General features: G+C 43.7%; 4 protein-coding genes, 9 long non-coding RNA genes and 5 other non-coding genes across 37 annotated transcripts; 6 read left to right on the top strand and 12 right to left on the bottom strand.

Annotated features, from left to right (window-relative positions):
* Nucleotides 1-146,874: 146,874 nt before the first annotated feature.
* Nucleotides 146,875-157,401, top strand: LOC123332547. Its single transcript, XR_006549373.2, has 4 exons — nucleotides 146,875-147,185; nucleotides 150,475-150,679; nucleotides 155,750-155,907; nucleotides 156,957-157,401. It is a non-coding gene; the product is annotated as an uncharacterized LOC123332547 (long non-coding RNA).
* A 33,275-nt stretch (nucleotides 157,402-190,676) lies between these two features.
* LOC123328264 lies at nucleotides 190,677-214,223 on the bottom strand. Its single transcript, XR_006543118.2, has 3 exons — nucleotides 214,134-214,223; nucleotides 191,094-191,123; nucleotides 190,677-190,832 (listed from the first exon to the last, which is right to left on the bottom strand). It is a non-coding gene; the product is annotated as an uncharacterized LOC123328264 (long non-coding RNA).
* Nucleotides 214,224-243,057: 28,834 nt separating this feature from the next.
* On the top strand, nucleotides 243,058-244,404 carry LOC123328257. The gene is made up of 3 exons (XR_006543094.2): nucleotides 243,058-243,180; nucleotides 243,587-243,788; nucleotides 244,174-244,404. It is a non-coding gene; the product is annotated as an uncharacterized LOC123328257 (long non-coding RNA).
* A 64,525-nt stretch (nucleotides 244,405-308,929) lies between these two features.
* Nucleotides 308,930-319,403, bottom strand: LOC102402353. 4 transcript variants are annotated; one of them, XR_006543039.2, is made up of 4 exons: nucleotides 319,028-319,403; nucleotides 317,439-317,588; nucleotides 315,918-315,987; nucleotides 308,930-309,536 (listed from the first exon to the last, which is right to left on the bottom strand). It is a non-coding gene; the product is annotated as an uncharacterized LOC102402353 (long non-coding RNA). The 4 variants fall into 4 exon arrangements; XR_006543057.2 differs by lacking the exon at nucleotides 319,028-319,403 and adding an exon at nucleotides 317,678-319,019; XR_006543047.2 differs by lacking the exons at nucleotides 317,439-317,588; nucleotides 319,028-319,403 and adding an exon at nucleotides 317,661-319,019.
* A 5,393-nt stretch (nucleotides 319,404-324,796) lies between these two features.
* Nucleotides 324,797-328,232, bottom strand: OXSM (3-oxoacyl-ACP synthase, mitochondrial). 3 transcript variants are annotated; one of them, XM_025273789.3, is made up of 3 exons: nucleotides 328,099-328,232; nucleotides 326,426-327,545; nucleotides 324,797-325,235 (listed from the first exon to the last, which is right to left on the bottom strand). In XM_025273789.3, exons 2-3 carry the CDS (start codon nucleotides 327,403-327,405, stop codon nucleotides 324,833-324,835), a joined length of 1,383 nt encoding a protein of 460 aa, XP_025129574.3. In that variant the 5' UTR covers nucleotides 327,406-327,545; nucleotides 328,099-328,232; the 3' UTR covers nucleotides 324,797-324,832. The 3 variants fall into 3 exon arrangements, with proteins under 3 accessions (XP_025129574.3, XP_006055937.3, XP_006055938.3); XM_006055875.4 differs by having other exon boundaries at nucleotides 326,426-327,434; nucleotides 328,099-328,224; XM_006055876.4 differs by lacking the exon at nucleotides 328,099-328,232 and adding an exon at nucleotides 327,724-328,070 and having other exon boundaries at nucleotides 326,426-327,434.
* A 3,844-nt stretch (nucleotides 328,233-332,076) lies between these two features.
* On the bottom strand, nucleotides 332,077-339,295 carry LOC123328167. Its single transcript, XR_006542954.2, has 3 exons — nucleotides 339,182-339,295; nucleotides 338,622-338,941; nucleotides 332,077-332,293 (listed from the first exon to the last, which is right to left on the bottom strand). It is a non-coding gene; the product is annotated as an uncharacterized LOC123328167 (long non-coding RNA).
* On the top strand, nucleotides 338,264-396,410 carry NGLY1 (N-glycanase 1). Of its 3 annotated transcripts, none has more exons than XM_025273579.3 (12): nucleotides 338,266-338,443; nucleotides 345,988-346,102; nucleotides 351,712-351,957; nucleotides 366,985-367,150; nucleotides 375,099-375,321; nucleotides 378,412-378,533; nucleotides 379,696-379,841; nucleotides 381,495-381,605; nucleotides 383,762-383,926; nucleotides 389,455-389,640; nucleotides 394,938-395,115; nucleotides 395,492-396,410. In XM_025273579.3, exons 1-12 carry the CDS (start codon nucleotides 338,304-338,306, stop codon nucleotides 395,665-395,667), a joined length of 1,974 nt encoding a protein of 657 aa, XP_025129364.3. In that variant the 5' UTR covers nucleotides 338,266-338,303; the 3' UTR covers nucleotides 395,668-396,410. The 3 variants fall into 3 exon arrangements, with proteins under 3 accessions (XP_025129478.3, XP_025129364.3, XP_025129425.3); XM_025273640.3 differs by lacking the exon at nucleotides 338,266-338,443 and adding an exon at nucleotides 338,831-338,970; XM_025273693.3 differs by lacking the exon at nucleotides 394,938-395,115 and having other exon boundaries at nucleotides 338,264-338,443; nucleotides 395,492-395,557.
* A 14,101-nt stretch (nucleotides 396,411-410,511) lies between these two features.
* LOC123328124 lies at nucleotides 410,512-415,866 on the bottom strand. Its single transcript, XR_006542933.2, has 3 exons — nucleotides 415,511-415,866; nucleotides 414,806-414,969; nucleotides 410,512-411,568 (listed from the first exon to the last, which is right to left on the bottom strand). It is a non-coding gene; the product is annotated as an uncharacterized LOC123328124 (long non-coding RNA).
* A 4,043-nt stretch (nucleotides 415,867-419,909) lies between these two features.
* On the top strand, nucleotides 419,910-517,588 carry TOP2B (DNA topoisomerase II beta). Of its 6 annotated transcripts, none has more exons than XM_044924793.2 (36): nucleotides 419,910-420,043; nucleotides 469,466-469,636; nucleotides 470,612-470,702; nucleotides 472,021-472,084; nucleotides 477,148-477,293; nucleotides 478,124-478,221; nucleotides 478,894-479,106; nucleotides 482,295-482,468; nucleotides 484,269-484,370; nucleotides 484,455-484,592; nucleotides 486,219-486,357; nucleotides 486,673-486,830; nucleotides 486,977-487,102; nucleotides 488,244-488,354; nucleotides 488,436-488,541; nucleotides 490,739-490,848; nucleotides 491,440-491,532; nucleotides 491,629-491,743; nucleotides 493,291-493,412; nucleotides 493,611-493,759; nucleotides 494,548-494,779; nucleotides 496,291-496,425; nucleotides 497,023-497,223; nucleotides 498,202-498,397; nucleotides 498,545-498,636; nucleotides 501,416-501,571; nucleotides 501,726-501,809; nucleotides 503,130-503,324; nucleotides 505,601-505,742; nucleotides 505,954-506,115; nucleotides 508,505-508,706; nucleotides 509,605-509,684; nucleotides 513,005-513,115; nucleotides 514,549-514,668; nucleotides 516,122-516,216; nucleotides 517,100-517,588. In XM_044924793.2, the coding sequence occupies exons 3-36, from the start codon at nucleotides 470,615-470,617 to the stop codon at nucleotides 517,262-517,264; spliced, it is 4,620 nt and encodes a 1,539-aa protein (XP_044780728.1). In that variant the 5' UTR covers nucleotides 419,910-420,043; nucleotides 469,466-469,636; nucleotides 470,612-470,614; the 3' UTR covers nucleotides 517,265-517,588. The 6 variants fall into 6 exon arrangements, with proteins under 6 accessions (XP_044780728.1, XP_044780752.1, XP_025142495.2 ...); XM_044924817.2 differs by having other exon boundaries at nucleotides 419,916-420,043; nucleotides 469,481-469,636; XM_025286710.3 differs by lacking the exon at nucleotides 419,910-420,043 and adding an exon at nucleotides 452,526-452,650 and having other exon boundaries at nucleotides 469,481-469,636.
* On the bottom strand, nucleotides 466,045-466,151 carry LOC112587528. The gene has a single exon (XR_003112054.1). It is a non-coding gene; the product is annotated as a U6 spliceosomal RNA (small nuclear RNA).
* On the bottom strand, nucleotides 472,940-473,073 carry LOC112587443. The gene has a single exon (XR_003111944.1). It is a non-coding gene; the product is annotated as a small nucleolar RNA SNORA43 (small nucleolar RNA).
* LOC112587464 lies at nucleotides 476,362-476,488 on the bottom strand. The gene has a single exon (XR_003111968.1). It is a non-coding gene; the product is annotated as a small nucleolar RNA SNORA40 (small nucleolar RNA).
* Nucleotides 517,589-517,640: 52 nt separating the features above from the next.
* Nucleotides 517,641-969,384, bottom strand: RARB (retinoic acid receptor beta). 3 transcript variants are annotated; one of them, XM_044924897.2, is made up of 8 exons: nucleotides 969,192-969,384; nucleotides 671,730-671,878; nucleotides 624,199-624,340; nucleotides 544,595-544,755; nucleotides 538,668-538,844; nucleotides 521,581-521,785; nucleotides 520,423-520,581; nucleotides 517,641-519,031 (listed from the first exon to the last, which is right to left on the bottom strand). In XM_044924897.2, the coding sequence occupies exons 1-8, from the start codon at nucleotides 969,367-969,369 to the stop codon at nucleotides 518,835-518,837; spliced, it is 1,368 nt and encodes a 455-aa protein (XP_044780832.2). In that variant the 5' UTR covers nucleotides 969,370-969,384; the 3' UTR covers nucleotides 517,641-518,834. The 3 variants fall into 3 exon arrangements, with proteins under 3 accessions (XP_044780832.2, XP_006069013.3, XP_044780798.2); XM_006068951.4 differs by lacking the exon at nucleotides 969,192-969,384 and adding an exon at nucleotides 704,841-705,501; XM_044924863.2 differs by lacking the exons at nucleotides 671,730-671,878; nucleotides 969,192-969,384 and adding an exon at nucleotides 626,551-626,686.
* TRNAG-GCC lies at nucleotides 565,205-565,276 on the top strand. The gene has a single exon. It is a non-coding gene; the product is annotated as a tRNA-Gly (tRNA).
* LOC123328106 lies at nucleotides 574,739-580,532 on the bottom strand. Its single transcript, XR_006542879.2, has 2 exons — nucleotides 576,259-580,532; nucleotides 574,739-575,308 (listed from the first exon to the last, which is right to left on the bottom strand). It is a non-coding gene; the product is annotated as an uncharacterized LOC123328106 (long non-coding RNA).
* TRNAG-CCC lies at nucleotides 713,606-713,678 on the top strand. Its single transcript has one exon. It is a non-coding gene; the product is annotated as a tRNA-Gly (tRNA).
* Nucleotides 969,385-1,061,225: 91,841 nt separating the features above from the next.
* Nucleotides 1,061,226-1,152,996, bottom strand: LOC123328110. 4 transcript variants are annotated; one of them, XR_006639729.1, is made up of 4 exons: nucleotides 1,152,802-1,152,996; nucleotides 1,152,454-1,152,534; nucleotides 1,111,234-1,111,285; nucleotides 1,061,226-1,061,680 (listed from the first exon to the last, which is right to left on the bottom strand). It is a non-coding gene; the product is annotated as an uncharacterized LOC123328110 (long non-coding RNA). The 4 variants fall into 4 exon arrangements; XR_006639727.1 differs by lacking the exon at nucleotides 1,061,226-1,061,680 and adding an exon at nucleotides 1,101,508-1,102,123; XR_006542929.2 differs by lacking the exons at nucleotides 1,061,226-1,061,680; nucleotides 1,111,234-1,111,285 and adding an exon at nucleotides 1,144,948-1,146,357 and having other exon boundaries at nucleotides 1,152,789-1,152,996.
* LOC123328059 lies at nucleotides 1,072,677-1,077,524 on the bottom strand. 3 transcript variants are annotated; one of them, XR_006639686.1, is made up of 4 exons: nucleotides 1,077,302-1,077,524; nucleotides 1,075,986-1,076,064; nucleotides 1,075,402-1,075,672; nucleotides 1,072,677-1,074,436 (listed from the first exon to the last, which is right to left on the bottom strand). It is a non-coding gene; the product is annotated as an uncharacterized LOC123328059 (long non-coding RNA). The 3 variants fall into 3 exon arrangements; XR_006639684.1 differs by lacking the exon at nucleotides 1,077,302-1,077,524 and adding an exon at nucleotides 1,076,444-1,077,017; XR_006639683.1 differs by lacking the exon at nucleotides 1,077,302-1,077,524 and having other exon boundaries at nucleotides 1,075,986-1,076,429.
* Nucleotides 1,152,997-1,153,433: the final 437 nt, after the last annotated feature.

Here is a 1,153,433-nt window from a genome sequence, read left to right as displayed (position 1 = left end):
AAAATCTCCCTAATCACTCTCAACTTTTCCTGCCCATATTCTTGGAGCTTTTGTTACTTCAGGAAATTACTGACCCAGAGAGAGCTCAGTACTTACATCTTCATTAAGATGTTCTCTTAAATATGATATTCTCTTAAAGTTTAGATTTAAGATCAGGACAAAATTACATATTTCAGTATGCAGGATAGAATCTAATAGCACCCATCAAAGGCTGGGAATTTCCAGTTTTCTTAATCAAAGGACTTTTCAGAGCTGAGACACCATCCAAACTGAATCTGTTTCAGTATTTGGGGGACTAAAAATATACTATCACATTTGCAATTCCTTTTGCTGTTCAGCGTATGCAATCCTTCACAGCTGTACTCTAGCTCCATTTACTTTTACATGATTTTGCATAAAATATGTTTACTTTCATTTAGTAAATCTTATTTACTGCTAGATAATTAGACTCTAAGATGTTGTGTGTATTTTTCTTTAAAATACAATAACCCTTGCCATGGACAGCCACAGAATTGACTTTGAGAAATCGGGCTCCAGCATCCCTGTGCTTTTTGAAATGCACTGTAATTCTCTATTATACTGGATAGGCCAGATAAAGCAGAATTAAATTTCATAATTATTGGACTGACCTGTGCTTATTCATTGAATTTCCATGTTCTCACTTGTTTGTGAAATACGTTTATCAGAAAACAGGAAGTTTACTCCTTTTGAGAAAGGGGTAAAGTGACGGCAGCCCATAACCGAGCCTCTGGGGAAAACACAGGTATCTAGAGTATGTTTAAATGGGGCAGTCTGGAAAACAAAACACGGTAAACTCTTAGACTGTCCCTGTGATGAAGACAGAGATCAGAGCTGATTCACCGATCTCTGTAGCCCCAGCACCCAATCCAGTGACTAGCACAGAGTGGATGCTCAATAAATGTCAGATACACTTGAGAGTTATAAATTGGCATGCATGATATTCTGCTCAGGGCTGTGAAAGGTGAAGATTATTTCAATCCCACCTCATAGAAGCTTAGTATATTTGAACCCCAAAATAACACTGCTGCTGCTGCTGCTGCTGCTAAGTCGCTTCAGTCGTGTCCGACTCTGTGACCCCACAGACAGCAGCCCACCAGGCGCCCCCGTCCCTGGGATTCTCCAGGCAGGAACACTGGAGTGGGTTGCCATTTCCTTCTCCAATGCATGCAAGTCAGAAGTGAAAGTGAAGTCGCTCAGTCGTGTCCAACCCTCAGCAACCCCATGGACTGCAGCCTTCCAGGCTCCTCCGTCCATGGCATTTTCTAGGCAAGAGTACTGGAGTGGGGTGCCATTGCCCACTAAGTGGTGGTTAAATAGGTGGGAAATCAGTAGCAAAGTTGGGACTAATCAGGGTTGAGGAGAAGATACCTCTGGGATAGAGTATTTTTAGAGAAGAATCCTTGCAATGCCTTCCTGGCTCCTTGAAAGGGTGGTGGGTGTGATGGAAAAATACAGAATCAGGAATGTGTGTGGAGTGCCAGAAGAACAGGACATCAGCCTAGAAAGATGTAGGAGAGTCATGCTGCAGGGCAGAGGAAGTCTTATTGGAAAACGGACTGTGTGTGTGTGTGTGTGAGAGAGAGAGAGAGAGAGAGAGAGAGAGAGAGATGTGTCAGTTTTACAAAGTATGGGCTCATAAAAGGGAGGCACCTCTAACTCTGAAAAGAAGAAGGAGGAGAAAAGATGGAAGAGCTGCAAGACTTTGATGTAAAGAAAAGAGTGGGTAAAAATGTTCTTTTTCATAATCTTGGCTTGAGGGTAAACTAGGATGAGATATCATCTGTCAGGAGACCCAACACAAGGAGGATTTGGGCTTTAAAAAAGGTAGGAGAAATCACGGTAAAAATGATGTCAGAGGAATAAAAGTTTTCATAGTCACAGACCACAATGGACACATGTTATCAGCTGGCACTGGGAGCTCAGATAACACTGGGGAGCATGAAATGAATTAAAAGCCACCACTTCCAGCAGCTATTACTTTGTTCTGCAGCTCCAGGGCAGTGAGAGAGAAGGAGACTTTGGAGATGACTCTAGTTTACATAAGCAGCTCTTTGCAGGAAACTGCCCTCAGCAGGAAGCCCCTTTCCTTGTCACTTAAGCAAAGCTACAGTATAACTGACTTCTACCCAGGCACCCCCATCTCTGCCCTAAGGACACCTCTCAGATCTTTCAATCACACAACCCCTGGCCTAACTTGTCAGTTCTTTCCATAGATCAAAGGAGAAATGAAGAATCAGTAATTAACAGAAGACCAGCTCTCTTCCTTAACCTCCCCTTTGTAATCTCAGGAACAAACTGTGTGAACAACACAGTGTCTAGAGGGAGATCACAAGGAGTGGACAGCCTGCACACGCTGGGGGTGGCGACAGCCGGAACCCCCTTTCAGAGATTAACTGAGATCACTCCCCTGCTCTCCTTTAAAGCTTTCATGGCTGAGCAGAATCTTTGGGGTGTTTATTGGGAGATGCTGAATCCACCATCTTCCCAGATTGCTGGCATTCTGAGAAAAGACATGCTTCCCCTCTACTGATGTCTATGAGTTTGATTTTGTAAATTGACAAGCAAGACTCCAGGGCAGAGCAGCAGAAATTGATGAGCAAGTACAGCAGATGCAGCTGGGAGCCAGGCGATCTGAGTTATCAGGGAGAAGAACTCTGATGGAGCCCTCCTGGCTAGTTCCCTGATTAGCCAAGAGCTAGGAAGAGCTGGAAGAAAGCAGGCTGGCCAGACGAACAGGAAGAGTTGAGTCAGGCAGAAACTGTCATCAAAACCAGTTTTCCTTATCAAATGGCTACACAGCTAGACTCCATTTTCCAACCTGACTCAGTTAGGTTTGGTCAGGGACTGAGTTCTGAAAAATAGGGTGAAAATGGGTTTTGGTTTTATACAGCATTTTTGAGCTGAGAAAGTTGGGATATGAGTATACTCTGCCATGATCTCTTTGCTCATTCATCATTTTAAAAGCAAGCACTCCAAGAACCTAGAGAAGATTAGGACTGACTGCAAAGTGGAAGGAGTCTGGGTCCTTTGGATCCCTGGCAGGTGCCCAACCAGAAATATACATGTGAGTGGACAGTGATATGCATGAAAAACAAACTTCTATTTTTCAAACTTCTATTTGAAAAAGACAGTGAGATTTGAAGCTGTATTTGTTACAGCAGCTAGCGTTAGCTTAACCAGTGTACTGAGCTATCTGTGACCCATGTTCAATGACTAGGAGAATCAGCAGATTTAGAAAGAGAGGCGGAAGGAAGGCAAGCCGATTTGGGCTTCTGGAGGTGGAGGGATGCCAGGAAGATGTGTAGTCCTGCTGCTGAGAGACACCCTGCAGCGGTCCCAATGGAACACGCCTGTTATCCCCCCGAACTGCAGCATCAGATGAAATAAGTGCAGACACGGTGGGCCAGAGGGTCTAACAATCACTTCTGTGTCATGCAAATGGGGAAACTGAGACTTGGTATAAAAAAAAAAAAAGAAAATCTTGTCCAGTGAGGGATCCTGGATCAGATGAGTGGGGTTTCCAGCTATCATGATGCATAATTTTCTGCTTGACTTGCTAGAAAGCTCACAGAATATTTCAGAACCATGGTTCTCAACCAAAGGGCAATTTTGCACCCAGGGGATATTTGACTCTCTCTGGAGATACTGGTCATCAAAACTGGCAGCTGGCATGCTGTTGGCATCTAGTGGGTTTAAGCTAGGGATGCTGCTAAATATCCTATGATCCTCAAGACAAGTATCCATGTGAAAAAATAATCCAACTCAGAAGGTTTACTGTAACAAGACTGAGAAACTGTTTTAGAGCATTGTGAAAGTGTTAGTCACTCAGTTGGGTCTGACTCTTTGCGACCCTGTGGACTGTAGCCCACCAGGCTTCCCTGTCTATGGAATTCTCCAGGCAAGAATACTGGAGTGGGTAGCCATTCCCTTCGCAAGGGGATTGTCCCAACCCAGGGATCGAATCCAGCTCTCCCAAATTGCAGGCAGATTCTTTTACCATCTGAGTCACCAGGGAAGCCCTTAGAGTATTATGTGACCACCCATAATAAAAATTTGGTTTCTAATTTTAAGAAAAACTAATTGTGTGGCTAATCTGAAGTTAGTTTGACCTTGACATCAGCTCATCATTTTCATATATTTATTTTTTCAAAATCTCATTTTTGTCTAGAGTGAAGTCCTTATAGAGAAAGACAAGCTTTCGCAATAAAGTATGTAGTAATTGAAGAAAGGCCCCAGGAATTTGGCTTACACATATACAGCTGCACACAGCACATTGAAAATTGAGATTTACCAAGGACAAAAGTCACTGCACAAAATCAATAATCCCCAGAGATAAGAAATGCTCAGCTCTGCATGGATATTCTGTTTTCACCTTAAGATGCATAATTGTTTGCCATATTTGGTAACCCCTGTAGAGAAGGAATAGGGAAAATTCTACTTTGTCAAAAGGAGTCATAGAGTTTTCTGGCTGGCTGGAACAACACAGAGGCAAAGGTGGTTGTAGGAGTCTATTTTGCAGGTGGAGATGAAGGACGAAGATTACAAATGCTCCGTCATCAGCAGTGAATTCTAGGCTGGCCACACTTCATGCTGCTTTTTTGGAAATGTCTTCCATTCTTCTCAATGCCCCATTATTAATCTCAGCTTTCCAGGGAGAATTTAATTCTTCCTCTATTTTGTCTTTATTTTTAGTTGCAAGAAAAGACACTGCTTATCATATTAACTCTAACAGGAATATACATTTATGCACCACACTGCAGTTCGTGTGTGTGTGTGCTCAGTCACTCAGTCATGTCCAATTCTTGGGAAGTTCATATATATTTATATTCACACTGCATGTCCATGTATGTATGCATAGGGTAAGCACTCTGATACTATGTTGGTAGAAACATATCATTCTTTTCTGTTAATAATTTCAGAAGAGATTCTAACATCAATTAAATATTCTGATTTGGCTCTTTCAACACTTATTAGAAAATGTCAAGTTCACTCAATTTGTTAAATACTTGCTTAAGATATGTGCTTCACTTTCCTAGGTTCCTGTAAATTTCTCAAGCCTCATCTCTTTATTAAATTAGACACTCAGCCATGTCTAAAGTATTTTTACTGAGCTAACATTCAATTATAACCTATGTTCTTAGAAGGTCACTAGAACAACCAGTTGTTTGAACAGTATTTGAACATCTTTTACAAATTAATGTCAAGGTATTACTGATTGTGTTACCCAGTATTCTTTATACTGGTATCCATAGTAAATCCATCATTACGCTTAGCTTCAATGTTTATTTACAGATGAAAATTTTGCAGCACTTGGCCAGGTTGGTTTTTCATATTCAGTTTCAATAAACCAATATGTGATTGTAAAACACATGTACAAATAGGTCTACAAAAGAAAGAAAGAAAAGGAAAGGGAAGGGAAAGGGAGAAAAGAGGCTTTTAAGGACAAATTAAGAGAGTGTGCTTGTTACTAAAATATCCTTAATTGCTTGAAACTTAAGACAACGCTGAAAGCTAGTTTATTTTCTAAATAAGGAGCAAAGGTGCGGGGTGCAGGGGGACATTAAAACAAGAATTTAGAGAGAGTTGTAGAGTCATAAAAAAATGTGAATTTGCAAGAAATACAATCTGCACACTATAAATTGATGAGGACCCAAAGAATGTTTAGCCCCCTCTCTAAAGAGATACTTAATTGGATTCAGGAAAAAATGAAACTCAGTAGAAACCTCTCTAATCCTGAAAAAAAAATGGGGACAGGAGAGCTGCAAGGTGCCTGAGTTGAATATGGAATAATTTTTGGAGAAAAATTTTAGTGTAAATGAAGTTAGAAACAATTTTAGTTCTTTTTATGTTTTTCACTCTTTAATATTTTAAAATCAATGTATTATTTATTAACTATTATATAAAGATACATTTTAAAATTATAAATATGATTAGATTTCATGCATAACTAGGTAATACCTAAATCACTGAATTATCTCCAAAAATCGATATCACCTAAATTCTTATTTACATTATAGTCACAGCTCAGAATTCTGTCACCATGGTCACTTGGTGGCATTCTTGGTTGAATTTAACAAATTAGGCCACATTAAGTTTCCAAAAATATGAATTATTAGCACTTGTGTGAATTTTAACTCAAAGCTCTAAATCAGGGATGATAAATGGATGATGATATGACCATGTAATCCAAGATAACGTCTATTTATTTCTCTAGTCATTTGAACTTACAGTCACACTGAGGTGACCACTGACAGGGTTAGAAGGAGCCTCCCGAATGTGCCATACTTGCATGTGGGTTATTTTGAGCTAAAGGCAATCAAGACCTTGTGCGGTTAAGAGGAAAATATCAGTTCAGTCGCTCAGTCGTGTCCGACTCCTTGTGACCCCATGGACTGCAGCACGCCAGGCCTCCCTGTCCATCACCAACTCCTGGAGCTTACTCAAACTCAGGTCCATGGAGTCGGTGATGCCATCCAGCCATCTCCTCCTCTGTCATCCCCTTCTCCTCCTGCCCTCAGTCTTTCCCAGCATCGGGTTCTTTTCCAGGGAGTCAGGTCTTCACATCAGGTGGCCAAAGGATTGGAGTTTCAGCTTCAGCGTCCTCCTCCCTTAACTGTACAGAAGAATTTAAACTAGGGGCCTTTCTGAGCCAATCCCCAGAAGAATTGTGAGCAGAGGTAAGTTTTACCTGTATGGCAGGGCAAATATCTGATTACCCAGCCTCTGCTCTTCTCCTTGTCCCCTGATTTATGACCCCCGCCCCACCTCACATCCCTTAGCTCAGGATGGCATATATATCTTATTTTACCTTTCTGGTTTTGAACCTCACGTGTATGGGCTTGTGTACATGCAAAATTAAGCTTGTCTTTCTCCTGTTTTTCTGTCTTCTGTCAATATGATTATTAGATCAGTTGAAAAAGCTTTGAAGGTACAAGAAACATCTTTTTCTTCAACACTATCTTACCATAGGTGACTGTTAACCTCTGTTCTTGAGTTTTCTTAGGTTTACTCTTAATTATTATAAAGTGTAGGAACTGCCCCATGCAGAAAACAAATAAAAGAAATGCTTTGTCTGATGTTTTCAAGGAAGTAACTGTATTCAGATTAGCATTCATAAGTGATGAATAATTCAGAAATAATCACCATTTCCATTCATATTAATGCAAATTAGCCCTAAAGATTAATAAGCCCCATGGGTTCAGGATCCAAAAGAAATTGGTTACATATAAAATAAACTGCACTCTGAGAGTAGAGGAATATCAGTGATAATTAAAATTATGACCCAAAAGCAATAATATTGTTATTCTCTGGGTTCTTAATATTCACTTCCACAGGATATATCATAACTAGGATAAGCTAGGAAAATGTGGGAAGTCTAGTGAAGAAATCACACACTGGTTAAATTATGTTGTAGGACAATGGATTTTAAATTTTATTTGCAAATTTGTGTTTGCTTTCATGAACTAGAATCTCGTAAACTCAACTTTATGAATGTGAAAGGCCTACTCCGATTAGCAAAAACACGTATACTTTAAAGATTTTAAAATGAGGACCCAAGTATACGTAGTAACTACAACCAGAATAACAACGAGCTGTCTTTTAGAAGGCCAGAGGGAAACCTATTTTTAATGACTAGGAGAGAAGGATTTTCAATTAGCATATTCATTACTTGTATGTAAATTGATGATTCCAACAGCTGCTTAAGGGTGTTAAAAAACAATTTGTTCTATTAAGCAGTTTAAACATTCTTCTTAAAAATAGTGTTTACCTGTTTGATTTGCTGAACAATGTCTTTCTTCCTTCGGAGCACTGGGCAAGGAAGGAAGACTCAGATTGCTCATCAGTCTCCCATTTTCCCACTGGTGAGATCCTTGAAGAAACAGGGAGACAGAGGCCACAGCTCAACATTAATATTTGGGTTACTTCAGGTGTTCTTTTGTTAAGGATTGCGACATTCTTTGGTTTGGGCAAGGAGATATTTTGCAGCAACAAAGGTGTTCTAGACAGCATCAGAACTTTTCTAGTCCTGAATCCTCTAGTGAGCTCAGAGGAAAACGGTGGAGACTTCAAGAGAAAGGACGATTTTTCTTCAAGGACTATTTGTTAACAGTCAGCTGTGGCCTCCACCCAGGCCCTGATGATCTGCATTCCCAGGTGGCTCAGTGGGTAAAGAATCTGCCTGCAGTGCAGGAGACCCAGGTTCAATCCCCAGGCTGGGAAGATCCCCTGGGGGAGGGCATGGCAACCCACTCCAGTATTCTTGCCTGGAGAATTCCATGGACAGAAGCGATTGAGCACACGCACATACAGATGGATGTGTGGATAGTAAGGGGTGGAGAGCTGTCCCTGCTGGAGGATTCCAATCATGAGAGCCTTTCATTTCATTCCTAAGAAGACATGAGACTCTTGAAGAGAAAGCCACCCTGTGGGCCACTAGGATTTGCTCTGGGATCGCTCATCATCTCTCCGTTCCTCTCCCTGCAGGAAACCATGGCAAACCATCCCTTGCCAATTTCTGTTGGCCTGGAAGATGAATCAGTATTAGGTCAGGACAGGATTTAAATCCTTTAACCACCACCCACACCTCTGCCCTTCCCTCTGCTTGTCCAGTGATCTAGGCCAGGGCTTTGCAAACTTCACTGTGTACAGGAAGCCACCGGAGCACCATGTTAAAGCAGATTCTGGGACTTCTCTGGTGGTCCAGTGGCTAAGACTCCAAGCTCCCTGTAGAGGTTCCCAGGTTTGATCCCTGGTCAGGGAACATGGGCTTCCCTGGTGGCTCAGACAATAAAGCATCTGCCTGCAATGCGGGAGACCCGGGTTCGATTCCTGGGTCAGGAAGATCCCCTGGAGAAGGAAATGGCAATACACTCCAGCACTCTTGCCTGGAAAATCCCATGGACGGTGGAGCCTGATAGGCTACAGTCCATGGGGACGCAAAGAGTTGGACACGACTGAGCGACTTCACTTTCACTTTCACTTTTGGGGAACTAGATCCCACATGCAGTAACTAAGAGTTTGCATCCCCCAACAATGACAGGGCAGAGCTAAAAAAATAAATAGCAGATTCTTAATCAAGAGGGCAGGGTGGGGCCTGGGATTCTGCATTTCCAACAAGTTCCCAAGTAAGGCTGCTGGTGGATGTGATCTCCGTGGGGTAGCAATGAGCAGTGGCATGAAGTGAGATCTTAATTCCCTGCCCAGGAATTGAACCTGGGTAGCCTGGATGGAAACCAGGAATCCTAGACACCAGACCAGCAAGGGCTAGAGGCTAGGAAGTTATTTTCCCCTGGATATTTGTCCCCAGTGAAAAAAGTGCCTTTATCACAGAGACAGAAACTGTAAATGCAGGTACAAAGTTTGTTATCAGAGACACAGCACAAGAACAAGAGGGAGAGCACCCAGAGACAGAAGCAAGGCAGACGCACAGCCAGAGAGGAAGGGTGTGAACACCCCCCCCGTGAGGAGGAGCACGGTAAGGAGGCGGTTAAGTCGTTTATGTAGGGCAGTTCTTCTGGGTCTTTGTCTTCCTTCAGGCCAATTATCCAATTTCTTTTTTCACACCTGACCTGCAATGGGACATTCCCCTGGGTGCACATGTACCCCCTAAGCCAAGATGGATCTCGAAATGAAGGCATTTGGGAAGAGCAAGACTCATTATGGCCTGGCGTTATCCCTTGATTTTGACCCACAAGGAGCCTTTCTGTGCATGGTAGTGTCCCCCTTGTCCCAAAAGAGGTGGGAGCAGAGATCCCTTAATCATTTACTCAAACAGAGTTTTGCCTATCTTTGTCCTAGCCGTGACTCTTACCTTGACAATAGCCACGACTATTACCTTCAGTGTTTACAAGAGAAACACTGGCTATTTACCCTGTTTCTGTTGTTACTAACATTTTGGAGGGCAAACAGGAGACTGATTGTAAATGCCTTAACTGGAGCCCACCTATCTCTTGTCTCAAGTAATGCTAACAGCTGGAAGTATCCAACCTGAAGCCTACTTCTTCATGCCCCATGAGATACAATCAGGAGGCCAGTTGTAAATGTTTAAACTGGAGCTCTATCTCTTACATCAAGTGAGTCACATTTGAGTAGCAAAGGCCTAGAACTGAGTCACAAGCATCTGGTTTTACCCTTGGGTAAAATATAATAATAATAATGTGCTGTGCTGAGTCATTCAGTTGTGTCCGACTCTGCGTGACTCTATGGGCTGTAGCCCGCCAGGCTCTTCTGTCCATGGGATTCTCCAGGCAAGAATACTGGAGTGGGTTGCCATGCCCTCCTCCAGGGGATCTGCCCAATGCAGGGATGGAACTCAGGTCTCCCGCATTGCAGGTGGATTCTTTACCGTCTGAGCCACTGGGTAAGCTCATGAATACTAGAGTGGGTATCCTATCCCTTCTCAGGGGATCTTTCCGACCCAAGAATTGAACTGGGGTCTCCTGCATTGCAAGCAGATTCTTTACCATCTGAGCCACCAGGGAATCCCAAGAATATTGGAGTGGGTGGCTTATAATAGTTGTTGTAAACATAGCAGCTAACATGTGTACTACATGCATATCTATTACTTGCTTTATTTTCTCCATGAATGTGCAAATTGATGTAAAGAGAGATGAATATCATATTCAACACCACACAGCTAAGGACAGACTAGGGTATGAACTCAAACAGCCCTGCCCCAGACCTGCTATACCTTAAGGTCCACGCCCCGTGTCTAATCCCACCGCCCTGGAGATTACATCCTGCATCTGTTTCATCCCAACTGTGAGAACTTCTCATTTCTCTTTCAGCCCATGGGCTTCAACTTTCCTACAGAATTTCTTATTCCTTTGTACTTAGGGCCCCAGCATCTCCTAGATCTTTGGTAAAATGTATTTCTTTGGGCTTCCAGACCCACTGCACCAAATACTCCAAAGAGATGAGAAAATAAGCAGGGAGGAAAGAGTTCAAGCTTCAGCTTACACTGAGACATTTGATAAGCTTTTACCATCTTTGAACCTGCATTCTCATCAGCACCAATCGGAGGCTCGCATTACAGAACAGCAACCAACAACCGTGCTGTTTCTACCCAAAGCCTTATTCGCTCACTCAGCCCACAAAGTCTGAGATTTAGATTCCAACATTATCCTATTGCTGGTAGCCTTTTAGTGGCTTTGACGGTGGTGATGGCTCAAGAGGAGACGTTAGCAGGATGACAGTGACACCTATTCTGTGCTAATAAAGAAAGAGCCACTCAGGTCAGCACTCTGACAGGACAGATACAACATGGTACAAGTGCATAGCTCTGGCTGACAGTCACCGAGGCTTGGAAAATGCATTTACCCCATATTCATAGCTATGGTCAGACTGAGGAGGCCAACACCCATGGTCTAGATGCTGATTCTAGTATGTAGACTGAGATGATAACAGAAGCAGAGTCACCTTGAGAGACTGTATACTTAAAATTCAGAAAACAGAGTTAAGGAGTCATAGCCTTCCTTTATAAGATACTCTACAATCATGAGTCCTCCCTTGATGGTAAGGGAAAATACCTGGGGAAAGATGCCCCAAGTACTGGCATGTTTACAATAGAGGTCACAAGAATCCTTTCTTTGGAAGACAGAAGGCATCTCTCATTTTAGTATTAAAATATTCAGCAAAAATATTCTCTGTGTAATCTTCCTACAGGGCCCTTTTCCCGTTGTCATGATCCTCATGGACTGTGTTTGCTGTTCTCCACCTGTTTTTGGCATCTTCAATCTATCAGCACATTATTCTCCATGCTGGGGGAAATAAATTTGCAAACCTGAACTAGACCATACTTTTCCACTGCTGTTCAGAAAATGATGTTATATCACACACCCAAAGACTCAGAGCTCAGTTAGAATTTTCTATTACCCCTGAAATATTCCAAAGACTCAAAGCGTTTCGTTTTTTTTTTTTTAAGAATCCCAGGTCTAATATTGTGTTTTTGATAATATCCTGAGTGTGGGAACAACAGAAAATGAACTGAAGGGCTTTAAACATCTCACACTATCTTCAACTGTCTCAGAAAGAAGAAAGAGTAAGAGACAGGGTTGGGGGTGGGGATGGGGGAGAGTGTGAATCAGATCACCAGAGCTTTTTCTTAGACAATACTGCTGATATGGGACAATCCTTCCAACATATGTGCAATTTGTTCCTTAATTCAGTATTTCCTGAGGGCATTCTACCTGCAAGACACTGAACGAGATGCAAAGGACACTGGAATGAACAAGACAGACGTGATCCTTGCCCTCAGGAAACACTCAGAATAATGACCATGTGATCTATCTTCAATGCACTATGAAATCAACTACTTTTTTTATCTCTTTATTTTTGACCAAAGTATAATCACTTTACAGAATTTTGCAGTTTTATGTGAAACCTCAACACAAATCAGCCATAGGTGTACATGTATCCACTCCCTTTTGAACCTCCCTCCCGTCTCCCTCCCCATCCCACCCCTCTAGGTTGATACAGAGCCCCTGTTTGTGTTTCCTCAGCCATACAGCAAATTCCCATTGGCTATCTATTTTACATACGGTAATGTGAGTTTCCATGTTACACTTTCCGTACATCTCACCCTCTCCTCCCCTCTCCCCATGTCTTTAAGCCTGTTCTTTATTCTGTTTCTCCATTGTTGCCCTGTAAATAAACTCGTCAGTACCATTTTTCTAGATTCCATATATATGTGTTAGAATATGGTATTTATCTTTCTCTTTCTGACTCACTTCACTCTGTATAATAGGTTCTAGGTTCATCCACCTCATTAGAACTGACTCCGATGTGTTCCTCTTTATGGCTAATATTCCACGTGTATATGTACCACAACTTCTTTATCCATTCATCTGTCGATGGACATCTAAGTTGCTTCCATGTTCCGGCTGTTGTAAATAGTGCTGCAATGAACAATGGGTTACATGCATCTCTTTCAATTTTGGTTTTCTCAGGGTATATGCCTAGGAGTGGGATTGCTGGGTCATATGGTGGTTTTATTCCTAGTTTTCTAAGGAATCTCCATACTGTCTTCCATAGTGGCTGTATCAATTTATATTCCCACCAACAGTGCAAGAGCATTCCCTTTTCTCTACACCCTCTCCAGCATTCAGTTTGTAGACTTTTTGATGAGGGCCATTCTGATTGGTGTGAGGTGATATCTCATCGTAGTTTTGATTTGCATTTCTCTAATAATGAGCGATGCTGAGCATCTTTTCATGTGTTTGTTAGCCATCTGTATGTCTTCTTTGGAGAAATGTCTGTTTAGGTCTTTTCCCCACTTTTGGATTGGGTTGTTTGTTTTTCTGGCATCAAGTTGTATGAGCTGCTTATATATTTTGGAAATTAATCCTTTGTCAGTTGTTTCACTTGCTATTATTTTCTCCCATTCTGAGGGCTGTCTTTTCACCTTGCTTATAGTTTCCTTTGCTGTGCAAAAACTTTTCAGTTTAATCAGGTTCCACTTGTTTACTTTTGTTTTTATTTCCATTAATCTAGGAGGTGGGTCATAGACGATCTTGCTTTGATTTCTGTCATTGTGTGTTCTGCCTATGATTTCCTCTAAGAGTTTTATACTTTCTGGTCTTACATTTAGGTCTTTAATCCACTTTGAGTTTATCTTTGTGTATGGCATTAGGAGGTGTTCTAATTTCATTCTTTTTATGTAGCCATCCAGTTTTCCCAGCACCATTTATTGAAGAGGCTATCTTTGCCCCATTGTATATTCTTGCCTCCTTTGTCAAAAATAAGGGACCCATAGGTGCATGGGTTTATTTCTGGGCTTTCTATCTTGTTCCATTGATCTGTATTTCTGTTTTTGTGCCAGTATCATACTGTCTTGATGACTGTACCCTTGTAGTATAATCTTTATTTTGCTCTTCTGAAGTTATTTCCACCATTTTATTTTCCAGCTCACTGATTCATTCTTCTGCTTCAGATATTCTGCTATTGATTCCTTCTAGAGTATTTTTAATTTCAGTAATTGTTTTGTTTATGTTTATTCTTTAATTCTTCTAGGTCTTTTTTAATTGATTCTTGCATTTTCTCCATTTTGTTTTCAAAGGTTTTTGATCATCTTTACTATCATTATTATGAATTCTTTTTTGGGTAGTTTGCCTATTTCATTTACTTGGACTTCTGTGTTTCTAGTTTTTTCCTTCATTTGTGCAGCATTTTTCTGCCTTTTCATTATTTTTTAAAAATTATTGTGTTTGAGGTCTCCTTTTCCCAGGCTTCAAGGAAAGTTGAATTCTTTCCTTGAAAAAGGTTGAATTCTTTCTTCCTTTTGGTTTCTGCCCTCATAATGTTGGTCCAGTGGTTTGTGTGAGCTTCCTATAGGGTGAGATTTGTGCTGAGTTTTTGTTTGTTTGTTTGTTTTTCCTCTGATGGGCAAGGCTGAGTGAGGTGGTAATCTTGTCTGCTAATGATTTGGTTTGTATTTTTATTTTGTTTGTTGTTTAGATGAGGTGTGCTGCACAGAGTGCTACTGGTGATTGGGTGATGCCGGGTATTGTATTCCAGTGGTTTCCTTTGTGTGAGTTCTCACTATTTGATACTCCCTATGGTGGCTCAGAGGGTAAAGCGTCTGCCTGCAATGCGGGAGATCCTGGTTCAATTCCTGGGTTGGGAAGATCCCCTGGAGAAGGAAATGGCAATCCACTCCAGCACTCTTGCCTGGAAAATCCCATAGATGGAGGAGCCTGATAGGCTACAGTCCATGGGGTCGCAAAGAGTTGGACACAACTGAGCGACTTCACTTTCACTTTCTATGGTTAGTTCACTGGTAGTCTCAGGTCTTGGAGTCAGTGCTCCCATTCCAAAGGCTCAGGGCTTGATCTCTTTCTTCCTACATGCAAGGACTCAGGAACCTGCTGGAGTCACCCTTATGGCTGTTCTGCTGGCTGCTCTGTTAGCTTCAAGTCCTGTTTCAGCTCAGAAATGCTTTAGTTAATATGTCCAATGGATGTTCTCATAAGAAAGCAGCTTCTCTGGACTTTCCTTCAACATATGTCTGGCCCAGTATTAGATGCCCCAGATACAGAACTGAACAAGAGAGAATGAGAAAGGAGTGAATGAGTACTTTGCCCTCCCGAAGTTTGTCTCCAGTTGCATGTATATTAAGCAATGTATATAATTTCCTTGCCTCAATTCTCTCATCTGTGGAGGGAAAAGATACAGGCACCGTGGCCTGTTCACCATGCTCCCAGGAAAGCGCTCTGCCTCCTCCGCCTCGTGAGGGCCTGACGTGGACACGTGTGCCTGAAATCAACTATTTTTTAATGCTACTTTAATCTTCCTAGGCTTTTTACTTTCTATCATTCTTTTCTTTTATGAAGGACCTCTTCTACAACTCCTTACAAGAGTAGAAAATACTAAATATTACATTTGCAGTAGGGTATAACTATTAAAAACTATCCCATCTTGGGCAATTAGTGGGGAAAGAGTCTGGAAGCACTTGAGGTTGGTGAGGCAGAGTTAGAATAGCAAGTTGAACATAGAAGATGGGCCAATATGAGGTGCTTAAAAGCACTTAACAACAACAACAATAATAAAGGCTATTTTAGCACTTTACACACAGTATCTATCTTTAACTTCCATGACAACTCCTTGTGAAAGTATAATTATTAAAATCACTTCCAAGTGCTACAAAATGATGCTCTCAGAGGGTAAATAATTTGCCCAAGATAGTAAAACAAAAGCCACTGCTGAGACCAAACCCAAGTGTTCTAGTCCAAAGACAAATGATCAAATACCATGATATGCTGACCTCTCAAATTTTGGCATATGTGAGAGAAAAGGAGAATATGGGACAAAGTCACCTATAATCAATAAAAAGAAGATGCCAAGTTGAAGTGTAGTTGAGAATAAAACATCAGATACTTAAAGTTAATCCAAAATTGTAAAGATGAAGGATGGAGAAAGAGGTGAGGTGAACAGCAAACCAAGGGTCCAGGCACATGATCTTGAGTGAACATCCTCTGATGGGGTCCCCGCAGAAGATGGATGGTGTCAACCTGAGCATGAATCTCAAATCATTGCCAGGGCTGAACATTCCTGCCCCATGTCTGAAAGATCCTTTCTCACCACTGCTGTTTCACCTTGAGATACTGCCACTGAGCAAAGTCTATCAGCACTGAAGTAGCCACCACTTCCTCTAGAGAAGTGCCACTTACCAAATGCAGTGGGCACCAGTGAACTTTTCTATTATGGTGAAAGTTGAGGAGGCGCCCTGACAAATTTGACCACTGTCCTTTCCATCTCTACCAATAATCAGTTCAGTTCAGTCACTCAGTCGTGTCCGACTCTTTGCAACCCCATGAATCGCAGCACGCCAGGCCTCCCTGTCCATCACCAACTCCCAGAGTTCACTCAGACTCAAGTCCATTGAGTCAGTGATGCCATCCAGCCATCTCATCCTCTGTCGTCCCCTTCTCCTCCTGCCCCCAATCCCTCCCAGCATCAAAGTCGTTTCCAATGAGTCAATTCTTCGCATGAGGTGGCCAAAGTACTGGAGTTTCAGCTTTAGCATCATTCCTTCCAAAGAAATACCAGGGCTGATCTCCTTCAGAATAGACTGGTTGGATCTCCTTGCAGTCCAAGGGACTCTCAAGAGTCTTCTCCAACACCACAGTTCAAAAGCATCAATTCTTCGGCACTCAGCTTTCTTCACAGTCCAACTCTCACATCCATACATGACCACAGGAAAAACAATAGCCTTGACTAGACAAACCTTTGTTGGCAAAGTAATGTCTCTGCTTTTGAATATGCTATCTAGGTTGGTCATAACTTTCCTTCCAAGGAGTAAGCGTCTTTTAATTTCATGGCTGCAGTCACCATCTGCAGTGATTTTGGAGCCCAAAATAATAAAGTCTGACACTGTTTTCACTGTTTCCCCATCTATTTCCCATGAAGTGATGGGACCAGATGCCATGATCTTCATTTTCTGAATGTTGAGCTTTAAGCCAACTTTTTCACTCTCCTCTTTCACTTTCATCAAGAGGCTTTTGAGTTCCTCTTCACTTTCTGCCATAAGGATGGTGTCATCTGCATCTCTGAGGTTATTGATATTTCTCCCAGCAATCTTGATTCCAGCCTGTGTTTCTTCCAGTCCAGTGTTTCTCATGATGTACTCTGCATATAAGTTAAATAAACAGGGTGACAATATACAGCCTTGACGTCCTCCTTTTCCTATTTGGAACCAGTCTGTTGTTCCATGTCCAGTTCTAACTGTTGCTTCCTGACCTGCATACAAATTTCTCAAGAGGCAGATCAGGTGGTCTGGTATTCCCATCTCTTTCAGAATTTTCCACAGTTTCTTGTGGTCCACACAGTCAAAGGCTTTGGCATAGTCAATAAAGCAGAAATAGATGTTTTTCTGGAACTCTCTTGCTTTTTCCATGATCCAGCAGATGTTGGCAATTTGATCTCTGGTTCCTCTGCCTTTTCTAAAACCAGCTTGAACATCAGGAAGTTCACGGTTCACATATTGCTGAAGCCTGGCTTGGAGAATTTTGAGCATTACTTTACTAGCGTGTGAGATGAGTGCAATTGTGTGGTAGTTTGAGCATTCTTTGGCATTGCCTTTCTTTGGGATTGGAATGAAAACTGACCTTTTCCAGTCCTGTGGCCACTGATGAGTTTTCCAAATTTGCTGGCATATTGAGTGCAGCACTTTCACAGCATCATCCTTCAGGATTTGAAATAGCTCCACTGGAATTCCATCACCTCCACTAGCTTTGTTCGTAGTGATGCTCTCTAAGGCCCACTTGACTTCACATTCTACCAATAATAAGTCTGTAATAATAACTTGGGGGACAAAATTCCTCACCCTTAAATATCATAGCATTTGCAGGCCTGAGGACTTTCCCCAGTGCTTTGGATAGTGCACTTCTCCAAGGAACACAGAAGAGAAACATAACCCCGAATCAGGCAGGAAACTTTCTCTAGCAATTTTTAATTTTTTTACTATTATTTTTTAATGGAAGTGCAGTTGATTTACAATATTGTGTTAATTACTGCTGTACAGAAAAGTGATTCAGTTATACATATTATATATATATATATATACACACACATATATATACACACATATATATATACACATACACATATATATATATATACATAATTCTTTTAAATATTCTTTTCCATTATGGTTTATCATAGGATATTGGATATCATTCTGTGCTATACAGTAGGACCTTGTTTATCTATCCTATATATAGAAGCTTACATCTGCTAACCCCAACCTCATATTCCATCCTTCCCCCCAAAACCCTCTCACTTAATTTTTTGTTGAGCAAATTCTGTAAATAACTGTTTGAGATCTCAGCTAGACCTTAAATAAAGTGTGGAGAGGGTGACAAATAGTGAAATTTACTGAGAAATTCAAGAACATTTATAAGGCGTCAACATGTTTTCTTTCTATAAGGATGCCTTGCATAGAAAAATCGCATTATTCCAGAAAACATTATCTTAGGCATATTAAATGCCACATATCCAGAAATAGACCACACAAAAATATTAACAGATAACAAGGTTTTCTGCTTATAAATTTAGCCATCCCAGACCTCTCTGATTCCAAACCCCTAACTTTTAGCTTTTTTATTAGACTGAAGAGTCTAAGCTGGCAAAGTGAGAACTTTAGACTGTATTCTATTGAGATGGGTGAGTGAGCAGAGTATTTTAAAGGAATGAGGGAAATGACTGAGCTGATTTTATGTAATAGAGTAGTTTGGAACTGGGGGAGATTATTAGAGAGGAGAAGTGACTGGAGACAGGATTTGGAGTTAATGTAAAGAGGCAACGCTGACTTTTAGTCTAAATTTTCCCACCAGCTTGAACTCAGCTCAAGTCCTTTCCTATGCAGCCTCCTGAAAGCTCTTTTTATCAGTTTCAACCTGCTTCTGACTGGCCTCAGGAAGCTATCAAAGTTTCCCCAAGCACTAAGGTACCGATCTTTCCTTCTGTTTCTCTGTGTGTCTTGTCTTAGGGCAAAGGGTGTTCCAGTCACTACTGCTCTGTACCAAACCACCCTACATTTATTACTCCTCAGGATTCTGTGGTCAAGAATGTGAGTGGGGCTTGGCTATGCTCTTCTGCTCCTGGGAGTGTTGATTGGGTTCACTCAGTGGTACTCAGAGGGTAGCTACGCTGGTCTGGAGAATCTAAGATGGTTTCAAATATACACCTGTGTGCCTTGGCAGGCACAGCCAGTGGCCTGGGCTTGGCTAGAACTGTTGACAGGAGCGTCCTACACAGCCTCTCAACACAGCGTCTCCGGGTAGTCAGGACTTGAACCTTAGCAGCTGACTTTGTCTCAAGATGATGCTGAAAACTCAGCCTCTGCACACCAGTGCCAAATCAAATCTTAGAGACAGAGTTTTGGGAAAAGTAGAAAAGAATAGCTTTATTGCTTTGCCAACCAAAGGGGAACATGGTGGGCTTGTGCGTCAAAAACTGTGTCTCAACCAAGTGAGGATTTGGTGAGGAGTCTATGGCAATGGTTCAAGGGTGGGGTTGCTAATAAGATTAGGGTGTGTGTAGAGCCTGCTGTCCTTTACTATGGTCTCAGCTGGTCATCTCATTGTGGGTGTTAGTCCTGCAGAAAAGCTCAGAGGTATTGTTATGTGTGTCCCTTGAGGGAGCAACCAGGACCATCTCCCAAGGCTGCATTATTGTTTCTTGGCTGCTCTTCTGTTGTCTCTGCATCCCCTCCCTTCTATGATCTGAAATTGTTTGAAAGTCTTCTGTGCCCTGAAGTCCCACATGGTCTTGCATGGTTTCAAAGAGAACCAGGCTGAAGCAGCACGGTTTGGGGGCCTTTTCTGACCCAGCCTTGGAAGTCCCTCAGAGCCACGTCTGTCCTAGTCTAGTGGTGACATGAGAGTCCTAGGCCAGATTCTAGAGGGCAGGAACTGGGCTCCCCCTCTAAGTAAGAAAGTTGCAAGGTCACACTGCAGATGAGCTCCTGAGGTGAACTTTGGACATCTTTGGACAATACCCTCTGCCATAGGAGCACAGAGTTGAAGTCAGGTAGGACTGAGTTCAAATTTTCCTTCCTAACTGTGCAACTCCTGGAAAGTTACATAATCTCACAGAGTTTATTTCCTGTAAATGAAATAAGATTAACAACAACAACAAAAAACCTTGCTACCTTTTATGGTCTGTTGATAAAATTAAATAAGAAGATATACACCAAGCAGTCCAACTGTAGTCAGCGCTCAGATGAGCATATTTTTCTCTCACCCCTCTCTAGAACCCGGGAGAGTGAAACTGAGCAGGATCCTGTGGGGTTCCTGGGGAAGGAAGCCTTCCTGTCCCCCATTTCTAGTTTGAAGGACAGCAGCCAGGAAACACCAGTGCAGCCTCGGGCAGGTCCGGGCTCCCCCGCGAGGGATGCACAGACCTTTGAGCTCTTCTGCAGAACTGAAAACACCAACAAACGGAAGGTGTCGGCATTCTTTGTTCCAGAGAAGGTCACAGAATGATAACCAGAGGAGCTCATCGGGAGACCACCTGAGGCCAAATTAAAGGAGTACAGGTCATGCACACACCCTGATCCTTAACAGCAACTCCACCCTTGAACCATTGCTGCAAAACCACTCACCAAATCCTCCCGGGTTGGGACACAGAGTTTTTGGGGTACAGGCCGACTATGTCCCCTTTTGCCTGGCAAAGCAATAAAGCTATTCTTCTCTACTTCACCCAAAACTCTGTAACCAAGATTCAATTCAGCACTGGTTCACAGAGGCTGAGTTTTTAGCATCAGTACCACAAGCCACAATGATCCTTACAAGACAGAGTCTCCACTGCTTTCTCACATCTACTGCTGCCTGATAGCTGACTCATTTCTACCCCCTTCTCTTTTTGATCTCACCATTTTCTCCACATCTTTTCAGTACCTCATCACCCAAGATGCTGACAGATGGATTATTCACTACAAATAAGCCAAAGCAAACACATCCGTTTTCTGAGACTACTGCCAGTGATCTTGTGCAGACAGAAAAAGTAATATTCAAGAGCTTATGCAGAACGAAGGATCTGTTTATCCCGCAACAGAGCAAAATTTCAGACCAGTTCCTAACCCTTCACAAATTCTAAATAGATAAGTGTATATTCATGCACATAACGATATTTGCTTTCCAGTATGTGGCAAAAGGATAAATTCCACTTTTCATACTGAATTAATTATAGTATAAGTGTTTATGTAAAATTTCAAATCCAGCCTTAAAAAGCATTGACAGCAAATAAGAGCAGGTTTATAAATCTTCTGTAACAGCAGCATGCTCATACATTTCCATTGCATATTGACTAAGTGCTGCTTTTATCCTTTTTTCATACTTCCTTCCTTCCTTCCTTTCATTCTTCTTGCCTGTGACAATATGTCTCACTGTCAGTGATATGTTTATATTCAGTCATTGTTTGGAACACATAAAATTGTCATGATATACAAAATATAGGCCAGCCCAACATGGGACAATCCCAGCTTAGCTGAATACATAAAGCAGGGAACAGTGCTCAGAGCAGGTCTCCTGTGGCCTAGTCCCCTAACTGTCCAGCCAGATGGTAGAACCTGAGTGAAGTGGTGGAGATCAGCAGAGCTGCTTTCTTGCTGTTACTCATGTTGTTGTTGCTCAATCGTTAAGTCATGCCTGACTTTTTGCAGCCCGTGGATTGTAGCACACCAGGCTCCTCTGCCATCCAGTATCTCTCAAAGTTTGCTGAAATTCATGTCCACTGAGATAGTAATGCTATCTAACTATCTCATCTTCTGCTGTCCCCTTCTCCTTTTACCTTCAATCTTTCCCAGCATCAAGACCTTTTCCAATGAGTTGGCTCTTCACATTAGGTGACCATAGTATTGGGGCTTCAGCATCAGTCCTTCCGATGAATATTCAGGGCTGAGTTCCTTTAGGATTTACTGATTTGATTTCCTTGCAGTCCAAGAGAATCTCAGGAGTCATCTCCAGAGTACCACAGTTCAAAAGCATCAATTCTTCAGCACTCAGCCTTCTTTGTGGTCCAACTCTCACATCCATACATGACTACTGGAGAAACCACAGCTTTTACTATATGAATCTTTGTTTGCAAAGTGATGTCTCCACTTTTTTATTATATTGCCCAGGTGTGTCATAGCTTTCCTTCCCAGGAGCAAGTGTCTTTGAATTTCAAGGCTGCAGTCAGTGTCTGCAGTGATTCTAAAGCCCAAGGAAAGAAAATCTGTCCCTGCTGCCGCTTTTTCACATTCCATTTGCCATGAAGTGATGGGACTGGATGCCGTGATCTTAGTTTTTTGAATGTGGAGTTTTAAGCCAGCTTTTTCACTCTCCTCTTTCACCCTCATCAAGAAGCTCTTAGATTCTCTTCGCTTTCTGCCATTAGAGTGGTATCATCTGCATATCTGAGGTTGCTGATATTTCTCACAGCAATCTTGATTTCAGTTTATGATTCATTCAGCCTGGCATTTTGCATGAGGTACTCTGCATATAAGTTAAATAAGCAGGGTGACAATACATAGCCTTGAGGCACTCTTTCCCCAATTTTGAACCAGTAAATTGTTCCATGTCCAGTTCTAACTGTTGCTTCTTGATCCACAAACAGCTTTCTTAGGAGACAGGTAAGGTAGTCTGGTACTCCCTTCTCTTTTAGAATTTTCCATAGTTTGTTGTGATTCACATACTCAAAGGCTTTAGTGTAGTCAATGAAGCAGAAGTAGATATTTTTCTGGAACCGATGAATGTTGCCAATTGATCTCTGGTGACATTGCCTTTTTAAATGCAACTTGTACATCTGGAAGTTCTTGGTTCACGTACTGCTGAAGCCTGGCTTGAAGGGTTCTGAGCATAAACGTGCTAGCATGTGAACTGAGCACAATCATACCGTACCTTGAACATTCTTTAACACTGCCCTTCTTTGGGACTAAAATTAAAACTGACCTTTTCCAATCTTGTGACCCACTGCTGAGTTTTCCAAATTTGCTGACATATTGAGTGCAACACTTTTTTATAGCATCATCTTTTAGGATTTGCAATAGTTCAGCTGGAATTCCATCACTTCACTAGTTTTGTTCATAGTAATGGTTTCTAATGCCCATTTAACTTCATACTCCAGGATGTCCAGCTCTAGGTGAGTGACCACATCATCGTGGTTATTGGGGTCATTAAGATCTTTCTTGTACAGTTTTTCTGTGTATTCTTGCCACCTCTTCTTAATCTCTTCTGTTTCTCTTAGGTCCTTGCCATATCTGTCCTTTATTGCACCCGTCCTTGCATGAAAGTTTCCCTTAATATCTTCAATTTTCTTGAAGAGCTCTCTAGTCTTTCCCATCCTATTGTTTCCCTCTACTTCTCTGCACTGTTCATTTAAGAAGGCCTTCTTATCTCTCCTTCCTATTCTATGGAACTCTGCATTCTATTGAGTATATCTTTCCCTTTCTCCCTTGCTTTTTGCTTCTACTTTCCTCAGTTATATGTAAAGCCTCCTCAGACAACCACTTTGCCTTCTTTCATTCCTTTTTTCTTGGGGATGATTTTGGTCACTGCCTTTTGTACAATGTTACAAATTTTCATCCATAGTTCTTTCTGCACTCTGTCTATCAGATCTAATCCCTTGAATCTTATTTATCACCCCCACCGTGTAGTCATAAAGAATTTGATTTGGGTTATACCTGAAAGGCTTTGTGGTTTTCCTTACTTCCATTTAAACCTGAATTTTGCAATAAGGAGCTAATGATCTGAGCCAGTCATTCCAGGTCTTGTTTTTGCTGTACAAAGCCTCTCCATTTTTGGCTGCAAAGAACATAATCAATTTGACTTTGGTATTGACCATCTGGTGATGTCCATGTATAGAGTCATCTCTTGGGTTGTTGGGAAAGGATGCTTGCTATGACCAGCATGTTCTCTGACAAAACTCTGTTAGCCTTTGCCCTGCTTCATTTTGTACTCCAAGGCCAAACTTGCCTGTTATTCTGGGTGTCTCTCCCTACATTTGCATTCCAATCGCCTATGAAGAAAAGGATATCTTTTTTTGGTGTTAATTCTAGAAGGTCTTGTAGATCTTCATAGAACTGGTCAACTTCAGTTTCTTCGGCCTCAGTGGTAGGGGCATAGACTTGGATTACTGTGGTGTTGAATGGTTTGCCTTGGACATGAACTGAGACCATTCTGTTGTTTTTGAGATTGTACCCAAGTACTACATTTCAGACTCTTTGTTGACTATGAGGGATACTCCTTTTTCTCAAAGGGATTCTTGCTCACAGTAGTAGATATAATAGTCATCTGAATTAAATTAGCCCATTCTGTCCATTTCAGTTCACTGATTCATAAGATGTCGATGTTCAATCTTGCCATCTCCTGCTTGCTCGCATCCAATTTACCTTGATTCATGGGCCTAACATTCCACGTTCTGATGCGATATTGCTCTTTACAGAACCGACTTTTCTTTCACCACTAGACACATCAACAACTGAGTGTCATTTCTGCTTTAGCCTAGTCACTCTATTCTTTCTGGAGCTATTAGTAATTGCTCTGCTCTTCTGTTGTAGCATATCGGATACCTTCCAACCTGGGGAGCTCATCTTCCGGTGTCATATCATTTTGCATTTTCATACTGTTCATAGGACTTTCAAGGCAAGGATATTGGAGCAGGTTGCCATTTCCTTCTCCCGTGGACCATGTTTTCTCAGAACTCTTCACTATGACTTGCCCATCTTGGTGGGAGGTGGGGGGACTGCATGGCATGGCTCATGACTTTATCGAGTTTTGCAAGCCTCTTTGCCACGACAAGGCTGTGAGCCATGAAGGGGAGTTACTCATGAAATAAGCTTCAATTCATTGATGGTTCTTTTTGCTGAAGTCCTAAAATTGCTGTTACTTTGAGGAAATTACAGAAACTGACTTAGGAGAGTTGCCCTACATATCTTGAGCCTTACTTTTCACAAAGCAGTGTAAGCTCTAAATGTGTAATCAGATCAAAAGATGGCTTCACCACAGGAGGGATCAAGCCCAGAAATGCTCAATGCTACCAAAAATATCACTTACCAGATCCTTTAGGGCATATGCCAAGAACAGTCATGGGAGGATATACATTGTTGACCATCTTTGTGTTCTGTTCCTAAGAAAGGCAGTGAGAGCCAATTCCATTCAATGGCTTGTTTGTGTGTTGTTCCATCAAAGGGTGCTGACAGCCCTGTGTGAGCAGACTCGCTGTGGCCTCAGACAGACCAAGAATAATTGGAAGCTAATTTACCGTGGAAAGCTTAATGATATTTGAAATCACAGACGAGCAATCGGGAGATAGCAGGAGGAATATTCAGGCAGGCAAATAGGCATAGCGTCAGGGACAAACACAGCTCGCTTCCCTCATGAGCTGCAGCAAACACCCAGCCACTCTATCAGACAAAGTTGCTGTGCCTGAATTCTTTATAAATGATTGATGCTATTTTTTTAAAACTATATAAATGATTGATGCCATTTTTTTAAAAAACTAAGTTCATCTTAATTGAACATGCATATGGAAAAGGGATAATGCACTATGGCGCGACAGGAATACTTTGTTCTCTCTGCCTTTTGTGCATCAGGCTTGGTCTTTGGCCTTTACAAACGTGTTCAAAGGCTGTCCTGTCTGCTTTTAAAATTCATAGACTCATAGGCTTAGAGAGGCCTCAAAAGCTGGTCTGGTACAGATACAAGGTTCTTGCTGCTTACTTATTTTGTTATCCAAATTCAAAGTGGTGGGGGGCAGGTCTTGAACTGCTTAAGGCTGTACTGGTGGCCAGCAGAATGGAGACCAGATCCTAGACATTCGATCCTTCCTCCCTCTTTGTGGATTCTTCTTCACAACAATCCCATCTGGATCCATTCACTCTGATCCAGAACCTTCTTCTTCTTCTCTGTTTGCTTGGGTACCATATCTCAGCACGGCAGAAAAGTGAAGCCAACGTTTGGTGTTTCATCTCACAGCTCCTCTCATCAGCTTCTCTGCAGCACCACTCTGCCCTACACTTCTCTTACCTCGTGGAAAGTAAGCTGGAGACAAGGCTCCTTCATCCTGCCAGCCCTGCCTTCTCCTTGGGTCTATTGCAGGAAGTCCAGATCTGAGTTCCTGAGAGATTTTATGCTGAGAGAGATCTGTTTTTCCACTAAGCAGAATCTAAGATGCTCAGTAAGTATTGATGTTGCTGTAGTAGAGAGTCTGCTCGGTGTGGCCACATTGCAAGCAGTTGAGAGCTGCGGGCTCTGAGTTTGGCCTGTCTGGGTTCAGCTCTGGGTTCTCCTCCTTCCTTGTAATGGACAAGCTGTTTCATCTCTCTTGTCTAAGTTTCCTTATCTGTAAAAGGGGGATAATAATATTGCCTTGTGGAGTTATTGAGAGCATCAAATGAACATGCTTGTGAAATCTTGTCCAAATACATGGCACCTATGTGCTCAATAATCTTTTTTATTATGAAGTAGGTACATAGTGCATTGTGTGGGCTGCAACAAATCCCAGCATCCACACATAAGACGTGAAACCAGAAAATGAGCTTCCTTGGCTACTAAATGTTGGGATTGGAAGGGAAGGTGGCTGAGGGTGGTGGTGAATGCAAGAGTGAGATTCCACCTCAAAGAGCTCAGCCACACCCACAATGGGCCTGGTGCCAGACATCACCATTCAGCCAGTGCCCCCAAGGTCTCCTGGTGGAGATTTGTGACCCACAAAGGGGACACTTGAAAACACTGGCCCCAAAATAGGCAAAAGCCTCTAAAGGGTCAGGACCAATCCAGTGGGACACAGTCCATCACAGGGGAAAGTCAGGGACTTTTATGCAGCACTTGGTTTATCTTCTATCCAGGTTAAACTGAGAGTCTTGCAACCAGGAATGGCTTCCTGAAAATGGCACATTTCACTTCCCCCCATCCTTATGCATGAAATCATTCTTCCATGTGTGATGTTGGGGAATGGGTGGAAGAGAGGAGTCTCTTCTGAACTTCCCTAACAGGAGAGACGAAGGATAAGGTTTGCTTAACATTAAAGATGAAACAAATTTATCAAGGACATCAGGGCAAACTGCCATGTAATGATGCAATATTATGAGTCACATTTAAGTTTCTTTACTACTTCCATTGAATTATTATAAGAAATGAAAGAAAACAAAAATCATCTTTAACTACCTTGTCTGGGCAAATGATGGGTTCAGGACTCCCACAGAAGTTGCCTTAGTTTCACCCCATCAATCAACAAAAATTCATTTTGTATGTTGCTGTTGTCTAGTCACTAAACCCTGTCTGACTCTTGTGACCCCATGGACTGTAGCCCGCCAAGCTCCTCTGTCCATGGGACTTCCCAGGCAAGAATACTGGAGTGGGCTGCGATTTCTTTCTCCAGGTGATCTTCCTGACCCAGGGATAGAATTTGTGTCTCCTGCATTGGCGAGTATATTCTTTACCACCGAGCCACCAGGGAAGCCTGAATTTTTCTTTTGTTATGCAGAGCAAGAGGACATCACTAAGCTCTGCCTCCTGGAATATATGTGTTCAGACTTTTCTAACATTAATGCTAGCTAATAGCCACAGCAGGAAAGAACAAAAGACAAATAGTTTATTTTCCCTCTTTATACTTCTAATTCTCAGGCTAATATTTAAAACTACCAATCTATTTTTATCACAAGGCTTTCAAATCTGAAAAACTGTATTTTGTGGTGGTACATCAGAGCCCTACAACCAAGGTGATAGATTATTTTCAAGTGGTAATAATACCGCTGATAATAATAGGCTTTAATTTGACAAATAATTGGCTTTGCATCCAGAAATGGATAATAAAACACCACACCAAAAGGCAAAATTGTTCTTTCTTCCCCTGAAGTGGATATTAGGGACATTTCTCGAATCATGTACAACAATGTACAAATCACTGAGATTAGTATTCCCTCAAGAGACAGTCTCAATTATTGAAAATCATGCTGAATTTGTCTACCAAACTAGTGATTCAAAAATCAAAACTATTTTCTTCAATTGTAGAGACTGGGAGTTCTATTCAAGACCAATCTCTTTTATACCTTTAATATCCTTTATCCACTTAATTTCTGGCCTCATTTCTCACATTTTTGCCCCTTTGTATTTCCCACTTTGCAATCTTGGGCATTTTTGGGGGTGGGGGGTGGGGTGGGGTCCTGGGCCATGTGATTTCACTTCCACTGTGAGGTCCCTGCAGCCACTCTCTCCTCCTGACCATGTGCTTCCTCCACAGACCCCTCCTAGGCAGTGAAGTCTCCCCTTAGCCTCTAGACCAGACCAGCAGTATTGATTTTATGCCTCTGTGTGTGTGTGTGTGTGTGTTAGTTGCTCAGTCATGTCTGACTCTTTGAGACCCCATGGACTATAGCCTGCCAGGCTCCTCTATCCATGGGATTCTCCAGGCAAGAATACTAGAGTGCATAGCCATTCTCTTCTCCAGTGGATCTTCCTTACCCAGGAATTAAAACTGGTCTTCTCAATAAAAATTGTTAAATGAGGCTCGTAGTTGCCAAGGGTAAGAGGAGGAAAGAAATGGGAGGTTGAGATTAGCAGATGCAGGCTATTATACACAGGATGAATAAGCATCATGGTCCTGCTGTATAGCACAGAGGACTATATACAGTATCCTATGATAACTTTTAGAATTTGAAATAGCTCAACTGGAATCCCATCACCTCCACTAGCTTTGTTTGTAGTCATGCTTCCTAATGCCCACTTGACTTTGCATTCCAGGATATCTGGCTCTAGGTGAGTGATCACACCATCGTGGTTCTCTGGGTCGTAAAGATCTTTTTTGTATAGTTCTTTTGTGTATTCTTGCCACTTCATCTATCTTCTGCTTTTGTTAGGTCCATACCATTCCTGTCATTTATTGTGCCCGTCTTTGTATGAAATGTTCCCTTGGTATCTCTAATTCTCCTGAAGAGATCTCTAGTCTTTCCCATTCTATTATTTTCCTCTATTTCTTTTCATTGATCACTGAGGAAGGCTTTTTTATCTCTCCTTGCTATTCTTTGGAACTCTGCATTCAAAGAGTATATCTTTTCTTTTCTCCTTTGCCTTTCACTTCTCTTCTTTTCTCAGCTATTTGTAAGGCCTCCTCAGACAACCATTTCACCTTTTTGCATTTCTTTTTCTTGGGAATGGTCTTGATCCCTGCTTCCTGTACAATGTCACAAACCTCCGCCCATAGTTCTTTAGGCATTCTGTCTATCAGATTTAATCCCATGAATCTGTTTGTCATTTCCACTGTATAATCATAAGGGATTTGATTTAGGTCATACCTGAATGGTCTTGTGATTTTTCCCTACTTTCTTCAATGTAAGTCTGAATTTGGCAATAAGAAGTTCATGATCTGGGCCACAGTCCACTCCCAGTCTTGTTTTTGCTGACTGTATAGAGCTTCTCCATCTTTGGCTGCAAAGGATATAATCAATCTGATTTCGGTGTTGACCATCTAGTGATCTCCATGCATAGAGTCTTCTCTTGTGTTGTTGGAAGAGTGTGTTTGCTATGACCAGTGTGTTCTCTTTTTAAAACTCTGTTACCCTTTACCTTGCATCATTTGGTACACCAAGGCCAAATTTGTCTGTTATTCCAGGTGTTTATTGACTACCCACTTTTGCATTCCAGTCCCCTATGATGTAAAGGACATCTTTTTTGGGTGTTAGTTCTAGAAGGTCTTGTAGGTCTTCATAGAACCATTCGAATTCTGCTTTTTCAGCATTGCTGTTTGGGGCATGCTGCTGCTAAGTCACTTCAATAGTGTTCAACTCTGTGCAACCCCAGAGATGGCAGCCCACCAGGCTTCCCCGTCCCTGGGATTCTCCAGGCAAGAACGCTGGAGTGGGTTGCCATTTTCTTCTCCAGTGCATGAAAGTGAAAAGCGAAAGTGAAGTCACTCAGTTGTGTCTGATTCTAGCGACCCCATGGACTGCAGCCTACCAGGCTCCTCCATCCATGGGATTTTCCAAGCAAAAGTACTGGAGCGGGGTGCCATTGCCTTCTCCGGTTTGGGGCATAGACTTGGATTAATGTGATATTGAATGGTATGCCTTGAAAATGAACAGAGATCATTCTGTCGTTTTTGAGATTGTATCCAAGTACTGCATTTCAGACTCTTTTGTGGACTATGATGGCTACTCCATTTCTTCTAAGGGATTCTTGCCCGCAGTAGTAGATATAATGGTCATCTGAGTTAATTTCAGCCATTCCAGTCCATTTTAGTTCACTGATTCCTAAACTGTCGATGTTCACTATTGGCATCTCCTGTTTAACCACTTCCAATTCATGGACCTAACATTCCAGGTTCCTATGCAATATTGTTCTTTACAGCATCGCACTTTACTTTCATCACCAGTCACATCCACAACTGGGTGTTGTTTTTGCTTTGGCTCTGTCTCTTCATTCTGTCTGGAATTATTTCTCCTCTCTTCTCTGGTAGCATATTGGGCACCTACTGACCTGGGGAGTTCATCTTTCAGTGTCTTATCTTTTTACCTTTTCTTACTATTCATGGGGTTCTCAAGGCAAGAATGCTGAAGTGGTTTGCTATTCCCTTCTCCAGTGGACCACGTTTTGTCAGGACTCTCCACCATGACCTGTCCGTCTTGCGTGGCCCTATACAGCATGGCTTATAGTTTCATTGAGTTAGAGAAGGCTGTGGTCCATGTGATCAGTTTGATTAGCTTTCTGTGATCATGGTTTTCATTCTGTCTGCCTTCTGATGGATAAGGAAAAGAGGCTTATGGAAGCTTCCTGATGGGAGAGACTGACCATGGGGGAAACTGGGTCTTGTTCTGATGGACGGGGCCGTGCTCAGTAAATCTTTAATCCAATTTTCTGTTGATGTACAGGGCTGTGTTCCCTTCCTGTTGTTTGACCTGAAGCCAAACAATGGTGGAGGTAATGAGGATAGTGGCGACCTCTTTCAAAAGGTCCCATGCACGCACTGCTACACTCAGTGCCCCCAACCCTGCAGCAGGCCACCACCAACCCACACCTCTGCCAGACACTCCTAGACACTCATGGGCAAGTCTGGGTCAGTCTCTTGTGGGGTCACTGCTCCTTTCTCCTGAGTCCTGGTGTGCACAAGGTTTTGTTTGTGCCCTCCAAGAGTCTGTTTCCCAGTCCTGTGTAAGTTCTGGTGGCTCTATGGTGGGGTTAATGGTGACCTCAGGAGAATGTTGGATGCCACCAAAAAGATACGCCATGTCCAAGGGCAAAGGAGAAGCCCAAGAAAGATGGTAGAAGGGGGAAAATTGCATTTAGAATCAAACCCCATACCTTCCAGAGATGCTCAGAGTGCTCAAACAAAACCTTGCACACACCAGGAGACCCAACAGAGACTGAGCCAGACCTGCCTTTGAGTGTTTGAGTGTCTCCTATGGAGGTATGAGTCAGCAATGGCCTGGGTGCAGCAGACCTGCTCCTCTCGACGGTTGTTCAGCAGTGAGTTGTAATTTTGGAGTTCTCACAGAAGAAGATGAGCGTGTGTCCTTCTACTCTGTCATCTTGTAGGGGAATACTGGAAAAGGTCAGTTTTCATTCCTATCTCAAAGAAAAGCAATGCCAAAGAATGTTGAGACTATCATACAATTGCACTCATCTCACACAGTAGCAAAGTAATGCTCAAAATTCTCCAAGCCAGGCTTCAACAGTACGTGAACTTCCAGATGTTCAAGCTGGATCTAGAAAAGGCAGTGAAACTAGAGATCAAATTGCCAATATCCATTGGATCATCAAAAAAGTAAGAGAGTCCCAGAAAAATATCTACTTCTGCTTTATTGACTATGCTAAAGCCTTTGACTGTGTGGATCACAACCAACTGTAGAAAATTCTTCAAGAGATGGGAATACCAGACCACCTGATCTGCCTCCTGAGAAATCTGTATGCAGGTCAAGAAACAACAGTTAGAACTGGACATGGAACAATAGACTGGTTCCAAATCAGGAAAGGAGTACATCAAAGCTATATATTGTCACCCTGCTTATTTAACTTATATGCAGAGTACATCGCAAAAAATGCCAGGATGGATAAAGCACAAGCTGGAATCAAGATTGCTGGGAGAAATATCAATCACCTCAGATATGCAGGTGACACCACCCTTATGGCAGAAAGCGAAGAAGAACTAAAGAGCCTCTTGATGAAAGTGAGAGAGGAGAGTGAGAAAGTTGGCTTAAAATTCAACAGTCAGAAAACTAAGATCATGGCATCTGGTCCCATCACTTCATGGCAAATAGATGGGGAAACAATGGAAACAGTGAGAGACTTTATTTTTTGGACTCCAAAATCACTGCAGATGGTGACTGCAGCCATGAAATTAAAAGACGTTTACTCCTTGGAAGAAAAGCTATGACCAACCTACACAGCATATTAAAAAGCAGAGACATTACTTGGCCAACAAAGGTCCGTCTAGTCAAAGATATTTTTCCAGTAGTCATATACGGATGTGAGAGTTGGACTATAAAGAAAGCTGAACAGTGAAGAATTGATGCTTCTGAACTGTGGTGTTGGAAGAGACTCTTGAGAGTCCCTTGGACTGTAGGGAGATCCAACCACTCCATCCTAAAGGAAATCAGACCTGAATATTCATTGGAAGGACTGATGCTGAAGCTGAAACTCCAATACTTTGGCCACCTGATGTGAAGAACTGATTCATTTGAAAAGACCCTGATGCTGGGAAGATTGAAGGCAGGAGGAAAAGGGGAAAACAAAGATTGAGGATGTTGGATGGCATCACTGACTCAATGGACATGAGTTTGAGTACGCTCCGGGAGTTGGTGATGGTCAGGGAAGCCTGGTATGCTGAAATCCATGGGGTCGCAAAGAGTTAAACACGAATCACCAACTGAACTGAACTGATGATAAACTTTGATTGAAAAGAATGTGAAAAATAATGTATATGTATGTGTAAAAATAAGTCACTTTGCTGTACAGAAGAAAGGAGTACAACACTGTAAATTGAAAAAATATTTTTTCAAGCTTTGGAAAAGTCATCAATAGTCTAGCATTTTCTCAGAGAGAAAGACCAATGCCATTTTAGCTATACCAGCCTTATCAAAAAATGAACAGTCTACAAAAGACTGTCTATTAAGCCCTTTGAGGTAATACATCACATACACCCTACCTCAATCCCTTGCTCAATATATCTTTGTTTGATGACGTATATTTGGTGGAGCCATGGGGTCAGGACCCTGCGGCTTTTAGCACAGGGCATTAGAGCTTCAAACAGAGCGCTAATGAATCAGCTGTTGTATAGGTTGCTCCCTTCTGTAGTAGTGTTCTACCACACGACAGCATATCCCTCTCAGATATGGGGAGAGGAATCAGTGTAGCTGATCTGGGCACCAAGACTCTGGGGAACTCTTAGTGCAAAATCCGACAGAGTCCCTAGGAAAACAGAATGAATCCTGCCCTCAACAAATATCCATCCAACCCCAGGGCTCCTGAAGCCACTTTCACAAGTAGTAAAAGTTGTCAGCCTGTGATCCATCATTTTTGGTAGGCCTGCCTCCTCATGAAGCTGAATGCATGAAAATCCTCCATTAAGCTCACCCCACACACACACACACAATTCTCCCATCTCTTAAAATAGCTGTAAAAGTCCTCTGTATGCTTTTCTCCTACCACAAAATGAGACTAACACCCACGAATCTTAAAGGAATATTTCTAAAGTACCATGAGTCAGACGAGTGAGAAATTATGTATACATGTTATTACAGAAATGTCTAAAATGATTAAGAAGGGATTCATTTCAGCATCAAAAATCTTTACAGCTTTCCAACATCATGGAAAAGTTAGCAGATATAAAATACATTATGACATTTCTCAGAAAATAAAAGAGAGGAATATAAATTTCAAACAAATAAGAAAGTGTCACCAAGAAAAATGTAGAGCAAAAGATTTAAAATAGAACTCCTGAAACTGAAAAACAAACCCTTTGTGGGCCTTGGTAACAGTAATGATGATATTCAAGATGATTAATAATAGACTCAGCACTCAGAGAGCGTGCTTACCAGCAAGGCATTCAGGGATTATGCCACCCATTAGCGGAGGCAGAATTTGAATACTTCTTTTAAAGAGGAAAACCATATAGGAAAATCAACCCTGTGTCTTGTCAAGACAATTGTCCTCTCTTTTCATTCGTAGCTTTGTTTATTGTAAACAATGCAGAAGTGAAGCTGCGCACTGTTAAACTGTGTTTTTGTTTTTCTTTGTTATACTGTCTCTTTTTGGTTAATACATGATTTAGTTCAAACCTTCACATAGACAAATTTGATAAAGTATGCTTTTTGAAAAACACAGTTTTGGTTCCTTACATGTTTGGATCAAATACTTTGATAACATTCTTATAAAATTTAGTCATGTGTTTGAGATTCCAACCTACAGTACAAATGAGCCAGTGAACCATGGGCTGTCTGCTCCTATTTATCTAATAGGTAAAACCATCATCAATCACAGGGAATCATTTATTTTCTTGAAACAAGTTATACAAGCAAGAACATTCCATTGCAGCATGACTAGAGTCACACTGAATTTAGCACCCCCAGGCCTAGGATACAGGTTTTTGGTCATGATCTCTGGTGACCTCAGCCTGCAGTGGCTTGAAGCAGGGCTTCGGTTCCCAGCCAGAGATGAAGCCAGGTCTTGGCAGTGAGAGAACCAAATCCTAGCCATTAGACCAGTGGCCAGCGACAAGGGCCCTGGCCCTTTTCTTGGCAGAAAATGAATTTCCACAAAGATGGAAAGTAGTGAGCCAAAAGAGTACAATATGGGTAGATAAACACACAGGCAGACTCTAGACCTAGTCTCACCCTCGTGGCAGTTTAAATCACTTCTGTGGGGCGTTTCTTCCAGGTTTCCTTTGGCCAATCATTTTGATTTGCCTGGTTCACAGTCCATATTTGGTTTATCTCAGGGTCCTCCCTTGTGAGTCAAGATGGATTCCACCCAAGAGGCTTATGGGTAGTGAGCATCAGTTATATCATTCCACTTTGACCACCATGGAGCCTTTTTGTGCATGTGTGGTCAAGGAAGTCTTCTGATTTTGAAAGTGGTCTCTCATCTTCTATCTGGGCAAGGGCCAGCCTCCTCTCTCAATTGTCCTGCTGTGAATATTTTGGAGTTTCAGTCCACAGGGGACGACTCTCCGATCACTTTAACCTGCCATTGGAGGGGGGCATCCACCTCTTGCCTCAGTCAGGTTCCTACTTTGTATTCGAGTTAAAGATCCTCCCATCTGGTCATAATCAAGCTCCCTTTAAACAGGGAACAACCTTAATTTCCAGGCTAAGAGCTGGCCTGTCTTCCTGGCCAAGCCTCTCTATTTATCCCTGGTGAAAGGTTCTTGAAGAACTTATTCATCTGTTTGGAGTTCTTGGGCAGAAAGGAAAAGAGCCTTTAAAAGGCTAAAAGGAAATCCTTCAGCCTAAAGTGTATTGACACAAGATAATAACTCAAACATACGAGAGGAAATGAAGAGCCAGAATGGTAAATATGTAGGTAAACAGTAAACACTTTAAAAGCATATTCTTGCAGCATGTGGGATCTTAGTTTACAGCTCAGGGATCAAACTCATCCCCTGCCTTGGAAGCTCAAAGTTTTAACCACTGGATTGGCAAGGAAGTCCCCTTCCCTTAACTTCTTACACACAGATTGTATGAAGTAATAATTATTAACACTGTGTTGTCAGATTTCTAATAAGAAATGTAACATATAATGATATAACAATTATAGTATAAGAATAATTGGATAAGGAAATGGCACCCCACTCCAGTACTCTTGCCTGGAAAATCCCATGGACGGAGGAGCCTGGTGGGCTACAGTCCATGGGGTCACAAAGAGTCGGACACAACTAAGCGACTTCACTTTCACTTTTCACTTTCATGCATTGGAGAATGAAATGGCAACCCACTCCAGTATTCTTGCCTGGAGAATCCCAGGGACAGAGGAGCCTGGTGGGCTGCTGTCTATGGGGTCGCATAGAGTTGGACACAACTGAAGCAACTTAGCAGCAGCAGCAGCAGCAGTATAAGAATAATAAGATAAAGAAGAGGAAAGGAACAGAGCTACATTGGAGCAAAGTTTCTGTGTTTTATGAAAATTTAGTTAGTCTTAATCTATAGGAGATTGTGATAAATTAAGATACATTTTATAACTCCTAGAAAAACCACTGAGGGAATCACTTTTTTATAAGTTTAGAAAATCAACAAAGGAATTAAAACAGTACTTCGAAAATATTTTTCTTAACAAAAAAGAAGGCGGTAAAAGAAGAGAGGAATAAATAGGCAATTCAACAGAAACTCTTGGAGATTTCAATAACCAAGATCCAATAACTGATAGAGCTGCTTTATAAAAAATCAGCAAGGATACAGAAGACTTAAACAGCATTACCAACCAACTCAAACTATATTTCAATAAAGTTGTGAGGTTTTAAATGGCTAATAAATAATATGAAAAATAAAAATAAGTGACTCTGTTTGGCTGAAAATGCTTGACCTCATTATAAAGAGAAAATGCAAATTAAAAGTGTATTTGAGATACAGTTTTACAGTGCAGTTTTGCAAAGATTAAAGTCTGTAATACACCTGACTGATAAGTACACGGGCAGTAGGCAGCCTTCTTTATGCTGGGAGCAATGTTGATCTGGTGTCTCTTCCATGGGAAGTGGTTTGGCTTTATCTATCAAAATTTTAAATTACATGTTCGTTGACTCACTAATTACATCCTACTCCCACTAATGCCAAATAATGAATTTACATTCCATTTGCTACAAGCAAAAGATTGCAAACAATCCAAAAGTCCATCATCCACAGTAGACTAAGATAAATTATGGCATAACCAATGAGTAGAATCTAACATATTTGTAAAACTGTGCAGCTTTATGTGAGGTATTTGGAAAAGATTTGCAATCTCTAGTGCCCAAAAGTAAAAGCAGGACAGTGTGTATAGAGTAAGCTGCCATTTGTGAAGTAGGAGTAAGTAGAAGATTATGCAGTAAAAGCAGTAATGATATGTTCTGTGCTTGTGTTCAGGGAAAGAAGATGAGCTCCTTAAAAACAGGGAAATAATAAACCTTCATTTTCACAGTCTACTTTTTTGTACTTTTGAAATTTCGTATCATGTGCAAAATATCAAAAGCAATAACAGCATGATAATTATCTTTACAAAGGGGCTTTGAATAAGCTTAAAAGGGATTTCAAGAGAGTACTGGGCCCATGCTAAATGGGATAGAATATTTCCATTCTGACTATTAATCTAAAACATTGAGACACTCATTAATATCCTGGTTTACAAGTCCTTGCTTGTCACTATAGCAAAAACTATACATTTGGACTTTAAAATACTTCTATTTGGGAGAAATTTCTATTTAAGTACTAGAAAAGTTATTTAATTCAAGTTTGACTTTTTGTATGGTGGAATTAGTTTTTGAAAAATAAAATATTCCATTTTAAGGTAACTTTTTTAAATTGAGGGTTTATTTTCCTATAATCCATGGTTGTAAAAAAAATAATTTCAGAATATTATTTCAGACTACTGCAAGTTCAGAGGATAATTATGCTAAAAAAGAAAAAAAAAAAAAAACAGCTTCTTTGACACACACTTTGAGAGCAGAAATCATTTACTCCTGCTCTCCTAGAGTTAACGGTAATTCAGCATCCTTGAAGCAAGGTTTTCCCCCTGGATGGTCTCGTATAGACACATGTTCCTTATCAAACCTCATCACACCAAGTATTTTAGGCCTCTTAAGCCTTTTTTTGGTAGCCCTTTCTTTCCTGCCTGGGATTTTTTTTTTTTTTTTTTTACTTTAGTGTCAATGTTATGTTCTCTGTTAATTTTATTATGTCTCCTCAAAACCTGAAAATTTCCGGTTAACAAAACTTCCGAAGCCACAGCACCAAGGAGCTGAAGACTGTCAGAGAAAATAAAATGTCAAAACCTACACAGTAGACAGGATGGAAAGCTCATCTTATCATCTCTCCCAGGCTTTTTCTACTAAAGACACTCCCACTGACTCCTAAAGACCTAAGACTAACACTTGACTTCAGACCCCTAATGGTTTTCTCGTTTAAATACAAACAAATTGACTTAGAATTTTTTTCCCCATGCCATTTAGCGAACATTAGTTGAGGGACTATATGTCAGAGACTGCTTCGCATTAAAGAGGGGAAAACAAGTCAGCCCCAGTCCCAACCTGCCAGGAGCTCAGAGTCCAAGTGGGGAGATAGCCAGGGACACACGTAAGTGTGATAAAATATGTAAAGTAGAGGATACTGAAGAAGGAGGTGATTCTGAGACAGGCTGGGACCTGGGACCCGAGATTCTCTGCTATAACTTCTTTTGGAAAAACCCAAACAAACTTCTTGGTCAACCCAATTTAAAAAAGTGAGTTGAAATTTGTTAGGTGCTCAGTGCAGAGAAGAACTTCTGGCAGCAGGCAGAGGACTGAGCCACTCTGCTGTGTTAAGGGAAATACCTAATAGTGAGATTTTAAAGAAAGATAACCCTGAGCGGTGGTGCTTGGAATGGCAGGGATGGTGGAGAAGTCAACCCCCCACATCCCCGCCAGTCTACCTTCTTAGTTTCTCCTCATTTACCCAGGAATCTGTGTTATAAACCCAGGAGAATTTCACGGGACTTGGGGAAATTCAAATATTGTATTTACAGGTAGTTTGCAGACTGTAAATTAACCTATAAACATGCCTTACAGAGCTGTTTGCAGTGGGTAAAGTGTGGAAGCAACCTAGAGGCTCACTGCTTTGAGTCTGATTACGCTCATTATGATAGCTCCATGATATGTAACAGCATGAAATTATTTTAAAAACTAAGGTAGTAACAAGTGCTGCAACGAACATTGGGGTACAAGTGTCTCTTTCAGTTACGGTTTTCTCAGGGTATATGCTAAATAGTGGGATCATTGGGTCATATGGTACTTCTATTTGTAGATTTTTAAGGAATCTCCATACTGTGCTCCATAGTGGCTGTGTGTGCCAAGTCACTTCAGTCGTGTCCGACTCTTTGCAATCCTATAGACTGCAGCCCACCAGGCTCCTCTGTCCATGGGATTCTCCAGGCAAGAATGCTGGGGTGGGTTGCTATGAACTCCTCCAGGGGATCTTCCTGACCCAGGGATCGAACTTGCGTGTCCTGCAACTCCTGCACTGCAGGCAGATGCTTTACTGCTGAGCCACCAGGGAAGCCCAATGTGGGTGTATCATTACCCTGTGTAAATAGATAGCAAGTGGGGATTTGCTGTGTGACAAAGGGAACTCAACACAGTGCTCTGTGACAACCTAGAGGGCTGGGGCGGGAAAGGAGATGGGAGGAGGTTCGGGAGGGAGAGGACATGTGCATACCTGTGGCTGATTCGTGTTGATGGATGGCAGAAAACAACACAATATTGTAAAGCAATTAGCCTCAGATTTTTTTTTTAATCAGGAAAAAAAAAAAAAAAACTAAGGTGATGTTACATGTACTAAAACAGATTCGCTCCAGGATACATTTAGTGAAATAACGAAAAACTAGGGCTGACCATGTATACTGCTCTTTGTAGCGGATTTTTAAATGTGATGCGTACATTACTAGGTATGTTGTTGCTGTTCAGACCTATTAAACACAATGCTTATCCATTTTTAACAACCAGACAGCTCAGGAAGTCATTCTCTTCCCTCATTCCCTCTTTCATCTGTGAAAATAAACAAGTTGATACTAACCAGGATGGTTAAAGGAAGAGAGATGGAGCAGGGACAAGAATTCATATGCAATCGCAGAGTTTCCCTGCAAAATTAAACACGGTCAACGAAAACTCCATGTATAATACTTTAGCTGGGCTTCCCTGGTGGCTCAGCGGTAAATAGGAGATGGGTTCGATCTCTGGGTCAGAAAGATACCTTGGGGATGGACACAGCAACTCACTCCAGTAATCTTGCCTGGAAAATCCCACTGACAAAGGAGCCTGGCAGGCTACACAGTCCACAGTCCACAGGGTCATAAAGAGTCGGTACATGTTAAAAAAAAAAAAGTCAGACACGACTTAGCGACTAAACAACAACACTTCAGTGAGAGGTTTTTACCAGCATACTGTTCTTTTGATCAACAAATAAAATCTTATTTTTCTTTCTTTGGGCATATATACAATTGTTGTGATTTCAGAGGCAGAGGCTGGGGACCTGTCAAGCGGGTCAACGGCGTGTCTTCTGGAACACAATGACTCTGTCTGCCGAGCATTAGTGTCTGACATCAGGGTAGCAAGCTGTACTGTTCAACGACAGCCTGGTGCTATAAGGAGCAAAATGAAAAGTGTGGATGTTTTATAGATGTCCCTGCGCTGTGGATATGGTTGGGTTACAGTTGGTTCTACCTGGATGGTGTCGTTTTGAAATTTGTGCTAGCCATGAATCTACCATTTGCTGTCTCCCATGTACCTAAGGGCTTCCCAAGTGGCTCAGTGGTAAAGAACCTGCCTGCCAATGCAGGATGTCCTGCAGGAGACGCGGTTCAATCCCTGGGTCGGGAAGATCCCCTGGAGAAGGAAATGGCAACCCACTCCAGTATTCTTGCCTGGAAAATCCCATGGACAGAGGAGCCTGGAGGGCTACAGTTCATGGGGTTGCAAAAGAGTTTCACGTTCACTTCCATGTACCTAAAAGTTGCAGTCCATGTATTTTTTTTTCCAACCTCACAGCTTGAGGATCTTATCTCCCCACTAGCAATGGAACCTGTGCCCACTGCAGCGGAAGCACGGAGTCCTAACCACTGGATCACAGGGAAGGCTCTGAGACATATTTCAGTCATTGTGTGTGCCTTCCACGACTTGCACACGTTCCTCATGTTCCTGGTTTAAGAAGAGAAAACTGGACTCCATTTTAATCGACTTCTGTACACTAGCATAAAATAAAAGGAAAGAAAAGGGAAGATATTTAAAATCTGGAAGCATTCGGAGTTCGTAAATGACCAAAGCAATAGGACGCATCCCAGTTTTACTGATAACAAAGAATCCCTCAAAGAAGGGCCTGGGAGACCGTTTTCCTCCCTCCCACAGCTCTGCGGAAATCAGGGGAGGCTGAACTGTTTCTCTGGTTTCACTGGCAGTGGGGATATTTAATGATGACAAATTAAGAAGCCCAGTGCCTCAGCGCCTGCTGTCCGCTTGGATCACAACGTGCTGCCCAGAAGCGGTGATGCTGACCTGCCCGCTTAGCCTGCAGCCCCCACGGCCTCCAGACCTCAGTCTGCACTGCCGGCTCCTTCTTAGACTCCAGTCTGACCCCAAGACATGCTAAGTCACCTCAGTCACGTCTGACTCTTTGCAACCCTATGGACTGTAGCCCACCAGGCTCCTCTGTCCATGGGATTCTCCAGGCAAGAATACTGTAATGGGTTCCCACTTCCTCCTCCAGGGGATCTTCCTGACCCAGGGATCAAACCCAAATCTCTTATGTCTTCTGCATCGGCAAGCAGGTTCTTCACACTAGCACCACCTGCTAAGCCCCTCAAAACACGTTTAAGGCTAAAAAACTAAGTTTACAAAGCTGGGATCCTTGGCCACGTGAACTCTAGATTATGACAACTAGAATTTGAAGGTCTTTCCTGCCCGCCTGTATGGCCTGCGGTGACCTGATGAGAAATCAGAGTTGGGGCTTCCCTTCTCCCAGCACCTGCAATGTGTCCTACAGGGGAATCGTGTCAGAACGAGGTTTCCCAAGCCAAAAATACATGACCAGCCTTCCAAAATAGCAGCCACAAAGCATTCCATCTGACTCACCTGTGACCCACACACTCCCCCGTAATCCTTCCCTGCCCTTTGTTCACACACAGAGAAATCCATTCTTTCGATTAAATTTCTAGGCTTGGAAATACGCTGCCTGCCTGATAATGTTAAAGGGACATCTTGAGAGGTTATCTACCAGACATGGGCAAGCGGTTCCAAAATCACGTAGCAAGGATTCTCTAGCCAGAGCATCGATCTGCGTTCACTCCCCTCCATTTGTGATCAGCCTCCTGTCAGCCAGTGTCCACACCCACCACATCATGGAGCCAAAAAGACATGACCATGGTCTGTTTCTCCAGGGGAAGATCTCTGTAAGCGACAGAGACATGCACACACAGACCTGAAAGGCAGGAGAAGCTCAAGTTCTTTCAGACCATACAGAATCTGATACAAATTCTCCACTGCCCTTATAAATAATGGTGCATTGCTGTGCTAGAAATGGCTGTTTGGGATGATGAATGTTACTTGTCATGAACCAACTCGAGAGGCTCCGGTTCATTCTGGACCATATCCAACACCCCCATATACCCTTTGATGTAGATCAAAAATCCAGGTTGTCTTCTGTGCTTCTAACCAACTGACTACACAGCTCAAACTTCCTCAAATCCCCTCCGGATGATCTACTACTTTGCTAGAGTGGCTCACAGAACTCAGGCACAGTTACTAGATCACAGATTGATTACAAAAGGACATAACCAGGAACAGCCGATGGAAGAGATAAAAAGGGCAAGATTTGTGGGTGCAGGGCCAGGTTTCCATGCTCTGGGCACCAACACTCTGGCAGCATGCCCACATGTTTACCAAAAGAAACGCTCCAGGGAGGCGGGAGGCAGGTTCAAGAGGGAGGGGACATACATATACCTATGACTTCTTGTTGATGGATGGCAGAAACCAACACAATACTGCAAAGCAATTATCCTTCTATTAAAAATAAATGTGTAAATAAACAAGAAAAAAAAAGAAAGAAACTCTCCATATCTGTCCTTTCAGGTGTTATGAAGGCTACATTTGCAGGCATGATTGATTAATCCTTGGCCATTGGTGACTGAGCTCAATCTCCCACCACTTCCCCCCTCCCCAGGAGGTAGGGGTGGGGCTGAAGGTTTCAGCTCTCTAAACCTGGGGGGGTCTCCCTAACAACCAGTGCCTCCAGCCTTTGATTACCTCAGGGCTTTCCAAAAGTCACCTCATTAACATAACGAAAGACAACTTCCCCATTCCCAGCTTTTAAGAAGCCCCGCGTGTTACTCAGCATCTGAAAGAAGGAAGCAGTGCCACCTGCAGCAGAGAGACGGTGTCTGGTGTGCCTGCTCAGTCGTGTCTGACCCTCGGCGACCCCATGGCCTGCAGCCCACCAGGCTGCTCTGTCCATGGGATTCTCCAGGCAAGAATACTGGAGTGGGTAGCCATTTTCTCCTCCAGGGGATCTTCCCAACCCAGGGTTAGAACCCTGTCGATACAGGAGAAATGGGTTCAATCCCTGGTCCAGGAAGACCCCACAGGCTGTGGAGCAACTAAGCCCATGCATCACAACTGTTGAGCCTGTGCTCTAGAACCCGGGAACCACAACTACTGAAGCTCACTCACCCCAGAGCCCGTGCTCCACAACAAGAGAAACAGCTGCAAAGAGAAGCCTGCACAGCACAACTAGAGAGTCCCCCACTAGCCCCCCACCACTAGCCCAAAGCAGAGACCAAAAGCCCCCCTCTTGGGGCAACTAGAGAAACCCCGCGTGCAACAACAAAGACGCAGTACAATCAAAAACAATAAATAAATAAATAAATTTTAAGAAAGAAGATAGATATATATATATAAACTGAGTCACCCTGCTGTGCAGAAGAAATAAACACAACATTGTAAATCAACTCTACTTCAATAAAATTTTTTTTAAAAAAAGAAATTCCAAGAGATCTGCACTGGGATGGGAACAAAAACCAAATATATATTTCCCACTATAAACCACAGGCCCTGCTGACATTGTGGCTGGATAATTCTCCGTTGCAGTGGCTATCTTGTGCATTGTAATATGTTTAGTAGCATTCCTAGCCTCTATCCACCTAACCCCCTTTATGACAACCAAAAATGTCCTCAGATATTGCCAGAGGTCCCCTCAAGGGCACAGTCACCCTCAGTTGAGACCACTTACCTAAAGGACCAGGGTAGGAGATTTAGGGAGGCCCCCAGAACCACAGAGGTCTGACAGTAGAGACCTCAGGCAGGCTGGTTGAAGTTCAGGGACAACTCTAGTCTCTAGAAAAGATGTGGGGTGTATATCCATCAGGATTCCGATTGCTGAAAATGGCCTCACCCGAAGTGGCTTGAGCAATCAAAGATTATCTACTAGAATAGGACCTAAAAAGTCCAGAGATAAGCTAACTTCATCAATGTCAGGGACCCACTGACCAAAATCGCCTGCCTTGATAGGCATGATGACGACCACTTGCATGAGTTGTCTCACAATAGGAGGCCTCCACAAGGAATGTGGTGCTGCTCCAGAAAACTAACTGAGAGAATCTGGGAGGGACCAAAATCAGGGAGAAGATGCCAGCCCATAAAATGTCTTGTCAATCTCCCAGAATCCTTTGCACTGGAGTCCATCTCGGCTGAGAGATATACTTGCCACCAGGAAGGACCCTGAGTCAGAACAAACATGGACCAAGCAAGATGACTGGCAAGAGACAACCAGGCACTAACCCCATTACCATGAACCCAAGACTGCAAGCCACGTGGCAGAGCAGTCCTCCTGGGTTCCCTCACCCACTGCTCTCTGCCCAGGCACCCTTTCCCAATAAATTCTCTTGCTTTGTCATCCCCTGTGTCTCCTCGGACAATTCATTTCTGAGTGTTAGACAAGAGCCTGCTCTCAGACTCTGGAAGGGGTCTCCCTTCCTGCAACATCAGGACTCAGTTTCTCTCCACTGCTGCTGTCTGCTTTCCTATATTATATGGCCCCTTCTCATGGTGGCAAAGCCCCACCAGCTCAGAAATCAGCCCCGACACGAAGAGAGCTTCTCTTTTCCAATATTCTAGGTATAAAAAAATATTGTATGCTAATGGCTGATTCACCTTGATGTTTGGCAGAAACCAGCACAATTCTGTAAAGCAATTATCTTTCAATTAAAAAATAAATACATATTTTTTTAAAAATATCACAATTGGGTCTCTTTGGACCATTGTGTCTCATCTCAGGCCGATCAAAGTTAGGAAACTGATGAGTTGTGGAATATGCCAAGTGATCAGCTCTGAGTCACATGTCTCTCCTGGATTTGGAGTTTCACCCAAGGTACCTAGATTATCACTGGCAGTTGGAACAGTTCCCAAAAGAAACTCTCAAGAAGCTAGTACCAGAAAGGGGCACTGGACAGGCACAACAGAGTAAGTTAGCAGTGTGCGCCTAGAAAAGCCAAGACACTACACCAAAAATCAAAGTAAGGGCTCTTGTTCTGATATAAACACAGAGACCCAGTGCTGGCCTCTGGGCATACGCTGCTCAGATGGAACACTATTTATAACTGTTTTCTCTCAAACTTTCCTTCCCAGATCTGTGAGCATTTATTAAACATGAAGAGTTTTATGCATTCAAATAACAGCGTTTAATCTTTCCCCCTGCCTGGTTCTATTTGCATACCTTTGCCATCATTCTGCCCTTTCCGAAGATCCCCTGGGGTAAATTCAGACTTGGACCGGTGCCTTCTCGCTTGATTACAGACAATTTCTGTTTTCTGCTGCTCACACACTGATGGATGGTGACCCAGTGGGGTCTGCTAACTGCCAGGTTGAGGAAAGGGAGGAAGATTTATAATTTCTTGGCCAGGCAGTGGGGAGGAGCATATTTCTTCCTGACTTAGCTAGTAAGCAATTGATGTCCAGAAAAGAAAAAGAAGTGTTACTCAGTTATGCCCCACTCTCCCTAAGGACCATAGCCTATCAGGATCCACTGTCCATGGCATTCTCCAGGTAAGAACACTGGAGTGGGTTGCCATTCCCTTCTTCAGAGGAGCTTCCCAACCCAGGGATTGAACCTGGGTCTCCTGCATTGCCAGCAAATTCTTTACAGTCTGAGCCACTAATTTACATCCAGAAACTATGCTTTTCATGACTTCTGCCTTCATCTTCACGTTGCATTCTCCCTGTGTGCTGGTCTGTGCCCAGTGTCCACAGATTCTCTTTCAATAAGGACATCGGTCACACTGGATTCGGGGCCATCCTGACTCCAGTGTACATCTGCAATGACCCTCTATCTAATTAAGGATGAAGTTTTCAAAGTACGATCTCCCTAATGAGACCGTAGGTGTGATTTTCACTTGTTGAAATGCTGACTCCTTTTACAAAGTCCTTCTGAGGGTTTCTCTGCAGACTCTGTCTTGTCACATCCATCTCAGGTGACACGCTGTTCAGATATGAGAAGAGCAGCTGCGTGTCCCTTGTAAACCTGCACCCTTCTGATCTCACCATGTGACAAACTGCAGGGGCTCGTGTGAAAACGCAGAGGTTGGTCTGTTCTTGTAGGTTTACAGCTGTTTTGCCTAAAGTGAAAGCTCCTTGAGGACGGCAACTTTTGCTCATCGAAGACAGCAGAGCATCTGTAGAGGAGCGAGCCTGTGCTGAAGACATCTCCATCAGTGTCTGCTGGCCCAGGATTCACCTGCTCTGCAACCAGCAGTCTAGGAGTCCCAGCGTCTGGGATGGACCTGAAAGGGACACTTTCCTAAGTGATATGTGCATTCCTAAGTGATAACAAGAGAGTTGTTCATTTACAAGCATAAGAATATTCAGTGGATTGGAATACCAGTCCAGGTTGCTTTTCATTCAGAACCTGATAACAAGCCTCCACTTCTACTGTGATAATTTTCTGGTTTGGAGTCCTCTTCCGCTCTGCAAGCTTGCCAACGCATCACATAAAGCTCTGTCCTGCTCTTTTCTGTACTAAGGCACTGCATGGCAGTGTCCTGCAAAGACTTCAGATCTGCAGAGTCTCGTTTTGAATCTTTGTTTTGACTCTCACGAGTCTGAGATCCAAAACATATTTCACATTTATTTTCTTGTCTCTGAAATGTGGGCACGGCTCTTTAACAGCATTGTGCTGAAGTATACCTGTGAGTTGTGCAGCGTTGGGCAAAATGGGAGCTCTACCCACAGTGGCAGTTGAATTGTTTCAGGATTTCTGTTCACCACTTGAAATAATTCTTGGTTTCTGTGTTAGTGACCACATAATATTTTCTTTCACTCTCATCTTTACAGAGGCTTTCCCCTTCTAACCCTCAAGGCAAAATGCTAGCCACCTGTTTTATTTATTAACCCAGAAAAAAATAAACCTCTCTGCTTGGTCTGCAGCCAGTACACAAGAGCACTCTTCCAGGCCCAGGATGGCTCTGACTTGGACCACTTAGTGATGCTCCACGGGTAACACCATTAGCATCCCACCAGAAGAGCACGCCAGAGGCATGACAGCCATCCCAAGCCTGATGCCGTGTTGGCTATGGAATTGTTTGCTGTGAGGATAACAGTCAATTAAACACACATACGTCTCAGGGGGTAAAACAGACGCTTTTGTGAAAATAACCTTCACTAGGAATTGAGCTCTATTTGATATAAAGCATCGCTTACTACTGGGCAAAACACATTTGCTGAGACCTGTTCACCCTAGGTTCCTTTTCTCACTTCGTCATTACTCCCAGATTGCTTGTTCAGAGGATGCTATCATCTGCCCAGCTGAAGGAAACAGAACCAGTTCATAAGCACATCTCTGGTAACAGAGACCTAGGTAAAGCAACGGCTTTTGAGGGACTCTGCATATTTCCTTACTGCATACTCAGAGTCCTTAGCATCTGATTATGGGGCTTGTTTTCCTGGCTGGTCAGTCTCATCTTTAACGTGTATGTTCTGCTTTAAGCTCATCCCTTGGGGTTTTAGCCTCTGTCATGTAGCTCCTCTTAGGAAATTTCTAAGCAACTCATTCCTTTAGTAAACCTAAGAGGGAGAGTTCCCGCTAGGAGTTGAGGATACATGTATAAATGAGCCACACAGGAACACGACATCGGATACAACAGCTGATGGAAGTGCACGGCTGTAAGCCCTGGGGCAGCATGAAAACAGCACATCTCATCAGAAACTGAACCTTCTGAGCAGGTCCCTCCCCCATGCTCCAACAGTAAGGCTGCACACCAGGGAAAATGGGGGAGAGCCATGATCTCAGATGTCCTGCCCAGCCAGACGTGACCCTCAGGCGCAGGGCTCCATCTGTGAGAGGAGAGTTGGCTAAGAAAACAGGGGGTCAGTGTCTCAAGGATTCTGCTGCTAAACGAAGCAGAAAGAACCGTCACACGGGGTCAAAGGGTTGACTACATATTTCTTCACTCCTCTAGATCTTGGTTTCAAGGTTGTCAGAAATGATTCCTCATATGCAAAAGGGGTTTTTGGCCATTCATTCATGAGGACTCCCAGGTAATTCTCTGACAGGCCCAGGAGACAGAGACTGAGCTGTGGAAATCACCTCCTGCACCCCCAATCCGCCACCCCCTTTCCCCACCTGGATCCACACCATGGCCAGTCTCTGATGGAGTGATCGTTATTCCTGTTATTTTTATTCTTGTTCTTATTTTTAAGGAATAAGAATTTGCTTTCTGCTTTCTTGCTGTGAAATAACAGCTCCTTGCATTGTATTTCATAAACGCCAAATTAAATGGATGGAGGGCTTGCAGCAAAGAATTTTCTTTTTTTTTTTTTTTGTAAATTACATGTTTAGGAATCTGTAGGTAGGCTAAGAGGATAACAAATTCTGAGGCTAATTCACAGGAAGGCATGATCCTTAAATTGACCACAGCTGAACCTCTACAGGACTCATTTTATAAACAGAATAAATCTCGGATAATACAATGAAGGGCTCAAAACCATCTGTCAGGGTGCTTGATGGAGATATGCAACCTTCTGGTTCTAATTACAACTGGAGAAGCAGGTACCAACAGGATTTACAGAGAGCAAGACTCCCTCCCATGTACCAACAGGACCTGTTTCTTTTCTCTCCAGTCCAGAATGGAAATAAATCCAACATCACTCTGCTTCTTTTTAATGCCAGTAAATTCTCAGGTGCTGCCCATAAGGCCCTAAACATCATCACAGGGTCAATTAAAGTCCAAAAGGAGAGTGTTTGAGTGGGTCAATCCACCATAAAATTTCTTCATTACTTTTATTTGGGGCTCCACAGAAACAAATTATTTGGGGGCAGGTCCTCAGAGACAAGGACTCCAGTATAGAAAGTTTATTTAGGACATAAAGAAAACACCAGAATGGGAGTAGGAAGTGATGGGGGGTGGCGGGGAGAGAAGGTGGCCAACAAGAGTTATGGAGCAAGGCACCCGAGGGGCGACTGGAGCTCACCCCTGCGGAGACTCTGGGAAGCAGTATAACACTCACACCAAAGCACGTTCCCATGTTAGCGTTATGGGCTGAATTACATCCCCAAAGAAATGCTGAAGTCCAAACCCTCAAGACCTGAGACTGTGGTCTTATCTGGGAATAGCGTCACTGCAGATGGAATTAATTACATGGAGATGTGGTCCTATTAGAACAGAGCGGGCCATTCATCCAGTACAGAGGTGTCATTACAAGAAGACGACGGGAAGACACTGGGAAGTAGGCCTTGTGAAGACGGAGCAGAGATGGAGCAACACAGCTGAACACCAAGGACTGCCAGCAACCAAGGTTTCTAGTTAGAGTCTCAGCGAGAGCATGCTCCTCATGACAACACCTTGATCTTGAACTTCTAGCCTCCAGAATCATGAAAGAATACATTTCTGCTGTTTTAAGGCCATCAGCATACTGCATTTTGTTGTGGAAGTTCCTAGGGACACTCGGTAAGGATCTGGGCTATTTATCCACCACCGTCTGTCAGGGGTTGAGGGCTGTTCGACCAATGGCTAAGGAAAGCCACGCCCACAGTTCTTCTGGACTTTCAGACACAGACAGAGCAGCCTTTCTAGGCTCCAGAAGAGCCTCCGTGTAGAGACCCCCACATGGGAGGTGTGCTGGGAACACGCGGACATAGTCTGAGAGGTCAGAGCTGAGCTTCACCTCCGTGTTGCCTGCAAGATAGAGTCCACCGCTCTAGACAGAACAAGAGTGATGTGAGGTCTGAGCAGGGCTCAGTGAGCTCTTGCTGGTTTAAAGACCGACTGAGCCGGGGCAGCTGCCTCTAGAAGCCAAGCTGTGTGGGGCCCCCTACTGACAGCCAGCAGGGAAAAGGAAAACAAGATTCTGCCAACAACCCGCGTGAGCTTGGATGTAGATTTTTTTCCCCCAAGCCTCCAGAGATGTGCCAGCTAGCCAACACCTTGACGCTGGCTTCTTGAGGACTTTTCAGGCCGCCGAGCATTGGTGAGGCTTGCCATGCAGCACAGCTCACTGAAACAAGGCCTTATGCCCTTTTTCACACAGGAGCACTTGCCCAGATTAAGTATGCCGCATGCACTCTCTAGCTTCACCCCAACCTTGAAGTCAGTCTTGTAGAATCATCCCATTTCACAGATAAGGAAACTGAGTTTCACAGAGGTTGAGCAACTCATACGTATTTACCACGAATGTCCCTGTTATCTCTACTCTTGCCTTTTAATGATAAAGCAACACTTGAACCTCTGAGTTTTTAAGGTCACTTCCCAAAGCGTGCCACAGAAAGAGATTCCGGCCCAGACACTGACAAGAGCTGGGCTCCCTGCCCTCTTAGGAAGGCACGCGTCACTGCCGCAAGGCTTCCATATGCATGTGCCCAGAGGCCTGCTGACTGCTCCAGGAAAGCAGCGGGGAGCAGAGGCCCTCTAGGGCAGCAAGGGTCCACCTACACTCGCCATATGTCAAGTGGGGACAGGTCAGCATTTGTCTAAGAGGTGAGCATTCTCAAAGTTGTCACCTGGGAGCATATGGCCCTTGGGATAGAATAAAATGCCCCACTAACATGCCAGGTGTTCAATACCATTTGCCAAAAAATATATGTTATTTACGACAGCTTTTTAATTTCTGGAGGAAAGTAGAGAAAGAGTTTTTCCTGAGGCAACTTTCTAGAAGCACTCAATTCTACTCAATAAGCTGCAGCTACCATATACAGGGAAAATGTATAGCCAAACAGTGGTGAGATTGTGCCATGCTCTTAAAAATATGGCCCCAGATTATAATCTAGTCTATTAAATATCATCCATACGACCAAACTGAGAAATAGGCAAGAGATCAGAACAATCACTTCACAAAAGCAGGAATCCAAGTGTCCAATAGACATATGAAAAGACATTCAACTTCATTAGGGCGTCAGAGAAATGTAAACTAAAACTCCAAAGAGATGCCATTGACAATCCACCAAAATGGCTAAAATGAGAAAGGCATTTTACACTGACATTGTAACTCAATTGCTGACGTGTGGGGCCTGGCTGGAAATGTCAAATATTGCTGATGAAAGGAGTATAAGTTGGCCTTTTAGGATAGTCTTGAGCAGCATGTACCCAATTTGAATGTACTTTTACTATAGTGAAGTGAAGTCACTCAGTCATGTCTGACTCTGCAACCCCATGGACTATAGCCCCCCAGGCTCCTCTGTCCATGGGATTCTCCAGGCCAGAATACTGGAGTAGGTTGCCATTTCCCTCTCCAGGGGATCTTCCTGACCCAGGGATCGAACCTGGGTCTCCCTCATTGTAGGCAGACGCTTTTACCGTCTGAGCCATCAGGGAAGTCCAACTCTTACTATGTGACCTAACAATTTCACTGTCTGGTATGCCCAGCAGAAATGTGTGCTCACAAACTTGACATGCAAAAGAGTGTTCATATATACCTGGGTCATAATGTGGTGCTTGAAAACTGACTTATCACATAGGAGAGCCAGTCAGTGGTCCCTCTCCCTCAGACAGACACCTTCTCTGGGGTGTCATCTACTCAGAGCCCCCTTAGAAGAGTGGCCCCATTTATGAGCTGTGTGGCTTTGGACACATCATTTAAGCATCAGTTTTCCTGTCTTTGAAAGGAGGTCATCACGATGCTAATTTCATAAGAGCTCATAACGTTAACATAGACACAGCAGCTAGAACAGTGCCCAGCACCTAGTAAACGCTCCATCAGGGTGACCCCTATCAAGGCTCTCTCCATAGTTACACACCAGTATGCAGGCTTCCCCGGTGGCTCTAGAAGTAAAGAACCCACCTGCCAACGCAGGAGCCACCTGAGACACAGGTTCAGTCCCAGGGTCAGGAAGATTCCCTGAAGGAGGAAATGGCAACTCACTCCAGTATTCTTGCCTGGAGAATCCCATGGACAGAGGAGCCTAGAGGGCTGTAGTCCATTGGGTCTCAAGGAGTCAGTCGTGAATGAAGCGACTTAGCGCGTACATGTACATGCACTGGCATATTTCAGGTATTCTCAGGACAATTCAGCTTGGGGTGAACTTCCTATAAGCACTCCACTCAATGGACAGGTAAGCATCAGTGATACTGCTAAAATCACTACTATTCAATTTTAAAATTATGTACCTATATTACTCTGATCAAAAAAAAAAACTAAATTAAAAAGGGGTTAATCTTTGGACTCACTGGGTCTTTAGTCTAAAAAGAACAACACAGCTGGTAGTATTTATAATAAAATACAGCAATGCATAAATTAAATGTGTTAATAGCTTAAAAATAACCACCCAGGTCCACTGGATGCTTTATGGGATACTCAGAAAATCATGGTCATCAGATGGTCCCTAGTTGGCCAAAGCCTGCCAAAATGAAGACATAAGAAGGGAGCAACATGTTTTTATTCAAAGACAAATGACATATTCAAACATTTAAGACTATATTGGCTCTCAGTAATACAATCTGACAGGATTGTTGGGTGACTGCTTTCCCAGAGTAGCCCCTGAGTTCTTGACCATTCTTAATCTGGGCTTTACTTGGCTCTCTCCTATGAGATGGTAACCCCAGGCCTGCCCCGTGCGGGCTCGGCCTCCCACCACCTGAGGGAGGTGGGCCTGGTCCCCAGGCCCTGGAAGCCCGCTGGCTCGGGCCAAGGTGCCCCTGGTCCCTGAGGGTGGAGAGCAGCTGCAGACCCCAGCCCATCACACCACCTTCTGCTTCCCCACTGCTTCTGGGCAGCGTGAGAAGGAGCATCAGGAGAAAGCAGAGAAAACCTGATTTTGCTCTTCTCATTCCTTGTGTTTTACTTGGCAGGAGAAAAGGAACCTACCTTCCACTGAAAGCTGCTGATTCAGCTGGTAATGAGGCTGAAGAAGCAGCGTACAAAATCCGCAGGCCACTGTCCGCTTGGGATGAGGGAGTCTTTGCCAGAACGCTCTTTATGCTGCAAGACCAAGTGGCAAGACATTTAATGAATGAAACTTGGAGAGAAGTTAAAGATCTTAGTTATGTGAAAAAAAAATCAGGAAAAAAAACCCGGCAGAGTAGGGGGAAAAAAAAAACCACCAAGAGGAAAAGTAAAGTCATCATGAGGCTGCATTGTTGGGAACCCCAAATGTCTACTACACTCCCCCCGCCCCAGGTCCAGAGCACAGTCTCATGGGGCAAACTAATCACAGAATTCCCAAATCCTTTGTTAAAGGCCATTTTCCAGATAAATCAATAATATTTTTCTTTTTTAATTTCAGTTTTATTGAGGCATAATTGACAAGCGAAATTTTAAGACATTGATATTTAAAATGTAAAATTGGTGCAGCCACAATGGAGAATGGTATGGAGGTGCCTTAAAAAATTAAATATAGAGTTACAACATGATTCAGCAATTTCACTCCTGGGCATATACTGGACAAAACTCTAATTCAAAAAGACACACGCAGCCCTGTGTTTATAGCGGCACTATTGGCAACAACCAGGACATGGAGACAACCCAGATGTCCCTCGACAGACGCGTGGATAAGGAAGACGTGGCGCCCGTATGCAGTGGGATGTTACTCAGCCACAAAAAGGATGAAATAACGCCATTTGCAGCAACATGCATGGACCTGGAGATTATCATACTAAGTCAAGTGAGTTAGACAGAAAAAAATACATGCTGTATTACATCACTTATATGTGAAATCTAAAATATGACACAAACGAACTTACCCAGAAAACAGAATCAGGAACATAGAGAATAAACTGGTGCTTGCCAAGAGGGAGAGAGTTGGGACAGGGGGAGAGTGGGAGTTTGGGGTTAGCAGATGTAAGCTATTGTATATAAGATGAATGAACAACAAGGTTCCACTGTCCAGTACAGGAAACTACACTCAGTATCCTGTGGTAAACCACAATAGAAAAGAATATTTTAAAAAGACTATATATAAATATATATATATATATATATATATATATGGCTGAAATGCTTTGCTATACCACAGCAATTAACACAAAACTGTCAGTTATATATTTCAATTTAAAAAACAATAAATGATATGTACACTGTGGTGATTTGTTGTAAGTATACATTGTGGAAGGATTTTTCCCACCTCGTTACACAACCATCAAATCACTTACCTTTTTGTTTTGGTAAGAATATTTAAGTTCTACTGTCTCATTAAATTTCATTATTATAATAGAGTGTTATCAACTGTCGTCACCATGTTTTACATTAGAGCCTCAGATTTGCTCATCTTACAGCTGAAAGTTTGTACTCTCCCAAGATCTCCCTCTTTCATTCACCTCCTGCCAGCCCATGCCAACCACTTTTCTTCTCTGTTTCTATGAGTTTGCCTCTTTTTCCCCAGATTCCACATCTAAGTGAGACCATGCAGTATTTGTCTCTCTCCATTTGGCTTATTTCATTGAGCATGCTACCTGCTAGCTCCATACACATGGTGGCAAATGGCAGAATCATCCTTTCTCATGGCTGAAGCATTTTCCATTGTGTGTTTATGTATGTGTGTGTGTGTGTGTGTGTGTGTGTGTGTGTATTTGTGCGTTTGTGTGTACCACATCTTTCTTATCCATTCTTCCACTGATGGACACTTAAGTTGTTAACCTATCTTGGCTGTTGCAAGTAGATATTTATTTATCTTAGACAAAGGATTTGCTTTAGGGTCATCCCCTCTGTGTAGTATTCAGCAACTTTGCTCAGTAATTATGGGAAAGGAAGAGAAGCAAAAAGCAAAGGAGAAAAGGAAAGATATAAGCATCTGAATGCAGAGTTCCAAAGAATAGCAAGAAGAGATAAGAAAGCCTTCCTCAGCGATCAATGCAAAGAAATAGAGGAAAACAACAAAATGGGAAAGACTAGAGATCTCTTCAAGAAAATTAGAGATACCAAAGAAACATTTCATGCAAAGACGGGCTCGATAAAGGACAGAAATGGTATGGACCTAACAGAAGCAGAAGATATTAAGAAGAGATGGCAAGAATACACAGAAGAACTGTACAAAAAAGATCTTCATGACCCAGATAATCACGATGGTGTGATCACTGACCTAGAGCCAGACATCCTGGAATGTGAAGTCCAGTGGGCCTTAGAAAGCATCACTATGAACAAAGCTAGTGGAGGTGATGGAATTCCAGTGGAGCTCTTTCAAATCCTGAAAGATAATGCTGTGAAAGTGCTGCACTCAATATGCCAGCAAATTTGGAAAACTCAGCAGTGGACACAGGACTGGAAAAGGTCAGTTTTCCTTCCAATCCCAAAGAAAGGCAATGCCAAAGAATGCTCCAACTACCGCACAATTGCACTCATCTCACACGCTAGTAAAGTAATGCTCAAAATTCTCTAAGCCAGGCTTCAGCAATATGTGAACCGTGAACTTCCAGATGTTCAAGCTGGTTTTAGAAAAGGCAGAGGAACCAGAGATCAAATTGCCAACATCCGCTGGATCATGGAAAAAGCAAGAGAGTTCCAGAAAAACATCTATTTCTGCTTTATTGACTATGCCAAAGCCTTTGACTGTGTAGATCACAATAAACTGGAAAATTCTGAAAGAGATGGGAATACCAGACCACCTGACCTGCCTCTTGAGAAATTTGTATGCAGGTCAGGAAGCAACAGTTAGAACTGGACATGGAACAACAGACTGGTTCCAAATAGGAAAAGGAGTACGTCAAGGCTGTATATTGTCACCCTGCTTATTTAACTTATATGCACAGTACATCATGAGAAACGCTGGGCTGAAAGAAGCACAAGCTGGAATCAAGATTGCCAGGAGAAATATCAATAACCTCAGATATGCAGATGAAACCACTCTTATGGCAGAGAGTGAAGAGGAACTCAAAAGCCTCTTGATGAAAGTGAAAGAGGACAGTGAAAAAGTTGGCTTAAAGCTCAACATTCAGAAAACGAAGATCATGGCATCTGGTCCCATCACTTCATGGGAAATAGATGGGGAAACAGTGGAAACAGTGTCAGACTTTATTATTTTGGGGCTCCAAAATCACTGCAGATGGTGACTGCAGCCATGAAATTAAAAGACACTTACTCCTTGGAAGGAAAGTTATGACCAACCTAGATAGCATATTCAAAAGCAGAGACATTACTTTGCCAACAAAGGTTTGTCTAGTCAAGGCTATTGTTTTTCCTGTGGTCATGTATGGATGTGAGAGTTGGACTGTGAAGAAAGCTGAGGGCCGAAGAATTGATGCTTTTGAACTGTGGTGTTGGAGAAGACTCTTGAGAGTCCCATGGACTGCAAGGAGATCCAACCAGTCCATTCTGAAGGAGATCAGCCCTGGGATTTCTTTGGAAGGAATGATGCTAAAGCTGAAACTCCAGTACTTTGGCCACCTCATGAGAAGAGTTGACTCATTGGAAAAGACTCTGATGCTGGGAGGGATTGGGGGCAGGAGGAGAAGGGGACACCAGAGGATGAGATTGCTGGATGGCATCACCAACTCAATGGACGTGAGTCTGGGTGAACTCCAGGAGTTGGTGATGGACAGGGAGGCCTGGTGTGCTGTGATTCATGGGGTCGCAAAGAGTCAGACACGACTGAGTGACTGAACTGAACTGAATTATGGGAAAATTGTACTCTGCTGGCTACCATCTTGTGAGGGATCAGAAAGCTAAGCTAGGAAAGCAAAGCAAAAAGAAAGGAGAACCCTCAATAAACCATGCTTGAGACCTGCCTCACCTCTGTGCTTTTCGGTAATGTGAGCCAATAAATCCCTTCTATTGTTAAAGCCCTCTGACTCCCATGTTCTTATTTGCAACCAAAAGCTCCTAACTGACACACAACCTGAATGGGTTAATGCCTGAAGAAGCCAAAGGGCGATGGAGTTTTGGGAACTGGGACAGAGCCTTGAATGCGTCTGAAAATAATCTCATTGAAACAGAGTCCAGAAGACAATTAAAGAAAAAATTCAGTGTGGGAAATGAGAAGTCATTTGCTTAATTAGAGTTTGGGGACAGCATTTGTACGGGGAACATTTCACCCCAATGAGATTGCAAAGAAGAAAATGACTCACTGTTCTCCAACTGGCAAAAGCTGAAATCCCTTGTCTAAGGGTTATTGTTCTCTGTGATAGCTCCATAATATTCTGCTAACTTGCGTACATATTTTTCAAAGGTGTATTTTTCTCTAGGAGCCTTAGAGGCAATGAATAAGGACATCCAGGAGATACAAAGGTGGCAGCTTAATGAAAGAAACGAAGCACATATTTTCATACACATTCTGGATTTGGCAGAATCTGATATTTGCAATAGTCATTTTAAACATTAATGTTTGAACTACTAGATTAAAGAATACAACCCAAATAGCTGCTAGATTCCATCCAGCAAAACTCCCCACTCTAACCATCTTCCTGCATACAGAAGTCAGATCAGTGCAGGGACTGGGTCTTCGCACTTTGCCCTCCTCAGCCACAGCTATCCCTCACTTGGCACCCTTAGGATCCCATTGGTTTGCACAGATTAGATTATTCTATGGTAAAAGGATTACCAACTTGTGTATTAAAGTTACACCCACACAGGTTGCTTCTAATTTGCCATTCAATGCTAAATTATTCAAGTGCGCCTTAGGAAGTACTGCTGTCAATAAAGCTAGTGGATGCTATGGAATTCCAGGAGAACTATTCAAAACCCTAAAGAATGATGCCATCAAGGTGTTGCATTCAATACATCAGCAAATCTGGAAGACCCAGCAGTGACCCCAGGACTGCAAAAGTTCATCCAAATTCCCAAGAAGGGTAGTACTGAAGAATGTGCTAACCATTGGACAATTGCACTCACCTCTCATACTAGTAAGGTCATGTTTAAGATGTTGCATGCTAGGCTTCAGTATTATGTGAACCAAGAACTTCCAGATGTCCAAGCTGGGTTTAGAAAAGGAATAGAAATCAGAGATCAAATTGCCAACATTCGCTGGATCATAGAGTAAGCAAGGGAATTCCAGAAGAACATCTACTTCTATTTTGTTGACTATGCTAAAGCCTTTGACAGTGTGAATCATAACAAACTGTGAAAAGCTCTTAAACAGATGAGAGCACCAGACCATCTCACCTGTCTCCTGAGAAAACTGTATGCAGGTCAAGAAGCAGCAGTTAGAACCCTGTATGGAACAAATGACTGGTTCAAGATTGAGAAAGGAGTACGACAGGGCTGTCTCCTGTCATCCTGCTTGTTTAACCTATATGCTGAGCACATCATGAGAAATGTTGGGCTGGATGAGTTACAAGCTGGAATCAAGATAGGCAGGAGAAACATTAACAACCTCAGATGTGCAGATGATATCACTCTAATGACAGAAAGCGAAGAGGAACTAAAGAGCCTCTTGATGAGGGTGAAGGAGGAGAGTGAAAGAGCTGGCTTAAGACTAAATAAAAAATCTAAGAGCATGGCATCTGGCGCCATTACTTCACGGCAAATAGAAGGGAAAAGGTGAACATAATGACGGAGCTCCTCTTCGTGGGCTCAGAATCACTGCAGAAATCAGGAGAGGTTGCTTCTTCGCAGGAAAGCTACGGCAAACCTAGAGAGTGCGTTGAAAAGCAGAGATATTACTGTGCCAACAAAGGTCCAGATAGTCAAGGCTACAGTCGTCCCAGTGGTCACGTACGGTTGTGAGAGGTGGATGGTAAAGAAGGCAGAATGCCAAAGAATAGCAGAATTGATGCCTTCGAACTGTGTTGCTGGAGAAGACTCCTAGGAGTCCCTTGGACTGCAAGAAGATCAAACCAGTCAATCTTAAGTGAAATCAGCCCTGAATACTCATTTTAAGGGCTGATGCGAAAGCTGAAACTCCAGCATCTTGGTCATCTGATGCGAACAGCTGACTCACTGGAAAAGTCCCTGATGCTGGGAAAGATTAAAGGCAGAAGGAGAAGAGGGCATCAGAGGATGAGATGGCTGGATGGCATCACCGACGCAATGAACATGAACTTGGGGAAACTCCAGGAGATGGTGAGGGACAGGGAGGCCTGGCGTGCTGCAGTTCATGGGGTCACAAAGTTCGTGGGGTCACAAGGTTGGACATGACTAGTCAACTGAACAACAACTGAATTATCTATTTCTTCTTTTTCACATTTCCTGAATCAATGACCACATAAAAATGACAGCTCTTAGGTTCACCTCAATTCATGTGTTCAGAACTCACCTAAGAGTCTTTATGGAAAACAAAGAGCAAATTGTTGAGAACAGACCAGACAGGGAATTGTAACACTTGACAGGTCAAACACTGAAGGAATGACGGCATTTCTTACGATGAAAATGCACATTTATTTCTCATTTCAGATTTCAGTAATCCAGTGCATCTTATAACTGGCCAGGCTATGGTGATGACAGAGATCTGATTGCCTGCCTGACCGAATCGTGGACACGTCATCAAGTTATGTGAATTGATGGTCCTTCGTGTTTTCAGTTTAAATGCCATTTAAGATGTCTTCCTGGTTGTGCCAGTCTGCTAGGGCTGCCATAACAAACCACCACAGAGTGGGTGGCTTGAAGAACAGATACTTATTTCCCACAGTTCTGGAGGCTGGAAGTCCAAGATCAAGGTGCCAGAAGGGCTGGTTCTCCTGCGCCTTGGCCCCTGACTGCAGACAGCTCTGTCTGCATCCTCACGTGGCTTTTTCCTGTGCACCCGCTCCCCTGCTATCTTTCTTCTCATCCAAATAGCTTTGTTTTGCCTTAATCATCTGTTTAAAGGTCTTATCTCCAAACTGACTACATTCTGAACGACTCCAACACCCACGTTTTGGGGGCGTTCAGTTCAGCCCATCAGACTGTTTGTTGTCTGAAACCTTTCAGTGGACATCTTTTGGTAAGATTACAAGAGCACCAGCATCAAAGCTTGCCGAATGTGTATCTTACGGGAAAGAAAAATCCAAGAGACAAAAGCAAAGTGCTCTTTAAGAAATACTGCTTTACTTTGATGGCTCAGAGGGTAATAATCTGGGGAAAATGCAAAGATGTTAAACCTTTGTGCTGTGGTTTGTCAGATTTTCTTGCTAAGGGGTAGATAGTGAGCTGTCTTACAATCAATGGTATCTGTTCAGTTAACTGATCTATTCTTCTCAGCATCAAACCCACCCTTCAGCACTTTGGGATGCTTGAACTAGCTGTGGGAACCCCAGACCCCACACGCCCATGGTCCAGGGTATCCTGGTCAGCTCTGCCAGTGGGAGGCTGACAGGGAGACAGGTGGGGAAACAGAGAGAGGAATTACTTTCCAGTTCTTGACAGCATTGCTTAGATAACAGCAGACAGTAGTAGCCTCTGCCTCCAGATTCCTTTTTTGTTTTTAATTTTTATTGGAGTATAGTTGATTTTGTGTTAGTTTCAGGCGAATCAGCTATCCATATACATATAGCCACTCTTTTTTATTTTCCCATGTAGGTCATCACAGAGTATTGAGTTCCCTGTGCTATATGGATGCCCTTGTTGGTTAATCTATTTTATATACAGCAGTGTGTATACGACCATCCCAATCTCGCAATTTATCCTTACCTTCTCCACCTTTCTCCCCTGATAACCATAAGTTTTCTTTTTACATCTGTGACTCTAATTCTGTTTTGTAAATAAGTTAATTTGTACCATTTTTTTAGATACCCCATATAAGTGATATCATATTTGTTTTTCTCTTTCTGATTTCACTTAATATAATCTCTAGGCTCATCCATGTTGCTGCAAATGGTAATATTTCATTCTACTTTATGGCTTATATTCCATTGTATCTAGTTCCCCTGGTGTCTCAGTGGTAAAGACACTACTGAATGCATCGCAATCTGCTTGCAATGCAGGAGATGCAGGTTCGATCTCTGGGTTGGGAAGATCCCCAGGAGAAGGAAACAGCAGCCCATTCCAGTAGTCTTGCCTGGAAATCCCATGGACAGAGAAGCCTGATGGTCTACAGTCGATGGGGTCACAAAAGAGTCAGACACGACTTGGCAACTAACCAACCAACCATGCACTGTATATGTATACCACCTCTTTGTTATCTGTGCATCTGTTGATGGACATTTAGGTTGCTTCCATGTCTTGGTCATTGTAAACTGCGCTGCTATGAACACTGGGGTGCATATATCCTTTTAAACCACAGTATTCTCTGAATATATACCCAGGAGTGGGACTGCTGGGTCATATGGAAGCTCTATTTTTAGTTTTATAGGGAATCTCCATCCTGTTCTCTATAGTGGCTGCACAAACTCACATTCCCATCAACAGTGTAGAAGGGTTCCCCTTCCTCCACACCCTCTCCTGCACCCTCTATATCTGAAGATTTTGATAATGGCCTTTCTGACCAATGTGAGGTGACATCTCATTGCAGTTTTGATTTGCATTTCTCTAATAAATTAGTGATACTAAGCATATTTTCATGGGCTTAGCCTTCAGATTATTTTGGCAATTCCAGAACCAGCCATAGACCGGGCCCCTAGAGAGATGCCACACTATGAGCCACGCTACGCTCACCTCGGCCACATTGTAACCCCTAAGCTCAAGCACCAGCCACACAGGACTGAGCTCCTAGGTTTGGTGAACCTACCTCTTTTTATCCCCTACGGTGGTAACCACTAACTCTACTATATATATCTAGGTAACTTCAGCATCTAGGTTTTGCACATTTAGCCTTCTAACACCTTCTTCATCAATTCCTGTATTACATCACCTCATCTGGAAATACCTGGTATGCTTCACCCTTCATTATATGAACCTTGCCTAACATAATGTCTCAGATTAGATGAAATAAAGCACCTTGAAAGTATTCAAGTAATCTAAATATTCTGTTTATCATTACTTACACAGTTTCTATAATATAAACCACTTTATGTAGATAATTTTCCTCAATTATCCATTTCTTCAATCTAGAGCTTCAGAGCTTATTTTCTGTACAATCTTTCTAGCCTTTACAGTTTCACTATAACAGGTTATCTGACTTCATATTATCTTTGTAGCTTCTACCAACCTCATTCACTCAAAATTTTATCTATAATAGGTAACCATATACAAAGGAATATACACAGGTTTACCATGTGCAAACTGCACCTTTGCTTTGAAATGACTCATCTATTGAAGATGAGTCTTGATAATAGTGGAAGATATAATTTTGAATATGCTTATGATAAAATATTTTCATGCATGTAAATTGCCCTGAATAAATTCATATGTTACTGCAGATAAGAGAACTTCCTGGATTTAATGTTTCTCCCTAAGAAAGTTCTCTTTTGTGAAAAGTTTTTTTTTAATTGAACTACAGTTGACATTCAATATTGTGTTAGTTTCAGGGGTACTACATAATTATTTGATATTTGCATACATTATGAAGTGATCACCGCAATAGCTCTAATAGCCATCTGTTCCTACACAAAGTTATTAAAATATTATTCACCATACTTCTATGCTGTCTATTACATTCAGCAACTACTTAATTATATAACTGGAGGTTTGTGCTCTTCATTTGTGCTCTTCAATCCCTTCACCTATTTCTCCTACTCCCTCACACCTCTTCCTTCTGGTAAATACCCATTTGCTCTCTGTATCTATGAACCTATTTTCACTTTGTCTTGTTTGTTTATTTTTTTTGATTCCATGTATATGTGAGATCACACAGTAGTTGTCTTTCTCTGTCTGACTTATTTCACTTAGCATAATACCCACTAGACTCATCCATGTTATTGCAAATGACAAGATTTCATATTTTATGGCTGAGTGTTCACATCTTCCTGTTTGTGTGTGTATGTGTGTGTGAGAGAGAGAGAGAGTGTCTAACTCCCAGTCGACCCCAGAGGCATGAGCAGTAAATGCCTACTGTGTGCTACCCGAGGTTATAGTTGCTACGCAGTAAGTAATGCCAGCTCACACCAGACAGGTTCTGGACCATCATTTGGCTGCCTGATTGGACCTGGAAATTTTGTCTAGGGTTTGGAGGGACACTCAGAAATTTCAACCTGCTTAGGTATCAGGATCAGTGTTCTCCCTGATTTCAAGGGTTAGATGGAATAATTTGAAGAGAAATGGTCTGGGATCCAGAAACTGGATTCAGGTTCTGATTTTGTGACAGACTGGCTATGTGCTACACTTGGACAACTCTTGAGCTTCTCTCACTTCAGGCTCCCCGTTTCTAAAATGGGGATGGCAGCACTTGCTTCAGGCATTCTACGGTGATTAACGAGCACCGCACAGGTAAGATGTACGTCTAAAGCCAAACGTATGTGTTGTGAGTCAGACTGTATTACCCAGAGAGATGTGCTGAAATGCTAACCCCAGATAGCTTTGAATATGACCTCATTTGGAAAAATGATTTTCCAATGCAATTGAGTTACAATTAGGTAGGTTCTAATTCAATGACTGGTGTCCCTATAGTAGAGGTAGATTTGGAGACATACAAAGGGAAGAAGGTCATGTGACTATGAAGACAGACACTGCAGTTATGCATAGACAATAAGGCTGCTTATTTAACTTATATGTCACCCTGCTTATTTAACTTATATGCAGAGTACATAATGGGAAATGTTGGGCTGGATGAAACACAAGCAGTAATCAAGATTCCCAGGAGAAATATCAACAGCCTCAGATATGTAGATGATACCACTCTAATGGCAGAAAGTGAAGAAGAACTAAAGAGCCTCTTGATGAAGATGAAAGAGGAGAGTAAAAAAAAGCTAGCTTGAAACTCCACATTCAAAAAACTAAGATCATGGCATCCGGTCCCATCACTTCATGGCAAACAGAAGGTGAAAAAGTGGAAACAGTGAACGATCTTCTTTTCTTGGGCTTGAAAATCACTGTAGACAGTAACAGCAGCCATGAAATTCAAAGACGCTTGCTCCTTGGCAAACCTAGGCAGCATTATTAAAAAGTGGAGACATCACTTTGCCAACAAAGGTCGACATAGTCAAAGCTATGGTTTTTTCCAGTAGTCATGTATGTATGTGAGAGTTGGGCCATAAAGAAGGCCAAGGGCCAAAGAATTGATGCCTTCAAATTGTGGTGCTGGAGAAGACTATTGAGAGTCCCTTGGACTGCAAGGAGATCCAACCAGTCAATCCTAAAAGAAATCAACCCTGAATATTCACTGGAAGGACTGATGTTGAAGCTGAATCACCAATACTTTGGCCACCTGATGCCAAGAACTGACTCATTTGAAAAGACCCTGATGCTGGAAAAGACTGAGAGCAGGAGAAGATGGCAGCAGAGGATGGGATGGTTGGATGGCATCACCAACTCAAAGGACATGAAAGTGAAGTGAGTCACTCAGTCATGTCCAACTGTTTGCAACCCCATGGACTATACAGTCCATGGAATTCTCTAGGCCAGACTATTGCAGTGGATAGCCATCCCCTCTCCAAGTGATCTTCCCAACCCAGGAATCAAACCCAGGTCTCCCACATTGCAGGCGGATTCTTTACCAGTTGAGCCACCAGGGAAGCCTCAGTGGACATGAATTTGAGCAAACTCTGGGAGATAGTGAAGGACAAGGAAGCCAGGTGTTCTGCAGTCCATGGGATCACAAAGAATTGAATAGGACTTAGCAACTGAGCAACAACAAACTATAGACCATTGATGCTAAGACCACCTGCCACTAAGAATGGCTAGTAGGTACCAAAAGCCTGGAAAAGGCAAGGAAAGTTCCTTCCCTAGAGCCTTCAGAGGGCGTGTGACCCTATAGACAACTTGATCTTAGGCTCTCAGCTTCCAGAGCTGAGAACAGACAAGCTTCTGTGGTTTTAAGCCACTCGGTTTATTGTACTTTGTCAAGGTAGCTTCAGGGATGGAGGTAATAGGTATTGTGCTGAATTATGAATTTTGCAAGAAAGAGTCAACTTAATCATGAGTATAAATGAGCCCCCTTCGGGGACTTCAGAAAATCTGGGGAATACGAACAGTTTTTCCACAGGTGGAATAACTAAGCTTGTATAGTTTGAGTATTAGTATTAACTTGATTTCACTTCATTAACTTGAACCCAACTGTAATCTCCTGAATAAAGTTCAGGAGATTTTTCTTTACTCAGTGGAGCCATAATATATAAAATATCTAATAATCACTGCTATTTATTGAATTCTAAGTACCGTCCATGGTGTTTTTAGTGTTCTTTAGAAGTTTAAATTAGTTAAAATTCCAAGAACACTGTGAAGTACTGGATCACTCCGGGCTTAACCAGGTCTGACCAGGAAAACACTATCTTGAATATTTAAAACAGAACAGATAGGAGGCCAACAAGGGATGCTGAAACACTCTGGAGTCACAGCATCAGGATGGAAGTCAGTGGGAATGTAAATTAGTACAGCCACTATGGAGAACACTATAGAGGTTCCTTAAGAAACTAACAATAGAACCACCATGTGACCCAGCAATCCCACTCCTGGGTATATATCTGGAGAAAACCATAACTTAAAAAGATACACAGATACGTGTACCCCAGTGTTCACTGCGGCACTGTTTACAATAGCCAGGACACGGAAGCAGCCTAAACATCCATGGATAGATGCATGGAGAAAGAAGATGCGGTCCATGTAAACAGTGGAATACTACTCAGCCATTAAAAGGAACAAACTGTGCCATTTGCGGAGACATGGATGGACCTAGAGACCATCATACAGAGTGACGTAAGTCAGAAAGGCAAAAAATTATATCATATATTAACACATATATGTGAAATTTAGAAAAGTGGTATAGATGAGTCTATCTGCAAAGGAGAAACAGAGACACAGACGTAGAGAACAAGCGTATGGACACCAAGGGGGGACGGGGGCATGGGATGAACTGGGAGACTGGAGCTGACCTAGACACGACTATGTAGAGAACAGATAACTAAGGAGAGCCTATTGTATAGACAAGGCTCTGTGGTGACCTAAATGGGAAGGAAATCCAAAAAGAGTGGCTATGTGTACACGTATAGCTGATTCACTTTCTGTACAGCAGAAACTAACACAGCTGTAAAGAAACTATACTCCAATAAAGTTATTTAAAAAAAGAAAGGAAGCTGCTGTCACCCCTGGGCCGGAAGGACAAAGGGAGGAGGCAGTGCTGCAAGCGGCCGGGGGCAGGGGTCGGGGGTCAGGGTCAGGACGGAGCCAGCCGGGGGCAGGGGTCGGGGGTCAGGGTCAGGACGGAGCCAGCCGGGGGCAGGGGTCGGGGGTCAGGGTCAGGACGGAGCCGCGGCAGGCTGCAGCAAGCGAGCTGGAGCTGTGGGGAACGGAAGGGAGCCTGCCCAGATGGGCGCGGCGGGAAGAGACCTGCCCGGCGGTCTCCTTCCCCGACCCCACCCCGTCCCGCCACCTGCTGGCTGGACTGAGTCGGAGGCGGAAGGGCACGCCCTGTGCCGCCCAGAGCAGAGCAGAGCAGAGTCAGCGGCTCCGGCGGCAGGCAGACTGGTACCACTTCCACCTCACTTCCAAGGTAAAAGGCTGAGGACCCGAGGGATAAAGCCACGTGCCTAAGGCCAGTCGGCCGGGCCTGAGATTCGAACCTGCAGTGCAGTTTGCCCCCGGGCTCCTGCCCACTCACAATATGCTGCACTGGGTTCGGGAGGAAAGTGGAGGTGGGGAGTCCATCGTGAAGATTTCCATAACCGTCCACAGGCCAGGAGGTAAAGACCTGTATTAGACCGGTATCTGTAAAACTGAATAAAATAGGTTTCCTTGAGAAATATGACCAAGGCAAGAATTATTTGTTTAAGAAAAAGGAAGGATCTTTTGGTCATTAAAAAATATTTGAAAACAGAGAGACAATTTCTTGAACTGCCCCAGTATTCAAGTCAGAAAATGAGTGAGGCAACATGATGAGATTTTTTTAATTCCCATTATCATTATAACAAATTGCACCTCCATGAAATAGCTTGAGACGTTTCTGAAAGTTTGCACTTCCTTTTGTGAAACTTTGCAAGTTGCTTCTCTTTTATGGCTTCCTTTTTTCATCTGCCTCAAGGCACATGCTGGCTATGCTCTTCTCAACAAGCAGTAGTATTCCAAGTTTTTGTTTGTTTGCTTGCTTTTTGGCTTTTTCCTTTGCAACTCTGAGCCCTAAGCCTGAGATGTCAGTGGTGAAACCAGAAGTGTTGATTCGTGTACAATTTACTTTCTCTTCTGGGGGTAGAAAATAAAATAACAAAGAATTCATTAGACTAGGAAAAACTGTTGCATTTTTCTTTCTTTTTTAAATGATGTGTTAGCTAAGTTTAATTAAGAAAATCAACAAGTCTACTAAAAATGATAATTACTTGAATTATGGGTGATACAAATGTTTTCTAAAAATATAAGTTGCAGAAAGGAAAAAACAGCTGAAGGAAACATAAATGTTCTTTCCAATGGATGTGGCATATGGGAGAGAGACTGCATATACAGATTAACTAGAGCAGATATTGCAATTTCATCAAACCAAAGGCCAATCTGTATTGATTTAGGTAACTCTGAATTTTCTTTCACTTCAACAGCTGCATTTTCCCATTGCTCCGAATTATCCAGATGATTGTTTTAGCCATCTGCTTTACTGTGCTTGTGGAAATAAACATAAGGTGCAACGGTTTCCATTTCATGCCTGTGAGCTAAAGCAAAACCATCCAGTAAGGGCCACTGGGGCAGTCCTTCAACATTAGACACTATCTAATGACCACCTTCTCTGCGTCGGTAGTGGGATATGAGGAGGATATGTTGTGGGTCTTTGGCACTGGAAACGGATACAGGTGTCTGAATGGCTTGAATTATGGATAAAAAATTCCTGTCACAGACAAATACGTATGATATCACTTTATGTGGAATCTAAAACAAATGATACAAATGGACTTGTTTAAAAAGAGAAACAGATTCACAGACATAGAAGACAAACGTATGGTTACCAGAGGGGAGGAAGATGGGAAGGGATAGTAGGGAGGTTGGGACTGATATGTACACACTAATGTATTTTAAATGGATAACCAACAAAGTCCTACTGTATAGGACATGGAACTCTGCTCAATATCCTATAATAACCTAAACTGGAAAAGAATTTGAAAAAGAATACATGTATATGTATAACCAAATCACTCTGCTCTACTCCTGAAACTAACACAACATTGTAAATCAACTAGACTTAAAAAAATAAAATGAAAAAAATTTTTAAGAAAAAAGAATCCACTAGACTATTACTGACACTTCAGGAAATATCAGAAAAAGAAATTTTTTTTTTAAATGAGGACAGTTTTTTCTAACATAGTATCAGAGGAGAAAATGCATAGGAAATAAGACTAGGAGACAAAATGGTTGTTAAGGTTTTGGAATCTTGATTTCTTTTTCCCTTGTTTTCCAATGTTCTTATAATATGCTTATGATGTTAGTTTTGTAGTTTAAAAATGTTTATAGCTCCTTCACTGAAGCTTTTAAAAAAAGCTTTAAGCTTTTTTCTTGTTCCCTTTCTCACTACTTCTTGCATGTATACTCCGTGCTCCTTTTCTTTCAGTTTGTAATTAAACATTTATTTGTACAATTTACTGATCAATGCTTGTCCTCTGCTAAGCTCCTCAAATGAGAACTCTTGTCAATGCCTTTTATCTCCAGTACCTGGCATATGACACACACTTCATTTAAAAAAAAAAAATCTTGACTAATGAATAAATGAGAGAACAGAAAAAAAATGAGGACATTTTAAGAGACCTCTGGAACAATATCAACTGTACTAATAGTTGCATTATAGGGGTCGCAGAGAAGAGAGAAAGAAGGGGCAGGGACATACATGAAGACATAACAGCCAGAAAATTTCCTAACCTGTGAAAGGATACAGACATCCAGGTCCAGAAAGCACAGAGTCCTGAGTAAGATGAACTGAAAGAAGTCAGCCCAAAACACATGATAATTAAAACCGTAAAAATTTAAAAGAAACAGAAAATGTTAAAAGTAGCAGAGACAAAGTGACCAGTTACATGCAAATAAATTCCCATAAGATTGTCAACTGACTTTTCAGCAAAACTCTCCAAACCAGAAGGGAGTCGCATGATGTCATCAAAGTGGTGAGAGGGAAAAACCTACAACCAAGAGCTTTCTACCTGGCAATGCTATCATTTAGATCTGAAGGAAAGAAGAGTTTTACAGATAAGCAAAAGCTAAGCATTCAGTACCACTGAATAGTCTTCACAAAAATGTTAAAAGGAGCTTCTAGGAGACCTCATGTGAAGAGTTAACTCACTGGAAAAGACTCTGATGCTGGGAGGGATTGGGGGCAGGAGGATAAGGGGACAACAGAGGATGAGATGGCTGGAGGGCATCACCGACTCGATGGACGTGAGTTTGAGTGAACTCCGAGAGTTGGTGATGGACAGGGAGGCCTGGCGTGCTGCGATTCATGGGATCGCAAAAAGTCGGACATGACTGAGCAACTGAACTGAACTGAACTGATGAGGCTTCCCTGGTGGTTCAGGCGGTAAAGCGTCTGCCTGCAATGCTGGAGACCCGGGTTCAATCCCTGGGTTGGGAAGATCCCCTGGAGAAGAAAATGGAAAACCACACCAGTACTCTTGCCTGGAAAATTCCATGGATGGAGGAGCCTGGTAGGCTACAGTCCATGGGATCGCAAAGAGTCAGACATGACTAGTGACTTCACTTTCTTTCTTTATGAGCAGAAAAGTCCTCAACTAGAAATATGAATATTACAAAATAAAAACCTCATTGGCAAAGGCAAACATATGCTAGATCAACCACTTATAAAGCTAATAGGAAGGTTAAAAGACAAAAGTAGTAAAATCATTTATATCTACAATAAGTAGTGAAGGGAGACAAAAAATAAAGTAAAATACGGTGTCAAAACGTTTAATGTGTGTGAGGGTATTAAAATGTAGGGTTGTTAGAATGCTTTTGAACTTAAGACATCATCACACACACACACACACATTTGTTGCTGTCTAGCTGTGTCCAACTCTTTGTGACCCCATGGTTTATAGCATGCTAGTCTCCTCTGTCCTCCTCTATCTCCCAGAATTTGCTCAAATTCAAATCCTTTGAGTCAGAGATGCTATCTAATCATCTCATCCTCTGCTGCCCCCTTCTTTTGCCTTCAGTCTCTCCCAGCAACAGGGTCTTTTCCAATGAGTTGGCTCTTTACATCAGGTGGCCAAAGTATTGGAGCTTCAGAGTCAGCAACAGTCCTTCCAATGAATATTCAGAGTTGACTGCCTTTAGGATTGACTGGCTTGATCTCCTTGCTGTCCAAGAGACTCTCAAGAATCTTCTCCAGCACCACAGTTCAAAAGCATCAATTCTTCATTGCTCAACCTTCTTTATGGTCCAACTCTCACATCCACACATGACTACTGGAAAAACCATAGCTTTGATTCTATGGACCTTTGTCAGCAAAGTGATTTCTCTACTTTTAAATACACTTTCTAGGGTTGTTATCGCTTTCCTTCCACAGAAGAAGCATCTTTGAATTTCATGACTACAGTCACAGTCTGAAGTGATTTTGAAGCCCAAGAAAATAAAATCTGCCACTGATTCCACTTTGCCCTTTCAGTTCAAGCCAGCTTTTTCACTCTCTTTTTTTCACCTTCAAGAGGCTCTTTAGTTCTTCTTCACTTTCTGCCATTAGAGTGGTATCATCTGCATATCTGAGGTTGTTGATATTTCTCCTGACAATCTTGATACATAGATACATCACTCTTCTGGGCATGCTTGTCTATTAACTCATCTCGGCTAAACCCACCTGATGGTCCACTGCTCCACCTGGTCTTCCTCTTTCCCCTGACACCAGCAAGCTCTCCTGGACTTGTTTCCATGGTGACGGCAGAGGTCCAGTAGAGAGGGTAAGTCTCTATACACATGCGTGAGTCAACCTCTTCTGCTTGCACAGGGGGCTAACATTCTGTTGGACAAAGCACACTCCGTGACTGACCAGCCCTAGTGTCACGGGGCCGAGCAGGTCACGCTGCCCATGTTGGGGTGAGGGAAGGCGCAGAGAGAGGGGAGGGTGAAGCCTTGCAGCCCTATGAACCTGCTGCCCTCAGGTGACTGTGGTGAGCCGGGAACCAGGACCACAGAGCCTCTGCCAACCTAAGTTTACTGCCTTTCCTGTGTACCTGGGAAGGGAACTTCCTGCGGTTCCTCCATAAATTTTGAAACTTCTTGTGATTCTGGGGCTGGCCTTCACGTAAGGTTTGAGCCTATTCAAAATGAAAGAGTCATTATTTCAGAACTATAGGAGTACTCGCAGAGCAGACAAACGTAAATTTTTTTACAGCAGCAGGAAGAATCATTTACATTGAAGCGTATTTCTCTCTCCCTCCTCAGTTCTAATATTCCTCTTCATATTTCAGCCAAAGGTTTAATTTTTCATTTCGACACTGTGGTTCAACCTCCTCTTCAATAGCTTATATGTATAGAAAGCATATTTTATAAATCTCAGTAATGGATCTTTTTGTTCTTTGAAAAGAAAATCAGACATTAACAGTATTTCAACAAGTGCATTCATATGCTGAGGTTTTCTCAACAGACACTTTTTTCTAGATTTCTCTCCTTTGCATGTAGATTTGTGACTGTGTTCATAAGTTCTGAAATAATAGTTGGTCCTCAATAAATGTCTGTTGAATAAATAAATGAATGTGCTAACATATGTTTGAGCATCCATCAATTCTCAATCGGCAATGCCCACAGAGGAAAGCTGATACTGGTCATAAAATATGTAAACGAAATTATTTCCACCCCAACTGCAGCAACCAGAAGGAATGGATGGTCCAAGATCTTTACATCTTTCATACCAAAATTTCACATCATCACGAGAAGATGAATCCCAGGAACGAACAAACTTAGCTAAGAGCAAGTGTGGTTCATCAGAGCTTTTATAACAGTGAAAACCTTCATCGGTAAGGGAATCTGTCATAGAATGCAAACTTTTAAAATTTTTAACAGGAGGATAGTTCTTTACAATGTTGTGTTAGTTTCTGCTGCACAATGTGAATCAGCTATATGTACACACATATCCTCTTCCTCTTGAGCCTCCCTCCCAGCACCCCACCCCACCCCTCTAGGTCATCACAGAGTGACAGGCTGAGGATGCAAAGTTTAAAATGGCCAGTGTGAGGTATTGTAGGAATTTTTTTTTTAAAGAAAGATACAAAATTATATGATCAATATATTTACATTTAGGCAAAGATTTACATAAAAGCTATAAATGAATGCACACAAAAAATGACAGTGGTTGTGTTTTCATAGTGCTTGCAGATGGAGGGTTTTTTCTCTTTGATTTCTAAACTTTCTCTGACTCTTTCTTACTTTTTAAAATTTGCACAGAAGAGAAAAGAAAGTACAAACTAAGCCTCCAATTTACCACCTTGGTAAACTATCTGAAAACTCCAGTCTTACAAAAATGTATTGAATGAATCTAGACATAACATGCTACCAACATTCTGCCCACTTGGTAGACTTGGGAGATGGCACCCAGGGAGAATAATGTTCATGGAAGAGTCAGGTCCACAGTCCTTTACCTGCAATTCTGAAATCCCAAACACTCTGAAGACTAAAAGCTTTCGGCAAAGCATTTGATGGGAAAATCTGACCAGAACTGATCGGGGGCTACCTTTGCAACTTGGTGTGAATATTCCTCTGAATCACTGCAGAAAGATAAGTGTTGACTGCAGGATGCTATCCAGTCTCTGATGTGTGAGGTGATATGTGGCACATTACCTGCATTACCTTCCAAAATCTAAAAGCTCAGGTTGCAGGGTTTTTCTAGAAAGGATTATGGGCTTTATTATTTCTTATTCAGGGTCAGTAACACGGTAACAACAGCAATTCTCATCATAATGTGACTATAGTCTCCAGAGCTACTATTTTCACGTCCACTACATGTCAGACAACATTTTCCTTTCAGGCAGACTCCTCTGTATACTCTTATTTCATTTAATCTTCACAACAGTGCTGTGAAGAAGCTTTTACCATCTCAGCTTTAGGGTGGAAGCAGGGATGTTTTGAGAGCCGTAACTGCACAGTCACACTGTGGCCCGCGGTGCTGTTGGCAGTGGGGAGGCCTCCCTGGAGCACTTCAGCAGTGGAGACGACCTTACTTCTCAATTGTGATTCTATCTAGGGGCTTCCCAGGTGGTGCTGCGCCAATGCAGGAGATGCAAGAGACTCAGCTTTGATCCCTGGGTTGGGAAGATCCCCTGGAGAAGGAAATGGCAACCCCCTCCAGTACTCTTGCCTGGAAAATTCCATGGACAGAGGAAACTGGTGGCTACAGCCCATGGGGTCACAAAAAGTTGGACGTGACTGAGCACACAGCACATACATCATTCATTCTATAATACTTCCCTTCCTTGCTTAGGGAACCTCCACTCCTGTACCTCTTCGCGGTCCCTTAGCCGTGATTTAGGGCAGGCAGCCATTCATCTCATCAGCTGGCCGATCTCTAAAGCGCTCAGTGTTGAATATTCTGGTCTTCCCAGCTTTGCTAGGAAAGAGATGTATCATTCACAAAGCAGTTTCTGTGTCTCAGGGACACGGCTGTCCATGCAGCATCTTTCGTCTTCCCATCAGGAATCAAGGTAGACATTATTATTTTCATTTTTGGGTGAAGATCTCAGAATTGTTCTGAAAAATACTACAGTCTATTGAATGACAACATAATACACAGTGCTTATCAAAGTACAGTTGGCTGATGAAATTCCTCTCAGAATCATGGAGACCCCTGTTCCCCTTGCCAGGCCAACCAAATCAAAATATCTGGAGACGGAGCCCTGGCGCCTGCACATAAGATGTCCTCATAGAGAACGCAGACACTGGAAGGTTTGAACCTGGCCTGGCAGGAAACCAAACTGCCCTGCGTTCCGATCCAGACCCTTCCGCATCCTGGCTGAGTGACCTTCACTGAGTCTCTTACACTCCCCGGGCCTCCAATGTCTTATGTATAAGGTGGGGCCACTCACCTTCATGCCTCGTCAGTTGCGGAGGATGAACAAAGTACCCTATGATGTGATGTTCTTGCTTACCGTAAGACAGACATTCAAGAAATGATGTTGAAAAGTGGACAGAGTGAATAGATAAAAGGATGAATAAATAAACTAAAACCTATCTGGCTTTTCTGGCTGTGCTGGCTATGCTGATTTGCCTGGGTGTCTCTTTTTTTAATTTCCCGCAAAGCCTGCCTTTTGACTTAACTTGGAGGAGGCATGCTTAAAGACTAAATATCTCTCTTGTACACTTAATGCCGCTTTATTTGTGCTTGGATCTGAGTTCATACAAAACCACGATCAAGTGAGATCAAAGAAGATGTTTGCAGGCATTGATGGTCCACACTGGCATTTCTGAGCTTGCTCACAGTGATGGAAACACTCTTGAGAAAATCCTGAGGTTACAGCAACCCAGGCCTCACCTGTAAATAATGTTATTGGGTGTCTAGAAAAAACCTTTGAGCATAGTTGGCCTTTTCATGATGCAAGCCCCTGGCAGGCAGGTGGTTTCTGTGTTTTATCATGCTCTCGGTCATAAAATGACAAATTCTGCCCCAAGAAATCTATGACTGGCTTTGGTCATTTCTGAAGTTTCCTTTGGCTATTTTTAGAAGTTGATAATCTATCCTGAAATACCAAACGTTTAGTTCATGAAGCAGAGGGATACTGCATCTCATTAATCATCTTTCTCATATAAAATGAGCTAGTTTTATGACTCCATTTTTCAGATGGAAGAATTTAGGCAGTGTCTTGAGGCCAAGTACCATTTGAGTCAGCAAGCTTCCTGTTCTTCAGTCCCACGCCATTTGTGCAGACATGTAAAGGTTCCGTTTCTAATCTCAAAAGCTTTCGTGTGTTGTTTCTTTGTTTTCTTTTTAAAGAAAATGGATGAATGTGTACTAAGATATTTTCGAGGGCAGATCTTATCCGTGTACCATTTTGTTCCTCTTACCACTGAACTGGCAAGTGCCTTCACTCGCATAGTCAGTGACAGGGGCTCGAAGTCCCCGTATTGTGGGGCTGTGCTTCTTGGCTGTGTCCAACTCTAAGTGACTGCGTGGACTGTAGCCTGCCAGGCTGCTCTGTGCGTGAAACTTTCCAGGCAAGAATACTAGAGTGGGTTGCCATTTCCTCTTCCAAAAGTCCCCATGGATAGACTTTATTCTGTACACAATCTGTGAAGAATCATTCTCAGAAATTCAAGTTGAAGCCATTAGGAGAATTTAGTATTTCAGATTCTCTGCCTACACCTGTGTTGCATAATTCTGAGACCCCACTTCTCAGAGTCTTCTTTTTATCACAGTTGACCCACAGACCATGTGGGGGCTAGGGAGTGCCAGCTGCCATGCAGTTGAAAATCCATGTATAACTAACTATACAGTCGGCCCTTCTGTTCAGGGTTCTGCATCTTTGGAGTCAACTAACTTCGGACCATGTAGTACCATAGTACATATTTACTGAAAAAATATCTGTGTATAAGAGGACCCACACAGGTCAAACCCATGTCGTTCAAGGGTCTACTGCGTATCGATGTATTATCCATAACAAGCATCAGAATATAGTGTGGAGAACACAGAGAAGCTGAAGGTAGAAAACATATGCATCAGTTTTACCCAGATTGTAATAATCTTAAAAACAACAACAACAACAGGAAAAAAGCACAGACTGGGCTTCCCAGGTGGTTCAGAGGTGAAGAATCCCCCTGCCAATGCAGGAGACAGTTTGAACTCTGGTCCGGGCACATTTCACATGCTGCAGAGCAGCAAAGCCCTTGTGCCCCAGCGACTGAGCCCACATCCTAGAACCAGTGCTCTGCAACATGAGAAGCCACCATGATGAGAAGGTTGCCCACTGCAGCTAAGAAAGTAGCCCCCACTCGCCACAACCAGAGGAAGCCCGTGCAGCAACAAAGACCCAACACAGACAAAAATAAATAGTTTTAATTCTAAAAAAAAACTGAAGGGCAACAGAGTTGGGGATGCCTGGGTTTGTGCTCCAGACTTTGCTTCATACACTGACTGCATAGCCTTGAGCAGCTTCTGCTGATCCTTGTTAGAAACAAAAGGACAATTCCCAAATGGGGTCACTTATGCTAAGCCCCACCTCATCAAACTGAGACTTAGCTTCCCTTACAGTCTCAGCTCTCCAGGAAATGGAATCTTGAACCAGTCAATCAGGAATCACCTGATCAACACCAACCATTTGATCTGCCTGATGGACGCCTGGGAGCCCCTGAAGGAAAGTACTCTTGCAGTCAGGAACCCACTTTCTGTCTGGTATAATGTCCTTGTTCTGGCTCCCTAATAAAGTCTTCCATCTTGAACAACTTCTTGGAGCTCCTTTCTATCTGACAGACTGGATGCGGTCTAATTTGAATGAATGTTTGCTCAGATAAACTTCTAGAATTTTTAACATGCCTCAGTTTATTTTTTGACACCCTCTGTGGAATAAAGGCTTCTGGGAGTGATAACAAGACAATGTAGAGTTGGTGTATATCGGTGCATGGTGTGCATGACATGTGAAGTTCCCAGCTACAAACTACTGTATTATGTGCTGGCTGAGAGCCTGGGCTAAGGTCTTAGATGACCCACGGTTACATCTATGGCTGCTGCTCACTGTGTGATTTGGGGTGAGTTAAGCACCTTTCTGGGCTTCAGTTCCCTGACCTGTAAATGGAGATAATAACAGCAGCTACTTCACAGGGCTGCTGGGAGAAGCCAATGTATTAATACGAGCGGTGCACGAGGCACAACGCAGAGCAAGTGCATCGGGAAGGGTCTGCCGTCCTCGTCCTCGTCACGACTCTAGACTGACACTTGACACTTACGGAAGTTGTCTACCATGATCGCCACTTGGGTATTCACTGTGCTATTCAATAAAGGATCGAGTCAGTCCCTTTCTTCAAAAAGTTTCCCCCTAAAAGGCTCTAAGTTATAGCTGCAGATCACCCACTAAAAGCATCTACTTGATTATTTCTAAATTCCAAAGCAATTTAGAACATTTTTTTTTAACATATCTGCCCCTTCCATCTAAATTTCCACCCCCCGGAGTACAGATAGTATTTAAAACCACACAGAACCCAACAAAGGTTATTTCAATAATTGACACAACTGCTTAGCAGTATTGTGGAGAAAATATGAAACCTTTTTGTTAGGTCAGGGCCTTTGGGATGAATGGTGATCTGCAGCTTTCTGAGTGTTCCTACCTTAATTTCAAGGCTGATAAAATCCTTTTCTCCACAGGGATTCTGTCTTGGGTGAGGATTTAAAAGGAGCCTGGCTTTCTAGGGCTCCTCTCTTTCCAGGTTCAATCTGAGCCTTGCCCTTTACGAACATCAAATTCATTTTGGATAAGCAGGAAAAGAGAGGCAAAGATTATGCTTCTTCAAAAGGCTTAAGCAGCATCCAGCCTGAAGCAGTTTCCCCATAGGACACAACTTGGTTCTTCCCACTGCTTGGTCTTTAAGGCACCATGCATGAATGGAGAGGCAGCGACCCCAACAGACTTGTGGAGAGATCCAGAGCCCAGCCCTGCCCTGTGCTCTCTCTCTCTTTTTTTTTTTTTTTTTTTTTTTTTACTATTGGAGTGTAGTTAAAATATTGTATTAGTTTCAGGTGTACAGCAAAGTGACTCAGTTATGCATATACACATAGCCATTCGTTTTCAGATTCTTTTCCCATATAGGTCATTACAGAATATTGAGTTCCCTGTGCTCCACAGTAGGTCCTTGTTGATTATCTATTTTATGTATAGTAGTGTGTATATCGGAGAAGGCAATGGCATCCCACTCCAGTACTCTTGCCTGGAAAATCCCATGAATGGCGGAGCCTGGAAGACTGCAGTCCATGGGGTCGCTGAGGGTTGGACACAACTGAGCGACTTCACTTTCACCTTTCACTTTCATGCATTGGAGAAGGGAACAGCAACCCACTCCAGTGTTCTTGCCTGGAGAATCCCAGGGACGGGGGAGCCTGGCGGGCTGCCGTCTATGGGGTCGCACAGAGTCAGACACGACTGAAGTGACTTAGCAGCAGCAGCAACAGCAGCAGTGTGTATACGTCAATCCCAAATTCCTAACTTATCATTTTTCCCCATGTTTTCTCTTTGATAACCATACGTTTGTTTGATTTTGAGTTCTTTAAGTCCATTTCTTTTTGTAAATAAGTTCATTTGTATCACTTTTTAAATTACATTCCATACGAGCTCTGTCTTAAATTCTGTGAATGCCCCTCGCATCTTTCCAATACATTCTTCCTTTTTTCTCAAATTGAGCAATGTTTATTTCTGATGCTTGCAACAAACGTCATCTTAGCAAATATATTTATGGAGCACTTACTTCAAGTCTAACCCGGGGCCATGTGCTTTTTTATCTCCGAATCTTCATGATACAGTACTCCTATTATCAGCCTGTATTTTACAGATGGGGAAGCTGAGGCAGAAAGAGGTCACATGACTTTCCGCAAGTTACACAGCATAGAAAAACTGTAGTTTGAACCCACACAGACTAGCTTGAACATGCCTGCAGTGATCCCCATGTCCCCTGGAGTGATTCCTTTGGGAAAAAGCACACTGATACTTGTTATCCCTGTAGAGACAGGTGACATTAAAGTGATTGAGGTGTGAGTGATGTGCTTCTTGGTAGGAAAGACTGAAAAGATGTTATTTTCAATGGTTCAAAAACAAAAAGATCAAAAATAATGAGGGGACAAGTGCTTCTTTGAGAAGTGAAAGCATCCATGTCCATGGACAGGACTTGGGCAGAACACAGCTGACTCTGTGCCAGCAGAATCAAGAATGAGCCGGAAGTGGCAGAAGTCTCGGGATTCCAAGTACAAGAGTGAGGCGAGGAAGGGGGCACCAGTTTCAGCTGCCTCCTTCCCCACCCCGACTCTGTCCCCTCCCAACTCCAGATGCTTCTTCCTGCCTCCTCACACCTCTCCTCTCTTTTGGTCTCTTCATTGCTTTCGAGGTTCTGACTTATCTTCACTCTTTATGTATCTGAGCCTCTCTCTCCTCGGTGGATCCAGGTGGCCAGGTCACCCCTGAAGGAGGAACGTCCCCTCAGAGGGATTTGGACTGGGACCACTCCAAGACAGGGCTCCTAAGTCGAGAATGTGACAAATGTTTTCTGGGGACTTTTTTAAATTAACGTATAGTTGATATACAATGTTGTGCTAGCTACCTCCATATACCAAAGTGATTCAGTTAAACACATATATACATTCTGTTATTTTATATTCTCCTCCATTATATTTACCACAGGATCCTGAATAGAGTTCCCTGTGTGATACAGAAGGACCTTGTTGTTTATCCATTCTATATATAATAGTGTACATCGGCTAACCCCAACCTCCCACTCCACTCCTCCCCCACCCACCATCCCACCCGCCCCCTCCCACTTAGTAACTATGTCTCTGAGTCTGTTTCCATTTTGTGGATATGTTCATTTGTGTCATATTTTAGATTCCACATCTAAGTGATATCTCATAGTATTTGTCTCTGTCTGATTGACTTCATTTAGTACAGTAATCTCAAGGCCCATCCATGTTGCTCCAAGTGGCATTATTGCATTCTTTTTTATGGTTGAGCAATATTCTATTCCCTGGTGGCTCAGTGGTAAAGAATCTGCCTGCCATGGCAGGAGACACAGGATTGATCCCTGGGTTGGGAAGATCCCCTGGAGAAGGAAATGGCAACCCACTTCAGTATTCTTGCCTGGAGAATCCCACGGGCAGAGGAGCCTGGCGGGCTACAGTCCATAGAGTCGCAAAGAGTCGGACATGACTAAGTGACCAATCCTCTGCAGTTCCAGTGCGATATTCCGTTGTATATATGCACCACTTCCTCTTCATGCGTTCCTGTCCATGGGCGTTTAGGTTGCCCCCATGTCCGGGCTGTTGTAAACAGTGCTTCAGTGAACACTGGGCTGCATGTGTCTTTTCAAACCATGGCTTTCTCCAGACATACGCCCAGGAGTAGGATTGCCGGATCATATGGTAATTCTATTTTCTCTTTTTCTGAGGATCCTCCATACTGTCTGCCACAGAGGCTGAACCACTTCAGGTTGCCACCAACATGACAGATGTTCATCATGACCCCAACCGCCATCCATTTCAAGCCCCCCATGTGCCCAGCCTAGGGCTGAGCTCTTTTCCATGCCCTCTCATTCCATCCACACCCACTCTGACAGGTAGGTATTATTTCTCTAGTTCATAAACACAGGAACTAAGACTGAGAGATTCCAAGTCGTGTGGGTCAGGACTCCTTTGACTCCAGGCCACAGGAACCAACTCTGGCTAACAAGCAGAAGGGGGTGTCTGCGGACAGGAAGGTAGCAGCCGCCTACATTGACAGAGAACCAGGAAACAAGACCGGAACAGGCGACTCCCAGCTCAGGAATCACTCACAGAGTTGTCCAGTGCTTCTATTGTGATAAGTGGGCACCACGGTTTTTATCAAACCTTTCTCAGGACTCAGGTCCTAAGGGAGCAGTGGCCTAGCCAGGAAAGCGCAGCTTGCCTACCTTTAGTGCCACCAAGAAAGACCAGAGAAGAGGGAAGATGTTTCCTCGAGGGAGAGAAGGGGAAGGAGAGTGGGGAAAAAATGCAGTCCGCGGCCTGGATGTCCCAACGTGGCGGAAACAAGATTCAGACCCAGGTCGTCCTCACACGCAGCTGGAGCACCTTTCCTGAGGGCTGAAAGGGAGATGGGAGGCAGGTTAGGGTTGCTGCTGGGCCTCACTGTCTTTAGCAAAACTGACAAGGAACAGAGCCCAGGGCCAGAGATAGAGCAGGAGCTGAATAAGTTCTTGTTGGTGCAAACAAACCAAAAAGATACAGAAGCAAGCCAGGACACATTCTGACTCCCCTTCCCCTTCCAGGGGAACAGGCACCTGTCTGTCATTCTCCAAATTCATCCGCCTGGACCATACATGGCTTGAGGGTCTGAGCGGAATTAAAAGCCTGGGCTCTTATTTTCCTTATGAAACCCAGATGTGGTCAGCACGGCCCCATCACACGGGAGGCAGCAGCCCAGCTCGTGTGTGTGAGGGTAGGCGATGCACACAAGAGGTCTCCCTTTCCGGAAAGGAAAACAAACCACAGTTCCCACACGCTGCTCCCTGCTCAAAGGCGACCTGGACAAGTCTCAGAAGGAAAGCTTATGAGCTAGGGATCCGATGCTCTTCCTAATTCGGAGTCTTAAAGACTATGGAAAGGAGCAGATACAAAGGCATGTGCTATTTTTTTTATTTAAATTTATTTATTTTAGTTGGAGACTAATTACTTTACAATATTGTATTGGTTTTGCCATACATCAACATGAATCCACCATGAGTGTACACGTGTTCCCCATCCTGAACCCCCCTCCTACCTTCCTCCCCGTACCATCCCTCTGGGTCAGCCCAGTGCACCAGCCTCAAGCATCCTGATGTGCTGTTTTAACAAAAGAAAAAAGAAGAATCGTGTAACGGTGAGTGTTAGGGGTGGCAGGTGGGTTGTCAGTAAGAGAATGCCATTCTCAAGAGATCAGGTTTCTCTCTTGGGGCTTCCTTGGTTCTGAAATCTAGGAGGGGACTTGTCATCTTTAAAGCACTACTTGGATTTAACATAAAAAATAAACTCTGGAGAAATCATACCTTTAGAGTTGACCCCATCGATCCTGTGCCCAGTGGCATTCACAGGACCAGACATCGCTGGAACAGTGACGGTCACTTGGGTTCAAATATGAGATCTCAGCCATGAGATTAAGAGCTGAAGAAACCACTAAGTTCATTCCTGTCATTCCCAAGGTCAGGCTTTCACAGTAATAGCTGAAAATAGTTCGTTGCTGAAAGAATAAGGAGGCTGCTGACATGAACAAAGATGAAGGCGACCCTAGAAATCATCAGCCCTGGACAAAAAGCTGAATGCTTCTGTAGGTGAGGATGGAGTTTTTAAAAGGAGGAACCACAGTTTTGTGTGGGGAGGGGAAACCTCAAAGCAAAATTCATATGAATATTTTATTTTATGACTATCATCAGAGCTCAGTACATGTTTTGTGTCCCTAGGACAGGCCTTTGGAGAAATAACCTAGACTTTTTCCTTTCTTGTGAATTAAAAATCAATAAACCTGGACTCAAGTTTCCTCCAAGCTCAGAGACATCACAATTCTTTTTTTAATAATGAGAATTGTAGGTAGGGCTTCCCTGGTGGCTCAGACAGTAAAGAATCTGCCTGCAATGCAAGAGACATGGGTTATCATCCCTGGGTCAGGAAGATCCCCTGGAGGAGCCCATGGCAACCCTCTCCAGTATTCTTGCCTGGAGAATTCCATGGACTGAGGAGTCTGGCAGGCTACAGCCCATGGGACTGCCAGGAGTCAGACATGACTGAGCAACTAAAACACAACACACATTGTAGGTAGGGAGGAACTGTAAATTGGATCACTACTATTTTTTCAGGAACACTTGAAACTAAGATCACAACTCAAGTGGTGTGCTTGATATACCAACTATTACAGACATTGTGATTAAGCTCCATTCAGTTCAGTTCAGTCACTCAGTCACGTCCAACTCTTTGCAACCCCATGAATTACAGCACGCCAGCCCTCCCTGTCCATCACCAATTCCCGGAGTTCACTCAAACTCATGCCCATCGAGTCGGTGATGCCATCCAGCCATCTCATCCTTTGTCATCCCCTTCTCCTCCTGCCCCCAATCTCTCCCAGCATCAGGGTCTTTTACAATGAATCAACTCTTCGCATCAGGTGGCCAAAGGATTGGAGTTTCAGCCTCAGCATCAGTCCTTCCAAAGAACACCCAGGACTGATCTCCTTTAGGATGGACTGGTTGGATCTCCTTGGAGTCCAAGGGACTCTCAAGAGTCTTCTCCAACACCACAGTTCAAAAGCATCAATTCTTCGGCACTCAGCTTTCTTCATAGTCCAACTCTCACATCCATACATGACCACTGGAAAAACCATAGCCTGACTAGACAGACCTTTGTTGGCAAAGTAATGTCTCTGCTTTTGAATATGCTATCTAGGTTAGTCATAACTTTCCTTCCAAGAAGTAAGCGTCTTTTAATTTCATGGCTGCAATCACTATCTGCAGTGATTCTGGAGCCCAAATAAATAAAGTCTGACACTGTTTCCACTGTTTCCCCATCTATTTCCCATGAAGTGATGGGACCAGATGCCATGATCTTCGTTTTCTGAATGTTGAGCTTTAAGCCAACTTTTTCACTCTCCTCTTTCACTTTCATCAAGAGGCTTTTTAGTTCCTCTTCACTTTCTGCCATAAGGGTGGTGTCATCTGCATATCTGAGGTGATTGAGATTTCTCCCAGCAATCTTGATTCCAGCTTGTGCTTCTTCCAGCCCAGCGTTTCTCATGATGTACTCTGCATAGAAGTTAAATAAGCAGGGTGATGAGATATAGCCTTGACATCCCCCTTTTCCTATTTGGCACCAGTCTGTTGTTCCATGTCCAGTTCTAACTGTTGCTTCCTGACCTGCATACAGGTTTCTCAAGAGGCAAATCAGGTGGTCTGGTATTGCCATCTCTTGAAGAATTTTCCACAGTTTATTGTGATCCACACAGTCAAAGGCTTTGGCATAGTCAATAAAGCAGAAATAGATGTTTTTCTGGAACTTTCTTGCTTTTTTGATGAACCAGTGGATGTTGGCAATTTGATCTCTGGTTCCTCTGCCTTTTCTAAAACCAGCTTGAACATTGCTGAAGCCTGGCTTGGAGAATTTTGAGCATTACTTTACTAGCGTGTGAAATTGAGTGCAATTGTGTGGTAGTTTGAGCATTCTTTGGCATTGCCTTTCTTTGCGATTGGAATGAAAACTGACCTTTTCCAGTCCTGTGGCCACTGCTGAGTTTTCCAAAGTTGCTGGCATATTAAGTGCAGCACTTTCACAGCATCATCTTTCAGGATTTGAAAGAGCTCCACTGGAATTCCATCACCTCCACTAGCTTTGTTCATAGTGATGCTTTCTAAGGCCCACTTGACTTCACATTCCAAGATGTCTGGGTTGGTCATAACTTTCCTTCCAAGAAGTAAGTGTCTTTTAATTAGGAAGGTCCAATTAGGGAACAGTGGGAGAATTCCTCAGTGTTTCTCTAATAGTTCATGAGACACTCAAGTTCTTACCCCTTCCTACTGTGTGGTAGAAATAGACAATGTTAAAATTCAAAGAAATTCAAAGAACAAATTTTGAGAAGACAGACAATGGGCATATTACCAATCAATGAATGCTACCTTTCTTGTCTTGAAAAGAGCACTAAGGACAACAAAACAGTATCATGCGACAAGGCATCTATTTTTGTGCTGTGCTCAGTCACTCAGGCATTCTTTGGGGGATCTTCCCAACCCAGGGACCCAGGCTCTCTTGCATCTCCTGCATTGGTAGATGGATTCTCCACCACTAACACCACCTGGGGAGCCCATGTATTTTTCATCTATATTTAATCAGTAAATACACTTTTATGGAACAAATGCTGGTTTTTGTCATGTTTCTTTCTACTGCCATTTCCCTTTCTTGCCATTTTAGCCATGCATTTAACTTTTCTGAGTTAAATAAACATATTTCTTCTGACTGAGATGGATTGTCTATGGATCTAAATTAATCTCAAAGTACTTTAGTACTTTTCATGCCAGAATTCATATTTTAGTAAACTATTAATAAGACAGGGGTTTTAGAGTAAATAATTCAATAGTGTAAAAGCTTGGTTGCAAAGCTTTTTCAAATAATATAACATAACAAAAAAATCCATTTTTATTAGGATACCCAGGAAGATATAAATGTATGTTTTTAATAGTTCTAATATATTTTGGATATAGTGCTTAAGCACTTCATACAAAGTCACAAAGACATGAAAAAGAAAAAGCAAAATGGTGAAAGAGAAATGAATTATAATCATAACTAAAGCAGTGGATTTCACTCTGACACATCAAATAGGAAGAATGTCTCTGAATCCTGACAGACTGTTCTTTCTCATTAGTGGCAATATCAGCTTCTGACTGACCGTTCTTATAAAAATTACTCTTGTACTGACACAAAGTCTTTAAATTCCTCAGTGCACTTTAGTTTTTAAAGTAACTCTTGATTCTTCTCACTAAAGGAGACAAGGAGATTCTGAGAAAGGAAATTCAGTCATAATCCATAAACCTAAATTTAGCCTGAAATTCAGTCACTACCAACTCTTTAGCCAGAGTTGTTAAAAAAAAAAAAAAAAAGGTAAGAAAATGCGTATTCAGTTTCCTTTCCTTTGATTTTCACTGTCAGGAAAATACTTGAGTTCAGTGAAATGGCCTGGACCAGACAGAAAAACACAGGAGAAGCAAAATCTATACATAACCCACCAACCGGCTCAACAACCAACCCCCAGATTAGAGCTGATGATATTGGCACAGCTTCCAGGATTTTAGAAAAAAACACTAGAACTCTCAGCAAAGTGAACGAGATTGCCGTGCCAGTAGAAGTAAAATGCAACTCAATCTTACTAAAATCCCCGTCTCTAAAGGCAACTATCGAATCTCTTTCCCATAGCATCAGATTGTTGAGGGGGGAAGATAGAGGATGAAAGCTAAGATTAGAAAGACCTGGAGAAACATGACTCAGAATGGAACAGAAAAAAGGGGGGCTACTTTCTGGAAGCAAATGGCTCCCAGTGACATGAGCAGCCTCAGCTTCTTGACTGAAAGCGATATTCTCCACGATGATGTAACTAGGCATGAAGACATGGTCTCCTTCCACCAGGCAGAGTTTGGACTGTGTCTTAGGTGACACTGGGGAATCACATTGATGACGCAAGGGCCGTGACGATTCTGAGAGCATCTGGGCCTGTGTTCAGGCATGGTGTTCTGAAGCAGGAGGAGCAAAGCATCATGACGTCCGAGCTCGGTGGAAATAAAGTACATATACACAAGCCACATATACTACATAAAAGTGTGACAACACGGCCACAATGACTGCATGTGGGGAGGGACAATTACAGAGTTTGGGAGTGACGTGTATGCACCACCATATTTAAAACAGATAGGGAACAAGGCCCTACTGTACAGCACAGAGAACTCCACTCAATACTCTGTAATAACCTTCATGGGAAAGGAATCTGAAGAAGAGTGGATATATGTATGTGAATGACTGATTCACTGTGCTGTACACCTGAAACCAACACAACAGTGTTCATCAACTACACTTCAATACAAACTAAAAAGTTAAAAAAAAAAAGAAGAAAAGAAAATTGACAGCATGGTCTCCAACAGAGAAGTACAAACACACCACTGATGATAAAACAAGGGAGAGGAAACAAGGGCCAACACATAACGCCACGTTCCTTCTTGTTTCAACGTTATCAGGGTTCACGAGGCGTGTGAGTACCCGTGAGCTTGGGAAAACAGAGGCTTCACAAAGCAAGGCCACACAGACCCTGAAGAGCAAAAAGACGTTCAGACCCAGAGAAGATGGGCTCCCCACAAGAGCCATTTCCATCAGGAGATGCAGGAAGATGCTCCTACTACCGAGATGGGAAGGGCAAGCGTGAGCAGAATGTTCATGTATTACATATTAGTATTATATATTATATATATACTATATTATTATATTATATATAATATGTAAATACACATATTTAGATATATTATATATCTTATATTATTATATTTATTATATATTTATAATTATATAGTATATTATTATATATATGTTAATATAAATATATAAATTATAAATATTCATATAAATATATATTTATATTTCATATATAAATTTTATAAATTTATAAATTATATATAATTTATATATATTTAAATATATGAAATATAAATATATATAATACAATACATATATACTATATATTATTATATTAATATATTATAATAATATATCATATAATTTATATAAAATATTTATTTAATTATATTTATATAAATTATAATTAATATATATCATATATTATTATATAATATATAATAACAATATAACAATAAGCCATAAATATAATATATAATAACTATAATATATATTATATATTTATAATAGAATATATTAACTTCTATAATTACAATTATTATATAATTATATAATATTCTATATTATATAATTATATATTATAAATTATAATATATATAATATAATTATAATATATATTATATAATATAATCATAATATATAATATAATATAATTATAATATATTATAATGTATTATATAATCATATGTATTATATAATTAACTATATATTATATTCTATAATTATATATGATTATATATTATATTTATATAATTATATAGTATTTATATTATATGATATATATAATATATATAAAAGCACATATGACATGGGAGACTTAGCGTGACCCTGGCTGGGGAGGCATGGGAGGACGGAGCGGACCTCCCTCTCTGCCAGTCTGCTCGTCACCAGACAGTGCTGGCCACAAGGAAGGAGAGAAATGTGATGTTTCACGCCTGCTTGAATTTGTGACAGAGAGTTATGGTACACTTGTAATCTTTTTTATGACAAATATTCCCAAAGCCTCAAAAAGGTTGATGACAAAAGGGGTACCGGAAAGCTTTAATATTTTTTTTTTTTTTTGCCCAATATGTTTGGTGAAAAAGGAGGGTGGAGAGGGAATAGGAGAGGGAAAATATGGAAAAGCAAGCACCTCAGGGCACAGCATACGACCTGTAGACTGTGATTTGAAGACAACACTAAAAACTCTTCTTTGCTTGTGTCCTAAAACTGCGTTTTTAACAAATACATCAGGTTCTTCCGCAGGGCCCCCTCTTTGTATGCTTCCATTAATGTGTTAACTTTACTGAGCACAGTCAGGAATAGCATTCGTTTTTCTCTATGACAAGAGAGTTGAGTTTCAGTGAAATAAGAGAGTCTTGGCATTTAGGGTTCCTGAGCTGGATGAACACAGAACACGATAAGGAACAGAGTGGGACAGTTTTTAAAACAAAGAAAACCTGACTCTATCGTGATTTTGTTGGAAGACATTACCAAAGCTGAAGTGCCTTCCCCTCCTCCAACCCCTGACAACCTCCAATTCAGACACAGCAACCGAAAGGGAGGAGGCAGGCAGCTGGCCTTGCTGCAGACACAGAAATATAGTAAAATCATTACCTAGTTTGAAGCTCCAATACTGTGGCCATCTGATGTGAAGAGCGCCTCGCTGGAAAAGACACTGACGCTGGAAAAGATTGAAGGCAGGAGAAGGGGGCAGCAGAGGATGAGATTGTTGCATAGTATTACCAACTCAATGGACATGAGTTTTAACAAACTTGACGAGACAGTGAAGGACAGGGAAGCCTGGTGCACTGCAGTCCATAGGGTCGCAAAGAGTTGGACACGACTGAAGCGACTTAGCATGCATGCATGCACAATGACTGAACAACTTTGAAATCATTTTTTATCCTAAAAAAAACACCTTAATTGGGATATAATTTATACACCACACAATTTACCTATTTATAGTGTACAATTCAATGTTTCAAGTTGTGTGACCAACACTACAATCAATTTTAGAACGCTTCCATTTACCCAACAGCCCCCAAAAAACTCATGCTTATCAGTAATCACTTTGCTTTCCTCTACCCACCCCTGGCCCTACACAACTGCTAACTTACTTTCTGTCTCTGTAGACTTGTCCATTATGGACATTTCACACAAATGGAAATCACGTAACATGCGGCCTTTTTCAAACATTAAAAAAATGTCTGACCTCTTTCAAACATTTCACAGTGTGTTCAAGGTTCATTCATGTTGAATCACATCTCATGACTTCATTTCTTTTCGTTGCCAAATGATGTTCCATCACGTGGAGAGACCACATTTGTTTATCCATTCATCAGTTGATGGACATTCCCCGTGTTTCCACTTTTTAGCTATTATTAATGTAAATGATGCTGCTGAGAACATCAGTAGACATGCTTCATTTCTCTTGGGTACATTACTAGGTAGTAGAACTTCTCAGACACTGTATGTTCACCCTTTTGAGGAACTGCCACTGTTTTCGAAAGTGGTGTGCCATTTCACACTCCCACCAGCAATGTACAAGAGTTCTAGTTTCTCCACATCCCCACCAAGACATGTTCTGGCTGTGGTTTTGACTATAGCCATCCTAGTGAGTGTAAATTGGTAGCTCATTGTGGTTCTGACTTATGTTCCCCGAATGACTAATAATGAGTGATAATGTGTCTATACGCCCTTCATAAATCCGATTCAAAGCGTCTACTCATCTGTTACATGCATTCATACCTGTAAGCCCGCAGAGTTTCTTGGGGAACACAGCCACTGTTACAAGCAACTTCTTATCTGAGCTCAACAGTGTCCCAGCTCATGTTGAGATTCTTCAGTCTTAGTTAAGTGGTTCTGGGTAAGTTTGATTTTGGAGAAGTTAGAGAAGTGGGTAGGATCCAAAAAAAGGGTGAGAGCAGAATCATTTATTTGAAGGGGAAGTGACATCTTTACTGCTATGCGCAAGTCAGGGAAATACTTCTATGCCTTGTAAAGGCATCTCCACACAGTTCCTTCACCTGGGAAACTCTACTTACAGGCTCGAGTAAGGACACACCTAGGAAGCCCACATGAAAACACAGAGCAGGTAAAATGACTGGTGAGGGCAATCCAAGCAAAGCATCAGCCTCCGTGTGCTCAGGACTCACCCTCCTTCCCACAGGGGTGGGCCCTGGGCACGCCCAGCCCAGCCTGGCCTCTGTGCGCCCACTCCTGTGCTTAATATGTCCATAGCTCCGAAGTCCCTGAGGCAAGCACAAGACCATGCGACCTGTGGCTCACAACCCTGACACCCATGGCCTCCTCTGGCTGGTTTTTGGCCCTGTACCACATTTTCACCCTGGTTCTCTCGGAGGGCTTCCCTAGTAGTTCAGTTGGTAAAAGATCTGCCTGCAATGCAGGAGACCTGGGTTTGATCTCTGGGTTGGGAAGATCCCCTGGAGAAGGAAATGACAACCCACTCCAGCGTTCTTGCCTGGAGAATCCCATGGACAGAGGAGGCTGGTGGGCTACAATCAATGGGGTCGCAAGAGTTGGATGTGACTTAGTGGCTAAACCACCACCATCTCTCAGAGGAAGTCTGGGTCCGCAGCTCACTGGGTACCCATATTGAACTCTGACAGATGCCACCCTTGGTTTAGATCTGGCCACCGACTGATCCGTGCCTGGACCCCAGGGAGGCCCAGCATGGCTGCTCCTGTCTCGTGCCCTTCCCAACCGCAGACCTGCTTTAGATGGCAGGGTCCTGGGTCTCGGACCCAATGCCATAATCAGATGAAACGTTAGGGGTTTTGAGAGAAGACTGAGTATGTGGAAGGGATGTACACATTTGCAACCAGACAGCAGGCAGACTATAGTAGCAAATTGCACTGTCTAAAAACACTGCGTCTGGGGCTTCCCTAGTGGCCCAGTGGCTGAGGCTTCACCCTCCAATGCAGGGGATACAGGTTCTATCCCTAGTCAGGGAGCTAAGCCCCACATGCGGCACAGCATGGCCAAAAAATAATAAATAAATAAATATGATAAAAATGCTACATCAAGGAGCTTTTTCACAATAGGAAATAAATATTTTAATGAAAACCTTAAAGAACTTAAAAATATAAAAGCTACATCAGTATTTGGATTCCAAATGTTCTTTCATTACCTTGCCATCAAGAAGTAAAATTTATTCCTCCCCCCCTGAAACTCAGAAAGCCTTTGCAATTGTCTTAATGGATAGAACCCTGTAGAAACACCACTGTGTTGTCAACTTTGAAAGGTGGATTTACAAAGGCAGGACTGCTTCCACCTGGTATCTTGGGCTGTTCAGCCTCGAACCCAGCCACTGTGTGCAGGGACTGTCCAGACCATGAGGAAAAGGAGTGTGTAGATGTCCCTGCCAACAGTCCCAGCAGGTAAGGTCTCAGCAGCCACCAAGCCTGTGAGGGATGCAAACTTCAGATGATTCTCGTCCCCAGCTGTCAACCTCCTCCAGTTCTTGAGTCTTCTCTCTGAACCCCAGATTTCATGGAGCACAGGCAACCCCCACCCCCCCAAGCTGTTTCCTGTCTGAATTTCTGACCCACAGAATCTATAAGCAGAATATATGGCTGCTCTGGGCCACTAAGCTTGGGGTAATTTGTTGCGTGTTTATAAGTAAACAGAACATCCACAAAGGATGATGGTGCCCAGGGTGTAACCCTCCTTATCATTTCAACATCTTTTTGCAAATGAGACTTAAAATGAACACCAAGAGCAACCTTGGAGGTGAGAGCTGTATCGAATGGCCACCTGAGGGCATGAGTGCATTTCCAAGAGCCAGCTGCACATTCGATTCTCTGTCTCCTGCAAGAACAAATGCGATGGGCAGAACAAGCTCTTTCTTCCCATTTCCAAAGGTGGGAAGTGCAACTCCAGGACCACTGCCCACTGTCCAGCCTCAGGAGTGGTTCTCCACAGACACGTGTAGGGGCTGGACACTCTGTTCTCCGAAATCACCCAAAACTTCTGCTCATACCCACGTGATCAAGAGAGATCTACCCAGACAAGTTAGAAGTGGCCCCTCCATCCCACTGAAGACCTTCACTTACCTGCCTTGCATCTGCTCCCTCTCTCAATAGCATTACTCCATATTCTCTTTAGGAAATGACCTCCAGATAGATTGAATGATTAGCCACAACTCTCTGCGCCTCCCTACATCCATGCCCTTTGTGGTGTTCCTCCTGCTGCCTGCGAGAAATGTTTCCCAGTCTCGTGAGTCGAGGGCTTGGCTGTGTGGTTTTCTGTGGCCGATATGTGTGAGTGAAGGCAGCAGAGCGCTGGCCCAAGCCTGCGTTCTAAGCAGCAGCACTTTCCAGCCACCCATCACCCATGTCATCACTACGGGCTTCCCTCAAGTGGTGAAGCTCATAAGAGAAAACCGCCATGGTCCACCTACCCTGTCCGTGGTACCCAAAAAAGAACGTTTGCTTTCACTTCCTACATTTCCAGGAAACCTCTGCTTTCTGTCTGATAGTTGGATAGGCTGCTGCTGCTGCTAAGTCACTTCAGTTGTGTCCGACTCTTAGCGACCCCATGGACTGCAGCCCAACAGGCTCCTCCACCCATGGGATTTTCCAGGCAAGAGTACTGGAGTGGGGTGCCATTGTCTTCTCCATGGTTAGGCTGACTTCCCTGTAATTCAACCCAGCACTTTCTAGCCTTTCCAAAAATCCCTTTTTTGTATCAGTATCTATTGTTTCCAACTAAAGTACAGTTGCTTGTATAGTGAAAGAAACATGACTGGGATATTTGGAATACATCTGTCTATTGAAAGAAATCGACATCTAATCCCCCTGAAGCAAAAACAGCCTGATTCAGAAGGAGGAAGCTCTGGAGAAAAAAAGAAAAAGGTGCTGGATGTTAAAAATTCAACCTTTATCAAGTGCCCCGGGGGAAGGGGATGGAGTGTAGAATGTAAAAGGAACAGACTTTGACCTTCACCAGAAGATCCGTCATGCTTAAGGCTTATGCATAAGCCTCTGTATTCACAGAATGGGATTTGTACCACGGCTGGTCAATTAAGAGAAAGAAAAACTCCACAAATCAGTCACAGACCTCAGCTCTCTGCTTGCCAACCAAAGTAACCAAATCCTTAATAAGTATGCATAGCGTACATGCACACACACACACGCACACACACATGCACACACGCACGCGCACACACACATGCATGCACACACACGCACATGCACACGCACGCGCACACACACACACACACACGCACACACTCACACAGCAAGACTTCCCAGCAAATGCAGCCAGAGACCAAATTAATCAGAAATCCCTGAGTTATTTTACACAGTGTGACCTGGGCTCAACACTGTGATTATTTCTGGGGCTGTTATATGGTATTTTTATACTAGTTTCCACACACCTTGCTACATTTCCCAGGTGTGATCCATCACATGTCATTCTCTTCGGGTTTCTCTCAGCTATTACCCTTGGCTGTGGGCTAACTGTGTGTAATTTCGCGACCCAGGCCAACACAGCGGCCTGCATGTTGTCTCCATTTCTCAAGCGTGGCAGGCGATGGATGTGGGGCTCCGTGAGAGCGCCCGGCCATTCATTCTGCAGGCGCAGCGGCCGCCACCTGCTGCCTATCCTTCCTTTGCCACAGAGATCGCTCCTCGTATTTATAAGGCATGAGGTTTTACTGACTGTTAATGTTAATACAAAGCACTCAGGTTTGACCTTACGTTCTCATTTTTCATTGCATGAAAAATAGAGCAGAAGAAACAGAAAATGGATTCTTAGTAGGCTTTCCTCAAAACACCTCCAGAAACTCAGATCTGAGTTTCAGGATCCTGAAATGCATTAAATACACAAAGCTAACAGGGGGACCCAGTCCATCCTAAAGAAAATCAATCCTGAATATTCATTGGAAGGATGGATGCTGAAGCTGGAGCTCCAATACTTTGGCCACCTGATGCGAAGAGTTGACTCATTTGAAAAGACCCTGATGCTGGGAGGGATTGAAGATGGGAGGAGGAGGGGATGACAGAGGATGAGATGGTTGGATGGCATCACTGACTCAATGGACATGAGTCTGAGTAAGCTCCGGGAGTTGGTGATGGACAGGGAGGCCTGGCGTGCTGCAGTCCATGGGGTCACAAAGAGTCAGACACGACAGAGTGACTGAACTGAACTGAACAGGGGGAAAAAGTACCAAACATAAGCCCATAATAAGAAACATATTTTAAGACTGTCTTAAAAAATATTGTCCTTAAAGTCTCTCCCTCCCCACCAGAAAATATACCATGAAGCAGAGAGCAAGCCCTCCCTAAAATGTAAGGCTGAAAAATGGAAATTTCCAAACCTACTTTTCTTTTATAGGGATCTGGAATTTAAGTAAACTAGAAAAAAATGCAGACTTGGGGAAAAACAATGAGTGTGAGTAGTAGAACTTCAGCCTAAGTGAGGGGGCATTCCTGGGCCAAGGGAACCCCAAAAGCAAGTACACCATGTTGGTGGAGGGCAAAGGTTTGGGACATGTAGGCGCATGTTCATCCCCTAATATGTCTCATTACCCTGTTAGGAAGGCTCAATTATGAGGAGTCTACAATGCAAGGTTACAACTGTCTAATACATTTTTTAATGTACCTTTTAAACATACCTACCTTATACAAAGCAATTTCTGGCCAACTCTGAGACTTACAGAGCTGAGCAAAGTCAGCCTCGGTTTTCAGGGAGGCTGAACAATAAGGTGAACCAGCATAGTCCTCACCCATGTACAGTGGCAAGACAGGTAAAGGGCTCCATGCTGTTGACGGAAGAAAAGAGGCCCGGTGAGGAGGTGGAACAGGGCTGGCTGGATTCTGAGCTCCTGATGGAATCTTGGTGGCTGAGTGGGGGCCCTGGGGTTTGTTCAGCTCACATGATATTTTTAAAAATATTTTCTGTGAATTTGTTGTCAACATTGAAAACCTTTGGAATATTGCTTAGCTGGAATTCTGGCTTCTTTTTCAAACTCTGAGCTCCCTTTCCACCCGAGCAGTAATTACTGAGAGCAGGATAGGGTTTACAGCAGACACAGGCTCCCCAGCTTGCCGCAGTCCCTGCCATGCCCTGTTGCACCCAACACCGGGCCTGCTTCATTCCTTTCTTTTGTCTGTCCTGCACTATATGTGTGTGAACCTACCTTAAAGGACAGACAGGATGTCAACCAGAGCTGAAGAGGGAAGACCCGAGCAAAGGCCCAGAGGCAGAAAAGTTCAGCTTATGCTCAGGAAGCTGTGAGCAATCTTCCTGGGCTTAAAAATCAGATAAACTTAAAAAGTTTCCCAGGTGGCCCTAATGGTAAAGAACCCGCCTCTCCATGCAAGAGATGCAGGAGATGCAGGTTCGATCCTGGGTTGGGAAGATCCCCTGGAGGAGAGCATGGCAACCCACTCCAGTATTCTTGTCTGGAGAATCCCACAGACAGAGGAGCCTGGTGGGCCATAGTCCAAAGTGCTGTAGAGTTGGACACGGCTGAAGCAACTTAGCACTCACACATGGTCAAAATGTGAAGTCAACTAGAATAGTCTGTCAGAGAACTGCCACCATGAGGAAGCTTCCAAAACAACAAATCAGAGGTGAGCAGAGGATTCCATTGTAGACATTCAGGTAGTTAAGTGTGGAAGGAGTGGCAAGATGGACACAGATTTAGTGGGCACTGGGCAGATGGTATGAATCAGGATTACTGAGATAGTGAGACAGGGAATGAGTGAAATGGATGGGGAGAAAAAAAAAGCCATCGAATGCCTCTGTGGCTGGAGTCCCAAGCTCAAAGTCCTTCAGGGACAAGCGTGTAACAGAAATGTAAGAGTCAGGTAGAAAAAAAAAATCCCAGGTCAGTCGGTGCAGACTTTGATGAACTGGGGAAATGTGTATTCAAAATCAATTTATAGAATCAAACAAAAAAGCAGTGTACCCATTAAACAAATCATGTCAATGCAACAGAATTGGCAGCTGCCTGCCACGAATCTCGAAACTGGTTAAGAGAAATGAAAAGCCAAGCATAACCACAGTGAGACGGCACCTCACTCCTATCAAGATGGCCATTATCAAACAGAACACAAATAACAAATGCCGGCGAGGCTGTGGAGAATCGGGAACTCACGTGCACTGCTGATGGGAATGTCAACTGGTGAGGCCACTATGGAAAACAGTGTGAAGTTTCCTCAAAAAACTAAAAATAGAGCTACCATCAGTTCAGTTCAGTTCAGTCGCTCAGTTGTGTCCGACTCTTTGTGACCCCATGAATCACAGCACGCCAGGCCTCCCTGTCCATCACCAACTCCCGGAGTTCACTCAAACTCATGTCCATCGAGTTGGTGATGCCATCCAGCCATCTTATCCTCTGTCGTCCCCTTCTCCTCCTGCCCCCAATCCCTCCCAGCATCAGAGTCTTTTCCAATGAGTCAACTCTTCACATGAGGTGGCCAAGGTATTGGAGTTTCAGCTTTAGCATCAGTCCTTCCAAAGAACACCCAGGACTGATCTCCTTTAGAATGGACTGGTTGGATCTCCTTGCAGTCCCAGGGACTCTCGAGAGTCTTCTCCAACATCATATGATCCAGCAATTCCACTCCTGGGCATGTATCCAGAGAAAACAAACACATTAATTTGAAAAGACATACACATCACAGTGCTCACTGCAGCACCATTTATAACAACCAAGCTACGGAAGCAAACTAAGTGCTCGTCTACAGACGAACGGATAAAGAAGATGTGGTGCACGCAATGGAATATTACTAAGCCATAAAAAAGAAGGAAATTTTACCATTTACAACAATGTGGATGGACTAGGAGGTACGCTAAGTGAAATGTGTCAGACAGAGAAAGACCAGTACCCTAAATATTATCACTTATATGTGGAATCTGAAAAATACAACAAACTAGTGAATATAACAAAACAGAAATGGACACACAGATACAGAGAAGAAGCTAGTGGTTCCAGGAGGGGGAGGGGGAGGTGGGAGGGGCTTGATAGATGCACGGGATTGAGAGGCACAGACTGCTATACATGAAATAGATAAGCAACAGAGATATGTTGTACAGCACAGGGAATATAGCCAATAGTTTATAACAACTTCAAATGGGGTATAACTTCTAAAAATGAATCACTATGTTGTACACCTGAACTTTTATAATATTGTAAATTAAATGTATCTCAACTTTAAAAAGGAGAAAAGAATTCTGCTGGGGAAAAAAGGAAATGCATGCTTATGGGCTCAGCTTCCCAGGTGGCGCTAGTGGTAAAGAACCCACCTGCCAATGCATGAGATGTAAGAGACGTGGGTCAGGAAGATCCCCTGGAGAAGGACATGGCAACCCACCCCAGTATTCTTGCCTGGAGAATCCCATGGACAGAGGGGCCTGATGGGCTACAGTCCATAGGGTCGCAGAGAGTCAGGCACAACCGAAGCAACTTTGCGTGTACGTACATGCTTATCGTTCATCTCAGTAGAGTCCACCCAACCAAGGTGAACACAAGGGGAACTCAGGAGAGGAAGGCATGAGTCTTGATTTGGGAAATAAGAGATAAATGATAGAATCTTGGGATTGAAGGATCATAAATTCACCCATGTGTTGATAATCGCCAAGGCTGTGGAAGAAGATGAGAAAAGCAAGGGGAGAGGGTGGAAAGAGAATAGAGGCATCCCTCTCGGGGGCCTTGAGGATGAGTAAGAAAGAGGAGGTGAGAAGTGGATGGAGAAACAGGAAGAGAACTGAGATAGCACAGTGCCGAAAAAATTATAGACGTGTTCAGGAAAGAGGAAATGATCTTCAACATGACACGACCTGTCTGTAATACTGTCCCCTTCCCAAAGGCTCAGACCTTTCTCCCAAAAGTGATCGTTTCTGCAACAGCTTTCCACAGCTTCAAGTAAAAAGAATTCCAATTAAGTCTGTTCTTAGATCTTTGCTTTCTTCCTCTCTGTCTCCAGGCAAAGGTCCCCACATACGACAGAGTCATTATATGAAATGAGGATTTTTCTTCAGGAGTTTTGTGTGTGTGTGTGTGTTTGCTTTTTACAGTTGGATCATTGCGATCTTTATAATGTCTCTCCTGTCCTCGCTCACAAATCTTTTCTTTGTGCTCAATTACTGCTGACAAGCCCCGAGCTTAAGACATGGGTACTTCTTACACAAAATGACATCACTGCAGAAGAGTTAACAAAAAGACTGGATCATTTCTGACATCACTGCAAGCCTGAAACGACGTTTTCAACCCCCAACTTGCCCCTGACTAAGCAGATACAGGTGACCGTGACACAGCATATTCTATGTGATCTCAAAATCCTATCCCACCCACCGTCTTTTTCAGCGGCATTCAGAGGCATTGGTGCCCAGAGAAGCCATGTCTCAGGGGCACCACTCACCTCTCCCTGAAAGCTGAGAAGTGAGGAGCAAGAGTGCAAAGATGCCCGAGTAAGCAGAAAAACTTCCCTGGGTGCCCGATGAAGGGAAGTCAGGATATATGACAGAGTTTCCTGCGCCTCCCTCTCAAAGCCGTAAATCTGAAATCGAATCCTCTTTATGGTTCCAACATCATCACTGAAGCCAAGATTACTCCTAAATCACCCAACTTGTATCCCAGATGACAACGTGCAGAGTTAGTGATTTTGCTTTAAAAATACATAAGTAATTGTCCTCCTTACTTCCTTGAAAAGATGAAATAGGAAATAGGCACGGTGATACTATTTTCTAATTTGGGGAACATCTGTCACCCAGAACCTCATCAGAGAAACTGCAACGTCTGGCTCAGAAATGCTTTAACTCTTGGGGGCAGAAGAGGCGCGTGACAGCGAGCTTGCTCTAGCCGGCTCGAGAGCCCTGCAGGAGGCCCTGGACCTCAGTACGGCAGCAGCTCCTGAGACTCCCTGGGTTCCAGGGCTCCCCACGGCTTTTGAGGTGTTGCATCACCCCTCCCACCCTAGATGACCTCGCTGGCTGAGCACGTTCCTGACATCTTCCTTCTAGAGACAGGGATAAAGGACGTTGTTATTTTCCATTTTCCATCAGTGGCAGTAAAGTTCCAAAGTAAATATGGCTGATGGAGCCAATATCACATACCTGAGACGGTCGGCACCTGGAAAGGGGAGGGACATGTGATTTAGAGTGAGTGCTCTCGCTCAAGGGCAAAAAACATCTCAGACTAGAAATACTCCAACTTAATACCCAAAGTTGAAAATCAGATGGCAAGGCCCACTGTGCAAAGTGGCCCTTCTACAAGTTGATGGAGAAGCTGTCACTTCCACTCTGATGTAGCAGCCATGGACACAGCAGCCCACCCTCCTGGTCCTCAAACACATCAGCAATTGAATCGTGCCAGCCGCACTCCGTGCCTCTGGGCCGGCACGGTCCTCTCTTTCCTTCCTGACTTGGTGCAAATCCTGTCTTCCTTACGAAGCTCTCTTAACTTCCTGGCCCACAAGCATCACTTTCCTATAAACCTCTACCATCTTTTTAAACTGCAGGGTTCATCTTTGATCTGAATCCTACATGCACTCATAGAGGCCGCAGGTGAACGTCCATTCCCCACACCCACATCGGAAACCCCTAAGGACAGTGGCTCTCTGCACAGGACTTCGTTCCTCTACAAAGTTATGGTCAGGCCATGCGGCCAGTCCTCCTAATCGTAATCACCACCACCCTACATAGGAGGTCAGGCAAAGACACATGGCAAGACACAAGCAATTAAAACACAAAATGCTCAAGAGGCGTCTTTTATTATGTAAAAGAAACATGTATTCTCCTCCAGAGCACTATACCAATGAAATTCATGCTGCTCATTCCCCTGAAGCAAGAAACTCCACTCGAGGAAATGGAAGTTTCTGAGTTTTTCACAAGATCCCAGAAAGAATCTCTTAACATAGAAGCACTTCTTTTTCCTTCATCATCCAAATGACCATCATTTCTACTGGCTGATGTTTATCAGGTCGAGTCACGGGTCATTCTAAGGAGGCTGGAAATTTGCCTGCTTTCTTTTCTTCTTTCCTTCCTTCCTTCCTTCTGTCCCTCCTTCCTCCCTCTCTTCTTTTCCTTTTCATAACAGTGCCAGGCGCTGGTCTAGATTCTGAGAATACCATGGTGAATAGGACAAAAACCTTGCCCTCATGGAGCTGACGTTCCAATAAGACAGACAGACAGCACCTGTATGAGTAAGTAGTGAGCATCGTTTGATCTATGCTGTGGAAAGAAAACAGTCAGGGAAAGGAACTAGAGAATCCTGGGAGGATAAGGAGACAGAATGATCAGGGAGGCCTAAGAGGTGCCATTTGAATGGAAACTGGGGAATAACTGCAAGGTAGGTCCAAAGCCTCGGAGAAGGCAATGGCCCCCCACTCCAGTACTCTTGTCTGGAAAATCCCATGGACGGAGGAGCCTGGTAGGCTGCAGTCCATGGGGTTGCAAAGAGTCAGACACGACTGAGCGACTTCCCTTTCACGTTTCACTTTCAGGCATTGGAGAAGGAAATGGTAACCCACTCCAGTGTTCTTGCCTGGAGAATCCCAGGGACGGGGGAGCCTGGTGGGCTTCCGTCTATGGGGTTGCACAGAGTCGGACACGACTGAAGCAACGCAGCAGCAGCAGCAGCAGGTCCAAAGCCTAGCTGGGCCCTCTGTAATTCAAAGCTGATGTAAAATTCTATTTATCATGTGACCATTATGAGCCCCACTTAGCTTACAATGATAATTTCGGTTTCTAGAAATGAATGTCAGTTCAAAACCAGTGCTTATCTGCTTTGAAAAAGTGAACGAGAAGGCAGTGCTCAGGCAAAGAGCACCCAGACAAGGGGGACAGTAAGTGCAAAGGCCCTAAAGCATAGCACCCAGACCAGGGAGGGGGGGAAGCAAGTGCAAAGGCCCTGGGGCATATCCCATTTGATGTATTTAAGGAATAATCAGGACAGCTTTGAAATCTGGAGCTGAATGAGCAAGGAGAAGGGTAGATCCTTCACCAAGAACCAAATCAGTGGTGTCTGATCTTGGACTCTGACCCTCAGAATTGTGAGAATAGAATAAATAATCTGTTGCTTAAGCCACACAGCCTGTGACATTTGTTATAATGGCCTAACACAGATGTTAAGGAAATACCAAAGGTGAAAGTGAAAGTGAAGTCGCTCAGTCGTGTCTGACTCTTTGCGACCCCATGGACTGTAGTCTACCAGGCTCCTCCCTCCATGGGATTCTCCAGGCAAGAGTACTGGAGTGGGGTGCCATTGCCTTCTCCAGGGGATCTTCCCTACCCAGGGATCAAAATGGGTCTCCCGCATTCCAGGCAGACGTCAATTCCAGGTGACGTAGAGAAGTGGAGAAAAACCTCCCAAAGAAGATGACCTTTAGCCAGTGCTCTTCATCACTTTTGTCTCTTAAGTAAAGTTCTATCCTTTCATGGAAGTTCTGGCTGCGGTTGCTTAATGCAAGTTTGTTGTTCTTCAAAATGGTGACATTCTTACCTATATATTTTTAATTTTTATTTTATACATTCTTTTCATGAACGCACAGAATCCACCCCACATCTGGCTCCATTTATATATTTTCACATCTCTTTTTATTCAATAAACATTGCAGCATCTCTTTAAAGTTCAGTTAATTCAGTGATCACCAAATCCACCTCTTTTATAAAGTAACAGTTATGAGTGTGTTCTTTGGGAGGAAAACTCTCCAAGGATAGACATTCTTATGAAACATATTTTGAGCTGTGTTCATTTTGTTCATTCTTCTGCCTAAAGCCCATTAGCCATGTTAAGTCCTAAGAAGGAAAAAGGGGTCAAGTTCTTTCTGTGAAGAACCTTTACGTTCACCTCCTCAGGTTATGGTCTCCATGGTAGAAGCCACTTCTCCACAACAGCACCCAGATAAAGTCAATCTTACATCACAGGCCATTAAAATACTTTCCCTCCCAGAAACCCAACAGCCTTTTTAGCAAGTTAGAGAAATTGAATAAAGTGAAATAAATTTGTCTCCTGATAAAGAAACAGGAGCTGTTTCTCAAGTGGCTAAATTAAGGCTGCCGCAGCTGCCGTTTACACCACAGTTTTACAGCTTTCGTTGATGGAAATGTGTTTGTTGTTTAGCTTCGTTCTGCTATCTTGTTCCACGGTAAGAAAAGCCACACTGCTTGCAAAACTGAGAAGCTTATTAGAGTCCTGCAGTGTTGGCCTGCTTCGATTTTCACACGGCGGAGCCAACATGAGGCGAAGGATGGAGCTGTGAACAGGAAATGTGAGGCCTCTGCAGTCACAGCTGGAGGTGGCAGCTGCAGGCAGCTCCTTCCCACCTCAGCATCCTCCTCCTCAAACAGGTAATTTCAGGGTCGATCTTGCCTAGAAAATTGTAGCTAGAGTTGAGGTCGGGGTGATGGATTGGAACTGCACAGGACAGTTAAGAAACTGTTGTGGAAATTGCCAAGAGATTTTTAAATTTAGTTTAATGATTTCAGTTCACTTCAAAGGGTCTTTGCATCATCAGGTGGTTTTAAAATGCCAAGCAGGCCTGCTAGTCAATTGCGTTGAATTGAGAAAAAAGCCACACTCAGTTAATGTGTCTGTTTTTATTCAATTCTTCATGAGGCAACTTTGCCAATATCTTTAACGGGCACACTAAGAAAACCGAGTGCAAAAATCACAGAGGTGCAAAAATCAATTAGAGACATAAGCTTTGGGAAATACAAATTGGAGCAGATGAAAAAATTAGATTAAAATTCCCAGATGTACTAGAGAAAACTACAGATCCTAGGCAAGGAGAGAAGCCAGTGGATAACCAATAAATTAAACTGATAATTAAAAGGAAACATTCCTAAACTAAATTTCAGCTTTTATTGATAAAAAAAAAAAAGCTCTTTAGAATGTGAATCTGTCCACAGGGGTTAAAACTATGACTCTGGCTGGAGAAAATGTCACAACTGAACATTACATGTTTCCTAATGACACTCATGCTTCCCTGGTGGCCCAGGCGGTAAAGAATATGCCTGCAATGCAGGAGAGCCCAGAGGTTGATCCCTGGCTTGGGAAGATCCCCTGGAGAGGGAATGGCTATCCACTCCAGTATTGTTGCCTGGAGGATCCCATGGACAGAGGAGCCTGGTGGGCTACAGCAAAGAGTCAAACACAACTGAGTGACTAACACTTTCACTTTCACAATGACACTCATCCATTCCACTGGGTTACAGAAACTCCAAGAGAGCCATATGTTTATGAATGACAGATCTATATTGTTCAACAGAGGAAAACTGCCTTTTCTTTCATTACCTTTGATCAGCTATTTTAACCTAAGAATGTGAGATTGGTGTAGTTTTCCAAGTGGCAACCTGATTCAGAAGGGAAACTCTGATTCAACCAATACCTGTCTTAACTAATTCTTGCTCATACAGACCCATGGTTTTTCCAGTAGTCATGTGTAGATATGACAGCTGGATCATAAAGAAGGCTGAGCACCGAAGAACTGATGCTTTCAAAATGTGGTGTTGGAGAAGACTCTTGAGAGTCCCTTGGACTGCAAGGAGATCCAATCAGTACATCCTAAAGGAAATCAGTCCTGAATATTCACTGAAAGGACTGATGCTAAAGCTGAAGCTCTAATACTTTGGCCACCTGATGCGAAGAGCAGACTCACTGGAAAAGACCTTGATTAAAGGCAGAAGAAGAGGATGACAGAAGATAAGATGGTTGGGTGGCATCACCGACTCAATGGACATGAGTTTGAGCATACTCCAGGAGATAGTGAAGGACAGGGAAGCCTGGTGTGCTGCAGTCCACGGAGTGTCAATGAGTTGGACACGACTTGGCAACTGAACGACAACAAAGGTCTCCCTGGTAAACATGCTCATTAACAAAACTCTGACAAAGCTTGTGAAATCCTGCATTATTTTTAAAAAGTAACAGGAACAGTTGCAAATTTTCTTTGCTAGAAAATTAGATCATTATCAGATCAGATCAGATCAGTCACTCAGTCGTGTCTGACTCTTTGCGACCCCATGAATCGCAGCACTCCAGGCCTCCCTGTCCCTCACCAACTCCCGGAGTTCACTCAGACTCACGTCCATCAAGTCAGTGATGCCATCCAGCCATCTCATCCTCTGTCGTCCTCTTCTCCTCCTGCCCCCAATCCCTCCCAGCATCAGAGTCTTTTCCAATGAGTCAGCTCTTCACATGAGGTGGCCAAAGTACTGGAGTTTCAGCTTTAGCATCATTCCTTCCAAAGAAATCCCAGGGCCGATCGCCTTCAGAATGGACTGGATCATTATATAAACCCCTAAAGTTCTCTTTGACTCAAACCAGGCTCCTGCCAATTCCTGCTTGCTTGCCTGGGTTCTCCAATCCCTTGTCTCCAGAGCGTGTATATTACACACATGTATTTTGTGGTATTTGTGTTTCATAAGTAGAATCTCATTATACAGACCTTTCTGAATATTTCTCATTAGTCATGGCACATGGAACTTTCCATGCTCATAGAAACAGACCTGCTTCAGTCTTTTTCACCAACACATAGTATTTCTTATGGATTTTACAATGTATTTTGCTGTTCTCCATTGGTAGACCCTTAGGTTTTTTATAGTTATCTGCTTTTATAAAAACTCTTCAATGAGTATCTTTTCATATGTCTCATTGGGCACTCCTCAAATGTTTCTTCCTGAGTACAAACAGACAAGAAAAATGTCTTAAGCTTTTTAATCACTGTGCTAAAATGGCAAGGAATAAAGAATGGCATGTATGCACCTGTTAGAATACAAGAAATGAAACTACAACTTTCCCAAAGAGAATCAGAAAGTGACAGCAGATTGATTTGGAGCAGAGGTGGTGCTGGTGATGAACAGCCTGCCCGCCAATGCAGGAGACATGTGACACAGATGTGACCCCTAGGTCAGGAGGACTCCCTGGAAAAGAGGCATGGCAACCCACTCCAGTATTCCTGCCTGGAGAATCCCATGGACAGAGGAGCCTGGAAAGCTAGGTTGCAAAGAGTCGGGCATGGCTGATGTACACAGAGTTATGATTCTTGATTTCAGATCACAGTCCCAGATCCAAATTGGAAACAGTCCATGTCCATCCATGGGAATGGCAAAATATATAATAAAACACCTAAAGAATGCTATGTAACTGATTTTTTTTAATGAGGCATCTCTAGATATACTAACACAGAGGACTATAACTTTGTGCAACTTTTAAAATGTACTTAACTTTTCCAAGCCTTAGTTTCAACACCACAATGTGGAAATAATTTTTAAATGTATCTACAGCATATAGATACAGATTGTATCTTGTTGTACAGATTAAATGATAGAATAGTGACAAAAGTATATACTTAGCATACCACCTGACACAACATAAATGCTCAATAAATATTAGCTTCCATTATAATTCCTAATGTATCCCAAGATGGCAGAGATATTTTAACAACTCAAGGCCATTTACTAACATCAAAAATCTACAAAACATCTGTTATGTGGAGAAGGTTTCATGCTACCTGATTTGAGGAAAACACACATGAATGAAGCAATCTCTGTCTTCAGGGTCTTGGGAATATTTCTGGTAATATAAATCATGTTCAGACTAACTTGAATAAAAAAGGATTACACAAGTATCATAAGAGAATGTCATATGGACTGCTACTAATTTCACCAGCGAGCACTACCCTTCTTTAAGAAATAGCACCTCCTTTCTTTGGAAGAACTGTTCCTTTTCTAATCCCTGCGTAAATGTGAAGACAGCCAACTATGGATATCAACTGGCCACAGCTGATAGGTCAGGAAATGCATGTGGCTTAGTCACGTGACCCCAGCCTGGCCAATCAGAGACCATCTCACACTAAGAATGAAGGGAAAGGGGAGACCTTCTCTAAGGGTGAAGGCATGAGATGAGAGGCTTGGGTGCTGTTTTCAGGAGTACGGTGATGAGAGTGGAGCCAGAACAAAGAAAGGCAGGATGAGATTAGACTCCCGATTCCAGAGGCCCAGCCTCAACCCTGCCTTTCGGTGATGGCATGGGATATCATTAACTCTATGACAGTAGGGATTCTATGTGTTTTGGGGGGTAGAGGGGAGCATGCTGCATGGCTTGAAGGATCTTAGTTCCCCTCATTGGGAATTGAACCTGGCCCCTCAGCAGTGAAAGCATTGAGTCCTAACCACTGGACCACCAGGGAATTGCCAACATAGGTGTTTTTACAGCGCCTGATACAAAGTAGACATACGCTGTATATCTCCCAGATTAATGAATAAGAGGTTGTAATATACCCCTTTTTTTTCTAAGCAAGTTAAAATGTTATTCTTGTGACCAAATCTAGAATTAGTCTTGGGAAAGTGGAATTTTTTACAATCCTACCTCAGAAGGAAAGAGCAAGGGAGGCAAGGAGTAAGGATAGAGACCTCAGATTGTTATCCTGTGCCCCTAGGATGATGGCTCTTCCAGACCAGATCCTGTCAGAGTGCTGTCCAGCACAAACTCAGAGAGATTTTGAGTTTGGGTTATTAAACCCTCTCGTGTAGGATTTAGTCTGGTTTAATAAAACACAAGTCTGGTTATTTTGTCTCCAAGACTGAAGATTTTAGAAACTGGAAATCAAAAGACAATTTGTTGTTTGCCTGCTTCCATCCCTCCTCTACATATTTGTCTTCTTATTTTTCCTTTAATGAACCAACATATAAATAACTGGCCGGCCAGTTAGAAACTGGTGGAAATCTAAGAGGCTGGCATTGAACACATTGTCAATAGGAAACTCACATTAATGAGCTCAGATTGGCAGTGCTTTGATGTAATGTCCAAGGATTGAACAGCCTGCAAACACCCCAGCGGATATGAAACACACAGCTTACTGAGAATCACATTATTATTGAAAAATTGCACAATATAACTCCATGTGCATGACAGCTTGTGACATCAGTATATTAAAACAAAATAAAAGATTGCCTCTCTGACTGTCAGAACTGTGACAGTTTATCCAACTGGCCTAAAAAGATTATTTGAAAGGTATTATATATGTTTTATTCTTTAACATTTATTGACTACCTAACACAGGCTAGGAGCTAATGATAGGAATTGCTGAGCAAAGAAGAAAAATTGGGTACATACCTCAGTCTGCAAACTAGGGCTGTAGCAGATGGCAAAGACATATTCACCAATTGCCATGTGCTTTTGACCAAATGTAAAATTTCAGAGGCAAGCCAAATGTCTCTGAAAATGAGAGACAAAGGAAAACATTTGGACACTGAAATCTACTAAGGAATGACACACATGGGAAACCCCTGAATGTGTGCTGTAAATGCAGACTTGGCGTTGATGATTTTTTTTCTTCAAGTGTGTATGCTTTGACTCAGTTTTTATTATTTGCCAAATAATTCAACATGATGGCCATCTTATCCAGATGGCTATAGCACAGCATCTGTGGTAACTATTACTGGATGTATTCTTCCAAAAGACAACAGTAGAATCATTTCAACATCATCATTTTTGTTCTATGAGAACAGAAAGCATAGTTATGCCACATCGGCTGACTTAGGTCACTGAACACTGAAGTGGATGAGGTCTTAGAAGTCATCTTCTAGACCAGGGCCCCACAGAGTGAGGTCCTGGCACCAGCCGTGGCAGTGCATCCCCTGGGAGTTTGTTATAAATGTACATTCTTGGCCCTATCTCAGACCCACTGAATTTAAAACTTTGGGGTGTGGTTCATCAATCAACAGCCCTCCAGGTGATTTTGGTGAGCATTCAAGTTTGAGAACCACTGATCTAGATGTTTTCTTATTTTACAGATGAACAAACTGATCTCCAGAAGTAAAGCAAGTTGATCAAAAAGAATGACAAGGACTAGAACAGGGTGGAAATCTCACATGGAACAAAGTAAGGTTGCTACTGGAATACTAGAGAACCACACCCTCAGACCTCAGTGTTATTATTATTAATCAGGTTTTATTATTAATCACAGGAATTACTTGACCCACTCAAACTGGAAAATTTGTATGTGTATTTATACATACAGATGGGGCGTCCCTTGTAGCTCATTTGGTAAAGAATCTGCCTGCAATGCAGGAGCCCCAGGCTGGGGCTTCCTGGGTTGGGAAGATCCCCTGGAGAAGGAAATGGCAACCCACTTCAGTATTCTTGCCTGGGAAATCCTAAGGACAGAGGATCCTGGTAGGCTACAGTCCATGGGGTCAAAAGAGTAAGACACGACTTAGTGACTAAACCACCACCACCATACGTACAGATATGTGTTGAAGCATAAGGAGACATCAAGAGGTTGTGTAATAACTTATAGCTGGTAACACTGGAAGAACAGGTACCACTCATCAGTCTAAAGGAGAAAAGGGGCAAAGAGAAAAAGCCAAATAGAAAAGGAAGCCTTAAAAAGTGTAGCGACAACACTGTAAGTCAACTGCTCTTCAACAACAGCAAAAAAAAAGCTGAAATAACAAAAGCACTGTACTAGAGATTTCAGCCAATGCAATCAGGAAGGAAAAAGAAATAAAAGATGTCCAGATTGGAAAAGGAAAAAAAGCAAAGTGCAGTGGACTTTACTCATGGGACACAGCCAGCCTGAGGCCACTTCGCAGGGAGGAATCCAAGGGTCAAAAATCTCTGACCTCACTCTCCACCTTCCTCTGATTGTATCAGGGCTTCCTCTGGGGTGAACCAAATTGAAAGCTAGAAGGCAAAGGAGCTTGTGAGTACAATCTATACAGAACACCTCATCTGGTAGAGAGCAAGGTGAGGGAAAGGATGGAGGTGAACTTGCAAGGACATTAGGAGATGCTTGAAACCACAGACAGACAAAAGTGGCCAGCAAGGGACTTCCTTGGTGGTCCAATGGTTAAGACTCCACACTCCCACTGCAGGGGACTCAGGTTCGATCCCTGACTGGGGAGCTAAGATCCCACATAATGAAGAACACCCGTAAGAAAGAAAAAAAAAATGTAGAATGCCAGTGATTTCTAGAAATCACAACAAACACTAGGATTCATCCACCTCTCCTGTGCTCCATCTGCTTTCTTCCAAAGAAGTTATCAAAATAGCCAAACCACTCAGTAGTCAAAAAATCGGTATATTTCATCTCAGTTGGTTAAAAAATCTGCCTGCAATGCGGGAGATGAGGGTTTGATCCCTGAGTTGGAAAGATCCCCTGGAAGAGGGCCTGGTAACCACTCCAGTATTCTTGCCTGTAGAATCCCCATGGACAGAGGTGCCTGGAGGACTACAGTCCATAGGGTCAGACATGACTCAGCACTTTCTTTATGAATAACAGAATTCCTAGATTTAGCTGGGAATGTGATCATCACACCTGAAAGATAAGTTTCCCAGAGCTATGTGCAGTTGGCTAGACAATGTATCTAGCTTCTAGCCAATGGTACACAAGAATGAGCTATGTCCTTAACTGCAAGGATTGTTCTTAAGGCAACTCTTTCCAGCTGACTCTGAATTCAGGCAAAGTGAATGCATTTTGAGCTGTCTTGGATCATAGTTGGTTTTGAGAAGAAGTGACACACCACGAGGCAACAGGCTAGAAACGGGCTGCACTTCTGACACCAGGGAACACAAGACCAGCCCTACGTTGACTCTCTCTCTAATTTGTAAGTGGGTGAGAGAAAAAATTCTTATATTTTTAAACCAGTTATTTGGTAGTTCTTATCACTTGAATATAATTATAACTAACATAATCTTTATGTTATAACATGGAAAGATCAGCAGCGGTTTGCACTATGAGTTCAACTGTACCATCACCACTCACCTAAATTCATATAAAAAAACCTTAACCCCCAGTAAACTAAAAATAGAATTACCATATGATCCAGCAATCCCACTCCTGGGCATATATCCATAGAAAATTGGAATTCAAAAAGATACATGTACCCCTTTATTAACTGTAGCACTATTTACAATCCAGGACATGGAAGAAACCTCAGTGTCCATAAACAGATGAATGGACAAAGAAGATGTGGTACATCTATACAATGTAATATTACTCAGCCAGAAAAAGGACAGAATTTGTCATTTGCAGCAAAGTAGATGCAACTAGAGATTAGCATACTAAGTGAAGTAAATCAGAAAGAGAAATATGATATCACATATGTGGAATCTAAAAAATGATACAAATGAACTTCTTTACAAAATAGAAACAGATTCATGGACTTCCAAACAAACATATGGTTACCAAAGAGGAAAGGTGGGGGGAGGGATAAATTAGCAGTCTGGGATTAATAAATGCATACTGCTGCTGCTGCTGCTGCTAAGTCACTTCAGTCGTGTCCAACTCTGTGTGACCCCAGAGATGGCAGCCCACCAGGCTCCCCTGTCCCTGGGATTCTCCAGGCAAGAACACTGGAGTGGGTTGCCATTTCCTTCTTCAATGCATGAAAGTAAGAAGTGAAAGTGAAGTTGCTCAGTTGTGTCCGACTCTTAGCATACTATTTATCAAAGAAATAACCTGAAAGAATCCACTGTTTAGCACAGAGAACTCTACCCAACATCCTGTAATAAGCTGTATGGAAAAGAATCTGAAAAAGAATGGAAACGTGTATACGTATAATGTAATCACTATGCTGTACACCTGATACTAACACAACATTGTAAATCAACTGTAAATATAAAATAAAAATTAAATTGAAAACCAAAATAACTTTTTTAAAAACCAAGACCTTACCCCTAATACCTCAGAAGATGAGTGTTTGGAATAGAGCCTTTAAAGGTGTGATTAAGTTGAAAGGAGGCTGTCAGGATGGACCCAAATCCATGCTGACTGGTGTCTTTACAAGCAAGGGAGATGAGGGCACAGACACCAGGGATGCACGCACACAGAGAGGGGCCATGTGAGGACCAGGAAGAAGAAGGGCCAAGGAGAGAGGCCTCAGGAGAAAACAGTCCTTGATCTCAGACGTCAATCCTCCAAAACTTTGAGGAAATAAATCTGTTGTTTAAGGCACCCAGTCTGCAGTATTTTGTTACAGCAGCCCTAGCAAACTAAGCGTGTTATTAGGTTAAAGGAAAAACACCTAAATGCACGGTGGTGTATTTATTTACAGGTCATATGCTGAAGTATGAAAATGCATAGACAGAGATCTGGAAATATACAACAAAAGAAAAAGAAGATGACCACAGTTAAAGTTGGGGAGTTACTGCGGCACTGGGAATGGAGGTTGAAGGGGAATTTCACCTCATCTATACAGGAAATGCATTCAAGATGCCATGTAACATTAATATTTTTTAAAATCTCTTTACTTCTTCTCTGGTATTGGCGGGACTTTGCTTCTGCCTCTGCCCATGGTGGTGACATGCAGTGTAAAAAGGCTCTCAGAGCTAATGAGTAGTGTGTTTGGTTCTGGTCATGTTTTCTAGAAGAGAACCATGGTAGCCCAGGCTCCTATGTACTTTGGGTGCATGATCTGCAAAGCTGTGGGAGCCCCATGAGGACTCTTGTCCACAGGGCTGTAGGGTCCTGTTCATATATGTTATGTATTGAGTTGTCTGGGATCAAAAGGAAATATAGGGTAGTGGCATCATAATGGAAAAGAATATAAAAAAGAATGTATGTTTGTGTGTGGCTCAGTCACTGCTGTACAGCAGAAATTAACACAATATTGTAAGTCAACTATAATTCAATGAAAAAGAAAAGAAATATAGTGAAGTGGCAAAGGGTCCAATCATCAGGAATGTGTTGTAATGTGGCTTACAATAGAGAGAGAAAAGGGGGTCTTTCCTGGTGGTCAGGTGGTTACAACTCTGTGCATCCATGGTAGGAGATGTGGGTGCAATCCCTGGTTGGTAGGAGAACTAAGATCCCACAAGTCGCACAGCATGGCCAAAATAAAGAGAGAGAAAGAAAGTCCTTCGGCTGGAAATTAGAGTAAGAATTTTGAATGACAGGTCTTGGACCACCCTAGAAAGGACACATTGTAAAACTGCACATGCAATTCTTTCAGCCAAGGCAGGGGTATAGAGAACAAGCCCTCCTGGGATGGGTGCTTCCCCATGTCCACGTTCCCAGGTTGGAGAGAAGAGAAGAGAAGTGGTCCCTGAAAGAAGAGATATGCGGGATGTGGCATATGGAAATCTACCCTGAGACTTGGTGGCTATTACAGGAATCGCATGGATTTATAATTAGAGCAGCCAATGAATCACAAAGGACACGGTAACATGGCAACCCTTGGAACAATGGGAAGAGGAAATAGGTCACAGCTCTGTCTGGCAGTGGGACAAGGTTATTTCTGAATCCAGCACCTGGGCCCGGCTAAGAGAAGATTACCTTGGAAAGAAAGGATTAGAGGGTATAAGTTTACATGGTTTAGTGTGGGAAGTTTTAATAATAGAGGACATAGCTGTTCCTGTGATAGTTGTGTATTAAAGTGGCAAAGTAATACAAAGGAAAAATGAAACAAGAAAAACAGATGGGGAAAAAAAATCACAAATTGGATCCTTTTTATAAAGCAAAAATTTAAGAGAAGAGTGAGATGTAGATCAGAAAGAGAATGTGAAAAAGGGTATAAGTCTAGCTAAAATAAATGGTGACCTAAATAGGAGGGAAATCTAAGATGGGATATATGCATACAGATAACTGATTCATTTTGCAGTACAGCAGAAACAGCACTGTAAAGCAACCATACTCCAATAAAAATTTTTTTTAATAAAAATAAATAAAAGAAGTGAATTTAAATGACTAAATTTGAAAGAAAATATTATTAAAGTGAGCTAGACCTGGTGGCAGAAAAGAGGCAAAACAAGGAAAGAAAAAGGACATCACCTGAACCACAAGGCAATCACCCAGTGAAGTTAAAGTGCTCCAGGTAGATCCATTTTCCAGCTGTCACTGTGATAGGATCCTCACCTTGTGGAAATGGCGTTGTAATGTAATACATATCGATAAGAGTCTTTAGGGGCTGGTTCACACGGTTAGCTTTCCTTTGGAGGAAATATGGAAGGGGTTCACGCTACTAGGGAAGGAATGTTGCCAAAATAGGGTGAGAGCCTAACCTGAGTACAAAAATGTCCCCTTACAGCAGGGCTGAGATCTCCCAGGTTCTGCAACTCTCTTGCTTCTGCGGACTCTGGCAGGCACCCGAGTCGAGCAATGCATCCTCTACTGATGTACTCACACTGAGTCTGAATTCTGTTCCAGGCTCAGTGCTAAGAAGGAAAAGTCTCAAAATCAGTAATAGGGCTGAGCCACCAGGGAAGCCCAATTATTTGTATAGCTAATATTTAGCTGAGTGCCCAAGAATTGATGCTTCAGAACTGTGGTGTTGAAGAAGACTCTTGAGAGTCCCTTGGACTGCAAGGAGACTGAATCAGTCAATCCTAAAGGAAATCAGTCCTGAATATTCATTGGAAGGACTGATGCTGAAGCTGAAACTCCAATACTTTGGCCACCTGATGAGAAGAGCTGACTCATTTGAAAAGACCCTGAGGCTGGGAAAGATTGAAGGCGGGAGAAGAAGGGGACAACAGAGGATGAGATGGTTGGATGGCATCACCGACTCAATGGCATGAGTATGAGTAAACTCCGGGAGTTGGTGATGGACAGGGAGGCCTGGCATGCTGCAGTCCATGGGGTCGCAAGGAGTCAGACACAACTGAGCGACTGAACTGAACTGAACCAACATGTTTATCAACTTGCTATTCACCATTGCTATTTGCATCATATACCTTCTTCGGGGTTTAATTTCCTTCTTAGGAAAATACCTCCATTATTAGTTTTTGTCATTTTGCTTGTCTTATTTTGCTTTGCTTCAGGAATCAAATTTATAGGTATGTAAATTTCAATCTTGCCAATCTTTATAGTTTGAATGACAGTTTAGCTTATCATAGAATTCTAGACACATGTTATTCTCCTTCATAACTCAGAAGTTATTTTACAGTCTTACAGCTACATTTCTGATGATGAGTGCTTTGTTCTCAATATGTTTACTAAGATTTCATAGGTTATCTGGCTTAGTGAGAGTTTCTTTTTCAATCTTTGTCTTTGAAGTTTTCCTTTTTCATTATGATATACCTGTGGGTGTGAATTTTTGCTTGTCTGTTTTGCCTATGCAAGAATTCTCATGCTACTTTCTTTTTAAGTTTTTACTTCTACTAGGTATAGTAGATTTACAATGTCTTAATTTCTGCTGTACAGCAAAGTGATTCAGTTATACATACATATGTATCCATTCTTTTTCAGATTCTTTTCCCATATAGGTTATTACAGAGTTTTAAGTAAAGTTCCCTGTGCTATACAGTAAGTCTTATCATTTTTATTTAGGTTCTTTAATCTCAATAGTAACTGAATCTTCCTCAAGTCTGGGAAGTTCTGTCCCAAGGCCTTCAAGTCTGGCCTCTCTAGCATCCTTTCTGTTCTGTCCTGTGTGATTCTCCTGCTGGAATGTCTCATGTTACTTTCACATCTCTAGGCCCTCCTTTGGCTTTTATTTCCCTTCTCGCTGTGTGTCTTCTGAGTGTTTTCCAAGATACATCTTCTGAATCTAGTTTCAGTTCTGTATACTCTTCTATGTAAACTGTACATGAAAGCTATTTCAGGGATGTATATTTAGCATCTCTAAAATAGTCTATTCATTCTTTCCCAAATTTTTTTTTATGTTTTTTATAATAGTTATTCTTTCTTTGGAATGTCTCCTTCATTGTTCTATAGTTCACAATTATTGAGTTGTGAGTTTCGCAGTCTGATTTTCTGATTCTTATGACTTCTAACTTTCAAACATGGAAGTAGAAGTTGATTTCCAAGGGTTCTCCAGAGCCTGGGCTGAGGAGTTTCCCTGTATGTAAGTTTCATGCTTATCTCTACCATTGTCTAAGGGTGTTCTAAATGTCTGATTAGTTTATGAATAAATCACCCAGCTAGGAGTTTTCATGCCACAGAAAAGGCAAATTGGGGTCCCTCATCCACCGTGATGAAGGCTTCGTGTCCCATGTCCCTCAAGCTGGGAGCTGCAGACTCCACTGGTCCCCAGCTCACAGACGGCAATCTTCCAACCTAAATGCCTTCAGCTCGAGTCCTTCACTTTCCTTTGAGCATTATCAAACTTCAGTGAGCTCTGGGCATTTTCTTTTCTTTTCTCATTAAAAAAAAAAAAAAACAATTAACTGGAGGACAAGTGCTTTGCAATGCTGTGTTGACTTCTGCCATACATCAACATGAATCAGCCATAGGTATACGTTTGTCCCCTCCCTCTTGAACCTCCCTCCCACCTCCAACCCTATCCCTCCCCTCTCGGTTGTCACAAAGTACCAGGCTGAGTTCCCTGCATCATACAGCAACTCCCCACTGGCTCTCCGTTCCACATATGGCAGTGTGCACGCTTCCACGCTGCTCTGTCAGTCCCTCCCGCCCTCTCCTTCCCCTGCTGCATCTGCAAGTCTAGTTTCTACGTCTGCATCTCTACTGCTTCCCTGAAAACAGGCTCATCAGTATCATTTTTCTAGATCTCATGTGTATGTGTTACTATACGATATTTGTCTTTCTGTTTCTGACTCACTTCACTCTGTATAACAGTCTCCAGGTTCATCTGTCTCACTAGATCTGACTCAGATTCATTCTTTATTATGGTGCATAACATTCCATTGTGTATATATATATATATATATATATATATATATACACACACACACACACAACAGCTTCTTTATTTATTCATCAGGCGATGGACATGTAGGAGCTTTTGATATTTTCAAAGCATCCTTTCATCATTATTTACATCAAAACAAAACAAAATGCCATTTTTAATGACTGAGAATATTGTAAAAGGGAAAATTAAATTAAGGGTTTTTAAAAAAAATACAACAAATATTGATTGGAAAGCACACTTTTGACTTCATATTTTTCTAGGGTAAACTGTATCTTTAGAGTGTTTGCACAAAACAGACAGGGTGGGTACACTGTGGAGCCATGAGACCAACCTTTGGTTTGAGACTCTTTGGATAATGTGGTTTTACAAACTTGCTGGCTTCTCAGGGTTCCCGCTTTCTACCAGCCACATCAGACAGGTAGGGGAAAAGCAACACCAAAAGCAAAGCAGTGGAACAAACACAGATATCCAGCTTCAGAGACCACCGTGAAGAAAATTCCCACAGGAAACTGTATAACACTAACACCACAGTCTTTTTAAGTAACACTTCTTAGTACAAAAAGAGGAGACTTTTGAAAAAGAGACCATCGCTACAGCCATTAGGAAATGGGATTGCTTTAGGCCCAGGCAGCCTGACCCTGGACTTCGGTTCCTAAAGTGCCACTTACTCAGCTGAAACCAGTCTGAGAGGAAAGTATCATTTCCTAGGCTTTGGGAGCTGGAGAATTCTGTAAATTAAGACTTTTCCAAGAGATAGTCTAATAGCTCCATTTTCAAACTGTGCTCTTGCTTGCCCTTGGTCATACAGTAAAATATAGTCTGAACCAGTTCTTGTTAATCAGCCTCAAAAAATCAACTTCCCTTATAACTTCCTCTTTACCCAATATCACTCCCTTATGGGACAGGAGTACCTTTGGGACTTCAGAAGATATTTATTATTTGCAAGGAACAGCAGATAAAATGTAAGCCCATTTTATCTGAGCAAAAACCAGTAATCAGCTTATAGACACCAGAGAAATGTCCACAACCCAGAAATGTGTGTGTTTTGTTGGGCAGCAACTGAGACTTATGTATACCTACGCATGCTCAGTCACATCCGACTCTTTATCAACCCTATGTAGCCCCCCAGGGCTCCTCTGTCCATGGGATTCTCTAGGCAAGAATACTGAGGTGGGTTGCCATGCCCTCCTCCAGAGAGTCTTCCTGGCCCAAGGATAGAACTCACATCTCCTGCATTGCAGGCAGATTCTTTACCCACTGAGACACGGGGGAAGCCCTTTATACCTGTGAGCTGATCTATGTTAAGAATTGAATCTGGAACCACCTTCCTTCCAGTAATTCAACAACTAAATACACTAGTCAGCAAGGTACAGCCTTGCAAGGGGAAACGCTTCACGTTCCTCACCACTCTCCCTCATTTCCTCTTTAACAGGACATTTGAAGATGATTTTAAAGATAATAAGATACATCTCCTTGGAGAAAAAGATTAGGGTTTTCAGCAGGTTCATTGCTAAAGATGCTCACTGAAGCCTATATCTTAAGAGTATTTTCCTCCCTAAGGTAGAGGCTGATCTTAAAAGGACTTTTCAGGAAACCTTCCTATTTTGGACCTGGAACAGGATCTAGCAGTGAGACTGGCTCTCATGCTGGTGGGAAAAAAGGGCTCCACTCTCCATATGCACTTGGGGAAAGTCAATCAGTTATCTGCCAGGCCGAATTATAAATTTGTCAGGGGTTGAGATAAACAATATAACATGAACAATTTGGGCAGTTGCTAAATATTTTGACAATTACCCCTGTTGCCAGCTGAATTTTCACCTCCAGATGTTGTTACTAGACAGTATCATCTGCCCTGAGTTTTATTTTTTATTTTCTGTGGCCAGGATAGTTTTCCAGATGTTTCCTCTACTTTAAAAGTTAGTTGAGGGGAAAAAAAAAAAAAAATACAGCCAGGCCCTGAGAAGACTGTTGGCCCAGCAGGAATCTGACCTCCCAGAACACTGATGCTCTACTTTCCTCCTTTCCTAGTAAAGGCAGACAGACAGGCAGCCTCTCTGTCAAAAATGCCATTCTGAGTTCCCAGGAGACAGAGAGAGGGTGGCTCTTGCGGAATTCACATTTTAGTGGGAGAAATATAGATGATCAACAGGTCAACAAATCGATGTCTGACTGCAAAAAGTGTTACGAAGAGAAAAACATAGAGCAATGAGGCACAGTAATCAAGGGATGGAGTTGGATGGCTATTTCAGATATTTTAGATCAAGAAAATCCTCTTCATTCTATTTTGTCATTGAAGTACAGTTGATTTGCAATGTTGTGTTAATTACTGCTATACAGCAAAGTGACACAGGTATACACTCACACACACACACATATATACACATATACATTCTTTATATAAATATATATATATATATATATATATATCATTCCCCATTATGGTTTATCATAAGATATTGAATATAGTTCTCTGTGCTATACAGGGGGCTTCCCAGGTGCTCCTTGGTAAAGAACCCACCTGCCAATGCAGGAGACATAAGAGATGTGGGTTTGATCTCTAGATTGGGAAAATTCCCGGAGAAGGAAATGGCAACCCACTCCAGTATTCTTGCCTGGAGAATTGGACAGAGGAGCCTGGCAGGCTACAGTCCTGCCAGGAGAACACAACTGAAGCGAATTCCCACACACACACATGCTATACAGCAGGACCTTGTGGTTTACCCATCCTATTTTTAAAAGATTGCATCTGCTAATTCTAACCTCCTAGTACATCCTGCAGAGAAAGCAATGGCACCCCACTCCAGTACTCTTGCCTGGAAAATCCCATGGGCAGAGGAGCCTGGTAGGCTATAGTCCATGGGGTCGCTAAGAGTCAGACACAACTGAGCAACTTCACTTTCACTTTTCACTTTCATTCATTGGAGAAGGAAATGGCAGCCCACTCCAGTGTTCTTGCCTGGAGAATCCCAGGGACGGGGGAGCCTGGTGGGCTGCCGTCTATGGGGTCGCACAAAGTCGGACACGACTGACGCGACTCAGCAGCAGCAGCAGCACATCCTTCTCCAACAACCTCTCACTTGGTAGGCACTACTCTGTTCCCTGTGAGTCTGTTTCTGTGTTGTGTGTGTGTGTGTGTGTGTCAGTCGCTCAGTTGTGTCTGACTCTGCAACCCCATGGACTGTAGCCCGCCAGGCTCCTCTGTCTAATAGAGTCTCCAGGCAAGAGTACTGGAGTGGGTTGCCATTGCCTTCTCCATTCTGTGTCATAGACAGGCTCATTTGTGTCATATTTTAGATTCCACATATAAGTGATATCACATGGCATTTGTTTTTCTCTATCTGACCTACTTCACTTAGTATGATAATCTCGAGCTGTATCCATGTTGCTGCTAGATCAAGAAAATCCCCTTATGGAAGGTGACATTTGAGATGAAAATGAAAGATTAGTAGCCAAACTACTCTGAAGACCTTAGAATGTTTTTTATACTTTTTTAATTTTACAACATGATATTTACTCAATCTGTTATAAAGGTATTTCTGTTTTTAAATACTTGCCCATAGCATAATTTCAACATTTTATTTGAAGAGAAAGAAGCACACTAAGAAGTTAAATCTCACCCATATCACAGCACTTACACACAATCCTGCAACAAAGCTCAAGTTCTCCATTTTTCTGTTCGTACCATCTTTCCCATCTCTGTGTTCCTGTGGCTAATTCCCACTACTGCATCAGAGAGGATCACTGGTAACAACCTGACTGATGATTTCATTACTGACTCTTTAGCAATATTCTTATAGTCTCAATTCAAGTATGGTGGATAATTTGCAAAGTGTGAGGAAGTCTCTCTTTTACCCAGACATCATTTTATCTTACTGGTGGAAAAACCAGTACAAGTCCCATTGGCTGAAAAACCCCTCAGTTTCCCCATAACTGTGTGACTGAACTGCAAACATCAAATAACGACTCCCAGAACAACAAAAGGTGACAAATGACTGACCATGAGCTACATGCCCAGCAGTCAACTAAAAATTTTACATGCATTATTTTGTCTTAAAAACTGAAATATAGTTGATTTAGAATGTTCTGTTAATTTCTACTATACAGCAAAGTGATTCCATTATACAAATATATATATATATATTCTTTTTCATATTCTTTTGTATTATGGTTTACTATAGAATATTGAATATAGTTACCTGTGCTATATAATGGAACCTTCTTGTTAATTCATCCTGTATGTAATAGTTTGATCTCCTAATCCCAACCTTATTTAATCTTCACAACACCCCTACTCTACAATGTCAGTGTAAATGTCCCCATTTTGAAAGTGAGGCTTGGAGATTAAATGTATTCCCCAAAGTCACACAGTGAGTGGCAAGCAAAGGTTTATGAGCAGGTCTGGCTGACTCCATCCCCATCCTCCTGAGCCAGGGTTGGCAAACTCCAGCCCAATCCAGCTCTCAACTTGTTTTTATATAGGTCAGAAGTTGAGAATGGGGCTTATATTTTTAAGTAGTAGAAGGAGAAAAAAAGAATAGTCTTTTGTCACACATAAAAGATCACATAGGCCACTGAGCCCGGCCAGCACCGTCCCAGCACCAAGTGGAGGAGATCAAGCCCTAGGCCTTTGGAGTGGGAGCACTGACTCCAAGACCCTAGACCACCAGAGAACTAACCATAGGGAGTATCAGATAGTGAGAACTCACACGAGGAAGCCACTTGAATATGAGACCCAGCACCACTGAACCATGAGTAGCACCCTGTGCAGGACGCCTCAGCTCAACAACAAACAAAACAAAAATACAAGCCCAACCATCAGCTGACAGGATTACCCTTCACTCAGCCTTGCCCATCAGAGGAAAAACAAACAAAAACTCAGCACAAATCTCACTCTATAGCTTACACAAACCACTGGACCAACCTTAGGAGGGCAGAAACCAAAAGGAAGAAAGAATTCAGCCTTGAAGCCTGGGAAAAGGAGATCTCAAACACAATACATTAAAAAAATAAATAAATAATGAAAAGGCAGAGAAATGCTACACAAATGAAGGAACAAACTAGAAACACAGAAATCCAAACAAATGAAGAGGAAATAGGCAAACTACCTGAAAAAGAACTCAGAATAAAAATAGTAAAGATGATCAAAACCTTGAAAACAAAATGGAGAAAATGCAAGAATCAATTAACAAAGACCTAGAAGAATTAAACAATAAGCATGCAGAGACAAATAACACAGCTACTGAAATCAAAAATACTCTAGAAGGAATCAATAGCAGAATAGCTGAAGCAGAAGAATGCATCAGTGAGCTGGAAGATAAAATGGTGGAAATAACTTCTGAAGAGCAGAATAAAGTAAAAAGAATGAAAAGAGCTGAGGATGGTTTCAGAGACCTCTGGGGCAATATCAAATGCACTAACATTCCAATTATAAGGGTCCCAGAAGAAGAAGAGAAAGAGAAAGGGTACAAGAAAATTTTTGAAGAGATTATAGTTGAAAATTTCCCCAACATAGAAAAGGAAATAGTCAGTCAATTGCAAGAGGCACAAAGAGTCCCATACAGGATAAAACCCAAGGAGAAACATGCCAAGACACACACTAATCAAACTAACAAAGACTAAACAAAAACAAACAAAAAAAAGAATATTAAAAGCAGCAAGGGAGAAGCAACAAGTAACATACTAGGGAAACCCCATATGCTTAACAACTGATCTTTCAGCAGAAACTCTGCAGGCCAGAAGGGGATGACAGGATATAGTTAAAGTACTAAAAGGAAAAAATCTACAACCAAGATTACTGTACCTGGCAAGGATCTCATTCAAAATTGATGGAAAAATAAAAAGCTTTTCAGACAAGCAAAAGTTTAGAGAATTCAGTACCATCAAACCAGCTTTACAATAAATGTTAAAGGGACTTACATACTCAAGAAATACAGAGAAGAAAAAGATCTACAAAAGCAACCCCAAACAATTAAGAAAATGGCAATAGGAACATATATATCAATAATTACTTTAAATGTAAATGGATTAAATGCTCCAACCAAAAGACACAGACTGACTGAATAGATACAAAAACAAGACCCATATATATGCCGTCTACAAGAAACCCACTTCAGACCTAAAGACACATATAGACTGAAAGTGAGAGGATGCAAAAATATATTCCATGCAAATGGGAAGCAAAAGAAAGCTGGAGTAGCAATCCTCATATCAGAAAAAACAGACATTAAAATAAAGAAGATTACGAGAGATAAGGAAGGACACTACATAATGATCAAGGGATCAATCCAAGAGGAAGACATAACAATTGTAAATATGCACCCAACAGAGAAACACTTTAATACATCAGACAAACACTAACAGACAAAAAAGGAGAAACTGACAGTAACACAATAATAGTAGGAGACTTTAACACCCCACTCACACCAATAGACAGATCATTAAAACAGAAAATTAATAAGGAAACACAAGTCTTAAAGGATATATTAGATGAGATGGATCTTATTGATATCTTCAGGGCATTCCATCCAAATGCAGAAGAATACATCTTCTCAAGTGCATATGGAACATTCTCCAGGATAGACCACATCTTGGGTCACAAATCAAACCTCAGTAAACTTTAGAAAATTGAAATCGTGTCAAGCATCTTCTCTGACCACAAGGCTATGAGATTAGATATCAGTTACAAGAACAAAACTGAAAGAAACACAAACACATGAAGATTAAGCAACACGTTTCTAAATAACCAACAGGTTACTGAAGAGATCAAAAGGGAAATCAAAAAATGTCTAGAAACAAATGACAATGAAAACACAACAACTCAAAACCTATGGGATGCAGAAAAGCAGTTCTAAGTCTATAGCAATACAATCCTACCTCAAGAAACAAGAAAAGCACTGAATAGATAACCTAACTTTATGCCTACAACAACTGGACAAAGAAGAACAAAAAAAAATTAGTAGACAGAAATAAATCATAAAAATCTGAGCAGAAATAAATGAAAAAGAAATGAAAGAAATAATAGTAAAGATTAATAAAACTAAAAGCTGGTTCTTTGAGAAAATAAACAAAATTGACAAACCTTTAGCCAGACTCATCAAGAAAAAAAGAGAGAAGAATCAAATCAACAAAATTAGTAATGAAAAAGGAGAGGTTACAACAGACAATGCAGAAATACAAAGGATTATAAGAGACTATTATGAACAACTATATAGCAATAAAATGGATAAGCTGGAAGAAATGGACAGATTCTTAGAAAAGTTCAATCTTCCAAGACTGAACCAGGAAGAAATAGAAATTATGAACAACTCAATTACAAGCACTGAAATTGAAGCTGTGGTCAAAAATCTCCCAAAAAACAGAAGCCCAGGACCAGACGGCTTCACAGGAGAATTCTATAAAACATTTAGAGAAGAGCTAATGCCTATCCTTCTAAAACTCTTTCAAAAAATTGCAGAACACATGTATACCTGTGGTGGATTCATTTTGATATTTGGCAAAACTAATACAATTATGTAAAGTTTAAAAATAAAATTAAATTAAAAAAATAAAAATAAAAAAATAAAAAAAATTGCAGAGGAAGGAACATTTCCAAACTCATTTTATGAGGCCACCATCACCCTGATACCAAAACCAGACAAAGACAACACAAAATAAGAAAACTACAGGTGATGAACATAGATGCAAAAATCCTCAACAAAATTTTAGCAAACAGAATTCAGCAACACATCAAAAGGCTCATACACCATGATCAAATTGGGTTTATTCCAGGAATGCAAGGATTCTTCAATATATGCAAATCAATCAATGTGATACACCATATTAACAAATTAAAAGATAAAAACCATATGATAATCTCAATAGATGCAAAAAAGCGTTTGACAAAATTCAGCACCCATTTATCATTATAACTCTTCAAAAAATGGGCACAGAAGGAACCTACCTCAACATAGTAAGGAACTCCGCTTGCCTCTCGAGCTGTTCACGGGGTGACAGGCCACTTGTTGAGCTATATTTGGAACCTACAGCAAACATTATTCTCAATGGTGAAAAACTGAAAGCATTCCTCCTAAGATCAGGAACAAAACAAGGGTGTCTACTTTTACCAATATTATTCAACATATTTCTCGATTCCTAGCTACAGCAATCAGAGAAGAAAAAGAAATAAAAGGAATCCAGATCGGAAAAGAAGTAAAGCTCTCACTGTTTGCAGAGGACATGATACTGTACACAGAAAATCCTAAAGACAGTATCAGAAAATTAGTACTAGAGCTATTCAGTGAATTTAGGAAAGTTGCAGGATACAAAACCAACACTGAGAAATTGCTTGCAGTTCTATATACTAACAATGAAAAATCAGAAAGAGAAATTAAGGAATCAATCCCATTCACCATTACAACAAAAAGAATTAAATATCTAGGAATAAACCTACGTAAGGAGACAAAAGAACTGTACATAGAAAATTATAAGACACTGATGAAAGAAACCAAAGATGACATAAACAGATGGAGAGACATCCTATGTTCCTGGGTAGGAAGAATCAATATTGTGAAAATGACTATACTACCAAATGCAGCCTGCAGATTCCATGCAATCCATATCAAATTACCAATGGCATTTTTCACAAAGCTAGAACAAAAAATTTCACAATTCATGTGGAAACACAGTTCAGTTCAGTCCCTCAGTCGTGTCCGACTCTTTGCGACCCCATGAATCGCAGCACTCCAGGCCTCCCTGTCCATCACCAACTCCCGGAGTTCACTCAGACTCACGTGACTCAGAGGTTAAAGCATCTGCCTGCAATGCGGTAGATGTGGGTTCGATCCCTGAACTGGGAAGATCCCCTGGAGAAGGAATTGGCAACCCATTCCAGTATTCTTGCCTGGAGAATCCCATGGAGGGAAGAGCCTGGTAGGCTACAATCCATGGGGTCGCAAAGAGTCGGACACAACTGAGCTACTTCACTTTCCTTTCACGTCCATCAAGTCAGTGATGCCATCCAGCCATCTCATCCTCTGTCGTCCCCTTCTCCTCTTGCCCCCAATCCCTCCCAGCATCAGAGTCTTTTCCAATGAGTCAGCTCTTCACATGAGGTGGCCAAAGTACTGGAGTTTCAGCTTTAGCATCATTGCTTCCAAGGAAATCCCAGGGCTGATCTCCTTCAGAATGGACAGGTTGGATCTCCTTGCAGGCCAAGGGACTCTCAAGAGTCTTCTCCAACACCACAGTTCAAAAGCATCAATTCCTCAGCACTCAGCTTTCTTCACAGTCCAACTCTCACATCCATACATGACCACAGGAAAAACCATAGCCTTGACTAGATGAACCTTTGTTGGCAAAGTAATCTCTCTGCTTTTCAATATGATGTCTAGGTTAGTCATAACTTTTCTTTCAAGGACTAAACGTCTTTTAATTTCATGGCTGCAGTCACCATCTGCAGTGATTTTGGAGCCCAGAAAAATAAAGTCTGACACTGTTTCCCCATCTATTTCCCATGAAGTGATGGGACAAGATGCCATGATCTTCGTTTTCTGAATGTTGAGCTTTAAGCCAACTTTTTCACTCTCAACTTTCACTTTCATCAAGAGGCTTTTCCGTTCCTCTTCACTTTGTGCCATAAGGGTGATGTCATCTGCATATCTGGGGTTATTGAGATTTCTCCCAGCAATCTTGATTCCAGCTTGTGCTTCTTCCAGTCCAGCATTTCTCATGATGTACTCTGCATAAAAGTTAAATAAGCAGGGTGACAGTATACAGCCTTGACGTACTCCTTTTCCTATTCGGAACCAGTCTGTTGTTCCATGTCCAGTTCTAACTGTTGCTTCCGGACCTGCATACAGATTTCTCAAGAGGCAAATCAGGTGGTCTGGTATTCCCATCTCTTTCAGAATTTTGCACAGTTCATTGTGATCCACACAGTCAAAGGCTTTGGCATAGTCAATAAAGCAGAAATAGATGCTTTTCTGGAACTCTCTTGCTTTTTCCATGATTCAGTGGATGTTGGAAATTTGATCTCTGCTTCCTCTGCCTTTTCTAAAACCAGCATGAACATCTGGAAGCTCATGGTTCATGTATTGCTGAAGCCTGGCTTGGAGAATTTTGAGCATTACTTTACTAGCGTGTGAGATGAGTGCAACTGTGCGGTAGTTTGAGCATTCTTTGGCATTGCCTTTCTTTGGGATTGGAATGAAAACATACCTTTTCCAGTCCTGTGGCCACTGCTGAGTTTTCCAAATTTGCTGGCATATTGAGTGCAGCACTTTCACAGCATCATCTTTCAGGATTTGAAATAGCTCTACTGGAATTCCATCACCTCCACTTGCTTTGTTCGTAGTGATGCTTTCTAAGGCCCACTTGACTTCACATTCCAGAATGTCTGGCTCTAGGTGAGTGATCACACCATCATCATTATCTTGGCCGTGAAGATCTTTTTTGTACAGTTCTTCTGTGTATTCCTGCCACCTCTTCTTAATATCTTCTGCTTCTGTTAGGTCCATACCATTTCTGTCCTTTATCGAGCCCATCTTTGCATAAAAGACCCCAAATAGCCAAAGCAGTTTTGTGAAAGAAGAATGGAGTTGGAGGAATCGACCTTCCTGACTTCATATTATACTACAAAGCTACAGTCATCAAGACAGTATGATAGTGGCACAAAAACAGAAATATAAACCAATGGAACAAGATAGGAAGCCCAGAAATAAACCCATGCATCTATGCGTCCCTTATTTTTGACAAAGGAGACAAGAATATACAATGGGGCAAAGACAGCCTCTTCAATAAATGGTGCTGGGAAAACTGGACAGCTACATGTAAAAGAATAAAATTAGAACACTTCCTAACACCATACACAAAGATCAACTCAAAATGGATTAAAGACCTAAATGTAAGACCAGAAACTATAAAACTCTTAGAGGAAAACATAGGCAGAACACTTGATGACATAAATCAAAGCAAGATCCTCTATGACCCACCTTCTAGAGTAATGGAAGTAAAAACAAAAGTAAACAAGTGGGACCTGATTAAACTTAAAAGATTTTGTACAGCAAAGGAAACTACAAGCAAGGTGAAAAGACAATTCTCAGAATGGGAGAAAATAATAGCAAGTGAAACAACTGACATAAGATTAATTTCCAAAATATACAAGCAGCTCATACATCTCAATGCCAGAAAACCAAACAGCCCAATCCAAAAGTGGGGAAAAGACCTAAACAGACATTTCTCCAAAGAAGACATACAGATGGCTAACAAACACATGAAAAGATGCTCAACATCACTCTTTATTAGAGAAATGCAAATCAAAACCACAGTGAGATATCACACTGGTCAGAACGACCATCATCAAAAAGTCTACAAACAAGAAATGCTGGAGAGGGTGTGGAGAAAAGGGAACGCTTTTGCACTGTTGGTGGGAATGTAAATTGATACAACCACTATGGTAGACAATATGGAGATTCCTTAAAATCTAGGAATAAAGCCACCACCCTGAGGAAACCAAAATTGAAAAAGACACATGTATCCCATTGTTCATTATAGCACTATTTACAATAGCCAGAACATGGAAGCAACCTAGAGAGATGTCCATCAACAGATGAATGGATAAAGAAGTTGTAGTACATATACATGATGGAATATTGCTCAGCCATAAAAAGGAATGCATTTGAGTCAGTTCTGATGAGGTGGATGAACCTAGAACCTACTATACAGAGTAAAGGGAGTCAGAAAGAGAAAGATAAATGTCGTATTCTAATGCACATATACGGAATCTTGAAACATGGTACTGAAGAATTTATTTACAAGGCAGCAATGGAGAAACAGAAATAGAGAATAGACTTATGAACATGGGGAGAGGGGAGGAGAGGCTGAGATGTATGGAAAGAGTAACATGGAAACTTACATTACCATATGTAAAATAGATAGCCAACGGGAATTTGCCGTATGGCTCAGGAAACTCAAACAGGGGCTCTGTATCAACCTAGAAGGGTGGGATGGGGCGGGAGATGGGAAGGAGGTTCAGAAGGGAGGGGACACATGTACACCTATGGCTGATTCATGTTAAGGTTTGCCAGAAAACAACAAAATTCTGTGAAGCAATTATTCTTCAATTTAAAAAATAATTTTAAAAAAATCACAGAGCATTCAAATTTCAACACCAGTGAAGTTGTATTGGACCGCAGCCATGCCGGTTCCAGCATGCATGTCCTATGACTGCATTCATTCTCTTAACAGAGGATTGAGTAGTTGCAATGGAGTCCAAATGGCCCACAAAAGCAAAAACTACTTACTATTGTCATTTAGGTAAGGTTTTCCAACCTCTCCTCTAGGTAATCAAGCAACACCAAGGCAGTAAGAGGACACCAGCTGTTATTATTCTGAGTCTGATCAACAAAATGAAGCACTGCAATGCTGTGATGATAGAACATTTGACACATGGATCGAGGCTTTCAAGAATGAGGAAGGAGCCAAGAGACATAAGATCTGGAAGGTATAGCCGGAAGATGAAGGGAACATCCACTACTGACTTCAGCTTGAGGCACCGGAGTGGGTGGAGAGAGCAGAGTGCATGTGGGTCTCTGAGGAACCACTACCTGGATCAGGGCCTCGGAGCGGGAGCAGGTAGAAAGGTCTACAGAGCTGCCACATCCTCCAAGCCAGTCAGAGAATCTCCTGAGAACCAAAAGTGAGAGCCTCTCCCTTCACTTTTCTTTCCAAATCTCAGCAAGTTCTTCCTGGCAGTAAACTCTAACCCATCATCATTAAGTCACTTCCACCTAAAACGTTCCCACTTCCTGCTTTGGCGCTGTGCTGCATACTTTGTAAACTTGTCTCCCTTAATCCACTCAATAATCCTTTCAGGATGGGAGATTTAACTTCTTTTTATAGATGAGGAAACTAAAGTGTGAAGCAGTGAAGGAACTTGTTCAACTTCACAGCGTGAATGGCTGAGCCAAGGCACAGATGTCTGTTCCGTGTGACTCCCAGCCCCAGCTCACAGATCACGGTGCCATCTGCCAAGCCAGGCTCCTCTCAGACCCTGCTTCTAGAACCCTTCCCTTCCCTCTGGCAGAACCCTTTGTTTGCAGGTAATCTAATTTACTCACAACCATACTTCCATTCTCCCTCCTGCAAATGAGACCTTTGGAGAGTTCTAAATTTAACTAGATTTCACTAAACTTTCCTGATCATAATATTAACTGCTGATTTCACCCCAGATGGGGGTAGGATACATTGTCCTGGTTCTTTCCTGCACAGCATCAGTTCAGTTCAGTTCAGTCACTCAGTCATGTCCGACTCTTTGCAACCCCATGAATCGCAGCATGCCAGGCCTCCCTGTGCATCACAGACTCCCAGAGTTCACTCAGACTCACGTCCATCGAGTCAGTGATGCCATCCAGCCATCTCATCCTCTGTCGTCCCCTTCTCCTCCTGCCCCCAATCACTCCCAGCATCAGAGTCTTTTCCAATGAGTCAGCTCTTCACATGAGGTGGCCAAAGTACTGGAGTTTCAGCTTCAGCATCATTCCCTCCAAAGAAATCCTAGGGCTGATCTCCTTCAGAATGGACTGGTTGGATCTCCTTGCAGTTCAAGGGACTCTCAAGAGTCTTCTCCAACACCACAGTTCAAAAGCATCAATTCTTCAGTGCTCAGCCTTCTTCACAGTCCAACTCTCACATCCATACATGACCACAGGAAAAACCATAGCCTTGACTAGACGGACCTTTGTTGGTAAAGTAATGTCTCTGCTTTTGAATATGATGTCTAGGTTGGTCATAACTTTCCTTCCAAGGAGTAAGCATCTTTTAATTTCATTGCTGCAGTCACCATCTGCAGTGATTTTGGAGCCCAGAAAAATAAAGCCTGACACTGTTTCCACTGTTTCCCCATCTATTTCCCATGAAGTGATGGGACCAGATGCCATGATCTTCGTTTTCTGAATGTTGAGCTTTAAGCCCACTTTTTCACTATTCATTTTCACTCTCATCAAGGGGCTTTTTCGTTCCTCTTCACTTTCTGCCATAAGGGTGATGTCATCTGCATATCTGAGCTTATTGATATTTCTCCCGGCAATCTTGATTCCAGCTTGTGTTTCTTCCAGTCCAGAGTTTCTCATGATGTACTCTGCATAGAAGTTTAATAAACAGGGTGACAATATACAGCCTTGACGTACTCCTTTTCCTATTTGGAACCAGTCTGTTATTCCATGTTCTAACTGTTGATTCCTGACCTGCATACAGATTTCTCAAGAGGCAGATCAGGTGGTCTGGTATTCCCATTTCTTTCAGATATTTCCACAGTTTATTGTGACCCACACAGTCAAAGGCTTTGGCATAGTCAATAAAGCAGAAATAGATGTTTTTCTGGAACTCTCTTGCTTTTTCCATGATCCATCGGATGTTGGAAATTTGATCTCTGCTTCCTCTGCCTTTTCTAAAACCAGCTTGAACATCTGGAAGTTCACGGTTCACGTATTGCTGAAGCCTGGCTTGGAGAATTTTGAGCATTACTTTACTAGCATGTGAGATGAGTGCAACTGTGCGGTAGTTTGAGCATTCTTTGGCATTGCCTTTCTTTGGGATTGGAATGAAAACATACCTTTTCCAGTCCTGTGGCCACTGCTGAGTTTTCCAAATTTGCTGGCATATTGAATGCAGCACTTTCACAGCATCATCTTTCAGGATTTGAAATAGTTCAACTGGAATTTCATCACCTCCACTAGCTTTGTTCGTAGTGATGCTTTCTAAGGCCCACTGGACTTCACATTCCAGGATGTCTGGCTCTAGGTCAGTGATCACACCATCGTGATTATCTGGGTCGTGAAGATCTTTTTTGTACAGTTCTTTTGTATATTCTTTCCACCTCTTCTTAATATCTTCTGCTTCTGTTAGGTCCATACCATTTCTGTCCTTTATCGAGCCCATCTTTGCATGAAATGTTCCAGTCAATTCATCTACCCCACTAGAAGGTCTCAAGATACAGCTTAGCCCAAAGTGTTCCTGACTATGAAGCAAAAAGCATTCTCAACAAGCAGCCAACTCAAGCGACATGAGTTTTAGTAAACTCTGGGAGTTGGTGATGGACAGGGAAGCCTGGTGTGCTGCAGTCCATGGGGTCGCAAAGAGTTGGACACAACTGAGCGAGTGAACTGAACTGAACAAGTAGCCTCCTCTCCTAACACAGCATAGGCTAAGAGCCAAGTGTGGGTTCTGGCATGAGATTACCTGTTTTAATCTAGGGTCTACCTCTTACCGCCTATGCAGGATCTAACCTCTGAACATTAGTTTTCTCATCTATAAACTAGAGATAGTAACTATATATATTTCATAAAGTGGTTGTGAGGATTAAATAAATTAAGACATAACAAATAACTTAACTGCAATGCAGTACTTACTATAAGCCCACATAGTTGTCTATGATTATTATTATTTTCATAAATCTAAGACATCAGAAAATACTTGCCTTTCAAAAGCAAGTGCAATTTCTATCCAAGCAGATCAATCTGAACAATTGTTTCTGGTATGATGAAACAGTTTCTCAGTATTATGAGGATAAAAGTAATGAATAGTAGTTAGCCAGTATGGCGCCTTGTGATTTTGAAACAGCTTCCTCATTAATCATAAGCATGCAGAATCATTTTTTGTTCATGGACTAAATCTTCAGTTAATGGATTCTGAACCAGGGCTATGGTAGAGCAGCCAGAAGGGATGTGAATTTGTGAAGAAGCAGAAGTGGAGAAGGGCTTGAAAAGCTGCTGTTCAAGAGCTAATGCCTGCAGGACTCATGCAGCTGATCTGCATGCTAATCACCTCACCAGAAACTACATTCTGCAGGGCAGACACCGCAGCACTGACAGTCTCCCTCTTCCCCCTCGGGTCTCTTCCTCCTGCTTCCGTATCTCCATCACCCAATCTCTCTGTCACTACAAAAGAAAAAATTCCACCTTGTACCCAAAATGAAGCAAGAAATTTGGGACTAGTGGGTCTTTTATAGTGTCTCCATGGCTGGAAAGCAATTGTCAAAATGGCCCTTGGGACCCAGACGCACTAAGTGGCTTTAAGCGAGAGAGTGACATGGTCAGATTTGAATTATAGAAACATCCACCTGGAAGCATGGGGAAAGGGATTGAAGAAGGATTAGCCTGAAAGCAGAGCTTCTGTTATAATAATCCAGGGCAATGAATAAGGTGCTATAAAATGAAGAGAAAGGGATAGATTTGAGAGACAGGAATTAAAATTTAAGACTGATTGGATAAGGAACTAAGGGAAAAAGAGGAGTCAAGGATCACCCCCAAGTTCCTGTCATGGTCAATTGGATCCTCTGGAGCTAGAGATAATTAGTAATTCAAATGATCATTTGATTAAATGGCCTCACACACCCAATTCATTAACACAATAGGTCAATATATTAACATTAAAACTATTCATCATCAGACACTGAAATAAATGAATGGGTGACATGGGAATTCAGGAAGCAATAACCTACTATCTATATGTGCTATGCCAGATACCAGCAAGGATACAGAGATCAATAAGACACATAACACAATGTTTGCAAAGCAAAATTGGTAAGTATTACAATAACGTAAAAAGAATGATTATCAGAAGGTAGGGGAACAGGAGATTAATTCCAACCTACCAGAATAAACAGTGACTTTAGAAAAAACTATGACCTTGAAGGATCCTTGAAGAATGAACAGAATTTTGACAGACACATAGGTAAAAGAGACATTCCTCATTGACGAAGTGGTTTAGCGAAACCTCACAGGTTTGTGGATGTACTCACCGTACACCAGGAAGGCCAAGTGTTAAATTTCTTCTCATCTTTAATGTTAGATACACTAGCAATAGAATAGGAGCTCAAAGTAACACATTCAATGTACAGATCAATTGTGAAATGCAACTCACTCTTGTGTTGTTTAGTCACTAGACTTAGACTTGGTTTAGACTTAGTTTAGTTGCTAAGTCAAGTCCGACTGTTTTACAACCCCATGGACTGTAGCTCGCCAGGCTCCTCTGTCTATGGGGTTCTCCAGGCAGGAATACTGGAGCGGGTGGCCACTTCCTCCTCCAGGGGATCTTCCCAACCCGGGGATCAAACCTGCGTCTCCTGCATTGGCAGGTGATTCTTTGCTACTGAGCCACCTAGGAAGCCTACTCACTTTGAGTAGATAAAAGTAAAAAGAGAAAGGGGTAACGTGGTATCAAAGAAAGCCAAGTATGACAGAAGAATCGTATTTTCAGGTGGAGCTAAAGCAAGAGACACATCTAGGAGCAAGAGTTTATACTCCATCTTGGGGACAATTGTGGAGCATTCCAAAGCTTTTGAGGAAAAAGTGATGCTCTCAGCCTGTGTTTTAAGATGATATCTTCAGACTAAATCACTGATGCCTCCAATGGTAAAGCATCTGCCTGCAATGCAGGAGACCCAGATTCGATCCCTGAGTCAGAAAGATGCCCTGGAGAAGGAAATGGCAAACCACTCCAGTATTCTTGCCTGGAAAATTCCATGGACAGAGGAGCCTGGTGGGCTACGGTCCATGGGGCCACAAAGAGTCAGACACGACTGAGCAACAGAGTATGTAGGCCTTTCTAGAACTGGAAGTGCTAATTGGTGTCAAATTAACCAAATATGGAATGTGTAAAAAAAAAAATACACATAGCTCCCTGGGTTAAAGATTCAACCTGCCAAACAGTTTGAGAATGTAATGTCACCTTTCTTCGGAGTCCTTTAATTATATCTACTGCTCAAACTAATAAAGAAATTAGTTGCCTCTCATGACTCTTAGAGAAATTCTTCATTTAAATCCCTTTTTTATGACTCCTTTTTCTAAGGTCTTGATCCCTTTTCACCATCCTTGCAAAAATTAAAAAAGAAAAAAAAAGACAACTCTGAAAGTGAAATTTACTTAGGGTGGAACAAGACATATTACTCAGTGATCTTTAATCAAACCAGTTGTTCTGGCCTTCCCCCATGGTCCAGTGATTAAGAACTGTCTGCCAAAGCAGGGGACACAGGTTTGATCCCTGATCTGGAAAGATCCCACATGCTGCAGGGCACCTAGGCCCGCCAGCCACAACTACTGAGCCCTCACGCCTAAAGCCTGCTCCACAAGAGAAACCGCCACAGTGAGGAGGCCGTACACCACGGCTAGAGAAAGCCCGCATGCAGCAAAGAAGACCCAGTGTAGCCGTGACTGAGTAACTTTTTTAAAGATAGACAAATAGGTTCATAAAACAGAATGGAGAGCCTGGACAAAACTTCACAAGTATACAGTCAGTTAATTTTTGGCAAAAGCACCTAATCAATCTAATGAAGGTAGGAAATTTTCCCACATCTACATATATCCATATGGAAGAAATAAACCTTTGTTATTTTAATCCCTACCTCATCCTATACAAAAGCTTAACTCAAAAGGGATCATAAGCCTAGATGAAAAAGCTAAAACTATGAAAATTCTAGATTACATGGGAGAATACTTGGCTGAGGTAGATTAAGTTTTCTTAAGTAGGACACAGAAAAGCAATAATGAGCAATGCTACTTGGCATTTACCCAAAGAAATCAGACATTAAAATCCATACAAAAATCAGCACACAGTTGTTTACAGTAGATTTATTCAGAGTTGCCAAAACTTGGAAGCAACCAAAATGCCCTTCTTTAGGTGAGTCTTCGTCCCATTCAGTGAATGGATAAATAAGCAGTGATACATCCGAACAACACTCTTCAGAGCTAAAACAGAAATATATTGCCACAAAAAGACACCCAGGACAGTTAAATGCGCATTACTAAGTGAAAGAAATCAATCTGTAAAAGCTACATTCTGTGTGATTTCAACTACATGACACTGGAAAAAGCAAAACTATGGAGACTGAAAAGATGAGTGCTCGTCAGATCTGAAAGGAGGGAGGATAAAAAGGCGGAGCACAAGGACTTTGAGGGCTGTGAGACTATTCCGTGTGATACTCTGATGGTGAATATGTGCTTTAATTATACATTTATCAAAACCATCAAATGTACACTGAAAGCAAATTCTAATGCAAATGGTGGGCTTTGAGTAATAATGACATGTCAGGGCAGGTTCAGCGATTGTAAGAGACGTGCTACTTTGGTGTCAACTGCTCATGGTCGGAGAGGCTCGATCTGTGTGGCGGAAGGGGCAGACAGAAACGCTCTATTTTCCCTTCAGTTTTGCGATGAATCTAAACCTTCTCAAAAAAAAAAAAAAAAAAGTATGTAGCACAGTCCCTGAAAAATAAAAGATTTATTTCACAGGATCATTGAGCAAAAAGTCATAGGTCAGCTCCATGCAGGATTCCCTTTTATAAACTTTCCTTCAGAGACAACAAATACATTCTAAACTCTAAGGGGATGTGGGTTCCCATGTGAAGCATCACTAGGTTGATTTAAAGGCTGATAGCTATGCCAGTCAATATAATTTAGGAACCTTGGACAAATTAAGGGTGAGCAGGGTTTGGAGAGGGTCTTGAGAATATATTTCACAGGGGGGAAAAAATTCAGTAAATTGATCAACCAGAAGATTAGATTTCAAATAACTTCCTCTTTGGAGGAAGAAAGGAAAGTGAGCTGGAAGACATCATAGCCGGTTCACTGGCACTTGACCTTCTGTGAAACTGTACTGCACATCTTGCTCAGAAATGATGGGTGTGTCTGACTGTACCGGGGAATCAGTACGTTTACAGCCTCCCCAAGGAATTCTGATGCTCACCAAGGTTACACAGTCACCACTCAGAGTGCATTACCCCTCTGCTAATAACCTCCCAGGAAACCTGGGTGATATATTTTGCAGATATGTTTTGCACAATGTCTTAATAGCTGATACAAAAACTATTTTCAAGAAGGAAAGTGTTTTTATTTGCAATATGCCACTTGGAGAAATAGGTGACACCTCAAGTTATGAATATCTGCCAGGGACAGCGTGGCTGACCTGCTGTGGAGGAGATGGGAAGAAACTGGTTTTGCTCCTGCCTGGAGAGGACAGGGACAAGACGGAAGTAGGGAGGGCAGAGGAGGAGGAGGAAAGCCCCCCAATGGGTAATGTTCAACTTGGAGTTGTGTTTTTGAGACATCTATCCCAATTCAGAATCCCCACCATCATTCTCATGCTCGAAGCCTCACTAAGTCTACGGGCACAGAAATTGCCTCGTGGACAGAAGCTTTTGTGGAAACCAAGAAAAGCACAGAAGTCCATGCCTGGGTCCGTGTGTAGAGAAAATAAGGAGGATCTTATCGGATGGCACGCTGCCCAAGGAGAGAGGGTCGGAGACGTTCAAAATCAGGATTTTTTTAAATTTATTTATTTTTAATTGAAAGATAATTGCTTTACAACATTGTATTGGTTTCTGCCATCCATCAACATGAATCAGCCACAGGTACACATATGTCCCCTCCCTCTTGAACGTCCCTCCCACCTCCCACCCCTTCCCACCCCTCTGGGTTATTACAGAGCCCCTGTTTGAGTTTCCTGAGTCATGAAGCAAATTCCCACGAGCTCTCTATCTTACATACAGCAGTATATGTTTCCATGCTACTCTCTCCACTCGTCCCACCCTCTCCCTCCCCACCTCCTACCATGTCCATAAGTCTGTTCTCTATGTCTTCGTATCCATTGCTGCCCTGCAAATAGGTTCCCCAGCACCATCTTTCTCAATTCCATATATATGCCTTAATATACAATATTTGTTTTTCTCTTTCTCAAAGTTGGGATTTTTACAGAGTGAAAGACCCTCTGGAGCTTTGCAGGAGTCCTGTAAACTTCCCCAGGAAAACTATTTAAGAGCTGGACCAATATCTCCTGGATCTGAAGGAGGAGGAAGACTCCAGTTGCTATCTGACAGTCACACACGCAGCATCCTGGTCAACAGAAGCTGAGGAGCCCTTCGAGAGATGCCTCAGGTAGAAGGATATGTACTGAAGCTGGGTTCTGCCTGTGTACATTATTAATTTTGGGTCATCTGAAGGACAAGCTACAAAAACATCCACAATAAACATTCTGGCCACTCCTCTGAGCAGAAATCTACTGCTTGTCTTTTTTACAAATGACATGCAGGAGATAAAGGCAGCAGCAAGGCATCAATTTATAGAATGAGATTCTAAAAATAAATAGTGTACAGTGGTGATGACTGGCAGAATGACAAAGGGAGGGGGAGGGGAAAGAGAAAGAGCTCTTACTGGTCCTTACTAGCTAAGCACTCAGTCCCCCGTTTGGACAGCCCTGAGGGAGAGCTCGTCTAAACTGGCATATCCCATGACGGGCTGGGATCACCAATCCTGGTGGAAGGGCAAAGCCCCTCTCCACTTTCACACCATGGGACGTGACCTCAGGGAACTCAGGCACTGCAGCTTTCCACAAAGGAAAACATGCCACAGTTTTAGCAAAGGTTACAGGCATTAAACTCAGTTCAAAAATGGTTAGAAAAGCAAGCATGCTGATCACTCCTGTTTAATCAATCTGTTTCAAGTTCCCCCATTGTTTAATTATGTAAAAAACTTTGCTGTAGATCCATATTCCTTCTGATACTATTCTAGAGCTGGAAAAGAGCCAGGGTAAGTCAGTATTGAAAATAGACTTAAAAAAATTAATTATAAGTACTTGAAAAGATTTGTGCAAAAACTTTGCCACCCACTTACAGGCCTATGTGAAATCTCTGTGTCCTTAAAATGTCCCATAGTCCATAAATTCTCCCCGCAGAGAACCTCTAGAAACAACAAAAGAACAAAAGACCTTATCACTGGCCTTTAGAAAAGATAAAACTGCAGCACTGTTTTTCACCCACACCATCAGAGGTCTTTGTTCACGGCCGAGCGTTTCCCTCCTGCACGAGATGGATCTGCTGTAATTCTGATTGTACCACAAACGCAGGGCCCCAGGGCTCTGGGTTTGTCCGCCAGGAAAAGGCGCTGAGGTGCTTGTGTTATGGGACAGTCTTCTCATTTCAAAATCATTTGCAGTTTCTCAAATGGAAGGACCTCTGTAGGAAAAGAAAAGAATATTCTCCGAAGCTATTACTGTCCTCTGATCCATCATACCTTTGCCAGCGGAAGTGGTCTGCGTGCGTGCTTACATCTGCACTCAGATGGTATGTCTGGCCCTGACATTATGAGAAGTAAAAGGAACATTCTAGGGACAGCATGACAGCCAGCGACCATGGAAGTCAGACCAGAAATGATGCCCTCACCAACTTCCATAGCAAAACCCTGTGCCACCCCTTCCTTTGTTTGAATAAACCAACACAACCCAGAACCTGAGCTATATGTAAAGGGTATTGAGCCATTTAACATCCTGTGTTTTGTGCCATTTGGTAGGCTGAAGTTTTCTGAGCAGAGGGTTTATTCATATTCCACTGGCTCAAATGACATGAATTTGAGCAAATTCCAGGAGGTAGTAAAGGACAGGGAAGCCTGGTGTGCTGCAATCCACGGGGCTGCAGAGGGTCAGACACGACTGAGCGACTGAACAACGATAACACCACCTCTCAGCCTCCCAATTCTACTGCCTGCAATCACTTCGACCCTATTCATCAACTTGGACTACAATTAGGACATCTTTTGTTCCTATAAATAATCAGTCAAAACCTCACCTGCTATCAGGAGGTGATAAGGGTCCCCCATCACCATCGAGAGCTGTCTTAGTAGCCAAAGGGGACTGGCCCTCCTTACAATGCCAGGAACAGAAAAAGAAAATAAATTCTTATCAGTCCACTAATCCTGGCACCTATGGCTCCACATCCTCACCAACACTTGCTATTGTTCCATCTTTTAAAATGACAGCCTATATCCCTGTTAAAATCATAGTTTTTCTTCTTCAGAAATGGTCAAGCAGAACATAAAATTCATATGGACATGCGTGGGACTAGGGGATGTGAAGCAGCATCTCGTTTTCGCTTTCATTTGCCTTTCTTTAATAATAAATGATGTTGAGCTCCACTTTTACATCTTCTTTAGAAATGTTGATTTAAATCATTTGCCTAGATTTTAGCTGGATTTTGTTTGTCTTTTTGAGTTGTAAGAGTTATTCAAATATTTAAAATGCTAGTCCCTCATAGATACATAATTTGCAGGTATATTCTCCCATTCTGTGGATTATCTTTCTACTTTCTTGATAGTATCCTTTGAAGTATAAACATTTTTAATTATGGTAAAGTCAGATTTACAGATTTTTTTCTTTCGCTGCATATGCTTTGGATAACATATCTAAGAAAAGTGAAAGTCGCTCAGTCATGTCCAACTCTGTGCAACCCCACGGACTGTGACCTGTAACTTGCCAGGCTCCTCTGTCCGTGGAATTCTCCAGGCCAGAATACTGGAGTGAGTAGCTTTTCCCTTCTCCAGGGGATCTTCCGAACCCAGGGATCAAACCCAGGTTTCCCACATTGCAGGTGCATTCTTTACCATCTGAGCCACCTTAAGAAACCATTGCCTAATCTAAGGATGCAAAGATTTGTACCTATGTTATTTTCTTAGTGGTTGCTCTGGTAATTACAATTAATATTTTAAATTATAAAAACCTAGTTCGTATCTGTTCTCTCTTCCAGTTCATTTAAAAAATATTCTAGGACTTCCCTGGCAGTACAGTGGATAAGAACCCACCTACCAATGCAGGGGACCTGGGTTCGATCCCTGGTTCAAGAAGATTCCACATGCCATGGAGAAGCTAGGCCCATATGCCACAACTACTGAAGCCCAAGCACCTAGAGACTGTGCTCTGCGATAAGAGAAGCCAATGCAATGAGAAACCCATGCACCACAACAAAGAATAACCCCCACCCATCACAATTAGAGAAAGCCCATGAGCAACAAGCAACACCATGGGCTTCCCTGGTGGCTCAGACGGTAAAGCGTCTGCCTGCAAAGCGGGATACCCAGGTTCAATCCCTGGGTCGGGAAGATCCCCTGGAGAAGGAAATGGCAATCCACTCCAGCACTCTTGCTGGAAAATCGCATGGACAGAGGGAGCCTGGTAGGCTACAGTCCATGGGGTCGCAAAGAGTCGGACACGACTGAGTGACTTCACTCGTTCACTTGTTCGATCATGAGCAACAACAAAGCCCCAACACAACCAAAATTAAATTAATTAATGAATTTAAAAGAGATTAAGTTCTGGAATACAAACTTTAAAAACATATATTCTAATCTCATCAAATTAAAGCATGTATGCATGTGTGCCAGGTCGCTTCAGTCGTGTCCATCTCTTTGTGACCCTATGGACAGGCTCCTCTGTCCAAGAATACTAGAGTAGGTTGCCATGCCCTCCTTCAGGGGACCTTCCTGCCTTAGAGATCAGACCCACGTTCTTAAGTCTCATGCATTGTCAGGCAGGTTCTTTACACTAGCACCACCTGGGAAGCCAAACTAAAGCATGCATAAAGTTAAGCACATCCCAAATGTTAATGTCCAAAAAAGGAATAGTCCATTGTCCCAACCCTCAGAGTCAGCTACTTCAACAGTGTATGCTTTGGGTTCTTCTAAAGATTGTCTCCACATTTTAAATAATATATTAATACCACTAAATCTTCATTTATCAAATCTGAAAATCTCATTATTTCCTTACTGCAAAGATAGATGAAGATTTATTTTACTATTTGATCCCAAAACTCAGGAATGTTGATGTTTATGTCATTATTTTTAGTGTTTTTTTTTTTTCCTTCTGGGTTACCTTTATGAGTTTAGCTCAGTAATACAAGATAGTTCTTTTTCCACCAACTTGAGATAGAATCTCTTTACTTCCTACATTTGGGAGTGGATCTTACCAACCCATCTTCCTTCAACATCTTCTCCCTTTGTCTTTTTCTCAACTTCAATTAGGAATACTTTGACATTTGCATTGCCAAAGTTGATAATATTCACATACTGTCTTAAAACACTTATAATTTTGCACTTAGTCTATAGGTTAACTAAATGTTGAAAACCAACAGACAGTATTTCCATTACCATTATCCAACCATTCATGGTACAGCTAAGTATTAAATTATAGGAAAACAAATTTTCCCTGAGATTGCAACATAATTATCTCTGTGACACTCCAAGAGCAAATTTCTCAGTTACAAGGTCAACCAAACCAAGTTTTCTGTCCTTACTTCTCCCTCCCTTCTTCCCTAATTGTTCAGATCCTGATACATTTTAATTTGCTACTTGTGTGACCATAAGTTCCTTGTGTTTTTGAAAAACCAATTTTGCTTGTCATCAAGATTCTGATGAACTTACTTGAACCATAAATTTCATAAGTTCCTAGTAAATATATATTTAGATCAAATTATTTGAATAACCAGACTATCCCCACTAATAAATAAAATGTTTTTAAAAATTGCTATTCACCAAGGATTCTGTATTATTTCCTTTCTATTGCATGACTACCAGAAAAGAAGAGAAAAAGTATTCACTTTGTCCCTTTAGGATAAATTCCAACCCAATTTTAGCCATACCAAGTTTTCTCAAAAGTTTTGTTAACAATATTGATATCCTATCACCCAGCATGGCTTCTAGGAATCACAATGACTTCTTATACTCAATATAAACTAACCCAAAGGGAAATAAATATTTTATTTTTCCATCATTGAACTAAAATTGTTTTATTTGTCAAGTTCTAAATAAAAAGCATCTGGCTTCATTTAAAGAATTAACCACTCTGGTTCCTGAAGAGTGTGCATATAATGAAGAATTACAATAATTAAATTCAGGGAAAGAAAGAAGGACTCACAAGCAAAATGTTGACAGTGATAAAAAGTTATACAATTGAGAGAAATAAGCAGCCTTAATCATCAACAGAGTGAATGATTCTCTAGCCTGCTAAGTCAAGCTTTATAAAGTTACTCATAGCCTTTCCCATTCATGTAGGTACTGCTGTTAGCCTCAGGGAGCACAGAATCTAATTTGGGTCCTCAGACCTCTATGAAGACCTTCAACAAGTTGATAATACCCTTGTAACTGTTTAAAGAGCTTTATGTTTATAAAATTCCTATGTTGAGGGTTTACAGATTGCATTAGATTTGTATAGGGTTCCAAGACCCCAGAAAAATTAAATAGTCTACTTGGAGATTGTGTGTTGGCAAGCCAAGCCATAAGTTTGTACACCCAACACTGCTTCTTAGAAAAGCTACTAATTCTGTCAGAACAACACATAACATACCTCTCTTCTTCCCAACTTATTAATTAGTCACACTACACACTAAATACCTTCTCTTTCATTTTTATTTCATGCCTATTAGAAATCACACATGGCCTAAAGAAAATTAAAAATGGAAGCCTACACCTCCTAAACAGTTGTCTTTATAACCCTCAGAGCCATTGGATAATACCAAAACATCTGCCAAAAAGTTCACCGAAAATTCTTTTAAAACCATAATAAGCCTCTGGTTCACTCTACAGGGGCCCAGAGAAGTGAAAGTAGAAAGCGTCCTAGATTCCTTAGCTGAACACACGCATTCCAGACTGAGGACCGCATGTTTCACGGAGACAGGGGCTGGCCCTGCAGTGAAGGCTCAGGGAGCTAGTGTCTGGAGTAGCATGAGATGTCCCCTCCTGGTGGCAGGAACTCGCTGTCCCTTGAGCCCCCTAGTGCTAAGAAAAAGCCACCGAGATCGGTGGTCCTCTTGGGATTTTCGAGGCACACCTGGCACATTTAGGTGCGCTTCTCGGACCCTGCTGAGCACAGCGGCTGTCCACTGAGTGAGGCCAAGGAGGCGCTCCAGCTGGTCCAAGCTGCAGGATGTAAGCGTGACTCAAGACAGCTCTGAGTCAAAAAGTGGGCTGTGAAGAAACTCATGACGCTCCTTGTAAGGGAACATGAAAGGCTGCAGAGAGAGTTCTCCCCTCGATGGAAGATGGAACAAGATAGTCTTCTTTCACTCAGTCGGTGTGGTAACAAGAAAGCTTGAAACGTGAGCGCTTACAATCAAGACTGCCTCTCGCTCACTGGAACGCTGGCCCTGGGTGAACGGAGCTCGGGGCCCTGCTCTGCACGTTCTCTTAGTCTCGTGCACAAAGTGGAAGCACAGCCCCCCTACGGCCTTGCATTCTTGTGTCAGACAAGAGAGACCGTGTCAAAGCTCAGGACGACATCCTGACGGCCTATCTGGACACGCCAGGTGTGCCTGGCCACATGCCACTGGTCAAGACATGTCACATGGCGAAGCCAAATCAATGGCCTCTCGAGGGGAAACTTTATCACTAACAATGAGTAGCTTATATAATCTTTTAACAGGACGGGAAAGGACTAGTTAGGGAAAATAGTATTGGGTTGGCCAAAAAGTTCCTAACGTTTTATTACAGACTATTAACGTATGGCCAACCCAATACAATCTACCACAAGCAGTGCGTATCATGGTCCACTGGTACTGGATATGGTTCCAGAACACCTGGTTGAGGAATCTAACAGAGAATGATACAAATGAACTTATTTACAAAACCGGCTCACCAATCTTGAAACCAAACAATGGCAACCAAAGAGAAATTGTGGCGGGAATGATAAATTAGGAGACTGGGATTAACATACACACACCACTGTATATAAAATAGATCTAACAAGGACCTACTGTATAACACGGCAACTCTGCTCAACACTCTATAATGACCACATGGGACAAGAATCTGAAAAAGAATGGATACGTGGAGACTTCCCTGGTGGTCCAGTGGTAAGACTCTGCACGGCTACTGCAGGGGGCCTGGGTTTGACCCCTGGTCAGGGAACTAGATCCCACATGCCGCAACTAAGAATTTAGAAGCTGCAACTAAAGATCCCGTGTGCCACAACTAAGGCCCAGTGCAGCCAAATAAATAAATGATTTTTTTTTAAATGGATAGATATGTGTATAACTGAATCACTCTGCTATACAGCAGAAACTAACACAACATTGTAAATCAACTACACTCCAATAAAAATATTTTTTTAATTAAAAAAAAGGCCAGCTGATGGGGAGTAGCTGACAGTTTAGCTGAGTCACGAGTAGAGATCTGGTACTAGGAGACTTGAGGAGGACTGTACGTGTACACCTCTCCGAGGGGAGCCAGGGTAGGAAGGTACTTATGACTCATGTGGCTCCTCACCAGAGAGTCCACCGTGGAGGAGACTCTTAACAATCAGAAAATCCTTCTAGATGTTAGTCAGCTTTGGTCTGCCACCAGTAAACTCATGAACTAAGCGACTATGACAACAGGGACAAAGAAATATCCGCATGAAGACATGCTGGTCACTTCTTATAATGAGTGTTCCCACTGCCAGCAGCAGCAGGAACCAGCCCTCAGCTCAGGGAAATAAAACCGCTTCCTTAGGCAAGGGCAAAGCAGCCAACTAGCCATCCTGTAGCGGGTTGATCACATTAGACTCTCCTTATCCTGGTGAGGACATTGATTTTCCTCACTGTTTTTGGATTTGCAGCCAGGCACAGTGACAAAGCATCCTTACAGATTGTCTCTGCGGTCTCCCAGTCACCCTGGAGCCTGGTCCTCTACCCAGCCTTCCCACTGGTTCCGTGGGCTACATCATTTCCTCCCAATAAATCCTTCCAGCTCACAGTCAGTTTCTGCTACTTGAAACAAAGAATCTAGACTAAGAAACAAAGTCTTTGGGATTTGTACTCAGTCACTTTCCTTATGAAACAAAGCCCTAAACTCCCAGCTTCTCAAAATCCTGCCGTTTGTGACAATATGGATGAGACTTGAGGGCATTATGCTAAGTACAATAAGACGGAGAGAGACAGACGCTGTGTGATCTCACTTACATGTGAGATCTAAAAAAGTCAGATTCAGAGAAACATAACACGTTGGTGGTTCTCAGGGGCTAACAGTGGGGAGTGGGGACAATGGGTGAAGCTGGTCAAAGGGTACGAATTTCATTACAAGATGAGTGAGTTTGGGGGTGTAACATACAGCATGCCAGCTATAGTTAGCAATACGGCACTGTATATCTGAATTTGCTGAAAGTGGATTCTTAAAGTTCTCACCACAAAAAGCAGTTTGTAACTACATGAAGTGTAGATATTTTAACTAACCTTATTGTGGTAATCATTTTACTATATATACAGATGTCAAATCATTGCATTGTACATCTTAAATTTGTACAATGTTGTACGTGAATCATACTTCAATCAAGCTGGGGGAAAAAATGTTCAGCTTCTCCGTAAATGAAGAAGGAAGTTTCCTCCTTTTTAGAATTATAGGTCTGGCACCCAAGCTATCATCAAATCAATCCAAGAGGAATTTCGTGGAGATTCAAGTTTAGGCTACCTAGGCAAAACCAGGGCTATGGTGAGCAACACACCACTGAATTTGCTCCGTGCAGGAAGCAAGCTGTCATTCACTACAGCAGATGCTTCTCTTTCATAAAACCAATGCATATTCCTTGGCTATTTTGCCATCTTTTCCGAATACTTAATTTTTTCTGCATGCTGCTGCTGCTAAGTCGCTTCAGTCGTGTCCGACTCTGTGCGACCCCATAGACGGCAGCCCACCAGGCTCCCCCGTCCCTGGGATTCTCCAGGCAAGAACACTGGTGTGGGTTGCCATTTCCTTCTCCAAAGCATGAAAGTGAAAAGTGAAAGTGAAGTCGCTCAGTCGTGTCCAACCCTCAGCGACCCCATGGACTGCAGCCTTCCAGGCTCCTCCATCCATGGGATTTTCCAGGCAAGAGTACTGGAGTGGGGTGCCATTGTCTTCTCCATTTTTGTGCATAAAATAACTCAAATTAGGCAGTTCTCTATTTAAAATCGAGTAATCGTTAGCATGTCTGTAAGTTTTTCTCAGGCATTTTTACTAAAGAGATACATCTGGCAGCTTTTTAGTGACCAAAATTGGAAAGAGTTCAGGCAACTCCAAAGCAACGTCTTAGCACTCGCCTGGGTCTCCTGGATTTTAAGTCTCATGTACATCCTCCTGCCTGCATCAGACTCCTGCTAGCCTTGGTGTAACAGCTTAGTCAAGACAGACGAAACTCTATCTCATTCATCTAATGTATATGTAAGGCAGTTCTTCCATGATCTCAACTTAAAACCTCCATAGCCCTTTGGCCTCAACAAGTCACGTGTCCTCAGCCTCACTACTGGTGAGGCTGGGGGTGCAGGAGAAAAACACGAACCATAGGTGGAAAAGAACCAGGTGTTATTCATCTGTTCTAGAGAAGGCAATGGCACCCCACTCCAGTACTCTTCCCTGGAAAATCCCATGGACAGAGGAGCCTAGGGGCTGCCGTCTATGGGGTCACACAGAGTCGGACAAGGCTGAAGCGACTTCACTTTCACTTTTCACTTTCACGCATTGGAGAAGGAAATGGCAACCCACTCCAATGTTCTTGCCTGGAGAATCCCAGGGATGGGGGAGCCTGTTGGGCTGCTGTCTATGGGGTCGCACAGAGTCGGACACGACTGAAGCAACTTAGCAGCAGCAGCAGCAGCATTCAAAAGCACTGCTTTCTTTACTAGCTGTTGCAGATCTGACACTTTGTATGCACCGGGGCTATGAACTTGAGCTATCCATAGCCTTTCCTGGAAGGAAATTACAATTTAGGAAAATGCAGAGAGGTGAGAAACAACCAAACAATTAACAACTTCACATAAGCACAGGACAGAGGTTACTGTTTAAGCTCAGGAAAGGGGAAAGCAGGGTAAGATTCTTGGAAGAGGTGATTTTTTGAGCTAAGTTTTTAAGGATCTACTCCAAACCAAACAGATGATGGGAGAGAAAAGAACATTCTAGAGCTCACACCTGGTGCTCTGTGACAATGTAGAGGGGTGGGATGGGGTGGGAGGTGGGAGGGAGGTTCATGAAGGAGGGGACATGTGTGTCCCCGTGTCTGATTCACGCTGATGGATGTCAGAAACCAACAGTGTTGTAAAGCAATGATCCTCCAATTGAAAATAAATAATTTTTTTAAAGTATAATATCTTAGGGAGAGAAGGAAATGGCAACCCACTCCAGTACTCTTGCCTGGAGGGAGAATCCTGGGGACAGAGGAGCCTGGTGGGCTACAGTCCATGGGGTCGCAAAGAGTCAGACACGACCCAAGTGACTTAGCAGCAGCAGCATACTGGGCAAACTATAATAATATTTTAGCATACCAACAGTTCTAAGAAACTCAATGGTAACCAAAGCAGCTTGACCTTTTATGACTAGATTAATCAAACAACGTGAAATCCTAAGAACAGCTCACAGAACAGGCAGGCTAGGGAATAGAGATGGAAAATGCCTGGGGCTAAATTTATCTATAAATAAATAATTTATAGATAAATGCTAAAGAATGTGAATTTTATCCTGAATGTTATCAGGGCAGTGAAGGATTCTAAATAGGATAAAAACTGTAAAATGCTACTACAGGGTGATAATCCAGGAATGAAGCTCTTAGGGCCTGAATGGCTGTTTTTAGAATTATGTCACTGAATCTACCAGGACTGTCTGTTCAAAGCCTGGGCGCATGATTTTCTCCATCTCTGTATACATACACACATTCCAAGCCCAAGATTCTATCAGAGGCTCCATAAAATGAAGAATGATTCAGAGCATTAAGTGGCTTTTGAAATGGTTCCCAGTGATCTCTGCCCTCTCGGACTTCACACCCTTTGTATAACTGTTGCTATTGTTTAGTCGCTCAGTCATGTCGGACTCTTTGCGACCCCGTGGACTGTAGCCTGCCAGGTTCCTCTGTCCATGGGATTCTCCATGCACGAATACTGGAGTGGGTTGCCATTTCCTTCTCCAGGGGATCTTCCTGACCCAGAAACTGAACCTACATCTCCTGCATTCGCAGGCAGATTCCTAACCACTGAGACACCTGGGAAGCCTCCTTTGCATAATCCCCTCCCCTTAAGCATGGGATGGACCTAATGACTTACTTCTAACAAATGGAATGTCATTCTACAGTTAGGCTACAGAAGACTGTGACTTCCACATTACTTTTCATTGTCTCTTGCTGGAATTTACTCTTGCCTTCTTGCTTGCTTGCTACCATTTTGTAAGATGTTTTATGGATAGACCTACGTGGCAAGGAACTTCAAGAGACCTGCAGCCAACAACTCATGAGGAGCAAAAGCCTCAGTTTAACAGACCACAGGAATTTAATCTTACCAACAACCATGTAGGTGAGTTTGAAAGTGGATTCTTCCAGTCAAACTTTATGTTAACTATAGTCTTGCAAGAGACTCAGACCCAGGGGACCCAGCCAAATGTGATTCCTGACCTATCGAAACTGTGAGATCATAAATGTGTGGGGTTTTTAGCAGCTAAGTTTTGGGATAATTTGTTATGTAGCAAGAGTTGGACACGACTGAGAGACTGAACTGAACTGAACTGAATAACTAGCACAGTAAGTGAATAGATGAAACCATCAATAAGTATATTTTTCTGTATTTTACGTCCTTGGTATTTATCAAGTCTCGTTCCCTCCTCTTTGGTACTTGAATGCCTCTGCAGCCGTGTGTCTGGTGGTACAATGAGCCCCATCCTTTTCACCTTTTCCGGTACTCTTGCCTTTTCCCGTGTGACTTGGTTTCCTATCTCCTGACACTGGGTTTAGCTACATAAGGCTTTGGCTAATAGAAGCTTAGGTTTAAGAGGCCTTCAGTGTTTTCACTCAAATTGTCTCTCAATGGTGCCACTGCTATGAGAAGAATGGTTCAAACTAGTCTGCTCATCCTGCAAGGAGGCTGAGAGACGCGGGACTGAGCGCACAGTCAAGCCCAGTCTCGATCAGCTGACTCCCAGACTGTCCACTGAATCATGAGCTAAATAGATGCTCAGTCACGTGTCCTGCTGAGACTTCACAATTTTTGTTGTCAACATTACTACGCAGATAGTTGATTGATTCTAGCTGTGTTCAGGAAAGGGGAGTGTGTTCTTTCTGCTGAAGAACAGTTAAGTACTTGAGTCTAAACATTAGCTCAAATAAAGAAAAAAGTATGTAGCTAATTTTTTTTTCAGGTAATATGAAAGTATTTGATCGATTTTCCTAAACTCTGAAATTTTTAGATCCTATTATTAGTGACTAGCTACCACCCTCAACAAGTAACGCAGGAAAAGTGGATCCCAGTTTACCACTTACCTTAATAGATTATAGACATACACGAAGCTATGCAAGAGAAAATCCTCTTTTTCTCTCATACACAATTACTTTTCTAGGGTTTCTATTGGTCTGGTTAGTATAAAATCAATAGGGAGGGGAAAAAAACTTTACTTAATTCTCCCTTTCCCATTACCATGGCTCATAGGTTTAATGCTTTTAGGAATTCATGGACTCCCTGAGATCATAACTAGCTGGAGGTCATCAAAGTACAGGCGACTCTCATTCTGTTAGCTAAGTTTTCTCCATTAAATTCGTCATCACAGGGAGAGATGCTGAAGGGAAATGTAGTCCATGAATGTTTCACATGTAACCTAAGAAATTCACTCTGTGGTGAACTGAATTATGTTGGAACCAAAGACTCCTACTTGACTTCCTTTAAGTTATTTGAAAGAAATGATGGTGACTTACCTGTTACTAATGTTCTTTCCAGTCTATATCCCATTATGTATGTTTGTTTTTTTAATGGGCCCGATAAAAGTATTTCTTATTCCTTGACTCAAATTACCAAATCCCTTTCCTAAGACACTCGAATTGTTTTATAATATTTATATAGTAAACCAGAGCTTTTCTGGGTATTCATATCCTAGCCAAATGCTTTATCATAAGCTATGCATTTTGCATATTTTCTGCACTGATAGAATGTTTTAAAATTCACAATATTGGGGAAAGTGTTTACCACTCAAATCATACAGCAAATTGAACCCGTTTTAATGAGGATGTGGAAATACTACTCCCTTGAAACACCAGTCTAGGCTTCAATTGCTATAATTATCCCTCAGCAGGAAGATGGTACAGACTTTCCCAGCTGCACCAGCTGCATGGCTGTTGAGATGAAGAGGAGGAACAAACCAGGGCTCATGGGGGTTCTGGAATAAACACAAGTGCAGATCCAAGAAGGAGATGATCCAAAAACAGTCCAAATTTGAACAGACACAGGACAAAATCAAACCAGGTTTATCACTGAGGATAAGCAGGAATAGAATACACTGTTTTGGGGTGCAGAGTAGAGCTCTTGTCGATGCTGGTTGCCAGGGTGGGACTTTCTAAGACCTCCATTAAAGCAGGACATGGAAAAGCAGGAGCATAAGCCAGACTCCAAGTATGGCAGAAACTAACACAACATTGCAAAGCAACTATATGCCAATAAAAATGAATTTTAAAAAACTAGGCAAGATAACCACACATCCAATACTCTGTCTTTAAATATTTAAAAACCAGTACAAGACCAAAATGAATGTCATGAATTTGTTATCAGGCAAAATGGGTCTTTGCCCCCAACTATTTGAGTGGAAGACTATAACAAGAAAGGAGAAAGTTTAGATGTCGGTCAATCTTTCTCCAAACCCTAGAAGTGATAGAAGGGAAAGGTGATGAGGTCTTCTAGAGGTCTGAGCAATACCAGACAAGAGACCTGTGCCTCACAAGTCCTTTCTACAACATGGTGAGTGGGTTGCCTCGCTGATGTCTCTCATAAACCACTGTATAGGGTCAACACAGCCAGGATGACTGGGAGGAGTGTCTGTGGCTGGGGGAGCGGGGAGGTGCCAGGTGACAACCCTGGCTTTTTCAATGGGTGACTACGCAGGAGAACACCTCGGATTTCCTTGTATCATTAGAAACAGGAAACTAGAGCTAAACAAGGCCTCTAATCACTTCCTTGTCCATTCCCTCAAAACAAACAAACAAACAACAACAAAAAAACAATATCCAAGGGTTTGGAATAAGGAAGAAGCCAGGTGAGCTGTGCTGACCTATGGCTAGAGGCTACGGAAGAAAGTGAAAGTGAAAGTCGCTCAGTCGTGTCCGACTCTTTGCGACCCCATGAACTCTATAGTCCATGGAATTCTCCAGGCCAGAATACTGGAGTGGGTAGCCTTTCCCTTCTCCAGGGGATCTTCCCAACCCAGGGATTGAACCCACGTCTCCCACATTACAGGTGGATTCTTTACCAGCTGAGCCACCAGGAATGGAAGACTGGTGTTTAAATCTTCTATAGGATGGCTGCTATTTCTTGATGAGCCTTTATAGAAGCAGGTCAAGCCTGAAGACCAGACTGGTTTGGCTCTTAGTGGGGCAGGAGACCAGGAGAAGAATGAGAGTGATGTAGACGGAGGGAAAACAATCTATTTCCATCACTGACCTAGAGGCCTTCAATCAAGCCTCTTAAAGCTATAGGCAAAGCCAGACCACTAAGGTCTGGTTAATGAGTTTTTAAAAAACCTTTGAAGATGTAACTTTTTTCCTTCTACAAATGATATAAATCCAGCTAATACTGACATAAATAGAAGTTTCTTATTCTCAATTTACAGAAGTCTGAAAAGAGATGATTCTGGATTGTGGTAACTCAAAGATGTCATCAAGCATCCAAGGTCTTTCTACCTTTCTGCTACACTGTCCTCGGTATCCGGCTTTTATTTCAATGAATACAAGATGGCTGTCGCACCTCCAGGCATCAAGACTGCATTCCAAGAAGAGAGGAGTGGAAAGCCAAAAAGACAGAAGAGTTTTCGTCTGGTAAGATGTCTCATTTTGTTTTATTTTTACATACTGTCATTAATGGTGTATATCCCTATATTCTTCTACTACAAAAACTGGAGAAATGTTTTAACTACTCTATTTTTCTTATTATTCTTTTTGACAGCTGTACTGAGGTGTAAGTTATATACCATTAAATTCACTCTTTTCATATACAATTCAATGAGTTTTAAAATTTTATAGAATTGCATACCTGTCACTGTAATCCAATTTCAGAGCATCTCTATCACGCCAGAAAAGATTCTCCATGCCTATCTGCAATCACTCTCAATTCCTACCTACACCCCAGGCAGTCACTATCTGTCTTTAAAAAGTTTTCTTTTCTGGACATTTCATATAAGTAAAATTATATAAGATGTGACATTTTGTGCCTGGATTCTTTCTCTTCACAAAACACTTTGGGGTTCATTTATGTTGTAGTATGTACCAGTGGCCCATTCTTTTTTGATTGGTGAATAGCACTTCATTCTTTTGAAACATCACATTTTATTTATCCACTCACCATTTAGTAGACTTTCAGGTTATTCAGTATTGGATTATTGTAAATAATGATGCTTAAATATTCATGAAAAAGTCTGTGTATAGACAGATTTTTACTTCTTTTAGATGGATTCCTAGGAGTGGAAGAGTGAGCATGAGAAATTTATGACAAAATGATTAATTTTAAGAAACTGCTTTAATAAAGGTTAAAGAACAAAAGCATTTTTTTAAAAAACTGTCACGGCAATAACCTGTTAGTGAATACAGAACATATAAAGAGCTAAATTGTGATATAAAAAACTAAAACAGGGATAAGAATAAAGTTACTGTATGCAATCAAAGTTAAGTTTCTTATCAGGATGAAACATACAGTTATATCTCTAAGATGTTTTATGTAAGTTTCATGATCACTACAAAGCAAAACCTAGAGTAAATACACAAAAGATAAGAAGGGAAGGAAGCAAAGATACTAGTGTGGAAAACCATCAATACAAAGGAAGACAGAGAAAAAGAAGGGAACAAGGAAACTACAAGAGAGCCAGAAAACACAAGATGGCATTAGTGAGTCCCCTTGAATTCTTTAATCAAAAGACAAAGAGTGGCTGAATAGGTTTTTTAACTTCTTATTTTTTATTTTCTGTCTGGCACAGTATCTCAGTTGCCCTGTGCCCTCTGCAATGGGGGCATGCAGACTCAACCACTGGACAGCCAGGGAAGTCCCTGGATTTAAAAAAAAAGAAAAAAAGAAAGAAAGAAACACCTGATTATATCTTGCCTACAAGAGACTCACTACAGCTCCATGAATGCACATAGGCTCAAAATGAAGAGATGGGAAAAGATATTCATACAACTGGAAACCAAGAGAGCAGAAGTAGCTATACTTATTATCAGACAAAAGAGATTTTAACTCAAAAACTGTAGCAAGAGATAAAGAAGATCATTATATGATGATAAAGGAGTCAGATCGTCAAGAGAATATAACAACCATAAATTTATATGCATCCAACGTATGAGCATCCAAATATTTTAAACCATCATTAACAGACCTGAAGGGAAAAACAGACAATTCAATAATGAACAATTATATACCAACAAATGGGTAAGCTAAAAGAAATGGATAAATCCCTAGAAACATCTAACCTACCAAGACTGAATCATGAATAAATTTTTAAAAACATGAGTAAGGAGATTGACTCAGTAACCAAAAATCTTCCAACAAAGAAGCCCAGGACCAAACAGCTTCACCTGCAAATTCTACCAAACATTGAAAGAAGAATGAATGTCAGTGCTTCTTAAACTCTTGCCCAAAGATACTGAAAAGGAAGGAACATGTCCAAGCTTACATCACAAGGTCAGCATTAATTACCCAAGTGACAAAATGGTCAGTTCAGTTCAGTTCAGTCACTCAGTCATGTCCGACTCTTTGCAACCCCATGAATCACAGCACGCCAGGCCTCCTTGTCTATCACCAACTCTTGGAGTTCACCCAAACTCAAGTCCATCGAGTTGGTGATGCCATCCAGCCATCTCATCCTCTGTCATCCCCTTCTCCTCCTGCCCCCAATCCCTCCCAGCATCAGAGTCTTTTCCAATGAGTCAATTCTTTGCATGAGGTGGCCAAAGTACTGGAGTTTCAGCTTCAGCATCAGTCCTTTCAATGAATACCCAGGACTGATCTCCTTTAGAATGGACTGGTTGGATCTCCTTGCAGTCTTCTCCAACACCACAGTTCAAAAGCATCCATTTATCGACTCTCAGCTTTCTTCACAGTCCAACTCTCACATCCATACATGACCACTGGAAAAACCATAGCTTGACTAGATAGACCTTTGTTGGCAAAGTAATGTCTCTGCTTTTGAATATGCTATCTAGGTTGGTCTTAACTTTCCTTCCAGGGAGTAAGTGTCTTTTAATTTCATGGCTACAATCACCATCTGCAGTGATTTTGGAGCCCAGAAAAATAAAGTCAGCCACTGTTTCTACTGTTTACCCATCTATTTCCCATGAAGTGATGGGACTGGATGCCATGATCTTAGTTTTCTGAATGTTGAGCTTTAGGCCTACTTTTTCACTCTCCACTTTCACTTTCATCAACAGGCTTTTTAGTTCCTCTTCACTTTCTGCCATAAGGGTGGTGTCATCTGCATATCTGAGGTTATTGAGATTTCTCCTGGCAATCTTGACTCCAGCTTGTGCTTCTTCCAGCCCAGCATTTCTCATGATGTACTCTGCATAGAAGTTTAATAAGCAGGGTGACAATATACAGCCTTGATGTCCTCCTTTTCCTATTTGGAACCAGTCTGTTGTTCCATGTCCAGTTCTAACTGTTGCTTCCTGACCCGCATATAGGTTTCTCAAGAGGCAGGTCAGGTGGTCTGGTATTCCCATCTCTTTCAGAATTTTCCACAATTTATTGTGATCCACACAGTCAAAGGCTTTGGCATAGTCAATAAAGCAGAAATAGATGTTTTTCTGGAACTCTCTTGCTTTTTCAATGATACAGCAGATGTTGGCAAAATGAGAAAATGGTAGCCTCAACCAAAGTGGAGCCTGCGAGGAAGGGAAGATGACTTGGGCTTAATCAAATCATAGGGAGTGGAGAAGTGGGGTGGCTGGTCAAATATTTAGTGTAATATCCCCTATTCTGCTTTTCACTAGGGCCCTAAATCATAGAGAGACATTTTTGTTGTCAAAGAGAATGGCTAGAGGGAGAAAATGACATCATAAAAGGAACAGTGTACCATACTTTTAAATTTTACTCATTGCTCAATCTGACCCATTTTCACATTAGCTTCAGTTTGATTTTACACTGCTCTCTTGAGAGCACTGCAGGATGGAATAACTTGTGACACGAGTCTGTCACTGATAACTAGTTTAATGAAGCATTTTATTCTAAACAATATAATACGGGCGAGGTGAGGAGAGAAATGTTTTTCTGGAGCCACAAGAACATGACTTTTGGTTGACTATCCCTGAAAATTGTCCAAAATAAATTAGTACCTGATTAAAGACAGAAAGCCAGATGTCAGATATAATGGGGAGTCACCAAGGGGCATGACAGCAGCAACATGAAAGAGCTGAGGGCCCTCTGAATTAAAATGTCCCATTTGCTAATACAAGTTCTGTGTCTTGTCAGGGCTGCAGACACCTGCTTTATTGACAGTCAGAATTTCCAAAGCTTATCATCATGAAATATGGTCCTCCATGAAATTCCTTGGAGCTCCAGCTTGAAAACCAAAGCCGGAAGCAGATAATTGGCTGCATTTTGATAGCTGCTTTCTCTGACGGAAGTTTCAAGCTTGCGGGCCAGCTTCCCAAGCCCCTACCAAAGCTCTCGTTCATTTCCAGAACAGAACAGTAACGGAACAGCATGAGCTGGTGACTCTGTGTGGGGAAGAGCAATCAGCACATCGGGGGTGGGCAAGTCAAGGCGCCTGGAAGGAAACGGGGAGGATGGTGAGAGTCCCTCTCCACAGAGACCACACACCCTTTGCCATCTGTCTCCAGGGAATAAAGAAGCAGAAACGGGATTGCTGGATCATACAGTAGCTCTATTTCAGTTTCCTAAGGAACCTCCATACTGTTCTCCACAGTGGCTGCACCAGTTTACATTCCCACCAACGGTGTAGGAGGGTTCCCTTTCCTCCACATCCTCTCCAGCATTTATTGTTTGTAGATTTTCTGCTGATGGGCGTTCTGACTGGTATGAAGTGGTACCCTAAAACGTCCATCAACAGAGGAATGGATAAAAAAGTATGTGGTACATATATATGTGCATTGTATATACACATATACAACGGAATATTACTCAGCCAAAAAAAAGAAATGAAATTGTGTTACTTGCAGAGACATGGATGGACCTAGAGACTGTCACACAGACTGAAGTAAGTTAGAAAGAGAAAGACAAATATTAACGCATGTATGTGGAGTCTAGAAAAAGAGTACAGATGAACCTATTTGCAAAGCAGAAATAGAGACACAGACAGAGAACAAATGTATGAGCACCAAGAGGGGGATGGGGTGAGATAAACTGGGAGACTGATTAACATATAGACACTGCTATGTATAAAACAGATAACTACTGAGAACTTACTGGAGAGCATGCACACACACACACACACACACACACACATAAATAATGAGAATCTATTGCATAGCACAAAACAAGCAAAATGGGAATGTGGCATGTCTACCCATCCCCATGACCAGGTCTGCGGCAGACACTGCTGCTTGCTCACTTCTTCACTCTGTTATACAGTGAGTTATCAGACACTCAGTCAGTCAGTTCAGTCACTCAGTTATGTCCAACTCTTTGTGACCCCACGGACTGCAACACACCAGGCTTCCCTGTCCATCACCAACTCCCAGAGTTTACCCAAACTCACATCCATTGAGTCGGTGATGCCATCCAACCATCTCATCCTCTGCCATCCCCTTCTCCTCCTGCCTTCAACCTTTCCCAGCATCAGGGTCTTTTCTAATGAGTCAGCTGTTCACATCATGTGCCAAAGTACTGGAGCTTTTCAGCATCAGTCCTTCCAATGAATATTCAGGATTGATTTCTTTTAGGATTGACTGGCTCGATCTCCTTCCTGTCCAAGATACTCTCAAGAGTCTTCTCCAGAACCACAGTCCAAAAGCATCAACCAGTATCATTGACTTCATGAGTGGTGAATTCTGAGGACACCAAAACAAATAATAAATAAGGACTCCTTTCCTGGATCAAGGTGAGAATGCCTGCAGTCTGCACTGAGAGCTGTCTCTGTAGACATTTGGAGTATGGTTCCTATTTACTCCTCTCAATAACTCAACATGTAGGTATTGCTCTCATTATTTAAATGGCAGTGAAAATGAGGTTCAGAAAGGTCAAGTGATTGTATCCAAGCTCATGCATCTGAAAAAGCTGTTCAACCAGAATTTGATTTTCTTCTACTTTGACCCCAAATTTCTTGTTCTTAACTGTGCTTAGGCTTGTGCCTAGAGGGAGAGATAAAACATGGACACAAGCAAGTGTAACCAGGGCACGCATGATGACCCTTGTAATGCTGTGTACATACCCAGCATTGTTCTAAACTTGGTTTAATGTATTTAATCCCCACATCCATGCCATAACACAGGTCCTAGTATTATCTTCAGGCTTCCTGGGTAGCTCAGCTGGTAAAGATTCCGCCTGCAATGCAGGAGATCCCAATTTGATTCCTGGGTCGGGAAGATCCCCTGGAGGAGGGCGTGGCAACCCACTCCAGTATTCTTACCTGGGGAATCCCATAGACAGAAGGCCTGGCGGGCTACAGCCTATAGGGTCGCAAAGAGTCAGACACGACTGAGCGACTAAGCACAGCACAGCACAGTTTTATCTTCATTTTAAGGATGGAGAAACTGAACCACAGACATTTACCCAAAGCCACACAAGCAGTAAAGGACAATGCTGGGATCTGAACCCAGGGAGACTGACTCCAAGGACCCGTGCTGTCAACTCACGCTCTCCTGGCATCCTGGAAGGGAGAGCACAGATTCCGAACTAGAGGGGGCAGTGGCTTCCTGAGGCTCTAAAGCAGAAGATGTGGAAGAGCTAAGGCTTTGGGGGAAGGTGACTCTTTTGAACTGGGTTTCAGAAAAGAGGCAGATACGTAGGAGAGAGAGGTCTGTCGGCTGGAAGAAATTCTACCTAAATAGATCTCTCCACGATTCCGCCTTTATTCCCTATCTTCAGCACTGTTTCTTCATAGCACTTTGTCGGTTGTCAACACTCACATATTTCCTTTCTTCCTTACAGAAGGACAAGGGTAGGAACCAGACACTCTGCACCACTGCATGCCCAGGGCTGGGCACTCCCAGCCATCTGTGAAGTAGAGCAAGAGAGAAGCAGACAGCTGCATCCACGCTGTGTACTCACAGGGTCTCTCCTCCGAGCACACAGTTCCTAGGTCTCTGTGTCCCTAATCTCTTTTTATAAAGACACCAGGCAGGCTGGATTAGGACCCACCCTAACTGCCACATTTTACCTTAAGAACTTCTTTAAAGGCCCCGTGTCCAAACACAGTCACATTTTGAGGTTTTAGGGACCGGGGCTTCAACATATTAATTTAGGGGATGTGCAATTCAGTCCTTAATATCAATAACAATAATAGTGATCGCTAATACGTACTCAATTCAGTTCAGTTCAATTGCTTAGTTGTGTCCAACTCTTTGCAACCCCATGGACTGCTGCATACTAGGCCTCCCTGTCCATCACCAATTCCCAGGGTTTACCCAAATTCATGTCCATTGAGTCGGTGATGCCATCCAACCATCTCATCCTCTGTCATCCCCTTCTCCTCCTGCCTTCAATCTTTTCCAGCATCAGGGTATTTTCAAATGAGTCAGCTCTTCACGTCAAGAGGCCAAAGTACTGGAGTTTCAGCTTCAACATGTCCTTCCAATGAACACCCAGGACTGATCTCCTTTAGGATGGACTGGTTGGATCTCCTGGCAGTCCAAGGGACTCTCAAGAGTCTTCTCCAACACCACAGTTCAAAAGCATCAATTCTTTGGCAATTAGCTTTCTTTATAGTCTAACTCTCACATCCATACATGACTACTGGAAAAACCATAGCCTTGATTAGACGGACCTTTGTTGGTAAAGTAATGTCTCTGCTTTTTAATATGCTGTCTAGGTTGATCATAACTTTCCTTCCAAGGAGTAAGCATCTTTTAATTTCATGGCTGCAGTCACCACCTGCAATGATTTTGGAGCCCAAAAAAAATAAAGTTGTCCACCATTTCCCCACCTATTTGTCATGAAGTGGTGGGACCAGATGCCATGATCTTAGTTTTCTAAATGTTGAGCTTTAAGCCAACTTCTTCACTCTCATCTTTTCAGTTTCATCAAGAGGCTCTTTAGTTCTTCACTTTCTGCCTAATTCACTGTCTCCCTTTCCATGAGGCTGGACCTTCTCCATTACTTTCTCCACCTCTGCCCTTCACCCCCATCATCTCTCTGCTAGCTCCCCCAGCCCTGCCTACAGGGGGCCCGGGCACTAAATCAGAGTTTTCCTGAGATGAGCTTAAATGACAAGTCCTGTCTATGCCTGATTCAATCGTCATGCCCTTCCATGGTTACCCTCTTCCATGCTGGCACTGGATGTGGGCCACCATGGAACAGCAGGACTTTGGAAAACTGCTTCTGCATGGAGGCAGCTACTTAATGGGCTGGAAGTAGAAGAGTGCCCACAGACACACACCCAGACACGGGGCAACAAGTCTTTCCTTAATGGGGTCTCTGGGTCGCACCTCGAGATGACCCCTGCCGTGCTCCAGCAAGCAGCCTCAGCTGATGACAGAGAAGGGTTGGGGAATAAGTAATCTAGCTTCCTCACCTGGTGGGACTGGAGCTAGGGAGGCAGTAATCCCGAAGCACCTTCCACCCTGTCTCCTAGCGTCCCCCAGCTGCCCAAACACCTGCCCGATGCCACACTGTGCGTTGGATTGCTTCCCTTCCCCATCCAACTTCCCCCGGGTCCCTGCCCATGCTTCTGAAACAAGCCATGTACATTCACATCTTCAGCTCAGCTCTGCTCCCAGGAGAACCAACCACAATATCCCCCAATGCTCCTTTACTCATTCTATGTGATGAAAATCGGCTTTTTTTTTTTTTTTTTAAGGAATGACCTGTATCTCCTGCCTCCCTTTAACTGCAGTTCCCACTATTTGTTCCCACCAAGCCAGTTCCTTGAAGGAGTCATGCCTGACCCTTACACATGCCAATGCCCCGAGGTGCAGACTATTCCCAGAGCGTGCTGTGACTGCTGCACCATGGGGCTCGCTATTTATCAGAAGGACCCACCCAGTTAACAGGAAGACATTCTGAGCACTTCTCTTTGACTTCATGAAGAGCAGGATGGAGAGGCACATGCCTCAGTCATAAACCCCGCAGACAATAAAATCGATCTTCCCTGAATGGCTCTGTCTGACACCTGCTGGTGCGATATGAGGGCTGCTGGAGTACCCACAGCTGTCCGCAGCAGAGGCCCAGGGAGACGGGCTCCACACACCTCGTGGACAACCTGCTGCTGGTCCACTTACATGCAGGTGTAGCCGGGGAAAAGCTCCTCCTGGTGAGGGATGGCAGATGGCTGGAGACCTCTAGAGGGCTTGCTGCTGTGCCAGGAGTGGTTGTTCCAGATGGGAGAGGATGACAAAAAAACTTATAACCAAGAGAAACTAATTTTTCTCTATGTGGGGAAAATTGTCTGAGCTGACAGACATGTGCAGTGTGGGGAATGTTTGGTTTAGGTCTTCCTTACTTCCTTTAACCTGTAGATCTTGACAATTTAGGTCCATTGGAGTTATTGAGGGAAAAAAAAAACAGATGAAACTTATGATCCCCTAAAGGAAGCAGCACATAGACCTCCACCAGAGGCTGACAGCTGGAAATCAGCCGAAGTCTGTATGGAATATGTACACAGAGCCAAGGCCAAAACCCCAAGTGAGGCAAAGGGGTGCGTGCGATTGAGGCATAAGAACATCTTATACATTAGGTTTTTCAGAATTTATTTAGACTGTTATTTTTAATGGATAAAGAAACTGTAGTTATCTACACACCATGGAATATTACTCAGCCATAAAAAGGAATGAATCTGAATCAGTTGTAGTGAGGTGGATGACCCTAGAGCCTGTTCTACAGAGTGAAACAAGTCAGAGAAAAATAAATATTGTATGAAAGTGAAAGCTGCTCAGTCATGTCTGACTCTTTGAAACCCCATGGACTATACAGTTGGAGAAGAAAATGGCACCCCACTCCAGTGCTCTTGCCTGGAAAATCCCATGCTTGGAGGAGCCTGGTTGGCTGCAGTCCATGGGGTCGCTAAGAATCAGACATGACTGAGCGACTTCACTTTCACTTTTCACTTTCCTGCATTGGAGAAGGAAATGGCAACTCACTCCAGTGTTCTTGCCTGGAGAATCCCAAGGACGGAGAAGCCTGGTAGGCTGCAGTCCATGGGGTTGCATGGAGTCAGACACGAGTGAAGCGACTTAGCAGCAGCAGGACTATATAGTCCATGGAATTCTCCAGGCCAGAATATTGGAGTAGGTTACATGAACGGAGGCAAGTGATGTCACATCTCAGCACGTCCATTTCCTGGTAAACAAAGATAATCCTAGAACTTACATCATCGAGTTACTGAAAGAGTTAATTGATATAATGCAAGATAAGCACTTTGCACCATACCTCGCCCACAGTTTGTGCACAACAAATATTAGTTGTCATTAAATTATTATTAACAAGAAATACATAATGGAGCCACAGTTCTGACAATGACTCACGCCACCCAGAAGGGCTGGGATTCTGTACAGCTACAGAATCCAGGTTATGCCTGCAGGGCAAATATTGGTTTCTTGGGTTTTAAATGGCAAGATTAAAAAAAGCACAAATTCATTTCAACACTTTTCCCCAAGGTCAAAATTAATTTTCTTTGAGCTTTGAAAATTCCTCCTTTAATTGTCTAAACATCTGTAATTGAGAGAGGAATGAACTATATATGTAAGTTTATTTCCTCTAAAGACAAAAAAAAAAAAAAATTGAGGGCACCAGAATCATTTGCTTGCACATAATATAAAGATCTAAACGGGGAAAATAAAAATTCAGACATTGCATGCGTTCACTTCACCAGCTGTGATGGCTGTAGGACATGTATTCATTTCCTAAACTGACAGAAAGAAAAATTAGATCTCATCTATTCTGCCTTTGATTTTTTTTCTTACGTTTGAATGTGCTACAAGAATCAATGAGCAGTATACAGACAGGTATTTCACATTTGATATTTTTTATTCCATCAGTAAATAACTAATTTTATGCTAACGTTTCCCATCACGCTAGTGAGAACAGTTTTGAGGTGGGGAGGCAGTAGCACGTAGCACAGGGGAAAGCAAGCCACTGCGACTCCTTCCCAGCAAGAGGCGGCGCCTAGTGCTTCCCTGGTGGTCAGAGGTCAAGAATCCACCTGCCAGTACCAGAGATGCCAGTTCCATCCCTGGTCCAAGAAGATCCCACACTCCCCCAGGGAAACTAAGCCCCTGACCACAACTACCGAAGCCCGCACGCCTAGAGCTCCACAACGAGAGAAGCCACCAGAACGCGAAGCCTGTATAGCGCAACGAAGAGTAGCCCCTGCTTGCAGCAACTAGAAAAAGCCTGGGCAGCAACAAAGACCCAGCACAGGCAAAAATAAATCAATAAATGTATCTTTCTTTAAAAAGAGGTGGAGCCTATGTCCTCTCCCTCTGAACATGGATGAGCTCTAGGACACTTTTTTCAGGGAATACAGGAGAAGCGCTGCTCCCTTGTCTGAGCCCAGGTTGTAAGAGCCTGGCAGCTTCCACCTCCCTTCTCTTGGAACTTTTTGGGAAAACCTGTTGGCTTACAAATTCAGGGGCTCCACAGGTGAAGTCTGAAACTGGCCCCAGACATGGAAGGCAAGGTGGGACTAAAGAGAGAGGCAGACCCCCCGGACGGGTGGATGGTGGGCTTAATAAGCAAGGGAACTTCCACAGGAGGCTTGTCTTGGGCAGCTGCAAGGTGAGTAGGTCTCCTCCACTATCTTCCAAATCTTAAACGTTTACACAGAGCCCTGAGCTGGTTCATTCACATACTCAGTCCACCTGGGCCCAACACCAACTGACTCTCTCAAGGTGTGTCCTTGAGACGTCTCTCTCCCTGGGGCAACAGTGGGCAGAGCGTATATTCCAAGGACAAAAGAGGGGCTGAGGAGCCTTTGATTTCCCGGGGCCAGCTGGAGGGTCAATCTGTGCTCGTGTTCTCTTGATAACATCCTCCCAACAGAAGCCAGGCTCCCCTGAGATCACCATGCAGTTAGGAAGTCCAAGACATCCACATGGATGTTCCAGCAGGACAGAGAGACATATAAACAGCCCACCAGCCTGAAACTACTCTGGACACCCCAGTCCAGCACCAGATGTATACGTAAAAAAGCCTTCAAATGACTGCAGCCTTGATCAGCATCCAACTGCAGCCATATGGTGACCCTAAGTGAGAACCACCATATGAGCTCTCTGACCTCCAAATCCTTGATCAACAGTATGGGCTGTCATTCACTGACAGAAGTGGTTAACTGCAAACCAGGCAATAGGCTTTCTACTGCTACTTTATGCGTTATTATAGAGATGGACCTAAAAGAGAAGTTCAATTACACAAGCTTTATTTCAAATTCTCAATCCAATGTTTTCTGGTCAGAAATTGATTGTATTACTTTCTTTAAAAATAATCATCATGATGATCTATTTTTTCACTGTCCCCTAATTTTCTTTTTGAAGAAATAGCTAAATCTTCCTCGCAGTTATATCTACCTATTAGTTCTTTATAGTATTGTTGAAATGCACCTTAATGCTGTTATTAATGAGCACTGGGACACAGAAAGCACTTTCTGTACTTTCATCTCCACGCTTTCATAGGCAAAATTCTGAAGGATGAAAATGAACACTGTCTAGTAGGCTGAGCTGATAATATACTGGAATGAGACTGGACATCAGTAAAATGCTGATTCTTATTTAAAAAAAAAAAAAAAAAACATGTTTTCCAGCTTCCTAGCTCAGTTCCAGCATGACTCATGGAGGAAGACACTCCTCTTTCAGAGCTTTAATTTAACTTGTTCAAAACTGAAGTATGGAAGGACAATAACTTCTACAATCTACTTTTATTTTTTAAGTGGAGAGCTTCAAATTCATTGTCCATTTCTTTCATTCACTACATAAATTAGGAACTTAGTCTTTCCCCAAACAGTAGCTCATTCAGCCATTCACTCCACACACTGGGTGCTACTTTGTCAGGCACCATGTAAGTCCCAGTGACACTGAGATTGGTCACTACCTGGAGTTCATACTCTAGCAACAAAGCAGGCATTACACCAATAGTAACTATATGAAGAGCTCTAAAGGCGGACCATGAGGAACTTTGAAAGCACGCAGGAGAGACATCTAACGGAGTCAGTTCAGTTCAGTTCCTCAGTCGTGTCTGACTCTTTGCGACCCCATGGACTGCAGCATGCCAGGCTTCCTTGTCCATCACCAACTCCTGGAGCTTGCTCAAACTCATGTCCATCCAGTTGGTGATGCCATCCAACTATCTCATCCTCTGTCGTCCCTTCTCCTCCTGCCTTCAAACTTTCACAGCGTCAGGGTCTTTTCAAATGAATCAGTTCTTCACATCAGGTGGCCAAAGTATTGGAGTTTCAGCATCAGTCCTTCCAATGAATATTCAGGACTGATTTCCTTTAGGATGGACTGGTTGGATATCCTTGCAGTCCAAGGGACTCTCAAGAGTCTCCTCCAACACCACCTTCAAAAGCATCAATTCTTTGGCATTCAGCTTTCTTTATGGTCCAACTCTCACATCCATACATGACAGACCTTTGTTGGCAAAGTAATGTCTCTGCTTTTTAATATGATGTCTAGGCTGGTCATAGCTTTTTTTCTAAGCAGCAAGAATCTTTTAATTTCATGTCTGCACTCACCATCTGCAGTGATTTTAAAGCCCAAGAAAATAAAGTCTGTCAGGATTTCCATCATTTCCCCATCTATTTGCCATGAAGTGATGGGACTGGATGCCATGATCTTAGTTTTCTGAATGTTGAGTTTTAAGCCAGCTTCTTCACTCTCCTCTTTCAATTTCATCAAGAGACTATAGGTCTGAAAAGGCTTCCAAGGCATCCTACACTTTGATCCCAGTAAGCAGCACCATAATGCCCTGGTTTTCATGCAATTTAAGGTATAAAGCAATGACGTGGCAAAGGAGACAAAATATCACCTTTTTATTGCTAGAACCTTAATTAGAGGTTATAAGTTAGCATGAAAGCCAAAGGGACCTAAATTAAATATACATTCAAACTAGGTGGTTCCAGACCAGATTAAGCAAGATGGACAGAGCTGAACGCAGCATACCCAGGTATTGTTTCCAATTTTACCAATCAAGCAAATCCATCATAAGAAAACAAACAGCAACAAAAACAGCAGAGGGGTCAGAAATGTCACACCAGATCACTTGGAAGAAACCATCATCATTCATCTGCTGCTGCGTCACTTCAGTCGTGTCCGACTCTGTGCGACCCCATAGACGGCAGCCCACCAGGCTCCCCCATCCCTGGGATTCTCCAGGAAAGAACACTGGAGTGGGTTGCCATTTCCTTCTCAAATGCATGAAAAGTGAAAAGTGAAAGTGAAGTCGCTCAGTCGTGTCTGACTCTTAGCGACCCCATGGACTGCAGCCTACCAGGCTCCTCCATCCATGGGATTTTCCAGGCAAGAGTACTGGAGTGGGGTGCCATTGTCTTCTCTGAGAAACCATCATAAGTGTATATAAAAATAGGAGCCTTATAGTCACAGGAGAAAGCCATTATCTCTTCTCTAGCTGGTTTCTTCTCACCCTTCTATTCTCTTTAAGAGCAAAAGAAAAGTCACTACAACTCTTGATGGTTTCCGCTAGTAGCAAAAATCAGCTCTTGCACAAATAGCTCAGCATTTAATAAATACCTTTGATGTATAAAATGATCTTTTTGCTAATTTACCATATTGGACTCTTGAAATGTTTTCTATTATCACCATATGTTTCCTAAGTGAAAGCTGAGTGTCTAAGCCATTCCACTTAAAATATGACAGATTTATGTAATAAATTGAAAAGCTGCCAGCAAGAATTTATGCTAATTTTTCTCTGTTCTACCTTCTGAAGAACATAAGAATATTTCCCTTTTTAAAAACTAAAGAAAAGAAAGTTAAATGAAAATTAAGTATGATTATTCCCAGCTATTTCACATTTTACTTTCTGCCCTTACTCCAAACTCAATATTTCATTCTGTCCATCCTCTAGATATGCAAACTTTTAGTACCAAAAATATGCCAGAAACTGGGCTGGTAGTGGGTAGAGTGTATAAGTGAAATCATGTCTGTGAAAATATGTTAGCAACTACAAAGCATAAGGAGATGTGAGGAGATTCATAAAGGTTGCCATCTTGTAAAGGTGACTGAATCCCTTTAATAAATTCATGAGCACATTCGTGTTTTAAAGAAATTCACAAAATGGAAAATGAGGGTGATTTTAACATTATTGTTCATGTCCAGAAACTTACTGGATGTCAGCAATAATTATTTTTTTAAATAAATGGATAATTGTAGTGGGTTAAGTGCAGAGGGGGTCCCAAATTTCCTTGCGTGCCAAGTGACAGCCTCCAAGGCCTCTTCCCAGCCTCTGCCCTCCACCAGCTTGAGTGAAGATGGGGGTGTTGACCTTGTGTCTTTGGCAACACCTCTATCCTACCCTTGGCCCCATCACCCCAAGACTCACAGCCTCACCACCACTGTCTGCCTGGGAGGCCATGAGCACTAATTCTGTGTGCCCGCACACCACAGGCCCATTTATCCCTCATCCCCACATAGCTCTGCCCAATCCTTCATCTAACCCGTCTACCCCTCCCACAGCCCATCCATGGCGCTGATGCACCCTCAGCAGACCCCCCTTCTCCACATGTGTGCTCCAGGCGGCAAGGGCAGTGCGGGGCTGAGCACACACAGGTCTCAGTCCCACGTCCTCCACTTACAACCCCTGACCTCGAGCAAGACACTCAATCTGTCTGTGCTCTGACTTCTCCATCTGTAAAATATGGCTACAGTGAGATCTTGTTTTGAGGATTAACATAAGTAATATACAAAACATCGTGGAAGCATCCCTGGCACATAGTAAGGGCTTTGTAAGGTTGGGTTTTTTCCTCCCTTCTCTCCTGCTCCCAGTGAGCCCTGCCTCTCCCCCAGATCCAGCTTTCCTTAATACTCTGGCAAGGGGATCTTCCTCCCCCACCCTTCTCGTGCTGACTGAAGGCTGAATGGAGGCGCTTCTTGCTCTTCATTAGCCCTTCCAAGCCATCATCTTTCCTGCCTTGCAACCACCCTCTCCAACTCTGAGGCTCCTATACCAAACCACACTGCCATCACCAGACCACCTCACTCTTACTCCTCTGGGGACCTCAAGTCCCACATCACTGTTACCCTCACCCTTTTGTTATCATATGCTTCAGTGATTTCAAAGTCTTTGGGGATTATCCTTTCAGTTTCCTGGATTTTTAGTTTCCTCCGCACTTCAACCTCCAGTGATTTTTTCCTTAGCTTTAACTCAACAACTTATTGCCTTGGTTATACGCTACACAGACCTTGCCACAGCCAATATACCCACCCCCTTCCCAGGGTCTCATTCTCTGACCATTGCCTGCTATCTCTCAGCTCACTCCCTTTATCAGATAGTGAGTCAGACATGAGTGGGTCCCATCCCATCCTGGAACAGGTCACCTTTCCCTCCCCCACCTGGACACTTTCAGAGATCCTCCCTTTTGTGGTTAACAACTGTTAAGTTTCCAGATTTTATCAGGACCAAGCAAGATAAAAACAGTCAGCGTCAATTGGCATAGGCACACCAAGACCTAAGAGGTGACTCCAAGTAACCTAGGGGCCATGATGCCCTATTTATGATAAATGACCATTGCGGCCTTTGCTCGCCCCACCATGGGCTCCACTTGGTTGCCTGCATACTAGGAGAGAAGGTATATAACCTGAAGCTGTCAATCAACCTGTCAGTCACAGGTTGGGACCACCTGTGACACAGGACACAGGGAGGGACCACCACTCTAAAACACCCAGCCCTACTCCTACTGCCGGGCGCTTCTGAGCCTCCTCCATTCTTAAAAGTGTAGTTTCCCTTTGCTTAGTAAAACTCCTGCTGCTGGAAACTGCCAGCCCCCCAGTAACTGTGATGAATAATCCAGCTCTTTTCTAAAGCAAATCCCTACATTTGTGCCCAAATTCTCTCACCTATGAAAGAATATCCTTCTAACAATTAATCACTTTCACTCTGCTTTATCATTTTTCTCTCTGTACTAGGTCATATCTATCAGCGTGCAAACTGGCTAGAAGAGCTCCGATGAAAAATCTTCCATTTCTTCACATCACCCTCCAGCAGCCGCCCTATTTCTCTGCTACTCTTTAAAGCAAAACCCATTCAAACTGTGGTCCACTCTGACTCCTGTTTTTCTAACATATCCTAAAATCCTCTGCAGGTATCATCCCAATTGAAGTGCCTTCTCTAACACCTGGGCTTCCCTCGTAGCTCAGTTGGTAAAGAATCTGCCTGCAATGCAGGAGACCTGGGTTCAATTTCTGGGTGGGGAACATCCCCTGGAGAAGGAAATGGCAACCCACTCAAGTTTTCTTGCCTGAGTGGGCAAGGCTATAGTCCATGGGGTCACAAGAGTCAGACACGACTTAGCGACTAAACCCCCACCACCACCACCTCTAACACCTAAACCGATGACCAGTGCTCTCCTCATCAGTAGTGCCGCTGTCCCTCTCAGTCATCACCAACATGGCCTCAGTAGCATCGCACGTGCGATGACACCATCCTCCCTGGACCACTTTCTTCCCTTGTCTCCAGGACAATAGTTTCTCTTGGTTACTTGCTACCTCACTGGCTACTCTTCTCCAAGAGACTTTTCTGGCTGACCCCTGTCTAATATTGAAATGCCTTAAGACAGTTCCCAGGGGACTTCCTTGGAGGTCCAGTGGTTAAGACTCTGTGCTTCCACTGCAGAGGGGAAAGGGTTCAACCCTTGGTTAGGGAACTAAGATCCCACATTCTATGCGGCACCAGTGGAAGAAAAAAAACTTAGTTCTCAGACTTCCACATTTGTCTACTTAAGTGACTTCATCCCAGCTTGTGTCTTTCAATTTTATTTTTCTCTAGCCCAACCTCTCCTGCAAACTACAGGGTGCCTAATATACCTGTCTAGTCAACAAATTTGGAGGTGTACTAGGCTCCTCAAATTTAGCATATTCAAAATGAAATCACTAAATGCTTTCCATCCACAGCTCAACCTCTTCCTGCTAACTTACCCATCTCAGTAAATGCAACTCCATCCTCCCAGCTGTTCAGGCTTCAGAGTGCCATTCTGACTCCTGTCCTTTGTCACATCCTATGCACTATTCATGAGATACACCTTTAGAATATATTCAGACTTTCACCATTTCTCACCATCTCCATGTCTCCCTTCATCTAAGCCAAAAGCCTCTCCTGTCTGAATACTGTCTTACAGTCTCCCAACCACTCCCCTACTCAGTTGAGACTTCCCCTGGCATCTAATATAACAGAGCAATTTCCCTACTTCCCTTCCCTACTTCCCTACTCAGCTATATTTTCTCACAGGGCAGTTATCAATATCTAACATAATCTACATTTACACATAAACTCAAGAAGAGTAAAGATCTCTGTTTTGTTTATTGCTGTATTTCCATTGCCCGAAAGAATATGTAGTACTCAATATATATTTGTCTAATGAATAGTTGAATAAGTATTGAAATAAGCCCCCAATGATTTCATGATCTAAATTCATCATGTGACCAGAATGGGAGACCCATGTGACTAGGATATCATGGTATGTGGGACCGTTGTCCATAACTCATTACTCCATGGTCAGCCTTAAACCTTCTTAAAGCATCAATCAAGACTCTGAGGACATGAGTCTCATCTCATGTCCTCAGAGCTTACTATTTAATATATTATTCCACAGCAAACTTGGAAAACTAGTTCTTAAATAAGCTATACGATGTTCTTAAGGAAAGAAAAAGAAAATCTGTTCCCAAGAGGGTAAAGAGTGAACGCAGAGGCTAAGGCAGAAGGAACAGCCTATGACAGGCCTGTTTAGAAAATAGGGCCATGTTGGAAGCAACAAAAGATGTGGGTACAGGGAGGCTGTCTGTGAAATGATACCCTTCAGACATTTATTAAACGCCTGCTCTGCCAGACACTGTGCTCGGTGTCAGGACAGGCGTCAGGCACATCTAAGCATGAACAGGGCAGACTCCTGTTTCCAGATATAAGTTATATGACCAGTTAGAAATGGCAGCAGGCCCTTGGATAAACCATTGTCCTCGGGGTCCCAAACCTGGCTGTTCTTGGGACAGGACTGCTTAAAGAACTTACCAAAAACGCCAGTTCCTGAGGCCTACCCTAACTAAATTAGCATCACTCGAAGTGCTGCATATATGTGTATTTTATATCTACATATGTGGATACATATGTGTGCACATACATGGACGTCTTCGGCTCTGATACAGTCCATAGACCATTATTTAGAATCACTGCTATTGACAGCTGAAAATATGGGAGTGAAAGGAAGATGAAGAATCATTGGAACAGTTATAAGTCTTTTCACCAGTGATGATCCAATTCATATGCTGAAGGTTGTCACCTCTGAGAATGAAAGAAAATCTGGATTCACCCCTTCACAATAGTAGAATTAGATGTTCGGGGACAAGAAGAAATAATTAAGAATTCTGAAAAGAGACTAAAAATACTTCTTAGGAGAAATAATGAACTGCACCAATTCAAGAAGCAACAAAGTATTTCTCATGCATAATAAACTATGGAGTCACTTCCCAGGTACATCCATGCCCACATGTCTGTTTTCAACTTTTTTGTATTTTGAAACTTAGCGATGTAGTGCAGAAGAGTAATTATTCATTTCCCTCTCCAAATATTTTTGAAAATGAGAATTGCTATATTAAAATAATGAATACGAAACTGAAAGGTGCAGAACAGATGCCGGGCCCAAGAAGATGGGTCTCGCTAATTAACTCAGTACTCATTAAAGACGAATGGCTCATGAAGCTAACATAATTGTGTTGTGCTTTAAAATGTATAATTAATATGGAAAAGAATGTATTATTAAAACAAAATAATTTGTTCATGCAATGGTTAGTCTGCAGCCTACTTGGGAAAGTACAGTTTTAACTTTTACCGTGATCAACCTCATTTTTTTATTCAAGTGTTTAACCAACACTTACACGGTGCTTATTATACACCAGGCATTCTCCTGAGCACATTACAAACTTTATTTAATGTTGTAGGAAAACACTGAGGTATATACTATACTGTCTACATCAGAAAGGAATCTGAGGTATTGTGCGCCTAAGAGGCTTGCCCAAGGACTAAACCAGAAAAGATCCAAACCCAGACCATCAATCTCCAGGAATCATGTTAAGGCAAGGCAGCTGCCATAACCATATGCATTTTATTAATTTTGAAGAAATTTAACTCTTATCTGAAAATAGATAATGGAAGCTAGTTTGTGATATTTCACCACTTTAGCTAATAAACATATTAAAATAAACATACAGCAAGCCCTGTACATATGAACAAGTCCCATTCTGAGAGCATGTTTGTAAGTCCAAATTGTTCATAAGGCTAACAAAGTGGTCCTAGGTATCCAGCTAACACAATCAGCTATGTAGTCCTTTACTGTAATAGGTTTTTAATACTTATCACACAAATAATACATAAAAAACACAAAAAATAAAGGAAACAGTTTTAATCTAACAAGTTCAAGTTTTAATCTTGCAAAGTACAGTAGCGCAGTGCAACAGCGGGCACCCAGGGGCAGGCACCCAGGGGCGGGCACCCAGGGGCGGGCACCCGGGGGCAGGCACCGAGGAGCAGGCAAGAAGGGTTACTCTAAGTGGAGGAGGGAGCGGGGGAGGGAGATGGTAGCGCTGAAGGACCGTCAGCGATAGGAGACGGAGGGCCTGCTGCGACGTCACTCATGCCTGATGCCGATGGCACCGGTTCTGGTTCCCTGCTGGGCTCGATCCTGCCTACCCTCTTGATACAACCACCCAGTAACACCGGGTGGTAGCTCTTTATTTTCCTCATCATAGATGACACAGTAGCACTGGACTGCATTACAAACAGCTGCGGCAACCTCTGTGGACCAGTCTACATTCGGGTCCTGTTCCTCAAAACTAACAGTGCCTCTTCAAATAAACAAAAGCTCCTTGCCATCTGGGGCTTCCCAGGTGGCACAAGTGGTAAAGAACCTGCCTGCCAATGCAGGAGTCTTGAGAGATGCAGGTTTGATCCCTTGGTCAGGAAGATCCCCCAGAACAGGGCATGGCAACCCACTCTAGTATTCTTGCCTGGAAAATCCCACGGACAGAGGAGCCTGGTGGCTACAGTCCATAGGGTCGCACAGAGTCAGACATGACTGAAGTGACTTAGCACGCACACGCCTTGCCATTTCCTGCATCGTGAACCTTTCCAGCTCCTCAGTTACTTCTTCTTCCTCCTGTCTCTCTTCGTCCTTTCTCTGGGCCTCCAATTCCATCAGGTCTTCATTAGTAAACTCCTCGCATTGCACAGCAAGGAATTCAACAAAGTCATCCTCTTGCAGATCTAGCTCAGAATAAGGATGCTGTACTACTGCACTCTATACAGTATTGTAAAGTACACAAATGCACAACCGCTTGTAGAGGACACATGCATGTGACAATGTACACCAGACGTCTGAACTAACGTACATGACCAGACAGGCAAACGCCCGTTCACATCTTTGAATGCTCACAATTCGAAGGTTCGTACATAGCAGACTTACTGTATCTGAAAGATGAGCCAACTGAAATATCCAGAATTATCCACATGTCTGATTTCCCCATCTCTTGTCTTGGGCTGGGTTTCCCCAGAAGCAGATACTGGGACCAGGCTGTGAGAGGGAATAGTTTGTTTGGGAAGTGATCTCAGGAAGTGCTGAAAGGTGAGCGGGCCCATGAGACAGGGCCTCTTTATTCCATGTGTCCATGAAGGAGCTGTCCACCATGATGGCTGGACACCCTCCAACAGGGACAAGCAGACGACCCAAGCAAGGCCAACCAGCTTTTCCTGAAGTTAAAATAATAATGACTCTGAAAAAGAAAATTCCTATCCAGTGCTTTTTTTTTGCTGAAATGACAAGAGGAAAATATGGATGCCAGCAGTCTTCTTAGTAGATACATGGAGACATCCTGCCTGCAAAGAAATCAAGCCAACACAGGCAATGTTTCCCAGAAGAGAAGAAGAGCCCTGCCCTGTTGTTTGAGCCCGAGCCTGGCCGTGACTGCAGTTAACGCCGGCTCAGAGAGTCCCCACTGAATGCCCTTCTACTGAAGCTGCTTTGAGCTCTATCTCGTAACAAAGGAGTCCCACTGCGGCTTGTTACAGGTCACATTAAGTCTACAGCACACTGCTTGGTCCACAGTGGGTGCCTGACAAATCTAGTTCTTTCCCATGCCTGGCACTTCCAGAAGATCCTCAGTTCCTGCCTCTGACTTATCATTTTGGCCCTCATCTTCCCTCCCAACAATAATTTCTCACTCACCTGGAAATCAGAGAGTTCCCAATAATATCCCCCAACTAGGTGATTTAAATCCTATGCTTAATATTAATGTGTTAATGTTTTTCTTAATATTAATATATTTCCTGTTATAGTCCGAGATCTGAATTCTGAAGAACGAATGTGCCTATTTTTAACCACTCTTATAAAAGCTTAATTTAAAATAAAAATGTAAAATAAATAAAGAAAATAAAATAAAAATTCGTGTGTGTAGGGCTGTGGGAGAAGGAAAAAGAGTTAAATTCTCTTTTTGATCCATATAAAGAAGGCTATGGATATTACCTAAATTAATAAAATAAAATAGAAATCATAAAATCATTTATTGCTATGGAGGTAAATAATACACTACACACACATAAATATACATGTATAATTTTACACATCTCAGTTAAAAGAGATGAAAGTGACTCCTCCTTGGAAAATGGAAGTAGGAATAAGAAAAACTGTCCTAAGAAGACAAGCATCATAGGATATCACTTAAATGTGGACTCTAAAAAGTGATACAAATGAACTTAATTACAAAACAGAGCCACATACACAGAAAGCAAACTAACAAACTACCATACTTTGAAAAGACACATGCACCCCAACGTTCATTGCAGCACTGTTTAAAATAGCCAAGACATAGGAGCAACCCAAGAGATGAATGAATAAAAAAGATGTGGTACATATACACAATGGAATGTTACCCAGCCATAAAAAGAATGAAATAATGCCATTTGCAGCTACATGGATGGGCCCAGAGATTATCATACCAAGTAAGGTAAATCAGACAGAGCAAGACAAATATCATATAATATTACTTACATGTGGAATTTAAAAAATAATACAACTGGACTTATTTACAAAACAGAAAGAGACTCACAGGCTTTGAAAACAAAATAATAGTTACCAAAAGGAAAGGTGGGTGGAGGCATAAATTAGGAGTTTGGGATTAACATACACACATTCAGTTCAGTTCAGTCACTCAGTCGTGTCCAACTCTTTGCGACCTCATGAATTACAGCACGCCAGCCCTCCCTGTCCATCACCAACTCCCGGAGTTCACCCAGACTCATGTCCATCAAGTCAGTGATGCCATCCAGCCATCTCATCCTCTGTCATCCCCTTCTCCTCCTGCCCCCAATTCCTCTCAGTATCAGGGTCTTTTCCAATGAGTCAACTCTTCGCATGAGGTGGCCAAAGTACTGGAGTTTCAGCTTCAGCATCAGTCCTTTCAATGAACACCCAGGACTGATCTCCTTTAGAATGGACTGGTTGGATCTCCTTGCAGTTCAAGGGACTCTCAAGAGTCTTCTCCAATACCACAGTTCAAAAGCATCAATTCTTCGGCGCTCAGCCTTCTTCACAGTCCAACTCTCACATCCATACATGACCACAGGAAAAACCATAGCCTTGACTAGACGGACCTTAGTTGGCAAAGTAATGTCTCTGCTTTTTAACATGCTATCTAGGTTGGTTATAACCTTCCTTCCAAGGAGTAAGCGTCTTTTAATTTCATGGCTTCAATCACCATCTACAGCAATTTTGGAGTCCCCAAAAATAAATTCTGACACTGTTTCCACTGTTTCCCCATCTATTTCCCATAAAGTGATGGGACCAGATGCCATGATCTTCGTTTTCTGAATGTTGAGCTTTAAGCCAACTTTTCACTCTCCTCTTTCACCTTCATCAAGAGGCTCTTTAGTTCCTCTTCACTTTCTGCCATAAGGGTGGTGTCATCTGCATATCTGAGCTTATTGACATTTCTCCCAGCAATCTTGATTCCAGCTTGTGCTTCTTCCAGTCCAGCGTTTCTCATGATGTACTGTGCATAGAAGTTAAATAAGCAGCGTGACAATATACAGCCTTGACGTCCTCCTTTTCCTATTTGGAACCAGTCTGTTGTTCCATGTCCAGTTCTAACTGTTGCTTCCTGACCTGCATATAGGTTTCTCAAGAGGCAGGTCAGGTGGTCTGGTATTCCCATCTCTTTCAGAATTTTCCACAGTTTCTTGTGATCCACACAGTCAAAGGCTTTGGCATAGTCAATAAAGCAGAAATAGATGTTTTTCTGGAAGTCTCTTGCTTTTGCGATGATCCAGTGAATATTGGCAATTTGATCTCTGGTTCCTCTGCCTTTTCTAAAACCAGCTTGAACATCTGGAAGTTCACAGTTCACGTACTACTGAAGCCTGGCTTGGAGAATTTTGAGCATTACTTTTTTTTATATATATAAATAAAGTTTTATTTAAAGTTCATTTACGTATGTGCTAAAACTTCTTTCTCATTACACCTATAGGGTTTATTTTTTTTTTATTTTATTTTATTTAACTTTACAATATTGTATTGGTTTTGCCATATATCAAAATGAATCTGCCACAGGTATACATGTGTTCCCCAACCTGAACCCTCCTTCCTCCTCCCTCCCCATACCATCCCTCTGGGTTGTCCCAGTGCATCAGCCCCAAGCATCCAGTATCATGCATCAAACCTGGACTGGCGACTCATTTCATATATGATATTATACATATTTCAATGCCATTCTCCCAAATCATCCCACCCTCTCCCTCTCCCACAGAGTCCAAAAGACTGTTCTATACATCAGTGTCTCTTTTGCTGTCTCGTATACCCCACTGTTCATCGCAGCACTGTTTATAATAGCCAGGACATGGAAGCAACCTGGATGTCCATCAGCAGATGAACTGATAAGAAAGCTGTGGTAAATATACACAATGGAGTATTACTTGGCCATTAAAAAGAATACATTTGAATCAGTTCTAATGAGGTGGATGAGCATTACTTTATTAGCATGTGAGATGAGTGCATTTGTGCAGTAGTTTGAGCATTCTTTGGCATTGCCTTTCTTTGGGATTGGAATGAAAACTGACCTTTTCCAGTCCTGTGGCCACTACTTAGTTTTCCAAATTTGCTGGCATATTGATTGCAGCACTTTCACAGCATCATCTTTCAGGATTTGAAAGAGCTCAACTGGAATTCCATCACCTCCACTAGCTTCGTTTGTAGTGATGCTTTCTAAGGCCCACTGGACTTCACATTCCAGGATGTCTGGCTCTAGGTGAGTGATCACACCATCGTCATTATCTTGGTTGTGAAGATTTTTTTTATACAGTTCTTCTGTGTATTCTTATGACCTCTTCTGAATATCTTTTGCTTCTGTTAGGTACATACCATTTCTGTCCTTTATCGTGCCCATCTTTGCATGAAATGTTCCCTTGGTATCTCTGATTTTCTTGAAGAGATCTCTAGTCTTTCTCATTCTGTTGTTTTCCTCTATTTCTTTGCATTGATCACTGAGGAAGGCTTTCTTATCTCTTCTTTCTATTCTTTGGAACTCTGCATTCAGATGCTTATATCTTTCCTTTTCTCCTTTGCTTTTCGCTTCTCTTCTTTTCACAGCTATTTGTAAGGCCTCCCCAGACAGCCATTTTGCTTTTTTGCATTTCTTTTCCATGGAGATGGTCTTGATCCCTGTCTCCTGTGCAATGTCATGAACCTCCATCCATAGTTCATCAGGCACTCTATCAGATCTAGACCCTTAAGTCTATTTCTCACTTCCACTGTATAATCATAAGGGATTTGATTTAGGTCATACCTGAATGGTCTAGTGTTTTTTCCTATGTTCTTCAATTTAAGCCTGAATTTGGCAATAAGGAGTTCATGATCTGAGCCACAGTCAGCTCCCGGTCTTGTTTTTGCCGACTGTATAGAGCTTCTCCATCTTTGGCTGCAAAGAATATAATCAATCTGATTTCGGTGTTGACCATCTGGTCATGTCCATGTGTAGAGTCTTCTCTTGTGTTGTTGGAAGAGGGTGTTTGCTATGACCAGTGCATTCTTTGGCAAAACTCTGTTAGCCTTTGCCCTGCTTCATTCTGTATTCCAAGGCCAAATTTGCCTTTACCCCAGGTGTTTCTTGACTTCCTACTTTTGCATTCCAGTCCCCTATAATGAAAAGGACATCTTTTCTGGGTGTTAGTATATACACATTACTATATATAAAATAGATCATCAACAAGGACCTACTGTATAACACAGGGAACTCTACTCGATATTCTGTAATAACCCATAAGGGAAAATAATCTGAAAAAGAACATACATATGTATAATTGAATCACTTTGCTGTACAGCTGAAAGTAACACAACATTGTAAATCAACTATGGTCCGATATAAAATAGAAATTAAATTTTAAAAAGAAAAACTGTCTTAACAAACATTGTATAACTTACTGACTCTTTAATTTATATACATGTATTAATATAACTTTGATAAAAAAATACATAATAAGATATCACAATAAAACACAATTAACAGGCTGCCAGTAGACTCACTTTCAGGCTTCTTCAATCCTTTGTCATCACCTTCATTCACACCGCCTAGAAAGCACAGCTCACTTATTACTCTCTTTCCTACTCATGCATTTTCACCAATGGTGTCCTTTCTACATGTCTGTACTCCCAGCTCATTGAAGTGGTCCTAGAAGCACAAGCTACTAAGTGCTGCATAAAATTTAGCTGGACTTTCAGAGCTCACCAGCCACTGTCCTGAACAAACACCATCAGCTGTCTGTGGGAAAATAAAAACTCAGAGAAGATACCAAAATCCCCCCAAACCAATGAAACTTTAACCATGTTATTTTCTCTTATGTAGTTTTTCAGTTAATGTGTGTTATGAGCAAGCACTCTTACACATTGTTCTAGATATTCAGTGCTTGAATGTCGAGTTTGCTAAGTTTTGTCATAAAAAATGTTACAACCCTCATTTGACATACAAATGTCAGGATCATAAGTAGCTCTGTGACTGGACAAGCCACTTGAGTGTTCTGGGCCTTTATCAGCTGGTACATGTAAAAGGAGATCCAAGGATGAATTAAATAAGATCTTGGTTTCCCTTCCAGGAAGAACATTGTAAAACTATTTAAAATCGGTTTCTCCATTTCAAATAAAGAAACTGTTTTCTGGTAATAAGAATATAAATGTTAGTGTTCTAATGATAAAACTAATATTAACCAGGTGTCACAACTCTGCAAAGTGGAATCTGGCTTCCAGACAGAAACCAAAACTTTCCACTACCACTCCACCAGTTCATCTTACCCATATATTCATCTCAAGGGTTGGAATCAAGGTAGCAAACAACAGCCCCCCAAAGAGGAGGATCAGCCTTTCGGAAGCATTCAGCGTTATGTTTTCTAAGTGGTTAAAATGGGGATGCAGGTGCTAAGGGGACCATGAGCTTCTCTTTCTTCTTCCTCTTCCTAGTCTCGCATCCAGACAGCTGGAGCAGCCGGCAAACAGGCTCCCTTGGAATTGGCCATACCAGGGTCTGGAACAGAGAATGTGTAAAACCTGTAGCCTAAGAAACTAAGCATGGAGGCACTGGAAGCAGATGCTCTCTCTGTTGCCAATGCCCTTCTTATTTTCTTTCCTCTGCTACTGCTCATCATGGCTTTTGTCCTATAGATTCAGTGTGAGGTCCACGGCAATACTGGGATCTCAGGAAACAAAGCTAGTAAAGGGCATACGCTGGATCCAACTCACAACTTCTTAAAGTAAGTGTCCTATGATCCCCATTATACCCCAAGAATAGCAAAAAATCATACAGAGAAAGGAGTATGCAGTCTTGAGGGTCTTCCTACAGTTAAATGAATTTAGGACAGTCCCACGGGCCATGCTGCCTTGTATAGCTAACATAGTATTCCCAAGGAATTTAACAATAAAAGGAATGTCTCCATCAGAGACAGCAGCAATAACCTTTCAATAATTTATTGAGAAAAAAGTAGGTGGGAATAAAATAAATTTGGTGTTAACACATTTAATAATAGCTCAAAATGATAAAATTATGAAAGAAGGATGAAAAATGGATATGCTGTTGTTGAAATGACTAACCTTTTTGAGAGTGAAAATCTTTATATGAGAATAAGTAGATTTGTTTGTTTTAGGATGGGACTTTTTATTTTTGCCAAATAACTTCTAATGTTACACAGAAGTAAAATATGAGAAAGACACTTACTTACACATACCACATATAATATTTTGTATAGCACCAGTATTACAAAAATAGGTATAGATATGAATGATTCATAAGAAGGAAATTACATATGACTTCAGCAACACTTATCTTCAATTATTTTCAGTCCCATTAAGGTGCTAAAACTCTTCAGAATGAACACAGAAGACAGTGTAACAGTGGCTATATGACCAGTAATAAAGGGATCAAAGAGAAAATAAGAAATCTAAGTCTTGTTCTAAGAAACACAAACTATTCTGGGGAGACATGTGGCTTTGCTAACATTATTCACAACTGCCTCAGCTACCTGTGCATGCTCAGTCCCTCAGTCTTGTCTGACTCCTTGCAACCCAACAGACTGTGGCCCACCAGGCTCCTCTACCCATGGAATTTTCTAGGCAAGAAAGCTGGGGAGCAGATTGCCATTTTATTCCAGGGGATCTTACTGACCCAGGAATTGAACCAGCATCTCCTGCATTGGCAGTAGATTCTTTACCACTTGGGCCACCTGAGAAGCCCCAGCTACATGTGAGTAACTGTCATTTAAACAGGTGGTGATCACCGTGACCACAGTCCAGTCCACCTACTAAATAGCAAACGGTGAATATTCAGCCACAGAAAAATCTGTCTGTCAAGTCAAAAACAAAGGCAGAGAAAATCAAGAGAATTCAGCTGTCCTTAGCATCATTCTTGCTTCATGAAGAAGACTGGGCAATTATTAAGTGAGATGTATCAGTGTTCATATTTTATCCCATCAGACTCAGGATATGCAGTCACCAAGACCAGAACTTTAATCTCTCTTTAAAAACAACAATAAGAAAGGTATTTATTGTTGTTGAAGCTCATTTAACGCCTGCTGTCACTGTTATAACAAGCAGCCAACAGCCCATCCCACCAAAGATAAAGTGGGAAGAGCCGGGCCCAAGCAGTGGCATAGTCTCTGCCTCCTAAAACGTCATGCCCTTAGGTGACATTGTGATGATGGTGTGCTAGATTTTACGCCTAAGGTCGCATGGCATGAGTTAAGTTGAGGGCAAATAGCCAACCAGAGCTTCCTTTTCACCTGTCATAGGTGGGTCTTTAGTATCATACATTGGCAATGCCCCCCAGATTAAATGCCTGACTTGGTAGCATCATTTATTCCATAATTAATTCATTTCTGAGAGCACAGTTATAAATTCTTGCCACTCCGATATAATTCTCCCTTAATTTACAAGTTAGAAGATGGGAATGCTTTCCTATGATCATGATATTACTCAGAGATCGCCAAGGTCTCACCATACTGTTGGTACACGTGTAGTCACAGTAATATTAATAATGACAAAATTCATTTCACTGGGTCTTTCTCCCACCTGCATAACTCAACACCACACGTCCCTGCAGAACGTCCTCTCAGGAGTGTCTTATGGCTTCCAGAAAGCGTCTCACCAAAGCTCACCACTCATCTTTGTTTAGCAATAAGCCCAGTGCTGAAAAGTCACGTAGCCCTGAGCCAACAGGGGAAGAGATCAGTCCCTGAGGTGGTTGGTTCCAATTCCTTGATGAAACTGGGGTGCTGCTGCATGACAGAAGCAAAGAGGACTATGTTTAGAGCCCAGATGCTGTCCTCCGTGCATGCGAAGTCACTTCAGTCATGTCCGACTCTGCGACCCTATGGACTGTAGCCCACCAGGCTCCTCCATCCATGGGATACTCCAGGCAAGAATTCTAGAGCGGGTAGTCATTCCCTTGTCCAGGGGATCTACCTGACCCAGGGATCGAACACACATCTCTTAGGTCTCCTGCGTTAGCAGGCGTGTTCTTTACCACTAGTGCCACTGGGGAAGTCCCAGGTGACTCCCTGGGCTGGCGTTACTATTCCCTTGACTAATGATACTCCTCCCTAGGAAACCTCAGCAACCAAGTACAAACAGTACCACCAAGGGCTCAGATGGCCCTCGAGGGAAGAACAGACTAACCAAGGACTGGCAGACTAACCAAGGACTGGCAGAAGATCAGGAAAACAGGAACGGGACACAGAAGATGGAAGCAATGTTATCAAGTTAGATCTCATGACTAGATTCAGAAGATGTGGTGACTATGTGTGTATTAAGCATTTTACCTGCTACTTTATCTGAGGGTCATGACTAACATTTTAGATTCTGGATGGAAGTGCAGCTGAATTAACATTATCCCATGAAAATACGTGCCTGATGGAAATTTTTTTGCCCCAACATAAGAAATGCTTTTTTTTTTTTTTTACTCAAAGAATAGAGGTATATGTTAGGGGCAACAGCTAGAGAGCTTCTATTTTCCTCTTGAATTTGCTCTTTATTGTTCTCCACCTGATCTCGTGCTGAATGAGAGACAGCCGTCATGACAGGATTTAAGGGATCCCTTGACCTCTGGCTTCCCATTAGGTTTGACCAAGAAGAGTCAGTGACAGAAACCTAGGAGGGAAGGGGAAGAGGAAGGTCGGGTGTTTACTCTTCAGCACTTACTCTGTGGGGTTGCTGGGACTTAGCTGACTTTTTCCATCAGAAGTCAAAGCTCCTGAAGGCAGCCCTTTCCCACAGCATAGCTTTCTCTCCAGGTCCAGAAACTGCTTCCGCTCCTTAGCCCTTCAAGTGGAAGACTCTGAACATCTCAACTGTTGCTAGTTCTAGCTGTACCAGGTTTCCTTGGCTTCTATTAATCTACCTTGTCCACATCTTTGTAAATACCTCTTTTATTGGTTGATTACCCATTTGAGAAATTTACTTTTTTATTGTCAAGTGTGAAACTGGTACAAAAACCAATAACAAAAAGAGCAAACCCCTTGAACAAACACACATGAAATGTTCTCCAGGTGATACCACATGCTATGCCATGAAACCCGTCTCACATCTCCAAGGACTGAAATTATATTAGGGTGCTCTCTCACCATAATAAACTTAAAGGTCCACAATGGAAAGAAATGGAAAGAAATCTTGGAAAACCCAAAACATTGGAAAATTAAACAAAACACTTACAAACAATCTGTTAGTCAAAGAAAAATTTTAAAAATACCTTAAGCTGAATGAAAACAAAACACAATGTATCAAAATTTATGGGAATTACTGTAGTGCACTTAGGGAAATCTATGTCTTAAAGTACTTATCAAGGGAAAATATCTCAGTTTAATAACTTAATAGTCTGCCTTAAACTAGAAATAGAAAAGCGAACTAAACTAATGCAAGTTAAAGGAAATGGTAATTATTTTAGTGTAAATCAATGAAGCAGAAGACAAAACAAGAAAGAAAATCAATTAAATTGAAAACTTTTTCTTTGAAAAGATCGTAAAGATTGACAAACCTTCTCTAAACCATAGACAATCTTAATAAACTTATGTTAAAAATTGAGTTAATAATTAAAACTATTCCCATAAAGAAAACCTCAGGGACAGAAATCTTTACTGGTGAATTCTATCAATTGTGTAATAAAGAAATAATATCAATATTTGATGGTATTTCAGAAATTAAAGGACAAGGAAATAATTACCAGTTCATCCTATGAGACTAACACCAGAAAAGATCTGGTGAGGGAATGTAAATTGGTACAACCTCTACAGAGAAAACATGGAGGATCCTCAAGAAAACTAAAAATAGAACTACCATCAGTTCGGTTCAGTCGCTCAGTCGTGTCCAACTCTTTGCAACCCCAAGGATTAAAGCATGCCAGGCTTCCCTGTTCATCACCAGCTCCCGGAGCTTGCTCAAATTCATGTTCATTGAGTCAGTGATGCCATCCAACCATCTTATCCTCTGTCATCCCCCTTCTCTTCCTGTCTTCAACCTTTCCCAGCATCAGAGTCTTTTCTAAGCAGTCAGCTCTTCACATCTGGTGGCCAAAGTATTACAGCTTCAGCTTCAGCTTCAGCATTAATCCTTCCAATGAATATTCAGGACTGATTTCCTTTAGGATTGACTGGTTGGATCTCCTTGCAGTCCAAGGCACTCAAGAGTATTCTACAACACCACAGTTCAAAAGCATCAATTATATAGCACTTAGCTTTCTTTATGGTCCAACTCTCACATCCATACATGACTACTGGAAATTCAGTAATCTGACTCCTGGGCATATATTCAGAGAAAATCATACTTCAAAAAGATACCCTAATGTTCACCACAACACTATTTACAATAGACAAGTCCTGGAGGCAACCTAAATGTTCATTGTCACAGGAATGGATAAAGATGCGGTGTATGTACAATAGAATCTTACCCAGCCATAAAAAGAGAATGAAATAATGCCATTTGCAGCAACTTGACTGGACCTAGAGATGATCATACTAAGTGAAGTAAGTCAGAAAGAGAAAGACAGATACCACGTGATATCACTTATATGTGGAATCTAATTTTTAAATGATATAAATAAACTTACTAGCAAAACAAAAACAGACTCACAGATTTCAAGAACAAATTTATGGTTACCAAAGGAGAAACATGACAGGGAGGGATAACATAGAAACTTGGGACTGACGTACACAGATAATCAATAGGGGCCTACTGTATAGTACCCTACTCAATATTCTGTTAAAGCCTATTGGGAAAATCCTCTGAAAGAATAATGACTACACATGTATGTTTAACGACATCACTATGCTGTACACCTGAAACACAACGCTGCAAATCAACTATATACTCCAATATTTTTGTAAACATGTTAAGTAAAAGAAGCCAGCAAAAATTACACATTGTATGTAATTCCATTTTTATCAAATGTTCAGAAAATCACAAACTTATACGGACAGGAAGCAGTTTAGTGGGTGCCTGGAGCTGGGAGTGGTCCAGTGATCTGCAAATGAGCTCAGCAGAGAATTTTGCAGGGATGGCAATGTCCCAAAGTTGTACTATAAGGATGACATATTTACCAAAAATCACTGAACTATACATGTATAAGGGGTAATTTTTATTGTCTGTAAATAGGTTTCGTGAAAAATGGGGGGAAAGTCATGTGAGAAGATTTCAATCTCTTTCTTACAGGTAGGTTGTGGAGATTTAGCGATTACTTACAAAATTAACTACAAAATTAATTTAACTGGTCAGAAGCATTCTGCAACATGATGGAAAAACAATTGGCAACTGCAGTTAGGCAGCATACTGATACAGGTTTCTTCAATATGCTGATATTGTCCTGTAAGTTAGGTGGCCTACACTTACCGTAACATCCTTGGATGGAGCAGGTATAGCTAACAGCCTCTTCTAAACACTGCCTTCTTTTCTTCTTACCAGTAGAACAAGGCAACTTAGAATAGCTTCTGTCCTTTCTGAAGTTGCCCTACTGAAGAGGTCACATTAGTTGGTATCTCCCTAATAGATCTCACACAGTAACTTGCTGAAAATTACCCAGTTTTCTAAATAATTTTCAGGCTCGATCAGAAGACTAAGACAAATGCACATTTCCTTTCCTTTGAAACCCCAGGCAATTTGTCATGCACTCCTGCTTCAGAATTATAAGAACATCTTCTTTTTGATGTACTCAGAGGAGCAGGCGCTTTCTTCATCAAATACTGCAGGTTACCTTGAAACACATACTGAAGGATTCCTTCCTCCTCCATCCCTCCTCCCTGCTCCTGTGAAGCAAGGTAAGACCTTCCAGGACTATTCTTTCTCCTTGAAATCTTCAATCTGCTTTTTAAAAGCAGTTCCTAAGGAATCATGTTTCCTGTTATAGTTCTCTTTTCAGGATCCATGTATCAAGAGCCAATAATGATGCGTGTCCATTCTGCAAGTCCGCCTCTGTCACACATCCCGCACAGTTAGAAGCAAGTCTGTGGGTTCAGCAATGTGCGAGGCTGCTCAGAATGACTCGCAGGAGTCAGTTATAAGACCCGTCTCCAGCTCTGACAGTCCTCATGATCTGATGGGGAAAACAATATCCTCATCTATAAAACCAGAGAGAATCAAGTTTTTCAGTTGAGTGCCAGTGTTGGGAAGATGGTCACCATCTTAAGTAATTTCTTGAGAAGTTATAACCAAAGGCAAAGATTGGAGTGGAAGTAATTTATTTGGGCAGCAAACCAGGAGGAATACTAGATTAAAAGGCAAGAGTGAGGAAATGGAAACAACAGTACCATTGTGGGCACCTGACTTGCTCCTTCCTGTTGGGAACTCCCAGAGACAGTCCAAGTACCACCCCACAGCAGTCAGAATGACCATCATCACAAAGCCTACAAATAACAAATGCTGGAGAGGGTGTGGAGAAAAGGGAACCCTCCTACCTGCTGGTGGGAATGTAAACTGGTACAGCCCCTGTGGAGAACAGTATGGAGGTTCCTTCAAAAGCTAAAAATAGAACTACCCTACAGTCCAGCAATCCCACTCTTGGGCATGTATTCAGAGAAAATCATAATTTGAAAAGATACATGCACCCCAATGTTTATAGCAACACTGTTTCCAATAGCCAGGACACAGAAGCAACCTAAATGTCCATTGACAGATGAATGGATAAAGAAGATGTGGTACCTACATATAATGGAATATTACTTAGCCATAAAAAAAATGAAATAATGCCATTTGCAGCAACGTGGATGGATTGAGAGATGATCATACTAAGTGAAATAAGTCACAAATACATCTATCACTCATATGTGTAATCTAAAAGAAAGGATACAGACTTCGCTGGTGGTCCAGTGGTTAAGAATCCGCCTACCAATGCAGGGCACATGGGTTCAATCCCTGGCCCAGAAAGATCCCACATGCTGCAGGGCAACTAAGCCCATGTGATGCAACTCCTAAGCCCATATGCCCTAGAGACCATGCTCTGCAAGAAGCCCGTGCACTGCAACTAGAGAGTAGCCCCCACTTGCCACAACTGTATAAAGCCCACATGCAGCAAGGAAGATCCAGCGAAGCCAAAAATAAACAAAGTTTTAAAAATAATAATAAAAAGTTTTAAATGATGTAGATGAACTTATTTCCAAAACTGAAACAGACCCACAGACATAGAAAGCAAATTCATGGTTACCAAAGAGGAAGGGGGGAGGAATAAACTAGGAGTTAGGGATCAACATGTACACAGTACTAAATACAAAATAGATAATCAACAAGGACCTACTGTACAGCACAGGGAACTATACTCAATACTCTGTGATAACCTACATGAGAAAAGAATCTGCAAAAGAATAAATACAGTATACAGCATATGTATAATAAACACAGTATAACTGAACCACCTTGCTGTACACATGAAACTAATACAACATTGTAAATCAACAATGCTCCACGATAAAATAAAATTTAAATTAAAAAAAAAAAAACAAGAAAAACAAACTGCACAAGCAAAGTTGTTTCACTCAACGCCCTTCTATCTTTGACTGAGAAAGGTGTAGAACTTACAGCCTACCTTGTACAGGAGCAAGAGGAAGGCTTAGTAGAGAGTGGAAGGGGCCTGTGGTAGGAGGTCACCTGCAGAAACTGATAAGGTGAATGCCAGGGGGTCATAAGCAGAGCCAACTCTGCAGCAGTCAGCAGAGACTTCGTGGGGAATGGCATCGCAAAGGTTCTTAAAGACGGTACGGTGACTTGGTAGGGAAGGATAAAGTTTCTAAGGACACGCAAAGAAGAGTGTGTGAATGTGAACATGTCGAAGAGAAGGAAACGGGAGCTGAGGAAATGGCCTGTTCCATGCAGTCTGTTATTTAAGGGAGAAGGCATCACTTTTATCCTCAAATCTTTGCATCTGCAAGTATTAATCATCTCATTGTACACAGATCTGATTAAACGCTCATTGGAAAATGAACAGCTCTTGGCTCAGAAAGCAGCAGACAATGTGAGAAGACAGAAATTTCAAGTGAAACTCATGGCCTAGAAAGTAAAAACTTGAGCAAGGCTAACATTTAAAATTTTTTCATTATACAGCAGAGGAATGAGCAACACTGGCCCTGAAGTCACGTCAAATGCCTGCAAAGTACAAGGCACATAAAGCTTAATCCAAGGATATATTTGCAGGGTGTCTCAGACAGTGACCTTCAAAGAATCACCTGTGACGTTTCTTTAAAAACACACATGTCCAAGCCAAATACCCAAATGTTTGGCTTTAGAATCTCCTGGTGTGGGTCCTAAGTTCTTGTATTTTAAGATTCATAGGTAATCCTAATATGCACCTTGGACTGTGAGCCACTGGGGGAGAAGAGTCCTGTATAAAAGGAGTTGGATTGTGGAGCCGGGGAAAGAGGGAGAAGATTGGGGTGCGAGTATAAATGATCACTGGCAGTAAATAAAACATCACAGATGGAGAAAGGGAAGAGGGTGGCAACCCTAAGAGGAAAGCAGGCCCCGCCCCTCTGATACCACAAGGGAGCCTGCACGTGGCCTGCTGATTCTCCCCAGAGGCTTGACTCCCACACGCCGAAGTCAACAGTCAAGTTAGAAGCACCCCACAGACCTCTCCCCCTTAGGAAGGGGGCCCACCACAGAGCTAAGGAAGACTTAGTGGGAACACACCCCATTTTTCCTTCAGTAAAACAAACATGATCAGAAAGCAGCAACTTGGTGGCACAGAGAGGCACATAGAGGAGGATTCATCAGCTTTGTGTACTAGTCACTGATGGAATGTTGAGGTCTGAGAGCCTTGTTGATTAACAACTATCATTTATTTCATCCACTAATGTGCAATTTGGGCACAGCCGGGCAGGACAGGATGTCTCTGCTCAACACAGAATTATCTGAGACAAGGAATCTACTTCCCAATTGTCTCACTCATGAGTGGCAAGTTGGTCTTAACCATCAGCTGGGAGTTCAGCCAGAGTTATTGGGTACTTATTTCCTGGGTACTCAGTTCCTCCCACAAAGGCATCTCAGGAAGCTGCCTGAGCTTCATTACAGCCTGGCAGCTGGGTTTTGAGGTTTTCTAAGACATTAGGAGCTGTACTCAACAATCCCTAAAGGACTGGGGTTGGAGGCTGCTCACTTCCACCATGTTCTGCTGGTCAAGCAGTCAGACTCCAGACAGTCAAATTAACTACTCTTCCAAATTTAGGGGTAGTTCTCTAAAAGGGGTTGATAGAATGTGACCTACCAAGGAAGAGGTCAGGAGTGGCCCTCTTCTATTTTCCCAGGAGTGGGAAGAATAGTAAGCACAGGGTAGTAACAAGAGAATACTGAAGGTGATTTAGGCAGAGGACAATCACGTATTAAGTGATGGACAGCTGGGTGTAGGATGACAGAAAAAAAGGACACACCATCCAGCATAATTTATTATGTGCAATTTAATCCCCCACTAGGTGTGTGTCCAAGACACGTGACTCCCAGGTACTGTACCAACGGGACTAGAAATTTGGGGGAAGACATAGATGATTCAGATCAGATCAGATCAGTCATTCAGTAGTGTCCAACTCTTTGCGACCCCATGAATCGCGGCACGCCAGGCCTCCCTGTCCATCACCAACTTCCAGAGTTCACTCAGACTCACGTCCATCGAGTCAGTGATGCCATCCAGCCATCTCATCCTCTGTCGTCCCCTTCTCCTCCTGCCCCCAATTCCTCCCAGCATCAGAGTCTTTTCCAATGAGTCAACTCTTCACATGAGGTGGCCAAAGGACTGGAGTTTCAGCTTTAGCATCAGTCCTTCCAAAGAAATCCCAGGGCTGATCTCCTTCAGAATGGACTGGTTAGATCTTCTTGCAGTCCAAGGGACTCTCAAGAGTCTTTTCCAACACCACAGTTCAAAAGCATCAATTCTTCGGCGCTCAGCCTTCTTCACAGTCCAACTCTCACATCCATACATGACCACAGGAAAAACCATAGCCTTGACTAGACAAACCTTTGATGGCAAAGTAATGTCTCTGCTTTTGAATATGCTATGTAGGTTGGTCATAACTTTCCTTCCAAGGAGTAAGCGTCTTTTAATTTCATGGCTGAAGTCACCATCTGCAGTGACTTTGGAGCCCAGAAGAATAAAGTCTGACACTGTTTCCACTGTTTCCCCATCTATTTCCCATGAAGTGATGGGAACAGATGCCATGATCTTCGTTTTCTGAATGTTGAGCTTTAAGCCAACTTTGTCACTCTCCACTTTCACTTTCATCAAGAGGCTTTTGAGTTCCTCTTCACTTTCTGCCATAAGGGTGGTGTCATCTGCATATCTGAGGTTATTGATATTTCTCCAGGCAATCTTGATTCCAGCTTGTGTTTCTTCCAATTCAGCGTTTCTCATGATGTACTCTGCATATAAGTTAAATAAACAGGGTGACAATATACAGCCTTGATGTACTCCTTTTTGCCCATAAATTACATTATTTCCAAAAAAGAGGGCCCAGAGAGAAAAACTATAGGAAGAATAGGAAGAAAGAAAAAAGGATGAAGGAAGGAAGGGGGGATAAAAAGGAAGGAAGGAAGAAAACAGAGGAAGGAAAGAAGGAAGAGGGAGGGAAAGAGGGAAAGAGAGAGGAGAGAGACACAGAGATAAATTTTAAATAAATTCAAAGCTCTAGGGAGTTTCCTGGTGGTCCACTGGTTATGACTCTGCACTTTCACTGCCAGACATGGGTTCACTCCCTGGTCTGGGAACTAAGATCCTGCAAGACACTCAGTGCCCATCAAAAAATAAAAAAAAGTTCTAAATTAAAATAAGATTCAGATAAATTCAGTCATGAAGTTTAATAATAATCAGAAACATTTAAAAAATTTAAAACTTCCATGACTCCCAAGTCAAACTCCAAAAGACTCTAGGGCATACTGTTCTGTAATTCACAGAAAAGCATTGACAGTGGCCAATGTATTATTAATTTCTTGACTAATTACTCTGTGTTCAAGGCTCCCATTGTGGCACAAAAGGGCCACTTAACTCATTTCACATGAAATATAACTGACCTCTGTGAATTCCCTTCTTTCAGGCCTTATTATTTTGTGATAACCAAACTGCTCTCTATGTCACAGGCTTATTTGTGTCCCTGCCTTTTTCACTTTTTCTGATCCTCTAAATACCATAACTCAGCACCATCAAGCTGAAAGAACTATTTTATCCTCACACACCTCCGTCATACTCTCAGAAGCCAAACAACCTAAAATCGTTCCTATTATAGATGTCATACAAGGAAGAACAGCTAAGAACAGCAGTGAAGTCACCGGCATGGAGACACAGCCCTTGAAGTCCAGTCAGCCACCTACTAGAGGGACCTTGAGAAGCTATCTTTTCTCCTTGGAGTTTTATTTTCTTTACTGGACATTGGGTATAAATAATTCCTGTCTTACCTAGTCCACAAACTTGCTGTTAAAAGTCACATAAGTTCGGGGTCTTCCTTGGTGGCTCAGTGGTGGTTTTTGAAGAATCTGCCTGCCCATGCAGGAGGAGACACAGGCTCGATTCCAGGTCAGGGAGGATCCCACGTGCTGCAGAGCAGCAAAGCCCCAGTGGACCCCAATTCTGAGCCCCCCGCTCCACAACAAGAAAAGCCCCTGCAATGAGAAGCCCACACACAAGAGTTGCCCCCGCGCACTGTACCAAGAGTAAAAGCCCACACAGGAACGAAGACCCAGCAGAGCCAAAGGTAAACAAATCACATAACTCTTAAAAGGCATGTCAATAAAGTGGTAAAGTGCTGGAGGAAGCTGTTACCTGAGCCGCAGTGTCCATATCCTCCAGGTGCCGAGGCCTCCAGAGACCGGGACCCACGGAGACGGCCTCCTCCATGAGGAGGCTGGGATGGCGGAGGGGTTCTCTGCCACTTCAAGTCCTGGGCCTGCTCAGCCTGGGGGTCTCGGGTGCCGCAGGACCCAGGACCCAGGCTGTCCCCAGGCCCTAGTTCACCCGCCGGCCCTGAGACCACAGGGCCCGGAGGCCTCTGGGAAGAAAGCCACGAACGCCCCCCGCCCTCTGTGCCGCAGGGACTCCTGGGAGCTGACTGTGGGCGGGGCGCAACCTCTGACCCCACTCGGGTTCTCACGCTCACAGGGCGGCCCCTCCCTCAGGGTCAGGGCCCACGGGCCCTATAACAATATGCGGAATCTAAAAAACAAACTTGGACCCTAAAGGCAGCTAAGCACCAAAGAACGGATGCTTTCAAATTATGGTGCTGGAGAAGATTCTTGAGAGTCCCTTGGACAGCAAGATCAAACCAGTCAATCCTAAAGGAAATCAACCCTGAATATTCATTGAAAGGCCTGACGCTGAAGCTGAAGCTCCAATACTCTGAGCATCTAATGCGAAGAACCAACTCCTTGGGAAGGACCCTGGTACTGGGAAAGATTGAAGGCAGGAGGAGAAGGGGGTGACAGAGGAAGAGATGTTTTTGGATGGCATCACCTCACCAACTCAATGGGCATGACTTGGAGCAAACTCCAGGACATAGTGAAGGACAGGAAAGCCTGGTGTGCTGCAGTCCATGGGGTTGCAAAGAGTCGGACACGACTTAGCGACTGAGCAACAACAAAGTTGAACTTGTAGAAACAGGAAACAGAATGGTGATTTCCAGCGGCTGGGGATGGGGAGAAAGAGGGAGAGATTAGTTAAATGGAGCAAACTCTCAGTTATAATAAGGTCTGAGGATGTAACATAGAACATGGTGACCACAGCTGACAACCCTAAATTCTATTATAACTTTGATGAGAACTGAAGGTGTGTTCTCCTTAAAGAAAATATATATGATGTGATAGATGTGTTAATGAACTCAACGATGGGACTCTTCACAATGTAGACATGTACTGAATCACCATGTTGCATACTTTAAATATCTTACCATCTTTCTGTCAATTATAGCTCCATAAACCTGGAAAAAAGAAGATGAAAAGAGGCCCATTACCAAATCGGATGTAACGGTGGTCAGCTTAACCAGTCATCAGGATAAGTCATCTCACCACACTGGTGAGATGATAATGGCTACATTAACCATGTAGCCATTATCATGGCTTTAACCATGATAATGGCTACAATTAAAAAGCTGCTGCTGCTGCTGCTAAGTCGCTTCAGTCATATCCGACTCTGTGTGACCCCATAGACGGCAGCCCACCAGGCTCCCCTGTCCCTGGGATTCTCCAGGCAAGAACACCGGAGTGGGTTGCCATTTCCTTCTCCAATGCATGAAAGTGAAAAGTGAAAGTGAAGTCGCTCAGTCATATCCGACTCCTAGTGACCCCATGGACTGCAGCCTACCAGGCCCCTCCATCCATGGGATTTTCCAGGCAAGAGTACTAGAGTGGGTTGCCATTGCCTTCTCAAAACATACCAAATGTTGGAGAGAACTTGGGACAATCAGAATTCTCATCCTCAGCTGGAGGGAGCTAAATGAGTAGAACCACTTTGAGAAACCAGAAGTATTCACCTGTGAGCTCTCTATCACCTGGGAATGTTACTCCCAAAAGACATGTGTATATGCAGTCAACAAAAGATAGGTACAAAAATGTTTATAGAAGCACAATTCAAAGTGTGCAAAATCTGCAAAGTGCACAAGTACCCATGAACAGTAAAATGGATATAGAAAATGAGGCATATTCCCCAAACTGGTCATTATGGAGCAATGAGCAGGAACTAACTGCTACTACCTGCAATGGCATGGATGAATTCCACAACTTAATGCTGAGGGAACATCCAGGAGCCAAAGAAAATACACAGTATGATTCCATTCCTATAAAGTTCAAAACCAGGCTCAAGTGATGTACAGTGTTATAAATCAGTGAACTTGAAAGGGGATGCCAAAGCGAGGAGTCATGATATGGGCTTGGGAGTGCTCCAGGGTTCCGTTTCTTGACAGAGTGAGTGTGTTCATGTTCTGAAAATTCATCAGGCTGTACACATGACTTGTGCACTTTTCTGAATGTATATTCCACTTCAGTTACAAAGTCTGCTTGAAGTAACAAATGAGGCCATTTAAAAGTTGGCTTTTTCAGGAAAGTGGATGAAACGAAGCTCTAGCACCAACAAATTTAAGCTCGAATACCAACAAGTTTAACAACAGACAACAGAACCCAGCCTCCTCCAAAAACTTTACCAGCAGAAATCTAAAAAACAGGGGGGTGGGGGGGGGCGGTAAATTGGCAGTTTGGGCTCAGCAGATGTGAACTATTTATATAGAGGATGGGTAAACAATAAGGCCCTACTGTATAGCACAGGGAACTATATTCAACATCCTGTGATAAACCACAATGGAAAAAATATGTTAAAAGAATGTAGAATATATGGATATGTATGTAAAACTGAGTCACTTTGCTGTACAGCAGAAATTGACATAACATTGTAAAGCAACGATACTTCAATTTAAAACTTCAGGGTTTGTTGGGGAAGTACCCAGAGATGCTGCTAAACTTTGTAAACACACAGGACAGTCCCCCGATCACATTTCAATAACAATTGCCTGGCTCCAAACGTCAATAGTGCCACTGGTGATCAATCTTGCGCTACAGTTTGACCTACAAGCCCAAGAAATGGCCCAAAAGAAATATGGAGATAGAGAGTTGTGGGGAAAAAGGAAAAAATCCAGTTCTCATCATTAAAGGAGGTGTGTGTGCTATTGGCAGAGAGCTCCCAAACATACCAGGGCGGGGCTGTACCCACCCCCATTTCTTCAGCCCCCACACTCTACCCACGCTCTTCCCCTCGGGTCTCCGTGGGTCTCCAGATCCCAGAGCAAGTGGGGCATGGAAACAGATGGCTTTGCCTCTCGCCCTCTGCTTGTCCACTCCGCTCTGCGCTCCCTGATGGAACTCAGATCAGTCGAATTACTGTTGCTGTCTTCAGCAGCTTGAGGACAGCTCTTCCTTGATAGAGCAGATATTCCTTACTACAAAAAAAAAAAAAAAGCAGGAAGAAAGAAAGAAAACACTTGAAAAGTCTCCGATCTTCCAGTCCTTGGCAGTGAGTGCTTCTGTTTCATGTCAGAGAATCTGGACTTGGCCTGGAAGCGAAAGGCAGCCAGCCGAGCGTGCCATCAGAATAACTAGGTCAATTTTCAGCTTCTTCTTGGAAGGCGTTCTCCTCCTTCTCTTCCCTCCCTGCTGGGCCCTCAGCCTGTCTGGGCCAGCCACCTTTGTTTCAGATAACTGGCTCTCTCAGCCTATATCTCACAGTCCAAAGGCCCCTGGGATTGAACAAACCGCCCACCTGCTTTGAAACAAAGAACATAGTTCTGCTCCTCCAATTCCGGCATCTGGAATCGGTGACACCCACAGTGTACAGGAACTGGACCGCCTGGAGGAGAGTGAAATCCCACGCATTGCCTGGGGACATTCTGGGCTTCGTCCACTGGCTCCATCACAACACGTCATTGGACCCTGGGAAGTGCCGAGTTCCACACTGTACCCAGGGATGTAGTTTCAGAATTATGTCAGTGGAAAAGACATGATTTATCAGGCTTGCCAAAAAAAAAAAAATAAAACAATAAAGCCAAAAGTCACCCCAAAGAATGAGGTTCAAGGAACCCAAAAAAACCCTAGGAAAAAAACAGATGTGAGGGGAGATTCTTTTCCATCACAACTTCTCAGCACGTGGCATTGAGCTTTTAGATAAGAACATGGTATGAACAGACATCTACCATAGACGCTTTCACAGTTCTTCAACTCTGTGTTTACCCCTGTCTTTCTACCTTAAACCCTGTCCAAGAGACGGAGCTTTTTTCATCTTATATATTCAGAATTCAACAAAAGACCCTCACATCTATTAAGTACCTAATAAAATGGCTCCTCAACCTTGCTTGCACAATTTGTTCCAAGATGACCCCCCAAACATTCGCCCAAAGATGCATCAGCATTCTTTGATCCCATGACTTTAGTTTCAATGCTGACACCCAGAGTGTGTTATCTGTTAGGTCTTCCCTACTTGGGCATTATTTGTTCTTTATCAGCTGGCTGCCACTCATACATCAGCTCAGTTCAGTTCAATTCAGTTGCTCAGTCATGTTTGACCCTTTGCGACCCCATGGATGGCAGCACACCAGGCCTCCCTGTCCATCACCAACTCCCAGAGCCCACCCAAACCCATGTCCATTGAGTCGGTGATGCCATCCAACCATCTCATCCTCTGTTACCCACTTCTCCTCCTGCCTTCAAGCTTTCCCAGCGTCAGGGTCTTTTCCGGTGAGTCAGTTCTTCGCATCAAGTGGCCATAGTAGTTGGCCAGTATTACAAACTCTGTGGGATTTGTGTCTTAATAAATGAGTGGGGGGGTGGGGGGGAGCCCTATTACTTGTTGAAGCCAGAAGATAAATATGCACTTATTAATGACTTCTATGATAACCCTTACTTACATCACAGAAGTCATTAATAAGTGCATATTGATGTTCTATTTACACATCAAAGTAGCACATCATAGCTTGATATGTAAGATCAAGAAATTCTTCCCAAAGAGAAAAATACAGAAAAGCAGGAATAAATCATGATCCTGAGAAAACTCTGGGAGATAGTGAAGGACAGGGAAGCCTGGTGTGCTGCAGTCCATGGGGTCACAAAGAGTCAGACACAATTTAGTGACTGAACAACAACAACATATTTTTTTTAAAAATCATAACTGCACCATCCACAACAACCTCCAAAAGCAAGGATGTTTCTGGACTATAGTAAAATAAATATTTACTCCTAATTGAAGGGCTCAGATGTAAATTACTGACATTAAGAAAAAACTGAAAAATCCTAACAACATGCAGTCTGTCAGGGATGAGTTCATGACTAAATGAGGTGTCAGAGTTTCTCTGTTAGAAGTGAAGGATTGGTGAAGACTTTGAGAGGTTATTTCAAAGGCCTAGAAGGTGAAGGGATGACATGGAATCAAGACAGCAAGTCACCCCAGGGGTTGAACCATTAAGGAGAGTGATAGAGCCTGGTCAGAGCCGAGCAGGGAGAGAGAACAGAGGCAGAGACAGAGACAAAGAAGCCAGGGCACCATGAGTGACAGCCACCAAGTGGGCTCTCCATAAACACAGGGACATTGTCACCAGCTTCTGCCCTCTGCTCTTCTATTAATTAGGATGTTCATCTTGCTTTGTTGGATCCAGAAATATTTGGCACAAAATTAAGCTTTAATAAAGTAATGCTGCTAAGTTGCCTCAGTCGTGTCCGACTCTGTGCGACCCCATAGACGGCAGCCCACCAGGCTCTGCCGTCCCTGGGAGTCTCCAGGCAAGAACACTGGAGTGAGTTGCCATTTCCTTCTCCAATGCATGAAAGTGAAAAGTGAAAGTGAAGTCGCTCAGTCGTGTCTGACTCTTCGCGACCCCATGGACTGCAGTCTGTCAGGCTCCTTCATCCATGGGATTTTCCAGGCAAGAGTACAGGAGTGAGTTGCCATTGCCTTCTCCAAATAAAGTAATACATACTCCAAAATCACTGCAGACAGTAACCGCAGCCATGAAATTAAAAGACAGTTGCTCCTTGGAAGAAAAGCTATGACAAACCCAAACAGCATATTAAAAAGCAGAGACATCACTTTGCCAACAAAGGTCCATCTAGTCAAAGCTATGGTTTTTCTAGTAGTCATGTATGGATGTGAGAGTTGGACTATAAAGAAGGCTGAGAACTGATGCTTTCAAATTGTGGTGCTGGAGAAGACTCTTGAGAGTCCCTTGGACTTCAAGGAGATCAAACCTGTCAATCCTAAAGGCAATCAACCCTGAATATTCATTGGAAGGCCTGATGCTGAAACTGAAGCTCCAATACTTTGGCCACCTGATGTGAAGAGCTGACTCATTGGAAAGACCCTGATGCTGGGAAAGATTGAAGGTGGGAGGAGAAGGGGATGACAGAGGATGAGATGGTTGGATGGCCTCATCAACTCACCCAACATGAGTTCGAACAAGCTCCAGGAGATGGTGAAGGACAGAGAAGCCTGGCATGCTGCAGTCCATGGGGTCACAAAGTCAGACACGACTGAGTGACTGAACAACAACAAGTACACTCAGGATCATAATATTGATCATGACTTCAACAATCATCTTTTTGGAGTAAACCTAAAGTTCTCAGAGTATAAGCAATCAGAAAATTGCTACTAGCAACACACAGTGAAAGCTTTAAGACCTAATTTCTAAAAGATATGATTATAATGAGAAAATTATAGAAATGATTTAAAAATAAATTTCTTCACTCTAATAGACATTTTTAATGACTATATGATGCTAAGTATTAACAAAGGAATATGGAGCCAATGATCAACCAATCTATTGATTTGCCAGTTATCTTCACACAACCAATAGCCAAATGATGACTGTCTTGTACTTTGCCCTCACTTTGTAGCAGGTATATCTGGAGGAAATTATGTGCCAGCAGTTTCTCTGGATGTTTTATGAGAATATTTAATCTTCCTGAGAGAAATATCACCTTCTCTACAGTTGAATAAAGGCAGACTCAGAGGAACTAAGAACTTTCTCAAAATATGTGGCTGCACCAGGTTTTGAGCTCTAATTCTTCTAAATCACGTCTAAAACTGTCAGTATTTCAAAGTCCCAGATTTTGAAATTCCACAGAACAGTAAATTTTTTAAAGCATTTTGAAGGTCAACAAAAGATTGGCAAATTTGTATTTTTCTAAGTAAGAACATTGACACACACAGATACACACACACACCCCTTCACCATCATTTCATAAGAGAATATTTTTAACACCAAAAGAGTGAATAAATGCAGCTTTATTAATAACATATTATATATCCTTATTTTTATTGGCTGTTGTTGTTTAGTCACTAAGTCACATCCAACTCATTGCAACCCCATGGACTCTAGCCTGCCAGGCTCTTCTGGATTTCTCAGGCAAGAATACTGGAGTTCTGGTTGCCATTTAGAATGTCAGGATACTGGTTGCCATTTCCTCCTCCAGGGGATCTCCCTGAGGGATCTCCCTGACCCAGGGATCGAACCCAAGTCTCTTGTAGTAGCAGGTGGATTCTTTACCACTGACCTGCCAAGGAAGCCCTTCAGTTCAGTTCAGTTGCTCAGTCGTGTCCGACTCTTTGCGACCCCATGAATTGCAGCACACCAGGCCTCCCTCAAACTCATGTTCATCGAGTCGGTGATGCCATCCAGCCATCTCATCCTCTGTCGTCCCCTTCTCCTCCTGCCCCCAATCCTTCCAAGCATCAGTGTCTTTTCCAATGAGTCAACTCTTCGCATAAGGTGGCCAAAGTATTGGAGTTTCAGCTTCAGCATCAGTCGTTCCAATGAACACCCAGGACTGATCTCCTTTAGAATGGACTGGTTGGGTCTCCTTGCAGTCCAAGGGACTCTTAAGGGTCTTCTCCAACACCACAGTTCAAAAGCATCGATTCTTCGGTGCTCAGCTTTCTTCACAGTCCAACACTCACACCTGTACATGACTACTGGAAAAACCATAACCTTGACTAGACAGACCTTTGTTGGCAAAGTAATGTCTCTGCTTTTCAATATGCTATCTAGGTTGGTCATAACTTTCCTTCCAAGGAGTAAGAGTCTTTTAATTCCCTTACATTGCTTCAAATGGGTACATTTTGACTAGAATTACAAAAGCTTCAGCTCAGCTGTGAAATTCCAGTGACTTGCACTTGGGAACTGTTGCACAAAACCAGGAAGCCTCTTCAGGTAACAAAGTCTCTCTGCCTGGAACTGGATTGGATCCTAAAAGTTACGGGACCCACTTTGTTGACTTCTGGCTATTTGCATGGATCAGGTATCCAGGAGAACATGGAAAATTATAAATTTATATGGAGCAGAACATATAGATAGCTTCAAGCCAATATGTATATAGGGTACTCACAGCCATTTTAAGAGTAGACAATGCTATTTGTTTGCTACTGTTCTCTACAAATTGTCATTCTTCTAAAAGACATTTCTGTGTCGTAAAATTAAACATCCTTAAAGCTAGGGATAAATTAAGAAACTCCTATGTCTTGCTCAGATTTAGGTATTTACATTAATCTATATAAATTTTGCACAAACTTGAACTACCTGAAAAGGCACATAATTTGTTAGGAAAACCATATGGATGGGTCTGATTTCTCTTCCTTGTTGTTTCACTCACCATCATGACTTCCAGCAAACCATTAAACATTTCTTGGCCTCACTTTCTTACCAGGAAAAGGAGGTACTAAGATCATTGTTCCCCAAGCTTCCTTCCAGCTCCACTAAACTCACTTGCCAATAGCTGAGCTCAGGGCTTGGTTATGAAGGACTGTTTTATTCTTGGAACTTCTCTGGTGGCTCAGCAGTAAAGAATCCATCTGCCAATGCAGGAGATGCAGGTTCAATCCCTGGGTCGGGAAGATCCCCTGGAGAAGGACATGGCAACCCACTCCAGTATTCTTGCCTGGAGAATCCCATGGGCCGAGGAGCCTGGTGGGCTACAGTCCATGGGGTCGCAAAAGATTCAGACACAATGTACCAACTAAACAACAACAGTCAAAAGTGACATCGCTCAGTCGTGTCCAACTCTTTCTGACCCCATGGACTGTAGCCCACTAGGTTCCTCTGCCCATGGGGTTCTCCAGGCAAGAATACTGGAGTGGGTTGCCATGTCCTTCTCCAGGGGATCTTCCCGACCCAGGGATTGAACCCGCGTCTCCAACATTGTAGACAGACGCTTAAAACTGTATTTTACTCTTATTGCTTTTACTTTTCACTTTGCAAGTATATTAGCATTTTCTGAGTACCTTACAAAATTTAGAAAAATTAGCACAAAGTATGAAAAAGAAAAAAATAAATAATAATTCTACCACCCAGAGAAGGCAATGGCACCCCACTCCAGTACTCTTGCCTGGAAAATCCCATGGACGAAAGAGCCTGGTAGGCTGCAGTCCACTGGGTTGCGAAGAGTTGGACTCGACTGAGTGACTCCACTTTCACTTTTATGCACTGGAGAAGGAAATGGCAACCCACTCCAGTGTTCTTGACTGGAGAATCCTAGGGACGGGGGAGCCTGGTGGGCTGCCGTCTATGGGGTCACACAGAGTCAGACACGACTGAAGCCACTTAGCCGCAGCAGCTACCACCCAGAAACAACAATGTTAGCAATATGGTTAATATTTTCCAAGTACATTTTTACATAATTTATAATTTGATATTATATAAAGAATTTTTCCCAATTTAAGCAAACAGTGTGTCTGGTTCCAGGAAAGCTTTGTGTAGGGAAGGTGAGGGTAGATACATTCCTTGATGAAAAATAAGAGTAAACTAAGAAAAGCAAACTAAAACAACGAGATACTGCACGTTTTCCTATATTAGATTAACAAAATAGAGGCTTTCCCCCCATGAGAATATTTATTGCTACAACACACCTTAGAGGAAAGAATTTGACAATTTGTATCTGTAGCCATAAAAGGGGTCAGTAATTATTCTTTTCATAATATCCTAAGGGAAATGATCTGAAGATGCAGAAATGACTTCATTTATAAAGGTGTTCAATGTCACTTTACCTACTCATACTGAAAATTTGATAATAACCTGAGAGTTCCATGTTAGAAGAATGATGAAGTGATCATGGAACATCCCTCGGATGGAATATTATGCTGTTTTAAAAAATGATGTTTACAAGCTTCATTTTAAAAGGTTAAAAAAGGTGTCTGGCTAGTGGCCCTTAAACTATCTTTTTCTCACTGAAATATCTATAATGATGATTCCCAAAAGCCAAAATCCACAGATACATGAATTATAGAAGTTTTAATCTCTTCCAACCAGAGAAAAACTATTCAAGTCTGGCTTAATGATGTAGAAGCCAAGTGGGAAAAAAAGGGCCCTCGCCACTCACTGCTGTCTGCTTTGACTCATGGTGTCTTACTAATCAGAGAAAAGGGCAGATATCCTTCTTCTGCCGTGGACCTCAAAGTAGGTCGCGCCTGACTCTTTTGTGACCCCAAGGACTCTAGCCCGTCAAGTTCCTTGGTCCATGGAATTCTCCAGGCAAGAGTGCTAGAGTGAGTTGCCATTTCCTCCTCCAGGGGATCTCACTGGTGTCTCCTGCATTGGCAGGTGATTCTTTACCACTGAGCCACCAGGGAAGCCTTTTTGGGTCAGTAGCATCAGCATTACTTGAAAACTTGTTAGAAATGCAGATTCTCAAGTCTTACCTCAGATCTATTCAATAACCCTGTGTACGAGACAGCAAAAGAGACACTGATGTATAGAACAGTCTTATGGACTCTGTGGGAGAGGGAGAGGGAGGGAAGATTTGGGAGAATGGCATTGAGACATGTAAAATATCATGTATGAAACGAGTTGCCAGTCCAGGTTCAATGCACGATACTGGATGCTTGGGGCTGGTGCACTGGGACGACCCAGAGGGATGGAATGGGGAGGGAGTAGGGAGGAGGGTTCAGGATGGGGAACACATGTATACCTGTGGCGGATTCATTTTGATACTTGGCAAAACTAATACAATTATGTAAAGTTTAAAAATAAAATAAAATTTAAAAAAAAAATTAAACACTGAGAGTGGTTGCCTGGAATCGCCTGCAGCTGATTCTGATTCCTGAGGCTAAAACTTCAGAGCCCTTGCTCTCCTGCCAGATTCAGATATCACAGGCAGCAAGATTACTCTTTCCCCTCCCCTTTCCCTCATCAACTTTATCTGAAAGATCAGAGATAGCCACTCCTAGAAACTAATGCCAAAGAAGTTCAGAGTATCCGGGAGTGGCCAAGGGCGTCCCCAGGAGCCATGGTCTCCAGGAAGAAAGCGCTCAAGAAAAGCAGAAAGGTAAAAGGTCTTGGCAGTGTAGTCTGTAAATGGTCCTTGCAGCTGGGCTGGAATTTGCTACTTCAGCGGTCGAAGAGCGGGACTATGGGTGAGCAATATTTCCTCACTAACGATGAACAGAAGGCAAGAGTCAAGCCCACAACCAGACAAGCAACAAGGCTACATTTTAGAGCCCAGGGAATTAGAGCCATTGTCTTGTAATAACATTTAATGGAGTATCAGTTCAGTTCAGTTCAGTCGCTCAGTCGTGTCCGACTCTGTGACCCCATGAATCACAGCACACCAGGCCTCCCTGTCCATCACAAACTCCCAGAGTTCACTCAGACTCACGTCCATCGAGTCAGTGATGTCATCCAGCCATCTCATCCTCTGGCTTCCCCTTCTCCTCCTGCCCCCAATCCCTCCCAGCATCAGTCTTTTCCAATGAGTCAACTCTTCGCATGAGGTGGCCAAAGTACTGGAGTTTCAGCTTCAGCATCATTCCCTCCAAAGAAATCCCAGGGCTGATCTCCTTCAGAATGGACTGGTTGGATCTCCTTGCAGTCCAAGGGACTCTCAAGAGTCTTCTCCAACACCACAGTTCAAAAGCATCAATTCTTTGGCGCTCAGCTTTCTTCACAGTCCAACTCTCACATCCATACATGACCACTGGAAAAACCATAGCCTTGACTAGACGAACCTTTGTTGGCAAAGTAATGTCTCTGCTTTTGAATATGCTATGTAGGTTGGTCATAACTTTCCTTCCAAGGAGTAAGCGTCTTTTCATTTCATGGCTGCAGTCACCATCTGCAGTGATTTTGGAGCCCAGAAAAATAAAGTCTGACACTGTTTCCATTGTTTCCCCATCTATTTCCCATGAAGTGATGGGACTGGATGCCATGATCTTCGTTTTCTGAATGTTGAGCTTTAAGCCAACTTTTTCACTCTCCTCTTTCACTTTCATCAAGAGGCTTTTTAGTTCCTCTTCACTCTCTGCAATAAGGGTAGTGTCATCTGCATATCTGAGCTTATTGAGATTTCTCCTGGCAGTCTTGATTCCAGCTTGTGTTTCTTCCAGTCCAGCGTTTCTCATGATGTACTCTGCATATAAGTTAAATAAACAGGGAGACAATATACAGCCTTGACGTCCTCCTTTTCCTATTTGGAACCAGTCTGTTGTTCCATGTCCAGTTCTAACTGTTGCTTCCTGACCTGCATACAGATTTCTCAAGAGGCAGATCAGGTGGTCTGGTATTCCCATCTCTTTCAGAATTTCGCACAGTTCATTGTCATCTACACAGTCAAAGGCTTTGGCATAGTCAATAAAGCAGAAATAGATGTTTTTCTGGAACTCTCTCATTTTTTCCATGATCCAGCAGATGTTGGCAATTTGATCTCTGGTTCCATCTGCATTTTCTAAAATCAGCTTGAACATCAGGAAGTTCACAGTTCATACTGCTGAAGCCTTGCTTGGAGAATTTTGAGCATTACTTTACTAGCATGTGAGATGAGTGCAATTGTGTGGTAGTTTGAGCATTTTTTGGCATTGCCTTTCTTTGGGATTGGAATGAAAACTGACTTTTCCAGTCCTGCGGCCACTGCTGAGTTTTCCAAATTTGCTGGCATATTGAGTGCAGCACTTTCACAGCATCATCTTTCAGGATTTGAAAGAGCTCAACTGGAATTCCATCACCTCCACTAGCTTTGTTCATAGTGATGCTTTCTAAGGCCCATTTGACTTCACATTCCAGGATGTCTGGCTCTAGGTGAGTGATCACACCATCGTGATTATCTTGGTTGTGAAGATCTTTTTTGTACAGTTCTTCTGTGTATTCTTGCCACCTCTTCTTGATATCTTCTGCTTCTGTTAGGTCCATACCATTTCTGTCCTTTATCGAGCCCATCTTTGCATGAAATGTTCCCTTGGTATCTCTAATTTTCTTGAAGAGATCTCTAGTCTTTCCCATTCTGTTGTTTTCCTCTATTTCTTTGCATTGATTGCTGAGGAAGGCTTTCTTATCTCTTCTTTCTATTCTTTGGAACTCTGCATTCAGATGCTTATATCTTTCCTTTTCTCCTTTGCTTTTCGCTTCTCTTCTTTTCACAGCTATTTGTAAGGCTTCCCCAGACAGCCATTTTGCTTTTTTTCATTTCTTTTCCATGGGGATGGTCTTGATCCCTGTCTCCTGTACAATGTCACGAACCTCATTCCGTAGTTCATCAGGCACTCTATGTATCAGATCTAGGCCCTTAAGTCTATTTCTTACTTCCACTGTATAATCATAAGGGATTTGATTTAGGTCATACCTGAATGGTCTAGTGGTTTTCCCTACTTTCTTCATTTAAGTCTGAATTTGGTAATAAGGAGCTCATGATCTGAGCCACAGGCAGCTCCTGGTCTTGTTTTTGTTGACTGTATAGAGCTTCTCGATCTTTGGCTGCAAAGAATATAATCAATCTGATTTCGGTGTTGACCATCTGGTGATATCCATGTGTAGAGTCTTCTCTTGTAAGACTCTTACTCTCGTAAGAGTCTTCTCTTAATGGAGTATAGCCTGTGCATTCCGACTCTTTTGCGACCCCATGATCTGTAGACTGCTAGGCCCCTCTGTCTGTCCAGGTTGCAATTTCCTACTCCAGGGGAATCTTCGTGACCCAGGGACCAAACCCAAGTCTCTTGGGTCTCCTGCATTGCAGGCAGATTCTTTACCACTGCCCCACCTGGGAGGCCCACAATATAATACATCAACTACATATAAACTAACATAGTACATCAACTATACGTCAATTTAAAAAAATATATATCCAATGTAATCAAACATTTGTTAAAACATACCTTTTATAATACAATATCTTTTATTGATTTTAAAACAATATATTTATTATAAGATACTTTCCAAGTATTTATTATAAAATACTTGGAAACTACAGGGGGATTTTGGAGGTACAGCAATGTTAAATTTCTTGACATAGGGTGGTTGCATTAAGGGACTAACTTTTTAAATAATTTTTAAACTAATTATTTTTAAACAATTTTTTAAACTAATTTTTAAATAAGCTGTTTACTAGGGACTACTGTGCTTTATTATACACATATTATTCTGTAACGAAGTTTTTTTTTAGTAAACTGAAATTTAGGACAACTGTATTCTATAATTGTGAATTATAAAAGACTAATTTATTTATAGTTCAGAGAGAAGGAAGAGAAAGTGATAACTCTTGGTAAATTAAACACCATCTCAAAGCTCCTGAAATTGAAGTTCTTATTATTTTATTAAACAAAGATTTATCAATATTAAATATCTCCCTATTTAACCACCTGTAAAGCAGGGGCTAGTATTGTCCCAACTTGGTTGAGAAACCAAGGACTGGATGAGGACGATAACTCACCCAATACAGGGAATGGCAGAACTGAGTTCTAATCCAGGCAATCTGGTTGGGATGCTGAGTGGAAACTTTTTCTTTAGATTATTTTCCATTACAGGGTGTTACAAGGTATTGTACTCTACAGTCAATACTTGTTACTTATCTATTTTATGTACAGTAGTTTTTTTAACATTTATATCTGTTAATCCTATACTCCCAATTTATCCTTCCTCTCCCTCCTTTTCCCTTCGGTAACTTAAGTTTGTTTTCTATGTCTGTGATTCTGTTTCGTATATGAATTTATTTGTATTACTTTTTAGATTCCACGTGTAAGTGATATCCTATGATATTTGTCTTTGTCTGACTTCATTTAGTCTGATCATCTCTAGATCCCTCCATGTGGCTGCAAATGGTATTTATCTCATTCTTTTTTATGATTGAGTAGCATTCCATTGTATGTATGTACCGTATCTTCTTAAACCATCCACCTGTTGGAGGACATTTGGCTTGTTTTCATGTCTGGGTTCTTATAAGCAGTGTTTTTGTGAACACTGGGGTTTGTGTATTTTTTCAAATTAGAATTATTGTTTTTTCCAGATATATATCCATGAGTGGGATTGCTGGGTTATATTTTTAGTTTTTTTGAGGAAGCTCCACACTGTTTTCCATAATGGCTCAGCAATTTACATTCCAAGTCGGGGCTATCTTACTCACTTCGCCAATGGTTCTCAAATGCTTTGGTTAAAGCCTCTTTCTACTTTTAAAAATTATTGAAGGCTTTAAAGAGTTTTGTTCATATGAGCTACATCTATCAATATTTACAGTATTAAATTTAAAGCAAAAATGTTTCACCTAAGAGCACACCATCACACGTTTCACTAGTCCTCAAAACAATGTCATCATACATCACACAGCCTCCAGAAAACTCCACTGTGTACAAGTGAGAGAATCCTAGTTAAAAAGTCAAATAATGTCCTAATAGTATCAAGAAAATAGTTTTCCAAACAGCATTAACATGAAACCAGAGCTGCAATTTGGTCACAGATTGATGATGATGTCGATTTGCAACTGTCCTGGGATTATAAGCAGAAGCCCAAACTGCAGTCTTTGACGTCTCACCCAGAGGCTGCCTGGGACCCTTTCCCATTTGGGACACGGGACTTCCCAGCACTGATTAAGTCTGGATGTTGGTCAAAACCCAATTTGGTGATGTACTCTCTGCTCTATGTCTCTTTTTTCTTAATGCTAGTATGTTGAAAGTAAGCTAGATAATTCTCTAATAAATATCTGTATTATTTATTTGTAAAAAAAAAAAAAAAAGAAAGAAAATAGTTTTCAACTCACATCTCCTAGGGGATGGTCTATACTTTGAGGACCACTGTCCTACATGTCACGCTTGTGTAGTAAGAGAGAGATTCCCCCTGCTGTTTATCATACCCACAATTCAGATATCACAATGTAAAACTAAGCCCAGATTTTTATTAATTCAAGACAGCATCAGGAAATCTGAATTTGCATTCTAATACCATCTCTTGATAGCGAGGTAGCCTTGAGAAAATTATTTCATCTCTCTGAGCCTCTGTTCCTCCAAGGGTACACATTAAATTCTATCGACAGCTACAGGAGCCAGAATTGAATGGCATACAAATAAAGAGAAAATGCCCACCATGTTTCCAACAACAATAGGAGTTTCAGAAATATATGTGGAATTTCTAAATGTCATTTTTCTCCCATGAGGAATGAACAAAGGAAAATAAAACTGAAAGAAAAGGAGCCTTAATCTACTTTCCTTAGCAGTTCCACAACATTAAATGATTCAAATCTATCTGACTGCAATTCTTTCAACTTTTATGCCTGGCCCTGTGTCCCTAGAAGATAAGAGCTCTGAATAACTATTCTTTTGGTCCTTTCACCTTTGCCGAAACTCATCCATCACTCCTACCAGAAAACTTATGCTGCAAAGTCGAGAACCCCAAATGTCTCCAATTATCTCTGGGACTATAATGGAGTTTTCTAAATAAGTCTGCTTCACTTTGTTTTTTCTTAATTTATTTTTAATTGAGGGATAATTACAGTATTGTGTTGGCTTCTGCCATACATCAACATGAATCAGCCATAGGTATACATATGTCCCCTCCCTTCTGAGCCTCCCTGTCACCTCCCAGCCCATCCCACCCCCACTTTATTTTTTAATACATAATGATATGCTCTAGCATCATTAGAAAGACGTATGGATAAGGCAAGGAGATAATGGATGATACCATGGAATCAAATAAGCCATGAAAAATCTTGGGAATCATTTCTTTAAATGAGAGTTTGGCAGACTTTCTCTGTAAAGGACCAGATGGTGAGTTTTTTTGTTTGTTTGTTTGTTTGGGTTTTTTTTTAGATGGTAAGTTTTTAAGCTTTGCAGGCAATATCATTTTACTTACTTACGACTGTGCTGGCTCTCCACTGTTGCACGAAAGCTTTCTCTAATTGCAGCAAGGAAGGGTGCTCTCTAGTTGCAGCGAGCGGGGACTACTGTTCTCTGCGGCGCTCAGGCTCTGGAGCAGAGGCTCAGTAGCTGCGGTGCATGGGCTTAGTTGCCCCATGGCATGTGGAATTTTCCCAGGCCAGGGATAGAACCTGTCCCCTGCGTTAGCAGGTGGATTCTTAACCACTGGGCCACCAGGGAAGTTCAGCCATCCCATTTTTGTTGTAGCTACTCAACTCTGCCATAGTATAAAAATAGCCGTGGAGAAAAGAATCTTTAAAAAAAGAGTAGATATATGTATACATATAACTGGTTCACTTTTCTGTACACCTGAAATTAACACAGCACTATAAATCAACTATACTCCAGAAAAAATTAAATTTAAAAAATAAAATAAAATGGCCTGGATGAACCTAAGCAGATCCTGTCGAGTTTCATTCTGAAATCAGTCTCCTGGAAAATGTCAAGACATTAAACTTACATTCTTTTTAAAATCTCTCATATGCAGGTTTATTTTCTATGCCTGAAGATAGTATATTGTGATTATCTTTGAGCATCTGAATTTCTTTTCTGGGTGTTTACCATTATTCTAATTTCCTTGTTCTAAATCCCATATTAATAACACTTGCAGAATATAAATGAACTATAATGTATATCATACATAAAGATCCTCAGAATATGAAATATGTTGTTATATTAATGTATTTATGTTTTTCCCTTGAGATAAGTCATTTGTAAAGTAGCTTTTGCATTTTTATTGTAGCATAAACACAAATAAATATTTTTAAATTAAAAACATACAAAAAACATTTTTTAATGTCCTGGAAAAATATCCAGGCAGTTGAAATCAAACCAACTTGGGACTCAGATGTTGCAGGGCCTTTCTTCTGGCCCTGAACTAATCAAGGACTTGTTTCTCTTTGACCTAAACACACTACAACTCCACAAGGACAAGGCACTGTGTTTCCATTCATCTTCTAGTTTTATCACAGCTGTGCCATGCCTGTCAGCAAAACTCCAAGCTGTCAGCATTTTCATTATAATGCTAGCATCTCAGGAGGTTATAAATCTGCCTAAGAAAGCCTGAGCTAAAGCTTGGCATGAGAGCTTCAAGACCACGAATTTTCTCAAGGATGAGCAAGCTGGCTCAACAAAAAGTAAGCTCATACTGAAAGCCAAACCAAAAAAGTCTTTCTTTAGGGTTCAGGACAAGTTTTGGTTGTGAAGATTCTCAGATAATTGAATTTAACCAGCATTTCTTGGGTTTCTACCAGAGGTAGCCTCTATTAATATTTTGTCTGCCCCACTTTATTTCCCTCTGAGAACCCCTTCCCCTTACTGATGTCAGTCTCTCATGGAGCTGTCAATCAGGGGGCTTGCCTTGCCCACCCCCGGGGGCAGTTCACATGCCCCACGTGAGCCAATTAGATTATGTCATCTCTGTAGGCACAGAAGGGCTCCAAGGACACTTTGGGACTGTCCTCATTTCAAGCTTGCTACAGTTTCTGGGATCAGGGGAACCTCCCTCCTTCTTTGCTCTGTACAAAGTAGCCATGTGGACCTTGAGCTTCTGGGTGGGATGAATTTGAGGGACCACGGAGCATCCCGTTGGTGATATTCAACAGGCAGCTGGATCGGATGCCGCCATGGACTTGGGAGTCATTAGTGAGCTTCAAACAACAGTTTGGAGAAACTCGTGGGATCCTTCAGTTCTTTGGAACAATGTTTAAGAGGACTAAGAACGCAACGAGAAAGGAAAAGGTAAAAACAACTAGTGCTCTTACTACGTGCTGCGTCCTGGGAAGTGCTCTTGATAGAAACACACATGAGAATGGTGTACAGTATGGACACATACCTGCGTGTACATGTGCTCAGGCATGTCCAGTTCTTTTGCAACCCCATGGACTGTAACCTGCCGAGCTCCTCTGTCCATGGGATTCTCCAGGCAAGAATACTGGAGTGGGTTGCCTTTCCCTTCTTCTGGGGATCTTCCCTACCCAGGAATCAAACCAGCATCTCCTATGTCCCCTGCAGTGGCAGGCGGATTCTTTACCACTGAGCCATATGGGAAGCCCCACAGTACCCATAAGCAGATGCAAATTCAATGTACATATTAGCTGGGGACTCCTGATCCCTTGAGATTTAGGTAACATGACATTCAATCCCTTCACCATGACTCATAGAAATCCAAAGTCCTCCTGAAAGCTTCCATGGAGTCCCAGGGGCTAACCTTCTCTAGTCACCACTCTTTCCAGGTCCTGCTTCCACATAATGTTTCCTTCTCTTTTTTTTCAGCCACTAGTAACTTTACTGGTTAGAATAATTTAAGATAACTTTTTTGCTCATTATGATTAAAAATAATATTACTGTTATTGTTAAAAATATAACTAACATTTGTCTAATTCCTATTATATACAAGCATTGTTTTTAAGTTTCTGCATGTAAAAGCTCATTTACTTGTCACAGTGATATTTTGGTATGTCTATTATCCCCTTTTTAAAGATTTCAAAACTAAAACTCAGGAAGTAGTAACTCACTCACAGTCACACAGCTCAGAACCTGGAAGATGAACTGAGACCTTTGTTACCAAAGCCCAAGTCTTTCTGACCCAGGGATCAAACCAGCATCCCTTGTATCTCCTGCATTGGCAGGCGGATCCCTTACCACTAGTGCCACATAGGAAGCCCATGGATGTATATGAAGTGAAAGTGTTAGTCCTTCAGTCGTGTCTGACTCTTAGCCACCCCATGAAGTGTAGCCCGCCATGGAATTATTCAGCCAAGAATACTGCAGGCAGATTCTTTACTGTCTGAGCCACCAGTATATATAATGGATTATTCAGTTCAGTTCAATTCAGTTCAGCCGCTCAGTCGTGTCCAACTCTTTATGACCCCGTGAATTGCAGCACGCCAGGCCTCCCTGTCCATCACCAACTCCCGGAGTTCACTCAAACTCATGTCCATCAAATCAGTGATGCCATCAGCTTTCACATCATTCCTTCCAAAGAAATCCCAAGGCTGATCTCCTTCAGAATGGACTGGTTGGATCTCCTTGCAGTCCATGGGACTCTCAAGAGACTTCTCCAACACCACAGTTCAAAAGCATCAATTCTTTGGCGCTTAGCTTTCTTCACAGTCCAACTCTCACATCCATACATGACCACAGGAAAAACCGTAGCCTTGACTAGATGAACCTTTGTTGGCAAAGTAATGTCTCTGCTTTTCAATATGCTATGTAGGTTGGTCATAACTTTCCTTCCAAGGAGTAAGCGTCTTTTAATTTCATGGCTGCAGTCACCATCTGCAGTGATTTTGGAGCCCCCCAAAAATAAAGTCTGACACTGTTTCCATTGTTTCCCCATCTATTTCATGAAGTGATGGGAACAGAAGCCATGATCTTCATTTTCTGAATGTTGAGCTTTAAGCCAACTTTTCACTCTCCTCTTTCACCTTCATCAAGAGGCTTTTTAGTTCCTCTTCACTTTCTGCCATGAGGGTGGTGTCATCTGCATATCTGAGGTGATTGAGATTTCTCCCGGCAATCTTGATTCCAGCTTGTTCTTCTTCCAGCCCAGCGTTTCTCATGATGTACTCTGCATATAAGTTAAATAAGCAGGGTGACAATATACAGCCTTGACGTCCTCCTTTTCCTATTTGGAACCAGTCTGCTGTTCCATGTCCAGTTCTAACTGTTGCTTCCTGACCTGCATACAAATTTCTCAAGAGGCAGGTCAGGTAGTCTGGTATTCCCATCTCTGTCAGAATTTCCCACAGTTTATTGTGATCCACACAGTCAAAGGCTTTGGCACAGTCAATAAAGCAGAAATAGATGTTTTTCTGGAACTCTCTTGCTGTTTCCATGATCCAGCAGATGTTGGCAATTTGGTCTCTGGTTCCTCTGCCTTTTCTAAAACCAGCTTGAACATCTGGAAGTTCACGGTTCACGTATTGCTGAAGCCTGGCTTGGAGAATTTTGAGCATTACTTTACTAGCGTGTGAGATGAGTGCAATTGTGCGGTAGTTGGAGCATTCTTTGGCATTGCCTTTCTTTGGGATTGGAATGAAAACTGGCCTTTTCCAGTCCTGTGGCCACTGCTGAGTAATGGATTATTACTCAGTGATAAAAAATGAAATAATGCCATTTGGAGCAAAATGGGTGGACCTAGAGATTATCATACTAAGTGAAGTAAGTCATACAGAGAAAGACAAATAGCATATGATATCACTTATGTGCGGAATCTAAAATATAACAAAAGGAATTCCTCAGTGGTCCAGGGGGTAGGGCTCTATGCTCTCACTGCTGAGGGCCCAGGTTCAATTCCTGGTGAGGGAACTAAAATCCCACAAGCCTTGTGGTATAGCAAACGCACACACAAATGAACATATCTATGAAACAAAAACAAACTCACAGACATAGGCAACAGACTTGTGGTTGCCAAGGAGGAGAAGGTGGGGGAGGGAAGGAGAGTTTGGGATCAGCAGATGTAAGCTATTATGTACAGAATGGATAAACAATATCTTACTGTGTAGCACAGGGAACTATATCCAATAGCCTGTGATAAACCATAATGGAAAAGAAAAAGAATGTGTATATATATATATATATATATATATATATACACACACACACACACACACACACACACACACACATATATGTATGGCTGAGTCACTTTGGTATACAGCAGAAATAAACATAACATTATAAACCAACTACACTTCAATAAAAATTTTTAAAAGGTCATTTTCTAAGTTTTCATAAAACAAGTTCCAAAATAAAGTGTGTCCAAAAAAAAAATCACTCCACTGTGATCACAGCTTTATTCTAAGAATTTTGCAAGCCATATCACAAATGTCCAATTTATTCATTATTTCTACGAGCAAAATACAGCATGCAAAATATTCCCAAACTTGCAAGGCCACACTTAGAAACTCTTACAAGACAAGATTTCCAAATATATTATTTATCCTGACAGTTCATCCCTTTTCAATACAGCAAACTCTCCCGATCAGAATTTCCAGTCTCATATAGACATCCTCAGACTCAAGCACCACAGATATCACTTTATTAAGTGAACTGTCTTCCATGATCCTTTTTCCAACCTGAAAAAATTAAAAAATGCTGTGCACACACTTGTCAACCACTATTTAAGAACCAAATCAATGCAGATGGTGATTGAAGCCATGAAATTAAAAGACACTTACTTCTTGGAAGGAAAGTTATGACCAACCTAGATAGCATATTAAAAAGCAGAGATATTACTTTGCCAACAAAGGTCCATCTAGTCAAGGCTATGGTTTTTCTAGTGGTCATGTATGGATACGAGAGTTGGACTGTGAAGAAAGCTGAGCACCGAAGAATTGATGCTTTTGAACTGTGGTGTTGGAGAAGATTCTTGAGAGTCCCTTGGACTACAAGGAGGTCCAACCAGTCCATTCTGAAGGAGATCAGCCCTGGGTGTTCATTGGAAGGAATGATGCTAAAGCTGAAACTCCAATACTTTGGCCACCTCATGTGAAGAGTTGACTCATTGCAAAAGACCCTGATGCTGGGAGGGATTGGGGGCAGGAGGAGAAGAGGACGACAGAGGATGAGATGGCTGGATGGCATCACCGACTCGATGGACATGAGTTTGAGTGAACTCCAGGAGTTGGTGATAGACAGGGAGGACCAGCGTGCTGCGATTCATGGGGTTGCAAAGAGTCAGACACGACTGAGTGACTGAACTGAACTGATTTAAGAGCCTAGTATGTGCTTAGCAATGTAAAAGATACTGGAGATTTGAGGATGAAGAGAATATGCTTGCATATCACCAGGGATTTACTGTTTAGTATGGAAAATGGGTTATAAACAGGAGTCTATATAGCCTGCTGCTTAAGCAGTGCTCCAAACAAGTCTTTATAAAAGAAGAACTCTGAAGATGTCAGGGGAGTCTTGCAAGTTTGGGAATATTTTGCATGCTGTGTTTTGCTCGTAGAAATAATGAGTAAATGGACTCAGCAGACTCCAGGTCCTCAGTCTGTACTCGGCGCTCTGATGGGCAGCATGAAGGCTACAAGAGAAATAAAATGTTCTATATTCGTCCTTGGTGAGTACATCAACCCCATTCATAGAGCTCTAATGTGCTCTGCAAGGCCGTGTGTGTGAGTGTCGCAAGTCAGTTAAAAGAGATATTAATGATGCCAAAGACGAGGTAAGCTTCCTGGGGGAGGTCAGGTCTGTAGCGGGACCTTGAAGACTTGTTTTGACTTGGATAGGATTTGTGCGTGAAACAACCGGCTTTTCAGACAGAGGAAAGAAATAGAGTGAAAGAAATCAGATGAAAGACAGTCAGGATGTGCCTGAAAACAGTCAGTAGATTAATCTTTCTGGAGTGAAAGGAATTAGTAGATTTTAATGGAGGAGAGTATGAGAGCAGCTGGAGTCAAACCCTAGGAGCGGAGCAGATGAGGTAAGATTTAATGAGAATACTTTCTTTAATGAACTGTTCCATGCCTCGTGGGAGACTTCTGTAATTCCAAATTAGGATAACCTTTAATGTAAAACATTTATATTAAGGGAACATATCACCTCTGCAGACGGCAGAGCGTCAAAATTTCCTGTTTTTCAGTATTTGGGAGACACAAATATGAATAGTTCAACACTGTTCTTCCTTTCCTAGTGAAAGTGCTAGTCGCTCAGTCGTGTCTAATTCTTTGCGACCCCGTGGACGGTAGCCCACCAGGCTCCTCTGTCCGTGGGATTCTTCAGGCAAGAATATTGGAGTGGGTTGCCATCCCTTCTCCAGGGGATCTTCCTGACTCAGGGATCAAACCCAGGTCTCCTGCATTGCAAGCAGATTCTTCACAGTCTGGGCCACCAGGGAAGCCCTCGTAAAGATTATTTGTATATGTTGGGCATTTTAAACAATATTGGGAAATATTTTTACCTTTCCTCTAGAAATATTAAAGAAAATCAGAATCCTAGAATCCTAAAAGGGATCTTATTAATAACATTTATTAGTGATGCTCTTATACACTTAAAATTAGCAGCCCAAAGCCTAAAATCTTCAAATGGCCTTCTTTCAATTAATTGGCACTCCAAGATTTATAATTTTATATTTCACTGGATGCTAATTTAGTTTCCATGTTATTTTGAAATCCGAGCAATTATGTTTAAAGACACCTTTTTAAATCAAATAAATTGCATCAAACCTGATGTAACAGTATGAAAAAAGATTGTATGCATATAAATTAAGGGACTGTTGGAGCCTTATGAGGAAAGAGATGATTTGATACAAGCAGAGACCCCTCTGATTCCTAAACACCTGTGGATTTCTAACCTGTGCATATTCTTTACTTTGAAGAGTTAGACAGCATGGTGGCTGGCCTGGGTTCTGTCTTGAATGGTCTCACTTTGATCCTCTGGGTTCCTGAAGTCAATATGAAATTGAAAATCAGTTAGACACATCCTAAGAAGGGTACAAGTAAAATCTCCCCAAATTTATGATGCTGTTTTCTAAATGAGGTCTCCACGTGGAAATCTATCATAGTTCTCCTGAAACTGCTTATATAATATTTCCCCCTTTCTGTTCTCATAAGAACAACTTGCCTTTTTTTTTTTTTTAAGAAATTTGACGGGGTTTTAGTTTGTTTTTAAAACTTATTTTTACTACAGATCTGATCGCCTTCTAAGGAGATGCCAGTTGACTGTCCTGTCCTCCTCAGCTTGTCCTGCTGGACATGACAGTTGGTGTCTCCAGTGAAACGTACCCCTTTTACATGATCCACAACCCTCTGGACTCTAAATGACCTAGTTAAAAATTAGACTTTTTTTTTTTCTTTACAAGCAAAACTGTACATATGAACTGGGGCCCCCCAAACAAATCCCTTCAGAATGCTGTTTTTTCTTAGTTCTACCAGTTCAATCAAAATGCCAACAGAAGTAAACCATGTAACGTGCATGAATGAAAGATTGCTCGTACTGTTAAAAAAAAAAAAAAAAAAAAAAAAAAAAAAAAAACAGGGAAAATTCAACAAGGAATGGCAAAGGTGAGAGTCCAGGCATGAGAGGAAAGGAGGAACCAGGAGGCCTGTGCAGAAGTCTTTTTCACGCCCCTCCTAACAGAGCAGCTGCTGCTGAGCTCTGGCTTAGCGCCTCCTTGCAAGCATGTTCAGCATTTCTAGATACTCTCATTTTTCAAGAGATGATATCGGTCAGATTTTTATATAAAAATCTCTCAATTTTTAAATTCTGGCAATCACATCATTGTTGCTGCCCAATAGCCATTCCTGATCCACCTAACCATTTCCCTCTTGCCTTTGTAAAGGCTGAAAAACAAAGGAACTCACTTTCCAGACTCCCTGCTTTTAAAAATGGCCACATGATCCAGGTCTGGATCTGGCGAACTGGGCTTTGAGTTGTAAAGAAATATTTTCTGGAAAGATTTTTTTTTTTTCCCTCCCTGATAAAGGAGGAGAGGGACATGAGAAGAAATCACACTCAGCATCCTGGCAATTGCTCAGTGTGTTTCCCTTCATTAAAATCACTTCTGTGGGGTTTCCATGGTGGCTCAGTGGTAAAGAATCCTCCTGCCAATGCAGGAGACACAGGTTCAAGCCCTGGGCCAGGAAGATCTCACATGCTGCAGAGCAACTAAGCCCGAGCACCGCAACTACTGAGCCCTAGAGCCCAGGCTCCACAACAGTAGGAGCCGCCTCAATGAGAAGCCCTTCGACTACAACCAGAGAGTAGTCCCCACGCTCTGCAGGGAGAGAAAGGCCCTCGCAGCAACGAAGACCCAGCACAGCTTAAATAAAATAAATAAATGCTTTAAAAAAAGAAAAAACCACCTGTGGGGTATGCTGTGCGGGCTGGTGGTCATTTTGCAACCGTAGTAGGAAAGACAAAAGAATGATGGAAACTGAGAATATGGTCACCTCTGATCAGTTTGGTCGATTATGGTCAACTTAGAATTCTGCATTAGTGATAACAAAATGTCATAGGTGGCTCAACAAGAAATTTATTTCTTATAGTTCTGGCAGTTTGAAAGTCCAAGATCAAGGGGCCAGCTAGGCAGGCTTCATTCTGAGGGCTCTTCTCTGGGCTCGAGGATGGCCGTCATCCTACCGTGTATTCACATAACTTCTTTTTTGTTCTCACTCCAGCAGAGAGAGACAATGAACTCTCTGATGTCTCTTCTCATTAGGGCACTAATCCCATCACGAGGCCCCATCCTCACAAACTCCTCTAAACCTAATTACCTCTCAAACATTCCATCTCCAGGTACCATCAGACTTGGGGTGAGGGCTTCACAAGATGGATTTTGAAGAGACACACTCAGTCCGGAACAAGGTCTGATGTGGTTGAACCCCTGACAGGACTCTAGAAACATCTACCTCTACCTTTTGTTATATGAGATAACAAAATGCACTTATTATTTAAGCCACTATTAAGTAGCTGGTTGGTAAAGTCAACCAAAAAATATCCCTAACCAATATAAAATAATTTTTAGCTCAACACTGTACAGAATTTGTTTATAATCTCTCATCCTCACAACACAAGAATTCCTAGCTATGAATCAGGATTGCTAAAGATTCAAAGTCTGATATCCTCCAAAAAGCTCCATCACTTAGGGTGAGTACCATCTGCTTAGAACACTTTTGGTCACTGTGTTATGGGTGGTAATTATAAGCTGTTGGACAGTGAGTTCCTTTGTGTCACTTCCTCTGGGAAGGAGCCGTGAGTCACAGGGAGTGGAGACTCTTTCATCGCGATGTCCAGTTTACATGCTGGTGCTATAGCTCGGGGTGAAAAGAGCGAAACCCTGTGAGAATCTAATGAAAGATCTGTAACTTCACCTCAGGAAAAAATGCACTTACAAATATCACAGTAAGGTCAACGTATACTTCCACGAGTTTCACGGACTTACTCCTCTCCCCAAATCATTTCTTGGGTATCAAGTGAAAAACACTGACTCAAGCCCTAGGCAGAAGGAAATTTATTAAAGTCACACCTGGAAAACAGTGGCCAGGGACTACAAGAAAATCAGACGTAAACTGCTGGAGAATGGAGGATGATCATCTCTGTAAAGAAATGGAGCTACGGCCATTTGAGATGAATTCCATGTGAGTTGGTACCACAACCATGGAGAACAGTATGGAGGCTCCTTGTAATAGAGTTACCGTATGATCCACCAAACCCACTCTTGCCATATATCCTGACAAAACCATAATTCAAAGAGATACATGCACGTAATGTTCATAGCAGCCAAGCCATGAAAGCAACCTAACCGTCCATCGACAGGTGAATGAATAAAGATGTGGTACACACATACAGTGGTATACTACTCACCCACTAAAAAGAATGAAATAGTGCCATTTGCAGCATCGTAGATGAACCTAGAGATTATCACACTAAGTAAGTCAGGCAGAGAAAGACAACATGCTGTCACATATGTAGAATCTAAAAAATGACACAGATGAACTTGTTTACAAAACAGAAACAGAGTCACGGATTTAGAGAATAAATTTATGGTCATCAGGGGGGAAGGGTTGGGAGAGGGATAGAGTAGAAGTTTAGGTTTCACATATACTCACCACTATATATAAAATAGATAACCAGCAAGGACCTCCTGTATAGCACAGGGAACTATGCACAATATTTTGTGATAGCCTAAATGGGAAAAGCATTTGAAAAAGAATAGATGCATAAAAAAAGAATAGATGCATGTATATGCATAACTGAATCACTTTGCTGTACACCTGCAATGAACACATAATAAATCAAGTATACTCCAATATAAAATAAAAACTGGATTTAAAAAAAAAAAAGAAAGAATGGCACTTTGGCCATTTGAGATGAACACCATGCCTGGGCTGCTCGGGGTCTGGAAGCCACAGACCTTCCGTGAGAAGCTTTGGACACGAGAACAGCCTCCAAAAGGCAAACCTTACGTTACTTCACCCTCCACCTGGATCGTAAGTATAATATCCAGCACACCTCAGCAGAAATAAGCCAACATGAGATGGCCTCCAGCAAGGAGGTGAAGGGAGGCGGCTCCTGGCTTTCCTCAATCCAGGCCCCAGACTTTTGACACAGTAATCCCTGGGCCATGCATCCATAGGCCTCTATCTGGAAGGAGTCTTCAACACAAGCTTCTTTTTTTCCTTAATGATTTTATTTATTTATTTTTATTTTGGGCTGCGCTGGGTTTTCCTTGCTGCATGGGCTTTTCTCTCGTTGCAACGGGTGGGGCTTCTCTTCACGGTGGTGTGCAGGCTTCTCACTGCGGCGGCTTCTCTTGTTGCAGAGCACGGGCTCTGAGCGCTGGCTCAGTACTTGTTGCACAGGGGTTTAGTTGCTCCATGGCATGTGTGATCTTCCCAGACCCTGGGATCGAATCCGTGTCTCCTGCATTGGCGGGCAGATTCTTATGCACTGTGCCACCAGGGAAGCCCAACATGGACTTTGAAGTAAAGTTTTAATGTTAGCAGTTTGTAAGGACTGGTTTTCTCTTTGATTCTCTGGGCCTAACTTGGGCACTTCTGTCTTGATTGGTATCATAAATGAATAGCAAGAATTTTACTGCAGCATGGGTACAAGACAGGCTCTGCTCTGCAAAACCAACGAATCTCGTGGGCAAAGCTCCCAAAATTCTCTTGGCACAGCCAATCCAGCCAAGCTGCATGCAACTCTGCAGTAATCTGAACATATTCGTTTTTAAAAGTTTACAATTCACAACAGTGTTTTTCTTTATCTACCTTTTCCTCTCTTGAATTTCAGATATTTTTTTTAAGTAAGGAATATCTAGCAGTCCTCTTAAAAAATGGGAAAGCTAATCATTTTAGATCAAAAATATCAACTTTCTTTAGTCCTAAACTCTTCTGAAGGAAAAACATATAAATGCAGAAATGTCTTCAGATACCTAGAGACTATTTCTGCTTGAGTTTATCAAATTTTATGCTCAGTATTTTGAGTTTAGCTAGTGATGAGAAGGGCTTCCCAGGTGGCTCAGCAGTAAAGACTCTTGCTCCTTAGAAGAAAAGCTATGACAAACCTAGACAGTGTATTAATAAGCAGAGACATCACTTTGCCAACAAAGGTCCATCTAGTCAAAGCTATGTTTTTTCCAGTAGTCATGTACAGATATGAGAGTTGGACCCTAAAGAAGGCTGAGTGCTGAAGAACTGATGTTTTCAGATTGTGGTGCTGGAGAAGACTCTTGAGAGTTCCTTGGACTGCAAGGAGATCAAACCAGTCCCTCCTAAAGGAAATCAGTCCTGAATATTCATTGGAAGGACTGATGTTGAAGTGAAGCTCCAATATTTGGCCACCTGATGCAAACAGCCGACTCATTGGAAAAGACCCTGATGCTGGGAAAGACTAAAGGCAAAAGGAGAAGGGGATGACAGAGGATGAGATGATTAGACAGCATCATCAGCTCAATGCACATGAATCTGAGCAAACTCTGAAAGACAGTGGAGGACAGAGTAGCCTGGAGTGCTGCAGTCCATGGGGTCACAAAGAGTTGAATACAACTTAGTGACTAAACAAGTGATGAGAAATTACCTCTCTCAGATAAAGCCAATAAAATTTGAGCCTTGGTTATAGCTTTCAGTCTACAGAGACAAAATAATTTTCTAAATAAAAGAAGAAATTTCAGGAAATAAATTACTACATCAAATGTATTTAGGGGGTTTCCTTGATGGTCCAGTGATTAAGATTCCATAGCTTCATTGCTGTAGCTTGGGTTCAACCTTGGTTGGAGAACTAAGATCCCACATGCCACATGCCGTGGCCCAAAAAAAGAAAAAGTTTTTAAATTTGTTTAAACAAAAAGACTCTGATGCTGGGAGGGATTGGGGGCAGGAGGAGAAGGGAACGACAGAGGATGAGATGGCTGGATGGCATCACTGACTCGATGGACGTGAGTCTGAGTGAACTCCGGGAGTTGGTAATGGACAGGGAGGCCTGACGTGCTGCGATTCATGGGTCGCAAAGAGTTGGACACGACTGAGCGACTGAACTGAACTGAACTGAACTGAAACAATTTTTAGAATCAGTGTTAAAGACCTTCCGGTGTGATGTATGGGCCAGTGAGTACAAGATTAAATGCTGAGTGAACAAGAGCTCAACTATGCATTTCCATCTCTTACATATGCCTTTCAGTTGTGTGGAAGCAAAAGATGACTTTGCGAAAAATAATTCACTAAAGCCGTCCCATTTAACATGGCACATAAGATATAGACTGTTTCCAATAAACTTATCATAGACTGAGGCCATCCAACATCAGTGCTCCAGGACTAGCTCGGTCTCATCTGATTCGTCGTGTGTACCCATCTTTCACAATATCCCAGAAAGCACAAAAGTTCTGGCAAAAGAGAGTGGAAGCCTAGATTTTGACCTCTTCAGCTGGATTAGTAGTGAATGGCATTCCAAGAGCTTTGACTATGAAATCCACTAAAGAATGTGAATCCTCCCATTTATATGCGGTACCCAGGGCCCACCTGCTCAGTTACTTCAGTCATGTCCAACTCTTTGAGACCCGTGGACTGTGGCCCATAAGGCTCCTCTGTCCATGGGATTCTCCCAGCAAGGACACCAGAGTGGGTTGCCATTTCCTCCTCCAATATGAGGTACCTACTATAGTCAAACTCATAGAGTCAGAAAGTATGCTGGTAGATGCCAAAGGCTGGGGGTGGGGGGTATAGGGGTGGGGTGTCAGCGTTTAAGGGGACAGAGTTTCAGTTTGGGAAGGTGACAGATCGGGAGCTGGACGATGGTGAGAGTCACACAGCAAGGGGAATGTGCCTGGTGCTGCCGAGCCGCACACTTAAACCTGGTAAAAATAGTATGTTTTATGTAATCTTTATCACAATAAAAAAAATGTTTTTTAATCATGTCAAGTTTAATAAAAATGTCCATAAAAAGAAAAATTTGAATCCTCAAAGATGTGCCTGCCTATCAATGGGATCGGGTTAAGGACAACATGGAAAAAACACCCTTGCGTGCTAGGTCTCACCTCTGCTAATCACTATAACCCAAGCTTGTCATTGTCGCCTAGACTCTGAACAACCAATTTAACATCATGTGTTTGGATGGGTTTATAAAATCCAAAATAAGTTAGATTTGGCTGCACAACAAAGTATCCCAAAATTTAGTGGCTTAAAACAATCCTAGGTAGTTCCCTGGTAGCCTAGTGATTAGGATTCCAGGCTTTGACTGTCATGGCCTGGGTTCAGTCCCCGGTCAGGGAACTGAGATCTTGAGAGCCACAAGGTGCAGCCAAAATATACATACACTAAAAAAAATTTTTTTAACGCCTTTATTACAGCTCACCAGCCTTACTAGAACTAGAGCTTACAAGAATACAGGCAATTCTACGGATCTGGGCCAGGCCTGACAGGTCTTGGCTGAGCTCTTTCACACGTCCGAGACCTTGCCTGGGAAACCGGCATGACTCTGCACCGGTCCACATGGCACCTCCTCCCCCATCTGGCAGTCCAGGCCTACTCCCACGATGGCTGGCAGTGTCCCAAGAGAAAGAAGGAGGCACACAGGGTCTCCTGAGGCCAGGCTCCCAGCTCACACAAGGTACTTTGCTGCATTCTATTTGCCAAGGAACGTTGCCACCCAGCCCAGGTTCAAGGTTTGGAAATGGGCTTTGCCTCTTTATGGGAGAAGCTGCAAAGTTTCCTGTTGCAAGGGGAGAGGTAGAGAGTGGTAGCTATATTTGCAGTCTGCCACAGAGACCAGCAACCCTTCTAAGGCAAATGTTTCTTTGTGTGGAGTTTAACTTGAAGTGCGAGGAACTCTTTCCAACGCTGTACTGATGTTTAGTTGTTCAGTCGTGTCTGACTCTTTGCAACCCCACGGACTATAGCCCACCAGGCTCCTCTGTCCATGGGATTTCTCAAGCAAGAATACTGGAGTGGGTTGCCATTTGCTTCTCCAGGTCATCTACCTGACCCAGGGATCAAATCCACGTCTCCTGCATTGGCATGTGGATTCTTTACCACTGAACCACCCAGAAAACCCTTCCAATGTTAAAAGGTTTTTACAAACCTCAGCATATTTACCAGGTTAAAGCGGGCGCACAGTTGACCCAAATTACCAGTTTTCTCCTCTGGGTTCTGCCGCTAGACACTCCCTCTCCCATCAAGCCATGTTTCAGCCCACTCCCAGGAAGGAGAGTGTGGAGGACAGTGTTGAAAAGCAATTTAGGCAGCCTCTGGCCTGGAAAGCGCCCACTGAACTGGAAGATTCAGGAACTACAAAAATAAAATGCTTGACAGCCAAATGAATGCCTGGCCTCTTCTCACAGAGGGAACTCAGGAGCAGAGGAACCGGCAGGAAAGGTCAGAAGAAGAACAAACTCACCAGAAGCTTCGCCAAGTTTCCAGCAAGTCCCATTGAGGCCAGAGGAGGGGGAGGGGGAAGACCCCTCACGGAGGGAACAGCGGAGCCATGAGAACAAAAGCGGAGAAGATGGGAGAACACAGAGGCAACAGAGGGGCCAGAAATGAAAAGCCCTGAGTGGTAACAAAGTTCAAAAATACTCGTCTTTCTGGAAAATGAATCACTAGCAGACGTGCCAGTTTCCCTGTGGCATGTCTGTGGTGTGTGGAAAGACAGCAGCGAACACAAACAGCTCCTTGGTCTTGATGGGCTTTACTCCCAAGCTGCGGGTTATCTGGTCCCCTCGCTTTGCCTTTTGCCCTCGCCTTCCGCCCATGATCCTTTGGCAGGCAAACAGAGACGTAAAATTCACTAACGAAAGAAAAGAGTGGGGAATTTTAAAAATTACTGACTACTATATAAGGGAGGACTTCTGCGATGGCTCAGCCTGCAATGCAGGAGACACAGGAGACCCGGGTTCGATCCCTGGGTCTGGAAGATCCCCTGGAGGAGAGCATGGCAACCCACTCCAGTATTCTTGCCTGGAGAATCCCATGGACAGAGGAGCCTGGCGGGCTACAGTCCATGGGGTCGCAAAGAGTCAGATACGACTGAACACGTGGCACATGTAAGAGAAACTTCGTGAGTGTTAGCATCCTAACAGCCCAGAGAGGAAGGTGTCATTATAACCCTCTGATAAGCTGAGAACTGTAGGCTTAGACAGCAAACTCGCTTCCGCAGTGACCCCTGTCTTCAGTGTGCCCAGTGCACGTCCATCTCTGCCCAACTCCAAAGCCCAGGCCCTTAGCAAGGGTCCTTACAACTCTGAGACCAGGCAAAAGTCTTAGTTTGAGTGATGGGCACCCAAGACCAGCGTGCTCAGCTGAGCTGCAAAGATGAACCCACGTCCTGGGTTAATGACAGATTTCAGCTTGAGCTGGTTCTGCCACCTTCTGTTCCAGGGCTCCCCCTTACATCACTGTCCAAAGGGGACAAGATCAATCAGTGAGTTTATTCATTTATTCCAAGCCTGGGTATGCAGCAGCTGCTATGTTTCAGATCCCATGGCGGGACACCGTCCCAACAGCACTCAGAGGTGCCGGCCCCGGCCGACCTCCCAGCAGCTTCAAGAGAAAGGCTCGGCTGGGAGGAAGCCTGAAGCCGAGGGCAAAGGGAAGCCTGGGGCCTTGATGGTGCAGACCATTCCTCCTTTTTCCTCCTCTCTCGTTCAGTTCTTCTTTCCCTCGTCGTCCGTTCACAGAGCTGTAGAGCAGCAGTACTTCACCTGCGTACTTCAACGACTCGAAAAGGACCCATGGAGCTCCCATTCCCCATGGGCGGGACTTTTTTCTACGATTAAAGGATTGGAAGAAACACCAAACACGACGGCTCTGACACTAGATGTTCTGAGCATATTGACTCTCATCATCAGTCCAGTTCAGTTCAGTCGCTAGTCGTGTCCGACTCTTTGCGACCCCATGAATCGCAGCACGCCAGGCCTTCCTGTCCATCACCAACTCCCAGAGTTCACTCAGACTCACATCCATCAAGTTAGTGATGCCATCCAGCCATCTCATCCTCTGGCGTCCCCTTCTCCTCTTGCCTCCAATCCCTCCCAGCATCAGAGTCTTTTCCAATGAGTCAACTCTTCGCATGAGGTGGCCAGAGTACTGGAGTTTCAGCTTTCGAATCATTCCTTCCAAAGAAATCCCAGGGCTGATCTCCTTCAGAATGGACTGGTTGGATCTCCTTGCAGTCCAAGGGACTCTCAAGAGTCTTCTCCAACACCACAGTTCAACTTCGGCGCTCAGCTTTCTTCACAGTCCAACTCTCACATCCATACATGGAGCCTCTTAATCCCTCCAGTATGGTAAAACTGCCAGGAATTTTCTGCCTAGGGTGTTACTGAACTGTCTCCTTTCTCTTTGTTTTTTTGTTCTTTTTTTTTTTTCTTTTAAGGAACAATATTTAATTAAGGTTAAAACAGAAATGAACCAGTTAGAAAATGAAAAGCCAAGAGAAGCAGAAAAAAAAAAAAAGAAAGAAAAACCATTAACAAAACTAAAATAAAACTAAAATAAAAAGAAGAAAAACTGAGGACACAAAATTAGCAGTCACGTGGGAGATATAATCATCAAGAGAGAGTTAATTGAAACAAATCTTAAGAGACTGCTTTGCACACCTCAGTGTGAAAGTCTAGGCAAATTAACATCCATCAACATGAATGAACAAAGAAATATATACATAATACGCATATATAGGTTGCTTTCTTCATATATGGAGATTATCATACTTTACATTATGTTAATAGACTGAAATATCTCCTTCTGTAGTAGTTTGATGTCCTTTTTTTCTTTAGCATGACACTAAAATGCCTTGGAGAAAATTGCTGTTGTTTTTGTTCTTCAGTTGCTAAGTAGGGTCCAATTCTTTTGCAACCCTATGGACTGCAGCCCGCCAGGCTCCTCTGTCCATGGGCTTCACCAGGTAAGAGTACTGGGGTGGGTTGCCATTTCCCTCTCCAGTAGAGGAAGTCAGGCTAGGTCATATCTCCAGAAAGCAAAGCTTGAGGTAAGGGCTGGAGTGTGGATGCTTCTATGGGAAAAGCAAGCAGAAGTGAGGGAGGGTGAAACGCCAGACACAAGTCAGCAAAGACAGCAACCAGTGGTGTGCTGGTTCCCTCTGGGGGCAACCAGAGCTCGCATCTGCCAAGGGACCTGTGCCCAAGCGTGTGCCACACCTCAGCCCTGTCCCACCTGAGGACGAGCAGCCCAGGATGCTGGTACGCTGACTCCCATCAGCCGGGGGGCGCCCCCAGAGGGCACTGACCCCCGCCCACTCCCAGGTCATGTCTCTGTGGCTGACCAGCCTCCTGTGGCTTCACCTCCTCCGCTTGGAGAAGGAGGCGGCTACTTCTGGAAATGCCTCCTGCAGCCGCGTTAGAATCAGATGAGCTCACAGTATACCGCACAGTGCCTCGTAAGTATCTACTAGACGTAATGCTACTGGTTTCAAAATAGAAATACTTAGAGATACTATCCGGTGCCTTGTAATTTACAAAACGTTCTTCACACACACAATTTCATTTAGTCCTCATAGTAGCCATCCTGTGAGACTGGGGTTATTATTATCACATTTTCCTCATGAAGTTCAGAGGATCAGGGACGTTGACAGGGGCAAGAATATCCCCTCTTAGTGAGAGCTCTAGTCAGCTGCCCCAGTTAGAGTGAGCCTAATCAGAGCATCTTCATTTGAATAATCAATACACCCTACAGCTTCTCACTTTCTGGAAATGAGAAACAGGATTTTTAACTTTCAAATCATTTCAGAACCGCAAACACCTGGCCTAATAGTACTCCAGAGCATAGCTGTCAACTTACACTTTTCTAATCCTCCAATACATAAATCAGAACTGCAGAGTCCAAGAAATAATTAACAGATTCCACTGCATCTTAAAATAGCCCCCAACATAACTCAGATGGCAATTCCAGCAATATGAACGTTTATCCTTGTTGCCAAAATCCTCTGTAGAAATCTGTTGCTGAAAACATTATGTGGCCCCGTTCCCATCTGCAGAGATGCTTGATTTTCTCTGTTCCATGCCAGGGTACTTAATCCAGTCATCATAATAAATTGCTGTTTTCTCTGCCCTCTTTATACAATCATTAGTGCATGTAGCTGAAAGAATCTTGAGATCGTAACAACAGAGGAAACTCAACCAGAAACGTTAATAGAATCACTCTCACATTTCACTCCTCTGACCTTTGCTTTTTCAAAAAGTAGGCAGATAATTGTACTTTTTTATGAAATGTCACTGTGCATTTAAAAAAAAAAAGATTTCAAATGATATTTATTTTTTCTGTAGTCAAGTCTTACTCGGCAATTGTAGATTTTGGTGATACAAACAACCATAATTCCATCTGCTTTGCCTACTGGCAGGTAGACCCATGTACTCAGTGTTGCAAAATGACACTCTGAGACATGTACTCATTGCAATACAGCAGAGGAATTAATGTAAAGAATGTGAGTTTATTTAAAAAAGAAGTAAAATTACAATAAAATTGCTGGAAAAATACATAGTCTATAGATCTACCTGTGTTGTGCTGTGCTTAGTCGCTCAGTCGCGTCCAACTCTTTGCGGCCCCGTGGACTATAGTCTGCCAGGCTCCTCTGTCCATGGGGATTCTCCAGGCAAGAATACTGGAGTGGGTTGCCATACCCTCCTCCAGGGGATCTTCCCAACCCAGGGATTGAACCTAGGTCTCCCACATTGCAGGAGGATTTTTTACTGTCTGAGCCAACAGGGAAGCCCAAGAATACTGGAGTGAGTAGCCTACCCCTTCTCCACGGGATGTTCCCAACCCAGGAAATGAACCAGGGTCTCCTGCATTGCAGGCAGATTCTTTACCAGCTGAGCTACCAGGGAAGCCCCCATAGATCTGCCTACTTGACATAAAACTAAAAGATAAAATTATTCCTGGTTCTTCTTAATAATAAAATTAATTTATTACTAGTCTCAACTATTCTTGTTAAGTGGTATGATTGTGTAATGTTCCCACCAAAAGAAAACTGTGTACGTGCTACAATTTTCAATTTTTAGCTTATAGTTACTACTCCTTATTGTTCTCCTTTCATGTATTTTTTTCAACCACATCAAGGCCAGAGAACCTCCTACCAATTTCCTCCCAGTGTTTACAGAGGGTTTACTGTTTCTCTTCATCCTTTGAGATGAGAAAGGTTCTGTCTATAAAACTGGGAGGATTAAAAGGCTGCTTATTAAGAAACTGTTAATAGCGAAGTTCTGAGTGAAACTTCACAGCAAGTTTGACAGATTTGTACATGCCTCTAAAATATTTGCTCAACTGCAAAGAAATGTTTAACCCAAGAGAGTAACTCATTAAAATTTTCAAAAGACTAAATGGTTTGTATTTTAGACTAACCTAATGAGAAGCAGTTGTTTTCCCACAACATGCATGAAAAGCTCAAGTGTTGCTTGCAGAAGTTAGATTTGGATCTTCTGGTCTACCTCAAATCCTTCTGGGATATGGAGACTTCCAATAGTATTGCAGACTAGCCTCTCGTCATCATCTCAGCTCTATTTCCCTGTGCAAGCCCAAAGGCTAGGCAAGCTTCGCCTTCATGGTGCAAGATGACTGGCCATAGATATAGGCTTACATCTTAGCTTGTCAATAATCTCAATAAAAGTGTTTATGCCCTCCTGATGCCTTTGAACTGTGGTGTTGGAGAAGACTCTTGAGAGTCCCTTGGACTGCAAGGAGATCCAACCAGTCCATTCTGAAGGAGATCAGCCCTGGGATTTCTTTGGAAGGAATGATGCTAAAGCTGAAACTCCAGTACTTTGGCCACCTCATGGGAAGAGTTGACTCATTGGAAAAGAGTCTGATGCTGGGAGGGATTGAGGGCAGGAGGAGAAGGGGACGACAGAGGATGAGATGGCTGGATGGCATCACTGACTCGATGGACATGCGTCTGAGTGAACTCCGGGAGTTGGTGATGGACAGGGAGGCCTGGCGTGCTGCGATTCATGGGGTCACAAAGAGTCGGACACAACTGAGCGACTGAACTGAACTGAACTGAACTGATAGGTCTGCAAAAGCCTTGAAGTTGGGATTCATTGTGTCCAGTGGAATCATTCAATCCTGCGGTACTATGGTCAAGAGGATATGACACTCTGATTGGCCATGCCTAGATCACAAGTCTACTCCTGGAGCCAAATGTAAAGGGAGCTTCACTCAAACCAAATGGACGAAGTGGAGAAGGTAGGGACCCTTGACACAAGTAAAGACTCACCACAGAAGAAGCAGAACAGAAACAAGGGTGTGGATCTAGAGCACACCCAAAACACATGACTGCTCCAGCGCGGTTTGGGAGCTGCGGGGGTTCGACATGGCTAAGGTGAAGCAGGTAGAGCCAGGAAGGCAGGAGGTCTGCTGGCAAGGACGGCGGCAACAGATTGTGAAGAAGGCTTTACAGTGTCTGTCGTGAGTCAGGAGATCCAAGATCAGAATGTCTCCAGTTGATCATTAGTGCCCTGACAACACAAAAGAATCAAATACTTCCCTAGGATTTAATCTGGATATTAAAGCAACTTCCTCCTTGGGCCAAAATTTTTTGAATTATGTTTTAACTCTAAAATCCATTGCTATATAGCACTATTCACAATAGCCAAGAAATGGAAGCAACCTAAATGCCCATCAACAGATGAATGGATAAAGAAGATGTGGTACACATACACAATGGAATTACTCAGCCATAACAAGAACAAAATAATGTTTTTTGCAGCAACATGGATGCAATTTAGAGATTATCACACTAAGTGAAAGAAGTCAGACAGAAAGACAGTTAACATATGATGCTACATTTATGGAATCTAAAATAAGACACAAATGAACCTAACTATGAAACAGAAAGAGACCCAGAGACATAGAGAACAGACCGGTGGTGACAAGGGAGAAGGGAGGTGGGGGAGGCTGGAGTGGGAGGTTGGGTTAGCATATATAATCTCTTATATAAAGAATGGGTAGACAAGGTCCTATATATAGCACAGAATATTCTGTGATAAACTATAAAGAATATTTTTTTAAAAAATGTATAAATATATATACATATGTATAACTGAGTCATTCTGTTGTACAACAGAAATTAACACCACATTGTAAACCAACTATTCCTTATTTCTAAAAAACATGCTAAAATCTATAAGATATGTTATTTTAACATGTTTTTATGTTTCATTTCCATTAAGTAATTATCGATCCAGGAATTGTCAGCTTTCAGGAAAGGGGCTGGTCTTCTTCTATTCATCCTTAAGCTTTGCACATCCACAGAACAGGTATTTATTGAGCATCTATTAGGTGCCCGGCCCTCTTTGGACAGGCACACCCCCACAGACCCTAGTGAGAAATTCTGTGGAAGCAATGAAACACCCAGGATTAAAGATCGTGTTACAGATTGGGTTCTCTGGAAGCAGGTGCTGAGACAGAGTTTGTGGAGAGTGTCCCTGCAGGACCAGTACTTGCGAAGGGAGGGGAGAGGAAGGAGGGTGAGTGGACGGAGAGAGGAGTTAGGCTAAGATGCAGGCTCATCGGAGCCTTGGCCAACCCAGTGTGCAGGTCAGGGCAGGCCCCTCAGAGCTGTTCTGCTCCAGCGCTGGGCAATGGCCTCAGGGGAAGGGGGTGACGGGGTGAGTTGGGGAGGGCGGTGGGGAGGGCCGAGCCCCCAGGAGCCGAGGACCGAGTCTGCCGCCCCTCCGGCTGCGGGCAGCAAGCCCCTTCTGCCGGCCGATGTGGGTGGTACCTCTAGTCTACAGTGCGGGCTCGGGACGTGAGCGGACCCGCTGCACAAGGATCGCTCGGAACCGCTAGAGGCAAAGCTGTCATAGCAGCCTAGGAGGGCGCGGTGAGTTTGCTTGCCTTCCTTCTCCTCCGTCCTCCTTTTTTGCCGTGGAAATGGGGGGCGGCGGGCAGCGACAGGGGCAGGCTGGTGGAGCAGAGCCGTGATGTGCCCCTGGGTTTTGCTCCCACGCACCCAGGGGCCTCGCATTAAAGGGCATTTGCGTCACTGTCTCCAGTTCCTCTAGCACCATCATGCGCAACACCTCTTTTGTGTGAGCCTCACGACAAACTTAGGTAACTAGATCATGCAAGAAGAAGTCAGATGACACTGGCTGGCGGCCTCCACCCGGTGCGGAAGCACGGCCAGGTCCTCGCACGCGGGGTCCCTAAGGGTGGTCTCCGGTGTCCTCTGCACCAGCCCCTCTTCTTCCCGCCTTCGCCAGACACCACCCCTCCGAATTCACCATCACGCCTCTCTAGCCTTTCTCACTCTCTTTGTTTTTAATTAAAGTGTAGTTTATTTACAGTGTTGTTTATCACCACTGTACAGTTTTATATATATATATATATATTCATTCTTTTTTAAAAAATTCTTTCCCACCATGGTTTCCCATAGGATGCTGAATATAGTGCCCTGTGCTATCCAGCAGGCCCGTCTAGTCTATACATGAAAGCCACCCTGTGCCGACCCCCACCTCCCACTCTGTTCCTCCCCCACCCCTCCCCCTTAGCAGTCTGTTCTCTGTCCCTGAGTCTGTTTCTGTTTCATCGATAGGTTGGTTCATTTGGGTCACAGTCTAGATTCCACACATAAAATGTGGGTTTCATCCTTCTCTTTCTGACTTGCCTTAGTATGGTAGTCTCTAGCTGCTTCCATGCTGCTGTCAGGTCTTGCCCTTGTCTCTGTCTCCCGCTTAAAATTTTCAGTTCCTAAAGCAGCACACAGGTTTGAAGCAGGGAAGTACTCCAGCCCAATTTTCCTGACTCAAGTCCTGATCCTTTTGTGTCTTCTCTCTAGTCTATTTCTAATACTAGCCAGGAAGAGTCAATGACTCTATAGGAGTTGCTTGGACTGGCTTCATGTGTGTGTGTGTGTGTGTGTGTGCGCAGTTGTGTCCGACTCTTTGCGACCCCCATGGATGTAACCTGCAACCTGCCAGTTTCCTCTGTCCATGAAATTTTCCAGGCAAGAATACTGGAGTGGGTTACCATTTCTTCCTCCAGGGGATCTGCCAAATCCAGGAATCGAACTCTAGTCTCCTACATCTCCTGCATTGGCAGGCAAATTTTTTTACTGCTGAGTCACCTGGGAAGTCTGCCTGGACTGGCTTAATCTCTTCTAATATGGAACCATGGTGAACCTCTTACCACCAGGCAACCACCTGCCCAGAGGGACAGCCTTGGCTTGTGAGGTTGCTTTCCACAAGTTCAGCATGCACCTGGTGGGCTTGAAAGGGGTAATCCAGGAGACGCCACTGGGGGCTCCATTTACATCAACACTCCCTGACCAGGCACTGAACAGATTTTAAACCCTCAGGGAAATGGTATTAGGCAGGAAATGGGTCTGCTCTCTGTAGTATTAGGACCTGCTTTTCCCAAAAGGATCTTTGCCTAAATCCCACAAACGGGTGGAGGTGAATAATTACACCACAGTAGGTATTACGCAGGGCTTCCCTGGTGGCGCTAGCGGTAAAGAACCCGCCTGCCAATGCCGGAGACGTAAAAGACGTGGGTTCGATCCCTGGGTCAGGAAGATCCCCTGGGGGAGGGCATGATGACCCACTCCAGTATTCTTGCCTGGAGAAGCCCATGGACAGAGCAGCCTGGTGGGCCACAGTCCATGGGGTTGCACAGAGTCAAACGCAACTAAGTGACTTAGCATGCATGCAGGTATTATGCAGCTGTTTAGCACACAGAGCAGAGATCTGCACCAATCACAGGATAGTGTGTTTGAGAATTGTACTAGCCAGGGTTCTCCAGAGAAACAGAACCCATAAGATACTAGAGAGAAAGATTTAAGAAATTGGTTCATGTGATTGTTGAAGCTGGCAAGTTCAAACTCTGCAGGATAAGCTGCCAGGCTGGAGACCCAGGGAAGAATGGCAATTGGAGTCCAAAGACCATCTGCTGGCAGAATTTCCTCTTTACCAGGGAGGGTTATTCTGTTCCTTAAGGTTTTCAACTGACGGAATGGCCTTCAACTTACATTGTGGGAAGTAATCTGCTTTAGTCAAAGTCTACTGACTTAAATATTAATTTTATCCTTTAAAATCTTATAGAACCATGTAGAATAATATTTGACCAAGTATTTGAGTACAGTGAATTGACACACAAAATAAACTGTCACTGCTATTAAGATATAAAAGATATTATATTTGGAGAAAAACGTGGTTCAAAAAAATACATGCACCCCAATGTTCATCTCAGCGCTGTTTGCAAGAGCCAAGACATGGAAGCAATCTAATGTCCACTGGTAGATGAATGGATAAAGAAGATGTGGTACAAAAATATAATGTAATATTAGTCAGTCATTAAAATGAATGAAATAATGTCATTTGCAGCCACAGAGATGGACCTGAAGATGATCATACTAAGTGAAGTAAGTAATCCAGAGAAAGACAAATATCATATATCACTTATATGTGGAATATAAAAAAATGATACAAATGAACTTATTTACAAAACAGAAATAGACTCACAGACTTAGAGAACAAGCTTATGATTATGGGGGGAAGGGTAGGGGGCAGGATAGATTGGGAGGCTGGGATTGACATAGATGGATTACGATACATAAAATAGATGGACCTACTGTATAGCACAGGGAACTCTGCTAGGTATTCTGTAATAACCTAAACGGGAAAAGAATTTTAAGAGGAATAGATACCTATGTATGTATAATTGAATCACCTTGCTATATACACCTGAAATTAACACAATATTGTTAATCAACTATGCTCCAGAGCATATAAATATAAAATAAAAAAAATTTTAAGTAACTATTGCTACTATTAAGATATAAAAGATACTACATCAAAATAGTCCCATACTTGTATATTAATTTTTATATGATAAAAACTTAATATAAACATTATGTTTTTCCATACCAGGATTCGTTTGGGTTTGGTTTTAGCCTTTCAATATGAGCTAGGGTTCTTGACCACAAGCAACGGAAATTGATTCTGGTTGTCCGAATCAAAAGATAATTTACTGGAAGGCCGTGAGGATGTGACAGAATCAACAAAAACTTGGAAGACCAGGACTGCAAAATGGAAAGGAAGCAAGATAGCTTCCAGCAACCAGGACTCCACCTCCCTGTAAGACAATGCAGCTGCCCGCCCCTAGATGGCGCTATGCCCATGTGAATATTGAATCAGTGACTTTAATTGAATTATCAATGCCATTATCTTGGTGTCATTCAACAAACAGTCATGAGGAAACATTAGATTGTCCAAGCCTGGGTCACATGCCCTCTCTTCACCTTCACCCCAGGTAGAAAGAATAGTGAACACTTTCTGGCTTCCCTCGTGAGAGATAATCCTCTGCCTTCAATAAGATTGCAGTCTGTGGATTCCCACTAGACGAGACTGTTCAGTGCTGCAGCCAAAGAATGAAAAATAGCTATGAAGCCAGAAGCACTGGGGCTACTTTGTTGTTGCTGTTCAGTTGCTCAGTCGTGTCCGACTCTTTGTGACCCCATGGACTGCCGCACGCCAGGCTTCCCTGTCCTTCACCATCCCCCAGAGCTTGCTCCAACTCATGTCCATTGAGTCAGTGATGCCATCCAACCATCTCATCCTCTGTCATCCCCTTCTCCTCCTGCCGTCAATCTTTTTCAGCATCAGGGTCTCTTCTAATGAAGCATCTCGTCACATCAGGTGCCAAAGTATTGGAGTTTCAGCTTCAGCATCAGTCCTTCCAATGAATATTCAGGACTGATTTCCTTTAGGATGGACTGGTTTAATCTCCTTGCAGTCCAAGGGACTCTTAGGAGTCTTCTCCAACTACTGATACGGTCTATTCTATTTATGTGCACCCTTTTCTCTACTCTGAACAAATTCCGAGGAAAACATGGAGATTCCAAAGGGATTCCAACTGCGTGGCTGTGAACCAGAGTGCCTAGCTCTCTCATCTGCCCTTCGTCGCTGTCCCATAGTGAGGCCAGAGAATCCACTTGAGGGGATGGGCAGGGGATGGCCAAGAATACAAACACACAGAGCAGGTAATTTCCCTGGCTTTGTAAGTGGGTATGTCTGTCTTTCTCATTGGATAAATGCTGCCACCAGAGTAACTTATAAAACGTATCCAACTCTGTGTGACCCCAGACTGTAGCCCACCAGGCTCCTCTGTCCATGGGATCTCCAGTCAAAAATATGGGAGTGGGTTGGTGTGCCTCCTCCAGGACACCTTCGGGAACTAGGGATTGAACCAGCATCTCTTGTGTCTCCTGCATAGGCAGCTGGATTCTTTACCACTAGCACCACCTGGGAAACCCAACTGATAAAATAGAAATCCTCTTTCCCTACTAAGATTGTCACACAAAATGAAATTCCACCCTCCGCCCCAATGGGCATTGCACAGCCCTAAAACAGAAGAATGAAACTAGAGAATTGAAATGAGAAATCCACGCTATTAGCTCAAGGCAGACTCCTTAATCCTTTTAAGCATTTAAGAAACCCTAGAAGAACTTGTCCAAAGTTGAATCCACAATGGAATTGGACCCCTGGAGCTCATAAGGCACACTGGGTTATTAATACTTGTTCCAAATGCACTTTTTGCAGACCCACAACAGAGCAAACATAAAAGTGAAAATGTGAAAACATAAAAAATAAAAAGCTTGCTTCTGTTACGGCAGGAGTGGGACCCTGGGGCCCTATTCACTAGGTTTTCCACTTATCCATGTGCTGGAGAGGAAAAAGTCTTCCTATGGGTCCCTGGTTGGGTCTGAAAATTAAATGGACAATGATTAATAGAAGATAAGCATACATATTTATTTAAGTTTTTCTTGACATGGGGCTTCCCTAGTGGCTCAGATGGTAAAGAATCTGCCTGCCATGCAGGAGACCCAGGTTCTATTCTTGGGTGTGGAAGATCCCCTGGAGGAGGGCATGGCAACCCACTCCAGTACTCTCGCCTGGAAAATTCCACGGACAGAGGAGCCTGGAGGGCAACAGTCCAGAGGGTCACAAAGAGTCGGACACAACTGAGAGACTTAACACTTTCACTTTCACTTACTTGACACTGGGAATCTTCATAAGGAAATGAAGGCCTACAGAAATGGCTAACCCAGAGTATCTGTCTATTAAGTTTGATGAGAGTGGGCTGCCTTGGAGGAATTTGATAGGCTGGGAGTATGAGGAATGTGAGGAAAGAGCACCTGGATATGAACTTGAGCAAACTGGAGACGGGGGACAGAAGCCGGCCTGGCTGCGCCCACGAGGTCGCGTGCAGTTGGACACGACGCAGCGACTCAACAAGAACAAGCGGAAAGTTCAGTGAACCAGCGGAGCTTCTCGGGGCCTGTTTGTCAGCTGCTTCTCAGCCTCCTTTGTCTCCAGAGATGAGGACGCTCCTTCCCTCCAGGTATAGGGAGGACCCTTCGCACAGGAGGCTTTTATGACCTGTTTCAAGGTCACAGAAAAGATACGGGGGAGGGAGAAGGGCAGCGTGGCCTTTCTCCTTCTGCCCTTGTCTCAGACTTCTTTAGCTTAAAATAGTTGATATGCCACGGTGCAATATTCTCGGGGAGGATTTCCTGAACATTATCACAAGTTTAGTGGCCACTGAGGATGTCCATTCAAGCACCCAGAGTTTGAAAATAAGGTCAAATTCAGTCTTCATTTTGAATAATGACCAGCCTGACCCAAGTCCAGTTTATGGCACAACTAAGGCCAAACCTCGTAGCTCAGTCAGTAAAGAGTTTGCCTGAAGTGCAGGAGACCCAGGTTCGATTCCTGGGCTGGGAAGATCTCCTGGAGAAGGAAATGACAACCCACTCCAGTATTCTTGCCTGGAAAATGCCATGGACAGAGGAGTCTGATGGGCTAGTTTGTGGGGTCACAAGAGTCGGACACAAGTGAGCGACTAGGCACACACACAAGACCTAAACTAAAATAGCTTTTAAAAATACCTATGTATTTTATGTAGGTGTCTATTATAATAAAGACTAATTTATTTGCTTATTTTTGTTTTAATGGTGTATTTAAGAGACCAGGAAATGTAGAAAAGATAGAACGGTGCAAACCCTCACTGTTCTTGACCGGTTCATTGTAGCTGTCCTCCTTGTAGAAATCTGCAAAAACCTCAGAAAAGCAGAAGGTACTTTCAAAAAAATGTAAACTGTAATTGTTAGAGATTAGTTCTGAAGAAAGTTTAGGAGCAATTAAAAGAGATTAGTAAAACCACACAACCATCTTTCTGAAAATTATTCTGTCCCTCACATCTTTTTCACATGATTGTATCCTCTATTAAGGTAACCTAGTTCACTGGTCCAAGTTTAACCGCTGAAGAAAAGGCCTCAAGTCAGTAAGCAGTAGAGAGTCTTCAACTTTAGAATCCATGAGAATCATGCTGAAATGCAGATTCCTGGGTCAGGCTGCCCTGAGAGCCCCATAATCTGCATTCTTCATAAGCAGCTTTGATAAACAAGACAGTTACATGCACCCTTCGAGTGCCCTAAATCATGATTATGTGAAACCAGATTTTCTCTAGAGGCGGCTGTAGATATGCCAATAAATGACCTTTTCTTTCTTTGTCTAGGCAGCCACTCTATATTATTAATATATAAAAAGAAACAAGAGGGCGCTATCTTACTAGATGTATTTATTTTAATTTTTTTTAACTAACAGCATTGGCCATTCCCCAACACGCCAGGCACAGTGTTAGAGAGTTTCACACTTAGGATCGCATGAAAGTCCATGTCAATGAGTCTAACTCCTTAAGACCTTGGTAGGGTCAAGAGTATTTTCACTGGTTTGAGGCATGATGCCATTATAAAATGTAGCATGTCAGCTTCCTAACAACATATACAAAGCTCTTTGAATAATTGCCATCTTGGAAATACAGAATGAAACAAGGGATGGATGTGCTTTATTATAAAAATAACAGGAGCATGGCACCCCTAAGAAAACCCGGGGAAATAATGAATGGAAGCTGCAAACAAACTTGGCTGACTGTACAGAGTCTGTAGTCTTGGTCAGGCTTGACTGGCTGGCTTGCTCACTGATAAGCTAACAGGGTCCCTGCTGCTGCTGCTGCTGCTGCTACTGCTGCTAAGTCGCTTTAGTCGTGTCCGACTCTGTGCAACCCCAGAGATGCCAGCCCACCAGGCTCCCCCGTCCTTGGGATTCTCCAGGCAAGAACACTGGAGTGGGTTGCCATTTCCTTCTCCAATGCATGAAAGTGAAAAGTGAAAGTGAAGTCGCTCAATCGTGTCCGACTCCTAGCGACCCCATGGACTGCAGCCCACCAAGCTCCTCCGTTCATGGGATTTGCCAGGCAAGAGTACTGGAGTGGGGTGCCATTGCCTTCTCCGAACAGGGTCCCTAGTTTGACCTAACTCCTTACAACCTGTCATCTTTCTCTCCCTACACACCCAGGGCTCTCCATTCTGGTATACAGGATTTCTAATTACTTCAGGCCAGAGAAGAAAGAAAATTGAATGGAGTCATCTTAATCACAAAAATACATGATCTTAGCCAAAAGGCCAAGAAGTGATTACCCACTCCAGGGCATGTATTCAGACAAAACTCTAATCCAAAAAGATACACGCACCCTTATGTTCACAGCAGCACTATTTACTGTAGGCAAAGCACGGAAGAAACCTGAATGTCCAGTGAGCGAACAAATGGATAAAGATGTGGTCCGTATATACAATAGGATACCACTCAGCCATGAAAAAGAGTGAAATCATCCATTTGGAGCAACATGGATGGACCTAGAGATGATCATACTTAGTGAAGTAAGTCAGACAGAGAAAGGCAGATACCATGGGATATCACTTATAAATGGAATCTATGACATGAATGAACCTGTCTATGAAGCAGAAACAGACTCACAGATACAGAGGTGAGCTTGGTGGTTACCGGGGAGGGAGGTGGGGAGGACTGGAGTGGGAGGCTGGAATTAGCAGCTGTAAGCTTTTATATACAGAGTGGATTAAGAACAAGGCCCTACTGTACAGCACTGGGAATATACAGAGTGGATAAAGAACAAGGCCCTGCTGTACAGCGCTGGGAACTGTATTTAGTGTGCTGTGATCGACCACATGGAAAACTAAAGGCATCATATATAAAACTAAATATATAATATATAACTAAACCACTTTACTGTACAGCAGAAATTAACACACCATTGTGAATCAACTATACTCAACTATAGTTAAAAAATAATTATATAAAAAATAAATACAAATAAGCATTGAAAAAATCTTAATAAAGACAGCAAGTATTATACTTTTATGTTATGGTCACAAAGTTGCTCCTTTCATTTGTGAAAATACAGCAGAAAATATTGTATCATCCATATTTTGGATGGCAACTCAATTTTTCAACAGGCAAATTTATGCTTTTGAGAGTCTAGAAGAAAAAAATTTAATGGATTGTTGTTAACATATATGTGGTAGAAATTAAATCATTTCCATTTCTCAAGCATCTTTCTTTTAAAATTCAAACCAAGGTGTACAAGAGGTCTCTAGTCCTCTTTGCCAATAGATTGCTATAATCCACAAGACTTTATGCCCAGTCATGATACAGGTAAGGCTGGCTGTTTGGAAATCTGAATAGGATTATTTTACATTCAGAAAACTCAATATGGAATTGAAACACTTCTGAGAAAAGATCTACCTAGATGTGTTATAGTTTAACTTCATTTTAACCAGTTGGTTTAGAGAGCAAAAACCTAAGGTGGTTTACCTAGGTTACAGATTAGCTAAATCATTGAGTAACTTGAGGTTTAAAAGAATCTTACGCCTATTAAATTAGGAAGGGAGTTGGACAGAGTGTGATAATTACTAAGTAACAATTCTATTTCCTCTCTCACTTAACTGGTTATAGGAAAAACTCCATAATTGCTTTTTGTGTATTGTATTGCCAAAAAAAGTTTCATTCCCAAATCATACGCTTAGCTCTAGGCTAGAGTTTAATTGGCACCAAATGCAGCAAACAATAGTCTGCTGGAAATTAACTCTCCATTAGATGTTTCTCTGAATACTCCATGACTTTGGGACCAAAGGGAGGAACTTCCAAATAGACCTTCAGAATCATTAAGAGTCAAGGGGATCATTTCAAAGATGCCACCTGCTTGTATAGCTGAGACGAAGAATTGTACTGTCTTGGTGCTATGGAGTCCCATAGAAGAGTCACTAGATGTTGAAATATTTATGAAGTGTAAACAGTACGAGAGAAAGAAAGAAACGGAGAGGGAGGGAAGGAGGGAGGGAGGAAGGAAAATAGAAAAAAGAAAGTCTAGAATATTCGGAGGCATCTGCTGGATTGTGTTCCACCAACCCATCATCTCAGACAAGCGTTTAAGCCACAGAAGATGTGAGGGGCAATACCCTGAACCCTCTTCCTCACTTGGCAGTCAAGAATTCTTCTAGTGTTCCACTCGATTCAAACTGTCCTAAGCCAATTTTCCCCTCAACTACTGTCCAGCACTTTGCTGGCAGACAAAGTACGAGGAAGAAACAAGCCTTTGTTTTCTCAAGCTACTGAGGCTCCAGCTGTTGTTTGTTCCTGCGGCGCGGCCTGGCCGTCCTGACCGATGCGCTGATCACTGCAAGCGTGGTGAGATTCCCCCTTTCCTGGTCCTTTTTTCATTCCAATAAGCATTTTGAATGAAAGCTTCACTCTGAAGTAAATGCAGTCATATTTACAGTAGAATCAGCTAATCTTCTAAAGTTACAGGAGACTGAATTCTCCATATTTGATGCGAGGGAAGGTAGAAAGTGGGGTGTAGCTAAATGTTTTATCTTGGAAACTATTCTGAAGTTAAGTGCTGAGACTCACTGGATTTTCACTCATTCATACAATGACAAGGTACCTATACAACCATTTTTGCCAACCTCATAGTTTAAAAAATCTTTATTTTATTAATCAAAAAGCATTTCTAACATCCATTAACAGGGCTAAATGAGCCCAATGGTGCAGACTCAAATAGCTATTGCTTATTCTGAAGTTTGGATTTCAAAATATTCAAATACTAATGACTCCCATTGGGCTTCCCAGGTGGCTCCAGTGGTAAGCAGCTCACCTGCCAGTACAGAAGATGCAAGAGACGCAGGTTCAATCCCTGGGTCTGGAAGATCTCCTGGAGGAAGGTATAGCAACCCACTCCAGTACGCTTGCCTGGAGAACCCCATGGACAGAGGAGTCTGGCAGGCTACATTCCATGGGATCACGAAGAGATGGACATGAGTGAAGCGACAGAACATGCATGAAGATCAAAAGTACAATGAGGTATCACCTCACACCAGTCAGAATGGCCATCATCAAAAAAATCTACAAACAATAAACGCTGGAGAAGATGTGGAGGAAAGGGAGCCCTCCTGCAGTGTCGGTGGGAATGTAAATTGGTACAACCACTGTGGAGAACAGTATGGAGGTTCCTTAAGAAACTAAAAATGGGGTTACAATATGATATAGCAATCCCACTCCTGGGCATGTAGCCAGAGAAAAACATGGTTTGAAAGAATGCATGCACCCCAATGTTCATTGCAATATGTTTACGAATAGGATATGGAAACCTAAATTTCCACTAACAGATGAATGAAGAAAGAAGATGTGGTACATATATACAATGGAATATCACTCAGCCATTAAAAGAATGAAATAATGCCCTTGGCAGCAACACGGTTGGACCTGGAGATGTTCATACTAATTGAAATAAATCAGACAGAGAAAGACAAGTATATGAGATTATCTATATGCAGAATCTTTAAAAAAAAATGATAGAAATGAACTTATTTACAAAACAGAAACAGGTTCACAGACTTAGAGGTTGCAAGCAAGCAAGTGAAGTCGCTCAGTCATGTCCCACTCTTTGCAACCCCGTGGATTGTAGCCTACCAGGCTTCTCCATCCATGGGATTCTCCAGGCAAGAATACTGGAGTGGGTTACCAGTTCCTTCTCCAGGGGATCTTCCCGACCCTGGGATCGAACCTGGGTCTCCCGCATTGGAGGCAGACGCTTTAACCTCTGAGCCACCAGGGAAGAACAAGAGGTTGCAACTGGGGCTGTAATTTATGGTTACAACTGGGGAAGAATGGGGAGGGGAGGAATAGATTGGGAGATTGGGATTGACATACACACACTACTGTATATAAAATAGATAATCAACAAGGTCCTACTGTATAGCACAGGGAACTCTACTCGATACTCCGTAATAACCTAAACAGGAAAAGTATCTGAGAAAGGATCCATGTATATGTATAACTGAATCACTCTGCTATACACCTGAAACTAAAACAACACTGTTAATCAACTATGCTCCAGGATAAAACAAAAATTAAAACAAATATCAATTAGCCTCAAATATTGATTTCACCTTTGTTTTTGTTGCTCAGTTGCTAAATCATGTCTGACTGTTTGCAACCCCAAGAACTTCAGCACGCCAGGCTTCCCTATCCTTCACTATCTCCTGGAGTTTGCTCAAACTCATGTCCATTGAGTCAGTGATGCTATCTAATCATCTCATCCTCTGCCGCCCACCTCTCCTCCTGCCCTCAACCTTTCCCAGCATCAGGGTCTTTTCCAATTAGTTGGTCTTCACATCGGGTGGCCAGAAAATTGGAGCTTCAACTTCAGCATCAAGCCTCAAGGTATAAGTTAATCTTCACATACACATATTACAACCTATAGAAGTGTTGTGGTTAACTGCAGATAATATAACATCATCAAAATAGCTCAAGTCCTCACTCATCTTGCCTATTAAACCAAAAAAAAAAGGGGCGGTGAGGAGGGGGGGAGGCGTGGTCTCTCTTTTCCAGAGACGTGTTTCCCATCAAGACCCCTCTGGAGAATGGTCCCAGAACTCTGGAGAATGCTTACTCACAACTGAAGGGTTAATCCAGGTGCCCCACCACCTTTGGGAGGTGCTGGGACTCTAGCTGCGCCCTCTTGGTACTGGGTGAATGCACCTCAGGAAGCAAGCTGCTTTAGAAACAGCTAGGAATCTGTCACATCAGGTCTCCTGTGTGACCTTTCGTTTACTCAGCCTATTTTCCAAAGTCCCCACAAATGTTTTAAAATAAATGATTATGTTTAAAAGAGACTACTTTGAAAGGATGGTCACGAAGCAGGGACATTCTAAGGAGAAGCCCAATACTCCAGAGCTAGCGGCAAGGGAGCACCCACTCTCGGTCTGCAGGGCGAGGGTGGGGAGAGGACCTGGGGACCGGACCTGGGGACTGGAGGAGGAGTCTTGGGGAGCTTGGCAACAGATCCTACCCACAGGGAGAGAGCTGGGGCGGGGCGTTTCAGATTCACCTTTCAGCATCCTGCTGGCGGTCCCACTGGAAACCAGAGTGTAGGGGACCGTGATGTGACCCCAGAGGAGAGAAGGGTACCCAGTGCCTCTGGAGACAAGCGGAGAATCCCCAGCGCTCCTGGGGCTCCTTCACAAGCCCAGAGGGCCTGCCCAGAACCAAGCACTGCACCATCCAGAACCACCATTCCCACTGGTCCCAGTATCTTTCTACCTTCATAATTTATTTATTTTAGGGACTCCCCTGACTTTCTCTATGTCAGTCACTCAGTTGGGGACTTCTTCTCCACAAAAGTTTCCAAAATTCTGATTCTGAAGAAGGAATCGGGAGTATAGAATAAAACGTGCGTTTCAATGGAAAACTACATGGTTACATAGCGCACACCCTTTTTGGGTAGTCCAATGCTAACTCGTTCTTGCTTTGTCTATTTGTAGCTCTTGGTACCTTAGTAGACACTCCATGCAAACTCTGTCTCCAAGTAGAGTTCCTATTGACTTCCCTCCCTCTTGTAGAAAAACAGATTTACATTCATTTGCATTCAGTTCCTTGACTCCGTATCAATTTGTGCTTTTAACTTTTTCTTTGGATCGGACTATAAGATATCCCTGGTTCTCTTATATACAAATAAAATAAAATCTTTAACATAAGTTCATTTTTATATCTGTGGAAGAGTCAGGATTTTACCTTTCTCTCATAATTATCTTTTAACACGAGTCTCATCCTTTTGTATCAGAAAGTACTTGGGATCCTTAAGTAAACTGACCCGAGCCAACTCTAACTTAGCATATCAATGATTTAACACTAAAGAGACTTTAAAAATGAATATGTTGTTATACAAGGTTTGTAGAAAGTAAGCAAGTTGATGGCATGTTAAGGAAATGAAGACTCTGCCTAGCTTGTGAAATGCTGAAATGTTTAATCCCCTAATAGGATCTTATTATCCAATCCTTTCGATGCGTTTTCTTGGTGTGACCATGGCTCAGAACTACAACGAGTGGCCAAATCTGATAGTATCGGTGTTTGTTTTCACAGTGTGATGAATGTTTTATTTTCACCTCTTCTCAAGCCTCTGTTGGAGACAACAGGAAGTTGGCTTTACTGGGTGTGAAAGCCATTGGATGGGCATCAGACGAAAACTTCTTCTGAAAGAACTGTAAGTCCACTGGTGGGGGCAGGGGTGGGGGAGTGGGCAGGCACCTAACTTCAGAGAGCAACCAGGAAAAACAAACAAAGCTGAGATTTCAGAAATAATTGTTTTTAAATTGCTTCCTAGTTATAGATTTCAAGAAATAGTTCCAACTTCATTAGTCAGTCCGTTGCCCTTTCGAAACTGTGTCTTTCGTTATTCAAATGCCAGCACCTGCTAAATGTAGCTCCCACCCACTTTTCCTGCCCAAACTTCCACTACCTCCCAACAAAAACTTTCCAGTGTCGGAGTTGAATGCTCCTTGGGGCTGAAAGTTCCTGAGCTTCCCCAGAGACTTCCCACTGCTCCCATCAGGCCCCTCTGGAACTGCCAGTTCACTCACTTCTGAATCTTCTTTACACTTTTCTTCCAGTGTAATTGAATCGTTTCTCCAAGATTAACTCAACTATTACCTCTTCCATGAAGTTCTCCTAATAGTTCTAGCTGGAAGTGACTTAACATCTGTACCTCTTTGGACACTTGTCGTTTGTCCCGGTCATCGGTTTGGTGGTGCAAGATGGGCCAACTCCAAGGGGATAAGTGTTACAGGCCGGCTAGAACTTCTGAGGAAATGGGTAAAAGCACCAACTGCCTCTTTTCCCTCTGAAAATGCTAAAACAATTAAGAAATAGATACAGGAGTTGGTTAGATGTCAAAGTGTCAGCTTTATGCTGGCAAAGTGGAATCAGAAGGCATGGTTGGAAGCTGAGGATGAAACCAGCTTTCCTATTACCTACCTGAGTTGGATGAGTTTGGCCAGAAGCCCCACCAGGGGGGATGTAAACTACGTTAGAGAACACTTAGAAACTTTCTAACACCTTCTAACGTCCTTAGAAAGTGAAAAAGAGAACTGCCTTATGATCCAGCAATCCCACCCCTCTACATGTATCTGGGGTGGGGGGCGGTGGGGCAGGAAAACATAATTCAAAAAAAACACATGTACTCCAATGTTCATTGCAGCACTGTTTACAACTGCCAAGCATGGACGCAACTCAAGTGTCCATCAAGAGAGGAATGGATAAAGAAGATTGTACACGGACGTAAAGAACAGGCTTTTGGACTCAGCGGGAGAAGGAGAGGGTGGGATGATTTGAGAGATTAGCATGGACACCTATACATTAAGTAAAACAGACAACCAGCGGGAGTTTGATGCATGAAACAGGGCACCCAAAGCTGGTGCTCTGTGAGAACCCGGAGGGATGGGGTGGGGAGGGAGCTGGGAGGGGTTTCAGGACGGTGGCAGGGGGGAGGGGACACATGTATACCTATGGCTGATTCTTGTTGACGTATGGCAAAACCATCCTAATATTGTAAAGTAATTATCCTGCAATTAAAATAAACAATTTTTTTAAAAAAAAGATGTGGTACATATATACAATGGAATATACTTAGGCATTAAAGAAAAGAAATTTTGCCATTTGCAACAACATGGATAGAACTGGAAGGTATTATACTTAGTGAAATAAGTCATATAGAAAAAGACAAATACTGTATGTTATCACTTACATGTGGAATCTAAAAAAATAAAACAAATCAATGAAAATAACAAAACAGAAACAGACTCACAGATGAAGAGAACAAACTAGTGGTTATCAGTGGGGTGGGGAGAAGGGAAACATAGGTTATGAGATTAAGAGGTATGAACTATAAAATAAATAGCCACAAGGGAATATTGTACAGCACAGGAAATACAGCCAATATTGTGTAATAACTTTATATGGAGTATAATCTGTACAAACATTAAATCGCTATGTTGTACACCTGAAACTAACACAATATTGTAAATCTGTTATACTTTAATAAAACTGATTAAATAAACATAAATGTAAAATATCCATACCTGGTTAGTGGTCACCCTACTAGACAACACAGATCCAAAGAGTGCGGAAATGAAAGTATGCCCTGATTTGACTTCTCAAGAGGAATCCCCAAAACACGCATGCTTCTTTGTGAAATACCTTGAGTTTTGCATTTTGGATCAAATCTTCTTTTTTTTTAAACAACTTACTGAGGTATAATTGGTACCAACACTGCACATATAGTGTTGTTTAGTCGCTGAGTGGTGTCCAACTCTTTGCAACCCCACGGACTGCAGCGTGCCAGGCTTCCCTGTCCTTCGGGATCTACAGGAGTTTGCTCAAACTTCTGACCACTGAATTAGTAATGCTATCCAACCATCTCCTCCTCTGCCACCACCTTCTCCTCCTGCCCTCAGTCTCTGCCAGCCTCATGTATATGTTATACGACTTGATGAGTTTGGACATATGCCCACACACCTGTGAAACCACCAGCACAATCAAGAGAACAGTTTCATCACCTCCAAATATTTCCTTGTGTCCCTTTTTTTTACTTTTGTGGTAATAACATTTAACAGGAGATCTAGCCTCTCAACAAATTTTTAAATGCACGGTACAGTATTGTCTAGAAGTGGCTCATATTATCTTTTAAAGCTCCATATAGGTCAAAGATACCGAGAGGCTATATTCTGCCAGCAAACCAAACAGTGCTGTCTGCTTTACATTTAAGCAATCTTGCTTAGGCTCAGATCACACTCCATATTCACCAACTGTCTCTGTGAGTCATATCTCCTAGATACCAAAGAGACCCCAGGGAGCCAGATGTCCTACAGGCTCAAGACACAGGCTTCTAATCTCCTTGTCACTATTAGCTCCTGATGTCCTTTCCGTCTCTGATCATAGGATGTGAAGCCAAATCCAGCCTCTGTACCCTGACACCGAATTAAATCTCAGAGACAGAGTTTTGGGTGAAGTAGAAAAGAACAGCTTCATTGCTTTGACAGCCAAAGGGACCACTGCAGGCTTGTTGCTGTTGTTGAGTCACTCAGTTGTGTCCGACTCTTTGTGACCCCATGGACTGCAGCACACCAGGCTTCCCTGTCCTTCACTGTCCCCCAGAGTTTGCTCAAACTCATGTCCATCGCGTTGGTGATGCCATCCAACCATCTCATCCTCTGTTGCCCCCTTCTCCTCCTGCTTTCAGACTTTCACAGCATCTGAGTCTTTTCCAATGAGTCAACTCTTCACATCAGGTCGCCAAATTATTGGAGCTTCAGCTTCAGCATCAGTCCTTCCAATGAATATTGAGGGTTGATTTCCTTTAGGACTGACTGGCTGGGTCTCCTTGCTGTCCAAGGGACTCTCAAGAGTCTTCTCTGGCACAATTTGAAAGCATCAGTTCTTCAGCGCTCAGCCTTCTTTATGGTCCAACTCTCACAGTCGTACATAACTACTGGAAAAATCATAGCTTTGACTACATGGACCTTTGCTGGCAAAGCGATATCTCTGCTTTTTAATACACTGTCTAGGTTTGTCATAGCTTTTCTTCCAAGGAGCAAGCATCTTTCAGTTTCATAGCTGCAGTTACCATCTCAGTGATTTTGGAGCCCCAGAAAATAAAATCTGTGCTGTTTCCACCTTTTCTGTTTCTATTTGCCATGAAGTGATGGAGCTGGATGCCATGATCCTAGTTTTTTTATGTTGAGTTTTAAGCCAGCTTTTTCACTCTCCCTTTTCCCCCTAATCAAGAGGCTCTTTCAGTTCAGTTCAGTTCAGTCGCTCAGTTGTGTCCGACTCTGCGACCCCCTGAATCACAGCATGCCAGGCCTCCCTGTCCATCAGCAACTCCTGGACTTCACTGAGACTCACATCCATCGAGTCAGTGATGCCATCCAGCCATCTCATCCTCTGTCATCTCCTTCTCCTCCTGCCCCCGATCCCTCCCAGCATCAGAGTCTTTTCCAGTGAGTCAACTCTTTGCATGAGGTGGCCAAAGTATAGAGTTTCAGCTTTATCATCATTCCTTCCAAAGAACACCCAGGACTAATCTCCTTTAGAATGGACTGGTTGGATCTCCTTGCAGTCCAAGGGACTCTCAAGAGTCCTCTCTAACACCACAGTTCAAAAGAGTTAATTCTTCGGTGCTCAGCTTTCTTCACAGTCCAAGTCTCACATCCATACATGACTACTGGAAAAACCATAGCCTTGACTAGATGGACCTTTGTTGGCAAAGTAATGTCTCTGCTTTTCAATATGTTATCTAGGTTGGTCATAATTTTCCTTCCAAGGAGTAAGCGTCTTTTAATTTCATGGCTGAAATCCCCAGTTCCTCTTAACTTTCTACGATTAAAGTGCTATCACCTGCATATCTGAAGTTGCTGATATTTCTCCCAGCAATCTGGATTCCAGTTTGTGACTCATTCAGCTCGGCTTTCGCATAAATGTACTCTGCATACAAGTTAAATAAGCAGGGCCCTCAAAACGGTGTGTCCCATCCCAACCCAGGGGGAGTTGTGAGGAGTTTTATAGTCAAGGGTAGGGTTGCTGATACGGAATGGGTGTGTGCAGGGCCCTCACGCCTTCAATCCAGAGATCGCCTGGAGTCAGGTGATGATGGGGCACTGTGACCTTCTCTGAAATGAAGAGTGTCTCATCAAGTAGTTAACATCTTCCATTTGGTGGGGCTTAGTTCTGCAGAAGAGCTCAAAGATATTGCTCTGTGTGTCTCTTGAGAGAGCACCAGAACTCTGCCCCAAGGCTGCACTAATGTTTCTTGTCTCTGCGTCCCCTCCCTTCCCTGATTAACAGCTGTTTGAATCTGCCCCTTGGAACTCAAGGAAGTTCATGGAGGCTGAATGAAGCCTGTTTCCTGTAATCAAGAAAGGTTTTTGTGCCCAGGAGCCCCATCGAGTCCTGCTCCATTTCAGGACCATATCAAGATTTTGAACGCCATGAGTCAGAGGCCAAATCTTACAGTTTTCTGAAGCTCTCATCAGTGCCTGCAACAGCGATCCCATTTTCAAAGACTCTTGGTATTTGTTGTTGTTACTATTGTATCAGAAAAGGCAATCTTGTTTTATCAGAGGCATATTCCATTTAGAGCAAAATTAACATGTAAAACTGCACATTTATAACAGATAAATTAGTAGGTGATTTTATGTCTACCTATAGAATTATTTAAATGGCAACTTTCTCTACCATGTTAAAGATACACTGCCAGAAACAAAAAGTAATATTGTATGCTATTATTTGGGGATATATCAATTGCACCAAGAAGTGATGCTAAGCTGATATTCTCAAAACAATTATCAATAAAACAGAAACATATCTGACAATCAGGACTTCTTTCAGAACTAAAAAAGAAATAACTACTATTTCTCCAAAGAGGATATACCATGAGCCAAAAAGCACATGAAAATGTGCTCAACATTGTTAGTCATCAGGGAAATAAAATCACAATGAGATATCACTTCACATCGACTAGGAAAGTAACATATTAGCAGGGATGTGGGGAAATAGAACTCCCCACATAGCTGGTGGAGATGTAAACCAGTGCAGCCATTATGGAATACAGTTTGGCAATTTCTGAAAAAGTTGAACATGGAATTACCATATAAGCCACCAATGCCACTCCCAGTTATAGCCTCAAAAGAATTAAAAGCAGAAATTCAGATACGTATGACAGTGTTCAGCATGTTCATAAAAGCCAAATTGTGGGAACAATTCAAGCATCTACCAACAGGTGAATGAACCAAGAAAATGTGGTACAGACACACAACAGAATGTTATTAATCCTTGAAAATGAATGAGTGAAATTGTTATACAGGTGACAAATGGATGAACTTTGAAAATATTATGCTAAGTGAAATAAACCAGATATGAAAGAATGAATATTGTGTAATTCTAGTTATATGTGTATCTTAGCCAGTTTGGGCTGCTTTAACAAAATGCCATAGACTACATGATTTGAACAACAGAAACATATTTCTCATGGTTCTGGAGGTTGAGAAGGCCAAGATGAGAGTGCCTGTGTGGTCAGGTTCTGATGAGAACACGCTTCCTGGTTTGCAGACAGCTGTGTGTTCACATGGTGGAAAGAGACCATCTCTCACTTCTCTTGAGAAGGCAATGGCACCCCACTGCAGTACTCTTGCCTGGAAAATCCCATGGATGGAGGAGCCTGGTGGGCTGCAGTCCATGGGGTCGCTAAGAGTCGGACATGACTGAGCGACTTCACTTTCACTTTTCACTTTCATGCATTGGAGAAGGAAATGGCAACCCACTCCAGTGTTCTTGCCTGGAGAATCCCAGGGACAGGGGAGCCTGGTGGGCTGCCGTCTATGGGGTCGCACAGAATCGGATACGACTGAAGTGACTTAGCAGCAGCTCTCTTCTCTTTTAATAAGGGCACTAATTCCTCTCTTGAAGCCTCCACCCTTATGACAATCACCTCCCAAAGGCCCCCTTCCAGGTGGCATCACACTGGGGTTTAGGGCTTTGACATATGGGAAGCCAGGGGTTGGGAGAGAGGGGAATGGGAGTTACTTTTTAATGGATACAGAGTTCTATTGGGGACATTAAAGAAACTTCTAGAAATGGATAGTGCTATTGGTTGTACATCATTAGAATATTTAATGCCTCTGAATTGAACAAGTATAAGGGGGCCACCTGATGCGAAGATCTGACTCATTGGAAAAGACCCTGATGCTGGGAAAGATTGAAGGAAGGAGGAGAAGGGGATGACAGAGGATAAGATGGTTGGATGGCATCACTGACTCAATGGACATGAGTTTGAGTAAGTTCCGGAACTTGGTGATGGACAGGGAGGCTTGGCGTGCTGTAGTCCATGGAGTTACAAAGAGTCAGCCATGACTGAGAGGCTGAACTTCTGACTGAACTGAAATGGCTAAAATGGTAAATTTTGTGTTATGTATATTTTACCATAATTTTTAAAAACCTAATTTGCTCTTTGAATTCTCTAGACTATTGCTTCCCATCCACTCCCAATTTTTGCTAATAACTGAGTAGTATTGGACACATACAATTTAACAGAATTTGAGTTCTGAACTAGCCTTCAAAGTTGCCATCTTGTCACAGGCATTAGAGTGTATAAGAACGTAAAGTTTAAATAACAAGGCAAGTCACTGAAAACTGTATTAATACTTTCATTGGTAAAAGACATCCAAAATGTCATAAGCCTAAGGACTAAAAAAGAGCATTATTAAAACGTTTAAAGAAAGTCTACAAATTTGGTCCCAGGATAACACATAGAAATTTGAAGGTTGTGTTAAAACTTAGCACAAAGCTTTAAAATGTGACTGAGATCATGCAACAATTCAAAAATACCGGAGTATCTTAGATAAACCGTGTCCATCTTGAAGTCCGGCAGAAAAAAAGGTAAATCTTAATCAGGCCTCATAATTTTGCTGCAATGAGAGCAGATTAGCTTGGTCTATCAGAGATCCCTTCCAAAAGCTTTTACTGAAGAAATGCTTAAACTTGTGCCCACCCCACTCCAGGCTCTGTTTTCACTTTCTTGTTTGCGCAGGTTCCCTGAGTTCCCAAGGGCAGATTCGAGCAGTTATCAATTAGGACGGGGATGTGCTGAAACACACATGAGATGAAAGAGAAACACAGGAAAGACAGTCAGGAAACAGTAGTGCAGCCATGGGGCAGGGTCCCGGCTCCTCTTCAAGGAATGCACATATTCATATCTGTGAGTTGTTATACAGAAACTCCCACCCAGGTGGAAGACGTGAGATCCCTGTTTCCTGTTCAGGCTGAGCGTGAGATTCCTGTTTCCTCACCACCAACCAATCAGAAGAGAGTCACACACCCTGCAACCCTCACTCCAAATTTTACCTTTAAAAAAACTTGCCCCTAAAGCATCAGGGAGTTCGGGCCTTTTGAGCATGAACCACCTGTTCTTCTTGCTTGGTCCTGCCATAACCCTTTCTCTGCTGCAGACTCTGACGTTTCAGTCTGCCTGGCCTCACTGTGTATCAGGAATATTGAACTTGAGCTGAACAACAGTGCCAGAGCAGTTCATTATATGACAGGTTCAATGGTCAAGGTGGTGCCCGTCTATCGACTCCAAGAGCAACAGTGTTCAGTAAGGTTCTACAAAGCTTTACCCGAGTTACGCTCAGTCTGAAAACCCACAGCGCTAAGATCAAGGTCGCAATTTCTTTGGATTTAATTCAGCATCTTAAATTTTGATGAGAATGACCACTGTTGGATTGGCCTGTTCAAAGTAAAAGTAATTCTAGCTGATCGATGCTCACCCTCCAAGCTCCCTCATAGTTCCACCATATTTTGATTTTATAGTGATTGTTGAATACACATTCCTGTGACCCACACACAGTGAGGCTAAATAAAGCAAACCGTCAGAGTTTGGAGCAGAGAGAAGTTCACTGCAAGGGCTAAGGAAAGAGTACAGGCAGCTGGCTCAGGCTCAAAAGACCCAAACTCCCCGATGGGGTTCAGGAAAAGGGTTTTAAAAGGTCAGGGGAGGGAGGGGAGTCACAGTGTATGTGACCAGCTTGTGCACAATTCTCTGATTGGCTGATGATAAGGTAACCGGGCAGTGTCACAGAGTCACCATCATGAACCTCAGGCTCAGTAGGCCTGAGGGCTATGTCATGATAATCAAGAGGTTAACTTCTTCCATTTAGTGGGGGTTTAGTATCTGCAACACAACTCAGGAATGTGCATCAGACACTGTAATCCATGTCCTTCAGGGAGGAACTAACAATTCTGTTAACTGCTATATGGCTGATCTATAGTTTAAATTGTCACCAGTTCCCTTGGTCCAAGTGCTATTTTTTGTTACTACATGTTCACATCCTTTCAATTATTAATTGTTGAGCTATGTTTCTGTGACTCAGTGGAGGCCTGGGAGACAAGCAGCTTTTCTACAAACAAGAGGCAGGCAGAGAATATGGGGCAGGGGTTTCGGGGAGGCTCTGTCCCCAAAAGGCCTCATAGGGTCCTGCTCAGTTACATTATTGCAAAAATTGCTGAAATATCCAGCTCTTCCCATCTAAAGACTATTAATTTGGGGACGACATGTACCCACAGTCTTGAGCTTATGATGACTACTTAACTCAATGCTTAATAAGATATTAGCAACTGTCAATTAAGCTTTAATGATAGTATTAAAATGCAAGCTAGAATAATTCATATACTTTTCTGTGACTTGGAAACAGAACTTTTGTTCCACAGAGCAAAATCTATTGAAACAGCTTTTATGCATAAATCCAAACAGAATAATTTGCATGAAACTGATAATAATTAACTCACATTTGCATAGGGCTTTAAGACTTACAAAGTGTTTTAACATTCATTTCCTCATTTAATCCTCATTACTAAGTTGTTTTGTGGGCTATAAACTGAATATTTAAATTTTCTGTTACACAATCTGAAACAAAACACTGCAAATAGTAGTGACTCTAAGAGTGAGCTGAGGACCAACTCAAATTTACAGGAGAAACCTCACAATTCTTTTTCTTGATAAAACCAGCAACAATTTCCTTGAAACTAGAATTATAATATGTAATGATTCTTGAGCTTAAATTACAGGTTCAAACTGTTCAACCACGTTACATTATGTAGGCAAGTGAGGTTCAAATGCAAAGATAAAAATGAATAAGTAGATACAGGACTAGTCAAGCCTTTCATCACCACAAAAAGACAAACAAGAAAGGTTGACGATCTGCTGCTCAAAATAAGTGTGAAATAACCCTAAACTATTTTAGAAGAATTTTAGTTTCTAAAATTAGTTTGCTCCCCTTATGTTTTGAGGACTTTTTGTTTCCAAACATATGAAAACAATAAATAAAATATTTTAAAAGAGCATTTAAAATTATGACATTTGAAACTGAGATAACCAACTCCAAGGAGCAAATGGAAACATTCAATACTGCACAGCACATCTGAGGGCCTATGGGTCTCTGCATACATGAGTAGGCAGAGAATTGTGGGAATCTGGCCCCTGATGAAGAACAGGTTGGCATGGGGTCATGCACTTTTGAAAGCAGTAGAAATAGATGCTGTCAACTGTTACCTGTGGCTGCTACTTATATGAGCCTCATGCCAAGAGAAGCAGGTGAACACTCACGTCACCTGGCAACAAGATGCTGAGCCAAGCCACCCCCATCATCACTGAGGGACAAGAGCCAAGAACCTCCAGAAGGAGACATGATTCTGCATCAGAGCCCCAGGGTGGTCAATTGGGAGGCAGGTGGATGGAACTTCAAAATGACTAAGCAGGGAGAAATAAGTACAGAGAGAGAGACAATGACCTTCAACACGTGATGAGCCTGCAAAATAAAAAAATAAACATAAAACTATAGCTAAGAGAAAGCATCCATAACTCAGAATATAAATTAATGCCAATCAAATTGCTTGGTATGCTCAAAGGGATAAGTAAACAATGATACCCATAAAAATAAATCAGAAATTCAAAGCAGTTAACAATAAAATGAGAACAGATGATGGTAAAAATTAGTAAAATTAAATCTATGAGTGTTGAAACTAAAGCACAATAAATAGACAAGATAAAGCCCTGGTTGGATCTAAAGAGAAAAAGGAATTAGTAACTGGGAAGAAAACAGTCTCTAAAGAATGCACTCAGAATGCAGCATTGAGAGACAAAGAGATTCTAAAAACATCTGCATCTATATGGACACACAGAGAAACGTACACTCGTTGGCATCACCAACTCAAGGGACGTGAGTTTGAGCAAGCTCAGGGAGCTGGTGATGGACAGGGAAGCCTGGGGTAATGCAGTCCAGGGGTCGCCAAGAGTCAGATACAACTGAGCAACTGCACTGGAATGAACAGAGACAGGCTCAAGGAACACCTAAGAGCAGTACCGTAAGAATAGAAGGAAGGAGATGGATGGTGGAGAAGAAATCTTTTCAAAGATAATTGCTCAGATTTTCTGGACTTGACAAGAACAAACCAATGAATTTTAAAGTTAGATAAAATGAAAGTTTTACTAGAACAGCATAAAAACATTGAATTTGACTCAAGAAAAAAGGTAATTCCTGAATAAACAGCCATTAAAGAAAGTGAATTAATCTTTCAAAATCTTTATGAAAAGAGGACCCCAATTCCCCACAATATACAAGTACATTTACATTCATCTTCAAGGAATAATTTCTGTTACATAAAATGATAAGTTAATGCAAAGACTATTATTAAGCTCTAGCAATTAAAATGGTGTGGGGCTTATTCAGGAAAGGAAAAATGTATCAAACAGTCACATCAATATATTAATATTGAAACAGAGATGTCCCTATAAATCAATAGAGAAACGGCAGGTTAATTAATAAACATCCTGGGATAATAACCATGGAAACACAGTTAAACATACAGGAAAAAATGAGACCCCCTACCTTATGTCATACATGAAATACATTTCAGATACATTAAACATCAAAAAGGGGGAATTGTTTTAACATTAAAACTTTCAGAAGCAAAAGCAGGATATTTTTATAATGTTTATGGATAGAGTACAAACCCCTGGGGATAAAATTATTTTAAAAATTCCAAGTTAAACCTTAAAGTGTCTATGTCTCAAAAAGCATCCTTTTAAAAAGTTAAATTTGAGTCATAAACTGGGAGAAGAGAGCATGGAACCACTAAAAGATTAATATCTAGAAATCAAAGGAAGTCCCCAATTCAAAAAGAGGCAAACCACCCAGCAGCAAAGAATACAGACAGACAGTTTACAAAGAACCACATGTTTGAAAAGATGCTTCAGTTCAGTTCAGTCGCTCAGTCGTGTCCGACTCTTTTTGACCCCAAGGACTGCAGCACACCAGGCTTCCCTGTCCATCACCAACTCCCGGAGCTTACTCAAACTCATGTCTATCGAATCGGTGATGCCATCCAACCATCTCATCCTCTGTAGTCCGCTTCTCCTCCTGCCTTCAATCTTTCCCAGCATCAGGGTCTTTTCAAATGAGTCAGTTCTTCGCATCAGGTGGCCAAAGTATTGGAGTTTCAGCTTCAGCATCAGTCCTTCCAATGAATATTCAGGACTGATTTCCTTTAGGATGGACTGGTTAGATCTCCTTGCAGTCCAAGGGACTCTCAAGAGACTTCTCCAACACCACAGTTCAAAAGCATCAATTCTTTGGCACTCAGCTTTCTTTATAGTCCAACTCTCACATCCATACATAACTACTGGAAAAACAATAGCTTCGACTAGATGGACCTTTGTTGGCAAAGTAATGTCTCTGCTTTTTAATATGCTGTCTAGGTTGATATCTTTATCAGGCATCCCTAGATATGGGCCCTGAAAATCATACATATGCATGAGAACAGATAGAAAGATAGAGGTTTGTGTGTGTGTGTGCATACACACATGTGTACATGTACCCAGTTCATATCTGGTCCCTGAAGATCGTCTGCTGCATACCTACCTACCTACTTGCCTGCCTACATACATACACAGCCTTTCATTGCATTATGACTTGTAATGAAAAAAAAGAAGTTTAAGACAGAAACCATCTAAGTATCCACAATTGAAAAATAGAAAAGCACTGTTTAATAATAATACAGAGTGCTATAGAACAGTCTAAATGGGTAAATAAGAACTAAGAGCATTGTAATATATAAATCTGGAAAATAAAGTTGAGAGAAAGAAGTCTAGTTGCCAAATCACATATACAGTTCAATTTCATATATTTAAAACCAGACAAAATGGGGACTTCCCTGGTAGTTCAGTGACTAAGACCCTGTACTCACAACAGAGAGGGCCCAAGTGTGACCCTTGGTCAGGGAGCTAGATTTCACATACAGCAGCTCAGAGTTCACATGCCTCAACCAGAGACCCCATGTGCCGTAAATAAGACTTGGTGAAGCCATTAAATAAATAGGTTTTTTTTTTTTTTTAATGGAAAAAGATTTTTAAAAAAACAGGCAAAATGCTAGTATTTGTGAGGAAACATGTAATTTGTTTTGGAATTTTTGCTTGCTGGTTTGTCTTTGGCCACACCACAAGGCTGGCAGGATCTTAGTTCCCGGACCAGCGACCAAACTTATGCCCCCTGCAGGGGAAGCACAGAGCTCTAACCACTAGACCACCAGGGAATTCCCAGGAGGCATATACTTGTCATGAGAGTTGCACAAAAGCTCAGGATGAACATAAGAGCAGACTGTATCTCTGGAGAGGAAACGAGAGTGATGGGATTTAGGAGGGGTGCAACTCAGATTGAAACACTGAACTAAAGTAAATGTGGAAGAGATTTACTAGAACCGAGATGTTGATACAAGCCTGTGTGTTAGGTAATTGTAAATGTGTTTGAATATTTTCTAATAAAAATATGTTTTCAATAATTTGCATCAGAATATTCCAAACGAACGCTAATTGACAAAAAGTCGGTTGGCTAAACAAAGCAAAACTCTAAATTCACAAATAATATAAAAAGAAAAAAAGGCTAACACTTTCAGGCCAAGTATCATTTATTAAATAAAAATAAATAACAATTTGCAATAAATTAGTAGAGCATGTTTTCAGTAAAAAAAAAAAGTCTATGAATGACCCTCTGAGCATCAACTAGGAAATGCTGAGATGTGGCGCAAAATGAGATACTATTTTATTAGAAATGGAATCCATAAACTCATGCAGCTGGTTATAAAAGCCAACACGTGTCATGATGTAATTTCAAGGTTTCATTTTATATCCCTTCTATAGAAATCAGTCTTTGAGAGCTCATTTGGAGGTTCTAGCAGGGCAGGGCAGCTATTCCTACACCTCTGACCAAACAACAATCCTCCTCTGTCCGGAAAGGTGGTCCTCTCCTACTGAAAGCCCACCTTTGGGTGGGTGCACGTGGAGCAGTGAAGCAGGAAGGGGACACCCGCCCGCCGGCCAGACCAGCCAAACCAGCCCTGGCCATCAGTGGGGTGATGGCTGCCGCAGCCAGGCTGCTCTCACACCCAGAGATCACTCTCTGTGCTCCAACATGTGTTCCAAAATCTGTGGAACCACAGAAACAGCACCAACGTGGCAGCTCCAAGCCCGAGCCCCAGATTGGCTGGGTCTTTGCCTTACCAGGTCCCATCCAGGTACAGGGGCTCCTCGAGCCCAGTCCAGCCCTGAGTCAGCTCTAATCAAGGATTCAAGTCTAAGAACCGTCACTCCGTGGGCTCCAAGCTTCATCTTACTGCACTAAATGATCTGACCTTCCAACCCAGTGCCTCGCGAAATTACATCATTTAATCCTCCCAATAATTCTACGACTTGAGCAGTTTTGGTTTTTTTTCAAGAACAGAAAGAGAAACAAAATTCAGAACAGTGGAGGAATACAAGGTTACACAGCTGGAAGATGGCTCAATTAAGATTTGAACCTAGGTCAGTTCAGTTCAGTTCAGTTCAGTCATTCAGCCGTGTCCGACTCTTTTCGACCCCATGAAGCGCAGCACGCCAGACCTCCCTGTCCATCACCAGCTCCCGGAGTTCACCCAGACTCACGTCCATCGAGTCAGTGATGCCATCCAGCCATCTCATCCTCTGTCGTCCCCTTCTCCTCCTGCCCCCAATCCCTCCCAGCATCACCTGCCTGCAAAATCCCATGACTTAAACACCTTAACATGCTCCTGGAAACTTATCCTTTTTTTTTTTTTTTTTTTTTTGAGTTTTAAGACTGTTTTGCTTAATGAAGGAAAATGGAAGTTTATTACTTCTCAGAATTACAACTATCAATCTGAATATTGTTACCCATGACAACCAAGTAGCACAGGAGTTTAGCATTTAAAACACACAAAAACTGCATGGAGCCCAGAGACCTCTCAGAGGGGCTTTTTATCAACCTTACAAGGGGACTTTCAACAGGATTTTGAACCCTATCCTTCTAATTAGAACATCTGAATGAACCAATCCTTGCTAGAATCCTCCACCCCTAGATGAAGACGGATCCAACACCTCCAAACTCTGGCTGGGGTCCTGTTTCAAATTGGATAAAATCTTCCAGAAACAAGGCAGTTCCTCCCAGTTGACCCAGTTTTCTTACTGCCTGAAGTTTTCCAGAACTAAGGCTCTTGAGGACCAAGATGGGCAAACTAAGACATGCACTGGCCACTTCCCTTTGACGGCCGAGATGCTCTCAAGAATGACGTTATTTCCACACTAGTTCACCTAGTCCTGGGCTGTCTCCTCCTCCCATTTAATACCCTCTCTTACCAACGCAGCATCCTTCAAGCGCCAACCATACATATTAAAACAACAAGCCAATTCTGTATGATTCTTGGGTCTAACTGGAACTCCTGAACACCCTACCATAACGTACTTACTGAGAACAACCTTCCCAATTCGAGTTAGACAACAGGCTTACCGAGGCACAACATGTCCGTAGCCACTATGGCCTACAGATGAACACACACATCCCCAGCGCGTAAGCCATTCCCCAAAGGCCCAGACCCACCTCTCTAGTCCCACAGCCCGTTATTTCCCTAAATAGACCTTTTATCTTGTCAAAACTCATCTAGCTGCCATTTCTCTAAAAGAACCTTTGTGGACCTCTGTTCAAGGTGTTCTTCCCCCTTAGAACACCTTGCTTCCTCCCCCGTCACTCCTGGCAAATTATAGCCTATTTCTCAAGGCACATTACGAATGGTGCCTAACAAATATTATACTTCTCAACAACGAACATTCCACGGTGCTTGTATCCTGGCTATTTGGATGAGCATGTTATCTCTTCTACCAGATGAAAATCACTGAGGGCAGGGATGATTTATCTTAAGGCTGTCTCTCACCCACATCTTCATAGATACCTACAGTGGCCTAAGAACACAATAGAAAGTCAATTTTAAAAATCTTTCAAATTCAATTGAGGAGTCGAAGAAAGGTCAAGAAAACTGTTACCTAATAAATTAGAATATTTTCTGTTTTCCCAAATTGGAAAAGACAAATCATATATTCTATACATTAATTTCTAACTATATAAAATAGGGGCTCCCCTGGTGGCTCAGACATTAAAGAATCTGCCTGCAATGTGGGAGACCCCAGTTTGATCCCTGGATTGGGAAGATCCTCTGGAGAAGGGATAGGCTACTCACTCCAGTATTCTGGCCTGAAGAATTGGCTCCCCTGTTGGCTCAGCTGGTAAAGAATCTGCCTGCAATGCAGGAGACCCCGGTTCGATCCCTGGGTTGGGAAGATCCCCTGAAGAAGGGATAGGCTACCCAGTCCAGTATTCTTGGGCTTCCTTTGTGGCTCAGCTGGTAAAGAATTCACCTGCAAGGCGGGAGACCTGGGTTCCATCCCTGGATTGGGAAGAGTCCCTGGAGAAGGGTACGGCTACCCACTCCAGTATTCTGGCCTGGAAAATTCCATGGACTGTGTAGTCCATGGGGTCTCAAAGAGTCGGACACAACTGAGTGACCTTCACTTCACTTCATATAAAATAGAGACTTTATATTATACAAGCATAAATAAATTTAAGAAGAAACCACCAAAGGGGAAATTCCCCAGGGTGGGAGGTGTCTAGTTTCCAGTTACTAATGGATTTTAACAATCATCCCATCCCAAAGTTGGTGACCCTGAGGAATCTGTACATACACATCCTAGCTTCTGACCATTAATATAATTATGCTCCATTTCCCTAGTTGTTTTCAGCCCAATACTTGTTCAAATGCTTGGGGTTCTCCACCTCCCTTCCTAAAAGTATTTCCTTCAATATGCTAATGTGTAAAAGAAACTTTTGCTGAATCCTTGCCAGAACACACTCAACAATGGAGGCTAGCGCAAATATACTTCCTGAGTCATGCAAGTACAGGAATATCCACCATCTAGAGAGACTAACTCTTGCCTGGAAAATCCCATGGATGGAGGAGCCTGGTGGGCTGCAATCCATGGGGTCACTCAGAGTTGGGCACAATTGAGCGACTTCATTTTCATTTTTCACTTTTGTGCATTGGAGAAGGAAATGGCAACCCACTCCAGTGTTCTTGCCTGGAGAATCCCAGGGACAGAGGAGCCTGGTGGGCTGCCATCTATGGGGTCGCACAGACTCAGACACGACTGAAGCGACTTAGCAGCGGCAGCAGCTCCACCATCTAGAGAGAAAAACAGCCTAGTAATATAGGAGGCCTCAAAGACTGAAGGCGCTGGGAAGTCTTAAGGCACTGCAACCGAACATTCTGCAGCGAGGAATCTTTGTTTTCTCCTGAAGGGAAAAATTCTAGCTCCACCCTGATGGAGGTAGACACCAATGGGACCAGGCTGATAAAATTAAAAACCTGAAGAAGCAGGGGTAAGAAGTCAGGCTGAGAAAGGAAAGCTGAACATTAAGGTTTAGACTGCATCAGAGGCAAGTCTCGGTAAGCCAGGAGGTATTGGCAGAAGCTACAGAACCTCAGCTAGCAGTTATCAGGAGTAATCCACAGGTCTGGGAGCCAAACCTGGGGGACAGAGGTGATGGGTCTTGGGGATTAGGACCAAGTCAAGCAATGGAAACACAAAAAAATCAAAGCAGAGGAAAGGAGGACAATGGGATTTCAGTGACCAAGAGAGATACAAACATAGAATTCTGAATGTCACAGTGACCAAGACATGGGTACTAAGAGTAAGAACGCAAGAGTCTGGTTTGTGAAATAATTGATTTCTGAAACTGACACTCTCTGACTTCCTTTATGCATTTTACTAATTGTGAATCATTCTGAGTTTACAGATAGATGAAGAAAGTAATTAAACTAGCTGGAGTCCAGGGCCCTTCTGGATACAGGTGAATTCTCCTGGCAGCTGGAACAGTAGATGAGCTGGGTTTGGCAGATTGTGTTTTCCAGATGTGCTCATCATAACATCTCCAAACAAACTTGCTCTTCTGTAGTTCGATCTTACCACATCCCTACCAAGAATCCAAGTCTCAATACCCTATGGGAGCGGCTTGCTTGACCTACAAAACAAATGTGGCAGGAGAGATATGCTGAGGCTTTTGAGAGAGGATCATGGGAAACCTTGCAGCTTCCGCCAGGACCTCTTAGAAAGCCTCTCTTGGCCTGCTCCCTCTGAGGATTTGCTGCTGCTCCTGCTAAGTCGCTTTAGTCGTGTCCGACTCTGTGTGACCCCATGGACGGCAGCCCACCAGGCTCCCCTGTCCCTGGGATTCTCCAGGCAAGAACACTGGAGTGGGTTGCCATTTCCTTCTCCAATGCATGAAAGTGAAAAGTGAAAGTGAAGTTGCTCAGTCGTGTCCAACTCCCAGCGACCCCATGGACTGCAGCCGACCAGGCTCCTCCGTCCATGGGATTTTCCAGGCAAGAGTACTGGAATGGGGTGCCATTGCCTTCTCCGTTGAGGATCTGCTAGGAGACCTCTAAGCCATGTGGAAAGGCCATAGGGGCAGGGGCGAGGCGGGCAGCCCTGGCGGAACTCTCAGCCGTCAGCATCAGCTGCCATCCAGGGGATATCCCACCCCAGAGGAAGCTTCAGATCAACATGGCCTCAGCCTCCATCTGATTTCAGTTGCTTGAGAAACCTCAGGCTCAGCCCAGACAAGCAACTGAGAGAGAGAATAAATTGCTTTAAGACATGTGTTGCTTCTGCTGCTGCTAAGTCACTTCAGCCGTGTCTGACTCTGTGTGACCCCATAGACGGCAGCCCACCAGGTTCCCCGTCCCTGGGATTCTCCAGGCAAGAACACTGGAGTGGGTTGCCATTTCCTTCTCCAATGCTTGAAAGTGAAAAGTGAAAGGGAATTCACTCAGTCGTGTCTGACTCTTCGCGACCCCATGGGCTGCAGCCTACCAGGCTCCTCCATCCATGGGATTTTCCAGGTGAGAGTACTGGAATGGGGTGCCATCGCCTTCTCCGAAGCCATGTGTTACAATGTAGCAATAAGAGTCAGTAGCTGGCGATTAGCTGGCCTTTCAAGGATGATTTTGACATCACTCCCTCTCTAACTGGTGATGTTGAGGCCATGTCATTTACAATGATCACCTCCAGCACACTCAGAAGTTCACTCAGTGACCCCATCCCACCTCTCTTGATGTTCTAATGAAAAGTTTGGTGGAGGGAGAATTTGAAAGTTAAAATGAGACTTGGGGTTATCTGGGAAGTTTGATTTGCAGCGTCTCTGTTATGCCTGTGGCTGCACATACCTGAGATTTAACTAGAGCCAGAAATTGCTGAAAATGTGACGCAGTCTGTATTAAAAGGCTAGGATGGAGAGTGAGCACTGGAGGTAACCGAGTGATTGCCAAGCAACATAAGAGAATCCACGTTAGTGATACTTAGCATATGCAGGGGGGGTTTTCCAGATGTTTCTCAAACAGTTAATGCCAGTGACCATGCTGCTGGTTACTTTGTTGCATTTCCTCCCAAAATAGTACAGGTGACACAGAATGTCATTTACCTCCAAACCTTCAATTACTCAGGCAACCTGAGAGCAGGACCCTCCTGTGGTGTTCCTGAGCACAGAAGCCTCTCTGTGTCCCCTAATTTCTTGTTTCTAGAGAACAGACTGCAGCCTCCAAGACCTTCCCTGAGATCCCAAGGGCAGGTCCAAATGGTTTCTAATCAGGGAAGGGAGGGGCAGCCAAGAAACAACAGCACAGCCTTGGGGGCAGCCGTGAGATTCAAAGACGCCTGCTCCTGGGAAGGAGAGCTAAACCAGCCTAGACAGCATATTAAAAGCAGAGACATTACCAACAAAGGTCCATCCAGTCAAAGCTGGGGTTCTTCCAGTAGTCATGTATGGATGTGAGAGCTGGACCATAGAGAAAGCTGGGCACCAAAGAATTGATGTTTTTGAACTGTGGTGTTGGAGAAGACTCTTGAGTTCCTTGGACTTCAAGGAGATCCAGCCAGTGCATCCTAAAGGAAATCTGTCCCGACTGTTCATTGGAAGAACGTTGCTGAAGCTGAAACTCCAATACTTGGGCCACCTAATGCGAAGAACTGACTCATTGGAAAAGACCCTGATGCTGGGAAAGATTGAAGGTGGGAATAGAAGGGGATGACAGAGGATGAGATGGCTGGATGGTATCACTGACTTGATGGACATGAGTTTGAGCAAGCTCCGGAAGTTTGTGATGGACAGGGAGGCCTGGCGTGCTGCAGTCCATGGGGTCGCAGAGTTGGACACGACTGAGCAACTGAACTGAAATTGAACATCACAACTAATTTCTTTGAAATCTAAACATTCAAAGTGAAGTCGCTCAGTTGTGTCCAACTCTTTGCGACTCCATGGACTGCAGCCCACCAGGCTCCTCCCTCCATGGGATTCTCCAGGCAAGAATACTGGAGTGGGTTGCCATTTCCTTCTCCAAAATATTCAAAGACCTCCTGTAAAGATTAGGGCTGCGTGAAAGGAGCACAAAAGGAAACTTTTATAAATTGCCTTCTGTGTATATGTTGCTTTAGATACGTTATCTAATTTAATCCCTACAGCAACTCTGTGAGGTTATCCTCACTTACAGAAAAAGAAATGGAGGCTCAGAGAGATCAACTCGGTTTGCTTCCTCCCCTTGCTTTGGTGCTTAACATTAGAAATAGGAGTATAAACTCTAGAGTCAAACAGGTTTGAATTAATGCTCTATTTTCTTCAGAATGTTTCCATTAGAACTGGTTTTTTAATGTAGAGCTCATCTCCAGTTTTATATATGGCAGTTTCTCTATGACTTAGCTTTCAGAAAAGTTATGTTTTTCTTTAATGACCTAGTGTCTACTTTTTTTAACTCCTGACTTAACCTATCTGGTAAACACCCAGTGTTGGAGGTAAACAGATGACCATTTAATTCAAATAGTAGCAGCATCGTGCACTGAAATAAAACAGGGAAAGAACACAAGTCATTTTCAAAGGTACAGAGGTGTAATTCTATGGTTGCAACGTTACTGTGCCATTTGGTTGCTGCATCTGCTTATTTAACTTCTATGCAGAGTACATCATGAGAAACGCTGGGCTGGAAGAAGCACAAGCTGGAATCAGGATTGCCAGGAGAAATATCAATAACCTCAGTTAAGCAGATGACACCACCCTTATGGCAGAAAGTGAAGAAGAACTAAAGAGCCTCTTGATAAAAGTGAAAGAGGAGAATGAAAAAGTTGGCTTAAATCTCAATATTGAGAAAACTAAGATCATGGCATCCAGTCCCATCACTTCATGGGAAATAGATGGGGAAACAGTGGAAACAGTGGCTGTCCATATATTTTTGGGCTCCAAAATCACTCCAGATGGTAACTGCAGCCATGAAATTAAAAGACGCTTACTCCTTGGAAGGAAAGTTATGACCAACCTAGACAGCATATTAAAAAGCAGAGACATTACTTTGCTGACAAAAGGTCCCTCTAGTCGAAGCTATGGTTTTTCCAGTGGTCATATACAGATGTGGGAGTTGGACTGTGAAGAAGGCTGAGCGCCAAAGAATTGATGCTTTTGAACTGTGGTGTTGGAGAAGATTCTTGAGAGTTCCTTGGACTGCAAGGTGATCCAACCACTCCATCCTAAAGGAAAACAGTCCTGGGTGTTCCTTGGAAGGACTGATGTTGAAGCTGAAACTCCAGTACTTTGGCCACCTGATGCCAAGAGCTGATTCATTTGAAAAGACCCTGATGCTAGGAGGGATTGGGGGCAGGAGGAGAAGGGGAGGACAGTGGATGAGATGGTTGGATGGCATCACTGACTCAATGGACATGAGTTTGGGTAAATTCTGGAAGTTGGTGATGGACAGGGAGGCCTGGCGTGCTGCAGTCCACAGGGTCGTAAAGAGTCAGACATGACTGAGCAACTGAACTGAATTGAACCAATCAGAAGAATGTGTGTGAGCTGATCAAGCCCTGCACGCACAGACACACGTAGTGGACGGTGTTCCCGCTGGGGCTCTGGTGTGCTGACCATGGGACTTCCCAGCTGCTAGAGCCAGAGGGCGGTGCTCCCCACAGGCTGGTGAGAGTCAGTCACTAGTGCTACTGCCAACTCGCTTCTTTCCTTTCACTTTGATCCTTGATTCTTACAGTCTCAATAGTTAATAAACTGTTGTCTGCTACCATCTTGTGGACTGCATCTCAAATTCTTTAAAAGAACTACTGAAACAAAGCAAAACAAGAGGCCTCATGTTCAGAATGGGAGAAAATAATAGTAAATGAAGCAACTGACAAAGAACTAATCTCAAAAATATATAAGCAACTCCTACAGCTCAATTCCAGAAAAATAAATGACCCTATCAAAAAATGGGCCAAAGAACTAAAGACATTTCTCCAAAGAAGACATACAGATGGCTAACAAACACATGAAAAGATGCTCAACATCACTCATTATCAGAGAAATGCAAATCAAAACCACTATGAGGTACCATTCCATGCCAGTCAGAATGGCTGCGATCCAAAAGTCTACAAGCAATAAATGCTGGAGAGGGTGTGGAGAAAAGGGAACCCTCTTACACTGTTGGTGGGAATGCAAACTAGTACAGCCACTATGGAGAACAGTGTGGAGATTCCTTAAAAAACTGGAAATAGAACTGCCTTATGATCCAGCAATCCCACTGCTGGGCATACACACTGAGGAAACCAGAAAGGAAAGAGACACGTGTACCCCAATGTTCATCACAGCACTGTTTATAATAGCCAGGACATGGAAGCAACCTAGATGTCCATCAGCAGATGAATGGATAAGAAAGCTGTGGTACATATACACAATGGAGTATTACTCAGCCATTAAAAAGAATACATTTGAATCAGTTCTAATGAGGTGGATGAAACTGGAGCCAATTATACAGAGTGAAGTAAGCCAGAAAGAAAAACACCAATACAATATACTAACGCATATATATGGAATTTAGAAAGATGGTAACAATAACCCTGTATACGAGACAGCAAAAGAGACACTGATGTATAGAACAGTCTTTTGGACTCTGTGGGAGAGGGAGAGGGTGGGATGATTTGGGAGAATGGCATTGAAATACGTATAATATCATATATGAAATGAGTCGCCAGTCCAGGTTCGATGCACAATACTGGATGCTTGGGGCTGGTGCACTGGGACGACCCAGAGGGATGGTATAGGGAGGGAGGACGGAGGAGGGTTCAGGATGGGGAACACCTGTATACCTGTGGCGGATTCATTTCAATATATGGCAAAACCAATACAATATTGTAAAATTTAAAAATAAAATAAAATTTAAAAAAAAAAAAAACAAGAGTCCTCATGACCTGGAATTCTCTGACAATGTTTTCTCCTTGTTCTCAAAACTACAAGTCTACAGGCCAGTGTATCCTACGTTATATTTGGAAAACGCACCCTCTGTACAGAGAGGAAAAGTAGCCCCAGAATAGCAGTGCTAACTATTCGGGGTCGGGGGCAGGGGTGGCCTTTTGCCAACAAGCCTTTAATGTGGATCTGTAGCTTCCTGCCAATTTTGCTTCAGTTTTTTTTTACATGCAACACAGGACGGAAATATAAATGGTCTGTGATGCAACTTGCAATTGCTACCCGTTAAAAAACTGTGGTGGTGACTTTTCCACTAACTAAGGGACCTTAACTCTAGGCCGGTGGTTCTAATTCTCTCTCAGTAATGTGCTTCTTCCCTGGTTCCAAACTGACAGCTGGAATTAAGCAAAGACTTGAGTTTCATTCTACGGAATGACAATCTTATGGGAATGCTAAGAGGTAAGTAAAAAATTAGTCTACAATGTCTCATAGACTAAAATCATAAAAGCATCTGCAGGCATCATGAAGATGCAACAACAGAATGCAGAGGGTTGTAAATCAGACTGAACGCAGACGAGGCTGAAGAGTAAGTAATGATAGAGCACAGATTAGCTTCAGCAGTAATCCTGCAGGAACACATCTTATTGGGGCAACATCGGTCTTAGCATAAGCAGGCAGGAAGGGAAGAAGCAAACGGAAGGATTCAGAGTCCCGAACAAACAGGCATAATCTCTAAAATAAGGTAAAGTAACACAACATTAGATCTAACTTTTTTCAGTCTAAATGAAAGTGGGAAGAAATTAAAATTGTCTGTCACTGATAACTAATCAGCCAGAATTGTTTATCAACCCAGCTGCTGCTGCTGCTGCTGCTAAGTCGCTCCAGTCATGTCCGACTCTGTGCGACCCCATAGATGGCAGCCCACCACAGACAAGTTTAAAAAAAAAAGCGAAGACAGCACATTATTTGATACTGATAATCAAATAAATATGAAAGAAAAGGTAAGATGTTTGAAAAATTGAGAAAAGCCATTTAAAACATAAGACCCCCCCCACTGAAGTAAACTTACCAGGGACGTCTAGCTAACTGGTTGATTGATATGAACCACTTTCCCATTACAGGCTGAAACTGAGCAGGACCCTGTGGGGCCTGCCTCAGCACAAAAGCCTTTCCACGTCCCCCATTTCCTGCTGGTAAGAAAAAGGTTTCGGCCTCCTAGACCTTACCTGCATTTCAAAGAGCAGATTCAAACAGTCGCTAATTAAAGGAGAAAGGGCATACAGAAAGAGAGGGAAAGCAGATAGGCAGAAACAGCACAGTGATAAGGCAGCATCCTAGCTCCTCCTCCAGGGACACACACACAGTCTGACACAGATCTCTGAGTCCTTCTGCTGGAGCGAAGGCCCCCGTCCAGGTGGAGGAGGGTGACTTCAGGCTGAGCACAAGCACGTGACCCCCGAAGCCTGGAACCAGAAGGCTGACGATTGAGATTCCCAGAACGTCACCCTGTTACCTCCTCACCAACCAATCAGAGGAACAGGGCTTCACAGACCCTGAAGCCCTCCCCTCACGTTTTCCTTTAAAAACTGTTCCAAAAAACCACTGGGGAACTTGGGGGTTTTAAGCCGTAGTCACCCGGACTCTTTGTCGGGTGCCCTGCAGTGAGTGTTGCGCTTTCCTTCACTTCAACCCAGCGTCAGTAGATTAGCTTTTCTGCTCAAGTGTGCATACCCACATTTGGTTTGGAAACAAAACTGTAAAAGCTCAAGACATGGGTGAGAAATAGCTCAACCAGACACTCCAGCAGCCCAGAGTCGTATTGAAACAAGAGAGAAGACAGCCGGGCACAACCTTGAAAAGAATGACATCAGGGTGAGGAAAAAGAGCAAAAACCGCTGAGAACAACTAGGTCCAAGACGGCAGAAGACGTGGTTTCCCACGAGCCGTGAGCCTCATACGCGTTCAGTGTAGCACGGTGGCTTCCCATGGACCATGAGCCTCATACGTGTTCAGTGTAGCACGGTGGCTTCCCCCGAGCCGTGAGCCTCATACGTGTTCAGTGTAGCACGGTGGCTTCCCCCGAGCCGTGAGCCTCATACGTGTTCAGTGTAGCACGGTGGCTTCCCATGGACCGTGAGCCTCATATGTGTTCAGTGTAGCACGGTGGCTAAATGATACACCCACAGGCGCCATGGCAGTCCTGAGGCTGACCATGAAAGGACACAAAGCGGGCAGTGGCCCCGTTCCTGGAAATCTCTGCCCTTCCTCCAAAACAATTGGCATACTACTCCCACACTTTAGTCTATGAAATTACCCAGTCCACGAAAACTAACCACCCCATATGTGGGGGCCTCTGGCCATCTGAGATGGCCCACACACCATCCGTGGAGAGTGTTTCTCCCAGAGATACTCTCGCCTTTTGAGACACACCACATTCTGTCTGTGGAATGCGTGTCTCTCTAAATAAATCCACTTCTTACCTATCACTTTGTCTCTCACTAAATTCTGTCTGTGATGAGACATAAAGAACCTGAGCTTCACTAAGTCCTGAGACCAGGTGTGTGATCTCAAGGGACAGTCGGTCTCAGTCTCAATCTGATCTGTGCAGCTTCAGTGTTGGACCCAAATATAAGCTCTAGGAGATTTTACTGGCCTGAATGGAGCTCAGGAGGGGAAGACTGATGCTAGAAATGGTACGTGTCCAGGGAACTCCCTAGCAGTCCAATGGTTAGGACTTGACACTTCTATGCGTTCACTGCTCTGGCCTGGATTCTATCCCTGGTTGGGAAACTAAGATCCCGAAAGCCACAAAGTGTGGCCGAAATAAACTAAATAAGTAAAAAAGAAGTAGGGTGCATCCAGGAAACCAGAAACCAGGAATCCAGTCCACAAAATAGAAACTAGAGGGATTCTGTCCCCTTAGAAGGCAAAGCGTCGAGGAAACTTGCCTTCTGGATGGGAAAAAAAAGAAAGATTCCTGGGGGGGGAAAAAAAAAAGTGAAAACCCAGGCTTGCTCCAGTCATATGTGAAAGATAATAATAATAAATTGTTGTCTTCGTTATAGTTCTGGGGATAGCTCATTGTACAGGGAAAGGTAATCAGTATCCAGAATTACAGGAATGATTTTATACTTCTTTCGCTGGGCTGGAATTTCAGGCAAAGAAATTAACACTGGTCTGAAACTGACGAAACCCCTGAAGTAAACAAACCCACAAACAGAAGCAACAAAACCATTTTGAAGAGATGTGTCCAACTCACTGCAGCTCACGCACTGCCAGCTCAAAATAAAGATAAGCTCACAGTGAAAAGCGAAACAACAGTGGTGGGGTGACATAGGTGATGGGGATTGAGGTGTCAGTCTCCAGTTATGTAATAAGAGTAAATATATGTAATAAGTAAATAATGTATAATATACAGCCAAGGAATGTGGTCAATAATACTGTAATATCTCATACGGGGACAGACGGTCACCAGACTCCTCATAGCGATCATTTCATAGTGTGTGTAAATATCAGCTCATTGTGCAGATTGTCTGAAACTAACATAATAGTGTACATCAACTATATTTCAATTTTGAAAATTGCAAATCACTTAAGGAAATAAACAACCATAAGAGATAGCAAACAAGAAAGAAATACAGAAAACTTTACGCAAGGGGAACTCTACTCAGTACTCTGTAATGACCTACATGGGACAAGAATCTTAAAAAGAATGGATACATGCATATGTATAACTGATTCACTTTGCTATACAGCAGAAACAAATACAACATTGTAAATCAACTCTACTCCAATAAGATTTTTTTTTAAAGAGAAAGAAACCTTTACAACCTAAAGACAGGAGTTTATAAATTGTGTATTTCAAATTATTAAACTTTTAAATAATGCACACCTTAGCTACTTCTTAATTTCTGAACCGTATCTTTATTCCTTTCATAACACTGGTAGTAACCTCTGTTTCCTTTATCTGAAAATGGGGGTAGGAAGAGGGAATTAACTAAAAAGGGCTCAAGGGAACGTTGGGGTGATGAAAATATTCTATGACTTGACTGCTGTGGGATTACAAAACTGTGTTTTTATCAAAATTTGTTAAAGTGTGCATTTTACTGTAAAAGGGTGAATCTTACTCCATGTAAAGTAAACCTCAGCGCATGACACTTGAAAAATCACTCAGTCTGCTGCCTTTCAGGGGAGCCAGACAGAAGACAGAATGAAACAGACACTCACTCAGTGAAAAAGAATTTTTGCAAAGATTCCCCATGAAATAATCTCACCCAAACAAGCAAAGTCATGGGGAAAGGTTGGATTCAAGTCCTACGGAGGGCTTACGTATTTAAGTCAGTGAAGACTGACCTGAACACCAGGCCCCCAAAGCTGGTGAGGGTCAGATAGTGTCACAGGGGACCTGCTTCCCTGGGGAGATTCAGGATCAACTTCCGGCCACATCCATTTTTTAAAAATGTGTAACGGAGACATTTACATTCCTTTACAGCCCTGAAAAAATAATAATTAAGTCTTTAGGAACCAGATTTTTCACTGAAAAGTGACTCAGAACACATGAAATCATTCAAACCCAGACTTTGCCAGTAATAAATAATATAACCTTGCACCAAATACCTCATTTCTCCTTATGTTTGTGGTCATAAAAGGAATGAACCAGCATCTCCCTCTGGTCCTGTCCTGCCTTTATAACCCAAAAGTTTATAACACGGTGGACTTAGGCAAGGAGCCACCAAAACTTCAAAGTCACAATACTCAGTTGGAGAAAAATTAGAGACCTGTAAATTCTAACTGCCATGGCAGATTAAAGCTGTACCATTTCAGAGAGTACTAAAATCAGGCTTTCCTCAAAATCTCCATTCGGGTGGAGGGGTTTGCTGTGGAAACTAATTTCTCACAGATGCAAACAGAAGGAAAATGTTAATATTTATATGAAGTTTAAGAAGAATTAGAAAGTGAGTCTCATACATCATGTTCCGTTCCTTCTAAGTTCTATTTTAACTTTTTGTAAGAGATTATTTATGTAGCAGCCCATTTCAGCCAGTATAAACAAAACATGGATTCTATTAGAAAATTACCAGCCTTTTTGCATGATTTATTTGGACTTCCCTTGTTCAGCTGGCAAAGAATCTGCCTGCAATGCGGGAGACTTGGGTTCAATCTCCTGGAGAAGGGAACAGCTACCCACTTCAGTATTCTGGCCTGGAGACTTCCATGGACTGTATAGTCCATGGAGTTGCAAGAGTCAGACATGACTGAGCAACTTTCACTTTCATGCTAATTTCTGGGGTAAGCTTTCTTTCATCCCCTCAAATCTACATTATTCCACAGTCAGACTGTGATTTCAAAGAATCATCTATTTGGTCAGATCTAACCATTGAGATCGGAGAAGGCAATGGCACCCCACTCCAGCACTCTTGCCTGGAAAATCCCATGGATGGAGGAGCCTGGTGGGCTGCAGTCCATGGGGTCGCTAAGAGTCAGACACGACTGAGCGACTTCACTTTCATTTTTCACTTTCATGCATTGGAGAAGGAAATGGCAACCCACTCCAGTGTTCTTGCCTGGAGAATCCCAGGGATGGGGGAGCCTGGTGGGCTGCCGTCTATGGGGTCAGACAGAGTCGGACACGACTGAAGCGACTTAGCAGCAGCAGGGGCAGCAACCGTTCAGATCAGTGATGCTTGTTGTGTCTTCAGCTCGCTGAGCATATATTTACTGCCTGGGAAAACAAACCCTCCTTCTCAATGTCCTAAGTGCTCTGAGCTTCTCTGTAGCACTGGATTCCATTTCTGCATTAGAAACTCCGCTGTCAGGATTGTGACCGCTGTATAGCACAGTCTGTGCTAAGCTGGTGGAAAAGCTTCATTTCTCCCTTCACTCTATGAACCAATTTCTGGTAGTTTCATCTTTTTTCTACATGTCAACAAATAAACATTTTTCAAGACTGAAAAAGAAAGAAAGAAAGAAAAGTACCAACCAATCGCATGGAAACCCAGGGCAGGTAAACTAGCCAACCTTCAGAAGGTGCTGAAAGAGGAAACATCCAAGCTGAGGTTCCTCTTGATTACTCTGGAGCTTATTCAGGCACCAACTGGTAAACCGCAATTAAAGCCTGGCACCCAAGGAACCAAGCAGGACCCTGTGGGGCTCCTGGGCACGGAAGCCTTGCTGTGTCTTCCATCTCTTGTCTGTCAGGAATAGGCTTCAGCCTCCACCACCTTACCTGAGTTCCAAAGGTCAGGTTCAGACACTTGCTGATCGGAGAAGGGAGGGGATTCGGAGACAAGGGAGGAGCAACCAAGAAACAACAGCGACCCTGGGGCAGGTCCCGGTTCCCCCTCCAGGGACACAGTTTTGAGGACATTATCCCACTGTCTGGCATTATCCCCTTTGTCTGGCAAAGCAAAAAAGCTATTCTTGCTACTTTACCCAAAACTCTGTCGTTAAGATTCAATTTGGCACCAGTAAACAGAGAATGTTTTCAGCATCACTAATTTTCTGGAATTAGTACAGACCTCAAAGGTAAAGAGAAGGAAATGGCAAACCACTCCAGTGTTCTTGCCTAGAGAATCCCAGGGATGGGGGAGCCTGGTGGGCTGCCATCTATGGGGTCCCACAGAGTCAGACACAACTGAAGCAACTTAGCAGCAGTAGCAGCCAAAGGAAAAGCCTCAGGCCTCCACAAGACTACCCTCATGTCAATCCCCACGGAACATCTGGGCCCCACCGTTACCTGCACGTCTGAATGGCTGGCTATCAATTCAGTGCTGTGCTGCTCAGTCATGTCCAGTTCTTTGCGACCCTATGAAATATAGCCCACCAGGTTCCTCTGTCCATGGATTCTCCAGGCAGGAATACTAGAGTGGGTTGTCATGTCCTCCTCCAGGGGATCTTCCCGACCCAGGGGTTTAACCCAGTTCTCTCTCCTGCATTGCAGGCACATTCTTTACTGTATGAACCCCCAGGGGGGCCCAGGGCCTCCCACAAACCGCTCAGCCTTGATAATTTGCTAGGCTGACTCACAGAATTTAGGAAGCACTATACTTGTGATTATAGTCTTATTGTGAAGGATACAGATCAGGACAAGTCAAAGGAAGAGACATAAAAGCTAAGGTTTGGGAGAGCTCTGAACACATAGTTTCCACGCCCTCTTCCCATGGAGTCAGGACATGCCACTCCTCTGGCATATAAATGTGTTCATCTACCCGGATGCTCCACTGAGAGCCCGAGTCCAAGTGCTGGCTGGGTTTCACTATGGAGCAGTATCGATTAGATGATCAGTCCTGTGACTGAGCTCCATCTCCAGCCCTTCTCCTCTGCCTACAGGTCAGACTGGCCCACAGTCTCAACACTCCAATCATGCTCTTGTCGTTCAGTCGCTAAGCTGTGTCTGACTCTTTGCGACCCCATGGACTGCAGCACGCCGGGCTTCCCTGTCCTTCACTATCTCCCAGAGCTTGCTCAAACTCATGTCCTTTGAGTTGATGATACCATCCAACCACCTTATCCTCTGTCACCCTCTTCTCCTGCCTTCAATCTTTCCCAGAATCCAGGTCTTTTCTAAGGAGTCGGCTTTTCACATCAGGTGGGCAAAGTATTAGAGCTTCAGCTTCAGCATCAGTCTTTCCAGTGAGTATTTAGGGTTGACTTCCCTGGTGGCTCAGACAGTAAAGCATCTGTATATGATGTGGGAGATCTGGGTTCAATCCCTGGGTCAGGAAGATCCTCTGGAGAAGGAAATGGCAACCCATTCCAGTATTCTTGCCTGGAAAATCCTGTGGATGGAGGAGCCTAGTAGGCTACAGTCCATGGGGTCGCAAAGAGTCGGATATGACTGAGCGACTAAACTTTCAAAAACTTTCTAATCACGTAGGTGGTCTTTCTGCTGGCCAGCCCCCACCCTGAAGCTATATTTAAAGACTGACTTTGAGTCATTTCATTAGTATAAATTCAAGTGCGAGCCAAGGGGCTTATGAATAACAAAGAGATTTCCACCACTTAGGAAATCTCAGGAGTTTTAGAAGCTCGTAAGGAACCTAGAATAAAGATCAGATTAATTCTTTATTACACAACACAGCTCATCTCCAATTCTCTCTGTGCAGTCTTTTTTAATAGTCTTTCTCTGCACAAAGCTATTCCCGGCTTCCAGATGCTGGTGGATCATGACCATCCCAGTAGCAGAGCTCCAACTACCTAACATTCCTAGGATACCATGTTAAATCCCTGGAGGAGAAAATCCAAGTGCCTCAGCTTGAGTTAAGAGTCCATTGGTCTAACAAGCTGTGAACAGAAGGGCTAAGTCATAGGATGCTTCAAGTTGGGCTGACAATTCTCAGAGACTGATGCCAAAAACTCGGCCTCTGTACACCAGTGCTGAATTGACTCTCAGAGACAGAGTTTGGGATGAAGCAAAAAGAATAGCTTTATTGCTTTGCCAGGCAAAAGGGGACACAGCAGGCTCATGCCCTCAAAACTGTATCCCAACCCAGGGGAATTTGGTAAAAAATTTTTCTCAAACACCTGACTACCTTTGATGTAACACTTGACTTCTAGGAATGCATTCTAAGACATCTCAAAGATTAAACAGCAATGTGTTCATACAAAAGTATTTATAAAAACAGAACAACCAAATGTCCATTGATAGCTACTGCTTAAACAAAGTTTATCCATCCACAGGTTAACATTCTCTGCAACCACAGGAAAGTATGCTAGAACAGAATAGTAGTGTTCTAAATAATCAAGTGAAAAGAGCAAATAATGAGATTGTCTATGCTTATCTATACAATTTTAGATAGAGAACATTATATCTATAATACATATTATCTATAATAATTACATCTATAGCACATATTATTATCTATAAATTATAGATACACATTTAGATAATTTTAAAATACTCATCAGATATACACCAAAATATTAACAGTGGCTCTTTCTAGGTAGCAGGGGTGTAGGAGATTTTTACTTTGTATAATACATTGTTCTCTGTTTTTCACAGTTTCCATAATAAATTAAGCTGCATTATTTTTATAGTCAGAAAACAATCATTTTTCAAAGTGCAGAGTCTTCAAAGAGGGAGGCACCAGTTCTGCCCATCTTGTTTGCATGAGAGATGAATTCAAACAGTTTTCAATCCTCTCTGAGGCGGTCACAAAGGTGGGAGCGTGCCTTGGGTGGCTGCAAGTAAACTCTGTCTTCTCCACAAACTTGTGGAAAGTTTAAATATTCCTTCTCAAAGCAAAACACATACATTTCTAAGAAGAGTAATCTGCTTTTGATGATGATTTCCTACCAGAATAATCAAGCCATTATTCAGAATCTTCCAAAGCAATAATACAAACAATAACAACATATAAAACATACAATAAAAAGCCTAAAACACAAAACCAAAACAAGATCATCTCATTAAATAATCCAAGAGATTCCTGTTTAAAATGTCTAGGCTCTTGCGACTTCCCCGGCGGTCCAGCAGTTAGGACTCTGGGCTTCCACTGCAGGAAGCAAGAGTTCAATCCCTGGTCAGGGAACTAAGATCCCTGCAAGCCATGTGGCACGACCAAGGAGGGAAATGCTCCTAGACTCTCACTAGAAAGAAATTTCTTCAATAACAGTTTTGATTTAGGAATGACAACCCCAAAATGACTTTGTCTTCCTCTCTTCGTGGTGCTTTCATGGACATGTTTGGGTGCCTCTGCGGGCACTCAAGTGCTGTCTGCTATGGGAAGTGTGATTGGTGGGAGAGGAAATGTATTTGCACTGTTCAAAAGCAAAACAGACCATGTGCTTATTTTTCGTGTATTTTTATCTCCTATAAGTATAGCATAAACTGAGTTTAAGCAAGTCCACCTCTCTCTCTCTCCTCTCTTTCCCAAATATTTCTCCCACTTCATGCCAAGGTGGCCAAAACACACCACTATTAAATTACTCCCTGGATCCTGAAAGCATTTACTTTATGAGGAATCTCTCATTTACAAACAAATACTCCCCAAGCCAAATTCAGCTCATCCTTGATTAGATGCAGTCATCTGAGAGTAAGACAGTGACCAGAAAGGTTGCACCAGGTGCGGGGACTGTATGCCAAGGACGCTCACGCAGGAAGGCACCTGGAAGCAAAAGGCAAAGGGAAAGGATCCTAAATGCAAGCACTGCGAATTATCCACACGCAGACGACAGATACAAGAATTAAATTCCAGGAAAAAAAAAAAAGGATGTGCTTTTAAAATCTGATAGCTCAGTTGGTAAAAAATCTGCCTGCAATGCAGGCAACCCCAGTTTGATTCCTGGGTCAGAAGATCCACTGGAGAAGGGATAGGCTACCCACTTCAGTATTCTTGGGCTTCCCTGGTGGCTCAGCTGGTAAAGAATCTGCCTGCAATCAGGAGACCTGGGTTCGATCCCTGGGTAGGGAAGATGCCCTGAAGATGGAAAAGGCTACCCACTCCAGTATTCTGGCCTAGAGAATTCCATGGACTAAGAGTCGGACTGAGCAACATTCACTTTCACTTTTAAAACCCAGGCAGCATCCACTTTCTCTTGTGCTCACTCAGTTGTGTCCGACTCCTTGTGACCCTACCGACTGTAGCCCACCAGGCTCCTCTGTCCATGGGATTTTTCAGCAAGAATACTGAAGTGGGTTGTCATCTCCTTCTCCAGGGGATCTTCCTAACCCAGGAATCGAACCCACATCTCCTGTGTCTCCTGCCTTGCAGGTGGATTCTTTACCGCTGAGCCATCTAGAAAGCCCCTTCACAGGTACTAATTCCTAACAAATATCTTGCACCAAAAACTGCATCTCTTTGTCTCCTTCCAGAGAACACAACCAGCAACAAAGCAAAGATAAATAGCTCAGATCATCTGACAATGGCTGTATATTAAATCATTTGGAATACTTAGCTTTTGCTTTGCACACATCTGTACTTCAGATGTCTTCACTGAATTACCATTACAATAAATGAATGCTTTGCATGAGCTGGGCATTGTGCTTAGTGGAGGATGCATGAAAAATGTCTGAAAGGCAGACCCAGTTTGGGAAGTGAAGCAGCCCTCTTGCAACTGTGCAACTGAAAGTGACGGTCAAGGGGATGGGGAGCAGAAGAGAGACCCAGAAATAGCTTCCATGGAGCAGTAATGACTGCTGTGCTGCTGCTGCTGCTGCTGCTAAGTCACTTCAGTCGAGTCCGACTCTGTGCGACCCCATTGACGGCAGCCCACCAGGCTCCCCCGTCCCTGCGATTCTCCAGGCAAGAACACTGGAGTGGGTTGCCATTTCCTTCTCCAATGCATGAAAGTGAAAAGTGAAAGGGAAGTCGCTCAGTCATGTCCAAATCTTAGCAACCCCATAGACTGCAGCCCACCAGGCTCTTCTGTCCATGGGATTTTCCAGGCAAGAGTACTGGAATGGGGTGCCATTGCCTTCTCCAATGACTGCTCAGGATTGCCTATCACTGCCCTTCCATTCTTTCTTCTTGGGGTTTCTGCCACCTGTAGTGGAACACAAGCGCTAACTGAAGGAAACCCCCCAACTAGTTGGCACTTACTAATGCCTGAGCAATATCACGTCTCAGCCATGTATTAATTGACTAAGTGAATAGATGCGTGGTGCACGTTCAGTCGTGTCCAACTAGTTGTGACCCCATAGACTGTAGCCCGCCAGGCCCCTCTGTCCAGGGGATTTCCCAGGCTAGAATGCTGGAGTGGGTTGCCATTTCCTTCTCCAGGGGATCTCCCCAACTCAGGGATCAAACCCAGGTCTCCTGCATTGCAGGCAGGTTCTTTACCACTGAGCCACCAGGGAAGCCCAAACACATGGTAGTCCTCTTACTATTATTCTACCCCATGTTCCTTGGTCAAACCCAGACAGCCAGCCAGCAGTAAGAAGTAAAGAGGAGCCTAGTCCCTGCTTGCCCACCCCCTGGCTCAAATCTTCTCACCTCTTCTTTCCCTTTTCATCTTAAAAACATACTGGTATTATTCCTGTTTTGGTATTACCACATGAAAATGAGCTTCCCTGGTGGCTTAGAGGGTAACAAGTCTGCAATGAACAACAAAGCATTTCTCCAGTTATGAGATCAATTTGACACGTTTTCATTCTATATCTCACATTGGAAGGAGAGGAAAATTCGATACCTAGGACATGGGGTTGCATAAACGTATAGCATATTAGTTAATTACTTCTGTTTCAGAGGATCTCAGAGATAGATGGCATGTCCATAATTATCCCTCCACCATCAGAAGCTTCAAATTACTAGGTGCTCTCAAAGGTAGAGAAAATTTTTAAATATTTTTTATGAAATTTTAGAAGTTGAATATTCAGCAATTTGGTATCTCATGAAGTTGTAGACAAGGAGATGTCTTAGAGGTTCTGTTTACCTGAAGGGAGATTTTTCAATCAACCTATCTGACTGGGATATGAGAAGACCACCAAGAAAAGCCTGACCACCAAGTAAATGCAAAGTCTTTGAGGTCCACAAAAGCATTCCACCAAATGTGTTTAGTTGAAATGTCTGGGTTTTGTAGGCATTTAAGTTCTGATTCTTGGCCTTAAAACCAATGGGTTACTTTCCCCAAAGTCAGGAAGATCATAAAAGGAGGAGACACATTCATAAAGCCATGAAGAACCACCAACTTTTAAAAAACGAGGCATCACTGAGGAAATATAGACCTGGAAGGAGCCTCAGAAATCATGCAACTGGCTTCATTATTGCAGGTGAGGGGCAGAGGCCCAGCTGGTCACACTTTAAACAGATCAGAGTTACATCTCCCAATGCCCAATACGGGTCTTATGCCATCCACAGAGTGGTCCAAGAACATGTGTTTCCAACAAACATTGCCACTGGTCAGTGTCATGGCCATTCAATGGCTCTCCCATCCCTAATGTTTTGAAAACCTTTTTTTTAAATCTAAATATTAAGAAAATCCAGACTTTATGGGCTTCCCTGGTAGCTCAGACAATAAAGTATCTGCCTGCAATGCAGGAGACCTGAGTTTGATCCCTGGATCGGGAAGATCCCCTGGAGAAGGGAATGGTTATACACTCTAGTATTATTGCCTGGAGAATTCCATGGGTAGAGCAGCCTAGTGGGCTACATTCCTTGGGGTCACAAAGAGTCAGACAGGACTGAGCGATTAACACTTACTTATGTGCTTTATAGCCTTTCTAACCATTTGAAAGCAATTGAAAAAATTAATAAAATAAAACTCTTATGAGGCCAGGACAAGATTTGGAGAACTGAGTTGGTCTAAATCAATGGTGAGGAAAAGACCAGATAGTAAGTATTTTATTTTAATTAATTTTTATTTTATTTTTTTAATTTAAATTTATTTATTTTAATTGGAGGCTAATTACTTTACAATATTGTATTGGTTTTGCCATACATGAACATGAATCCGCCACGGGTGTACACATGTTCCCCATCCTGAACCCCCTTCCCACCTCCCTCCCCGTGCCATCCCTCTGGGTCATCCCAGTGCTATTTATAATAGATAGTAAGTATTTTAAGCTTCGTGAGCCACAGGTTCTTTACAGCAGCAGCTCCCCTCTGCTATTGTATCAGGATCGCAGGTCAGAGGGGATATGTAAATAAATGGGCATTACTGTGTGTCCAATAATACAGGCATTACTATGGACACTGGAAGTCAAATTTCATACAATTTTCATGTGTCATGAAATAATATCTTTCTTTAATTTTGTTTTGGGAACCACTTAAAATTGCAAAAAGCTTTCTTAGCTCACAGGCCATACAAAATGACAGTCAAGATTTGGCCTGTGGGCCAGAATTTGCAGATCTCTGGTCCTGATGGTGAGAGGAGATGCAAAGAGCAGCTAAACTTCCTTGTCCCGGAATCCCAGGGTGGCTTTCAGATTGAATACAAGAGCTCTGCTCGTAACTAGGCCGGCCTGACTTTTTAATATGAGTATTCCAATTGTCATTTGTTTGTTTTTCTTTCAGACATTCGTTTTCCCTAGTTTGTTTTTACATAATTTTATTTGTCTGTGTATGTCTTTTTGGCTGTGCTGGGTTTTCACTGCTGCATAGGCTTTTCTCTGGTTACAGCGAGTGGGGGCTATTCTCTAGCTGGGATCTGCGGGCTTCCCTCTGCGGTGGCGGCTCTCGTTGCAGAGCACAGGCTCTAGTTCACAGCAGCTTTCAGTGGTTGTGGCGCCTGGGCTCGTAGTTGCCGTTCCCAGGCTCTGGAGCACAGGCTCAATAGTTGTGACTCGTGGGCTTAGCTGCTCCAAGGCCTGTGGGATCTCCCTGGATCAGGGCTCGAATGTGAGTCTCTTGTATTGGCAGGCAAATTCTTCACCACTGAGCCACCAGAGAAGCCCTGAACTGTCTTAATAGCTTATCCAGTTTATTCATATTGTCTTATTTGATCTTTGCCATGTTTGATGAGCTACACAGAGCAGGTGTGTGTGTGTGTATGTATTACATTTCAAATTTGTTCATTTTTCATACAAGTTATAATCACCCTGGTGGCTCAGATGGTAAGGAATCCATCCTTAATGTGGGAGACCTGTGTTTGATCCCTGGATTGGGAAGATCCCCTGGAGAAGGGCAGGGCAACCCACTCCAGTATTCTTGCTCAGAGAATCCCCATTGACAGAGGAGCCTGGCAGGCTACAGTCCATGGGGTCGCAAAGAGTTGGACAAGATTGAGTGACTAAGCACAGCACACACACACACACACATAATCACCATAACTGAAGAAAATTCACCCAAGAAATCACGAAGCCAGGAAAAAATATTTGGTATTTTTCTTTATATCGCTCTTACTCTTTTTTCATATGCAAAATTTTACTGAATTGGCATCATAATGTTAATAACATAGTAAATTCCAGTTTTTCACATAATGAGTCCAAGTATTATGCCAAATCACTAAATAGGCTTCATGGTGGCTATTTAAGATTCTTTTGTACTCTGTCATTATTTACTTAATCTTTTCTCACTTGTTGGACATTTGGGGATTTTCCAGTGATTTACCATGATAAATAATGCTGCAATGAATGTCATTCTCCTCTTTACTTTTATAGGAGTATTTTCTTATGATATCCCCAGAAGGAGGATTACCAGATAAAAGGATACGAACACTCTTTAATTATTAATATGCTTTGGAAATTTCCTTCAAAAAAGTTATACTGAAGCAGAATTTTTATTAGCATAGGATTAAAACACTGGGCCATGCAGCAGTCTGGTGCCGTCATTGAATCCTGTGTGACCTTGGGAAAACCCCTTCTACTTTAAGCTTCAGTTTCCCCATCTGTCAAAAGAGGAAAATAATCTATGCTTTCAGTGAGGATTAAAACAGATAACGTATGTAAGAGTGACCCATAATAAGCAACTTCCTAATACTAGTGAAGATGCTGTGATGATGATGAAGGCGACGATGAGGAGATGGTGATAATGATGATGGAATGATGGTGATGATGAAGGTGATGTGGTGATGATGAGCTTCAGTTTATTCATAAAGAACTAAAGTTCAGACTTCAGACTCAGATCACAGCATCCGGTCCCATCACTTCATGGCAAACAGATGGGGAAACAGTGTCAGACTTTATTTTTCGGGGCTCCAAAATCACTGCAGATGGTGACTGTAGCCACGAAATTAAAAGACGCTTACTCTTTGGAAGGAAAGTTATGACCAACCTAGACAGCATATTAAAAAGCAGAGAGATGACTTTGCCAACAAAGTTCCATCCAGTCAAGGCTATGGTTTTTCCAGTGGTCATGTATGGACATGAGAGTTGGACTGTAAAGAAAGCTGAGCACTGAAGAATTAATGCTTTTGAACTGTGGTGTTGGAGAAGACTATTGAGAATCCCTTGGACTGCAAGGAGATCCAACCAGTCCATCCTGAAGGAGATCAGTCCTGAATATTCATTGGAAGGACTGATGCTGAAGCTGAAACTCCAATACTTTGGCCACCTGATGTGAAGAACTGACTCATTTGAAAAGACCCTGATGCTGGGAAAGATTGAAGGCAGGAGGAGAAGGGGATGATGGAGCATGAGATTGTTGGATGGCATCACTGACTCAATGGACATGAGTTTGAGTGAACTCCAGGAGTTGGTGATGGACAGGGAGGCCTGGTGTGCTGCAGTCCATGGGGTCACAAAGAGTCAGGGGGAGACTGAACTAAACTGAAAGGTCAGACTTAAGTGTCTCACCGAATGTCATAAAATTAGGGAATAACACCTCAAACTCGAACTCATGCCTTTGGCTGTTTCTTTTTGATGGCACCCAAGGATCTCCTGTGATTTTGAATATATAAATGGTTTTGATTTCTTGTTTGTTCTTTTCATTTGCAGACTGACTTCTAAGTACCAGGCATCAGCTAATCTCTTCCTTCTGCATCTGAGGACCCTGTTGGTCCATCTCTAACCTGTTACACAAATCCAGAAATGAGGCTTTTTTCCTTTTTATTTTTTAAGTTAAACAAGTAACAAATGAGCATTATGTGACATAACATTTGTGCCTTCAAGCCCCCACATCAGCCTACTCACCAAACTTGCCACACAGCCCTCCCCTCCTGACAGCACTTAGAGGCTATTTAAAGCAGATGTCAACAAGTCCTAACTTGGAGTTCATTTATATTCATGACCCTTTATCTACACACTGATATTTCAAGGTTAATGACATCAGTACTTATGAAACTGATAATATCCAAGAAGAGTTCATATATGAAAAACTTATTACTTCATCCTCTTTTCTTCTCCTTTTACATAAATAATATCCCTAAGAAAGGACAAAATTGTAGAGTCAATAAAAACATGAGAATTGTGACAAAACCTATAATCTTTGTCTATATAATGTTCTGAATAGGACACAAACATGGAGTCTAGAAGCTTTCTTGACGGCATTTGCTGTGCTTAATCAACCCCTGTGAGATGTTTTCTGTACGTTTACTCATTGATGCAGTCGTGTTTCTCGGTGTTGCTTGCACTTGGTAGCAATTTTGATTTAAAATATTTGACACAGATCTGGTTCTAGGAATTAATGACACTTTTGGTTACAGATTTGGGAAAATTAGGAGTTCAGTGAATAAGTGGCCCCTTCTTGGGTCTCCAGGGTGCTAACAATTCTCTCTATTATCATACTAAGTGAATAAGTCAGGGAAAGACTGATATCACTTACATCTTTTAAAAATTCTTTAAAAATGATAAAAATGAACTTATTTACCAAACAGAATAGATTCACAGACATAGAAGACAAATTTATGGTTACCAAAGGAAAATGGGAAGAGTTTGGGGTTAACATAAACATACTACTATATATAAACTATATAAACAGCAAGGACCTACAGAATAGCACAGGGAACTCTACTCAATATTCTATAACAACCTGTATAAGAAAAGAATCTGAAAAAGAGCAGATATATATATGTGTATAACTGAATCACTTTGCCGAACCACCTGAAGCTAACACAACATTGTAAATCAAATATACTCTAATAAATTTTTAAATAATCATTACAGCAAATAAAATCAAAATTATATCTCTGATATTTACAAATTTCTAGACTCCATGCTTTTTATTCAATAAAAACTGGCTATTTAACTTGTGAAAAGTGAAGACTTTGGCCAACAGTTGGTTCCAGCTATCATTAATTCTTATTTGCAATCATTGGGACAGCATATATTAATTTAGTATCTGCTGTGTATAGGGTGGGCTTCCTTGGTGGCTCAGCAGTAAAGAATCCACCTATAATGCAGTAGACGTGGGTATGAACCCTGGTTTGGGAAGATCTAGAGAAGTGAATGGCAGCCCACTCCAGTATTCTTGCCTGGGAAATCCTATGGACAGAAGAGCCCCAGTGCTTGGAGTCGTAAGAGTCAGACACGACTAGGGAATGAAACCGCCACCACCATGGATAGGGTGCAGAACTTCCTCTCAATAATCATCTCAAAAGTTGCCTTGAAGTATCTGGATTCAGCCTTATAAACATCTTCCAGTCCCATGGAGAAATTTTTGCATTCTCTAAGAAATGGGAATGTTATTATATACAGATTCTACTGGTCTCATTCTTAAATTTAAAAAATATAGAATTGTATCCCTCTTTTGCACAACTCAGACAATGTATTCCTTGTGGCTTAGAAAACTCCAAGTTTACCAGTATAAAATCACAAGAACTAAGTCGGGTCTACCTGTTGACTTAAGAAACTGACTAGAATATAACACATTACTTTGAAAATACAAAAAGAATTACTTATGCTTCATAAATTTGTTTTTCAAAGTAAAATAACAAAGCCACAGTGGCAACATTTCTATAGGAGAAGGAATTTGGAAGCTGGTCTGAAAAGCCACAGGAACTACCAAGGTTTTGGCTCCATCATGTGGCCATATAGATTTATCCACTAAAAGCTAAAGTAAGTACTGCCCTTACCTGCATGGCAACTCCACGCACATTGTAACCAATATCTGGAAATAGACAAGAGACTCTTCAAAACAATGTTTCAGTCCACCCTGTTCTCTGTCTGACAGGGGACAAAAGATTATCATAATTAAATTACTGTCTGATGTATGAAGGTAGCTTGCCGATTTCCAATCCAGTTACTGTCGAGTCCCGCGGACTTTACTGACCGGATGTCACTTGGCTCTTCTCTCTTCCGTCCCCGCTGCCACCCCTCCGAGGGTAGATCCCTCTCTCTGGATCTGTCTCCTGGGCTTCTAAAGCAATGCCCCTCTTGAGTCCCTCCTGTCCTTCTCCACTCTGCTGCCACGGGGACATGTGTTAAAACAAAACCGATCCTGCCACTCCTAAGGCCCACCTAAAACCCTCTGATAACGCCCCACTTCTCCCAGGAAACACGTCCAGTTCTAACTCAGCCTGCAGGCCACCAGCGCTGTCCAACACGGGAGCCTCCAGACACATGGGGTCCCTGAGCACTTGAAAGGAGGCTGGTGCAGATGAACTGTGCTGTGACTACAAAAAGCACCCCAGACTTTGAAGATTTCAAACAGAAAAAAAGAATGTCAGCTATCTTATTAATAATTTTAGAGTACAATGAGAATATTTTGGACATCATGGGTTAAATACAGTATTTAAATTTTTTTTTTATTTTATGTAATTTTTAAAGGTTACTTTCCATGTACATTTATCACAAAATATTGGCAAAATTCCCCCTGTTGTACAATATATCCTCAAACCTGTCTTAAACCAACTAGTCTGTAGCTCCCGTTCCCTCACCGTTGTATGGCCCCTGCTGCCCCCTGTAACCATTAGCTTGTTCTCTATGTCTGTGAGTCTGCTTCTTTTATATTTTACTTATTTTAATTTTTAATAATATTTTACTTATTTCCACCTGTCTATTTTTACTCTTACAATTTGGACACACAAAGTGGGGATACAGGGAAGCAAGGAAGCAAAGTGCCTTTCCCTGTGGATTTTCCCAATCTCCTGGGACAAATGGAAGACAGACAACAGCACAGGACAGGAGACAGCACAAGCAAGATAATGATCCTGCTGAGGAGAAGGGGCTTCCCAGGTGGCTCAGACAGTAAAGAATCCGCCTGCCGATGTAGGAGACTCAGGTTCGATCCCTGGGTCGGGAAGATCCTCTGGAGAAGGGAATGGATACCCACCCCAGTATTCTTGCCTGGAGAATCCCACAGACAGAGGAGCCTGGTGGGCTAAAATGTAGTCCTTGGGGCCATGAAGAGTCACTCAGGACTGAGCACAGAGCACAAGAAGGGAGTAGGAGCCAGGACGGGTGGGTGACTTGCAGGTAAGCGACCTGACGCAAGGCACCATCAGACAGGTGATCTCTGAGTCTTAATGAAAGTGAGGGAAGCCATGCAGAAAAACTGCTAGAGGCCAAGGAGACAGAAAGGGGGAAGGTTGTAAGGCAGGAGCAGCCTTGGCTTACTTAAGACGCAGTCACAGGTCAGGGAGGCCGAAGCTTCCCTGAGCAAGAGGAGAAAGAAGAAGTGGGGGTCGGGGAAATGACAGGACACCTCCCTGAGGGGGACGGGACACCTCCCTGAGGCTCCTAGAGGAGGGAAGAAGGACTTTAGCTGAGGAAGACAGGAAGCTCCCAGAGACCTCACACACAACACACAGGCTCTCTGAAAAAGCTATGTTTCCAGCTCCAACTCTTTCCCTGACTCCAACCCGTACACCAAAGCACGCCACTCCACTTTTCGTCTAAAAGCTCTTTCTCACATGACCGATTCCTGATGTGCCACCCCAAGGACGGCTCCTCACCCAGGAATCCTTGTCCTAACCATATCTACGTGCTCCTACATAGCACTTGAATAAAAGGCATTTGCAGTGAAAAGTTTCCTGTTGTCAGCTCCAACATCTAAAAAGATTAGAAGGCATCACGCTTTTCTTACAAAAAGAAAAAGGCGAACAAACTGAAAAATCAACAACTTCTCTTAGACCTGTCAGAGAACTGAGGGGGCAAAGAGCACCCTGAGGTCTGGAGAGACAGGTGAACCCAGAGGGTCACAGTCAAGGCCAGCGGAAGCCACTGGAGGCAGAAATCGGCAGCCACAGTCGCCACATGGCGGCTGCAATTAGATTGAGAATTTGACTCCCAGGGGCCTGGCAGGTGTCAATGGCTCTTCTGAGTAAGAAATGAAAACCAAAAGTGAAACAGCTACACGAAACTTAAAAATAGGTTTTGATTATGTATGTAAAAATGAAGAACCTCTGTACAACAAAAAGGAAGAAAAGTTTAAAAATGACTAGGACACTGGAGGGTTTATTGGCAGTGTGGGTAACAAAAGATCAATGCCCATAATACATAAACAGCACCTAAGTATGAGCACGTTCTTGAAGCTTCCCAGGTGGCCCACTGGGAAAGAATCCACCTGCCAATGCAGGAGATGCAGGAGACGTGGGTTCGATCCCTGGGCTGGGAAGATCCCCTGGAGGAGGAAATGTCAACTCACTCCAATATTCCTGCCTGGAAGATCCCATGGACAGAGCAGCCTGGAGGGCTACAGTCCATGGGGTGGCAAGGAGTCAGACATGACTGAGCGACTGAGTACGTATGCACACACACACACACACACACACACACACACACAAGTTCTTGAAACATTGTTTCCAATACAGAAAACCTGGACTATATTCACCCTAGGCAGGGTATAGCCATTCAACAAGGTTCTATGCAACTGATAAAAAATAGACTGTTGTTACCTTCTGTCTTAGCAAAATTTCCATGATTTGTATTCAGTGCTGCGATTCATGGGGTCGCAAAGAGTCGGACACGACTGAGCGACTGAACTGAACTGAACTGAACTGAACATAAGCATGATAAATATTGAAAGTCTTATCTGAAAACAAAGTATGTAATTTATTCAAGACTTTCTTTTATGGTTCCACAATGGAGTTTTCTTCCAAAAGGTCCTTTGCGCTTTTCATTAGGTTTATTTTCTGGATATTTTCTGTTTCATGATGCCAAAATGAATGGAATATATTCTCCCATAAGATTTCCTATATACATTTCTATACAGCTCATATAAAACTTGCTCATGTTTTTATAAGAGAAATCTGCTAAATTTCAGATATTAATTTATAATTAGACTCCTTAATGAATTTTCTTATTGTTCCTAGTAGTTTAAGAACTGTGCCTGCCCATTCTGCTCCTGCACTTCCCCCTCTATACCCCAACCGTGTGTGTGTGTGTTAGTCACTCAGTTCTGTCCAACTCTTTGAGATCCCATGGACTGGAGCCCACCAGGCTCCTTTGTCCATGGGATTCTCCAGGCAAGAACTGGAGTGGGTTGCCATTTCTTTCTTTCTCCAAAAAGGCTGATGAAAGTGTGTAAAATCAAGAATGATAACCGCAATAAAGCATCACTGAAATCTGAGGAAGTGTTATCTTCTTAGGAGTTCCTACTTTGGACTGAGTTAGCTTGAGACACTGAATCACCCCAGTGTCCTAAGAGGAACTGTTAAATATGACTGCACTTCAGGGGAATTTTACTGCTGGACACCTGGGAACCATAAAGTTGCTCGTATTTGAAAACAGAACAGTTTTGCAAAATCGAGTAAGTATGTGGCCCATAAACTAAGGTTCCTAAAGTCTTTCTCAGTCCGGGCAGTGATGATCACAGTCTTCAGGCAAGCAGCTCAGTCTCCAAATGAAACCTCGAGCAGGAAGGAGCCCCAAACCCAAAACTGAACTTGTGTGATTTACATTGGGCTGCAGCATCCTAGGCGAAAGAGGAAGTTCATCTGAACCCTTGAGAGACCTCCCAGAATAATGCCCCGAGCACTGAAAACCCTACGCTCTCACTTCCCCTTCATCCCTGAGCACTGTGCTCCACATTCTTTTCTTCCCTAGTCCCCTTCTCTCGAATTTATATTCTTCTTCTGCCATAAAACTTACTCTTTTTCAATGCGTGGGGGCCCCAAGATAACTTCTGGACACAAATATAGGGCATTTTCTTACAGAGCCATTAAAATGTTCCATGATCGCCCAGAACATTCTGGAATTTGACTTGACTTCAAGGAGCCAGAAGACAAAATACTGTGCATGATGACTCTTTGCTTTGAAATGCATGTAACTGTTTCTTGAGAATTCCTGCCTGTTGATGTTAAAAACATGCCAAGTAAGTGATTAAAATTCCATTGTTTAAAAAAAAACTCCATTGTTTCTGCTGATTTTATGTTTTTATGATGGTTATTAATTTAACAAAGGTCTGCATGCCCACAGCTGCTTTAAGAGAGAAAACTTCTCCACAAATCAAGAGAATCAAACAAATCAAAACAAAACTGAAAAGGAAGCCAAAAAAAAAAAACTTTAAAAATATTCTAGACCCCAGATAGGGCTTTGAACAGCAGGGCTTTCACCCAAAACTGTGCCTGGTACAAATCGTTCTTCACGTTCCATTTACCTGACTGGCAGACTGAGAGGTCTGCAGTCCAACAAGCTCTCATGAGCACCCACTGGGGAGTCTGGTTCCTCCAGTCCCGGCTCCACAGCGCTGACCGCTGTGCTTGGAAGCTCCTCCCCCTTCCTGGCATGCATCTGTGTGCATTGGCATAAAATTCCATCTGTGCTGCAGGGTGATTTTAATTACAAGACTGGATCAGCAAGTAGATGAGAGAATGCAACGAAAGTTCTCCACATGATGAAACTGCATCTTCTGGCAGTTTACGTTTTGATTAGCTGTTGAGGTCAAACTACATTGTTTCTGAGCAAAAGCCTTTCTGCTGAAATCATGTCTTATGGGAGAAGGAGCTGTCAAGAGCTGAGCCATGGCACTGACCAGAAGGCTCTCCCTGAAGTAAACTGCTAGAGGCTCTATAGGAAGGGATTAAATGAAGAGCTCTGATATCTACTCGGCCACATGTGATACAAAGAGAACAAATACGCAGCTGAGGGAAATCACAGGTAGCCAGACTCAGAGTATTTAATTAGCTTGGCCACAACTGAACCACCTATTTCCACTCCTCTGTCTTACAAGTTTCCTGTGTTCATCTCCAGGCTTAGGCTGAATGCTTAGTTTGCCGTCTCAGTTAAAGTCTGGACATGTAAGCTGCAGGAGACCACATTCCTCTCACGATGTGTTTGTGAGTTCTACCGGTGCCCATTTCTTTCTGTCCGCAGAGCTCTCTCTCTGATTCTCAGTCTACTGCACATTGGTTTTATGCATCAAGTATCACTAATAAAAAGCCCGATATCATTCTGATTTTCTTTCCTCTGTAGGTAATTTGGTTTCTATCCTTCAGGATTTTCTTTTTATCTCAAGTGTTTTGAAGTTTCATGCCAAGGTACTAATTTTTGTGAAAGGTGTAAGGTCTGTGTCTAGGTTCACTTGTTTTAAAAGAAAAAGATTTAGTTGAATAAACATGACATGTAACATTGTATAAATTTAAGGTGTTCACTGTGTTACTTTGATACATTTCAGTATTATAACATGCCTGTCATTGTAGTGATGCTTATCAGCATTATTTAATTATAGTACAATATTATTGACTGTGTTCATTGTACTGTATATTAGATCTCTGGGGCTTATTTACTACTGGTGACAAGTTTGTGCCCCTGAGCACCATCAGTCTTATCCCCTCAGCCCTCACCCCCTGATAACCACCATTCTGTTTTTCACAAGCTTGACTTTTCTCGATTCCACATATAAGTGATGGAGTACAACAGGTTCATTTTGTGCTTCTGGCCTTCCAGTTATTCCAGCGCCATTTGTTGAAAGGGTTATTCTTTCACTATTGAATTGCCTTGGCTCATTTGTCAAAGACCTGTTAGGGTTTATTTCTTAGCTCCTTAATCTGTGTCATTGATCTGTATCAATCTACATGTCTGTCATCAATACCCCACTATCAGCCTGCCCTGCAAGAAAGGTTACCAATATGCCCTCCCAATAACAATGTTTTACATTTTCTCCATATACCCATCAATAATGAATGTTATCTGTCTTTTTAAATATTTTTCCAATCCACTGAACTTCCGCCCCAAATCTTTACTTTTTCAAAATGCCTAATAAATGGTTTTTGTTTAATGATTTGTCGATACTGTTTACATATTATAGATATTGAACTTGCAAATAGTTCCCTCCAATTTCCTAATTTTATTTCAACTTTGTTTCCCTTTTATCACACAGAAGTTCTGCATTTCTGTGTAGTCAAACCAGTCTTTTAAGTTTCATGGCTTGGGTAAATGTTTTACTTCTGGGTTTCATTTCTTACTTAGAAAAGCTTTTGACACCTGTCAGATCCCTAGGAGTCAAATTCTCAATCTAATTGTAGCAATCATGTGGTACCTGTCATTTACATATTTTCATTCAAAATTTTTGCTTTCTCATATCATCATTCTAATTTTCTTAAAGTTACCTAGTATTCAATGGAGCTAACACATCTAATATTACCTCAAAAGATGTTTGTATCTTACATGAAATATAAATAAAGTGGATAACAATAAATATACATATTACTCTTAGGTATAAACCTGGAATAATTGAAACCATGTGTTCAAAGAGAAACTTGTGCACAGCTGTTCATACAGCAGTATTTACAAGAACCAAGAGGAGGAAACAAGCCAAATGTCCACCAAATGATGAACAGATACTAGATACTATCATATTAAGTGAAGTAACCCAGACAGAGAAACTCAAATATTAAATGATATCACTCATACGTGGAATCTAAAATATGACACAAATGAACTTACTTACAAAACAGAAACAGACTCACAGACTGAGAAAACAAGCTTATGGCTACCAAAGGGGAAAGTGGGGGCCAGAAGGGATAAATTAGGAGACTGGTATTAACATACACATGCTGCAGCTGCTGCTGCTGCTGCTGAGTCACTTCAGTCGTGTCCACTCTGTGCAACCCCATAGCAGGATGCCCCGTCCCTGGGATTCTCCAGGCAAGAACACTGGAGTGGGTTGTCATTTCATTCTCCAATGCATAAAAGTGAAAGTGAAGTCACTCAGTCATGTCCAACCCTCAGTGACCCCATGGACTGCAGCCTACCAGGCTCCTCCATCCATGGGATTGTCCAGGCAAGAGTACTGGAGTGGGGTGCCATTGCCTTCTCCAACATATACACACTACTTATACATAAAATAGATAATCAACAAGGACCTACTGTACAGCACAGAAAACTCAACTCAATATTCTATAATAACCTACATGGGAAAAGAATCTAAAAAAGAATCAGATCAGATCAGTCGCTCAGTCGTGTCGACTCTTTGCGACCCCATGAATCGCAGCATGCCAGGCCTCCTTGTCCATCACCAACTCCTGGAGTTCACTCAGACTCATGTCCATCGAGTCAGTGATGCCATCCAGCCATCTCATCCTCTGTCATCCCCTTCTCCTCTTGCCCCCAATCCCTCCCAGCATCAGACTCTTTTCCAATGAGTCAACTCTTCACATGAGATGGCCAAAGTACTGGAGTTTCAGCTTTAGCATCATTCCTTCCAAAGAACACCCAGGGCTGATCTCCTTCAGAATGGACTGGTTGGATCTCCTTGCAGGCCAAGGGACTCTCAAGAGTCTTCTCCAAAACCACAGTTCAAAAGCATCAATTCTTCGGCGCTCAGCCTTCTTCACAGTCCAACTCTCACATCCATACATGACCACAGGAAAAACCATAGCCTTGACTAGACGGACCTTTGTTGGCAAAGTCATGTCTCTGCTTTTGAATATGCTATCTAGGTTGGTCATAACTTTCCTTCCAAAGAGTAAGCGTCTTTTAATTTCATGGCTGCAGTCACCATCTGCAGTGAGTTTGGAGCCCAGAATGGATATATGTATAACTAAATCACTTTACTGTACCCTTGAAACTGACACAACATTGCAAATCAACAATTAGCATGTGTGCACGCTAAGTTGCTTCCGTAGTGTCCAACTCTTTGTTAACCTATGGACTGTAGCCTGCCAGGCTCTTCTCTCCATGGGATTCTCCAGGCAAGACTACTGGAGTAGATTGCCATGCCCTCCTCCAGGGGATCTTCCCGACCCAGGGATCTAACACTTGGCTCTTCTGTCTCTTCTGTCTCCTATACTTCAATATAAAATTGAATTTTAAAAAATGATGACAAAACGTGGTATACCATACATGGGAATAGCGCTAGGAGTGAAATACTGGTACATAATGAGCCTGGAAAACATTATGCTATGGAAAAATGAGTCAGACACAAAAGTTCTCAGATTATATGACTCAATGTATATGAAATATCAAAAATAAGTAAATCCAAAGAGACAGAAAACATATTAGAGGTTTCCAGGGCCTGGGGAGAGGCAGTAGGGTTAATAGAAATGGACTGTGTAATGAGGGTGGGGTTTCCTTACAAGAAAACGAAAATGTTTTGAAACTAGGGAGAGGCAATGGTTGTACAGCATTTGTGAATATACTAAATTCCATTGAGTTGTACACTCTAAATAGTTATGTTAATATCATGGAGAAGGAAATGGCAACCCACTTCAGTGTTCTGGCCTGGAAAATCCTATGGACAGAGGAGCCTGGTGGGTAGCTACAGTCCATGGGATCACAAAGAGTCTGACATGGCTTAGTGACTAGACAAGGCAACAATATCATGTACTTTTTATCTCAGTGTTTTTTGTAAGGTACAAATATGTCAATAAATGTTTCTTTCTAATGTGAGAATCTTAATCTCTACCAGCTGCAAATGACTGTTATAATTCTGAGATGAAGGAACTTTTTAGTCACCCCAATATTAGCATAGAACTACATCATGACCAAATATTGGGGTGACGAAAAAGCTCCCTCTATTTTTAAGTAAAAATAAAAGACACATTTTCCTTTTCACCAAGAACTTTATTGAACAACATATTCACCATCTTGTTCTACTACCTTCTACCATTTTTCAGGCAACTACATAATTCCATCTTCCCAAAACTTTCTATCTTTTTGAGCAAAAAATTGTTCCAGATGCCTTTTACGGTCTTCCAAGGAATTAGAATTTTTCATTAAGAGAATTTTGTAGAGACCAAAATAAATTGACATCTGAAGTTGTAGTGTCTGGTGGATACAGCAGATGAATCAGAGCTTCCCAGCCAAGCTGTAACATTTTTGCCTGGTCATCAAAGAAACATGTGGGCTTGCATTATCCTGATGGAAGATTATGCATTTTCCAATGACTAATTCTGGACACTTTTCATCAAGTACTGCTTTCAGTTGGTCTAATTGGGAGCAGGACTTGTTGGAATTAATCGTTTGGTTTTCTGGAAGAAGCTCGTAATAGAGGACTCCCTTCCAATCCCATAGCGTTACCTTTTGCAGATGAAGACCTGCCTTTTGTGTAGTGGCGGAGGTTCACTGCACTTGCCCTAGATTGAGGGGTTGTGCCCATCCACCTGGCTGCATTTTCCCTGCCTGGTTTTCCTGTCCTTTGCCATGTAATCTTTTGGCTGTCTCCCATGGTGGGCAGAGTGTGATGTCACCTCTGGTCTCCGATGGCTGGCTTTGGCCAGGGGAATGTTAAAAATGGGATGCAGAGAGGGTCTAGGAAAATGATTGTGCAATTGAGTGTGGGCCATTCCTAGCTAGCCTGCTGGTTCCAGAAGGGCAATGAAAACAGAACTGCCCCAGTTAAATTGCTTCAATAAAGCTCTGAATAAATCAGCCAGCCATCTGAACCCCAGCATGGCACAAGCCACCATATCCACTCTTAAGAATTTACCGAAGGAAATGTTTTAACAAGATAAAAATGATGCACAAGAATGTTCAGCAACATATTGATTACAATATGGGAAAACTAGAAACCTAAATATCCATGAATGGGGGTCTTTTTAAACACATAATGATAGAAGAGAATGAAAACTTATGCAGCTATAAAAATTGAAATAGACATTTTGCTTCTTTAAATGGGAAGATACCCACTATATATTATAGAAAAGAAAGGGTAAAAACAACTTAGAGAACAGAATGACTGACATGAAGTCATTCATGTAAAATGTGTACATATTTCCACATATGTTACAGACATGAGAAATATCTGAAACAATGTTATCTGAGGTTTTCTCCCAATTGTCAGGGTTTAGGTTTTTGTTTTTCTCTGCATCATTTGACTTTAAAAGTGTACATGCATTATTTTTACAGAAGCAGTGAAGTGTTCAAAAGCAAGTAAATTATTCATCTTTAAAACTAAATACATGGGAACCAAGGAATGGATAAAGACCATGTGGGACATAGATACAATGGAATACTAACCAACCATAAAAAAAGAATGAAATGTTGCCATTTGCAACACCCTGGATAGACTTGGGGGGTATTATGTTAAGTGAAATAAGTCAGACAGAGAAAGACAAAATCCATATGTCATCACTTATATGTGGCTGTAAAACCTACAACAAACTAGTGAATGTAACGAAAAAGCAGACTCACAGATGCAGGGAACAAAGTAGTGGCTACCAGCGGGGAGAGGGGAGGTGGGGAGGGGCAGAATAGGGGGAGGTATTAACAGGCACAAACTACTGTGTTTAAAAGAAGCTACAAGGGTAGATTGTACAACACAGGAATGCAGCCAATGATTTATAGTAACTAAATGTAGCATAACCTTTAAAAAGTGCGAATCATCATGCTGTATACCTAACATTGATATAATGTTGTACACAAGCTACACTTTTAAATTTTATTTATTTTTTTTTAATTTAATTTAATTTTATTTTTGAACTTTACACTATTGTATTGGTTTTGCCAAATATCGAAATGAATCCGCCACAGGTATACATGTGTTCCCCATCCTGAACCCCCAGTTTTTTTGCACACACACAAAAAAGAGCAACTACTCATTTTAAAACAAGTTTAATTTTTTTTTATTAAAATTGGGTGGGAAGTACAAAGGTGTTTGTTATGTTATACTTTGCACTTTTTTGTATGTCTTATTTCATAAATATTTTTGGAAACACGTAAAACCTGTTTCACTGCTCAATGTATTTTATCACAAAAGCAATTTTTTTAGTTCTGAGCCTCTTAATATTCTGATTTAAGACTATTTTTAATAATTTGCTCAAAGCCTCTGAGAAATAAGCATCATTTAATAAAGCTATTATTTACTGAACTCCTACTATATACAGTGCACTATATCAAGGCCATGGGAGGTTTTTTTTTTAAGTACATGACAAAAAGTCAAGTTATAAGAGGCAAAAATTTTATGTTTTGAAGAATATTCTCCTAGTAGGATATGATACAAAGAATTTCTGCCTCTAAAATTATCTGAATGTCAAAGCTAGACTTCATGGAGAAGATGAATCTCATGCATGAGACTCTCAGAATAGAGATCATAGATAGGTGTCCTAGGCCCATGCTTCCATTGGCTTAAAACCTGGCTCTAAAAACTGGACAGTCAATAGCCAACTTTAATTACACCCCAATTATAAGCATCCCGGCCATAGGGCACCAAAAGGAATACATTTTAAAGAAAAAGAACAAAAACAGTGATATTAAATAGCAAGCTTAGATCAGCAACCCCAAACTGGCCAATGTCCCAAGGTGACTGTTGTCCGAGACTACTTAAGTTGCTGAAGAATGGTTTGTTGTCAAAAAAGACTCTAATGTATATACCTCACTTTTGGCTTTGTATGTACACACAAATTCAGCTGTGACATTTTCAACTCATTTCCTCTACTTTCTACCAAAAATGAGGACTCAGCTATTTGTAAGAGCTTTGCATCATTGCCAAGGGACATACTGCAGCCAGACTTCTCAGCAGAGGACTGAATTGGTGATATACTCATTTTAGTTCTTCAACACCAAATACCTGCTAGAGGCAATATCTGTTTCTTTAAACCCCTGCTGTTGATTCTCCAGTGTAATAGCACTTAATGCTGATTTGCATTTAACATATTTTCCCTTGGGTCCTGCCTTCCTTCACTGTCTGTATATCCCTTAAAGTCAAGAACAGCACCTACTTATCACTGAAATCCCAGGACACCTACCATCTGTCTGATAGAGTGGTCCCCCAATCAGTCAGTCAGTTCAGTCGCTCAGTCGAGTCCGACTCTTTGTGACCCCATGGACTGCAGCACACCAGGCCTCCCTGTCCATCACCAACTCCTACAGCTTACTCAAACTCATGTGCATCGAGTCGGTGATGCCATCCAACCATCTCATCCTCCGTCATCCCCTTCTCCTTCTGCCTTCAATCTTTCCCAGCATCAGGGTCTTTTCAAATAAGTCAGTTTTTCACACCAGGTGGCCAAAGTACTGGAGCTTCAGCTTCAGCATCAGTCCTTCCAATGAACATTCAGGACTGATTTCCTTCAGGATTGACTGATTCGATCTTGCAGTCCAAGGGACTCTCAAGTGTCTTCTCCAGCACCACAGTTCAAAAGCATCAATTCTTCAGTGCTCAACTTTCTTTCTAGTCCAACTCTCACATCTATACATGACTACTGGAAAAACCATAGCTTTGACTAGACGGACCTTTGTTGGCAATGTCTCTGCTTTTTAATATGCTGTCTAGGTTGGTCATTCTTCCAAGGAACAAGTGTCTTTTGATTTCATGGCTGCAGTCACCATCTGCGGTGATTTTGGAACCCAAAAAAATAAAGTCTGTCACTGTTTCTACTGTTTCCCCGTCTATTTGCCATGAAGTGATGGGACCAGATACCATGATCTTAGTTTACTGAATGTTGAGCTTTAAGCCAACTTTTTCACTCTCCTCTTTCACTTTCATCAAGAAGCTCTTTAGTTCTTCACTTTCTGCCGTAAGGGTGGTGTCATCTGCATATCTGAGGTTATTGATATTTCTTCCAGCAATCAGTCCTTCAATAAGCAGTTCTTTTTAAATACTTTTTTTGATAATATTTATTGATTTATTTTTGGCTGTGCTGGGTCTTCGTTGCTGTGTGTGAGCTCTTTTAGTTGTAGTAAGCTGGGGCTGCTCTCCAGTTTCGCTACAGGCTTCTCTTGGTGGTGGCTTCTCGCTGCAGAGCGCAGGCTACAGGGCACACAGCTTCAGTAGCTGTGGCTTGCGGGCTCGACAGTTGAAGGTCCTAGGCTCTAGAGCCCAGGCTCTATAGCTGTGGTGTCCGGTCTAATTCTTCCGTGGCATATGGGTGATCTTCTTGGACCAGGGATCAAATCCATGTCTCCTGCATTGGCAGGTGGATTCTTTACCACTGAGCCACCAGGAAAGGCCAAAGATTTTGTTGCTATTGTTGTTGTGGACCCTTTTTAAAAGTCTGTTGTGAATTTATTACAATATTGTTTCTGTTTTATGTTTTTGGGTTTTTGGCCATGAGGTGGGGGTAGGGAGGGGTCTTAGTTCCCCACCCAGGGATCAAACCTGCACCCCCCAACTGGAAAGCAAAATGTCTGAACCACTGGACAGCAAGAGAAGTCCCAGACAATGGTTTCTTAATCAATTAATACATTCTAAGACTGTTTCTAATTCTGACTAATAAAACTCAATCTGATGAGATACCTTAAAAAGGACCCTGGATCTTAAGTACAGAGATATAGTAGATACTATTGGTTATCATCTCCACGTTCACTTTACAATACTGTCATCCCTTCTGGCAAAATCCGCTTCCATGACAGAGACTAAAAAATGCCAGATATTCATTTTCGCTGCCCTTTTTGTAGTTAGCGATAATAAATGTAACCAAACTCTAGCCATACTGATACATCAGGAAATCTTAGAACTATTTCTTGGAAAGATGTGAAAGTGGAAGTCGTTCAGTCGTGTCCGACTCTTTGCGACCCCATGGACTATGCAGTCCATGGAATTCTCCAGGCCAGAATACTGGAGTGAGCAGCCTTTCCGTTCTCCAGGGGGTCTTCCCAACCCAGGGATGGAACCCAGGTCTTCTTTACCATCTGAGTTATCAGGGAAGATGCATCTCCTAATTAAAACAGGGGGAGAAGGAAAGAACGTGAAAGAGAGAAAGAAGACTTAAGAGACGGAAAAGGAGAAAGGGAGGGAGAAGTGGATGAAGTCAGGCAAGAAGGAGGGAGTGGCAGAAATGGGCAGGAAAGGAAGGAGAAAGGAAGAGGGAGGAGGAAAGAGAGAGAGAGAGGCTTCCTGTCTCTCTTCTGCTTTGGACTGACTCTACAGTGTGAACATGTGACAGCTGGAGCTGTTGCAACCATCTTGTGCCTTAAGGGGCAGGTCAAGAGAATCAAAGAGACACAAGCCTGGCTCCCTGAACTAACCTAGAACAACTTGCTTCCAGTCTTCTGTTTATGTGAGATTGCTAATGGTCTTTTGTGATTAAGCCACTATGACCCAGGTACCTGGTCCCATGTAGCCAAAAGCATCCTTATCTAATAGAGAAAACATAGGTTTAAGACCCAGCTCTGTCGCTTACTACCTGTATGACCTTAGAAAAACTTCTTAATAACCCTGATTCTCCATTTCTCTATCTATCATGGCCTTCCTCACAAGAATGGTATCATGAATGGTTATGAAAACTATTTTAATTACAGGTTGAAGCTAATGATATCCTCACGCTTTGTCAATGATTGTTGACAGACCATGTCCTCAAATCTCAAAATCAACAAGAAAAACGTAGCATAGAAACAAGATCACAGTCTGCTGACGAGCAGAAGCAATTAAATTTCTCACATCTCCAGATTATCTTCTTTTCAAAGAGAATTCCCAGAGGCTCATTTGACCCACCCCAAGAATTAGTTGGGTTTTTTTTAATGCAACACTATACCATGATTTTAAATAATGCAGATTTTAGTCTTTTTAAAATATGCTGAAAGTGGACAGAGAAACAATTTTCTGGAATGTAGTTATTACAAGCATGGACTAATTACAGAACCAACCCAAGGGCTGTTTTTCTGTAGTTTGTATATACTCCCTCGCTGTGGGTAATGGCTCAGTCACTTGGAGCAGCATATAATTAATTGCTCAACACTTACAGTTGTCTCTTCTATACTTTTACTAAGTGAAACCGTACAAATACTATAAGACTTGGAGGCAAACAAACGGTTCAGGGAAAGCGTTAAGTGTTTTCCGCGCAGGTCACTTAGTCTCCGATTCAGGATGGTTTGTGCTCTTAGATGCGCACGTTCCTGTGGGTGAACTCCAGCCTGCTGACGCTCAATCAAGCGGAAGTACAACCTGCCCTTGAAATAGAAGGCTTGGGTTTGAAGACTTCTTGCTGATGATAGTAGACGGTAGAACTACTCTTCTGTCTGCCCCACACATACACACTTCTCTCTCTCCCTCCTACTGGTAACAAACTCTCCCCACCAGTCACAGGCTTTGGCATGTGACCCAATCAAAGTGGGTCACCATCACACTGGGACAACATCCTCCTGTGTGACCCCAGGGATTGGTTCAGGGATGTGCAGTAGAGCCAATCAGAATCCTTCCCTGGGTTCCCTCTATGGATGTTAGGAAAACCCCATCTCCAATAAGAGAGGCCCTGCTGGGACCCAGAAAGGACTAGTTCCCTCATTTGAGTCAGGCTTTTAGCTTCTGCACGCTGGCAGGCTGCCAATCCACAGGACTTCTGGCAAAAATTCTCTGATTAATTCAAAGACGTGACTCAACTGCTCCTAGAAATAGTAGCAATTAAAAAGTCGGTGGCAAAGTCAGCCATCATCTGAGCTCAGAAAAGACTTGACTGAGCTGTACCGTGGGACACAGTGATTACCATGGCAAGCAGAAACAGAGGGTAACTAACAGTAAAGATTAACTGATCCAGAGAAGAACCGAGAGCAGCACCATGCAATAGAATCATCATGTGAGCCACCCATATAATTTTAAATCCTCTAGCAGCTATGTTCCAGAAAGTAAAATGAAAGGTGAAAATAATTTAAACAATTGGTTTAGTCTAATCTAACATAGCCAAATCTTATTACTATTTCAACATGCAGTGGATATTTTAAAATTATTAGTAAGACATTTTGCTTTCTTTTAGTTGTAAGTCTTGAAATCCTGTGTGTATTTTTTTTAATTGACTTATTTGTTTCTTGGCTGTGCTGGGTCTTCATTGCTGCGTGTGGGCTTTCTGTGAGTTGCGGCGAGTGGGGGCTACGCTCTAGTTGCAGTGCTCGGGCTTCTCCCTGCAGCGGCTTCTCTTGTTGCTGAGCACGGGCTGAGTGCATGGGCTTCCTTGGTTGGGCTCACAGGCTTCGCTGCCCAGTGGCATGTGGGATCTTCCCAGACCAGAGATCAAACCTGCACTGTCCCCTGCATCAGCAGGTGGCTTCTCAACCACTGGGCCACTCGGGAAATCCTGTGTGTGTTTTATACTTATAGCGGACCTCAGTTCAGACTAGCAGTATTCTATGTGCTCGATAACCTCATGTGGCTGGTGGTTACCTGATTAGATGGTGAACCTAGAAAGAATAAGATAACCTGGTTTTTAACTTTTGCTGACAGTTCCCTAATATCTGTTTGAGCTGGGAATCAGTGATTCTCCTAGATCCAAAGCCTCATTTACCAGCAAAATACATAGAAACTCCATGCTGGGTATTGTAAATGGCAAATTCAAGATTTCATGTGGGTATAGGCACACCCAAGTGTGCGTGTCAAGAATCTGAAATGCCTTGTGTGGTCTATGACACCTACTCAGCGAAAATACAACCATGGATCATCCCTCCTGCACTCGCACCCAGGCTGTTGAGCAGCTCTCTTGGAGAAAAATCACATAACTTGGAGCACTGGTACCATTACAAATTCAAGGCTTTAAACCTCAACTGGAAACTCAGTTCTACCCAGAAATTCTGTCCCTGGTCCATCCCCTTCCCTACTGTCCTCAACAGCTCTTTCACACTTCCACGATTTTCCTTAAGCCTGTTACCTCGGCATAACACCCTCCCCTGTCAGTTTCCCATGGATAACTGTAACCTTCCTTCATAGAGAAATGGAAGCTTCATGTAAGAATCCCATTTCCCTAAACCTGCTTCTCCTTCAGATTTCAGACTTCAGCTTTTATCCATCCTCTTCTGCCTCTTGTCTGACTCCTGTCACCTCCCACCTTCTTCAGAGCTTGCTCCAATCTACTGCCCTACTTCTGGCATTTCTTCTCCACTTCCTCTTTCTTTTTTTAATGTATTTTGTATTTTTAATGTATTTTGTATTTTTATTTTATTTTGAAGTATAGTTGATTAGGGGCTTCCCAGGTGGCTCAGAGGTAAAGAATACGCCTGCCAATACAGGAGACGTGGGTTTGATTAATCCCTGGGTCTGGAAGATCCCCTGAGAAGGAAATGACAACCCAGTCCAGTATTCTTGCCTGGGAAATCCCATGGACAGAGGAGCCTGGTGGGCTAACTTAGCAGCTAAACAACAACAACAAATAGCTGATTAACAATATTCTCTTAGCTTCAGGTGTGTAGCAAAGTAATTCAGTAATACATGTACATGTATCCTTTTTCAAATTCTTTTCCCATTTAGGTTGTTAGGCATAATATATCTGCTGCTTCTTTCTCTTTGGTATATAAACATGTTCAAATTTCTATTATATTGAAAGTTATATGCATCCAACAACTGCTATTGCTTCCTTTCTCTTCTTCCTTTCAAAGAAATTACTCCATGAAAATGGCCCTAAGATCATCGGAGATACCTCTTCCTGCAGAATCCAAAAGAGCCTGCTCTTGGTTATTGTCTCTCAGCAGTCTTTGAGTTGAACATGCTCTCTGTCTTGAAAATCTCCCCACCGCTCACTCCATGACACAATAGCTCTCCTGATTTCTTCCATTTCTAGCAACTCTTCACAATCTCTTTGCAGCTTTCTCTCCCTTTACCTATTATTAAAATATCATTGCTCCTTAAGTTTCAATCATCTATGCCCTTGTTTTTCCAAGTGTGGTCTATGAAACAGTAGCATCGCCATCCTCTGGACCAGGATGGAAATTCAGAATCGTGGGCCTTGTCCCAGGCTTTCTGAATCAGTCAACATTTGAACAAGATTCCCAGGGGATTTATGTGCACATTCCAGGCTGAGAAGTGCTGCTTTCCCTGCCTCTTCTCATCCTACGCATTTCTCCCAAGCGATCTCATCTGCCCTTACAACTTTCATCAGTACCCATTCACCAATGATGCAAACGCGCATCTCCAGCTCAGCTCTCTCTTCTGAGCTCCTTGCATGTTTATGGGTTCTGTTTGTTTTTCGTTTGGGCAAAGCCATGAGGCATACAGAATCTTAATGCCCTGACCGGGTATCAAACCCATGCCACCTGCAGTAGAAGTGTGGCATCTTGACCATTGGACCACCCGGGAAGTCCCCCTTGCACTTTTATAAAACTGCTGTCAGGCTATCTGCCTGGTTTACGTAACAGGAATATTAAATTTGTACGATTCCAAGGGCAGATTTGATCCCACATGTTCAGATAAGGGGGAGATCATGAGAGAGGAGTAATCAAGGACCTCACCTTGGAGCTGGCACTAAACTTAACCTGAACCCAGGAAAATGGGGCGGGCAGGAATTCAGATAAAGGGCGAGTGAAAGGAAACCTAAAGCACGTCTGTCTTTATAACTGGTGTGTAACACTTTTTCCCAAGGCAGTCCCCTCTTGCCAGGAAGTCTAAGGAAGAGGCAGTGGTTCAAGACTTCAGCTGGGATGAGAATTCGCCCAGAACTCTTGGTCTCTCTCCTGTTCCAATTTCTTTCTACTCATTGAACAGATGTCTACTGAGTTCCTATTATGTGTCAGGACTGTTCTAGGTGCTAGAGATAAAGCAGTGAGCAAAATGCAAACATTGTTGCCCTCACATTCTTCATAGAAATATTTCTTTTCTCCCCTTAATGAGTCACTTAAAAAAGAGACGATCATACGAGTTGCGTTCTTCAGTGACCAAGCTCCAGGACTCCAGAAGAAATCCAAAACATCACCTGAAATCTTTAAGGGAAAGGCTTTCTGTTTGTGAAACCTACCAGTAAGAGTGAATACACAAAAACGGCCTGGATTCTTCATGTTCCCATTGGCCCTACAGAGAGGCTTGATGGAAGCTGAGCCCCTGGTAAGCCAAAATGACTGATGCATTTATTCAGTGCTTATCTATGCTAGACTCTGAGGTCACAAAGAAAAATAACAGCTCTGCCCTCCAGGAGGGATGGGAGGTGAACTGTGAATGGAACAGTACAAGTCCACCACATCTGAGAAAACTTTTCCAAGTAGATTAATAGATTTATCAGTGTAAATCGAAACAGTGTGAGACATCCTGCTGTATCTCTTGTTTAGCACAGATTTCACTTGTGACACAGTCCCCATTCTTTGTACAGGCTAAAACCAGCACTCTAGTCCAATAACAATAGTACACCAAAAAATTAACTAATGAAACACATCCACAAAAGTGAAGGGGAGTCTAGTAGCGTTCAGCTATGAGCAGAAAAACATTGATAACAAAACACTAAACCACAGAAAATCTACAGTGGAATTGTAGATTAACTGCAAAGATGGGAAGTTCCCCTGATACCTTCATAGACTGATAATTTCCTCAAATCCCAAAGATCATGGCCTTAATTATGTTTGATAACTGCAAAAGTCTGCCACACTTACATCTTCACATTTTTCTCTTTATATTGTATTTCAGGGCTTGTCAACTACAAGTTGGCACTTGCCATGGGCACTTGCCATCTCCCTCTGATTTGCAAGGATTTACAAGGATTAAATCATAAGCCGCTGCAGTCATGCAGTCAAAGCCACTGACCTTCAACACCCTCTGAAAGGAGCTCAAGGTGGAGAACAGAAATGAGGCAATCGGTGCTCTGGGGAAAATGGGCAGAACAGGCCTTCAGATAGTTATTTTCAGGAGAAGATTTTAGGAGCCCAGTTCTTGCATCTCCTCTCATTTAGAAAAGCACTAAACTCCTTCATGGTGACGTCTGCTCCTCAGGACTGGCAGAAACCTTCCACAAAAAAAGTATGTGTTTCAATGCATGTACCGCCCTCCCTTCACCAAAATCTCATGCATACTGCTCTTCCCTCCTGCCTCTGTGGAGCAGTTTCTCAGAGCTATCTGAGGTGCTCTATCCCAGGCCACAGTCTTCTTTTTGCCCCCAGTGAAACTCAACTCACAACTCTTACATTGTGCATTTTCTTTAAGTTGGCATGCTGATATAAAATAGGGAAGAGAAAAGCAAAGCTTTGATATCAGGCCTCTTACCTTTTTGATCTCAATCCCAATATCACATATTTCTAGAAATACACAATAGTGAATAATAGGCTTCTCTATCTTGGATTGGTGTTGCTGTACATTAGCTATCATTGCAAAATTATTGTGTCTCCTACATGGAGACTAAAATTCCAGACAACGGTTACTGACAAATTTCTCTACAGTTCACTGATTCCTCAAAGAGAATGGATTTTCTACCCAGCTACAATTAATTATCATTGTTACAGAAATCAGAATGCATTGGACAGCTTGAACAGAAAACCCTGCAAGCTTCCCTTTCCATTGTGTTATATCAGTAATTACATTCTCCAAAACCAATTTGTATCCTAGAATCTTTCTAAAGAAATAGCTACCCACTATATAAGCTAACTGTGGAAAAGTCAGGCACGAAAAAAATCTCCTGAACTGTGGGGAATGCAGTTTTGGGCAACAAGAGACGGCATCAGCAAACAGCAAATGTTTTATCATCTCCTGTTCGTCCCAAGAATGTGGAGGATCTGGGAAAGCGATGCTGTGGTACCAGGTAGCCCAAGATGGGACGATCCAGGGTGTTTAAGTTAGTACTTCTGCCTAACACACCACCCAAAACTTGATGCCTTAAAACAGCAGCCATAACAACAAAATCCTACTGTAGAGCACAGAGAACTATATTCAGTATCCTATGATAAACCATCATGGAAAAGAATACCAAAAAAAAAAAGAATATATATAGTTATATATATATATATATAACTATGTATATTTATATACATAAAGAATATATATATATCTGAATCACTTTGCTGTGCAGCAGAAACTAACACATTGTAAACAACTATACTTCAATTAAAAACCAACATCCGTGTATTATTCCCACCCGTGTTTGCGGCTGTCGCGCAGCCTGTGATCTGAGCACACTCCTGTCTGCCGCCAGCTGGCGGGCCGGCTGCGCCCTGGCTGACTAGTAATGGCTTCAGCAGAGACTCTGCTCCACGTGGTCTTCTCATCTTTCAGCCTGCTAGCCTGGGCTTGTTCTCATGCTGGTGGCAAGGTGAGAACAGAAGCATGCAAAGCCCATGATGACTGGGATTGGCCGAAGCAAGCCACCAGCCAACCCAGATTCCAGGGACAGGGAAACGGACCCCACCTTCAGAAGAGAAGATCCTCAGAGTCACTGGCAAAGGGCACAATACAGGGATAGAAAATTATGGAAGTGTCTTGGCCGGAAGTCTAACATCCCTGGGAAACCCCGGGTAGCCTCCTTAGATATTACATTTCGACCTGGCACATCCTTGGGCGGCCATCCTTCCCGAGACTTTATCTTATGGTGACCCCATCTTGCAGTTGCTCAGTTGCTGTTACCCTCTAAAGGGCAAGTCAGAAGAGTCAGGGCAAGAGGGGAAGAGGAAGACACTGCCTGTGTATGCAGGGCTTTACCACCTCTCCACTCGCACCAGTAACACATCCAAACCCGTGCTCTGGCCCCCTGATGGGCGGAGCAAGCTTCCCTGTCCCTCAGCTTTGGGACGGCAGTGTGCCTTGCTTTGGCTGATGAGACGAGCCGCCAGCAAAGACTGAACATGTGCTTATGCATTATGCTTATACTATGGTGCTTGAGTCTTTGCCATGAGAAAATCATACCCTGGGTAGACACTGCCCCTTCAGCGTGGAGCAGACCAGCCCAGATCACCCAGAGTGTAGGAGCCAAAAACAAACGTTTGTAGTTGCATGAAACTGAAATTGACTGAGTTATTGACAAACTGAACTGAGTAGAGAAGTTGATTTACAGTGTTGTGCCAGTCTCTGCTGTGTAACAAAGTGGCTCAGTTATACACATATAAACATTGGTTTTTTAATATTCTTTTCCATTTTGGTTTATCCCAAGAGATTGGATATGGGTCCCTGTGCTGTACGGTAGGGCCTTGTCCATCCATTCTCAATGGAAGCGTTTTCATTCACCACCTTCATGAAAAGACCCACCATTATTAAATCTGCCACTTTCCACGGGGTTGCAAAGAGTCGGACACAACTGAGCGACATCACTTTCACTTTTTTATTTAAAAAAATAATAGAAGAAATGAAGACGACAAGGAGGAAAACAGGAATTCTGAAGGCAAGAAACCAGCAAAGAGGTGATGAAATCACCATCTTTAATCTGGGTTTATTCAACACATGAATTTTCTGGAAAGAAGTCATACAGAGTTGTTTTTGCTCACTGAACATTGCAAGCATTAAACCAACAGCATCTTTTCTATCTCTGTGTGTGTATGTGTGTATGTGTGCGTATACTTCTTATTTTAATGGTTAAGTGCTGCTTGTGACTAATCATTAAGAGAGAACTTTCTATCATTTTCATAAGCATAACGGGTTACACTGGTGTTTGTTAAAGATCTGTCCCATTTTCCCCCATCTGTGAAATAGAGACTAATATGCTAAGATGCCTCAAGGGTTTTATTTTCTGGGGATTTTTTTTCCCCTAAAGAATAATGGAAAAGATAATTGAAAAAATTTAAGGAAATACAAAGTGTTATAAACACTAAATAATAATTACTTGAAAGAATTGAAATGAGAATTGCTTTGCCAAGAACCTTGAGTAAGATTATAGCTCCATTATTTGCAAGGAACAGCTAATGAGAATCCTCATTAAAATTTCTAATTTTCTACTGACCGACTCTTTAGCAGGTCGAAATTATTAGCAAATCTCTATCAAGCATCATGAAACAAAGATATTCAGGGCAAGCAGCTTAATTTCCTTTTGGGATACGGTTGACCAGGGTTGTCAGAAGTCACATAGCCATTGCAGAAAGACACAGTACTTCCAGTTAGAGAGGAAAAGGATCATTCCCAGCAGTTAAGGCTCCACAAAGATACTAGGGTGGGACTTCTAGTTAGTTAGTTGGAATGCTAACTGATGTGATATCTACCACTCCAGAAGACTCACTGCTGATTCACTCATGTATACCAGTAATTACAATGACGATAATAATTGCTACTATTTATTCAGCAGCAAGTATATGCCAGGAACTTTAAACTATCATGTCCTTGATACTTACCATGTATACTTCTTTATGTATAAAAGATGCCAATAAATGCTCCAAAAATGAATGAATATTTATAAGTACTGTTGGCGCCTTAGCTCCTTCTTATGGACAGGAAACAAATAATTTGGGTGGTAAATGACAGAGCCACTTTTTTGAATCCAAAGCCTGTTCTCTCTCCATTACATCTCACTTCCTCTCCCGTGTGGACAGGAAGAGCAGAATGGCAATGAACAGACTCCTTGCTCTTTAGACATTGCCCATCTCAACCAGGTGGAGACATTACCTGCCACATCCCGAGTCAGGCTGAGTCCATCCGGCAGGTGAGGTGGAAGGCCACGGCCCAGCTCAAGTGACTTTCTCCAGCCCCAGCTCCGGTGCCTCTGAGGCTGTGCCCTCCAGAAATCAGTTTGAGAAAAGGTATCCAGGTGCTTCCAAAGAGTCCAGCCCATAGGGCTCCCGACATCACCCCCTGCCCTACTTCTTCTCATGTCCCCCACCCCGCCAAAGGACTGACCTGCCCCTGGTAATCAAACACGGCCCTGTTACCCCACAGCAGGAAAACACCTGGGCAAGTCTGGGCCTCCAGGATCCCTTCCTTTTCCTGTTCAATTCTCCTCTTATCTACCAGGAAGAACACCCCCACTCCCCATCATCCCCACCCCATCCCACTCAGCGCACCAGGTACTGCTCTAGTGTTAACTAAGAATCATGAGCATAAAGTTTGAAGCCAGAAATCTTGGCTCTGCCATTTACTAACTGACTTTCAGAATGTCACAAAGTCATCTAAGGCTTCATTTTCTCATCTATAAAGTGGGGGCCAATCTAAACATTTTTAGAAAGTACTTAAAGGCAGGCCTTTCAAATCTCACCAAAGGTGGCATTAATCCAGGTACTTCAGATGGGCTGTCAAAACAAGTTTGGGTGAAGAAGAATTATTTTTTTTAATTTTATTGAAGTGTGGTTGATTTACAACATAGTGTTAATTTCGTCTGTACAGCAAGTGTTAGTTGCTCAGTTGTCTCTGACTCTTGGTGACCCCATGGACTATAGCCCTCCAGGCTTCTCTGTCCGTGGGATTTCCCAGGCAAGAGCGCTAGAGTAGGTTGCCTTTCTCTTCTCCAGGGGATCTTCCTGACCCAGGGATCAAACCCTGGTGTCCTGCATTGCAGGCAGATTCTTTACCATCTGAGCCACCAGGGAAGCCCCTGTACAGCAAAGTGACTCCGTTATCATAAATCATATACATTCTTTTTCATATTCTTTTCCATTATGGCTTATCACAGGATATTGGATATAGTTCCCCGTGCTATATAGTAGGACCTTGTTTATCCATTCTATGTATAATGGTTTGTATTTGCTCACCCATTCCATCCTTTCCCCACTTCCCGCCCCCTTGCCCACCATAAGCCTGTTCTCTATGCCTGTGAGTCTGTTTCTGTTCTATAGATACGTTTACTTGTGCAATATGTCAGATTCCACATATAAAGGAGAGCATATATTTGTCTCTCCCTGCCTGTCTTATTTCATTTAGTATGATCATCTCTAGGTCCATTCATGTTGCTGCATGTAACGGTATTTCATTCCTTTTGATGGCTGGGAAGTATTCCATGGTCTGTATACACCGCATAAGAAGAGTGATTTTATGTGAAGGGTGTTCTCTATGGCCTAAGACCCACAGACCCTAGGACGCTGCCTGACTCTCCACATTAGCCCTGAATTGGAGCTTTGAAAGAGGTCGATGAAAGGAAAGTTCAGAGGGCAGGGTTCTTGTTTGGTCCACTGATGTGTCCTAAGGACCTGACGCAGTCAGTGCTCAGTAAATACCTGTGGATGAACAAAGGGAGAAACTGCCATAAGTGACTAAACTTGGAGCAGCTCCACCCCCAGGGAAGGAATGACCTGGTGTTTAAAGCAGTGATGTAGGTGTCTCTTGGATTCTATTTCCAGTTCTCATCCTGCAGGTTATGGCCAGGAGCTGAGTTTTCCTAGGCCTGATTTTCATCATCTGAAGATGCATGCTATTAGCACCTATTTTCTTAAGGGTTGTTTGAAGGATTAAATGAGACAAGACTGGAAAACATTTAATACAGTGCCAGGCACACAGACGAATTGCCAAGAGGAAGAAAAGCAAAAAAAAAAAAACAAACATGGGGAGCGGATGGTCACGTGAGCCAGAGGTCCTTTGGCTCATGGAATGCACTTATGTTCTCTTTATAGGGATAACTGACAGAAATTCAGCCATCCATCCAGCAAGTGTCTTTTAGGCAGTTTCTCTGTACCAGACATTGACCGAGACACACATGATGCTTCAGGGAACAAAACAAAAGACCATCAGGAAACTTACCTTCTGGAGGAACAAATACGTAAGCAATGGACAAGTAAATTATAAGGTACATGAGCAGGCAACTAAATACTTTAGAAAATTAAAAAGAGGAGCAGGGTGAGAATGATCAGTAGTGTGGGGGCAGGAGGTCGAGTGCAATATTTAAGAGTGGTTAGGCTGCGGGTTCTCGAGAAGGTGACGTTTGAGCAAAGGCTTGAAGAAGGTAAGAAAATTGGTCATGTGGGAATCTGGGAGAAGAGCACTACAGGCAAAAAGAACAGCCAGAGCAAAGGCCCTGTGAAGGGATATGACAGGTGCATTTAAAAACCTGCAAAGGAAGCAACCTAAGTGTCTGAAAACATGTGAATAGGTAAGGAAGTGTGGTACATATATATACAGTGGAATACTGGGGAAAAAAGAGCAAAAGTGTTAGTTGTTCAGTTGTGTCTGACTCTTTGCAACCCTATGGACTGTAGCCTGCCCAAGGAAGGCTACTGGAGAGGGTAGCCATTCCCCTCCCCAAGGGGTCTTCCCATCCCAGGGATTGAACCCTGCTCTCCTGCATTACTCTTGCCTGGAAAATCCCATGGATGGAGGAGCCTGGTGGGCTGCAGTCCATGGGGTCGCGAAGAGTCAGACACGACTGAGCGACTTCACTTTCACTATTCACTTTCATGCATTGGAGAAGGAAATGGCAACCCACTCCAGTGTTCTTGCCTGGAGAATCCCAGGGACGGGGGAGCCTGGTGGGCTGCCATCTATGGGGTCACACAGAGTCGGACACGACTAAAGCGACTTAGCAGCAGCAGCAGCAGCTCCTGCATTGCAGGTAGATTCTTTACCATCTGAGCCACCATCAACAGGATAAAGGATCAAGAAGATATGGTACATATATACAATGGAACAGTACTCAACTGCAAAAAAGAAATAATGCCATTTGCAGCAAGATGGATGGACCTGGAGGTTATCATACCAAGTGAAGTAAGTCAGAGAGAGAAAAACAAATATCATATGATATGGCTTACATGTGGAATCTAAAAATATGGTACAAATGAACTTATTTACAAAACAGAAATAGTCACAGATATATAGAAAACAAACTTGTGATACCAAGGGGGAAGAGGAAAAGGCATAAATTAGAATTTGGGATTGACATATACACACTACTATATATAAAACAGAATAACAACAAGGACCTACTGTATAGCACAGGGAACTCACTCAATAATCAGTAATACCCTACATAGGAAAAGAATCTATAAACGAGCAGATATATGGATATGGATAAGTGCTTCACTTTGTTGTACACCTGAAACTAACACAACAGTGTAAATCAATTATATTCCAATAAAAATTAATTTAAAATAATAATAAAGATCTGCCAAGCACTAAAATAAGGCTGGAGTAGAGTGAGGTGAAGTGGTGTAGATTATTTAGAAGCTTTTAAACCATTGCAAGGACTTCAATACTTATTCTGAAAGGGTTTGAGCAAAGGAGTTGTGTAAATGGCTTAGGTTTTATAAGGGTTATTCTGGCTGTTGGGTTTGAGAACAGGCGGCAGGGACTCAAGGAGAGAATCAGGGAGACTTACTACAAGGGCCGCTACAGTGACATGGACAGGAGAGGGCAGTGGCGTGGGCCAGGGTGGTGGAACCTGGGAGAGGACAGAATGTGGACAGATCCAGATATATCTCAAGGCTATCAGAATGGGCAGGAGCCTGCAAGGTGCAACCAGGAAGAAAGAAAGAAAGAAGCAAAGCAAAAAGGAACATGATTCAAAAAGGTGTCTTATCTTTATAGTCTGGGACTGATGAACCTTAATAGGGGAAGAAGAAGGAAAGAAAGGGCACTTATGGGAAAACAAGTGACTTTTGGGAAAGATAAATGGCCCTCCAGGAGAACAGGTGATAGGTACAGTTTTGTGACAATGTCTGTGTAGATATGGCTCCAACTTCTCGTATGAGTAATGAGTCCATCTTCCCTGGTTATACATTCCTGGAAATTTTACTACCGTTGAGTTCTTCTGAGAGTCTCTGCTCTTAGGCAGATAAAAAGAGTTCAAGGGAAAAAGAAGTTTATTCTCAAATGACTTCATTTCAAAATAATATTTATGTCTCAATGGCATATTCTGAACGCTGCCACTGTGTTCTGCTACCTTTATTTTAGAGATACATACTGGAATATCTCAAAGTAAAATATATGAATGTAATCTGTTTCAAATAATCAAGAAAAAGTAAGAGAAGTGAATGGGCATTGGGTAAGACAAGATTGCTCGTAAATAGGTAACTGCTGATGAATGCATGGGGGTTATTATATTTCTCTCCGAATATTTTTAAAAGTTTTAAATTTTTCCATCATAAAAAGTACAGAAGGACTACCCTGATGGTCCAGTGGTTAAGCCTCCACGCTTCCATTGCAGTGGGGCTCAGATTTGATCCCTGGGATAAGATCCCACAAGCCTCATGGTGCAGCAAAAAAGAAAAAAAAAGAAAAAAGCAAAGAAGCAAAACAAAAAGGAAACAAAATAAAGCACAGTAGTACATATGATTTTTAATTAATTGCTATTAGTGAGCACATATTCCAAGCACCATGCTAGCCACTTTACATTTATTACCTCTTTAATCTTCCCAACAACCCTGAGAAGTAGGTTCTATTATTATTCCCATTTTATAGATGAGAAGCACAAGATACATTGCCAAGAACACAGAGGCCATTAGAGGTCAGAACTACTAGTGTCTGAACCCTCCTACACTGGCTCCAAAGCCTATTCTCCCAAAATTCTAGACAAGTTATTTATTGGATCCATGCGGCTTACCAATCTGGGAACTCCATTCTCAGCTACAAAGCCTCTTTCCTAGTTAATATGCTGCTCTGGTGATATCTTACTGGGGGGTCACCTCCTGGGTCTTTGTATTCTACATTATTATTCATTCCTTTTTCTCACCCACAATATAAAAATTAAGCTTAGTTAAATCCTTCTGTATCTGAATGCATTTTTTATCAATCTTCTCCTTTCTGCTTTAGTCCAAAATATAACAATAACAAGAAATCTTTTAGAGGAGAAGAAAAAGACCCAATGGCTTGTATAAAACATGAGCATTTGAGTCCTGTTAATCTCCAGCATACAATTTTAACTTGGCAGGGATAGCTTCAGGTCAGGAGCCAGTATTTTTAAGCATCACTGTGTACAAAGGATTTTACATCAGCAGTATTAGCATAATCTTTAAACAGACATCAGAAAACAAAACCAAAAGCTACAAGGAACCTTGAGAGGTCATCTCATCCCCCGCTGCTCTAGGAAGGGGTGGGCCTGAGCCAGCCAACAGCGGCAGCTTTCTAATCTTTCATCTCTTCAGAAGGAATGTTTTAAGGTTCTTTGTTAATGCTTTATGGTTTACACTGCTTATTTTAGGGGAATTAATATCTGGATATGGCATTTTTTACTTTGATAAAGCTTTTCTCCTATTTACTAACAGGTCACATGGATGACACTATAATAGTAACTATAATTATAATAGTATTAATAAACCTATATAGATATAGAAATATGAAATAATAAAATCCAAATCAATTGAATTTTCTGGACTTAGCAACCAAGCTCCTAGAGAATTCATTAATGTGAAAAAGCCCACATTCATCTCTCAACAAAACAGCCACTCTCTGTATAGAGCAGGCAGTTAATATATTGATAACTTTATTTGAGGCTCAAAACCATTGTTGCATAGATAATATTACTGACTCTGAAACCAAGCAGCATCCTGTGGGGCCCTCCTGGGTACAAAAGCTCCTCTGTGTGCCCATTTGTTGTTTATAGAAAAAGGCTTTAGACTCTTAGACGGTCCCTAAGCTCCAAAGAAAAGGCAGGTGCAGTTACTAATTAGGGAAGTATGAGATTCCAGAAACAAAAGAAAGCAGTTAAAGAAGAAAAAGAATGACAACACTATAGTGATGAAACAGTCCTGCGTTCCCTCAAGAAAAATACACAACGATCTGATGCATACTGATGCTTCTGAACTGTGGTGCCGGAGAAGACTCTTGAGAGCCCCTTGGACTGCAAGGAGATCCAACCAGTCCCATCCTAAAGGAGATCAGTCCTGGGTGTTCGTTGGAAAGACTGATGCTGAAGCTGAAACTCCAATACTTTTGCCACCTGTTGCAAAGAACTGACTCATTGGAAAACATCCTGATGCTGGGAAAGATTGAGGGCAGGAGGAGAAGGGGATGACAGGGGATGAGATGGTTGGATGGCATCACCGATTCAATGGACATGAATTTGAGTAAGCTCTGGGAGTTGGTGATGGACAGGGAGGCCTGGCATGCCGCAGTCCATGGGGTTGCAAAGACTGAGCGACTGAACTGATGTGTATCTCTGAGTAGTTCTGCAGGAACTAAGACATCCCCCCAACCCAGGTGGAGGATGGTCACTATAGGCTGAGCACTAGCACAAGAGCCCAGATTGGCTGGAACCAGAATGCTGATGATTAAGATTCCTGAAACATCACCCTGTCACCTCCCACAAACCAATCAGAAGAAAGTCAGGCACCCTTCAGCCCTCCCCTCAAAGGCTACCTTTAAAAGCCTTCTCCTGAAGACTGTCTGGGAGTCTGGGCCCTTTGAGCATGAGCTGCCCATACTCCCTGCTATGTGCCCTGCAATAAACACTGTCTTTTTTCTTTCGCCACAACCCAGTGTCAGTAAATTGGCTTTGCTGCGAGGCAGAAAATGGACCCAAGTTTGTTCCAGTAACAACTCCAATTTATGGATAAGAAAAAGGAGGGTTTTTTCCTCCTTTTTCTTAAATAACAATTTAAACCAATCAGAGGGTGGTTGATGAGCCATCAGAGGCTCATCAATCATGAGCTGATTGATCACAAAAACTGCAGCTCCCCTCCCACACCTGACCTTTAAAAATGCTTTCCTGAAACCCAACAGGAAGTTTGGGCTTCCAGAGAACTAGCTGTCCCTGGATGCCTTGTCTGATGCCCTGCAATAGAGACTGTACTTTCCTTCACCAGAGCCTGGTGTCAGCAGATTGGCTTTAACTGGGCACTCAGGCAGGTGGACCCAAGTTCAGTAACATCGTGAGGATGAAACTAGAAGATGTTAAGAAAAGTACTTGAAATACTGCCCCAGGTACTACGTAAGCGTTGTCTGTTGTTGTTCAGGCACCAAGTCATGTCCAGCCCCGTGACCCCATGGACTGCAGCACTCCAGGCTTCCCTGTCCCCCACCATCTCCCGGAGTTTGCCCACGTTCATGTTCATTGAATTGGCGATGCCATGCAACCATCTCATCCTCTGTCACATCAGCTATTGCTATTACAATTACTGTTACTCTTCTAGTCCCCAAATTCAGCTTTCTAAATTTATGCTGCAGTTTCTGGATCCCCTACTGGCACAGAAAGACTAGCTGGCTAAACGTCACTGAAAATGTACTTCCTTGAAGACTTAGAGCAGGAATTATGCAACTACAGCCCACTGACCAAATCTGCCTCTGCATTTCCAACTCCCGCGCCAGGTCACGCCCTGCCACGGCCGCTTGCTTAAGTATTGTTTATAGCTGCCTTTGCACTAGAAGGGCAGAACAGAGAAGCAGCAACTGAGACCATATGGCCCATAAAGCCAAAAATATTAACTCTCCAGCTCTTTACAGAAAAAAACTGGCTGAATCCCAAGCTAAAGTCATTTTTGTTCAAAACAACATAATTAGGCTTTTAAAATTCAAGGTACATGGCTTTCATGCAATTCTAAAGAAACTACCAAGATACCCATGACCCTTCCTCCTTGGTCCCAGAGATCAAAGCTGAGCCTCAAATAACTAGACAGAGAAAAGCATTACAGCCTCTGCTAACCACAGCCAAGAGTTCCACCCCCTGTACTTACTGGTGACGGTAAAAACAACTCTCTTGGTTTTTCCAAGGTCATGAACAAACTGCTCTTCATTGCCGTCTTCCTGAAACAGAGATATTTTAAGTCACTATCAGCGCTAAGTCACTGTTTGTATTGGTGTGTGTGTGTGTGCGCTGACATGCGTGTGCCGCATGCTTGGCTGGATTCTGGGAATATGATTTTTGTTCCCAAGAACAATAAGATTTCTTTTCTCACAAAGTTTACATCCTAACAGAGGGATTTAAAAGCTCAGAAAAAAATATTTTTAAAAGGAGATCATTTCTTATAGTGATAAGAGATATGAAGGGAAAAAAACTGCTCTGGGATGGAGAGAGATAGGGGGTCTCCTTACAATTGGGCGCTAGGGAAGACTCCTTCAGAAAGAGGCATTTTGCTGAAACCTGAGTGACAGGAGGAAGCCAATTTGCACACAAATGAAAAAGGACAGAGCAGAGCAAAGACACCTGCGGAAAGGAGCTTGATAGTCTGAGGAAGAAAAAGAACACAGTTTGGCTTGCACGTAAGCAGTACGAGGTGGGACGGGGCGGGGCCGGCGTTAGCCTTTCATCCACTCTCAGGTGGGCAGCCACAGGCAAGCCTTCCAGCTGAGAAAAGACATGACCTGATTTACATCAGAAAAAGATCAATTCCGTCAGCAGTGACTGCAATTATGGCAGGCCCTTTTGGGCCCAGAACGAGCTCCTATCTAACACTCAGAAATTAATTTTCTGAGGAGGCACACATGCTGACAAAGCAAGACAGTATATTGGGAAAGGGCACCCGGGTAGAGACGGTAGGGGAGCCCAGGAGAACCCAGGAGAGGGTAGGGGAGCCCAGGAGAACTGCCCTGCCACGTGGCTCGAAGTTGCAGGTTTAATAGAGATGGTTTAGTTTCTGGGTTGTCTCTGGCCAGTCATCTTGCTTGGCCCATATTTGTTCTGACTCAGGGTCCTTCCTGGTGGCGAGTGCTTCTCTCAGCCAAGGTGGACTCCAGCGCAAAGGATTCTGGGAGGTTAGCAGGACATATTATGGGTTGGCATCTTCTCCCGGCTTTTGTTCCCTCTGAATCCTCCCAGGAGCAGCACCATGCGTCTTGTCGGGGCCTTCTGTTGGGAGACAACTCATGCAAGGGGCCATCATCATGCCTGAGCAAGGCACTTAGTTTCAATCAACAATTCCCCAACAAAATGAATGGTGCTTGGGAAGCAATTTAAAGTAGAGGCAGGAAGACCAGAGATTTGCCTCTTGCAGGAACTCGGGGAGACTGTCAGCTGTAGTGGAGGTGAAGGGCAGCGCTGTGCAGGGGATATTTGGAGAACACAGTAAGTTAAGTTTTGGAAGGAGGAGCTGTGGGAAAGCAAACAGGAAGATGAGTGCCTCCAACCAGTCTTATGGATTTTCTGAGATCCACTCGTTTGTTCATTCAACAAATGTTTATCGGGAACACACATTGTGCCAGGTACTGTTCTAGACACCAGGGATCATAGCAACAAAATTAGCAGGAAAAATCCTTACCCTGGGGACTTTCTTGGTAGTCCAGTGGTTAGGAATCTGCACATCAACTGCCATTGGCCTGGGTTCGATCCCTGGTCAGGTAACTAAGATCACATATGCCAAGCAGCACAGCCAAAAAAAAAAAAATCCTACTCTGATGGAATTTATACTCTAGGAGGGAATAGAAAATTCAGAGTATTAGAGGGGAAGACTTTGGGAAGGAAGACAAAGGGAATCATTTACCAAATCCTTCAATTCACCGATTCTGTCTCCTAAACATTCCTTGCAGTGGTTCAAGCTGAAAACAGTTGGCAGCTGCATTACAGCCGTCTTCAGGGTGGTAATCAAATAGGAGGCTGTTAGGCTGATACGGTCCAAGGTCCTGGCAGCCTGAGTCAGCAAACCAAAATCTAAGGCTGAAATGCCTCAAGGTTATTAAAGCTAAACTAAGGACAGCCAATCACATTCACCCAGCTGGGCTGTAAGCTGTATCCAACCAGCAGGTCCCTGTCTTGCTTCCTACAAGCCAGTCTCTGAGCTCCAGCTGGTGAAGCTGCCTAAACACAGTTTGGTGCTGGCTGATTTGAATTAAAAAAATGTCCAAATAAACTCTTAAAATATTTGAAATGCCTAAGTTTATCTTTCAACACGGAGCATACTCGAAAGACACTGAGAGGGGACACTCCCCACTGGGCAGATCTGCAAACAACGCCTCTGGTCCTTCACTTTGGACAGAAGTGAGACTGTATCAGTATTCCTGGGCAGTAGCCAAAGGTCTGGGCTTTAGTCAGGGGTCTGGAAAGAAAAAATCTGGAAGATCAGAGATGAGACAATCTGGAGTGGAGGCACGCAGAGGCACACACAGACCCTCCATAGAGAGGATGGACTTGCGTGTCACACGTTCACACCCACGAGAAACACCCACATGATACGCGGGTTGTGCATCCACTGAACAACCCAGGAGACAAAACGACTCGGTCAGCTGATGCTGTCAGCCATTGTCACTGGCCACCCAGAACTTAAAAGGTGCGTGATGGAATAAGTCATTGTGCCAGAGATGGGGGCCATAGACAGCCCAGCACTGTGGACTCCCACTTACCAAGGTGGATCAGCTGCCGCTGCCTCTGTGTGTCTCAGCAAGCTGCAAAGGGAGAGCCTGTAGCCCATCCTCACAGGTGTCAGGACTTCCCTCATGGTCCAGTGGTTAAAACTTATCACTGTCTACAGAGGGCACATGGGTTTGATCCTTGATCAGGGAACTAAGATCCCACATGTCGTGCAGCATGGCCGAAAGAAAAGGCAGCCTCACAGGTGAGGATTCCAATTCCAGGCGTGGGTTTGCCTTTCCTGCCAGCTCAGCGGTCTGTGGGTCCACAGGCATGGGACCCCTGACAACGCAACTTCTGAGTGCTGGCTTAAAAACTCAGGAGTTCCCCGGAGGATATCTGAAGCTGGCCCCCCAAACACTGAAGGCAAGGAAGAACCAAAGCCAGGCAGGTAGGTGGCAGATTTAATAAGCAAGGAAACTTACACAGGAGGACTGGCTTGGGCCAGTCCAGGAGGCATCTCCACCCTCTCAGCAGATCTTAACGTTCATACAGAGCCCTTACCCAGTTCAGTCGTGTGTTCCGTCCAGAAGTCTCAACACCTCATTGCTCTCTCTCCAGGCTGCATCCTTGAAAATGGGACTGTGGGAAAGGGGGGCGGAAGGTACAGTTCAAGGTTGGGGAGGGACTGAGGAGCCTCCGATTGCCTGGGGCCAGCTCAAGGGTCAGTCCAAGGTCGCATCTTCTTTAAAACCTCCCTCCACACTCCAGGCCTCCCCACTGACTCCTCCAATCCCACTTGCACCCTTGCTCCCTACAACGGGCTCTGAGAGGTCAGCAAGCCTTTCACCAGCATCAAGATGGCTTGTGGCTTGTTTGGCAGCAATAAGCACATGAAAAGAAAGCAGAGATCAGAACGATTCCCAAATTAAGTAACATCTTTTCCCCATCAAGAGCCGCATGACCCAAACCACGGATTTACCAAAGTTCCCTTGGCTGGGGGTGGATCACTCAGGGTATTTGCTTGTGTCTCCATGTGACTTTAACAAAGAAGACATACTCACAGATCCATCAGGTGTGAACATGCAACATCATGTTTAGACAACAAACACACAGGTGCCTCCTTGGGAAGCAAGCAGTGAGAACCCTCCCAGGCCATTTTAACTTGGAGGACGGCTTTTCTCCCTAGAGGCATTTCAGTGTACAGGGACGGCTGGCTTTGCCAGCTATTCAAGGCTTGCTGGGTGAACTGGGGGAGGGCTTCTACGTGGGCTAAAATAGCATCCAGGCCAATGGAGGGATGAAGGTGGTGGCCAGGTGATGGTACCAGCGGAAAAGAGAACAGACCCTCCTGTCCTCAAGGAGCGGGAGTTGGGCAGCTTTAGGACCTGACCTGGTTGAGCACACCACACATGCTGGCCGGGGGAGGCAGCCCTGTCAGGTGTGAGATGGACTGGGGTGGGGTCCACCAGACCAGGACCCCTCTCTCAGTGGGTGCACAGTCCACTCCAGGCATACTGCATCTCCACAGGCAGCTGGCAGCACCACAAGGGGTCCGGCGGAGACTGAGCAGTTCCCCCAGACACGGGAGTAGGAAGCAACCCTCCTACCTGGGTGGGACGTCCCACTGCAGCTTCCCATGGACGCCACCTGTCCCGGGCGTGGGGGCTTGGTGCTCCCACAGCACAGCACATTGCCCCGCGGTGAGAAGCAGGGCACTGCTGTCTGCTGACACTTCAGTACTTCATGGGGTTGTGATTTTTGGCAGGGCCCCCAGGCTGGCCTAGGGGGCAACAGTCCCTGCCGGTTGATCACTCAAGTGCATAAAGTCTGGGACAGCATCTTAGTCCACCCAGGCAGGCTGGTTGGACCTGTTAGTGATTTAATCTGCGGCCTGCAGGTTTGAGGGCAGAGGGAACCTCCTTTGAACACCATGCTCCTTTGCTAGTCTCACACATCCCAGCCTTTGACATGTGACCCCCATCACTGTTTGACGAGGGAGTCAGTTCATGGCGCTCTGCTTCTCTGATCAACTGAGGGTGGCGGCCTGGTTCATGTGGCGACAGGAAAGCTTGAGTTAGGCCAGAAGCAGTGTCCACGCAAATCAAAGCATATTTAGAACCCTCACTTAGTTGATATAATCCGGTTGCTGACCCGTTGCTGGTGGGGAACTCCTGGGGGTGGCCCTGGACTCCTCTGGCAGCTGCCGTGGGCACTGTTTAGAACAGGAGGTGCTGCTGCTGCATTAACCAACTCACTGTATTTCAAGGGCAATGCAGGGTCCTGGCAACACTCCACCCCATCCAGGTGCTGCGGCGGATGCCCTTCCTGTGCATCCCACCTACTGATGATTCTACTGAAGGGCGAGTAACCAGGGCTGGTACCTAAACTGGGGCATCAGCCTCCTGATTGCCAGGGGTGTCAGCGCCTCATGAGTGGGGACATGGAAGACAAGTGAGGTGCCCAGTCTCTTGCAGGGGGGACGCAGACGTCTCTCCATACATCTGACCACACCAGGGGTTATTCATGAAAATCCACTTTCGGGTCCCTGTTGTCTAAGCCACCAGGTTACTCCCTTGAGAACAGCCCGGCTGTCAGGACAAAGGGCAAATGGCCAGGGCTCAGGAGGGACCACCAGCTCAATGCTGGCTTCAGCCCTCAGCTGCTACAGTTCAGCCCCTTGACAAGAACAGATTCTTATTGAATTTATGCAAATAACTGTATTGCCATGAAAATAAGACTACTCATTCTGAAATTTTCTCAGTTCTGGAGAGAAAAAGTAGGGAGAAAAAGATAAATGTTTCATCTTTGTTCCCAAGGGTATAAGTCAGCAAATTGCTGATAGTTTAAAAGGCAAATGGTTTTCTTAAATCTGGAGAAAACAAAACACTAAAGAATCAACAATGTTTCCAATAAAGAGTCATAAAAATTATAGTCACCCTCAGCAGTTTTCCGTCAGAACTCTGTGAATCCGTATTCTGTTCAGTGGTGTGATCTTAGTTCTCGGAAAGCTATGACGTGAAGTGAAAGTGAAAGTCGCTCAGTGGTGTCCTACTCTTTAGGACCCCATGGACTATACAGTCCATGGAATTCTCCAGGCCAGAATACTGGAGTGGGTAGCCTTTCCCTTCTCCAGGGGATCTTCCCAACCCAGGGATCAAACCCAGGTATCCGGATTCTTTACCAGCTGAGCCACAAGGGAAGTCCAAGAATATTGGAATGGGTAGCCTATCCCTACTCCAGGGGATCTTCCAGACCCAGGAATTGAACTGGTGTCTCCTGCAATGCAGGCGGATTCTTTACCATCTGAGCTATCAGGGAAGCCCTTTGGAAAGCTATACTTTTCCACAAACCTTGAAGAAACGCTTCAAGATTCTTCTTAAAGGAACACTTTTGCAAAAGCATCAGAGCATGACGAATGTCCGTAAATGACAGAAGGACTTTAAAATGGCCACAGATGAAGATCTGATGAGAGTTCATTATGGCACAATTGGCAAGGAAATCTGGTCACCTCTGTGATTCGCATCCTCCTGACAACCTCCTCCGACACTGAGCAGGGGCCCTGCTTTGCAGCAAAGACAGGCCGTGGGCAGAGGCCAAGGGCATGGGACCCCTGGGTTGTGCGACACACCCTGCCCTGCGGAAGCAGCCGGCCTCCCAGAAGGCCGGACTGCTTTCCTCCAAAGGAACCGTGGATCACCAGCTTAGAGGCAGCTCCCGAAGGGATGTGGTGCCCAGCCTCAGGATGCAGCGTATGCTTAAATCAAAGACTTCTCTTTCTCTCTCTTTATTGCTAACTCATGTCCGACTCCTGGGACCCCATGGACTGTAGCCCACCAGGCTCCTCTGTCCATGGGATTCTCTAGGCAACAATACTGGAGTGGGTTGCCGTTTCCTTCTACAGGGGACTTTCCCAGCCCAGGAATCAAACCTGGGTCTCCTGCATTGCAGGTAGATTCTTTATCAACTGAGCTATGAGGAATTCTGTGTGGGGCTAAGTCCCCAGTAAGAAAAACACCTGGGTACAGAAAGGGGCATGGGGAAGAGGAGTGACCCACTCACTATCAGTCCCACTGATCTAATCAGGATGAGGAAGTGCATGCTTTCCATCCTTGCCACCCTGAGCTCTGCAGGGTTAAAGCTCTGATCTCCAAAGGAGACACACTCTGGCCAGGGCACACAGCCAGTGTCTTATTAGAGCCAGGACACTCTGGCCTCCCGGTGCCCCAGGGACCAGAAAGGCAGCATACTGGCCATGGGATTTGACCCCGACCAGCTATGCGAGGCGATGCTTCTTCCCAGTGGGACAGAGAGACAAGGATGCAATCCCAGTGGTCCACTTGGGTACCTCCTGGTGCCCCCAGGCTTACTGATGCCAGGGCTCTCTGACCCCGCAGTAACTGTTGTCTGAGAAGGGTGTGTGGTGGGACTGCCAAGGGCTGGCTTCCAGGAGTAAAGGTTTGAGCCACCAGGCAAGCCGCCAAGTCCTGCCAAGGGAATGGCTGAGGGCGAGGGGAATTTAGAAAGATCAGTGGCTTAGGGAGAGGGTGGCTCCTGACCAGGGTGCTCACGAAAACAGATGCAGGGCCAGGGGCTGCTGCTGATCCCACTGACTGTCCTCTTCCGAGTTTTCCTGCAGAAAGGGAGGCCGGCAGGAACCGGAAAGGGCTGCCCCCTAAACCAGCTGGGAGTAGACGCCTGTGGTACGTGGTACAAGGGGTGCAGCATAGCAGCCACGAGACATGCGCAGCTCAGGAACCAAGGAGCATTCATTCTATAGGAGTATATTTATATAAAATTCTAGAAAAGGCAAATCTTATCTACAGTGATAGTAAGCTGTTCTGGAGGTAGGGCGACTGACTGTGAAGGGGCACGGGGAGATTTTTGGAGTGATGGAAATGCTCTATGCTCTTTTATCTTAAATCCTCAGGATTCTCTTTATTGTTTTGGGCTGTGCTGCATGGCTTGCAGAATCTGGTTTCCCCAACCAGGGATGGAACCCGCGCCCTGTGCAGCTGAAGTGTGGAGTCCTAAGAACTGGACCACCAGGGAATTCCTGGAAACGCCCTATATTCTGATTGAGGTGGCAGTTCCACAAGTGGAACTAGTTTTATCAAACTTATTTGACTGTACACTTGAAATGGGTGTAATTTACTGCATGTAAATTATGCCTCAATTTACAGGCTCGGCCGCTGCCTCAGCGCAAGGTTGTCAGCCAGCAAAGCCACAACCCATGTGAGCTACAAAATCATTGCTGTTTCCCCTGCACCTTGCGAATCCCCTACAAGAATCTCTCGGGGCCAGCCCTGACCAAACATAGGGGAAAGTGAATTCTGGGAAATGTATTCATATTTCAGCCTGGCCAGCTTGACAGCTTACAGAACCATCATAACACTCCAAACATTCAATGGCTTCCAACTACTCTCAGTGCTTTAGCAAAACTTAAAAGGTTCTGGGACTTCCCTGGTGGTCCAGCGGCTAAGACACTATGCTCCCAATACAGGGGGCCGAGGTTCAACCCCTGCTCAGGGAACTAGATCCCACATGCTGCGGCTAAGATCTCACATGCTGTAACGAAGACCCATTGCAGCCAAATAAATAAATAAAGTGTGTGTGTGTGTGTGTGTGTATATATATATATATATATATAAAATGTATATGAAAGAACAAATATATAATATATATAATTCATAATACATATGAAAGAAGAAAAATATTATTTTTAAAAGTGAATTTTGTGACCTGATTTCCACCAGACCTGGCTTTCCCTCCTGCCCGCTTCTCAGGTTACGTGTATTGACATTCAGTGCTGGTGTCTTTCTACAGTTCCTAGTCTTTCCACACTATGCTTGGTGGCCAGTACACAAAACCGCATCCACAGCTGGCTCCTAATAAACTTCAACTGAACGAACTGTGTGCCGGTGAGAATTACGACTGGGGGTCAGTGCAAGAATATGGCTGGAGACTCGGGCACATAGGAGATAAAGTGCTACAGCAAAGGTCAGCGGGAAGGTAACACATGCAGCCCGTTAACATCTCACTTCTGTGCCCCCAGCCTCCCAGGAAACTCGTGGCAGTGCCGAGAGATATTTTTGGTTGTCACCGCTGGGGAAGGAGGGGTCACTGGAATCTAGGGAACAGGGACGCGGAGGCTATAAAGCATCGTATGATGTACAGGACAGCTGCCCTTTCCCCAAAAAAGAAGTACCCTGCACAAAATATCCACGGTGCCAAGGCTGAGAAACCCAGACAAGAATAAAGGGTGCCTGGGTATCATTATACAAAAATATGCATTTATATAAATGTATTATTTCTCAATGATGTTTACAACAGTTAAAAACATAAATATTTAATTACAAGTGATTTGTCCTACATGCCAGCAATACAAAGTGTTGCATTAGTACCGCCAAAACCAAAGGAATTGGTGAGTGCAATTCGTCTGTTCTCAGCTTTCCATTCCTGTGCCTTGAGTGGCACGTAATTGAGATCAAAGTGCGGCTCTGTGCAGTCCAGGTTTAGAGTAGGCGGCAGTTTCCGATGGTAACAAGCCAGGGCAGTAAAGGCGGCCTCAGCCGCCCCGGCAGCCCCCAGGAGGTGCCCCGTGGCTCCCTTGGTGGAGGAGACTGCAAGGGCGTGTGCGTGGTCTTTGAAAAGCTGTTTGATGGCTTTGTTTTCAGCAGCATCTCCCAAAGGCGTGGAAGTAGCATGTGCATTGATGTAGGATACCTCTTCAGGTTGGATGCCTGCATCTTTCACAGCAGCGGCCATGCATCTAATAAATAAGAAAAAAGCAGTTGAACTCATCAGAACAACGCTTCATTTTAACAAGCCCATCATCTGTGGGCTTCTCCAGTGGTTCAGTGGTAAAGAACCCACCAGCCAACGCAGGAGACATGGGTTCAATCCCTGGGTTGGGAAGATCCCCTAGAGAAGGAAATGGCAACCCACTTCAGTATTCTTGCCTAGAGAATCCCCATGGACAGAGGAGCCTGGCGGGCTACAGTCCCTGGGGTCACAAAGAGTAAGACATGACTGAGCGACTGAACACACACTCATTGTCCGTAGGACTACAGATAATGGCTACAGAAATATCCAAGTACACTGGATGAAAAGAACCCTTTTCGTTCCCATAACAGAACAGCATCTTGGATTACCACATGCACTAGAATGCCACCTGCATGGGAATACCAAGGCACCCCCAGTACCCTGCACTGATTCATCACTGTGACATAAACATGTAAGCCTATGGATTTTATAATCTCTAATAAAACATATTTCCATTTTATTTGAACTGTCCTTTTTTCCTGGAGGAAAAAGCCATGTAGACTCAGCCTCAGAATAATTTTTCTTTGGGGAATTTCTTATCAGTGGGGTATGCATACAGAGTTAAAATAAGGAGAAAAGATTTATAACTATGTTTTAATTTTTTCTTTCACATTTAAATGTAAAACTTTGCATATTTCCCAATAATCTAAAAAAAAAAAAAGTCCACACAAAAATGTGCCATTACCTTAATGCTTCAAATATCTTTCAAAACCTTCTTATTCAGGCCATAAGAATTCTAAATGAATGAAGAAGTACAAAGCCAAACCTCCAAACAAATTTTAAAATAAAATATTTCAAAAAAATAAATAAAACATTTCTCTGGGAAAACCTTTGAAAATCTCATGGATGTTAACACCTCCTTTTTCAGTTCTGGGTGCCTCGATTTCCTTAAGAGAAGGAAATATAAGGGTATAATCTGAAGTGTGATGAAGGGCTTCGACCATCTCCTCATCCAGCTGGCTGCTACGCTTGACATTTCCAGTACCAGCAACTACTCAATAAAACTCAAAAGGATATTCAAACGTTTTCAAATATTTCAAACACGGTCAAACACCAAGGCCGGATACTACCATTTCCCCTAAGTTGAGACTCCAACAGTCTTAGCTGAAGAAATGGGAACAAACGAGCAGTCTTTACCTGAAGGCACCCTCTCCTCCAGGGTCGGGGGCGGTTATGTGGCCGGCATCCCCGGAGAGTCCGTAGCCCACAATCTCTGCGTAGACCCGGGCCCCTCTGCGGAGCGCATGCCCGTGTTCTTCCAGGACCAGCACTGCCGCGCCTTCTCCCATTACAAACCCGTCCCTCTGGGGGTGAAACGGTCGACAGGCGGACTTCGGATCCGTGTTTGTGCTCAGAGCCCGGGCTCTGGCGAACCCAGCAAGGGACAGGGGGCTGATGCAAGAGTCCGTCCCCCCGGCCACCATCACGTCCGCATCTCCGTGGGCTACGAACCTGAACGAGTCTCCCACCGCGTGAGCCCCGGTGGTGCAGGCCGTGGAGACCGCGTGGTTGGGGCCCTTAAGCTTATGGCGGATGCTGACTTGGCCTGATGCCATGTTGACCAGAATCTTAGGGACGAAGAACGGGCTGACTTTACTGTAACCTTTGGTCTGAAACGTCAAAGCGGTTTCGGAAATCACTTCGAGAGGAACCATTCCCATGCCGATTGCGACGCCTGTAGCTGCCTGGTCAGCTTCTGATTGAGGGTGCCAGCCCGCATCTTTTAAGGCTAACTCAGCGGCAGCGATGGCCATCACCGTGGGAGGAGACATGGACTTGGTATCTGACTTGGGCACAAAGTTTTGCTCGTTGAACTGCCCTTCATCACAACCTCTTGGCACGTAAGCAGCAACGCTGCACGGGATGGTCTGGTACTCGTCGCCAACCAGGGAGACGATGCCACTCTCTCCCCGGACAAGGCGGTCCCACACCAGCTGAGTTCCAACGCCAAGAGGGGTCACTAAACCGATGCCAGTGATGACGACCCGCCGACGCCATCCCGGTGCTGGTGCGGTTGCCAAAAACCGCCTTTCATTTACTAATCGCTGGCATGATCTTGCATGTATCAGATGACATTTGGTAATCCTTAGGAAAATTTGCAAGCCGTCGGACAGCATGGTTGAAATTCAGAGGCTCAGCGCCTTTCCTGTAACAGAACACAACACGCCCAACAGGTATATTCACTGTGGTTTAGAACACCTTAAAAGGTCTAAGAAAACAACATCCAGGGTGTGGTTTTCAGGCGCTCGGTTGTGAGCTGTTAAGGGAACATAGGGAAAATAACGTTACTTCATTTTAATTTATACTTATTATAGAACCACTGTTTGGACGCAGCCCTTTTCAGACTCCAATTACCCTAAGACATTCGAAGACAAAGGGGTGAAACGACGATTCATTCGAATCACAGAAACAGAACTTGACTATGAAACACGTACGGGCACTCCTGGCCTGACACAGGCTGCGGAAAGCATCCTTTTTCAGGATGGCCGAGACCGTATTACATTTAATGCTTCTGGTATTAACGGAGTAAAACACATTTCGGGGCGTAGTCTTCGAAGTAGGGGTGAGAGGACTTTTTGGATCCTCAACACGGAGAGAACCAGGATTTCTGCGACCGCGAAGGTCAAGGGCGAGGGGAGGCCGGGAACAAGGGACGGTGGCCAACTCCCAGCACCGCCCCAGACACCCGGGGAGGGCGTGGAGAGAGGAACAGACAGCAGCCCCGGGTCCTCCACGCCGCTCTCCGCACCCGCCCCCGACCCGACAGGGCGCCGGAGCGCGAAAGCCAAAGAGGGGCGAGCGGCCACTACCTGCACCTGGTGCGGCCCGCGCAGCCGCGGTCCCCAGAGCCTTGCGGGCGATGCGCACGCGCACAGGCACGTCCGGGCTCGCTGGCGCACGCGCACAGGCACGTCCGCGAGAGCGCGCACGCATGAACGGGAGGGCGCGCGCGCCCGCTGGCCCGAGCGCCCTTCCCCCGCGTCCCCTTGGCGGAGGTCAGACTTTCCTGAAGGCGGATCCCGGCTCCGGGCTTGCGGCCACTTCGGCCGCTCCAAGATAAGCTGGAACGCTCATGAAACGCAAGGAGAGAGCATTTTGCCCGTCAAGAGGGGATTTTTTAAATTTTTTTCTAAAAATGCCCAAATAGTCTTCTGTTGTGGGGAAAAGGGGCACCGTCAGATTCTGCTAGACTCCTAGGGAAGAGTTAAAGACGTTCCTGTGTCTTTCCAGTGATTTCTGGATCGCCCACAGCTGTTTGTAGTAGCAAAGTAGGCCGAAATAAAATGCCCAGCAGCAGAAAGTCGGCTGTGAGTTTTGTTGTTCAGTCGCTACATCCTGTCCGACTCTTTGCGACCCCATGGAACACAAAGCTGTGGTACATCTAAATGCTCTGCGGCCACTTAAAATAATTATGTGTGTGACTATTAATGTAGGGCTTCCCGGGTGGCTCGGTGGTAATCAAAGGCTTGCAGGTGCAGGAGACAACGGGGTTCCATCCCTGGAGAAGGAAATGGGGCAACCCACTCCGGTGTTCTTGCCTGGGAAATCCCAGGGACAGAGGAGTCTGGACAGCTACAGTCCATGGAGTTGCTAAAAATGGACTCACTTATTAATGTGGAAAGCCATTGATACTTTGTTAGAAGATCCAAGTCGTAGCTTGTGTTTTTACTTTTTAAAGGGGATTTTGGGGGGGGGCGGGGGGGTTGTCTGCGAAGTATGTACAGTAATAGTGATGTCCCTCCCACACACACCTTTTTTTTCCTGCGGTGCAGAGACTTGAGGGATCTTAGTTCCCCCTCCAGGGGTGGAACCCAGGACCACCCGCAGTGGAAGCGCTGAGCCCCACTGGACCTCCAGGGAATTTCCTCCCACCCTTATTTTTGCTTAGTTTTGTTTCCTGTCTTGTCTACAGTATTCAAATAAGCCTTTCTAATAATAAACTTATGTTTACTTTTACAATTTATTTTCAGATCTTGGAGACAGGAATAGAACAAAGAAAAAGTAGACATTTATTGCTAAGTCTTCGAAAAATTCAGCAACTTATTTGCTCAGAGCTGACTGAATTTATCAAGGGAAAAATAACATGAGTGTATTTTTTAAAATGCAAGAAGTCAGCAAGGTAGTATTTAATGGAAGAGCAAACTCATTGGAAAGGACTCTGATGCTGGGAAAGATTGAAGGCAAAAGGAGAAGGGGGGAGACAGAGGATGAGATGGTTGGATGGAATCATCGACCCAGTGGACATGCATTTGCGCAAACTCTGGGAGATAGTGAAGGACAGAGGAGCCTGGTGTGTTGCAGTCCACAGGGTCGCAAAGAGTCAGACCTGACTTAGGGACTGAACAACTACAGCTCATGTGCTGTCCCAGGTGAGTTTTGTGTCCTTTTTCCTTTTTTAGTTTTTGGTCCTGCTGGGCAGCTTGCAGGATCTTAGTTCTCCAACTAGGGATTGAATCTGCAGCCTCATCCCTTAGCAATGAAAGCATGGGGACCTGACCACTGGACTGCCACTGAATTCCCTGTCCTTTTCTCTCCTTTAGATAAAGGGTTGACTATATACCTGTTAGCGTATTTGTTTCTTTCTGGGCAATGTCTCTTGAAGCATTTTTTTCCCAAGTAGAGTGCTTTGCCGTCTTTCCCAGCTCTAGAGGATTTGGGAGAAACTTAGCTTTTCCTGGTTAGTAATGGATTTAAATGTATCTGGAAGTACACTTTTTCTAAAATTGTTCCCTAATATGACCTTGAGTCATCCTTGATCCAAGGCCTAGTCCATCACTTCTTAGTACGACCTTCTTTCAATGATAGTAGAGTTACTTTAAGAGAAATTAAAACAAACATGTGGTTATAAAATACAACTAAAACTTAATGAGTAAGAAGTACCCAAATTTGCTCTCTCCTCTCTTCATTGATATACAGTGTTTTCAAGTCACAGTGTGAAAAGACCTAAAATATATTTTATGACGCCAAACTCATATGTAACATACAGTTTTAACACGCTGTTCTTTTTTCTTTCGTACATCACAAAATTATCTTGGATAACAAGTGACAAGTTGATGAAAATATTGTAGAAAAGTAAAGCCACTGATAAGTCGTTTCATTTTCATTTCTCCTTCTGATCTTCCCTTTGGTCTGGAAAGGGGTAAGAAATTTTGTGATATTCTAATAGCTGTCTATGATTTAGTCCCATGTGCTTAGTCACTCAATCGTGTCTGACTCTTTGCGACCCTATGGACTGTAGCCCACCAGGCTCCTCTGTCCATGGGGATTCTCCAGGCAGGCATACTGGAGTGGGTTGCCATTCCCTACTCCTCGGGATCTTCCCAACCCAGGGATCAAACCCAGGTCTCCCTGCATTGCAGGTGGATTTTTTACTATTTGAGTCATCAGGGAAGCCCTTTAGTACCATATTCCTTGCCAAAATACATTGGTATTTTATCCAAAATAAAAACATTCAAAATGGCCCCACTTACCATAGTCTCTTGTTCAGCCATAGGTTTACTTAAATTTTTGTGATTTGGTTCAAAACTGTATTTTGAGGTATAGTTCCCATTCTCTGTTAAAACATTTCCACCCAAGATGACTGTTCTCTTGCTCTGCTCAACTAGAGTCTGCTTCACCTACATCTGTTCACATGACTGACCTTCCTACATACTTGCCCCAGCCCCAGTGAGTGATTGTTCTAATTTTTAGATTGAAACCCCCCTAACGTGACAGTTCATCAAAGGGACCGTGAGGGGTATGCCCTCTGCTTGCTTCTCCTGGTAACCTATGAGCTAGCCAGATGTCAACGTGGGCCCCCTCCCACCAGAAGCAAAGACCCCTGCCATGGTCCTGCCCACCGTCTGCAGCACACATGTAAGATCCCTCTGTCCATTAAACCATCGATGTCTCTGGGCTCTTTTTTCAGTCTTGAAGTAAGTACAGGATTTACAGGCCTACAGGGTGCAGACCAACACCCAGCAAAACTGAGATAACTTCTAGATGGACTTCAGCTTCTCTTTTTGCTTGAACTTTCTTTTCTTCAACATTTCTGCCTAACCTGAGCCAGAAACTGGCATATGAAAATGAGTAGGGTATGGTTCCTGCTTTCAAGAAGTTCATTGTCTAGTAGAAGGAAATAGCCGTGAAGACAAATATGTGCAAAGTACTGAAACAGGTGCTATAATAGAAGAATATAACAGAATTATAATAATATGAAAGAGACAATATAATACTATGGGTCAGTACCACCTTCCAAAGTCAGGAAAGCCTTCCAAACAGTTGACCTTTGAACTGCATATTGAAGATGAGTAAATGTCTAGTAATCTTGGTAGGAAAGGGCATCCTGCCAGGCAGAACAGAACAAACTTCTGAGACCTGGTATCTTCTACAGCCTGCTGGTAGTAGTTCAGTGTGGCCAACACTGGATTTGAGGTGTGGGACAAAGCAACAGGGAAAGTCTGAGAGTGAAGAATGGGCTGATGGGGGAACAAGTCTTGGGTTTTGTGCAGAAGACTTGGGATTACTCCTGTAGGTCAGAGATGGTATGTGGGCAGCCCCAGTCTGCAACCTATGGACTGCAACCTTCTTTTATTGAATCTAAATTCCTCTAGGAAGGAAATGGTACACTCTCTCATTCCCTACCCCAGGCCCTCTGCTTCTTTTTGTCTTGAACAAAGCCACTTACGTTCAAATTTCTTGCCTAATTCCTGACACCACTTGACTGTAGAGAGTGTGCTGAATTGCCAAAATTTGGTCTTTGTTCACTAGTGCTGGATTAAACCTCGGAGACAAGATTCTGAGTAAAACAAAAATAGCTTTATTGCTTGGCCGGGCAAAGGGGGTCATAGCGGGCAAATGCCCTCAAGACTGTGTGTCCTGCCCTAGAAGGGGTAGTGAGGAATCACGGTATTCAAGGATCAGGGCATGGTCAGCTTGTGGACATCCTTCTGAATGGCTGGTGGAGAGGTAATCCAGAGTCAGCATCATCAGCCTTCTGGTTCCAACTGGTCTGGGGTCTACCTGCTGTGGGCAGCATGCAATTAACTTCTCTACCTGGTGGGAGTTTCAGAATCTGCAAAACAGCTCACAGGCCAAGGCTCAGAATATTATCTATAGTCCTTGAGAAAGAACTAAAGGTCCTTGACTTTGTTTAATGGCCAAAGTATTGTTTTGTCCTGCTTGACTGTTTCCCTTTGACTAAAGTCTTTCTACAGACAGAAGGCAGGCGGAGGACATGGGTGGGGGGATCCTTTTCGGGAAGTCTGTATAAGGGTCTTGCTTAGTTACATGTGGGCAAGGGGTAGCCATGGAAGACTTCTCAGCAAAGAATAACATGATCAGAGGGGTGATTTAGAAAGAGCATCATTGCAGTGTGTGCAGGGGGGTTGGAGGGTGTGGGAATGGCCGTGGGGAAGAGCGTGCAGACTGGTGGGGCCTGAATGAGGGCAATGGCAAGGAGGAGAGATTGCTAGGATGCTGTCCTTAAGTGTGTGTGTATTTGGCGGGGGGCGGGGGGCAGGGTGATCCCACAGCTGGGATGTTCGCCCCTTCTTCACCCCATTAACCTCCAAATTTAAGGGTTCTGTTCAAATTCTTCCTCTTCCATGAAACTTCAACAACAGTGGAATTTTCCTTCCTCTAAATGAATATTTCTCAAACTTTACTGGGCACCTGAAAGGCTTACTGCACAGATTGCTGGGTCTCACCTGTAAAGATGGGGCTTGAGAGCTTCCCAGGTGGCTCAGTGGTAAAGAATCCGACTGCCAATTCAGGAGACAGGGGTTCAATCCCTGGTCCGGGAAGATCGCACATGCCCCGAGCAACTCAGCCTGTGTGCCACAACTACTGAGCTTGTGCTCTAGACCCCATGAGCCGCAACTGCTGAGACCCGAGCACCCTCAAGCTGTGCTCTGCAACAAGAAGAGCCCCTGCAAGGAGAAGGCTGCACGACACAGTGAGGGAGGAGCCCCCACTTGCCACAACTAGAGAGAAGCCTGCACAGCAGTGAAGACTCAGCACAGCCAAAAATAAATAAAATTATGGAAAAAAAAAAAAAAAGATGGGGCTTGAGAACATCCTGATGAATTCCCTGGTGATGCTGCTGCCGGTCCAACCAGTGAGCGGACTCACAGGGACTCCCGTGAAGCCAGCGGGCCCGTGCTCATCTCCACCGCTTCGGTGTGCAGCACAGCAAGCACCTTTAGTAGCCACTGCGTAACTATTTGGTGAGTGAATGAATTACAGAATGAATGAATAAACACATAAGTGTATGCAGACGCCACTTTGTACATTTCTTACCGTGGTTTTTTTCACAGTGGCTCTTTTTGTTTCATCAACTAAATGGCTATCTGTGTATAAGGTATTATTATTAATTTTGTCCTTCCTACTAGATTAAAGGTTTCTTATGTCATTCATCTCAGGCTGCTTTGCAGCATGCGTGCTCAATAAATAGTAATTGGTTATATACATGATACGATCATACAATAGTGAATCATCACATACTCCTGAAAGGCTTCAACCCCTCTCCTTGCTAGTGGCCTTCATTTAGGTCAACATTTTCATTTTTTATGACAAAACCTGTCCCAGGGAAATGTTAGTGAGTCGTATCTTTATTTCATCTAAGAATAGTGCCACCATATGTCATTTGTCTTCTAAAGATGGTGTTCTTAATAAAGCTGGAATCCTAAAAGGAAATTCATTACTCTGAAGCAAAAAAAAAAAAAAAAAACAAGTGAAAGAATGTAAAGTTCAAACCTGATTTAATACTAGAATATCCTTTTATGTGTTTGAAGCAGTGGTGGGTATAAAGAGATTAAGAGTAGCTTAATATCTTCGATTTTTCTACAGGAAATTGAAAAATCAAAATATTTTCAACTTACGGAAGTAGAAGAAGCAGACAAGGAAAAGAATGAGTCAAGTCCCTTATTATAAAAATTCCTTAATAGCTCCATAAATGGTATCCTAGAGAGATTTTAGTTACTCAAAGTAAAGAGTAATTGGGAAGGAGTAAAATTTCAGATGAATAAACAATAACTCAGTGAATTACCCTTGAAATGAGGATTTTTAAGACGTTATGGACTGTATGATATTATAATAGCATTAATTTTGTAGCACTGGTTTTCACACTATGATTGCATGTTTCCCACAGAAGCACCCCCAAGACCAACACCTGTCAAGGGAAAAGCTGAGTTGCTAATACTCTATTCCTCCCCACACCACATATGCATTCCTGCTTCAATCCTAGAGTGCCTCCACTTCGGTGTTTTATATATACTAGGTTTTCTCTTAAGATTTTATTTGGGGGAAAAAAAAAAAAGGTGTTCTAGATCTTTAAAAAAAATCCTTACTATTAGATAGTATATGGTAACCTTATATGATTATTATAGAATAAATACGTTGATGGAAAAAGAAACTCCAGGGGAATACAGTTTGTGATGGAGATAGCTAATCACAACCCCAACCCCCACCCCCATCCTCCCTGCTTGAGGGTTGTGGGTGCTCCCTGTCCAGCTAAGGACTACATTTCCCAGCCTCCCAACCTCCCCAACTCCAGCAGACTTTTACCTAGATGGGGCTTCCTTTTTACCAGTGATACAGTAAAGAAAATGCTGTTTGTCATTTCTGGGCTCCTGAAGCAGATATGCCTTCTTTGTGCCCAGCCACTAAGTAAATGCAGAAGTCTCTGAGGCCATATAGCAGTAGTTAACAAACCACAAGCTAAATCCAGAAGGCTGCTTGTTTTTGTAAATGGTTTCATTGGAACATAGCTACACCCATTCATTCTAAAGTACAGTTGACCCTTGAACAACATGGGTTTGAACTGCCTGGGTTCACTTAATATGTGGATTTTTAAAAATATTAAATGCTACAGTGCTACATGGTCTGCTGTTGGTTAAATCCTCAAATTCAAAACCACTCAATACAATCTACAAGCTACAGTGGAACCTCACATATATACAGAGGAAGTTATTCACAGAATTTGACTGCCAGGGAGTGTTGGTGACCATAACACCCCATGCTGTTTACCCTAACACCCCATGTTAGGGGTGTTAAGAGCAAACTACTGTTTGCTGCAGAGGCAGAGTAGTTAAACAGTTGAAACAGAGATGGTATGGACAGAAAGCCTTAAACATTTACTAAATGGCAGCCCATTCCAGTGTTCTTGCCTGGAAAACTCCATGGACAGAGGAGCCTGGCAGGGCACAGTCTGTGAGCATGGGATTGCAAAGAGTCGGACACAACTGAGCAACGGAGCATGCATGCACATGGCCCTTTATAAAAAATGTTTGTTGATCTCTATGCTATGGGATGAAAGGAGCCTGGGGCCCTGAATCATTACACGGAGGAAATGACAAATGAGAACTGCACTGTTAAACTGTTGTGTGAACAAGAAAGATATTTATGTTAAATCATGGAAATCTTTAGTTACAGCAGCTAACAACAAATTATCAGTTAAACACACTATTCTTGGAACCTGATCCAAGAATATTATATTTATTAATATATAAATAGATATTATATTTATTAAAATCTTCTCACACACATCTGGCACTTGAACAATAATTGAAGTAGATAGTATAGCTCAGGGCCTTGCTCAGAGATACTGGAAGAAAATTTCAAACTTAAAAAGCAAACTGAAGATAAAGCATCAAGAAAATTTAAAGAAACTAACTTAGACAAAAACTAACCTATAAGAAATAATATTTGTTGAGGTTTGGAAAGGAGTTTCTGCAAAGAAAGGAGGCATTGGTAAAGCACATTTTCAAAGGCATGGAGAGGCAAAGCATGGATTAAAGAGGTTAGGATCCATCTTCTAAAAGGAATAGAGGACACTCATCACAGCCTCTACCTGCACACCAAAGTCACAAATCGATCCATGCCCTTACTATATGGGATGCATAACTTACTGTCTCCCCTTTCCCCTCTATCCTAGTGTCATTATTGGGTCTGTGTTTTATTTTGGTCAATAGAGTCCCCCGCCTGCAACCTGCACTTTTGAAAAACACTTCTTTACAGAAGCACAATACTATCTGGGCTGGGAATGATGCAAGAGATTTTCAATCATTTATCTAGTTCTAAAAGGAATCCATAGAGGGGAATCCCAGCAGAGTTCATAGCCATGCCTTTGGTTTTGAAAACTGTTTGCTCCTTCCTCCTGGGGTCTTTCGTCCCCATTTATTTAGGAAGGCCTGACAACCTGCAGATGACACCACCCTTATGGCAGAAAGTGAAGAGGAACTAAAAAGCCTCTTGATGAAAGTGAAAGTGGAGAGCGAAAAAGTTGGCTTAAAGCTCAACATTCAGAAAACGAAGATCATGGCATCCGGTCCCATCACTTCATGGGAAATAGATGGGGAAACAGCGTCAGACTTTATTTTTCTGGGCTCCAAAATCACTACAGATGGTGACTGCAGCCATGAAATTAAAAGACACTTACTCCTTGGAAGGAAAGGTATGACCAATCTAGATAGCATATTCAAAAGCAGAGACATTACTTTGCCAACAAAGGTTCGTCTAGTCAAGTCTATGGATTTTCCTGTGGTCATGTATGGATGTGAAAGTTGGACTGTGAAGAAGGCTGAGCGCCGAAGAATTGATGCTTTTGAACTGTGGTGTTGGAGAAAACTCTTGAGAGTCCCTTGGACTGCAAGGAGATCCAGCCAGTCCATTCTGAAGGAGATCAGCCCTGGGATTTCTTTGGAAGGAATGATGCTAAAGCTGAAACTCCAGTACTTTGACCACCTCATGCGAAGAGTTGACTTATTGGAAAAGACTGATGCTGGGAGGGTTTGGGGGCAGGAGGGGAAGGGGAGGACAGAGGATGAGATGGCTGGATGGCATCACTGACTCAATGGACGTGAGTCTGAGTGAACTCCGGGAGTAGGTGATGGACAGGGAGGCCTGGCGTGCTGCGATTCATGGGGTCGCAAAGAGTCGGACAGGACTGAGTGACTGGTCTCTGATTTCTGACAACCTGCAACGAGGAAGCTGTAAGATATTTTCATTTGGGAAAAAGCTGGCGGTTGGAGTACAAGGAGTTTCCCCACCGTCTTGCCTGGATCTATTGAGGCCAGCCTTGGGACACAGAGGCCAGGTTTCTGCGATGTACCAGCCAGCACCCTCTAGCCCTGCCCAAAGCCCTCAGCCCCCTGTACCAGCCCTTCCACCCCAGCCCTGGCTCAGACTACTGAGTCAATTTCCCAGGCAGGTTGATAAGAAGTTTTCTCTCCTTTCATACTTTAATGAGACTCTGTTACACAAAAGTTCGAGTGATCAAGCCAGGTCCCTGGTCCCAAAGCTAAATCTTCTTCGGAGATGACGAATCCGACATGTTCACTGGAAACTATCACTACCAGACTGCTACTGCTGCTGCTAAGTCACTCAGTCCTGTCCGACTCTTTGCGACCCCATAGACTGGCAGGACCCCATAGACTGTATCCTGCCAGGCTCCTCTGCTCATGGGATTCTCCAGGCAAGAGTACGGGAGTGGGTTGCCGTTTCCTCCTCCAGGGAATCTTCCCAACCCAGGGATCGAACTCGCGTATCCTGCATAGCAGGCGGATTGTTTACAGCTGAGCCACTAGGGACGCCCAATACCCCTGGGCAAAGCCCCTTGTTCTGGAGGATCAAGACCCCGTCCCCATCTGGTGGAAGCTCCTTGGGTCCTGACCACCAGGTTTCTCTCTCCGTCCAAAACCTCAAAGCTCCTAAACAGCCCCTAGCAGGCGGGGACAAGGCCCCCGCCCCGCCTAGACGACCCAGTCCCTGGAAACCAGTCCCCGCCCTGGAGACCAGCCCCCCACCCTGGAGACCAGCCCCCCTCCCTGGAGACCAGACCCCCTCCCCCACCCCGCCCCGCCCCTCCCCCGCCCTCCCCCAGCCCTCTCTCCGCCCCGCCCCCTGCCCTCCTCCCCCCTCTCGCCCCGCCCTCCTCCCCCCGCCCCCCGCCCTCCGGGCCGGCCGCGGGCGCGGCGCGCCGGGGCGCCTGCTCAGAGCGCGCGCGGCGCGGGGCGGGGCTCGGCCGCGTTCGAGCATGGCGGCGGCAGCGGCGGCGGCCCTGGGCGGCTCTGCTGGGTCCGCGTCCCCGGCCGTAGCCGAGCTCTGCCAGAACACCCCAGAGACGTTCCTGGAGGCCTCCAGGTTGCTGCTCACCTACGCGGACAACATCCTTAGGTGCGGGCCATGGGGGGACGCGGACGGCAGGGGGGCGCGGCGCCCGCTCGGCCCGGGCTCGGGGGGCGCCCGGCCGGTGGTGCCGGGAGCGGGGGGAGGGTCGCCGGTCCCGGGCCCCCCAGGACGGAGACCCGGCCCGCCCAGCCCCGCCCGAGGGGAGGCGGCGTCCCGACCTGACCTGGCGTCGCGTGGGGCGGGGACGGGAGATGCGCCCGGGGCTCCGGCCGTTGAACCGTCTTCCGAGTCCGGACAGAAGCGGCCACAGGCGTCTCACGCCCCCCGGGCGCCTTCAGCTGCCACGGGCGGCTGAGAAGTTCTCCGGCCGGCGTCTTGCGGGCGCCCTCACGCCGCCGTCGGGTCCGCCAGGGCAGTCCTGGCCAGGGGCGCTTTGTTCACCCCCAGACCCCCGAGGGACCTCGCGGCTTGGGGGCGTCGGGAAGTGGAGTTTGGGCGACTTCCCTCGGCTCCTAGCTCCCACGACGTGGTTCCCAGAGGGACCTGAGGTGGGGGCGGGAGACGGACCTGAGGTGAGGGGGGCAGAGGGCACCTGAGGAGGAGGGCAGAGGGGGACCTGAGGTGAGGGGCAGAGGGCACCTGAGGAGGGGCAGAGGGCACCTGAGGAGGGGGGCAGAGGGGGACCTGTGAAGGCTCCGCCTTCCCTCTCCCCCTTCTTTCCCTGGGATCTTCCCGACCTAGGGGTCGAATCGGGGTCTCCCGCATTGCGGGCCGAGTTTTTACCAGCTGAGCCACCAGGGAAGCTCTTCGTACAGGTAACCCTAATAACTTTACAAGTGAATCGAAGGAACAACACATGGAGCCCTTGTCCTGAGCCAAGTGCTCCGAGGGGTGCAGTGTGCAGAGCGCACGATTGTGACCCGTGTGGGGGCTGTCTCCGTCCTCTGTGACACCTTCTCGGCTCGCCTTCCCTACCCCAGGAGGTCGAACAGTTCTTCAGAGCTCAAGGCTGGTGCCGGAGGACTCTGCCCTGAGTGAGCCCGAGGCAGTGTTCTCCAGAGCCCATGCCCCGCAGAGACCTCCCGCCTGGGGAGCCACCCAGCTGTTCAAACCCCGTTATTGGGAACAGGGAGTTGGCCTTACAATAAGGATTCACTTCTGCTTTCAACCCCGTGAAACCACAGATGCTGAGATCAGGGTGTTGTGAGGAACGAAATCCTTCTGCATCACAGTCATCTCTATGAATGTTGACCAGAGTCCTAGAAGAAATTTGGCATGCTGTTCGTGCATGTTAGAGTCTTTACCGTGGCTTATGTTTTCTATCTTAAAAAATGTTTGTCTAAAAAAAGAAGTTAGAAGTTGAACTCATATAAGTGGAGAGGGTGTGAAAAACTACCTGTTCTAGTTTGTCTTAAGTAGTAATACTAGTTCCCTCATATTCTTATAGTTCAAGCTCCTTTGGTCTTGGTGGGGCTGACCCACGTTTTCTTCCCCTTCCAAGACCATTTACTAGCTTACTTGTTAACAGAAAAGCCCCAGACTTCTTCTTGAGCCTTTAGCCTTTCTACACTGCGGATACGCTAGAGAACAGAGGAGACCACAGTTTTCTGTTTTGATGCTTTAGGAAATCCTTTAACCTTAGAGATAAGGGGGGGGGGGGGCGGGTCTTGATATCCCTTGCAACTACCTCACGGTAGTTATAGTATTTTATAGGGTGAATGCTGAAATGAGAATTTCATTTGCAGTTTGTTTTTAAATAGCAATATTTGTCACTGCACACAGGTGAAAATAATACTTTGGGTTAAATTTTAAATTTCTGCTTCAGATGATGCTTATCCTGTTCCCCAACTAAGAGTCATGAAGTTCGTGAAATTATAGAATGAAGTATATGCTAATTTGCATGCACAATATACCATGGGTTAGAACCATTTTTTTTTCCAGTTCATTAACTTCTTGATAAAAATCCGCTGTCCTCAGTATCTACCTTTCAAAAATCTGTAATAGTTTTACTGACATTTCACATGGGCTCCCTGGAAAATTTGCTTCATTTATTCTTTAAAAAAACATTTTATTTCCCATTAATTTCCTTTGCGAACTGCACACAGTTACTGGTTATGAACTGCACTGGGTATGATTGGGAAGGGCTAAGAATGGAAAGTGGTTTCTTTCTTGGAAGAAAACATGTCTAGGAGAAAGACACAGATACAGAAAATAGCCATAGCATAATACCTGGAGGACAATTCGAGGATGGTGTTTAAATGCTTACATATTTACATGAGAGGAGATAGCAGGGACCTGATGTGGAACGGTTTTGAGAAGAAAGGTTTGATAAAATGACATATATTTGACGTGATAGGCAACAGAAAGCACTTGTAGTTTCTAGACTCAGAGCATAATGAGAGATTCATGTAGAATGATGATGTAAGAAGACATGGGCATGGGTTTCACATCTGAAGTTGTTGCAGTCAGCATGTGCGTAACGGGATGAATGGAGAGAGAACTGTAGGCAGGGGCTGGCAATCCTTGATGACTGAGTGCCAGGGGTACAGCTGGTAACGGGAGGAGACAGAACGCCTGAAATAACTTCAGATTTCTCATCTGGGTTACCACTGACACCTGGAGAAACTGAGCCAGGCAGTTAACAGAGAATGGATGAGTTTGTTGGCAACTGTATGGTGGAGAGTGTTTGTAATCAAACCAGTGAGTGGGTTTAAGTCCCAGTCAGCCATTTCCTAGAAATGTGATTATAGGCAATTTATGTAAACTCTGGGTATCAATTTCCTCATGTTTAACAACTTATTGACCAGAGATGTAATAATACATCTTTTGTTACCCAGATGTTATTGACCAGAGTGTTTCAGTACTCAACTACATTGGCCACCGGTCTTAGTTTCTACAAAAATCCCCTGGTCAATAATGTGTTAACAGAAAAAACAACACTTAAATTATAAAACTGTCACAGAAGTTAGAAATAAATAAAGGACATGGCACACATGTTTGTTTCTCTCATTCAGGTTTTCATGTAAGCTGGGTTATGTGCACATGTTTCCCATGTTGTCAGCTACAGAGAATGGTAAAGTTAGAGCCAGAGATGGTTCCCAGATGATTCTGAAGGCAGAGAGATGTTTTTGAAATTCTACATGTACGTCAGAATAACAGTTTTTCAGAAGGACTAAGAAATAGTGTTTCAAATGACCTACAAAATCACTTCTGTGATCAGTAATAAAAATACAAGATTATAGAATTCACTCAAGTACTAAGTTTTCATTTGTGAGAAGTCTTTCTGGGATTGTGCATTCCAAAGAAGAAGACAAATAAATTGCTCAGATATACTTAATTCCTAGCATTTCAGAAATTCTGAAGTAGAAACATTTATGTTTTCCTTTTCTGAGAAAAGGAAAGTTGTGACTCAGTGGGAGGCTTTTTGCTAATATGTCTTAAAATCTTAGAAATACGGTTGATTATGACTTTTAGGATGAAAAGCAGGGCTTTTTCTAACTATACAGTTGTAAGTTGTTGTTCAGTTGCTGAGTCAGCAGGCTCCTCTGTCCTCCATTATCTCCCAGAGTTTGCTCAAATTCATGACCACTGAGCTGGTGATGCTATCTAACCATCTCATCCTCTGCCGCCCCCTTCTTCTCCTGCCTTCAGTCTTTCCCACCATCAGGGTCTTTTCCAATGAGTAGGCTCTTTGCATCAGGTGGCCAAAGTATTGGAGCTTCAGCATCAGTCTTTCCAATGAATATTCCTGGTCAGTTTCTTTTAGGATTGACTGGTTTGATCTTGGACTCCAAGGGACTCTCAAGGGTCTTCTCCAGCATTGATTCTTTGGCACTCAGCCTTCTTTATGGTCCAGCATCCATATGTGACTACTGGAAAAACCATAGCTTTGACTGTATGGACCTTTATTGTCAAAAAGATGTCACTGCTTTTTAATACACTGGCTAGGTTTGTCATAGCTTTCCTTCCGAGGAGCAAACATCTTTGAATTTCATGGCTGCAGTCACTGTCCACAGTGATTTTGGAGCCCAAGAAAATAAAATCTGTCTGTTTCCACTTTTTCTTCTGTCTTCCATGAAGTGATGGGACCAGATGCCATGATCTTAGTTTTTTTTTTTAATGTTGAATTTCAGGACAGCTTTTTCACTCTCCTCTTTCATCTTCATCAAGAGGCTCTTTAGTTTCTCTTTGTTTTCTGCCGTTAGTGGTGTCATCTGCAGGTCTGAGGTTATTGATACTTCTCCCAGCAATCTTGATTCCAGCTTGTGAGTTATCCAGCCCGAAATCTCACATGAAGTTATCTGCATATAAGTTAAATAAGCAGGGTGACAATATACGGCCTTGACAATATACGTACTCCTTTCCTAATTTTGAACTAGTCCATTGTTCCATGTCCAGTACTGTTGCTTCTTGAACTGTGTACAGCGGACCACATTTTGTGAGAACTTTTCACTATGACCTGTCTGTCTTGGGTGGCCCTGCACGGCATGACTCAACTTCATTGAGTTATGCAAGATCCTTTGCCATGACAAGGCTGTGTGATACATGAAGGGGTCAGTTGTAAATACAAAGACTAATTTTTCTATAGATGAAACAATTTGTGATACCTGTGGGTAAGACAACTCACAAGACACCAGAATGTGTTCAGAGTGACAGTTGAATGAGATTCAGGAAATTTTGCTGCCCTTTGAAGCCCCATCTCTTCAACAGCATCATCTAGCAACCAGAAGAAACCTCAAGCTAAGGTGCAAAGTAATTGCTAAACAAGCAAGATATATACTGGAAGTCATAGAAAAAATTAATGCTCAGCAGAGATAGGAAGAAAAGCATCAAAGAGTTATAGCACAAAAAACTTGAGAAAAATCTGCAGAGAATTAATGGAAGATCAGACAAAGCTGAAGGTGATCCTTAGGGCTGCTTTAGACACCACAGGGTAAGGAGAGTAGTAATGAGCTCAAGGAGAGTGGCTGCACAAGGCTTAAACTGTGAAGCTAGAGTCTAGGCATGTGTGTGTCTGTGTGTGTGTGGCGCTTTCCCAAAGGCAGGAAATGGGAGCTGATGGATTTGAGGTCTGAAGGTCCTGGAGCCAAGTTCCCTAAGCCTTTGAGGGCTTAAGAGGTTGACTTTCACATCAGTCTATACTCAAGACTATGGCTGGTCTGCTCAACACGTTTTAAAAGAGGAAGATAGGATTTGGGTAACTGGACGTTATTGCCATTTTTTTTTGTTGTTTTCAATATGCATTGAATGAGAAAAACAGATGAATAGTATGTGAGGTTCAAAGATAGTGTACAAAGATAGGAAATTGCCTATTAGATGCTAGAGAGGAAAATCTAAAATATACAAAGCCCATGTCGATGCTGCATCGACAGTTACTTTGAAACACATCAAAATAATAAGCTATAGCAGAACAGCTCATGTAAGTTTTATAAGAATTTTTAAACACTAGTGGAAAGGGGAAGAAAAATTAGAAAATTAAGCACAGTAAAAGACTTTGATTATGTAGAAATCTGGGAACTGTTGGGAAAAAGTAGATTAAGAGCTCTGGCACTCTTGCACCAGTAGACTGTACCATCCTGGTGGTACTGCTTTGTTTATCACCCTGTGGGATGTGTTGAGAATCATGAAAAAATGCCTCATTTATCTGTAACCAGCTTTGATAAAGGTAGGGTTATGCTGTCATTTAATGTTTACAATGTAAGAAAGAGTGGCACACTTGTGACATAGTGTAGCAGAGAAGCCAGGGATGCTCAGCGTTTTGCTGTGCCCAGGCAGCCCCCACAACAAAGGCCAGAGGTCAGTATTGCCAAGATTTAGAAACTCTGATCTAATACACAGAATGAAATAGTGAGGCACCTGTCTCTCCTTGTGTTTCTGTCGTTTTATGGCAATGACCATTTTATGACTTTCAGTGAAGAACAGTGCTTTTGTTTTTAATTTCCAATCCTTTGTGGACCTATAACTTTTGTAAAATACAATGAAAATTTCATGGAAATGTCAAGTTACTGTAATAATTAATAATAATTGAATGCTCTCAATTTCTGTATTCCTCATGGATGAATAGCAAAGAATAGATTAGCACCAATCTGGACACTCTAAAGAACACTATTTTAGAGCTTTTGTCTCTGAATATTCTATAATAAACTTGTGCAGTTTTTGAAATTAAGGAAAAGAGATTTAAAAAAAGTTTCATGTGTTTATGACAGTTTTTTAGCAACAGGAGCTGCTCGATGGAAAAAAATGTGAAATAGGATGAAACTTCCACAATTAAAAATCCCTATCTTGGCTTTGTTTTTATATCACAGTATCCAGAGAACATGTATAAGTTTAGGACTAAGGTGGCTGGTTATCTGCTAGCATTTGTCCACCCTGCCATTCCAGACCCCAGACTGATGGCCTCAGGACTTCCTCTGTGGACACCTGACACTGCCACAGAAACCGTAGTGTCGTGCTGATGGAAGCCACTGCCATTGGACTTCCCTGGTGGCTCAAGATGGTTAAGAGTCTGCGAGCAATGCAGGGGACCTGGATTTGATCCCTGGGTCAGGAAGATCCCCTGGAGAAGGGAATGGCAACCAATCCCAGTATTCTCGTCTGAAGAATTCCATGAACAGAAGATACAACCCATGCGATCACATAGAGTCGGCAACCCATGTGATCACATAGAGTCGGACATGACTGAGTGACTAACACTTTTAAGTTTCACCATTTTTAAGGTGTCACTGTCAGATGTGAAACCTATACTTATCCTAAATTATGTTCAGAAGGCCTTTTTGAGTATAATACCATGGTTGTCTTTAACTTTTTTTTTCTAACTTTTTTTTTTAATAATCTTTCTGGTTTATCAAGATTATTAAAAATCTCAAAAATGTTCCATGTGTAATATTAAAAATCTTAATTATTGTAAAAGAAATTCATATCTTCATTTTATATCATTACCATACTTATTGTGACAAAAATATATCTTGAGCTGAAACAAGACTTGTAGTAAAAACAACCATTGGCCTAAGGAAGGAAGAAAAGTCAAATGACTGTTATAACTAGGTTCGTGTTTGTCAGAAGTAAAGTCTTTGAGGAACTTTGGTTCATTTTTATGTAACTTCTTAGTTTCTTGTATTCATTCATTTCATAAGCAATTATTAATTTTTAATAAACTATAAATTATTAACACCATCTACATGTCAGGTTAAGTTATCCTTGATGATTGAGATCTATCAGAACAAAACAGGCAAAACTTTCTGCCCGTGTCTGGAGCTTGCTTGAGTTTTTTTTCTTAGCAGTCCCAAAGCTCATAAAGGTCTCTAATTTTAACAGCACAGAAATAGAAAGTTGTATGTATTTCCCTCCTGGCAGCATTAATATGATCAGCTGTGAAGGTAAACAGTGATATTGTGCTAAATGTGCCCTGAGGGAAGAATCACCAGATCAGGGTGTCCTTCCACACCGGATGTCTGTAAAGTCTCTGTAAAGTCGGGCTCTCTCCTGCCTTGAGGGAATATAGCCAGTATAAAACGTAGAAAGAATGTAAAAACATGGTGAAAATTATAAATTGTTATATATAATCAGACTTTTTTTTTTTTTTAAATCAGAAACCCTAATGATGAAAAATATAGATCTATCCGGATTGGAAACACAACTTTTTCTACTCGACTTTTGCCTGTCAGAGGAGCTGTTGAATGTTTATTCGAAATGGGATTTGAAGAGGTAAGTGTGTTCATGACTTTCTCTGCAGTTTATGTACAGAGCATTCATTGTAATGTTGACCAGTGATTTCTAAACAAGATAATATTTTTTAATTGATTCGTTCAGGAAAGCTGTGGAACTACTTATTTCTTCACTTATTGGACATTGAAAAATCACAGTAAATATACTTTAAAATCACAGTAAAATATAACTGCTCTCCCATGGGGAGAATTCTTACCATCTCCGTCCTTTAGGGAGGTCAGACGTGCAACCCAAGGACTAAATTCTGGCTCATCTTAGACTTTTAGCCAAAATCTGCTATGTGAGCACAGAAGAATGGCCTCCAACCCCCTGTCTCCAGGAAGAAATGAAAAGGGTAAAAACAGAAAGGTCAAGTTTAGCTGCCACACGTAAGGGTTCTCTTCTGTGACAGAAGAGAAGACTCTTAGTGTTTTGTGTTTGTTTTTATTTTTAGGTCAGACAAAAAGTTCGGTGTTTCCATCTTGTGGAGTCTGTGGCATAGTTTAATTTTATGACACAGAAAAGGAGCTGTCCAGATGATGAGCTTTCTGTGTGTATGCCTGTGCTTAGCCATTTCTAGTTTATGGAGTACTGAAAGACATCAGACCTGGTTCTAGAGACTGAGTGGTCAGTAGCAGTCAGGGCTGGCAAGGCTGTGGCCGCTGTTCAGGAGGTACACTCGCTGAGTGGCCCTGGGTGCACTTGCCTCCCCACCTCTCTGCTTCCCTTCCCCCGTCGGCTTCAGGCCTTAGGAATCCACTGGTGAAGAGGTAACAGATCCCATCTCACGTGGAGCTTGAATTCCAATAAGGCAGACAGACAGATGTGAAAACATAGATGAAGTAAGTCTTGAAAAGACATCATAAGCCACTGTAGCTGGGGGCAGCCACGTAAGGAAGAGTGGTCGGCAAGGCCCCAGAGATCATGTTTGAGCTGCTGAGCGAGGAGAAGCAGTTTAGGTCCCTGACGCTCTCGGGTGAGGGCTTTCTGGTCACAGAGATTGGCCTGTGCAGAGGACTTCTGGCAGGTGTAGCTTTGCCACAGAGGCAGGCAGAGGTGTGGGCGTGGAGTTTGGGGAACTGTGGTAAAGACGACTTGGTGACAAGTGGGATGGGAAGCCAGTGAAAGGTTTTAAGCAGGGAAGAATATTTTTAAAGATTGCTCTAGCCATTGTATAGAGAATATTCTGAATGTTCTGCATGAGGGTGAGGGCTAAGCTCCGGGGCCAGGTAGAAAGCTTATTGTTTTTGTCTCCCTGAGAAATGGCAGTGCTTTGTGTAAGTTCCATGAGGGCGGGCTTTCTGTCTGTGTTGTTCCCTGTGCTCTGGCTCCTGGGGAAGGACCAGTACACATAGGCACTCAGTAAATAGTTGTTGGATTAAAGACCGACAGCAATGGGAATGAGGGAGTGGAAGGATCCAGGATTTGTTTTTTGAAGCAGAGTCTGTGGGACTTGCTGATAAATTAGATGTGGAGTATGAGGGAAAGGAAGAAGTCAGGGTGATATCTAGGTTTTGGTTTGAGCAACTGAGTGGATGGGAGTTCCATTCACTGAGACAGAAAAGTCTGGAGAGTAGCAGGTATCAGAGGAAGAAAAACTACTAGCTGTCTTTTAGATAATCGTAACTGGTACACTGTTAAATATTCAAATAGAGGTGTCAGGGAGAGAATGAAGAAGGCTATGATGGTTGCAAAGGAGAGGGCCAGGGTGGTGTCAATTATTGTGTCATCTGCTTATAGCTGCTCACAGGCATCTGAACATAAAGAAGTTAAAACTATAGACAGGGAAAATTGAGAAAATTGCTGATTTTGTTCAAGGAAATGCAAATTTTTGAGTCAAATGACAGGAAAGTTAAGTAAATGATTCTTGGGTGGGGAATATCCCCTGGAGAAGGGATAGGCTACCCACTCCAGTATGCTTGGGCTTTCCTGGTGGCTCAGTTGATAAAGAATCTGTCTGTGGACAAAGGATTAATTTCCAAAACATACAAGCAACTCATACAACTCAATACCAGAAAAACAACTCAATCAAAAAATGGGAAGACTCAGACACACATTTCTCCAAAGAAGACATAAAGATGGCTAACAAACACATGAAAAGATGCTCAACATCACTCATTATTAGAGAAATGCAAATCAAAACTACAATGAGATATCACCTCACACCAGTCAGAATGGCCATTATCAAAAAGTCTACAAACAATAAATGCTGGAGAGGGTGTGGAGAAAGGGAATCCTCTTGCACTGTTGGTGGGAATGTGAATTGATACAGCCTCTATGGAAGACTGTATGGAGATTCCTTAAAAAGCAGGAATAAAACCACCATATGACCCAGCAATCCCACTCCTAGGCATATACCCTGAGGAAACCAAAATTGAAAGAGACACATGTATTCCATTGTTCATTGCAGCACTATTTACAATAGCTAGAACACGGAAGCAACCTAGATGTCCATTGACAGATGAATGGATAAAGAAGTTGTGGTACATATACACAATGGAATATTACTCAGCCATAAAAAGGAACACATTTGAGTCAGTTCTAATGAGGTGAATGAATCTAGAACCTATTATACAAAGTGAAGTAAGTCAGAGAAAGATAAATGTCATATAATCATAAATTATATGATATATATAAATCATAAATATTATGATGCATATATATGGAATCTAGAAAAATGGTAAGAATTTATTTACAGGGTAGCAGTGGAGAAATAGACATAGAGAATAGACTTATGGACATGGGGAGAGGGGAGGAGAGGGTGGGATGATGGAAAGAGTAACATGGAAACTTACATTACCATATGTAAAAGAGATAGCCAATGGGAATGTGCTGTATGGCTCAGGACACCCGAACAGGGGCTCTGTATTAACCTAGAGGGGTGGAATGAGGAGGGAGATGGGAGGGAGGTTCAAAAGGAAGGAGATACATGTATACCTATGGCTGATTCCTGTTGAGGTTTGACAGAAAACAGCAAAATTCTGTAAAGCATTTATCCTTCAATAAAAGTAAATTAATTAAAAAAAAAAAAGAATCTGCCTGGGATGTGGGAGACCTGGGTTCGATCCTTGGGTTGGGAAGATCCCCTGGAGAAGGGAAAGCCTACCCACTCCAGTATTCCTGCCTGGAGAATTCCATGGACTGTATAGTCCATGGGGTCACAAAGAGTCAGATATGACTGAGCGACTTTCACTTTCAAGTAAATGACAACTGGAGACTACTAATTTTTTATTGTTAAAGTTTATTGTTAAAGATTCAGTGGAATCAGATTTATCTTTCAGCAGATATTTGAGTTCCAGGCGAGGTGGCCAGCTGTTGCAGTTGCCTGGGAATGTACTGGTTTCAGCAGTGAAATCCCACACTGCAGACAACCCCTCCACCCCAGGCGGACTTGTTGTAGTTTGGTTATACCAGTGCCAGGTGACAGCCAGGTTGAGACTTGGAGTAGTATTTGACACAAATGAAATCAATCTCAGAAAAGGTTATCATGTTTTCAGAATAATTTATATTTTTTAGAGTTACTGGCTGGCTTTGGACTTCACACTTCAGGAAAACATTCAGAAGTAAATGTTTTATCAGTGTTAGCCAGTAGAACTGAAACTGAACTTTGCCTCCAGAAAGAGACTTGGTGGGCTTTGAGGTGCAGTGGGAATCCAAGACCTATCCTCAAATTTTCAGACTATTCTGTTTTATGAAAATTCTGAGGAGGAGGTGGAGAACTCAGGCCAGCTTAGCGGAGTGGTTCTCACCAGGAGCCGTACCCACCCCCAGGGAGGAGTGGGCATCGTAGTTTTGGTTGTCTGGGTGACTGGAAGATGTCACCAGCATTTATTGGGCAGGGACTGGGTTGACTTTGAGAAACATAGATTTTGTCAAATATTGGAATCCTGGTTGGTTTCTTAAAATGTTTGATCTCATGCATTAAGCCTGTAGTTTTGTCCTTTTGTGAAAATGCAGTGCTGTTGATTAAACTTTTTGGTACAGACACTTCGTTCATAATCACACATTCTTTCAGGACTGGTCCTGAGAAGATGGAAGGGACGGCCTCCCTCCCACTGTATTAGGGGGGCCTCTCTGAGCTGTTGACCAGGCAGACTGCTGCCTGTGGGGCTCCCCGTTACCTGTCCATGGTGTCGTTTGCTTTCCTCTTTGTTGCCTGCTCACCGTGTGAGATCAGAGGCCTCCTTGTTTGGTTTTAAACCAGGCGTCTGGTTTCTCTTTCTAGACCTTGTCATAGGTAGTAGGTGGTTCCTTTCTCATGTTGGAAAATCCAGCATGTTCCATTTTGTGCCAGTCATCATGTGTGTGATCATGGCAACTGTCGTAATACTTTGCTCTACCGTTCCAACTCTTTGTACAGGCTTGTGGGATTTGATCTCTGTTCAGTCTCGGATGGACGTAGTTACAGCGTAGCAATTACGGTTATGTGAATCCTTTCATTGATGGTTATTCAGAACATCAAGCAGGTTATTTAACTTCTGAGCCTTCATATTTTCATATGAAAAGCAGGGCTAAACCTAGTACCTACCTTTCAAGGTGGCTATAAAAATTCTTTAGGTAATGTGTGCACAGTACCTAGAAAGACATAAATGCAATAAATGATAGTGATCTTTTTTAACGGCTCTTTTGGGTAATATATGGAGATTGCTGACCTCTCCCGGCTTTTTAAAAAGGATTCACTTGGGACTGATCTTCATGTCGTTATTGACTAAGGTCTTGGTCAGTTGATTCCTGTAGATCTGCCATCAGCAGGGAAATACAGTCATTCTCAATTGTGGAGTTTAAATGCTCACGATCTGCAGGTTGGTCTGCTGCACTTTATAACTGTTTTCTCCCATTTGCAGTTGGCGGAATTACTGTTTTAATACTGTTGGTTCTCAATACCTTAAACCTCGATTGAATAAGTTTTCATTTTACTTTTTGTTTTGTAATTTGCCGACTGTTTTACATTGTGAGCTTTGTTGTAATGTTTATTGTACTTTAGAGCACTCTGTATTATGTGAATTCATTAACTGAATCACTTCTTAAAGAATTGGATTTTTTTGGTTGGTTGGTTGGTTTGTATCACCTTTGTATTACTAAATAGCAATCTGTAGTTTTGAAATGACCATCAGGGTGTAATTTTTGTTACCTTGGAAGAATTAGTGGACCCCATAGACTTCTAATCATGCAGCTATTCCTAAAGACTTGAGAAGAGTCAAAGGTTGGTATAGAACTTGGTATTGGTTTTATGTGACCAGTGATCTTTTTGAATGGCCGTATCTATAGTATCATTATCTTGTAGGAAATTTCATGGAGAATAGTTTTATCAAATCCTATTACAGAGAAGATAGGAATGTGCTTTTGTTTTGCAGTCTTTAGGAGGCTTTCTGACTTATTACAGTATTCCTAAAAGATGGAATGTTTTTAAAGAACCTTTGAACCAATAAGATAGGCTAAACATTTGATGCTAAAAAGGAGACAGATTTTCTTAATTTTCTAGTATACCTTTTCCTGTAATTTTTTTTAAAAGTGCCATAATGGTACAAAGAGAATGATTGTTAAAGTATGATGTATTCTATAGTATTGGCTCCATTTCATATATATTTTCCTAATTTTTTAAACTACAGGGAGAAACACATCTTATCTTTCCTAAAAAAGCTTCAGTGGAGCAGCTGCAAAAAATCCGTGACCTGATTGCCATAGAGAGAAGTAGCAGATTGGATGGATCAGAGAAGAGCCATAAAACAGAATTATCTCAGCACCTTGCAGCCAGCTCCCAGCTTCCTACAGCACCATCTTCACACCCTGATGCGGTGACCCAGCCTCCAGGGAACAGTGAAGGGCAGGCATCCAGACCCCTGGTGGCTCCAATGGTAATGTTAGAGTTAACCCTTCCTTGACTTGTTCTCTTCAAAGTGTTGAAACAGCAGAAGCTTTACTTAGATGACTTCATTTAATAGGAAATTATCCTACTTATAAAAATCCTTTTTAATAAAGGTCCTTAAGCATTTTACTCGTAAATTTTCACTGTCAGAAAAATTGTCATGGTTTTTCTGTAGTACTTTTGTCAGTAGCCAGCTTAAACTCATGTTCTGCTTTAATTTTGTAAAACATCTTGTCACTTTCCTCAGTACAATAGAACCTTATATATAGAGTCAGTTGTTAAATCTCTTTTTCTCCGGCTGAATAATTCCAGAGCCTTATAACCTCATTTTCCTGGTACTCAGGTGATGGCAGTCACCCCTTAGTGTGGGCTAGGAGTATCCTAAGCTTGTCTCTGAAAAATAAAGAATAAAGGTGGTAGGGGCTGACAGAGAAAGAGACAGGGTAGAGACTTTTTATATAATTCCTGATGAGTGGTTTCCCAACTTTTTTTTTTCAAGATAACTCTTCTAAAGCATACTCTTTTATGCCTCAGTTGACTTAGGTTAACCTTTAAGTCTTTATAATATTTCCCCCTCTCATTAGCATCACAGCTAATATTTATTTATAATAATAAACATAACTTTGTTGATGAATGCTTCCAAGAAGCAGTTCCTGTGTAGTATTGAATTAACTAGTAATGATACTAAGTGGTTGTGGGAGTCAGGTGATATGGCATGTGCGAAGGCTTAGTAAACTGTGAAGGGCTTAAAAATTTGCCCTTGGTAACAATGCTGCTGCTGCTAAGTCGCTTCAGTTGTGTCCGACTCTGTGCAACCCCATAGATGGCAACCCACCAGGTTCCCCCATCCTTGGGATTCTCCAGGCAAGAACACTGGAGTGGGTTGCCATTTCCTTCTCCAATGCATGAAGGTGAAAAGCGAAAGGGAAGTCGCTCAGTTGTATCCAACTCTCAGCGACCCCATGGACTGCAGCCTGCCAGGCTCTGCAGTCCCTGGGATTCTCCAGGCAAGAACACTGGAGTGGGGTGCCATTTCCTTCTCGAATGCATGAGCGTGAAAAGTGAAAGTGAAGTCACTCAGTCGTGTCCGACTCTTAGTGACCCCGTGGACTGCAGCCCACCAGGGGCCGCTCTCCAGTCGTGGCGCAGGGGCTGCTCACCGCGGTGGTTTCTCACGGGGAGCAGTAGCTCTCGGGTGCCCGGGCTTCAGTAGTTGTGGCACACGGATCTTCCCAGACCAGGGATCAAACCCGTGTCTCTGGCATCAGCAGGCAGATTCTTTACCACTGAGCTGCCAGAAAAGCCCTAGAATGAGTCTTGTTTTTTTATAGCCAACTCCTAGTTCTGTGGATCGCTGAAACACACTATTTTTAAAAGTATTTTGTTACTTAAGCTCTATCACTGTTAATGGCTCTACTGCAGAGTTTGATAGTTATGTTCTCCTGCCTTTCTCACTTTGAGTGCGGATATTAAGTGAATTAAAACAGACCAAGTCAAATAGCAGGAGAGAGATTAACAAAGGATTTAACTGCATATAAACTAGATATGTGCTGGGCACTGGTGAGCTTCTTAACTAATAGAATATTTCTCTGGTTGAAACTGTTACCAAGTAAAAATTTTGAAATATAAGGCGACGTGATAGTCACTGATGTTGAAGATGTAAAATACTGGAATATATTGGTGCTCAATGTCAGTAGTTTACTTAGAAACTTATTTTGCTGCTTTTTCTGGATATTTTATGTAAATGGAAGTATGCACTGTGTATTCTTCTGCCTCAGGCTTCTTTTAGTTTGTTTTTGAAGTTGATCCATATTGCAGGCTGTATCAGTATTTTCTTCCTGTTTATTGCTGAATAGTATTCTCTGGAGAGCATTTGGGTTTGCCCTGTTTCCCTTGTTAGTGGGCAGTACTGCTGCAGATGGCCACAGACCAGGCTTCATGTGGACATACGTTTTCACTTCTCTTGTGTAGATTCCTAGAAGTGAAGCTATTGAGTTATATCCCAACTTTTATGTTTAATGTTTTAAGAAAGTGCAAGCTGTTTTCCAGATCTATTACAGCGTTTTACATTCTTACCAGCAGAGAGTGAAGGTTCTAATTTGTCAGTGTTCTCATTGATACTTGTTAATGTCTTTTTTAGTCTCCCCTGGTGGCTCAGTGGTAAAGAATCCACCTGCCAGTGGAGGAAACGTGGGTTTGATCCCTGGGTCAGGAAGATCCCTTGGAGTAGGAAATGGGAACCGGCTCCATTTTTCTTGCCTGGGAAATCTCGTGGACAGACGCGTGGCATGTTCTTTATCCATTCCTCCGTTGGTGGGCATTTAGGTTCTACATCTTGGCTGTTGTAAGTAGTGCTGCAGTGAACACGGGGGTGTTTGTGTCTTTTTGAATTATGGTTTTCTTCAGACGTATACCCAAGAGCAAGATTGCTGCGTCTTATAGTAGTTCTATTTTTAATATTTTAAAGACTCTCTATGCCGTTCTCCTGGAGGAGGAAATGGCAACCCACTCCAGTATCTTGGCTGGAGAATTCCATGGACAGAGGAGTCTGGCGGGCTACAGTCCATGGGGTCGCAAAGAGTCAGGCACGACTGAGAGACCATCAGTAACTTGCTCATGCTGTTCTCCACAGTGTGTGCACCAATTTACATGCCCACAGACAGGGCAGGAGGGTTCCCTTTTCTCCACATTTGTTCTTTGCCGACTTTGACAATGGCCATTCTGACCAGCGTGAGGTGATACCTCATTTTTAGTTTTGATTTGCAGTTCTCTAATAATTAGCATTCTTGAGCATGTTTTCATGTGCTTTCTGGATATCTGTATGTTTTCTTTGGAGAAATGTCTATTTAGGTCTTGTGCCTATTTTTTAATTGGGTTGTGTGTGGTGTTTTTTTTTTTTATCTACACGAGCTGTTTATATGTTTTAGAGATTAATCTTTAATTGGGCTTTTCCTTTACAAATATATTCTTCCATTCAGTAAATGTTGTCTTTTCATCTTGTTTATGGTTTTCTTTTCTATGCAAGAGCTTTTAAGTTTAATTAGGTCTCATTTGTTTATTTTTTAAAATTTTCATTAGTATGTGGATCCAAAAAGACATTTGCTACAGTTTATGTCAAAGGATATTCTATGTTTTCCTCTAAGAGTTTTATAGTGTCACTCTAAATTGAGGTCTTCAATCCATTTTGAGTTTATTTTTCTGAATGGTGTTACAAAACGTTCTTGTTTCATTCTTTTATGTGCAGCTCTCCATTTTTCTAGCACTGCTTATTGAGGAGTGTGTCTTTTCTTCTTTGTATTTTATACTGTGGCTTTGTTTCTGAGCGTTCTCTCCTGTTCCATTGGTCTGTATTTCTGTTTTTGTGCCAGGACCATACTGTCTTGATTAGTGTCACTTTGTAGTATAGTCAGAAATCAGGGACCTGATTCCTCTAGCTCCATTTTTCTTCCTCAAGATTGCTTTGGCTATTTGGGGTCATTGTGTTTCCATATAAATTAAAAATTTTTTTGTTCTAGTACTATGAAAACTTCCATTGGTAATTTGATAGGGATTAGGTTGAATCTGTAGATTGCTTTGAGTAGTTATTTTAATAGTATTGATTCTTCCAATCCAAGAACATAGTATGTCTTTCTATGTCATATTCAATTTTTTTTTAAGCATCTTAGTTTTCTGAGTATAGGACTTTTGCCTCCTTAGGTAGGTTTATTCCTTGGTATTTTATTCTTTTAGATACAATGGTAAATGGGATTGTTTCCTTAATTTCTCCTTCTGATCTTTTGTTGTTAGTGTATAGAAATGTGTAGATTTCTATGTATCAATTTTGTATCCTGCAGCTTTACCAAATTCATTGATGAAATCTGGTCGTTTTCTGGTAGCATCTTTAGGATTTTCTATATGTAGTAGTATTTCGTCTGCCAACAGTGACTTTTCCTGTCGAAGTTTTCCTCCTACTTTTCCAACTTTGGTTTCTTTTATTTCTTTTTCTTCTCTGATTGCTGTGGCTAGGACTTCCAAAACTTTGTTGAGTAACAGTGGCATGAGTGGACACCCTTGTCTTATTCCTGATATTAGAGGAAATGCTTTCAGACTTTCACCATTGAGTATAACGTTAGCTGTAGGTTTGTCATATATGGCCTTTTTTATGTTGAGACATGTTCCCTGTACACTTACTTTCTGGAGATTTTATCTTAAATGTTGAATCTTTGCAAAAGCTTTTTCTGCATCTCTTGAGATGATCATATGGTTTTTATTCAGTTTGTTGTTGTGATGTATCCTACTGATTAATTTCCAGATATTGAAAAATCTTTGCATCCCTGGAATAAATCCCACTTGATCATGTTGTATAATCCTTTTAATGTGTTGTTGGGTTCAGATTGCTAGTATTTTGATGATTTTTGCATCTGTGTTTGTTCATAGTGATGTCGGCCTTTAATATGTGTGTGTGTGTGTGTGTGTGTGTGTGTGATCTTTGGTTTTGGTAATCAGGGTGATGGTGGCCTTATAGAATGCGTTTGGAAGTATTCCTTCCTCTGCAATTTTTTGGAATAGTTTTAGAAGAATAGGTATGAACTCTTTTCTAAATGTTTGATAGAATTCTCCTGTGACGCCATCTGGTCCTGAATTTTTGTTGGGAGTTTTTTAATCACAGTTTCAGTTTCAGTACTTGTGATTGGTCTGTTAATATTTTCTGTCTCTTCCTAGTTCAGTCTTGGGAAGTTGTACCTTTTAAAGGATCTGTTCATTTATTCCAGGTTGTCCATTTTATTTGCATATAGTAGTCTCTTATGATCCTTTCTATTTCAGTGGTATCTCTTATAACTTCTTTTTCATTTCTGATTTTTTGATTTGAGTCCTCTCCCTTTTTTTCTTGATGAGTCTGGATAAAGGTTTATAAATTTTGTTTATCTTTTCAAAGAACCATTGGTCTTTTCTGTTGTTTGTTTCTATTTCGTTTATTTCTGCTCTGATCTTTATGCTTTGTTTCCTTCTAGTAACTTTGGGTTTTGTTTGTTCTTCTAGTTGCTTTAGGTGTAAGCTTAAGAGATGTGAGATTTTTCTTGTTCCCTGAGTAAGATTATATTGCTGTAAAGTTCCCTCTTAGAACTGCTTTTGTTGCATCCCAAAGGTTTTGGATCATTATGCTTTTGTTTTCATTTGTCTTTAAATATTTTTTAATTTCCTCTTTGATTTCTTCAGTGACCCATTGGCTATAACCCATTGGGTTATTTAGTAGCATATTACTTACTCTCCACAAATGGCACCCCATTCCAGTACTCTTGCCTGGAAAATCCCATGGACAGAGGAGCCTGGTGGGCTGCAGTCCATGGGGTCGCTAAGAGTTGGACATGACTGAACGACTTCACTTTCACTTTTCACTTTCATGCATTGGAGAAGGAAATGGCGACCCACTCCAGTGTTCTTGCCTGGAGAATCCCAGGGACGGGGGAGCCTGGTGGGCTGCTGTCTATGGGGTCGCACAGAGTCGGACACGACTGAAGCGACTTAGCAGCACATGTTTGTATTACTTACAGTGTTTTTCTTGTAGTTTATTTCTAATCTCATAGCATTGTGATCAGAAAAGATGCTTGATATGATTTCAATTTTCTTAAATTTACTGAGATTCTCTTTGTGGCCCAGCCTGTGATTTGTCCTGGAGAATGTTTTCTGTGCACTTGAATGTGTATTCTGCTTTTTCGTGGAATGCTCTATAAACATCCATTAAGTCTGGTTGAATGTATCATTTAAGACCTGTGTTTCCTTGTTGATTTTCTGTCTGGATGATCTGTTGATTGATGAAACTGGGGCGTTAAAAGTCTCCCACTGTTAGTTACTGTGTTGCTGTCAGTTTCTTCTTTCATGGCTGTAAGCATTTGCCTTATATAATGAGGTGCTCCTGTGTTGGGTGCATATATATTTACAATTGTTCTGTCTTCTTCTTTGATCTGTTGATTTTTGTATGCTGTCCTTCTGTATCTCTTCTAACAATCTTTATTTTAAAGTCTATTTTGTCCAATATGAATATTGCTGCTTCAGTTTTCTTTTGGTTTCCATTTGCATGGAATATCTTTTTCCATCCTCTCACTTTCAGTCTATATGTGTCCCTACATCTGAGGTGGGTTTCTTGTAAACAGTGTATATGCCAGATCTTGTTTTTGTGTCCATTCAACCAGTCTGTGTCTTTTCATTAGAGCATATAGTCCATTTGCATTTAAGGTAATTTAGTATATTCTTACTGCCATTTTGTTAATTGTTCTGCATTTGTTTTTGTAGGCTTTTTTCCTTCTTTTCCTTTTATGTTCTCTCGTGGTTTGATGACTAACCTTTAGTGTTGTGTTGGGTTATTTATTCTTTGTTGTGTGTGTCTATCGTGTATTTTCGGTTTTCAGTTACCGTGGGGTTTTGATATAGCATTCTATATATATGAACAAGATTGTTGTAAGTTGTTCATCTTTGAATTTCAGATGTGTTTGTGTTCTCCTCCTCTCACAATTGTTAGTTTCAGTATTGTGTATTTGGGTGTTGTGTGTGTGTGGTGGGGGCAAGGGGGGTGATTTCCGATCTTGACTGTATGTTTGCCTTTACTGGTGAGGTTTTTCACTGATCATTTTCTTGTTTCTAGTTGTGGCCTTCTCTTTTCTGCTTAGAGAAGTTCCTTTAGCATTTTAGCAAAGGTAGTCTGGTGATGCTGAATTCTCTTAGCTTTTGCTTGTTTGTAAAACTTTTGATTTCTCCAACAAATCTGAACAGGAGCCTTGCTGAGTAGAGTCTTCTTGGCTGTAGATTCTTCCCTTTTATCACTTTAAATATAGGGTGCCACTCCCTTCTGGCCTGTGGAGTTTCTCCTGAGAAATCAGCTGATAACCTTATGGGAGTTCTTTTGTATGCTATTTTTTGCTTTTCCCTGGTTGCTTTTTAATTTTTGTAAGTTGCCTGACTGCGTCTCAGCATGCTCCTCCTCAGCTTTCTCCTGCTCCGGACTCTCTGAGCTCCTTGACTAGGTGACTGTTTCCTTTCCCACATGAGGGATGTTTTCAACTATTCTCTCTTCACACATTTTCTCAGGTCCTTTCTCTCTTCTCCTCCTTGGGTCCCTATAATGAGAATGTTGGTGCATTTAATGTCCCAGGGGTCTCTTAGACTGTCCTTACTTTCTTTCATTCCTTTTTCTTTATTTTCCTCTGTGGCAGTGATTTCCCCCACTCTGTCTTCCAGCTCATTCTTATTCTCTTCTTATTCATTCTTCTGCCTCAGGTATTCTGCTATTGATTCCTTCCAGTGTATTTTTCATTTCAGTCAGCATGTTGTTCATCACTGTCGTTTGTTCTTTAGTTCTTCTAGGTCATTGTTAAACATGTCTTATATCTTCTTGATCTGTGCCTTTATTCTTTTTCTGAGATCTTGGATCATCTTAAGTATCATTACCATGAATTATTTTTGAGGCAGATTGTCTGTCTCTGCCTCACTTAGTTGTTGTTCTGGGGTTTTATCTTGTTTCTTCTTCTGGAATATATTTCTGTGCCATCTCATTTTGTCTAACTTTGTTTATTTGTGGTCTCTGTTCCTCAAGCTGCAGGATTGTAATTCTTCTTGTTTCTGGTGGGTGAGTTTGGTCCAGAGACTTGTGCAGCCTTCTTGGTGGGATGGACTGGAGACTGCCCAGTGGTGAGTGGAGCTAGGTCTTTGCCTTCTGGTGGACAGAGCTTGTGTCTAGGGCTGTGTATATTTAGCGGCAGCTGTGGGCTCAGGCAGTCTGTCTGCTGAGGGATGGGGCTGCTTGTTTGGCTTGTGGTGCCCCAGCACTGGAGCCCGCAGTCTGCTCAGTGAGGCCAGGTCTTGGTGTTGTAATGGCTGCCTTCCGGAGAGCTCACGTCAGATGAATATTCGCCAGTACCTCCGCTGCCGGTGTCTTTGCCTCCACAGTAAGCCAGAGTTGACCCCCACCTCCCTAGGAGACCTTCCTAAACCAGCAGGTAGGTCTGGCCAAAGCTCCTGTAGAGTCACTGTTTTGCCCCAGGTCCCAGGGCACATGAGACCGTGTGTGCCCTCCAGGAATGGAGTCTGTGCCCCCCAGTCCTGTGAAGCTTCTGCTCTCAAGCCCTGCTGACGTTCAAAGCCAGATGCTCTGGGGGCTCCTCCTGCCAAGGCCAAACTCCTAGGCTGAGGAGAGTGACATGGGGCTCAGGACTCTCATTTCTGTGGGGGAACCTCTGCAATGTAATTATTTTCCAGTGTGTGGGTGCCCCCCACCCCGGGGAGTATGGGATTTGATTATATTGTGAAAACGTCCCTCCTGCCATCACGTTTTGGCATTTTCTTTGTTTTTGGAAGTAGAATATCTTTTTTCGTAGGTTCCAGTTTGCTTTATCGATGGTTGTTCAGCAGTTGTGATTTGGTGTTTTCGTGAGAGGGGCTAAGCCCATCTTTCTCTGCCACCTTTTGTCCTCTCTCTTCTGTTTGTATTTTTAAATTGACACCAATTCTGTTTATTATGTTCAAAATCCTTCCCTAATATCCACATCAGAGTTGGATTTGTTGCACCTTGAGGATGTTAAAGAGTTAAGTCAGACTTGGAAAAGCTTGAAGTGCACGCCTAAGACAGTGGGAGCCCACAGAGAAGCGCAGCCTCCTGGCTGACCTGCTGGCTTCTTCCCCTGGCTGTGCACCTATGAGTTAATTGATTTATTTTTTTTAAGACTAATGTTTATACCTTTTTAAAATTTTATTTATTTTTGGCTGCACTGGGTCTTGGTTGCCGCGCGCAGTCTTTCTCTGCTGATGGGAAACGGGCCGCTCTTCATTGTGGTGTGCGAGCTTTGCATTGTGGTGGCTTCTCTTGTTGCGGTGCTCAAGCTTAGTAGCCCCGCAGCACGTGGAATCTTCCTGAACCAAGGCCTGAACTGGCTTCCCCCACATTGCCAGGTGAACTCGTAACCTCCAGACCACCAAGGGAGTCCCAGTTAGTTGATTTTTAAACTAATTGAATCCTGTAAGACAACTTCTTAGTTGTCTTATATGCAGTCTTTTTAAGAGAAGACTTAAAAAGCAGTAGCAGAAGACTGCTCCTGCTTCCTATTTGGGCAGAGGATTTAAATGTTCAGTTTATTATTAATCATTCTTAAGAGTAAACTACATCTACATACCTTTCAATAGGCAGTTGTTGAAATTATGACACATCTTTAAATTGGCATTCCTCATGTCCATTAAAAATGATGATGTGGTATATTTTGACATGAAGATTATTACTATGTAGGAAAAAAGATAAAGAACTCCAAAATTAAACAATATATGTGAATATTTCTGTTTTTCTTGTTAAAAATGCTCATACATAAATATTTTTGAAAGTTCTGAAAAGCTGTACACAGTCTGATATTTTGAGTAGTGAAATGTTAATGATTTCTTGTTATTTATACCATTCAGTATTTCCTGAAATTTTTTTTGCAACATTTATTAATGTTAAATATAGAATAAAGTGGTTTTTGTAAGAAATTTCTCTTTAAGTCACAAATTGATTTTAGATATCATTAAAAATGTATTAAACAGAACTTGTATATTTAAAAAACAGGTTCTAAATGTAAAAGCCGTGGAAGCAGAGGGTTGTAAAAAGGCAGAAAGAGGACTAATGGGTTTGGGAAGCCTGTCCTTTACTGAAAAAGTAAACTTGTTGATCCAGCTTCCTCTGCCTTTATCATGTGGTTTGACAGAAATACACATCGTACTTGTTTTCTTATAGAGTCTTAAAGGTCTCTCATCAGAAACCAAATAATTGAAATCCAAGTGTGATTAGTGAAGGAAAAAATCTTTTTAATCTAAAACAGACAGATTTCACATTTTAAACTCTCATTTGTACTCTAAATAACTTTAACCGTTAAGCAATTAACTATTGCCTTATGTACATGGTTATCCAGCTGCTATAATTGCCATTCAATCAGCAAACTTCTATTTTTATGACTTAGTTTTTTTTGGCATTGTGCCAAAGAAATAAGGCAAGAAAATAACCTTTATTGTTCAAGATCGTTTGCATGCCATTAAATACCACAGTGAAGGGGGTAATTTCCGGAGCGAAAAATACTAAATTGAAAATAAAAATTCTTTGGCTGAGTTCTTACCTTCCCAGCAAATGAAACTCTATGCTTGTGGGCGAAAAAAAAAAAAAATACAACTATGAAGGTCTCATCTTTATAGGAATTCTTTCAAATGGAAATGGAAAGCAATTATTCTCCAATGAAAAATAAATAAAATAAGAATGGACACGTTCCGTTTGCGTCTGGATCAGTTCTGGTAAGCGCACTCTTGCCTGCTGTGAGTGCCCTGGGTTTCCCGCCCCCAGGTCTGCCCCAGCTCAGCCTCGTCTGTTGATGGAGTAAGTGTGCCTGCAGCTGCTGGAGGCCAGCCCTCCTCGGTGCCTGTGTTCCTCTCCTCTGCTCTCTGTGGGGTCACAGGTGGGCTGTGCAGTTGTGACCTGCCCCTTTTCTTAGAGATTCTTCTCAGTGACTTTGAAACCTTGCTTTAGGCCAGTTTTCATCCAAGTTTGGACCATTGTTGTTAGAATAGCCTGGGTATGCAGTATTCCTAGGCAAACCCCAGACTGGCTGAACCAGAAGAGAGGGAACTTGGAAACCTGCATTCTTCACAAACAGGTCAGTTGTTACAAGCATTTCCTGTAAGCTCTTAGACACAAGTCAACACACAAATATCGCTAGATCCTGCCTTCCTGTATTTCTCATTTCCTCTTCACTGCAAGTTTCAGGGAGAGTCCCCAGTATCCTCATGTTTGTCTAGCAGGTTTCCACACTTTATGTGCCCCTTCAGCAAAATATTTCTGAGCATGTCCTCTCAATATATATTTATTTGTTTCTAAATTGTATACTTACATTAGTGTGCCATTGTACTGGATACATTGTAAAGCAGTGTACAGAGGCAGCAGAGGATGAGATGGTTAGATAGCACCACAGACTCAATGGACACAAACCTGAGCAAACTCTGGGAGATAGCAGAGGACAGAGGAGCCTGGCGGGCTACAGTCCATGGCACCTCAGAGCTGGATACGACTTAGCGATTGAGCGACACAAAAGAGGAGATAGGAAATAAGTAGTATTTTTAATTAAAAAAAAATGATTTAACACTATCATTCAACTAATGTAGACCTAAGTCTATGTTTTAAATGCTCTTTAGATAATTTTGAATTTGGGAGGCTCACTTTATCAGATCTGAGTAGATTGTGATCTTTTTTCACATTAAAGAGTGGCTCTTGAAGGGGCTCATACTGAAAAAAAGACACATTAGCCCTACCCTACCATTTCTTCTTGTACACACTCCACACGTTCTTACATAAGTTCTAGCCTTATTGCTTTGAAATCCTTTTTAAGTCTTTAAGTCTTTGAAATCCTTTTTAAGTCAGGTTGAGGGTTAATTTAGTAAAAACTACGTAATATAATCTGCAAAGCCACTGAACCGGGCACATTTGAACTGCAGAAGCTTGTAGTGCGATGAGAGCAAAAGTGGGAGTGGACGTGCCCCTGGTACCCTCCACCCTGTGGGGCTTTCTTCCCTCGGGACAGCTTCTGTGGCTGGGGAGGGGCCACCACTCATCCACATGCTCAGTGTTATAATAACTTGGTTTAATTTGGGGGCACAAATGGTATAAATAGCAGTTGTAATATTTTCTGTCTGTATTCCAGCAGACCACTTTGTACAGCTCCTGGCCCATGTTGGGACACCACTTAAACCACTGAGTCTCCTACACTTTATTTTCCTTATTAACACTGTTGCAGAACTTATTACTGAGATCATCTCTGATCTCCATGCCCCTAAATTTAGTGGACTTTTTGGGTTCATTTTTACTTGACCATTCATAGTTTTAAGCTCAATTGACCATTTCCTGGTTTTTTTCTCCTCTTGTAAGTGGTTTGATCATTGACCCAGTTGCTCTTACTGAAAATCTGTGGGTCATTCCCCTTGACTGCAAGGTTCAGTCAGTGAGACCTGTTGATTCTACTTCCTCCATGATTCTGAATCCATTCACTTTTCTACCACCTCGGTCCCCTCCTGGTTCAAGCCTCTGCTGCCTCAGAGCTCAGCAGTGGTTCCACAGTAGGTCTCCTGAGACCTGCTTTCTCCCCACCTCAGCTGGAAGCTTGGAGAACATGAAGCTGGCCGTTTTACTCCCTTGCTCCTTAGGTCTCAGATAATTCTCTGTACAGTGGGAAGAGATAGGGAAGACCTGGCTGCCACCCAGCCCAGCTGCCTGCTTAGTGCACTGTGCTCCAGACACCCTGACTTTCTGTCTGATCCCCCACTTTGCATGCTCCCTAGCTATCTACCTGCACATTATCCCCTCTTCACAGGAATGGTCTTCTCCCTTCCCTGGTCACCAGCTGCTTCTCATCCTTCATATTTTATTACAGTATCGCTTCTCCAGGGAAGTCTCATTAGAGCCCCTGTCAGGCAGTTACACTGTCCCCTATGTTTGCTTTATAGCTCTTCCCATACATATGAATAAACTAGCCGTTACATCCCCCATATCTAACAGATCATAAAGACTCTTTAAATATTTGAGTAAATTGGCATTGTTGTAGCAATATTTGTTTCTGTGTCCATAGATTCATTAGCCTGTGAGGATAATGCCCTTGTCTGGCTTGGCCTCCATTATTTTTCTATCATCTAATACATTTACACACAAACACACAAAATTTGTTGACTTAATGTGAAGATTCTGTCATTATTTGTTCAGTGCCTTTCCCCCTTAGACCATAGAGTGATTGTCTGTTTTGTGCACACATGCCCAGTGCTTCCGGAGAAGGCAGTGGCAACCCACTTCAGTACTCTTGCCTGGAAAATCCCATGGACGGAGGAGCCTGGTGGGCTGCAGTCCATGGGGTCGTGAAGAGTCAGACACGACTGAGCGACTTCGCTTTCACTTTTCACTTTCATGCATTGGAGAAGGACATGGCAACCCACTCCAGTGTTCTTGGCCTGGAGAATCCCAGGGACAGAGGAGCCTGGTAGGAGGCCGTCTATGGGGTCACACAGAGTTGGACACGACTGAAGCAACTTAGCAGCAGCAGCCCAGTGCTTCGTATACTGACATTATAGTCAGTATTTGGTATTTTTTAAATTAGTCTATTTCTGCCGTTTTCTATACACATTTAATCCATTCCTATTTATGGTAATTCTAATATGTTTGAACTTAATTCTGACATTTTGTGTTTTGTATGTCCTTGTTTTTTCTTTTTTCTTCTATTTTTGTTTAAATGGATCAAGTTTTAGTCCATTACGTTCCCTCCAAAAGTTAGAAAGTTAAATATCCTCTTTTAGTCTTCTAATTATTGTCTTAAAATTTTTAATGCAAATACTATTTTATATTTTTATAACAAACAGAACTTAAGTTTTACTAGTTTGTTTAGTTTTTATTTAACTCACTTCTGCTGCTTTTATCCTGGGTTCTACTCTGTGGTGTTCTATTTATTTACTTTGGTTCTATTATGTTTTGGGGACACAGTAACTTTTGTAATAATTTTTTAAAATAGGATTTGGGAGTGATGTATTTTCTGCATTGTTACAGATCAGAAAATGTGTTGTTTTGCTCTTATTTGTAATTAGTTTACCTGGGTATGCATTGTATGTTCTCATTTTCCCTCAATATTTGAGAGATTTTGCTTCACTGTTTCCAGTGAGATGTCTGATATCATTGAAGGCTTTTAGTATTTGGTTTTTATCTTTACTATTGTTATAAAATGTCACTCACTATTAGTTTAGTCTTTGTTCACCCCCCTCCCCATTCATACTGGCTCTTTCTTTAACCCTCAGAAATTTCCCATTATTTCTTTGAGAAGTGTTTCTCTTCCATTTTTTTCTACTCTAGTTTCTAGATATTTCCTGTTAGCTGGATTTGGGAAGTTCTGAGTTTATCCTTAGTGTCTTTGTCCTTTTGTACTATATTGTCAGAAAACCCTCTTCTCAGTCTTCTAATTGATTGATCACATAACTGTGTTTGTTTTGCTGTTTGACACACCATCTGTGCTTTCTTATTCATTTCAGTGTTTAAATTTTTAGTTTCCAAGATCTGTAGGTGTCTTTCTGTGACTCGAGTGTACTCCTGAACTTCTGAAGGTAGACATCTTTTCGGCTCTTCTGCATTTGCTGCGCTTGCTGCAGCGTTCCTTCTTCCCAGTGCACCGTCTCAGCAGTGCTGGTTGTTGTGGGCTCACGGGATCTAAGAGCTCCTGCGAGCCTGTTGGTGAGCACTGTGTCTGGTCCTGACGACTAAAGGGGAGGGCAAGACATGCCACCAGGTGGGCTGTGCCAGACCAGCATGGGTTCTGAGCTGGGACGCCTCTTTCCTTTTATAAATCTGGGCGTCCACCCTCACTGCTCAGAGATTCGCCTTTTCTGTGGAGAAGGAATGACCACAGTGTTGAGCTGTCCCTGCTGCAGAGCCTGGCAGCCTGCCTAACACTTACTCCAAGACCCCTTCCTGCTCTGTGAAGCCTCCTGTCCATCCCTCCTCGGGATTATTTTGAGAACTTTGTTTAGTTTTATAACCACTTTCTCTAGATGGCGTATTGCCATTGTTTGTTCCTTTTGTCCATTTGTACCTGTCTTCTTTCAGGAATTTCTCAAAATTCCTGATCCCTTGAGATTAGTCCTTCTTAGCTAATGCTGTATAAAGGGGAAAAAAAAAAAAAAGATATTTATCAGGACTTGAAGTAGAAAGAGCGGTCAGAAGCACTGCTCAGAGTGCTGTCTTGATCCAAGCTGTGGTCAAGAGTTCAACATATCCCTGTTTAAATACATCCTCAGTAACATCTATTCAGATGAAAATATAGACATATCTTAGACTGTGATACAGATGTGGCTGTCTTCTAGTACTAATTTTATAAAGGTTTTCAGTATAATTATTATATTTCAGTGAATCCATACATTCCTTTATCTATGAACTCATAGAAGCAGTATTTTTTATTATATTATTTTTATAGCATATGAAGAAAAGCTAATTTCATTGTTTTCTTTCTGTTAGGTTGCTGACAATTCAGTCATTCTAAAAGTTCTTCGGTCCAACATTCAGCATGTACTGGTCTATGAGAACCTTGCTCTCCAGGAGAAAGCACTGGCTTGTATTCCAGTCCAAGAACTGAAAAGGAGATCGCAAGAAAAGTTGTCTAGAGCCAGAAAATTGGATAAAGGTAATGGCTTTACATAACCATTCATTGCTAAATATGTATCATTACTAAATCAACAAAAATGCTGAAATGGGGCCCTTTACTGTATATATTGTAAATAGGTAACCCAGTTCTATTTGGATTTTTAAGAAGTACAACAGTGATATAATTTTTTATTGCATATACCTCATGCACACTGCAGATGGTGATTGCAGCCATGAAATTAAAAGACGCTTACTCCTTGGAAGGAAAGTTATGACCAACCTAGATAGCATATTCAAAAGCAGAGACATTACTTTGCCAACAAAGGTCCATCTAGTCAAGGCTATCATTTTTCCTGTGGTCATGTATGGATGTGAGAGTTGGACTGTGAAGAGGGCTGAGCGCCGAAGAATTGATGCTTTTGAACTGTGGTGTTGGAGAAGACTCTTGCAAGTCCCTTGGACTGCAAGGAGATCCAACCAGTCCATTCTAAAGGAGATCAGTCCTGGGTGTTCATTGGAAGGACTGATGCTAAAGCTGAAACTCCAGTACTTTGGCCCCCTCATGTGAAGAGTTGACTCATTGGAAAAGACTCTGATGCTGGGAGGGATTGGGGGCAGGAGAAGAAGGGGACGGCAGAGGATGAGATGGCTGGATGGCATCACTGACTTGATGGGCATGAGTCTGAGTGAACTCCGGGAGTAGGTGATGGACAGGGAGGCCTGGCGTGCTGCGATTCATGGGGTCGCAAAGAGTCGGACACGACTGAGCGACTGAACTGAACTGAACATGCACACATCTGTTAACATTTTTTAATTCAAATAATGTATTTTTAGTTTAATCATTGGCATGTGATTTTTGTAAAGATATAATGTCACTGGAACTTTAGTCCATGCAATATGTGATGGCATTATTAGTGAATTTTAACGTGAATCTGAGAAAAAGCTTATTCAGAATGAATTCATGTGATTCGACCACTGACTCCCCTTTAACTGGCAGTTACTGCTATAGCGTATGCATGTAGAAGCCGACTGCCTGGGTATAGATTGAGCTCCACCTCTCACCTTGCATCACTGAGCAAGGAATTTCATCTCCCTGCTGGTTTCTTCATTCGATAATAGGAATGATAATTCTCAGAAATAGCTAGACTAGTGCATGTGCGTGGCTCAGAGCAGTGCCCGCCACATTCATCAGCCAGTAGTTGTTCTCATGAATAGTCTTAGGATTTTAAATTTTGTTGTTAAGTTTTTCCAATTTCAGCATTTTTACTTTGAATTTCTATATAATTGGTTTTTTCTGTGAACTCATTTCCTAATACTATATTTTCTAGGGGTGTTCTGTAATATTCTTTTGGTGGTTGATCTGCTATGCAATAAACATTTTTTTTTTCTCAGTTTAAAAAACTGTTATTTTACATTGAAGTAGAGTTGATTTGTAATGTTGTATTACTTTAAGGTATCCAGCAAGGTGGCTCAGTTATATATGCATATGTCCACTCTTTTAGATTATTTTCCTATTTATATTATTGCACAGTATTGAGTAGAGTTCCATGTGCTGTACAGTAGGTCTTTATTTATCTATTTTATATACAGTGGTGTGTACATGTTAATTCTGAGTTTATAATTCATCTCTCCTTTACCTCCACAAGCATTATACAGCTTTCTGTGTAGTGCAGGTAAGTTTAACAGGTGTCTCAATTCTTCCTTCCCATCCTTGAGACCCTACTGTCCTTCATTTCACTGAACTAGATACTGTAGTCACCCAGCAGACTAAGAGTGAGGAAAATGACAGATTTTATGTTGCCTTCCTTCATTCATTCTTTGGACACTCTCCCAGTATGCAGGCCTGAGTTTTCTTCTTTCTGAAGACCAACGTCTTCTACTGTTTCTTTCAGGGCAGGTGTTCTGGAGGTGAAGCCCCTCAGTTTTTCTCTGTCTGGGAAAGTCTTTATTTCTCCTTCACTATTGAAGGATAATATCACTGGGATGTAGAATTCTAGGTTGGTGGGGTTTTTTCCTTTCTGTCAATGACACTTGATTCTATCTGCTGTTGCCTGCTTGTATATGATGAGAAGTTGGCTGTAATTTCTGTCTCTATACCCGGAACCCTCACCAATCCCATCCCCAGCTTCATGCAGGATTCTCTCTCCATTGTTCACTTTCTTCAGTTTGAGTATGGCATACCTGGATGTTATTTTTTGGTATTTATCCTACTTGGTGTTTCCTGAGTGTCCCAGATCTGTGTTTTGGTGTCTCATTAATCTTGGAAGATTCTCGGCCATTATTACTTGAAATGTCTCTTCTGCTCCTTTCTGTCTCTCTTTTCCTTCTGATACTCCAAAATAGGGTATCCTGTTATACTCTTACTTATCAACTATTTCCACTTTTGCTTGATGTGCTAGGCCATTATGAAAATTCTCCCACCGTAATTGCATGTTCTGGGTGTTTTGTTCCTTTGTTTTCATTCTCTTTCTCTTTGACTCTCAGATTCTGGCGACTTGTCTTCAGGGTCAGTAATCTATCCTTGGCTGTGTCCAGTCTGCTGATGAGCCCATGAATGGCATTATCTCTCAACAGTTTTTGCTTTCTTCCCATCCTTCTGCTTACACTGTGTATCTGTTCTTACATGTGGTCTCCTTTCTCATTAGAGCCCCAAGCATGTTAATCATAATTATTTTCAATTCTGTCATTCCAAAATCTGCTGTATGTAAGTGGTCCTGATGCCCATTTTGTCTCTTCAGACTTTTTTCTTGCGTTTTAGCCTGCTTTGTAATTTTTTGTTAAAAGTTGAGTATAATGTGTTGGGTAATGGGAACTGAAGTGAAGAGACCTTTTGTGGAAGGCTTATGTGTCCACTCAACTCGTTTAACTACACTGTTTAATACTTGGTGTGAGTGTCGGGGCCTTCAGGTTCCTCTGGTGTGCTTGGGGCCCTCTGTGGTCTCCAGGCTCCCTGAGGACTCCTCCTGAGCTCATCTCCCTCCTGCAGATGGCTTCTTGTAATCGTGCCCTGTAGCTGTACTGGGGTCCTGTTGGGGGCGAGGCATGGGGGAGGAGCATCCTACAGCCTTAGGGCTAAGTCTCGGTGTTGTAGGGACCTGTGTTCAGGAGCCTGGGTCACCCCCACAGTGAGACAGGAAGGCCAGAGGGGCCTAGAGTCAGGGAAGTCTGGGGCTTTGACATGAGTAGGGCAGAAGGAACACAGCAGGTAGTGTGCATTGGTATTGTGAAAATCAGAAGAGACTGGGCTTTTGTCTTTTAAAGTTTATGAAAGATACATTGGATTCACAACCTGAGATCCCAAAGGACACGTGAAGGTAGGGAAGAGGGGCTTTGCTGGAGGTGCAGGGAGCAGTGTGCGCGGGGCAGCGGCAGGAGGCATCATGGGGAAGGGTGCACGGCGTGGCCTGCTTGTGTCGGGTTTGGGGAGACACATGAGGTGGGCCAAGACCATGTTTTGTTTGACATTAAATTTCAGACAGAGCAGAGCATACTGAGTGTACATTTTTAATCTTTCAAAAAAGAATTAGAGGTAAAATGAAACAAAGGACTTGTAATGAGGTTTTGAAGTAGAGAATAAGGACCAAGGAAATTTGAAGGATGAATGCATCTTAGACGGCTAACGCTATGGTTTTAGTGTGATTGAACTTAGAGCAGAAGTACTAAATAACCTGTTCACTAGGCAGGAAGAAGTAAGATGACTTCTCAGGGAAGTCAGATGTTCTTGATGACTTAAGTCAGAGGGTTAGGCACTGAAGCATTAAGCAAGGGAAAGACAGAGGGTGCCCTTCAGGAAAGTCAGCCTAGCAATCACTTGTAAGATAGAGAATCAAGAGGGTACAGGAGAGAAGAATTCAAGCACACTAGAAACAGAATTTCCCTAAGAAGAGTAAGAAGGCACGCAGGGGGTGCGACTGCAAGGGAAGCAGTGGGTATGTGAGTTGCTGGGGTGCTTGCGGGTGATTGGACGTGGATCCGGGGCCTGGAAGGAAAATGTGCAAGAGGACCGACTCTCTCTGAATTGCAGTCAGTGTGGGCAGGCTTTGAAAGGAGGTGAGGGGTCTGCGTTCAGGCCCCTGCTGGACATCAGCTGGGCCCCCACGTGAAAATGGAGGCCTGGAGCTGTTTTGGAAGTCACACCTTGACCTACACTTCACAGTGACAGGTGAAGCCATGCAAGTGAGTGAGATCGCCCAGGTTGAAAAGACAAGGCAGCAGGGAGAAGGGGGTGATTGCAGAGGTTCTAGAAAGAAAGGTAGCATTGGAGGGTATTTACATTTAAATTAATTTATATGAAATGACAATTAAAAATTGAATTCTTCAGTTGCATTCAATACATTTCAAGTACTCAGAAGCGTCATTAGTAGCAACCCTATTGGATAGTGTAGGTATGAATTATCTCCATTATTACCAGAAGTTTTGTCAGATGGTTGCTGTTCTGACCTGTCTGAGCTCTTAACCTGCACAGACAGGACTCCACTTGGAATTCTCTGAGTCATAGTTAAGGATCTTGCAAAACCAGGGAGCACTGACCCTCTCTTTGTGACGTGTGTGCTCCTAGCTGGGAAGCCGCACTGTATCCCAGGAGGACAGACTCAGAAGCAAAAGCGTGCTGTGTTCCGTACCTCCTCCCATCCTGTGTGCTGAACAGTGATGACTCTCAGTGATGCTATGAGACTTGTTAGTTAGCTCAGTTTCTGTGGTTTATTCCAGTATTTACTGAGCACCTACTGTGTAGCAAGCTCAGCTGCTGAACAGATGGTAAACAAAGTTCCTGCCGTCGTGGGTGAGAAAGCCAGAGACAGCTCCTCAGATCTGGCAGGTGGTGAGTCGTGCTGGGGAGACAGACCAGGAAGACGGAAGAGAGCGCACGCAGGGTGCTCTTGGGGGAGGGTCGTCAGGAAAGCTTCCCTTGAAGCAACAATTCCTTTTCTGGTGGAGGCCCTGCCAGCTGCATGGGCTCCCTGAGCGGGGGTGAGCACACCATGCTCAGGGGCTGCAGAAGGGAGACGTGGCTGCAGCAGAAGGAGCACGACCAAACAGTCAGGGAGACAGAGAGGACCTGTTAGCTTCCTCCTGTGGCTGCTGGCGCAAGTTATCACAAATGTGGTTCCTTAAAGCAGCAGAAGTGTACTGTCTCACAGTTGTGAAAGCCAGAAACCCATCAACCGCATCCCTCGGCCAAAATCAGGATGTTGGCGGGGCCACGCTCCCTGGAGGCCCTGGGGAGATTCTTCCCTGCCTCTGCCAGCCTCTGGTGGCCGCCTGCAGTCTTAGGTTTGTGGCTGCATCACTCCCGTCTCAAAGACCAACATCTTCAAATCCTCCTCCTCTTAAAGTCTCCCACTGCTTCCCGCTTGAAAGGATACATGTGATGCATTGAGGGTCCATATTTAGTAACCTGGGGAATCTCCTTGCCTCAGAGTCGTTAACTTCATCATATCTACAGAGGCTTTCTTTTTTTTTTTCCTTCATGGTGACATTCACAGGCTCAGGGGTTAGAATGTATATGTCTTTGGGGGGCCATTTTCAGCCTCCACGTGGGCCAGCTGCAAAAATAAAAGAGACTTTGGGTTGTATTCTGAATGAGATGGAAAATCATTGGAGGGTTTCAAATGACATGAGCTGCCTTGTGTTTTTAAAAAGATCACTTTGCTGTAGGGACTCAGTGGAGAAGCAGAATGGCAGTACTGTTTTTCCAAAAGTTCATTTTTGGAAATGAACATTCACCAATATCTCTTCGTTGAGAAGTTTTCATATTGTACAGGAAAAGCTAAGCTCTTCTTGCCAGTCAGTCTACCCTCTTACTCCACACTTAACAGCTGTTATCATGTGATGTGTTTCTTTTCGTATCTTTTTCTGTTTATTTACATCCATAAGTAGTTATATATAAAAGTAAACAGTTTATGTTGCACAGTTTACGTAACGTAACGTGTATCATCCCTTCTGTTCAGCTCCATGGGTTTCCTCACACATCTTGGGGGCTGCCTGCCCTTCCCCTGGTGCTCGGCAGCGTGCGCGCGTTGCTGCTCACACTGTGTCCCAGTGTTCCACGGACGGACATTGAGAGGGGCACCAGTTTCCTCTATTCTCAAGGCTTCCAGGGAAGATCCTTGGAAAGCATGCCTGCCTACCTGAAGGAATGTTTCCCCGGAATGGATGTAAAAGTATCCAGGGCATGTGCTGCTTCTGTACTACAGTGGGTCCCTGGCAAACAGGCTGTCTTCCAACCTGTAACAGAAGTGTCTGGGAGTGTTCGTTTCCACTTAATGAAATAATTGAACTTTTGTATGGACTTTGCTCATTTTTCTAATGATTTTGTGAATATTCTTCCTGATTTGTAGACATTCTTTATACATTCTGGATACCTTTCTTTGTTAGATGCCATTACGTTTTGTTCTCAGTATTGTTTAATTTCATTACTGTACCTTTTGAAATTGAAAAGTTATCAATTTTAATGTGAGAAAATTATTTTTACAGTTGTGTTTTCTCCCCCAAAGTTGTAAACATAAACTTCTACTTTTATAATATTCTTTCTGTGTATGGTGTTTATATATATGTGTTAGAAGGAATGGAGGAAGAATCTGATATCTGGACAGCTGCTTGTCCCAATACAATTTGTCAAACAGTCCCTACTTTTATAATTGCTTTAAAGGCTAGCTTTATTAAATACTGTGCATCACTTAGAAATCTGTCTTTCAGGACTCTCTTTTATTTCATTCGTCTGTCTGTTCTTTACCAATATTTTATTTAGAATTTAGAATTCACACTATTTTATTTAGAATTTTTTAATGTGTCTTGAAGTACTATAGACAAATTTATCTTAAGAGTTGTGTTGACTATTTTGTGTATTTCCTCTTTCTTATGAGTTTCTTGCAGTTAGCCTGTCAAATTTTATGAAAAATTATTTTTTCATAAAAATAATTTTATGAAATTTGTGGATTTCATGATTTTATGAATTTTGTGTGTTGGGATTTCATTAAAGTACAGGATGATTTGTAGAGAATTAACAACTTGAGGATATTGTTTTCCCACTCAAGAACATAATATGTTTGGGCTTTTTAATTAATTAATCTCTGTAGTTTTTTTCTTTAAAATTTTTTTATAATTTTGAAATATATAAAATATAAATACAAGAATAGAGTATAATAGATTCAGTACCTGTGCCCAGCATCAGATTTTATTAGATCTTAATATTATGCCATATATTTCCTTCATATATGTGTTTTTTGACTATTTAATAATAAAACATTAAAGACAGGAATGAGAGACCCATCTGTGTCTCCCAGATTCTTTTCCTCTCTCCTTTCCTTCTTCCCAGAGATAACACTGCCTTGAATGTGGCTAGAGACCCTTTTATTTGATACAGTGGATATAATATGGTATATCATGTTTACTTGAAGGGTTGTTATAAATATTGTAAACATGGTTGTGCTTCTTTGTGTTTTGTGGTAAGTATTCTCAGATGAATTAAATTGTACAATTGAAGCACTAATAGTAGAAAAGCTAATAGGATGGTTTTTAATATGTCCAGAATTCTGCGATTTCTGCCTGTAATTTTGTGATTGTTTCATATTTACTTGTGTTTATGTCTGATAACAGGTTTAATGCAGTCATTTAAAAATGTTTTTCAAAATCAGACTTCTGTTTTAGGAGGGTGGTAAAGTAGGGAAGGATAGCTTTATTACTTCGCTAGGCAACAGGGGGACACAGTGGGCTTCTGGGAAAAATTGTGTCCCCAAAGTCAGACTTACTTTCTTGCTTCCCGCGGCTGTGCTGAGTGTGGTGTCGGTCAGAGGATGCGGTCTCAAGCCCAGCGGCGTGCGTGTGCCTCACGCTGCACTGACGACTGTCTGCATCCTCCCGTGAAGACCTTTTAGGTTGTCTTCTGTTTTCACTGATTCAGCTTCATATTTGAGAATAAAATGTATGTGGGTGCTTTTATTTTTTTTCTGCTTTAGGTCTTACTCAGTTCTGTTCTAACTTTTCAGGTACTAATGTAAGTGAAGAGGATTTTCTTTTGCTGGAGCTTTTACACTGGTTTAAGGAAGAATTTTTTCACTGGGTAGACGACATTGTGTGCAGTAAGTGTGGTGGCCAGACTAAGTCCAGAGGCGAGTCATTGCTCCCCAGTGAAGAGGAGCTGAAGGGGGGCGCGAGCAGAGTAGAGGACCACTACTGTGACGCCTGCCAGCTCAGCAACCGATTCCCACGGTGAGTGTCCGCTAACAGTGAGGTCAGAGCAGTCCCTCATGGAATGGTTAGAAGAGAATTTTATTAAACCAACTTCTCATCTTCACTTTTGTTATTAGAAGTATATTCCTCCAGAACAGGGGTTGGCTAGCTGTGGCTGACAAGCTCAGTCCAGCCCACGTCCTGCTTTTGTAAATGAGGTTTTATTGGAGCACATCCGCGCTGCTTTGCTAACTCACGGTCTGTAACTGTTCTCATGTTACAGTGGTAGGGGTGAATACCGGCCACAGAGGCCATATGGCCTCCACAGTCTAGAATATTTGCTGTCTTGCTTTTTATAGGAAAAGCTTGTTGACTCTTGAATTCAGTATTGTCCTAGCAATTTAATGCTGTAAATTGCGAGTTTTTCTTCTTTTAATACATAAATTTTAACTTTCTGATACTAATAATAATACTGATAGCACATAAAAAATAATGCTAAAAGATTAGACTAATCCTAATCCTTGTGATGGTAAATACAGTGCTGCACTTAAATCATCAGATGGTAATATGGAAGGTGAAAGTATAAAGACTGTCGTGTTTTATATTATTTCTTAAAATAGTTTCATTGAAACTAATTTTATTTTTCCTTTTTAATGTTTACTGTCATGATGTTGTTAATTGAAGCATGCTTGGCATATGTTACTTTATTTTCAGGTATACAGCATAATGATTTGACATCTATAGACATTGTGCAATGATCAAAGTAAATCTAGTTACTTTTGGTTGTTATACAGTTAAAATGTTTTCTTTGTCATGAGATCTTTTAAGATTTATTTTTTAGCAATTGATGGGTGAATGGATAAAGAAGATGCGGTGTTATATATACACCATGCAGTTCTAGTCAGTCTTAAGAAAACAATCAACAGTGTTATGGACCTTGAGGGTGTTATACCAAGGAAATAAGTCACACAGAGAAAAACATGTACTACATGATTTCACCTGTGTGTGGAATCTAAGACCAGAGCAAATAAACACACAAAGCAAAACTAATAGATACAGAGAAAAAAGATTGGTGGTTGCCAGAGGGGAGGAGGGTTGATGGGTAGGAAGGGCATGAAGGGAATCAAGCATAACATCCAGAAATAAAAGAGAGCGGTCCTGGGGGCATGATGCACAGCGTGGTGACTGTAGACAGTGCTATTGTATTGCATCGTATTTTATTTTTAATAAAGAAGTTTGGTGCCTCCCCTGCCAACCTAACCTACCCCCATATCTCTGGATTTTAAACTAAAGGAAATGGAACTTTTCTGTTAACTTTTTCCATCTTTTAATATACAAGTCTCTTATTAGATATTCTTAATTGATAATATTTATAAAATTTGGTTGTGTCATTAGGTAAGGAAAGATAGCAAGTTTTTCTTTTTTTTTAAGCAAGTTTTTTAAATACCTGATTTTAGGGGCCTCAGTACTCAGTTCTGTCGTAAGGGAGAATCAGTCCTGTGATATACAGAGTCCAAGATAAAGAGAATCCCGTATCCAATAATTATCTGTAATTAACACCAGTTGTTTCTTCATTCAGCATATATGTGCACAGGTACTTGCAAAGATCTGAAGATAAAAATATATATCATCATACGTAGATTGTCCTCATAAACTCTAGGCTGTGGGTGTGGACTGATAGTGCATGGGGTGGGGCAGAGGCTAGGGAGTACAAAGGTGCTGTATTTACACCTTGTCCTTTTCCCTGCGAATCGTGCCCTCGGCTGGCTGTTCTCTGTGTAGGGTTGGGAGGATGGACACTGCTCATTAGAGACTGTGACCTTTCACCTTGACACAGTGGTGTTGAGGCATGGAGGCACAGGACGCCCTAATTGTCCTGCTGTTACTTCCTCATGTAAATAGACCACTTGTTTCAGTAGCTACATTACCTAAATTATAAATTCATTTAACTTAGCACAAGCCAGAGCATCTGCTTGACTGAAGACAGGCTCGTCACTGCCGAGCCAGTGCATTTGTGAAGCTGCGTCCTTTCTGCCTGAGCTCATGGCCAACATTTCTGCTCAGCTGGGCACTTGCCCTGTGTAGCTTTATTAGCCCCAAATATAATATGCAAAATTTGATGTTCTTCAGCTTTATGGTACTTTTAGAACTGGAGTAACTGTTTTTGTCTTTGTCCGCACTGTGCGGTTTGTAGGGTCATAGTTCCCTGACCAAAGATTAAACTTGGGCCCCAGCAGTGAAAGCATCCAGCCCTGACCGCTGGACCATCAGGGAAGTCCCTGGAGTAACTTTTTAAAGAATGTGGAAAATACATTTCAAAAAACCACTTCCAAATTAGCAAGCACCTTCAAGTGAATTGGAAAAATAAAACTGTAATCCAAATGATCATTAGAAAGAAAAATAGTGTTTTAAGTGTTAATAAAATTGAGTTCAGCTAAGCTTTCAAATCTTTATTGAGCGGTTTATGTTGTTTAAGTACAATGAGCTAATTATACCACTTGTTAGGCTAACACTCATGCTTAAAGCAGATTTCATAGAGAATCTCTGCCTGTCCAAAGCCTGCCTGTCCTGCAAGGCCCAGTTCAGATGCAGTCTCTCCTCCCTGAACCCTGTCCCATAACACCGATTCTGACCTGTTGTGTGGCTTGTATCATGTCCTGTCATGTACTAAAATTATCTGTGTTCTGTCCTTTGCTCTCTTAGGACCGTAAGCTCCTGAAGGCTGTGTGCCAGTGTTTTGTCACTTTTCACCCAGGATTCTAGCACAGTGCCTCACACATTCTAGACTCTGTAATCGTTCTTTAAGAATATGAAGTTAAGAAATATTACTGTTTAGCACAAAGGTGACGTCCCTCGTGATTCAGACAGTAAAGAATCTGCCAGCAATTCAGGAGACTCCAGTTCAGTCCCTGGGTGGGGAAGATCCCCTGGAGGAGGAAATGGCTACCCACTCCAGTGTTCTTGCCTGGAGAATTCCATGGACAGGGGAGCCTGGCGGGCTACAGTCCATGGGCTCACAGAGAGTCAAGACATGACTGAGGGACTAACACTTTCTTTCAATGTAAATTCTTTAGAATTCTTGGTTTTGATAATGAATGAGCACTTTTTGTTGTTGTTACTTTAAACCAGGTATAACAATCCTGAGAAGCTTCTGGAGACGAGAAGTGGACGGTGTGGGGAGTGGGCCAACTGCTTCACGCTGTGCTGCCGAGCCCTGGGCTTCGAAGCCCGCTACGTCTGGGATTACACAGGTGTGTGGTGTGGTGGGGGGCCCCGAGGCTGGGGTGCATGCTCCTGCCTTGTAGTCTGAGGCTCCGCTTGCTTTCTGTGAGATAGCAGGTTTTTTTATGGGGAGCACGGGATTTTTTTTTTTTTTAATGGCTAGTACTTTGCATCATAAATATTCTTTAACAATTTGTAGATACCATGCCATTTTTAGTCATGCTGTTTCTCTTTGGATAAGAACATGTGCAATAATGTTCTGTAGAAATTCTTTATTTTTATAGAGATTATAAGATTTAGTAATTTTAACTCAGTATACAATAAAAATATAATAAAAGCCATGTGAGATTTATATTGTCTTTATTTACTTATAATTTGTGTCACTTACATGTTCTTAGTTTTTTCACTTGTATTTTTCTATTGTTGTCTTAGGGTAAAATGAAAGCTTCACTTAATAGTTACTTGGTTTTTGTGTTTTTTTTTTTTTTTACAATCAGATAGAGATCATGAATAACCAGACATCCACTGTTAGATATCTGCTGGTCTACAGTTCCAAAGTGGAATTAACTCCTTCACATTAGCAAACTGTGTGTATTAGCCCCATGGTTTTTGTTTTTTGCTTTTTTAAATTTTAATACTCATGGGCATAATTTCCAAGTACCATGGGCTGCTCAATTGCTATGTGTACTTTTTTTTTAAAGGATGATGCATTGTTGCTTAGTGGAAATTTTATTGATCATTTGTTAATATTTGTTTATTGGCTGTACCGCCAGAATGCAGGATCCTAGTCCCCTGACCAGGGATTGAACCCGTGCCCCCTGCAGTGGGAGCATGGAGTCCTAACCCCTGAACCACCAGGGAAGTCTCAGCTCCGTGGTTTTGATGCTGTTGTTCAGCCTGTTTGCCCCTTTTAGAGTTTTAGCTCACATGATTTCTAACCAAACCTAACACTGACTTCACTGAAGTAGAGTTTCCAAGACATTTTCCAAAATTTCAGAGAGAAATTAGAACAACCATTCTAGAGTCTTGTATACCACAGAATGGTCAGGCTTACTCATTAAAGTTCAGTGTTGCTTGTTGCTGTGTGGTTCTCCTCTTGGGCGCGTACAGTTACCAAAGGTCCTTCTGGTTTTACACGCTGCACTTTTGTTTCCTCCCCCGCTGCCTCTCGCCCGCCCGTCACGCGTGTAGACCATGTGTGGACGGAGGTGTACTCGGCATCACAGCGGCGCTGGCTGCACTGCGACCCGTGCGAGGGCGTCTGTGACAAGCCCCTGCTCTACGAGGTTGGCTGGGGCAAGAAGCTCTCCTACATCATAGCGTTCTCTAAGGACGAGGTAGGACATGGGGGGAAGAAATGCGTCCTAAGAATAAAATTAGTTTGCTCTTTTGACAGCTTTTGAAGGTATAATGGACATAGACTAAGCAGCATGTATTTGAAGTGTACAATTTAGTAAGCGTTGCCCTACGTCCACGCCCCGGAGATAACCTTTGCAGTGGAGTCGTGAGGACACCCGTCATCCCTGCAGTATCCCTGTTGCTTCGTCTTCCCTCATCCTTGCCCCTCTCCCTGCAGTCCCCCACAGCTACTTTCTGAGACCATAGATTAATCTGCATTTCTGGAGTTGTGTATAAGTGGAATCATATTTACTCTCTTTGATGGGGGGGTGCTTTTATCTTACTCATCGTAACTATCTTGAGATTCCTCTATGTGTTTTCATGTATCAATAGTTTATCCTTTTGCTGAGCAGTATTCCATTGTATGAATGTACCATGCTTTGTTTATCCATTTGCCTGTTGATGGACATTTGGGTTTTTTCCAGTTTTTTACTATTTCCAGTGCAGCCGCCATTGTCTTTATATGACAATATAAAGACACAAGTCTTTGAATGAGCATAGCTTTCTTTTCTCTTTGGTAAATGCCTACAAGTGGAATGACTGAATCACATGGTAGGTGACTTTAACTTTTTAAGAAGTTAGCTCAACTATTTTCCAAAGCCCTTTTATATTCTCACCAGCACTATGTGAGGATTCCCAGTGTCTCCATACTCTTGCTAGCAGTATGGTCTGACTTTCTTGTTGGCTCTTTTAATAGATGTGCAGTGATTTCATTTGCACTTCCTCAAGGACGAATACTGAGCAGCTTTTTATGGACTTGTTTGTCATCCATTTCTCCTCTTTGCCCATTTTTTTTTTTTTTTAATTAAGTGGTTCATTTTCTTATTCTTGGGTTTTGAGAGTTCTTCATATATTCTGAATACAAGTCCTTTTTCAAATATGTGCTTTGCAAAGATTTTCTCCCTGTCTGGCTTGTCTTTTTACTTCTATTAATGATTTTTAAAGAGAAAAAATCGATAAAGTTCAGTTCATCGATTTGTTCTTCTGTGGATCTTGCTTTTTGATGTTACATGTAAGAGATGTTTGCCTATCCCAAGCCACAAGGATTTTCTCCTAATTTTTCTCCTAAGTTCTAGAAGTTTTATGCTTTTAGTTTTACATTTGTGTCTGTGATCCATTTTGGGTTAACTTTTATGTATAGTCCAAGGTGTGAATTGAAATTCATTATTTTGCAAATGGATAATGAATTGTTGTAGCACCATTTGTTGAAAAAAATTATTTTGTCTACTGAATTATCTTTGCACCTTTGCCAAGAAACAGTTCTATAATGTATATATATATTTACCATTTAGATATTCAGTACAATAAAATGGAGTTTTTATTTTTTGAATTTTATGAGATCAGCTTTGTAGATAAATTCTGATAGCTAATTGTTGGGAAAATTTTATCTCCTAATCACAGTCTTCCTTGGATGTGTACCAGTTAGAATATGAATAAAAAGCATATTTGATTTTTTTCTACAGATTTAAAAATTTTAATGAAAAGATTAGCATTTAAAAATTTCTATTTAAGAATTACATGCATTCTAGGTGTTTAGCAGATTAATGTTGATGGTTGTAATCTTGTTAAATACTTGTGTCTTGTAATTCGAGGTGGTTGATGTCACTTGGCGATATTCTTGTAAACATGAAGAGGTAATCTCTAGAAGAACTGAAATTAAAGAGGAATTACTTCGAGAAACTATTAATGGACTTAATAAGCAGGTATGTGATGGGTGTTTGTCATTTTTGAGAAGACATTTGAAATTTTTTATATAATCAAGAATAGCCAATTTTTAACCCATTGCAGTTCTTTAAGTAGTATGCAAACAAAAATATTTAAATATGTTAAACGTCTTTTTTTCATTAAAAATTTTGAGGACTCATTTTAAATATTGTGGGTGTGTGTTTTGGGGGGGTTTTGGGGGTTTTTTTTTGCCTTAAATTGCCACATTTCAAAGTGAAAAAAAAATTCAATATATGTAATACTTGACATAAATATTTTGCCTTGGACGTCCCTGGAGGTCCAGTGGTTGAAGACTCTGTCAATGCAGAGGGCAGCGCCTCGATGCCCATGTTCCCTGGTCAGGGACCTGAGATCCCACGTGCTGCCAGGGGTGACCAAATAAGTAAAAGTCTTTACCAATCCTCCTGTTTTAAAAAAAAAAAAAAAATATATATATATATATATATATATAGCCTTATTTTTCTAAGTGTCACTTGAATATTATTACATGCAATTACCCTTACATGTATCTACATGGAGAAATTTCTAAAAGAAGGCACAGGAAATTGTTACCTATGCTTATTTCTGAGGAGAACTAGGGGTCCAAAAGGGAAGTTTCAGCTTTGATTTTATACTCCTTTTGTGTACTGAAATTTTTTTTACTATTCCCTGGTGGCTCAGAGGTTACAGAGACCTGGGTTTGATCCCTGGGTGGGGAAGATCCCCTGGAGAAGGAAATGGTAACCCACTCCAGTATTCTTGCCTGGAGAATCCCATGGACGGAGGAGCCTGGTGGGCTACAGTCCACAGGGTCACAAAGAGTTGGACACAGCTGAGCGAATTCAGCTATTAAGTCAGCCAGCCATATAAATGTGTATTATTAATTTTTTTCATGATTTAAAAAACATCTAAATTTGCATCTGGCAGGCAGTTTGAACAGGGCAGATCACCTTACAGTGCTTGAGATCCAAGGTGAGTCTCCTCCTACTTGGAGTTCTGCCATAGCCCTAGTGTGCAGCCTTTCCGAGTGCCTCAGCTGAAACCCCGGGGTGTTTGCTGGAGCCTGAGAAGGGCCTGGACCCAGAGACCGCCCTCCAGCACTGGCGGGCCTGCTGCGTCTGTGCCCGGCGTCCCGGTGCACCTGCCTGCTGGGGGCATGGCTCCCCGTGCTGCTTGGTTGGTAGGTGGCAGGTGCCTGGCAGGGAGTTCAGTTCGCCTCAGTTTGCTTCTTCCCTTGGGCCACCGTGGTAGCTTTCTGTTGCATTCAAACAGGTGCCGTGTGTGTGTGTGTGTGTGGTCCCCTGCTTTCCTCATCTTCTCAGCAGGACAGCTGGTCTTACTCAGAAACAGAACCTTCTGCCTCTGTTTAAAATCTGGGCCAATAGTGGACATGGAAGGGCTTCCCAGGTGGCGCAGTGGTAAAGAGTCCATTTGCCCGTGCAGGAGATGGCAAGAAACCATGGGTTCAATCCCTGGATCAGAAAGATCCCCTGGAGCAGGAAATGGCAACCCGCTCTAGTGTTCTTGCCTAGGAAATCCCTTGGATGGAGGATCCTGGTGGGCTATGGTCTGCTGCTGCTGCTGCTAAGTTGCCTCAGTCGTGTCTGACTCTGTGCGACCCCATAGACGGCAGCCTACCAGGCTCTGCCGTCCCTGGGATTCTCCAGGCAAGAACACTGGAGTGGGTTGCCATTTCCTTCTCCGATGCATGAAAGTGAAAAGGGAAAGTGAAGTTGTTCGGTCATGTCCGACTCTTTGCAACCCCATGGACTGCAGCCCACCAGGCTCCTCCGTCCATGGGATTTTCCAGGCAAGAGTACTGGAGTGGGGTGCCATCGCCTTCTCCAGGGCTACGGTCTATGAGGTCACAAAGAGTAGGACACGACTGAGCACCCACACATGCACACATACGCAAAGGGTGTGGAAAATTGGATATGGGTGCTAAATGATTTCTCAACATGAAAGTTAGAAAATCATCTTAACTTTCCACAGTGTCGTTTTTATTTTCCAAATAATTTATATATGAAAATAAAGTTGGTTAGTCGGACATTGTTAAAATTCAAATGTGTTAATTATAGTCCTGCTTACAGATGGACCCCTGCATTCTCTTAATCTTTAATGACTTTTTTTTTTTTTCTTTAAACCTGAATTACAGAGGCAAGTATCTTTGTCAGAAAACAGAAGGAAAGAACTTCTCCAGAGGATCGTTGTGGAACTTGTTGAATTCATCTCTCCCAGAAGCCCTCAGCCTGGAGAGCTTGGAGGAAGGACGTCTGGGTCCTTGGCCTGGAGACTCGCCCGAGGTGAAGCGGGCCCAGAGGTATCTGCTTCACTGCAGCCCGACGACCGCCTCACTGTCCCACTTCCTGTCCCGCGCCCTTTTCATGCACAAAACCCGCTGACCACTGCTTTTCAATGAACTTTGCAGAGTAATCATTACAAAGTGTAAACATTTGAAGAGAGCTAATAATGGATTGACGTAGTATAATTACACACAGGAGTTAGCAAAACAGTTAAATTGGGACTTTTCTATTGTTACTTTATGTAAATTTCTAGTGCAGTTATAACTTTTACTGAAGTATATGAAAATGCATGAATTATAAGTGCACAGCTTAACAGATTTTCACAAACTTTAAACACATAACCACTAACCACAATGAGAAATAAACGACCAATCACCACCTTTCACCCCTAGGAGTGATCTTTATCCCGGTGTCTAACATCAGGGACTAGTTTTGCCTGCTATTCTGCCTTATGTAAATGGAATCATACAGGATGTACTCTTCTGTGGACAGTTTCTTTCTCTTGTGTTATTTAGTGAGATCCATAGTTGCTGCTGCACGTTTATAGTACATTTACTCTCACTGTTGTACAGTATCCCACTGTGTGGATATTCTGTAACTTATCCACGTCACTATAGGGTATTTAGTTTGTTTCTCAATTTTGGTTTAAAATTGTGGTACTGTGCTGTTTATAATAATACCCAAGATATGGAAGTGGCCTAAGTGTCCATCAACAGATGAATGGATAAAGTTGTGTTGTATTTATACAATGGAATAGTATTTAGCCATTAAAAAATAATGAAATAGTGCCATTTGCAGCAACAATTAATGGGTGTACAGATTATCATACTAAGTCAGAGACAGATATTATATAATACCACTTATATGTGGTATCTGAAAAGTAATACAGATGATTCTGTTTACAAAATAGAAGCGTACTTTGCACACACAGAAAACAACCTTCTGATTGCTCAAAGGGGAAAGGGGTGGGGGTATAAGTTAGGAGTGTGAGACTGAGAGAGGCACACTGCCGTATATAAAATAAATAAATGACAGAGCTCTCCTGTATAGCACAGAGAACTCTACTCAGTGTTTTGTAATAATCTATAATGGAAAATAATCTGAAAATAGACATCTATGACCCTAGGGACTATAGTCCACCAGGCTCTTCTGTCCATGGGATTCTCCAGGCAAGAATACTGGAGTGGGTGGCCAAGCCCTCCTCCAGGGGATCTTCCTGACCCAGGGATCAACCCACATCTTCTGCGTTTCCTGCATTGGAGACAGATTGTTTACTCACTGAGCCACCTGGGAAGCCCTATATATGTATAATTGAACCACTTTGCCATACAGCTGAAATTAACACAGTGTTGTCAATCAACTACCCTTCGGTTTTTTAAGTGTTGCTGCTGTGAACACGTGCAGACATGTCTTTGGTGAGTGTTGTGTATGCTCAGGTGGGTACACAACCGGGGGCAGAAGAGCCGGGTCAGAGTGTGAGGACTGGCGGCTTCCAAACCGCTTCACACTCTGCCCAGCAATAAGTGAGATTTTTTTACGTCTTTATCTGTGGTTCCCTGTCTTTTTCATGTTAGCATTTCTAGTGGTATATAGTATTATACTGTGATTTTTTTTCCATAAGAAACTAATTTTCTCTGGAAATTGCGGTGGTTTTCTGTTCTTTAATTTTACCTGTTTTTGACTGTGCTCTTCATTGCTGTGCCCGGGCTTGCTCTGGTTGTGCCGAGCGGGAGCTGCTCTGTAGTTGTGGCGTGCGGGCTTCTCACTGCGGCGTCTTCTCTTGTGGAGCACAGGCTCTGGGGCTCACAGGCTTCGGTGGTGGTGGTGTACGGGCTAATTGTCCTGCAGCATATGGGATCTTCCCGGATCAAGGATGGAGCCACTGTCCCTGCATTGCAAGGTGGATTCTTAACCACTGGACCACAAGGGAAACCCTATAGTCTGATTTTTATAATTTATTTTTTATCAAAGTTTAGTTGATTTACAATGTTGTGTTAGTTTCAGGTTTACAACAGTGATTCAGTTTTACATATATATCTTTTTTTCCCCCCGTTTTAAACTTTGCATTTTGATGCTGAATAATGACATTGAATGTCTGTCTTTAAACTTTCAGATATCATCTTTTGTCAAGTCCTGTTCAGTGCTGTGAAAACTTTTTAAGTACAAGTGAGGAACATAATAGAAATCTGGGTCATTCCACTAGTGAAAGTGTTCATGTCTTATTACATTCTTGACCACATCTGCTTTTGGCTAGAAATTGTTGTTGGTGTGAGTACTATTACATAGTCAGACTTTTTGTAAATATTATCAGTTAATCTCTCAAAATTAAGTGATGAACAATGGGAATATAACTCCTAGAGTTAGAGGCTAGCTGAAAGCATTATGCTCTGTAATGGACATTAAGAAAGTTCTTTGCCCTTAGGGAGCTTAAAGTTGACTCACTAGAAAGCATTTATTATAAACGCCTAAGAAGATAAGTAATGAAAAATGCTTGAAAGGAAAATTACCAAAGTTTTATATCTGCTTTTTCCAAATTTGCCATTATTACACCTCATTTCTCTAATAAAGGAAGAGTGGTGAATTATCCCTAGTCAACATTGTTTACTTGTAAATTTATCTCATCATATTTAGCAGGCAGTTAGAAGTGGTGGTTCAGCCATAGAATAACGATCTGAATTCAACAGATAACTCCAGTCACTGCTGATGCAGTGCACATTACAAGTAGAAATCTAAATGAAGCCAATTTGAAAAGAGCCAATGTCATTCACAGCTGTGTTCAGTTTAAAATATGGGTATTTAGGTCTTCATTTCTTTTTCTTTTCATGGATGAGTGTGCTTCCTCTTGCATGGCATATAAGTTAATTAAACTTTAAAAATAGGAATTGGGCTAGATGCCCAGATTGTTTTCCCTTTTGAAAAATTTAAAAATTTCTCAATTATGGAGTTCATTTTAGAGCTGAGAATTTTAAAAGTCATTTTTCTCTTTAGAAATAGATGTTTATTTTAAAAGTCAGTCCTAAAAAATTAGGGAACTATATATCTTGAAATCAGCTGGACAAAGAAGGAAACATTAGTGATGTTTTTAGAAGGAGTTTTGTCTTAACCTTAAATTTTAAAGCATTTATGAAATATTAATGTTATAAATGATATATTCAGTAACATACATATTTTTCTTTTCCCTTTGTAATTAATTATTCTTTAGTAAAGTAGTAGATAATGCTACTTAAAAATTTTAATTCCATCTGGTTTATGGCAGTACTCTGAAATATCTTTGATAATGAAATATCTTTGATAAAGAAGAGAGGAATGGGGAAGTATTGTTACCTGCTAGTATACTAATTCATATTTAGAAAATCACCTTCTAAAAATCATAAACTGATCTTATTTTTTACCTTATCCTTGTGGCAATAATAATCACAGGTTCTAGGGAATTATCTTCTTATTTATACATTTATAAATACTTTCTAAGATATTTTATATTCTACTTAGTAATCCTTGTACATTTGTTTGTTTTTTTTCTTTTTAGTTTTTCAGTTATTTTACTTACCATATCTACTTTCTTTTTTTTTTTACTTTTATTTTTATTTATTTTTTACTTTACAATATTGTATTGGTTTTGCCATACATCAACATGAATCCACCACAGGTGTACACATGTTCCCCATCCTGAACCCCGCTCACACCTCCCTCCCCATACCATCCCTCTGGGTCATCCCAGTGCACCAGCCCTGCGCATCCTGTCTCATGCATCAAACCTGGACTGGCGATTCATTTCACATATGATATTATACATGTTTCAGTGCCATTCTCCCAAATCATCCCACCCTCTCCCTCTCCCACAGAGTCCATAAGACTGTTCTATACATCTGTCTCTTTTGCTGTCTCGCATACAGGGTTATCATTACCATCTTTCTAAATTCCATATATATGCGTTAGTATACTGTACTGGTGTTTTTCTTTCTGACTTACTTCACTCTGTATAATAGGCTCCAGTTTCATCCACCTTATTAGAACTGATTCAAATGTATTCTTTTTAATCACTGAGCAATACTCCATTGTGTATATGTACCACAGCTTTCTTATCCATTCATCTGCTGATGGACAGCTAGGTTGCTTCCATGTCCTGGCTATTATAAACAGTGCTGCGATGAACATTGGGGTACATGTGTCTCTTTCAGTTCTGGTTTCCTTGGTGTGTATGCCCAGCAGTGCGATTGCTGGGTCATAAGGCAATTCTATTTCCAGTTTTTTAAGAAATCTCCACACTGTGCTCTATAGTGGCTGTACTAGTTTGCCTTGTACATTTGAAGTTTTCACATTGGTTAATACCTGATAACCAGTGTTGAACCAAAAAAAAAAAAAAAAAGCGTTACCTACTATCTTGATTGATTAGTCAATGATTAGTTAAAAAGCAAGACATTGATACAGACTAGAGCAGTGGTTCTCAGCAGTGGGTGATGTTACCATCCAGGAGACTTTTGGCGGTGTCTGGGACATTTCTGGAGTTAGAACTGGGAGGGTGGTCCCACTGGCCTCTCATGGGTGAGACCAGGGAGGCCGCTACACGGGCACCTCCCCACCCCCCCAAGGAGGGCTGACCTGGCCCGCAGGCACCTGCGCTCGTGTGTGAGGGAGGGGCGCTTGGTGTCTGTGCCATGCAGACTCAGGGTGAACACAGCATCTTTCTCAAACTAGATTCGCTCAGTGACTTCAGGAATTTAGGGGACTATTTTGCATTAAAAGAAACGATATATTTTGTAAGAGAATGCAAAATTGCTTGCAATTTTAAGGTAAAAGTTTTTGTAGCAATTCACCCGCGCAGAAGATCATTTCCAGCTATCCTGTCCTCGCTTCTAGCATCAGGAAAGGACACTGGTGAAATTACTTTTGGCTGCGGCCTGGAGGGGGAAAAAGAGTCACGTAGCTGGAGAGTAGCAAGCACAGCCTTCCAGATGCACGTGTCAGGGCCCTGAGGCAGGAAGGAGCTGGCTTTGTAAGGAGCTAAAGGAGGAGGGACACAGTGGGGGCATGGAGGCAGCAGGGAAGAGGAGCGTGGGGTCTGATGGGGGAGGTCGTGGAGGATGAGCCATGTGCGGCCCTGGCCACCTTCGTAGGGGCTTAGAGTCTCTGTGCAGCAGGAGGTCAGTGCAGCGAGTTAGACAAGTAAGTGATGTGTCCCCATTTACGTCCTTAGCAGTCGTTTTGATCTGTGTGGAGAGGTTGAGTTGAAAGCTAGGACTCAGCTGTAGGAGACGATTGCTGTGTCCAGTTAAGTGGTGGTGGTGGGAGTGAATTCATGTTGATGCACAGTCCCTGAAATGTAAGTCACAGCTGCAGTTAATGTTTCTGGTTTTCTGCTTAGTAATGTCTGTTGCTATGTCAGCGCCACACTGATGATGTTTAACCTGTAGGAGAATTTCTGAGTTTCCCAGCGGTGCCGCTGCACTTCCCCGCTGCGGGATCGTGTGACCCTCTCCATAGCAGTACCTCTTTGTGCACCTGCTTTCCATTATGTTGAAAAACTAATTCTTCTTTTCTTTCCAAGAGTAAAGAAACCCTGTTCATCCCCTCTGAAAATGAGAAGATTTCTAAACAGCTCCACCTTTGCTATAATATTGTAAAAAATTATTATGTCCGAATTTCAAGTAATAACCAAACCATTTCTGGATGGGAGAATGGTGTGTGGAGAATGGAATCCATATTCAGAAAAGTTGAAACAGACTGGAACATGGTAACGTAATGCATGAAACTGTTTAAAATCTTAGTCGTTCTTTAAACAAATAGAGATTGGCTTCATTTGTCATTTGGTCTTAATGGAAAAACTGATACGAGAATTACGTTTAGTTATCCTTAAACTTGTAAAAGAAGATCCTGCTCCCAATGTTTAATGAAAAGTCCATTAGAAATTTGTGTGTGTGTATCAAGAAAGTACCTGTTTTCATCAGAAGCCAAATTTAATTCTTTCGTGGGGGGGGAAAATGTATACTAGCAACTCATGTAACTACTTTTTGCGTGAATATACGGAGTATATTATTATCCATTTCCTTTGTGGATATGTATTGATTGCCTGCTACAAAGCAAGCTACAAGGTACCATAACATTTCGTTCAGAGTCCCAAGAGCTAACCATTCGACATGCTTCCATTTCAAGGGATTGTGCTGGTTGAGCAGCAAGATTGGTTTATTTCTTCTGTTTCCTCTAAAATAATGGAAGAAATGGATGCTGGAACTGTGGTGATTCATTGTACCAATGTGTACATTGTTGTCACATGTTATCTGTAATAAGAAAGAGGCTTTGCTTTTAAACTTAGAAAAACTCACCCCTCCCTTAGAAAAACTCAACAAAAATAAGTGCAGAGCTACTCACATGCCCTTCCTACATCTGACCCTATTACTGATAGGTTTCATGGGAGTGAATGAGCTTATGGGCCTGTTTAACTTGCCAGGTGAGAGGTGTGGAGTTGTTCACTTGTGAGACACTCAAGTGGATGTAGCAGGAGAGTCACGGACGAGCAGCTGCTGGTGTTTTTGAGCATCAGCACCGTGCTTATCCTTGTGCTAGGCGATCCCCAGCGTGCAGGCTCTTGGTCCTGACCCGCGATCGTCCACCTGCATGTGAGGGCCAAGCGCCTGCTGTGCCCACTCGCTGTGCCCTCAAGGACGCGAGCGCACTGGCAGGGAAACGCCCGGAGGGAGACACACCCTGGTTGCAGGAGCCGGGCAGAGAGAGCTCCGTGGAGTGGGCGGCACTGGAGCCCAACGCTGGAAGGAGAGAGGTGTGGTTAGACAGGAGTGGCAGGCGCTTCTAGACCTCTGAGTAGATCTCACGACCAGGGCGGGTGTATTGTGTGGAAAGCTTCTGAGTAAATGAGATGTGAGGGCCATTACGTGTAGACACGCCTACCTAAGTGTATGCCTTCATATACTTTTACAAGGGGCCCTGTTTTGTTTGTTTTTTTTTTAAAGCTGAATGAATACATTTCCAGTTCTAAATGAAAAATGCTGGAATTGTAACTGTACGTGTAGAAACCGGTAATTCAGAAGTAATACGTTGCCTTTAAAAACGTGGGTTTTCCACCTGAACCCATATTTTCGCTCTGTCCTATTTCCCCGCTAGGGACTCTGACTGCACCAGAAGCAGGACCCGTCTCCCCCACACTCTTCCTCGCAGTCTCCTCGCGGGGGCCACGGCGGGGCACGTGCAGCTGGTCAGTGGGTGTTGAGAAAAGACCTTTCCCTCTCCCAGGAGCACAGAGACTCGCTGAATTTTACTGCTTACAAATATACCATTCAGCGATGTCTGGATTTGAAAGGAACATAAAAAGCTAAAGAGTTTACTGAAGAGTTCACTTTTTAAGGGGCACTTTTTAGATGTTCTTAGATGCTCTGTATTTTTAAACAGTTTTATTCTCTTTGCCACTAGAGTCATGTTAATAGTTTTTGATGCATGACATGATGTCAGGAATTGATGCAGTCATTCAGAATCAGACACTGTGCTCAGCATTTAGGATCTAGTGGTAAATTTCGAGGCAGACCTGAAGCGAGGGTCCACTTGTGCCAGAGGAAGACACGCAGACCTGCTGCGGAGACGAGCAAGGGAAGCGCCGTGTGAGACCCGCCGGGTCCCGGGGGGCCTGGCAGGGGAAGGGATGTCTGTGCCGACCTTGGAGGCGGCAGCAGAGGAGCCTCTCTGAGTGCGACGTGAGCAACACTGTATGCAGATGCACCGACCTGAGAAACAGCTGCAGGCTCAGAGAAGGGGGTTGTGGGGAATGTGGGGAAGGAAGGTCGGAGGGGTAAACGGTCAGGCCCCAGGGGCGTGGGTGCCCTTGCAGTTACGCAGTAGGAAACCACGCAGGCGTTCAGGCGAGCGAAGCCCATCGTCACACTGGCCATCCAGAGGCTGCGAATAGAAGCACAGGAAGCGTGGACTAGACAGTGGGAACTGACGGTGTTCATGATGGACCTCAGCGAGAAAATGGATAACCAGAAATAAGATTCCTGAGCAAGGGCAATGAACTCGCATTGGAGGAAGACTTGAAATACAGCTGCTCTGCTGGAGACACAGGCATGACTGACTGCACGGTGAACTTAATTAGAGCTCGTTCAGCAGCCTCAGCAGAATGCTGATTTTTAAGAGCATGCTAGAGAACCACTTCAGACAAGAGCGGTACACACCAGACCTCCAGGAAACCGGAGCAGCGGGCTGACCAGCCTGGCATGTAGTCATCAGAAAATCGTTCCGTGAAGGTCTTCACAAGAATGGGAGATAGGGGAGGAAGGTCTTCACAAGAATGGGAGATGGGGAGGAAGGTCTAAACAAGAATGGGGGATGGGGGGGAAGGTCTTCACAAGAATGGGGGATGGGGGGGAAGCTGACTTGCACGTTGTTCTCAGTCTTGAGAGCAGTGGTCACAGCCACACCCCGCAGGACAGGTTCCATCAGGGTACCTCGTGAGCAGCACGGCTTGTCCCTAGCCTGGCGATCTCGCCCCTCTTCGCATGTGGTCTTGTGCCTTCTGTCCTCACAGATGCTGGAGCGGGGCCAGGGCACCTCACCTATGAGTTTAAAAGGCAACACAGACCAGGCAGCAGTTATAAAAGTGCTTTTTTTCACCTTTAGAGCAAATAGTTGACTAAGAGGTTATAAAGTATTTTTTTCTTCTAAATAAATTATAATTACTAGTTCTGTTGGTTTTACACATAGACAGGACCACAATTGGAGGTTTATGTAAATCCTGTTGTTTTGATTAAGTTACCAAACTGAGTATACTGTATATGGTAACATCCTACTGCCTCTAAAAATGCTGAGTTAAATAAGTTGGCTAAAATGCTACAGATAGAATACATTGTGCAAAAAAGATGACATGAATTTTCAATAGAAATAGGACCTGTTTTATCTCCATGTGCTCTTCCTTTAACCTAAGGGAACTTTTATTTGCTCACAGTGTGTTTAAAGGTTTATTTAAGCATTTAAGAATTCAATGATGAATTCTGTCTTTTAACTTTTTAGAGTCATTAAAAACTGATGCCTTTAGAACTGAAAAATGTGAGTCTTAGAAAAAGCAATTCTTAGACAGGTTCAATAGCTATGGGAAACCTTTTGTGACAGTTAAAACAGTTCTGGTCCAGACCCACCTGATACAATGAAGACAGGTCTTAGGGGCAGCTCGGAATTTGAGATTAACCTGACTTGAGCCTATCCTGTTTCATATGCCTGCACTTTTATGGGGGACATTTGAAGCTACTGAGCTCTGAAAACACACAGGACGTAGAAGACACACAGAAGAAAGATCACTTTCCCCCAGTCTTTTCATTTCTTTCCACCACCTTTCTTCTAGTAACCCCTCTGTTTGGCTCATTGTTTTCAGATGACCCCCTTTACTAACCTCTGCTTTGGAGGAGTAGTTAAGTCATGGATAACCCAGACAGGCCCTGTCGTTCAGCAGAGGTGAACCCTCTAGCCCCCAAGAGCACAGGTGCAGCCCGGAGCCCAGGTCCCCTGCAGGGAGGCTGCGGTGGCCACCCGCGGGCCAAGGTCCTGGAGTTGGGCAGGCGGCAGCGCCCACGCCCAGGTCTGCTCTGCAGAACAGCAGTAGGTGGGTGTGTGTTTCTGGTCTCAGGAGGTTAAGTCGTTTTCCTTGGAGACTGATTGTTTAATGATTTTATTATCGCCACCTCGATGATTCTGAGAACGCAAATTAGCTGACACATTTAACCTGAAAGAAAACTAACTAGAGGTCACCAAGTAGAATGAAGTATCAATAGTGTGCTGGCAGTGATTGACCTCTTACTTGACTGAAAACTAGAGTAGCATGGAATTGGATGGCAGGTGTATTTCTTGTGGTACTTCCAGCTGTTTGCCCCTGAGAAGTAGATTAGATGTTTCTGAAAGAGTGTATGTGTGTGTGCAGGTTTCTGGTACAAATAAATAGTGTTTATTAAACCCTGTAAATCCAGAACCTATGCCCTAGAAAGTAGTTTATGATTTGGTTAAGTTACATAATATAAGTACATCTGAAATGAAATAGTTATACTTGGGTTACAGAGTATTGGCAGTTCAAGGTGGGATGAACTTCTGGAGGACCATGAAAGCCAAGAGTTTGGATGTAATGTAAGAGGCAGGCAGTTGGTGTGAGTTCTAGACCAGGCAACTGATATGAAGGAAGTGGGATTTAAAAAGTGTTAATTAGGCAGTTGCAGAAAAATGAGAGTAAAGTCATGACCATATTGACAAGTGCCATATAATTGAGGAAAGAGGTTTTCGGTTTTGTTTTTCTTTCCCCCATGACTTATAATGCCCAGATTGTTGTGTGGGGAGTTTGGACACTGGGCATAAATGATTAAAGAGTCAGATTCTCAGGGGGTTGAGCCGGGGTGAGTGGACATCCGTTTTCGTATCAGCATTTGCAGAGTGTAGTTGAACCTGTGAGAGAGATGGACTGGAGGCTTTGGTGAACCTGGACGCCGCCTCTAGCATGTTGGTCAGGGCGCTGATGGCGGAGGCCTGGGGAGCGTCCTGTTCAGAGAGGCACGAGAGGAGCATGGACATGACCTTTTTAACCAGCACCATTACTTTAGCAGTGACTGAGGTATTTCTTGGTTTATAGGGTGTGGCCCATCTCATTCTAGGAAAGCTTATCTGAAAACCCAGGCTTAGAAAACAAGATAAATTAAGGAATAATTGCATTTAAGAGGACTCTTCATTTTCATCCAGATTCTTCATAAAGTTTATTTTAAATAGCTGGACTTAATCACTTAAAAGAGAATATAATTCACCAAAATTTGGTTAGCGCGCAGCCTTAGGGCTATACTAATTCATGCACCTATCATTCAAATATTATCTTCCATCCCTAGCAAGAGATGCTAGTAACATGAAAAATTGTTAGCAGTAAAAACCTTTGCAGTGGGGAAAAATGAGGTTTTTAATAACCAGTTGTTCATAGTACATGTGACAGACTCTGACGATCTGTGCTCTTACACTGTTTGATTATTTCTGACAGTCCCTTTTTCCCTTCCCTCTTTACAGGTGTATTTAGCCCGCAAGGAAGGATCATCTTACGCTTACATTTCCTGGAAGTTTGAATGTGGGTCAGTTGGCCTAAAAGTAGATAGTATTTCCATTCGGACAAGTAGTCAGACCTTTGAGACCGGGACAGTACAGTGGAAACTGAGATCTGATGCCGCACAAGCGGAACTGACAGGCGGTAAGCATGACTGGAGAACTGATCGTAAAGGGTGTGTTTAATGCTCTGAAGAGCAATTGTACTTATTTGAAATGTAGTTCAGGGTTTTTCTTACCCTGGAGTTATTCATACTACTACAGTTAAAAAAAATGTTTCATTTAAAACCTGTAGTTTAACCTCATTATAATAAAAGGCCTTATGTTTCTTATTGTAAAGCACAAATGGAAAGAGAAAAATCATTTCTTTTTCAGAGGACACATTTCCTCCATAAAGAATAATTTGTATTTATTTTTTAAGGGTTGATTTTTACCTATAAGGTAGTTATATAAAATGCATTCAAAGCTATCTCTGTGTTCTTATCAAAAGCAAAGTGTTAATTTTTTTTTTCCTCCAATAGATAAAACGCTTCGCTCCTATCATGACTTTTCTGGGGCCACTGAAGTTATTCTGGAAGCAAAATTAAGCAGAGGAGATGGTGTTGTTGCTTGGCAACACACCCAGCTGTTTAGGCAAAGCTTAAACGACCATGAAGAAAATTGTTTGGAGATAATTATAAAATTCAGTGACCTTTGAGAACCTGAACATTACAGAGAAGCTGGCAGTAATCGAGGACAGAGCTTGTTCTAAAGTAGTCTGTGGGTGCCGTGCATGCTTAGTTGGCAGTCTGCTTCCCTCTGGTAGCACATTTCCCTGTTGGCTATCCATCATGTAACCCTCATGAAAATATATCTTTATACCATGGACCGTAATGAAACCTCGAATTAAAAGCTCCCTTCCATATGTGACTCTGATTTGGAGTGAAATCTTACTGCCCCACTATGAGAATTTAATTTAAAAATTGTAACTGTTGGCTTTAAAAGTAAAGTGAAGGTATTCATGAGTAAATGCTATTCAGGATTATGATGCAGTCTTCAGCTAATAATAGTAATTTGACAGTTTCTGATCAGCCTTTAATTTTTCCACAAGTAGCTGAAATAGATTTCCTAAGGTTTTAAATTTTTAATAAATGTGAACATGAATCTCATGTTATAATGCATGAAAATTTTTATGATTGTAAATATGTAGGCATTTAAGAAATAAATTATTTTGCGTTACATCTTTTTAGTGGTTACTTTGGCTAAATAAAAATCTTAAGTATGCTAAACATTGAAAACCACTTGAATAGCCAAGAATTATGAAAACAACATTGCATAAATTCAAAGATACATGATAAATCCATGGTATGTGGGCACTTCTGAAAATGCTTTACTGTTGAGTTTATTTTTGAGTATTTTTATCTACCTCATTGAATAAAATGTTTTTTCTTGATTTTGAAACTATGTAACTGTATTATTCAGTATCCATACAATATATCAAGAGTTTTCATGCTGTGTTGGGTGTAACTTCTCCAGTTAAACTGATTGAACATGTGTGAAGTGTTTGTGTGCAAGAGTGCTGGGGGGTGAGAAAGATGACCCCTGCAGCCCCAACCCGCAGAGGCCTGTGTTGGCAGTCTGAAGAGGGGGTGCCCAGCTCTCCAGGCCAGAAAAATACCTTCTCAGACTTTCTCACCCTGTGTCGCCCAGTAACGTGTTTACAAGCATAAAATACCTACTGAAATTCTGAAACAATGGTATTATATTTTGTTTTTAATTGTAGTCAAACTCTGTTGAGGATCACTTTCTTATATTTAAAAGAAAAGTAGCTTGTACCTCTAAATTTATTAATATGTCTTGAATATTAGAAATTTTTCTGGAACTCTGAAACTCTGAAGTTAATCACAGATCATGGAGTGGCCAAATAGGTAAACCTGGGGAGACCTGACTCTGACCTATCTTGTGAAGTGTCTGGTTTCAGCACAGTAAGCATTTGCGTGGTAAACGGACCAAGACTCCTTGTGAGAAAAACTGGAGCGGGACAAGCAGTCTCATAAAGACGCTTGCTCCTTGAAAAAAAAGCTATGACAAACCTAGACAATACATTAAAAAGCTGAGACATCACTTTGCCAACAAAGGTCTGTCTAGTCAAAGCTATGGTTTTTCCAGTAGGCATGTGTGGATGTGAGAGTTGGACCATAAAGAAAGCTGAGTGCTGAAGAACTGATGCTTTTGAACTATGGTGTTGGAGAGGACTCTTGAAAGTCTCTTGGACAGTAAGGAGATCCAACCAGTCCATCCTAAAGGAAATCAGTCCTGAATATTCACTGGAAGGACTGGTGCTGAAGCTGAAACTCCAATCCTTTGGCCACCTGATTCGAAGAACTGACTCCTTGGAAAAGACCCTGATGCTGGGAGGGATTGGGGGCAGGAGGAGAACGGGAAACTGGTCATCGGTGGTCTGAGCAGCGTCTTCTTGATTGTTTTAGGTACAGTTAGTTTTCACTGCCTGCGTTGATTTGTTCCTATTTCATTGAAACCAGTTCTCAAAACTGTGACAGCTTATGTCATGGACTGAAGCCTGGTGTGCTGCAGTCTGTGATCACAGAGAGACGCGACTGAGCGGCTGAACAACAACGTCATGGCCACAGTTGGTCGTCATGGAGGTAACTGCTTCCACCCGATGGGACTTTCAGCATAAGACAGCTCACAGGAAATGGCCCAGAAAATTACCTGTTGCCCTTGGCGCTGGTGTGTTAGTCACTCAGTCGTGTCTGACTCTTTGGGAACCTATGGACTGTAGCCTGCCAGGCTCTTGTGTCCATGGGATTCTCCAGGCAAGTATACTGGAGTGGGTTGCCATCTCCTCCTCCAGGGGATCTCCCCTACCCAGGGATTGAACCTCGATCTCCCGAATTACATGCAGATTCTTTACCGTCTGAGCCACCAGGGAAGCCCCTTGGACTGCTTGTTCTGGAAGGTCATTGCTGTGCTAGGAGGCCTCTTGAGCAGGTGTGGAGAGGAACCAAGGACTCCCTCCAGCCCCGTCCAGACTTCAGGGACGCCTCAGGAGGAGTCACACAGTTGGACCTGCCCAGCTGAACCACTACTGAATTCCTAATGCACAGAAACCAGATCTAGTGAGTGGTTTTTTTAAAATGTGTGTTTATAGAGCGTGAGGTTGCTGTCATGGCCTGAATGTTTGTGTACCCTCCCCCAGATTCATGAATTGAAATCCTAACCCCCCAAGTGTGATGGTGTTAGGAGGTGGGGCCTTTGGGAGAGAATTAGGACGTGAAGGTGGGACCTACTTGAATGTGTTTCTTGCCCTTAGGAGAAGAGAGGGGAGAACCTCAAGAGAGGCCATCGGAAACCAGGAAGAGGGGAGGGCGTCCCACAGGGACTTGGCCGGATCTCAGAGCTTCCAGCGCTGTGAGAGATATGTGTATGCTGCTGAAGCCCCCAGTCTATGTGGTTTCTTACTGCAGCCCAAAGTAGACCAGTTAATTAAAACAGCGTTACTCTTTTTGCCAATCTGATGGGTGAAAAATACCTAGTTTTAACTTCCATTTCCTTGATTACTGTGAGATTTCGATTTATCTTGTTCATTAGCCAGGTGGGTTCCCTCTTTAAATGTTACCTACGTATACAGTCATCCCTCAGTATCCACAGGGGTTTGGTCTAGGACTGTCTACAGGTACCAAACCCAAGGATACACCTCAGTTCCCTTATATAATATGCCATGGTATTTGTACACAACCTATACACATCCACTTGTATACTTTAAATCATCTCTAGATTGCCTATAACGCCTAATACAATATAAACATGCTATGCAAATAGTTTTTGGTATGAAGCAGATTCAAGCTTTTTTTGGCACTTCCTGGAATTTTTTCAGAATTTTAAGAGTGTTTTTTTGTTTTTTTTTACTGAATGAAAGATTCTTTACATTTATAGTACTTTGAAATTTTCCAAAGTTTCACACAATGATTTCACATGATCCCGTAATAACCCTTCTTTTGTTCCCTGCCTCTGTATTGCCCCTACCTGCTTCTCTCTCCACTGGTGGCCACTAGTTTGTCCTCTGTGAGTCTGTTTTTTGTTTGTTTGTTTTATTCACTAGTTTGTTGTATTTTTTATATTCTACTTAGAGGTGATATATGATATATCTGTCTTCCTCTTTCTGATTTGCTTCACTTGGTATGATCATCTCTGGTCACGTCTATGTTGCTGCAAATGACATTGTTTCATTCTTTTTTGTGACCAACACGCCACTGTGTATACGTACTGCGTCTTCTTCGTCCATCCCTCTGCTGATGGACGTTTAGGTTGCTTCCCTACCCTGGCTGTTGTGCACAGTGTTGCTGTGGACACTGGGGTGCCTGTATCTTTTCGAATTATCCTTTTGTCTGAATATATGCCCACGGATGAGACTGCCAGATGATCTGGTAGTTGTATTTTTAGTTTTTTAAGAGACCTCCATATTGTTCTCCATGATGACTGCACCAACTTCCATTCCCACCAACTAAACTTTGTGATTTCTGCCGTTACGGTCTGTGTGAGACAGTATTCTGCCGCTTCACTTTGTGTTTTTCTGCTGACAGTGGCTGGAGCACCTTTTCACATTTATTGATCGTTGGAGCTCCCTGCTCTGCAGTTGCCTGTTTGGATAGTTTGCCCCCTTTTCAATTGGATTCTTTGTCCTTTTCTTACTGATGCTTAGTTCTTTATATATTGGGACAGGAGTCTTCTGCCTGCTTTATATCTGTTTCCATCCATGATCCATCTTTTAAATAAATACGTTGATGATCCTTGTCCAGACAGAAACAACAGAGGGCCCTCTTCTCTACAGGATCTATTTAGGAAGATAACAACCTTTGACTGTACACCCTTTTATAAGCCCTCAAGCCAGTCTTACTAGAAAAAGGGCTTTGTGGGAAAAACAGGAACAAAGCTATATCTGGTGGCAATAAAGAATAGTGTGTTGAATTCCTGATGTTCTTGAAATATAACACTGAATGAAATTCCATGTGTGATGGTGGTATGCTTACAATCCGAGAACATTTAGAGAGCTTAGAGAAGAACAAATGCTTGAAGGCATTCTCATGCCAAATTCTTCAGTGGAAAGAAAGCCTGTCATCTGAAATGTAACGGTATCCCTTACAGATGTGTAAAAACTAAAAAAAAAAAAAAGCAAAGACAACCTTTGATCTTCACTTAATAAATACGGAGCCATCAAAGCTCTTGTACTCCTCGTAAACTTAAATTTGAAACAGATTAAATGCCAAGGGAGAAGGATGGCAGGGAAACTTGGTAAAATGAATCACAAAGTAGTTGAATTAAAAAAGAGGCCAATACAGCTGAGGAAATGTATACTGTAATTGCAACTGGATTCAAATCATTTCTCAGGATAAGGAGTGTCTGTACCAAATGGTCACACAATCAATTCACATATCTTTGCCACTAAAGGGAAATTAAGGTATTTTTTCATTAATAAAATACTATTATCCTGAAAATGCCGGGTGACAGAGAAGTTGCCCAAAGCAGGTGGTGCAGACCTGAGTACCATTCTTCCTTGTCCACGCCCGGTGGGAAGGGGCGGCTCCACTGAGGTGTCACGAGGCGGCTGTGCTCCCCAGCCCGCCAGCCAGCAGCGGCAGGTGCTGCCCCTCCCGCCCTCCTCCCCCTGGTCCAAGGGCACTCCCACCCAGCCCTACACCCCCAGGAGCCGTGGGAATGGCTTGCTAACCAGCAGGCAATCAACTTGCTAACCAACTTGCTTGCTAACCAACAGGAAACCATCACTACTTTTAATACACATGCTCAGTAAGAGAATGGAAGTAGCCTACATTAGATTTCTCAGATTCTCCACATCATAATTCATAAATCAATATTTGAGGGAAACTTTTCATTTTGCTTTGTGAATACAAGTTAATTATTTTTCTTAGAATGCAGTGTTGCCTTTCAGCCTCGTCTTCTGAAAATATAATTTTGATTTCACTGAAGAAGGAATTACATACGGATTATACTGTTTATGAAATAATTCCTATTTGAAACTGTTTGTGATGTATTACAATGGAAACATACAAATGGAAACAGGAAGAGAAGAAATGGCAAGTTGCATATTTGATATTCTGCTATCTCCCTTTTGTCTGGTGACACCTCACAGCACACAGGATCCTTCAGGCAGTGCTTCCCAGAGTGAGGGGTATCTTCCACCATCTGAGGTTACATGCAGATTCCTGGGCCTTGTGCAGGAGATATTAAGTCAAAACCCTGGGGTTAAGCCCAGAGAATTTGGTTTATTAACAAGTCCCTGATTCTTTTTTTTTTTAATTAAACTTATTTGGGCTGGAGGATAATTACAATATTGTGGTGGTTTTTTCCACACATCAACATGAATCAGCCACCAGTATACATGTGTCCCCCGCACCCTGAACCCCCCTCCCACCTTCCTCCCCACCCCATCCCTCTGGGTTGTCCCAGAGCACCGGCTCTGGGTGCCCTGCTTCCTGCCTTGAACTTGCACTGGTCGTGTATTTCACAGATGGTAATGCACATGTTTCAGTGCTGTTCTCTAAGTCATCCCACCCTCGTCTTCTCCCACTGAGTCCGAAAGTCTGCTCTTTACATCTGTGTCTCCTTCATGTAGGATCGTCAGTACCATCTTTCTAAATTCCATATATATGCATTAATACACAGTATTTGTCTTTCTCTTTCTGACTTACTTCACTCTGTATAATAGGCTCCAGTTTCATCTACCTCGTTTGAACTGACTCAAATGTGTTCCTTTTAATAGTTGAGTAATATTCCATTGTGTATATGTACCACAGCTTCCTTATCCATTTGTCTGCCAATGGACAGCCAGGTTGCTTCTGTGTCCTAGCTATTGTAAACAGAGCTGCAATGAACATTGGGGTACACATGTCTCTTTCAATTCTGGTTTCCTTGGGGTGTATGCCCAGCAGTGGGATTGCTGGGTCATTTGGGAGTTCTATTCCCAGTTTTTTAAGGAATCTCCACACTGTTCTCCAAAAGGGCTGTGATGGTTTGCATTCCCACCAACAGTGTAAGAGTGTTCCCTTTGCTCCACACCCTCTCCAGCATTTATTGTTTGTAGACTTTTTGATGATGGCCATTCTGACTGGTGTGAGATGATAGATACCTCAAACTGGTTTTGATTTGCTTTTCTCTAATAATGAGTGATGTTGAGCATCTTTTCATGTGTTTATTAGCCATCTGTATGTCTTGGAGGAAATGTCTGTTTAGGTCCTTTGTCCACTTTTTGATTGGGTTGTTCATTGTTCTGGTATTGAGTTACATGCGCTGCTTGTCCATACCATTTCTGTCCTTTATCAAGCCCATCTTTGCATGAAATGTTTCCTTGGTATCTCTAATTTTCTTCAAGAGATCTCTAGTCTTTCCCATTCTGTTGTTTTCCTTTATTTCTTTCAATTGATCGCTGAGGAAGGCTTTCTTATCTCTTCTTGCTATTCTTTGGAACTCTGCATTCAGATGCCACCTCATGCGAAGAGTTGACTCACTGGAAAAGACCCTGATGCTGGGAGGGATTGGGGGCAGGAGGAGAAGGGGGACGACAGAGGATGAGATGGCTGGATGGCATCACTGACTCGATGGATGTGAGTCTGAGTGAACTCCAGGAGTTGGTGATGGACAGGGAGGCCTGGCATGCTGCGATTCATGGGGTCGCAAAGAGTCGGACACGACTGAGTGACTGAACTGAACTGAGCTGCTTGTATATTTTTGGAAAATAATTCTTTGTCAGTTGCTTCATTTGCTATTATTTTCTCCCATTCTGAAGGCTGTCTTTTCACCTTGCTTATAGTTTCCTTCATTGTGCAAAAGATTTTAAGTTTAATTATGTCCCATTTGTTTATTTTTGCTTTTATTTCCATTAAAAATAAGTCAAGAGTGCCCACTCTCAACTAATATTCAATATAGCTTTGGAAGTCCTAGCCACAGCAATCAGAGAAGAAAAAGAAATAAAAGGAATCCAGATTGAAAAGGAAGAAGTAAAATTCTCACTGTTTGCGATTACATGATCCTCTACATAGAAAACCCTAAAAATGTCACCAGAAAATTACTAGAGCCAATCAATGAATATAGTAAAGTTGCAGGATATAAAATCAATACACAGAAATCCCTTGCATTCCTAGACACTAACAATGAAAAATCAGAAAGAGAAATTAAGGAAAAAATCCCATACACCATTGCAATGAAAAGAATAAAATAACTTAGGAATAAATTTACATAAAGAAACAAAAGACCTATATATAGGAAACTATAAAACACTGATGAAAGAAATAAAAGATGACACAAAGAAATGGAGAAATATACCATGTTCTTGGATTGGAAGGATCAATATAGTGAAAATGAGTGTACTACCCAAAGCAATCTATAGATTCAACTCAATCCCTAGCAAACTACCAATGGTATTTTTCACAGAACTAGAACAAATAATTTCACAATTTGTATGGAAACACAAAAGACCTTGAATAGCCAAAGCAATCTTGAGAAAGATTGGAGGAATCAACCTTCCTGACTTCAGACTATACTACTAAGCTACAGTCATCAAAATAGTATGGTACTGGCACAAAGACAGAAATATAGGTCAATGGAACAAAACAGAAAATCCAGAGATAAATCCATGCACCTATGGACACCTTATCTTTGACAAAGGAGGCAAAAAAAGTCCATGATTCTTAAATGGACAAACATTTGGTATCTTCTGTGCTAGCCTAATTCTCTCATTTTTGTGCGGAAATTGAAGATCAGGGAGATTGAAACGTTAGTCCAGGACCACACAGCGAGTTAGCAATTCCTCACCCAGTGCCTGGTGTTCGGAAGCCTCAGCTATTGCTAACCAGTCTCATTCTCATTTTTACCAGGATTTTACTGTTGTGAGATTCTTTTGTGCTTTCCCTCACATTATTATGTACTAGCATCATTATCATTTGCATCATTATGTTCATTTTTTTTTAATTTAATAGAAAAGGAATTTTTTTTCTGGTTCTCTCAATTCTTAGAGCAGACCAAGGTTACCTCCAATGGGAGAGAGGAAAAAAGAGAGAGAAAGAAAAAAACTGGTGTTCCAGATTAACTGAGGCTACTTCTTTGCATTCTGTTTCATTTTGGACTCCCTGAAATTTGTCCTCTATCTCTCTGCTGTTCGGCAAGCCCCTTAATTCCAGGAACTACGTGCTATTCTTTTTTGTTACCCCAGCACCCAGAAGGGGTGGAGTCAGGCTGCAAAGGATAAGCAGATAAAGTCCAGAGTGAAAGGAACCCCAAGTGGGTTGTTGCAGTCTCTCCAGGGAACTGCTACTCGGAGGATATATTTAGCAGTTCTGCCCCAGGACAGGTACACACTCTGCACCCACTGTGCTGTGCATTCACTGAAGGTCTGCTTCTCCACTCGTCTGTATCTTTACTAGTCTCCACACGGGTATCTTCCCATCCTCCCTTGGTCACCAGAGACTTGCTCTCAACCCTCATTCTAGTTCTTTTTCTGTTTGGATTTATCAGCATACTCCACATTGGTTTTCTGTTACCCTAATCATTTCAACCAGTGCTGGTATTATTATTATTTAAATTAAAATCTGTGGTTGAAATAATCACTGGGGTGGTTTGGCAGCTAGCAGCACATACCACATCCTAAAACTTTTTGTGTGTGTGTGGTAGTCAATCCTTATCCATCTTTCAGTCCTCTTTTACCAAAAAGATCCTTTACCCAAGTTCCATTTTGAGTCCTCTTTCTAATTTCACTATTCCCCTTTTATTTATGTATTTTTGGCTGTGCTGGGTCTTTGCTGCTATGTGGGCTTTTCTCTAGTTGCGGCTACTAGTGTGAAGGCTACTCTATTTGTGGTGTGTGGGCTTCTCATTGCGGTGGCCTCTCTTGTTGTAGAGCCACGGGCTCTAGTGCTTGAGGACTTCAATAGCTGCAGCACATGGGCTCAGTAGTTGCAGTTCCCAGGCTCTAGAGCACAGGCTCAGTAGTCGTGGGGACCAGGCTTAGTTGCCCCGCAGCCTGTGGGATCTTCCCGGATCAGGGATCAAACTGATGTCCCCTGCATTGCAAGGTGGACTCTCTGCTGCTGGACCGCCAGGGAAGCCCTGCTATAGAACGGTGCATATCTCGTGGTCTCACTGATCAGTCTGGACATATCTGACTCCCACAGTTAGACTTCATGCTGACACCTCAGGAATGTCTGAGCTCCCCACCTCCAGCCACAGAGGTTCCTTTCCGTGCAGCCAGACCATTTGCCCTCCTCAGACCCAGCCTAATCTGTACCAGGAATTATTTCAGGTACAGGAAATACAGCAACAAGAGAGCACTCTCAGACCTCGTGGCATTTGTATTTTGGAGAAGGAGATCGCTTTTAAGCAAGATACCCACACACCTTTACATATGGATATGCAGACAAACAGATTTTTAAGTAGTGATAAATTCCAGAGAAAAAAATATTATGTTACCAATACATAAAGTGAGTCTGATACACCAAGAGTGACTTGCCTGTAATGAACCAAGCTGCATCCCCAGCCGCCGAACAAAATGACTGACAGTTGGGTCTGTCTGTCCTGCCTCCCCTCACCTGCATCTGACAGGTGATGGTTACAGAGAGAACACACTCCCGTCCGTAACCATCTCTCACTGTAAGCAGTGAGTAACTGATTTTGCACAATTCCTTGACCTGGCCACAAATATCCCCTGCATCTGTGTGTCCTTGGGATAAGCCTGACACACTTTTTCTTCATACAAAAAACTTCACTCCCCTGTGTATCATGTGAGTGATGTTAACCTTGGCCCCCACATGTGGATGGACTGGCATTTGGCTGAGTGGTACGGGAGTAAATGTTGATGAGGAAACTGCAGCAAAACAGCGCTTGTCAGCATCTTTACTTGGACCAAATCTGCACCTTTGCTTTGGTCTCACTATTTTCCAGTAGTCATGTATGGATGTAAGAGCTGGACCATAAAGAAAGCTGAGCACTGAAAAATCGATACTTTGAAACTGTGGTGTTGGAGAGACTCTTGAGAGTCCCTTGGACTGCAAGGAGATCCAACCAATCCATCCTAAGGAGATCAGTCCTGAATATTCACTGGAAGGACTGATGCTGAAGCTGAAGCTCCAATACTTTGGCCACCTGATGCAAAGAACTGACTCACTGGAAAAGACCCTGATGCTGGGAAAGATTGAAGGCAGGAGGAGAAGGGGACGACAGAGGGTGAGATGCTTGTATGGCATCACCAATGCGATGGACATGAGTTTGAGTAAACTCTGGGAGTTGGTGATGGACAGGAAGGCTTGGTGTGCTGCAGTCCATGGGGTTGCAAAGAGTCGGACACGACTGAGCGACTGAACTGAACTGAGCAGAACACTTAATACCTTGTCAGCCCCAGTGCAGCCACTCGATCACATAGTCATATAGGTTTAAGTAAGTTCCTCCTGAGTCTGTTTTATTGTATGGCACATAGAGACAATTCTAGCAGCTCAAGAATGTGGTGAGAACTGGAGATATTTCCTGTAAAGTACTGGCATAGCACTTGGGTATACTAGGACCCAGGGCATGCCAGTGGTCAGGGTCATTGGTCTGCCCTCTCCCTAGAGAGCCAGGCCTGGCCAAGCTGTGTCTTCTTCCTGCATTTTGGCCTTGGCCACTCCCACTTACATACCTTTCTCCTCTCCTTCATAATCTGGCTTCATGTTTGTCATCTTTTGTAAATTTTCAGTTCCTGTTTTCAAAAATATAGTGAGAAAATGAGCAATATTGAAGATATGTAGTAGAATGCAGTATTATTTAATTGAAAGCAATTAAAATTGGGGTTTTTTTCTTAAAGGTTTTTCTTATATGTTCACTATAGAAAAAACACTAAAATACAGATAAGCAAAAATCACCTGTAACCCCATTGCTCAGAGATGATCACTTTTTAGAAATTGATATTTGTCTTTTCATACATAGGGATACACATTTTAAAGTTCATGTTATCTTTTTTTTTTTTTTTCAAAAATAGAATTTCACTATACATCCTGTTTGTAATGTAAATGTTTGTGAATCATAATGTGCTTTTCAATTTGTAATCATTTTATCACAGGCTTTTCTCTGGTTGTGGCAAGAGGGGGCTACTCTCTAGTTGCAGTGCACGGGCTTCTCGTTGTGGTGGCTTCTCTTGTTGCAGATGTTCCCAAGCACAGACTCAGTAGCTGTGGCACAGGGGCTCAGCTGCTCCACAGCATGTGGGATCTTCCCCGACCAAAGATTGAACCCGTGTCTCCTGCATCAGCAGGCAGAGTCTTTACCGCTGAGCGACCAAAGAAGCCCTTTTCACTATTTTTTATGATTGCATAGTAATCAACTATACAAAGTCATTGTCATTTGAAGCACACCGATCTCTTGTTAGATTTTTAATGGTTTGATTAGTTTGTTGTTCGGTTTTGATTCTTCTCGCGGTTTTTTTAAGAGAAAGAGGTACATAAAAAAGAAAAGACAGCTCTTAGCAAATATTTCCTCCCAAAGATCAAGATACCTGGAACGTGTTCTGAAATGATGCAGATTCAGTCTAGTTTCCCATACTTTTAGTAGCATCTTAGTGATGGAACCAATTCATCATGACCAACACAAAGCACTGAATTCCCTCCTCGCTCCTATACATGGAACATGATAGTGGGAACTAAGGTGGCAGGGCAGTGTTCAAAACTTGCTCTGCTCCTCAGCACAGAACTAGTACTTTTGGAGGATAAAATACTTAAGCCTGGGTTTTATAAAGACCCTTTTGATTTACTCTAATATAAATTAAATCAGCCAGATTTTGTGGTTTGTGTCATTGCTACAGAGATGCTCTTTAAATTCAAATCTCAAATTTATTAACTATCTAAACACATGGGACATCAAGCATACCATTTCCCGATCTTCTGGTTTCCTACTTCCTTATCCTGTGCTTAAAAAACAAAATGCAATTTCCTTGCTTACTCTCATGTAATGTAAAGATGAATTGAGCATGCTCACAACTGGAAAGGACTTCCATGATCTGTGGCTGATACAGTTGGCATTACAGGACACCAGTCATTCTGAAGAGGATGTGAGGTGAAAACAGGATGAGGGATTCCCTGGCGGTCCAGTGGTTAGGAATCAACTCTTCCACTGCCAAGGGCATTAGTTCAGTCCCTCGTCAGGAAACTAAGATCCCACGAGACATGTGGCACAGCCAAAAAATTTAATAATAATTCATTTAAAATGGAAAACATTTCTTAAAGGACCATAAAAACTTAAAAAAAAAAACACCATAGAATAAAATGGAGGCTGATGGTGGAGTACAGGCCAGGTGGTCCTGGAGCTGTGGACAACGAAGCACAGACATGGATGTTCCCATTCTTAGAATTCCAAGGTCCACAGGGAGCTAAATACACTGGCTTCTGGGATCTACTTTAAAGAGAACAGCAGACTAACTCAGCAGTAGGCAAGAAAGGCGTAGCCCCAGTCTCCTGACAAGCTGCCCACAGGGGCAAAGTTTGACCCCATTGACTGTCAATTGGCAAGATGTAGACAGTATTTGCCAATAAAGGTCCATCTAGTCAAAGCTATGGTTTTTCCAGTAGTCATGTATGGATGTGAGAGTTGAACTATAAAGAAAGCTGAGGGCCGAAGAATTGATGCTTTTGAACTGTGGTGTTGGAGAGACTCTTGAGAGTCCCTTGGACAGCTAGGAGATCCAACTAGCCCACCCTAAAGGCAATCAGTCCTCAATATTCATTGGAAGGACTGATGCTGAAGCTGAAACTTCAATACTTGGCCACCTGATGTGAAGAACTGAGTCATTGGAAAAGACCCTGATGCTGGGAAAGATTGAAGGCTAGAGGAGAAGGGGACAACAGAGGATGAGATGGTTGGATGGCATCACCAAGTCGATGGACATGAGTTTGAACAAGCTCCGGGAGTTGGTGATGGACAGGGAAGCCTGGTGTGTTGCAGTCCATGGGGTCGCAAAGAGTCAGACATGACTGAGCAACTGAACTGAGCCAGTATTCATTGCAGAAGAAAGTAAGGTTTCCAAAGATACCTCTCAGCTTTCTGTAATAGGTGTTCTCTCTGACCTGCATTCATTCAGTTCAGTTCAGTCGCTCAGTCATGTCCAACTCTTTGCGAACCCAGGCCTCCCTGTCCATCACCAGCTCCCAGAGTCCACCCAAACCCATGTCCATAGAGTCAGTGATGCCATCCAACCAACTCATCCTCTGTCGTCCCCTTCTCTTCCCACCTTCAATCTTTTCCAGAATCAGGGTCTTCTCAAATGAGTCAGCTCTTCGCATCAGGTGGCCAAAGTATTGGAGTTTCAGCTTCAACATCAGTCCTTCCTGCGTTCATTAATGGAAGGTAAATGTGGAAAAGTGTGCCTCATAGATTGCTTCTTTCAAAACTAACAAATGCATAAATTATGGAAGGCGTAAATTGGGAAGCAAGTCCACATACTCCAGATTCTCAGTTAATCAAATCAGTCCAGCAATCATTTAGAGCAGCAGTCCCCAGCTTTTTAGGCACCATGGATCAGTTTCCTGGAAGAAAAGTTTTCTGCAGACTTGGGTAGGGGGATGGTTTCAGGATGATTCAAACATGTTACTTTTATTGTGCACTTTATTATTATTTCATGGTGGTATATAATAACATAATTATATAACTCGTCATAATGTGCAGTTCACAGTGGGTTCCTACTCCTATGAGAATCTAATGCCGCCCCTGTTCCGACAGGGGGCAGGGCTCTCGATGAGGAGCAGCTGTAAGTGCAGATGAGGCTTTGCTGGTCTGCCCAGTGCAAACCTCCTCCTGTGCGGCCCACAGACCAGCAGCAGCCCGTGACCCAGGGGCTGGGGACCCCTGAATTAGAGTCACTGGCATCTTGAACTGCAGGTATTCTGTCCAAACCCAAAATCCAACTCCTCGTCTCTGGGTGGTTCCCTTTCCATATTTTTCCATTTTCTACCAATAATGCCACTTTATCATTAACTTTATCAGGTCCTCCTTGTCAATTATTCCTTTAAAATGTCTCTCTCCCACTCATTTCTTTGTCTTCCCACAACAGGACCCAGGCACTCATCCCTTCCTCACTGGTTTTGTGCCTCTGGTCTCCCTTTTCTAAGATATTCTGTATATCACTGCTAACACGTTATGTGATGTTTCTAAATTATTCATTTCATCGGGTCAGCCCTTGATTTCCCACAGATCTAATTCCTGGCACACAGTAAGTTGTTAAGAACTGTTGAAGAAACTCGATGATTGGTGAATGTGAGGTTTCAGTTCTGTTTTAGCTTAAACATTCAGTAAACGTGAACTCGTAACTGTAGAACTGAACTTCTTTTAGGTTTATTTTGCTTACAACTATTAAGTGAGGCATTGTAAAACAACCGCTGACGGTGAAATAAACTACGGAGATGAAAGCGTTAAGGACACATCTATCTTGTGGAGTAATCTGAAGTCACAATCTAACTTTCACATCAGGAAAACTTGTATCATTCACAAGGTGTGGCTTAAGTTGAAGACGCTGATCTTTTAGCCCTCACTTGCCAATCAGCCTCATTATTTTCTCCATGTCTGTGTGTGCACAACCCTTCTTCCCCTTCTTTTATTTTTAGGTCCAGCAACCTGCCCATCTTCTGTGAGTTGCTCATGAACAAGCCCATCCCTAAACAGAATTATAGCATCAGGGGTTTCGGCTTCTGCACAACTGTGTGTAAATTACCTAAATTCATTGAACAAGTGGAGTTGAATGATTTTACATCAAAAAGAAGTTTTACATGAAGTGTTTACATTTGGGTTGCAAGTGCTTTCTTGTCTTCTGCATTTCCCCATCTTGGATTTGCAAAAGTTGTGACAATGTTAACTTTCAACAAGGTTTCTAAGAACTTCAGATAAATCCCAGAGCCCAAAATGATACCTGTAATCCAAATTCACAGATTGAATAAAACCAATGAGTTGGTTAAAACAGTTCCTGGGGTGATTCTGGTATATCATCTCTTCTCATTTATCCCAGTTCTTTAGCAGAGTTATGTCTTAGAGCCCAAAGTATCAGCTGATAGAGTTTGCTTTTCTCTCTCAGCTTAATTTTTATAAGTACTCCTGAAACTCTGAGGCAAATGAGGTAGATTCGCTAGGTCTCCTCTGGCGGCTTTGGATGAATGTGGATAATTAGCTCCCGAATGACTGGCTGCAATCTGCATATTTCTTTGGGTCACAGCTGGAAGGTCTTTAGCTCCCCTGACTGCACCCTACACTTTCTAATTGTGCGCTGGGGGTCAAGTTGCCCGTGTTCCAAGCAGACTGAGAAGAAATGTGGGGAGTTCTCTTATGTCTCAGAGTTATTTAAAACCTGTACGGCTCTTCAGCTGTGGTAGGCTATTCTTGCCAGTAAGCTAAATTTAACATTCCTCTCAATGTGCTGCAATGAGGTTGCTACTATAAACTGCTGTTGTGTAGACTGCAACTTCAGAGAGCGGTTCTATGTGCAGAGGGCTCCAAGCCAGCTTCTTGACAATCTTGCCTGCAGCCAGTGTGATAATACTAGGAGTTACTTACTCCTCAGCACAAGACAACACCTGTAGCAGAGTCTGAAAAGAGCCAACCACGACCCACGAGTCAGTCCCAGCTGAGGTGGAAATCAGCAGGAATATATGACATAAAGGTGAAAAATGCAGGCACTTCTTTGTATGCCTGATGGTGGGCATTATTTTAAAAATTGAAGGATTATTTTTATGTGGGAGCACTGTTTCCTTCTGAGGGCTTTTTGAACATTCAATTTAGTATTATGAAGGTTTTGTTATTTGAATTAGGAAATGTCAAATGAGTATATATTGTAGATTTGATTCAGTCTGTACCATATAATGACGAGTCTTAAGTGTGGAAAATTGAAGCATATTTTATAGAGATTTTGGGGGAAAATGCAAGGTTTTTTTTTCCTTTTTTAAAATGAATGAATGCTTCTGATATTCATAAGCACAAACTTTAGTTTACTGTTGGCCTGTGTTCCATAAGTCTGATTTGAGCAATCAGTTATAGTGGAAATGCCAAGGACTTGTAAAAAAAAAAGCCAAACCTGGTTAAAATTTGGCCTATTATTTCTTAGCTGGATAAAGTCCTTTAACCTTTCAGAGACTCGTTTTATGTGTATGGGGGATGAACAATATCTCCCTGAGTTGTTATAAAGCTTAAAGGGAATATATGTAAAATGCAAAGCATAGCACTTGAGACACAGTAAGTATTCAATTAAGTTCAGTAATAGATTAGCAGTAGCAGTTTTCAGAACTCAGAATTAATAGCAGGAAGGTAGGTTACTTCTGCTATGCATTAAGATGAGATTTTGTGGATCAGCCTAGAAATCCCATCTAATTTTAAAACCAAAGTGAACAAGATTTTCTTCTTAAATTAAGGTTCAATTCCAAGATACAAAGCTGTTTCAGACCAATTTTTAAAAAACTCTCATGAGGGAATTAGCCTTTGGGGGAAGAAGCTTGTAGTTTTACAAGCTAAAGCTTGTTGATTAAAAGAAGGGCACTGAAAACACTGGCAGTGTTCTTGACCTGAAAGCCAGACACCTGCCAGTATTTGAGAAGAAGCAAAACAGAGATAACTTGCACTCCTCTTTTCATGTCTCCAGAGCTTCTGAGTTCATCAGTGTGTCTTGGGGGCTCCATCAGGGGTCAGCCCCACTTCACAGATGCAGAAACTGAAGGTCAAGCAGAATCACTTGCCTGAAGTCACACAATGAGTTAACAGCAAAGTGGAAACTAGAATTAGTCCATTCTAGTTACAGAAACACGTGCGGAGTGTGTGCCAATAGTGGGCATATGGCCACAAGGGCTCCTCCCCGGCCCCTCCTCCCACACCACACACCCTCTAAGCCTCCTTCTCCAAGATTACAACTGTCCCTTCTGTTTGGACCAAGTAGGGCTCCATCCCCGTCTTTGTCCATTTGCCTCTATAACAAAACATCAGTTCCATAAAGCGGGTGGCTTGTAAACAAGTTATTGCTCACAGCCCTGGAGGCTGGAAGTCGGTGCAGCTGGGCCCAGGGAGGGCCCCCTCTCTGGGCTGCAGGCGTCTGGTGGCGTCCTCATGGGGAGGAGCTCTCTGGAGCCTCTTTCAGGAGTCCCTAATCCCTGCTATGAGTGCTCAACCCTGGAGACTGAAGCATCTCCCAACGGCCCCGCCCACTGAAACCGTCACATCAGACGTTAAGATTTCAACAAAATAACCTGGGGGTGGGGCACAAACATTCGGAGCATTGCACTCCCTTTAACCAGCGCTCATGTATCCTGAAGGTCTCAGAAAACAGGAGTGATTTCTTGTTACAAGGCAGAGAGGTGCTGGGAATTCCAGAGTCCGCATCATGCAGATTGGCATATTTGTGTTGTTGACCACACACTAGCTGACAACTAACAAACTTTCGGTTGGGAACCTCTTGAAGCATCAGAAGTCAAAGTGTCTGATTTTCTACAATTCAGTAACATTCTATTGTTCTCTTTAAAAAGGCTTTTTAACTGTTTGGTTTTGTGGGTTTTAACATCTTTTTAAATTGAAGTTTAGTTGATGTTTACAAGTGTTTCAAACTTAAAAACACACACGCAAGAAAAACTCTCATCCCAGTTTTGGAGAGCTGTAGGGCAAGGCCAAAACAGACACAGACATATATCCGAACGGATGTTCAGGTTTCAAGAGCAGGGGCTTCACTTTTTTTCTCCCTCCTGCAGTGTTCACAACATTTTAAGAAGAGAATCTCTGATGAAATAAATTGAGGTATTGAGGTTTTCAAGATTCAGATCATGAGTGGGTTTTATTACTTTCCTCCTAAGCATAATATATTGCTGGGTTTCTCTTTCCAGTATCTAAACAGCTATTAGCTTTGTGGAACTGTGTTCTCTTCCCTAAAGAGGAAATTCTAATTAACTCAAAGCACTTTGATTCAACCTCTAAGCCATTTACAGACTGGGGGTTGTGCTACGGTTAGTTTTTTTCTTTTCTCAAGTCCTTTGTTAGCTTCATACAACTTCTATGGATATGAATCTTAATAGATTTCAGCCTTGTTCTATTTTCACATTCCTGCTTGTCCTAGGGGAGTAGTATAGTGTGTTTAGTGCTGGTCTGGCATGCAGCTGGAAAAAGAATGTCAAGTTTATGGGAGAGGGGGGTGGGGTCCCTGCTTGTTTCTGCTGCCAGGAATGTGTGTCTTGCAACTCCTAGCGTTTGTGCAAGACATGATATGAAAGGAACTGAAACAGCAGAGGCTAAAGCCTCAGCACATGAAATGGGCAAGTTTGGGGAAGGATGTTAAGGGACAGGATCGAGGCTCCGCAACCGGTAAGCCCTTTGACGACGACGTCTTCCTTTCGTCCAGGCCCCTCCGCCTGCTCCAGGCGTTGCTTCCCTTCCTGCCCGGCCAAGCCTCTGGGCTGCGGCATTTCGGCTCCTGCCTCACTCACTCCACCACCCTCATCACTCAGTGGTCCAGTGCCCCCTGCACCCCTGTGTGTGGTGAGTCAGGCGGGTGCCCTACTATGCAGCCTCGTCCTGCCTGGCATGCTCTGCCTGGGCCCCTGCTGCGAGGCTGCACCCAGCGAACCTGTGCTGGCGTGCTGCAGAGCTGGGCCTGCAAGCCAGATCTCTGTCCTGACTTCCAGCCCCATCTCCTCCCATTTAGTGCAAATACTCACTTAAATGTCCCAGGCGGAGTTCACCTATGTCTCTCTTAAATCTCCAACTCTTTTGATGACTGCCAAGACCCTAAGGTCCTTGAGGGGGGCAGGAAGCAAAGAAATCGAAAGCCAAGAACCTAGAGTCTTTCGCCTCACCTTCTCATCCAAAGCTAATCAGAGCTAGTGCATCCGAAGGCTGGCACTGTCTGCTTTGCTCTTCAGTAACCTGGTGATCTCAGTCACTCTGCGCAGAAGGTCAAGGCTTCAGGACGGGACACGTTCATTTGTTCATGGTGTCAGCAATGATGCCAGATATGGGCCTGGACTATGAAGAGCTCCTTAGATAAATAAGGACAGGTTGTGCTGCTGTCTTTACATGCACCGCAAGATGTAAACGTTTCTTGAATAACCAGTTTCCCCGGGGAATCCGCGTTCCTTCTAAACGTCTGCTCACTGCCCACCCCTCCTTCCGTGGGAGGAATTTGCATTTAGAGCATTATCTCAATGTATAACTTTTTAAAGGGGCAATAAAGAAGGCCATAGATTTCCTTTGGGATCGATATAAAGCCAACGTCACATTGCATAGGAAAAAAGCTTATGCCTCAGCTTCCCTGGTGGCTCAGATGGTAAAGAATCTGCGTGCAATACAAATGTGGGTTTGATCCCTGGGTTGGGAAGATCCCCTGGAGGAGGAAATGGCAAACCACTCCAGTATTCTTACCTGGAGAATTTCATGGACACAGGACCCTGGTGGGCTACAGTCCATGGCGTAGCAGAGAGTCGGATACGACTGAGCGACTAACATTTTCAACACTTTTTGGCCAGGAAAGAACTACGGGATTAGGAGTGATTAAATCTTACCCGCAGGGCTGAGTGTTGGGAAGACTGAGTTGTGGAGCAGGTTCCAGGGGCCGTTGACGGCCTGGCTCTCGGCTCTCTCAAAAAGGACATGATGATTTGGGTTTTACTTCTTCAACCAACAAAAATGGTCAAAAAATTAAGGTGCCCATGTTGAGGTTTGGCGTCTCTGCAGGGATTTGTTCAAGTAGAAAGAGCAAGGAGCCAGGAGAGAGCTTGAGTTCCTCTGAGCCGTGTGATCTGAACCAGGTGACTCTGTTTTCCCGGCTTCAGTTTCCTCTGCTGTTAAATAATGATTCCTGTATTCCATGTAAAGTCATCTTGGATCTCTAGTGAAACACTCAGGAAAGTCATGCTTGGGATAAATATTTCTACAGCACAGACAGACCATATCTTTAAGACCTTGTGATTCTGATTCTAAGAATTACTGTATTTGGGTTTTTTTTAATTTAATTTTTAATTGAAGGTTAATTGTTTACAGAATTTTGTTGTTTTCTGTCAGAGGGGGTATATGCACACCTATGACTGATTCATGCTATATTTTTGTTTTTAAGAGCGATGCTTGGATTTGAAGTACTTTTATTGCTGGATGTGAAAAATTGATTTTAAATTAATAACTTCAGGATTATTGGCTGCGAGCTCCTAGTCTCCAGGCCCCCTTACACAGAATAATGGTATATGTGAAACGAGTGTTGTACCCTGGGAGCCTATGTACCCTAAGGAAAGGAGGGGTATGTCAGAGTCAGGACGAGGGAAGGGCCTTCCACGGAGACGGGAACGGGCGGCGGGGCAGCTGGGGAGGGTGGCCGGGCTGGAGGCCCGTCAAGTCAGAGCAAGCCACTGGCGCTTGAGACTCAGGCGGCTCCACCGCCCGGGGTGGACCTGCGGCGCCCCCGCAGCGTGCAGGACTCGCGGTCCCGCCGCGCCGCTTCTCCAGACCCGCCGCCGCCCTCCCGCCGCCGCCCAGGCCTGCTTCGGGGCCGGGAACCTCCGCCTCCCCGCAGTCTACAGTTGTCCTCCCAGCGCTCACCGCCTCGCTTTCTTCAGGCTTCTACTCAAATGTCGGCTTATCGGTGGGACCTTTCCTAACCACCGCAACGTCAAGAGCACTCCTGCTCCCACTTCCTCGGCTCCTGGTCCCTTCCTTTCCCTTACCTGCCTTTCTGGTTCTCAAGCCCCTGCATGTATGCGAGCGAACTCGCTTCAGTCGTGTCCAACTCTGTGAGACCCTACGGACTGCAGCCCACCAGGCTTCTCTGTCCGTGGGATTCTCGAGGCAAGAAGACTGCAGTGGGTTGCCCTGCTCTTCTCCAGGGGATCTTCCCGGCCCAGGGATTGAACCTGTGTCTCTTACGTCTCCTGCGTTGGCAGCAGGGTCTTTACCACTAGCATCTCCTGGGAAGCCCTCTCATGCCCCTGCCACCACCTAAGATCTGACTGTTTATCAATCTGTCTGTCCTCCTCAGGTGAACATCAGATGCAGGGGAGAGGGGATACTTAACTATTATGGTATCATCAGCATTTAGAATTGGCCCATGGTAGATGCTCAATAACAGAGAAGGCAATGGCACCCCACTCCAGTAGTCCTGCCTGGAAAATCCCATGGACGGAGGAGCCTGGTAGGCTGCAGTCCATGGGGTCGCTAAGAGTCGGAAACGACTGAGCAACTTCACTTTCACTTTTCACTTTCATGCATTGGAAAAGGAAATGGCAACCCGCTCCAGTGTTCTTGCCTGGAGAATCCCAGGGATGGGGGAGCCTGGTGGGCTGCCGTCTATGGGGTCACACAGAGTCGGACATGACTGAAGTGACTTAGCAGCAGCAGTAACAGATGCTCAATAAACCATTTTTTCCTTTTATTTTCTTAATTTTTATTGGAGTATAGTTGATTGATAATATTATGTTGGTTTCAGGTGTATAGAAAAGTGAATCAGTTATACATATACATATCTGCTTGATTCTTTTTCCACATAGGTCATTCCTGCCCCTAAAAACAGCTCTAAAAAAGCTGTGACCAAGGCCCAGAAGAAGGATGGCAAGAAGCACAAGCACAGCTGCAAGGAGATCTACTCCGTGTACGTGTACAAGGTGCTGAAGCAAGTCCATCTGGATACCGGCATCTCGTCCAAGGCCATGGGAATCATGAACTCCTTCATCAACGACATTTTCGAGCGCATCGCTGGCGACGCATCGTGCCTGGCGCATTACAACAAGCACTTGACTATCACATCCAGGGAGATTCAGACTGCCAAGTGCTTGCTACTACCTGGGGAGTTGGCCAAGCACGCCGTGTCCGAGGGCACTAAGGCTGTCACCAAGTATACCAGCTCCAGGTAAATATGATATGCCTAGCCGCTGTTAACGGAGAAGGCAATGGCACCCCACTCCAGTACTCTTGCCTGGAAAATCCCATGGATGGAGGGCCTGGTGGGCTGTAGTCCATGGGGTCGCTAAGAGTCAGACATAACTGAGCGACTTTACTTTCACTTTCATTACTGTGTAGGCTCCCCTGGTGGCTTGTCGTAAGAATCCACCTGACATTGCAGGAGACGTGGGTTTGATCCCTGGGTTGGGAAGATCCCCTGGAGAAGGAAATGGCAACCCACTCCAGTCTTCTTGCCTGGAGAATCCCATGGACAGAGGAACCTGGCGGGCTACAGTCCATGGGGTCGCAGAAGAGTCAAACATAACTTAGTGACTAAGCAACAGCAATACAGAGTATTGAGTAGAGTTCCCTGTGCTATGAAGTAAGTCCTTATCAGTTATCTCTTTTATATACAGTAGTGTGTATATGCAGAGAAGGCAATGGCACCCCACTCCAGTACTCTTGCCTGGAAAATCCCATGGATGGAGGAGCCTGGTAGGCTGCAGTCCATGGAGTCGCTAAGAGTCGGACAGGACTGAGGACTTCACTTTCACTTTTCACTTTCATACATTGGAGAAGGAAATAGCAACCCACTCCAGTGTTCTTGCCTGGAGAATCCCAGAGACGGGGGAGCCTGGTGGGCTGCCGTCTATGGGGTCGCACAGAGTTGGACACGACTGAAGCGACTTAGCAGCAGCAGCAGTGTATATATGTCAATCCCAACCCCCCAATTTTTCCCTCCCCCGCCTCTGGCCCAATAAGCCATTATTGAATGAAGAAAAGCAATGAGTCTGGGACTCGCAGAAACAGAGGTGTCTCGGTTCCATCAAAGAGGAGCCAAACACAAAGAGCTGAACACTGCAGGTTCCACGGGGAGGCCTGGGGGACAGACGGAGGTCTTTGGCATTTGGGGGGACCGGGGGGGGGGCGGGATTGGGGTGCCGTCAGGGAGTGAGGAGTGAAAGGAGGCCAGAGCCAGGCCTGCATCTCAGGGACACCAGTCCTGAGGCGCCTGTGATGGGGACAGACCTGTGAAGGGGACTTAGGAGGGGTAGTGACTGAGGCCAAAACAATCCAGCTGGGCAAGGGGAGCCTGGTGGCAGCCGGCAGGGGAGCCCTGGGAGCAGGACAGGCCAGCGCTGGGGGGTGAGACTGGGTCCCTGGAGTGGGCTCCCTCGTGCCCTGAAGGGAGAAGCCTGGTGGCGGTGGGCTGAGGGGAGCCCAAGACCAGAGAAGAAGCTGGTGGTAGAGGACTGAACTGAGGCAGGAACAGAAGCCTTCTTCAGTGAGATGGGAGATGAAAGGTGTCTGCTGATGGAGGGAGACCCGGAGGTGGGTGCAGACCCAGGAGCACAGACCGTGTGGGCAAGCCGCGCGATATGCGGTTGGCACAGGTGGCGAGCAGGGGCAGAGGTGAGTCAGGCCCGATGGGACCTAGGCTGGGGCGGCTGCGGAGGTCTGGCGCCTTCGGTCCCCCAACCCGGCATCACCAGCAAATCAAGGCAGAAGGGATGCTCTCGGGCTGGCGAGAGGGGAGAAGTCAGGGATGGATTTCCAAACAGAAGGTCAACTTTCGGGAAGGGGATGACATGGGTGCCTAGCGGTGGCCAAGACCACCTGGGACTGGAGACCACGTTTCTTTCTTTCTTTTTTAACTTATTTGTTTTATACAGAACACTTCGGCAATCTGTGTCATCCTTGCCCAGGGCGGCGGGGGACCGGCTAGTCTTCTCTGGATCGGTCCACATTGAGTGCATTCGCTGCTGCCGAAACGAGCCGAGACCGAGAGTCTCGAGCAACCCGGGTGTTTCGTGTTTGGCCGGCCAATTTTCCCGGGCAGGGGGATCACCTGGGGATCTTGCTAAAAACTGTGAATTCGGACTCAGCGGGCCTGAGGTCTGCGGGCACAGGAGCTCCGCGTGAGGCCAAGGCGGCGGGCTTCTCGTGCAAGGCGTTGGAGGATGTTCGCCCGCATCCAGCGGCCCAGGGCGCAGGGCGCGGGGGCCTGGGGGTCGCCAGGTGGGCTCCGACAGAAGGGAGGGGAAGGGAGGCTGAGGCGGCTGGAAGCCTAGGCCGAGGCGAGGCGCTTCGGCCTGGAGACGCTGGAGATGAATGCGAACACCACGGAAGGAGGCGCCTGAAGGGTGAGCGCGGCGGACCCAGAATCGGAGGTGAGTGCGCACCGGCCCAGCGCTGGCTGGACCGGACCGGGTCCTGGGCGCCGGGGTGTAAGTGCATCCCCCCGGGGCCGGTACACGCGAAACGGGGAAGGAAAAACGCCAGCAGTTTACAGTGCCTTCTAAGCACACACGAGTTAAGCCAAGGGCATTAAAGTTTTTACCCTCTTTCTTCGTAATTAAACGTCTCTTCTTTTTCCTGTTTTTCTTGTTCCGGATTTTAAATGTCGACTGGACCGAGATTTTACTTTCGGGTTAACACGTATACCCTGATGCTGGGAAAGATTGAGGGCAGGGGAAGGGGACGACAGAGGATGAGATGGTTAGATGGCATTACCGACTCAATGGACATGGGTTTGGGTGGACTCCGGAAGCTGGCAATGGACAGGGAGGCCTGGCGTGCTGCGATTCATGGGGTCGGTCGCAAAGAGTCGGACACTACTGAGCGACTGAACTGAACTAACAGGTATACAGCCCTACATGGCACAGGGAGCTGGCTGGTCAACATGCTGAGGGAATTCCCTGGCCGTCTGGTGGATGGGACTCGGGGCTATCTCTGTGGTGGCTGATTTCAATCTCTGGTTTGGGAGCTAAGATGCCACAAGCCCTGGGGAGGCCAACAATAAAAACCAACCAACAAACAAAAAACCCAAGTAGTGAAATACTTTTCTTCTGGGCAAGCACATGGACTTAAATGATCCATGACTCTAATCATTCTTTACCAGGAAAATCTGTTACCATCATCTTCACATTATTTCACAGTTATTTTTCTTTAGGGCATCACTCACATGCCTAGAAACACAACTCTGGTAAAACACTGAAATATGTGGCAAGCCCGTAAGTCTTAAGAACTACATTGTCCAATTATACTGTGTTTTAAATTATTTTTTGTTGACATATAGTTGATTTACAATGTTTTAAATCTCTGCTGTACAGCAAAGTGACTTAGTTATACACATATATATGTTCTTTTCTATATTTTCCGTTATGATTTATCCCAGGAGATTGAACATCATTCCCAGTGTTACACAATAGGACCTTGCTGTTGGTCCATCCTCTAGAATAGTTTGCGTCTGCTAATCCTAACCTCCCAGCCCTCCCCTCCCCTCCCCTCCCGCAGCCACAAGTCTGTGATAGGCTCATTTGTGTCATATTTTAGGTTCCAGGTAAAAGTGAGGTCATAAGGTGTTTGTCTTTCTCTGACTGAGTATGAGCATCTCTAGGTCCATCCATGCTGCTGCACGTGGCATTATTTTGTTCTCTTTCATGGTTGAGTAATATTTCATTATATATACATGCACCGTGTCTTTATGCATTCCTCTGTCCATGGACACTTAGGCTGTCTCCGTGTCTTGACTGCTGTGAATATAGGGGTGCGTGTCTTTTCTAATGATACTTTTCCCCCCCATTATATGCCCAGAAGTGGGATTGCTGCAACACAGGGCAACTCTGCTTTCAGTTAGTTTTCTGAGGGACCTCCACACTGCTTTCCACAGTGGCTGCACAGATTTACATTCCCAGTTATACTGTTTTATATCAAGATCTCTTATATTTGAAGGATTCATTATTAACAATCTTTAGGACATGGTAGTGCATGATGGGACTAGGAGGCCTAAAGGAGGGCCCCTCCCCTCAGCTCTAATCAAAGACTAAGATACACATGTGTGTTGGGTGTCTTAAAAGCAACATTAGGCAGTATGGTTAATTAAGTACCAGGTTGAAAAAAATTTAAGAACTTGTAATAAAGGCACCTTGAAAGGAAGGTGCTTGCTCAGTCGCTCAGTCATGTCTGACTCTTGCGGCCCCATGGACTGTAGCCCACTCTGTCCATGGGGATTCTCCAGGCAGAATACTGGAGTGGATTGCCATGCCCTCCTCCAGGGCATCTTCCCAGCTCAGGGATTGAGCCCAGGTCTCCCACGTTGCAGGCGTATTCTTTACCTTCTGAGCCAAGTCCAAGTAATTCAAAACAAAAAGCAGTTACCAGATTTTTCTGCTTTAGAATCAATTTGAAGGTATGATTTCCAATTAGCATTAATCCTAAATCCACCTTGATTGCTAGGTATTTTTCAAAACCTGAAACCAATATTAGCAGTTGTTACCAACCAAACTAAAACGGAACGATTTTAATTACTCCTTTAAAAGCGTGTATCATAAACTCTTTCAAGCATACACAAAAGCATAAAGAACAGTATACAAAATAACTATTCTCTCATACTCGCCAATCTTTATCCCAATAGGTACTCAGTAAATGTTTGTTGAATGAATAAAGGATTCTCATTTATTATTAAACACCTTGTCTCCATATTTATTGTATCCTTGGAACCAAGGGTGATGTTTTACACTTGTTTTCTTTTCCATAGTGCCGTTCAATGATGCTTATGTGGTTGGTGTTCAGTCAGTACTTGTAGATCGGCTGATTATTTAAGGTCTAGCTCCCTATGTTTGTAGCTGCTTTTACACTTGAGCCCTAACTGGTAGCATTTTTTTTTTTCACTCGAAGCCAGTTTTAACTTAATTGAAATGGTTTTAATTGTAACACTTTATTGATGAAGTACACCTCTAAAACTTGAAAGTGAGAGAAGTGAAAATCGTTTAAGCTATAGCTTTTACTGAATTTTATTATGACATCCTAACATCTTTTATTGCTACCTTCTATTTTTAATGTTTGAATTAGCAATTTGTTTAAAGCCCTGATTTTTAATTAGAGTAAGAATAACTCAAAAGCTGATATTGCAAAATGTTTAAACACAGGTTTCTCTTGTAAGGGGAAAAGAAAGACTTGGCTTTTTCAGGGTCCTTTTGTGACTACTCCAGATGCCACAAAATCCCAGAAATTATTCCTATGCTGCCACATGCATTTATTTTCAGCTTCTTTCTCTGGTTCACTGTTTCAACATGGCTGGAAATCTCTGGGGTCCTTGTGGTATAGATTCCTGACTCTCATCTCAGTCATCCTGTGTCCCAAACAGGACGAGGGGTAGCAGGTTGACGCCAGCATCTTTTAAGGTCTCCCTGTGCTTCTTCATGGAGAAGGCGATGGCACCCCACTCCAGTACTCTTTGCCTGGAAAATCCCAGGGACGGAGGAGCCTGGTGGGCTGCAGTCCATGGCGTCACACAGAGTCGGACACGACTCAAGCGACTTAGCAGCAGCAGTGCTTCTTCAAGGGGCTAAACTTGGATGAAGTGTTAACTGCTGCTATCTTAGCTCCAGGTTTCTTGTTTGGGTTTCCCTCTCACAGTAGCTTTCCATTTCTGTTCCCTTTTCCCCCTTTCTGCTGATCCTTCATACCCCATCCCTGCTCCCACTCTGGCCCCTCCCTCAAGGGTCTCCATGGCCCCCATGATCCACCTCCCAGTTCAGAAACTTTGGGGTAACCTGGCTCACAGAATCACTACCCCTCCTCACTTAAGTCTCAGGGGATGTAGTCACCAAAGACACTGGAAATCATTATTTTGTTTCAAGTGTGAGGGGCTGTAGATCAGGGCTACTCAAAGGAACCTGTTCAGGAGATAAGCTCACGCTTGGATAATCAATGCACACTTTCCTTTTGAGGAAAATCTTTCTACAATCTCATATTTTGGTGCAAGGTCAACTCTTCATGGACTAACAAAAGACAGTTCATGGAAAGCACAGTTCCGCTAACCACATCTGGGGTATTTGTGCTATAGATTATTTTGGGGGAAAAGCTTTATTGAGATATAGTCATATACCATAGGACTTCCTTGGTGGCTCAGACAGTAAAGAATCCACCTGCAGTGCGGAACACCTGGGTTCGATCCCTGGGTTAGGAAGATCCCCTGGAGGAAGGCAGGGCAACCCACTCCAGTATTCTTGCCTGGAGAATCTCACGAACAGAAGAGACTGGTAGGCTACAGTCCATGGGGTTGCAAAGAGTCGGACGTGACTGAGCAATTAAGGACACACACAGTCATGTACCATGAAACTCATTTCAGTACATAAGAAGTGACTCAGAGTTTGCAACTTTTACCACAATCAATTTTGGAACATTTTCATCTTCATTGGGAACTTCAGAAAGAAACGTGATGCTCCTTTAGCTGTCAACCACCTGCCCTTCCATCTCTTTCCCCAGCTAATCACTAATCGACTGTCTGTCACGGTATCCTTTTCTGGATATTTCATTTAAAGGGAATCACAGAATACGTGAACTGTGACTGGCTGCTTTCACTTAGCATAATATTTTAAAAGTTTCTCCGTGTTGCAGCATGCATTAGTAGTTCATTCCTTTCATGGTCAAATTCCAATGTCTAGATATAATTTGATTATTCATTTATCAATTGATGGACATAGTTCCTTTTGGGTATTATAAACAATGCCGCTGTGAACATTCATATGCAAGCTTTTGTATGGATGTACAGTTTCAGTTCTCTTGGGTATATGATTAGGAGTGGAATTTCGAAGTCAAATGATAATTCTGTTTAAATATTGAGAAGCTGTCAGATGGTTTTCCAAAAAGTGAACCATTTTATGTTCCTATAGCTGAGTATGAGGATTCTGATTTCTCAATATTCTGCCAGCACTTCTATGACTTTTACGGTCATCTTCGTGGATGTGAAGTGGTACTGTGGTTTTGGTTTGTCTTTCCCTAATGACTGATAATGAGTATCTTTTCATGTGCTTATTGGCCATGTGTCTATATTCTTCAGAAAAATGTCAATCCAGATTTTTTTTTTTTGTCCTCCTTAAAATTGGCTTATCTTTTTTTATTGGAATTATAAAAGTTCTTTATTCTGGCAACAAGTCCCTTATTAGCTCTGATTTGCAAATTTTCCCCCCTCTTTGGCTTTTCTTTTCACTGTCTTGATAGTGTCTTGTTGCACAGGAGTTGTTAATTTTGATGAAGTCTAATTTGTCTTTTTTTCTTAATGATCAAGCTTTTGGTGTTTCAGAATTCATTCCAAATTCAAGGCCATGAATATTTACCCTTATGTTTTTCTCTAATAGTTTATAGTTTTGACTCTGCATGTAGCTCTTTGATCCACTATTTAATTTTTGTACATGGTGTAAAGTAAGGGTCCACCTCCAGTCTTTTGCATGTGGCTATCCAGTGTTCCAGCACCATTTGTTGACAAGGCTACTCTTTCCCTATTAAATGATCTTGGTACCCTTGTTGAAAAATCTACTGACTATAGACACAGGATTTATTTCTGGATTTTCAACTGTATTCCACTGACCAATATGTTTATCCTTATGCCAGTTCCACACTGTCTTGATGAGTGTTGCTTTTGTAATAAGTTTTGAAATTGGGAATTTGGGGGTCTTCCAATTTTGTTCTTCTATTTCAAGATCATTTTAGCTGTTTTAAGTCCTTTGAGTTTCCTATGAATTTTAGGATCAGCTTGTCAGTTTCTACAAAGAAGCCAGCTGGGATTCTGCTAAGGATTGCATTAAATCTGTAGATCAGTTTGTGGATTATTGTCATTTTAACGTATTGTCTTCTAATCCTTGAATATGAGATGACTTTCCATTTATTTAGATCTTATTTGATTTCTTTCGACAATGTCTTGTAGTTTTTAGAGTATAATTGGTAGTTCTTTGGTTAAATTTATTCCAAAATATTTTATTTTTGATGCTATTGTAAATGCAATTGTTAATTTCATTTTTGGATCATTCGTTGCAGTTCTTACTCATTAGGGACACATAGAGGAAAAAACCAGCTATTGCAGGGAAAACCTGGCTGGTCTTCTGTGAACTAGCATTTCCTAAAAGAAATTGCTTGAGATTCTATGTAGAGAAAAAGTATTCCATGTCAAGTAGTCTTGGAAGATGTTTCCTGTTTGAAAGCTTCATGATCTCTGTGAACATATGGAATAATCTGAGAAATCAGGCAGGTTTTAAATCCTAAGGAAGCAAAGTCTTTTGTCTATTTTGAAGTACTTAATCCTGAATGATTTTCAGACCCTTCTTAGGATGTGATGAGACAAGAATTTATGTGGCCAGTGTCTTGAAAAAGTTATGCTATTTCATAATTTTGCCTAGAGTAGACGTTGTCATGGTTGGTCGTAATATTATAAAATGTACTGTTAGTGCTAGCGAAAATAGTTCTTTTTGAAAGTGACATTTAAATTCACCCAGTAATATACTGTCTTGTTGAATTGTTTCCTCCTTGGATTGAGTATCATAAATGTTCATGATCAATACTGTGTAATGATAAGGATAGGGTATTCAAGACTGGAGAAAGGGGCCTTGGGGAGCTACTAGATGGGTAAGCTTTGGGGAGCTCGTAGATGATTAAGCATACACAGTTTGGAGTTTAGGAAGGTAAGGAGTAAAGACAACATGGCCTGGGAGTTGGACATGCTCGTATTAGAGTCTTAGCTCTGTGTGTGACCTGAGTGATAGTGAACATGTGTGAAACTGAATCTCCGTTTTATCACTTAAAAAAATGGCCTTAAGAGCTGTATCACTTTATGCACAGTCCGGTACATACATAACTCAAACATAAAATGGCTTTGTTCTCTAAAGTAGGGCTATATACATTTATATTCCACCTTGCATATGCTTTACCTATAACCTTCAGATTTGTGTCTGATTTGAAGGAATGCTGGGGACTGAATTCCTGGAAAAGTTTAGGGCCTTGCTTCAAGACAGTGGACCCAAGCACTCCATCGACCTGAACTGCACTCCAAGCTGGCTGCAGGCCAGCTTCGTTACTACTGTTGTTTTAAATTTTTGTTTATTTTGGCTGTGCAGGGCCTTTGTTGGTGTGCGGGCTTCTCGTTGCGGTGGCCTCTCTCCTTGTGGAGCACGGGCTCTGGGCCCGTGGACTCTGGAGTTGCAGCTCACAGGCTCCAGGGCACAGGCTCCGCAGCTGTGGTGCCCACGTGGGCTTAGTTGCTCTGCGGCACGTGGGATCTTCCTGGGTCAGGAATTGAACCCGTGTCTCCTGCATTGGCAGGCAGCTTCTCTACCACTGAGCCCCCAGGAAAGCCCTGCAGGCCAGCTTTGAATCAAGCAACTTACCTAGAGTGTTCACCAACATTTTTTTCCATCTTCTTTCCCTCTGATTCATTCCCTCCTTCTCTCTGAAATATGTCTGTCCTGACAAAACCAACTTTCTGGAAAAGTAATATCTTAGTCTGTCTGAGCTGCTGTAACAAAATGCAAACAAACCAACAAACATCCGTCTCTTAATTCTGCAAGCTGGTAAGTCCAGTACGATGGGACTGCCAGACTTAGCGTCTAGCTGACTCTCTTCTGGGCTCCTGTGTCTTCGTGTGGTCTAAAGGGCCAGGGAGACCTCTGTGTCAGGCCTCCCGTTGCCCTCCCCCTCCCTGCTGCCTTCATCTCCCTTAGCAGCTAGCTGATTTCTGAGCAGCATCAAGTCACCTTGGAAATAACTACTCAGTCTCATTTTCCTTGTACATACCGTTTTCTTCCATAATTTCAAATGCCTAATATACTGCACCAATGGATGATACAAGAAAACTTGTACATTTTCTTTTATTAATAAACATATAATTTTAACATTATAATTAGTGTTACAGATTGTTCTCCCCTGGGTTGTGATTTCTTCAAGGGCAAGGCTGTACCGTATTCATGTTTCTCAGGCCTTTTTTTAAATAAGGGCATTAATCTCTGAGGGTAGGCCCTTGGGCTAAAAGCGTCCACAAGGCCCCACCTCCTAATACCACCACACTGGGCATTAGGATTCTAGTATGATGTTTGGGGGGAACACAAACATTCAAACAAAAATATGTGAAGTATCATCTAGTCAAGTTGCCAGTAGCAGTGATATTTGGCAATTTTTCTATCTTCTCTAAATATGGACGGAAAGGCATTGTTTTCCATTAAATTTTGCAACTTTGTCATGGAGGGTGGTGAGAAAGTATGGAATTCTGTTTTGAACAGATGACCCTTTCCTGATGCTTCTGGTTTTATTACGTTTGCCTGATGACTAATTCCATTACACCTCTTCTACTGGGCACTGAATCACTGGTTAACTTTCTGGGGAAGGAAAGCGCCAACTTTGGGGTTTTGATGCTTTTTTGGATTTAGATCTGGTCCTGTAGGAAGTTGGTGAGAAAAGGAAAGAATCACTAGTTATAAGAGACAGAGTAGAGAGAGAGAAAATATCAACAGAATTCATGTCTGACACCAAAGCATAACAATGCAGAGGCTAGACTTGGTTTTTACCTTCTCCAAAACGATTTTTTTGTGCTGGAGATAACAACTCTCCAAGCATAACTGTTGACAGGATGATTGAATGATAGCAAGTTACTGGGGGCCATAATAGTGCTTTTATTTTTAATTCTTGAATTTGTTACAATTTAAGTTTATTAGCAAATGATTTGGGGACTTGTTTTGAGCTGATTAATATTAAATGTAAAAAATCAGTCAAGGGGCAGAACAAGGGAATTTTGGAAATAAAAACAAATCAATTCAATAGAACTTCACCCAGTTCATGTAGAGGCTGTTGAGGGTTTGGAGGAATCTGGGTGGATCTTCCTCAATAGAAGTGAATGAACAGTGAGCTCATTTAGGGCCTGAACAGCCTGAGCAAAGGTATCTGTCTTGTGTTCAACTCTCTCCAGTGGAAGAGGCTGGATGATGACATGATGTGAACCTGTCGTTTCCAGAAGCATGGCTTCTTCCTCCATGGTCTTTGAAGAGGACATTTTAATGAAAGGAAAATATACCAAAACAATATTTTAATAGCAAAGCACAATTTTAAAAAATGCTATTGGAGTATGGGCTTCCAGATGGCTCAGATGGTAAAGAATCTGCCTGCCATGTAGGAGACCCAGGTTTGATGCCTGGTTCAGGAAGATCCCCTGGAGAAGGGAATGGCTACCCACTCCAGTATTCTTGCCTGGAGAATCCCATGGACAGAAGAGCCTGGCGGGCTACAGTCCATGGGATTGTAGAGAGTAGGGCATGACTGAAAAACTATCGCTTAGACTTGTAGTTGATTTACAATGTTGTGTTAGTTTTAGGTTACAGCAAAGCACATCAGTTATACATACACATACATACATTATTTTCCAGATTCTTTTCCCATTTAGGTTAGTACAAAATATTGAGTGGAGTTCCCTGTGCTATACTGGAGGTCTTTATTTTACATATAGTGACATGTACATGTTAATCCCAAACTCCTAATTTAACCTTCCCCTTACATTTCCCCTTTGGTAACCTCAAGTTTGTTTTGCAAGACTGTGAGTCTGTTTTGTAACTAAGTTCATTTGTATCGTCTTTTTAGATTCCACATATAAGTGTTACATGTGATGTTTGTCTTTGTCTGACTTACTTCACTGAGTATGATAATCTCTAGATTCATCCATGTTGCTGCAAATGGCATTATTTCATTCTCTTTTTATGGCTGAGTATGTATGTATGTGGAGAAGGCAATGGCACCCCACTCCAGTACTCTTGCCTGGAGGATCCCATGGATGGAGGAGCCTGGTGGGCTGCAGTCCATGGGGTCGCTGGGGGTCGGATGACTGAGCAACTTCACTTTCACTTTTCACTTTCATGCATTGGAGAAGGAAATGGCAACCCACTCCAGTGTTCTTGCCTGGAGAATCCCAGGGACAGGGAAGCCTGGTGGGCTGCCGTCTATGGGGTCGCACAGAGTCAGACATGACTGAGGCGACTTAGCAGCAGCATGTATGTATGTGTATGTTGTTGCTGTTCATTTGCTAATTCGTGTGTGACTCTTTGCAATCCCATGGACCGCAGCACACCAGGCTCTCCTGTCCTTCACTATCTGCTGGAGTTTGCTCAGATTCATGTGCGTTGAGTCAGTGATACTATCTAACCGTCTCATCCTCTGCCACCCTCTTCTCCTTTTCCTTCGATCTTTTCCAGCATCAGAGTCTTTTCCAATGAGTTGGTTCTTCCCATCAGGTAGCCAGATATTGGAGCTTCATTTTCAGCATCAGTCCTTCCACTGGATATTCAGGACTGATTTCCTTTAGGATTAACTGGTTTGATCTCCTTGCAGTCCAAGGGACTCTCGAGAGTCTTCTCCAACACCACAGTTCAGAAGCGCCAATTCTTCGGTGCTCAGCCTTTTTAAAGATCCAACTCTCACATCCATGCATGACTACTGGAAAAACCATAGCTTTGACTCTACAGACCTTTGTCAGCAAAATGATGTTTTTGCTCGTTAATGTGCTATCTAGGTTTGTCGTAGCTTTCCTTCCAAGGAGCAAGCGTCTTCCAATTTCATGACTGCCATCAACATTCAAGGTGATTTTGGAGCCCAAGAAAATAAAACCTGTCACTGTTTCCACTTTTTTCCCTATTTGCCATGAAGTGATAGGACCAGATGCCATGACCTTAGTTTTTTGAATATTGAGTTTTAAGCCAGCTTTTTCACTCTCCTCTTTTACCTTCATCAAGAGGCTCTTTAGTTCCTCTTCACTTTCTGTCATTAGAGTGGTATCATCTTCATATCGGAGGTTGTTGATATTTCTCCTGCCAATCTTGATTCCAACTGGTGGGTCATCCAGCCCAGGGTTTCTCATGATGTACTCTGCATATAAGTTAAATAAGCAGGATGACAATATACAGCCTTGACGTACTCCTTAAACTGTCAGTTGCTCCATGTCTGGTTCTAACTGTTGCTTCCTGACCTGTATACATGTTTCTCAGACAGGTTAAGTGGTCTGGTATTCCCATCTCTTTAAGAATTTTCCATAGTTTGTCATGATCCACACAGTCAAAGGCTTTAGGGTAGTCAGTAAAGCAGAAGTAAATGTTTTCCTGGAATTCCCTTGTTTTTCCTATGAGCCAACAAATGTTGGCAGTTTGATCTCTGGTTCCTCTGCCTTTTCTAAATCCAGCTTGTACATCTAGAAGTTCTCGGTTCACTGAGAACCTGTATCTAAAGCCTAGCTTGAAGGATTCTGAGCCTCACCTTGCTAGCATGTGAAATGAGCATGATTACATGCCAGTTTGTACACTCTTTGGCATTGGAATGAAAACTGACCTTTGCCAGTCCTGTGGTCACTGCTGAGTTTTCCAAATTTGCTGACATATTGAGTGTGGCACTTAATAGCATCATCTTTTAGGATTTTTAATAGCTTAGCTGGAATTCATCACCTCCACTACTTTTGTTTGTAGTAATGCTTCCTAAGGCCCACTTGACTTCAGACTCCAAGATGTTAGGCTCTAGGTGAGTGATCACCATTGTGGTTATCTGAGTCATTAAGACCTTTTTTGTGTGACTGAGTGAAGTTGCTCAGCTGTGTCTGACTCTTTGCGAGCCTATGTACTGTAGCCTACCAGGCTCCTCTGTTCATGGGATTTTCTAGGCAAGAGTACTGGAGTGGATTGCCATTTGCTTCTCCAGGGGATCTTCCCAATCCAGGAATCAAACCCAGGTCTCCCGCATTGTAGGCAGACGCTTTGCCGTCTGAGCCATGAGGGAAGTCAGAGGTTAGACTTCAGAGACCTGAAGCCTTTTTGAATAGTTCTGTGTAATCTTGCCGCCTCTTCTTAATCACTTCTGTTTCTGTTAGGTCCTTACATTTCTGTTCTTTATTGTGCCCATCCTTGCATGAAATGTTCCCTTTATCTCTAGTTTTCATGACATCATTTCTAGTCTTTCCCATTTTTTTCCTGTATTTCTTTGCACTACTCATTAAGAAGCCCTTCTTATCTCTCCTTTCTATTTTCTGGAACTCTGCATTCACTTAGGTATGTCTTTCCCTTTCTCCCTTGCTTTTTGCGTCTCTTCTTTCCTCAGCTGCGTAAAGACTCCTCAGACAACCACTTTGCCTTCTTGAATTTCTTTTCTTTTGGGATGGTTTTGGTCACCGCTTCCTGTACAATGTTATGAACCTCCGTCCATAGTTCTTAAGGCACTCTGTCTACCAGATCTAATCCCTGAATCTATTTGTCAGCTCCACTGTATAATCATAAGGAATTTGATTTAGGTCATACCGGAATGGACTAGTGGTTTTCCCTACTTTCTTCAATTTAAGCCTGAATTTTGCAATAAAGAGCTGATGATCTGAGCCACAGTCAGCTCCAGGTCTTATTTTTGCTGACTGTATAGAGCTTCTCCACCTTTGGCTGCAAAGAAGATGATCAATGTGATTTTAGTATTGACCATTTGGTGATGTCAATGTATAAAGTCAGTCTCTTGTGCTGTTGGAGAATGGTATTTGCTATTATCAGTGCATTCTCTTGGCAGAATGCTGTTAGCCTTTGACCTGCTTCATTTTGTACTCCAGGCCAAACTTGTCTGTCATTTTGGGTATCTCTTGACTTCCTACTTTTGCATTCCAATCCCCTATGATGAAAAAGAATCTTTTTTTTTTTTTTTTTTGGTGTTCTAGAAGGTCTTGTAGGTCTTCATAGAAATGTTCAACTTCAGCTTATTCAGCATTAGTAGTTGGGGCATAGACTTGGACTGTTGTGATGCTGAGTGATTCACCTTGGAAACGAACAGCAATCATTCTGGTTTTGAGACTGCATCCAAGTACTGCATCTCAAACTCTCTTGACTATGAGGCCTACTCCATTTCTTCTAAGGGATTCTTGCCCACAGTAGTAGATATAATGGTCATCTGAATTAAATTTTCCCGTTCCCATCCGTTTTAGTTCACTGATTCCTAAGATGTCAGTGTTCACTCTGGCCATCTGCTTGTTGTTCAGTCGCCCAGTCATGTCCGACTCTTTGCAACACCATGAACTGCAGCACGACAGGCCTCTCTGTCCCTCACCATCTCATGAAGTTTCATGTCCATTGCCCAAGTTCATGTCCATTGCATCGGTGATGCCATGCAGCCATCTCATCCTCTGATGCCCTCTTCTCCTTCTGCTTTCAGTCTTTCCCAGCATCAGGGACCTTTTCAATGAGTCAGTTGTTCGCATCAGATGACCAAAATACTGGAGTTTCAGCTTTATCATCAGTCCTTCCAGTGAATATTCAGGGTTGACTGGTTGGATCTCCTTGCAGTCCAAGGAACTCTCAGGAGTCTTCTCCAACACCACAGTTTGAAGGCATCAATTCTTTGGCTCTCTGCCTTCTTTATGGTCCAGCTCTCACATCCATACATGACTACTGGGAAGACCATAACCTTGACTGTACCAACCTTTGTTGGCGTGGTTTGTTGGGCCTTTGTCTGCTTTTCTATGCACTGTCTAGGTCTATCACAGCTTTCCTGCCAAGGTGCAAATGTCTTCTGATTTTATGGCTGCAGTCACCATCTGCAGTGACTTTAGAGACAAGAGGAAATCTGTCAGTATTTCCACCTTCCCCCTCTATTTGCCATGAAGTAATGGGGTCGGATAGCATGATCTTAGTTTTTTTTTAATATTTAGTTTTAAGCTGGCTCTTTCACTCTCCTCCTTCACCTTCATCAAGAAGCAAAGTTCCTCTTCGCTTTTAGAGTGGTGTCATCTGCTTATCTGAGGTTGTCGATGTTTCTCCTGCTTGTAACTCACTCAGCCCAGCATTTCTCATGATGTGCTCAGCCTGTAGATTAAACAAACAGGGTGACAGCAGACAGCCCTGTCGTACTTCTTTCTCAGTCTTGAACCAATCAGTTGTTCCATACAGGGTTCTTAACGGTTGCTTCTTGACCCACATTCAAGTTTCTGAGGAGACAGGTAAGATGGTCTGGTATTCCCATCTCTTTAAGAGCTTTCCACAGTTTATTATGATCCACAAAATCAGAGGCTTTGAGGTAGTCGATGAAACAGAGGTAGATGTTTTTCTGGAATTCCCTAGCTTTCTCTATGACCCAGTGAATGCTGGCAATTTGATCTCTAGTTCCTCTTCCTTTTCTAAACCCAGCTTGTACATCTGAAGCTCTTGGTTCGCATAATGCTGAAGCCTAGCATGCAAGATTTTAAACATGACCTTACTAGCATGAGAGGTGAGTGTAATTGTCCAATGGTTAGCACATTCTTTAGTACTAGCCTTCTTGGGAATTGGGATGGGGATTGACCCTTTCCAGTCCTGTGGCCACTGCTGGCTCCTCCAGATTTGCTGACATAGTCAATGCAACACCTCAATGGCATCATCATTTAGGGATTTGAATAGTTCTACTGGAATTCCATAGCATCCACTAGCTTTATTAACAGCAGTGCTTCCTAAGGCCCACTTGACTTCACTCTCCAGAATGGCTGGCTCTGGGTGGCTGAGCACACAATTGTGGTCATCTGGTTCATTTGGATCTTTTTTGTGCAGTTCTTTCCAGCTCTCCTTGATCTCTTCAGCATCTACTAGGTCTCTCCTGTTTATGTCCTTTATTGTTCCCATCTTTGGGCAAAATGTTCCCTTGATATTTCCAGTTTTCCTGAAGAGATCTCTCTCTTTACCCTTCGGTCGTTTTCTTCTAGTCTTAAACACTGTTCGTTTTAGAAGGCCTTCTCGTCTCTCCAGGCCCTTCTTTGGAAATCTGCATTTAGTTGGATATACCTTTCCCTCTCTCCCTTGCTTTTTGCTTCTCTTCTTTCTTCAGCTGTTCGTAAGGCCTCCTCAGATAACCTACTTTGCCTTCTTGCTTTTTTTTCCCTTTGGGATGGTTTTGTTTGCTGCCTCCTGTACAGCATTACAGACCTCTGTCCATAGTTCTTCAGGCCCACTGTTTACAAGTTCTAGTCCCTTGAATCTACTTGTTACCTCCACTTCATATTCATAGGGGATTTGATTTAAGTTGTACCTGGCTGGCCTAGTGGTTTTCCCCACTTTCTTTAGTTTAAGCCTGAATTTTGCTATGAGAAGCTGATGATCTGAGCCACAGTCAGCTCCAGGTCTTTTTTGTTGTTGTTGACTATATAGAGCTTCCATCTCTGGCTGCAAAGAATGTAATCAATATGATTTCAGTATTGACCATTTGATGATGTTCCATGTGTAAAGTTGTCTCTTGTGCTGTTGGAAAAGGGTATTTACTATGACCAGTGCATTCTCTTGGCAGAATTCAGTTAGCCTTTGCCCTGCTTCATTTTGTTTTCCAAAGCCATACTTGGCTGCTACTCCAGGTATCTCTTGACTTCCTACTTTAGCATTGCAATCCCCAGTGATGAACAGAACATCTATTTTTTGGTGTTAGTTTTAGGAGGTCTTCTAGGTCTTCTGTGTGACCATGTCCAATTTACCTTGATTCATGGACCTAACATTCCAGGTTCCTATGCAATGCTGGTCTTTACCAAATTAGACTTTACTTTCACCACCAGACACACCCACAACTGGGGGTCATTTCTGCTTAGGTCCAGCTGCTTCATTCTCTCTGGAGCTGTTAGCAAGTGCCCTCTGCCCATTGGACACCTTCCGACCTGGGGGGGGCTCATCTCCCAGCATCATCTCTTTGCCTTATCATTCCTGGGGTTCCTGGGGTTCTTGCAGCAAGAATACTGGAGTGGTTTGCCATTCCTTCCTCCAATGGACCATGTCTTGTCAGAATTCTCCACTGTGACCCTTCCATCTTGGGTAGCCCTACATGGCATGGTTCATAGCTTCATTGAGTTATGCAAGCCCCTTCAGCACGACAAGGCTGTGATCCATGACAGGTGTGTGTGTGTGTGTGTGTGTATCACATCTTCTGTGTCCATTTCTCTGTGGATGGGCATTTAGGTTGCTTCCTTGTCTTGGCTCTTGTAAACAGTGCTGCAGTGAACATTGAGGTGCATGCACCTTTTCAGATTATAGTTTTGTCCAGATACATGCCCAGGAGTGGGGTCATACGGTGGCTCTTTATTTAGTTTTTTTAAATAAACCTCTGTACTGATCTCGATAGTGATTGTACCGATTTACAGTCCCACCAACAGTTTAGGACTTCTGTCCACACACGCCCTCTGCAGCATTTGCTGGCAAAACTCATCTTTAACATTACCAAAGCCAAGCACAAAATGGAGCTAGTCACACATCTCTCTCCCGTTTAACTAGAATATTTGATTTTTGAGCCCTACTGGCAAACAATGGATGCTCTCATTCAGTGCTGCTGAAAGAAGCGGGTTGTATTCATTTTTTCAAAAACCAACAGTGTGGGCAAAGTATGCAACATTTGGTATCAAGTTACAGAAAAAAAGGTTCTGTAAAATCATGAAGGGGTAAATGCAACTCACTGGTCCTATTTCTCAAATTAATTACTCTTACATTTGAATAATGGGAGGGCTAAAGGAAATGATGGAAATACTCAGGAGGAGTATCAAATCCAAATTCTTTACATTTTACAGATGAGGGAACCAGGCACCCCGAGAAATTACACTTTGAAACAAATGATTTAACCAACAAAACCTGTAAAATTCAGGCCAGGGAATTAGAAACAGCTGTGAAAAACATTCTTCATGGTTAGTTCCCGCAGCTCATTGAACAAACGAGATGTAACATGACCAAGTGAAGATGAGAGATAGCTTAATTAAAGAGCAAGAAATGTGTGATAAGTTCCTGAGAGAAATGTACAACCAGGGTAATGGCAACACGTTTCTAGTTTTTACTCCTCTGCATTATCAGGTGAAGCAGTCATCCCGTGGTTGGCAGGGGACAATCTGACATCTAGGTTGCTTCCATGTCTTGGCTATTGCAAATAACGTCACAATGAACATTAGGGTACATGTGTCTTTTTTGATTTATAATTTTGTCCTGATATATGCCCAGGCTTTCCCAGGTGGTGCTAGTGGTAAAGAACCCGCCTGCCAATGCAGGAGACATGAAATGTGGGTTCAATTCCTGGGAAGATCCCCTGCAGGATGAATTGGCAGCCTACTCCAGTGTTCTTGCCTGGAAAATCCCACGGACAGAGGAGTCTGCCGGGCTAGTCTGTGGGGTCACAAAGAGTCGGACACGACTGAAGTGACTTAGCACAGATATATGCCCAGGAGTGGGATTGCTGGATCAGATGGTAGCTCTGTATTTAGCTTTTTAAGAATTTGAATTTTGACCCTCTGGAAAGGGTCAGCTCAGATGCTGTGGAGACTACTTCATCACCAGTGAAATAAGAAAGCAGTGACTTTCCGGATGGTGTCTTTAGGAGGGCAGATTTTAAAATGACGTCTCATACCTGGTGCTTGCCTGGACTTAGAATCACTGATAATTTTTTTGTTCTTAGAACTCTAATAGCAATCAGTATTTATTCATCATATTATTCTTCCATCAGGTAATTCATCAGAAGGAATATTTTCATTTTACAGGTATGAAAAGTAAACAAAACAGAAACAGAGAATCAATAGCAACATATCATCTGTTAAGCTTTTGAGGACTTGGTTCATTGTTTTGCCAGAGGTCCAAAAATCCCCAGTAAGGGGGAAATTTTAAGGTCACTGCTGTGAAGGAGCCATTACTTGTTAAAAAGAGGAGAACAAAAACCCTGACCCACTTTATCTTATTTTTCTAGGGGGGGGGGAGAATTTGTTATAGTAGGCAAGTTAGCCTAATCTTAGAGATTAGATTTGGGCTCTGATTTCCTTTTCTGTAAGAGTAAGATAACTAATAATATTCAAACAGAAAGACTTAAACTCCAAATGTAATCATGAGACTCCACTGTTCACAAAACCTCCATTGATTTCCCCCCACCTTGGACTGTATCGGAGCAGAGAGTAAAATCCGTGACGTGACCGCATGTGCCCTGCTTAGTCTAATCCAGACGCTGTTTCAGTTCAGTCGCTGAGTCGTGTCCGACTCTTTGCGACCCCATGAATCGCAGCATACCAGGCCTCCCTGTCCATCACCAACTGCCGGAGTTCACTCAGACTCACGTCCATCGAGTCAGTTGACCTTCTTTTATTTCCTCAGCTACCCCATGAGCCAGCATCAAAACAGGCCCACTTGTGCCGTGGCCAATCTTGAGTGTTCACTCATACTCCATTCTCAGAACTCAGCATGTTTTTTAAGCTTTTCATTTTGTATTGGCGTATAGTTGATTGGCAGTGTTGTGTTTCGGGTGTGCAGCAAAGTGATTCAGTTATGCATGTAACGATTCTTTCTCAAATTCTTCCCCCATTTAGGTGGTTTTTATAATACTGAGAAGTCAACATGTTTCTAAGGGAGCCTCTCCCATCCCCCTACCTTGCTATGTTCACCACTGATTTCAAATGTCTTTCACATGCTTAACTCAAGGTATGCTTCATGCCTCTGGGTTACTCCTGTATCTGTAGTACCTGGTGCCCCATCTGATACCTAGGAGGGGCTTAAGTATTTGTGGAATGGAAGGAAAGAACAGCTGATTGCAATACTCAGTCAACATTCACAGCTGTTAATTAGCAGATTGATTCTGAATTTGCTTCACTCTCCCTCTGTTGCTTGATCCGCCTTGTTTTCAGTCGCTCGGGGTTCTGAGACGTCGGCCTGGCTCTGGGGACCAGCAGTTTGCTGCTGTGTGCGGTGGGAGCTTTGTATGTGTCTGCACGACTGCCATGAGGGCAGGTCTAGGACCCTGACCTTGGATCTGCTGCCGGCATACACTTGCTCAGCTTTCAGGGCACTGCATCATCATTGGATATATTAACTATGGCAATACTACCTCAGCTCTCTCTTTATAAAATTCATGAGGTTTCCTGTTTAAATGTTTATTGCAGATGACTTGTTCTGCTATGGGCACCTTCTAGAAAGCTGAAAGAATTTTAACTTCTGGTACTGTCTGAAAAAACTGAAAGATGTTTGTGAGAACTGCTTTTATATTTATTTTACTCGCAACAATTAGTGATACTGTTCAGACAGTCTCCTTTAGAGTGGCTTCTAAAACAACCTCTGGATAGTCAGCTTACAGTAGAGCTGAAGATTAAAATCACTAACTCTGGTGACAGGAATAGACTGGGTTCCTAGCTCCCCTTTACTACTTAGAGCAGTGGGACTTCGGGCAACCAACCTTCCTAGCCTTGGTTTTCCTATCCTGTAAAAAGTAGTTTATAATAAATCATACCAACTGTTTGGCGAATCCCTTTCACATCATTGAAAATAACAATGTAAATATCCTATGCCAGTGGCTTTCACTGGTGGTGTGAGGGAAGGAGTTTTGTCTCCCAGCAGACAAGATGTTTGGATATGTTTTTTTTTGTTTGTCATGATGGGGGTGAGTGGGTGGGTGGGGAGAGGTGGTTTGTTACTGGCTTCCAATGGGTGGAGGCTGGGAATGCTGGTAAACATTCCATAATGCATGGGACGGGTCTTTGTTTTTTCAATTTATTTTTATATTTTAATTTATTGGTGAAGGAAAGTGCAGTGTTTGTTTTCTGGCCATACAAGTAATCGGGGATAGTTGGTGTTCAAAAAGCCCAAACTCTCCCACGGGTTTCAGGGAAGGGTTTTTTACTTACCACCAGCTCTATGACCTTGATTCTTTTACTTAATCTCACTGTATCTCAGTTACTTAATAAAATGATGGCAGCCTGTATGGAGAGTTGTTTGGGGAAGAATGGATACATGTGTATGTATGGCTGAATCCCTTTGCTGTGCACCTAAAATTATTCCAATATTGTCAGTAGGCTGTGCTGTGCTTAGTCACTTCAGTCATGTCCGATTCTTTGCGACCCCATGGACTGGAGCCCACCAGGCTCCTCTGCTGATGGGGCTTATCCTGGCAAGTATACTGGAGTGGGTTGCCATGCCCTCCTCCAGGGGGATCTTCCCAACTCAGAGATCAAACTCAGGTCTCCTGTGCTGCAGGTGGATTCTTTACCTCCTGAACTGGTGGCGGGGGGCAGGGGAGGCGGTTAATAGGCTATACTCCAGTATATAATAAAAAGAAAAAGGATGGAGGTTTAAAGACCAGATGAGGGAAGGGGGCACAGGGGTTAACATCATCAATCCTCAGGCTGTGGGAGACCTGGGGGCTGTGTGCTTGTGGTCATCAAGTAATTAAACATCTTCCACCTGGTGGGAGTTTTAGCCTCTGTAAAACAACTCAGGAATGGGCATCAGATACAGTTATCCAGGCTCTTCAGAGAGGAGCTACAGCAGACAGAGGGGAGGGGTCTGTCCCTGGAAGAGCCTGTGGGGTCCGCTCGGTTATAGAAGGACTGTTGACATCCATGCCTCTGCCATCCCTGCTCCGGGCCCCTCTGCCCACTCCAGAGTATGGGGAGTCACCTCCAAAGTGAGCCAGTGCTGGGGGGGAGCTCGTTGTGAAGCCAGCATCGGGAGGCCGTCTCGAGGGTGGAGCTGAAACCGCACGGCTCAGATGGGACTTGAACCCTCTGTCTTTTTAACTAAAATCACATGCCTGGTCTTGGGTCTTAGTGCAGCTCGGGCGCCTTGTGTCTCATCACAGGAAGAATGCAGTGAAAAACAGAAGTGATGGGGAAGAGTTGGGCTTATTTAGAGAGGTACACGTTCCGTAGACAGATTGCAGTCTGGCTCAAAAGGTGAGAGCAGCCCCAGGGCGTGGGATCATCTGGGGAAGTGAGTGTGACCCTGGGAGAAACATCCCCAGACAGTGTGGACTGGCTCAGAAGGTGGGGGGCAGGGCAAGTCTGTAAAGAATCATCCAGTCCAGGGACTTCTCTGGTCGTCCAGTGGTCAAGACTCCATGCTTCCAATGCAGGGGGTGTGGGTTTGAGCCCTGTTTCAGGGAACTAAGGGGCTTCCTTGGTGGCTCAGCTGGTAAAGAATCAACCTGCAATGGGGGAGACCTGGGTTTGATCCCTGGGTTGGGAAGATCCCCTGGAGAAGGGAAACGGCTACCCACTCCAGTATTCTGGCCTGAAGAATTCCAGGGACTGTATAGTCCATGGGGCCGCAAAGAGTTGGACATGACTGAGCAACTTTCAGGGAACTAAGATCCCATATGTTTTGTGATGCAGTAAAAAATTTTTTAAAAAAATTACCCAATTCAAAAAGTCCATAGTGCTCCTGGTTGAGTGCCTGCTTACAGTGAATGGTTAAATAATCTCTGCAGCTATTAATGGAGAAGGCAATGGCACCACACTCCAGTACTTTTGCCTGGAAAATCCCATGGACGGAGAGGGCTGGTGGGCTGCAGTCCATGGGGTTTCTAGAGTCGGACACGACTGAGCGACTTCACTTTCACTTTTCACTTTCATGCATTGGAGAAGGAAATGGTAACCCACTCCAGTGTTCTTGCCTGGAGAATCCCAGGGATGGGGGAGCGTGGTGGGCTGCCGTCTATGGGGTCGCACAGAGTCGGACATGACTGAAGCGACTTAGCAACAGCAGCAGCTATTAAAAATACCAAGAGGTCTATGCACAGACAGACATAGAAGGATTTCCAGGGGTCACCAAGTAAAGCCACGCAAAGGGATGTATTTATACTATGATCTCTTAATCACTGCCTCTCTTCCATGCACACATGTTTCCACATACATACGAAAGATCTGGAAGGGCAAACACCAATGTGTTCATCACATTGGGAAAGACATGTTAAGGAGTGTCTGTATTTCTTACTGGACACACTTTGTACTGGATTTTTATAGCCAGAAGCTACTACCTTTATAATTTGGAAAATTCCTAGCTCATACTGTTCCTGTAAGAATTAAAGTAGATAATGAAAGTAAAATGTTAGTATAGTGCCAATATATAGTAAGCCAATAATAGTTAAAATTATTGTTCATTAGGACAATTCTATATTTCTTGAAAACTGAGGGAATTTAAGAAGTGAATATGGTAGTTAAAAGGTTTCATTATTGATTTTCCAGAGCTTCACATGTGGCAGCAAATTCATCTTTTCTATCACAGAAATTTCCTTTCGTGCTTACTGAAAGAACTGTTCCACCTTACATCATTTTGGGGGCACACACAGTAAAGCAAACCATGAAGTGAATGGTAAGGGTACTCATGCTCAGGATACGAATCTTCTAAATCAGTGACCAACCCAGAGGCATCAGTGAGCCTGTCTTTCCCATATCCTCTCATCCTTGTTTCTATCAAGTGTTGGTGACACAGTATTTGTAAATTTTATTTATTCTTTTGTGGTGCAGCTTGCAGGATTTTAGTTCCTCGACCAGGAATTGAACCAAGCCCTTGGCCATGGAGGTGCCAAGTCCTAACCACTGGGCTGCCAGGGAATTCCCCAAAGTAAACTTTTAAAGTTCATTTAGTAAGGTATAAAATTAAAATATGCACGCTGGGATGAACTTTCAAATGAGCATAATCATGTACTCACCTTCTAGTTCAAAAAATAGAAATTACCAGCACGCAGAATCCTCCTACAGGCAGCCACATCCTGACTTCTAACATCACAGGTTAGTGTTGCCTGTTGCTAATTTTTATATAAAGGGAATCACACAGTGTGTATTCTTGGTTTGGCTTCTTTAGCTTAACGTCCATTTGTGACACATTCCTGGTGGGTGAAGCAGTGATCATTATTACTGCTGGACAGTCTCCCACTGTGCGCACATATGATAGGTCCAGTATACCATTGGTTGTATCTGGTTCGGGGCTCCTACAGGTACTGTTGCTTCGTACATTCTTGTGTGTGTATGCATTTCTATTTGTATATAACCAGGAGTAGAATTCATATTCTACTCATATTCTATTCGGTTCATATTCTATATAAACGTTTAGCTTTGGTAGATACAGTTTGGTAGTCAACTTTTCCGAAGCAGTTTTGCTAAGCTATACACTACTCACAATATATGAGACTTCTTGTTGTTCCATATCCTCACCAACAGTTGATATTTTAATGTTAGCCCATCTGATAGGATGGAACTCCTTTTTAAGTTTTAAAGAACTCACTAGCACTTATTGTTGTCCCCTTTAAAAAAAAGTATGTTTTTGAGTATTCACAAAAGGAATGAATGATTGTCACCAAATTGTTAATAGTGATGGAATTGTGGGGTCATTTTGTTGTTTGCTTTAATACTTATTCTTTCTAAACTTGTAAAATAAACATGTTACAATAACAGAAATAATATAAAAAGTAGCTGCATTTCTGACAGTATTTTCATTGAAACAAAAATTCAACAATGTTACTAGATATCTCTGTAAATAGTTTCAAGGCTAAATAAGTTTGCCTTTGTTCCCAGCAGGGTTGCTCAGAGACCTACAGGGCTCATGAATCTGATGAATCTGTTATGCATGGGTGCTACACAGCAGTGTGTGTGGTTTCTGGGAGTTACAATTTCCAAATATCCATGAATGACTCAAGGAGCTAGTATATGACAAACATTTGCAAAATGCTGGAAGGGGAGATTGAAAAAAAATGTAATACCTAAGAATTATTTGCCTTTTTTTTTTTTTTTTTTTTTTAAGTTTTTGGTTGAGCTGGCTCTTCATTGCCATGCGTGGGCTTCCCTAGTTGGGGTGGGGGGCTACTCTCTGGTTTATGGTGCACGGCTTCTCATGGCGGTGGGCTTCTCGTTGTGGAGCACGGGCTCAAGTCACTCAGGCTTTAGTAGTTGCAGTACTTGGTCTCAGTAGTTGTGGCTCGTAAGCTTGGTTGCTCCAAGGCATGTGAAATCTTCTGGACCAGGGATCAAACTTGTGTCCCCTGCATTGGCAGGTGGATTCTTATCCACTGGACCACCGGGGAAATCCTATTTGCCTTTTGTAATTTATTCTTATCATAGATGGAGTGTCCATAAACAAGTCTTCCCTGGATGACTGAACACTCTTGAGAATTTTTAATACTGCTTAAAGTATCTTTCATTAACTTTGAAGTTCTCCAGACTGTGAATCCGAGTCCAGTCCCTTGGTACTTCTATATTTCCCACCTTACATCTGAAAGTTAACTATTTGAAAGTCTTCTATGATTACAAGACTGGAGTTCTATTATAAGGTTTAAAATCATGTAGATGGAGAGATTTCCCAGGACTCACAGGTCCAAGATCTCAGGTGTTGCTTGATTCTTTGGACTGACTCCAAAAAGCAACTTAGTTTGTAACAAGGTGGGATAAAGCAGAATCAGGCTAGTTTCCAAAAGTGCTCATCAGTCACAGGAATTGTGGATGCTTGTCACCATAGTTCAACAATAAAATGTAACAACTGAAGGGTTTTATCAAGGGCCAGATTTATTCACCAGTATTGCCAGCTTTCTAACACGTTGCCAAATAGGCTCTATTGCCAAGTATGTTAGCCAACTTGGCAGTGTGACCAAAGGGGGCGTGGTTTGGACCAAGACAGACTTGGGTTTGAATTTCAGTTCCATCATTTATTCAGCTCTGTGGCTTTCTCTGACATTTAATTTCCTCGACGGTGAAATAGGAATGCTAATAATTGCAAGAGTTCCAGAGAAACATCTATTTCTGCTTTACTGACTATGCCAAAGCCTTTGACTGTGTGGATCACAATAAACTGTGGGAAATTCTGAAAGAGATGGGAATACCAGACCACCTGACCTGCCTCTTGAGAAACCTATATGCAGGTCAGGAAACAACAGTTAGAACTGGACATGGAACAACAGACTGGTTCCAAATAGGAAAAGTACGTCAAGGCTGTATATTGTCACCCTGCTTATTTAACTTATATGCAGAGTACATCATGAGAAACGCTGGGCTGGAAGAAACACAAGCTGGAATCAAGATTGCTGGGAGAAATATCAATAACCTCAGATATGCAGATGACACCACCCTTATGGCAGAAAGTGAAGAGGAACTCAAAAGCCTCTTGATGAAAGTGAAAGAGGAGAGTGAAAAAGTTGGCTTAAAGCTCAACATTCAGAAAATGAAGATCATGGCATCTGGTCCCATCACTTCATGGGAAATAGATAGGGAAACAGTGGAAACAGTGTCAGACTTTATTTTTTTGGCTCCAAAATCACTGCAGATGGTGATTGAAGCCATGAAATTAAAAGACACTTACTCCTTGGAAGGAAAGTTATGACCAACCTAGATAGCATATTGAAAAGCAGAGACATTTCTTTGCCAACAAAGGTCTGTCTAGTCAAGGCTATGGTTTTTCCTGTGGTCATGTATGGATGTGAGAGCTGGACTGTGAAGAAGGCTGAGTGCTGAAGAATTGATGCTTTTGAACTGTGGTGTTGGAGAAGACTCTTGAGAGCCCCTTGGACTGCAAGGAGATCCAACCAGTCCATTCTGAAGGAGATCAGCCCTGGGTGTTCTTTGGAAGAAATGATGCTAAAGCTGAAACTCTAGTACTTTGGCCACCTCATGCAAAGAGTTGACTCATTGGAAAAGACTCTGATGCTGGGAGGGATTGGGGGCAAGAGGAGAAGGGGACGACAGAGGATGAGATGGCTGGATGGCATCACTGACTCGATGGACGTGAGTCTGAGTGAACTCCGGGAGTTGGTGATGGACAGGGAGGCCTGGTGTGCTGCAGTTCATGGGGTCGCAAAGAGTTGGACATGACGGAGTGACTGAACTGAACTAAATAATTCTCTTAGGGTTGTTGAAAGTTAACTAACATGTGTGAAAGTGCCTGCCCAGTACTGTCCTAAACAGATAACAGGGTTCACGATAGATGGGGTCTTCATTCTTCATAAGATGAAGCATGAGCATTGGCTGGGCTGCAGCTGAGCTTCCATAAGCAGAACATACTCACTTTCTCCACTCAGTTTCAGTCAGTCTTCTGCCCCCACCCCCAGTTCTTTTTTCTGGTTCCATAATCTCACTTCTTTCTCTCTTCGTACCATCCTGTTTTTCATTCCTAAAGAAGAGCAATGCTTTAATCAATATTTTTAGAAAACATTTCTATTTATTTATTTGGCTGCAGTGGGTCTTAGCTGTGGCTCCTGGAATCACCAGTTTTGTTGTGGCATGTGAGATCTCTGGTTGCATCCTGTGAACTCAGAGTTGCTGCATGTGGGATCTAGTCCCCAGACCATGGATGGAACCCAGGCCCCCTAACTGATAAAGTGTAAGCAACTTTCTCCTCTCTGGTATTCAACCAAGAACACTTAAAGAAACAAGACTTAGGGATCCAGGCCAAGTATCAGCATCATCATAAGGTGGGTGAGATGTTTTGCTATGAGGAACTTTTTGATATGCCTCAAATTCATTCTTTGAGAAGTTGTTTATTGAATACCTACCATGTGCCAGGCTTTCTAGGATTGGGTAGCTCTATGTAATGTACCATTTACTGATCAGACTGGTCTTTCAGTTTTTCTGAACAACATTTAACCCAGAAATATATTCCTTAAAGAGTTAGCATTCTTGGGTTTGCTTTGGGATTTTTCCACATTGAAACAGCACTCTCAAAGTGAAGAAGAAAGCTATTAGGCAAAGATATCAGTTATATAAGATACCTGGGTTAATCTGGGCTTAATTGTTTTAGAAATAGGAAACAGTTGCTTTTTGTTAACTGGTACACTAGACGGTAGAATGTTTTCAAAGTTCTGACTTTTAATTATCACCTTAGGTAACCTATGGGTATCTTTATTGTTCTGTTCCAGAAACACCTCTAACTTTAGACAATTTTCCATCTTAGATTCTTCTGGTGTAGAAATTTCTCACATTTCTTTGCCCTGACCCCCGGCTGCCCGTGCTACCTCCATTACATTAAAAAAATATACTATAGGATATTTTAAAATATATCCTATACATTAAAAAATATACTTTAGAACTTGACAACTCCAGCTTTCGAGTTCCTAGCTCTTCTGAAATGCAAATGGTTGATCCAGGAAAGCCACTGCTGCCTCATTTCTTTAGATCCAAATTTAGAAGCTTACTAAGTCACTGAATTTGATTCTCCAGAGGTTTCTAGTGTCAATACAACATAGTGAGACACACGCTAGGCTCACATCATGTGCTGTGGGTGAAGGTGAGTGACAGCTTCCCCAAGACGGAGTGTGGGCTTCCATGGTGGCTCAGTGGTAAAGAATCTGCCTGCCAAGCAGGAGATGTGGGTTCAGTCCCTGGGTTGGGAAGATTCCCCCAGAGAAGGAAGTGGTAACTCACTCCAGTATTCTTGCCTGGGAAATCCTATGGACAGAGGAACCTGGTAGGCTACAGTCTATGGGGTCGCAAAAGAGTTGGACATGACTTAGCAACTGAATAACAGCATAGATGGAGTTTGCTCAGAACAAAATGCTGTTTTGAAAGCCTGAACCTAATGTTATTCCCTTTCAGAGCCCAAGTACAGTCTTTTAAATGATATGCTAATCACATGCTAATTATATTTTTCATATTACACAATTTAGTAGACTATTTAAGAGGTCTGATCTCTACCATCTAAAATAAGTGAAAATGTCCGTTCTGTCTGTTCAAGTAATTAAAGATGTCTATCACCAGAGGATCAGCATAGCTTGGCTTGGCCAAAACCAATCAAAATAAACTTCTTCAAAGCAAAAGGTCAGACAAAACAAACCTCCCAGGATTATTATAGGTAGAAATCGAAGACCGTTAGCCTTTATCTGTCTTCCCAGTGGTGGTAATACTCAGGAATGTGGTGGTCATTAATGTCTTCCACCATCAATAAACACCTGTTATCTTTGGTGCATAAGTATCTTTTTAAAAATAAAAATACGCTTAGGAAATGCTTGGAGCAATTAGCCTCAGAATTAATAATCTTACTATAATATTTAGGATAGAAATGCTGAAACACAAACGGCTACGCTGCTGGTAGCTGTCTTCCTTAACATGAGCATATACGACTCAAGAAATGTAACAAAGTTACATTGAAAACAATAGTCATTATCTAGAAAATCATTTATTGAGTTTACTGAATTGTTCTTATTCTTTGCCCAGCGACTTTGTATATGTTATTGGTCGATAAAAGCTAATATGAGAGGAAGGGAAGAGGTAAAGTTGCAGACACTGAATTTTGAATTCAAATGTTACCTTCTTTAAATGTCACTGAGTGAAAGATTAGCACCTCTCTCCTCACCTCCCAACTGAACCTCAGTGTTGGAACAAGATATGATTTGAGTGGAAACTCTCTTGAAATTTTGCCACGGATCTCAAAGTATAGTTTTGAGTTACTCTCTTAGTAAAACTATTGTATTTATTGACTAACAAATCTGATGAAAGGTTTGACACATCAGGTAAACTATTGACAAGCGAATGAATACATATAAATTGTTTTTTTAAAGTTTATCTCAAAACTATCAATATATTACAAAAGGTGTAAACTCAAGGCCAAGACTATATCCTCATAACCTTTTTGAATTACGAGGTCCTGAGTACCTAAAATATAATAGGCATTAATTTTTTTATTGCTATAAAAGGGAAACATAAGATCTAAGACTAAAAATTCTAAAGTAGTTAGATTACAGAAGCTACTCAGAAAGCTTGATTAAATAAAGGACTTTATTTTGACAGTTAATGGTTTTGACTTTGATTTGTACAATTTTTCATTTTGTCTAGTGCTAGCTATGAGGTGGAAAGTAAGTCTTTAAATGTAAAACACATGAATAAAGAGTAGTATTACAAATGAGACAAACCTTGACACAGAAGCTTTTTAAATTGAAGTGTTGTTGATTTACAATGTTGTGTTCATTTCTGCTGTACAGCAGTGATATACATATATACATTCTTTTAAATATCCTTTTCCATTATGGTTTATCATAGGATACTGAATATAGTTCTGTGTTATAGAGTAGGACCTTGTTTATCCATTCTACATATAACAGCTTATATCTGCTAATCCAATCTCCCATCCCATCACTCGCCAAACCCCCTCCTCCTTGGCCACCACAAGTCTGTTCTCTGAGAGTCTGCTTCTATTTCATAGATAAGCTCATTTGTGTCATTTTAGATTCCACACATAAATGATGCATGATATTTCCCTTTCTCGGTCTGACTTATTTCACTCAATATGACAAGGACCATCAATGTTGCTATAAATGGCATTATTTCATTCTTTTTTATGGCTGAGTAATATTCTATTGTATATGTGTACCACATCTTCGGTGGCTCAGATGGTAAAGAATTTGCAGGCAATGTAGGAAACCTGGGTTTGATCTCTGGATTGGGAAGATGCCCTGGAGAATGAAATGCCTACCCACTCCTGTATTCTTTCCTGGAGAATTCCATGGACAGAGGAGCCTGGTGGGTTCTGTGACCACAGTCCATGGTGTCACAAACAGAAGGACACAACTGTGCAACTAACACTTTCATCTTTTCACCACATCTTTATCCTTTCCTTCGTCAATGGACATCTAGGGTGTTTCCATGTCTTGGCTACTGTAAATAGGGCTGCTTGAAAATAGGGATGCATGTATCTTTTTGAATTAGTTTTGTCTGGATATATGCCCATGAGTGGGCTTCACTGTGGCTCAGCTGGTAAAGAATCTGCCTGCAGTGCAGGAGACCTGGCTTCAATCCCTGGAGAAGGGAAAGGTGTACCACTCCAGTATTCTGTCCTAGAGAATTCCATGGACTGTATAGTCTATGGGGTCACAAAGAGTCAGACTTTCACATGCCCAACAGAGGGATTGCTAAGTCATATGGTCATTTTATTTTTAGTTTTTTAAGGAAGCACCATACTGTCCTCCCTAGTGGTTGTACCAATTTACATTCCCACCAACAATGTAAGAGGATTTCCTTTTCTCCACATCTTCTCCAGCATTTGTTATTTGTCGAGTTTTTTAATGACGGCCATTCTGACCTGTGTGACGTGGTAGCTAGCTGTAGTTTTGATTTGTACTTTTCTAATAATTAGCAATGTTGAGCACTTTTTCATGTGCTTATTGGCCAGTTTTATGTCATCTTTGGAGAAATGTCTGCTGAGGTCTTCTGTCCATTTTTAGATTGAGTTTGTTGTTGAGGAATTTGAGCTGTTTTTACCTTTTGGAAATTTAAGCCCTTGTCAGTTGCTTTGTTTGCAAATATTTTCTTCCATTTTGTAGGTTGTCTCTTTGGTTTTGTTCTTGTTTTTTGTTGTTTTTATGGTTTCCTTTGCTGTGCAAAAGCTTGTAAGTTTGATTGGGTCTCATTTGCTTATTTTCATTTCTACTGCCTTGGGAGTCTGACCTAAGAAAACATTGGTACGATTTATGTCAGATAATGTTTTGCCTATGATCTCCCATAGAAGCTTTTTAAATATGGCAATTATTGCTATGATTACTCAGTAAATGGAAGTTATTTGACAAAGTCCCAGAAGGGAATGCTGCACTGAAGTTCAATACAATCACTTTTATCATAAATACATGTTGTTGGCTGCTTGAGGTTAAACAGGTCATTGTGTCTTCAGGAGCTGAGAAGCTTGTGATCTAGGTACTTTTTCCCATTTATTGTGAAGATCTGCTTTAAACTGTTGATTTGCATTTCTATTCAACAGCTCCTTTATTTGTCATTTTTAAAGGTAAGTCAGTATTTTCAAGAGAATAATCTTGCTACATTTACTAGAGGGTCTTCATGCTTAGAAGGCTAGAGACCTCAGTACCTCACATATGAAGCAAGTGAAAAGATGAACATGAATTTCCATTAACCCATCTGGCTTTTGAATATATGATTTTATTCATTTGAAAATTTGAGATCAAAGAGCTTTGAAAACTGACATTTAAGAAAAAGACATGGGTATAAATTTTATAGCTTGGCTTCTATTTAATGCATATATCTTTATTTAAAAATCTCAGATCCCTTAATTATTTACCCCTTTTCAAACTTGTAGAATATATGTGTACTTTGAAGAAGTAAAGACCCAGTAAATACAAGAGCAAAAATCCTCAATTTAAGGAGGTGCAAGCAGAGAGGTCCTTGAAGGTAAAACAACAAGGCAGGGATACTTAGCTGATCAGGTTCAGCCCAGACTAGACCCTGGTCTGATTTACAAGCTGGCACCTCAAGTTCAAGGTAAAGAAAGGCTTCACTGTTCTGGACTAAAGTCCCAGATATGCCAAAATTATATGGTCGCTAGAGAGCTAATTAAGAACAACTATGTTTAAATTATTTCCACCTTTCAGAGTTCTCCACCTCTTTAGATTCTGAAGTCAGTTGAAAGCTGTGACCCGAGACATTTTTGTTTCCCCTCGAGGGGAAACACACAGTTGGAAGTTCACAAAACACACCGTTTCGCCACGCAGCAATACGGTTTTCACCTTCTCAAAAAGCTCTCTTGTCCCAGCTATTTGGTGGCACGTCGTGCCCTCAAGTACTCTTGTTGGATGATAGTTAGCTCCCTTTTGGCCTGTCTTTCGAGCCAGGTTATAAACGACTTGAAACCAAGGCCTGGGTTTTATCTTGAGCCCGTGGCACAGCCTGGCATGGATTTCTCCCCAAGAGCAGGACCCAAAGTCAAGCCATCTTCGTCGGCCAGGCTGAGGTGCAAGCCATGTGTGGGTGATTTTCTTAGAAAGCTTTAAGGTCAGTGACATGGTTCCTCAGTCGTGTGCTGGGACATTGAAAGGTTAAACGTGCTCCCTCTTAAAGACAGGAGGCGGCACGGCTGTGGACCGAAGAGGCTCAGAAGTGACAGAGACATGCTCTCATTGTTTGGAGGAGAGGGAAGGTCACCGACGAAGCGAACCCTCACGCCGCCGGGTCTCCTTTCCCTGGAACGTTCTCGGCGCGCCCCTTTATCATCTAAGTTCCTTCAGAGCGGGTTTTTTCCTCCAGACAGACCGGGTCCTTTTTGGGGGGACGGAGGAGAGAGAGAGGAGATGGAGGAGGGGCAGGTCTGAGCGGAGGCTCCTCTCACCGCGGCGCTCCCCCGGGGCCTCGGGGCCCCTCCTCGCACCAGCGCTCTGCAACGTCCTGCCGGCGGTCACAAGCGCTCTTTAAAAAATACTTTCCCTCCGGGACGCCCCCGGCTTCTTCCGGCCCCCACCCGCGGTCCCGGGCCGAGAAGCACCCCGCTTCGCCCGCCGGTCTAGAGCAAACAGCTAGCTTGGCGGATTCAAAGCCGAGCCGAGGCCAAGTCGACCCTTATCCTTCGCCGCCCTCAGGTGACCCCTGACAGCAGCCCCTGCGCAGCCTTCAAACGGAAAAACTCCTCGGAGACACCACACCACACATAAACACACACACACACACACACACATACACACACACACAACAAAAACCCCAAGTCTTCCCTTCGGTTGCTACCCGCAATGACGTTTCCCCCCCTCGGGTCCCGCCCCTCCGGGGGGGCTTGGAATTTTGGGATAGGCCGAGAGGCTTGGCGACAGGGCCCCGATTGGGCGCCGCGGCGTGAGTGACAGCGGGGCAGGCCGCTCGCCCGCCCTCTCCCCGCCGGCCTTCCCTAGCCCTCCCTGGGTGCGAGTGTGTGTGCGGTGTTATGCCGGACAGGAGGGAGGCGACCGCGGCCGCGGCGGCTCCGCTTATTGTCCGTCTCGGCGAGGGGCTGTAAGGAAGTCGGGCTGCTACGCGGCCGACACACGCAGCTTCGGCTTCAGCGGCGACCCCGCTCCAGCTCCCCGAGGGGCGGCCTCCGCGGAGCCCGAGGAGAGACAGGGCGCCGCCGCCGCGTCCGGACGCCCGACTCCCGGCCGCGCTCGCCGCCCGCACTCGGGGCCTCGGCCCGGCGGGGAGGAGGCCGCGCCGCCGCCCACCGCCGGCCTCGGCGCTTCCTGCTCCGGCGCCGCCGCCTCAGGGCCGGGCTAGGCCCGGGCGCCGCGGCCGCGCGCCTCGAGTTTGAGGGCGGCGGGCGGCGCGGCCTCCTCAGCGGGCTCGGCCGGGCGTCCGCCCCGGGCTTGGCGATGGGGCGCGGGGGGCGGCGCCGCTAGGAGCGCGGCGGGCGCGCGGTCGGTGCGGAGCGGAGCGGGGGGCCGGGCGGCCGGCGGGCGGTGGAGCGGCGGCCTAGGGCCCGGAGCGGAGGAGGCGCGCAATGGCCAAGGCGGGCGGCGGCGGCGCGGGAGCCGGCGGCCACGGGGCGCTGACCTGGGTGGTGAGTGGGGCGGCGGGGCGGGCTGGGGTCCGGGCCGCGGCATTGTTCCCCGCCCGCGGCGCCGGGGGTGGCTGGGAGGAGGATGCCCGCCGGGCCGGAGGAGGGCGGGAGGACAGGGAAACCCGGCTCCCCGGACGCGCGCCCCGTCGGGGCGGCTGCCAGCCGAACCCCCGCCCCCCCCTTTCTTTCTTCTCTGCCTCGGCGGAGGTTCGAGCGCGCAACGCGCGCCTGAAACTTGGGGCGACGAGCCGTCCGTCAGCAGCGCCCGGAGCCCCGTCTCTGCTCCTCCCCGGTGCTGGAGGCCTGGGGGCGAGGGGCGGCAGTGGTGCGTGTGTGTCCGTGTCCTGAGATGTGTCCTGAGAGCCTCCGGAGAGGCGCCCGGCCGCGAGTGTGTGCGCGCGCGCGCGTGTGTCTGTGTTGTAAATGCTGAACCGTGTCTGACGCCCTCCTCTCGGAGGAGAAAGGGTTTGGCCGGGGCACTCGGCTCGGGCCAGTACCCTTCGGTCCCGAGAGGCTCGCCGGGTGGAAAGCGCGTTCGGGATGCCGTCCGCTGCAGTGAATAGTTACACTGTAGGGCGTCTATCTGTCACAGCGGGATTATGAAAAGAAGCGCTTACCTGTGTCAGCATCGCAGGCCAGACTGGGCGGGGGCTGCGCGGGGAGTGTTGGAGAGGTGACCCGAGTGGTTCGACCTGGAGTTGAAGGCTTGCGGCGGCGCTCGGTTCCTGCTGGCAAAGTAGTAGAGGAGGGAAGACCTTAGAGGATCCGATTCCCACGGCGGATCGATAATTCACCCGCATTTCACTTGCTCAGCACCGAGTTCAGACCGGGGTCACTTCCTATACACACACAGCCCAGCTCAGCCAACTGGCTGTGTATCCAGGAGAAAAATAAAAAGCGTTACGTTTTCCCGGGGACTTTTTCGATGGACCTTCCCTTTTCCAAAACACCTAAGAAAACTTTCGTATTGGCGTTTTTTTTTGTTTGTTTGTTTGTTTGTTTTTTATAAAGTTCTCCGTTTCTTTTTTTTTTGGTTGGGTGAGGGTCAGGTGTGGTGAATAGCAGTTTTGCTATATTGACAAGCATTCCTTGTAAAAAGGATGTTACAGATAACAGGAAACTATATATTTATGTTTGCATGCCAACGTGGAGACTGTCATTGCTGGATCTCACCGAATTTTGCATGTTTTACTTCAGTAATGTATAGTATGCATGAATAGACTAGAGCCAGGAAAGACAAAGTGTTGATAATAAAATAAGTTAGCCATCCCTGTGAACATGGAGGTTGGGGGCCTTTTACCCTTGTCACTAAAATCAAACAACTTCTGAAAATAACACTTCTGTGTTGGCCAGATGGTTCTCATTCACTGTTTGGAACTGTTGAGGCCCGATCAGTGTTTCCTCTGAGAACTGCTGATTCTCTGTAATGGTAAATATTTTGCTCCAAGATTGAATTGGTTAGCTTTAACAGTTAAAAGCAGTTTTTTGTTTACTGTTAGTTAATTTTGTAGATTATTAAATGACCACTTTTTCTTTCACGCTCAATGGAAAATTTTCATTTGTATAAAAAGTTTGATGAAACTTAGAGGATATCATTCAAAATCAGAAAAATTCATTTGAAACTAAAATTGACTTACTGATTAAATATTTTCTCATTATAAAAACTATTAAGGGAAATAGAGTAAAATTAAAGTAAAAATCATTCTTTTATTTGTAAATTATATCCTCCTGTTGAATTAGAACTTTATTAAAAAGGTAATCACTCAATAAGTTCACTTTAAGATTTGATGCTTGCTTTAAATTTAAGTTGGGTTATGTGGGCATCTTTATGTCCATAATATACATCATTGACCGTAGGCCATAGTTAAATTTTATCAGGGGCAATATAGGGAAGTGGTTGTGAGCATGGACTTTGTCAGATTGAACATGGAGATTTGGATCCCGTCTCTAACAGTTACTGGGACTTTGCAGAAAGGGGTCTAATCTTTCTAAACCTATTTCTTCATCTGTAAAATAAGGTTGCATTGATAATTAAATGAGACAATATATGTAGCACATTGCTGAGCTTAATAAATGTTTGCCTTTGTCAGTGAAGCTCAAGAAGCACACATTAAGAGATGTAAAGTTGCTTTCACACAATATCTTTGAGCCAGAGTGAAAGCATTTTATTCCTTTGCGAGAGTTCACGGATTTGTTGCAGAGGTCATCTATTTCTGAAGACAGTTAATTTTGCTTGCTTTATTGAAACATGCTATGTTGCTACCTCTTTGTGGGTAATGGGAAGAAATAAAAATGGCATTAGTCCGCGGTACTGTTCTCTTTAGGGAGCTGGGCTGTGGTGATGCCGAGCGTGGCATGTGTGCCGCCAGGTAGTGTTAACACGGTCCCTCCGCCCAAGTTTACGCTTCAGCATCTGAAACTACAAAGCACAGCGGTTTAACACTATTAACTTCTTTTAATAGTGCATTGCGTTTATGTTTGATTTGCAGTATCTTAACAAGATTTTTTTTTAATAAGTGACATATAAGTACTATAGTAGAACTATTTTGAGTAAAAATTGACAACAGCTGTGAAGGCTTCTCCGAAGCAAACAATTTCTTGAATTAATTTTTAGTTTGTAAAGTTTGATTTGTAGACTAATAATCTATTTCATTCAGTCAGTCTTTTATCATGTTTAAATTGTTGCAAAAAATAAATGTATGGAAATATTAGAATACAGTTAATCTCTTTTTGAATATTCATCTTTTCCAAGTACTACTCTAATTTGGTAGGTTAAAAAAGAACATTATAAAGGAAAATATTAGGCCTATACAATTATGATGGCCAGAATGATGCAGAGACTCTATCATCAAGCTTCAGTGGTCATCAGCTCAAGATCACTCACCTTTCCCTTTCTCATTATTTGAAGCAAAGCAAATCCACTTTATTTGTAAATATTTCAGTATTTCTAAAACGCAAGTTTCTTAAGTATAAAATTACTGTTAACCATGGAGTTTTTTAAAAGTAAAATTGAATGAAATAGAAAACTTTTTTGACCATGAATATTTCTAGTTTCTAGGAAACATGACTGTGTATATAAATACTATTTAAATATTTGTATTAAAAATTTTGCTTTAGTGGCTTATTTTTGTGTCTAAACTCCTCAACCAGACTTTCAAGTCAGTTTTTTATAAACTGTGTTCCAGTTCACATTTATTCCATATTGTCCTCATAGTTAGATTTCCCTCTTCGCTTGTCCCCTGGGCATCACGCTTGTTTTTGTCATTTTGTGTTCTTGTCTTCCATCAGGACTGCCTCTTGCTCTTCTTTTTACCAGGCTAAGTAACACTTCAAGGCTAGCTCAAAGTCTCACCAAAGTTTTGTTACCCTTATGGATCATAAAACATAAATGTTGTTCTTTTTAATGTAACTTTCACGGTGTGATACCTTTGTTTTAACAATTAGATTATCAGCTCTTAAAGTCAGAGACTATGTATCCTTGATAGTTTTTAGCAAAAAGCTGGATACTTAGTCCAAACTGAGTTATTGTTAATCAATTAGATAGTTGACATACTAACTTCTGAAGTCTTCTGCCCTTAGGAAAAGTGATGAGGTTGCAATGTTCTTTAGATACATTCTCAAGTAACTAATTGCAGTATTTAGAAACAGTTTTTATAGACTGTTTTAACTTTTCTGAATACAAGTGTGTTTACCAGTAGTTTCAGATACATTAAATACTGGTAGCAACAGTTGCATTTTACTAAGTATGTTAAAAAAAAAAAAAAACCACAAAAAACCCTATTCTGTATTTTTAAAAATCTTAATGTAAATAGGACCCAGTTTTAAAGAAGAGGGGAGATCAGTAAAATTATAGCCATTTCCAGAGATGGAAACAGGAGCTTACAGATTAGGTAACAAAATGTGCATTACATGGCTAAGGCAAAAGTGGGATTTAAACCAGCCCTATGGGCTTCAGCTCAGTTGGTAAAGAATCTGCCTGCAATGCAGGAGGCCCTGGTTCAATTCCTGGGTCGAGAATATCTGCTGGAGAAGAGATAGGCTACCCACTCCAGGATTCTTGGGCCTCCCTGGTGGCTCAGCTGATAAAGAATCCGCCCACCATGCGGGAGACCTGGGTTTGATCCCTGGGTTGGGAAGATCCCCTGGAGAAGGGAAAGGCTACCCACTCCAGTATTCTGGCCTGGAGAATTCCATGGACGGAGAAGGCAATGGCACCCTACTCCAGTACTCTTGCCTGGAAAATCCCATGGATGGAGGAGCCTGGTAGGCTGCAGTCCATGGAGTTGCGAAGAGTCAGACATGACTGAGTGACTTCACTTTCACTTTTCACTTTCATGCATTGGAGAAGGAAATGGCAACCCACTCCAGTGTTCTTGCCTGGAGAATCCCAGGGATGGGGGAGCCTGGTGGGCTGCCGTTTCTGGGGACACGACTGAAGCGACGTAGCAGCAGCATACAGTCCATGGGGTTGCAAAGAGTCGGACATGACTGAGCGACTTTCACTTCACTTTCACTTTCACTATGTTCTTAACCATCCTTTACACATTACCTTGCTTAAAAAGTTACAACCAAAGCAATTTGTCTTTGATATGGTGATATCACAAGGTGAAAAGAGAAAAGCCTCCTGAGGAATATGTGTATACTTCTTTCTAATAACCTTTCTTTTACTTTCACATGAAAGACTAGGGAGTATACTTCCTTTTCAAGGTGTATGTATTTTGAATAACATTGTAAGATGATGCCTTTTAAGAATATGGGCTACAAAATCATACCACCTGGTTTCATAACTCAGCTTTTTCCATACTAACTTTGTTAGCTTAAATTCTTCAAGCCTCAGTTTCCTTGCTGTAAAAAGGAAATCATTATTAGTAGTGTCTACTTCCTGGAACTTTTATGAGGCTTGAGAGTATTCATTTAATTCCTGCAATACTTTGCACACAGTAAACTCTTAGATGAGTGCCCATGTGTGCCCATGTGTGCACATGCACACACATACACAACACCCTTGTATTCCCCTTCTTTAGATTAAAAAAAATCCAGTGATTAGCATTTTCGTTTTTGTCAGAAGATTTTTGTATTGCAAAGTGATCACCACAATGAGTCTAGTTAATATCACCATACGTAGTTACATATTTTTTTCCTTGTGATGAAATTTTTAAAACCTACTCTTAACACAGTGTTATTAGCTATACAGCATGGCGCTGGTAACGATAGTTGCCTTCTGTACATTACATCCCAGGACGCAGTTATTTTATAACCGGAAGTTTGGACTTTTTGACCACCTTCACCTATTCCTCCCCCCTCCTCAACTCTGGCAACCACTAATTTGTTCTCTGTATCTATGAATAAATAGATACACATTGGTTTTTTGTTTTGCTTTAGATTCCAAATATAAGTAAGATTGTACAGTATTTTTGTCTTTCTCTCTCTGACTTATTTCACCAAATGCGAATCCACTTTAAATCTACCCATGTTGTTCCAAATGGCAAGATTTCATTCTTTCTTATGACTGAATAATATTCTATTGTATATAAACACCACATTTTCTTTATCCATTCTGTGACTGATAGACATTTATGTTGCTTCCTTGTTTTAGCTTCTGTAAACGATGCTGCAGTGAACCTGGGGGTGCGTATATCTTTTCAGAGTAGTGTTTTCATTTTCCTCTTGTAAATCCCTGGGAGTGGAGTTGCTGGATCATATGGTAATTCTATTTTAAATTTTCTCAGGGACTTTCCTATTATTTTCGATAGTGACTATACCAGCGTACAGAACGTGCACCAACGCACACAAGGGTTCCTTTTCTCCACATTCTGCCAGTGCTTGTTATTTCAATAATAAGCATTCTAACAGGTGTGAAGTGGTATCTCACTGTGGTTTTGATTTGCATTTCCCTGAGATTAGTGACGTTGGGCACCTTTCATATACCTGTTGGCCATGTGTTGTCTTTGGAAAAATATCTATCTATATCTGCTGCCCAGTTTTTAATGAATCTAGTTTTTGCTCTTGAGTTGTATGAATTCTTTATCTATTTTGAATATTAACTCTCTATCAGGTATATGGTTTACAGATATTTTCTCCCATTCGGTAGTTTCCTCTATAAGTTCGATGGTTTTCCTTTGCTGTGCAGAGCTTTTTAGTTTGTTGTAGTCTTACATGTTTATTTGTGCTTTGGGGGTCAAGTAAAAAAAAACCATCGCCAAGACTGATGTCACAGCGTGTACTCCTGGTTTTCTTCTAGGACTTCTATGGTTTCAGGTCTTACATTCAAGTCTTTAATCATCTTTTGTTTTTTTTTTTTTTGTATGGTGTAAGATAAGGGTCCAGTTTCATTTTTTTGCATGTGGCTGTCCTTTTTTTCTCAACACCACTTATTTGCAATTTTATTTTTGGCTGCACTGGGTCTTCGTTGCTGTGAGTGGGGCCGCCTCTCTCGTTGCTGTGTGGCTTCTCCTTGTGGTGGCCTTTCTTGTGGAGCATGGGCTCTGGGGCATCTTGGGCTTCAGCAGTTGTGGCTCCCGAGCTCCAGCGCGCAGGCTCAGTAGTTGTGGCTCGCGGGCTTACTTGTTCTGTGGCATGTGGGATCTTCCCAGATCAGGGATCAAACCCTTGTCTCCTGCACTGGCAGGCAGATTCGTTACCACTGAGCCACCAGGGAAGTCCCTCAACACCACTTATTGAAGAGACTGTCCTTTTCCCAGTGTATATTCTTGCCAACTTTGTCATAAAGTAATTGCCCATATAGGTATGGGTTTATTTCTGGGGTCTGTTCTGTTCTACTGATTTGTCTTCTTTTTTTTTTTTTTAAATGCTATTACCACATTGTTTTGATTACTGTATTACTTTGTAAATAGTAATACAGTTAGTTTTTGTTTCTTTTTTTGCCTGTGCCATGGGGTATGTGGGAGTGCAGAGTCATAACCACTGGGCTGCCAGGGAGAAGTGAAAGTTAGTCGTTCAGTTCAGCTCAGTCACTCAGTCATGTCCGACTCTCTGCAATCCCATGAATCACAGCACGCCAGGCCTCCCTGTCCATCACCAACTCCAGGAGTTCACTCAGACTCACGTCCATTGAGAGAGTGATGCCATCCAGCCATCTCATCCTCTGTCATCCCCTTCTCCTCTTGCCCCCAATCCCTCCCAGCATCAGAGTCTTTTCCAATGAGTCAACTCTTCACATGAGGTGGCCAAAGTACTGGAGCTTCAGCTTTAGCATCAGTCCTTCCAAAGAAATCCCAGGGCTGATCTCCTTCAGAATGGACAGGTTGGATCTCCTTGCAGTCCAAGGGACTCTCAGGAGTCTTCTCCAACACCACAGTTCAAAAGCATCAATTCTTCAGCACTCAGCCTTCTTCACAGTCCAACTCTCACATCCATACATGACCACAGGAAAAACCATAGCCTTGACTAGACGAACCTTTGTTGGCAAAGAAATGTCTCTGCTTTTCAATATGCTATCTAGGTTGGACATAACTTTCTTTCCAAGAAGTAAGCGTCTTAATTTCATGGCTGCAGTCACCATCTGCAGTGATTTTGGAGCCCCCAAAAATAAAGTCTGACACTGTTTCACTGTTTCCCCATCTATTTCCCATGAAGTGATGGGACTGGATGCCATGATCTTCATTTTCTGAATGTTGAGCTTTAAGCCAACTTTTTCACTCTCCACTTTCACTTTCATCAAGAGGCTTTTGAGTTCCTCTTCACTTTCTGCCATAAGGGTGGTGTCATCTGCATACCTGAGGTTATTGATATTTCTCCCGGCAATCTTGATTCCAGCTTGTGATTCCTCCAGCCCAGTGTTTCTCATGATGTACTCTGCATAGAAGTTAAATAAGCAGGGTGACAATATACAGCCTTGACGTACTCCTTTTCCTATTTGGAACCAGTCTGTTGTTCCATGTCCAGTTCTAACTGTATGCTTCCTGACCTGCATACAGATTTCTCAAGAGGCAGGTCAGGTGGTCTGGTATTCCCATCTCTTTCAGAATTTTCCACAGTTTATTGTGATCCACACAGTCAAAGGCTTTGGCATAGTCAATAAAGCAGAAATAGATGTTTTGCTGGAACTCTCTTGCTTTTTCCATGATCCAGCGGATGTTGGCAATTTGATCTCTGGTTCCTCTGCCTTTTCTAAAACCAGCTTGAACATCAAGAAGTTCACGTTCACATATTGCTGAAGCCTGGCTTGGAGAATTTTGAGTATTACTTTACTAGCATGTGAGATGAGTGCAATTGTGCGGCAGTTTGAGCATTCTTTGGCATTGCCTTTCTTTGGAATCGGAATGAAAACTGACCTTTTCCAGTCCTGTGGCCACTGCTGAGTTTTCCAAATTTGCTGGCACATTGAGTGCAGCACTTTCACAGCATCTTTCAGGATTTGAAATAGCTCAACTGGAATTCCATCACCTCCACTAGCTTTGTTCGCAGTGATGTTTTCTAAGGCCCACTGGACTTCACATTCCAGGATGTCTGGCTCTAGGTCAGTGATCACACCATCGTGATTATCTGGGACGTGAAGATCTTTTTTGTACAGTTCTTCTGTGTATTCTTGCCACCTCTTCTTGATGTCTTCTGCTTCTGTTAGGTCCATACCATTTCTGTCCTTTATTGAGCCCATCATTGCATGAAATGTTCCCTTGGTATCTCTAATTTTCTTGAAGAGATCTCTAGTCTTTCCCATTCTGTTGTTTTCCTTTATTTCTTTGCATTGATCGCTGAGGATGGCTTTCTTATCTCTTCTTGCTATTCTTTGGAACTCTGCATTCAGATGCTTATATCTTTCCTTTTCTCCTTTGCTTTTCGCTTCTCTTCTTTTCACAGCTATTTGTAAGGCCTCCCCAGACAGCCATTTTGCTTTTTTGTATTTCTTTTCCATGGGGATGGTCTTGATCCCTGTCTCCTGTACACTGTCATGAACCTCATTCCATAGTTCATCAGGCACTCTATCTATCAGATCTAGGCCCTTAAATCTATTTCTCACTTCCACTGTATAATCATAAGGGATTTGATTTAGGTCATACCTGAATGGGCTAGTGGTTTTCCCTACTTTCTTCAATTTAAGTCTGAATTTGGCAATAAGGAGTTCATGATCTGAGCCACAGTCAGCTCCTGGTCTTGTTTTTGTTGACTATATAGAGCTTCTCCATCTTTGGCTGCAAAGAATATAATCAGTCTGATTTCAGTGTTGACCATCTGGTGATGTCCATGTGTAGAGTCTTCTCTTGTGTTGTTGGAAGAGAGTGTTTGCTATGACCAGAGCATTTTCTTGGCAAAACTCTTTTAGTCTTTGCCCTGCTTCATTCCGTATTCCAAGGCCAAATTTGCCTGTTACTCCAGGTGTTTCTTGACTTCCTACTTTTGCATTCAGTCAAGTCTAACTCTTTGCGGCCCCATGGACTGTAGCCCCCCCAGCTCCTCTGTCCATGGGATTCTCCAGGCAAGAACACTGGAGTGGGTTGCCATTTCCTTCTCCAGGGGATCTTCCTGACCCAGGGATCAAACCTGGGTCTCCTGCACTGCAGGCAGATTCTTTATCAACGGAGCCACTGGGGAAGCCCCCAGGAAGTCCCTATAATAAAGTTTTCAATTTGGGAGTGTATTGCTCCAGCTTTGTCCCTTTTCAAGATTCCTTGGGCGGTTCAGTGATTTGGTTCCATATACATTTTAAGATTGTCTATTCTATTTCTGTGAAAAGTGTTGGAATGTTGATACGAGTTACATTGAATCTGCAAGACTGCCTTGGAAAACTGGACATTTTAGCAATATTAATTCTTCTATTCCATGAACATAGAATTTCTTTCCATTTATTTTTGTCTTCAGTTTCTTTAATCAGTGCCTTATAGTTTTCAATATTGAGGTCTTTTACCTCCTTGTTTAAATTTATTCCTAGGTAGGGACTTACCTTGGAGAAGGCGATGGCACCCCACTCCAGTACTCTTGCCTGGAAAATCCCATGGACGGAGGAGCCTGGTGGGCTGCAGTCCATGGGGTCGCGAAGAGTCGGACACGACTGAGTGACTTCACTTTCACTTTCACTTTTCACTTTCATGCATTGGAGAAGGAATGGCAACCCACTCCAGTGTTCTTGCCTGGAGAATCCCAGGGACGGGGGAGCCTGGTGGGCTGCCGTCTATGGGGTCGCACAGAGTCGGACACGACTGAAGCGACTTAGCAGCAGCAGCAGCAGCAGGGACTTACCTGGCCATCCAGTGGTTAAGACTCCACACTCCCACTGCAGGGGGTATGGGTTCGATCCCTGGTTGGGAAACTAAGATCCTGCATGCTGCACAAAGTATATATGATATATATATACACACACACACTATATTATTATATCTTATATCTTGTATATATTATTATATATTATATATAATATATATATATTCCTGATACTTTAATTTTTGTTGTTACCATTATAAGTGGGATTGTTTTCTCAATTTCTGACAGTTCACTGTTTACAGAAACACAGTGGATTTTTGATTTTGTATCCAGCAGCTTTCCTAAATTTGTTCGTTAGTTCTAATAATTTTATGGTGGAGTCTTTAGGGTTCTCTACATAATGTCATTTCCTCTTCAATTAGTGACAGTTTTACTTCTTTCTGATTTGGATTCTTTTTAGAGAAAGTATTTATTTTCACTGTGGACATTTAAGCGTTTCTTATGATATTAAAGTATCCCTCATCTTCTAACTTCTCTCCTGTCCCTTGGTTTGGGAGGGCATTTCTGGAGACACATTGTGATTTTTGTTTTTATTAGTGGTGGGTAGATAGCATGACCCTCTCCATGGTTATATGGGTGATAAAATGAATATCAAAGCCTGGCAGCCTTGAGGGAGAGAAGAGGAGGCACTATTATGAAGTTGTGATGTGGACGCTGAGGGAGTCTGTAGAAGATACAAGAGGCTTGTTGCTAAGCTTTTGCTGGTCCACCTCCTGTTGGCTTGGTGATGGTGAGATTTCTCTGCCTCTAATGTGAAGGAGTGGCTCAGTTCCTTTTTTGCACCACCTGGCAAACCATCTCCTTTCCCCTCTTTGGCAGCAGTTCTTTCTCCCACAGGAAAAACACACTATGAGTGATTGTCCCAAGTTGCTGTGTATCAGGTGACCACTCTGTAGATGGAAGAATCTTTCTTTTTACAGAATGACCTTGGTACATACTTTCTGAAATTAGGAGTTTGTTTTATTGAAAATTTTTCTTTTCTAGTACTTGAGAAATAGTCTTGATAAAGGTTGTATCTTTGAAAATTATTAAATCTATATTCTTTTATTAAAAGTTAGCAATATTACAAAATGCTATAAAATAGATTAATATTTTAAAATAGATTTTTATATATTTTGACATTTTCATTATAATTTAAAAATTCTCAATGCATTAGTGCATTGTCTAACATGGCAGCCAGCTTTTGAACTTTAGAAAAAGTCAGTTATAGCATCATCATATGTATAAATCACAAATGATTAATCACAAATCAAAATTGTAGATATATGGAGAATGTTTTAACATGGGTTTACTTTGCATTTTCATTGTCTTTAGCTATATGTGGGGGTGAAAATGTTGCCCTCAGTGCTTAGATTCCATTATTTACTGCTATAGTTTGATTTGTCCACACAAAGACAATAAAATAAGTTACAGATAAACTTAACTCCTAAGATTTCAATTTTATCAAACCCTAATGAAAGTTGATTCAGAATGCTCTTGGTAGTTGATTATTTTCAAGGGCAACTGTTAATTTTTATTCAGTGTGAAATAGTGCAGTTACTATAGTACAAGATATTATAAAACAAATAATACTTTACATAGTACAAACACTGTGGAGCATACAGGATAAGAAAAGGTTGAATCATTTTTTAATCAGAAGACCCCTTGTTTTCAGTGTTGAAAATAAGCCTAATTGTCTTAGCCTATAGGTATTGAAGGGGCTTCCCAGGTGGCACAGTGGTAAAGAACCTGCCTGCCAATGCAGGAAATGTAAGAAACACAGGTTTGATCCCTGGGTCTGGAAGATCCCCTGGAGTAGGAAATGGCAACCCACTCCAGTATTCTTGCCTGGAGAATTCCATGGACAGAGGAGCCCAGTGGGCTACAGTCCATGGGGTCACAAAGAGTCGGATATGACTGAAGTGACTCTGCATGCATAGGTATCGAATATGTATCATTCTCCTTTTCATGTGTGGGATTGAGAGTAATTTTTATAAACATGTAGATGTGAGCTTGCTGGACTATTTTTGTTGAAGCTAATTTCTTGGTCTTTTTTCTGAATATTATCAGCAACACTGTTTAAACTGAATTTCTACTCAGAGTGACTTTCTTTTTAAGAGCTTGAGATAGTGGTAATAATTACTGCGGGGAAAGTGATCAATGAACTTTTTTCATTTAATTTCTCTGTTCTCAGGCTAAGGATGTTGTATTTACATCTGTCTGTTCAAGGGATCAGGTCATCCCATTGAAGGGTATAGAGTTGCCCTCTCTTCCCTTCCCCTCAGATTTTGATTTTTAGTGGCTTGGACAATATTCAAGGGGCAACTTTCTAATAATAAACAGGAGCTGCTAGAGACCATTAATCCAGGCTTCTCTCAGAAAAGCTGATAGACCGCTCAGGGAGAGCCTCCTGGGTTTACTGCCTGGAGTCAGTGAGCAGTGCAGGCTGCTGTTTGTGGAGGGTGGGAAGGTACAGATTGGTCCGACCACAGAGTGGACTCCTGTCAGGACCCCACTGCTGGGACCCCTGGGCTTGCTTGTTCTGGCTTCTCTTACCTTTTTGTCTAGATCCTGGTGAGAAGGTGGGGGCCGCAGAAGCGGTAAGTAGAACAGACAGTGCCTCTAGAAGAAAAAGACACCTTCAGCATTGCTCTCGCTTAACTATGTCTCCATGTACATGGATTAATAAGCTTTTAAAGGCTGTAATATATGCTCACTGTAGAAGATTAGAAAATATCAGGAGAGAAAATGAAAAGCTTTTCTACTTCTCACTAGTAATTTTTGTGGATATTCTGTTGGGTATATTTTATATTTTCCCTAGGCATGTATATATTGTGTGCGATTTTTTTCTGATGAAAATGGACTCACATTTTTAAATATGTTTTTGTAATTTTATTCTCTAAACACTATAGTTTTATAAAACAATTTATGGCTGTGCGGGATTTTCTCTAGTTGCTGTGAGCGAGGGCTACTCTCTAGCTGTGGTGTGCGAGCTTCTCATTGTGGTAGCTTCTCTGGTTGCAGAGCACAGCCTCTAGGGCATGAGGGCTCAGGAGTTGTGGCTCGCAGGCATAATTGTATTCCGTGGCATGAGGGAGCTTCCCAGACCAGGGATCAAACCCATGTCTCCTGCACTGGCAGGCGAATTCTTTACCACTGAGCCATCAGGGAAGCCCTAGACAGTATAGTTTTTTTTTTTAAAGATGGAACGCTTCATGAATTTGCGTGTCATCCTTGCACAGGGGCCATGCTAATCTTCTCTGTATTGTTCCAATTTTAGTATATGTGCTGCCAAAGCGAGCACTTTTTTTCCTTTTTTGACAGTATAGTTTTTTTTTTTAATTTTATTTTATTTTTAAACTTTATATAAGCTACTGATTTTAAAATACTTGATTATGTACAGTTTCATATAAAAGTTATAGTAAAAGAAATTTATAATTAACATACTTATTTTTTGGTAAGGCAATTAAAAGTGTTTACTCAATGAAATAGTCAGGTTTAAAGGTTTACATGAAGTTTTGAAATTATTTAAAATCTTCATTGTGAATTGATTTGAAATATCTACAAGCCATCTGTTTTATTGTGGTATTCTATAGATACTGTGTATTTCTTAATGCTTTTCACTACTTTAGATAGAATGATACCTTTTTTCCTTTCCTCAGCATCTGTTGTATGATATTTAGGAAGAAATATTTTGGCATAAAATGCTTTAAGTATATCATCACACTTATTTTTTAATATTTATTATTTCTCCGGAAAATTACAAATAGTAATCTGACAAAGCCGACTGCTTTTTGCATAGTCTCTGACTTTTGAGAGTTTATTCTAGCAAAAATGACAACTTTTTGAAATTGATAGGGATCTGGTAGGTGCAAACCAAACATTCCCTATTCTCATGTACCCACTTGGGAGGAGGAGTGAGGTAGGTTTTCTCCCTGTTTTCCATACCTGTGTGCCACTTTGCGTGTATGCGTGCATGCTAAGTTGCTCCAGTCATGTCTGACTCTTTGTGATCCTCTGGGCTGTATCTCAGTGTTATCAGGGCCAAATGCAGAGCCCATATTAGATAACTGTGGGCCTTTGTGAGAGTCTAATCTTACAAATGTTTTCTTTGTGGTGGGATTTGTTTTGGAAAAGTAGCCTGAGATAGGAAAGCCTTACTTGCATGGTTATTATAAGTTCCATGTAACTTTATGCCAAAATTGCAAACAGTTCTAAGTTAATGATAAGAGGTTACTGTTATCCACCTTTGAATGCATGGTATTTATTATTCTTAAGCACTTAAAGAATGTGATCTTAGTAATTATGATATTCTAACTATTCTGAGGATCCATTAATGTAATCAGTTATGCTTTTATTGTTAATTTCTATGAATTATCTAAAAAAGCGAGGAACATCGTTAGAAATTTGGAGACTGACATTTTAAAAATATAGTTCATTTTTCTGGCCCGCTAGTTCATCATCCAACTAACTTGACAGAAACAGAATATGAAGACTATGAAATAATTATTTTCTTATGTCCAAAGCTATTTTTAATTGAGACTGAGCAGTGTTAATGGGTAACCATATAAATCAAAGAATATATAAGAAAATCTCTTTAATTTTATGTAAAATTTATGGCAGTCAAAGATTATAATTGATGCTTGGATTTCCATAGGTTTTGTTTGTTAAACGCTTGCTAAAGTTTAGTCTACTCAGAGGTCATGTATTTTGATTTTTAAATGTACATTTGCCATGCTTTTAAAAGTAATAACTTTAAAGATGATGGGATGGATATGTTTAAGTCTCAAATTGAAGTGGTGTGTTGCTTGCTTGTTGAAATGCACAAAATCTCTCCATCTCCCATTGTCTTCTATTTCATTTCTACTAAAATTCAAAGACCTATGAAAATATCTCATTGTGTTTTATTTGAGTTACTTTGGGACTCAAAAAAAGAAGATAGGCCATCATAATAACTCTCTCTTAGTGAGATATCTAATTTGTCAGCATTAGGGAGTTCCAGAAGTAGAAAGAGTATTACTCAGCCATTAAAAAGAATACATTTGAATCAGTTCTAATGAGGTGGATGAAACTGGAGCCTATTATACAGAGTGAAGTAAGCCAGAAAGAAAAACACCAATACAGTAGACTAACGCATATATATGGAATTTAGAAAGATGGTAACAGTAACCCTGTGTAGGAGACAGCAGAAGAGACACTGATGTATAGATCAGTCTTATGGACTCTGTGGGAGAGGGAGAGGGTGGGGAGATTTGGGAGAATGGCATTGAAACATGTATAATATCATGTATGAAACGAGTGGCCAGTCCAGGTTCGATACACGATACTGGATGCTTGGGGCTGGTGCACTGGGACGACCCAGAGGGAGGGTATGGGGAGGGAGGAGGGAAGAGGGTTCAGGATGGGGAACACAGGTATACCTGTGGCGGATTCATTTCGATATTTGGCAAAACTAATACAATATTGTAAAGTTTAAAAATAAATAAATAAATCAATGCCTAAAAAAAAAAAAACAACAGGGAAATCTGCAGCCTGCAGAAATTTTTGTTTGGAATCCTTATCCGCTGTAAGAATTAGAATGACAACTTCTGCCTCCGTGGAATTGGAAAGAGACTTGCACACACTAACTGCGTCGGCTACTGTTTCTGCCCCCTGTACTGTAGTCCTCAGTAGCTTCATGGCAGGGAACTTGTATCTGGGAGCTTTTGGGACCCCTGCTGTCAGCCCGGTTCAGTCCTTGCCAATCTCTAACCTGATAAGAACGGACATTCCTTGGAAAGTTTTTAAAAATTAATTACTTAACTAGCTTTGGGCAGTGCTGGGTCGTCATGGTGTTGGAGGGCCGGTGCTGCTCTCTAGCTGTAGTGTGCAGGCTCCGCGCTGCGCTGGCTTGTCTTCTGGAGCGCTGGGATTAGTTGCTCTGCGGGATGTGGGATCTTCCTGGACCAGGGATTGAACCCGTTTCCCCTGCATTGGCAAGTGAATTCTTAACCACTGGACCACCAGGGAAGTCCTTCTTCCCAGGGAAAGTTTTGAGGACAACAACATTAATCTGATATCTTATAGAATTGGGAAATATTTATTTCTTGACTGAATAGTTGTTGGCTGTTTTAGCAGTTCTGGTGTCTGGGTTCAGTCAAAACTGCAGTTTCACACTATATTACAAAAAGAACTAAACTGTCAGTAAATAGACCTGTGTTCTTTCTGTTGTTTAGTTGCTAAGTTATGTGTGACTCTTGGCGACCCCATGGACTGCAGCGTGCCAGGTCTCCCTGTCCTTCACTGTCTCCCAGAGTTTGCTCAAACTCATGTCCATTGAGTCAGTGATTCTGTCCAACCATCTCATTCTTTGTCACCCGCTTCTCCTCCGGCCCTCAATCTTTCCCAGCATCAGCGTCTTTTCCAGTGAGTCGACTCTTTGTATCAGATGGCTAAGTATTAGAGCATCACCATCAGTCCTTTTAATGAATATTCAGGGTTGATTTTTTTTTAATAATTTAATAAAGATGAGCCTGAAAGATAGGTTTTCTCTTTAACAACAAAATAATATCATGTGTCCGTACATTTTAGTTTACCCTTTGGTAGGTTATTTAAATTTGATTTTTTGGTTAATTTTAGACTCTTTTTGATCAGAACAATGCTGCAAAAAAGGAAGAGTCAGAAATTGCAAACAAAAATGATTCTTCAAAGAAGTTGTCTGTCGAGAGAGTGTATCAGAAAAAGACACAACTCGAACATATTCTGCTTCGTCCTGATACGTACATTGGGTCAGTGGAGCCATTGACACAGGTAGTTATTAACTTTTACTGAAATTAGATGTATATCTGTATCTACTGAATAACGTTTTTGTGATTATGTAAACCATACATGAATACATAATTTCATGTCTGGTAATAACACAAAGTAGGGAGAGCGATCTAAGAGGCAGAAATGTCTCCATTTCCTACTAGAGATTATAAAACTGGGAGATAAAAACTGAGAAGTGTAGAGTGTAGGGAAGTGTATAGTAAAATGGTGTGTATGAACTTCTTAAAAGTTCTTAAGTTCTGGCTGTGGTTTATTTTAATTTATAGAATTTATATGTACACATTGACTATTGTTTAATACTTACTTGGCTTACAGTTAATATCTTATTTGATTCTAGCAGTTTTGGAAAGCAGGGACTGTTTTCTCCATTCTAAAAATGAAGATACTGAAGTTTAAATAGATTTCTCAAAAAAAAAAAAAAAAATAGATTTCTCTTTTTTTTCAAGTGACTTGCTCAGATCCCTCAACTAGTGAGAGCTGGGATTCATAGCTAGATATCTTTGACTCTAACATCATGCTGCATTCACGTTGTTTTACTCCATGCTGCTTATTGATTGGAAAATATAACTCGGGAAGCAAAAGTATAAAGTAAATATGATTTGGTTTTTTTCCTGTTTTATTGGGTTGGCCAAAAAGTTCATTTAGGTTTCATAACACCTTGGGGAAAAACCTGAATGAACTTTCTGGCTAGTTGCGTATTTAAATAGTTATCAACAATTTTTGGTGCCTTACATTAAAGCTGACTTTATGAGTAAGAAGACAGACTTAATATAAAACAAACAATTTCTCAATTTATAGGCTTTCAAATTGAATATGGATTCAGTAAGGTTGCTTGTGACTGAAGTAATGTTTTTCTACTTTGAAGACCTAAGTATTTACAGTGTAAATGTCAAATACGGGTTTATGTTTTGTAAAATTTTACTCCATAAATTCTTTTGAATTTTTCTCTCAATCCAGCTCATGTGGGTATATGATGAAGATGTAGGAATGAATTGCAGAGAGGTTACCTTTGTGCCGGGTTTATATAAGATCTTTGATGAAATCTTGGGTGAGTATTTGTTTAAGATTTAATGAATTTGTTTCTATTGATATCATGTATAATGTTCCTGTGTATATAAAGCCAAACATAAATTTTAGAGGTATATCTCAGGTTTTTATGTTGAGTATAAATATTCTTCAGAAAATCTGTTACCTGCTGTAATATGTTCATATTTCTGGACATTATGTCTTTGTGTTCTGGTTTGTTCATCTGTAAAATGTGTGTATTGTATTTGGTCAGTAACCCCAAGGTTAGTGTGTGGTTCTGTGTGTGTAGTTGTCTTGGGGTTGATTGCATCCCAGTCACCAGGGAGGGCATGTTAAAGTTAGATTCCAGGGCCTGATCTTTGCAGATTCAGTTAGTTTTGGGTGAGACACATAAAACTGTGTTTCTAAACAACACATTAGGTATTTCTGTTGGGCAACCAGGTTTAACAACCCTTGTTCCAAATACCTCTGTGCTTTCCAAATCACACAGTTAATTCAGTCACAATGAAGTGTTGGTGTGTAATTGACTCCTGGGGAGTACTCAGGCTTTGGGAATGTTTTAGCCACACAGATGCATCAGTGCTGCTGGGTTTCCTTCCAGGGTTGTGTGGGTCTCTCAAAGCTTCTTTTCGTCTGTGGGAAAAAGAAAGGAGAGTAAAGCTGGTTACTAAGTTTTGTAAGTTTTGTACTTTTGCTCATCTCACAACTATCTGCCAGTTTTACTTCTAGGTTATACAGTGTTTATCAGGAACATATTCCTTCTGTGATTGAAGTTGAGTTTTACAGCTAGCTTGTGTTCAGATTTTACTGAAGCCATGGTTAATGTATGCAAATATTATCAGTTATAGTTCATAGCATTTAGCATTTTGGTTTCTGTGGATGCTAAAGAGTGCCTTTCTAATTCAAAAACAACTGGTTTCAGCTCATTCTGTTTATAAAATCAGTAGTTTATTGAAGGAAATCAAGAGAAAGTAGTCATTTGTTACCAAGATAAAATGTAATTAAACCCGATTTTTAACTTTTAGGCCTGGATAGGGGATTGTAAACTGCAGATGTTTGTTTTTATATATCACAAAATCATTCCCCCACCTACCCCACACCTTGTTTTGTAGAAGACATAAGACATAATAGTAATTTAGTGTGACATAAAAAAATTTAAGAATATTATTTGGAAAATAAGGTTTTGTAATAGAAGTTACCAGTAATTATTTTCTTTAACTATTAGCATATGTAAATATTTATATTAAGTAGCGATGCACTTGCAACCATATGTTTGTTTATGTCATGTATGTCTGTTATAACTTTTTATATATTACTCACCAAAATATTTATTTTTGTAGTTAATGCAGCTGATAATAAACAGAGGGATAAGAACATGACCTGTATTAAAGTTTCTATTGATCCGTAAGTATATTTCAAGTTTAATTTTTTATGCTAAGCTGTTTTATTCGGATAGTCCCAGCTTACGAACATGTCTCAAATGAATAATTCATACAGTTAGTTTCCTATTGCTCGAGACCCTGTAATTCTTACCTCTTTTAGCCAGAATGCTGTCCTCTTCGTCTCCTCTGTTGTTCAGAGTCTTTTTCTCCAAAGTACTTTCTGCTGGGAGCTCTTGGAGACCGTTTTTCTCCTCTCTCGTGCTGTGGGTGCTGTCCCAGCTGCTGGAAGGGTCACGGGGCGTTTCCTTTTCTTTGGTTCAAGGCAAGCGCGCTATCGTCGGTGCTCTTCCAGTTACATCACGGATGGAACGTGTGCTTTCATAACCGACATTCAGGCTTTTCCTTTATTTATAACGTCGTTTGTAAATTGGGAACTGCTGGTAGTAGAGAATGTGTACCGGGTGTTCAGCTAATCACTATGGTGATTTTTTTCTTTTTGGAGGACTGAGGAGGGTGTGAAAATAATAAAGTTGTAAGTTCGAAATATAGTTTTTACGTTGATGCTATTTTCACCAGTATGCCTTTTGTAAGATATTACGTTATATTTATCCCCTGTACTTTCATTAGTAGGTTAGCATGATTTTAAGATTTTTTCCTTAACATGAAAGTTTAATAATTCGGTTACAACTTTATTGTTAATAATCTAATTTCAGAGGGCATGGTTAAGATAAATGATATAAAAATATAATTTATATTTGGTTATACAATGAAGTTGACTATATCTTATATGAAAATATGACTACATAACTATACTATTGAAGTTCTTGATTTTCTTTTTCTTCCTTCTTTTTTTTTTCTTTTTTTTTTTTTTTCCCACTGATGTCCGGCTACAAACCATTCTTAGTGCCCACAGTTCTGAGCACTGAGCGTAGAAATAGCCGCTTCCTCTCTGCCCCAACGGCACAGGCACAGCAGGGCGGCCGCACCCGTGGTGCCGGCAAGTCCGGCATCTGCAGGGCAGTGTCTTCCTTATTTTTTACTTGTATCATTTCTATAATGAATACACTATACTGAGAATTTATATGGTAAGATGCATACTTAAAAGTAAGTGGTATGGTATGATGGACACTTAAAAGTTACAACTTATGCAGACATTTAAGATAGTTTTAAGGAAATTTTAGCTGTCAAGATTTCTTTTCTTCCATAGTTAGGAAATTGTCAGTTAAAAACAATTATGTTTTAGGAGAGTAGTATGGAGTAATAGATGTTGAATGTTTAATATCTTCACGCTTTTTTAAAAATCAAAACTGACTGAAAACTAAGGAAGGTCTTTTTAAAAAATACATTCTTGATAAACATGGTTACAGTTATTTGATTCTTTTATCTTAATTGTTTTGGCCAACATTGATCCAGCAATGTGCAGTTAAAAAACAGCTTACATAGAATCCCATTATAGCGAAGTGATTAAGAAGTGAGCTATAAAATAGTTTTGTAGGCCAAATAGTGGCTCATAGTGACAAGCTTTACTTTATTCCAGATTCTGGATAAAGTAATTCTATGTAACTAGTGCCTTTATTACTGCTCTTTCTCTTTTGCATTCTTTTTTAATATCTGTATATAGCAGATTTTATTTTTTTTTGTGCGTGTGTGTTCATGAACTCTTTGTGTAAAAGAAAGGTTAAATTTTAATAGTTGATGGATCAAGTGTAGAGTATACATCGTCTAGCTTAGCTCTTATTATTACTCTTTCAATAGTACTCTGTGATGTGGAGATAAAATTTACGTACAAAACCATAGTTGTAAAAGACACAGGAATAGGTCAGCAAGGGATGCCGTACAGGATTTGGACAGCAGTTCTAAGAAGCTAGAGAATGTGAAGCAACTTCTTACAGGGGAGTTTAAAACCCATTAAATAGTATAGTGTAATGTTTAGTATTGAAACACTGTACTTGATGGCATCAATTTGATTAAAAACTAACAAATGTGAAAAGTACAATAACCAGAGTTTGAATTATTTCTCTAGCTGAAGTATTCTTATTTATTTAGGGTTGAAATTCTTAAAGCTGTAGCCTTCAAAAAAATGTACACTCATATAGAATATACAGTATGTGTACATTTAAAAAATTGCTTTCTATATACTATTTTGTACCTTTCTATTTTACATATTGAGGACAGCCTTCCTTATTAACTTAAGTCTACTTAGTTCTTTTAACTATCCTTAAGTATTATGTCAATATCATAATTAACCTCTTTCCAGGTGATGAATATTGGATATTCAGCTTGTTTTCCAAGTTTCTTTTTAGCTTTAATTATTTTGGAATTTTGTAGCTTATTCAAGCACATCATTCTTTTAATAGTTCTGTAAAGATTATTGATGGAGCAAAAAATGCAGTTATATAATTCTGAATCATTGTTTAGAGATTATAGAAATAAGTTCCAGACCTCGGAATTGAAATAAACTGAAATTTTTTAATAGAGAGGTGACTTTGATAGAAAGTTTCAGTTTCATACTCATATAGGCTTAAAGAATGTATGAGGTATCTTATTTTTTTGAAACTGTGATGATTATGAATTTACAAAGTGCCTTATTTATAGTACTATATATACTAAGGATGAAAAGATTTAAAGGATTTTTTTCATGAGCATATTGACTTTAGTGTCATTCTGAGATGTTTAAGATCTGTAATTGTCCATCCATTATCTTTCTTTGTTTCCTTCAGAATTGTTCTCTATTAGTTTTAAACTCCATGAAGTGTCTTGTGTAAAAAAAAAAAAAAAAAAAAAAGATATTTAATAAGTTACAGGTTTTAAACTCAAGCTAGGAACTATTTCAATATTTATAAAATAATGCAATACAGGGCCCCTGTTTTCAAGGCTTCACTCTTGACCTCTGGATATGGGACACGCAAGGTAAAGTACAGTAGCTCATTTGAACTGTTACATACTTAAATATTTAGCTGTATATTCTGTAAAGAGTGTATACCCACACATGAGATAACCTAATTATGTCCTGAGGTCCCTAGTAAATAATTTAGATTTTTTTGGGGGGGGCAAGTTTCAATATAAGGAATGTTGGAAAACATTGTTTTAGGCTGGGAGGAGAGAAGTCGTAAATTGATTCTTGAAGTTAAGGTAAAATTTGGCTAGACAGAGAAGAAAAGGGTTTTATAGGCAAAGGAAAGACGATGAAGAAAGGAAAGAATTGAGACTGAATATGGACAAGTAATAAAACTGACTTGAAAGAAAATATGATGCATGTTGGAGAATAGTAGTTCAGTTTGACTGCAGGTAGGGGTATGCATAAGGGCCTTGAATGTGCAATAGAGGCCTGCTAAGCTTGATTTCATAGAAAACATGGAGCTACTGCTGTGTCCTGGTGCAAAAAATAGTGTTATGAAAGCTGTGGTAAGCCCAGTATTGTTATGAAGAATATATTTAAAGGGAGTGGCTAGTTCTGTTCTTAGCTGTGTTGCAGTAATTGGTATTTAAGGTGATACTAATTAGACTCATACAGTGGCATTTGGAATGAAGGAAGATTGGACAGTGATGAAGCAAATCTAATAGGACAAACTGAGTTTAAAATATTAAACGCATGTCTTAATGATCAGGAGAGATGAATAAAAATAACAAAATTTAAGTCCACGTGATTCAGAGAGTTGAACCCATATTGTTTGTTTGTTTTTTATATGCTGACTTTCTGCACAAAGGTTTCTTTTTATTCATAACATAGACAAAGTTATTTAAGTCAATAAATTTTTAAGGATTTTTCACATGTCCTGATTCTTTCCACTGCCAATCACCATAGCTCCTCCAAGGTTGTCATCTTCAAGGTAGCCCTTTCAAAAAGTTCTGCTCAATCCACAGCTGTAATGCCAGTTTTAGTTGGGCCTCTTAGATCTTCAGTGGAGTTCACTTCAAAGTTTGCCACCTGTAATCTTCAAGATCCAATTTCCTCAAGCAGTTTACTATAGGATCCTGTTTAGGGTCAGGAGATGGGATCTGTCTAGTTCAAAAACTTACCAAGTTCAAATCATATTAATTCCTAAGTTATCACACCCTAAAACTTGACACAGATCATTGGGATATGCCAATACCTAAAGCATTAGACATATCTTTGCAAAATCCAGACACTGTTTTCCGAAGATAAAAGCCTAAAAAAAGAAGCCCATCTTTGTTTGTTTTATGTCAACATTAAAACTGAGTACTAGGATCAATATAGCTGGTAATTTAGAAGCTTATTTTGCTTTACAGCCCTGGAAGCAATCTTTATGCTCATCAATACACATCCATTTTATGGATCATGTTCCTTCTTATCTGTATCAAAACTCATACTGAACAATGAGTTGTGGGTTGCAAAAGAGGATTTACTTTCGCACTTGTCTGTAAGTCTTTGTCCACAAATTAAACAAAAACAAACACAAGTGCTATGAACCCATATTGTTAAAAGTGAGGGAAAGAAAAGTTGAGTCTTTGTGATTCGGAGAGTTGAACCTGTATTGTGAAAAGTGAGGGAAAGAAAAGTTGGTTTGCTGATTTGGGGAAAGAAAATGATGTGCTTTTTAGTCTAACAATGATTGCTACAGTATAAGCAACCCTCTAACACTTAGATGGAGAGTGGAATATATTTCAGACAGCTTTCCTTTTCTGCCTGCACTCAGCAGTCAGGTGGGAAGTGAAATGGCCATGGCCGCTAGCCCCACAGAGCCTGTGGTTCACAGGGAGACTGGCAGGAAGAAGCATGAAGGTCATGGCTCCTATGTATGAAAAGAAAGTGGAATTGATAGCTGGCTTCTTATACAAGCTTCACTGCTTTTACTGTTGAGAAGAGTTTTGTTTTCTTGGGAGATTTTTGCAGTATTACCTGCAGAACTTAGTGACCCTAATTAGAGTTAGGACTCAGGAATGGTAATATGTGTCCTCAGCAAGGGTTTTCTTGAAAGATGAGTGAGTGTATTCCAATTGATAATGGCTGGCCTTTTGCTTATAATCATTCATGTTTATTCTAGGTCACTTTACTTTTGACGGAAATTAATTGATTTATCTTTAAACTATTTTAAGCTCTAAACTCTGCTTGTTTATTTACAGTGAATCTAACATTATAAGCATTTGGAATAATGGGAAAGGCATTCCAGTAGTAGAACACAAAGTAGAGAAAGTTTATGTTCCTGCATTAATTTTTGGACAGCTTTTAACATCCAGTAACTATGACGATGATGAGAAAAAAGTAACAGGTAAAGTCTAAATGGCTGATCAGAATTTTTATTGAGAAATACTGGTCTTTTAACATAGAAGTCTGTTACTATTTCTATATAAGATATTACAGAAAAGGAAGCTTTTCTAGTTTTGTTGTGAGAAAATCCTTTTTAGAATTAATATCTATAACAACTATCATATATTACTGTTGTCTTGATTATAGACACTTAACTTGTAGTACGTTGACTTCTGCTAGAACTCCTGGAACTCTGTCTAACCTGGCTGATAGTTTGGGTTCTGAATTAGAGTACTGATGAAAGTGAGATGCGTGTGATTTCTGTATGTGTGAATTTGTTTTTACATAAGCACCATGTCTTTTGGTATCAATTACTTTTAAAGTGTTTTCTTTGAGTCAAGGTTGAAAGTCTAGACTCTATAGAGTTGAAAGTGCTTTGATCATAGCCAGTTGTTTTTCTACTTATTTACATTTCCCCAAAGATGATTTTTTTTCCAAAACCAAAGTTCTAGGAAGTTATATAGATTAGAGTTTTGTAATAGAAGTAACTGTGATAGAAAGCTCAGATTCATACTCATATAGACTTACTGGATTGTTTGAAGATACAGTGCTTAATTTTTAAAAAATTGTTATGAAGATAATCTACAAAATGTATATTTTAATTACTGTATGTGCTAAATCTTAATTGTATGTTTCTTTAAATGAAAAATCTAAATATACTTTGAAATATTCAATTGATTAAAATAATAAGTGGAAACTGTTTTGCAACAGACCTACCCTATGGTAGGTGAGTTAACAAAGTCCCTTTAAATTTGTTTTCATTAAACCTTTCACATTTAATTGTTCTTACAGGTGGTCGCAATGGTTATGGTGCAAAACTTTGTAATATTTTCAGTACAAAGTTTACAGTAGAAACTGCTTGCAAAGAATACAAACATAGTTTTAAGCAGGTATGATAGAAATGTGACTAATTCTTTTTTAAGAATAATCATGTTTGTGCTTTGCCAAGATAATACCTATATAATACCTTAGATACCTATATAAATTATTATTTTAAGCATTAAGCAAGTCATCAGAGTAAAAAGGCTACAGAATGTCTGGGAGATTTTACATAAATCTGTTTTCCTCCCATTCCTTTAGAACAAAACGCTTTATTTGACAGATTTCCCTTTAGCGTGTAAGCAGTAGGGAGGGTCCTGAGCCGCACGGTCTGACTGAAGTGCCCCCAGTTAGCTTGTTTGTAGGTTGATCATTTATATTTCACAGTTTTATATTTCACTTTTGTAGACCTTTGAAAATTTTATGTAAGCTAAAATAATTTTGTTAGAAAAGCATTGTACCTTTTTATTTTTGTATAATTCTGTATGGTCATTTGTAGATTTTAAAAGATTTAACTAACAGTATATAAAGCTGTTCAGTTGGTTTTGCTTATTTTCAGCATGAGGTTGTTATAATAGTTTTATCTAAAATTTCTTCATTTATAGTAATGTTTTAGGGATTGGTTTGTTGTGAAAGTTGGAAAATGGTTCTAGTTGTGGTAAATGAATGTATTTCATTAGCTGAGTCTTTATTATGTAATATAGAAGCACAATATAAATATTTAAATATTTTTTCTCTTAAAGACATGGATGAATAATATGATGAAGACTTCTGAAGCCAAAATTAAACATTTTGATGGTGAAGATTACACATGTATAACATTCCAACCAGATCTGTCCAAATTTAAGATGGAGAAACTTGACAGGGATATTGTTGCTCTCATGACCAGAAGAGCTTATGATTTGGCTGGTTCCTGCAAGGGAGTCAAGGTCATGTTTAATGGAAAGAAATTGCCTGTAAGTGTCTTCTAAAATAACTCACGCTTTGTTAATTTGTAGACAGCCTATAGTTAGATCTTGCTTTTTAAATCATTAATCTCTTTTAACAAGTGTATTTAGATGATTGACATTTAAAGTCATTATTGATACATTTGGATTAAAGCTTACCATCATGTTATATGTTGATTTATTGTGTTTGTTCTTGGTTACTTAGTATCCTTATCTTCCTAGTATCCTGCCTTCTTTGGTTTTAATTCAGCATTTAAAAAAAATGATTTCATCTTCTCTATTTACTTATTATGTGTGTGTGCATGTTCTCAGTTGCTCAGTCGTATCTGACTCTTTGAGGCCCCATGGACTGTAGGCCGCCAGGTTCCTCTGCCCGTGGGATTTTTCAGGCAAGAATACTGGAATGGCTTACCATTTCCTTCTCCAGGGGATCTTCCCAACCCAGGGATTGAATCCACGTCTCTTGCATTGATTGGCAAGCAAATTTTTACCACTGTGCCCTCTAAGAATCCTCTTTACTTATTATTCTTATTTTTAAAACTTCTTTAGTGATTGCCTTAGGGTTTATAATACCCGTTTGTAAATAATTTGAGTCCACCTTGATTTGTCACTTGGTGTGTAGAGCGAAAACTTTATAACAGTGTATCCCCAGGTCTTCCTTTCTGTCCCTGTGCCCTCTTCATCATACATTTCGCTTTGGCATATTCTCGAAACAACAGAAGAAGAGAGAGAATGAGGAGGAAGAAATATTTGAAAAAGTTGTGGCAGAAATATTCCCACAGTCAAGTTCATTGATTTTTTTTTTTTTTAACTGTGTCAGGTTTCTGACTTGATGATGTTGCTACTGCTTTAAGCAGTCAGTTATACTTTAGAGCAATAAAAAAATAGAGTTATAGTTTACCTTCTTTTATTCCATTTCCAGTGCTTTTAATTTCTTGCTGTAGGTCTAAGTTTCTGATCTATTGCATATTCCTTCTGGCTGGAGATTTTTCTTTAACATTTATTTCCTGTGGATACATTTGCTGACAATAGTTTCCCTCAGTTTATGTTTGTCTGAGAAAATTTTTTCCTTCATTTGAAAGGATACAGAGTTTCACTGAGTATAGAAATACAGTCAGTAGTTGTTTTTTAGCACTTAAAAATGTTACTTTGTTGTCTTCTTGCTTGCATGGCCTCTGCTGTGACTCATATCCTCCTTCCTCTGTTGGTAAGAGGTTTCTTTTTCCTCCGCCTGCCTTGAAGATTTTCTATTTGTCTTTGTTTTTTGAGTATGAAATGTTCAGTTGTATATATAGGGTTTTTTGTTGTGGTTTTTGGTTTTTCTTTTTGGTACTTAATTCTGTTTGGTGTCTCCTGAGCTTATCGGATCTGTTGTTTGGTGTCTGTCACTAATTTTGGAAACATTTTGGCTGTTATTTTTTAATGTGCTGTTCTTCCTTTTCCTTCTGGTAGTCTAATTATGCAGAAATGGTAGGACCCATGCTCTTGGATGTTTTACTCTGCTTTATTCACTCTATTTTCTCTTTTGAGTTTCAGTTTGTTTGATTTCTATTGCTCTATTTTCAAGTTCATTGACTTTTTTCCTCTACTGTGTCAAGTTTACTTCTGAGCCTGCCAAAGGCATTCTTTGTATCTTCTGCTTTTCTCAATGTCTAGCATTTGCATTTGATTCGTTCTTAAAGGTTGTGTCTCACAAGAGACTTGAAGCTGTTAGCCGCTGTTGCTGTCATTCAGGTGCTAAGCTGCGTCTGACTCTGACTCCACACACTGCAGCAGCGTGCCGGGCTTCCCTGCCCGTCACCGCCTCCCGCGCTTCGCTCGACTTGTGTCCATTGAGTCAGATGCCATCCAACCATCTCGTCCTCTGTCCCCTTCCTTCTCCTCTTGCCCTCAGTCTTTCCCCGCATCAGGGTCTTTTCTAATGATTTGGCTCTTTGCATCAGGTAGCCAAAGTCCTATCTGATAGTTAAAACATCTGCGACATATCTGACTAAGTTCTGATGATTGATTTGTCTTTTCAGACTGTTTTCCTCTTGCCTTTTGGCATACCTTGTGAGATTCTGTTGAACACCAGCTATGTTGCATAGCATAGTAAATATGGTGTGAATAGGCTTTAGTATGAGGATTTATGTTAGTCTGTACAGGGAATGGGCTGTGTTTGCAGGCTGTTGTTCCTGCGGTTACTAGTGTTGAGGTCTGTTGTTGCTGTGGGCACCAGATACTTCAGATTCTTTCTTGTCCTTTCTCTCTGCTTTGGGGCTTGCCTTGGAGCTGCGGGTCAAGGAGGGTCTCTTGCAGCTCTTCCAGCTGTTGCAATTGGAGGCCTGCTAGCCTGGGTATAGGTTGTGGGAGACCCCCATGTCTGATTAGTCTCAGGCTTTGGACTGCTCAGGGCCTGTGTCTCGGGGTTTAGCCTTCTCAGGAGTGTCTATGCCTCTGCTTGAGGTGGAGACGTTCCCTTTGTCTTCTGTTTTCCTCTGGTTGCATCAGGTCACACCAGTGCTCTCCTTCTGTGTTCTTCAGGCTCCCTGCCCTGCAGGATAAGCCTTTTTAAGATGTAAATGAGATGGGCATAGGAGGGGTGGGGCGGGCAGAAGTACTTTATCCCAGCTCTGGTGGTATTTCACCACTGCTTTCCAGCAGTGTCCTTCCACCTGTGAAGTAAGCTGTTCTTTTTTTTTTTCTGGTAAGGGTGAAGGGTCTGGGTTGAATTCCTAGTGGCTACTATTCTCCACCTGGCCCCATGAGGGTCACTTTTTCTAAATTCTTTCTGATCTACCCTGTGAGGAAAGACCTGCAAAAGACTAGGAACCCCTTCTGACCACAGCCTTCAGGTGCTTCACGCACTCACACTAGTCCACACTTGTCTATAGAAAGAAATTCATCAGAAGCTCTGGTTCCAGGTTCCTATGGGCTTATAGCGCAACCAAGCAGCTTCTGCCCAGATAAGCAAACGATTTAGGTTCTGTGTCTCCCTACAAACACCTGTCTCTCTTCAGACTTTGGATGTGCAGCTGTCCTGTGATCTCGAGTTTTTGAAGATGCATAGAAAATTTGTTGTTTAACCAGCTGTTTTCTTATAAAGGAGAAGAAGACTTCTTTAAGCCTTGCCTTCTACATGTCTACACTGGCTGGTGTTCTAGTTCAGCTGCCGCGGCCAGAAGGATTGTTCATTGTTTTTGTTTTCCAAATTTTAGGTAAATGGATTTCGCAGTTATGTAGATCTTTATGTGAAAGACAAGTTGGATGAAACAGGAGTGGCCCTAAAAGTTATTCATGAACTTGCAAATGAAAGATGGGACGTTTGTCTCACGTTGAGTGAAAAAGGATTCCAGCAAATCAGCTTTGTAAATAGCATTGCAACAACAAAAGTAAGTACACTAATTCTTTGTTTCCAAGTCAGTTGTAGAACAGTCTTCATTAAAAACAAGATAAAACAACAAATAATACCTCTCCACCCTGCTTTTGTGAAATCAAAATTGAATTATGAAAATAAAAGTATATTTTCTATGAAATCTGTTACAATTTATTTAAGGATCCATTGAGAAATAAATTTACATGATTAGCGCTTATAGTTGAATACATTTGTATTTTATGGAATTTAGAATGATAACAAATTCCTTGTTCTATGTTCTGAGTTTTGAGTATAAAAGAACAAATAATAAGAAATGAGTCTGTTTTGGGATCACATCATGAAATACCTTATCTGTGGTTCTAAGGAGTTTGAACCTTTTTTGTAGACTTTTAAATTTCCAAATTAGATGAAATTCTTCTCATCTATAACCATTTATCCATTGACCATGATGAAATATTGGGCAATATAAGTGTGTATTTTAGAATAAAGCCATGAGCTATCACTTTGTCACTCTTATTCAAGTTTGAACTTATTTTTTATAATCTAGCATCACTTTTTCTAGTCAACAAATCGTGTATCAGATTTGATTGCATTTTATTATGTGTAATAGAAACCTAGTATGCAGTGGTTTGTAGCCATGTGACAGTTTTACTTTTCCTCTTCTGGGGACTGATGGCAGGCAGTCTTAGTCTGGTTCTGTGACTTTACAGTGTCAACAGGGACCTGTTCTCTTCCTGGTTTTCTTTTCTGCCTCTCTTAGCATGTGGCTTTCATTTTCATGCCTTTAATATGTCTGCTGCACCCTTCCAAGTCCTAAGGAGAGAATGAAGTTGGACAAATGCATATGTGAAGTAGATCTCTCTGCTTATATCAGGAATGCAGCAGTGTTCCTGGAAACGCGATCCAGTGGACCTCTGCTAGCTTTTCTGGCTAAAACTGGGTCAAGTGGCTACCTTTACCTGCAAGGGAGTCTAGATTGGTAAATCTTTGTAACTGGACATGTTGCCAGTTAAAAACACAGTTGGATTGGTCCGTAATGTGAAGGGGAGACCGCTGTTGATGACCACCGTGGCCCCTGAGCGGGTCCTTAATGTGAGCGGAGACTGCTGTTGATGCCACCGTGGCCCCTGAGCGGGTCCGTAATGTGAGGGGAGACCGCTGTTGATGCCACCGTGGCCCCTGAGCGGGTCCGTAATGTGAGGGGAGACCGCTGTTGATGGCCACCGTGGCCCCTGAGCGGGTCCGTAATGTGAGGGGAGACCGCTGTTGATGCCACCGCGGCCCCTGAGCGGGTCCGTAATGTGAGGGGAGACCGCTGTTGATGCCACCGTGGCCCCTGAGCGGGTCCGTAATGTGAGGGGAGACCGCTGTTGATGCCACCGCGGCCCCTGAGCGGGTCCGTAATGTGAGGGGAGACCGCTGTTGATGCCACCGCGGCCCCTGAGCGGGTCCGTAATGTGAGGGGAGACCGCTGTTGATGCCGCCGTGGCCCGAGCGGCAGGCTTGTGAGTGTCGTTGCTGCCACCAGCCCAGTGTTCCTTCTCTCACTTCCGTGTCTCGTTTTCATTGTTTTCACTTTGTGGGGCGTTATATAGAGTTGCTAATTAGCTCTATGGCCAAAAAGACTATGTCTTAAATCTCTTTCCTTCTGAGACTTATCATATTACCTCTGATATATAGGGTGAGTAATATAGTCATACTAACTTGAAAAAGTTGTGTTGAAGATTAAATGCTCATTCTAGAAAAATATGAATGTTACTCTTTCTGCTGCCTTAATTACAGAAGATTTTGTATTCTTTTTTCCCCCCCTCTTTAGGGTGGACGGCATGTGGATTACGTAGTAGACCAAGTTGTTGGTAAACTGATTGAAGTAGTTAAGAAAAAGAACAAAGCTGGTGTGTCAGTGAAACCATTTCAAGTAAGTGATGTTTTATATATTCTGTTGAATTGTTAAGTAATATCAATTCTGATATTGACCTTTTTTTGGATATGTTTTCAACAGGTAAAAAATCATATATGGGTTTTTATTAACTGCCTTATTGAAAATCCAACTTTTGATTCTCAAACGAAGGAAAACATGACTTTGCAGCCCAAAAGTTTTGGATCCAAATGCCAACTATCAGAAAAATTTTTTAAAGCAGTGAGTAAAACGTATATCACTTTTCAGTGTTTTTTGTTTAATTTAGAGTTGATTAAGTAGTTTTCTTGATATATTTATTCTAATTATTTTGATTAGTTTCTTATTTAACTGCAGATACAGGCATACTTATCCTAAAAACTAAAATGCTTGATTCTGAAGACTTCAAAGGTTAGATAGACACTGTTTCATAAAACAGTTGATTATTTTGCCAAGCTTTAAAGTAGGGAATCATGTAACTAATTGTTTTCAGTTTGCATTAGTCTTTAAAAAGCCAGTTTTGCATCTAAAAAATATACAGGTCCTCACAGGACTCCTGTCTTCATCTTTTCCATTCCTTTCAAATTCATCTACTGATTCTGTAGATGTAACTTAAAAAAAAAAAAAAATTATGGTAACATATGCCTAACATAAAATTTACCATATTGTACATATTTTTCTTCATTTTACTTAGCACATATTTATTTAGGCTGCCTTAACCTTTCTGAAACAAGATGAGAATATAAATAATAAATCTTAGATTTATAACTGAGCTGCGGCTGCTAATAATTTTTTATAGTCTTTTCTGTATAAGATTTGCCTCAATTCTCCTGTTCACCAGTGCCACCAACATATATTAAGTGCCTTATGTTTGCCCTGGGAATGTACAGATGAATAGATTACAGCCCCTCCTCTTTGAAAGTTTATAGTTTTTTGGAGGAATATTATGTAATATTGCAATAGAGGTAACATATTTATCAAATTTTGGTATTGGAATTTCAAAGGTGGGGTCTCACAAACAAAAACAAAAGTTGATTTTTAGGTTTAGCTAAAGGCCTATAGAATAGTAATTTTGGGTCTGATCATAATGAATTCTGAATACCGATGACCCAATGCTAATCATTTTCCAAATTTCTGCCCTCTTAACAGTTGTTCTTTTTATAAAGTAATTTGATTTTTGTTTTTATACTTTTTCATTTTTGGCAAAGGAAGTTTAGATTTGATAACATAGTTCATTTCTTTTTATATTTGAAACATTCCAGAAAACTCTTTCATACACCTAAAATCAAACTACCGAGGTTGATGAAAAATAAATAACTCAAACTTGGAGATGCTTTACTTTTTCAGGGAGTAAAGTTCAGAATGACACACACGTATAATGTTAGAATCCTTATTACCAAGCTCTTTAAAAAATAAGGACTGTTCATAAGTTCTTGAGTTTGTCCTGATATTCCCTTCATGTTAATATTTTTTTGTCATAGTGAATTCCAGATTCATGTTTTTGTGTTGAAGGATATCAGAAATGTCAGTGTCTATAATTGCCCAGGTAGTAAATGCATAGGTGGATCAGCCTTTACTGTGTTCATTTTAACAAAACTAACTTGTAACAAAAGCTGTGTATATTTCTTATGGAGTTTATTCTAATAAAATTTTTTTCATATGTGGTAAAGTTGCCTTTTTATCATGTGTTTACCTTTCAGTCTAATAGGTCATGGTGAATAGCTGCCTGAATTAATTTACTGTAATTAGAATAATTTGCCAGCATATATCATTATTATTATCATTTTGCCTTACAACTGCCCAGATTCCAAGTATTACATTAATTTTAGCTAAGTGTGTGAACTTCTTGCTTGCTTCTTTGATTTTTAGGCCTCTAACTGTGGCATTGTAGAAAGTATCCTGAACTGGGTGAAATTTAAGGCTCAGACACAGCTGAACAAGAAGTGTTCATCAGTAAAGTACAGCAAAATCAAAGGTATTCCCAAATTGGATGATGCTAATGATGCTGGTAAGATTCAGTTTTTGTTTGGTTTTTAGATTTTGATTTAAGTTTTTATTCAGTTATAGACAGTTTTAATTTTCCACATATATAGGATTTTATTTTCAGAGGATAAATTTCACTAAAATTGTCACACACATATTACAATTTGGGGGAGATAAAACGTCAATAAAATATACTTAATTTTTACATTATACTGAGCATAATATAAGATGACTCTTTATAATGTTTTATTATCATTGTGATTGTTAATTTTTTGGTTTCATGTTTTTCATTGGTAAAATTGAGAAATTTGGAATATATATCATTACTAATTTCTCTTAGGTGGCAAACATTCCCTGGAGTGCACACTGATCCTGACAGAAGGAGACTCTGCCAAGTCCCTGGCCGTGTCTGGATTAGGTGTAATTGGGAGGGACAGATATGGGGTCTTTCCCCTCAGGGGAAAGATTCTTAACGTGCGGGAAGCTTCTCACAAACAGGTGTGTATCTACATATGTACCCACATGTGTATATGACAATTTATTACTTTAACTAAAATTGTTGTGTTTTTATGTGTCAGTTCTGACTCATCTTTTTTATATTTTGACACTTTAAAATACTTCCAATTCTTTTCATTTTTGCACAGATCATGGAAAATGCAGAAATAAACAATATTATTAAAATAGTTGGTCTACAATATAAGAAAAGTTATGATGATGCAGAATCTCTGAAAACTTTACGCTATGGAAAGATTATGATTATGACTGATCAGGTTGGTTAAAAGTTGCCACATAATAAAACATCTCTTTTTCAGAATGTCCTTTGGATATTTGTTTCATGAGATTTGTTCCAAGATAGTAAATTGAAAATGATTATACTTCACAGGGGAAAAAATATTGTTTAATGGCAGGGTTTGTGTGAAGTACATTTTACATTATCTAATTTATGGTACCCACCTTTTTGGTTAGTTATTTTAAAATGTTTTTAAATTCAGTAAATATGGAAAGAGAACACACTGTAGTATTATGACGTTGAAGCTTGCCTGTAAACAGGAAGGAAATGATGAAATTTATAAGCAGGAAAGGTTAATCAATAGGAAAATGGCTGATATTTGTTTATGATAGCATAATTTGGGATGCACAAAAAACTAGGAGGATTTGAATAGTAAAATGGCAGTAATTAGGCAAGAACTAGAAAACTGAAGAGTTTCATATGCTTCCTTGGTGGCTCAGACGGTAAAGAATCTGCCTGCAGTGTGGGAGACCTGAGTTCAGTCCTTGGGTTGGGAATATCCCCTGGGAGACCTTCCAGTATTCCATTCCAGTATTCTTGCTGGAGAATACTCATGGGCAGAGGAGCCTGGTGGGCTACAGTTCATGGGGTTGCAGAGTTGGACATGACTGAGTGACTAAGCATACACATAAAATTGAAGAGTTTCGTATCCATCCAACTGCTTGTGTCTCATGTACTCTAACTGAAAGCATTTGTAGGTAAATCTTCAACTGAGAAGCTGCTGTGTAATTTTAGGCAGCAATTTATCAGTTTTTATGTTAAGAGAAGACTTGTGAATACTTGTATTCCATAGATTTCTTCTTTCAGCGAAGTGGCATTATAACTGTGTTTCTTGTATTTCTGTCTTCGAGTGAAATCTGGGAAAACTATAAAAAAGATAATGGTAGTATGTTTTATAGTGACAGAAGGATTCAGTTTATCACATAGCTATATTCTTTATTTGAATTTTAAGAAAGAAATTCTTTAATCATCCAAAGAATAATCTCTTCTGTTTTATACAGTGCAGTTGTAAAATTTGAATGGAATTTTGCCTCATTGCTGCATTCATATATTTAAAAATTTGATTATATAAAGTAATTATATTTCATTAAATTATCATGACACTCTTTACTGATACTTAGGATCAAGATGGTTCTCACATAAAAGGCCTGCTCATTAACTTCATCCACCACAATTGGCCGTCGCTTTTGAAGCATGGTTTTCTTGAAGAGTTCATTACCCCTATTGTAAAGGTACTATTTACATTAATATACTTTTATACTATGGTCTTAAATAGTAGCAGAAAAACTAATTTTTTTTATTATTCATTTAAGGCTAGCAAAAATAAGCAGGAACTTTCCTTCTACAGTATTCCTGAATTTGATGAGTGGAAAAAACATATAGAAAACCAGAAAGCCTGGAAAATAAAATACTACAAAGGTCTGTATTCTAAAACACTTAAATTTTGTGAACTTAACTATTGACATAAATTTCCTGTTAAGAGAGCATTATAAAATATTTTGAAAGTTTATCTCTTTTAGCTTTCAAAAACAACTATTGCTGATTTTTAAAGAGTTATTATGGAAAATTTTATGTAAGTAGAGTAGTTTAATGGGCTTCCCATGTACTTAAGTGTCATCATTTCATGAGCAATCTTGTTTCATCTGAACTCTTCTCATCACCTCCCCATTAGTTTGAAATATTAGGTTGGTGCAAAAGTAATTGCAGTTTTCCTTTGCTGAACTTTGTCATTTGATATTGGAATACATTCTTAAATAAATGTGGTTATATTATACATCATTTTACTGTGCATTTCTTGCTATATGTTCTTTTTGTTAATGACTTATTACTTGTTATTTATTATATTTATATAATATATTTATATATATTTATTTTGGACTGTGGAAATGTTAGACAAAAAGCAAATTTGAGCAGTTTTCTTATTCAAGTTCAAACGAGTTGTAAAGCAGTGGCGACAACTTGTAACATCAGCAGCACATTTGGCCCGGGAACTGCTAACAAACATGCAGTGCGTGGCTCAAGAAGGAGACGAGAGCCTTGACGATGAGGAGCGCGGCCGGCCGTCAGAAGGTGACAGTGACCCACTGAGGGCTATCTCTTAGCTGATTTCCTTACAACTGCACAGGAAGTTGCTGAAGAACTCAACATTGACCGTTCTATGGTCATTTGGCATTAGAAGCAAATTGGAAAGGTGAACAAAGCTCGATAAGTGTGTGCCTCATGAGCTGAACAAAAATTTTAAAAATCATCATTTTGAAGTTGTCTTCTCTTGTGCTATGCAATAAGAACTAACCATTTCTTGATCAGGTTGTGACATGTGATGAAAAGTGGATTTTATATGACAACCAGTGACAATCAGCTCAGCGGTTGGTCTGAGAAGAAGTTTGAAAGCACTTCTCAAAGCCAGACTTGCACCAAAAAAACACATGGTCACTGTTTGGTGGTCTGCTGTCCATCTGATTCATTACAGCTTTCTGAATCCTGGCAAAACCATTCCATCTGAGAAGTATGCTCAGCAAATCGATAAGATGCATCAAAAACTGCAATGCCAGCAGCTGGTATTGGTCAACAGAATGGGCCCAGTTCTCCACGATAGTGCTCAGCCATTGTCACGCAACCAGCGCTTCAAAAGTTGAACAAATTGGGCTATGAACCTCACCCACCGTATTCACCTGACTTCTCACCAATTAACTACCACTTTTTCAAGCATCTCGACAACTTTTTGCAGGGAAACTGCTTCCACAGCAAGCAGAAGGCAGAAAATGCTTCTTAAGAGCTTGTTGATCCCTGAAGCGCCGACTTTCACGCTGCAAGAATAAACGAGCATTTCTTGTTGGCAAAATTGTGTTGATTGTACTGGTTCCTATTTTGATTAATAAAAATGTGTTTGAGCCTAATTATAGTGATTTAAAATTCATGGTCTAAAACCTCAATTACTTTTGTACCAACCTAATAACTTCCAGGCATTAATAATATAATTAATTTCTATAATACTTTAGTATGTATTTCTAAAAGGATTTTTTGTTGCCCATCATACCATTATCATACCTTTCTATAATAACCTTAAATATTCAATCTGTTAAAATTCTCCTGATTATATTAAAAATGTTCATTTATATATATATATATTTTTTTTTTTTGAATCAGGATCCAAACAGAGCCCACACACTGCATTTGGTTGATAGGTCTATTAAATCTTACATTGTTTTTCTGTTTTCCGTGTAATTTATTTGTTTAAAAAGTTGGATAGTTTGTCCTGTATCATTTCCTACATTCTGGATTTTGTTAATCATTTCTATAGCTTTTTGTTTTTTGAGAGAACATTTAATGTCTATTCTAAGTAATTTTCATATATGCAGTATGGTATTATTAACTATAGGCATTGTGCTGTAATTAGATTCCCCAGAATTTATTCATTTCATAACTGAAAGTTTGTACTTTTGACTGACATCTATTTCCCTTTTCCCCTCAGCCCCTGGTAACCACTATTCTACTCTGTGTTACTATGAGTTTGACTTTTTGTTTTTTTAGATTCCACATATAAGTGAGATCATACAGTATTTGTCTTTTTGTTTCTGTCTGGCTTATTTTTACTTTCATTTTAAAAATTGTGCAGGGTTGGGTACCAGTACAGCTAAGGAAGCCAAGGAATATTTTGCTGATATGGAAAGGCACCGTATCTTATTTAGATACGCTGGTCCTGAAGATGATGCTGCCATTACCTTGGTAACAAAGTTAATTAAGAAATCTCTCTAGACAGAGGGGTGGGGAATGAATTGAGAGTCACATTGACATACATATACTACCATGTATAAGGTAGCTCACTGCTGTAGAGCACAGGGAGCCCAGTTCGGTGCTCTGTTGACCAGAGTGGTGGGATGGGGGAGGGAGGGAGGCTCCAGAGGGAGGGCATATCTGTGTACTTATGGCTGAGTCATGCTGTTGTACACCAGAAACCGACAAAGCATTGTAAAGCAATTAAACTCCAATTAAAAATTAAAAAAGAAATCTCTCCCAATGCCCTTTCCCTCTGTCTGCCATCCTTCCCCTCCCAGTCTTGGCTTGCTGTGGGATGTCTCTCTCTAATTCTAAGCCCAGCCTAGTTAATCTTAGTGTCATTCCCCATCACCTCAGATTATGCTCTGCTTTCATAGTTCTTTAATTCAGAGACCTCTATTCAAATGTATTTTTGATAAAAGTGTATTGGAAAAGACTTTATAATTTCACAAATTAATAATTAGTTATTTGCTTTTGTAAATTTTAATTCTATAGTGAAATTAATTTTTTTAATGTATTAAATTATCTGGAATTTTTCAGGCATTCAGTAAGAAGAAGATCGATGACAGAAAAGAATGGTTAACGAACTTTATGGAAGATCGGAGACAGCGTAGGTTACATGGCTTACCAGAGGTTAGTCATAAAGAGCTGTCATCTGGGGTAAGAAAGAGAAAGGCTAAAAATCCATGTAGTAATAATGACGTAATTGCTATGTGACTTTTCCCTTAGCAATTCTTATATGGTACAGCAACCAAGCATTTGACTTATAATGATTTTATCAACAAGGAATTGATTCTCTTCTCAAACTCAGACAATGAAAGATCTATACCATCTCTTGTTGATGGTAAGTAGCTTTTGTTTAAGAAGCTTTTTCGTTTTTGAATGTTATTGTGTGTATTTTAATTTCATGTATTTTAACCCATCCTTATAATAATTTTTTAAATTCTAAAGTTGCTTTTGAGATGTTTTAGAAGTTTTGAAATATTTTATATTCTTTAATTTGAATCTTAAGCCCTTTTTGAGTTTCTAAATAAATTATTAATAGCTTGCAAATTTTTAAAGTTTTAGCTCCAAGTTATTGGAGACTTTTTAAAATAAAAAGTAAAATGTGATTTTGATAAGTTCTCCCAGGGACAGAGGAGCCTGTTGGGCTGCCGTCTGTGGGGTCGCACAGAGTTGGACACGACTAACGTGACTTAGCAGCAGAGTATTTATCAGACCGAATTTTAAAAGCACCTTTACTCCTCAGTACCCAGAGCCTCCCATCCAAGTACTAACCAGGCTCAACCGTACTTAGTTTTCAAGATCAGACAAGATAAATCTCATTCAGGGTGGTATGGCCCTAGACCTTAGTCCCCAAAATTTAATGCTTTAGCTTATGTAACATGACAAAAAATTAGACTGCTACTGAGTAGTTGGAGCAGATTTTAGTCTTTTATCTAGAGCATTTTGATTTTATAACTTTAAAAAAATTAGTTCATCTTTATGTCCCTTGGTTTTTCAGCTAAAACAGATGGTTCTATAATCTATCTAGTTCTAGCTTTAGGTCACATCCGGTCTCTGAAGTCTTCGTTAGAAGTTGCAGTCTAATTTGGTCCCAGGTGCTGTCAACTTCTATGCCAGTAGTGTGTACCTCTTATTTTACTTATGTTAATTTTGCCTGCTCAATTAGATTATAAAATTCTCAAGAAAAGTGGCCATATTTTATTATCCTTTTGCTTTGTGCTCTGGGGCCCATGGTAATGATGATAGCTGGTATATACTGAAAAGTTTATTACTGTGCTCCTTGGTCTAGAGCAGGAAAAATGATCAGGAAGCAGAGTGCTTTGCTTATATTATCTCATGTAATCCTTATGGTCACCCTATTAAGAAGGTAATTATTTATGTTACACTGAGAAGACACTGAGACTTGATGGTTTAGTAAGTTGTAGAAAGTCATGGCTAAGTTGAGAAGAGTATCCAGATTAGTGAGATTCTAAAGCCTGCATTCTTAATTACCAGAACAGATCTCTTCTTTATAAGAGCATTCCAGATTCAGGGTATTCTAATAATAGTTTTTAGGCTATTTGATGACTTGCTGATACTTGCATCACAACTGGCATTTTGGGAATATGAGTGTTTGAAAGCTCCTGTGAAAGGAATTTGGTGCCACCCAGCACTTCTTTAAGACTAGAAGGGGTCTTTCAATTGGTTCTTCACTTTTAGAATAGCTTAAGATGATATTAGGTACTCATTTTGTTAGAGTCTCAGCAATTTTAGTGATTTTTTGTAAACAGACTCTATCTTTGCTTTTTTCTCTTGAATATATAGAACATTGTTGCCACTAAAAGAAACATTGCAACTCAGTCTTGAGTAATATTTTTAAAAGAGGGTTTTTCTTTTTAAAATCAGGTTTTAAACCAGGTCAACGAAAAGTTTTATTTACCTGTTTCAAGAGGAATGATAAACGCGAAGTGAAAGTCGCACAGTTGGCTGGGTCTGTTGCTGAGATGTCTGCTTATCATCATGGAGAAGTAAGCAGGCATGGAGACCGGGATTAACTGAGAGCTATACTTACTGGCATGAAGAATGATAATAGGATAATTCAGCATAATCAAGTGTTTTTCCTTTTATGAGGTCTTTGGAAATGTTAAAGAATTGAGGATTTGTGTTTTAATAAAAATGAGATTCATGGAGGAACTTTGTGAATGTATTCTGTGTCTGTTCTGCAGCAAGCATTGATGATGACTATTGTGAACTTGGCTCAGAACTTTGTGGGGAGCAACAACATCAACTTGCTTCAGCCTATTGGTCAGTTTGGAACTCGACTTCACGGGGGCAAAGATGCTGCAAGCCCTCGTTATATTTTCACAATGTTGAGGTAATCATTTGCAGATATAATGGATAGGTACTATTTGAAGGTTATTGGAACTAACAAAAGGTGTAATAGAAGTGTAGCTATGGAGAGAGAGCCATATTCCCTGGTGGCTCAGATGGTAAAAGCATCTGCCTACAATGTGGGAGACCTGGGTTCAATCTCTGGGTTGGGAAGATCCCCCTGGAGAAGGAAATGGCAACCCACTCCAGTATTCTTGCCTGGAAAATCCCATGGACGGACAGAATAGCCTGATAGGCTACAGTCTATGGGGTTGCAAAGAATCGGACAGGACTGAGCGTCTTAACTAACTTAACTATGGAGAGAGAAGCTTGAGTGTTATGTTCAGGGTGAATGTTCCAAAGTATTTGATCACATACAGAATGAAATTAGTTGATCTCGGTTTTTATGAATTATTGGTGAAGCCAGTCCCAATGAATGTCAGGATTTTTCTGATCTAACTATTTAGGCTGAAAGTGGGTTTTGTGGTTTAGTCAGAATAAGAGGAAATCCTTACCAGGTTATATATCAATATGAAGAATTTAGGCAGGTTAGTCAGTAAGTAATAAGTAAAACAGGGCTGTTTTATTCTGGCTTTGTGCCTGAGAGAAATACATTTGGTAATAAGGTCAAGTAAATTTTATTGTTAAGTTTAAATTAAGCACTTGTAACCAAAAATTTTAAAGGCATTATTTTAAAAGATTTCTGACATGTAAAGTAATCACGTATAAAGTTTTTTTTTTTTTTTTCCAAACTGTGACATTGCTGCATGTTTCTTTTTTTCCTTTCATTAGCACTTTAGCAAGACTGCTTTTTCCTGCTGTGGATGACAACCTGCTTAAATTCCTTTATGATGATAATCAGCGTGTGGAGCCTGAGTGGTATATTCCCATAATTCCCATGGTTTTAATAAACGGTGCTGAGGGCATTGGCACAGGATGGGCTTGTAAGCTGCCCAACTACGATGCCAGAGAGATTGTGAACAATGTCAGGCGAATGCTCGATGGCCTGGATCCTCAGCCCATGGTAATGATGCAGAATTTACTGCTTATATTGGTTTTTTGTATTTAACAAATGATATTGTGTGAACTACAAAGTCAGTAATTTTAGAAAAGTAATGGAACCATTTTCATTTTAGAACGTATTTTAGACAGTAAGGACCTTCTTAGTGTAGAACTTGATGTGTGCTTACAGTAAAAGATAAAGTTTGCAAAAAGCCTGCAGATAAGGCTTATGGGGAGAAACTTTATTAAAATTTTAATGTAAAAGTATTTCAGGCTTTTTTCAGACTTTCAAATGTCTAAATTATATAAAGAATAAGGCTTATATGATAAAGTTATATGCAACTTTTTATTGTTCTTCAGCAACTAAATCATGTTAGAGAGTCATGAGGATACTTAAAAACACACTGCAGGTATTTTAATATGCCTCCATATTTACTTTTCCCCTTGCCTCACATCATCGATTGTTCAGCTCTTCCCCGACTCCCTCTAAGGAAAACCTCTCGACATGCTTTACCCTCTTCTACATAGTTTAAAATCGTCTAGATTCATAAGCAAAGAGGAAAACATACTCCATGTATATAGAAGCTTAATATTTTTATGTATTTCTCTCCAAGTTTTATTTCATTTTTGTATTTAAAAAAATTAGATTGAGTGTGATTTAAATCTGTTTTTCCTCTAAATAAAGTACTTTAAAATATTTCTAACAGGAGTATCAAATTACTTATAATGATTAGAGCATTTTATTTTAATTATTTCAGATACATTATTAAGTTAATATGTTTCTTATATATACATATGTGTGTATGTATATATACACACATATATATAATCTTCTATATATGATACTGTGCTAAGTGGTGAGATAAAATATTATGATCCCTGTCTTCAAAAAGTTAATCTTTTGTCGAGGCAGGACGTCTGGGCATGTGTTCACAAGTGACAGAGGACAGTGCTAGTTGCCCAGTGTGCCAGGAGAAATGTGCTCTGCTGTGCACCTGACTGCTTAGTGATAGTAACACATAGGGATCAGAGAAGCGGGGGGGGAGGCTTGTCATTTGCCTGAGGGGCTGAGTGAGACTCATATAGTTATATAGGGTGTGAGGGCATGCTGGGTAGAGGACAGTGAAAATATTCAAAATATTCGAGACGTATAAGTAGTGATCTGGAAGGCAGATCATTGGCTCTGGACTGCAGAGCTAACATAACATCTGAGGAATCTGAATTTAGAGAATTTTTAATCTACAGGAGCAGGAAGGATTTAGGTAATAGACTGGGGACAAAAAAAAAGATAATATTCTTGGAAGACTAGGAAAGATGACGCTAAGGTTTCAAGGTTAGGGAATGCTGGGCCTTTGAGAACAGAAGCTGTGAATTCAAGCCCGAGCGATTGTGTGGAGAGGGCCTGCTGTGGACGAGAGGAATTTGGATTCAGTCATGTGAACCTGAGCTGGCAAGAGCTCCTGACTGGGGGCCTTCAGAGGGGGCACTCGGTGAGGAGTTGGGCCCTTAAGGGATTTTTATTTCTCTCTTCAGCTTCCAAACTACAAAAACTTTAAAGGAACGATCCAAGAACTTGGTCAAAACCAGTATGCAGTCAGTGGTGAGATATTTGTGGTGGATAGAAACACGGTGGAGATTACCGAGCTCCCTGTCAGAACTTGGACACAGGTTGGTACAAGATGCAAGCTGCCTGAGGAGGGCGGTTGCATTAGACAGCGTGTTCTGGTTTGAATGGGATGCCATCTCTGTTTGCCCTGAGTCTATAGAGTGTTTAAACATTCCTGCATGCATTTTTGACACATTCTTGTGAATATTCAAATTGTAATTAAAATGTTTTTTAACTTATCTAAATGTAGAATGACTGAAGCTAACTTTTCAAAAGACTGTTATCTTGTTTACACCGAAATGAGTAGAATATGAAATGAGTAAGGAATAATGTTTGGAACCCTTGCAAGTGTGGTCCGTAAATTCACGTCAGTCAGTATAGGCGGGTGTCAAGTTGTCAGTTCTAGCTGATGCCACCCTGTTTGCACTCTCAGCCTCTTTGCACCCTTGGAGCAGATCAGAGCCGTGCCCTTGTCGTCGTCTTTCTCCACTAAGACCCCCGCATGTTGCTGACTGCAGTGGCTGGGCCGGAGATGCTGGAGCTGGAGGTTTCCCCTTTTTCTCCTGACTGGAATTGAGGATTTTAAGAGTGTGTGACTTGTAGTTTAAGAACATGAATGTGTGTCATGAAAGAATTACTTATTTTTTAATCTTTTGTAGGTATACAAAGAACAGGTTTTAGAACCTATGCTAAATGGAACAGATAAAACACCAGCATTAATTTCTGATTATAAAGAATATCATACTGATACAACTGTGAAATTTGTGGTGAAAATGACTGAAGAGAAGCTAGCACAAGCAGAAGCTGCTGGATTGCACAAAGTTTTTAAACTTCAAACTACTCTTACTTGTAATTCCATGGTACGTGAACTAGATTTACTATGAATTTAACCTTTCTTTTATTTTGTAAGTGGGGTTTTTGCAACCGGCTTCATGACACAAGTGAATGTAGTAAGTCTGAATGCTTCTCCCCTTGTATGTTTGCTGAGGAATCTAGAGGTACTTTCCTTTTCCTCTAATATTATCCTCTACTCTTAATCCCAGCTCTGCATTTTGCATCTGGGCTTGAACACACAGGGTACCCATACTTTGACACACAGACTTGAAGTTCTGGGAGTGGTTATTGCAGGCTTTCTGTGTGCCTTATTTCTGTCTCTATTAGCATTTTAATTATGAAGTACTCGTCCTCTTGTAACTATAATCTGCTTTATTAAGCTTATAAATAATTGAGGAGGAAAATAAAAGTATGTATGATTATTCTCATTCCATTCCAAATTAGCTTTTAGACTTAAAAAAGAAAAAAAAATCCAGCAATAGCACAATGACAGAAAAAGTGCCATGACTGATAGAAAAAGGATAAAAAGGATAGAGAAGTAAGATTTCTCCCTAGATTGAAGTTTGAGTGAATTATAGCACATTTCAAAAAATCAAAGGAGAGGCAAATGCACATCTGCTGAATATATGGGAAAGAGAGAACTTTAACATTTAAAAACTTACAGATAGAATGTGTTTCTTTTTAGTTTGAAAAAAATATTAGGTGGTTTTATAGCCATAGTTTATATAGTTTTAAATAAGAACCTTATTTTAAGATCCTATCTTAAAAATTTATTCCAATGTAAGATATTTTCATAGTTTTGAGAATTGAAATTTTATGCATTTCTCAAAGTTATCGAAGGAATATTCACAGAAATGTGCTGAATAATTTTGGTTCTGGCTTTTAGGAGTGGTGTGTATTCATGTAAGTGTATTATGGTTATTTTAAATACTGTAGGACATAATACAAGCTAAAAATACCAACACAGATTTATATAATCTTTGGAAATTTTGTGTTTTGCATAGGTACTCTTTGATCATATGGGATGTCTGAAGAAGTATGAAACTGTGCAAGATATTTTGAAAGAATTCTTTGATTTACGATTAAGCTATTATGGTTTACGAAAGGAGTGGCTTGTAGGAATGTTGGGAGCAGAATCTACTAAGCTTAATAATCAAGCCCGTTTCATTTTAGAGAAGATACAAGGGAAAATCACTATAGGTAAGATGCAACCTTTAAAAATTTGAACATTAATTAAAATGGAAAAAAAAAAACTTTATTAATAGAAGACATTTTTATCAGTAGAATATAAACAAATACAAATTGAATCTCTTTTCTTGATCCTAACTTTATTTTTCCCTCACATAGAGAATAGGTCAAAGAAAGATTTGATTCAAATGTTAGTCCAGAGAGGTTATGAATCTGACCCAGTGAAAGCCTGGAAAGAAGCACAAGAAAAGGTAATCATTTGCAGAATGAGACATTCAGAGAAGCTTTTAAAAGCAACTTCCAAAGCGAACCAAAAACCCAACCCCTGAATTTTGAATTTAGTACTGCTAATGGTGCTAAGTGGTGTGTTTGGAGACTGAAGTCTTCTGTTTATCCATGAAACGGATATGGTACAGGAATTGGCAGTGCACACCCGCCACAAAGCACGTGGCCAGTGTGGCTCTGCCTGGGCCTCGACTGTGGCTCCAGGGTTGAGGAGGTAGCTCCGTCTCCTCGGCCTTCGTGAGCTGCTGTTAAAGGACGGTGGTGGTGGTGGTGGTGTGTGGTGCAGGTCACTCTAGGAACTGCTCTGGTCGTGCGTAAATGATCCCCACCCCGGGCAGTCTGCGGTCATTGTGTGCAGTCACCACTCCCTCGATCTGGTTTTCCTGTACTCGGGGGATATGAGAGATGGAATGGTTAATACTTAGCCGTATTTATTGAGCCCCATGTGTGTGCTCTGATCTTGGCGTAGATCTTTAGCTGGAGATTTAAACCCTGGGACTAAAGATTAAAAGTCTGATGTTTTGTTAATTAAATTATCCATTTTAGATCATAGAGTACTAATACTAATTCAGTGAATGGAATATTGAAACTTTGAGAGTTCTCTCAAAAATTAGCTTCTTGCTGTTGTGGATAATTTAAAGAGGTGATACTGCATTGTGATTGAGGACACAAATGTACAAAAAAGAAGAAACTTGGAAATGATTAGTTTTCAGATACTTAATTGAATATTGTATACATATATAATACTGATAATGTTTGCATTTTAAAAAATAGTTATGATTATATGATATAACTTGCACTGAAACATTAAACTTCCCAGCATTTGAGTTCTCAACCATAATGTTTTTCATATATTTCAAACTACATAGAAATACTGCTTTCATTTACATTAAAGTTTTTTCAATTTTGAACTGTCATTAGAATGACATATACTAGAATGAGTAAAACTAAAATGAATTATATCAATTTACATATTGAGATAATAGGTTTATTCATTGAGGGAGGTGGGTAGGACAAAGTGGGAGAGTATTCAAAATTAAGATGCCTTAAGCACCTGCTTTCCTTTCAGTGTGTTTTATTGTATTCTTAAACCTCAAGTTATGGTTTATACACTACTTGCCCTTCTGTATCACTGTTGGTTTAAATTATATCTTTAAAAATTTTGCTAGTAAGCTAATGAATTTAATGTTTAGTTTTTAAAAATGAAAGTGTTTAGGGTTTGAGAATGCCCTTCTGGTGCAAATAGACCTCACGGGTAAAAGCTCATGCTTGGTTTCAGGACTTTCATTGTAACCCTCAAAAATCTCTCAGCATCTTGACCATGTTGTTCACTTTGGGGGTTTCAGAAACAGAAGGAGCTGCTTTTACAAGAGTGTCTTGTTATGTAGAGTTGGAGGAGAGAGAATTATAAAGTAGATAATTAGAAGATCAAAAGCATGGTAGAATTGTCACTGGAACTTGAAAAGCGGTGGTTTTTTTTCTTTTTTCCCCTGAAAGTATCCTTAGTCATCTTCATGTTAACAGTGATAGATACACACATTTATGGAGCACTCACTAACAATACTTGGTGTGTCATTAAAACCTAGAGCAAATAGACTTCTGAAGTGTGGGTCTAAATAGGATTTTATGACACCTGACACCCTAATAGTATTTTAATAGTAGTGTAAGAAATTCCATAGCAGCACACTATTTCATGAAGAAATTTTAAAAGCTGTAGATTGTATTAATTTGTCCTAAATTATCTAGGTACTTATATAGTCTATCAACTGAACAACAGCATTCCTTACTTGGATAATGTTACTTAGTTGAGCTTATACTTTGAATGCAATGAAGCATCTTTCTTTGTAATTTTTATTTTTATCTCTTCTAAAATAAACTTAAACTTTAATTTTTTTATATATACATTATTTTACTGAAAATTTAAAATTGTAAAACTTTTTTTAAATTGTAAGGCTTTTTTTCTTTTCTTTTTTGATTACTGAAAGTGAACTTTTTGTTTTATGGAGTATCATGGCTAACTCAGTCATTTTTAATAATCTGAGTGCCTTTAACAATTGAGATTCAATTTTATTTTAATAGCTGTTGTTTAAAAAATTTTAAAGATGATGTCACTTATAATAAATTCATTGGATTTTGAAATTTAGTATTAGTGTAAGAAGATTGTTTTAATTGTAACTATTTCTGTGAAAAAAAGACCTTATGAATACAATTTTTGAATAGCCCTTACAATTCTTACTCTAACCTACCAGCTCTTCAACTCTTAAGTGAATTTTTCTTAGTTCTTACTTGAGTGTTCTTGCTTGAGAAAAGAATTCACCCTTAGGGACTGACTATCTTAACATATTTATTATAACTGTAAAACATGTTTTTTTAGGTTTCAAATTGTTCATTCACTCTCCAGTGCAAAGACCTGACAAAGTGCACGATAGAGCGTTACTTCTGCTCTGTTACAGTTAAGATGCCGTGTCTTCTCAAGCTGTTAATTTTTCACCAGATTCCTGAATAGAGGCTGAATATACTATTCTTTTTGATGACATTATTTTGCATTTTTAGAAAATTTAAATTTTTTATAGGAAATATATTTTCATAGATAATCTTGTAGATAATCTAAAATAAACCCACCACCCTGAAGATGTAGCTTTAAGAGTGTAGCATGTGTGGAATTTTAAACTTAGTATTCAGTAAAATTCAACATTGATTTCATATTATACAGGACTTTAATATAAAGTTTATTATTTTTTGCAGGCAGCAGAAGAGGAAGAATCACAAAACCAGCATGACGATAGTTCCTCTGATTCAGGAACTCCTTCAGGCCCTGATTTTAATTATATTTTAAATATGTCTCTATGGTCTCTTACTAAAGAAAAAGTTGAAGAACTGATTAAACAGAGAGATGCAAAAGTATGAACTTCTGTGGGTTAAATAATTTGAAATTATTTCAGTGTTTTCCATATATTTATTTTCTTTTCCAAAAATAGTTTTATATATCCTTTATCCATTTTAAAATTATACATTTATAACTGAATGTTTAAATCACACTACTTTTTTATTATAGGGGCGAGAGGTCAGTGATCTTAAAAGGAAATCTCCTTCAGATCTTTGGAAAGAAGATTTAGCAGCTTTTGTTGAAGAACTGGATGTAGGTTAAGTCTCCATTAAAATATATTTGAAAGAGTAATGTTTATCAAACAAAATGAAAGTTTTTAAAATTAAATTATCTCAGGATTTCATTTAACTCTACAAAGGTTAATGTGTTTATAAGCTGCAGAGGATTAAGCTTCTAGCTATATGAAGTCATAAAAAAAGGTTATGTCTGATGTAGATGAATAAAAGCTATGGAGTGGAATTTTAGAATGAGTTAAATTCTAATACTCTCTACTAATTAAAATTGCTTAACTGACTTCAAATTAGCTTATTGCTTCAATTTTAATGTTTTCCCCCAAAAGAGGTAAGAACTATATATATATATATGTATGTGTGTGTGTGTGTGATTAAATATAGGTATTTGATTTTTAAAAAGTAGAATGATAGTCTCTTTAGACTTTTAATAGAGAAATTTTAAATTTTTTAAAATTTAGTTTTCTCCAAGTAGAATTCCATTTTTAAAAATAAAAGAAAAAATGTAGAGAAAGATATAAAATACAAACTTTTCCTAAAATTGACTAATTTATTTTTAAGCAATTAACTCACTTAAAATCTTAGAATTATATTCAAGTAATATGATAGCAATATGGTAGCAATATGATCATCTAATTTTGAGTACAAGGTAAATTACTATTTATTATTAATCATGATATTACTTATATTTATCGGTTTTAGTTGTTTCATTGATTTATTTTCCACATGCTCTAGTTTTATAACCTAAGTCAGAATTCAAACTCTTAAGAATGAGTGTGGTATATTAGTTGCCTAATAAAATTTCTGGAATTTTAATGATCTTTCAAGTAGCACAGTATCATGTGTTGCCTTGATTTATACTTTTCTTCTGTTGTTATGAATTATTTTTTTTAAATTTGAGACTTTTCCCTGCTGACTTATACATTTAAAAATTAATATCCATTAAGATTGAAGCAAGGTAAAGCAAGAGTAAAGCACGGTTTCATATTTGTTACCAGAACTGCCTTTTTGTATGATTTGCTAGGCATCTGATGATACCAGGTCATCAGCAGGTCCTGATCCCATAATATGTCATAGGGTTCTAGAGCTGGACGGGACCATGTAGGTCATTTAGTTACAACCCCCTTGTCTTACAAATGAGAAGCTTGTTAGCTAGAACTGGGACTACAGCCCAGGCCTTCTGATTTAGAATTGTTTTTTTCTTAGGTTAGATCACCTGAAAAGAAAGCTCTGTTCCTGAGTGAATAAAATGAGCTTTGACTTCTTCTGCAGTCCCAATTGTCTTTTCTGATGAGTTGTTTATGCCCCACCCTCCTCCCCATCCTTAATGATTCCCCTCCAGAAAGTGGAAGCGCAGGAACGAGAAGACGTTCTGGCTGGGATGGCCGGAAAAGCAATCAAGGGGAAGGTTGGCAAACCTAAGGTGAAGAAGCTTCAGCTAGAAGAGACGATGCCCTCCCCTTATGGCAGGAGAGTGGTTCCTGAGATCACTGCCATGAAGGCAGATGCCAGCAAGAAGCTGCTGAAGAAGAGAAAGGTAGCACACGGCTCATGGGTGGGCTCCACCTCAGTAATGATTCTGCAGGAATCATGATTTTACTGTTATGAAATCATGCTATATTTTTTGTTTCAAATCTATCGCTATCTCACTGTGATAGGAAGTTATTTGTTCATGAAAGCAGTTGATCCATACATAGGATGAAGACATATTCAAGGACCCACATACATGTAAAGGGTGAGACTTAACTTGATCCCATTTCTAAAAAGAGAAATATTCTACTCAGTATTCTAAATTAAAATCATGGAACAGTAGCAACAATACGTATAAACCATAAACTTTAGTTCTGTATCATGACCAGTTAAGGAAGTCTTACGGTAGAAAAGGGTCTGTTTGGCTTTTGAAGTAAACTGTCATCTTTTACTATTTGTTTTTACCTTTAGTTAAAAGATCATCAGACACAGCCTCTATCATTGGGTTGATTGATGTTACAGTGGATTTAAAAGCCTCCCAGAGAATGGGGGTCAGTTAGCCAGAGGAAAGAAACATCTCAGAGCTGAGGAAGCAGGAGCCTGATGCTCACAAGGAGAAAGGCTGACTTTTCTGGGCAGGCTGAGTTTAGAAGCAGAGCGTGTCAAGTGGACCTGGGAACTCGGGAGATGAGCCCGGGCACTGGGTGAGGCTGGAGGGCTCTCTGTGCAGAGAGAGAGTGGAGCCCCAGATGGGGCACTGGGGTGCGGGGGAGCCCTCTCCTGCTGTGCTGAGAACCAGGGTCTCACACGCTCACCTGCACACAGAGCTTTCTCTTCTCGGAAATGGCTTCTCTCCTCTCCATTTCCCATGGTGTTAGTCAGGATCCGTTCTCAGCACATTTCTCTGCGCCTTTTGTACTCTCCTTGAGTGATTGCATTTGTGCCCAGAGCGTTTATCACTTGATGACTCTTGAATCGATGTCCTGAAGCGGTCATGGTTCCAGGAGAGCTGGACTAACGCAGCCATCAGAATGCACCCAAGCCCCACATACTCAGCATGCCTGACTTAATCCTAGTTTTAAAACTCCCCTCCTGCCTCTGCCTGATCTAGCTTTGGGCATGATCAGCCATCACTAACATAGGCCAGAAGCTGGTGAGTATCTCATTTAATCAGTAACTTGGTCCTAGGTGACTGACTATAAGAGAGTCCCAAAATCCACGCTTTTATCTTGGTCCCCACTGACACTATCTTAGGATTCAGTATATTTTCTCTGAGGCAGTTTAAGGTGAGCCATGTGGCTCCAGCAATCCTGTCTGTAGTCAGCCAGTCCCGACTCTACCTTCTTCACTTCATTCCTCTGTCTTATCTCTTTCCACCAGGCTGATGTTTCCAAAAGACAAGACTGGTTATTACACAGTGACCCCTTGTGTGCAGTGATTCAGCTTCCACCTGGCTGCCCTTACGCTTCCCAGGTGGCGCTAGTGGTAAAGAACCCGCCTGCCAATGCAGGGAGACATAAGAGATGCCAGTTCTATCTGTGGGTCAGGAAGCTCCCCTGGAGGAGGGCATAGCAGCCCCCTCCAGTACTCTTGCCTGGAGAATCCCACGGACAGAGGAGCCTGGTGGGCTGCGGTCCATGGGGTCACAGAGAGTCAGACATGATGGACCTTTCCTCTCAGCTGTCCTTGAGTGCCAGCAGACTGAGTCATCGTCTTTTCCCTCCTCATTCTGCTCACTGGTGGATGTACCCGAGTCTTCAGTACCCAGTGGAAAGGGCTCCTTTTCCCTATTGTCTGTCTGGCCCTGGGCAGGATTGCTCACATCTCCTCACAGGTCACTCTGTTCTTTCTCCATTTCAGGGTCAGGGGACTTTGTCTTATGCTTAGCAGTATATGACATGTCATGTTTTATTCTCATAATAATAATCTAAAGATTATTTTTATTATCTTCAATAATCTGAAGGTTTTTTCCTAGTGGATAGAGGCCTGAGCTCTAGCAATGAATTTTTTCAGGTACCTTTGGTACCTTGTCCTTAACTTTGAGTCTGAAAGTCCCTTGGATAATCAGAAGCTGCCACTTATTTCCTACAGTTGGTTTTAAGTAGCTGTCATCTCACAGAATGCACTAATAGATGAGGGTGGTGAGAGGACTGTTTTCCACAGCTACATGAAAAGCGTGGTCTGGTCAGTGTCATCTCTTAGGGCCTCAGTAGACCCATGCATTCTTTTTATTCATCTGATACAGAAGAGCTATCTATTGACTGGAAATGTACCTCTAAAGTACATATGACATTAATTCAGCTTGTATTTTTACTGACGGTTTGGCTTCTTTTTCATGCGTAGGGTGATCTGGATGCCACAGCAGTGAAAGTGGACTTTGATGAAGAGTTCAGTGGAGCAGCAATAGAAGGTGGAGAAGAAGCATTGATCCCATCAGCTCCTGTAAACAAAGGTCCCAAACCCAAAAGGGAGAAAAAAGAGCCTGGTGAGGAATCATTACACAGTTTTTTGTTTGTGAGAAAATGTGTATGTTCAGGGCATTAGTAGATTCTTTGTGCTTTTTTTCTGGTAGGTGAAGTAATATCTTCGGTTCTCACAAACATTATAATGAACTTTTAGTTATAATAGTTTTATTTTTACTAATGATATTTAGATAAGTGTTGATACATACCTTATTGTTACTCATTTGTTTTTAGGTACCAGAGTGAGAAAAACACCTACGTCATCTGGTAAACCGAGTGCAAAGAAAGTAAAGAAACGAAATCCTTGGTCAGATGATGAATCCAAGTCAGAAAGTGACTTGGAAGAAACAGAACCTGTGGTTATTCCAAGAGACTCTTTACTTAGGAGAGCGGCTGGTATATTTTATACTTATTTTATCATTTTTTTGTGGTTTGAGAAAGTTAGTATTACTCATAAGTTGGTATTGTTAGTATCATCAATATTACTGAAGTAGTAAACCATTCATATTTCAGAAGTTAGTTCAAAAAGTCCAAAAAGCCTTCTTTATAGAGTGATCTTTTCTAGCAAAGTTGGACATACATTTCTCCAAAGTGAAATCTGGAGAAAGTGTTTTCTTACTGACTTTTACAATAAAGTTTGGGTTACATTCTGTCCAGAGTTTGGAGATGTTTGCTAGAAAATGAACCTTAATGTGGGCTCAGTAGTAAAGAATCCACCTGCCAGTGCAAGCAGACGCAGGAGACACGGGTTCGATCCCTGTGTCGGGAAGATCCCCTGGAGGAGGGCATGGCATCCCACTCCAGTATTCTTGCCTGGAGAATCCCATGGACAAAGGAGCCTGCTGGGTTACAGCCCAAGGGAGTTGCAAAGAGTTGAATGCAACTGAGTGACTGAGCACACACGTGTGTACCTTGGTGTAGGGCACTAGCAGTTCGGGGTCCATCGGCAGCGCGGGGTCCATCGGCAGCGCGGGGTCCATCGGCAGCGCGGGGTCCATCGGCAGCGCAGGGTCCATCAGCAGTGAGGGGTCTGTAGGCAGTCCTGGGTCCATAGGCAGCGTGGGGTCCAAAGGCCGTGCTGTGTTGGTTTCCTTTTGTTGTGTTGTCTGTCTCTTCTATCATGAGAAATTTCCCTACTTTATAGTCTGGTTCATATGCACACAGCATTATTTAGATAATTGCAGTGCCAGAGTTTAGGTTGTAGAATCCCGTTTTGCTAGTGTATATTAGTATTAAGCATGTGATTTGATCCTTTCTGAATATTTATTAACTTGAAGTCTTCAAATACTTAAAAACTGATGAGTGTCCTATTTTATAGGTTCTTCTCAAATTTTAAGTCCTAATTTACATAAAATGAAAAAGCATTCTGATTGTTTTCTTTGGAAGATACTTTTATATTTCAGGCCTTCAGTCACTAAGTAATTGAATTTCTTTTCATAAAGTACATAGGTAGTATAACAGAGGTAAAAATGTTTTTTGTTAGACTATAGTTGATTTACAGTGTTGCATTAGTTCAGAGGTGAGTTTTAATAGTTTATCAAGTTACATGAAAATTAATTTATTAACAGCTTTAAAATTGTATTTAGGCTTTTCCCATACATTTAAAATGAAGTATAAAGTGGCATAGCACCCAAATGACTTTAAAATTTTATTCCATAGTATATGCTAGAAATTATAGTAAAGCTTATTTGCATTATACCAGTGTGCCCTTCTCCATCAGATCAGATCAGTCGCTCAGTTGTGTCCGACTCTTTGCGACCCCATGAATCGCAGCACGCCAGGCCTCCCTGTCCATCACCAACTCCCGGAGTTCACTCAGACTCGCGTCCATCGAGTCAGTGATGCCATCCAGCCATCTCATCCTCTGTCGTCCCCTTCTCCTCTTGCCCCCAATCCCTCCCAGCATCAGAGTCTTTTCCAATGAGTCAACTCTTTGCATGAGGTGGCCAAAGTACTGGAGTTTCAGCTTTAGCATCATTCCTTCCAAAGAAATCCCAGGGCTGATCTCCTTCAGAATGGACTGGTTGGATCTCCTTGCAGTCCAAGGGACTCTCAAGAGTCTTCTCCAACACCACAGTTCAAAAGCATCAATTCTTTGCGCTCAGCCTTCTTCACAGTCCAACTCTCACATCCATACATGACCACAGGAAAAACCATAGCCTTGACTAGACAGACCTTTGTTGGCAAAGTAATGTCTCTGCTTTTGAATATGCTATCTAGGTTGGTGATAACTTTCCTGTGGGTGATTTTTATGTGTTATATTATTTTGCTAATATATTGAGATCTTAACTCTGTTTCTCCTCATTCATCTGAAAAATTACTATTTCTGTTATTTCATGGTAAAACTACTGTGAAGAGAGATGATAGAAGTTTTTATGTAAGAAGTTAAGAGAAAGCACTTTCTAAAGATATACAAGTTGTCCTTTGTAATTGCAGAAATGGGGGAGTCGCATATTAGTAGTCACTTTTACAGTGGCCACGTCTCCTTTCCTCACTGTTTGGAGTATCTTTTAAGCATGAAAAGCGGCATCCTGATGCGCTCATCAGGGTCATGTCGCGTTCTCCGGGCACCTGAGCGTGACCCCGGAGCCTCCTAGGAGTGCAGGCCGGACGTTAGGACTGTCTGCGTAACTGAGCCCAAACTCGGGCACTTTTATTCTCCAATGCTTGTCTTTTTCTCTTGCATGTTTTCAGAGACTGCTGGATTATTTTTCAAGTGTATGGTTTGGAATAATATTTCACTTTGATAAAGCTGGGTTTAAAGTCATTTTTATTTTTGTCCTAGCTGAACGGCCAAAGTATACATTCGATTTCTCAGAAGAGGAGGAGGATGACGCCGATGATGATGATGACAATAATGACTTGGAGGAGCTGAAGGTCAAAGCATCACCCATAGCAAACGACGGAGAGGAGGAGTTTGTCCCCTCAGATGGCCTAGATAAAGATGAATACACATTCTCACCAGGCAAATCGAAAGCTGCTCCAGAGTAAGTAAGACTGACACGGTGCAGTCGGGTGTCTTGGCATCTGTCAGATCTCACAGTAAAAGCACCAAGAAACTGTTACCATTCTGGATAAGGCCCTCCCCAGGAAGGAATAAATCGGGTTTATATTGTAGCTGTTTACGTAACTTGCTTATAGTTGAGAGCATAGGTTGGCAAATGCTTTCCATAGAGATTTGGAATAGTAAACATTTTAGGCTCTGCAGCCATATGGCCTCTTGAACTACTCAGTGCTGCCACCATAGCAAAACAGCAGCCATAAACGATAGTGAATGCATGTGTGTAGTTGTGTTCCAGTAAAATGCCATTAAAAAAATTAGGCAGCGGGTGTGTGGCGCATTTCTCTGAACCAAGGTTGTCAAGTTGAGTTATGACATCGCTAGAATTGGGAGCTTTGCTTTGCCTCCTTTGCTTTGGCCGTGGTTGACTCTTCTTGCCTCTGGTGCGTGGGAGCAGGAACATGTAGGATATGAAGTTTGTCAACTGCTTCAGATTTTTAAGGAAGTATTTTACCATGAGCAGTAAAGTGTGAGAAATCAGATTATTGCTGCCTCTGACGGAGACAGACTTTCTTCTTGGATTTTTGCCAATAATTTACTGATGTTAAATTCTGAAGTGGTTCTGTCAATCATAAAACTTAGTGGTATTTTGATTAACTTGGAACTTTTGCTTTTCTGTTAAGTAATTGTTTTGTCTGGAGTCTGTGTATGCACATTAATGCTTATAAGAGCAAAAAGGAGTTTGGTTGCCCTGTTTTCACAAAGAGAAACACATGAGAGGGCTAACCTGCTGTGTAATTATAACCCTGCGGTGCGTATTACGTGTAAATTCTTAAGGCTGAGATGGTGACTTAAGTGGTGATTGATTTCTTTCTCTCCAATAGAAAGTCTTCCCACGACAAGAAGAGTCAGGATTTTGGGACTCTCTTCTCTTTTCCTTCATACTCTCAGAAGTCAGAAGATGGTATGCTCATTTCATCTTTTCATTGGCTATTTACATATTATTGCTATGGCTTTTTTTATGAGTAGTAAACTTACTTTCTCTTTACATTTTCTTCACTGTAATAAGGTTTGTTTTTTCCTGATGTGATTTCTAACTGAATGGTCAATATTGGCATTATGGAAGCACTTAAGGTGCTGACGTGTTTGTGTGGGTGAGGGGTGAGGAGTGTGAGTGTTTTAATAAAGGAGAAAAAGTGTAGACAGAAACGTTGGAAGGCTGAAAATTTTCATGGCAATGAGAGTAGGTTTATGACAGGATTTTTCAAGCTACAGGCCTAGCAATATGCCAGTTTTTTACTAAATTCTAGTAGCTATAAGATAAAACCTTTATAGAAGCAAATTTAATCAGTGTGCATACTTTTTTAAATTGCCTACATTTGTGTGTAGAATTTCTAAGGTCAAAACACATCCAGTTATATTTGAGTTACTATTTTCCATTTTTTAAATACACATACATGTAGCTAGATAAACATGTGGACTGCCATCGTTCAGTTGCTAAGGTGTGTCTGACTCTTTGTGACACCATGGACTGCAGTGTGCCAGACTTTCCTGTCCTTCACTATGTCCTGGAGCTTGCTCAGACTCATGTCCATTGAGTCAGTGATGCCATCCAACCATCTCATCCTCTCTTGTCCCCTTCTCCTCCTGCCCTCAGTCTTTCCCAACATCAGGGTCTTTGCCAATGAGTTAGCTCTTCACATCATGTAGCCAAAGTATTGGAGCTTCAGCTTCAGCCCTTCCAATGAATTCCTTTAGGATTGACTGATTTGCTCTCCTTGGTGTCCATGTGACTCTCAAGAGTCTTCTCCAGCACAACAAGTTGAAAGCATCAATTCTTCGGTGCTCAGCTTTCTTTATGGTCCAAGTCTCACATCCATACATGACCACTGGAAAAACCATAGTTTGACTATATAGACCTTTGTTGGCAAAGTAATGTCTCTGCTTTTTGATATGCTGCCTAGGTTTGTCATAGCTTTCCTTCCAAGGAGCAAGTGCTTTTTTAATTTCATGGCTGCAGTCACCATCCACAGTGATTTTGGAGCCCAAGAAAATAAATGTCTGTTTCCACTTTTCCCCATCTATTTGCCATGAAGTGATGAGACCAGATGCCATGATGTTAATTTTTTGAAAGTTGTTTCATGCCAACTTTTTCAGTCTCCTTTCACCCTTATCAAAAGGCTCTTTAGCTCCACTTCACTCTGTCATTACAGTGGTATCATCTGCCTATCTGAGGTATTGATATTTCTCCCAGCAATCTTGATTCCAGCTTGTGCTTCATCCAGCCCAGCATTTCACATGATATACTGTGCATATAAGTTTAAGCAGGGTGACAATATACAGGATTGACGTACTCCTTTCCCAATTTTGAACCAGTTCATTGTTCCATGTCTGGTGCTGACTGTTACTTCTTAACCTGCATACCTGTTTCTCAGGAGACAGGAAAGGTGGTCTGATAATCCCATCTCTTTAAGAATTTTCCAGAGTTTGTTGTGATCCACACAGTCAGAAGGCTTTAGTGTAGTTAATGAAACTGAAGATGTTTTTCTGGAATTCCCTTACTTTCTCTATGAGCCAACGAACATTGGCAATTTGATCTCTGGTTCCTCTGCCTTTTCTAAATTCAGCTTGTATATCTGGGAAGTTCTTGGTTCATATATTGCTGAAGCCTAACTTGAAGGATTTTGAGCATAACCTTGTTAGCATGTGAAATGAGTGAAATTGTGTGGTAGTTTGAACTTTCTTTGGCACTGCCCTTCTTTGGCATTGAAATGAAAACTGACCTTTTCCAGTTCTGTGGCCACTGCTGAGTTTCCCAAATTTGCTGACATACTGAGTGCAGCACTTTAATGGCATTATCATTTAGGATTTGAAATAGCTCCGCTGGAGTTCATCACCTCCACTAGCTTTGTTTATAGTGATGCTTCCTAAGGGGCACTTGACTTCACACTCCAGGATGCCTGGTCCTAGGTGAGAGACCACGCACCATGGCAGTTATCTGGGTCATTAAGGGTCATTTTTTGTATAGTTCTTCTGTGTATTCTTGCTACCTCTTCTTAGTCTGTTAGATCCTTACCGTTTCTGTCCTTTATCATGCCCATCCTTGTATGGAATGTTCCCTTGATATCTCCAATTTTCTTGAAGAGATCTCTAGTCTGTTTCACATTCTCTGGTTTTCCTCTGTCTTTGCACTGTTCACTTGAGCCTTTCTTGGCTGTCTTTGCTGTTCTCTGGAGCTCTTCACTCAGCCGGGTGCCTTTCCCTCTCCCCCTCACCTTCTGTTTGTGAGGCCTCCTCAGCCAGCCACCTGGCCGTCTTGCACTTTCCTTTTGGATGGCGTTGGTCACTGCCTCCTGTACAGGCCACGAGCCTCCATGGTTCTTCGGGCGCTACCAGGCCTAAGCCCTCGTGTGTGCTTGTCACCTCCACTACATAATCGCAAGAGATTCGATTTAGGTCCTACTTGAATGGCCTAGTGGTTTGCTCTGCTTTCTTCAGTTTGAGCCTGAATTTTGCGATAAGGAGCTGGTGATCTGAGCCACAGTCAGCTCCAGGTCTTCTTTTTGTGGATGTAGAGCTGCTGCTTCCGTTGCAGAGAGTATCATCAATCTGATTTCAGTATTGACCATCTGGTGATGTCATACATGTAGACAGACATACACAGATCTGGTACATGTTCTAAGGTATGTATAGATAATGCATTTTTGAAAGCCTGTCAGAACAGCCATATAAAAGCCTCACTCACATCCAAGTTGCCATTTTGAGTACCTTTTTGGTTTGAGGAAAGGAAGGATGGAGGGAAAAACTGACTAAATTGAGTGTAAAAGTAAACTTTTTTTACACTCTTTTTACACTGTAAAAAGAAGGTACCTACTTGCCTTTTAAATTAAACTTTAATGATGTAAAATTGTTGAATGTTATTGATATTCATGACATGATTAGCTGTATATATACTAAAATAATCACAGTGAGAACTTTTATTAAATACCTCATTTAAAATCAGTATTTTTGAATTGATCAGTTTTAAACGATTAGCATTTGGGAGTATTAAGAATTTTTATTACTCTGTGCATTTCTATGTGGTTTTACAGGGTTAACATTTTTGAAATACAACACTGTAATATTTTTATTTCTGCTGTTTGTGTATTGTGGACTATATGATCACAAAATAGAAACATATAAAGATTTATTATCTAGCTAGAGATGTCATCAATAAAAATAACATTTAACTACTTAGTGTTCCTTATAGAATGTCTTTACTGAAAAAAAATAACTAATTTTTAGATTCAGCTAAATTTGACAGTAATGAAGAAGATTCTGCTTCTGTATTTTCACCATCATTTGGTCTGAAGCAAACAGAAAAAGTTCCAAGTAAAACAGTAGCTGCTAAAAAGGGTATGTACTTATTTTTGTTAAGCATCGCATAAACCATATATAGTTGATTTTAAAGAAAATTTAATACAATTTGAAACTAATTGCACTAGTATTTCAATAGAAAATAGCCATAAAGTATAAATGTATATACTGAAAATCCCTCTGGTTTACTTAACTATTGAGGTAATTATTAAAATGTCTGTAAGATCTCATTTTAAAGCTCTTATAAAATACTCCCATGTACTGATATCAAAAGACAGCTTTCTGGTACAGGTGTCCTGTAGTGAGATTCTGTCCCTAGCGCAGCTGGTCGTGCTGTGTGGGGCCTGCCTTCACTCATTCCGTGGAGCCACTGGTCAGTTCCTGGGGCCCTTTTTTGAGTTAGGTAGCGTCTTTCTTTTCCATAACCGCAGGTTGTTTATCAGCAGGCTGAGTTGAGTCGAGTCATGAATCTGTCCCCGGCACTAAGGCGCACCCCTGGGGGTCAGTGTTAGTGCCCCGTGTCTGCTCACCCAGCAAGTCAGTAAAAGTCTGGAATGTCCCTTTAGCATCTGAAAAAGGCGGCACACAGATCACCACTGTAGATACGCAGCTATTGGAGGAGCAGAAAAGCAAGGGAAGGCCCTGCTTCCTCTGCATACACCAGGGCCGTGGTGAGAAATCGTTTGGCTGAAGGGCCTTTCGCCCGCATGCCTTCATCTCTATCTTCACGGGCGGACTCTCCTCCGTGCGGCTGTACCCGCCCCTTCACCAGGGACTGAGGGAAGCTGGTTTGTCTCGGGGCTCTTGCCCTCAGGCTAGCTCACTCTGGTTTCATACTGGCTCTCAGATTTCTCGTGTGGTGAAGCGTTCAGAGTGATGCCAGGCTCTACACCCGACCCGTTCCCAGCTGCCCTCACACATCGCCTCCCAGACAGACCTAACTGCAGTGTGCCTGAGGGTCAGGGGGGCTTCTGGGGTGCTCAGACTTCCCTGCAAGCATCTTATCTTGATGGGAACACCTGAGAGCCACCCTGAACACTTGGAGCCGTTGCCTCTTCCAGTGATCAGCCTGTTTCCTTCATCAAGCTGCTGACTCCTGTGACCCTAACAAGTTGCGAGCTCAGTGTCAGCTCCAGGCCGGCACAGCCAGCACCCACCTGCCCCGAGGCTCCGGCTCAGGAGGATCAGGGCTGACCTACTCTTGCCCTCACTCACTCACTCACTTTAATGGCCCTTGTTTAAAACGTCACTTGAATTATCAAAAGGCAAGTTACATAAAATGAAAAGCATTTTGTCACCTGTGAGCAGTTATTTGCCTTACGCTGGCACCAGATGAGAGAGACCATGTTACTATGCAAGGCCACTCATTTCCATGTCAGCAGTAAGAAATCCCGTCATTACGGGGTTCGATTCAGCTTGGGTTATTGGTAAGTATATTACATTGATCTGTGAAATGGACATTTACTTAATAGGAAAACCATCTTTAGATACAGCCCCTAAGCCCAAGAGGGCCCCCAAACAGAAGAAAGTAGAGACTGTGAACTCTGACTCGGATTCTGAATTCGGCGTTCCAAAGAAAACAGCACCAAAAGGTGAGGATTCCCTTTGTATGATGATCTCGGCACATTCCATGTGCAAAGCGTTCGTTTCTTCTACTCATTGAGGTTAGAGAGATTGGGTGCCTGTTTTAAGTTGCTTTACTCTTCCATAAGCAATGTTCTAAGAATCAGTGCTCAATTAGAATCCTCAAATGAACTGAACTGAACTGAAGGAAGTATATAGCAGTTTGGTCCAGTTTGAGTCTCAGTTTCTTGATTTGTGAAACAAAGACCTCTTTTGCAACCAGAGAATGCGTCAAAGACCCCCTGCAGGGGACTCTCTGGAAGTCATTCCTCAAAAGGCTGTGAGGGCTTCTCTTCAAGTGTGGGACTCCTTGCAGGAGGCTGGAGCCAGGACTGGCAGGCAGAGCCTCGTCCTCGTCTGGGAGTGGAAACAGCTGCCCTTGGGGCCCCTCCTGGGCACAGCACCAGTTCCTCTCCCCGTGGTCTGCGGGTCTCAGGGATGCTTTCTATGGAAGACGTGGTTTCTCTAACGGTAGCGGTTCCGTCTTTCACCACCTGATAAGATACTGCCGTCAGCGTGTCTATTTCTTAAAGTGGTGGTTGGGGTAAGGAGATAAAGAGACCTAGATGGCCCCAAGGGAGAATGGGGGCAGACGAGAAACAGGGACTTGGGAGGTGGACCTATTCACGTGCATGGCTTCAAACAGTGCCATCTTACTGATTCATCTGATCAAATGTGACATCCCAAGGCCACATAGCTATCTTTTCTTACCATACAATCTAGCCATAGCTCCCGAACTTTAACACATTTAGAGTTGCCATTTAGTTCTATTTTCTATCTCTGGCTTCACTGTAGGAACATTTGATAACCATTCATGTTTTACCTTTTCGCCTTCCTCCTCCAATGAGAATGAGGTAGACAAAGAAACTAGGCTACAGGGGGGTGATTCTAATCTGGGAAGGAATGTGGAGATTTGACAGGTGCTCTCATGACTAATGCTGGGGTGATTTACTTTAGGATTGTGCTGCTTAAAATGGGATATGCAGTGGTTGTTACTAGTGTGATAAGTAAAATTTAGAGTAAGCATTTAAACCACATATATTACTTTCCTAGTGATTCATATTATATTTTTAAAAGTACTAGTCTGTGGCAAATTAGGAACTAATTTTTAGTACTACATACCAAGATTTTTGTTTCAGGCCCAGGTACCATGGGATGTGCAAATGTTTTATGTATTAGGGGCTTGGTCATTAAAATCTGTCACTAGGACGTGCCCACTAGTTTAAATGTGTTTGTGAAATACCTTAGGTTCTGGGGTCGGCGTGACTCAAGTGATGCTGAGAGACGTTTCCCTGTCGGTCACACTGAGATCAGGGTTGCAGGGCCAGCTGGGCACGCCCGAGAAGGAAAGTGTGTTCTGGTGTTTATCTTGTTATCCTGCACTTAACTTTGGGAGAAAAAACTGCTTTGTATCATTTTAAGGTAAAGGCCGAGGGGCAAAGAAAAGGAAAGCATCTGGCTCTGAAAATGAAGGTGATTACAATCCTGGCAGGAAAACCTCCAAACCACCAAGCAAGGTAATAGGAGCATCTTTTAATGTATGCTTTTAAGATGATGTGTAACTGGCTTAGTTTGCTTATTACTAGAATGTCTCGTTACAGCTTTAACCCAGCATCTCTTATCCATAGGGGGCTTGTTTATGGTTAAAAAGTTATCCAGGTATAAAATTTATATAATCAGGACCATCTCTTGGATACAAGTGTCGCATAAATTAGCCTACTTAAGAGTACTCCACTTCCTCCAGCGGCAGAAGTTGCATGCGTCCTTAACTGAAATATTAATTTTCAGATCGAATAAAAGCTATTTCTTTTTTGCAAATTGATTTGACAAGGACTAATTTGATTTTCTAACTTGAACTCCTTTGACTGTGGATAATTTTCCCAATTAGCCTGATGCTTCTCCAGAAGTACATTATCTCTTTTAGGTAAATTAATAACATCAAATGCCCCCCCTTTTCTGTGTCTTCCTTTTAAAACTTAAAAATACAAACAGATGCCGTTAGCTGTGTGGTGGTCTTTACATTGACCCTTTCCACCCAGTCGTCTGCTGGGACTGGGGTCCTTCCTGGTGACCATTCTCTGCATGTTTATAAATACTTACCTTATGTACAACCTACTGTGAACAGTCTTGTTTTCTTCTCATGAACTGATAGGTACTTAGCAGTAAGTTGAATTTTTACTTTTCTGTGCATAGTTGCTGGGTAACATAAGTTTAGAAAGAAGTAATGGTGTAAGTATTACTATTATAGAGAATTAGGTAATGGGCCTCACACTTAAGTTACTTAGCATTATAGTTCTGATCTTACAAGAACCATTATTTTCAGTATGTCTCAAAATAAGTGAAGGAATAACTAGTCCTTTTCTTTAACTTTGGTGTTTTAACTTTTTTTAAAAACCCCAGAAGCCGAAGAAAACCTCTTTGGATGAGGACTCAGACGTGGACCTCTTCCCCTCAGACCTCACCACCGACCCCCCATCGCTGCCGCGGACTGGCCGGGCAAGGAAAGAAGTAAAATATTTTGCAGACTCTGATGAGGAAGATGTCGATTTTGCAATGTTTAATTAAGTGCCCACCGAGCACAGAAACAGTTCTCAGAAGATAACTTGTGTTGTCCTTTTTGTCTTTTCTGTCTCAGACTTTTGTACATCTGGCTTATTTTAATGTGATGATGTAATTGATGGTTTTTTATTATTGTGGTAGGCCTTTTAACATTTTGTTCTTACACATACAGTTTTATGCTCTTTTTTACTCATTGAAATGTCATGTACTGTCTGATTGGCTTGTAGAATTGTTATAGACTTGTGCATTAGCACAGATTTTAATTGTCATGATTGCAGACTACAGACCTGCTTTTTGAAATGAAATTTAAACATTAAAAATGGAACTGTGTTCTCCGTCTCTTTAACTAAAGATGAACGTGCAGTAAAAGCTCCCATACACCTTTAAAATAAATATATTTTATTCTTTGCCAGGAGACTCCATGGAAAAAGGTAAACAGTATATGAACATAGAATGCACTGTTAAACGATCTCAATGTACAAACAGCCAGTGAGAGCACATCACAGACCTGCTAATATATCAAAAAAAAAATCCACTAGTGCTTAAATGAGAACTAAGAAGCTGACACTTGTATCTGTTAACCACTCCACCCCACTTCAGAGTGACTGAGCCAGGCCCAAGGATGCAGACTCTCTGCCCATGACTTTGGGGGGATCAGCCCCTCCCTCTCAGGACACAGAGCTGCCTGGTACAGGTGGCAGACCAGCCCATCGCCATCCCATGAAACCTCCGTAATGGCTTGTGAACAGGTAAACAAAAGCGTATTAACACTGAACAGCGCTGCTGCCTTGGAGGCTATCATCGCTGTAAAAATGTATCTTAAAAAAATTGTGTAGTTACGTCATTAAACAAGTAATAAACCATTTTTAATTTAAAGTGACATCAACAACTGAACAAATGACGTCTGATAACCGAACTGGCAGTTACACTGATGGAGAACTCTCTTCTGCTAGTGCAGTGAATCTGTATACATTTACTGGGCGACAGGAAATAAAAGACGCGGTTTGAGAGCATCCGAAGAGCAAGGACAAGCGTCTACACTAAGCGAATTCGAGTATCTTTAGCCTCATCCCGTCACACTACAATACTCCGCTTCCTTACCTGGATGTCTTGATTGTTCTCTGAAAGCAAAACACTTATCCTTTTGACCCTCTCTTAACTGGACACGCACAGTAATCTGCTCCACGACCGCGGGTCTTGGTGACCTGGAGTGTGGGACATGAGAGGACAGCCGCGGACGCACTGCTGTATGTACAGAGTCTTCGGAAACACGACCCGGGTGAACCGTGTTGACTGGGTCTTTGCCATGCAATCTTGAGTGTTCAAAGAGGAAAATAGAAGCTTTTAACTAGTTTGGGGTTGCATGAAATGGCTGATTTTTAGAATTTAAAAAGTTTGTACTTGTAGGTAAGTTAGACAGCGAGGGGTATATATTGATACATACGAAAACTTCTTGGTCCTTCTTGAGTTTTAATATATTTTCAGTCCAAAAACTAAGCAGCAGTAAAAATGTTTCTTGCATTTTAAATCCCAGGAGTGAAGGTTCTGGGGAATGTTGGAGTAGCCAGAAAGTGTCTCACTGCAGCAGCGGGGACTGGCTGACGCCGCTGTGCTCCACGGAGCTGGGGGAGACGCTGGGGCTGGGCTCCGCCGTGTGTCCGCCGGAGCTGGGGGTCAAGGGCTCGTGCCCTTCAGAGTTCTCCAGCATTTCCTGAATGAGCGGTGGCATCGAACCAGGGATTTCCATCTTCAAGGTAATTACACGCTCTGCACCTTTTAGAAAGAGAGAACAGAATCCGGTAGATAGGGATACCCAAGTCTGCTCTCACCCCCTCATGGTGGGGGAGCTCGGGGCGCCGGGGCCTGCGCATGGGACGGCGCCGACACCCCTGCTCCCGCTGTGGGCAGCAGCGGAGACGGGGAGATGTGATCGACTCCACCACTCGGCCAGTTCTGGGAAGCAATCCTGGTATGTGTTCACTCAGCATCACTGACAGAGACGCTCCTGATGCAAGACCAGGAAGTGTCTCTTGAAAAGACCGAAAAGACGACAATGCCCCAGGAGAGGCGGAGGACCCGAGGGGCCCCAGGGGACGCCAGCAGCCCCGCCGCTCGCTACCTGCGGCTCCTCAATACTGAAGGGCTTCGCTGGGGGCTCAGGCGGCAAAGAATCTGCCTGCAACGCAGGAGGCTCGGGTAAAATCCGTCACGCTGCCTGCCACTCAGAACACTGCCTCAGTGGCACCGACCACACTGCAAGTGCCCAAGCCCCCCGTGTGGACGACGCGGGTCACAGGACTCCCATCCCGTGAGCACTGCCGGGCGAGCGCAGCAGCATCACCGCTGTGAGGTCAAAGCCCTCATGGCGCCAGTGGTCGGCACTACATGTCCTCCCAGGCCTCTGAGAAGGGGCTCGGGGGCGCAAACTGCCGGGCAAACACGAGTGCTGTGCTTCTAAGCACCTTCTGAAACGTGACCTAATCCCCTGCTCAGCAGCCCTCGGGGAAGGGGAAGCCGCAGGTCCGCCCAGGGACGCGGCCCGCCTGCCCTCGCGCAGGAGCGCTCTGCTCTGGCCTGCAGCCAGCTTGTGGCTCCCCACACTTCTGTAACTGCCCCATTGGCCGTGCAAACTGGAAATCACTAGCCAAGAACAGGAACACCTCTCCGGGAAGAAAACTCCCCTTTCTTAGAGGTGCACAAGCAAAGCTGCCTGCGGAGAGAGGGGACCGCAATGGGCGCCTGGAGGCCCGCTCGTTTTCTCTTGAGGTTTGGGTGATCAGGAAAAACTGGGATTAAGTGCACAGAAACCAAAGAGTGTGTGGAAAGCTGGAGTGACACGCACGCAACGAGAAAAGGACAAAGCCAGCCACCCGGGGTTCAGTATGTTCTCTTGGAAATGCTTTTTCTAATCACTTAAGTCACACGAAACTGTAAAGCTATTCTCATAATCTGCTAAGATCACTGCGTGGGCTAAGGTATGAGGTTTAAGAGGAGGCACCCTACTTCTTTTTGTCAGTGAGAAATGAATTCCAAAATGGTAACAGAAAGGTACCTACTGTCAAACGCCCTGCATTAAAACCCAGGGTTTCTAAAAAGGCCACGTGCAGCGGTCGGTCAGGACGGCCAGCCCACCTGGCAGGCGGGGTGCGGCGGGCGGGACGCACCTTTCGCGCTGATGCTGCGGAGGTCTGTGATCTTCATCAGGATCTTTGGGAACATGTGAGGCTTGCTGGGCCGTCTCTTTCTGATGTAAATTTTCAGTGCTTCCAGCAGCGGTTCTTGTAGCTTATCTACTTTTGTTGGTTCCTCAAGGTCCTGACGGTCTGGATTCCAGAAACAAGGTATTAAATAATTGAGGTCAGGACAGAATGAGCTCTGTACTCTGGCGAGTCCTGCCCACGCCCCCGCCTCCTCACATTAATCTTGAGATTCAATCCCATAAACACATTTGAAGGTGTGTGCGGCTGTTCTGGGCTTTCCAGGTGGCTCAGTGGTAAAGCACCCGCCTGCCAATGCAGGAAACTCGGGTTCCATCCCTGGGTCGGGAAGATCCCCTGGAGGAGGAAATGGCAACCCACTCCAGGATTCTTGCCTGGAGAATCCCATGGAGGAGGAGCCTGGCAGGATAGAGTTCAAGGGGTCACAAAAGCGTTGGACGTGACTGAGCACACAGATGCCACTGTTTTAAGCTGTGATACTTGAAAATGACTGCCCTTGTTGGTCAAACCACATTTGGAAGGCTGGTGGCTTTTATCCCCGGCAGAGAATTACTTCTCGTGACCAGGAGGTGTCACTACTGAACTGAATTAGAGGAGCCCTGACCCAGATGGTTAAATGCAGGTAAACCAGCCCCAATTAAAGGCAGTAGCTCCTTAACCACCCTGTTTCGGGCTCCTGGGGGGCCAGTGAGGGTGTCACCACCAAACAGAACCTGGTTTCACACCAGCCCTCCAGAGGTGGGCGGCCAACGCCGGGACTACAATTCCCAGCCCCCGCCTTGGCAAACAGCACCAGCAGGCTCCCTGACTCATCCTAACAACGTCCCCAGGCAGTTCACTTTACGACGGTCTGATCCTACCTTTAAAACAGCAGCTGTGGCAATGCAGAAGTAGCATTTTGGAATTTCAGAGCAGGAAAACCCCAAATGCCTTTAACTTATAATACGGAAAAATGCAACGAACTCTAAGCATGCATGCCTGGTTTTATCCACATGTCCTTTTCCATGCAAAACAACTCCAAAGTGGAGATGAAGAGTCTCCCATAATTTACAAGTGTGAGCTGCTCTCCACGGACTCTCACGAGGGTGTTCTGGGCGGTGGTACCTCCACAGATCAGGCAGATGGCGCTGAGAAGGCCGGTCTCCGCGTCGTCCATCTCCAGCGGCAGGAGCTGGCCGGCGAAGGTGAACACCAGGTCAGTCAGAGGGCCAAAGCCGGCGTTGTGCATCTGGGTTCGATTCAGGGTCAGGCCGTCCGAAAACGTCATAGTGTCTTGCTCTGGGGTGTACCTGGTGCAGATTCTGAGAATCTGGGAGGAAACCACCACGGCCAGATCATCAACACAGGCCTGGCCCGACGGCCTCCCTGGGGACCCAGGGAGGGAATCCCAGGAAGGTTCCAAGGGCTCTGGGGCGGATGAGCCCCCCACCCCACCCGCCTTGGGTGCCATCGCTGCTCCAGCTCTTCCTCCAAAAGACCACACGCGTCAAAACAAGGGCGAAATCTTATTTAGGGAATAATAAATAGGACACAAGAAATTTTGAGAAATATCTGTTTATGCTAAAAGTGATTCATTTGACTCAAGTAAACATTCACTGAGTACCTACTTATATCCCAGGCACTGCGCCAGGTGCTGGGGATGAAAGAGGAAGAAGAGTCAATTTTTTTTTTTGAAGAGCTTAGTCTACCAAAAAAAAGGCCAACATTTACACTGTAAGCGCCCAGCGCAAAGCCAGCGCTCCACATGCTCTCGGTTACGCTAGCAGAGGAGCTGGCGGGCTGACGACGCTTCTTACAGACCAGGGGCTCCGGGCTCAGGAAGGCTGGACTGAGCTGGCCCCCCACCCGGGGGACGCCCCGAGACCGTGACCCCAGGGGGCAGGCTGAGCCAGCGAGGGGCTGGGAGCAGCGGGGGGAGCAGGGCAGCCCCAGGGCGGGGAGGGGCTCAGCCTGGAGGCCTGGTGGGGTCTCCTGGAGAAGCAGCCCTGCTGGGCAAGGCCACTCCACCTCCGGTCAGGGCACCGCGCTGTCTGTGAAGGACTGAATTGCAGTATCTGCCCGAGGCAGACACCACCGCCACCCCGGCCTGCAGCCACCAGCCTGTCCTGGGGCACGTGGGTCCCGGGCGCTCGGCCTCCGCCCCCAGACCCCCAGCACCCGGCCGCCTCTCGGGGAGCTGGCCTCACGCCCCCAGCCGGCGGGGCCGTCCATGGTGACCCGCCCCCCCGGGAGCGGTGGCCCTGAGTCAGAGCGCGGCGCCCCCGTCACACCACCGGAGGGGCTTGCTCAGACGGCGTTCCCACGGAGGCCAGCAGCTGCCCCGCTGTCAGAGCGTGGAGGGGCCCGGACGTCACGGGACGGGCCTTAACTCTCTAGAAAGCCCCAGGAGACGAGGCGCGGGCCGAGGGCTCACGCCAGGCGGTGCCTGGCGGGAGGGGACCCGCATCCCTGAGTCCACAGAGGCTCACGGCGCGGGGCCTCTACCCTCGCTTCCGGTGGGACCAACAAGCACCAGACCAGCCTCTGCAGCTCCCTGTGCACAAGAGCCCCCCGGGGTCTGCAAGGCGCCCAAGGCTCCCCCGAAACCCATGCTCAGACGCTGCGCCCCGGGCCTGTTCCACCCTGCAGGGCCTCACTCCTCAGGCCAGACGACAAGCGGTTCTGAAGAAGCGATTCCACTCTGTCCTGTGGCCTCTCTCCCCGGAGAGTCCGACACCGCTGACCAAGACAGCGGGCGTCAGGAGGGGAGAACGCGGGGCGGGGGAGGGTGTGGGCCCGAGACACAGCCCGGGGCCCCGGCTCGCCCCGCGACAGCCCCGGCGTCACACCAGCCCTTCTTGGGGTGGGCACCCCTCGTCTGAGAGCCCGAGGACCAGTGGCCTGGCAGGGGTGCAGCCCTCACAGGCGGGCGAGGCCGGCCCTCCTCGCGGCAGGGGCCCTGGCCTTCCTCAGGGCGCCAAGCAGGGCCCCAGGGGCGGGCAGGCGGCCCGTCCGCGCCCCCCCTCCGCCCTGCGGGTGGGCAGGGCAGAGCCGTGCGCAGACTCCGGCCGCAGTCGTCCCAGTGCCGCGGGCCCCCAGACCCCGGACTCCAGCTTCCCCGGCCCTGCCAGGTGTGCACACCAGCCGTGCCTGCGACCCTCCGCGCGTCTGCCAGCGGCCGATGGTCTACCTGGGGCTCAACGCACCGTCGCTGCCTGGGGGGCAGGGAACACTCATCCTAAAAACGACCCTTTTATACCACTTCACCCCATTTTTTTTGAAACATGAAATAAAACTGTTTAAAAGCTGAGGTGTAACACACGTGGCTGTTTGAATCCACTCTGTGTGGCCCCTCCTCTGGAGAGTGGAATGTCAGCCCCCCTGCAAAGGGGGCGCAGCCCACGCCCTGCCCCTGAGATGGGGCGCAGGGGACGGCCGGCCTGTGACAAGGCCATGGGAGACGGCTGCCGGGTCCCCAGCAGCCCAGCCCTCTGCTCAGCAGCAGCCGCAGCCTCCGGGCAAGTGTGATGAGCCGGCCTGGAAGCGTCGGCCGCCCCAGTCAGGCCTGCAGATGAGGCAGCCCCCCCAGTACCCGTGGCCACCCCCCCACCCCGAGAGCCCCGCCATGAGCTCCCGACAGCAGGGGCTGCGCGACGAGACTGTCCTCAGGGGCTCAGTCTGGGCAGCGACACGGGTCACAGACAACGGACAGCGCACACCTGGGGAACACAGCGGGAGGCGTGAGCGCGCGCGGCCCTCCCGGCCAGACCCCCAGACCTGGCGGCCTGGACCTGCGCCCCCACAGCTCCCTCCACCCGTCCTGAGCCGCAGGAGGCCCGCCCGGCTTCTCCCTGTGGCGCTGGCTGGCTCGGGGCAGGGGCGTCACTGCCACGTGACAGTGCGAACCCTCGGATGGGGAATGTCCTGCTGTGCCCTCAGCACCGGGCAACGCGGCCACACGGCGGTGACGAGCGAACATTCACTCGCTCATCGAGGAACTCTCCACCTGCTAACCCCCTGCAAGGGGCGTATGGAATCTGGTGATTTCTAAGTGTTTTGGCAAAGAAAACACCCGTTCACCATCTCGTTCTCTGCACTGACTGTCTGGCCATCAGGGGCAGGTCCTGACCGGAGCGTCTAACCACGGGGGCTGCACTGTGACGAGGCCGCCGCGCACAGGAGGGGCCGCCCCGGGAGACCTGCTGCGCGGGGCTGTCTGAGGAGGAAACGCAGGGTGGGGAGCCCGGCCCTCCCCGCCCAGCCTGAGGTCAGGCTCAGGGAGGCACTTTCAGAGCACTTTGGGAGGCACGCCAGGCGAGACTAACAGGCCGTGGCGGGCGCCTGGCGTCGCGGCCACTGGCTCGGCCTGCAGCTCCCTGCCCCCGGGGCCCGGCGCCCGGCAGGTACTGAAAGGTCAGCTGGCTGGAGACACGTCCGCAGAGCAGAAGGGGCCCGGGCTCACCGCCGCTCACGAAAGCGCCAGACTCACAGCCAACCGCGCACAACCAGCGGCCGGAGGACTGGAGCCGACTGAGACACACTCCACTTCCAAAGACAAAGCAGCAGCCACAGTGACCGGTGGGAGGGGCACTTCCACAGAACAAACAAACCCCACACCTGCTGCGGGAGGGGCACCGACCCACACGCTGGACGACGATGCCACAGAGATTCTCTCACAACAACCAGAGTCCCATGTCCGCTGTCCAGCCCGGGGGTCTGGTGCTGGGAGGAGCCGCCCCCGGAGCATCTGGCTTTGGAGGCCAGTGGGGCTGGATTGCAAGGAGTCCACAGGACTGGGGGGACCAGAGACTCTGCTCGTGGAGGCACACGAGGTGTGCGCCCACTGAGACCCAGCGAAAGCAGACTGCACAGGAGCGGGGCCCAGACCACAGGCTGCTCGAAAGGGTCTCGGGGGCACAGGGACACTGGGGGCAGAGGGACTGGGGACGCCCGTCATAGCAGACGCCCCCAGAGGCCGCCGTCTGCACTGAGGCCTGGCCCGCCCAGCGGCCGGCGGGTTCCAGTGCGGGGACACCTCAGGTCAAATGATGGGCAAGAGGACAGCCCCACTGGTGGCAGGCCGGCGCTGAGCCCACAGCTGCCTCAAACCCACCCCTTGACACGGTCCTCCCACCACAGGGCCAAGACCCAGCTGTGCCCCCAGAGGGCAGGCTCCAGCCCTTCCCACCAGGAGGGCTGCACGAGTCCCCGAACCAACCTCACCGTCCACAGGGCAGACACCAGAACCCAGAAGAATTACGGTTCTGCCTTGAGGAACGGAGACCACAAACCCAGAAAGTTGGGCAAAGATAAGATGGCAAAGAAATATGTCTCAGACAAAGCAATGAGATGAAACCCCAGAAAAATAACCAAGTGGGGTAGAGAGAGACAATGTGTCTGAAAAAGAATTCAGAGTAATGGTACTCAAGATGGTCCAAGATCTCAGAAAAGGAACGGAAGAATAGACCAAGAAAATACACAACACGTTTAACAGAGACCTAGAAAATTTAACCAACAAAAAGCTGTACAACACAGTAACTGGAATGAAAAATACACTAGAAGGTCGGACAAAGACAACACGAAGTTACAGGCCAGTATCAATGATGAACATAGATGCAAAAATCCTCAACAAAATTCTAACAAACAGATCCCAACAACACATTAAAAACCTCATACACCATGATCAATTTGAGTTTATCTGAAGGATGCAAGGATTCTTCAATATACGCAAAATTGATGTGATACACCATAATAACAAATTGAAAGATATGATAATCTCAATAGATGCAGAAAAAGCCTTTGACAAAATTCAGCACCCATTTATGATAAAAAAACTCTTCAAAAAATGGGCACAGAAGGAACCTACCTCAACATAGTAAAGGCCATATATGATAAACCTACAGCAAACATTATTCTCAATGGTGAAAAACTGAAAGCATTCCCTCTGAGATCAGGAACAAGACAAGGTGCACAATCTCACCACTATTACTCTACATAGTTTTGGGAAGTCCTAGCTTCGGCAATCAGAGAAGAAAATGAAATGAAAGGAATCCAGGTTGGAAAAGAAGAATTAAAGCTCTCACTGTTTGCAGAGGACATGACACTGTAGAGAAAACCCTAGAGATAGTATCAGAAAATTACTAGAGCTCATCAGTGAATCTAGCAAAGTTGTAGGATACAAAATCAATACCCAGAAATCACTTGCATTTCTATATACTAACAATGAAAAATCAGAGAAATTAAGGAATCAATCCCATTCACCAATGCAACAAAAAGAATTAAATATCTAGGAATAAACTTACCTAAGGAGACAAAAGAACTGTATACAGAAAGTTATGACACCGATTAAAGAAATCAAAGATGACATACACAGATGGAGAGAGATTCCCCATTTCTGGGCTGGAAGAATCAATACTATGAAAATGACTATATTACCAAATGCAATCTACAGATTCGATGTGATGCCTCTCAAATTACCAATGGTATTTTTCAGAGAACCAGAACAAAAATATTTCACAATTTACATGGAAACACAAAAGACCCTGAAGAGCCAAACCAATCTTGAGAAAGAAGAATGGAGCTGGAGGAATCAACCTCCCAGAAGTCAGGGACTGACTTCAGACTATACTACAAAGCTACAGTCATCAAGACAGTATGGTACTGGCACAAAAACAGAAATGCAGACCAATGGAACAAGAGAGAAAACTCAGAAAGGAACCCACGCACCTATGGGTACCTTATTTCTGACAAAGGAGGCAAAAATAGACAATATACAAGAGGCAAAGACAGCCTCTTCAATAAGTGGTGGTGGGAAAGCTGGACAGATACACGTAAAAGATGAAACCAGATCCCTTCCTAACATCTACACAAAGACAAACTCAAAATGGATTAAAGACCAAATCTAAGACCAGAAACTACACAACTCTCAGAGGAAAACAGGCAGAACACTTGATGACATAAATTAAGGCAAGATCCTCTATGACCCCACCTCCTAGATTAATAAAAACAAAAGTAAACAAGGGGGGGCCTCATTAAACTTAAAAAGTTTTTGCACAGCAAAGGAAACTATTAACAAGGTGAAAGACAACCCTCAGAATAGGAAAAATAATAGCAAATGAAACAACTGACAAAGGATTAAGTTCCAAAGTATACAAGCAGCTCATACAACTCAATGCCAGAAAAACAAACAACCCAGTCAAAAAGTGGAAAAAAGACCTAAATACACATTTCTCCAAAGAAGACATCCAGATGGCTAACAAACATGAAAAGCTGCTTAACATCGCTTGTTATTAGAGAAATGCAAATCAAAATTACAATGAGATATCACCTCACACCAGTCAGAATGGCCCTCATCAAAGTCTACAAACAATAAATGCTGAAGAGGGTGTGGAGGAAAGGGAATGCTCTTGCACTGCCGGTGGGAATGTAAATTGATACAGCCACTATGGAAGACGGTATGGAGATTCCTTAAAAAAAACTAAGAATAAAGCCACCATATGACCCAGCAATCCCACTCCTAGGCATACACCCTGAGGAAACCAAAACTGAAAAAGACACATGTACCCCAATGTTCACTGCAGCTCTACTTACAATACCAAGATCATGGAAGCAACCAGATGTCCATCGACAGATGAACGGATGAAGACGCTGTGATACGTACGTACAATACAGTGTTACTCGGCCTTAAAAAGGAATGCATTTGAGTCTGTTCTGATGAGGTGGATGAACCTAGAGTCTGTTATACAGAATGAAGTCAGTCAGAGAGACAAAAACAAGTATCATATACTAATGCAAATACATGGAATCTAGAAAGATTATACTGATGAAGTTACCTGCAGGGCAGCAATGGAAACCCAGACAGAGAAGAGACTTATGGACATGGCAGGGGGCAGGAAGGAGAGGGTGGGATGTACGGAGAGAGTAACATGGACACTTACGTTACCACATGTACAACACATAGCCAGTGGGGATGTGCTGGATGACTCAGGGAACACAGACGGGCTCTGTATCAACCTAGAGGCGTGCGATGGGGAGGGATGTGGCAGGGAGGTTCAGTGGGGAGGAGACATATGTACACCTGTGGCTGATTCATGTTGGTGTTTGGCAGAAACCAACACAATTTTATAAAGCAATTAACCTTCAATTAAATAAAATACACTAGAAGGAATAAACAGCAGAATAACTGAGCAGAATGAATAAATAAACTGGAAGACTAAATGTTCAAAATCACTGCCATGGAATAAAGAAAAAGGAATGAGATGAGGACAATCTAAGAGGCCTGGGACAACACTAAATCTACCAACATTCTCATTATGTGGGGCCCACAAGGAGAGAGGAAAGACCTGAGAAAATATCTGAAGAGGTGATAGCTGAAAAATTTCATAACGCTGGAAAGGAAACAGTCACCCAAGTCCAGGAAGTGCAGCGCCTCAGGCAGGACAAACTCAAGGAGGAACATGCCAAGACACATGGTAACCAAACTGAAAAAACGAAGAGAAAATATTAAAAGCAAAAAGGGAAAAGCGATAAAGTAACATACTAGGAAATCTCATAAGGTTATCAGTTTATCTTCAAGGAGAAACTGTGCGGACCAGAAGGGAGTGGATGAGGTATTTAAGGTCACAAAAAGCAAGAAGCTGCAACCAAAATACTCTACCCAGCAAGACTCTCATTCAGATTTGGCAGAGAAATGAAAAGCTCTGCAGACAAGCAAAACCAGCTTTGTAACAAACGCTAAAGGAACTTCTCTAAGCAGAAAATTAAACACTGCAGCTACAAACATGAAAATTATGAATGGAAAAACTCACTGGCAAAGGCAAGCACACAGGTAGGAAATCACCCACACACAGAACACGACATCAAAACCAGCAACTGTGAGAGGAGGAGGGAACAAATGCAGGACACTGGAAATGCACTGGAAATCAGAAGACCAGCAACGGAAAACAGCTTGCTTACATACAGACCTCAGTATCAAAGCATCACGGCAACCACAAGCCAGAACTGCACAATAGACGAACACACACAAAAAAGAAAAAGCGATCCGAACACGACAAGAAAGGCAGTCATCACATCACGAAAGGGGGAGCCGAAGAGGCAGGGAAGAAAAGACATACAAAGACAGGTCCGCTCCAGATGGCAGAGTGTAAGGACCTGAGCGCATTCCCTTCTCACAACACCACCAAAATCGCAACTGATGAAAAATCATCATCATCAAAAAGCAAAAAACACACTGGAACTATTAAAAAGATACTCCATGCCCAAAGACAAAGAAGCCATAGTGAAAGGGCAGGAGGAAGGAATCACAATAAAGCCAACCCCTTACCCTCAGGGTGGGCAACGCACAGACTGGGAAACAGTCACATCGGAGAAGCTCTCCCCCGGGCGTGAGAGGCCCGAGCCCGCGTGGGCGTCCCAGCCTGGGGCTCTGGCGATGGAAGGAGGGGCCCCCAGAGAATCCGACTTGGAGGGCAAGCAGGTGTGACTGCAGGAATTCCACGCAAGTGGGGGAGACAGAGACTCTACTCCTGAAGGGCACACACGAGGACCTGTGTACCCCAGGAACTGGGGGGAAAAGCGGTAGCCTCGTGAGAGGCTGGCACTGCAGGGTCTCCTGTGGAGGCTGTGGGGGGTGCGGAGGGCACGTGTCTGAGGCTCACTGTGGAGACAAAGGCAGCGGCAGCAGCAACTCTGGGAAGTGCCCACCGGTGTGATGCCCCCGAAGGCCGCCATCGGCCCCATCAAACATCCCGTAGGAGCCTGTGCCGGGTCACTTAAGGCCAAGCAACACGGCATGGGAACACGGCCCGCTCCATCAGCAGACAAGCTTCAGGTCTCCCTGAGCACAGTCCTTCCCGCCAGAGGGACAAGACCCAACTCTGCCTGCCAGTGGAGTCCCATCAGGGAGCCAGGACAAGCCTCCTAGCCTCAGCCACCAGGAAACAGATGACAGAAGCAAGAACGACAATTCTGCAGCCCATGGAACAGAAAAGACAGTCACAGAAAGCTAAGACAAAATGAGACATCAAAGGAATGTTCCCAAAGGAAAGAAGGAGCTGGAACCCCAGAACAAGGACTAAGTGAAGCGGTGACAGGCAACCTCCTATAAAAAGAACTCAGAATAATGATAGTGAAGATGACCCATGAGTTCAGAAGAAGAATGGAGGGAATACAGGAAAGGTGCAAGAAGTGTTTAACGAACACCTAGAAGAAATAAAGAGAAAACAAGCAGATAAACAATACCTGGAACGAAAAATACACTAGAGGGGATCAAACCAGAATAAGCAAGGAGGAAGACCAGATAAAGTGAGCTGGAACACAGAATGCTGGAAATCACTGCCATGGAGCAGAATAAGGAAAAGAGAATGAAGAAAGAGACCTCTGGAACAACACTGAATGCACCAACATTCCCACGGAGAAGAGAGAATGGACCCGAGAAAGTATCTTAAGATGTGATAGCTGAAAATATCCGTAACATGAGAAAAGAAATACTCAAGTCCACAAAGTACAGAGTGTCCCAGGCAGGATAAACCCAAGGAGAAACATGTCGAGACCTGTAGTAATCAAATTAGCAAAAATCAAAGGCAAAGAAAAAATATTAAAAGCAACAAAGGAACAGTAACAAGTAACACACAAAGGAACTCCCTAAGGGTATCGGCAGATTTCTCAACAGAAACTCTGCAGGCCAGAGGGCGTGGCACAACATTTTCAAAGTGATAAAGGGAAGAACTACAATCAAGAATGACCCACCCAGCAAGGTGCTCATTCACATCTAAGGGAAAAATCAAAGAGTCATAGACAAGTAAAAGCTAAGAGAATTCCGCATTACCAAACCAGCTTTGTAACAAATACTAAGGGAACTTCTCTAAGTGGAAAAGAAAAGGCCAAAACTACAAACAGGGAAATTATGAACGGAAATGCTTACCAGTAAAAGCAAACAGATAGTAAAGGTAGGAAATCACCCCCACACGAAATGACATCAAACCAGGCACCGGGAACCAGGGGAGCAGACACAAGAGACTGCTAACGCATTTGAAATGAAAGGGCCCGCAGCTTAAGAAACACACAAACCTTGTTTATACAGAAGATGCCACGTCGTAACCTCAGTGAGGCTTCCCTGGTGGTCCACTGCTTAGGAATCCATCTCACAAGGCAGGGGACGCAGGTCTGATCCCTGGTGGTGGCCACCCACCCCAGTGTTCTGGCCTGCAGAATCCCACGGACAGAGGAGCCTGGTGGGCTACAGTCCATGGGGTCGCAGACTGAGTCATGGGGCCCTGACTGACTCAGCACAGCACAGGGGAACTAAGATCTCACATGCTGTGGAGCCACTAAGCCCACGCGATGCAACTACTGAGCACCCGCACCACAAGTACTGAGCCCAAACACCACACGAGCCTGTGGGCCCCAGGGAGAGAGCCCGCGGGCACAGCACACAGCCCCTGTGCTGCAGCCGAACACGCAGTTGTTGTTTTTTTAAAAGAGAAACTCGTGGTAGTTGCAAACAGAAAAATCTACAACAGATACACAAAAAAGAAAAGGGAATCCAAAGACAACACTAATCATCAAGTCAAGAGAAGGGGCCTCCCTGCGGGTAGAGTGGTTAAACACTGCCTGCCAAGGCCGGCTCCAGGAAGATCCCACACACTGTGGGCCGACTAAGCCACGCGCCACACTGCTGAGTGCACACCCTGGAGCCTGCGAGCCACAACTGCTGAAGCCTGTGAGCACCAGCAACCGAAGCCCGCCTGCCCGAGAGCCTGTGCTCGGCAGCGAGAGACGCCTGTGCACCGCCACTAGAGAGGGTCCTCGCACGCCTGAACACAGCAGCAGAGACTGAGTGCCGTTCAGCTCGGTCACTCACGACCCCATGAACCGCAGCCCGCCAGGCCTCCCTATCCATCACCAACTCCCAGAGTTCACCCAAACTCCGGTCCATTGAGTCACTGATGCCATCAAACCATCTCATCCTCTGTCGTCCCCTTCTCCTCCTGCCCCCAATCCCTCCCAGCATCAGGGTCTTTTCCAGTGAGTCAGCTCTTAGCATCAGGTGGCCAAAGCATTGGAGCTTCAGCTTCAGCATCAGTCTTTCCAGTGAATATTCAGGACTGATTTCCTTTTGATCCATTTCGGCCAGTCTATGTCTTTTGGTTGGAGCATTTAATCTACAAGAGACCCACTTCAAATATAGGAAAATGTATTCCATGCAAACAGAAATCAAAAGAAAGCTCAAGGAGCAACACTCATATCAGACAAACAGACTTTCTTTTCTTAAGTGTGCTTCTCGGGCTGCCCCAGGTGTCAGCTGTGGCACGTGGGCCCAGCAGTTGCGGCCGGCAGGCTCAGGTGCTCTGCAGCACGTGGGATCTTAGTTCCCCAACCAGGGAGCGAACCCGTGTCCCCTGCACTGCAAGGCGGATTCTTAACCACTGGACTGCCAGGGAAATCCTACGAATAGACTTTAAGATAAAGACTTATAAGAGACAAAAAAAGATACTACATAATGATCACAAGGATCAACAAGAAAATATAACTGTAAATATATATCTACCACAGGAGCACATCAATATATAATGCAAATACTAAGAGCCATAAAAGGGAAAACCGACAGTAACACAGTAATAGTGGGGACTTTAACACCCCAGCTTCATCAATGGACAGATCATCTAACACCAAAATCAACAATGAAACACAGGCTTTAAATGACACATTAAACCAGATGGACTTAATCAATATTCATAGAGCATTTAGTCCAGAATCAGCAAACACACATTCTTCCCAAGTGTACAAGGAACATTCTCCAGAACAGATCACACGCTGGGCCACAAAGCAAACCTACGCAAACTCAAGAAAACTGAAAGCATATCAAGCATCTTCTCTGACCACAACTCTATGAGATCAGAAATCAACTACAAGAAAAAGACTGTAAAAAGCACAGAAACCTGGAGGCTAAACAATATGTTACTAAACAAACAACGGATTGCTGAAGAAATCAAAGAGGAAACAAAAAAATTCCTAGAGATGAGTGAAAATGAAAACATCACAACCCAAAAAACCTCTGGGATGCAGCAAGAGCAGTTCTAAGAGGAAGTTTACAGCAATACAAACGTACCTCAAGACACCAACAAAAACCCCCTCAAACCACCCAATCTTATACCTAGAGCAGTTAGACAAAGAACAACAACAAAACCTCAAAGTTTGAAAAAACCACAGAACAAGGCAGAAAAAATAGAAACGAACAAAAAAACAGCAAAGGTCAATGAAGCCAAAAAGCCATTTCTTTGAGAAGATAAAGAAAACTGATAAACCTTTAGCCACATTCATCCAAAAAAAAAAAGAAGAAATGAAATCAGAAATGAAAAAAGAGAAGGTACAGTGCAGAGAAACAGACTCGTAAGAGATTATCATCACAAGCAACTAGATGCCGATAAAACTGACAACCCAGAAGAAACTGACAAACTCCAAGAAGAAAGGAAGATGGAAGGAGGTAGGAAGAGAGAGAAAATACGAACAGACCAATCAGTCAGACGTCCTGAAGCTGAAACTTAAAAACTTTCAACAAACGAGAGTCTAGGACCAGATGGCTTCGCAGGCAAATTCTACCAAACATTAAGAGGAAAGTTAATGCCTATCCTTCTGAAACTCTTCCCCAAAGTTTCAGAGGACAGAACACCGCCCAACTCACTCCACAAGGCCACCATCACCTTGATACCAAAACCAGGTGTGATATCACAGGAAAGGAAAATCACAGGCTGACAGTCCTGATGAACACAAGATACAAAAATCCTCAACGAAACACCAGCGAACAGAATCCAACAATACATTTAAAGGATCATACACCATGGCAACGGGGATTTATCAGAGATGTAAGGATTTTTCAATATCTGCAGATGACATGACACTATACACAAAAAATTCTACGGCAGCTTCCAGAAACCTCCTGGAGCTCATCGATAAATGCAGTGAGGTGTGTGTACAAGAGATACACAGAAATCTCTTGTGTAGTTGCACACTAATAATGAAAGTTTGGAAAGAGAAATTAGGGAAACAATCCCATTTAGCCCTGCAACAAAAATAATAAAATGCCTAGGAATAAACCTAGTATCTAAGGAGGCCAAAGACCCATACCCTGATACCTGTAAGACGCTGATGGACAAAACTGATGATACACGGATGGAAAGACACACCACATGCTTGGGTTGGAAGAATCAAAATTGTCACAATGAAACATACTATTCACGGCAATCCACAGATTCAACACAATCCCTATTAAATTACCAATAGTATTTTTCACAGAACTAGAATAAAAAAAAAAATCCCTAAAAATCTGTACAGAAACACACAAAACCCAGAAGCCAAAGCAATCTTGAAAAAGAAAAATGGAGCAGGAAGAATCAGGCCCCTGTCTTCAGACTACACTACAGAGCTACAGTCATCAAAAGCTGCATTTTCTGGCACAAAACAGAAATAAAGATGAATGGAACAGAATACAAAGCCCAGAAATAAACCATGCCCCATCGTCAATCCATCTATGACAAAAGAGACAAGGCTACACAGTGTTGGAAAAACAGTCTCTTCAACAAATGGTGCAGAGAAACCTGAACAGTTACATACAAAAAAAAAAAAAAAAAAAAGAAGAAATCAGATCATTCTTTAACACTACACACAAAAATAAGCTCAAAACGGATTAGAGACCTAAATCTGAGACTGGACACTTAAATCTCCTAGAGGAAAACACAGACAGAACACTCTCTGATATAAAATTGCAACAGTATCTTTTTTGATCCATCTCCCAGAATAATGGAAATAAAAATGAAAATAAATAGCATCTACTCAAAAGCTTCTGCACAGCAAAAGAAACAATAAACAAAATGAAAAGACAACCCACAGACTGGGAGAAAATATTTGCAAATGATGTGACTGACAAGGGAATAGTCCCCGGAATTGAGCAACAGTTCACGATGCTTAACAGCTTCAAAACAAACAACCCACTCAACAAACGGGCAGAAGACCTAAACAGACATTTCTCCAAAGACGACATACAGATGGCAAGCAGGCACGTGGAAAGATGCATGACACCTGCTAATTACCGAAAAACTCAGAGCTACAATGAGATATTAACATCACCTCACACCAACCAGAATGGCTATCATCAAAAAATTCCACAAACAATAAATGCTGGAGAGGGTGCAGAGAGACGGGAACCCTCCTCCACTGTTGGTGGGAATGTAAACTGGTGCACCCACCCTGGAGAACAGTGTGGAAGGTCCTTAAGAAACTAAAAATAGACCTACCATATGATCTAGCAGCCCCATTCCTGAGCGTATGTCCAGAGAAAACCATAATTCGAAAAGATACATGCACCCTTATGCTCAAAGCAGCACGGTAACAGCCAAGACATGGAAGCAACCTGTATCCGTTGACAGATGAATGGATAAAGACATGGTATATACGTATACGATGGAATACTATTCAGCCATTTAAAAAAATAATGCCATTTGCAGGAACATGGATGGACCTAGAGATGATCACACTAAGTGAAATAAGGCAGAGAATGAAAAATGTCACAGAGTATCAGTTAAAAGTGGAATCTAAACTATGATACAAAAGAACTTATTTACAGAACAGAACCAGACTCACAGACTTTGGAGGAAAAAACCTTACAGTTACCATGGGGGGAAGCGGAGGAGAGCGATGAGTTAGGAGTCTGCGTGAACATGTGCACACTACTGTATATAATCAACAAGGATCTCCCATGTAGCAGAGGGAACTCTACTCAGAGTTCTGTACTAACCTATGTGGAAAAAATCTGGGAAAAGAGGAGAGAGACACGTATAGCTGAACCACCTCACTGTGCGCCTGAAACGACAGAACATTGCAAATCAACTACTGTTGCTCAGTCGCCAAGTCGTGTCCGACTCTGCAACCCCGCGGATGGCAGACTCAGGCTCCTCTGCTCTTCACCGTCTCCTGGTGTCGCCCAAACTCAGGTCCATTGAGTTGGTGACACCATCCAACCATCTATGCTCCATTATAAAATATTTTAAAAGATCTAATAATATGTTTTAGTTCACCCAAGCGACCCAACATACTGTTTTAACATGTTATCAACTTAATCGTCAAGGAAATACATCACGTTACTAAGCGCCAAGTCTGAAACCAAGCTTCCTTTACAATCGCAGCTCTCAGACCGGCCGCCTCCATGCCGTCCTGGGAGCACAGCTCGAGACAACGCGTGTGGACGTCTGTGCACACACACGTCTGAGTGGCTCACAGACACACTGGGCTTACAGGCGACGGTGCTGTTGAGGAGGGCCCGATGGCCAAAGGGAAGGCGCGAACTAAGTGCGGGGACTGAGCCAAGGGTTTGCGGACAAGGACCCTCGGTTCTCCCGACAGCCTCACCGCGGAGGAATCTCTAAGGACGAGAGTTTGAGTGGCGCCAGGAGACAGTGGGGGACAGAGGAGCCTGGGGTCTGCCATCCAGGGGGTCGCCGGGTCGGACACGACTTGGCAACTGAGCGACAACAGGGCACAGAGCGTCCCTCCTCTTCACCCCCAGGCCAGCAGGCTGAGGCCGGAGCGGGCCTCCACGCACAGAGCTGCTCCTCGCAGGCTGGGAGCCCGTCTCCGCCGAGACCCCGCGCAGGAACGCACCTCCCTGGACGGACCCGCGAGCCCCGGACGGCGCCGGGTGTCCGGGGGCGGTCCCCGCCGGAGGTCGCGCGGCCTCGGACCGTGAGCATCCCATCTGCCCGTCTCCTTCAGCCCTGCTAGAGCTTACACCCCGCCCACCACACCCCAACACCACGCCACACCCCAACACCACGCCGCACCCGAGAGGCCAGCAGAGTGCGATGAAAGACTGCCTGAGTCCAGCCCAGAGCCTGTAGCCGCCCGCAGGCCTTGCAGCCTCGATGCCGCTTGCCGAGCCCAGGGCCGGTCAACGCTCTGCCTAGGACCGCGTGACCCCGTGAAGGCCCTCCCGGGTGACCTCATGCCTGCCCTACACGTGGGTAAACTGAGGCCAGGACAGGCCATGGAAAGCGGCTCCCGTCCCTCCTGACTCCAAAGAGAAGGGCTGACGCGTGGGCCCCCAGGCAGACAGAGGGAGCGGCACCTGGACCAAAGGGAGACCTGGAAGCCGGGAGACCGAAGCCTGGAGGCGCCGGGACCACGGGGGGCGCGGAGTCAGGACCCCAGTCCCGGGGCCGCCTGGCTGCGGCTCCGCCTCGCCACGAGGTGGGACCCCACGTGGGCGTGCGGGGCCGGGTGATGGCCTCCGAGCACAGCACGTTCAGTGCCGGGGTCAGTCCTCTGGACCCACCCCCAGCACCGGGACCCAGGGGCCCGCGGGGCTCCATCCTCACGTCCACACCAGAACACCCCTTTCGTGCCCGAGAGCCTCACCCCCACACTGCTGCGCACGGCCTCGGAGGCACCGGGGGCTCCCCGCCCCGTCCCTTGCCCGGAAGACGCTGGTCTTTGCCCACTGGGTCAGGAGAGCTGAGCTTTACCAAGTACAGGCGTGGGCGCGAGACAGGCAGCCCAGCTCAGATGTTTCATTTTCCTGAACGTTTCTAGGGTCATGTAGACCCTCTGATTTCACAGGAAACATCACACACACTCAAAGGATCCCTTGTCGCTGCAGGTTCCAGAGTAACCATTACCACTCTTGGAGAGATCCAGCTCCCCGAGGAAGTCACACACTCGTGTGTCCTGCACGACTGGACTGTCTGAGTCCTCCTCCTCCTGAGAAGGGCTGTGCAGGTGTGTCTAATTACAGTAACTGGATTTCCTTTGCAGAACTGTTTATACCAGAAGCTAGCAAAGGTGTAACACAAAGAAAAATCGATGCTTTCAAAGCACCTTGAAAGCGCACGTCACTCTCCCTGCATTCGACTTCCTCCAGAGACCCTGCACACCCCACACCTCCAGTGCTTCCCCGCCCAAGGGTGCTGGCCCGGCCAGCGCTGGGCAGAGGATGGGCGTGACAGGCCCGCACACCTCCAAGGCCCAGAAGCCACAGTGCGGGGCTGTGGGCCCTTTCCCAGGCCACCCAGAGGTGCCCCCACCCCAGGGGGAGTAGGTGGTGCTGCCCAGCTCTGGGGGAGCCTGTGGCGGTCAGGCAGCAGACCCAGAGCCCCTGAGGGTCCCCCGGGCACCCCGGCCCCTCCTCCCCACTCACCCCAATGGCGGGCGTGGAGCCCACGTACCAGGATGTCGAGGCAGGCGGCCTTCAGCAGGGTGATCTGGTCTGCGATGGTCAGGCCGGTGAAACCTGGCAGGCGTTTGGCAAACTCCACGATCTTAATAATGCACTTGGTGGCCAGTTCACTGAATTTGTCCCAGAGGCCCAGGTCCAGCCGGACTCGATGGTCAGCGCTGGAATTCTAAGGGGGAGAGAAAACGGGGTCAAGGCTAGCTGTGGGAAGCTGGGCGGAAGGCAGGGGACTGAACCCAGCTTTTTCTGAACATGTGGATGATTCAGTCTTCACCAGGGAGCCTTGGGGCTGGGGGCAGGGCGGGTGTTGGTAGTTGACTTTTTAGCTTAGATTCATCTTTTTTAAATGATCAGAATCTTATCCCCCAGACCAGTGGATAACCGAGTAGTGGAGACGCTCTCTTTAGCAAATACTCCAGCCAATAAATGAAGGGATGGGAGGCGGCAGCGTCAGCGCTTTGTAATCTGCTGAACCACCAGCCCCACTTGACCCAGGACAACCACAGGCAGAGGCCTTCCTGGGGACACCGAGCTGCCGCACCCAGCCTCGCCTGACCACACACCAGGCTTTTATCGTTTAGTTTAAGTCGATTTGCGTTTTTCTATCACCTGCAACAGGAAGACGTCTAACTGATGTCGAGTTATGGGTTAAGATGGACTAGGGGTGAGAGTTTCACATTCCCCTCGCAGAGAGGTGTCAGGACCTGGAGAAGGGGTCCCGCCCCACGGCCCCCATCACCTCCTGCCTGGACCTTCCTCACTCCGCCCTGGCCTCCACAGCACGTTCTTTAACCAAAGGAATGTGGTTATCCTTTTAAAGCCTAAGTCACAGCGAGTCACGGTGCTGCTCAAAGATGTCTCATCTCACTCAGGCTAGAAGGCAAAGTCCTCCCCGCGGCCTGCAAGGCTGTCCAGCTGATTTGCCTTCCCCAGATCCCTCTGTCCCAGGGAAGACGCACAGTGGGGCCGGGCCTCAGGCTCTCTGCCCAGGCTGCCCCTCCTGCTGGCCTGCACTGCCTGGGGTGCACCCCTCGCCCCCCAGTCTGGGCACAGCTGGGCTCCCCCAGCCGCTCCGTGACAACCCCTGCAGGGGCCGCCTGCGTTCCGGGCCTGTGCTCCCAGCCCTCAGCCCTGACACACCGCCCTGTCCCCAGGGGCCGCATGGGCCCGGCACTCAGCAGGGGCACTCAAACATCTGAGTGCATCGCTGGGTGAGGAGCTTCCCAAAGTGAGGATGAGGCTGGCTGGTGGGGCCTGGCAGGCAGGGAGAGGCAAGGTCGAGGCTGGGGCTTGGGCCCCAGACGTCCTGGGACACACCACCAACCCAGAGCGCTGGCCCCTCAGCTCACCGAGTCTATACACGGGGCTCTGCTTGTGAAGGTTGGTTCGGAGCTGCAAGGGAGCCGTGTGTGAGGGGCGCTCAGAGGCCTGATGCAGGCGGAGGCCGCGGTCCCGCTCACCGCCCCGTCCCTGCAGATCTGGGGACATGGTGCACAAGGGCAGTGGGAGGCCTCCGCGCCCATCCCTCGGCGTGCTCGGCGCTCTGTCTGGCCGTGGGAAGGTGACACGGGGGCGGGCCCTCCTCTGGGCTTCCCTGGAGCCAGGCCCCTTCCCAGCGCTGGACGACAAATTCCCTCTAACTCTCAGGAGCTCTCCCCTGGTGGGCTGATTGCCACCCACCTGCAGAGCTAAGGCCCAGCAACCCTGGACTTTGTCTCCAGGAGCCTGTCTCCTGGCTGGAAACCCCGGAGACTGGAAGATGCTGGGCCTCCCCATGGCAAGGGCGTGATGCGCTGCAGCTCCCTGCGGTCCAGAGACTCAGTAAACGAGCAGCCGGCAAGTCTGTCCGCAGGAGGACGGGGCACAGAGACCCCAACGCACACGCTGTGCGGTCCTCAGACCTGGGCGCTTCCGCCAGCCCCGCCACTCTGGGGGTGGGGGAGGGCCCCCAGGACGGCTGGCGAGAAGCAAGGGAGATGGGGCAAGATCTCCCTGAAGGCGATGTTTCAGGAGTGCTCCCACACCCCCTTCTAAGATGCCTGGGCTGGGACAGGAGCCTGGAGGCACCCCTCTGGCCGGCCTGGTGGTCTCAGCAATCAGGGGCCCTGCTGGAGGGCAGGGCATGGCCTCGGGGCACCAGCTGCCGGATGGAGTGTGGCCACTGTTCCTCCTGGATATCGAGGGTGCTCCGCGGCCCATGCTCCTTCTCCGAGTGGACCAAGGTCTTCTCACGGAGCCACAGTGCTCCCCTCCCCACACCCCTGAGGCCTGGAAGGGCAGCCTGCACTCCTGGGGCCTGCGAGGAAGGAAAAGCCAGGAACAGCAGAGAGTGGGCCCAGGCCGGCCCACACCTGCTGGAGATCACCTCTGTCCAGCGGAGGCCACACACAGTGAGAAAGCCACACAGGTCCGGAGGGGGAGCCCTGCCCACCTCGTCTCTGCGCTGCAAAGTCACGTACGCGTCCCTCCTTTAACCTCTTTGGCAGCCCTACGAGGCAGCCCCCGCTCTAAGTCCCAAAACACAGAGCGGCTGGGCTCCAGCAGGGCTCCAAGGTCACGGAGCTCGCAAGCAACCCGGGCAAGGCTTGAACCTGGGCCTCAGAGGCCCTAAGACCTGGATTACGGCGATGCTCAGTAAGGAAGCAGAGCCAACATCCTGGTGCTGGGCAGTTTCCTCTTTGGAGGGTGGGTCATCCACTGCTCTGCCCCCACAAGGACTTCCTCCTCGCTGTTTTTGGGGAGGGGTCAGAAGTCTCCCCAGGGAATGCAGCACCGGCCCAGGCCTGGGCATGGAGAGTGGGGGCCAGGTTCCTGTGCTTCCCTCCCATAGCCTCCTGGGCCCTGACTAGGGTCCCAAATCTTCCTGAGTTAGGGAAGAGAAGGAGCCACTCTTTCAGGGATCTGGAGATGGGCAGCTAGCTGCCTTTTTAATTCCTCCCCGCCCACTTCTGCCACAGGCGTCTGACGGGGGTGCCAGCTTGGCGAAGGTGGATGAAGTCCCCTCGCAGTGGGAGCTGTTGCCTGTAGGAAAGTTCTTTAGAGAAAGACTTCATCTCAGAACCAAGAGGCTGCAAAGAATGCATCATGCCTGCTGTTATTTACTCCTGCACCTATGTCCAGAAAAGACTGGAAGTCACTTACAGTAAAAACGGAACTAGATCCTGTGCTCTGGGGAGGCTTCGACAAGGGATCAGGCCACCCCGAGGTTAGGGGTACCCCCTGGAGATGGGACTTAACAGCCACATTCCCTGCTAGATGCAAAGAGGTTCAAAAAGGGGTGCTGGAGGCTCTCGGGGAAGCCCGTCTGGGGCTGAGAGCAGACCCTGAGACTAGGAATCGAACACAAGCAGCTCCTTTGAGCAGAAATTCTGGGCAGCATGGGGGAGGGGAGGGCTGTGGGAGGGGGCTCCACCCTGCTGGGGAGCTCAGGGAGCTGGTCATTCTCTGCCATCGGGCGGGAGTTGCTCCCAGGAGTGTCCATCACCTCCCCTCCAACCCGCCATGTGTACCACACTCACCCCGCAGCCACACAAAGCCTTGAGGCGGGTGGTGGGCCTGCCGCGTGGGCCACTGGGACGGCGGGCGGGCTGGGCCCGCACAGAGCAGGGCAGCAGCACCCCGGCCTGGAAGCAGGTGGATCAGACCTCAGGCCCAAAGAGAATCCCAAAGGAGAGGCTCCCCAGGAGGAGGGAGGTGGGGAAGGGCCCAGAGAGGCCCACCCAAGTCCTGGTGTGCCAACCCCAGACAGGAGTGCGGTGAGGTCTGGTCCCAGGCCACGTGCTCTAGAAGGGCAAGTGCCATCCATACTTGTGTGTGCTTGCCCTCCAGACCAGAGTGCCGCCACTTTACCTGATCATCAGGTGAGTCAGGGTCTGCAAGATGGACGAGGCCACCCTAAGACAGCCCTGCCAGCAGAAGAGGGCTGGGGCCCCGACCGTACAGCAAGTGACCCCTCAACTGTCTCTCACCGCTTGACCTGGCTCAGAAGCTTCCACCTCCAGGAAGCTCTCCCTGCTGTGACTGTTGTCTTTTACTCTGTCTTCTGGAGCGCAAGGTCTGATTTAAGGATAACAGCCCCTCCTCCTACAGAGACACCCAGGGGCTCCTGCCTCCATCCTGCCTGGTCACCCACCCTCCTGAGGTGCAGGGTACTGTCTGGGGTTAAAAGAGCTGCCTTGGAGTCAGACTGCCCATGTGTAATGTCACTTGGTATCTATGCGACGTGGGGAAAGAGACTTACTCCTCTGAAACACGGGGCCCTTGTGCCAGCCTCAAGGAGGCCTTGGAAGGAATCAAAGAATTCATGAGGCAGAGACTCGGTATGGCCCTTGGCACAGAGTAAATGCTGAGTATCAGCTATAGCAACGATGATGATAACAGTAATAAAGACCCCTAATCACAAACTACGGACTTTTCTCCACCGCTTACAGACTGAAACCCAAAAACGAGGCTGAGGGAAGCCAAGTACCGAGCACAAAGTCACATCGCTGCCTGTGGTTAAGCAGGATTTAAACCATACGCACCTGGTTTCCGACTCAGAGCATCACCCAGGTCTCTGGCCCTGCTTCCCTTCCCGGGCTGACCTCAAACCTCCCAACGCCGCTCGTCCTGCACGTGTTCTGGGCCGGATTGTACCCTGAGTTCAAGGGGATTTGTTTACTAGGTCAGCAGTAGGCCAGGCCAGGTCAGCGCCTTCACAGACGGGCCAGCATCTCTTCTCCCTGACGCCAGGGCACTGGGCGGCTGGCCCAGAACGTCATGCTGGGTCTTGCTACTCGAAGTGCATGTGTGGCCTTTGCTACTCAGGAGTGTGGTCTGCAGACCAGCGGCACCTGGGAGCCACACCTGCTGAATGAGAACCTGCACTTTAAGGGCCATCAGGTGCTCTGTGAGCTGGACGAGGGGAAAGCAGGCTCTCGGTTCCTCCTCTGTCGGCAGGTCCGCCAGGGGACCTGTGTCCAAGTCCAGGGCCAGCTCTTCAGAAGCTGGTGCCACTGACCACACAGGCTGCGGGCGCCTCACTCACTCTTTTTCTGGCTCCATTATCGCCTCTTATCTCTGTAACCTTTCATGCAATTCTTTTTCTAGCGCATCAGTCATTGAACCAGCAAAACTCTGCAACATTTGGAGTTTTTACAAAAGAACCCGCATCTTAGGTGGGCAACGAGAACTTAAGAGCCCAGAACGACTTTCGAGTTACAACTCACTCGTTTTTGAGGGCTTATTACCTTCTACTCACTAGAAATACATTTACACGTTGGTGAACACGACACGTTTTCAGTTTGAAAACATTCAAGTATCTGAAGCCATCTCCCCCGGCACATCCAGACCAGCCAACACAGGCCCCCTGCCCTGTTTCCCCGCCTCCCCTTTCTCTTGTTTCTGGCCCAGCGAGGTCAATGCCCGGGGTGGGGAAGGGGCAGCGGAAGGCCCCTCGGGGCAGCCCTCTTTTGCTTTCCCAGGGACCGTCCACCCTCGTCCTTTGGAGGCCTCGCTCGCCTGGGCGGCCTCTCCCAGCTGGAGCGCCCTGCGCTTCGCGCCGCTGTCTGCTGAGACGCCCGACTCCTCCTTGGCTCCCCTCGACCCCTCCGCCCGGGGGAAGGTCCCCATGAGCAGGAGCCTCGTCTCCGTCACCTGGTCCCGGAACCGCGTATGGGTCCCACTTGTGCGTCGTGACTGCAAGGGAGGAAGAGCCCACTCGACGCATCCGCAGCTGAAACCCCCAGACTGGACAGGGTGGTGAAGAGCCCCCTTACCAAGCCGGCTCCCTCCAGCCCAGGGTCAGCCGGCAGGCGTGCGTGTCTACGCGGCAGGGCGAGGGCGCATGCGTGTATGAGCATATGCGGGAGTCTGTGCGTGCGTGCGTCTGTGCGTGCGTGCGTGCGTGCGTGGCGGCGCGGGGTGGGCGGGGCCTCTCACCGTGGTGTACTTGCCCAGCTGGCAGAGCGAGGGGAAGGTTTCCTGGTGAGCCTTGCGGATCTTCTCGGTGAGGTCGTCCAGCTCTGCCGTCATCTCGTAGCTCTCCGTGCACTCCTGCTTCGAAGGCTCCTTCTTCTTCTTGTTTCTGTCATTCCTGACCGCTGTGGACGAGAGAGCAGACAGACAGAGCGGGGTCACCAGAGGCCGGGCTGTGCCGCCGCGTGCTGCCGGGTGCGGGGCCAGGGAAGGCGGTCGGCACAGCACAGCGTCCCGGGTAAACAGGCGGCGGCCGGCAGACAGCGGCGTGCCGGTTCCTGAGGAGAGCTCAGCTCACCCACAGGGAGGGCCTGTTTGTTTGGACGGAACCTCCCGTATGCACTGGTTCCTTGAAGACTTTACGGGCACGTTCCCCCCAGTTCGGGAGGGGGTGGCCCGAGGGGCGCGCCAAGAAAACCCCTCTTGCCTGGGACACACATCCCAGAATGGAGCCAGGGATTCCGAGCTAGGCCTTTTGGTTCACTTTTTTTGCTTTTCAGTTTTCTGAATTAACTGGCAGTTTCGAAGAGATTCATCTTCAAGAGGATGGGATATGGGGTTTTTGTCACGTCGTGTGTTTCTGCTTCGTTAACTTTCTGTGTTAATCACAATCCTTTCTGTGAAGTTTTTAAAAGTAATAATGCATGTGTCAGGAGCCCTCGGCCTGGGAAGCTGTCCGTTCATTCATCCCTTACCTGCCCTGCAGCCCTTGTCCCCACGCCTTGTCTGGCAGCGGACCTCATGCAGCACAGCCTTGGCCTCTGCTCTGGGTGGTACCCCTACAGCACAGCCTCTCTGACGGCTCAGAGCCGAGGGCCACTCAGAGCTCTGGCAAGGGTCTCCTGGGGAAGAAAACTGGGACCCAGGGAGGCAGACAGCGGAAACTAGACCATTCAACTCCCCCATGCTGCCGAGGGACCCAGGGGTGCCAGGCTGGACACCACCTGCTGGATCTGCCGCCACCCTGGCCTGGGAGTCTGTGCTGCAAACGACCCAGGGCATAATCTGATCCTTCCTAAAAGGATTCAGCCTGGACCTCCTTGAAAACCCCCAGGCGATCTGACAGCCAGCAGCTCCCCAGGTCGGGGTCTATACTGTGAGGACCCCAAAGCTGCCTGGGAGCTGAGGGCAGAATGAAAGCAAGGCACCAGCATAGGGAGAGGAGAAAAGGTGGAAAGAAAGAAATTGGAAGGGCAGCAGGGAGATAGGGAAAAGGGGGGTGTGGTGGTACTGAAAACCTCAGATCTGTAAGAGCACCTCATGCCTGGAGTCGGGGGAGTACTTCTGAGTGCCTTCAGATCCTACTGGGAGCTGTGTCCACAGTATGCCACTTGATCCCCTGGCCAGGTAGGCAATTTTAAACCCATTTTACAGATGAGGAAACAGAGCCTCAGTGAGTCTAAGGTATGTGCCCATGACTACACAGCTGGTAAGTCCCTTCTTCTCTATTTGCTTGTTCCTAACAAAATAAACACATTTGAAAAAACTTCTCCAAGCGATTTTCTTTTCCAGGACTCTGAAATGTCACTGTTCTTTGGCTCAGAATGTTTCCAGGTCTAGGACAAGGAAGTGAAGACAGTTGGGGTAGCTAATCCTCACAGGAAGGCAGACTGTGTGCCCAGACCACTCCCACAGGTGGCAGACATGGGGGAGGAGAGTGTGCTTTAAAGCAGGGAGAGCGCAAAAGTAAAAAACCAACTCGTTTTAAAATTGCATCCCCCCCCCCAAAAAAAAAAAACAAACCCTTAGGAATAAACCTGAACAAGTTGACAAAAGACTTACATGCTAAGAACTATAAAACATTAATAAAGGAAACGGAAGATGACTCAAAGAAATGGAAAGACATCCCATGCTCCTGGATCAGAATTAATATTGTTAAAATGGCTATGCTACCCAAAGCAATCCAGAGACTCAATGTGATCCCCATCAAGTCACCCATGACATTTTTCACAGAATGAAAGCAAATAATCCTAAAATTTATATGGAACCATGGAAGACCCAGAATTGCCAAATCAGTCCTGAGGAAGAAGAACAAAGCAGGAGGCACAGCCCTCCCAGACCGCCGACAGCAGTACGAAGCTAGAGCAGTCAAAATGGCATGGCACCGGCACAGAGAGAGATACAGACCCTCAGGACAGGACAGCCAGCGCAGAAATAAACACACTCACCTAAACACCACTTCACTCTGCAACAAAGAAGGCAAGAATATACAATGGGGAGAAGACGATCTCTTTTGCAACTCATACTGGAAAAGTTTAGACAGCTGCAAGTAAATCAGTGAAGTCAGAACACATCCTCACACCACACACAAAAAGAAACTCAACACAGCTTAAAGGCTTAAATGTAAGACATGACACCATAAAGCCAGAAGAGAACATAGCAAAACATTCTCTGACATAAATCACACCTGCGTTTCCTTAGGTCAGTCTCCCAAGGCAATAGAAATAAAAGCAAAACTAAATGGGATCTAATCAAACTTACAAGCTTTTATACAGCAAAGGAAACCATAAACAAAATGAAAAGACAATCTATGGACTGGGATAAAATATTTGCAAATGATATGACTGACCGACAAGGGCTTAATTTCTAAAATATACAAGCATCTCATAGAACTCAATAACAAAAAGGACAATCCAATCAAAAAATGGGTAGGAGAAGACCTAAATAGACATTTCTTCAAAGAAGAAATACAAATGGCCAACAGGAACAATGAAAAAATGCTCAACATTGCAAATTATTAGAGAAAACTACAATGAGGTGCCCCCTGACACCGGTTAGAATGTCCATTGTCTAAAAGTCTACAAATAACAAATGCTGGAGAGGGTGTGAAGAAAAGGGAACCCCGCTACACTGTTATTGGGAAAAAAAAAAAAAAAAAAACTGGTGTAGCCACAATGAAAAACAGCATGGAGGTTCTTCAAAAAACAGAATTGCCAAATGATCCAGCAATCCCACTCCTGAGCATATATCTGAAGAAAACTCTACTTCAAAAAGATGAATGCACTCCTGTGTTTGTTGTTGTTTGTTGTTTTAATTGCTAAGTTGTGTTCAACTCTTTTGGGACCCCATGGGCTTGTAGCCTGCCAGGCTCTTCTGTCCATGGGATTTCCCAAGCAAGAATACTGGAATGGGTTGCCATTTCCTTCTTCCCTGCTGCTGCTAAGTCACTTCAGTCATGTCCGACTCTGTGCAACCCCATAGACGGCAGCCCTCTAGTCTCCTCTGTCCCTGGGATTCTCCAGGCAAGAATACTGGAGTGGGTTGCCATTTCCTTCTCCAATGCATGAAAGTGAAAAGTGAAAGTGAAGTCACTTAGTCGTGCCCGACTCTTAGCGACCCCATGGACTGGAGCCTACCAGGCTCCTCCGTCCATGGGATTTTCCAGGCAAGAGTACTGGAGTGGGGTGCCAATGCCTTCTCCGTTCCTTCTTCCCTACCCAAGATCAAACCCACATCTCCTGCATTGGCAGGGGGGTTCTTTACCACTGAGACACCTGAGAAGCCCTACGTTCATAGCAGTGCTATTCACAATAGCCAAGACATGGGCTTCCCTGGTGGCTCAGCTGGTAAAGAATCCACCCGCCGTGCGGGAGACCTGGTTTTGATCCCTGGGTTGGAAAGATCCCCTGGAGAAGGGAAAGGCTACCTGTTGGGGGCCGGCGTGAGGCACTCCGCCCATGGCAAAGGTCATGAGGAAGGAGGCTCGACATACGCAAAGGCGGGATTGAGCCTCAGGAGTCCCCCTGGAAATCCTCGAGCATCTACCCCCATAACCAGAGCCTGCCTACTTTACTACTTTGTGCTCTCACCTACACCTCTGACTTTACGGGGGGCTGTCCCCCATCACCTCTTTCGGAGAAGGCGTTAACCTAGAGCTCCAGTTAATAAAAACTCCTGGGCGTGACAAGAGTGTTTTAACCTACAAACTCCTCTGAAGGTTCTCTAGGCTGCCTGACAGGCTTGTCCAGCCACATGTGATTGCTCACAGCCTCCCAACCGTGAGAGGCACGAGATGCTTTAAACCTTCTAAAAACAGGTTCCTTAGAAAAGTTAGAAAGCTATTAGTGTAAGTATAATGGGCTGATTAGAAATTGTATTGGTGAAGGGTTTTTTCATTTGTTGAGCCAATGTTTGTTGCTAAGTCTCCATATCCCCTGCCCTTACACACATTAATGAATATATAGAAGAAATAAGTATTAACCTTTGATATAAATCACGTTAGACCTTAGGCTAAGTAAATTCTTACCTTAACTAAAACCCACTACACCCTCACCCTATAGGAATGTAACTTTATTTGGGTGGCATCTGTTTTAAGAATAATCACCCCTGGAGAAATAAGTGTCCTGGTTGACTGACCGCTGTCACAAGGAGAGGGTCGTAAATTGTCAGCAGGCCCCCTGGCCAGAAGATGATGTAACACCCCTAAGACCTCTATATACATTTGTATGAAGCACCTGACTTTGATAAAAGTCAGGACTGCTGACCCCGTGTGACTTTTGCATAACATCTCAGTGTATAAAAGTAGACCATGGAAAATAAAGAATTGGGATCAGTTCCTCGAAAGACTGGTCTCCCCATGTCTCTCTCTCACTCTGGCTGAGTCTCCATCTGGAGCGCGGAACCCACCATGCTTACTAATTATGCCTGGGCTTCTAAGATCCGACCAAGGAGGCCTCAGTGTCTCCTCTCCTTTGGGAGAACGGAAGGACGCCTGTGGCCTACGTAAGTGGTGCAAACTTCTTGTCTTGAAGTTTTATTGGTCCCCCGCGTAAACCAAGCTACTCAGCCTCTTTTCTCCACTGAATTTTCCTACTGAGCTATCCTCATTCTATTACTCTTTATATCCTTAATTAACGTGTAATTAAGCAGTTGTTCCCTGACCCTTGCCTACGCCGTCTCTCCTTCGAATACCCTGGATCAGCCGGGGCTGGACCCCGGCAGCTACCCACTCCAGTATTCTGGCCGGGAGAACTGTACAGTCCATGGGGTCGCAAAGAGTTGGACATGACTTAGTGACTTTCACTTTCACTTTTCAAGACATGGAAGCAACCTGAATGACTATCAACAGATGAACGGATAAAGATGTGATACATACATACAATGGATTACTGCTCAGCCATAAAAGGGAATGAAATTGGGTCATTTGTAGAGAGGTGGATGGACCAAGAGATTATCATACTAAGTGAAGGAAGTCAGGCGGAGAAAGACAAACGCAGTATGATATCACTTACATGTGGAATCTAACATACGACATACGAGGCCTTATCTATGCAGCAGAAATGGACCCACAGACATAGAAACAGATCTGTGGTTGCTAAGGGGGAAAGGAGGTAGGAGAGGGAAGGATTGGGAGTTTTGGGTTAGTAGATGCAAACTATAATGTATAGGATGGATAAACATGAGGTCTTACTGTATACACAGGGAACTCTTTTCAACATCCTATGATAAAGTATAGGAAAAAGAACATGAAAAAGGAAGCGTATACATATATGTATACCCAAATCAACTTGCTGCACAGCAGAAATTAACACCACATTATAAATTAACTATACTTCAATAAATTAGAGTAGGGAGAATGCAGAGAAAACAGTCGACACAGAAGAGCCAAGCGGTCACCCGGGTTTGAGGGGAGCCCGTGGCCTGAGGTCCTATGTGAACACTGGGCTCCATGGGCAGGTTGTCGGCATGTGCCCCCCGCCCCTCCTGGCCCTGCTGAGAACATTCTCCTTCAGCTAACACTAAAGTCCTACCTAAGCAAGATGGTCTTCTGACAGAATGGTCTGGCGTGAGAAAAACAGTTTGGTAGGTCCTCAAAAAAAAAAAACACATCCAGCAACTCTGCTGCTTGGTGGACATGCCAGAGAACAGAAAATACACGTCTGTGCAAACCTACACCCAAACATTCACAGCAGTGTGATTCCTAACAGCCCAGAAGTGGAAATCACCCACCTGCCCATCCACTGACGAATGGATAAACAAAACCGGTCTGTATACAGTGGAGTATTAACGGGCACAAAAAGGCACAGGATTCAGACACGTGTGACAACACGGATGAACGTTGGCAACACGATGCTCAGTGAGAGAAGCGGACCTTCTTTTCTATTCCTGTGGTTCTGATCCTATGGGATGTTTGGAGTAAGCTGATCCATACAAAGCCAGTTGGTGGTTGCCAAAGGCTGGGGTGAGGGTGGGGGGATGGGAAGTGACTGCAGGTGGGCCCAGGGTTTCTTCTGGGGAGATGAAGATACTCCAGAATTAAACAGTGGTAATGGCTGTGCACGCCAAAGAATGTTCAAACTATGCACAATTGCACTCATCTCACACGCTAGCAAAGTAATGCTCAAAATTCTCCAAGCCAGGCTTCAATAGTACATGAACTGTGAACTTCCAGATGTTCAAGCTGGATTTAGAACAGGCAGAGGAACCAGAGATCAAATTGCCAACATCCACTAGATCATCAAAAAGGCAAGAGAGTTCCAGAAAAACATCTATTTCTGCTTTATTGACTATGCCAAAGCCTTTGACTGTGTGGATCACAACAGACTGTGGAAAATTCTTCAAGAGACGGGAATACCAGACCATCTGACCTGCCTCCTGAGAAGTCTGTATGCAGGTCAAGAAGCAACAGTTAGAACTAGACATGGACCGACGACTGGTTTCAAATAGGAAAAGGAGTATGTCAAGGCTGTATATTGTCACCCTGATTATTTAACTTATATGCAGAGTACATCATGCAAAATGCAGGACTGGATTAAGCACAAGCTGGAATCAAGATTACTGGGAGAAGTATCAATAACCTCAGATAGCAGATGACACCACCATTAAGGAAGAAAGTGAAGAAGAACTAAAGAGCCTCTTGATGAAAATGAAGGAGGAGAGTGAAAAAGCTGGGTTAAAACTCAACATTCAGAAAACTAAGATCATGGCATCTGGTCCCATCTCTTCCTGGCAAATAGATGGGGAAACAATGAAAACAGTGAGAGACTTTATTATTTTTTTGGCTCCAAAATCACTGCAGATGGTGAACCTGCAGCCGTGAAATGAAAAGACACTTGCTCCTTGGAAGAAAAGCTATGACCAACCTGCTGCTGCTAAGTCGCTTCAGTCGTGTCCAACTCTGTGCGACCCCATAGACGGCAACCCACAAGGCTCCCCCGTCCCTGGGATTCTCCAGGCAAGAACACTGGAGTGGGTTGCCATTGCCTTCTCCAATGCATGAAAGTGAAAAGTGAAAGTGAAGTCGTTCATTCGTGTCCGACTCTTAGTGACCCAATGGACTGCAGCCTACCAGGCTCCTCCATCCATGGGATTTTCCAGTCAAGGGTACTGGAGTGGGGTGCCATTGCCTTCTCCGATGACCAACCTAGACAGCATATTAAAAAGCAGAGACATTACTTTGCCAACAAAGGTCCATCTAGTCAAGGCTATGCTTTTTCTGTAGTCACGTATGGATGTGAGAATTGGACTATAAAGAAAGCTGAGTGCTGAAGAATTGATGCTTTTGAACTGTGGTGTTGGAGAAGACTCTTGAGAGTCCCTTGGACTGCAAGGAGATCCAACCAGTCCATCCTAAAGGAAATAAGTCCTGAATATTCATTGGAAGGACTGATGCTGAAGCTGAAACTCCAATCCTTTGGCCACCTGATGTGAAGAACTGACTCATTGGAAAAGACCCTGATGCTGAAAAGATTGAAGGCGGGAGGAGAAGGGGATGACAGAGGATGAGATGGTTGGATGGCATCATCGACTCAACAGACATAAGTTTGAGTAAACTCTGGGAGTTGGTGATGGACAGGGAGGCCTGGCGTGCTGCAGTCCTCGGGGTCACAAAGAGTCGGACTCGACTGAGTGACTGAACTGAACTGAATGGCCGTGCAACCATGTGAATGTGTTACAGATCACCGGACTGCACAGTTTAAAGCAGGGGCCCCCAGCCTCCAGGATCTAATGCCTGAGGATCTGAGGTGGAGCTGACGTCACAATAATAGAATCAAGTGCACAATAAACGTAATGCACTTGAATCCCAAAACCATCCCAGCCCGCTCTGGTCCATGAGAAAATTGTCTTCCAAAACCATCCCAGCCCGCTCTGGTCCATGAGAAAATCATCTTCCAAAACCATCCCAGCCCGCTCTGGTCCATGAGAAAATCGTCTTCCAAAACCATCCCAGACCGCTCTGGTCCATGAGAAAATCGTCTTCCAAAACCATCCCAGCCCGCTCTGGTCCATGAGAAAATCATCTTCCAAAACCATCCCAGCCCGCTCTGGTCCATGAGAAAATCATCTTCCACAAAACTGGTCCCTAGTGCCAAAGAGGCTGGGGACTGCTGCTTTAAAATGATGAGTATTACGTGACTTATATCTTAAAACAACAAGAGCCAACAGCAAAAGCCCAAAGCCCGTGGGAGGGCACAGGCACCCAGCACTCGGGCCTGCTCTGGCCACGACGGCACCTGGACCACCTGACTTAGCCACGGCAGCAACATTGCTCACCGACAGCTTAGCGAGGGCTGGACCCTCAAGGAGCTCAGTAAATTCCACAGCGAACCGGGGTGGTGGGTGTTCTGATTCCCTGTCTACAATCTAGAAACTGGAGGCCCCGGGTCACCCTGTATGCAAATCATCAGGATGTGAGCAGAACATACAGAAAAGTAGAGGGGCCACGTGCACTGCCCACAGCTCCGAGGCCCAGGCACCATCCACCGCCTCTCCACCCGCGGCACCCAGAACATGAAGCTCCGAGGAGCAGTCACAGCGCTGGAGGGTCACCTGGGGGGAGGGGGCCAGCCCTGAGCGCCCGCTCCCCGCCAGGAAGCAGAGGTGAGGCGGGAAGGGGACCCCGTGAGCTGGGCAGGGAAGCGGTGTTGCTCATTTTGAGGAAAGAGCTCCGCTTGCTGTGCTCAGGGTCCAGGCCTGGGCGTGCTCAGTGGCTGTCTGGTGGCCAAGGGACCACGAGTTGACCTCCGTTCCCTTCCAGATGGCTTGTGCCCTCCCCAAGCAAAGCCCCCCCCTCCCCGTATCACCATCACCAGAGGACTCCTGGGATTACTGCAGACTTCTCTGCAGCTGCACCACGCAGCCCCCCACCCTGGTGACAATGCCCTGATTACGGAGAGGCTCCTATGGTGATGGACGGGTTTTCTAAACATCGGCTCCAGCAGCTCGCTCTGCTCAATGGTTCTGAAGTGCTGTGGAATGAGACGTGGTGTCTGGGCCAGGCGTGCGGATGGCTGCCAAAACCACCAGCAGCGGGGGACGAGGCAGTGCAGAGCCGGGGGCGCTGGCTCCATCCCCTCTCGGGCTCGCGTTGGCAGTGGCCGGGCTGGAGCAGAAGCTTTCTCCGCACAGGGTGCCGGTGAGGTCTGGGGTGCTGCAGGGCTGGGATCTGACCGCGTCCCCTCCTGGAGCGGCCAGCCCCCCTCACAGCCTCTCTCCTCAGTGCTCACTGGGCGGGAAGGGCGGGTCCCCTAGTCACACAGGGAGAAGGACGGGAGCCCTTCTGTGTGGACACGGGGGAACCTGAGCACCCTGGGCCTGTGGGCGGCATCGTGGGTCGGTGGCTGCAAGTGGCAGCCAGGCTTTTGAAGAGGCCGGCGGGTAGCGGCACCACGTGAGCAGCTGGACCATTGCTTTGTCCATCCATTCATTCATTCGCCAAATATTATACAAGTGCCCACCCTGTGCCATCTGCTGGGGGCAGTGAGGTGGGAAGCACACAAGCCCCCTGCACACGCACACACACACACACACGGCACTCACTCGTGGTGGGAGACGCACGGTCATCTGGTGACAGCGGCAGAGACAGGACTGTTGGCGTCACTGTTACTCCACGTACTGTCACTCGAGCTAGAGAGTTACCTTACGGCTGTGATGTTAGTACAACTTCCACAGCAGCTACGGGGCACTCGCTGAAGCCCTCTGTTCACATTGGATCACTCAGTTCCCATGGCCGCCTGACAGGGTGTCATCATCATGCCCATCTTGCAGATGAGAAAAGCGAGGCACAGAAACGTAAATAACCTGCCCCGTCCTATAACTGATGTGGAGGGGGTTTGGAATTCAGAAATCTGGCTCCAGGGCCCTCAGCTGTGTGTGTCACACTCACACGTGATGCTATGATATGGTGAGTGTCATAAAGGAGGCTGCAGGAACACTGAGTGTTACTGGGGGGGTGTGTGTGTGTGTATGGGAGGGAGTGGTGTGTCTGTATGTGTTTAGGGGGGCAGTGTGTGTACGTGTGCATGTGTATGAGTGTGTGTATGGGGGGAGTGGTGTGTGTGTATGCGTGTATGGGGGGAGTGGTGTGTGTGTATGGGTGTGTATGCGTGTGTGTATGGGGGAGTGGTGTGTGTGGGTGTGTGTGGGTGTGTGTGTCTGTGCATGCGTGTGCATGCATGCACAGGGGGTGGTTGGGGAGGAGGTCCTGGATCAGGCACTGATGCTGGAGAAAGGGGAGGATGAGAGGAGGCAAGGCCGGGCTGGTGGGGGAGACCCACGAGTCTCTGCTCTCCAAGTCTGGGGTGGGGGCTCAGGCCCGCAGGGAGCCTGCGATGTGTGACGTCTGGTGTCTTCTTTCACTCCCACTGCAACTGGCTGGCATGTGGGTCAGCCCTGTGACGTGCCAGGGAATAGGCATGGTGCATCTGTCACAGGGCTGGGGGTGGGGGGCCCCTGCCGTCACCTCTGCCTCAGCGCCTCCATCCCGTTGTGGGGGGACAGGCAGTCTCCCGTACGGCCCCCCACCCCAGGCTGTGAGCCTCTGGAAGGCGAGGGCTGGCGTTTACCTGTCTGTGTGTCTACAGGGCTCGATGCCCGCTGTGGTCAACAGTGAAGGGTGAGCGTGGGGTGGATGCGGGCTGTCGGCTGTCAGGACCCAACGGCGGCACACAGAGCCCGCCTGAGCCTGCTTCTTCCCCTAATTCAAGGTCTCACCCTTGCCTCCCGGCGCGCAGGGGAGTCATGGCCACCCTCGGCCCCAACAGTGCGGCTGATAGAGCAGCGGACGTGCAGAGGGTTGTGAGCGTGATTTACACGCCTGGCAGAGCCTGCCCCGTGTGGCAAAACGCTTCTTGGACGAAAGACGCTCCATAAAATATCAAGTATTCTCCTTGTGAGGGCTAAGTGCCACAAATCAGATTTGGTGGCATAAAAGTAACATATTTATGATCCACTATCATATTGCAAATGAAATGAACGTAATAAAAATGTCACTTATACAAATACCTCTGATGTACGGATCTCGACCTATGAATATGAAAACAGACACCCAAGCACTTTTATTTGAATGTCTAATCATGAAAATAAATGAAGTCGTGTTCATTTCAATGTGTGCACTTGTGCATGTATCTGGAATATTGATTCCTAGGCACACAATAAAAATGTAATCCAGGAAACATGCGAAAGGGAAGAGATTTCACTTGGACTCAGGAGAAGATGAAACAACACTTTGCTAGAAATTCTTTCACATCAAAAATAAAATAGGAAAGGAAAATATAATCAACAGTTTCTGTCCATTAAAATCCTCTAGATTCAGTCTAGTGAAGGAGGCATAATGGTCTGTTTATTCTTGTTTGAATATTAAAGTCTGGAGTCCCTTCATCCTGACTCTTCACCTCCTTAACTAACTGCACAAATAACGAGCCTCAGCCGGTGATGAAAGCCGTCTGGTGGCCATGAGCAGGGGAGGGTCTGTAACTAACATACCGCTATACTTGACAGAAAACCCCAAAAATATAGTTTCATCTTAGTTTAAAAACCATTTGCTGAACTAATTATGTAGATGAACCACCCATGGACTTGAAGGCAGGTGGATTTGTAACTAACAGGAAATACTCGGAAATACTTCCCCAAGATTTCAGGATTTGGGATTCTTTCTTGAGCAATTAACAGAGCAGGTCCCAGTGTGGCCTTGGGCAGGGTTGGGGTGAGGGGAACACACAGCCCCAGGGTCAGGAGCCCCTGGGCGGTGGGGACGGCGCCATGGAGGCATGCGTAGAAACTGGAACAAAGACACAGAGAAAGGAGCTTAGAGGATGAGGCTGCGGCTACACTGTCTCGCCGCGAACACGACACGTGCCCTTTGGACCAGTCTGAGGACAGGACGCCCACGAGTGTCTGTTAAATGAAGACAGCCCTGGTGGCTTCCCTGGTGGCTCTGTGCTAAGAGCTCAGGCCTGGCATGTGCTTAATCGAGTCTGACTCTTCGCGATCCCAAGGACTGTAGCCCACCAGGCTCCTCTGCCCATGGGATTTTCCAGGCAAAGAAGACTGGAATGGGTTGCCATTTCCTTCTCCACGGGATCTTCCTGACCCAGGGATTGAACCTGCCTCTCTTGCATCTCCTGCCTTGGCAGGTGGATTCTTTATGGCTGAACCACCAGGAACCTACGTGTCAATTCAGGAGACACGGGTTCGATCCCTGGGCCGGGAAGATCCCACGTGCCTCGGGGCAACTAACCCTGTGTGTGCAGCGCAACCACGGGGCCTGCACTCTAGAGCCTCTCCTCCGCAACCAGAGAAGGCGCCGCAATTAGACGTTCACTCCGCAACTAGGGAGGAGCCCCCGCTTACCGCCAGCTAGAGCAAGCCTGCCCAGCAATGAAGACCCCGCACAGCCAGAAGTTACAACAACAAAATGAACACAGCCCTGTGCTTGGACCTTGCTTTGGGGGTTTCAAAACGGAGGTCAAAACAGCATCCTCCAGGGGCTGTTCCAGTGAGCCACGAGGCAGCATCCGAGGGCGTTGCGGGCCCTGCACAAGGGCAAAGCCTCAGGAACGGCCGGCGCTCACGGTGACTGGGCATGGAGCATACTTAGAATTTTTGGAGAATATTAAATATGCAGGTCTTGGTGGGGAGGGAGAATAGTCTGGACATAGCATTCGGAGAGTTTAACCGGGATCTACCAGCCTCGTTCAGCTTCTTCAAGTTATCCCAAGGACTTATAGAAAATCCTCGAATAGCTGAATAACAGAAGATCCAAATACTTCTGTTAAAGTGGTACCTTCTCCTAATAAAACTTTCAAAGCGATTTTAAACACACTTCCCTCTCCCTGGCCGCTTTCAGTCATGCAGTGCTGACCTCTTAAGGGAGCCGTGCTCCTCCCGCCTCACACCCCCAAGCCCTTCCCTGCCGTGTCTGGGCGGGCAGGTGGGCAGCCGGGTGCGGCCGCCTGTCTCTCCGGTGGGCCCAGTGCGGTGGGCACCCTTGCGCGGCAGGAGATTGGAGCTTACTGGCTCTGCTGGAAGGGACAAAGCCTTTCCTCTGGAGAAGAATCTTGGATGAACTACAGCAAATAACCTACATTTAACTCCGGAAACAAACCCTCCTGCCTGACGCATGAAAGACAGCGCTCGGCCAGGAGCAGTGGAGAAAGTGCAGGCGGCCGCTGGGGGGCGCTACTGGGGCCCTCCTCTGCCCCTGCCTCTGGCAGCAAGGGGCCTCTCTGGCCAGGGTAGCTCCCGAAGCCCTGTCCACTGGAGGCGCTGTTTCCCCTGAGCGCCATCCAGCATCATCAGGGCTGAGATGAAGGATTTTACTGATGCCATTAAATTGGATGCTAGGACTGCCCTGTTGGCGCAGCAGCTGAGGTTCAGTCTCTCGTCAGGGAAGATTCCACATGCCGCGGAACAACTAAGACCATGCGTGACACCTACCGAGTTCATGCGCCACAACTACCGAAGCCCTTAGTTCTGGTGCTTTGCAACAAGAAAAGCCGCCGCGTTGAGAAGCCTGAGTACTCCAACAAGACAGCAGTCCCCGCTTGCTGCAACTAGGGAAAAACCCACACGGGACCCAGCACCGCCAAAAATAAATAAGTAAAATTATATTTTAAAATGGGATGCTAAAAAATGGACATTGAAGACATTGTGCCTGGCCATCTGCCTTTAAATCAGGAGTAAACTCACACCCACTGCATAATCAATGCACCTCATCTGTTAAAACCTCCAGTTTAGGAAAGGACAGTTCAGCGTCCACTTCCAGGAGCCAGTTTCATGGGCAGGACATGCCTTGCTATGTAAGCAGAAGTTAGCTCTACTGAGCTCAACCTGCCCTCGTCCGTCTGAAAGGCTGCTAAGTGGGTTTTTCTGACTTGGTAAAACTGCAGGGAGTTTGAGAGTCAGGAATCCAGAGTCTTAAAATAAGGACCATGTATCCAGAGTGACAGGACTGAGCAGAAGTGCTGGTACTTCCCTTTAGATTTTTTTTCATGTGAAGACTTTAAGGCAGTATCTGATGCTGGGTGGGTGGGGGGGAGGCGGGGTCTTCAAATAACAAGAAGAAATTTCTCAGCAGACTGTTTCAGAGAAGCCTGTATCCTGCTCTGTGTCCCATACAGTCGTCACAGCAAGTTACAGGCTGTCCAATATGAAACGACACTCTCCATCAAGATTTGTATGGAAATAGAAAAGACCTCAAATAGCCAAAGCAATCTTGAGAAAGAAGAATGAAGCTGGAAGAATCAACCTGCCTGACCTCAGACTGTACTACAAAGCTACAGTAATCAAGACAGTATGGTACTGGCACAAAAATAGGAATATACATCAGTGGAACAGGGTAGAAAGTTCAGAGGTAAACCCATGAACCCATGGTCACTTATTCTGTGACAAAGGAGGTAAGATTATACAATGGAGAAAAGAAAGTCTCTTCACTAAGTGCTGCTGGGAAAACTGGACAGCTACATACATGAGAATGAAACTAGAGCACTCCCTAACATCATCTACAAAAATAAACTCAAAATGGATTAAAGACCTAAATGTAAGGCCACACACTGTAAAATTCTTAGGGGAAAGCATAGAACACTATGACATAAATCACAGCAAGATCTTTGATGCACCTCCTAGAATATGAAAATAAAAACAAAAATAAACAAATGGGATCCGATTAAACTTAAAAGCTTTTGTACAGCAAAGTAAACCATAAACAAAACAAAAACACAACCCTGAGAATGGAAGAAAGCATTTGCAAGTGAAGCAATCAACAAGGGATTAATCTCCAAAATATACACACAGCTGAGGCAGCTCCATATCAGAAAACACAACTGAATACAAAAAATGGGCAGAAGACCTAAACAGATGTTACTTCAAAGAAAACAAGATGGCCCAAAGGTACACGAAAAGATGCTCAACATCACTAATTACTGAAGAAATGCAAATCGAAACCACAGTGAGGTACCCCCTCACACCAGTCAGAGTGGCCATCATCCCAACGTCTATAAACAATAAATGCTGGAGAGGGTGTGGAGAGAAGGGAACCCTCCTACACTGTTGGTGGGAATACAAATTGCTGCAGCCGCTATGGAGAACAGCATGGAGGTTCCTTAAAAAACTAAAAATAGAGCTGCCTCATGACACAGCAATCCCACGCCTGGGCATGTGTCCAGAGAAAGGTCTATTTAGAAGAGATGCATGCGCGCTACTGTTCACTGCAGCAGTACTAACAACAGCCAGGACATGAGAGCAGCCTCGACTTGCACAGGCAGAGCAATGCATAAAGAAGGTGTGGTACATACAGAGTGGAATCCTATTTAGCCATAAAAAGGACAAAATAATGCCATTTGCAGCAACATGGATGAACCCAGAGATTGTTATACTGAGTGAGGTCAGATACAGAAAGATAAATATCATACGACATCGCTCATATATGCCGGAATCTTATTCTTTTTAAAAAGTACAAATGAACTTATTTACAAAACAGAAGTAGAGTCATAGTCACAGAAAACAAACTTATGGTTATTTATGTGGATGGAGAGGGGAGGGATACATTAGGAGACTGGGATTGACATATACACACTATGATGTATAAAACAGGTAACTAACAAGAATCTACCGGTTCGCACAGGGAACTCTACTGAACGCTCTGTTAGTGGCCTATGTGGAAAAAATATGTAGATGCATAACTGAACCAGGGCTCCCCTGCTGGCTCACTGGTAAACAATCGGCCTGCCAAGTAGGAGACACGAGTTCGACCCCTGAGTCAGGAAGATCCCCTGGAGAAGGAAGTGGCAGCCCACTCCAGGACTCTTGCCTGGGAAATCCCATGGACAGAGGACCTGATGGGCTAGAGATCGTGGAGTCACAAAAGAGTTGGACACGACTGAGAGACTAAACAACAACAACGGGATCACTCTGCTGTGCACCTGAAATTAACGGAACATTGCAAGTCAACTATACCCCAATAAATTCTTCTTAAAAAAGACGAGTTCTAATGACCAAAAATTTCATTTCTCTGGTCCCCTAAACCCAATTCATTTTCAGAAAATGAATTTCCATTCTTGTTGACATTCTCCTGTTGTCCCTCCTAAAACATTTTATAAAACAGAAACCAGGTCCTTCGCCTGGGGAAAGTGCTGAGATGCAGCCTCAGGGACTGCCCTGCAGGCACGGGACCCCTGACAAGCCCTCAGGGCCAGGGCGGGGGTGCAGTGTGGGAAGGGCAGCAGCCCCACCCTTTGGCTCTCCCCCTGCAGACCCCCTCTGCACCCTGACACCTCAGCGCCTCCATCCAGAGGTGGAGGCTGTTCCCAGCCCCTGCATCTGGGCTGGCCCACGACGCACTCGGATCAATAGAGCCCAGCTGGAGGTGAGCTGCGCCAGCCTCGGCATGGAGAGTGCCGTCACTGTGGGAACAGGCCAGGCCAGCCTGCTTTTGGAGGAGGGACAGCAGCCCAGGCGGGATGTTCCCAGATCAACCGAGAGCCCTGAATCTGGGAGGGTGCTCCAGCAAGACTGGGGGCAGGGGTAAGTTGGGAGACTGGGCTTAACATATACACACTATTATACATAAAATAAATAACAGGTAAGAACCTACTGCATAGCACTGTTTATAATAGCCAGGACATGGAAGCAACCTAGATGTCCATCTACAGACGAATGGATAAGAAAGCTGTGGTACATATATACAATGGAGTATTACTCAGCCATTAAAAAGAATACATTTGAATCAGTTCTAACGAGGTGGATGAAACCAGAACCTGTTATACAGAGTAAGTCAGAAAGAAAAACACCAATACAGTATACTAACACATATATATGGGATTTAGAAAGATGGTAATGATGACCCTATATGCGAAACAGCAAAAGAGACACAGATGTATAGAACACACTTTTGGACTCTGTGGAAGAGGGCAAGGGTGGGATGATTTGGGAGAATGGCATTGAAACATGTATATTATCATATGTGAAACAGATCGCCAGTCCAGGTTCGATGCATGAGACAGAGTGCTCAGGGCTGGTGCACTGGGATGACCCAGAGGGATGGGATGGGATGGGGAGGGAGGTGGGAGGGGGGTTCAGGATGGGGAACAGATGTACACCCGTGGAGGATTCATGTGAATGTATGGCAAAAACCACTACAGTATTGTAAAGCAATTAGCCTTTAAATAAATAAATTAAAATAAATTAATTTACAAAAAAAAAAAACCTCCCACATAGCACAGGGAACTCTACTCAGTCCTCTGTGACAGCCTATATGGGAAAAGAATTTAAAAAGAATGGATATGTGTGCACATAATCTGAATCACTTTGCTGTACCAACTATTGTTAGTTTCAACTAACAATGTTGAAACACAACATTGTAAATCAAGTAGACTCCAACATAAAACAAAAATTAAAAAAACAAACAAAAAAACCTTTCTCAAAGGACTTTCTTCCCAAAACACACTGGGGGGATCCGGCCCACGGGCTGAAGTTGGCAGAACCATGCTCTAAAAACACGCCCTTGATTTATAAGAAGTTGTTTGCACAATAAATCCAAATTAGGGAAGAAAGTATTTTTAACAAACAGAAAGGGCTTAACTCCCACTCTCCCACGTTTGTTTTTCCCTTTGATTTCAGTAATCAGGCCACAGGGTGGACGTCAACTGCTTTTTCTGCCCCGCACCAAAGCCCCACATCCCCACAGACTCTCTTCTGGACACCCTCCTTCCCTCTCCCCACCGCCCCTGACTGTGTGTGACCCACACTACATCCAGGCCCTGGCTGAGAGCTAGAGGTGGACTCTTCCCCTCACCACACATAGAATAAAAAGCGGGACTTCAGCACAGTGGTAAAGAATCTACCTATCAATGCAGGAGATATGGGTTCAATCCCTGGGTCCAGAAGATCCCCTGGAGGAGGGCAGGGCATGGCTACTCACTCCAGTGTTCTTGCCTGGAAAACCCCATGGACAGAGGAGCCTGGCGTGCTGCACTCCATGGGGTCGCAAAGAGTCAGACATGATTGAAGCGATGGAGCAGGCACATACACCCCCTCCTCCCCAGACAGCATCGGGATCAGTGGAGCAGGAGGGGGGGTGGGGCAGGGGAAACCCTCCTGGGGAGGGAGCACCTGAACGGAGAGCAGTGAAGTAGGTGGAGAACCTCCCAGGCCTTGGGGAAGGGTGAGCACCCCGGAAGCGGAGAGACTCGGGGGTCTGAAGCCCTCATGTTCTGGGAGGTGTTCTAGGGATGTGAGGGGGTTCCAACTCTCACAAGGCCTCTGAACAAAGCTTGCAAACCCACCCGGTGCAGTGACGCCCAAGGCTGATGCCTAGAAGTGCATCCGGCAGACATGCGCCAAAGGCCTCCGGGCACAGCCCTTGCTGGGGGAGGTAGCCTGGATACACGAGGCACGATTGATCAGTGCAGCACGCTCACTGCTCCACAGTCTCAAGAAGCAACACCTCAGATGATCTTGGAGGGGGGGTCTCCTCCCAAATCCTTATTCTTCTTTAATTTCTATTCAGAGAGTCTCCAAAGTTGTTGCATTCCCCTCTGCCCTTTTGCAAGATGGCCTATTCAAAAAGGGAGTCTCACAAACAGTGAAACCTAATTCACATGGAGAAGAAGAGGAAAGATGTATCCAGAGATTCTCTAAAGAAAACTGACCTGCACCCTGCCCACCCTTCCTCCAGGGATGCCGAAGAGCACACCTGGGCACCTTCCACAAGGAAGGACGGTGAGACTTGACGGCCAGAAAGGTCGACAGACAGCAGCCAGTAGGGTTCTGTTTTATTCACCCACGTCTTTCCAGAAAAACAAACAAAAAAACTGCACAAGATGGCCAAAAAATATCCTCTCCCCAGAACTAAAATTTTAAGACATTTAAGCACCATTACTTTTCATCATTGACTCAATGGACACGAATTAGAGCAAACTCTGGGAGACAGTGGAGGACAGAGGAGCCTCGGGTGCTACATACAGTCCGTGGGGTTGCAGAGTCGGGCTTGACTTAAGAGACTGAGCAACAACACTGTTCACATATTTCATAAAATTCACCAAGTAAATGATACTTTGCACATCTTCCTAAGATTTCTGCTTTTCATTTCAAAGCTTCAAAACATAAAATTATACCTTTAATACTCATTAATTTTTCCTTACCTGATGACATGTATTTATATTCAAGTGTACCTATTATGGAAAGTTTCAAGCATGCTACAAGTAGAGAAAATGGTACCACAAGCCCCCAAGCCACTCAATGGCCGGCTTCAATGATCAACTTCTGGCCAATCTCCTTTCCTCCCCGACTCCTCCCTCCGGAGGATTTTGAAGAAACCCCAAGAGGTCGAGATGTTGCGTGCTTTCCTCTGAAATATTTCCAACTCCTTTTTTTTTTCATAACTTTTTCCATACGCTTGCTTCATCTGAGCAGAGTGAGGTTTCATCTTTTTCTTACAGATTTTAGAAGGGAGAGAGGCCGAGGGGGGCTCGACCTGAAACCTGGGCCACAAGTGCGAGATGGTGACCTTCCTGTACTCAGAGCAGAGCCAGCCGTCCTGGAGACGTCCGGAACGCGAGGAGCGGCCACGCTGCCCTCACCAGCCACCGAGACAAGGATGTCCACCACCTCCTCTCCGCGTCCCTTCCGACCACAGCGAGCAGCACTCCCAGCTCAGCATGCCCCATGTCTTGAGACGCACACAGCAGAACTCTGCAGGCAGTTAAGGGTGGCCGGACCTTAAGCTGGAGAGGAATGCTGGACTCTGTAGTGATATTCTTCTCATTAATTCCACTGGGCCCCCTGTCCGGCCTGTTCCCCCACTTACCCCGGAATCTTCTGACTAAATTCGGGAAACTGCACAATGGTAGGGCCGCTCTAGCAAGTGCCATTTTTAATCACACAGACGTTCTGCTACCAGGCATCCTGACCGCAGAGGGGCCCATGGTCAACCCTGAGGGTCAACCTGACCCTCCCATGCTAGGGCTCTCGTTGATAGCCACCTTATTTCCAAACTGGGAAAGGTCAGTAAGTTGTGGGACTTCCTTACAATGCATCTGGACTTTTAAAAAAATAGCAAGAATTATGAAACATTAAAAAGTGCCTTGAGCTAACTTCAAAAAGAGCAATGCTGGGACGTCCCTGGGGGTCCAGCGGGTGAGACTCTGAGCTCCCATGCAGGGGACTCAGGTTCCATCCCTGGTCAGGAAACTAGATCCCACGTGTCTCAGCTCAGAGTTCACACGCCACAGCTAAAGAGCCCACGTGCTGCAACGAAGAACGAAGATTAAAGATCCCGTGTGTAGCAGCAAAGACCCAGTGCAGCCAAATACATACATTTATATGTAAATACAAGTAAGAGATTTATAAGTAATACACTTCCTGCTGGCTCAGATGGTAAAGCGTCTGCCTGCCATGCAGGAGACCTGGGTTCGATCCCTGGGTTGGGAAGATCCCCTGGAGAAGGGAATGGCAACTCACTTAAGTGACTTAGCAGCAGCAGCAGCCAGTATTCTAGCCTGGAGAATTCCATGGACAGAGGAGCCTGGTGGGCTACAGTCCATGGGGTCGCAAAGAGTCAGATAAGACTGAGCTGACTTCACGTCACTTCACTTCAATAGATTTATATATAAATATACATATTTAAATATTATAATTTTAAAATATATATTTATATATATTTAAAGAGGAATGCTTAAGAATGTGGACTGGACTTCTCCTCTCCGAGAACTCTTGCTGATTCCCAGATTTATAACGAGGCGATGGAGGGCCCCTTTGAGAAAGCTAGTAAGAAACACTGCAGCTGAGACAGCCGTATCCTGGGACCCCCACAAGGCCTCCCTGCAGCACATTTAAAGGGCTCTCTACCCCGGGAGCATCCCGAGCCTTCCTCTCCCCCTTCATGAGTCCTGAGATCGTGCCCAAGCCATCCGAGCACGTGCACCCGGAAGGCATGAGCCCCACCTCTGCCCCTGACTTCCCACCCAGCGTCAGACATGTGCCTACCGCCCCCGGACGTCGCTCAGCCCCGCCCAACCACCCCTCCTAAGGGGACCCCTGATGCCCTCACCCGACCCCGCCCTGTGGTGCTGTCAGCTCAGTGACTCCAGACCCTCTGCCTGGCCTGGGCCCAGTGGGTCCCCCTCATCCTGTGGACCCGCTGAAGTCGGCTCTGTCTGCCCGCATCCGTGACATTTGCAGACAATAGCCCAGCTGCGAACACTAGGCAAAAATAATAAAAAAAAAAAAATAGCAATAAAAGTGTTAGAGCTAAAACAGGCCGTTTCCACAGAGGTGTCCTGACTCATTCTCTCTCGTGGGGCCCCATAGAGCATCCAGGGGAGCGCTCAGGTGACCAAGGTCCTCACTACGGCACTTCATTGGAGGGAGGAACTTGCTGCTCCCAGCACCCTGCTAAGACCCTGTCCCTGCAGGCTTCATGACAGTCTTATTTTGCAGGTCATGACCTTCTCAACCCCTTAAGACAGACAAACACACATACACACGCTCACACTCACTTATTCCCTTTCCAGAGGCTCCAGGAAAGTAGAGATGGTGAACTGGCCATTGTCAACCATGCAGACAGCTTTGACTCCCCAGGACCTTAACTGCAAAGGGGCCCCTGGTCACAAGCCACTGTGTTTAAGTGGCACGTATTCTCAGACTAACCTCACCCTGTTTGGGTACTGTGACAGAGGACTCCCTCCCTGTGCCTGGAATGTTTCACACATCAGGAGGGGACTCTGAACGTGTGTCCTGAATGGAGGCCTGGGGGCGTTAGAGCTGGTAAGGATCCCCTTACTGATCCCTGGAGTCCCTCTCTGGAGCTCTCCGTTATGACAAGGCGGCAAGCGCTGGGTCCGAGAGCTGGTTTACGTCTGGACCCTGGCCCGGGAGCTGAGCGAATCCAGCAAGGCACCTGGCTTCTCTCCGTGGTAGCTGCTCCAACCAGGAGGGCAAGGTACTAATCCAACACAGGTGCTGAAAAGATCCAGAGCGCGACAAACGGTCACCAACTTTGCGGCTCTCCTTTTCTCACGTGGTCCCTCATAACAGTTCAGAGCCAGCATCTCCTCCCTGCGGCTGAATCTCCCAGTCCCTGAATTTCCAGTGTGCTCCGTCGTGTCTCCCAGCGGACAGCTGAGTCCCAGGATGTCCTGCTCCAGCTGCCATGGGTGATGTTCTGAGAATGAGGTGCGCAGAGCAAAACCCAACAGCACTCCAAAACGTGCTCTGCCCAGCCGCAGACAGAGAGCCCGGCAGGCCTCCAGGGTCTGATCCGCCCAAGATCGTAGGAGCAGACAGGCTGGCCCGCGGGGAGCCTGTGCCCTCGGTCTCTCGGGCCGGCCGCCCAGCGCATCCCGTGGCGCTGCATCCGGACACCTCGTCTCCGCGAAGGGCGTCTCCGCTGGACACGCCCGTCGTCGGTCTCTCCAGAGATCTGCAGGAAGCTCCAGCTCTTCCAACGTTCTCAGTCTTACATGCTCTTCTCCGAGACCAGATGTAGGTTGGAGGCCTCTCCTTTGAGTCTGTCTGTCTGTCTGTGGGCCTGACAGCACCACGCGGCCTCCTCTCCCCTGTCCGGGACTCCTCGGCGCCTCAAGGGGGCCCAGCAGGCAGGGGGACCCTCGGAGGGGCCGCTGCTCACCGGGGGCCCAGGTGACTGCGCAGCACACAGAGAACGGATTCGCCACTCCCAACCCGGACGCCAGTGAGACTTCAACCGGGAGAGGCCACAGACGGGAAGAGCCCAGCCTCCCTCCTAAAGAGGCGAGCAGGCCTTCCACCAGAGTAAACAGTCAGATGACTACGAGGCTCCAAATGCAGAGTCAAACCTCCTCGAAATGAGATCCCCAGGGGCTCGCCCTGAAGCATCCGTAATGTCAGCTGCCGCTTCAGTGGGTATTGGAAAAATACTTAGAACTAAAATATGGTATTTCTCCAGGGGGCGTATATCAAAAACGGGGGGAGAGCAGCAATTACTAGAGGAACTCGATAAATCTCCTGGCTACCTGTCAGTTCTCTCCAGGTGCGCCAATAACATGTACTAGAAGGACTCACATCTTGCTGTTTCCTCCCCCCATTTTTGTTTGTTTGTTTGTTTGTTCAAGTCTAGTGAAGCTCCATTCAGACCATGGGCAGGAAAAAAATACCCTATAAAATGCAGTCAGTGACTTAGAGCGTACACCACATTTAAAGGAATGGGCTTCAGAAATGTAGAAAACAAACTAAGGTTACCAGGTGGAAAGGGTGTGGGATAAGTGAGGAGATTGAGACTGAGATACACACACTACTATATATAAAACAGATAACCAATGAGGACCTACTGTTCAGCACAGGGAACTCTACTCAATGCCCTACAATGACCTATATGAAAAGAATCTTTACAAAAGTGAATATATGCATACATATAATAGATGCACTTTGCTATAGACCTGAAACTAACACAACACTGTAAATCCACTATATTCCAATAAAAATTAATTTTTAAAAAGTCCATTTACAATTAAGAAATGTTGTCCTACTAAATTAAAAAAATTAACACCAAAAGAATGGACTTAGCTAAGACTTTCCCTCAGTGCTGCTTACAATCCAGGGAATCTGAATGCCAGTCTTCCTGTATTATTCATTCCATAATTGCTGGGTTTTATTAGAAATATGATCTATTATAACCTTGAATAGAGTACATTAAACGACATTGAAAATTAGATTATTCTGATTATTAGAGAAGTGAGAAATGTGCTAAACATTTGTAAGACTGATAATCAATCAGGGTATCCATCTGAGTGTAATAAAAATCAATCTGGAGCCAGTGCGTTTAAATCTAATTTTTTAAGCATGACATTTTCCTCAGAGTTTCTCTCTAAAATGTCACCATCTTCTACAACGGTGATTGATTCTGTCTCTAGGGAGAAGCACTCACTCCAATTACTTCATCCACTGCACACAAACCGCAGTCCACTTACAAAAAGGCCGAATGAATCACAGCAAGAACAATATATTTTGGGGGGCGGGGCACAGATAGATTTATGTCACTCAGGCTGGAAAATCACCAGTCTTCCTCCGCCAGGTCAGACAGAGAAAATATGCTACTTAGATCTCACACGGCTCTTTAGTATCTTCCAACAGAAACTAGGAATTTCCATAATGGGTTTTTATTTCAACTGAGATAAAAAAAAAGAGGAAAACACCGTGGCTTATGTAAAAAACATGATTCTGTTCATGTCTTCTTCAGAGAAAGAAAAAAGGTATGACTGTTAATTTAGCCTTCCTTCCCCCCAAACTTCCACCCATCTCTTAACCCATTCACCCATCAGCAGACGATTACTGAACTCCAACTGAGGTCACCAGGAGACTGGCCAGCTGGGGACTCTTTCTCTTGAGGATATTTACTTGGTGGAGGAAGGTTAATGATGTGACTTCCAAGGGGGACTTCCTGAGCTGACCCCACATTCTGTAGAGGGACCACTAGCTCGGCACCCCCTACCACTAACTCAGCTTGGCCCTCAAGAATGGCACATGTGAATACTGACTTTAGAGAATGTTGATATTTTCCTGGCAATGGGAAGAGAAAGGGGAAGATGACATTTATGGAACCTTTGCCATGAGCAAGAACTTGACATCCATCATTCACTAAATCCTCAGGGGTGGGGCCCCGGGGCTCCTGGCCCTGGGTTTGCTGAGCCGGTGATCGGCAGTGAGCCTTGGCTTTCTCCCTGCCTCCCGTCTCGTCTTCCCAGGAGCGAGGACTTGTCTTAGTGAGTATGAGGGAAGGCACTGGACGTTCTCAGCGGCAGCCCTTCCAGGCCTTCTCTGCCTCTGCCCTCCTCCCCCCAGAAAAGGGCATCTGGCCTGTTCTCCATGCTGTGGAAGCTCCCAGGGGCGGGCTTTGCCTGGGGGAGGCCTTTGGGTATCAGTGCAGCCCAGGACAGGGCAAGGAAGCTCCCCTGACTCAGGGCTGAAGTCCAGGAAGCCGCAAGCCACCAGGGCTGCACGTGGCAAGCTGCAGCTTCCAATAAGCAAATGACTGTAAGTTAATTCACACCCGTTGGAAGGAACATTACACTGCTATCAAAAATCATCTTTTCAAAGGCGATTTAATGACATGGCTAAATATCCACAATGCTGAATTTAGTATCTCCTTTAAAAAAAAGGAGATCAGAAAAAAATGGAATACACACATATATGCATTGAAAAAAAGCAGAATAAAAAAAGTCAAAATATTCATAGGTCTTATATCTGGGACATAAGATTCACTGTGATTTATCTCTTCTTTTTTGATAAATTTCAGTACTTTCCAAATCATCTGCAGTGAGCTGATGTTGCTTCAATTATTATTTTTTAGGTTCTCATTAATTATCTATTTTATTCAAAGTATCAATAGTGTATAGAGGTCCATCCCAGTCTCCCAATTCATCCCAGCTTTCTGCCCTTGGTGTCCATACGTTTGTTCTCTATGTCTGTGTCTCTATTTCTACCTTGCACATAAGATCATCTGTACCATTTTTCTGCATTCCACATGTAAGCGTTAATATACAATATCTGCTTTTCTCTTTCTGTTTTTCATTCTGAATGACAGTCTCTAGATCCATCCATGTCTCCACAAATGACCTAAACAATTTAATTCCTTTTTATGGCTGAGTAATATTCCATTATATACATGGACCACATCTTCTTTATCCATTCACCTGTCGATGGACATTTAGGCTGCTTCCATGTCCTGGCTATTGTAAACAGTGCTGCGATGAACGCTGGGGTGTATATATCTGTTTGAATCATGGACATCAACGTGGCAAACAACAAATGCTGGAGAGGGTGTGGAGAAAAGGGAACCCTCCTACACTGTCAGTGAAAGTTGCTCAGCCACGTCTGACTCTTTGTGACCCCATGGACTATATATAGTCCATGGAATTCTCCAGGCCAGAATACTGGAGTAGGTAGCTGTTCCCTTCTCCAGGGGATCTTCCCAACCCAGGGATTGAACCCAGGTCCCCTGCATTGCAGGCAGATTCTTTACCAACTGAGCCACCAGGGAAGCCCAAGAATACTGGAGTGGGTAGTCTATCCCTTCTCCAGCAGATCTTTCCGACCCAGGAAGCAAACGGGGGTCTCTTGCATTGCAGGCGGAGTCTTTACCAGCTGAGCCACAGTGGGCATGTAGATTGCTGCAGCCATCATGGAGAACAGTCTGGAGGTTCCTTAAAAAACTAAAAATAGAGCTACCATATAATCCAGCAATCCCACTCCTGGACATACTCTGGAGAAGACCATAATTCAAAAAGACAAATGCTTTGAATATTTTTTTTTAATGTAGGGTTTTTTTGGTTTTGCCCTTCAAAGGAAAGTGGCTTTTCTCTAACAGGAAGGTTTTCAGACTGTAAGGTGAGTCTCAGAAACGAGCTGCCAACATGGTGATTCCTGCAGTTACTTCTCAACGGACTCCTAAAGACTCCCACTACCAGCATCGCCTCGCTGCTCCCACGTTCCTTTCTGTGGCCCCCTAGGTGCTCCCTGCGCCTGCCCTGACCTCTTGATGATATACAGTCTCAATATAACAGCCATCTTGGACCTACGGAAACCCAACTTCTGCCCTGAACACCCGACACCTTCCCATCAGACCTGCAGTAAGAACAGGGGCCTGGACAGAGTCCCTGGGCCTGTCTCATTCCTTGTCCCGTCTTACGCATTTTGTTCACAACTGGCTTCCTCCTGGGTCCTCGAACATACTGGGGAATGGCCCACCGGAGGGCCTTTGTACCAGCCCTTCCTTCTGCCTGGAGCCTTTCCTTCCTGCCTTCTTTATTCAGATGTCACCGTGTAAAGCCTGAAGCCTGCCCTGACCACTTCATCGCAAACTGCAATCCCCCACCCCGTGCCCCCCACAACAGTCCTATTCCCTTTCCCTGTTCAGTCTCCTTATTTGTCCTTTTAATTACCTTTCTCCCCCGTAAGAAGGAAAATCCCCAGTGGGCAGGGATTTTAGGAATTCTTCACCCCAAACAGCACCTTAAACAAGTTTTTGTTGCTGATGGAGGCTCTGAGACGGAGGCTGAGTGCTGGGGCGGGCAGGCTCTGCTCCTGGTGGGAGACCTGTGTCAGCGCTGTGCTGGGGTGAGAGGGTGAGGGCACCTGGCCGGCAGGAAGACCCCAAACACGGGGACAAATCGGGCAGGGAAGAGGCGTGGTCCCATCAGAGGTTGGGCCTCTTGGGGCCTCTTTGAGAAGACAAAAGGAAGCTCCCTCTGCAGGAAAGTGCAGATGTATGCCCGCCGGGAGACAGAGAACAAGAAAAGTTCCCTAAATGCTCAGACCCTAGTTCAGGTGAACTTAATACAACTATGACGGCTGCAGATTCTGCCACAGACTGCTGTTCAGCTTAGGACAAAATCTAAATATTCTAGAGGCCATAAAGGAAAGCGTTTGGCAAGAGAGCAGCTCCTTGGAGACACGCCAAGGAATGTCCATCCTTCACCCGAGCAGCACCTTGGGGATGGTCATGTCAGACAAGCCAGGCAACTTCCTCTGTTTTCTAAGTTCTAGCTAGCAGTAAAGCAGCTTATGGGAGGGGGAGATGGGAGGGAGGGAAGGGGGGAGGAGGGGAGGGAGGGGGCAGATGTTTTCGTTTTCAACTAGACGTCTTAGGAGTGCAGTGAGACCAACCACATGAACTAAGTTGCTCCATCTTCCAGGTAACGACTGGGTTTTTGGTTAAACTAGGTTTGGGACAACTAGTTTCCTAGAGTCTCCATACAATATGAGAACCTTCACAAAAAGTTACCTTCTTCGGAAAGAAAAGAAAGAGTAGATTTTTAAAAACAGCAACATATGCTCACTGAACACATTTGGAAAGTTATCAAATCTGCAAAGAAGAAAATACAAATTATCATTAATCCATGTCCCAGAGATACACCCTGTTAATGCTTTATTTTTTCCTCTTCCTTTTTATGCATTTATATGTATATTTTTATTACAGATCATAGACCATCTCAATTTTCTCATCTTGTTTTTCATTTAAACTTAACATTGTGGATATTTCCCCATATCATGAAAAAAATTGCTTTCCCTGTGGCATAATGTTCCTTTCTATAGAACTAAAGAACCTCTTGAAGGTGAGAGAAGAGAGTGGAAGGGCTGGCTTAAAGCTCAACATTCAGAAAACTAAGATCATGGCATCCGGTCCCATCACTTCATAGCAAACAGATGGGGAAACAATGGAAACAGTGACAGACTTTATTTTCTTGGGCTCCAAAATCACTGCAGACAGTGACTGTAGCCATGAAATTAAAAGATGCTTACTCCTTGGAAGAAAAGCCATCACAAACCTAGACAGAGCATTTAGAAACAGAAAAATCACTTTGCCAACAAAGGTCCGTCTAGTCAAAGCTATGGTTTTTCCAGTAGTCATGTATGGGTGTGAGAGTTGGACCATAAAGAAGGCTGAGTGCCAAAGAATGGATGCTTTCCAACTGTGGTGTTGGAGAAGAATCTTGAGAGTCTCTTGGACTGCAACAAGATCCAACCAGTCCATCCTAAAGGAAATCAATCCTGAATATTCACTGGAAGGACTAATGCTGAAGCTGAAGCTCCAATCCTTTGGCCACCTGATGTGAAGAGCCGACTCACTGGAAAAGACCTTGATGCTGGGAAAGATTGAGGGTAGGAGGAGAAGGGGATGACAGAGGACGAGACGGTTGGATGGCATCACTGACTCGATGGTCATGAGTTTGAGAAATCTCCGGGAGATGGTGAAGGACAGGGAAGCGTGGCGTGCTGCAGCCCATAGGGTTGCAAAGAGTTGGACAGGACTGAGCGACTGAACAACAACAATTACTCAGCCACAAAAAGGAATGACATTGGATCATTTGTAGAGAGGTATGCATGGACCTAGAGACTTACTTCATAGAGAGAACTAAGTCAGAAAGAGAAAAACAAATATCACATATTAATGCATACATGTGGAATCCAGAAAAAGTGGTACAGATGAACTTATGAGCAGGGCAGGAATAGAGGCACAGACATAGAGACGGGCATGTAGACAGGGAGGGGGTGGAGAGGGTGGGACGAACTGAGAGAGCAGTGATGTATACACTCCCGTGTGTAAACAGACGGCTCATGGGAAGGTGCTGTGTAACACCGGGAGCTCAGCTCGCTGCTCCGTGATGGCCGAGAGGGGAGGGCTGGGGCGGGGGGCAGGCCGAGAGGGAGGGGACATATGTACACATACAGCTAACTCACTTGTGTACAGCAGAAACCAACATGACCTTGTGAAGCAACTGTACCCCAACACAAATGAAAAGACTGGAGGAGAAACCGCCACCTTCCCCCAAGGGCACAGCAGAGCCCCTGTCTGGTACCCAGCGCTGGACACAGAGGGGCCAAGGTGTCTGTGAGGGAAGGGGCCAGACAGCCGTTTGGTGGTCTCCTTGTCTGTTCCCCTCTCTTTCCGTGACCGTACCAGGTCTCAGCCACTGTCCTGTGTAGTCCAGGAGACCGGGCCAGACTGGTTGAACAGAAGGAAATTTACAGAAGCACCGCTACCTTCAATTACTGCAGCCACAATAAGTCAGAATAAGACCAGACTTGGGGCCAACGAAATGGAAAACACCTGCCTAAAAGGTCCAGGTCTTGGCTGTGTAAGGGGACATGTTCGTGATTCCAGGTGGAGCGCTCCCGTATGACTACCTCTGGGGTCCACCTGTTCACCTGTGAGGTCAAATAGGACTCTCCCGCAAGGTGAGCTCTGGTCGACCCCCAGGCAGAGCTAGACTCGCTCACATGCCCGCCACACATGTGCCAGGCACTGTTCAGGCAGGGGGGAAGATGGCACTGACCCGAACGCCCGAAACCTACGCCCCACGCATGTTTCTATTGAAACAAGGTCAGTGTGGATGGAAGAAGTGTGGCCAGAGACAGTGGAGAGGACAGTGAGGTTCGCTGCACCACAGGGGTGAGAGAAGGCACAGCTGCGAAGGACGTTCATGAGAGCGGAGGAGCCAGGGCAGGGCTTCGGGGCCACCAGAGGCCAGATTCATGGACCTGTTGACACAGGACAGAGGCCAGCAGGCCGATCTCTGTGGAGAACCAAGAGCAAGTATTTCACGCTTCAGGGGCCACCCAGCCTCTGTCACGGCGACCCATGTCTGTGGTTGATTTCAGAAAATGGCCACAGATCATCAGCAGAAACGAACGAATGTGGCTGTTCCAATAAAACTTTATTTGTACGTCCAGGTGACTCACTGGGTCTGGCCCACCCGGCTGCAGCTTGCTGACCTCTAAATCAGGTCATTCATCAACCTGAACAAAGTGGTTTTGCTTCCGTCTGCAGGGGGGCTGGGGGAGAGGTGTCCGAAAGCGAGTGGGCCGTGAGTAAGCCAGGCGGCTCCAGGGAGGTGGCTTCCACTAGGCGGGCTGACTGCCTTCTTCCCTCTTTAATCTTCTCTATTATTGCTCTTAATTACAGACATCAGACTCACTCATTATCACCTGTGAAACATCGTGGTAATGACTCCCTCCCACTCCCCTTCCAGCCTGGCCCCCTGAGGCTACTACCCACATAGGATGTCTGGCGGGGTTCAAGGATGCAGGGGCCACGTGGTTAGAGGCTGGGGGTTGTCAGATGTCACGAAGGTCACAGCAGAGAGGCCTCCTTGACCGACAGCCCCGAAAGGGAAGGAGGACAAGGGAGGCAGCTAAAACCAATGCACTGCCCACCTGGAGACGCCTGGGGACGCTGCCCACCTGGGGAGCTGGCCGAGAAACGCCGGTTCTGGAGTCACAGCTGGCCGGGGCTTTGTTAATAGGCTGACCTTACCCTGAGGAGTGGGCTGGGGAGCTGGGACCCAGACACTGGAGAGATGCAACTGCAAACCCAGTAATGGTCTTAGATGGCCTGATGAGAACTACCCTGCGTGGTCTTAGAGAGGTGGTCATTTTCCTGTACCTTGGGCAGACCACGCAGGGAATGCCAGGGTCGTTTTGGGGGGACTCACCCACTGCAGGACGGACACTGACTCAACAGAACATGGGGGTGGGGACCAGCACGGCAGGGAGACTGAGGATGGGGTGTGGAAGGAGATTCAGAAGCAGCACAGAGTCTGGAGCCAAATCCTGGGATGGATTCTCTGTACCCTGGGGAGGCAGAGCTAAGCCCACAGGTGAGCAGCAGACCCGTGGGCCTGGCGTGAAGAAGGACTTTCTAGCCATCCCTGCTATCCCCCTCCGAGATGATGCCACCTGCCATGAGGCGGCCCTCCCACGGAAGATGGGCTGCCCATGGGCAGGTCAACACCAAGGGCGGCACGGCCCCCAGAGTCTCTGCCAAACCTTGAGCTTCTGTGCAGCTATAATCTTTCAATTGCTTTGGAAAACATAGGAAATGGCCCGTCTGTTGAGGGTCTAAATGATTTTCTGAATGGAGAGAACTCAAACGTTACCAAAGGTTATCTGTTCATAGGTCACCAGGGTCGACGGTCCACAGAGATCTCTCTGTCTCTCAGGCACGGCGTCCCTGGTTGTCCAGTGGTTAGGAGTCCGCCTTGCAGTGCAGGGGACAAGGGTTAGATCCCTGGTTGGGGAAGATCCCCCGTGCCACGGAGCAAGTAAGCCCGTGCATCACAACTACTGAGCCTGCGGCTCTGGAGCCCAGGAACCCCAGGTCCTGAGCCCACACGCCCCAGAGCCCGTGGTCCACAGCAAGAGAAGCCCCCGCAGCGAGAAGCCTGAGCCACACAACTAGAGAGCAGCCCCGCTCTCCGCAACTAGAGACAGTGGACGGGCAGCAAAGAAGAACCGGCACAGCCAGAAATACAGAGAAACCTCAGGCGAGAGCATCTGCAGCTCGGCCGGCTCAGCTGTGTCCGTGATTAGCAGCAGAGGGTTATTTCAGAAAGCCGCTGGCTTCAGGTGTGAAGCTAGATGGAGACAGCCCACAGGTGACAGCCAGCTGTCTTTCCTCTCTCCCAGCCTGGGTGTATTTATCTGTAAAAGGCAATCCTGTGTCCCTCACAAAACTGGAAGGAGTACCACATGGGGTGATGGATGCTGTAACAAGTTATTCCTGACCTATCTGCAGGAAAACACCAGCCGTTTGTTTGATTTGCCCGCTTGTAACCCACAATAGACAAATACCTGTATGAAATACAAGTCAGATGAGTCGCTAGGAAAATGACACACCCCTTGGATGTTACAGCAGTATCACGCAGCTCAGAGTTTCTCAATTCTGTGCCTCCCTTTTCAAAAAACATTTTATTGAAGGAGAGTCGATTTACAACGTTGCGTCAATTTCCGCGGCACAGCAAAGCGATGCAGTTAACATACGTACGCCTTGGTTTCCGCCTTCTCTTTCCTGTAGTTTATCAGGACATTGAGTGTAGCTTCCTGTGCTACATGGTCCGTTCCTCACTTCTGTACATGCCTATCATTCCCGTCAGGTAACAGCTCATTGCCTGGCTCTGGTCCACGAGCCACATTTTGTTTAATTCTACTCTAAAATATTGAAAAGTATTATTCTAAAGCAGCATCACTGTGGCGTGAAGACATTAAAAAAATCACAGTGATGAGACATCTGAAACCTCGATGAGAAGATACTGGTGTTTAGCAACTGAACAGACCCCTTTCTCTTCTGATAACCAGTCTAGGTTCAATGATCATTATTGGGTCAGCTGATGGAAATACCAAGGAAACCCTGCAATCACGAGGGGGGTCTGGGCTTCGGTCAGGGGCATGCCAGTCTTCCTGGACATTGATGCAGCGCCATTGTAATCTCACTTCAAATCCTTTCACAATCAAAGAGCCTGGATAGATTGAGTGTCTGATAAAACAGTTAAAAAGACACCCACATTACCAGGAACCACCATTTTCTAGGAAAAAAAAAAAGAAAGGGTTTTCCTTGTTGCTTTTCAATCTAAGTGATAACCTAGAAGCCTCTGAACACTGCCTGAGAACATGCCCAGACACAAGGGACTTTGTTTCTATAAAGCATTGAGGCAGCAGTTTGCAGGGAGTTAACTCAATAAAATAACACTTTCTACTTGGATAAACTGACCTAGATTCTCTGACTTTCATGCAGAAATGAAACCGGAGGGCCGCCATCTCGGGAGCCGCCTGTGAGAGCGAAGGGGTGGGAGACCCAGGGCTGGGGGCAAGTCCTGTGCGAAGAACGGCAAAAGGTTTCCTCCTGATCCCGCTTACAACTGTCATCCCCACTTTGTGAGTGGAAGGGATCTGTTCTCAGCTTTGAGGAAGGGCTCTCTAAGTTCAATGCCATCACTGTTGGAGGCTGGGCTGATAGAAGAGGCCCTCTTCTTTAAAATGATTTTATTTACTTATTACTTTTGTTTTGGGCTGTGCTGGACCGTCGTTGCTTTGTCTGGTTTCAGAGACTGGGGACTCCTCTTTGGTTGCGGTGTGCAGGTTTCTCCCTGCTGAGACTTCTCTTTTTGTCCAGGAGCTCAAGCTTCAGGAGTCGAGGCTACCTGCTCCGGAGCACGGGCTCAGTATTGTGGTGCACGGGCGTGGATGCCCCGTGGCCGGGATCCTCCCGGATCAGGGATCAAACTCACGTCCCCTGCATTGAGAGGCGGAATCTTAACCACTGCCCCATCAGGGAAGTCCAGGAAAGGCCCTCTTGATAAAGGAGCTCAGAAACACACACACCCCCCGACGGCCCTCTCATTCAGGGACATCTTTGTGCTTTGGCAGCATGAATGAATGAATGAATGAACGAGCGCTACAGCCAAACAGCCCCCAAAGAGCCTCAGTGTCTACATCTGTGATACGGGATTATACACCTGCCACATAAAGGAACAAAATGACCATCAAATCGGTCCGTGTGCAGTGCTGGGATGCAGACTCTGACCAAGAGACTCTGGTCGCTCTGCACACTCATGTACACGCACACACACACACACAGTTCCAGCCCACTCAGAGCCTCATCAAATGCAAGACAAATCCTGACCTGCAGGGGCAGGCGATCTCAGGGGAAGAAGCACACACAGCTGGAATAACTGATGCGAGCCCACGCTCACAGGACTCAGCTTGGCGTGCGTGTAAAGCACTCGATGGTGCCTTCCAGATGCTCCTTCCTTTCAGCAGTGCTCTTTCACAGGCCTCTCTCCTTTCCACCGGGCCAAGCCACACACTCAACGCCCTCTGCCCCTGAGGATTTGGGGTCTCTTCCTGACTGCGGTCCAGGCCGCCCCTCCCGGCAGGCTGCAGAGTCAGCGCTTCCCTCTGGGGGCTCCTTGGGGAAGGCTTTGAGGAGTTTTCCCGGGAGTTTGGGAATGCAGTCTCTTTCTCAACTTCTCCAAACTGGATCTGCCATCGTGTTCAGGACAGCATGGGTTTATTTTCTTTTTCAATTCAACATGTCACTGGAAAACTCCCCAACTTTCTTTCTCTAGGGCTCCTAAAGTTCTTGTTTTATGGTAATGCTCTTTCTCTCCCAGCAGCCCCCAAAACACCCGCCTCACGCCTCCATGCACCCATCAGTTTCTGAGACATCGTTTCTTCCCGAAACACCCAGCCATATTTGCTCAGAAGAACAACTCATCTGCATTTTATTTTTCACTAAGCGAGGAAGCCTGACAGTTCAGAGGGTAAAGAATCCGCCTGCCATGCAGGGGACGCAGGAGATGCGGGTTTGATCCCTGGGTCAGGAAGATCCCCTGGAAATGGAGGAAACGGCCACCCACTTCAGTCTTCTGGCCTGAAAACTCCCATGGACAGAGAAGCCTGGGGCGCGACAGTGCTTTGGGTCTCCAAAGGGTCGGACATGACTACACATACGCATCAAGCTGAATTCCCCACACCGGCCAGAGCCCAGAGGTTAAAAAAAAACCACCAAACTTTGACTGTTTTTGTTTTGAAATCTCAAATGTTATTTAGCTTTGCACCCTGCTTTGTGCGGAAGGGCTTGACTTGGAACATTTTTTCGTCCTGTAAATGTCTCAGTTCCACTCTGTCTTTTCCCTGGGCTGTGCAATCAGCCGGCTGTGTGGCTGGAAGGAACCAGCGTCACCTCCCATCTGAGCTCTGGGGTGGACGAGGCTGGGTCTGTAAGTGCCCCGGGCATTTACACTGCAGAATTCCTTATTCCGGGAACGCGCACGCGAGCGTCCTGCCAGAGACCCGGCCTCCACAGTCACGGCCACAGGCCTGCAGAAAAGCCACGGATGCTCTGAAGGGAGAGGGGATGCTTCTCTGCATCTCCGCCCACCCCAACACTCGGGTGAATGAGCAGGTAGGAAAGAAAGGACGCTTGTGTGCGGTGGGGGGAGGCTGGACGGGGGCCCTGGGCCCCCACCTCCCTTCCCAGGAGCCTCCTGCCTTAAGTGACCCTGGGCGGGCTTCCCCGGTGCCCTCCACGCTTGAAGCGCTTGTACATACGGTGTGTTTCCTTGCCCGGCAACCCAGCGAGAGCAAAACTCCTACCCTCTCCCCTTACAACCGGGACGTGGATGCACGGGAGCTTGCGGGCCCCAGGTCCAACCACGCTGCCCTCAGCGGATGGGGGACCCCTCTGTCGCCCCAACCGCCCACAGCCAAGCCCATGCTCGGCCATTTCTTCCACGCTCCTGGCCGGCACACAGAAGAGGTTTAGGCTTCCGGGGGGCAGCGGGGCCTCCCGAAGGGGGGTTTAGGCTTCCGGGGGGCAGCGGGGCCTCCCGAAGGGGGGTTTAGGCTTCCGGGGGGCAGCGGGGCCTCCCGAAGGGGGGTTTAGGCTTCCGGGGGGCAGCGGGGCCTCCCGAAGGGGGGTTTAGGCTTCCGGGGGGCAGCGGGGCCTCCCGAAGGGGGGTTTTGGGCAGCGGGGCCTCCCGAAGGGGGGTTTAGGCTTCCGGGGGACAGCGGGGCCTCCCGAAGTGGGGTCTCTGCAGGACTAACTGGGCACAAGCCCGCCCCCCGGCCCCTGCCCTGGGGCAGAGGCAGGAACTGCTCCAAGTTTCCGCGCACCAGCTGGCCCTGCGTTCATCTGTCCGTTTAGTTAAAACAACCATCTCTTGGTGCTAATCCCAAAGCCAACACGGAAGGACTACACATAAAACACAAATCGAAGCACAGTAAATGTGTTCGTTTACATTTATTTATTTTTAATATATTTTGGCCATGCCACACAGCTTGTCGAGCTTTAGTTCCCTGACCAGGGATAGAACCTGGGCCCTCGGCACAGAGACAGCAGAGTCCTAACCACTGGACTGCCAGGGAATTCCCCTGTAATGATTTATTTGAAAAGAAATATGGTCTCTGGGCTTCCCTGGTCGCGCAGTGGTAAAGAATCCGCCTGCCAGTGCAGGAGACGTAGGTTCAATCCCTGGTCTGGGAAGATCCCACAAGCCGTGGAGTGACAAAGCCCCTGTGGCCACAACTACCGAAGCCTCTGTGCTCTAGAGCCCGTGCTCTGCAACAAGAGAAGCCACCACTGTGAGAAGCCCATGCCCCACAGCTAGTCCCTGTTCTCTGCAGCTAGAGAAAACCCTGCACAGAAAAAAAAAAAAAAAAGGCCTCTGGCAAGAAAACGTCATCACCCAAGCCGCTGTGTTCAGCAAACAGTGAGCCAGGTGGACCCAGGAAAGCCGCCACTGGGGGTTGCTGACACCCCCATGCTGAGTGGAAGGGTGAGGGTGGCGTTTCTGCAGGAGCTGTGAAGCAGGGACCTTCTCTGCTCTTACTTCTGGTTTGAATATAAAAGTAGGCTCAGCTCAGTTCAGTCATGCTGTCGTGTCTGACTCTGTGACCCCATGGACTGCAGCACCCCAGGCTTCCGTGTCCATCACCAACTCCCAGAGCTTGCTCAAACTCAGGTTGGTCGAATCACTTAAGTAAGCTTAAGACCCTTAAAAAACAAAAACTAGAGTCACCGAAAGATCCAGCAGTCCCACTCCTGGGCGTGTATCCAGGAAAGACAAAAACTCTAGTAAGAACAGACACACGCACCGCGGTGTTCACAGCAGCCAGAGCGCGAGAGCTACCTGAACGCCCAACGACGGATGAGCCGGTGAAGATGTGGCACACCGGCAACGGGCTACTCCTCAGCTGTTAAAAAGCATGAAATACGGTAATTCACAGCAACCTGGAGGGACCTACAGAGTATCGTACTAAGTGAAGTAGGTCAGACGGAGACAGATACCACGTGATACTGCTTATACGTGGATTCTAAAGAATGATACAAATAAACTTATTTACCAAACAGAAACAGACTCACAGAAACAGAACACAGGCTTACGGTTACCAAAGGAAATGTAGGGAGGGATAAATTGGAAATCTGGCATTAAAATATACACATTACACTACTATTTATAAATTAGACCTGCAACATGGATCTGCTGTATAACACAGGGAACTATCTGCCATATCTTATAATAACCTGCAATGAAATGAGTCTATATAAGTATATACATATATAAGTGAATCACTTTGCTGTACCTGAAACACTATAGACCAACTATAGTTCAATTTCAAAATGAAGAGAGAAAAAAAACCAAGTTTAAGAATCCTGAGTCCTCATCGGATTCAGAAAAGATAACTGAAGACCCAGTATAAATAACAGCACTGCCAATCAAGACGAACAGTTTTGAGTTGTGTAATTATGATGAACCCCGTACCCAGAACCAGAGCACTGCACGCAGGTTCCCCCTCAACCTTCTCAATCTTCAAGGTAAGTTACTATTTTACTCATATTTTGCACATGCTCAGATTTCATGGCCAGCAGATAGTGAAGTTGGCTTTCCACTTCACAGGGACTGAATCTAGCTTTCTGATGACTGGTTATGAAAGGGTACGCTGAATCATGAATACTGTAAGAAGTTAGAGCTGAGATGAATGAAACATAATCTGGGGGTTTCTTCAAGCGGCACATGGTGAAAGCATTTTTTCAATTAGGATCAATGGGAGACACGAGGAAGGACCTAACTTTGCTTCCATGGAGGAATTCTGAGAAGCCCCAGAAGAGCACTGAAGACTCAGTGCATCCATGTCAGCACCGGGAGAGAGGAAGCCAGGGTTTAAGATCAATTCAGAAGAGGTAAAGTGCTAGGAAGTAAGGCGTTCCATTTTGCCCAGGAGTTTGCATTTCTTTAAATCATGCTCTCAATTACATAACTTAATAAATTTCAAATTAGTTTCTGCTTTTAACTCAAACTTTGTCAATAGTTTTCTTATTCATTTAGAAGTGTCTACTAGAGTCCGACGGGTTACCTTTTGCTCCTTCTAGCAGATTATTTTATGATTTCTATCAATGATTGAGCAGAATTGAACCAACAAAGTAGAAACCTAGATATATCATTTGCAAAGGAAGTACTTGCTTTATTTGCTGGCATATAAAATGCAATCACCCCTCTTCTGACTCGCCAATAAAACATATCCAAACACTGCCCTGCATTCCATGTCCTTCTACTTACAGAAAATCAAAAGCACAAGATGTAAAACAAAAAAGTATTCTACTCTTTTGTGAAATCACAAGCCTCAAGCCAGGCAGCACATTAGGGATTGAGTTTGGTCCATTATCTTCATGTTTCAGAGGTACTTTAGTACTATTAAACTCTTTCTGTTATTTCCTGATACCAGTGTAACTATTTAACCTTGAGGGATTTCTTATTTAAGGTTAGTAACTGCAGCCATGAAATTAAAAGACGCTTGCTCCTTGGAAGAAAAGTTATGACCAACCTAGACCGCATATTAAAAAGCAGAGACATTACTTTGCCAACAAAGGTCCATCTAGTCAAAGCTATGGTTTTTCCAGTGGTCATGTATGGATGTGAGAGTTGGACTATGAAGACAGCTGAGCACCGAAGAATGGATGCTTTTGAACTGTGGTGTTGGAGAAGACTCTTGAGAGTCCCTTGGACTGCAAGGAGATCCAACCAGTCCATCCTAAAGGAAGTGAGTCCTGAATGCTCATTGGAAGGACTGATGCTGAAACTGAAACTCCAATACTTTGGCCACCTGATGTGAAGAACTGACTCACTGGAAAAGACCCTGATGCTGGGAAAGATTGAAGCCAGGAGGAGAAGGGGATGACAGAGGATGAGATGGCTGGATGGCATCACCAACTCAATGGACATGAGTTTGAGTGAACTCCAGGAGTTGATGGTGGACAGGGAGGCCTGGCGTGCTGCAGTCCATAGGGTCGCAAAGAATCAGACACAACTGAGCGACTGAACTGAAAACAACTATATATCTAGAACTTGATACATTTGTTGAGTTGTGGTCTAGAGCATATTATTTTTACATAAACATAATAATGTTCCCCCTATAAAACTACAATTATGTTCAATATAAATATATACAGAGCTTTTTGTGAGTGTACATTGACATGACCTTGAAAATCAGTGCATTAGATTTAAAAGTGGAGGTAACCTCGGTGGTACTTTTAGCAAGTGTTATGCTTTAGAAAAGGCAGAGGAACCAGAGATCAAATTGCCAACATCCGCTGGATCATGGAAAAAGCAAGAGAGTTCCAGAAAAACATCTATTTCTGCTTTATTGACTATGCCAAAGCCTTTGACTGTGTGGATCACAATAAACTGTGGAAAATTCTGAAAGAGATGGGAATACCAGACCACTTGATCTGCCTCTTGAGAAATTTGTATGCAGGTCAGGAAGCAACAGTTAGAACTGGACATGGAACAACAGACTGGTTCCAAATAGGAAAAGGAGTTCGTCAAGGCTGTATATTGTCACCCTGCTTATTTAACTTCTATGCAGAGTACATCATGAGAAACACTGGACTGGAAGAAACACAAGCTGGAATCAAGACTGCCAGGAGAAATATCAATAACCTCAGATATGCAGATGACACCACCCTTATGGCAGAAAGTGAAGAGGAACTCAAAAGCCTCTTGATGAAAGTGAAAGAGGAGAGTGAAAAAGTTGGCTTAAAGCTCAACATTCAGAAAATGAAGATTATGGCATCTGGTCCTATCACTTCATGGGAACTAGATGGGGAAACAGTGGAAACAGTGTCAGACTTTATTTTTCTGGGCTCCAAAATCACTGCAGATGGTGACTGAGGCCATGAAATTAAAAGACGCATACTCCCTGGAAGGAAAGTTATGTCCAACCTAGTTAGCATATTCAAAAGCAGAAACATTACTTTGCCAACAAAGGTCCGTCTAGTCAAGGCTATGGTTTTTCCTGTGGTCATGTATGGATGTGAGAGTTGGACTGTGAAGAAAGCTGAGCACTGAAGAATTGATGCTTTTGAACTGTGGTGTTGGAGAAGACTCTTGAGAGTCCCTTAGACTGCAAGGAGATCCAACCAGTCCATTCTGAAGGAGATCAGCCCTGGGATTTCTTTGGAAGGAATGATGCCAAAGCTGAAACTCCAGTCCTTTGGGCACCTCATGTGAAGAGTTGACTCATTGGAAAAGACTCTGATGCTGGGAGGGATTGGTGGCAAGAGGAGAAGGGGACAACAGAGGATGAGATGGCTGGATGGTATCACTGACTCGATGGACATGAGTCTCAGTGAACTCCGGGAGTTGGTGATAGACAGGGAGGCCTGGCGTGCTGCGATTCATGGGGTTGCAAAGAGTCGGACACGACTGAACAACTGATCTGATCTGATGCTTTCATACGGAGAAGGCAATGGCACCCCACTCCAGCACTCTTGCCTGGAAAATCCCATGGACAGAGGAGCCTGGTGGGCTGCAGTCCATGGGGTCGCTAAGAGTCAGACACGACTGAGCGACTTCACTTTCACTTTTCACTTTCGTGCATTGGAGAAGGAAATGGCAACCCACTCCAGTGTTCTTGCCTGGAGAATCCCAGGGACGGGGGAGCCTGGTGGGCTGCCATCTATTGGGTTGCACAGAGTTGGACACGACTGAAGCGACTTAGCAGCAGCAGCAGCATGCTTTCATAAAGAATCTCTTTGAATCCTCTAACACTGGTCAACTCGTTAGCGGCACTGGTGGGAACGCCGGTCCTATACGATAGGCAGTCGCCATGACCTCAGTACTGACTGCCACCTAGCGTCAGCATGCCAGAATTGCAAGCATAGACCTCTGGCGGGCCCAGGGCTAGACATGGAGACGCTGGCCTTGAAAGTGAACTCTAAATGTCCTGGAGAGTAAAGCCTCTCTTTGCAAAATACTTAATCACATTCCCCGGGAGGAATTCCCTCATCTTTTGTGGCTCAGTGCCTTGGCCACTTGCCACCAGGAATGAAGGTAAATTCTCACTCTGGAGACAGTTATGGGAAGCCTCTTCGGGCTCCAGCCATTTGGACCATGTTCTTAATTATCTGAGAGCTGGATCTTTAGCTCTTCTTCCTGGATCTTAGCCCAGCAGCATCTACTAACCAAATCAGTTGGTCAAGTGTATTCACATAATATATGGCCGTTTTCAAACATACGTTGCTCTTGGGAGGCAAAGTGCTACAAACATAAAATACATTGTCACCAGAGCTACCACCAAGAGCCTCTAAGCACTCCTGCCTCTTTCGCTTTAGGGAAACAGTATCATAAATAGAAGACGCTTCTTTTAAAATAAAAAATACTATTTGTTTTTAAACAGCACCTCTCTCCTCATTACTCACCCCACCTCCCCGCCTCTGCTGTTAACGACATCTGATCTCACATTTAACCAGGAAGAAAATGTAGCCACATGATTTAAAAAGCATGTGTTTATGACTTGCCATGTTTAAGCACTGCTGAATAAATGTATATTGAAAACATATTTCAAGTGAGAAGCCATAATAAGGGGTTCGGAGATATTCACTATTACTCTACTAATTCATAGCACACCATAATTATGGAATATGTAGACTTTCTGGATGTAAATTACAATCCACGATTCGGTAAGAGCCCTTTGCTGCTCTCTCCTCTGTATGACATTATACTCTCCAGGCAAATTGACACAAAATAGAATAAATTATGTCAAAAAGCTATATAGAACCATTATTTCAGCCTTAAACATTTCATTAAACCTAAACAGCTCAAAATCTCCCCTTCCCCACTCCTACCTCCCAGTCTGTGTTGAATTTAAGCCTAAAGATCTTGAACAACATAGCTTTTCACATATTTCTGGATGGGAAGATTATTACCAACAGAACTAAATCCAGATTTTTGCTTTGGTCCCTTCGGCAAGACCCTGGGCCAAATGACACCGAGCTCATCTCTGCTTTCCCGAATTGCGACCTGGCAGAAAAGATTCCTTGCATGCAGTTTTTATAATCCATGGGTTAAGAAAGTGGCTTTCTGTTTTTAAAGTGTCTGTATCTTTTCCTTTTCTTATAAAAGTCTATAAAAATAGAAAACAGACAACTGAGTGCCTCTGGTTGAATTAGGGATAGATGGGGGACTTTCCTACAAGGAGCCTTGGGGTTTCTCTGTAAAATCCTCCAGAAAACACGGTGGAAAGTTCCTGAACTTAAAGGGCTCTGTGCAGCGACTCAGGACCATGATGTCACGGCGTTCAGGTTTCCAGATTCCAATGGGAGACGGAGCAGGCAACTGTTGGTCCCCCATGTATATCTCACACATATCCCCTAGGTCTTGACTTCTCCAGTGCATTCCAACCAGAGTTCCAGCCACCAACACTTGGGTCTCTGCTTGTCAGCCTTCCCTGGGCCTGGAGTGCCTGTGTACACAGCTCCCGGGAGTTAAGTTCCCTGGGGGCAGCCCTCGACCACAACCCCACCTTGTTAGGGGCGGCCTCTGAGGCTCAGGTTTCCAACCACAGCCCCCAGCCTGGATCCCGCGGCCCTGAAGACACACTCGATGCTGTTTCCTTCTTCCCCACCTCCCTCCACTTCCCACCAGTGTTTCCAGGGATTATCTAAGAAAACCAAACAGAAAACCTATAAGCTCTCAAATCAAGGCCTGCCCCTCAAGAGACGCACGTCAGGATCTCTGCACAAACTAAAACTCGAACAAAAGTCTGGTGAGATCCCGATTCCGGGAGGGAGCACTTGCTGTCACTCAACTTTCACCCATCCGTTCTTTGCCGCGCGTGGCGGCGTCAGGGACAAGCTGTCTCTTGCCGTGGGCACCTGCCACCTACCTCTGCGAGGATTAAATCGTTAGCTGCTGCAGTTGCTGACCTTGGACACCCCTGAAAGGAATTTAGGGTGGACATCAGAAATGCGCTGGGGTGTCGGGGGAATGGCAGAATAGGTCTTCAGAGGGTTAGGTCTTTTCAGGTGAAGACTTGATGAGCCCGTTCTCGTATCCCTTCACATCTACAAAAGCACTGGCAGCCTTCATGGTCACAGCGGCTCCTGCGACTACCAAAAATCTGCAAAAACACGCGATCCACTGCACACCCTCCCCCTTCACCAAAATCACACGCACCCTGACCTCCCCTCCCCTTCCCACGGGTGCCCCGCCTCTTTGGAGCAGCTTCTCAGAGCCATCTGAAACGCTGTCTCCTGGGCTGCAGGCCTCATTTGGGCCCCAAACAAAACTGAACTCACACCTCTCACCTTGTGCTTTTTTTTTTTTTTTAAGTTGGCCGTAGGAAGAAGAATGCCCCTGACCTCATCTCCCCTAAATGTCTCCAAGCCAATCCCCAGAATGTGTGAAGATGTTAAGTTATGTGAGTCGGGGCGGGGTGGGGAATCAAGGCTGCACGTCAGCGGACATTTGAACCCCAAGGCTAGCCTGGGTGGTCCGGGGGCACCGCTGTGAGCCCCAGGGCCCTTAGAAGGAAGGAGACAGGGCAGAAGAGCCAGGACCACGGGGACGACGTGAGAAAGACATGGCCCGGCCTGCTGGCTTTGAAGACGGACAAGGGCTAGGAGTTGGGGTGCAGGCAGCCTCAGGGGCTGGGAGAGACCAGGAAAGGCACTCCCCCCACACCTGCAGAAGAGGCACGCCCTGACCGCAGCCCAGCAAGACCCCCTCCAGACATCAGGGACCTTACTGAGGGGCCTTCCACCCCCGTCCACGTCTCCCCCTTCCTCTTCCTCCCACGGAACCAGAGAGGATGCCCGCATCTCAACAAACTCACCCCAATCTTTGCGGAACTTCTTTAGGTGCCAGACCACGTGTTGGAACTTAGGCAACTTTCAGTTCAGGGGGAGCCAGAGATGGCCACAGATGCCCACGATTCTGCAAGGCCAACGTGGGAGGAAGAGGACGGGAGTGGGGACCAGGGCCGAGGACGGGAGAGGTGGGCGGGGCAGGGCCCGAGGGCACTGCCATCCACACCGACAGTCTGAGTCTTGTAGCAGTGCCTGCGTGATCCGTGCGGGCCGACTCTGCGAGCCCAGGGACGGCAGCCCACCAGGCTCCTCTGTCCACGGGATTCTCCAGGCAAGAACACTGGAGTGGGTTGCCATGGCCTCCTCCAGGGGATCTTCCCGACCTGAGGATCAAACCCAGGTCTCCTGTGTCTCCTGCACTGCACGCCTTGAGCCACCTGGAAGCCCAGTTGAGCTCTTATGAAGGAGAATGGCAAACCACTGAGGGGTTTTAAAAACACTTTTTTTTCAGTAGATGGAATAACTAAAAAAATAAAACAATTACATATAAAGGATAAAGAAATCACAGATTAATAACACACCTGTATGCCTACCACAGCAAGTCCCCTACATGCAAACACAAGAGTGTGTTCCTAAGTCCAATTTTTCTGTAAGTCCACCAAAGTCAGCCTCGGTATGCAACTAACAATCGGCTACACTGTACCGGCTACACCGTGGCTGGTGTACGCTTGCTCCAGGCATCCTGAGCTTGAAATAGAGACACTGCACCGCCGTGCTCTGTACATCACTGTGGGGCACACAGAAGCACAGCCACTCGCAGAGGGTGCTCTCAGTGACGACGCGCGCCAGACACGGAACCATCCTATGTGACTGGACGTGCGAACGCAGCTTCTCAGCTTTGAAAGCTGGCAGCTCGAAGGTTCGTATGTGGGGGCTTACTATATATATTATGGCAGAAAGTGAAGAGGAACTAAAAAGCCTCTTGATGAAAGTGAAAGTGGAGAGTGAAAAAGCTGGCTAGATCATGGCATCCGGTCCCATCACTTTATGGGAAATAGATGGGGAAACAGTGGAAACAGTGTCAGACTTTATTTTTCTGGGCTCCAAAATCACTGCAGATGGTGACTGCAGCCAGGAAATTAAAACACACTTACTCCTTGGAAGGAAAGTTATGACCAACCTAGACAGCATATTCAAAAGCAGAGACATTACTTTGCCAATAAAGGTCCGGCTAGTCAAGGCTATGGTTTTTCCTGTGGTCATGTATGGATGTGAGAGTTGGACTGTGAAGAAGGCTGAGCGCCAAAGAATTGATGCCTTTGAACTGTGGTATTGGAGAAGACTCTTGAGAGTCCCTTAGACTGCAAGGAGATCCAACCAGTCCATTCTGAAGGAGATCAGCCCTGGGATTTCTTTGGAAGGAATGATGCTAAAGCTGAAACTCCAGTACTTTGGCCACCTCATGCGAAGAGTTGACTCATTGGAAAAGACTGTGATGCTGGGAGGGATTGGGGGCAGGAGGAGAAGGGGACAACAGAGGATGAGATAGCTGGATGGCACCACTGACTCGATGGACATGAGTCTGAGTGAACTCCAGGAGTTGGTGATAGACAGGGAGGCCTGGCGTGCTGCGATTCATGGGGTTGCAAAGAGTCGGACACGACTGAGCGACTGATCTGATCTGATCTGATATATATATATATATATACACACACACATATACACACTCTTCTCTAACAAGCACTTTTACAGTTGAGCTATAATTTACATACTACAGATTTCACCCTTTCGCTGTATATAGTTCTATGAGCTTTGACAAACTTTCAGTCATATAAACACCTTCAAGATCATGATATAGAAGTTACGCCCCCTCCCACAAGTTTCCATCATGTACTTTTAAGTTCAAGGACATCTTGTCCATCTGGGAGCCTCCGGGGTGCCCCTCCCCACCTCCTCATCCTTCAGAAATAACACTCCTCTAAATTTCATGTTTATCATTTTTCTTGATTTCCTTGCTAACGTTACTATGTTTCCACCCATATAGAAAAGGTGGTTTGTCTTGAATGTTTTGAAATGTATAAAAATGGAAACACTCATATTTTTGGTAAGGGGGGATAGAACCTGAGAGGCATCCATGTTCTCAGCTAAACAATTTCATCCTCGTGGAGGACTTCAGGGTTTGAATTTCTGCATTCTACTGCTGCTGAAATTTGAATTCTTTGCAGCATTTTGCTATTACTTTTTGATTGAAGAACAACTGACTTATAATATCATGTTAGTTCCAGATATACTGCAAAATGATCTAGCTATTATATATAAATGCATTTCTTCAGCTTGTCTGTCCTTGTAGGGTATTATAAGATATTGAGGCGAGTTCCCCGGCCTATATAGCAGGACCTCGTTGTTTATCTATTTTATATATAGTAGTGTGTGCAGGGTGGCTTCCCTGTTGCTCAGGTGGTAAAGAATCTGCCTGTGATGCAGGAGACTCCAGTTTGATTCCTGGGTTGGGAAGTTCCGCTGGAGAAGGGATAGGCTACCCACTCCAGTATTCTTGGACTTCCCTGGTGGCTCAGATGGTAAAGAATCCATCTGCAATGTGGGAGGCCTAGGTTCAATCCCTGGGTTGGGAAGATGCCCTGGAGAAGGGAAAGGATACCCACTCCAGTATTCTGGCCTGGAGAATTCCATGGACTGTATAGTCTGTGGGGTCGCAAAGAGTCGGACACGAATGAGCGATGTTCACTTTCAGTATGTGCAGTGTGCGTATGTTAATCCCAACTTCTTAAATGATCCCCCCATTTTGCTATTTTGAATACTGTTTTTAAGAATACTCTTGTATACATTTTTGTAGTAGAAAACTATATATATGTATGTGTGTGTATTTTTTCTCTCTATACACACACACACACACTAGGTATTTATAATCACAGAGAGAAAGGGGTAATTGTTGCTCTAAGTATGCTGTCTGCCATTTAACCAAATATTGCTAAATTCACTTTTAAATGTGTTTACAGTCAATCACTCTCCAATCAGCTGTGAATAATATTCCAATTACCCCACATCGCATTGTCCTGTACAACCATGTTCAGCAGAAGAGTCATGATTGACTTTTTTTTGGCTTCAGAAAGACCACGATGACCAAGAGAAGATATGAGGAGAAGGAAAGAACATAAAAAGGACAGAAAACTGCGCCGTGAGGGATCAGATCATTCCTAGCGAGGCGGGCCTTCACTCCAAGAAGAAGGGTGGCCTGCTCCTTAGGGAAGGGTCAGGCCAGGTTATTCCGTGTGGAAAGACCCCTGCCTCCCCTGCAGAGGGGAGAAGAAGGCCCAGGGGTGGAGGGCTCTCCTGAAGGAGGGAGGGGAGATAGGTCTCTGTGATGGACCAGGGTGGCCGGCGTGCGACCACAGGGCAGGGGCCAGCCCTCCACTCCCCTGCTCCCTCTCCAGACAAACACAGGCTGGAAGGGGCCTGCCGCACAGGCCATCCACCTGGCTGACTCTGGGCCCGACCCTGGATGGCAATGCACTGGGGCAGAGCGGTCTGACCGGCTCCCTGAGATCCTTGTCCGCCAGGCTCCTCCTCCGCCAGGCTCCTCCTCCGCCAGGCTCCTCCTCCGCCAGGCTCCTCCTCCGCCAGGCTCCTCCTCCGCCAGGCTCCTCCTCCGCCAGGCTCCTCCTCCGCCAGGACCTCCCTGTGTGGCTCCAGCCCGTCCCTCTTCCTTCGTCCCCATGATCAGCCTCTTCACTTCCTTTCCTCCTGGTGCCAGCTCCCCAGGGAGGACCAGCGAGTCAGACATCAGCGTTTGGCAAGTACCCTCCTGAGGCTTCTGGGTCAGCCCGTAGGCCCTGCACCCGCAGACCTTGCAGGGGCAGCCCCGACAGGGAGCACCCGTCGGCTTCGAGCCGGGAAGATGGAGGGAAGGAAACGACCGCGAGAAATCGGGGGCCAGGCTTTCCTTCTGAGGCTCACAGAGCAAGCTGTTTGCTTTTTCTCTTTAGTTCTGTGGAGGCAAAGCTAATGACCTTGCGTTATCTTTGACTCACTCAAGGAGCAATCAACCATCACATTTTGGTTTGTTCATGGAATGCCAAGAACATCTAGTTACCCTCAAAAAAGCACCCCTTGCCTTGGGACATAAGGGTCTCAAGAGACAGGCTGGGACCCTTTGCTGCAGAGCTGGCACCTGGACAAATGTCATCTCCAGCGACAAAGCACCAGGAATCTATCAAAAATAACTGTGAATGAGCAGTCGGGGCAGATTCTGGACAAGATACAGAAAGATCAAAACCCCAGCTGCCACTTCTGAAGAGTCGGGAGCAAAAGCAGGGGACTGCGCCTGTCCCCTGCACTCAGCACCACCGAAGGGGCCAGCAGACCCTAAGACACCCCCAGCCGGACCCCTGGATCCGCCCATAGCCTCATCTTCTATAAGGAACCAGCTCGCCCTCTCAGGGAACAAGTGAGCAAGGGAACCTCTTGCTTGTTTTCACTCCTTCCTGCTGCAGCAGCGGTCCCAGTAAAGCCTTGTCTGAATTTCTCGCCTGGCCTCTGATCAATTTCAATTGATCGGGGAAGGCCCAGAACCCTGGTCAGCAACAGTTAAGCACTGTCCTTTGTTCCACTTACCTGTGCTTCACAGGTGCTGGACTAAATGCTTCCTGTACAGCCTAACCGCTCTCAACACACTACGGAGCTTGCCTGAGCCCCGATATGTACTTGGGGAAACTCCAGTCCATTGATCGCCTGGAGCTGGGGTTGAGCCCACAGATGACCAACTTCGAAGCCCAGCTTCCTTGACCTCCATCCTAAAGGGAGGTGGTTCACCTGTAATACACAGTCATGTTTCACGGCCATTTTCAAGGCTTGTCAATCTAAGTCTTCCCAGCAGGTCTTCCGGGGAGGAAATCAAGTCACAGACAAGGGCCTGCCACTGGGTGTGCATGGGCAGGTGCCTCCCGGGGACTCTCCAGAGCCTTTGCCTCACTCAGGGCTGACGCTCGCACAGTCAGTGTTTAGGGCTGAGGTGCAGAACTGCGGCCACAGAGGCCCGGGTTTGGGGGGTGCTGGCTGGTTAGAACAGGCTCTGGACGTTCTTAACTGCACATCTGCGTCTGGGAGGAAATCACTCCTGCTCCACTGACCTGCAGTGACCTCAAGTAAGTGACCTGCCTTCTCTAAGCTTTAGGTCCCCCATCTGTCTGTACGAGGGGCTGAGCAGTGTCAGCCTCACAGGTCACTCCTCAGGACGAACTGAAATAGCCTATGAGAACATTGCTTCTCAGGTCGCGCTAGAAGTGAAGAATCTGCTTGCCAACGCAGGAGGTGCAAGAGACGTGGGTTCAATCCCTGGGTGGGGAAGATCCCCTGGAGGAGGAAACGGCACCCCACCCAGTCTTCTTGCCTGGAGAATTCCACAGGCAGAGGAGCCTGGTGGGCTACAGTCCACAGGGCCGTGAAGAGACACGACTGAGTGAGCACAGCGCATCTGAGAACATCAGCACAGGGCCCGGCCCAGGCGAGCCTCCACACCCTGCCTCTGGGGAACCACACACACAGACCACCACCAGTTGTCTGCTTATCCACAACAGGGTTTTCTGCTAAGATCACCGGTAAATGATGTGATTCCTTCACAGCAGTGCTCCATCACTACAGCACAAGTGAGGGATCACAGGAGACTGGGGACCCACCCGAGGAAGGAGAGCGCTTCTAGGAATCATCTCAGTTATCATCCTGTTAAACGCCAAGACTGGTCTACCAGAACTGTACTGAAGACCAGAGAACCAGCTGCCAACCATCCAGCCCAGACCATCCTTCCATGCACCCGTGTACCTACCTATCTGCCCATCTGTCCATCCACCCATCTGTCCAGCCCACCTCCTTCCACCCCACACACAGCCGCGCACCCTGAGTCCCTCCAGCACCCCCACTGCCTCGTATGTGCTGCCAGGTTGGCTCTGTACGCACTTTACTGATCGAAACCCAAGCCCTTCTCCTTATTTTGCCCTGCTGTCTCCACTGCCACCATCCCATTCCAAATCAGCCTCTCACTCCTGTTCATTCCTAACTCCCCATGTTCATTCCTAACTCACTCCTCCACCCACTTCCCCCACAGTAGGCCAAGCAGTCCGTACTTTAAAACTGGAAATGTGATCACGCCATTTAATGTTGATCATGTAACAGTGGGAGCTCAGAGCACAGAGAACAAAACCACACTCCTTCGGGGGCACTGCAAGAGCCTGTCAGTCTGTCTCCGGCTTCCTCTCTGATGACGTGCTGGACCGCTTCTCCCCTTAATGACTATGCACAGCCCCAGAGGTCATCAGGGCCCCCCCCCAGTGGACAGACGTATCCCAGCCTAGAGACGTTCCCCCATGCTGCTCCCGTGGCCTGCACCCCACCACCCCCCACACCACCTGCCATATGCGAGGTCACCTCCTTCTCAGACATCACACTTCTCACTGCGGTGTTTTCTCATCAACTGATTCGCAATCCCTCACAAGTCCCTTCTCCCATTTATCTTCTATCACAGTTTGATTTTCAACTACGCATGTAGTTTTTGCCACCTAGTTTAAAGTCCACCTGACCTGTAGACGGAAAGCTCAAAGTACACAGACCAGGACTGTGTCCGTTTCGTCCACCACTCAACTCTCAGCACGCAGCACAGAGTTTGGCACCTGCGGTTCCCCTGCCCAGAACCGTCTCGCCCTGACCCCTCCCTGCCTCACCCTTTACTTCCCTCACATCCCTGCCCAGATGTTCTCTTGCCAGAAGGATGTTTCCAGACCTCCTTTATCAAAGAGGCCCCACCAGCCCTACAACGCTCTGCTTTGTGTGTTTATATTTCAAGTGCTCAACAGACATCCGTGTCACACAACACAGTCCTAAACAGCGGACCTGCTCATCAATTAAGGTCTGTCTGCCCTCTCCCCCACCCCAAATAATGCTCCATGGTGTTGGGGACCATCTTCAGGGTGGCACTTGGCGCCTGAAACAGCATCTGGCAGATAGCAGGCAGGCAGTAAGTATCTGTTGTTGGAAGACCAAATGGTAGGACTTCCGTGGCGGTATGGTGGATAAGAGTCTACCTGTCGACACAGGGGATGCAGGTTCGATCCCTGATCCGAGATGATCCCACGTGCAGCAGGGCAACTGAACCTGCACACCACCACTGCTGGGCCTGTGCTCTGGAGGCCACGAGCCACAATGACTGAGCCCACGTGCTTCAACTACTGAGGCCCTGCCCTAGGACCTGAGCTCCGCAGGGAGAGCGGCCGCCACGCTGAGAAGCCCACACCCTAGGACCCGAGCTCTGCAGGGAGAGCGGCCGCCATGCAGAGAAGCCCACGCCCTAGGACCCGAGTTCTGCAGGGAGAGCGGCCGCCACACGGAGAAGCCCACACCCTAGGACCCGAGTTCTGCAGGGAGAGCGGCCGCCATGCTGAGAAGCCCACGCCCTAGGACCCGAGTTCTGCAGGGAGAGCGGCCGCCACACGGAGAAGCCCACACCCTAGGACCCGAGCTCTGCAGGGAGAGCGGCCGCCACACGGAGAAGCCCACGCCCTAGGACCTGAGCTCTGCAGGGACAGTGGCTGTCATGCGGAGAAGCCCATGCCCTAGGACCCGAGCTCTGCAGGGAGAGTGGCCACCACATGGAGAAGCCCATGCCCTAGGACCCGAGCTCTGCAGGGAGAGCGGCCGCCACGCCGAGAAGCCCCTGCCCTAGGACCCGAGCTGCGCAGGGAGAGTGGCCGCCACGCTGAGAAGCCCACGCACCATAACCAGCAGTGGCCCCTGCTTGCCACAACGAGAGTGAGCCTGTGCACAGCAACAAAGACCCAGCACAGCCAAATAAATGAATGAGGAACAGTGTAACAGACCAGATGGTAAACACTCGGGAAATACGTGACTATTTCCATGAAGCTTCACTTACTTCATGAGTGACCTCCTGAAGGCATGAATCAGAAACTGCACTTACTGAGGGGTCTATGAAATCAGTGAGGGTAAAATTTCCGCCCTCAAGGAGCTTGCTACTGAGGACAGGGGACAGGGCAGCCTGGCTCACTAGTGCTCCAATCTGCACCCTCCTCTCTCTCCAGTGCCAGCTCTCCACCCCTTCCGTGCTCTGCCTCTCACCTCAAGATGAAGCCAGACTTCAATTTTGCTGATCTTGCTTTTGCCTTCAAGTGGACATTGGGTGTTTTGCTCCCAGATGAACAGGAGAACTCGGCATCCTGCGAATTTTATTATCAGGATAGAAAGATCTCTAAGTACTATTTTTCCCCCTTTATTTCCCCATCCATTTAGCGCTGCATGTATGTGTGCAAAATTTTGAATAGGTTTGTCAGAACACTTTAGGAAGTTGTGATATAAACTGAAAATTAAAAAAAAAAAAAAAAAACCTTCCACATCACATATCATTTCTGATTGTATTCCCAGAGTCATAAAAGCAAGTCTTTCCAAAATGGAGAAAGAGACCAAGAGGGGAAAAAAAGCCTTCTTTTGAAGGTGTTTGTTAGCAGGTTTTAATCCTTACTTTTATGAGATGAAAAAGACTTGCACTGCATTCCTTAGGAACCTCCTCTTTATTCCAACCAAGATGAAGACAACGGTGGAAACTGCAGGCCCGCTGGCCTGTTTCAGATCTAACCCTAATTCCTACGGGAACAAGGTTCTAATTATCCTTTGATCTTTTCCTGGCCAACACCTCGACTAAAGAGATCTTAAAAACTACTAATGCACTTTACCTTCTGTGCAATCTGCTTTTTCAAGGAGCTCGTGTAAAATGAGCGTTGATGCTGGGTGCTGTGGTAACGGAAGTAGGTCACCCTGCCTTGGCCATGCAGCTGGCTCCAGGAGCACCATCAGGCAAGTACCCTGGCTCACACACCTCTGAAAGCCACGTGCGGGTCAGCTGCACAGAGCGTGGTGGGAAAGGCAGCGGCCGGCTTAGCTGTGACGGCAAGATGCTGCTCAGATGCCTCAAAAGACTTCCCTCGACTCTCTAAACACTTTCCCTCCTAGCTTCAATGAGCAACCTCTTCTGTATTGAGGGCACAGCAGCGGAACCCCACAGAAAATTAAATGGGCATCAGCCTTAGGCGTTGCCCATAGGACGGACTGCTAGAACTTTTTAAGAGGCAGTTTTCAAACTGTACTTTATACGGGAATGGGAACGAGAGATCGAGAGATTTCCCCGCTAACTTCTCTCGCTACAAATGGCTCATTTTAAACATTAGGCAATGTCACCAACAGGTCCCGTGGAAGAGAAGAAGAGTTTACAAAAATCGCTGCAGAAGTTTGATGGTTGTTCTTCCCCCTTTTAATTCTGAAAGCGTGCCTGAGGGCTGACGCTCCATTCAAACAGGGAAGTGATAGGTAAGCTATTTTTTCATCCTTTTCAAAAAGCGCTTGTTAAGCGTGTTTTGAGGGAACTGGACAATATGTTGGGATAGACCCTGACTTCTAGAAGCTCCTAATCTGTCGTTTGTTCAGCTCAGCTGGTGAGAATGCTCTCTAAGGAAACAAGGGCCCTCCGCTCGGAACCAGGATGCCTGAGTGCCATTTCTGACACAACCCTGATTAGCCACCGACATTGGACAAGTCATTTCAGTTCCAGGAATCTTCAATTCCTCAGTCTTTAAACAGGCGCTTTTGGTCTCTCCCTTACTGTTTCACATGACAAGACCCAACTACCTGAAGGGGACTGCTCACGTTATAAAGGGGTCATTCACTTTACAAAAAACTTACCTAACACCCCACAGACACAGTGATCGCCCCACTCTGTATCTGGAAAAAAAGTCTTCTTACGTAGAGGGACTCGACTTATTCGGCAGGAGGTCAGAAATCCAGTAGAAACAAGGGCGGAAACCGTGTCCTGAGGCAGACATCCCCTCAACTTCTCCTATGAGAGAGGCAACACTCTGACAGGTCTGCAGAACCTACCAGAAACCGTTATCAGTACCTGTGTGTTACATGCTGGGAAAGCTGTCAGCAACTGAAACATTTTCTTGTCTTAGAGATGAGATCTGGTGAACACGAGAACTTTCCAGACACCACCATGAACATGTAGAACATCTGAACAGAATTCTGATCACATGTTCATGGATCCCTTACTGAACTTTCTGGAAATAAGAAAATAGCTTCCCTGTTACTTCCCTGTTTGAATGGACCATCAGCCCTCACACCCGCTTTCAGAATTAAAAGCAAATATGATTTTCAATGACAGGGTCTCACTGGCGCTAATGAAAGGGATGTTGTGCCAAGTCTTCTGCCTCAGATCCTGCGATGTCTCGCCATCCACTGCCACCGCCATGCCCTGAATGGGGACTTGGAGGACAGCCAGCCTGGGTCCCTCTGCTCTACAGAGGCTGAGCCAAGAATTCAGGGCCGTACCCCATAAGAGTCGACACATCTGAGTCCACTACATGCGTGGCCCCCGGGGGCAGGACAGGGCCCCTTGGGATGCAGATGCAGGGGGCAGGAGCTCTGGGAGGACCACAGACCTCCTATGCCCCAGGGCTGAGCTTCCAGATGGGGCGTTGTGGTTGATTCTGGGCCAGAGCTTCCCAGGCCTCTCCACCTCTGCTCCATCCCCCAAAGCGCCCACACTTCCCTGACACCTTCTCCTCCTCTCTTCCCTCTGCCAAGTGATGGGGCCAACCTGCATCACTCTGCAGGATCAGACAGGGACGCAACCTGCCGCCTCTCCCTGGGGACCGCCCTGTGCTCCTGGGTTATAAAGACAAGCTGACTGCGAAGGGAAGAGCCCTTTACATGTGAGGATGGCACGTCAGTGAAGAGTGGGCGGAGCTTGGGACTCGGGGTGCGGGGACGGGTGTATCACAGCGATGATCTGCCGGGAACCCTGTGCTCCCCAAATGCTGATTTCTCTCCTGCCACCTACAGCCTGGGGTCGTCGGCCTAGGGGCAGAGCGCACACAAGTCTTCTCGTGGATTTTTACATCTACACACTCCAGGCGCCTAGAGACGGAAGAGTGCGTCATTACAACCTCACTTCGCTCGCCTTCCGCGCCAAGCAGACAGCTCCTCCCCTCGGCCATGTCTGCTTGGAGTTTTCTGTACATTTGTTTCGGACAAGGCCATTAACCCCCTTTCTGTCTGGGTGTCTCACCTCTCCCATGATAAGACATGTTTCGAGCATGCCATGATAGGAATGTTCAGAGCATCCCCTGCCAAAAGTAACAGATGAAGCACAAGCAGAGAGAAAAGTCCATCCCGACACGGCATTACATTCCCAAACCACTTTCGCAACTATTTTCTGTCCGCTCTATCAGGAGCAGAGCGCAGTCCGAATTCGGCTTCCCTGTAATTGTGTCCTGGAAGCAAACGTGACCTTCAATGACGGGGGTCTCACTGATGCTAATGAAAAGGACGTTGCGACAAGTCTCCTGTCACAGATCCTGTGATGTCTCGCTACCCATCGCCACTGCCACACCCGTGTGTGGCAGACGTGTGACACCCAGAGAGGGCACGTCAGTTGTGCAGGTCACCCCCTGGCACGGCCAGCCCCCAGGTCTCACCGTTGGGATTCCGGGTGTGTGAACAGACGGCTACACTACTCCTCTAGGGAGCCCAGAGGATGCAGACCGCAGGCCCTCTTCCGCACTTGTTCACGAATCACCGTCCAGCAGGGCCAAAGCCCCTGTGGGTCTCATTTCTTGTTTTATCCCTAGACGTCCTAGAAGCCGTCAGAGGCACCAGGAATAACGGAGAAGCGGCCATCAGCTCCTTCCAGCAGCGAATAATACAGACCCGCCCCGGAGGCAGAAAGCTCTGTGATAAGTTTACCTGGGGGAGGGGAGGGGAGGGGAGGTTTGGTGCACTCCTCATTTGGTAGAATTAGATTCCAGGAGGAAAGGCTAAGAAAGATGGTAGTTATCTTTCAGAGGAGCGAAGTCTGCAAGCTGTTAATAAGTAGGTCAGGGAAGTTCCACTGGGATGGAAATATGCATGCAGGGCATTTCTCCACGGGAGGTGGGCTCTGAACTGTGTGGGTCGGGGGGTGTCCTGGGAGCTGTGATCCTGGAGAACAGTAACGCCCTGGCCTGGTCTGATGGGGAGAGTCCCAGACAAAGGTTCTTCTGCAGCCTCGGGCTCGCAACACTGCCCACAATTATATATATTTCCTGTTTCTCCAGCGTTGTGATCTGTTAAGCCACTTGCACAGCTTTTTTGCACTCCCGCCACTTTGTTCACAGAAAGGTCAGGAATGAGTATCTTCATGTTCAGTTCAGTCACTCTTCATGTTACAAGATACAAAAACAGCGACACAGAAGTCTTCATGTTACCGGAGGAGAAAAATAGAGACAGTGGTGTTCCTCTGCCTTGAGTCCAGCTGTAAAATGGTCCAGGACACCATGCTGGTTTATTGATGTGTATTTGCTTTAAGTTCCTCTTTGGCAGTTGATAAAAGGTGAAGGAAGGGTGATACGTTCATCATGAGTTGAAATAAATGGTAAAGCGTTTCATTCTTTATAATGTATGGGGTTTAATATAACACGGATGGATGGGGCTTCCCTGGTGGCTCAATGGTTAAGAATCAGCCTGCCAATGCAGGAGACACGGGTTCGAGCCCTGGCCTGGGAGGATCCCACCTGCTGCGGAGCAACTCAGGCCCGTGCGTCACAACTATTCGGCCTGTGCTCCAGAGCTGGTGCTCGGCAACAAGAGGGGCCATCGCAACGAGAAGCCCACGCACCGCAACTCTAGCGTGGCCCCACTCCCCGCAGCTATAGAAAAGCCCACGTAGCAAAGAAGACCCAGCGTGCCCCAAAATAAATAAATAAAATGATCATTCAGTTCACTTCAGTTCAGTCGCTCAGTCATGTCCGACTCTTTGCGACCCCATGAATCGCAGCACGCCAGGCCTCCCTGTCCATCACCAACTCCTGGACTCACGTTGTTGAGTCAGTGATGCCAACCAGCCATCTCATCCTCTATTATACATACCTAAAACATAAGACCGTTCAGACCAAGAGCCATCATCCTGGAACGCTACCCATTCCAACTTTGGTGCCAACTCTGCTTACAACAAATTTCTCTCTCTCCTTCTAGAACTGCTTTCAAAGCCAATTTCTAGCCAAGAAAATCAAGCTACTTTATTACTCACAGTCACTACACTTCCTTTTTATCTAAAAGAGTTGCCAGTTGGATGCTAAAGTTATCTGTGTGTGTTTAAAAAAGTTACCTGACTTTAAGAGTTTAGCTGCATTTCAATCCAGGACAAAACACTTTTATTTTTCCTGCGCATAACATGAAAGGATTTGAGGGTACTGCTGGGGAAGGATCTGTTTATGAATTTTCGATCTGAAGTTGAAATTAGATGTAGTTCTTATTGAACTATCAAGACATGATTGCAAGGCACGTAACTGGTGAGTGGCTTATATGAATTGGGTAGAAATGAAGGTGTGGTTACAAACTGCATGTGTGTCTGGCACAGAACTAAGCTCTCGTAACCACTGCTTGAATTAAAATAGAAAATTTAAGGAGACGGAATGGATTATGGTAAGGGCTGGCAAATGCCTTCCATAAAGGGCCAGACAGTAAATATTTTAGGCTTCGTGGGCTATACAGTCTCTGTCACAATTCCTCAGCTCTGCGGTAGCAGCAAGGGAGCAGCCACAGGTGATATGTAAATGAATAGATGTGGCCGTGCTCCAGTAAAATTTTATTGATAAAAACAGGCAGCGGGCCAGATCTGTCTCACAGGCTTAAGTCTGCTGACCTCTATATTGTAGCCTATTAAACTGACGGAAATATGGATGCAGTCCTTAGATATCACGATGTCTAAATATATAGGAATAGATTTGCTTCTCCCAGGGGAAACAGACAAATGCAAAACTGTATTAATATCTATGTTCCCAACCATTTCTATCTATTTACTTAGCCTAAAGTGTTAAGACAATTAAGAAAATGAAAGTTCTACCTTGATCAATTAAGGAATTAATCTCTTTTTTTTTCCAAATTTTTCTTCTTTTATCACATGACTAACAAATGTATACTGAGGTTAAATAATAAAACTATAGACAAGTTCACACAAGAATATAACAAGAGCTTTTAACATTTTCAGCACTATCTTCCAAACTTTGTTTTTACAAACATGAGACCAAAATGTGCATAGCTTTATTTTATATTTTCTAACTTAACAGATTGAGCTTTTGTTAAATAAAAAAGCAACGTACGCAGCCATAAAAAAGGGGTCATTTGTAGTGGTGTGGATGAACCTAGAGTCTGTCATACAAAACGAAGTCAGTCAGAAAGAGAAAAGCAAATATCGTATATTAATGCAAGTATGTGGAATCTAGAAAGATGGTACTGATGGGACCTATTTGCAGAGTAAGAATAGAGACAGACATGGGAGAACGGTGTGGACACAGCGGGGACGGGGAGGGAGGCTGAGTCGAGAAAGCAGCGCTGACGTGAGTAACCTCCCAGGTGCGAGGCAGCCAGCCGGTGGGGAGCTGCTCTGCAGCACAGGGAGCTCAGCTGGGCGCTCTGTGCCGCCCTAGGAGGTGGGATGAGGGGTGCGAGGGAGGTTCAAAAGGAAGGGAATGTAAAGACGCAGGGCTGATTCATTTTGTTGTACAACAGAAACTAACACAACATTGTAAAGCAACTATATCCCAGTTAAAAAAAAAAATTAAGGCCAAAAAATAAAAAAGCAATGTAGTGTCATTAGTGATCATGAAAACGCAAACTAAAACCACAGTAAGGTTATCACCTCATACCCAGGAGATGTCTAAAATTAAAAAGACTGAAATAGCATAAGCTCGTTTTCTTTGCTGGGGGGCGAGGTGGGGGGGGATAGTTAGGGACTTTGGGGAGGTCATGTCCACACTGCTAGGTTTAAAATGGAAACCCAACAAAAACCTTCTGTACAGCACAAGCTGAAGTGACCGGGGAAGCAAAATCAAGGAGCTCTACAGAAAGGAGATTTGAAGGAGAGAGTTTTAAATGATGTAACTTGAAGTGGATCAAGGGGGACAGCCAACCCTTGTTTGGTGTGAGTCTTTATCGGTGTTCCTTTCAATTTCCGGCCCAGTTATTTCTTCGGGGATCTAGCATCAGAAAGATCCCCTTGCTTTTCTGATGCCTTTTTAATTCCAATTTGGAAAAGAGATGGGATTGAATTACATGAAGGGATGTCCCAAGGAAGAGCAATAAGAAATGTCAAGGACATCCTAAGACGCCTCCCGGGACTCTCTTTAGAAGGACTCCTGGGAGACGTTCATCTCCAAGTCACTGGAGACTCGGCTGTTTCCATCTCATGGAAGCCAAGGACCCTGCCCCTGACAGCTTCCTTTTGCACTTCACTAGGGTGACCGGAAGCCTTGTCTAGGCTGCATGAACCTCAGTGTGTTAATCTGACTCTAAGGTTTCTCCTCCTATTTCCCCCTAAGTCAGCTAACCTAGCATTTAAAATATTCTTTCATTTAAAAAACTGGTATATTATTCACTTAACATAAAGTCGACCTTTTAAGGAGTGGTGGTCTTTGAGATATTCACAAAGTTGTTACACCATCAGCCCTAAGAAGAAACCCGCTGGCTGCCACTCCTCACTTTTCAATCACTCATGCCTCTGGTCACTCCTGCCTTCTGTCTCTGTGTTTCCATTTTTAACTAAAAAATGTGTTTTAATTCATATATAGTTGGTTGACAGTGTTGAATTAGTTTCAGGTGGACAGCAAGTGATTCAGTTATACAGATATCTTTTCTTTGCTTCTGTCTCTATGGATTTGCCTATTCTGGACATTTTAAGAAGTGAATTCACACATTATGGAGGCTTTGTGTCTTTCTTCTTTCACTTAACATTTTCAAGGGTCAGCATGCTGTACCATGTATCAATACTTCATTCCTTTTTACGGCTGAATAACATTCATTCCTTTGCATGGGGAGACCGCTATTTTTTTTTTGGTCTCTTCATCATTGAGCAGACATTCGTGTTGCTCTCACTTTGGCTCTCTTTAGGAATAATGCTGCAATGAACAATTCTGTCGAGTTTTTGTGGGGCACGTTTTTCATTTCTCCTGAGTACACATCTGGAATAGAACTCTGACGGGTGATACAGTAACGCTATCTTTAACTTTTCCACAATCGCTAGATTATTTTCCAAAGCAGCTGCCCCACTTTACAGCCCCACCTGCAGTGTGAGATGGCTCATGTTTTTGCGTAACTTCCCAGCACTTGCTGCCGTGGGTGTGAAATGGGAACTCAGTGACTTTGATTTGCCTTTCCCTGACGACTAATAAACACGCCAAGTGTCATCTTGTGTGCTGACTGGCCATTTATTTGTATGTCCTCTTTGGTGAAATGTCTATTCAAATCCATTGCCTACTTTTTAGAAAGACGTATTTCTTTGTTTTTGGCTGTGCTGGCTCTCTGTCGCTGGGTGGGCTTTTCTCTGGTTGCAGAGACAGGGGCCACCCTTCGTTGCAGAGTGTGGGCTTCTGTTGGAGCGCAGGCTCAGTAGGTGTGGCTCATGGGCTTAGCTGCCCTGCGGCACGTGGGGTCTTCCTGGACTAGGCACAGACCTCCTGTCTCCTGCGTGGGCAGGCAGACTCTTTACCACTGAGCCATCAGGGAAGCCCCATTGCTCTCTTTTTAATAGGTTGTCTTTTTACCCTTGAATTGCAATCATTTTTAAAACAATGGTCTTGTAAACTCCCTTGCATTCTTGAAGACGGCACTGAGAAATATATCTCTATAAAAAGGGTTCGGGTTTGTTTATATTTGTCTCTTTTGCTGAAATGAAGCTTCATTAGTTTTGATGCTTAAAAGTGATATTCCATATCCTAAATCAAATGCTTAATACACCAACATACCAAATCAAAAATGCTATCTCTTTATAGTTAAATTTCAGAAGCTGAATTAATTGTTCCTCTTCTGCTAACTGGTATTAGGAAAGGATTTACCATTTTTAGTATTTCTCCTTTGTCATTAACATATGGTAAACATTTTTTAAAACTAATAAAAAGGACAAAGAAATTAAAATGGACTTTCTGTAAACTCAGCACTTCTTTAAATGTGAACAGCCTCACAAAGAAATGACTCGATAGCTATGAAAAAAAATGCAAGTTGTCTATTGTATCAGCCGTATCTTCTTGTTAACTTTTCTAAACCACTCTCAGTGAAAGTCCCATTTGCCTCTAATGGATGATTCAAAATGAAAAGACATCTTTTTTTTTTTAATTATGGAAAAAAGGGATAGCAACTTATTATTACACTAGAATCTAAACTGGTTCATAAATCCCATTCTGATCACACTACATATCTGAGAGAAATTTATGGACACTATTAGGTGGTAAAGAACCTGCCTACCAACGCAGGAGATGTAAGAGACATGGGTTTGACCACTCAGTCAGGAAGATTTCCTGGAGAAGGAAATGGCAACACATTCCAGTGTTCTTGCCTGGAAAATTTCATGGACAGAGGAGCCTGGTGGACTATAGGTGTGCACACACACATACACTGATAATTTAACACTAAAAAATAACAATTCTTCTTGCGCTGTTTATTATTTGATGGCTGAAATAAGTTTTCCAAAACAAGCTGTAAAGGGATCCATGGGCTATTAATCTGCAGTGCGTGGCACCAAAGGGAAAAGCCAGTCAGTTGGGTTGATGACATTAGAGGTGTGATATAACCATCCTCAGAGAACTCAGAGTAAGTCAGCGTAACACCCCATGTCCGGAGCTCCTGAAGAGTTCAGAGCTGCAACTGAAAAAGGTCCCCAGTTAGAGGAGAAGACAAAAGGCAGAGAGGGCGAAACAGCTCCTGAAGGAACGGTGATGTGTTAAAGGGAGGAGGAGTCATCGTCTTCCTTTTTAAAATTGTAGTGGAGGATAACTTATTTCCAGGATTGGCTTTGTGTCCAGTGGACAGCAAAGTGCTTCAGGAACACGCATACACACGTTCACCCTCTCCAGAGTCTCTCCCTATATAGGGGATCACTGAACACTGAGCAGCATCCCTGTGCTGCGCACTGGATCCTGACTGACTGTCTTGTATTCCGTAGTGTGCATACGCTAACCCCAAGCTCCTGCTTGACTCCTTGCACTCATGTCTCCCCTTTGGTAACAAGAGTTGGTTTTCAAAATTTGCAAGTCTGTTTCTGTTTTGAAAATAAGTTCACTTATTTAATTTTTAAAAGTCTAGATTCTACATATGAGTAATATCATATGATATTTTTCACCTAGTATGATCATCTCTAGGCCTATCCATGCTGTGATAAATGGCATTATTTCATTTTAATGGCTGCGTAGTATTCCATTGTATAATGTACTACGTCTTTACCATTCCTCTGTTGAGGGACATACAGGCTGTTCCCACGTCTCAGCTATTGTGAATAATACTTCAGTGAACATTAGGGTATAAGCCTTCCTGGTAAAGGACCACATTTCAATTTGATGGACATAAAATTAAGGAACTCAGAGAGCCACACAAAAGGCACTATTTGCAAAAACAAACTGGGCTTTGTGTTCTGTAGCCCCAGATCCTGTTATCATCCAGGAGACACAGGCACGGTCATCTCCAAGTGTTGGCTTGGCTCCACGAGGTCATGACGTCTCCCTTCCCTGGTCAGGAGCCCACTTGGAGCTGCGTGTTTTCACATCTCTGAGAGCTCCAAGTTCAAGGGGGAGCCACAGCCAAGCTTCCATCCAAAGTTGCTCAAGGGCTGTGTCCCCACACTTTCAGCACACAATGCGGGGATCCTTCATGCATTATAGTTTGCACTTGATTCTCTGCCTGTCCTCATTAAGTCCCAGAGTGGACAGAGTTTACTCAAAGCAAGTTTTATCTTCTCCTTGGAAGTGCTGTATCATGAGCGCCTCCTAAGTGGGTCCATTTTGAAACACCAGCGAAATCCCTCTGTTCTATTTTAAGATTTAAACAATGTTGCTAAACCAAAACACTGTTTATAAGTCTGACTCAGTGATGCTATCAAACACCACCAGAAGAAACAAGCCAAGACAGGGGGTGGGACTTACATCCTCCAACGTCAGAACATTTCTGTCCGAAAATCATTTTGAAAACAGGGCGATCAGACTTTTTAATCATGGAGGGACATTATATCTGTGAAATGAAGTGTTGAAACAAGTGTGAGCTTGGGACAGAAACTTGGGACGCTGTTTCTCTTGAGGAAACAGCGTTCTCTCTTGGTCTCACCACTAAAAAGACACCTGTCTTCATTAATCGCATTCATCGGCTCAAAGCAACCCTTTGTTTCCCAGTATCAGAGGGAGAAGGATGGGAGGGGATACCCTGACTGGGATAGTTAATGTTCTGCGACGGCAGACTGGTGTGAGTGCGCAGTCCCACTGCAGGAAGGGTGAATTCCAGACTGAGCGTGCGCGTGGATTTATGGAGCAATTTAGGGAGCCACCCTCCAGAGAACTGCTGCCTCCGAGAAGGCACTTAAAGCAGGGCCCCGCTCGGCCGGAACACAGGGGCTGAGCGGGCGAATCTCGGGTTGCTATTTTCAGGGACACATTTGTTTCCAAACAAAGGGCTCTCTGCCAGCTATTTTAGAAGTCCTTGTATATTTACTCAGCCAACTCTCTGTGCTGGGGATTGTCTTTGGGCACTGAGGTTTTATCATCCGTGTCTATTTAAAGCAGGATGAAAAACAGCTCCAGATGAAAACAGAGCATATTTCCAGCCTCGAATGTGAGACGCTTTCTTTTCTTACAGGGCTGAGATCTGGCTTCCCTCCCTCTCTCTCTCTGAAACTGCCACCTGTCTTAACCATCTTCACTGTGTCTTAGTTTAATTGGCGCTGTTTTCTTTTTAGCAGTACATAAAATTATAGTGCGTCTTAACAAGTTATAGATTGGATGGAGTATGGTGTCTATGTGTGTGCAGTTCTGAGAGAAAGCAAATCTCCATTAGGACCCACTTACAATCTCTCTCTGGTTACACCCACCACGGAACACATCACATCAAGATTTCATGTCATGAAAGGGCCAACAGGCTAGTATTCACAGGGTGCGAACTAGGGGAGGGAGAGAAATGGAAAAGAGAACAGGCTCAATACAGCAGTATGTGGATTCCAATCTCTTGGGAAGATCAAAGGTCCTGACACTTCTGAAGCACCCTCTGCCTGCAATGCATTCCAGAACTAGCTGTTCAGTACAAGGCGCTGGGGACCCAAACAGGAAAGAGACTGTGCCTGCCCTCTGGGTGCTCACAGTCCGTGCAGGGAACACCTGCCGCCTGTCTCTCTCACGCCCCCCCTACCTTCTGAACTCAGAACAAGTTTGACTTTGAAAGTCACTGAACTCAAGTGTCACACCGTGGGGAGGTGAGCGTGCCCACCTGCCTCTGCTCTTGGAGGAGCCTGGGGGCTCACTTAGGGGGGTGGTGGGTTAGGACGAGGGAGAGGAAGGCGGGGGGCAGCTCGGCCCGAGGCAGATCACTCGGGGGTCTTTGGGGAGCAGGATGAGAACCAGAGTGGGCGGCTGCAGGCTGGGCCGCTGCGTGGACAGTCCCTGATTCACACGGGGGCACTCCACAGGTGGTGCAGGGCAGTGGTTCCTGGCGTGGGCCCAGCTCAGTGCCGGCTCTCTGCTTGTGGGGGCTGGGTCCGAGCCCCCAAAGACAGACGTCCCACTGAAGGCACCTCTTGTTTTGGGTAAATGGACTGCTGGACAGGAGCACCAGCTGTCCTGTACAGACACTGAGCACCGTGCTGAGGACCACATGGGCCGTGCTCCAGGGGCCAGGCGGAGCCTTCATCGTAGCAGGGGCAGCAGTAACAGGGGCTAAGACTTACCAGGAAATGTCTTTAGCCCCTGCTGCAGGTTAATCCACCTGTTCCTCACAGTAGCCATGAGAGGGAGACACTATGGTTATTTCTCTGTTACAGGCAAAACAGCAGAAGCAGAGGAACCACCTGCCCAAGCGGCGCAGAGCCAAGCAGGAAGGGGCTGAGACCCGAACCCCAGCTGTCTCGGGTCTGTGCCTTCAACCCCACGACACCGCTCTTCAGACGCAGGGACACAGGGCTTCCCCGGTGGCGCGGAGGGTAAGGACCCACCTGCCGATGCAAGGGACGTGGGTTTGGTCCCTGGCATGGGAAGATCCCACGTGTCGAGAAGCAGCTAAGCCCGCGCTCCACAGCTCCTGAAGACCAGGTGCCTGCAAAGCCCTGCTCCACTGCAAGAGAAGCCACCAGCCTGAGACACCTGTGCACCGCACCTGGAGATGGCCCCTGCTCCTGCAAGCAGAGAAAAGCCCACGCAGCAGCAAAGACCCAGCTCAGCCAGAAACAGATAACAAACATGAGGCGGGGACTCAAGCAAACTGCCCTGGAGGCCTGCCTGGCCTCTCCCGCTCCCGCTGCAGGCAGTCTGGATGTCTGAAAGCCCGCCCCACAGATCCAGGAGTGACCCACCCTTCATGGCACCAGGACAGGACGAACCTGGGAGGCAAGCAAAGCAGGACCCATAGCCTCCACGTGCAGGCAGCTCGGGGTGGGGAGAGGGCTGGGCGGGGATGGGCCAGAGGCAGGTCGGGGGGTCCAGACCCCCAGGCTAGGCACAAGCTCTGGAGAGATGCTGCTCTATTCCTGTCCAGCAACACCTGACTGCTTGGCTCAGAAAACCAGGCTTTCTCCAGCTGCGGTCCTGACTACCTTCAGGTTTTTCACATGCTCACAGGCCAGCAGGCTCTGATGACTTCCATCCAAACTAATTTTTTGGTGAGACAGATTTTAGAGAAATTGATTTTACTACTGTTAATATAAAGGGGAAAGTAGTAGCAATGGCCATAAATAGGAGATAAGAGTAAAAAAATAAGTAAACAGCATTTTCAGGTCAACTGCCTTTGCTTGTAATCAAGTTTTACTAAATAAAGTTTTACTGGAACAAAGCCAGGCTCCTTCATGAAACTTTCACGGGGCAACAGTAAAGCAGGAGCAACGACACCCAATGGCCTGCAAAGCCTAAAATAAGTGTTATCTGGCCACCTAAGAAGGTTTGCACACCTCTGAAACAAATACGGTTTCTAACTAAGGACGGGAGTCTGTCCTCTCTGTTAAAAAGAGGGAGCATTGAAGGTTAATGAGGAGTTGGTCAAGGATGTATCAGCATCAACCTGAGACCTTCTCACTGGCAATGAAAAGGCTCAATGAATATTGATGGAAAAGGAAATAACTCCATCACTGTATGATCTGATCCTATTCAGTATTCCCTAAATTATGTCTCACATCACCGTGGGCAGAGTTTACACCAGGGGAAATGCGCATTAAACCAGTGCATACGTCAAATCAAATCTTATATGTGAATGACAGAATATGAGACTTGGCAGCAAAGACGGGTGAGGACACGGAAAACCTGGTAACATTAAACTCGCAAAAGAACTTGACTGTCGGCGGCTCAGCTGGCAAAGAATCCGCCCGCAATGCAGGAGATCGAGGTTTGATCCCTGGGTTGGGAAGATGCTCTGGAGGAGGAAATGGCAACCCACTCCAGTATTCTCACCTGGAGAATCCCAAGGACAAAGGAGCCTGGCAGGCTGTGGTCCATGGGGTCGCAAGAGTCGGACAGGACTGAGCGACTAAGCCACTACCACCGAGCAAAGAGAAGCTTGAGAAGATATGTGGGACTGGAACGGGACCTGTGGGTTGAAGCCAGCACCATGAGCTGGGCAGGCCTTAGCTTCTCTGACTCTCAGGACATGGGGGGTGACCCTAAGTCTTGGGAGGCTGTTGGTAAAGAACTTTGTGCCCGTATCACCCGCATGGCTGATGGCAAAAAGCCATGCTGATAAACAGCCTGAAGGGCGATAAGATCTAGTTGGGAAAAAGGAGATAATGGGTCCAGGGGAAAGGCAGGCATGGAGACCCAAATGAAGGATGCGGAGAGATGGAAGGAGCCATGTGGGCGGAAAAGGGGGGATGCCGCGAGGGAGGAGGCCCTGCCTCCCTGGGGACTCAGCTCGGTTCTGCACCGCCCGGGCCAGCATTGGCACCCTGAGCTGATGAGCAGGGAGGCCTCCTTTCTAACACTTCAGCTTCCCCCGTGGAGCAGGGCTCCGTGATGCCAGCAGGACCCTGTCTCATTCTCTGCCCTCACGCATCTCCAGGCAGATGAGCTACCTGCCTCCAAGTTCACAGCAGCCAAGGAAGGTGGACTTTTATTCTAGAAACTTCGTCAGCAAGCTTGTTTCCCTTAACCTTGCGAGGCAACGTGTGGGGCTTCCATCTGCACTGCCCTGCTATACAAACACCTCAACACAGTCCCCCGCCTTCACTTCTGTCCCGAAGGAGGACCAAGGCTGTGGTTATCCAAATCAAAACCAGGGCTTCCCTGGTGGCTCAGGGAAGTGGTTAAGTCATCCAAAAGGTTGGTTTTAATGCAGGTTTAACACTAAAGGGGTAATGATGCTAAAGAACCCACCTACCAATGCAGGAGACACGGCTTCGACCCTGGTCCGGGAAGATCCCACATGTCACGGAGCAATTAAGCCCGGCGCCACTACTGCTGAGCCTGCGCTCTAGAGCCCGAGAGCCGCACCTGCTGAAGCCGGGACGCCCTAGAGCCCTGCTCCGCCACAGGGGAAGCCACCGTGATGAGAGGCCCGCAGACCACGACTAGAGTAGCCCCTGCTGGCCACAACTAGAGAAAAAGCCCGCGCGCGCACGGCCATGAAGATGCAGCACAGCCAAAAATAACTAAATAGCATTATTAAAAAAAAAAAAAAAAAAAGGTGTGGCAGCAACAACAGCAGGACAGGACAGAGCCAGTGTCAGCAGCGGAGGGAGACCCGGAGGAACGCGCAGCACCGACCCGGAACCTGTCGTGCGGCGGGCGGGGTCCCAGGCACGAGACCCACCCCCTGCAAGGCCGCGCACGCCGGGGGCCAGCTCGGCCCTGCCCCAGACAGGAGGGCTCGCAGGCCCAGCTCAGCTCCCATCGCTGTTCCATGCACCGAGTGATGGGAGTTTCTCGTTTGTCTAAGGCGAGGCTCTGCGAGGCTGCGGGGAGAGAAGTCTTTCAAGCCCCACGGCGGCACAGACTGCCCAGCCTGCAGGGGCCCAAACGGAATCCCCTGTGGTTTTAGGGTCCTGGGCAGATGCAGGGAAACAGGAGCCTGTGGCCAGTGGAATGGGGCAGCGGGTTTTTACGTCCCAGCTTCAGTGACATTTTTAGATATAAAAAAGTTTCAGTCTTTCCTTAACTTCCCCGGGGAGGTGCTTTGCGGGGATTTGTGTGCGGCGGGGGTGAAGCGAGAAGGCGGGGGTGAAGCGAGAAGGCGGGGTTAGAGCTCCATCTCCGCTGAACAGAACAGGATTATCAGTGAACCTTGGAAACGCAGTAACAGGTTAGGGCCAGGGAACAGAGGAAGAAATAAACCGAAATTAGAAAGACGTTTGCGTGCCCTGATGATGATTTTTATGTAATTTTCCATGTACATGGGGCAACCTACAATATGAATTTCTTCGTAATTAAGCCAGTAAAATTCAGCCGTAGAACCAATGAGCATATCCACATAATTTGTGCACCAAGAAAAGTGATTTTAACCAAGGTTAAGAGCCTTTCATCCAAAAGGTTTGTTTTAACGTAGGTTTAACACTGAAGGGGAAATGACGGAAACAGAAGACAACCAGAGCCTCTCCTCGAAGTGTCGTAAGTGTCCGTACAAAGTCCATTTATTGCATCCAACCCACCCACGGGGACATTCATGTCTAAAGTGTAAATTGGAATTTAGAGACTTTATAAAAAGCTGTTTTTAATCTCAATATGCCCCAAATGAGAAGCTGTCAATGAGTGGTTAGGGACTCTTAAATTCAGAGATTATTCAATCTCTCTATTTTACAAAAACACTTATGAAACTGTCTTAGGGAAAAAAAGCTGTAAAATAAATACTGAATAGCATTCTCACACAAAATCAAAGATGTGTTTTGCCTACCCCTCAAAGGCATGGACTACATAAATATAAGCTCAAATAAAATGTAAATAGGCTCCTTTGAAAATTACCAGCCAGTGGTTTCAAGAAAGGAAAGAAGAAACAGAAGTGGGCGATGGCCTCAGGACCTTCCATGACGCCGTTGTGGAGGGCGCCCACCCTAAAGGCCGGAGGCCCACGGAACCTGCCACACAGTGGGGGCACCAGGGCCACAAACCCCCCTCATCACAGCTCACGCGTCTTCATCCAGGCTCATTCGCATCTTCCATTTCCACCCCCAAGTCCAGCCTGTCCCTGGATCCCCGCCTTTTGTCTGGGAGCAATTCAATCACCAATGAGACAGTTAAAACCTAACATTCAGAAAACTAAGACCATGGCATCCAGTCCCATCACTTCATGGCAAATAGATGGGGAAACAGTGGAAACAGTGACAGACTTTATTTTGGGGGGCTCTAAAATCACTGCAGATGGTGACTGCAGCCATGAAATTAAAAGACACTTATTCCTTGGAAAGAAAGTTATGACCAACCTAGACAGCATATTAAAAAGCAGAGACGTCACTTTGCCAACAAAGGTCCATCTAGTCAAAGGTATGGTTTTTCCAGTAGTCATGTATCAATGTGAAAGTTGGACTATAAAGAAAGCTGAGCACCGAAGAATGGATGCTTTTGAACTGTGGTGTTGGAGAAGACTCTTGAGAGTGCCCTGGACTGCAAGGAAATCCAACCAGTCCATCCTAAAGGAAATCAGTCCTGAATATTCATTGGAAGGACTGATGTTGAAGCTGAAACTCTAATACTTTGGCCACCTGATGCGAAGAGCTGACTCATTTGCAAAGACCCTGATGCTGGGAAAGACTGAAGGTCAGAGGAGAAGGGGGCGACAGAGGATGGGGTGGTTGGATGGCATCACTGACTCAATGGATATGAGTTTGAGTAAACTCCGGCAGTTTGTGATGGACAGGGAGGTCTGGAGTGCTGCAGTCCATGGGGTCGCAAAGAGTCAAACGTGACTGAGTGACTGGACTGAACTGAACTGAGACGGCCTGGGACCTGGGACCCTTTGCTGCTGTGCTTGCCCCTGGACAAACGTTTCTTCCAGCAACAAAATACAAAGAAACTAGCAGGGACTAAAAACAACTGCATATATGTGAGCGGTTGGGGCAAAGTATGGACAACAAGATATACAGAGAGACCAAAAAACCCAACTGCCACTTCTGCAGAGTCGGGAACAGAAGCAGGGAACTGCGCATGCTCCAGCACTCAGCACCACCAAAGGGGCGGGCAGACCCTAAGACAGCCCTCCAGCCTGACCCCTGGACACACACCACCCCCCACCCTTCTCTAGTTGCTCTTTTGTGTCTGACTCTCTGTGACCCCATGGACTGTAGCCCGCCAGGCTCCTCTGTCCATGGGATTCTCCAGGCCAGAATACTGGAGTGGGTTGCCCTGCTCTCCTCCAGGGAATCTTCCCAACTCAGGGACTGAACCCGGGTCTCCTGCACTGCAGGCAGGTTCTTCACAGCTGAGCCACCAGGGAAGCCCAGGACACATCCCCATCCCTCATGTAAGGAACCAGCTGCCCCATCCTGCTCAGGGAGTGAGCAAGGGAGCCTGTTACTTGTTTTCACTCCCCTTTATGAAGCAGGGACCCCAATAAAGCCTTGCCTGAATTTCTTGTCTGGCTTCTAATCAATATCTATTGATTGAGGAGGCCAAGAACCCTGGCCAGCATTACCAAGGTTTGGCAAAAGGGAGCCACAGCCTGCCCCCTGCCCATCCATCCCAGTTCCTCCCACCTTCCCTGCGTTTTTCATGCACGGTCACATGCGATGCCCGCTTGGCTCGACGGTCTTCCCCAGTGAACACTAGAAAAACTTTAAATCTGCCAGGGAAGGCAACCAGACAGAGGAAGCCAATGGCAGCAACACCAGTCTCTGAACAGGAGGAAAAATCCCTTCTCAGACCATGCCCAGGTGGTCAGTCGGCAGCAAGGCTTCGCTCATCTAGGTAGAGAACACCGCCCTGGAGAAGGTGTGTGTCTTGTTCTGGGCCCGGGGCAGAGGAGTGAGTGAGTGACAGTTGAATAGTTTTATCCAGAAAAGCTCTGTGGCTGACAGCTCGCAGAGGCCAGGGCGTCTCTCAGCACAGCCACAGTTAAGCCCCTTGACAACCTGACCTCCCTGTGCAAGCATCGTGCTAGCTTCTGGGGCTATAAGGTGAGGAGCACAGGACGCTCGCCTCTCAGGGGTTTATAATCAAGCCGGGAAGCCTCATGGGATAACACAATAGCCTGTGGTTCCTAGAGGCTTGTACAGAGCCTCCCCCGGGAGCACAGGGGAGAGAATGGAGCGTGCGGGGGGCTTCAGGGAGGAAGCAGCATTTCAGCAGGCTTCTGGGGTTCCTCGGATGGGGAAGGGGGTGAAAACCCAACCCCAGGGCACAGCCTTTGCAGGAGCTCAGAGCTGTGAGAGGCTCAAGGGCCAGAGGCTCTAGCGCAGCTGGAAGCTAAGTGATTACCCGTCACAGGAGAAAAGCAGGTGGCGGAGCGGGTGGCGCGAAGCTGAGGTCACAGAGCAGCCGGCACGGCTGACCGCTGGGGGAGCCAGGACGGCAGGAGTACTTCCAGGCCAAACCCACTGGACACCTGTTTAGTAAATAAAGCTGCACTGGGACACAACCACACCTTTCTGCTCATATATTTTCTGTAGCTGTGATTAGGCTTCCCTGGTGGCTCAGCGGCAGAGTCCGCCTGCCAATGCCAGAGACAGGGGTTCGATCCCTGGGTCGGGAAGATCCCCTGGAGGAGGAAATGACAACCCATTCCAGTATCCTTGCCTGGGAGATCCCGTGGACAGAGGGGCCTGGCGGGCTACAGTCCACGGGGTCCCAAACAGTTGGACACGACTGAGCGACTAAATAACAGCAGCAACAGCTGTGTTTGTGCTACAGCGGCCGAGTTGAGGAACTGGGACAGAGATCACACGGCCCACAAGTCAAAACATTTTCTATTTGACCCTTTTTTTAGTTTTGCTGATCAACGGTTGAAAATGTGAATTATCTCTGGGCTTTCTGTCACTGACCAGAATGCACATTGTCATTTTCCCTTCTGTGGTCTCTAAGCAGCATGGCTTCAACCTGCTCCCTCCCCACCACAGACACAAGCTTGTCTGGACCGAATGTCTCATTCTCAATCCCAAATTTTCTGTCTTCATTTGCTGCTGATCCTTTTTTTCCCCCCTGGTTTTTATTTTAGGGCTTTGCTGCATTGCCTGACGTGGTCACCAGCCTCCCACCCACCTGCAGAAGCTCATCATCACTCAAGCTGGAGTCATGTTACTTCCTTTCCCTCCTCCCCAAGTTATTCATAAATTTTTGTACTACTTTTCAAATGCGGCTGAAAATCGATTTCTTTTCCCCCTTGCTGTTACCGCTTTCAAATCCTATGCTCTGACAAATAGCTACTCTTCTGCAAAAAAAAAAAACAACAACAACAACAAAAAAACAGGTTCCCCTCTTGTACAAAGCTCTTGGAAGATAGAAGGTAAGCCCACCAGCATTCAGGGAACAGGAAAATAAAGAAACAACCTTGCTTTTCTGATGGGACATGCAGAAAAGGCTTTCTCTGTACATCCCCGTATACTTTTAAAACCAAATATGATCTACAAAAATTAAATTTGCACATGATTTTCCAGGGTGTACATCTCTAATATACAGCAAGGAGTGTGACTGCTGTTTTATTAACCACTGGTAATAAAATCCAGAGTTTTCAAAGCTGCTTTTTAGGGCACACAGTGTCACTCCCTGGGCCCTAAGCCCAGGGCTGCCTCTTACCCACTGTGTTACGGCGAGTAAATTAACCTCTCTGTGTCTCAACGTCCACATCTTCCTAAAACAGGGGGAGAGAGGAATTGAAACTAACCTATCTTACAGGGTTGCTCTGAGGATCAAATGGGATGACATATTATGAGCAGTTTACGTCGTGCCTGGTACATGGAAAACACCTTGTCTGTGTTAGTGAGCACTATAATGCTGAGGTTTCTCCACCTGCCGCCCCCGATTCAAGAATAAGAACATTCTGGGGACAGTGCCGGAAGACTTGATACTTCATGCTGAACATGAAATCGTTTCTGCCCCCATCTTTCTGGCTCAGGGGGGCGGGGTCCAGGGATGGACACGGATCCGGAACTAGCCAATCACAGTATTCTGCCCCTGCCCCACCCCTAAGTCCTGCCTTCACCGAGGATCTGGGTCTCTGTGTTTCTGCTGGGTAGGCTATTGGCTGGAGCTGTTGGTTGGCCATCTTTATTAGTCACTTGGAAAAGCTTCCCAGAAACAAAACCGACCCAGTAAAATAACAAAAACAAAACAAAAACCAGCTGGGAGAGATGAAGGGGACAATGAAAATGCCCCTAAAACAAACAGGAGCCTTTGGATCCAGCCATGGTATCCGGAAAGTCCCGTTACATGTGCTGATTTTTGAGCTTATGGCAAGTTTCAGCTGGGTTTTCTGTCCCTTGCATCCAAAGAATTCTGCAACATCCTGGTGAACTGACAAGATCTACAACTAGACCCGAAGGCCTAGCTCGTCTTGGTGCTGCGAAGAAAGCGTGGCAAGGAGAGGTGGCAGCTGTGAACTCTGGGCCTGGCTCTGTCTGCAGCCAGTAGGGGATGGCTGGGAGGACCGTTTCATCTTTCTGGGTCCTGGTGTACTTGTGTGTCAAGGGAGAGAGGTGAGTGAAAACCAATCTCTGAGATCCATTTTCAGCTCGACCATCCCAAGAGTCTCTATGATTTCTGGGTTTATTTCAGTTGCGGATACTGTGGTCTAATTGGTTACCGATTCTCTTATTTTCCTGCTTCCTCCTGTTTCAACTTTTAAAATTTTCTATTAGACTCTCAGTCACTATACTCCAAGTGTTTATTGTCTTCACCTTCAATTTCCTTCTAAAGAAAATACATTTATTTTTGTATACTCAGGCATAACGATCCCATTTTCTTCCCATTCCTATATTTTTCAAACTAATTAGAGTGATAAGTTCCTTGAGGGTTGAAACTAGAGTTTTCCTGTGGGTGTGAACATTATTATTATTATTATTTTTAAATTGGCAACCGACCTGCCAGTTTTTACAGAGCAGCAGGATATGGGTTTTAAGTAATGTAAGCAGGAAATGGGTCTCTAGCCCACACAAAATAAAGGCAAAAGTACCGATTTACCCTGAGTCCACAGCTGCCTTACTCATTTATAATTGTAGTCTGAACCAAAATTCCCCCACAGAACTGCAGCGTAACATCCACATCTAAAGAATGTCAGACCGAAAAAGGGAGTTAAGGGGACATCCTGTGAGTCTTGCACACACATAAAAATGATCTGCTTCGAGGATGGTAAACTTCCAAACTCATTCTATGAGGCCACCATCACCCTAATACCAAAACCTGACAAAGATCCCACAAAAAAAGAAAACTACAGGCCAATATCACTGATGAACATAGATGCAAAAATCCTTAACAAAATTCTAGCAATCAGAATCCAACAACACATTAAAAAGATCATACACCATGACCAAGTGGGCTTTATCCCAGGGATGCAAGGATTCTTCAATATCCGCAAATCAATCAATGTAATACACCACATTAACAAATTGAAAAATAAAAACCATATGATTATCTCCATAGATGCAGGGAAAGCCTTTGACAAAATTCAACATCCATTTATGATAAAAACTCTCCAGAAAGCAGGAATAGAAGGAACATACCTCAACATAATAAAAGCTATATATGACAAACCCACAGCAAACATTATCCTCAATGGTGAAAAATTGAAAGCATTTCCTCTAAAGTCAGGAACAAGACAAGGGTGCCCACTTTCACCATTACTATTCAACATAGTTTTGGAAGTTTTGGCCACAGCAATCAGAGCAGAAAAAGAAATAAAAGGAATCCAAATTGGAAAAGAAGAAGTAAAACTCTCACTGTTTGCAGATGACATGATCCTCTACATAGAAAACCCTAAAGACTCCACCAGAAAATTACTAGAACTAATCAATGACTATAGTAAAGTTGCAGGATATAAAATCAACACACAGAAATCACTTGCATTCCTATACACTAATAATGAGAAAACAGAAAGAGAAATTAAGGAAACAATTCCATTCACCATTGCAACGGAAAGAATAAAATACTTAGGAATATATCTACCTAAAGAAACTAAAGACCTATATATAGAAAACTATAAAACACTGGTGAAAGAAATCAAAGAGGACACTAACAGATGGAGAAATATACCATGTTCATGGATTGGAAGAATCAATATAGTGAAAATGAGTATACTAGCCAAAGCAATCTATAGATTCAATGCAATCCCTATCAAGCTACCAACAGTATTCTTCACAGAGCTAGAACAAATAATTTCACAATTTGTATGGAAATACAAAAAACCTCGAATAGCCAAAGCTATCTTGAGAAAGAAGAATGGAACTGGAGGAATCAACCTACCTGACTTCAGGCTCTACTACAAAGCCACAGTTATCAAGACAGTATGGTACTGGCACAAAGATAGAAATATAGATCAATGGAACAAAATAGAAAGCCCAGAGATTAATCCACGCATATATGGACACCTTATCTTTGACAAAGGAGGCAAGAATATACAATGGATTAAAGACAATCTCTTTAACAAGTGGTGCTGGGAAATCTGGTCAACCACTTGTAAAAGAATGAAACTAGAACACTTTCTAACACCATATACAAAAATAAACTCAAAATGGATTAAAGATCTAGACGTAAGACCAGAAACTATAAAACTCCTAGAGGAGAACATAGGCAAAACACTCTCTGACATACATCACAGCAGGATCCTCTATGACCCACCTCCCAGAATATTGGAAATAAAAGCAAAAATAAACAAATGGGACCTAATTAACCTTAAAAGCTTCTGCACATCAAAGGAAACTATTAGCAAGGTGAAAAGACAGCCTTCAGAATGGGAGAAGATAATAGCAAATGAAGCAACTGACAAACAACTAATCTCGAGAATATACAAGCAACTCCTACAGCTCAACTCCAGAAAAATAAATGACCCAATCAAAAAATGGGCCAAAGAACTAAATAGACGTTTCTCCAAAGAAGACATACAGATGGCTCACAAACACATGAAAAGATGCTCAACATCACTCATTATCAGAGAAATGCAAATCAAAACCACTATGAGGTACCATTTCACACCAGTCAGAATGGCTGCGATCCAAAAGTCTACAAGTAATAAATGCTGGAGAGGGTGTGGAGAAAAGGGAACCCTCTTGCACTGTTGGTGGGAATGCAAACTAGTACAGCCACTATGGAGAACACTGTGGAGATTCCTTAAAAAACTGGAAATAGAACTGCCTTATGATCCAGCAATCCCACTGCTGGGCATACACACTGAGGAAACCAGAAGGGAAAGAGACACGTGTACCCCAATGTTCATCGCAGCACTGTTTATAATAGCCAGGACATGGAAGCAACCTAGATGTCCATCAGCAGATGAATGGATAAGAAAGCTGTGGTACATATACACAATGGAGTATTACTCAGCCATTAAAAAGAATACATTTGAATCAGTTCTAATGAGGTGGATGAAACTGGAGCCTATTATACAGAGTGAAGTAAGCCAGAAAGAAAAACACCAATACAGTATACTAACGCATATATATGGAATTTAGAAAGATGGTAACAATAACCCTGTGTACAAGACAGCAAAAGAGACACTGATGTATAGAACAGTCTTATGGACTCTGAGAGAGAGGGAGAGGGTGGGAAGATTTGGGAGAATGGCATTGAAACATGTAAAATATCATGTATGAAACGAGTTGCCAGTCCAGGTTTGATGCACGATAATGGATGCTTGGGGCTGGTGCACTGGGACGAGCCAGAGGGATGGTGTGAGGAGGGAGGAGGGAGGAGGGTTCAGGATGGGGAACACATGTATACCTGTGGCGGATTCATTTTGATATTTGGCAAAACTAATACAATTATGTAAAGTTTAAAAAATAAAATAAAATAAAATAAAAAATGATCTGCTTCTTTCAGGGCAATATTACTCTTTTCTCATCAGTGGTAGGGTTTAGAGCCTGAACTAAGTAAAGATTATTTTCATATCATAACATTCGTTGATTTTTCTTTTTTTTATTTGATAGCTCTGAAGTCCAGAGGGGATCAAAGGAACTTGCTGAAATGTGGACTCATCACCTGCAGACGAGCCCCCAGAGGATGCCACCTGCTGGATGCTTCCATCTGGTACCCATGGGGCTGGTGACCCCATGCTTGCTCATCGGGATCTTAATTATGAATGAGGGCCCAGCCCAAGGGCCTTCATGATGGCCTCTTGGCAGATACCACCAAATGACCTGGAGGCAGAGGTTCCAGGGGCGGTTGGTTCAGCAACTCAGGGATGCCGTCAGGGCCCGAGTTTGTCTGTCTGTCCACTCCTCCATCCACAGAGCCTGCTCTGACCTGTCACTGACCTCCTTCAGGGCTGAGAGGACCTTTGGGCACCTGTCTCCCTGTGCACCTGCGGCAGAAGGCAGGACACTTCTAAGCATGAGTCTTTTGTTTTAGTAATTTTATTTTGATAAAATTTCAAATTTGCTGAAAAGTTGCAAGAATGGTACAAGGAGCTCCTTCACGGTGTATCCCTTCACTCAGACTCATAAGGTTTGATATTTCTCACCTCTCTCTTCTGTCTCATTTCTCTGTCTCACACACACACACACCTACATACACACACACACCCCTATCTTTTGAACCATGGAGAGCTAGTTGCAGATACTGAGAATAAGAACATTCTCTTTCTCATATAACAAAAGCGCAATGATCAAAGTTGGGAAATTTAAAGCGGACTCAATTCTAACCTATGGTCTGAACTCAAATTTCAATAAGCGTCCCAATAATGTCCTTTATGGATAGTTTCCTTCTGCTCCAGCATCTTCAGGATCACTTAGCTGTCGTGTCTCAGTCATTCTGTCTTTCAGAATCTTAGCGTTTTTGAAGAGTACTATTTTTTTTTAATTGGGTTATTTGCTTTATCATCGAGTTTTCAAAGGTTTTCTATTTCTAAATTTAAGTCCTTATCAGATATGTGATTTGTAAATATTTTCTCCTCACCTGTGGCTTGTCTTGTCATTAATTTCACAGTGTCTTTGGAACAGCAGACATTTCTGATTTTGATGAAGTCTAATTAACCATTTTTTTCTTTTATGGATCATGAGCATGAGTCTTGAACTCTTTCTCACTGGGCCAGCCTAGGTTATAAGTTCACCAGGAACCAATGATACTGCCTGGAACAGAATATACTGGTGGCTTGAGTCCAGTGAATTGATCCAACCCTGATGGTCTTCCCTGAAGTGTAGAAACCCAAGAGGTGGAAAAGCCCATTTAAACCCTGGGCACAGTTAGGAACATGCTGAGCAGGCCACCAAGAAACATCCTCGAGTCACAGCTCCCAGGGGAGAGCCAGGCGGCCAGCTGCACACCCTCAGTGCGGGCCCTCCTGGCTCCAGGGACCTTCTCCACTGGCACTCGGCCGCATGTCCCAGTTCCAAAATCCAAGAGCCTCTGAACAACACGAGTCTTCAACCCCCACTGTCAAACTGTGGCTTTCTGCCCCACACTTGTAGACGACGGTGTGCACAGCTCAGCATCTCCAGAGCCACTTAGACCACCCCGCTCAGGGCCCCACGAGATCCCCACGGGATGCAGGGCAGGTGGGCAGATTCCACTGATTGTTCCCCCTGGCACACACCCCTGCCTCTTCTTCACACCCGCCCAAGCCAGGGCATTGGTCTGGCATGCTCCTGCTTTCTTCATTTGAAAGCACTAAGGAGAATCCACAAGCAATGATTTTTTGGTGCTGTATTCCCTCTGCCTATGTTAAAGCACGTCTACTTCAAAGCCCCATAAGCGGATGATTATGGACCACTCGTTTTTAATCTATTCACATGTTCTCTTCTGAATTAATCAAGTGTATAATTGGAGGAGGGGGTGGTGGGAAGGAGAAAAGCTGAATCAAGTTTGGAAAAGTGTCAATGTGCCAAATTTCTAAATGTTTCTTCGACAGCAAAAGTTTGGTACTCCCTCCCCTCTGAGAAAGGGTGCATTATTTCCACTGCCTCTGCCTCATTTTATTCTCATCAGTAGAGGCAGAGCTCTTTATTCCTCCTGTTAAGCTGGGGGAATGGTCTCCATGTGGTTCTAGGACATGCTTGGGTTACCAGCAGAGACACAGAGTCAGTTACGAAGTGCTCTGGAATACAAGCACGACACCCAGCTCCTCCCCTTTCACCAAATGCCACTCAAATTTTATCTGAAAATGCCCAGTTTTCTATTTCCATGCCATCTCTGTTGACACCTAACCGTGGCAATATATCATTAGTGTCATGTCTGAATTCCACATGCTGATGTCCTCCACAACTTGATTTTGGAGGCTGAGTAATCATATTTATAGATAAAGCAAAGAGAAAAAGAATTTTTGAAGCTCCACTTACATTCTTTGGACATCCCCACTTCAAAGCACTTCTGGAGTCGACAGTATTGGCATCGATTCCTGGTGACTTTATTAATAACACAATTCTTATCTCGGTGACAAGTGTAAATCATGTTCTTCTGAATACTTCTGCGGAAAAAGCCCTGCGGGCAAGTGAAAAGAGGAGAAAATTAAGCAAGACTACCGAGCTTCATGAGAAATCAAAGTCAAGCTTATCAATGTTCGTTCTGAGTAATGAAGTGATGGCAGCAGAAAAGTTAACTTATTTAAGCCTTAAAATCCTTGTATCCTTGTGAAATATGATAGTCATATATTCATAGTCTCTCCCTTTGCTGCAAAGCAGAAAGTTCCTTTTAATCAAAACTGGACATGACTCTTACTATCTTGCTAAAAGAAAATGAATGCCTTGGGAAGTACAATGCAGAGCTGACGTCCCTCCAGACGGGCTTAACTTCCTAAGTGGTTCCCACGTTGGCCAGAGTGACTTCCGGTGAGTCTACTGTCAAGAAACCCAACAGAAGAAGCATTCAATTTGCAGAAGAAATTATATGCTTCATGAAAGAATTAGGTCTTTTCAAAGGTGTCCTCTCCAATTCCTTTTACATATTTAGCTCATGCAACCATATTTAAAACATGATTTAACTTACAGTGTTTAAGAAAAGTATTAGCCACGGTTGGAAACAAGGCAGAAAAATGACTGCTTGGTCATTTAATGGCATATTAGAGTTGTGTTGTCCAAAAAGGTAGCTGTTAATCAGGTGTGGTCATTTAAGTCAAAATTGATGAAAATTAAATAAAATTACTATGATAATCTCCACATCCATCCAAGTTGTGGCAAAGGCCACGATTTCACCCTTTTCAGTGGCTGAGTAGTATCCCACTGTATACATGGACCGTAACTTCTTTATCCGTTCATCTGTCAGTGGACACTTGGGCAGCTTCCATGTCTTGGCTATCGTAAACAGTGCTACAATGAACATGGGGGGATGTATCCTTTTGAACCATGGTTTTCTCCAGATATACGCCCGGGGTGGGACTGCAGGGTCCTAAGGTAGCTCTATTTTTAGTGTAAGGAGCCTCCAGCTGTTCTCCATAGTGGCTGCACCAGTTTGCATTCCCACAAACGCTGGGAGGGCTCCGCCTTTCCTCCACACCGTCTCTGGCATTTCTTGTGTGTAGACTTTTTGATGATGGCCACTATGGCTCTTGTGAGGTGCTACCTCATTGCAGTTTTGGTTTGAATTTCTCTAATAATTAGCGATGTTGAGAGTCTTTATTCACATGCCTCTTGGCCATCGGTATGTTTTCTCTGGAGAAATGTCTACTTAGATCTTTTACTTAGTTTTGATTGGGTTGTTTTTTTCATATTAAGCAGCACAAACTCATTGTCAATTTTGGAGATTAATTCCTTGTGGTTGCTTTGTTTGCAGATATTTTCTTCCATTCTGTGTGTTAGAAATTAAACAAAATTTAAAAATTGACTCCTCACTTGTACTAGCCACATTTCAAACGCTCAGCAGCCACGTATGCGCGGTGCCTACCACAGTGGACAGCCCGTGCACAGAATACCACCGTCCTCGCACAAAGTCCGCATGCGTGGCGCTGACTCATAAACTCACCCAGTCATCCAACGGTCTCAGGAAACGTAACTAACTGTGACTTACTGCTTATTACTGACTGCACCCTGACTCTGTAAAGACTGTAGAAGACTGGTAACTTAAGAATCACATTGGTCTGTTACAGATCCAAAGATTCCTGCCCAGCTGAGATATAACCAAAGATGACTGTTCTGTTGCCTTGCAGGGCATTGACCAGGTGTGTCTAACCTCGCCGTCTTATTCCAGCGTTCTTCTTTCCCGTCACTGTATCAGGTACACTGTCCGTCTGTGCAGCTACCTACCTAGGCATTTGCTCATATCCTTCTTTGAACCAATTTGTCCTCCTCTATTCCTCATTAATGACAGTAAATCCTCAATATGTGTTTACTGCATATTTGAATAAGTTACTGTTTATTAGGGCTTCCCTGGTGGCTCAGAGGGTAAAGCGTCTGCCTGCAGTGCGGGAGACCTGGGTTCGATCCCTGGGTCAGGAAGATCCCCTGGAGAAGGAAATGGCAACCAACTCCAGTATTCTTGCCTGGAGAATCCCATGGACAGAGGAGGCTGGCTATAGTCCACAGGAGTCGCAAAGAGTTAGACACGACTGAGCGACTTCACTTTCACTGTTTATTAACTTTTGGGTGTTACAATTTGATCGAAGAAGAAATTTATCTAGATTTTTTGACACTCAGATGAAAAAAATCAAACTTTAGGCTCCAGGAGCACAGGGTCCCCGCCTTGCCCTCTCTGCTTACCCATCTTCCCACACAGCTCTGCAGAGAATGGGAAATTGAGTGATGCTTGTTAACACGCAGATGAATGAATAGTGACTGACGAGGAAACCTGCTGTCTTTTTCCTCTTCCAATCGCCCATCAGTAACCTCTCTGCTGCTAGGGGCAATAAAAGCAAGGAGTTTTACCTTATCAATTGTGATGCAACTTTTACCTACATCAGACACAATTCTCCCGAACCTAAGAAACACGCCACCCAATGTGCTGAACCGCAAATAAGACTCAGAATTTGCGTTCGCCTTTCCCTGCAGCACAGTAACAGCACTCCAGGAGCCAGAACTAGAAACCTTCAAAGCTAAAGCACAGTGGCCAAGAAAGCTCATGTAACACACATCATTTAGGATATGTACGTGGGCACCCTAGGATTTTAATGTCTACATAACATATTTTCACTGGCATGGTTCAACCGTAAATGCCTGGAAATCTTGTTTAAGGTTGCAACTCCTGTCACATCCCAGATACACACATTTTTCCAAGAAAACATAGTTTATTTTTGTACCTCTGGAGCTACAAATATGCTCAGAATCTAAAATAACAGGCTATAAATACCCTGCAACTCTAAGAGAATCTGTGCCCTACGGTCACTTCGAACGTATCTTTTCCTGCAGAAAATATTAATACATACAGGACACTTTTGGCTGCCAGATGTACAAACCCTATTTACAAACACTTCTCTGCTCTACCGCCAAGAAACACTGACACTTGGAAGATCCAGTCTCTGCAGGCGTGAGGCCAGTGAGGTGTGGACAAAGGTGGCCTCCTCCGTTTATTAAAAACTGAATATTCAGTTCGGCACATTCTTGGCGAGGGAGCATGGAGGAGAAGAAACCAATCTCATGACACCGAGATGGAACAAGAGAGGCTTAAGAACGTTATACATCACTAATTATCCAGGGAGTGAGGTTCAGTGACAGGGATAGCAGTAACTAAATAGGACTTCTTAGTTTTCCAAATCAGAGTTGAGGCTGCATTTCATAAGGGGAATCTGAGTTTCAGGAAATTATTTCCACCACAACAGGACACTTGCTGGCTAGGACGGATGCTCTCAGGTACTTTTGCACATGGGTTGGGTGAACTGAAATGCCCTTGGCAGCCACAGAGGGGCCTGTCTTGTCCTAATCTCCCTCCCCTGCAGTAGATACCGTGAGCTGTCCAGTAAACCTCATTTCCACTGCTTGGAGGATCTCATGTGTGCATGCGTGTGGGTGGCACCATAGCCCCGTGCCACCAACATTTTAATCAACCTAATGTTTTTATCTAGGTTGAGTCTTCTTTTATTTCTAGCATTATTTAAAATGAAAACCTTTAACCTCTGGCTCAATTCAAAAGCCAGCACTGTCATTAAATGATGAGAGGGATGCTGCTGCTGCTGCTGCTGAGTCACATCAGTCGTGTCCGACTCTGTGCGACCCCACAGACGGCAGCCCACCAGGCTCCCCCTTCCCTGGGATTCTCCAGGCAAGAACGCTGGGGTGGGTTGCCATTTCCTTCTCCAATGCATGAAAGTGAAAGTGAAAGTGAAGTCGCTCAGTCGTGTCCGACCCTCAGCGACCCTATGGACAGCAGCCTTCCAGGTTCCTCCATCCATGGGATTTTCCAGCCAAGAGTGCTGGAGTGGGGTGCCATTAATAAACAGAATGAAGTCCAGCAGAACAGCAGTCAGGACTTCCCTGGTGGCACAGTGGATAAGATTCCGCCTGCCAATGCAGGGGACACGGGTTCGATCCCTGCTCTGGGAAGATCCCACGTGCTGCAGAGCAACTAAGTCCATGTACCACAGCTACTGAGCCTGCGCCGAGAGCCTGTGCTCCTCAACAGCAGCAGCCACTGCAGTGAGAAGCCAGCGCACAGCTCTGAAGGGTAGCTCCCTGCTTTCCACAACTAGAGAGAAGCCCACACAGCAACGAAGACCCAGCACGGCCAAAAATTAAATACATTAACAATAATAAAAAAATAATAATCAGAAGTGATTTCACTCTTCCTGGATCCGGGTTGTGCTAAGGACTTGGAGTCCAGCCTCCTCTCTTCTGGCAGAAAAGGGACACAGCAAGACTGAGGACGAGATCAGCCCTACCTTGAGACCTCCCTTCGAGGGACTGAGAGATAATAAACACGTTTCTCACTATGTGACTCAATGAGGTTTAAAGCCAGGAATCTGTCCCACCTAAAATTGAGAGCCTCGTAATTTGAGAATCAAAAAACTGTAGCCTCTCCCAGAAAAAAACAAAACAGAAAAACTGTAGCTGAAATTTGTCATATGTAAAATGGGCTTTAGAAGTATTGAGTTCAAACAGAAACAGACTCATAGACTTTTAAAATAAACTTATGGTTACCCAAGGGGAAGGGAGGGACAAATGAGGAGTTGGGGATTGACACACACACATGTATAAAATGGATAATCAACAAGGACCTACTCAGAGCACAGAAAACTCTACTCGGTAGTCTGCAGTGACCAGTACGGGAAAAGGATCTGACAGAGTGGACACACGTGTGTGTAACTTTGTTACTTTGCTATACGGCAGAGACTAACACAGCAGTGGCAATCAACTAGATTTCAACATAAAATAAAAGTTAAATTTAAAAATTCTTTAAAAAGTAAAAAAACAAAACATTTCCATAAAATAGTACCAAATTCAAGTGCGGTAGTTCTTGCAGCCGTAGATGGGTAGAGACACACCTGCAGGAGAAGAGGCGGAAAAGCCGAGCAGGTCCGGGTGAAGGACTCGGTCCTCCTCCTCGGAGGTGTGGCCGCAGGGGAGAGGGGACGTGGGCAGGGCCCTGGAGGGGAAGCTGAGGGGTGGCCTGGGGAGTCCCCGCGGGGAGCTGGGCCCACCCATCCCCTGAGGGAGGGGCTGGTGGCTGAGTCCCGGGACCCTCCCCAGGTGTACGTTTCTGAGATCCCCAGTGGGTCATGACAGCAGGGAGGGGCACTCTGAGACAGCTTGAGGGCGAGGACGAGGGGGCTTCCGGGGGCGCGGCTAACAGTGAGGAGGCGGGGCGTGTGGAGACGAAGGACGGACAGACCTTCCACCCGCAGGGCAACAGCCGCGGCTCCTTCAGACTCACGGACACAGAGGACAGCTCTGTGGCGGCCGAGGTGGAGGAGGGGTGGAGAAGGGATGGCCCCAGAGTCTGGGATTAGCGGCTGCAAACTGCTATATGTAAGATGGATAAACAAGAGCCCACAGGATAGCACAGGGAACTATATGGAATACCCTGTGATAAGCCATCATGGAAAAGAGTATGAAAAAGAAAGCAAGTGTGTGTATACCTGGGTCACTTTGTTGTGCAGAAATTAACACAACATTGTACATCAAATATACCTCAATAAAATGAATGAAAAAAGCGAAGCCAGAAACAACTACGATTTCTTTGGACTGGCTTTGGGTTTAAAAGATATCAACCAGAGGGCTTTCAGATGGCTTCAGCTTTCTCTTGGAGTGGAGACCTCAGCTCACCTCTGTGGGGACCCGGGGCGGGTGTCTGTGGCCAGACTGAGGCTGCAGTGCGAACCCCAGGAACTGGCTCACAGTCGCTGGTCACCAGTTAGTCTGAGGACCTGGTTTTCTGCCACGAGGTCAAGAAGACAGACCTCATCACAAACTGAGTCAAGTGTTTCCTAATCATGGGTTTTTCAGCCTTTCTTACTTTACGCTCTTCTATTCATGCTATCAAAGAACTAGGGTTCAACCAAAAAAAACCCCCTCCCAACAATTAGAACTGGACATGGAAAAACAGACTGGTTCCAAATAGGAAAAGTACGTCAAAGCTGTATACTGTCACCCTGCTTATTTAACTTATATGCAGAGTACATCATGAGAAACGCAGGACTGGAAGAAGCACAAGCTGGAATCAAGATTGCTGGGCGAAATATCAATAACCTCAGATATACAGATGATACCACCCTTATGGCAGAAAGTGAAGAAGAACTAAAGAGCCTCTTGATGAAAGTGAAAAGAGGGGAGTGAAAAAGTTGGCTTAAAGCTCAACATTCAGAAAACGAAGATCATGGCATCTGGTCCCATCACTTCATGGGAAATAGATGGGGAAACAGTGGAAACAGTGTCAGACTTTATTTTTCTGGGCTCCAAAATCACTGCAGATGGTGACTGCAGCCAGGAAATTAAAACACGCTTACTCCTTGGAAGGAAAGTTATGACCAACCTAGACAGCATATTCAAAAGCAGAGACATTACTTTGCCAACAAAGGTCCGTCTAGTCAAGGCTATGGTTTTTCCAGTGGTCATGTATGGATGTGAGAGTTGGATTGTGAAGAAAGCTGAACGCCGAAGAATTGATGCTTTTGAACTGTGGTGTTGGAGAAGACTCTTGAGAGTCCCCCTGGACTGCAAGGAGATCCAACCAGTCCATTTTAAAGGAGATCAGCCCTGGGATTTCTTTGGAAGGAATGATGTGGAAGCTGAAACTCCAGTACTTTGGCCACCTCATGCAAAGAGTTGACTCATTGGAAAAGACTCTGATGCTGGGAGGGATTGGAGGCAGGAGGAGAAGGGGACGACAGAGGATGAGATGGCTGGATGGCATCACCAACTCAATGGACCTGAGTTTGAGTGAACTCTGGGAGTTGGTGATGGACAGGGAGGCCTGGCGTGCTGCGATTCATGGGGTCGCAAAGAGTTGGACACGACTGAGCGACTGAACTGAACTGATGGTAGAGAAGGCCACATAGGCCTTAGAGCTATTTGTGAGCCATCTGCTTCATATCTTAGCAATAACCACAGAACACCCACACCCTACCCTACTCAGATTTCGTTTGTCTTCCCTTGGGGATACAAGGTGCCCTTGTACTAACTGACCTACTATCTACAGGACATAAACAATCATAAATCAGAAGGAAAGGTAACTGTCTCGTGCAAACCTAAATATTTTCCTATACCTAAATACTTAAGATTCCTAATTCCCTTGACGAGCTAGTCAAATGTCCCAAACCTACAAAGGACAAGGAAACAGGAGGCCCATCTCACTCTCTCTTTTATGGTGGTTTAGTTGCTAAGTCGTGTCTGACTCTTGTGACCCTGTGAACTGTGTAGCCCACCAGGCTCCTCTGTCCAGGCAAGAATACTGGAGTGGGTTGCCGTTTCCTCCTCCAGGGGATCTTCCCGACCCAGGAATTGAACCCAGGTCTCCTGCATTGCAGGCAGGTTCTTTACCAACTAAGCTACAAAGGAAGTGGTTAAGAATTAGGCTTTACGTATAATTATATATAATGTCTTGTTCCAAAAAACTACTAGAACTCTTCAATGAATTTGGTAATGTTGCAGGTTACAAAATTAATATACAGAAATCTGCTGCATTTCTATACACTAACAACAAAAGATCAAAAAAAGAAATTCAAGAAACAATTCTATTTACCATTGCATTAAAAAGAATAAAATACTGAGGAACAAACCTACCTAAGGAAACAAAAGACCTGTACTCTAAAAAGTATAAGATGCTGATGAAAGAAATCAAAGAAGAAACGAGCACATGGAAAGATATACCATGTCTGTGGATTGGAAGAATCAATACTGTTAAAGTGAGTATACTACCCAAGGCAATCTATAGATTCAATGCAATCCCTATTATATTACCAATGGCATTTTTCACAGAATTAGAACAAAAAAAAATCTTAAAATTTATATGGAGTCCCCAAAGACCCAAATAGCCAAAGCAGTCTTGAGAAAGGAAAATGGAGCTGGAGGAATCAGGCTCCCTGACTTCAGACTATACTACAAAGCTGTAGTCATCAAAACAGTATGGTACTGGCACAAAAACAGAAATCAATGGAACAGGATAGAAAACAGAATTAAAACCATGCACCTATGATCAATTAATCTATGACAAAGGAGACAAGACTACACAACGTTAGAAAGAGAGTCTCTTCAAAGAATGGTGCTGGGAATACTGACAGCTACATGTAAAAAAAATGAAATTAGATCATTCTTTAACACCAAACACAAAAGTAAGCTCAAAATGAACTAAAGACCTAAATCTGAGACTGGACACTACAAACTCCTAAAGGAAAACATAGGCAGAACACTCTGACATAAACTGCAGCAATATCTTTTTCAATTCATTTCCCAGAATAATGGAAATAAAAATAAACAAATGGGACCTATTTAAACTCAAAGCTTCTGCACAGCAGAGGATACAATAAACAATAAACCAAAAAGACAACCTACAGATTGGGAGGAAATATTTGCAAATGATGTGACTGACAAAGGATTAGTCTCCAAAATTTACAAACAGCTCATGATGTTTAACAGCACAAAAACCAACAGTTCAATCAACAAGTGGGCAGAAGACCTAAATAGACATTTCCCCAAAGAAGACATACAAATGGCCAAGAGGCATATGAAAAGACGTTCAACCTCACTAATTATAAGAGAAATTCAAGTCAAAACCACAATGAGATATCACCTCATACCAGCCAGAGTGGCTACTATCAAAAAATCCACAAATAGTAAATGCTGGAGAGGGTGTGGAGAGAAGGGAATCTTCCTACACTGTTGGTGGGAATGTAAATTGGTGTAGCCACAAAGGAGACCAGTATGGAAGTCCCTTAAAAAACTAAAAATAGAGCCACCAACCGACCCTGCAATCCCACCCCTGGGCGTACATCTGGAGAAAAACATGATCCGGAAGGATAAATGCACCCCAATGTTCATCACAGCACTGTTTATAATAGCCAAGACATGGAAGCAATCTAGATGTCCATCAACAGAGGAATGGATAAGGACGATGTGGTACATATATACAATGGAATATTACTCAGCCACTAAAAAGAATGAACTATGCCATTTGCAGCAACATGATGGACCTAGAGATAGTCAGACAGAGTGGCGTAAGTCAGACAGAGAAGGAGAATATTCTATGACGTCCTTATATGTGGAATCTAAAAATAAATGATACTATGAACTTGCTTACAAAACAGAAGGCGACTCACAGACTTAGAGAACGAACTCACGGCCGCCAGGGGAGGGGACAGGGGGGAGTCTGGGACGGACGTGCACACACTGCTGTATCTAAAATGGATAACCAGCAGAGACCTACTGTGCAGCACGTGGAACTCACGTGGCAGCTGGGAAGGGAGGGGAGTTTGGAGGAGAATGGATACCTGTATATGGATGTCTGAGTCCCTCCACTGTTCACCTGAAACTGTCAAAGCACTGTTAATTGGCTAAGCTTCAAAACAAAATAAAAAGGTTTTTAAAAAAAAAATAATTAGACTTCACAATATTTTTGCAAAAAACAATGGCCTGTACTTTGTGTAATGAATGATTATATATAATGTCTTATCTTACAGAATGGTTCCCAGTGGGAGCAGGGCTGTGATTTTTGACCCCTAAGCTGAAACTCCAGTACTTTGGCCACCTCATGTGAAGAGGTGACTCATTGGAAAAGACTCTGATGCTGGGAGGGATTGGGGGCAGGAGGAGAAGGGGACAACAGAGGATGAGATGCTGGATGGCATCACCAACTCGATGGACGTGAGTTTGAGTGAACTCTGGGAGATGGTGATGGACAGGGAGGCCTGGTGTGCTGCAATTCATGGGGTCGCAAAGAGTTGGACATGACTGAGCGACTGAACTGAACTGAAGGGATGTTTTTGTTGTCATAATGTACATTGCTGGCAACTAGTGAATAGAGGCTAGAGATGGTGCCACACACCCTATGATGCCCAGGACCCTCTCTGACGATCCCCCCAGTGAAGACTGAATGTATCCCCCAGAAATTCTTTCACTGAAGTCTACTGCTCCATGTGATGGTATCGGGAGCTGGGGCATTTGGGAAGCACTTAGGCCATAAGGATTTGTTGTTGTTGTTAAGTCACTAAGTTGTGTCCAACTTTGTGAACCCAAGGACTGCAGCACGCCAGGCTCCTCTGTCCTCTACTATCTTCTGGAGTTTGCTCAAATTCACGTCAATTCAGTTGGTGATGCTATCTAACCATCTCATTCTCTGCCGCCCACTTCTCCTTTTGCCTTCAGGCTGAGCACCGAAAAATTGATGCTTTCCAATAGTGGTGCTGGAGAAGACTCCTGAGAGTCCCTTGGACAGCAAGGAGATCAAACCAGTCAATGCTAAAGGAAATCAACCCTGAACATTGACTGGAAGGCCATAAGGGTAGAACCCTTTAAGAAGACCCCAGAGAGCTAGCCTGCCCTTTCCTCCCCCATGTGAAGGTAAAGGGAAGAGACATTCGTCCCGGAAGCAGGACTTCACAAAACTCTGAATCTGCCAAGAGCCTTGATCTTGGATTTCCCAGCCTCCAGAACTGTGAGAAATAAATGTTTGTTGCTTATAAAACAAAACAAGCAAACAAAACTCTGACTTGGTCACTTACTGTCTGTGTGACATTGTACAAGTTACACCAAGGCCTCAGTTTCCCCCTCCGTAAAATGGGGATACTGAAAGCACCTACTTCATAGGCCCACTTGGTGCCTCCGATCAGGAAACGCAAAAAGTGTTGGTAAGATGCCCAGCACACAGCAAGGGCCTGATGAATGGCAGCTCTTGTTCCTGGCAAAACCTCTTTTTCCAAAGCTTTCTTCTGGACAGTTTCCAATATATATCTTGTGTTTAAAATAAAGATATCCAAATAGGACAGAACAGCGCTGTGAATTTCTGGACAACACGGGCTACTGTGGGCAGGCAGCCTCCTGACTCCCAAGACCCATTCATAATCCACTCACTCAGGGCCATTTAACTGCGGTAGAGGTGGTGGGCTCTCCCGGGGCACACCAAGACGGCAAAGGTGGATACGGACTGCCCTTCTCCAACCTACCAGGAGTGAGAAGTCAAGTGAACCAAGCAGTAGAGAAGCAGAAGAAGAGCCCAATACAGTGCCTGGCACATAGCGGGCACACACAAATGGAGGGTTTGAGATTGACATCCACACACTATCGTGTATAAAATAGTAACTAATAAGGCCCTGCTGTACAGCACAGGGGACTCTGCTCAAGACTCTGTAATGACCTATATGGGAAAACTCTTTAAAAGAGTGGATCCATGTATATGTTTAACTGAATCACTTTGCCGGACACCTGAAGCTACCACGACCTTGTAAATCAGCTACAGTCCAATAAAGTTAAAACACTGTGGGTGAGCAGAGGTCAGGGTGAGGAAGGACAGGGAAGGACCAGCGGTGCAGACTGGCAGAGAGGTGAGTGATGGGCGTGTGTGTGCAGCCACGGTGGGGACAGGGAGCTGATGGGCAGACAGGGTCAGTTCAGGAAGGCCAGGCCAGGCACTTGCTGGAAAGGAACTCCCTCTTCTGTGCAGGCGAGGACCAAGGTCAGCAGCGTATTCTGCCAAGCTGGGCACCACTGATTTCATCCTGCATTAATTTAACATATAAAGGAAGCTGAGTGCTGAAGAATTAATGCTTTTAAACTATGGTGTTGGAGAAGACTCTTGAGAGTCCCTTGGACTGCAAGGAGATCCAACCAGTCAATCCTAAAGGAGATCAGTCCTGAATATTCATTGGAAGGACTGATGCTGAAGCTGAAACTCCAATACTTTGGCCACCTCATGTGAAGAGCCGACTCATTGGAAAAGACCCTGATGCTGGGAGAGATTGAGGGCAGGAGGAGAAGGGGACGACAGAGGATGAGGTGGTTGGATGGTATCACCGACTCAATGGACATGAGTTTGAGTGAACTCCAGGAGATGGTGATGGACAGGGAGGCCTGGCGTGCTGCAGTCCCTGGGGTCGCAAAGAGTCAGACATGACTGAGCAACTGAACTGAACTGAAGCAGACCATCGAGCTCTGGGTATCATGGGGCCTGGGGGTGGGAGGGAGCAGGGATGGGGGAGGTGGTTAGTGTTTGGTGGGGGCAGAGTTTCAGCCTGGGACAGAGAAAAATTCAGAAGATGGATGATGGTGAACATTATACAAAGTGTGAATGTACTTAGTGCAGCGGAACCGCACAATAAATATGGTTAAAACAGTATGTTTCATATTACATGACTTTTACCACAATAAAAAAAAATCATTATTTAAGAATACAAACACCTAAAGCCCTTAGGTTTGAGCAGGAATGTAGGCCAAGAATCTCTGATTTCTGAAATGACAGCACAATCAGCTGACTCCTGCTTAATCCTCAAGATGATTTTAAGAATTCACAATGCAGTGTTTTGGATGGAAGCCGCTTTTTCCGTTTTAGAGCCCCTTTCGTCGGGTTTAACAAGTGTAGAAAGTGTCATGATCTCTGGAAGAAAGGCACGAAGTTAAGCCTTTTTTGTTTTTCCGAAAAAAAGGCAACTTGGCCCCAAATTCACCATAAAACACATTGGGCCAGGAGAAGTTCATCCAAAAGATAGCATGGGTGTCACACGTGTTTGCACTGGGCTTCGGCGGAGTCGATTTCTACCCCGTGCAAAGTTCAAAAGGGTGCTTTCTCCTTCCAGAGTGAGAGGAGAGAGAGAGAAGTGAGGAGTGTTAGTCATCGTTCGTCGCTCATTAAAAGGAATCGACTGCGATCCCAGCTCGATCCAAGAGTAGCAAGCAGGTGGCTGCCCCAGGTGGGCATCCCCCGGGCCAGCGAGCCTGGCATGGAGACTCAGGCTGGCCAAGCACAGACCTGCAATTCCCATTTCCAGCCAGAAGCAGAGGAGCTGCCAGTGGGAGGTGAGGGTGGAATACTCCCATCGCAGCTACTTTGGGAAACGCGGCTTTCAGACCAGGAAACACGTTGCCTTAAACAAACAAAAAACACCCTCTGGACTGAGTAGAAGTCTATGCGTGACAACGTCTGAGAAGTTATTAATAGCCAGATTTGGGGGGAGAAAGAGAAAAGTGAAGACCTTTTCACCCCACTGAAAGACAATGGTGAGAGGGAGGGAGAAAGTAGAAAAACAGCCTGCTGTTTTGATGACAAACAGAGCGCTTCCTCCCCCGCGGGGAGGCTGGGCACGCATGGGGCCGAGATCGCTGGCCCGCCAGGCCGGGGGCCGCTCTGTGCCACCCAAGGAAAACGCCGCGGGAGCCACGCTCCACACAAGAACGTCGTGTCATGCCAAGGGGCACGGGCATAGAGCCATTCGTTTTTTTGTTAAAAAATAAAAGCCCCTGCCAGGGCAAGGCACCTCTATTGTGAATTCAGCAAAGGTGAACGGGTGTCCACGTGGAGGTGGACAGCCTAGCTCCTAGGAGGCCCGGAACTCCACGGTGCCACTTGCCTGCTCCTGGGAAAGTGGCCTCTGAGTCCTTCCCCTTGACCACGTGTTTCAGCCCCAACACTCTCCTGCCAACTCCCTCAGACCGGAAGTCTCCTGAGCACACTGACTCTTGTGCAGGTTAGAAAGACAAGCCTTTATTTTGGGGGTGATGGGCAGACAGGGTCAGGTCAGGAAGGCAGACAGGTAGCCCAAATGGTAAGGAATCTGCCTATAGTGCAGGAGATCTGGGTTCGATCCCTGAGTCAGGAAGATCCCCTGGAGCAGGGCCTGGCAACCCACTCCAGATTCTTGCCTGGAAAATCCCATGGACAGAGGAGCCTGGTGGGCTATACAGTCCATGGAGTTGCAGAGAGTTAGACACAGCTGAGTGACTAGCACTTGCTTTATTTTGGGAGATGCCTAGAAAGATGGTTCTAAAGAAGGCAAAGACTACAGATTTAGCAAAAACCTCATCTCTGTGGGAGCCAGTCTTTCCAGAAGAGGGTGATTATGGCCTTTTCCTGGACTTTGTTAGGCGAGCCCCTGAGAGCTCAACCCCTGTTAGACCCAGAGGCCAACGCTCTCAATCCTTCTAATCCCCTGTTAATTAGAACTCCCCAGGAATACCAAGTTTGCAAAGGTGGCCTGGGTTCCTAACTGGAACCTGAATTCACAACACCCAAGATTAAAGTTTCAACTTCTAGAGTCTTCCACGTCCCAGGACGGGCACAGAGCCAGCGCATTCAGTCCACAATGCTCTTTATTTTAGAGGAATATAATCTGGGGAAGAAATGCCACTGGGTAAAATGAACTGGGACTAACAAGTAAGAAGAGTTTAATTGATTGGACAAAACGTCTTTGAATTTAGGTGAAAAAAAATAGCTTTTTATATTTCCGAAGCATGATCTTGGATAAGAGTTTTTGAAAGTGCTCAGCTATCATAGAGTCCGGTTGATTATTATAAACCCATGCTACGGGTAGGCAATCTATCAGGTTTGGGGACCAACAATCACAAACAAGATTTGAGGAGGAGAGTTTCACAAGACAAGTAAACACTACCAGTTAAACCGGCTGTTTTTCAGAAGTGCACGCGTGTCCTGGGTGGCCACACAGAGCCCAGCCCTGGAAGGGTCTTGCCTTTGGTTTACTGCTCTGCTGCCACTGTCTGGAACTTCTGGACCATTTTTGAAAGGGAGGTGAGCAGTTTCATTTTGCCTGGGTCCTGCAAACCAAACAGCCAGTCCTGGCCCTAGAATACCATCTCCAGCAAAGGTCTCTGACTTTCTTCCTCTGTGAGGACCTGAAAACCTCCTCTGGATGACCTCAAGGCTAGCTGTAAGACTGCAGATGAGACAGAATTAAGCAAGTCCACCACCAGGATGCTTTAGATCTCCTGGGGATGCTTCTGGGCAATTCGATGGCTCCAGAAAGAGCCAGAAGGGAAAACCATTCAGGAGGTATTTGATGTTCTACTTTGGGCTTTATTTCCCACTTGGATAAGGGACTTTGGGAGGGAGCTGGGAGGGGTAGAAAGAAGATGGAGAACTTTCTCAGAACTGAATAAAATTTCCTTCCAGATAGCACATATGTTTAGGCACAGTCTCAGGAGGGAATCTAGAAGCTCATTCATATGCCTCCTGAATGTGCCAACTCCTCCTTGGGAGCCACCAAGGGAAAGAGTGAAGCAGAAAGAAGCTGAAGAATATGAGGCCCAACAGTTACTCTGTTATCCAAAGGACTTCTGTACAGCAGGTTAAGTATTACAAATGCAGTATCTTGAGGACCACTTCCCCACTTTGCAAGAATCTGAGTTGAGACAGTAGAAAGAAAAACTGTAAGAGAATAAAAAAAAAAAAAATTTCCTCTAAAATGGATGATTTCACTGGGCTCCACATAGCTTTCTTTAAATCTGGTCTTGAGAATTTACTTTAAACCAACCAAAGACATCTGTTTTCTAGATTACTTGGGTCAGGTATTTTGTGCCCTTCCACCGTGAAACCCATAGTTACCGATTTATCATCAGGATTACTCAAAATATAACAGGGCAAGTTGCCAGTGCATTTTAAGTTTTAAAAATCTCAATTCTTTCTCTGAGAAAAATTGCACCAAAATAGGTCCTCGGCCACAGCCCAGGAGTTAGCAGACCCCAGCTGCTTTGCACATTAATTACTAAATCTCCTCTGGACCCAAGTTCAAGATCTTCATCTGTCCCGAGGACGGGGGAAAGGTAAGCAGGAGGAGCAGCCAAAATGTGCTTGAAAATACATAAATTCTTCGCAGATGAGGATGAATTTTTAAATCTCTTTTAGAAGTGTGGTATGCAACAAGCCACCATCAGCAAAGCCAGGACTTGCTCTGTCGTGACATGTGGGCTGGTGACAAGGTACGGCTCTGTGTATCACACCCTTCCAAGGCCTCTCACACACCCATAACTAGGAGGTGCTGGTATTGTTTTGTGTCATGAAGAGGGACCTAAATTAGAACAGAAAAAATAAAAACCTTTGACCAAAATTTCTTGTACTTATTCCAAGTTGATTTTCGGGGCCGGTCAGGGATCCTCTCGCTGGAATTTTTCCACACTTATCATTGTGTGTGTGGTTATGTCCTGAATCTGGCGTGAAAAGGAAGAAGTCATAGAGGATGTGTGGGCAGGAGGGGAAGCAGGCCAGGCCTTCCCACTGAAGTTGGCAAGAGTCTGACGGCTGCAAAATAAGGCATTTACTGGGTGTGACCTTCGGCTTCTCCGCAGCACTGACGTGGCCCTGTCACTGCCACGGTCTCGCCAACAGGCGGCTTGAGCCCCAGCTCTCAAAATGGATTCTGTCCTGGTGTGGAACATCCACGGTGATTCCAGGCTGAGGCCTGCCACGGCGTCGTACCCCAAATCCACGCCCTCTGAACGTCCAGGTCATCACTGAAATGGTCTAGACCCCTGCCTGTCCCCCAAAGCTGCCCGAGTCCCTTGTCCAGGCCCCCACCCCGAGTGCACGCCTGCTGTCCTCTGAGCCTTCACAGTGCTGTTCCCCGCGACTCAAGATCCCTTCCCTGCCCTTTAGTTCACGACACGGCCCCCCAGAGGGTCAGAGGCCGGGGAATCCCCTACGGCCACAGCAGCACACCCTACCGTGACCTCCGCCCCACACTGCAGTGACGGGTCCTCACGGCGTTCCTCAAGTCAGGAAGCCTTTCACGCGGTATCTTCATCATCTTTGTGACGCAGCATGTGCAGCTGCTCGAATCAAAAAGTAACGCAGTGCACCCCGTGCTCAAAGCAGTCGAAACATGGAACAACACGGATGTCCATTGACACAGAAATGTGGTACATATACACGGCGGAAGATCACTCAGCCATAAAAAAGAACCAAGTAATACCCACATCGATGGTCCAGGGGATTATGATACTAACTGAAAAGTCAGACAGAGAAAGACAAATATCATATGATGTCACGTGTATGTGGAATCTAAAATAGGACACAAATGAACCTGTCTGTGAAACAGACACAGAATCAGGGACACAGAGCAGACCGGTGGCTGCCAAGCGGGAGGGGGTGGGGAGCGTCAGAGTCAGAGTCAGAGTTTGGGGTTAGCGGATGTCAACTACTACATACAGGATGGACACTCAGCAAGTCCTGCTGTATAGCACTATATCCAATACCCTGAGATAAACCACATGGCAAAGAATATTAAAAAGAATGCATGTATGTGTATAACTGAATCACTTTGCTGTTCAGCAGAAATTAGCACAACACTGCAAATCAACTGTACTTCAGCAGAAAGACAGCATGGTGGCAAGTTATTTCGCTTTTTAAATATCATATGGAGATTCCATGTAGAAGCAAATGGAAGGCAAGACAGCTCAGTATGGAAACTGAAATTCAATAAATATAACCACCAACCAAAATTTTCAAGATTGAGGAAAAAGAGAAAGGAAGTTATATTTTCAGTGTTATTGCTGTTAGTTGCTCAGTGGTGTTCAACTCTTTGCGACCCCGTGGACTGTAGCCCACCAGGCTCCTCTGTCCATGGGATTTCCCAGGCAAGAATACTGGAGTGGGCTGCCGTTTCCTTCTCCAGGGGATCTTCCTGATTCAGGGATCAAACCTGGGTCTCCCGCATTGCAATGAAACTCTAGTATTAGAAATTCAGACAGCAATACCAACTTCGTGATTTATCCCAAACTCTTTTCTTCCTTATTCCAAATTAGTAAGAAATCGGCTCAAATTTCACCCTAGCTCCTCTTTCTTGATCTTTAAAATTAAAGTTGCAATATTATGTCAGTACAGTGCCAAGACCTGAGGCTGAACAGGTCCCCAGCGCAAAAGGTAAAGTTCTTTGAACAGCATGAACTCGTCTGCAATTAGCACATTACAGCTCCCACCCAAGCACCTCGAGTTATAAAACGCGCTTCTGGAGCTGCGGCTTTTGGAGACCTTGACTTCTGTGCCTTCCGTGCCTGTTTTATAAGAGAAGATTTGGCAGAACGCACACAGTGCACGTTTTAAGTGCTACCCTTCTCGGCTTCTCCATTTCATCCTGGCTTTCCGATGATAAGAGGAGGAGCAATCTTTTGACTACACGGGAGAGGGAGGGAAAACTGGTCCCACCATAAAAGAGGCACCTGCCAGTTCTCAAGTGCTCTCCAGTTTTCAATTAAAGGCAGCTAATGAATGCAGGGAGACACATTTTATTTTTCCTAACAGAGCCCTTATTTTTAAACATGTAGCTTCATTTTCCAAAACTGCTGGCTTTAGACAGAAGAAACACACATCCTGAATGAAAAACTGTTATGTTCTCCTGTTTCCTGTATCAAAGGGACATTTTCCTCCTCTGTGTCTACGTCCCTCTGTGGCTGGGAGGGGGGTGTGGCGTCGTCCCTGCGGTCGGAGCCTGCATTCCCCGCCAGTAGGGCACCCCAGGGGGCTCCGGGGCACTTCACTCACATCTGCTCTTTTCAGATGACCATTCCATGGAACTTCGTTTACCCTTCCAGGCTTTTTTTTTTTTTTCCCTTCCCAGGACAAAGTAGATAACTTGGAAGGGTGTGTTTATTTGGAACTCATCTAAAAGAACTTTTCCTCTCTCTTAAGCAGCTGCCTGGACACAGAATTTGGGGAATTATTTTCCTTAGATCAAACAGGACTCAACACTTCCTTGGCCACGGCTGACCTTCTTCTTTGGAACATACACGCTTTCAGGATTGGTATTTTTATCCCGAGTTTTCTCAAATGAATAATTAGGAGATGTCCACAGGCAGGTGTAGGGAAAAAAAAGAGCTTGGGCCCCTTAGCTGGTCCAACAGACCTGGGACCACCACTGAGCGACTTTCCGTGAAAAGTCAAGCAGTTCTGTCTCTCTGGGGCCACCCCTGTCACCGGACTTGGGGGATCTGGACTGGGGCGCGGGGTGGGCAACAGGGGTCAGAGCTGTGGGAGAAATCCTCCAGGGCTGGAGAGGCTGCTGTGAGTCACGTGACTCGGGTCAACTGAGATTTAACGTGTCAATGGAGGCAAGGAGACAAGACAACATGAAGAAATCCCTATTTGTTTTAACGTCACCTTAAGCTTGCTGGGTGCACCCAAAGCCGGACGCATCAGGACTGAGCCTCGCACCTCGGTGGGCACGAAAACAGGTCTTGTGAAGACACCAGGCAGCAACCTGAAAGAGTCGAAGCTGAATTCACCTGTAATTTCAGGTTTCCAAGTGGCTTTTACGAGGTTGCTTACCCCAGGCATTTCGGAGCGTCAGCTCTTTGAGTTTTTAATGTTCATCTGCGCGATGCTCCACCAACACCCCGAACCCAATCATGGCCCTCATCTTGTTATCTTAATGGGCTGGGGCGGGAGGGGGAGATAGGGTGTCCTGCCGCCCGTCTGCATTCGGTGGTGTCCTCATTTACAGATTGAGGAAGAAAGTGCCGACCGTGAATTATTTAAAGTCTATCGTATCAGGGTGTGTTCTGTAAGCATTCACTACCGGCAAAGCCGCCCGATTAGTTTTCACTTTTAATTGTGCTGATACCTTATCTGCCTGGTTGAAAGTGGAGAGTGGTATGTGACACCGCCTCGCACGGTGAGCACTGGAGAGGCCACGAGGTCTAGCGTTGAAAGCCACACTCACCCACGTAGTGAAGGTACCTTCAACACGCTGCAAGGATGAGCCATCCGGAGTCACTATTTTCGTCTGTTCTTTAGTCGTAAAGTCACGTCCGACTCTCTGCAACCCCGTGGATGGTAGCCCACCAGGCTCCTCTGTCCATGGGATTCTCCAGGCAAGAATACTGGGGTGGGTTTCCATTTCCTTCTGCAGGGGATCTTCCCCACCCAGGATCAGACCCACCTCTTCTGTTATTGGTTAGGCAGATTCTTTACCGTGGAGCCACAGAGGAAGCCCCATTTTCATTGGTAATGTGTGTCTATTACTGTATCAAACACAAATGTGAGCAGGACAGAGCCTGGTTGCTTAAAAAAAGCTCTCAGCTGAGGAAACCAGTGAGGTTCCAACCGCACAAAGGCAGCCGTCCCAGGTAAGCAAGGAGGGGATCACCAGCAGCCCCTGACTCTGCCATCAACCCTCAGGTGTGTCTTAAGACGAGAAGCATCAGAAGACATCATGGCTGGGTATGCTTGCAGACTTTGTCCTAATCCGAAAAAAATATTTAGAGCAACGAAAATATATTTAAATGATAAACTTACAAATTGTGACTGGAACCTGAATGAAATAAGACTATTCATGAGACGCAAGGATTTGTTACTCAGAAATTCAAAATTAGAGACTTCCCTGGTGGTCCAGCAGTTAAGACTCTGGGGCGAGGACTTGATCCCTGGTCGGGAAACTAAGATCCCACGTGGCACAGCCAGAAAAAAAAAAGAAATTCAAAATGAGCCCTAATCCTTCTCCTCAAATGCCCACAGGTACTGGGTATGTCGGTATGTGATCCAGAAGAGTCTCACCGTTATCTAAATTTAAAACATCCCCTCCAGACACAGCAACTCAGGAATTCATTTGGGCGAATCCACAGGTGACTACAGAGTAGTTCTGATGTAGTTTACGAAGCCAAAGACTTTTCACAACTCTTCAGCTCTTGTATCCTCAGCACCACATCCAGTGCCTGGGCTGGCTTTTGGGAAGTCTTTGTTCATCTGGATGGGTGGAGGGTCACGTGGGGCAACGACTCAAGTTTGCCAAACTGAGACAGGCTGGGGCCTGGGACCCTTGGCTGCAGTGCCTGCACCTGGACACACCTCTCCTCCACCCCAAAATACAAAGAAGCCATCAGGGCCTAAAAATAACCACTTGCATGGGCAACCGGGGCAAATTCTGGATAACAGGATACAAAAAGACCAAAAACCCAAATGCCACTTGTGAAGACCTGGGAGCAAAAGCAGGGTATGCCCCCTGCACCCAAAACCACCACGGGGTGAGCAGACCATCTCAGCCACCCCTCCAGTCTGACCCCGGCCACACCCCGACCCTCACCCCGTATAAGGAGCGAGTGGGCAAGGGCACCCGCCACGTGTTCTCACTGCCCCCCTCTGCAACAGGGGCCTCGGTAAAGCTTAGCCCGACTTTCCCATTCTGGCCTGGAGTCAACTTCTACTGATCAAGGAGGACAAGAACCCTGGGCCGTCACAAAACGACTCTGCCGGATCGGAGGGTCGGCCGAGAGAAAAAGGAGGAAGGCCATGGGGGGTCTCAGATCTGCCCTGTATGGACGCCAGGAACCCTGGCGGACCGCCGAGCGACTCTTGCGGTTCCGGTGCACACATCTGAAATCACCTCGCCCCGCCCTCCAGCTCTGATGTCTGAGATTTCTGGGAGTCTGAAGGAGAGAACACAGGGTCCCCCCACGTCTCCAGCCTAAGCTCAGGTCTCTGCCTTTTGTGGGACGGCTCTGCTTTGCTCAGGAGAGAGCTCGAGTCTCCCAGACATGGGTTCTTCCCCTCCCCAAGTCAAAAGCCAGCCAACAAACAACTCCCAGCAAAACAGCCAAGTCCAGAGCAGGATGCAGAGATGAGCTGTGTCACGCGGGGCATCTGTGAGTTTCCTTTGCACACTGTCAAAGGGCATCTGTGGCAACCACTCGGGTGAGAGCCCTAAGTCAGACCCCAAACGGTTGGTACCCTCCCCGCCTGGCATCCCGACTGGGCATGAGCTTGGGAATGAACTCTTGCCCTTCCCAGCAGCTTCCCGGTCATCACCTCAAGCCAGCCAGCGCACAAGGGGAGCGGCGGGCAGGAATGTTCTGCCTCCGCCCCGAAAGGGAACCGGCAGAGGGAGAGGCTCCTGCCTTCCTTTCCATCTGGTTTCTCCAATAAAATGGAAAAAAAATAAATGGAAATGAAAAGTAGACAATTAAAAAAAATTACACTTAACTTCCTTTTGCTAATGTCTGTAAGATGATTTTTTTTTTTTTTTTTTTGGCCTGGCAGGAGATTCCAGATGGGCCGTATAATGACTATAATTTAATACAAAAAACGGAGTTCAAAGCAACACATTTTTCCAAGTCAGAAGGTAGTGGGTTGTCTCACACTGTGTAATGCAAAACACCGGGACGAGTCATGGCATTTCTGTTCTTATTGCACATTGGCCTTTAAACCTAATCTCGGGGCGGCCAGACCCGAAGCCATCAAACCAGAAGCTGTCGCCCTCCGACATGGGCCGGCAGTGGTGTGTGCTTGCCGGAAGGGCCAGAGACCACTCACCACGAAATGTGTTTTCCTCCGGGCTCTCAGGATTTATACCGCCAATTAAGGCCATAATGAGTGCCCCAAGTTGACCTCCTAGGAGCAAGAATTAATTAAGCACAGTATTTCTTAGTAAAGAATGACACTTCTCCCAACAAGGAATAGAAGGGAGCCATATTTTCTGGTATTACCATGCGTCCATGAACCATCCTTCACAAAAACAGAATAATCCCGGAACATGGCTGAGTTTATGCTTTTAATTTGGTAATAAAAGAAAACAATCTTTACTTTTATCCTTATTTGTGTGTGTGGGGGGTGGGGCAAAAGAATGTTTTGGGCATAGTGCGTGTACGTGAAGCATAAAATTATTTACATTAGTAGTTTAAGGTCACTTCTTTTAATTACCAACATCAAGACAAAAGAAGGAAGCCAGGGCTCACATTTCGCATCTCCTTTCCAGCTTTCAAACATGAAGAGTTGTGTGTTGAAACCATTTGCTCCCTGAAGTTCTTACGCGTCCATAAATTCTGTAATCGAGTTTGTTTTGTTTTTAAAAAGGGTTAAGGCTTTACTTTGGAAACTAAGTCTTAGATGGTCCAATCTTGGGGTTGGCAGGCTGCTTCCATAAAGGGCCAGATGCAAACCTTTTGGGCTGCGAGCCCCAGTGTCTGTTGTAGAGGCTCACGCTGGCCGTGGCCGAGTGGAAGCCATGCAGACAATTCGTAATGAGGGAGCATGGCTGTGTTCCGAGAAAACATACCCCTGCACACCGCATCTGAATTTCCTATCATTTTCACGTGTCATGAGGTATTCTTTTATAACTTTTTTTTTCCCAAGCTTTTCAAATGCAAAAACTATTCTTAGCTCTGGGCTGTACGAAAAAAGGCAGCCAACCAGATTTAGCCTGTGGGCTGTAGCTTGACAACCTCTGGTCTGAAATGAACGTCTATTTTTAAGTCATCAGTGAGGCTGGAGAAAACATGATCTCTGTCTCTCTCACACACAGATACACATGAATACAGAGTTGCACACAAATCCACCTAACTATCAACATCAGGGTTTTTTAAACCACTGACGTGGTACATGGAAAATGTGATTTCAAGCACGTGTCTTTAGTGCCCTGAACCAGACGCCAAAACAAAAATCTCAGCCTTGAAGAAATATTACGAGGGTGGTAGGAAAAAGAGAACTCCTTCCTCCTATCCTTTCTCATGAAGAAAATCACCACTCTCAACTACGAACCATGCCCTCTACTCCTGTAAGGAGTTAAACGCAGCCCACATGAATCTGGAAATCCCTGAAGCCTACTTGCCAATTAATGTATTTAACTCTAAAGAGCAGGATTTTTTTTTTTTTAATTTAGCCCATCCATCACTAACAGAACATTTTGGTTGAAAATATTAGGATTTCCAAATAACTTTATGGCTCTGTAAATTGCCAACATACCATCTGCAATTGAATTAACATTTATAACCAAACTGAAATAATAAATAAAGCAAATTATGCTGCAAATATTCGTGAGTGCCCAATACGCACTCAAGAACGATAATTAGCATTTTATAATCACGCTTCATTTTCTTTATCCAACTCCCTGTCGCATTAATGATAAAATATTTTAAACTGTGCTCTCTCAGCAAATGGCAGCCCAATCTCTAGATTAGCCATTAACTAACGTGGAGAATGAAAACAGTTTGTGCTGCTGACATGATGCATCCAGAGAACTTTTACCCATAATCAGTCTCCCTGGCTCTTCTTATCTCTGGGCTTTGCTGTGTCTTTTTCTCCCCATTGCTACCAAAACAAGCCTCAGGAAGGCAACGCTTCCTCTGCACCATCCAAACCTCTGTGAGAGCAGAAGGCACGCTCTTTTGCTAGGAGGAAAGAAAGAAAACAGGATTTAAAAATTTAATCTGCTCTTCGGATCTAGACCACTGAACGGGGTCCAGAGGTCAAGAAGCTCTAAGTCATTCAAATGGAATAACTCTGGTCCTCACATCACTCTTTCCAAAGTTCTCTCTTCAGGATCTGACATCCTCAGCTGTGGTATGGGCAATTCTTTTTCTAGCTCCAAGTAAAAATGAACTTCTTTAAATAAACCAGTAAAGAGAAACTATATGCGCATATTTTTTCCCCAACCAGACATTCCACCAATTAGTAAAATTTCCCCAAAGTTTCCCATTTTCTTCCTCCAAAATCACTTCTTTAAAATAACTGCGTCCAGATGCTTTCTTGACTCTCTGCTGCCCCGCACCCCTCCGTCCCCCGTACCAGGCACTGCGGGGATTTCTCGTGGGCTTGTCGGCTCTGGGTGCAGCTCCAATGCCTCTCCGGTTCACTGCTGTGCCGTCCACTGCCGGCCACTGGCTGTACATGGCTGTGCAGTCCTTGAAATAGGGCTGGTCCAAACTGGGGTTGTTTTAAGTGTGACCATAACCTCACGTTTGGAGAACTTCAGTATGAAAAATAATGTAAAATGTCTCAATGGTTCTATTGAAATAGATCCAGAATAAGACAGTGTGCATTATTGACATTAACTTTGCTAGATGCTTTTTACTTTTTGAAAACGAGGCTGCCAGTACACCTCACATGACACATCTAACTGAAGCAGCGGCCAGCATTGTATTCGGATCAAATGGCGCTGGTCCAGTCAGTCCTGAATACAACAGTGCCTGGAATCTGCGTACACGCTCTGCTAAGAGCAAAATGATGATTATTAAAATACCTTATCAAATGCTTGTGATCTAAGAAATCCTGCGTGAGGCCCAGCAGGCAACTCCAGACATTTCAAAGAGCCGTAAACCTGGCCTCTGCCGTGCAGAATCATATCTGTTCTGAGATAAAGGTGTGATGAGCCACATGTCACATGGAGATCTGGGGCAGGTGGAAGTCATTCTGTGGGTTGTAGGCTCAGTCTCCCCACCGGCCCAAGCCCTACAGGGAAGACGAGGGCTTAGCACCCTTAGTTGAGAGTCAGTCTAGTGGCTGTGGGCTTGGGTCCTGCTGCAGGCAGGCCTGGGTTCAAGTCCCACCTCTGCCTGTGATTAACTGTGGGGTTGATTTGGGACAAGTAATAACCTTTGTGTACCACGTTTTCCTATCTTACAATGGGGACAGTGACATTTTCCGTCTCGTGGGGTTGTTATGAAAAGGAATGAGCTATGTTGAAAGTGAAAGTGTTAGTCGCCCAGTCGTGTCCCACTCTTTGTGACCCCATCGGCTGTAGCCCGCCAGACTCCTCTGTCCCTGGGGATTCTCCAGGCCAGAACACTGGAGTGGGTAGCCATTCCCTTCGCCAGGGGATCGTCCCAACCCAGGGATCGAACTCGGGTCTGCTGCATTTCAGGCAGATACTTTACCACCTGAGCCAGAACATGGTCACTATGTGGGAAGCTTAAAAGTATGTGTTAAGAGCTTAAAAACATCAGGCGCTAGCAGTACCATCTCACAACACGGGCGAGTGAGGCTGAAACAAAAAGTGAGGCAAGGTGAGGAAAGAACACGAGCTGGATGTGGGCAGAGGGGGTGAGAGGAGCCTGAGCAGGACCTCAGGGGTGGCAACTCGAGACTGGGAGCAGCAGGGCCCCGGCCAGGGCCTTTCCTGGCAGCCAGGCCTGCCCCTGGCCGCCAGGCCTCAGCAGGGACCGCGGCTCACAGGACACCTCCGCCGGACCCAGGGGCCTATCTGATCCTTTTAACAGCTGATGGATTCCCACTTCTGGTTATAAAAGAAAAGCACATGCTGCGGCTTTCGGACTAGCTTTTCTTTTTTCTTTTTTCCTGCTGTAAAGTTTTTCATGAGACTTTTAATTGCAGAGAAAACATTAAAAAAAAACCGAATTCTTGTATTCTTGTCCACCCTATCTTCTTAGCATCTAAAGCAGAAGTTGCAAATGACTAATCTATACGCTGAACTGAGCCAACAGATATCTTTATTTTGGCTCAGCGGTGGCCAACACAGTCGCTTAAAAACATTTAAATGCGCTGGCAACTTTTAAAAAGTGGGAGATTTCAATCACAAAAGAGATTGATTTGATGTTTCTACCTAATATTTTCTTGCCTAATCCTCATCTGATTTGAGCGTGTTTTTTTTTTTTTTTTCTTTTTCTTTCCAGAAGCAAAATGTCAGGAGAACCAGAAAAGACCCTGAAAAAGCCACAATCCTCAAGGAATAGAGAGGTTCACTTGAAATACTAGAAAACCTGGCAATGCAAGTCCCACATTCCACAGGGCAATGACTCAAATGTGGTCCGAGCCCCCTTGCAGGATCCAGGAGTGTGTTGGAAATGCAGAGTCTCAGGGCCACCAAGACCTCCTGAACCTGGGACTTTGGGGCACGACCCTGCAATCTACGGCTTAACAAGCCGTCCTAGTCAGTCGGATCCACACTAAAGCTTGAACACCACTGACAGAGGCTACCAAGCAAAGGGAACATAACCAGTGTCTTGATCACACTCCCATCACTCTCTACCTGCCCAAAATCAGCCCGCATGACTCACCTGCTTGGCTCTCTGCTACGTACCCAGATTCTCAACTCCAGTAGTAAAACTAACTCCAGTAAGAAAAAGTACACATGACTTCTTAACGGGGTTCATTTTTGCAGAAAATCATCTGGCATCCTTTTGCCCTAAAAACTCAAACAGACTGGACTACGTATTGACTTTTACCTTTAGAATGATGTGCAACACGACCAAAGTGCCTCCTTGCCTTTCAAGGAATAGTGAATCAGAAAATATTAAAGATGAAAGTTAGTGACCTCAATTCCCACCTGAATCTAACCTGGGTGCTGGCACAGGTGGAGAACGAGAGGAAAAGAGACAGTAAAATCAGCTGGGGTCTCCCCTGCAACTGTGAGCAGTGGTAGCTTCTTCATAAAGCCATGGTGAGGGTGGACCGAGTTGAAACGTGTGTCTAGCACAGGGTATGTGCTAGATAAGTGCTTTCCTCCCTAAAGAAACACTGGGGACACACGACAGTGTATGTTTCTCAAATAACCCTCACACTCAGTGGTTATTATCCTTTTCTAGGAAAGATGAAACTGGGTTTCCGTGGCTCTGCCCCAGAGAGTGGGCGATATGACTTCCAGGGCCAGAGAAAAGCACCAGCTCAGGTTGAGGGGACGCAGGAGCCACAGGCCTGCCGCCTTCCATCTCACCAAGACTGAGCTTTCTGGGGAGGGGACAGCTCGCTCTTTTCCAAAGAATACAACCAGCCTTTCGTGCTTCGGGAATATGGTCAGTATGTGGGTCATTAAAGCTCTTTTCCAGCTCCCTGGTCACTGCACAGCAGGTAATGCGTGAAGGGAGACGGAAGAGGAAGCCAGATCAGCCTGTGCCACTTCCATATTGCTTATTAAAAATGGCCGGTAGCAGAGGGCTAGAAACATACAGTGCAATTAACATGGTCTGTGCATTCTGCAGTCGGGGATAGTCCCACCTCCTTTATAGAGACGGCTCAGGTGGTGACCTCATGAAGCCAAGGAAGGAACCTGAAGACTCCCAGTGCCTCATGACTGCTTCACTGAGTCACAGTCAAAGCCACAAAACCACTTCAACATTCTACACGTTTCCTTGAACCCATGACGTGTGTTGGCTGCTTGGGCATGTCCGACTCTTTGAGATCCCATTGATGGCAGCCTGCCAGGCTCCTCTGTCCATGGGATTCTCCAGGCAAGAATACTGGAGTGGGCAGCCATGCCCTGCACCAAGGGATCTTCCTGATCCCGGGATCGAACCCAGGTCTCCCACATTGCGGGTGGATTCTTCACCAACTGAGCCACCAGGGAAGCCTACAATATCTGAAACTTTAAAAAGTCACTGCAAGTACTCATTTGTAAGGACTTGAACAAAATTCAATACCTTTCATGGTTTCGTGTTTTAATTTTAAATAAGAACAAAGTAATAAACAGTTTTGGAGGGTTTAGTCTAACAGGAAATGTACAAAAGGAAAGTAAGATGTATGGTCAGAGAAGGGTATGGATCCCATAGGACTGTGTGCAGCAAAGTTGAGATTTTTAAAAGTAGCCATTTAAAACGAAGTCCAGCACCGCTCATCCCAGAACACGGTGACTACCACCCTAAAACCCATGAGTGCACCATGACGGATGCACTGAGTAATTTTTAAGTAAATACCCCTGCCTATTTTCTCACTGCCCTTCCCTTGACACGCTGTACTTTACAAAAATTCATGTCCGAGTTCAAAGAGAAACAAAAAAAAAAGAAAGACAGACAGCATTTTTTAACCAGCCCAACCTTGGAAATATGTACAGAATTTATGCATGTTTCAAGTGCTCTTTCTCCTTTGCCAGAGGGTGTAATTAAAGGCCCATACACAACTTCCAAGCTGAGGCCAAGAGAATCTCGGCCGAAGTCAATGGGAGTTCAGCACCCTGACCACGCACGGGAATAGCGTGCCCGAAAAGGAATAAATAACTCTGTTGGCAGGGAGCTCAGGGAAGCACGGGAACATCTCACGTTAGAGCCCTCATTTATAAAAATACAATTCATTCACTGGCCTGGAATCAATAAGACAATCATCATGCGACCGACACAGCCTGAGGAGGGCATGGGGCTGAGCGGGCAGCCTTCTTCCAGGAAGCCGGGCTCCCCTGCCTTCTGGTTCACTGTTTCCTCCTCTTCTGTCAACAAAAGCATGATCCCCAGCCTCAGTGTGCTTTATTTTCCTCAGTTACCTGTGAAGTGACAGCCCACCCACAGCAGCTTAGAGGTGGGTAGGAGCCGAGCGCCAAGCTGCCCTCAAGCTCAGCAAGTGGGTCCCCTTCAGTGCAAGACCGGCGATGGGGCCCCCGGGGCCCTCCGTCCCTCGCGGCTCCCCGGTGGTCTTCCCAGTCCATGAAGACCCACCCTTTCCTATGACAGGCTCCCGAGAACACGCCACCTGCTTCACGTGGCGTCCAACTGGAGACAGAGCTGTGGTTCAAACCAGAGCCCCACGGCAGCAGGCTGGACCGCCCAAGGATGACCACAGGGTTACCCCCCACCCCAGATGCTCTTCTCAGCCGACCTGGCTTTATCCCGATGAGAGGAGGCTCTGCCTTCCCCTGAATCCGGGCGGAGGTCTGTGACCATGGTGAGCTGCAGAAATTTGACCACAGGGACACTAGGGGCTTCTGGGACTAGGGAAATAAAAGGCCACGTCTCTCGTCTGTGAAGCGGCCTCCCTCATCTTCCGCAGCCCTCGCCTGTGGGCCTCCGAGCCCACAGTGTAATACGTCTGCCGACTCCATGATCACCATCTTGTGAGGAAGCACAAGCCGCACGAAGTCCCGGTTGGTTCTCTGCCCCAGAGGCCGGCTGAGGCCCCGGTCACCAAGCAGTGCCAACCTCCAGATACAGAACTGAAGCCGCCTCCGAGGGCCGCCACCTCCCAGACCTCAGGCACTGAAGGCGCTGCCTTCTCAGTGGCGGCCCAGACAAACCATCCCCACCATGTCCCGTCCACACTGCTGACCCGCGGAACCCAGGAGCAAAGATAATAAATAAGTAAAATGCTGTTTTACATCTTTAACACTTGTGACCGTTTGCTATGCAGCACTGGTAACCGGAACACACTGTTTTGGACGACTGAGGGTCATTTTAACCCTGTGCCAATTTTTTTTTACCACATGCACTTATTTCAGAAACTAAACCCTAAGAAGGAGGGAATCCACTCTCTGCCTCACCTACACACAATAAATGTGTTATACAAAGCAAGGGCAGCAGTGGGAAAGAACCTGCCCGCAAACACAGGAGGCTAATAGACGCGGGTTCGATCCCTGGGTTGGGAAGATCCCCTGGAGGAGGGCATGACAACCCACTCCAGTATTCTTGCCTGGAGAATCCCAAGGACAGAGGGCCCTGGCAGACTATGGTCCATGGGGTCGCAAAGAGTCAGACACGACTGCAGTGACTTAGCACACACAAAGCAAGGAGGTTCTGCATTCACTGGAAGTCCTGAATATTCATGGGAAGGACTGATGCTGAAGCTCCAATACTTTGGCCACCTGATGAGAAGAACTAGTTCATTGGAAAAGACCCTGATGCTTGGAAAGATTGAAGGTGGGAAGAGAAGGGGATGACAGAAGATGAGATGATTGGATGGCATCACTGACTCGATGGACATGAGTTTGAGCGAGCTCCAGGAGTTGGTGATAGACAGGGAAGCCTGGCGTGCTGCAGTCCATGGCGTCGCAAAGGTCGGACACGACTGAGCGACTGAACTGACTGTATTCATGGATCCTCACTGTGCCCCGTACTTGTTAGTAATCATAGGGTTTTTCATAATGAAAGGAAGGCATCTGTTATTTCACTGGTGTATATGATGAATGGGAAATGACCAATATTTGAAATTCAAAACCAGTTCAACGTGAGGCCAAGAAGTGACCTTAATAATTGATAAGAAAACAGTCACCCCCGGCAGACAGCAACACACCATCTATCTCATCAGGTGGCAAGATTAGCCCAGTGCTGTTCTTACATCATCGGTTCCATGCCAAGAGCAGCGTGGCAGCGGGTGGAGGGGAGGGACAGCGGGACAGTGGGCTGGACATCCCTGTCAAGTCCTGAGCGCTCAGAGCAGAACGCTCCTCCCGAAGATGAAAGCAGAATGGGTCAGGATGCCTGCTGAAGTTGTCTGTCTTCCTCTCCTGTCTGCAGGACACACCCAGCCAATCTGCCTGAAACATCTTTCCCCCCATCTGCCCCTTTGGCCCAAGTTATTACACGGCAGGGGGTAATACAACCATAGGGTAAACACCAGAAATTCTCCCAGACACACAGTAGGACTGCATTTCATTCCCCTGGATGAGGCAGGGCCACACGAACTGCTTTGGGCAATGAATCGTGCTGTGAGTGGGATCAAAGAGATAGGTGGTCTGCGCCCTGCAGAACCTTAGAACCATGTGGAGCCACACTTCTTCCTGACCCCAGGGCCTTAGAACCACATGGACCCACACTTTTTCCTGCCCCCTTCCTTCCCTTCCCTGAAACAGGAGTTACAAAGGTACAAAGTTTCCAAAATGTGTGTAAATCATTTTTTTGCATCTTATTTACCTTACTTTTGTATTCCTCTGTAGGACCTTCCGCCTTGATATCCTAAAGGAAGTTGCTAAAATCCTTCCAGGTCACTGGTGGTCAGTTTCCCCTCTGACGCGGGGGTGCGCCTCGAGTCACTGGCGCGGCCCACCTCCCGGGGCGTGACAGCCGTACAGCGAGCTCCTTGGAGGCCACCACGCTCATCTCCCCCGCAGTGCTCGCGTTTCTAACAGTGTGCCTCACAGACAGCAGCAATATTTCCTTTCTTTTCTCTTTTTAATTTGGTGTACCATGTGGCTCGTGGGATCTGAGTTTCCCTGAGCAGCAGCGATGGAACCTGTGATGCTGTGGCGGAGGCTCCGAGTCCTAAGCCCTGGACCGCCAGGGAAGCCCCAGGAACACTATTTCTGAGGCCCAGGGCTGATGAAGAATAGGCTGGATGGAAAAGAACCAAGCAGAAAAGAAATACCTGACTAGATTTAATCATTCACTAAAGAACACTCTTTTAGGCTTCTTAAACCACTGGGTCCGTGATGTTAATCGGCTGCAAACATCCCACACGCGGGTGTAGGGAGAGCAACGACATGACTTCATTATTTGGGTTTAAATCCGAATGTATCCAGTGGTGGCAATCTGCCTTTTTAGGCTTTGACATAATTCATAATTCTGTGTAGAACCTACCTGCCACAAATATTTATAGAAATAAATACTGTATCTGCATGTATAATAGATCCATGAGGCTCAAATTTTTGGTCAAGAGAATTAGCACCAAATACTCTTTTAAACAGAACATGGTTCTCACCTAACTCTTATTGAATCAGGGAATAATTTAAGACCAAAAATACCAATGGATGAGGAATTTTACATTTAATTCCATCTCAGGGAAAAATAACCGGAAGCAGTGGATCAATCTCTCACACCCTTTCCCGTAATCTCTGGCATTGCACTCATGCCTGCCACACTTTTTCTGTTGCCATTCAATGAACAGTACTGAAAGCTGTCCAAGCATTTTAGCACAGTGTTTTTGATGAGAGCGTAAACTTGATATACTTGTATTCAAACGGAAGAGAAGCCATCAAACGCTATCTCGTGGGGTCCTGGGTCCATACGTGGTCTAATTTAGGGGACCAACCAGCTGAAGGAGCATCTAACACAGCAGGACACGCCCCTGAAACTGAAAATAAATATCGCAAATGCCCTCCTCAAAATTCTAAGATTCTGAGACTCATTCTTGCCGCTAATGAGGAGTAATGTAAACAAGGACAGCAGCTTTCAAGAGCATTTCTTGGTTGAAAGCATGTCCGCATTGCCCGAGTCCCCAGATACAGCAGACAAATCTGAGTATGAAATACAGAAGCAGGATCCACACTGAAATTCTCATTTCCCTCAGGAGCAGTCAGATGACCCCTGTGGGGTTTGACTAATCAGGATAATTTTCATGATTTGGGGGACTTTCCAGCCCGTATGAATGGTGGTGCTGTGTTACAGAGAATGCTGCTATTTTCAGATTCAAAAGCACGGAGGAGAATTCACGTTGTTTGATCATTCTAGTTTCTCCAAATTTGTTTAACCATGAAAATCCTTTGTAAGACCAAAGTTTTCCCTCCCTTGCTGACCTACCTCAGAGTTTTTCCATCGTTCATTATTTTAAGGCTCACAGACCCTGAGAAGTACATCTAACATGTTCCACTTCAGAGCTGCAGCCAATATAAAGGATTTCCCCCCACCCCCAGGCTTTTTCTGTAAAAAGCCTCCATAGAAACAGAATGGACAGGGTCACTGACGATTTTGCTTTTTCTGATTGGAATATTTACTTTGCAAATCCACTGATCTCTGTTATAAAGGGAGCATTACATGAAATCCTGAGAGGGAGGAGGGGGCCCGTGATAAAGCCCCGAGGGCTGCCTCGGCAACACTTGAGAACAAGCTAATGAGTTAAATTCACTGTACGCGCCTTCTCGCGTTCTGACACCAGTGAACGGGAAGCAGCCGCCCTGGCAGGCGGGCCACCTTGACCGCGCTGACGAGCCTGACAACCAGCTCTGCAGAAACAGCTCTACCTTGGACACTCAGGCAGCCAGCACTGTGCTGCTTCTGGAATAAAACAAAACCAACCCAAACAAAAATGCCCCGGGCGACTGTGCCGGCCACAGAACTGGTGCCAGACACCCAGGCAGGCTGCTGCGAGCAGAGGAATGTCATCTTTTCAACGTGGAACAAGGAACAAGGCTCTGATGGGGCCAGGCTGCCAGAACCCAGCCTTCCCTCCTCCGCAGACAATGAGAGCCTTGTGCAGGGGAGATGCACGCAGACCTTCATTCCCATTTCTAGATATATTTCAGGGATGAGTTCTAGGGTGCAGAGAACAAACTTCTCCCCATCCTGGCAGAGCTGAGCCACTGGACACAGCTAGCCACCTTTCTGAAGTGGAAAAATACTGAACTAAAAATAAAAGAAAGAAAGAAAAAAAAAAAGATACAGCTCATAAAAGGCACAGGAGAAATGCCAATTCCAAGGAGACTACTGTCACGAAAGAAACTCAGAGACAAGGAGATATCTAGAAAGATGTGTGATTTTCAGGACATGAGTGTTGTGTTGCACTCGTATAATTCCTGTGCTTAAGGACATGTATTTTTGGTCAACATGAAAACAGAAAACAACTATCTCGTCTGTGGCTCTGCAGAAGGGCTAGCGATCTGCTTCCAAAGCTGGAGGAAGAAGTGGCTTTGTCGTCTTAATGGGAGACATATGTCAGTCTCCAGCCGTCTGCCTGCCGGAGGGATTTTCTGGGGTCATTCTGGCTACGTGTGATTTCTGTCTTGCGGGCTGAGGCTGGGCTAGAGCCCCTGATAAAGGCCTTCCCAGCCTCTCTGTATGTCAAAACAGAAGATACCAGGAAATGAAGATGTTCAGAATTGCAGACTGTGAAAAGACTTTGACACCATCAGGGAAATAAGTGAACAACTGTACAATGTATGCGTGCTGGTTTCCACAGTAACCATGTCAGGAGCAACATCAGATTCTAAATCCGGGACATGCATTGTAGAACCTGGTGCATCTTCTCACCTGTGAAATGGAAGGAAAAAAAAAAACCTCCCCCGCTTACTTCTCTAATTTTTATGAGGAGCAAATAAAACACCTCAGGCGGGACTCTCAGCTCTCTGCTAAATTCACTAGTGCTTCCCTATTGCTGGTAGCTCAGATGGTAAAGAATCTGCCTGCAGTGCAGGAGATCCGGGTTCAATTCCTGGGTCAGAAAGATCCCCTGGTGAAGGGAATGGCTACCCACTTGCCTGGAGAACCCCATGGACAGAGGAGCCTGATGGGCTACAGTCCATGGGGTCGCAAAGAGTTGGACGTGACCGAGTGACTAACACTTTCACACCTTCCTATTGCTGACAGCCGGTCGGTCCCCAAGCTCATGGCCAGGCTCCACCTCCCACAGTTGATCTGATGCTAAGACTGGGACCTGGCCTGCTCTGTGCCCCCCAGGCCTGGCTTTGCCCACCTCTGCACTCTCCCTCCCACTCTCTGGTTAGAACCAGAGGCAGCAAAAGGCCTGGTGGATGCCACACGGGAAGCGGCCTGCCTTCCTAATCTCCGTGCACAAGAGAGCAGGGACCAGCCGGGGACACACGCCCTGAACGGCTACTTGACAAGGAAATTCTGTACCAGAGAGGACACATTTTGGAGGGTTGTTTCTCCCCACCCCTGCCCCCCTCCCAGCGGCAGCAAAGCTCAGCTGAATTTAATTGCATAAAGCGAAAGTGCTTTAGAAAAACTTAGAGGCAACACAAATATAAGACAGTTTTCCTGTTTCTCTAATTTAGCACAGGCATGCAGGTGAGGAGAAAGGCAGCTATATGGAGAGGGAAGACCAGGGATGCGCAGCCCCGCCCTCGGGAAGAGCAGCCCAGGGCTGGCAGCACGGGCGCCCCCGTTCCCAAAGGCGAAGTGGGGGCAGAGAAAGCAGGAGTTTGGGATTGACATGTACACACTCTTCTCTGTACAAAAGAGTAACCAACAGGGACCTCTGCCCGACATTCTAGAATAACCTATGTGGGAAATGAATCTGAAAAAGAATGGATGTATGCACAAATAGAACCGAATCCCTTTGCTGCACACCGGAAACTAACACAACACTGTAATTAACCATACTCCAGTATAAGATACATTTTAAAAAACGAACCAGGAGTGCCCTTCCAGGTGATGCCATTCCTCATGTTCCTTAGAGCTCATGCAGGAGAAGGAAATACAGAATTGGAAGCTCCCTATTTAACCTCTCCAGTAAAAAGTCTGGAGAGACGTCTGAACGACTCATCTCCCCAAAGTCACTAACATCATAACCTCTGATGGTGTAAAAATCTATTTAAACAGAAGTGATGTTCAGTCATAATTTCTATCACCTCTCAGGAAACCCCAGACGCATGCTTTTATTTCTCTGACAAAAATACAGTCTTCATGTTGTTTGGTGAAACTGTAATATATGGTCACAATTCCTTTTACATGATGGTCTCTAGGAATTTTGCATAAGTAACTTAGTTAACCACACCCCGCCCCCCCCCTCCCCGGGGTCCCATACTTGCTTTAAGTCAAAAATGGTATTGATTTTTTGCTAATTTTTTTCATTGACAAACTTCCTGAAACACACACACTTGTGGCATCACTTGGGGGGCAAGGCATCCCCAAGTCAACAGGTTAACTGCGAACACAGGGGCTTCCTCCTCTGCTGTACGGCAAGCGGGGAAAGCTTTACCAAGAGCTAGACTTGAGGCTTATTTAACAAAAACAGCAAATGAGAGTGTCCTAGATATTTTTAAACAACAGAAAAGCAAAGTAATTTAAACAAGCATTTATGAACTTGTAACCATTAAAAAATTTACAAACCACTTAAAACTACCAAATGAAATAAACTATTCTCACTCAGCTGACATGACAAAAAAAAATATAGGATTGTAGGCGAATTCAGAATTCACCCTCCACTTCCTGTTTATTCCTACATCAGACACGGGGGGAAAAAAAGACAGGCTTTTCCTGCTCTTTCAATCCAAAATGATTTCTCAATTTAGAACAACATTTGTCCAGCAGAAGAGAAGAAGAAAAGTGTTTTCTCCTGTAGGAACTAAAACTAGCAATAGCCAGATTGTCATTTCATCTGTCGAGATGTTTCTAGATAGAGGCAGATTCTAGATGTCGAGAGTTTTATTTTCTTTAAAGCACTAAGAGCTCACAGTGTTTTTAAGTTCTAGTTGCTAATCCATAAGAGTTTGCTTAAAGATATCAAAAAGAACGTATCTTTTTCAGTGAAGGGTGAACCCTGAAGTGAACGGCAGAAAGGACTAAGTAAATAAGCTGGATTTTGGCCACTCAAGGCTTTATCCTGTTAATAAATTTTGTAAAAATGTTTATGAATATATCATCACAAACCCAATATATTCAGATGCAATTCGTTATATAATTAGAACACATATAATGATACCACTTGTGGGCATTACCATGCCATTTAATCTGATTTATTACCTGTCACTTATTACTATATTCATTACTATACAATTATATATGATTCCTGATTTAAAACACTTCTTCCTTTGGGCCCCACTGTGTGCAGGGCCCCACACGACGCCCTGGTAGTAATGTTCGGATGCAACACCAGCCCTGGCCTTCCTGAGGCTTCTGGTGTGACAGAGGAGGCAGGCAGCAAACACACAAAGTTAATTACATCACTCAGCCACGAAAAAGATGGAAATAATGCCCCATCTGCAGCAACATGGATGGACCTAGAGCTGATCACAGTAAGTGAAGTAGGTCAGACAGAAAAGGACAAATACCATATGATACCACTTCTATGTGGAATCTAAAATAGGGTACAAGTGAACTTATTCATAAAACACAAACAGTCGCAGATCTAGACAACAGTCTTAGGGGTATCAAGGGGAAGGAGGAGGGGGAGCCTGGGATTGACATATACACACCACTACGTGTAAAGCAAGTAAGTACTGAGAACCTACTGTGTAGTGCAGGGAACTGTACCCAACATTCTGTAATAACCTACATGGGATTGAATCTAAGACCGAGTGGACATTAGTGTATGCACAACTGATTCACGGTGCTGCACACCTGAAACTAACACATCATCGTAAACCAACTACACCCCAACAAAAAGTAATTAAAAGAAATTAAGTTAGTTACAACTGGGTTAAGGGCTACAAAGGAGAACCACAGAACACGTGACCGAGGAGGGCAGGGCTGTGCTGAGGAGATGGACCGAGGGCCCTTCTGAGCCCCTTTAATGTCAGTTGACCCCAGGATGCCTGCACGTGGTTGTGGAGGACCAACCGGACCCGAAGGGATGTGTGTGTGCTAAGTCGCTTCAGCCACGTCCGGCTCCTTGTGACGCTATGGACAGTGGTCTACCAGCTCCTCTGTCCATGGGGTTCTCCAGGCAAGAAGACTGCAGTGCGTTGCCAGGCCTTCCTCCAAGGGATCTTCCTGACCCAGGGATCGAACCCGCATCTCTTACGTCTCCTGCGTGGCAGGCGGGTTCTTTACTGCTAGCACCACGTGGAAGCCCTAACAGAATGGATGCATTTCCACTTTTCCATGTAATTCTCCACGGGCTATTCCAGGTTCCCTGCTTTCACATTAGTCTTCAACTTCTGCCTGGAACACCGCTGCCCCTTTCCTCCTCTGGGAAGTGCTCACACAGCCTGTGGTCACGCCATCTCTTCTCCGAAGCCCTCCTGGGAAGTGCTGGAGGAACGCGGGTCTCCTTCTCCGCACCCAGAGAGCCCCGAGCCCGCACGTGTCACAGTCCAGAAAACACCCAGCTCCCTCCTTGCTGGCGCACTTATCGTCTCGGTCAGGAAATATCTACTCTATGCCTAGTACAGAACTGCCCCGTTCTGGATACGCACTGAATATTGGTAACAAAACCCATAAAACCTTTCACTTCTCTACCCAGAGCCTGTCTCACAGAAGGTGTTTAGTAAATGACTGATCAATGAGAGAATAAATTCTCCACTCTTGACCAGTTTTATAAAGAAGAGTTCTTTGGATCTATGAGGGGACCTACTCCGTGGCTCAAGGACTGAAATAATGAACTCGATGGCAGCTTCATAATGCAGCTTTAGCCGCGACAGTGCAGACATTGTACCGTCTCTCATTGTCTTCAGTGTGTTACATTGTTCTTGGGACCGGACCCTTGCAAAAAACCCCTCAGCAGAAGCAACTGCGGAGGACAGGCAAAGCCCGGAACGGTTTCCAAACAGAGCATAATGTTCATGTTTATCGATGTCGATTAAAAACAACAACAACAAACCAATGTCATCTTAAATGGCCCTGGTCAAATAAAATAACTAAGCATGTTTACAATATTTAATAGAAGTTCTAAAATTAAGTGCAGACATCCATCTTCCTGATTGCAAAACTCTGTGTGATTGCACACACTAGTTGCTGTCTGCCAGGGAAAAAAAAAAACCCAAACCAGTGGAGTGGCCGAAGGCCATTCTGGAGATGAGAGCCTCCTTCTTCAGAGGCGAGGAAAACAAAGGCAGATGAGAAAACAGATGAAACGAGCCTCGAGGGACCTAGTGGGCTAGCAGAGTTTACCCTCTTCAAGGCTGCTTTAAATAGCAGGCGGCTGGCGTGACCACGATCAGACAGCGCTCTGGGCCTCCTGGAAGCCTCACCCCCGCTCTGCTGGGGCTGGGCGCTGGCTCAGGGATGGGAAGTTTCCACCCATGGAGGGCGAAGCGGAGGGAACACGGACTGAACACCACTTGGGAGGCTGCCCAGGGCGGGGCCCGTCTGCTCACTGCCCCTCCTTGGAGACTGCCTTGTAAGCCCTTTCTTCTTTTACTTCTTAATGTAAAAGTGCCATTTCTTTTATGAGATGACCAAGATGACAGGGTTGTTGCTCTTTTGATGTTTGCACCCACCTGTTTTTCTAATTTGTTGCCCCCACGAAACCCAACACTCTGGAACGGAACACAGCACGGCTTCCTATCCTCTGGTTCGATGTGGCTGAGGCAGTCGGGTATTTTCCAAACAGGTGAGGGTTGAGGTCCAGCTGTGTGACCTTGGCCATGTTCCTTAAGCTCTCTGAGCCTCAGTGTTCTCCTCTGTTTCCACGGTGGTCATACAGCCCACCTGCCGCAGGGCTGTCGTGAGAATTAACTGAAACAGGAGCATAAGATGCTCCCAGGCCTGCTGAAGAGGAGGAGTCCAGCAAGCACAGGTCCTTCCCTGCCCGCTGCTCACCCTGGACTTGTAGACACCAGGGGCCCCCACACCACACAAGCTACGCCTAACGAGAAAGCAGTGCACCAACTGGGCTCATTGTCTCAGTACTTGCCCTTCGGCGTAGGATGGGGTTCAAACGTGTGGATTTCACACACCTGTTGAAGCCGAGAGAGGTTAAGGGGCACAACAAAGCAAGGAAGAAAGGACCCTAGAGTCCAAGTTCAGTTTCTGACCCAACATACCATCCCCATTACACAGCTGACTCCTTCTCAACCCTGAGCTCTCACCCGCGTGCGTGCTGAGCTGCTTCAGTCATGTCCCACTCTGTGACCCCATGGATTACAGCCTGCCAGGCTCCTCCGTCCGTGGGATTTTCCAGGCAAGAATACTGGAGTGGGTTGCCACTGCCTTCTCCGGGGGATCTTCCTGACCCAGGGATCGAACCCGCAGCTCTCACGTCTCCTGCACTGGCAGGCAGATTCTTGACCACTCACGCCACCTGGGAAGCTCCGATCTTCTGCCGACCCAGGTTCCACTCCACTCATCTTTACCAGACCACGCTTTCTTCCAACTCCAAACTGTCTGCCTGTCTGTGTCCCTGTTCCAGGAGGAACCCGTCTGTCATGCTCACTCTGTATCCATGGTGCCCAGCACAGCGACTCTGGAATACAGTTTTGGGAGACTAATTCCACACGACACCAGGGCACAATAGAAGGAGGTGTGTGATCACTCGTCAGCTCTGGCACCCTCATCTTTTGCTGAGTGAGTGACTTGGCCACTTTTCCCCATAAGGGGTGATGTCCATTTCTCCATCCGTTGAATGCTGGCATAACCACACTGGGGCAGTGGGAGGGACGCTAGCAAATGTGACGTAGCCAGAGGTGTGCACACTGGTGTTGTCTTGTCTTACTGATGGGAGCCTGTCCACACCACATGAAGGAGGGCAGACTAGGCTCACGGCGAGGAGCCAGTCACGCTGTCAAGGTCCTGACCGTGTAGCATCAGCTGGCCCAAGCCAAGCCAGCCTAGACAGGAAGACCTGCAGAGAATCGTAACCAGTCAGAAATGTCTTTTGTTTTAAGGCAAAAGCATTAAGGCTTTTTGTTAGGCAGGAGAAGTTAACTGATACAAAAGATCAAGGGACTAGATCTAGTAGACAGAATGCCTGCCTGAACAACTACAGATGGCGGTTCGTAACACTGTACAGGAGGCGGTGACCAAAACTATCCACGAGAAAAGGAAATGCAAGAAGGCCAAGTGGCTGTCTGAGGAGGCCTTACAAATAGCTGAGAAAGAAGAGGAGCGAAAGGCAGAGGAGATGGGAAAGATCCACCCAAATGAATGCAGAGTTCCAGATAACAGCAAAGAGAGATAAGAAAGCCTTCCTCAGTGAATGATGCAAAAAAATTGAGGAAAACAATAGAATGGGAAAGACTAGAGATCTCTTCAAGAAAACCGGAAATAACAAGGGAAGAGTTCATGCAAAGATGGGCTCAATAAAGGACAGGAATGGCAAGGACCTAACAGAAGCAGAAGAAGAAAAGGGAGCAAGAATACACAGAAGAACTACACAAAAAAGGGTCTTAAAGATCCAGATAACCACAGCAGCGTAGTCACTCACCTAGAGTCATGCATCCTGGAGTGTGAAGGCAAGTGGGCTTTAGGAAGCACCACTAGGAACAAATCCGGTGGAAGGAATGGAATTCCAGTTGAGCTATGTCAAATCCTAAAAGATGATGCTGTGAAAGTGCTGTACTCAATATGCCAGCAAATTAGGAAAACTCAGCAGTGGCCACAGGACTGGAAAAGGTCAGTTTTCATTCCAATCCCAAAGAAGGGCAGTGCCAACGAATGTTCAAACTACCACACAGTTGCACTCATCTCACACGCTAGCAAAGTAACGCTCAAAAACCTTCAAGCTTCGCTTCAACACTGTGTGAACTAGGAACTTCCAGATGTACAAGCTGGATTCAGATAAGGCAGAGGTACCAGAGATCAAACTGCCAACAAACACTGGATTATCAAAAAAGCCAGAGAATTCCAGCAAAACATCTAATTCTGCTTCATTGACTATGCTAAAGCCTTTAACTGTGTAGATCATAACAAACTGTGGAAAATTCTTCAAGAGATGGGAATACCAAACCACCTTACCTGTTTCCTGAGAAACCTGTATGCAGGTTAAGAACCAGTCCTGTTGTTGGACTGGTTCACAACTGGGAAAGGAGTACATCGAGGCTGTATGTTGTCACCCAGCTTATTCAACTTCTCTGCAGAGTACATCACATCATCAGACTGGATGAAGCACAAGCTGGAATCAAGATTGCTGGGAGAAATATCAATATGTAGATGATACCAGTCTAATAGCAGAAAGTGAGGAGGAACTAAAGAGCTTCTTGATAAAGGTGAAATAGGAGAGTGAAAAGGCTCGCTTAAAACTCAGCATTTAATAAATTAGATTATGCCACCTGTTCCTATCCCTTCATGGCAAATAGATAGAGAAACAATGGAAACAGTGGCAGACTTTATTTTATTGGGCTCCATAATCACTGTGGATGGTGAGTGCAGCCAAGAAATTCAGACACTTACTCCTTGAAGAAAAGTTATGAAAAACCTAGACAGCATATTAAAAAGCAGAGACATTACTTTGCCGACAAAGGTCTGTATAATCAAAGCTACGGTTTTTCCAGGAGTCATGTACAGATGCTGAGAGTTGGACCATAAAGAAGGCTGAACGCTGAAGAATTGATGCTTTCTAATTGTGGTGCTACAGAAGACTCCCGAGAGTCCCTTGAGACGAGACCAAACCAGTTAATCCCAAAGGAAATCAGCACTGAATATGCCCTGGAAGAACTGATATTGAAGCTGAAGCTCTAATACTTTGATGCACTGATGTGAAGAGCCAACTCATTGGAAAAGACCCTGATGCTGGGAAAGACTGAGGGGAGGAGGAGAAGGGGGCGACAGAGGATGAGATGGTTGGATGACATCACCGGCTCAATGGACATGACTTTGAGCAAACTCCGAAAGATAGTGAAGGACAGGCAAGCCCACCCTGCTGCAGTCCATGGGGTCGTAAAGAGCTGGAGACGACTGAGTGACTGAACAACAACAACAGATTATAAAATATATCCCATAAACGTCTCCAAAGTAAACCAGGTGTTTCTGGAAGTAGCTGACTTATAAGGAAACTGCTCATCTCTGGCTCTGGGTGATAAGGAGGGGGGAGCTGAGTGGGGATGAGGGGTGGAGGAACAGATAGGGAGAGTGGTCCTGAAGCTGTTGCCATGGACACCGGGCAGGCAGGAGAGGGATGCAGCTGTCCTAGCCCCACAGTCCACCAGAGAGAGCTGATGCCACCTTTGGCATGAATGCTTCAGGCCATCAGCTTCTGAGTTTTAGGAAATGGATGGGCTTCCCAGGTGGTGCTAGTGGTACAGAACCTGCCTGCCAATGCAGGAGACACAAGAAACAGGGATTCAATCCCTGGGTTGGGAAGATCCCTTGGAGGAGTGCACGGCAACCCACTCCAGTATTCTTGCCTAGAGAATCCCATGGGCAGAGGAGCCTGGCGGGCTGCAGTCCACAGAGTTATAAAGTCAGACACGACTGAGCGACTAAGTACACACGCAAGATACGACGTATCACCGTCTACTTTTGCAGAGATCAGGAAACTAGGCCCAAGGGCTAAACATGGTCTGCTGCCTGTTTTTGTAAATAAAGTTTTATTGGAACACAGCCAAGCCTATTCATGTACATACTGTCTGTGGGTCCTTTCATGCAACAATGGCCGCGTTGAGTAGCTGTAACAGAAACCATATGGCCTCTGAAGCCTAAAATATTTACTGTCTCCTCTTTACAGAATCAGTGTGCCAACCTCTGTCCTAGCGTAATCAGCGGAGGTTCCAAGCACTGGCTAGGTCTTAACCTAAGTCTTGAAGGAAAGAGGCAGTGTCTCCTTGTGTACAAGGGAACAGGGAATTTCTGAAAGAACACTACAAGAAAGAACACTAAGATTTTAACCGATGCTACCGTACTGTGTGCAAAAGTCACCAATGATACGTTAACGACAGTACAAAAGAATAACTACGCACATATACCGCTTACGATGTGCCAAGTACATGCTTCACAGTAACTCATTTCATATTCACAACAGTATTACAAGGTGGTGATCTGATTAGCTCTGTTTTTCCAACTGAGAAAAGAGAGAGACAGAGAGAATTAAAGATGCTCGCCCAAGGTCAGAAAACTAGAGAGCGGCCTAGCTAGGAGTCAAATCCTGGTATTCTCACTGTAGATCCCACACCCTTTGAAAGCTACAAATATGGAAATATAAAATATGATAAAGGTCAAAACTTTACACAAATTCTAGCTATGAGCAACGCAACTGTTTCTTAAAGACAGCTGAAAATCAGCTTTACAACTTTATACTGTTACACCTTCTCAGCTAACTACACCGTATGTTCATTTTATGTACTCTTGGTCCCCTGTAAAAATTTTATGCACCCTTTGTCCCCTGTAAAAATTTGCCAACGCTTAGCTGGAAATCCCCTAAACGGGACATCCCTGTGGGACAGCTAGTGGTTATGTTGCCATGGTGATGCCGCGTCAACACACAGCTGCTGACCATTCCCAGAGGTAGCCCACGGCCCGTTCATCAGCTTCTGAGGCCGATACTGCCACCTGGTCCCTAGGGAGACAGAGGTTCTCTCCCCGAAACAATAGTCAATAAGGTCACTCTGGTCACGACAGGCAGGAGTCACTGTGGATATTCCTTCTTAAAGATATAAATTGGGTTCTGTTTGGGAATCCTACTTTAGAGCAAGGACTTCCAGTCTAGAGCTGCCATCTTTGATCTCCAGGCCAAGGGTGAGCCCATGCTTACAGGTCAGCGGGGGGCCATGGCGTCGATCTGCTGGTAGCCCGAAACGGCACCAGGCATGGGGCCCATTATAAACAACCAGATTGTGGTTGGTTTGAGAAGTTGTTTCTTGACTCATTACCTTATTATTACAAGAGAGAGAGTCCTAATAGTCTTCAATAATATTAACTCTATCAGACTAACAGAGCTTACACCGATAAACGTCTTTTAGAAGGCATTTTGGCAATTTGGTTAAGCCTTAAAAATCTACAGAGCCATTGACCTAGAAATTCCACCTCTACTAATTTATCCTAAGTAAGTTATCAGAGATAAACAAGAAGGCTATTTACCAAAGCATTATTTATAGTAGAGAAACACCAGGAACACCTCAGTTGTACAATAGGGGATTCATTAAATAAATTGTGATGTACCATAAACCACTACATTAATGGTACAGCCTTATAAACTATGCAGTTGCTTACATTTTGGTCATGAAAGATTATTAAATTTAAAAAGAAAGTCAAAACCAGTGTACAATATAAAATTCTATTCTAGTAAAAACAACAACAACAAAGATAACAATGTGTATATAACTAACAGAAAAACAGGTTTAACAGGGCTTTCTCTCCCAGGGTAGAACACTGGTTATTTTAATGTTCTTTTTTTTTTTTAATACAATAAAGTCTGCACTGAACTGGTCATTTTTAAAATGAAAACAAAAGTTGTATTTCATTTTTTAAAGTTCTATATTTTTTCTTTGGTGATTACATCATACTTTTGGCTTCTTAAGCTTTTCAGTTCTATGAATTTTGTCACTATATCTTCCCAGCAAGCTAAAATGCAGACCAGTCTTACTCAACAACCAGGGGGCGAGGCGGCCCATGCTTTTAGAGACCCACCCAGAGTCCAAAGCTATAGTGGGCTTAATCCTTAAGCTGGACAACTGGCTGGCCAGCTCACCTGACCTTATTGGGCTTACTGTTCTTTACTGAAAAGATACACCCCAGCAGGGCTCTGAACAGCTTTTCCAAGCTCATCAGAGTTGCTTGTACTGGTCCAGGTCTTGTTTTTGTTGGGGTTTTTCCTAAAAAGAGTCAGAATCCTGTGCAGGAGGTCAGAGAACTAGCTGACTAAGAGCTGATTAAAACAGCTTGTCCTTCAGAGATTGTGAAACAGCTTAACACGTGGGCAGGGCCTGGGATCTGGACAAGCAGACACGCTGGTTCATTTCTTTTCCCAGGGCAGAAAGGGAGCAGGTGAGTGGAGTTACATCAGCCCTCATGAAGGCTGCTGGACCTAAGATGACAAAGTTTTTTGAAATAAAGGAGTGTCCTTGCATTTAACTTTCAAATGCTCACTAGAAAATGATGTGTTTATGCATTGCACAACACATGGACAGAAGGAACTGGGGTTCTCTGAACCTTTCCCAAATCTCAGGGTAAATTTCAGTAGCTTCAGCGAGGGGATACCGATATTGAACAGTACTTCGAGGGCACAAAAGCTTCACTTTCCACCCAGCTGCCAGCTGGCCCCCATGCTCACTGCCTTGCCCACCCTATCTAAGGCTACTGGAGGAAGTGGGCTTCCTTTCACGCCAGCATGATCCCAGAGAAAGAGATGTCCCTCAGGCTGTAATGAATTTCCCCAAGCGGGCCTCACCCTGCAAACAAATACTAGCTTATTCAAATGACTTGAGAGGGAAGGAAAAATCACCTAATCTCTTTGCGGGGCTGACGCTTGGGTGTTTGCTCACGTGGCTCTTCTGGCGGCCGGCTGTGGGTGAGTCACAGCTGCGGTGAGGGTCCTGGGTCCCCAGGCCAGCAGACACGCAGTGTGGCAGACGCAATGCACAAAGACCCGATCGGTCCTTCCCCTGTGTTCCTGCCTCTCGTCTTGTCTTCGCCGCTCCTTGGGCTGAGAGGTTGAGTTTATGTCCCCACCTCTTGCGTTGACAGGCTGGGCTTCTGACCTGCTCTGGCCAACACCAGAACTTGTCAGGAGCCAGAGCGTGCCACCTCTGGGCCTCCGGAGGCCTTGAGTGGCCTGGTGCCCTCTTCTGGAACCCTGCCCGTGGGAATAACCAGGGCCAGCCCATCGGGAAAAGAGGCCCCCACCCCACAATGGACAGCACCCTCAGAAGCAGAGCCGGCCAGCTAACCTGCAGCTGATCCAGTCCACGTGGAGCACGGCCAGGACCACACAGACCCCCCAGAGGAACTTGGCCGAGCGCACTGGCCCACGAGTTGCAAACCAAAGAAAAGGCTGTGGTCTCAAAGCCACGCCATTTCAGGATCGTTTGTCACAGACCCCGAGCACACAGTAAATACCCACCCTCATCAGCCAAAGACAAAATGCCCTGGAGCACCTGGGGGGCTGTGGGGTGGGGAGTGGGGGGGGCTGGGGGGCTGTAATTTTCCACATTAAACAATACACCTGAACTGCCACCGGCGAGAATAGAAATCAAGCCGTGTATCCAGTGAAGGGCTTCAAGACAGACACAAAGCCTTTGAAAGACTGTCTGTGGGTGAGTTGGATCTGCCTATGAAGTCATTCTTTGTTTCTCCTCTCTCTTCAAAAAAAAGTAAGAAGCTCTTTCACTCAATTAAGCCTGTTGGACTCGATTACGACTGTCTAGTTTGATTCAAAGCAGCCATAGAGTCTCTGACACATGTTCAGCCTCCACGACTCCGTAGGCTGGAATTTTAAATCCAGCTCCCCTGAATTTATGACCCACACACAGTAGCGAGTCCCTACAGGCTGAAAATCAAACTGTAATTCAAAGGCCACAGGGCTGAGGAAACAGCCAGAAGATAAATCCCAATTTCAACCTTGGATTCTCTGCAAGTTGATTCAGGGGACTGTCAGTCATATTTAAAAATAAAATAAAACTACAAAGACACCAGACGGCGTGTTCTAAAGAGAAATAGGGTGATGCTTTTCAGGACGCCTTCAAAAGGCTCTTGTTACCTGAAAAGAACTGCTATGGGTTATTTTAAGGGCCCTGGAACATTTGGCTTCCATCAGTCAGCTGGAGGAGTTTCTGCATTTTTAATTAATGAGCTATATAAGGAAGAAATGAAACCATCAAACACAGCCCAGACCACCAGACTGATGGGAGAGGCTGGGACAGATGTCAAGGCGTCCCAGACCTGGAGCTGGCACTCACCTTACACCCCTCGCAGGCGCTGACCCCATAGTGGTACCCGGATGACTTGTCCTGGCAGACGAAACAGGGCTTGTACACGCGGGGCGGCGGAAGAGGAGACGGGGGACTTGGGACCAGTTCCTCGGAGCTGGTGCTCTGGGTCTCAATCGCTGTGGCGGAGATGCGGAGCGGGAGAAAAGGGAGAAAAGACGTTTCAGTTCATGACTTTTTCCCCAGCGGGTTCACAGGCCTCCGCCCCCAATTCAGCTACAACATCACCAGGACAGGCCCACAAGGCCAGCTGTCAGGGTGGGCACTGCAGGGGGATCTACCTCTAACGTGGGTCTTTGCAGTTCACAAAGCAATCCTGCATGTCTCGCTCATTGGCAGAATGCTTCCGCACTGAGAGGGAGGTCATGTTATCACCGTTTTACCCTCAAGAGAAACAGAAACTCAGAGGAGCGCAGTGACTCATCCAAAACCAACAGGGCTGTGGTGGAGTCAGGACACAAAGTCAGATGTTCACACCGCACACCCAGGGCTCTTTCAACTCCTGTTCCACCAGCTTCCAGTATATTTAAGAGTCTCAGGGATGACCTCCTTGACCCTGCAGTAACTTAACCAAAAGTAAGTCTCCTTAGGGCAAAGGAAGAAAATGCCCCAGACAGCCATCCAACAATGGGGAGGGTCTTCAGCGCGGGACCAGAGCTGAGCATGACGAAGAGCAATGGGGGCGAGATCTTTGCTATTCAGGGTCCCCCTTGGACCAGAAGATCAGCATTGCATCAGAGCTGATTAGAAACTGTGGTCATCAGGGTTCAGCTCAAGCCCATGGGGTCAGTGTGTGCCCAGTCGTGCCCGACTCTTTGCAACCCCCTGGACTGTAGCCTGCCAGGCTCCTCTGTCCATGGGGTCTCCCAGGCAAGAATACAGGAGTGGGTCGCCATTTCCTCCTCCAGGGGATCTTCTCAGCCCAGGGATCAAACCTGTATCTCCTGTCTCCTGCACTGGCAGGTGGATTCTTGACCACTGAGCCACCCTGGAGTCCGATTTGTATCTGAACCAAACCCCGGGTGACTGAATGGACAAGTAATGCTTGAAGAGCATTAATAATGGCTCAGACTGATGCTGCTCTTTATTCTAGATTTACCAACAGGGGACCCCCATCTCATTATCTAACCATCCCAAATCCATGAGAAATACAAACTTGCAGAACTTCAACCCCCAGTATTCTCCCATCCCCACCCCCCTAGATTTATGCTCCAAATCAAAGCAAGACATGGTTCTATTTCTATTACAGGCAAAACTGCTCATAAATGATGATGGAAGTAAGGAAGAGAGTGACTGAAAGTGGTCAAATAACGTTCCAGAATCTTCCAAGGTCCAACCACTTTACAACATTCAGTATATTTCTCAGAGTATTAAACTCCCAGTTATTTCACTGTTCGTCATCTCCCAGACCAGCTATTCTACTGACTGGATTGTCTTGTAGCCCAACTTTCAGCAAGTCAAGTCGGCCCTCCTCCCTACAGGTACTGCTCACTCATTCCTGTCCGGGATCCTGCCGCCAGGCTAGCCTAGCGATCGCGAGCATCTCCCACCTCAGCTGCTGCAGGAGGCTCTGCACTGGCCTCCCGGCCCGCTCTCTTCTAGCCTCGGGTCCATTCTGCAAACACACAGTCAGATAGCTGCTCCAGAGTTAAAACCAACCCTCTCCTGAACCTGCCCAAAGCCCTCCAGCAGTCACCGAGGACAGCAAACTCCCTGCTAGGTGTTCAGGAAGGCTTCCCCTGATACGGCGCCTTAGTGATGTCATCGGATGCAGTGAGTTTTGCCCTGACTGACCTCTAAACACCTGGTGTCTGCTCCGTCCCTCAAGCAGGCCAAGCTCCCGTGTCAGTTTTACGGGCGTCACACTTAGCATTCTCCGTATCTGGAAATTCTGAGAACTTCATATGTCTCACGCCTCTTCTCTCCTACATCTTAGAGCAAATGTCACCTCCTCACAGATGGCTTTTCTAAATAAGAGGCCCCTTCCCACTCCTGGTCACTGCATCTCATTTTATATTCTATAAAACCCAACTAGTGTCTAAATTTAGAGTGTCTGTGCACACCATTTTATATTCTGCCTGTGCTACCCCACAAGCATGGGTCTGGGGAAACCAAGGAACTTAGATGAAATGTTTATAACTCTGCTCCAGGCCCAGAAGAGGTTCTGGCACATTATAGGTGGGTAATCGATAAATATTCAATGAATTAATACAAGAGCTTTCCCAATTTTCCTTCTTTGTCTTCATTCCAAGCCCCAAATGCCCCTCTAAGTTGTTAAACGGTAAAATTAGAAACCAAATAGCTTTCAAATACTCATTTGCTTCCTTTAAAAGTAATTAATTACCCCTTTGGAAGAGAATCAACTATAATTATAGTATTTTCATAATTCAGAAGATTCTTGGAATGAATTCATTAGAGCTGCGCAGGCCTAGTAGATAAATCTAGAATAGTCTTTCCTGGGTAGCTTGGCACAATCACAGCACGTGTTGCATAGGAAGGTCCGCATTTAGGATGTCACAAAAGCTCATCAGATCAGCTATCAAGCTACAGATGCAACAGGATGCCTCACACTAAGCTAATCAGCGTCATCGGAAAGCAAATGAGTCAGAACAGCATCAATGAGAAAACAGTACAAAATGATACACCACTGTTTGCTGAAAACCTAAGGAAACAATACAAAATAAGCTGCAGGGACACAAGGAGCTTCCCTGGTGGCTCAGTGGCAAAGAATCAATCTGCAACGCAGGAGACGCGGGTCTGATCTCAGGATTAGGAAAGATCTTCTGGAGAAGGAAATGGCAACCCACTCCAGGATTCTTGCCTGGGAAATCCCATGGACAGGGGACTCTGGAGGGGTACAGTCCATGGGGTCACAAAGAATCGCACATGTCTTAGCAACTCAACAACAACAATAAGGATACGACATGGGGAATAGAGCCAATATTTTATAACTATAAATGGAACATAAACTTTAAAAATTGTGAATCACTATAGTGTACATCTGTAACTTATACAATATTGGCCCATGAACTATATTTCAATTTTTAAAAAACCCAAGATACCGCTACTGCCGTTGTTATTACTGGGTGTCACTGATTCTGAGTTACCCTTGATTATAAAATGCATAGTTATTCTACATTATCATTTAAGAAAGACAGAGTACTGCCAATTAAACTATGATCCAAGAGTGCTTGTGAGAGACAGCCTGATTTCAGAGAAGTTAAAAAATTAAAAGCTTCTGGAGCCCTGGGAAAAAAAAAATCTAAGAAAACAAACCCATACAGAATTACCCACAGTCCTTTTACTCGGAGAAAATTACTGTTATCTCGGCATCTGTCCTACAAAACATTTTACCGTGAATGTAAATGTTTTTCGTTTATTTTACAAATTTGAATTATACTGTAGATTCTGTTTGCAACTTTAACTTACTGTGTCATGAGTTTGTTTCCTTGTCAATAAATATTCTTTCCCACAAAACATTCCATCATGATGAGTATCTTTGTAGCTAATCTCAGCACATCTCTGACTATGTCCTTAGGATAAATTCTCAGAAGTAGAATCATTAATTCGAAAGGTATGGTTATTTTGTTATTTCCAGAGGGGCTGTGTCAACTTACACTCCTAGGTATCAATGTAAGTGAGTCTGCCCCTAAACGCCTCCCAGAACTTTCTGATTGGTTTTATCTGTGTGTCTTTAGTTCCCCTCCAGGGCCCAAGCTGGGTCATCACCACCACGGTCAGTCCTGAGTTGCGTGCAGGGTGGGGAGAGTGTATTTTAACGTCCCACTGGCCCGTGTAGAACAGCTAATCTGGCTCGTTTAGCAAAGTTGTAAATAGAGTCTTGTTAGGGCTGGACTCAGCTGTCAGAGCTGCCTCCTAAATTTTAGAAGTGGGTGTAATTTCCATAAATATGCCGCTTTGAATTCATGTGTTGAGAGCGTCCAGCATCCCTCCCTCCCAAAGAGAGGAAACAGAACTGCAGGCGATCTAACCCCACGCAACTTTGCCAAAGCACCTGAAAGGGGAGAGGCCTCAAAATCCTGAGACATGTTATAAAAGGTCCGTAAAAGCCTTTCCAGGGGAGGCGAGTCACTTATAACCACAGACTGGATCAGAAGACTTTTTCTGAACAGTTGTACAGATGAAAATGTTCTATTTGAAGCAATCAGTAGTGAATGCTGTGGACTTCTAAGGCTGTGGTGATTTCACCCGCAGTGCTATGAACTTTCCCATATTTGTACAACGGATGCTCATGTGTTTAATTGTTTAATTCCCTGAGTGGCTGTAACATGCCAAGCGTATGTTATATGCTACAGACGGTACATGGTGTAATCCCTTAAGTTTGGCCCAATGTAGAGTAAACTAACAATTAGAAATATAATACAGTGGTTCTCAAACTTGGCTATATATTAGAACTACCTGGGGAGCTTTAAAACTTCCTAATGCTTAGGCTGTATCTATGACCGATTACGCCAGAATGCCTGGGAGTGGGAGCCAGGCATCAGCGCTTTTTAAAAAATATTCCCAGGTGAATCCAAATTGCAGCAGTTTGGGAACCACGGATAAATAACATATCAGAGAGGGCTATATAAGCCTTATTCAGCTCAGAAAAATCATGGGAGTCTTCCAGAGGAGGTGACCAGGCTGTTTGGAAGAATGAATTGATTCTGTTGCGGTTTGCAATGTGAATCCTACACATGCCATGCGTGCACCCCACACAAACATAAATAGAAAAGACTTATATGTCACAAGAAACAATGATCTTTGGAAAAAATTTCCCATCAGTGGTAAAGAATTAATTGTATATAGTCGAACATCCCCTCAAACTGGATAAACGCTGGTCTCTCACTTCTTCCGTGTGAATCTCAGTGGTGCCGTGAGACTGCCAAAGCTGGCTTTAAGCAAACAAGCCAACATGAGCTCCAGAATTACAACGAGGATATGGCATCAATATAAAAGCAGATCTGAACTTCAAGGCACTCTCTGGCTTTTTCGGTAACACAGCAAAAACATAACTTTGGCCAACTTTTATTAGTGCTCCCCTTCCCTGTGATCCCCGTTTATTTCCACCCCAATGAAGACAGCGGGGAACAAGCCAGGTGGGCAGCCCACAGCTCCCTTCAGTTCTAGTGTTTAAGACAGCTACAGAGTGCCTGGCCATTGATCTGCTCCCTGTCATCCTGCTTAAATCAATAATCTATTAGTCCCTTTAAATGAGAGTTAGATTCATCAAATGCCCTTGAGAGGCCTCAAACATTCTGTTCCTTATTCCGAGCAAGCACAATCAGTCTATGGAATGATAAAATTTTTGCTCAAAAACTCTGCAGGCTCAGCAGACAACGTGTCCGGTATTAGCTCATTCAGCGATGTCAGGCAGGCCAAAGAACGCAGTTTTTAGACTTCCTGGGGGAGGGGGGAGGGCATTGAGGCTGGTGTCATTCAATAAAACAATGGCACTCCAGCCCTCCTGTGGCAATTTCAGTTTGGGGAAAAGCAGCCTTTGAGGACTCATCTGGACCTGCTTTTTCTTTATTTCCCTGCTTACCTATTGTCGTGTTCAGTTTTGGCTCAAGGTGGCTGCCTCCCCGACAACAGCAGCCAAACTGCGCACCAGACCGGCTGTCGGGGAACCGCCAAGCAGGAACTTCTGTGCTCCGGCGAGGTGGGTGTTAGGCTCCATGGGTCCCTGCCCAGAGCAGACTCAGCACCAGAGGTGCTCAGGGGCCTTCTCCAGGTTGCCAAAGGAGACAGCTGATCCATACCTACACTGACGGAAGCTTTTAGCTCATATGCTAAACCTCTCCGTCCCCGCCACGCAGAGGTGGCTGTCACTCAGGCAAACAAAGCTAGAGGCACCTTCCTTGCAGAAAAGCCATCCAAGTCTTGATTGCCTTCATACTAACTCTCCTCCAGGTGTGTCTGGACCACGATCAGCAGCAGATTTCTGGGGGTGGTGGGGGGCGGTGGGGGTGAGGAAGGCTTTTGCTTTAAATGAGTGATTTTCAGACTATCTATGGTAAAGGACTATTTCTTTTTTTTTTTTATCATAGATTGATAGTAATAAAAGCAAATCTCGAGGGGGAAAATGATATAAAATGAAATCTCCAGGAAAAAAGGAATTTCAGAAAAGATGCTCAAAACACAAGCTACAAGTTAAAAAGAGGGAAAAAACCGCTTTTTTTCTAGACATAAAATTACTCTGTCAAATTGCTGGACAAATTTCTAAACATCTGCTCTCGCTGCCCCTTTCTTCCAGGACTGGCAAGGGACTGAAGCTGGCACTGTGAGAAGCACAGCTCCGAAGGACTCCAAACTCCGAGGTTGTTTGCAGACGAAACAAAAGCAAACTAAAGGAAGTCTCCGCCGACCAGATTCTGCACAAAAGCAGAACCAGCACTCCCAAGCGTCACAGCCTCTTAAACACTGTCACAACTCTGGAGGTTTAATTCACTCCAAAAAAAAAAAAAAGGCAAAAAATAAATAAATAATAATAATAATGCGATTGCATGTTAAGAGGACTTGGTGCTTATAACTTAACTCACCTGAGAAAACACAGTATAAATGTCCTTGTTGTTACAACACACCTGAGTGTCATTTAAACACAGAAAGCTTCTAACAATAGCTCCCTTCACAATTCCTAACATGCTTGGCATTCTTCTAAAGGTTAGATTAAGTAGCAGATAACATTTTTAAGAGAAGGCCCAGTATACTGTTTTTCTTTGTGTTTTTTTTTTTTTTCTTTGTGAGAATTAATTTACAGCTGGGTAAGCCATGTTGACAGACATCAGGGTTTTACTTGGGCCTAATTAGACGCGGGCGGGGCAGGCATCCCGCTTCATGAAAGTCTTGCCTTTTTTACTAGAACCTTCGATGATTAAGACAGCATTTTAATGCACTCTCTGGGCAGCCGAGCCTTAAAAGAAAAAGAAAGGAGTTGTAAAGCAAAAGGCATTTCCTGCATGACCCCCGGGGAATTTCGAGCCCCGAGCTCCGGGACCCGGTGGGAGGGAGTCATTTCAGCTAATTAAGGGAGAAGCGCAAAGTGTGGCATTTGGTCAAAACATTCAGTTGGGTTTCATTTTTGTTGGCACCGAAGAGAGCCGGTCTGGATTTCCCCCCCTCCTTTTTCTGTGGATGCACTGCAGGATCGCAAGGCCCACAGCTCACATACATTAGGGAGAAAGTCAAAGGAAACGCCAAAGTTCAACCAAAGTACAAGTAATTAGAACCAGATTCTGCGCTGCGGGCGCGTACGCATGCGCGCGCGCGCACGCGGCCCTTCTATTAAAATAGTCTTTACACGTGAGCGCGGGGGACCTCGGTGCGGCCGCTCATTTAATTTTCCAGTGGGGGTGGGGGCGGGGTCTGCTTTTAATCATCTTTCAGGAAAAGCGGTTTGTTTCCACACTCGGGGGATTTTTCAAATCTGTGAATCGCATTTTGAAAATTAGGTGATTGCCAAAGAAAAAAACCTCGGGTTTGGAACGGCCTTGCCTCGCTCCTCTGCTGGCTTTGTTATCCCTAAGCAGCTCCGAGATCAGTCCTGGGTCTGGGGAAGGGGAGGGGAGGTCGGGGGGACGCCGGGGCGGGCTCCGGCAGTCTTGACTCAGTAACCTGCCCGTGACCCTGAAGGAGTGTGTGCTTGCCCGGGTCGCCCGGGACGCTAGCCCAGGGCTGGGGCTGGCGCTCTGAGAACCCCTGCTATTCTCACCGCGCGGGCAACAGGTGCTGAGCACAGGCAGGGGACCAGAGCGGCGGGGAGGACTTTGATTTTCAAGCCCTTAAAGAAAGGATGGCCTTTCAAGCTGCGGCCCCTGCCTCGGCACCACCTGGGACCTGGGTGGAAGGCGAGACTCCCGCGCGCCCGGCCAGCCCCACCCCAGAAGTTCCTGCCGAATCCAAACAGGCATGTTAACAAAAGCCCCAGATAATTCCCAGGCCCAGCAGCAACATCGGAGACACCCGGACATAAAAATGCCTTGTTACTGTCCTAACCTCTCCGGAATCCCAAACAATCTGCTGAGTCAATTTGGCACGGGGACTGTGCCGGCTTCCCCTTTGCTCAGGTCCGCCCCGAACCCTCCCCTCCTTGGGCAGTTAGTACATTATTCAGATCTCCAGGCTGCCAGTGTGTTTATGCTCACCAGAAGCCTGCATCTTCTCCCACGGAATTTTGGCAGTGGGTTTTAGTTGGCGGAGGGGGGTCAGAGTTGGAGAGCTGAACTAACAGCACCCACCATTTACTGAGCACATACTAAGCGCCCAGGGCTGCCTCCGTGTCTGAAACTAAGGCAGAACCTCACTGACTCCGCCTCCAGCCCCCGGGGAAAGGGAAGGGAGGGCCCCCGAAGTAGGCGCCTTAGCATCTCAGAAATTTAAACACAAAGACTATTAGTTTTACAAGAGATTTAACTGGCTGAATAGATACTTTTTTAAAGATTTTTTTTTTAAGTGGACCATGTTTAAAGTCTTTATAGAATTTGTTACAATATTGCTTCTGTTTTATGTTTTGGTGTTTTTGACCAGGAGGCACGTGGGATCTTAGCTCGCGGAGCAGGGACGGAACCCACAGGCCCTGCATTGGAAGGCGAGGTCTTAACCACTGGGCCTCGAGGGAAGTCTCCATACTACTCTTGTTTCACTCAAACCCACAGCTTTTAAAGGTTTTTAACCCATCTCCTTCCTCTGCTAGGAACATCACTAGGTGTGATGTGCTAGGGCCTATTTACTGGCATTGGAGAACTGCAGGGTTGGGTACCTCCCTTTCTTTTAATCGATGGTTATAATTTTCCAAACACTGACTTGAATCAAGACATGGTTAAATTTGGCAAGATAGTCTAGGCCTTATCAAGAGAGATGGGCGGAGGATCCACTGATGTTCCTGTACCGCAGCTACACCTGCCTGGGCTCTTGGCCAGCAGCAGAAATTATTCCTGGGACACTTTTACCATGGGAAGTGCTGTCGTGTTTTCCTAAGGGGCTACGACACATTCAACACCTACATTTCATTTTTATAATATGCTTTCTTGCTTCAAGGAACATAGTCGAAAATTATCTCCTAGGTTGTTTTAGGTGACGTTTGTAACAGACGATGCTTTAGATCACTATTTTCTAGGACAGACTAAGATAGCTTGTGACAGGTTCAAATAAATTCTCTCTTAAAATCACTTAACGGCCCGACACATCTAACTACTTATTAATGATGTGAGCAGAGAGGCATCAGAAATGGAAGGCGTTAACGCAACAAACGCTAGACCCAGTCTCTGGAGTTGAGTATGGATGAAGCTAATTGCATCGCAATAGGAAGGTCCCTGAAGAGTTAATCTCCACACCAAATGATTCAGTCTTATATTCTACTTCCAATCAGGATTCCCATAATTCTTAAAAGCAATTATTACACTAACATTCTATTATCTGCTCAAATTTCTTACACCCACAGTGAATTAAAACAAGAGCATTAAAATGTATATCATCTTAGATATACAATTCTTTGCTTATATCCCATAAATATATTTGAAAATCACACTGATACCAGCCTTACAGAAAAGTAATGAGGGGAGGATACTTTAGGGGAATAGTTTTAAAAGAGTACATTTTGTCACATGGAAATTTTTGCCACTCTTCCCAGCTCTGAGTAAGTTCAAGGGTAAAGACACTAGAATGTAGCCAACTCCTCTTTTGCAACAAAGTAATGCTGTACTTACTGGGTCAAAGAAGTGTTGTTTTGTTATATTTTCTTGTTATTTTACAGGTATACACTCATATTAATGGCTTCAAAATAACTTGGAAACCAATTCAATCCTCATCATCTGGGTTTTCTTGTTTCCTAAAAAGAACTAAAATGCCCTGAACCTGCTGAAAACCCTTTGAGGAAGTGATGGGAAGGTCATGGGCTTTGCTGCCAGAACCGCCTGGCTAGGATCCCTCTTCTGCCCCTGATTACTTTAGTGGCCAGAGAGTTTTCTTTCCTTCTCTGCACCCCAGTGTCCTCTTGGACACTGCAGATAATCCTAAAATTCCTGCTGGTGAAAGAGACAGTATGTTTGCAACTTGCCTGGCACAGTGTTCAGTAAGTGACAGTCAACCCAGACCTCCCCATCCGTCCACTTTTCCTTCCAACTTTTTTAACATTGAACAGTGGCTCTTAACTAACACTGATTTTTGCCCCCTAAGAGATAGTTCGGAGAAGGCAATGGCACCCCACTCCAGTACTCTTGCCTGGAAAATCCCATGGACAGAGGAGCCTAGTGGGCTGCAGTCCATGGGGTCGCTAAGAGTCAGACACGACTGAGCGACTTCACTTTCACTTTTCACTTTCATGCATTGGAGAAGGAAATGGCAACCCATTCCAGTGTTCTTGCCTGGAGAATCTCAGGGACGGGGGAGCCTGGTGGGCTGCCGTCTATGGGGTCGCACAGAGTCGGACACGACTGAAGCGACTTAGCAGCAGCAGCAGCAAGAGATAGTTGGCAAGGTCTGGAGAGATTCTGGCTGCCATAACTGGGGGCAACTACAGGCATTTATTGATTACAGGCCAAGGATGCTACCAAACATCCCACAGTGTACCCCAGTGTTCACAGAAGCACTCTTCACGAAAACCAAGAAACGGAAGCAACCTAAATGCCCATAGAGTAATGGATAAAGATGTGGCACATATATATATATATAATGGAATATTAGTCGGCCATAAAAAAAGAACAATGCTATTTGCACAGGTGGTGCTAGTGGTAAAGAATCCACCTGCCAATGAAGGAGATGTAAGAGATGAGGGTTCAGTCCCAGGGAAAAGTGGACGGATGGGGAGGTCTGGGTTGACCATCACTTACTGAACATTGTGCCAGGCAAGTTGCAAACATACTCTCAGGGTTGGGAAGATCCCCTGGAGAAAGGAATGGACACAACTGAAGTGACTTAGTAGGCACACAAGCAGCAATATGATGGAGCTTGGGATTATCATACGTGAGTGAGGTAAGTCAGAGAAAGACAGATACCAGGCAGTGCCGTTTATATGTGGGAAACCCTAACCCTAAACAAAGTGGTACAAATGACTCTATTTACAAAACAGAGCTAGAATCTCAAATGTAGAAAACAAAACTTAATGGTTACCAAGGAGGAAAGGAGGGAGCTGGGATACACTGGGAGACTGGGGTGATGTATACACACCACTATGTATAAAATAGATAACCAATAGGGACCGCTGTTAGCACAGGTCACTTCTATGCAAAACTCTGTAATGATCTACATGGGAAAAATCTAAAAAACACATATCCACTTTATATATATATATATATGTATATATATATAAAGCTGACTCACTTTGCTGTATACCTGAAACTAACACAAGAGTGTAAATCAACTATACAGGGCTTTCCTGGTGGTCCAGTGGCTGAGATGCCAAGCTCCCAAAGCAGGGCCGGGGTTCGATCCCTGGTCAGAGAACTAGATCCCGCATGTGTCAACAAAGATCCTACATGCTGCAACTAAGACCCAGAGCAGTCAAATAAATAAGAGCAAATAAGAAACATCCCACAGTGCACAGGACAGCCCTCCCCCACCTCTGCATACAGCGATGAACTGTCTGGTCCAGATTAGAAATAAGCTGATCTTGAAGAACCCTGCTCAAGGGTAAGGAAACTCCTTGTGGGACGAACTTTAGGACAAAAAAAAAAAAATTTCCCACAGCCGGAGAGACAGAGGCAGGGGCCCAGTTCCTGACGCTGCCTCTTAGCAGCGTTTACATGTGGAATCTAAAAAAAAAGAAAGAAATGATACAAATGAAGGTCAGGTCAGCTTCCTGGGCCTCAGTTTCCTAATCTGGGAAATGGGGATGACAAGCGTGTATAGCACACTGCTGGGCTCACACCAGGTAAACAAGAGAACACGACATTTGAGTCTTTGTTAGAGTATCTGGGAGCAGGTAGGCGAGCCATGTCTTAATGTGACCACCTTAGACGACAGGAAACTCATCCAGGCAAACAAGTACGATAGGGCGATATTAACAGCGACACTCACGGAGCACGTACGCAGGGCTAGCCACCACCCCCATTCTGTTCTAAGCGTTTGACATGTATTAATTCATTTGACCCCTGTTAACGGCTCTATGAGTGAGCTCGTCGTTATTTCTAAAAAATACTCCCTGTCAAGACACTGGAGGTGCGGACTAGTGAGGGAACTTGCTCGAGGTCATACAGTAGGAAGCGGATAAGCAGGAATTGGCAGGCACGTGATTTGGGTTCAAGAGAACGGGTGTGACCCCGGTGCGGGCGAGGACAGGACACTGACATCCTGTCTTGTGATCCTGCAGAGCTTCTTTGGCCGGAGGCTGGCAGAGACCCTGGCAGCAAGTTTGAGAAAATACAGACCATGTCAAGCAGACCCATGCCTGAGGACCAAAAGTAAAACTGGAAAACTAAAACAGAAGCCAAAGGGGCAGCAAGAATGCACTTGCTCCTTTCCAGTCAAAGCAGTGCGGTAGGAAAGTCCCCTAGAAGCAAACCCGGGGGTCAGGAGGCACACACAGAGCAGGCGGGAACACCTCCTCACCTTCCCTGCCGAGAAGGGAGGCAAGGTGGAGCGGCTCAGACGAGGGTCAGAGGGCGGGCGACTCTGTGTGCAACTCAGGCCACACGTGGCTCGCCCACCCCCAGCTTGGGGGCTCTGCAGGGGAGGGGAGAGGAGGGATCCCCATCCCTCCCTGGGCGGTTGCTCCCTTTCTTGCCAGTGGACCACTTCCACCTCCTTAGCCAAGATGTATCTGGCACAAGAGGGAAACCCGAGGCTGTGTGATCGCTCTGCTGTCCCTGTCTGCAGGTTCGGGATGCCTGCAGGAGGGGCGGGTCTTCCGGGAAGGCCAGGGCGTGGGGGGCGACCGGAAACACCTGCAAAGCTTCTAGTGGAGGAACCCGATGACTGAGCTAGCGAGGGAGACGGTGACACACATCTGGTCCAAGGGACGCATTGGGGGAGATTTCATTTTCAAAGATTCTTAAGTTTCTACGTGGAGTGTTGAGATTAGAGAGATGCTCTAACATGGCTGATTTTTCTTCTTCCCTAATAGTGATTTCTCACTGTTTCTTCATGTGAGAGGGACAAGGGCGTCAAAGTGCTTTCGTTTGAGTTCTTAAAAAAGAAAATTGCTGGGGCTTCCCTGGTGGCTCAGGGGTTGAGAATCCACCTTGCAACGGAGGCAACATGGGCTCGATCCCTAGTCCAGGAAGATCCCATGTGCAGAGGAGCAAGTAAGCCCATACAGCGCAACTGCTGAGCCGGTGCGCTCTGGAACCCCATGCACCCTGGAACCTCTGCGCTCTGGAACCCCTTCGCCGCCCTCTGGAACCCCTTCGCCGCGCTCTGGAACCCCCTCGCCGCGCTCTGGAACCCACGTGCGGCACTCTGGAACCCCCGTGCTCTGGAATCCACTAACCCTAACCCCACTCTGGAACCCCCGTGCTCTGGAACCCATGCGCCACAGAGAGAGTGCTGTGCCATAAGGAAATATCCCGCAAAATGTCATGAAGATCCTGACAGCTGAATAAACAAATAAACAGTAAAAAAAAAAAAAAAGAAATTGCTAAACAAACTTATGGTCACCAAAGCGGGAAATGTGGTGTGGAGAGATGAATCAGAAGTTTGGGATTAACACACAAATAGCACTGTATGCGTCCCCGGTGGCGCTAGTGGTAAAGAATCCACCTGCCAGTGCAGGAGACAGGAGAGACACGGATTCAATCCCTGGGCTGGGAAGCTCCCCTGGAGGAGGGCACAGCCACCCACTCCAGTGTTCTTGTCTGGATAATCTCATGGACAGAGGAGCCTGGCGGGCTCCAGTCCATAGGAGTGCAAACAGTCAGACGTGACTGAAGTGACTGAGCACACAATTACTGTATATTAAATAGATTACCAACAAGGACCTACTGTAGAGCACAGGGAACTCTACTCAATATTCTTTAATAACCTATATGAGAAAAGAATCTGAAAAAGAATGGACATATGTGTAACTGAATCACTTTGCTGTCTATGTGAAACTAACACAACATTGTAAATCAACTATGCTGCGTCGCGTCAGTCATGTCTGACTCTGCGCGACCCCATAGACAGCAGCCCACCAGTTCCACCGTCCCTGGGATTCTCCAGGCAAGAACACTGGAGTGGGTTGCCATTTCCTTCTCCAGTGCATGAAAGTGAAAAGTGAAAGTGAAGTCGCTCAGTCGTGTCCGACTCTTAGAGACCCGGTGGACTGCAGCCCACCAGGCTCCTCCATCCATGGGATTTTCCAGGCAAGAGTACTGGAGTGGGGTGCCAGTGCCTTCTCCGAAATCAACTATACTGCCATATAAAATAAAAAACAAAGAGAGACCAAAAAAACCCACCTTCACAGAAACACTCAGAATAACGTTTGACCACGTATCTGGGCACCCCACGGCAAGCTGACACATAAAATGAACCACTATGATTTTCTTTTCAGGATGATGAAAGTGTTCTAAAATTAGATAGTGGTGGTAGGTGCACAACTCTGTGAATATGTTACAACCCACTAATTGTATACTTTAAAGGCCTGAACTGAATGATATGTAAATTTAATCTCAGTAAAGCTTTTTAAAAAAAGAAGAAGAGATTGCTAAGGAAAACTTGAAAAAATAATTCAAAGAAACTTTTACCAGCTGTGAGAAGGCCTCAAGGCTCAGGTCTTTGGGGATATTCCTTTCTTCGGGGAACTTTCCATCTTGACAGACAAGCTGAGGCATGTGGCTAGAAATGTGAACTTTGAAGCCTGCTGGTCTGGGTTCAAATCCTAATTCTAGCTGTGTGACTTTGGGAAGTTCCTTAATGTCTCTGAGTCTCCACTTCTTGTAAAATCATGACCCTCACCGGATCACCGTGTGCATTCAATGATGAATCACAGTGAAGGACTGGGCCCAGCGCCTGTCCACGGGCCCTTCAAGCAGAGTTACCATTGTTCCGGGATCAGGGGCTCGTGCCTGTGCTGATTAACCTCAATCGTCTTCAACCTCCCATCGCCCTTCTCCACATCACTCACAAGTCTTGATATGCTAAGAACAGATAATGCCTATTAACGCACATTTATGGAATCCAGGAAAATGGTAGAGATGAACGTATCCGCAGGGCAGGAGAGAGATGCAGACATCGAGAATGGACGTGCAGATGCAGCGGGGGCAGGAGAGGGTGGGACGGATTTGGAGAGTAGCATCCACGTATACACAACCAGGTGTAAAAGAGCTGGCGGGAAGCCGCTGTGGAGCAAAGGAGGCTCAGCCGGTGCGCTGTGACGGCCTGGGGGTGGGATGAGGGAGCAGGCTCCCTGGGGAGGGGAGGCGTGTATCTATAGAAATATGTATTTGCTGGCCCTGATGCTGGCAAAGATTGAAGGCAAAAGGAGAAGAGGGCGGCAGAGGACGAGATGGCTGGCTGGCATCAGCAACCCCATGGACATGAGTCTGAGCAAGCTCCGGGAGAAAGTGAAGGACAGGGGAGCCTGGCGCGCTGCCATCCACGGGGTGGCAAAGAGTCTGACACGACTGAGCCACTGAACAGCAACAACGATACTTATAGCTGATTTATGCTGTTGTACAGCTGAAACCAACACAAAGTTGTAAAGCAATTGCTCTCCAATTAAAACATCAACAGAAGTCTTGAAGCTGCCCCTTCCTTCCATCGTGCTGCTCCGAACACTCATCCCTCCTCTTGTGGTCCTCCCTAGGCTAAGAGGAGCGGAGCACCATGCCAGCCTGACCTCCTCACCCTCCCATTCAGGTGTGGCTTCCACCCAGCTCTGCGCATCACCCCAATCCGTGTGCACAGACCTCGGAACAGCTTCCCCAAACGCCTCCTTGCCACGGCGATCTCGATCAGCTTGAGAGCCTTCCACGACTGCTTGAACCGAAAGTTCCAGCACTTTGGATGGGCCGCCAGGGGTGGGGGTGTGCAGATGGACGGGACCGTGATTACGAGCCAGCAACATCCAAGTGCTGACATGTATTTATTGAGCAACCGGCAAGACCAGACATCGTGCTAAATGCTGGATTAAAAAGAAGTTAGGAGACACTGTTCTTGGCCCACGCAGACGGACAACTAAAAATACCAGACAGCAAAGATGGTCCCCGAGGCTGCCATGGCTGGGCATGTCACCAGTACACAGAGGCTGCAGCTGCCTTGCCTTTGAATGCTCAGTGACTAGAAGTACACAGCAGGCGCCCAATAACGGTTGGTGGAAAAATGAGCGTAAGAATGAAGCCTGCATAGACATCCTTGCCCAGATATCCTGTGCACTGTGGAATACGTGATGGCTGTTTCGGCCACTGTCAGCCGCCAGCAGCCCACCTGGTCACGCAGGACCCCAGGGGGGTTTTCATCACATCGCCTCCCTTGCTCCCTCGTGGCAAAAGTGTGCAGAAGAGCAGAGATCAGTATCATTATCAGATTTTTAACCTCCATTATCCACAGAAGGGGGCTTCCCTGAGAGCTCAGTTGGTACAGAATCCACCTGCAATGCAGGAGACCCTGGTGCGATTCCTGGGTCACGAAGATCTGGAAATGGCAACCCACTGCAGTCTTCTTGCCTGGACAATCTCATGGACGGAGGAGCATGGTGGGCTACATACAGTCCATGGGGTCGCACAGAGTCGGACAGGACTGAGCGACTTCACTTCCACTTTCATTCACAGAAGGAAACTGAAGCTTCCAGAAGTTAAATGACTTGGCCAAGATCACGGAGCTGGGGACCAGCTTGGTCCAGAAGTGGCTTCCGGAATCCACCTAACATGATTATAACCGAGAAACAAGGCACTCATTTCTAGTCTAACTGTCCCACAAATTTTTTTTTAATGTTTTAAGACAAGATTAGCAAACTCTTTCTATAAAGGACTAGACAGTAAATATCTCAGGCTCTGTGGGACATATGGTCTCTGTCACGGCCACTCAGCTCTGCAGCTTCCAGGGGAGCAGCTGCAGGCAAGTGGGTAAATGAGTGGGTGGGGCATGTACCAATAAAACTTTATTTACAAAATAGGTTACTGCCCTGATTTGGCTCCCACTTAAAATAAAATTATTCCTTTCCAGAGTAAATGCACATGTAAATAAAATATATAAAATCCATGCTTTGCTTCTAGAGTAAAGACAGAATATGATAGCCATAGGTCACAGAGATGTGGGAAATATTTTAAGGACTATAGCACTATAGTGTATGCAGTATTTATATACACTATAAATGTGTGAGGTCTGCACATTTCCTTCAAAACTAACCTCATGTATACATTTTTATTAGTTAGGGAGGTCAATATGTCTATCGAAAATACATTTTAAAATTCCTTCCTACATATTCTGTCTATTGGGATTATTTATCATGCCCTGTTCTCTGGCCTAGAGCCAGGCGGAATATGGGAGTTTTAATACCTTTAATCCATTACATGGATTTTTTTTAGAGCTCCATAAGACAAAATAAAATGCAGTCTCACGGTCATATATGCAATAAACCTGATATGCCACTTAATATTTCATGGTCCATTTTATATTTCACCTGTGATGGTTTCCAGCTCTGAATGTACAAAATGACATAGTTTCAGCCATCTTTTTGCTCCAGCTTTTTGCTGTTGTTGTTTAGAGAACTGAAAATCCATAAACAATAAATTTCACTGTGGACTTTGAGGCGTGATTACTATTTTCCCCCAACACTCTGAATAAGTCCTGACATAAATGGTCGCTGACATATGTCTTCCACTGCAGGGCACTGTGGATGTATCAGGCCACGTGACTGTGTATTGAAAGAGGTGTGCATTTCTTTCTAGTTAGTACGTACGTGGTCTCCAAAGAGGGCCTGCACAGGGACCCACACCTCCAGGGAGCATCACATCGCTGGGTGGGCCCTTCCCCTTTAATCTGGGCTGCCACTTTGATTTCTTTTTGATCAAAAGGATATGGCAAGAGTAACACTGTGACACAGGAGGCGAGATCCCGAGAGGCCTCTGTCTGCATCTCCTGGAATGCTCATTCTGGGAGAAGCCACGTGAAGAGCTTAGGGGCCCCACGCTGTGAGGAAGCCCACGTCACAGGAGGCCATGTGAAGAGAGAGGTTCGGACAGCCTCCAGCTGCTCCAGAAGCCTCAGCGGAGGGCCTGGACAGGGCATGGAGAAGCCCACCGCGAGCATCCAGCCTCCTGCGGCCGCAAGAGGGGCCCAGCTCAGCACCACCCGCCTGCAGCCACGGGAAAGCTCCCAAGGGAGACGGAGCCTCGGAAGGGAGTAAGGCGCTGGGTTTTACGGCACACCTAGCTGAAACTCATTCTACAGTCACCATTAACTAAAGGGGACTTACGTGGAGCCATGAAGGGCCTGTGGAAAGAGCCCACCTCACTCTTTCAGAATCTGGGAGACAGTAATCTGACATCACGTTCACTGATGCACATCCATTTTCCAGCCAGTTAACAACAGCGATGGATCAATTCCATCTAAACATAAGGAATTAGGGAGTTCCCTGGCGGTCCAGTGGTTAGGACTCCAAGGTCACTGCTGGGGCCCTGGGTTCATTCCTGGCTGGGGAACTGAGACCATACAAGTTATGCGGTGCAGCCAAAATATATATTTTTTAAAAAATAATAATTAACTGAGAAATTCTGGATAAAAAAGAGCATGATAATTGCTCAGTTATGAATTCAAAGACTGTGATGATTAAGATAGAATAAGGCTCTTAAAAAGTAAAAAAGAAAAAGTCTACCGTAATGCAAGGGTCTATTCTCCTCCAACCGCTTGTAAAGCTCATTCATATCCACCTGAGCCCACATGTGAATACCGCCTGCCTGTCACCTGCACACACCCTCTTTTATTTTGAGATGCAGATGTCTGCTTCTTGGGTCATTATGTTTTTATTTGTTCCTCCAGGGGACAGACCAAATTCTCCTCCCCGCGCTGGACACTGCAATTCAAAATAATAGCAGAAAACTCTGCAGGTGACAGGCCAGAATACTCACTTGATACCCACTAAAGGGGGGTTTAGATCACTTGCTCTCGGTTACCTTTCGTGAAACATCTGTTTCATATGAGCCCGTTAAAAGTGCATACATCTGTAAATGATAAGCCCGTGTGTGCACATAATTTAATGAATTAGGACATAAAAAGGAATTGAACAGTAGGGGCACAGCAATTAGAGTAACTGCCCATTTTGTTAAAAATGTATTGTTTCCAGCTTTCACTTGAAAACCCTTTCATTATCCTGTGGGTTCTGAGACTTGCAACCTCGCTCCGTCCCTCTCCCTGCAAAGACAATGGGGGTTTACTTGGCAGAGTTGGCAGAGGGAAGGAACCCTGACATCACACAAAGCTGAGAGGGGGGCTGCGCCCTGCTCTCTCCTGTCTCATAGATCCGGGCGCCCGAACCCCTCTGGGGAGTCTCATCTGCAGAATGGAGCCACAACAGAGCCTTTCTCTTCAGGCTGTTGTGAGGATGAGGGGACAGAACTCATTTTACGCTCTTGGCATAATATGCAGGTAACACACACTTCATAAATATTAACTATGATGATGGTGCTTATTTAATAAAAATCAGTCACAACCTGAAACCATTCGAAGGGGAAAAAAACCTTGGTTCAGAAATTTATCTTGGCGGGCCGACTTGAGTTACCAAGGGGGAGGGGTGTGGCGAAGGGAAGGATTGGGAGTTTGGAATTAGCAGATGCGAACCACTGTATATATTAATAGAACGGATTAAAAAGCAAGGACCCGCTGTTCAGTACAGGGAACTGCATCCAATATCCTGTGATACCATAAAGGAAGAGAATAGGAAAAAGATACACACACACACACACACACACACACATATTGGGCTTCCCAGCTGGCACAGTGGTAAAGAATCTGCCTGCCAATGCAGGTAGATTCAGGAGACCCAGGTTTGATCCCTGGGTCAAGAAGATTCCCTGGAGGAGGAAATGGCAGCCCACTCCAGTGGGCTTGCCTGGAAAATCCCATGGACAGAGGAGCCTGGTGGGCTACAGTTCATGGGGTCCCAAAGAGTTGGACACGACTGAGCAACTGAGCAGGAACACACACACACGTCACTCTGCTGTACAGCAGAAATTAATCCAACTTTGTAAATCAACTATATTTCAATAAAAGAAAAATTTTAAACAGCTTTTCTTGATGGTTGACTTGGTCTTCTATTTAATTTCTTCACCCCCTTTCTAGGGATGAACAGAAAAAGGAAGGGAGGCAGGAATGGCAAGGTGAATGGGAAGGACGATCAGAAATTCGGTTCCAAAGACAGCAGAGTGAGTGCCAGAAGCCCACAGAGACACCCCACTCTCATATTTGCAGGCCAGTTTTCCAGCTGACGTGTTTATGAGGGCTTGCCATCACAGCCAACGTGGCTCTCCCAAGTTCTAGACACCCCTTCAAGTTTGCTTCAGGTGTTCTGAGTGACCCTCAAATATACAAATAAACGAAAGCAGAGGCCACCTGAGACGTTCTGAGTTTCCAGTTCGTCTTCCCTGAACCGTAATCAGACACCTCCCAAGGACATCCTGTGTGCCTGGCACTGGGTTACTGAGCAGCGCAGACACGTGCAGAAGGCGCTCCTGAGAGAGAGCATGCACTGTCTAGAACACACACCGAGGCTTCCACAGAGCAGAGCACAGTCCACTATTCCTCTCTGCCTCTCTGCAGTTCAACATGCTTAAGCAGAGTTAAAACCGGCTGGAAAAGGCTGGAAGAGACGGTGTCCGTTTGGAACCCATGCTGGCGTGCAGAGCTAGACTAGACTAGAACTCGTCCTCTCCCTCGACGAGACTGCCGCAAGGAGCAGCATTCAAGCCCAGTCCACAGGGATTCTGGGCAAGTCTTGGTTGAGCTCTGCAAAGTGTGCATTAGCAAAATAAGCGCTAAGTCTTTGGCAAGCCCCAGGAAAAACAGTGCCACCCAGAAGGAAAACAAGTTGAACACTGACTGAAATCACAGCCCTCCAGTATTCTGTTTACATTCTCCTGCAGTCTATTTACGGGCTACATAAAGAGATAATTGGAGCTATTTGAACGGCAATAGAAGATGTGAATCAAGGCTGAAGGAAAAGGGAAATAAAGAAAATGTACAAATATTGAAAAAATATTAATAGCTGAGCTTATAGGGCTGTGTCGTTCAATACAGTAGCCACTAGCCACATGTGGCTACTGAAAGTTAATTTAACTAAAATTAAATACAATAAAAAATTCAGTTCCTCAGACACACTGGCCACATTTCAGGTGCTCAACTGCCTCACGTGGCCAGTCATCACTGTGTCAGAAACAGAATTACAGATGGCTCCCATCCTCGCAAAAAATCCTACCGGAGAGACCAGGTAACTGGGACCTTAAGGGGTGACGTGCCTGAACACCTATATCCGCTGACGTAACCATGGTTAACTGAGTGCTAATCAGGCACTTCGCTAGCTGTGCTGGCAGCCTGCGATGGTACCGGGAAGACAGAGGGAAAGAACACCATATCTGACCTCAAAGACTTCCCAGGCTGCTAAGGGGACACAATCCAGGTGGCTCATTGGTAAAGCATCTGCCTGCCAGTACAGGAGACCCGGGATCAATCCTCAGGTCAGGAAGATCCCCTGGAGAAGGAAAGAGCAACCCACTCTAGTACTCTTGCCTGGGAAATCCCATAGACAGAGAAGCCTGGTGGGTTACAGTCCACAGGGCTGAAAAAAGAGCTGGGCACGACTGACGACTAAACAACAACGACCGAGTTTGCGAGGTAAGCGTTACGGATCCATTGTGCAGACCAAAACGATCGAGGCGATGGTGGAATCTGTGCAGGAAGAGTGCCCAGCTTTACTGCACCACGGGGGCCACACAGGAATGCAGGCAGCATCTACCCACAACGCCCTACATGACCCACAGATAGTCATGTCAACTCACCCGTCTGCTGCCTCAAAATCTGTAATTCAACAATTAGATTTCAAACAAAAGAAACAGGTAGAACATGGTATATAAAAATCCCCAACAGAACAATATGTTGCACTTGAAACATACAGCCACTCCTTCATATCTGCAGGACCCTGGTTCCAGGATCCCTGTGGACACCAAACTCTGTGGATGTTCAAGTCCCTTATAGAAAATGGAATCGAATTTGCATACAACATCCACATCCTCTGTGTACTTTAAATCATCTCTACTTATACTGCCTAATACAGCATAAGCATGAAGCATATAGTTACAAACACGATGTAAATACTGTGCAAATAGTTGCCAGCTGTGCAGCAAAATCAAGTTTTGCTTTTTGGAACTTTCTGGAATTTTGTGTCCTGAATATTTTCCATCTGAGATTGGCCCAATCAGTCAATGTGGAACCTGCGGATATGAAGAGTGAACTATTTGCAACCACAGAAATAAGGGCATTATGTGAGGCAAACCGCCATCGGGATGATTAATGTAAACTTCATTAAATAGTCACAATTTTCATAGGTTTGTTGTTGCTGTTTCACTAAGTCATGTCTGACTTTTTGTAACCCCATGGACTACAGCACGCCAGGCCTTCCTGTCCTTCGCTATCTCCCAGAGTTTGCTCAAACTCATGTCCATTGAGTGGAAGATGCCATCCAATCATTTCATCCTCTGTCACCCCCTTCTCCTCCTGCCCTTAATCTTTCCCAGCATCAGGGTCGTTTCCAAAGAGTCAGTTCTTCACATCAGGTGGCCAAAGTATTGGAGCTTCAGCTTCCATAGATTTGGGACCCTAAAAACAAGCAGATACTGAAAGTAGGTGGCAAAGACCAGAATATAAGTTTTTCAGCATTTCCTAGAAGTTTTTCTTTTCTTTTCAGTAATGGAAGATATAGGAGTGCTGTTTAAGAGGTACCACCGCTGGTGTTCATCTCCAGACAAGGGCTCTGAGCAAGCTAGAAGAACAAGAAAATCTTCTTTCTCATCTCTCACCTCCTTTCAAAGCCTCAGTCCTGACTCAGACTCCTGTGAGCCACAGAGGGACCAGGTCAGTGCAGACTCCAACAACAAACAGGACGGAAGACAGGAGGAGGAAGGAGCAAACATCATCCTAGCTTCTTGCACAGTTTAACAGGCTGTGTCTTTTATGAGAGAAATGATGGAATCAGAGGAAATTCTGTGGTCCAGTCCTTCACCTCTCTCCCACCTTTCTCCAAAACCAAAGCACTCTGTGGTCCACATGTGGTGTTATTAGGGCATAAACGTTGTGCAGGAATTCCTCACTCCGCTGTCACACTGCTATCAAACTCATTTTCTCTGAGCCTCAGTTTTCCTTTCTGTGAAAAGAGGCAAATCATCCCTGCCTCACAAGACTGTCTGTGATAATAACGTAGGGACCATGATTAGAGGAGGGTCTCGTCAAGTGTTTAACCAGCCTAAAGAAGGAACCAAGAACCTACCGCAGCTCCTCAAGTTCTCTCGGGTTCTAGGGCACGATGTGACGACCACAGTGTAGATTAAACACGGCGGCGTGCTCTTGGACTCCCCCATGGAGAGGTGGCCGCACAGGAGCCGGGCGGGGCCAAGCTGCTCCCCTACCAGCAGGCAGTCCCAGGGACCACGTGCCAGCTTTGCTCCCACCTTTCCGAGGCCCAGGAGCTTCTAGGCCCCCCTCTTGGGTTACTGCCGACAGCCAGCGTCCACTGCCGGCCCCGGGGACCCAGCCCATGTTAGCCCCGCCGGGTGCAGCCTCAGCGGACATCACCTGGAGCAGAAGATCTGCCCGGCTGAGCCCTGTCCATCCACAAAATATTGAGATAATATCTGTTAGATCATTAAGTTTGGGGGGGCACTTTGTTATACAGCAAGAAAGTCTCAAAAACAATCATAAATAAAAAGTGACACAATAGCCCACATGTGGAAACAGCCTGAATGTCCGTCGACAGATGCATGGATAAAGAAGATGTGGTCCGTATACACGATGGAATCGTCTCAGCCATAAAAAAGAGCGAAACGATGCCATCTGCAGCAACATGCATGGTCCCAGAAATTACCATACCGACTGAAGAAAGGCAGAGCAAGACACATATCATATGCTATTACTTATATGTGGAATCTGATTTTTTAAAATGATGTAAATGAACTTATTTACAGAACAGATTCACAGATTTCAAACACAAGACTTAGGGTTACCAAAGGGGAAACTGGGGAGGGGATAAACTCGATAAATTAGGAGTTTGGGATTAACAAACACACGCTATTATAGATGAAATAGATAATCAACAAGGACCCACTGTAGGGCACAGGGAACTCTGCTCAATATTCTGTAACAACCTTTATGGGAAAGAGAGTCTGGAAAGGAATGGATACATGCGTATGTGTAACTGATTCGCTGTATACCTGATTTTCCGTACACCTGAAGCTATCACAACCCGGTGAATCAACTATCCTCCAAGAAAACTTTTTTAGAAAGAAGTGATTAAAAAAAAAATCTAATCAGACCCAACCCCCTAAAAACATTATTTAACAAACACTCCAGAAACATCCTGTGAGTCTTCAGGAAGCAGGTTCAGAAGGTATGCCCTTATTCCATTGCGGAGTTTAAAACCCTGCTTTGTAAACTGCAGTTAGAACGTACCTACGGTGGCTACACCCAGAAAAACCTCTTGCCTGCCTCTTGTGACAAAAATGTGTAACCCGTGTGATCCTCTCCTTAGGCACGAGCTCTGGTTCTCAGTGGGTTTAGTTCCGTCTGTAATCAGACCCACTTCCAAAGCCCCAAGGAGATCCTGTGTTTGTGTCACCGCGGGGCCGTGTCACCGTGGCGTGTGTACACAAGTCTCTCCCTTACGTGCAGAGTCCAAAGAGCAAGGGAGGTGTGGACTTCAGTTGGGGGTCCCTCCCCTGCCACCGGGATATATCGGGGGGAGCCTGGCATATGGCAGACACCCAAGAGCTGTTTGTTGAACAGGCCTTTGCAAGATCTAACCCATCCCTGAATGACAGAGCCCTGGGTGAAGTGGACAGTGTCAGCTTCGAGGGTGACCATGCTCAGGGGTAAAAGTCAACTGTTTGCACTCAGTCCCGGGGCTTGGTGAATAGATGCCACTGCATCAAGACTGCAGTGCTATCCCACTGACATGGCAAGTACTGTCCCCTCGGCAACGGGCCCCAGACAGAGGAACCATCTCACGCAGGAAAGAGATACCAGCTCGGCTGACACCGTGGCTGTTGGTGAAGGCAGGTGAGTCACAGCCTCGCGCTGAAAGCAGAGGAGGACGACTCAGGGACCTCCGTGTATCTTCAGGGCAGGGCAGAAGCCTCCTTGACATTATCTCTAATCTTGCTACAAATCCTGCAACGTCCCATTTCGTGACTATAGAAATTGATCCTGTGTCCAGACGGGCTATTCCTCAGGCCAGGCGCAGCGCGGGGACCACAGGTGGAGAGATGCTCACGGAGTTATGCATGTGCCGGGCAGGTGGAGAGGCCGCCGTGAAATTCTCGGAGTGAGGACCCCACAGCCCCAGGGCTGAGAGCCAGGAAGTCACTCCGCCCACCTCTCCAGAGCATTCCCCACGTACAGGTGGCAGTGGAACTCCTGGGAGGCTATTTACAACCTGTGCCTTTAGAAACCCCTGGCCCGCGCAGCAAAAGACGAGTTTTGCATCCTCCAGCTTTCCCAGCACATCCAAACCCGCTCGCTGCGTCTCTGCTTCCTATTGTTCCCTCTTATAAGCAGGGCCCCAGTGAACAATTAGAGCTTTCAATAAATAATCTCTAAGCACATTCATTTGATTGACTGTTATTTGATACAGCAGTTAGTTTCAATGGGGCAGTTAATATTGATCACATAAAGTACCCCAGACAAACATGAACCAGTTCCAGAACTCCATGGATTATTACCCTTTATCTGCCAGTCATCTGGGTTACTTGTAATGGTCACGGAATTTAAAATCAATAATAACAATTAGTGTTCTGTACACCAAAACGGATGGATCATGGGAAATGGGTTTTCCTAGAAGATCAGAGGTAAAATGGGCCTGTCCCTTGGAAGACGGCTCTCTGGATTTCCAGTCCACACTTGGCAAGGTACATCCAGCCAAGTCTTCAGCACAGGCAGCAAGCAAGAGAGCACTGGATTTAGGAGATGTGATCATAAAAACGCAGGTGAGACCCCTGACAGTCTTAATCCAAGAGGATGAAGCGTAAAAGATAAAAGTGATCAAAATGAGTGCTAACAAACGTAGTCACATTAATGGGACTGGCAATATACTTCCTCCGAGAGATGCTTCTAGCTACCTTTTCCCGCTTCCGATTCATAGGCATTAATCATGATTTTTTTTTTTTTAATAAAATGGCAACAATGGTATTTTAGCTCCACGGCCCCACTACTGTAATGTCTGGATAATTAAAATGCAAAGCAACAGAGAAATGTTTCATCGTTAAACTGTAACCAGCACACTATGTGAAATCATCCATCCCAAAGACTTGTTTTTCATCAATTATTTGTTATTTATTTGATGTAAATATAAGAAGGACTAATTAAAATGTATGCCTTTTTATACAGCTTCTTGTCATTAAAGCCAATGAAAGCATTCTGAGGACCATAATGAAATAATTATGTTTGCCTTTAAGAATTCTCTTCAATAACACATGGCAGTACTGAGCTAAATTAAAACATCAGGAACTAAATTTCGCTTGCCTCCATCTCCATTTTAGTTAATTATACCCCCAAGCTTTCCAATAGGCCAGACCCTAAAAAATCTTTTGAAGCTGAAACAGCCTTTTTGTAATCACGAACTTAAATGACAAGACAAAGGTACTGTAGCCCCAAAAGCTTTAACATTTTTGAGACAAGGGATTTATTACCGAAGTCTTCATTTGCTCTGAAAATTAGAGAAGTATTAGGATAAATGTAATTCAAATCTTCATTTTCCAGTTAGCTGATGCACTCATCTGGTCTTATCTGCATCATTTCTACCACAGTATTCCAAATTTAGCTATTTTTTGATAACATGTAATCTGTGACCAATATTAACTGATCAATATCAACAACCACAACAAAAACATTTCACTATATCTGAGTCAAATTAGGAGAATAACTCCTTATTCAATACTAAAACCTAAAAAAAAAAAAGAGCATAATCTTTAACAGTAGACTATGATGGCATGAACTTGAAAAAATCAAATAGGATCCTTTCATTAGAATTTGACCTTCTCCGAACTTCAAATTGCAGACACTAATAAAGGCAAAAAACAGTAAAAAAAAAAAAAAATTTTTTTGTTTTTCTTGTCTTAAATCGCGTTTAGGAGAAAAGGACGAAGGAAAGAGGAAAGGAAAAACTGCCAGGTGTGTCAGGGCTTTAACCTGCCGTCAGATGCTGCTGATGGGGTGGGAACTTGGAGTTTAGAAGAGTAAACAGGAGTCCCAGGGATTAACTCTGACAATGTGAATTCCCGCCCATTTGGTTCTACGTGGGGAGTTGGCAGGATTCACGGGGGATACTATTTGGTGCCTGCTGGATAGACCATCTTAGGAGACATCAGAGGGAGACTGTTCACAGCTGGGAAACAGATATCCAGTACATGACAACCTAAAATTGAGATTATAATCGCAGAGCCTGCTCTTATTAAACCCCCTCCCCGGCAAGCTATTCTTTGTTCTGTTCAGAGAAACCTCCTTTGGGGAAGGAGGGACACTGTCACCCAGGATCAGCCCTGTTCAATTAGCTCCCCGCCCCGCCAAGCTGGCCCTGCTTCACTCCATCAGCCGGGGAGCCTGTGCCCCAACAGAGGAAACGCTCCTCAGGGCGGGGTCACCTCCTGACGTCAGTTCCTGTTATCCCGCCTTATCGTGCTGGGGACCAGGAGTCTTATCTTACTGAAAGGCACCCCCCTCCCGGCTCCCCACCCTGCCAGGCCAGAGAAAAAGCAAGTCAGCGGTTCCATTGCCTGCTGGAATTCCCACCTAAGCAGCTCTGGGAGCTCCAGACAAATAACAGAATACCGTACCTGCAAACGCATACTCTACTGCTGCCTAGGTGGAGAGAACTTTTGGCAACTTTTATTTTTTATTCATTAGAAGGGGTTCACAGGTTGGGATGGGGTGGGAATCATGCTTCTTAATGATGAAGGAAGGAGGCAGGAAGGAAAAGAGGAGCGTCCAGGGCAACATACTGAGTGATGAGGCTGTTATTAGATCTTACAGATGGGCAGGCTATCTCATCTCCTATTTAACAAGAGGTGCTTAGGCCAAGCCACTTACAGACAGGATGCTGATAAATCTGAAACCGGAGTTAACTCTCCTCTCTCCATCGCCTCCAACGTCAACTTTTTAAGAAGAAGCTGGCTAAGAACTATTACAGCTTTGTACACAGGGATTTAGCGTGCAATTCCACTTCTCCAGCACTCCCAATACACACACGCAGGCACGCACACACACACACACACACACACACACACACACTTGAGGCATCAGAACCTCGGTCATAGTACTTAAATCCATATTGCAAGGGACGCCTTCTAGTTACAGATCTACACTTTGCCACAGAAGGAACTCATGTTCAGAACGACCCAGAAGCATGGGCGATCTGCAGTTATAATGGAGAAATTAAGCTGTGAGTGAGAGCCACAGTTACACTGACCATAGGATCCAAACAAAGGCTTTCTGTGCCGCTCCTGGGTTCAAGGGGCAGCTCGGGGAGATGTCGTAATGCTGGAATATCTGGCATAGTTCTGTGACTTCTGTGGGAATCGTGGCAAGCGTATTTGAAAGTGGCTTATCCTAGAAAAGCTGAGATGTATGATAGCCATAACTACCCTGTAATTTGAAAGGCAAGATTCCACACTAATATCTTTTAGAAAGATTTTCAGCCAAGATTTTTCTGATTAACTTTCATCAAAAAAACTCCCATTCCTGAAATAACCTATTTAATTGATAGTTAACTGAATTTATATGAGAACATTTAAAGTATAAAACTGTCATTTATGAATAAATTTATTGGCACTTATACGTAACTCAAACCCTATGGAAGATTCTTTTTAAGATGCCCTAAAATGAACACTGAATTTACTATTTCGTAAATCCTATTGGACTCGAAGCGTTTTCTGTTTTGCAATGTGCTTTTACATCTTCATCTTCCTCTCAGTAATTTCTTAGTTTAAAAAATCCCCAGCCTTTAAAAAACTATTTTCATTTTAAAGATTATAAACTCCTTGAGTGCAGAATTTATAATCTTCATCTACCATGTACTTCTCTTCTGAGATCAGCTATCGATTACATTCCACAAGAATGTACAAAGGAGAAAACAGTAAGATTCTCTTTCCTACTTAGCCATCTCAGGGGCTTAACATGTTGAAGGGAAATTATAAGAACCTGATATCCAGAAGAACTTTCTTTTCTGCTTTAAAGCAAAGTTCATGATGATACTGGCTGGTTATACATGGTCAGAGCCAGGCCTCAAAAATGAGGAGAAAAACTTCTGATTCAGGTCACCTAACCTATCAGAAATTGCCATTCTGATCATTTATCTACTAAGAAAAAAAACAAAAAACAAAAAACACAGGAAGGCCTGTGTGGGTGTGAGGGCTTTGCATTTGGGCTGCGAAATCCAATGCTGCCCGGCGTTTTCCCATCCATTCCACAGCCCAGGTTTAAGGGACGCGCACGTCTACTTCTGGCATTTCCACCTACTTTTTAGAATCTCCCCTTTTCTGGTAATAACATTTACTTATTCATTTTTCTCCCCAAGTTGCACATCAGTGCCTCCCTACCAGAAGTGCCAACTTATCTGGATACTGACAAAATTTTAGTGTTGCTTTCTTCCTACGGAGAAGGAAAACTTAGTGAGTGTTCCAGTTGCTTTCAAACGGCCCTAACCTGCGCTCCCTGAGATGCAAGCAGAATTCCCTTTTCTTCTCTTTTTTCTGATGGTGTTGGTAACCACTGTCATGTGGCAGAGAAGCAGAAAATTATGTCCTACTTTAGAAAAACAATTAAGCCTTTTCACCGAAATATTTATTCAAAACCCCATTCAATTCATACGGTGGCTGTCAGGCTTTATTTAGTCTCTCTTTCAGAGGGTATCTTTGATTTTGCCACTTTGACCCCAATTTATATCTCACTAGGAGAGGATTTAGATACTGTTTAATACCAAAAATTCAGGTCCGGGCACTTTGGGAAGGGTACTTCTTTCCTTCTTTCATTGTACATTGATAGTTTGTTTTTAAAAACAGATGATCTCTCTTTGTTGGAAAAAAAAAAAAATCTTTTTCTCCTTTGTTTTTTGATGTGTTGAGTAGGGAGAAGACAGGGAAAGGGGCCAAGAAGTTGTCACACTCATGATTTCACTGAAAGCAACTGCTATATTTAGACCACAAATATTAGGATTTATCCTATGCCCACTGAGCAATTAATGCTGAAAACATCTGGAGCAGCCTAAACCCAAGATAATCCAGGAGGCATCTGAATAGAAACTTGGTGACTCCCAACACCTCCAGGGGCAGTCTTAAATCGTATTATTCATACCACATGCCCTCAGTAACTCGCTACTCCTGACTTTGAATTTTTAGAAGCAATTCACAGGCCTGAACTCCAACCGACAGCTGGTTGGCATATCACTTTTCTGTCTTTAAAATTAAAAAGGAAAATAAAAAGAATATTCTAACACCTTTTAAGGAATGCTTCTGGTATGGTTTACATTCAAAGGGTTTACTCCAATTACCACACACACACAGACACACACTCACACCATAAAAAAAATATTAATAAAAAGTAGGGATCTCAGAGTAGAAAATAGTTTGGGTTAGAATTTCGTACTATTTTTTCCCCTTCTTGCCCACTGCTTCCTCTCTGTTAAGAGCACAAACAGATCTGCTTCTGGTCAAAACAGTCATTAAGTAAAATGGGAAAGGTTGTGGGGATTTTTTGTTGTTTGTACTTACACAAACGGAGCCCTAATATGCTTTTACTTCAAAAGCCCTAACTGGCTTTGCCACCCTGAGCCAAACATCGCATGGCAGAGCTTTGTTAGAACTTTTATTTATGCTTAAAAAATGCAATCACTTGAACAACTAAACTGAGCCATCAAAAGCCCTCCAACTCTGCAGGGGCGTAAGTGATATTTACATTCTATTCATGTAACCTGGAGTGGGGCGTGGGGGGTGAAACCCTTGTGAAACTGACCACAGCAAGCACTAATTGCCCTGCTTACAAAAATAAAGACACTGAAATTTTTGAAATCCCTTTGTCAGATGCCTTTATTTACTTTTTTCAAGGCAAGTTTCTTTGATTAGCTGAACTTTGCTGTTATCAACACTTCTTGCTTATCGGCGGCCCCTACGTGAATGGCACATTCACCACTCGCTCTCCCCAGATAAGGCAAATCCCTTGTTTAACTTGTTCAAGAACAAACAAAGCTTTTCCCCCAACTCCTGCAACTTAATAGGCACTTTTGGAGGGTTAATTACAAAAGGAAGAATGTCTACTTGTAAAACGTCTATTAGGTCTAATAGCTTGACGCCAGGATCCCAGCATTCTTTTTTCCTTCCTTAAAAAACGTTTCATTAAAACTTTCTCTCACAAGAAAAAGTTTGAGACAGCTCTAGTTCCCTGAGAGTCCAAATGAAACTGTTCATACTGTTTTAATTGCTACAGAGGGATCTAAAAGATCCCTTAGTAGGTTGGAAAATTATTTTGTAACAATTTCTTTGAGCTCTTCAGAAAGAAAACAGGAACCAGGAAAGTAAAGCCATTTCAAGAGCAGCTAACTGAGGGCACCTTCGGAGAAAGATATATATATATATATATATATATTTTACCCTGGTTATGGCTCTACGAAATATTAAGTCAGACAGCTAGACTGTTGGCATCAAATGTTTATTGATTTTTCAGCTAAGAAACCTGTTGATTTCCTGGCCCTGGAAGCAAGACTTTATTCTTAAGAAAAAGTTGCAGAAGAGGGCGGTTTAAATCTTGTCATTGTCCTCTCTTCCTCTCCTTTTTCTTCCCTTTCTTTAGATAAGCCATCATGTTATTAGGAAAACTCAATTTCTTCCAGTTAAACTTTGACCTCTTTGAAAACAAAGATTTAAAATGTCATTTTCAGGCTAATGCTCCAATGAATTGTCAAATAAAGTACTAAAAACATTTTGATAGATAGCGGAGCCATTTATCTAAATCACTGTCAGGGCAGCAATGCATCCCGCAGGCTCCCACTGCAGACACCCGAAGGTGGGGTTTTCTGGGACTGCTGCTCATTTCTCAAGCCTGCAGCCAGGCTACTGTTGACCAGTGCGGGCCTCGGCACCCCGTCAGCATCAGATAACCAAATAGTCAATATTTTTTTTAAAAACTGGGCTACCCCACTTATGTTTCCCTTCCTTTAACCAACGTCCAGGTTCCCGGCTGAATTGCAAGATATGGAAATAATGGATGGCTCAGCCCAAGGGGTGTTCATTGCCAGTAGTTTTCTAGCAAAACAGCAACTTCTTAGAGCAACAAAGTGACTTGAAAAGGTGGCAGCAGGGTCAATGCTAAGAAATATTGCCTTTCCTCCACAAGGCAAACATTGGAGGCAGCAGCTTTAACTGGTGGTTTGTGAACTTCAGGAGCAGCAGCCACCTCAATTAGGCCAAATTCCTTGCAAGGAAGATGTCATATTTTAATTACTTTGGATTGTTGAAACACGCAAGGGGGGGGGAATATATATATATATATATATATATAGCCAGCAGTCAACCCAAAGAACAGCAAAGTGAAATTCCCCTCTGCATACCTCTTAGTAAAAACTGTACAAATGTGTCAAACTGCCTCACTTGAAGAATGTTTCAAAGTCCTGTGGTCACCCTCTACTTTTCCCCTCTCCTTGCACATTTTTTTTTTTTTTTAAACTATTTTCAAGGCACGGTAGGGTTGGAAAGGAGAGGAGCAGGAGTCTGGAGGGGTTGTTTGGGAAGAAAACATCTAACAGGAAATTTTCAGCAGACGGAATCAATATGCACACCAGCATAGCACACCCTTTCAGCATTAAATCATTAAATCCTTTGTCTGGCTAGCAGTGCAGTTTGTTTCCAGTGTCTTTATTGCATGCAAGAGAGACAATTCATTTTTTTTTTTTTTTTCTGGGTAGAAGAAGGGAAAAAATAAACCTACATTGAGCAGTGTGCCGATGCTGCCATTCGGTTTGGGTCAATCCACTGAAGCATGCTTTGAGAGCCTTCTCCTGGAGCATGCAGGAAGACGGGCTCGCAGTGTAGAAATCCAGGATTCGCCCAGGACTCACTGACAGGACATCCATACAGTCAAACATGATCTCCCCTGCACCGAATGTCTGCAAAAGTGCTTATCCTCTAGGTGTGGAGGCAAATGGCATAGAAAAGTCCACCCAACTCCATCAAACTCTGCCCCCTTTTTGGCACGTAGGCTGTTGGTCTTTTTCCCAGCCTCGAATCATGAATTATGACAGACAAGCCAGCTAAAAGCCTGTAATTGATCCAAATGATCATTTACCATTTTCCAGGCTTGCTCGGCCAATCCAGCCGGGGCGGGGGGTTCCCAGAAAGATCCCAAGTTCTCCTTCCAAGCGGACGCCTGCAAAAAGCCTTCGGAATGCGGTGCGGCTCCTACCCGGACGGTGCCAAGACCAGCCCTGCCCGGCTCGCGCGCGTCCTCGGCATCCGCGTCCTCGGGCGGCTCGCGCGGGGACTCTGGTCCCCCCTTTGGCAAAGAATAGACCCTCCTGCCTCTGAACAGCTCACTTCCTACTACTTCTGTCACACAGAATGAAAGATTGAATTGCCTAATATATGCGAGTGAACTTTCGGTGAACCCTTCCCGGGCTGCTAACCTTCAAATGACCCAGCGAGTCTGACATCACCAGCTCCCAGGATTCTCACAGAGCCGAGCACTCCCAGCAGCCCCGCCGCGCGGGCGGCCCGCGGCCCGGGCGCGCGCTCCTCCCGCCCCGCGCCTCCGCTCCGAGCGCGCGGGGCCGGGGCCGGGGGCGCCGGGAGGAGCGCGCGGGGCCCGGGCGGCCACCGGGAGCGCGCGGGGTCGGGGCCCCCGGGAGGAGCGCTCGGAGCCGGAGCCGCGGGGAGGAGCGCGCGCGGAGCGGGAGACACCGGCAGCACGCGGGGCCGCGAGCAGCCGCCGGAACCGGGACGCCGCTCCGGGCCCGCCGCCAGCCGGCTCCCGCCCTTTGCGCCCCGGTTGTCGGGGGCTCCGCTTGGCTTCGCGCCCCCCCTTCGCCTGCCCCCGGCCCAGCCTTGACATTCCTCGGTGCGCCTGTCTGGTAAACGCCTCGTAACGTGAGTGTTTTTCCACTCCTGCAAAAACACCGCAAGCCCTAAACTGGAGCACGGAGAGGAGCCGCCCCTCGGGGAAGCCCGGGTCCAGAAACTTTCCATTTGATAGTCTTTTTCTCTCTGTCCCTTGCGGGCCGAAGGGGACTGCATTGGCTCGGAAGTAAAATTCCAGCTTTCTGGATTCATTTCTTAAAAATTATCCTTCGTCTACAGGCAGCATATGAAGGAGTCGAGAAGGAGTTCCTCCCGCCCCAAACACGCGCAATCACGCAGATATGTAGGGTTTCATAAAACACAGTGATCAAGAGTGTGCATGCGGGAGTCAGACTGAACAAGGTTCCAACCCAGCTCAACCTCTGAGCAGCTGTGTGACCTGGGACAAAGATCTCACCTCCCGGGGCCTCAGCTTGCTCATCTGTAAAATGGGAATATAGGACTGCCGACCCCCGTGGGTTGCTGTGAGGACGAAGAGAAACAGCGCTTGCGCGGCCCACAGCACACATCCAGGACAGTCAGCTGTGACTCTTCTCAGGGAGGCTCAGGGCTGTCTGAGGCCCACTGCTCAGAATCAGGACTAGAACCAGCTCCCCGGAACCCCAGACCTGAATGAAAATCACTTTTCTGTTCTGGAATAGCGGGTGGGTGACCTCTCTCACCACACCCGCCACTCCTATACCCCTTCCCCCACTCCCACCACCGCATAACTCAATGCAGATTTTGAGAACTGATTGTGTCAAAGTTTTCTATTTCCAAGGGCCACTTTTCACCCCTCCTAGCCCCTCCGAACTTGGCTATTTATTAGAAGATAGTCATTTTAAGAAAAAGGATTTTTTTTTTGGACATCTCCCACACCGACCGGAGGAAGGAAAAGCTTTTCAGCCATCACTGAGAAGGACAGACACGGTGTTTACAAATACACCCAGGCAGAGAGCTGTTAAAGGGAGAGCCAGTCCACCCTGCAGCCATTTTGCACAACTTGCTTAAAGGATGCAAGGGGACATCAAAGAAAAGCAGCTCCAGGAGGGATTAAAACACCCTTGGTGATCCAGTGGCCCTCCACTCCGGCCTGCGGGTTCTCTCACAAAGCAGGGAGGGCGAGTGGGCGGGCTGGGGGCCGGCTTCCGCGCCCCTCCCAGGGAAGGGCGGCTGCTGTCTCCTTTCTGCGCGCGGGCTGGAATGCGCTCTGGCATCCAGGCCTTTAAAAAGCCTGCTGGGTACCCACCCCGTGCTGCTTGGCTAGCACAGTTGTTAAGTGGCACTCATGGCGTAACGTGAAAACTATGCATCGCGCACACTTACCGAGTCAAAGACCCTTTTAGGAAGGTACATGTGAACAGTGTTCAGCCCAGCAAGCTCAGTTCTTGCAACTGAGAAGTCTCGGGTGATAAAAGAGGTACGATTTTGCTCAAACTCCATGCTTGTTATTCTCTCTTTTTTATATGGTCATCATTTTGTAACAGAGCTTTATTATAAGAAATTCTTTAACTACAAAGAAAACACACATTTTAAGCCAGGAGCACAGAGGAATTTACCAAACACTTGGTAACACTCCTGTCATGGAGATAGTTGTAAAGATACACAAAGCACCGCGTCCTGTGACAGTTGCTAGGTGGTCCACGATTTAGCGACTAAACCACCACCACCATGAGACTTAGAGCTCCAAATGCTGATTTAAGGTCCTTAGAATTCCTTGGAAACTGGACTTATTTTGTACAAGATGGGTGACAAGTTTTTTCCGGGGTTGGGGGCAGGGAGGGGGGTGCTCAGCTATATTTAAAGTCTAGCTGCAAGAGCTAGGTTAGAGAGAAGAACTCGCACCATTCCAGGTTTGTGCACAGGTTGCCTATGGCACTTAGCACTTGCTCAGCATCTTTCCAAAGGGTCGAGTGCACTGGGCTCAGGTGGTGAACTTGGGGACAGGGCCCCCCCAGTTCTGTTTATTCTCATTCCTTAAGCTACAGTTTCAGCCTCATCCAGGAAGGGAGGCAACTGTTCCCACATTTCTTTCCTCAATACTCTGTCACGGCACAAAAACAATAGCAGAGATGTGTGTGTGTGTGTGTGTGTGTGTGTGTGTGGTGTGTGCGCGCGCGCGCTAGGGATTTGGAGATTGGTATTTTTTTTCTTTGTATAAGAAAATTTTATGTTTCTATTCACCTTGGAACCCAGTGTTCTTAACTGTAGAGAAATAAACTTGAGGCTTGAAATGAATGATCAGTGCTTAAATCTTTGTGTATAGGATATTATGGGTTTTTGGTTTTTTTTTTTAGTGGAACAATATTCACTAGTCAATCTATCATTTCTCATCCTGAATTGACTAGGTGGATAGAAACTCTTAGAGTTATTATTTAATCCAAGTGTAATTGAAAAAGTAGCCCCTAAATTGAACCATGCATTTCTTATCATTTCTTTGTCAGTAAATATAATTCTTACACTTGTTGAAAATCTGACTTTTCCTTCACATTCTTCTCCTTAAGTAAAATTAAGGAAAGATACACAAATAGCCACAGTTCTTTAAATATATATCTGTGCACCATAAAGATTAATGAACAGGTAGAAGGTGAAAAATGGCCTAGTTAATTTGTGGATAATGAAATTTAAGTTACTGACACCTATTTTAAACATTAACCAAACTGTTACTTGGGAAGAACCCTTTCCCAAATATGCTCTTAGTGAGGCATAAAATAACATTCGGATATGTGTCACGGCCTCTGTGTTCTTTGTGTTTGATCAATGATGAAAGGAATGCTAATAAAAGTATTCCCAACCACAAACAAACACAAAAGCAAAGTTTGAGCCCTAAATTCATTTTGTTTCAGAGTAACTGTATATTTGTCAGTGTGACACAGCACATTTGAAACCCATAATCATAAAACAAAAATTTATAGCCAGGGTTCAGGGTCTACATCTGTTTCTCTGGTTTCTGTACAGCGATTACCCACTGGACAATCCAGAAAGCAACACCATGAATCACGCCGGGCAAACATGTTCGAACTGGAGAGTCTGGTGAAGAGCGAGGAGGCGTCTCTGCGCACCAGTACTGCAGCCGCCGGGTTCAAAACCGGCCCAGCGCCTCTGATGTCTAAATAGAAGGGTTCCCACGGGCGCGGGCGTCCGCCCCGCCACCGGGCACGCAGAGTGCAGGCGGGCGTGGGGCGGAGCGAGGGCCCGGGACCCATTATTAGAGAGACGCACCTGCCTCCTCCCTGCGTTTCTCTATTGATTTTTACTTTACTTTTTTTTTTAACTGTTCATCTCATGTAAACCCCTCTTGCCATAATTCTGCCCCCCAAATAAACGACCAGCACGGAGTGGAGGGGCTGTTTCAGCAGGGCGGCCGGGGCAGGGGTGTGTGTGGCTGGCACAGGGCGCGTGCTGAGCCGGTTCTTGCAGCTCCTGCACCCGCAGGCTTAGCGGCTTTCCGAGCTGGGCGCTGGGGCAGCCCTAACGCCGATCAGCAGAGGAACCCGCCCCGGCCTGTCCCTCTGGACCCTGGCTTGGGCACCGGGACTGGCGGTGTCCATGGATCTGAGCCCGGCAGACGCAGGGTACACGCATCCCCAAGATGAACCCCCTCCCCGCAGACACTGGGTCTGCTCAGGGCCCGGGAAACAAGTGTTCTTGCTCAGAAATGTCTCTCCGCCTCCAGGGCTGGCCGCTGCGTGCTCCCTGCATTTGGCGCCTCTCTCTGCAGTTTCCGCTTTGTGCAGTTTCCCACCAGTCAGATACAGACACTGTCCCCAGGACAGGGGCTCCCCTTCCCTTCCCACCCCCGAGTGGCCTGCTCGGCGCTTCCTGCGTTTGCTGTGGTGCTGGTGCCCCCCAGTTCCTGCGGGTCCCGCCTGGAGACTAAGCTCTGGCCCGGTGAGCCCGCAGGGCCAGCAATGGGCTCAGCCAGTCCTCGGCTCCGGCCACCCTTGCTGGCACTGGCTCATGCCCAGGGGAGCCTACCTGGGGCTATCCCCTGGTTTATTGCTTCCCCCTTTTTCATTTGGACCTTTAAAAAAGTAATGCGTTTTCATAAACACTCAGGGTCTAGTCCAGGAGATAAAAAGTCACAATGATGTGTACACCCTCCATGTCGCATTCATCAAATGCTGAGCCCTGTGCCAGGGGCTGGGCACCTGTCTCTATACCTTCAGGGGCATCGTTTGCTGCTTTTCTGTAACTGTTGATTCAAACAACATACAATGTTCTGTGACATTGTTCTGTTTAGTAATAAGCAGTATACATAGAACTAGCTCATTAAAAACAACAAATAGCTCAATTTTTAAAAAGTCTATTAAAAGAATGGGAAGAAGACCTTAATGGACAGTTTTGTTTTGTTGTTGTTGTTTTTTTCCAAAGAAGACATACAGATGGCAAACAGGCACATGTAAATGTGTTTAACATTACGAATTATTAGAGAAACATAAATCAAAATTACACGATCGCCCACACACCTGTCAGAATGGGTATCATCAAAAAGACTGCAGGTGACAAACGGTGACGATGTGGAGAAAAGGGACCCCTCCTACACTGTTGGTGGGAAGCCAGTGTGGAGGGTCCTCGAAAAAATAAAACCAGAAATACCGTATGATCCAGCAATTTCACTCCTGAGTATGTACCCAGAAAAAAGGAAAATAATAATTTGAAAAGGAAACATGTGCCCCAATTTTCATAGCAGCATTATTATGATTGTCAAGACATGGAAGTGACCCAAGTGACAGACTAACGGATAAAGAAGATGTGGTACCCAATGAGACAGTGTCTCACCGGTCAGAACGGTCGTCATCAATAAGTCTACACACAATAAGTGCTGGAGAGGGTGTGGAGAGAAGGGAACCCTCTTGCACTCTTGGTAGGAATGCAAAATGGTACAGCCACTATGGAAAGCAGTATGGAGATTCCTTAAAAAACTGGGAACTGCCATATGACCCAGCAATCCTACTGCTGGGCAAACACCCTGAGGAAACCAGAACTGAAAGAGAAACACGTGTATCCCAGTGGTTATTGCAGCAATGTTTACAGTAGCTAGGACATGGAAGCAACCGAGATGTCCATCGGCAGATGAACGGATAAGGAAGCTGTGGTACATATATGTAATGCAATATTATTCAGCTATTAAAAAGGAACACATTTGAGTCAGTTCTAATGAGGTGGCTGAACCTGGAGCCTATAATGCAGAGTGAAGTAAGTCAGAGAGAGAATGTATATATATATATGGAATATATATATGGAATTTAGAACGATGGTAATTTAACACATATATATAGACTTTAGAATGATGGTACCGACATCATTTAGAAAGATGATTCTACATGCAGGGCAGCAAAGGAGACACAGATGTAAAGAACAGACTTTTGGACTCAGTGGGAGAAGACGAGGGTGGGATGACTTAGAGAACAGCACTGAAACATGTGCATTACCATCTGTGAAATACACGACCAGTGCAAGTTCAAGGCAGGAAGCAGGGCACCCAGAGCCGGTGCTCTGGGACAACCCAGAGGGATGGGGTGGGGAGGAAGGTGGGAGGGGGGTTCAGGGTGCGGGGGACACATGTATACTGGTGGCTGATTCATGTTGATGTGTGGCAAAAACCATCACAATATTGTAATTGTCCTCCAATGAAAACAATTAATTAAAAAAAAATGTCATATATATACACAATGGAATATTACTCAGCCATAAAAAAGAATTTAATTATGCCATTTGCAACAATTTGGGTGGACCTAGAGAGTATTATGCTTAGTGAAATAAGTCAAACAGAGAAAGATCAATACTTGATGTTACCACTTATTTATGGATTCTAAAAATAAAACAAACAAATGTATACAGCAAAACTGACTCACAAATATAGAGAACAAATTAGTGGTTACGGGGGGCAGGGACAAGCTAGGGCTTGGAGATTAAGAGATATAAACTACTATGTATAAAACAGATAAACAACAAGGATATATTGAACAGCGTAGGGATGTGACTTTGTAATAACTTTCAATGGAGAATATCTTCTGAATCACCCTGCTGTACTCTTAAAACTAGCATAATATCGTGTATTCTTTTACATGAGTGCACTACAGTTCATTTAACAGTGCTCAGCGAGTGGCTGTTTATGTTGTTTCCAGCTTTCCAGTGTTATAAGAAACCCTGTGGGTATGTGGACCAAAACGCCTGCTGAAAAGAGTCTAGTAACAGTGTTGACAGGTTAAATGTGCATTTTAAAATTTGATGGGCACACAAAATAGTACTCCAAAATGGTTATGCCAATATATGGCCCCCTGCCACCTCATGTTCTAAAACGGAGGGCAGTAAGCCTTCTCTGCATAGGGCCATAGAAAGCGTTCTAGGCTTTGCAGGCTATATATACAGTGTCGGTTGCAACTGCTCAGTTCTGCTGCTGTAATGTTAAAGGCGCCGTGGACCACGCGTAAATGAATCAACATGTGTGTGCTTAACAAATTTTATTTACAAAACCCAGCATTCCCCTGGGTTGACCCGTACGCTGCAGTTTGTCTGAAAGTGACCGTGAAAGCCGCTCAGGAGTGTCCGACTCTCTGCGACCCCGTGGAATATACAGTCCATGGAATTCTCCAGGCCAGGATACTGGAGTCGGTAGCCATTCCCTTCTCCAGGGGATCTTCCAAGCCCAGGATCGAACCCAGGTCTCCTGCTTTGAGGGCGGATTCTTTACCCCCTGAGCCACCGGGGAAGCCCGCAATTTGTCTACCTCTGTTCTAAGCCAATATTCAATTATTTCATCCAATTCTACATTGCTTTGTCTCTATCCCATAAAACTTAGCCATATACATTTGAGTTTTCTTAACACTTTAACTTTCCATCTCCTTTAAAAGCTTCACCCAATTTCAACTTGTGTATCATACAAAGAATAATATGGCTCTTTTATTACAGTACTTCATCCAGGGTCATCTTTATTTCTCTCTTGGCTTATCATTTTCCCCTTTCCTACTTCTTCACCTCCTTCTGTAAAGAGTATGGGATTACATCTCTCCTTCAATGAGCCCAGATGCCACCATACTTCCTTTTTTCCACACTGAACCCTGCTTTAAAGTCAGTGATTTCCATCAGCTCCCTCTTCTCCTAACATATGGTGGCAAGGATCCGAAAGATGGAAAAACATAACAGAGATTCCTGAGAATAAGTGCCAATGGTCCCACCATGCTACAGCCTGCCTGTATTATTCTTCCCGAATTATCTGTTCTATCTCTTTTCAACACATCCTCCAAGGAGCTACGGGGAGCTGTCCCACCCAGTTGGCAGAGCACTTAGAAGAATCGAGAGGCTCTTTTGGGGATGGAAAGAATCACAAAGGATTCTCAGAGTGTTTTGGGACTGGAGGATAATGTCAATAGCTGAGATGTCTTTCTTTTGCCTAGTTCAGCACTTAATAATTTTTTTTTTAGATCACCTGTATGAAAAGAGGCTATCAGTTGGCTCTTAAACCGTGCTGTTTAAAGTAGTGAAAATTCAATACAATGAAAACTTAGTTCCTCAGCCATATTGGCCTCATTTCACGTGGCTAGTGGTTATTATGTCAACCGGACCGCACAGAGAGCAGTTTCGTCATCACAGAAAATTCTGTTGGACCAGGGTGCTTCAAAAGTGAGCTGAGGGACTTCCCTGGGGGTCCAGTGGCTAAGACTCTGCACTCCCAATGCAGGGGACCCAGGTTCGATCCCTGGCCGGGGAACTGCGTCCTGCATGCCACAAGTAAAAGACCCTGCGAGCTGCAACTAAGACCCGGATCAGCCAAATGAATACATATTTAAAGAGTGATCAGAGAGATGGTACAGCATGGTGGGTGGGGCTGTGGAGTCCGGACGTGGATTGAGTTTCACCTCCAGCTTCACCTCTTCCCAGCTGTGTGACCCTAACAAGTTACTTCACCCCCATGTGCCTGGATTCCCTCACCTGTAAAATGCAGATATTAATGGCACCTACCTTTAAGAGTTGTGGTAAAGACTGAATGAGGTGATACAAGCAAAAAGCACTTAGAATATGGCCTCAGATATATAACAAATTGAAAAATGTTAATGGTGTGTCTATAAGGAGAATGCAAGGTCAGGAACACAGAGCTCAAACCCCGTTCAGCTGCCTCTGGTGTCAGGGACACAGCATCTCCTGTCAGCCTGGGAATTTTCAGCCAGGATGCACAGTTCAGGCTGCGGGGTCCAGGCACATGCGATTAGGGCAAATTCCCCAGGGGATTTTGCTACTACGTAGATGCCTGGTTTAAGTTCCTCAGCACTGAAGCATCATTATATACATTACAAAAGGATGCTTTCTTTTCATCTCCAAAGCAGACACTGAGTCAGGATGGCAATGAAATATTTGACAAGCCCCACCCTGCTGCTCCTTGTGGGAGGCAGAAAATAGATCCCATGGCGTGCTGTTTTCTGCAAAGTGGTAGTTAGCCTCAGGAACATAAGGCCAATTATGGTTAATTAAATGGCAAGGATATTGTACAGGATGGAAGATTTGCATTGTCTATCTTATCTTCCCATCCATTCATCTATCCTATCCACCTACTCACTCTTCTGCTGTACCATCTACCCACCCATCATTACCCATCCACCATCCACCCTCCTTTCTAGTTAACTATCTCCCACTTGTCCATCTACCCATCTACTCTTCCACCTCCCCAACTGTCTCTGAGTCATCCTCTACCCAGGATCCAACTACCAACGGAGATGAAGGATGTGTGGCTTTTCAGCAGCAACGTCTAGAGTACAGAGAGGGATAAAAGTAAAGCTTCTCAGATTACGCTTGCATCTTTCTCTAGAATCCCTGAACAAGATTTTGCAGTGACACGTGCTGGTAGAAATAGGGCCAAAGCACTGGCCACTGCTGATTTCCATTAAGGAGGTCTGGTAAATCAGGTCGCTGACGGGGAGCCCTCATCCCTGAGAATGTCGAGGAATTTGAAATGCTAATGAAGCCAGGTTCTATTAGCAACACAAAAGTTTCTGACTCAAAGGCTCCAAAGGAATTTCCATCGGATTCAACAGGGAAAGGGAGTGCAAAAGTTGCAAATACATCAGAGAGGCCATTGGGCAGAGAGAGGAGTTTAAATTCATCCTGATGTCTGACCAAGAAAAAGGCAAGTAAAAAGCTCAATGCAATTGACTGGGAATTGAGGTTAACATAAAGCCACAGAGAAATCTCTGGGAAATTAGCTACAGGATATAACGCCACCCCCTCAACCAAGGACTTTGAAAACTTCTGTTTGAACGGCTATATGTTGGCTTCCAAAATTCATTTTTGACATTTTATCACTGTTTGATTTTTTGTTTTGTTTAGTTTTGAGTTAGAGATGATTCAAAAGAAATTAGCTGGGATTTTTCAGAAGGCAAGAGTTTCAAAATTTAGCATGAAAGTATAGGAAGGCCAAAAGGGAACGAATAGACAGAAATATGAAATATCTCCCCTCTCTGTTTAAACAAAACACAATAATACAATGTAAGGTCACCGCGGTGATTCCAATGGCATGACCATTCCAGGGCTTCACACCCAAGGCCATGTCAGGCAACTTCTAGGGCTGGGCTGAGGGAATCAGGTACTTTGCACACTAACGTGTCAGAGCCTGTGCTCTGCTGGGACATTCTACCTGGTAAACACCGAGACCCACGCCTTCAGAGGATGAGGTATTGAGAGAGATGAGTTTCTAGGAGAGCAAATGGTAAAATTGAGCCTAGAGTAAGGTCTGGGCTCTGTGTGGAGCAGCTATATGGCTTTGGTAAACTCAGACTTTTCTCTTTTTTTTTAACTTTTTAATTTAGAAAGTTGTTTTAATTGAAGTATAGTGGATTTACAATGTTGTGTTCGTTTCTTCTCTACAGCAAAGTGATTCAGTTATGCATGTATACATTCTTGTTTAAGCTTTCCTTTCTGTGATGGTGTATCATAGGCTACTGAACAGAGTTCTCTGTGCTATGCAGAGATAGACCCTGTGGTCTATCCATTCTACACATCTGCCAACCCCGACCTCCCCCTCCATACCCGCCTCCCTCTTGGCCACCACCCGTCTATGCTCTACGTCCTTCACACTCGTTTTATTTATTTTGGCTGCGCTGAGTCTTTGCCACGTGGGCTTTTCTCTAGCTGTGAGCGGAGGCTACCCGCTCGTTGCTATCACGGGCTTCTCGTTGCCGTGGCTTCTCTCTTGTCGAAGGGCTTTAGCAGCTGAGGTGTATGGAGTCAGTCGTTGCGCCGCATGGGCCTATTTGCCTCACAGCCTGTGGAATCTTCCTGGACCAGGGATCGAACCCTGGTTCAATCCTGCATTGGCAGGTGGCTTCTTAACCACTGGGCCACAAGGGAAGTCCTGTTGCACTCCTGAGCATTATCTAATCTTCAATTACGAGAAGATAATATGTACTTCCAATGGTAGTGCTTATTTCAAGGGAATATAATGTTGAAGAATTAAACTAACGTATGAGAAAGACTTTTCTAAATTTCTGAAGTATTATGCAATGTTAGTCATTGCTGTTCACATATTATGTACAAACAGACAAAATTTTTTTTTCACCATCTCTTACAAATTCTGTGGCAAACTGAGAGGCAAATTAAGAGGCAGCCTCCCTCTTAATTTAAGTTCCCTTTAAAAATCCACGATAATAGATTTTTAGTCGAGCACAGGGCTCCCAGACAGAGAGAGCATTTCCTCTCTGCAGCCAGGTGCGGCGATGTGATCATGTTCTCATCGATCAGACGTGCTGTGTGCAACTTCCACGCCACATCCTAAAAAGCTAATTTCTATCTTCTCCCTTTCCTGCCAGCTGAACTGCTCTGGGACCCAGCCTAGTCCACGGGGATTAGGGTAGCAGTCCAGGGAGGGTAAATGCTTATGATGGAGGGACCCCCAAGGCCCTGAATGTCCACAGGGAACAGAACTACTCAGACAGCTTGCACCACTTATCTCTAGACAATCACATGAAGGAAATTAATTACATCTTTTGTGTCTGTTTGAAATATGCAGGTAAGACTGCCTAACACCATACTAGCTCAGAGGGTGGCATGGTTCAAGGGCCAAGTCTAGCCTACCAGTGAAACAAAGGCCATCTAAATCCTGCTCATTGAGCAAAATAAAGTTTTATGAGAGCTTAGAATGTTCGCCTTTATTTGCTTACATAGTGTCTTTGGGTGCCTTCAACCAATGACAGAGTTGAGCGATTGCAACAGAAACAGTATGTCCCTCTAAGCTGAAAATATTTACCATCTGAACCTTGAGAGAAGAAACTTACTGACGCTTGCTGGAGGCTTTCACCACCAGTTCATCTGAATCGGCCTTGAAGACGAAATCCACCTGGAGAAGGAAATGGCAACCCACTCCTGTGTTCCTGCCTGGGAAATCCCATGGACAGGGGAGCCTGGCGGGCTACAGTCGCAAAAGGGTCGCAAAAGAGTCGGACACGACTTAGCGGCTAAACTGCCACTGCGTGAAATCTACCAGCAGTCTTGGAACTGCATAATATCGAGAGTTTCTTCAAGGTCTAAAATTCTCATTTCAAAGACCCCAAGGATGCTCTGCAGCTATTTTTTTAACCCAATCCAAAAATGGGCCAAAGAACTAAATAGACATTTCTCCAAAGAAGACATACAAATGGCTAACAAACACATGAAAAGATGCTCAACATCACTCATTATCAGAGAAATGCAAATCAAAACCACTATGAGGTACCATTTCACACCAGTCAGAATGGCTGTGATCCAAAAGTCTACAAATAATAAATGCTGGAGAGGGTGTGGAGAAATGGGAACCCTCTTACACTGTTGGTGGGAATGCAAACTAGTACAGCCACTATGGAGAACAGTGTGGAGATTCCTTAAAAAACTGGAAATAGAACTGCCTTATGATCCAGCAATCCCACTGCTGGGCATACACACTGAGGAAACCAGAAAGGAAAGAGACACGTGTACCCCAATGTTCATCTCAGCACTGTTTATAATAGCCAGGACATGGAAGCAACCTAGATGTCCATCAGCAGATGAATGGATAAGAAAGCAGTGGTACATATACACAATGGAGTATTACTCAGCCATTAAAAAGAACACATTTGAATCAGTTCTAATGAGGTGGATGAAACTGGAGCCTATTATACAGAGTGAAGTAAGCCAGAAAGAAAAACACCAATACAGTATGCTAACGCATATATATGGAATTTAGAAAGATGGTAACAATAACCCTGTGTATGAGACAGCAAAAGAGACACTGATGTATAGAACAGTCTTATGGACTCTGTGGGAGAGGGAGAGGATGGGAAGATTTGGGAGAATAGCATTGAAACATGTAAAATATCATGTATGAAACGAGTTGCCAGTCCAGGTTCGATGCACGATACTGGATGCTTGGGGCTAGTGCACTGGGACGACCCAGAGAGATGGTATGGGGAGGGAGGATGGAGGAGGGTGCAGGATGGGGAACACATGTATACCTGTGGTGGATTCATTTTGATATTTGGCAAAACTAATACAATTATGTAAAGTTTAAAAATAAAATAAAATTAAAAAAAAAATAAAGATACAGTTGAAGATAAAAAAAAAAAAAAAGAAACACACTCCTTCAGCATCTTTGAGTTTATTTTGGCTCTGCCAGGATACCCTTTGCTTGGATATCGACAAGACTTATCCCATCCCTTTCTTCACGTCTTTATGAATATATTGCCTTAATGGAGATATAGTGATCCTGTTTAAAATAGGACTCTAGGTCATGTCCATCACTATCTGTTCCTTGAGCCTACCTTTTAAAATCTACAGACACTCACTGCCTGGCATACATTTACTCTTTACTGTGTGTAACCTGTAGTGGAAAGTGATCTCCTTGAGGGCAGCGAGGCCACCCAGGTCACTGCGGTGACCCCAGTAACCACGGTGCATGACACGCAGCAGTCCGTCAATGAATATTTGTTGAGTAAATTAAGACAGAGCACTTTTGGGGAGATATTGCCATGTACAAATTAGCAGAAATTTAAAATGGGCAGAAAATACAATCCACTGTCTCTAGGCAATTTGAATGGCCTCACTGTACATAAAATAAGACTAGGACTAGTTATTGAAACACATCATTTTAAAATTGCAATCCATGGCATAAACTTTACACTTTTAATTCACTGATACGGGAGTTCAACCTATATGCAGACCAGGAGAAAGGACAGTCTCTCCAAAAACAGCACAGGGTCAATGAGATATCCACTCCGGAAAGAAACTAACAACGATCCATACCTAACACCATATACAGAAGCTAACTCAAAACGGGCCAGGGGCCGAAACGTAGAACATAAAAGTATACGCTGTTAGATGAAAAAGAAAAGGAGCTCTCATGACCTTGGGTTGGGCATGGATTTTTTTAATTGGAATGTAATTGCTTTACAATGTGGTGTCAGTTTCTCTATGCAACGAAGTGACTCAGCCATATGCACACACGTGTCCCCTCCCTCTGGGACCTCCTCCCTCCCCCATCCCACCCACCCAGGTCATCGCGAGCACGGGCTGGGCCCTCAGTGCATCCCACCCACCCAGGTCATCGCAAGCATGGGCTGGGCCCTCTGTGCATTCCATCCACCCAGGTCATCGCGACCAGGGCTGGGCCCCCTGTGTTGTACGGCAGCTTCCCGCTAGCTGTTTTACATGTGATAGGGCACGCGTGTCAATCCCGACCTCCCGCTTTGTCCCGCCCTCTCCTTCCCACCCTACATTCATGTCTGTTCTCTACATCTGCATCTCGATTCCTACTCTGGAAATAGGTCCAGCTGTACCATTTTTCTAGATTCCACATATATGCATTAATATACGATACTTGTTTTTCTCTTTCTGACTTAGATGTGACACCAAAGTATGACACACAAAAATACAAACTGATAAGTTAGGTTTCATCACAACTAAAATCTTCTTTCCTTTGAAAGATTCTACCAAAAGAATGAGAAGATAAACCACACACTAAGGGAAAAAGCATATCACTGAAGATGAATGTGTATCCACATAAAGAGATGTCAACATTCAAAACCAACAAAGCAAGCACCTGATCCTCACCCCCACTGGGTAAATCACTTGAAAAGAAATGCCACCAAAGGCAAAATGTCTTGGCAAACAAACACATGAAAAGATACACAGATACAAAACATGAAAACAAAATAAGATATCCACAAAAAAAAAAAAAAAAAAAAGATACCCGGCAACATTAGTTATCAGGGAAATGCAAATTAAAGCCATAATGAAAAACCCTGACACACCACCTACAAGACCCTCTACAATTAAACAAACAAAAACAACACCAAAGCAAGTGTGTCTGTGGCCAAGGAGAACCTGGAACTCCACACAATGGCTGGAAGCACAAGACCATGCAACCACTTTGAAGAGGGTTTGGAAATTTCTTGAAAAGTTAAGCGTGTACCTACAAAATGATCTAGCTATTCTACTCATAGGTATTTACTCATTTAATTCAAGAAACATTAAAGTATAGTTTTACTCAATAACATGCTTACTCCTTGGAAGGAAAGTTATGACCAACTTAGATAGCATATTCAAAAGCAGAGACATTACTTTGCCAACAAAGGTTCATCTAGTCAAGGCTATGGTTTTTCCTGTGGTCATGTATGGATGTGAGAGTTAGACTGTGAAGAAGGCTGAGCGCCGAAAAATTGATGCTTTTGAACTGTGGTGTTGGAGAAGACTCTTGAGAGTCCCTTGAACTGCAAGGAGATCCAACCAGTCCATTCTGAAGGAGATCAGCCCTGGGATTTCTTTGGAAGGAATGATGCTGAAGCTGAAACTCCAGTCCTTTGGCCACCTCATTCGAAGAGTTGACTCATTGGAAAAGACTCTGATGCTGGGAGGGACTGGGGGCAGGAGGAGAAGGGGACAACAGAGGATGAGATGGCTGGATGGCATCACTGACTCAATGGACATGAGTCTGAATGAACTCCAGGAGTTGGTGATGGACAGGGAGGCCTGGCGTGCTGGGATTCATGGGGTCACAGAGAGTCAGACATGACTGAGTGACTGATCTGATCTGATCTGATGAATGCTCATAGCAGTTTTATTTGTAATAGCCAAAAGTGAAGATAATTCAATCAGTGAACTGATGAACTCAGGTATATCTATACAATGGAAAGCTCTTGGAAATATAAAGGAATGAACTACTGGTACATGATATGACAGAAATGAACCTCACAATAACTGTGCTGAGTGAAAAAAGACAAACCCCAGGTGGCATTTAATTTATGGTTCCATTTATGTAAGGAAGTTCTAGGAAATGCAAACTAGCCCCCAGCAGAGGCCGAAGATCCATGGTTGCCCACAGACAAGATCTGGAGGCAGAGGGAGGGGCAAGAAGACAAGATTACAACCGCACATAGAGAAACACATCTGGGGGCGGTGGGGCTGTCTGTGCTTTGTCACTCAGTAGTGTCCAACTCTTTTCAACCCCATGGACTGTAACCCACCAGGCTCCGTTGTCCCTGGGATTCTCCAGGCAAGAACACTGGAGTGGGTTGCCATTTCCTTCTCCAGGAGATCTTCCCAAACCGGGGATGCAACCCAGGTCTCCTGCACTGCAGGCAGATTTTTTTTACCATCTGAGCCACCACAGAAGCCCAAGTGTGGTTGTATGTATGATTATTATTCTTCACATTTTGTACTGAGATATACTTGACCTGTGTGCATGCCTGCTAAGTCGCTTCAGTCATATCTGACTCTTTGAGACCCTGTGAACTGTAGCCTGCCAGGCTTCTTTGTCCATGGGATTCTCCAGGCCAGCATACTGGAGTGGGTTGCCATGCCCTCCTCCAGGGGAGCTTCCCAACCCAGGGATCAAACCCAGTGTCTCATTATGTCCCCTGCATTGGGCAGGCGGGTTCTTTACCACTAGGGCCAGCTGAGAAGCCCATAGTTGACCTATATTTTATATTAATCTCAGGGCTATGACATAATGATTCAGTATTTATATGTATTGCAAAATGATCATTACAATAATAGTTAATAGTCATCATTGGTTACAAATTTTTTCTGGTGATGAGAAATTTTAAATTTTGCCTTTTCATGACCTTCACTCATTTAGTCTGCAACTCACCACGCCCCCTCTGCCCCGGCCTCTGGCAACCACCAATCTGTTTTCCGTATCTTCGAGTTCAGTGTTGTTTGTTTTAGATTCCACATATAAGTGACGTCGTATGATATTTGTCTTTGTCTGCATGACTTGTTTCACTAAGCATGACACCCTCGAGGTCCATCCATGTGGTTGAAAATGGTGGGATTGCCTTCTTTTTTTGTGGCTAAGTACTAAATATATATCACAGTTTAAAAATCAAGTCATCTATTGATAGACACTGACTGTTTCATATCTTAGCTGTTGTATACAATTATGCATTGAACATGGGGATGCAGATATCTTTTCAAGTTAGAGTTTTCATTTTCTTTGAATAATTACCAAGAAGTGGGATTTCTGGGTCATGTGGCGGTTTTATTTTTAATTCTTTGAGGAACCTCTGTAGTGTTTCCCATAGCGGCTGCACCAATTTAGATTCCTGTCAACAGTGCCTAAGTGTCCCCTTTGCTCCTCAGCCTCACCAACACTTGCTATTTCCTATCTTTTTGATGACAGCTAGTCCAGCGGGTGTGAGGTGATGTCATTGCGCTTTTGATTGGTAAGTTCTCTGATGACTAGTGGCTTTGAGCTCTTTTTCACGTACCTGTTGGCTATTTACCTGTATGTCATCTTTGGAAAAATATCTATTCAGATCCTCTGTCGACTTTTCAATCAGAAGTTTTTTTTTTCTGTTGTTGAGTTAAATGTATTTTAAAAATCTATTTTGGACTCTAACCCCTTATCAGATTTGCAAATATTTTCTCCCCTTCCATAGGCTGCCTTTCCAGGCTGTTAGTGGTCTCCTTCGCTGGGTGCATCATATTAACCCTGGTGATGCCGTCAGAGGTGTGCACACACGTCAAAACTTGGCCAATTTCACACTCTGTGCAGCTTAATGTATGTCAATTACACCTCAATAGAGCTGTCCTAGAAAACAGTGCTTAATAAAATATTTAACACTCAGTATAGTACAGGCACTGACCCCTGAGGATAAATCCTGGCCATGCCAGTGTGTTACAGCTGAATACCCAACCAGCCTTGGCTGCAAAGGTGCTCAACCCCATTGGTTTTCTGGGAATGAAATTTAAGAGCACAGTGCAATAGCAGTTCATGCCTAGCAACATAGCTGAATTAAGCAACGAGGAATGATACGAAGGGTGTGCAAAGATGTGGAGAAATCTGATTTTTGCTCACTGCTGGTGGAAACTGACATGTGTACAACTATCTTGGAAAAGTATCTGTCAGTATCTACTGAGGTCTGATATACTTCAACCTCTAGTACAAGGGGATTGTATTCCTATGTACATACTTGATATATGTTCACATAAAAGACATGTGGAAAAAAGGCCATAGCAGCACGAATCATAATAGCCCCATATGAAAAACTAACCAATTATCCATCTGTAGTAGAAGGAATAAATAAAATACGATGCATTCTACCATTAACTACTATTCAGCAGTGAGAATGAATGAACTTTAATCACAGGTAATGGCATGGACGAATACCACAAACCTGATATTGAGGAAAAGAAGCCAGAGCCACCCAAAAAAGTACAACTGCATGATGCTGTTTTTATAAAGTTCAAAAATAGACCTAATTAATCTATGCTGTTATGAGTTAGGATACCTGTTACCCTTGGGTCAGGACTAGTGACTCAAAGGAGGCAGTAAGGGCTTTTGATGTTCTGTTTCTTGATCTGCCTGCTGGCGACGTGTGTGCGGTCAGTTGCAGGACAATTCCAAACTGTATATTTATGATTTGCATACTTATTTCTATGTGTATTTCAATCGTGTTTACTTAAAAATAAAGAATAAATGGAACAGATGGCTGACAGGTTTTTTTAAAACTCCTCTCAGTTGGTCTTTGGGTTGAAAAAGTTTGAGAACAACTACAGCAACCGACAATCTTGAGAAGTGAGGTATTCTCAAGCACTGCAGGGAAAGAGGGGTGAGAGTCTGGGAGTCACTGCAGAAGCAGCTTTGAATATTTAACTCTAAAATACAAAAAGCATCTTGATGAAACCTCATGTCAGCATCTACATCTCAAGGTCTCTTATTTAACAGCAACATCTGGTGAAGAAACACCAAAGCCTCTATACATCAGGATATTGTTTTTGCCTTTTAAATAAATATCTAAGAAACTAAACATAGGAGAAAGAAGAGAATGAGGGACAGAGCACAAAAGAAAAATAAAATAGCCACTTTCCTCCAGATAATAATTCGCTATCAATTCCCACCAAGAAGCACCTTGACCACACTGTAGTCGTAGAAGCCAAAGGTGATGAGACAGCTCATAGACTCATTTGCAGGAGCTCCCGGCTCTGTGAGGCCCATGATGACTGTCCCGCATGCCGCCTACAGTCCCCGGATGACAGGGTTTTAAGCGGGATGGCAATTCACCTATAGTCCCCGGATGACAGGGTTTTAAGCAGGATGGCAACTCACTTGCAGTGGGCCACTTCCCCAAAGCCAGGGGCTTCCACCCTGTCCTCACGCTGGCTCCAGTTCCAGGCCCCCTGCTGCCCTGCCCTTGCTGGCAAGGAGTCTCTCGTGCACTGTCCCTCTTCCCGAGTCACCCGCTGCCTCTCCAGACGTCCCTGCATCTTTTGGACTTGCTAAGGGCTTGGGTTGCTTAGCATTTCCTCTCTGGATGCCAGGGGTTACCATCCTGGTTACCAGTCAATTCTCCTGTTGGATACTAGCTCAACAGGACACAGGGGTGCAGGCCAGTCTCCGAAGGACATTCCTGGTGTTGATTTAGAGTACTGGGAGGTACTATTCCTAGGCCGCCTTGTATGTCTTTAAGACATACTTTGGTTGCCTCTCTGAGAGCACTCCTGGCATTTAGTGGGTGGTGCCAGAGACATCTGTGGTTCTGTACAATGAAGAACTACTCACGTCTCACGTGACTCTGGAGGGCAGGTAATCCACGTAGGAACGTAACCTGAACCTAGAAACAAATTCCTTCCTGACAAACACACAAACTATTTTTTTTTACATGGTTTTAATATGCAAAAAAAATATCCTGGGTCTTCCAAGGTGCAACAGTCCCGTGGATTGAGGGAAGAGGGTGTTTTACGCTGTGAGGAATTTTACGGAGAGTTGCTTCAGAACGTCACATGGATGACCAAAGCTCACCTTGATCAGTCTGCATTGTAGCTGCTGCTTTCTTTGTAGTTCTACATAAAGGTATGAACAGTATCTTGTTTTTTCTTCCAGTGAGACACGCCCAAATATTTATATATTAAAATATAGTCATCTATTATAAATAGCTTCCATTTTAAAAATATTATCATTGGGATATTATGTTGATTTTTTTTTAAAAGTGTTGCACACATTATACATATATATGCACACATGTGTTTATATGCACATATATATACACACACATATGTGCACACACACATATGTGCATGCATGCTGTCACTTCAGTTGTGTCTGACTCTGTGTGACACCATGGACTGTAGCCCGCCAGGCTCCTCTGACCTTGGGATTCTCCAGGCAGGAATATTGGAGTGGGTTGCCATGCCGTCCTCCAGGGGATCTTCCCGACCCAGGGATAGAAACCGTGTCTCCCGCTTTGCAGGCGGACTCTTTACTGCTGCACCACCAGCGGGAACACAGGGAGTCGCTTTGCAGTACACTTGAAAGTAACACAATATTGTAAATTAACTATACTTCCATAAAAAGTAAATATAAGTAAAAAAAAATAAAATAAAAAATTTTAAAAAGTGCTGCACAGGTAGACGATATCTATGGATTTCATCCCAGAATGGAATAAGATGTTTTCTAAACTATCTAGTATATGATGGAGATACTGAGCCTCAGAAGGCTGGGATCCACTGATTTATAAAAACAGCTCCAGTTTCTCTGAAGATTTTTCAAATGTTTTTTGTAAGATCTCTACTTTTTATGCCAAATATCACTGACCTTTGCCTGGTGTTGCGTTGGTAAATATTTAACAAGTGGGTCTCCATGGGGGAGAAGTCCTGGTTCACAGTATTGGCCGATTTCCTTTCTGTAAACACGCTGTGGACAAGTTCAAGAGTCATCTAACGTGGCATCACTGAGCCTGGAGCTGGGCAGAGATGACAAACGCTAGCTCCTCTAACTCACGCAGGTCAGGGGACCCGAGGTCATCATTTTTCTGCTTAGACATTGCCCCAACTTTTTCTAGGTTTTCTCTACCAGGACTCAGGGGAGCAAAAAGTAAATCAAGCAAAGAATAAATAAAAGAAAGAAGTCACAACTTTATATGGTAACAAAGACACCACAAGGCTCAAGTTCAAAGGAAATGCAGACAAGCATGAATGAGAGAGTTCTCTATACAGTCAGCTGATGTCAATTAAGATTCTAGGATAAAAAGAACTGCCTTGTTCAGAGGAGAGCCAGAGGATGTGGCAATATGTTTCCAGTCCTTATTCTGCCGCCGGTTGGAGAGAAAACTCTAAAGACAGATTTGTGAAACTGTTTAAGGGCAATCCTGGGATAGGACCTTTTGCTTAGCCAGGCTGTGGAACTCCAAGGGCTGCAGACTGGCCCTCCTTGGTGGTATCTTGGCTTAGAGCATCGGGTAACCAATGGCCAGCTTCTCTCTTGTCAGTCATTTTCAAGACTGGGGGATCCACATGGTGTGTTTGGCCAGAGTACAAAATCTCATCAAGAGGAATGGTGGATGAATTATCAGCTGAGAGGAAGGGTGAAAACAGGAACTGCATTGGTATAAATGACATTGGTCAAACAGGAAAAAGTCATCAAGATCTGTAGCAATGGGAATCTGTCTGATGTAAATACACACATCTGATTTTCAATTTATCTAGGACCAAAATTAGCCACATTTTCTTTCTCTTCTTCTTTATTTTTTTGACCTCACCGAGTGGCTTGTGGGATCACAGTTCCCCAACCAGGGATCAAACCTGGGCTCTCTGCAAGTGAAATTTCCTAGTCCTAACCACTGGATCGCCAGGGAGGTCCCCAAATTAACCATATTTTCATCATTTCTGCAAATCCCGTATAAAGAACACTGAAGGACTCCTGGGATGTGAATGTAAGGCCCTGCTGTGAAAAAAGGCAAGAAAGGACCTGCCATACCCCCAGGGATATTAACAGTGGACTTTCTGGAGAGCAGACAGGAGGGAACTGCTGAGCTGGCTTGGATGGACCCCAGGTTCTGCCGGTCACTTTAAATTTTGCATATGATTAGAGGGGACACCACCAGGGTCCTTTGTAATAAAGAAAGCCAAGTTTGGTACAGTTTACTGTCTGCACCCCCCTTTAGTGTCTTCAGATCTTCAGAAACGGGAAGTAGAGTCCCACACTTGGAGATGCCAGTGACCAGTGTTACTCTGCGACGTTGCATTCCCTGTGAATCCCTAATATTCCAGTTGTTCAGAGAAGATCCGTCTATCCCATGACACTGCAGAGTTAACACAACATTGAATAAAGTCTTGAGTTTATGATGAATGTGTTCCAGATACACACAAGTTTACGGTGACTGTCAACCAAGAAAATGTGCAACCCCAGCAGATAATGGCATATGGTGTGTGATCTGACCAGGCGGAGCAGGTTCCAAGCAGATGCTTAATGACAAAAGCAAAGTCAGTTGTACAGTCTCTTGGGAAAACAACCAGAAAATAAAGGTGAAAGAAGTTTTCTTGGTGTGTCAGTAGAAGAAATTCATGAGCTATACATTTTCTTCCAGTGTCAAGGAACAGGGACAGGCAGCTCACAGCAGTGGGCTTAGGCTGCTGCGGTCAGAGGTCACACGTCGTCAGACAGCATCACCGAGGCCCTGCAGCTTTGCGGTCTGTCTGTGCAAACTGGGAGTGTCAAAAATTAAACAGCCCTCAATAAGAGCCAGTGGGAAGTCGGTGGATGAATCCAATTTAAGGGCACAGTTGCGGTTGCTGCTGTTGTAATGCTTTATATGCTGTGATGGCATTTGCTTTGCCTGTTGCCTGGGGCTGGGCCGATCACCCCATAACAGTTCTTTAAGGGAACCTCTGGCAGCGCTGGAGATACTGCAAGAGCCCTAATGCCAGCTTGCTGTGGCAGGCGTAGGGGGTGTAGGTGCAGGCGTAGGACACCAACTGGGTCCTGCCCATCTGGTCACGTGTTGCCGAGGAGCCAAGGCGTGAGTGACGGAGCGAGTCCTGCGTAGTTGGTGGAAGATGCCGCGTGCTGTGCTGGCGTCTTACATTGGGTTCCCACAAAAACAGACGCTGAGAGAAGGTTCTAGATACGTGTGTGTAGGGGGCATCTCAGGAAGCAGTGTGGCAGGTGGGCAGTGAGGGACAGGCTTGGAGGCCGCTCACCGAGACAGGCCGCCGCGGGCAGGCAGAGGTCAGTCCTTCCACGGCCCTGGGGCGGGGAGTGCTGAGAGGCCTGAGAGTTGGTCATCCTCCCCAAAGCACACGGAGGCTCAGGGATTAATCTCCCAGCTTCCCACTGGCTCTTATTGGGGTCTGTTTAATTTTTTTTTTGACACTTCCAGTTTGCAAGGCTTGAGAGCCGAGGATGTTCCCAGGCCAGGAAACAAGCCTCCAGGCAGAGAGCTGCAGGTATTCACACAGCGCCTTCAGTTCTTACAAAGCGTGGTGAAGGGTGTGAACGGGGCTGACAGTCTCCTGTAAGCGTGCGTGTGTGTGTGGTGCACGTGCACGCAAGCACGGACATAAAATAAGAGGGACCTTGAAGAAAGAGACTAAGATGGGCATAAAGAGGGGCAAGGTCCCAGCTAGCGGGTGGCGGAGTGTCAAAGGCACAGAAAGAGGAAGGGCAGAGCAGAGTCAGGGATGCTCACGACGACTGCGCCTTTCACCCAGGACATGCCATCCTCACACAGCCCTTTGGACACATCATAAACTGTCTCTCCAGTGACATTCAACTTAAGTATCGTTACTCTCCTATGACAGATCCCGGGAGACTGAACTTCAGTTAACCTGTCTCAGAGGCCAGTGAGCAGTTCTTATCTGAATCTGCATCGCAGGCCTAGAGTGTTCCGCACACCTGTGCTGGCCTCATCCTGCTCCGCTCTGGATGAAGGCATTTCTGCACGTGCCCCAGGTCTCTGTCCACACAGGAGGCCAGGCGGGAGCAGGGCTTCTGTCTTAAGCATCTTTGTATCTCACATCACCAAGCTGGTGCCTGGTACACAGCCAGTTTTTTTTTTTTTAATTGGATTTTAGTTGCTTTGAATGTTGTGCTAGTTTCTGCTGCATAACAATGTGAATCAGCTAATATATATAAATATTATATCAATATATCAATAATATTAATTAGTAATGTTATTAACATTATTAATAATTAATATAATTAATTATATAATATATAAAATTATATATTATATATAAATAATATATATTATATTATAATATATATAATATATAATATGCAATATATTATATTATATATAATAATATATAATATAATATATATAATAATATATATTAAAATATATAAATAATATATAATATATATAAAATAATTAATATAATTAATTATAAAATATAATTAATAACATTGTTAATATAATTAATAATATTAATAATATATTAATAATAATATGAATGTATAATAATATAAAATATAATCAGCCTCCCTCTTGAGCCTCCCTCCCCATCCCGCCCTCTAGGGCATCACAGAGCAGCGGGCTGAGCTCCTGTGTCATACAGCAGCTTCCCACTGGCTGTCTGTCTCACACCTGCTAGTGTATTTATGTGAGACCTCATCTCCCGGTTCATCCCACCCTCCTCTCTCCTCTGTGTCCACACATCCACCTGCTACATGTGCGTCTCCATTTCTGCCCTGCGAATAGGTTCGTCTGTACCATGTTTATAGATTCCACATACATGTGTTAGTGTATGATACTTGCTTTTCTCTTTCTGACCTACTTCACTCTGAGGTATGACAGACTCTAGGCCTGTTCACATCTCTACACATGACTCCGTTTTGTTCCTTTTAATGACTGAATAATATTCCCTTGTGTGTATGTACCACATCTTCTTTATCCATTCCTCTGTTGATGGGCATTGAGGTTGCTTGAACAGTATGGAGGTTCCTTGAAAAACTAAAAATAGAGCTTCTGTAATGACCTAGCAATCACACCGCTGGGTGTATATCCTGAGAAAAACCACAATTCTAAAAGACACAGGTGCCCCGACGTTCCCAGCAGCACTGTTTACAATAGCCAGGACAGCAATTCTCAGAACACGTTTGTGAGCATAAGGTGGTTGCCATTTCATCTCAGATCACTGATCAAGTAGATTACTGGCCAATCTTGTGGCTCAAAAGGAAAACCTTTACATAACTTTCGTGAGTTTGACCAGGTGCCAGGTCTCTGCTCCAGCCTCGGGAGCCACGGATGGTTCAAGTACAGCCGTGGCCCCTGAGGGCTCAGGGCTCATGGAGAAGGCAGAGAAGCGAATCTAGGCTCACCACTCAGACGAGCAAGTGCCTTTCAGGCAGGTCTGCAGTCTGCCTTACGAGATGTAGGATGATGCTTCTTGCACGTTTTTCTCCAGTCCTATAGAATCACTTTTCTTTCCTACAGATGGAAAAAACGCAATAATGCTGGCAGGGCATGAGACCTGTTGGGATCCCTGACCAACTGTTGGGGGTAAGGTATGTCTCTTTTCAGAAGCAATCACCAGCGGGAGGGGTGAAGTAGACCAGGAGAGGGTGAAGGTCTTCCAGGCCAGAGACACTGAAAACTTTCCCTTCTTTCATGTCACTGTCCCTGTCACAATGCTCTCGTTAAGTCGTGTCCGACTCTTTGTGACCCCGTGGACTGTGGCCCACCAGGCTCCTCTGTCCACGGGATTCTCCAGGCAAGAATACCGGAGTCGGTTGCCGTGCCCTCCTCCAGGGCATCTTCCCAACCCAGGGATCGAACCAGAGTCTCCTGCATTGGCAGGTGGACTCTCTACCACCGAGCCACCAGGGAAGCCCCAACTATAACAGTGATCTACCACCAAAGAAGGTCTTTCTCTGTAGACAGCGCTGGAAATATAGAGGCCACGCCTAACTGGTCACGTCCACTTCCCCATCCCATCTCTGCCCCTGACTCTGGGGACCTTGTCAACAGTAGGTGCTCAGAAAATGCCTGCTGAGAATGAACGGGAGAGCCTGTGAAGAGTATTTATGCTTCCTTTCTCTCCACGGGGCCAAATCACCGGTCCTCAGAACCATATCCTTCCAAACACTGGAGGGTAGCAAGGCGGTTGCCTGGTCTTTGGTCTCATAGGCAGTAGTAACTCTTGGGGAAAATACGAACTGTGCTCCCGGTTCATATTTTTACTAGAAAGCAATCTTTTTCTTTTTTTCTTTTAAATCTTACTTCTTAATGTATCATAATAAGAGAGTGAATTTGGCTGGCATGTGGAGGAGATATTGAAAAGCACTCATTTTTCTTTGATTTTGCAAGACCTGGTTTAATTCATATCTGGGGTGGGTGGGGAGCAGGTTGTGAAAGCATTTCTGCTCAGGAACCTAACCTGTGATAGACAGGTAATGTATTCATTTACAATATAACGGGATAACCAGAGATTCGAAGGCTCTAGTTGAGTCCCTCAGCAGTGATACAGTTTTACATTTGGCTCAAGTGACTGTTGAATATCAAGTGGTGCTGAGTTCCTCCAAAGCCCTTCATGACCCATTGGAAGGAGTTTCACCAGAGTCTCAGAAGAAATCCAAGTCGTGAAAAGCACTCATTTTTTAAGAGCATGCAAATAAACCAACAGTGAAGAGAGGGAAAAAAAACAAACAAACCTCACAGAGCTCCATGAACTTAGAAGGGGATAAGCGTTCACAAGTCAACTTTCTACTGAGGAGCGCAGAGGAAGAAGGACTGCTCGGGAGGGCGGAAATCACCCTAGAATCCAACGACATGTGGACAAATATCACTCCTCCCTGCTTTCCTCAAATCAGAATCAAGCAGTGGAAACATTTTCAAATCAGGTTTTGACAGTTCAGGACTGGGCTCTTCCCTGTCTTGTCAGCAGTCTCTGATAGGCTCCAGGTGGGTCCTGTCCAATGGGGGAAAAAAGAGGAAAATCCTGAAATATTCACTACAAAGTGATTAGGGAGGTTTTGCCCTTCAACCATAAGCTTCTGGGGCAGAACTATTTAGAGGTTTTTTTTTTTTTTTTAGAAAAAGGAATTCACAGCTTGTAAAACTTGGCACCTTAAAAAAAAAATGATGACTAATTTCATAAAAGAAATGGAAACAAAAGTGCTAAATACCAGCACTCAAATGTCAAGACAGGATTTTCCAGGAAAATATCAGACTGCTCCAAAGGCTGAAAAAGTTATTAGGATGGCAGTGTTGTTTGGGACACAGTCTCTCCTTACTTCAGAGCAAATTTTAAAAAATAATAAAATCACAGAGCTGATGTTTTCATTTTTGTTCTGGTTCTAAAGTTAAGCCACGGTAACTTGATCTAGCCGGATCTGCCTAGGTTTACTCCGGTTTAAAGGCAAAGTTGAGGTCAAGTTGAACAATAGTGCCTCATTCTCCAGCCTCAATCACATGAACTCAATGATGCTTCACATGGTTTTACTTCTAAACCATGAACAAATCAAGTGTTGAATGAAACTGGCTTTGAGTAGTTGGGTTTTAGCCAACTTGGGATCCAAATTATGTTATTCAAACTGTAGTGATGTCTTCCATCGATTTGGAAAATTCATGGCTTTTTTTTTTTTGTCTTTAAAATTTCTCCTGTTCTGTTCTCTTCTCTCCCACTGGGAGTCCAAATATCTACGTTACAACTTTTCAGTACGTCTCCTATGTCTCTTTTCTATGTTTTCTACCCAATGAAGCCTTTTTCCTGTTTTAGTGTGAATATTTTCCCTGTCCTATCTGATAGCCATTTATCCTTTCTTTAGTCATGCCCAGGCTGCTATTCAACTTATCTGTTGAGATTTTCATCTTTTTCTTTTTTAAAAAAGTTATTGGTGTATGGTTGATTTACAGTATTGTAGATCTTCATTCCAGCGAGTATATTTTTCATTGCAAAATTTTTATTTGATTCTTTTTGAATAGAGTCGAGTTTTCTGGTGAAATTCTCCTACCATTTATTTCTTGACCATGCTAATGACATTTTTGAAAAGATAAAGATTGTATTTATCTTTAGAGATAAGCACAGGGACATCAGTGGTGGTCCAGGGGCTCAGACTTCATGTTGTCAGTGGAACGGGCCTAGGTTTGATCCCTGGTCAGGGAGTGAGATCCCACATGTTTAAAAGATCCTACGTGCTGCAACTGAGACCCAGCACAGCCAAAATAAAGAAAGAAATAAAAGTAAATATCAAAACAGAAGGTAAGTCAATATCTGGATCATCTATGGGTCTGTTTCTATTGTCCGTTTCTTCTTGGTTCTATCTCTTAGTTCTTTATTAAGTATTGATGGGGTGAAGACCATCGGGTAAGAGAATTTTAGAGGCTCTGGATGGTGTTATCTTCCTTTAGCAAGACAGTCGTCTCTGAAGGTCAACGTAAATCCTGATATCTAGAGCAGGGGGTGTTACCTCAGTCTAGCCATATGCTCAGTTGAGCTGAGAGCAAGTTGTACCTTTCTCAGGCTGGGTCTATTTTGGATTCACCCATCCCTAGGCGGTTACTTTCTAGAGGTCCCAAGAAGAGCTTGGGATGTTTATAAGAGCACCTTCCCAGTATTCTCATTTTTGCTTTTCCAGCACCATGAGATTCTGAAAACCACACTCTGCTTTTGAGCAGCTTTCCCTGTGCCTGGGGCCTTAACCTCCTGATTTATGCAGCTGTTGTTGTTGCTCAGTTGCTAAGTCACGTCCAACTCTTTGGGATCCCATGGACTACAGGTTTCCCTGTCTTTAACTGTCTCCCGGAGTTTGCTCAAATTCATGTCCATTGAGTTGGTGATGTTATCCAACCATCTCATCCTCTGTTGCCCTCTTCTCCTCCTGCCTTCAATCTTTCCCAGTATCGGGGTCTTTTCCAATGAGTCGCTCTTTGCATCAGGTGGGCAAAATATTGGAGCTTCAGCTTTAGCATCAGTCTTTCTAGCGAATATTCAGGGTTGATTTCCTTTAGGATGGACTGGTTTGATCTCCAGCAGTCCAAGCAACTCTCAAGAGTCTTCTCGGATACCATGGTTCAGAAACATCAATTCTTTGGTGCTCAGACTTCTTAATGGTTCAACTCTCACATCCATACATGATTACTGGAAAAACCATAGCTTTGACTAGATGGACCTTTGTCGGCAAAGTGATGTCTCTACTTTTTAATATACTGTCTAGGTTGGTCATAGCTTTTCTTTCAAGGAGTCTTTTAATTTCATGGCTGCAGTCACCATCCACAGTGATTTTGGAGCCCAAGAAAATAAAATTTCTTGCTGTTTCCACTTTTTTCCCATTTATTTGCCATGAAGTGATGGGACCAGATGCCATGATCTTAGTTTTTGAATGTTGAGCTTTAAGCCAGCTTTTTTACTCTCATCTTTCACCCTTATCAAGAGTCTCTTTAGTCCCTCCTCACTTTCTGCCATTAGAGTGGTATATCTGATGTAGCTTTACCATATAGATGTTATCTGCATATCTGAGTAAGAATGAAAACTTACTGAAGGAGAAAGAGCTTGGGGCCTTCCTTTCACAGACGGCCTGACCCCTCAAGTCTTAGATGCTTTGGCAGCTCTCTGATGCCTTCAGATAAAATTTTAATTTTCCCTGGCCTTTCTACTTGTTCTTCCTGGGATCATTGGTCTGGCTAAAAACTGCTTTGTTAGAGCCAGGAGTAGAAGTAATGAATAGCTATGGTTTTGCAAAAGCAATATCCCAGACAGAAAGCTATAAAAAACTCAACTGGGAAAATTCATTCCATGTACCAGGAAATATTCCTGCACTGGGCTTTTTAAATGAATGAGACAATATCCTGATCCTGGGGGGCATTCACATCCTATCAGGATTTTTCTAAGGTGGACTTGATTCCATTCTATTTTGTTCTTTTTCACTCGTTATTAGTATTTAGCTCAAGGTGTCTAATAAATATTGGCTAAAAGACTCAGGCAAATATTAAGATCTTCTTTCTCTGAGACCTTGGGCTACTTATCAGCACCTCTCAGATCCTGAGGTGGTTAATAATGGGGCCCTTTACTCCCTGCCCACACCAGACTGGGAGCTCCCTTGAAGAGAAGAACTAGGTTTGATACTTAGGCTAGAACCTCCATATCGCCCAGCATATATTTTTGGCTTTTTTCACTACAATCACTCACTTGATGGGCAAACTGTATTTCCAGTGTGTCTTGGGATTGTGTGTGTGTGTGTGTGTGTGTGTGTGTGTGTGTGTGTTTTGACTGTGCCTCTTGGCTTGCAGGATCTTAGTTCCCAGACCAGGGATTGAATCCAGGCTCCCAGTCCTAACCTCTGGACCGCCAGGGAATTCTCACTTCAGTGTATTTTGTATGGGAAAGAATGGGATAAGGCAGTGACTCTCTTTAATGATGGGGGAAGAGTACAGAAGCTGTGCTCTGGTTCTTGTCTATGCAGGATCAGTAATGATTTCAGCCCATCTCCATAATGAGTAGCATTTATTAATGGCTTCCCAGTATGCTTGGCATTATTCTAAGCATGTTATACCTATCATCTCATTCAATCTTCTGGACAATCCTAAGAGTTTTTATTATTATGCCCATTTTGCAAACCAAGAAACAGAGGCAGAGACTGGCCAAGTTACAAACTCAACCCTAAGGATCACTTGTCTGCAAACGGCAGCTGAGACCTTAACTTGAGATCCGTTCATGGTGGTGGACCCTTGTCCGAACCTGAGGAATTCCTGGCGAAGGACCCCAGCCGGTGGCGGAGAGTTGATGGGGAATTTGCTGATTATATACAACAGTCTGTGCCTGAGACACAAACCTTGCATTTCCTTGTGGTTCCATTTACCGTTTTTCTTCATCCCATTTCTAGCTTGTTTTACTCATTCATTTAGAACTCAGTGTCGCTTCAGCAGCCACGCTGGCGTAAGCAGCCAGGGGCCTCTGTTTCTCCTGGCACGAGTGGTCTGGAGGTGGGCAGTCGCGTTCTGCACGGTGGCTCCCTAATGCCCTGAGGGTTCTGGTGCTTTCTGTGTGTCCATTCTGTTAATGAAATATGTAACTTCCATTCTCATGCTGGCAAGCTTGCTACTCCCGCTTCAGCACTGTGTGTATTTCAGACGGGAAGGGGAAGGATAAAGGGATCTGATAAAGAGTCAAGCTAACAATTCTGTTCCTAATTAAATAGCTTTCCCAACCCTCCTACACTGCTGGTGGGGATGGATACTGGTTCAGCCACTGTGGAAAACAGTGTGAAGCTTCCTCCGAAAACTAAAAAAAAAAAAAAAGCAACTACCATAGGACCCAGCAATGCCCCCTCCTGGGCATATATGCAGACAAAATGCTAATTAAAAAAGATACACGCACTCCTATGTTCATAGCAGCACTATTCACAACAGCCAAAACGCAGAAACAATCTAAATGTCCATCGATAGCTAAATGGATAAAGATGCAGCGCATAGACACAATGCAATACTGCCCAGCCCTAATAAAGAATGGACTAATGCCGTTTGTAGCAACAGGGATGCAACTAGAGATTATCACATGGTGAAGTAAGTCAGACGAAGACAGATACCGCATGACATCACTTATATGCGGAATCTAAGATATGATGCAGATGAACTTATCCATGACACAGAAACAGACTCAGGGGCAGAGAGAACAGATGGGGTCACCAAGGGGAGGGGTGGGGGAAGGGATGGAGTGAAGCTGGGGTCAGCAGATGTGAGCTGCTGTATATCAAATGCATAAACAACAAGGACCTACTGTGTAGCACAGGGAACTGGGATAAACCATAATGGAAAAGAATATAAAAAGGAACGTATGTATGTGTATAACTGAGTCACTTCTGGGGCTTCCCAGGTGGCGCAGTGGTAAAGAATCCGCCTGCTAATGCAGGAGACACAAGAGATGTGGGTGCGATCTGTGGGTCAGGAAGATCCCTTGGAGTAGGAAATGGTAACCCACTCCAATATTCTTGCCTGGAAAATTCCACAGAGAGAGGAGCCTGGTCGGCTACAGCCCACGGGGTCAAAAAGTGTCGGGCACAACTGAGCAACTGAGCACACGCGAGTCACTTTGCTGTACAGCAGAGAAGGGCACAACACTGAATCAACTATACTTTAATAAAAAAACACAACCAGCTGTCCCAGAAGCCCCATAAGGGATTCTCTTTACAACCAGCTGACCAGGACCTGGCCCCACGGCCACCCCTAGTGTAAGGAGTCTGGAAGGTGGGTACGTTGTTACAATGAAGAACATCAAGATTCTTTTAGTAAGGAAGAAAAAACAAGAGCAACCTACAATACCTGCGCCAGTTACGAAAGTTTTAACTGAGGGCAGAGGAGAGAACTCCATCGAGGACCGGCCAGCCCAGGAGGCCAGATTGCTCAGTGAACATCACAGTGACATGTGGAGCTCGAGAAAGAAATCAACATCCTCCTGGGCCAGACCCCAGAGCTACCTTCTGGTAAGTGATCTGTTGTACAACCACGATGCTGTGCTGAGACGAGCACTGCATTTAGGCGCAGAGGAATGCCCTGACGTTGCCACATATGATCTGGGGGACCTTGGGCAACATATTTTCACAGTCCTTGTCAGTAAAATGGTCCTACCCACTCCACAGAATTGGGAAGGTCAGAATAACCAACGTGGAAAAGTTTTATCATCTACTGACCCACACGTTTCACTTGCATTTAAATGACATTGGTATTTCTAGTAGTCACGTATGGGTGTGAGAGCTGGACGATAAAGAAGGCTGAGCACTGAAAAATTGATGCTTTTGAACTGTAGTGTTTGAGAGGCTCTTGAGAGTCCCTTGGACTGCAAGGAGATCCAACCAGTCCATCCTAAAAGAGATCAGTCCTGAATTCATTGGAAGGACTGATGCTGAAGCTGAAGCTCCAATACTTTGGCCACCTGATGCGAAGAACTGACTCATTTGAAAAGACCCTGATGCTGGGAGAGATTGAAGGTGGGAGGAGAAGGAGATGACAGAGGATGAGATGGTTGGATGGCATCACCGACTTAATGGACATGAGTTTGAGCAAGCTCTGGGAGTTGGTGATGGACAGGGAAGCCTGGCGTGCTGCAGTCCATGGGGTCACAGAGTTGGACACGACTGAGCGACTGAACAACAACAGCAACTTAGGACATTTAAAAATTAGAAATGGAGAAGTATAAAAGGGAACTAGCTAATTATTTTCATAAATGTTTAAGAAAGTGAAAGTGAAGTCGCCCAGTTGTGTCCGACTCTTTGCGACCCCATGGACAGTAGCCTACCAGGCTCCTCTGTCCATGGGATTTTCCAGGAAAGAGTACTGGAGTGGGGTGCCATTTCCTTCTCCAGGGGATCGGATCTTCCTGACCCAGGGATTGAACCCGGGTCCCCCATATTGTAGGCAGATGCTTTACCTTCTGAGTCACCAGGGAAGTCATAAATGTTTAAAAGTCCATCTAAAATTACTTAGGTGTATAAATTTATAACACTTTAACATTTTGTAAATATAAAGAATATACTGATGTAAATAATTCTATAACATTATAACATATACATACACATATGTATGTGGTTGTTTGTTAATGAGATTTTGTGATATCCTTGTAATGGAATGTGGCAAATTTACAACATTCAGTCTTAGTACTTAGGCATCTAGAAGCTCCCCGATTGCTTAATCTACTTCTTGGATTTATCCCATACTGGGGAGAAAAGAGGGCTTGGAATTATCAGTGTATCTCAACATTAAAACTGTCATCTCTTCCCCTGGAAATATGGGAACAGTGCTGTGTTTTCCAAGATCTATGCCAGCAATATTTCAAAATATGATTAACAGTGCCAATACCTTGTGAAGTCAGGCACATCTTTTCTTGTTTTGTCGTAGCGGTGCCGTCTATCTCTGTGAAAGCTGATGTATTAAATAGCTTTTTAAAAGCCTTATTGTGGCCTTTCTCTCCCCTTGGTATAGGAGTGTAACTTTTATAGATAATAATGGGAGTTATGCTGGAGCATCTGGGGGTTATGTGGCTTCTGTAGTTAATGGTGATGGGCCAGGCTGGAAGCCACGGCTCGGAGTTCCGGATCCTATCTCATTTATTTAGCTTTTGGGGGATGGCTGTCTCCTTTCAGCTGGCCCCCAAACTTGGAACTTCTCTACCTTTTATTCTGGCAGAAACCCAGTACATGGACACATAAATTAAGTGAGATAGAATGGCATCAGATTTCATAGAAAACTGTATGACATCTAAAATCTAGCATTAGGAGAATTTTCACCCCAAAGATTTACCTTGATAGAAACCTGAATTTCGGTTAACTCAAACCGAGGCTCTGTAACAACCTAGACTGGTGGGAAGGGGTGGGAGGTGGGAGGGAGGCTCAAGAGGGCGGGGACACATGTATACCAGTGGCTGATTCATACTGATATGTGACAGAAACCAATACAATATTGCAAAGCAATTATCCTACAATCAAAAATAATTTTTAAAAAGAGTGTATGAAAATTATGACATTCAGTTAAAGGTTATATACATCACCTGTTGAGAATTAGATAGGAAATAGATTTATCCTAATTTTAAAAAGCCTGCTTAATTTTTTTATAGAGTATTATTTTATTTTTTAAATTAATTAATTTATTTTAATTGGAGGCTAATTACAATATTGTGGTGGTTTTTGCCATATACTGACATGAATCACCCATGGGTGTACATGTGTCCCCCAGTCCCGAACCCCCCTCCCACCTCCCTCCCCATCCCATCCCTCTGAGTTGTTCCAGTACACTGAAGCCTGCTTATTTTTAAAAATCACACAACTTTTGAGCTGGAAAAGAGCTATGTAATGGACTCATTTTATAGATGTGAAAAGTGAGGACCAATGAGGTTAGACTGTTCACCCAAAGTCAGTTAATCCTAACCCCTGACCGTGGATATAGAAAATATTAAGATAATGAGACACTTGACTGCTCAACAAATATAAATGCCTCTTTGGGACAGAATGGATATTCAATGGATACTTTTAGAATAAATTCAACTCTGAAGGGTCATTACAAAGAATGGAGCGAACTTAAAACATTTATTGAAATTATTCATATTGTACTGTACTAGGAAAAGTCAAACTCAGGCAGTCAATAGGGTTGGTGGGCTGTCCGCCCAGCACATAATAAGAGCTGAGCAAACATTTGATGACTGAGGGAGTGTGTTAAACGTTTACCGCACGTGTCATGAATAAAAAGAACTGAACAAACATTTGTCAGCTGACGGAGGCGTGTTAAAAGTTTACCATACATGTAATGAAATATCCCCAAACAGTCATTTTTAACCTAGGTCATTTTTCCCTTTGATGCTGACTTTTATTATTCTGGAGCCCAAACCTGATACATATGATATGGTTATTCTGTTTGGAGTAGACTTCCACTCCATATTGAAAACCTGGGCTAGTTTTTGAAGAGGAAAAACGAATGTGTCTGCTAATAGTCACATGGGGACTGCTGGTGTGTTCACACTCCAAGGCTCTTTTCCCCAACACACAAGCCTGGACCATCTGAGGCCACCTCCCCTCCCCAGCCTCACTTCCCCGAGTCGGACACAAGCAGCGAAGTCCCTCCCGCCTCGCCCCTTCACGTCTGTCCTGGTGTCTCTGGGCATGCTTTCCTGCCCCCTTCACTCCCCTTCCCACCCGGTTTGCCTTCTTTGAACACTCAGGTGCTGCTGCTCAGCACAGAGAACTATAGTCAGTATCCTATGGTAGAGGCTTCCCTGGCAGGCCAGTGGTTAAGAATCCGCCTGCCAGGCCAGGGACCATGGCTCTGATCCCTGGTCCAGGAAGATCCCACATGCCACAGAGCAACGAAGCTTGTGTGCCACAACTACTCAGCCAGCACTCTGGAGCCTGCGAGCTGCAACCACGGAGCCCATGTGCCTAGAGCCACGCTCTGCAACAAGAGGAGCACCACAACGAGAAGCCCTCCAAGGGCAGCAAAGAGTAGTCCCTGCTCGCCGCAACTAGAGAAAGCCCATGCACAGCAACAGAGACCCAGCACCGCCCAAAATGCATGATAATAAACAGATAAAAAACATTCTGCTAAAAAAATACTCTGTGATAAATCACAAGGGAAAATAACATGAAAAAGAATGCATATACATATATATATGTGTAACAATGGCTGTTGTGTAGTGGATATTAATACAGCATTGTAAATCAATAAAAATATATATATTGACGTATATATACCCAAATATATCCCCTTTTCTATACCTCAATAAAAAATATATTGATAAAAAATTTAATTGTACACATGATAAAAATTGTACAGTCAATAAAAAATTGTATAATTGTACAATTGATAAAAACTTGTACAATTGATAAAAATTTTAACTGTACAATTTAAATGGGTGAATTATTTGGCATATGAATTATATCTCAATAAAGATTTTATTTTAAGCAAAAAAAAAGAAAGAGACTCAAATACTTAGCATCTTCTCCTTTAGGTCTTTACAGCCTCCCAAGGCTCCTCTCTGGGCCTCATGCAACCCACACATAACTACCATTGATCAAGTTAATGCAGACAGCAGGACCCACAGAATGGGGGCCACCCCTGTGGACTGGCCACGTCACGAATCTAAACCTAAGTTGGCCTGTGCTCAGGGGAAACGCCTGCCAAACAACCCCAACACACCCCAGTCACAGCTCAGCATTAGGTGGCTCACCTCATCCTAGAAGCAGGACCCAGCAGCCTGCCAGGGAGAGTCCAACCTACTTGCACACTGCCTCTCTAAGTCCAGATAAAACTTCTTGCCCCAGATCCATCGGGAACAATGCTACGCCGCTCATGAGGCCTGAACCTGAACCCCATCTCCCCCGCCCCAATCCACGGACTGTTTTCCTTTTAACAGATGACATCACATTTGTTCCTAAATCTTACTATTTTTGTCACTGGGCACTATTATTTCAATTATTTCTATAGGGTCCATCTTCTCCATTAAACTGTGATTCTGAGAGAGCAGATGCCTTGCATTCTATTTATTCCTTTGCCCACAGCAAGGAAGCCCTACTGAAGACAGAGTGGGTGGACGGTAGACATTTGTGAGAGGAATGAACGAGAAACGTCACCTCCTCGCCCTGTGCCCTCGTCCTCCATCTCCGCGCAAGCAGAGCAGGGCTGGCAGGCATCACCCGTAGGCCCCGGGGCCGGTTCTATCACAGGCACCTTTTTACTGAAGGGGGAACCGACACTTAGGAGATGTTTACTGACGTTCTCCGAGTTACACAGCGAGGTTGGGTGGTTGTGCGGTGGAAACACTCGGGGAAGAAATGTGAAGCAAGTGGCAGAAGCCATGGCGGTTAACAAAAGCAATCTGAGCCAAGGATTTCACTGAAGGAGCCACACGACAAAGGATGCAAGCGTGTCACCGTGTAAAACGGGAAGGCAGGGCGGCCGGACTTGAGCCGGCGCCCGGTCAGCTCTGAAAGCTGGGGTTTCATCAGGAGGATGTCTGGATGAAGCATTTCTGCCAGCCCCCCAGGGGCCTTTCCAGGGGCGCTCCACGGGCAAGTGGGTCCTTCTGCTAACCTGAGTTGGGCAGGCTGCACCCCACGTGCCAGTGCCTGGCTCCCCACATTCTACGAAGGTATTTCATGCCCTTCCCTTCCCTTTCTTGCAACATGTTCCTCCCCCAGTTTACTCCCAAGCCTACTGTGTTTCCATTCGCCGAAATACATCAGTGGCATTTTCTACCACTAAATCAAAGATCTTTCTCCTCTTCCACCTTCAAAGAGAGACCTGCTAATATTCAAAACATTCCGTAGATTGTTTTTTTTAATGTCTAGAAATTCACATGACAAAGGAAGTAGGGGAAAACGCTCCCCACCTATCTCCTGCGTTTGTGAATATTTACAACGCCATCATTGTTTATGTTGAGTTCTATTCATTTTCGTCAGCTGGCTTCCTTTGTGCAGTTTAACTACTTTCTCATCTTGCCAAGCTCTCTGAGAATTGTCACAACAGTTAATGGGAAATGCTGTATCAAATACTATTTAATTTTAAGGCATTTCTGCCTGTTAATTTATTACCAACTGCAAATTTCATTTTGCCAGGGCAGAAAAACAATTTGTTTGTTTTATGTTGAAAATGGTTTTTCAAATAAAATCTGATGGTACACTTATCAAGCCCTCTTATCTTTCATTAAACTAATGCTTCTGAGCATAATTAAGAAGGGGCTAGAAAACTAAGTATATTGTAATGCTCTGATATTAAGGAAGACATATCAAAATAAATTTGCAATCGTATCATTACATCAATCTCTACTCTGACTGCAGTAGTATTATAACCATAATTAATTAGCTATGGTACAAATTACTAATAAATCTTTAGAAATTAAATGCCTAATTTTTCAAAACCATATGTCTTTGTAAATTGATTATTTAGAATTTAGAGGCTTTTTAATTAGGAAGAAATTTATGCAATGCTGTATTTAATAATTAGGAATCAGCTTTTCTGCAATACTCTTGAACATCAGCAAAAAATGAAATCTAGGGAAAATAGTCTGGGTTAATTATAGTATTTCACTGTCAAAAATCAACATGGAGGTAAAATTTAGAGGTTAATGTGGCCTTTCCATTTCTTTAACTTCCACCTAGCCTCTGTTCTCAGAGCTGGAATCATTAACGGAATCCAAAAATCAATGAGGTGGGGGGGAATCTCCCCCAGTGATTTATGCCTCTAAGAAAGTTTTCATTTTATCCAATAGTTTCAGCAAACCTCATCAATCCAGGTTAAACATTTAACACTCTTTTTCTCTATTCCCTAAGGATAAAGCAGGGCTATTTCTGCGCCTGGCCATCATTTTGGGTAAGTGATTATTTTGACATAAGACACAAAAGCTGCTTTGTCAGGAGGGTGGGGACAGCGTTGGGATCTAACAAAGGCATTGCTGAAGTGTGACCTCATTAAGTGTATGGGCAAGAGACCCACAGGCCAGGAGGAAGACCCAGCGCTGAGTCCCTGCCCTCCCTGGGCTGCTGCAGCGGGCGTCAAAGCCACAGCCTTCCTGTGTCCAGGAGGCTGGCTGGGGGGTGCCTGGGGCCACACCTGGTTCCTGCCACACGGGGCCCTGGTGGGGCAGAGTGTCTAGGAGGTGCCACAACGAGAGGGCAATCCTCCAAAAACCAGATGGTTGCCTACACCACCCAGAAACCAATGGTTTTTCCCTTCTGGAGTCACCTCCTGCCTCTGCAGCTCTGGGTACAGTCCAGCCGATGTGTTTCCTATCTGTGGGTGCCACAGGGATGAGGCCACCCGGAGCGGGAGGCGATTTTGCTCATCAAAGTGCTTTTCCTTGTGTCTTCCTTTTGAATCCATCTTCCTCAATAAAGAGTTGGACCCTGAGTTCTCCCAAAGCCAGTGTCTCCTCGTCTGCCCAGGAAACAGAATTATCCTTCTCCGTGGGCTCCCAAAGGAGAGAAGCTACAGTTCTCTGCCATGGGGGGAGTGCGGGGGGGTGTTCTGTTGTGTATCCCCAGGCCCCTTCTGCACCGGAAGGTCTCCTGGCAAATCTATCACAGCTCCTGAGCACGTGACTCCAGGGTGACGGTCACTCACGGCTGCATTTGTGGGAACTGGTCTCTAACGGTCGCTCGTTGGAGAAAGGCAGGAGCGACAGCCCCTCTGATCGCTGTTGCTGGCGGATTGAGATGAAGCCTCATGTATGGGGGAAAAACTGCTCACGCCTACAGGACAAAATTTCAGACTCTGACAGCTGCTAGGTAAGTAAATGACAATCATTTTATTCTGGGTAAATGCAACACAGCACATCTTGCACTCTCGCAGAAGGAGTGGGGGGCCCGCGGGCGGTGACATCCCTGGGGCTGTCAGAAGGGTGTTCGGAAGGGTTCCCTGCGAGGAGGAGGCGCGGGCGGCCCCTCAGGGGTCCCCTCACCACAGCCCAGGCCCAGCTCCACCTGAGTGCACGCGGAGGGCGCGAGCCCCCTCTAAAGGAGATGGAGAAAAGGGCTCTGCGTTCCCATTTCAGCAGGAAGATACCACACGTGGACTCTGAGAAAGCCTCACGTGAAACACCAAGTAAAAGTGAAAGTGCTCGTCGCTCAGTCATGTTCGATTCTCTGTGACCCCGCAGACTGTAGCCCGCCAGGCTCCTCTGTCCATGGGATTCTCCAGGCAAGAATCCTGGGAGTGGGCTGCCATTTCCTCCTCCAGGGGATTCTTCCTGACTCCGGGATTGAACTCGTGTCTCCTTTGTCTCCTGCATTGGCAGGTGGATTCTTTACCACTAGCGCCACCTGGGAAGCCCAGACGGTGCCCCGTCCAGATCACAGTCAGGCTCTCGGGTGGAGGGAGAGCAGGCAGAGGACAGGAAGAGGGGAGGGCTGGACCCAACACATGGGTCCTGTGCTGCCGGGAAACTCATGGGCCCAGAACCTCAGTGGGGAGGTTCAAGAAAGGTGTATCCTCTGTGTCACGGCGGGTTGGCTGCAGGCTGACCAAGGCAGCTGACGGTCTGCCCTGCACTGCAGGCAGGCTGAGCCCGGCTCCCCGTGGTGGGCGAACTCCAGGCCTGTTCTGCCTCATTCTGGAGTCCAGGCCCAAGGGGCAGCTCTTCCCAGGGCAGTGACAGAGGTCCGAGGGGACGCACGCTGAATTCTAGGCTGTTCCACCTGGCTGAGCGTGAAGTCCAGGGCTGGGTGAGAGTCCCTGCCTCTGGTGGGAAGGGTGGCCAATGGGCGTGGGTACAGGGTGAGGGGTGAGGACTAGGCCAACGATCCCAACAACACCCCCCACTTCTGTCCTCTGCCCAGCTCTTCTTTCCAGCCCATGACCCCAGCGATTTTTCAGGGAGGGCGAGGTCACCTCCTGAAGAAGGGATAGCGGCTATGCAGGTAAAACCAGTCACGCCCACCCATTCTCCTGGGTATGCTGTGATGTCCACGTGGGCAGCAGATGGGGCTTGCTGACCCGACTCTGGGGGTCCCGTCTAACACGGCACTGGGCAGGCAGACGGCAGTTGAAAACTATCTGTCGAATCGAATCCAAGTGATCTGGGGGTTGGAGAGAGGGCAGACATCCAAATCACCTCCTCTAGGAACTCAAAATCTCGTTAGGGAGCCCGCGGGTCAAGTGAGTAACTGGCAGGAAGTGGATGGGGGTTTGGGCTCCTCTGGTTCAGACCATGTGCTCTGGGCATGATGCGGGGAGGGGAGTCCCAGCGGGGTGTGCTCGGGATGTGTCACCGGGGCAGGTGGCATGTGGGCAAAGCTGACGGGGAGGGAAGCAGGGTGGTGAGTCGCCTCAGGCCAGCCCGTGCATGCCTAGGCCGACGGCTGGTGCCCAGTTCCTGCTGTGTCCATCTCAGGGGGAGGTGGCAGCCTGCGGTCCCCAATGTGAGGCTGATGAACCCCCAAAGGTATCTAGCTGGAAGGCAACCCATTCGGATGCAGGAACCTCATCTGCCAGCTTTCTGCTGTTTCACTCAGTGACTGACGCTTCATACAGCGGCTCCGTGAATGTGAACCTATTAGTACAGAGGTGGAGGAGCCTGGCTCGCTACCTTCACATCTTTGGCAAGTGGAGAAGTCGGGACAAGGATTCCGATATAAAAGGACCCGTTTGCACCTGATGTCAGAGAGGGGACTTCTGTGTGCCCAGGGCAGCATGTGTACGGGGTGCCTGGTGATCCACAGAGCTGAGAAAGGGACACGCATGGGGGGCAGGGAGTGTGTCTTAATCCATCTCCAAGTATCTGTGAGGGTCACAGGTACCATACATGACCTCCTGTGTTAGTCACTCAGTCGTGTCTGAGTCTTTGCAACCCTATGGACTGCACTCCACCAGGCTCCCCTGTCCATGGGGCTCTCCAGGGAAGAATACTGCAGTGGGCAGCCCTTCTCTTTGCACATGCCCTCCTAGTAAAGGTTTATGATGTGTAAGACATCGCGGAGCATAGATGCTGTGCAGGGTGCCGCAATCTGCATCGAGGGCACCTTGCAATATTTATTTTTTTTTTTACTGTCAGCAGATGCAGGGGAGGGGTGCACTTAAGCAGGAAAACAATTTATTTCTTATTACCCCTTCTGAGCTTTCTAAGTGAAAGGAATTTGGCTGGTTGGTCTTCTCCCTTTAAAGGCATAATAGGAGCTTCCTTAGTGGCTCAGTGGTAAAGAATCCACCTGCCAATGCAGGAGACACAGGTTTGACCCCTCATCCAGAAATAGCCCACGTGGCTGTGGATCGACTATGCCCGAGCCCCACAACTACTGAGCCTGTGCTGTAGGCCAGGGGGTCTCGACCACGGAAACCCCTGCGCCTAGAGCCCGTGCTTTGCAAGGAGCAGCCTGCTCGCTGCAACTGGAGGAAAGCCCACGCAGCAACAGAGACCCAGCAGAGCCAATACCTCAACAAAAAGGCAAACGAAAGGGGAGAGGATGCAGACAGGTGACATCAGGTGAGACACGCTGGTGTGAGCACATCACGCACCAGCCCCTTCTGCGGGGTGAGCTCCCGGCAATGAGAGAACCGTCTCAGGGGAGGAGGAACGTTAGCCTCGTCCTGGAGAGAGGGGAGCCAGCCCTGTGTGGAGACTGCGATTGCAGGGCCAGGGGTCTGAGGCTTTAAAGTAAAAAAAGTCACCTGCAGAGCAGGTTCCTCCCCCGATCTCTAGCACCTCGTCGCCAGATGACCCTGGAGGACCCTCAGCACCCCTTCCTTCTTGCCCCCACCGACGGGAGTTGAGATTCAGTTTGTAATTCTTCACACAAGGCTCTGCCCACACAGAAGACAAAAATCTTCCATTGTTGGTCCATCCCCTGACTCTCACCCCACCCAGTTGGTTCACAGGAAATAACAACAATAAATAAAGCTTGTGCTTGGAGAGTGAGACCCTGTGCTGACTTTTCAAAACACAATCAGACAATTTAACAATTGCCGGGTGGTGATGGGGGTGTAAAAACCCCCAGTCCTTCTAACTAGACATGGTGCGTATTTGGGGGGAAACTGGATTCTGCTTGTTTGTTTTGAGAGGTTGCGGGGATGGAGATTTTGTTGTTGTTTTGTTTTAAACGATTTATGATGTATTTTATTTATTATTATTATTTTTTTAGGTTCTCACTAGATATCTGTTTTATATAGTAGTATCTACATGTCCATCGCAATCTCCCAGTTCATCCCACTCTTTGCTTCCCCGCTTGGTGGCCGTAAGTTTGTCTTCTCTCTACATCTGTATCTGTATTTCTGCTTTGCCAAGAAATTCATCTGGACCATTAAATAATGTTTTTGGAGAATCTGTCCTAACAGCCAACAAAAAAATGATCTTATAAACCTGTGTGGTCTAATATGGTAGCAACCACTAGAAATGATTTTAAACATTTATATTAATAAAGATGAAATAAAATTAAACATTTGGTGCCTCCTCTACCATATCGGGTAGTACAGACACAAAACGTCTCCATCAGCTCAAGGTGGTTGGAGCCGTGGGAACATGCTGCCTTTAGCTAATGGCTGTCACCCTCTCGTGTGGCCGAGCTCCGGGTCCTCCCGAGTTGAGGTCTGGGAAAATCAGTGGAGAAGGGCAGTGGCTATCAGCTCAGGCGCTGTCAAGTCTAGTAATCAAATCACTTTTCCATTTTGTAGGTCCTGTGGAAGTCCCACGTCCTCCCCACGCTGAAGACCCCCTGTCTATGCCACGTCGGGAGTTGGCCGAGAGGAACCACACGCGGAAGGAGAAAATGCCTGGATGCGATCAGAGGACTTGGGCTCTCATCTCAGCTCGAAGACTAACTTTGTGCCTTTCGTTTTGCTGTTTTCCTCTCTGAACCTCAGTTTCGTCATCTATGAGACCGAGACAACCAAACCGATGCGGTTGGTTAGGTGAGTACGAAGACATAACCTCCTCCCTTAACACAGACGTTGGTACTTGCATGGCGACCACATCGGAGCACGTCTTCAGGAATGACGGCTCTAAGGTCGTCATGCAGACAGTGAGGCTTCTACCTGGGTATTCTCTCTCTCTGGCTCTTCTCTGAGGACTTTTGGAAAATGCCTGTGGGAGAAGGTTCTCGCCTATGCTGCCTCTGTGGGGTGCCTCCGGTAGCAGTGGTGGGAGGTGTTTTCCTTTTGCAATCAACAAGAGGGGTGCGACCGCCCTCTCCCATACGCTACAGATAGGCTCACAGGTCCAGGCGGGGCCCCTGGGGCTTGACAGGACTGCGAACACGGGGGTCACACTAGGGGCGTGGCCGTCTGGTCCACATCCCCGCAGTGCTCCTTTGCCAGCCACCAAGGAGCTCCAGAAGGAAAACATGGGACATGCCCTAAGGTAGCAATGTCAGAAGGTCCCAGACACACCCACAGACGACAAGTTAAACATTCAGCGGAGGGCACTGTCTGCGAATTGCCCGGTGACTTGGTTGTTTCAAGAGGCTAAGGACACTAGTACTGAAGACTGGGAACAGAGGCTGGAGCTGCAGCCAGGAAATCTGCCAGACTCAGCAGTCACTAACTACCCCCAACGAATGGAAGATGTGCGTGTTCTTCATTTCAGTGAAGATTGCCCAAGACCATTAAAGGAACCAGAGGAACTCATCAGGATTAGGAGACCCCCTGAGACCAGAGTACAGCAGTGCAAACCCTGCACACACCCCAATCCTTGCCAGCAGCTCCACCCGTGAACCATTCTATGAATTCACCCGTTCCCCGAGGATGGGACCACAGGCAGGAGGCCACTGTGTACCTCCATTTGCCTAGCAAAGCAATAAATCTATCCTTTTCTACTTAAAAAAAAAATGTCTGGACCAACTAGTCTTGCTTCCCTGTGACAGCGAAGGACTTCTCTTTGTTTTGATCTGTCTTCATCTACTATACACTCTTGGATTCCTACTCTTTGAACCAAAAGAAACAAGCAATTCCGCACCCCCAGCCCCACCCCGCCCCTGGGGCCCATGGAAGAGGCGATGCTGATATTCCTTAGGGAGACCATCGCTGCCCTACAGCCACAGCTTGCTCCCCACTCCAGTTGCTCCAAAGAGCAGGACCCTGAACCATACAGAGGTTCACTGTGTTGCTGGTGGGGGTGGTGGCCGGGGTGGGGGCTAAGGTAGAGGCAGCTCTCTTCTGTATTCTGGACACAACCTTCAAGTAGAGAGCGTATCCACCGTAGGGTCATGGCTGTCGAGCTTCAGCATCACCAGTATCACTTGAAGGGCTTGTCAACACCTGAGTGGCCTGGCCCCACTCACAGAGACTCTGATGAGTCAGCCGGGGCGGGTCCGAGGTGGGGTGGGTTGGATCTGCAGCCCTGACTGGTTCCTAGATGCTGCTGCTGCTTCTGGTCCAAAGGGCTCAACTCTGATAATCATGACTTCCAAGGCTTCTCAAACTGGAGCACAGAGGGACTCAGGCTAGAGGAGGCGTATTTCCCCAAATGCATGTTTTCTTGTGTCTGATACGAACTCACATGACAGGCAAACCATAATAGTTAACACTTGGCTAATAGTTAATCCATAGGTTTTCTGTGTTATAGGCACAATTCTAAGTGCTTAACTGTATTGAAAGTGAAAGTTAGTTGCACAGTCATGTCTGACTCTTTGTGATCCCATGGGCTGTAGCCCTCCAGGGTCCTCTGTCCATGGGGATTCTCCAGGCAAGAGTACTGGAGTGGGTTGCCATTCCCTTCTCCAGGGGATCCCGATCCCGGGATTGAACCGAGGTTTCTTGCATTGCAGGCAGATTCTTTACCAACTGAGCTACTAGGGAAGCCCTGTTGAATGAGTTAACTGTATTAACTCACTTAATTCTCATGAAAATTATGTAAGAGGGTAGTATATGGTCTTACCTCTTTGGCAAATGTAGCCCAGAGAAGTCACTTTCCTAAGATCCCACACCTAAGGGGAGATGTAGAACTGGGGTCTGAACACAGGAATCCCAACTGCGTCTCCCTCCCACCGTCTCCCTTAAATGGCAACGTTCCTTTAAGAGGGGGCTTGGGATGATCCCTGCATACAAAGCGCCCAGCCTCAAGACTGTCAGATGGTAGCCTCCGTAAAGTTTATTTTTATACCTTGTAACTGCAACAGAGCACAGCTTCTCATTTGCTGATACCCTGACATTTTGGGAGCATCCTTGATGCAATAATTAGTTCACAAGTGATGGAGAATGATTTGACGAATAGAAAAATGGAATCTCTGGTGAAGGAAGAGAAGTAATAAACAGGAAAGAGAAAATAATAAAGCAAGAGGAAGAAGGGTACAAATAACCAGATGGAAAAGTTGAGGGACAGTAAACATGGGAAATCGGGATTCTACAGGAGAAACCATCTTGCGAATTAAACATGCCTGATAGAAAAGCTAAAGGCTGCTGTCACACTGAGCGGAGAGAAGTTCAGAAGCTCGGAGCAAATCCAGTCAGGACAGAACACAGGAAAGAAGGGGGGTGGGGAGGGGACAAGCGAGGCCATAAATTGGGGTTTGAACTCCTGTTATAATTGGGCATTTAAGCTATGTCAACATTCTTCCTCATCCTCGGTGTATTTTGCAATCTTTTAAACACAGGAAACGCCATTTGATTTTGTCCCCATGCTGCGCCACTCAAGTCCTGGTTGCTTGCTTATTTTTTCTTGTGCAAAAGAAGTTTCACGAAAGGTTGGCATATGGAATAAATCTTTTAGAGGAAAGAGAGGGGAAAATAATTCAACGGGAAGGAAGGATTCATTATGACAGGGTCCAGGTCAGGGAAATGACCACATAGCTGCATTCCTGAGAGCAAAGGCCTGCGAGAAACTAAACCTGCACGGAGGCTGTTTGCTCTGCCCTGGAATCGAGCTGGGGTCGCTCCAGAGGCCAGTCTCAGAGCCTGAGACTCTGAATGTTCTGTTTTAGATTAGAGCTGGGTTCACCCAAGGGGTACAGCTTGGGGAAGGGTACGGACGAGGTCAGCTCTTGTCTGAGGCCTGCATCCTGCACGGGAACATCCCCATCCCGGAGGCGGTCTAGAAGGTGGCTGTTCCGTTCCGTGGGCAAAGACGGGGGTCGGGAGGGGAGGGGACGAGCGTTGCCTTCTGATTCACCTCTTGCCCGTGAGTTGTCAGAGTCTTCTCTCTACGTTTATCTTTTGGTGTAACAGGAAACTCCTGAATTTTAAAACGGAATGCTTGCAAAATTTATCTTTCCTCCAAAACTAGCTCCTATCCAGTTCAAGATTAATTTTCCAGCCCTGCAACTTACAAAGTCACTTTTCCTGTAAAGTCTTTCAGCATCTGCCCTCCGGAGATCCACGCCCTTTCTCCCAAGCTCCCTCCATCTTGGAGGAGGGTTGTCTGTGAGACCATAGCACTATACTTCCTTGAATCCAAGACACGAGCATGAGAACCAGGCATCGTTATCTCATGCGCCACTGAAGGAAAGGAGTGCCATTCACGCTGCACCGCTGGTTGTGGGATGTTCCTCTAATCCAGAGATGTTACCAAGTTAAATAAGCACTCTGGCCATGGGAGTGGCATCGCCTCGGTAGACGGCAAGCTCTTGGCTAGCAGCCACTGCGCCTCGTTTCCTGTTCTCTTAGGCCACCCTAAGGCAGAGCACAGCTTTGTGTATTTCCCAGCCTAGCTTGCTAACAATTGTGACTGAATTGAGAGGGAGAGAGAGAGACAGAGAAGAGAGAGTTTGACCATGTGTCCGCACAGCTAGCGTCTTTATGCCTTACTATAAAATTGCATACCCTTTCCATCCTTAAATCTTCCCAAGAAATTCAAGAACCAGGCAGGTACTGCATTTTCCCTGTCTTACCGCTGACCTGCCTGAAGCTCAGGGATGCGATCTTTCAGGCCCCTGGGCACATCATCAGAAAGGGTGGAAACTAGAACCTTGATCTAGGCCTGAGTCGAGCCTTGGCTATGCTTTCCATGTTCAGAAAACAGTAGAAAGTACAGCGATCCCTCACTTCCCATCCCGGCTCCCGAGGAAAACCCTGTCTTCGCTCAGAGAAGGAGGGCTGCTCTGTGGCCCCGCGGGCTCTGGGGTGAGGAGTCTATTTTATCTCTGTGGCAGCTCCCTGTCAGTGCCTGGTGCTGGCTGCTGCTGGGGGAGTTTGCACACACGGAGGCCATCCAAAGAGACCGTTAAGTGGGAGTGAAGTAACACGGGAGCGACAGGTCAGTAAATCCCCGACAACTTGTGCTGCCTTCGAGGGCCAGCCTATGCTGAGCGTTGTGTTTACACAAAATCAATTTTACAAGCCACCTTAAATAATTAGGGAAGACGCCATCATACAGTGGACACTCTACATTCACGTAATAACCGCGGCGTTCATCTCATTGATCGCTTTTGTCTGATAGCACGTGTGGACCGCTTTCTCCCGAGCAGCTATCTCCTCTGATAGCTTCTTTATGAGATGCTGAAAAGCTACCTTATGAGGAACCAAGATACACATTCTTATCAGTATTTTACAGAGTAAAGACCCTGAAGTTATCTATTAGCAATTAAGTTACCTATTCTTCAGCTTCCCTGGTGGCTCAGACGGTAACGCGTCTGTCTGCAATGCTGGAGACCCGGGTTGGATTCCTGGGTTGGGAAGATCCCCTGGAGAAGGGAATGGCAACCCACTCCAGTATTCTGGCCTGGAGAATTCCATGGACAGAGAAGCCTGTTAGGCTACAGTCCATGTGATTGCAAAGAGTCGGACATGACCGAGCAATTTCTTTCTTTCCTTTAATTCTCTAATCTCAAGAACTTAAAATATTTGGGGGGTGGACACATAAATCAGGGGCGGGTATCATAAACACTAATCATAGAAGTTGGAAGGAAAATAAAAATTATCTACACCAGGTTCATGACAACAGCAGAGAAAGAATATTTGGATTAATGTGTATTTTCCATTAATCTTCTAGCTTTCCAGGACATAAGCATGTTTCCTCCATGCAAAATGGATCTTTAGTGAAAGTCACTCAGTGTGTCTGACTCTTTGCCACCCCAAGGACTGGTCAGTCCATGGAATTCTCCAGGCAAGAATACTGGAGTGGGTAGCCTATCCCTTCTCCAGTGGATCATCCCAACCCAGGAATTGAACTGGGGTCTCCTGCATTGCAGGTGGATTCTTTACCAATTGTGCTTTCAGGGAAGCCCAAGAATACTGGAGTGGGCAGCCTTTCCCTTCTCCAGCAGATCTTCTTGACCCAGGAATCAAAACAGGGTCTCCTGTATTGCAGGCAGATTCTTTACCAACTGAGCTATCAGGGAAGCCCAAATGAAAATGAAAAGCCCAAATAAAATGGATCTTTGGTTGATGTCAAATACCCATTAACCATGCTTTGCAGGGGTTCATGGGGGACAGGTTTTTTTAGGGACTCAAGGCCAGAGACACTGCATGGCTTCCCGCAGGTAGCAGGGAGCTGCTCTGGCTTGTGATGGAGACGCTGTAAATCTGCATCTGCCCTGGGATGCCGCGGGTCCCATCTGCTCCTGCGAGTGCCTCCATAAACGCAGTCCGGGCAAGCTGTCCGTAAAGGGCCCTTGTGCTAATGAAACGTGGCGGTTTTGCAACTTCCAGTAAGGTTCATTTTCATTGTCACTGTTAAGATACCATTCTTTGCAGCTGTCTCTCTTCTGCAAAGATGAAAAGCATAACTTTGATGGCTGACACGAAGGCTGACACATTTTTGCTTCTCACCTGAACTGCCACATTTTGCTATGTCTAGTGTGTTTAACAACAACAGCAAACCTGTGACCATAGAGATGCAGATGGACCTGGAGAGAGTGTCATGAAGAGTGAAGTCACAAAGAGAAAAAGAAATATCGTGTTTTAATGCATATATGTGGGATCTAGAAAAGTGGTACAGATGAACCTATTTGCAAAGCAGAAGTAGAAACAGAGACGTAGTGAACAAATGGATGGATGCTAAGGGGAACGGGGAGTGGGAGGTGTTGGGAGACTGGGACTGACCTATGCACACTATTGATTGGTGTTGTTCGGTTGCTAAGTCGTATCCGACTCTTTGTGACCCCATGGACTGACTGTAGCCTGCCAGGCTCCTCCATGGGGTTTTCCATGCAGGAACACTGGAGTGGGTTGCCATTTCCTCCTCCAGGGGATCTTCTCAATCTAAGGGATTAAACCCACATCTCCCGCGTTTCCTGCATTAGCAGGTGAATTATTTACCACTGAGCCACTATGTATGAAAGAGACAACTAATGAGAACCTCTGAGCCTGGGTCTCCTGCACTGCGGGCAGATTCTTTGCCATCCGAGCTCCCAGGGAAGCCCTTCAGTGAGAACATGCTGTGCAGCAGAAGGAGCTCTGCCACATGCTCTGTGCTGAACGAAGAAGCAGGAAGCTCAGAAAGGAGGTATAGGTGTATGTGCGGCGGGTTCACTCTGCTGTGCAGCAGAAATCAATACAACAGTGTAAAGCATCTATATTCCAATAAAAGGTAATTAAGAAAACCCCATGCCCAGGAAGAGGTGGCGGGAAAAGACAACAATCTCAGATTAAGGCGTGGGCTCTGGCCGTCACTTGGCTACGGAAGAGCCGTGAGACTGAACCCCTGCGTGGCTCCTCCCCACGTGTAACCCAGGCATGCTGAGAAAGTGAAAAGGTCCCTGCCGGTCCTACCATGTAGGTTCTAAATTTAGCCACACTCCTCTCACAGGTGATTCTAACTGTGCTTGAATTTTCTTTTCTAGGGAACGTGACCCAATTTGGAAATTCTGTCTCCTCCCTTTCCCTTTACAATCCCAACTAAAACCTTTACAGAAACCAGCCCAGCGAGTTTCAGTTATCATGAATCACCTATTTTAATGAAACTACATACTATATAAAAGATGACTTAATTAACTCTGGCTGGTAATTTTTATCTGCTTAAGGAACCTTATTTCCTATCACCATACTGTAAATAAAAAATAGAAAAGCAATTTCTATTAAGAGATATCTGTCCTACACAAGCCATCACACGCCTAGCAGGTAAGAGTGCTTCTGTTCTGTTGGGATTGTTGATCTGAGCCCCGCACAAGCCCATCTGCACATTTCTCCCCTGTCTGCCTTGCAGAGGATAAAGCGGTGCACCGCTCTGAACACTATTGTGTCCAGTCCCCATTTCAGTATGGTTGGTATTTAGTCTAACGAGGAAAGCAAAGAAAGGAGCATTAAAGTCCAGGAATACCTGTGCTTTTAGTGCTGATAAGCTTAATTGCACGGGGCATGTCTGAGCGGAATCTTTCCTTTACACAATGTACTATTTGTCCAAACATCTGTAGGTCACATTATTTCTCTTCAAGCCAGGGAGCGCAAAAGCCAAGGCCAGACGGGTTATTCATCACTTTGTATTTCTCAAGCAACACTGAAAAAAAAAGAGCTAACATAATGGATTGAAAGAAGATTACACAGAAGAAACACAAGGCATTTTTCATGATTATGAAATGAGCCCACCTGGGTACTACAGGGTATGCTGGGTGGGCTCTGGGGGCCACGAGAAGTTGGAAACCGGACCCATGCCTAAGAAACTACACCCTGGTAGCTCTCATTTCCTTTGGAAGGAAATGGAAGTTCAGATGCACAGGTCTTAGGTATTTGTGTTGGAGTCGCTTCCACCAGGGGTGTGGGAACCCACATGGATACAGTGAGTCCAGCAGTCCTCGGGACAGGCTGACATCAGCACACGCAGGTAGACCTGGGTGGGGGTGGGGGAAGTCTGTGTCTGTTAATGTCGAGTGAAAAGAAAGGTCGTGGTTCTGCGGCTGCCCACAGCTGTCAAGGTGATGGGGAATAGCACAGGCAGGTGCACCTTCACGCATCTGTCAGCAAAAGCCTGTCCAGAGGAGAAAGCCCACCACTCAGGAACAGCAGGTGCATCGCTGAGCCTCTCAGGAGGACTTCTGTTTCAGGGCAAGACGTGGATCACAAGGTGATACAAAGACATGGTTACAGATTCTGCATCTAAAACAATGATACAAATGAATGTACTTACAAAGCAGAAACAGGCTCATAGGGTTAGAAAACAAATTTATGGTTATCAAAGTGGAAAGTTGGAGGGGGATAGGATAAACTAAGAGTTTGGGATTAACATATACACATGACTATATATAAAGTAAAGTACATTTTAAAATGGGGCTTCCCTGATGGCTCAGATGGTGGAGTATCCGCCTGCAATGCAGGAGACCCAGATTCAATCCCTGGGTCAGGAAGATGCCCTGGAGAAGAGAATGGATACCCACTCCAGTATTCTCCAGTATGGCTGGAGAATTCCATACACAGAGGAGCCTCGTGGGCTACACAGTCCGTGGAGTTGCAGAGAGTCAGATATAACTGAGTGACTAACACTTTCACTCATACATAAAATAAATAATCAATAAGGACCTATTGTTTAGCACAGGGCACTCTACTTAATATTCTGCAATAACCTAAATGGGAAAAGCATCTGAAGAAGAATAGATACGTGCGTATGTATAACAGAATCCCTTGGCCGTACACTTGAAGCTAACACAACATTGTAAATCACCTAGACTTCAACAAAAGGAAAGAAAAAGACATGGATGTATCTGGGGCCATACGGGTTGGTAATTACTCACAGAGGCAAAATTTCTTGTTCTTCAGTATCTTTCTACACTAACAAAACATAACATTTTGAGACAAATTGGAGTTGTGTCTTGTTGGACTATCCACAGCCCACAAGCTTTCATGGAGCCCCTACCATGATTCTGGGTGGTCGACAGGGAGACACCAACAGGTAAGACCTCCAAAGCGAGGTGAGAAAAACGTGATTTGATGTGGTTGATTCTACACAAGTCATAATAGCTTGTCTTGGCAGTTTTCTTAAACAGAACAATACGTTAGATTTGCTGTAAAATAAAGGTGAGGTTTTAAGGGCTTTGCATGGATTAGCAACCTTGCTCCCCATTCACCCAGGAGAGGCAGAGCTAACACCCGCATTCCACAGGCGAGGAAACGGAACCACGGGGGAGCTCTGTAATGTTCCTCAGAGCCATGTGGCTGGTAAATGGTTTGTGGAAACTGAACCCTGGGAGTCTAACTTGGGAGTCCATTCTTTTAATCAGTCTCACTCCAAACAAACAGCCAACCCTCTGCCCCAGCCCTGACTCTGTGGCTAAATAATTGAGGCTGATCGCAAATAGGACATCGACTTTGATCATGGTGCCTGTGTCCCAGCGTACGTGTGTATGTTCACAGTCAGAGACTTTAGAGGCAGCTATCATGTGGCTCAGCGGTAAAGAATCACCCTGCCAGTGCAGGTGACAAGAAGCCTGGGTTCCATCCCTGGGTCGGGAAGACCCCCTGGAGGAGGAAATGACCACCCACTCCAGTATTCTTGCCTGGAAGGCTCCGTGGACAGAGGAACCTGGTGGGCCACAGTCCATGGGATCGCAAACACACAACTTAGTGACTGAGCATGCACGCATGCATAAGGAATTGTACAGATTCTCAGATTCGCTCACCCAGTAGGTGGTGATCACCTGTAACTGAAGGGTAACAGAAGGTAGGCCTCCACGGGATCTAAGTTTGCGTCCAACAAACGGATTCATCAATAACTCAAAAGTGTAAGACGGTGCTTCTTGAGACCTAAACAATTAGTCATAAGACCCAAAGGACCCAAGTAACTGATCACCTTGCCTGACTCAATAATAAGCATGTTTCAAAGTAAGGGGGTCATCACTGGTATTAATACAAGAGCCTTTAGGATGGGAAAACTCACAGTTAAGGATCAAAGGCTGTGATGTTGCCCACAACATGCATGGTTCTCTAGACGGAAAATAGATCATCATTATGGGGTAATTCAACTCTACTTCATGATTCCTGAGAAGGAGCTGGCTCACCTACTATGCGTGGAACCCTATATTTACTGTTCTGTTTGAAGCTAATGATTTTTTTTCTGAGGTGGAATATGCTGATGGAGGCTCATTTTCCAGGCTTTATTTCCTTTTTGGCAGATACCCTGTAACAGTTTTGGTGCCTAGCACCCTGGAATAATGATTTTTCATTGTTTTTTTGACAACTTGGTTTATGTCTCTCTTGCTTTAAGTTTTCAGGCAAGTCTATTCTCAGCCTGGAAGAGCAGGTCCTAAATCAAAAGTATGGGTTTCAGGAAAGATACTGGGGGAAAAAAGAAGCAGCATAAAATAATCTTTGAGTCTTCCCTGTGAACCTTTTGCTGGGTGTGGCTCTGTAGTTCTTTCCCAGGCAAATCAAGGTTAGAAGGGCTCCGTGGAGCTAAATTTCTGCTAAAGTCACTGACATCCGAGGCGCGACATCTTGTGCAAACCAAAGAGAGGACGGGTCCTACCGGTTAGGCTGGACCCATTCAGGCCAGAGACGGGGCCGGGGGGTGGGCTCCAGCTGTCGCTGTAGACCTGCTCCCCACTCCTCTACTTGCCCCAGAAGCCTGCCACGCCCGAACCTTGGGGTCACCGCGCGGTGTTAGGGAGGCCCTGCCTCTGCGGCCTTCTCTGCTTCAGGATGCCTCTGCGTCTCTGCCAGAGCTCTCCTTCCCCTGCCCACACCCTGAGAGTCTCCACACCTAGACAGGCTCTTCTCTGCTGGGAACTCAGCCCGTGCCCAGTCCTGTCCTGGGAGCCCTGCCCCTGAGACTCGCCCACCTGTTCCCAGACCTCAGAATTGGCTTCCTGATTCCAGCTGGGCCTTGGGGCTCGGGGTGCCCCCAGCACGTGGGAGACTGAGCTCTGTGGGTGCTCCCAGGCCCCCAGCCTTCCTCTGCCTGGGGCTCTGAAGGCTTTAGCAGGATCCCCATGTGAACTGAACTTTGCCAGCGGCTCCAAACTTCAAAATGGTACCTAAGGCCTTAATGTAATCATGAGTCTCCTTGACTTTTTTTTGTAATTTAATTTGTCATTTAAGTGATAGGAGCAGAGGAAAGAGCTAGGATCTCTCAGCACTAATGATTGTTTATTCGGGCCTCTGGGAGCTGCTTTGCACTCCGTGTGTGTCTAGCATAACCAGAGCAGGGTCTTTCCTGCGCCTTGTAACATCCTTTGCTGTTTTTCTGGGCCCTCCTTCCTCACTGGGTGCTCTTTCTCCATCTCTTGGGTTGCCTTCTCTTCTGGGAGCTCCCCAGCGTGTGGACCCCTCACTTGGCCCAGGCCCCCTCCTGCCCTCCGCGCTCCTGTTCCCTCCCCTCCGCTCCTGCTTTCTCCACCCTGCCCCCTCCCCTTCCCTCCCTCAAAAATCTCATCTTGACCATGGCTCTCAAAAACACCTGCATGCCCACAACTCAAAAGCAGTGCCTCCAGCGTGACCTCTGTCCTGGGCTCCAATCTCGCACCGCTGATGGCCTGCCTGCCTTCTTCCCTTCGTGGAGATCTTTGAGAGATTTCAGCGGACACACCACCTCAGAACACATGTTCCCTTCCTCACTCTGCCCCCCACCCCTCCTGGTCCTGCGTCTTTCTCCACGTCAGTAAAAGATGCCATGAGTCACCAGTTGTTCAGGCCACAGAGGAGAAGGACATGGCAACCCACTCCAGTATTCTTGCCTGGAGAATCCTGTGGACAGAGGAGCCTGGTGGGCTGCCGTCCATGGGGTCACACAGAGTTGGACACGACTGAAGCGACTTAGCATGCATGCATGCATTGGAGAAGGAAATGGCAACCCACTCCAGTGTTCTTGCCTGGAGAATCCCAGGGATGGAGGAGCCTGGTGGGCTGCCACGTATGGGGTTGCACAGGGTCGGACACGACTGAAGCGACTTAGCAGCAGCAGCAGCGGGCCACAGACCTTCTCTGATTTTTCTCTTTCCCCTGCACACTCACTTCTGATGCGTCAGTAACTTCTATGATTCCACCTCCGACACACATTCCCAGTTCATTCATGTCTCTCTCCCTGCTCTTACAGACGGCCATGTGCTCTGGCCTGGAGCACAGCACAGCCCTCCCACTGGCCTCCTGCCTTCCACTACTAACTCTCCTACCAAATGTTCCCCTCATAGTAGCCAGAGAGGGATCTGTTGCCATTTAGCCCAGTGCTCCTCATCTGGGGGTGGTTTTGTGCCCCAGGGGAGAGCTGGCAATGTCTGGAGACAGTTTTGGGGTCACAACTGAGGAGAGTGAGTTCCAGTCGGGAATGCGGCTAAACCTCTTCCTAAGCACAGGGCAGCCCCCAGACAAGGAAGGGGCAGCCCCAGATGGCAACAGGGCTCGGGCTGAGAAACCCTGATTTAAATGCACAGGGATCAAGCAGGAGCCTGCTTATATTTACAATTCATACTCACAAATATTTTATTGGAGTGTAGTTGGTTTACAAGGCTGTGTTAGTTTCAGGTGTACTGCAAAGGGATTCAGTTCTACATACATTCATTTTTTTTTCAGATTTTTTCCTCAAATAAGTTATCACAGAATACCGTGTAGAGTTCTCTGTGCTCAACACGTAAGTCCTTCTTGGTAATCTATCTTTTTTCCTTTATATTTTTAAATTGACGTAGAGTTGATTTGCAATGTCCTGTTAATTGCTGCTGTACAGCGGTTACTCAGTTACACGTGTATATCCTTTTTTGCTTTCTCTCTCATTACAGTTTATCACAGGGTATCTAACACAGTTCCATGTACTACACAGCAGGTCCTCGCTGTCCATCTATTTCCTATGTAACAGTTTGCATCTGCTGAGTCCAGACTCCCAATCCTTCCCTCCCCCACTGCCCTTGTCCTTGACAATCACCACTCTGATCTCTGGGTCTGTGATGCTCTTCCCGTTTTATAGATAGGTTCATGTGGTAATAACACTTGTAACTGATCTCATACGGTATTTGCCTTTCTCTTTCTGCCTTACTTCACTAGTATGACAATCTCTGGGTCCACCCATGTTGCTGCAAATGGCATTATTTCCTTCTTTTTGATGGCCAAGTAGTACTCCGTTGCGTATATGCACCACTCGTTCTTTATCCGTTCGCCTGTCAATGGACACTGAGGCTGCCTCCATGTCTTGGCTATAATGACTAGTGCTGCTATGAACATAGGGGTGCAAGTGTCTTTTTGAATTAGGAGTCTGTCTGGATGTACGCCCAGGAGTGGGACTGCTGGACCACGCGGTAGCTCTATTTTTAGTTTTTTGAGGACCCTCCATACAGCTCTCTATGGTGGTTGCACCAAAGTACATTCCTACCAGCACTGCTACTGCTAAGTCGCTTCAGTCGTGTCCGACCCTGTGCGACCCCATAGACGGCAGCCCACCAGGCTCCCCGTCCCTGGGATTCTCCAGGCAAGAACACTGGAGTGGGTTGCCATTGCCTTCTCCAATGCATGAAAGTGAAAAGTGAAAGTGAAGTCGCTCAGTCGTGTCCGGCTCTTAGAGACCCCATGGACTGCAGCCCACCAGGCTCCTCCGTCCATGGGATTTTCCAGGCAAGAGTACTGGAGTGGGGTGCCATCACCTTCTCCCCCACCAGCGCTAGGAGGGTTCTTTTCCCCCCACGTGCTCTCTAGCATAAGATCCATACATTTTGCCTCAACCTCTAAGGCCTGAAATGATTGTTCCTCTAAGCTTCTTGGGTCTCAGCCATCCCCCTTGTCCCTTTTCTCACCATCCCTCTGACATGTCAGGCCTGTTCCTCATGTTACCGACAGTAGCTGTGGGCCCGAAATGCTTGTCACTCGGCATCTCCCAGGGCTCAGTGTCAAACGCCACCTCCTTAGTGAAGGCCTTCCCTGACCACCCAGCTTCAAATACCCCTGGTAGACTTTCTTTCACACCATCATATTTTATTTTCTTTTTGTATTGTCACCTTGCTATCTTCTGGTTTACATATTGTTTACATACTGATTGTTAGCTCATGAGAGTCAGGAATATTTTCCCCCTTTATCTGCAAGGCCACAGTAAATGTTCAATAACTAACTGTTGAATGAGTTGGCTTTACAGTAAGGGTTCACTGGCTTTGTTTTTGAGTGACCTAATGAGGAATGCTTTCTTGCAAGAATGATTTTTGTTCTAGGACCAACATTTGTTCCAAAACCACTTCATGAGCACCTCCCATAGGATAGAACACCTCCCCTCCACCTGCCGTCTTTTCTGTACTGATTTTTTTAGCAGATGTATTCATCTGTCCATCATTTCAATAGGCAGCATGTCAGAAACCAAGGATGGAGCCTTGCTGTTAACCATGACCAAGGAACATCTCCAGTCCTTGAGAAACCTTCGGACCTGACTTGTCAGCACCACCTTCCAAGAAACCAAATATGATGGCATTCCTTCTCTACGACGTGCCCGTCAACATTAGGGTGGATTAGATGGTGTCCCTCCAACCGCAATGCACCTTCCAAAAAAGGGTTTGTCCACATCCCAACCCTAAGAGAAGGAAATGGCAACCCACTCCAGTATTCTTGCCTGGAAAATCCCATGGATGGTAGAACCTGGTAGGCTACAGTCCACGGGGTCGCAAAGAGTCGGGCACGACTGAGCAACTTCACTTTCACTTTCAACCCTAAGAACCCGTGAATGTGACCTCACAGTGAGTCCCCTACATACAAACGAGTTCTGTTCTGAGAGCATGTTTGAAAGTCCAATTTGTTCATAAGTCCAACAGTCAGCCTACGTACCCAACTAACAAGATCTATATAGCACTATATGGTAACAGGTTATAATATTTTTCACACAAATAATACATAAGAAGCAAACACAAGACAAAAAGGAAACATTTTTAATCTTATGCACGGTGCCTTGAAAAGGACAGTAGCCAGTACAGTAGCCAGCACTTCTTAGCAATGCCAGCGACATTCATCACTGCTTTTATGTTTGCTTCCAGGCATCTGGGCTTGGAATAAACGTACTGTGCTCTATACAGTAAAGTACACAAAAGCATAGGCGCTTGCAAAGGAGGCAAGCATGTGACAATGTATGCCAGACATATAAACTAACTTAGGGAATTTGACACACGTTTGCATCTTTGAAAGATCACCACTTGAAGGTCCATATGTAGGGGACTCGCTGTACTTGGGAAAAGGGGGCTTTATAGATGCCATTAAGTGAAGGGTCTCCAGATGTGATCGTCCTGGACTAGCCAGCTGGGCCCTAATTCCAGGGATTCGGTGTCCTTACGAGAGGCACGCAGGGGAGAGGAGCAGCCGGGGAAGATGGGGCAGAGTGGGAACTGGGTGGCTACGAGCCACGAAGTGCCTGGAGCACCAGCAAATGGAAGAGGCAAGGATGGGTCCTCCCGGGGCTCCCAGAGGGACCTCAGCCCTACTAGCCTTCAGGTCTGCGTGGGAATAGACTTCTGCTGCTTCAAGCCATCAAATTGCTGGTAAAATACTGTGGCGGTACAGGAAACCAACTCGAGTGCCCATGCGGTCCACAGCAAGCCCCTGCCCGTGCCAGCCGGGCCCTCCTGGCATCGGCCTCAGCCTGCCTTCCCGTCCCGTCTCTGGGATCTATACCTGCTTTCTGCACGCCACACTTTCCACACAGCTGCACGCCAGTCCAGTGGGATTATTCGTCTTCTCCAAAAGCTCACTCGGCTTTGATGCCTCCACTGCTCCTCCATCCACTTCCCGTCCCAGCGAAGCTGAAACCTCCTGCCTGTCCTTCGAGGCCTGATTTCTAGGTCCCTGGTTTCTTACCCCCACTTACGGCGCCTCTGCAGGCACATCCCCACCTCATGGTGTCAGTCACCCTATGGAGTCGCCGCAGGTTGCAGTATGTTTCTTCACCGTTTAACACTGAGTGTTGCGCTGCCGTGTTTTGATGATAAGGAATTTTAACTGTAAAGTCTTCATGAATATAGTGCGTTGAAAAAGAGCACTGTTGGGCTTCCCTGGTGGCTCAGTGGTAAAGGATCCACCCGCCAATGCCGGGGACGTGGGTTCGATCCCTGGTCTGGAAAGATCCCGCATGCTGCGGAGCAACGAAGCCCGTGTGCCACAGCTGCTGAGTCTGTGCTCTAGAGCCCGGGGGCCTCAGCTATTGAGCCCCCCAGGCTCTAGAGCCCGTGCTCTGCGACAAGACAAGCCCTGCACCTCAACTAGAGAAAGTCCCTGTAGCAATGAAGACCCAGCACAGCCAAAGACAATAGATAACCGAAAATCATACTAAAAAGAGCACTGTCGGCAGCACTAACGTGGCGCGGCGGTGCAGCAGAACCGCTGGGCCCTAACCCATGTTCAATTTCACAGAAACACCCAAGGGCTCTCTCACCACAGGGTTCGTTGGCTGTGCCTGCTTTATCCTTTTGAACTGAGTTGTCCATGGAATGAAAACACCATGAGGACCAGCACCTCTTCTGTTCTGGTTTCAGAACAGCCCAGGCTCCTAGAACAGTGGCTGGTATGCAGTGGGCATTCAACAAACATCTGTAGAACGGATGTCAGTTTCCCCCATTTCATAGAGTGCAAGCTCCTCTGGGCAGAATTAGCTAATTCCTTCCTGCATCCCTGATCCCTACAAGGATCTCACACAAATCAGATGCTCAAAAGTTCTTGTTTGTTGTTGAGTTAACGAGAGCGCATTCTCAGTACAATGCCTCCGTGTCCTGCACTTCCCTTCTCAGAGATGACCGTCAGTGTCCTAAGCGTCGATACCTAAAGAGCGGGCACTGTCTTCTCGATCTACTCCCCTGCCCAACTGAAAACGTTACCATTGGCGATTTCACAACCTAGTCATTGTGTAATTACATGCTTCCTTTAGAGGACAAAACCAAGAGTGTGATGTGGCCCAGTTTCCCCACCTGTATTTCCACAGCCATGCTGTGGATAGGCACTGGCACAGCGGGGAGTTACGCAAAGAGGGCCGAGTGATCTGCTATAATCTGTAGGTAGGAACAGAGGGCCGAGTGATCTGCTATAATCTGTAGGTAGGAACAGAGGGCCGAGTGATCTGCTATAATCTGTAGGTAGGAACAGAGGGCCGAGTGATCTGCTATAATCTGTAGGTAGGAACAGAGGGCCGAGTGATCTGCTATAATCTACAGGTAGGAACAGAGGTCCGAGTGATCTGCTATAATCTGTAGGTAGGAACAGAGGTCCGAGTGATCTGCTATAATCTGTAGGTAGGAACAGAGGTCGGAGTGATCTGCTATAATCTGTAGGTAGGAACAGAGGGCCGAGTGATCTGCTATAATCTACAGGTAGGAACAGAGGTCCGAGTGATCTGCTATAATCTACAGGTAGGAACAGAGGGCCGAGTGATCTGCTATAATCTGTAGGTAGGAACAGAGGTCCACATGATCCGTTATAATCTGTAGGCAGGAACAGAGGCCGGGGCACGGAAAGGAACAAGGGACTCCTGACAGACCCCTGGGCCGGCATCCTGTAACAGTAGGCAGAGTTCATCTAAAATGTCATGAACACACCTTGGGAATCTGCTTGCAATTAGAAGGAGATAATGCACTGTATGTGTCTAGGCCGCTCAGGCAACAAAACCACGAGTGGCTTGTGATGACGAGGATTTTCGATGAAAACACATACAATTCCTGATAAGCGCATTGCCACCTCTTGCGTTTGTGTGGAGACATTTTTTGTTCTTGAACGATACCAAAGAGAGTGTGTATGTATGTTTAAACAATGTATTACCACGAGCATCTTTGATCTTGTCTATGTAAGTGTGTATTATGTATGCATAATTTACATCTTAATAATGCCACGTATGAATGATAAATACTAAATTTAAAATAAGGTGGTAGAACTATTCATTACCAACTTTGTTGCCAAATGCATGGTTTAAAGAATTCTTTAGTTTCTCTAAAAGGCCAGAGAAAATTTCTCAACTGCTAGTCTAGAAGTTCCCAGATCTTCACATTTCAAAGAATGATTAAAAGAGCAAACCTATAAACAAATTTAGGGTCTGCTACAGCTTGCCAACTGTTTTTTTCTGCCAAGGAAGGCCATTCAGAAAGAAAAACAACTATTATTTACTGCCATCACGTCATAAAAGGAAAGATCTTTATGGCCTCCACAGCCCCCAAAAGGTCAGAAGATTATTCTCAAGAATCAGGGGAAGTCTTTTAGATTGCAGAAAGTAGATTTATAAAAAAAATTTAGGTTTACAAAAAGATTTCCTTATATTTTCTCATTTCACAGAGGAACACTGAAAACTTGATGGCTTACGAACCCCAGTGCAGGAACCCGTGTTGGGAAACCACCTTTCCAGCTTGGCTTCTTCAAGACTCCCTTGATTCTTCTGGAATTTTCCTATGAAATCCAAGAGAGCCACAGTTCAACTCCGCATGGAGGGTAACACAATTCAGCAGCATTTACTGAGAGCCAACTGTGCGCTCAGACTTGAGGGAGGGGTTTGCCAAAGGACACAGAAGGGAGACACTGTCCTGTGAGTAAATGTGCATTCAGGGGAGGAGTTACAGGCAAAACCCAGAACATGAGAAAGAAATTCTTATGACAACATTGACTGATGCCATTACACCGGGTGTCAAAGGAGACTGCGCAAATGCTGCCAGCGCTGGAACTTTCTGCTCAAATAATGCTCTCTGCCAATGTTGAAAACCCAATTTTCAAGTCAACATTAATACGTATGTCTGTTGCTTGCTTTTCCAGTTGGTTATTCCAGTTTGAGGAAATGTTGGAGAGTTCTTAGAGCTTTAGTTTCACATGTTTACAATGGAATACTACTCAGTTATAAGAAGTAACAATGCTGGATCATTTGTAGAGATGTGGATGGACCTAGAGTCTGTCATACAGAGTGATGTAAGTCAGAAAGAGGAAAACAAATGATCGATGTTGTTACTCAGTCACTAAGCCGTGTCCAGCTCTGCAACCCCATGGACTGCAGCACACCAAGCTCCCCTGTCCTTCACTGTCTCCCAGAATTTGCTCAAACTCATGTCCACTGAGTGTGTGATACCATCTAACCATCTCATCCTCTGTTGTCCCCTTCTCCTCTTGCCCTCAATCTTTCCCATCATCAGGGTCTTTTCCAATGAATTGGCTCTTCACATCAAGTGGCTAAGGTATTGGAGCCTCAGCTTCAGCATCAGTCCTTCCAATGAATATTCAGGATTGATTTCCTTTAGGATGGACTGGCTTGATCTTTTTGCTGTCCAAGGGACTCTCAAGTCTTCTCCAGAAACATATTTCTGAAGCATCAATTCTTCGGCGCCCAGACTTCTTTACGGTCCAACTCTCACATCTCACTGGGAAAACCATAGCTTTGACTAGACAGACCTTTGTTGGTAAAGTGAAGTCTCTGCTTTTTAATAAGATGTCTAGGTTGGTCATAGTTTTTCCTCCAAGGAGTAAGTGTCTTTTACTTTCATGGCTGCAGTCACCATCTGCAGTGATTTTTGAGCCCAAGAAAAGAAAATTTGTCACTGTTTCCACCTCATGCATACCTGTGGAATCTAGAAATATGGCACAGATGAACCTGTTTGTAGGACAGGAATGGAGACGCAGACCTAGAGGATGGATGTGTGGTTACGGAGGAGGTGGGGAAGAGGTATGGGATGAAGTGGGAGATTGGGATTACACATATACTCTCCAGGTGTAAAATAGTGAGCCGGAAGCTGCAGTGTAGCACAGGGAGCCCAGCCCGGCGTTCTGTGATCCCCTACTGGGCTGGGGGGTGGTAGACCCCAGAAGAAGGAGATGTACGTATACATTTAGCTGATTCATCTCATGATATACCAGAAACCAACATAACATTATAAAGCAACCATATTCCAATAAAAAAAAGTAGAAACAACCCCACTCTGGAGATCCAGGCCTACACAACACAGCCCGTACTCATCCCCCACGAGTCTCCTGCTTTATTATCCACCTGAGATACGTGACTCCCAGGGAGCCTCTGACACAGGCCACCCATTCCCGCCTCTGAGCCTTCGTCTCCGCTCTTCTTTCTGCCTGAGACACGGCTCCTTCAGCGTGGCTTCCTGGATGGTCTCAGGATTCGTGTGTGCTTCCCGGAAGTGAGGGCAGAACTTGGTGTACATTCGCAAGTGCGTCTCATTCTGGGAAGAGGATCACAGGATTCAGCAGACTTAGCGAGGGGGCTGTGAGTCAAGGTTGCTTAAAAACCACTCATTCTCCTGTTCCTCCTGGAATAACCCTCGCTTCCCCATGAATCCACTTATCCACTTATTGACACATGTTTATGAAGTGCCCATTATGTGCCGGGCACTGTTGTGGGCACTTAGGGAACAGCAGTGAGCAAAACAAACACGGGCACCACCCCTCGGAACTCTGGGAAATGGGCCATCCAGCACCAGGGCAGAGACGTTAAACCACACAAGAAGCAAAAACTGGCAACGCCAATTATACAGTGTGCTAGAAGACCAGTCCTATGCAAAAATAGCGCCCGTGAGGAGACTGAAGCGCTGGAGGGGCAGCAGCACCACAACACTCTCTTTTTGTGGAACGGCCCAACTTTCCTGGGGTGCCTGGTCCAAGCCACCACTGTGCCCTCACCATGCTGTCCCCTTATCTGGATTAACTGCTGACCCTTCCTTCACTGAACTGTAAAAGCTGACGGGCTTCCCTGGTGGACTGGTGGTTAAGAATCCACTGACCAGTGCAGGAGACCAGGGTTTGATCCCTGGTCCGGGAAGACATTGCCCCATGCCTCAGAGCAACATAAGCCCGTGCGCACAGCTACCGAGTCTGTGCTCCAGAATCTAGGAGCCGGAACTACTGAGCCCATGCTCCGCAAGCGCTGAAGCCCGAGTACCCCAGAGCCTGTGCTCCTCGACAAGAGAAACCGCTGCAGTGAGAAGCCTGAGCACCACAACCCAGAGGAGACCCTGCTCGCTGCAACTAGAGAAATGCCTGTGCAGCAGCAGAGACCCAGGGCGGCCAAAGGAAATGAAACACACAGAGAACTTGATGAAACATAAGGCGCTTTCTCTGTCTCACTCAGTTCTAGCCACTCTAATTCTTTCTCTCAGTCCTCATCCACCTCACAGTTTCTTATGTGACATGTACTACATTGTCCTCAATAACTTACATAAGGTAATAAACCAACCCTGGAGTTACAAAAAACAAAAGAGCTAGTAGGGAGAAACTCAGTTTTAAATTGTTGTTGTTTAGTCGCTAAATTGTGTCCAACCCTTTGTGACCCCATGGGCTGCAGCACGCCAGGCTCCTCTGTCCTCCACTGTCTCCTGGAGTTTTGCTCAAATTCATGTCCATTGAGTCGGTGATGCCATCCAACCATCTCATCCTCTGTTGTCCCCTTCTCCTCCTGCCTTCACTCTTTCCCAGCATCAGAGTCTTTTCAAATGAGTCAGCTCTTTGCATCAGGTGGCCAAACTATTAGAGTTTCAGCTTCAACATCAGTCCTTCCAAAGAACACCCATGACTGATCTCCTTTAGGGGGGACTGGTTGGATCTCCTTGCAGTCCAAGGGACTCTCAAGAGTCTTCTCCAACACCACAGTTCAAAAGCATCATTCTTCGGCGCTCAGCTTTCTTTATAGTCCAGCTCTCACATCCATTCATGACCACTGGAAAAACCATAGCCGTGACTAGACAGACCTTTGATGGCAAAGTGACGACATGGGATCTTTGTAGGCATTTTTAACTAAAATGGTCAAATAGGCTGTGTTAGGAAGATGACACCTGAGCCAGTTGTTGAAGATGGTTAAGGAGTGATCTACACGGATGCCTGGGAGAAAAGCCTTCCAGATTGAGGGAAAGACTGAACAAAGGCCCTGAGGTGAGAGTCCACCCTGCGGAAAAGAGCAACAGTCAGGGGCTGAGGAGCTGAGGTGAAGTCACGGAACGAGCAAGAGGAGTGGGCGAGGAGGCTGGGGGGCTTTGCCCACTGCGTGGACTCAGAGACGTGGGCACACAGGAGGATTCTCAGGAGGGCATGGTGGCTCTGGAGCGTGTCCTGGTGGGAACAGTGCATGGTGTGGGGAGGATGGGGCGAGGCCAGCCATCCAAGCGCACAGCAGGGGCGTGGCTCGAGATGGGGTGCGGAAACTGTCCCACTCTGGGCGGACCGGAGGCACAGCTGATAGGCTTCCCTCTCGGAGCAGAGGCGGTGTGAGAGAGAAAGACAAAAGGCAGGGACGATACCGCGATCTGTGGCCAGGATGACTGAAGGGTTGTCCCACCAGGATGGGGAAGGCTGGGGGGCAGGAGGCCTTGGGGGCAGGCTGGGAATTTGGCTTTGGCCACGCTGATTTAGATTCCAAGTGGCGCTGTCTAGCTGGCAGCTGCAGGAGTCAGGGGCTCCAGGGGAAAGTTCAGCTGGGGATAAGCGTCTGGGAGCCATCAATTACAGATTCCCTGGGAAAGCCATCCCACCAGCCCTCAGGCCTTCCGGGTCCCCTAAAACATTCAACTCTACTTCCCTCGTGACAAGTTTTCCACTGCTCATCACACTGTAGTTTTCTACACACTTTCCTCATTCTCTTTACTGGACAATAAAGTTCTCCAGTTGCATCCTATCTAACATTGTATCTCTTGTTTCACCTTGAAAAAATATTGGTTTAAGTGCCTCTCCATTAGGTGTTCATATTTCAATAGTCAAGACCTTGCAGATGGATTGGACACAATCATTTTGATTTCTTTTTCTCCCTACTCATCAACATTTGCCACCAAATCCAGGCTCTATTCTCATTTTCTTGTGAATGTAAATTATATCAAACCAGTTTTCTCTTTAGAATGGATTATTTTAAAAAAGAGACATAGGAAAAGATGCCCAACATCATGAATCATCAGGGAAATGAAAATCAACACCACAACGAGACATCACCTCACCCCTGTCAGAAATGGCTATGGTTAAAAAGACAAGACATATCAAATGCTGGCGAGGGTGAGGAGACAAGGAAACTCTTGTGGACCAACAGTGTAACGTAGACTGGTGCAACGGGAGTGCAAATTGGTGTAGCCACCGTGGAAAACGGGATGGGGATTTTTCAAAGAAATTAAAACGAGGGCTAGCATATGATCCAGTTTTTCCACTCCTGTGTATTTACCCAAAGAAAATGAGACTACCAATTAAAAAAGACTGACTCCTACGTTTAGCACGTGATTTGTAATGACTACGATACAGAAACGGCCTCAGTGCTTACAGGTGGATGAACGGATGAAGGTGACGCGCCATACACGCAGACAATGGAGCATTACTCAGCCGCTGGAGAGAAGGAAACCTTTTACCACTTGTAACAATATGGATGGCACAGTGGTAAAGAATCTACCTGCCAGTGCAGGAGACACGGGTTTATCCCTGGGTTGGAAAGATCCCCTGGAGTAGGAAATGGCAACCTGCTCCAGTATTCTTGCCTGCAAAATCCCACGGACAGAGGAGCCTGGGGGCTACAGTCCCTGGGGTCGCAAAGAGTCAGACACGACTGAACACACACACACAACAATATGGATAGACCTTGAGGGAACTATGCTATTTGAAATAAATCAGAAAATGACAAATAGTGTACGATTTTACTTCTATGTGGAATCTGAAAAAAACGCATCTAAAAAATGAAAAACTAAACCAAACCAAAACTCACAGATACAAAGAACAGGATGGTGCTTGCCAGAGGGGAAGTGGGGTGGGTGGGCAAAATGGGTAACGGGGGTCAAGAGGTAAACACCTACGCTTATAAAATGAAAAAGTTTATAAAATAGGGATGGAACTTACAGCATAATGACTACAGTAAATAATATTGCAGCACACACTTGAAAGCTGCCGGGAGAGGAAATCCCAAAAAGTCACTTCACATGGTGACAGAGAGTAGCTAGACTTACTGTGGCAATCACTGCACAACGTATATCAACATCGAATCATTATGTTGCACACCTGAAACCAATATAATATCATATACGTCAATTAGATCTCAGTAAAAAACTCACTGTGAATATTCACTGGGAACAAAGCAGAAAAAGATGTCAAAAGGCAAAATGTAAACTTAAAAACTTCTCCTCTTGTAGTTTCCCTGAAAATTAGCTTTCGTATTCTGCTTAGCTCAGAGAAGGCAATGGCAACCCACTCCAGTACTCTTGCCTGGAAAATCCCGTGGACGGAGGAACCTGGTGGGCTGCCATCTGTGGGGTCGCACAGAGTATCAGACACGACTGAAGTGACTTAGCAGCAGCAGCATTCTGCTTAGCTGGGTGCAGTTATTAACAGGAAGCTCTGTGGGTCTCAAGTTTCTCAAGCAAAAGATAAAGAAACTGGGTTAAACAATTCTAAAATTCTTCAAATGCTTCCTTTTGAAAGACTCAGAATGGCTCCGATTAATCACTAACATTTCTGGAGACCCAGCATCTGTTCTGCTTAAAACTACATGTGAACGGAATAAATATTAAGGAGAAATAAATCTTGCAGTCAGTAATCTTTACTACAACTCCTTTCTATTAAATTGCAAATAGAGAATACATATATATATTTCAAATTAAAGGACATTTCCAAGAATGATCTTGACCATTTTCTATGTTAGGATTGATTAAAAGGAGTCTTTTTCTGAGTTCCTGCTTATCATTTTTTTTCCTAATTGATATTAGCTAAGTCTGTTATAGATGCATTTCATAAAAAAGAGACCTAATCACAAGGCAAGCGAAAGCACTCTCTGTGTTCTGGAGCGAGTGTGTTTCATGAGACTCTAGGATACAATCTGCATGACTAAACTGAATCTTGTGATTCCTACATTAGAACTATTTTAGCTACTTATGAGGTTGAAACGTATCGCATCCACAATATCTTGCTTTCTTTTTGTTCACGTCTACTGACAGAGACTTTTTTTTCACCATGAGCATTAATGGGGACTCATAAGTGCTACCTGTGGAAATCATGGTAGTTGCAATAAAAAGGTCAGATGAGGCTCAGGGTTTGGAAGTCAACCACAGGTGGAGGGGGATTAAAAAAAAAAACAAACAAAACCCTGGCCAGCCAAAGAAACCCTGTCAACAAGAGGCTAAGTGGCTTTGATTGACTTGACTTGTTGTGTGACTAAGGGATTAAAACACAGAGATTCCATCAGATTATCTCAGATCTGAAAGCCCTTGGAGCATGAGGAGGCCAGCTAAGGAAAACCTTGCTCTCAGAAGAGATAGATGGAAAAGATAAAAAACTCCAAAACCCAAGAAGCAGAGCAACAAAAGCCCACCACCACCAACTGGTCCAATGGCAGCAATCAGCTGCTCAGGCTCCATCCTACTTGGATACAATGGTATTAACTCCAATATTACCCTTCTTACACAGATTTGCTTTAAGAATACATATGTAGCAATTTGTCCCTGTCAGGCGGTCTTCTAAAACTTTCATGTTCCTGTAAACCCTGTGAGGTAAGCGGTGTTGGTATTTCCAACTCTCTAGGTGAGGACCGTAGACACAGAGGCTCTATAATTTGCCCAAAGTTGAACAGCTTGTGAGTGGCAGAGCTGGGGTTCAAATTCAGACCTTCTGAATCTGGAATGTATGCTCTTGGTCACTGTGCTGTTTTGGAAGGAGATGGAAAAAAAAAGGCACTGCAGATGAATTTATGTGATTCAAAACGCCTACTTTTCTCATTTCATGAAACTCTAGGGAGCATCCTTCACCCTGCTATAGCTGGGTAGCAGCAAAGCACAGGCTGTCTTTTTAAGTATTAAAAGTCTTTTAAGCATCTCCACGTTCCCTAAGTGTGTGCGACTCTGTTACCAAATAAATCACACCCAACAAAGGCAGAACAAAATACCTTGGCCATTTAACTTGGAAAAAGGCAGCTGGGATGGATGTTTGAGTTTACACTCGGTGTCTGAGAGGCAGGCATTGAGGAGAAACCAGCAGGTTTGGTTACCAGGTCTATAGTACCCGCTGAGGACTAATAACCTGGTCCTGCCTGGACCCTGGCAAAGTTTTCCATGGCTTATGATGAGCCCTTTTCTCCTTTGTACAAAATGATATAAAATAAAATAAATTAATAGCTTATACTTCCAGGTCCAAGAGGATGTTGATATAAGTTTTAGAAATGAGAGGCACAGACCACCCCCAAGAGGAAATTCCAGACAGGAAAAACATACTATCAGGGTCCACATGATCATAACCTGATTTAGCATCCTTTAAAACCACAGTCTTCTCCAGGATTTTCCTGATTACTGTCTTCAGAAGCATGAAACAGTTCCACGGGATTTTCCTGATTACTGAATGCCAAAGCATGAGAAAGTTCCATGAGTCACACGATAGACTTGACTAACTTGAAGTCGACTGCCAGGCAGTTGGAGGGTTACATTTTTATGACTGCTACATAGCAGTTCTGGGAAAAGTGAAATATGTTAGTCATAAGAAGCACATTCTTTAAGTAGGCTAGAATCTTCCTGATGCTGCTCTTAACCTTTTTGGGGGAGGGTAGAAGTGGGAAGGATCATGGATTCCTTTAAGAATATTTGGGGAAAGCTGGGGAGCATGAATGCACACCCCAGAAAAATGCATGGGCATATTGTCATAGTATACTGCATTTTATTTTAGAGAGTGTATAAACCTCCTATCTCCCTCTCCTTAGAAACCACGCTATACATTCGGGTCCTAACGGAATTTCACAGACAGCTTAGATGCTAGCTTAAGACACTGCTTGAGGCTAGAATAGAACTGCTTGAAGGCTGGGCTTACTGCTGCAACTGGATCAAGACCAATGTGCTCAGCTCTGGTGACTCTCTGCTCTCCCCAAAGCCACCTGGGACAGAAAACAAGGACACACCTGGCTACATGGCTAAGAGTTATCAGACAGGCAAGGGATAATCTGAGTTTTGGTTTCAATTATTCTTTTCCTCGCAAACACCACTGAATCTGCTTGGGGTAAGACAAAAAAAATAAACAAAAATCTCAGCAGTCATTTTTCTTCAGAGACTATGAACGTTATTGTTAAGTTTAATGAGTTAAGGGGAAATCAGTTTCCAGTGAAAACGAACCAGAATCAGATAAAACGGGACAAAAAGAAAAGAAAGGCCTTCACAGGCATCCCCATCGATAGAGCCAAGCACAGGAAGCAGATGTAAAGTGTCCAGGGCAACGTTCCACCCTCCGCCCACTCATTCTTGATTTATTCAAAAATTAATTGAAGTATGTTTCCACTGAGACTCCACGGTGTGGCAGAGTCCACGGCATGGGGGTGCTCCGCTGACCCGACAGCTCCTCCCGGCAGGGATGGTGATGAGCTGCAGGAGCTCAGAGTCAGGCGTCCCTGCGGCTGGTATCACCTGCGTCCTCGTGGGTCAGGTAAAGAGGCAAGCGAGCCCAAGAGATCCACGCTCCCCGGGCCTGTGTGATGATGAGAGTGAAGGGGACGGGCCACACCCAAAAGGCAGGAGGGCCTCCGCGTTAACATCTGCGTTCTATCGCTGAGTACGAGAGTTCACAGCTGCAGCGAGGTACCACCCCACCCCAATCAGAATGGCCACCACCTGACGGTCTCCAGGTAACAGAGGCTGAAGACGGTGAGCAGAGGAGGGAGCCCTCCTACACGGCTGCTGGGAATGGAGAGGAGGGAGCTCTCCTACACGGCTGCTGGGAATGGAATTTTGTGCACCCGCGATGGAGAACAGTACGGAGGTTCCTCAAAAAGCGAAACGTAGAGCTGCCGTGTAAGCCAGGAATCCCACTCCTGGGCATATAGGAAAGTGGGCACAGAGACAGAATCCTAACTCAAAAAGATACACGCACCCCTCTGTTCATAGCAGCACTAGTCATGGGAACAATCCAGATGTCCGTTGACGATGACTGGATAAAGAAGATGTGGTACATACATACGATGGAACACTACTCAGCCATAATGAAGAATGAAACAGTGCCGTCTGTAGCGACATGGATGGACCTAGGGACTGTCATACTAAGTCGGAAAGAGAAAGACAAATGTCATATGATGTCCCTTATGTGTGGAATCTAAAAATATGACACAGATGAGCTTGTCCGTGAAACAGAAACAGCCTTCCCCAGACACAGACAGCAGGCTTGCAGTTGCAAAGGGGATGGGTTTGGGGGAGGGAAGGACTGGGGGTCTGGGATTAGATGATGCAAACTGGTGGAAAGAGGATGGATAAACGACACAGTCCCACTGTATAGCACAGGGAACTATATTCAATATCCTGAGATAAACCATGAAGATAAGTATATAAAAAGAGTGCATAATACGCGTGTGATAATGGAATCACTTTTCTGTGCAGCAGTAATGAGCACAGCACTGTGAACCAACTGTCGCTCAACAAAACAGATCTGAGCTCCGACTGCCTTGTGCGGTGCGGCACATGGCGAGCGTGACGTTAGCTCTGTGCTGAGCAGGGGAGAGCGCTGCTTCTCACTTGGTTGCTCAGTGGCTCCATAACAGGCAGGGTCATCGCGATCATTCCTATCATGCAGGTGGAAAAACTCAGTCTCAAAGAAGGTAAGTGAATGTCCAAAGGTAGCACAGTTCACACCTGCAGATGCTCATCTAGAATCCAAGACTTTTCAGCCCTCAGTCCAGTTTTCTTCCCACGACAGGCCATCAGGGAGGTGGGACGTGATGACTGATTTTTATAGATGTCTGAGATGGATCCAGTGAACCACAGAAGATGAGACTCTGTGAAGCTGGACTTAGTTCTGTTTGAGAGCTGCTTGGTAATCTTGTCCTGCTGACATTAAATGAGCGGTAAGCTAAATCGTTTCTGAACTGGAACCGGGTGGGAGAGAAAGAAAACGATAGTAAAGGAAAACACGGTTCCTTAGAAACTGGGACAGGTTAAACCTTCGGAGAGGTTAAATTGGGACAGGTTAAATCTGCCTGCAATGCAGGAGACCCCAGTTTGATTCCTGGGTCAGGAAGAGCTGCTAGAGAAGGGATAGGTTACCCACTCCAGCATTCTTGGGCTTCCCTTGTGGCTCAGTTGGTAAAAAATTCATCTGCAATGTGGGAGACCTGGGTTCGATCCCTGGGTTGGGAAGATCCCATGGAGGAGGGAAAGGCTTCCCACTCCAGTATTCTGGTCTGGAGAATTCCATGGACTGTATAGTCCATGGGGTCGCAAAGAGTCGGACACGACTGAGAGACTCACTTTCTCGCTTTAGGAAATCAGACGCGATCAATGCTATAGACACATTTGCTCGCCAAAGGTGAGGTGAGAAGATACATAACAGGTGGTTATAATCCAGTAGAGTTCTGTTGTCAAGGCTTCACAGCCATTGCCAAATTTAGGAGACTCTGGGACTATTCTAGTTTCAGAGAGCCAGGGACACGCTCACATCAGGAGAGACAGAGATTCGGACAGAGAGAGAGAGAAAGGCAGCGCGTTCCCAAGGCAACAGGGGCTCACAGTTTCTTACCCTGAGGCCCAGCCACGCCCATGGCCTTGCCTTGGTTTGCTTCTAGGAGCAAGACTGGACCACTGCATTGCCAAATGCCAGCGTTACAAACTCAAGGCTGTTTTTGGATAAGGGTTGGAGGGGTGTTTGCAAACAGGGTGTAGGCTCTAGAGGACTCCAGTGTTCTCTTAGTTGCATTTAAAACACACACTGCGTTCTAGGAACTTGAGGCCTAGAATCTGAAAGGCCTCGGAAAACTCTGATCATGCTATAGCAGGTCCGAGGAACTTGGTTAAGGTCATCACACTCAGAAACAGCTCTCACAGTGGTGCTTGAAGAACATAAAAACATCTCAGCCAGAGGTCCCCCTTTGCAGCCAGACTGGTCTGAGGCCCCTATGGAGAGAGGCATCACAGGGGCAGGGTCGGGTGGGGGCCGGAACGAGAGAAAGCAAAAAGATGGGCAGGAAAACCCCCAGGACGCGGCCCAGGAGGAACACTTACAGTGCTTTTTCAAAGAGATTTCTTAACCTTGTTGGAAAGCACACAGGTGCCTCTGGGTTGAGCAAAGGGTTGCAAAGTGCAGTGCTCCCAAGTGCTCCTCCTGCAACACTCCACTCAGGCAGGCACGCAAGGCCGGGAGAAGGGGATTCAGGAGAAGATCCCTCGTGGGTGAGAATTAGCTGGGGCATCCCAATGACAGGCCACCAAACGACAGGTCTAGGTGACCTGTAACCAAATCTGATTCAAGCACAGAAAATTCATTAAGGAAATCGGATTTTTTCCCCCGCTCTGGTCGATAAACAATCCAAAGAGCAGATATACAGGAGGATGAACACCAGTGAGGATTCTAATCTCTAGGACTACGTTTTCAAGGTGATACTTGAGGAAAAAAGCCAAGAAAGGAAAAAATATACAGATCGGTAGAAAGCAAAAATGGAGAGAGAAAAGAAGAAAGAAAGATAAGAAGGAAGACAGCAAGCACTTCTCGACATCCTAGTGAAAGGCAGAACGGAATGAAAAGCTATCTGGTTAAGCCTCTATTTAGGAATGAATAGCTCATGCTCACTAACCAGTTCCAGCAAGGGGGAGAGGATATCTGAGGTTTAATTGGAAATAATCTAGCATTGCACCAGAAGCTGGTCCTTAAAACTAAGGCATCCGATAAAGCCGGGTTCACGTTACTCCCACCTCTGTATTTGGAAACAGGAGCACAAAGTCTAATCGGCCAAATAAAGGAGCTGAAGGCTCCACAGAAAACCCTCTAAGCCTGGGATTGATGTCCACTGACACCCCGGACAATGACACAATGGGAACCAGCAGAGGAGAAGCAGCAATTATGACAAAGGGGTGCCTGGCCCAGGCCCTGCAGAGGAGACCCCAACACAGACACAGCCCTGCGTCAGGACGATGTACTTGGGAGTTGCCATATCTGCCTCGGAGAAACAGTCTCAACATGACATTTCTATTTTCGTCTCCTTCAGTAATCATTTTTGCAGAACGTCTCTGCGCCAGGCTTTACTGTCGGTACTGGGTATGCAGCAGAGAGCATGGGAGCTGAGTGACGTTGCCTGTGCGTTTTACACTCGATGAACATCTGCCTTGTGGGGAGACACGCCATAAGCAGGGAAACACTACTTAACACAGTGTCAGGGAGTGGGGAGTGCTCGGAAGGAGGAAAAATAGAGCAGGGTGGGGGAGAGAGTGTGAACAGAGGAATGTTTCAGCAGGAAGGGAAGCAGAGATGCCAGTACGGAGGTTCCTTAAAAAAACAACAACAACAAAAAAACCCCCAGCATTACCATATGATCCAGCAATCCCACTACTGGGATCCAGAGAAAACTGCAATTCAAAAAGATACATTCACCCAAATGTTCCTTGTAGCACTATTTACAATAGCCAGGACATGGAAACAATTTAAATTTTGTCCATCAACAGATGAATGACTAAAGAAGATGTGGTGTATATATACAGTGGAATATTCAGTTCAGTTCAGTTGCTCAGTCGTGTACGACTCTTTGTGACCCCATGAATCACAGCACGCCAGGCCTCCCTGTCCATCACCAACTCCTAGAGTTCATTCAGACTCACGTCCATTGAGTCAGTGATGCCATCCAGCCTCTGTTGTCCCCTTCTCCTCCTGCCCCCAATTCCCTCCCAGCATCAGAGTCTTTTCCAGTGAGTCAACTCTTCGCATGAGGTGGCGAAAGTACTGGAGTTTCAGCTTTAGCATCATTCCTTCCAAGGAAATCCCAGGGCTGATCTCCTTCAGAATGGACTGGCTGGATCTCCTTGCAGTCCAAGGGATTCTCAAGAGTCTTCTCCAACACCACAGTTCAAAAGCATCAGTTCTTCAGTGCTGTTTACTCAGCCACAAAAAGGAATGCAACAGTGCCATATGCAGCAACATGGGTGGAACTGGAGATTATCATACCAAGTGAATTCAGACAAAGACAAATATCATGTGATATCACTTATATGCAGAATCTAAAAAAATACAAATGAACTCATTTACAAAACAGAAACAGAGTCACCGACATAGAAAACAAACTTATGGTTATTAAAGGGGGAAGGGAGGGGGAGGGAATTTGGGATTGACAGATATACACTGCTACATATAAAAACAGAGAAGGACCTACTGTATAGCACAAAGGACTCCGCCCAATATTCTGTAACAACCTAAAAGTGAAAAAAACCTGAGAAGGAATAGATGCGTGTGTATGTATTACTGGATCACTTTGCTGCACCTGGAGCTACCACAACATTGTCAATCATTATACTCCAGTGTAAAATACAAAGTTAAAAAAAAAAAAAACCAAAAAAAAAAACAGGTGCCCTGCAGCAGATATGCATGTTGATGTTCTGAAAATTCTGCGTCAGATACAGTCATAGCCATTGCTGTGTGTCGGGAGGCTCTGAGTCCTTCCTGAAACGGACCCGGTGCCCCAGGGATCAGCCTCACTGTGGTGCGGGAGCGCTCAAGAGGTGGCGGCTGTGACTGAGGTGGACTCTGGCTTTGGTGGCCCCGTGCTTGCTGGGGTTGATGCCCCGTGAAGACGGTATTCTGGAGTGTGGGCTGGGCCTGGGACTCCGTTTAACCTGAGTACTTTTTTAAAAAGATACTTACTCATTTGTCTGCATGAGGTCTTCATTGCACATGAGTGATCTTCGCTCTAGGTGTGGCTCGTGGGCTTTGTGGCACTCACTAGAGGCACATGGGATCTTAGTTGTCCAACCAGGGATTGAACTCTCATCCCCTGCATTGGAAGGCAGATTCTTAACCTCTGGACCACCAGGGAGGTCCCTAACCTGAACCCTTGAAGGCCTGGGAGTTTCTGGTTTTACACATTTTGGCCCTGTATCCTGAGCCAACCTGCTATGAGAAGCTCAATCTAGCCTCATGGGGAGACTCAGAGAGGAAAACCCAGACCCCCAAGTACACTTCCCTTCTCTAGCCCGGGAAGCCCAGCTGAGCTCATGCAGAACAGGGCAAGCTGTTCTGAGGTGGGAGGTAGACGGGCTCTAGGCTGAGCAGCTGGAGTCTGTTCCCTGTGGGCAGACACTCCAAGATGAGACAATCTAGTTCAGTCGCTCAGTTGTGACCGACTCTGCGACCCCATGGACTGCGGCACGCCAGGCCTCCCTGTCCATCACCAACTCCCAGAGTCCACCCAAACTCATGTCCATTGAGTTGGTGATGCCATCGAACCATCTCATCCTCTGTCCCCTTCTCCTCCTGCCCTCAATCTTTCCCAGCATCAGAGTCTTTTCAAATGAGTCAGCTCTTCGTATCAGGTGGCCAAAGTATTGGAGTTTCAGCTTCAGCATCAGTCCTTCCAATGAATAATCAGGACTGATTTCTTGAGGGGGATAATAGGAAGAGCTGAGTCCTGCTTGAATAAAAGATCAAGAATCCATGGAATTCTCATTCTTGAGGTCAAGGAGACCGCCCCAATTACACATGCGCAGAAAGGCTCCTTGGGGGTCAGAAGGGAGGGGGCACCATCCCATAAAGGGTGCTGTCAACTTTCCCATAGCCGCTGCACTGGACCCCATCTCGGCTAAAATATGCACATGCCAGTTGGAGAGGACTAGGACAGGTCAGGTGTGGAAAAAAAGTGAGACAACTGGCCAAAGGTAAGCAAAGACTAGAAGAACTGTCCTATGTAAGAGATTTAAGTCATCTCTTTACCGCCTTCCTCTCCATTAGGGAAGACGCCCACACCCTTTCTCACCGGGTGGGCATCTCTGCCTCCCTTCTGGTCTTAAATAAATGACAGGCTTCTTTCTGTGTGCTCTCCCACGTGTGCTGTGTCTCTACTAATAACCTTTGTACCTGTTTTTACAGCAGTAGGAGTGTCTGCCTCTTGGAAACATTCTTGATTTCGAACGGAGGTAAGAGTCCACTCTGCTTCTAGCCTCTAGCCCCTGGTGGTCTGGAGGCTAGGACTCCTGGTTTTCATCCAGGCTGCCCAATCCCTAGGCAGGAGCCTAAGATCCTGCTTCAGAACCTCTCATTTTCACCCATATCAGTTCCACCCAAATCTGTGCTCGGTATAGAATTAGGGGCAAAGAAATAAAATAGTTGATGCTTTAAGCCACTAAACTTTGAGGGTGGGTTTGTTATTCAGCAATAGTTAACCAGAACACTGACTTCCAATTTCAGATCCTAACATGATAACATCTGAAGCACAATTTTGGTTGGAGAATTTGTGGCGGGGCGACGGTTTTAGATTTTTCTTGGTTTTGCTGTCCATGCCTTTGATTTTAAAATTCCTCCTCATTTGAGAATATGAATTATTGGATCTCAAACAGGGAAAAATATGTTCTGACCTAAGGCTTAAAAATAGAGATGTCTGCTATTAGGAAGACAAGAGTACGTTTTTGCTGACCTATTCATCTCACGAGGGCCAAACGTAACGTCCTGCCATAATTCTGTAGGTAGGAAGCTGAACTGGAGTTGACCTCAGTTAGCATTTCCCAACTCGAGGGACAATACCCCGCCCTGGAATTCCTGACAACACTATCAACCTCAGACAGCGGCCAGTTTCTGGCTGTCCGCGGAAAGTGCTGGCAACAAAGTCTTGTCCAAACAGGGGACAAATCTGCCTAGCTTTATGCAAAGGAAAAGGAAAAGCAAGGCCATTAATTCAGCCTGGGGAAACGTGCCGAGGCCGTGCATTTACCGGGTGGCGACTGTCAGCTTCGTCCTCGGGGAGGACGTGCCGTCCTTTGCCCGTTCTCCGGCCCTTTCTGCTGCGGCCGTGGGGGCCGGCCAGGGGCAGACAGGGCGTGGGTGGGTGGAGACTGAGGGCGTGAACGGGCGCTGTAAACCAGAGTAGAGCGGGAGCATCACTTCTTGAAGGCTCTGACTTTACCTGCATTGGTGTCACGTGTATCAAAGGTCATGAGAGGACACAACCAAGGGGTCACCGGGATGACTGATGGCCGGGGTTCTCAAAGCGCGGCCCCGAGACCACAGCATCAGCATCAAGGGCGGGGGTGTTAGAGATGCAGTCTTGGGCTGTGCCCCCGATCGGCTGAATCGGAGCCTCTGGGAGGGGGCCCGGTATGTAGCAAGACTGCCAGCTGATTTCCGATGCTCCCTCAGGTACTGAAATTCTGGAAGAAAATCTAAAACCTCTATTTATATCTGTTTGTAACTTAAAGAGGAAACACACAAAGTGCTATTAAAATTTACATGCAGTAGAGCCTTCTAATCTCATTTGATTCTGAAGTCTTGTGTCCTATGTGATAAGAGATTTTCCACAACCCAAAGGTTTTGTGATTATTATCTCTGATCCTTCAGTAACTGTTAACTTCATTAACAGGTATGTTAACATTCACATAACATAACACTTATGTTAACTTCATTAACATAACTCCATCAACATTATTCTGATCCTTCAGTTTATTTACAAATATTACTCTTTACTTATGCCCATTGGTGCATTTACAAATTATATTGCTGTTGTTGTTTAGTCGCTAAGTCTTGTCTCATTTTGTGACCCCATGGACTGTAGCCTGCCAGGTTCCTCTGTCCATGGGACTTTCCAGGCAAGAAGGCTGGAGTGGGTTGCCATTTCCTTCTCCAGGGGATCTTCCCGATCGAGGGGTTGAAGCCGGGTCTCCTGTATCTCCTGCACTGGCAGGCAGATTCTTTACCACTGTGCCCTCTGGGAGGTCCAGCAAGTGCACAGGTATACACTACAAATTCTGGATATAGTCTAGCCAAGTTATGTTTTTTATCCAAGGTAAGCAGAAAACATCAAGTAGAACAGAAACAGTTTGGGAGTGCTGACACAGGAGTATCATCCTTGGCCTTCTCCCAAATGCCAGTGAGCCTTGTGAAGTGAAGAGAAAGTCGCTGGGTCGCGTCTGTTTTCGACCCCATGGACTCTACAGTCTATGGGATTCTCCAGGCCAGAATACTGGAGTGGGTAGCTGTTCCCTTCTCCAGGGGATCTTCCCAACCCAGGGACTGAACCCAGGTCTCCCGCATTGCAGGCGGATTCTTTACCAGCTGAGCCACCAGGGAAGCCCTGTAGGGGGCCTCCAACAGCCTTGTCCAAACAGCTGTGTCAAAACTTCCTGTTGCTGGAGCTCCAGCCAGTCACTTCGAGTTTCCTGCCAGGCTGGTGGGGGACAACGGGGGACAGTCTGCAGTGGCTGTGGAGGAGGGGAGCGGCGTCCACACTGGCCACGGGATGAAGTCTCCAGGGCGAAACTGCCAGGGACTGGTGAGCTTCTCTGAGACATACAGGAAACGGCAAGTAGAGATTAAAGGCAGTAAATTCAATAAAAATGCTAATTCATTTAGCCATCAATTTTTAATCATTTGACCATCTCATTAATGAATCAATTAGTTTTGTTTGGACTGTGGCTCCTTCCTGAAAGCATTCGGGCCTGACGACAACAAAAGACACAAATAATCCTAAGAGTTATTAAAAATCAGTCAGAAGAAACGTTGGCTTTCTCTCCGCTCCCTGTCTCAAGAGCATCCAGGCAACCCGGAGAGGATGCTGCCCTTAGGAACAGTCTAGTGTGGCACACATTAAAGAAATTACAAAAGGAGTTTAGCAACAAGGCCATATTAAAAAATAAATGGAAATGGTATGGAAGTTTCACCCAAGCAGGGGATCAGGCTGAGAGGCCTGGTGGAGTGAGGCCTCGGGTGCCCTTGCTTTGGCTGCCCAGTGACCAGACTGTCCCTGACTGACCTAGCAGCTGACCACCAACGGATGGGGGAATTCCACTGAGATCAGAGGAAACACTCCTCAGAGCCCATCCCAAAGGGCAGGCGCATAGAGTCGCAAGCTAGCTGAATGGTGGTTAGCTCTGGAGAAGTTCGTTACACACCAAACGCTAACCGATACATCTTGCCTCTTCAACAGCACAGGTCTGAGCTACACGGGTCCACGTACACAGATTTCTTTCAATGAACGCGTGCTCCAGGGCTGCAGGTCTGCAGCTGGTTGAATCCCAAGATGCAGATGGGTGGCTGCAGAGAGCACTGGCTGTAAAGTTATATGTGGATTTTCAACTATTCAGGGCTTGGCACCCCTAACCCCTGGCGTTGCTCGAACGTCAACTGTACTTCATTTCACACATAATCACCTCTTGAGCAACAAATACTTATTTGCTCCAATCTGTAGCTTGGCCACATGGAAAAATCTTTTTAAGCTTTCCCTGAGTCTGTTTAAATTTAGTCCTTGATGAATTTCATGTAGCTTAACGCCATCAGCCATTGTACGTAACATCCATAGGGGAAAATAAAATACGACAAATTTCCGCTTAGCCTTCTCAGCTGCTTCTTTTCCACAACAAAACCAAAACCAAAATATACTCCTGAGTCCAGTAAACTGGGCTCCTACAGCTCTGGACAAAGAGCTTTGGTGAGTTGTATGGTTTTTTTTTAATGCTTCTGGGGGTATTAATACTATTGAGTTTGGGTTGAGAAGATTTTTTTTTTTTTTCTCTCTTTGGAAGCTTGAGTCAGGGGCAAACATTGCTGATCAACACAGATACTTTTTACAAGGTGGTAGATCAAACAATCCAACTTCAGTGTGTCTGCTCTCCCATACAAAGATGTTTATAAACCGAAAGAACAAGCATAAAGGGAGAAAGAAAGAAACTGCTTAAGAACACAAACGCACATTCTAACCTACAAACACAAGCATGCCAAATATTTTTAAGAGAGCGTTCACGAGAATGACAAGCAATTTAAGCTTAAGCCCGAAAAGCTTTCTCCTCTCTCTGGCTCCCACATGTATATAAAAGGTTTAAATGAACAAGGAAAACATGTTGGGATTAGGATTTGATTCCAAAGAGCTTTTATAGTCATATAGAATGACCAGGAGTTACACTAGCTTCAAAAGACACACCAAACAAAAACTGATTTTTATCAAATGGCATTAATACTTTACGGACCAAAGTTGTTTTCACAACGTATTTACATAATGAGGCGCTTGCCAAGCTGTGTAAATGTTTATGGCGTTAGGATTCCCATCTTAAAGCTTTCAAATTCAGTCAAAGTGAAAACCACATGCTTGTTTATTTGAACTGTAAAATTTGTAACTAGATATCACCCCCAAACACTTCTGAAACGCGAATGGTGGGCCCAGTTCTGATTCAGTTCGCTCCTTTGCCGGTCACATGCCCCATGCTGGGTACAGCAGACCCATTTTGATAAGCTACTTCATTCCTTTGTTAATCAACCCAATGACATGTAAGTCTCGATGACATAAACACTACTCAGAAATTAATCGTTCTTGATTCGTTAATGCGAATGCTTGCCTGAGATGCTCAGAGCCTCAGGCTGAAATTAAGAAGCATAACTGCTTTTTTTCCCACAAAGTGCCAAGTCTTTTCATAAATGTTATCTCACTCTTCTTGAAATAAAAGTTCTCTACCAACTTGAGCTTCTAGCTCACTTTGGATGTAATTTTATGAAAGAAAGAAGGAAGGGTTTACTTCTCCCGTTACCTCTGAGGCAATCAGTTTTGAAAAGTGATCCGAGTCAGTCAGAGGAAGTTTCTGGAATATAATACCAGGCTCCTAATTCTTAGCTTTAAGCTGAGAAGTTTTAAACTTTGCCAGCCTGCACTCTTTGGTCTCCATGCTAAGCCACAAGTTTAGAGACTGTTGTGGCGGACGTGAAACCCAAGCTTTCCTCTCATAACTGCTGGCTGTCTCTCCCCGAATGTTTTCCATTTTATGAATCACCTTCTTCTGTCTTTTTAGTCCTTCCTCACTGTGTGTTCCCTTTGAAGCCTTATTACGTGAAGCAGCAGTCCCCAGACTTTGCCATGAGAGAGAAGACAGTTGGGTAAACATCACCCCATGAGTTTTTCCTCCCTGGAACCCGTTTTGGCGTGTGCTGTTCAGTGGAGCTGTGAGGAGCGGCGGACCAGGTACCGCTCAGAAGACACAGCTGCACCAAGCGGCGACCGCTCAGCCCAGGGCCTCCTGAGCTCTTTATGCAAAGAGCTGGGCTCTGGGTGTCCGCCTGAAACTAGGAGAGTGTTGCAATCAACTAGACTTTAAAAAACAGAAAAGTGGAGTGGGAAGATTTCTTTTTCAAAGTTCAAAATAGCCCTTTCTTGAATACAAGTTGTCTTCAGAATGTTTCTTAACTCACTTTTGTCTTCTTTTCAAACTGTAGGAACTGACGCTCGGGATGAAAACGCAGAGATGAGGGGGAACAGGGAATGAGTCTCCTCTTCCCGAGTTTCATTACCCGCTCCGACCCCCACCGGCCCCCCGCCCCCGCCCCAACTCTCTATCTCTTTCACAATTACACGTACTTTAGAGACTGAAGAGGAGAAGGCGGCGCGTGTTCGGTTGGGAAGGTGTTGACTGAGAACGCCCTGCACACAGGGCCCTCTGCCGGGCCAGGGAATCCGACCACAAGGGGATGTGGGTCTCACCCCCAAGTCTGTCACAGCCCAGTAGTGGAAAACTAGGTGGAAAGAAGGAGGTCAGCGCGAACCGTTTGCAGGAGAGTCTTTGCCTTCTAGCAGGACCTTCTAATCTGTATCTGAAATTCTCCCTTTGTAGTCACCCCCTCATTCCAAGAGGCAAACTGTAAATGGAAGGTCTCCAGGCACCCTTGGTGCCATCCCAATCTGTGAACGGGAGGTTGCCAGGCACCCTTGGTACCTAGAAGGTGGGTCTTCCCTCCTCTTAAATCACAAGCCCTCTTCGTTGCCCTCACTGCGACATGGACAGGACTCCCCATCAACCTTTCAGTGCTGCAGTCTCTACCCCCTCAGATTCGTGTATTTACTTGGGACTTCAGAGGCCCAACTGTGGTAGCCAATGTGTCCTTTTCGGCCCTCACTTCATCAGAACAGAGAAAGGTTCGCCGCCAGGGCAGAAGGCTGCATCCTCAGGAGGGACAAGGTCGCCAGCAGGGAAGAGAGACCCCGGGTACAGAGACCGGCTCCTCTGCTCATCGCTGAGTCTGCGTGCAGGTGTTCTGCTCGTGGGATTCAGCCGGGGGAAGGATGCCTGTGCCTCGCTGCCTCTCCCTTTCATGGTGAAAGCAAAGCTCTTCCAGAACCCCCATCTTAGCAGATCTCACTCTACCCCACTGACAGAGCTGTGCTACGTAGCCGCAACACAGGCCGAGAAAGCGAGGCCCAGTGGCTCTGGCGGGAGTCCCCGAGGAGTTGCTGCTTCAGCATCACCTCTAGCTCAGCCTCCAGAGATGTTCTGACATGGCTGAGATCCAAGTTCCTTTGCTGGTAAAGAGCTAAGACGCTGAGGTCCTGCAGGAAGTCTGCATCAGACACATGCCCACTGCACAGTCAGACTCTCAGTCCTCCCTTCCCTCCTCTTCCCGCCGCAGCTGATCTCATCATTTTCTTTTTTCTCTTTGGCTGCACCATGTGGCATGCAGGATCTTAGTTGCCCAACCAGGGATTGAACCTGTGCCCCCTGCCGGGGACGCGCCAAGTCCTAACTGCTGGACCGCCAGGGAAGTCCCCCTTTTTTTCCCCAGGCTTCACTTTCTTGAATTGAAACAGAGAAGCAACCCAAGACCACCTGAAAAACATCTGATGCTTGTGGAAACTACAACTCTACTTGATTATCTACTTTGCTTATTACCTGATAATAGTCATGGGTTGATTCATTCATTCACTCAGTAGATATTTACTGAGGTTCTACGATGCGCCAGGCTTTGTAACAGGTGCTAGGATACAGCGGTGAATGAGACACACACGGTTTCTTTTTCTAGGAGGTTTGGTTTTCAGTGGAAGATGAATATCACGCATTTAGTTGTAATTGTAATAAATACTACGGAGGGAAAGCACACAGGGAGACGAGGATGTTATAGGGTGGCTGTGTGGTGTGTGGAGCGGCGAGGAGCTTCCCCAAGCTACACTGAAACCTGGGCTTCTACTTTGGCTCTATGGCTTCTGGGTTAGAGAGCTCTGCTCTGAGGGTTGCCCTGTGCATTGCAGTGGGTGTTGTGCAGAGAATCTCTAGCCTCTTCCCACTAAATGCCGAGAGCCCTCCCCTCCCAGCTGTAAGAGCTGAAAATAGCTCTAGACATTGACAAATATTCCCTGGGGGGCAAAACTGTCCTCGGTTCAGAACCACTGACTTAAACAAAGACTTGAAAGATGAATAGGGGAGTCTGTCACACCCAAAGGGAGAGGTTCATCTTTCACCAGAGGCCTTGGTAAGTTTTTAAAGCCCTCTTGTTAATTCAAAAGCCTATAAAAATCACTTCTTCTAGAAGTGTTTGTTGAATAATTGCAAAATAGGTGCTAAATTCCCTCTGGGTAGTACGCGGAATAAATGGTATGCCTCATGCCTTTTTTATCTTTTTTTACAAAAAATTTTATATTGGAGCATAGTTGATTGACAGTGTTGTGTTAGTTTCGGGTATACAGAAAAGTGATTCAGTTATACATATACACATATCCATTCTTTTCCAGGTTCTTTTCCAGTATACATTATCACAGAATACCGAGTAGAGCTCCCTGTGTTAGGTGCTTGCTGCTTATCTACCTTATAAACGCTGTTGTTGTTTAGTCTTAGGTAGTGTCTGACTCTTTTGTGACCCCATGGACTGTAGCCCCCCAGGCTCCTCCGTCCATGGGATTCTTCACAGCAAGAATACCAGAGTGGGTAGCCATTTCCTTCTCCAGGGGATCTTCCCAACCCAGGGATGCAACCCCCGTCTCTTTCATCAGCAGGCAGGTTCTTTACCACTGAACCGCTGGAGAGTAGTGTGTATATATCAACCCCAAACTCCCTCACCGTCCCTTCCTCCTATGCTGTCTTCTTGGTAACCACAAGTTTATTATCTCAGTTATGATATTTTCTGGGCTTCCCTCATAGCTCAGTCAGTAAAGAATCTGCCTGCAATGCAGGAGACCCCGGTTCGATTCCTGAGTCAGGAAGATCTGTTGGAGAAGGGATAGGCTACCCATTCCAGTATCCTTGGGCTTCCCTGGTGGCTCAGCTGGTGAAGAATCTGCCTGCAATGTGGGAGACCTGGGTTCGATCCCAGTGTTGGGAAGATCCCCTGGAGAAGGGAAAGGTTACCCACTCCGGTATTCTGGCCTGGAGAATTTCATGGACTCTATAGTCCATGGGGTCATGGGGTCGCCAAGAGTCGGAAACGACTGAGCGACCTTTACTTCACTTTGTGACCTTTTCTACTCACTGTCTCACCACCTGCAGGGTGCCACAGGGTCTGGAAGCCCAGATGGCAATACTTCACTCTTCCGCAGGTTGAAGGTGGCCTGGGGGACTTCGTGCACGTCTGCCTCCACGTCCTGACTGCATGGCGCCCTGTGTATCGCCTCCTTCCTCCTGATGTGTCCACACGCTGGCGTCGGGGGCCTGCTTCATGTGGAGCTCTGTCCTAGAGGCTGCAGAGGGGATGCGGATGGAGCTGTGCTCCCCAGGAACTCTCTGCTGCTCAGTCAGGGGCAGCAGCAGCCGAGCTGCAGAGGCAGCCTACCAGTGTGCACGCGGGCACTTTCTGTGAATGAAAGCGGATTGAGGAGCCAGGGCAAGGCCCATCTGGTTCGAGATCCAGCGCCGATGATGGTGCAGATTGGCCGCTGGTCCCTCTGACAGCGAATATGAGGACAGTGACTCCGCACTCACTCAGACAACCTGCAGCTGAAACGAGCTGAAACGAGAGCCCACTGAGGCTCCGATCTCCCTAATTATTCCCCGAATCCATTGAAACGTGGTTTTCACTTGCTTCAAGCTCTGCTGATGGCTTCCCCAAAGTGAGATCTCTCCTCAAATCCTCTGCTAGGCTGTGACCTACAGCTTCCTTCTTGTCGCTTCTCTGGAAGACAGCGCTTGCCCCTAAAATCCTCTTGTCCGTCGTCTGTCTGGCTAAGTCAACTGCCAATGACAGCAAACCTGAAGGGAGGGAAAGCATTTCTTTCCTGCTTTGCGGAGCCAGATACTTTAGGTGGAAAACAGAGTAACCCTGTGCTCGCTAAGTCCTGTTTGCTTTGGTCAGAACCACACAATGACTCACATGTCCAGGCTGCGTATAAATAAAAGCCAGAGGCATAAAAACTGATAACAACATATATTTCTTTTTTTTTTCTCTAAGAGAGAGAGCTTGATGGTGGTGGCTCCTTCCTCATGTGTGGAAAGTGAAACTGAGATTTTAAAGAAAACAGGGCTTGGTTATCAACTTAAGTAAATGCTGAATAAATATTTGGCTATAACCTATTGTTCTTATTCCAAGTTTGTCAGTTGACCCAATAATATCCTTGATAGCATTACAAAAATTGAAGTATAATTGACTTGCAATGTTGTGTTGGTTTGGGTGTGCAGAAAGTGATTGAGTTATACATATACATATATACATATACTTTTTTTTTTTTCAGATTCTTTTCCATTATAGGTTATTACAAGATAGTGATCCTTTACAGAATTTTAAAACTTCTGTTGTGGAATCTAAAAGTCAAAACTATATAAAAAGTCACACTTAGAGGGGCGTCTCTCCCTCGCCTCCCCCGTCCCTGCTTCCTCACCCCTGTAGCTATCCGACTTAGCTGTTTTCTTCTTTATTCTTTTCTTTTTTGTGGGAGGAGAGAGAAATAAGCAGAGAATTGTATGCTTCCTTATTTCCCCTTTTATGTTACATAAAAACTAGCATACTATATATGCTAAAATAAAAAAAAATAATAAGAAAACAGGGCTCAGCGTGGAGAGGTGGTTAGCTCTAGAATTTGGTAACCTATGGTCAATGGGCTGAAGGTCGTCTTCTTCACGAGCCGGTGCTGGGCCCTGAAGCGCATGCGCAAGCCTTATAAGCTCACGGTCATCGGCACCGTGGGGCGCTGAATAGTTTTATTTCTGAGAAAGTGTCTAAATCACAGTGCAGAAACCGCGGCTAGAGTTAGGAGACTCGCGCGGATTGTGTGCAAACTGCCGTGGACGAAGACGAGCAGACTGCGCAGTGCTGCAGCGCGTCTTCTTAGCTGGACCATCCTGGAAGCCCCTGGAAGAGCACCGCTGTGGAGCCCGGGACTGGAGGACGGCGGACTCACGTCCCAGCTGTCGGCCGTGCGCAGCGGGGTATCCCCCCGCCCTTGTGGGTGCGCGCGTTCAAACCAGAACTCCCTTTTTTGGGGGAAAAGCTCTCAGGTTAGGCAAAGGGTGTGAGGCTTTTTTCGGCTGGGCAAGACAGTGGAAATAGATCCTGGGGCCTTCTCCTTTAGGAAGCTTCAAGCGAGTGTGATATGTTAACCTTATGTGAGTTCCATTTCAGCTATGAAAGTCTGTGGAAATTTCAAATCAAAGTTTCATTGCCCTTACAGTCTCAGGCAGCCTATTTAAGAATACATCATATGGAAGGTAAGGGCGCTGTTCCTCGGAACGGACCTGTTTTGGAAGACTTCCTGCGGTGTCAGGAAGGACTGTGCAGTGTCGGGATCTTGGGAAGGGCTGGTGAGGGGTTCTGGGGGGACAACCCAGATGACCCTGGGGTGGTGGGGAGGGGTTCGGAATACTGGACTCTTGAAGGACGTGGTTCAGGTCCACTTACACATGGCTTTTTCTCAATAGCAAATACTACAGAATTATGTGGTCTGCAGTTAGTTGAATCCACAGATGTGGAACCTCTGATACTAAATTAAACGATGATTTTCAACTGCATGGAGTAAAAGGCCCCAAGCTCCCCCATTGTTCCAAGGTCAACTGTATTTCACCATTTTAATAACCAGTATAGCAGTACAGGTACAAACTGCTGAATATCAACTTTACTTTTATGAATAAAATTAAATGAACGAAAAGATGAATGACTTATTCACAACGAAGAATCAGGTTGTCCTGAGTTCTCCAGAAATCCACAAAAGCTTCTTTAGGTGAACCCTGTCTTTTCCTAAGAAATTTTCTCTGGATAAAAGGTGTCTGAAAAACTCAAAGACGGGCAGCTGCCTTCTGGCCGTATGTCAAAGTAACCGGAGAGGGTAAATGATTCTAGCCAAAGACATCAATAATTGACAGCAGGTAATTCAGGACATTGATTCCCCAACTGCCTGTCTACAAAGGTGGTGAAGAGAATGTCTCTCTGTTTTTCTTCACCCATTCAATTTAGACACGAGCCCACCTCCAAATAGTCCCATACATTCCAATCACAAAAAACAAACAGTGTGACAATAGCCAGGGGCCCTCAGACCAGAGCATCTCTCCGGTAAACAGCCTCCAACGACCATCTCCAGCTCTCCCAGGGAGTGCCAGCTGCAAAAAAGGCTGAAACTCAAAGTTGGGTGGGTTTAGAAATTACGGGTTATATCATCTCTGTGACCCAAATGCAGCACCCGGGCCCCATAAAAGAAAACTTTCATATTTTGATACATTGCTTGCTAAGTCGCTTCAGTTGTGTCCGACTCTGTGCGACCCCATAGACGGCAGCCCACCAGGCTCCCCCGTCCCTGGGATTCTCCAGGCAAGAACACTGGAGTGGGTTGCCATTTCCTTCTCCAGGACATTCCTTAATTCTGTGTGTATCTGTGTGTGTGTACATGCTCAGTAATAGCGATTTCATTCTAAGGCCAATGATTCAGTGCAATATATGGCATTAATTATTTTTAGAGGTAACTTATAATTTTCCGATGTAATTTTCTTGAACTTTCCATTATTATCTCTAGGTAAACCTGATTATGTTAAATTCTTTCATTTATTTATTCAGCCAATATTTACTGAGTCTCTATGCTGCATCATCTACACTTTTAGGCTCTGGGGATGTAGAAGGAAAGAGAGCAAATAAGAAATTTCTACTCATGGAAGTTATCTTCTAGAGGGAAAAAACCAGATAAATAAATAAACATTAAATATTTGTCTTACAATTTCAGGGAATAGTAAGTACTCTAAAGAAAAATTAAGCAGGATAAGTGGTGGGTGGGTGGCCAGGGAATGCCTTTGTAAGGAGATGACCTCCGAACAAGTGAGGGGAGAGATGTGTAAATATTTGACAGAAGACCATTCCAGGCAGAGAGGGCAATCAAAGCAAGAGCCTTGGGGTGGGCACGATCCTGGTGTGTTCCTGTCACATCAAGATGCCCAGGGAGAAAATACTTGCAAATGATGCAGCTGACAAGGAATTAATCTGCAAAGTTTACAAACAGGTCGTGCGGCTCAATATCAAGAAAGCAAACAACCCAATTAAAAATGGGCAGAAGACCTAAATAGATATTGCTCCAAAAAAACATACAAATGGCCAACAGGCATATGAAAAGATGCTCATCATCACTAATTGTTCAGTTCAGTTGCTCAGTCGTCTCCGACTCTTTGCAACTCCACAGAATGCAGCACGCCAGGCCTCCCTGTCCATCACCAGCTCCCAGGGCTTACTCAAACTCATGTCCATCAAGTCGGTGATGCCATCCAGCCATCTCATCCTCTGTCGTCCCCTTCTCCTTCTGCCCTCAATCCCTCCCAGCATCAGAGTCTTTTCCAATGAGTCAACTCTTCGCGTGAGGTGGCCAAAGTACTGGAGTTTCAGCTTTAGCATCAGTCCTTCCAATGAACACCCAGGACTGATTTCCTTTTAGGATGGACTGGTTGGATCTCCTTGCAGTCCAAGAGACTCGCAAGAGTCTTCTCCAACACCACAGTTCAAAAGCATCAATTCTTTGGCGCTCAGCTTTCTTTATAGTCCATACATGACTACTGAAAAAACCATAGCTTTGACTAGATGGACCTTTGTTGGCAAAGTAATGTCTCTGCTTTTGAATATGCTGTCTAGGTTGGCCATAGCTTTTCTTCCAAGAAGCAAGCGTCTTTTAATTTCATGGCTGCAGTCACCATCTGCAGTGATTTTGGAGCTCAAGAAAGTAAAGTCTCTCACTGTTTCCACTGTTTCCCCATCTATTTGCCATGAAGTGATGGGACTGGATGCCATGATCTTAGTTTTCTGAATGTTGAGTTTTAAGCCAAAATTTTCACTCTCCTCTTTACTTTCATCAAGAGGCTATTTAGTTCTTTTTTGCTTTTTGCTATAAGGGTGGTGTCATCTGCATATCTGAGGTTATTGGTATTTTTCCTGGCCATCTTGATTCCAGCTTGTGCTTCATCCAGTGTGGTATTTGGCATGATGTACTCTGCATATAACTTCCCTGGTGGCTCAGACGGTAAAGTGTCTGTCTACAATGTGAGAGACCTGGGTTCGATCCCTGGGTTGGGAAGATTTCCTGGAGAAGGAAATGGCAACCCACTCTAGTACTCTTGTCTTGAAAATCCCATGAATGGAGGAGCTTGGTGCAGGCTACTATCCATGGGGTCGCAAAGAGTCGGGCATGACTGAGCAACTTCACTTTCACTCTGCATATAAGTTAAATAAGCAGGGTGACAATATACAGCCTTGACGTACTCCTTTTCCAATTTGGGACCAGTCTGTTGTCCCATGTCCAGTTTTAACTGTTGCTTCTTGAACTGCATACACATTTCTCAGGAGGAACGTAAGGTGGTCTGGTATTCCCATCTCTTGAAGAATGTCCCACAGTTTGTTGTGATACACACAGTCAAGGCTTTGGCATAGTCAGTAAAGCAGAAATAGATGTTTTTCTGGAACTCTCTTGCTTTTTCGATGATCCAGTGGATGTTGGAAATTTGATCTCTGGTTCTTCTGCCTTTTCTAAAACCAGCTTGAACATCTGGAAGTTCACGGTTCATGTACTGTTGAAGCCTGGCTTGGAGAATTTTTAGCATTAGTTTGCTTAGCGTGTGAAGTGAGTGCAATTATTCAGTAGTTTGAGCATTCTTTGGCATTGCCTTTCTTTGGGATTGTAATGAAAACTGACCTTTTCCAGTCCTGTGGCCACTGCTGAGTCTTCCACATTTGCTGACATATCGAGTGAAGCACTTTTACAGCGTCATCTTTTAGGATTTGAAATAGCTGAACTAGAATTTCATCACCTCCACTAACTTTGTTCATAGTGATGCTTCCTAAGGCCCACATTCCAGGATGTCTGGCTCTAGGTGAGTGATCACACCATTGTGGTTATCTGGGTCATGAAGATCTGTTTTGTATCATTCTTTTGTGTGTTCTTGCCCCCTCTTCTTAATATCTTCTGCTTCTGTTAGGTCCATACCATTTCTGTCCTTTATTGTGCCCATTTGGCAACCCACTCCAGTGTTCTTGCCTGGAGAATCCCAGGGATGGGGGAGCCTGATGGGCTGTCGTCTCTGGGGTCACACAGAGTCGGACACGACTGAAGCAACTTAGCAGCAGCATGCATGAAATATTCCCTTGGTATCTCTCATTTTCTTGAAGAGCTCTCTAGTCTTTCCCATTCTATTATTTTCTTCTATTTCTTTGCACCGATCACTGAGGAAGGTTTTCTTGTCTCTCCTTGCTATTCTTTGGAACTCTAATCATTAGAGAAATGCAAATCTAAACTATTAAGAGGTATCATTGCACACCAATCAGAATGGCCATCACCAAAAATGTCTACAATGCTGGAGAAGATGTGGAGAAAAGGGAACCCTTCTACGCTATTGATAGGAATATAAATTGATGCAGCCAATCTGGAGAACAGTATGGAGGTCCTTGAAAAATTTAAAAATAGAGCTACCGTATGATCCAGCAGTCCCATTCCTGGGTATATATATCCAGAGAAAAGCATGGTGTGAAGAGGTGCATGCACCTCCGGGTTCACTGCAGCACTGTTTACAACAGCCAAGACATGGAAGGAACCTAAATGCCCATGGAGAGATGAATGGATAAAGATGTGGTTCATGCATACAATGGGATGTTGCTCAGCCATTAAAAAGGAAGATACAACGCCATTTGCAGCAACATGGATGGACCTGGAGATGATTATACTAAGGGAAATAAGCCAGAGAGAAAGTCAAATACCATATGATATCACTTATATGTGGACTAAAAAAAGATGATACAAATGAACTTATCTGCCAAACAGAAACAGACTCACAGATATAGAAGATAAACTTATGGTTGCCAAAAGGGAAAGGTGAGAAGGAGGGATAAATTAGGAGTTTGAGACTATGATTCTAGGTATAAGATAGATGACCAACTAGGTTAAACCCTATAGCACAAGGAACTCTACTCAATATTCTGTAATAATCTAAATGGGAAAAGAATTAGAAAAAGAATGGATGTATGTATATGTATAACTGAATCACTTTGAGGTACACTTTAATACAACATTGTAAATCAACTATACTTCAATATAAAATAAAAAGCAAAAAATTTACAGGTGCCAAGTGTCTGGAGTGGCCTTAACGAGTGTGTAGTATAGGAGAGAGGGCTAATGTCATTCCCGATAAAGCGCCTCAAGGCTCAGCCTTCTGACAGATGGAAGGAACTTTTCAAATCAATGCTGCAAGTTCTCTCTGAAGAACTGAGTGCTTCCTAAAATAGCTACAGCGGTGATGATGAGGAGATGGAATCAGGCAGTCAGGCTCCAAAAAAAATTTATCATTGTTGGTACCTGGAATGGTTTCCCATGTGATTTTACAGCAACCATCTTCTGTTTTTTCCCTTTCTTTGTGGGGGAAAGGAGGGGCAGGATGGCGGCTTAGTGGCTGACATGTCTAGACTAAAGGGAAAGGGGAAGTCGCTCAGTCGTGTCCGACTCTTCGAGACCCCATGGACTGCAGCCTACCAGGCTCCTCCGTCCGTGGGATTTTCCAGGCAAGAGTACTGGAGTGGGGTGCCATCTAGACTAAGGCTAAATACAAAATAGGAGAAAGTGTGCATTTCTAATTTCTAAAATTATTTAGCAAACGGCCCCAGGGCTCTCTCTTCTCACACACTCTCACCATTCAGGGACACCCACTGCAACACCCTGGGGCCTGACAGAGTTTCTCCAGCAGAATTCAGTTCCCACAAGGGCAGGAGTTTGTGCTTGGCGTTGATGGTGCTTTGCCAATAGTCCCTGAATACCTGGATACGCTGCGTCCGGGTTCCTCTGCTTCCTTGTGCTTGCCGTTTCCTCCCTTAGTCATAGGGCAGGACAGCAGGCAGAGACGAGCACTGCATGCTCTGATCTCCCAGTCCAGCCCCTCATACTGAACTCAACGTGCCTCAGGCCGTTCCATGGGAAGCCCCCTTCTCCTGGTATAGCTCAGCCCCTCCACCTTTCAGTTAATGGCATTAAACTGAAGAGCAGTTCAGGGGAGCTCTAGGGATGAGAGGGGGGCTTGTTTGTCCAAATGGTTCCTGTCACTGTGGAGGATTTGTTCTAAGGGTCCCAAACTGGTGGGAGCATCACTCCTCCTGTCTTCAAAGCTGGGCTGCTCATGAGCACTTAACATCAGAAAACAGCCAGGCCAGGCGCTAGTGTCGAGACAGGCTGGCTCCTGGAATCCTTTGCCGCGGTGCTTGCACCTGGACTCACCTCTCCTCCAGCAACAAAATGCAAAGAAACCACAAGGGACTAAGAGTAACTGCGCATCCGGGCAGGTTCTGGACGAATCTGCCAGAACTGCCACTTCTGAAGAGCCAGGAGCAAAAGCAGGGCACTGCGCCTGCCCCCTGCACTCAGTACCCCCAACGGGGTGGGCAGGCTGCCTGAGACCCTCCAGCCTGAGCCCTGGACACACCGCAGCCGCACTCCATATAAGGAACTGAGCCCGCTCCCCTTGGGGAGTGACCAAGAGGACCTGTTGCTCCCCCTACCCCAGTGCTCCACTCTGTGCAGCAGAGGCCCCAATAAAGCCTCGCCTGAGTTTCTTGCCTGGCCTCTGATCAATTTCTATTGATTAAGGAGGTCAAGAACCCTGGTCAGTAACAGTGTTACAGAGAGGTCTAATGGCTGGTTCTTTCCTACAAGAGGTTTAAAATCTACTGAGAAAAATGGTAACAATAGGATACTATTAAACTAAATTCTAAATGAATAAAATAAATTTCATTACCAAAGTGCAGGGCATGTACAATGGTATTGGAAAATAAGTACTCACATGTTTTTGGAATCAAATTTGTGTTATTTATCTTGAGGTTATTACTCCTTATGTTTAAATCACATATACTTTTTCTCATGATAAAATAATAGACTTCCTAAAAAAAAATAAAAAGAAGAGAGAAGGAGTAAGGAAGGAAATGAAAACTATTCATAATCTTTGAACCCAGAAAGACCTCTGTTAACATTTCGGCTTATTTCCTTCCAGTTGTCTTTTTTCTTTTTTTTTTCTTCTTACATAGATAAGATCATATGGAATGTGTAATTTTATTTCCTATTTTCCTCTTAAGATCAAAGCATGCTTTGCATGTTTTAAAAACCTTTGGTGATTGGTGAAATAATAATCAAGCAAATGGCTTATTAATTAGACTGATTATGCATAGCATATTCCTACACACTCCAACAAGATTTCCATACTTGGATGCTTCCCGGTGTCTGTCGTGCCCTGCTTGGGTCTGTTCTCTGGTCTGACAGGTGACAAAGCACCAGCTCAAGGAGAGGACACAGCAGAGAGCGCAGAGGGGGCGCCCCCAGAGGCAGAAGGCCAGATGCCCTGTTCGCCCTTGCAAGAAGTACCCGGGCGTGCTTCTGGCTGGCTGGCCGAGTTCTCTGCTGTCCAGCAGGCCTCCCCTCAGGAAGTAAACTCTCAGTGGCCTTTTGCTCGACAGCCGGAAGATGGGTGCATACGGTCAGCATTTCCCCTGGAACAGAGACCTCAAGAGGCGATGGCACAGACGGAACCAGTGGGGCCAAGAGAAGGTAATGCAACGCCAAGCCCGGCCTGACAGGCAGAAGGCAGGAAGAAGACAAGCAGAGACTCGCCACCCGCTGCTCTCGGGGAGTCTGTCAAATGGCGGGCCCCTTCTGCAAAGATCTTCTGTCTAAAATCAGGGCCCTGTAACTAATTATAGCTCACAGTTGTTTTCATTGGGGATTTTTTTTTTTTTAATCCATGGCTTTGTTTCCTAAGCATTTCGGACACCTCTTTAGCAGGCCCGCTGACTGCTTCATGACGTGTGTGCTATCAGCTGAAATACAGTGGAGGTTGTTTCATCCTCAGTCATGTCCAACTCTGTGACCTCATGGACTGTAGCCCACCAGGCTCCTCTGTCCATGGGATTCTCCAGGCAAGAACACTGGAGTGGGTTGCCATTCCCTTCTCCAGGGGATCTTTCCGACCCAGGGGTCAAACCCATGTCTTTTTGGCAGGTGGATTCTTTACCACTGAGCCACCAGGGAAGCCCCCCAATACAGTGGTAACTGCTGCTTATCGAGTATTGAATATGTGTGAGGCATCCACCTGGCTTACTCTCCCAGCACAGCTACACTGTGTGTGTGTTCTAATGCCATCCCCACGCCATGGCACGAGAGGCTGCCCAGGCCCAGCACTCGCCCGGGCGGAGGGCGCACCTCCCCACTCTGCTCTCACAGCGCCAGGGCCCTGTCCTGCTCCATCGCTAAGGAGCTCCTCAAGAAACACGGTTGTGTCTTCTCTTCACACCCTCCGCCACTCACACTGATTTGAACAGAGAAGGTGAGCAGCAAGTAACGTTGACTTGAATGGAGTCAACCCGTGTGGGCGACCCTCCTTTCCGTTTCCTTTTAATTCCTTTGCCAAAGTAACACACACCATCAGGAAAAATAAAATAGTGACAAAAGAACCCTAACAATTAAACACCGCTCCCCAGTGCATGCCCCTAACCTCCACCTCCTTTTAAATCTGCTTTAGCAATTTATTCTGGACTCCAGTTTCCCAAATTTCCGGTATTTCTCAGTATATTTATTTTCTGTTTTGTATGTGGACATCCTTTATGAGGTATGAGGATCTAGCTTTTACATCATTCTCTTTTTCACTCCATTGAAGAATATATATTTCTAATGATATATGAGAGATATCTATAATTCTTAATAAGATTTTGTTAAATCAACAGTCTTTTAAGTACGGTCTATTATTTACTAAAGAGCCAAATAGTACATTTTATTTTTCATTTCTTATACAAATGACCTCATAATTGCTGCTTTTATTAAATTTGCTTTGTTTTCCATGTGTCTATCATTAATTTTCTTTCCACTGCTGCATTATAAGTTCCAGTAGTCAAATAGAACAGATAATATATCAGTTCTCCCCTCCAACTCTTGGAGAACTTCTCAGAGCCCTTCATTTCCTTGCTTTAATTTGAACTCCTTTTTCTCCAGACTAGTGGCGTAGTTTGTCATCTGGGACTTTACCTTTCCCATCGTCTGGCTATTGCTTTACATTTCTGATTTCCTGTGTTGGATCCTCTATTTCACGGGTCCTTTCTACTTCAGAGTAGGATCAGATTAGGAAAGCAAGCAGAAAAAAGAGAAATATTCTGAGACTATATCTGAAGATGCTTTATTCTGTGTTCATACAGGATTAAAAGTTTAGGCAAGTGTAAAATTCTAGGTTGAAAACCTTTTCCTCTCAGAATTAGAAAAATACTGCTTTTATGTTTCTCTCTCTTCTAACTGTGAGTACTAAAAACTCTGACATCGCTTTGATTCCAGTTACTTGAGTATGACTTGCTTCCCTTTTTGGAACGCTTTCTGAGTCTGTTATTTTGAAATATCCCAGTACTGTTCCTTGATGTGGATCTTTTACTTACTGATTTTTCAGTAACCGTATTTAAGCGTGTGTTGTGCCCTTTCATTCTGGAACTTTGGGTCCTGCAGATCCTGGAAACTTTTATTTTGGAATTTTCAAAAGTTCCTCCCATCCACTTTGTCTTTTCTCTCTTTCCAGAATTATGGATAGTCAGATGTTAAACCTTCTGTGTTGATCTAAATCTTTTTTTCTTCCTCTCATTTTACAATCCCTTTGCCTTTTTATTCTACATTTTCTTGATATTCTCATTTAGTTACCTATTAAATATTTTCATTTCTATAAAAAGATGTTAATTGCCACTTTTCAGATTGTCTCAGAGTATCAGGAGAAGCTCAGGGGTTGACAACATAAGTTACAGATCTACTAAGGAGATACTGAAAGAAGATTAAGCTCACAAATGGAGCTAGTCTGTTGAAAAATAGTTGGACTTGTCAGGCTGAAGTCAGGAAATCATTTTTTTTAATACCATAGTCTGTCAACCATATTATCTTGAATATTTTCTTCCTCCCCTTGAAAGAAACTTGGACCACTTCCAGGTATTAAAAATAGTCTCATTAGACAATTGTCTCAGGAGACAACTGAGGACATCTTGTCCGTCTGGGGTCCCTTCCAGGATGATGCCATTTCTGGTCCTTTCCATAGTTTCCATGTGTGACCACGGGAAGCACAAAGGTTTGTTCAGCCCCCAGTGGGATGCGGCGGGCTCCCACTGCAGCCTTTCCAGCCTGCTCTCCTGCGAGGGGAGTTAGGCACCAATCATGCTGTCCCCTTGAATTTCATGGAGACATACGGCAACATCTTTCAGTATTTTTTCAAAAGTGAATTTCCTTTCCCTGGGGGAAATGAGCGGTGAAAAAGCACTGCTGCTGCTGCTAAGTCGCTTCAGTTGTGTCCGACTCTGTGCGACCCCATAGATGGCAGCCCACCAGGCCCCCCCATCCCTGGGATTCTCCAGGCAAGAACACTGGAGTGGGTTGCCATTTCCTTCTCCAATGCATGAAAGTGAAAAGTGAAAGTGAAGTCACTCAGTCGCGTCCAACTCTCAGTGACCCCATGGACTGCAGCCTACCAGGCTCCTCCGTCCATGGGATTTTCCAGGCAAGAGTACTGGAGTGGGGTGCCATTGCCTTCTCTGAAGCACTGGTACCTCCTTTAAAAGCAGCTCTCAGCATTGCGCTCCCTCCAGAAAGCTCACCTTCTCTCACATATGCTTAAGGTGGGTGATGACAAGGGATGAAAGTCTATCTCGTGTTCTTGCGTGGACCAAACAGGTTATCTGGAATCTGTTCTTGGAACTAGGTCAAAACTGAGACCACAAGAAAATTTGCATTTAACATCTTGTTTCACTTTAGCAATTTTATTATTTCCAAGAGTTCCTTTTGTTTATTTTCAGTTCTATGCCCTTTATTAACATACCATTTCTTCAAATTTATCTGAGACCACGAATTAGTCATTTTCTTCCATTTCCTTTATTATCTCTGTTTTCTTTAGGTTTCCCTTTTCTTTGTTTACTTTTGCTTTGTTCTCTTATTTTACATCGGAAGCATTGCTCCTACGCTTGGTAATTTTTGACAGTGGGCTGACATTTAAGAGTTAGGAACTAGGGTCTGAGCAGTGTTTTAGAACAGAGATAAACGTATAGTTAAATTTATATTTAACTAAAATTTCTCTTAAGCTTTGGGATCATACACTAACGTTAATTTTTAAATCTTATCATCACATTTTTGGTCATACCTTTTGTGTGTGTGTGTGTGTTTTCTGTAGTTTTCTTCTTAGTGTGGGCCTGGAGGTCCAGCATCTTTATGTGTGACCCTTCATTTTCCAGGACAGTGGGTGTTCTGAAGAGTTTCCAGAATAGAGCTCTCCAGTTTGGGGCAAAAGGTTTTATTTAAAAATGCACAAAATACAATGGATCAGCCAAAGGTACAGCCTCTGATTTCCCCATATACTCCTTGTAAACACACATGGCCATAGTTCTTATTTGGGGGGATAGTGAATATGTTGGAAAAAATCTTGGGTATTCACAGAGTGGATAACTAGCAGAGCTGACAGTCACTCCGAGATTGCTTATGCTGAACACGAACGTGAGGACACAAATGGCCTAATTCATCTGTTGGGTCAAGGTGGCGCACCAAGTCACACTGTGACTGACGGCTGTCAAGGAGGCAATCCCCTCCCATCGCCCTGGTCCTGAGCCGTCCTGCGCACCGGAAGTCTGCCTCCCTTCCCCCTGGCGCTGGACCGGCCCTGTGATGCTCTGGTGAGCGGCAGGTGGTGACGGTGGGGCTGGGAGGTCGCCGGGTCCAGGCTTCCAGGGCCCGAGTTGCTGCGCCACCCGCAGAGTCGGGGAGCCTGTGCGCCCTGCTGGGAGAGGCTGCATACCAGCGCCCCAGGGGCCGAGCCCGCAGAGGCGGAGGGGAGGACCCCCTGCAACCCTAGTCACGGCAACGACCACACCGGACAAGCTGTACCTGCCGAGTTGCCCCTGAAGGTCTGACCCACAGCATGGTGAACAGTATAATGGTTTGCATTTTAAGCCACTGCATTTGGGGGTGGTTCTGTATCTCTGGATACCTGGGAATCACTCACTTCAGGAGAATGGTTCAGAGCAGGGGTTCTTAACTCATACAGCATTTTGGTGTTTCCTTCCGTGTGTCAAAGGACAGAGTCTGCAGCTTTCACCTGATTCTTAAAAACGTCTGTCTCCATAATGACCAAGAACCATTGATCTATGAGTTAGACACAGGACCAACACAGCTTTTAGTTTTTATTTATAAAAATAATACATGCTTTTACTATTATAAAAAATAAGATAGAAGATTAAGTAAAAGATTGTCTCAAAGGCATGGGGAGAATTTTGGTGTGTACCTCCCAGAGCACACAAATATTAAGAATCTATCTGGAGAAAATTTAAATGGTATATGTATGCTTATATATCTTGAGATGTGTATCTTGTGTGTGTGTATCTTGAGGTGTGTGCATATTCATATATGAATCAATTACCTTGCTCAGTTAAAAACTCAAAACTTTGAAATAGGTATTGTTTGTCCTTTGACTTTTGATGAGAGCCTAGTTCTGTTTTGCAGTGAGATATATCAATATCTTACATTTTAAGATATCCTGCTTTTCATGTCACTCCTAGAAAGGGCCTCCCTTCTTTAGCATACCACACACTCAGGATTTCTCTTACAACTTTGTGGTAGCAACTCCCCACACCTCCCATTGCAATCATTTATTCCTCTATCCTTCTCAGAATTTTCAAAATTTTTGGTGGAAGAAGTAGGAGGAAGCATGCTTTATTTTCTCCCCGACATTTATTAAACGGTACACCTGGACTTCCCTGGTGGTCCAGTGGAGAAGAATCCACCTGCCAATGCAGGGGACACAGGTTCCAGCCCTGGTTCAGGAACATTCCATATGCCAGGGAGCACCTGAGCCCCTGTCCCACAAACATGGAAGCCCCCTGGCCCTAGAGCCACGCTCTGTAAGGAGAGAGGCCACCACGATGAGATGCCTGCTCGCCGAACCAGAGAGCAGCCTCTGCTCATTGTAACTAGAGAGAAGCCTAGCACAGCCAAGAATAAATGAATAATTGAAAAACAAAAAAGCACACCTTTCCACCACTCACGTGAAGGCCACCATATCTGGCCTTCCCTGGGTACACTGGTCGCCCTCTGGACCAAATGCTGCCCCGCCCATCTTGCTACTCCTCTCTCTCTGTTTTCACTGCTGTTGCTTATAAAGAATTTTATTATAGGGAAAGGAGGTCTTCTCTTCCTTGTCTCCTTTTTCAAACATCTTTCCCCCTTTTAATTTTTTTGGGATGAACTTAAGAATCACTATCTTACGTTCGCATCCATCCTCTGACAGCCTGCTTCCAGAAATCCCTCAAACATCTTTTTTACTTCAGAAGTCATCCCACTGAACTCATAGCTCATCCTGCGGGGAAGTTACAACTTCGTAACACTGCTCTCTCCTACCCTCAAATGAGGTATCTTTGTGGCTGTTCAAGAAGCACAGTGACTGATGGGCACATTTAAATATTTTTCTTGACTTGTCTCTGTTGAGCTTATCTCTGGAGAAGGCAATGGCACCCCACTCCAGCACTCTTGCCTGGAAAATCCCATGGGCGGAGGAGCCTGGTAGGCTGCAGTCCATGGGGTCGCTAAGAGTCGGACAAGACTCAGCGACTTCACTTTCACTTTTCCTTTCTTGCATTGGAGAAGGAAATGGCAACCCACTCCAGTGTTCTTGCCTGGAGAATCCCAGGGACGGGGGATCCTGGTGGGCTGCCATCTATGGGGTCGCACAGAGTTGGACATGACTGAAGCGACATAGCAGCAGCAGCAGCAGCTGAGCTTATCTCTAGATATTATTGATTTTTTGGTTAAAAAGATAGTATAAAATACAAATAGTTGGTTAACTCTGGCTTATAGGAAGCAAATACATGACTGCAGTATGCAGGTAAACTCTTGATTTTCCTCAAGACATTTCAAAGTCACCTTAGTCAAGTTCTCAAGGTCTCCACGTCACACACACAACTTCAGACCCGTCCTGTCTGGCTCAGGGATAACGGCCCTTGACCACCTTGGTGGTTTCCCAAATCATCCCAGTTTTGAAGCGCCCAGAACAGGAAGGTCTGCCTGCTAAACTGAGGCTGATTTCCACAAAGAGGGCAACACTCAGAAGAACACGGCTCCCAGAGAGAAAGCCCAGGCTCCTTTGAGGGGCTTATACAGCTTATAATTTTAAGGAGGATATAGAGAAAAAAATACTTTTAACGTATCAAGGCTAGTGAATGCCTCAGAATTTCCCAGGTACAAGTCTCTGTTCCGTGAATCAAAGTGTGTTGAAGGGATTAAGTGATGAATATTGAGGCTTTACCTAGGATTTTACTAGATGCTTCAAGATTGAAAGAAGAAACAGTTGGATGAATTCACTGGGAAAGAAGCCAAATAATATTTCCAAAAAATATGTATGTAAATCCTAGGTTTCAGAAAAAGCTCCTGTAAGCACTTTTTTTTTTTTTTTTTTGAGAGACATGCTAACATCAGCAATCCTACCTGTGGCCCCACATACATGAAAGCCTGGATTCTAAATACTGCTTTGGTGCTAGAAGTAAGACCTAAAAATCTAGAATAAATCAGGTAGGTATTTGACATGATGGACAATTAGAGACACAAGGAGAGGGGCGTGCCACGGTATGGGGAGAAGGCAGACCGGGAGCTGTGCTGGGACCCCGGGTAGGGGCTTGAATGGGCGAGGGAGTCAGAGCCAGAACACCCTTCAGTGGCCAAGCTTTAGCCTGTGTGTTTGGGCCCTTGGGAAGCTTCTCTTCTGTCGTCATAACACTGTGGGGATCAGTTTCTAGGGATTCAAACTGAAGCTGCTCTGAGACCATAATGTAAAGAAAACAAAGTCTCATGGGGCAATGGTAAGACCTTATGAACCATCTCTTTTTAAGGTTTTTTTTTTGATATGGACCATTTTTAAAGTCTTTGTTGAACTCGTCACAATATTGCTTCTGCTTTATGTTTCGGTTTTTTGGCCACGAGGCAGGTGGGATCTTAAATCCCCAATCAGGGACCGAACCTGCACCCCTTATGCTGGCAAAGTCTTAACCATTGGATCACCAGGGAGTCCCCAACTTCAATAATTTACTACAATATTTTGAGGGAAAATAGTGAAGTCATGAAGACAACAGAAGATACCCTAATATTCTTTATGAAAACATCCTGACCATCTTTGACAGCTGCATAGGATTTATTGTGCAAAGGAATTCTAAATTTTAGGAACTGGAGTGGGGAGCAGGTTATAGAGGTCAGGGAACCTCTGGGGGTCAGCACCCCTTGCCTTGGTCTCTTCCAGATTGATGTATCAAGAGATCCAAAAGCAACATACCCATTAGCAAAAAGTGACGGTCCTTATCACTTTCATTTTTAGTTGCTGATTACAGAGAAAATTTCCACACTGTTCCAGAAATAGTCTGATTTTTTTCAACAAACCTTTGACCTCCCAAATTAAGTTAGGATCTCAAGATATCTCTAGTGACTTTCTGCAGTGAATAATTCCAAGCTATGTCACCTTTTCAAAACAACAATAATTCTTAAAACATGGCCCGAGAGTGTATCCTGCATAAATAAGTGTCTGAAACGCACACAGTGCAGAATCTACAGTAAACATGAGCTTCTGTCCTGGAATGTACGTCTCCTCCCCTCCAACACAGCGTTCACTTGGTCGGCAGATAGCTTTCTCATCATGACCCATGCCTTTCAGGCAGCAGCGAGATCTGCTGTTGAGGAGAAAGAAAACCAAACCACCACGTACGCACGGAGTGATATTAAACTGGGTTCTCAGGTTTGTAGGGGAAACACCTCCAATCACGGCTCGTGTGGAGCGTGACCACTCCTCAGTTTTGGATGGCCACTGAGTTTGCCTGGGCTGACGGCTGGAGAACAGGTGTAATGCAGTTGTGCAGAGGGGATACAGGGTGACAAGTTCATGAGAGTCCCGCACGAATTATGTGATGCATAATTCAGGTCCCCTTTCCCCTAAGGATGGCAGGGCCCCTCCACAGGAGAAAAGCCAGTTATCCTCCCTACAAATGGGACGGATGCTATTTAAGGTAATTCTGTGAGGATTTAGTGACGAGGTGGGAATTACTTATGTCATCAAACCGTATCCCAGGAGGACCGTGGATCACAGGATTGCATGCGTGAGAGGGTCAGAAAACACCCCTATTCCTTGGGGCACCCCGCTTTTGGAAGACAGGATGGCAGCATTAATATAAACCTGTCAGCTGTCACAGAAGATGCTCCCTTCATCTCCCAGACCTGAGAACTCAAGTATGTTGACCCAATAGATCATTAGAAACTGTTTCATATTGTAGTTCATAAAAATTAACAGCTAAACCAGACCTTCTTAATTCTGCTTTGTTATCGTATAATCAACACAGACACAGAAGCAACTATACTCCAATAAAAATTAATAGATAACACACAAACAAAAAAACCCCACAATGATAACATCCAAAGCAGGATTAGGTAAAAAAAAAATAAATTAGATATTTGTATCACTGCCTGTATAACATAATTGATGTGATTTCTAAGGAGAAATATCAATAACCTCAGATATGCAGATGACACCACCCTTATAGCAGAAAGTAAATAAGAACTAAAGAGCCTCTTGATGAAAGTGAAAGAGGATAGTGAAAAAGTTGGCTTAAAGCTCAACATTCAGAAAACTAAGACCATGGCATCTGGTCCCATCACTTCATGGCAGATACATGGGAAAACAGTGGAAACAGTGTCAGACTTTATTTTTCTGGGCTCCAAAATCACTGCAGATGGTGATTGCAGCCATGAAATTAAAAGACGCTTACTCCTTGGAAGGAAAGTTATGACCAACCTAGACAGCAGATTAAAAAGCAGAGACATTACTTTGCCAACAAAGGTCCGTTTAGTCAAGGGTATGGTTTTTCCAGTGGTCATGTATGGATGTGAGAGTTGGACTATAAAGAAAGCTGAACACCAAAGAATTGATGCTTTTGAACTGTGGTGTTGGAAAAGACTCTTAAGAGTCCCTTGGACTGCAAGGAGATCCAACCAGTCCATCCTAAAGGAGATCAGTCCTGGGTGTTCATTGGAAGGACTGATGTTGAAGCTGAAACTCCAATACTTTGGCCACCTGATGCAAAGAACTGACTCATTTGAAAAGACCCTGATGCTGGGAGGGATTGGGGGCAGGAGGAAAAGGGGACGACAGAGGATGAGATGGTTGGATGGCATCACTGACTTGATGGACGTGAGTCTGAGTGAACTCCGGGAGTTGGTGATGGACAGGGAGGCCTGGCGTGCTGCGGTTCATGGGGTCACAAAGAGTCGGACACGACTGAGAGACTGAACTGAACTAAGCACAATATAGTAATATATATCATAAGTCTAAAAATACCATGTTTTATGATCCAGGAATTTGTACTATAGAGAACTATCTTAAAGAAAAAAAATAAAGATTAGGACAAGTATATATATATATATATATATATATATATATATATATATAAACAAACACAGAGTTCAGGGCAAAGACACATCGTGAGTTACTGCAAGCGCTGGGCCCTGAGAGAGTTAAAATATTGCTGGCGAGCGGACACAGAAAGAAAAGGACATCACGGACATTGCCTGAGGATGATGCTGAAAAAAATCAAAACCTTCCTGAAATTCCCATGTCTAGTAGGTCATGAGCCTCTCCAGGTGATAATGTTGAAACGTGGGGGCCACTTACGATTCTGCTAAGCGCTGTGAGAGTTGCCACGTGCTTGGATGGAAATCACCCTTTCAGGAAGACGGGAGAACTCTGCATTTTCTCCTAAAAAGCCCCTTCTTTCATAAGGACTTGAGCAGGCCCCTGTCATCCCTCTAGATAATGGATTACCTATACATACATTTTCAAGTGTAATGACACTTTTGCTTATTAAAGACCTCTCAGCTGAAGGGGCAGAATATTATGAACTGGCCGAGCCATTCATTTTCCTGAATATGTTATTCAGTATTTTATGCTAAACCAGCAATACACCATCCATTTCAGTACAATGATCCTTATGTTCAATAAAACTGAAGTGTCGCATCATAAATCATTAGAGTCATTTATTTTACATTAGACACATTAGCCACTATATTCCATAATCTATTACAATAAGGTGGATTTAAATGTACCCCAAGGAACTGCAATAATAACTCGGGAACCAAATATAGCAATTTATGGATAAAATATGCTTAACCTAAAACTGCACTAGCTATTGTCAAGCCTGTGAACTCGGAATGGAATTGAGCGCTGATGGGGACTGAACCCAGCGGCACATAACGAGGGAAGAGAGGGGCAAAGAAATGGCACACTTTGCTCGAATTTTCTGTTCATTAGTTTAAAAAATGTTTAAGACTGATAACGTCATGATCTGGAGAGGGAAACTTTGCTGTGGGAAGGCGTGCACACGTGAAACCTTTTCTTGGAGATGCATGTTCCAGACCTCAGGATGGCCATTCAACAGGGCGCCGCCTGCTCCCCACGTGTGGTGCCTGAAAAGCCCCCTGGGTTCAGACTTCTTCTAATTACAAAGTTGTGACAATGCAGACAGAGGTTGGACGGGGTGAAGAAAAAGTGTCAGAGAAGTGCCAGAAGAGTGTGCTTTCTTTGTTTTACATTTTGGCCTTGCTATGCTGCATGCGGGATCTTAGTGCCCCGAGCAGGGATTGAACCTGTGCCCCACGCAGTGGAAGCATGTAGTCTTAACCACTAGACCACCAGGGAAGTACCAGGAGAATGTCTGTGTATCAGAGAACTGTCTAAAACCATCCTGAAGTTGGCAGGAGGCATCCTCTTACTTACAACCGAGAGGATGATTACATATTCTTGTCGATGAATGAAAAGCTCCCCCCACTGATCTCTGTTAGATAAAGTTTTATTGGCCTACTCCATTTTCTGGGAGGCATCTAAAAGCAATACAGCTGTGTTCTGCAGTTCAGATTCTTTGCTCACTTGGTGGCCCTCCATTCAGTCATTGATAGTGGGGTCTTGCTGGTGATGACCGGCGATTGATTACTAGCCCTGCTGTGGATGCTGCGGGACACTTCTCGTGGCAATCTCAAGTCTACTGACCAAGAAAAGGAGGTGGGGTTTTCATATTCCCTGAAACGAAGTTGTTGCTGTGTTCAATCCAAGACAGCACGGCTCAGAATCGCCAAGGTCAGTTGTTCCTCAGGCAGGTAGAGAACAGACCAAGTTTCTCCTGGGAGCTCAGTCACCTCTTTTTGCACCCTACCTCCTTCCCTTCCTGTCACTCTTCCTCCCCACTTCCATCATCCAGCCATCCACTCACCAGCCAGCGGCCCAGCATCCCCGAGTCGGACCCGAGGGGAGCCCCAAGGACAAGCCAGAGCACCTGCCCTTGTAACAAGTTAGGTTCTATGATGACCTTATTCCTTTTACCTAGGCAAACAGCTTGTGATTCATACACCGTTTCTAATAGTCAAACTGGAGAAGGAAGTGACAACGCACTCCAGTATTCCTGCCTGGAAAGTCCCCTGGACAGAGGAGCCTATGGGCTCCAGTCCATGGAGTCACAAAAGAGCTGGACGCCTCTTAGTGAGCAAGCGAACAACAGTCATCAAACACTTACGGTTGGCTTTGTGTTTTCCCTCAGTCAGTATTTATGGAGTTGTAAATGGATACATCAGGAAGATTCTGAGGGGAGAGAGGACCTTGTTTACCTAAGTCACTTGATGTGAATTATTTATTCTCTCATTTCTTCATCTGAACAAGGAGTGGGTAAGCAGGCAGTTTTTAGGATCCCTTCTCCGAATCTGGACTTCCCTGGTGGCTCAGACGGTAAAGCATCTGCCGGCAATTGCAATGCAGGAGGCCTGGGTTTGATCCCTGGGTCAGGAAGATCCCCTGGAGAAGGCAATGGCACCCCACTCCAGGACTCTCCAGTACTCTTGCCTGGAGAATCCCATGGATGCAGGAGCCTGGCAGGCTACAGTCCATGGGGTTGCAAAGAGTTGGACACGACTGAGTGACTTCACTTTCACTCCAAATCTAGGATTTGATCATTTTTGCGGTTCCTTAGTGTAACCTGTTTCATTTATGAAAATGTCTCCAATATAAAAATCACCAAAATAAAGCGTCATTGTCCTCCTGTCAGTCCTATTTGCTGTAGCAAATGTCATCATTGTCCTCTTTGTTGGTCCTCTGCAATGCCCCTGATACTTCTTGGCCTTTTCTTTTTACCATTCATACTAACACATTTGCTATTCTCCCCTCAACCTGCAGTCCCGTTTATGGTCTTAAAGGGTTACCTCCGCCTGATGCCGGTGCTGACACCCAGCTTGTTGTCAGCGCCGTGTCAATCCTCTCCCAGTCTCTGTGCCATCTTGGTTTTCCTCTTCTCTTGGTAGATCTGAATTATACATTCTCTCCCCCAGGCAAGTTATTCCAAATGAAATAAAATTTCACTTCTTGTTCCTAGTTCTAATCCCACTAGATTTTCTGGCATTTTTATAACTATTACATACATTATATAACGTACTTCAAGGGAGTTCGGGAGGATGCGCACGCATAATTAAGGCTTTCTCTTAATAGAATGTGTCACCCTTCATGTGTCTGCAATTGTGGAGGAAAAAAATGACACTCTCTACGTAGACAGGATAGAAATTATGTAAATAAGTAAAAAAGACATACGGATATAATGACCCTCAAATTAACCTGTGGGCTCAGCCTGGTGCCACGTATAAAAAGTTTACTGAAGACAATAGGGATCTTTGATATATAACCTTCAGGCTAAATTCAGAAACATATAAAAATATCTAAACATATTTTACAGAGCAGAAAAAGAGATGGTTCAGGGTCCAGTTAGAAAAAACAACCCCATTTTCGGTGATCCAGTAGAATGCATTTAATACAGCAACTAGTCATGAATGTCTTGTAAGAGCTGGAAATTGAAAACAATGCTGTGGGCCTTCCCTGGTAGTCCAGTGGCTCAGACTCCACACGTCCAATGTGGGCATGCAGGTTTGACCCCTGCTGGGCCAACTAAGATTCTACCTGCCACTCAGTGTGGCCAAAAAATAAATGAAATTTAAAAATAATGGACAGTAAAATAAAGAGGCAAGAAAGGGATGCTGATGAAACTTAACACACGCAGGAAGCTGGAGGGATGAAGGAAAGACATGGGGGGAACAAAGGCTAAGAGACCCCCCCACCCCCACTCCCTTGATAGCACCTCCTTTTGAGCAAACCAGGCTGGAAGAAGTGGGTTGAGAGGGAAGACAGTGAGGCCGAGGCTGAGGGCCTCTCACCATGAAGACCCTGAAAAGGCCCTAGTGCCTTGTGTACAGCGGTGCCGCGTAAGCAATTTGAAACCATATGGTTGTGGCTGCTTTCTCCTTGTATTCTCTACGTGTATCTTCTGGGTCACACTTCCTTGGCGGCATTCAAACAGCCTGGGGCATATTCAGGGGCTGGCTGGGTGAAGGTGAATTAGTTGGCACCTAGTGGGGTGCATGTGGTTCACATTTATCTCTGAGATAAAGGAATGAAGAGTCTGCGTGTTGCCGTGGGATTGAGGGTTGCCAACACCACTTAGTCTGTAGATGTCCCGCAGACATCAGACTGTCCCACACCCCTAAGAACTTCCCACACCTGACCTGCATTCTACATGTCCTGTCAGACACCCAGATCGGGGGAAACAGTGCTTCCTGGTGTCAGATGAGCCCAGCACGACTGCCCACTGCGCCATTTCACCTGGCTTTCACCTCAGATGCCTTAACATGAGGACATGATGCCAAACCGTCTTGTTCCAACATAAGAAATGCAAATTACCTTAAAAATCTCACAACTCTGCTATGAAAGCAAGTTGCTAGAGGCTGGCCCACAGTTGGCAACGATCCAAAAATTCTACATAAAATTTTTAACATTAACAGTGAGTTGATAATGGAAATTCTTCCATCAATATATTGTCAATGATAAAAAAAGTGAATTCCAGTCAGCATCCTGATGAAAGACTGAATGGTAGTTCTTCTTTTCCCTACAGAAAATTATTGTCATCGGAAGAGGCGATCTGAGAGGATAAACTCAAAAATTCTAGAGAATAGTAGGAGAGACATCTGCCGCAATCCAATAAAATACCATCTTACGTTTCCAGCTTGTATTTTTTATTTGTTCTTTTATTTTTTCACTCTAGGTAATATATTTAAGATTTGTAATTTGTTGTGGTTTATCTCATTAAATATTTCCTTTCATACATAATTTTATATTTGTAATTTTAATTATGTTTTGTAAAAGAGGGCCCCCCGTTGCATGAACGGTAGGCCCTACTACCTTGCTGACACAGGAGCTCGGGAAGGGTGCGGTGTGGAGGCTGCCAGGGGCAGCACCGGGTAGACAGGGAAAGCTGGGTGGGGAGTGGAGGCCCAAGAAGCAAAGGATAAGTACTGCAGGATCTAGAGCACGTCACGGTTTTCCTGGGAGGGCCTGAGAACAGGGCTTGCAAGTTAGGCAACCAGTGGCAATGGCTCCCACGTCGCGAGCGGCTGGGAGAGCCCAGACGCTTCCTCTCTGGGCACAGACACCGCCGACATGCTGACTCCTTCCTCTGCCATGGCTGCGCCCACAGATGCAGCACAGCTCTTGCAAGGCCAACCATGCCCACGCGTGCTCCTGTGGGTGACTAGCTGTCAAACCTAAGCCCACTGCATCCCCCTCTGACTGGAGGAGCCAGGGTCACTCGTGGTGCCCTAGGTGTGCTAGGAGGCTTGGAAAACATGTGAATCCCCGTAAGATGGGCATTTCCAAAGAAAGAAAGAATGGTGAAAGAAAAAACAAAAGTCACAAATATCCAGTGTTCACAGCAGCACGATTTATAATAGCCAGGAAATGGAAACAGCTTAAATGTCCATAGACAGAGATGAAAGGATAAACAGGATGTGGTATATTTATATACAATGGAATATTACTCAGCCATAAAAAGGATGAAATTATGCCCCTTACAGTAACATGGATGGACCTGGAGATTATCATACTAAGTAAAGCCAGCCAGAGAAGGGCAAATATCACATGGTGTCACCTATACATGGAGTCCAGAAAAATGATATGAATGAACTTATTTATAGAACAGAAACAGACTCACAGACATTGAGAACAAACTTACGGTTACCCAGGGGAAAAGTAGGGGTGGGGGACGTAAATTAGGAGTTTGGGGCCAGCAGATACATACCACTACGCATAAAATAAACAGCAAGGACCTACTGTAGAGCACAGGGGGCTATATTCAATATCTTGTAATAACCTCTAATGCAAAAGAATCTGGAAAAGAATACAGAAATACTCTGTATACTAAAAAAAAAAAAAATAAAAAAATAAAAATAGAAAAGAAAGAAAGAAAAAAGTCTTGCGTAAAGGAAAGAAAACACCCCAAATCCTCACTACAGAGCCCCCACTATCATCCCGATTTTAGAGAACGCTACTGGAAATGGAAGCCTCGAGAGTGAAAGTGAAATAGCTTGAAACTGATAGAGCCCAGAGCCCACCTCCAGACCTTATGGCACAAGTTCAAATGCCTGCAGAATCCAACGGCTGACGTAGATGAGCAGGAAAAAGATAACAGCACAGGTGTGGAAATATCAACTGGTTCCTGGTCTTCAGGGCTGGGGACAAATGGGGGTGGCAAGGACTGTGGCAAATTAGAGAGCTCGTGTCTATCAAAGGGGGTCATTGCTCCAAAGCTCCTGCAGGTTGTGGCCATGTGGGCATACTGGTCAGTGGAACCAGACACACTGATTTTAAGAGAGATGAGAAATGTAGATTTCATTGTGAATTGTTTTGATTTTGACTTCTCCAAAAATGGATAAAACGTTGCTAGCATTTTTGGGCCACAATTGTGCAAAGTCATCTGCTAGTAGGTTATGACCTTATTTGCCATTTTTGTTCTAAAGTGAACCCTTGGCCACTAAACCACATGGCCATACCTGTCGTAAGTGGATTGCATTTTATAAACCTGCTGTTAACTCCTAGGCTTTGCTTCTTGACCAGACCAGAACTCAGACAGAGTTTCTAAAGGCCTGACTTTATTGCTTATTAGCTGTGTAATCTTGAGTGAATCCTCTAACTTCTCATCTGTCAAATGAACATTAAAAAAAGCAAAACAAACAGCCCGCCTACCTCCCAGGGTTGTTGTGGGAATCAAATAAAATACTGGATCTGGATATGTTTTGAAAACTATCAAGATCTACAGAAAAGTCAGTGCATTATTTTTAATGATAACCTTAACTTCCCGAAAGGTAATTAGCCCAAATTCCCCATTTCCATTTATAGAAATAACAAACTAATTTTTCTTCCGTCTCTGACTCCCCGCCGCCCTCCTTGGCATTTCAAAATGATTGCCTGGGATTCGGTATGTTCATTAGCCACTTCCCCTCGTACCGCAGGAAACGACTCATCTGCCCCCAAATACCTTCCATTTTGAACACAGCATTTATTTTTTTCCTCCCATCTTCATACTTTTTTCTTTTTAACCAAGTACAACATTAAGGGGTTTGTTTTTACATGAATTTTCTGCAGAGACTCACTTGAACAAGGAAACGGGGTCACTTAGGAGGTCAGCTGGGAGGCGAATCAGGGGCGGCCTGAGTGTGAGTCTACATCCCCCACTGTCAGTCCCTGTGGTTTTCGAGAGTTTATGTCATGAGCCTGAACTGTCTATGTACCATATGTGCCCTGGGGAAAGCCATTCTCACTGAAACGCAAAATAAACCCATCACTTAGATGAAGGATGGAGCCCATTTGCCAATGGTGTTCCTTTCCGTACTTTCTTTCTCCAAATGTCTTTTTTTTTTCTTCATGGAAAGGCATTTTATTTTACATACAGCAATGTGTACATGTCAATCCCAAACTCCCAATCTATCCTACCCCTCAACTCTTCCGCTCTTGGTAATCATAAGTTAGTTCTCTAAATTGGTGAGTCTGTTTCTGTTTTTTTAAAAAGTATGTTTGTACCATTTTTCTTTAGTTTCTGTATGTAAGTGATATCATATGCGATTTGTCTTTGTCTGACTTACTACACTTAATATGATAATCACCAGCTTCATCCATGTTGTTGCAAATGGCATTATTTCATTCTATTTCAATGGCTGAGTAATATTCCTTTGTATGTATGTACTAAATCTTTACACTTTCATCATGGACATTTAGGTTGTTTCTATGCCTTGGCTACTGTAAACAGTGCTGCTATGAGCACTGGGGTGCATGTATACTTTTGAAACATGATTTTCTCCAGATATATGCCCAAAAGTGGGATTGCTGGATCATATGGCAACTATGGAAAAGGTCAGTTTTCATTCCAATCCCAAAGAAAGGCAATGACAAAGAATGTTCAAACAGGTGCACTCATTTCACGTGCTAGCAAGATTATGCTCAAAATCCTTCAAGCTAGACTTCAGCAGTACATGAGCTAAGAACATCCAGATGTACAAGCTGGGTTTAGAAAAGCCAGAGAGAAACTAAAGATCAAATTGCCAACATCTGTTGGATCATAGAAAAAGCAGGAGAACTCCAGAAAAACATCTACCTCTGCTTCACTGACTATTCTAAAGCCTTTGACTGTCTGAATCACAACAAACTGTGGAAAATTCTTAAAGAGATGGGAGTGCCAGACCACCTTACCTGTCTCCTGAGAAACCTGATGTGAGTCAAGAGGCAACAGTTAGAACCAGACATGGAACAAATGATTGGTCCAAATTGGGAAGGAGTACAAGGCTGTACATTGTCACCCTGCTAATTTCACTTATATACAGAATACATCATGCAAAATGCCAGACTGGATGAATCACAAGCTGGAATCAAGATTGCCAGGAGACATATAAACAACCTCAGTTATGCAGATGATGCCACTCTAATGGCAGAAGGTTCAGAGGAACTAAAGAGCTTCTTGAGGAAGGTGAAAGAGAAGAGTGAAAATGCTGGCTTAAAACTCAGCATTCAAAAAAATTAGATCTTGACATCCAGTATCAACACTTGAGATGGAGAAGTAAGAAATGAAAGCAGTGACAGATTTTGCTTCCTTGGGCTCCAAAATCACTGTGGACAGTGACTGCAGCCATGAAATTAAAGGATTCTTGCTCCTTGGATGGAAAACTATGACAAATCTAGACAACAGATTAAAAAGCAGAGACATCACTTTGCTGACAAAGATCCATCTAGTCAAAGCTATGGTTTTTCCAGTAGTCATGTATGGATATGAGAGTTGGACCTTAAAGAAGGCTGAGCACCAAAGAATTGATGCTTTCAAACTGTGGTGTTGGAGAAGACTCTTGAAAGTCCCTTGGACAGCAAAGAGATCAAACCAGTCAATCTTAAAGGAAATCAACCCTGAATATTCATTGGGAGGACTGATGCTAAAGCTGAACCTCCTGTACTTTGGCCACCTGCTATGAAGAGTTGACTCACTGGAAAAGACCCTGATGAAAAGACTGAGGCAAAAGGAGAAAGGGTCAGGAGAGAATTAGATGGCTAGATACCATCACTAACTTAATGGACACGAATTTGAGCGAAGTCTGTGAGACAGTGGAGGACAGAGGAGCCTGGCGTGTTGCAGTCCATGGGTTTGCAAAGAGTTGAACAAGACTTAGTGACTGAAAAATAACAACAGCAACAATGGCAACTATATTTTTAGTTTGTTTTTTTTTTAAGGACGGTTCATACTGTTCTCCACAGTGGGTGCACCAAAATACATTCCCGCCATGTCTTGTTCGAGAGCGGGGACGGCCTCAAGCCTCCCCTGTCTCCCTGTGGACGCCTTCAAATGACCCACTTACAATGATGTGGAGTATCTGCCATCAACACAAGGAGTGTCCAGGGAGGAGCGCCTACATCTGTAATTTGAAAATTTTGTATCTATTGTTAATTACATGAAAATTAAATGAACGGAATGTCTGTGATAAAAGGGAAAGTCCCTGAGAGCTCTTCTTTTTTTTTAGCTATGGAAGACCTTTTTGATTGAAAAGAAAACAAAAAAAATCTTTTACTGCACATCTAGACAGTCTGGATGGCTGGTATTCTGTCTTTCGAAATCCTATCAGTGGAGCTTTCTACGCACGGCCCCCACGGCGCTGCCTGCGACGTGGTCCTCGCTCCCGTCCTCTGTTCTTGTCGGGTGGGACCCCAGCCTGCCGCCACAGTCCATCACGGCCTCTGTCCTTGCCTTCCCAGAGGTGAGTCTCTCTGAATGACAGGTCTCTCCCTGACACCGTGCACTTACCTGGAATCTACAGTCCTTCCAAGTTGGATGTAGGTTAGTGCCCTCCATGAAGCCCTCCTTGGTTACCCTCAACCCCACCTTGCTTCCCCTGACTCTGGCCTACAATTTAGTACAGTAAGTCTGTCACATAGATGCACTGTGTCTAGATGTGGGTCCTCTGCCGACCTGTCCCCTGCCCCGCCCCACCCCTGCCCCTTGTTTTTTGCCCTCACTGTGATCATTTTCTTCAGTGGACTTTTTGTTTTTGTTTTTTAACACAAAAGCCACATAACACATAACCAGCGTTTTTCTCCACTCTGGATTAGTCTCTCAGAACACTGGGGACGTAGCCATGGGGCTGACTGCACCCTGACATGAGCCATTCAAACACTTGTGGGGCCTCTCTGACTCTCAGAGTAACAGATTAAATATCAATGCAAAACAAATTAGAGGGGTTTAAAGAGAAAAAGAGGTTAAAAGAAAAATAACATAACATGTATTAGCATTAATGAAAACATTACCTATGTTTATTAAACATTTATTAATTCTGCTCTGGACATTTTGAACATTTCACTCCCACAACTCTCCAATGAATCAGTCACTACCATCATGTCCATTTAAAGAATGCCTATCTGCTACTCTTATCTGTCTACCTGAACTTGCAATTCAGGGCCATTTTGTATGCTTCTCCTTTAAGACTCAGAGTGTCTGGTTGAAGGCAGCACTTGGCTCAAAATAGGAACTCAGCAAAAAATTGATTTACCTACAAATTCTTGCCTTGCAGGGTGGGGTTGGGGGGAGTTTCACCACAAATGTAATTTGCTGCATCGCCAGGCTTCTGGAGCTTTAGAGTTCCAGAGGAAAATCTTTCAAGGAGACACAGGTGCTCAGAAATGGAACACTGCCTTGGCAAGTGATGAGGAGTCTGTTTCCTGAAGTTTTCAAGTAGAGAATGGACAACCATTGGTATGAATGGCATGGAATGGAGTTAAGCATGAGTGGAGAGCAGGAAAGTAAATAGAGACAGAGACAGAGTGGTCAGCCCAGAGACATGCAGCAGGAAAAGCAGCAAGCTAACCCTCGAGTCCCGGCACCTGCCACCACCTGGACAGTGTCTGATGTTCTCAGCAGTCATCACACATCTCAGGACACTCAGCCTGAAAGTATAGCCTCTGCCTGCCACAGTGTATTTGGAAGAGTCCAGGCCTGGGGTGGCCGTTACTTTAAATGTCAAAGCCTCTATTTTCACGAGGGCAGAGACTTTTGTTTTGTTCACAAATGCTTTCACATAGTGGGTACTAAACAAAGACCTGACTGAGCTTGAGTGAATAAGCACCTAAAATATGTGATTCGATGGACATGAACTTGGGCAAATGCCGGGAGATGATGAGGGACAGGGAGGCCTGGTGTGCTGCTGTCCACGGGATCGTGAAGAGTCAGACACGACTTGGCGATTGACCAACAACAACAAGTCAGACAGGCCAGGCTGCGTGGCAAAAGCAACCCCCAAATCTCAGCCACTTAGAGAAACAAGGACTGTTTCTCACCCAGACTCCATGTCCACCCCAACTTAGTAGGGAATCTGCTCCCTGTTCTGGGACCCAGATTCATACAACAGCCACCAACGTGAATGCTTCTGATCAGCGTGCCAGAGAGAGAGACCCCCAGCATTTTGAGTTGGCAGTTACAAGTGTGGTCTGAAAGTGACACACATCATTTGTGTGTTCACGATTCATTGGCCAGATTTCATCCTATGGTCTGCTTGGTAGGAAGCCACCAAGGTGTGGTGTCTTTGGTATTGGCCACTTTCCTTCCATTAGAAGTAGACAAAGTATTGATCGGTGGGAGAAGAGTAAATAGTTCAGAAGAAGCCATGTTTCATATTGGCTTTATTTTTAATTGGAGAATAATTGCTTTACAATAATGTGTTGGTTTCTGCCATATATCAACATGAATCAGCCATAGGTATAATATGTCCCCTACCTTTTGAATGTCCCTCCTGCCACCCACTCTAATCAGATTCAATGCAATCCCTATCAAACTACCAATTGTACTTTTCATAGAATTGGAACAAAAAATTTCACAATTTGTATGGAAACACAAAAGACCTCAAATAGCCAAAACAATCTTGAGAAAGAAGAATGAAACTGGAGGAATCAACCTTCCTAACTTTAGAATATACTACAAAGCTACGGCCATCAAGACAGTATGGAACTGGCACAAAACCAGAAATATAAACCAATAGAACAAGATAGAAAACCCAGAGATAAACCTAGGCCCCAGTGGGCACCTTATGTTTGACAAAGGAGGCAAGAGTATACAATGGAGAAAAGATAATCTCTTCAATAAGTGGTACTGTGAAAATTGGACAGCTATGTGTAAAAGAAAGAAATTATAATTCTTCCTAATATCATAATCAAAAATAAAATGTATTAAAGACCTAAATATAAGACCAGAAACTATAAAATTCTTAGAGGAAAACATAGGCAGACTACACTTTGACATAAATCATGGCAAGATCCTCTATGATTCACCACCTAGAGTAACAGAAATAAAAACAAAAATAAACAAATGGGACCTAATTAAACTTGAAAACTTTTTCACAGTGAAGAAAACTATAAAGGTGAAAAGACAGCTCTCAGAATGGGAGAAAATAATAGCAAATGAAACAAACGACAAAGGATTAATCTCCAAATTATATAAGGAGTTGGATTTTCACTTAATACAAAGAGGGATTCCTAATAGAACTATCAAAAATACAAAACAGCATGTCTGGGGATTTGAGAGTTTTCCCAACACTGGAAATGGTTTTGAGGGTAATCAAACATCAGTCAGATGGGACGTAGGATGAGGTGATCTCAAAGATCCCACCTCATGTAAGAAGCCATGATTTTAAATCAATGATTTAATCTGCTCTTCAGTTCACTGCACAGAGTGCAGGTGTGACGAGCAACTGCACCTAGTCTTGGCCACCCGTGAAGAAGATTTTAGAGAAACACAGTTCCACAGGCCAGGGATTAACAGTGTTTTCTTTTTCCTGGGAAGGACATGATAGCAAACACTTCAAGGCTTTGTTGGCCACGTGGTCTGTATGGCAACTAAACTCTGCTGTTGTAAGAGCCATACTGCTGCTGCTGCTGCTAAGTCGCTTCATTCGTGTCTGACTCTGCGACCCCATGGGCGGCAGCCCACCAGGCTCCGCCGTCCCTGGGATTCTCCAGGCAAGAACACTGGAGTGGGTTACCATTTCCTTCTCCAATGCAGGAAAGTGAAAAGTGAAAGTGAAGTTGCTCAGTCGTGTCCGACTCTTAGCGACCCCATGGACTGCAGCCCACCAGGCTCCTCCATCCATGGGATTTTTCAGGCAAGAGTACTGGAGTGGGGTGCCATTGCCTTCTCCGTGTAAGAGCCATAGACAGTATGTAAACATATGGACATGGTTGTGTTACAATAAAACTTTATTTAGAAAAGCAGGCGTCAGGTTGGAGTTGGTTTGTGGAACTTGCCAACGCCCTGCTGTGGATGGTAAGCAGGATTCTAGTTAGAGGAGCTGCTTGTCCAAGAAATCTACACTGCGTGAATGTCTCATCCTCCTCCTAGAAATAAAGACTAAAAAGTTAGAGAATGAGCTTATCTTTGTCCAAAGACAAGGAAACCCAATAGTCCCTTGCTTAACAAGAGGTAGAGAGCTCTGAAGAAGGTACATGTGTTTGTGATAATGGCTTGAAAACAGAATACAGAAAGAGGAGATGGGTTTTTACATGTTTAAGATGTTTAAATGGGTTTTTAGATGCAAAAAGATGGTTTTGCTTGACTTTGGAACCTGGCTCACGGTGCATCGTAAGAAAACAAAATTGCAACCAGAGATGCTGTGCAGGCTTTGGCATGTTGGCCCAGGAATTTCTGAGATCAGCGGTAACTATGCAACAAAATTGGGACTGTGCCAGGAACTTTGCTGTTGCTGTTTCTAAGTCGTGTCCGACTCTTTTGTGAACCCATGGACTGTAGCCTGCCAGGCTCGTCTGTCCATGGCATTTCCCAGGCAAGAATACTGGGTTGCCATTTCTTTCTCCAGGGCCAGGAATTTATGTAGCTATATTTTAATTCTTAACAATGAATAGGTACCATCGGTGTTTTCTAGACCATGATGAGATCAGATGTTGGTCTCTGGCCCTCACAGGACATGAAGGAATGTGTCTTACTGCTGGGCAGCCACCCTGAATGGTTGCACAGTGAAAGTGATCCATCCACGGCCCTCACTCAGGATGAGGCCAAGCCAGGCAGACAATTAACATAGACACATGGTTTTACATGTGAACTAGCAAAAATGTTCAACCCATCCCACTATCAGCCTGCTTAAGCAGGCATTATTATAATGGTATGCAAATTGAAGAAACGGCAGACATTCTCTCCAACTATGTTTTCATTAAAGATTCAGCTTTTTTTTCCCCCAGCAGAATAATAGTAAATGACATGCGAACTTCATATGAACTATGGGTCATGAAAGGATTTAGTATTGGCATTTTTAATCTAAAAAGTCTGGTGCCAGAAAATCAATATGTTTCAGTTGCAGCATTCGAATGCAATTTTCCTCATGTAACAGGGTTTCTTTCTTCCCTTCTTTCTTTTTCTCAGTCTTTTTTTTTTTTTTTAAAGAATGAATAATTCCTGGTTTTTCTATGAAACAAGCTGCCATCTTATAAGGTAATGACATCAATAACACATTACATGTAAACAGAAAATGAACAAAAAATCATTCAAGGCCCTTTTGAAACTGGAGTGCTTTTCATCAGCACTATTACAGGTTCCATTCACATTATCGGATTGAACCGTCCTGCATAACCGAGGTGCTGACAAGTCCTGATTACCCAATAAGTCCTGGATCCCTTTCAGGCAGGTTCACGCAGAGGACAGGGATACCGGGCCTCGCTGGGGGGCAGCCACCTCGCCACGGAGACCCGATCAGGAAACCCAACGCCTGCTCGCTTGCTCCCCCCTGTTAAAACCCAGGGGCTGCACCTCTTGGAGTGTTCCAGTGGTTTCATATAACAACCCAACGACACAGCAGGGAGGGGCCCGGCTGAGCCTAACCCCTTTCCCCAAATGCAGCCACGCTCCAGGCAGGCTACCCAGGTGTCACTCACATAGCAGGATCAACAGAAGAGCTTGTGCTTTCGGGACAAGACAGGGACTGGGGGTGGGGGGTGGGTGGGGTAAGTCACCCGAAACATGGAACTGTTTCAAAAAAACCACCACCAGCCTTCCGTTTCCAACTCTGCAGTGATCCTCCTCTGAAATGCCCGAGACCCTTCCCCGTCCATGCTGGTCACATCCCTGGGGGACACTGTCCTCTTTCTGAGTGAATGCTGGTTGAAGCCCAAGCTGTCTGTGCTACACAACAGCAGGGCTTCTTGCTCCTGATGGGGTAGGGAGCATGTGGACACTTCTGGCCGGCCGGGGCCGTGACGCAAGCCAGTGGCCTGCCAGCCTGCCTGGTGTCTGCGGTCCAGGGCACCCCTTTCCAAAGGCCCAGAGTCACCAGGCGGGCAGGACCCTGGCGCCTCTTCTCCAGATGACTGTTCAACCCTTTCCTAGGAACTGCAGCCCGTGGCTTGGGGTGCAGCTTTGAGAATCCGCCAAGCCAACCTAAAACAGCTTTTACACAAACAAACTACGGCTTTGCCTTTGGGTGGTATATCACCATATATTTGACGTAATCTTCGGCTTGGGAGAGATCATATTTTCAAAACAAATTTCTTGGCTCCCAACTTGGCTCAGGGGCATTGCTGTCTGAAGGATTGGGCTTCTCTAATTAAATCAGGCTCCAGTCTTTTTCTCCTTCCTTAAAACTTTTCCACCTACAGTTAAAGTCACACACTGATGCATGAGAACATAAGAAAACAAGCAGTGCTGGGCTCCTCACTGAAACAGTTGAAATGACAGCGAGGGACTGACGGTATGGCTGTAGCACATCTCAGCGTGGCCTCTGTCTCGAGTGGGAGCTGTGGTCCAGAGGGAGGGCTGGGTTCAAATCCCAGCTGGTGTTTCAGGGGAGCATCTCCTGACCTCTTTGTGCCTCTGCTTCTTGACATGTAAACCATGGAAAAGGCTTAGAGCAGTGCCCCAGGTAAACACTGCTACTATGAGCATGAACAGCTGAACTCCACGAAGAAAGTCTGAATCACTCGTGTATCTTGGTAGATCTTGGGGAACTTTGAATTTCACCCTAAGTGTGATGGGAGTCATTGGAGAGCTCTGAATAGGAGAGGAACATGCCTGGCATTCCAGCCTTAAGGGATCGCTCAGGAAACCAGCCTGTAAGGGCAAGAGTGGAAGCAGGAAGACTTATTGGGTGATTATTACAACAGCCAATGGTGTCTTGTGCTTGGGTAGATGGGAAGCAACGGGGAGACGGTGGAGGACTTCCAAGATGGAGCCCACAGCTGCAAATCAAAACCACAGGGAGGTATCACCGCTTTCAGAATGGCCACCATAAAGAGTCTACAAATAATAGATGCTAGTGAAAATGTGGAGAAAGGGGGGCCCTCATACACTGTTGGGAACGTGAATTGATGCACCCACTGTAGAAAACAGTATGCAGGTCCCCCAAAAAACTAAAAACAGAACCACCACAGGATTCAGTAATCTCACCTCCAGATATATATTTAAAGAACACAGAAACACTGAATCGAAAACATATATGCGCCCCAGTGTTCATAATATTATTTACAATAGCCAAGATATGGAAGCAACATAAGTGTCCATCAACAGATAAAGAAGATGTGCTACATATATGCAATGGAATATTACTCAGCCACGAGGAAGAATGAAGTTTTGCCATTTGCAGTAACAGGATGGACCTAAATATTGTTATGCTTAATGTGATAAATTAGGAAAAAAACAAATACTAGATATTATGACTTACATGTGGGAATCTTAAAAGTAAAACAAATGAATATAACAAAACAGAAATAGGCTAACACATATAGAGATCAAACTAGTAATTACTAATGGGGAGAACAAAGTGGGGTGGGGCAAGACAGAAGCATGGGATTAAGAGATATAAACTACTGTGTACAAAATAGATGAGGAACAAGGATATATTGTATAGCACAGGAAAAAGCCAATATTTTATAATAACTTAAAAGGAATATAATCTATACAAATATTGAATCACTGTTATACACCTAAAACTAAAATAATATTGTAAATCAACTATACTTCAACTATATATATATATATATACATATATCTTCTTAGAACAATCAAAACAAACTTAAAGCAATAGTTCTCAAACCCTGCTGCATATTAGAATCACCCCAGGAGAGGAGAACACAAAAACTGCAACTAGCTGTCCAAACAATCATCCATGGGAGGACGCTGGAACCCACCAAAAAAAAAAGATACCCCTCCAAAGACAAAGAAGAAGCCACGGTGTGATGGTAGGAGGGGCGCAATCATGGTAAAATCAAACCCCATACCTGCCAGGTGGGCGACCCACAGACTGGAGAAAAATAACACCAAAGAAGTTCTCCCACTGCTGTGAAGGTTCTGAACCCCACGTCAGGCTTCCCAGCCTGGGGATCTGACACAGGGACTGGGAATCCCCAGGGAATCTGGCCTTCAGGGCCAGTGGGATTTGATTATAGGACTTCCATAGGACTGGGAGAAACAGAGACCCCAGTGTTGGAGGGCACAAACCCCTGCACACGCTAAGACCCAAAAGAAAGGAGCAGTGGCCCTACAGGTGACTGAACCAAAACCACCTGCTAGTGTTGGAGGGCCTCCTGTGGAGGCGCGGGTCGGCAGGGGCTCCCCACAGGGACGGGGGCACTGGAAGGCCCCTCTTGGTGTAAACCCTCTTAGAGGTAGCCATTAACCCCATCATAGAGGCCACAGACCCCAGGGCTGGGTTGCCTCAGGCCAAATGACTAGAAGGGAGGGGGCACAACCCCACTCATCAGCAGAAAAGTGTATTATAGCTTTATTGAGTAAGGTCCTACTCACCAGAGCAAGACCCAGTTTTTCCCACCACCAGTCCCTCCCACCGGGAAGCTTACTCAAGACTCGTAGCCTCCTCCATCAGAGGGCAGACAGAAGAAGCGAGAAGAATCACAGTGCCACAGCAGCTAGAAGAAAAACCACAGTAACAGAACGCTAATCAGGATGAAAAAGCGAAAGCTATGTCCCAGATGAAAGGACAAGGTAAAACCCCAGAAACACAACGAAATAAAGTGGAGATAGGCAACATTCCAGAAAAGAATTCAGAATAATGATAGTGAATATGATGCAGGATCTCAGAAAAAGAATGGAGAAGATGCAAGAGATGTTTACCAAAGACCTAGAAGAACTAAAGAACAAACAGAGTTGAACAATACACTAGAAGGGATCAGTAGCAGGATAACTGAGGTAGAAGAACAGGGAAGTGACCTGGAAGACAGACTGGTGGAAATCATTGCTGCAAAACAGAATATAGAAAAAAGTATGAAAACAAATGAAGACAGCCAAAGAGACCTCTAGGACAACATTAGGCACACTGACATTCACACCATACGGCTCTCAGAAGGAGATGAGAGAGAGAAAGAACCCGAGAAAATATTTGAATACATAATAGCTGGAAAATTCCCTACATGGGAAAGGAAATAGTCAATCAAGTCGAGGAGGTGCAGAGAGTCTCAGGCAGGATAAACCCAAGGAGGAACACATTGGGACACATGTTAAACAAACTGCCAAGAATTAAAGACAAAGATAAAATACTAAAAGCAACAAGAGAGACAAATAACATACAAGGGAACTCCCATCAGGCTATCAGCTGATTTCTCAACAGAAACTCTACAAGCCAGAAGGAACAGCACAATAAATTTAAAGTAATGAAAGGGAAGAACATACGACCAAGAGTACTCTACCCAGACTCTACCCAAGACTCTCACGCAGATTTGGCGGAGAAATCAAAAGCTTTCCAGACAAACAAAAGTTAAGAGAATTCAGCACCACCAAACTGGCTTTACAACAAATGCTAAAGGAACTTCTCTAGGCAGGATACACAAGAGAAGGAAAAGACCTATAGACTCACCCCAGGAGAATTTAATGATTCTGACACCCAAGCCTCATCCCAGATCAATGAAGTCAGGATCTCTGGGGGAAGGATTCAGGCATCACTAGTTTTTAAAACTTCCTGGTAATTCCAGTGTGCAGCTAAGACTGTGAACCAGTGCTTAGAGCAGACTTGCATCTTACTCAATGCTTAAATTCTACATGTGAGGCAAAAACTGAACAGAAAAATTTACTCTTGATACATCCTTTAATTGCTCACGAAGTTAAAGTGGCTTTGTGTCTGCATCCCTGAATGGTTGATATCAAGTGTAGATGCTGGAGCACTGAGAAATGTAGAGCATATAGTAAGTGGTACATATGCAATGTAGAGTTTTGCTGTATGAGTTATACAACCAAAAGCACACTCTGAGTTGCAGCCAGATTACTAACATGCACAGAAGATGAGCCCCACCATCTACAGGTGGAGTTAAAGCAGTGTTCATATCTTTATATTTTGGATGGTTCAATGCTAATTCTGAGATCTGAGAGTTTTCATAACATATATCTGGTAGTATTTTTACAACTTCCCTGATGTTCACAAAAGGAAGTGGCCTCTTAAGTGATGCCCAGAACGTGGCTGAACCTAGAACCCAGGTGTCTGGACTCTGAGAGTATTATGGGGCAGGAATAAGCGTGGCAGGTTGTCTGGGCCTCCCAAACCCCGGCCACACATGACTTTCCCCCCCTCACTTTCACGGCTTCCTAGCAAAGCTGCCTCATCCACTTCCATTGGTCTCCTCTTCCCTGACATCCAGTGTCTGTTCCATGCTCACACCTTCGTTTAAGCTTTTCCTCATGCTTGAGTGTCCTTTAAATCCTCTCCACTTGATCACGAAGCAGTCACCTCTGTGTTCCGTCTGTCCTAACTACAGCGCTCTAGCACTGCCCCTTAGACCGCCTGCAACCACCTCTTGCTTCCTTGCTCAGCCTAGCTCTCATCTTTGCTCTTCTGGATGTTTTCTTTGAGCTTGATCAATTCCAGCTGATGAGTCCATCTTGGGAATAATCTTAGCCTCTTTCTTTCCTTCTCTCATTCCCAACATCTAGTTCTTCCACAAGTCCTATGGGTGCCATCCTTTTTTTGTTTTTCTTTTAAATTGAAGTATAGGTGATTTACAATGTTATATTAGTTTCACTAGGGATTCAACATTTTTATAGATTATACTCCATTTAAAGCCATTGTGAAATATTGGCTATATTCCCTGGGCTGTACAATACAGTAAGTGGCTTATTTATTTTATCCTTAATAGGAGGCACCTCTTAATTTCATACATCTATCTTGCCCCTCCCCGACTCCCTCTCCCTACTAGTAACCACTAGTTTGTTCTCTGTATCTGTGAGTCTGTTTCTGCTCTGTTATATTCATTCATTTCATTTTTAAGGTTTCACATATAAATAATAACATTCAGTATTTTCCTTTCTCTGTCTGACATATTTTACTAAACATAATACCTTTGAGGTCTATTCATGTTGCTGTAAATGGCACAATTTCATTCTTTCTTATGGCTGAGTAATAGTCCTATACACACACACACACACACACACACCACATCTTTTGTATCCGTTCCTCTGTTGATGGACACTTAGGTTGCTTCCATGTCTTGGTGATTGTGAACAATGCTGCTGTGAACATTAGGGCACACGTGTCTTTTTGAACTACTGTTTTTGTGTTCTTCGCATGTATACCCAGGAGAGGGACTGCTGGATATACGGTAGCTCTATTTTAGTTTTTTTGAGAAACCTCCATCCTGTTCTCCACAGTGGCTGCACCCGTTTCTATTCCCACCAACAGTACAGAAGGGTTCCTTTTTCTCCATTTCCACAACAACATTTCTTATTTGCTGTTTTTTTGATGATAGACAGGTGGGAGGTGATGTGTTACTGTGCGTTTGATTCGCGTTTCTCTGACGATCAGCGGCACAGAGGCCTCTTTTCATACGCCTGTTGGCCATCTGCATGTCCTCTTTGGGAAAACGTCCATTCAGGACTTCTGCCCACTGTTTAATTGGGTTGTTTGTTTTTTTAAATATTGAGTTGTATGGACTGTTTATATATTTTGTATATTAACTAAACCCTTATCAGTCATATCATTCGCAACTATCCTCTCCTGTTCAGTAGGTTGTCTTTTTGTTTCTTTGATGATTTCCTTTGCTGTGCAAAAGCTTTTAAGTTTAACTAGGCCCTATTTGTTTATTTTTGCTTTTATTTCCTCTCCTTTAGGAGACAGGTCCAAAAAATATTGCAAAACAGGGTATTTTGTCTTTAATGTTAGCAAAGGGAAGGTGTGCTTGTACCAATACTATTGCTGTCAGAGGAGTTAAATGTGTCTTCTGTCAGGTCTCCAGGTGCCTGTGGTGGAGGAGAGATGGACGGGGAGGAATCACCATGTCTCCAGTTTTTCTAAACTGTGGAGCTGCTCTGTGTCCTTTTCCACACCAGGTACCCCCGAGCCCCAGGACTGTCTTGGCCATGACCTGGCAGTAGACATAAGTCTTGTTAAACCAGTGGGCCACCCACGGTCACAATTTATCCTTGAATCCTGGACACTGAAGTCTGCAATTAAGGAAAAACCAAGACCAAACAAAACAAAATAAAAACATTCTGCCAGCCTGGCAGTGGCTCTGTAGGGCTCAAACGTAGCTCCACTGAAAGTCTGCCAGTGATTGCGGTAAGTTGTTAGTGTATCTGAGTTCCCCAAAGAGGGAAACCTGAGCACCCAAACAGCCGTTTACGGGGGGAGAGATGATGAATGCCATCGTCTGTACTTGATGAGGTTTCGGCCGTGCGGTGGGAGCCTGTGCTGTCTGCCCAGCCTAGGTCATGGGGGATGAGAGAGAAAACCAGAAGTCAGGACTCTGGCCTTCCTGGGGGCGCCCACTTGTCCGGGGCTTTGGTTTACTTACTATTTGGTTCAGCACAAAAAATTAAGGGAAGTTCAGCTTTGCCATCACTGTCAACGATCATATTTTAGCTCAGTTGTAGTTATTTCTGAACAGAAAGGTCTGTGACAAATTTAGTCTGCAAGGGCTCACTGTAGTTTTTTCATGAAAAATTTTATTGAAGTATGATTGATTTACAGTATTGTGTTAATTTCTTCTGTATAGCAAAGTGACTCAGTTGTACATGCATTCTTTTTCATGTTCTCTTCCATGAGGGTTTATCACAGGTTATTGAATGTAGGTCCCTGTGCTGTACAGCTGGACCCTGTTTATCCATCTCATATATAATGGTTTGGATCTGCTAACCCCAAACTCCCAATCCGTCCCTCTCTGACCTCCAGTCTCCTGCTGCTGCTGCTGCTAAGTCGCTTCAGTCGTGTCCAACTCTGTGCGACCCCATAGACGGCAGCCCACCAGGCTCCCCTGTCCCTGGGATTCTCCAGGCAAGAACACTGGAGTGGGTTGCCATTGCCTTCTCCAATGCATAAAAGTGAAAAGTGAAAGTGAAGTTGCTCAGTCGTGTCTGACTCTTAGCGACCCCATGGACTGCAGCCCACCAGGCTCCTCCATCCATGGGATTTTCCAGGCAAGAGTACTGGAGTGGGGTGCCATTGCCTTCTGCATCCACTCCCCTAGAGAGACACAAATCTGTTCTCTGTCTCTGTGAGTCTGTTTCTGCTTCATAGATAAGTTCATTCGTGTTATATTTTACATTCCACACATAAGTGATATCATTTGCTGTCTTTCTCTGTCTGACTTACTTCACTTAGTATGACCATCTCTAGGTCCCTCCATGTTGCTGCAAATGGGATTATTTCACTCTTTTTAATGCCTGAGTATTGAGAGCACTTTGAAGAAACAGATTAAAGGGGGTTGGCAAACTCTTGAGGATAAAATCAGTGTCCGTGTTTTTTGCTTCCTGAGCCAGCATCTCTCTGAGCTCAGTTCTTCTCACATGCAATAGCTCCCAAGGTTCTTTCGAGTGTACTAGGCTCTGGGGACGGAATGCGGTATGTGCCAGGGGGCTGCGTGTGGAAGGGACCGAGGGAAAGAACACGTGCTCTGATGGGCGTGGAGGTTGGAGACATCCTAAGGAGGACATCCAGCCTGCTGTTCAGATTATCTTTCAGGCCAGCCTCCTAGAACCTGAGGATGAAGGATGCAGGAAAAAAAAAAAAAGCTGAACAAGCTATTAATATTTGTCTCTCTCTCACATACACATACTTTGTGACTAGAGAACAGTGCCTTAAACCCAAACCACACAAGTGGGGGATGAGAGGAATTATTCTCACAGGACCTGATGTGACCTCTGCCCAGCTGTGGTGGCAACTTTTTTTTTTTGTTGTTCTAATAGTTTGAGATACAATTCACATAACATAAAGCTCACCCTTTTAAGGTGCACAATTCAGCGGTTGTAAGTATCTCACAAGGTTGTGCAGCTATCACAATGATCTAATTTTGAACTTTATCCCCACCCCCTAAAGAAAACTCAGATCCATTAACAGTAACTCCCTATTTTGCGCGGTCACAGCCCCTGGCAATCACTCATCTACTTTCTGTCACATCAGCCTATTTTGGGCACGTCATCTAAATGGGATCATACAACATGTGGCCTTCTGGGACTGGCTACTTCCCCTTAATGTTTTTGAGGCTCTTCTGCTGTACCATGTGTCAGTACTTTATTTTGCTATGGGGGAATAATTTTCCATTTTATGTTTATCCATTTGTTCATATTCATTTATCCATCTGCAAGTGATAAACATTTGGGTGGCTTCCACTTTTCGGCGATCATGAATAAAGCTCTGTGGACTTTCATGTTCAAGCTTTTATATGAACGTATCTTCAGTTCTCTTGAACATGTCTTAGGAGTGGAATTCCTGGTTCCTAAGCTTCCTCTAGGCTTAACCTTGTGACAACTGCCAGACTATTTCCCCCAAAACTATTGCAACCATTTAAAATTCCCACTGGAATATGTAAGAGTCTCAGTGTCTCCGCATCTTTGCTCACACTGGTTATCGTCCGACTTTCTGGTTTTAGCCATCTTAGTGAGTGTGGAGTAGTATCTCACTGTGATTATGACTCACTGCCATTTATTCAGCTTGGCTTTTCTGTGAACTTCGTCTGAGAACCCATGTCCTAAAGAATGCGTGGCTACTACTTCTTTTCTTTATCATGTTATTTTCTCTTTTTGTGCCCTCTATCAGATGGATGTTGGAAGTTCTGGAACCATCCTTAGATTAACTTTTTAAAGTTAACTTAAATTCTCATTGTTTATCTTTCAGTTCATGGATTTAGTCTTCACCTGAGTCCAGTATCCTCTTCAGCTTCTTTGTTGTTTTTAACTTTGGTAATAATACATTTCATTTCTAAGATCTCTGAGTTTTAAAACCTCTGTTCTTTTTTAAATATAACCTATTCCGGTTTTAGTGATGGGATTTCCTCCTTTGGCTCTCTGAGGCTATTAAGTTTGTTTTTTTAATTTTTAAAATTATTTGAACATTTCTATGTCATCTGGTATTAGTTCCTTCACTTTCTGAGCATGAAGTTTCCTTCCTGTGAAGTTGGTCTTGCTCAGGTACTGGGGGGGCTCCTAGTTTTGTGCTCAACTTCCCCAAGGGGACTCTGCTAGCAGGTCCTGCTCTTAGGATCCAGTGGTCAGGAGGCCTTGCTGGTTTTTAGGAGGTGCTGAGCTACTTACAGCTTCATGCAGGTGGTGCAAATATGCCTACCTTCTGCTAAAAACATGAGATCTTGTCTGCTTCATCTACTTCTGTTTGGTGGAAAACATACCCTCTTCACATTTTGTTGTGAGCATGGATATGTAGCTGTTATTTACAGCTCTTGTTTCTTCATTTTGAGTAGGAGTGTGTCAGGAGTTGTCATTTGCCCGTGTTATGACTACCATCTAGAACTGAAATGCAGCAGAGCTCAGAAACTTCAGGATTCAAAATCTCAGCAGGACTTAAGGCCCTGGTCTTGCTGAGGGGGAAAATGATGCTCAAGCTCCTGTCCCCAGGAGGCTCTGCGTGGCCACTGCCATCGTCCCTACTGCCAATGGCCTCAACCTTGGTGCAGGTGGCACCAATACCAGGTCGGAGAAGGTAGCTTTGGCACAGGTGCTGGCACCATGGGCATCAGCACTGGGATCATGGAGGTGGAGAAACACTCCGTGGAGGTGGAGCCCCAGAAACAGAAGAGGCTCAGCCATGACCTAAGGGTTCAGGCAGAAGAGAAGGAAAACGACCCTCACGGGCAAAGTTGGGGAGTGTGACACACCCATGGGAGATACTGGGAAACTGTCATGTGTGTGAAGCTGGGGACTTCTTAAAATAGTTGGCATTAAAGAGGAGGACTAGAATCCTATAAAGGGGATTGACATCAGAGAAATCTTGGTAGGTGGAGCCTGTGGAAATCTGAGGATTAAAAGAGATGCTGTACATAAAAATTGCCTAATGTATATACCAAAGGGGAAAGTAGGGGGAGGGGCAAATTAGGAGTTAGGGATTAAGATACACATTACTATATATAAAATAGGTGGACAACTAAGCCCTGCTGTATAGCACCGGGAACCCTGCTCAGTATTCTGTAATGTCCTACTGGATAAAGAATCTGAAGAGAGAGGAATATGTGTATGTGCATCACTGAATCACTTTGCTGCTGCTGCTGCTGCTGCTAAGTCGCTTCAGTTGTGTCCGACTCAGTGCGACCCCATAGACGGCAGCCCACAGGCTCCCCCATCCCTGGGATTCTCCAGGCAAGAACACTGGAGTGGGTTGCCATTTCCTTCTCCAATGCATGAAAGTGAAAGGTGAAAGTGAAGTCGCTTCAGTTGTGTCCGACTCAGTGCGACCCCATAGACGGCAGCCCACAGGCTCCTCCGTCCATGGGATTCTCCAGGCAAGAGTACTGGAGTGGGGTGCCATTGCCTTCTCCGAATCACTTTGCTACACACCTGAAACTAGCACAGCACTGTAAATCAGCTATACATCAGTTAACAAAAGTTGCCGAACACAGAGTCACTCATGTAAAAGACCGCCCTATGTTCCTTGAATACATATGTGAAAATATGAAGACCGGCTAGCGCGGTCTTCATGCCCAGGTGTCTGTACCCGTCACGAAGGAGACGTCATGTCCACCCTCACAGGCCAGGGGCTTCCCCAGGAATCATTGTGTTCCCTCTTTTTTTAAGCCTTTATGACCCTGTTGTAGAAAACTTTGGCTCCCCTGATTCTTCTGAGATCTGCCCTCCACCTACAGGATGTTTGTATCACAAGGCTTCCTGAGCGAATCCCGGAAGACCTCAGACTCAGCAGTCATAGTCCTTCTAGAACCTGGAGCTCTGAGATGCGGGCGGCTCTGCTAACGGTCGACCAGGAGGCCGGGTTGGAGGAGGCGCCTGTCTGCATAGGACGCTTCCTGCGCCCTGTGGAAAGCAGCGCATTTCTCGGTGCATGCGCGCCCTCCTGCTGCCTCAAAAGCAGAGAAGTCTGGGAGTTGGGCCCTGTGGACAGCACCCGAGTCCCTTTTCCACACGGAGGGGCACGTGTTTGTGCTGACCAAATGATCATGCAAGGACATCTCCTAGAAAACATCTGTGGTCACGTGAGTGTTTACCAGAAGGCCCCGTGGCAGTGCTGACGGGAGCACGGCTTAAGTTTGGAGCCACGCTCGACTTCAGGCACCCTCCTTTCCTCCTCAGCCACGTCTCACCAAGGCAGAAGCTCTGACTCTATGGAGCCTGCTGACATGAACGGAGTCTGGTGTTGAAATCGAAGCAAATGAACTAAAAATCGATTTGATGTATATGTAATGCCATGCACAGTTGTAATTAGGTTGCACGACAATTAGACACAGAGGCAAACTCTTCAGGGGGATTCGTTCAATTATTATGACTTTCCACAGTCAGTTGGAGCTGGGGGCAAATGATTCTCAAAAAGGAGGGAGAAAGGAATGAATATTTCCTAGTCTTGAGGATGCTAAACAAAGTCTCTTAACATGATTCTTGTGCCATGAGCCCTGCAGTTGGCTTGAAGGCTTGGGAACCACTTCTCAGATTAGGGTTTCATAAGAAACTACACAGTATTTAAACCACATAGTATAATAATGGAAACCAGTTTTATTAAAAGACAGTCAAAATAGACATTTTAAAATTTGTGATATAATTGTTATATATCACATATATAATTGCTATATATCACATATATAATTGTGATATAATGTTCCTCTTTATGAAGTCATTAAATAGCATATTACTAGTAGGGCTTAACAGTTAGCATCACTTTGAAATAGTGATAAGCATGAGTGATATTTTGAGGTACTACAATAATTTAAATGTGATATGAAAAAAATTATAGGTGCTGCTGGTACCACTGTGCTTGGCTACCTCCATTAGTAATCCTAAATTTCAGTTAGGAATGAGTGATAATGAAGATACCATTTTTCCCTCCCTACCGATGGGTGCTGTGAATCTGTGTTGAGCAGACTTGGGCTTCCCTGGTGGTCCGGTGGTTAAGAGTCTGCCTGCCAATGCAGCGGACCTGGGTTTGATTCCTGGTCCAGGAGGATTCCACAAGCCATGGAGCAACCAGGCTGCTGAGCCACAACCACTGAGCTCACAGCCTCGGCCTGTGCTCCGCTCCACGAGAAGCCACTGCGACGAGAAGCCGCGCACGCGCCCTGCAGCTAGAGAAACACCCGCTCAGCAAGGAGGACCCGCACGGCCAAACGTAAAACTACATAAAGAAAGAAGTCCCTCCTGAAGGGAGAGGTCAAAAGCAATTAACCATCATTCTCCAGGAAATGCTCATAAATGTTAATTATTTGTTATAGAAGCGAAAGTTGCAGGAATAATGACAACTGTTTTCATGTCACCTAAAACTGAGCTAATACAGTAATTATGTTAGAACAAGTCACTCAATGCCATCCTCCAGGACCCGTTTTATAACTGCACGAGTCCACGGTGTCCCTGATGTGACCGGCACTGCACTTGTGCAGACCGGGCAGCCGCGCGTGAGGCCTCACAGGGCTGCAACGTCGGTCCTCATCCAGATGCTCCAGCTCCCTCCTGACGTGTGGAATCAGGACTGTTCTCTTTTGTCTGAATAAACCCCTGGCAGTTCTTGGATGATTTGGGGAGGGTTGGAGAGGCCCCTGAATGAGGATGTCCACAGCAGTTATTGGAAAGCCCATTGGAATTCTCCAGTTTTCATCCCCGAGCCCTCCCAGGGAAGCTGGGAAGTTCTGTCCCTCCTTGGAATCTGCAGACCCCAGGCATCCAGCCTCCTGGGCCACCCAAGTCCAAGACAGGTGAGGAAGGTGGTGGATATTCCCAGTGTGTGTCACACCTGCGGCAGGAAATTAGAGACCAGTCTAAACTCACCCCGACCACATCACTGGCTTGAGATCTGATTCTCAAACAGACACACAACGAGTTGTTGAGTTAAAAGCTAGGGCTTTATCACTGTGTCTAAGCCGAGTTTATAAGCATCCACTAGGAAAAGATGTGGTAGCAACTCTTAATAAAATTATATGAATGTTTACATAATCAAATTGTCCTCTTGTAAGCTGGACAAATAAACACTACTGCCGCCTCCGTCCAAGCCTCTGCTTTGAAGAAAGAACGCGTGCTTAGCTGTCCTTTGTCCTCTGTTACAAAAGAAAAGCCCCTTTCTCTGGAATATCTGAATCACCCACTGGCAGTTGCTCAAGGTAAACAGAGTAAATTAAAAATTAATGTTTCTCATATGTACATACACACAGACATAAGCAAGCGCTTGCCTCACCAGGCATTAAAGCAGTTGAACCCATCCGTCATAATAAAAAGCCGCTAAAGAAGTGGAAATGCTAGAACAACATCAAAAAATTCTGAAAACAACCTCCTGGATAAAGATAAATGTTCTTTCAGTGATTCGTCTTATCTAATTAATCCCATGCATGAGACTAGACTGAGGGATGAAGGGAAAAAAAAAAAAACTGGATCCACTCTTGCCTTTAAACGGGACAAAACAAGAAGAAAAAGATAATACTTTATAGTTCTGATATCTTAAAGGAAAGGAAAAAAAACTCACAAAGATTTGCTTTTTCCTGCACACGATTATCTTCTCCTCATGAATTAGTTTTTTGATAAAAGCTGCTTCAGATTACAAGAAAACAAACAAACCATGATTCTTATGAGTTCATATTGTATTACATCTCTGCAGAGAAGGCAGGAAAGCCTTTGACCAGTCTAAATCCAAAATAAAATTAAAAGTAAACTGCAAGTTGGGAAAAAGAAAGGTGGCTTCTGGATTCTCTGTTTTTTTTTCAACTCTGCGATGTCAGGGATAGGAAGGTTTGTGGGGTTACATGAATTGATTATAAACTCCTTTCTTTCTCTAGGATATTATGTTTCAGCTCTTGGTCTGATTATTCTGCTGGTGGGGAACCTAGGCCTTAATTCCCCTACTTTACCCTAAGCTGCTAAGTCGCTTCAGTTGTATCCAACTCTGTGCGACCCCATAGATGGCAGCCCGCCAGGCTCCCCCGTCCCTGGGATTCTCCAGGCAAGAACACTGGAGTGGGTTGCCATTTCCTTCTCCAATGCATGAAAGTGAAAAGTGAAAGGGAAGTCACTCAGTCGTGTCTGACTCTTCGCGACCCCATGGACTGCAGCCTATCAGCCTCCTCCATCCATGGGATTTTCCAGGCAAGAGAACTGGAGTGGGTTGCCATTGCCTTCGCCAACTTTACGCTAAACCAGTTATTATTTTTAAAATTTGAGAATATGTAGAAAGCAATGAACTCTCTCCTAAGACAGATGCACCCAGACATGGACCATTGTGCCTGCCATCACAGAGGGCCACGGGTGTCCTATAGTCTCTATACACAGAACACTTAGAGGTCCAGAGAAGTCAGAGGAAAGGCCTGGGTCTTTAGCTATATACTTTACCATCCACTTAACTCTTTCTGTAGACCATAGACACTTGGGGAAGGAGAGCCTTGCACCAAATGCAAAGTCTCCAAGAATCATCTTGGTCCATGGCCTCAGGGACCTTCCATGATATTGAAGGAACGTCTCCTAGTCCCTGTGAAACATCCTCTCCAGACCAGCTGGGAAGTAAAGCATGCTGTGAAAGCCATACTGAGATGGCTGGTTCATTTCACCAACTCTGGACTGAGGCAAAAAACAAGTCTTAGGACTTCCAAGTTACAACCAGTAATAATGACATGGGGTCAAGCAGGAGATCCACCCAGAGGATCCTCGAATTAAGCACAAAACAATTTGGACAGAAAGCAGTTTACACCCCAGGTAGAAAAAGATTCCCCACCCCCATCCAGTGATCCTGATCATTCCTATCATTCTCTTCCTTGAATAATTTACTAAACCTTTACCACCAAATAGTTAAAATAATTGAACTAAGAATTTTGCGTATTTACTACCTGCCAGATAACATGCTAAGCACTTTCACATACAAATTCAACTCATTTTAAAAAACATGTCAACGTCAAGTTGTTGTTTAGTCACTAAGTCATATCTGACTCTTTTGCAACCCCATGGACTGTAGCCCGCCAGGCTCCTCTGTCCATGGGATTTCCTAGGCAAGAATACTGGAGTGGGTTGTCATTTCCTTCTCCAGGGGATCTTCCTGACCCAGGGATTGAACTTGTGTCTTCTGCGTTGGCAGGCAGGTTCTCTACCACTGAGCCAGCAGGGAAGCCCATCAACATCAAGAGGGAGGTACAATTAAAATCAGAATTTTGTAGATGATGAAACAGAGACACAGGGACATAATTTGCCTGAGGTCTCCAAGCCAGAAGATTGTGAAGTTACCTGCCGTCTGCCTTTTTTCATGGATATGGTCACCTCAATTTTCCTTGAAGCAGTAGCTTTCAGCAAAACCCTCATTCCCAGCTTCCTTGGGACAAAAAGAGTCTTCCTGGAACATTCCAGGACTGCTTGCCCTTCAGTTTTTCTGCTGTGGGTGAGAGGATTTTTATTTATGGACATTTCATGATGTGTTTATCTTCTAATATTTTCCTAAGTATCTTCTTTCAAGGTTCGACTTGAGTTTTGCCCCTTCTGGTATCTGACTGTGCCAACATTTATTATATTATGTTACATTATACATCCTTGAATGTACTTTTCTCGGACAGTCAATAGTCATGGATTCAGTTCTCCAAAGAAGACATACAGATGGCCAAAAGGCACACTAAAAGATGCTCAGTATCATTAATTATTAAGAGACGCAAATCAAAACCACAGTGAGGTATCACGTCACACTGGTCAGAATGGCCGTCACCAAAATGTCGACAGACAGTAAATGCTGGAGATAAGGGAGCCCTCCTGCACTGTTGTTTAGAATGTAAACTGGTGCAGCCATTATGGAGAACAGTATGGAGGTTCCTTAAAAACTTAAAAAGAGAGTTACCATAGGATCCAGCAATCCCACTCCTGGGCATACATCCAGATGAAACTCTACTGAGAAAGGATACATTGACCCCAATATTCATTGCGGCTCTATTTACAATAGCCAAGACATGAAATTAACCTAAGTGTCCACCTACAGAAGAATGAAAAAGGTGTGGTACAAGTGCATAATGGAATATTACACAGTCATCATAGGAATGAAATAATGCCATTTGCAGCAACATGGGTAGACCTAGAGATTGTCACACCAAGTGAATTAAGTCTGAAAGAGAAAGTAAAATATCATATGATATCGCTTACACGTGGAATGTAAAATATACGACTGAACTTACAAACCAGAAAGTGATTCACAGATGTAGAAAACAAACTTATGGTTACCAAAGGGGAAAAGGGAGGGAAGGATAAATTAGGAGGTGAGGCTTGACATATACACACCACTATGTATAGCATAGATAACCAGCAAGGACCTATTGTATAGCAGAGGGAATGCTACTCAATATTCTGTAATTATCTTTAATGGAAAAGAATTGGAAAAAGAATATACATATAAACACATATCTATATCATATATATATCTATGTGCTCGTGTGCATACTCACTTGTGTCTGACTCATTGCGACCCCATGGACTGTGTAGCCCACCAGGCTTCACTGTCTGTGGAATTTTCCAGGCAAGAATACTGGAGTTCAGTTCAGTTCAGTCGCTCAGTCGTGTCCGACTCTTTGTGACCCCATGAATCACAGCACGCCAGGCCTCCCTGTCCATCACCAACTCCCGGAGTTCACTCAAACTCATGTCCATCAAGTCAGTGATGCCATCCAGCCATCTCATCCTCTGTCATCCCCTTCTCCTCCTGCCCCCAATCCCTCCCAGCATCAGAGTCTTTTCCAATGAGTCAACTCTTTGCATGAGGTCGCCAAAGTACTGGAGTTTCAGCTTTAGCATCATTCCTTCCAAAGAAATCCCAGGGCTGATTTCCTTTAGAATGGACTGGTTGGATCTCCCTGCAGTCCAAGGGACTCTCAAGAGTCTTCTCCAACACCACAGTTCAAAAGCATCATCTCTTTGGCGCTCAGCCTTCTTCACAGTCCAACTCTCACATCCATACATGACCACTGGAAAAACCATAGCCTTGACTAGATGGACCTTTGTTGGCAAAGCAATGTCTCTGCTTTTGAATATGCTATCTAGGTTGGTCATAACTTTCCTTCCAAGGAGTAAGCGTCTTTTAATTTCATGGCTGCAGTCACCATCTGCAGTGATTTTGGAGCCCAAAAAAATAAAGTCTGACACTGTTTCCACTGTTTCCCCATCTATTTCCCATGAAGTGATGGGACCGGATGCCATGATCTTCGTTTTCTGAATGTTGAGCTTTAAGCCAGCTTTTTCACTCTCCTCTTTCACTTTCATCAAGAGGCTTCTTAGTTCCTCTTCACTTTCTGTGATAAGGGTGGTGTCATCTGCATATCTGAGGTTATTGATATTTCTCCCGGCAATCTTGATTCCAGCTTGTGCTTCTTCCACAAGCGACCCCAGCCCGAGGTCAGGGGCGGTGGCCGAGAGGAGCAACCCCATGTCCAAGGAGCGGTGGCTGTGCGGGCACAGGAGGGCCGAGAGGAGCTACTCCACATTCAAGGACAGGAGGGGCGGCTGTGAGGAGATACCCCTCGTCCAAGGTAGGGGGCAGTGGCTGCACTTTGCTGGAGCAGCCGTGAAGAGATACCCCACGTCCAGGGTAAGAGAAACCCAAGTAAGACGGTAGGTGTTGTGAGAGGGCATCAGAGGGCAGACACACTGAAACCATAATCACAGAAAACTAGCCAATCTGATCACACAGACCACAGCCTTGTCTAACTCAATGAAACTAAGCCATGCCCTGTGGGACCACCCAAGACGGGCGGGTCATGGTGGAGAGGGCTGACAGAATGTGGTCCACTGGAGGAGGGAATGGCAAACCACTTCAGTATTCTTGCCTTGAGAACCCCATGAACAGTATGAAAAGGCAAAATGATAGGATAATGAAAGAGGAACTCCCCAGGTCAGTAGGTGCCCAATATGCTACTGGAGATTAGTGGAGAAATAACTCCAGAAAGAATGAAGGGATGGAGCCAAAGCAGAAACAATACCCAGTCATGGATGTGACTGGTGACAGAAGCAAGGTCTGATGCTGTAAATAGTGGAGTGGGTTGCCATTTCCTCCTCCAGGGGATCTTCCCAATCCAGGGATTGAACCCATGTCTCCTGCATTGGCAGGAGGATTCTCTACCATTGCGCCACCTGGGAAACCTTATATATCAATATATCTCTGAGTCATTTTGCTATTCACCTGAAACTAATATAAATCAGCTATACTCTAATAAAAAAAATGTGCTGGGTCAAGAAAAATAAAAACAGCTATGGACATTTATTGAATTGGCCAACGAGACAGTCTTTTAAGAAGCACCTAAGATATGAGACAAAGCGCCCCTCTCCAGATCCTCCGCACACGCCTGCTCTGCCTCCTGATTCGTCTGAATCCCCCAGCACTGCTGGGGAGGATGGAAAGCGGAGTCATGGAAGTTGTCCTCAGCGAGCCCTTCGTGCTTCTGATGAGCCTCCTCACAGATACCGTGGATCTCACGTGAGCAGTGGTACCTTAGTCAACATGGAGGCAGAAGAAGTCCCATTTTTATAATCCTGCTCTAGCAATACAAGCAGGCCACTGAGATGTCAAAACTTTAGGCAGGGCCCGAGAAAATTAACCAATTACAACTTAGGAGAACATAGCCCTAACTGGAAATTAAAATGAAAAGTTCTGTAAGATTGGAACTCTCCTCAATCCTACTTCACAATGAGAAGAGTGAGGAATAGAGAGAAGCTAAATTGCCCAACACCACATAGCAAGTATAGCCAGGATTTGAATCCAAGGGTTGCAGAGCTCTGGGTCCTAACCACCACGTTGCCCATGCTGTCTCTAGCATAAGGGTTACGTGGTCAGTGGTAACATAGATCTACTGCTTAGGGTTACATATGGCCCTTTAGGGACAATGAGCAGATTAAGAATGTCTTTGGAGGAAAACACATAGCAATGCTTTCCAGTGTCCCGTGAGGTTACTGCAGGGGACTGGTGATGCAGTGCTGGCGGGCTGGGCCTTGGTTACCGACCTCTATGCCCTGGAAGCCTGTGAGAAAGAACAGAGCAAGATCAGGGTGCAGGATGAATCTGGCAGATACTCTGCAAAGACTGTGAAGTTTTTTTTTTTTTTTCCTCTTTTTATAGGTGCAAGAGGGAAAAGACTGGGGAAGGCAGAATACATGGCCAACTGGCTTCCGGAAGTTTCTACCAGCAGGGGCAGGTGTGGGGAGAACCCTCTGCCTTAGGGCCTTCTCCTGGGTGACTGAGCCTCCTCTGGGGTTTGGCTTCCGCCATCTGCCTCCGGCCCAAGGCTTTGCAGTAGCCCCCAATCCCCCCACCCCCAGGTGTTCCTTTAGCTTCCTGTGGAAGCTGACATCTGGGCTGCACCACCTCTGAGATTCCTCTTTCAGCTTTTCCATCAGCTACACAACCAAATCCCTATATTAAATTGCTTCTATGAGAAATAACTGGATTGGTATGTGTTTGTCTTTACTCGATGCCAACTGATGGATAGATGGAGTGAATTCAAGACTAACACTTGGCTCTTCCTTGGTGGTCCAGGGGTTAAGAAGCCCTGCTCCCAGTGCGTGGGGCATGTGTTTGATCTTGATCCCCAGCCAGGAAACTAAGATCTCACATGCTACATGGTACAGCTAAAAAAAAGAAAAAGGAAAAAAAAAAAAAAAAGACTAGCATTTGCTTAAGGCCACACAGGAAGCACCACAGTTAAGTTCCTGGGGTCCAAATGTCTCTCTCCGAAACCTAAACCTTTTACATTAGAAGTGTTCCTCCTCAGTCAGGACCCAAAGTTTAAAATTTAACTCTTAACTAATGACAAAATAAGCAAAATATATTTTTAAAAAGATCTGTCTTCAGTTTTTTACTTATTTTATTTACATTGAAATAATCTTTATTAGTTTGGCCTTTTAAATATGTTTATTATTGTACATAAGTTTACATTTTTTATGTATTCAAACTTATCAGTATGTGCCTTTATGGCTTCTGTGTCCCACGGCATGCTTACAGTTTTTAAACTCTACTGATCCTTCCAGCAATCTCCATCCGCTCATGAAACTCTTACAGACGCAGGGCTCTTTCCTGGCAGGCTGGCTGCGTTTTCCATGGTGGGTTCTTTGGTCAGTGCCTCTTCTTGCCTCCTCTGAATTAGCTGTCTCTTGACACTTGTGCCAAAGCCGAGGAGACTCGCTGGGACAGAGTTCTTTGAACAATGATGGGCATCAGCATGGAGCCCTGGTTGCCACTCCTGGCTCTGACACCTGTGGAACTGGGCCCCCAGTTCTGGCCCAGATTGCAAAAATTACGTCCAGGCTGTGGTCCTGTGTGACTGGCAAGGGTCGTGGGGGGAACCAGTTCTTCCCTTTGGTAGTGGAGAACAGATTGGAGGACACGTGCGAGCACGCGAGTGCACACGCACACCCACACATACACTTCAGCCAGAACTCCCGAGTCTGAGATGTTTCCATCAAATAGAACTGTGAACAGAGGTGAACGTACCAGGTGATGATGGCTTTAGGCTAATGGGATGAGTTACTGCCATAGACACAAGTTGCTGTCTATCTCCGATTTTCTTAATGGAGTAGCTCTAGCCTTGGGAAAGTGATGGTCTTTTTATCCAGAGCTCTGCAAAGCGTCATCTAACTTGGAAAATGTGTCGCTGTGTGTTGGGTAACATGCATCTCTCCTGCCAACAGTACCCATACAGTGACATGAATCACAGCAGAAACACTAGAAATGTTAGGGCTTACGACAGGGCAGACTCTATTTCACGTGGTTTATTTTGACACGCTGACCCTCTTAGCAGCGCGATGAGGCAGGTACTCAGCAGCTTCATTTTCCGGTGAGGAAACTGGCAGGAGGAGGGAAGTCGCCCGTCTGGAGCGATGGAGCCAGTGAGAGGCAGAGCTAGCGTTCGCACCCTGATAGATCGCTGCCTTTGCTCACCAGTCTGACGACTGTGCTGGGTCTCCGAGGTTTGTCTCGGCTTGGATAGAGGCGTGCAGTGGAGAATCACACATGGACATCTGACCGCTCAGCGAGGGCCATCAATACCTTTTGGCCCCGTGTGACTCTCAGGCCAAGTCCCTTGACTGACCGTGTAGCATCTTTTTCTGCTCTTGGGGCCTCTCACACACTGTGCTTACTTTGCCTTACGTTGTGGGGGCCTTTCAGGTTCACGGACCCTGAAGGTATTTTTATGCCAGTGCTGAGGCAAAAGCTATTTCTCAGTGACCTGCCCCGAGTGCCAGGAGACGACTTCTCACAACCCAGCACTACCACTAAAAAAAGACATGTTCAGACACGCACATTTTGAAACCAACCCTTCATCCGCCTCTTGCCCGTGGGGACAGCTGACCATATCAAAGGGAAGTGAGTGTCTGCGGAGAGTCTGGTTTCTGAGGACTTTGGTTTCTCAGGATTTGAGAAAGCTAAGAAGGGAGGGATTAGTCTCAATCTTCTCCTGCCTGACTCCATCTGTGATGTGAAGCTTTTCAGAGCAATGCCAGCTCCCTCTTGTTTAGAAGGACTTTTTCATCTCATAATCTACTATAAAAACTACTATAAAAATCTTTTGGATTTTCCCCATCTCCTCTCCCTCCCTCCCTCCAAGGAAGACAGGGCCTGGAGTTTGCTGCTCTCTTAAGAGCAAGTGTTCACGGACTTGGTGAAGTGACCTAGTCCTCAGTGGGGAGGGCCTGGCGAGTCCCTCCTTTGCCTTTATAATCCATGACACTGGGGCACTGACCCAGGGTGGACATTCCTGGGATCTACTTCCAAATTCCACTTTGGTGGGATGGAGTGTGTGAGGGCTAACTCTCCAGCTGGTAGCCCTTGCCCAACTTCACGAAGAGGGGTGAAGACCATCTCATTCATTAACCAAATTCTCCTGTGAAGGACAAGAGCGCCAACTTCCCTCATCAGCCATCCCTGAGGCTGAGTATTCCTCAGGCAAAGAGCAGGGAATCTGAGAAGCAATTAATCTCTATCAGGGTTTGGTGAAACAGTGCGAGGATGGCCTGCTCCTGCTTCTCACGTATGAGACACAAAGTTGTATCAAATCGGTAAAATTTTAATGAGAGGAACTTCATAAGAGGGGGAAAGTTAAAGTCCCAGGTTAAAGATTAATATTCCAAGTTCAGAACAAAAGGATGCTCTTTTGTGGCTCTGTGCTTACGCCTCTGAATGTAGACATTGTTCTGAGAGCCATTTTTCCTTTGCCAGATCTTTAAAGGGTAATAAATTAGCCTGTGGACAGCCATACAAGCTGCTACTAGATGTGAATGTGAATGTGTCTGAAGAAAAGGCTGACTTTCAATCAAAGTCCATTGAAAGAATGGTTGGATTTTCTAAAGAAGCATGTTGTGCCTATTAACCAACTTACAAAAGGGGCCATTTCCTTGATTTATGTTTGGTTGCTATAGCGATCCTGCAGCCCAAACTGGCAGGTGAAGCTCCTCTCCAACCATCTCAGAGGTTTTTCTTAGTCACCCTCGGAGGCCCAACACAGCCCCGTGGGTAAGAGGCAGTGTGCAAACAAGCTGTGGTGTTAAAAAAAAAAAAAATCAAACATCTGGCTCAAGCGTTTTCACACATCTCTCTTAAATGATGACTTCTCTGCAAGACTTGGGGGGGCAAGCCTCTTTACAGCCCTTACAAACATGAGGACAAAGGAAAGTTCACTGTCTTATTGGGGACCCGTGAAGGCTGGTTTCTGTAAGTGCAGCTTAGTGCTTTACAGGATTCACAGCGTTCAGTGTCGACACTACCTCTTCAAGGACGGCTGCGCCTTCATGGTGCCATGGCTGAGACACAGGTGCGCCTCTGCGTGTGCAGCTCTTTGCTGAGCAGGTGGACCAGCGTCACTGCATGCTCATCCTGGAGGGATCTTAAGGCTAACCTTGCCTCGATTCTGTTTCCCAGCGGGGAAAAGAGGGGTGGTCAAGGGTGGTCTGGGCCACAGCAGAGCTGTCTCTGCCAAGTCTCTCACCATCATCCCCGACCTCATGAGTGAGCCACAGGAAATCCCCGGGCAGAGAGGGGAGAGGCCTTGGATACTGATGCCTGGTAATATCACACGTAATTCTCAAGGAAAACATTATTGCTGGGTCAAAGACAGAACAGGATTTATGTCCTGGGGGAGAGAGAGAGAGAAGAGGGCAAGGCGAGGAGAAACAGCACTGAGCGGGAAGCGGGGGACATGCTTCACTGTCGGCGGCTCTTAGAGACGGATCAGCTTCCTAGAGAGAGGTCAGCGCAGCCTGAGAGGATGGTATCGACTGATAACGCACGGCTTCTTCCAAGGAGGCAGACCGCACGGGTCGGGCACATCTGACCCTGAACCGAAACCATGTGCCCACTTGCAGCCTCCTGGGTCAGACAGCTCCTTGTGAAGCCTTCCGAGCGTCTGGGGGAGCCCAGGACGGAACCTTCTTCCCTGGTCTCCAGGTGTGTGGCCTGTGTCCTTCAACATAGTGTACGTCTGCTCAGGCTGCTAACAAAATGCGCAGACTGGGTGGCTCAAACAGCTGAGAGTCCAAGATCGAGGTGCTGGCGTGCCATTTCTAAGGCCCGTCCCCTTGTTCATCGATGGCCTCTTCTCTGGGTATACTAACGTGGCCTCCTCCGTGAGTGTGTGTGTGTGTGAGTGTGTGTGTGTGTGAGTGTGTGTGTGTTCTAATCAATCTCATCAAGGACACCAGGCCCACTCCCAGTGACTTCTCCTCTCTCTCTTCCTCTCTTTTTAAAAAAGATGTATTTGTTTTTGGCCGTGCTGGGTCTCCGTTGCTGTGCGGGCTTTTTCTCTAGCTGCAGTGAGTGGGGGCTGCTCTCTGGCTGTGGGGCGTGGGCTTCTCACTGCAGGGGCTTCTCCTGGTGTGGAGCACAGGCTCTGGGTGCACGGACTTCCCTAGCTGTAGTGCACAGGATCAGCTACTCCACGGCATGTGGGATCTTCCTGGCCCAGGGATCGAACTGGTGTCCCTCCCGTTGCAAGGTGAATTCTTAACCACTGGACCACCAGGGAAGCCCAGCCCTGCTGATCTCTTTAAAGACCCTCTCTCCAAAGACAGTTCCACGTCTAGGTACTTGGGTATTCGACTTCGACACCTGAGTCGTGAGCAGACACGATCCAGCACATAGAACTCACAGGTCAGGAGGTTTGTATTAGAACAGTCCAACCCTCCAGCAGCCTGAAAAAGAAGGGCCTGCTCTGCAGAAGGCTCTCTCCAATCCCCCAAACCCAGGCCCTGGAGGGAATTTCCACAGGCCCCACCAGTACCTGCCAGAGCCTTTTCCTGACTTCCAGTAAAGCCAGGATTTCGTCATAGCTCAGAGCTGTGGTGACAGCCTTTCAGCCAGGAATTCCTGGTAGCCTCATTCCCCACGAGGTCTTGGAGTCGTTTGGCTAAGAACTGTTTGCTAGTGGCTGAAAAATGAATCCTCTGGTTCCATTCCAAAAATAATTTATGGCTTATTCTATCGCTCTCTGTACTTCCAAGAAACTGAAGGGAATGGCCCAGAGAGGGAAAAAAAAAATCCTGTTCCTCTCTCCTACTCCTTTATTATGCTATAAACATTTGTTAATAGAGCAATTATCTTTTGAGCTGTAAAGGCTAAGTAAGTCTGAGGAAGAGGGGGTGAAGGAGAGGTGCAATTCTTCAAGCTTAATGAAGTCAAGTGAGATTATTTCAAGTGGATGTGAGTTATGGTGAACAGAGTCCCTTTTTTTTTTTTTGCTGAAGTTCAGTAAATGATGACATACCATCCTGTTGATCTAAACCTCCTTGCAGCTCAGCTTGGTCAGCCTGCACACACAAATACACAGTAAGGACATCTGTGGCCAGCCTTGGGCTTTCACCAAGGTAACTCTTTGTGGTTGAGGGGTGTCTGTGACCACGGGGACGTGGATCTGCTGTCTCTGATAATCCGCAGTTCATAGAGCTATCTTCCCTGAGCATTTGCCAAAGGTCCTCTGTTATGTCCAGTACTTTATATGCTTATTTCAACCTCCAGTATCCCTGTGAGAAAAACCTTACTTGTCATTTTTGGCGAATGAAGAAGCAGGCTCAGACACGCAGAGGAACCTCCTAGGATCCCACGGCGAGGGGAAGATGGAGCTGGTATTTGAATTTAGCCTCTGCTCTGAACCTGGGTTCTGACGTACACGGGGCGCATCTGGGCAGGCTCCCCTGCGGGTTCAGGTGACCCCTGTGCTTGGACACCACGCAGATGGCCTCAGTGGTGGAACCGAGTCAGCAGTTTGGCTCATGAGAGTATTATCCCAGGACTTCAGGCCTCTGAATCTAGGTGAAGTTCCCCTGGTGGCTCAGTGGTGAAGAATCTGCCTGCAATGCAGGAAATGCAGGTTTGATCCCTGAGTTGAGAAGATCCCCTGGAGAAGGAAATGGCAACCCCCTCCAGTATTCTTGCCTGGGAAATCCCATGGACGAGGAGCCTGGCGGGCTACAGTCCACGGGGTTGCAAAAGAGTCAGACACGACTGAGTGCCTAAATATCCACACAAGGACAAAGAATGAAGAATAAGAGAGTCTGGTCCTCTGCCTGCTGAAAAATGGTCATCACATGGGACCTTGAGTGAAAGGGGACAGGTGGGCTAAATTTCAATGGCTCAAATCTCTACAGTGACAGTTGAAAGCAGAAGTTTAATCTTTAGGGAGAAAGCACAGCTCCCAAGCAGGACAAATTCTGTGTAAAGATGGAGGCTCGGGATGACTGTCTTTCACTGTCTCTGTTGAGGGCTTTCTGCTGACGGTCCAGAATGCAGGTACCTCCAGGGGAGAAGGGCAGTCTGTGGCCCAGTAATCACTGACCGAATGGGTGTCATCTGGGGTGGAGGCCCTCACACACAGACTGGCCCAGTCCTCCCCTGGGCTCCTGTGCTGAATGAACAGAACTGGGACTTGATGTCAAGTGGCTGCAGAAATATTGAGAATATTTTGCACCAAAGAAAACAGCACAGCGACTGTGTCCTGTCTGTTTCCATTAGCTTAGAGAGTCCTCCGGGAATCCCCAGCACCAGTTCAATGAGACTAGGCTGGGAAGTAGTGACTGGCTGCTCCAGAGTCTGTTGGAACTCAGATCTGAAGTCTCTCTAGATCATTTGTTTTGCTGCTATTTATTTTTATATCCCAGAACATCTAAACTGTTTCTCTTCTTCCTCTCCAAGTTGGAGCTACAGTAAAAACATAACTGATGGCTAGATATGGTCCCTTGTGGGACTCTTCCCTCTAACTGTGTTAGAGTATTTGCAGCTTGCATTTCCTTGACAATGTTTTACTGTATTTTGCCACTTACCTTTATCATTAAATTTGCTACTGTGAGCTGGATAAACACACTATTTAATTTTTATTAAATATGGATCTTATTTTTTAAAAGCCACTAGCTTTGTGGCCAATTTGTGAAAAGTTTCTTCCCCTTTCCCCCTTTCATACACGTTGAGTGTATGAATCTGTGAGCCTACAGGTGCTGCCTGAATGTTTAGGGTCACAGCTGATCTGCTTTCATTGAGCTCTACGCAAAGATGGGGAAGAACAAACGGAAGGGAAACAGCTTCTCCACAAACTACAGTCATTTCTCACAATGTCTATTTGCATCCTCCCTGAATTTAGTTTTCAAAAGAAACTAAAGAGTGAAAACATGAAATCCAGAGGACATTACATACGTGCAGAACACCCTGTTATTTACAAACTGCTTTCCATGTCAATTTCACCAATTGACAAAGGGGAAGATCCTTTAAAAATTTTGAACTCATGTAGAAGGAGCTGGAATTTGCAAAGTGACTCCTGATGCTGGGGAGGGCTGCTGGCCTGATACTAAGAGAGGCTGAGGGGTCTATCTGTGTGTGCACCAGGATGGCTGGAAGCATTTCCCATCCGCGCTTCCCCTTTCTGCACTGCTAATGACCTCAGCCCTGGCCTGAGGGACCAACATCCCTTAGAATGAGAGGTTATTTAGCTTTGATATGAGCGCAACATTGGGAATCTCTGCAGAGAAATTGCTCACTCTAAAAATTTAGCTTCTTTCTTTTTCTTGTAAGTGGAAACAGAGGAAGAAATGTGGTTTGGAAAAAAGAGTATATGGAAAAAACGAAGCCGTGCCAGGAATGAGCTTTGGGTGGAGGAAAGAAGATGGATTTTGTGTTGGCTGGAAGAGAAGACGGTCAGGATCTATAGGAGAGAAACTTGGGTGCCCAACTTTGCTCAAGGTGATGTGCATTTCGACAGCGCATTTCTGCACAAGCTGTGAGACCTGTGTCGCTGGTAGGAGGTGACTGGATTTAGGAGGGACACAGCACAAACAGGAAAAGGGCCACACAGTGAGAAACGGATAGCCTCTTAGTCCAGTGCTCTGAGTCCGGCGGGAAGAAAGTCTTCAGTGTCCCAGTGTGTCTTTACTTCTCTGATCTCTCCTCAACCAAGAGAGTGTCACAAGTGATAGGATTTTTTCCCTGTGTGGCCATTATATATAGTTTCTTATAAATACATTTAAGGAAAGGCGTATGTGTATTTAAAGAGACGCAGTGGAAGAGTAACATTCCAGGTTCCTTTGAGTCTCGTTCACTCCTCGGTGCAACGTGGAGACACCCTTGTAGGGCTGCTATGAACACGAAGGAGCTCTGTCCATTCTCAGGCGCCACTACAGCCTCCAGTTAGGTGTGAGTGAAGACGAAGCAAACTGCAGGGAGCTAAGAGTCACAGAGAGAGCTCGTTAGGGAGTTGGGTTTGGAGGGTGAGAGGGACAGAGTGAGGCGGTGGGGCTTTCAGCTCAGGCAGTGGGGGCGCTTGAAGCTTCTGCACAGGGTGAGTCACGGTGAAAGAGATGGTTGCGGAAAATTAGTCCCGCGACGGGGTACAGGACACGTGCGGGAGGAAAGAGGCTGGAGAGGAGAAGCATGAGGCCCTTACTGCACAAGTGCTGGAGGGCTGGCAGTAGAGAAGCACAGAGAATCCAGTGCTGTGCTCCAGAAAGGTCGCAGGAGCAGAGTCAGGAGTTCACAACGAGTTGAACGGTGATGGGCAGCTGGAGAAGGGCACTTGGTGGAGACAGGGTTAAAGGAACAAATGCAGGGAGGGCAGAAAAAGTGGGTTTGAAACATACTTTTCAGCTTGTGTGTGTGGACACCGTGTCATGGAGTCTGGCCAAGCATGTGCAGAGATGCTTGTGTGCGTGGATGGGTGATAACACATGGCTGGAGAAGGAAGGAAGGGCAAGACTAGTCTTGAGCTCCACTGTCTAAGACAGCATTTGGAATCTATAAACTTGCTGCTGTCTTTGGCTCTGCCACTGACCCCGGGCAAGTCGTCACCCTCTTTAAGCCTCAAGGCATCATCTGCAAGATGGAGAGAGTCATGATCCCTTTGCATTGCCTCCAAAATTCATCACGTCACCTGAGAAGTCTCTCCGCAAATGCAGCCCTCCGCACCTCCCTGGAGTACAGCACCATCCACTCCCCTCTGAGTGATGCAGGAGCATCTTACTTAGTCTCCTGGGTCCAGCTCAGGTTCCCCTCCAGTTTTCTACTCTGTAGTCAGAGCGACATTTCCACAGTGCCCATCTGATCCCGTTGCCATCAAATACCCTCCTGAAATGGCTCCTGGCATGTTTCCCACAAACCCCTCCACAGCCTGGCCCCCAGGGCCGTGGCCCACCGATCTTTCCTCCTGGCTCTGGAGGCATCGACAACGGGCCTCCCCGGCACATGCCTCTGTCTACCCTGTTCACTTTGTGGGAACCCTTCTCCTGGCCCCATTCGTTGCTTAGCCGCCCTTCAGTATTCGCCTTGCGGCTTCCTCCGGGAAGGCCGCTCTGACCACACCCTGATGCAGGTCAAGCGCCTTTGTCAGGATTATTCACATCCCTTGGGGACATCTCAGCTTCTAAGCAGAGCTTCATGGCTGTGGCCTCTGCGGCTGCTGTCACCTTTAACCTGGAAGCAGAGTCAGTACCTCTGGGATCAGGAGGGGACCATGATGAAGACAGGACTCTGTGGGCACGGGGCCCCTATCTCACAGAGAGGCTCTAAGGACGTTGGTAAATCTAATTTGTGAGTGAAGGTGTGAGTCATCATTCTGAATATTACTGAAGGCTCCCTACATGGTTTTATTAAGCATCTTGAGGGACTTCCAGGTGGCTCAGTGGAAAAAAAAAAAATTTGCCTGCTAATGCAGGAGACACAGGAGATGCAGGTTTGATCCCTGGGTCGGAAAGATCCCCTGGAGAAATGGCAACCCCCTCCAGTATTCTGGCCTGGAGAATCCCATGGACAGAGGAGCCTGGTGGGCTACAGTCCGTGGGTTGCAAGGAGACTCATGGTGCCGGACACAACTTAGCAACTGAACAACAAGAACAACAACAGCAAAAAGGACCTTGAGCCCCTCCTCAACCTCCCACCTCCCAGGGGTCAGCCGAGCGCTGAGTGTCCATATTTTACAATTCTGCCTCTCTTGTTCTATTATCTATTACTGGGTAAAAAATTCCTCCCAGCTTAATGGCTTAAAGGAAGAACATTTATAATCTCCCAGCTTCTTTTGGGCAGGAGTCTGGGCACCGCTCAGCTGGGTGCTCTACTTCAGGGTCTCTTACCGGCTGCACCCAGGGCACTGGCTGGGCTACAGTCATCTTAGGCCCGGCTGGGCAAGGTCCACTTTCGAGTCCGTGTCTCTTTTCTGCAGAATTCAGTTCCTCCTGAACTGTTAGAAGGACGGCCTCAGTTCCTAAACGAATACCGGATGGAGGGCACCCTCAGCGTGCTGCCACGTAGGCCCTGCCTGTGTGGGGGCTTGCTCTGTTGAAACAAGTGTGATGCCAAGGAAGAAGGGAGAGACAGAGGGATGGCCAGGAAGAGAGAGCGAGCCAGGGCCTCCATAACTTTATCTGGGAAATGACCTCGTGTCCTTTTGGCCATGTGCTGTTTGAACTTACCGGGACCACTGTGCTCGCACAAGAGGAGGAGGTGAAGAAAAGAGCGAAGACCAGGAGGTAGGGGTCATGGAGAGTCATTTAGGGTGCTGGGGCCCCCCTCATATGAATGCCCAGAGCTGTTCCTTTGCAACCAAACGCCATCCTGTCCAACTGGACCTAGTGCACACATCGGGAATGCTTGTGGTTGCTCGATGATGGACTAATCCTGCTTGGAACAGCAGCCAACCCCCCCACACCACCCTGCAGATGACCCTATTGATCCACAGCTTAAAATTTCTCTCTCTCTTCACTAGGTGTGTCAGGGAAAGAAACAGTCAGTTTGACCCAGCGGGGTCACGCTTAATCCATTTCCATTAAATAAATATTCACAGACTCCAGCAAGCCACCTCAAAGGTGTCAGGTATTACGCTTTAATTTCAGCAATTATGTGGCCTCCTGTCAGACGGATATGACACCAGGGATACAGAGTGGCCTAAGAATTTCTACCTGGGGTCAGGCCCCAAACAGAGGGAAGTCACTCAGTGCTGGCTGGGGGCTCATAACAAAGAACCCGCCATTCTCTGGCTCTGATGGGTTTCAGAAGGCTAGCTCTGTTTCCGGTCTGGAAGGTGGAAGGGACGCAGAGGCCAACCTCCAGTGGCAGGAAGGGTGTCCAAAGACGTGCCCTGTGCAGTGGGCAAGACTTCCCAGTCCCGCAGCACACGGAATCCTGAGCCAGGGGTGTGGCTTCCATGAGGTTCCCCCCCTCCCCATCAGGAACCCCTCCAGCTTCCTCTCCACCAGCTCCTCCAGCCGTGCCCCACGCACCCAATTCACTCACCAAACACCATCCATATTCCAGGTACGGATGTGGGCCCTGGGGCTCACCAGTGATCAAGAGACTCAGAACCTTGTCCGTGGCTTTGATGGTGTAGAGGGAATTGGAAATGCTGGAGCTGAGAATTTTAAAGCCAGCAGCTGGAGTAAGCCTCATGGAAAAAGTGACATTTGAAGAAGTAGCTGAAGGAAGAGGGGGTGGGCCATGTGGGAGCTGTGTGAAGAACATTCTAGACAGAGGGGCTGGTCAGGGCAGAGCCTGTCGGTGGGTGTGTGACTGGGAGCAGGAAGGAGTCCAGAGCGGCTAAAGGCAGCCAAGGACACAGAGGGTCGAGTGAGACGAAGCCGGATCTGGACCCTAATTTCCTGCGTTAAATCCCTTCCCGCTGGAAACCACTGGGATGACCTCTGTCTCCTCTGCTACTTAAGTGATAGACGTGGACCCTTGGCACAATTTTATTCTAACCTTTATCCATTCATACTGACATTACATTTGCACCCCCTTCAAAGCTGGGGCCTCATGATATCTGTACCCTGAACACCTATCCCGGGCCCTTACAGATCAGGCCCTTCACACAGAATGCTGAGCACAACACGAACGAGGCTATTTCTGAACCACTGCCTCTTCCAGACAGGAGACCCCTCTGTAGGAAGACGTAGCCTCCCACACGGCTGGACATGTGGAGGAATAAAGCTCTTTCTCATGGAAGGGATACATTTAGTATTCTAATGAAGTAATTATAAAAGTAAGTAATTACTGAAATAGCCACATCAACTCCCAGTCATTAAAATCCTCCTAAACAGAGCCTGCGTGATGGCTGAGGCTATTAGAAACCTTGGCAACCACCCAAGGCCGACAATAGCTTCTAATTAATTGATCTCACCTCTAATCTGCTATTGTGAGCCCAGCGCCATCATCTGTTTGGCCAACAGATCCTATTGCTCCTTCCTTTTGATTGTATTTGTTCCTGCACCCCTTCTATCTCTTTCAATTAAGCACAGGTTAAGTGGTTCACCCGCAAGAGAATACGAGATAATGGTACCAATCAAAGTAATCTCTTTAATTTGCTAAATGGATTACAGGGAAACCCCAGCCAAAGTGAAGTCATAGCCAGTGGCCTTCCCTTGAACTACACATGAAGAGTATCTAATCATTAACCCACCATAAGCCAAACTTGATTGAGGAATAAACGTCTGCAAAGGTAGCAGGTAGAAGCAGTTTTCAACAGAAGAGATGGCTCTCCGAGACTAAACTGTTCCCATGGTGAAACATCCCCACTGGCTTGTTCCCCAGATTTCTCACTCCCCTGACCTTACCATTGCAATGCACTTCCTCATATACCAAGCAAAGTACTGCCCCACACTCCAGTCAAGAGACTGGATTTATAATCTCTTTGAGGACGTGCTCTGGCTAGATTTCATTTTTCTTATTAGTACTATAAATGCAAATGCAGTTTCATAGGCGTGAGGGCTCTGACTTTTGCTGACTCTGAGAAAAAACATATATTTAAGAGTAAACAAGTTTGTCCCCAAGCTGGTAAGTAATTTTCCCTCTTTTTGTGGCCCTGCTTGTTCTCTCTGTTACAACACATGCACACACACACCTCAGAGACCCAGGTGGGAAAGAGGATAGAAGGATGCCACACCACTAGGATTCTTGGTATTGCACATGTCCTCGGCTTGTCAAGCTAGCAAACAAGCAAGAAAAGAATGCTAAATTTGGCCATTTCCCAGAAGAAGAAGAGCAAGAGGTAACAGTAAGAATAAAATGGAAGGTGGAAAAGTACAAAATAAAACTCTCTAAGACTGAAGTACCCAAATTGTGACGTGAAAAGTTCCATCAATATTGATGCAGCCTCTATGTCTTCAAGACTTCCAGCTTTCTGGGGTCATCATTTTTTTTCAACATCCAAGTACAATGACTCAGCCCCTTTAGCCTATGCTCTGCAATAAGTCTCATGGCCTTCCCAACACCTCCATGCATTCCTGAGGAGGCTTATGTCCGGACTACTTCCACTAAGCTCCTTTCAACTCATCTCCCAAACTTCTCTTCCTGTCTTGCCTCCTGGGGCACTTGACACCCGCCCCTGCCCCCATCCTTGTCTCCCGTCTTTAGACCAAAGACTGACCTAACTTCTCTTCCTCCACTTCCTACAGGACCTCTGACACAGCACGTGTAATCTGACCTCTGACACAGCACATGTAATCTGATCTTAGTGGGCTTGTGGGCAAAATTGTCCTAAGAAGCACTACAACACAGAGCGGGACAGGGGTTCCTGGTCGGGAGCGCCAGCGATCACCAGCACTCCAGCGTTCCCACCCAGAGAACTGACCACTGGCCGCATTTCCTCATGGGCTCTGTCCGTCCACCCCTGTTTCAGAGCCACGCTAGTTTCTTCCATCTCCTCCCTCCTGGTCCCAACCTTCCTCTCAAGATGCCGGGAAGAAAAGCCTCTTCCATAGGTCAGTGATAGTCTGCCTTTTCTCTAGATTTGCTCTGCCATCTATCTTGGCGTGGACAAAAGAGTCTTTCGGGTCTTGTCTCCATCAGGAATGCCCGCCACTGTCCACAAGCAATTCAATTCCTAGAGCAGACTACTAAAACTGCGGCAGGACTGGAAAGGAAGTCCTTTCAGCACCAGTCTGTATAAGATGCAGGGGTGGGTGCAGGAGGGAGCCAGGCCACAGGGTGAGGGACACGCTCTGCTTTCGGGGTGTCTGTGGTCAGGCGGGGATGTGAGTGTCCGCGCTTGAGGCATGCGGGGAGTGGGAGGAAGCCGGACAGCAGGAGGCCTGGGTCTGGCTCCCCTACTTGACAACACAGGACACACAGACAGGACAGACAGCCTCTCTGAGTTTCAGTTTTAAGTCAAACAGGGACACAAACACCCACTTCCCTGCCTCATTCCCAGGGTGGCTGTGAGGACTGAAGGGAATGATGAGTGTAGGAGAGCTGTGGAAACCATAAAGCCTCACATGAGTCTGCCTTCCCACTGGAGCACAGTCTTTCAGGGTTCAGATGTTAAAAGGTTGGTGTCGTGTTTGGCGGGACTAAAAGAAACTAAATGCTCAGTGAATCAGGGATCATCCCAGTGAAACCCTAGCCACGTCCTGCACACTCCCCCCAACTCTACACAAGCATTCTTAGCCCTCACACACGGTCCCCTTTAGCATTTCTGATTGAGAACGTCTCTCATGCTCACAAGACCAGGTTCACATATAATCTGCTAAATGCATGCATCTCCTTTGTGACTGGCCTGAAATTTTGCTCCCTCTCTTTCCCCTAATTCTGAGTAAGCTGTATCTTGGTTTCCACCTTGTTCATCTGACCCACTCAGTATCTCTTTGATACAGGGTGTTATGACCTAGTGGGTTTCAGCTGTGTTAGAAATAAAATCTACAAATCAACAGATACTCAGCAGTGCGGCCAGGTAGACATTGGGTATGTGTGTACACTGGGTACGTGTGTACACTGGCCTGCACGTCGACAACTGTTGCTGTAGACCTTACGTGAGGGTTTGGAAGGCCTGGCGGTGGTGAGAGACGCTTCAAGGAAAATGCTGGACTTTGCATGGGTACGGCATAAGCAGTAGACTGAAGTTGCCCTGGAAGCGGCAACTCTCATATTTGCATCACATTTAAAGTTTGCAAAAGGTTCTCATACATTATCTTATGTAACTGTTACAATAAACCTGGGAGATTGATACCACTGACTTTACCTCCTGCTGCTAAGTCGCTTCAGTCGTGTCCGACTCTGTGTGACCCCATAGACGGCAGCCCACCAGGCTTCCCCATCCCTGAGATTCTCCAGGCAAGAACACTGGAGTGGGTTGCCATTTCCTTTTCCAATGCATGAAAGTGAAAAGTGAAAGTGAAGTCGCTCAGTCGTGTCTGACCCTCAGCGACCCCATGGACTGCAGCCCACCAGGCTCCTCCGTCCATGGGATTTTCCAGACAAGAGTACTTCATCTCCTAGCTCTAATTAAACAGAGACTTGGAAAGGTAACCCCAAAGAAATGTGTATACTGCTGCTGCTGCTGCTAAGTTGCTTCAGTTGTGTCCGACTCTGTGCGACCCCATAGACGGCAGCTCACCAGGCTCCCCTGTCCCTGGGATTCTCCAGGCAAGAACACTGGAGTGGGTTGCCATTTACTTCTCCAACGCATGAAAGTGAAAAGTGAAAGTGAAGTCGCTCAGTCATGTCTGACCCTCAGCGACCCCATGGACTGCAGCCTTCCAGTCTCCTCCATCCATGGGATTTTCCAGGCAAGAGTACTGGAGTGGGGTGCCATTTCCTTCTCCAATGCAGGAAAGTGAAAAGTGAAAGTGAAGTCGCTCAGTTGTGTCTGACCCTCAGCGACCCCATGGACTGCAGCCTTCCAGGCTCCTCCATCCATGGGATTTTCCAGACAAGAGTACTTTATCTCCTAGCTCTAATTAAACAGAGACTTGGAAAGGTAACCCCACAGAAATGTGTATACTGCTGCTGCTGCTGCTGCTAAGTTGCTTCAGTCGTGTCCGACTCTGTGCGACCCCTTAAACGGCAGCTCACCAGGCTCCCCCATCCCTGGGATTCTCCAGGCAAGAACACTGGAGCGGGTTGCCATTTCCTTCTCCAACACATGAAAGTGAGAAGTGAAAGTGAAGTCGCTCAGTCGTGTCCGACTCTTAGCGACCCCATGGACTGCAGCCTATCAGGCTCCTCTGTCCATGGGATTTTCCAGGCAAGAGTACTGGAGTGGGGTGCCATTGCCTCTCCAAGTGTGTATACACGTGCCCCCAAAGGCATGGACAAGATGGGGAGAGCTACAACGTTCATGATGGCTCTAAAGTGGACACAACATACATGTCCATCCTCAGGATGAAGAAACACATAGGAAGTAACACTGCATCCACACAGCAATGAGAAGAAACCAACTGCAACCAACTGCACTAAAAGGACGATTCTCTTAAAGATCACAAGCGTGAAAGAAGGCAGACACCAGAGAGGAGTACACTGAATATCCCAGTGGGCTTCCAGGGTGGCGCTAGTGGTAAAGAACACACCTGTCAATGCAGGGGACATAAGAGATGAGGGTTTGATCCCTGGGTTGGGAGGATCCCCTGGAGAAGGAAATGACAATCCACTCCAGTATTCTTGCCTGGAGAATCCAATGGACAGAGGAGCCTGGAGAGCTACAGTCCATAGGGTTGCCAAAGGTCGGACACAATTGAAGTGACTTAGCATGCATGCAAGCATAAAAAGTTGGCTGTCAGAGGTCACACAGTGCATATGCTTGGGGCAGGGTGGGGGCAGAAAAGGAGAATGGTGGGGCCTTTGGAGGCATGTGTTCTGTTTCCTGATCCAGGTTCTGGTTACTTTGGAGGTGAACCCTGACTCACAAACTGTTATTGAGGGTGGCTGCTTTTGGTGATCTGGAGAAAACCCAGTGGTCAGGAACTCTCCTTTTGTGTTTCTGATACAGAGATTCCAAACGCATCTTTTCCCTTTACATCTCCTTTCTCCTGCAAGTGAGAGGCTTTTCCTAGTCCTGACCCACTGGGGCTCTCTGAGGAGTGGAGTAGGGTGGCTTTGGGGTGGCTGGGAATGTCCTGGACCCCATGCCCCAGGCTGCTTTGCCAGGTGGCCCAACTGGCTCCAGTCTTCCCACCCTCCACCTACACCAGCCTCCATAGTGCAGTGGGCTGATTCTTTGATACCTGCCTGGAATTCTTCCTCACCAGCTCCACCTTGAATTCTGCCTTGTAAGTATTCAGCTAACTTCTGGAAGCTACCTGGGAACACACAGACATAGGCCTTGCTGTTGGTACTATTATTGGCCTTGAATAGAGATACCCTTTATCTACTCTTTCAACTATGCAAATATTCACTGATTCAGTCATTCATTTTTTCCCTCTCCTTTTTTAAAAGACTTATTTAATTAACGAATTGTATTTTTTGCTGCACTGGGTATTCATTGCTGTGCGTGGGCTTTGTCTAGTTGCAGCAAATGGGGGGCTACTCTTCATTGCAATGCAAGGCCTTCTTGCTGTGGCGGCTTCTCTCGCTGCAGGGCACGGGTTCTAGGCATATGGGCTTCAGTAACTGAGGCTCCCGGGCTTAGTTGCTCCATGGCATGTGGGATCTTCCTGGATCAGGGATTGAACCTGTGTCCCCTGCATTGGCAGGTGGATTCTTAATCACAAGACCACCAGGGAAGACCTTTTCCCTCTCTTCTTTTCTCCTTTCCTGTCCCAATTCTTACCAACCAGAAAAGATAACCAGTGCTGGATCTAAGACACAAATGTCCGGTTTATGAAATGTCTATGATACAAACCGCAATTCAGATACACTGTACTGGTCAAGTTCCGTTGACCTTCATACCTGTCAACCAATCACATGGGGAGAGGAGATTAATGTGGTAAAACTGGGTCTTCATATAGCCACTGGACTGGCTGTCAAGGACCCTGCTCTATTCCAGGTATCTGCAAGTGGACTTTGAGCTGGCTTTGTTTTCCTTGGGCCTTTTCCACACTAACTGCTCTATCATCATTTCTGTGATCACTCTGAAATTAGAGGTGCAACGACACTGTCTCTTTTGCCCCAAACTTGACACGTGGCAGCAAATGGTCTGGGAGTTACTTTGACTAGTTCCATACTTGCTAATACTGGGCTGGATGAAGTGCAAGCTGGAATCAAGATTGCCGGGAGAAATATCAATAACCTCTGACATGCAGATGACACTGCCCTTATGGCAGAAAGTGAAGAAGAACTAAAGAGCCTTTTGATGAAAGTCAAAGAGAAGAGTGAAAAAGTTGGCTTAAAACTCAACATTCAGAATACTAAGATCATGGCATCTGGTCCCCTCACTTCATGGGAAATAGATGGGGAAACAGTGACAGACTTTATTTTTGGGGGGCTCCAAAATCACTGCAGATGATGACTGCAGCCATGAAATTAAAAGACACTTGCTCCTTGGAAGGAAAGTTATGACCAACCTAGACAGCATATTAAAAAGCAGAGACATTACTTTGTCGACAAAGGTCCATCTAGTCAAAGCTATGGTTTTCCCAGTAGTCATGTATGAATGTGAGAGCTGGACTACAAAGAAAGCTGAGCACCGAAGAATTGATGCTTTTGAACTGTGGTGTTGGAGAAGACTCTTGAGAGTGCCTTGAACTGCAAGGAGATGCAACCAGCCCATCCTAAAAGAAATCAGTCCTGAATATTCATTGGAAGGACTGATGTTGAAGCTGAAACTCCAATACTTTGGTCACCTGATGCAAAGAATTGACTCATTTGAAAAGACCTTGATGCTGGGAAAGGTTGAAGGCAGGAGGAGAAGGGGACAACAGAGGATGAGATAGTTGGATGGCATCACTGATTCAATGGACATGAGTTTGAGTAAACTCCAGGAGTTGGTGATGGACAGGGAGGCCTGGCATGCTGCAGTCCATGGGGTCGCAAAGAGTCGGACATGACTGTGTGACTGAACTGAACTGACGTCTGCTAATACAGGAAAACTGAGGCGTGAAATGAGTCTAACGATATTCCTCCCATTGTATTTCACTTCATTTGGTTTCTTATACTCCTGTTCCAGGCTTCCCAGGTGGTGCTAGGGGTAAAGAACAAATGTAGGAGATGTAAGAGACGTGGTTTTGATCCCTGGGTCAAGAAGATGCCGTGGAGAAAAGCATGGCATCCACTCCAGTACTTTTGTCTGGAGAATCCCAAGGACAGAGGAGCCTGGCGGGCTACAGTCCATAGAGTCGCATAGAGTCAGATACGACTGAAGCGACTTAGCATGCACACATGCATGCATGCATGCATGCACGCACTCCCATTCCACAGATTACCAATTTACTTATTGAGTTTGTATGAGGTACCCGTATTTTAAGGCTTTTCCATGAATTATCTCATTTAATCTTTACATCACCCCCATGATGTAAACTTCACATCATAATCCTCACTATATAGGAGGGAAGCTGAATGACCCAGGAATGCCCTAGTTTCACGTGAAACCCTCCATATGACTCTGACTTTGTTGCCCAGTTTAGGACAATTTCATTCAATTGGACAAACATGATGATGCCAGAGCTCGGCACTGGGAGATTCAGTCACGAACATGAGCTTCCTCCTCCTCCTCCTGGGGCTTCTAGGTGATAAGGCACAAAAGTATTGAACAGACATGACCTTACACAGGGGGCAGAGCATTGGGCCCTCCTGCAGCTGACATATAAAGGCGGAGCTTCTGGATGTTACAGGCAATGAGTCAGGTGCTAAAGAATCCAAAACTGAATGAGTTAGGACTCTGAACTCTTAAGGGCATGGCATAGAGAGCCTGTGGACGCAAAGGTGCAGTTGTTTAACAGCCTGAAGACCAGGCCTCTCTATGGATCAGTATGACACAGATCTTACTGGGATCCAGGCTTTTCGTTTAGGTGGGAAAGGTGAGGGGTTGTTCAGCTCTCCAGGTGATTCTAGCATGCGTCTAGCTGGAGACCACGCTGGACCTAGTCACTCAGTTGCCCGCTGCGGGCAGTGAAGGAGCGCGTGAGAGCATGGAGCCACAGAAAGCTTTAGTCCTATTTTAAAAAACACATCTAAACTCCCAAGCTAAAGCTGCCCCAGCTAATCATCCTTACATGAAACATGGGGTTGAGCGTTGGCTCTCCCTTTCTCCCGCTTTGCCTGCCTGGCACGGTCAGTGTGATGCAGGACACTTCCCCAGCCCTGTACTATGGGGCTGCGTCATGGACCTGCTTTGGCCAATGGAATGTGGGGAGAAGTGACTGTCCGCCTGTCCCCAAGACTCGGCCTTAGGACACCTGTAATGGTCCTTCTTGTCCCTCCTGTACTTCTGCCACCACCGTGGAAAGAGCGTGTAAAGAGGCAACTGCCGGCCCATGAGGAGCAAAGGGGAGCCCAACCTGCGCCCGGGGCCCAGCCCTGATCTCACCATGCCCTGAGAGGCCCTGCAGAGCCTGGACCACTGCAGAAAGCATCCTGTTGTTTTACACCACTGAGATATAAGGGTCGCCAGTTTCACAGCATTATTATAGCAAATACACAACAGGCTTGGCTTAATTTCCGCCTTCAGTCAGTCGGGCCCAGAAATTTGTCCTAATTTCCCCATTGTCATAGCATCCCTGGGAAAGAGAAGCCTTCCTGGGTCACCCTGTGTGAAGGGGCATCCCCTCTCGGAAAGTCACTCCTCACTTTTCCTTACCACACAGAGAACCATTTTACACGTGATGTATTTATTTACTCCCTGTCTCTCCCCTGCCTCCCTGAATGTGTTCTGCCAATATTACTTTGTAGGGTGAGTGACTGAGTGACTAGGTCCAGCATGGTCCCCAGCTACAGACACATGCTAGAATCACCTGGAAAGCTGAACAACACCTCACCTTTCCCATCTAAACTAAAAGCCTGGATTCCGGTAAGACCTGGGTCATATTGATCCATAAAGAGGCCTGGTCCTTAGGCTTTTTAAAAAAACTGCCTGGTTAATTTCCACATGTAGCAAAGGTTGAGAACCCCTAGGCCATGGGGTGTGGAGGCTGAACTCAGAGATAGCTTTCTAAAGGCAACACCTGATCAGAATCCTCCAAGGTGAGCTGGATAAGCCTGGTGATGAGGGTGTGAAGGGGTTCGGTAGGGTAGCCTATAGCCATCTGCCACATGTGAGGACTTGAAAGGGGTCTGGCCCAAATGAGGATGTCTTATAAATGCAAAGTACACACCGGATTTTGAAGACTTAGTCTGAAAAAGGGAATGTAGATGATTTCATTCATGATTTTTATATGGCTATGTGTTGAAATAGTATTTTGAGTATGCTGGGTCAAATAAGATTTATTGTTGAAATGAATTTTTCCTGCTTCTTACTTTTTAGCGTGGTGATGAGAGCATTGAACCGTACCTCAGTAGCACAGGGTCTACCAGGCAGCTCTGGGTTGCAGGGTCTTCCAGACCAATGAAACGTGACCAAAGCCGAGACGGAGAAACGTTAGGGTGGGGAGGGTGAGCTGGAACACACGGCTTGCTGGGGCTCATGGAGAGGGCAGGGAGGGGATTCACCAAGGGTGGCCCAGAGGCAGGAATGCCAGTGCTTAGGCCTGCAGTCACCTCCTGGAAGTGCTTGAGAAAGGTCTTTCTTAAAGCAGGACATTCAGAGGCAGAGTCTAAGAGGAGACGGGCAGATACTAAGGAAGTGAAATATTTGTAATAGGGGAGTGAAGAGCCAGCTGGCAACCGCTCTCCTATTCTGAGGCACTTACAGGTTGATTCATGGGCAATTTGAAGCCATGAGCAGTTACGGTGATGAAACATATAGACCGAATGATTGCCCATTCCTTATCTTTGCTGGTGAGCCCACGCTCCCCTCTGCTTGCCGTCACACGCTGTCACCTTGAGAAGTGCGATCCCATCACTGTCTGTGACGGGATGAGCTGGGAGACGTCACTTCTAACGGCCCATGAGAGATGGGCCCATTCAAAGATGCATTAGGCGGCCTCTGAGAAGCCAGCCTGCTTTGGCAAAGAGCAAGAAGGAAGAAACTCAAGTCAGAACCAGATCAGAATGTCAAGTAAATAGAACTTTCACCTCAGGGCCCATTGGGTGATGATTTTGAAGACCAGTTGTGAAAACTGTTGGAGAAGGAAATGAAATGATTGCAAAAATGAGGAGCTGGAAAGACTTGGGGTGTAAAAAGTCATGCACAATCACTGAGACCAACTAGAGCCCTTTGCTAGGTACCCAAACATCAGTGATCATTCTGCAATTGATACAAAACATGGATCCACAAAGAAGCCTCAGAAGCCTCTGCTGGATTCTACACAGCAAATGGGACTGCTCCATGGTGGTGGCCTGTCCTCCCAGTAGCTGAGGCCTCAGGGGGTTGTCTGGGTAAGCTTAGTGCTACCTGAGGCTTATATGGCATCAGCTTATAGTGGATATAAAATGCATAGGAACTAATAGGGATGCCAACAGAGAAAAGATTTCTTCCCATAGTTTTAATATGAAGAGATTTATTTGATCAGATTGAATAGAAACTGGTATTTTATAGACTGATAAATCTGGGTGTGAAGTAGATCACCCCTGTTACTGAACAGGGGAAGATCCCGAGGCCCATCCAGGGTCCACAGCCAGTCAGAAGGGGGGCTGGAAGCCCAGCCTGGCCTCCTGTGTCTCTGCTTGGTGATCTGTGAATGACCCAGGGGTTGAGATGTTTAGGACTAAAAGTACTTGAGGTGCTAGGAACAGGTCTCAGGGCCGTGGTTCTCCACCCAGGTTGTGATCTTGAATAGGCAAATCAGAGTCATTGATGCTCTCAGGGGATGGGATGTGCAGATCTAGAAGCTTTCCAGGTGATTCCAACCATGGTTGAGAATTGCTGCCTGACAGAATATTTGAGTGATCTTAGAGAGAACCCAGTTTTCAAAGGCAGAGCATCACCTGCCAGAGATGACTGCTGTGTCCACCTAGAGGCCTCTCTCATAGAGGAGAAGGAGATTAAATTAGCAACATTATTGTGACCTCAAGACATTTTCATTAATCAGACAGACACCGGTGAGTTGCAAAGTCACCTTACTGCCCAGTGAAGGAGATCACCGCACACCTTACCGGTCCTGACCAGCTGATGCCAGCTTTGTTTCAGTTGGTGCAATAGTGGATTCTCCCGCCAACCTCTCCATGGCACACAACCCAAGACAGACAAGTCTTTGAGGCAAGCCTAGAACTGTCCACGGAATTTTCTGCAAAGATGCAATGTTCTGAGTCTGCACTAATACATTGCCACCAGTCACGTGTGGCTACTGAGTATTCAAAATGTTGCAAATAAAACCAAGAAACTGAATTTTAACTCTTATTTCCCTTTATTTTACATTTTGATTTGTCACACACACTACTGCATTGGATAATGAAAAGAAGGTCTCAGGACTGTACCAACCAGGTAGGTAATGGAAAATTTGTAGATGACAAAGGTAAATATTTTAATTTTAAAATGTTTTGTGGCTTATTTATTCTATACATGTCATTAGTTTGCTTAGCAAGATGGGACATAAAAACAAAAACAAAAACCTTAGCAGACAGTGGTTTGTGACAATAAGGCACAGGGAATACTGATTTAAAAAAATGCTTTGTGTATTTGGTATCCCTTTATAAGAAAGATGTACTGAATTGTGTGAGGAAATTCTTGCCTGGGCATGTTGAAATATATGATGAGAAGAGTTTGAAGAAGAACTAGGATCTCAGAGCAACTGCCTTGCTCTCAGTTGCTTGAAAGAATCATATTGTAGGAATGATGGAGCTATTGCTTCATCTAATGATAACCTTTCTGTGGAAACTCTTCCAAAAGCAAGTCACTTGAATGCCAATATCAACTTATTCTCCCAGAGACACAAAAAGCACCAAATTCTCCTAATACAGAGCGGGCCACTGGCCAAATAACATGACTAAACTTTTCCAATCACGTCTTTCAGTGCAGGAAGCAGACAGTCTCCGAGGCTGTGCATTTGCGATGAGATTCTTGGGATGTTGGTATGCTTATCCTATATGACATTCCAACAGTTAGTTATTTTTGGTTAGCACTTCAATTTTCATGTGAAAAACCATATCACGCCCATAGAAACGCAAACCCCTGCCATCTCTATCATGATATTTTATCTCCTTCCTAGACGCTCGACAGTGTTCCTCAATTTACCCTGATAAAAATGGAAAGATCATAAACTTAAATCAGTCCCTCAGCCTTGGTTGCCATATCTCTACTGATTTTACTCTACAAACTGTAGATTAGAGGTTATGAGAGACCTCCTGATTCTTTGCCAGCCCAAGTATGAGCATTACTTTTTTTTTTTTTTTTACCCTTTCTACCCCATTTATCTATTTATCTTTTTTTTAAAAAAATTATTTTTACTTGGAGGATCATTGCTTTACAATACTGTATTGGTTTCTGCCGTACACCAACATGATGTAAAACAGGTAGCTAGTGGGAATTTGTTGTTTGACACAGGGAGCTCAAACCTGAGGCAACCTGGAGCGGTGGGATGGGATGGGAGATGCGAGGCAGGTTCAAGAATAGTACTTTTATCTTGCTGAAAAGTGGGATGGGAGATTCATTTGTGGAGGGGAAGAAGATCCTGTCAAGGGGTGGACTGATGTAGAGGTCCTGATGATGAACTTGCCAGTAATGTAACCTTGGGTACTACGTCATTAACTTTCCTGAGATCCACTTTTCTCAGGAATAAGAGCAACAGTGCCTCAAGCGGGGCTTCGAGGACATCACAAGGGGTACCTGCTCCTACGCTCTGTAAACTGGACGTGCCACCCAGGTGTGAAGGACCAGGGAGTGGCAGCACGCTGGCTCCTTCCCGGTGAGACCTGCGTATACTGTTCCAGTGATGGACATTTTGGCTTGTTTCCGCCTTTCGGCTGGCATGAAGAATGCTGCTATGAACGTGTGTACACATGACTGTCTGTGCCCCTACCTTCAATCCCTTGGCTCTGTGCTCCGCAGTGGAGTTGCCGATCCTGCGGTATTTCTATTTTTGATGTTTTGAGGTGCCGTTGCACTGTTTTCCGCAGCAGCTGACCACCTAACAGTCTCACCGGCAAAGATCCCAATTTCTCTACCTCCTTGCAAGTGCTGGCTTTCTGTTGTTTGTTTTTGGATAACAGCCATTATACTGGGTACGAAGGGGTATCTCACTTTGGCTTTGTTCTGCATTTCCCTAATGATCTGCGATGTCGAACACATTTTTATATACTTGTTGCCATTTGTATATTTTCTTTGCAGAAATTTTTATTCGAGTTCTTTGCCCATTTAAACATGACTTTCTTAATGTCAATAAGAACTTGCCTATTTTGCTAACAAATGCTTTAGGATCTAACAACAAAGTCATAATATCCTTAAAAGTAACTGTTAAATGAATCTACATTGTTATCATTATCACTCTCATTTTAATAACTTATCTTTCTTGCTGCTATTTAATTAAAATGATTGAATACTAGCCTTGTTCCAGGCACTGTGCTAAATAATGTGCATTTATTGACTGACTGAATCTTCATATCTACCCTGCAAAGCAGGTCTTGTTAGTGTTCATATTTTACAGCTGGGGAAACTGGGGCTTAATGGTGCTAACTAGCTTGCCCAAGGGCCATGCAATTATTAAGTGGTAGAAGTGCAATTTGAACCCAGGAAGTCAGATCCAAAGTCTCTGTTCTCACCAACCTGTGTTACTGACTCTCAGTGATAGTGGCTGGTCAACAATCCACTGATGAACCTTACAGAACACCCATCTTAGAGGAACCGCAGTAAGGGGCTATTGCTCATGGTCCTTCATTTCAGAACAGACTCATGGACTCATCTCTGGGACTATGCTGTGTTCTTCTGAAGTGATCCAGCAATATGACTATGGTGTGCTATTATTTAATAGCCCAAAGATGAGGTATATTTTGAATATACCTGAAAAATTATATCCTGTAGCACCATACTGTCTTGGCTTGACAATTTACTTTGAGGGAACAAGATAAGTCACAATCACTTTTGGTGTTCAGCCTCCTTCCATCCTACTGGAGGAGAGTATTTGCATCTCACCCATTTACTCCACAAATCTTTACTGAGGGCTTCTCATGTGTGCAGTACTGTTCTAAACTCCAGGTACTATACAAACAGACACAGATTTTCTCTTACTGGTGGTAAGGTGGGTATGATGGGCAGAGAAGATGCAATTACATAAAGATGTATACATCAAGTGATGGTGGGGATCAGGAAGAAAAATAAAGCAAGTAAGAGGAGAGAGAGGTTCTAAGATGTGAGAGGGTCCAACATTTTAGACAGGGATGTCAGGAAAGGCTTCCACAGTGGGATGCTATTTAAGAGAGACTGGAAGGACGTGAGAAAATGAACAATTGGTAAAGAGCATCTCAGACAAAGGGAACAACCAGTGCAAAGGCCCTGAGGCAAGAGGATATCAACGAGGATGGAAAGGTGAGTGGAACAGAATGAAAGGGTGGCTAAAATTCATTAACTCTGCTGTTCCTTGAATTCTCCATGGTAACACTCCATTGGAATTTATCAAATGGCAATGATCCAGCTGGGGAATATACCATATCTAAGATCCGAGTTAGGAAAATAACACAGAAATGACAGATTTGCTTTTGAAGAGCACACAGTACCTGGATTACTCTTCTCTTTCCTGGGGGATTGTGAATCCGAAGTGTTATGAACAAAAATGAATGCCCCAGGCTGTAAAGCACTTCCTAGGGCATTTGCCTGCACAGGTATACACCCAACAGAACATTGAGATTCATCTCTTTTACACTAAATGATGAACCCTTCAATGTTGGACACATTTGCTTTTTCTAAAAACCATTGATGGTCACCAAATCCTCTCTAATGGAGAAGGGGAAAATAAGTCCACAAATGATAAAAGATTAAAAGAGGAGGAGGATTCATGTGTGAGAGCTCACCTGTGTAGACTTTTTTGTTGTAAAATTTTGTTAAAAATTCTTACCGTCCAGTTATATGTTCCAAGAAATCTGACATTAGAATTACAGATAATTTAGGAAAATTAAACCTTTCTAGAATTTGAGAAAAACCTTTGAGAAATTATTTAAACTAAGAAAAATATATGTTTCAGCATTATATGTATACATTTCAACATATGTATACAAAAAGTCCAATTTTCTGTATTGGATTTCAATAGTTAATTCTGAACATCTTGACCCACAAACACTGGAAAATGAGAGTACTTAATTCTATGCCATTATCATATATAATAGTCTGATTTTTAATGTATATTTAACCAGATGCTGGAGTAACCACAAATTATAGCTTTTCAGTTGCTACAGAATGAACTCCCACCCACACAACTCCCAAATGTGAATCACAGTATTTCAGAATAATACTCAAACATTAAAAATCTCATTTCAAAAGGAGTTTGTCATGTTTTCTACAGAATAAAAATAACCTCAGTCAAGTGCGAAAAAGGTAAGGGTTCTGTCAGAGTCTAGCCTCCAAACTCCACTGTCAAGCACGACATTTTATTCCTCAAAACAAGAGGGAACTGAAGAAGAGGCAGTAAAATGAAGACAATCAAAGAAGCAGGCAGGAGAGTTGGGAAACAGTTGTGTACACACTATTATATATAAAGGGCTCCCCTGGTGGCTCAGAGGGTAAAGCGTCTGCCCATGATGCGGGAGACCTGGGTTCGATCCCCAGGTTGGGAAGATCCCCTGGAGAAGGAAATGACAACCCATTCCAATACGCTTGCCTGGAAAATTCTTACCTGGACTGATGTTGAAGCTGAAACTCCAACACTTTGGCCAACTGATGTGAAGAACTGACTTATTGGAAAAGACCCTGATGCTGGGAAAGATTGAAGGCAGGAAGAGAAGGGGATGACAGAGGATGAGATAGTTGGATGGCATCACCGACTCAATGGACATGAGTTTGAGTAAACTCCCGGAGTTGGTGATGGACAGGGAAGCCTGGCGTGCTGCAGTCCATGGGGTGGCAAAGAGTTGGACATGACTAAGCAACTGATAACAGAGACCTACTGTATAGCAGAGGGAACCCTAGTGAACACTCTGTAACGACCTATAGGGAAAAGAATCTCAAAAACAGTGGGTATGTCACACTGCTCTACAGCGGAAACGAACACGACATTGTAAATCAGCTACACTCCAATGAAAACTTTGAAAAACGAAAATTCTCAGATTCTCAAAAAAGAAAAACTAGTAAATAAAAAGTAAAAACAAGCAAATCATCTCCGAAGAGAATTAAGAGCAGCAGCGGAGGTGGCGGAGAGGACTCGTGGAAGCCAGGGTGGAGGCACAGCCACGGTATGGCCTCTACGGAGAGGACTTCGCCGCCGACGGGCGAGAAGGCTGGGCTGCCGCTGTGTGCCCGCTGCCTAATGCAGCAGAGCCGCCCGGCATGACTGATGCCCTCTGCCAGCGAAGTCGAATGCAGGTGCTTACCGGCACTGAATCCAGGTCAAGCCGGCACTCCGTCTTGAGGTGGGGGAACGGGAGGAGGCCAGTTTCCACCATAATTACGTGCTTTCTGTGATGCTTAAAATGTCTAAGAATTAATACACATGTTAGCTTTCCATTAGACATTTTTTCCCCTTGGATTGCACTAGAATAAAGCGATATGTAATTTTGGTGAGTTCATCGTCATTAAGTTACTCAGTTGGCTCTTACAGACAGGTTTGCGGACGCCGGGCACGGAAGACCAACGTGAAGGCTGAATCCACAAGGCACCGTCCCGGCTTCGGCAAGAAGTCCTGCCTCGGCCACGCTTCCGCGTGAGGAACGGGGGCAGGCCCTCGCCCACCACGCCCGCGGGGTGGAGGCGGAGGGGCTGCCCGCTCCCGTGAGGGCTCGCCGAGGCGTCCTGAGGGCACGCTGCTCCCGCCAAGCCCTCCACGCTTTCTCCTCCCTTTCCTCAAGCACACGAGGGTCCTGTTCAACACGAGCTTTGAGCTCAGGGAGGTAAATCGTTAGCTTTCTAAACAAAGTTGTTTGCCACGGTACAGAACCACCGTCTAGTAACAATCGTACGCAAACTACCAGATCCACGTCACCGGCGTAGCTGCCGCTGACTGCGGGGGAAAGCGAGGGCGCTGCCGGAACGCACCGCTTCTCTTCTGCCGCAAAGCAAGCTCCCGATACCCCTCGCCTCTGAGGGCTCTAAGAGAAATCAGCGTGTCAGAGCGAAACGCCTTCCAGGGCTCCCCCTTCAGAAGTGCGGAGAAGACACAGAATTTGCTGACGAGAGGAACCAGAGGCCGCATCAAGAGCGGACGCTGTGAACAACCGCAGATTCAATGTGCGCCTTCTCCCGTCTGTCCTCCCTGGCTCTCTGGCCTTCTCTTGGGACAAAACGATCATGCGTGGACTCACGGTTGGGCCCAAGGATTTCCCCAAAGACCAAGGTGGCTCTGAAAGACAATACACGGCTGGCTTTTTACACTTGAGGCCCACAGTGCAGAGGTCTGAGAAGTTGCCCGCCTGAAAAATCTCGGATGCAGCCAGCTAATTCATTCAGTGTATTTCTTAAACCCGTGAGGCTAAAGGCTATTGAGTTTCATGAGAAATAAACAAAATTTCACATTAACAATAGCGACCTCCTATTCATGTAGACTGACCACAGAAGGGATTGTTTGGCTTGGCAGAATAGAGTGAGTAGCCCAGAGTTACTGTATACCAAGCTGGCTGATAACAGGCAAGTTACTTAATGTCTCATGCCTCAGTTTCCACATTCATGAAATGGGCAATAGAAATTGTACCTGCATCAGAGGATCGTTGTAAAAACTAAATGAATCAACAGATGAAAAGCACTAAGAACAATGTCCGATATATAATAAACAGTAAATGTTGGTATAGCAGTAACAGTAATGTAATTTTTACTAACATCACATATTGGTTGACCAGTTTTCATAGAAATGGAATTATTAACATGAATAACTCTAATTACTGGACACAGGTTAATCCCTCTTCTGTGTTGATCCTTTAAAGGGAATCTAGGTTATCACTAGGTGCTTGAGTCATCCAAAATGTTTCCTGAGGATCTGTTATTTATTCTTAATATAGGGATCAAAAATGAACAGATCTTAAAGAAGGTCAAAGTCAGGAAGAATGACAAATATACAAGTACAGCAACAATGTATAAATGTATCAAATCTGCACATTGCACACCTTAAATTTACACAATGTTACACCTGAATGCCATCTCAGAAACACAAAACCAAAACTGAAACGCTGTGACGATATTTCCTGCACGGAATGATCGAGGTAAGCACAGGGTTCTGCAGGAACATGGAAATGGGCATTGTGGTAGGCAGAATGACAGCCTGTCCAAAGAAGTCCGGGTTCTAACCCTCAGAAGCTATAAATAGGTTTTATGTATATATAGAGGAGGAAGTAAAGTTGCTAAACAGCTGACCTTAAAATAGGGGGATTATTTTGAGTCCAAAGTGAACAGAAGGTCCTTAAGCATGGGAGAGGGAAACCACAGAGTAGGTCAGAGAGACGTGATGGGACGAGAAATCAACCAGCCATTGCTGGGTTTGCAGCTGGGGGAAGGGACCACGAGCCAAGGAATGCAGCTGCCCTGCAGTGCCTGAAAAAAGCAAGGAAACAGATCTGATCTGAAGCCTACAGAAACAGACGAGCTCTGTCGAAGTTTTTGACTTAATCCATGAGACCCATGTCAGACTCCAGACCTGCAGAGCCGTAAGAGTGCACTGCTTTACAGCACTAGATTTGTGGTACTTTGTTGCAAAACTGATACAGAGGTAGAATCCAACTTGTAGTTGAAAAGAGAGGGGGTGATGGACACAGGAAGCTTCTGAGAGGGGTCACGGCTGGGCCGAGTGTTAGAGGGTGACCAGTGGCTACCTATAGGGAGGGCAGTCTGGGCACCTTGGATGAAGTCTAGTTTCATTGATCCAGTGAGCAAAACCCGAGGAGTGGAATGTTTGAAAATGACACTGGATTGGTAGTATAGCTTACGTAACAGGGAGTCATCCTTAGTTTATAAGAGGGGGACTTACAGGGGCTTCAATCCAGGGAAGGGTGGTGTTAGTTGCTCAGTCCTGTCCAATTCTTTGTGACCCCATGGACAGTAGCCTGCCAGGCTCCTCTGCTCATGGAATTCTCTCATGGAGTCAGTAGTCAGTCTCTTCTCCAGGCGATCTTCTTGACCCAGGGATTGAACCAGTGTTTCCTGCACTGAAGGCATATTCTCTACTGTCTGAGCCACCAGGGAAGCTCAATCCAGGAAATAAGAGGGTCATGTTGTGTTTCAGAAACATTGTTGGCATAGCAAGATGGAGGATGAACTTGAAGAGGGCAGGTCAACTGAAAGGAGACCAGGTAAGAGGTCCAAGTGAGAAGTGATGGAGTCAGAAGTATGGCAGTGGGCGTCAGAAGAGAAAGTACAGATTTGGGAAACACTGGCCAGCAGATTTGGCAGGCACTGCTGATGGTTTGTGTTTGAGGCGTTAGGATTAAGATGGAATCCAGAGCTGCCTCTCCATTCCCAGCTTGGGTGATGGGAGAGAAAGGTGCCCTTATGTGGCAGAGGAGCAGAAGGAAGAGGAGCTGATTTACAGGGAAGATGATGAGATTGTTTTTGAAAGGCCTAGGACCACTAGAAAGCTGAGCGCCGAAGAACTGATGCTTTTGAACTATGGTGTTGGAGAAGACTCTTGAGAGTCCTCTGGACTGCAAGGAGATCCAACCAGTCCATCCTAAAGGAGATCAGTCCTGGGTGTTCATTGGACGGACTGATGCTGAAGCTGAAACTCCAATCCTTTGGCTACCTAATGTGAAGACCTGACTCATTTGAAAAGACCCTGATGATGGGAAAGATTGAAGGTGGGAGTAGAAGGGGACGACAGAGGATGAGCTGGTTGGATGGCATCACTGACTCAATGGACATAAGTTTGAGCAAGCTCTGGGAATTGGTGATGGACGGGGAGGCCTGGTGTGTTGCAGTCCATGGGGTCACAAAGAGTCGGACATGACTGAGCAACTGAACTGAACTGAACTGAGGACCACTAGACTGAGATACACAGTGGACAGCCAAATGGGTGTGCCTGAAACCTACATGGGGGCACAGACCACTGAGATGGGCTTGACATCTGGAATGAGGACTTGCCATCAGCATACAGGGGATAATTTGAATAGAATGATTGGATGACATCACTCATGAGAAGAATGAGAAGAACAGTGGGCTGTGGACAAGACCCTGGGGGACCAGAGCATGTAAGAGGCCCATGAAAAAGATGGAGGAGAAATGAGCAGGAAGCAGCCTGGACAACTAGCACATGTGGTGTCCCAGGAGCGCCAAGGGAATAGGGGGTTTCATGAAGGGAAGGCGGCATAGAGGCAAACGGAGCAGGCTTTAGGAAAGTAACGACTGGATGGTGGTGGTCATGTTCATTAACATCATCAAATTATAAGGACAGGAGCAACCAGCACTTCTTGAGCATTCATTGAGTCCAGTACAATGATTTATTTAACTAATACATATATGACACAAACTTCCTACCAGAAACTTCTCTAAGTGCTTTGTAAGTTTTAACTCATTTAGTTCCTATAACAACCCTATGAGGAAGACACTATTATTAATCCCATTTTATAGATAAAAGATTGATGCTTTTGAACTGTGGTGTTGAAGAAGACTCTTGAGAGCCCCTTGGACTGCAAGGAGATCCAACCAGTCCATCCTAAAGGAGATCAGTCTTGGGTGTTCATTAGAAGGACTGATGCTGAAGCTGAAACTCCAAAACTTTGGCCACCTCATGTGAAGACCTGACTCATTGGAAAAGACCCTGATGCTGGGAAAGATTGAAGGTGGGAGGAGCAGGGGACGACAGAGGATGAGATGGTTGGATGGCATCACTGACTCAATGAACATGAGTTTGAGTAGGCTCCGGGAGTTGGTGATGGACAGGGCGGCCTGGTGTGCTGCAGTCCATGGGGTCGCAAAGAGTCGGACATGACTGAGCGACTGAACTGAACAGATAAAGAAATAGAAACACAGAGAGGTTACTTTGACCTAAAATTACTCACTAAGTGACAGTCAGGACTCTAAAGCTCTGCTGTCTCCTTCTCACTTGATTTTCACTACTCATCAGTCAATGAGTAGGTCCCACCATCATCCTAATTGAATAGATCAAGGAGACAAGGATTAGCGAAGTCAACTAAATTGCTCAAAGTCAGCCAGCCATGGTGGGGCCTGGACAGGTAAGATCAGGCTGAATGATGGACCTACACAGTGAAACCAATAAGCCCCTGTGTGACTGGAAGGAGATGACTCTAGATGATCTCAGAAGACATAAGCTCCCTTTTCTGCTGGGTGGCAGATGAGGTGAGGGTCTGACCCAAGCCAATCTAGGAGTAAGCTGGGCTGAGGACAGGTGGCCTTTTTAAAGACTTGGTTCCATTCTGGTTTATTCTTATCCCTTGGATGTGGCCTCCTGGCTTCTGGTTGAGAGCCTAGTGGGGTCTCTGTCTTCTATGGGATTGTGGGAGATTCTGTCCCACCCTTCAGAAACCTGTTCTCTCTCCCTGCAAAGGAGTGTGAACAAGTCCAAACACAATAAACTTTGTGGTTTAAATGGTAAATGGTATAAATAGTAGGCAAATATCTGGCACACACCTCCTTTATATTAGGATTCCTTATTGGCTTAGAACACACAGGTTCCAAAAACACATATATATGAGACACACCTCTATGTTGATTGTAGCTCTATTCACAGTAGCCAAAACACGAAAACAACATACGTGTCCATCAACAGAGGAATGGTAAAGAAGACACGGTACACATAAACAATACTCAGCAATAACAAAGAATGTATAATGCCATTTTCAGCAACACGAGAGGACCCAGAGATTGTCGTACTAAGCAAGTCAGAAAAAGACAAATGTCATATGACATCAGTTATATGTGGAATTTAAAATATGCCACAAATGAACCTATCTGTGAGACAGAAACGGACCTGCAGACATAGAGGACAGACTGGTAGTTGCCAGGGGAAGGAGGGTGGGGGAGGAATGGAGTGGAAGATTGGGGCTTGCAGATGTGAGCCTTTGTATAAAGAATGGAGAAACAACAAGGTCCTCCTGTGTAGCACAGGAAACTATATTCAATATCCTATAATAAATGATAATGAAGACAATAGAGAAAAAGAATGTATATATATGCGTGTGTGTATATACACATATATCTATCTGAATCACGTCGTTGTACAGTACTAGTTAACATTGTAAATCAATTATACTTCAATTAAAAAAATTAAAAATACAAAACTACATATCTATGTATTACTTATTCTACACAAAATAATCCTGCAGCTTTCTTCTCTGTGAGCCAAGGCTTGAAAAGCCCTGGTGTTCGTGCATTTGCTGTTTTCCACCCAGGCCGGAAAGAACGCAGTTGGGGTCCCCTATCTCAGGGAACTCTGACCACGGAGTATCAGAGGCTGATCTCAGTCAGTACAAACAACAAACAAAGCCACAGCTCAGCTGGGCCTTGAGCCCAAGAAAACCAGCCACACACGAACTCGCACCATGGGGGAAGGAGAAAGGGGGAAAACGTTCTAAAAACAAACCCAGGAGAGAAAAAGGCAGGCTGAGAAGCTGGCTCCACATGGACTGGCTCCCACATGGGTGTGTGGAGACAAAGCCTGGGAAAGAAAAGCTTCCCTTGACTTGCCAGGAAAGGAGGCCCAGTCTCCTGACTTGACTGGAAAACACTGACAAAGGCCAAGAGCGCTGAGTCTCCTGAGAGGGAGATGGCTTTAATTCACGCAGCAACACAGGTTTGGTTTGAAAGGAAAAAAAGTCAGAACTGATTGAGCATCCTCTGTATTCTTTATATGGAGAAGTCATCCTAAGTGAAGCATTTATTGGAAAGTGTATGAGTGAGTTAAGATAACAATGGCTGCTGTAACGAGTAAACCTGAAGCCTCAATTGGCTCCACATGGAGTGGGAGAGTAATACAAATGAAGAAGGGACCGAATGAGCTTCAAGAGCAGACCCTTGAATTTTGCTTTGATGGAAAAGGCTGAGTTTTCCAAACTGAGACGCTAGGGTGTTAGTGGGGGTGGCATTAGGGTAATTACGGTAATTATAATTAGCGTACGGGACTGGGAGATGGAGGGAGCTAAGAGATTCAGGAAGGAAAGAGGGGCCTGGGAAAGACGGAAGGAAGAGGGATGGATGAAGAGAAGTGGAAGGGAAGGGAGTGTCTGGGAGGACCCCATGCACGGGGGGAGGACGCACGTGGGTGAAAGTGGAGGTGGTGAGTGCATCCCTGGCACCAGAGCCTTCAGTTTAAGCATCTCTAATGAGCAGAACTCCTGATGAAGCTAATTTCCTACCTGGGCAACTTGAGAAGTTCTCAAGGTCTTCTCAATATTCAGTCAAACATGCCTCACCTTGGTTCCAGCCCTTCTGCCCTGGTTTCTACTCTCTTAGATACATAGGTCAAGTATAATCACTTTTCCACAGATCAACCCTTCCAGAACCTCAAGTCAGTTTTCGTGGTATCTCCTCTTGTCCAGGATGAAAGCCCTCTTCACATGTGTTTTCCTGCGAGGATGGTTTTAACCACGTCTTCACTGTCATCCTATTCCTCGGGCTGGACACATTCCAGGTTGTGAACTTTTCAGTGGAAATGTGGTCCCCAGACAAAACAGGCTATTCCAAGCGTGGTTCCCAGCCCCATCTTTGATCTGCACTGGAGCTTCAGATGAAGTTCCCAAGCAGACATACTTCATGGCTGAGTCACGCTCAGCTTCCTGTCAGCCACCACAAGGGCCGCTGCTAAGCTCATTCCCAATTCCTCTTAGGGGCAGATGTTTTTTTTGAACGTGAGTGTATAATTTTTCTTTGATCAATTTATGTTTCCCTTGGTAAGATTTGGTCCATTTTTCCAGGCTGTCAAGAGCTTTTGGAATAGTTTTATGATGTCTTGGACAATTATTACAAGCATGAAGCCAAAGTCCTCCTCCAAGTTCTTGATCATGGTGTACAATGAGACAAAGTTAAGATAGAACTCCGTAAATTGCCACACAAGACCTCTCAGGATTAGGCTGTGCCACTATTTACATCCCAGGATATTCTTAGCATTCTCCACATTTTAATATCTTCCATGACAATATCCAGGTCCATCAGAAAACTCCAGAGGAAGCCAAATTAGTTGTCTGAGTTTCCCTTTCTCTTTTCTGCTCCACTGATGATGTATTCAGAATTTTGTTTCTGATACACTCCTGTCCTTTTTGAAAAGACTGTCCTTTGTGTTGTTGTTGGTAAATTTCAACTAATGTTTGCTCAAATATTTAAAGATTCTGAAGTCGTGGTTTTGTGTCTGATTATGAGCTACTTGGCAGTACGGTGTTTTGTTTTTTTCTGTGTAAATTTTAAGACAACGTGGATCCCCTTGATGGGGTCCACCTCTTTAATCAATTTCTTAATTCCTTTCATTCCTCCTTAAAGATTAGACAAGTTTTCCTCATTATTGGTCTTGCATTCAAGGAGACTGTTTCAGTAAGAGTGGAACAACAAAGTGAAATTGATTTTCTTGACTGAGAAAAGATAGATGAGCAAAGATAACACCACATTTTGTAGACTGTGCATGGATGTATATGTTCCTTCACGTTTCCCAAGTAGACTGGCATTTCCTTGATGGCAGGAAGGACCATATAGAAAAATTCACCTTTAAGAACTCTCACTGAAAAGTCAGTAAATCTTATGAGAGTGAAAGTTAAAGTCACTCGGTCGTCTCTGACTCTTTGTGACTCCATGGACTATACAGTCCATAGAATTCTCTAGGCCAGAGAACTGGAGTGGGTAGCCTTTTCCTTCCCCAGGGGATCTTCCCAACCCAGGGATTGAACCCAGGTCTCCCGCATTGCAGGCGGATTCTTTACCAGCTGAGCCACCAGGGAAGCCCAAAAATACTGGAGTGGATAGCCTATCCCTTGTCCAGGGGATCTTCCCAACCCAAGAATCGAACCAGGGTCTCCTGCTTTGCAGGCAGATTCTTTACCAAGATCCTTATCCTTAGATCTTATGAAACAAATGTTATAAACTAATTTACAAACAAATGCACACTGGCCTTTACTTGCCCAGCACACCAAAGGTATAAAATAATCATTTAAAATTTATTTTTGTCAATAGATATATATTTAAAAGACCAGGTTCCGGTTGTCTTTGGACTTTAGCAGCTCAACTAATGAATAAAATTGTGTTGCATGAACCACTCTAGTATGATATAAAATTTATCTGCAATCAGAATTTGTAATTACATTTTTTCTACCCATATTATCAGCTCTGTGAGAGCCCTAAATGGCAAACACTGACTCTTGTTCATCAAGATAAAATATTAGCTTTTAGTTTTTCACTTACAAGGTGCATAATGATTAAGGATTCTGGTTGCCAAGGGTGAAATGCTGCTTCAAACTCGCAGTTCAATTGTTTTGTGAATTTGTAATTGCACCCTTTCTGAGGGATGAGGAAGGCAGAGGAGGAAATTCACAAAAGTGACACAAAGCAGATAATAACAGACCCCATGAAGAATTCATAATGATGTTTAAGGTGTGAGGGAAAGAAGTTGTTTTAGTCACAAAGGATGATCTCTGATCGTGGCTAGCTACCACAGAGATGGCTCCAGATTTCAGGGCGCACACTGCATTCTGACAACAAGTTAAAGTCCAGGTCCTGATCTCCAGAGTAATTCATATGTTTTTTTGATCCACTGTGTCTGCAAAGGTGGGGGTGAAGTTGTTTAAGAAAACTCACCAGGCACTCACTTGATGCCACGTCTGGTGACAGAAATCAGAGAGTGTTACCTCAAAGTTAGGTCCAAATTTAAGAAGGTCAGCAAGCTTGACCTCTTGACCAATATGGATGGCAGCCCCTGGTACAATCAAGAGTGAACGTAGAAGGGTGCTAGGTTGAGAATGTTGTTGAGAATGTGCTAGGAATCAAGTATGGTGCTGGATTTTCCTTGAAAGTTCCAGGTTAACCAGTTGAAGTTGTGACTTACAATATGTCAGATTTACAGACGAGAGCGCCAAGCATGATCGAAACATGCAGACTGCCCGAGGTCACAAAGTCAGAGACTAGAATCTCTCTGAACACCATCACACTGTCATACCTCCTCCCATCTCACGTTTTTGTATTTCCCTCCCCTCACCCAGCCATCCAGTGGCCGAGCCACTTGGCCATCCAGGGTCCCCTCCCCCTCCCTCACGTACCCTGCTCCACCAAGGTTTTGCCTTGAAAGTAAGCATTTTAAGCACGTTTTCCACGCCCCTCTTTCAGGCGATGCATTTCAGGAAAGCTGTCAGAGGAGAAGTCAGTTGGCTGCTAACGTTGGTCCTTAGGATGGCGTTATCCCAGGGTGATGATCCGCGATCACTTTCTCAGCTTTGAAGCCGGAAGTAGGATGTCGTCAGTTCATTCAGACACGATCAGGCTGTGGGTGACTGACTAGCGCTCACCGGACTTCCAGAAAAGCGTTACTAACACAGATGCTGCCTGTGTCCAGAGCTGTTAACCTTGTTCTTCACGGAACTGCTTCTCAGTACAGGGTACCAGAGAAATCAGAGGAGGAGGAAGTACTCCTGAAGTCTATCATCCAGGCTGTAGAAAGCCCTGCAGAAAGTGATGAACTCTCTTCATTCCACAATAACTGTGTATCTTTAAAAAAAATTAGGTTTGGTACACAATGCTGTGCTAGGTTCAGGCGTATGGCACAGTGAATCATATACATGCTTTTTAGACTATTTTCCATTATAGGTTATTACAAGATACTGATTAAGTTTCCTTGTGCTATAGAGTAGGTCCTTTTAGTTTATTTTATATATAATAGTATATACCTGCTCGGAGAAGGCAATGGCACCCCACTCCAGTACTCTTGCCTGGAAAATCCCATGGATAGAGGAGCCTGGTGGGCCTCAGTCCATGGGGTCGCTAAGAGTCGGACTAGACTCAGCGACTTCACTTTCACTTTTCACTTTCCTGCACTGGAGAAGGAAATGGCAACCCACTCCAGTGTTCTTGCCTGGAGAATCCCAGGGACGGGAGAGCCTGGTGGGCTGCCGTCTATGGGGTCGCACAGAGTCAGACACGACTGAAGCGACTTAGCAACAGCAGCAGTATATACCTGCTAATCCTAAACTCCTAATTTATCCCTCCTCCTACTTCACCCTTTTAACCAACAGTTCATTTTCGATGTCTGTGAGTCTATTTTGAAAATAAGTACACTTGTATCATTCTTTAGATTCCACATATAAGTGAGACCACGTGATATTTGTCTTTATCTAATTTACTTCATTTAGTATCATAACCTGTAGGTCCATCCATGTTGCTGCAAATGGCATTGTTTCATTCTTTATATGGCTGAGTAATATTCCATCGTATACATGTACCACCTCTTCCTTATCCATTCACCAGTTGGTGAACATTAGGTTGCTTCCATGTCTTGGGTATTGTGAACAGTGCTGCTAGAAACACAGGAGTGCACGTGTTTTTCTGAGTTATGGCTTTCTTTGGCTATGCGTCCAGGAGTAGGATTACTGGATCATATAAATGGTTGTCTGAGGAGGCCTTACAAATACCTGAGAAAAGAAGAAAAGCGAAAGGCAAAGGAGAAAAGGAAAGATATACCCATCTGAATGCAGAGTTCCAAAGGACAGCAAGGAGAGATAAGAAAGCCTTCCTCAGTGATCAATGCAAAGAAATAGAGGAAAACAATAGAATGGGAAAGATAGCGATCTCTTCAAGAAAATGAGAGATACCAAGGGACCATTTCATGCAAAGATGGGCTCGATAAAGGACAGAAATGGTATGGACCTAACAGAAGCAGAAGATGTTAAGAAGAGGTGGCAAGAATGCACAGAAGAACTGTACAAAAAAGATCTTCATGACCCAGAGAATCACAATGGTTAGATAACCACTTAGAACCAGGCACCTTGAAGTGGGAAGTCAAGTGGGCCTTAAGAAGCATCACTGTGAACAAAGCTAGTGGAGGTGACAGAATTCCAATGCAGCTATTCCAAATCCTGAAAGATGATGCTGTGAAAGTGCTGCACTCAATATGCCAGCAAATTTGGAAATTTCCAAATTTCCACATTACTGGAAAAAAGTCAGTTTTCATTGCAATATCAAAGAAAAGCAATGCCAAAGAATGTTCAAACTATCGCACAATTGCACTCATTTCACTTGTGAGCAAAGTAATGTTCAAAATTCTCCAAGCTAGGCTTCAACAGTACTTGAACCAAGAACTTCCAGATGTTCAAACTGGATTTAGAAAAGGCAGAGGAACCAGAGATCAAATTGCCAACATCTGTTGGATCATAGAAAAAACAAGAGAATTCCAGGAATACATCTACTTCTGCTTTATTGACTACACTAAAGCCTTTGACTGTGTGGATCACAACAAACCATGGAAAATTCTTAAAGTGATGGGAATACCAGACCACCTTACCTGCCTCCTGAGAAATCTGTATGCAGGTCAAGAAGCAACAGTTAGAACCTGACATGAAACAACAGACTGGTTCCAAATTGAGAAAGGAGTACGTCAAGGCTGTATATTGCCACCCTGCTTACATAATTTATATGCAAAGTACATCATGAGAAATGCCAGGCTGAATGAAGCACAAGCTGGAATCAAGATTGCCAGAGAAATATCAATAACCTAAGATATGCAGATGACACCACCCTTATGGCAGAAAGTGAAGAGGAGCTAAAGAATCTCTTTATGAAGGTGAGAGAGGTGAGTGAAAAAGCTGACTTAAAACTCAACATTCCAAAAACTAAGATCATGGCATCTGGTCCCATTACTTCATGGCAAATAGAAGGGGAAAAGGTTGAAACAGCACAGATTTTATTTTCTTGGGCTCCAAAATCACTGCAGATGGTGATTGCAGCCATGAAATTAAAAGACACTTGCTCCTTAGAAGAAAAGCTATGACCAACCTAGACAGGGTATTAAAAAGCAGAGACATTACTTTGCCAACAAAGGCCTGTCTAGTCAAAGCTATGATTTGCCAGCAGTCAGTATAGATGTGAGAGTTGGACCATATAGAAAGCTGAGTGTTGAGGAATTGGTACTTTTGAACTGTGGTGTTGGAGAAGACTCTTGAGAGTCCTTTGGACTGCAAGGAGATCCAACCAGTCCATCCTAAAGGAAATAAGTCCTAAATATTCATAGGAAGGACTGGTGCACTGGAAGAAGCGGAATACAGAGTGACTGCTAATGGGTGCCAAGTTTCTTTGGGTGATGAAAAATGTCCTGGAATTAGATATTGGTGATGCTTGTGCAACTCCGTGGATACAATAAAACCCACCATATAGCATACTTTACAATGTGTGTTGTGTGAGTTGTAGCTCAGAAACGCTGTTATTTTCTATCTTGTTTATCTATGTTGTTTGGCAGTGCTTACATGGCTTGTAGGGTCTCAGAATCTTAGCTCCCTGACCAGGGATTGAACCTGCGCCCCTGACAGTCAAAGCACAGAGTTCTAATCCCTGGACTGTCAGGGAATTCCCAAAGCTGTTATTTTAAAAAGAGTTTATCTGAGTTACTGACCAAAAGATTATACATGACTGTATTTTTTGGAATATAATTTTTAAGCAAAGATTGCCAACCTATATGAAACAACTGCTTAAACACTTTCCTTGACTGTACTATAGGAAAATGCCATGTTGCATCTGAAATGCTGAAGTGGAAAGATGAAAATAACTGACAAAACGGAAATAAACAGAATATTTATTAAGATAATATTCTTGTTACTTTAAAGTCATTTTATAATACTGTTTTTGGAAGCTACCCTGAGAGACGAATAAATTACATCAACTTATTATGAGGTCATTTAAATTCTTTAGTAACCAAATTCTAAATGGATTGCCCAAAGTATTGCTGAAGATTGTTCAATTTAGAGTCCTGCTGTTGTGAAGTATTATTTCATAAAAGCTTTTAACTGTTAAAGGAAATCTTTTCAGATAAAAAGAGAATTTTATTAAATGGAAAGCTAGCAATTATGATAATAGCCTAAGATAGTCTCTTTCAAGCAATACCAAAAGTACAGAAAAATATCACATGTGGAAAGAGTCTGATTCGTTCAAGAAGTAGAAGCCTAATAGGTTGTGTTTAGAGGAGCGTTAGGTGGAGAAAAAGAAGGATAAGAGAGCAGACGATTATCAGATAAATGTTATCTCGGAGGTTTTAAATGAAAATTAGAACATTAAAAAGCGTATTAACTATAAGGATTGATAGATCTTCCAGATAAATAACAATATGTAAATTAAAAACACTTTTTTTTTATTAAAAAAATTTAAATTAAATAGCACTTTTTATTTGATATATTATGTGAAGATGAATTCTGGCCTTTCTTATACCCTCTGCTAAGTCGCTTCAGTTGTGTCCGACTTTGTGCGACCCCATAGACGGCTCCTCTGTCCCTGGGATTCTCCAGGCAAGAATACTGGAGTGGGTTGCCATTTCCTTCTCCAATGCATGAAAGTGAAAAGTGAAAGTGAAGTGGCTCAGTTGTGCCCGACTCTTAGCGACCCCATGGACTATAGCGTACAGGCTCCTCTGTCCATGGGATTTTCCAGGCAAGAGTACTGGAGTGGGGTGCCATTATACCCTCTACCAAGCACTAAATCCCACATGAAATGGCACTTCATGGAAACAGCAGCAAAAAAATGTTGATGGAAGAGTCAGCATTTACTTTCCCTGTTATACATATTTATTGTTAAGAGTGTGGCAGTAGCTCTTCTGAGTTAATTCAAGTGCACCGCGAAGGGAAGCTTTTCTCTTGTTCTTCCCTCCCTTTTCCTCTTGCTTCTTTCCTCCTTCCTTCCCTCCTTCACTGGCTCTAACGCCCCGCCCTTTCCTTCCGTTCTCTTTTATTAGGAACATATACTCATTTAGATAATGTTCCTGTCTTTTGCTTCAAGGGTTCAGTAGCTTTTAGAAGAAGAAAGTCAGTGAAACAAATATTTGGCCAGAGACATGTCAAGCAAGCAATTATCCGTCTGTTATTTTGAGGTAACAATAAAAAGGATAGCACTGTCTTTGAAATTATCTTGAGCTTAAGCACTGTTGAGTAAAATAAGGCAAGGAGCTCACCCAGCCACCACATTGATTGTTTCTATTTACTGCTGAATTCCACTGTTCCTTGGCACAATTAGTACTTGTTGAGTGAGACTAGAGAGCTCTTCAAGAAAATTAGAGATACCAAGGGAACATTTCATGCAAAGATGGGCACAATAAAAGACAGAAATGATATGGACCTAACAGAAACACAACATATTAAAAAGAGGTGGCAAGAATACACAGAAGAACTATATTAGAAAGGTCTTAATGACCCAGGTAACCACCATGGTATGATCACTGACCTAGAGCCAGACACCCTGGACTGCGAAGTCAACTGGGCCTTAGGACGCATCACTACAAACAAAGCTAGTGGAGGTGATGGAATTCCAGCTGAGTTATTTAAAATCCTAAAAAAATGATCCTATGAAAGTGCTGCACTCAATATGCCAGCAAATTTGGAAAACTCAGGAATGGCCACAGGACTGGAAAAGGTTTGTTTTCACTCCAACCCCAAAGAAAGGCAACACCAAAGAATGCTCAATTGCACTCATCTCACACGCTAGCACCATATTAGCTCAAAATTCTCCAAGCCAGGCTTCAACAGTATGTGAATCGTGAACTTCCAGATGTTCAAGCTGGATTTAGAAAAGGCAAAGGAACCAGAGATCAAATTGCCAACATCTGCTGGATCACTGAAAAAGCAAGAGAGTTCCAGAAAAACATCTACTTCTGCTTTATTAACTACACCAAAGGCCTTGATTGTGTGGATCACAACAAACTGTGGGAAATTCTTAAAGAGATGGGAATACCAGATCACCTGACCTGCCTTCTGTGAAACCTGTATGCAGGTCAAGAGGCAACAGTTAGAACTGGACATGGAAAAACAGACTGGTTCCAAATCAGGAAAGGAATATGACAAGGCTGTATATTGCCACCCTGCTTATTTAACTTATATGCAGGGTACATCATGCAAAATGCTGGACTGGATGAAGCACAAGCTAGAATTAAGATTGCCGGGAGAAGTATCAATAACCTCAGATATACAGATGATACCACCCTTATGGCAGAAAGTGAAGAAGAACTAAAGAGCCTCTTGATGAAAGTGAAAGAGAAAAGAGTAAAAGTTGGCTTAAAGCTCAACATTCAGAAAACTAAGATCATGGCATCCGGTCCCATCACTTCATGGCAAACAGATGGGGAAACAGTGGAAATAGTGACAGACTTTATTTTTCTGGGCTCCAAAATCACTGCAGATGGTGACTGTAGCCATGAAATTAAAAGATGCTTGCTCCTTGGAAGAAATGTTATGACCAATGTAGACAGCATATTAAAAAGCAGAGACATTACTTTATCAACAAAGGTCCGTCTAGTCAAAGCTATGGTTTTTCCAGTGGTCATGTATGGATGTAAGAGTTGGACTATAAAGAAAGCCGAGTATTGAAGAATTGATATTTTTGAACTGTGGTGTTGGAGAAGACTCTTGAGAGTCCCTTGGACAGCAAAGATATCAAACCAATCCATCTTAAAGGAGATCAGTCCTGAATATTCATTGGAAGGACTGATGCTGAAGCTGAAACTCCAATACTCTGGCTACCTGATGTGAAGAACTGACTCATTTGAGAAGACCCTGATGCTGGGAAAGACTGAAGGCAGGAGGAAAAGGGGAAAACAAAGATTGAGGATGTTGGATGGCATCACCAACTCAATGGAGATGAGCTTGAGTAAACTCTGGAAGTTGGTGATGGACAGGGAGGCCTGGCATGCTGCAGTCCATGGGGTCGTGAAGAGTCGGACATGACTGAGTGACTGAACTGAACTGGACTGAATGAGTCTAGAAGGGCATATAGCTACATATATAAGGCCAATCCTTGATATAATTAGATAACTACATCATGAAAGAAGTCAGAAATGGAATATTTCTGAAGATTACACAAAGAAGATATCTAGAAAGGCCAAAGAAGATAGAGTAAAAAACCAAGATCCCCTGAAGAGTTCACATGGACTCTTTTCTCAGGCTACTTGAGATTGATGATCTTACAGGTTATCTAGAGATGCTTAATTCGTGACCTCAGAGTTAAACTTACTGTGAAAAACCCAAGTGATGAATGTTTCTTGTATCTGTGTATCAGATCACGTTTTGGCATTGTTTATTCACATTGTGGGGGCTTCCCAGGTGGTGCTAGTGGTAAGAACCCACCTGCCAATGCAGGAGAGCTAAGAGATGCAGGTTCCATCCCTGGGTCAGGAAAGTCCCCTGGAGAAGGACACGGAAACCCACTCCAGCGTTCTTGCCTGGAGAACCCCATGGACAGAGGAGCCTGGTGGGCTGCAGTCTATGGGGCTGCACAGAGTCGGACACAACTGAAGTGATTTAACACACGTTCACATTGTGGGGAAAATAATGGAATTTCTATTTCCATCTTCTTGCACAAATAAAAAAGTGAATAATAGTCAAAGAAGAGCTTTTGTAACCAAACATTTCCAGCGCACATGTATAGTGGTGTGTGTGTTTCTTCACCGAGCCCTATTTCTTGTAACCTTACCTGAAAGCTATAATAAGTAACAGGAAAGTGGTTAACCTCACGAAACAACACATTTGTTTATTACATCTACAGAACATTTTGTCTGCGATCTAAGTGAGTAAAAAGCACGATGACTATTACAGACACAGAGGAAAAAGGCAGCTGAACTTTAATTGTATTGAAGAATGACCGCTCTTCACCTTTGCTGGGGTTCTGAAGACATACCCAACCTCTTTAGGTGAGGAGAAAGGCGCTGCTTTTGGAGCTCAGTGTATTAAATCACTTCAAATGTCTCTAAACTTCTGAATCGACTGTCACGCTAAGCCCAACTTCCAGAACGTCCTCTGGTCTCCTGAGTAAAATTTTGCTTGTAATATTTGATGGTGAGATTGCGCGGTACTTGCCCTTGGTCTGCCTGAGCCTCTGTTTCTACATTTCACAGTGAGAGAGTCCAGACAGAACACAGTAACTATCTCGAGGACCTGAAAAGTACACTCTGTCAGCAGAGAGTGAAGAAGACTGAAACCTGAGGAATAGCCCGCACCACTGCATCTGCTGGTGGGGACTTAATGGCTTAACATTTGCAAAACTAAGCCATAGGCATGAGGACCCAATATTGACAGATGCCCTCTTTCTGATCTGAAAAAGGGGCTCATCTGAGCTAGAAGCTGCAGGAAGAATACTTGGGGAGTTTATCTTTCCCTCAGCCAGTCCTGCCCTGTGGACAGTCCCAGCCCCGAAGCTGTACTGATGTTGTGGGGGCTTCACAGTGGCCACAGAGGCCTGGATACACAAGACTTCAAGAAGAAAAACTTTCTCTCTGGCTAGGAGGAACCAGAAAAAGAGGTCACTGTGGTCCAAAGCATGTGGGCAGGATTCCTGTAACTTCTTCCTCCCTCCCTTCTCTTGTGGATTCAGCCCAAAGGCAGATGGAGTCACTCAGAAGTGTGCAAGATTTTAGAGGGAGAAACACATCCTCCTGGTCAGAGGAACCAGAAGAAGAACTTGGCCCTTCTAGAACCAGGAAGTGTTGGAAAATCTCAGGGAAGAGAAGACTGAGAAGGAAATTTAATTCTATATTATAAACAGATGCAAGCCCCAGGCACATCCCTAAGCCAAGCAGACATGGAATTGGGTACAAAGGATAGGTTAAGAGCATGCTCCTTCCAAATATGGCACCTCACCGTGTTGAGTAGTTTTTTTTTTTTTTTTTTTTTTACTTTCTCGAAATTTATTTTTTTTTTAATTTTATTTTATTTTTAAACTTTACATAATTGTATTAGTTTTGCCAAATATCAAAATGAATCCGCCACAGGTATACATGTGTTCCCCATCCTGAACCCTCCTCCCTCCTCCCTCCCCATTCCATCCCTCTGGGTCGTGTATTTTAACCTGAAGGAATTTGAGAATTGGCACATGGAAGAAGGACGCTCTGATCTTCTTTCGTCCCTGAAGAAGGTCATAGAAAGTACTCGAAGGACTCTGACCCCTTCCTCCTCTCCTGAAGCAGATCATAACACCCTATTATGAGAGGCACCCTCTCTACATCTGAAGGGAGGGAGCATCCTCATCTCTGGAGATGGAAGGATGCAGAGGACAGTCCAGGTGAGCAGGCCTTGGTAAGCCCCCCAGTTTACCGTGCTTAGCTCAACCCTGTTGCCCTGTCATGCTTTCCCATAACTTTCCCTGATAGCTCACCTGGTAAAGAATCTGCCTGCAATGCAGGAGATCCTGGTTTGATTCCTGGGTTGGGAAGATCCCCTGGAGAAGGGAAAGGCTACCCACCCACTCCAGTATTCTGGCCTGGAGAATTCCATGGACTATACAGGGTCGCAAAGAGTCAGACACGAATCACTTCCATTTTTCATCAAACCTAGTACAAAAAGACTCAGATTTAACCATTTATTCAGGGATTACTTTTCTTATGAAGGGCCCTGTGCCATGTAAAACTTAATTCAAAATGAATGTTTATGTTTGTCTCTTGTTAAACTGTCTTTGGTCAGTTTAGTTATCATGGTCCAGCCAGAGAAGCTAGGAGGGTAGGAGGAAAAAGGAATTTTTTCTCCCCCATTACACACAGAAAGAGATAGTAAAGATAAGAGCAGAATAGGATGAAATTCAAAATGAAAATCTTCATAGGAAATTAATAAAAACAAAAGCAAGTTCTTTGAAAGGATTAATAAAAGAGATAAGTATCCAGTCAGACTAAGCAACAAAAAGAAGAAACATAAATTACCAATTAAGAATGAGAGAGGGGATATCACATTGATCATATAGACCCACACTCAAAACTGAGAAGAAATGTACCAATTGCTTTAAAGACAAACATCAAAACTTACTCAAGAAGAAATATATAGGCTAGATAGCCTACAGATATTAAAAAATTGAACTTATAATTTAAAAACTTTCTAACAAAGAAAATTCCAAACCCAGATGGTTTCCCTGGTGAATTCTAACAAATATTTAAGAAAGAAATAATAACAACCTGACAAAATCTCTTCCAGAAAGTTGAAGAGGAAGTAACATTTTTCAACTCATATTATAAAACCAGAATTACCCGAATAGCAAAACCAGACAAAGATATTACAAGAAAACTGTAGACGGATATCCCTTATGAACAGGTCTCAAAATCCTCAACAAAATATTAGCACATTTGATATACAAAAATATTAAAAGAATAATACATCACAACAAAGTGGGGTTTATCCTGGGAAACAAGGCTGGCTCAACATTCAAAATCAATCTAATCGTGGTATTAACAGGTTAAAGAAGGAAATGTGATTTTCTTAATATATAAAGAAAAATTATTTGACAAAATTCAGCACCCATTCATAAAAACATTCTCAGCAAATCAGGAATAAAATAATGCCCTTATCCTGATAAAGGGTACCTAAAAAACTTATGTTATATTTTTTATAATATATTTATTTTTATATATTTATTTATAATATATTATATTTTAGAATGAAAGACTTAATGCTTTCTTCCTAAAATTGGAACTGGGACAGGTATGTCCATTTTCACTATTTTCATTCAACATTGTTCTGGAAGTCCTCCTAGTCAATACAATAAAGCAAGTAAAAGAAATACAGGGCATACAGATTAGAAGGGAAGAAATAAAACTGTCTTTGTTCACAGAAGAGATGCCTGTCTACATGAAAAATCTCACAGATTTTATAAACATGCGCACACACACACACACCCACCTTCTAGAACTGATAAGTGATATTAGTACAATCACAGGATACAAGGCCAACACACATAAAATAATCAATTGTATTCCTATATTTAGGAATTAAAATTTTTCTTAGTACCATATGAGTTAGCATCAATAAATACTTAGACATAAATCTAAAAAATACTGGCAGAATGTTTATGCTGAAAATTATGAGATACTGGTCAAAAAATTCAAAGAAAACCTAAATAAATGAAGAGATATACTATGTTCATGAATGAGAAGACTTGATATTGTCAAGATGCCAATACTTCCCAAATAGGTTCGATGGAATCACACTGAGAATAATTTTGTACACACCAAGAAGCTGATCCTAATACTTATTTGGAAATGTCAAAGGCACTAAAACTGCCAAAACAATTTCTGAAAAAGAACAAAATTGGAGCAACCACACTATCCACTTCCCAGATTTATGATAAATCTATAGAAACACACACAGTGTGGTATTGGTAAAAGGGTAAGCACATAGATTGGGGGAAAAGAATAGAGTTCAAGAGGAGAGCCACATAATATGGTCAATTAATTTTCAAAGTAGTTAAATGAAGAATTAACAGTCTCTTTGTGACTCCACAGGCTGTAGCGTCCCAGGCCCCTCTGTTCGTGGGATTCTCCAGGCAAGAACACTGGAGTGGGTAGCCACTCCCTTCTCCAGGGGATCTTCCTGATCCAGGGATCGAACCCAGGTATCCTGCATTGCAAGCAGATTCTTTGCCATCTGAGCCACCAGGAAAGCCCATAATTTTTTTTAACAAAGGTGGCTACCTGAAGAATTGACAGTCTTTACAACAAATCGTTCATGGGAACGCTGTCATCAATATGCAAAAGAAAAATAAATCTTAAACAATAACTCATAGATTTAAGATTTAAGAAAGCTGTTGACTTTTAGAAATTATAGAAGAAAATCTATGGAACCATTGTTGGGAAATGAGACTTTGGATATGGTACCAAAAAGGAAAAAAACTGGATAAATTGGGCTTCATCAAAATTAAGATTTTTTTCTCTGTGAAAGACAGTGTTAAGAGAAAAAGAAGACTGGAAGGAAATATTTGCAAATCATATCTCCAACAAAGGCCTTATAAACAGAATACAGAAAGAACTTTTAAAATTCAACAATAAGAGAGCAAGCAACCCAATTAAAAAGTGCACAAAAAGTTGAAATAATCCTTCAAAGAAGATATATGGATGATAAGTAAATGCATGAAAAGATGCTCAATTTCCCTAGTCATTTGGGAAATGCAAACTTAGACCACAACTGATAGTCTTACACGCTGGACAGATAACATATTTTTTTAAGAGACATTACCAAGTGTTGATAAAAGATAGGGCATACAGAACTCTCACATATTGATAGCTACCGTTATAGCTTTGACTTCTCAGAGGAACACCCCAAAAGGTCTAGGGCACTGATTGCCTTCTAAGTGCTGCTTGGTTGATAGGCAAGATTAAAGATCTACAAGGACTTTTGGGTTTGACCTCAGATGAGCTGGAAGAGACTCAGTACTTCAAAAGACCTTGTTGTTGGTGATTCTGAACTGTAAGGATCTATGTGCGTGTAAGTCAAACAAGCTAACTTTAAGTCTTCTATTTTCTGACAAAAGGAGGCATTGTTTTGCTCTCCTATATACCGATGAACCGTCTTTCAGTTCAGCACGTGGCAAGTACTGAGCTCTTACTTTCCAATGTCTCCCTGGAATGACCCCTAAAATGTTAACAGCAAAGTGTCAATATTTTCTTGGATACTGGGTGTTAAATATTTGTTCATATGAGTGGGTATTGCTAGGAGCTGAGAGCAGCTTCTGTATTTATATAAGACTTTCTCATTTTAGGGGTTTAGATGCAAGGGTTTTGGAGACAGCATAGTTCCTGTTCAGTGCGGTGATTGTCTGCTGTGGTATAACGAAAAAAACCAGAGAGTCTTATAGAAGTAGCTAGATCGGTATGGTCTAATATGGTAGCTCCATGTGGCCACTTTGGAGAAGGAAATGGCAACCCACTACAGTGTTCTTCCCTGGAGAATTCCGTGGGCAGAGGATCTGGTGGGCTACAGCCCATGGGGTTGCAAAGAGTCGGACACGACTGAGCAACTCACACATACAATGTAGCTACTTAAATTTAAGTAAAATTTAAAATTCATTTTCTTATCACATTAATGATAAGATAATCTATGATGATAATTATTGTTAGACGCTAACCACAAGGCAAAAATAACTAAGGAATTTAATTTTTCTTTGAAATAGCCTACTCCAGGGTTGAATAACTATTTATTTTGGTGAAGAGGGCATTATTTTGACTTCTTCCTATCAGCCTATCTCCCTGAGATTTGGGGCTTACTGGGAGGAGGGACAGTGCCGCATTTTTATTTATAATTCCATGGAATGAGAAGGAGAACTGGAACACCATTTCTCTTCCTTTCTATGTACTTGTGTGTTCCCAGGGTATGAAAAGGCATGAGGTGTGTTGGGTCTTGGGCAAAATAAAGTGCTATAAGCTTACTGTTCTTGATAATTATAAAATCACTCTTCTTCAAATACTTGTTAGGAAGTCAAAGCATTTTAAGGCGAGTGCTTGTATGTAAGAGAAAACGGCAGTGGAAATGTAGAAGAGGGGAGGGGTGTTATCAGGAGTTCCGAGGCTTCAGGATAAGCACACTTTATCCATTATTTGTTTTTATTCCTTTGGTGTCACTAGGCACCATCATTCATAATATATTTACTCAAGATCCTTCCCTACTCCAGAAATACAGTTTACAATGCAAGTCTTTGATGATCTGAAAAACTATAGTCCACTTCATTACAGACCATACTTAAAGAGAGGATGAACTTCAGCTGGGGTGACCTGTCACACCCAACTCATCCATTACATCTCTTGTCACAACTATTTACTTTTTCACACTGTGCTGGAGCCATTAAGGAGGAGCACTAAGGTAGGATTGGCTACATGCAGCTCTCCTCTTGACCTGCCAGGGAATTAATCTTGAATGCTCAGTTTAATGCTTTCGAACAATGACTGCTGGGTGGGGGGTGGGGAATGTCTGTTGCATTTTTTTTTTTAATGCACCCATTTAAAACACAGAACTTAATTTCACTGACACATACATCTATCCCTTTATCTTTGATAGGAAAATAGTAGCTAAAGGCCCACACAGTCTCTTTACCATTATACAGTATAGTTGGTGGCTACCGGGGTAGGAGTTGTTTACATATTAAGGTGGACACATTTCAGTAAAAGACATTAATCTGTAGATAGTCATTGCAAATAATGGTAATTTATGGGGAATTATAATTTTCTATGGGTTTGAGATTTGAGAGAGGATTTTAAAACTTTATGACATTTATCAATATCAATTTAGGAGTCTTTGCATTTTGTACACTTTTAAGAAGTCACATGAAACTCCTATCGAAAAAATGAAGTAAAGATATGTGTATCATTTTTCCTGAAATTCATGGAAATGAACAAAAGGAGTAAAAACAATAGGGTACAAATTAGAGCTCATAATTAAATTAGAAAATGATTGCGACCACAAACCACAGACTATGAAGATAGTTCGCCTAACATTGTGACATTTGTTCCAAATTAAGTAAAAAAATAAAGCTAACAGATCCTTGTAAACTTCTCTAGCAGGACATTCATTTTTCTGAAGGTGATTTAATGGTAATAGTTCCTTCCCTAGAAGAGTGAGGACTGAGTTAGTAGACAGGGCATCAAGGACCAAGAAACCTTCTTGCAGACTTCTGGATCGTCTGTAATACTCGGATACTTATTGGAGGTGAGACCAACAGAGAAGACAGGAGGAAAAATGGAGAGAAACAGATTGGAATTTGGCGAGGAAACATCACTGTGAATCACCCTAATGTCTGCCTCAGTGATTTGCTCTTGTTGAAGAGAAACATTCTTCTAGAACAGAAGGGCTGTTAGTGAGAGAGTGTTTCTGCTACCCTCACTCCCTACACGTGTGCTTTACCTACACTGGTGGTGAGTGCACACTCACACGCAGATGACAGGTACCCAGCAAGCATCCAGCACGCGGCATCCGTATGTGGACACCATGACTCTCCCCCGTCTCCCCCACAAAAGGCCAAGAAGATACATGAGAAGCATGTACAATACATTTCAGGGCTTTGGCAACAAGGAAGCCTATGAATAGACCTCGATCCTCTTTAAAAAAAAAAAAAGGAAGGATCCATGGAATCTTCGGCAGGTGGTGAGAATACCAAAGGATCAATATAAGAGAAGAAAAAGGAGATAATTAAAGAGATAAAAGGCAATCTGGCCAAGCTTTGAAAGAAATTAAAGAAAGCAATAAACCATTAACAAGTAAAAGGAAACCATCAGAAGAAGCTAGCAGTACTTAGGTGTCTTGTATAAGTAGAATCAAGCTGTATTTGTCTGCACCTAATGTGTACTGGAAAGCATTTTTAAGGTTAGCTTAGCATGTGTCCCACAAACAGATGGTGCCTTCTTTCTCCACTCCTCGCTGTGCTGTACGACAGGCTCTCATTAGTTATGTGTTTTATACATAGTGTATATATGCCAATCCCAGTCTCCTAACTTATCCCACCCTCTACCCTCTTCCCCTCTTGTTCTCTACGTCCATGTCTCTATTTCTGCTTTGCAACTAGGTTAATTTGTACTGTTTTTCTAGAGTCCACATATATGCGTTACTATACGTAGAGTCAGAATGTACATTGGTAGGTGCCAGGGGGTTGGGCATTAGTGTTTAATGGGGACAGGGTCTCAGTTGAGGAAGGTGAAAAATTCCGGAGATGGATGATGGTGAGAGTTGCAGGACAAGGTGAATGTACTTGTTACCTATGGTTAAAACAGTATGTTGTTACACTATGTGACTTTTACCACAATAGAAAAAAAAAAACACAAATGGCTAGAAGTAGAATGGATACTGCTAAAAACAGAGGCAGTCACCTGGCGGATAGCCATGAGAAAATACCAAATAGGTGCTCTTTGAACGCTGCAGGGCTGAGGACACAGACCCCTGCACAGTGAAAAGTTTACATGGAACTTCTGACTCCCTCAAAACCTAGCTACCAAGAGCATACTGTTGACTGGAAGCCTTGCCAATAACATAAACAGTTGATTAGCACATATTTTGTATGTTACATGGATAATATACTATATTTTTCTAATAAAGTAAGCTGGAGGAAAGAAAGTATTAAGAAAACCATAAGGAAGAGAAAACACATTCACAGAACTGTACTGTATTTATTGATACCTTAAATTTAACTCGTCTGTTTACCAGATGAATCATCTGCCTGTTATTATCTATATCAATATTGTCTTGTATGATATAAAACACCATAGGTGCTACATGTATTACTAACTATAGACATCAAAAATGAAAAGATAATGTGAAAAACAAATTCATATTCTTTATGGTAGACTGATTCATGCATTAACAAAGCAGCAGCCATATAGTCTTTATGGTAGCTTTGGGCAATGGATAAGCTTGCTTCATGAGAGTCTACTCTGTACACTATGGATGAACCATTATAAAATTTTTACAGCACACAGTATTGTAGTCATAAAACAGCATTGGAAACATTGTTACATTGAAAAAAATCCAGTTCCCTGTGATGAGAAGCTGGTACACAGTTTCTCCAGTTACAAAAGCGAGCCTTTCTATAGTAACACTGTATGGTCATGTAATTCTTTGAAAGTAAAGATATAAAACACTAAGAAAGCAAACATGCTGTTAATCTTATATTAAATATCACTCACCATAAGCCTATGTGAAGTGAAAGTGGAAGTCACGCAGTCGTGTCCGACTCTTTGTGACCCCATGGACTATACAGTCCATGGACTCCTCCAGGCCAGAATACTGGAGTGGGTAGTCTTTCCCTTCTCCAGGGGATCTTCCCAACCCAGGGATCGAACCCAGGTCTCCCACACTGCAGGCAGGTTCTTTACCCACTGAGCCACAAGAACAGGCTATTCACTTCAACAGAAGCCTTGCACATGAAATTCTACACCTTGAGCACTTAGGTGATGACGATGATGGAGCAAGGATGCCTCATCTAGTTCTTGTCCTACAGTTAATAGATTTCACACGAAGATACCTACACACCTACACAACAGGTAAGTTTATTAACTGTAGGGCATGACGACTACGGACGATTCATTCCACGGAGCTGATCACCATCAAGTTCTTCATCCTTGTGTTCATGTTGAGTAGGCTGAGGAAGAGGAGAGCTGGTCTTGCTCTCTCAGGAGTGGCAGACACAGAAAGGGCAAAGAAGGAAGAGAGGAAGAGAGCAGGCACCCTCAGTGGACTTTACAGTCAGAGCCATTTCTTTCTGACTCCTTTTGCTTTTTCATTTCTCTAAAAATGTTTCTGCATGGTGCCCATCCTTCTTCCACCATTTGTTTTAGTTTCACGGCTTGTTTCTTAGAAGGGTCCATGTCGTAAAAAAAAGCCAGAAGCAGTCTTGAATAATCAGAGCCCTTCTGCCATCTGGCTCTCTGGTACTGCTTCTTCCTTATTGTCTGGTGCTGGGCAGGAAGCACTCATCTCTGCCAGGTCATCTGCTGTTAATTCCTTGGCTGTGGTGTCTGTTGGCTCTTGAATTTCTCCAAGATCCATACCTTGAAACTCTAGCTGTTCCCTCCCCGCCAACCTCCACTCCCACCCGGTCCCACCTTCTTTGCCATATCCACAATCTCTTTCATGATTTCCTTGATGGGCTCTGTCGTAAATCCTGCGAAGTCATGCACAGCATCTGGACACAGTTTTCTCCAGCAGGAATTTACTGTTTTGGGCTTGATGGCTTTCACAGCTTTTATTAGAACAACAGTGGCATCTTGGATGATGTAACTCTCCCAGACTTTCACAAGATTCTCTTTGTTGGGTTCTCTTGCATAGAGTTGACAAGCCTTTCTGTAGAATACAGTGTGTAATGAGCCTGAATGGTCCTTCTGATCTGCTGACCTGGAGGCTGAATTAGAGGTGCTGTGTCTGGGGGCAAGCAGACCACTTTGATGCCTTCAGCATCGAACTCCCAGTGTTTTGGGTGGCCAGAGAGATTGTCCAATATAAAAGAACTTTAAAAGGCAGTAGTCTATGGGTTAAGGTACTTTCTGACTTCAGGGACAAGGCCTCAGTGGAACTAATCCTGGAAAAGTGTTTTTGTTGTCTAGGCCTTCTTGTTGAGCAGCTCAAAGACCGGCAGATGCAGTTTATCTTTTACCTTCATGTCTTGGGTCATTAGAGATGAGGGCAGTACCAGTCATAATCTCAACTGCCTTTGCACAACAGAATAGAGCTAGCTGATCCCTCTAGCCTCAAGCCCTGGTGCTCAGTTCTCTTCCTTACTAGTGAATATCCTATGTGGCCTCCCTGCCCCTCTCCAGAATAGCACACTTAGATTTCCATTAAAAACCTGTTCAGACAGCTATCCTTCACCTTAACGATTTTCCTGCTGGAGACTGGGAACTGCCTCTTCTTGGTGGGCAGAAACTGCTTCTCCTGTTATCTTGACACTTTTACTGCCAAATCTGTTTTGAAAATTATTAAACCATCCTGTGCTGGGCTTCAGTTCTCCAGCTTTAGATCTTTCCTTTTGCTTTAGGTTGCCATATGATCTGATTTTTCTTGAAATCATAGTAGAATCTAAGGTTATGTCTTACAGCAATCCTGCACCCACATACAAGCTGCACTTTCCACATGAGATCAAAAAGTATTTCACAAGAAGTGTGAGGTTTTCGTGCCTGCTGGTGTACTTGTGGTGCTGGCTTCACAACTTTCCTTTTTTTTTACAGTGGCTCTTACACTGGATCCATTTATATATTTTTTTACAGTGGCTCTTACACTGGATCCATTTATTTTGAAATGGTGGCAACCGCAGCTGCAACCCTCAACGACAGCAAACACCACACAGTTCACATTTTCCTGTTACGTCATGACTTTTCTCCGCTTCCTGGGAGTGCTTCCAGCATCACTCGAGGCACTTTGTGGGCCTTGTGGTGTTATTTATGGTTTACAGTATTGCACTGAAAAAACATGGGAGGACCACGAGAGATCACTTTTGCTTCAAGAGATATGCACTTTCCTGGACAGATGAGCCTCTCCCGTGCAGAGGATGAATGTTACATGGACATTGGCAACGCCGAGCTCACCACGATAGCAGCAGGCGGTGGCCCCGAAGCTATTACAGTGGTAGACGATGTACCACAGTTAATTCTATGCAGTTTGCTTTAATATTGCATCTTTACACTTGTGTACATTTTTCTTGACTGTGAATGGCGTCATACATGTGCATACGTTTTTATAAATTTTTTTGTGATAGATTTGTGTGTATTCTATCGTAACAGATAATAATAATAAAAAAAAAAGATTAGTAATCTAAATAGTAGGTTGGCCAAAAAGGTCATTTGGGTTTTTCTCTAAGATATTGGCCAACCCAATACACTTTATGTATTCATTACATAGCCTAACTTTTTCTTAATTTTTTGGCTAATTCTAGGCTATGCAGTTGGCCTACAAGTTCTTTTCAAATTGTCACAAGTATCCAAAAAATATTTCACTGTATTTATTGAAAAAAAATTCATATATAAGTGGACCCATGCAATTCAAACCTGTGCTACCCAAGGGTCAACTGTAAATGCAAAGGAAAATGAAAAATCAATGAAAGTTATCTTAGATATGGAACACTAGAGTATCCTTAAAATCGAGAATGAACTGAACAAATGAGCAATTAAAAAAAACCAAAATGCAAAAAACAACTCTCAAAGACATAATAGAAGAAAAATTTCCCATGAGAAAGGAAGTTCTACATCCACAGGCATAGCAGTTTTTTCATACAAACAATTATGGAATACTCAGTAACATGACATATTCTGGTGAGGTTTTCAAACCTCAAGGATAGAGAAGCAAACCCGGGGGTGCTGAGACAATGTATTAAATCACCTACAAGACATAAAACCAGGCAGCCGCAGACCTGTCCAAACAGACGCTCCCAGAGGGCACGGAAGCAGTCTACTGGGTTTAAAAGAAAAACACAACTAACATGCCTATCCTAGAGCTCAGTCACTTGTGAAGACACAGGAAGTCATTCTAAACAAAAAAGAATTACAGGAGGAGTCCAGTTGGTAAAGGAATGTCGTCCATCACAAAAAGAGTGAAAAGGACGTGCAACTCAGGAAGAGGAAAGAAGAGACCGAGGGGCGGTCTGCCAGAACGGACGGCATGTGAAGTTAGAAGAAGTGTAACGGTACACCGTACGGACATTATGATTACAGAGAGAAGGCGGATGCTGCAAACATTTACCGTGCAAATCCAACAATACGGCAAACAAAACGTGGTTGTGATGGGAATGGGAGGAAACACAAGTGAGCCACTTTCTTCACCTTCCGCGCAAGGTTCAAAGATGACTTCCTGAGGGTATCTCTGCATAAGAGCCTGGGGGGCAGAGTTGGACCTCAAACGTAATTTACAGTCAGCCCTCACACCCACAGCGCCTCTGCAGGCACTGATTCAACCCACTGCAGGCTCTGCCGTACTGTAGTCTTTACCGTTGAAGAACATCACCTGTAAGTGGACCTTGCAGCCCAAGCCCAGGTTTTTGAAAGGTCAACAGTATTCGCATGTGTGAAGTGAGAGAGACAGTCATAAAAGACATTTCTCCAAAGAAGACATACAGATGGCTAACAAACACATGAAAAGATGCTCAACATCACTCATTATCAGAGAAATGCAAATCAAAACCACTATGAGGTACCATTTCACACCAGTCAGAATGGCTGCGATCCAAAAGTCTACAAGTAATAAATGCTGGAGAGGGTGTGGAGAAAAGGGAACCCTCTTACACTGTTGGTGGGAATGCAAACTAGTACAGCCACTATGGAGAACAGTGTGGAGATTCCTTAAAAAACTGGAAATAGACCTGCCTTATGATCCAGCAATCCCACTGCTGGGCATACACACTGAGGAAACCAGAAGGGAAAGAGACACATGTACCCCAATGTTCATCGCAGCACTGTTTATAATAGCCAGGACATGGAAGCAACCTAGATGTCCATCAGCAGATGAATGGATAAGAAAGCTGTGGTACATATACGCAATGGAGTATTACTCAGCCATTAAAAAGAATACATTTGAATCAGTTCTAATGAGGTGGATGAAACTGGAGCCTATTATACAGAGTGAAGTAAGCCAGAAAGAAAAACACCAATACAGTATACTAACGCATATATATATGGAATCTAGAAAGATGGTAACAATAACCCTGTGTACGAGACAGCAAAAGAGACACTGATGTATAGAACAGTCTTATGGACTCTGTGAGAGAGGGAGAGGGTGGGAAGATTTGGGAGAATGGCATTGAAACATGTAAAATATCATGTATGAAACGAGCTGCCAGTCCAGGTTCGATGCACGATACTGGATGTTTGGGGCTGGTGCACTGGGACGACCCAGAGGGATGGTATGGGGAGGGAGGAGGGAGGAGGGTTCAGGATGGGGAACACATGTATACCTGTGGCGGATTCATTTTGATATTTGGCAAAACTTTATACAGTTATGTAAAGTTTAAAATAAAATAAAATTAAAAAAAAAAGTGTATGTGTAATATGATCCTAATTGTGAACTTTGGTGGGTGGGGAGTAGGACTGACAAGAAAAGGAACTTTTGATTATCCCTTGTAAGCACTATGGAATTTCTGCAGTGCTTTTATAATTAGTACCAAATAAATTCCGCTTTTGAATGGATAAATGTTATATCTTCCATGCTCAGTGAAACTGTCAAGCTGACGATCTGAGCTATTTTATTGCATAACTTACTCTTCTGAAAACATTTCCTCTGTTTAAATTTCCAGGTGAAACATGCAGACTTGTATTTATTTCTCTCAACTCTTTAATTTTTATAGTTTCAGCACATATATATTCCTGACCAGTGAGCTCATGAACCTAGCAAATGACCATCTTTTTAAAGTCACACACCTGCTCTCTTAGTTCTATGACTCTCTTTAAGCAATATCTTTACAGTGTGCAAACATCAGCTTCTGGAATAAAAGCAAACACTTGAAAAAGTTAAGTAGACTATTTGGACTCATCAAGGAAAGCAAAGCACCAAATCAAATCAATCAGTAATAATCCCCCTAAGGTTGAATAGGGGCTTTCACACACAGGTCTCTTACAGTGTGACAGGTCTGACTTGTGGGAGATAGCATGGAGTTTAGTCTTCCAGAAGGTCAACTAGGGATAACTGTGGGTCCTTCCAAAACTCCTATGCTCAGTCTTCCTGACCCTGTCACATCCTTATCAGTTTCAAACGTGTCCCTTTGTGTTTGACTCACAGAGCAGAGTGACAGGTGGGGGCATGGAACTCGGGGTAACCTGCCAGAGAAGTGAAGGCAGACGCAGTGTTTGATTGGATACCACCAGCAATCCAGACAGCAGCCAACCTGCCTGGAGACAAGCGGAATGAAAAATCAAATCCGCTTCCCTCAGCAGATGTTGCTGCTGTTCGCCTGTCATATACGCAGTCTAGATAATACGGAAACATAAGGATTGGCAGGTGTTCAGGTTTTCTCTCAATAAAACAAGAACACTTGTGCAGAGAGCTCCATAAATGCTTGGGAAATTCATCATAAAGCTGATTTTATTTCCCTTTCAAAAGAGATTGACCATAGTTTTTTTTTTTTTTTTTCCCTAAGAGAAATATTGTAATGGGACTATATGGGGGGAAAACGAAATTATCCTGAACCCAGAGCAACTTTACTGCTATTTAAAAGTCATTGTGGTCCAGCTCCATTGTTTAATAAAGGCTCTTGTACTTCCATCACCTAAAGTAAACTTTGATACTGTAATAGAAGTGCCTAATTTTTATAGAGTAAACATGAAGCTTAACTGAAGATATCTGTATACTGGTTACCTAAGTGAACTGGGGAAAATACAACATTAAAAACAAATCTGACAGCAAAACTTTTAGAAAAGTGAACATCCTTCCCTTGTGCATTGTATAAAATTGATGATCCTATGGGCCATTTCCCCAAAAAGGCTATAGTTGTCTTGATTGATTAAATTATCCTACAAACATTTAAACCACAAGGGAATTGAACAGTACTCTCATTACATATTTCCTGGCTTTATGGCTAATAAGTGAACCTTCTTTTGGAAGATGACCAAAGAAAATCTGCGCCACAAAAATCTGTGTCAGGTGCTGGGTTGTTCAAATCTTTTTTTTTTCAAGTCCAATAAAAAATATCATCACACTATTGAAAAAATTAAGATCATCTACTGATTAGAAATGACAGTTTGGTGTGGCTGTCCTCACCACAAGTGTGTATGCATCTATGCCTATGTCACCTATGTCCAACTGTCCTGTTGCGTGTAAAATTCTTTCTTATGTTTATTTGAACACTATAACATAAAGTTCCAGGTATTTTTTTTTTTTAGTACCAATGTCCCATTTTGAGACTTCAATGTTTTTGTTATGGCATATTAGTTACTGGAAATTTAAGGATTCCAGAAAGTATGGCATCTTAAATGATGCTGAGTTCCACCTGTTTGGTGCTGAAATATGACTGAGTCATCTTAGCCTAGGGATGTATATCTCCTTTTGGAAGGATTTATGTCCTTCCAAAACGGGCTCACAGAGAAGACACTCTGCTTACTGCCCTTTTCACACAGTTCCTTTGCAGTCAGGAATTATTTTCATCCTGCTAACCTACTAACATGCTTCTCCTCACATAAAATCTAACACTCGGGCCTCCTCCTCTTGAAGTCTTAATTCCCTCCCCATACTGAGATCCTCTGTTCTTCCCCTTGCCATACAGAGTATTTACTCATCCCTGTGTTATATAACTTTAGCACTTAGCAAGCACTTGATAAATAATTTTTGCATTAGTGGATATGGATAAACAGAGCAGGTCAGAGTTTTATCCAGTTGCAAGTGGACGTCTAAAGGTTTAGGTAACACTTTGCTGGATTTGTAAAACCAACACAATTCTGTTGTATCTTAACAGTTCATTAGATCTGTAAAATTCAGGATATTTCAGAGGCCTGCATCTGAACATTTTTTTAATCAGCTGATTCTAAATCCTTTTGAATGTTAAAGTTTCTAGATAAGGTATATGACAAGAGCCAAAATTAATCTATTACAATTTCAGATGAACATTCTACCTGAAAACCAAATTTCTGGAATATTTAGTGATTTGACATGGAGAATAAATCTTAAAGACCAAATAAATGTTTAGTTTAAGGCATATAGTTAATAGATTTTGCTTCCTGCCAAGAACTCTGGTTAAGTTGAGGTTCAATCTGCTCCAGTACAGAATTTTGCCTTTTGCTTTATTTGCTTTGACGTAAATTCTAATCTGAGCCATGTAGTTTCTCCTTGTGAAAGTTTTTGCCCTTAACATGCTCCAATATCACTCAATATAATAAAGGCTGCAAACTTCCAATTCTCCTGAGTAAAGCTGGAATATGAACAAGTAAGCAAATGGAAAGATCTCTCTATTGCTTTCAGTTCTATTCTGGAAACTAATTGCTTGCTGATTGGAATTAATAGGCTGTTAACACATTTATCTTCGAGTGTACAACACTTGCCACCAAATGCTGTGTAAACTGGGGCAGCTCACTTTAGAGAGTCCGTTTTAATGAGGCCATTAGACTAAAGCGCCTGTGAGTGTGAACATTCCCTGGTGCTCTGCTTTCAGGTGTGTCATTCCTTGGTTACACTTCTATTTGATTAGGAAAATTCTTGGAACTGAAGACAGTGTGTGCTTCAGAAAATTGCTAAATGTTTAGAAATACTTTAAGGGCAAATAAAAGGACAGGGCAGAGTCAATGGATTCAGTTGATCATCTCAGAGCCGGGAGTTCAGGATAAAATACACAGGATGACAAACGTTTTAAAAATGCACAGGTGATAGGACCAAAAATGAGTTCATAAAGAAATGGAAATACGTCCAGAACACCCAGTTACTTTAAAAGCATTTCTGTGATAGTGAATATAACTTTCTCCTTTGTGTTTGACGGGTCGTGGTCCTGAAGGACTGCTCTCTTCTCGTGAATGTTGGGGTTGGATAAGCATCTACTAATGTCTTCATCTTCTTATCTAACGGTGATTTATGAAGCAGCTAGGAAAGCAGGCTCGGGGCTGGATCCTGCAGAGACAGCTGGGGAGCATGGTGCTACCACTTGGTTTCCAAGCTCCCCACTGTAAAGTATTAAAGCACATGTTGGAATTGAACACATTTGGCTCTCTCTTCAGTCAAGACAACACATCGCCACCTACATGCGTCTTATTAAATTCATATGAATATTCTTTCTTGCAACTGCTTTTAATATCCTTCAAATTTTCTTATGAAAATAAATCCTAATGAAATAGTACTCAGTAGTAAAAATGAAAAAAAAAAACATGATACATACAAAAGCATAGAGGTGCAATAAAAGAAGTCAAATACAAAAGACAGCATGTGTATTTGATTGGTATGGAATTCTAGCAAAGGGAACTTAATAGTGAAATCAAGATCAGTGGTTGCCTATGTGGGGTGTTGGGAGAGGGGACCCACTGCACAAGAACATGGGAGACTTTTCAGCATGAGAAAACTATTCAGGGACTTGCCTGGTGGTCCAGTGGCTAAGACTCTCTCCTTCCACTGCAGAGAGCATGGGTTCAATCCCTGGTCACAGAACTAAGATCCTGGATGTCACATGTTGTAGCCAATACAAAACCAATTAAAAAAAAACAACAAACCCCAAACCCTTCAATGTCTTGATTGTAGTGGTAGCCACATTGATTATGTACAGATAAAAAAATACATGATAATGTATATTTAAAAAGGGTAAATTTTATTGATTGCAAATTTTATCCCTCATGAAACTAAAAAAAAAAAAAATCATAAATTGCTACCCAACTCTTTAAAAAATGTTCAGAGGAGAGAAGTGATTTTAGAGGAAAATAGAAAGAAATGCTCCCATCCATTCCCATAGGTTTTCTACCTCTATTCCCAAAGAAAATTACATACCTGTACCACATTAGCTTTCACAGAAAATGCCTTAAATGGATATATTTTAATTATAATACATCCTGACTTTATCAAAGGATGAGAACAAGAAATCACTATGAAGAATTTTCAGTGATATTGCTATTAAAGGCAAAGTTGATTATGTTCTTTAACATTCTTTAGGTATGTATCCAAATTTTAAAAAAAGTTTATTTTTAATATTACAAAGTTTTGAAACAAAATGTTTTTCATTCTTTCAAACCATCATCACTTTTTGATTTTGCTGCCAGTTCGCACAGAGATAAATATAAAACTCAATTGCACTGGGTATGTTAGCCTTCTCCTTCATGGATCACAGCCTTGTCATGGTGAAAGGGCTTGTGTAACTCAATAAAGTTATGAACCAAGCTGTGCAGGGCCACCCAAGATGGACGGGTCATAGTGAAGAGCGCTGACAAAACATGGTCTACTGGAGGAGGATACGGTAGCCCACCCCCGAATTCTTGCCTTGAGAACCCCATGAACGGTATGAAAAGGCAAAAAGATATGACACCAGAAGATGGGCCCCCCAAGGTTGCTAGGTGTCGAATATGCTACTGCGGGAGGGAGAGGGCAATTACTAACAGCTCCAGAAAGAATGAAGAGGTTAGGCCAAGCAGAAATGGCACTCAGTTGTGGATGTGTCTGGTGGTGAAAGTAAAGTCTGATGCTGCAAAGAACAATATTGCATAGGAACCTGGAATGTTAGGTCAATGAATCAAGGTAAATTGGAAGGGGGTCAAGCAGGAGATGGCAAGAGTGAATATCAACATCTTAGGAATCAGTGAACTAAAATGAACAAGAATGGGTGAATTTAGTTCAGATGACAAATATATCTACTACTGTGAGAAAGAATCCCTTAAAAGAAATGGAGTAGTCCTCATAGTCAACAAAAGAGTCAGGAATGCAGTACTTGGGTGCAGTCTGAAAAACAATAGAATGATCTTGGTTTGTTTTAAAGGCAAACCATTCAACATCACAATAATCCAACTCTACACCCCAACCACTGATGCCAAAGAAGCTGAAGTTGACCAGTTCTATGAAGACCTACAAGACCTTCTAGAACTAACTGAAAAAAGACGTCCTTTTCATTATAGGGGATTGGACTGCAAAAGTAGGAAGTCAAGAGATACTTGGAATAACAAGCAAGTTTGGCCTTGGAGTAAAAATGAAGCAGAGAAAAGGCCAACAGATTTTTGTCAAAAGAACAAGCTGGTCATAGCAAACACCCTTTTCCAAAGGCACAAGAGATGACTCCACATAAGGACATCACCAGATGGTCAATACAGAAATCAAGTTGATTATATTCTTTGCAGCCAAAGATGGAGAAGCTCTATAGAGCCAGTTAAAACAAGACTGGGAGCTGACTGTGCTCAGATTATGAACTCCTTATTGTAAAACTCAGCCTAAAATTGAAGAAAGTGGGGGAAAACCACTAGACCATTCATGTATGACCTAAATCAAATCCCTTACAATTATACAGTGGAGGTGACAGATAGATTAAAGGGATTAGGTCTGGTAGACAGAGTGCTGGAAGAACTATGGACAGAGGTTCATAACACTGGACAAGAGGCAGTGACCAAAACCATCCCAAGAAAAAAAATGCAAGAAGGCAAAGTAGTTGTCTGAGGAGGAATAGCAGAGGAAAGAAGAGAAATGAAAGGCAAAGATATACCCAGTTGAATGCAGAGTTCCAAAGGATAGCAAGGAGAGATAAGAAAGCCTTCTTAAATGAACAGTGCAAAAAAGTAGAGAAAACAATAGAATGGGAAAGACTAGAGATCTCTTTAAGAAAATTGGAGAGATCAAGGGAACATTTCATGCAAGGATGGGCATGATAAAGGATAGAAACAGTATAGATCTTACAGAAGCAGAAGAGATTAAGATGAAGTGGCAAGAATACACAGAAGAACTATATAAGAAAATTCTAATGACTCGGATAACCACAATGGTTTGGTCACTCATCTAGAGCTAGACATCCTGGGGTGTGAAATCAAGTAGACCTTAGGAAGCATTACTATGAATAAAGCTAGTGGAAGTGATGAAATTCCAGATGAGCTGTTTCAAATCCTAAAAGATGATGCTGTGAAAGTGCTGCACTCAATAGGTCAGCAAATTTGAAAACTCAGTAGTGGCAAATGTACTGGAAAAGGTCAGTTTTCATTCCAATTCCAAAGAAGGCCAATGCAAAGAATGTTCAAACTAACATACAGTCGCACTCATTTCACATGCCAGCAAGGTTATCCTCAAAATCCTAGGCTTCAACAGTATGCGAACTGTGAACTTCCAGATGCTCAAGATGGATTTAAAAAAGGCAGAGGAACCAGAGATCAAATTGCCAACATTCATTGGATATGGACAAAGCATGGGATTTTCACAAAAACATCTACTTCTGCTTCACTGACTATGATGAAGCCTTTGACTGTGTGGATCATAACAAACTGGAAAATTCTTAAAGAGATGGGAGTACCAGACCACTTTACATGTCTCCTGAGAAACCTTTATTTGGGTTAAGACACAACAGTTAGAACTAGACATGGGACAATGGACTGGTTCAAAATTGGGAAAGGAGTTCAACAAGGCTGTATATTGTCACCCTGCTTATTTAAGTTACATGCAGAGTATATCATGTGAAATGCTGGGCTGGATGAATCACAAGCTGGAATCAAGATTGTTGGGAGAAATATCAACAGCCTCACATATGCAGATAACACCACTGTACTGGCAGAAAGTGAGGAGAAACTAAAGAACCTCTTGATGAGGGTGAAAGAGCAGAGTGAAAAAACTGGCTTGAAATTCAACAATCATAAAACAAAGTCATGGGATCCAGTCCCATCACTTCATGACAAATAGAAGGGGAAAAACTGGAAGCAGTGGAGATTTTATTTTCTTGGGCTCCAAAATCACTGCAGATGGTGACTGCAGTCATGAAATTAAAAGATACTTGTGTTTTGGGAGGAAAGCTATGACAAACCTAGACAGTGTATTAAGAAGCAGAGATATCACTTTGCCGACAAAGGTCCATTTAGTCAAAGCTATCATCTGCCTAGATCTGATAGATAGAGTGCCTGATGAACTATGGAATGAGATTCGTGACATTGTACAGGAGACAGGGATCAAGACCATCCCCATGGAAAAGAAATGCAAAAAAGCAAAATGGCTGTCTGGGGAGGCCTTACAAATAGCTGTGAAAAGAAGAGAAGCGAAAAGCAAAGGAGAAAAGGAAAGATATAAACATCTGAATGCAGAGTTCCAAAGAATAGCAAGAAGAGATAAGAAAGCCTTCTTCAGCGATCAATGCAAAGAAATAGAGGAAAACAACAGAATGGGAAAGACTAGAGATCTCTTCAAGAAAATCAGAGATACCAAAGGAACATTTCATGCAAAGATGAGCTCGATAAAGGACAGAAATGGTATGGACCTAACAGAAGCAGAAGATAATAAGAAGAGATGGCAAGAATACACAGAAGAACTGTACAAAAAAGATCTTCACAACCCAGATAATTGCGATGGTGTGATCACTGACCTAGAGCCAGACATCCTGGAATGTGAAGTCAAGTGGGCCTTAGAAAGCATCACTATGAACAAAGCTAGTGGAGGTGATGGAATTCCAGTTGAGCTGTTCCAAATCCTGAAAGATGATGCTGTGAAAGTGCTGCACTCAATATGCCAGCAAATTTGGAAAACTCAGCAGTGGCCACAGGACTGGAAACGGTCAGTTTTCATTCCAATCCTAAAGAAAGGCAATGCCAAAGAATGCTCAAACTACCGCACAATTGCACTCATCTCACACGCTAGTAAAGTAATGCTCAAAATTCTCCAAGCCAGGCTTCAGCAATATGTGAACCGTGCACTTCCTGATGTTCAAGCTGGTTTTAGAAAAGGCAGAGGAACCAGAGATCAAATTGCCAACATCCGCTGGATCGTGGAAAAAGCAAGAGAGTTCCAGAAAAACATCTATTTCTGCTTTATTGACTATGCCAAAGCCTTTGACTGTGTGGATCACAATAAACTGTGGAAAATTCTGAAAGAGATGAGAATACCAGAACACCTGATCTGCCTCTTGAGAAATTTGTATGCAGGTCAGGAAGCAACAGTTAGAACTGGACATGGAACAACAGACGGGTTCCAAATAGGAAAAGGAGTTTGTCAAGGCTGTATATTGTCACCCTGCTTATTTAACTTATATGCAGAGTACATCATGAGAAACGCTGGACTGGAAGAAACACAAGCTGGAATCAAGATTGCTGGGAGAAATATCAATCACCTCAGATATGCAGATGACACCACCCTTATGGCAGAAAGTGAAGAGGAACTAAAAAACCTCTTGATGAAAGTGAAAGAGGAGAGTGAAAAAGTTGGCTTAAAGCTCAACATTCAGAAAACGAAGATCATGGCATCTGGTCTCACCACTTCATGGGAAATAGATGGGGAAACAGTGGAAACAGTGTCAGACTTTATTTTTCTGGGCTCCAAAATCACTACAGATGGTGACTGCAGCCATGAAATTAAAAGACGCTTACTCCTTGGAAGGAAAGTTATGACCAACCTAGATAGCATATTCAAAAGCAGAGACATTACTTTGCCAACAAAGGTTCATCTAGTTAAGCCTACCGTTTTTCCTGTGGTCATGTATGGATGTGAGAGTTGGACTGTCAAGAAGGCTGAGCGCCAAAGAATTGATGCTTTTGAACTGTGGTGTTGGAGAAGACTCCTGAGAATCCCTTGGACTGCGAGGAGATCCAACCAGTCCATTCTGAAGGAGATCAGCCCTGGGATTTCTTTGGAAGGAATGATACGAAAGCTGAAACTCCAGTACTTTGGCTACCTCATGTGAAGAGTTGACTCATTGGAAAAGACTCTGATGCTGAGGGGGATTGGGGGCAGGAGGAGAAGGGGACGACAGAGGATAAGATGGCTAGATGGCATCACTGACTCGATGGACGTGAGTCTGAGTGAACTCCGGGAGTTGGTGATGGACAGGGAGGCCTGGCGTGCTACGATTCATGGGGTGGCAAAGAGTCAGACACAACTGAGCGACTGATCTGATCTGATCATCTTTCTAGTAGTCATGTATGGATGTGAGAGTTGGACCATAAAAAGGTTGAGCACCAAAGAACTGATGCTTTCAAATTGTGGTGTTGGGACTCTTGAGAGTCCCTTGGACTGCAAGGAAATCCTAAAGGAAACCAATCCTAAATATTCATCGGAAGGAATGTTGATAAAGTTGAACCTCCAATACTTTGGCCACGGATGTGAAGAGCCAATTCACTGGAAAAGACCATTTCCTGGGAAGGACTGAAAGCAATTGAAGGGGCAGCAGAGGATGAGATGGTTAGATAGCATCATTGACTCAACAGACATGAATTTGTGCAAACTCTGGGAGATGGAGAACAGATGAGCCTGGAGTGCTGCAGTCCATGGGATCAGAGGGTCAGACATGGCTCATTGACTAGACAACAACAAGTGTTAGCCTTGATGTTTATTTCTTTTTTTTTGGTAGAGAATCTTTTACTTTCTTTATGGAGGTATAATGGGCATTATATAAGTTTAAGGTGAAAATATACTGATTTGATAGATTATATTGCAGTGTGGTTGCCTTATAGCAATAGTTGACACCTCTCTTTCATCACATAATTATCATTTCTTCTAGTGCTGAAAACAATTAAGACTTAGTCTCTTAGCAGCTTTAAAGTTTATAGTACATTTTGTTGTCTGTACTTCCTGTGCTGAGTATCAGGTCTTCCTGATTTATTTACCTTCTAGTTGCAAAACCTTGATTTTTAGTATCATTATCTCTTACTTTTTTAAAAAAATTGAAGTGGCATCATTGAATGAGTCTTTAAAAAAAACGTATCCAGGGCTTCCTTGGTGGCTCAGTGTAAAGAATCCATCTGCTAATGCGGGAAGACACGGATTTGATCCCTGCTCTGGGAAAATGCCACATGCTGCAGAGCAACTTAACCACACCTACTGAGCCTGTGCTCTAGAGCCTGGAGCCCCAGCTACTGAGCCCACGAGCCGTAACATGCAAGCCTGCAGGCCCTAGAGCCCCTGCTCTGCAGCAATAGAGGCCACAGCACTGAGAAACTCTCACACCGTAACGAGGGAGTAGCCCACACTGGCCACACCTAGAGAAAAGCACAGGCAGCGAAGACCCAGCACAGCCTAAAATAAATAAATAAATAAGTAAATAAAAATACTTTGAAAAGTATCCACTTTACAGTTATGTAGGGCATGAATCATATAGAAACTCAGAAGTTTCGACAACATCAGCTATGGAACTAAAGGTTGTTGAGGGGTTCCTCTTCAGGAAAGAACCAAGTGGGTCAATTATACAGTCAAAGGAATGAAAGTCCGATATCTGTGGGCAGGTAAAGGGCTCTGAGTGAGTCAGAGAGGAAAAATCAGAACAGCCTGCAGACAGATGGGCATTGGTTTGGATAACTTAAATGCAGCTCAACTTCAAAGGGGGGGAAAAAAAAGGTAGGGAGATCCCATTCCAGAGAACCTCTTGGAGCCTGGACCGCAGGCAGCCTCCATCTGCCCCGGGATGCTTTCTGCATGGGCAGGCCTGCCTGAGGAGTAAGGACACACTACTGGGATTCACCCTGGTGATGAATGGCACTAATGCATCATCAGGATGACAGGCCACACTGGCGATGTCTTGCCAAGGAGCTTAATGAGAGCAATAGCTCATTCTGATTATTCTCCCATGAAAGGAGGGCTCTGTCTTCAGAAGAACTCATCTACAAGTCGACTCTGTTTAATTACAGGATACAACACACACTAATAGTAATGTTAAGATGTTCTTTGGCACCAAGGTTTTGGCACTGATAAAACTAAAATTTATGACTCTACTCTGTGCACTTGGAGACATTCACACAGTGCGCATAGTCTTGAAATGAGAAGCGAGGTACCCTGGAATCCACTTGGTTTCTAGCTAGGCTGGAAAACTGAATTTCTACTGTAGATCTCTCAATAGATGCTTCAAAGATACAGAGTTATGTACTTGTGTCAATCAAGCTGTCCGGAAAGTTGCATTTGATTCACAAGAGATGAGGGAGGGAGGAGAAGTACTGTGACTTCCCTTGGTAACAGGCAGAAACTGTTTATTATACAAATTGAATCTTCACAGTGACATCACTTTCACACGGACTGCACCTAACAATAAACCCACCAATGTCTTAAGCTTGAGTGGAATTTCGATAGCACCAGTGTAAGCCTAAGAAAGCAATAAAGCATGACGATGAAGAAGAAGAGGAGGATTATTAAACTTCTAATAACAACCACTACCATTTTCAATCTGCCTATTTTGTGTCAGGTAAGCTATTGGGTGTTTCTCAGGTGTTCCCTCTAATCTTTACAGCAAGGAAGGTCACAGTATCACCTCCACTTTACAGATAAAGAGACCGAGGGTCTGCGAGTTTATATATCTCCCCTAAGGTCTAGTAAAGAGATGGCTCAGAATCTGACTGGGTCTGAACCATCCCCTGGACAAAAGCTCAGTCCCTGAGAAGATACTGTTTGGGGGCAGAAAAGAGGAGTTGCTTATACATAGTTGGAAATAGTTTTTAAGACAAAGACCATGATACTTCTGATCCCAGATTACACTTGTTAAGTGGAAAATGGACAAAATAAATGGAAGAGGTATAGAAATGGGTCAGCTAAGGGCTGGCTATAGGAAATGGGTTTGTCTGCCTGTATAAACAATGGCTTTGGAAAGAGAACAGCACTGTTCAAATACACGAGAAGCAGCCACCTGGAAGGGCTAGCTGCTTTATCCTCTGTCCTCTCGGCGCTAAGGAACAGGGACAAGTAGGAGAGTGGACAGGGAGGCAGATTTCAGTGTGAGAAGGACTTTATAGTGGTCGGATCTATCAGATGGGAACCCATCTGTGCCCAAGTATCAACCTCCCCCCAACCCAAAGAGCTCAGGGCAAATCCTGCAGACCCTGGGAGGTTACTGTGAGTATGGGATGCAGTTGATGAGATTTCCCTTTTCAGTCCAGACACCACGGTCCAGATTTCGTGGTCTAGACACCATGGAAATTTAAAACCCCAGTGATAGAATAGTCATCAATCCCTTAAATAAAAGCATCGGGGCTGGGGGACGTGTTTGAAAAGTCAGAATTATTCAGAGTTTAGAAAGGCTATTTAGAACATCTGCCATTTGTGATGCAAGATCCCCAATGTTGTTTGGGGCCACACTCCATAACCAAATGCATAAATACTCCTGCCTTTGCTCCAAAACTCCACTAAACAGTCAGAAGACTCTAGCGTCACATCGGTTTGGTCAGGCTATGTTTAAGTTTTAGGTAAGAGTTTGCTGTCAAATGAATTATGAAAAATGTTTTAGATTCTGGAAATCTGGGGGTTTGGAACTGGTAGATAAGAGGTGGAACTATAATAACTGCTGTGTGTTGAGTGCCGACTAGATGGCAGGTATTGTACCTCTAACAGCACGGCAACTCTGCAAGAGGGATTTGGTGGACTTGTATTTTGTAGATGGAGAAACTAAGGATCAGATACACCAAGTGACCTTGCTAAGGTCACCCAATAAATGCAGAGCTTGGAAATAAACTTCTGCCTGTGTGACTAGAAAGCAGGGCTGACGGATGCAGCCTTTAAGACTTCATGGGTCTAGACAGCAAGCTCCTCCTCAACTTGAACCCAAGGATATATTTGAATTTGGTGAAATTCTAATTTATTTCCCCATTTTTCCTATCACTTCTGAGGTCTAAATATCACTAAAGGATCCAAGAAAAAAGTTAAAAAGCTATTAACACATCTGGTCCCATCACTCCATGGTAAATACATGGAGAAAAAATGGAAACAGTGGCAGACTTTATTTTCTTGGGCTCCAAAATCACTGCAGATGGTGACTGCAGCCATGAAATTAAAAGACGCTGGCTCCTTGGAAGAAAAGCCATGACCAACCTAGACAGTATATTAAAAAACAGAGACATTACTTTGTTAACAAAGGTCCATCTAGTCAAAGCTATGGTTTTTTCAGTAATCATGTATGGATGTGAGAGTTGGACTATAAAGGAAGCTGAGCGCTGAAGAATTGATGCTTTTGAATTGTGGTGTTGGAGAAAACTCTTGAGAGTGCCTGGACTGCAAGGAGATCCAATCAGTCCGTCTTAAAGGAAATCAGTCCTGAATATTCATTGGAAGGACTGATCCTGAAGCTGAAGCTCCAATACTTTGGCCACCTGATGCGAAGAACTGACTCATCAGAAAAGACCTTGATGCTGGGAAAGATTGAAGGCAGGAGGAGAAGGAGATGACAGAGGATGAGATGGTTGGATGGCATCACCGACTTGATGGACATGAGTTTGAGCAAACTCTAGGAGATAGTGAAGGACAGGGAGACCTTGTATGCTGCAGTCCACGGGGTTGCAGAGAGTTGGACACGACTGAGCGACTGAACTGAACAGGTAAGGTGATTCCTGGATTTACAAGTTATGATGTTATGAAAACACAGGACTTGAACCCTAAGGACATTTCCCATGCATTCAACATGTGGACGGAGCACTAGAAAGGTGCTTTTAACAATATTCTAAAATAGGTTTGAGTGAGACTGATTCACAAAGAATTCATCAGCTTTATATGCAGCATAATGAGCCAGACATGCCTGTAAGCGTGGCAACCCACTCCAGTACTCTTGCCTGGAAAATCCCAAGGACAGAGGAGCCTGGTAGGCTATAGTCCATGGGGTTGCAGAGTCGGACTCGATTGAGCAACTTCACTTCACTTCAACGGAAGTGTGGGTCGACAGTGGCCTCTGAGGGGTCAGGGGCGCTGGCAGCAGCAGTCCTGGGAGGCTCGGCCTGTTGGGTGAGTCAGCTTGGAGGAGTCACCATTAGCCCTACCCTAGAGACTGCAAACTCCAGGCCTGGGCTGCCTGGGGCCAAACACCTACAGGGAGGGAGCACAGCTCTGCCCATCAGCAAAAAATTGGATTAAAGATTTACTGAGCATGGCCCTGCCACCAGATCAAGACCCAGTTTTCCCCACAGCCAGTCCCTCTCATCAGGAAGCTTGCACAAGCCTCTAAGGTACAGCAACACTTTAAATGTGGCACTTTGATAACAAAGATCCTGGTTTCCTAAAAAAGCATTTGGCAATGATCTACAAAGGGGCTTCCCGGATGGCTCAGTGGTAAAGAATCCTCCTGCCAAACAGGAGACGTGGGTTCAATCTCTGTGTTGGGAGATCCCTTGGAGAAGGGAATGGCAATCCACTCCAGTATTCTTGCCTGAAAACTATCCCATGAGCAGAGGAGCCTGGTGGGCTACAGTCCATGGGGTCACAAAGAGTTGGACAGGACTAGACATGAGCACTGAGCTATGCTCTACAAATCCTGTTTGAAGTAAGGTGCAGTGTACTGCAAGGACAGAGGGAGTTCCCTCAGTCAGACTGCGAAACCCTGCAAGTCTCGTGGCTCCCTTTTGTCCTGACTGCTAGGAAGCTTAGGGGATTTTCATGTTTGCAGTTCCTTCTGATTTTTCTTGCCTTCATTATCTGGTTGCTGTTCATGTGTCCCTGTTTGTTTGATTCTATTATATCTGTGTCTTGTATCATACAGACACCTCAAAAATTTTTTGGGGGGCAGTGGAGTATAGATCACAACAAAAAGAGTAAAATTGCAAAGCTGTTGAGAGTTTGTGTATTTCTGCATATACGAAGTGGAAAAACAAAACCTAAAGAATAATAATGTGTCACACTAGCATTGTTGTGTACTCTTGCAAGGGCTGTTTATTTATCTCACTTGACCTGCATTCATGATCCCATTAGATAGCCAAGACTATGAATGACCATCTCCACTTAAGAGATGACTGTCCAACATCACATAAGGAATAAATGGTGGAGTAAGCTTTTGAAACTGGGCCTTTTAACCTCAAGATGAGTTTTCTTTCTCATATACAGTGCTTTCTTCAAAAAGAATCACAATAGTGATCAAAAGACTTTTGATAGCTGTTACATATTGGTTAGAAATACAGTGGCTCAGCTATTGCAAAATGAATTCTTCTATACAGAGAAATTGCTCTGTTTCTCTAAACAGAAGACAACTGTCTATTAGTTGGTGTGTGCTGAACCATGCAGTTAGGGAAACACAGCTGTCAGGCTGACGGGTCGAACCAGAGTTACTGCGCAGGAATCCGAAGGCAGTTTAATTACAATATTTAATCAATGACTGCACATTGAGGGTTTTATGAAACATGCTAAGTGGTGGATTTCTTGTTATGTAAGATGATATAGATGCCTTCTTTAAGAAAATCCTATATCCCTATTCAAAATTGTTCATAGAGAAACAAAATGAATTCAAATCAATATTTTTTCAAAAGTCTTAACTCTAAGCATAGTAACTATAGTTTTAAGATGAGGTCTATGTGCTACATTATATAGATTTACTTCTATTTTGATCCTAGATTATTTTTTTTCCATTTCAAGGCTCACACTCGACTCTCTTTGTATGAATGTAAAAGCCTTGGATGAGCAGGTCGGAGTCTGCATTTCAGAATCACTCAAGAGTACAGCTTTTGACAAGACTTCTTGAATCCTTGAAGTTGTGGGTTATCATCCAACTCAACTGTCCAGATAATACTGTTTTCAAGAACAAAAACATGCTTTATTTAAAGATTCTGATAAGATGGGTTTTGGGTGTGTGTGAGGGGAGGGCAACACGCCACTGATTGGCAAGTGTGATGCAGCAACAAAGCAGCAAGCCGTTGCAGATCCCTGTCTGGGCACCAAGAGATGCATTAGGTCTTGCAGAGCAAATTGTTGATTTTATATCCCAAGCAACACAGTAATGTTACTTTGTTAAGACAAAGTGCAAGGGCAAAATGGCTCAGGCCCAGTAGCCCCGAGCTGTTAAATGCTTCATTCTCCAACTCTGCCTGGACCCTTTCTTCTTCTTATAACAGAAGGTGAATGTGAGAAGGTGGCTTGAGCCCTCCTCAGTCTTTACTACAACGCGATGCATGGACACACACTGATTTTTTAACCTAGAGGCCATTGTTTTCTCCATCTCCTTTCAGGAGAGAGGATCGTCAGAAGTTGATCTTAACAGTAAACATGAGACGTAAACATTACATGTACATGTGTGCGTGCGCATATATGTATAACTTGTTCTTCCGCGTGACCACAAGCACCTTGACGGCGTTTTGTTTCCTGCAGCCGGGGCGCAGCGCTTAGCGCACGGTGGATGCTGAGAAAGCGCTGAGACCAATGAGTCGGGTGCACGATGCACTGGCGGAAGGGAAAGGGACAGGATGCAAGTGCCTGCGTCAGCGGGGCCTCCACAAGGGGAGCAAGGTGCATGTGAAGGCAGGGGCTCATCGTCCCCGGGCATGAGCGGAGGCCTGGGCTGGGGTGGCAGGAGGACCACGGGGTGCGGGGTGAGGCCAGCTGAGTGGTAGTTCTGCCCCAGCAGCTCCGAGAGCCTGGTCACCTCTCTGAGCTCAGGTGTGTGTTTTATCAAACGCGAGCGGAAGTGTGTCTCCAGCCTTGCTTCAGGTCAGAGGCAAGCGTGCCCTTGGCCCTCTCTGCACAGATGCTGTCAAACCCACCGCGACGTCGGGCCTTTGCCAACGACTTCCCGCATCTCCTATGATCAAACATCTAAGTGTTGATGGAGTTTTGCGTCTCTGTGGGAGAACATCCCAGAATTCCCCTTTCCTGCAGGTGGGCAGAGGTCCTCCAGCCTGGCCACACCACTGGTGGATCTACATAGCTGCATCTGGTGTCGGCTACGCTTTCACAGAGAGAGTTTCTTTCTCTGAAAATCAATGATGATTTTGGAGCTGTCTAAGCTACACAGGTGAAAAGGAACAATTGGGGGGAAATGGAGAATAGCATCCTGGGTATTTACACGGATCTTGTGGGGTAACAAAAAAGCAACATGAGAGGTGGTGTGTGTGTGTGTGTGTGTGTGTGTGTGTGTGTGTGTGTTGGAGCAGTGCAGGCAGGGCTCACAACTGTCACAGCATTTCTGAAATGAAACCAGAGAAAACTGCCCTCCCTAAACGTTGGAGTCCTTCCAGCTAGATAAAAGTGGCGGTGTCTGTTTTATTCCTGGGGGGCCCACCATGCTGTAGCTAAGACCATCCTTTTCAAAAGCTGGAGAAGCTGGTTTGTGTGTTAATAAAAAACTTCTAGGGATGACCAGTTAACTTTCCTTAGAAACACAAACGGGACTTCCCTGGTGGCACAGTGGGTAAGAACCCGCCTGCCCATGCAGGAGACGTGGGTTTGCTCCCCGATCTGAGAAGACCTCACATGATGCAGGGCAACTAAGCCTGTGTTCCTTAACAAGAGGAGCCACCGCACTGCAAAGCCCGCAGACCGCAACCACAGAGAAGCCCCCACTCACCACAGTGGGGGGAAGCCCGCAGGCAGCGATGAGGACCCACAGCAGCCACAAATAATTTTAAAAATGAAAAAAATATATATATATAGGCACTGAGACTCAGTGGCTCTTTCCAAGACGAGAAGAGAGAAGATGAGATAGGATACGTCTCTTGATGGAGAACGCATCAGCACCTGAGAGGACGTCTGTCTCCAAACAATCGCATCTGAATGTGATTACGCCTCTGCATCCAACACCCAGTTTGCTGGACACGCAGAGGCCAAACTCAGGATGTGCATGGTGGGGCGCACCAGCGAACACAGCCTGAGGCAAACTCAGTAAGAGGTGACCTGCTTTCTCCAGCAAGAAGTATCAGTGGAGTAAAAGTGAGATGAAGGGACAAAATTATAGAGGAAAAGAGATCTCAGTGATACTAAAGATAAAAACAGACAATGTAATGCTAGTGTTTGGACTAGAAAGCTATAAAGAAAAGTAAAAGTTGGTTACTATAAAAGTCAGGGTGGTGGTTCCTCCTGTGGGTAGGGGGAGAGGGCTGTGTTGGGAAGAGACAGATGGAGGGCTTCCAGGTGCTTAGAAAGTCTGCCTTCTTTCATGGGTGGTGGTTACAAGGGTGTCCACCTTTATTAACTAAGCTATATGTTTATGTTATCAAATCTTTCACAGTTACAGGCTTTTATATAACCATATGTGAATATGTATGTATATGTGTGTAAGTGTATATATACGTGTAGGTGTATATGTGTGTATATGTGTGTGTATGTGTGCGTGTGTGTATATGTATGTTTGTTGCATATATGCATTTATATGCAGGTGTATGTCCATACATGTGTGTATGTGTATCTGTGTGCATGTGTTTATATGTGTGTGTACCTATATGCATGTTGTATACATGTGTACATGTGTGTGCACGTGTATATGTATGTATAGATGTATATGTATGTTTGTTGCATGCATGCATTTATATGCACGTGTATATATATCCATACATGTGTGCATGTGTATATGTGTGCATGTATGTATGTGTGTGTGTATTTGCATGCATGTTGTATATATGTATGTGTGTGTGTGTGTGCATGCATGCATGTGTGTGTCTGTGATTGCTCCTCTCCCACTTGCTTCAAGTGCACATTCTCACATGGTCCATTAGGGCTCTGAGCTCTGAGAGAGGCCCTGTCTCTGAATGTGAAATGCACTTCTGGGAAGAATTCCTTTAAAAACCTGGCTTATTGAAAACGAAAATTCCAAGGTTCTATCCTCTTTATAAACTGCGAATTCCAGTTTGGTTTGATAAATACTGGAGTCTCATACAAAAGTATGTTGGGATTACCCTTAAATTGTGGAATGATTTCATGAGCAGCATAGTCCATAGTCCAGGGCTGGCCTCTCTTCACTCAGAATTTCCTTTCCAGAGCCTGGAAGTCAGAGGTAATGTGATGAACCAGAGACTGGGAAGTGCTGGCTTCAAATCCCAGCCCAAGAAACTGTTCTCCTTAGCACCCTTCAGCATGCCGTCTCCCCCTCCACGCCTCCTGCGGCCCCAGCGGACCGGGTGTCCAACTACGCTACTAAGTTATGTTCTCCTCCATTTCTCTCTTCATTAAAGTGCCGTATGCAGAACAGTTACAGTCTGTCAATCCCTTTCATAGATGTGCTTTCATTTTCATGCTTTCTTTAAAAATAACATTCATGATTTAGATTTAATTGCTTAGTCTACAAAGGCATTTAATCTCAATCTGTGGTTTTCAACCTTGGCTGCAGAACCCTTTCAAATACATTGCAGCTGGGACTCCATCCTAAACCAAACGAAACAGACACACAGGTACGCGAGCCTGGGTCTCTACAAGTTCAGGTGAGAGTGATCGGCCCCACTGGATAGGTTTTCCTTTGCAGATTCCCACTGGGTGTTCACTGCAAGTATGTTCTGACCACCATTCTCGCCCTTCCCACTCACTCCTTTTGTACTTGTACGTGGTTTACACGCAACCCAGGGGGAAGCCCCACCAACCTCCCTGAGTGAAGAGCGGGTAAGGAAAGGGAACTGGTGGAAGTCGGAGCTCAACCACGTGCAGCCCACTACCCGGCACTGGGGCAGGTCCTTTTAGCCTCTGTGTGGCTCAGCAGGTAAAGAATCCACCTGCAATGCCGGAGACCTGGGTTCGATCCCTGTGTTGGGAAGATCCCCTGGAGAAGGGAAAGGCTCCCCACTCCAGGATTCTGGCCTGGAGAATTCCATGGACTGTATAGTCTGTGGGGTCGCAAAGAGTCGGACATGACTGAGCGACTTGCACTTTGCATACAGAAAATGAGAAGAGCCATGTGATCCTTTCAAAGTCACTGCGCAGATTCTCGGCACAGAGACTGAGGGGGAACCTGGCCTGCAGTCGGCGCACAGAACCTGGGACTCTGACTCCCGCAGCCCCTCCAGAGCAGGTGACCGTGGCCAGACCCGAGGGGGCTCTGCAGGGCTGTCAGGGGCATGTTGTGACACCGTCCATGTGCTCAGGAGTCTTCCACCATGCGTGTCTTCTGAAGCCACATTGTTCAGAAACGTGCATGGCTTACACAAAGATTTGTATCACCTGGATGCATTTAAATTCACATCTAGTTACACATGATTTTAAACGGGAAAAGAATAGAAGCCACTGAATCCCATCACCTCAGTTACAGTCTCCCTGTGTGTGACTGATGCACATGTTATAAGCGCCCGACCTCTTTCGAGTTAGCAAGGAGCTCGGGTTAGCAAGGGCCCCTCCAGGCAGGAGATGCTTCAACACAGCCTGTTTGCTCCTCTCCATCAACCCCCCAAGGAGCCCTCCTTTTGCCTGGCCTGGGCTCTGTCCCTGAGGTCAACAAGAGCTCTGCCGGTACAAAGAGCAAGAAGGCAAAGAAACGAGGATCGGGCCTCGTCAGAGAGCTTCCCCCCAGGTCATGGCCCGAGCCTTCAGGCCTGAGCTCCAGACTTCTGAACTTCTGCTATCCTGGGAGAACTCACACTTGACATTTAACCTCAAAGTCTTCTATCCTGACTATGAAAATTATATCTGAGATACTGCAACTTCGGGCTTCCCTGGTGCCTCACACGGTAAAGAATCTGCCTGTAATGCAGGAGACTGGGTTTGATCCCTGGGTGGAGAAGATCCTCTGGAGAAAGGAATGGCTACCCACTCCAGTATTCTTGCCTGGGGAATCCCATGGAGAGAGAAGTCTGGTGCGCTATAGCCCATGTGATCGCAAAGAGTCCGACATGGCTGAGTAACTAACACTTTCACTTTTCATTGCAACATCAGAGAAATACACGAAACACCCCATATGCATAGTTTTGGTGAACTGGTGCCTCTGAATTATTCAACAGCCACAATTTTTGCTAGTATTTCCATGGTCTGATAACCCAACAGTCTTGAAACAGCACACAAGTCATTAATGTATTCACCAAAGAATGAATCATATAGGGCAATGAGGAGTTGGAAAAAGGACTTTTTTCTAAAAGAGAAGTTTATCAGTATCGAGGAGGAGACGTGAAAAGTGCTGGTGACGTTATCCAAGGTGTCCTCACTCTCCATTTTAACAGGAGTGACTGACCGTGGTCTGACAGTCTTGGTGAGTCAAGGTCTCAGTATTTAAAGTTCCTCAGGGCTGCTCCGCCCTGTCCGGCATTGCTCCCGTGCTGATGAGACTCGGGTCTAACGTCGTGTTCTTAAATGCTATGCCAGCGCTCATCACAGCTGCCATGCGCACGCCTGTCTTTAGCGGGACTGACTTTTAATCTGTTGTTTAAAAACAGCAGTGAGCTTCAGGAAACTGTTTGGTAGAAAATATTGAAGCCGAATGTCCTCAGACCCTGTGACCCAGTGTTTTCACTTGTGGGGCACACTCAGTGGAAATGTGCAAGTAAGGTCCCTAAAACACACACGTTAGGGAGTTCACAGCCACCAATGCACAGTAGTCCAAAACTGGAGACTTTCCAAAGGCCCATCGACACTGTGCTATGCTTAGTCGATTAGTAGCCGACTCCTGGAGACCCCCTGGATTGGAGCCTGCCAGGCTCCTCTGTCCATGGGGATTCTCCAGGCAAGAATACTGGAGCAGATCAATGAAATGTGGTATATATTGACAAACTGAGCTATCAGGGGAGCCCTTGGAATACCACACGGAAATGAAAAACAGCCACCAGCAGCCCCACGGGACAATATGGATGACCCACAAACATACTGAGTCAAGGCAGCCAGACACGAAGAACCCAGACTGCGTGATGAAGCGTGCAGAGTGCAAGAACAGCCCCGCAAACCTCCTCCAGGGGAAGTCAGGACAGCGTGACCCTTGCAGGGCAGTGATGGAGGTGGGAAGGAGAGAGGGTCGGGGTGCAGGTCACCCGGCTCTCATCTGGGTTCTGGGAATTCACTGAACGTTTACTTAGAGAATAGATAACTTTCTGTTCATGTATCATGCTTCCATAGAAAGTTAGAAATAAAAAGCTGCTGCGTGCAAGGAAAATCAAAGCATTCAATTTAAAGTAAGATTATGTGAACTGTGGGGAAAGCCTATGAGGTTTGCTTATGAGCCGAGAACAAGAGGATGAGCTATTATGATGCTTGGGGATCTCCCTTAACTCCTTCCTGTGCTCTAGTCTGGACTTCTCAGTAAATAATCTCTGGTAATTAAGACTTTACAGAGCTCTGCCTGGAGTTTCCCTAGTTAAATGGTTTTGGTGATTCAGTTCATATGAATATGGACTTCAAGCTAATAATTAGAAGTTTTTAACCTATTTTTTCTTCCATACTCATAAAAAGCGGGAAACAAAATAAGTGGCACATTCACGGAAATAACACCAGAGAAATAGTGTCAGACTTTATTTTTCTGGGCTCCAAAATCACTGCAGATGGTGACTGCAGCCATGAAATTAAAAGACGCTTACTCCTTGGAAGGAAAGTTATGACCAACCTAGATAGCATATTCAAAAGCAGAGACATTACTTTGGTAACAAAGGTCCATCTAGTCAAGGCTTTGGTTTTTCCTGTGGTCATGTATGGATGTGAGAGTTGGACTGTGAAGAAAGCTGAGTGCCAAAGAATTGATGCTTTTGAACTGTGGTGTTGGAGAAGACTCTTGAGAGTCCCTTGGACTGCAAGGAGATCCAACCAGTCCATTCTGAAGGAGATCAGCCCTGGGTGTTCTTTGGAAGGAATGATGCTAAAGCTGAAACTCCAGTACTTTGGCCACCTCATGCGAAGAGTTGACTCATTGGAGAAGACTCTGATGCTGGGAGGGATTGGGGGCAGGAAGAGAAGGGGACGACAGAGAATGAGATGGCTGGATGGCATCACCGACTCGATGGACATGAGTCTGAGTGAACTCCGGGAGTTGGTGATGGACAGGGAGGCCTGGTGTGCTGTGATTCATGGGGTCACAAAGAGTTGGACATGACTGAGCAACTGAACTGAACTGAACAAGTAATTTGACAGATGATATGAAGATTTAGTAACATAAGCTTCTCGAGGGCACAATGTTTCACATCTAACACGATACTCATTTCTTTAGAAATAAAATCAGCCTCTTGAAGAGATATCTGCAGCATTGTTCACAATAGGCAAGTTATGCCAACAACCTAACTGTTCATAAACAGATAAATGGATTAAAGTGGTGGTATATGTAAACAATGGAATATTATTCAGTCATAAAGAAGAAGGAAATCCTGCCATGTGTAACAACATGGATGAACCGGAGGACATTATGGTCGGTAGAATAAGGCAGACACCGAAAGACAAATACCATGCGATTCACTAACACCTACAATCCAAAAAAGTGGAGGATATAAAAGCAGAGAGAACAGTGACCGCCAGGGGCTGGGAGATGGGGAAGGGTACTGGTCAAAGGGTACAAAGGATCAGAGATGCAGAAAGAATACATTTTATAAATCTCAGATACAGCACGGCAATGGTAATGAATGTTACCAATATTAGATTGCATGCTCGACATTCTCAAAACAGGTAAATCTCACACATACACAAGGCTAACTATGTAGGTGATGAATAAGTCACTTATGTTGGTTGTGATCTTTTCACTAAGTTTCAGTTCAGTTCACCAAGTTTATGTATATATAAAAACACAAGTTGTGCACCATAAATATATACAATTTATGTCAAAGATAATGCAAGAAAATAGAAAATACACATTTATTTATATAACACTGGAAATACTAAACAGCAAGTTGTCAGAATTATTGATGCTCAATGGAGCATAAATAGTCTATATTATTTAATTAATTTCTGTATTTGACTTAGTTATTTAAGTAGTTTATTCATTTTCCCTTTCTCAAACAGAATAAGAAATGGAATTCAGATAAACTTTTGAATTTCAGTCCTCTCTTTGTTCTTTGTCCATTAATTTTTTACAATCTCATTGCAACTTATTTAGAAGAACGTGGCCCAACTGAATAGAAATACTTGACAAAACCTGACAAATACTTCACAAAATCACTGCAGATGGTGACTGCAGCCATGAAATTAAAAGACACTTGCTCCTTGGAAGAAAAGCTATGACCAACCTAGACAGCATATTAAAAAGCAGACATTACTTTGCCAACAAAGGTCCGTCTAGTGAAAGCTATGGTTTTTCCAGTGGTCATGTGTGGATGTGAGAGTTGGACTATAAAGAAAGCTGAGTACTGAAGAACTGATGCTTTTGAATTGTGGTGTTGGAGAAGACTCTTGAGAGTCCCTTGAATTGCAAGGAGATCAAACCAGTCCATCCTAAAGGAAATCAGTCCTGAATATTCACTGGAAGGACTGATGCTGAAGCTGAAGCTCCAGTACTTTGGCCACCTGGTGCGAAGAGCTGACTCATTGGAAAAGACTCTGATGCTGGGAAAGATTGAAGCAGGAGGAGAAGGGGAGGACAGAGGATGAGCTGGTTGGATGGCATCACCTACTCGATGGACATGAGTTTGAATAAGCTCTGGGAGTTGGTGATGGACCGGGAGGCCTGGTGTGCCGCAGTCCATGGGCTCACAGAGTGGGCCATGACTGAGCGACTGAACTGAACTGAACTTGACAAAACAAATTGAAATTTAGAGGCTCTGATGTGCCTCTTTTCCTTCCGATAGACCTCATGTTCCTGGCAAATGAGAGTATTTTATGGGGGAAATAGGCAGTATACTAAAAAATAAGAGAAATAGGGGGGAAAGAAAAGAAAATATAGTTTGTATATACTTTGCAATTGTTTAAATCCCAGGTCTGCAAATTATGGCCTCTGGGGCAAATTTGGCCACCACCTGTTTTTATAAATACTTTTACTGGAACACAGCCATGCTCATTCATTTATGGGTTGTTTATGACCACTTTTCTGCTACAATGACAGAGCTGAATAGTTGCAATAGAGCCCGTAGGATACCCAAAGCCAAAACTATTTTCTACCTGGCCTTTCACAGAAAAAGTTTGCCAACCTCTGGTTTAAATGACAATATTTACATTTCAAATTTCAAATTTGAACTATGTGGAAATGAGCCAGGCAGAAATTCTATCCCTGGATGTTTGCACTCATGCTATGGAAAAATACATCTATGTTTCCCTATGTGTTACTGATCATTATTAATACATGTCCACTAGACCATATGTGTTTCTATAATATATTGCAAAGTACGCTACATGTAGGGCAGTGTGCCTTCCACGGCTTTTGAAATTAATCACCAAGGTGCTGTGATGATATATATTCAGAAATTCCTCTTTGTCATGTTATCTTAAAAATGGCTCAAATGTATGCTAACCAAGACAAAGGCTTCTCAGAATTCCTCCCCTCTGCTTAGTTCTCACTCTGTTGACAAGGCAACTGTAGGGTCCTGTCCCATTTCATGTTTCACGTTGAAATAAAATAATATAGTCTAGCTCCTTGAACATGTCTTCAGTTCAGTTCAGTCGCTCAGTTGTCTCTGACTCTTTGTGATCCCACGGACTGCAGCACGCCGGGCCTCCCGGTCCATCACCAACTCCCAGAGCTTGTCTTGGTCCTTGGTCATAGGGCCATATCCTCAGGACCAATAAAATCAATGCTTTGATGAATAAGATGAACATTTGCTGAGAGTTTATTTTCTCCCAGGCCTGGCTCTGAGTGCTCTACATTTATTAACTAAATTAATCCTTACAACTGTTTCAGAGGAGTAAGGTTATCTCCACTTTGACAAAATGAGAAAATTGTAGTGCAGAAAGGGAATTTACCCAAAAGCACACATAGGGGTTGGGACCAGAAACTGAATTTACATCAATATTTTAAAATAGTATGTATTGAGTGGCCTTTTATGTGATGGATCTAGAGCAGAGTCTGCAAAACTTTTTAAAATAGAGGGCCAGGCAGTAAATATTTTTGGCTTTGTGAATCAGACAAGGTCTCTTTACAACTTCTGGCCTTGTAGTAAGACAGCATGGCTGCTTTTGTGGACAATACGTACGCAAATGGGCGTGGCTGTATTCCAACAAAATTACGTTCACAAAAGCAGGCAACAGGCTAGATTTTCCCAGAACTGTAATTTGCCAAGCCTTGGTCTAGACAAAACTACGAACCTGCAAGTGGTATTATGTTGTGTACTTATCCCTGTGTGGGTGTTGGGTGGGAATGAGGAAAGTCGTGAGCATAATTCTCTCTAGAATCAACCAACACACAAATCTTATCTGCCAGCTGGGATCTAAGTCTATTATGATCCAGCCCCAACTGACAAACTGGGAGGTTAGAGAGCACATTCTGAAACCTCATCTCTACAAAGCACAACCAGCCCTGGAGGGAAATGTTGGGAAAATACACCCGACAAATGTTGGGTTCATTTCAGAAGCATGAGGACTCTGATATGTCATAAATGGGATTATCAAATTCACCTTATTTATTACAGAGTTTCTACTTTTTAACTTTGAAATCAAAGTGGACTGCAGGAAGATGGTAGATGTGAACTTTGCAGCTGTCTTATTGGTCACAGGACAGGGCGGATGGGTGTATGAGGCCCAAAAGACGTTCTGAAGACAGACAGTCTTCCAACGCAGGGAGAGAGAGAGAGGCTGCTTTCGGTTTTGAATAGGGCTGCATTGTGCATCTGAGAACTCAGTTGTTTTTAGATTTCCAATGGGATGTGATGGGGAATGGGAGAGCCAGGGATGCAGGTGAGAAACAAAACCCCAGGTCTGCTTTGCACAGTTGCGCATGCTCCCTGCAGAAGGGGCCCAGCTGAAGGGGTGAAGAGGGGCAGAAACACACATTCAGAACTGTACATCCCCGGATCTGCCTGCCTCCGGGGCATCTGCTTTTCCAATTCTCACCCACACACCCTGTGGTTTATACATGGCCCTGCAAGAAATGGACTTTGGTATATCTCTGGGTTAATTATGATTGCACAGATGTGAAGTATGGTCTCATCTTAGCCCACATGATGATGGATCCTCATTCCATCTATATATGTGCCTGTTAGGGATTGACTTCCAAGTGTCTTCCACACCCACCCATGGCATGACTTTGTAGCCAAGGAAGGCACTGGTTAAAACCAAGAAAGGTTAAACGAAATGATGGTAACGCTGGAAACACCAAAGGGAGGAGTCAACAACCTCCTTTGGTCTCCAGCAACCATCATGTAACTACCCTAGTCTGCTGCTTGCAGATGGAGCTCTGGCTGACTGACAAGGGGGCAGGAGGAGAAGCTGAGTTTAAACTAAACTGGTCTGTTGACGCACATATATTTGTGGCCACTTGTTACAATGATGATGAGAACAGGTGAAACGTCCTCAGCCTCCTGTTTCCCTTTTAAATTAAAGCCTCTTCTCAACATAGGGAGCTATAGTCACGTCTGTTTTCAAACATTAGACTGAACCCAGGACACTAAGCTGCTTCCGTACTGTGCGTGGAAGCACTTTTCCAAGGGAAGAGCTCCTCGATTAGAGGAAGGACCTTTTCATGAACTCCAAGGACAATAAAGCACTTGGGGGCTTCACAGGAGGATGACTGCCCTATGTTCTGGTCACCTTCTCCTGCTGGTTGAGAGAAGGTACAGGTTAAACTGCTTGGGGGGAGGGAGGAGGGAGGAGGGTTCAGGATGGGGAACACATGTATACCTGTGGCAGATTCATTTTGATGTATGGCAAAACCAATTCAATATTGTAAAGTTAAAACAAAACAAAACAAAACAAAAACAGCTTGGGGAATTGGCAGCCAAATCTGAAGGGCCCAAGGTGATCCCCCAGCTTTGTTTGAGGAAAAAAAGATAAAAGTGTCAGGTCAAAGAGCTTTTGAGGACAAAAGAAGCACAAAACAACTAAAAAGAATGGCAGGGAATAATTGTTTCAAAGACAGAAAGGTGCTGTACATACAGCAAAGGAAGCCAACAAAATGAAAGGCAGCCTAGGAAGGGGGAGAAAGTATTTCATTCATACCTCTGATCAGGGACTAATATCCAAAATGTATAAAGAACTCATGCAACTAAAAGCAGTTCAATTAAACAGTAGGCAGGGGATCTGAACAGACATTTCTTCAAAGAAGACACACAGATGGACAGCAGGCACGTGGAAACACGCCCAGCATCACTAACCACCAGAGAAATGCAGATCAGAACCACAGTGAGACAGCACCTCACCCCCATCAGCATGGCCAGCACCAAAAAGACAAAAGTCTTGGGGAGGATATAGAGAAAAGGGAACCTGGTGCACCGCTGGTGGGAATGCAAATTGGTGCAGCCACGTGGAAAACAGTGTGGAGTATTCCACACCTGGGTATTTATCCAAAGGAAACAAAATCACTTACTTGAAAAGATATCTGCACCCCCATATTCACTGAAGCATTACTTACAATAGCCAAGACATGGAAACAATCTGTGTTCATCAATGGATAAGAGATGTGGTACATATACAAAATGGAATAAAATTCAGCACCAGGAAAGAAGGAATTCCTGCCATTTGCAAAAACATAAATAGAACGTGAGGGTATTATGCTACGTGAAATAAATCAAATACTGTGTGATTCCACTTGTATATGAAATCTAAAAAAAACACAAAAATCCAAAATTCATAGAAACAAAGAACAGAATGATAATTGCGAGAGGCAGGAGGTGGGTAAAATGGGTGTAGATAGTCAAAAGATACAAACCTGTGGTTATAAACAATTCCTAGGGATATGTTAGCATTATTGTTGATGTTTAGTCGCTAAATTGTGTCCAACTCTTTTTCAACCCCATGGACTGTAGACCACCGGACTCCTCTGTCCGTGGGATTTCCTAGGTAAGAATACTGGAGTGGGCCATGTCCTTCTCCAGGGGATCTTCCCAACTCAGGGATTGAACTTGTGCCTCCTGCATTGCAGGTGGATTCTTTACTGCTGAGCCACCTGGGAAGCCATGGTGACTATTAAAAAAGGACAAAATAGTGCTGGTATTTAGGATAAGACTACATCATAGATGGGGGAGGCTCATAAGGTGGGCATTATGTGTATAATTTTTAAATATAGAAAAAAAAAGCAAAGTGAGAGCAAAAGACTTGCCTGAAGCATCAACAGTAGAGATCTAACTAAATTACTGGAATAAGGCTCAGCAATCAGAATTTGACTGCCAATATGTGAATGAGCCTTCTGATGGCTCCTGATCTCCAAAGGAAATTTATTCTGATACTGTGATAATTCAAAATGTCAGAATAGTAGAGTAGGAGCTTTCTCCTATTCTAGAATTAGCTTCCTCTAATAGGAACACAAATCTTTAGATTCTTAGGATCTAATTCAAAACTATAAAACACTCATGCCCTCCCTGTGAAGGATCTGGATTGCATTCATTCATTTATTCAAGAAATATTGATTGAGCACCTCACAGCTGTTTTAAGGGCTTGGAGTGCCTCCGGGAATAAAACAGATGAAAATCCTTAGTTTTCATTCCAGCAAAGAAGGAGAGACAAAACAAATAAGTAAATGATTTAGTATATTAAAATGTTTATGTAGTATAGAGAAAATGAAGCAGGAGGAAAGAGGAATATTGCCATTTTTATTTATTTTTGTTAGGTAATTTGACTAGTTATTACTTGTCAAAAATGAATAGTTGCTTTTCTATGTGTTTGATACGTGCTTTTGCCTAGTATTATGCAGAACGTGTAAAAAGAACATCAATTCAGAAAGAGGAGCAAGGAAAGGTGAATACACGCCCACATCTGCTGTGTCTCTTTGGGCAAAGCATGTGACCACTACAGGCTCAAGTACCCCATCGGTAGGATAAGGGCATTGAACTTGTTAACTGATTTCCAAAGGCTCCTTCTCATCTTAACCTCACGATTTTGTGATTCTAAAAATGAAACCTTACTGTATTCTGAGAGGAATCAGCAATCATGAAAAGAAAGGTATTGGGAACGAATCCTTCTCCTGAAATTTACAATCCGCTTTGACTCGCCCGAGACATTTTTAGTGCAGGAACTGTCCATGCCACAAGCCTGGGACTGACCACTGCAAAGTCACTAAACGCTGAATCCAACACCCAGGGTTGGCCTGCTGCTGCTGCTGCTGCTGCTAAGTCGCTTCAGCCGTGTCCGACTTTGTGCAACCCCATAGACGGCAGCCCACCATGCGCCCCCGTCCCTGGGATTCTCCAGGCAAGAACACTGGAGTGGGTTGCCATTTCCTTTTCCAATGCATGAAAGTGAAAAGGGAAAGTGAAGTCGCTCAGTCGTGGTGAGTGTAAATGTGGGTGAGGAGAGGCAGAGGGTCTGGGGATGCTCCTGGAAGCTGAGAGACATGACGGAGCATCCACAGCATAGGACCAATGTGGCAGTACTCAGCCTAGCATAATGTTTTCAGGAAGAATAATTGAGATCATTCCAGGGTACTTCCAATCTACAATAAATCCCAGCACAATTTCTACCTGTCTCACTGAGCTATTGTGTGGCATCCAAACAACACTCACTTGGTCATTTTCTTTCCTTTAAATGGTTTCTTAAGCACACAGGAAGCTTAAAAAGAAAAGTTATCTGCAGTGGGTAGATGATAACAAACTTTGGAGCTCTAAGCTGGAACTATATCCCCAGGCGAATGACCCCATTATTCTCTGACCAACCAGCGACATCTTCAAGGTAGAGCATCAGCAATTTACATTTTTAATCATCTGAACATTAAAATATGATCTAAATAATTTAGGTGTAAAAATTTGAGGGAGCAATAGAGATTTCCTCTTCAGAATTAGAAGTTTCACATGGAGAAAGCTTAAAATATTAACTTAATAAGGAAATGATGCCAGCTATCTAAACTCTAGAGGGAGGTCTTAATACCAACTGCATGGGCAAACAGACCCAGGGATGGAATATTTCCAGGGCTGGTAAACTGATGTTGCACAAACATTTAGCTATAGTATTAAGGTCTATAATATAGATATTTGAGCAATGAGATATGCTAGAAAAGGCACCTGAGGGTAAGTAGTATCTATTTTGTTGTAATAGTATTTATGTTGAGTTGATTTTTCATCTTACAAGGAAATATCACTGTGACATTTCTCTGATGTTTGAAAGGTTAGCTGGCCATGAATTAGTAGGCACTGCAGCAGATGCTGTCGCTGGGGGAGATGAGCCCGCATTCCCTGGGCACTGATCTTCTCAGAGCTTCCTAACTGCCAGTTCTTTCATCTCTTTTCAGGAGGCCTTTCTTTGGGCACTGGAGCCCACTCTCATTGTCGTGTGGCAGCAGAAAGTGCTGAAACTCAGCATCCTTCCTGGAGAACCTCAGTCAGTGGGTTGCTGGATAAACAGCCAAATTCTGTGCACCTTGGGTGGGATAAGAGTAGCTCAGTGTGGGTTCCACACTGTCTCCCTTTGGGACCGAGTGTCAGTCGCCTATATGGTTATTTGTGTGATGCTATATACTTCGCTTTTTTCTCTTACATGTCTTGCTCCACACCTCCTTTTAAAACAATTTGCATTCAACTCTTTGTTGCAGAGTCTATTTCTAAGGAACCCTAACCAAGAAAATGATAGATGCATCTGAAACATTTATCTTTTTTTCTGGTCTGTAATAGGGCCCCTTGAGTGATACAATAACAGGAAGGCATAAGAATGTCCCACTTAAAAGTCAAGCATGGAGTAGAATATTTCATCATTTTATATACAGATACAAGAGATTTTGAACATTTGAAATTCTATCAGTGGTACACTGGATATCCTACTCTACAGCTAGAGGCTGACCATGATGAACAGTTTTTAAATGACTTGAAGCAAAGAAGGGAACCATGCAGCATTCCCCAACAACCTTGTATGCATTAGCTCACTAACCAAACAACTGATTTAAAAGAGGCACAAACACCAAGTCTAGGAAATTAACAGATCATATATAATTCAGAGATATTTGGCTTTGGGTATGTTACGGAAGTTGTGTACGTTCTGATATTATATCACTATGTTTTATCAAAAAACTATTGTTTTTCCTTGAAATATGTGATTATATCCACAAAATTTCCACATTTAATTTACAAAAATTCTTTTAGTTTATTTTTAAAGTTTTTCCCCACCATACAAAGACATCAACAATATTACCCTGTGTACAGCTCATTCCAGTGGCTCATTTACAGAAACAGGCAGTCTGGACCGCTTGGTCTCCCTCACCCTTTCACCTGTTCCCGAATCTCCCTCCCTCTGGCAGCCCCTGCTGTTCTCTGTATCTACAGTCTGTTTCTGTTTTGCCACCGTTGTTCACGTGTTTTGTTTTGTTAGATTCCACATACATATAAGTGAAATCATATGATGTTTGTATCCTCTGACTTATTTCGTTTGCATAAGGTTCACCCATATTGTCACGAATGGCAAGATATTTTCCTTTTTACTGGCTGAGTAATATTCCATCATCAGTTGCTTCTATATCTTGGCTCTTGTAAATAATGCTGCAATGAAAACAGGGGCACATGTATCTTTTCAGACTAGTGTTCTGCATTTCCTTCAGAAAAATACCCAGAAGTGAAATTCCTGGGTAATATGGTAGTTCTATTTTTGGTTTTATAAGGAACTTCCATACAGTCCTCCACAGTGGCTGTGCCAATTTACATTTCCAACAACAGCGTAGGAGAGTTCTTTCTTCTCCACATGCTTGCCAACACTTCTATTTGACGTCTTTCTGATGATAGCTACTCTCACAGGCATGATGTGATATCTCATGTAGTTTTGATTCACACTTCCCTGACGATGAGCAATGTGGAGCATTTTTTAAACTCCATACAGAAGTTGGCCATCTGTATGACTTCACTGGAAAATGTCTACTCAGGTCCTCTGCCCATGTTTTTAATCAGGTTGTTTTTTGATATTGAGTTGTATGAGTTCTTTTAAAATTTTGGATATTAATCTCTTATCAGATATATCATTTGCAAATATCTTCTCCCATTCAGTTAGGTGGACTTCTCATATTGTTGGTGATTTCCTTTGTTGTGTAAGAGCTTTACAGTCTAAGCTAGCTCCATTTGTTTATTTGTTTTTGCTTTCCTCATCTGAGGAAACATACCAAAAAATATATTGCTGAGACCAATGTCAAAAAGTGTGTAAGTTTTATGTATAAAAGTGTATAAGTTTTACTTCTACAAGTTTTATGGTTTCAGGCCTTATATTTAAGTCTTTAATCCATTTTTAGGTTACTTTTATAAATGGTGTGAGAAAATAGTCCCAACTGATATTTTTGCATGTAGTCATCAAGTTTTTCCAACACCACTTATTGAAGAGGCTGTCTTTTCCCCAATCTATATTCTTGCCTCTTTTGTTATAGAATAATTGACAATATGCACATGGGTTTATTTTTGAGCTCTCTATTTTGTTTCATTGATCTATGCGTCTGTTTTCAGTCCAGGACCACACTGTTTTGATTACTGCAGCTCTGCTTGTTTGAAATCATGGAGTGTGATAGCTCGAGCCTTGTTCTTTCTCAAGATTGTTTTTGCTATTTGGGGTCTTTGTATTTCCATATACATTTTAGAATTATTTGTTCTGGTTGCATTAAAAATGCCATTCACATTTTGATAAAAGTTACATTGAATCTGTGGATTGCATTAGGTAGTATGATCATTTAAACAATATTAATTCTTCCAACTCATGAACACTGTATATCTTTCCATCTGTTTGTGTTATCTTCAATTTCTTTCATCAGTGTCTTATAGTTTTCTGAGTACAAGTCTTTTACTTCCTTAGATTTATTCCTGGCTATTTTATTCTTTTTAATGCAATGGTAAATGTGATTGCTTTCTTAATTTCTTTTTCTGATAGTTCATTGTTACTGTATAGAAATGCAACAGATTTCTGTATATTTTGTATCCTACAACTAAAAAAATCCATTGATGAGCTCTAGTAGTTTTTTGGTGGCATTTTAGGAGTTTCTATGTATAGTACTTTGTATCTGCAAATAGTTGGTTTTACTTATTTCTTTCCAATTCAGATACCTATGTTTTTCTTGTCTTATTTCTATGGATAGAGCTTCTGGTACTATGCTGAATAAAAGTGGTGAGGGTGTATGTACATCCTTCTCTTGTTTCTGATCTTAGATGAAAGGTTTTCAGTTTTTCACCATTGAGTATGATGTTAGCTGTGGGCTTCTCCTATATGTTCTTTATTATGTTGAGATATGTTTCCTCTATACTCACTTCATTGAAAGTTTTATCATAACTTTATTAAGAGATGTTGAGTGTTGTCAAAGTTTTTTCTGCATCTTTTGAGACAATCATATGATTTTCATTCCCTGATTTGCTGAAGTGACGTGTCATATTTATTTGTGGATAATGAATCACCCTTTCATCTGCAGGGTAGAGCCCACTTGATTACCGTGCATGATTCTTTTAATGTGTTGTCAAACTCAGTTGGCTAATATGTTGTCGAGAATCTTTGCATCTATGTTCATTAGGGATATTGGCCTGTAATTTTCCTCTTTTTGTGGTGAATGTGTCTCGTTTTGGTATCAGGATTATGCTAACCTTGCAGAATGAATTTGGAAGTATTTCTTCCTCTTTGGTTTTCTTTGAAAAGTTTGGGAAGGCTAGACGTTAACTCTTCTTTAAATGCTTTGTAGAATTTTTCTGTGAAGCTATCTGGTGCTGGATTTGTTGGGAGTTTTTTTTTTTTTTTTAACTGATTTAACTTTATTACTAGAAATCACCCATCCTGTTATCTGTTTCTTCCTGATTGAACCTTGAGAGACTATACATTTCTAGGAATTTATCCATTTCTTCTAGGTTGTCCATTTTATTGATATATAATTGTTCATAGTTATCTCTTATGACACTTTGTATTTCTGTGGTATTGGTTGTTAACTTTTCTTTTTTCATGTTTGATTTTATTTGGGCTTTCTTCTCTCATCCATTTTTGCAATGATCCTGCCTGAGGGTTTATTGATTTTGTTTATCTTTTCAAATAACCAGCTCTTAGTTCGTTGATCTTTTAAATTATTTACTTAGTCTGCCGCTGCTGCTGCTAAGTCGCTTCAGTCGTGTCCGACTCTGTGCGACCCCAGAGACAGCAACCCACCAGGCTCCCCCATCCCTGAGATTCTCCAGGCAAGAACACTGGAGTGGGTTGCCATTTCCTTCTCCAATGCATGAAAGTGAAAAGTGAAAGTGAAGTCGCTCAGGTTGTGTACTTGAAAGTTACACAGTTGTGTTCGACTCCTAGCGACCCCATGGACTGCAGCCTACCAGGCTCCTCCGTCCATGGGATTTTCCAGGCAAGAGCACTGGAGTGGGGTGCGTTGCCTTCTCCAGTGGGGTGCCGTTGCCTTTGTCACTTATTTCTGCTCTGATTTTTACAATTTACTTCCTTCTACTAACTTTGCATTTTGTTCTTTTTTTCTCCTTTAGGTGTAAGTTTAGGTTGTTCATTTGAGGTTTTTCTAGCTTCCATGAATCGCTGTAAACTTCCCACTCAGAACAGCTTTTCTGGGTCCTACGGATTTTGAATCCATTTGTCTCCAGGCATTTTTTAAAGTTTCCTCTTAATTTCTTCACCGACCCATTGCTTGTTTAGTACCATGCTGTTCACCTTCCAGGTGTTTGTGGTTTTAGCAGTTTTTTTTTTTCTTGTAGTTGATTTCTAGTCTCATAGTGTTGTGGTCATAAAAGATGCTTGATGTGATTTTCATTTCAAATTTAATGAGACATCTAGCATGCGATCTATCCAGGAGAATATTCCCATGTGCACTAGAAAAGAATGTGTATTCTGTTGCATTGGGATGGAATGTTCTACATATATCTGTTAAGTTCGTATGGTCTAACATTTTAAGTATAAGCCCCATGTTTCCTTATTGATTTTCTATCTGGATGTCTATTGATGTAAATGGGGTTTTTAAGGTCCCCTACTATTAATGTCTTGCTTCTCCCTTTATATGTTAATATTTGCTTTATGTATTCAGGCTGAGTGCATATGTTGAGTGCGTATATATTTATAATTGTTTTATCTTCACCTTGGATTGATCCCTTTATCATTATGCATTGCCTTTCTTTGTCTGTTGTTACTTTTGTTTTAAAGTCTATTTTGTCTGATATAAGTATTGTCTTTCCAGCTTTCTTTTGATTTTCATTTGCTTGGAATGTTTTTCCATTACCTCACTTTTACTCTGTGTCTTTGGATCTGAAGTGAGTCTCCTGTAGGAAGTATATATATGTGTGTGTGTGTGTGTGTGTGTATGGGTCTTCTCTTTTAATCCATTCAGCCACTCTGTGTCTTTTGATTGGAGCAAGTAGTTTATTTATATTTTAAGTAACCATTGATAGATATGCATTGATTGTCATTTTAGCAATTGTTTTCTTGCTTTTATAGTTCTTTTTCTTTCTTTCTTCTTCTTTTGCTCTCTTCCCTTTTGATTTGATGACTACCTTTACTCTTCTTTTAAAATTCTCTTTGGTCTCTGTATATATTATAGATTTTTGGTTTGTGGTTACCATGATGTTTATATTATATATACATGGAGAAGGAAATGGCAACCCACTCCAGTGTTCTTGCCTGGAGAATCCCAGGGACGGGGGAGCCTGGTGGGCTGCCGTCTCTGGGGTCTCACAGAGTCGGACACGACTGAAGCAACTTAGCAGCAGCAGCAGCAGCGTACTTTTCTTTTCAGTTCTCGCGTTCTATAGCTTTGTTTGGTTCGTCTTTATATCTTTCAACTCTTTTATAAACTTCTTACAATGTTCATTCATCCTTCTCCCAAGTTTCTTGAACATTTTTATGATCACTGACTTGGAATCATTATTGGGTATAGATTGCTTATCTCTATTTCACTTAGTTCTTCTTCTGGGGTTTTATTTTATTCTTAATTTGGACCATATTCTTTTCTTGCCTCATTTTACCTCTGTGTTTTTCTTTTCTTTTTTTCTTTTCTATGTTTTAGGTAGGTTGTTACACTTCCCAATGTGAGAGAGGTTGCCTTTTGTTGGGGATGCCCTATGGGCCCCAGAAGTTCAGTCGACTCTCATCACCCAACCTATATGGTCTAGGAGATGCCCCTGTGCAGGCTGTGTGGATCCTTGTGTTGTGGTGGGGCTGACTACTGTGGGCATGTGGTAGGCAGGTCTGTCCCTTAGCCTGTCTGGTTGCCCAGCTCTGCCTTGTGCAGAAGCTGTGGCAGGTAGAGCCTTGTCCTGGGTCTGATGCCAACCCACTGGTTACTGGGATCAGTGCTCAGGGTGGCTAACTGGGGAACTAGGAGCTTACGGCCGATGCCAGCCCACTGGTGGGTGGGGCTGAGTCCCAGTGCGGCTGGCCACTTGGGTGTGAGTGTCTGGAGACTGGTGTTGACTGGCTGGTGGGGGGGTAAGTTTGTAAGTTAGAGGGAGGGTCCCAAAATGAAGCTTACCAGCACCGATATCCTTGTACAGTAGAGGGAGCTTCTAAAAATGGCTGCCATCTGTATCTATGTTACCAGCTGGAGCCCCTCCTGCTGTTTGTGTCTCTGGGAAGCTCTCCAAGATCAGCAGTGGGTCTGATCCAGGATCCTTTCAAATTTCTGCCTCTGTGCTGGGATGCAGAGCACATGAGGGTTTGCATATGCCCTTTAAGATGGTAATCTGCTTCCCACAGTCCCACTGCTTTCTTATACTCAAACCCAACTAGCCTTCAAAGTCAGACAGTCTAGGGATTTGTCTTCCCAGTGCAGGACCCCCACACTGGGCAGCCCAGCTCGGGGCTCAGGCCTCTTGCTCCTTGGAGAGAATCCCTGAAATTACCCTTACCCCCCTTTCCGTGGCTCCCCACCTGAGGTATGAGTCTTCACAGTGCGGTGTCTTTGCTCCCAAGTCCAGCTTGTTGTGGTTCTTTCTTTACATCTTTAATTGCTGAAATTTCTTCTCCTGGCCTTCAGGTTGTTCTTATCTGTAGCTGCTCTGTGAGTAGTTGTAGTTGTGCTGTGCCTGGGAGGAGGTGAGCTCAGAGTCTTCCTTGCTGCCATCTTGGCTGCTTATACCACATATAATTTTGATTTAGATTTAACACTCCATTTTTTTTTCATCCTGGGAATGAAACTATAATTTCAAATAAGTCAATTTTATAATACACTCTACTAAACTGAAATTCACTGTCAAGTTAAATTTTTAATGCACCTTTGTTCCATAAAAACCATTTTAAATTCACTGATCCTTATAACACGCTAAGAAAATGCTTGGGAATTTAGTAAAGTTGGAGAGAGTAGTAATAGAAATGAAATTTGATGGATTTATTTGGGATAAATTCAGAAACTGAATATGATATTAAGAATTACCAAGCTAATACCACAAGTACTCTCTTAAATGTTTTGAATCATATTAAGAAATATTACTTTAGCATGTTACTACTAAAACCCACCTAACCAAACCCAATGACATTAATATCTATTTTCTTAGTTCATGATAACTATAAGAAAGCTTTTTAAATTGAGCATATAAGATGCTATATATTTTTAAGTGATCTGGTTTCAATAATAAAGCCTCTGTTGGTGAGGAATCAGTATAATTCAAAGAAATAAATACCTGCAAGTAAAACTATGGAAAAAATTCACATTATCAAGACCTATCGGGAAAATAGTCAAAAGTTTGTATGATATAATTTCATTGGAGCCATACAGACTTTGTATCAAGAAATACCTCCTGTCTTCCAAATACTGACTGATACCCAAAATACTCTTTTAGAGTCACATTTTAATCTCTTTTGTTTAAAACTTTTTCTGTTAAAATAAAATATCCACAGGAAGTATAAGATAGTAAGTTAATTAAGAGATAGTAATTAATCATTAATCATTTGTCTTTTATTATAAATTAGTATCCTTTTCCACCCTACATTTCCAAACATACCTTAATGAGAAGAAGAGAGTCAGGAGAAAAGACCGTACTAAGTGTTCAAAGAGGCCCAGACCAGCGACCATGGTAACTATTTGACGCTGTTGGTCCGCAGCATCCTGTACTCTAATCTTAACACACAAATGCTTTCATTTCAACTGCATAGGCAAACAATCATTTTATGAATTGGTTAATCATAGGGCTTCCCTGGTGGCTCAGCTGGTAAAGAACCTGCCTGCCAATGCAGGAGATGTAAGAGATACAGATTTGATCCCTGGGTTGGGAAGATCCCCATAAAAGGAAATGGTAATCCTCTCCAGTATTTTTGCCTGGAAAATTCCATGGACAGAGGAGTCTCGTGGGTTACCATCTGTGGGGTTGCAAAGAGTTAGACATGACCGAGTGTGCATTGGGCTGCATGCATCCACACACACATACACACATAGATACTTTAAAATACTTTTCCATACATATTTTAATACTGAGTACACTTTCATAGTGGGTAAACATGTCATATATAAAATGTACACTCTGAACATGTTTATATAGTCTCCTCCTTTCCCCCTTTTCCTTTCCCATCTGATCATTTTCTTTCTTACTCTGAAAAGCGATAATCTACATATATAACTGAAAGAAAATTAGAAAGGAAACTCTCAAAATATCTCCCGATAAAACATATCACAACAGCTGTTAGCAAACGAATATATTCCAAAGTAGCAGAAACAGATAAGAGGAACAAACACTAAAATGATGAACAATGAAATTTGATTATTTCTACTCTTTTTTATGACAAATTTATTGCTGAGAATGAAATGCTGACAAGCAATTACAATTGAGTTAATTGAAACATATAAAACAATAAAAAACACAATCAGATCATGGTTTGATGGAAGAGAAAAGTGATTTCTGAACTTTTTAGAGTCTTAACGCTTTAATGTTCCTATCTTTTTACTGCAGAGGAAACAGATTTATTTTTTGCTTTAGAGTTCAATTTTAAAAGACTTCTTTCTATTGGATTGGCCAAAAAATTTGTATGGATTTTTCTGTAAGAGGTTATGGAAAAACATAGATGAAATTTTTTGCCAGCCCAATACATTGGAACAATCTTTGACGTATCTGAACACTCAAGGGAAGCTGGCTTCCATTCTATGGGAAATTTTCTTTGAATTAGGAAGAATGCAAAATCAAGGGTTTGGGAGAAGCTGGAATGAATGTGGACAATAGAGTCATACAACTAAGCCAAAAGGGTCAAGGTTAAAAGGGGGTTAAGGAAACAAGCGCTGTAACGTTTTTCCACTGTTGAGAATGTGAGGCCCCGTTCCTGCCATTCAAGGTTTTCTTGTGCATATTTATTCAGGTATATGGTGAATGAAGTTTTCTATATCACCTTTTTCATCTACATGGCCTGAAGCAATATTTATTAAAAGCTTTTTTCTAAAATGGAAGTTTCACAAGATACTGACTCTTTGTTTTATCAAAAATGTATATGCTAAGTACCAAAATCACTGCAGATGGTGACTGTAGCCATGAAATTAAAAGACGCTTACGCCTTGGAAGGAAAGTTATGACCAACCTAGATAGCATATTAAAAAGCAGCGACACTACTTTGCCAACAAAGGTCCATCTAGTCAAGGCTATGGTTTTTCCAGTGGTCATGTATGGATGTGAGAGTTGGACTATAATGAAAGCTGAGTGCCAAAGAATTGATGCTTTTGAACTGTGGTGTTGGAAAAGACTCTTGAGAGTGCCTTGGACTGCAAGGAGATCCAACCAGTCCATTCTGAAGGAGATCAGCCCTGGGATTTCTTTGGAAGGAATGATGCTAAAGCTGAAACTCCAGTACTTTGGCCACCTCATGTGAAGAGCTGATTCACTGGAAAAGACCCTGATGCTGGGAGGGATTGGGGGCAGGAGGAGAAGGGGATGACAGAGGATGAGATGGCTGGATGGCATCACTGACTCGATGGACATGAGTCTGAGTGAACTCCAGGAGTTGGTGATGGACAGGGAGGCCTGGCGTGCTGCAATTCATGGGGTCGCAAAGAGTCGGACACGACTGAGCGACTGAACTGAACTGAAGAAGAGTGCCTAACACACAGCAGGTGTTCAGTAAGTATCTGTCTACAAAGTGCCCGGCAACCAGTCCATCACCTGCTCTCTACACTGACTAAAATCAGGTCTAGAGACACAGTGGGGGTTACTGGCATTTGGAGCACAAAGATTACGTGTGTGTGTGTGTGTGTGTGTGTGTGGTACAGGACTGTCTGGTGCAATATGGATGCTGAACATCCTTGACTGGCAACCATTGGTAGCCAGTGGCAGCCCTCAGTTGTAAACAACAAGCAAAATAATTCCTACATATTTCCAGATGCTTTCTGGGGAACAGTCCTACCCACAAGTTGAGAACCAGTGATAAAGAACAATGGGCAATGCTACATCACTAAAAAGCCTAATAAGTCCTTTTTAAAAATTACTAATTCTTACTATAGGCATATGAAAAGTTTACTTTTAGGGTCTATGTAATATTTCATTGAGTAGATACATCTCATTTCCAATAATTTCTCTTTCATTAAGCAAGAAAAATATTTATATTGTATTCAGACCTTTGAAGCTCATATTCATTTGGACCTAACTCTGCCTAGAAGTGTTATATTAACTGAGCAGACTAGAATATCAAGTTTCAATTACTTTTTGTGAAAAGCAAATTTTCAATAATAATTATATCCTTTAGTTTACCTGTAAATACAGATTAACTATGGATTAATTTTCTTCCTTACCTTCAAAAAAGGAAAAAATTGGATTGAGATTGGTTCTTAGTGCAGTATTTTTGCACACCTCATTTCATTCTTGAAAATTTACCCAAAGAAAGTAATTTTTTTTAATGGGGAAAAATTCCTTGAATGTAAGAGTTGTTTACTGTTTTCTTTACTGGTACAAAATATAGGAGCCAGCTGCATGTATTTAATGGTTTACCTCTACTTTTGAAATATTACACAGAAATTAAAATAATTATGAGGAATATATTATAATAGTAAAAGAAAAAAATCTTGTAAAAAGGATTTAAGTGCTTTATATGAGATAAATAAAGTGAACCAAATAAATATATATGTATATATACACACACACATAAATATATATGTATATACACATAAATATATATGTATATATACAAACATAAATATATATGTATATATTCAGTTCAGTTCAGTTGAGTTGCTCAGTCATTTCCAACTCTTTGTGACCCCATGAATCGCAGCACGCCAGGCCTCCCTGTCCATCACCAACTCCCAGAGTTCACTGAGACTCACATCCATCGAGTCAGTGATGCCATCCAGCCATCTCATGTCGTCCCCTTCTCCTCCTGCCCCCAATCCATCCCAGCATCAGAGACTTTTCCAATGATATAAACACACATAAATATATATGTGTATATACACACACATAAATATATATGTATATACATACACACACAAATATATATGTATATACACACACACAAATATATATGTATATACACACACACAAATATATATGTATATATTCAGTTCAGTTCAGTTGCCCAGTCGTGTCCGACTCTTTGCGACCCCATGAATCGCAGCATGCCAGGCCTCCCTGTCCATCACCAACTCCCGGAGTTCACTGAGACTCACGTCCATCGAGTCAGTGATGCCATCCAGCCATCTCATCCTCTGTCGTCCCCTTCTCCTCCTGCCCCCAATCCCTCCCAGCATCAGAGACTTTTCCAATGATATAAACACACATAAATATATATGTATATACACACACACAAATATATATGTATATACACACATAAATATATATGTATACACACATAAATATATATGTATATACACACACTCATAAATATACATACACATACATAAATATATATGTATATACATACACACACACACTGGAATGCTACTCAGCCATAAAAGAATGAAATAATGCCATTTGCAGCAACATGGATGGACCTAGAGATACCAAGTGAAGTCAGACAGAGAAGGACAAATATCATATAATATCACTTATGAATGGAATCTAAACTATGATACAAATGAACCTATCTGTGGGACAGAAACAGAATTGCAGACATAGAGAACAAGACTGGTGCTTGCCCAAGGGGGAGAGGCTTGGGGGAGGGCTGGATTGGGAGGCTGGGGTCAGCGGGTGTAAGCTGTTATATACAGAATGGATAAGCAACTCTACAGCATAGTTCTTGTGCTGTACAGGACACAAGCTATATTCAACATCCTGTGATAAGCCATAAGGAGAAGAATATTCAAATATATATATATACACATACATATGTATGACTTGAATGACTCTGCTGCACAGAAGTAATTAACACAACAATGTACATCAACTATACTTCAATAAAAAAATCCTTTTAGTTTTATGACTACAATGATATAAAATTATGTATATGTAGCAACCAATACCAAATTAAATGTGAGGAAAATAACTACAGCTAAATTTTCTAGAATTATATTTTAGATAAATTAGATTATGATACATACTGAGGTATCAATATTGGGGCATTTATGAACTATTTTTATTCTGTAAATGTACTCACTAAAATAAATTGCAGGCTATTGTATCTAGTAATAAACATGAAAAAATAATCTAAGCCATAATAGCTAGTATCTAATTATCTTCATTGTAAAATTAGTCCCTAAAAACACAACTCTACAGTGATTGACCAACAGATTTTTAAACAGTTACATTGATTCCTACCAATCAAAACCCTGTAAAAAAAGTTGCAGAAAATCTGGAGAATAATTAGCTTATACAGATCCCCAAGAGACTACAGCACTTCCTTTGTTTGATCTGTAAATTATTTAAGTATGAGAGGTTATTCAGTTGTACCTAAAGAATCCTCTTTCTTATCTTCAGAAAAGGGCAAAATTGGATTGAGATTGGTGTTAATGCAGAACTTTTCACATCTCATTTGATTCTTGAAAGGTTATCCAAAGAAAGTAATTTTTTTTTTAATGGAAAATATTCCTGGGATGAAAACGCTGTTTATTACTTTCTACACCGGTACAAAAATTAGAAACCACTTACATGTATATAATGGCTTACCTCTACCTTTAAAATATTATACAGAAATTAAAATGATAATTGGGGCTTCCCTGGTGGCTCAATAGGTAAAGAATCTGCCTGTAATGCAGGAGACCCAGGTTCGATCCCTGGGTCAGGAAAATCCCCTGGAGAAGGAAATGGCAACCCACTCCAGTGTTCTGGCCTGGCAAGGATTTTTTTATTGAAGTATAGTTGATGTACATTGTTGTGTTAATTACATCCCAGGGATGGGGGAGCTGGGTTACAGCACAGGATCTTGAGTTAGACATGACTCAGTGATAAACCACCACCACCAAAATGATGGCTATGAGCATATTATAATAGTAAAAGAAAAAATCCTTGTAAAAAGGATTTTAAGTGCTTTATAATAATGAAAAACTTTTTTGATTCCTGTTCTGATATTTACCAAGTCATTGGGAAAAAATACCGCCTTTATGTTCTGTGAGCATAAAAGAGATGAAAAATAATGTAAATATTAAATTTGGAGCCTTCAAACTTGCTGTCATTGCTACTCTTCTAGAATAACTGCTGTGACTCTGTATTATGTCAACACTCAATCTCTTTCCCTAATAGACTTCACATTCTCCCCTGCCCCACCTTCTTCTCTTCCCCCTTCCTTGCCTGCTTTATATTAAAAGAAAACCTACATGTCAGCAAATTCACAGGATTCCTTAACCATACAATCAGAGATAGCATGGGCAACCTTTCCCCCAAAGAGTTAATTTGTCATCAGAGCACACTACTGTGCCTTGTTACCCTGCATTATAGATATTTTACTCTCCACCAAGAGACTATAATTTAGGAGCACAGAATTCCTGGTTCAGAAGGTACCCTTTCAAGTCCTTGCATAGACGGCATGAACGGAGTCAAAGTCTCTTCCCAGCACAAGTTACTTAGCGACTGCCCAGCTTTAGTTACGGTAACACGATCCAGCAAAGTGGGTTAAAAGTTCAATATGTATCTTTTCATTTATTCCCCTCATGTGCTTCAGAATAAAAATTTATAGTCATCCGTTTTTGGATTCTTTTTTTATTCAACAAAATTAGTGAGGATCTCCTTGGTGAAAAGCATTCAACAATGTAGGACTTAACCTCAACAAGTCGACAATTTCATGGGAGGGATACATATTTAAACCACTGACCACATTATAAGGGCGAACTACCAAAATTCTTCATTAGAGACCTACAGTTCATGTGGTGAGGGTCCAGAGGAAGTAAAGATGAAATCTGAGCAGAATATTCATTGAAACAGGGGAGTACTATCCCACGAGTAAGATCTGGGTATTTACACCACGCTGGCGTCAGCATGTTGAGTGACAGTCTATATGAGAAACAAGATTGGGGCTGTTAAAGCTCTCCCCTTTGACTTCTTCACTGGACTAAAATGTCTGCTTAACACATGAGAGAGAAATAAAAGTTACGCTAGGGTGTCTCATACATGCTCACAACCTCCCAGTAATGTCACGCTATAGAATTCTTGTCTACTTCCAGCTCAGATTTGAGGACTGGAGAGACGAGAGGAAGATGGATGAGGACCTCAACACAAGTCCATGCAAACCAACCAGTTGTCTCCATGGAATTAATCGACTCTGATTCAATTTATCACGTTTCTGAACCAGATGATTTTTTTTTTTTTTTGATGGCACATCTGGCAACATCATAAAAACTCCAAGTCCCAAGTGATTAGACAGGAATTACTTTTGCAAATTATTTATGACTAGTACTGATGTGAGCTCATTCTGAGTAGCAAGTGACAGAACTAGCCAAGGACAAACTGAAAAAAAAAAAAAGACCTGGGGGTGGGAAGAAGGTCCTTTCACTTCAAGATCCTTTCAGAAAGGGCCACCATTTATCATTTGAAACTAGAAAACTGCTGTCATTAACAGATTGGAATTAATTAAGCATACCTCAAGGAATCACCTGGCAGTCTCTTTTTCATCTGCCTGTTAAAGAAACACATTCTTTAGTTAAGCAGTTGAAGCTTTCCATGGAAAAAATGTGACCCACCCCGACCTCAGAGAGAACCTGCCAGTTAAACGTCTCCTGCTGTGCTATGTGGGGCTTCCCAGGTGGCTCAGTGTAAAGAATCACCTGCAATGCAGGAGACGTGGGTTCCATCGTCGGCTTGGGAAGATCCCCTGGAGAAGAAAATGGCACACCTCTCCAGTATTCTTTCCTGGAGAATCCCCTGGACAGAGGAGCCTGGGGTTGCAAAGAGTCGGACATGACTGAGCATGCCCACACGCGGTGCCATATAATGCGAGAGCCACAGGAAGATTAGGAAACACTTCATATTTCCTGCTCCCAAAAAACCACCACCACTGACATTTTGTCCCAAATATCAGTACCTTGATGACCTCACGAAAAGAAGGCAACATCATTTGGAAACATAGAGCATCTTCTCCCATTGTGTTTTTGTTGGATGTGTGGGTCAGCGGGATGGTACTGGGAGGGGAAAGCAGAAGGGTATAGGAGCATATGTACTGATTATCCCTTCCTTGATCCAAAGCAAATGAATCCAACGGAGGGAAATGCAACCTTGAAGCCATCTGCTTCTGCTGAGGTAGCTTTCCTTCCATGATAAAGAGTCTATTACATATTATTGAGGGCTTCCCTGGTAGCTCAGCTTTACCAGTAAAGAATCCACCTGCAATGCAGGAGACCCCAGTTCATTTCATGGGTCAGGAAGATCCCCTGGGGAAGGGATAGGCTACCCATCCAGTATTCATGGGCTTCTCTGGTGGCTCAGAGAGTAAAGAATCCTCCTGCAATGCGGAAGACATCATTTTGATCCCTGGGTCGGGAAGATTCCTCTGGAGGGATTTATGTATGTCCTATGTACGCAGCCCACTCCAGTATTCTTGCCTGGAGAATCCCCATGGACAGAGGAGCCTGGAGGGCTACACTGCATGGGGTCGCAAAGAGTCGGCCACAACTGAGCAACTAAGCACAGCACATATATTATTTATCATTTCCACTTTTTCTTCAACTTCTTCATATTCCTCCTCTTCCTCAAACCCCTTGCCCCCTTATCAGTCAACTGACCGAACCTTTGGGAAAAACTGAGTCTGATCCAGGATCCGGGCAAAGGACCTTCCACGCGGGCTTTGATTCAGTCCACATGCTGGCCATGCTTCCAGGCAGGTAAGATGGGCAGAGCCTCACCAAGAGCAGATGAGAGGAGGTGGTTTTAGCCCGGGGTCACTGGCTGGGTCCCCATGGAGGTTTTTTTCTGGCTCCAAAACCTACACTTTTAAATACGCTGTTCTACACTTCTCGGTAACCTGGTGACTGTTGGAACTGACTCAGAATTGTTCTGTGAGGGAAAGTCCTGCTTCTTTGGCTCTGCAGGTCCTTGTCAGGAGAGTAAAATCTCAAATTCATGGCTTCTCACGTCTAACAAAAATCTTTGGCTAAAGAAAACAGTTTTTATGGAGAATTGCCTGAAGGCTATGAAGGCTTTTTTTTTTTTTTTTTTTTTTTTGGTCTTGACACACTCATATTTATTTTTGGATTAAGTTCAGATTGCAAGAGAGCTATATGTACCTGGAGACTTTGCTTGGGATCCCCACAGGGACCCGCCTTCACGGACTGAACTCTGGAATGATTAATTTGGCCTGCATTGAGAGATGTTATTAAAAGCACAAACTCATGAACAGAGTCAGATTTACCGTGTTGTCGGCCTGCCCTTGGCGATACAGTTGTACGTGTTCTCTGGGTGGCTAGATGGTTCTGTGTTATGAAGCCTGTCGTGCACGTGACTCTGTGGACCCTCTTCTTGGGACAGGACTTCATGTCATCTGAGCGACACTGAGGACCTACCTTGGGGGATGCCCTTTCTTGCACTGGCCTCATATGGGTTTCAACCCATTTCCCCCGCACTTATTTTCTCTTTCCCCAGCGTTCTTGTTGTTGTTGTTGCTGTTGTTTTAGTTGCTGACTTGTCTGACTCTTTTGTAGACTGTAGCCTGCTAGGCTCCTCTGTCCATGGGGTTTCCCAGGCAAGAATACTGGCGTGGGTTGCCATTTCCTTCTCCAGGGGATCTTCCTGACCCAGAGATCAAATCCACATCTCCAGAATTGGCAGATAGAATATTTACCACTGAGCCACCTAGGAAGCCCTTCCCCAGATGTCCTCCTTTACAATTCTAAAAAGTTGAATTATGAATTTTTTGTAAGTTATAAAATTTATTTTCCTCAATGACGTAGGACATACATAAATCTGTTAGTTAAAAAATACCTCCATTTGCTATGGAAAAAATAACCAAATATATACAATTTCTTACTTAGGCGGTAATTATGATTTTTATAGACAGTAAGATTGATAACAATTATTACCTGTCTGGGGTCTATGAAAAGAAAAGTGTTCTTAGGAGTGGGGCATGGATGGAGCATGTGGATATAGTACGAAAAAGCTTTGAAGAAGCTGATAGAATAACTTTCCTACTCCAAAGTATCTCCTTAGAAATCCGACCACTGTTGAGTCAGGACCTTAAATGAAATGTTAGCATTTCAAAAGGCAAATGTCCCTGGAAGGGTTAATTCCTTGAAAACAGAATCGGGCATGAATACCTTTAATGTAACCCTCAGCTCTAGGAAGACAAGGATGCTAATTTATGTAGGGCATTTGATTCAGTTGAGCACAACTGAATTAGCTCAGTAGAAGGTCTCCTGTCCTTCATTTCAATTCATCCCACAAGTTGCCATTTAGCCTCAGTCCCCAACCTTTTTGGCACCACGGATGGGTTTCATAGAAGACAGTTTTTCCGTGGCCCGGGGTGAGAGCTGATGGTTTTGGAATGATTCGGGCACATGGCATTTATCGTACACGTTATTTCTATTATTATTACTTCAGCTCCACCTCAGATCAAGTATTAGATCCCAGAGGTTGGGGGCCCGTGATTGATTTAATGTATTCATTCATACAATTAAAATTTAGTGAGCGCTTACTATGAATCAAGGACTAAGCAGCAAGGGTAGAATGGTAAGAGAGACAGACATCACCCAGAATAAAGAATAAAGTTAAAGAAAACATCACAGATAATCCCATGACCAGCAATAAATATGATAAATAAGCTCCCCAGGCTTTGTCCTGAACCCACATAGACACCCCTAAACATATATACTTGGTAAAAAGTAGAAGAATATGAAGTATTCTTAATATTTAAAACAAGTCTATTAAGTGTATAACTTGTCTTCCCCACTAAATATTTTCATGTCAATATATTAATTTCTCCATCGACATTTAAGAGTTGCTTATTCATTTCATTCTCTCTATATTTTACTAAATCACTTTTTATTAGCCAGGAAGATTGTTGCTAGTTTTTTTTTTTTTAATTATAAACAAGTCTATGCTAATATCTGCGTTCTCTCAAGCACACTAAAACATTTATTTCTTATGAATAAATTCATAGCAGCCAAAATGCAAAGCCATTGGTATGAATATTTTAAGGCCTTTGTCATTTACTGCAAAATTATTCCATAGAAAGGATATATCAATTTTCATTCTCACCATCAACGCTATATATATTTCTCTATAGCCTGAGTAACAATGGGAATCTTTCTTTTTAAATCTCTGCCTTCTTATAACAAGAGATATAATTTTAATTTGCATTTCTTTAAAAATTTGCATTTGAACAATTACTTTGAAGGCTGAAAATTTTAAAATGTTATTATTGGCTATTTTTCTTTCTTGGTAACGTGTGAATTTTCTGCTCAAGGCTTTTGCCATTTTCCTTCACGTTTCCTTTCTCCTGTTTCTAACACATTAAGGATACAGTCATAGTTTTTATCTTTTTAATGTACACTTAATAACCACAAAAAGTAACCCGTATGTGTATGGGATAAAGCATATTAGTAACACGAATATTTAGGGGTTAGAGCTCTATCACTCCCACTGCGTCTACCACATACACTTTCCCTTCCCATTTAACACCAGGAGATATCTGTAATCTGGAATTTGGTCTTTATTATTCTCCTGATTTTTTAATGTACAGTTTTATTACAAACATATCATTTTTTTCTAAACAATATTTATTTTAGATTTATAAAAATAGCATCCTCTATGTAGCCTTAAAGAATCTGCTCTTCTTTTCAATATTATGACTCTACTGTCTATATGTGCTTTTGCCTATAACTTCATTTTCACTGATGAAAAAAATTGACTTTAGGGAATATGTATTTGTCTGTTCGTAGATATTTGGATGGTATTTAATTTTTACAATTTAGGAACAGTGTTACTATGACCATACTTAAACATGAATCCTGGCATTTCTATTAAAGAGCTTCTCCTATGACCTACAGACAAATTGCTTGGTCATAGGAAATCTGAATATTACATTTTATAGGATAGTGCTAAGCTATTTTCTGTATAAGGCTGTATATTGTCACCCTGTTTATTTAACTTCTATGCAGAGTACATCATGAGAAACTCTGGGCTGGAAGAAGCACAAGCTGGAATCAAGAGTGCCGGGAGAAATATCAATAACCTCAGATATGCAGATGACACCAGCCTTATGGCAGAAAGTGAAGAAGAACTAAAGACTCTCACCAGCAATATATTTCAGAATATGTTGATCGACATTCTACCCAACACCTGGAACTGTCGCCACACTTCTTAATTTTTCAGCCTAATGGATAAAAAATGACGTTGCAAGATGGTCTTGACTTGCATTTCCTTAATTACCAATGTGTGGTTGATATGGGACATCAGAGTTATTTTTTTTTTAGTAAATTGAAGTCTACTGACTATGTCTGGTTTGGATTATTTGTCTTTTCCTTCTGATGTACAAGGTCTTTCCCTTTCCTCTGTATATTCTGTCTGCCCAGCAACTGGAGTGCAATTGGACTGATGCAACCCCAGCAACAAGCCTTGTCTTTTCCTTTACTCCATAGCACTTCTCTGCTTGCCCATTTCTGGACACACATCTCTTGCTTTCTATTCTAAAAAACTTTGACAAGTACTATAGAGATGTTAACCTTTGCAGCAATATTTATTTAATGTATATTTACTTAAACCTATCAGGGGCTTCAGAATAGAACGAGACAGTATTAATAGGGCACATGCATATTTTGATTTGTGACTTGGTTTTGGTTTTTCGAATAAGATTTCTTATGAAGAAGAAATGAAAGACAAATCCTGAAACTGCCTCCAGGGTGTCAAAACAGGTAGTGGGTGGCGGGCGGGTGGGCAGTCAGGGATGGTGTGAAGTCCCGTCATGCCTCACAGATTGCCATCAGAACCCACGGAAATCCCTGGTTTGCCAAATATTCCATCCAGCCATTCTGATAAAAGAGGTTTACTAGGCTTAGGAAGGGCTTCCCACGTGTCTCAGTGATAAAGACACCTCCCTGCCACCGCAGGAAATGTGGGTTTGATCCCTGGGTCAGGAAGATCCCCTGGAGAAGGAAATGCAACCCAGTCCAGTATTCTTGCCTGGAGAATCCCATGGACAGAGGAGCCTGGCGGGCTACAGTCTGTGGGGTCGCAAAGAGTCAGACCGGACTTGGTGACTAAACAACAGTGGTTGAGCACGGGGAGAGTGGCTGTCTTTCCAAGCACGTGGCCATCGTTGCCTGCTGCTTGTGTAAATGTCAAGACTAATGTTCTCCTTTAGGTAGCATGTTGGGTTGGTGAACTTCATAATCATTAAGCAAGTAACATCAGAGAAATTTGATATTAATAGAAGGAAAACCATCATGGTTGAGAAATGAACGTTATTGCAAATATCACAGAAATTAAATCAAACATTATTAGAGACTGTTTATAGAGACAGAGTGACCTGCAGAGCCTGCAACCCTCGGAGGAGAGGAGGGCTCCGCCTTCGCTTGTGTCCCCTGACTCTGAAGGGAACGTGTCTGTGATAAACAGCCTCAGATACACGTGTTTCTCAAATGTGGACTCTTTGTGATAAACACACATTACTCTGCAGGCCATTGTTACTCATGAAAAAAGAGTCCTTTCTAATACCCAGACTTGAGACCAAGATCTCCTGGAGAATTCTGAAATTTAAAGGAAAATCTTGGCAAGATATAAACTCTGTGAAGTGAAAACTTCTTTATGCCTAATATAGACTTTAAAGAATATGGAAAATACATGTGCGTACAAGAACAGCCTTTACACTTAGGAAGCCATGCTCAGAAAACACAGTTGATGGAATGACAGTCTTGGGGCACCAGAGAGCACAGGTAAGGATGATGACTGTTACTATTTACTGAGTTCCTACTATTCTAGGACTGTTGTAAGTAGTTTACATGGATCAGAGGATGACAATCTCATCATAGCCCTTTAAAACAAACATTATTAATATGATTTTACAGATCAGGAAGCTGAAACATAGGTAAAAAAACTTTTTGAGGACACAGATGGGATCTGGAAATAGCAGACTCTCTTGTCTGCCATCCTGTAGACAAGATGTACCTCTTGTACATCTCCTGTGCCATCTGTACCATCTCCTCCAATGATCTGCACTGATCCATTTTTAATTCAACAAGATGAACTTTCCCTAATCTGTGCTTCTGTCTTGACTCTTGCCCCTACAGTGAGGGGCAGTCTCTTAACAGTACTGCTCACAGTGTGGCATGGGATTCAGCACTACATAATGGCTACACGACTTATCGCCGTCATCAGCACCCACGAGATGCAATCCTTGTCCCCAAAATGCCCCCAGACTTTTAATTTATCTAGACAGTTGTCAAGCTTACGGGCACTGGGCAAAGTATCTTTACATTAAATTAAAAGATTGCATTCTCATTGGAAAATGGTCATTCCCAGCAAATACTACAATGATTATTTTTTTTTTAGATTTTGACAACAAATTGAAACCAAAAAACCTCTATCTGTACAAGTTTTATACTATTAAATTTGACTCATGATACAAAAGACAGAGACCCAGGTAACCACTTTACTGAAGGCAAAGTTAACCAGGGAAGAGTTCGGTGAGGCTTAGAATCCTTACATGTGATGTAAGTAAAGCTTACATGTGATGTAACTTTCAGATCAGAGATCAGATCAGATCAGTCGCTCAGTCATGTCCGACTCTTTGCGACCCCATAATCGCAGCACGCCAGGCCTCCCTGTCCATCACCAACTCCCAGAGTTCACTCAGACTCATGTCCATCGAGTCAGTGATGCCATCCAGCCATCTCATCCTCTGTCGTCCCCTTCTCTTCCTGCCCCCAATCCCTCCCAGCATCAGGGTCTTTTCCAATGAGTCAACTCTTCGCATGAGGTGGCCAAAGTACTGGAGTTTCAGCTTTAGCATCATTCCTTCCAAAGAAATCCCAGGGCTGATCTCCTTCAGAATGGACTGGTTGGATCTCCTTGCAGTCCAAGGGACTCTCAAGAGTCTTCTCCAACACCACAGCTCAAAAGCATCAATTCTTCGGCGCTCAGCCTTCTTCTGTAACTTTAGGTGGTCTCAAAACAATTTTAAAAGATTTTTGGCATGTATCAGTTGATGAAGCTAAAATAAGATAAGAAGCTAAAAAAATCTCAGATGTGGAGAACAAACAGAGGTAGATGCACAGAGGACAGAACTGTGACAAAACCAGTTTTCAGCATCGAAGAATGTGTTATTGAAGGAAGGGTGCCGGGGCTGGAGTGGGAGTTGCTCACATTTTCCTGTTCGAAGAGGGAGAAGCCACTAAGAATTCAGGAAGGTTAGACAAAGTCACTTAAATTTATAGCTCACAAATCCTGAAGAGAGACTGCCAGAGGCAGCAACGTGATGCTTAAGATACTAAAGAGCCGCTGATGATGATGATGATAAGCTCACTGCCACCAGTACTCTCCCAGTGACTGGAACTTGAAATATGGACTTGAAATAAGAATGACTCTTCTGGAGAATCTCACAGGCTCTGACATGACAGTGATGGGTAACCCGGCAGAATTTTGAGGGTAAGGCTTCAAAACTAAGAAGAGCAAAACGGATGTTAAAGAAGGCACATGGAGGTTATAGGAGGGGGTGGGAGTTTAATGTATAAGGAAGAGACCAAGAGAGAGCAAAAGAGGCGTAGAGAAATTCATTCAAAACACGGAAAACACTGTGGCTCCTGGCCGTGGACTTGTAGCTGCCAGAACCAAGAGAGTCTGGCTATGATGGAAAAAAAACCCTTCCCTAAAATATCATTCATCAGTTCAAGCCAACAGAGTCACATCATGCAGTAAAAGAAAGTCACTGTGAGAACAAAATTATGTGAAAATAGCTGAATTACTAGATTTTTTTTGGGGGGGAGATAAAAGGCGTAGTTTTTCCTTCTTCAGTGGTAGGAAGGTACAGTTACAGTAACAACATGCCACGAGCAATTCTGGAGGCCAGAAGTCCAAAATCAAGGTGCCAGCAGGGTCTCTCCCTTCTGAAGTCTATGGTGGGGCTCTGCCATGCCTTTCCCCTAATTCTGATAGCTTACTGGCAATTTTTTTTTTTTTTAGTTGAAAAAAAGATAAGTCAACTTTATTGCTTAGTAGTTTTGAGTTCTGGTTTCTTTATATCTTGGGTTTTGCAATAAGTGGAAAATATAAAGTTTCCTTGGGGTCCAGAGAGACTTACACAGGTGGTGGGGAAGATCCCCTGGAGAAGGGCATGACAACCCACTCCAATATTCCTGCCTGGAGAATCACATGGACAGAGGAGCCTGGTGGGCTACAGTCCATGGGGTCTCAAAGAGTAATCAATGAAAATTATATGGAATAAAAATCTCTGTAGAGAAATAGGAACAGGACTTCCCTGGTGGCCCAGTGGTTGAGAATCCACCTCCCAAGGCAGGTGAGGTGGGTTTGATCCCTGGTGCTGGGAAGACTCCACATGCAGAGGAGCAAGGAAGCCCACGTGCGTCCACTACTGAGCCCCCTCCAGGGCAAGAAAGTCGCCGCCGGGAGAAGCCGTCCACGGCAGCAAGTGGCTGCTGCTCAGCGCAACTAGACAAAGTTCATTCATAGCGACGAAGACCAGTACAGACAAAAAAAAAAATAACTATTTTAAAGAGAAATAGGACTATATGTTATTTTCTGAGCCTAGAAACAGAGATTATTTTGCACAAGTTTGTGAGTTGGCTACATGTGGCACACTCACGTCTCCTATTGTGCTACCTCTCCAGATGGCCCATTTATCTATTTTAAAAATATTTAGGTGGCTATATTTCAGTCATGTAGTGTGGTACAAAGAACAAAACACTCTCCTCTACATGTAGAAGTTATAATCCAAAGAGACAGCTAAAACGTTCAAGCAACAGCCACATTTGAACTGCAAAATTAGAAATATGACTGTTTTAAAAAGGAAAGATCCATTGTGTGCTAGGTTACAGTAGGGAAATTTGATTTCTTCATGGAGCTAGAAGAAAGGCAATGGAAGGAACGTGCTCCTTGGGCTGAAACGTAAAGGCATTGATGTCTCTGATGTTCCTCCTCTTGTGGCCGCATGACCCCAAAATTCACAGTCTCCTCCCTGCATCTCTGCCTCTGGGTCCACATTTCCCATCATTACAAGGACGCTGATGTACTGGACCAGAACCCACCCTAATGACTTCATTTTTACTCAATCATCTGAGAAGATCCTACTTCTCAGTAAAGTTATATCCATTTCATAGATCCTGGAGGTAAGGAGTTCAACATCTCTTGGGGAGACATAATTCAACCTCTAACAGTCGTGTAAGTTTTTCCTAGTAAATCCTAGGATGACATCTCATTGGAAGTAGAGCCTGACAGGACACATGAATAAGAACCGATCGCTCTGACGGGTTTCCCAGAAAAGCCTCAGACAGACTCAGAGGTGCCGACTGCATACTTAACCCACGTGTGTTAAGTAAATACGAGAAGGTGAACTCGTGAGTAATGGCACGTTTGGTTCCCTTTTGTACACCTTAGAGAGTCTGATTACATATCAGGACCTGGAGGCAAGGGCTGGACGGGTCCTTGCCAACCCCACGTGCCATCCAAGATGGGAAACTTAAAACACCTTCCTCCTTTCCCTGGATCTTCTGCCTATGGCTTTTCCTAGTGCCGAGTCACGGTCTCATGCCTGGCACAGTCACAGGATTTGGTTTTGCAAACCTTTTCCTGTCCATTTCACTTCTAAAGTTTCTTCTGCTCCTCTCAACAGCTAGAGCATTTATTTTAAGCAGTTTATTTGACACTGTTATTTTTTCACTGAATCATTCCAGCATCCCTTCACCTATCCTTTCATTCCAATAATCTTCAACATTTTAGATGCAATGCTTCTTTTAGTAACATATGTCATAATACCTGCTTTACTATATCAACATAAGAACTATAGATAATATAGCCCACTTGCATATGTAATTTGAAAGAAGATAATATGATGCCCTGACTGCAATATCAAGAGTGAATTAAAAGAAAATCACTTATGATAAAATAATAGTTATTTCAGTGTGTAAAAATGCTCGAGCATAAAGAAATGGTAAGATGCTTGTCCCTCTAGGCAGAGCTGCAATGGATGTTTTAACTCCAAATGCAAGTTGACAAAAATGTGTGGTATTGGTGAACAAAATACCAAGAATAACACTGTCATCAGTGACACGATTTCCTGAAAAGGTGAATGACTCTTAGAAACACTCTGGAAAAAAAAAAAAAACCCTCAAAAAACGAAGATGAACCTCCTCTCGGTTTACACAGCAGCAGGAGACCCCGGTTCGATTCCTGGGTCAGGAGGATCTGCTTGAGATGGGATACGCTACCCACTCCAGTATTCTTGCGTTTCCCTGGTGGCTCAGCTGGTAAAGAATTCACCTGCCATGCGGGAGACCTGGGTTTGATCCCTGGGTTGGGAAGATCCCTTGGAGAAGAAACAGGCTACCCACTCCAGGATTCTGGCCTGGAGAATTCCAGGGGCTGTATAGTCCATGGGGTGGCAGAGTCAGACACGACCGAATGACTTTCACTATAGTTCTAAATAACTCAAGATACAATAAAAGCATACAATATTTTACCATTATACTTAAAGTAGAATTACAGTTTGGCTTCAGTTAATCATAATTTCTTTGGGGGAGGGCTTTTGGTATGACTAGTGGAGACACAGGGATGCCGTGAGATATCAGGGAATTCTATCACGCACAGTGCAGCCCCGAGCCCGTGCCCATCAAATGCTCATAGTTCTGCCAATCACTGTGACATCCAGAAGCACATCCATAAATTTCCAAAACCCTCTGCCAGACAGAACCATCGATTCGCTCACTCCATACACTCGGAAAGAGCTTCAGCAGGACCAGGTGTTCAGGTTAACAGACGCAGGGAGGAGGAAAAGCGATGAAATCAACTAGACCGCAGAACAGGACCCTTATCATGAATAAAATGCACACAGTAGGTACACGGGTGAGGGGGGATATTACAGGCTTTAAAAAATCAAGGTCTTCGAAGGCAAAGAGCAGTCAGAGATTTAGATCTAAATGAGTCTTGGTGACTATGACTTCCCAATAGGAGTGTAAGACACAGTGTTCTCAAAACCTTTGCCCCACCTCAATATCCATTGCCGTCAGGAGGTGTGACAACGAGGCTGACTTTGGTCACAGCAGGGGGAGTTCAAACCTGGTCCCACCGTTTTTGGCTGGGGCAACTTTAGGAAAGTTGGTCACCTCAGTCTTTATTTTTTAATTCTTTCCAGGTGGCAGACAGAGGTAACACATGGAGCACACTAAATAGATGGCAGCTGCTTTTAGCATCATTCTTACAGCAAAGTGGAAAAAAAGCGAGCGGATGGTACCGCCTGGCTGGCACCGTTGGAGGGTCTGGTGGCCTCAAGCTCTTGGCGGTGCCCTGCGGCTCACAGACAGGCTTCGCCAGACTCTGTCTCTGTCTTTCCCACCCCCGCCCCTTTCCTCCTTCCTTGCCTCCCTCCCTCCCTCCCTATCTCCCGCCTTTCCTCCCCATCTTTCTTGCTTAAATTTTCAAGAATCATTCGCATGTTAGAGAGAACTGAAGCAGAAAAACTGAGAAGCAAAACAAAATAGGGAATTATGTCAATCTGACGACACGGTGCAAACCCCCAGAGCTGCTGTGGGAGGGCTGAGCTGCACCCTGAAGACGGCTTGGAAGGCAGCCCCTGGTGGCATGCTACTTGCCCTCAAGCCCAGCTACGCGGACGTGTATGGAGGCTAACCTCCCACCACTCAAGGTCATCTGAATGGGTTTTTCATCATTAGAAGCAAAATAACCCATCTGAAATGTATAGGAGTTGTAGATCAATGGACTCATCAAGACAGAGGTTTGGAACCCATGGGAGCTCTCGTATCTCACGGCTGACTCAGCCAACTCAGAGTTGCTGTGGTTCCAGTTTTCAGAGGTTCGATTTTCATGACTTCAAAAATGCTCTTTTTAAATGTCTATTTAGGGAACTTCCCTGGTGGTCGAGGAGCTAAGACTCCGAGCTCCGAATTCAGGGAGCCCAGGTTTGATCCCTGGTCAGGGAACTAGACCCCACATGCTGCAAGTAAAGATCCCGCCGTGATGGAGATCAAATTTCCTGTGTGCTGCAACGAAGACCCAGTGCAGCCAAATAAGTACATATTAAAAAAAAGTCTGTTTAATTTATTTGATAAATCTAAAGGAATTCTAATATAAATTCAAAAATACCCCTTTCTTTTCCTCCATTCGTGGCCTCTTTCTGGTCTATTTTTTTTTTTTTTTTCCCCAAACATCCTCTTCTTGGAGATAATCAAAGGAATAAGCTTAGAGGAAAATTCATTCCTGCTTTTATGATCACCTCCGTGGACTGAAAGCCTATTTCTATTCAAAAACATACTTCAAGAGTTGAGATTCTCCTTTGGGCATCGTAGTTAATTTGATGAAATTGAACAATAATCTTTTTGTTTCTAATTCATGTTCACATATTCCTGATCCCCCTGGGGTAAAGTTCGACAAACAGCTCCTCATTAGAACTATTCAGAGGATTCCACATTCACTCAATCAGAGTCTGGGGAAATGGTACGGACATGGAGGAGATGGCACAAAGATCCCTTTATTACTGGGGAAAAGAGGCATCTCACTGAAGCAATCAATGCCTCCTCCCCTGTAAGAGACAGCCTCTGATATGATATGCACAAGGCCCTAGGCTAGGCCCAACACGAAAACTGTTCAATCACGCCAAAAGCTTAAACTCTATCCAAAACATGCAGGTGAAAGCCTTTGACATCTCTCAGCCTTAGAAATTCAGAACAAGCAACAGCAGATGGAATGGACGAAAATTATTACTGTAACAGTTGTAAACCTGGTACACTTACTCAAATTCCTCGCAAGTTTTGTTTAAATGTATTTTACTTTATTTCTATTTGGCTTGAAAATCATGAAGGCTACATACCTATGAACCATACTATTACATGCGACATACACACTAAATGCCAGCAATATATTAAGTCCCAGACACATTAAAATTAGAGGCGATCCAGTGGGGTCCAGTGCGGTCACTGTGTCTGTTTAAGGACAAATATCACTCGCAGGAGAAAGAAGATAAGACTACAGAGCCAAGGATGATGGATAATACAAGTTAATGAGTTGGTTTTAGTTATCATCAATCTGCATGTATTTGAAACAGGATCAACACCTCTGGGCCCATTGTTCTTCACATGCAATAAGAAATTCCAATCTGGCTGCACACCCTGCTTTAGACAAGCTGGGTAAACAAGGCTCCTCTTGGTAGAAGACAAGCGATAGAAATAAGACCCATTTTATGTCCCGTCATTGTTAATTCTGAGATTCACAGTCTACCTCTCCAGAGGGTTGGTTTTTTTTTTTTTTAAAAGCAAACACCGAATTTTGTGATTTTTGACAGCACTTTCTGATCAGTAAAGAAGCGGGGGAAACAACCCTCATTTTAAGATGCTGGCGTTAAATGGAGATCACTTTGAGAGAGGCTCCGAAGCCAAAACTCTTAATATTTTCCAGCTTACCACAACCTATAAAAAAGCACATGTGCGGCCATAAAACAGAACAAGCAGCCATGAAAGGAACATAAAGAGAGGCAGACAGACAGTGGGCCAGCGCTCACAGCGAGCCCTGGAACATTAAATTCTGAGTGTCCCTGGCACCGCATATTGGGCTTCCCTCCCGTTGGAAGCCTTGCTTGCTGGGGATGTCGCGCTTGCTGCTCACAGCAGAGAGCTGAGCGGAGACATCGCACTGACTCCCTGCCTGTGGGCCCATTCTCAACCCTTCACTGCTGAAAAAGGACAGCCGCTCCCAGGGAAGTTGCTGAAACTGAAGAGGCTCTGAGGTCCTTCATCTCCAAGGGTTCTGTGAACCGTCCTGGGAAAGAGACATCCACAGTGCAGCAGGGGATAATCCGAGGCCTTCAGCGGCTCTCACTGCCCAGCACATCGGGAAGCACAAGCACTCTGGAGCCCCAAGATCTGGGCTTGGAATTTGGCCCCAACATTAACTAGCTGTGTAAGCGCTTTACTTTCTCTAAGCCTCATAGTCTTCATCTGTAAAATGGGACTGTGGCCCATGGCCTGGCAGCAATATTAGGAATCTATTTTAAAAGTTTAAGAATGACATGCCTTAAATAAACGCTCAGTGGATTATCCAGGAGGTGCTCAATACAGGGTAGTTTGTTCTTACTACTTATTTTAACTCTCTCTTTTATGTATTTTCTCATTTCTAAGCTTACAGAGACTCAGTGAAGTAAGAATTAAGTCATAAAGCAAAGATGAGGACATCACACGTGGAAGATGCCTTAAGTTCACTTCTCTCCTGCAAATATATATATATTTTCCTTTTTGTCGGAAGGTTCTGGGGAAGAGAATTTCTGAAAGGTGGCCACGAGATTCCCTCTGAGTTGTGCGTGGTCACAAATGGTCATCCCAATAGCCAGAGGGCCCACCACTGGCACGAACCAAGGACAGACGGGCTGCTTGCCTGAAAACAGTGTGGAGGCCAGGGGAAAATCTGAGCAGTGACACAGAGGGCCATCTCCTCCTGGTGTTGAAAGGGTCCTGGAGAGGCTCTGATTTCACCCCTTTATAGTACAGCTCTCCTTTGTAATTTATACTCCATCTGTATCCTGAAAAGATCGAATATGACTTTTATAAAAGACTATCCTTTAAATAAAAATATTTTCTAGTTTATGGAAGAGAAGCTTGGGAAGGCTGAATGACTATAAAGGAGATGTTGGGTCAGGGACTTTCTCATATGTGGGAATGGCAACCTGTGTCCCCTAGGAAGACAGAGATCCAGTTCTGGCCTAGGAACCCCAGGCTGGAGAGTTATGGCGGAGGCAAGAGTGAGGGATAGGGGTAACATCAGTAGCTGCTATGGAAACTGTCCTCACTTGCTCTTAAAGTAGGAAGTTCTCGAGCTATATATAACATGGTGCTGAAAGAAGCTTGTTACAAGGCAGGAGAATTTATGTTCTGGTTGAGCTGCAGAGTCGAGGTGTGTACGGATTATGACAGAAACGTCAGCAGGGTCCATTGTGCAGGGACAGGACCCCATGATGGACTCACCACTACCACGTTTCTTCCCTGTGTGTCCCGTGGTAGCCAGCTTCTCACCCAAGCGTGTGTTTTGCTACTTATCAAGACTTTATGAAATGTGGCTACCTAACTAACCTCAGTATATAAATAAAACTTCAAGTTTAATTTTAGCAAGAAACAGTTTGTGTGTAATTTTTTTTTTTTTGACCTGACCCTTGTTTCCCGGTCTTTCTAAACCACAGGCTTTAACAAAGACAACTTCCTCTCGGAGGGTCAACTAACAGACCACGTGGCGAGAGTGCCTCCTTCTAATGACCTTCTTCTGAGCGGCTTTCACGTACTTCGTCTTCTACAAGAAGTAGTTAAACCCGGTATTAGCCAGAGTGTGAAGCAAGCCAGCTTTGGCGTTTCAGGCCTGAACTTTCTGAACTTCATCCTTTTTCTGCCCCTTCTCTGGTGACACCATCGAGTGACATTTTCCAAGACACAATCATTCAGCACCCTCTCACCCATGTCCTCAGAAAAAACTAATTATTCATCCTCTTTTGTTGAACTGCAAACACTCTTCTTCTGAAAGCTGAATTATATGAAATCAATATTGACTAGCTTTGAACTGGAAAACCAGGAGTTGCCTGATGAGTCAACTTAGTATTGATGGCATCTTGTGCTTTTTCAGTAATTGTGAAATGAAAAGAAGAGCCTTGTGTTTATAGGTGATTTTGGGTACAATCTAGCCCAGCTTGTTCAAGGTCTAAGGAATTAGAGAAGCTAACAGTTTCTGTTAGACACAGAGCATGACTAGATGTGGGATGAGTTGATTCCTATCCCAGTGTTCTTATCTCCATAAGAGGGGCCAGCAAACTTCTGTAAAAAGCAAGATAGCAGATATTTTAGGATAAGTGGTCTATATGGCTTATGTCATTGTAACATGAAAGGAACTATAGATAATATGGGGCTTCCCTGGTGGCTCAGAGGGTGAAGAATCTGCCTGCAATGGGAGACCCGAGTTTGATCCCTGGGTAGGGAAATACTCTGAAGAAGGGAATGGCAACCCACTCCAGTGTTCTTGCCTGGAGAATTCCATGGACAGAGGAGCCTGGTGGGTTATAGTCCACGGGGCTGCAGGACACATCTGAGCGACTAACATTTTCACTTTCATAGACAATATGTAAACAGATGAGTGTGGCTGTGTTCCAATAAAACTTTATTTACAAAAACAGGTGGCGGACTGGCTTTGCCCTGCAGGCTGCAGTGTGCAAGTGCTGTTCTGTAGAATTCTAAAAATATCTGCAAACAGATGGGTGAGGGATTTGTATGTTGAGAGCCTGTTTGAGTGTTTGGGGATGCACATCCAGCATAAAGATCTCACTGTCCTTCCATTTACTCTGCTCTGCATTCTCCTTACAATCAGCAGCCAAAGAAGGCCAACGTCGCTGGCACGTACTGGTGGGTGTATCGGGGCTGCAGCCACCCACCTACGAGTTGTTTTCCACCTGCAAGATTAGATCACCCAGGATGGCACTAAAACTCGTAACTCCAAGGAGTCTTAACTCCTTGGCTACATCTACAAAATATACTTCTGATCTAAGGAAAGGAATGTGTTAGAATGTGTTGGCCATCAGGCTGGCTGTGCTACACAATTAGCTCCTAAGGGAAATGTTAATAGCTTTAACAATCATTTAGTCAGGCCCCTTCATGTGTTCGTTGAAAGTAACCTCATTATGCCATTTGCATGTCGGTTGAACAGGGTTTGAACTGGCACCTGGGTCAGCTAGATAGTTCGAATACACCTTTTTTTTTCCAATCTCTCTTGATAGCCAAGAAGGTATTCTGGCTGCATCTACTTTCAATTTCAACTTGAGAAGCATGGGAAAATGCTATTATGCAACTTAAAAGACTTTATTGGTCACATGCTTAGGCCAGAAATCCAAAACACAGAAGAGAATTACCATCAGGTCATTCATTCCAAGAAGGAAAATAGATCAGTAAATATCAGGCATGATAGTAGAGTGACTGCAGCCAACATTCCTGCAGTGAGAGTCTGTTCATCTGTCCATCCATTCATCCATCCACCCATCCATTCAAGCATCCATCCATCCATCTATCCAAATACCCAGGCATCCAGAAATCCCGCTCCTGTGAAATTTGAAGGCACTATACTAAGAGCTGAGGGGTCCCAGTGAGGTGGGACAACCTTCCCGCTCCCAGTGAGCTAGGAGGGAGAAATTAAGGAGCAAAGACCACAATATAGCAGATAAATAAGTAAATAAAAATAAATATTAAAATAATTAAAATAAAACTTGCAGCTATAGGAAATGTAATATAAAAATTAATTGTATCACACACACACACACAGAAAAATGAAGGGAGTAATTTAAAGGGGATACTTCTAAGAACAAATATTTGGAACAACACCTCAAAAAGCAGCAAAATATGAAATAACCAGCAGGCAGAGCTCTGAAGAGCTCCTGCCGAGCTATGAACCTGAAAGAACTTAGAGAACATGCTGCAGATGCCTGATGCAGCGCTGTTGAACGCATATGCCTTTTACCTCCCAGTGCCAAACCAGGAAACCCGTTTCCAAAAGGTGGAAGAGCTCGCTGGTTACCACAGCCTGTCTTCAAACAGGCAGAACTACTGTTCTTTAAATCACATAATACGGATGCTTTCTATGAACGAGTCACATCAGTTTTTAAGAATTCTAAATTGGACTACTTTTATCTTAAAATACTGTAAACCCAACATTTTAGAGAAGATTGGAGGTAAGAAGTGGCTCAAAGACCCAAAAGTGATCAAGGACATTTAAAAAGCTTATGGGGTATGAACTGGTAGCCAAGATCCCTGGGAAGCTGAAAACAATGACAGGCTTTATCTGTACCCAGAAAATGAGTAAGAGATGCAAAGGAAGATCTCACGACCCAAATCGATGTTAAAATCAGGATTATCGTCAGTGATTTTTATGGCATCATCTAATTCATTGCTCATGTCGTTTATCAAGGGACCAATTTCTTCAGGTATATTGATCACATCTTTGATCAACATTTCTGTTTACAATTTACCCAATAGAACTAAATACCAATGAGGTTTTGAACGGACCAAATTCTAAGATTCACCATTTATCTGGTTTCAAGTCACCTTTCTGCTGATAGAATCAAGGTACAGTTCTAGATACAGAAGAACCAGCACCCAACGAAATGAGAACGCAGCCTGGATACGAACCATCCTGCTTTCAATCAACCGAGAGAAAAGAGAGAAGACTGCAGCGGTACTTACTTGCAGGTGAAGGGGTGCTGCACCCGCTCGGAGGCGGCGGGCCATGGAGGCCGTGGAGCGGGGGCAGGGGAAGTCCGCCGATGACGGGCGGGAAGAGCAGCGGGTAGGGCGCGGCGGGATAGTGAGCCATGTGGCTGCTCACCGCCGGGACGTGGCACGCGGGGCTGCTGGTGGTCATGTTCCGGCCTTCACGGGATGAGAGGCGCTCGGAGGCGGGGACGCATCACTCCAGGCCTGGCGCCAAAGTGGGGTAGGTCAGTTCGGAGCGAGAGTGGAGTCTGAGCTGTGATCTGGGCCAAAGTCAAGAAAGTTCAGCAGATGACCTTGCTTCCTTCCAGCACGGTTTCTCTGCCCCTCATTTTGTGGCGCTGATGACAGGAAGGATGGCTCTTCGTTCAGCTTCTCAGCTGAAGGCTGGCAAATGCTATCACTTTAAAAGTCCAGAGCTGTTAATCCTGTAAGGGAAAAAAAAAAAAAAATATATATATATATATATATGTATATCACACAGGTCAAAAGTATTTGCTTCTTTATTGTTATTACATGAAAAATCTCTACTATTAACCTGGGACTCCTAATTCCCAGTTGTTCCCCTATACTCCCTACCTTAATTTTCTTAAATTCTCAAATTCTAATGTAGCATAAAACTTCTACACAATTTCAAACTAACCTTGACTGTCTGATATTAAATAACCCCCCTCACCTAACCCTGTCTTTCCCCATATTCCTCCCCACCCCCACCCCCATCACTTCACTTTTCTCCAGGATACTTACGCAGCTCCATCCATTATGTGGGCGAGTGTTTGTTTATGTCTCCTGTATTAGAATGCATTCACTAGGAGGGCAGAATTTTTATCTGTTTTGTTAACAGCTATGCTTTAAGCTGCCATAAGAGTTACCTAACACACAATAGACTCTCAATGAGTATTTGTTGACTGACTGAATGAATGAATTTTGTTTCTTACTTCTTTTAGATAAATTTATTGTTTAATGTTGTCCTGATCTGTGTGCTTTCAAAACCTTTGGATTTTACATAGCCATTTGGAATGACCTACTCAGCAACATAAATATCATTGCGAGGGAAAATTATAACCTAGCTAAAGTATGGAAGAGACACAACCATTACAGGTCTGTGAAATAGTTTGATATCAGTTCCTCACTGTAAACTTTCCTGTAAGAGCGCCATCCGTCCATTGGTCTGCGCAACCATCAAATCCATTTGTCCACGTTCAAGCCTCCATCCATCCATCCAGTTCTCACTTGCCATTATGTGCCAGTTGCCAGGATGGGCACTAGAGCACACAGCATGGTCAAGTGCTGCTGCGCTTCTAGTTCTCACGAAGTTTCCAATTTTAACAGCTGCTAACTGAGCTCATAATGTTAAGGGCATTCAATGGCCCTGTTCCCCATGAAGGACACTCCAAGGATACACAACACTCAGAATTCCTTGATAGAGAAATCGATTCTAGGGTGGGCTGACAGTGGACTTCATAGGCTCGCTTGGGCCCTAATGACCAATATTCGCTCAAATTCCCAAACTCCTGTGCCCTGTGAATGGCAAGCCCTGAAGGTCAACCATCTGGCATGAAATAAGAACAGGATCTCAAGGCCAGCACAGAGTGGTGGCGAAGAGCATGATTTCAGAGCAAGGCCGCCAAGGCGCCAGTCATGGCTCTGTCCCCTTGGACAATTATCTTGCCCATCAATAGGTCAGTTTTTATTGTAAAATGGGGGTAATAGCAGAATTGGCTTCAGAGGGGTGTTGTGAGGATGAAATGAAGTAATGAGGTAATACCAAAAGAAAACCAGTTCCTGGTGCAGTGTAAACACCAGGTAAATGATAAACTTTTGGCAATGTTTGCCTTTTTCGTCTGTGTCACCATCAAATAATACAATTCTGAGAATAAGCTTGCTGGAATGAACTGTGGCTTTGAGGTTAGGGCAGGGAGGAGACCATATCACAGTGTTACCCAGGACCCTATGGGCCTTCCCAGGATAGACCTCTCCCCCACATCCTCTGCTACAGCTCCTCTCTAAGGTACCTGGATAATAGTATCTCATGCATATTTCCTGAGTTTTTCAGATACCAAAGTGAAGTGAAAGTTGCTCAGTCATGCCAGTCTTTTTGCAACCCCATGGACTTATGCAGTCCATGGAATTCTCCAGGCCAGAACACTGGAGTGGGTAGCCTTTCTCTTCTCCAGGGGATCTTTCCAACCCAGGGATCAAACCCAGGTCTCCTGCATTGCAGGTGGACTCTTTACCAACTGAGCCATCAGGAAAGCACTGATATCTGAGCTGAGCCATCAGCTATCAAGAAAGCCTAGATGCTAAAACTATCACCAAAGGGAAGAAATGAACTACCTGATGATCATGAGCACATAGCCCCCAGACCTGCTGACTCCCAAAGACTGATCATCAACCAATCAGGGGACTGTGGTTGAGGTGATCACATACCCTGAGACATCCCTTCCTCTCCTGGCCTTTAAAAATGCTTTGCTGAAATCCTTTGAGGAGTTCAGGGTGTTTGGGGTATGAGTCATATATTTTCCTTGCTCAGTCCTGCAATAAACCTTTCTCTGCTCCAAACTTCAGGTTTGCTTGGCTTCACTATGCATCAGACACATGAACTTAGGTTCAGTAACAACATAAGTCCTGAGCAAAGAACATTAGGACTAAAATTTCAGTCATGGAAGTAAGGGAGTAAAGGTGAAATGTGAGGAAAGCTGAGAACAAAGACTCATAAGGCTTACTTACTGACTTCCCAGGTTGGTTTCTGCACACCCTGAAATGTTTTGATCTATAATAACTTCCATTTATTTGTTGACCACATGTCAGGCGCTCCACTTATGAGCTGTAAGTTCTAGCCCATAGAACAGCCCTAGGAGGCAGTTGTTATGACCCATATTTTCCAGATAAGAAAACTAAGTCTCAGCAAGTTCAGATGACTTCGCCCGAAGGTCACAGAACCAGCCTGTGGCTGATAGAGATTCTGCACCCAGATCTGCTGGTTCAACGCTCTCTGCAGTTTCTCCTCAGCCATTCTGTGCTTACTTATCCTGAGTGCCCGCACTGTGCTAATCGCCCCCACAGAACAAAGAGTCCACGTGCAGCTGCGATGGGAGCGGCTGTCCTCACTCAGATGACCGTCTCTCTGGGGCCTTCATCCCTGCACTGTTAACATGAAACATGAACATCATCCCCAGGGAGACCACGGGGGCCCAGGCTCCCCCGGGGCTCCCCTGAGCCTTGCAAAGGAGATGATATCCCTGGCTGACTTATGCCACACACTAAACTCCAAAAGTGATGTCCCCCAAAACATCGATATCCTCTTCAAACACAAAATGCAGCTTGTCTCTCTGATGAAAGTCAATGGACTATGAGAGGTGAAAGTTTTCAGTGCTTTCTCTTCTAAAAATTACAGACCATCTAATACACTAAAGACTTTATTTTGTAGTTTGTAGTAAATTAATTAGAAAACAAACAATGCCATTTAGTATTTGCTGCATTTCCACTCAATTTGACTTTTAAATCACACACACAAAGCCCAGCATTGTTACAAATGGTCTTTTCTATCTGCATTAAACAAACTATATCATTAACTGGTGAAGCTGACAGTTAGCAAACCCACCCATGCAGGGCGCAGTTCTTAGATTTTTAAAGCTGTTTGTTTGTATTTACCAATGGGGGACTATTTCTATTTTTAACAATCCTTCATTTCTCTTTGCTTTCAAACACCGCAGATTTTCAGCACCCTGTCTCTCTGGTTGAAAGGTCTGTTATTATGCCTCAGATCTTTTAGAAAAAAACCAATGAAAAACAAAAAACTACTTATACTGATACTAGGAAAAAGAAAAAAAATCAATGTGCCAGGAAAATCCTGTTATGTTGGTGGAAAATTGTCTGAACAGTCACTGGGTCTATGCTCACATATGTGACTGATTAAGGCTATTCCTGGAAGCAGAGAATTTCCTTTGTTTCAGGGTGTTAGGAAAAAAGATGGTCATTGGTATTAGCAGTGCTTTCTTTCTTCATGCTTGATTTAAGTTTGGGCTCATGGGGTTTTTTTTTCCCCTCACCACCTGAGGCAAAGCAAACAGGAGCTGAGGTGGCAGAGGGGAAGGAAATGGGGACCGGGTCAGGGGGTCTTGGATCTAAAACCTATGATAATCTTTGGGTGTCAGTTTCATCATCCGTGAAAGGGGTCAAGAGAACAGAGGTAGGTTCTATTAATAAAGCTTCCTAAATTGTATTGTCCAGAAAGCAAGTGTTTTACACGAAGATTTTTTTAAAATGAAACAAAAAAGGTGAAAATAACATACTAGAGGAGAAAATTAAAAAGAAAAGACTTTAAAATAACTGCTTGCATCGTCAATGCTGGGATGCAATAATCTATCCCTGATACATAGTGGGATGGGAGGAGGTAGCACCCACCAGCCACTGGGAGGATATATGCCAGGGGGTGGCAGGGGTCTTGGGAACAGTTAACATTTATGTCTGTATCTGTGAGAGCTTATTATTAACACAGCACACTGCATTTTCTTCAGTTGAACTTGTCCATGTTTTTGTTCAATTAAAAAGTTTTTTTAAAAATTACATTTTAATCATGTCTTGTCACACAATTTACTGGAGGTTGCTTTTGTATGCATTTAAACCTAAATTAGCATGGAAGCCTCCAGGTTTGGATTTCTAAACATTTAAATATTAATCTATATAAACATGACACTTACATATGATCTTTAAAAAAAAAATCACATAGTTCCTTTAGCATAGTGTAGTTCTCAAAGCAGAGTTCCTGAAGGAGCACATACATAGTATCTGGAAACTTACTGAAAATGTAGCTTTTCCAGGCTCCACCCAAGATCTACAGAGTCAGAAAGGCTGCAGTGGGCCAAGAAATCTGTATCTTAACAAACCCTCCAGATGATTCTGAGGCAGCTAAAATGTGAGGACGCTGATCGAGAAACGAGGTTGGCAAATTTCTTGTGTAAAGAAAGTAAACATTTAGATGGCAGGCCATATATAGTCTCTGCCACAGTTACTCAACCCTGCTTTTGTACAAACTCTGCACGAAAGCAGCCACAGACAATCCATAAACAGATGGGTGTGGCTTTGTTCCCATAAATTATTATTTACAAAACAGTCTGCTGAATTTGGCCCGTAGACCACAGCTTGCGGACTCCTGCTTCAGATGAACAAAAAATGTGAGAGCTGCCGTAATGGACATGCCTTGTGGGACTAGGTCAGATGCCTCCTTTGCTGTTCTTTCAGTCACTAAGTTGTTTCCGACTCTTGCAACCCCCATGGGATTTCCCAGGCAAGACTACTGGAGTGGGCTGACATTTCCTTCTCCAGGGGATCTTCCCGACCCAGGGATCGAACCCGTGTCTCCTGCATTGCAGGCATTTTATTTATCACTGAGCCATCCATGCCAATGAACGCAAATGCCTTCTACTAATAAATAAATAAAGGAATTTGACCTTAGCCAAGCACCTACAGGCATATTGAATAATTTAAAATGCCAGTTAATGCATTGATGACTTTGTGTGCACTTTTTTGAGGACTCCAAGTTGGAGTCAGAACTCTTAGTAGAGTCCACAGAAGCCAAACACTTCAGCGTGGTGGTGAGAGGTGTTAATTTTACACACTACTGCTTTCAAGGGTAATCCACACAACAAAACAGGCGAGATTTTTGGAGAAAACGTATCTATTTCCTCCTACTGAAATTTAAAATGTAAAGTTCATACATATAAAATATAAAAAATATAGGCAGAAGTGAACATAAGATAGATTTTTAAATTACTTGTGATAAAGAACACAGAACTCTCCTGTATTTCTTCAGCTGATGTAGAGTTTCTTCTGGGGGAAATTTTTGCATTGACAGACACAACATGCATATTGCTTCTTTTCTCACTGTATTTTGGCTCAAATCTCCCTATTTATTTAAAACATTGGTTCCAGGTAATGCCACTTAAAATTTCTCAAAGACATTTGGCCAAGTACCTGTTTTCAGCAAAAATGCTAAACTCAGCACAAACCCTGTGAGTTGCTTTGCGGCTCGTCTTGGTAGAAAAGAAACACGGCTGTAAAGAAGTCAGCTTTACATGCCTGGTAGTTTTTCAGTCCTTCTGATGTCTGTCATCTTCAGCAAAAATATTACTGATGAAATTACGTTCAGCTTAGCCCAAAGGGAAGCCACAGTGAATAACTTGAATGTGGCCAAAAAAAGAAAAAGGTATTTCTTTCATCCTTTTAACTGTGTCTAGGAAGGAAAGATATGGAAGCGAGTCATTCAGAGGGAACAGTGCAGTCGAGGGAGGCCCTGAGAACACCCAGCGAGCAGAGAGTGAGATCTGAATCCCTCTTTGCACCAGGAGGTGCTTATTTGGCACCTCAAAGTCTGTTTTTAAAAGCGTATACAAAGTGTCCCTGTGTGCCCTTTTAGGGCATGTTTATAAGATTCCATCTGCTAAGGAAATATGACTTTCAGAAAATAATAGGCAGAAATATGTTAGAATGTATAAAACTCTAAGATTTTAATCTCATAAATTATGAGAACAGGAATGTAAATATAAGTTTTGGGGCATCAACACTCTACCCAAAGCTGTTACATACACTTCTGAAGAGACAGCTTTCACCAAAGGTTATTTCCACACAGATTCCAAAAACATAAGGTAAAATATGCATAGGCCCAAACGTCTGTGGGATGACTGCTTGTTTTTCAGAAAAGTGGCAGCAAGCTACTCCTTGCACAAAGGTTTCCGTGCTTGGTGTCATGGAATTCTGCCAGACCGAGCCGAAAGGCTGGACTCGGGTTTGGTTCTCAAGGGAGACTCAGCCACAGATTCTTAAGGGAAGGTAACGTATATGTAGTCTGCCTAATGGGAGCCTCTACAGGGGAGGGTGACTCACACGTCCCGTTAGAGGACTAGCACTGGTTGGTTTTCAATTCTCAGCACACCAAGAACGACGCAGAGAGATGACTGGCAAGGAAAGGGGAAGAAAAATCGCAGAGAAAAGCAGAAAACATGGTTTCATGTTGGCAGAAACCATGAGGCCAGAGAAGCCACGAGTCAGGAAGAAACGTGAGGCAGAGAGGAACACAGGAGGAAAATACTGGTAACAACAGAGATAAAAGGAAATACAATAGCTATAATTGTACTTCTAAAGTTATGTTTTTAAAACCTGATGACAGCGTATTGCTTTCAGATGCACAGTGCAGTCGTTTGATATTTTCATATATATACTCCATACAAAGTCGTTATAAGATACTGGCCACATTCCCTCTACTCTGCCTTACAGCCTCTAACTTATTTATTTTTATATTTAGTAGTTTGTACCTATTAGTCCTCTTCATCCATTTTGCCCCTCTGTGCAACCCGCTCCCTTCTGGTGACCACTGGTTTCTTCTCTGTATCTTTCAGTCTATTTCTGTTTTGTTATACTTGCTCATTTGTTATATATTTTAGAATCCATATATAAGTGCAAACATACAGCATCTGTTCATCTTTGTCCACTTTATTTCACCAGATATAATATCCTCCAGGAATATCAATGTTGTTGCAGATGGAAAAATTCCTTTCTTTTTATGATTAATATTCCATTTATATACATGTATATTCCCTTATATATATGCATATATATATATGTGTGTGTATATATATATGTCACATCTTCTTTATCCATTCATCTGTTGATGGATACTTAGGTTGCTTCCTATATCTTGGCTATTGTACACAATGCTGCTATGAACACGGGTACATGTGTCTTTCTGAATTACAGCCTTTGTTTTCTTTGAATAAACTGGAATTGCTGGATCATATGGTGTTTCTAGTTTTAATTTTTTGAGGAACATTTACATTGTTTGCTATAGTGTTTATGCCAATTTACCTTCATACCAACAGTGCATGAAAGTTCCCTCTTCTCCTCACCAACACTTGTTATTTCTTATCTTTGTAATAACAGCCGTTCTTGTAGGTGAGAGGTGGTATCTCACTGTGCTTTTGCTTTGCATTTCCTGGACGATTAGTGATAGTGAGCATTGTTTCACGTGCCTGTTGGCCATTTGTATGTCATCTTTGGAAAAATGTCTATTCAGATATTCTGCCCATTTTAAAATTGGATTGTTTGGCTTTTTGGTACTAAGTTTTTTAAGTTCTTTATATGTTTGGATATGAACCCCTCATTTGCAAATATTTTCCCCATTCCCTAGGTAGACTTTTCATTTTGTTGATGGTTTCCTTTACTGTTCGAAGCTTGCTTAAGTTCCATGTGTTCACGTTTGCTTTTGTTCCCCTTGCCTGAGGAAGACCAGGATCAAAGGGAGTACTGCCTATGTTTTCTTCTAGGCGTTTAATTGTTTCAGGTATTACATTTAGGTCTTTAGTTCATTTTGAATTTACTTCTGTAATATACTGTGTCAGAAAATGTTCTAGTTTTATTCTTTTACATAAGCTGTCCAGTCTTTCCAATACCACTTATTGAAGAGACTGTCTTTTACTTATTGCATATTCTTGCCTTCTTTGCTGTAGGTTAAATGACCATATGCATGGGTTTTATTCATGGGCTCTGTCTTCTGTTCCATTGATCTGTGTATCTGTGTTTGTGCCAGTACCATACTGTTTTGATTATGGTAGCTTTGTTTTATAGTCTGAAGTTAGGGAGTATGATACCTTCAGCTATGTTCTTTTCTTCTCAGGATTATTTTGGCTATTCAGTGTCTTTTGTGGTTCCATACAAGTTTTAGGTTTATTTGTTCAATATACTTCAATGTAATATATACCATATCTGACAAACCCACAGCTAATATACTACTTCATGGTGGAAAGCTGAAAGCCTTTCTTCTAAAATCAGGAATAAGACAAGGACATCAATACTTTTATTCAATATATTATTAAAAAATCCTAGCCACAGAAATTAGATAAGAAAAAGAAAAGGCATACAAATTGGAAGAAAGAAGTAAAATCATTTATAGATGACATGATACCATGTATAGAAAACTCTAAGTGAAAGTAAAAGTGGAGGTCTCTCAGTCGTGTCCGACTCTCTGTGACCCCATGGACTCTACAGTCCCAACCCAGGGATTGAACCCAGGTCTCCCACATTGCAGGCAGATTCTTTACCATTTGAGCCACAAGGTAAGCCCTTAGAAAACTCTAAAGACTGCACCAAAAAACTAGTAGAACTTATAAATGAATTAAGTAAAATTGCAGTAAAATTGTACAAGATTAATGTACAGAAATCTGTTGCACTTCTATACACTAACAATGAATTATCAGAAAGAGAAATCAAGACAATAATCTCACTGACAATTGAATCAAGAAGAATAGGATACTTGGAACAAATTTAACCAAGGATGTGAAAGGCCTAATCTCTGAAATTTATAAGACACTGAGGAAGGAAACTAAAAATGATACAAATAAATGGAAAGATATCCTGTGTTCATGCATTGGAAGAAATGATATCGTTAAAATGTCCATACTACCCAAAGCAGTCTACAAATTTAATGAAATTCCTATCAAAATAGTCATGACATTTTCCATAGAAATAAGGTTACCCCTAGTGTTAAGAACATGATTCCAATGTGAATTATATCTTAATAATTAAAAAAGAGAAATAGGTACATCAACCAACCAACCAACCAATGCAGACAGACTTGGTCCACACAGGTTCTGCTGACAGATGCCCAAGGTCTGAGCCCAGGGTCACCTGCATGTCTGATTTCCTGGCCTCTGTCCCTGGACACAGGTCTAGCCTCCCCAGGGCACCCTGCAGTTATTTCTTTTGGAAGCGTCTCATCTCTGGGGGCCTCTGTCAGGATCAAGTCTGGGTCCTGAGCACTCCCAGGCTTTGGATTCTTGTCCTCTATTCATATTTAGGAGACTTCCTTCTCTCCTTCTTTGATTCTTATGCATTTTCTTAAAATCTTAGTTCAGTAGTTTAAATATTCTTATCTATTTTTATTCCTCCCTGGAAGGGATTTTGTTAATAAATTTACATTCGCTACTTAAAATATTCAACATTTTGGGGGAAAAAAAAAAAAGAAGTGACCAAGATATTTATACACACAAAGTTAGCTCTGCAAAGAGGCACATACAAGACTGTGTCCTGGGAAAAGTGGACAGGCAGAGGGATGGAAGAGGCTGACATTTTTGAGCTGGGGGATCGTGAAGCAAGTCTGGAGAAGAGGGAGTATCGCTGACTTGCAGTCCCACCGTGAAGAGGAGGTTGCCTCTGTCAGTTTCAGAGGTATGTGGAAAGAACATACCATAGTCTGGTAGTGAATGAACAACAGAAATGTGCTTATCACAATTCTGGAGGCTGGAGAGTCAAGGTGTCTCCATGGTCCTGTTGTGCAGAGGGCCCTCGTCTCCCTGGTGTGTAGCCTGTGCCTCCTTGCCGAGTCGTCACACGGTCAGGGTGGCAAGCTGCATCTCTGGGATCTCTGTTATAATCTCAACCATGAGGGCTCTGCCCTCGCATTCGCATCACCCCCAACAGGCTCCACCTCTGAATGCCATTGCCTCAGGGGTAAGAATTTCAGCATGCAGATTTGAGGGGTACTCAACCATTCAAAGCATAGAAGACATGGACTTCTGCTCTGTAGAATAGCTGCCTTGAGCCAGCTATGGGGGGCTGAATAATGGCCCCCAAAGGTACCTGCCCTAACCCTGGAACTTGGGAATATTATCTTATGTGGCAAAAGGGACTTTGCAGATGTAAACTAAAAAAGAAAAAGATCACACACACACACACAAGAACATGTATATGTTAACTGAGTCACTTTGCTGTACAGGAGAAATTAACAGCATTGCAAATCAACTATACTTCAGTAAAATTAAACAAATAACAAATTTTTTTTTTTAAAAAGTAAGGATCTTGAAATGAGATGATTATTCTAGATTATCTGGTAGCCCAATGTAATCAGAAGGTTCCTTATAGGAGGAAGGCAATGGGAGATTTAATGACACAAGAGGAGCAGGGATGACACGATGATGCAAGCAGAATTGGAGTGACTTGCTAAAAAAGCGGAAGAAGGGGCCCAAAGCCAAGGAAAACAGGCTGCCACTGGAAGCAGAAAAAGGCAGGAAAACTGATTCTCTTCTCAGATCCTCCAGAGGGACTGTTGATTCCTTGATTTTAGCCCAGTGAGACTGATTTCGCATTTGTGACCTGCCGAGGTGTAAGCGGATATTTGAGGGTGGCTTTAAAAACCACTGGGTTTGTGGTCATTTGTTGTAGTGACGATAGGAAATTAACACATCAGCTCGCTCTGAGCCTGAAAATATCTGGTCAAGAGCACAAACCGTAAACACTAACATCTTCCCCACCCTGGAGTCAGATCCAATCTGTCAGCTTTATCAGAACAGAATTTTCCCCGTGGGGGAAAAGCCCAATATTTGGTGTTTGGGAAGTAAATGTGAAGACGCTCACCACCAGCTACTCAAATGTCCTGCAGCACGGAAGCAGAGAGGATGCCCAGCCATGCCAGTTCTAGAGAAGACGGAGCTTTGGAAGAGGCCAGGGGTCACAGCCAGGTCAGAAGAAGAGGCAAAGAGGCTTCCCTGGTGGTCCAGTGGTAAGGGCTCCACACTTTCACTGCAGGGGGTACGGGTTTGATCCCTGGCCCAGGAACCAAAATCCGGCTAGCTGCAGAGCACAGCACAGCCAAAAAGGAAAATGAAAAAAAAAAACCAAAAACCCACCTACAAAATGCAAGAGTATGCAGTATCTTTGTTAAGAATCTACAGCCACTCCCAAACACCTGTTTAAAATGTTTATTTGACTATTTTGCCTTTCTGCCACGTGAATCATGCATGGTCACTTATTTACCTGCAGCCTCAGAGCACCCGTGAAAGTGACCACAATCTGCACATATGCAATAGAGCTATTCAGCCTGAAATGGATAGAATGGAGACAAATAAAGGAAGGAATAAGACAAAAAACAAAAAAAAACAAAAAACAAAAACAAAAACAAAAAAGACAACTTATGTGTGCATGTGTCTTTAGAGAGTGTCTGGAACAAAAATAGAGAATTTCAGTGTTTTATTTAAAAATTATTTTTGGTTTACTTTTTTTTTTTAACAACAGTTTCTATGATTATCTTAATTACTCTAACTATGGCCCTCAAGAGACTTGGGAATAGAAGAAAGAAAAATCTTACAAATAAAGATGTGTGAAATATCCTTTATTCTTTCTGAGAAAAAAAAAGATATTACCTAGAAAAATAAAATATTTAACCTCATTTGAACACTGAAGTTCAATCTTCGCCATTAGGGAATAGCTTATTTCCTTTATAAGTCTTCCCAAGGCTTTCTTCTTCCAAAGTTTGGCAGTTTTCTTGCACAGCCCCCAATTCCATGCCCCTCTGACTCTGCCTCTCCACCCCATTTGTCAGAAAAACCCTTAAGAGCTGCTTGGCAGACAAAAAAACAACAAGTCTTGAAACAGCTTTGCTTATGTCATCTGAATGGAATCATGTATGCAATGTGGATAAAACATAAAGCCAGCATAAGAAAGCTACCAGAGGGTACCAGAGGCACTTTGCCTTTGAGGTAGTTACAGTAAGTGCTTCAGCAGTTTATTCAGATCATGCTTCTATTCTATGTCTGTGAGTCTATTTGCATTTTTCTGTACATACAATACACACCGTTATATGTAAAATATATAACCAACTAAGTCCTACTGTATAGCAGAGGGAACTGTCTCAATATTTTGTAATATTCCATAAGGGCAAAGAACAGGAAAACAAGTATTTGCATGTGTATGTGTATATTTACCTATATATATACACCTATATACCTGGAAAGGCCTGGCATGCTATGATTCATGGGGTCGCAAAGAGTCGGACACGACTGAGCGACTGAACTGAACTGAACATGATATTGTAAATCAACTATATTTCAATTAAAAAATTTATTCTGTTATTTTCCAAGATATGTTTGGAACACTTTTGGGAGAGAACACCCCTAGAAGTAGGGTGGCAGAGACGCTGCTGTGCCCTCGCCGAATTCCGTTCATTTTTCCTTTTGGTCCCACAAGCAGTCTTTCCTAACGTCCCCTGCAGTTCCCTGGGGGTGCGACACTGAGCTCTGGCCGGTGACGTGTGGGCAGATGTGACGTGTGCCATCTCTGGGGCTGGTCCCCAAACCTCCTCCTTGCTCTCTCTTCTCTCACTGCTGGCTCGACACAGAAAAAAACTCCGACAACCTAGGAGACAGCAGAGCCACGGCGTGGCAGGAGCCTGGTCCTGGCCTGTTGATCTCATCGGACTGTGACATTAGTAAGAAATGAAATGGTAGCGTATTAAGGCACAGGCGTTTGGAATGTATGTGATAACTAAACTAACAGTTATTGATTACATGAAAATAATCACTTCATGACTTTGTACTTACACTTCCATTATTGATTTCCAAATTTTCCCTCCCCATGTTGACTAGGCTTCTGAAATTATATTTTTAAAGCAATCTCTCCTAAAGGATGAAGAATAGCCACCTTCCTAAATAAACTAATGCCTTATATCCAGACAAAATCACAATTCAAAAAGATACATTCACCCTTAGGTTCACATCATCGCTTTTCACAAGAGTCAGAACCTGAAAGCAACCTAAATGTCCATCGACAGACGAATGGATAAGACGATATGGCCCGTATACAATGGGACGTGGTCCACTGGAGAAGGGAACGGCAAACCACTTCAGAATTCTTGCCTTGAGAACCCCATGAACAGTGTGAAAAGGCAAAATGATAGGATACTGAAAGAGGAACTCCCCGGGTCAGTAGGTGCCCAATATGCTACTAGAGATCAGTGGAGAAATAACTCCAGAAAGAATGAAGGGATGGAGCCAAAGCAAAAAGAATACCCAGCCGTGGATGTGACTGGTGATAGAAGCAAGGTCTGATGCTGTAAAGAGCAATATTGCATAGGAACCTGGAATGTCAGGTCCATGAATCAAGGCAAATTGGAAGTGGTCAAACAAGAGATGGCCAGAGTGAATGTCGAGATTCTAGGAATCAGTGAACTCAAATGGACTGGAATGGGTGAATTTAACTCAGATGACCATTATATCTACTACTGCGGGCAGGAATCCCTCAGAAGAAATAGAGTGGCCATCATGGTCAACAAGAGTCCAAAATGCAGTACTTGGATGCAATCTCAAAAATGACAGAATGATCTCTGTTCGTTTCCAAGGCAAACCATTCAATATCACAGTAATCCAAGTCTATGCCCCAACCAGTAATGCTGAAGAAGCTGAAGTTGAACGGTTCTATGAAGACCTACAAAACCTTTTAGAACTAACACCCAAAAAAGATGTCCTTTTCATTATAGGGGACTGGAATGCAAAAGTAGGAAGTCAAGAAACACCTGGAGTAACAGGTAAATTTGGCCTTGGAATACAGAATGAAGCAGGGCAAAGACTAATAGAGTTTTGCCAAGAAAATGCACTGGTCATAACAAATACCCTCTTCCAACAACACAAGAGAAGACTCTATACATGGACATCACCAGATGGTCAACACCAAAATCAGATTGATTATATTCTTTGCAGCCAAAGATGGAGAAGCTCTATACAGTCAGCAAAAACAAGACCAGGAGCTGACGGTGGCTCAGACCATGAACTCCTTATTGCCAAATTCAGACTTAAACTGAAGAAAGTAGGGAAAACCACTAGACCATTCAGGTATGACCTAAATCAAATCCCTTATGATTATACAGTGGAAGTGAGAAATAGATTTAAGGGCCTAGATCTGATAGATAGAGTGCCTGATGAACTATGGAATGAGGTTTGTGACATTGTACAGGAGACAGAGATCAACCATTCCCATAGAAAAGAAATGCAAAAGAGCAAAATGGCTGTCTGGGGAGGCCTTACAAATAGCTGTGAAAAGAAGAGAAGCGAAAAGCAAAGGAGAAAAGGAAAGATATAAACATCTGAATGCAGAGTTCCAAAGAATAGCAAGAAGAGATAAGAAAGCCTTCCTCAGCAATCATTGCAAAGAAATAGAGGAAAACAACAGAATGGGAAAGACTAGGGATCTCTTCAAGAAAATCAGAGATACCAAAGGAACATTTCATGCAAAGATGAGCTCGATAAAGGACAGAAATGGTATGGACCTAACAGAAGCAGAAGATAATAAGAAGAGATGGCAAGAATACACAGAAGAACTGTACAAAAAAGATCTTCACGACCCAGATAATCATGATGGTGTGATCACTGACCTAGAGCCAACATCCTGGAATGTGAAGTCAAGTGGGCCTTAGAAAGCATCACTACGAACAAAGCTAGTGAAGGTGATGGAATTCCAGTTGAGCTGTTCCAAATCCTGAAAGATGATGCTGTGAAAGTGCTGCACTCAATATGCCAGCAAATTTGGAAAACTCAGCAGTGGCCACAGGATGGGAAAAAGTCAGTTTTCATTCCAATCCCAAAGAAAGGCAATGCCAAAGAATGCTCAAACTACTGCACAATTGCACTCATCTCACACGCTAGTAAAGTAATGCTCAAAATTCTCCAAGCTAGGCTTCAGCAGTATGTAAACTGTGAACTTCCTGATGTTCAAGCTGGTTTTAGAAAAGGCAGAGGAATCAGAGATCAAATTGCCAACATCCGCTGGATCATCGAAAAAGCAAGAGAGTTCCAGAAAAACATCTATTTCTGCTTTATTGACTATGCCAAAGCCTTTGACTGTGTGGATCACAATAAACTGTGGAAAATTCTGAAAGAGATGGGAATACCAGACCACCTGATCTGCCTCTTGAGAAATTTGTATGCATGTCAGGAAGCAACAGTTAGAACTGGACATGGAACAACAGACTGGTTCCAAATAGGAAAAGGAGTTCGTCAAGGCTGTATATTGTCACCCTGTTTATTTAACTTCTATGCAGTGTACATTATGAGAAATGCTGGATGGAAGAAACACAAGCTGGAATCAAGATTGCCGGGAGAAATATCAATAACCTCAGATACGCAGATGACACCACCCTTATGGCAGAAAGTGAAGAGGAACTCAAAAGCCTCTTGATGAAAGTGAAAGTGGAGAGTGAGAAAGTTGGCTTAAAGCTCAACATTCAGAAAACGAAGATCATGGCATCGGGTCCCACCACTTCATGGGAAATAGATGGGGAAACAGTGGAAACAGTGTCAGACTTTATTTTTCTGGGCTCCAAAATCACTACAGATGGTGACTGCAGCCATGAAATTAAAAGACGCTTACTCCTTGGAAGGAAAGTTATGACCAACCTAGATAGCATATTCAAAAGCAGAGACATTACTTTGCCAACAAAGGTCTGGCTAGTCAAGGCTATGGTTTTTCCTGTGGTCATGTATGGATGTGAGAGTTGGACTGTGAAGAAGGCTGAGCGCCGAAGAATTGATGGTTTTGAACTGTGGTGTTGGAGAAGACTCTTGAGAGTCCTTTGGACTGCAAGGAGATCCAACCAGTCCATTCTGAAGGAGATCAGCCCTGGGATTTCTTTGGAAGGAATGATGCTAAAGCTGAAACTCCAGTACTTTGGCCACCTCATGTGAAGAGTTGACTCATTGGAAAAGACTCTGATGCTGGGAGGGATTGGGGGCAGGAGGAGAAGGGGACGACAGAGGATGAGATGGCTGGATGGCATCACTGACTCCATGGACGTGAGTCTGAGTGAACTCTGGGAGTTGGTGATGGACAGGGAGGCCTGGCGTGCTTCGATTCATGGGGTCGCAAAGAGTTGGACATGACTGAGTGACTGATCTGATCTGATCTCTGATCTGATGGGTACTTAGCCATATATAGAATGAAATAATGCCATCCGCAGCAAATGCCCAGACTTGGAGATGATCATACTGAGTGAAGTAAGTCAGACAGAGAAAGACAAGCACCACATGATATCACTTATGTGTAGAATCTAAAATAGGACACAAATGAACCTGTCTATCAAACAGAAACAGAATCGTGGACACAGAGAACAGACTGGGGGTCACCAAGGGGGGCAGAGCTGGAGGGGTCAGGGACTGGGCGCTGGGGTCAGCAGGTGTCAGCTACTGGATGCAGAGCGGATAAACAGCAAGGTCCTAGCATAGAGCACAGAGATCTGTATTCAGTATCCCACGAAAAAGCATAATGGAAAGGATTACCAAAAAATGAATATATATACATATATATATGCATAACTGAATCACTTTGGTGTACAGCAGAAATTAACACAACACTAAATTAACTATACTTCAATAAATAAACTAGGCAGTTACAACAAGAATCCAAAGACACTTTGATCATGAGTAGCACTGTTAGAGTAAGGTCTACATCTTCTCAAAGAAGCATCTTTGAAACCAGTAACACATTTTAATATATAACAGAGTTTATAAGGGATTGTGATATAGTAAGAATTGAGCCATGGCATTGTCATAAAAGGATATTTTTAAACAATTGCCATTTTAATAATCACATCATTCTAATTATTGAAGCATGACTTGGTTTTACGTATAATACAAATGATGGTGTGATCTCCCAGGTGAAATTATGGTAGCCCACTCCTCAGGACAGAGTTAGGAGAAGGGAAGTTTGTACGAAAATATAGCAGTATTATCTTGCTAGTTTGGCTGGTAATGCATGAACTGTAACGTTTCTTAGGTGCCTATCTGTTTGGGGAGGAAACTGTGTATTTAAATATCACATGATGGGGGAAAATGCCATCATGTGATACTAAATCCTGCTAAAAAAATTGTTAAAATTGTTAAATTCTTTTGAAATAAAAAAATCCACATTTTGGAAAAGTTTTTAATTCAGAATGTGCTTAATTATAGATATTGTAAATCAATGAGAATCTGCGGCCTCAGCTCCAGCATGTGTAATTAAAACCGGAAGGTTCACTGCTTTATGAATTCACACCTTGAAAACAAACAGGTGAGTGTTAATCCAGGAAACAAATGATGATAAAGCTAATGTATTGGGTTGGCCTAAGTGTTCACGTGGCTTCTTCTGTGGGATGGCCCTAGTAGCACTTACTCATCTATTAGCTTCATCTGAAATGGCTTTGTGAGGTTATATTGTGACCGCTGTCATATCAGCGTGCATTAAAAAAATAACATCAAATTTGGTGAAGTTTTGGGTAGCCATTTCGATATTGAAGACGAAAGAAAAAAGCAACCTTTCTGGCATATTATGCTTTATTATTTTAAGAAAGGTAAAAATGCAACTGAAATGCCAAAAAAGATTAGTGCAGCGTACGGAGAAGGTGCTGAGGCTGATGGAACATGTCAAAACTGGTTTGCGAGGTTTCGTGCTGGAGATATCTTGCTGGATGATGCTCCATGGTCAGGTAGGCCAGCTGAGGTTGATGGTGATCAAATCAAGGTATTGAGACCAATCAGTATTATACATGTGGGAGATAGCTGACATATTCAAAATATCCAAATTAAGCTTTGAAAGTCATTTGCACCACCTTGGTTATGTTCATTGTTTTGTTGTTTGGATGCCTCATAAGTTAAGCAAAAGAAACCTTCTTGACCTATTTCTGCATGTGATTCTTTACTTAAACACAATGAAAATGTTCCATTTTAAAAACAAATTGTGATGGGAGATGAAAAATGGAGACTGTGCAATAATATGGGATGGAAGAGGTCATGGGGCAAGTGGAATGAACCTTCAACAGCCACACCATGGGCTGGTCTTCATCCAAAGAAGGGGACATTGTATATGTGGTGAGATTGGAAGGGAGTCCTCTGTTATGAGCTCCTTCCAGAAAGCCAAATGATTAATTCCAACAAGTACAACTCCCAGTTAGGCTAACCAAAAGCAGTCAGGCAGTCAGTTCAGTCTCTCAGTCATGTCCAAAGTTTGTGACCCCATGGACTGCAGCACGCCAGGCTTCCCTGTCCATCACTAATGCCCGAGCTTACTCAAACTCATGTTCATCAAGTTGGTGATGCCATCCAGTCATCTCATCCTCTGTCATTCCCTTCTCCTCCCACCTTCAATCTTTCCCAGCATCAGGGTCTTTTCAAATGAGTCAGTTCTTCACATCAGGTGGCCAAGGGATTGGAGTTTCAGCTTCAGCATCAGTCCTTCCAATGAACACCCAGGACTGATCTCCTTTAGGATGGACTGGTTTGATCTCCTTGCAGTCCAAGGCACTCTCAAGAGTTTTCTCCAATACCACAGTTCAAAAGCATCAATTCTTCAGCATTTAGCTTTCTTTATGGTCCAGCTCTCACATCCATACATGACTACTGGAAAAACCATAGCTTTGACTAGAAGGACCTATGTCGGTAAAGTAATGTCTCTGCTTCTTAATATGCTGTCTAGGTTTGTCATAGCTTTTCTTCCAAGGAGCGTTTTTTAATTCATGGCTGCAGTCACCATCTGCAGTGATTTTGGAGTCCAAGGAAATAAAATCTGTCACTGTTTACATTGTTTCCCATGAAAATATTCACCATGAAGTGATGGGACTGGATGCCATGATCTTCCTTTTTTGAATGTTGAGTTTTAAGCCAGCTTTTTCACTCTCCTCTTTGACTTTGATCAAGAGGCTCTTTAGTTCCTCTTTGCTTTCTGCCGTAAGGGTGTTAAATCATAAATCCATTAGGATTAGACAGTAGAACTGACAAATAGATCCAAGGGATTAGATCTGTTAGACAGACTGCCTGAGGAACTATGGACAGAGTTTCATAACACTGGTGTAGGAGGCTGTGATCAAAACCATCCCCAAGAAAAAGAAATGCAAAAAGGCAAAGTGGTTGTCTGAGGTCTGACAAACAGCTCAGAAAAGAAGAGAAACAAAAGGCAAAGGAAAGATACACCCATCTGAATGCAGAATTCCAAAGAATAGCAAGGAGAGATATGAAAGACTTCCTCAGTGATCAGGCAAAGAAATAGAGGAAAACAACTGAATGGGCAAGACTGGAGATCTCTTCAAAAAAATTAGAGATACCAAGGGAGCAATCCATGCAAAGATGGGCACAACAAAGATCAGAAACAGTGTGAACCTAACAGAAGCAGAAGCTATTAAGAAGAGGTGGCAGGAAGACACAGAAGAACTGTACAAAAAAGATCTTTATGACCCAGATAATCACGATGGTGTGATCATTTACCTAGAGCCATACATCCTGGAATGAGAAGCCAAATGGGCCTTAGGAAGCATCACTATGAACAAATTTAGTGGAGGTGATGGAATTCCAGCTGAGTTATTTCTAATGCTAAAAGATGATGCTGTGGAAGTGCTGCACTCAATATGCCAGCAAATTTGGAAAACTCAGCAGTGGCCACAGGACTGGAAAAGGTCCATTTTCATTCCAAACCCAAAGAAAGGCAATGCCAAAGAATGCTCAAACTACTGTGCAATTGCACTCATCTCTCACGCTAGCAATGTAATGCTCAAAATTCTCCAAGCAAGGCTCCAACAGTATGTGAATTGAGAACTTCCAGATCTTCAAGCTGGATTTAGAAAAGGCAGAGGAACCAGAGATCAAATTGCCAACACCCGTCAGATCATAGAAAAAGCAAGAGAATTCTAGAAAACCATCTACTTCTGCTTTATTGACTATGCCAAAGCCTTTGACTGTGTGGATCACAACAAACTGTGGGAAATTCTTAAAGAGATGGGAATACCAGAATACCTTACCTGCCTCCTGAGAAATCTGAATGTAGGTCAAGAAGCAATAGTTAGAACTGGACAAGGACCAACGGATTGGTTTGAAATTGGGAAAGGATTACGTCCAGGCTATATGTTGTCACTTTGTTTGTTTAACTTATATGCAGAGTACATCATGAGAAACACTGGGCTGGATGAAGCACAAGTTGGGATCAAGATTGCTGGGAGAAGTCTCAATAACCTCAGATATGCTGATGATACCACCGTTATGGCAGAAAGTGAAGAGGATCTAAAGAGCCTCTTGATGAAAGTGAGAGAGGAGAGGGAAAAAGGTGAAAGCAGTATTCAATGTAAAGCATCCAGAATTAATCAGCAAAAAACACACACTCTTCCATGAGGATAATACAAGATTGCATATTTCTTTAATGACCAGGCAAAAACTGTTAGTGTTTGGTTGGGAAGTTCTGATTCACCCACTATATCCCCAGATATTGCACCTTCGGATGTCCATTTATTTTGGCCTTTATAGATTTATCTCAATGGAAAAAATTTCAATTTCCTGGAAGACAGTAAAAGGCACCTGGAACAGCTATTTGCTCAAAAAGATAAAAAGTTTTGGGAAGATGGAATTATGAAGCTTTTGGAAAAATGGCAGAAGGTAGTGGGACAAAATGGTGATGCATCGTTCAATTAAGTTCTTGGTGAAAGTGAAAAAAGTGTCTTTTTATTTTTACTGAATAAACTGAAGGAGCTCTTTGGCCAATCCATTAAAAAGCAAAGAGTGAAGTCTGAATGTCAGAGTCTCAGTTTCCTGATTTACCACATGGGGACAATAACCAGACTTAATTCACAAATCTGTGACAAGGAATAAATGAGTCGATGTATGTAAAGTTCTTAAAACTGTGCCAACTAGGAAGCATTAATTATTCTTAATACTGTTGAGACCATGAAAGTGCCTGATAGCTTTGAGCATATTCGATCAATTGATTAAGCCAGAACAGAACACCACCTACTGTTTCCTCATACTTATTTTTAGCAAATCATCTTTTCTTCTATGCTGTTTATCCATCTATCTAAGCATATCAGATATATGTTTAAATACATAAATATACATTCTTTTTTAAAAGTTAAATTTCTTAAAAGTCAATTTAGGAAATTTCTTAGGGAAATGACAGATGTATGAAAACGGTCCTTATTTCCTACTCACTGATTTTACAAGCTCCTGCTGCAGTCTATAGACAGACTGGCTCCAGCTTTTCTGTGGCCCAGCCAGCCAGGGCTTCAGCTGGAAGGCCTGCCACATTCTTAACTATTGTGTCAGTCCAGCAATCTGTGAGAGACAGCACCTCCTTTACCCCTATTCTCGTTAAGACTCATCCTGTTTTTCTATCGCTTAAACTCTATTTTCAGGAGGAAAAAAAAAAAAAAAAGTCAGCTTAAAAATTCCTCTGGGCCAAAACACAGCCTTGGGCATCTTATGCTAAAAAGGACTGGCAAAATCTGGCCGAGGCAGTTTTTGAATCTGTTGGAGGGATGAGAGCATCTCCATTTAGATTGTGTGCATTTTTGTAACTGTTTAATTCTCTCTTTGTGGACAAGCACTTAAAAATCAAAATGAAAAATTAATGAAAACTCCAAATGCCTTTTTTTTCCCAGTTGATGCAAGACTCTGTGTAATTGGAGGGAGTCACTTAAAACGAAGGAAAATGAACAGTGAGAAAGCTTTCACTGGTGATGTGAGTGAATGGCTGCATTTCCATGACATTTTACTGCACCCACTCAAACAGATGGGATTCCAGAGCTAACTGGCCTCCGTTGAGATGAATGAGATTCCACGACTATTAGCACATTGGCATAGAAATGGGCCAGATTCAGTTGCAGAGGCATTCTTACAGGAACAAAGAAGATCACAAAGCTATCCTGTCTCCAGCGCCCATCAATACAGATCCATTTGTTACAGAATCCCATTCATTCAAGCTCAGGCTACATTCAATATCATATGACACTCTTTTTCGGGCGCTGCATGGAAATCCCGAGGATCTGATCAGCTATTAACCACTACTGATGCTGATGTGGCGCATTTGGCTACAGAAGACCAAACAGCAGTCCCACAAGTGGTGATATGAGTCAGAAAAAAAAGAAGCACCAGGCGAAAATCAAACACGCAGAGAAAAAGCCGATTCATGGATAAGCAAATGCACTAAGGCCTCCTGGGTTGGCAAAGGTCACCCAAGACATTGAAATTCAATGAAGGGGGTTTTAAGTTAAGGAAAACAGGCAAGCACCAGGGAACCGGCGTGTAAAAAGGCTGGGGACCCAGGCCCTCTTTCCTATAGAAAGGAGCCAGCATGGGGCATGCCTTGCGGATGGACGGGGCGAGCACACAGCCTGCAGAGCACATCTGGCACACAGGTGTACGGCCTGGGATCCTGCAGCCAGACATCAACGGTCCTGTGCGGAGAGTCCTCTTGCTATTTGGGGTGGAAAGCGAGAGGAAATTATAGCCGAAAGATGCTTATGTTTTCCAAGAAAAAAAAAGTGTATGGGTTCTTGCCAAAACAGTCTTCCTCTAGCAGATTATACTTTTAATCCACCTACTTAATTAACTAGCTCCTTGGCGGGTCAAATGATGTTAGTGAGTTAGAGTAATATTGCCACTGGAGCGGCCATTTAATTCTGGCAACTCTAAAGCAAATTATTCCATAAATGGAGAGTTTATTCAATTGTGTTCAGTTCCAATTCAATTCTGAGCCCCTTCTATGACCAAAGCACTGAGCTGGACCCATCGGGGAACAGAGGGAGGGAGGGACCATCCCTGCCCACAATCTGACAAGGGAATGGTGACTGCTAAGTGAATTATATCAATATGATGCAAATCAAGTGCATGCGTGGGGGTGGTGGGAGTGGAAGGGAAGAAGCCCGTCAAAGGAGGGAGGGGCTGCCCCGCGTATAGGAAAGCCAAGAAGATTCGATGGAGTGGAGACTGGGGAAGGTGAACACTGAAAGACACAGAAGGAATTCAGCAGATAGAGATGCGGAGAGTAGTGATAGTGTAGATAGGATATAAAATGTATTTTGTAGAGAGAATCCAGTGATAAAAATCTAAACTAGAAGATGGCAGTTAGAATGGGTAGAAGGGTAGTGAATGCAAGAACGATATAATTTAACAAGTGACTGGAAGACTTGGGCAAGTTTCATGAATGATTGGGCTTCCTAGGTGGTGCTAGTGGTAAGAAACCACCTGCCAATGCAGAAGACCTAAGAGATGCATGTTCGATCCCTGGGTCAGGAAGATCCCCTGGAAGAGGGCAAGGCAACCCACTCCAGTATCCTTGCCTGGAGAAGCCCATGGACAGAGAAGCCTGGTGGTTACAGGGCAAAGGATTGCCAAGAGGTGGACACGACTAGAGAGACAGCACGCACGCACCCACGCACATGAATGATTGCTATGTGATGGGTTTTACGCTGGGGTGCTAGGATATGAAAAGGCACACTCAGGCCACACATATTCCCGAAGTGGATCATAGCCTAGAGGGGACTTCACAACCCACTAGAGTCTGTGTCGTCCTCCGACAGAGGCATGTGCCTCACGTCATGGGAACACGGAGGAGGGCACCCAAAGCAACCCAGGGCTGGCGGGGGAAGGGCTACAGCTGAGCTGGAGCAGGCCCCTGCACAGAATAGGGGAGTGCAGCGTGTCAGCCAGAGCATCGTGTCATTGGGTCAGATGGGCCTGAAAAGGAGGGAACTCGATGGAGGAGGCCCTGGACACATCGCTATGGAGACTGGACGCTTCTTCCAAGGGAGATGGCCAGGGAGCCTTCAGTAGGTTTGAAGAAGGGGAGAGACATCAGTCTTTGACACAAGGCTGAACAACTGGACAAGAGACGATGGCCATGGTCACCCTGAGACATGGTCCATGGCCGTGGGAAACCCAAAGGCTATTAATGGAGAACAGATAGAATAAGACCTGGCTTGGACACAGGGCATTAAAGACAGTAAAGAATCAAGGTCAACTCCAGAATTCTGGTTTCAGAAATGAAGGGGCTGATGGTGCCCTTCATCAAGATGGGGACAGAGCAGGAGCGACAGGTTTCAAGGAGGAGGGACGCAGCTTTGGGTGAGTTAATCCAAAGTAGCACATACCAGGTAAGATGTTCGTGAGATGTTTAAACAAGTCAAATCCCATAGAAAATGGAGTAAAATAAGGTATCTCTAATTGTGCACCCCAACATGACTGGCCCCTTAAAAATCAGTATGACCATAGAACAGAGTAATTTAGAACGAAAGTAATCAAAGGGAAAGGTATACAAAGATAAACCCGCCAATGCAAAAGGCTTTCCTGTAGTGTGGCTTCTCTACATTCTCTTAGCCCTTTACAGACACGGTCCTGGGAAGGCTCCCTGAACATCGCAGGTTCTGAGCTCTGATTTGCTGAGCTCTCTGATTGTAAGACCTTAGTGAGTAACTGCGATGGACAGTGTACAACACTGGGAAAGATAAGCGGTCTCAAGGCAGACACAGCCTCGTGCCTAACGCCCCAGATGTGATCCACGCGGTCGGTGTAACACAGATGCAAATGACCAGAATGCACAATGGAACCTGCCTGGTGATGAGCAGAGTGCCGTGGCGGTTTAGAGCAAAGTGGGCATGAGAAAGGTCAAAGTGAACAATGCGTGACAATGCTGAGCTGGTCCTACTCGATTTTTGCTATTTTTTTCCACTGTGGAGTTTTTGCATTAATTTTAATTTTTTTAAAGAAAAATTCTGCATTAAAAGTATCAGTTTGGTTGCTGAGTTTTCTGGTGCCCCCTAGACTGTGTGCCCGAGGGGAGCACCCTTCTTGCCCCATTTCAACACTGAGTCACAAATTATCCGTAATTCAGACAAAGGATACAAACAGCCAGGAGTCATCAAAGCCAAATCATGACTTCCCCTTCCTAAAATAACTCCAGTTTTGAGTTATTTTTCATCCCTTTCATGAATAGAGCTGCCTCCTCAAAACAGTTCAACCAACAGCTATAAAGAGGGCTTTCCTTTTGGGCAAATCCTCCATGGCGAATCACCAGGAGAAAGATGATATTAGTAATTAACCGAGACTTCACATTTTGCTTCTTCTAAGGGTCATTTCCAATTTAACATAAGTACATATTTTGATTTCCCTCAAAACTATTTCTTCCCTCCAACCACTAACAGATCTTTGCATTTCAGAACCCAACAAAAATATTCTGAATAAACAAAGAAACTTGGAGTTTGCTGACTCCTCCATGGGATCCAGCTCCCTGGGGAGAGGGATGCTTCCCACAGGTGCTCTGCTCTCTCTGCAGTGCTCAGGTCTGGGTGGTCAGGCCATAGCTGGTACTTAACACATGCTCATCAAAGGTTCTTAACAAGTACACTTATCAAAGCAAGCTATTTAATAGAAGATATTCACATTGTTTAATTACAGCCATATACGTATTCTTATTACTGTTTTATATTAGCCTGATGCCCACATAAATTAAAGGCATGACTTTTCAACCTTAACCATATTGAATTGTCACCTTCTGACCAGTTAGAACTATACATGGAACAACAGATTGGTTCCAAATAGGAAAAGGAGTACGTCAAGGCTGTATATTGTCACCTTGCTTATTTAACTTATATGCGGAGTACATCATGAGAAATGCTGGACTGGAAGAAGCACAAGCTGGAATCAAGATTGCCAGGAGAAATATCAATAACCTCAGATATGCAGATGACACCAACCTTATGGCAGAAAGTGAAGAAGAACTAAAAAGCCTCTTGATGAAAGTGAAAGAGGAGACTGAAAAAGTTGGCTTAAAGCTCAACATTCAGAAAACTAAGATCATGGCATCTGGTCCCATCACTTCATGGGATATAGATGGGGAAACAGTGGAAACAGTGACAGACTTTATTTTGGGGGGCTCCAAAATCACTGCAGATAGTGATTGCAGCCATGAAATTAAAAGACGCTTACTCCTGGGAAGGAAAGTTATGACCAACTTAGATAGCATATTGAAAATAGAGACATTACTTTGCCAACAAAGGTCCATCTAGTCAAGGCTATGGTTTTTCCAGTGCTCATGTATGGATGTGAGTTGGACTGTGAAGAAAGCTGAGTGCCGAAGAATTGATGGTTTTGAACTGTGGTGTTGGAGAAGACTCTTGCAAGTCCCTTGGACTGCAAGGAGATCCAACCAGTCCATTCTGAAGGAGATCAGTCCTGAGTGTTCATTGGAAGGACTGATGCTGAAGCTGAAACTCCAATATTTTGGCCACCTCATGCGAAGAGTTAACTCATTGGAAAAGACCCTGATGCTGGGAGGGATTGGGGGCAGGAGGAAAAGGGGACAACAGAGGATGAGATGGCTGGATGGCATCATGGACTTGATAGACATGAGTTTGGGTGAACTCTGGGAGTTGGTGATGGACAGGGAGGCCTGGCGTGCTGCGATTCATGTGATTCATGAGCAAAGAGTCGGACACGACTGAGTGACACTTAACTGACCAGTCCTTTGGTGAAAGCAGAAGTAGTACAAATGGATTTGAATTCAGGTCACTTTATACTCAGTGAAGAACTCATCTCTGTGTGCTCTTAGTAGGGACTGAAATTTAGAGCCACATTTTGGAGGACAGACTGTGATATTTCTTTTTTGAACTGATATCTTTTTCTTTATTGGCATACAGTTGATTTACAGTGTTTGGTTAGTTTCAGGTGTACAATAAAGTGATTCAGTTATAGCTATACATATATAAATGTGTGAGTGTACGTAATTCTTTTTCAGATTCTTTTCCCTTACAGGTTATTACAAAATATTGAGCATAGCTCCCTGTGCTATAAAATAGATCTTTGTTGATTATCTATTTTATATATAGTAGTGTGTTTATGTTAGTCCCGGTATTAGTGGTATTTTGAGGACAAACCTGATTTGGAAACGCCTTGTTAAGAGCCTGGGAATGAGGTGGACAAAGCAAGCCCCTCTCTGTGCCTCTGCGTGTGCAGAACTGCTGAGCACACTTCCTGGCGAAGGGTAACTCAGGATACCTCTCCTCTACTGAATACTCCCGTACGTGCCCACCTGTGTCTGTCATTTGGATGGTCTGGATTATGAGTGTAGGAATGGAGAATTCCCTGAAAGAAGGAATGAATGGCACCCATTCATAGATTAAAAACCCTTCTGTGCTTTTCCCCTGGGGAACGTCAATTCTCCTCTTGCCTCAAATGGTTTGCCCACGTATTTAAAAAGGCTTTAAGATATACTTGGGAAGTGCCATCAAGCTAGTGAACCTATCTGACCTTGTTCGGTTTATGAATTCTTATGAGCACATAGGTCAAAGTGTTACTGCCCTAAGTAACATTTTAAATGATTTTTAATGTACTCTCATAAAAAGTTAGCTGCTAAGACACAAATCTGTGGACTCCATAATATAAGAACTATGTAGACACTTTGAATATTACAACTAGTTTTAATGTACTAGGCGAGTTGGTATTACTGTGTGTGCCAGTGCGTCTGTGTGCATACATATTATATATTATACACATAGGTATCAAATGAAAAATACATATAGAGTTTCAGGAAACAGTGTATCTGTTTCCTTCCCTAGGTGTAGTAGTTAATTCTAATAAACTATAGTTTACTTCTTCTCACTTTTACTTCCATTTAAAGAGAAAGCCAATAATTATTTTCCCCTCTGTTGTTTATCTTCGCAACAGAGTAAAACATCTCTGGACATAAGAGGAACAAAAGGTACCAATTTCTAATCTGCTTCATAGCATAACAGTTTGGAGTGGGTCTAGTGCAGAAAAGGGTAAGATCTTTAACTGAATTATCCTAAAGTAAAAAAGCATGTGAGTTGAAAGCACGGCGGTTTAAAATCAGAGGGAAAACCAGCTCTATAGATATCCACACATCTAGAGAGTATTTAAACTATTTCACTTTATAAAATTCAGTGGGGAATGTGATTTCTGGTGTTCTGGCTTATAGAATCACTTGGGAATGAATAATTCATAGGCTTTTTACCAAGTCTCAAGTGTAAATCAGTCAAATATAGCAACATGATATTCGTGCTGAATTTCTAAGTACTTAAAAACATTTAGATGGAAACCTCTTTTCAAGAGAGCGGGAGGAAGAATGTCACTTTCCCTCTGCTCGTGGGGCTCTTTTTTTGTGTTACATATTTGCGTTACATCTTCTGAAAAATCTATACAAAGAGATTTAAGGCAACACTAAACCAGTTAGGTTGCAGAAGTGAAGAAAAGGGAAGCAACAGAAAACTTTCTCACTGTTATGTTCTCTCTATTAACATACTGATGTGAAACTAAACAGAAAAAGCAATCTAATAACAAACATTCCTTTGAGACAGGCTCAGGGAGCAAAAGGACATCCACTTATTGTTCCGCCCATCCGATTGGTCCATATATGGCAATAAAGGTACAATAGACGGAAACAGGAAACAGACTGGCACATCTGTAGTATCTTATTAGCTGTTAATGGATATCTGAGAAGAACACGCATATAATGCTGAATCGTCCGGACCAATCTCCGAAGCAATTACTCTTAATTAGCGTGTTCTGTTTATAGATTCAACTTAGTGTACCCTTATGTATCAAAGAGATGAGAGCAGCTGCACAAAAAGAAACGAGGCTCTTAAAGGAAAAGTGTTCCAAGATGTTGGAAGATTTCTTTTTGGTGACGTGAAACCATTTCTTTCCATTCTCTCCCTGGCAGAAGGGGGTTTTCTCCTCTGTGAATGATTAAGGGTTCAGGATGGGGATCACGTGTATACCTGCAGCAGATTCATGTTGATATATGGCAAAACCAATGCAATATTGTAAAGTTGAAAATAAAAAAAAATAAAAGGTAGGAAAGAAACTTCCAAAGCTGGCTAGCTGTTGGAGGTATTCTTGTCATTTCCTTAGGAAAATGTAAAGAAAACTGGTCAGAACAAAATAACTGTGCAGGACAAAAGTGCTCCCTGAAGCTGTAACTTTAAACACTTGCAGGGGGCTCCATCCGTCCTCCCCTGGCCAACCCCATGAGCGCTTCAGAGCAGTGGCACCTGCATTTGCTGTCTGCCAAATTGGAAGCAGTGGGGCGAACTCGGTGATGTGACCAGCTGTATCGCCATAAAAGAGAAAACACAAAATGGTCTTTCCAGGCCAATCTAGTCAAAAGAGATCTGAATATATTCACCGAGCTTCTGAGCCAATCACCCACTCTCTGTAAATGCAAAGATCTTGTATAGATCAGTCACCTACCCAAAACATACCATTTACTGGACTTTACAAAAAAAAAAAAGGAAATTCCTCTGGGGTAGTGGATATTAAATTTGCACAATCCGATGCCCACGTCAACAGTTCTCCGGATATCTTTCTCAGAGCCACCACGGGGGTACTGCCTCTGTTGTGACTGGAAGGCTTGGCTCTTTAAGCACTGCTGATTATCTCTGCAACATACTGTTCTGCTCTCTTGAAAGTCAGAGAAGTTCTCTCCTGTCTTAAGGAGCTCTGTTTTGAAAGATCATTTTGAATGCACACTTGGTGCACTCATGTTTAACCTGTGACCGTTCTCTCAAATGACTGTGCTCTGTGCAGACATAACAAAACTGGGCTGGATTTCTTCAGAGGGGCAAGAAGGGACTTCTTACTTGTCTGGGATTTACCACCGTTTATGATAGGCATGACTTCTGTGCATCTGCCTTTCTGAGTGCCTAGGAGTTTGCATATAAGCCCCTCCCTATATAAGGCAAGAAAAATGGAAGAACTGGCCATTCCCACTGTTTTCATGCCCAAAGCACAGGGCGAACGGAGCCCTCCCCCAGGGCTCCACTGAAACGCAGTGCTGAAAACAAGGGCTGTTCTCCCCAGGGAGGGGGGTCCTTTGCTTCCAGAAATCTGCTCCAGACACGCTCTTCTGTCTGTTGGTTGAATCAGCCCCTGTTTTACTGTGCCATGCATTAGATTTTTCAGGTTTAAAGTTGAAGATTCTTGGCGAAGAATCTGTTCTGATGTTCATGAATATAGGTAATGTTATTAAAATGTCATTAACTTAAAAAAAAACATTCTTCTTAATGTATCTTGCTGTTGTTGTTCAGTTGCTAAGTTATACCCAACTCTTTGCAACCCCATGGGCTGCAGTGCACCAGGCTTTCCTGTCCTTCACGATCTTGCGGATTTTGCTCAAACTCATGACCATTGAGTTGGTGATGCTATCCAACCATCTCATCCTCTGTCTCATCCAACCATCTCATCCTCTGTCACCACCTTCTCCCCCTGTCAACTATACTTCAATGTAAAAAATACAGACAATTTTGTGTATCTCTCTATATTTTTAAAATTGCAGTATAGTTGATTTACAATGCTGTGTTGGTTTCAGGTGTACAGCAACGTGATTCAGATATATAGTTATATTTGAAATAAAAAAATTCTTAAAAAAACTTCTTCTCCATTTATTAGTGTGTATCTATTAATCCCAAACTCCTAATTTATCCTGCCCCACCTTCCCCTTTGGTAACCATATCTGTTTTCTATGTCTGTGAATCTATTTCTGTTTTATAACTAAGTTCTTTTGTATCATTTGTTTAGATTGCACATGTAAGTGATATCATATGATATTTGTCTTGCTCTGTTTTACTTCACTTAAAGTGATAATCTCTAGGTCCATCCATGTTGCTTCAAATAACAATACTTCAGTCTTTTTATGGTTGAGTAATATTCCATTATCTATTTATCTATCTGTCTATATATATATGCTGCTGCTGCTAAGTCACTTCAGTCATGTCCGACTCTGTGCGACCCCATAGACAGCAGCCCACCAGGCTCCCCGTCCCTGGGATCCTCCAGGCAAGAACACTGGAGTGGGTTGCCATTTCCTTCTCCAATGCATGAAAGTGAAAAGTGAAAGTGAAGTCGCTCAGTCGTGTCCGACTCCTAGCGACCCCATGGACTGCAGCGACCCCATGGACTGCAGCCCACCAGGTTCCTCCATCCATGGGATTTTCCAGGCAAGAGTACTGGAGTGGGGTGCCATTGCCTTCTCCGATTCTCTATGCTACATCTTCTTTATCCAGTCACCTGTTGATGGACATTTAAGTTACTTCTATGTCTTGGATACTATAAACAGTGCTTTTGGGTGTATACATTTTTTCAAATTAGAGCTTTTGTCTTTTCCAGATATATACCCAGGGATTGCTGGGTCATATGGCAACTCTATTTTCAGTCTGTTAAGGAACCTCCATACCATTTTCCATAATGCAGCAATGGTTTTTGACCTTATCTTTTGAGGTGTATGACAGAGTCGTAGGCAAGGAATTACCTACACGAACAGAGGCTTTCTTCACTGGAAGGAGAGAGACATGTGGCACTGCACACGCATTCATTCATATGCAGTAAAACTGCATGGTCTGCGGATGTGGGGGCAAGTGGGACATAGAGACGATCCACTTAAATACCAGACGGTGATCACCTCCTCCCTGTCTGAGCTTGTGCTCCAGCAGCAACATGAAAGGGGGCCCTGATATGAGGGTCTTCAGTTGGGCTCTCTCCCACGTAGTTCTCATGCTGTGCACACCACCCACTTAAGCAGGAAACCGAAATGACCCGGAGAAGTTACTTGTCCATAGTCACATTTTCTGATAAAACTGTGATGGGCATGTGTGCTGCTCAGTATTATTGTCTGGGTCATACATCCACATACATGTGTTACTGCATGGGACTGTAGACACCACGTGGACAGTCCTCCGTATGGGTTTTGATGTTCTAGGTTACTTCTGACAGTACTCATATGTCAGTAGAGGCATTTGTCATGGACTTGAGAATCTATTTCCAATGGAAGATTCACCATAAGGCCACAATTTATAATTCTTAAAGACTAAACCATCCTTCCCGCACTCCTGTCTCCCTCCTCCCTTCCAAATGTCAATGGATGCTAATTCATTTTTCTTTCCCACTTAGGGTGTTATTTCTGGGTGAAGTTCAGAGAGAGGTACTGGGATGTCCATGTAACTAGGTGGTTTTCAGTCCATTTCCATAGCATATCAAAATAAAACTAATTCTTTATTCCTATCTTGTGTCTTTCTACTGCTCAGCAGTTGTGAAGACAGCCCAGACACAGGGAGAAATGTTTAAAGCAAGCTGAGATGATGGACATAAAATGCAAAAGGAAACAGCTCCCAGGCCCTTACATTCAGAGGCCGAGCTGTGCAAGGGGAGACATCCAAGCTGTGGCTTTCCAAGGGGGAGGGGATGTCCAACAACTACTGACCAGGTTAAAGGATCTGTGTTGGCATTCTTTCACGCAGTAACTTAACCCTTTCAGTAACCCTGAGAGCCAGGGAATTGTTATCCATACTTCACACAAGAGGAAACCAGGAGACAGAGACAATTAGGTAATACACTCAAGTCTGCAAAGGAAGAAAGTTTTTAAACTGGGTCTGATTTCTCATGTCCCACTGTACCAGCTACTTCATTAAAGAAGAGCCATATTACTAGTTAGGAAGTAGTAATCATCCAGTAACAATAGGAATGGTCTTTGTAAGTCAAACTAAAAGAAGATCCAGAAAAATTAGGAGCTCAGAAAATAAGAACAGATGAATATGGGTATGTTGAATTACAAGGGTAAAAACTAAATGGATGTTTGGGGAGTTTATATGAAAGACCTAATAAATATTAGTGGTTAAAGCATTATCAGGATGTTACAAATATTATCAGGAGTAAGACAGTTGTGTTATATTGAGTAAATATATATGGGTGATACAACAAAAGAAAAAGACCCAGTACCGAGAGCTATGAAATCTTGGAAGAGCCATCTCTTCCCACCCAGTCTCACTGGTTCAGTGGGGTCTACTGACTCCATGATTTTGGAACACATCAAGGTTATCATTTGTAAAAGCATTTAAAAACTATTTTCATAAAGTAGCTGCCACATGAGTTGACAATTACATTTTCTTTTAAAACTTCTGCCCATGATTAGTGGAATGAGTCCTATCTCTGACTAGTGGATAGAACAGCGTGTGCTTTTAAAACTTGTCAGAAAAGGGCCTTTCTGGCTGGCTGGCTCATTCATAAGGCTTACCTCACTCTATTAGGGCATTACTGTCTCTGAACCATCACCTCCTCTGTTACAGAGAAAAGTGTAGCTTACATACCGCAGTTAGGAATTCTTTTGCTTGCATGTAACAGAACTGCTGAGTGGTTGAGCAGTAAAAGTATTTGAGTGTATCACATAAGCCAGCAAGCCAGAAAAGGAGTGCGGTTTAAAGGAACCAGCAGGGAACTCTGTTCTCCTGGTCTTCTTTCTGCCTCCTGGTAACAGATGCGCTCCACAGTTAGTGCAGGAAGCAGGGCAAGAGGCTCTGAAGGGGAACATGTACCTCTTGCCAGGACAAATGCTCAGATCTCAACGGCCAGAGCCGTCCATGACCAGCTCATGCTGTAGGGTCAGGTTGGAAAGTGAGCAGCTTTCCTAGCTTCTTTAGTGAAGTCAATAGCGGAGAAATCAGCAGGGTTGACACGGCTCTTGGCAGCACCTGCCTCACTGATGTACTGACTGGGAAAAAGGATTTTGACCCTGGAAGTAACTCCTTTGTCAGTGGCTACCCCAGAAATGGACTTCCCTGGTGGCTCAGACGGTAAAGCGTCTGTCTACAATGCGGGAGACCCGGGTTTGATCCCTGGGTTGGGAAGATCCCTTGGAGAAGGAAATGGCAATCCATTCCAGTACTATTGCCTGGAAAATCCCATGGACAGAGGAGCCTGGTAGGCTACAGTCCATAGGGTCGTAAAGAGTCAGACACGACTGAGCGACTTCACATTCACATTCACATTCACCCCAGAAATGTGGCCATGGCCCATTAGAACAACAGGCTGCCCTGCATCGCATCTCCTTGTCTAGGTTCTGAGAAGAAGCTGCAGATCAAGCATTACTTAATGGAAGAAAAGAAAAGGGAGGGTGAGTTTCCTAAAGTCACCTAAAGATGAGAATCTCTTGGAGTACTTGTTAAAAACACAGATTCCTGGGCTTCAATCCAGAATCAAATCAGAATTTGCAGGCAGAGGTCTGGAAATCTGCTTTCTCTTACTAACAAGTGCTCCAATAAAATTTATCATCAGTGGACCTCACCCTGGCTGTGCAGTAGAACCATCTGGAGAGCCTGTATAAAACACCAAAGGCTGGAGCCTCACCATCAACCAGAAGAGCAGAGCGTGCAGTCCAGCATTTGGCTTTTAAACATCTCTGGCAATTCTGCTGTAGCAGGTCTGACAAAGGCACAGGCTTTGGTATGGAAGCCGGTGTGGAAGTTGTAGCAGTTTAGAGAATGACTTGATTCAGCCAAAGGCATTCTGGGGCTCAAGCAATACCCTACAGGACAAATTCCATGTTCTGCCTGCTTTGTAAATAAAGTTTTATTAGAACATGCACATGCCAATTCTTTACTGATTCTCTGCAGCTGCCCTCTGCCCCACCTACCACATCAGAGCTGGATAACTGCAATAAAGATCACTGTGGTCCACAAGGCCCATATGTTCACTCTCCGTCTCATTACAGAGTTTACCAGTCTGAACTCACCAAACATCTGGATCAAGGATAGTTAACGAATTACAGTCATGGCAGTAAGCCTGGATTACATACGGGACACGGTTCTGTGTGCCCTACACCTACTACCATGACTCTCATTTTACCAAAAAGAAAACTGAGGGCCTGAGAGGTACAGAAACATATCTACCCTTCCAGCGCCAGCAAAGGACGAGGCCGGGATAGGAACGCAGGCTGTGTGTGACCCCAGGTCCTCAGACGACCATTTTAATCAGTACATCTCTTAGGCGTGACTTCTGTGGCAAGACACAGGAAGAGTAAAGGAGAGTCAGGGCTTCTCAGGTGGCGCCAGTGATCCACCCTGCAATGTAGGAGACATAAGACATGCAGGTTCGATCTCTGGGTTGGGAAGATCCCCTGGAGGAGGGCGTGGCATCCCACTCCAGTATTCTTGCCTGGAGAATCCCATGGACAGGGAGCGTGGCGGCCCACAGTCCGTGGGGTTGCAAAGAGTCGGTCATGACTGAAGCGACTGCATAGGCACACACGCAGAGATAAGTCAAGCGGACGCACAGGCATCTGAGGAATCCAACCCCTAGTCTGGTCCCTTGAGCCTCATGTCCGCGGGAGCAGTCAGACTGGAAAGGATTCATTCTTTTGTCGAACTTAAAAAATGGTGAGTGCTGAGCTGTACAATTCCTTTTTCTTTTTGAAATGCACCCTGTTCAGTATGAGAAACTCTCTAAGCTGGAGTCCTAAGCATCGCTCAAGGCTCCCAGACATATGGCATGATGATCACTTCCTTGGCTGCATTAAGCCTCACACCCTTAATTTGTTCTGTGATATATTCAATATGTTCCTCGTTTCCACAGGGTCAGCAGGATGGACAGTTTGCTGGTAAAGATTGGACATTACTCTGGAATCCCTGTTTGCGGCTATTTGTCAGAGGATCAGCGGAGCAGGCGGGAGAGAGGAACACTGTAGCCATTAAATGTGAAGGGACAAAGACCATGCAGTGGCTGCTGAGACAAAAATAGCTATTTTATTGTCAATATTTTGCTTTACAGGGAGCCAATAAAGCAAGGGAAACATATACATTACATGCTGAGATAACCCAGCCCACACCAAGGCCTCGGGGGGAGCCTGTGGATCACCTGCAGGGACCGCAGACCCGCCACCATGAGAGGCAAGGACAATGCCACAGAGGTCTCTGGTCCTCCAATCGTTCTGCGTTCTCGGATGTCACAGCCTTGCTGCTAGGCACGCTGTTCGCCAAAGTGCTCATCAGACCAGTTACACGCAGGGTGAGAAGCGTGCTGATGGCGCTGCCCTCCCAGGCCCCTCCAGGGGCCTCAGTGCCGCTCCCTGACCTGCGCAGCCTTGAGAGGCCTGGGCACACTGGCTCTGCTGGCCATCTCCTGTTCTGGCGTCACGGTCACCAGTTCTCACCAGGCACCGGGACGACAAGGCTGGCAACAATTGAAAGAGGTCCATCAATTGTCCCATCCCTTAAAACAGACTCTTTAGCTTCCGGCAGGATGCCAGATTACTTGAAGAGTGCTCGGTTTAGTCAATGAAACTTTTTTTTATTTGGTCTTGCTATTTAACTTATATGCAGAGCACATCATGAGAAACACTGGACTGGAAGAAGCACAAGCTGGAATCAAGATTGCCAGGAGAAATATCAATAACCTCAGATATGCAGATGACACCACCCTTATGGCAGAAAGTGAAAAGGAACTAAAAGCCTCCTGATGAAAGTGAAAGAGGAGAGTGAAAAAGTTGGCTTAAAGCTCAACATTCAGAAAACTAAGATCATGGCATCTGGTCCCATCACTTAATGGGGAATAGATGGGGAAACAGTGACAGAGGTTATTTTGGGGGTCTCCAAAATCACTGTAGATGGTGATTGCAGCCATGAAATTAAAAGGCACTTACTCCTGGGAAGGAAAGTTATGACCAACCTAGATAGCATATTGAAAAGCAGAGACATTACTTTGCCAACAAAGGTCCGTCCAGTCAAGGCTATGGTTTTTCCAGTGGTCATGTATGGATGTGAGAGTTGGACTGTGAAGAAAGCTGAGCGCCGAAGAATTGATGGTTTTGAACTGTGGTGTTGGAGAAGACTCTTGAGAGTCCCTTGGACTGCAAGGAGATCCAACCAGTCCATCCTAAAGGAGACCAGTCCTGGGCGTTCATTGGAAGAACTGATGCTAAAACTGAAACTCCAATACTTTGGCCACCTGATGCGAAGAGTTGACACATTGGAAAAGACCCTGATGCTGGGAGGGATTAGGGGCAGGAGGAGAAGGGGTTGACAGAGGATGAGATGGCTGGATGAACTCTGGGAGTTGGTGATGGACAGGGAGGCCTGGTGTGTCGCGATTCATGGGGTCACAAAGAGTCAGGCATGACTGAGCGACTGAACTGAACTGAACTGATGTCTCATTGCTGCTTTTTATATTAGAATGTTTAATGCTGATTTGATCTGAATTCTCTTGTTTTTTAAATTGGGGTGTAGTTTCTTTACAGTGCTGTGTTAGTCTCTGTGGTACAAGGCAGTGAATCAGCTATGTGTATCCACGTACCCCCTCCCTCTTGGACTTCCTCCCGCTGCCCCATCCCGCCCCCTAGGCCCTCACAGAGCATCGCGCTGGGCCCCATGTGCTATGCAGCAGCTTCCCATTCACTGTCTGTTTTACGCATGGCAGCGCACATGCGTCCATCCCAGTCTCCCAGCTCACCCCCCTTGCCAGGTCCACACATCTGATCCAAATTCTTTAGCCAGGGAAGTCTGGTCTCTGGTTCATGCTGACCCTCTGTTCCTTATTCCCCACTCTATACTTTGGGAATTGCTTTCCTTGTAATGCTCTGCCTTGGCCCCACTTTAGAACCTCGTTCTACGGGGCTCCTCTCTGTCAAGATTCTAGGAAAAGACTGTCGCCTCTCTTCACCCACACCCTCCCAGGGAGAGGCTGTCACTCATCTGAATGGTTTCCTAGTGAGGTCACAAATGCAGATTATAAGCAAGGACCTAAGGTGGTTCAGTGCTGCCAATGCTGGACACATGGCTTCAGTCCCTGGGCTGGGAAGATGCCCTGGAGGAGGAAACGGCAACCCACTCCAGTATTCTTGCCTGGGAGATGTCATGGACAGAGGAGCCTGGGGGGCTACAGTCCTTGGGGTTGCAAAGAGTTGGACATGATTTAGCAGCTAAATAACAGCAAAGGCTTCAGAGCTCCTGCTGTCATCTAGAAAGTGCAGGTTGGGATGATGAGGCTGGAGAGAAGAGGAGGTGTTTATCCTAGTACCGCGGAGCCTCAGAGAGGCAAAGAAACGCATAGAATGCTCCTCTTCAGAGGGTGCGTTCAAATCTTGCTCTATATTTGGCAGACTCCCTTTCCCAGCCAAGCGGAACCACCAAACCGGGCTACTAGATGCTTTCCAAACAGCTCCCTCGGCCTTCTTGCCAGCTGACTCCAGCTTGCCTCGTTTCTTCCATCTGAAAACCCTTTCCAATTTCTGTTGGTCAAAATCCTAAACCTCATTCAATTCCCACTTCAAATGGCACTTTCTTTAAGAAGCTTTTTACTGATTCAGAACCTATACTTTATTGGGTCTGTACCATTTTTAAGTTCCTTGACATATTTTGCTTTATATTGTGTGCTCCCCCAGATAAGGAAATGGCAACCCAACATATTTTGCTTTACATTGGCTTTCCAGAAACTTCCATCAAAGTCACATCTGCAAATTATCTAATCCTTGAGACCAGAATCCTTGCAGAAGTAGTTGTTCAACAAATTTTGCAGAATGCGTAGACTGTGGGTTGTCAGTGACAGGTGATTCCACCTAAGCAGACAGATAAAGAGGAAGAACAATGTGTTTCTTCAATAGAAATGTCCACTTTGGGACCTTCAGCTGCTGTAAGGTTGTGAACGTCTTTCACAGCAGGTGAGCTGGCAGACCTCTCCCATTCGGAGCTGGAGGGAAAGGAAAGGGGCGCCCAGCACTGACTGCTGCTCTTAGGCGTAGCGCCCTTTCCCCTCAGCACCAGACTGTGTGCTCAGCATCTCACGCACATCACCTCAACCCTCACGATAGCCCATTTAACAAGTCAGGAAATTGAGGTCCCAAGGAAGTCGAGCTACACGCTTAAAATCACACAGTTCCAAGGGCCAGAGCAGCTTTCATCCCAGGCAGCCTGCTCCCAAAAACAAAGCGTGCGCGGGCAACCACTGAGTTATCCTGCTTTAGGGCTGAGAGTGGGACAGGTCTGGGTCGCTTGTTTCAGAGTTATAATGGAGAGATGGAAGGGATCCAGCAAGGCTAACAAGGCATTCTGTGGGCAGCCCTGTGCCAAGGAGGAGGGCCAGGGAGCACGATGCCCTGGTGAGGATGGCAGAACAGCTAGGTGACCAGCTCTATCCCGAGCTTCTGTGACACACACACCTTTGGGAGTCTGGCCAAGGGAGGCTGTGTTATGATGGATATGGATTAGATTAGGTGGCCTTGCTCTAAATCCAAAGACATGGGCCAAAGTTACTCAGCTTGCCTAAGTTGCATACTGGAGGGGTTTGTCCACACTAAAGAAGAAAGGGCAGAGAAAGGATAAATCTCGCTGAGATTTACCCAGGAAATCCACTGCACCCCACCTTCTCTCATCGCCTCTCACCGTCAGAGAAGCCCAGACACTGTCTCCTTCACTTTGCCTCACTGCGTCAACAGCTGCTAGCTAAATTATAATGTCAAGACACGGTGAGGTGAGTGGAGAGACTGGGTCCAAGTGCAGACTTCAGAAGGGCAAGATGAGCATGGATTCACTGGCAAGAGAATTCATTGGTATCAGTGGATGCTCCAGGCTAACTTCTAGTCAGGACAAATGGCCTCAGCTAAAAGCTCAACCCATTTGCCTGCACCAGCTATCAACTCCTTTCAGAAACTGTCCAGAAGATTTATATCGCTGGTATGGCATTTAAAAAACCATGTGTATTTCATGTGTGTATCATCATCTCTGAGGTGGATCTGCCTGTGTAGCAAAGACCAAGACATGGAGATACTTGTTGTTCTGTCTACTTCACATCTACAATTCCGCAGCGGACCCATTTTCTGCCTCCTCTTGACTACTGTTTCGAGTTAGCGCGCAGACCACCAGAGGTGGGCTGCAGCCCTCTGGCGGGCTCTCAGGCTCTACTAGTGGTCCTGGGGACTTTCTGCGAGGCGGCGTTCCCTCTTGGAAAGGCAGATACGGCATCTGTGTGTTAACCCTAAATTACCTTTCTCCACCTCTGATGATGGTGGCAAGTGGCCATGTACTCAGACATGCCATTGCTGAGCTTAAAATAAATACCGGCGGTGATTTCCTGCATTGGAAGAAACTTCTAATGGGAGAGGGAAGGGCAGAGAGATCGTAGCATCTCCTCAAGTACTACTGTGAAGGATAAGACAGCTGCAGGGCAGGGCTTCTCAACCTATGTGCATAGTCGCTCAGTCGAGTCCAGCTCTTTGCAACCCCATGGACTGTAGCCTCCAGGCTCTTCTGTCCACGGGATTTTCCAGGCAAGAATACTGGAGTGGGTTGCCATTTCCTTCTCCAAACTTGAAGATCTTGCTAAAGTTCAGATTCTGATGCAAGAGCTCTGGAGCCAATGACCCTGCGTTCCCATCAAGCTCCCAGGTGAGGCTAACGCTGCTGGTCTTCAGGGGTCTATATTTGGTCATCATCAGAAGTATTAGCATTCCTGATGCTCTGTCTTACAACCCACAAATCTGTCACACACACACACACTGCACTCACCTGATTTTCATGGCACTCTGCTGCCTGGAGAAGGTGAGGAAGACTCTTTATTATAAAAGCAACTTCATTTTATAAAAATCTGGATTTATTAAACTGATTTGATAACTCTGAAAACAGAACTCATTTCATGGATGGACCCTAGCGATTATCATACTAAGCTAAGTAAGTCAGACAGAGAAAGACAAATATCATATATCACTGGTATGTGGAATCTAATTAAAAATGATACAAATGAACCTATTTACAAAAGAGAAACAGACAGATATCAAAAGCAAACTTATGGTTACCAAAGGAGAAATGTGGTGGTGGGGGGGATAAATCAGGGGTTTAGATTAACATATACATACACTACCATATATACAGTATGGATTAACACATACATACACTACTATATATACAGTAGATAACCAACCAGGACCTAGTGTATAGCACAAGAAGCTCTACTCAGTATTCTGTAATAACCTACATGAGAAAAGACTCTGGAAAGAATGGTGTACATATACATATGTATGTGTGTGTGTGTGTGTGTATACATGTTTAACTGAATTATTTTGCTGTACACCCAAAACTAACACAACATTGTAAATCAGCTATACTCCAGTAAAATTAAAAAAAAAAAAAATTCACTAGAGGATTCCTAGAAGCAGAGCTCTCCCCTACTAGCAAAAATAATGTTTTTGAAAGCTGTACTTTGCATATAGCAGTACAGGAAACCATTTATGATAAAACTGGTAAACACCTAAATTGGGATATGGTGCAAAGAAGTTAACGCCACAGGACTGAAATGAAAGCCCTTGGACTCTCCATTTGAATGGCTAAATCTGTCACAGTCCTCAGGCTTTTAGCTACTCGCAAAAGATGGGCAGCAGGATTTCAATGGATGCTACCCCTCCAAGGAGTCTCTGAAATTGGCAGATCATTTCACCTATGGGCGGCCACCTGGGAAGTGAATGAATTGGGTCAGTACAAATAGGTCAGATGCTTGTTAGAAAACCACTAGCGATATAATGTTAACCTTAAAAAGAAGCCAGAGAAACTTAGAGTGGATTTTAGTTCTGCCATCCTTACACATTTAGTATATTAAATTCAGATACTGGCAGAATATATATTTGTCAGTGTCAAAAAGTTATCCAGGGAAAGGCAAATATGTTTTGAGAGCTCTCATCAGTTTCCTGGTACTAAAAATTTTATCCCACAATATTTTTGAACCCTTTCTTAAAGAACCATATCTTATAGAGGATTATACGCTAAAAGACAAATTTTTCAAGTATAGGATTCTTATTAATTAGTAATTCTCATACTAAGTCAAGTTAAGGTTGAAAGTGGTGGTTCCTTTGTTTTGCTTATATATGAGGACTCAGTTAAAAATAGTGATCTATGCAGAAACATCACCATATTGACAATTTTTCAACAGGTAGTAACTATAATAATAATCTTGAACATGTACTTTGATTTTCTTTTCTCTGAAACCAGAACTGTTTTTCAATGTCTTTTCATGCTCAAGTCTATCAAGAATAAGGATTCACATTGCTAATTAGAACACTGGGCTTAAAGTTTAAGTAGAAACAGTTAAGATGTAATGGACATTGAATATTTATGTTTTACTTCATTGGTTTACCTTGGTTCCACAGGTGATGGACCAGACTGAGTGAGTAGTCTTGTCTGAACCAATGATCAGTCTAGAAACTAGAAAAACTTCCCTGTTTTAAAGAAGTTTGCGGGGCTTCCCTGGTGGCTCAGTGGTAAAGACTCTACCTGCCAATGGAGGAGACAGGAGTTCGATCCCTGGTCCGGGAAGATCCCACATGGTGTGGAGCAAGTAAGCCCGTGGGCCACAACTATGGAGCCTGTGCTCTGGAGCCCGGGAACTGCAACTGCTAAAGCCCGTGTGCCCTGGAGACCGTGCTCCGCAACAAGAGAAGCTGAAGCAACGAGAACCTGGGCCCTGCAACTGGAGAATAGGCCCTGCTCCTCATAACTAGAAAAGCCCATGCACAGCAACGAAGATCCAGGGCAGCCAACAAAAAAATATATCAAAACAAATCTCAATTACGGTGCTGCTTTCACAGGGCTGTATCATAGCCTGGGGGCAAGGGAGAAGCAGCTAGCTTTCAGTCATTTCTTCACGGATGGTCTACTTTCATCTCTCCACCAGTGTAATCTGAGCACACCCCAACAGTCCCCAGTCACCCCCTGATTCTGGGCCACACCAGATGTTGCTTGAAAGGCAGGCCTGTAGCCCCCTGAAGACTGGAATTCCCTCTAACCCTAAGGTCTATCATCTGAAGGCAAAACAATGTCTTCTTGACTGATCAGTCAGCCTTTTATCTCTCGATTGCGTGACCACGCGCCTCCTGGATGAGATCTTAGATTTGATCTTAACTGAAAAGGATGTTTTGAGTACCTTTACTCTTATATAGACAATGGCTATTTCTCTAGTCTTTCAAAAGCAGATGCTTCTTTTTAACTCAACTAACCCTTGTCTTGGGGGGTCTTACAAAATGGTTCTGCCTCTCAGTCATGGCTGAGGGCTGAAAAGACGGGTGATTGGGGATTAGAAGGGAAGATTCTTCGGCCAACGTTCTTTAAAAAAAGAAATGCCAGTGGGACCTCCACTTGAGTCCGTGGCTTCTTATCACATGGTCTTTAAAGGACAATAAACAAAGCTGCAGTCGGCACACACAGGTCTGGTAAATCTTACTCTAAGGTATTAATTTCTGCTGGAAATACGCACAGTAAAATTCAACAAGAATATGTTTACAACCTATAAAGCTCTTCAAACTTCAACATCTACATGCAAAAGAAAAAAAAAAAGATTTCTACCAAATGTCTTTGTTTCCTTCATATCTGACCAAACTGACTTTGCTTCTTTTTGGCTGTCACAACAAAATATAGATAGAACCAAAACTCAAACCTTACAGTATGTATCACCCAGTATTTCTGAATTTCAGCATTACCAAGCTTTTTAAAGGCATGGAGAAGGGGACAGAAATCATACTTCTTTATTGAAATCCTATTTCACTGTTGAAACAGAAAACGTATCTTAAAATATCAAACTTTATCCTATGTGAGAAATGAGAAATTATAAGCATTCCTGTTGCATTCAAAATTCCTTGAATTTTAAGTTCTTAAAGCTTGTTTTCTTTGGCTGTATAGCCCATTCTTTTAAACACTACTCAGTTACAATGAAGTATTCTTTTAAATAATAGAAATATTTAGTGTCTGGGCTAAATAGGGCTTTCAGTCTATATTAAAAGGCCTGAGACTAATATACGTTCATGCGAAAGCAATGTCTGAGCACCTCACTGATTACAGAGTTTGACGTCCATCTGCTCTTTCCTGGTTAACACTTTTTCCCTTTTTCAATACCTTGGGTGCAATGAAATTTCTGGCTCTTTTGTGCTCTTGACAAATGTGCTTGGTATTGAATACCATTAATGATGTCAACCCAAACTAACTCACCCAATATATATCTCTCTACTCCAAACTGAACTATGTGCTAAGGATACCACCAATCACTGCCCCAGTATTCTCTGAACCCAAATTCATAGCCTATGGAGGCCCTCTCTCTTCATCCTAAATGCTCCCTCCCTGCATCACTGAAATCCTGTCCCATCACATCTATTAAAGTATCATCTTGCCCAGTTCAGGTCACTGCCCATCATATGTGCTATTAATTGGAGGCAGGAGACACATACTACATTCAGCTTTGTGCTACTTCTTCTGCTGTGGCCCTCTGTGGCTATTTCAATCATTGTCACTTAATTAGTCATGCATTATATTTCCATGCAGTAATCTAATAATCTAGAAAGCCAGCTATTTATGAAACAAACCAATCCACCACGTGCTATGGGCTGCGTCTTCCAAAATATAACGTGGATGCCCCAGTTGAGGTTAAACACTGAGCACAGTCTTCACAATTAAGTCATACACTCATTCAAAGAGGGACCACGTGTGAATTTTTATACAGCCACCTCTTAACTGAAAACTAAGGAAACTTAATCATTTATAGAAGCATGAATAAAGACAACAGCTTATCCACTTGTGTCTTGGCCCTAGCTTTCCATAAGGATTAATTCTGTAGTTCAATCGGCTCTTGCTGTATTCAATGCAGCCTCCAATACGCCTTTTGGAAAAAGCTTCCTGTCACAACACATACTGTGATGTTCTCTGGAGTCTGTCTTAAATTGCGCTTTTCCCCTTGTAAGTGGCCTGAGATTGATATGTCCTTATAGCTCTCCTGTCTACTTTTTTTCTGTTTTATTTTATTTTTATTTGTGCTTCATACACTCTGTCTCAAAAAAAAAAAAAATGGTGTAATGGAGTATTTGCCTTTTAAAAAAGTCTTTGCTCTCTTTTCCCTGTCATTTACCTATATCATCTCCCTGACATCAGTGTGATTTGATTTTCCTGACTGTCTTATTTCATGCACAGTTGTTTAGGTGAGAGTTGCAGTGTAGCTCAGCATATCCTCAGAGTGTTGACATCACTAAGAATCATCTGCAGCTCAGGCTAATATTTGCCATTTTAGGGTTTCCTACTTACTTCTGGTTTCTCAGCTAGTGAATGGAGTTTATTTTTTTCTAAAACTCACATGTCTGGATATGTGGGATTGTGTCTGCAATGCCCAAGGAAACAGAAATGACATGAAGAAGGAGGCTTTAGAACTGTGTTGTCCAATATGGTAGTCACAAACCATAGGTATCTATTTAAATTAAAGTTAATTAGAGTTAACAATTCAGTTCTGCAGTTGCACTGCCTATATTGTGAGTGCTCAACAACACGCTGTGTCCGATAGTGCAAAGATAATGTTCATCGTGACAGCTTTGCTAGACAATGCTGCTTTAGAGGATTAGGAAACTCATGCTTCCAGATCCATAAAACTTAGACTATAAATAGGAAAACAATGATGGACTTGGTAGGACATTTCTCATGCCCGCCCCGAATTTTCACTATCTTCTTTTTAAGTCATAGCATCCTGGCGTGCTGCAGTCCTTGGGGTCACAAAGAGTTGGACACAACTGAGCGACTGAACTGAACTTATCCTAAAGTAGAGTTTAATCTTCTTATAATATCTTTAAAGTTCATAGGATGAAAATTCACTTACGGGGAAAATCTGTGTAACAGCAAGAAAGCTTCAGATGTGAGAATGGTTTTATGATTCAGACTCAGAAAAGGGCAGTGATGATTAAGGCTGAATCCATCCCTAGCTACACTCGGATGCTTCTATGATGACTATAATAACTTTAAAAAAAAGCATAAATCCAGTAAAAAGGAATCACTCAGTTCGAATCCAATGTGGATCCAAAGCCTTCTTTCCCCTTCAAGTATCAATAGAATGTTCTGTCTTTGGGAAGAACAAATAATCAAGTTTTCACAGAAATAAAATTTTTCGTGGACAAAGAGTAACCACATGTAGGGTCACATTATCATCCTAGCACTTTACATGTTATTAGCTCATTTAATTCTTAAACAAAACTTTTAAGAAGGTACTTGGACTTTTCTTGAAGACCAGAGGGACAGAAAAGCCAACTCAGGAAGTAACCCAGGTGACAGCTCATAAATAGTCAAACCTGTACTGACACCAGGCAGGCTGGCTCTAGAATCTGTGTCTTCACCATGTACCAATGGTAGTCTAGGGATCGCAAATGAACATTTGCATGTTTGACCAGTTAAAAGATCCACAGTATAGGCTTCTAAATCCTATTAAAATGTCATTTAATAATTCTTTATTGGCTCAGAAAAAAGTTCAGATGCTACCAGATCTCCTGATTTTTATTATGAGCAACAGTTTTCACTGAACTAATGATTCGTACAGTGCTGGTAACCAAAGACATTCAGTAAATCAATTGTTGGACAACTGGTTTACTCCTCTATTTTTGCAAGTAGACAGAAAATATGAAAATAAAGAGTAAAAAGCAGGATTGACAGGAATCGCTGCAAGAAAGGAATGCTGTCTTAAATTATGGCAAGATATCTTTTTTTTTTTCCTTTTAAACAAAAACAGTACTCCCCAGGAAATCTCAGTTTTTGTTTTTGTTCAACCAGGACTGTAATATTTAATTAACTTCACAGCTGGATCAACATATTGATGACATTTTATGTTCATTTTTCTTAAATATTTCAGTGTAAATGATCTCTCCCCCAGCCCCTCCCCTGTTCCTCCCGATTCTCTCTTTCTTTCTCTCTCTCTCTCACACACGTTTTTTTTCATCAGAGCTGATCAGCTTTTTATTTGGAAATGTGTGTTGCATGTGTATCTTTATCAAAAAATCTCTTTACCACATCTTCATGATATCTTTCTTAAAAGACTTCTGTATATAAAAGAAAGAAAACTATGAATTATATATAGTTATAGAAAACAAGGTCTTTAAAAATGGGCATAATTTTTTTTTCCTTTTTTTTTAAATTTTATTTTATTTTTAAACTTTACAAAATTGTATTAGTTTTGCCAAATATCAAGGCAAACTTTTAAATTTAGAGCGATTTTTCTGGATAACTTAAGAGACTTATTGGAGACCTGGGATTTATTCTCAGCTCTACCTTAAACCACAGAGGCTGTAAACTAGGTGTCACTGATATTAAACCACATACTTTTTCCTTTTCCATTATTTCTGCTTGCATTCCTGTCCTCCAAGGGCTTCTGTGAGGTGACTATCATTGCCTATATGCACCTCAAAACTTTCAGAGTGAGTCCAGAAGCCTGGAAAAAATCCTGACAGCAGAAGTGTAGCCTCTCTGAGATATGCTCCATTGCCACTGAGTTTTGGTTTGTTTGTTTAATCTCATGGTGGGTAAACCCGGGAACCCTGGTGCTTGTTAGCAGAAGGCATTGTCTAGCTATATGCTGTTAAACTTTTTTTTTTTAATTACAGGCTAAAATCACTGATTAAGATAGACACAAAATTCTCCACAAAATACTAGTAAACTCAATTCAATAATACATGAAAAGGATTTACATCATGATCAAGTGGGATTTATCTTAAGGATGTAGGAGTTTTCAATATGTGCAAATTAATCAATGTTATACATCACATTAACAAACATATGAATAAAAATCATATGATCATGTCAATAAACATGGTTGAGAAGACTCTTGAGTCCCTTGGACTGCAAGGAGATCAAACCAGTTAATCCTGAAGGAAATCAGTCATGAATATTCATTGGAAGGACTGATGCTGAAGCTGACACTTTAATACTTTGGCCACCTGATGCGAAGAGCTAACTCATTTGAAAAGACCCTGATGCTGGGAAAGGTTGAAGGCAGGAGGAGAAGGGGAAGACAGAGGATGAGATGGTTGGATGGCATCACTGACTTTATGGACTTGAGTTTGAGCAAGCTCTGGGAGTTGGTGATGGACATGGAAGCTTGGAGTGCTGCAGTCCATGGGGTTGCAAATAATCAGACACGACTGAGCGACTGAATTGAACTGATGCCAATTCAACACCCATTTATGATTTTAAAAAAAGACTCCCCAGAAAATGGGGATACAGGAAACATGCTGTGTGCTAAGTTGCTTCAGTCACGTCTGACTCTTTGCGGCCCTATGGCGCACCAGACTCCTCTGACCATGGGATTCTCCAGGCAAAAATACTGGAATGGGTTGCTATTCCTTTCTTCAGGGGACCTTCCCAACCCAGGGATCTAACCCACATTTCCTGCAGCTCCTACATGGCAGGCAGATTCTGTACCGCTGAGACACTGGGGAGGCCCCAGAGGAAACATACTTCAACATAATAAAGGGCATATATGACAAACCCACAACTAACAGCATTCTCAGTGGTAGAAAAGCTGAAAGCATGTCCTCTAAGAGCAGGAACAAGACAAGGACGCCCACTCTTGCCACTTTTATTCAACACAGCAATCAGAAAAACAGGAAGTACAAATTGGAAAAGAAAAGTAAAACAGTCATTCAGATAACATGATATTATACATAGAAAATCCTAAAGATGCTACCAGTAAGCTACTAGAGCCCATCCATGAACTTGGTAAAGTTGCAGGATTCAAAATTAATATAGAGAAATCTGTTGAATTTATTTACACTAAGTAGCAGAAAGAGAAATTAAGGAAACAATCCCATTTACCATTAAATCAAAAGAATAAAGTGCCTCGGAGTAAACCTATCTAAGGAAGCAAAAGACCTGTACTCCAAAAACTATAAGACACCGATGAAAGAAACTGGAGACGATACACCAGCAGACAGAAAGAAAGAACATGTTCTTAGGTTGGAAGAATCAATACTGTTAACATGAGCACAGCATCCAAGGCGATTTACAGATTTAAGACAATCTGCAGGTTCAGTGCAGTCCCTATCAAAAAACACCAATGGCATTTTTTTTCACAGAACTAGAACAAATAATTTTAAAATTTGTATGGCAACACAAAAGACCTGGTATGGCCAAAACGATACTGAGAAGGAAGAATAGAGCTGGAGGAACCGCATTCCCTGCTTTTAGACTATCCTACAAAGCTGTGGAACGGCACTGGCACAAAATCAGATACACAGATCAAGGGAACAGAAGAGAAAGCCCCCCAAACCCCTCACACTTATATTCAATTAACACACAACAGAGGAGGCAAGAACATAAAATGGATAAAAGACAGTCTCTTCAATAAGTGGTGCTGGGAAAACTGGACAGCTATAAATTAGAAGATTCTCTAACACCATATGTAAAAATAAACTCAAAATGAGGTAAAGACCTAAATGTAAGACTGCGGACTATAAAACTCCTAGAGGAAAACATAGACAGGACAGTCTTTTTACATAAGTCACAGCAATATTTTTCTTTTGAATTTGTCTCCTGAGTAATTGAAATAAAAGCAAAAATAAACAAATGGGATCATATTAAACTTAAAAGCTTTTGCACAACAGAGGAAACCATAGACAAAACACAAAGATAATCTACTGACTGGAAGAAAATATTTACAAATGGCGTGACCAATAAGGGGTTAATATCTGCATTGCTGTTGATGCTCTTGGGGAGACAAATGGTGATTCTGAGTTGAAAAGTGATTAGGAAGTGCTATTCTTGAGTGTGGAGACGTTCAGAAACATTTAGATCAATTTATTTCACTGATTCTTTCCCCTTTACATGTGGTTAAAAGTGATATAAGAATCTATGTCTAAATTAAGTCTAAAAGAACTCTTTCAATAGATTAAAAGTTCTAAATAAGAAAGCATAGCACCATAATTTAATCGCCAGTGTTTTTTCTTAGGTACATAAAACAATGACATGTCTTTCTGTGACATCATCTTAGGCTTGATGAAATAACCATAATATAGTGGCTTAGAACACCAGACAGACAAACCTGAAGTAAGTACTCAGCATTCTACCCATTACCAATGAGTCTTTGGGTAAATTTCTTTACATCCCTAACTTTTAATTTCATCATCTGTCATAAGAGAATGATAAAAATTCTTGCAAGGATGAAATGGAATAATGTAGGTAAAGCACCTGAGCACACTGCCCAGCACACTATAAGTGAAGTGAAGTGAAGTGAAAGTCCTTCAGTCGTGTGTGACTCTGCGACCCCATGGACTGTCCAAGGAACTCTCCAGGCCAGAATACTGGAGTGGGTAGCCTTTCCCTTCTCCAGGGGACCTTCCCAACCCAGGGATTGAACCCAGGTCTCCCACATTGCAGGCGGATTCTTTACCAGCTGAGCCACCAGGGAAGCCCATATATAAGGACACTATGAATGCTAGCTTCTATTATTATTATATGTGTTAATATGGGCAAGTCACGTAATTCTTGAATGATGAGTTTTCTTAATTGTCGAGTCTAAAATTTCCCACCTGATCCCTTAGGACTGCTGCGACGTTCAAATGCAGTAATACGAAAACACAAAATGGTGAACTGCTACACAAATGTGCTATTACTGTTTGTAATTATAGTAACTGGTGCTATTAAACAACAAGGATACTGTCTCCCATGGTTAAGAGCATCTTGGTACAGAAAGGATTTATCACCTGGGTTCTAGAAGAGTTTGAAAGAAGAAAGAGACAGACACCTTTTCTGGAGAGTGAAAGAGGAGAATCTGCATTGGGCCATCTTTAAGGTTCCTTCCACAGGGAGGGCTTTTTTTTGCAATTGAGCACCAGTAGGGTTTAATGTGTTGGGACAGTGTGATGAGTCAGAATGGAGGGCTGTGTCAAACTGAGGAACATGCACCACAGACATCCCTTGGTGTGCACAGGGGATCAGCTCCAGGACCCTCAGGGACACAGAATCTCTGAAGCTCAAGTCCCTTACATAAAATGGCATGATGTGTGCTGACAATCGACACGTCCTCCATAGAACTGGAATCATCTCTAGATTACTTACAGTACCTAGTACAATGTAAGTGCTATGTAAATAGTTGCTGGTGCAATGTAAATTCAGGTTTTTCTTTCTGGAACTTTCTGGATTTTTTTCCCCAAATATTTTTGATTGAGTTTGGTGGAACCTCCAGATGCAGGACCCAAGATGCTGACTGTACTTGCCTTTTGGTGGGACCCCTCATTTAGACCCCTTGCTTTTCCCTTTATTGGCTTCAATCCCTCCTCTTCTCCAAACTCACCGTCTTTTCACCCTAATCCCACATCCTATTCTTTCTCCTCTAAGTCCACAATTTCCTCTGGCTTTCCTTCTCCCCAGCATATCTAGTGCTGGTAATGGTGAGAAACTTCTCAGCTTGATATTTTGTTTCCTTTAATTTCGGGGAGTGTATGGGAGTTGGGGGGAGAAGAAGTGATGATTTTGGCACCAATCCTCAAATTAGAATTGTTAATGTTTTGGGGCCTCATATTCTCTCCCAACAGCTATCCTGGCAAATGGCTCAACCCTCTGTCCCCTGTGAAATGTTTCTTATGGTGAATAGGATCCATCATAGACTTGTGATTCCTGAAATCTAAAGCCTTTGCAAATATATTTTTTTCTTAGCAGATGAGGAACTTTGAAAAATTATAGCATGCCAGACGGGTTTAAACAATTCATCTGGGATGTTGAAGCTAATTAGACATGCAACATAAACACTGCCATGATAAAAACGTACAGAAAAGGCATTTCACAAACAATATGACTATAAAATCCTACATCTGATCGAAAATGTTTAAAAAGAAACAACTCTGTGCCAAGATTTTTTTTCCAAGGTCCATTATTTTCAGTGTGATATCTGCAGAAGGAGCCAAGTTACTGAAGAGCTTGATGTTGAAGAGTGAAGGATTCAAGCTAAACACAAAATGATTAGGAACCCAGGAGGAAGGCATGGTTCTTGTTGTCCTTGGAGCTAAGCTTGTGAACTTTTCTTGAAACTTGGCTGTTTCTATAGGCACCTCACCTTGCATAACTCTGGGGTCTAATTTCTGGGCATGTCCTAAGACCTCAGCTGACTTTCCCTTCAGGCTCCCTTTTCAGAGGACAAAGATGTTGAATTCACATAAATCAGTGGAGATATTTGAAAGAATTAATGATAAATATCTTGAAGTCCGTTGGGACACGCTGTTTTGGTCTATGAAGCAGAAGAAGGGATGGGAATTTTTTCATTTAAAATTTACAGATCAAGCAGATTCTACACATAAAGATAGCACTGTGAGAGACAAGAACATGGGTGAAACAGGACTTTGGCGTCTTAGAATTACTCCAAGAAAGTCAAGGAATTTATAAGTGGTAACTAAAATAGATAATGACATTCAGCGTTGATATTGTATATATCCATTTTACAGTAAAATCACAGTAAAATGCCCACCCCACCCCATCCCCCGCCCCCTGCTTACTGTTCGCTTGTTTTTTTTTAAATATATGAAGGCTTAATAGGAGTTGGTGAAGGACAGGGAAGCCTGGCACGCTGCAGTCCATGGGGTCTCAAAGAGTCCAACATGACTGAGCTACTGAACTGAACTGAATAGGAGATATAATACCAGGGCAGCAAGAGTAAGAGAGAAAAAATGTAACGAGGCAAGCAGAAGGAAAATAAATACAAGGTGGTCTATTGCTTTTATGAAAAAAAAAAAAAATCACATCGTGCTCAGTCTTGTTGGAAAAGTCGCTCAGGAACACAGTACCTTAGAACAATTCTTTACCCTCTGGTTGTCAAGATTAGTCACAGAGGTTTTTATTTTACCAAAGACAGCACATTTCTAGTGGGAGTTTAGTTAAAAGTGTTCTGGGAAAGCTGCCTGTTACAGGCAGTATTTTAGCTGAGCCATAGAAGGTCAGCAGGGCTTTGGCAGGTTCTGCTGGAGGGAGGCATTCCAAGACAGGGCAAGTGCTTGCAAAGACTGGAGCTGCTGGGGCAGAGCTGCTTTGCTGACCCCACTACAGGAGGACAGAATGGGCCAGATGGTCAGTGGGCCTGCCCCGGTCTGTTAGTCCTGTGCTGTCTGTTGGTCCTCTGCTGTACTTTCTAGACACAAAGAGCATTTTGCCTACAGATTCCCTAGAACGGTGCTCAAGTCTCAACAAGTTCTTTACCAGAGTCTTCCTGCAGATGTTCTAAGGTGGGTTTTTCAAATCTAAAAGATTTGCTTGTGAGGACTGGAGAGGGTTCTGCAGAGGAAAGGCCACAGAAAAAAGAGCTTCCGAGAAAAAAACTATGTAAAGATCAATTTTTAATGGGCAGGAAATACTAAAAAACAACTTTTAATCGCTTTCTTTCTCTATCACTCTGCACCAGAGTGTGTAGTTAACACCAGAAATGGTTACAAATGATGACTAATCCATTTAAGAAAATAGCAAATTCAAACAAAAGAAAAAAGCTAATTTGATTTCATTTTTTCTTTTAATCAATCTCCTAAAACTTGAAAATAATTTATAATAGTTATTAATTCAGTTATCTATCATGTATGTACTAAAAAACAACTATATGCTAAGGGTTAGTCTTAGCTCTGGTCTTTTATTTGCAATTAAATATTTTCTGGCCTATAAGCTGGAAAACTGAAGGGTTAAAGTGAGAGTGATTTTTAAATGCAAAGACCAGGACTATTGAATCTACTTCACCTGGAGCTTGAGATCAGTTCTTTTAATACAAATAGAACTTACATAATCTGATTCTAAATATGCCGATTACATATTCATATTCCAGACTTTGTTTTAAACAAAGATTGGAAATCCTTAAACCATTTCTCCATGAAAAGACGCACTCTACTGATGCATTAAAATATATACAGAAGATGATATTTTTATAAAAATCTATCTTTGTCCAAAAACTGAAAAATGGAAATCAGAGGTTTTAATATTTACACACAGGAAAAAAATTGATTTAAAATGTAAAATAATCAGTATAATCCTTTTTCACTAAACCTGTCTGCTGTTTTTAATAGTTTGTTACTCACAACCTATAAAATAGCAAGAAATACATCTAGTACAATACTGAAAGAAGGAAGAAACAGATTCACAAAAAGGCCAAACTTTAATGCACTGGATTTCCATGGTAAATTAAATAGCATCTTTCTGCACATGTTGTCTCTTCCGTGTTTTAATCTGCGTTGGGCCTTCTCACCCTCTTCTCAACGTCTTCTACGTTCTCTTATGTACCCCATCAATCGCTTTGCCTCCTCCGCTTATTTCTTTATATCTGGCTTCTTGTTAACTAATTCTTTCAGCAGATTCTAAACTGCAGGTTCTTCTTACTAACATTTTTTCAGCAGATTACCTCATCTGTTGAATTTTTAATTATTAATATTTTTAATTTGACATTTTCCCCATAAGTCTCTCTGAAAGTTTCAAGTCCCTTATTCTGTTTTCAGGAACAGACCTAGAAATTCTCCAAGCATATTTAGCTGCTTTCAATGACAGGATTGTTCCGGGTGTTTACTCCACCAGGGCTGCCATTTACAGCCCATTCCATGTAAAATTATACCCTGAATCGGTGCTCCTGGAAACCATTTGCATAGATAAAATGTAAATGGTCATGCCGTTTACATGGACTGCAAGACAAAGGCTGCAAGTGCACAGTCCCCAGAAACTTAAGCCTAGATATTTCACATAGATGATTTGAAAATCTCTTCACAACAGATTCTTATTTTCATCTAACAGGTGAGAGTAAGGAGGCTCAGAAAGGTTCGGGCACTTTCTCAGAGTCATGTCACTAGGAAGCATTGAGCCCGTGATTTGAAAGCTGACTCTGTGGATTCCAAAGTACACTATCTTTTCACTCCCTACCATGGACTCAAGGGGAGGGATGAAACACCCCCAGGTCCCCTGGCCACCCCAGCCTGGCTGACCATTTAGCAAAGGTTTGCTCTATGTCCCCGAACAGCACACCTAGAGCTCCTCAGCACAAATACATTATTCAGAATGGAGAACCCTCATTAGAAGCATTGTGCTTATGTAAATTCCCTCAAACGATGCCTTTTTTCAACTCATTTGAGTTTATGGAAATAAAAGCTAATGATGTCACTAAAACTCAGCATAGAAATTAACTACTCTTTATAAAAAATATTTTAAAGCCGTTAAATTAAATGTGGTAATTTCTGTCACTCCTAGAACATGAGAGAAAGGTAATTTCTAATAGCATCGAGTATTAAATTGAAAAATGGAGAACATTTTAATCAAAGATTTTGAGGTTGTCTTCCTTCCTTCCCTCCTTCCTTCCTTCTAACCCCAACCACCCATTAAATGCCAGGACTTCAAGAAGCTTCTATTCTAGCCTGGTGGCACGAAGCCAAAAAATAAACAAGTGAACAGATACAAAAACAAACAAACAAGATGCTTTCAGAGGGTAACAAATATCAGGCAGGCAGATAATATAGAAGGATGGGGGCACAGCTGATTTAAATAGGGTCTTGAGGTTCTGCCACTCCCAGGAGATGACCTGGAGGATGAGAAGCTGCCAGCAGCAGCCCAGCACCCTAGGAGTAGCCTTTCAGATGGAGAGACAAGTGTCAGTGCAGAGCTTGGGGGTAGGAAGCTGGATGGTCTATTGTGTACAAAGAGCCAAAGAAGGCAGGTGGGCTGGAGTGAGGCTCCCTGGGGAGAGGGGCCTGGAGGAGGAGGGGGAGGGTGCAGGCTCAGATCAGGCTCTTGTTGGCCATGGTTACGGATTGGGAGCAGATGGGAAGCTACTGGAGGATTTAAAGCAGGGCGGCACCTCGTTTGATGTCTACTCTTGGACAATCGCTTGGGTGCTGAGGGGCAAGGGGAGAAGCAAGGTGGTGAGTGAGGGCATTCTTAAGAGCTGGGGCGAGTGGCACTGAAGGGTCCGATGGGGCTGGCATGGTGGAGGTGGAGAGCTGGGGTGTATCTGAGGGTGCAGCTGGCAGGATTACGGATGCACTGAAGGACACAACACTGACCAGGATGCAGGCTTTGCCTTAACTTCTAAGGTGCCGTTAGGACTAATTCTCCGAAGAAAGAAGCAACCACTGAGTAACTCAGCTAAGAGACCTTGACAAGCTATCCCAAAGACGAGAAAGGAAACACAAAGCTATGTTCCAATGACCAATGACCAATGACAGTTTACCTTTCTGGAGATGCTGCTCATCTCTTACGGCTACCAAAAGTGCAGTCTGGGGCAGCAGCACTGAGTCACCCAGTTAGAAATGCAGAGTCTGCATCCTCGTTCCAGACCCGCTGCATCATTTCTATAACAGGATCTTCTAGGTAACAAGACCCCCAGGAGGACTGGTACCTACAAGGAGGCTGGAGATGCAGTGGCGAGAGAGGTTCTGGCTGATTGGAGTCTGCAAACAAGCAGGGCCCTCCAAGGCCTTCTCAGGACAGACCCTGCCCAGGGCAGACCCTCCCCCATACACTCTGCTGGAGCTCCTCTCTGAGACATGTGGCCCACAGTATCGGATGCACAATTCCTGAGTGGTTTTACAGATGCTAAAACCCCACCAAACGTTCATTAACTACTTGATGACCTGCAGCACACAGGCCCCTGCAGCCTGAGGACTAATGATGTCAACTCCCATGACATCACTCTGTTACCTCACCATCAACAAATCAGACAACTGTGCATGAGCTTGTCACACCCCTGTGACACACCTCCCTCACCCGGCCTTTAAAAATGCTTTCCTGAAATCTGTCGGGGAGTTCGGGTATTTTGAGCACTAGCTGCTTGGACGCCTTGTCTGGGGCCCTGAAATAAAGGCTACACTTTCCTTCACTATGACTGGGGTTCAGTAGATTGTTTTACTGTGCTTCGGTGAGCAGATCTAGGTTTGGTCCAGTGAAAAGGTCATTCCTTTATTTTAAGAAATAAACAAAGGTCCCATGCTTATTTAGCATTAGCAACCTTGAAAAATAGAAATTGCCTTCACTGGTACAACAACAAAAAATACCAAATGAAACATAAAACCAGCTTTTATAAGCTTGCTTCAAATCACCCTAGTTACCAGACTCCCTTCCCTTTGCAATGGTCTTATTTTTTCGTCATTTTAGTGATTGCACACATGAGAATGGAAATCTGCACAAATCTGGTTAGCAGACTTCAGGGCCTTGTGGTCAGGATACTGCTCTCCAGTTATATTTTAAGGAAACATTACTTTCTTCAATTATAAATAGAGGTCACTGCAATTTTCTGTGCAGACTCCTAAATGTTTTATGATGTTTTTAATGAAAAAAAGGCAAAGAAGCCAATGCTTCAATATATCACACACACAAGAGCGGCAAAACATTATAATAAAAATCTATGTACTCAACTACATTTTCAACCAGCAGTGAATCTATCGAGAATGGAACCATTTATATAGAGCTCATTTCTCCCTTGAGTTCAGAGGAGCCACACTCAAATGCACTTCCCTCAAAATCTGGGTTTCCTTCCTGAAGATGTCACCTAAAAACTGAATGCAAAAGCCATCTGTTTAAAAATGAAATCAAGATGTTTTGCAGAAGTGGTGCTGATACCTCTGTACTGACTTGCACAAAAGGTATTAATCAAAGTTTGGAGAGAATCAAAGTTCAACTCAAGTCAGCAAGTATTGACTGAACACCAGTAACAATTAGGTGTGCTTGAATTATGTGCATACAGAGCTACTGAAGATTGCTGATTGAGAAGTTTGATGATTTTAAAGACAAGAGGAGAGATACTCCTTAAAACTTAAAATGCTCACAACTAGGGAGATTTAATCCCTCTCTCGACTATTAAATTTATTGTGTCTTCTTTTCCCTTTCTTTTTAAATATCTGAGTCTAGTGATACTGCCTAGATACTTCCCCTGCTCAGATGGATCTTTCCTCCAACCAAGTCAAATGTGAACTTTCCTTTTCATATAACTTGGTCCTTTCCTTTCACTGCACCAGTACATGCTCTTATTTTTGTATGTAGCTTTGTCTTCGCTCTGTCTTTCCATAAGTTCAGTTCTCATGAGAACAGAGAAGTGATCATGAAAAGATGGGCACAATAAAGGACAGGAATGGTATGGACCTAACAGAAGCAGGAAATATTAAGAGATGGCAAGAATACACAGAAGAACTGTACAAAAAAGATCTTCACGACCCAGATAATCACGGTGTGATCACTCACCTAGAGCCAGACATCCTGGAATCTGAAGTCAAGTGGGCCTTAGAAAGCATCACTACGAACAAAGCTAGTGGAGGTGATGGAATTCCAGTTGAGCGCTTTCAAATCCTAAAAGATGATGCTGTGAAAGTGTTGCACTCAATATGTTAGTAAATTTGGAAAACTCAGCAGTGGCCACAGGACGGGAAAGGTCAGTTTTCATTCCAAACCCAAAGAAAGGCAATGCCAAAGAATGTTCAAACTAACACACAATTGCACTCATATCACATGCTAGCAAAGTAATGCTCAAAATTCTCTAAGCCAGGCTTCAATAGTACTTGAACCAAAAACTCCCAGATGTTCAAGGTGGATTTAGAAAAGGCTGAGGAACCAGAGATCAAACTGCCAACATCCGTCAGATCATAGAAAAAGCAAGAGAATTCCATAAAAACATTTACTTCTGCTTCATTGACTATGCTAAAACCTTTGAGTGTGTGGATCACAACAAACTGTGGAAAATTCTTCAAAAGATGAGAATACCAGACCACCTCACCTGCATCCAGAGAAACCTGTATGGAGGTCAAGAAGCAACAGTTAGAACCCGACATGGAACAACGGACTGGTTCAAAACTGGGGAAGGAATATGTCAAGGCTGTATACTGTCACCCTCCTTATATAACTTATATGCAAAATACATAATGCGAAATGCCAGGCTAGATGAAGCACAAGATGGAATCAAGATTGCTGGGAGAAATATCGTAACCTCAGATATGAAGATGACATCACCCTTATGGCAGAAAGCAAAGAAGAACTAAAGAGCCTCTTGAGGAAAGTGAAACGGGAGAGTGAAAAAGTTGGCTTAAAATTCAACATTCAAAAAACTAAAGACGGCTTCACAGGAGAACTCTATCAAACACTTAGAGAAGAGCTAATGCCTATCCTTCTAAAACTCTTTCAAAAAACTGCAGAGGAAGAAACACTTCCAAACTCATTCTATGAGGCCACCATCACCCTGATACCAAAACCAAACAAAAACAACACAAAAAAAGAAAACTACAGGCCGATATCACTGATGAATATAGATGCAAAAATCCTCAACAAAATTTTAGCAAACAGAATTCAGCAATACATAAAAAAGCTCATACACCATGATCAAGTTGGGTTTATTCCAGGGATACAAGGATTCTTCAATATATGCACATCAATCAATGTGATACACCATATTAACAAATTGAAAGATAAAAACCATTTGATAATCTCAATAGATGCAGAAAAAGCCTTTGACAAAATTCAGCACCCATTTATGATTAAAACTCTTCAAAAAATGGGCATAGGAGGAACCTACCTCAACATAGTCAAGGCCATACATGATAAGCAAACATTATTCTCAATGGCGAAAAACAAAAGCATTCCCACTAAGATCAGGAACAAGGCAAGGGTATCCACTTTCACCACTATTACTCTACATGGTTCTGGAAGTCCTATCTTCAGCAATCAGATAAGGCAAAGAAATAAAAGGAATCCAGATCAGAAAAGAAGAAGTAAAGGTCTCACTGTTTGCAGATGACATGATACTGTACATAGAAAACCCTAAAGATAGCATGGGAAAATTACTAGAGCTAATCAGTGAATTTAACAAAGTTGCAAGATACAAAATCAATACACAGAAATCACTTTCATTTCTATATGGTAACAATGAAAATCAGAATGAGAAATTAAGGAATCAATCCCATTCACCATTGGAACAAAAAGAGTTCAATATCTAGGAATAACCGGTAACGCTGAAGAAGCTGAAGTTGAAAGGTTCTATGAAGACCTACAAGACCTTTTAGAACTAACACCCAAAAAAGATGTCCTTTTCATTATAGGGGACTGGAATGCAAAAGTAGGAAGTCAAGAAACACCTGGAGTAAAGGGCAAATTTGGCCTTGGAATACGGAATGAAGCAGGGCAAAGGCTAATAGAGTTTTGCCAAGAGAATGCACTGGTCATAGCAAACACCCTCTTCCAACAACACAAGAGAAGACTCTATACATGGACATCACCAGATGGTCAACACCGAAATCAGATTGATTATATTCTTTGCAGCCAAAGATGGAGAAGCTCTATACAGTCAGCAAAAACAAGACCAGGAGCTGACTGTGGCTCAGATCATGAACTCCTTATTGCCAAATTCAGGCTTAAATTGAAGAACGTAGGGAAAAACACTAGACCATTCAGGTATGACCTAAATCAAATCCCTTATGATTATACAGTGGAAGTGAGAAATAGATTTAAGGGCCTAGATCTGATAGATAGAGTGCCTGATGAACTATGGATGGAGGTTCATGACATTGTACAGGAGACAGGGATCAAGACCATCCCCATGGAAAAGAAATGCAAAAAAGCAAAATGGCTGTCTGGGGAGGCCTTACAAATAGTTGTGAAAAGAAGAGAAGCGAAAAGCAAAGGAGAAAAGGAAAGACATAAGCATCTGAATGCAGAGTTCCAAAGAATATCAAGGAGAGATAAGAAAGCCTTCTTCAGCGATCAATGCAAAGAAATAGAGGAAAACAACAGAATGGGAAAGACTAGAGATCTTTCAAGAAAATTAGAGATACCAAGGGCACATTTCATGCAAAGACAGGCTCAATAAAGGACAGAAATGGTGTGGACCTAACAAGCAGAAGATATTAAGAAGAGGTGGCAAGAATACACAGAAGAACTGTACAGAAAAGATCTTCACGACCCAGATAATCAGGATGGTGTGATCACTGACCTAGAGCCAGACATCCTGGAATGTGAAGTCAAGTGGGCCTTAGAAAGCATCACTACGAACAAAGCTAGAGGAGGTGATGGAATTCCAGTGGAGCTATTTCAAATCCTGAAAGATGATGCTGTGAAAGTGCTGCACTCAATATGCCAGCAAATTTGGAAAACTCAGCAGTGGCCACAGGACTGGAAAAGGTCAGTTTTCATTCCAATCCCAAAGAAAGGCAATGCCAAAGAATGCTCAAACTACCGCACAATTGCACTCATCTCACATGCTAGTAAAGTAATGCTCAAAATTCTCCAAGCCAGGCTTCAGCAATACGTGAACCGTGAACTTCAAGCTGGTTTTAGAAAAGGCAGAGGAACCAGAGATCAAATTGCCAACATCTGCTGGATTATGGAAAAAGCAAGAGAGTTCCAGAAAAACATCTATTTCTGCTTTATTGACTATGCCAAAGCCTTTGACTGTGTGGATCAAGGTCCATCTAGTCAAGGCTATGATTTTTCCAGTGGTCATGTATGGGTGTGAGAGTTGGACTGTGAAGCAAGCTGAGCGCCGAAGAATTGATGCTTTTGAACTGTGGTGCTGGAGAAGACTCTTGAGAGTCCCTTGGACTGCAAGGAGATCCAACCAGTCCATTCTAAAGGAGATAAGTCATGGGTGTTCTTTGGAAGGAATGATATTAAAGCTGAAACTCCAGTACTTTGGCCACCTCATGTGAAGAGTTGACTCAGATGCTGGGAGGGATTGGGGGCAGGAGGAGAAGGGGACAACAGAGGATGAGATGGCTGGATGGCATCTCTGACTTGATGGACATGAGTTTGAGTGAACTCTGGGAGTTGGTGATGGTCAGGGAGGCCTGGCGTGCTGCAATTCATGGGGTCGCAAAGAGTCGGACACGACTGAGTTACTGAACTGAACTGAAGGAGACAAAAGAACTGTACACAGAAAATTATAAGACACTAATGAAAGAAATCAAAGATGACATAAACAGATGGAGAGATATTCCATGTTCCTGCGTAGGAAGAATCAATATTGTGAAAATGACTATATTACCAAATGCAATCTACAGATTCAATGTGATCCCTATCAAATTACCACTGGCATTTTCACAGAAATAGAACAAAAAATTTCACAATTCATATGGAACCACAAAAGACACAGAATAGCCAAAGCAGTCTTGCAAAAGAAGACTGGATCTGGAGGAATCAACCTTCCTGTCTGTACTACAAAGACAAGTATGTCATCAAGACAGTATGGTACTGGCACAAAAACAGAAATACAGGCCAATGGAACAAGATAGAAAGCCCAGAAATAAACCCATGCATCTATGGTACCTTATTTTTGACAAAGGAGGTAAGAATATACAATGGAACAAAGATAGCCTCTTCAATAAACGGTGCTGGGAAAACTGGACAGCTACATGTAAAAGAATGAAATTAGAACACTTCCTAACACCATACACAAAGATCAACTCAAAATGGATTAAAGACCTAAATTTAAGACCAGAAGCTATAAAACTCTTAGAAGAAAACATAGGCAGAACACTTGATGACATAAATCAAAGAAAGATCCTCTATGACCCTCCTACCTCCTAGAGTAATGGAAACAAAAACAAAAGTAAACAAGTGAGACCTCAATAAACGTAAAAGCTTTTGTACAGCAAAGGAAACTATAAGCAAGGTGAAAAGACAACCCTCAGAATGGGAGAAAATAATAGGAAATGAAACAACTGAGAGAGGATTAATTTCCAAAATATACAAGCAGCTCATACAACTCAATACCAGAAAAACAAACAACCCAATCCAAAAGTGAGAAAAAGACCTGAACGCACATTTCTCCAAAGAAGACATACAGATGGCTAACAAACACATGAAAAGATGCTCAACATCGCTCATTATTAGAGAAATGTAAATCAAAACCACAATGAGATTTCACCTCACACTAGTCAGAATGGCCATCATCAAAATGTCTACAAACAATAAATACTGGAGAGGGTGTGGAGAAAAGGGAACACTCTTGCACTGTTGGTGGGAATGTAAATTGATACAGCCACTATGAGAGACAGTATGGAGATTCCTTAAAAAACTAGGAATAAAACCACCATATGACCCAGAAATCCCACTCCTAGGCATATACCGGAGAAGGCAAGGACACCCCACTCCAGTGTTCTTGCCTGGAGAATCCCAGGGACGGGGGAGCCTGGTGGGCTGCTGTCTATGGGGTCACACAGAGTCGGACACGACTGAGGCGACTTAGCAGCAGCAGCAGCAGCAGGCATATACCCTGAGGAAACCAAAATTGAAAAGGACACATGTAACCCACTGGTCACTGCAGCACTATTTACAACAGCCAGAACACGGAAGCAACCCAGATGTCCACTGACTGATGAATGGATAAAGATGCACATATACACCATGGAATATTACTCAGCCATAGAAAGGAACACATTTGAGTCAGTTCTGATGAGGTGGATGAATCTAGAACCTATTATAGAGAGTGATAATGCCACTCACTAACTGAAGGTAGAAATTTTTAAAATTCAGTTTATTTAATTTAGTATATGTGAAAAGCAGAGCTGAAGGAACATAAAAGGATCTTTTGTGTTTTTGATTTTTATTTTGCTTTGTTGGAACTCTACTATAAGGAGTACATAGCTGGGTGTAGCTAAGCTTTCTTTAATGAAAGTTAAAAAAATTTTTTTTATTTCTCTGAACTCTTTAATAGAGCCATTAATTAGAACTAATGCCATTAACAAACCAAGGGAAATAAACTGAATTATTTCATTCCTTTTAAAAAAAAAGAGAAAGATAAATATCATATTCTAACACAGATACACATAATCTAGAAAAATAGTACTGAATAATTTATTTACAGGGCAGCAGTGGAGAAACAGATACACAGAATAGACTTATGGACATGGGGAGAGGGGAAGAGAGGGTGAGATGTATGGAAAGAGTAACATGGAAACTTACATTACTATATGTAAAATAGATAGCCAATGGGGATTTGCTGTATGGCTCAGGAAACCCTATAGGGGCTCTGTATCAACCTGGAGGGGTGAGATGGGGAGGGAGGTTCAAAAGTGAGGGGATATATGGGACCTATGGCTGATTCATGTTGAGGTTTGACAGAAAACAATAAAATTCTATAAAGCAATTATTCTTCCAAAAAAAAAAAATCCAAAAAACTAAGATCATGGCATCCTGTCCCATCTCTTCATGGAAAATAGATGGGGAAACAATGGAAACAGTGACAGACTTTATTTTCTTGGGCTCCAAAATCACTGCAGATAGTGACTGCAGCCCAAAAATTAAAAGCACTTGCTCTTTGAAAGAAAAGCGATGACAAACCTAGACAGTGTATAAAAAAACAGAGACATTACTTTGCTGACAAACGTCCATCTAGAAAAGCTATGGTTTTTACAATAGTCATGTATAGGTGTGAGAGTCAGACCATAAAGAAGGCTGAAAGCTGAAGAATTGGTGCTTTTGAATTGTGGTGTTGGAGAAGACTCTTGCGAGTCCACTGGCCTGCAAGGAGATCAAACCAGTCAATCCTAAAGGAAATCAGTCCTGAATATTCATTAGAAGGCCTGATGCTGAAGCTGAAACTCCAATACTTTCACCACCTGATGCGAAGAACTGACTCATTGGAAAAGACCCTCATGCTGGGAAAGACTGAAGGCAGGAGGAGGAGGAGATGACAGAGGATGAGATGGTTGGTGGCATCACTGACTCAATGGACATGAGTTTGGGCAAACTCTGGGAGATGGTGAAGGACAGGGAAGCCTGGTGTGCTGCGGTTCACGGGGTCACAAAGTGTCGGACACGACTGAAGGACTGAACAACAGCAACATGAGAACAGGGGTTGGTTTGACATGCGCTCCAGTGCATATAAACCGCCTAGTGGAGCAGCTTCAGGCAAACAATAAGTATTTGTTGAATGAATGCTTGAGTGCTGACAAACTCAAACTCTCTTCTCTGCTCCACTGATTACCTCCTGCTCGTTTCAGATGCGCTGATTAAAACTCATCTTTCTAATTCATCTGCTTATGCACTTAATATGCTATGTTGCTGGGTAGAGTCTAGAAGAGTCTAGACAAAGAGTCTTCTCTGTCTAGAAGAGAACAATACAGCTGTGCTAATCTCCAACAATCCTGGAATATTAGAAAGTTTTTATTGGTTTAATTTCTGATTTTTCTCACTTGAATCTACATGTGGAAGCCAGCTGTAAGCAATATTACCTTACTCACCCAAGGATTTTCATCAGGTACTAAAAGCTAAATAATCAAGGCCAACTTGTAAGTCATTAGTACCAAAATTTCTGTTAAAATCATTTGCTGTTGACTATATTATCCAAATGAATGATAAATTTCAAAGAGGCAATCCAAAAAGATCAATATACTTACTAAATACATAAGGAACACAGACACAAGTGACCCAGTGGGATGTCCCCAGCTTTACCTGGACCACAGGACTGCTGCATCCAGGCTGACCATACACAGGAGGCAGATAAAACTGCTGCTGCTGCTAAGTCGTTTTAGTCATGTCCAACTCTGTGTGACCCCATAGACGGCAGCCCACCAGGCACCACCGTCCCCAGGATTCTCCAGGCAAGAACACTGGAGTGGGTTGCCATTTCCTTCTCCAATGCATGAAAGTGAAAAGTGAAAGTGAAGTCGCTCAGTTTTGTCCGACTCCTAGCAACCCCATGGACTGCAGCCTACCAGGCTCCTCTGTCCATGGGATTTGCCAGGCAAGAGTACTGGAGTGGGTGGCCATTGCCTTCTCCGGAGATAAAACTGAGGGACCTCAAATAAGGAGCATCCATCAAGTGGGAAGAGGAAGTAAATACCTCAACCTAAACTTGTCTCCAGGCCAAAACCTCTGAGCTGCATTTTGGTGCATATGCATGTCAGACTCACAGGGAATAAGACAGAGCACTTAGGAGAAATATTTAGAAAAATTTCTAGAAAAGTCAATTTTGCTTCCGAGAGGAATGTGCATTCCATTCTCAGTAGTCAGGTCAGTTGCTCAGTCATGTCTGACTCTTTGCAACCCCATGGACTGCAGCTTCCCTATCCATCACGAAATCCTAGAGCTTACTCAAATTTCTGTCCATCTAGTTGGTGATGCCATCCAACCATCTCATTCTCTGATGGGAGATCCCCTTCTCCTCCTGCCTTCAATCTTTCCCAGCATGGGGGTCTTTTCCAGTGAGTCAGTTCTTTGCAGCAGGTTGCCAAAATATTGGAGTTTCAGTGTCAGCCACAGTCCTTCCAATGAATATTCAGGACTGATTTCCTTTAGGATGGACAGGTTGATCTCCTTGCTGTCCAATGGACTCTCAAGAGTCTTCTCCAACACCACAGTTTAAAAGCACCAAGTCTTTGGCACTCAGCTTTCTTTATAGTCCAAATTTCATATCCATACATGAGTACTGGAAAAACCATAGCTTTGACTAGACGGATGGACCTTTGTTGGAAAGTAATGGCCCTACTTTTTAATATGCTGTCTAGGTTGGCCATAACTTTTTTTTCCAAGGAGCAAGTGTCTTTTAATTTAATGGCTGCAGTCACTATCTGCAGTGATTTTGGAGCCCCCCCCAAAATAAAGTATGTCACTGCTTCCATTGTTTCCCCATCTATTTGCCATGAAGTGATGGGACTGGATGCCATGATCTTAGTTTTCTGAATGTTGATTTTTAAGCCAACTTTTTCACTCTCCTCTTTCACTTTCATCGAGGCTTTTTAGTTCTTTGCTTTCTGCCATAAGGGCGGTATCATCTGCATATCTGAGGTTACTGATATTTCTCCCAGCAATCTTGATTCCAGCTTGTGCTTCATCCAGCCCAGCATTTCTCATGATATACTCTGAATATAAGTTAAATAAGCAGGGTGACAATATACAGCCTGACGTACTCCTTTCTTGATTTGGAATCAGTCTGTTGTTCCATGTTGGGTTCTAACTGTTGCTTTTTGACCTGCATACAGATTTCTCAGGTAAAGTGGTCTGGTATTTCCATCTCTTTAAGAATTTTCCACAATTTGTCATGATCCACTCAACATTCAGAAAACGAAGATCATGGCATCTGGTCCCATCACTTCATGGGAAATAGATGGGGAAACAGTGTCAGACTTTATTTTTGGGGGCTCCAAAATCACTGCAGATGGTGACTGCAGCCATGAAATTAAAAGATGCTTACTCCTTGGAAGGAAAGTTATGATAGCATATTCAAAAGCAGAGACATTACTTTGCCAACAAAGGTCCATCTGGTCAAGGCTATAGGTTTTCCAGTGGTCATATGGATGTGAGAGTTGGACTGTGAAGAAGGCTGAGTGCCAAAGAGTTGATGCTTTTGAACTGTGGTGTTGGAGAAGACTCTTGAGAGTCCCTTGGACTGCAAGGAGATCCAATCAGTCCATTCTGAAGGAGATCAGCCCTGGGATTTCTTTGGAAGGAATGATGCTAAAGCTGAAACTCCAGTACTTTGGCCACCTCATGTGAAGAGTTGACTCATTGGAAAAGACTCTGATGCTGGGAGGGATTGGGGGCAGGAGGAGAAGGGGATGACAGAGGATGAGATGGCTGGATGGCATCACTGAATTGATGGACGTGAGTTTGAGTGAACTCCAGGAGTTGGTGATGGACAGGGAGGCCTGGCGTGCTGCGATTCATGGGGTCGCAAAGAGTCGGACACGACTGAGCGACTGAACTGAACTGAACTGACACAGTCTAAGGTTTTGGCGTCGTCAATAAAACAGAAGTAGATGTTCCTCTGGAACTCTCTTGCTTTTTCAATGATCCAGTGGATATTGGCAATTTGATCTCTTGTTTCATCAGAACAAGACCCAGTTTCCCCCACAGTCAGTCTCTCCTATCAGGAAGCTTCCATAACCCTCCTATCCTTCTCCACCAGAGGGCAGAAAGAATGAAAACCACAATCACAGAAAACTAACCTATTTGATCACATGGACCACAGATTTGTCTAACTCAATGAAACTATGAGCCATGCCATGTACGGTCACCCAAGACGGACAGATCATGGTGGAGAGTTCTGACAAAATGTGGTCCACTGGAGAAGGGAATGGCAAAACACTTCAGTATTCTTGCCTTGAGAACTCCATGAACAGTATGAAAAGGCAAAATGATAGGACACTGAAAGGGGAACTCCCTGGGTCAGTAGGTGCCCAATATGCTACTGGAGATCAGTGGAGAAATAACTCCAGAAAGGATGAAGGGATGGAACCAAAGCAAAAACAATACCCAGCTGTGGATATGACTGGTGGTAGAAGTCAAGTCCGATGATACAAAGAGCAATATTGCATAGGAACCTGGAATGTTAGGTCCATGAATCAAGGCAAATTGGAAGTGGTCAAATAGGAGATGGCAAGAGTGAATGTCGACATTCTAGGAATCAGAGAACTAAAATGGACTGGAATGGGTGAATTTAACTCAGGTGACCATTATATCTACTACTGTGGGCAGGAATCCCTTAGAAGAAATGAAGTAGCCATCATAGTCAACAAAAGAGTCTGAAATGCAATACTTGGAGGCAATCTCAAAAATGACAGAATGATCTCTGTCCGTTTCCGAGGCAAACCATTCAATATCACAGTAATCCAAGTCTATGCCCCAAAAAGGGATGCTGAAGAAGCTGAAGTTGAATGGTTCTATGAAGACCTACAAGACCTTCTAGAACTAACACCCCCAAAAGATGTCCTTTTCATTATAAGGGATGGGAATGCAAAAGTAGGAAGTCAAGAGATACGTGGAGTAACAGGCAAATGTGGCCTTGGAGTACAGAATGAAGCACGGCAAAGGCTAATAGGGTTTTGCCAAGAGAATCCACTGGTCATATCAAACACCCTCTTCCAACAACACAAGAGAAGACTCTACACATGGACATCACCAGATGGTCAATACCGAAATCAGATTGATTATATTCTTTGCAGCCAAAGATGGAGAAGCTCTATACAATCAGCAAAAAACCAGGAGCTGACTGTGGCTCAGATCATGAACTCCTTATTCTCAGATTCAGACTTAAATTGAAGAACATAGGGAAAAGCACTAGACCATTCAGGTATGACCTAAATCAAATCCCTTATGATTATACAGTGGAAGTGAGAAATAGATTTAAGGGCCTAGATCTGATAGATAGAGTGCCTGATGAACTATGGATGGAGGTTCATGACAGTGTACAGAGGACAGGGATTAAGACTATCCCCAAGAAAAAAAAATGCAAAAAGGCAAAATGGTTGTCCGAGGAGGCCTTACAAATAGCTGATAAAAGAAAAGATGCAAATGGCAAAGGAGAAAAGGAAAGATATACCCATTTGAATGCAGAGTTCCAAAGAATAGCAAGGAGAGATAAGAAAGCCTTCCTCAGTTATCAGGCAAAGAAATAGAGGGAAACAACAGAATGGGAAAGACTAGAGATCTCTTCAAGAAAATTAGAGATATCAAGGGAACATTTCATGCAAAGATGGGCTCGATAAAGGACAGAAATGGTATGGACCTAACAGAAGCAGAAGATATTAAGAAGAGGTGGTAGGAATACACAGAAGAACTATAGCAAAAAGATTTTCATGACCCAGATAACCACAACGGTGTGATCACACGCCTAGAGCCAGACATTCTGGAATGTGAAGTCAAGTGGATCTTAGGAAGCGTCACTACAAACAAAGCTAGCAGAGGTGATGGAATTCCAGTTGAGCTATTTCAAATCCTAAAAAATGATGCTGTGAAAGTGCTACACTCAATATGCCAGCAAATTTGGAAAACTTAGCAGTGGCCACAGGACTGGAAAAGGTCAGTTTTCATTCCAATCCCAAAGAAAGGCAATGCCAAAGTATGCTCAAACTACTGCACAATTGCACTCATCTCACACGCTAGCAAAGAAATGCTCAAAATTCTTCAAGCCGAGCTTCAACAGTACGTGAACCGTGAACTACCAGATGTTCAAGCTAGATTTTAAAAAGGCAGATGAACCAGAGATCAAATTGCGAACATCAGTTCCCAGTACAGAATGAAATATCTATTAACTTGCTAAATACATTTTTTATTTATAAAAGAAATAAAGGTCATTAGAGAAGATTTGGGAAGTAGAGAAATAAAGGGTACCACTCACAGTTGCTAATACCACCAGAATCAAAGATTAACTAATAATGGTAAAATGGGGCAAAAAAATTGTCCGTCTTCATCAGTTTCACACACTTGTCTGCCAAGACTACGGAAAAGAGCTTAGTGTATTGATTTAAAGAGGTGAGGGGGGACTGAATGTGTTTAGGATAAAAAGGAAATCTTAATTATCGTTATTTATATTCCTTAGCTTTACATACATTTTACTGCAAGATAGCCTGAAGTCTTGGTGCTGGGGGCTCTTTTGCTCCTTCAAGTGTCATTTCTCAGGGAGATTGTAATGGACTTGCCTCTTAACATTTACTCCAGTCCTCCCTGTTTGACTTTTGGTTACCTAGTTTGAGGATTTAATTCTACTAAACAGTAGTGGGTTTCCCCGGTGGCGCTAGTGGTAAAGAACCTAGCTGCCAATGCAGGAGACATAAGAGATGCCAGTTCAATCTCTGGGTCAGGAAGATCCCCTGGAGGAGGGCGTGGCAACCTGCTCCAGTATTCTTGCCTGGAGAATCCCATGGACAAAGGAGCCTGGCAGGCTACAGTCCACAGTGTCGCACAGAGTTGGACACAACTGATGTGACTTAGCACGCAGGCAAGCACAAAGGGAATGTACATTGGATTATTCAAGTTATCCTTGGTGCTGATTGGTTCATCCCTGAGATGTCTGGCCGAGAAGACACGAGAAGATGTTTGCTATCAGCTTTTTGGAAAGTTCTGGAGGCAGTCCCAGGAAGCACATGTCACACACAGCCCTGTAAAGAAGCAAACTTAAAACTAAATCACTATCAGCCATGGTAGAGGAGAGAGACGTAAAACGAATCCTGGACAACAAGGTTAAATAGGTGGATTTACAAACACCGAGCCTGTGCCTATAAAGTGAAACTCAAAGTGTCAGTCGCTCAGTCATGTCCGACTGTCTGTGACATCATGGGCTGTAGCCCGCCAGGCTCTTGCCTGGGAATTCTCTAGGCAAGAACACTGGAGTGGGCTGCCATTTCCTTCTCCAGAGGATCTTCCCGACCCAGGGATTGAACCCATGTCTCTTGCATCTCCTGCAATGCAGGCGGATTCTTTACTGTCTGAGCCACTAGGGAAGCCTAAGGAGTTGGCTAACAGATCCAGAACAGTGGTGGGCTTTGGCTCGCTCTTTGCTACTTTTTATGAGATATTACAAGAAACATGAGCAGAGAGGAAGTGCTGGTTTGCAAGCCAAGACAGGAGAGAGTGAAGCTGGTCCAGCAGCGGTGTGCTGGCTGAACTCACATGACCAGGAAGGGGTCCCTCCTCAGCCTGATGTTTCACATGGTTTCAGGAGAGCCACCATTCACATGAAAGAGACACAGCAGAGCAAGGAGACAAAGACAGAAGGACGTCAAGGGGGTGGGCCTGTGTGCCGTCAGGAGCGTGGGAAGTGGCTGGACTTGAACAGGTGAGAAGCCTACTGTGATTCCGAGGAAATAATGTTGCCAGAGAAGCCACATCACCAGCCTGCAAAGTACGCCTGTGGTGATTCAAGCCCTAAGTGGACTCACCAGCCCACCCGCAAGTGATGCTCGCAGAAACCAGACTGTGAAACAGATGTGCCGAAGTCTACCTTAGGTAATGCAACAGAGGATGACAGGGAAGGATGACCTGTCAAAGGATGGAGCTAGAAGACACAGGAGACAGTGTGCAAGAGAGTTTTACCCAGAAAGCAGAAGCAGGCCAATCTAGGAACTCCTCCTGCCAGCCACCCCCTGCCAGACCAAAGGTTACTCTGAAGTGCCCTTGCAGGAGAGTTCCATTACTGCTATGGACCAGTTCTTCCTCTGTCTAAAAGACATTGGGCCATTTGTAGAGAGGTGGATGGACCTCAAGTCTGTTATACAGAGCGAAGACAGAGAAAAACAAACACCGTATACTAACATGTATATAATGAAGCTATTCACAGGGAAGGAATGGAGACACAGATGGAAAGCATGGACTTGTGGACTTAGTGGGGAAGGGGGAGGAGGGGGACAAATTGAGAGCGTAGTCCTGACATATACACACCACCATATGTGAAACAGAGAGCTAGAGGGAAGCTCTGTACAGCACATGGCGCTCAGCCTGGCGCTCTGTGACGAGCCAGAGAGGAGGGAGGCTCCAGAGGGAGGGGGCGTGTGTATGCAGAGAGCCGATTCACTGCACTGTAGAGCAGGAACACAGCACTGTACAGCAAGTAGACTCCAGTGTTTTGAAAAGGCAATCTTTAAATGCAGCTATATCGTACTTGAGTTCCCATGTGTGTGAATGTGTCGCATGTGTGTTTTAGGTGGGGTGGTACACATGACTTGTCTTTTGTTACATAGCTGTCCAGACCAGGAGGAGCTATTCCATCCCTAATGGAAATAACTGAGGATCCGCAGATGGATCGAACCCTGGAGCAGGAAAGGGTTCAGTGCGTCTTGCTTCTTCCTTGGAGGAAGTGGGGGATGGTCTTTAAGCGGCCAGAGGGTGGACAGTACGGAGACTCAGCTGTCCACCACACTCATCCTCTCCTCCTCTGCAGCTGTCTGCACCCTGACTGGCTAGCCACGCTACACTTCCTAGCCACAGTCGCCAGAACTTATGGCCATTTAACTAAGGTCTTGCTGACAGAACATGAGTCAAGTGAGTTAAGAGCACCAGGTAGGGACCTTGGAGAGTGAGGTTTCCCACTCCCATCTCTCCTGCCTCCTGCCATAAGCTTGAGCACGGATACACCTGCCTGGCAAGTTAAAGCCGGCAGTTAAAGCCAGCTTTACCTTGAACCAAGCTCCTGCATGCAAGAAGGCCCCAGGGCAGGGGTTCCCCAATTTCCTCATTGTTTCACAGTGCCCATTCCCGGAAAAAAGTATCTAATGATTCCATTTCCAAGTGGTTAGGTTAAAAAAAAGTTACAAATGTAGGTCCTGAGAGTAGTCTAGTAGTGCCATTTGAAAAAAATACTACATAAAAAGTTGAGAGAGAAATATTCTTACATAACCATCACTGCTTACTAATGAGATGTGTGCATCTGTTGAGCTTTGCACAACTTCTCAAACGCCCCCAACTTTATTTCCTCTGCAGTGTTGATTTGGGCACAATATTTGCTTTTGAAAATCACAAGTCCTGAAAAGCCAGCTTCACACAAAGAAATGACATCACTGAAAGGAAGGTAGTGTAAGATCTAATGTTGAAAGTGATCTATCTTATGTGCGTTTTGGGTTACTTTGTTGCAACAATTAGCATTGCCCTAACCAATACATTAACTAAACTCTTGGATGTCTTTCAAAGAAACCTGAGGAACTATCATGCTGAGTTAGAATGAGTGGGTTTCCCCTGCTCAGTGTTGTGGAGCTGACAAGTATGAGCGGGAGCGTGGAAGAACTGCATCAGTACTCTTGGGATATAACCTTCCAATGAGCGCAATGAACCTCTCAGAGAGCCTCCAAGTAACTCTAGTGCTATCATCCTTGGTCCCCATCTCAAATGACAATTCTGGAATGTTCAATAAAGAAATCTTGAAGAACGAGTAGAAACTGGATAAATACAAATTATTTTGACTAGCTTATTAATTCAGAAAATATGTATCAAGCACTTACTGGGTATGCGTTACTGCTGGATGTTAAATAAAACATATACAGTACCACTCCATGTGGAATATATTCTTTGCAAACTCTTCTTAGGAAAAACAAATCCACATTCCTTATTGCTTTGACAGACTGAATTCTGATACTTCATTGAGCCAAAAATCAAGTGTCCACTGTGTGCAATGTCACTGCCTGAGAAACAAAAGGTTAGCTTGGTGTGCTCAGGTATTTTTCCTATGGATCACATTCACTGTCTACCTCGACTAGCTAGTTTGTACATCACCTAACAGTGTTCTACTTTGAAGTTGAGTCAAAGGAGCTGTTCTTTAAATAAACTTAAATATGAACCTCGTGCTTCTGAGAGCTGAAAGGGCATTGATCCAAGACCTTCCTTGCTTCCCTGACTTACTCTCAGGAGTTTTCAGCCGCCCTTTGCTTCCTATCTTCTGCAAGCTGAAATGGTTAGCTGTGATCCCGGCATGCCATGGCTAAAAGTTCTCCCTTCTGCACCTGGGGAATCCCATGGATGGAGGAGCCTGGTGGGCTACAGTCCTTGGGGTTGCAAAGAGTCGGACACGACTGAGCGACTTCCCTTCTGCACGTGGGGAACTCTGACCTGTCCTTCAAGCCTAAGTTGAACGTTGCCTTTTCGGCCCAGTCTTCCACACTGTCTCCGAGGAGTGAGGATCCCTCCCTCCTCTAAGTTCTCTCAGCACTTTATGAACAAGCACATGAATTTCTATATGACACTTCTGTTACAGTACTTCTCAAATTACATACTCATTTTTGGCTGGTGTATTTATTTGGATTAGGGGTTGGTTTATTTCGATTACGGGGCTTCCCTTGTAGCTCAGTTGGGAAAGAGTCTGCCTGCAATTCAGGACACCTGGGTTCGATTCTGGGTTGGGAAGATCCCCTGGAGAAGGAAATGGCAACCCACTCCAGTGTTCTTGCCTGGAGAATCCCATGGACAGAAGAACCTGGCAGGCTACAGTCTACCGGGTTGCAAGAGTTGGGCATGACTGAGTGACTAAGCACACACAGGGGTTGGTCAGTTTTTTCTGCAAAGGGCCTGATAATAACAATTTTAGGCTTCGTGACCTATAGGATCTCTGTTGCAACCACTGAACTCTGTCATTGCCAAGGGAAAATGGCATCCAGAGATTACATGCAAAGGATGGGTATGGCAGGTGTCAGTAAAACTCCTGCTGGAGGGCAGGTATGGTCAAAGGAAAATCTAAGTCTTCGAGACAGGAAGGCCTATATTGCTTATAAAGTTTCCTAGGTCATTCATCTTCAATAAATATGCATAGGATATGCTCCATGGCCATTTTCCAAAATCCTGTGGGGCTATCTGAACAACAGGATCCATTTTTGACTGGAAAAGTTTGGCCAGAGCTTTCACTTACAATATATAGCTCACATCCAATAGAATGTGAGCAAGCCACGATGTTTAAGACATCACACTCAACTGGACCCACAGATGCATGATCTTTGGCCTCTAATATTGAGCCATACAATGTCTTATATTTCAATTGGTTGGTAATCTTCTAAAACAGAGATCTGAACATTTAAAAAAGTCTGTGTTCCCTGCTTTTCTTGCCAAATTGGAAAACATGGTCCTCATCCATCAAACTTCCATCATGGTGACAGTCAGCTGGATGCAAACAGTAGCTGTCTTTAAAGGAGTAAGTAAGCTCCAGTTTCCCCAGTCACTGCTACTCTCTATCACTCCCCAACTCTGTGTCATTACCACTGATCACCTAACATCTGTCCAACCTCTTTCTTTTCTGTCGTCCTGTGAGTTTGTAACTCTTCGTACAGTTATTAAGAATTCCTGGGTGACCTGAGACCACAAGTTTTCAGTTTTTCTTGCACCCATCAAGTTTTATTCCTTTCCTGCATGCCCAAAGTAAGCACACCAATTTGTGATAAATCCATTTTGTATCTGCATGCCTTGACGTTGGGAGGGAGGGACCTGAGATTCTCTACTTATGCTCTTCTCATCAAAACATCACTTCTCCTTTCCTTGTTTCCTCTCCTTTTCACTTCTCCTCTCCTCTAGTCCTTGTTCCACCTTCTGAGTGTCCATCTATCTAATCTTATTTATCTAATTAGATCCTTCTTTTTAAAAATGCAAATACTCACTTTTCAATGATAAAATACAGGCACCAGCTCGTATGCATCTTGAGCTCTAGTAGGGAGTCCATCTGAATGTTTATAGTAGCCACTTGCTAACCTGAATGAATAAGCAATCATCCAAATACGAAGGCAAAACTCCCTTGCTATTGGCAGGGAGGTTTGTGTTCCCGTGAGGGGTGCCTCACTTGTGGAGCTGGGCTGAGTCGTACCTGTCTACTGGTCTGCCTTCAATCATGTAGCCTGAACTGTGACAGGGATGTCCTGGGTTAGTGCATCTAGTTCAACTAAGACTACTGATACCAGCCAACATTTACTGAGTACTCTCTGTATCCAAGACTCTGCTAAGACCTCTTACAAATACACAGTGTTTACTCATAAGACATCCACGGAGTATCCACTATTATTACATTCATTTTATGAGAAAACTGTGATATAAACAAGTAGTTTGCCAAGGTCAAATGGAAGATCATGAATCTGAACCCAGGAAGTATGATTACAAAGCATGTTCTCTTGACCACTGACCCCTAGGACCCCCTCCCTGACTCCTGATAGATTACCACACAGAAGAACCAAGCCTCTATCCAAACAAGTTCAGACCCAAGGCATTGCCAGTGGTCTACTAATTTAGCAATCATACTGCAGTCTAGCTGTAACAATGCTGCATTCCAGAACTACCCATATTCTTGTTTAGTAATGAAAAAAATAATGCAGATTTACTATTCCTAGGCTTAGAGAACCTGGGATATTGGTAAGAATTTTAATGAAAACTTAAAAAATTGCATTGTTTTTTTCAGTGTACACTGGGAATGACACTGCTCAAGCTTGATATTCTCTCGATACTCTGTTTGCTGAAAGTTTTATTTTTTATGACCAAAGTGGGCATTTGGTTACAGCTGCTTTAAAATTTTTCTGAGATAAAGATTAAAGTTGTACCTTAAAACAGGGAACTCTGGGACCTCCATTTCCCATCTGTCTGTGTTATAATGGACTTGAAATGACTTTCTGGGGAGGATCTTTCGTTGTCTGGGACTATTCCTATGGCTTATTGCTAAGCAAAACCAGGTACCCTTCTACTGAGGCATAGCTCATTCTTAAAAACCCTGGCTTCACAGGAGGGTATTAATTCTACCTCAAGCTTGGCTGAAAAAGCACATGGCTTTGCACTTCTTGATAAAACAGAGCAGCTGTTCTCTATGTATTTTTTTCCAGGAATATAACTTTAAACTCATTATTAATCCAGCAACATCTTTTTAAAAGTTGGCTGAGAGAAGAAGTATGTATGGAGTATTTTCCCAAATCTATGTCTAGAGTTCAGAAACAGTGAAGAAATTAGTTGTTTCCTAGCTGACATCCAAAATATATATGTATTCAGAATGTGCATGTATCCATTCTTTAAAAAAAAAAAAAGCTCAGGGACTTCACAGACACAAAGTAAGAAAAAAATAGTTCACATTCAATCCTGGGGTGGATGGCAGACCATCAGAAACTGACAATTGGCTACAGGAGGTCAAATCTGCTGGAAACACAGCCTCGTTTCAGAGTTGATTTTCAGTGAATTTTGACAGCACAGTATAAATGCCATGGTCTATACTGACAGATTGTCAGGGAAGAGCTGATGAAGGTTATCACTATATTCCAATAAGGATGTTGTTCACAACATCACATTGTGTCTTTCTAGAAAAACTCACTGGAGAAATTTCTTGACTTTGGTTTAAGATGGCCGAGTAGAAGGACGTATTCTCATCTACCAGAACATCAAAATTGCAACTAGCTGTTGAACAACCATTGACAGGAGGATGCTGTAACTCGCCAGAAAAAGATACCCCGTGTCCAAAGACAAAGAAGAAGCCACAGTGAGATGGTACGAGGGGTGAAATCACGATAAAAACAAATCCCATACCTGCTGGGTGAGTGACCCACAAAGTGGCGAACAAGAATACCAAAGAGGTTCTCCCATTGTTGTGAAGGTTCTGAGCCCCAAGTCAGGGTTCCCAACCTGGGGATCAGGCAAAGGGACTGGGAATTCACAGGGAATCTGACCTTGAAGGTAAGTGGGATTTGATTACAAGACTTCCACAGAACTATGGGAAACAGAGACTCAACTCTTGGAGGGCATAGACAAAATCTTGTGTGCACCAAGACCCAGGGGAAAGGACAGTGACCCCACAGGAGACGGAACCAGACCTGCCAGCTATTGCTGGAGGGTCTCCTGTGGGCTAGTATTGGCTCACTGCAGGGATAGGGGCACTGGCAGCAGCAGTCCTGAAAGACGCCCTTTGGAGGTCCGCTTGAAGGCCACTGCTAACCCTACCATAGAGCCTGCAGACCCCAGGGATGGGTTGCCTCAGGCCAAACAACTAACAGAGAGGGAATGCACCACCACCCATCAGCTGATAATTGTATTAAAGCTTAATCCAGCAAGGCCCTGTCCCCCCAGAGCAAGATCCCAGTTTCCCCACCAAGTCCCTCCCATCAGGAAGCTTACACAAGCCTCTTAGCCTCCTCCATCAAAGGGCAGACAGAAGAAGCAAGAAGAACCATAGTCCCACAGCAGCTAGACCAAAACCCACATTACAGAAAACTGATAAGGATGAAAAAGCAGAGAATTATATCCCAGGTGAAGGGACAAGATAAAAATCCCAGAAAAACAACTAAATGAAGTGATGATAGGCAACTTTCCAGAAGAAGAGTTCAGAATAATTATAGTGAAGATGATCCAGGATCTTGGAAACAGAATTGAGAAGATGCAAGAAATGTTTACCAAAGACCTAGAAAACTAAAGAACAAACAAACAGAGATGAACAATACACTGGAAAGAATCAATAGCAGAATAAGTGAGGCAGAAGAATGGATAAGTGACCTGGAAGACAGAATGGTGGAAATGACTGTTACAGAGCAGAATATAGAGAAATTTATCTCTGATCTCAGTATCAGACAGGAAGGGGCTTCTCCAATGATGAACCCTACAAATCATGTTTGCCCCCTCTCTTGGATGCTAAAAAGCTCTGCATCAAATGTGTGGGCCTTCTCTCCAAAGGAGGTCAGGCTTCAGTCATGTGCTTGTCTTATCCCCAACTCTGTCTCAGTCTTCCATGATCATTTGTGCTTATCCTCATCTACTTTACTTTCTCTGTTATACTGATTAGAGTTTAGTAACATATAGAAGTAAGACTTTTTTTGACTGAGTAGAAATAAGCAGTTCCTTCCGTTCATGTCTTTTCTCCTGCAGGGACTGGTTCTGCTGATGGCCCTTGTTGCTCAAACTAAGACCCTGATGGTCATCTTTGACTCTTCCTTATGCTTCTCACCCACACTTGATTCTGCTTCAGATTCATCCACTTATAACTCCACTGATGCTACCTCGGCCAAGGCCAACAGGTCTCTTCTGGACCACCATAGTAACTGAACTGGTTTTCCTTCCTTGTGTCTAATCCATCCCCTTATCCAACCTATTCTCTGGGCATCAGCTATGCTGGAAAACCTGGCATGGCTTCCCTTTGGAAACCTTATGATATGGTCCAAATTTCCAAATCTAGAATGAACACTTTTTGATCTAACCCAAGGAGCACCTTTGGCTTCCTCAAAAGTACAGTCCCTGTCCCTCTGTGTTTTGTACATTTGCCCATGGCTTCCTCTTCCTGGGACACTATTCCATACTCTGGCTCTTTTATTCACCTATTAATTTAAATGGTTTTTCTTTTTGGCAGACATTCCTCACATCTTATATTGGTTTACCCACTCCTGTTACATGCCCCCAGAAGCAGTTATTATTTGGAAAGCACAGATTACTGTGTCTGATCAGAGTTACTGATTTGATTGTGTGTTTTCCCTGCCACACAACAGATCAGGGATGCATTTTTGCTCACTTCTCCAGCCCTAGTGCCTGCAATATTATAGAAATGTAACAAACATCAATTGAATGGATAAATCACCACCACACACTCATTCTAAAACACCAGATTTAGGAACAGCGGATACAAGATTCAAGGGGAGGACCCACAAATTTAAAGAAATAACCTGCAAAGTGGCTCTCATTTTTGTGTAAAAAAAAGTCATTACATTTGCTAACTCTCTATTTTACAATATTTTGACCCTAAAATAGAGGAGAACTCACATAAGCATATTGTTTCTGGGTTCATTCCTTATTCAGTTGCCAGAAATCATTACATTTAAATTAATAGGTGAATAAAAGAGAGCCAGAGTATGGAATAAGAGTGTCCCAGCAAGGGGAAGTCATGGGCAAATGCCCAAAACACAGAGGGACAGGGACTATACTGTTGAGGAAGCTGAAGATGCCAGAAATGCAGCAGTAAAAGACAAAGTTAATCTCCAGGGGTCTTGCCACTTGTCAAAGGATACTTGGTTGGTTAGACATAAAGGGAGGCTTTGGCTGTCTATGTGGGAAAGACAGAGAAGGGGGATGACTGTGATGAGATTTAAAGACTTCATGTACCTGCCGAGATCACTGGTCACCTCACTCCCCTTGTAAAGTCAGTGCAATGCAACCAACTCATGGCATCCATGGTTTCTACCTTTTTGGTGAAAATAAATTCTGCTGTTACATTTTCTACAAATACTACAAGGCAAGATAATCAATAGAACATCAGAGACTTCTATGCTTGGGCTGAAAGTATACGAGCAGATCTGGATCTAGGATGGACCAACAGACAGGTTGCTTTACTCCTTTTATTTCCTGTGTCCTTGACTCCTGCTAATTCATAAATTCTAATGAGATGTTCCTATCTAATGTACACGAGGAGCATGAAGGTTATGGCTTTCATGAAATTCAAATAAAATGATTACTCTTACTTCTGCTAAACAAACATTTAAACTCAAAAATGCCTATAGAACATTTCCAACCAGTGAAAATTCTCAGTTTCAGTTAAGTCTTGAACAAGGCGGTATTTCAGGCACTGACTCTCGGCACAGTTGAAAATCCTCATATATTTGTAGTTGGCCCTTCATACTCAAGGATCTTCTGTATTTCAGGCTTGACATTTGCAGATTCAACAAACCACAAACCACTTAGGATCACAGGATTTACTTCTGAAAAAAAATTCCACATGTGAGTGGACCCATGTATTTCAAACCTGTGTTGTTCAAGGGTCCACTGTACTTGTGAATGGAGAAGGGATTTCTGGATTACTATGGTACTGGATTTCTCAGATTCAGCTACATCTCAGGCCCTGGGTTCTATGAGCTGCTCTGTGCTCTTATATAGTGACATCTGTTACCTGCAACCAAGGGAGTCTGGAAGAGTAAGGCAAATCAACTCAGTCAAATTCAAACACATGAATGGACTGAGACATGAGGCTGTTACAGAGAAAGGAAAGGGAACCCTTCTTGAAATAATCTCTGTGGGAGAGAAGCAGGTACCCCTTGAAGAGAAATAAAATCTACCTTCCAAAATGAAAAACTGAAGAATACAATCATGATTAGAAATGTTGACTTCCGCACATAGGTTCAGCTCAATTAAGTAATCATCTTTTACATATACACATACATACACACTCACCAAGGTTTTCTCTGCCTCTTTCTAACTGCTAAATTTTATGGACTTAAAATGCCATTAATAGTAAAGCACACTTTATATAAACAGCAAATTAAAAAAAAACAGCAAAGAATACTAATAACAAAAACAAAGAAACACTGCCAATTAAACAGTGGTACAAGGCTTTCTTATCATTTATTTTTTATTTTCTACTTCTTGAAATGGCTTCTTTTAGATTTAGGTAGACAGATTTCTAGCACTTATCATTTCATCTGAGCTAAATGTATTGATTTACGTTTTCCAAAAACATCTTAACTCTATGCCCGAAGGGCGGTGGCCAAGAGGAGTTACCCCACGTCCGAGGTCAGGGGCAGCAGCCTAGAGGGCCAGGCTGCGACGGCACAGGAACGGCTGAGAAGAGCTACCCAAGTCTGAGGTCAGGGGCGGTGGCTGGGAGATGCTACCCTACGCCCCCACACCTGAGCCCAGGGGCGGTGGCCGGGAGGACCAACCCCACATCCAAGGAGTGGTGGCTGCATGGGCGCAGGAGGGCCGAGAGGAGCTATCCCACGTTGAAGGTCAGGAAGGGCGGCGGTGAGGAGATACCCCTCGTCCAAGGTAAGGAGCAGTGGTTGCGCTTTGCTGGAGCAGCCGTGAAGAGATACCCCATGCCCAAGGTAAGACAAACCCAAGTAAGACGGTAGGTGTTGCAAGAGGGCATCAGAGGGCAGATTCACTGAAACCATACTGACAGAAAACTAGTCAATCTAATCACACTAGGACCACAGCCTTGTCTAACTCAATGAAACTAAGCCATGCCCGTGGGGCAACCCAAGACGGGAGGGTCATGGTGGAGAGGTCTGACAGAATGTGGTCCCCTGGAGAAGGGAATGGCAAACCACTTGAGTATTCTTGCCTTGAGAACCCATGAACAGTATGAAAAGGCAAAATGATAGGATACTGAAAGAGGAACCTCCAGGTCAATAGGTGCCCAATATGCTACTGGAGATCAGTAGAGAAATAACTCCAGAAAGAATGAAGGGATGGAGTCAAAGCAAAAACAATACCAAGCTGTGGATGTGACTGGTAATAGAACCAAGGTCCGATGCTATAAAGAGCAATATTGAATAGGAACCTGGAATGTCATGTCCATGAATCAAGGCAAATTGGAAGTGGTCAAACAAGAGATGGCATGAGTGAATGTCGACATTCTAGGAATCAGCGAACTAAAATGGACTGGAATGGGTGAATTTAACTCAGATGACAAACTCAGCAGTGGCCACAGGACTGGAAAAGGTCAGTTTTCATTCCAATCCCAAAGAAAGGCAATGCCAAAGAATGCTCCAACTACCGCACAATTGCACTCATCTCACATGCTAGTAAAGTAATGCTCAAAATTCTCCAAGCCAGGCTTCAGCAATACGTGAACCATGAACTTCCTGATGTTCAAGCTGGTTTTAGAAAAGGCAGAGGAACCAGAGATCAAATTGCCAACATCTGCTGGGTTGTGGAAAAAGCAAGAGAGTTCCAGAAAAACATCTATTTCTGCTTTATTGACTATGCCAAAGCCTTTGACTGTGTGGATCACAATAAACTGTGGAAAATTCTGAAAGAGATGGGAATACCAGACCACCTGACCTGCCTCCAGAGAAATCTGTATGCAGGTCAGGAAGCTACAGTTAGAACTGGACATGGAACAACAGACTGGTTCCAAATAGGAAAAGGAGTACGTCAAGGCTATATATTGTCACCCTGCTTATTTAACTTCTATGCAGAGTACATCATGAGAAACGCTGGACTGGAAGAAACACAAGCTGGAATCAAGATTGCCAGGAGAAATATCAATAGGCTCAGATATGCAGATGACACCACCCTTATGGCAGAAAGTGAAGAGGAACTAAAAAGCCTGTTGATGAAACTGAAAGTGGAGAGTGAAAAAGTTGGCTTAAAGCTCAACGTTCAGAAAATGAAGATCATGGCATCCGGTCCCACCACTTCATGGGAAATAGATGGGAAAACAGTGGAAACAGTGTCAGACTTTATTTTTGTGGGCTCCAAAATCACTGCAGATGGTGACTGCAGCCGTGAAATTAAAAGACGCTTACTCCTTGGAAGGAAAGTTATGACCAACCTAGATAGCATATTGAAAAGCAGAGACATTACTTTGCCAACAAAGGTCCATCTAGTCAAGGCTATGGTTTTTCCAGTGGTCATGTATGGATGTGAGAGTTGGACTGTGAAGAAGGCTGAGTGCCAAAGAGATGACGCTTTTGAACTGTGGTGTTGGAGAAGACTCTTGAGAGTCCTTTGGACTGCAAGGAGATCCAATCAGTCCATTCTGAAGGAGTTCAGCCTGGGATTTCTTTGGAGGGAATGATGCTGAAGCTGAAACTCCAGTACTTTGGCCACCTCATGCGAAGAGTTGACTCATTGGAAAAGACTCTGATGCTGGGAGGGATTGGGGGCAGGAGGAGAAGGGGACAACAGAGGATGAGATGGCTGGATGGCATCACTGACTCGATGGACGTGAGTCTCAGTGAACTCCGGAAGTTGGTGATGGACAGGGAGGCCTGGCGTGCTTCGATTCATGGGGTCGCAAAGAGTTGGACACGACTGAGCAACTGAAGTGAAGTGAAAACATCTTTACAGAGTATAGCCCTTTCACATCACTTTTCTTTCTTTTTTTTTTTTTCACATCACTTTTCAATTCAGTCTTCTATAGGTATGTGTTTAATTTAAAAAGGGAGTGAGAAGTGTTTCTTAAAAGAGTGCTCTACCATCTCTAAGCTGCCAACCATCACTTGTAAAGTTTTCATGCTAAAGCTTTCTTCACCAGAAGGTGTCAACAGAACATGGTCAGACAATAACCTAACCCCCCTTTCTCAAGTGCTCCTTAAATGGTCCTTTAAATGTCAAGAAGTTATGGTTACCCAGTCATGCAACTGGGAATACCAACCATGTCCACACGTGCAAAGAATCACAATTTATGCCATTGCTGTTGTGTACAATGGTTGCAAGAGAACATAAATTATAAACAGTGACCTGATTTTAGCGATACAAAAATGTGTGTTGGAGGGAAGTATACCTTAGGATCAGTGAACTACAACTGATGCTCACCCCAGGATACAAAGTGAAATTCCTGCAAGACAGGTTTGACCACTTTTACTTACACAAAAACAAGTGTTTTAACTCAAGAAACTTTATTTTCAAACTAGTTAAAACTCTCCATTACTTGCAATTAGAGTAGTTCAGAGAGAGAATAATCAATCTAAAGAAACACTATTTCAACCGGCTGGCTTGGGCATGTGGTTCTACTTTACTAAAAGGACTTTTACCACATGCTTCCTGATCCAGAGGAGGTAGGGTTTCATGAAGGGTAACATCTCCCATTTCTCCTACTCTGCAGAGATGGAATGGGTGGTCTGGAATAGATCTGAAACCCAACAGGCTCACACGTATCCTTGCTTTACCTCCCGCCCCACGCCCGCCGACCCTGCCTGGCAAATAATGATGCCACAAGCTACATTCATGTGAAATAACTAAGAAACAAACTAGTTCAGGAGATGTGCAGGCTGACAAAATACTTTTTATATAACATCTTTAAACCTCACAAACTTTTGGGGTTAAGCCACCAACCTTTTCACGCTTAAAGTCTGGAATGATCCTGAAAATTTCCCCTGCCTTCCAGGGAAGCTAGGGTGTTGCCAGTGCAACCAAACAACCCTGTTCTCCACTCGACGCCTTTCTTCCTGGCTGGTGGCCGCCCCTTGTTGCTAGGGAAGGTTTGGACCAGCGTTTGATGACGTGTCACCCTTCAGAGGAGATCGGGCGCATTCAGGGTGGTGAGGCCTAAGACCAGCTTATTATCCTTCAAGATTCTTTCCTAAATCTATTGTCCGCTTCCAAGCTGGGTGGCAAGACAGTCTGTGAAACCCTGCATCAGCCTCTAGCTAAAAAGTTTCCAAAGATCTGACTAGCACTGGTGGACAGCATCAGAATTTGATGAAGTTAATACTCCGGAGAATTAAGTGGCAGCTCAACTACGGACTGGAAGTTGTACAGAAAAGAATAATAATACAAGTTATTCTCATTCTACCAAATAAAGCCATTATCTTTTTTTCTTAGGTCTTGACTAAGGAAGAGGACTTTATTCTTCAAATAAGAAAACAAACGAGCCCAAAATATTTCCACTCTACATTTATTGTTAAATTAAGAAAGGCTTGGTCTTAGGGTTGTCAAAATAAACAGGATATGAAAATTTATAGACTTTTAGGAAATTCACAGTGATGCTGAAATGTACTGTACCCAGTGGTAATTTAATTTCCTTGTCAGTCTTTCCCAAGAGAAATTGGGAACAGAATGTACCCGAGTCCAAGAAGAAACCCTGAAGAGACTGCTGGAAAGAAGCTAGTTGCTCATTGCAACTGATCCAGTTCAGATAATACAAAGGGGCAAAAGCAAGGGAATTCTCTGTGAGAAAGGAACAAGAAGAAAAAGATCAGAACAAAAATAAACCAAACAGCATATCAGTTTATGATGTGATATGTTTTAAAATAAATGGCAAGTCAGGACAATACCACAAAGGGGAAAAAAATAAAAGACTAAAACTAGCTTTCAGTGATGCTGAAGATCTATCAAGAACAGCACAAAAAATACATATTTACTGGATAGAAGGAAAACGACCCCAATAATCAGAAAAAATTGAGGACATACCTAAGAAAGACCACAGAAGACATTACAATCCTTCTAAATCATATACTGTTAGGCTGGTATGACTCTGCATAAAAAATAATATGTTGAATATTAATTTCCTATACACTAGGATTGAGCTTCCCAGGTGGCTCTGTGGTTAAGAATCTGCCTGCCCATGCAGGAGATGTGTGTTTGATTCCTAGATCGGGAAGATCCTCTGGAGAAGGAAATGGCAACTGCTTCAGTTTTTTTGCCTGGGAAATTCCCTGGATGGCTACAGTCCACGGGGGTCACAAAAGAGTCAGACACAGCTGAGCAACTGAGCACGCACACCAGGGTTAGAAAAACCATTACTTTTTATAAGAAAATGTTATTTTGAATACTCCATAATATAATTAGGAAAACTAGTGTATAATGCAAGGAAATGTCTTTTAAAAAATTTTTATATCAAATTTTAAATGAAAGGTCAAGTTATAAGGTTTTGAGAAATTTTCTTTTAGTGTTGTGGCATAAGTGTTCCAGTAGATTATATTTTAAAATAGGATGGTTAGTTGAAGCTGATGTTGGAAAAGTATAAACATCATTAAAATGCTTTTAGGTCAATATGTCTTCTACATCAGTGGCCCTCAGATCTTTCCATGCATATGGATCACCTGAGGACCATGTAACGCATGGTGTGACTCAGTAGGTCTAAACCGAGGCCCGAGAATCTGCACTTTAATGAGCTCCCAAGGGCTGCTGCTGCCCTACTGCGTGTGCCTCATGATCTGAGCAGCATGGTTCCCGGTGGCCTCTGTTTCTGATGGGGTCTTTCACTTGCGATATGTGTGCCGGAAGGATGATCAACTTCTAGCTCAGAACCATGTCTGGTCTCAATTATGGATTTGGGTTTAAGATGACCTTGTCCAAGTAACTGTTAAAGTCTGTAAGAACCTGCTCTCTCTTTTATTTAAAGTCGTCATTATAATGAAAAAACTATTTAGCTGTAGCTTAGGTTACAAATGAAAATACAAACTTCTGTCCCAAGGAGTTTATATTACTAACTGCTGCTGCTGCTAAGTCGCTTCAGTCGTGTCCAACTCTGTGCGACCCCATAGACGGCAGCCCACCAGGCTCCCCCGTCCCTGGGATTCTCCAGGCAAGAACACTGGAGTGGGTTGCCATTTCCTTCTCCAATGCATGAAAGTGAAAAGTGAAAGTGAAGTCACCCAGTCATGTCCGACTCTTTGCGACCCCATAGACTGCAGGCTACCAGCTCTCCGCCCATGGAATTTTCCAGGCAAGAGTACTGGAGTGGGGTGCCATTGCCTTTTCCAATATTACTAACTGGGTGTGGCTATAAATGGGACATTCCAGGACAGACACCAAAGCAGGGGCATATCTTCAAATCACATCTAAATCAAAGGTTTAATCCATTTTCTAAGCGAAAGAAAAATAAATATCCAATATAAAATTTGATGGAAATTGAGATGACTTAGTCAGGAAATTTAAATGTTAATATATATTCTATATTGTCAGTTTCCTTTTGGACAATTCTTACGAAAGGGCATGGCAGGTCAGAAATGATGGAAAAGCAGTTTTCAGGTTGCAGGGGAGACAGAACTTCTATGACCCCAATGACAAACAGGGCTGTCTGTGTCAAGAGCATTCTTGGCTGTTTAAACAGGTGCTGACGAACAGTGGTCAGGGAAATGCGAGGAAAAGCTACACGGAGGTATCATCTCACACCTGTCAGAATGGCAATTATCCAAAAATAAAAGTGTTGGGAAGGTGCGGACTGTTGTGGGAATGTAAGTTGGTGTAGACATTGTGGAAACCAGTACAGGGTGCCTGAGGGCGGGGAAAACACTAAAAATGAAACCACCATGTGATCCAAGAATCCTCCTGAGTATATATTCAAAGGAGATGAAACCAGCACCTTGAACAGCCATCTGCATTATCTTCAGCATTGTTCCCAACAGTTAAGATAAGGAAACAACTGAAGTGTCCATGAACGATGAGTGGATAAAGAAATCATGAGATGTATGTGTATATATAATAGACTATTATTCAGCCTCTAAAAAGGAGGTCCTGCCTTTAGCAATATCCTGGATGAGCCAGGGGACATTATGCTAAGTGACATCTGCCATATAGAAGGACTGCCATGGCAAGGTGCTGTTGACATGCGGAATCTAAACATGTTCAATGCAGAGAGGCGGAGAGTGGAGTGGAAGTTACCAGGGGTGGCTGGCGGGGTGGGGAGATGTAGATAAAAGGGCACCAAGTGAGAATTCCTACAGGACAAATGAGCCAGAGATCTAACCTGCAGCATGATGGCTAGAGTGAATGACACGGCATTGATACTGGGAACCTGCCAAGAACAGACTTCAGATGCACTCACCACACACAACTATGTGAGGAGATGACACAGTTAATTAGCTGGACGGTAACAGTTCACTTGGTATGTGCACATTAAATAATCCTGTTGTACACCTTGAATATACACAATTTTTTTAAGTGGTGGAGAACTCAAGAATGACTATTAGTTAATACCAACTAAAATTAAACATAGACTCAGAAAATACTTGAGGGCACTTCCTAAGATTATGCAACTCTTTCCTCCAAAAGCTTTATAAAAATATATGCCAGTAAATACAATCAAAACAGTGTTAGCATTGATTCCTTGCCTCTGCGAAAGCAAGATGCATTTGTTAGGAATTCTAGAATTCCTTGCTGCTGAGGCCCTACAAGCATTTAACTGGTAAGAAAATAATCCTGCCAAACTTTAGAAAGACTCAAGAGGCTGGAGAGCCAAGATGTTAGAAATATCCCCATTCCCACTGTTCTCCTTTCTGTCAAACTCATAAAAATGTACATAATCCGTGCACATTCGCAAAAGTACACTGTGTTCATGTCAAAGTAAGCCTGAAAGAGAAGCTTTCGGTGTCTTTCACACAACGCATCCTATTGTTTCTCAGAGAAAAAAGGATGAGATCTTTTGATACCTGGTGTATGCTGAGATTATTCAACTTGAGTTGGGGGATTAAGAACAGGTTCGTACTACTTAGGCTTGATCTGTTTAAACTGCTATACTACACAAAATACTCCTTCCTGAGAGTCTGAAATTTAATATCTTTTAAAATGGGAAAAACCCAAACTGATTTCTCTTCTAGATTAAGATTTAATTACAGGGAACATGTGTATACCTGTGGCGGATTCATGTTGATATATGGCAAAACCAATACAATATTGTAAAGTTAAAAAAAAAATAAAAAGATATAATTACAGCCTTCTGAGGCCGCAGCTAAATGACTCAGCCAATTTACTGGCTTATCTTTCCTTTTCACCATGTCGTTTCATTCTCTTGTTAGAAGAAGTCTTAATATTTAAAACAAAATTTGCTCTACATGAAGCAACTGGTGCTTTTAAAACATTTCCGAAAGGTAGCTACAGTACAGAGAGTTCAAGTATCTGAATCTAAGTCCTTGGCTCTTTCACTTACTAACTCTGTGATTTCAAGTATATGGCAACCCTCTCTAGTATTCTTGCCTGGAAAATCCCATGGACAGAGGACCCTGGTGGGCTACAATCCATGGGGTCACAAAGAGTTGGACATGACTAAAGTGACTTAGTGGCTTCTCTTTCTTAGTGGTAAAGAACCTGCTTGCCAATGCAGGAGATATAAAAGATGTGGGTTTGATCCCTGGTTGGGAAGATCCCCTGGAGTAGGGAATGGCAACCCACTCCAGTATTCCTGCCTGGAGAATCCCCTTGGACAGAGGAGCCTGGTGGGCTATAGTCCAGGGGTTTGCAAAGAGCCAGACATGACTGAAATGACTTACTCTCATATACATACAAAGCAACATAAGTTTGAGTTTCTTCTTTTGTAAAGCTTCTCAAAGACATGAAGGAAGGATTAGATAAGATAGCATATATTCATGCCCTTTGAAAACTCTAGAATGCTATGTTAGTTTTACGTTATTTTAGGTAGTGGCAGCAGCAACCATAAAAACAACCATAAAGTAAAACAGTTGACATATATTCAGCCTAGACGTGCTAATCTGTCAATTTATGAGCCTAGCCATCCCCAACCCCATTTTCAGGGGTTTGTTTCTGGCACCATTCCTGGCATGAACCTCTGAATTGGTCAGGAGACAGAAACAGTACCAGGCAGGATTTAATCTCAAGAATTATTAACCAGATATTGGAGATCTGAGAAGACAAAAACGGAATACATGTAAGGTAATAAATTGCAGGAAGCAGCTCTTCGTAACAAGTTGGGGAAAAAGAAAGAGAAGAGACTGGAACTTCCACAGCTTAAGGCTCAAAGGAGGGACCAGACCTTGGGGAGGACTCCGCCTGGTATGCGCTAGTGACTCTGAAACTGGTTCTGGGCGTGTTGGAAAAACTACCACCTGGAATCAACATAACCACTGAAGCTAACTGTCACTGCCTGGGTGCAGGCGCGTGGGTACAGGAGTGGGAGTTCCGGCCGTGCAGACCTGCCGCTTCTTCCTTGTCCTACTTTTCAAGCACCCTTGAGCATTTCTGTGGGAGGCAAACAGGTTTCCAGCTGGTTGTGACCGAATGCGGTTGTATCATCTCAGGGAGGCATCACAGAGCAGAGAGGAGAAGGGTACACTCTACCCCAAGAAACCGTATTTTAATAACCAGTATATCCAGCTTTCAAATACATTTGCTTTCTGGGAGAGTGTTTCAAAAGATGATTCAATTTTAGCATTTTCATACGGGGCATGCGTTTGCCAGTTAACCACAGTTCCTACCACTTCCCATCATCACATTTGCGTTTTATTCCTTCAGATCACAATTCTAAGTACCACTGATTCTTCTAAAGATGCTGTGGTACATGCTTCAGGTAATATATTCTCCTCAAGAAATAAAGCTGAGAAGCACAAAAACTCATGCTTTGTACAAGTGAAAGTAGCTCAGCCATGTCCAACTCTTGCGACCCCATGGACTGCAGCCTGCCAGGCTCCTCTGTACATGGGGTTCTCCAGGCAAGAATACTGGAGTGGGTAACCATCCCCTTCTCCAGGGGATCCTCCCAACCCAGGAGTAGAACCCAAGTCCCTTGAATTGGAGGTAGATTCCTAACCATCTGAGCCACCAGGGGAGCTCCCATGCTTTAGGAGGTGTTGCAATTCAAAGGATGCAAAAGTTGGGTAGAGTAACATCTTAGTATCCATACTCAGTAGAAATGTCATCAGAATTGTGATATTCCCAATATACTCAAATATTTATTTACATAGTTTAAATTACTATACTACAGCAATAGTATCTTATTCTTATTAGGTTACTGACCCTGAAAAAGGGCATGGCAACCCACTCCAGGATTCTTGCCTGGAGAATCCCATGGACAGAGGAGCCTGGTGGGCTACAGTCCACGGGGTTGCAAAGAGTCAGACACGACTGAGCGACTTTCATTCACACTCACTCACACACTACTTACCTACCAGTTGAATGCTTATCACACAGCAAACCCGGAATGAGGTGATTCACGTATCTTACGTTACTGCTCATTTACTATCTTCCAGGTCTATTAGTATGCTCATTTTACAGAAGCAATGCCACTTCAAAAGGTTAAGCCTCGTAGCCAAGATTCTACCATTGGTGTGTCAATGCAGGGCTAGAATTTAGTCTGGAAGACTCCAGAGCACAAGATGTCAGCTGTACATTTCCCTGTTTCCATATAAAGATTAATTTCGTATGGAGCGGTCCACTTGAAAACTTGCAGAGAATATCTGCTAAAGTAAAAAGATACAAAAATATTTGCTGACACAGTGAGGCTAATTTTCAAATGATAGCAGTTTTCTTAAAGTAAGTTTAAAGCTTTATCAGGACTTCCCTGGAGGTCCAGTGGTTAGGACTCCATGCTTTCAAGGCAGGGGTCAAGGGTTAGATTTCTGTTTGGGTGTTTGTGGAACTGGATCTCAAGCTGCACAGCGTGGCCTAAATAAATAAATAAATAAATAAAATGTAGCTTTATTCTAAATAAAATTTAAAGTCAATTCACATATAGTTTTAATTTTAAGTTTTTGCATAATTCAAACATTGTAAGTACTACAGAGAAGGAAAAAATGGCTACAGAATTGGCAAAATGAATGTCACAAAATCCCTGTACAGAAAAATACTGAGCAGAGACTGGTGTCTATCAAAATCCATTCTGTCCCTCTTCCTGGACACTAAATTAGACGACATTACCCAGGCACCCTTGCAGGTAGGTGTGGCCACATGACTGAGTTCTAGTCAGTTGGATTGCAAGTGGTTGCTGTGTGGTCCTTTCTGATCTGGCCCGTAATAAATAGCCTCCCACCATCATGCCTTCATCTCTTTCCTCTCTCTCCGTGTGGATGCAGATGATACTGGGACTCTAGGAAATGGAAGAAACTCAAGTCAGGATGCCTGGATAGGTAGATCACCTCATGGTGACCTCCACCCCTATTCTGGACTTTTTCTGTGTGTGAGAAAGAAATTTCTGCTACTTTATGTTTCATTCTACTGCTTAATTTCTCCTTAATTAACATAGGCATCATTTTAATAACTACATTGATAATATTAAAAATAATGCCGAACCCAGTTAAATGTTATTACAATTCAATTAGATTAGAAGGAGAAAACTAGAAAGGAAGATTTATCTGTAAATAAGATCCCTGATAGAAGCAAGAACTGATAGCTGATAGCTTGATGGCAAAGGAAGAGACAGAAAGCACACAGAAACCATATAAGAAAAAAAGGCAGTCTGGGGCCATCTGGTGCAGGGCCGAATCTCCACGAATCTGTAAAGCCTTGAGGCCGTCAGCACAAGAGTTCCTTTCAGGAGCTGATGCGTATAATGACGACTAACATAGCAAAAAGTTAGGCCACATTCCCTAAGTTCTGTTTATAAAGCAGAAGTGTGTTACAATATGCCTGTATTAGCTGATACAGTCCACATTTTAAAAAATCCTGCTACATAAGGGATGCGCTTTAGCTAGCTGGAAAATGTACCTATGGAACAGCAAGTTTCTAAATGGTGGTACATTACTGTGCGTTTATTTATCTGAGAAAGCATCCTTTGAAGTATCACAACTATAAATCCTGGAGGGAACTCAGATGGGGTTAGATCTGATACAAAGCAGACGATAACAAATAGCCTCCTTTTAAATGCATTCCCAGTTCATGGGCAAGAATCCGTTCTGAGTTGAGTCACTCCCGCACCTTGTTGGTTATCTTTTCACTGCTATCTTCCTGGGGCATCTGGTGTGAACCACGAATCCGAGCTGTGTGGTTTTCCTGCTGAGATTAGCAATAGCTGTGCCACCAAGTATTACTGCGCGATACACCCACGGGTTACATTTAGATGACATTGGATTCCTATACTTGGGAAATACATAGTTTAATTTTCCTCTTTTGTTAAAATCCATAATGCATGGAAAAGAAGTTATCAGTTCATGATACCGACTTGTACAGTGGGTATTATTTGCTTTATAAGAGCAACGCTTATACCACCAAATATGCATTTAATGAATATCCAGCCTATGAAAAAAAGAGGCTGACAAGTAACAACACTGGGAATGGGAAACAATCCCAAAGGCAATGCAGATAATAGAAGCTTCTTTTTCTACATACAAAGGAAATTTCAGGAGAGTACAAAAATTCGGTGCTCAAGCGCTTTCAGTCTTCCCCTCCAAGTGCATGGAGGCTTATAAAGAGCTGAATCCATTATTCACAAGATAAAGGCCAAGCAAGGAACTGAGACCATTATATCAGAAGCAGCTCGGTCTTACTTGGCAAAACGTATGACTGATATCCTTTATGGTACCACAAATCTTTTGTTTTGTTTTGTTTTTTTGCACATGGATACACTAAACAGCTGTCATTTCTTTTTATACCTGTTATGAATTTTTAAAAAGTGCTATCAAAGCACTTGTTTTAGTATCTTTTTACTGTCTTTTCCTTTTTTTTTTTTCCTTTTACAGTAGGCCTCAGAGAAGCCTGAGGGCATGCCCTGAAGCTCATTAAAGCAGGAGGAATAATGTCCAGCCGCACGTCGGTTCTCTGTGGGGACCTGGGAAGTTTGCTGTGTGGAGTAAACGGTAGGGAGCCAAAATAAAAATTCTTTAATGCTGAAGATAATATAATTATGAAAGTATTTTACCTCTAGAATTAAAATGCTCGAATTAGAATGACTTGCCCTTCAACAAGAGTTTTTAAAATATTTAACTTTTTGCTAGACCACAGAGAAGCGCACAAATTCTAAGTGTGCTACTCATTAAATTTTTACCAAACATGTGTGTGACCAGCATTCAGATTAAGAAGCAGAACATGACTCACAAATAGAAGCTCCCTCTGAGTCTTTCCCTCCATCCCCCAGGGAAATTACTCCTGATCCTTGCAGTACTAGAGATGATCTCTGCATCTGACTATCTACACACAGGAAGCTGGACGCATTATAACAGACGTAAGACTCAGCCGCCGAGCGCGCAGCTATACCCTTGTTCCTTTTCACTGATGTATGACATCTAACTGTTGTTACATCCCATCCATTCCGATAGTGATAGACTTTTGGGTATTCTCCATTTGTGAGCTCTTGGGAATAGCATTAGGATCAGCTTGTTGTACACGTGTTTAGGTGAACATATGCTACTGCTTTTTATCAGGCTTATGCTGAGGCATGGAACCAGCAGGTTACAACAGCGTGTTCAGATGTAGCAGATACTAACAGTTTTCCAAAGTGGCTGCAGCATGTTATCCTCCACCAGCAGTGTTTTGGAGGGCTGGCTGCTCCGGATAGTCATGAAAACTAGGTGATATCTGTTTTTCACGTTAGTTATGTTTAGTTTAGTAGTTGTGTGGTATATTCATGCAATGATTTAAATTTGCCTTTTCCTGCAGATTAACTAATGATGTCAAACAGAATGAGACGTTCTGATATATTTTTAAATGAGTGTGTATTTCACAGAATTCTGAGACAGTGGAGGTCTCAAAGATGACCATCCGGGGAGAGAAGGTGTGTGGCACACCTGCCCGCGTGGGGCCCCCCACACCACCCCTGCCTGCACCTCTGGAGGAGAACACTACCAAGTGATCACGGGACCTGGACTCAGCCTCTGAATCTTTCCCAGTACAATTCATCACACATCTCCGTGCAAACAGAATAAACTCACCAGAGGCATCTTACTGACCAGATGAAATTTATCAAAAACGGAAAGGCAGGAATTGTGGAAAAGGCTACTGAAGACAGCCCTGGGTTTAATTTCAGATCTGCCATTCATCATGGCAGAAGAACAGGGCCCCAGTCACGATACTGACTTTATCAGGTAGCTTGATTAGCTTTATAGAGGCAAAGTTTGTAGAGCAGCAATATTTGATTCACTGAACTGAGTGACACTGGCAAGTTACTCCCGCCAGGCTCCTCTGTTCATGGGATTTTCCAGGCAAGAATGCTGGAGTGGGTTGCTATTTCCTTCTCCAGGGGATCTTTCCAACCCAGGGATCGAACCTGTGTCTTCTGCATCGGCAGGCGGATCCTTTACCACTGCACCCCCTGGATTAACTAAAAACTATGTGCGTATTTGCAGTTCTATTCTCCTACCTCTTTTTAAGGACAGCTTTCTTTCTCCTGGGGACAGATCTCTCACCACTTCTGCAAATCTATCTGCTCTTGAACTCGTATGCTTCTTAAACAACCTGCTGAAGATGGCAGAATTTTAGACCGACTAGGAGCCTGGTGGGCTACAATCCATGGGGCTGCAAAGAGTCGGACACGACTGAGCGACTTCTGTGTGTGTGTGTGTGTGTGTGTGTGTATGAGTCATTAGGAGAACAAGGTCTGGACAAAGATGATGTGGTACATATACATAATGGAATATTACTCAGCATAAAAAGAGAACAAAATAATGCCTTTTGCAGCAACATGGATGGACCTGGAGACCATCGTACTAAGTGAAGTCAGATAAAGACAAATGCCATCTGATATTACTTAAAGTGGAATCTAAAATATGACAAAAGCAGACTACAAAACAGAAACAAACTCACAGACATAGAGAACAGACTTGTGACTGTCGAGGGGGCGGGGGGCTAAGGGAGCTGTGGATCAGGAGTTTGGGGTGAGCAGAGGCAAACTATATTACACACAGAATGGATAAACAGCAAGTTTCTACTGTAGAGCACAGGGAACTATACTCAATATCCTATGATAAGCCGTAATGGAAAAGAATACAGAAGGAGACTGTAAATATGTATCTGTATAACTGAATCACTTTGCTGTCCAGTAGAAATTGGCACAACATTGCCTATCAATTGTACTTCAATAAAAGAAGAGGGATAGCATGGTCTTTCTCAACACTTGCCTAAAGCAAGACACATCTGGGCCATCTAAGTCATCACCTAAAACCTTGGAAAAAGAAGCAGGATTGTTTAGTAATGGAATTATGAGAAGGAGCTAGGCCATTTCCCCAACATCTATGATGGTGCGTATCACCTCTGGTGTTTGGGACGCACTCGTTCATTTATGCCACGCTTAGCAAATCTCAAAATGTTTCATGAACAACAGTGAGGTCAACAGCTGGCCAAGAGGGACAAAGATGCTCCTGCCCAAAGAAAACTACGGAAACAGTCAGACTCTTGGCAGCTCCTGTTAGCCACCCTTTCACGGTTCCAAAGTCCTCAGCCTGCCCTCAGGGGCAGGTGGAGGATTTTTCTCCATTTTCTACTCATCCCCAGATGAAGCTTCTTCCTTATCTATTCACAAATCAATACTTCACACAAGCTCACGGTGGCTTAATCGCAATTCTGAAATCCAAATGACTGAATACCAAAATTCCTCTTCCATAACTCATTTAGCAGCAATACCTTATCTGATCCAAAATTATCTCAAGGCTGAAAACTTTCCTGAGGTTTTATCATCTTAGCTTATTTCGTGGGGACATTTACGTGTTTTGTTGCAGAGGTGTCGATGTGTTTGCTTAGGGAGTGCTGGCGCAAACTGAGTTGAGAGTGGTACTAATTCATAGCATCTATGCATGCCCTCTTTCAAAATCTGATCACTTTAAAATTTTGACATAACTCTGTCCCCAAGATGTTGCATAAAGGAACTGGACAAGGGTTACAGCAGATCTCGCTCTCAAATTTCAGTCCTCTGAGTATTTACCCTTTAATCTGAATTATTTTAAAGAGATGCAAATCAAACCAAAGAGACACGGATTTTTACCTAAAAGAGCAGCCAAAATATAAACAGTTGAAAGTACCCACGGTGGAAGAAGATCCGGGGAAGAAGGGACCGCCAGGCACTACTGGTGGGAATGCATATTGGTATAAACGTCCTTAGAGGCTATGTGCCATTTTCTCAGAGATTTTAAAATCCTTGTGGACTTTGACCCAGCAATCCTACTGCAAAGTATCCTGTGGAAAGAGTCAAAACAGTGTGCCAAGGACATGCCACACTGAATAGAAAAATATAAAATAAAGGTTTATTGACAAAAGACTGACTAAATAAATTGTGGTATAACCACAAAAAAAAAAAAGCACTGTGGTATTAGAGAAGACTCTTCAGAGTCCCTTGGACAGAAGGAGATCAAACCAGTCAATCCTAAAGGAAATCAACCCTGAATATTCATTGCAAGGACTGATGCGGAAGGTCTAATATTTTGAGTCAGCGAAGAGCTGACTCATTGGAAAAGACCCTGATGCTGGGAAAGACTGAAGGCAAAAGAAGAGGGCAGCAGAGGATGAGATGGTTAAATAGCATCACAAACTCAGTGGACATGGATTTGAGCAAGCTGCAGAATATAATGAAAGACAGGGGAGCCTGGCGTGCTGCAGTCTACGAGGTTGCAAAGAGTCAGACACGACTAAGCGACTGAACACCACCACAAAAATAATACAGTGAGGCCTTTGAGAATGTGGAAATCAGGTAGACCAAGATGTAACAATATAAAAAGATAAATATTTATGTGAAACAAGTAATTTGCAGAAGAGCATATATATTAGAGATGTACATATGATATTATACATAATATGGTTTTTATAATTTCTAAGGATATACTTATACTCTAGATAAGAACATTTTTTCCCTTATACATACTTTTATGGAAAACAGCAGGTGGTGATGACTGGGGTTGAGAACGGGGAGTACGGCTTCCAGGTTTCACTGTATGTGTGTTTAACTTAGTTCTCTTTCCCGTGTGCATGTTCTGCTCTTCTCATTGGTCCCCAGGAAGCTTGTGGAGTCTTTGCAGGCGCAGTTACAGTGCCGGACATTGAGCATCTTTCCTGAGACTAGAAGTGCCATGAAGGGAAGCCTCCAGCCACCAAAGACCCCTATGACTTTCTGGTTAAACTTGACCTCCACTGACTCTTTACAGACCTAATAAAAATAAACTCCTAACGTGACGTCATGGAGTCCGAGAGATGCCTTCTGCCAGGTAAAGCCAATAATCAGCTCCAGCTGCCTCTTCAATGTGCCCTATATGAAATATATTAGGTGTAATTTTTCCTTTCTGATCCGATGGGCATGGTCTCTGCTTCCGGTCTGAGTGTGGTGCTTACAGCCAACAGGAGTCAGTGATGGGTGGACGACACCGCATCTCAGCCCGAGGGTAACAATCCCAGGTCCTCCACTTCCCATTCCCCACCCCACCCGGCAGATGAGCTGGCTTACATCACCTGTGGGTTGTCCTCTCCAATACTTCCTGAGTGATGAGCAGAATCTCACTTATAAACACTAATCACAGGATGAGAATTTCTATGGACACCTTCAGATCCACTCCAGAGATGTAACTCTGCTCTAAACTTATCAGGTATTGTGATGGGATTAGAAAGAAGATAGGAAAGAGCAGAGTCACTTTTCATTGCCAAGACTTACAGACTATGTTTAATCCACTCATTCTGCCTGGTAAAAATATGCAGAATATAAAACAATTTGATTGGCCAAACTATTGGTGGGTAGGTATATTCTTAAGAATCAGGTACCTGGTTACCCTACAGCTTTATATTTTGGGTGTAAGTCTTCTTTGCTTTTCCTAAACCATTTATTTTCCAATATGAAAAAAAAAACAAAAAACAACTAAGTACACGCTATCCTTTGCTAAATCTTCATATGTGGGACACTTTGTTTCCTGACCTTTTCTAGGCTGATTCCTTCTTGCTGTTTGGATGATAGATTAAATATTATCCAGATTCACTTTTCCAGTCAAGCACCAGCACATTCAACTTCCCTTTATATCACTTTTTATCATTTATTTCCTTTATTTTTGGTTTATTCCCCATCCCCTAGAATGCAGAAACAGAAATGTTGTCTGCTCAGATAGTCAGTACGTTCTGGCACATGGTGAGTATCTGACGACCGCTGGATGGAAGAAGGAGTGAATGAATGAACACTTCAGGTCACCTCTCATCCCCTAGAAGGGTAGCCAGATGTTTTGTTGGTGAAAAAGGCAAAGCAGTTTCGTGTTGTAGGGCAAAGGCCAGCGAAACCAGGAAATGATATTTTAGACTGAATAAAGAGTGAAGGTTAAGGAGCCAAGCTTTTTTCCTATGGAAAAGCCCATCTAACAGCCTCCTTGGAAGGAAAGTTATGACCAACCTAGACAGCATATTAAAAAGCAGAGACATTACTTTGCCAACAAAGGTCCATCTGGTCAAGGCTATGGTTTTTTCCAGTGGTCATGTATGGATGTGAGAGTTGGACAGTGAAGAAAGTTGAGCACCGAAGAATTGATACTTTTGAACTATGGTGCTGGAGAAGACTCTTGAGAGTCCTTTGGACTGCAAGGAGATCCAACCAGTCCATTCTAAAGGAGATCAGCCCTGGGTGTTCATTGGAAGGACTGATGCTGAAGCTGAAACTCCAATACTTTGGCCACCTCATGTGAAGAGTTGACTCACTGGAAAAGACTCTGATGCTGGAAGGGATTGGGAGCAGGCGGAGAAGGGGACGACAGAGGATGAGATGGCTGGATGGCATCACCGACTCGATGGACATGAGCTTGGGTAAACTCTGGAAGTTGGTGATGGACAGGGAGGCCTGGCATGCTGCGATTCATGGGATCGCAAAGAGTTGGACACGACTGAGCAACTGAACTGAACTGAACAGCCTCCAATGTCTTCCCACACCTTCTCTTCTTCTTGGAGTTAGGAGACTACTCTTGCAGAGGAGAGTCGATGTAAAGAAGAGGTATGGCACGGTCTCCAGAAGTACTTCTGGGAAGACACACCATGTTCAAATCTGTCGATGAGTACTGAGCGCTGGAAAACTGAAATAAAGACAGCAAATGCCCAAATGTGGGACTCCAATGTTCTTCCCAGACTAGACTCATCCAAATAAAACCTTTACACAAATGTTTACCCATCATCTACTGCATAATCAAAGTTTTTCTTTTCTTTTTAATTCTGAAACTACTCATGAGAAAGTTAGAGGAAAATTGACAGTAATGGAAACATGTTGTTGTTGCTGCTGTTGCTGCTGCTAAGTCACTTCAGTCGTGTCCAACTCTGTGTGACCCCAGAGACGGCAGCCCACCAGGCTCTGCCGTCCCTGGGATTCTCCAGGCAAGAACACTGGAGTGGGTTGCCATTTCCTTCTCCGATGCATGAAAGTGAAAAGTGAAAGTGAAGTCGCCCAGTCGTGTCCGACTCTTTGTGACCCCATGGACTGAAGCCCAACAGGCTTCTCCAACCATGGGATTTTCCAGGCAAGAGTACTGGAGTGGGTTGCCATTGCCTTCTCCGGAAACATGTTAACAGCATAGTAATATCTAAGAAGATATAATTTTATTCAGTAATACATATGCATCTTAATCTTGGTATTTTTCAGATGAACTGTTTCCCCTGCTAAGTTTTTCTTTTCTTTCTAAGACATTATAAAGGAACACTTCACTCAGCCTGTTCATACCCTGTTAGATTAATGTATTTCCTTTGAAAGCTTGTCCTTGGCAGTCTAGCCCTCGCCTTTACCCAACATCACACAAGAAACTTAGTGTCTGCAGTAGGTCGATGTCTCCCCCGAACCAAGGCTGAACAGGTGATAATGACCTTGACCAAGGGTGCAGCAAAGGTGACCGAGGTAGAGGCAATTTCACTTGGTGTCCCTGACAACTGAACCGTTTTTTTTTTTTTTTTTTTTTTTTTTTAAGCCAAGGGTCTTGAGGAGTGTCTACCTGTTTTGCGGCTATCTTTCTTTTTGCACACATGGGCTCATGTCATGAGGACCACTTAATCACTGCGCCTGCACAGTCATTCTTGCACAGCTCCCCTTGAGCTGGACACACAGCCAAGCACGGAGGCTGCGGCAGCGAATGGACCTCAGCCACTGCTTACACGGGGCTGACCTTCTAGTTACTCAAAGCAGAGATGCTAACAGGCTTGTAGCTTCTGAAATGTCTTAGAGGAAAACATTTAAAAAAATTCCTCAAGCAATGAGCCTAATAAAATGAAGGTTTACAACTTAAGTTGGATGCAGGGGTTAGGTCGTCTGTGTTGAGGAGGAGGATAAAAATTTTAAAAGGAGGCATTAATGGAGTCATTAAAAATTAGATTTATCCAGACTAATGACAACAATGAAAATAATAAATACATGCTAAATGTACAGTTCAATGATCATCAAACTTTTTCCATCAAGAAAATGATAGTATTTTCAGCTCTGTGGGTCGGACAGTCTCTGTAGCTACTTCCATGTGGCATCAAAACAGCCTTGGCTGTTGTTTAGTTGCTAAGTCATCTCTGACTGTTTTGAGACCCCGTAGATTGTAGCCCACCAGGCTCCTCTGTCCATGGGATTTCCCAGGCAAGAATAGTGGAGTGGGTTGCCATTTCCTTCTCCAGGGGATCTTCCCCACCCAGGGATCCAACCCGTGTCTCTTGCATTGCAGGCAGATTCTTTTCCGCTGAGCTACCTGGGAAGCCCCAGCTATAGACCAAGTGAAAATACATTCCCAGGACTGTGTCCCGATAAAACTTGATTCAGGAGACCAGTGGGAAGTCCGGATCTGGCGCACAGCTATTTTGCCAATCCTGACCCAGGTTCATCTTTTCCCAGGAATCCTTTCCAATGAAGAAGCTGAACCTCTACTGCGTGAGATCTTCTGCCCGAGGTACACAGGTAGGATTGTGTAATTCACCCCGCATCCTTCAGCTCATCTAGTCAGTGACTGGAGATAAACATGAAGAAAAACTAACTTGAGGGAGACTGTGTGTTGGAGGTCTCTGACTTCAAAGGCTAAGTCCTATGGTTTGGGTGACTAGTTGTGAATAAAAGAAGGTGATCAGTGAGAGGTGGAGGAGTTCTGGAAATCTTCCTGGAGAAGGTGGGCTGGAAGGATTTCTGCCCTGGAAGCCCTGCTCTCTCTTCTCCTACCTGTCTTACCTGTCTGCAAATACCTGTCACTGCTCAGGTCTCCCCTCCCGCTTCCCCTCCTACAGGAAGCCTCCCCAGATACCTCAGGAACACTCAGGCCCTCCCTCTGGAAGGATCCCATGGACCCTGGTGAAAGCCCCCAGCTCTACATGTGTGCTTTTCTGCATGCGCACTGTATACTTTTATGCATGCGTATTATACTTATTATTAAAAGGAGAACCAACAGACAAAAATCAGCCGTACTTCCTTGGTTCCATGGAGTGGTTATTTCCATGTCAAAGTCTCCAAAGGGCTGTGAGCAAACCAAGAGCAGGGACTACTGTTTCATCCCTGTGGAGTTAACCCAGGCTTGACATGCAGCGAATACTCAAAACTCATGAGTTCATGAGTAGGGGTAAGATTTGGAGGAGCATAAATGTGGGAAAATACACTCCCCAGAAGGGGAAGCATCTACGAGCTGAGCTTGGGTGTGAAGCTGAGTCTAAAAGGGGAGAACCCTGAAGAGGGGGGCACAGAGCGGGTGGAGCTTGGCTGGCGGGGGGGGGGGTGGAGGGTGGGGGGTTCCCTGGGGGGTTCCCTGGAGGGGCCAGGAGTGAGCCCGCACTGCCCTCCATCAAGTAACTTGCTTTCATGCAGAGCTGAACACTACTTTTGACTGTAGATATTTTCATATAAAACTTCAGTGAAATCGATGCTCCTGTTGAAGTCATTCTACTATCTTACAAAAACATTCAAGTAACACCCTACATGTTTTCCTGTTACTCTCTTTTTAAAATTTTTTCTAGCTTTACTGAGATATAATTGACATACACCACTCTGTATGTTTAAGGTACACTGTGTGTTGATTTGATACATCCTTATGTTGCAAAATGATTGTATCATATTAAACAGTACAGGCTACCACCTGCATCCCATCACGTAATTATCACTTCTTTTTTGTGTGAGAACATTTAAGGTCTACTCTGTTAGCAGCGTCAAATATTGGATTGGCCAAAAAGTTCCTTCAGGTTTTTAAGTAAAAATAAAAGACACATTTTTCATTTCCATTGAGAATTTTATTGGACCATGCATTCACTGTTTTGCTCCATTACATTCTGCCATTGCTCAGGCAACTTCATACTTCCACCTTCCCAAAACATTTTATCTTTTTGAGCAAAGAACTGCTTCAGGTGCCTCTTACTGTCTTCCAGGGCGTTGAAATGGTTTCCATTAAGAGAATGTCGTAGAGACCGAAAGGAAAGGACATCCGAAGGTGCAGTGTCTGGTGAACGAGGCGGACGAACCAGAGCTTCGCAGCCGAGTTACACAGTCGTCAGAGAAACCTGCAGCCTTGTGTCGTCCCGACAGGAGGTGATGCGTTTTCTGTCGGCTTCTTCAGGACGCTTTCGTCGAATGCTGCTTTCAGTCGTCTAATTGGGAGCAGTATTTTGGGAAATTAATCATTTGTTTTTCTGGAAGGAGCTCGTAATAGAGGACCCCCTTCCAATCCCACCATACACACAACGTCACCTTCTTTGGATGAAGACCGGCCTCTGGTTAGTGGTGGTTCGTTTCATTTGCTCCATGATCTCTTCCATCCCACTTGCTTGCACAGTCTCCACTTTTCATCGACCATCACAATTTGTTTTAAAAATGGAAGGTTTCCCTCATGTTTAAGTAAAGAATTGCATGTGGAAATACAATCAAGGTTTTATTCACTTAACTTATGTGGAATCCAAACATCAAAGCGATTAACATACCAACTTGGTGGAAATGATTTTCGATGCTTGATTTGGATATTTTGAGTATGTTGGCTATCTCCCAAATGGTGTAATGTTGATTGTTCTCAATTAATGTCTTGATTTGATCGCTATCAACTTCAACTTGTCTACCTGACCAGGGAGCATGGTCCAGGGAGAAATCTCCAGCAGGAAACTTTGCAAACCAGTTTCAATTTGTTCAATCAGTCACAGCACCTTCGCCATACACGGGAGAAATCTTTTCTTTTTTGGTGTTTCAGTTGTGTTTTTACTTTTCTTGAAATAATAGAGCATACTATACCCCAAATGTTGCTTTTACTCTTCCATCTTGAAAATTGAAGTGGCTACACAAAATTCACCAATTTTGATTTTTTTTTTTTAATGCATGCCGATATGACAGCTGTCACAAAACAATCTAACAAAGTTGTTTTGAATGAAGTTAAAGATGACTAGGCAACATGAGAGCCATCTTACAGAAAAACTGAACAAATGTTTTGGCCAATCCAATATATAACTCAGTATTATTAACTATTTACTCTCTTGTTTAGTACCTGGGGATATACTTGGGCTGTATTTCTATTTTATCCTATCTTCTTTTTCTTACGTCTCTTTCAGTGTCTCTGGTTTAAACTGTGGAGGGTGGTCTTTGACGAATAGTACAAACACGGAAATACGATGTGGACAGAGTCCTCACCGCCGTGTCACTGGTGGCTTGCTCTTCCTCTACCTTTCAGACCACTTGCACCTGTTCAGTCAAATCACTCCAAAGAACTGGAAGAAACAACTCACACAGCAAGGTCGCTGAAATGTGGTGAGACGTAGCTCTTATTCTCTGCTGCCAGTAATAAAGGCTTGTCTGTGTCTCCTTATTCAGTTCCAGGGGCTAGGGAAGACTTTATCTGAGAGGTTTCAGGTAACGTGAAATAAAACATTGCTTCATATCTCATCTCACTTCTTAGGTGAAACAGCAACCAAGCCGTTTTCCTTCCAAGGGGTCTATTTTCTTTTGCCAACGTCTTCTCTGTGAATAGATTCGTCTTCCCAGGGTTTTCAACTGTTGGATAATCAAGAGGCAGGGTCACCCCTAGATTAATCATCTTGAGATACTAGGAGGTGAAACACCCACCCAGCCCAGGTAAAAACAGTTAAGCTGCCCTTCTCCCCACCCTCTCTGCCTCCTTCCCTCAGCATTTTCGCTACAGTTTTAGACATAGGTTCTTCATGATGTGTTAGAAACAGAAAAAGGCAAATGAGGTCCAAATCAAAACTCAAAGCCAGTGATTGGCTGAAAATAGTACAACTAAAAATAAATAACTAAATAATACATAGGGGAATGTTTTTCACATATTAATATTTTAAAGCATCTTAGGATTGGTGACAATGACTAATGTCAAACAGCTGGATCTTTTGAAACTGTGCAATAAATTTAGATATGATTTCCCTTAATTCTTCCAAAGGTACCCAGTCTTGCATGAATATGTCAGCTCTTCCTCCCATCCTGGGGCTACAAAGAGTCCTCAGTTTAAACAATTATATCCCATTAACACCTCTCTCACCCCGACATGCCGAACTCTTAATTCTTTCACAAACCATTGTCCAAAGAACCAATAAAACAGAACTCAAGCAGATACTAAGCCCAGAGGGAAATACTTGAAAAATATGACAAAAACCAGCCACACTGAATGAACATGCAACAAAGGGCATTAGGGAAATAGGCTAATATACTGAGTTACTTAAAATTATAATGTTGAAGAAAATAATTGCGGAGGCAGGGAAATGACGCCAATTAAGAGGCCCAGTAATGGGCAGGAGGCAGGGGAGAAGTCACTTTGCTGACCGTGACCCAGCCCTACCCTTCTCAGGCAGGCAGGGAGCGCCTGCTTTCTGCCATCAGCACGGAGCTTTGGGGAAGATGTAGATTTCAACTGCTCTGAGATTTTCCCCCTTAAGAATACATCCCCGCTGACTTCAAAGCACAGGAAGGAAGGGCCACAAATGACTGAAGTCAGATGACAGTACTTATTGCTTTCATTTTTTCTCCAGAGGACAATTTCTTCCTTTTCCTTTCTTCGCTTTTTGATGGTGCAGTACTCTGGCCACCCCCAGAAAGATTCCAAAATCCTCCCTCGGTTCTTTATTCCTGCGGCTGGCAACCTACACTACCAGGAAATCCATCTTTAATACAAATCTGAATACCTTGTACTGTCATTTGGGTTTAAATATATTTCCCCTGAGCTCTGGCCTCAGTAAAAATAGCAGACAGCTGGTCAGCATGCTCCACACCAGAAACCTGTTGGGAGGAAGTACGGCCAAGGGGGTGGTTGGCTTGCATCAAAAACACTTGGAAAGCTTGTTAAAACACAGATTTTTGGACTCCACCCTCAGAGTTTCTGATATACATGTCTGGTATGGAATCCAAAATTTGCATTTTAATAACTTTCAAGTGGTACTGACGCTGCTGGTGCAGGGGGCCACACTTTAAGAACCAATGCTGCACACCAGTCTCAAACCTCCTGTCTCAAAAGCTATTGACAGCGGTCCCCAAACTCGACTGCATGCCAGAGTCACCTAAAGAGCTTCAGAAATTCCAAGCCATTGTATACCAAGTGAAGCAGAATGTCGACGCAGGCATCCATCTTTTTCAAAGCCAGGCATTGGGACTTTTCAGGGAGTTCCAGGCTCCTGCAACACACAGCCACGTCTGGGATGAGGCCTGGAGACCAGCGAAGGACCAGAGGCCAGGAGACGGGGGAAGAGCAGCCCTTGATCTTGGGACGATCCTCCTATTTCCCTAGTCTGTCTTTTCTCATTGGTCCAACCACATGACGAGCCCTTTAGTTTCCTCTCAAGCGTTAGTGACAAGAAAAACACACTGAGCAAGTAAAACAGTTTTGGAACTTGGGATGCAAGGGAGGCAGAGCTGCCAAGGGCAAGATGCAAGACTCTGCGGCTGGGGAGGCCTTGGTCCGCATCCTGACCCTCACCAGCTCTGTGCCCCGAGCAAGTTCACTAACTGCTCTGTGTTGCTCTTTCCTCCTTTGTAAAGAGAGAATGACATTACCTTGCTCATGGAATTTCTCCAGAGCAATTTTGCTTTTTGCCCAGAATGAAGTGGGAGCTCCAGAAATGACTGTTCTTTGATGGTTATCCACACAACCCGGGCTTCCCAGGTGGCACCAGTGGTAAAGAATCCGCCTGCCGACGCAACCTGAGACTTAAGAGGTGTGGGTTCCATCCCTGGGTCGGGAAGCTCCCCTGGAGCAGGAAGTGGCACCCCACTCCAGTATTCCTGCCTGGAAAATCCCATGGACAGAGGAACCTGGCGGGCTACAGTCCATGGGATTGCAAAGTGTCAGACACGACTGAGCGCACACAGCAGATACATACTTCACATGCCATTATCCCTAGATATGTAACAGGCAGCCTTTGGGGAAGAATTTCAAATAGAGGTTAGTGAAATGAACAGTGGAAAGGCCGAGAAACAGCACGAAATAGCCCATAAGCAGACAACCGACAGTATGGGTGTGTGAAGATTCAACTGGATTTAAGTCACACTCAATGAGTGGATCTTAAGGCATCAGGTCTTCAGAACTACAGAGTTCCACCCTCTTTTCCTCCTGCTTTCAGACAAGATCATTTACCAGCAGGTATGCTCCTCGGACACTCCACGTACTCAAAGTAAGTCTGAACTTGCAGTACTTTCAGATCCTGTATCTGGCATATTATTTCATGTATGTAAGTTTTTCTCCTAGACTAGATAGTAAGACCTTGAATTTCATGAATTCATGTTTCCCTAGAGCACCCATGGCCTGAAAATTCTGGGTGCTTAATAGCCGTCAATTTCTCATCTATTTCCACAAGCCCCTTTACATTTATCTTCCATACAGCTTCCAGAATAATCTTTCAAACATCCAAATACCTTCCCTCTACATAGAAGTCTTTCGAGGTTCCCCACTGCTCCGAGGGGCCGGCTCACTCTCCTTAGCCAGTTTATAAGGTTCTTGGTGATCTGGCCTCTGCTGACTTTCCCCATCTTGGCAGGGGAAACAGACAGGGCTTTGGTGTCGTGGTGATCTGGGCTTGAAACCCAGCCCAGCCTGTAACAAGCTGTGCATCTGCCCAGGAGTTCCATAATCTCCCTGAACCACAGTTTCTTTATCTGCAAAATGGGAAAATACTAACTCCTTTCAGGTTTGTTGTAAGACTAGAATTAATTAGCATGAAATGACTGGCATATGAGGGACTTTTTTTTTCTTTAAGTAACTGTGAGCTGCATTTGCTGGTCCTCTCATATGTAGTGCCTGCCCCCGGAACCGTGAGCTCCCTCTGACATGACGCTAGGTCATGTCTCTACACCTCTGAACAGGTCCCTTCCTACCTCATCAGTGCGGGAGCCTCTCACCCAGCCCACAGCTGCAAAGCCGCTCCCTCCCCTGAGGGCCACTGCCGTTTGTTTAACGCACTCAAAGGCGGTTCCTGGTTTACATGTCTGTCTCTCAAGCCAGGTACTGAGTAAAGATCAGGGACCATCTGCGCAGTTGTATGGCCAGGCTTCCCTGTCCTGCTGAAGTCCATGGGGTTGCAAAGAGCTGGACATGACTGAGCGACTGAACTGAACGGCAGAAATCAACACAACACTGTAAAGCAATTATCCTCCCATTAAAAAGAAAAAAATCTGAGAGAATAGCATTGAAACATGTATATTATCATATGTGAACTAGATTGCTGGTCCAGGTTCGATGCATGAGACAGGGTGCTCGCGGCTGGTGCACTGGGATGACCCTGAGGGATGGGGATGGTGAGGGAGGTGGGGGGGTTCAGGATGGGGGGCACATGTGCACCCATGGCTGATTCATGTCAATGTATGGCAAAAACCACCACAATATTGTAAAGTAATTAGCCTCCAATTAAAATAAATTTAAAAAAAGAAAAATATGTTCTCACACACACTCATGCAAAAGATCAGGGACCTTCCACACTTACTTAGCAGGGCAGGTGACTGGTGTGGAATGGGTAACTGATGTCAGCTGAGGGCCCCTCTCCTCTCGCTCCCGCCCCCGTGTCCTGCGCGGGTTCACAGACAGTCTGCTTGACTGTAGCTCATGGCGGGGGGCATCCTGCACCGCTGCTGCCCACAGCCCAGGACACTGATGTCCGGGGGTGCTTTCTCGGAATAAGGACACGCGGCCCCCCCTCAGCCTGCATGCATCACAGACTGCATGTAAACAAGAGCCTCAGGTGGTGTGGACGCACACTGGAGTTTGAGAAGAACTGCTCTGAACACACCTGCACCCCCACCAGAACCACAGGGTGGGCACTGGGCGAGAAGGAGAGTGAGGGGAACCGCTCATCGCGTGTGAGCAAGCAGGAGGCCTGTGCCCTGAAGACACTTCAGTCCCAGGATAAGGCTGGGCATGGGAAGAGTCCAGATTCCAGTCTTTCTAACACCGTGGTGATGAATTACAAGCTCCATGTTCACAGCAGGTCCTGAGAAGGATCACTCCTGACTTCCGCCAATAAAAATTAAACAACAGCAACAAACAATCCCAACCCAGTTACTTGAGTAGAAGGAGAAAAACCAGAGCTTTAAGTAGTGCCAGATCACATAACTAAAAACAAAACAACTGAAAGCTAATAGAAAAGGAAGCCAAAATCATGTGGAAGAGCCTGTCCACTGCGAGCAAGAGAGTTCTCGTTCAGAGCAGGGCGACATACTTTTTACAGACATATTTTATCATAAATATTAAGGCGTTCAGAGAATTTCTGCACAATTGTAAACTGTTTTGCATTCTTTTCTGGAAAAAAAAAAAGTAGGAAGCCCATGATCTGAGTCAAAGATTTCAATTTCCAGGTAACAGCCTGCTCTTACTGGTGAGGGGTAGGCTAGAGAGCTCAGAGGTTGCGTCTCTTCCCCACATACAGGGCAATGTGGTTTTAGAAACAGCATCGAAAGTAAAATGGCAGACAACTAGTCTTCACTTCAGCGTTCTCTGAATTCTCAGGGAATGCCTGCTTACAAATTAGCAGCATAGAGACACTTTATTTGGGAACAGAGCCTCTTTTTTTTTTTTTTTAATAAAGGATCTTGGGCAAAGAACTGAACAAACAAAACATCCTACATGAAACAAAAAGAAAACGGCATTTGGAGTATTTGCTTTGCGATCCTGCTCTCAAAAGAGTTCAAACATCACCACAGTTTGCAACCTTTTCGGCTGGATACTTTTTTTCCCGCCACTTAACAGATGGGAAAGATTCTGTGAACTTTTTAAAGCAACGGGCAGGACTGCCTCCTCTCTCTTAAGTGCCTAGTCAGCAGATTCCAGGAGCCCGGCTGTAAAAGCACTTGTTTCCACTTTTCCCCAATCCCAGAAAGATGCCTCTTAAGCTATAGTGAGGCAGGGCATAGCCATTCAATTATCCAAATACTAGAAGTCTGTAAAAGAACATCGGGCTGCAATTGGTTTCTTAATTTGAGTGAAACAGCATGCTCAAACACATCCCCAGATCCTGCAAATAAATCTCCATGCAGCATCTTTTGATTCAACCTCATTGCAGGACGCATTTTTATCAATTTTGACATAACTTGCAGAATATGCAGACCATACCAATATGATCACAGTATCACAGAGGGAAAAATAAACCCCAAATTAAACCTTTTTCCATGCCTTTTTACATGCTATTGAGAGTAGCAACAACAGATTCTATTTTTTGCCTTTTTTTTTTCTGTACAGATGTTCAGATTTCAATTTCCAGGATGCCTTTAAATGTATTCAACTGTTTAATGTGACGCATGCCTTTTAGTGCCCACTTTCCAAATATTCCAGTCCTCCTTTGCTATGGGCATTCTGTCTATGACTGCTCAGAGAGTATCTGAGAGAAAAAAAAAACCTAACCAAACTAAAACCAACTAAACGATAATTGCAAAGTCTATAAAATTTATATCTACCCCGTGTGAAGCAGATGGTGGATTCTGTAGTAGGCATAAAGCCACGAGCTGTCCAGCTAAAGGTCTGGTTTGGGATCAATTATGTGCTGGAAAAGAAAGGCTCGTCACAGTTTCTGGACACTTCTCCTGCTCTCCAAAGACTTACCTGTGCTTGGAAAGAGGACTGGAACTTGAGAATTCATTTTCCTAAGGAAACCATAAAATCCGTGGACACACTGAGTTCCGCTTCCAGCCTTTGCCATCAGGAGACCACGCACGTTCAGAGCTCAGGAAGCATCCAGAAGGCATCCATGCGCCTTCCATGCTGTATGTCTAGCAAAAAACGGCCTCTCACTCACTCCCACATTGGTCTTTACTGCGGTTGGCATGGACTTGCCCAGGGGACCGACTTGTTGTTCCACGAAGGTCCTTAAATGGGCACTACTGAGGAAGCATGTCATCCAAGCCTCAGGATCAAATGGCAGCTACTGCCAGGGACAGTGGTGAAAAGTCCACCCCCCAGTTAAACACTGCACGCTGGGTTATGACTGGTCATTACGTCCCTTACCCCAGTTCAGCTTTTCTGGAACACAGCCGACAGGCTTCATATTTTATTTTAATAATATGTATGTAGTATTCTTGAGATCATGGATTATTTTAGACATTTTTTGAAGGAAATCGTCTCTTTCCCCTACGTGAAAAATGGAGTGTGAGTCTGAAGAGAGATGCGTGCTTTGATACACCATAGAGCAATTACTCTTTTAAGTTCATATTGGCTGTTTCTGAGATTCTTCTCTGCTTATGGCTACAATGTTACACTTTATTGGGGGCATTTCTGTTTCCTCAGTACCACTAATACTTTATTTCGGCCTAATTTAACCTGTTCATACACCAAGTGAGATGAGAGTCATTAACTCTGTATTAAGGAGCTGTGCTTCCAAAGTCTAAAAAATCTTATCCCCCAGGGACAAAGCATCCTCACTAAATGACAACGTTAGACAACAGGAAGGTGGGTGAATGGGAGACGTCCAGAATGACACGCTGTCTTAAAATTAGAACACTTGTAAAGACAAATGAACTTGTTTACAAAATAGAAAGGGAGGCACACACGTAGAAAACCAACTGTGGTTACCCAGGGAGAGGAGGGCTAGGGATGAGCTGGGAGACTGGGTTGACATATGTACGCACTGCTGCACACAAAGCAGCTTGTTAACAGGACCTACTGTACAGCACACGCAACTCTACGGAATGCTCTGTAATGGCGTCTGCGGGAAGATAGTCTAAAAAAGAGTGCACATATGTATATGTATAACTGATTCACTTTGTTGTACACTAGAAATAAATACAACATTTTAAATCAACTATATTTCATTTAAAATTAAAAAAAGAATATTGAAAAAAACCACTTGTACAAAATAAGTAAATTTTGGTTTTGAAATGCAGAGTTGTTAAAACTAAGATCAAATATCAGAAGTTTGGAGAGGTTTAACATCCCCTATTGGAGTCTTTCTTCAGATATTTTTCCCAAGAAAGAACTAAAAATGCTGCAGTACAGGCTTCTTATCTGTGTGGGGGTTTTATCTCCAAGTTCTTTCTGTGATAAGCAGAGGTCCCAAGTTGTTTCCGATGCTAACCTATTGCAGAATTTGTCTCCCATCCCCGTCAAGGAAATAGATTTTTAATTCTTCACAGTTGTCCCATGTCTGTGTTATTTTGTGCTTTCATTCAGATTAACTATGGATTTAAATTACCGCTTTCTGTTATTTTGTTAATGAATATTTTTCTGATAAGCCATATCAGAATGATATGGATTGAAGTCTGATACTGATACAGCTCACATATGGTCAACTGATTCCTGTGTCACTGCACGGGGCTCTGAGTACCAACATCTGGGGAATGTCTTTCTATTCATTTCAAAGGATTCTGATTTAACAAGGAATACAATCTGTGAAAAGCACTACTTCCATTTTGACTTTACCGTCATTCACATGGGAACTATTTATCAGTTCAGACCCCTTTAAAGAGGAAGAAATGAATTGTTCTTGCCTCTTCTTCCAAGGAGAGAATTGATATTGCTGAATTTCACTGAGATAAAACACTGCAAAATAAAGCAAATTACTTCAAATAATGCCTATATCAATAGGTGCATGAAAAAACGCACTGTGACATGCTTGCCTCGGACCATTTTCAACGCCACTTCAATGTAAGAGCTGTTTACTTAGTAAACACAGTAATTGATATTAAGCAATATTAATATTTCAACACAGCTCTTGTCATAATTCGGGATGTTTTTGTAGGATATAATCCAGTTCTCCTCAGCTTACAATTCTCTTTGATTTTCTTTGTTACTTCCTTTATTTTTCCTTGATGGATTAACATTCTCAATCATGAAAACACTTTGTGTAAATAAATCACCTAAAATTTACTGCATCTAGTGATGTGCTACTCTAATATTAGAAGTATAATTCATTGGTAAAAGTGTGTATGTAATTTTTTTCTCAGTAGGCTATTGAAATATCCTGATATATCCTTAGCTGGCAAGGTAATTTTTATGGAGAAAAACCAAAATAAACTGAAAATAAATTACAGAGTCTGATATTTTCACAACGAATATGAAAATATAATGGCTTACTCTCAAGGATTGGTTCTTTCCAATCCTTGAGAAGAATCTCAAATTACTTTCAGAAACTTGGTATCAGTTTTTGCATCCTGAAGAAATGTGCAGTTTAGAAAGTTTCACTGACCCTTTTTGAATTAGTAAACCTAAAGGGTGAGGAGGGAACACAGCCTTAAATTCAGCAAGTTCTAGAATGACAGGTCCTGCAAGCTATGAGGCTGTCAAAAACAGAACAGAACAAAAACATCTGTATTTTTTTTTTTTTCCTTTTCCATTGTTAGAAAAAAGACTGTGCCACTTAAAAAGAGCTTCCAAATGCTCTGCAGTCAATGACCAAGCAACTTGTCAGGGGCTCTGAAGAGGCTTCTCAATATTAATAATCTGAAGTACTAATATCAAATTTCACTTTTGGAGTAGCAAGTATATCTGGTTCACGAGATAGCTTGGTTTTCTTTATAAATGCCCCACAATGAATACATCAGCTTTAACATCTAGTCTTTTGATAAGCCATCTTGAGGTGGTCTGACTTTTGTTTTCTTTCCTTTCACAAACACGCTCCTCACCATGATGAATGGCCTCCCATTGGGTATATGGAAAATTTCCCAGCCCTGTTCCCTTGAGAATGTGCCACTACATGGATTTCTGGGCAAAGGAAGATTCAAAGAGGAGGAGCATGAGCTATGGTCCCCTTACCCCACAGCCATCAATTATTTCCAGTTATAAATCAAAGTTTTCAGCCCAAACAAAGACCTGTGTGGCAAGCAAACGAGGGCGTGCACGGCAAATTGTTTTGAAGCCGAATAAAACTCTTGACGGAAAACAATGGGGTCAGCAACGCCGCTGTCAATATCACTCTCAAGCTTAGCTGATTTATGAAGAATTAGATATGGTGCATCAAGCCTCAGGAGGACTGATTGGGAGAACAGGAAGGAGAAGTGTGAATACACTTCTGTACACGGATATAAAACCAAACAGAGCTCTTCCTCCGTCACAAAAAGTTGAACCCAGTGTGTTTATCCTCACGAATGTGACCCCGTGCCTGAGAGCCCTATTCTGAAACCTCCAATTATCAAACATGCCCTCCCTGCTTATTTTTGGTTTCTGCAGAAGCAAAACCACTCGCATTTCCACCACTCGTATGAACCATGGCAGCAGGCTCATACCTTCCTTTCTATTTTGATCTTACACTTGGAAGAATGTAATGTGAATAGTTTCACATACTGTTTATATGCCCCACATAAAAATCTATTGTAAATGGTGAAACAGGAAAATATTGACTTTTGTGAGAACAAATAGAAATACCATCAGGAGGCAAAGCTAGCTCAGAAGGCATGAAATTAAATAAATAATGCTCTTGTTTTCCAGGTTTTTTTTTTTTTTTGAGGTCTAACAATGGCAACACACTCCAGTATTCTTGCCTGGAGAATCCCATGGATGGAGGAGACTGGCAGGCTATATCCACAGGGTCGCAAAGAGTTGGACATGACTGAGCGACAAGAAAAAAAGAAAAAAAAAAAACATTTGTTAAGAGCTTTCTCTTTTAGAGCCAGAAATTGCTCACACCTGGAAAGCAGGTATGTACATGGGTTGAGAGAATGAATAATAATTCTAATAACAATTGGCATTACTATTATAATATTTGGGCTTCCCTGATAGCTCAGTTGGTAAGAATCCACCTGCAATACCAGAGACCCTGGTTTGATTCCTGGGTTGGGAAGATGCCGGGAGTGCATATTGCATATTGAGTGTAGCACTTTCCACAGCATCATCTTTCAGGATCTGGAATAGCTCAACTGGAATTCTATCACTGCCGGGAGCCAGCGTGAGGAACTCCGCCCGTGGCAAAGGTCATGAGGAAGGAGGCTCGGCATACGCAAAGGCGGGATCGAGCCTCAGGAGTCCCCCTGAAAATTCTCGAGCATCTACCCCCAAAACCAGAGTCTGCCTACTTTCTGCTTTGTGCTCTCACCTACACCTCTGGCTTTACGGGGGGCTGTCCCCCACTACCTCTCTCTGAAAAAAGAGTTAGCTTACAGCTCCAGTTAATAATTCCTGGGTGTGACAGTGTTTCAACCTACAAACTCCTTTGGAAGTCCTCTAGCCTGCCTGAATAGGTTTTTCCGGCCACATGTGATTGTTCAGAGCCTCCCAACTGTGAGAGGCAGGAGATGTTCTAAACTGTCTAAACACAGATTCTTTTGAGTAGTTAAAAGATTGATTAGAAATTGTATTGGTGAAGGGTTTTTCACTTATTGAGCCAATGTTTGCTGCAAAGTCTCCATACTCCTTACCTACTGTGTCCTTGGCAGTGTATTGATATAATGGGTGTATAGAAATGTAAGTAGTAGCCTCAATGTTTGTAACCTTGGACCCTTGAGTTAATTATTTTCTTGATTGAGCCCACCTCACCTTTGCCCTATAGGAATGCAGCTTTGTCCAGTGCTTTTTTGGAGGCTGGTGCCTGACTTTGGAATAATCACCTTTAGAGAAAGATAAGTTTCTTAAAATGTTAACAGGCCTCCTGGCCAGAAGATGATGTAATTCACCTGAACTTTTGCATATGATAAGTTTGAAAGCCTGGCTTCGATTAGAACCAGGAACTGCTGTCCTTGCATGACTCCACCCCTTCCCCCATTATCCTCTATGCACAACTTAAGGTATAAAAACTACTTTGGAAAATAAAGTGCAGGCCTTGTTCACTGAAACTTGGTCTCCATCTGGAGCACGGAAACTGCCATGCTTGCTAATTATGCCTGGGCTTCTAAGATCCGACTGGGGAGGCCTCAGTGTCTCCTCTCCTTCAGGAGAACGGAAGGACGCCTGCGGCCTACATAAGTGGTGCAAACTTCTTGTATTGAAGTTTTATTGGTCTCCCGCGTAAACCAAGCTACTCAGCCTCTTTTCTCCACTGAATTTCCTCACTGAGCTATCCTCATTCTATTTCTCTTTATATCTTTAATTAATATCTAATTGAAGCTATTGTATCCTTATCCTCGCTGACGCCATCCCCGCTTCGAATACCCTGGATCAGCCGGGGCTGGACCCTGGCAGGAAGATCCAATGGAGAAGGGATAGGCTACCCACTCCAGTATTTTTGGGCTTCCCTGGTGGCTCAGCGGGTAAAGAATCCACCCGCAATATGGGAGATGTGGGTTTGATCCCTGGGTTGGGAAGATACCCTGGAGAAGGGAAAGGCTACCCACTCTAGTGTTGTGGCCTGGAGAATGCCATGGACTGTATAGTCCATGGGGTCACAAAGAGTTGCACATGACTGAGCGACCTTCACTTACATTATAATATTTATTGAGTGTTTACTATGTGCCAGGTATTCCCAACGTAAAGCAAGGTGTGTGCATTGTCTCATTTATTCTCCAAAGCAAACCTATGAAGCATTCACTATTATCCTTTCCATTTATTTGATGGAAGAAGAATCTGTTGCATTGAGAAGCCAGCCAGCCCAAGGCTGCATGGTTAGGAAGTCACACAAGTAAGACATCCTGGGTCCTGGCTTTGAACCCAGTAAGTATGATTATATGAGTGTATGATCTTAACTACCACATCTAAATTCATATTTGGCAGAAAAATCTGTATCTTCCTTAAATCTCTCAAAATTGATTCACAATCTTCATATGGTCCACAATGTCTCATTTGCACCCCCTCATCTTAACCTTAGCAAGTTGTGAAAATCAACCTAAATGACACAGTGTACAAATAGGGGAAGGAACTCTTCTAAAATGTATGGACCACCTAAGGTTATCTGATCCATTATCACTCTGTTTAATAACAGAACTGCTCCTTGCTGCAGACTGCCCAGTCCATGTTCTTCTGGTAGGAGCTGGACAAGTGATGAGTGTATGATTCATGTCTAAGTTGACTCCACCATTCCCACAGCGATGTGGGCCACTTCTGAGTCCAGACCATTAAGAGGTGAATGGCCCTCTGTTACGTTCTCTTCCACCAAGACCTGAGTATGGTAAACCCATGCTGACCACGCTGCCTCATCAAAGGAGCAGAGGGCAGCAAAGCCTCAGGATGGAAGGAGCCCGTCCCCAAGTCATCATATGGAGGAGAGCAGCCTAAACACCCACAGCAGGTTGTTTTATAAACAAGAAATAAACCTCTCCTATGTTTAAGCACTATAGATTTGGGTCCATTTGTTACAGCAGTTTAGTTTATCCAAATTCATGCAAAAAAAAAGAATACAAATTCAGCTATACTTTCAGTTAGAAGATTTCATTAGACTGGTCAAAATGAAGAGGATGGGAAGGACTCTGGAAGAAATATGGACAATTCTGGAGGCTCTGGGTCAGGAACAAGTAAGACAGAAAGCCAAGTATGAAGCCAAGAATTTCTAATTTCATCATTTGGGAGAAACTGGGCCTTGACCAAGACTAAGAAATTTAGATTTTTAAAATTGAGAGTGTTTATCTTCAGTTTTGTGTTCAGGAAAGGATAAAGGAAATGAACTAAATGGGCCAAGTCATTAAAAAAATGTGGGAAAGGGCAGAAAAGAGGCTAGAACAGGAAAACCTATAGGAAAGGAGAAGGGTAAAAGGTAGAAATGTGAGAGCGGCAAAACAAACCAGCCAAATCCCCAACGACCTCCCCAAACATACTTCTTGCCAAAATCTAGAACATTTGCAAAGAACAATTTATTCAGATTTTTCCCATTCTGTGATGTGATGGATAAAAGTAGATTCATCATTTTTCAAAAAAGAATAAAATTTGGGAACTTCCCTGGTGGTTTTTGCTCCGGTGTTTAAGACTACGAGCTTCCACTGGAGGGGGCGTGGGTTCAGTCCCTGGTCAGGGAACTAAGATCCCACATGCTGCTGCATGGCACAGCCTAAATAAATATGTAAAATAAAATTTGAAACCAAGTTAACCGGAGAACGATTATCTCATGCTTCTCTGTAGGATGCCTGATCATTCTGTTTTCCATGGCTGTTGCTACATTTTTAAAAGAATTTCTGCTTTACTTTCACACTACAAATAGATGACCTTGTTGCCTGCCAAAGAATAAATTCCAATTGATAAAATAATCTGGTTTGTTTGAACCTCAGGTGGCACATCTATAGTCACATCTATGTTGGTATTCTGCTTTTAGAATAATGCATGACTTACAACATCTTCAAAATAATAGATTCTGTTAATGTGTAGCTTATACAACTAAAAGCACTAGAAGGTCTGCCTGGTGATTTTATGTGGAAAGCACAGTACACAAATGATTTCTTGTTTGTGTTGATTCTTACATAAAAATGTACTTTAACATTCAGTGAAGTGGTGGGGGGAAATGTTAGCATTTAGGAAATTACATTTATTTATGGAGGGATCTATACAAGTTGGCAAATGCTTGTTTTAAAAAAGTACTCAAATTTGACTTCAAAATCTAATTAAAATGCTAGATTAAAATAAATATACATATTAAAAATAGAAATAAAATTAAAAGATCTGGAAATAAAGGTTTAAAAATGCCAAACAGATGGAATATAAAAAGGGGGGAAATATAAGAGCAATACAATTAAAGCCCAAGGAAATAATATCAAAAATATCCCTTTGCATTTTCTGATGAATCCTAAAAGAACAGCTTACACATCTCTTTTTAAACAGTATTTCATAAACCCATCCCCAAATGCCAATAATTTTCTAGTCATAAAAAAGTCTGAAACAGTTTGTTCTCTATAGGAAGATTAATTATTGAGTCATTAGCCAAATGCTATTTTCATCCAGAGGGTGTAACTCACTGGGCCTGGCAGAGAATAGCTGCTGACAGTGGGGAGATGAATGGAGCTTCCAAAGGTAACACAGCCCTGGGAGGAATTTCAACTCCACTCAAAGTGGACAGACTTCGCTGAAGAGCCAGGAAATTCAGGTGAAACTTCATAAACATTAAGCCTTAGAAGTAATGGTAACTCTAGGCCAATAATCAGAGCCATGTTAGGCTCTGATTATAATGGGACTCCAGCTACTTAAAAGCCAACTAGTGTGAAACACAGGCATCTTTAAAGGATGATGATTTAAACCATATCTCAATGATATAGACTTTCAACAATGCAGAATTTACCGTGTCTATCATACATTCAGTAATTAATAGACAATAAAGGAAGCAGGAAAAAAGTAAACATGAGAGATAAAGTATAGAAACCCAGACATGACACAGATGTTAGAATGAGCAAATATGGGTTTTTAAATGGATTATAATTAAACTGATTTAAATAAAAGATGGACATAATAAGTGAACAAGAGGCAAATCACAACAGAGAAATGCAAACTATAAAAGAACCAAATAGAAATTCCACGATTTAAAAACTGTGTCTGTGGGGGAAAAATTTCACTGATGACATCAATAGCAAATTGGAAATGGCAAAAGAAAAGACCAGTTAACTTCAAGAAAGATCAATAGAAGGTGTCTAAAAGTGAAGCTCAGAGAAGATTAAAAGATAAAAATGAATAGACAGTGATCTATGGGACAACATAAAATGGTTTTCATACACATAACTAGAGTCACTAAAAGAAAAAAAAAAGAGATGAATTTTGGCAAAAGAAATATATTTGAACAAAAGTGTCCATACTATTATTCCAAAATATTTTTTTAACAATCAAAACCCCAGGACCTTAATGAATTTCACACAAAATAATTATAAGAAAAAACAAACATTAAGCAAATCATATGAAAAATGTTGAAAACAGAAGATAAAGAGAAATGTTTTAAAAGCATCCACAAGGTAAAAGACATGTCACGAACAGAAAAACAATAATAAGAGTAACCGTTGTGTTTATCAAAACCAATGCCGGTCAGAAAGCAATGGAATCATTGCTGTAAAGCACTGAAATCAAAAAACAAAATGAGACATCTTGCAAGCTGTAATTCTGCATCCAAAAAAAAAAAAAAATTCTCCAGAAACAAAGGCAGTACAAAACCATTTTCAGATTAACAGAAGTTTCAAGGCTTTAGCACTAGAGGACTTGCATTATAATAAATGTCACAGAAAGTTCTTCAGGTTGAAGTAAAACACTGTGAGGGAGAAATTCAAGTCTATATTAAGAAATGAAGAGCCCTTGGAAAGATGAATGTGTGGTAAATCTAAATAGTCTTTCTTCTTAATTTGTTAAGAGATAAATGATTGTTTAAAGAAAACTAACTTGTGCTTTAGCGTTCACAGAATATAAAAATATGAGAGAAGCAACCCAGAGGACAGGAGGATGTAAGCAGAAAGATACGTACGATTTTTAACATTACACTTGAAGAGATCTGACATTAAATCAAGGAAGACTAGGATGAGTTAAAGACACACATATTTCTAAAACAAATACAAACATAAGAAGAGAAAAGCTATGACCAAAGCATATTAAAAAGCAGAAACATTACTTTGCCAACAAAGGTCCATCTAGTCAAAGCTATGGTTTTTCCAGTAGTCATGTATGGATGTGAGAATTGGACCATAAAGAAAGCTGAGCATAGAAGAATTGATGCTTTTGAACTGTGGTGTTGGCGAAGACTCTTGAGAGTCCCTTGGACTGCGAGGAGATCAAACCAGTCAATCCTCAAGGAAATCAGTCCTGAATATTCACTGGAAGGACTGATGCTGAAGCTGAAACTCCAATACTTTGGCCACCTGATGCGAAGAGCTGACTCATTTGAAAAGACCCTGATGCTGGGAAAGATTGAAGGCAGGAGAAGGGACAACAGAGGATGAGACGATTGGATGGCCTCACTGACTCAATGGACATGAGTTTGAGTAGCTCTGGGTGTTGGTGATGGAATGAAGAAGGCTTCATCAATTAGTCAACTTCTCCCATTTTGGGGAGTTGAGTTCTGCATAAGAGCTCAGATATTATTCTGTGTGTCCCTCGGGGGGGGGGAAGAAGTAGCCCGCTCCAAGGCTACACTACTGTTTCTTGACCCCTCCTCCCCTGCCTCCTCATCCCCTCCCTTGCCTGACTAGAAACTGTTTGAACCTTCCCTTTGGGACTCAAGGAAGGACAGGGAGGCTGAAGTCTATTCTCTATGGACAAGAAACAAGGGACACAGCAAAGCTTCCATGCCTGGGAGCCCCACAGGGTCCTGCTCAGTTTCAAAAGCCCCCAGGATGCAGTGCAGAGGCCGCAGACTAAAACACATCCAACCATTCAGCGAAAGAGGCCTATTTATTTCTCTTAAAGCCTTGGGCTGAGGAGACGGCTCCTAGTCGGATGCGCATCTCGGCACTGACTGTAGTCCTCTCCAGAGACTCCAGAGGCTGGCAGAGGCCACCTGGATCTTCACTCTCTGCCTCCCTTCAGAAAGGAACTGGCCCACAGATCCAGTGCCTTAGTTTTTGCAGCTTCTACTCGTGGGACTCCCTCCTCCCTTATCATCTGGCTCTGGTGCCCTGTGGGGCTTGTGTCTGTGGGTCCTACAGAACTGTAAACAAATAGAGAAAGAATTCCTGACCACCGTCCTCTAGGGCGCACTATAGAGACCTCAGATAGAAAGGCCTGAAAAAAAGGCCTATTTGCTTTTTTAAAAGCAGTGTCCTGCTTAAAGCTGTGTCCTGGAGGCACATGTTTCCAATTTAACAAACATCTAGGGGCCGATTTACAATGCTTTTCAGAGATGGGGGATGCCAGCTGGCATGGTCTTCTTGTTTATCCTCTGCCGCATTTACCCAGACTGCCATCGTTTCTGAGAAAGGAGCTTGTGCACATATCTGGTGCCCAAGCTTCTGTGGCTGATGCCCAGAGGACGTATCCCTTGATAGCCTGGCTTTGGTGACCACTGGGCTTGTGTTCACAAGTAACAAAGAGATCCAGTTCTTAATTTACTGTGTCCCTAGGCTCAAGCTGCTGATTGACATTCTCTGCTTTGGGACATTGACAGGTTAGGCGCCTGTCAGTGGCATATCTTCAACTGCTAGGAGAGCCAGGAAGGACAAAGAAGGCTGCTTGGACGATCACAAAGGTTTCAAACAAAACGAAGAGTTAAGGCAGGGTTGTATGTAAGTCTTATCTCTTCTCCTTAAAGACCGGGAGAGGTGGCTGGTTTATCTAATACACAGAAATCAACACAAGAGAGTTAAGAAAAATAATGAGACAGATGAATATGTTCCAAACAAAAGAACAAGATCTCAGAAAAGGACCTTAATAAAATGAAGATAAGTGATTTACCTAATAAAGAGTTCAAAATAACAATCATAAAGATTCTCACCAAGGTCAGGAGAAGAAGGCATGAACCAAGTGAAAATTTTATCTACCAATATAGAAAATGGAAGAACGTACCAAACAGAAATCACACAACTGGAGAATACAATAACTGAACTGAAATGTTCAAGAAAGGGGGTCAACAGCAAACCAGATGAGGTGGAAGAAAGGATCAACCAATCAGAGAAGCAAAAAAAAAAAAAAAAAAAAAGACCTAACAATATATTGTCTGTAAGAGACTCACTTTAGCTTTAAGGAAACACACAGATTGACAGTAACAGGTTAAAAAAAGATACTCCATACAAACGGAAACCAAAAATAGCTGAGTCAGGAATACTTATATCAGATAAAATATACTTTAAGACAAAGATTGTATTAATAATACAAGACAAAGTAATTAGGTTATGGTAATGGGGTCAACCCAACAAGAGAACATAACACTTGTAAAAATATTTATGCACTCAATATAGGAACACTTCAACATTAAACAAAATAAATATTAACAGATCTAAAGGGAAAAATAAACGGTAATACAATAATAGTAAAGAACCTCAGTACCCTACTTTTAATAATGGGTAGATCATATGGAAAAACATAAGGAAGCATTAGACTTAAATGAAACATTTGGCCAAATGGACTTAACATTTATAGAACGCTCCATCCAAAAGCAATGAATATACATTCTTCTTAAGCATATACGGACTTAAGTCCATATATAGTGTAGGATAGATAATATGTTAGTCCACAAGACAACTCTAAATAAATTTAAAAAGACTGAAATCATATCAAGTGTACTTTCCAACCACAAAGACATAACGCTAGAAATCTACTATTAGAAGAAAACTGGAAAATTCACAATATGTAGAGATTAAACAACATATTGATAATACTGAACAATCAGTGGGTCAAAGAAGAAATAAAAATATTTTAAATATCTTGAGACAAATAAAAGTGGAAATACAACATATCAAAACTTATGAGTTACAGCAAAATCAGTTCAATGAGGGAAACGCATAGTGATAAATGCCTACAATAAGAAACAACTTCATATCTCACGGAACTAGAAGAGAAGAACAAATTCCAAAGTTAGCCCAAAGATGGAAATAACAAATATTAGAACAGAAATAAATGAAATAGAGATTAGGATGACAATGAAAAATGTCAAACTAAGAGCTAGTTTTCTTAAAATATAAGACAAATCTTTAGCTAGACTCAAACCATGCAAAAAATGAGATAGGACTCAAATACAATCAGAAATGTAAGAAATGTTACAACTGATACCACAGAAATACAAAGGACCATAAGACACTTCTAGGAACAATTATACACCAACAAGTTTTTCTTGAAAATTCCACCCTCCAGACCTCTGTCTCATGAGGAGCACACAAGGAGAAGGTAACTCCATGTTCGTCAAAGTAGATTGACAATCTCTTGTTCTTCTACATTCAATTGATTAAGAAAAGACTGTTTGGAGAACACTTTGTTTTATTTAAAAAAAGAAAACAACTTTAAAAGTTTTTATGTTTTGCAAGACTTCCTCAAAATTTTTAATACACACAGGTCAGCATGACCCTTCAGAATGGGACTACAGAGAAAACTTTTTAAACCTACTTGAGCCTGGAGTCATTTATTCAGCCTGAGATTTATTCTGAAAATCTCAGAAATAAGAAGTTCCATGGAACACACACTTTATGCATTCCAGGACTGAGTAAAGCCTGGTGATCACTGGACTGCTCAAGAGGAAAAACGACATGTGGGCAAATTCATGTCTAAAATAGTTAGAGACCTCTAGTAATTGCCATTTTATATATTATATATGCATATATAAGCATTATACATATAATTGCCATTATATATAAATAGTAAATAAACATGAATATAAACGTATAAGGCATGTATAGTATATATATATAATATATAAAGGATACATAATATTCCCAAATTTACAAAAATAACTGCTTTTGTATATACTACTAAGTGTTGAATTTATGAGCTTGTTAATTTAACTGACTAAACAACAGAAAAATTTAACTGAGGTTTAAATCCTTCAATAGACTGTTGCATCCTAACAAAATTTGTTAAGAAAACAAAGCAAAAAACTATATCTGAATTAAATTTTAAAAACCGAGCTTGATGACCAGATGCTGACTCTGACTCTTCTAGCACCATCTTTCACACATCTAAAGGCACCATCTACTCTGCTTTGTCGGTCTACATCTTTCACACATCTAAAGGCACCATCTACTCTGCTTTGTCGGTCTACATCTTTCACACATCTAAAGGCACCATCTACTCTGCTTTGTCGGTCTACATCTTTCACACATCTAAAGGCACCATCTACTCTGCTTTGTCGGTCTACACACCGAAGTGTCGAGAGGTAATTTATCAATTTGTTGATTGTTCATGGTTATCAGTCAGCAGATGGGCCTGAAATTATAATTTTGCAGACCAATTCTTCAATAGGAAGTTTTCATATCCATACTTTCTCACCCCTGCCAAACCATTCCAAAACAGTACATGGATATATCAGGGGACCCATAACGAATGTCAAAGTCATTTGCTTTTCCAGTTTTTATTTGCGGACAATTCCATCACTAAATGATCTTCACCCTCTGTTCCCATCCTCTCTATGGATAATAAGAGCGTTCTTAACAATTAGCAGAGTTCCAGTAAAAATATTTTCCCCTAGCTAAACTGTAGTAATGGCCAAGAGAAATCGGGACAAACATTTTTTTACCTGCTTTAATAAGTGCACATCCAAGTAAGGACGTGCAGGATGCCTGCTCAGGCATGCCCCGGGCTCAGCATCCATCTTCCTGCTCCTTTACCACTTCCAGACTGACAGCTAAATTACTGCACAGAAATCGTTTCTGTGGGCTGTAACCATAATGCTGCCACTGAAACTAGTTTGTTGGCTAAAGGATAAACACAGATTGAAGGACAATTTTCATTAACAGAGAAACATGGCTTATAGGAGAGGAGAGCCGATCTGCATGGGAAAGTAAGCTTTAGCAACTTAGAAGAAAACATGAGAAGACACTCTCTAATTGAGTTGTAATTTTCCTGTCAACAGGCAGGCGCTAGCTGAATTCTCGGGAGAAGCCCACATTGGGAGCTGAGGCTGTCTAACATGCTTTCTGTTGCCCAGTGGTTAATAACCTGAGGAAATTTTTACCTGTAAACAGAACTGAACTTAATGAAAGAGAAAGTCAAAACTATTTCCAAATGAAACGGACATAGTATTTTCAGGAAAATGAACCTTCTTTGCTGAAGCATCATCAAGGATTTAAAACTAGGACTGAGAAATACGGGGAAAAATCAACCCATGTTTAGTGAATTATTTGAAAAATATGTATAAGCAATTGCATTCCATATATATAAGTTAGGATTCTGAATTCAATGATTGTATAGCTTAAATTAAGCAGAGTAAAGACATGCAAATATATAGTAGGTTACAAGTGTCTACTTCATCTCCAGCTGTCAGTATACATAATAGGTCTTTAATAAATACTGAATAAACTATTGAAGCAATATTTCTTATTTATGAGAAAAGTAGTAAGAACCATAAAAAAGTTATAGATATGAATAGTGGGCTTCAAAGAGTGAGGTTTATTTTGGTTGGAAGAGTCAAAGATCAGTTCAGTTCAGTCATTCAATTGTGTCCAACACTTTGTGACCCCGTGGACTGCAGCATACAAGGCTTCCCTGTCCATCACCAACTCCCAGAGCTTGCTCAAACTCATGTCCATCAAGCCACTGATGCCATCCAACCATCTCATCCTCTGTCATCCCCTTCTCCTCCTGCCTTCAATCTTTCCCAGCATCAAGGTCTTTTCCAGAGTCAGCTCTTCACATCAGGTGGCCAAAGTATTGGAGTTTCAGCTTCACCATCAGTCCTTCCAATGAATATTCAGGACTGAGTTTCTTTAGGATGGACTGGTTGGATCTCCTTGCAGTCCAAGGGACTCTCAAGAGTCTTCTCCAGCACCACAGTTCAAAAGCATCAATTCTTCAGCGTTCAGCTTTCTTTATAGTCCAACTCTCACATCCATACATGACCACAGGAAAAACCATAGCCTTGACTAGATGGACCTTTGTTGGCAAAGTAATATCTCTGCTTCTTAATATGCTGTCTAGGTTGGTCATAGATTTTCTTCCAAGGAGCAAGTATCTTTTAATTTCATGGCTGCAGTCACCATCTGCAGTGATTTTGGAGCCCCCCCCAAAATAGTCTGTCACTGTTTCCACTGTTTCCCCATATATTTGCCATGAAATGATGGGACTGGATGCCAAATCTTATTTTTGTGAATGTTGAGTTTTAAGCCAGCTTTTTCACTCTCCTCTTTCACTTTCATGAAGAGGCTCTTTAGTTCTTCAGTTTCTGACATAAGGGTGGTGTCATCTGCATATCTGAGGTTATTGATATTTCTCCCATCAATCTTGATTCCAGCTCATGCTTCATCCAGACCAGTATTTTGCATGATGTACTCTGCATATAAGTTAAATAAGCAGGGTGACAATATACAGTCTTGACATACTCCTTTTCCTATATGGAATCAGTCTGTTGTTTCATGTCCAGTTCTAACTGTTGCTTCTTGACCTGCATACAGATTTCTCAGGAGACAGGTAAGGTGGTCTGGTATTCCCATCTCTTTAAGACTTTTCCACAGTTTGCTGTGACCCACACAGTCAGATGCTTTGGTGTTATCAATAAAGCAGAAGTAAATGTTTTTCTGGAACTCTTTTGTTTTTTCGATGATCCAACAGATGTTGGCAATTTGATCTCTGGTTCCTCTGCCTTTTCTAAATCCAGCTTGAACATCTGGAAGTTCACAGTTCATGTACTGTTGAAGCCTGACTTGGAGAATTTTGAGCATTACTTTGTTAGCATGTGAGATGAGTGCAAATGTGTGATATTTAGAACATTCTTTGGCATTGCCTTTCTTTGGGATTAGAATGAAAACTGACCTTTTCTAGTCCTGTGGCCACTGCTGAGTTTTCCAAATTTGCTGACATATTGAGTGAAGCACTTTCAGAGCATCAGCTTTTAGGATTTGAAATAGGTCAACTGGAATTCCATCACCTCCACTAGCTTTGTTTGTAGTGAAGCTTCCTAAGGCCCACTTGACTTCACATTCCAGGATGTCTGGCTCTAGGTGAGTGATCACGCCATCGTGATTATCTGGGTTGTGAAGATCTTTTTTGTACAGTGCTTCCGTGTATTCTTGCCACCTCTTCTTAATATCTTCTGCTTGTGTTAGGTCCATACCATTTCTGTCCTTTATCGAGCCCATCTTTGCATGAAATGTTCCCTTGGTATCTCTAATTTTCTTGAAGAGATCTCTAGTCTTCCCCATTTTATTGTTTTCCTCTATTTCTTTACATTGATCACTGAGGAAGGCTTTCTTATCTCTCCTTGCTATTCTTTCGAACTCTGCACTCAAATGGGTACATCTTTCCTTTTCTCCTTTGCCTTTAGCTTCTCTTCTTTTCTCAGCTATTTGTAAGGCCTCTTCAGAGTCAAAGATGATATTATAGAAATGCAGCATGAAGAGAGAAGTGGAGAATTCCTAGGATGAATAGGAAATAGCAGTGGTATTCTTAATTGTCAGTGGCTACGGTCCAGGCTGAAATAAACACACTGTTAGAATTGTTGATTTTCAGTATCTTAATGGAAAGCAAATGTTGTGCACAGCTACCTCTGCAACTGCAAACCAAATCAGGTCACATTATGACTCAGTAAGTGATCATCGACCAAACTCTTCCTTTTCAAAATGTCAGATAAACCTTCAGAGAGAGGACTGTATTAGCAATATTGCAAATTGAAAATACATATTTTTATTAGATCCCCAGGTTTAGGTCAGAACTGGCATTAGCTAGGACTAATAATTTAATCCTAGACTTGACTCAGTGACTGGCTTATTTCCTGGTACATAGTAGGTATGTAAGATATATTTGTTGAATATATGAATATCAAAAGTCAAGATTTTGTCATGTACTGAGTAATAGATTATTTTATAGAATAGGCTCCCTGTATCATCTCTAGTTTTACTCTCAACTTAAAACTTGAAAATCCAAACACTCCATAAATGATAGGAACATCTAATTCACAATGTAGTTGATGAGGAAAATCACACTTGTTTCCTACTTTTTACTCCATATGTTTAAGTCATGGCTTCTAACTTTCCAAGGTCACTCAGAGGCATCCTTATTTTAGCCAGGCTACTTGTCTGTTTTCAGCATCTACTATTCCTCTTGGATTTTCACTTGAATTTTCACTCACATTATTTACTGCAAAGTAAATTGCAGCATGGTCTTCCAAAGTATCTTTGTGAAGCACTCACAGCGAGGGGCTCCAATGGTCAGATGAGGTCACAAAATTCTTTGTACCCTGAGCTTACTCTTGGAGGTTCACTTTGAAAGTAAAAACACGTAAGCTTCTGAGAAGCGTTGTGGTAAAGAAGCCAAATTAACTGTTTAACTCAGTGTTTTTCAAACTGTTACGACCATGGAACCCATTCTGAATGGCTCTCACTCTCTTTCAGAACTAGACAGGATCCTAAGGTAGAGGTTATAAGCTGCTGACTCGCGTGGTATTTTATCCTTGAGTGATGGCACACACTGAGAGGGGAGAGAGAAGTCAGCACATCTGGACACACTGGGACCACATCCTCTTCAGCATCCATGCCCCCACCCCTGTCCCGTGGGCATCGCTTCTCTGATTCGCTGTGGCACTGGCATTCCCATATTCCTCCCAGACCAGTTCAGGCATGTACATTACTTGTCTGGTTCTTGTAGCTATTTGACTTTGGAATTCTTGCCCTGGGATATTGTAATCATTCAGTTATTCCTAGGACTCTTAGAGGAGAAAGGAATGTTCGTATTCAAATACAAAAAGAGAGAGAGAGAAGTTATTATAAGATGATCCCCCTTTAAGCTACTAGCAATAATTTCTACATCTGCTGAACCTCAAGGAAATGATTAGAAGAATCCTGTATCAGCGTCTTGGCCTCCTAATGGCAGTTGCCCCAGTTTTTTGCATCTGTAAATCTATGATCCTCCAAGTAATATGGGAATCTCGAGAGGTTACACAACATCACCATGAAGTATTTCACTTGTGCTCTCCAGAAATGGATCTGTATTTCTGAAGGGAATCAATCCTTATTTCATTTCAGGTCTTTTCAGGCTCATACTCCAATGACTGGCTGCTTTGCTGGTCACATTTCTGGACTGAACTTTCACATTTACCAACAAATAGCCCTGGATCTCGTCTTCCCTGGTGGCTCAGATGGTGAAGAATCTGCCTACAATGCAGGAGACCCAGGTTTGATCCCTGGGTCAGGAAGATCCCCTGGAGAAGGAAATGGTAACCTACTCCAGTATTTTTTCCTGGAGAATCCCATGAACAGAGGAGCCTGGTGGGCTACAGTTCATGGGGTCACAAAGAGTCAGACATGCCTGAGCGATTATGTGCACACATGCATACATACACAGCACTGGGTCTAGACAGCAAACAGATTACTTTCAAAAGGAAGCTCTTGGCTCTCCAGAATGGGTCCTTAATTCCCCTTTCGAAAGCATCATCCTTATTCTCTGGTGGTAATATGCTCAACTTCACAGTGTGTAATTAAAAATGTCTTAGTAACTGAAAATAATTTATTTTTTCTAAATTTTAAAAGTTAACATATTTTAGTCTGCAAAATTTTTGAGGCCATGGTGGGGGGATTGGGAAAGATGAGAAAACCCCAAGGGGCATTTGGTGCATAACCATGATACAGCCTTCCAGCGGAGAAAGCCAACATAGAAACAAGACTTTTTCAAGAGGAGAGCATTGGCAGGGCAAAGGCGAGAGCGAGCCTGCTCTGTCTGCCCCACTTGTGTGCTCCAAGTAGCATGTGCCTCTCTAGCACGACTGCCTTAAAAACAGGTAGAGTCCAACAGCACTTGAGACATCAAGCTGGGAAGGTGTTTTGGTTTTTTTTTGCTTCGTTTTTACCAAAATGTCCAACATATACTTTCTTTTCCGTCACCTTATGCCAAAGAGTATATTTCAGTAATGCCTCTCTTTATACTATAAGATCAGGTTTTCTTTCCTAAATACTTTCCAATTTTCAATTTCTGCGTTTTTAATGGCATCAGATGTCAGCATCTCATAAATCCTTATTGTCATCCTTCTAAGTGAACTGATTGTATCATCAACCAACAGTGTTGTAACCTGGGGGTCTGGACCAGAAATGAAAGAATTAAGGCTGCAGGGATGGAGTTTCCTGTTTCTGTTTTCTTCCCTAAGCAGCAGCAGTTTGGAGCAGGAACACTGCACACACTGCTCACTCGGGACAGGCAGCTATTTGGCTTAGTGTTTGCCCGGGTGTGGAGAAAAAGGCATATCGCTAGACTTGCTTTCAACAAATTCTCCAATCACCATATCCAAAGTCGTGTGCTATATATTTTTCATTTTATAGACTAAATATATTGTTTGTGACTATCAAAAGCCAGGAACACCCTGTTTTCCCTGAGTTGATTCAAGCTCTGGGTTTGAAATGCCTGCTGATTGCTCTGAACCATTCATTCTACAAATATTTAAGGAGCCTCTCCTAATAGGCTGAACATTGTTTGGGGGTACTACAGAAATAGCAGTGAAAAGATGAAATTCTAGCTTACCTGGAGCTTATTTTCAAATGGTCATAATTCCTACATATTAGTAGGTCCATTTTGTACTTGTTTGTATCAACAGGATTCAAGACTTGGAGGAAATATGGTGGGTCCAGTCTGGAAAATGTCAAGCCTGCAGCCCAGGGCTAGGGAAAACCTTAAGAGAAATTCATTCGCTTACATTCTGACTGCCAGTGGCCCCCCCGGCTTGCACCTTCCCCAAACTACCTCAACGAGGCAGCGGAGATGAGTTCTAGTATACTAGACCTGCTAAAGTAGGAACAGACTACACATGGAGCTCCTTGGATCTCCTTGTACAGCCAAAACAACTCAAGCCCACAGGGATTAAAAACACAAAATTTCCTCCCATACCTGTGAGGATTCAATGAATGTATAGTACTCAGAATTATGCCTGGCAAACATCTTTGTGCTACTATTATTTATCACTATTATATCCTCCTGTTCTATAAATGTAAGTCCTACTGGTATCATTTTTTCATAAATTCCTATTTTAAATACTGACTTTTATTTATGTATTTGGCTGCACCAGGTCTCAGTGGCAGCATGCAGGATCTTCAATCTCCGCTGTTGCACACAGGGTCCTTAGTCGCAGCCTGTGGGTCTCAGCCTGTGACCAAGGATTGAACCCAGATGCCCTGCATTGGGAGCCCAGAGTCTTAGCCACTGGACCACCAGGGAAATACCCTAAAATTTTTATATAATTGCATCTCTATCTAAAAATTGATAATAATGGCATACTGTTGTATTTAGGTACTTTGAAGTGCCTGGAGGTTGGGGGCGGGGGGTGTCTTACTCTGATAATCTCATGTAACTCAAACAGCAACTACTGTCTTGATACCAAGGATTTTCAGTTAAGTGTGTATTGAATTGAATTAGAAATGTGTCTTTAAGTCTATTCAGTGAAGACAAACATCTCTTGTAGTCACTGTTAAGGGTTAAAATGTGTCCCTGCCCCTCACCCACACAGAAAAGAAGCTATATTGAAGTCTTAATTCCTGAATGTGACCTTATTTGGAAATAGGGTCACGGCAGATGCAATTAGTGAAGGTCACGGTGGAGTAGGATGGGCCCTAATCCAATATGCCTGGAGTCCGGCAAGAAGCCCTGTGAAGACAGAGACTGGGCAGGAGGCCGGATGCCGGTCAAGGCAGAGGCTGGACTCAGGAAGCTGTAAGCCAGGAAGGCCAAAGACTGCCGGCAAAGGACCAGAAGCCAGGGGGAGGCAGGGGAGAGGTCTTCCCTCCAGGTTTCGGCACAGCCCTGCGGACCTCCTGGTTCAGATGTCTGGCCTCCAGAACGGTGAGGTCACATGTTTCCCTTGTTTGTGAAACTTCGTTACAGCAGCTCTAGAAAGAAGACTGAAGTCACACCTCTGCCTCCCTGATGCATTCAGATCAGTAACTGGACAGCATGAGCCTCACCACCACAAAACACACTATTTCCTGTGTGACTCAGTATTCACACGAAGCATGTGAGCGTGTGTGCGTGTGTGGGCTCAGTGGCTTGAATAGTGTCTGCCTCTTTGCAAACCTATGGACTGTAGCCCGTCAGACTCCTCTGTCCATGGGATTCTCCAGGCAAGAATACTGGAGTGGGTTGCCATGCCCTCTCCAGGGGATCTTCCCGATCCACAGATAGAACCCGGGTCTCTGGCAGTGCAGGTGGATTCTTTATCCTCTGAGCTAGCAGGGAGGCCACGGGAGACTTGGGGAGAGTTTCGAGGAAGACTTTAGAAGGGAGATTAGCCTAAGAAGTTTCCAGGATTCTCTTGATGCCCTAAGAACTCTATTCAATGTGAAACCATTCCTAGCTTGGATGGAAAGATGCAGCCAATAAATCTGGTACAAAATATACCAGTTAATTCAACAAAACGTCAAACTGTCTGAGAAAGCCCTTAGAAAAGCTTTATTTTCTGAGTCACCAGGGAACTGACCGATAGAAGGAAAGCTCATGAAAATGAGATTTTCTCTAACTTCTGCCTACAGTGAATAAATCAATGGTATTTTCAAGTTCCCTCAATACCAATGAGTTTATCTCATAAGCAGGTAAGTATTTACAGACTCTTAAAAACACAACTCTCCAGTTTTTTTCTTTTTCTTCCCCTTCCGATTTCAGCCTTATTTCTTCATTCCTGTCTCTCTACCATTTCTTTCCTTTTTCCCTCACCCTCCTTCTGCTATTCTTCGCTAAGCTACAGGAGGAAAAATTTGTCTTACAACTGCTATCTCCTACCTCTTAGCTTCTGAAAGCTTTGATGAGTGTGGGGGGTCTTCACTTTATTTTTTTAAGATTTAGTCTCCCTGCCCTGAACTGGATTTAGGGTAATTGTGTATCTACTTGAGGGCTGAATGCAATCTCTAGCCTTTTTCATAAAGTTTATGGCCCTGGTGCCCCTTTAAAAGTCTCCTGTGGCTGACTGATGGGCTCATTTCTGATACTAACTATAAAGGATTGGCCATCCTGAAGATCAGCCACTCCTCCCCGGAGCATCTCAGTGGGGAAGGGCAGCCGCCTTACGGACAAGGCTCGTGTTATGGATGGCGCTTCCAGCCTCGAGCAGGTTCATCCTTCAGCAGTCCAGGCTCTGCCCTGCACCGAGGGACTGCTCCACGGGGCACGTGAGCTCAGCCACGTCCTTTAGCTAACAAGCGTCAGAGGACCGAGACATCATCAGCGGTGGGAGGGATAACGTGACAGCTAACACCCCAATTCCCAACTTGTGTTCATTTTCTCTTGGCGTTGTTAGTCTAAAGAGAGGTCGGCACACTCACAGAGCCTTCATCGTTCAAGAATTCGAGCCTTTTGATTTAATCTAATTTTTCTCAGATTTTACCCGTTAAAAACGTGTTCTCAGTTTTCATGTCAATCTGCCTTTTCTCCTCAAGCTGTCTTTCAAAAATATCTCCATGGAACAAATAGTGGTGATGAGTGAGTCTCCCCTACTTCTACCACTTGTATGTTCTGGGTCAAAATGGCACTTGAATTCCCAGGGAAGCATAAAAATGGGAGAGAAGATGGCTGGAGGTGGGGAGAGAAGGTGGAAAGGAGAGAGTGAGTGAGACAGAGAGACAGGGAGGCAGAGAGAAGGAGGCAGGGAGAGGAGAGGGGAGAGAGAGAGCGCAGACTGGAGGCTGAGGAAGGCAGGAGAGGAGGGATTTTAGGAGGGTTACCATTTAAGTTTTAACTGAAGATTTAATTCCCTGCAGGAAGGGGAGTTAATTTGCCACTTGTCAAATACCAAGATATGAAAGATGCCACCCAAGAGTGGTTGGTGACCACCGGGCAGCCTATCAGGTGTGGTGAGCAGCTGAAGGGAGGAGTCAGAGACCAGTGCGCACACAGGGCGTGGGGGGGATCGCACGTGTGGGGAGAAAGGGTGATGGACCATTCAGATATTCACTGAAGGTTTTACACGGCGGGCATGACACTGAGACTCGGATTATCAGAGCTCAAAGACAAGCTTTGGCTGTGAGATAGCCAACGCGCATAAGGAACCCACACTTTAAGTAATGGAAACACCAGCAGTATAACCAAACCATTACATCCAAACACTAAAAGTGACAAAAGGCACTTACAGATGCTGCCAGCGCCGCTGCACCCACCCCTGTCTGGTTTCCACATCACAAAACAGCAAGAACGGAAAGCAAAGACGAAACAAGTCAGCGTCACCAGTAACATCCATGCTGCTAAATGCACGGAGTATCTTTCAGACCTTTTTGTAAGCAAATACCACCTGACCCAATGGACCGTTTCCTCCATCTCGGAACATTCTCTTCTTGGGTTTTACCGCATACCGCATTCTGTGGTTTTCCAACTACTTCTCTGTTTCTTTCACTGTTTTGCAAGGTCATCTCGTCTTGGCAACGGTAAAGTGTGGTGATTCCTCCAAGGTTTGGTCCTGTGCTTACTCTTCTTGGGACTCTCTGAGGCAGCTCTGTCTTCAGTGACCGTCCGCGTACCGAGAACTCTCCAATGAGCCTCCAGGCAGACTTCTCCCTCCGCACCCACCGTGGGATGCTCTCCCAGGTGCTGAGGGTTAGCTGCACCCTTTTCTGGGCACTTCCTGAGTAAACCTGTGCTTTCCTGTATCTGCCAGTTAGAACCTGTGTGATATTCAGCTGTGTGTCTTCAGTGTTTGGCAAAGTGTTTGGCACGTGGTCACGGCTCGTGGTTTGTTCAGCTGTGGACTGGAATTCGGGGCAGGGCTTGGGGGCAGAAGGCACGGCATCACTGCACATACTGGGGGTGCGGCTGGGTGACTCTGCCTTGGCAGATGAGCCAAGATAGTTGACTACGAGAACAACTTTTCAGATGATAACGCCTTCATGATTGTAATTATGTAACCTTATGTAAGAAGACAGAAAGTATACATGGGATTTAACATGGGAGGTTTCTATTTTTTCTGTTACTTTTGTATTATCAGAGTTCTCTACAATGCATATAAACAATTTTATAATTTTTTTACATTAAATTTTTTCTGAGGTCTGCTCTATGTATTGATAGGCTGAAAGAGAAAAGCCTGTGTGTGTTAGACATACACACAAACAGCTAGGTAGTGAAATGAAAAAGAGGAATGTGAATTCCTACCAGAAATTCTAGGAGTTGGAATCCCAGGAGTTAAAACTCTTTTTCGTTCAGTAAAAGTATTACCCAAACTCTTCACTAAGTAGCCCAAATTGCCTTTGTTGCTAAGTGGCTTTTAGGGAGAAAAAGGGCAAAGAGAAATTATTTACTCAAATGGCCTGTCACTCCTGATTTTCAAGAATTAAACACAAACAAGTATTTTTAGATAATAAATTTGATAGTAACATATGCTCTCTGGAATTATAACTCAGACTACAGTCTTTACTGATGAGATCTAGACACTGACATCCTAGTCAAGCCATCCAAGCCATCAAAATAAGCAGCTCCTTATGAAAATGAAAATTGAATATTACGTTGGAGAAATTGAAAGCATGTTTTATCAAAGGCAATTTGTCTGTTATCTGACAGCCTTGGAAAACAATGGGGAAATTACGTCTCTCACATTAAAATGAAAAGGCAGCAGCTTCTTTCAATATTACAGTAATAAAGGATCCTTGGGTCATTTAAAAAAAAAAACAACTGTTTATTCTATATGCTGGCACCATCTGATTTCTTTCTTGTGTTCTCCTGGAAGGTGGGGGGTGGGAAGAGCCTATTTCTGAACTAGTTAATGGATCATAGAAGAAAGGAGTGCCAATTTCTTCCTTTTAAAAAATTATTCCTTTATTGGTAAAAAAAAAAAAAAAAGAGTGATTCTTTTTTTTTTTATCAGGGTAGATTTTATTCATTTATTTTCAACTTTTAATTTTGCACTGAAATATAGCTGATCAATAATGTTGTGATAGTTCCTGGTGAACAATAAAGGGACTCAGTCATACGTATACACGTATCCCTCCTCCCCCAAATACCCCTCCCATCCAAACTGCCACATAAGAGCTCCCTGTGCTAGACAGTAGGTCCTCATCGGTCATTCATTTCAAATACAGCAGAGCCAGTGGTTCTTGATGCCTCCCCGCCCTAAGTGTTTGTTCCCTGTGAGCTGCATTCCTGCAGGGAGCCCACATCTTAGGGTCTCAGTGAGTGTGTGTGTGTCAGTTGCTCAGTCGTGTCCAACTCTTTGCAACCTCGAGGACTGTAGCCCGCCAGGCTCCTCTGTCCATGGGATTCTCCAGGCTAGAATACTGGAGTGAGTTTCCATTTCCTCCTCCAGGGAATCTTCCAGACCCAAGGATCAAACCCACGTCTCTTACATTTTCTGCACTGGCAGGTGGGTTCTTTACCACTAGCGCCACCTGGGAAGCCCAAACTGAGGCTCCTCCAACTCAGAGATGGTACCAAGTAGTACCTAACTACACATTTATTTGAGGAACTTTTAGTCTCTGCCCACTGTTCCAAGGACAGCAGCCTTGAACTCCGGTCATGGTTCGGGTGGAACAATCACACTCATGTCTATATCTTGGTTATGCTTTAAGTGATCAGGAGTATAACAGAAACTTTTAACCCAATATGTGGCTCATGTAGTAGAAATATTCTATAATGCTTGAGTCAGTTGAATACTACTGACTACTACTTATAGCCAAGGCTGCTTGCATACTGCGAAGATTTGCTTATTTTATTGCAGCAGGTTAACATCATTTTCTGAATATTAAAATACATTCAGTTTTCTTTTCAAATGAACCATCTAGAGGAAAAGCATAGTTATTAACCCAATAACTAGTTCTTTATCGTCAATATTTCAGAGAGCTCAAATTTCGCTAAAGCACTCTATGATGTATGACAACCCACTTCAGTATTTTTGCCTGGAAAACCCTGTGTATAGAGGAGCCTGCTGGGCTACAAGTTCATGGGGTTGCAAAGAGTTGGACACAACTGAGCAACTGAGCAAATGAACAGAGATGAAATTGATGTAAATTGAGTGAATCTTAGATTCCCTGCAAGGGTTTTAGTAACTAAAATAATTCTATAAAGACTTCAAAATAATATAAGCATGACTCTGGAAACTGGAGGAAAAAAAGTAACTCTAAAATGGTGCCTAAAATCAAGTGTTCAGTTCAGTTCAGTCACTCAGTCGTGTTCGACTCTTTGTGACCCCATGGACTGCAGCACGCCAGGCCTCCCTGTCCATCACCAACTCCTGGAGTTTATTCAAACTCATGTCCATTGAGTCGGTGATGCCATCCAACCATCTCATCCTCTGTTACCCCCTTCTCCTCCCGCCTTCAGTCTTTCCTGATATCAGGGTCTTTTCAAATGAGTCCAACTCTTCGCATCAGATGGCCAAAGTACTGGAGTTTCAGCTTCAGCATCACTCCTTCCACTGAATATTCAGGACTGTGTACCTAACCAATTTATGCTTTTCTTACATTCTTCAACTAAATTAACCTTATTGATTGTGACACTTGACCACTACCTTTAACTCAGAGCTTCAGTGGATGAAACATTTGACTTCTTAGTTCTGGGAAGGCTGATCCACGTGAAATGGTTTTGCGATTCAATTTGTGGACCTTCCTTGGGGAAGAAAGATGCAGAGCTCTGACACTCTCTAGCTATGTGGTCTCAGAAACTCAGCTTCCTGAAATACAATTTGGGAAAACAATGCTTTCTTCCAGTACAAGAAATCCTAATATTTAACGGTGTTAGTTCCCTTCTTAAAGGAAAGCCCCCGTTTTAGGTGCGCACTAGGTAAAGTTACCTTCTTTGATACATGCTACATTTTCCACCCTCTTGGAACAACCAGCTCCATGAGTCACAAATATACTGTAAGAACATTTCAGTGAACACTAAAAGCAGGACCCCTTTTTTCGGATAGCCTGCAACTGTATGTGGGGAAAAAAAAAAACTAAAAATAATGCCATTTTTGATTGCTGATGTCATAGACATTGGCAAGAATATTGAAGCTGTACATCAAAAAGATATTTTGGGGATAAGTCAGTGTAAGAATAAAATAGAGCTGTGGAGCTCTCGTGAAATTGAGAGATCTCTTTTGTATCAAAGTATATTTATGAGATAATATTTCAACAGAAATGGAGAAAAAATGGAAATCCATTGCCATTATATTACTATTGTGTTGAAATGGCAATCTTATAATGAAATCTAAAATTCCAGCTCTCATATCCTAAAGTGGATGCCTGCTTGCTTTAATCTTGGTTATCGTTATATTGCTAAAGCAATCATTGAAATTAGCTTTGGCAGTTACAAAAAGGCAAGATAGGTCTCCTCTTCCCTACTCCCTTTTCACAATTCCCACCCTCTAGCTCAAGGGTGCCCTTGACAACAAAAGTTCAAGAACACCCAACTGCAACTGAACACTTGCTCATCACATTTTTCGCTAACTGGGTCTTGTAAGCCACAGAGGCGTCACTCACTGTGGTCCCACTCACCCGAAGCACACTCTCGAGGCCTCTTAGTTGGGTCTTGTAAGCCACAGAGGCGTCACTCACTGTGGTCTCGCTCACCCGGAGCATGCTCTCGAGGCCTCTTAGTTGTGTGGATTGAAAAGAGTGGCCACTGCTTCTCTTATCTGGAAACCCTGTGCAAGGCTCCAACCTCGCAAGGGTCTTTGATTCTTTACTTGTAGAACTGTGTCTTCAACTAGGGGAGCTACAGATAGCTTTTAGCTCCAATATTTTACAACTATTATTGTCATTAAGTTTTTTCTTAAAATTTTGTTATATTCAGATTCCACGAGCATGAATTTTGCCTTGTTGGCAAGCAACTTGCTTTCTTTATGCATTATTTTTATTTAAGTCAGCACACTTTTTTGTGTGTTTGTTTTTTACCTGAATGTGCTTACGATGGGCAAGTTGGAATACTCCTATAAGCAATACATCGGCTTCACTTATCTTAAATAGAAGTGTAAACTCCAAAAATAAAAAGGATGGCAACCCCCTCCTCCCCTCCGCCACCAAACGCAGTGTAACTGAGTCCTGGTCAGATGCTATGGCCTAAGGACAGCTCTGAGTCTCAGGACTAATGTCTTTGCTAAAAAGAGTGACAGAAGATGGAATGCCATCACACAGCCATTCTTCCCAAGAGAATCAGACGTTTTGGAGGAGATGCGAAAGAAGAATACAATGATCTCCTCACCGTGGGATTTACGATGAGTCAGGTCATTGGCGGTACCACCACTGCTGTGGACCCCATTGCTGGGAAAACGTCTCTGATTATTAAAAGGCTGTGCTACATTTCAGACTCAGCTGCCCAAATAGGTTGGGAAAACTCTTCAATTGTCAAACTATCTTGACTATACTCACATACTTATTCTCAAAAATGAACATTGTATCAACATGAATGACATAACTAATTTTTCCCTAAATTGTATGCCACACTTATTATTAGGAACACTTAATCAGTACAAAATCCTCTCTTCTCCAGAATATAAACTGCAACAATAAATTAACAGAATTATTCCAGTTTACTTCTAAATTTGAAAAAAATGAACTACTTCTGAGTTAAGAAAAAGCAACAACAATACTAAACAGAAGAAAAGTTATATTCAATCTTAAAGTATTCAACTGAATGAAACAACACCAGCAGAGAAAAAAACAAATTTATCAAGTCATAAAAAATACATTAATTCAAAATGAATTAGAAAAAGCAATATAGTTATTTGGAACTGCTATAGAAATTCTGTCTTAAAATAACCAATTGAACTTACCCAATAGGTTCACTTGAAGATAAATTAAAATATGATTATAATATGAGAAATTTATAGTTAAGTAGCATTACATTAATTTCTTATTTTTCCTAGTACACTCTAATATGTTTTTCTTTCCTATTCTTTGTACATACTTATCTTCCCAATAAAAAATAATGAATAATGAAGGAAATGATGGGCAAATGAAATTTTATTTTCACTATAATTAGATTTCCCCTCTAAAAAATCTTCCATCTCCTTAAATCACTATGAATTAAACTATAGTGTTTCCTTTATTGCAAAATTCCATGCGAAGCATGTTAATCCTTCCTCAGGAAATCTCAGGATCATTCTGGTATAGCCGTGTTTACCCAAACTTTGCCAACAGTCTGAGAACATGGTTTCTAAAGGGATCTACATGGTACAAGTCTTGGATGGGCTGAGACACCAGTAAATTTGGGCAATTTTTCCTTGCCCAAGTGCTTCACCTACATGAGTACAAAAATCCTGCATTAATCCCCTCCCTGGGGGGAAGAGAACTTTCTCATGTACTAACCACTGAGTTACATAAATTCATTTAGTTTTCAAAATAACCCTACAATCTCGGCATTAGTAAACTTGCTTTACTCAAGAGGTCAAACAGCCCACCTGCCTCATCCGAGATCACATCTAATGGTGGACACTCAGACTAGTTCCCTTCTCTCTACACGCAGGATATTCATCACGCTTCCTTCTCAACCATCACAGTTTTCTAAAATAACTTTTTTCTTTCTGTAGTGTAGGAGTTACAAAACTATAACCTGTAGCACAAACGTTTCCTGCTTCTTGTCTTTATAAATGAAGTTCTATTGGAACAAAGTCACACGCATGTGTTCACGTAATGTCTGTGCCTGCTTTTTCAGCAGAACAGCGAAGCTGGGCAGTTGCGACAGAGGCTTGGGTCTAAAATGCTGAGCATGTGAGCTTTTCCGAAAAAGGTTTGCCAGCCTCTGCTCTACTGCATCTCCATGTTAGCTGAGAGAAAATAAGACTATCTAGACAAGATATATGTAAACGAACAGTTTTTAGAATAATTTTTATACATAGTATGACACTGTTTTTTGAACAAATGTTAACATTTGCTTCTATGTATATATATAAAAATACTTGCGAAGTTCATATGCCAAATGGTGGTTATATTTGAGGCATCAGATTATTATAAGGAAACTTTCATGATGCTTTAAATATCTAAATTACTTCAATACTTAATAATTTAATATTTGCTTAGTTGAATTTATTTCTTCTTTCTTTACTTACCAGGTGTTGGTCCTCAGACAAGTCTCTTCATCTCTGCTGGACTCTATTTTATCTGTAAAATGAGGAGCTGGGTTAGACAATCTTTCCAATTCTTTTTAATTCTAACACCCCACCATTGTATGTAACACAGCCACTCAATTTCTTAGTATCATTTACTTTCGGTAACTACCAACCAGGGAAAGATGTCTACAGGGAGCCTACAAATTAAAATTTTTCCACTTGTCATTTTTATTAGGAATAATCTTCATAGATAACTCACTTTTCTATTGGTTCACTAGAATCTCTTACAGGAGAATAATCAGAGGAATTCTAGGATATCATCATATTTCTATCAGTTCAGTTCAGTTCAGTTCAGTCGCTCAGTCGTGTCCGACTCTTTGTGACCCCATGAATCGCAGCACGCCAGGCCTCCCTGTCCATCACCAACTCCCGGAGTTCACTCAGACTCACGTCCATCGAGTCAGTGATGCCATCCAGCCATCTCATCCTCTGTCGTCCCCTTCTCCTCCTGCCCCCAATCCCTCCCAGCATCAGAGACTTTTCCAATGAGTCAACTCTTCGCATGAGGTAGCCAAAGTACTGGAGTTTCAGCTTCAGCATCATTCCCTCCAAAGAAATCCCAGGGCTGAACTCCTTCAGAATGGACTGGTTGGATCTCCTTGCAGTCCAAGGGACTCTCAAGAGTCTTCTCCAACACCACAGTTCAAAAGCATCAACTCTTTGACGCTCAGCCTTCTTCACAGTCCAACTCTCACATCCATACATGACCACTGGAAAAACCATAGCCTTGACTAGATGGACCTTTGTTGGCAAAGTAATGTCTCTGCTTTAGAATATGCTATCTAGGTTGGTCATAACTTTCCTTCCAAGGAGTAAGCGTCTTTTAATTTCATGGCTGCAATCACCATCTGCAGTGATTTTGGAGCCCCCAAAAATAAAGTCTGACACTGTTTCCACTGTTTCCCCATCTATTTCCCATGAAGTGATGGGACCAGATGCCATGATCTTCGTTTTCTGAATGTTGAGCTTTAAGCCAACTTTTTCACTCTCCACTTTCACTTTCATCAAGAGGCTTTTGAGTTCCTCTTCACTTTCTGCCATAAGGGTGGTGTCATCTGCGTATCTGAGGTTATTGATATTTCTCCCAGCAATCTTGATTCCAGCTTGTGCTTCTTCCAGCCCAGCGTTTCTCATGATGTACTCTGCATATAAGTTAAATAAGCAGGGTGACAATATACAGCCTTGACAAACTCCTTTTCCTATTTGGAACCAGTCTGTTGTTCCATGTCCAGTTCTAACTGTTGCTTCCTGACCTGCATACAAATTTCTCAAGAGGCAGGTCAGGTGGTCTGGTATTCCCATCTCTTTCAGAATTTTCCAGTTTATTGTGATCCACACAGTCAAAGGCTTTGGCATAGTCAATAAAGCAGAAATAGATGTTTTTCTGGAACTTTCTTGCTTTTTTGATGATCCAGCGGATGTTGGCAATTTGATCTCTGGTTCCTCTGCCTTTTCTAAAACCAGCTTGAACATCAGGAAGTCCACGGTTCACATATTGCTGAAGCCTGGCTTGGAGAATTTTGAGCATTACTTTACTAGCATGTGAGATGAGTGCAACTGTGCGATAGTTTGAGCATTCTTTGGCATTGCCTTTCTTTAGGATTGGAATGAAAACTGACCTTTTCTAGTCCTGTGGCCGCTGCTGAGTTTTCCAAATTTGCTGGCATATTGAGTGCAGCACTTTCACAGCATCAGCTTTCAGGATTTGAAATAGCTCAACTGGAATTCCATCACCTCCACTAGCTTTCATAGTGATGCTTTCTAAGGCCCACTTGACTTCACATTCCAGGATGTCTGGCTCTAGGTGAGTGATCACACCATCGTGATTATCTGGGTCATGAAGATCTTTTTTGTTTAGTTCTTCTGTGTATTCTTGCCACCTCTTCTTAATATCTTCTGCTTGTGTTAGGTCCATACCATTTCTGTCCTTTATTGTGCCCATTTTTGCATGAAATGTTCCCTTGGTATCTCTAATTTTCTTGAAGAGATCTCTAGTCTTTCCCATTCTGTTGTTTTCCTCTATTTCTTTGCATTGATTGCTGAGGAAGGCTTTCTTATCTCTTCTTGCTATTCTTTGGAACTCTGCAAATTAATTTTTCATTAGAGACTTTAGCCAACTGTGAATCTGTGGAACAAATGCTCTCTAACCCAATTTCAAGTTTGTTTTCTCTAAATGGGATCTTTTTTGGTTCCCACTCCATGACTCATGTTTGCGTTTATAATTTCTTGACTTGCTTTTGTAAGAACATGATATGAACTTTGTCCTCAGGATGCTCATATCCTGGAAGTTCCCATTTCCTCTAAATTTGATTTTGTTTTTAGTTTTATTTTGAAAACCACATTACAAATCTGAAAACATTATTAAATATATATTCCAATTTTACATCAAATATAAAGTACCGACACATTCTCATAGTCATTTTGTGACCGTTGAAATGGTGAAAGTTAAAATCAAAGCAAGCACCCAGTAGAAGTGACCTATGGAGACGGTGGACAAGTTCCCGCTCGATGGAGGCAGACGTCAGTATGGTCTTCTGGGGGATAGTTTCAGTCATTTATCTAAAACTTCAGGAGTTTAACCAGAAATTTCACTTTTAGGGGTGTACTGTAAGCAAATAATGAACAATGAGGAAAAGACAGGCATCCCACTTTTTATAAATTTATAAAAAACTAGAAAACAAATGTAAGTAAGCAGTGACTTGTTTAAACAATGTAATTAAGTACTATGCACCTATTAAAGTTATAACGCAAAAACAATGTAAAAGATCATGGGGAAATGTTTGCTCTAAAAAGTAGAAAATAGTTGTAAAATAATGCATGTAGTAGGATTCTATTTCTTATAAAAATGCATAAATGTAAAGATTTGTATGTATATCAGAAAGCAACTGGGAGGCTTCCAGTCAAAGTGTCAATGCTGGCTACCACTTGGTGAAAGAATTATAGTACATTTTTGGAGCTTTCATTAAATTTTCAATTTTTCTGCATTGACTACATATTATTTTATCACAAGAATTATTTAGGAGCAGCAAATTATAGTTACAAAAATAACTTTAAAGTCTCTAGATCATGCCTACCCATATGATCAGGCTTTTATGGAATCAATCATGTCAGTGATGCAGGAAGCATATCATTTTAACTGAATCTAAGTAAACAGTTTTTATCTAGTGTACAATCAAGTGCTGATTTTTAAAACTTGTATTGAGGAAAATTAAAATGAGCAATAAAGAAATAAGATAATCAGATCATATATCCCTTCATGCCCCTCTCATTCTCTTTCTTAGGAGAAGTAGGTCTTTAATTTCCAAGCTCTTTTTAAAATAAGCTGTAATAAGAGTACTTACTTGCTTTTTATACTTGGTTTTGATGTGCCTACCCATTCAATCACAAGCTCTGTGAGATCAGGTGTCATATCTTTTTGCTTCATTTACCACAGATCTCATTAAAGAGTTCAATGAGACTAGGTAAAAGAGCAAAACTACTAAAGCTTTGTAACAAAAACACAAGCTATCAGATTGGGTAGTTGATTCCTGTAACCTATACTGACCCAAGGCTAGCAAAATGTTCCGTGAGCTTAACCTCTTGGAACTTACAGAACCCAATCACATCAAATAGAGTGTGCTGTATCAACCTCCAGTATTTATGGAAGCCAAGGCCATCAATCTTGATGATCTAGGGCAAGTTAATTTTCTCTACCTGCGCTGCCCAGTATTTAATTTTATGCCTTTAAAAGATTACATCTGATAAATCATCCATAATCAAAACTTTGAACTCCAAATATAATTAACCAGATGACACTCCAGTACCCTTTAGGTGAAGTTAAAGTGCAGGAAATTTACACTGTGAATGTTGCAACCTGATATGAGTGGAAGTGCAAGATTAGACACTGGTCAGCCACATCCAGAGAGGAGGGTCTAATTCAGGAAACGTGTGTGTGTGTACATGTATGTATGTGTGTGTGTGTGAAAGTCACTCAGTCATGTCCAACTCTTTGCGACCCCATGGACTATAAAGTCCCTGGAATCCTCCAGGCCAGAATACCGGAGTGGGTAGCCTTTCCCTTCTCCAGGGGATCTTCCCAACCCAGGGATTGAACCCAGGTCTCCTGCATTGCAGGCAGATTCTTTACCAGCTGAGCCACAAGGGAAACGTGTGTGTGTGCACGCATGTGCGCACATACACACAATGCAGAACTCTGTCTTTACATCACCCATAAAGACAGGCTTCTAAAGCCAATTAATAATATAAACTACATGTTTTTCCAACAACTCTATATGAATCATTTTTATCTAAGCAATAATTCAAATTCATTGATTTTCTAAAGGACTTTATCAAACTCTGAATATATTGTTGTTATTAAAAATATTCTATTTCTTTAAAAATAATTGATAGTTGAGCTCTCTTCATCATTTGGACTCATCTTCATCCAGTAAGTCAGAATGAATAAAAGTTGATCATCTTCTTAAAATATAAAAGTAACCACAAATGCAATTTAAAAGCCAAGAAACTGAAACAAAAGAAATTCTTCTCATTTTCTTCTTTGAAGCTGCTCTCAATACCATAGGATACTTGAATGAGGAAGCGTTTCTTTTGCCAAGTCTTCAAAGCAAAAATTAAAATGGAAAGTTACTCGACTATCTGGTAAATTTCAGTCAATGAGGAAAGCCAACTTAGGTTAATTGAGGCTTGATTTTAAGTACCAATTTTTGCTTATGGGTTTTCTAAGAGGTTAGGGATTTAAAATTCAGTCTCTAGAGGAGGCATTTCTGTTTTAGAGGTGGGGAAAGTAACTAGGATATCAAAACCCGACTCCCATTCACAAATGTAATTTGAAAAATTTTGGAGATAACTCGGAGTCCCCTAACAATGGAGTATCTTACTTTAAGTCATTATCGGTACACAGGAGTGCTTATTGTGAAAGATCCCTTAAATACCTATTCCCCACTGGTTTATAACTGCCAGTGGGGCTGGTTTGCATGTTGAATGCAACAAGCATGGAAGTTTCTGGCAGAAAGTCTTATAAAGCTTAAATGTAGCAGTGGGACCATTCCGACTCAGCCCATAAGCTGCAAGGTTAGAAGCTAACATTTCAATGATCCGCCTGATCATCGATGGTGAATCACTGTGGAAACTGCAGAGATGTCCTGGTGCTGGGGCTAAACGCTGGGGAGTGCCGCCATGAAATAGTGCTTTGTGGAGATGTGACAATGAAGTCTCATATACTTGCTGCACATTCAGTCCATTTATATGGGATTTAGCAGGCGACTGCTCATTGAGGAGATGCTCCCCTTAGGGTTCTGAGAGTGGGGCAAAAGAAGAATTGCACTGACACAGTATTTTATTTTATATTTAAAAACAGTGTATTTTTTTTAGTCACTAAAGAATTCTATCCTGCCAAAATGCTCATGGCAAAGCCTTGAGCCAAGAGAAGGGATGAATTTATGTTCCCTGAGATGCACACAAGTATTTAAAAAGTCATCAGGTGGTAGACAGATACTAAAAATTTCATTACAATATAACCTGTTACTACAAATAGCATTATTTCTCTCTTTTTTATGGCTGAATAAGCAACACGGATGGATCTACAGACTGTCATAGTGATGTAAGTTTGACAGAGAAGGACAGACATCATATGGTATCACTTATATGTGGAATCGAAAAAAAAATCTGTACAAATGAACTTATTTACAAAACAGAAATAGAATCACAGATGTATAAAGCAATATTATTGGTACTGGGGGAAAAGAGGAGAGGGATAAATTTGGAGATTTGGACTAACATATACACCCTACTATATATATATAATCGGTAACTAATAAGGACCTACTGTATAGCACAGAGAACTCTCCTCAATACTCTGTAATGGCTTGTATAGGAAAAGAATTTTAAAAGTAGGGGATACATGTGTATGTATAACTGATTCACTTTGCTGTACACCCAAAACTAATATAACATTGTAAGTCAACTGTGCTCCAATAAAAATCAGAAAAAAACAAAAAAAACAAATAACTTGCTACTAAGAGCATCTATTGTTCTGAGAGTCTCAACTCTTAATTTTAAAGTTGTTTATTATTTTGACTGAAGGATAATTGCTTTAAAGAATTGCGTTGGTTTCTACCATCCATCAACATGAATTAGCCATAGGTACACATCTGTCCCCTCATGAAACTCCCTGCCACCTTCCTCCCCATCCCACCCCTCTAGGCTGTTACAGAGACCCGTTTGAGTTCCCTGAGTCAAACAGCAATTCCCAGAACCCCAACTTTTAGAGAGGGGGTAAAAGTCTTGTGGGTTCAACATCATTCTCCCTTTATCCCTGCTTTCTCGTAATATATTTTGGAAAGTTTTCTATCAATGTGCATATTTGTGCACATATTAAGGTCCTTTGTTTTAGACATTCAGTACTGCAAACTGATGAGCTACGAGTCAGACTGTTTCCACAGATACGTGTGTGTATATATACACATACAACTTTTTATTTTGTATTGGTTGGTTTACTTGCTAAGTAGTATCTGACTCTTGTGATCCCATGGACTGTAGCCCGCCAGGCTCCTCTGTCCATGGGATTTTCCAGGCAACAATACAGGAGTGGGTTGCCATTTCCATCTCCAGGGGATCTTCCCAACCCAGGAATCGAACCCAGGTCTCCTGCATTGCAGGCAGAATCCATACCGACAGAGCCATGAGGGAAGCCCCGATGGGGTACAGCCAATTAACAACACTGTGTTAGCTTCAGGTGGACATCAAAGGGATTGAGCCATACATATACATGCATCCATTCTCTGCCAAACACCCCTTCCATCCAGGGTACACATCACTATATTTAAAATGGACAACCTGCAAGGGCCTGCCATACAACACAGGGAACTCTGCTCAATGTTATGTACACAGGTATGTTTTTGAGCCACTTCTCTTTAAGGCTGAATTTCAGTGCTTTTAGATGGGTCTATCTCTTTGGCTTTTGAGAGACGTCCCCCACCCCCCCGCCGCCCCCACCGCCCCGCCCCACTGCCTACACCAGCTTGTGGAAGCCTTGTCCCTCTGACATTGTCTTCCCCATCTCCCAAGGTTTGTTTTCCTTACTCAGGAACGTGCCTAGCTTGTGTCAGTCTTCTGCCACCAGCCTGTTGCCAGCAGGAAATTAATCTCTTGGCCCCTTTGAAACGTCTTTCTGCACTTTGGGCTCTGAATCAAGAAAACTGCCACCAGCTGGGCCTGTTTCCCAGGATGGTGATGGTGAATTATTTACTGTCATCTTGGACTGATGCTATTAAACCTTCTTCCCACAGCACTGGGAATACTGGACATTGCACTGTCCACAACGCTCACGAGGTCCCTTTCCTAGTTTTGCACACACCAGCTCCCCAGGTGTGTTTATTCCAAACAGTTGGCACCTGCGACTCTCAGTGGGCGGATCATCAGATCCAGGAGCAATGAGCATGCTGCAATGATGCTGAGGTGAGTCCTGTGTTAGTCCCACAACTTCCCAGCAGGCTAGGGCCCAGGTGACTCCCCCGTGCATCTGTCTTGATCCCACCCCTCTGTCAGTCTCCTCTTTCCAGTCCCACCTCTCCACATCTCTTCCTCTGACTTTCCCCTAATCCTCACCGTAAGCTCTGCTTCCAGGAAATTGACTTAAGAACTCAATTCCCAAATGGGAAATGACTCTTCTAGAGACCCTGCTACAGAGAAGGCAATGGCACGCCACTCCAGTACTCTTGCCTGGAAAATCCCATGGACAGAGGAGCCTGGTAGGCTGCAGTCCATGGGGTCGCTAAGAGTCGGACACGACTGAGCGACTTCCCTTTCACTCTTCACTTTCCTGCATTGGAGAAGGAAATGGCAACCCACTCCAGTGTTCTTGCCTGGAGAATCCCAGGGACGGGGGAGCCTGGTGGGCTTCTGTCTATGGGGTCGCACAGAGTCGGACACGACTGAAGCAACTTAGCAGCAGCAGCAGCAGCAGAGACCCTGTTGGTGTTGGCTGTTGTCCATCACCTGAGTTGGTGATGGACAGGGAAGCCTGGCGTGCTGCAGTCCACGGGGTCTCAAAGAGTCGGGCATGACTGAGCAACTGAACTGAGAGATTCTGCAGCATTTCCATACAACAAAGGCGCTCAAGTTGGAACTTGCATGAGTTATAATCTATGTACTATCTCTGTACATACAATGCACTTTCCATTCTGAAGGGCCCTCAGTACATGAATCAGTTTCCACAGAGATGCCTGAGGCTGACAGCAGAATCATTCCTCAAATGCAAACCTAGCACTTGGCGACAGGTAGTCCATGGTGGTGTCGAGTTTGCAATAATGTGCAAAAATTCCTGCTGCTGTCAAGGAACTATGGGACACCTTACCGGTTCTTTTTTTTAAAAATTTACCAAAGGACAGCATTAATTTACGAACTGAGATCTAAAGTCTCAATATGGCTGTGAATTTTAAATTCGGAATCCTATTTCTGAAACTTTGACTTTTAATCTGTTACTCTTGAGAACTGCTTTTTGGCAAAAGCAGAATGAATAAGCACAAACGATGCAGAGGAGCAGGTTCAGAGACTGGTGCTATGATTTTCTAATACATGAAGTAGTTAAAGACTGATGAGACAGTACATTATATCTGCATGGTAATTTAGTTCAGAAGTTCACAATTATTTTATTTTCAATATTAATTGCTTTTGTCTCTCAATAAATGACTCTGTAGGAAGTGGAATTCAATTTCATTCATTTTCAATAATCGAGATTGCTTTGAACCAGCTCAATAACTCTCACTCTTGGCCTCCAATGTATTGCTGGTCGTAGCACATAAATAATCTTAGTTTTCTTTTTAGATTCCTAAGCAGAACTGGCTTTTGGCAAAAGAGCTAAGGAGATACAATTTTCTGTCCAAGGCCCTCCAGCATCCACACGCCCCCTGATTTTCGCTTTCTCATCTCGTGGTCACCCCTGCCTGCTGTCTCCCACCAAGGGCAAGTGGTAGGAGACAGTGGGATCTCAAGCCCCTCTCCTTTGCTCACCCGGCGCCTCTGTCTGAGGTGCTCTGTGCCCACAACCCAAATACACCGGGAAGTGAGCCAGCGGGGCAGGTCAAAGTCCCTCGTGTCCTGCTGCTCTGCCCAGGGTGGAAAGGAGCCCGTGGGAGCTCCTCTGAGCCTCCCCATCTCCTGCAGCCCTTCCCGCAGGCTCAGAGGTTTTCACAGGCCTGTCTCCTCCACTAGACAACTGCTTCCCAGGGTTATAAAGCACAGGCCATTTATCTACATCAACCATGTAATGCTTAGCTACGATCCTCGTCAAAAATAGTCTGAATTCAGAGGAAGACAAATATATGATACCACTTACATGCGGTATCTTTAAACAAAATGATACAAATGGACTTATTTACGAAAGAGAAACAGACCCACGGAGACCAAATTTATAGTTACCAGAGGGGAATGGTGGAGTCGGGGGTCAGACTGGGTGTTTGGGATTGACACGTACACACTACTGTAGATAAAGTAGATAATCAACAAGGACCTGCTGTGGAGCACAGGGAACTCTCAATACTCTGTACTAACCTAAATGGGAAAAGAATCTGAAAAACAATAGACACATGTATAACTGAATCACTTTGCTGTACACCTGAAGCTAACACAACTTTGCTAATCAACCATATTCCGTATATAAAATACAAGTTTAGAAAGGAATGTACGTATAACTGAGTCACTTTGCACCACAGGAGACATGAACACATTAAATCAATCACACTTCAATTAAAAAATTAAAATGGGAAAAAACAAAGCTTTAACTTGTGCTAAAAAAAGAATAAATAAACTAATGGATGAACTAACGAGCAGTGGGTTAAGGGGTGCCGGTCTGTATTTTACCCCCATGAAGCTGCTTTTGCTTCTCCAGCACAGGCTTCACTCACTCACCGCAGAGTCTTTGTTGACCCACAGAGCCCAGCCTTGCTCAGGCCATGCTGGTTCCGCATCCTGGTGGACTCCCGCCCGGTCGCTATTAGACTGAGGGCCCTTCTGAGGCAAGGAGCTCAAGTGCTTCTGTGGGATTAACAGGGTCAATGTGTCCTGTGACTCTATGAGCTCTCGTTTTCAAAATGTGTATCCCAAAAGATGATTCCAGGCAGGGTGCTTCATGGGCAAGAGTAGAACAAAAACACAGGAAAAGCAACACCACTTTTACACTTAGTGTTCTAAGTGCTTTACCAAAGTTGACTCATCGAGTTCCCAAAGCCTTTGCCATGGGCGGGACCACTAACTCATTTTATCCATGAGAAGACAGGCACCAGGAAATGAAGTGGCTTACCTTGATTCACTGACAGTCTCCCTTATAAAAGCATGGTAATGGTGTTGGAGCTACTAAAAGGGATAGCTCACGATGAGAGGGACCATCAGCCCAGTGTGAACTGAACTAACATATCACTACTGCACTTTATCCATTTTATTGTTAATTGGACTATAATTGCTTACAACGTTGTGTTAGTTTCTGCCATACGACAATGTGAATCAGCAACAGTTATCCATGGCGTCCGGTCCCAACACTCCGGGGTAAATAGATGGGGAAACAAAGGAAACACTGACAGGCTTTATTTTTTTTGGCTCCAAAATCACTGCAGATGGTAACTATAGCCATGATATTAAAAGACACTCCTTGGAAGAAGCTATGAGCAACCTGGACAGCATATTAAAAAGCAGAGACATTACTTTCCTGACAAAGGTCCGTCTAGTCAAAGCTATGGTTTTCCCAATAGTCATGTATGGATGTGAGAGTTGGACTATAAAGAAAACTGAGCACTGAAGAACAGATGCTTTTGAACTGTGGTGTTGGAGAAGACTCTTGAGAGTCCCTTGGACTGCAAGGAGATCCAACCAGTCCATCCTAAAGGAAATCAGTCATGAATATTCATTGGAAGGACTGATGCTGAAGCTCCAATACTTTGGCCATCTGATGTGAAGAATTGACTTCTTGGAAAAGACCCTGATGCTGGGATAGATTGAGGACAGGAGAAGGGGACGACAGAGGATAAGATGGTTGGATGGCATCACCAACTCAATGGAGATGAGTTTGACCAAGCTCCAGGAGTTGGTGATGGACAGGGAGGCCTGGCATGCTGCAGTCCTGCAATGGGGTCACAAAAGGTAAGACATGACTGAGTGACTGAACTCAACTGAATATATGCATATGTGTGTATATATACATATGTATGTGTGTGCATATATATATATATTGGCTTCCCTGGTAGCTCAGCTGGTAAAGAATCCACCTGCAATGCAGGAGGCCCTGGTTTGATTCCTGGTTCTGGAAGTTCCTCTGAAGAAGGGTTAGGCTACCCACTCCAGTATTCTTGGGCTTCGCCGGTGGCTCAGGTGGTGAAGAATGAGCCTGCAATGTGGGAGACCTGGGTTAGGAAGATCCCCTGGAGGAGGGAAGGCAACCCACTCCAGTATTCTTGCCTGGAGTATCCCATGGACAGAGGAGCCTGATGGGCCTCAGTCAGTGGGGTTGCAGAGTCAGACATGATTGAGTGACTAAGTGCGCGCACATGCACACACACACACACTCACACATACATCTCCGTACCCTCTTGAATATCACTTCTTTTGCTGTAAGTTTTAAACTTGAGGGGAGGGGTCAGTTGTGTTAAACAGAGGATTTAGTGACTCCCTAATTTTCATTGCAGGCTGTCTCTTCTGATGTTTGTTTCTTCCATTATATCCACATTTCCAGTGTTCTCTTGGACATCTCCAGTGGTTTGATAACTCAAACTCATTATGTCCACCAACAACTCATTGCTGACCAGTTTTTGCATCTAATAACTTTGCCAGTTGTGTGAGTGGAATGTTAATCTGGTTATCTGGATTTGAATCACTGACCCAGTTGTCCTGGAGTGTGTTTTGCATCCCTTTCCTCACATTTGTTCCATCTGTCCACATTCAGTGTTCATAAGCCAGCTTTAGATTTTTTCCTTCCTCTTATTCCTGCAGTCATAGCATCCCATCTTCATCAGTTCAGTTCAGTCGCTCAGTCATGTCCAATTCTCTGTGACCCCATGGACTGCAGCACGCCAGGCTTCCCTGTCCATCACCAACTCCCTGAGCTTGCTCAAACTCATGTCCATTGAGTCGGTGATGCCATCCAACCATCTCATCCTCTGTTGCTCCCTTCTCCTCCTGCCTCCAGTCTTTCCCAGCATCCAGGTCTTTCCCAATGAGTCAGTTCTTTGCATCAGGTAGCCAAAGTATTGGAGTTTCAGCCCATCTTCATGCCCTACCTTTATGTCCATTCTGTCCTGAAATGTTTTGCCTATGGTTGCCTGGTTTTCTTCCTAAAGAGCAGCTCTACTGTAGCATCTCACTCCAAGGTTTGTAGCAGCTCTCCATGCTCTATCAAAGCCCACACAGCTTCTCCCACCTGCAGTCAAGGCTGTTGCTAGTTGGTGGAAACATGTAACACTCATTCTCCACATCAGATTTCCATAGAAGGGATGTTCCTTCCTGTCTGGTCCTTCTTTTTCAAGAGAGTGTAACATTAAAGAGAACATTCACTTCTGCCAAGTCTGGTAAGACTAAGGTACAGATCATTGTCCACCTGGGATGCAGGTGAGCTTTGGTTAATTTCTTTTATGAGAGGCCCCTGGTGCCCTGTCTTCCACCGCTTCCACCCCGTCGTCTAGAGGCTCATGGTTGTCTGCATGCTCTGTAGACAAATATATGCAAAATTTAGAAAACCTGACTAGCTTCCTATTCCAAACTATATCCCCAGTGCCAGCTTTACTGGCAATTCTGCTTGTAATTTAATCTGTGTCCAATTCCTGCTTCTTTATTTCAAAATGCTTGAAACTCATAGGTGGAAGAATGTGGATAATGTGCTTCAAAAACTCTAATAAAAGCCATCTGTAACTTGGCATCAATGTATCTCAGCTCTCTTAACCAACTCTCAAAACACTGACCTGAAGCTTCTCGCCTAAGTTCATTCACTATTTGGTGTCCTCGAAGGGTATCAAGTCTTCCCCATGCCCTTATGTCACTGTGCTTCCTGCCTCTTCAGAGAACACACTTCTCACCATTTTTTTTTGCCCCCAAAATCCTATGTTTCAGGATCTTTTTAAGATGTTACTTCCTTCAAGCATAAGAGTAGTTTCTCATCTGCATGAATTCTTAGCTCACTCATGTTCTCTTTCATGAGTTAGTTCACCTTATTTGTACTTCTGTCTTACTGTCTTTTTCTTAACTACAATCTCTTTGAAGTACCTGTTGTCTGACGATGCAAAGTTCCTAGTGAATTAATAGTAGTATCCTCAAAAATATCAATTGAATTGAGTATGTGGTCTCATTTTTAAATAGATAAGTGACAAAACAAAGCTCTATTAGCAGGAAATTTTCTTCCTGTACTAATTCAAAGATTTATGACCTGATATTTTGCAAATACTCTTCTCCTCTCTGGAGAAGGCACTGGCACCCCACTCCAGAACTCTTGCCTGAAAAATCCCATGGACAGAGGAGCATGGTAGGCTGCGGTCCATGGGGTCGCTAGGAGTCAGACATGACTGAGCGACTTCACTTTCACTTTTCACTTTCATGCATTGGAAAAGGAAATGGCAGCCCACTCCAGTGTTCTCGCTTGGAGAATCCCAGGGACAGGGGAGCCTGGTTGGCTGCGGTCTCTGGGGTCGCACAGAGTCGGACACGACTCAAGTGACTTAGCAGAAACAGCAGCAGCTTCTCCTCTCATGCTTCTCACTTTTTTATGCACTTAAGATTTAAAGAGGCTGAGAACTACTTTGTTTTCTAGGTACAAAGCATCTTTAGACAGTTCTTCAAAAGTATTTGTAAGCTCCCTTTTTTCTTTCTTTATCACCCTCAGGCTAAGACCTGTTTTATTGCTGCAAAAACTCCCTCTCTCCTACACTTACAAATAGAATGTTCACAAGCACAATTATACCTTTCTATTCCTCCTCTGTACATGTACTTTATCTTATTTCTTAATATCCGTGACAAGTAGTTTAAACTCTGCTCTATCTCAACACCTGCTTTTCCTTTGCAATGATTAAACATTTTCACTTAAAATTATACTTCTGCCTTTTCTGTGGCCCCACCTAGAAAGCCCTATTCTACCTTTTTTTAAACACAGCATATCAAAGATACACATTTATCTCCACTTCCTCCCTAAAGGCATAAATCCACAAAGTTAAAGAGAAAGGGAGAGGAGACGACAGCAGATGAAAGATATCAACGAAATTTTAGTAGCTGGAAAGCATACGGGAAATTTCACAGAGCAGAGAGAATGAAAACATTTAACTGTAGCTTGAGTCAAAGAGGAGTGGATGGTCACAAGAACCAAGTCAGTTTATATGACAGAAGGAAACATCAACATAAAATATGGCATTTTTGTCTAAGAGCAATGTTCGTACAATTATATGTGCAATATTGAATATTCATTGAATTAAAATTGTTAGAGCTATATTGGAAAATGTGGGTGGGATCCAAGCACATGAGTGTAATATCCAGCGTATCCAGTGTTAGCCACTCAGTTGTGTCTGACTCTTTGCGACCCCGTGGACTATAGCACACCAGGCTCCTCTGTCCATGGAATTCTCCAGGCCAGAATACTGGAGTAGGTTGCCATTTCCTTCTCCAGGGGATCTTCTCAACCCAGGAATCGAACCCACGTCTCCTGCATAGGAGGCAGATTCTTTACTGTCTGAGGCACCGGGGAAGACCTAGTGAGTGTAATATGAAAGAATTAAATTTTGATCTTCTGTAATTGGATGAGAGTAAATCCTTTCTACAATGTAATAATCACAGTATGAACAACAAGTAGATTAGAAATGTTAGAGAGAGTCAAAGACAATTGCTGAAAAGTTGAAAACAGTTGCCGCAAGGCAGCAGGAACTGCTGCTGGAAAGCGGTGGAGCAGGGCACTGCTGTTTCGTTGGAAAGACACAGAACTACGTGGCTTCTTAAACTGAATGCATGTAATACTTTCCCTCTAAAAAGAAACCTCTTCACCCAAGTGTCACAGGACATCTTTTTAATATTTCTGAAAACATAAGTCTTTTGAGAAGTAAAGCTTCATTTGAAAAGCATCAGCTTAAAGGACAAATAACAAATGCTGGAGAGGCTATGGAGAAAAGGGAACCCTCTTACACTTTTGGTGGGAATGTAAATTTGTGCAGCCACTATGGAGAACAGTATTTAGGTTACTCAAAAAAAGTAAAAGTAGAGCTGCATATGATCCAACAATCCATCTCTTGAGCATCAGTCAGTTCAGTCACTCAGTCGTGTCCGACTTTTTGTGACCCCATGAATCGCAGCACGCCAGCCTCCCTGTCCATCACCAACTCCCGGAGTTTACCCAAACTCATGTCCATTGAGTCGGTGATGGCATTCAGCCATCTCATCCTCTGTTGTCCCCTTCTCCTCCTGCCCCCAATCCCTCTCAGCATCAGAATCTTTTCCAGTGAGTCAACTCTTCGCATGAGGTGGCCAAAGTACTGGAGTTTCAGCTTCAGCATCAGTCCTTTCAATGAACATCCAGGACTGATCTCCTTTAGGGTGGACTGGTTGGATCTCCTTGCAGTCCAAGGGACTCTCAAGAGTCTTCTTTAACACCCATAGTTCAAAAGCATCAATTCTTTGGGGCTCAGCTTTCTTTATAGTCCAAATCTCTCATCCATACATGACCACTGGAAAAACCATAGCCTTGACTAGATGGACCTTTGTTGGCAAAGTAATGTCTCTGCTTTTGAATATGCTATTTAGGTTGGTCATAACTTTCCTTCCAAGGAGTAAGCGTCTTTTAATTTCATGGCTGCAATCACCATCTGCAGTGATTTTGGAGCCCCCAGAAATGAAGTCTGACACTGTTTCCACTGTATCCCCATCTATTTCCCATGAAGTGATGGGACCGGATGCCATGATCTTAGTTTTCTGAATGTTGAGCTTTAAGCCAACTTTTACACTCTCCACTTTCATTTTCATCAAGAGGCTTTTTAGCTCCTCTTCACTTTCTGCCATAAGGGTGGTGTCATCTGCATATCTGAGGTTATTGATATTTCTCCCGGCAATCTTGATTCCAGCTTGTGCTTCTTCCAGCCCAGCGTTTCCCATGATGTACTTTGCATATAAGTTAAATAAGCAGGGTGACAATATACAGCCTTGACGTACTCCTTTTCCTATTTGGAACCAGTCTGTTGTTCCATGTCCAGTTCTAACTGTTGCTTCCTGACTTGCATATAGGTTTCTCAAGAGGCAGGTCAGGTGGTCTGGTATTCCCATCTCTTTCAGAATTTTCCACAGTTTATTGTGATCCACACAGTCAAAGGCTTTGGCATAGTAAATAAATCTTGAGCATATACCTAGACAAAACTATAATTTAAAAAGACACACCCACCCCTATGTTCATAGAAGCACTATTTACAATAGCCAAGACATGGAAGCAACTTAAATATCAATTGACAGATGAATAGATAAAGATGCAGTACATACATGCAATAGAATATTACTCAGCTATAAAAAAGAATGAAATAATGCCCTTTGCAGCAGCATGGATAGACCTAGAGATTATCACACTAAGCAAAGTCAGAAAAAGAAAGACAAATACCTTGTGATATCACTTATCACGTGGAATCTAAAATACAAATGGACTTATCTATGGAACAGAAACAGACTCCCAGACATAAAGAACATAGAGACTTGTGGTTGCCAAGGGGGTGGGGGATGACAGAAGAATGAATTGGGAGTTTGGGATAAGTAGATTAAACTATTATATTCAGTTCAGTTGCTCAGTCGTGTCCGACTTTTTGCGACCCCATGAACAGCAGCACACCAGGCCTCCCTGTCCATCACCAACTCCCCGAGGTTACTCAAACTCATATCCATCAAGTCGGTGATGCCATCCAACCATCTCATCCTCTGTCGTCCCCTTCTCTTCCTGCCCTAAATCTTTCCCAGCAGTCTTTTCAAATGTGTCAGCCCTTCACATCAGGTAGCCAAAGTATTGGAGTTTCAGCTTCAGCATCAGTCCTTCCAAAGAAATCCCAGGGCTGATCTCCTTCAGAATGGACTGGTTGGATCTCCTTGCAGTCAAGGGACTCTCAAGAGTCTTCTCCAACACCACAGTTCAAAAGCATCAATTCTTTGGCGCTCAGCTTTCTTCACAGTCCAACTCTCACATCCATACATGACCACTGGAAAAACCATAGCCTTGACTAGACAGAGAATAAATAAACAATAAAGTCCTGCTGTTTAGCACAGGGAACTCTATTCAACATCGTCTGATAAACCATAGTGGAAAAGAATATGAAAAAGAATGTATTGTATATGTAACTGAATCATTTTGCTGCACACCAGAAACTAACACAACATCACAAATCAACTATACTTCCAAAAAGATTTAAAAAAAATTAGCTCAAGTGTCTTATATTTGGGATTGATCCTTCTGTAAAATACTGACCATTTTAGATGACTTTGGTAGTCAAGGTAATGAAATGTGTCTCAGGTGCCCAAAGAAGTCTAGCCCTGCAGTGGTGAGCATGCTACCCGCTGGACGCTTTCCCCAGCCACCATCTGGAGGGAGCGGGGGCAGAGCTTTCCAGGTTTGATTCTTGCACAGCCAGCCCATCATTCCATCTGAGTGTTGTCACATGGAACTCCACGAGTCTAGGAACTTGACACGCTTACAGCCTAAAATACGCGTTTCCACCTTTCTGAAATTCCCTCCGTCCCCTCCTTTGGGCTTCGCAGATGGCACAGTGGTAAAGAATCTGTCTGCCAATGAAGGCAAGAGACGCGGGTTCAATCCCTGGGTCAGGAAGATCCCCTGGAGGAGGAACTGGCAACCCACTCCACTATTCTTGCCTGGAAAATCCCATGGACAGAGGAGCCTGGCGGGTTGCAGTTCATGGGGTCTCAAGGAGTTGGACATGACTGAGCAACTGAGCACAACAGCACAATGCACTTTTCTACCTTTCTGAGATTCCTGTCCTCACCTGCTTAGAAGGCTCTTAGTTATCTTTGAAAATTCAGAGTAAATATTTTCTCCTCCATGAACCTTTCCTTCCCCAAATAGTTACTGGTGTCTTCTTCCTATTTGCTTGATTCTGTTACTCACATGGCACTCACAATCAGTTACCTCAATTCGTGTCTTCCCTTTACCAGACTTTGAGCTCTTTGAGAGAGAGAACTATATCTTATTTATTCACAGTGGCAAAAATATTTATCAGATGAATAGATTCAGGAAACTAGGCAGCTCCTATCAAATACCTGAAATGTTCATTAATTCTACAGGAAATCACCCGGAGCCCACCATCTGCTTATGTCTCAAAGTCCAATCCTTGTGAAGATGCTGAGCTAAAATCACATCCTTAACTCTCAGCACTACATAAAAGCACAGATAGATGTCACAGAGCTAAATGTTCAGATATGCCCTCTTGCTTTTAGGAACCTCACAGCCTGTCCCAGAAAGTCTGCCAACTTTTCCACGACGAGCATCTCAATCAGAAAATGAGTGGCCAGAATGATGGAAATTAGCAAGTAGAAAACTGCTAGTCTGGATTGTACATATTCCAAAGTCAATGCTGAAATTTTTGAAACTCTAAATCAATATTTGGTGGATCTCTAACAATTCACCAACTCAATGGACATGAGTTTGAGCAAACTCCAGGAGACAGTGAATGACAAGGAAGCCTGGCTTGCTGCAGTCCACGGGGTCACAAAGAGACGGACGTGACTGAGCAACTGAATGGAACTGACAATTCTTGGTCAAATCACATGAATGCTCAAGTCAGTAGTGGAAGCAGACAAAATATGTCTAGAACTGGCAGAGAAATCTGTCTCTGACCAGCCTCAGCCTGCCCTTCCAAACCTGGTTCCTTCCTTCCAGTTCCTGGGATGTCAGTCCTTCTACAGGCACCTCTAAAGAGCCCCACTGCTTATTTTGAGCTACTTCACCAAGGCATGACCCAGAGGACTTCTCCAAATCAGCTGGTTTTATTTCTGTACCATGGACACTTATATCACTGCTGAACTAAAGAGAGAAGTGAATGTAATTTCTTTCTCTGTTGATAAATCTTTTTCATCCCCTGAAACTATAGGAGCATCACTGGATAAAGCAAAACAATCAGATGAAGGATAAAGAAATATAAGAGTTAGTGTTTTGCAGCAGAGTATCCACTAGTTTTCTACCACCAAAAAGATTAATCAACACACACAGAATGTCTCAGAAAAAAAAGGTCTAAAAAGTATAGATACTATTATAAGCATTTTTTTAAACCTTAGTGTATATGCACAAGCAAACCTTGGACAGTGAAATAAGTCCTTGGGTATCATAATACATTGCTCCAAAATGGCAACATTGTCTTTTTACTAAATGCATTAACAGGGGAAACTTGGATGCCTTTAAATGGTATATCCTATATAGGGGGTCATGGTACTGCTTCATACAAAGTCCTCTGCAAGGCAGATTTATTCAGATGAACCATGTGGAAAACACAGCCTGGTAATTTAGATGCCAAGATCACCAAGTTAGCATGTTTTAATCCAGTGGTTTTCACTGTATGGACAAGATTCACACAAAGTGAAGAGATGAAATGAACAATAATACTGCTAATCTATGCGATCAGGACAACCTGCTCGATTCAGTTCAGAAATGCTGGTAGGTAGCAGCATGGTGCAGTGGGAAGGGCAGGGGTTGGAGCCCAAAGCACCTCAGTTCTTTGAGCCTCTCAGTTTATTTATCTGTAGAAACAGGGAAAACACAAGGCCCGCTGGAAGAGAGCCCCCAGCACAAGCTTAATAAATGCTTGGGACTGCTCCCAGACACGACCCTTCATCCTATTCTATCCACGCACACATGGCGTCCACTTATGAAACACCATTTCCCTTAATGTTTATGGCGTCCAGTCTAGTAGGTGTGGAGCCTGTGTGAATCCTTTAAACACTCCCTTTTCTTCTTCCACAAGGTTCTTTTACATAAACATTTTTTTAATGAACCCTCCCCCCGTCAAGCCTTTCCTTATGGATTGTGCCCCCGACCTAATTACATAAGTACCTGATGAGCTGGAACGCTTCCAAAAGTGCCTCTTAGGAAAAACAATCTGAAGGGTTTTCTTCCCCTTCTTCTGTAATTACATAATTGCTCAGCTGACTAATATGAGTCACCCTGTGCCATTCGAATCTCCCAGGCACAAAATAGTTTTATTATTTTCCTTGGAACTACCTAATTACCCAATGGGTAGCAATAACTCCAGGGCTCTTTTCAGTAAGTAATCGGTAAAACTCAAGGCTGAAATTCCCCCAGAAGTCTTTAAAAAGGGAGGAGAATATAGGATAATGCTATCATTCGCCACACATGGCATTGGGGTTCTGGGGACCAGGGTGGTCTGATGATGTACCACAAATAATCCTGGGGCAGGGGGAAACTGTTCAGACTCTGGGCATGGAATAAGTTAATGAGGCAGATTCTTCCTGCTGGGTTTGAGGAAATATGTGTTCCTGACACAGAACAGCAATGGCTGGGAACACATCTCATCAGTTAAAAAAGAATTTAGCATGCATTCCTGATACATATGTATTTACTTATAAATTATATGGATTTCCCTGGTGGCTCAGATGGTAAAGCGTCTACCTACAATGCGGGAGACCCAGGTTCAATCCCTGGGTTGGGAAGATCTCCTGGAGAAGGAAATGGCAACCCACTCCACTATGCCTACCTGGAAAATCCCATGGATGGAGGAGCCTGGGAGGCCACAGTCCATGGGGTTTCAAAGAGTCGGATACGACAGAGTGACTTCAATTTCACTAATAAATTATATGCATATGCTCTTGTTGACCCATGTGCTAACTATTAGTGAAGCTTAATATTTTGATACAACCTAAATGATAATACAAATTGTAATATTTTTCCACATCCCAGTGGAGGGTTAGTGTACCCTGCAGTGGAGGGTTGGAAAATACTGCCTTCCTGAATACCAAAGTCTTCAATATGTTCTAGAGTTGGCTTATGATTGGTGTGTAGTTAGTCTCTATTCACTTAAGGAATAGATTAGCCGACTGCCTATATTGATTCTTTCCTCCTGTTTCATAAGGGATGTGAAAAAAACTCAGACAAGCCCATGAGAACATCAGCCTGCCCCTGGATATTTCCTAGGAGATGCCTGGAAACCAGCAAATGTTGGTCTTCTCTCCATGCTGTGTCCAATCCTCTTCCCCTAACTTCCCACCCACCCCCAGGAGCGGTGGATTTATGACAGCCTCTTTCTGGTCTGGGGTCCAAACGGCTGGGCAGCCTACATGATTTACAGACCGAACATGTTGGCCATTGCCTCGGATATGATAGATTTCTAACAAAAAGAAACACATATTTATCCAAGCTATTGAACTGCTGGGTCTAATCAATATTAATGTTGATCAAGCCATTTTCCAATGTATCATAAAATACTAGGGCATACATAGGGTTCATAATTCAACCATATTTAGAACTTTGTCCTCTATAGTTCATATTTGGAGGTCATTTTAAGAAAAAGTCTTCATCAAATGTTATTTTAGGACTAATAATACAAATACCGACCCTAGAAATCTTCTGAAGCTCCAGGAATATAGCTGAACGTGGTAATGTGCTTGTAATTTACTTTAGTAATTATGGATGCAAGTCTATAGCAATGAATTTTATATTCCAGAGATTCACAGTTTCCATTTTTTATGTTTTGCAGGTTTTAGAAAAAATAAATTAAAAAACTGTTCAGTCAAGTCTTATTCTTCTGGTAGATAAACCAAATCATACAGTGTAGTAGAAGTAGCTTCACTGACGTCGTTTTGACAGCTGAACACAAACAGAGGCCCCAAACAAGGAACACACAGAAACGGTGCACTTCCCTGAGGGAGGCAGCTCTGGGTTTGAGGGTCTGGAAGGAAGCCAGCAGGCTCCTGTAGTAACTGAGACCACTTAGATTACACAGTTACCGCACCTTCTCCTTTGGAAACGCCTCCTGATCCATACCTCCTGGTCCATCGTGGACACTAATCTCCCTTAACTCTGTTAACTAGATGAGAGAATAAAAGAGGGTTTCCTGGCATATCTATAAATGTACATTTCACTCTCTTTTCCCAGCTTGGAGGTGGTTTAAAAATGTGCTTTTCTCAGCCACCATCAGGAAACCTGCTTTGGTAAGGAGGCTCACTCTGGGCTTATCCTGGCTTTTGGACCAATCATTTTCTAGAAACACACACGACATGCTTCCGCCTCTCTTCTCAGACCTCTTGGTACCACCAGACTAGACTTCACCAACTTCTGAACTTTGTCACTGGGTATAGTAAGTTCTCCAACTAGAACAAAATGCTGGAAGGATGTTGATTATAAAGTTGGTGACTCCCCTTCAAGCTGTGAACTGTCAGCTGCAAACAGGGCATTCACTGAGAATAATGGAGATGAATAAAGAAAGCGAGGGCAGCCGAAGTGTTCATCAACAGATGGACAGATAAGGAAGATGTGGTATATAAACACAATGGAATATTACTCAGCCATGAAAAGGAAAAACAGTGCCATTTGCAGCAACATGGATGGACCAAGAAATTACCATACTAAGTGCAGTAAGTCAGAGAGAGAAACACAAATATCATATAATATCACTTATGTAAGTGAAAGTCCTCGGTCATGTCCAACTCTTTGTGACCCCATGGACTATACAGTCCATGGAATTCTCCAGGCTAGAGAGAATACTGGAGTGGGTAGCATTTCCCTACCTTGTTAAACACTTGTTAATCACTGCAGATGGTGACTGCAGCCATGAAATTAAAAGACGCTTACTCCTTGGAAGGAAAGTTATGACCAACCTAGAAAGCATATTCAAAAGCAGAGACATTGCTTTGCCAACAAAGGTCCATCTGGTCAAGGCTATGGTTTTTCCTGTGGTCATGTATGGATGTGAGAGTTGGACTGTGAAGAAGGCTGAGCGCCAAAGAGTTGATGCTTTTTAACTGTGGTGTTGGAGAAGACTCTTGAGAGTCCCTTGGACTGCAAGGAGATCCAACCAGTCCATTCTGAAGGAGATCAGCCCTGGGATTTCTTTGGAAGGAATAATGCTAAAGCTGAAACTCCAGTACTTTGGCCACCTCATGCGAAGAGTTGACTCATTGGAAAAGTCTCTGATGCTAGGAGGGATTGGGGGCAGGAGGAGAAGGGGACGACAGAGGATGAGATGGCTGGATGGCATCACTGACTCGATGGACGTGAGTCTGGGTGAACTCCAGGAGTTGGTGATGGACAGGGAGGCCTGGGGTGCTTCGGTTCATAGGGTCGCAAAGAGTTGGACACGACTGAGTGACTGAACTGAACTGAACTGAAACAATAGAAAAGATGTGTGCCTGCACGCTAAGTCACTTCCGTTGTGTCTGAGTCTTTGCAAGTTTATGGACTGTAGCCCACCAGGGTTCCCTGTCCATGGGATTCTCCTGGCCAGAATCCTGGAGTGGGTAGCCTTTCCCTTCTCCAGGAGATCTTCCCAACCCAGGAATCGAACCCAGGTCTCCTGCACTGCAGGTGGATTCTTTACCATCTGAGCCACACATGCTATCTAAAAAATGACACAAATGAACTCGTTTACAAAACACAAACAGACTCACAGACATAGGAAACAATCTTACAGGGAAATGAGGGGGATACATTGGAAAATTGTGATTGATATATACACACCACTAGGTATAAAATAGATAACCAATAAGGACCAGGGACAGCACAGGGAACTTAATACTCTGTAACCATCTGTATGGGAAAAGAATCTTAAAAAGAGGAGATACATGCATACGTATAACTGATTTGCTGTATGACAGAAACTAACACAACATTGTAAATCAACTATACACCAATAAAAATTAAATTTAAAAAACTACATTAGAAAAGTAACCAGAGGACCGCTGTTGGGTGAAGGACTAGTGTAAGGATTTCAGGAGCGGCCTCATAGGTGGTTGACTATTGTTTCCTGCAGACCCCAGCATTACTAGGAGGAAGTTTTACAAAGTTTTAGAATATTTCAGTAACATCAGAAAGACACTTCCTTCAACTTACTACTCATTCAGTCTACAAAAAGTTGACTGTATACTATTTTCCAGACACTATTGATAGGGAACTAGGGAGACACAGTACACTCACTGCCCCACATATATTTAGAACATTCATTATGCCCCAGGAACGTGCTGGCCACACACCATGGGTCCTAGCACATGGAGTGTACCAATTCTAGGTTCTCATTATTACAACGGGGCCTAATTAGGGAGAACTCAGGTGGCTCAGTGGTAAAGAATCCACTTGCAAATGCAGGAGACATAGGAGACTTGGATTTGATCCCTGGGTCAGGAAGATTCCCCTGGAGCAGGAAATGGCAACCCACTCCGGTGTTCCTGCCTGGAGAGTTCCATGAGCAGTGAACCTTGGTGAGCTACAGTCCATGGGGCTATGAAGAGCTGGACACATCTGAGTGCACACACACACACACACACACAAACACAAACACACAGACACACACAGACACACACACACACACACAAGGATCATGTGGAGCCCTAGAGTCTACAGAAAGAGGCTTTCTTCCTTCTTCCTCTCTGCCCGCCCGCCATCATTCTAATATATGCTAATGACGGGTCTCTGTACACGTGGTGGAAAACCAGCACTGAAGACGCTGCAGTGGGCAGACGTAACATAGCTCCTGCCTGACGCAAAGCTTCACACAAGTCCAGTTTTCCAAGTTTTGCCCAACTGTGGGATAAGATGTTCATGTAAGAATCACACAGGCATTGAAACTGCAACTGTCATTCATCCTTAGTCTATCTTTCTCCCCTCCCAGCTTTATTGAAACATAAACTTGCATTTATTTAGGTTGCACATTGTGATCTTTAATATGTATAAAATGATTTAATATACATATATAGTGGAACCAAAGAGCCTTTAGATGAGGGTGAAAGCGGAGAGTGAAAAAAAGCTGGCTTAAAACTGAACATTCAAAAAAACCAAGATCATGGCATCTATCCCATCACTTCATGTAACATACAAGGGGGAAAGTGGAAACAGTGATATACTCGATCTCTTAGGGCTCTAAAATCACTGCGGACAGTGACTGAGTCATGAAATGAAAAGATGCTTGCTCCTTGGAAGGAAAGCTATGACAAACCTAGACAGCATATGAAAAAGCAGAGACATCACTTTGCCAACAAAGGTCCATATAGTCAAAGCTCTGTTTTTTTTCCAGTAGTCATGTATGGATGTGAGAGCTGGATCATAAAGAAAGCTGAGTGCCACAGAATTGATGCTTTTGAGCTGTGTTTTTGGAGAAGACACTTGAGAGTCCCTTGGACTGCAAGGAGATCAAATCAGTCTACCCTAAAGGAAATCAGTCCTGAATGTTCATTGGAAGGACTGATGTTGAAACTGAAGCTTCAATACTTTGGCCACCTGATGCAAAGAGCCAACTCATTGGAAAAGACCCTGATGCTGGGAAAGACTGAAGGCAGGAGGAGAAGGGGATGACAGAGGATGAGATGGTGTTACTGACTCAATGGACATGAGTTTGAGTAAGCTCCAGGAGATAGGGAAGGATGGTGAAGCCTGGCACGCTACAGTCCATGGGATTGCAAAGTGTTGGACGTGGCTTAGCAATTAAACAACAAATAACAACATACAGCATGAAATGACGACCACCTTTAAGGGATTTCATCACTTCACATAGCTATTTTGTGTGTGTGTGTAGAGAACATTAAGATTTGCCGTCTCAGCAAACCTCAAGGGTCCGGTTTGGTGTTCACTATAGTCCCACGCTCTACATTAGATCCCAGAACTTACTCGTGACAGGAAGTTTGGACCATTTGACCAGCATGTCCCCATTCCCTGGCCCCCATCCCCAGGCAACGACAGATCTATGCTCGGCTTCTGTAAGTTCAACTCTTCTGGATTCTACATCTAAGTGAGATTGTAACTGTCATGCGTCCTTGAAGGGGAGGTGGAGAGGGCTGTAGGCATTAAACAGAAGACTCTGGGTCCAAGAAAAAGGAAGGGCCCATTAAAAGTTAACTGAAAGAGCTTTGCTGCTTAAAATTCTTCCCTGAACTCCTTTACTTTTTGTTGATTCATTTTCATTTACTTTAGAGGACTTCACTGGACAGAAAATTTTTTAAAAGATGTGGGAAAGCCTGAGAGGTCTGCAGAGCCTCGGGCCCTGGTTGGGACGAATTTTGCTCCAAGTCCTGACACACACACATGGTTTCTATTAAAACCACCAAGAAGTACTTCTGAACAGCATCAAGAACACGTTTCCTCAGCGAGCCACAAAAGAAAGCACTATTAATTCTCACCAATATTCACAAAATGATTGCCTTTTATTGCATATGTCTAACCTTTTGCCACAGTCTTGAGGTTTCCTATACTTTTCTGACCTGTGGGCGAACCTCTTTGCATCTTATGGAGCAGGCTGAATGGTCATAAAAACATTCAAGGCTGCCTTAGTTATAAAGTCTAATATGTTATGCAGAGAGAAATCATATTGATGCAATTATAAGTAGTTTTTTTTTCTTTTTTTTTTTTTAGAAAAGGAAAGATCAGCAGTGCCTACTTTTCCTTCCCTCTCTCGGAACTTCATGGTAAGAATAAACTTTCTTTCTGGGCAAAGGCATTCCTTCTGAATCTATTAATACATCACTAGAAAGTTTCTTGTTTTTCCTCCTTTCTCCCTTTGCTTCTCTGTTTCTCCCTCCTTCCTTCCTTCCTGTCTTCTTTCTCTCCCTCCTCTCTTTCTTCCTTTCCACTTCCAAGTTCTGATGGAAGTTTTTTTTTTTTTCCTAGTAATTTGAAAAAAACAACTCATTGCATTTTACATCTACTCTGACCATTCTCAAGTTACAAGCCTCTGAAGTGTGCTTGGCCTGCTGCTGGGTGTATTTATTACCGATAATAAATGAGTCGCTGGTGGGAGAATGCAAATTTTATGTGGTCCATGTATAAATGAGCCCGTTATGAATGAGCAGATACACGTCTTATGTGACTGCTAAATAACGATGCCATAGAAATACAGCTTGTGAATTCAACATTAAAGAAAGAAATGGAGCCGGATAATGTTAGAACAAGTATTAGTCAAAACATGGTTTTAGTGAGTTAAGGTCATAAAAAGAGGACAAAGAAAACGTCTGGTGTCTGGGTCTTAGAAAGAGACCGGGAAGCTTAGGGTGACCAGGACCACTCTACCCTCACCTCATTACAGTAGGAAGACACATCTGATTCACAAAATTGCTCTTATGTTTTCAACATCTCCATCTGTGTGGATGGTATTCAATGAGGACATCTGAAGTTGTGTCTATAGATAGCCACAAAACATGATGTCAGAGCTGAGAAAGTGGCGTCAGGGGGCAGCGGCATGCCAGAGAAGGAGCCGGACGTAACCGTGGGGCTCACATCTGGTGGGGGAACGGGACAGTAAAGACAGCCCACCGCAGTGTGATAATCCGGGCAGGGAGCACTCGGTGGCCGCCAAGGGGCACAAACCAGAGTTCTCTACAGTGACACCTCCCTACCAAGCTGTCTCAGCCAATCAGAAATCTGCATGTCAACCTAAAGTCATTTCTCTAGTCTGAGCACCGAGAGCAGCTTCAGATGATACAAGGGCGGGCTCAGAGCAACTGGCAGAGGGGAGAGTCCAGGGCAGACAGACACTGAGGCACCCGGCAAAGCAAAGGATGGCGGGGTCAGAAACTCCCGAGTGTCAGAACGCTGGTTCCAGTCTAGAGTGGACAGGAACTACTTAATTTTGATCTGAACACAGTTTCAGAATTTCATCTAAATCCCTAATGCCTTCACTAAATATCATAGTATCATCTCTCTCTAATCCGCAGATCTGTTAGTAAACAGGTTGGGCATGGGAGGGTTTCTTTAGCCATGCAATGCTTTTAAAATATCAGAAACCACTGCCAAAGCTTAAAATTCAGATTGTGCCTAAACAGCTACATATCTGACTTTCTGCTTTTTGAAAAATGGTAAGGTCTGGAAACGTTCCCATATTAGCATCACTCAGCAGGAACACAGCAGCGTTCAGCCTCCCTCCAAAACGGAGCCGTGTCATCCACTTTACCATAGTCTCTTCCATTCCTGAGGTCATCACACCTTGGGGATGGGGGAAGTGGCCTCACAGACTTTAGACACCTTACCTTTGGAGGCAGCTGCTGTGTAAATTTCAGGCTTTACCAGCACCACGAATTCAGACAGTCCAGGCCTCCCAGTGTCTCGTCTCCTTTGTTTCCTGGAGGGTTCATTATTTCCTCTACGGTACTCCATTCCTTATTGGCAGTTCCAACACCATCCTCAGCTATTTATACATTTATTAATTTAACTGATATTCACCTATTCTTTTATACTGATTGGGAGTTCTTTTATACTGACTAACGATATATAAGGTGCAATCACTGTTCTTAAGAGCCCCATAATCTAAAAGAGGGGTTCAGAGTTGAGAGTGGCAGAGATTTAAATAACTCTTAGCTGTACACTGTTGGTGGGAATGTAAGTGTGTGCAGACACTATGGAAAATAGCACGGAAATTCTGCAAAAACTAAAAATGGAACTACCATATGATACAGCAATCCCACTCTTGGGCATGGATCTGGAGAAAACTATAGTTTGAAAAGATACATGCACCCTTATGTTCATAACAGCACAATTTACAATAGCTAAGACATGGAGACAACCGAAATGAGTCAATGAATGGATAAAGCAGGTGCGGTATATAACACACACACACGCACACACAATAGAATATTATTCAGCCATCAAAAAAATGAAGCATCTAGAGATTATCATACTAAGTGGAGTAAATCAGCCAGAAAAAGACAAATATCACATGATATCACTTACATGTCGAATCTAAAATATGACACAAATGAACTGATCTATGAAACTAAAACAGTCTCACAAATACGGAGAACAGACCTTCAGTTGTCAGTGGCCGGTGGGGGAAGGAAGGATTGGGAGTTTGGGCTTAGCAGACGCAAACTACTAACATACAGGATGGATAAGCAACAGGGTCCTGCTGTATAGCATAGAACTATTTTCAATATTCTGCAGCAAACCATAATAGAAAATAATATTAAAAAGAAGAATATATGTATACACACACACACACATTCTTTTTACTTTGCTGTACAGAAGAAATTAACTCAATGTTGTAAATTAACTATGCTTCAATAACAAAAAAAATTCTCAGCTGGAGGGCGATATGTAAGACCATATGTCTTGATCTTCTGCATTTTGTAGGACAAGGTTGAGAGCTTTTATTTGCCCTGTGTCCTCTCTCTCAATCACGTTCTGCTTCTTTTTTCCCTCTTTAAGGATATAGGGCAGGGTATCTGAGCTGAGCAGGGGAGTGGAGAACAGAATATGTGTTTGACAGCCAGACCCACGGACCTTTCTCTGTGTTAATACACACTTTTAAGGATGATATAAAAGGATTTAAATATTTAAATGCTAAATGTCAATTTTGGAAAAACCTTGTGGAGAAAAGCTTTCAGTAGAAAAATTAATCCAGCATAGAATGTTAGAGCTGAGACATTTTATTTTATGGGTGGGTAGTTTTGGACTGGCTTCCCTGGTGGCTCAGCGGTAAAGAATCTGCCTGCCAGTGCAGGAAATGCAGGTCCAATCCCCAGGAAGATCCCCTGCAGCAGGGAATGGCAACCCACTCCAGTATTCTTGCCTGGAAAATCCCATAGACAGAGGAGCCTGGTGGGCTACAGTCCATGGGGTCACAAAAGAATCAGACGCGACTTAGCAACTAAATAGCAACCCAGCAACAACAAATGGCATTTCTCAGGCCTTCGAGATTAGCAACAGCCAGATCTCAATCTCAGATTTAAATATCCCCAGGTAGTTTTTTGTCTTTAATTCTCGGATAGAAATATACACTATTTAATAATCCCATTGCCCCACCTCATCCTCTAACTCCTTTTATTAAATGAATTCACCACATTTGAGTTCATTCCCTACGCCAAGCACTGCTCTGGATGCTGGTAACACAACAGGACCTGAACAGGGGAACTAACATTTCAGTCTTGAGTTATCTCTGAACCCAGTCCAGGCTCACAGTGCATTAGGAAGGCCGGAGACCCTCAGCCCATTTACCTCCCAGGAATAACGGAACTATCAAGTGAGACAACAACCAGGAAAAAAGCTGTGTAACATCAAAGGGTCTTATAAATTTGGTTGCAAATTCTAACATGTCAATGATGGATTCAGCTCATCATGTAAAAGAAACCAGAGTAATTGATTCCATCCTGCGGTGAACCACACGGCACTGATACTGGCTTCATCTGAACCCAAACCTGGGGAAAATCTGTTGAAGGAATGGTGACAATATTTAAAAAGTCACGCAGAGAACTGAAGATGTCTCAACTGCATCCCACAGAACATTCAAACGGAATTGTTTGCTTTCCCAGAGTTTCACTTCTTTGGTACTTCCATTTTGTCTCCTTTGACAGAATGCTTTTCCCTGCTTCCGCAACATTTCAGACCAGAAAATAAAACTACCTGCAGCCCACATTTCCATAAATGCCCCTGGGCTGGCCAGCAGGGCTCACTTTCAGGACATCAAGGGAAGTCACCATCAAGTGAACTTTCTCCAGTTAACATCTTTCTCCTTTCTGAGCCAAGTAAAAAGGTTCTGCGAGCAGCTGTCTCTCTTTTGCCTTCTATCAAAATCTGCAAGGTTGACTTCCATCCGCTAAAAGTGATGTATAACTGAGCTGCCCTGTGGCCACTTCTCCTTTTCTGCAAGAAGTCTGTGAAGCTTCTCCATTTCTGGGATTCTCCAAAGACATCCTTATGTCCATACGTGACACTTTTGTGACACTTTGTTTCAGACTGAGGGACTCCCGATAGGAACAAGACTTGAGAAGCTAAAGTCACCTATGGCCCAAAGTTCTGCCTCCAGATTAACCATAAGGACAGAAGTCAAACAGTCAGCTTATCCTTTGATCTCAGTTTTAACCCCTCAATGGTCTCCTAGCTTTCAATAGCATTCAGTATATAAAAACTTTGTAACAGTATCATCCACAGTTATTTAATGTCCATGTCCACCTAAAATATAAGCTCCAAAATCATATTTGTCTCTTTATGACTATCCTCATCGCCTGAAATAATTCTTTCCACATTGGAGGCACTTATATATTTGCTGAATTAAAATAATACATAAAATAGAGACAATTGATAACACCTGAATCTCAGATTTAAATATCCCCAGTAGCTTTTGTTTGTTTTTAAATAGCAATAATCCCACTGCCCACCACCTCATTCTCTAACCTCTTTTATTAAATAAATTCAACAGGTATGTATTGGGTTCATTGTCCATGCGAAGCAATGAATTGCCCTGAATGTCATTTGGACTGCAAACTCCCTCTGGACAGGCTTACACGGGACAAAATATTTTTCACCAACAGCATCAAAAGGCTTCGCTGGCTTCCCCACCACTGTCTTACTGAACTCACAGCCCATGTGCCACTGAGGTTTGGTCTCGTCTCCAGCCATTGGTACTGCAACAGGACTCCACAGTCCCGGGTCTCCCTCCACCCTGCCTCCCAGCTCTGTCTCGCGTTGCACCCTTTCCACCGAGTGCAGAGAGCATGCAATCTGACAGGTGAGCGCATGAGCTTCCCTGTGATGTATCGCTGTCCAGCCTCTACAGACAAGAGGAAAGAGAAGTGAAACAGAAACTAGGAATTACGGCCCCAAATGATGTCAGCAGATAACTTCAGAGTTTACCTTCCTATTAGTTCTGAACCTGGCAGGCAAAGTAGCTGCTCTTTGTCTTACAGGTCAAATCGCAAACCTGAAATCAGGGAAAAAAGGCGAAGCAAGTCTCTAATAGAACATTTTTCATCCTATGGTCTCAGAGATTAGATTTTTTTTTTCTATTTTTACGTAAAACAACAGAGGTTTATGCCTCCCTGTCTTTCCAAATCGTACCCAGAGGCTGGCAATATGGCTCCAGTCGGTAGTTAATAAATCTCAAGTAATGTATCGATCACTCTTCATGCTTTTTTCTATTGTTCTTAAAACATAGGAACTGTCTCATTATGTTAAGAATAAAAGGACAAGTTTCCACACTTAAATGCCAAGCAAGGAAAGAAATCCCTGGGAAGCTAATAATGAAACAAAGGTGGTTTTCTTCAGCAGAACTGTGTGCACTAAATTGCACTTTTATGTGATTTTTAAGGCAATTTGCCACTTTCTTGGCACCACTTCATCACTTTCCTTCAGCAACAAGAAGAAAAAGGAGGGCCACAACGACCTATATATTACGGCTCTAACAATGCCCAGGGCTGGTCGCTCCCAGTGCGTGTCTCATTTAATAATGGATATTTCATTTTCTTATCCAAGTTGGAGAAACTGGAAGGTACATTCTCACTACCCCAAGGATTTTTGCTCTTCCTCCCAGCTTGTCCATCAGCGAATCTTCATCTTTGCACGTAGTGAACAGCTGTATGTCCATTGCTTCATTGCCTACCGTGGTGTATACATTATACACAACTCCATTTGATACAGAACATGTATCAAATTCCCTCATTACAAAAATGGGGAAACTGGGGCCCAGTGACTTGCCTTTAACCACGCAGACTATCAGTGCTACAGGATTCAACAGCTCTTAAAGCGGATTATACAGTTAGTAGCTGAGTGAAACTAGAGAGTTTTATACCCAATCTGAGCCTGGTTTTTCCCATGTCTAAATGGGACAATGCCTACCTGACTGGCTTGTTACTTCCCAGCTCCAGGGCCTTGCGATGAAAACCCCTCCATCCCCACCCTGGAGGCTCCTCCTCATCTCCCCCTGGACTTTGCCTTAGCTGCCTTGTGTCACGTTTCACATCTCCCCAGCATGCCTTAGCTGCTCCTCCCCGCTCCCTTCGGTCCACAGGCACTCAGGACACCCATACTTGCTTCTCCATTGTAATTTAGTCACCACAGCAAGTAAACGGTAATTAAGTGGCATGTGGGGAATTTGCTATGCAATGCTTTTCTACTCCACTCGATTATACGCTGTATGAAGGTAGTGAGTCAGTCTCCACCTCTGGCCACGCTCATGCTATCAGCTAGCCCACAGCAAGTGCACTGGAAGTATTTGCGAAATGAACATCAAAATACAAATCCCATAAATTAAAGTCAGTGTTCATGTTTTGTCTCAGGCCCTCTGGTTGTTGAGCCAAGCGACACATACATAGCTCTTTGCACCTCTCCCAGGTCAGTCCAATCCTCTCTTTAAAAATGACTTACTTCACGGTTTCTGTGTATTGATAGCAGCTTCCTGGTGTCTGACATTTTCTCTCTCATTTCGTGTGAGCAAAACAATTGAGGAAAAGTCAGTTCTGAGTTTAGCTCTTTTGGCAAAACAAACGTCCCTCTTCCCTTCTCCCCCCACCCAGCATTTGCCCTGAATTTGACTTCACCACAGTCTACATTAAGAACAACAGCTAAACCCTCTTTGAAACTTTATTCACCATGGCCAACAGGAAAAAAAAAAAGAGCTGGTGAAATTCCTTTAAAACGCGCCTTAATCTAGCTGGAATGCCATAAATTGCTTCCAGATGTGCATGATACAAAAGTCAATCAAAGCTATTTATACTGACACTCTACAGTCCAAACAATCTGAAGCCAAATGCCATGTCTCCGCTTCAACAAAGCTATAAATGTCAGTTTTGTTGAATTTGGAGAGGTGTTGCAGAGTTCATGCAAGTTTGAGTTCTTGACTCTTATAGAGCCGGCAGTAATTTCGAAAGGGGGGGTGGGGGGAACAAAGCCATGACACGCACAAACTTCTGTAAATCCCCGTCTTCACGGAGTGTACCTGACACTTCTCATATATGACCTTGAAAGTCCCACCGGTCTGAAGACAATACTCGGTCTTATAAAACAGAAAAATGTAGCTCTTGGATGAGATGCCAAGAAACCCGAGGAATCTGGCCAGACCCCCCTCACCCCACCCTGAACACAAATAGGCACACTCGGGAGTCGGCTGGCTGCGTGGCCTGTACTGATGCCTTTCTGACACCCTCATAATCCCAACATTCTCACAACAGCCTCCACACAAAGGCAGTTCACGTTGTGGGTAACACACACAGGCACCAGCGTGAGCGTAGTGCCTGAGGTCCAGGCCACTGTCTGAGGGGCTGTCACTTAGACACGATCCCTGTCTCTCCTCACATGAAATGCAGTTCCAGGCTTTCTACCTTGGTAAGCACTACAACCTCAGTGTCCCGTGCACAGTAAGCCCAAATAAATAATGGTGAGGGAATGCATACTTAAAGGAAAAGAAAACTACGAGTCTAGTAATTTCTTTTCAGGGATACACAGTGCATCCCATACATACAAACAAGTTCTGTTTCATGAGTTCAGTTTGTTCTTAAATCCAACCAAGTTAGCTTAGGTACCCAACTAACATAATCGGCTGTATAATACTGTACTGTATTAAGTTTACAATACTTTTTGCATAAGTCATACATAAGAAACAAACACAAAAATGAACATTTTTCATCTTAGAGTACAGTACCTTGCAAAGTACAGTAGTACAGCAAAGCAGCTGGCATCCAGGGGCTGGCACTGGGTGAACGGGCAAGAGGAGACAGGGGAGGCGGGAGATGGCAGAGCCGAAGGGGCATCAGCAACAGGAGGCAGGGGGCCCACTGCAATTTCATTTGTGCCTGATGGTGACGGAATGCATGTTCACATCTTTGAAAGTTCGCAACTTAAGGCTCATGTTCAGGGGACTTACTGTGCTTGGAACAAGTGAATTCCGAATAGAAACTCCAGACACTTACACAGTCGATGGAAACAGCTTGGGCTTTAGGCCCCCAGACTTGGTGCTTCAAATTCTGCCCATGGACCAAGGAGTGGCATGGCTTCCTCCGGGAGGTCTCCGGACCTCAGTTCCCTCCTCGGGGTTGGGGGGACGGGACGTCTGTCTCCCCCAGGCCTGCCAGGGTGCTGTTGCCCTTCCATGCCAGGCCTCTGGAGTTCTCTCCATTCTTCTGTTCCCATGGCTGGCATCTGCAGTGCTTGAAAAACTAAAGGAGCCAGAAGCAGCTCAAATTTGGAACCAGAAATAATACAGAATTCCAAGTGAATGCTAGCCAGTTTTCACCCAGCCTGCCACAGCGCCTGGGTGGAACCCCACGAGCTCGTGCAGCTCCCCGCGGTTGCAGCTGCGGTGGGCCGGGTGAAGGGCCATGCGACAGCATGCACTGCCCTCTGGGAAGTTCCTGAAGGACGACCACCTCGGCTGCCACAGCCACTGCCTGTCTCTGTGAACACGTTCTATTACAGCATGCTGTACCCATTACTTTATTTACCTATCGTCTGGCTACTTTCACACTCAGGGCAGAGCTGAGTTGTTGCAACAGAGACCATAGGCCCTACAAAGCTGAAATTAAACTTTCTACAATCTGGCTCTTTCCTGCTGACTCTGTTTATGAACCTCGGCTCTCAAGTTGGATTCTGTTTCTGGTACCCAGAGGATGGCACATCACTTCCTTTCACTTAATTCAGGGAAGGTCCTTAACTCCCTTAATCTCAGTTTTTCATTCATAAGGTGGAAATAATAGCTACCTTGTATGGCTGAAAAGATTGCATGAAAAAAAAAATTAGGTGTTGAACCAGTTAGCACAGTGCCTGGCACCTAAGAGTTATTAATTCAACTGTAGCAGCTTCATCATTGCCACCCATCAATATTTCTTGACTTACAAGACATATCATGTCATGTGTGAGTGACACATGGCAAAGGGGAGCAGCCTTCATGTGGAGACAATCAGAGCAGTGGGGGCCGTGGCCATAGGAGAGCCCTTTGTCCAAAAGGGTCAGTGTCCCCTGAGCTCTGGCCACAGATGGCAGGTAGGAGTGTCAGATCAGGTTTTCCAGGTTTTAAGAATTTCTAAGGGACACTGGAGATTGAGATACTTATGCAAAAGCTTATTTTTTGCCTTTCTTTTTGGGGGGGGGTGCATTGTGTGGCATGGGCTTCCCAGAGGGTGCTAGTGGTAAAGAATCCGCCTCCAATGCAGGACACCTGGGTTTGATCCCTGGGTTGGGAAGATCCCCTGGAAGAGGGCATGCCAACCCACTCCAGTGGCCTGGAGAATCCCACAGACAGAGATAGAGGGGCCTGGCGGGCTACAGTCCATGGGGTCGCAAAGAATCGGACATGACTTAACTGGCTTAGCATGCATGCACGCATGGTGTGTGACAGGCAGGAAGTTAGTTCTCCAACCAGGGACCAAACCTGTGTGTCTTGCAATGGAAGCCCAGAGTCGTAATCACTGGACCGCCACGGAAGTCCCAAAAGCTTCAATTCTCAAATGCTGTTAACTGACTAACAATGTTTAAAATCACTCTGTAAGTCTAAAACGACACCCATAATCTTGTTTTTGCTTTTATTATTGATGTTTGACTCGGTAAAAAGAGAAGGAGGAAAGGGGAAGGCCTGTGTACTCAGGGTAGAAGATTGCCCACGCTGTGTCAGAGTGGACCTGGAATACCTTGGTTCTGCCACTAAAAACCATTTGGGTGAAGGTTTGCTCTTTGGGCATCTACTTCTGTGATAGCAAACACACACGTGCGCCCAACTTGCTCTGCCTAGAGAAACCACGGTGCGTACTTTCTAGCCACACCCTCTCAAGCATTTATTTCACAGCTACTATGTGAAATGCTACACACCACAATGCTCTGGTCCTCCTGACATACACCTAAGAGATGTGAGATACACGCCAGCGTCCACTTTTAGCCCCCATGGTAAGCAAGGGAGCAGAGGCTCAGAAACACCCTCAGGGCAACGCTCATTCTGCTGAGGTGACTGCATCTCACAGCCTCAGAACAACTTGAAAATTTTCACAGTCCATCATCAGGAGACCTAGATTTTACCAGCATTTAAATCGTCTACTTTTCACTTTCTTATGAGATGAGGGCTGGGAGAGACCTCCATGTACATAAATTTTCAGCGATATGAGATAGAATGCTTAAGCTAACAGCGGCTGTGGAACTTTGCATTGAGGCCACTTCTGAGCTGAGGTTTGCTCCCCAGAACCCCCTTATCTGAATGGGCTCATGTTACAGCGGGTCAAGAGTGGTCTGCCTGAGACCTGGAAGCCTGGTCTTCAGTTTCTCACTGCCTTTGTTTATTCTAATTTGTTCATCCTCCTATTCACATCCAGCTCTCGCTGACCACTGATCTGGCCATCCAGCAACATCCTCAGGCTCCTGGTCGGTGCCTGGCAGTGTATCCACAAGGGGTAGCTGCATAGACACGGCCTTCCTCAGCTCCTCCAGCACCCTCCACCCGCTTTGCAGCCCCATCTTGGGGGTTGGGGGGGCCTGGGTCTCAGATTTACTAATTGGTGATTTCTCTGATTCTCCCTTTCAGACGTTGACTTCCCAGCTCCTCATGCAGCTGAGTAAGATCTGATTCCTTTGCTGTGCACAAGCTTTTAAGTGTAATTAGGTCCCATTAGGTTATTTTTGTTTTTCTTTTCATTACTCTAAGAGGTGGGGGTTCTAGAGTAATGTTTGCTATGATTCATGTCAAAGAACGTTCTGCCTATGTTTTCCTCTAAGAGTTTTATAGCATCTAGCCTTACATTTACAGCAATCCTACTCTGGGGCATATACCCAGAGAAAACCATAATTTCCAAAAGATATGTGCATCCCACTGTTCACTGTAGCAATATTTACAATAGTCAGGACATGTAAGCAACCTAAATGTCCATCAACAGAAGAATGCATAAACGGATTGGGACTGACGTATACCCACTACCAAGTATAAAACGGGTAACTAATGAGGACCTACCATGTAGCATAGAGAACTGCTCAGCGCTCTGTGGTGACCTAAATGGGAAGGAAATCTGAAAAGGAGGGGACAGATGCACACATCTAGCTGTATTCACTGCATGACGTAATGTATTCTCCTATGACTGATAATTGCATCGTTAACCACAACGTAACTTTGCCCTTTTATCTTTGTTAAATTTTGTGAGAGATGTGTAGGATGAATTCACAGAAGCTGAGTTGCTAGAACAAAGGGAGGATTCGGTTGCAATCCCTGCCCGGGGAACCGCACCTGCCTGGCTCCTGCTGAAACACCCTCCACTGATCTCTTAACAATTTATACTTCCACCAAGAGTGTATAAAAGTGCCTGTTTCCCATACATCCTGACCCGTGCGATATTGATCAAGCTTTTCTACCTCTGCCCATCTGATTGGGGAATGACAGCATCTCAATGTTGTTTAAAGACAACATGGCTCTAATGAACGCGCAGTAGTGCCTGGAGCTCTCACCTCTGCTTCCCTTCACTGCCACATAATCAATCAATAAACCAGACTCACCCTGGGATGGATTAACTTTATAAAGCAATAAGGGAGCCTTAGCATTTATGTAGCACTTCAACTGATGACTAGAACTGGCTTCAAGGGGGGAAAAAGGATTGCAGCTAATTATCCTAGCCCACAGGGACATTAGCTTTTACTGTCTTTGTTTTCCCACTCTTGCCTCAGGTAAGTGGAAGGTGTGGACAGGCAGGCTCTAATATGCAGACTTTGGGTTAATGAGCATAAACAGTGAGCTCACTGATTGCAGACGTCTTTTACAATGCAGTTTCAGTGGAGGCTACTGTTGCCAATGCTGGCTAATGTTGGTAACAGGAAAAAAAAAAAACAATTAGTGAATTCTAGCCCTATTAATAGTTTCTTGGGAAAGAAAATGATTTTGTTTTAATTGGTACTCTGCCTTGATTACAGGGTTAGTAGATAGATGGGTACGGATGTTTAGGGCAAAAAAAAAAAAAAAAAAAATCCTTCTAATGGCTTTAATCAGGACAAAATCTCCCAGGAATAATAAATTATCAGCTATAACAATAGAATGTTAAGAAAAGTAAAGTTTATTAATTCTCTTACTGCATTTTTCCTGATATTATTTATGGCAGCCTTAGTTTTCTTGGTTTTAGTGCCTGAGCCCTGGTATTAATCCCCTAAAACTGGAGTGAGAGCTTGGTACATGTATATAAAGACATGGAATTATTTACAAATGCCCTTTTCAGTTGTTCTTACTTCATTTGGGGTAAGATGAAAAGTTGGAAGTTCTCAGGTATGGCTGAGGGAAACAAGTCTGCCCGGGGGCAGTTGCCTTCCGGGGCTGGACCCCAAGTGTGTGCTACATAGTAAGGGCAGATGGAAGAGGGTCCCTCAGTTAAGAGAAAGCTGGGGGTCAAAAGGGAACAGACAGCAATGAACCTATTTAGTTTCCACTACCTTCTCTTGCGGAGAAGGCAATGGCAACCCACTCCAGTACTCTTGCCTGGAGAATCCCATAGACAGAGGAGCCTGGCGGGCTACAGTTGATGGGGTCACAAAGAGTCAGACACGACTGAGCGACTCACACTTTTAACTTTCACAGGTTCTCTCTGCTCTCCTATCTCCTCCCGACCTTCTCCCCACCCCAGGGTTCCAGATGTCAGCAAAACGTCCGTATTCTGGGCAGCGGGAGGGGAGGGAGCATCGTCACATGTTTTCATTAAAACAACCGTCTCTCTTCCCTTGGGAACCTAGGACATGCCTCCGAGCTAGGAAGAAGACCAGGAACCCAGCTCTGGGCTTGCCCACGCGTCTCTTTACCCTGGCAGCTGCACTTGGAGGGCAGACCTGGGCATGCCCAGTGCCTCTCAACCCAGGGGTGGGGGCGGGAAAGCAACTCTAGCCGCCAGGGGACATCCGGCAACAGCTGGGCACATTTTACGTGTCCCCACCTGGCGTGACCGGCACCTCCTGAGGTCAGGATTGCCGGTAAACACCCTATAACGCACAGCACAGACCTGCACAAAAAGCAGCATCATGTCCAACTCAAAGCACAGAATCCAGAAACCCTCAGTAGCATCTCAGAACAACGGTTTTCTCTTCCTGTTATCGGAGCAGACTGGAAAAAGTCCAGAATAACTAATCTCGAGGTGAGACTACCCAGAGACTGATTTTCTGCTATTGGTGACTGTTGAAGGGGGAGAGAGTGTATTTTTGTTTGTTTTTAAGTTAACCCAACAAATATTTGTGTATCTAAAATAGGATTTTAGGGACAGACATCTGATAAACTCAGGAGTGCTCTAGAACACGACACGGTGAACACCAGCTCTTTAGCTGGGCCTGATTTCTCCACAGCGTTTCCAGGAAGCTATAGGACTTCCTCAAAAGTACAGAAATAAACCCCAAATGTTCCCTTAGACACTTGAACTGCAGAAAGCTGAACTTTCCTAGGCCTTCATGTATTTGTTTTAATACTGCTCAGAGGAGGCATACGATAACATGAGTTACATTCACTAAATTAAACTTTGAGACTGTTTCCTTCCCTCAAAAACTGGTTAAACACCTTTGACATTATTGTGACCCAAAGGCCCCAGATAGCAAGTTTTTAACCAAAGCCAAATCTATGGGAAAATATGGAATTAAATATTGATATATCCAGTCCTCTTTATTTGATTATAAATTTCAGAATCACATCCTCAAGCTAGCTTAATGGTCACAGAAAAAGGCAGAAGAAATTACTCTAGGGTGATGATTTAGAGAATAATACAAAGTAATCTTCAGCTAACATCACTAGCTTTAATGTGTGTAGGGGCTGAATATAAAGTACAAGTTGGACAATGCAATATTTTTCCTCTCCCTGATCTTTCTCAATCTCACACAGGCTCCAGCAGAAGATAATAATTATTTCCCAGTAACATAATAATAGAAAAGGTATTGACCAGCGATACAATCTACTTGATCACCCTGCGTGACTCCATTCTTAGCACCGAAAGCTCAATTTGATGGCAGGAGATATCTGTCTCTCAAAGGAATAAAGGGCTTTCTAGCTACACTATAACTGAAGGCTGTGATTTGTCTTGCCTGACACCGTATTCTACGTGTCCCCAAATTCAGAAGCCATGCATCATACATCATCAAGCAGATATTTTCACTCTGGTGTGATTTTTTGAATCTAGTGTTCTATGGTAGCTAAATGCCGCTAAAGGATTTCAGCCTTCTACTCTATTCCATGTTGATTTCCTTTTCCCATTTGGATGAAATAGTAGCAGGACCTTATTGCCCATTCCTGAGATGAAGAGCAGACAGCAGTGCCATGTGGGACTTACTCTGCTTTATGGACTCAGCGCTCTCTGAGGATTATCTTTAGCACACAAAGTGTCCTGGGGTGCTGAACCGTGCTGCAGGGTCTGGGGAAGTGGTTGAGAAATGGGTCAGAATCACACAGAGAAAAGGAAACTCCCCACCGGCCATATATTTTTAAAAGCTAAGAAGGCTCATCAACAAAGACCAAAGAAAAGGCTCCCGTGGGCCATTTATCCATAAATGGAACCTGGAAATACTTTCCGCTTGGAGTTTATCCCCAGGTCCCTAGTTTTGAAGCAGTTATGCAAATCAGAGTTGGGCTAAACTCAAAGACCAATTCATTTAATTTATTTCTTACCGTTGGAGTTTACCTTTTTTTGCCAGAGGCTCCTGCTTTCTAAGAAAAAGAAACACAAAGTCCTTTGCCTTTTGGGTTCCACAGCACCAACCTATGGTTTTATGAGGATCAGAGGGATATTAGATGGAAAAGTCCTGGAGGACAGACCAGCACTGTCTGTGCAGGCCTTCGCCAAGCTGTGCTGCTCTCCGTAAAACGCCCTCTTTACAAGAACAGAATCTGACAGTGCCCAAACCAGCTCCACCTGATTAAAAGGGTCCTAGGGTGAAGTTGATGGGCTTCCCTGGTGGCTCAGCTGGTAAAGAACCCACCTGCCAATGCAGAAGAAACAAGAGACAAGGGTTCGATCCCTGAGTTGGGAAGATCCCCTGGAGAAGGAAATGGCAACACACTCCAGTATTCTTGCCTGGAAAATCCCATGGACAGAGGAACCTGGTGGGCTACCATCCATGGGGTCACAGAGGCAGACTCGACTGAGCACACACACAAAGTGAAGTCGAAGGGAGATGACCCTCAGTGGCAGCTCGGATTTTACCAGAAAACCTGGCCAAGGATGTGCCTTTCTGTACTTCAGGGGATGAGAAGTAACCTCATCCCTGGGATGCTGGTGAGAACAGGTCTGGGTGCCCGTACCAGCGCCAGGCA

Source organism: Bubalus bubalis, chromosome 1, assembly GCF_019923935.1.
Source record: "Bubalus bubalis isolate 160015118507 breed Murrah chromosome 1, NDDB_SH_1, whole genome shotgun sequence".
NCBI classification, from domain to species: Eukaryota; Metazoa; Chordata; class Mammalia; order Artiodactyla; family Bovidae; genus Bubalus; species Bubalus bubalis.
This window is presented reverse-complemented; position numbering and strand designations above follow the sequence as displayed.

What these genes read in the sequence shown, in the direction of transcription:
- TOP2B (XM_044924663.2), top strand. Translation starts at nt 452,591, where the DNA reads ATGGCCAAGGCGGGCGGCGGCGGCGCGGGAGCCGGCGGCCACGGGGCG. An exon ending in CTCTCAGAAGTCAGAAGATG is followed by an intron (nt 509,685 to 513,004) that starts GTATGCTCATTT and finishes ACTAATTTTTAG; the next exon opens with ATTCAGCTAAATTTGACAGT. An exon ending in AAAGAAAACAGCACCAAAAG is followed by an intron (nt 514,669 to 516,121) that starts GTGAGGATTCCC and finishes TATCATTTTAAG; the next exon opens with GTAAAGGCCGAGGGGCAAAG.
- RARB (XM_044924897.2), bottom strand. Translation starts at nt 969,369, where the DNA reads ATGACCACCAGCAGCCCCGCGTGCCACGTCCCGGCGGTGAGCAGCCAC. An exon ending in GCGCCTGCGAGGGGTGTAAG is followed by an intron (nt 624,341 to 671,729) that starts GTGAGTGCCAGC and finishes ACTTGCCCGCAG; the next exon opens with GGCTTTTTCCGCAGAAGTAT. An exon ending in CCGCAGCATCAGCGCGAAAG is followed by an intron (nt 519,032 to 520,422) that starts GTGCGTCCCGCC and finishes TCTTTCTAAAAG; the next exon opens with GTGCAGAGCGTGTAATTACC.
- OXSM (XM_025273789.3), bottom strand. Translation starts at nt 327,405, where the DNA reads ATGCTGTCCGACGGCTTGCAAATTTTCCTAAGGATTACCAAATGTCAT. An exon ending in GGAGGAGAGGGTGCCTTCAG is followed by an intron (nt 325,236 to 326,425) that starts GTAAAGACTGCT and finishes CTTATTTATTAG; the next exon opens with ATGCATGGCCGCTGCTGTGA.
- NGLY1 (XM_025273579.3), top strand. Translation starts at nt 338,304, where the DNA reads ATGGCGGCGGCAGCGGCGGCGGCCCTGGGCGGCTCTGCTGGGTCCGCG. An exon ending in TACGCGGACAACATCCTTAG is followed by an intron (nt 338,444 to 345,987) that starts GTGCGGGCCATG and finishes TTTTTAAATCAG; the next exon opens with AAACCCTAATGATGAAAAAT. An exon ending in TCGAAATGGGATTTGAAGAG is followed by an intron (nt 346,103 to 351,711) that starts GTAAGTGTGTTC and finishes TTTAAACTACAG; the next exon opens with GGAGAAACACATCTTATCTT.